This window comes from Ambystoma mexicanum, chromosome 4p (assembly GCF_040938575.1).
Source record: "Ambystoma mexicanum isolate Mex_15411 chromosome 4p, UKY_AmexF1_1, whole genome shotgun sequence".
Classification (NCBI taxonomy): Eukaryota; Metazoa; Chordata; class Amphibia; order Caudata; family Ambystomatidae; genus Ambystoma; species Ambystoma mexicanum.
In genome coordinates, this window is record NC_090927.1 from 518,659,003 (window position 1) to 519,812,435 (window position 1,153,433).

The 1,153,433-nt window shown below is 47.4% G+C and overlaps 1 protein-coding gene across 1 annotated transcript; it reads left to right on the forward strand.

Annotated features, from left to right (window-relative positions):
* Positions 1 to 82,840: 82,840 nt before the first annotated feature.
* On the forward strand, positions 82,841 to 654,561 carry PXDN (peroxidasin). The gene is made up of 23 exons (XM_069606052.1): positions 82,841 to 83,312; positions 259,399 to 259,470; positions 260,462 to 260,533; positions 296,748 to 296,819; positions 353,718 to 353,789; positions 354,370 to 354,441; positions 385,605 to 385,774; positions 386,843 to 386,960; positions 411,886 to 412,055; positions 426,112 to 426,384; positions 454,574 to 454,690; positions 455,373 to 455,531; positions 487,731 to 487,843; positions 501,910 to 502,066; positions 503,029 to 503,137; positions 505,004 to 505,161; positions 515,320 to 516,823; positions 524,910 to 525,044; positions 526,516 to 526,724; positions 588,205 to 588,325; positions 600,587 to 600,707; positions 607,475 to 607,588; positions 652,395 to 654,561. Exons 1-23 carry the CDS (start codon positions 83,137 to 83,139, stop codon positions 652,518 to 652,520), a joined length of 4,410 nt encoding a protein of 1,469 aa, XP_069462153.1. The 5' UTR covers positions 82,841 to 83,136; the 3' UTR covers positions 652,521 to 654,561.
* Positions 654,562 to 1,153,433: the final 498,872 nt, after the last annotated feature.

Genomic DNA, 1,153,433 nt, shown 5'->3' on the forward strand with positions numbered 1-1,153,433 from the left:
GCATCTCTTCAGGGTGCCGCTTACAGTTACAGGGGATCCCGCACAGGGTCCCCGAGATGCAGGCACGCTTGTGGGGGACCCCATGCTCTGTTTAAAGGGTGCGTGTAATCACACCTGGGGGTGCACGCAAAGGTAGCTGTTCTGGCTGTTTTTGCTTTGCGTGTGGGCGTGTTGGGGGTGTTCTGGGCGCAACTTGCGTATACAGTTACTTTGTGCAGTCAATTCCATGAATACGCGGGGCACGCATTTTTTATCTGCGCACAAGCTCGTGCAGTGCTGTTCATGGTGCACAGCAACTGCAGGATAAATGCGCACTTCTACATGAATCGGGCCCTATGTTTCTAATAATCATTCTTATATTCCTTGTGAGGTCAAATATTACTTGATTAATCAAACAAACTGTAAGATAATTTCATAATACCATTTTATATCAAGCCTTATGATATTTCTTTGGCAAACAAACAATATCAATCAATTCAAATACGTTAAAAAATAATCTGTAGTGAGCCACTTCAATTGAGTTTAAATAATTCAGTACATAATACAGTTTTGCGCTAAACCTTTAGCCCAATTCTATTCCAAAAATGAAGTCCAAAGTGCAATTTTTGTGCTAAACCTTAAGCCAACACGTGTTTCAACTGCACAATTTCTTTCAAGGGTAATCTTGTCTAGTTGAATAATAATTACATTATATGTACAATCCCTTTACAATTGTATGAAGCTTTTCCAATCGTTGGTGCAGGTAATTGCTTTGGCAAGCAAACATAAGTCAATAGAATCTGAAAAAGAAAGAGGTAGGGGAAAAAGAAGAAGAAGAAAGTTTAGTCAGTATATTAACCATTAACGTAAAGAATACATCAAAATTAAAACATGACCATTTTACATAGACCTTCAAGTTATAACACAATAACTATAAAATGATGAACAACAATAAATAAATCACATTTTGGCCCAAATGTGTACATATATTATGTTAAATTAGTCTTCTTTATAGTAGATTTTCTAAAAGCATGTCTTACATAAATAAAAACATCATATAACAGGCTTTGGCAAAGCCAATAGTTTTGGTATTTGTAGTTCATTTCATTTTACATTTAGCATGAGGATTGACAGCTCAGTCAGGAAGAAATGACAGCATGGGGTGAATGACAAGCAGTCCCGGGGCGTGAGAAAAGTACTCTTGCTGGAGGAATAAGAAACAGGTGGCTTTCCCATGCCTACGCAAAAGCCCAAACAGTTGGCATTACCAATGTTTGTTATTATGTCTAATTGCAGTATAGACACGTGGCATATTGCAAATCCCAAAATTACCAAGGCACATATTGACTATTGCTTCTTTCAAGAAGAGGACTTGGGGCTGAATACATTTTAAAAAGGCACATTGTGACCATGCTGTGGGCTGTATATGTCAGACTATTGTGAGTAGTGAATGCCCTAAAGTCAAGTTGCAACCATAGGCTAGTGTGATACAGTGTGAGCTGAAAGTTCAATGAGCTGCAGAGAAATGCACTGTCAGACTGGACTGACACTTAATTATCTCATGTCAAGGTCATTTGTAGGGTTTGAGCAAATCAGTTGTTTTGTGTTATGATGTAGATGACATGTTATGTTCCTTAAATCTAGTCTATGTGAAAAGTGTAACAAATAAGCATGCCACTTAACCAGTGGTTGCATTCACATAGGGCACACAAATTATGAATTGGCAGTGTGACAAATAAAGACAGAGGTGGCCAGATGTACCACAAATAACCCACAACGAACAGTCATTTCATGTGTTACCATAGTCCATGTTTTGCAAATCCTATGGACTTTTTATACACTCTGTCCTTCGAGCCATGCTGTAAAATGTCCAATTTCACCCCATTTTAAAAAAACATCTGTGGGTAGGTTGAGGCTTGTTCACTTGCACTACACTCACAATAATATATATGCCCCACCACTTTAAAAATTCACCAGCTGCCACTGACACAAAGCCATTTTTTTGTTGGGCATAGGAAAAGGACTGCCTCTAATTCCCTCATGCACCATGTGCTTCGTTTTAGCAGTAAGCTTCCTTCCTTGGAAATTAGAACACCCATCGTCAGTTCACAGTGTCACCCCTTGATGCATACCTGCAGGTCTTGGGTGCGTGAAAGCACAGCAATCCTTTGGTAATGGACTAATCAAAGGCCTTTCACATGGCAATAATTGCTTCTGAAAATGTTTTCTCCACTGCAGCTGCCATGGAAGCAATAATACATTATACAAATGTGCCATTCCAAACCTCATTCCCTTAGACGACAGCACTCGCATGTTATTTGTTTTGGACCTCTTCCTTTCCTCCTTGGGTACCTTCCATACTGCAATCTTCTGCATGTAGTGTCACACACTCTAAATTATGTCATTGATATAAAATAGACATACTTTTATGTGCCCGTCAAACCACTTGTGAGTCAGATGCAACTCTCCCTATTCTGCACTAGGGTCAGACTATATATATATATATATATATATATATATATATATATAGATCACTGGCTATTAAGCAAAAGAAATCTGAAGTCTAGTGCCAGCGCTCCAACTCGGTCAATGTGTTTGACTTTGGTCAACTCAAGATATGTCCGTGTTCTGCATTTAACTCATGTGCCAACATCTGAACTGTCATTATCTGGGCATACCACAGTATGACGTGCTTTTATTAATGGATCAGGTACATGTGCCTGTGCACACACACGACTAGCTTGGCAGCCAGTGCTGCTGCAATAGGGAATGTAGTAAGGTTGCTCCGTGTGCACACTGACAGGCCGATTCATGGAAATACAGTCAAAAGTATCGCACGCGGCTGGCGCAGAGTGTTCCCGTGCGAATGTCTGCGCCAGCCGTGTGCGATAAAATCCATTTCAGCGCACATCGTATTCATGGATTAATCCTCCAAAACAAGCCGTGGCGCAGAGTATCGCAGCAACCCTGCAGCAGCGCCAGTTACGCCCCCAAGAACGCCCTCGCGCAAGGAAAAGCCATCAAGATCGCAAAACCATCGCAAAGGGCTGCGCCAACCCTGTACCAGTGCGAGAAGCAACACACGCGACCTGGGGGAGCGTGTGCGTGTAATTCAGGGGTGCGCGAGAAGTTCCACACGCGTTAGGCCTGGGCGCGTGCATTTCAGGGGCTCACGGGTGCTGCCACACGCGATCGGGCCTGGGGGGACCGTGTGCGTGTAATTCAGGGGTGCGCGAGGAGTTTTACACGCGTTAGGGCTGGGTGCGTGTATTGCAGGGGTGCGCAAGAAGTGTTACACGCGTTAGGGCTGGGTGCGTGTAATTCAGGGGTGCGCCGGAAGTTCCACACGCGATTGGCCTGGGCGCGTGTATTTCAGGGGCTCGCGGGTGGTTTCACACGCGATCGGCCCTGGGGGAGCGTGTGCGTGTATTTCAGGGGTGCGTGAGAAGTTCCACACGCGATTGGCCTGGGCGCGTGCATTTCAGGGGTGCTCGGGAAGTTCCACACGCGATTGGCTTGGGCGCGTGCATTTCAGGGGTGCGCGGGAAGTTCCACACACGATTGGCCTGGGCGCGTGTATTTCAGGGGTGCGCGGGAAGTTCCACACGCGATTGGCCTGGGCACGTGCATTTCAGGGGTGCGCGGGAAGTTCCACACGCGATTGGCCTGGGTGCGTGCATTTCAGGGGTGCGTGGGAAGTTCCACACACGATTGGCCTGGGCGCGTGTCTTTCAGGGGTGCGCGGGAAGTTCCACACGCGATTGGCCTGGGCGCGTGTATTTCAGGGGTGCGCGGGAAGTTCCACACGCGATTGGCCTGGGCGTGTGTATTTCAGGGGTGCGTGGGAAGTTCCACACGTGATTGGCCTGGGCGCGTGTATTTCAGGGGTGCGCGGGAAGTTCCACACGCGATTGGCCTGGGCGCGTGTATTTCAGGGGTGCGCGGGAAGTTCCACACGCGTTAGGCCTGGGCGCGTGCATTTCAGGGGCTCGCGGGTGCTGCCACACGCGATCGGGCCTGGGGGGAGCGTGTGTGTGTAATTCAGGGGTACGTGAGAAGTTGCACACGCGATTGGCCTGGGCGCGTGCATTTCAGGGGCTCGCGGGTGCTGCCACATGCGATCGGGCCTGGGGGGAGCGTGTGCGTGTAATTCAGGGGTGCGCGAGAAGTTCCACACGCGATTGGCCTGGGCGCGTGTATTTCAGGGGTGCGTGGGAAGTTCCACACGCGATTGGGCTGGGCGCGTGTATTTCAGGGGCTCGCGGGTGGTTTCACACGCGATCGGCCCTGGGGGAGCGTGTGCGTGTATTTCAGGGGTGCGTGAGAAGTTCCACACGCGATTGGCCTGGGCGCGTGCATTTCAGGGGTGCGCGGGAAGTTCCACACGCGATTGGCCTGGGCGCGTGTATTTCAGGGGTGCGTGGGAAGTTACACATGCGATTGGCCTGGGCGCGTGTATTTCAGGGGTGCGCGGGAAGTTCCACACGCGTTAGGCCTGGGCCCGTGCATTTAAGGGGCTTGCGGGTGCTGCCACACGCGATCGGGCCTGGGGGGAGCGTGTGCGTGTAATTCAGGGGTGCGCGAGAAGTTCCACACGCGATTGGCCTGGGCGCGTGCATTTCAGGAGCTCGCGGGTGCTGCCACACGCGATCGGGCCTGGGGGGAGCGTGTGCGTGTAATTCAGGGGTGCGCAAGAAGTTCCACACGCGATTGGCCTGGGCGCGTGTATTTCAGGGGTGAGCGGGAAGTTCCACACGCGATTGGGCTGGGCGCGTGTATTTCAGGGGTGCGCGGGAAGTTCCACACGCGATTGGCCTGGGCGCGTGTATTTCAGGGGTGCGCGGGAAGACCCACACGCGATTGGCCTGGGCGTGTGTATTTCAGGGGTGCGTGGAAAGTTCCACACGCGATTGGCCTGGGCGCGTGTATTTCAGGGGTGCGCGGGAAGTTCCACACGCGATTGGCCTGGGCGCGTGTATTTCAGGGGTGCGCGGGAAGTTCCACACGCATTAGGCCTGGGCGCGTGCATTTCAGGGGCTCGCGGGTGCTGCCACACGCGATCGGGCCTGGGGGAGCGTGTGCGTGTAATTCAGGGGTGCGTGAGAAGTTCCACACGCGATTGGCCTGGGCGCGTGCATTTCAGGGGCTCGCGGGTGCTGCCACACGCGATCGGGCCTGGGGGGAGCGTGTGCGTGTAATTAAGGGGTGCGCGAGAAGTTCCACACGCGATTGGCCTGGGCGCGTGTATTTCAGGGGTGCGCGGGAAGTTCCACACGCGATTGGGCTGGGCGCGTGTATTTCAGGGGCTCGCGGGTGGTTTCACACGCGATCGGCCCTGGGGTAGCGTGTGCGTGTATTTCAGGGGTGCGTGAGAAGTTCCACACGCGATTGGCCTGGGCGTGTGCATTTCAGGGGTGCGCGGGAAGTTCCACACGCGATTGGCCTGGGTGCGTGTATTTCAGGGGTGCGTGGGAAGTTCCACACGCGATTGGCCTGGGCGCGTGTATTTCAGGGGTGCGCGGGAAGTTCCACACGCGATTGGCCTGGGCGTGTGTATTTCAGGGGTGCGCGGGAAGTTCCACACGCATTAGGCCTGGGCACGTGCATTTCAGGGGCTCGCGGGTGCTGCCACACGCGATCGGGCCTGGGGGGAGCGTGTGCGTGTAATTCAGGGGTGCGTGAGAAGTTCCACACGCGATTGGCCTGGGCGCGTGCATTTCAGGGGCTCGCGGGTGCTGCCACGCGCGATCGGGCCTGGGGGGAGCATGTGCGTGTAATTCAGGGGTGCGCGAGAAGTTCCACACGCGATTGGCCTGGGCGCGTGTATTTCAGGGGTGCGCGGGAAGTTCCACACGCGATTGGCCTGGGCGCGTGCATTTCAGGGGTGCGTGGGAAGTTCCACACGCGATTGGCCTGGGCGCGTGTATTTCAGGGGTGCGTGGGAAGTTCCACACGCGATTGGCCTGGGCGCGTGTATTTCAGGGGTGCGCGGGAAGTCCCACACACGATTGGCCTGGGCGCGTGTATTTCAGGGGTGCGCGGGAAGTTCCACACGCGTTAGGCCTGGGCGCGTGCATTTCAGGGGCTCGCGGGTGCTGCCACACGCGATCGGGCCTGGGGGGAGCGTGTGCATGTAATTCAGGGGTGCGCGAGAAGTTCCACACACGATTGGCCTGGGCGCTTGCATTTCAGGGGCTCGCGGGTGCTGCCACACGCGATCGGGCCTGGGGGGAGCGTGTGCATGTAATTCAGGGGTGCGCGAGAAGTTCCACACGCGATTGGCCTGGGCGCGTGTATTTCAGGGGTGCGCGGGAAGTTCCACACGCGATTGGGCTGGTCACGTGTATTTCAGGGGCTTGCGGGTGGTTTCACACGCGATCGGCCCTGGGGGAGCGTGTGCGTGTATTTCAGGGGTGCGTGAGAAGTTCCACACGCGATTGGCCTGGGCGCGTGTATTTCAGGGGTGCGCGGGAAGTTCCACACGCGATTGGCCTGGGCGCGTGTATTTCAGGGGTGCGCGGGAAGTTCCACACGCGATTGGGCTGGGCGCGTGTATTTCAGGGGCTCGCGGGTGGTTTCACACGCGATCGGCCCTGGGGGAGCGTGTGCGTGTATTTCAGGGGTGCGTGAGAAGTTCCACACGCGATTGGCCTGGGCGCGTGCATTTCAGGGGTGCGCGGGAAGTTCCACACGCGATTGGCCTGGGCGTGTGTATTTCAGGGGTGCGTGGGAAGTTCCACACGCGATTGGCCTGGGCGCGTGTATTTCAGGGGTGCGTGGGAAGTTCCACACGCGATTGGCCTGGGCGCGTGTATTTCAGGGGTGCGCGGGAAGTTCCACACGCGTTAGGCCTGGGCGCTTGCATTTCAGAGGCTCGCGGGTGCTGCCACACGCGATCGGGCCTGGGGGGAGCGTGTGCGTGTAATTCAGGGGTGCACGAGAAGTTCCACACGCGATTGGCCTGGGCGCGTGCATTTCAGGGGCTCGCGGGTGCTGCCACACGCGATCGGGCCTGGGGGGAGCGTGTGCGTGTAATTCAGGGGTGCGCGAGAAGGTCCACACGCGATTGGCCTGGGCGCGTGTATTTCAGGGGTGCGCGGGAAGTTCCACACGCGATTGGGCTGGGCGCGTGTATTTCAGGGGTGCGCGGGAAGTTCCACACGCGATTGGCCTGGGCGCGTGTATTTCAGGGGTGCGCGGGAAGACCCACACGCGATTGGCCTGGGCGTGTGTATTTCAGGGGTGCGTGGGAAGTTCCACACGCGATTGGCCTGGGCGCATGTATTTCAGGGGTGCGCGGGAAGTTCCACACGCGATTGGCCTGGGCGCGTGTATTTCAGGGGTGCGCGGGAAGTTCCACACGCGTTAGGCCTGGGCCCACCCATGTCTCCCAGCACCCCCACCACCCCCCCAGTCACCAGGGGCAGCCTCCACCAGGCCCCCACCCATGTCTCCCACCACCCCCACCCCCCCGCACTGTGGGGCACCTGCCAGTAGGCCCCCACTCATGTCCCACTCATGTCCCCTTGCACCCCCAGCACTGTGGGGCACCTGCCAGCAGGCCCCCAACCATGTCCCCCTGCCCCCAGGTCCTGACGATACACAATCATGGCAGTAATGGGCAGCATACCCAGCACAAACACCCAGCCAAGGATTGCATACACCCACATAGCAAATGCAATTACATGATACAACCCCAATGGCAAGTATGTAAATGAACACATGTCCGTCACACACACATACACAATGGGTGCAAGTGAATGTCAAAACCCATATCATGACATGCATGAAACCAATGAGAAAATACCACAAAAGAAAGTTATAAAAACATGTATTCTGGGGGGAGCGTGTGCGTGTAATTCAGGGGTGCGTGAGAAGTTCCACACACGATTGGCCTGGGCGCTTGCATTTCAGGGGCTCGCGGGTGCTGCCACACGCGATCGGGCCTGGGGGGAGCGTGTGAATGTAATTCAGGGGTGCGCGAGAAGTTCCACATGCGATTGGCCTGGGCGCGTGTATTTCAGGGGTGCGCAGGAAGTTCCACACGCGATTGGGCTGGTCACGTGTATTTCAGGGGCTCGCGGGTGGTTTCACACGCGATCGGCCCTGGGGGAGCGTGTGCGTGTATTTCAGGGGTGCGTGAGAAGTTCCACACGCGATTGGCCTGGGCGCTTGTATTTCAGGGGTGCGCGGGAAGTTCCACACGCGATTGGCCTGGGCGCGTGTATTTCAGGGGTGCGCGGGAAGTTCCACACGCGATTGGGCTGGGCGCGTGTATTTCAGGGGCTCGCGGGTGGTTGCACACGCGATCGGCCCTGGGGGAGCGTGTGCGTGTATTTCAGGGGTGCGTGAGAAGTTCCACACGCGATTGGCCTGGGCGCGTGCATTTCAGGGGTGCGCGGGAAGTTCCACACGCGATTGGCCTGGGCGTGTGTATTTCAGTGGTGCGTGGGAAGTTCCACACGCGATTGGCCTGGGCGCGTGTATTTCAGGGGTGCGTGGGAAGTTCCACACGCGTTAGGCCTGGGCGCGTGCATTTCAGAGGCTCGCGGGTGCTGCCACACACGATCGGGCCTGGGGGGAGCGTGTGCGTGTAATTCAGGGGTGCGCGAGAAGTTCCACACGCGATTGGCCTGGGCGCGTGCATTTCAGGGGCTCGCGGGTGCTGCCACACGCGATCGGGCCTGGGGGGAGCGTGTGCGTGTAATTCAGGGGTGCGCGAGAAGTTCCACATGCGATTGGCCTGGGCGCGTGTATTTCAGGGGTGCGCGGGAAGTTCCACACGCGATTGGGCTGGGCGCGTGTATTTCAGGGGTGCGCGGGAAGTTCCACACGCGATTGGCCTGGGCGTGTGTATTTCAGGGGTGCGCGGGAAGACCCACACGCGATTGGCCTGGGCGTGTGTATTTCAGGGGTGCGTGGGAAGTTCCACACGCGATTGGCCTGGGCGCGTGTATTTCAGGGGTGCGCGGGAAGTTCCACACACGATTGACCTGGGCGCGTGTATTTCAGGGGTGCGCGGGAAGTTCCACACGCAATTGGGCTGGGCGCGTGTATTTCAGGGGCTCGCGGGTGGTTTCACACGCGATCGGCCCTGGGGGAGCGTGTGCGTGAATTTCTGGGGTGCGTGAGAAGTTCCACACGCGATTGGCCTGGGCGCGTGCATTTCAGGGGTGCGCGGGAAGTTCCACACGCGATTGGCCTGGGCGTGTGTATTTCAGGGGTGCGTGGGAAGTTCCACACGCGATTGGCCTGGGCGCGTGTATTTCAGGGGTGCGCGGGAAGTTCCACACGCGTTAGGCCTGGGCGCGTGCATTTCAGGGGCTCGCGGGTGCTGCCACACGCGATCGGGCCTGGGGGGAGCGTGTGCGTGTAATTCAGGGGTGCGTGAGAAGTTCCACACGCGATTGGCCTGGGCGCGTGCATTTCAGGGGCTCGCGGTTGCTGCCACACGCGATCGGGCCTGGGGGGAGCGTGTGTGTGTAATTCAGGGGTGCGCGAGAAGTTCCACACGCGATTGGCCTGGGCGCGTGTATTTCAGGGGTGCGCGGGAAGTTCCACACGCGATTGGCCTGGGCGCGTGTATTTCAGGGGTGCGTGGGAAGTTCCACACGCGATTGGCCTGGGCGCGTGTATTTCAGGGGTGCGCGGGAAGTTCCACACGCGATTGGCCTGGGCGCGTGTATTTCAGGGGTGCGCGGGAAGTTCCACACGCGATTGGCCTGGGCGCGTGCATTTCAGGGGCGCGCGGGTGCTGCCACACGCGATCGGGCCTGGGGGGAGCGTGTGCGTGTAATTCAGGGGTGCGCGAGAAGTTCCACACGCGATTGGCCTGGGCGCGTGCATTTCAGGGGCTCGCGGGTGCTGCCACACGCGATCGGGCCTGGGGGGAGCGTGTGCATGTAATTCAGGGGTGCGCGAGAAGTTCCACACGCGATTGGCCTGGGCGCGTGTATTTCAGGGGTGCGCGGGAAGTTCCACACGCGATTGGGCTGGTCACGTGTATTTCAGGGGCTCGCGGGTGGTTTCACACGCGATCGGCCCTGGGGGAGCGTGTGCGTGTATTTCAGGGGTGCGTGAGAAGTTCCACACGCGATTGGCCTGGGCGCGTGTATTTCAGGGGTGCGCGGGAAGTTCCACACGCGATTGGGCTGGGCGCGTGTATTTCAAGGGTGCGCGGGAAGTTCCACACGCGATTGGCCTGGGCGCGTGTATTTCAGGGGTGCGCGGGAAGTTTCACACGCGATTGGGCTGCGTGCGTGTATTTCAGGGGTGCGCACGAAGTTTTACACGCGATTTCAGCAGGGTACGTGTATTTCAGGGGTGCCGGGGAGTCCTACATGTGATTTGCCAGTGTGGGTCCTCCCAGGTGTTCCCTGTACACCCTCCACGGCCCCTGCAGGCAGCCCACACCACAGGGGACTACCCTGCATCCCTGGTCATGTCCCGCAGGCAGCCCACCCAACATGGGCATGCCCCCAGCAAAGGCACATGTCTCCTTGCACCAATGATCACCAACTCATGTCCCCTTGCACCCACACCCCCAGCATTGCGGGGCACCTGCCAGCAGGCCCCCACCCATGTCTCCCAGCACCCCCACCCCCCCCCCCCAGTCACCAGGGGCAGCCTCCACTAGGCCTCCACCCATGTCTCCCAGCACCCCCACCCCCCCCCAGTTACCAGGGGCAGCCTCCACCAGGCCCCCACCCATGTCTCCCACCACCCCCACCCCCCAGCACTGTGGGGCACCTGCCAGTAGGCCCCCACTCATGTCCCACTCATGTCCCCTTGCACCCCCACCCCCCAGCACTGTGGGGCACCTGCCAGCAGGCCCCCAACCATGTCCACCTGCCCCCAGGTCCTGACGATACACAATCATGGCAGTAATGGGCAGCATACCCAGCACAAACACCCAGCCAAGGATTGCATCCACCCACATAGCAAATGCAATTACATGATACAACCCCAATGGCAAGTATGTAAATGAACACATGTCCGTCACACACACATACACAATGGGTGCAAGTGAATGTCAAAACCCATATCATGACATGCATGAAACCAATGAGAAAATACCACAAAAGAAAGTTATAAAAACATGTATTCTCGAAGAAAATGAAGTAAACAAATCAAACATACAACAATGGGGATAACAAAATAAATTGTCCATGTCCGATAAGTAATGTAAAAATCCAAAAAACAAAGGAATCCAAAAACTAATGTTGTCCAAAGCAAAATCATGGTGAAAAAAATAAGGGAAAACCATTGCCTCATGGTGAACACAAATATAAATCAAAAAAATGTATTTTAAAAAATCCAACTATACACAAGAATATTCCAGGGTCCATGAGCCCAACACTATAAATGAAACCTACTACTACCTAATAAAAAAACTATATACAGAAAAGTGGCCATTGTCCGAGCGGTCCAAAAAAATCTCTAAAAATAAAGGAAACCTAACACTAACTAACTAAAGAACTATATACAATGGCAGTGGGCAAGTCCTGCGGCTCACACTCTGATGTTGCCGGCCAGGGCATCATCGAACTCCATGTCGATGTCCTGGAGGCGGGACTCTGTCCTGGCCCCGAGGTCTCGCAGGGATAACCCCATGTTCACCTCAAACTCCCTGCGAGCTTCCTCGAGGCACTCAGCCCGCCTCAACGCCCGACGCATGGAGAACTCCGCCCTGACCATGGTGAGCCGCTCCTCTTCCACCCGCTGCCGCTCCGCACCTATCCGCTGGACCAACTGCTCCCACACGGAAGACACTACCATCCCAGGGTTCTCCTGCCCTCCGGCCGATGCCTGCCCCTCTGATCTTGATGGCCCCGAGCCATGATGCCTCCCACGTCGAGCCTGCTGCTGCCTCCGACGCCACTGCCTCTGCCAGCACGACGGCATCCAGGCTGATGGAAACCACCGACGCCGTCGTGCACGTGCCCTGCCCGATGATGCCGTCACATCCTCCATCTGCTGGGGTCCAGTTGCTGTGGTGTCCACCCCTGCTGGACCTCTGACTCCCGACTGTGGCAGGGATGGGATCCCCACCGAGCTGGCTGCATTGGTCAGGGCAGGTCCACAGGGGGCCCTGGTGGCATCTGGGCCGGAAGACGGCAAGGAGAACGACTGGCGTATAGTCTCCACAGAGGAGGAGAGGGCTGCCAGATTGGCCGACACATGCAGGAAACCCCCGAACATGGACGATCCCAATTGGGCCACGTCGGCACGGTGCTCTTCGTGATGACGTGCGTGCTCCTCCTGGGAAGCACGCACGGCATCACGAATCACAGCCGTGCCCATCGCGACCCCAATCAGGACCTTCGCCACACGGCCAGGGGTCCCCTCGTCCGCAGGTGGAGGGGAGTCAGATGACATGGACATCCCCTCTACCTGCGGACGGGCCTGGGACGGGGCATCCCTGCAGGTGCAAAGTGGTGCACCCACAGGTTCAGGGACAGCGACATGCACAGGCCCCTCCACGGTGACCTGTGCTGCCTCCTGCCCCTACCCCTGGACTGCACCACTTGCACCAGCAGGGATGCCCCCACCAGGCCCCATGTGCGCCTCAGTGGCGGCCTCCTCCTCCTCTGTGGAAACCACCAACCTGGATGGCTCCTCACCGTCTACCGCCGTGGCAGGCCCCTGTGGGGGCTCACCCACCCCTTCCGCTGCAGCCGTGGGGGCATCCCAGCCGCCTTGCTCCACAGCGCCGTCTCCGCCCTCTCCTTCACTAGCCGCTGCGTAGAGGGAGACATAGAACACAAGCATCAGGGTACTGTACAATGGTCCCCTAGACAGGAAGCAATAGCAGATGAGTGCCACTGTCAAAGTACACTTCCATCATGTCACACCACAACACATGTGTCAGTCCAGGCAAAACACACACAGTGACAGTCATGGTGCGTGCCATGGACATTTCAATACATGTCCAATGGACTCTCGAATCATACAATGTAATGGGACTCACATGCATCATGGGTGATGCCTATCACATGCACACACTTCACCTCAGTTACATCCATCTGGTCCCGTACACCCCAATCACAGTGCATACAAGGATGACTAGGCTGCATCAGTGAATCTGTACATTGTCACAGACATGTGTCATGCATCCATGGCACTCACAAGTCACAGACACGCAGGTCAGGCACACAGACATGGAAACCACATATGTATCTGGCATCAGCACCCATCCCTCGCCCCCACCCATGTCCAGGAACAGAGACTGCCATGCTCTCATGTGTGCAATCTGCACAGGGCTCCCCATGTCGCATTCAAACACATGCAACAACCGTGCGGTTCACACATTACAGGTCGCACATGCATTCCCATGATGTCCCTGCACACATACATGCGTACATGGCCTATGTCACACATGCAGGCAGGTATCAGACAACCAGCACACTGCAACATGCCCTGTCTCACACAGCAATGCTTGGCCACTTACCGCTCAACTCCAGACGGGTCTCCCTCTCAAGGACCTGGGCGTGGAGCGCTGGGTGTACGCGTTCCAGGACCCTCAACTGGATGGAACTCATGCGGCCCCGGCTCCCCTCCACGAGGCGCCGGGCCTTCATGAGGGTCCTGGACCTCAAGTCCTCCCAGCGCTTCTTGATGTTCTGGATGGTGCGGGTTGCCACCCCCTCCGCGTTGATGGCAACCACACAGTCGGCCCAGATCCTCTCCCGTCCTTCCCTGTTGGCGCGGGACGATCCGAAGAGGGCATCATACTGCCCCAGGACTTGCTCCACCAGGACACCAACTTCGGTGGCAGTGAAGCTGGTGCCCCTCTGCCCCTCTGGCCGGGGGTTGCCACTGGTGTCAGATGTAGATGTGCCCGACATGGCAACCCCAGGGGCAGGAGTGGGTGGGCAACTGGGTCCTGGGGCTGGGCTGTGGAGCGATGTTATTCGAGTCGGGAGTCTTCTGTACCAGCAGGGGTGGACACAGCAACTGGACCCCTGCAGATGGCTGATGTGCAGGCACCAAATGGCAGGGCACGGTGGCAGCAGGCAGGCAGGCAGGCAGCAGCAGATGACACGTGGGAGGCTGCTCGGGGCACTGGGGGGCAGTGATTCGGCCTTCTGGGCAGGAGCGTGGTCTTCCGTGTGTTTTCGCGTGGCCAGCTTGATACGGAGTGATTTGGCACGTGAAAATCCTGCACGTCAGCGTGAAATTCGAGGAAAGGGCCTTAGCGCGTAAGCGCGTCAGCACGCGTACGCGATTTCATTGGACCAAAGGCCCTTACAGCGTAAGCGCGTCTGTGCAGTTTCGCGCACGGGCGCTACCCTGGCAGGGCTTCTCTGTACGTGCTTTTCGTGCGGTGCGTGTGTTTTCCCTCCGTTGGGGTTCACTCGCTATTACTTCGCAGCGGGTGTTGGCTACGCGTTCTTCTACATGCAAGGCAGATGGTGAGTGGTACCCCGCTCCCCCAGGCCCCATCGCGTGTGAAACCACCCGCAGGCCCCTGATATACACGCACCCCGCTCCCCCAGGCCCCATCGCGTGTGAAACCACCCGCAGGCCCCTGATATACACGCACCCCGCTCCCCCAGGCCCCATCGCGTGTGAATCCACCCGCAGGCCCATGAAATACACGCACCCCGCTCCCCCAGGCCCCATCGCGTGTGAAACCACCCGCAGGCCCCTGAAATACACGCACCCCGCTCCCCCAGGCCCCATCGCGTGTGAAACCACCCGCAGGCCCCTGATATACACGCACCCCGCTCCCCCAGGCCCCATCGCGTGTGAAACCACCCGCAGGCCCCTGATATACACGCACCCCGCTCCCCCAGGCCCCATCGCGTGTGAATCCACCCGCAGGCCCATGAAATACACGCACCCCGCTCCCCCAGGCCCCATCGCGTGTGAAACCACTCGCAGGCCCCTCAAATACACGCACCCCGCTCCCCCAGGCCCCATCGCGTGTGAAACCACCCGCAGGCCCCTGATATACACGCACCCCGCTCCCCCAGGCCCCATCGCGTGTGAAACCACCCGCAGGCCCCTGAAATACACGCACCCCGCTCCGCCAGGCCCCATCGCGTGTGAAACCACCCGCAGGCCCCTGATATACACGCACCCCGCTCCCCCAGGCCCCATCGCGTGTGAAACCACCCGCAGGCCCCTGATATACACGCACCCCGCTCCCCCAGGCCCCATCGCGTGTGAATCCACCCGCAGGCCCATGAAATACACGCACCCCGCTCCCCCAGGCCCCATCGCGTGTGAAACCACCCGCAGGCCCCTGAAATACACGCACCCCGCTCCCCCAGGCCCCATCGCGTGTGAAACCACCCGCAGGCCCCTGATATACACGCACCCCGCTCCCCCAGGACCCATCGCGTGTGAAACCACCCGCAGGCCCCTGAAATACACGCACCCCGCTCCCCCAGGCCCCATCGCGTGTGAAACCACCCGCAGGGCCATGAAATACACACACCCCGCTCCCCCAGGCCCCATCGCGTGTGAAACCACCCGCAGGCCCCTGAAATACATGCACCCCGCTCCCCCAGGCCCCATCGCATGTGAAACTTCTCACGCACCCCTGATATACACGCACCCAGGACAATCGCGTGTGAAAACACCCGCGAGCCCCTGAAATACACGCACACGCTCCCCCAGGCCCGATCGCGTGTGAATCTTCTCGCGCACCCCTGTAATACACGCGCCCAGGACAATCGCGTGTGAAAACACCCGCGAGCCCCTGAAATACACGAGCCCAGGCCAATCGCGTGCGGAACTTCACGCGCACCCCTGAAATACACGCACACGCTCCCCCAGGCCCGATCGCGTGTGGGCCTTCTCGCGCGTGTAGGACTTTGGCGCACATTTTTTTCCTGCGCAGGGACACTACCGCCTGCTTTCGTGTGGCGGACATGTATGGGCCTGTGCGCGTCATTGGCCGTGCGCTGTTTTTCCCTATTCGATTCCATGAATACGTGTTGTAGGCGAGCGTGTGGGCGTTCTGCGCACTTGCCTCCTGTACTTCCCCCATGACGCCCACATTTTCACGAGTTGTTCCCCATTCTGCGTGTGACGCCCCGTGTTACGCCTACTTTTGTTCTGTGCGCCGCGCTATGTGCGAATCCGCTGTGGCCTTATCGCACGGCGTTCGATGACCTGTGTGCCAGCGTGCGCCGCGCACTTTCTCAGCGCACATCCCACATTTCGCGCGTGCCCGTGCTTCCATGAATGGATGTGCGCTGTTTTCTGTGCGATTTTCTGCGATTTTTTTCTGTGCCACTGCGAATCGCACGTTTTCGCACGCGTGCGCCGGTTTTTCCGCGCACATTATTTCCATGAATCGGCCTGTAAATCTGATGGGGACAATAAAGACGACATTACTCCCAGCGAAGGGACGGAGACAGAGGGAACGAGGCAAACTGTGTCTTTTGTTGATTGTGAGGAGCCTATAGAGCCACGGTTGCCTCGTAAGAAACAAATGGGACAGCTGTTGGCTCTCCATAGTCGCTGCATTGCAAATATATACACATTCAATGCAAGCAGCCAGCTCTAACAAACAGCCACTGTTAACAAGAAAAAGAAACTGTGCCCCTCACAGCTTTTTACTGAACTATACTTTTTACATACTTAAACTAAAATCTGCATATTAGCAAAATAAACACAATGCTCATTATATATTTACAATAAAATATAGGAGGCACTGTTGAAAATCACTCGCCTCTGTCTTCAAATGTTAAGCAGACAAACACACAGCTTTACTGCTCGCTTTGAATAAAGAAACAAAATGGCTTACTTGTAGAAACAAACAGAGAACATAGATCCAATCACATTATGATGACATCACTAACTACACATCCAATCAGGTTGTGTTTACATGACAAGACACTCGAACACCACCCACAAATTAGTACATGGACCATTTGAGTGCCATTTTACAAAACGCATATCTTTAACAGTAACTTCTTTATTTTGAAAACCAAATACATTAAAATATGTATCATAACTTGAAAGCTGCAGTAAATATTTGTTTTACAGCATCAATAATGTCAAATACCTCTTTAATAACATGACCACACGGCAGCCACCATTTTGTAAAATTCAGCACACAATACACATTTTTTTTCATGTTATTTTAATTTTTTGCATTTGTTAAGTGCACTAAACCCAGAGGCATCAAGGCGCTGGTTACAAGTTAAGTAGACAGGGGGCCTCATTACGACCCTGGCGTTAAGGGTTTAACAGCGCCGTAAAAGGTGTCGGCGCCGTTAAACCCTTAACGCCTGATTACGAGGTCCCTTTGCGGGACCCGACCTTAACGCCTGCTTTTAGCAGGCGTTAAAGTAGGGTGCCGCAAAGGGACCTTGGTGCTAAGTACGGTGCCGCAATTTGCGGCACTGTACTTAGCGCCTTCCCAATTCCCATTGAGCCCTATGGGGCAAAAATGGGAATGGGGAAGGGCCCATGGTGAATGGGGAATTACCGCCCCGCCAACCTTGGAATGGGGCGGTAATTCCGCCATTCACCATGGCGGACCCCGGCATGGACCTAATAGCACCATGGTTTAGCGGCGGGGTCGTAATGAGGCCCAGGAGGTTACATGCATATCAAGGAGCTTGTAGCGAGCAGTTGGCTCATAGTAAAGGCAATTTAAAACAAATCAGGGAGATTACAGTATTCAAATGGCTCAGACGAGCTACAATTTAGAGGACAAGAGTAATGTCTTAAAATGTTTCCTGAAGGTCCAGTTTGATTGTTCAGATCTCAGATACAAAGGAAGAGTGTTCCAGTTCTTGGAAGTGGTTACTGTGAAGCTGGCCCCCGCAGATCTCTTCCTCCTGAATCTGGGAATAGTCAGCTGGTGGGAATACGTGGAACAGATGGGTCTGGAATATTGAAATTGGAGAATTTTTGCGAGAGATACTTTGCTGCTGTTTTAGACATTTATTTGTGCATATTGGCTAAGGATTTAAAGATAATGTGCTCCCCGATTGGTGGCCAGTGAGCACCTCTTCTTGCTGCTGAGATATGCTCACACTTTAGGATGTTGAGCACTGCATTATTCTGAACAATCTGCAGTCTATTGATATTGCGCAAAGAGGTCACTGCAGATAGGGCATTGCAGTAGTCCAGTCTGGAACCGATGAGGGCTCTAACAATGGTGACAAAACTTTCCAGGAAGGGTTTGCATTTGTTAAGTTCAGCGGTATGGGCTGCAGAAGAGGCAATTGTGTTGACCTGCTTTGAAAGGTACAGAGTTGCATCCATGTAGACACCCAGGGTCTTGACACTGCTGGAGACTTGGATGGTGATGCCCGCAATGATGAAAGACTTGTAAGATGGGCTGAACATGTTGAGCGAGGTTTGTGAGCAGGTAAAGAGTGCAAAAACGACTGTGGCTTGAGGGAAGATGGACGGGAATGGGAAGAAAATCATATAGATTTGACTTGTAGATGGGCGTTAAATGGTGGCACACATAGCCAAATACAGATCCATCCTCATATGTCATCTGCATTGAAAAGCATTAGAGACCCTCATTCAAAGCCCTTACTTCAAGCTCTTATGTTAAAGCTTTCAGCACCACCCAATAGCCAAAACTAAAAAGTCTTATAGCATCTGCGCATGTCCTGATGCAATTCTTGATAAAATGTGGCCTAAGCCACGTTTGCCTAAAATGTACATAGAATTTGCAGATTATTAAAAAATGTGTTAGATCATCATCATGGTCTAAACCACACAGACAACCCCTCCCCAGATCTAGCATTGGGGCAGTACATTTAGTCTAACCACTAAAATAAATCTGCTACAGTCAGGGGATTTCTTTCTGGCTAGGGAGTTTGCAGACCATGAACATTTAAGGGCGGGTGAGTAGAGTTTCAAAGATTAAATTTTTGGCCTTTAGCTTAAATAAAGACTAAACTGTACATTTGAAAGTTCGCCCAACGCTGCAACATCCCCTAATCCCCAATGTTTCATTAGAATTACCCCACTGTTATACCAACTGGTGCAATTGTTACTTTGGAAGTACATTATCGCCCCCATTACAGTACTCAGATTTGAATTTAGTGAGGGGCTAAATTGAACCTTCAAGAAAAAAACCCAAGAACCTACCCAGGGCTTGGAAAATTATACTTGGAATGCCCAATTCATATCTCAATACATCTCCAGGGCGCTTGGGAGGAGTCTCATAATCATTTGTAGAAGGGAGTTTTGCAAAGTTTCTAAACACCGGCAGGCAGAGGCTCCCCATATCTCACCACCGTAGAGGATGGCAGTGTTCATTTTGGTCTCCCTCAATTGGAGGCATTTATCCAGCCTTTTCTGCCCAAATTGGAACTAAAAGCGTAGCAGCCCTCTGAGGCCCACAGCAGCTTGTTTCAATACTGCATTGATGTGACTCTGCCAGTTTGCTTTATCAGAGAAGGTCTGGCCTAGATATTTATATTTGTTTACAACTCTATTATTAATTAATTAATTATTTATTTAATTAATTAATGAAGAAAGAAACAGACTCAATGGTAACAGTTCAAAACCTTTATTTAATAAAGTTCTGGGTTGCTGTTATAACTAACTGTGTGACAGGGGGTAGTCCTACCAGTGCTTAATTTCTAAAAAAATAAGTGCCAGTGCCCAATAAATCTTGGCCCCATAATGCCGGCCCCGGGGCCAGCGGGCACCGCCGCCCAGTTCAGTGTGATAGACATTTGCCAGGTACTGCCATAATGGTGGTACTTGGCCATAAAATGACAACAGCTGGGTAATGGTGTGAGTACCTGGGCATATGATGGCAGTGCCTGACAAATGCCTATCTAATTCCTAAGCATATGACAAAGTGGTTGGCTCTACCAGTGCTTGTAACCAGTGTTTGACAACGCAGCGCAACACGATTTCGAATCCCGATGCCGTTCTTAGAAACCACTGTCTGGTATGAAGTGCGTTATAAAAGAGCAATTATGATTAAGTAATTACACAATCCCACCTCCCATTCCCTTTATATACTGGTCATAACCAAAATCCACATAATTAACTGATAGATTATAGCACGAGAACCACATATCTCTGCATGCTGGCAACAAACTAAAACAGATCTCACTTTTCACGGTTGATATCACTGTAGAACTCTTGGAATTAAGCTGGCAATAACTAACTAATGCAACTAAAGAGCCAAATAGCAAACCAGAGAACTGGATTGTACCGAAAGTATCAGTCCACAAACGCATTCCGGGATATGTTGGTGACTGCCAGGGGCAGGTCAGATTACACCTTCAGGCTCATTTTCCTTTCTGGTGCAACAGACACATCATGCAAAAAAGCATGCATAAAACCTTTTACACATGCTTTTTACCGTCCGCCAGGTTTTCATTGATTTGCATGGCAGAGCCGGGGCATCGAATGAAACTACCACTTATGCCAGCCCCCATCCCTTGCGCCATACACATCTTCCTGCATTACCACCAGCATTTGATTTTGATTGTGGCATTTATACTATTTGCACATTTTTTCACATCGTAGTGCAAAGGATACATTCCAAAGAGGGAACCTTTTTTTGCACTTCCGTACAAATGTAATGGGTTCCCTTTCTGCAATTTACAATTTGAAGAAAATGACCTGCTTAGCGAAAGACACAAATGCTTGTCCACTTCAGGATCGGATGCCATGTAATGGTGGGAAGACCCCATTTACCTGGGCAAAGGCAGGTGGAAAGACACTCTCCCCATGACAGTTCTCATTATCGATCATAAGCCATTGGGGCTGCCTGCATCGATCCAAAGTGTACCCCTGTTAGACCATCCAAGGGTTAGTGTAACAATTGTGGTGACCTCGGGTGAATAAGGGCTGCAGCCTGGGCACCTCACACACACGAGAGTTGGGCAATGGGGGGAGCAGATCATTATAAAAATAGTCTACCTCATACCACAATACAGTCCCCAGCACGCAACAGTACATTGTAGTGAGCTATAATAGAACTCTCCAATATTTTGTGATAAATGATGTCGCTCAAGGTTTGCATGCTGCAGCATTTGCACGAATACGAATTCATAGGTTATGCCATAGTTTACCGCTACTCTGTGGGGGAAGAGAAAGCACAGAAAGAAATACAGAGAAGAAAAAAGGGAGAAAAGAAAAGCAGAGGACACAAATAACAGAAGGAGAGTCTGAAAAGACAAAAGTGTCACAGAAAGTGGGGCGCAGGGAAAGAAGAGGCATAGGCAGAGAAAGGACACAAGGGGTAAGAGAAAGCACAGAGAGCAGAGATGTGGTAGATGAAAATTGTACGGGATCCGCTTTTGGGTTGCATTTTTCACCTTGACCCCTTAAACTACACCAGTAAAATGACTGATTTCTTTATCTCGCTAGCCGTTTTAGGGAACGTTTACTTGCAATTTAGTAAGGGGGTAGTGTGGCATCAACTACAAGTTTGCAAATGCATGCTCTGGTAATCAAACTGCTCTTGACAGGTCACCATTTAAAATATAAACGCGAAGTGAAGAAGAGTCTTCAATAAACCAAAGAGAAAAGAAAATACAACCACCTGCCACCACTAACAATGGACATAAATATGAGCCACCTGTCGCAATGAGCTAATGCTTGGGTCCATAACACCAAATAGCTACGATTTCTAACAAGTTCGGATATTGTGTCTAGGACACAATGACAATGCACCATGTTCTCCTGCACACACGCGCACTGGTCAGGGAAACTCCTGCTTACGGGCCATTAAGAGGCGTTTATTTTTAACGGTAGTAGTTTCGTTGATATACCTCAGTTCATTTCAAACACGTTACTAACTTACTACGGTGTATCAAGTAGTCACGCTTTTCTAGCCTCTATTGTCTTGCAGTTGCCCCCTCTAGTCCGGCTTCGTCTGACCGAACATTTCTGCCGACAACTGTTTCCCATTAAAAACTTCATCACGATTTGCAAAGGAGTCCAGGGGCAGGATTTCCCACATAACAAGCAAGGGCATCATACTTCAGGTGGATGTCAGCATTTACTAAGCAAACGGCAACACACACTCACCACACACGACTCTTCCGTGACCCGCTGTACTGGGGTGTGCTGAGAAGCTGCGCTTCAGTGCACTGCAGGTGGAGGAAGCCCAGACCCTGCGGTGCCTACAGGAGGGGTGGGGAGAAACCAGGGAGGGCCGAGCTTAAGGCACCGAGGGAGGGAGTAGGCTGAGGAGCTTTCACTTTCATTTTCTGTCATAGCCTGGACCGGGGCTAGGGGAAGCCCGGGGAGGGGCTTAGGAGTGGGGTGGGGTGGGCAGAGCGCCTCTGTTCCCTGTGGGGCGTTTGTTTTGAGATGGAGACACAGAGAAGAAATGTCGCCACATGACTTGTCTCGAGAATCATTGCCAATGGAAAGGCTAAGGCTTCCAAGAAAGCGAAGCGAGGCCGAAGGTTCTCCTTGCAAGAGTAACCATGGAAACGCCCGGGCGGGTGAGCACGGCTCCCTCCTGGCTGGCGCCAAGCTGGCGGGGGCACTGTCAGCATGACCTCAGCGAACGATCGCATTCATGAAAGAAAGTTAACCCTTACGTGTTAACTTTCTTTGATGAATGCCTTCATCCTCTGGGCACTGCTGAGTGCCGGTGCCGAAAACACTGTGCCGGTGTTGGGGACCGGCAAACATTGGCACAAATTAAGCACTGAGTCCTACCCTATATAGTAGAATATTTGCAAAATAATTTACATGCAAACTTTATTGGAACCTATTAAGCGGCTTCACTTCAACACTACAGCTAAGTCAATGCCTAGTCTGGGATGCTGAGGGAAACCCTTATTGATATATTTTTAGGTCCAGTTCATGTACTCTGGATGACAACCCTAATATAACACCCCTCTCTTAGAATCACCTGACCCCACTGAGCCAAGAAGTAGGTCTGTTTTGCAAACTTAAAAGGTTTATGTGAGAAATATAACAATATATATCTATCACACTTTTATAATAAATTAATATTGGATATCACACTTAAAATATGACGGTGATCAACAATGGATAATGTTCTACTGGTAAACTGATTTGGTTACTTAGAAGTAGTATAGAGGATGAGGTAGCTGAAATGCTTTATGGTTACAAGGAATTGCAAGGTGGAATAAATGCAGTACAGAAAATAAACTGATATGGTTTCACAAGAGATAATATGTTCACTTTTCCGCTGGTGGCAATTCACCCCCCCTTTATATGCAATGCAAGGAGATGGAAGTAACACACACAGTCTTCAGGAATACAATCAAATACAATACGGAATTCGGTCCCCCCCCCCAGCAAGCTTAGACAACAGGTATGCTTTTTAAAACACTGCTTTTAATTCCCCATAGGAGGTTCAGGGTGAGGGGTAGACACTTTAAATCAGTTCAGGTCAGCCCTAACAATGGTTCAGGGATGGTTATTAGGTTGCAAACGAATTTTAGCAGTTAATGTTCTACTGGTAAACTGATTTGGTTACTTAGAAGAAGTATAGAGGATGAGGTAGCTGAAATGCTTTATGGTTACAAGGAATTGCAAGGTGGAATAAATGCAGTACAGAAAATAAACTGATATGGTTTCACAAGAGATAATATGTTCACTTTTCCGCTGGTGGCAATTCACCCCCCCTTTATATGCAATGCAAGGAGATGGAAGTAACACACACAGTCTTCAGGAATACAATCAAATACAATACGGAATTCGGTCCCCCCCCCAGCAAGCTTAGACAACAGGTATGCTTTTTAAAACACTGCTTTTAATTCCCCATAGGAGGTTCAGGGTGAGGGGTAGACACTTTAAATCAGTTCAGGTCAGCCCTAACAATGGTTCAGGGATGGTTATTAGGTTGCAAACGAATTTTAGCAGTTCAGGCAAAAGCGGCTATCTTTTTACAGATGACGAAATCAGGCCAAATCGCGGTACATTTTGCGAGTGCGTAAATCACGGTTGTGGTAAAGAGTAGGACGTCGGTTCTAGACTTGTTGGAAAGCTTAGATTCTAAGCTTTCGGAAGAAAGTTAAATCTTGTTCCTAGGACAAACGTTTCCAGAGATACGGACGATTTTGTGAAGGTAGTTTTATTCGGATTTAAAGTAAACTCAAAATGACAGGTGACAGCTTGCAGCTGCAGAATTGACAGGTGACAGTTGTGCAGCTTTAAAAATGACAGATGACACGATTTCTAGGAAGCTGTTCTAATTAGGTTAAAATAGTTTGGATAAGATTATTTTAAATAAGAGATTGGGTTCTGCACAGTTCTGGCGGATACTCACTCCTAATTTTGAAATGAATGGGCCTCGTCACGGATCTGGTCAACACGTCCAGCGGCAGTTCTCTCTGCTCAGCGGGTCAATCAGGCATCGGTTGTGCTCACAGCGATCCGGATCTCTGGTTCTGCTTACAGCGGTCTGGGTCTGGTCTGCGGTTCCGGCAAAAGTTCTTGGCAAAGAATTCAAACAGCTTGCCCGGCTGTTGAATAGTTTGGTTAGGTTTGCTGGATTCTGAAGGCCTGCTGAGAATACTTTTGCTTGCAGTGGGCCTTCTAGGTTGAAAGTTCTGTAGTCTATGGGTCCCTGGTTCTGGTCTCTGTCTGGGTGGGATGTCGGCCCTCAAAATGCTCAGCAGAAATGGAAAATTAATGTCTCTACCTGTCCCAGCAGTCTCTTTTTATGTGTTTTGGAAGTGGGTGTGTGTGTGGCATAACTGAGCCTGCCCCTCTCTTGATTTGATAGGTCAATAGATTCTTTGGTCCCTGATTTGGGAGGGGATGGTGTGTCAGAGTGATGTCATTTTTATGACCTACAGAAATGACACTCCCCTGGTCAATGTGCATACAAATCTATTTCTGATCCAAATACATATTTCCCAGGTACACAAGTGGTTGACATTACATGTACATATTACACATTGCTTCCGGTAGTCTCTGTTCCGACTCTTGCATTTCTAGGGGCTTGCATTAAAAAATGGCAACTTATTTTCGATTTTAGTGGGTTTTGCAACATTGGTTTTTCATCAAAAATTATACAAAGGTACATTTCCCTCCCACATATGTCCCAGTAACTTTCCATGTCTCTAGCTTAAATACAGTGTCTACAATATTCATAATTAGCGGGGTTTTGCCCCAGAACATGGACTCAAATCGTGAAGGCATTTTTCATACTAAGACTCTCAAAGTTGTACATTCCTGTCATTTGGTTACAATAAGTTATCACTTTTTCTATAAAATATATATTTGTTGCAATTCAACTCCCCAAAGTGTTTGGGTCCGCCTCCAGAAGTCTGGGTGGGTCAGTGATCACATGTCTCTCCTTGCTGGCAGAGGGCTGTTGACAGGAAACACTCAAAATTAACATACCCCATTCAACTGAAAGGGGCTATTGTCTCTCTCCTCCAGGCTGAAGGGGAGACCCCCCCCTCTCACTCAGAAGGGCCATGTGATATCCTGCCTCCTGTTGTGAGTCTCTGGGGTGTTAAGAGTTCTCAGCCTCTTGGCCTCTGGGAACAGCAGGTGGCTAAGATTTTTTAATTAACCCACAGGCTTTGAAGTCCAGTTGACTCGGGTCCCTTTGTCAGCCAGTTCTCCTGTCAGAGTTTAGACCGCTAGCGCTGCCTTGTGGAATTTGTCGGTACTGCATCCATTTTTGAGTTGTCTTGAATTTGACAGGAGATTTTTGCTATTATTTTGATAGGCATCCTTACATTAGAGTGGTTATGTGGAACCCCCCCCCCCACAAGAAGGTTGAATCTTTAGAGTGGTCTTGTGCCCATGATTTCAGCAACTTTTTGACAACAGTAAAACGGATTTTTGACAAAGGTCTCCGGTATTAGCTATCTTGCAATGTTTGAACTTGACATTTGGAGCTTGCCCTCAAAGAAGCAGAGGTGATTTAAAAGCACTTTTGCTCTGACAGGTGCTGCTATTTTCCCTTTGGCACCACCTTTCACCCCTGGCGATTTTGGTATGCGCACAACTGCGCGGTTCTCCTGGACTCTGGGATGGAATGATGGGCGGCGGCAGCTCATCGCCACATCTACCCAGTCTATTGATTCAGCATGGGTCAAAACCCTTCACAAACCCTTGTAGGAACACATCTATATGGGACATAGGGCATAGAATCCCATAAGTAAGTAACTCGTGAAAAACACATGAATATTCAAGTTATAGGTAACCAGCTTTTTATTAGTTAGCTGATACGCCGATACTGTAAAAGTAATCCATTCAGTACAATGGAACAGCAATATGCTTCTTACAGAACAGAAAATCTATTTCCTTCTAACATGTGGAAACCAGGTAATAAGGTGGTTAAAGCAACATGAGAACAAATTAAATGGATGCACATGCCAAAAAAGAATAACTCATACAGTAATCAGAATGCTGTGAGAACAAATTAAATGAACACAGTCACTGATTTAGTGAATTGAAGACTTCGATCAAGGGTCTCCTGAGCCCGGCTAGAATATGACCTCGTATTTGGTCTATACCCAACTGGCCCTAACTGTCACTGCCGCCGGCGACTGGCGTTTGTGGCGAAGGTGGAAACAGGGACGCCATTGAAGTGTTCCGTTACGTTCCTTCTCTGTCTACCAGACACGGTCTAGTTGTTTCCAAGATGGCCGCCGCCGTTTGTTTATCTCACTCGGCTGCCGGCGGCTCGGCGCGTTGCAACTGAGTTCATTCTCGCCCTGTGGCTTGCGCTAGTTTTTCCCTCTGACAGTTTTCTGTCCTGCTATTTACGCCTTCCTTACGCATCTGTTTTCTCCTCCTCCCGTTTCCGTTAGGCTCTCCCCCTTCTCTTGTTCCCGCTTGCCTTCTCCGGTGTTTTGTTCCTGTGCTGTTCCCTGTGCCATTCTTCGCTCTAGGATTTCTCAGACTCCCGGATTCTCCCGTTCTCGCTTGTCCTCCACCCTGAGGGGTACTTACCTGTATCCCGCTTTCTCCATCGAACGATCTGCAGAGACACGCCGACCTCACTGTTCCTGGGTATCGGCGGAGGACCAATTCAACCTACTACAGTGCAGACGACTTCCAGAGCCTTCACGACTACCTTGGATCCAGGGGTTTTTTGCCATCCAGTGGCTTTTTCCCCTCTGGCTGTCGCGGAGGGGAGTCACCGTGGGTTTTCTCTGTCTGGGAGTCACGGTGGCTTCCTTCCGAGGTAGACCATATCTTCAAAAAAAGAAGAAGCCTTACATAGGACTTACCCGCCGGAAGAAACTGGACTATTCAGGTGAGGAGGAGGTGATTGGGGAATGTTATAACTTGAGTGAAGACGAAGACATAGCTGATCATCTAGCAAGTCCCATAGCCCATAGCGCCAGTTCTGATACTAACTCTAAAGGGATTGTTCCCTCAACTGATGTTTCTAAGGACCGTCAATGTCTGAAAATCCAAAACCAAAATCCATCTGTGCTTTATGTAAGGAACTCATGGTGACAACAGTAAAGACAGACACAAGTGATCACAGTTCAAGGGTATTTATTAAAGTGTATAGGTAGGTTAGGAAACGCTTAATCTAAACCTAAATCTAAGATGGGAGCAAGCTATGACCATCAAATAATAATAAGGCAGTCCTAGTGGCATCTTGTCAAATACAAAGGGCCTATACTAAAAAACCCTATTGCCATTCCTTACAAATAAATACAAAAAGAGTGTGGGATAACGTTCACAAGAATGAAAGAAGTGTTTGCCAAATGATAAATCAGGATGTGGTAGCCGGTGGTCTCCCTTGCTCATGTTTTGAGCACAAGTCAAGGCGGGACTCTGGAGCACAGCACGCTCTAGAGTTTTCCCAGCACAAGACTACAGTTCCGTTCTGAGGTATCAGGACCTTCGGTGGTTAAGTGTCTTTTCTACAAAATGTGTCTCTCCTCCGAGGACCTGATATCTTCAAAATAACAAACAAAAGTTTCCTCTATGTATGTATGTTGGGTGATGACTTTTCACCCCTGGATCCCCCTCTTCCTGGCTCAGACCCTTCTCGAATGTTAGCCTCCCTCCGTCGGGTTCAGTATGGCTTATCCCAAAACACTTTCACCTGTTGCATTCACAAGTCTTAATGTCTTTTTAAACAGTTCACTGTGGACTTCCCTCTGTTGGGTTCACTTTTCTCAATACAATGTTCATTGGGGCATCATGCTTCGCCCCTTTTTGTCAGCATCCGTCCATCGGGTTCACTCTCATCAACCACACAATTCCTTCTCCTTTTCTCACTATGTGGGATTCATCTCCCTTAGCTTTTCAGTTGCGTTTCGATCAAAGACTTTCGACTGTACAGGGGTTTTTGCTAGATCCCTGTATGACCAATTTGACCTTGTTCTTCCCGCTCTCCTACGGCCTTCTGGTTTCGGTAGTTTCAATAGCAGAATCAGAATTGATGTCACACGTATTACGTGTAACATCATTTAGTCTTTTCTCCTCTATTGTTATGACCCTAAAATAGTATTTAAATACACTTGACATGTTATATCTATCAAGATCTATTTATATTGTATCTTTTAAATGGGTTCTTTTCCTCAAATATTCATTAATATATTCAGTGTCTTAACACCTTTTTAAATGGATTATGTGGTGTTGGACAAAGGGATGGCATTTACACTATGTTCTTTATTTAAATAATAATTAAAAAGGCCTGTCTTTCCCTATCTCTAAAGGGTTTTCCCTACCTAACTAAAGAGTAACTAGGGTGCTTATCGTCAGGGCGGTTGTCAAACTCAAAGTGTCCGTCCTCTGTCCAAACTAGCCTACTCTAGCCCTAACACTAACAGGAGATATTAACATAAATAGTTCCAGGAGAATGACTCCTTTCTTTTGGGTCAATAGGATCCGCCCTATGGGCGTACTTCTATTAGTCTTTGAGAATAGTTCAACTTCTGCACTTGTAAACAATACCACGAGAATTACTCCCTTGTCCTGGTTCAAAGGTTCATCAACTACTATCTTCTCCTGGTCAACTTCGCCAGCCTCCAGGCTTCTGGTTGGTAACCTTTTGCTTTAGTTTCTGACTAAACAATTATGTGAAAACCAGGAGAATAACTCCCTTCTCCTGGTTCAGCCGTTGAATATCTTTGGGTAACTTCCTCAATCTTTGCAATTCTTCCCAGGCTTCTTTCACAGCTTCCTTAAAGGTTATGCACTCCTTTTCTTTCCAATAGTTATTCTATGACTTTCTTTACCTTCCTCTTGTCGTTGGAATAAGGGGAACCCAGAGTGTCCTTGTTTACTTAAAACACTCTGACAAAGGGGACTGTTCTAGTGGCACACTTTAGCTTTAATGTCCCTCTTGAGCATACAGTGCTGAGGGAGACTGCACCCGATATGTTTTTCTCTGTTAGACTCCTTGCCACAACAACTGAGATGAGGAAGATCACTGGTGATATAATCTGAACACGTGGTACTTTTATCCCAACTCTAGAGATGGAGATTACTCCAGAGGCTTTCTTTCCATTCGGTACTCTTGATACAACTACTGAGACGAGGGAGATTACTCCTGAAGCGTTATTTCCATTCAGTACTCTTGACACAACTACTGAGAACAGGGAGATTATTCCTGATGCCTTCTTTAAATTTAGCACCCTTCCCCAATCCTCTCCTGAGTCTTGCATGACTCCTGTTATATCTTCTCTACTGGGGGAACATCACAGGTTCTTCCGGGGGTATTTGGTCTCTGCATTCCCGATGAACATTCCTTGCTTCTCCTTCTGCTCCCCGCTGCTATGCTGTGGCTCCGACGTGTCTCCAGCCAGGCGGTGTCAGCCCAGTTAATGGCCTGCTCAAGGTCATGCCACCGTCGGCCGGTTTCCAGCTTCTAGTCAGGCCAGCTCTGCGTCGACCTGCAAAGGACTCCTGCACCCTGCTGTCGGCGTATTCCCTACTGCAGGTTAGTTTCTCCAGGGTAGCTTATTCCTTCCAGGTTAAAACTTAGCTGGTCTGCCAGCCTTCATGCCTGATTTGCCTCTCATTGAGTCCTTTCTCCATGTTTATATCATACAGCTGGGTCCTCCTCAGAAGAATATCATAGTCCTTTGTTTGTGTCCATTGTGTATTCTTCATGCCTCCTCTAGGTTACCTCTTCCCATTAGCTTCTCTATTTGCACAAGGAGTAGTTTGTATAACTCCCATCAATCTTCTTCTTCACAGTACTCTTGGAAGATTACTTGAGATCAGACCGTAGTCTTGGTGGTATCAATTCTTACAGGAAGAAAGGAAGGAGTATTGTCATAGCATACACTAGTGCTTTTAGATTGTCTCTCAGCAGACTTTATCATCTCAAGGGTCAGAGGGTTGGGAAGTTCCACCATGGAATGGGAGTCCTTGACCCTATGAGGGGAGTTTCTCCATGCGAGGTGCCACTTTCTGCCACGCCTAGGGGGAATGTTGCATAGCGGGCTTACCTCCCTAGCCTCAGGGGGAGGGTATTCCCTCTGGGGTGAAGTGTCGAGAATTGTCACAATAACTAATGCCTATCCTTTCTATTGCTCTAGATATAAGTAAATCTATGCATACTTATTGTGCTTTATGACATTAATTGGTCATTTCAGATGCTACTTTCTTATTAGTTACTGCAGAAATGTATTTCTTATGTTATCATATAATGTCCACTATTTAAATATTCATCTTTACCTCTAGATAATTAGTGTTGCTGCTGAACAAAATGAAATCTTTGCTATGATCTTCAGAACAAGATACTACAGTGATTCAACAATAGTTAGTAACTTGAAATGCTTGATCCTAGACAACCAATTCATTTTATTGAATATTCAATGCTTAATTAGTTATATAAACTAGCCGTCTAGTTCCTCATATTTCAATATACAACAGAACATAGAGGTCTGCGGGCACCATCTTGTAATGTGCACTATGGCCAACGACGTCCACCATATTGAAAGTGGCAATGTTTCCAGTGTTGCCATAGAGACCACTGCAACCCGGGATGCAGGCGACGTGTGGCATCAACTCATGTATTCCAATATTTTATAACTGATTAGCTATACAAACTTTCAATCCAATTTCATAAGTTCTGATATACATTTCCAAATAAGCACCAAGATAAGAACAATTTGATATACTAATGGTAACTTGAGAAGTAACATATTTTTTTTTAAACTTCATCTCAAGAAGAATGTGACGTTTGTTGAACTAAACAAAATTATGAAAGACATAAGAGAAAGTGACAGTGAACCTATGCTGAGACAAATGGAAATCAGACTTCTCAGTAACCTGTGAAACAGTACAAGAAGGTCTGAATAAAGAACATGAAACTAATGTTTTGCATATGTTACTTCTCAAGTTAGATACCATTATTAGATCAAATTGTTCTTATCTTGGTGCTTATTTGAAAATGTATATAGGAACATAGGAAATTGGATTGGACGTTTGAATAACTAATCCATCATAAAATATGGAATAAAATGAATTAATTAATTGGGTTTTAGCTTAACAAATTGTCAATTAGATATGATATTATTTTCCTACCCTAGTCCGATGTTGATGCATCAAATCATCCTTATTCTGATGTTTTCTAAAAAACGTATATTGGAATATAAGGAACTAGAGTGCCAGTTTAAATATAGCATTAAGCATAAAATATTTAATAATATGAATTTTCTAGGATAAAGCATTTGACACTAACTATTGTTGAACTACTATCTTGTCTTTTCTAATGATTATAGAGAAGATGTAATTTTGTTCAGAACAGCGGCAGCACTAATTATGTATAGGTAAAGATTAATTAATATTGGAATGTATTTCAATATTTAACTGGTGGCCATTATATGATCACATAAGAAAAACATTTCTGCAACAACTAAAAAGAAATGAGGATCTTAAATGACCAATAAAGCTCGTAAAGCACAATAAGTATGCATGGACGTACTTATGTCTAGAGCAATAGAAATAATAGGGGCTAGTAAATGATTTTAAAAGGTGTTAAGACACTGTTTTGTTTGGGCATTTATATAGCGCTACCAACCCTCAGGTATCTGAGTGCTGGTCATTTCCCACAGTGTGTGGTGCTCATTTATCGACCTCGGAAGGATGAAAGGCTGAGTTTGGCCCTGCTGGGATTCGAACCTGCGTCAGCAGGCTCTGCACGATGTCAAAGCGAGCGCTTTACTCACTGTTCTATCTGACCAGCACTGAAAATATTAACGAATATTTGAGGAAAAGAACCCATTTAAAAGATACTATATAAAAGCATCTTGTTAGATATAGCAAGACGGGTATATTTAACTACAATTTTAGGGGTGTAACAATAGTGATAAAAGACTAAGCTTTCCTACAAGAATATGTTGTAAACCGAGTGCGCTATGAAGTGATGTCACACGTTATATGTGTGGTGTCGCGTTCACTTTATATTTGCTTACTAAAGGGTGACTGTAGGAGATCCACACGGTAGGCCAAATGAAGCAGAATGCAGCACAGTTCTAAAATATCTACAACATTGTGAGTAAAGAAAACTACAAGTTTCAAGAGGCCATAGGGAAGGCCGGTATAAGGTGTAAAGGTGGTCATACAAGGGTCAAGTCAAATCCCTTGTACAATCGAAAGTCCTTGGCACATTGCAGAAGGTGTGATATTGTGAAACAGGCATTTGTGCCCAAATGAGAGGAACGCTGTGTGAACTGTGATGGTATGGGGCCCGTGCTTGCTGTAGGCTGACAGAGTGAACCAGCGAGACGAAATCACCCTTCTGAAGCCTCTGTTTAAAGATTGACCGGAACTTGGAAGGTCTGAGCCTGGAGGAGGAGGACCTCACTTAACCGAAGGGGTTGTTTAAAAAGACATTAAGACTTTTTGAATTACAACTGTGCGCAGCCTGACTGGGGGCTTAAGGCAAAGCCTGACTGGGGGCTAAGACCTGGTTTTAGGTAAGGGAAGAACCTAAGGGGTCTAGAATGACTTTCTGTTTATTTTAGGAAATGTTAACCCGATTGAGGGATGCATGGTGAGCATGAATACACCAGAGAACATTGTGATGGGAAGTTTAAACCCGACTGAGGAATGTCCACAGTGAGTGGTTGGTCTGAACCCGACTGATGGAGGCTGATGACTGAGAGTGATCGGAGTCCGACTAAGGGGGATCAAAGGGTGAAGCATAAACACCCGACATAAAGGTTAACAGAAGTAACTTTTTGTTTTATTGTTTTGACGTATCAGGCCCTCTGTAGCAAGAGACTTCGCATGAGAAGAGACTTGGGTATAGTGGGCCCTAAAACTGAGAAAAGGAACTGCAAGCTTGTTCCGGAGAAGCCCTGGAGTGCGCTGTGCATGAGAGTCCTGCGCTAAAAACATGGGGAAGGGAGACCCCGGCTATAACATCCTGACTTATCATTTTGTGAACACTTTCTTTCTTCTGAACATTATCCCAAACTCTTTTATAGCATAACAATGAGGCTTGGTGATAGGTTTCTTTTTATTTGACTAGACTCCACCAGGACTGTATTATTGTTATCAGGCAAGGTTGGAACAGACAAACTTTGGTTCCTTGACAAAACTAAGTGGAATAGATCTTAAACGCTTTGTTTTGTGCATGTGCTTAAATGTACTGCCTACGATGGAATTCATAGGTTCCTGGACTAAAATTCTGTACCCGGAAAGATTATGTAGGATGTGTTACAAAGGAATGAACCATGTCGACATGTATTAACAAGTTGCCAGAAAATGGGACAGTAATACATAAAGGGATATGGTAAATGTGTCAATAACATCGAGAACGGTTTAGGAGACCAATTTTGGTCAGGTATATTTGGGGGAACATCTGTAGTAGAATGTTCAGCTGCTCTAGACATATGGAGGGTTTTTCTTCAGTACACTGATAGTAATCATGTAGAATTTATAAATGATGGATGAAAGTACTTGGAAGTATATAAAATATTGTTTATTTTTAATACTTGTTTCTTTTTTAATAACAGAACACTTAAGAAGCGAGGCAAATGGATTTGGGTTTTTCTCTTTCGATACTGTCATAAGAACATTCCATTGAACCGCCTATCTTTTTAACTAATGTTGTTTCTTTCTGTAATGTAATTATTTTTGATAATGATCCTTTGTATAAATGTGCTCAAAGTTTTTTTTTTTCCTTCACGAAACTAAATGCATTATAAAATAAAAAGAAATATATTATTTGATGGTCGTAGCTTGCTCCCATCTTAGAGTCAGGCTTAGATTAGGCGCTTAGCTCACCCATTTTACAGTTTAATAAACACCCTTGAACTGTGATCACTTGTGTCTGTCTTACTTTGATGCTGTGCCTTCCTTAGACCTTGCAGGGTGCATTCTTCCCAGGGTGTGAGGGCCTGTAGCTCTCAGAACAATGGAAGAGGTTGTTGATTTCTGAAACCTGGCCAGGATGGGGGTGGTGCTCGTGCTCGTGCTCATGCAAGGGGACTAATACTAATACACAAGGTGCTATCTTCTAAGATGGCTGCCACTCGCCAAGATGGCATCTACACCCGCATTTACCATATAGCATATAACACATACACTAAGGTGATCATGCACCCACCTATATTTGCACGCCCCTGCCCCCTGTTCCCGGGATGTGATCTATTAGCATCTAGTTCTTGTTCGGTATCGAACTAGAGGGGTGAGAAGACCTGCTCTCCTTCCACACAGGTGGAAGAGGGGGATTTAGAGGTATAGGACCTTGAGGAGTAGGTGTGGGATCCTCATAATGCTGGAGCTGTGGGAAATGGGGGCATTTCGCAAGAGAGTGTCGGAGTAGGCAGGGGGTGGGATGCAACCCATATAGCAATTATTGCCCACCGCCCCAGCCCCAATTACAGGCACAACTCCTGAGGCCAACCTCCATACCCTATGAGATGCATTAGGCCTACACTCAACTGCCACCATGATCCTCAGGTGTGCCAGCACAGAATTCTCAAGTGACACAACCATTGATGCCCCAGCACAACACCATGTACAGAGGTAACCTGCCAACGAACGATGCAGTGCCGAATGGCACTGTCGTACCCTACCGGTGAGTGAGTGTGGGGGGAATAACTTTCATGTTCCCTGGCACGAACACATACACTGACAAGTAGAGCCCATAGCGAGCTCTTGTGTGCCCAGAGCTGTCCATGACAGTCCACCCTGACGAGGAACACTTCCCACTAGCAGGTTAAACTCTTGACACGTAGGGCTTCTCTCGGGCTGCTGCCACGGTTCCCTACACAAAAGAAGTGGATATGAAAATAGGAGGAAAAGTGGTATGAACACACCTGTTGTATTCATATAAATGTGTTGGGGCAAGACCTGTTAAGCAAATTGAATATGACCATCTCCTTCACAGACCAAGGGATAGTGTGTGCCACCCCGGGCATGTGTGCCATAAGAGCAATGGTAATAGTACATGCAAGGTGTAAGGGATTTCAATCAGGCACACACCCCAGTCTCGCCTAGCATGTAGTGCGCAAATGAAACCCTTATATCATTTTTGTCTATAAGTTCAATATTCTGAATGATATACCACTCATATCACACCCTTCTCAAAATACCCCCGAGGTCGCAGTGAACCAGGAATCAGGCTAGTTTGTAAAGGTAAATATTTATTTATTTTAATATTCAAATCACACATAGGTTTACTATAGATATATATATGGGGCAGCAATCACCCAACGGGTGACAATACAATTCAGAAAAAAGCAAAGCAATTTAATTCACTTATAAGGAGGTAAAATAGAAAACACAGGGAAAAAGAACAGTTTGTTTTGCACACAGATAGCGTTTAGGTTAATGTTCCCCCTGCAAAGTTTTGTTTAAATACAATTGAGCAGTCCAACACAAATGTGAGTATCCAGCAGGTATTCAGGAGTAAAAGACAAGGTCTAAAGTTTATAGGCAATCCTCCCTCCCAAACAAGAGTGAAAACCTTATTTTGGCAAAGGACACTTTGAAATTAGCAGATGAATAACGGCTTTGTGAAATACTGCAAAAGATGCAAAAATGCTTAAATTGAGACAATTTCTAAAGAAGGCAACACTAATCAGGTCCTAACATACATGAGCTATAATATGAACAACAATACACACTTCAGATCAGGATGGGATGGAAAAAGCACTTTGAAATGGGGAAATGACACGTGTAACCTTGTGAAATTTGCAATTCGCAGCAAACTTTTACTATGCTATATTGAAGAAAAATGGGTAAAATACACTGTTCCGCGATTTTAGTTGTGGATGTAGCTAAGGATGTTGGGTATCATTGAGAGTTGAAATTCCATTTCTATCTTTAAAACTGAAGAAGTTATAGAAGTTATTAAATTGGACCGTCAGGAATTGGATCTGGTCTACCGGCAGCAGGGCACCTCTAGCGGGATTGGATCAGCAAGACGGTTCTGGTCAATTTGGACTGCTCAGACTGGATTTCTGAGGGCCCCTTCTGGTTACTGGGCACTGTAGATCGCAGGATGCAAGTTTTCAGCGGGTAAGCCTTAATGGTAGAAGGCCAAGCTGAATCAGAATTAAATCCCTTCAAGTTTGGGATGTTTGCAATTGGGTCAGGCTAGCAATAATTTTGCAATGCTAGAGTCTGGATTCTGCAAAGAAATCTGGATCTTTCAAAGAATTCTGTAGTCAGCTACAAGATGAAAAGTTCTGCAATAAGGTGCTGCGCGGACATCTGGATGGGATCTGGAAGCAGTCTTCGGAAGCAGTGTGCTGTGGAAGCAGTGTGTTCTATGTGTATTCAAACTCCTATATTTATCCATTACAAAGTTTATGGCATGGGCAGAACTTCAAAACACACCCCCATGGTTGTGAGTGGCTACAGGCTTGTGCTTGGTTTTGGTTGGCAGCCTGAACAGAGCTGTCATTTTATGACAGGGTTTAGGAACTCCCACCTGGATTTTTACCCAAAACATACTTTTGCACAAATGTACATTTCTACCATTATGTACCCTCATACAATTGGACACATATACTTTATATTTGATTGTCTAAATTTACATTCACTTCCCATCTGTGTAAGAGCTGTATTGGGCATTCTATGGATTTTTATCAATTTTACCCATAACACTTTGGATTAATCATTTCTAATTTGATACATCTCTGGCTGCTTATCAGTGGATCATCTACATGCAATTGTAAGTTTGCAACATTAATAATTTTGCCACAATCAGACATTTTTCATAACTTTGGTTCCTTAAATGGTATGAGTTTCCTCAATGTCTTCAAATCACAAAGCTGAAATTAGTTTAATGTCTACCAAGTTTCAGATTTATCCCTCTTTAGGTTGCTCAGTTAAAGAGTTTTAAACTTTAATCAAAAATAAGGATTTCACATCAAAGTCCTCCTGTGTAACCTCTCCTTTTCAGGCAGCGGCGGTCCCGTCCTTTGAAGTTCACTGAGAAACCTCTTCCACATCCTGCCCCTCCTCGCAGAGGTCAATGCTCAGCCTGCCCTTTGTTCTTTGGTCAGCCAGCAGACGAATGTCTAATGTGGCCCCATTGTGTGGCTTGTTGGGATTATGCGGAAACATTAACAGCCATTAGCCTTCCTGTTCTCAAGGGAGTGTCAAGCGGAGATGTCAGATTTCCCAGGCCAGGCTGCCAGATCAGAATTAAATAGTGGATTGCCCCCAGACTGGGCTCTTTGACATTAAAGTCTTTTCATTTATTTCAAATATAAAATATAAGCAGAGTTTATAAAGGATTTAAACATTTTAAAAGAATTAGCCCTTCACAAACATGCTTGAAATGGTGGATTTTGCAATTTTTTTCCAGAAAAAGAAGGTACATTTAAATGGGTTTGACAGCTAGTTTCCTTAAGCAGCTGTCAGGCAATGAGGCCTGCATTCCTCTGACTGCCTGGAGAACCCATGATTTCAGCACACTTTCCTTTCCATAATTCTCTTGGGAAATTACTGAATTGTTTAAAGGCATTTTCGGATTAGGCCCTTCTGTGGCCTTGTTTCAGGTGACAGATGTCAGCAGTGATTCCTGCTTTTACACCACTTTGCCTTTGTATGTGGCCGGGTGTGCAGCTCTTTTGGTGGTTTATGAACCCTGCGCAATTTTGCAGATTTAGTGTGCACAGGGGTTATTGCCTCCATTTTTGGCAGTTTTCTTTCCCCATTGGCAAAGGGGTGCAGTGTGGCGCATTGGCGTGGATAAAAATACTCCACAAAGGAGACGAGAGTCAGTTGTTTGTAGTATTCCTGTAGACCCGGATATGTATGTGTATGACATAACAGTGCTTCTAGAGGTGGTGCCCCAAATTGGTAAGGCCTGTTGCTGAGTGCCATCTTACTTCATTTTCTGGCCTGTGGTAACCCCTGAATTAGTGGCAGGATCAATACTGTCCCTAGATTTACATGATCTGGTGGTGTCAGCTAAGAGGATTGTTATAGTTGGGACCGACACAGAGGGGTGCGAGTGGCACACTGTGTTGTGTACTGACCCTAACATGCCTCTTAGAGAAATTACTGAAGCAGACTTCTTTGATGATTGACCAGATGATGGTGAGATTGTGCTAGCAATTTATATTCCTTGTGGCATCATGGTGCGTTATCGAAAGGTGCAATGTCCTCTGATGGCTCTCATAGCCCTGTCCCCTTCACTGAGACAGACTTAGAGCAGGTCCCTGAGATTCTCTGGACAACAAATGCCCATGATATGGGCTCTTACAAGGATTGACCCGGGTTTGAATAACACTCAAACCAGGCACTGTGTTGCCCCAGGTGAAGCTGTATCCTCTATCAAGAGAGGCAAAGGAGGGGATAGGGGACACTATAGTTGCCCTACTAACGGGGCAATTCATAGAATCCAGCGCACAAGTGGCGCACGCGGCTGGCGCACAGTGTGCACATGCGACAGTCTGCGCCAGCCGCGTGCGCTAAAATCCATTTCCGCGCACAGCGTATTCATGGATTTTAACATCCAAAACCAGCCGTGGCACAGAGTGGCACACCGACCCTGCAGCAGCGCCAGTTAGACCCCCAACCCCTCCCTGTGCGCCATGCACAGCGCACAAATCCTGTACATGGCGCACAGGCCCCCAACCACGAAAACGCCTGTAAAACTCCCTGCGCACCCCTCCGAATACATGTACACCCCGGCGCGGGGAGTTGCACATGCGATTGGCCCTGTGCGAGCGGGGTACGTGTATTACTGGGGTTCGCGGGAAGTTTCACACGCGATTGGCCCTGTGCGAGTGGGTTACGTGTATTACTGAGGTTCGCGGGAAGTTTCACACGCGATTGGCCCTGTGCGAGCGGGGTACTTGCATTACTGGGGTTTGTGGGAAGTGTCACACGTGATTGGTCCTGTGCGAGCGGGGTACGTGTATAACTGGGTAAGTGTGTGGGGTAGTGGGAGACGTAACAGGTTCACGGGAAGTGTCACATGCGATTGGCCCTGTGCGTGTGGGGTACGTGTATTACTGAGGTTCGCGGGAAGTTTCACACGCGATTGGCCCTGTGCGAGCGGGGTACTTGCATTACTGGGGTTTGTGGGAAGTGTCACACGTGATTGGTCCTGTGCGAGCGGGGTACGTGTATAACTGGGTTTCGCGGGACGTTTCACACGCGATTGGCCCTGTGCGAGCGGGGTACGTGTATTACTGAGGTTCGCGGGAAGTGTCACACGCGATTGGCCCTGTGCGAGCGGGGTGCGTGCATTACTGGGGTTCGCGGGAAGTTTCACACGCGATTGGCCCTGTGCGAGCGGGGGATGTGTATAACTGGGGTTCGCGGGAAGTTTCACGCGCGATTGTCCCTGTGCGAGCGGGGTACGTGTATTACTGGGGTTCGCGGGAAGTGTCACACGTGATTGGCCCTGTGCGAGCGGAGTATGTGTATTTTTGGGGTTCACGGGAAGTTTCACACGCGATTGGCCCTGTGCGAGCGGGGTACGTGTATCACTGGGGTTTGCGTGAAGTTTCACACGCGATTGGCCCTGTGCGAGCAGGTTACATGTATAATTGGGGTTCGCAAGAAGTTTCACACGCGATTGGCCCTGTGCGAGCAGAGTACGTGTATTTTGGGGGTGTGCGTGAAGTTTCACACGCGATTTCGCTGTCCGAGCGGGGTATGTGTATCCAGTGGGGTGCGCAGGGAGTCCCACACGTGAATTGGCAGTGTGGGTCCTCCGAGGTGTCCCCTCTACTCCCTCCACGGCCCCTGCAGGCAGCCCACACCACAGCGGACTACCCTGCACCCCTGGTCATGTCACGCAGGCAGCCCATCCACCATGGGCATGCCCCCAAGGCAAGCCACATGTCACATTGCAATATGATCACCAACTCATGTCCCCCAGCACCCCCACCCCCCAGCAGTGAGGGGCACCTGCCAGCAGGCCCCCACTCATGTCCCCCAGCACCCACCCCCCAGCAGTGAGGGGCACCTGTCAGCAGGACCCCACTCATGTCCCCCTGCACACCCACCCCCCAGCAGTGAGGGGCACCTGCCAGCAGGCCCCCACTCGTGTCCCCCAGCACCCCCACCCCCCAGGAGCGAGGGGCACCTGCCAGCAGGCCCCCATTCATGTCCCCTAGCACCCCCACCCCCCACCGGTGAGGGGCACCTGCCAGCAGGCCCTCACTCATGTCCCCCCAACATGTCCGCATAACAAGGGTTTCAAAAGCCGTGGAATCTAAATTTGAAAAGTTATGAATTGCTATTCAAAAGGTATCCAGCAGGATATCCTGATTATTCTAACTTAGAACAACCCAAGGTAACCATGAGAAGCATAGAGCAATATCATTTTACACAAAGAAAAACATATTTTATTTCTGACTTATTTATTTCACAAAAAGTGGGTGTGTTTAACAAGTACATAAAATTCATTCCTTTAAACAAAGACATACAATTATAATTTAAACAAAATCTAAATACATTTTATAGAGGTCCGCCAGTTGATTTAGGCAAGATATAAATACATTTGTACGCAATATGAAGGCATTTATACAGGTCTGCCAACGTAAACTTTTCACATGGTATATGAAGAGAAAAGAAAGGGTCTCAAAGAGAATAAATCTGTAAACAATTGGGAACAAAATGAGTTCCAACAGACAATGAGACCGTAAAAACGTTTCGGCGGGCCACCTGTGAGGCCACTGATGTCGGAAAACCGCCTTCCTCGGGGCAAAATGAGTAGTAAAATTCCATGCGGGGAAGCAGACAAAACACTCCATCACATAACGAAATATGTAGTTTGTACAGAGAATCAGCTGTATTTCAACAAAAACATATTATCACTTGCTGTATACTTCTCAAACGGAAATCCTGGGCTGACAAGTTTTTATTAAAAAAAACATTATTTCTTTAAGGCAAAGCAGTAATTTAAGTAAAGACTACTAATTTAAACTACCTAGAAGGAGAACCTTACCCTAAATGAATGAGGGGGAATACTTCAAAGGCAGGAGGTCAGGACGTCAAGCAAGACCTCGGTACAGAGCATGAGCAGGAGTGGCTGGAAGAAGACACTGAAGTAAAGGAAACATTAAAAAAAACGAAGGGGAGGTTTTTCATTCAGTGAATCTGGAAAATACAGAATCTATGAAATATAGTCATAGCAAAATGGAGAGTGAAAAAAGAGAGCACAAAAGGAAAAGTTACCTGAGTCTTAGAAAAATATAATGTGCTCTTCTCCAAATATAGCATACGGATCTTTAATTAATAGAACCCGATGATCGTGGACCATCTTCAGAATAGAAGAGTTGATACCCTTTAATGAAACAATATTGGTATCAAATGGGTATTGCAGTAACAAATACCTGCCGGAGGAAAAAAAAGAAGAGATTGAGAAAGAGGAGGAGGAGAAGAAACAGGAGGGTGAAAAAAAGGGGGGAGAGAAGGGGACAAGGGCAGGATTGATCCAATTACAATCCGTTTAAAAAAACGGAAAAAGAAAGAAAACAGTTAAACTACACATGTACATGAAGGTCACTAAATTGCACAGGTACTAAACCAGAGTATTGTGCAAGATATAAAGCAGTAAATGAGGCTTCCTTGCGGAATAGGTGAAGAGTAGAAAGTGAAACGGGAGTATGCTTACCGGAAACCTCGGAGTGGATCAGGCGTAACTCACGCTGAGTGTGAAGTAGACGGTGTCAGCGAGGATCTGACAACAGAGAAAGAGAGATACAGTAGGACCTGAGTAAATAGCCGGCGACGTGATGACGTGCGATCCGGCTGCCAAATAGAAATCCTGGATCAGCTAAAACGTCTACATTCTGCATCCTCCGCCTCTGGGGGGATACGCTTGACGTATCCTCTCTCAGCAGTGCCGACAGGCTTATCTCCTCTAGAATAGGGAGAGCGCGAAGGGGAGGTGAACTGACACACCTTCTCCATGATTGGGGCATAAGACGTGTCCAATCACAGCGCGGCCCCTAGACACACACCCTAAGAGGGGAGGTGTATGAGGGCCTTTGAACGTGCCAAGCAAAGCCACGCTCGAAGGGAGCCGCGTTTAGTCACTAAGCACCAGCGAGACACGGAGCCACGCTCATGATGGATAGCTGCAACCTGCGGCCATTTATTAGGCAGGTTCCGCTCCCACCAGTTGCGTGAGGAAAGTGACTCAGTGAAGTGAAAATATGGATAGTAGCCCCATAGTGGCTAGACCCAGATGCTCAGCTTCTAAAAAGAAAAAGGCAGTGCACGTGTGACTCAATGTGAAGACATGTACAATGGCAGTATAGGAGAGATTAAAGTTGTAAGAGGATTCAATTCAGCACTGCAGCCAAGTCGACGCCTAGTCTAGAATACTGAATGAAAACCCTTATTGATATATCTTTATGTCCAGTTCATGCGTTCTGGATGACTACCCATATATAACACCCCTCTCTTGGAATCCTCCTGACCCCACTGAGCCAAGAAGTAGTTCTGTTTTGCAAGTTAAAGGTTTATTTGATAATTTAAACAATATATATTATATCACGCTTTATAATAAATTAATAATTGGATATCACACTTAATCTGGTATGATAAAGATTAACAACGGAGAATCTGGCACTAGCACACTTCTTGATAATCACTAAGGAGTTGACATGAAATGGATAAGATAGCAACAATACTTTTATGGTTTCAAATGGATGCAATGTGGAATGAAATGCAGTAAAGAAAATAACTTGATAGTATTTCAGCAAAAGACAATGTAATCACTTTCTTGTACAATTTACCCCCCCCTTTTATGCAATGCAAGGAAATGGAAGGAAGGCACACAATTCTCAGAAATGCAATTCAAATGTAATTCAGTTCACCCAGCAACTTAGACTACAGAAGATGAAACACAGGCCCAAATGCTTTTAAATGTGCTGGAAATGAAGAAAAAAATATGCTAAAATGCTTTTAATTCCCTCTAGAGGTTCAGGGTGAGTGGTATCTAGTTAATATTAGTCCAGGCTCACTTTAGCAAGGATCTAGGGTGTAACTAGCAGGTTAAACGAATTTTTGGCAACTGAAAGGCAAGCAGCTTCTGTTTTCACACGTGAAGAAATTTGCAAATCGCGGCAAAATTTGCGAATGCGCCGGGCGCTATTACAGAAGAACTACAAGGGCTGTCAATATCGTTTTGGGGTCCTATGGAAGCCTAGGATCTCAGCTTCCAGATGAAAGTTACTGCAAGTCTCTAGCACAAACGGTCGCGGAGATATGAGCGATTGAATAAAGGTCGTTTTTCAGATTGAAATTTTAAAGTTCAAAAAGACAAGTGCAGCTTGCAACTAGAAAATGACAAATGACAGCTTTACAAATGACAGGTGACAGTTAGGAGACAGTTCTACTTAGATTAAAATAGGATTGAATTATATTATTTTAACTAAGAGATTGGTTCTGCACAGTTTTCTAGGTACTCACACTATATTCTTGGGTGAAATGGACCTCGCCACGGATCTGGTCAGGTTTTAAACTGGACTCTGGTCTCTGCACTTCACAGTGATCTGGGTCTGCTCTCTCTGGTTCTGCTAACAGGTCAGCTCTACTCTGCTGGTCTGGTCTGGGTCTCTGAAGGTTGATGGAGGTAAAGTATGGATTTTCCCGGCAGAACTTCCAGCTGCAAATGGATTTGAAGGTCCCTATCTGTCCTGTCTCTCTGCTTTTACGTGTTTTTAAAATGGGTGTGTGTGAGCAGCATCACTAACCAGCCCCTCTCCACTTATCATTGGTCAAGCTTTCATTTCTCCCCTGATTGGGGGAGCTAAGTTGTGTCAGAGTGATGTCATTTTACAGCCTGCAGAAAGTCCACTCCTCCTGTCAACTTACACACAAATCTAGATTTGAACCAAATACATATTTGCAGAGGTACATATTGTTTTAAAATCATATGCACCCCTCACATATCACAGGAGGTATCTCCTGTTCAAACTCTGCTCTTCCTGGGAGCTTGCATTCAGAAACGGCAATATTTTGCACTTTTTAACTGGTTTGCAATACCGGACATTACCCCAAATTTACACACATGTGCGCAAGGAGTATGGACATTAGTTGATGAAGTGTCAGATTTTTCACATGCACACATTTTGAGTAATATCCTCTTTTCCGCTAAAACCCCCCTGAACATGCCACCGGTTCTAAAAACCTCTTAAAATGTGGGCAGAAAAATCACAAGAATTATGGTGTCATTTAAATAATTTTCACAAGTCCGTACTATGAGTTATTCATCTTTTTAGAGTTATGTTCTGGCCCCAAAGGGGTGTGGTTTTCCTCCAGCACAAGGTTGAATTTCTGGTTTTTCCAGTTCTGCCAAGCCAGCTTGCTCTCACAGGCAGTGCCCCTCCCCTTTGCTTCAGGAGGAAGCTACTTTTACGACATCTGCAATAAACCATCTGCCTGAGTCAGGAGAGGGCTTTGTTCAGAGCTCCTGTATTCTGTGGGGGCTTCCCTTAATTCAATTATCAGAGAGATGGCATATCCTTAGTGTGGCCAGCAAAAGGCAGATAGGCCTGGGAACACAGCTGTGACTCAAGTTTCACTCCTGATGGCGGGTAGTTGCCAGGCAGAATTCAGTTCCTTAAGCCAGGTTTCAGATAAAATGTCACTTTTTGTTACCCAGTTTAAGTCAAGACAATGTTTACATATGCAGCTAGAATGCTGATTCTAAGTTTAAAACTATGACATTTAAACAATTGCAACCTATGTGACACTCAGAAGTAGGTCACTCAGTCAATTTAAACACTTAGATTTTTTAGTGTCTTTCAGTCCACATTTACTTAAACTGCTGAAATCCACAGCTCAGCCAGTCTTGTTATAAACCTTCAAGTCACTTCAGAATATGACTTTAGATTGTATCCACCTATCAGTAAGTCTTTCTTTGGCCTGTTTTGGGTTCATTTATTCAGTTTTGCAAAAAGTAAAATCTGGTGTTGTTCTAAAACGCAGGCTTTTGGATAGTGGTGAGTACTGGTACTGCACCCCTTTTTGGGATTTAAGAAAATGAATTCCCAACAGTTATGGGTTTGCTTTTGGCAATCAGCATTGCCACTCCCAATGGTTTCAGACTACTGTGTGGATAGTCCAATGGTGGTTTTAGGCAGTGTCCTTCTGTGCCCATAACATCGGCAAAAATGAGTGGCAGCCTATTCTTCATGCATTTCCCTGTGCATTTTCTGGGAAGCTCTGGCCATCATGATGTTTTCCATGTCAGTACTGCACAGTTTTGAGGTAGGGCTTGGATGCGTGGATAAAAACATCCCACAAAGTGGTGGAGTAAATTCCTCATTTAATCCACAGGTGTGAGTGCCTAATCGGAAGATCCACCGGGCCTCTCTGTCTAACAAACATTTCTGTGTGTTGGTGGAGTTTTGAACTGTTTCTAAGACCCACCATAGTATGTTGTTGGGTGAGTGTTTCAAAGTAAGATAGTGATTAACTAGGGGTGCCGTGACAATTTTACATCTAATGCGCGATCGATGTTCAGCAATTCTGACATGTACTGCTCTGCTGGTTTGTCCAACGTATCTTAGTCCGCAAGGGCATTCAATGCAGTACACAACGTTCTTAGTTTTGCAATTGGTGAGGTTGGGCAGAGTCCAGATTCGTTCATTTATACTGAAATCTTTCATTTTTTTGGTGAAACTGCAGACACTGCAGGACCCACAAGGGTAATGACCCTTGACTGAACGTAGATCCCATAGGCCAGTTTTGGGAGCGGTGTTGCGAAAACGAGAATGGATCAGTTTATCACGAATATTGGCAGCCCTTTTAAATGCAAAACGCGGTGGGGGCTCCTCGGGAAGGTCCAATCTCACAATATCCCAATGTTTTAGTATAATTTTCTTGATTTCAAAGGCTTTAATTCCATGTGTAAGGACACAAGTCATGTTTTCAGTCTCTAATTGTAGGGTTTTATTAGTGAGTAAAAGAGCACGATCTGTGAAACGTGCGCGTTTACGAAATCTTTTAATGAGTGATTTGGGATAGCCTCTATCTCGGAGTCTGATGTCTAACTCATCTGCTTGTTGGTTAAAGTCGTAAAGCTCAGTGCAGTTTCTTCTAATTCGTAGATACTGCCCATAGGGGAGATTATCCTTGAGATGCCGAGGATGGTCACTCGTATAGTGTAACAGAGTGTTCTTTGCACTAGGTTCCCTATGTAGGCAACATTTAAGCTCTCCATCTTGATGTTTGATGATGAGGTCAAGAAAAATAACTTGATTCTTAGAATATTCAAGTGTAAATTGAATGTTTGTATCAATCTGGTTCAGCCACGAAAAGAACTCGAGGAGTTCATTTTCCGGTCCTTCCCAGATGAAAATGATGTCATCTATGTATCGCTTCCAATTGGAAATCGATTTTTGGAAAGGATTAGATTCACAAAGAATGTGTTGATTTTCAAAGTTAAACATGAAAAGAATTACCAAACTCGGTGCAAAAGCAGCACCCATTGCAGTGCCTTTTATTTGTAAGAAGAAATTGCCATTAAACTCGTAGTTTTTACATAATGCCAATTCCATTAACTCCATGACAAAGTTAATTGGCACCCTCTGTTGTGTATTAGACTCTGTCAGTAGCTCCAACATGCATTCGAGAGCTTGTGGTTGGGGGATGCTAGTGTATAGCAAAGTTATATCCATTGTTACAAGAATATGTTTACTGGGATCAAATGTTAAATGTTCAAAGATCTGGATGGTATTCATAGTGTCTTGCATATAGCTTCTTGTGTTTATACTCAGGGGTTTGAGAAATGTATCAATAAATTTGCAAAGTGGTTGAAGTATGGTACCACAGCCGGAGACTATTGGCTGTCCAGGTGGATTTAATACGTTTTTGTGCACTTTGGGTAACGCGTAAAGGGTCGGAATACGCCCTTGACTGGTTGTTAAAAAGTTATATTCATTTTCTGTGACCCAATTCCGATCATATGCATATTTCACTACTTGGTCAATCTCTGTTTTGATTTCTTTTGTGGGGTCCTTTTTAAGTTTTTGATAGCTTGCGGAATCAATGACCATCTCTAAATACTGGGTGTTGGTCATCACGACTATTCCCCCTCCCTTGTCTGCGGGTTTGATCTCAATTGTCTCGTTCGATGCCAGTTGTGAGAGAGCTTTCCTTTCTTCTACATTCAGATTGTGTTTTAAGTGTAGTTTAGTATTTCTGGTCTGTAGATTGTGTAAATCTTTAAGAACACTCTTCTCAAAAGTTAAAATTTCCTTAGACATTTGATTGTCTTGAGGAGTAAATGTCGATGGACAACGAAGTCCAGAGTCCTGCTCCTGTATTCTCTCTTGGACATTCTGAAAAAAAAGATTTCAGTCTTATAGTTCGCAAAAATCTACGAACTTGCATCTCAGTAGAGAACCAATCGATTCCTCTCGTGGGGACGAAAGACAGTCCTCTAGATAGAACAGAAATTTGTGGTGGAGTGAGGCTCAAATTGGCTAAATTGAAAATGGGAATTTGAGGTTCTTCCTGATTCACCGGGCGCGACGGCGCCTGCCCCAGGGTCTCTGCATTGGTATGTATGGTTGAAACCATGGGGGGCCCCATTGGGGTATACCAAATCCTCCTCTGCCTAAAAAAGGGGTATTTGGTTGGAAGTTGCCAAAAGGTTGTTGTGGGTTGTTTGATGACTGGTTATCAGACCCACTGCTGCTAGAGCTAGAAAAGGAGACACCTCTATTTTTATTACCTGGTCCTCTTTTCGATGTGGATTGTTTGCTGGCTGCTTCAGCATAGGCTTCTGTGGTGTAGGGAAAGACCTTTTCTATTTTGAACTTGCGGATGTCCTTTGCAAGTTTCTTCATTTTTTGCCAATTGCAGTGGCTCTAAATTCGGAAAATAGTTTGTTCACCGCGTCTAATTGGTCTTTGTCATGACCCACAATCATGGCCCTCATGGCCACCAAAATCCCATGGCACGCCACCCCTGCCCAAATAACCACCAAGCATAACATACACCCCACATTAAAATGCCCATTAGATGAAACAACTCAAATGGCATGTATGTACATCAACACATGTCCGTCACGCACACACAATGGGTGCCAGTGAATGTGAAAACCCACATCGTGACATGCACAAAACCAATGAGAGAATACCACACATTGACGTACGGGAACAAATGTATCGAACAAAAAATGTGGTGAAAGAAAATCAAATACCAAACAATGGACATAAGGAAAACAATGCAGAATGTCACATAATGATAAAAAAAGGAAATCAGAATCCAAAATATATGAAATCAAAAATGTCTCCAAAGTCTCCTTCCAACAAAGCAAATCCAAACAGAAATGAAAAAGTAAAATCCATTGCTCCATGGAAAAATCAAAAAAGAAAATGCCGACAAATCCACACTCCAACTATTTACAGGGATGAAATCATGGGTCCATGAGCCCAACTGTCCAAATGAAACCTACAAAAATACACTAACTAATGAAAAACTATATACAAAAATGTGGGGTATTGTCCAAGCGCCCCAAAAAAAATGAAAACCAAAATGAAACCTAACACTAACTAACTAACTATTTACAATGGCAGTGGGCTAGTCCGACTGCTCACTTTTGGATGTCCCAGGCCAGGGCATCATCGAACTCCCGCTCAATATCCTGGAGGTGGTCCGCTTCCATGGCCCGAGGGTTCGCAGGGCCGATGACATGTTGGCCTCCAACGCCCTGCGAATTGCCTCGAGGTACCCGGCCCACCTCAGTGCCCTCTGCATGGAGTTCTCCGCCCTGACCATTGTGAGCCGTACCTCTTCCGCCCGCTGCCGCTCCGCATCTATGACGTGGCCCAACCGCCGCCACATGGAAGACACTTGCAATCCTGGGTCCTCCTGCCCTCTGGCCGATGCCTGCCCCTCCGATGTTGAAGGCCCTGAGCCATCATTGCTCCCACAATGTTGCTGCTGCTGCTGTGCCGACGCCCTGGCTCTTGCTGCCTGCACGTCTTCCTCCGGCTGGGGTTCAGTTGTCGTGGTGGCCACCCCTACTGGACGTCCGACTTCCGACTGTTGCAGGGATGTGTCCTCCACCAGCCTGGCCGCTGGGTCAGAGGGAGCTCCACAGGGTACCTAGGTGATACATGAGTGGGAAGATGGCATGGAGGACGACTGGCGCCTAGGGGGTTCAGGTGAGGAGGGGGTCGTAAGTAGGTCCAGCACACAGAGGAATCCAGCACTGTTGACCCGCCCCAGTAGGTCAACGCGGTCAAAGAGGTATCCGAGATGACGTGCAGTGTCTTCACCAAAACACTGTAGGTCACCTCGCATGCCCCGTTGACGCAACGCTATCCCAGCCAGGACAGGCTCAACACTGTCCCAGATAGCCACGTCCGCAGGGTGAGGAAGGCCAGTTGTTGTGCGCCCAACCCCTCACTGAAAACGGGTCTGCGTAGGCATCCCTGCTGGTGCCGGATGATGCAGTCACAAGATCAGGGACAGGATTACACACAGGCACCTCTGCGGAAGCCTGTGCTGCCTCCTGTTCCTGCCCCTGCATTGCACCACTGGCACCAGCGGAATCCCCACCTCCAGACCCCGTGTGTGTCCCTTCCACGGCCTCCTCCTCCCTCAAACCCCCCACCAACCTGGATGACTCCATGCCATCTTCCTCCATCGGACCCTGTGGGGTCTCAGCTGCCCCTTCTGCTGCCGAGGAGTCCATCTCCAACCTCCGCCTCCTGGACCTACCCTCGGCAGCTGAGGCCTGGGATGCGGCACCAGACTCCTCACTCCCCGAAGAGATGACAATCGGGAGGGGAGCTGGGCCTTGCGTCTCCGGCTGGTGGTGCGATCCCTGCCGCTTTGCTCCACAGCACCCTCTCCGCCCTCTTCATCAGTTGACGCTGCAGTCAGGGAGAGATAGAACACAGGCATCAGGGCACTGTACAATGGACTGATACACACATGACAGTTGTACATGAGTGGCAGTGTCAAACTTCAGACATGGCATCACACTCCCTAACACACATGTCATTTCTACTCACATACATGAGAAATTCCACAGCAATATTGCACCAGGCAGCACCATCCATACACATACAACAGCATCAGCATCCGCAGGTGAGCCTGACGTCACATGAAACACGGGGAGTACACAACACATGCACACACACCAACACACTTACATGCATGTGTGCATGTCCACCAACTGTCAGAGTGATGAGATCGCCATCCATGTCACATCTGGCATTCAGCCTTCTATATGTCAGTGCCACATGCATCAATGTTGCATCACAGTTGCACACTTGTCAAATACACACACATGCACATGTACACAGTGCAGACACATGTAGCTGGAACCAACATCCATGTGTGACACCACAACCATGCCAACGTACATATACAGTAATTCAAACATGTGTGCTCTGACATCTACATTTGGCCTGCATGCTTATCCACACATACACCATCCATGTGTCTCACACATGAGGACTCGTTGTGTCAGCCTCACGCCCCTGTACATACACATCCATACGTGACCCTACAGAGACACGTGTGCAACCTGCACACTACTGGCACACCACGGCACGTACAACGTCCATCCAGTATGCATGTACACTTACCGCTCGACTCCAAGTGGGTCTGCCTCTCAAGGACCTGGACGTAGAGCGCTGGGCTTATGCGTTCCAGGACCCTCATTTGGTGGTTGGACAGGTGGCCCCGGCGCCCCTTGGTATTCGCTGCCTTCAAGAGGCGCCGGGCCTTGTCGAGGGTCCTGGACCTGAAGTCCTCCCAGCGCTTCTTGACATGTTTGATGTTGCGGACTGCCACCCCCTCTTTGTTGAAGGCAGTCACTATGTCCATCCAGATCCTGGTCCGTCCTTCATAGTCGGCGCGCGAACTTCCAAAGAGGGCATCATACTGCCCCAGGACTTGCTCCACCAGGACACCAACTTCCCTGGCACTGAAGCTGGTGGCCCTCTGCCTCTCTGGCTGGGGGTTGCCAGTGGTGCCAGATGGTGTTGTGCCCGACATGGCAACCCCAGAGGCAGGTGTGGGTGGGCAACTGGGTCCTGGGGCTGGGCTGTGGAGCGATGGTATCCCAGTCGGGAGTATTCAGTTCCAACAGGGGTGGTCACAGCAACTTCATCCCTGTCTGATGTGCAGGCAGCAAATAGCAGGGCACGTGGGCAGCAGGCAGGCAGGCAGCAGCATATGGCAGGTGGGAGCGTGCTCGGGGATCTTGGGGGCAGTAATTCGGCCTTCTGGGCAGGAGCATGGTCTTCCATGTGTTGTCGCGTGGCCAGCTTGATACAGAGTGATTTGGCACGTGAAAGAATTGCACGTCAGCATGTAATTCGAGGAAAGGGCCTTAGCGCGTAAGCGTGTCTGTGACGTTACGTGTGCGGGTGTTTCCCTAGTGACAGGTGCATAGTGAATCAGCACATGAATACACCGCACATACACGAATTAATTGGACCAAAGGCCCTTTAGCGCGTAAGCGCATCTGTGACGTAACGCGCAAGGGCGTTTCCCTCAACACGGGTGCATGTTCATCGTACACTTGCAAAAACTGCATATCCGAGTGTCAGCTCGTGTAAATGGAGGAAAGGACCTTAGCGCGTACACGTGTAAGTGACGTTGTACGTGTGAGGAGGGGGTCGTAAGTTTAAAAGGTACGTGTAGGACACCATTTACTTGCACATGCTTTTCGTGGAGAGCGAGTGGGTGAATTTTGTACTTTTTTTCGGTTCACACGCGATTACTTTACAGCGTTTCAAGTTCGTACTCCCTGTTACCTCTGACAGCGTTCAATTTTTTGGTTGGCCCTGTTTCCTCAAATATCGTTCACTTCTTCTTTTGTCCTGTTTCCTCAGACAGCGTACACTTCTTCTTTTGGCGGGGATGTTGCCAACGCGCACACGCATGTCTTTTTCACATTCTTTTTCCAGGCATACAGTGAGTCGTGCACGTATTTACCAACTGTGCTTGCCCTGTGTGTTGTGTACCCCTTCAGAGGTCATTGTAGGCTGCTTGTATTATGCGTACGCTTATTTTTGTGTTTCTGGGTGCCACAGCGTAGTGCGGGTTTATTTTTCCAAGCACGTGGTCTACGAGGAGTTGCGTGCACGTTCATTTTTGTTTTCGGGGTGCCTGTGCATTGCGTGACCCGTCATCTTCCCACAGGGGTCACAGACAGCCTTGCTAGAGCACTAGGGGACGAATTCCATCTAGTACCCTACCCCTTTCACCCCCGATTGCCTAGGACAATAGTTTACTGCTACTCCCATACGCACAACATCAGTGCCATGGTTGGGAGGCGACCAAGCGGTAAGGGAGGCAAAGGTGGCCGACCTTCAAAAGGTGGGCGTGGTGGGCGTGGTAGGGGACGTGGTCAGGATTTGCAGGGTGCCCCTAGACCCCCATGTGTGGAGGACCAATCAGGGACACCCATGCCCCACCCCCCCATGGTTGTGGGAAACGTAGCTGACACCATCCCAGCTCAGCCCTTGTTGGACCGGCCCATTGTGGCACCTCAACCGGCACAGGAAGACTCTCAGGCTGACTTCCAGGTCAGCAAGTCTAAGCCACATGTGGCGGTGCATGTTGTTGTCACCAGGCCACGTGGATCTGGGGCTGCAATGTCATCTGCTGCCCCCAGCTCTGAGTCTCCCAGCCGGGACAGTGTCGGTCCAGGTCCATCAGACCAACGTTGCCCCTGCCAACATCACCCTGCAGCCAATGCCTACTCCAAGACCTATGGTCATAGTGCCTTTGCACACTCCTAGTACACAGTCTACCGGCGCTTCTGCCCCTACTGATCAGAGCAGTGTAAGCCACTCAGGATCCGCACCACCTTTGAAAAAGAAGGGTGCTCTGGCACTACAGGCTGAGACCCCAGACACCTCCGGCACGTCAAGGAAGCCTAGCTTAAATTAAGCCGAACTTGATGCACTTGTGGCCTATGTGTCGGAACATAGCCGCGAAATGGTGGTGACTGCAGGGTGCAAGATCACACCTGGTCAACTTAGGGCACACTGGCAGACCATCGCGGACCACATTAGTGCCCTTGATTTTGTGAGGCGCACAGCTGATGATTGCTACAAGCGGTGGAATGACCTCAAACGCAGAGCAAAGAACAAGCTGGCCTCAAATCATGCCTCTACTCTGGTGACTGGTGGTGGGTCTCAGCCAGAGGACAACCAACTCACTGAACATGAGTCTGTTGCTGGAACCTTCATCACAGAGGAACAAATCCAAGGCGTGGGAGACCTACCTGAGTACGACGCATTGTCTGATGAGTGCCCATGCACGTGTGTGTAATCCATGTTTATGTTGTTTGGGTGACGGGTTCTGATTGAGTGCCAGGTGAGGGTGTGTACTCCAGAGTTCTATGGGTCACCCATGTTCTTCCTCCAATACATTCACGTGCCTTGGGTTTAGGTATGACAGTATCCCTTCTGCCCAGAGTAGCCAATTAGCGCTACATTACTGCAGTTGCCCTTGACCTGTCATCTTGCAACAGCATTGTTCAGTTTTTTTCAGTGTTCATTCTGGCTGATTGTTTCAATTCTCCCATTTTCGCTATGCATTTTTCAGCCCTAATGCCACATATGTGACATGCTTCTGTCATTCATTACACCCCACATTGGCCCATATTTGTTGCCTTATTATGTGAATGATTAGACCATTCAGGCTGATTGAGTATTGGCCTGCTCACATTAATTTTTGGGGCCTGTTTGAATGTGGAACATGATAGTTGTTCGTTGTCATGTTAAAGTGACCAACCATTGATGTGTACATCTGCCTACAATCACTGTATTACACTGGATGTGTTGCAGTGTGTGGCACATGCATCTTTTGCCACACTATTAAGCATTTTTCATCTCATCATGTCCATCTCACATGGATGGGTGACAGTACTCATTCACTGACATATCGCTGTAGTTGTCTAATGTACCATGCCTATGCTACATGCCATCTGTGTGCTGGCATGTGTCATGATGTGTATTGGACATGCCACTCACAGGCTAATGTGTGATGCCAGTTCTACCCACCATGCAGCAAGTGTGTTGCTTTTCCATCTTGGTGTCCTCAGTGTCTGATTTTTGCCTCCCCTTCCAACTCATTGACAGTGCATGCATGCCAGGGTTATAGTCATGTGGGACATGTGTAAATCATGTACAGGATCTCTGTCTTGTCAGGCCTATGTGTGTGCTATGGTGCTCATGCCTGTTTGCATTTGTTGTATTTCATCTTTTTGCAGTTGATGACACACTTGATGCTGGTGAGGTTGAGGAGATGGTGCAGACCCAGGAGGGATCTCAGCCACGACCGGGCACCAGTGGAGGACGTGGTGTGGTGGTGGGTGAAAACCCTTTCTTACTGCAGACCATACTGTCCAGGGGTGCCTCTGGGTGCACCTCCCCAGACCTCTATTCAGGTGCTGAATCGGATGATGAGACTTATGTGCTGTCGCAGGTGAGTGCTTCTGGCAGGGATTAAGTTCTGTCCAACCCACCTGCACCAGGGGTAGAACCCTCTATTGGGATGTCAGTGTTATTAGGTCCGCCTTTGGCGGTTACGGATGCAGGGTCACCCTCCACAACATCTAATCGTGTTCCTGGGCCAGCAGATCAGAGGGGGAATGCAGTCCTGCAGCCTCAGGCAGTGCGAGCACAGCAAGGTGCAGATCGCCTTGCCCCAAACAGGTATGGTACGCCCTGACGTGGTGGACATGCTCCACCAGGCAATACTGTATGGGAAAACTCCAGATACGGTATGGCAACCCAACCGACAGCATCAGTTGAAATGATGGCTCAGGCAATGGAGATGGTGGCCACTTCCATTATCCCCCCTGATAGGCAGATGGAGCAACAACAGCAGGCAGCAGACTCCATTTGCCAATCACACAGAGAAGACATGTTGGCGTCCAACAGGGAGCGAAGGGTGGCACTGGAGACTCTGCGCGAAGCCATATCAAGAGTCACAGGGAAGCCCTGAGGGTAAAACTCCATAACATCAGGGAGACTCTGCTTGAGCTTGAGGCTTCCCGAAATTTTAGGGCAGAACAGCAGCTGGGGCAGCTCACACGTTCGCTCTCAGCTGAGCTGCAGGCAACCTGTGCGGAGATCCGGGCATCACGTGACGCCACTCGTGCAGAAATGCAGGCAACCCGTGAGGTGCTGCATGGGGATCTCCGCACTATCATCCTCCAGAATCAGACCTTCCAGACCCGCATGCTTGCTGCCAGGGAGGACCATACCAGGGCTTTGCGTGGGCTGCCTCCCATTGCACCACCACCTCCTGATGCAGCAGCAGAGGGTGAAGAGACCGACAACAGTTCTCGCACAATGGCATAGCTGTGCAGGCCATGAGACCCTAGAGGTATTTTTTTTCCCAACATCCACGCAGGTGGGTGTTGGTGTGCAGCCTGTCCTCGAACCTCCTGGGTGCCCCCCCCCCCCCTCTGACCCGCACATGGGCATTTTTTTTTTTTACAGTGTGTTGCCTTGTGTGGCTCCCGTGGGCATCCACTGTGTATTCCGGCTGGGCACATGCAGGCTTGTCCTGAGTTTGGGTTAGATGCTTGGGTTCGTGACACACACACCCCTCATGCTTCCCGTTTCCATGGGCTTGCAAAGGGTGTGACCAAGTGACAGTGACTTACACGGTGACATTGGGCTCCCATGAGCTGTGTGGACATCCCTGTTGTTGTATTGGACACTGCATGGTGTATTGATATGTGCTTGTGCATCCATGTCTTCCTCAAAATTTGCAGGTACCTTCTTCATGTCTTCACAAGGCCGTCTCCTTTGCAGATGCAGTTCATGTTGTATGCAGTACACTGACACATTTGCGTGGCAGCAACACTCTGCATTTGGAAGGGTTCGATGTGTTGGCTTATTCAGGTTGTAAGACTACCACTACTTTGACTTTGTACTGTCATGTTTTTGCAATGTTTCATGGTGTGTCGCTGTATTGTGTTGGTGGTAAGTATTTGGTCATGTGTGCTGTTTGTTATTGATTACTGGGAGCATATTGTCTGTGGGCTGCTTCCATTTGGGACAGTGCACTTTGTGACACTTGTGTCAGGTCGTGTGCATTGCTTTGTTTGCTTTCACATTGCATGACATGCCATGGTGTGTTGGGTGGCGGAGATGGGGAGGGGTTGGGTGACATGGCGCTATTTTCATGTTGTATTTTGCTAGGGGGTAGTCATTCATGCAGCATGAATGTATGTCTTTTAATGACACAGCATTGGTTGTCTTTGGTTAGGTAGGGATGCACACAATGCAACACTTCCAGGTGACCAATCTCAGGCTGGTATGGTTGTGACAGTTGACTGTCCCTTATGTCATCATCATTGATTGTCAGCTGGTATGTGCCAGGGCTGTTTGCACTCCACAGGGATGTGATTTTAGGTGAAGTAATTGGCCACCAGCTGCGTACGGGCTGCCTCACCACGTGCCCTTTCCCCTCTCATGCGCAGCGGCCGTGCATGTGGTTGGGGATGTGGGTGCACCACCATGTCCACCGGCAGGCCCCAGCGTGTTGCAACGTTGTGCAGGACACATGCTGCCATTATGATACTGCACACTACTGGGGGAGCGTATAGCAGCTGCCCACCAGAACGGTCAAGGGAGCGAAAGCGTGACTTGAGCACTCTGAATGTGTGCTCCACTATGCCACGGGTTGCAATATGGGCCGTTTTGTATCTTATCTCGGGTGGTGTGGTGGGGTTCCGAATTGGCGTCATCATGTGGGTGCTCAGAGGGTAGGCTCTGTCCCCTGGGAAGGTGATGATGGGTATCATTAGTGGGGTTGTGACGTTACTCAGTATCTGACATGCATGCATGTGCAGTGGCATTTATACTCACCAAGCAGCCATGTATCGCCATGCCGCCCAGCTTCTAGGTCACGGTTTAGGGTTTACATTCTGTATATGAAACTGACATGGGTGGACCCTGGTTAGTTGGTATATACTGAGGTGATGATTCCCTTGGCATCACATACTACCTGCACGTTGATGGAATACCAGTGCTTGCGGTTTCTATAGATGTGCTCTGATGCCCTGGGAGGACGTAGAGCCACATGGGTGCAATCGATGGCACCTAGCACTTTCAGGAAGTGTGCCACCCCATAAAAATCCTGGACAACAGCCTGCCTTTCTGCAGGTGTTCTGGGCAGGTATATGTGCCTGCGGACTGAGGGGCGTGCAGTCATGATGGCCAAGACCTGGTGTAGGCAGCATGACTGCGTGGCCTGTGACCCCCCCACTATGGCACTTGTCCGCTGAAATGACCCAGTAGCCAAGAAGTGCAGTACATTGAGAACCTTTTCCAAGGGGCTCAGTGCTTGGGGGCACAGGGTGGGTGATGTGAGGTCATCCTCCCACTCACTCACCAGGTTGAGTATTATGTGAGGTAGAAACCTGTTCCTCCCATACGCCTGGTCATCAGGCATCCCAAAAAGGCTGGTCCTGGGTTTAAAAATTCTGGCCCTGACTATCCTCCTCCTCCTGCGGTATCCCTTGACCACTGCTGCGAGGAACGGTATATTCATCGTAGCATCTGAGCTTGTTTGTTGTTTGCACGCACGTTTATGCTGCGCGGGTCCACGTACGCCTGCTTCCTGCTGGCGTACGTGTTTCCGGATTAGCGCGTCTTTTTTTGCACACACGTTAGCCCCGTTCGATTCCATGAATACGTTTTGTAGGCGCGCGTGTGGGCATTCCACGCATTTGCCTCCTGTACTTCCCCTGTAACGCCCACATTTTCACGCGTTGGTCCCCATTCCGCGTGTTACGCCCCATGTTCCGCCTACTTTTGTTGTGTGCGCTGCGCTATGTGCGCTTTCTCTGTGCGCGTAGCGCACGCTGTTTGATGACGTGTGCGCCCGCGTGCGCCACGCAGAATTTTAGCGCACATCCATGGATTTACACCTGCACGGACTTCCATGAATCGCTGTGCGCAGGTTTCACTGCAATTTTCGCACTTGCGCTGCGATTCGCACGCTTTTGCAAGCATGCGCAGACATTTTCAGCGCACATTAATTCCATGAATCGGCCTGTAAATCGGTATAATTGTACCATGTACCTCCCCATGCAACATGGCTATATGCCTGATAAAAAAGGCAAAATGGGGGAGCACCCTGTAACATCCCTAAAGAGGTGACCCACACTACTGTGGTAGATCTTAAGAGCACCTTGTTTTCTGTTCCCTTGCACCCCGATTCACAATACCTCACCGCATTTACGCATTGGGGAATGCACTTTGAACACACAAGACTGCATCAAGGGTACTGTGAGTCCCCCAGCATTTTGAACAGAATACTGCACACTGATTTATGCGTGCCTAGTCCCATTAGTCAATATGTTGATGATTTGCTGGTAATCACTGTCATCGAATACCAATGCAAGAAGGACTCTGTAATGCTCCTACAACTCTTGGCCCACAAGGGATACAAGTTCGATAAGGCTAAATTACAAAACTGCCTACAGGAGGTCCTCTATTTGGGTCAATTGATCTCTGTAAATGGCAAGTGAATAATTACTGACCGTGCCGCCTCTGTGCGTGCCACCCCGCAGCCCAAAACAGTGAAGGAAATGCAAAAGTTCTTGGGGTTATGCAATTACGTAGGGCATGGATACTTGACTATGCAGCATATACCAGACCTCTCTTACAGGGCCTCAAGGAAGCACAGAAAGATGACAACAAAATAGTATGGACGCAGGACATGCTCACCAAATTTCATGACCTCAAGGAGGTCATATCCACTGCACCAGTGCTGGCAACCCCAGACTACACACAAGAGTTCTATTTATTCTCACACTCCAAGGGGCAACTGATGACTGTGGTGCTGGCACAGAAGAGCACTTTGGGCCACATGCCATTGGCCTATTACAGTGCTGTGCTAGATTCAGTAATGCAGGGCCAGTTTTCATATGAACAAGCACTTGCTGCTGAAGAGTTTGCCATTGAGAAGAGCTTCACTATTGTTATGGGATGCTCCGTAACATTGTATGTCGAGCATGCAGTTGTTGCCATTTTAGAGCATTCTAAATCCACACTGTTCATGCAGCGAGCATCTACAAACAAGGTTATTCTGTTTTAGCCGAACATTGACATAGTGCGATGTCAAACCGTGCCCCCCTGCCAATGAATGAAAGTTTGTTTCCAGGTTTTACTTCCGGTGAGGATTCCTCAGACCTGGGTCCCCCTCTTCCGGGCGCTGACCCATCTTTACTTTCAACCTCCCTCCACTGGGTTTGTTATGGCTTGTCCTTTATTCACCAATCTTAACATCTTTTTAAACACTTCCAGTGGACATCCCTCTGCCGGGTTCACATTTGTCAACACACTGTTTCTTGGGACGTTAGACTTTGCCCCCTCTGTGTCAGCATCCCTCATCCAGGTTCGCTCTTGTCAACTTCACATTTACTTTTGCTCTCAATGTTTGCAGGATTCACTTCCCTTGCTTTCTCTACAGTTCTTAGGTCAAAGGCTTTACACTGTACATGGATTTTGCTTGACCTCCTGTATGACCACTTTGACATAACTTGACCGCTCTCCTACGGCCTTCTGGTATCTATAATTTCACTCAGATGGGGATCGACCAGTCTCTTGAGTTAGCACCCACGTGGTGCCCGTTCTCTCTGCAACCGATCTCCTATTTAACACTTTTACAGTTCTTTGAACTTGGTTCAAATTGCCACTTTGTGACAGTCATTGACCACTGCCTGGCTCTTATTGGTTCTTCGCTCGATTCACTGGCTGTGATGAACCACTTGGCTTTCCTTGTAACTGGAGTCAAGGCCGGTACCATGGAAACAGGAATATCCCTCGCTCCCGCTTTTCAGCCTCAACGCGCTCCGTGTACCGTTGGCATCTGTTGCAGCACACTTGGGCTATTGTCCTCAGCCTTATGATTCCTTCTGTGGAGGTTTCGCCGGTCTGCATCGGAAAAAGGGCAAGATCGTGTCTCCCCTTGTCAGCATTTTGATATTTGACACCTTTCTCCTCCTCTTGAACTGCCGGTGCTGGATAGCTGTCTCATCATGCGGTCTTCCTTGCTCTTACTGTGCTCTCTTGCTCCACCTATTATCCCTGTGGGGAAGGGAAAGGGCCGTCAGGTGTGTGTGATTCTGATCAATTGCCTGACCCCTTGTATTGGGCCATGTCAGGTAAACAGCTCTGGTATTAGTCCGTTCTCTTGTGTGTCGTGCGAAAGTGTTCGTGGGGCAGTGGTTTTGAAAGTCCTATATGGTAGGATGGGGAAAAGGTGTTGGAAGAAGGAGGATGCTGCATCTCACCTGTCCGTGTCCCACTCCCATTCCCCGCGGCCCCATCCAGGTGATCCTCCCTCACCGGTCCACCCCCAGGAACTTGATCCAATAGAAATGGGCGTGTCCAGGCCAACTGGATGACAGATCCCAGGGGCTAGCTAGGGAGACACCTTCAGATTTCTCACACTTATGGCAATCTGATGCATCAGTGGTTTGTCTGGTGGATGGGGAGTATGAGATATGAGTACAGAAGAGATTACCACTGCATTTTCGGCCTAGGCAGCCAAACTCATACCGCTTATTGAAGCGCTACAAGCGTCCAAGGGGTTCCATGTGACTATTTATTCAGACTCAGCATGTGTAACTACCACAGGCCTTGCACAGTGGAAGAGGAGAGTATTCAGGAGAGCTGATGGGTCTCCAGTTCAACACGTTGCATTTTTAGACAAACTTATTTATGCACTATCTCAGCCATCTGTAGTGGCAGTGGTAAAATGCTCCGCCCATACAAACAACAAAGACGAGATCTCACTCGCGGATGCAGCAGCAAAAACCGCAACATATCTTCCAGTGCCACAGGCCTCAGATTATCCGGTATTGACACAAAACACTGTACAATTGCCAACACAGTACAATGCATTACCTGACACAAAACACTGTACAGTTGCCAACACAGTACAATGCATTACCAATTGCACTGCTTATTGAGTTCAGGGACGAGCACCACAAAAGGAGAAGGAGCCTTGGGTGAAAAGGGGATGTAAACCGTGCCCGACCGTTGTGAAGGCAAGAGGTATCTGGGGAAAGCAGGTATGCCACATGAGATACTCCTGGTCGCATTCGACCAGTTACACCATCCATCACACATTTTCAAACAGAACATTGCAGCAGACATACAGGAGGACTGGTTTGTCCCCAACCTACAGGAACATTTTACTAAAATGGCTGTGTGTTGCACTACCTGTCAAAGTTACAATACAGGGCTTACATTGAGAACTATCAGAGGCACATTGCCCAACCCTACTGTGCTGTTCCGTGAACTGCACATTGATTATGCAGATATGGGTGAAAGATGTAATGGATCTCATTACCTTATTGTAGTTGTCTGTCCCTTCTCATGGTGGGTGGTGGCGGGACCTTGTGCACAGCCAGATGTTAAGTGTGCGCCAAATGTTTAGTGCGGGAGGTTTTTCCTCGAGTGGGCATGTGCGATATACTCAGATGAGATAACAGCAGCCACTTCTTTAATGAATCTTTAAAGAGATTTCAGCATTACTGGGCATCAAGCATTGGATGTGCACCATTTACTACCCCCAGGCCAACGGGGTTGTAGAACGGATCAACTGCCTATTGAAAAGAAAGCTGTTGAAGCTGTGCACCTCATTAAAGAAATATTGGGTGCATTGTTTGCCACTTGTGTTATTCAGTTTGCACAAGTAGCCCTGCAAGGATCACCACTTATCACCCCACAAGGTGGTAACGGGACGATGTATGCACACACCTCTCTTCTGTTAGACGAGTATCAGACTCTAACAGTGCTGCGTCGATTTTGGGGAAGGAGTTTCACAACTATCTGTCCACCCTAACAAAGGCCATAAAATGTGTCTCCCAACAGATTGCACCTCCTCAGACTGAGTAAGTAACCAGCACTGCAACGGACACACCAGCAACATCACCCACTCTGCAGTTGTTCCCCACGTTTGCATCTATGTTAAAAATGTTGTGTGCCGGTGGAGTGAGCCCAGATATAACATCCCTTTCCAAGTCATATATGCCACTTCCCTTGCTGTTAAAGTTAAAGAGCTGTGTTTTTGGGTGTATTTGTTTGGCGCCCCCACTCAGAATTATGCCCATATGCCCCTTTTAATCTCTCTCTCTATAGATATATATATACATACACATGGACTGTTCTCTAGGTGTCCTGCCTCTGTTGTTTTGTCAATGGTCGTTTCAATATATATTTTTGTCATATAATAAACTTCTAAGTATTTTTCACTTCAAGTTTCTGGCGTATTTTTTCAATGAACGGGACTCCTTGGGACGTGTTCATGACTTGGAGTGCAGGTTAACTGTTCAATTTTTATGGCGGTTTTCCTCTTTTTATATATATATATATATATATATATATATATATATATATATATATATATATAAAACACATGTAAATTGAGGGTTGTAACACTACAAAAAACCCCCTACAAAACATGCCAAAAGTATTCCCAGCACACAAGACCAAAACACCTTCTTACAAAATGCTTCGTTTTTATTTTTTATAAAAACAAACAACCAACTGTGCAAATGTGCAAAAAAGGGTAGGTATAAGTCAGAAACCTCCCCATGGCAAGCAGGTTAAACAACACTCACCCCCCAGGGTGGAAAAATCGCCACGCGTTCCGCCTGGATCTACCAAGCTTCCTCAGGCTGATCAAACTCCACATCCGTGTAAACACATCCCATTTAAAACTTAAGGAAAGCAACTCGAGCGGGCAGCTCCTCCCCCCTCTCATTATCTCCAATCATGTGATCGCTTAATGCCGCATTGAAAAGTGTATAGAGCGGCCCGCCATGATGGAATGACTACATAGTCATTGTGTTCACTATGAACACAGCGCACTGGCCATAAACTAAATGCCATTTTGATATGCGAGTAAATTGGCAAAGAGCTCCTCGCTCCACGTTGCATCTCCTTATTTAAAAACATACATTTCTTATACATATATTTGTGTTTAGTTGCGCTAGTGCGCCTTTCTATAACATGAGTAAACCTTATCTACATTGACAAGAGTTCACCCACTACGTCCCTGGGTTTGTAGTGTGTTATTCTAAAAGCCAAGTACGGCACAACACCAAATTCATTAAACATCAAAGCACTCCTATGTGGATGTAGGACTTAGTGCCCTCTGGTGGATGAAAGCTGTATTTGTGTTGATTTTATCTTATATATAAAGCTTTCACATGCTTTGGAATAATTTCCACTGAGATTGCATATGTCTATAAAATGCATGTCCATTTGGATGCTAATCTTATTTACATAAAAACATGTATATACCACTGCAGTTATAGTTCCTGGACGTGACTCATAAATGCTAAAAAGAACAATGTTCAATTAATGATCTTATGCAGCAAGCCACAGTATATGTACAGAAACTATTCAAAGTGCAAGTGCTTAAAGTCTTCAATTTTCAACATCATATTGGGCAATAATTTGCTAATGTAGTCAACCCTAAATTGTGATGTAATACTTCTCACCTGTGGCTTAATGCTACACATTAGAATACATAAATCCCTTTTACCAGCAGGGAGTATGCCAGGGTTACAACCACGGGGTTCTATAATTGCATGCACTACCAACGATAATCATCCAATCTACTGGAGAAATACAAACATCTCTGAATCAATGTTGAGTCCATTAGGTCTTAACGTATCAAATTTGCAAATTAGAGATGCCTCTAATTATCTGAGTTTCAGTTCTCGATTTCCCAATCTCTTGTGTTGTGGTACATGGGCAAGACCAACAAATGACATTTCCTCCACATTACCACCATGTTTCTCCATAAAATGTCCTGTCAAAGGGTTGGTTGTATCTCCATTCTTAATGGCTCTGTAGTGTTGGAGAATCCTGAGCTTGAGCATACCTATGGTCGATCCAATATAGTGCAGACCACAGGTGCAAGTAATAGCATATACTATGAATTTCGACAAGCATGTTATTCTATGTTTGTATCTCCATGATAAACCATTAGAACTGACAAATGGAGTTTTTGATACAAAACTACACATTTTGCAACTCGCACATTTACGAAAACCTCCCTGATCTTGTTTCAAAAAGTGGCCTGACTTGGTGACTTCCGTGACCACCATACTAGGAGACAGTATGTTTTTGAGAGTGGGCGCTTTACGGTATGTTACATTGGGAGCCGCATCTAGTACCTTCTTAAGATCGGGATCTGTCAGGAGCACATTCCAGTGTTTTTTCATAATTAATTTGACATTAGTGGCTTGGTGATTAAACCCTGTTATAAATCTTATCTTCTCTGATTTCTTTCTAGTTTGAATTCCAAATAGATCCATTCTTTTCGGAATTTCTGCTTTTTTAAAACACCCTGGGGGGTGAGTGTTGTTTAACCTGCTTGCCATGGGGAGGTTTCTGACTTATACCTACCCTTTTTTGCACATTTGCACAGTTGGTTGTTTGTTTTTATAAAAAATAAAAACGAAGCATTTTGTAAGAAGGTGTTTTGGTCTTGAGTGCTGGGAATACTTTTGGCATGTTTTGTAGGGGTTTTTTTGTAGTGTTACAACCCTCAATTTACATGTGTTTTTTATACGTTAAGGAGCTCAGCCAAAGCTTCTTTTCCCTAGCACCAGCTACGAGTTAGGCAGTGCACTAAATGTGGCTAATTTGTTTTTACATATATAGCCATTAGATGCCGCCTCCCATGGCTAATGAAAATGCTAAAATCCTTTTAAAAATTTCAATTGGCCATGGTGTATTTCAATTGGCCGCCTCCCAGTCTATGAAAATGCTAAAATCCTTTTAAAAATTTCAATTGGCCATGGTGTAGTCCCCAAATTTTCTTGTATGAAATTTCAGATTTATGAAGAGGAAACATAAGGTTTGGAGTTATTTGATCTGGAATTGGGGAGACCAACTGAGCGCACCTCAGCTGCGTGGAGTGGAGTGAGAGTGTATATAGAGGAGAGTGACCTTTGCAGCTCCTACTCGCTCAGTGTTTTTGTGTTTTTTACATCACCTTGCTTGCAAACCAACCGAGATGACAGATCAGGTTGAAGCCAAAAGACGAGCTGCTGCACAAATTCTTTTTAACTATGACAAAGCAGCCACAGCAGACGCTGCGGAAGGAAGCTTATCAGCAAGCTTAACCATACAGCAGAAACTAGACAAATTGGAAAAAATGAAGAAGAAGGAAATCTCAAAGTGGTGGGAAGCGATGATGCTCCAAACGTATTTGGAAGTCCGACGCATCCCTAGGGGTTTAAGAATCTTAACCATCCCCACATTTGAGGACATTGATCCCAAACTAATAGAGGAATGGACGCAGCACACCAATGAATGTTCATTTAAAATGATTGAGAGCCTTATCAAATATGCCAAAACTGACAGAGTGAAGCTGATAAAGGACATTGAGGAAATGGAAGAACAACTGTTTGCCTCTGAAGATGGGGACGAATGCAAGAAACGTATGCCAAGAGTGGAGGACAACCTTGAAAGATACGAAGGTGAAATCAGAATTAGAAAACAACAGAAATTCAAAAGAGATCGTTTGGATTATGAACAGGGCAGAATATATACATTCGCCAAGCGTTTTGATGTCCCTATCAAACAAAGACTTGAACAAATGGCTACGAATACTGAACCACCGGCGGTATTGTCAGTAGAACCTAGTAGTTCAGAGGTAGACACCTCAGACACAGAAGGAGCCACCACAAAAAAGTTAAATTTTTTAGAGGAATTCAAATTACTGCATCTAGACAGCAAAACAGAAAAGAGGGGAAAGGGCCAATACTCTGGACAAGGAAGAGGTGCAGCCGGAGGAACAGGAAAAAGAGGACGAGGCGGGGACGCCAACATAAGCAATGCACCGAATATGATCACACGCTCTGGCAACAATCCGAGGGGGAAACCGAGAGGCAGGAAAACCTACAATTAAAGATTTTCAATATATCATCTAGAAGACTCACACAAGAAGAAAACTCGGTATTATCCCTAGGCCTATCCTTTAGCCCTACATATCCCTTTGACTATACATCTACGAGGGTGGATCTCTTTAAATTCCTGAGAAAATTAAAACTAGCAAAGTTCCATGCAACGAAGGTTAGTGAAGGAACCAAAAATAGAGAAATATCCAGTAGAGAGATATCCCCCCTCACAGATAAAGATATGACGAGTCTAATATGTCTTGCGAAGATGGGATCGCAATCTGAGTCCGAATGGGAGTTAGCATCAACATTGGACAATACAACATTGGAAAGAGAATTTGGTATACCCACAGACATTACTTGTCCTAGCAAGTTTAAACCCAAATCGATTTTTTGCCCCAACATCATCTGTGGCCCGATCGACACTTTTGAAAGTCTGGTGATGAAGGATCTTAAACAACTGTCAGTGAAGATATCTCCATCATCTAGAAATCTCAATTATTTGCAATATAAAGCATTAGAGAACCTCAAAAATGACCATACTATAGTAATACGTCCCTCAGACAAGGGGGGTGGTATAGTGATCTTGGACAGTGATCAATACAATATGGAAGCAAAGAGACAATTGAGTATTACCAGTAATTATACATTGGTAGACAACAGTGAATTATTGGAAACCAACTTATCATATTATTCAATGTTACGTAAATGGTGTGACCTAGAATTGATTAGTGATGAAGAATATTGGTTTCTAAAAAATCCCTTTCCTGTTACCCCATTAATTTACTTTAATCCAAAGATTCACAAGAGTTTAAGGAATCCACCTGGTCGCCCTATAGTTTCTTCTATAGGGAGTCTTTTAGAAAATACCTCTAAATTCTTGGATCACTATCTACAACCATTTGTTATCAGTCTCAGCTCACATATACAAGACATCTCTGACTTGTTGACTAAAGTAGACAATGTCAATTGGGAACCACAATACATCTTAGTCTCTCTTGATGTTGTCTCATTATATACATCGATCATACACAAAGTGGGCATTGAAGCTTGTAAATTCTATTTAGAATTTAGATCCGTTAGTCATCGACAACACAACAACATGTTGTTGGAAATGCTTCAGTTTTGCTTGGAGCATAACTATTTTTTACATGATACTTCAATTTACAAACAAACTCAGGGTACGGCTATGGGGTCTTGTATGGCCCCCACTTACGCCAATCTCTATATGGGATGGTGGGAGACACAGATAGCTTGGAGAGAAGAGATGGAAGAATTCACTAAACACATAGTTGTCTGGTACAGATTCATAGATGACCTGTTCATTATATGGGACGGTACCGAGACTCAGTTACATAACTATGTCCAGATTCTTAATATTAACAATCTGAATTTGAAATTGACATGTGTACATAGCAAAAAAGAACTGATTTTTCTGGATGTGTTATTTATTGTGGAGAACAACAGTTTAACATCTAAATTATTTAGAAAAGAAACAAGTTCGAATTCCACTCTGCATGCTAAGAGTCACCACCCTACTCCACTTATTAATTCCATTCCCTATGGGGAGTTCCTGAGAGCAAAAAGAGCATGTAGTAAAGAATCAGATTACCAGACAGAAGCCAAGCAGATTGGTAGAAGGTTTGTCAAGCGAGGCTACAATAAACACATAATTACAAACTGTTTTAAAAAAGCAGAAATTCCGAAAAGAATGGATTTATTTGGAATTCAAACTAGAAAGAAATCAGAGAAGATAAGATTTATAACAGGGTTTAATCACCAAGCCACTAATGTCAAATTAATTATGAAAAAACACTGGAATGTGCTCCTGACAGATCCCGATCTTAAGAAGGTACTAGATGCGGCTCCCAATGTAACATACCGTAAAGCGCCCACTCTCAAAAACATACTGTCTCCTAGTATGGTGGTCAAGGAAGTCACCAAGTCAGGCCACTTTTTGAAACAAGATCAGGGAGGTTTTCGTAAATGTGCGAGTTGCAAAATGTGTAGTTTTGTATCAAAAACTCCATTTGTCAGTTCTAATGGTTTATCATGGAGATACAAACATAGAATAACATGCTTGTCGAAATTCATAGTATATGCTATTACTTGCACCTGTGGTCTGCACTATATTGGATCGACCATAGGTATGCTCAAGCTCAGGATTCTCCAACACTACAGAGCCATTAAGAATGGAGATACAACCAACCCTTTGACAGGACATTTTATGGAGAAACATGGTGGTAATGTGGAGGAAATGTCATTTGTTGGTCTTGCCCATGTACCACAACACAAGAGATTGGGAAATCGAGAACTGAAACTCAGACAATTAGAGGCATCTCTAATTTGCAAATTTGATACGTTAAGACCTAATGGTCTCAAAATTGATTCAGAGATGTTTGTATTTCTCCAGTAGATTGGATGATTATCGTTGGTAGTGCATGCAATTATAGAACCCCGTGGTTGTAACCCTGGCATACTCCCTGCTGGTAAAAGGGATTTATGTATTCTAATGTGTAGCATTAAGCCACAGGTGAGAAGTATTACATCACAATTTAGGGTTGACTACATTAGCAAATTATTGCCCAATATGATGTTGAAAATTGAAGACTTTAAGCACTTGCACTTTGAATAGTTTCTGTACATATACTGTGGCTTGCTGCATAAGATCATTAATTGAACATTGTTCTTTTTAGCATTTATGAGTCACGTCCAGGAACTATAACTGCAGTGGTATATACATGTTTTTATGTAAATAAGATTAGCATCCAAATGGACATGCATTTTATAGACATATGCAATCTCAGTGGAAATTATTCCAAAGCATGTGAAAGCTTTATATATAAGATAAAATCAACACAAATACAGCTTTCATCCACCAGAGGGCACTAAGTCCTACATCCACATAGGAGTGCTTTGATGTTTAATGAATTTGGTGTTGTGCCGTACTTGGCTTTTAGAATAACACACTACAAACCCAGGGACGTAGTGGGTGAACTCTTGTCAATGTAGATAAGGTTTACCCATGTTATAGAAAGGCGCACTAGCGCAACTAAACACAAATATATGTATAAGAAATGTATGTTTTTAAATAAGGAGATGCAACGTGGAGCGAGGAGCTCTTTGCCAATTTACTCGCATATCAAAATGGCATTTAGTTTATGGCCAGTGCGCTGTGTTCATAGTGAACACAATGACTATGTAGTCATTCCATCATGGCGGGCCGCTCTATACACTTTTCAATGCGGCATTAAGCGATCACATGATCGGAGATAATGAGAGGGGGGAGGAGCTGCCCGCTCGAGTTGCTTTCCTTAAGTTTTAAATGGGATGTGTTTACACGGATGTGGAGTTTGATCAGCCTGAGGAAGCTTGGTAGATCCAGGCGGAACGCGTGGCGATTTTTCCACCCTGGGGGGTGAGTGTTGTTTAACCTGCTTGCCATGGGGAGGTTTCTGACTTATACCTACCCTTTTTTGCACATTTGCACAGTTGGTTGTTTGTTTTTATAAAAAATAAAAACGAAGCATTTTGTAAGAAGGTGTTTTGGTCTTGTGTGCTGGGAATACTTTTGGCATGTTTTGTAGGGGGTTTTTTGTAGTGTTACAACCCTCAATTTACATGTGTTTTTTATACGTTAAGGAGCTCAGCCAAAGCTTCTTTTCCCTAGCACCAGCTACGAGTTAGGCAGTGCACTAAATTTGGCTAATTTGTTTTTACATATATATATATATATATATATATATTTTGTGATGAACCCAACTGGTTCTGATTATTATACCTATAATAAGAAATGTAACGTGCATGGTACCTTGTCAAGGTTTTCCTATCTATATTTATGTGCTATGCATTATATTGCTGGGTTGTTTGTCATGTCTCTGTTTGGAGTAGGTATTAATCTGCAATGCACTTTTATATGGGGAGGGCATATAAAAGGGGCCGGGGGTGTAAATACGGATGCTATTATTAACAGTTCCATTCACTATGTAAATATCACCAAGAGTACAGACCTAAATGTGTCCCCATTTTCTCTAACACACAACACCATGGCCACGGATCCCCATATCAATGTCCAGGTCGAAAGTAATAACACTGTCAATAGTACCAGTGAACCCAATGCGTTTATCAGTACACGTTCTGATGCCACCAGCTTTTTTAGTAATGTATATAACAATGTTCTAGTAGGTAGGAAGATGCAGGTTAAAATGCCCAAGTATGATGAGTATCATGGACTTGGTCTAGATACAGTAGAAGATGTGCACCATCCAGAACTCTCAAATAGTGTAACGCTTACCTGTACTCCTCGGGAGCGGAATGCCTTCTCAGCCTGTGGACCTGGTGCTTGATACTTTTTGGATTCTCTTTCTGTTTAAACAACAATAACAATAATAGAACACTATAACATCTACTAAGATACTACTGCATGAGGTGTGTTCTCTTTTAATCCCTCCCTTCTCACCTGTGTTTATTTTTTGTGGTGCTCTCCAACCTGCTTTTCTACAGGGGCGCGTTGAGATGAAGAAACAATGCTAACTTGGGTATCTGAAGTATTTTATAGTCTCTTGTCATAAAAATGTCTTAACGTTTTTAAGAAGGAGATTTGGGGTAAGTAGCTGGTGAAAATACTGTAATATGTAGGACTTGGATTAATTCCTGCATTGGAGAGATCTCTTTCTAATAACTTCCTCTTTTTTCTTTCTTTTGCAGGTTCTCTGAATGTAGGAAAAGGAATTATGGCTGCATAGGGCTTGGGAGTTACTCAGGATGAGCAAACGTTCTAAAATAAGTTTGCTTATACAGAGCAACTGCAGCCTTCAGGGAAGCGCGCAGAAACAATTGTGAGGTGAAAACTTGAAGAACTTTCAGGTACGTAAAATGCTTAGTAAACATCTTCTTTCTTTAACTATTAAATTTGTTTATTGTTATTTTAAATACCTCTTGTCTTGTCTGCAGGTTTTCGGAAAGCTGAGGAAAAACACCTCCAGAAGATGCGGTGGCTGCTGAAGAAACTTCTGACTGAAATTGCTGCAACTACAAACAAAACCTGCTGACTGAAGATGCTGCGGCGGTGAGTGAATCTTCTGACGGAAGATGCTGCGACTACGAACGAAGACTTCTGCGACTACGAGTGAAGACTGCTGACTGAAGATGCTGCGGCTGTGTGTGAAACTTCTGACGGAAGCTAGTTGCTTCAGAGATAACCATAGACAGGTAAGTATTTTCTATTAACTTTTTGAACTCTGTAGTTTTACTGTAAACTAATGTCTCTTATCTCCTTTTACAGGTTCTGTGACGAGAATGGCCAGTATATAACAATAAACAAATTAAATAGTTAAAGAAAGAAGACGTTTACTAAGCATTTTATGTACCTGAATGTTCAGCAAAGCAGAAGCGAAGTGCGTGTTCCAGCGGAGGCGGGGCTTAAATAGCTCCCTCTGCAATATGAATAGAACGTGCTGCAACTCATAAAAGGACCTTTCGGTGGCCATGTTAAGTGTATGGAATTCCTGTAAAACATCTCATAAGTCTATGGATGTGTATTCTGAGAATGATGTAAATTCTATGTGTGCCAGGCTAACACCCACCTTTGACCTGCTGTAGTATCTAATGTTCTCTTCCTAGCCTGGAAGCCTGAATGAGGACTATGCACACTGACTAGGATCATGACAAATAGTTGGTACGAAGACATGAGCTTGATGGAAAGGAGAAAGGTGAATGGTAGTTATGTGTGTTGATTGAAACCACACGCATCAGGAACCCCCAAGGTCTTAATAACCCAAAAATGACCAATTTTGGAAGCTCAATGCCTAGTTCTTCTGGCACTGTGTAGAATGTGAGGCACCTTCCAAGCGCGGAGTGTACGACTAGAGGTTATGGACACTGATCAGCTGCAATGCACTCAAAACCGTAAAGCATGCAGTGTTTGCAGAGACCATACCTGAAATTGCAAGGAGTAAAGTACGTGGCCAGCAAGTGACAAGAAACATCAATGAGCTGCATGGCAGGAGAGCTAGTGTGGTTCAAACGGCATGTGTTTGCATTGGAATAGGCCTTCCGGCTTAATGAATGCTGTCATATTCCTGGAAGAAGGATGGAGTACAATCTGATGAGCGGCAGACCTCAAATCTAGTGTGCTCATAATCTTTGCTTCTTTAATGGGACAAAGTATTTCTGAGATGTTGGCTAAGGGTTGTCTTTCTGGGATTATACGATTAAGAGATCTTAAATCAATACATAATCTCAGTTTTCGATTAGGCTTATATACCACTACTAAAGGTGAGACCCATTGGGCAGCCTCTACCCTTTCAATAACATAATTCTTCTCCATGGTAAGCAATTCCTCTTTAACTGCATCCCTGATGGCTAGTGGCACACTCCTGAGTTTATGTACAACAGGAACGGATTCTGGTTTTACTCTTATATTGTGCATAAAACCCTTGAGGCTGCCTAACTCATCACGAAACACATGTTAGGACATATCACCGTTGCCTTCTGCAGCATACACAGTTTCCTCAGCATTAGGATCTAATTGTATCTTAAGCAATTTCTGATGGGAGCAACTAAGCAGAGGATTGCTACCTTTCTCAGAAACGTACTCTTTGCACTTTGCTGACCGGTCTTTAAACTTCAATAAAGCCAAGAACCAGCCCTCCAAATCTATTCTCTTTCACCATAGACAACAGGGCGGATATCAACTGCATTGAGAGATATGGACCTTTGCAATCCCTTTTCAAACACATGTTTGGGCAGTAATGTGTACTTCGCACCTAAATCTATCAGCATATTCAGATTCATCCCTTGAAGTTCCATGGCAACAATGGGTTTTTCGGTGTCAGCATCATCATCCTGTACCACAGTGACATCATCCGAGGTAAAATCAATGTAACCTGTGCAGTCCTCCATGTCCTCACATAGTTCATCCAACAGAGCAATAATCTCACTTTTTGCCTTGCAACAAGAGGTAAAATGTCCACGCCTGTTGCACCTTTTGCACGTAGCTTTAATTGCCGGGCATTTGCCACTGCTTGCAAAATGGGAAGGACTATCACAACGAAAACATCTTTTCTTGTCGGATTCATCCTTTCTACCCCTGCTCCTTGTATTTCTCCTTTTTCCATTATCCTTCCGAACATTCTGTGTCTTGTCGTATTTCCTTGTCTGACCGGCGGTCACTTACAAGACTTGGTCCTCTACCGGTTTCTTCTCATATATTTCAACCCAGTTCTCCAACTCCTTGACACATCTATGGGTATGCTCTACTTCTTTTGCTACCCTTATGACCTTGTCAATGGTTGGGTTGTTCTTGGCACATAATGCTTCTCTTACCTTTTTCATTGCAACATTCAAGCATGAATTGATCACACAGCCTTTCATTCAACTTGTGACCAAATCCTTTCCCTGTTTTCTTTTTCCAAAGTGATAACATTCTAATATAATGTTTGTGCATTTTTCATAGTGTTTGTCCAACATCTTGATGCATTTCTCATACTCTGATAAGCCATTGGCTTCTTCTTCCGGTGAACGGGTAGGTTTTCAAATTGCTCGTCTATAATTTCCAAGACAGTGCATGAGGAGACATTTCTTCCTTTCTCCTGCAAAGTTTACTCCATGCATAGCTAAAACATAGTGATCAAACCTCTTCTTCCACCTTTTCCAAAGTATACTTGTCTCTCTTGTATTTCCAGAAACTAGTTAGGCGGTGGTACTCCTTGTAAAGCCATTCTGTCCATGGTGTTGAGAAATCACAGATTATGTCTATTCTCACGTATATGCAATTACCACTGTCAGGTGTAAACACTGTGCCTGCTATGAAGTTGCTCAAAGATGATGCACTAATGGCTGTAATAGTACTGATTATTGTACTGGTACTTGATTAACTTGGTTGCAACTGAGTTTGCTCGCTGAGTCTTGAAAGTAGAGATGCACACTCTGACGCTGGCCTTGTGGCTGGCTTGTAATTGCGCTGCAATATTGCAGTGTTGCTTGTATTGGCACCCTTTGCTGTGGCAAGTTGATGTGTGGTTTTATATCTTGTATGTTATGGTGTGTCTGTGTGAGTAGCTACGCCCTGTGGAATGCTTGGTAGACTGTGGAGTGTTGGGGGGCCTGGGTATTTCAAGGTTGACGGTTGAGGACTGGGAGCTGGGAAAGGGACCAGGACAGATGCATGTAGCTTTCTCTCTCATCTTCTAACTATATCTATGAAACCAAGAGTCAAATAAAACATCTTCCGTTTCTATATACCCGAGTCAGCCTGGTTCCTGCTCCCTGTCTTCGCTGGCTCAGGTACACCTTGAAGCAGGCAAAGTACCACGTGTGGCTCTTATAAAATGAAGCTGCGAGTATAAGTGTGTACTTTACACACTTGTAGAACCAAAGTCTCCTTGGATGCTGTTATATTTCAAAATGTCTGAGAGAAGGACAGCAATGTTTGTACACAAAGAAGCAGTTCCTTATTTTGTAACAGCAGTTTCGTTTGTATATGTGCCACAAATACTTGAATTTATTTGTAAGCACACTGTACAGCAGAGATACTTTGAGGTTCCTTTCTCCCCTTGTGACATGTACTCGTAATGGGCTTTAATCGTATGAATGATGAACACTGAAATCTCTGAGGTTCCTTTATTTATGTGTGGAGTGTGCTGGCCTAAACATTCCTTTCCGAAAGGAATACTAAGAAGACAAGAATTCCTTTACTCTCATGGACAATGTAACAACTGAAAGAATATTAACAGTCTTCAAAGTTGCTTTACCTATCTGTGACATGGGTTAGCACTGGACATTGCTTTCCCTCACTATGATGTAAGGGTTCTTTCTAGTTGAGTTTATCTTTGTAATGGGTTTGTGTTACGCTCACCTGGCTCCCACAGGGGTGTCAGTCGGACCCGGACAGCTGTGGTCTCCACCCACGTGATTCGTAGTGCAGCGATGACTGACTGGATCTCCCCTCCTAATCTTGTCTGCTTAACCCGTAGAAATATTCTCCTGCAAGTGGAGAGATGGATTTAGCCACTTGTGGATTCAAGTATTGGCACCCCCAGAGTCCTCCCCAACTAATCGCCTTCGAAATGCCCTCACAGCAATCTCACCTTATATTCTTGAAAGATGAGCTCTCCATCCTGCGTGGATTTGCAGGGGCGCGTCGATTCCAGTTACTTCACTGGTTTGAAGGCTCGGGAGAGTTCCGGAGAGTATTGACTCTGAGGTTCCTGGTGAGGACCAGTAAGTATTAAGTTCATAGTGTTCAATATGTCCGATGTTCACTCTTGTTCCCCCCTTCCTTTCTTGTCTTGCAGCTGGCTCGTGAAAAGATGCTCTTGTGGCAGCTGGTGGCGCTCAGGTAAGAGTCTGTATTACCCGCCCCTGTCCGGTAAATGTTGCACGAGGAAAACGTGTTGTTTTGTCTCTCTTTACAGATGCAGCACGTGAAAATATGGAGAGTCACAAAAGGATGCCTCCGGTGGTAAATCAGGTAAGTCTATGGTGGTAAGAATTATATTTGTTGGTTCCCTCGGCTCACCTTGTGGTTTTCTTTTGTCTCCTAGGTGCCGAAGTTCAGCGAAGAAATGATGGAGGCAGCGCCGACCCGAAGGATGCTGTGAAGACTGGTGAGTATGGGGCGGCGCTGCAGCTGGAGGTGCGGCGCGTGCAGAAATGATGTTTTTTACAGGTCCGGCGACAAGATGGATCCAGAATCAGGTGTGGAATAGAAATAAGTTTGTTTTCTAACCTTGTCCCTTTCTTTCCTCTTTGTTTTAGGAGCTCCGGATTCGAGGCGGGCGTGGCAGAAGACTGGATGCAGGCTGCAGGCACGGTGAGTGTTACGCTGCTGGATGCAGAATAACACGAAGCGTGTGTTGCTGGTCGGGTGTGTTTTAAATAGCCTCAAACGTAGTCCCAGGTAAGAAGTCCCTAGAACCACATCTGAGTAAAAAATAGTCCCTTTAGAAAAATATTCCCTTTCAGGCTTCATGTTGGATTAGAGTATTTTGCAGCATGGTCTGCCTGAGGTAAGTAATGACTATGAGCCTGGCGCCTTAGGCGCCAGGATTGATTCCTACTATGAGACTGGCGCCTAAGGTGCCAGGACTGAACCTAGATAGCCCCTAGCCGGGGCTGCTGAGGTTTTACTAAATGTCTAGATACCTGCTCCCGGGGCTGATGGGCTTGGTCCGGATGCCTGGGGGTAGGCTTCATGACAGTTTGTAAAAGCGTTGCTATCTTGGTTTAACAACACGGCAGTGACAAAGTTGTTCTGCAGATGGCAAGTCAGTTTCACTTTGTGAATAAATGAAAGTCTTGTTTATTTGAGAAAAGCACTTTTGGGACATCACACTTTAACTCTGCCATGTAGGGAAATTGAACTGCATTTACGCTTTGCAGTTTAACACGCTGGCAGCACTCTCACCTTATGATTGTAGGTTGGTATTTACCCTCTAGTCCTTGATGAAAGAAGATACAGTTACTTGATCCATAAAATCCTGGCATCACGGCTACTCTGTGGGGCTACTGTGGTGACACATCAATTCCTTTGATCCTCGTCGCCAGTGAAATAATTCTTCTCACACAATAGGGCTGTGAAGAATATTTATTTACATGGACTTAAGATCTGCAATATTCCCCACCGGCCTTGTCCAGAGCTCCTTTCAACTGACTGGATAAACACTGACATTCTCATTCCACCCATGTCAGTTCCACATTCCACATATTAAATATACAACAGTTCCAGTAGCATCACAGGATGCTACAGAGGGGCATCTCTCCTTGATCAGAGGGCCCTTTCCCATACCCTGATTGGTCCGGATGCCTCATTCCCTGCTTATATTTGTCTATTTCATTGGTTAAACTCTCCCACTTCTATCTCTCTGTCCTTATTTCCTGTTAGTATTCAGAGAGCTGATTTTTTAACACTGTCACCAAGGTCTGGCTACTTTTGAGCACCCTGTTCTGAGCCACCAATCAATCCTTTACTTTCCATTTTCCATCTTGAAGTGCTTCATATTCTCTCTGAGAGTCTTGTATTATGTGCGCATATTCAAGGCGCTTTTCTTTCAAGAGACCAAGTTCTTTGTCTTGAGCTTCTCTACAATGTGCTGCCTGTGATAGATCAACTTCTGCTTGCTTGAAATGCTCCATAAGCTCTATACTCTCTTCCCTAATTCTGGTTAGTTCCTGAGAACCTGACTGGCCCTTTCCTGAATCCATTTTCAACTGATTTACTTTTTGTAATAGGACACTGTTGTCCTGATTCAAGAGGTATTTTTACTTGATCAGTCGCATTTTCTGTTGTTTCAAGTACTTACATTTTGGTGCATCTGATCAAAGTCATTTTGGGAGTCAACCCCTTTTATAACTAACTGACTGGTTTTGCTTATTCACTCATTTATCATCTGTTTAAAGGCCACAATCCCATCCAACAATGCCCTACTGTAAGTAGTTTGATCATTCTCCTTAGGGTGCCGTGTGCTCAAATTTTCCATACACTCTTTTTGGGCTGCTGGCAATGCAGCAAACTCTATTTCTTGCTCTGCACTGGTCTGTAGGTGGGTTCTAGCTCATTTGAGTTGCTCATCAAGATTCTGGGCCTGATCCAGGTCTCCAGTCTGATTCAGCATTCTTGCCTCTTTATTTTGCAATCGCTCTTCAACTAATTGCAAATGGAAATAGAAGTGAGCTGTAAGTTCTGAATCTGTTCCTCCCAAATATTTTGGGTCATGTAGAATTCTGTTAAAGCTTGGTGTAAAATACCATTATTCTGTCAAACGTGCTTACTGATGTAATTTCTTGTACCATTCTAGTTTGCCAGCTCCCATCTTCATTCTCTGGCCACTCACCATGAATAAATAACTTAGCTAGGAGATGCTTCCTGGCATCTTTAAAATGTTAATTCAGGTGGGTGGAACCACCCTTCGCATCATGTCAACCATATAACTCCGAGGGCCTATCGACAGTGAGGGGCTGGGCCTTGGGGAGGAGAGTACCATCAAGGTCCAATGAAAATTCAGAACTAATAAGCTGGCACCTCCTCGTTTTAAAATTTCAGAGCTGTGGTGTACATGTAAACGGGCCTTGCACAATGGGAAAGGGGAGAATTGCCTAAAAATAATCTGGGAGGAAGTTGCCTGATACCATCTGAGTGGAATGATTCAAACCAGCTGCAGAATTAACCTTGCCTGGAAGACAGCAATTGGGAAAGACTAAAAGGTGACTAGGCCCTATGACCAAAGAGAGCCTAAGAGAGGGGTGAAGGCAGGAGGGTGGTGACTGAACCTGGAGTAACTGTTTGACCAGACCTCGGTGTTCCCCTGAACACGCAGTCTTGATGGCTTTCCATAGCACCAAAAACGGAGATTTACAATGCAAGTAGCTTGTCCAACAGAACCAAGTGTGGGGATTTGTTTGATATGATACCTTCCCCTTAGTTAATGGGTGGAGCAGGTTTATGGAAGTAGATTCTTAGCATATTTGATCAATAATAATTCAATTACTTCCACTATACCGAAATACCACGGGGTGATTTTGTTAACATTTGAAATTAACAAATGTCGTTGCCAGTGTACTTTAAAAACTATACTCTCTTAATGTAATTGAAGGTATGAACAATCCGGAAAGAGACTGCACCCAATATTCAAAAGGTTGTTTTTATTGTATTTTCAAAGTGCCCCTTGGTGATGACACGAGCTTCGGTCTCCCTTAGACCTTTCTCAAATCAGGCTATTGATTAGTCATAGCACCATAAGTATTAACAAAAACAATGGGTTGTGTACCACAAAAAAATATATATATAATATTCACACATAATTACATATAAAGGAGTCCAAGCAAACAATTGCAAACGAAAATATTGAACCGAAATCATGACAATTGCAAATGTATGAAAATAAAATTGCAAAAGAGAATTGAAAAAATTAAAAGCCAGACAAAAAGAGGGATTGGGGAAAGGGTTGTAATAAAAGGGTAATTTTTGCAAAAAATGAATACAAAAAACACTTGTTAGACAAAGTATTGAATCATTGCTATGAAAACAAGAATTGAAATCACTGATACACTCACAGTTACTATTGCAGTAGTTTTACCTTGTATTGCTCTAGTGCCCCTATTTCTTATGGAATAGTACTACCGCAATAACCGGGTTTGATCCCTACAGTTATAAAAAATTGACAATGTAGATCGTTGCTACAGCAGTAGTTGGTCATATCCTATAATTATCATGCATTAATTATTTTTAACATAGTTCATTAGTACCCGAAATGGCTTACTCTCATTATTCTAAGTAAAAATACTCTCATTTGCAATAATGCTTGTGATGTTCCTCGTATGGAGCAGGAAACATGAAATAAAAGTAAGCGCACAGTGTCGTGCGAGTGAAACCCATAATGGTACCAGTAGCGGCTTGTTATCTCATTCGCATTAAGTATGCTCTAGGTAGAACCAATATGTTCACTGGGTACTGAATCATCTAAGCGTTAGGAATCTTGAGTGCGAAAATGCGTGTGAAGTGCCGCTTTCGCTACAAAGGAACTGGAGTGAAACTACGTGTGTCTTGCCGTGCGAGTGAAACACGTATTGAGGGTGAACAGGGCCGTGAATTCGTAGACGGTCTCTTACCTTTGATAATAGTAGCGCGTATGATCGCGTGCTGCACTGAATCTCGAGGGGGCGCCATTAAGCGTCCTCTATGTGTTTATATAGCGTTACCATGGGGATGCTCAAAATGAGTCAGTCATATTTCCCTGTCAAGTGCAATGTAATGCTGGCGGCCATGATAGAATGTAGTGTGCTACGTTGAATAATGCAGTTGGATCGATAACTCATAGAGTTATCTGCATCACAGAAGGTCGGTGTAGTGTGAAATTTACAATTGTATTATTTTAATTATTAGAAATTATCCATATTAATTAGAGAAGGCATTGTGTTGCGAGCGCATGCAATGGTAGCGCGTCGTTAATTTTTTATACCTGTAGGGATGTAACCCGGTTGTTGTGGCGGTACTATTCCATAAGAAATAGGGGCACTAGAGCAATACAAGGTAAAACTACTGCAATAGTAACTGTGAGTGCATCAGTGATTTCAATTTTTGTTTCCATAGCAATGATTCAATACTTTGTCTAACAAGTGTTTTTTGTATTCATTTTTTGCAAAAATGACCCTTTTATTACCACCCTTTCCCCAATGCCTCTTTTTGTCTGGCTTTTAATTTTTTCAATTCTCTTTTTCTATTTTATTTTCATACATTTGCAATTGTCATGATTTCGGTTCAATATTTTCATTTGCAATTGTTTGCTTGGACTCCTTTATATGTAATTATGTGTGAATATTATTATTATTTTTTTGTGGTACACAACCCATTGTTTTTGTTAATACTTATGGTGCTATGACTAATCAATAGCCCTGATTTGAGAAAAGTCTAAGGGAGACTGAAACACGTGTCATCACCAAGGGGTACTTTGAAAATACAATAAAAACAAACGTTTGAATATTGGGCACAGTCTCTTTCCGGATTTTTCATACCTTTACTTTATCAAATGGGTTCTCCTTGGCTTAACCCACTTTCCGGTGAGACGCGACCTTTTGAAATCTATTGAATTTCGTTTGAATCAAATATCCAATTCCAACTATGTTGATGTCGCCATGTTAGACCAAACCGCTCTAGCCAAGATTGTTTGAAGATTCTTAATGTAATTGGCAACACTTATTTTTCTTGTCAACCCCAGACTTCCCTAAAGGAAAGGGGTGTCTTTGTCTAAAAACGAAATTCCTGTCACCATTCCTCAGACTTGGTCTTTAAGCCACATCCTACAAAAACATTCCTACATCCCTACAAAAACGACAGCCTCTGAAAGAGGCAACTAACTGATTTCTTACACCCATTAATTCCATAGTCGGTAAAAGGTTACACCGAAGCCTCATAAAAGAAGTTTTCCAATAGACGCTCGAAAACTGTAATAGATAATGAAGCAGTTGATTACATCTTTTTTCTTCATAACGCAAATGGCAAAACATCTTGTATTCGTTTTTCGACTTGGAGGTATTAATCCAGTCATTAATCCATACCTTTGTTTTTACATTGATAGGATTTGAAATTAGATACTCTTCAGCTGCATTAATATTGGTCAATAAATTTAAACAACATTGGATCCAGCGATTTAAGTTTGGAGAGGAGCCTAGACTAACTAGAATTGATAAGTCGAAATAAAGAGAATTAGGGAGAGGAGTCAAAATGTTAGCGTATAAAGAGAGTGTTCCACTCCACCATTGCCTGTATGGAAATAAGGGCGGATTGAAATCTAATTACATCAACAGGGACTCCTTGGGGTAGATGTAAAAAGTGATGTCATAACTTGCCCTCTACCCTCGACCAAGGAAACTTGGGAGCTTGAAATTCTGCTGTATGTAACAAGGCCTGGATAATTGTAGCCTTGAAAAATTATGGTGGGAGCAGGGATAATGTCCCATACTTACGGTTCAATTTGCCCATTTGGGGTACAAAAACATTAATGCAAGGTGTCAAACCTTTGACATCTTTGGTGCTGTGATACTTTTGCTTGATTATAAAAATCGAGATCTTTACAGGTATCTACCAACTCTAATTCACAATTATTAAGATATTATTTAAAGGTTTTTGAACTATGTGGTAGCTTTTTTATTGGTAGCAATCAATATTTTTTAATAATTTATTTTGTGTGGATTCATTTCAAGATCCAAGTCCTGGGAGGCCACTTAAGTCCATGGAACTGTAAGCGGCTTGGCAGGTGAGTTTACTGATTCAGTGCCAGGTGACACTCTCCAGAAGCTTGTAAATTGAGAGGTATGGTTGCTCCCACTATGAATTGTGCATAGCCAGGGTGTTTAATGAATCTTCTGGTTGTTCTACATCTGATCACAACAGGGTGCTTCAAAGTTACCACCCCTGTGCTCCTGTTTGAACCTGCCTGATGCTGGCTACAGAACCCATGAGCAAACCTATACTACCCAAGGATGACTCAGCCAGCAATCCACAGAATGCATCCAAACGCAGAGGCGCAATGCCCCTGAGTGAGGGAGGCCATATTAGGCATTTTATCCCTTGCAATGGTGACTGAAAGGGTGTGGGGAACTTCCTCCCCAGCATAATGGCCCATGTCCACTGCAGCCAGGGGTCTTTTACAGAACCTTCTCTATATATTAAGGGCGGGGGGGGGGTGGTTTGTCAACAAATAGCGCTGCGAGGATGTAACGCATCCCATCACTGTTTAAGGACAAGGGAAAAGATGGGTAGGGCTCAGAGTGACAAATAATTCAACACGCGCTCCGCTCTATTTGTAAATGTCTTGTATGCACCACAAGGAGGCATAAGTAAGTAAACCTACGGCTACCATGCTGGATTTGTGTCGGAACTCGGAACCGCAGCAGTGAGCATTAGCACGGCGACAACCTTGTTCACGAAAAGGAGCTTACCCATTTCCAAGAAATCCTTACATTAGAGATGTATTTAAAGTGGGTAGGAGTGTGAAACTGCGGTAGCAATTGCATAGTTTACTTTAAAAGTATTGCAATTATGTTTTCATTTAAATATAACTGAGGCATTGACACTTGTGGTATATCAGAGTGTCCTGAACGCTCGGTGTCTGCTGCTCACGCTCCAACTCCATTATTGTCTTCTCATCACTTTCTAAATTGGCTGCCCCAGGGTGATCCCGAAATGCGAGGGGGCTGCTGCCAGGCGCCGGTTCCCCACTCTGGCAGATTTGGACGGAGGGGAAGTGCCCGGGATCCCAGCTCCTCGCCCGGCCTGCCCCCGGCTCCTCCCCTCCACCGCGACCCCGCGCGTCACGGCCCCTGCCCTCAGGCTGGGAAAGCCTCTGCTGCAGCCGGAGCGGCCAGAGGAAGTGCCGCGGCTCCAGTCCCACAGCTGCCTGCACGCCGTGACTGCCGCTGCCCGCCCGCCCGACTCCGGTCTCCCGCCACTCGCCATGACGGGGAGGCCCCTCTTCTGGCAGCTCGTGGCCGCAGCGGCGCTGCTGCTGGCCCTCCTCCCGCCGCCGGCCGCCTCCTGCCCCAGCCGCTGCCTGTGCTTCCGCACCACGGTGCGCTGCATGCACCTCATGCTGGAGACGCTGCCCGCCGTCGCCCCGCAGACCACCATCCTGTAAGTTACTGCGCCGCCGGGCTGCCAGGGTGGGGGTCCTGTGCACCATGACTTGCTTTTAAAGTTAAGCTGCCGAACTCCAGGTCACATTCTCACTCCAAATATGAATCTAAAAACTTTTGCAAAGAGACGCAACAGAGCCATTCCATTGCCCAGCTATCACGGGGCGCCGTTTTCCCCCTGGAGCAGCCCTTTTGTGTTTTACAGTGTGTTACTTTCACCTAGGTCCCTCCCGTTTCCTGTGACGGTTCCGTGCCCCACGGCTGGGCTGCCCCGCGACTGGGCTGCCCCGCCGCCCGCGGCGTACAGTGCATGGTTTGCCGCTGACTGCGCCAGCGCTCTGCCTTGTCTGCAGCATCTGGCAGCGTTGCGGCTTCCCCGTCCCGTTCTTTGTTGGACTCCGCCTAGAGGGAATGATGCGAGCGCTTGGGGTGGATGCAGGCTGCTTGGTGCTTTTAAGTTCACTTTTCTGCAACATCTGCACTTTGTCATGCGAGCCTTGCTTGCTCCGGGAATTCAGCGCTGCTGCAACATATGCAGATGTTTCACCCGGTTCACGCAAAGCGCCGTGCTCCTGCCGCAAGCAAACGTTGCTTAAAAACCGAGGAATGAATGTGAACGTATCACTCCGTATTCTGCTTTTCGGTATTTCGTGATTTGAATTCGGACACTATCGTGCTTTTGTCCCAATATTATATTTTGGATCTGAGGCGATGAGGTTGTGGTCGCTCTTGCTTAAGTGATTAGTGTCCACACGATATTTACAACAAAAACACCAAACCTTCCTGCTCACATGAACCAGAGTCCCCTTTCTAGTCCAGTAGAGAAAAAGAAACCGGCTGGATTTTATTATATATATATATACAGAAACATTAGTTGGATTACAGGCACTGGGCAGTCTGAGTAAATCAGAAGTTTGGTGATATTTTGAGCTTGCTTGTTGGTTTTTGGGTTTTGACAAGTGGGGTTGGGTCAGGGGGCTTCACCGATTTATCCAGAGTATTTAATTATTTGTAAGCGCCCCTTGCCAAAAAAAAGTGGCGGTAGCCCCCTATTGCACTTCTGCGTGAGTTCCGATAGCCATGGCTCAGGGCGCTGTCTGACAATGGACCGCATTATATGTGCAGTCGGTGCCATGGCCTCTGTTCTTCCAGTCAGAGGAACACATCCAGACAGAACTAGTCTAGACGTCTTCAAATGCCCAAATAGCCAAGATAAGGATGAACGCTGCTCCCACAGTGTCAATCTACGTTAGCCCACATGAAAAGTAGATTACAATCGACCCCCCTCTCCATCCCCCGCGCCACACAGTCAGAAAGATGGCAGATAACTAGCCAACCCTGCCCTTAGAAAAACGCCGGTCTTGAAATATGAATTGGCAGCGGGCCAGGCCTCTACAGATGTTTGGTCTTTGCTCCCAGATGTTGCTCTCGGGCTCAGTGCACGTATATCACGGGCATAGCGAAATAAGAGTGTGCAGTGGATTTGTAATTACGCGAACAAGCAATGGAGAGAGCCCCGCAGACGCCGTCCGTGGTGTGCAAGAGTCGCGGCTTTGTGTAATTTGGGGGACGGTCTAGCCCTTCTTCTGGACTGAAGCGGCGTCTATTGGCGCGCGCCTTGGCTCTTACAAATCGCTTCCTTTGCTTGTCAGGTATCGTGTTTCTGCCAGCTGGCGGCGCCGAGTTCTGCCGGCCAGTAATGCCCCGCCTACAGGACCACTGCCACGCTTTTGTCAATGACAAAGGGCCGTTTTCGATGACCTCTTTTGTTTTCCTATTATTAAAGAGAGCATTTTTGGCGCAGCACCTACGAGGTTTATTGTCCGTGGACTGTGACACCAGACGAAACCCGTTGCTTCTACAAACCACCTGAGTGGCCCTGATGGCGCGCATGTTGCCCACATACAGCTCTTCGCAGTCAACGTTGTTTCCTTTAGTTCAGCAATGGTTGAAGCCATCCATGGAACGTTTCCCTGTGGGATTGTGCCATTATGACACGGTTCCATGAATCGGGCCCGATGTTTCGCATGACACTCCACTTTTATAGGGCTTCCTCCCCTTTTGTGGGTACAGCAAGGACTTGAAATCCATTGTGTGTGTCCGACCAACATGTTGCTCGGACCTGGCCGTGAAATCCAAAGAATAGACTTCTCCTCAGGACACATTAGTGCAAAGAACACGTTTTGTGAGCATATTCTACATGTTTGTTTCCATGGTAATGTCTAGCCAACTGTTTGCACCCATTCATATAAACCAACTAATGTCTTTGGCTCAGAACTTTTCTGGTGAATAACGTCACTTGGTACAACACTTCATCACTCGTATTTCAGGGTCAAAGGTCACTCGTACTTCTACAGAATTGATTCATAGCCAGTCCTACAGTTAAGAGTTGGACATCTGCCCCTTCTAGTGTAGAGCTCTGTTGACTTCTTCCGAAGGCCCTCTTGTGACAAAGTCACCAGATCTATCTTTGTAAAGGTAGAACATTGCATTGAAAAGCCCCACAATGCAAAGCAGGCTTACCCTATACATTTGGAATTCCTCTTCCCGTGATTGTTATTGTGGATTTGCTATTGAAGAGAATAGGCCAAATGTCCTATTCGTAATGTCTACCAGATTGCCAAGATCCCCGTTTCATCTTCAGCCTTATTTGTGTTTTCATTTCTCTGGTTAGCACCTATCCTACATTCTCCAGGAATCAGACTCATGCCGTTCCATACCAATGAGGTCCTGTTGTCTAGATTAGACACTGCTGTTTTTCCCACCTGGAATGCATGCTATATTTTCGGGCAGGAGGTGGTTGAGTGGATGGATTGTGGTGTGAGATAAAGCACAGTTACCAAAACTTTGATATTGGAAGAAGTGATGCATGCCACATCCGTCCTATACATCTGCCGACAGCTTAATAAAATGTAATCGAAATAATTACAATATCTCGCATAAAATCAAATCTGCAAAGGAAAATATTAACCTATAATACAGGCATCTACAAGCTACAGCTCCCTAGATGGGTTGGACTGCATTTCCCATCAGTCCTATGCAAAATAAGTAACAGTGAGGGGGTCATGCTAGTGGTAGTGCAATGCATCAGCTAAGCTGCAGTCTCTAGACTCCTGTGACAACATAAAGTATTGATTAAATATTTATTTTTTAATTTATATGGCACGCTAATCCCGAGGGCATCAAGGCGCTCTTACAGAACCAGTTAAACATAAGTAATGTTAACACAGAAGAAAAGTGTTCGGGCGTTTGCATGCTAAAATTAGGCGAACAAACATGTTTTCAGGGCCCTTCTGAATGCTAATTCTCTATGTTGTATTGTTAAATTACATGTCACAGCTCGATGCTATCGCACACAAGGAAAATGCTCAGATCGAAAAATGCTCTGATAATAAAATGTAATGATCTAATCAAACGTATTGTTACATGGTTGGGGTTACAAACGGGTCTCGGATATCAGACACTTACAAAGCAGAAGCTACTTCTGGGGAACAAGAAGATATTGCATAGACTTTGCGAATACTAACTATAACTTGTCCCTTTATATTTAATCTATTACTTTAAATGCCTTGTTGCGGTGTGCTCTCCCTCCTTTATACACATTCCCAAACGCACAGAGTTAATGTCACATAGGTAGGTACGTTTGTAAGGCACTTGTTGTCATGGTAGATGTTGGTTTCAAGCTAACCATGTTATGAGCAGAAGCTACATGGCTCCTAGCATTTTCAAACTCTGTGCTGCAGCTCAAAGTTGTCACAAACAAGGAAAACACAAACTGAATAGAAACATTAACAGATCTTACCACCTCAAGTAACAATAACTTGGTCTCGCTTATCCTACCAATCCACAACAATTGCCGCTCATGAATATACTGCTTTAGTTGGGATGTAATGCCTCTGCATCCCAGAGCTGATTAATGTTATGGATTAGGAGCATTGTTATTCTATTCAATTTAGCTGCACTTTAGTGCATCACAAATGTGGGGACAAAAGCGTACCAAGCAGCGCAGAAACAAAATAAGTTCTTCAACTTTTCTCCTAATTTAGGATTCTGGGAATACATTTGAGAAGTTAGCTCATTTGATATCTGCCGGACAAAACACCTACTTGAACTCTATTGTTAGTAAATATTGAATCCACAAACCTCCAGGATGAGTGGTCTGTGCTGTCAATGGGCTAAACATAATGAGAAATCTAAAGTATGCTGTGGAAAACTGTGCGGTATACGTTGGATAACATGGAAGCTTTGACAAGGTGCAATGTTGCCTGAAATACTTCAGTTTATTTGCCAATACATTTTGATTGCCTATTGCCTTGATTTTAAAACCCGAAGTTTGCATACCTATTTTTATTCAAATGTAAGTATTATTATGAAGTTGATGAGTACATTTTCAGACCCGCACCTCAGGATTTCCTGCTTTTTAAATGTATTTATTTTTGTTCCCCTCTCCCATGTGCACGTTCGCACTAGCTCCTCAACACCTGGGCCATCACATCGCCCCTCGCGGCTCCTAACTTGCTAGGCGCCGCCTGCCCCTCTCATCAACCCGGTTCAGCTGTACCCCCCTCCTCTGTTCCCCTCTGTATCCTATTCTCCGCTGTAAATCTGTTCTGTTATCTCTGAGAAACACTCTGTTATGCATCTGCACTGTTGTATACCTCTGTAAAGCGCTCTGTTGCTTCTTGAAGCTAGGTGTTAGGAAAGATTACATTTTCCCTCCATATTATGGACCCCCAAACATTTTGCTTTTGTTTGACTGACCTAGCCTGACCTTTTCCCATGGAGCACAGCCTTCAGCTGCGCTCGCCTCGGCTTTTGTTAATTTGTTATGGGGAAACTGATACGTCCTTCAGACTGTCAGTACTGGGGAACTGTTTCCCTTTGTCTTTGACTATATTGCCATTTCTTGGTAACTTTTTTATCTGTGCAGCAAGTACCTGAAAAGTACTGCGCACAGGGGTCTTTTCATTTTATGGCCCCAGAACCAAGTTTGTTGGTAGTTATACAAGTATGCCTAGGACAAACTGATGTCAGCAGTTTACTTTAGTGGTATTTTTGCTTTTTTTTTTTTTTTACAAAACCATACCACGTCTCACGTTTAGTCTCAGACGGTGGCCAGTGCCGAAAATGGCTGTGCCACAAAGTCTTTTGTTCTGTCCTTTGGCCATCTTGTCTGTAGCCTTCACCCAGGTCGAGCCGACCTGGGACTTCCTTATTAGGGCATGCAGCCTCCTGCGAAAACTGCATATTTCGCGGGCTCCTGCATGCCATGTGTACTAGGGCCCAGGAAGAGGGGACTGTCTGGTCTCAATCCACGCTACTGGTGCCAGGATAAAAAAAATAGTCATTGGCGCCCCTCCATGAGAACGAATGTGGCACAAATGGCCTGTTCTATGGGATGGTACTCCCTCTAGAGGCCGCAGCCACATTTTAGCTCACTGTACCTTTCACAGATGGGAAATACCCATTTGCAAATCAGTCTTTGTCTCACCCACATGGACAGTTCAGCACCGAAATGCTGTAGCAATTCCTTTCTGAACAAGAGTACCAACAGCAACCCCATACACGTGTTTCAGCCTTGTTGGGCATCATCAGTGATGTGGAGCTGTGCGTCTTTGAGCACAGTGAGCAAGGGGTCCACGTCTGGATGACCCTAGGACACTTAGGGTAACTAAACCTAAGGCCCTTGAAAAAATTAAAAAAAATAGTCATAGGTGCCCCTCTGAGAACAAACGCAGCAAAAATGGCCTGTTCTATGGGATGGTACCCACTCTAGAGTCTGCAGCCACATTTTAGCTCACTGTACCTTTCACAGATGGGAAATATCCATTTGCATATCAGTCTTTGTCCCACCCACATGAGCAGTCCAGCATGTCTGGTGTGCCTGAATGACTGAGACCACTGTGGGCCATGATTGGTCCACACCTGACGTGCATGCAAGGGAGTAGTCCTTCCATTGGTTATCCCAGATTTGAGCGTGGAATGATTCTTGGATAAGAGGAGGGACTCTGCATCCATTCCAGGTCAATCAACTGAAGTTCACTCTGAACTACAGAAAGAGCTAAGTATCCTGAAACATTGAAGCACACCTGTGGTACCACCGGAAACGCACTGGAAGGATTGGCACCCTGAGCTCACTGCTATCCTGTCAGACCCCTGCTCTTGTCATCGATCCTGAAGGTTTGCAAGGGCACTTCAACCCTTTGGAGTAGGGGGAACAACTGCTCATGGCACCTCCTGATTACTCGCCAAAAGAGCCTTCTCAGAAAGTTTTCCTGGGCTGTCCAGTGAACTGACCAACTATACCCTGGGGTATCGCATAGGAGCGCCACCATAACGAGTTGACACTCGAGACTTGGGGGAATTGTTAAATTGTGGTCCTCGGCCCTCTCCCGCCAAATTTCATAGTCCTAGCACCTCTGGGTCCCGAACAAAGGGGGTGTGCCACGCCGCAAGCCTTTGTGATTCCTTCTTCACTACGTTGTGGCAGTCACTGTAGGTGCTTTGCCTATCTTCCCTCCTGTGTCCCGAAGCCTGCTGCATTGGAATTTTCTTCCTCTCTTCTTCGTCAGCTGAGAAAAGGCTACTGTCCCATCACAGATGATCGTCCTGTCCCGCAGCCGGTGAAAGCTGGATTGCAGAGTAACTGCGAACCTACAAGTGACCTCAACTAAACTGGCAAAGTTTGGTCCAACCTGTGCCAAGAGGCAGTGAGTACTTGCTTCACTTACCGGTGGCCCTTGGCTGGGCTAACCTGCACTCCCTAGCTATTCCCGAACGTCAAAAGTCGCTTTACATGCAAGGGTAGATCCTCCTCGAATAAAGGGACCTTATTCTTCATCACCTCAAGCCCCTTCCTGAACTGCTAAAGCCCACTTAAGCGATACCATTTTCGCTCTTGGTCACGACACACGTTGTAAACGCACTGCTGTACTTTTCAGCGCAAGGCTTAAATTAGGGTTTGGATTCTGAAGATCGCCCAATGCAATACTTGTGTTAAGCCCCTTTCTCTTACAGGTTGTGGATGTGTTTTTTTCCCTGTCTTGCATTAGGCTAAAAGTAGTTGTACATATGTACATATGTAACTTCGTGATCCGCTTGTCTGGTAATTGTTTCTTATTACTGTGGTTATTAGTGTTTGATTATAAGGCCTATAATAAATGTATATGTATTTTTTATACACACCTGTCTAAGAGTAATCTGTGGCTCCTTACTGTGCGTGCTCATTGTGGACGTCCAATCACTCTCACCCCTCCTGAGACTTAGTCTTGACTGCCGCCAAGCTACCTTGATTGGTCTGGCTTGTCCAGAAGGTTCCACTGTTCCACTAAACTATGGTGGCCTCCTAAACTTCTGCCCACCAGGTTAGAGTTTAGAAATCATCTTGACATAAAGTCTGCACTCATTATATACAATAATAATAGCGTCTACAAAATGGCAGACACTTTAACAGAGCTTTCGCACAGATTCTCTTTCTACATCATGGATCAACTGATGAACACCAGGGCAACTCAGGATACTGCTGCAACAAGTCTGACAGAAAGCACTTGCCTGCCAGACCTTAAAACGTTTATACACTCTGTACAGCAGTGCAAAGAGAGGCATCAAACAAGATGCAGGTCAAAGTTACAGCCTAGACTTATTTTTCGGGCAATTCAGTAAGCTGCAAGCCTTTTATCTGAACTGAGATGCAGGAGAGGTTTTGTGGCCCTCTTCCTCTCTTTGGACTGTTACACATGTTTTATGGTGGTTGTATGTGTTCTTGTAGTGCATGATATTGGGTAGCTTTTGCCATTGGTCTGCCTTTGTTTTATTTTTTTAAATACTTTCTGAAACCACCAATTGTTAGCATGGGGGCAGCTGTGGTAAATGACAGAGACACACAAACACAGGTAAACTTTTCCGGAATCCCTGTCTGTGCATGGATTGGGTTTCTTTTATTGATTAGGTGACGCAGATCGTCACCTGACAGTGGTGACGTCCTACGTCACAACATCCCATCAAACCCCCTTCAACAAAATTACAAATGCATCACACCCTCAACCCCAACAAGAGTAGCACTGGACCAGTCCTTTGCTGTCCCTTACTCCAACACATAGTCTCAGAGCCTCTCTGGGGCCCTCCGCTTGGAGTTCTTGGGATATCAGGAGACTAGCTTTTCAAGGTCGCCCCCCATCGTCGACTCTTGGCCAGGACCCAGATCCTGGTGATTGCCCTCCTCCTGGCTTTCCTGTGTGGACACCTCCCTCTCCAGAGTGACGTTTGCTTCTTCTTCTGGTCCATCTCTGAGATGCCTGAAACCGCTGCTGTTTCTGGTAATAGCCTCCAGTTCCCTCACTGCTGGCAACTCTCAACGGAGCCGTGTCGCATTGTAGGTTCAGCTTGTGGGTGGGTGGCCATTCCCCTGTTTTCAGCCTGAACAGCAAGTTCTTCGGATTGTCTCCTTGGCATTGGCCCTGTCCTGCAGCCCACGACTCATCGCCTAGTCTGGGCTAGCTGGGAATTTACGACTACACCTTCCCTGCTGGTGATATACCTGTCCTTGTGTGTGGCGTTGTTCGGTAGGCCATGAAGAAGGATGGAATTGTGAGCCCCCGCATCTGCTCCTTGTCTACTGCTATCCAGAACGTCTTGTTGACCGTCTTCATAAACCACTTGACGTCCCCATTCGCCTGCAGCCACCAAGGAGTGATGCGCTGATGAGTGACCATGTAAAACTGCATGAACCGTGCAAACTCCGCTCTTGGAATGTGGGTCCGCTATCAGAGCGCATTGAGTCTGGGATCCTGTGTACTGCAAACAGTTTCACCGGGATTTGGATCACTGCTCCTGCCGCTGTGGTCTCCACAAACTGCACCATTGGGTATTGCGAAAAACTCGTCCAGGATGACCACAGGGTTTTGACTGTAACACCATCCTGAAATCCATGGTCCGCACCTTCCACGGCGCTGCAGCTCTCTCAGGAGGCGCAATTGGGGGTTCCTTGACCAGAAGCTTGGCTGCCTGACACCCCGCACACCGGCCTGCCTCCTCTACTTTCTGCCTCGGTTAAAATGGTATCCGACGGTGGCGTAGCACCACTGGCTCGACCCATTGGTCAATATGCAAATTAACCTCTTGCCCCTTGAGATCCCCTGCACTGCTGTAGAGGTGTTCAAACTTTTCCAGCAGGTAGGTGATGTCCATTTAATACAGTTGGAAAAGCAAATTGCACCGGTCCTAAGTTTTTTACCATTGCGTAGCTAACGTGTTGGTGGCCACTGGGGTGACTTATTATAATATGACAAATTCGTGGCTGGGCTAAAGTAGGTAACAAATTCCTTTTTTTTTTATTTAAAAAAAAAAAAAAAAACGTTATTTGTGATTGCTTGACATTACAGCAGAAACAGACTAACAGTAAACTACAGATTGCTCAACACAGTCGTAGAGCATAGGTAACTATACAGCTATAGGCGACACATTTAACAATAGACTTTGTATTATTCATTTAGCCTCTGGGGGGTGGGGGGATTCGGTTTAATAGTTCAGGCATATAGATGTTCACGCATCATCAGGCGAATCATCATTTCTGGATGCCTGGCCGTCCGTTCTAAGTAAATAAGAACGGAAGGGGGACCATATATCGGTAGGTTTACAGGCGGGTGGTTGCATGGCGGCCCAGCGCTCCTTGGTGTCCAAGGCCCAAGTGACAGCACAAAGCCATTGATCTATAGTAGGGCAAACGGGTCTCATCCACAGCAACAATATGCAGCGCACAGCCAGAATCATACACATCCCTTCCAGCTTCCTATACCCTCGTCGGAATCCAACAAACTCATGAAACAGACACATACTTGGGTCAGACATCAATGAATAATCCAGTATCTCAGCCACGCAGACCCCTTCCAAGAATGGCACAAGCTTCGGGCACGACCAAAGCATATGGAAGTACACAGCCGCGTCAGCCCGACATCTAGGACATAGCGGGGAGCGATCATTTGACATCAGGTGCAGTCTCGCAGGGGTATAGTGGTACCTGTCTAGGACCTTAAATTGGATCAATCGTAGTCTGGAGTAAAATGACACCGCCTATGGCCGCATGGTTCCTTTTATTCATTAGGTCATGTATGTCGTCACCTGACGGTGACGTTCTACGTTACAACACCAACGTGGTTTGCAGTATTTTCTAGAAGCTTTCTGACTGACTGATACAATTTCAATACTAATGCAGATCCTGTTATGTTTTACGGCCTCGGGGTGAGGTTCACATAACGAGGACCAATGACCAAGTGCTTTAGTTGAGATGTCATAGAGTCAACCACTTTTGTGTGATAATTGCAGCTTCCAGTTGCAAAAACATAAGGCGGTTATTTATTCTGGTAGGGCCTGAAAGAAGTGCTATGCTTTGGTGATTGTGGTCTGCTAACGCCTTTTATGGCTATTTAGCACTTATTTCATCGTACTTTCAGACAGATATTCTTATAAATATACTTGTAACATTTTCCTGCGGGACTTGCTGATATTTGCACTGACAAAGCCAATATTTTATCTAGGTTTTATAGTTTTAAAAATGTTTCCCTGCTAGTGATTGTCAATGAAAGTGCTGTCCCTTCTCATCAGTGTCCACCCTCAGCAAACACCCACGTGAACCTCCCTAGTACTCCACTGTTGCTACAAACACTCGCTCACAAAGGGCAGGGTACATACTATGTTGCATGCTACTTACTTATGTTACCACTTTACGATACCCAAGGAGAGGGTTTCAAGGTTGCCATTCTGTATTCAATCACAAGATGATCAGAAATGGAAGAACCCTCCTCACACTGCCCTGGGTCCTTTCGCCTTTTGCATTCAATATACAGGTTTCTGCAAAACGTCTAGGGCATGGATAATTACATTTTATACACCATGGTTTTTGGGCTTAAGCTGTAGCCAAAAACACAGGAGATATTCCAGGGTCCTAGTTCTCTGCTTACTTAGGGTGACGTTAAGTGAGAAAATGGACTCTTGTGGGTGACTGCCATTTATAGATATAAACATAAATCTAATCTACCTCTTTCATTAAGGAGCCAATAATGTTGGCACTTATGCATTCCAGTTTTCCATTCTTCTCCTCTACCTTGTTACATCTAACGATTCTCCGCTCTCACCTGTACATTCCAAACTCTAGCCGCTGGCTCCTCTATCTGTTGGCTTAACATACCCCGAGTCTCCTTGCAAAATGGGGACATTTTATAAACTCAATATGGTATAGCTCCTCCACGCTGCAAGGGCAAGAATCGGCACATCTTGAGACCATCTAGGACCATGCATTGGACACTTCTAGTACTACCTGACACTGCACTATAAAATAAGCCAATTCAGAAAATGCTGAGCTCTGCGTCAGAGCTTTTCATGGCCTCATTTCCGATCAGAAGTTCATCTCACTGTCGTCTGTGATTACACTTGTTGCTAGAATTTATTAGGAGTATTGTAATGCGCAACATGCAATAAACGGAACCACTTCAGAGCGGCAGGAGTGGGTAGGGTTAAACGGGAGAGGAAGAGTATACAAAAGAAGGAATGCATCGTAATGGAGTGAGCCTGGAGGCTAACTGTCCTGGAAGACATCCAGAGATTGTGTGCATTGTTAAGAGTTCTAGCAGATGTAGTAATCCAAGTCTAACTCTGCGAGTGCGGTATCAGGTGGCCTAGTAGATTTAGCAGACATTCAGTAAGAGGGAGAGCGCGTGGAAGGAGGCATATCAATCTGTGGCTCCCATGCTCGAGGAGGGGAACTTGTCAAAATGGGTGTAGAATGTCCCTTCCGTGGCTCTCCCATTCACCCAGGGCTGGAAGATAGATTCCAGCGTTAGTAAGAGCGGAGGGAGCGTGTCCACTCCCTCCCCATCAGCCTGCTACTCCAGGAAACTATGGCCGGGGAAAGCCTTTGCAAAGAAGTTTAGTTTTCAAATCTGTCATGAAATGTGTGTGCTTCTCCTGAAGATTCAGGGTGATTGGCAGTCTGTTCCACATCTTGGGTCCAACCACCCTTATTCAGGGACCTCCTTTCCAAACTTGTGTGAATCTTGGAACCCTCAGGAGGCCAGTGTTGGACTATCACAATCATATTCCCACCCTCTCTAGCCCATTATTTCTTGCCAATTGTCTGTTTACACCCCATATCCTCTCCATCTCGCTCATCTCTGCTCCTCCATTTGATCCTATGGCTATGGGCTGGATTACCTCTGGCAGGGGAACAGTGTACCGCCTTTCGGACACGCTTTGGCTTCATAACACCACCACAGTTGTGATGGGCACAGTATAAACACCTCATAGCAGAATGTAGCAGGCTTGCCTCAAATTCACGCATACAGTAATTTCAGCTGATCTATCATAACGGGTAAGGGGAGATGTAAGCAGACCTGGGATGGTGGAAGATGTCAAGTGAGAACTGAGTCTGCCCTGAGCAGCACCTGAAGAAATCTTAAGTAAGTGTTTACAGTGCTGGGTACCATAGAGTCATTTGTTGGCCCAGGCCAGCATGGGTAGTACATGTAACATGCAAACATCTCTGTAAATTGAATTCCCAGTGCTACCAGGGAGGAGTGAGTACTATGAACTTATGAGGTATACCGTTTTTAGTGATGTGCGTGACTGCTTTCTTTATCAAGCCATTGAGGATGTCAGATTCTGCCCAATACTTATTTTTGATGAAGATGAGTGGGTGGTGTTAACTGTACATCTGAATTGAAGATTACATGTGGTTATATGTCTTTGTCATGGTCATAGTGACAGCACATGTGTATAGTGACTAGGGCAAGTCATTTGTTTTAAAGTAGAAAAACACAGTGAGTTATTGTTGCCAAATGCTTAGTTTAAGGTGCATGGGGTCTGCCAAGTCTCCTGAAATCCATCTCACATATGGATTCTCTTCTTTTGATTCATAGTGTAGAGGAAATTCATGTATGGGTCTTTATGGAGTTGGTGAAGGCTTCATACATTTGTCTCTATTTTTTGTGATCTAGTCAAGGTAGTATATCCTGTATGGCCTCATCCATTCTAATTACTTAAGACCTTTGCAATCTGATGCAGCTGAAATGAACACTGGAATTCTGCAGTATATCAGGTTGCACTTATGTCTGGCTCTGTTCAGAATATTGTAGATGGTATGTCCAATATTTCACCAAGGTTATATAGGTTGGTTTTCATACAAGGAACTAGTATACACGCCTTTTTCAAGACCTGTCATTGTTTTTTTGAGACATAACAAACTAACATTGGGTTAAGCCCTGAAGCTCACAGGGGCATTTGAAGGCTTTTGGCACGGTTCCTGTTGTAAGTGAGAGGTTGACGTAGTATTCTGCCAGTGTTCTCTGGATTAGGATGGTTTTATAAACATCTGTTGGACACGAGTCTGCTGGAGAGAACACTCTATTGCTTTTGCTTACCAGGCTGTAGAATGTATCTCTCAATATCAGCATGAGGTAGTTTTGTGTGGTCAGCGGTCCCACTGTTGACTGGTTGAGATGATTAAAGGTGCTTTTTGGCTTCCTTTGTCTGATTTGTTAGTTGTTAGTGATTTTGTTCTTGAAGTGTTCGGCAAGATCATCGCATAGTTTTTGCACAGGAATTGGACCGTTGTTGCACAGGAATGGGTTTCTTTTCTCGTTTTTGATGATGAACATTTCTTTCTGGGCTTGATTTCTTTTTCAATCTGTGCATTGTATTTTGTCTTTTTAACTTTGAGTATTTCGGCATTGTATAATCTAATCTGTCTTTGGTATGCTATTTTCTTTTTCTTTTGGCCTTGCTCGTAGTTTTTCCTTCACTCTTCCAGTTTTCTTTTGGTCTTTTTAAGTGCTTTGAGATGGGGTGTGCACCATCTAGCCATTGTTTTCTTTAGTGAGGGGGTGAAAGGTTTTGTTGATGCAATGTCATTTAATGTCTCCGTTTTAGGATTGTGTCCATTCTTTCTTCTATGCTGGCTGCGTCTAGGATGGTGATTGATGGTTTTGTGGCTTCCAGTTTCGCATTTACGTCCACACTGTCAGTTGCTCTCCAATTCAAATTCAGAATGCGAGGGTTTTTGGGGAAGAGATCTGGTATCTTTGTTGACAGTTGGATCTGAAAGGGTATAATGAGGTGGTCGATCCAGAGGACTTGCATTGGAGGTGCAGTTGTGACCAGGTTTTTGTTGCTGAAGATTGTTTCTATTGTGTAGCCTGCTGTGTGTCGCTCCTTTCACCAGTTTTTGTAGATGCATGGTCGCTAGTTGATTACTGTTTTGGTGATTTGATGTTCTCTTCTTCGAACCATATGGTGAAGTCTCCAGGAAGGAACAAATGATTGTTTAATGGCCATGTTGGTGATGACCTCCACGAAGGTTAAGTCGTAGGTCAGTGGCCTGTAGACTAGTGGAAATGTTAGGTTGGTTTGAGGATCTAGGGATAGGTGTAGGATGAGTGTTTCACAGTTTGAGATGTTTAAAGGATAGTTCCGGGACTTTTTTTTTATTGTCCCTACGGTTCGGCCATGTGTTTTTAAGCATAAATCGGTAGATCGTAGAAAACTTTCCTATGGACCTTACCCGACTTTTCGTCCATTAACGCACTCGAAATCAGCCGCCATTTTCTGATAATCCTATCATTTCCCCCCCATCGACCTGGCTCACCTGCTTTTGCGGCACTAAATCAAATCCCCCGCCCCTGAAACAGACTTTATCAAAACATTCATATTCCCCGCCTCTATCCGTGACGTGACTGTGCTGCGTAGGCAAACGCGCCCAGGCGTCTTCTACGCGACTCCACACAGAACCCGGAAACCAACACAGATCAGCTCACAACACAGCGCGCCACAATTCGGAATATGAAACTGTACTTTTAAATCAAACCGCAAGATTGTAAATTTGGTAAAGTACATTTATTGGACATCAAATGTTTAGAGAATATTCAGCGATTTGCATTTTTCTTTGCTCTCGATCCAAAATAGTTCGTCTTGAGACAAGCGATGTTCGTGTGCAGTACACAGGGTGTTGGTTTACGATAAAATAAGCTCTTCGGTCGCACTGATAATCGCATGGCTGTTCCAACAACGAGGCACTAGGCCACCACAACGGTCTGTATGTTGCATCTAGCCGTTAGTACCGCGTAAGGGCATACTTGTACTTGGCGATCGTCCCATAAAATGGTCAGGGTGGTAACGTTGTTCACGCGGAGAAGCAACTGGCGGTTGTAAAAGCCATCCGCCGGTGTCTGGTACTCGTGACACATACAACAATGAAGGATGTACCTGTTTTAAAAACATAAAAAATGAAATTAGTCTCACCATCAGATCTTTATTAAAATTATTCATTTTATATATTAGGTCGGGAAATTATTTCATAGCTAGGACAGTGCAACTGGGTGTTATACGTCAAGGGGGGGCTGTAGGATACTGAGACAGTCCCCCAGTGCAGGGGTTGACAGGGAGGCAGTGCAGGTGGAGAGTGGAAGGGCCCAGGACCGAGGTCGCAGACAGTGGGCCAGTTGTAGCAGGGGAGAGGGAGAGGGAAAGCAGAAGCAAAGAGGAAGGTTTTGAGGTGCTTCCGTAAAAGGAGATGGTTCTCCTCAAGATAGTGCGCGGTACAAAACAATATGCCACATAGAACGAACAAGTACAACTTAACCCGTCTTTAAAGCTACTGTATAGTAATTAAATTGCGGTATAAACTCATCTAAAGAGTTACTTACATTATATTTGCATTTTCCATTGTGTCTGTGCGTAGGGCAGCCCCGAAATACCAATCCTTCTATGCCGACGTTATTTCTTCTAATGAACGAAGATTAAATGGCTTTCGTTTCTGAAATTATATTCATTATCGTTTCTTACGTTATTGGCCCACACCCCCAAAAAGAAGTCTTTCGGGATGGTCCCGGCCTGTCAAGGTCAAATAACAATAGAACCTTATACTGAGTCGTGGGCCATTCCGGCACCCGAGCAAAAAATCAAAGCAGCTGACCTTCACTTTGAACGAGCACACATTCCTAGTTAGCTGCATTCAGTGTAAGGCCATCTCACAGGACTCACAGAGCAATCACTTTTATTTACACAATACATAGCTACACATATTCAATGGGCCTGCGACATGAGGAGACTCGAGAGAACAGACAATCAAATTACAATCATTTAAACCGTGATGTGTATTTCTCAATGAGCTCTGCTTTAGGTGGACATGGAACAGAGGCAATGTTGGGTGGCAATGCAGTTGTCCCCTGCACAGGTTCGTTCACAACTCCATGTATGTGCCTATCTAGGACATCAACAATAAGTCTCTCAATAAACTCATATTGCATATCCTCAAACACTGGTTTGATCACCCATTGTTTACTTCTTTTAGTGAAGGCCTTATTGTAGCGAAGCGTCCCTAAAGTTCCGGTCGTCCTACTTTGTTGACGGCCAACATTATGGTTATGTGCCAAGACCGCTAGAAGAGTCCGATTTATCATGCCCTCCGTGCCAAAATGCAATCGTTTTGGCCTGTACTTTAGGCACATATTGTGGAACACCTCCAAATCTCCTGTGTGGCAGAATTCCGTGAGTCCCCTCAAATCTCTTGTTATAGTTTTATCAAATACAATCTTTTCAATGGCTTTGTGAGTGGGTGATGAAGGAATCAACCACTTCTTCTTCCGTGCCTCCTCTGTGGACAAATGGCCATGTTCACAATTGTGGAAATGTTGGTTTGTGGTCCAGCGGTGAACGTTGCTACAGTGTAGCATTACTGACCGCCATTTTTCCAGTAGAATTTCCAGCGACCCTCCACATGTTTTTGAGCTCCACCAAAGATGGTTGCTGATTGACTTGGACCACTGTGAAATACCTTGGATATCTTTTTTTTTACCTGCAGCCGACATTTTTTATTGATTGTTTTTGCAAGATGCCAAACGTCAAATTGGTGATTTATATTTTTGTACTCTTCTCTCATTGTCTTGGCAATTGAAACGTGTCTGTCCGTGGCTATCAGGTCGATCACCATTCCCCGCGATTGTAGTTCTTGCAATGATGCTACAAAGCCAACTTTCTCCATGGCCACTGAGGATGTACTTTGTGACACCTGCACGACCACCGAACTCACAATTTTCTTACTTTCCATGTCCTGAAAGTGGTAGGTGCAGTAATTGGCTGAAAATCCTGGGCTGTCGCACTGTCCATCACCGGCTAGCCTGAACCGTTTGCCCGCGAATGTACTATCAATAGACATTTTTTCCATTCTCCAAGCTTCGCTAATGGCTGGAAATAGATAATCGGTTTGGTATTTGTAGAACTGAGTTTTCGCAATGAAATGGATTCCCACAAACTGAAAGAAAGACTCTAACTTTTTAAAACTTGAACCACTAAAAAGTGCAGCCGCTGCACAAAGTAGATTGCCTGCTGGCAGTTGCCCCAGCATGGGTTGTGCAGACCATGAGAAAGGATGATATTTTGTACAGGTGGCATGTATTTTAAGGTTAGTGCCTCGAATTGCACGAGTCACATTAATCAATGGCTCCCCACATACTTCCCCACCAACCGAATGCCCACATTTCATCCGAATAATAATATCAATCAAACAACTATCGAATACAATGAATTTGGCCTCTTTCCTTATACTGTCACTCTGCATCCCAGCTAGTTCGGCCTGTAACGTTGAGGACATGTCACTCACATGAAAGGTAGAATCTCTGATATCGTCTTCCGCTATGTTCAGTGATATTGATGGTGTTTCATTGTCGTCCACTTCATTCTCTTCCATTGCAACATCTGTTCCTTCTCCGGCGATGGGTGAATAAAACAATTTCTTCAACTTTCTCACGGTCTTAGTTTTTGTGGGTGTGGATTCTGTGAATTGATCTCCGACTGCATCCGAACTACCAGGAGGACATTCACTATCAATGGCTGGTGATGGTATAGCTCCGTTGTCAATCACTTCATATTCTTCCCATTGGCACGATGCATCTCCAGTCTCATGTCCCTGCCAAAAGGTTTGACAAGCAACATCTCTCGTTCGCTTCACTGTCTGTGTAGATCTAGTTCGTACACCCACTCGCAACTAGAGGACAGATTGGAAAAGGGATGTTCAGTTTAAACACAACTTACAGTATTGAACTATTAACAGTGAAAAACAACATAATATAGTGACCAGGACACTAACCTTCTTTTGCTTTCTTTTCTTTGAAACTTTCTTGCCTCGAACTTCAACATCAGGACGCTGTTGCTCCGACTCGTGTGTGCATGTCTCCACTTCCTCTTGCGCTGCAACGACTATATTTTCATGATAAGCACATCCATCACGCACTGACGCTCCATCGACTCCCTGAAACATAGAACTTTCATTAGTATGTATAATAATATTGAAAACACAAAATGTACTTGGGGACCAATACCCACGTACATCTCAATAGCAAAACACGAATGAACGCTTTGTGTAGAACATTCAAACGACAATTATTCACGCATTGTTGATCTAGTTAGATGGAACTGTCAAGATCCATTCCTCGGGCTCCTCATAGACTTCCATTGATGATATTATTGAAGATGATGCTTCAGTAACTCCCTGAAACACAGTAATTGCATTAGTATGGTTTTCTATTTTGTTAAAAAGAACATAAACTTTGTGCAGGCGTCAACGGCTCATCTAAGTAGACCTGCACAAATGATCAGTTGTCTAAAATAAATAATGGATATCTAAATATGATTCGATTTGCTCGATCGTTGGAAGTGTCACCACCCAGAGATCTGCATCAACTACTAGGGGTGATGTTCTTGTAGAAGAAGCTCCGTCATCTCCCTGAAACATAGTACTTGCGTTAATAAAGAAGGAAGTATAGCGGATGTAATCACGCCATATGATTTCGCTTGATCGAACTGTCAGTATCCATACCTTCGAAATGCATAAGAACATCAAGGGACGATGTAACTGCGGTGCACACTTCTGCAAGCTGTTGCGCCGACCCGTAACTGCATGCTCCCCCTTCTTCTTGGACTAATGCTCCATCGACTCCCTGAAACATAGGACTTTCATTAGTAATGAACACAATATTGAAAAAAGAAGACGCATAGGAGGGCGACGACAGAAGGACATATCAATGGCTAAAAACGAAAGAAACATTGTGTGTAACAATCACGCTACAAGAATGCAAGATCTGATGATCTCCATCGATGGAACTGTCCGGAAACGTACCTCGAGCATCTGAGTGACATCAACGGTTGTCGTCAATGCGTTGGACTCCTCAGCATCTCCCTGAAAGACAGTACTTGCATTATTTTGGATAACAATAATTATAACTGACAACAAAGACTAAAGGACGAGTACAAGGGTGTACCATTAGGTAAAATAATCACACGATAAATTAAAACTATTGATTTACATGCCTAAAACAAGTCAGTGGCAGAATAGCTAAGTAAGATTACCCGATAGGCGCTTGAAGTGGCTGATGACTGCAATAACGACACGGATGGAGAATCTTCCGCCTTCATATTGAGTGGATACATAAATGGGGAAATTATTGTTAGCTAATGCTACACACTACCGCAAGGCCGAGAGATAAATACGTAAACTTGACTCACCAGTGGAGGGATGTGGACGAATAGAGTGGGAATAGCGGTTGAGAGCAATTTTCGCTTCGCTCGCGGTGTGTTCTTCTTTATTAGCAATGATGTGGAGTACATGTCTGAGCTAAAATGCCTGCTGCAGATGCGGTATCGATCACCCCTCTTGTCCGCAAAGACTTCTAGGACTCTACTTTCAAGCTCAGACGGTGGATATCCGCAATATCGGACCAATTCTCTTATCTGATCTATTGTTTTAGGGAAAACATGCATTATAGTACCTTCAGATTTATTATGGGTCTTCGAAGGGCAACCGCCAATGGAACAGGCAGGCATTGTGGAAAGTTCTGAAAAGTAAAGATCAACAATTCTCTATGAATACCAATGTGTTAAAAAATTAAATGACACATAAAAGGTTCAATGCAAGGTTCGTTTTGGTTCTTGAACTATACACGTTATTCACATGCGGATAAGTATTTGAATAACTTTAAAAAAATTGAAAAATAATTTGACTAAACTCAGAACATGTGACTAGTTCCTTGCATGTACTGTCTTGAACTAAAAGAAATTGGACGCGAAATGATTATGGTACATGGCCTTACCTTGACGAACAAACAGTTAGATGCAGGGATCAGAGTAGTTTCTTGTCGTAGAACAGGGAGCAGTTCACAGGTTGCAAACTGACGAGTTTCCTCGAAGTGGTCACGGAAGTTCACAGAGACGAAGAGCAGATAACCAGCACCTTCACGGGTTGACTAGCAAAGCGCAAAGAAGTTCTCATTAGAAATATGAAGTGGGTTATAAAGAATTCGAAACAGGGGTGTGTTTGTGAATGAATGACGTGTATATGTCGTGGCATTATGCGGTTTGCAGGGGGGCGTCCAGCGTGAGGGGGGATGCTTGGCAGGAGACACGGGGTCTGGAGGTAGACATGGGAACAACAACCCATGCTCTATAGACCACTTTGAAGTGTACATGGTCTTTGGCACCTCTTGGCCTTTATCGCTCCCTGACAGCTCCACTTGCCAGCACAAGTACCCCGGTGCGAACTGCCTTTGATAGGGTGGGGGGTGGATTGGGGCGGTGGTCGTGCAGACAAGACACAGGAAGACTCGTGAATGGAGACACACTTATGTGGATTGCAGGGGGGCGTCCAGCGTGAGGGGGGATGCTTGGCAGGAGACACGGGGTCTGGAGGTAGACATGGGAACAACAACCCATGCTCTATAGACCACTTTGAAGTGTACATGGTCTTTGGCACCTCTTGGCCTTTATCGCTCCCTGACAGCTCCACTTGCCAGCGCAAGTACCCCGGTGCGAACTGCCTTTGATAGGGCGGGGGGGGGGTGGATTGGGGCGGTGGTTGTGGAGACAAGACTTGTTTGCCGCAGGGCCTCACCAAGGAGAGGCCATCTAACTGCATGTAAGAGGCAGGCTGCAGGATCTAGTACATGGAAGGCAGGGGGGTGAGTTTATAAATACCTCACCCTCCCAGGAGAATATATGGGTGCAGTTCACCCTGGAGACCCTGGATGCCTAGGCAGTTAGTCAGCAGCAGGCTGGCCTGTGGTGGCAAGGCGGCACGGGCCAGAGGGGGTCATCTCTGTACCCGGTGCCCAAAAGGATGATTTATTATGATCAACCATATTGATTATTTACCTATAACCATGTTTTGTATCAATAAAATCCAACGGCCTTTTATTGCCAACGCTTGAACAAAGTGGTGTGGTAAGTATTTTTGGGGGAGGAGGCAAGGCCGGGAGGCTTGATGCCAACCCGCAAAATAACATATGTATATGTGCTGCATATGGGTTCAACGGTTATGTGGATTGAAGGTGGGCGGCCAGCGTGAGGGAGGATGCTGGCAGGAGACATATGGTGTGACAAGACAAGGCACAGGAAGACTATTCAATGGAGTGTAAGAGGATTGAATTCAACACTACAGCTAAGTCAACGCCTAGTCTATAATACTGAAAGAAAACCCTTATTGATCTATCTTTATGTCCAGTTCATGCGTTCTGGATGACTACCCCTATATAACACCCCTCTCTCAGAATCCCCCCGACCCCACTGAGCCAAGAAGTAATTCTGTTTTGCAAGTTAAAAGGTTTAATTGATAATTTAAACAATAGATATATATATCACACTTTATAATAAATTAATAATTGAATATCACACTTAATCTGAGATGATAAAGATTAACAACAGAGAATCTGGCACTAGCACACTTCTTGATAATCACTAAGGAGTTGACATGAAATGGATAAGATAGCAACAATACTTTTATGGTTTCAAATGGATGCAATGTGGAATGAAATGCAGTACAGAAAATAACTTGATAGGATTTCAGCAAAAGACAATGTAATCACTTTCTTGGACAATTCACCCCCCCCCCCTTTTATGCAATGCAAGGAAATGGAAGGAAGGCACACAGTTCTCAGAAATGCAATCACATGTAATTCAGTTCACCCAGCAACTTAGACTACAGACGTTGAAAACACAGGCAAAATGCTTTGATATGTGCTGGCAATGGAGTGAAAATATGTTAAAATGCTTTTAATTCCCTCTAGAGGTTCAGGGTGAGTGGTATCTAGTTAATATTAGTCCAGGCTCACACTAGCAATGATTCAGGGATAATTAGCAGGTTAAACGAATTTCTGGCAAATGGAAGGCAAGCAGCAGCAGATTTTTACACGTGAAGAAATTTGCAAATCGCGGCAAAATTCGCGAATGCGTCTGGTGCGATTACAGAGGAAGTACAAGGGCTAGCAATATCGTTTTGGGGTCCTAGGAAAGCCTAGGATCTCAGCTTCCAGGTGAAAGTTACTGCAAGTCTCTAGCACAAACGGTCACGGAGATATGAGCGATTAAATAAAGGTCGTTTTTCAGATTTGAAATTTTAAAGTTCAAAAAGACAAGTGCAGCTTGCAACTAGATAATGACAGGTGACAGCTTTACAAATGACAGGTGACAGTTAGGAGACAGTTCTACTTAGATTAAATAGATTGAATTATATTATTTTAACTAAGAGATTGGTTCTGCACAGTTTTACTATGTACTCACACTATATTTAGAAATATGCCTCGCCACGGATCTGGTCAGGTTTTGGACTGGACTCCGGTTCCTGCACTTCACAGTGATCTGGGTCAGCTCTGCTCTGCCTCTGGTCTGGCCTGATGGATTTGAAGTCTGGATCTTTCTGCACAGCTTTCTCTAGAGATTGATGGAGGTAAAGTATGGATTTTCCAGCAGAGCGTCCCCCAGCAAATGGATTTGAAGGTCCCTATCTGTCCTGTCTCTCTGCTTTTATGTGTTTTTTTTATGGGTGTGTGTGCAGCATCACTAGACCCTACCCCTCTCCACTTATCATTGGCCAAGCTTTCATTTCTCCCCTGATTGGGGGAGCTAAGTTGTGTCAGAGTGATGTCATTTTACAGCCTGCAGAAAGTCCACTCCTCCTGTCAACTTACACACAAATCTAGATTTGAATCAAATACATATTTGCAGAGGTACATGTTGTTTTAAAATCATATGCACCCATCATGCATTACAGGAGGTATACCCTGTTCAAACTCTGCTCTTCCTGGGAGCTTGCATTCAGAAATGGCAATATTTTGCACTTTTTAACTGGTTTGCAATACCGGACATTACCCCAAATTTACACACATGTGCGCAAGGAGTATGGACATTAATTGATGAAGTGTCAGATTTTTAACATGCATACATTTTGAGTAATATCCTCTTTTCCGCTAAAACTCCCCTGAACATACCACCGGTTCTAAAAACCTCTTAAAATGTGGGCAGAAAAATCACAAGAATTATGGTGTCATTTATAAAATTTTCACAAGTCCGTACTATGAGTTATTCATCTTTTTAGAGTTAGGTTCTGGCCCCAAAGGGGTGTGGTTTTCCTCCAGCACAAGGTTGAATTTCTGGTTTTTCCAGTTCTGCCAAGCCAGCTGGCTCTCACAGGCAGTGCCCCTCCCCTTTGCTTCAGGAGGAAGCTACTTTTACGACATCTGCAATAAACCATCTGCCTGGGTCAGGACAAGGCTTTGTTCAGAGCTCCTGTATTCTGTGGGGGCTCCCCTTAATTCAATTATCAGAGAGATGGCATATCCTTAGTGTGGCCAGCAAAAGGCAGATAGGCCTGGGAACACAGCTGTGACTCAAGTTTCACTCCTGATGGGGGGTAGTTGCCAGGCAAAATTGGAATCTCTTTAAGCCAGTTTTTAGCTACATGTCATTTCTGCTCCCCAGTTTAAGTCAAGACATTTTTTTTACATATGCAGCTAGGATGCTGATTCTAAGTTTAAAACTATTACATTTACACAATTGCAACCTATGTGACACTCAAAGTAGGTCACTAATTTCTTTTAAACATTTAGATTTGTAGTGTCTTTCAGTCCAAATTTACTTAAACTGCTGAAATCCACAGCTCAGCCAGTCTTGTTATAAACCTTCAAGTCACTTCAGAATATAACTTTACATTGGATCCACCTCTTAAAATGTCTTTCTTTGGCATGTTTTGGGTTCATTTATTCAGTTTTCTACAAAATCTGGTGGTTTTAAAACGCCGGCTTTTGGATAGTGGTGAGTACTGGTACTGCACCCCTTTTTGGGATTTAAGAAAATGAATTCCCAACAGTTATGGGTTTGCTTTTGGCAATCAGCATTGCCACTCCCAATGGTTTCAGACTACTATGTGGGTAGTCCAATGGTGGTTTTAAGCAGCGTCCTTCTGTGCCCATAACATCGGCAAAAATGAGTGGCAGCCTATTCTTCATGCATTTCCCTGTGCATTTTCTGGGAAGCTCTGGCCATCATGATGTTTTCCATGTCAATACTGCACAGTTTTGAGGTAGGGCTCGGATGCATGGGTAAATACATCCCACATCATCACGGTCCGTGAGAGGCAGGCTTCTTCCCTGAACTCTGGCAGCTCGGTGATGCATTGCGGACTTGGCTCGCCTTCCGAAATGTAGGCCAAGCACCCGGAATTTTCACGGCAGCAGCAGTTCTCCTCAGTTGGCATTAGCTCGCACCGATTGCACGTGCACCAGGTGGAGACGCCGTCCATGCGACATGGTCCAGGCTCTTCATCCGTTGACTGGTCCTCCCAACTGCCGTCCGAATCCCCGTTTTCGCGTGCTTGCCTTTCCAGTAGTTCTTCCTCGGTGTACTCGGGCTCGTACATATACAGCATTATTGTAGCCATTGTGTGGTAAAGAAAGTAAAATAATTTACAGAGATGGTACAGGTGTCCACAAGGCCTAGAAGCGGCGAAGGTAGCTGACCAGAGCACAGAAACGAGTCACAGAATACTCAAAGTAACACAGAGGGAGTAATGGAATCGAAAATCTGCTGTTGTGTGTTGTGAAACGGTGTGTTTATACTTATTGAGGAAAGAGGCGTCCTGCCATTTCCATGGCGACACTTCATTAGCTGAGGCGCAGCGATTGTTGACACGAAACGTGCGTTGGCGTTGGGAAATGGGCGGTACGCGTCTGCTGATGTCAGGCTCAGGGGCGGAAGATTTGATTTAGTGCCGCAAACGCAGGTGAGCCAGGTCGATGGGGGGAAATGATAGGATTATCACAAAATGACGGCTGATTTCGAGTGCGTTAATGGACGAAAAGTCGGGTAAGGTCCATAGGAAAGTTTTCTACGATCTACCGATTTATGCTTAAAAACACATGGCCGAACCGTAGGGACAATAAAAAAAAAAGTCCCAGAACTATCCTTTAACTGTGTAGCTGTTGTATTTTCTAGCTGGTCCTTGTGAGTCCTCCTCTTAATTCTTCTCTGTTGGCTTGCTTGAGTGTGAAGTTGTTGGGTAGTCGGTCATGTACTATTAGCTTGTAGGTTTGAGCAAGCCAGTTTTCTGTGAGGAATATGATGTCTATCCCTCAGCCACTTAGCAGATTGTATGTTTCTGTAGAGTGCTTGGCCATGGATCTGGCGTTGACTAGGTTGCAGTGTATCTGCTGTGTATTTTGTTGGTTATGTTGGTCATTTTTACCATTGGCTTGCGTGTAGTCGGGTCTGTTGATGCTGATTCTTAGTTGAATAGCTCAGCCAGGTTTCATATTGGGTTGATGTCTACTTTGGGGTCGTCTCCCTGTCGATTCTGGTCAGTAATGCCTTTTGTCGTGGCAGTTTTATGTGATGTATTGTGTGCTGCTGTCTTTTCCTTCTGGCTTTGTTCTGTGTGTTTTCCCTATTGCATCTGGGGAATGCTGTAATCCTGCTAATGTGCTTGAGAATTTTGAGAATACGAGATTGTTTGAGTGGGTGATCGATTGAGAGGTAGGGCGTTAGGTAGAGTGATTTTGGCCGTGTTCTGGTAAATGCAGCCGTTTCCGTTGAATATATGTGGATGTGTTATCACTTGATATGCGCCTGTTCCTGGGTGTTGTGTTTGGAGGTTGTTCCACTTCATTTGTTCCCTTATGGCTGTTCCTTGTGCATCTGTCTTCCTTGGTGCGTGACATTTTGTGATGGGACCTGTTCCGAGGACGCTCCATTACAGGGGAAGGATTCTCACAGGGTCAGGCTTTTGCTGGAGAATGAGACCGGGTTGGGCCTTTCCTGGAGACAGTCATGTCCCGGGGGTTGGGGAGTTCTAGGGGTTGTGGGCTAGCCCTGACTGTAACTGACTAAATTCTGGCAGTCGTTGTTCAGCCCTCGCTGCCTCAGACTAACCTTGACTTTCAGTTGCTAACCCTGGGGGTGGGTGTCTAATTTTGTGTTCGGGGGACTAATTTTGGGTGTTTCATTTTATTGGGCTCACGAGAGAGGGAGCCTCCCTGTGATGGTCTCTGGTTTGGCCTTTCCTTGGGGGGATTCCTGTGTGGCTGTCCTTAATGGGTCCTGTAGTTTTTGTAATGTTAGTTTTATTGTGTTGTATCAGGCTCCCTGCGGCAAATACCTCCCCATGGTGATCTGTGGTTATCTTCCCTTGAGGGGTGTTCATCCTTGTGGGTTCTCTGAGTTTTGTAATTCTGTTTGTCGGGTCCACAGTTGCGAATGCCTTCCAGTGGTACCCTTTGGTCTGATTTTTCCCTGTGGGTTCCTGTGTGGTTGTTTTACTTTGTGGGCTTGTATACTAGTATTGGGTTTGGAAGTGGTGAATGCCTCCTTGTGGTGGCCAGCCGTTAGCTCTTCCTTTGGCAGTCCTGTGTGGATGTCTCTACTTGTGGGGTCCTGTGGTTTTTGTCATATCTGGTTCACAGATGTGGTGGCCTTCCTGTGGTGGTCTGTGGTCTTGTAGTTGTGGTTGTTTCGGTTTCACAATGGCAAGGCCCTTCCTTCCTTTTGATGACCTGTTAGTTCTTCCCTTGTGGAGTCTTGGTTGTCTCCTTTAGTGGGTTCTTGTAGGTTTGCACTTGTATTGGGTTCCACCGTGGCAGAAGCCTCCCTGTATTGACCTGTGGCTATTTCTTCTCTTGTTGGTCCTATGTGCCGGTCTCCCCTTGTGGGCTCTCACAGTTTTTAGTTGTGTCCGGTTCACAGAGGCGGTGGCCTTCCTGTGGTGGCCGGATTCTTGATGGTTACTATGTGTTAACAATCTCAAATTTGAGTTGTTCTGTGGGAGGAAACATTGTGGGAGAAAGTGCACTTCAATGCAGCGTAGCCCCCCCACTGATGGAGTCAGTGGTAGTGGTACCTTTCTCTAGTCAGATATAAGGGATGGTGTGAAGTTCACGTTGGTTAGACAGTGGCTATTCTCTAATGTTTCTCCTGGCTTCACCATACGCTGTATTGTAATAGTTAGTCTAGGTACTGCAGTGGCTGTAATGTGAATTTACATGAGTTCAACTGTGGCTATACTCCAATGGTGCTCTTAGCTTCAACAGTGGCAGTGTAGTAAAACTCGGGTGTATTCTCCAGTGGTTTAACTCTAGCAGTTTTCCCAGATTCAGCACTGGCTATATTTTAATAATTTGTCTACGTTCAACAGCGGCTATTTTGTAAAGTCAGATGGGGTTGCTAACGGCATTATTCTGAGAATTTACTTGGATTAAACTGTGGCTATACTCCATCACCCTAAAATAGTCAGTGGTTATGTTGTAAAAGTTCACCTAGATTCAGCAGGGGCTATACTCCAATATTCAGCCACTGCGATGTTTTAGAAATTCACATGGGATCAAACAGTGGCTATAGTGTGAAATTCACCTGGGGTCAACAGTGGCTATATTTCATCTAGATTTAGTAGTGGTGATCTTGCCGGAGTTCACATGGTTTTAGCAGTAGGTGTATTGTAAAATTGTCATGAGTACAACAATGTCTGCGTTGTGTGGATTCATCTAGATTTAACAGTTGCTATTGTAAAGTTCACATGAGTTCTGCAGCGGCTATATTGTAAGACTTCACCTGGTTTTACCAGTGGCCATATAGTAAATTCACATGAGTTCAACAGTGGTTGTATTGTGAACGTTAGCCTAGATGTAACAGTGTCTAAACTGGAGGATTCACATTAGTTTAAGTAGTTTCTATATTGTGTGATGAATCTGAGGTGAGGGGAGAGACCTTTCCCATGGGACCAGGGTGGTGCGTCCACAGTACAATGGTGCCCCTGGGGGTGGTGCACAGAGGGAAGTATCACATGGGGGAGAAACCCCCTTATGGGATTAGGGACGACCATGTTCAGAGAACACATTAGAACACTTAAACCCTTCCCCAATGTTCACTCCTCCCCCTCCTTTCTTTGACAAGGCCAATATTTGTTATTGTCAAGTTAGTCAACTTAATAGACTTGACAACTTTCAAACCTTAAAGAATGCCAAGTATGTAACATCTGACTATCATGTACTGAGAAGATGATGATGACCAGGAGTCCAAGGATCACTCTGGAGAAACAAGCTGAGCATTCTAGCTTCTCAATGACTGAGAAGATGATGATCAGGAGTCTAAGGATGAGTCTGGAGAAGCAGAGTGACCGCTCTAGCTTCTCAATGAATGTGATTGGCCCAGAGCTACTCCCTTTTCCAATGTGGGAGTTTGTGTCCCACAGCTGAGAAGCAACAGGAGAGTGATCCTCGAATGAGGAAACTGCCGAGCCATGCAGGGCCGAAACGAATCAGAGCCAGCAGGAGTGAAGCCCAGTGCAGAGGAGGAGAATGCAAGCGAGCCCCTAGAGGCAAGGACTGCTTCCGTTACTGCTGCGTGGGACCTCTGTACATCCGGGGCACTGGCAAAGCATCCAGGAGAGAGAATGCACTGCCGGGAAGAAGCGGAAATCGGGAAAGCTGCTGCCAACTGCATGGAGCCCAGAACGTGACCTGAGCCTCCAAGCACACAGCAGCTGCTCAGGAAATGCTGGTAGATACGAGAGAGAAGCAAACAGGTGCGCAGGTTAACCGAGTGGAGGTCTGAGGGAGGGTGGTAAAGGTGGAAGCCAGATTATGAGGGTCTGGGACCTGCACCCATATGAGAAACTGAAATAAAGCCAAATGGCGAAATTCCACGTTTGCGACTGTTGCCTGGAAAGATAGTAAACCAAGCAACTGTGAATATTGCGAGTCTGGAACCTACCCCGAAAAGAGGGACAGTCCATGAGAGGACTTTAGTTTGGCAAGGAAGAAACCAAGCCATTCAGAATACTGAGCGTCTGGGACCCGCACCCAAATTAACTGGAGAGCACATTGTACAAATAAATCCTACACTTGGACAAAAGGAGTGTTATGTTATGTTGTTTTATACCGTGCACCGTTATCACTCACGGGCAGTTTCCAGGCGCTCAGTTGGTGGGATAAACAGGAGCAGCATAAGGAACGTATTCTTGTCAACTGCCTATTGACATTTATATGAGCAAGTACAGGCCTGAAAGGCAGCAAAAGGCGAGAAAGACTATAAGAAGGAATCCAGGGGAAAGACTACGACCTTTACCTTGTAGCCCTACAGTTTTGAACATTTCCTTATTTTTCCCACTTGTGATTATCCAAGAGACTGGGAACTTTTCTGTTGGGTGGATCTGCACAGAACACTTTACTTTAGGAAGAGATTGTCCTTGCACGGTTGGTCTAGGTTGTTAGTGTTTGCGACAGATGTAGGCTTTTTAAGACATGACAGTGACACACTTTATACTTTGGACATTCTGACAATTTCCTTAGTTTACTTAGAGAAAGGGAAAACCCCTCTTAGTTTTAGGGACAGAGAGGCATTTTCCCAACCCTTTTTCATCTAATAAGTTTCTATCCAAAAACATGCTACCATTGTGTCTGATCCTTACTTCTGCACCTTCACAATTGTCAGAATTCACCAAGATTCAACAGTGGCTATGCTCTGATGGTTCATCTGGTTTAGCTGTGGCTACATTGTAAGATTCACATGAATTCACCAGTGTTCTTGTTGTGCAAACTCACCTAGATTGGGCAATGGCTTTGCTCAAGTGGTGGGCACTTCAAGGTTCTAGTTATTTCAACTAACTAGAGAGCGCAGCAAGGTTCAACTCGGTGGCAGCCACAGAGCAAAGTGGGTTCAACACAAAGGATAACTGGGTGGCCTTCGCCAATTTTACTACTTCTATCTTCAGGTTAAGTACTTCCTTAATGATACTGCTCAAAGCGGCCATTAAGTCACAAGGTTACCATGTACTACAGGCACTGCAGGCACAATCATTAATACTACGCTTATTGCAGCTAGGTGTGCTCAAGGGCATACGCTTACCAAGGTTGCTTGCACCCCAATTGAACAATTAGCCTTTCCCCCTTCCTTTCTCCCCCCATTTCCCTTTTCTTGCCTGCCAACTCCCACTTGGACTCCTCACCCAGTATCAGTACTACAAAACGGTTTTGAAATGTTTCCTTGGCCATAGGGCAGGCCTGGGGCAGTGCACTGTCTTCCACACACACCGTCCCCATAGAATGGGGGGGCGTGCCATCAGCCCTTACTTCACAAAGAGATACAGGTAGGGGGTGGCATTCTACAGGCCTCCCTGCCAGGACATATGTCCGGACCACAGAATGGAAACACATAATGTTTTCCATCATTTTGAGCAGGGGAATGAACTACACAAGACATCCAGTGGATCTACTCCTTTCTTTCCTCGTGCGACATAGAACCTTTTTATCTGGAGCAGTTCATGCAGAATTCTGGGGGTCAATGGGATCTGTATATATAACTGACAGGTGCATGGCATTGGAGTTTACACCACAACTGGTGTTTGAATATCTCCCATATCTTAATATATGTTTGACTTTATGAACAAGCTGGTTTCAAATATTGTTTCTTTTATTGTGTCTAGATGGTCTTATTTTTGCGCTAAGTTGCATCAATTTGAAAGTGTGGGCTACTTTAGCAAAGTATTATCTAGGGGATGAGTCTTGCATTTGTAATTATACAACATAAGTGTACAAATATCTACAGACGTCTAGTGGTAGCAACTGCATTGGACCATGCGATTATGCTGCATGCTAGTATTACAATTCTCTTTTCCTCTAAAAGCTCTAGATGACTTTAATGATGAAATGCTGCACTCCCGCCTTACAGAAACCACCAAATTTACAGAAACCACCAAATTGTATACTCCACTAGCTTGAGTCTTACGTAGCCTCATTAGATGGCTCCATTTCAGCCATCTTAGCAAGTCAGGACCCCTCGCAAGATAACGCCCTTTTGCTGGGCTGCACATAAAGGGACTTTTCTTCAGTGCCCCAGCTCACGCAGTCAGGCTGGCTGGCCTCCTTCTGCCCACCCTGGCCAAGAGCCAAGTGCATATCCGACACACTCGTACACACTGGGAGGGAGTGTCTGTGCTCCATTTTTCAGGCAACAACATATGTACTCCCAACTGTTGCATGGTACATAGTTCTTTTTGATTTTTTTCCCCATGTTTATTGTACAAGAAAGATAAAACAATAAAATGCAGAGTTCCAACACAAAAGAGGCCAATGGTAAGGAGGCACACGGGAAATCTCGAGTTCTTTGTCCACGGCTAGTTTCTGCCGTCTGCTTTCTGGGAGAAATGTCTTTTATCTCTCGGTTTGCAGTAGCACTGACTGCCCATTGGTCGCTTGGCTGAAACTGCCAAAAGGCAGTTCAATCCTGAACCAAGTGGGAAAATTAATTGTTTTTGCATCCTATAAGCAGAAACATCATAATGCAAAATACAGCGTGAAACGAAGTCAAACGTATCCTACTGTTGGAGGTGGGACAAAAATGTACTGCAGTAAACCTTTGCACTAGCCCACAAGGGTAATTTTCCACCACCCTGCTATGTATAGGCTTTGGGTATTTGCATGATTTATCCAAATATTATACCTTGCTCAATATCGAACATTGATCCAATGTTCTGTGACGTGCATCTTGACATGTGTGCACTATAGGCTTTTAAAATGTATCTTGTACTGAGATGAGAGATACATGGACTGCTGACATGGGCCACAACCAAGGCTAAGATTGCCTTTGTGGTAGAACTGCATGCTTTATGACTTCAGGTATGCAAGTGCATTTTTCTATGAGTGCTATCTTCAATAAATGGGAGTTAATTTCTATCAGTACCTAGCGAGGGACAATGAGCTTGTAACAAGCGGCCTTGTTGGCACTCAACGAGTCCTTACCTGCACAACAAAGCCTGCCCCCCAGTCCTGTTCAATGTTTGAATGGTCACCATGGAAAGGGAGACGGCATCATTTTTGTTTACTTTTTTCTTCATTTTTCAGTGGCCGACATGGAAAGAGAGAAGGGACTACATATAGTCTGTTCTCCCCATCCCTTCTCCCCGTTATTTTGCATGGAGGGTGGGCATAACGAGGGAGTGCCTCTAACTATGGGCCCGGGGCATTACCTGAAGTGGTAATGCCCCCCCCCCCAGCTCAAGGCTTATTGCTTAAATCATGGAACTCATAACCTTAAGGAGTCAACATGCAGCAAAGTGACATTTTTGTTCACGTTAATGGTTGGCCCAATGAAACACCAATTGGCAAAAGTTTCCTAGAATTCTAGAATGACGAACAATAATCAAATACAAAAGTAATGCTATGTACCACGTTCATTTGGATGTGGGAAAACCTGCTACCCTGTATTTACTATTCCGAATGTCGGATTATGCAGCCCTATTTAACACGGCTTCAGTCCCCGATTTTGATGATGTCATGCATTTCATTTTTCAGATTTTAAAGATATATTTGGGATTGTGATCAATTATAATTTTGCTAGTGAATGCGAGGTAGAAATTTTATTAAAGGCATGGATTATTCAGTTCACTCCTTTTCATTGTTGGAAGTTTCAAATGACAATTGTTCCTTCCTGTTGCTGTCAAACTATTATGGGACTTGTAGTGCCAATACACGGTTCGAAATATGGACTTTAAAAGCAGTCCTGGGTACCCAGCATTGCCCAGTAAGCAGGAGCTACCTGTGGCAGCCTGTAGCTAATATGTAGCGTGCTGCAAATTCCCAAATTAGATGTAAACTATAACTTTTTAAATCAATCATATATGACCCGTTATGCTTTAAATGTCTTCTGGATGTGCCCCAGTGCTCATTTGTATATGTTCCTTTATAGACAGGGTTAATGTTGTCCGGATATATTCATATGTTAATGTTAAAGGATATTTGTACCGCACACTATCACCACCGGAGTGGTCCCCTGGCGCTCTGGCGGCTCTGAAAAAGGGAGTGGGGGATGAGTTAGTTGGAGTAAGCTGGAAAAGTGCAAGAGAGCAGTGATGTGCTGTTGGCAGCCTCAGCCCGGTGGGTCCGTTGGCTGGGCTTGGGGTGTTTTGTGGTCGGCAGTCGTGCTCTGTTGTGCAAGTCTGTGTGGTTTGTTTTGTTGTTGCATTGTAGTAAAGTTTGTGCAGATTGCTGTGGTTTAGGCTTGTGGTTGTGTTTGGTTAGAGTTTGAGAGGTGTATGCAGAGGGATGAAATTGTTAGTGGATTGGTTAGTTGGCATACTGTCTTTTCAGTTATGTCTAGGTGTGATGCTTGCTTACATTCACTATTTCATCTGGGTGCAGCACTTGCTAATTTTCAATATTCTGTCTAGATGGGACGCAGGCTAGTGATCATGATTTCATCCAAGTGTGGCACATGCTAACATTCACAATCCTGTCTAGATATGACGCAATCTAAAGTTAAGAATTCCATCTAGGTGTAGCGCATGCTAACATTCACCATCCTGTCTCGATGCGACGCAGGCTAAGGTTAAGAATGCCATCGAAGTGTGGTGCATGCTAACATATGCAGTTTCATCTAAGTATGGCGCATGCTAACAATCACATTTCTATCTGGATGCAGCACAGGCTAATGTTCTCAATTCTGTTTGGATACATGCTAATATTCAAGTTCCATCTATGTGTGGCATGTGCTAACATTCATAATCCAATCTAGATGTGAGGCAGGCCAAGCCAAGAGTTCTAGATGGATGCGGTGCATGCCAACAAGCACTTTTCTATCGGAGTTCAATCAAGTGTGGTGTATGCTAGTCTTCCTAATTCCATCTAAGTAAGCAGGTGCCGACTATTGCAAATCTATCTAGATGTGGCGCAGGCTAGCATCCACAGTTCCCTCCAGGCTTGACACTTGTTAACATTGACTAATGTGTTAGGAAGCAGTGCAAGGCAACATTTCAAATACTGTCATGGATAACATCCGGCTGGTGGAACATATCATTCTAAGTATGCATGGGCTAAGTCTATGGCAGTATGGGAAGGTAGGTAGAGTGGCGGGGGCTTTCTGGTGTAGAGTAATTGCTCTACACCCCACCCATGCCACACTTACAGTTTTTGTTGGTGTCTGTTAAGCTGCTGGCTTCACTGGCTGCCGCTGCTGACACATGCAGACACTTCTTTGGAGCCGCCTCTGCTGGAGTTGTTCTTTTCCTAGGGGTCCTTAGCCGTAGGGGCTGCCGGGCAGAGGGCTGCCCTAGAAGTGTCTTTTAAGGCCTAGATGGAGCACTAATCAGGGGACAGTGGGCGGGGAAGGAGGAGGGAGAAGACAAACATGGAAGGCAGCGGGGCCTGAGGGGCTGCACACGGGCCTGGGGGCCGTGGGATTTGGCCAGAAGTTAGATTTTGGGCCTGCTGGGCTTCAGGGGCGCGACACTCACCTGGTAAAATGTTAGATACCAGCGATGGTTACGAGGGGGGCCAGGGGGTCAGAGTGCGCCCGCTCACCTGTTGCCAAGCTGGAAAATGGCACAGGGAGCGGGCGTGCAGCAACATCCACCCCAAACCCATGGAGAAGGAGCTGGCCATTCAGGGCCAGGGGGAGGCACAGGGAGGCGGGACTAGGGGAAGGGAAGCTCCGGTGCTGCTTAGAAGCCCATGAGGGCTCTGCCAAGACTGCCGCCGCCATGATGGTTCCGAGGTGGGTCAGGGGGGTCAGAGTGCGCCCGCTCACCTGTTGACAAGCTGGAAAATGGCATATGATACCAGTTGGCCTGTGGAGCCAAATGTAGCTCTTGTTAGCTGTTGGTGTCAAGCCAAACAGGCACTCTTGGGCTATAACGAGAGGCTAAATAGCTCCCGGATCCAGGCAGTTTCGAACCATGTAATAAACTGTAAGTTCCGGGTATAGGCCAGCTGGAGCAGCCATGTTGAAACAGTTCTAATTTAATGCCCTTTTTCTTTAGGCATTTTTTTTCTTGATCCATTGCAAATGTCTTATCAATGCTCCATTTTCAATGCAGTAGACTGGTCCTGTCATCAATCAGTTCATCAATATGATGGGCCGGTTCTTCATGACCTGAGGCTGAAAGGACATTAAATATAAATTGCGACCCACTCTAATTATTTCTTGATTAAGAAGAGGTGGGATAATACTCACCTCTTTGCCTATCCACGCTATGTGACCGTTACTTTTAAATTGCAATTTTATTCTCAAAGCAAGGACGCTTCATATTATGCGTGTTGAAGGGTGGAATTAAATTACATATGTTCAATTAGTAATTGACTTACAGTAGGAAGTACTGCCCATTGACTGTAAAGACCAATCTGCTGACCTGAGAGTATGCTCCAAATCGTCTCCAGCCCAGAAGGCTTATGATGCTATCACTCAAAAGCAGGTTTTCCACAAACACTGAAGTATGAAGGCCCCCCCCCCCACATTCACATTGTTCCCCAATTAATTAAACCAGGGGCCTGAAATATATCAAGGTGCTACCCTTCACAAATGTGCTCTGGTAGTTTGTGCAGAGACAAAACAATATGCAAGACAGAATCACAGAACTAGACGGGCGGAAGTGCATCCAAGTACAAAAAAACGGCATCAAATACATTACATGAACGTCTTAAAGGTAATCTGTGTTTTCTATACCCTCAAAACCAAGTTCAATATTCTAATAGAAAATTGTGGATAAACATAGTTCATGAATAATACATCCAAATTCAAGTAGTCCAACACGTTTCAGTTTATGAAAGCCATAATCTGCACTTACATCACCTGTATGAGCAAACTAGAAAAACGATATTAGTCAAAAATCTATCCAACCCATGCAGGCCTTTCCACCCACCTACTCATGTTGTCAACAGAATCGGCACACTCCCAACCAACTAACAGAGCCTCTGGTGCCAGTCAGAGTAGATGCACCACAAAAAGTGATCCTTGTATATCAAAGGGACTGTTTAATGGAAATAGAGAAAATACTTATATGGAAAAATACTTAGACCAAAGGAAAGATTTAATGGACATCTAAGGGAAAGTGTTTTATGAAAATGGAAAGAAAATAAACTACTCACAATCCAAGGAAAAGATTAATGGAAATAAAAAAAGTTTTAGTTTTTTAATTTTTAAAGATTGTTCTGGCTTTTGGGGGAATCCTGTTATGATATAAAGGTTAGTAATGCCCTCTTTTAGACTGGTGTCTAACTGTGAGGTTGGAATTTACATGGGGAAAAGATTTACGCTTCTGGCTGTTGCTTCATAAACAGTCCTTCAATATTGCTCCATCTTAATTACCTTTATTTTTTATTTCATTTGTAAAGCGCACTAAACCCGGAGGCATCAAGGCGCTGCTTACAGGCATTGTTAGTAAAATTGGTTACAAGCATTCAAGGTAGCATTGGGTACAAAAGGTAATCTGATACAGCATTAGCCATCATTTCTTGAGTGAGAATGTTTTGTGCGGACGGAAACTGGGAAGATGTAGGCCCCTTGGTCTACTCATGGATAAATGCTTTAAGGTACGCAGTGTCAAAGTGATGTGATCTTAGGAAACAAGGGTCCCCTGGTTACCTCATGTGAGAAAAGTAAAGTCTTGAAGGGTTTGCGGAAGGTCCAATGCAATTGTTCGGTTCTCAGAGGTAGTGTTGGAGCATTCCAGTTTTCTGATGCAGTGACTGGGAAAACATAGTTTATTTTATTTATTTTATTTTAGTATTTGTAGAGCGCACTACAGCCCAGAGGCAACGAGGCGCTATAAGGAGATTTAAAGAAGGCTTGCTTGAGGGTTACAATAAGCGGCCCCATATGGTATACTTAGGTAGATTCAGTTACAGGGTTACAGACGATATACAGTCCTATTACATAGTTGCAGCGGGTATACAGTGAAGGTTACAGTTGGTTACTCATATAGTCTCTCCCCCCTGTCCCTTTGATCTTTGTCACCTGAATCTTGGGATGATAAGATGGTGCATGTTGGAGGTGCAGGTGGGTCTTGTGCTTTTCTGAACTTCTGCTATAGGTATTCTGGTGCTGAGCTCGAGAGGCATTTGTGCATAATGGCTAACGTATTGAAGAGGAGGCACTCTCGAACCGGTAGCTAGTGTGCACTCCTCCTTGCAGCCAAGATGTGGTCGCGTTTTGGTATGTTAAGGGCCACATTGTTCTGAATCACCTGCAGCTTGCTAAGGTTGCTAATAGAGGTGTCTGCGAATAATGCATTGCAATAGTCTAATCTAGAGCCGATGAGGGCCCTAGCAATGGATAGGCGGCTGTCAGTGAAGAGAAAAGACTTGCGCGCGTTAATTAGTTTGGTGTAGGCTGCAGAGGAGGTGATGGCGTTGACCTGCCTGTTGAGTGACGGAGTGGAGTCTAAACAGACACCCATGGACTTGACCTTGCCCGAGACTGTGATAGTGAAGCCATTGATGTCAAATGATTTGTAGACTTCATTCAATTTGTTTAGCAGGGTTTGTGTGCCGACAAGGAGGATCTCAGTCTTGTCATTAAGGCACAGCCTTTCGGAGGCCATCCAGGCGCGATGGTTTGATAGACTGCGTGCAGGGTGTTTGAGTTTGAAGGCATAGTCACCTGTTATAGGAAGGAGTAGTTGTGTATTGTCGGTTAAGTTGATATATGAAATGCCTTGGGCATCTAAGAAATCAAAGAAGGGCTTTGTGAAGATGTTGTACATTGTGGGTGATAAACAGGACCCTTGGGGTACCCCGCAGGTGACGGGAGTTGGTGGGTGGAAACACTAGGTTTAAAAACTCTTGTGGACCAGTTGGATAGAAATGAGGAGATCCAAGAGATGAATTCAGAGAAGTGAGCAGCTGAACTAAGGTGTTGGCATAAGATTTGATGGTCTATGAGATCAAAGGCAGCTGATAAGTCAAGGAGAAGGAGGAGGGCTGCATTTTCTGCATCTTTTAATTCGTCCAATTTTTTTTTAAGTTCCAGAAGAGCCATTTCAGTGCTGTGACATGTCCCAAACCCAGATTGGCCCAATCCGAGGAGGTTGTTGGATATAAATTCAGAGTAGTTGAGTAGAGTTCTGCACCAGTGATCATTAAATCCTATTACAAGAATATATACATAAATTAGATTTATTCATTAAAAAAATGAATGTCATTAAGTACATAAATGCTGTCCGAAGTCATCCTAGGTTACTATAAGTCTTCTTAAGGCAACATCATCCAATTGGTGGCATATGCTACTCTCCCATGACCGGCCTTTGTCAAGGCATAACAAAAATCAAAACAATATAAAGCTGATTGACCTGTCTTAGAAATACAGGGTATGTCCTTGATCTTATCATCCAATATGTACTTAGTTACAGTATATATCTATCAATCCATCCAGACATTGTTACACAATCCTAGTTGGTCTGATTATGTCCCAAATAGTGTAAATTTACCACAAGTTGTTAATACATCATCATATTACATCTTCCACAATGTGTCAACATCATATTACCTTTATGTGGAGATGTTGAAAGAATTTCTAGCTTTTGTGTTGAAAAGTAATGTATTCCCATTTAATGATGTTGTATCAACTGACAAAAGGTATAGCAATGGGCACATGTTTTACACCATCTATGGCTAATCTGTTTGTAGGCGAATTTAAATAGAAACATGCGATAACACACCCAGTCTGATCTACGAATGTGTTAAAATGGCTAAGGTACATCGACGATATTTTGATTGTATGGAATGGAAGTGCTGAACGATTTGATGAATATTTGAAGGAGAACACCTTTGGATTGAGTTTCACTTTAGACAAGAGTAAAGAAAAGATCAACTACCTAGATCTATGCATTTACTTTGAAGAAGGTACGATACAAACTAAAAAGTACCAAAAGAAAACTGATGCAAACTGAAGACTACACTCCGATAGCTCACACCTTGAGAGTACGTTTAACAATATACCCATTGGTGACTTTACCAGCGACAGGAAAAATTGCAGTATAGAGCGGGCATACCAGGAGGAATGTGAGCTTATCAAAAACAAGTTCCTAGACTGAGGATATTCCAACCAAAGTGTCAAAAAGGCCAGAGAGAGCATCACAGCCAAAACAGGATAGAGTTACTTGCACCCAGGAACAGGACAAACTCGGGAGAAACATTAGCACATGCCACTATTTGGATAATGTTAGCTTAGGAAGGTTAATAATGGCCTAGAATGACTTAGGACAGCATTTAAGTACCCAAGGACATTTGTTTTTTAATTAATAAATCTAATTTGTGTATATATTCTTGTTATTGGATTTAATGAACACTGGCACAGAATTCTACCTAACTACTCTGCATTTATATCCTTTTCCCTTGGACTAAGTGAATCTCAGTCACAGTTGGGCAACTGCAGCCAAGAACCTCTTTATGCTATATATCAGACCTATTGTAATGGACCACTTTTAGAGTGACGCACAGACCTATTATTCACTCAACCTTTAAAACCTAGGAGGTTGTTGGATGCGAGGGAGGTACTGAATCTGGAGGTACACTGCGCAATCCAAAATTTGGAGCAGGAAAAGGACAGTGGTGATGGGGCAATCGTTTGTAGGGACGGCTGTGTTTTCTTTTTACATTTTTTTTTTTAACGGGTATGAGGCTAGCGTCTTTTAGGTTAGGTGGCACTGAGCTGGAGGAGAACGATGTGTTAAGTGTAGAGATTAAGGGGGCAAGTGCTTCCACACAGTCTTTGATGACAGTGGCGGGGCAGATTTCTTCTTGGCATTTTGATGGTTCAAGACTGTTGATGATTTGAATGATTTCAGGTATAGGGACCAACTTGAAACTGAATAACGAGGGGTTTTGCAGGGGAGCTACTGGCTCAGAGGCTGGGTAGTTGGTGTGTAGCTGTTCAAGGTGGTGTTCTTCAGTTTAATCTTTGAAGGGAAGTGATTTTGTCTCCATGGACAGTCTGTGTGTTGGAGAACCAGGTTCTGTCTTTAGTACAGGTGGAGGCTGGGGGTACAGGAGATTCTAACTCCCATAGACTTGCTTAACGCTCTTGCGTGCTTGTGTTAGCTGTGGATATTCTAGAGTTATAAGTGGAAATTTTGGCTAGAAATATCGCTCATTTATAGGCTGTTACTAGAGAGGTGAATTTAGATTTGTTGGATGCTGAGGGGTTATTCCTTTTAATGCTTCAGCCGCACATTTGTACAGAGAGCTTTGAGGTTAGAGGTGAACCAAGTGTTGCAGTGTGTGGAGGCTTTGACTTTGCGTTGGGTCAGGGGTGCCACTATGTCTATGGCTGTTGTGACGGTTCAGTTGTCTGTTTTGAGGGTTGAGTTGTAAGTGTCTACAAGGATAGCCGGGTCATTGGCAAAGGTTTGTGGGTTGGTAAGATTGTTTAGCCAAGGCATTATGCTAGTCGAGGTGATGTTGCGGGCATTCCTGGTTAGTGGGGGCGGCAGGAGCACAGAGGTAGCTAGCGCCATGTTTGGCATTGGTACAATGAAGGAGATAATATGATCAGTCCAGGGACGTGGCAAGTTAGTTGAGACTTTAATATTGCAGTTAAGGTCCAATAACCAATCCAGTATGCAGCCTTTAAACTGGGTCGGGTTGAGAATGCGTTGCCTAAAGCCTCGACGGCACTGGCCATGGAGAGGGGATCTAAATCGAGGTCCCCCATGGGAACGGTTTTAGAAGCAGGGTTGGTGTTGGCCGAGAGGAGTTTTGTAATATTCTCTTCGAAGGAGAGGAGGGCTGGGGGAGGGGGGGTGATACATCACGTGAATTGTGATAATAGCCTTGTGTGTGAGGGTTAGTTTAACTGTGAGGAGTTCTCCAGAAGGGAAGGTGACGTTGCTTTTTTCTCTTTGTCGTTTCGAAAAATTGTTTATTTGTGTGGCACAGGTAAGGATAGGGCAGGGCCCAATGTAGTATGCAACCATGTTTCTGTGATGGCTAACGTGAATATTATTGGAGGTAATGAGGTCATGCACTGTTCTACAGGGGTAATGTGGGTCACAACTTTGCTGCAATGGGGGTGTTGGATCTGGGCACTTTGGGAAGATATCTCGCTCATTGAGTAAGGATCCAATGTTCTATGACATCGTATTATTTTGAGCAACTCACTATCTTGGTCTGTGCAACCAAAATGTGTGCAGCAAAAAAAGGCATCAATTGTGTGATGGGCTGACTCTTACCTTGCCCTTGCCTCTTAGGACATTCAAAGAACACCCCTCAAAAGGTTTTAGGCCTTGTTCTCATAGAAACTGTGCCAGAAACATGACCCTACTGAAGCACTTTGCAGGCCAAACACCTAAACTGTTATTTTGATCTTTTTGAAAATCCTAACTAAATCATTCACATCTATAATAAAATAGGAGGTTGCATTTTTAGTTTGATTACCTGCACTCTCTTGGAGTCCTCTCCAGGACCAGGAAGTACAATTGTGTCACATCTATGCAGCTTACTAGTAATAGTTAATAGTTGGTTTCTTAATAAACAGGCAGACAAACCACTATCCCGAAGAAACCCACTGCAATCTCTTTCGTGGCTAAGAGTGTTGCCATTTCAACTCTAAAACTGTGGATATTGCTCAATTTACTCCCATTCACAGCCTTTGATTACAACATATTTTATCCTGTTTATACCATTAGACGTTGCTTTTAGACACAGTATGTACAGCACCATTTCTACAGACGACGCGTACTCTCAAAATACATGCTTACTAAATCTGTGCAATATTTTCATGTGTGCATATAGTAGAGTCTGAGAATGTACTATTACATAACTAGGTTTTTGAAGCTCGTTTGAAATAATAATGTTGGATACATTACAGATGGGAAAACTGGGTTCACCTTTAGTGCAAACAATCCTCGCCATCCTTGGTTATGTAATGTATTAACTTGTGGCAATCCTCGCAATGCAGGCTTTCTTGCAGTTGGGTAAATGTACTGTTGGGAACATATAGAAGATTCACACCGACACAATTCTGGGCAATATCATCCATCACTTTTAATCTGTCCTAAATTCAGCCGTCTCTTTACTAAAGATGGATTCAATGAAGAACAACCTGTTCTTGCAGTCAGTAATGTACTCTATTATCAGCCCATATATTTATCAATATTGGTCCCTGCGATGGCGTTCAGCCACCTGCGCGTTATGGTGAAAAGCGCTATACAAATGACAAACATTTAAAAAAAATGAATGAATTCGTTTATTATGACTCGATAGAGTCCATGCCAATACAGGTCCGACCTACTGCCGTTCTTGGTGAATCAAAGACTTTCTAAGGATATCTAATGATAGCAAATACATTTTTCCATGTGTTCCTTCTTTGTTTTTCATGTGCTTGCAATATCCGTTTTAGTAATCTTGGGGTGGTCTTGCTTCTGTTTCATATTTCCTTTTCAGCTTTTCACGTTTATTTTCTTGTAGCTCTTGGCTTTCTCTGCCGTTTTCCTCTTATCTGGCAGCCACTCGCCACTGTGACCTGATACATTTTTAGGCTTTGGACCACCAGTTAAAAAAAAAAGGGCACATGTTTTGTGTAGTGCCGCTGATCTCAGGCTCACTCCCCTTGGGCACCGTCTGGCTTTTTGCAATATCTCATTAATGCTGTTACTATGTTACGAATTGAGAGAGCCTACCATAGGCTGATTTAATACCATGTTCTGCTGAACTACTTAGATGCCCACGGCATGGCCGATCACGTTCTGGGATGGGCTGCTCTGCTTCCAACGAAGTGAACAGCCACGTTTTTGCGGTATTGACTTTAAAGGCGGCGGCTGCTGCACTGCACAAGGTATTCCTCCACCCTTAAACTGGTTAAGGATTCCTCACATTTCACACTAACCACTTGTATTTTAGCTTTTCACGTTTTGTGTGTCTGATGGTTAGCCCAGCCATTGCAATTTTGCAGTCAGCTGTACTAATTTCTCTTAGTTAATCTTTGCTTCATGCACTACTTCCGGTGTCCTTTTTATTTTTTATTTTTGACCAGGTATCACGTAGAAATAATCTTGGTCTGCTTTCAGTCTATTTGTTGTAGGAAAAATGTCTCTATATTGGTCCATTTAATCTTGGCTTGATTTCTGATTGGAATGTTGTTATTATACTTTGTGCATCCACAACCTAGTGGCTTCCTCTTACGTGTTTTTAGTTTTATGTCTGGATGTGATGAGGGTGTGTGTGGGCTTCAGAAGACTTTAATCATTTTTGGTTGAAGGGTATGGAGTGCTGCATTGTGAGTTGTGTTTTTGAAGATCTTTTGCTTGTCCTTTCCCCATTTTCAGTTCTTACTCAAGCCCCTTAAAAGCTGCAAAGTTGCATGGTCTTGTTAGTGTGATGAATCGTGGGATTCAGTCACTTCTCCCCCGTAGGCGCCTTGTGAGGTGAGCCCTTTATGCCATACAGTTCCCTTAGGGTAGAGGCTTCCCCCCCCCGTGGGGACAAGGACTCCTGTTCCGACGAGGAACTCCCTTCTCACTTCTCTCAGTAACCCACCAATGTCAAGCTTGTTGGGAGAAAGCAAGAAGACTACATGTACATTTGTTATTGTGATGTTTTAGATAAGAACCAATACTTCCCTAATACTGGGATGAAGAAAACCAAGGGAGTCATAACGAATACGACTTGGAAACAAAAGGACTTCCACAAGACGCTGGGGAAGCCCCAGAGCAGCGTCATAAAAGAGGGAGGTGGAGCGGGGTAATTTTAACCAAAACAACATAATGGAGAACAAGTGATAAGTACTTGGCCAGACTCCTGGGCTATTCTATGATTTGATAAACACTATTGCAATCTGAATCAGACGCAACACTGTGTAAGTCTGTCAACTAGGTCAGTACTTTGCAATGGCTCTGAATGGTTTGGCATGTCTAGGAGATCAGCTGATTGTTTCTTACAAAATATGTGCCTTAATATGGGTACTTAGATTGCTTAGTTATATCCATCTCTCCATATGTTGTACAAACCTGTGATGATTCTACTCCTTCCCAAAGAGTTAGACTGCCAACAGATTGAACGAACCTGAAACCTAAGGTGGGGTGGTAGGTGGTCGATCGTATAGGCACTGAGAAAACGTTCTAAATTAAATGGTAGTTTTCCTTCTGTCTCAGTATTCCAGTGTCTAGGAGAATTCCAAGAAAATATTTCCCTCACACAAGTCTTCTGATTTTTGGTGGTGCAAGACTGTTTTCTTCGGAGGATCTTAAATTCCTAGTACAACGATGTAAGATGAGGAGGGCGAAAATGTACTTGTGTGCTTTCTTCAAGATTCCTACTTGGGTCATACATGGCACCTTCCAAGAGATGCTATTTGATGGGCAACAATCACAGTGGCTTGTGTAATGTGGTCCCATATCTTCAGACCCACAATCATTCTCACCACATGGTTTTGAACTAACTGTAGCAGATGGCCTTAAAGTGCAAGTCTGCAATATATTCTGCTGGAGTAGTCCAGTTTAGAAAGCACAAATGTGCTAGCTAAATCCCTCTTCTGTGCCGTTTCCAGGCATGGGCAGTTTTTCCTGTGAACATGAATTTGGAAGCCTGCTGTATTCTTGCTGAATTTGGTAGCCTGCTGAAGTTCTTGGCTGGGGGCCCTGTCTGGTGTGTACAAGGAAGTACCTGCCCCCTGACATTAGCGGCTGTCCGCTGAGAAAAGCTCTTGCTCGTAGCCCTTGTGGCGAGGCCCGCTGCTAAGGGTGCTGCTGTTCTTGGCTGTTCAGGGCTGAGACGCGCTTGACAAATTAGTGCATACATATGTTGCTTCAAATTCTCCTGACTTTGATTACTCACTAAATTTACCATCCGGTAGGCAGGGGGAAGGTTGCATCGCTGGGAGAACGCGGCCAGCTCCTTTCCCCATGTGGCTTGGTGCTTGTCATTTGCTGCTGTGGTCTTCCTGGTGTAGACTTGGGCCCGTGCAGGGAGAGGATGTGTGGCATTGTGCTGTGTGGTACTGGACGACCGATCTCATCATTTTGATCAACTTCTTTGGGAGTCCCTTTAACCATTTCTGAACAGTTTGTGCGTGACCAAGGGGAGCAAGCCTCTGGTCCATGGATCCTTCAAACCAGTTACCAGCCATCACCCACTGTGGATTGGGGTTCTTGGATGGGCCCAAGAGCTCAGGGTGAGGGGGGAGATGGACTAAGGCGGCCCCTGAAGTAGTCAAGCATGCCTCACCTTGTAGCCACTGTTTGTTGTTTACCCTGATTGCCAGCATAGCCTGATCTAGCCGGTGTGCCCATTGAATCGCTAGTGACAAAGGGTACTTGTTACAATATCAATAGTACTGCAGCTCACCAGAGCTGGTGTTTGGTCAAACCTCTGACCTTCTGGCCAAGGGCCATCTGTCTGTTGGGACCGTTCTGTTGGTTTTACAGTTATATCATCACACTGCTGTTATACCTGGGTATTGGTAGATCAACCATTTAAAGCTCCACTGGACAGTGGTATAGATTGCCAGTATTGTGTACCATATTGAACTATCAGATTGTTCACCATACCATTGTAAACAGCAGGCAGTATTGGTAGCATGTCTAAAAGGAAGGCTACCAAATCTCCTCCCAATGTTGAACCTGGGAAGAGAGTAGCCAAATTTACAAACCAAATGGATGTGGTGAATGCCATCATCAATGAGATCACCAATTTATTACTGTGTAACTCCAAGGAATCATCCCCCTATAGCGATAGGCCCAGCTGCTCACTATGGCGAGATCCCTAAAACATAAAAAGAAAATGAAGAGTCCTTTGCTTAAGGACCCTCGCACCCCCTACACACCACTATACAGCAAACGGTCAGTTTATAGGCAACAATATCAATACATTTTCAAAAGAGAAATACATAAACGTGAGTATAATACACTGTAGGATTTTTAATTAAAAAAATGTTTTCCAAGTTTGGATTCAGAGCTCTACGTGTTTCGGGTAAACGCCCTTCCTCGGGAGCAAATTTCTTGGATCATAGTTCCAGAATCTTATATTCATCATCTACAAAATAAAGAAAATATTGAAGTACATTATCTATGCTTCACTCAGTGCATCTTGCAAATATATAAGTAGGTCTATTACAGTGACCTCCTCCCATGCTAAAGGGTAATTATTCACCTGGATTTTATAGCCCAAATTTCAAATGGAATTCTTCTTCAAAGAGATAATAGTAGATACTACACTAGTAGTAGGCACTCTGGTATTCAAACTAGGTAAACGGAAAACCAACATCGGGGGGATCAATATGGGTGCCAAGGTTGCTGCCTCGGGTTGGAATGGCTCAATGTCAGTATTAAAAAAGGCGCCAGGCCTTACTTCTAATTCCATGGTATTTCAGACTCAAAAGCAGGGCGCTGTGATCTTGCCAATTTGTAACCTAAGCTGCATAGGGGAACTAGACTACATGCCACACTGTGACCTTAGCATATTGAGCCTCAAGCTCCCAAGCGCATCCAGCCTAGCCGGATATACCACTGTGAGTCTACCCTATTATGTTATATGACATCCTTGCTAGCATAGGACCTTAACCTTGTTTACCATACTCTGCTACTAATAGTTCACTTGCAAGTAGCTCTCCCGCCACATCGCTCCTGAGCACTGAACTTATTACTTTGACCCACAAAACTGTACTTCTAGATCTATGCCTGCCTCACACTGCCTCGCACATCTGCCCATTCCGCTCCACCTCGGCTCTAGAATAGTTATGCTAAGTTGTGCATTTATCATCATGTTCCCATTCTACCTTGTCCAAGACAGCACACCATGCACAGGTGACCACTTCCTCACTATCAGAAACGGCCTCACTAGACTGGCTTGTCCCAGACACTATCCTATACCTTGTCCAACACCGTTCCTACCAACCACCGCACCATTCCATACTAGCTTAAATTATACCTACAGCCCTAATATCACCGCCACGCGCTTTGTAAAGAACTTTTACCTACAGATTCCACAGCTGATCATTTGCTCACTCCCAAATCCATATCAGATAATGAATCCTACCCTGTTGTTGGGAACGTTTCAGAAACTCTGCTTAAGATCACGCACTAAACTACCCCATCACAGCCATACCCCCACCCTCGCAACCCCCAAGCCACTTAACGATCCACGGCAGATTGAAAAGCACATCCCACCTACTGCCTCAACCACCAAAAAAAAACGCCAATGCCTCTTATCCTCAAACGCCCAAGACGGCCCCTGTTGCTGAACCCAAGCCACCCACCAGCATCAAAAACGCCCTTATGAACGCCTGATCTCTAGGAGCGCACAGATCACCTAGCGTCAATAGTCACCCAGATACAGACATTCCGCTACTACTTGCACCCATCATTAAACCCAATAATAAATGCATTATCCTCAGAGACCTTAACCTTGGCTTTAATGATGACTTAGACCCCAAAGCTGCATCCCTTCATTCAGCACTCAAAGACATGAATTGCACCCAATTTATCAATGCCCCCACCCTTATCAAGGGCAGAACCCTTGACTGGATCCTCTCACTCAACACTAATCTTACCATAGACGCAATTACTCCACTCAGCTGGACAGATCACTCCTGCTTAGAATTCACCATCACGAGTGATGAGCCCTGTCCGCCCAAGGCCAAAGCTTTGGACACCTATGAAGCCAGAAACCCCTGATAGCTCACCATAGAGAATTTAGCTCCTGTCCTCAACAAAATACTAGAAACTAACCTAGTCACTAGCAATGATCCAAGTGTCATTGCTGATTATTACCACAAATGCCTCACCCTTGCTATTGACGAAGAAGCATCTATCACAACCAAAACTAGACGTATCAACAAAAAGACTGGTTCAACGAAGGCCTAGTCTCCTTAAGAAGAACAAAACGCTCTCTTGAACACATGTACAACAAGCACCCTACCCCCGACTCGTCCAAAAACCTCAAGGAAGCGAACAAAATCTACAAAACAGCCATCATCTCCCATACATCTAATGCCTACAACTTGCGTATCAGCAACGCCTCATCAGACACGAAAGAACTCTTCTCTATCCTTAAAGAATTAGAAAACCCCATACCCACCACGACCCCAGCCAACTCCAGTAAAGAATGGTGCACTACCATACAAGATGCCCTCGCCTCCAAAATTGACCTACTACAAAATAAAATCACTTCCAAAAGAATGATATTAGCGGATAAAAATGCATCCACACCCAACCCCACAATCACTTCGAATGATGACCCTAACTTCCTATTCCACTTCACCCCAGTCACGCAAGAATTAGTGCTTGACACCATTGCTAAGTTAAAAGCCACCAACTGCAAAGGGGACAGCATCGCAGCTAACCTACTCAAAGCATGTGCCTCCACCCTTTCCCCCCACCATCACCAACTTTATCAACACTTCCTTTAACACTAACACAGTCCCAGCCAGCATCAAAGAAGCCTAGGTCACCCCACTTCTCAAAAAACCCACACTGGACCCCTCAATACCGACTAACTATCGCCCAATAACAACTGTCCCATTTTTACTCAAACTCAGACAAGATAGCGTACACGCAAATCCAAACACACCTTGAACAGAACCAACTCCTCGGAACCAGACAATCGGGCTTCAGGCCCAATCACAGCACGGAAACAGCTCTCCTGGATCTCAAAATACAGATGGACACCATCAGAGATTCAGGGAAACCTTGCATACTCCTGCTGTTAGATCTGTCTGCGGCATTTGACCTCGTAGACCACAACAAACTATGCACATCACTCGCCAAGGATTTCAATTTCTCAAATTAAGCCATTTTATGGATTAAATCCTTCCTAGCAGATCGCACCTCCAGAGTCGCCATAGTCAAGGAAGCAGCTGATCCCATCTCAATCCCCACTGGAGTACCACAAGGATCATGCCTCTCCCCCACACTATACAATGCCTACGCAAAGCTCCTCTGCTCGGCCTTCGACGACATGGGTGTCATATACACCAACTTTGCAGATGACACCCAGATCCTCATACCCATCACAGGCAACTATGTCCAAGACACCTTAACCATTAACAAAATATATGCCATCATCCAAAACTGGATGGCACTGAACAGTCTCTGTCTCAACGATGAGAAGACTGAAATTCTCATTGTAGACTCCCCATCTAAAATAGCTGCTCCCCACCCAGATTACTCTTCTATCAATATAGACGGCACACTGATCCCAGTACTGAAGCAAGTGAAAACTCTAGGCGTATACCTAGACGCTAATCTCACATGACCAAACATATCAACACGCTATCCTCATCCACAGCCTATACATCCAAGCTTATCGCATTAAGTCGACAATTCCTGACCCCCACCAGCTGCCTCACCGTGGCCAGAGCCTTGGTGCTATCCAAACTAGATTACTGCAATGTGCTATTGCTAGGAACGTCCATCTCCAACCTCACTAAATTGCAGCTTATGCAAAATAAAGTATTAAGGACAGCATTAGGGATAAGAAAAAGTTTGATCACATCTCTAAAACCAGGAAGGATGCCCACTGGTTACCTATCAAAGCTAGCATTATCTTTAAAACACTCTGCATCACCCACAAATGTCTTGCCAAAAAAGCACCAATCTACCGCAACAATGCCCTACAGAAAAAAGAATCCACAAGAACGCTGAGATCAAATGACAACCTACTCTTAGTGCCTCCTCGTTACAAAACTACCAAAGCGGGAGGCAGCAGCTTCATCGTGCTAGCCCCCAAACATTGGAACACCCTCCTCAACATCAAAAAAGAGACCGCCCTCCCTGGTTTTAAGAAGAGGCGCAAAACCTGGTTATTTAACCAATACTAGCATATCGATCGGCTAATCAATGCTAGCCTAGATCATCGATTGAATATGAATGTGTTATGATTTTTCTTGTTTCCTAGTTCTGTACACTGTATTTTTGCATAATGTATGATTAATACCAAAGCTGTCTGTAACCATGCCGTGATACCCCAGGGTCTGGGTGTGTAACAAATAAAATAAATAAATAAAATAAATGTCTTCTAGTGATGGTAACCAGAATTAGTAGTGTATATCCACAAAAGGGCAGGTCAATAACAGTGATCTTTTCTGGGTAAGAAACAAATAGTAGTAGTAGTAGTGTCAATTTGACCTAAAGAATGATTTACACAGGTTGTCAGTTTCTATTGATTCATGTAATGAGAGTATATCTCAGGTGCCAAGCCTTACCTCCTGTCTCAGGTTATCACAAGAGTTAAATGGCTCTTTTCCTGCCTCTTATGATCCGCATACAGTTTGCTCAAGTCTAGTGGTCTCTCTATAAAACAAGGGAATATGGTCATATAAATCTCTATTAATTAGAGCCTGTTTGGTGATTCAACCTTATTAGTTGAGATGTTACCTTACTAAGAAATGCAGGTGTCTTGAAAATGGCCACCGTCTAAACTGCATGACGTCATCACGTTGTAACATGATTAAGTCATATGCCAACGTTGGTCATCACGGTGAAACGCAATGCACCGAATAACTTTCTGCCTCCCTTAATGCTATTAAAGAAGTTAAGTGGCAATAATATGAATACATTCAAGGATTGTTGGTCTGGTCGATATTCTAATGAAGTTCTCGTTATCCATTGACCTTATGCAGTTTACGGTTCTGTCAGAGAATAGTAAGGAGTTAATGATGGTCATACACACAGCCATATAATTACACATAATGAGTCTACAGTCCAGTAGTAGTGCTGGTTTGACATATCCCTAAAATGGCAACTAGACCAGCTGCCATCATGGCCACTATAGATGACATGCAGAGGCAAGCGCAGGACAGCTTACCCCTCCCAGGACTACTTGAAGTTTGAAAAATCCTTCCGGCTTATTAAGTGCCTAACCCGCCACCAAAGTGGGGTTTGGAGGGAAGAGTTATAGCATTCCAGTGTACGTTAATACCACCAAATACAGCAGTCCCAGGGTAGAGGTGCGTGGGGCTTGCACTACTTTGGAAGCATGCACCCTACCATCTTTTCCCCCAGAAGTACCTATTCAGAACAGGTATGATCCCCTGATCTTGTTGGAAGGAGTAACAGAATTTGACATCATGGGTAACAGAACAGCAGCTCCCCCCATGGCCCACCCCAATCCAGGAACACTAATATCTCAGTCCAGGGGGGGGGAGACAAGCCCCATAAAATCAAGGCTGCAACATTCTACAAGCTATTGTAGACTCTCTTGAAGTGGATAATTCGGCTTTGCGTAAGGAGCTAAATGCAATTAGAGGTTCAGTGGAGGAGCTAGGGGTAACCATGAAACAAACTACACATGGGAGAAGGACTCCTAACGCTATGGAGTTAACTGGTCCCGGAAACATTCTAGAGCAACATCCTACAGTTAACCTGGCAGATAAGGCTGGCAAGTGTATTAACACATTTGAGGCAAGGACCCCCACTTGCTATGCCTCATGACCAGAAATATGCCTCTCGTAGCACGCTCAAGGGCACTAACTGGTATGCTAGCCCTCAGTTTGTATTTATCTGGCTAATATTCATACACATAAGGTAACTGGCAGCAATAGAGAAACTTGGGATTCATTAATTAATATGGTTACACATTGGCTAATAGCAAAAAGATGTTGCTATTCAATAGTCAGAAGTGGTATCATCATCTGCAAATCTCTTCCATGCCCAGGTAACAGGTGTAGGGATTTCATTATAGTACAATTTGTAGAAGATACATTGGTTGAAGGCCTATTGATGATGGAACAGAGATTATTATAATGAATCCTCCTACATCACAAGACACTGTAGAAGACATGCCAGGGAGAAACGGGGGACACCTGCCCAGCATAAGAACAAGAGACTTGAATGACTAGGTATTGTCTGCATTGATCAAGAACACTCTCTGAGCAGCAATCCAGATTCTGCATTCTCCATAATGTCTCAGGCAGGACCTATAAGTAACACATCGAGAGATTGCACTGAAAATGTAATGTAGATGGCCCCTAGTGCCCAAGTAATTCCAGGGGCGCAAGTAGGCTCAGGACCTTCAGATTGACGGGCCCCATACCTCGTCTGTGATAGTATTTAACTTGGCTGATGAGATCGCCAATGATCTTAACAATAATCCTAAAGTCCCATCCAATGAGATACTCTCAGGGTCTGAGGTGCATGCAAATATTGCTGGGGTTAAAAAACATACGGTAGACGAAGAGTAGTTGAGGTTTATCCGTACACATGAGATCATATGCCTCCAGAAGACATGGGCGACAAAGGCGCCACACCTGCAAGGTTATGTTACATTTTCCATTCCGGCACTACAAGGTGAAGGAGGCAGACCAAGTGGGGAGCTTCCAGTATGGATTACTACTGCATCTTTTGTAACCACAAGGGCCGTTGAGAATGGGTCCAGTGATCTGAACTGGAACTGCATATGACCTTCCTGGATGTCACAGAGGCCCTCCTAATCAATTTGTACAATCAGCCAGTCCCAGAAGGTGGAGGAAGGCTCTTCGGTCTCGTTCATGGAAGGGTAGATGAATGTAGGGTGAATCACCGTAACCAAATAGGAACTATAGCTATCAAGAAGTGTCAGTGAGCATTTCCTGCAGTTGGCAGAAGATTATCTTTCGTCCTAAGCGCTTTCTGATCCGGATTGCTTTGGCAGCCTAATTGCTGTGCTGACATCGACATTAGCTGGGAAAAATATCTAAACTGAACTGAAGCGTGTCAGTGCGCGCGTCGAGGAGTGTCAGCAAGTGCTTCCTGCAGTCGGCAGTCAGCAGGCGGCATGGTGGTGGAGGGCACTTGCTGCAGAAAACCCGGGACTTCAACCCGGGATTTCAAGTGTAAGATTTTTTCCTTCTCTTTCTGACACTTTTACATCTACTCTGAAAATACTATAATGCTTCACTTGTTGTACCGTTTGAAGACCGTGGATTTGGTTCTAAGTGGCTTTTTTTCCAGTACCTAGTGCTACAGACTTGGCTGCAGTGTTGCTTTGCTTGACTTAGTAAAGTGGACTCTGCCGCCTCAGTTGGTCTTCAGACTGTGGTTCACAATTCTGTTAGCCTGTTTGGTTGGTTAATGGGGTGCAGTGTAATTCTCAATAACTTGAATTAAAGGAGTGATGCCAGGCAAAAAGAACAAAGTATGCCTAAAGTGTATTATCTCTGCAGTGGCGCTCTCACGGATGATCTGAGAGCCCCCAAACTGGACAATCTGTCTTTGGCGGGAATGGGATTGGGAAGCCTCCCGTCTGAAAGTCAGACTCTTGAAACGCTAAATGTTTCAGAACAGCTGACGACAGTGCAAATACGTGAAAATAAGAGTAAACTGGGAAATCCTGCGTTGCCACCTCAAATCAGTAATGGTCGGAAGAAGTGGGAAAGGAAAAAAAAGTCAAAGAACGAAGAAGGTATCTCTGCTGCTTCCTGCCTAGATTTGAAAGCCAAGAAACAAAAGGTCCGGAAAATAAAAAAAAGTAGGCTAAAACAAACCTTTTGATAGCCTTGAACTGTTCAACTAAGATGACAACTAAAGATGCACGTGGTCCGAAGACTGTCTCAAAGGATATGGAACAACAAACTTCATGTCCTGAACCCGCAAAGTCGGGTAATGGATATTTGCACACACAAAATGACCACCAAGAATTGCCTCCTGTTTTAACTGTCTTCTCCCAGACAGCTTGTAAATTCACGATTGGCACCCAACGGTTCAAAACTTCCATGATTTTGGAATCCATATTTTATATTTAAAAAAAAATAAATTATGAAGTCCATGCTGTACGAGAGAGGAGCCTAGGGGACCGTGCTACAACATGCTATGGAGTCCTGCAGGAGTCAAATTATACAGTGTCTAAAGTGACTATTGGAATACAAACTGACAATGTCCAGCAAGCATCAAGATGGGAACCGATCTTTTACCATGGAAAGAAGACTGTTCCTCCATCTGCTTCCTCTGTAATAATGGGTGATCACAAGTTTAAAGGCCAGTACCTCTGTGTGTATTACTGAGTAGGAGCTGGTCTTAGTGACAATTCTCAGAAGCCATTAGCACAAGAATTAGCACAGATGAGTCGCTCTCAGGCAGAACCCAGCACTCAATCTAAGGTGGTCTTGGCTATCCCTGTTTCGGCTGGTTGAAAGACCTGAGAAAAAGATGCTTGCGATCCCTCTTCTGAGTCATACGAACTACTTCCCAGGCTATGCCTTTATGTCGTTTTTTAAAAGACAGCCTGGCAGCACACAATACAGGCAACTATCCTGTCAGGGACTGGAAAAGAAGGCTGTCAAAATGATCATGATGCCTGCACGAATGTACCCGCATAGCATAACCAGTTCATATGGGGCATTCGTTGGAGCACTAAAGCTCGCCACACTGTTATTTTAATTTAACACCTTGTCATGATACCATGAAATCTCCTCGATTGGTTGAACTAAGTTGTGGGTGTTTTCTTTTCAAACTGTTTGGTGCCGGTTTCAAGCTCAAATCTGATTTTAGAGGATCTTTTAATGTATTGTTTTAACGTTCTAGGATGTTAACCATATGTGTTTGTGTATTAAGAATTAGTCAGAGACCTGTTATTGTTGATGATCGCTTAACATAGCATTTAGTTGACATCCGGATTCAGATGTGCAAACCATCTGTGGACTATTTCTATCTGACTGATGCCCGAGGTTCTTAATTATTCTTCGTATTTATTGTAATCTGTCTTGTGTGCACAATGAGCTGCTTAATTGCATTGTGTTTTAATCTATTGTAATGTATTGCCATTATGGTACAGTCTGCTGAAATAAAGCTATTTTGAATTGAATTTGGAAATGGGCCTATCTGGCCATTTCTTCTATCTGCACTGAAAGCACGTCATCACCAAATAATCTATTTTTTTTTAAGGAAGTGGCATAAGCGCAGAGCCACTGGCCATTGAAATGGTTTCATGCTGGACTTTTGTCATTTGCAGATGCTGTTTTTTGTCATCCACTCATGTATTGTACTTGAGTAATTGGCAATATTATTCTGGGTCAAGTTGTTTGTACAGTCGAAGGCTGTTTTGTCTGTTGTCAGTAAACTGCTTAAGTATGGCAGCTGAACATTGGATATAACAGTCAAAAAGTCAGTCAGAGAGAGAGGGTTCAGCCTTGGATGACACCGGCGTTGAGAATGGAAGGGATTGAGCTAAACTCGCCTAACTTCACTGGCAATCGTCCTTCCCTAAGGAAGCCAGCCACAATGGACAGTGCCGATCCTCCTATGCCCATATGTGTCTGCAGTCTCTCAAGCAGAATTGCGTGTTCTACAACATCATAAGCTGGGGAGATATGCATGTCGAAAGCATTCCGAATCTCCTCCTTCATAAATGTGAGCGCTGTTTCAATGCTTCTATAACCTATTTGGTTGGTGATGAGTTTCTTAAGGATGTTTGCTATGAAAGTGATTTTTGAAATTGGTTGGTAATTGTGTAGAATATTTGCGTCTGTTGAGCGGTTTTTGATGAGGGGCATAACCAAGCCTTCTTTAAATACTGAGGGAACTTCTCCTGATGTTAATTGGGTATTGATAATTCTTGCCATGGGCAAAGCTGAAGTATGGCTGCAGTCTTTTATCATAGAAGCAGGGCAAAGTTTGTTTTTTTGTAATCCAGGCACCTTCATTATTTTGATGCATTGCATTAACCTTTCAAGCATCGAGCTGGGTAGAAGTGCTTGGCAAGTGCTGTTCTTGGACACATGTTTGATTTTTTTTTTTTTTTAACCGACGATTGGAATAAAAGTGTCCTCTATTTTCTCTGCTAGTTTTAGAGATGGCACTAGGCTAGTGTAAGCTGGGGGGAACTAAGTAACCTGAAAGTACTTGAAAACTCCACAGGTGCTGCTAAGTGTGAATGTTACTTGTCTTTAGAAGAAAGCTTTATTTTTCCTTTCATTCATCAAAGGGTACGCCTCAGGTTTGTATTTTGAAGGGAGATTTTATTGTAGTGGTTTTGGATTTTTTTTGTTTTCTCTAAATGTCTAGTTTTTATTTTTTTTAGTGTTCGGGTTACCCTCTACACGCTATTGTTTCTTTTATCTGATGGTTTGAACTTTTCTTTCATATATTGTGCAAGCAGGTAACTTCATGCTCCATATCTTCAAGGAGCCGTTCTGGGATAAAGGGGGCATGAGTTGCTAGATTATTTAGCAATAAACCCCCATGTGTGGGACAATTCCTGGGTCAGGTATTGCACTGGGCTGGAGTTACAGGCCTGAGCAAAGCATGAGCCATCACATGAGCGCCGGGGCATTACAAGACCCGGTAATGCCCCAGCATGTCATGGTTTATTGCGGCTAGCATCCCTGCATGCTTACCGGGGTGGTGAAAATGTTTTCTTAAATTGAGAAACTTCACGAGCATCATTTCTCAATTTACAAAAGAAACTACACAACAATATGGCCACTGGGGTCAAGGGCAAAGGGCTTTATATGTAGTCTATTCTCCCTTTGCTGTGGTGGTCAAGTGCCAGATGAGGCTGCTACAGATAGTTGGGGCTGCGGTTGGGGTGGGGGAGGTGGAAATTGGGCGTGAGGGTACAGACAAAGGGGCATCAGAGTTTTTACTTGCTGCCTGAGTGGGAAGATGGTGGCATCCCGGTTCTGGTGAGGTTTGGAATGCAGGCTTTACCATGAAGTAAAGCCCACGTTCCGAGCTTCCTGCATGGTTGTGAGGTCCCCTGACACCCTTCTCCCCCACCATCTCTGGGTGTTAATTATATCAAATCTTTGATGGAAATTCATTTATTTCACTCTTTTTCATAGATCTGATTGATTTTTGGTTGATATTTTCCTGCACTGCTGTTGTACATTCACTAATTTTGGTGGTCAGGCAAGTGGAATCAGGAATTATAGGAATATTTAGAACATTCTCGATGTCTAGGGATTGGTTATCTCTGAGTGGGAGCTACAAACCTTTTGGTAAAATTCTGGTTCCTCTTTATATTGGTGAATGTTTGGGCCTGTTTGACTAGTTAAGCTGTACTTCAGGTTGGTGCCTCCATGAACCATGATCTTATTGAAGGTATGAAAGGTACTAGCTAGGAGTTCAGTCCATGCTTGAATGAGGTCATTATTATCTCTTGGTGTTCCATAAACTATGGTACACATTCCCAATATTTAGTTGTCAAAGAAACATTTGCATATGAGATGTAATGGTAATTTGAGGGAGGACGTAAAATGTCCATGCAAGTGTTAAAAAGTAATGACCAGAAGGTTGCATTGGAATTTCTCTGGCTGGGTGGAGATACTGGAGGCATTTGCCTAGGCTGATCTAGCATTTAGATTGACTCAAATAATCGTGTTAAGTGCTTTCTCCCCCTTCGTCTTTTCAGACATGAATACTGTGGGTATTTTGATTTGACAAGTTCTGATTGTTGACAATGCTGTGGGACTAATGCTTGCCTGGAGCATGTGGTTTGGTTTATTTTAGTCTTATTCATCACCATGAAGAGAGGCTCCTCTTTAGTCTAGGAATTCTAGTTGTTTGGGGTGCCTCAGTAATTACTATGATAGCCCTGTGTTTGATGATGCGATTAGTAGGTAGGGTTTGTGTGACTCTTCGTAATCATGCCTCCTTCTGCCACAGGCTGTTAGCTGCATATATTTGGAGCCCATGTGAAATATTAGCGAACACTTGAAAGCTGCATGGAACATCAGTGGTCTACCTAAGTAAATATTTGTGATAACTTCTTTTATCTTTAGAGGCAAATGGGCACGCCACCCTTTGACTGACATTTATCCAATCCTGTGAAAAATGTTAATTTGTTTGCATAGTGAATGGATTACTGGACCACCAGGTGTCGGTGAATGGTATTTTTCCCCGGGGTCTGGTTTCCTAACATTCTTTCTGGCGGTTTTTGGAATCGATCTCGGGCATGTGAAGCCATGTTTAGCACCGGAAGAAGTCCCCCTGCAGCACACTGGCCTTCAGCAGCCGCTTGCCAGGCCAGGATATTTACTGATGCGGTCATAAAGCGCTTTAAGCAAGAGCCTGTCAAAATGTCAGCATTGTAGGTAAATAGCGGCCCACAATTAACAGAAAGATTCCCATGTCCTGTGGCGCCCCACGAATTACAGTAAAGTGCACTGGCTAGTACAGTAAGGTGCACTAGCTGGCAATGATCAACACATTACAGTAACCACTCGAGGCTAGTAGCGACCTGAAAATTACAGTAAAGTGCACTATGCTGGTAGCAGCCCAGAACAATGACAGTACGGAGAACTAGGACAATAGTTGCACACATTTGAGAAAAGTGTGCTAGGTCAGTTACAGCCAACAGATTAAAATCCGTAACTACCCCCAGACTGCTGATGACCAACATATTACAGTAAAGTGCACTAGGCTGGAAGTGACCAAGAAATTACAGTACAGTGCACTAGTCTAGTAGTGACCAATACTACAGTAAGGTGAATTAGCCCTTTGCGACAAGTAACTTGTAGTAAGTTGCACAAGACTGGTTGGGACCCATCCAATGCAGGAGGAGCAATTTTTCAGTGTCCAGGGATGATCCGTATGGCTAGGTCAGTATAGTCATTAGGGGTGGCTCTAGGACTGCTTAAGAGAGAACAGGACCAATCAGAAATTGCCCTTTGTCGTGAAGCCAGCTGATGGGACATCTGGGGAAAAATCGATGGGTGCATGGCATGTGACCGCTTGGCCCAATAGCAAAGATTCCTCTTCTGCTAATGGAGACCTGTTCAGACGGGAGAACGGAGTACTCTTGGCCAATTGGTAGGTTACTGGTGGTGGATGGATGAGTAGCCAGGAAGCAAGATAGTTGTTTCTGCTTCACTGAGGATGTAATGTGTGTTTTAGATTTTTGCAGAGTGGCCTTCCTAGGTTTATTCTGGGCTAATGATCACGTGACCACTTGACTCAGTAGCGATGATGTATCCCCTGCAAATGGCCACTGTTACAGGAATGCATTAAAGATGTACCAAACACAGAGTGCATTCATCAGAGTGCCGCATCTGCTCTGCCCGGTCCTGCCTTCATTCCTCAATTTCTTCTGCTCTTCTGACATTGAACATTGATGCTGAACTATTAATTAACACCAAAGGGATTTATCGACCTTCACTGCCAGGGAGCAAAAAGTGAATCAAATCGGCTTATGCCAATCCGGTATAGAAAATAACCCTTTACACAGATGTGTCACCCTTCATTGAGCCACACAAGCAAATACAGATGATGGCAACTCGGCAAAAATGAGTAATATCTTCAAACAGGAAGTTCGAAATATAGGACCATATTTCCTGTGACCTTGCCCCATGCGGAAAAAAGAATGCCACCCCTAAAGATAACTGGTTTTACAAAAAGTGCAGGTAGGCAAATACTCCTATAATTAACCTGATTAAAACTACTAATGCAGCACTTACCGCAGAACTAAAAGTGTCCCACCAATCTTCTAAGACCTGGATGAAAGAGAAAAGAAGGATTTTCAGCCAGTAAATGGGAAAACCTAAAGACAATTGCAGCGGGCAACACTAAGGATTTCTGGTGAATATTTCAGTCTGGGACTAATGCATTTACTTCCTCACTAGAACTTTCTATTCCGGGTAATGTGTGCTTTGCAGATCTATTTAGAGAGACTAGACCCAACTTTTTGGCGCTGTGTAATTCACTTGATACATTTTTAACCAATGACCTCAAACATAGATGTAACACCTCAAGGCACAAGACTCAGAATGACAGAAAGGGCAATAAATTCTCTAACGTTGGCCTACAGGGATCAAAGCAACCGAGAACACCTGATGGAGGTGGACTATACCCCACTGCTGACTACTTTCAGAGTCCCTCAGGGGAAAAAAAAGTTAACTAAGACCCAACAAAAGCACATCTACGACAAATTGATTGCTGGAAAAAAGAGAGACCTTAGAAGAATAAAAAGGCAGGCATGGAAATTAGACCTCCAGCAGTCATCAAACATCATCAGCGCAGCCGTAAAAAGCTACAAACTAAGGCTGAGAGGTCACCGCCATAAACTATACCAACAAGATGCCGAAAATATACTTGACGCCATAAATGGCAATCATGCCAGAGACTTTTGGTCCCTCCTTCATTCAACAACACCTGGTGCCCGACCGTGTCAACTTAATGGAATCAGAAAATTGGCTTGTGAGGCCTACTTCAAAGCTCTCTTTCAAAGACCCAAAACCGCTCATGAGACCGTGGGAAACTGCGATGCCCCTTGGATCCGACTGGACAACATTGAGGACATTCAAGACCTGATAAGAAAACTAAAACCGTCCCGTGCTCCAGGTCCAGACGGAATCACCAACTTTGATTTGAAAACTCACCCAGCAGCTTGGTCATGACTCCTGAGCTTAATCTGTAGTCGCTGCACTTCCACCAAATCCATCCCACCATCATGGACATGCGTGAATATAGTGCCCATCTACAAAAAAGGAAACAGGGCAGATCCAGCCAACTACCGCCCTATTGCCCTTCTAGGCCCTATAGGCAAACTTTTTGGGTCTCTCCTCCTACAACGTTTTACTTCATGGGCCAAAAAAGCCCCTTGCCAGGACAACCTGCAAACAGGCTTTAAAAAAAAATCTGGGCACGAACGCCAACATACTAATTTTGAGCTCGCTTAAAAGCGAAATCTTGGAAGGCCGACCTCGTCTATTACTTTTGTCGACCTTACCCAGGCGTTCGATAAAGTTGACCGTTCGAGACTATGGCAGAAACTTACCCTGTGGAAATGCCACACGAACTGCTCGGTCCAATTAAAGCCCTATACTCAAACACGTCCATGCAAGTCCGTCTGAACCAACAAGGGACTCTTTCTGGGGAGATAAATACGGCTAGAGGAATTAAACAGGGCTGCCCCTTGGCCCCAGCCATGTTCTGGACATACTTAGGAGACTTCCAGGAATCCGAAAAATCAGTCTGAGCATTTCCACTGAAACTCAGAGGCGATCAGATTAGTCGCCTGCTTTACGCGGACAACCTGATCCTTTTAGATCATACTCCTATAGGCCTACAACGCCAATTTACCAATTTACAGCAATATATGGCGGAAAATAACCTGGAAATCAATGAAGCAAAAACAAAAATGATGGTCATCGAAAAACAGCTAAAATGAAGGAAAAGATCTCACTTTGTTTGGGCCTGACCACAATTGAAAGAGTCACCAACTTCAAGTACCTTGGTGTTACCCTGGACAGCTCGGCAAAGGACATAGCGATGCAAGAGGTACTTTATGAATAAACAAAAAAAACTATCAACCCAAGGGAAAGCCATCAACATCAAATTTGGACAATATTCAACGATCCCAGTCAGAGACTTCTACAAAAAGAAGGTTATACCATCCTTAGCCTATGGCGCCGACACCATGCCGAACCTTCCTGCAGAGCTATGGCCTAAACTAGAAGCGATCTTTTGGAGAACAATCTTTGGTCTTATTAGACGCGAACTCAGCCTCTCATCTTTGGAAACAACAGTAGATTGTAACAGCGTCTTGCTATACAGGAAATGTATACAGAAAGACTCGCCATACGCCTATCGCCTGATAAATGAAGAAATCCGACTTGGATCTTGTAAAATGCTGCTGAGATGGGAAACTAAGAACCTGAGCCTCCTACATTCTGTAGAAAGCAACGAGGACGAGCTCATAACTAACCCAGTCAGTCATCAAAAAGATCTGAGAGCTCGACTGGATAAAGACCATCGACAGCGAACAAATACAAACTTGCCAGCCACCTCCCTCCGTTCTTCAAGAAGTTGGACACTGTACAAACATATCTGAATCTTTTCCCAAGTAGAACGGCGCGGAACTACTTTCTGAAAATCCACCTGAATCTACTGGAAACAAATGAAGTTTTGGCTATCAGACACTTATCTCCAACCAATTGCTGTCGTATTTGCAAATCTACTACAAAAAAGAAAACCATTCGCTATCTCGTTTTGAACTGTCCAGTGACGCGAGACATTCGCTTTACATATTTGAAAGACACTATATCTAACTTCACCCTCCAAGACGAGGAAAATTGTTCGAATAAATTGATTGGAGGTGACAAACAGAAATGGTTGTTAGCTACAGTGAACATCATGCAACACATTCTCAAAGTGATGCTCCCTTCTCAGAACTTAAATATTGTTCCAACCACATCAGGGATCTAACTTCTTCTTCTTTTAGAATACTGTCTTCTTTCAGCTCTACTGTTTACTTACTATAATTCGTCTTTTTTCTTTGTATCTGTAGAGATTTAAAAAAAAAACTAATAAAGAGGTCCCAATACCCCTCATATTCTGCCAATTAGAAATTGAAAAAGCAATTAAATCCCAAATGGCATAAAAAGCCCCTGGACCCAATGGCATCTCAATCGACCGAATGAAACCAATATGGCAACTTGGGTACCATATTTGACAGCCATCTACAACACAATTTTTTCCCAGGAAAGGGTCTCCAACTCCTGGACAAAAGAAACCATAATTCCAATATATATATTACCGGCTTATCTCTTTACTAGATAGCATAGGGAAACTGTTTGGGGAAGTGTTTCGGGCACGATTAGAAGAATAGCTTGAGGCAAATAACGCCATCCCCCATCTGCAGGCAAGCTTCCAAAAAGGAGTAAGTACGGTCGGACAGGGGTTCAGACTATTCCTGCTAGTGGAAAGATATTTAGCTATTAAAAAACAGTCACTGTTTGACGTGTGGCCAGGTATGAGCTGAAAAGTTGTCTAAAATGTTGCTAAATATCGGTTTACCTCACCAAGGAAATCTTTGGCTGTATACTAAAAATACAACCTCAGTTGATTGGGGTGCAAGAGGTTAAAACACCAAGGACTTCCATGTGCAAAAAGGAGTAAGGCAACGCTGTGCCTTTGCACCTACCCTATTGTGCATTTATATGAACGAAATTGTAGAGCAATTAATAAATATGCAAGCTGATGTCCCCACTTTGATTCTGGAACAAGATACCAATTTTGCTTTTTGCAGACTATGCGGTTTTGGTATCAACAACAATCGGTAGCTTAAGAAAACTGACTGAGAAATGTGTAGAGCTCTGCAATAGGATAGGTAGAGAACTTAATCTAAAAGAAACAAAAACAATGACTTGCACAAAAAAGAGAAACTATTGAACAGGGAATTTTAATCGAAGAGATGAATACCATTGACTATTTAGGTATCTGTTTTAACAAAAACAGAAGTTGTAATAGACCAAGTGATAAAGTCTTTGTGCACACTAAGGAACAATTTGGAGGCCACATTAAAGTTCTCCCCTAATCGCGCTCAGAGTGCAGTGACCCCAACACTTCAGTTTTTAAAAGCCAGGCAGCAATTTATGGGGCCAAACTATGGGATCATCCAGGGACCTGACGTTTATAAATCAAGAAAAACGGTTCCTGAAAAGATTGCTCGACCTCCCAAAGTCTACCCCAACCACATGTTCACCTTCAACTGAATTGGCAAGGGATTGACCCCATCATCCAGTTAAAACCACTTTTATAATGGGGGCGCCTTTGATCGTCATCAGCACTATCCAAATATACAGATGCTATGCTAGACATTCTCAACCGCTTGAATGGTAGCTCTTTGCCTTAATCATATTAGGACATGGTGCAATGCACTGGAATTGGGCCACTGGTGGACTGACCCTAGTACGATAGACCACACTGCTAAAAACCTCCTGAAAAAGTGATTGGCTGATTGGTCTACTTCCCTACTGCTGAGCAGCATTCCGCTGATTAGTACTTTACCTAGAGGTAAAAGTTGCACCTGAGGCAGAAAAATATCTGGACAAGATCAATGCTCTCTTTTGTTCAAGCTGAGAACTGCCACACTAGCCTTAGCTTCATGTTCGAGAAAAAGGAAACCCTGTGGATGATATTAGACAGAAACATGTTAAACTATGATAATCAACCATGGAGTTAGGGATGGTCACTCTTCTGAAGTATTATGTAAAAGAATGGAGTGTGAGGAGGACACGATACTTGCAGTAGCTGAATTGTTATCTAGAGCCTGGTATAAAATAACTACATGTATGCAACAGGGTAGAACATGCCAGGATTTAGATGCTGTGGAGGACTAGGGAATGTTTACAAATGCATTACACAGGCGTAAAAAAACCAACCAAAAACGCCCAGTGCAACTAATGCCTGACCCCAGACCTATTCATAATGGGAACCTTGGCTACTGCTACACATATTTGACCTGCCTTATTTTTAGTGGGTGTAAATTATTATTTGACAGTAAACATCGAGAATGAATTCATGTTTATTTGCAACCCTCGATTTGTGGATGTTTGCATTGATACGAAGCAATTATTGGACTTGCCTTATGTATAAATGTTTTAATTTTCTATATGTCACCCATGTGTTATCCTAACCCTGAATGAACCATGATCCATTCGCTTGGAACAGTCCGGGCTCAGTTATTACGCGAGAGCAGATAGCAATGAAAAATATACCGAACTGTTCAGATAATACAATCGTATGCTCTGCTTTGCATTCAATAGCCACAACCCGCTGCCGTTTTTCTTTTGTGAATACTGAAAATGAATCCGTGCTTGTTTGTAAGGGCAAAATCATTATTGATAGAAAGATGGCACATGATACATTTTATGTATGAATGTTTTTTTAACTTTTTTTAATACGTTTTGAACCTGATTTCTGCCTTACTACGTTAATGATTCTCGATGGAATATATTTATAAGCTTAACAATGATGTTGTAACGATTCTGACTGTACAAAATAGTTTTTTGCGTTTATGCTTTCATGACACATTCGTCAAATCAAGCCTATTTGCTAGTTATTAAGAAAATGTGTATACAGTAGGTATGCATTGCAGTGGAAAGGTTGAGCAGAACCAGCTTTTTGTATTGTTCCCTAGTAAAGCGCATGGGTGGATCTTGCTGTGGTAATCAACAGGGATGGGCTTTGGAGCAGTTTTTGGCCTCTGGACGGGAATGAATCTCGGTGAGGATCAGGCTCGGTCCTTGGGTCAAGTGCTGCAACAGTCCTAAAAAAGGTCCTGATTACACCTTTGGTGGGATTTCGACGATCCACTTAAATATCACCAAATGGATTTACTGTTACTGCCACCTGGTCTGGCAGAATTACCGGTGGATTAGCAGTGGCAGTCCCCATTTATGGAGTTCATGTGGATTTCGGTGGAATTACGGTCAGTGCTAATTCTGCCAAAATGGGCACATTTTGGTGGAAAGGTGGCAGAATTAGCAGCATTTTTCTGGAGGTTTTCCTCCACCCCATTGCCCAAACTCTGTTACTGCCACATTCCTCCTGATTTTAGCTGAACCGCCTAACTTGTAATGAGGCCCAAAGTTTGGTAAGTTTTACCTTTGAGTTGAGCAATGCAACAGAACCTTTCATGTACAATGTAATGGCAACTCGCCAATTTTATGTTGCAGTCGTCTGGGTCTGATGTAATATCTAGCAGACTATGAAATGATTGTGGACTCTGAATAATGCCTTTGTTACAGTTGGTATTATAATGAGATCAAGTACCCCTTTTTCCAATCCAGAGCCTGTGATCAAATAGGCGAACAATGCGGAAGGCAGAGTTCCCTTATAAGGTTACCAAACTCTGAGATGACTTGTACATGGTGCACATAAATCCTCTTCAAAATGTCATCCCATGCCCATGCTGATGGCACGTAGCTTTCATTTATTCATATGTAGAATCAGTGAAGCTTTTCAACAAACACAAAAAACAGTTTGCAATGAAATATTGGAAGAAACTAAAACAAAGTACCATTAAAAAAGTTTTTGTCGTTTACAATGACTGGTAAAGTGCGGGTATTTGACAGTTCTTCTCTGGTCCACTCCAGCAGTGCACTAAATAAACTTTCTGCCAACTAGTGTCTCCTTAGCAACTAATGGCAGGGAACTGTCATAGGCGCCTCAGAAAAAAGTATACCTTCATTTAAATGCTCTTTTGCCAGCTGCAATGTTGCTCTGTACGACAATAGTGATGCCATTTTTATATTACAGGAACAAACATTTGAAGGAGTTTAATAAAAATGCATTTGATAACCAGCATCATTGTTTAGGATAAGTGGTGACCTAGACATGGATTCCTGTTCTCCTGTGCTGAATAACCACTAAATAAACATACCATAAATGGCTCCTTATTTATCAACTAGTGATTGGCACGGAGGGAAAATATGTTCAAACTAAATTCATTTGAAAAGCTAGTACCTAATTTTAAGTATTTGCTCGAATTGCAGGGTTTCATCACTTCTCCTCAGAGGGTGGAGCCGTTGCTTGCTTGTATTTCTAGGTTTCTAGGGAGGTGAGCCTGCTACGCAACAATCTCCCTAGAGGTGGTGGTTAGTGGGACCTTGCAGGGAGAGACTCCCCTCATGGGGATAAGGACTCCCCATTCCGGCAAGGAACTCCCTGAAATTCCTCTTGTGAACCATCAATAACATCCATGCTTCAGTGAAGCCCATCAGAGCAAGCCACTGTTTATTATTGTAATATTAGCCCTAACATTCGTTTTGAAGAATTGTATGCCAAAACCACCAAACTGTGACAAAGAAGCCTAGACGAGTATGCGAAAATACAAATCGAAGAGAGGGAAAGGGCTTTGATGTTACGCTGAGGAGGACCAAGAACTTGGATATAAAAATGGAAGAGGGATTTAAGGTGATGTGTGAAGCTCAAATCTGGAAAGAGCTGGCAACTGAGTCCCGCGAGATCCTCAGTGGTCGGGACCTGGTCAGTGGATGCACCGAAGAGGCACTGAGAAAACCAAACCGTGTCTTACAGAGCAAGATAACCCTGAGGAATGGTGATCTGAGGGAGCATTGGTATGACCTGGGAAAGGTGGACTTTCCCCAGAAACGACTCTGAGACCACTGCAGCTGTGGCTACGCAGGGCCACACCAAAGAACCAAGAAGAATCAGTGGGACCACAGTAGCTGCTTCAATGCAGAGAGCTATCCCGATCCCAAAGAGAGATCCAGTGATGCGTGCCCATGAACAGCAAGGTAACTCGAGAGGCAGGAGACCCAAAAAGGGATACAGGGAGCAGGGACACACTCGACCTACTCGTTCCAGTGACACACTCAGTGGTTATAAGAGTGAGAATAACTACGGGACTCTGCCTACTGGTCCCATGAGTAAGAATCACTACGGGACTCCGTCTACTCACACCAGTGAGGGGACAAGTATCATTAAGAAACAGAATAACCGGAAGAAAGAGAGTTATACTGGAACCTGTCTCTCTAGCCATTGAAAGACAGAAATTTAGGAGCAAAAACCTCACAATAGTTTGGAATACCTGATTCAGTCCAAAACGAAAGTCAAGACCCAGATAAGGGACATTTGGGTCACTCAAAAGTGTTGAGGGTGGGGGTGGGAAAGGAATCTTACAGAGACACTTCAAGACTCAATACAATTGGGTGAAAATCCAAATACAACGGGGAGAAAAGGTTAATCTCCAAAAGGAAAGGGGATGCCAGGAGGGTGGAAACGTCCCTCTGATGAACTAAAGGAATTAATTCAAGAAATAGCCAATAACTATTTGAAAATAACATATTAGGGACATACAGCCTATCCAGGAGAAGGGCGTCTTCCTCCTGGACTTTTGTTGTTTTTCCTTAGGAGTAGGGTCAGAATGGATTACTTTTGAGATAGAGGACAGACTGTTTACATTTTGGACTTCACTGCTAATGATGAGCCCACTAGTTCGTTCTGTTGGGCAGGGAAACCCATAGAATAGAGATAGACAAGCCATTTTCTTACTATTTTAATAAATCGCTCATTGAATATGACGAAAACTACTCTGTCTCCTTCTTCTGACCTACCACAGTATTTTAGTAGTAGCTGGAATTCTGCTGAGAGTGCTGCCTTCCACATTGTGCACTGACTCTGGCTGCAGACATTGTGACTTCATGAATCAATTGTAACATACTAAGATTAAAGATGTTATTTTCTTGGTATGTTACATTTGCAATGTAATGCAGTGAGGCTTTTATACACATGTTGCTGGCTTCCAGGTATTTTAAGACCATTATTTATAGGTTTACTTTTTTATATCTGATCCTAGATCAGAATAATCATGGGATTGCCAGAAGCTAAAGGCCCCTCCTGGGTATCAGAAATCCCCCAGTGACCAGGCGTTACAACTGTAGAACAAGCAGCTGGTACATAATGCGCTGTAAATCTATCTTCCACATGAGGTGCAAAATATTACTTTGCTGTGTATGACCCACTATGCTTTAAATGTTGTATAGATGTTCCCCAAAGGTTTTTTATGCACATTCCCAAACACACAGAGTTAATGTCTCACGGGTATTTTTGTATAGCACCAGTTTTCCTGCACAGCTCTTTTTGGTTCCATTGGTTACAGGCCACTGTAAGCTTTCTGAAAAGAAAAATGACATTTAAACTTGCTTCTGCGCATTTGCTGCCATGTTCTATAAAGATAACAACAAGGCAATGTTAGAATATTCATTATAAATCACAGCATAAATATAGTATCTGTTGATAGACCTACATATTGTCAGATTAGTATTATATGTAACATTGTTTAAATTGCTAATGTTTATGTTCCATAGGAACGAATATATCATGTCCTTGACATTCTGTGAGCTCTAATTCACATGCAACCATGTGATCATGCTGCAAAGAAAATTAGTTGGCTCTTTCCCCCTTAAGTGCAGCTTCAAATATCAGATGTCTAAAAAGGCCTTTAAACCCTGATCTTGGAAATAATTATTTTTTTACCAAGAATGTTTATCTGTTCCATTACGTTACCCATTAAATTGATCCTATGTTTAACAGGATGCCTTTCTTAAAACAGATGGTCTATGTTGATAAATAGTCAAGTCACACAGATTAAATTCTGCAAAAATGTAAAGCATACATTTAAATTGAAATGGAGCAGCACAGATGATTAGTGGAAATACTTTTAGTAGTAGCTATTGCTCTATTACAAAACCGAATACAGGTCTAGATTCAGCAGAACAACACACATCTTATTAAAATGTACAACCTATGCAGAATGGTAAAATAGACACGAAGACCTAATTCAAACTGATCTTTATTATAAAACTTGATCAATACCCTTTTCTATACTCTATCACTACGATGAAATCCCTTGGCTCAAAAAAAATAAAAAGGGTGCTCATCAGAATGTTAGAATATAAATTCAATCCTCTGTCCAAATCCTAAACTGACCTATCACTAACCTACTCTGGAAAGAAAGAAGATTGAAAAGGGTTCTAAGCTAATGCTTTTCTCAGGATAACTCCACCCAGTGGGCGTTAGTGGGGGCTAGTTTCTGACCCCCAGCCACTGCTGCATGAAGTCTCTGAAGACTCTTTAGTAGGGTCTCTTCCGAACAAACTGTGGAGGGTTTTGACCCATGTGGAATCATTAGACGGGGTAAATATGGGGATTAAGCTGTCGCTGCCCATCATTTTACCCCAGAACAAAAATAAATCATTGGAGTGCGTAAAGATGGGGATGCGCTGTCGCCGCCCATCATTTCATCCCAGAATCCAGGAGAGCTGCGCAGTTGTGCGCACACCAAAATGGTTACCTAACTTGCCACCCACCAGTGTAAAGAAAGGTCTTTGTTAACAAAATCCACTGTTACTGATGTCAAAAAGTTGCTGAAATCGTGACTCATTGGACCACTTTAAAGATTCAACCCTTTTGTGGGGTTCCACATAACCATTTTACTGTAAGGAGCCCCATCAAAACAATGTTAAGCAAGGATTTACTACCATGTAAGAACCATTCCTGTTTAGAATGCATTAATCCAAGAAAATCCCAAAATTGCATGCAGTACCAACAAAATCCTCAAGGGGGAGCTGGCGGTCTAAACTCTGACAGGAGAACTGAGTGCAGTAGCTGACAAAGGGATTTGACTTAGCTGACTTCAAAGGCTGCATTTTAATTAAAAATTAGCCACATGCTGTTCCCAGAGGCCTGAAGCCTGGGAAACCCTCTCACCTCAAGAGCTTCACACCAGGAGTTAGAATCTCACATGACCTCTTGATTGATAGAAGGCAGACTGGCTGGGAGCTTCCCAGAGACCACACAATGGCCCCTTTCCTCTGAAAGGAATATGTTGATTTTGACTGTTAATGTCAACAAAGCCCTTCCTGCCCAGAGGACTGACCCACCCAAGTCTTGGAGGCGGACCTCAACACTCTGAGGACTGAAATGAAAGGAAAATATATATTTTACAAAAACACTGATAACTCTTTGTAATCAAATGACAGAAATGTATAACTTTGAGAGCTTTAATTTAAAAAATGTACCTTTAATTCAAGACTAAACTCGAATTTGTGTGATGTTCTGGGGCAAAACCCCATTGTTTATTAATATTACAGACTCCCTGTTTCAGCTAGACAAACGAAAATGCATTGGTATGTGGGTAGATATGTGAGGAACAGTTGTATAAAATTTAATGAAGATCCAATGTTGTTTAGCACATTAAAAAGTGCTAGAAGTTGCCATTTGTGAATGCAAGCTCCTAGAAACAGCAGATTTGGACAGAGACATGGCTAAATTCAGCCACACCATGTATATGTAATTTCAAGCAACTGTGTAACTCTGAAGTATGTATTTTGATCATATATAGATTTGGGTGCACAGATGATAAGGGAGGTTCTTCAAGAGATCATAAATGGCTGACATCACTCTGACACAACTTAGTTCGCCAATCAGGGGACGAATGAAAGTTTGACCAATTAGAAGCTGAGAGAGAGGTAGGGTCAGTGATGCTAGAACACACCCACATTCTAAACACATAAAAGCAGACAGTCAGGACAGATAGGGACCTTCCAAATCCATCTGCAGCGGGACGCTCTGCCGGAAAAATCCATACTTACCTTCATCAACCTACAGAAAGCCAAACTAGAGACTTCAATCTATCCAGACCAGAGAGAATGCAGTGCTGTACTAAGAGACCAGACCAGAGAGAAAGCAGTGCTGTACTAAGAGACCAGACCAGAGAGACCCAGACCAGCAGAGAGAGTGACCAGAGCCCAGTCTAAAACCCTGACCAGATCCGTGATGAGGCCCATTTAATTCAAGAATATAGTGTGAGTACCCAGCAGAACTGTGTAGAACCAATCTCTTAGTTTAAATTCATCTAATTCAATCTATTTAACCTAAGTAGAACTGCCTCCTAGCTGTCACCTGTCATTTCTAGTTGCAAGCTGCACTTGTCATTTTGAGCTTTTGAAATTTGCAAACCCAAAAACGACCTTTATTAAATCGCTCATACCTCCGCGACCGTTTGGGCTAGAGACTTGCAGTAACTTTCCTCTGATAGCTTAGAATCGTAGCTTTGAATCGCGATTTGCAATTTCTTCACATGTAAAAACTGCTGCTGTTTGCTTTCCATTTGTCAGAAATTCGTTTAACCTGCTAACGATCCCTGCATCATTGCTAGTGTGAGCCTGGACTAATATTAACTAGATACCACTCACCCTGAACCTCTGAAAGGGAATTAAAAGCGTTTCCAGCATATTTCTAATTCATTGCCAGCACATATCAAAGCAATTTGGGCTTGTGTTTTCAAAACTCCTATCTGTTTTCTGTTGTCTAAGCTTGCTGGATTGAACTGATTACATTGATTGCATTTCTGAGAACTGTGTGCTTTCCTCCCATTTCCTTGCAGTGCATAAAGAGGGGGGGAGTGAATAGCCAGAGAAAAGTGATTACATTGTTTGGTTGAAATCATATTGAGTATTTTCTGTACTGCATTCATTGAATATTGCATCCACCTGAGCTTACATAAAGCATCCTCTACCACATTATACTTTTGTTCCTATTTACCAGTGTGCTACCTTATCCATTTCATGTCAACTCATTAGTGATTATAAGAAGTGTGCTAGTGCCAGATTCTCCGTTGTTGATCTTTATCATATCAGATTAAGTGTGCTATTCAATTATTAATTTATTATAAAGCGTGATATATATATCTATTTTAAATTATCAATTAAACCTTTTAACTTGCAAAACAGAACTACTTCTTGGCTCAGTGGGGTCAGGAGGATTCCAAGAGAGGGGTGTTATATAGGGGTAGTCATCCAGAACGCATGAACTGGACCTAAAGATATATCAATAAGGGTTTTCATTCAGTATTATAGACTAGGCGTTGACTTAGCTGTAGTGTTGAATTGAATCCTCTTACAAAACCTGGAGTTTCTTAAAGTTCAAAGCGAAACATCTTTTCAAATAAAGAAAATGTTAACAAACAAGTTTTTAATACAGCTTCTGACAGATAACTGCTATTATCCTGTCTCTGGCGATATTGGAGTTTGTCCTTTAGGCCTTTGAAACACAACTTCCAAGAATGCTGATCTGAGGTTTCGGTCTGGGTCTCCGGCCTCAGGTAGGTACTGGGCTTTTCCAGCCCCACTCATGTTAGTTCGACTTAGGATATTGGCATCTCTTGCCCCTGCTGTTCTTTGGTTAACACCTTGTGGGTTATGGGCGTCTGCAGTCTTTGCGGTTTCTTTTTTCAGTTCTTGCAAGTTGAATGTTTCTCTCAATTTGGCCTTGGGTAGGCCATGTGCTTCATTGGCCCGGTTTGTGGTAACTTGTCGGAGGCTAAAGGCGTCTCTCGCCTCTTCAGCTCTTCGGTTGGCCCTTTGTGAGCTATGGGTCTTCCCAATCCTTGTGGTTCCTTGATTAGCCACTAGAAGGCTATGCACATCGGTGGCAGTCCTGGTTTTGCGGTTCGTCCTTTGTGGATGGAAGGCATCTCTCGCTATTTGGTCCCTGTCGGGCTATGGGCTCTTCAAGGCCTGGCAGATTCTTTACTTGCCCCTCGCGGGCTAATGGTCTGCATCGCCCTTGCTTTTTCTTGGTTGGCCCTTCTCTGGCTATTGGCTCCTCTGGTCCTGGTAGTTCTTCAGTTCACCCATCTTGGGCTTTGGCCTGACTTAGCTTCTCCATGTGGGAATTGATTGTCTCAGCATCTCTAGGTGCTGTTTGCTTAGTTGGCGGTGAGGGAGGTGCTCCCTTCCTCAGCTGTTGCGTGGTGCTTGGAGACACTGCCTTCATCTGCTTTGACACTGTCTCCCACCTCGGCATATGTCTTGCGTAGGACTCGCACAGCTCTGCTTTGTCCTGCTCGGCTGATGCTCTCCTCCTGTTTGGCCCTGTGATAGATTCTTCTGGGGAATGCAAGAAGCAACATGTTTGGACCGGGGTTTCAGCGAAATTCGGCACCATGTCCAGGTCAGAATTCCAACCTCTCACCTTCAAGGGATCCTGTACATGAAGATCCTGCTTAATAGTGCCCATGTATCCCACAAGCATGTCTGGCTCTGTCGAAAGGGGAGGAGGATTTAGCTGCTGTTAGGGCATTCCTTGTCCCCACAGGGGAAGGTAGGGGGCATCACCCCCAGTGAAATCCTGCTTGCCGTGTCCTAGAGGGAGGTTGTTGTTTAGCAGGATTACCTCCCCAGTCCCAAAGAGGGTGACATCCCCTGTGAAGAAGGGTCAAACGGCCAAACATTGGAATAAGGTGCCTTTGAGAGGCCCTGCCCCCCTGGTCTACTTTTGGGAACCTAGAAACTAGTAAGCCACCTTTCTTTGCTCTTTTTCTATTCCAACAACATATACTTTTTGAACCATTGTTGCTTTTCTTGCCTTCTCTCCCCTGAACAAAGTATCCAGAGTGCATCTAGAGGCCTGTTACGCATTTCTCAGTTGTTTACAGGGTGTGTTTTTTCATTATTTGTACAATTGATTTGTTTAGTAAGGTATTTATATTTTTGTAGAACTTGGATTTAACATTATTTTGTTTTGGAACTGTTACTTTTATGTTTGAGTTGCTGCTGGATCAAATTCACAAGCCTTCTGAGTCTATAGCCTTCCATCAGCTCACGTTACAAAAGGCGAATGAGTTATATCGCTTAGCTGTGCCTGTTTTACCTTTATGATTGGGATCACTGTTGATTTGTAGATGTGTTAAGCAGGAGTACACGGTTTGGCCACTACTCGTTCGTATAATCCTGCAGAGCAGAAGTCTTTTCATCACAGATCTACTCTGGAATGAAAATGGCACCCAGACTGCAAAGTAGAAGGCAAGTCTTCCAAAAATACATTGTAAAGAATTGGGCTCAGAATAAAGCCTTGGATAAAGCCATTCTGAGTTTTTATTTTCGGAGTGCTCTCCATCCCTGCCAAATCGTATTCTAATGCAAGTCACAGCATGCAATGATTTAATTGGAGAGAAAGCAACCAAACTGGAGGGCCCATTCGCTGCAACTTTGCCCAGAAGGAAAGTGATCAAGCTTATGAATGTCGGAACTATAGCTATAGTCAAAATAAATGTATATTGCATCCTCTTTTGTTTGCTATTTTTAGAGCTAATCTGCAGTCCCCGGGACGTGCGCAGCTGGTGGAACCATAGGTGGCCATCTTTAATTGCTTTGCTGTAGAACAGTCTCTGCATGCATTTTAGGGTGATTGTTATTTGTTATACTTGTAACTTTGTTTGCATTGTTATACTGTTGGGATTGTTATGCTGCGGTATTAATACAATTTGGATTTAATAATCTTCCCAGAATTGCCCACTATTTAACATGACGATTATAACCACAGGGTGTCTTCAATAAAAGTGCAAACTTTGAATGCAGTGTTACAGATACTATTTTGCATACAATGACTTCAGAATGGACTGTTCAATAAATGTTTTCGCTATGATGCCCCATTAAAGACTTGCAGCGAATCTTACTCCAACGCACCTGTTCTGTGGAACTTTCAATGCTCCCATGTTCCAAACACGTTTGACATTTGACTAGTAGGTGAGATGCATAGAAAATAGCAAACAGCTTCCTCTTGAAAATACTCCTGTGGAATCCGAATTCATCATGCTCGCCGACAGCTGTAGTGAAAAATGTAGTATTGTGGACTTGTAGTACAACTGGTCTAAAGTAACGTATGCTTATTTGATAGTCTTTAACTTTATCTTGCAAACATCCAAGAGTCTTTGGGTTCACATAAGACGTCTTTTTTCAACTCTGCTCAAAGAACTGGGTGGGTTTATATACGTGAACCTTTTACTGTACCAACCATGACTTTTCAGGGGACTACATTATGTAAAAGTCAGCTGCATTTTAGATTAAATTATAGGCGGCTATGCACTGCATTTGGAAGTCGGTCCAAATGGATGTGCTATCGTGGTGTCGACTGCACACTTGGCATTTTTAAAGGCCACTATTAGCAGTCAATGTTTGCTCCCTGACCTGTACCATGTTATTTGCATCCTGTAATTGAAACCGTGACCATTCTAAAACATCTGTTGCAACCCTAAATTGTTCAGTTTAACATTTAAGTTGAGTAGATCTAATGACTCCTGTCTTGCACTCAGTAGCTTTTAAACCGTATAGTGTAATTTTTACTTCTAATGTAACACAAGTATATAGCATCCCATGTTTGTCAAACGAATAATGTATCACTTTAGATGACAACAATTATTACGCCCAATGCAAAGTTTCTTTTATAGTTCTTGCACGTTTGCAAGATTAATATACAATTCTTTGCTTTGGTCCTTATACTAATATTTTTAGTTTTTCTGTACTTTTGAAAAAGAAAATTACAATATTTGGCAAGAATGTTTTACTTTTCTAAGCAAAGATCCCATTAGATGTAATTATTGGGTGCTTTTGCCAAAACCACTGTTCGTCGCAAACAAATGGTACAAATGACATTTTAATGTGCCCAAAAAGAGGGTCACAAACCTAAAGTAATGTTCACTAGGGAATCCAGAAATGATGGTTTGAAATGAGAAGAAAATCGATAGGGGAGTGAATCCCAGTGTGAAAAACAAAATGCAGTACGACCCCCCCAGACTCTCAAAGATGTTCAGTCATGCTAGCCCCTTGTGCTGGAGGGAGTGTGGAAGCCCTGCCGATTACTGGCATATGTGGTGGGCTTGTCTCAAATCCCAAACGTATTGGAGTGAAGTTCTGGCCTGGATAAGGAAAATAGAAGTGATTACCAGGGTCAGGGACCCAAAGCTGGTGTTATTCAGACTTGAGGAACAAGAAGGGCGCAGGGTAAAGTCCTGCATATGACTCACTTCCTCCTGCTGGCTGCCAGGGTCTGTATCACCATAGGCTGGAAAGAGAAGGACCTTCCGACAGAGAAAACATGGGCCAGAAAAGCCAGAGAACTCTACGCAATGGAAAACATTACGGGGGCCATGCACAATATATCCCCTAGCAGGGAAAGGGAATGGGCTCCCTTCCTCGAAGCCTACAAAGGAATGAATGAATAGCCCGAGCCCCAAGTACACTCATTGAACAACTTGCCCGTGACCCAAGGACCAAAACTCACGGCCTGTCTCGTCTCCATTGCGGGGCAAGGGGGGAATAAGGGAGGGAGGTGTGAGTTAAAATCAAGTTAAATTTTAAATATTACCCAAACTGATACTTTTGCCGAGATTAATTTTTGAGCACTGTTCAAGAGAGGTGCAGTTACATACGCTTTGAAAACAATCAATAAAAGTAATTTTGAAAAAAAAAAACAGAACTGCTACAGCCTAGCTGCAAAAATTATAGAAAATACCCTAGTCATTTACACGGGAGCCACGTTTCATATGCACATTCAAGAGACACCTCGCCTGACAGCCAGGGTAGTTTCTAGCAAACTTGGTGCCCAAGGCGAAACCTCAGAATGCGCCCCCACCCCACTTATTGGCACACGTCACTCCCAAACTACACCTCTGCTGTGCGACAAAACCCTCCTCAATATGAATAAATAATGCTATATAAATGAAGCTGGTCTCATTACATTGTAATTCAAGTACTTTACAGAAGAATTCTAATGTGAAAACACAGCTGTTGCTGCCCAAGTAAATGGTTTTTCTGTCACCTGCTCTTAGGGAAGGCCTTGCCTGAATGCAGTTTTAAACTGTCCGTACTGGCACACTGCGGTGTGAACAGCCTATAGGGGTCTGAGGGCCCACTGACCTGGCCCTGTGTTGCAGGTGTTGTGTTTGTATCACCTCACTTGTATTTTTCGCAAGGGGCAATACTAGACTAACCATATGAATTATTTTCTGATAGAAGGTTATAACTCCAAGATGGACAGTCTGGTACACTCTTATTGTGCTCCTTCAAAATACCTCTCTGAGAGTGGGAAAGGGGACAAATAGCACCAATGAGGATTCCTGTATACTTTTCATTAAATCACAGAGCCTTTCAGGACTATAACAGTGATCAGAGATCTCTACATTTGATAAACAACTCTGTGATAAAAGGATTGTATGTGTGAATCTCTAAATGCATAACTGATGGATGTCTTGTTGCTCACATCAGGGTTCACAATACTCACCCTAACATTAAAATGTTTGTACCTTGAACCATACATGCTCATTTGGACAGTTTACGTTTTTGGATGCAAGTATAAAATGGCTGCAACATCAGCCACTCAAATGGGGTACACCATACAAGGGCTCTTTGCTTCTTGTTTAAGTGTGGGGACAGTATGGCATGCTCATCAGAGTCACATACACAAAACAGTCCGGTGTGCTCCTATATGGACATTAGGCACATCAGACAAAAACAGGTATATGTACTGTGGCATAAGGGAGCACCACATTGACACCATTAACCAACAGGGTCAGGGTGGTGACTTGTGCAGCACACAAATTATTGCTGCACACATCACTGCATTGATTTGCCATGGACTACTGTCTGCATGGTGACACACAATGAACTCCACTTTCCTAATCAAGGTGCCAATTGACATTGAGTTGCCATCTGGTCTGTTGTGTGCCCGGGCCAAAAAACAGGGCTGCTGACAACCATAAATGGAAAGATTCCCAACTGACTAAGTTATGATTCTATTGTGGGGAAAAAAGGCTCGGCAGTCTGGCTCAGTTGGACATATATCATCCAATAAAGTAACAAAAGGTCAGGGTGCCACACAGACACACTCTGCTTACCTCAGCTCTGTGAAGTGTGGTGGAAATAAATCTCTCGGCGCCGCAGGGCAGCACAGGTCTCCATCTCCTTTTGCAGTGCCACCAATCCAAAAATATTGGCAGCATGTTAACTTTGCCCCCAAACTGGCACTTCAGCTTAGCACCTGGCACTGCGGCCAGTTGCTAATAGCTTTACTGCCATGGACCTGCATGGCTTCTGGGCTCGTAATAGCCTGTGTAGCTGTGAGCAATAATGCTTAGTTATCAACAACTTGTGAAAGAAAGCCTAGTCCTACCATCATTAAAGAAACACAATTTAGATCCATCCTGAGGGCCCATAAACTATAAGCTCATATCAATGTTTCATTTCACAGCTGCAGTTATTGACTCAGAGGTAATGGTTCTGAAGCTTACATTATGGATGTGCATAGGACATGAGTATGTTTTAGGGGTAGAGGTCATCCGCAACATAATTAGCATTTGACACAGTGGCATACATACAGTAGTCTCCTTGACTGGGCGATGGGGATTATTGAGGCGGCAATGCCCTGGATGCACTGTTATTATGAACAGAGATCAGGGTGCCAGCTAAGTAGTTCTCTTTCTGCTACCATTGGTGACCGCACCCAAGTCAGTATAGCAGGTTAGCCATGGAGGGTTACTTTTTGATACGCTTCTGCCATTGCAACCATAGGTACAGAGATTGATTAAATCCTCCCACTGTCTGTCTGTACACCATGTCAGATGTTAAGTAGGCAGCATCGAACATTCTAGTTACAGGCAGTCCCTTTATCTTGTGTTTTATACTGCTCTGCTATGTTCCTAAACATCTCCAAGAAGGCGAGCTTCCAGCTGTCCAAAATAGGGCTGTTTACATTATGCTTGACCTCGAGAATTACAGCAATGTGTCTATGCATCGAAAAGCACCTGGCTAGTTACAGTCCCTGTGAGTTTCCAGATGCAGCTTCGGGTTGCCAGCCTGGTCATGGTGTGAAACAACACAGTATGTGCTGCGCAGACGGCACAACAACCTACATGCAACCAGAACTTTGGAAACCTGGAAATAAATACAGCCTGGGAAGCACGAGCCAATTGCCAAAGCAGAAATGCGCGCCTCCAGGCTCAGGCTGTATTTATTTCCATGTCCGTCCACTGTGGGCGGCGGGCTTCGGCAAACCGCAGCAAAAAAGAAAAAGCAAAAAAATAAAATACTTTTTTTGTTCGCACTGAACTGCTGGGCATGCTATTTTCAATGCACAGTTCAGTGCGAAGAAAAAAGAAAAGTTTTTTTTTTTCAAATTTCACAGGGTGGCCGGTGGGGGGGCCAGCATTTGTATAAGGGTGGCCATGGCCCCTCCTTGGCCACCCCTTGGGGGCGCCCCTGAGAGGAAGCCACATGGAGTGTCTTGTGATGAGAAGCAAAGGATACGATCGGGCTTGGAGGGTGGCGCAACAGAGAGAAGAGTAGTTACTCTGCGGACACTTCTAAACACCATACATAAAAATCGACATTGAAATATGGCAGTTTAAAGTTAAGGAGGGTTGAGTGGATATATAAAAAAAATATTGTAAAGTTGTACAAACAGATGTTGGGCGATTGATTTAGAACAGATAAACAGCAGTAAAGCTCAGAGAAAATGACAACAAAATAGGACATGTGGTGGCACGGATTGCAGGGAAGAGACTTTTTGGGTAGTGCGCAACTGAAAGAAGCCGCTACAAAACCAAGATGTTGGAAGAGATGAGTGAATATTCAATGACACTGAGATTATGGCCAATCTTGGAAAAAGGGTTTTGGTGAAAAGCAAGGCTGAAGGGGTAGGCAAGTGATATGATATGTGATCGGTTATTTATAATCCGCTTAATACCCAGAGGTTTCTAAGCACGGACCCGTGGATCGAACCTGTGTTGCTCCGTGTCGTCTTGCTTCCAAGGCGAGCACGTTGCCACTGAGCTATCCTCCCGAAACAAGTGGAAGGAAGGGACTATATGTATAAGAAAGTCATTTGAGCCAAACCACACAGGCCACAGCTCCACCTTATAACCATTGCGGGTTGATGGAAGTTCATCTCCAGTTCAGAGTCACATCGGCATAGCATTGTGGGTATGCAAATACGCCCAAATGCATTTGGGCTAATTTGCATACACACAATGCCTTGATGATGTGGCTCTAAACTGAAGGTGAACTTCCAACGATGGTTACTAGGTGGCGCTTTGGCATGTGCAACTTGGATCCAATTACTTTCTCATTTCAGATGAAAGGATTTTTTTAGGCCTTTAGGTCTTTTAAGCCCCATCAAAACATTGCTGGGGTTTGGATATATCAAAAAGGGCCAACGGCTGTGTATTCTGGGGTTGAGAAGATCTTGCTATGCCATGCCAGACAAAAAAGCATTGTCAAAACCTCTGCAAACATAAAGGGTAACATATATTTCTTTTTGTAAATCTCACTCTGTTCACACTCTACAGTGTAAAAAACAGACCTATTGATTTTGCCAGTGCTCGTTGATTTAAATTTAAAGCCTCCCACTTTCCAGATTTCCAAACTCCTGAATTAGACGCTGTTGTTTTCATCCGGTAATTCATGTTTCAATTTTAACAAGGTGGATTATGTAGGCTTCAGTGGATGAGAAAGTGTAGTGGGCAGACGGTGCTGTGGAAATAAAGATGGTCCCCCTTATTTTTACACTTTCCAGAAAGTGCTCTACGTATACGTTGTTTCCACTTTGAAAAAGGTTGTTTAGTATTATACACTGATGTGAATGGAGGATAGCACTGGGGCAACGCGCTGGTCTTGGAAGCAAGACTGCGCAGAGCAACAGAGGTTTGAATCCCAGATCCGCACTTAGAAACTGAACTCAAGTACGGTACTGGGCATGTTATTAAAAAAACAATTAATTAAATAAATACGAAACACTGCTGGACCTAGTTGTCGGGCATGGGTTTGTGCCTGAAAGTAATTGGTTTCCTTCTGCAGACTGTAAGCGTGTCGAAGAAGGAAGACGGCACAATGGTGACGTGTTTGTTGTTATAGACTATTATTGATATAAAAGAAACCCTCACTGTTCCTATCTCTAAGAGGGATTTTCCTGCCTCAAACTAATATTGAAGAATCTGTCAGAATGTTAGTCCAAATGAAAGTCTGCCATCAAGTGTCACGACCTACCTCTATCCCTTAGGCTGCTACTAAAGACTATTATAAACCAACAGAAAGTTCATTCTCCAGGAGAATGACTCCCTTCTCGTGGTATACGAGTGGCGTTCCCAAAATGTTCTCCTGCAACAAGTTGCCAGGTGGAATGACTCGCTTCCCCTGGCTGGTAGGTCCAACACTTTGCACAGTCAACTTTCTATACCAGGAGTAGGGCTCCCTTCTCCTGCTACTGGTCTGCACTTTTCAATACAGCTCACAATCGGGTCAGGGGGAATGACTCTCTTCCTCTGGCGTCTCTTGAGCGTACCTGAAAGGATTCCATTTTCTCACCAGGAAAATTACACCTTCTCCTTGTGTTTGAGAGTTCTTTTACAACTTGGGTTTTATCTTTGCATTCTTTCACTGGATCTACAAAGTCCTATCGGGGTCCCAGACCCTTCTCTGATGGTCAGGGGACTTATTGCCACCACTGGTACGAGGAAGATTTCCTCAGAAGCACTCTTGTCTTCTGATGGGGTCCCTTTAGGGCCCTCTGCTGGGCCTTACCTTTACCCTGGTATGAAGCAGAGCGCTCTCTCCTCCCTCCACGTCCCTACTGGTCCAGGGTGCTTCCCATTACCTTCTGGGACTTGCTCACATAGCACCAGTCTCTCCAAGGACTGGGGTCAGTCTCCTTACCTCTTCTTGCAGCCACCTGCTTCGTCACTGCTTCTGCGGCGGCTCTGCGTGTTGTGGCTTCTTGTAGTCTCAGCACTGTTCAAGGGATGTGCAGTCCACCTCCTCCTGGAGGTCGTGCCATTGCCTCGACCTGTTTCCCGCTGTGCACAGTCCTGCCAATGCAGGACCAGTCATGGACTCACCCAGCCATTCTCCGGTGTCCACTACAGAGCCCTCGCCTCGTGTCCAGTGCAGACTTCAAAACTCCTTAGTTCTCTGACATGGAGGAGAAGGCAAAGTCCTTGAGTCCTTCTTCTCTTCTTATTTTGTGGAACTTACTCCTTTAAGGGATGCGTTGTATCACAAGTATGACACTGACACAAAAGGTACAATTTGTAAGACCTTTATTCAATTTTGGGGGTTTTGAAAAAATCCAACCTTGCCCTATAGCTAGGTTGGGAGTAGTCTCTACCATCAAATAATAAAACAGTCCTAGGTGAGTCTGTCAAATCAAAATAGCCTACACTAGCAAAACCTAATGTCTGCCCTATCTCTCGTACAAAAGATGTGTAAAGGAGAGTATGTATGCAAAGGAAAATCAGTTTTAGAATAGAAAGAGTAAATGTGGCTGAGTCAGCTCTCCTCCCCACGTTAGACAGCACGTAGTAAGGTGGTCCCTGTAGACAGGATGACGCACTCTGGCTCAGGTTCTCAAAATAAAGGCAGTTCAAAACATGGATCGAGGTCTGCCTGGACTTCAACATTAAAGTCTATTTCCAGCTTTCAAAACACAGTTCAACAAAAGGGTTACGCTGGTCTCCCTCAGTCGGGCTCCGACCTTTTGACACAACACTTGCAGGGATTCCCTTACCCATGCTATATTCACATCCTTTAGGCGTTCCCATCCCCTAACTTATCACACTTCTGGTCTCTTTCAGGTGGGCTCGGACCTCTTCTACTAAGAGGAGTAGGTCTTCAAGGAAACCATTTTGTACTGTATTCGGGCATACACTGAAATCATTGTTACTGGATCCCCATTTAACGAGCCATTCAGCAACAGGAACAACCATACCTTATTTGATATATTATTTACCAGAGAATTGGGGAAATCCACTGACAATAACATCCCACTCCTCCCTTCTTTTCATTACAAGTGGTGAAAACCTTGACTGGAACTACCTAGAAGAGAGCCTTTTCAAAATGATCCACAGCAAGTATGCTTCCTGAACACCTGCCCTATCCTTTTGGGGTTTTTAAGGAGTTTAATCCAGTAACTCCTCTTATGAGGCATGTTTAGATTTCTCGTGTTGTACTATGAGTTTTGAGTCTTGATCTTAAAACAGAACTTTAAATCCTCTGCCTCAAACATTTCATCTGTCAATGCACATGGAACAAATTTGTAATTTGGATTAGTTTAATTCTTACACATTTATCTCCCAGTCTCCTTCCCCCACTTGTTCATGCATTCATGGATGTGCTTTTGTGCACCCCGAAACTGAGTCAGTGTTCCTCTTCCGCTTCTGCCCACCTTCTCCTCATCCATGCGGGGTTCACTTAGCAACCAGTAACTTATTATCCCCTTCAATAGCCTCATACGAAGTGTTTATGAAATAAAGTCACGAAAGAAAACAAATAATCAAACAGTCAAGAGGACATAACGGATCCAGATTAGTCCCAAAAAAGCACATTTGAATGGATACCATCTCTTTTCTAACCCGATATCCAGATTATTTAATAATACAGAAACTGAAAATAATAAGAGCTGTATATATCGGACCCCAATGCATTTACCTCAACACCCACAATGGCCCTGTTGGACTGGAGACTCTGAACTTCACCTGTGCCAGCAAAAAACAATACAAGAAGAAATAATCATGCAAGTACAATGATGCCGGCGTAAATAGTACAATTCTATCATTAATAGACTGCTGAATGGATCCAAGTATCTGGATATCCTGGTCGGTGCCTTCGGGAATGTTGTCTTGTTTGGTGAGCAGTCTGCCATCCAGGAGCATGACACTTTTTTCCCCATGTACAGTAATATCTACAATCGAGGCTGTTTCTTCCACCAGGGTTACTCTATGGCTTTTGTCTGTCCACAATAGGAGGTCTACCAGTATCTGTTGCTCTCCAATGTCTTTAGCATGGTTACAGGGGCAAGATCCTGGAAGATATAAAATGTCTGACCTTGGAAAGAAATCTTATTCATGTCTCACACCACCTTCTTCAGGTTCTTTTCTTTAGTTACAAGGCATACAACTTGAGAAGAGCACCCTTTGGCAGCATATTCTGTTCTCTTCATCTAGGTCCAATCCTAAGAACCCAATCAAGCAGAGTCCCTTTTTCAGAGTTCAGGATCAATATGGACCAGTAGCTGCTGAACCCAGGCTTCCAAGTTTTCAGCCTTGGTTTATGTAATCAATACTGTAACAGATAAATTCTCTAGTCTATTTTTCAAATCTTCAATTTCCCCCAATTCTCAGGTCACTAGGTTTTCTGACAATCTAGTATTAATCCCGTCATGGGTCTCATCAAGCTGTTGCTGGTTCCGGTGACTGGTAGCTCCTGTCTTATTTCACTGATATTTGCATTTAATGCTTTGGTAGAAGTTAGTATTTCTTCTTAAGTGTCTCAATGCAAGATTGTAGAGCTGGTGATTGTATTGGGATACCAATTCCCCAATAATCTGCCCTTGCTGTGAGGCTCAGTCTCACACATTTGCTTGCTCATGCATTCATGTAGTGCCGTTTTGCATCGCACAACTGATTTGGAGCCCTCCTCTTGGTATTCCCCACCTCCTTTACCTCATCTGGATAGGGTTCCCCAGCTGCTAGTAAAGCTTTATCCAGAGAGTCAGTGAGAGTCCACGTAGACTACATGAGCAAACTCTGTTCTCGGGGATGTGGTAAAAACACCACCCTTGATCTGCAATATGTCCTTCAATTGTCAAAAGCTGCATTCACAGGGTAAAGTAAGTCTGTCTCTCACTAAAAAAGACTAATATTGACAATGTGCACACTCAAGATGGTTTATGAAAGAACCAATTCAGTTAGCTCTAGCTGCATAGCCAAGTGAAAGTAACTACCTCACTTCTTGGCTGGTGTTTGCTGCAGCTGTGACACTTTAGAAGACCCATCACTGATCAGCCTCTTTCATACCCATAAAGGGCCCTCCAAAACAAAATAGTGCACATAGGTGCTGTGTGGTGGGCCGGTACGTCCATCAATGACTCTGTCTATAGACCCAATGCAAATGCTCAGCCTTGTGCCTGCTGAGCTCCAGGCACCTCTGATACTCTGCCTTTCTGGGTCCACTCAGACAGTGGCGCAGTGCATCATGGGCTCGGAGCCTCTATCAGTAGTCTTTCTACCGGATCCTCTGAAGAGTCACCAGTGATGTCATCATTGTGGTCATAGGCTGCACGACTGGGCGCAAAGTTAAAGTGGTTTTAGCTGAATTTCAGGGATTTTGTTGCATTAATTTCTCACTTTAACGTCCCAGCAAATAACGTTTTTTTCCCTGAATTTCAAGGGTTTGGTTATTTCATAGATCTTTTGCGCATTTGTCCAGAAGCCACGGCCTATGGCCATGCCCGCTTTATATTTTAGAACACTACCAGACAACTAGCCTTAGCCTTCGGCCATGGCCAGCAGGCACGTCCTATGGGTTCATTTTAAAACACTGCCAAATCACTAGCCACGGTCTTCAGCCTTAGTCGGTGGGCACAGTCACTCTAGATTTTAAAACACTTGCAACCCATCACTCAAAGACTTTCAACAATCTCAAACTGATTTCGACCTGTTTTGACAGTGGTATTGTTTTTAGGCACTGTGCAGTGAGATTAAATAATTTGCTGAGGGTCACACACTTCTGATTAAGCAGCGTGCTACACCCCCTTGTTTTATGGCCAGTGTCTGTTGTGATACATCGCACAACTCCAACTAACCGCATTTAAGCAGCACGGAAAAGATTTTAAAAAGTGACCGGCTGCAAGAGTAACATATGCCCAAGTACTTTTTACCCAAAGCGAAAATCAAAATATGCACCCATGAATATACGCACAGTAAGTGAACATATATCTTAAAGTAAAATATACAAATGCAGTTAAACTGACCCTCCCCTTAAAAGAAAGTGTGCAAGACAAAATAGCATTGGACTTTAAAAAAAAAGGTTATGAACACTACAAAAACAACCTGAGAAGTGTTCCAATAACTATACTGGCAAAGTATAAAAGGTGCTAACCTTTTAAACCCATCAATCTGTCGTGAAATATTCCCTGTTTAACTAAATCCCAATGATAACCTGAGTAAAATCGTGGTAGCCAAATACCTGAGCAAGCTTGCCAAACTCATAAAGCCAAGGGATTGCGTCCGCCCTCTAAATACAAGTTACTCTGTCCACCCACATATGTCCTTTACTTGTGCCCTGAAGAGCAGCACAATCGGGGGAAAATAACTGCACCAGTATCCACAATTTCAAGCTCTCTTGCCACATCGTGGGCAAATGCTCATGACTTACTTGCCCTCTAATCATTCCCCATGTCTGGCTTCCAACAATGCTCTGCTTTATAAAGATAACTTGAAATGTACACATTAAGTGTAACTTAAATATATAAAACCTTATAGACCTATGTTTGGCAAAAAGTGTACAATTGTGGAATAATTCCCCCCATTCTGATTGGGAGACTAAAAATACCAGAATGCAATTCAGCAAAAGGCAAAATAATGGTTTCTGTGTGGAAAACCTTCAAGAACAGACGATAGCTTGATTTTAAAAAAACATAATGTGAATGCTGTGCATTTTCTTAGTGTTTTTTTCTTAGTGTGTTTTGAGATATTTAAAACTAAGCAAACACGTGACATTCAGGACTGTGGACTGTCACCCATTCATGCAGTAACCGGGACCGACCCTGCTTAATGTCAAAGCGAGGAAGGGGCGGGCTGTAAATGGTCTTGTAACTCTTTTTATTGGGCAACACGGCATGAGGGGGCTGGTCCCTTTTTCCCTTTGAAGCTAAGCAGGGTTGGTCCTGGTTACTGCATGGATGGGAGATCTGGATGACTGTCATGTCAGTTTCTATGGTCAGTGATTTTACACCCCTGGTGTCACTGTGGCTCTTAAAAATATCTATTTTTTTCTATAACCACAGGTGCAGACCTACAGAGAACCCTTGCCTATCTGTAGTCCCGTTATGTATTTGGGGTTGTTTTACCGAGGTTGAAATGTTTGAGGGACAAATGACCGAAGATTATTGTTTCGAAACAATCTTCAGTCTTTTCTCCCCTAAACATTCCCAATGTGCCAAAACCCCTACCCACACCCCAAACCCCTTACTTCCCTTGCATTCCGTCTCGCTGTGTCCTTGCAACGCCTTTTCCCTTTCACCTCCGTGATCGGGAATAGGCGCTGCAGGGTATTTTCCTTTTTTTTTTTTTCTTCGGGTGAGCTGCGAGGGTGTCCCCCGCAACCCCCACTCACTATACTGTATAGTATGGTGAGCGGGGAGTTGCGGGGGACACCCCTGCAGCACCTGCAGCTTTTTTTTTTTTTTTAATTCAGGTAAGTCGAACATTTAGTCAGTAGGACATTTTGTAGTATGTATATTAGAACCTTTGGTGGTGTAGGTCATTTAGATTCAATCATTTTGGCCGAAACCATTTTATGTATGAACTACAGATAGCTGCGGTTATCTGTAGTTTTTATAGCTGCGAAAATCAAGCCAGAAAAAAATGCTTTCTTGCCCCCCCGCCCCTCACAAAGTGCCCTCCTCATCTGTGCAAGCTTCCCCTTTCCCCAGATTGCCTCCCCACCTCCCTTCCTCCCCCACAACACAAGATGTTTCTGTGATGCAGTTTGTTTTCAGATGTCTGCTTTTTGAGGATATTGCCGAGGTTCCAGAAAGGCTTTGTGCTGCAAACTCAGTCCCTAGACCCTCTCCAGCTCCCAAATTTCACATGGGGCCCTCTACCCCCACTCACCTCTAGACGCCACAGCATTTGCATGTTTTTTGAACCGTAAATGGCTTTTTTCCTGCCTTTCATTTTCCGATGTCCTCGGCTATAGCCATGGCTATCTCTCGCATCAAGAGAACAACAAGATGGCAGTGGTTTCATTTCTAAAATACCCAGTTTTGGCATTTTACCCAGGATATTGCTATCTATTTTGAAGAAGGGGCACCCCCTTCTCCATCAAATATTTTTAATATATTTTTTAACCTACTGCACGGAATAACTCCAAACCACAAAAATACCCCCAGTAAATGCTTTGTGCCGAAGTTGCTTCGGACCTGGTCCAGATCCGTCCACACTGCCCCCTGGCGGCCAGCTATGGGTGCTGCACTCCCAGCCCGCCTGCTGCCGCCATTAAAAGCCACTCTGCCCACCCCCATTGGGGCCCCACTTACTCCCAAAAAACCCAGTGAAACAAAATGAAGGGTTGGCCGCTCGCAGCAGAGGACCCGAGCGAACGTGCTCAAGGACCGCGTCCATCCTCACCACTCACAGCAGAAGGTGCTCGCTCAGACAGGAGAAAATACGGATCCCAGAGGGGAACCCAGCCTGGCCAAACAAGTAAACTGGGGTGGCGGGGGGAGTGGAGATTAATTTACAAATCCACCGGGTATAACAAAAACATCATCTATGGAATCTATATTCTATAGATAGATAGATATATCTATCACAGAATCTATATTCTTATCCATACTGCTGTTGTGTTTTTTTTTTTATTTTTTACACGCCCTCTCCGCATTCCCAGAAGCCACCTACTAACCTCACCACGCAGCAACCCCTGGCCCGACCAACCCAACCTGGCCCACACGACAGGGAAGGCTCTGGAGCAGTGACTGGACGCGTGAAACGCCACCAACCGTCAATTCCTCCAGAACCTTCCGTGCCCCTTTTAAGCCTCCAAGAAAGGGGCACATTGTCATATACCAGCTCGCTGGCCTGTGCAGCGTCCAAAAACGCCCCGGGGGGAAACACTTGCATGGCCTCCCCTTTTGACTCTTTTGACTCACTCTGGTCGTTTGACCGGGCGATGGGTGCTTCAGGCTATCTGCTCACAGTTGAAATGTTGCCTTCTTTGCTGGTCTCTAACTCAGAGCTGCAGTTAAGATCATCACCCCCATGCAGGCATTCTTCCCTACCTCAAGGTTCACGAATGGCCTCTGTGACACGTCTTGGGGTCGCTATCCATCAATAAAGGCAGAGCAGCCCTTTGTCTCTCTAGCATGTACAGTGTGTTGGATTCTCTTTCTTTTCCACTCTCTCTCACCTGCTCTCTCATGCTCTCTCGACTTTTCACTCCTGCTCTTTTTCTCTGCCCACTAGACTTTGTCCTCTCTGCCCCGTGCTGCAGTATTGCGCACATACCTCTCCCGCCTGTCACCCCCCAACCTTGTCGACTACTGATACCCTAAATGACTACAAGTCTACACAGCTCACCTCTAATCTCCCTCAAAACTATGAAACGCATCCTCCTGTCAGAGGAAACCCAAAATAAGCTGAAACAGGATCGCAACGGATCAGCTTACACAAGTGGAAGCATGCTCAAAATATATCAACAGTATGAAACGATTTCTGTTTGCAAACGACTCCATACCTAGCATCGAATGGTATTTGAGGGGGCAGAACTATTTTTGAAAGTTTAAATGTTTTATATGTCCTTTATCGAGCAGTCTACCTTATGCATTTGAGAGGAAATGTCACACCCTAAATGAATGCGCATTATCTGAACCTGAGCTTTATAACCTCAACGAAGCATAACGTTTTGTACAGAAGGTTCCGCCTTTCCATTGTGGCTCCCTGTCAACTCCCATTGTTTCATGGGAGAGAGTTGCTAACCACATACCTAATAATAAATAATAGGAAAATAAAGTAAACATGGCAGTTTCCCGAAGCAAAACGCAAATACAGGCTTCGTGGTATACACGCGCCTGGCACGGGACACCTTGAGAGCACTATGGGTGGTTGATATGAACCCCGCTGAAGCTCAGACTTCTTGAGTAAAGCCACTGGAGAAGGTGAACAGGTAAGTAGTGGTTTGGTTTGTAGAACCAACTCTCCATCCAGACAACTACTAGAGAACTGGGATTTCTTAACTGAGCTGTGTCAAGTGAGGAAATAATCCCTGCCCTCCCAGAAGCTTAATCCACCTCAGCTCTCAACTCTGTGTGAGGTGAGCAGAGAGACTGTGGCTGCACCGGCTGCAGCTGGTTGTGCTAACTGGTCATATAGGAATCCATGCTCACTGTGTTATCAGGGCATACTGCCATCTACCCTTTCTGTGTTTATAGAATCTATGAAATCAGCCTTTACTGGGATAACTGGACATTCTGCCATCCTTGTTTCCTAAGGTGTGACTGGCCATAAAGGAATCTGTCCTATTAGGCTAGCTGAGACTATATAAACACTTAAATAATAAATAATTTAGCATTTATATAGCGGTACAAACCCTCGGGCATCTGAGTGCAGCTCATTATTACCCACGGTGTGTGGTGCTCATTTATCGACCTCGGAAGGATGAAAGGCTGATTTGGCCCTGCAGGGATTCAAACCAGAGTCGGCAGGCTCTGCACAGATGTCAAAGCGAGCGCTCCACTCGCTGCGCTATCGGACCGGTTTACCATGGGGACTTTGGTATAGTTTTATCTGGTTTTACTATGCCAACTGGATTAAATTAAATCTGGCCTACCATGGTTCTGGGGACAACAGAATGCTGTACTGCTATTCTGCCGAGGTTCAATGCAAACTGCCTCGTTTGTAGGAACTGTCTGTTGTAATGCATGCAGTGAGTATATTACAATTCGGTTTGTGGTCATTCTTTACACTAGCCACACAGTTTCCTGTTTTCCCTAATTGTGATTGTTATAGCATGTTCTCACTGACTCTCTTCCCCAGGGTTTCCGGCTTTTCTCAATCCTTTGTGTTTCTGATGATTACTTGCCTGTTTGTAACTGTTATTAATTAGCCCTGAGTCAGCAGCGGTGGAGGGCTTAAGATCCCATCCACCATTTTGAAATCAGGTGAAGCGGAAATGTTGGCATTGCCCCCAGTCAAAAAGGAAGATCATCCTCGAATCATTCTGGAGTCATCAGATGACTCCATTCTATAGTCATTCATGGATTGTTCAGGAGGATCATCCTGAAGTATGTGTACAGGCCCAAATATTTAATGAGATGATGACTCAAGAGTTATCACAGAAAATACTCCAGGATGAGTTCGGATTACTAAGGCATGAACTCTGCAAACTTTTTTCCAAAGTTTTACCAGTGCAATTAAGGGGAGAAGACAAGGGAGAACAGACACAGTATCTTCAGGCACGTTGCATTTGGATCGTGCAAGTGCATGGAGAAAATCAACGGAGATTAACCCACGCCTGTTTTTCTTTCTCTCCATTATTTTTGCACCCACAGCTGCCTCAGACTGTTTTCCACTCTAAGCAAGGGGTCCCCCAACCATCATGTTGAATTACTCCTCTATACCTCTTCAGCCAGGCCTGACGATAAGACTGACCTACATTGGGCATCCAGTTTGGACATGTTTTCTCACTATGTTCTGGCATTTTTAAAGGTAAAGCCAAAAGTGTTTTATTAGGTGGTGATTCTAGAGCTAGGCGATCCCAGCGGAGCTCAGCCAGCCTGAGCTTCACCTAGGATTCTTGCCTAACCCCCCATCATGGGCCAGTGCCTGCCAGAAGGGGCCGGCCATGAGCCCCATCGGGTGCTCGCCCACGCCTTTAATTTAAAAGAAAAAAGACATGCTTGTCTGCCTGTATTCGGGCCGTCTCACTGCCAGCATCATGAGGGTCTAGTGAAGGCGCAATATTGAGTAGAGTCACAGTACTGGGAAACAAGTAAGACGCAATATAAGAAAAAGAGGCCCTTCATGCTTTGTGTTGAAACGTGTCTGGTCAGCATTCTTCCAAATGCTGAAGTGAATAGCTTTCGCTGTTAGGCATTTGTAAAGAAAAGTCCGTCTGTGATCTTCTCCTGTTCTCGATATTCTGTTATGTATTTGCTACCTTGCTTCAGCTGTCTTACAAATGCATGCTTTGCATGTGTGCTTAGCAAGCCTATTCAGGCAAGATATTTTTTACAAGGCAAGCCCACACAGTCGTGCAACACCATTGAGCTGACGGGGCCTCAGCCCCCCACATCCCTCCAACTAAATTTTGAGCTATGTTGATTCAACATGGCTGACCTACACAGACGTTGCCGGACAGACCAGGATACAGATGTTAAATGACACCTTCCAGTTCCCCTGCATATCTTCCATTGAAACTGGTGACCCCTTTTGGTCATTTGTCAGGGGTGCGGGTGGGGGTGCATTGCTTTATGTAGAGTAAGATTAAATATTATCAGCATGGGCCTGGCTCTGAAAAAACTGACAATCACTCCATAGCCTCACCACCAACCTCCCCAAGAACCTCACTCCAGTGCTACACCACACAAACTCCTGAGCACCTAAGTCCTGTTTAAAACAAGCATTGCCAAGGCCACTGAAGACCGTGGATAGAGTGCTATTCCTATTGCTGCAAATTTGTATACCCTAAAGATAAAGCTTAGCGACAGGGCTTTATTTGCTAAAGAAATAGTTAAATGCAGTTGACATTTTATTTCGCCAATACAATACAATACAAAATAAATAAACCTAAACTCTGCTAAATGTTTTACCAGAAAAAACAATTCTATATAACTGCCACATTGAGGATTTTGAGGGTGCTGGGTGTCTGCTTTTGACTGGGATGGCAAAGAATTCTCACACAGGGGTGCATGCTATGTTAAGGCCTGTGGCTTCAATATTCCCCCAGCATAGACTCAAGCTTTAGCCTTGCCGGATTGGGGATTTTGAGGGTTCTGGGTGTCTGCTTTTGACTGGAATGGCAAAGGATTCTCACTCAGTGGGTGCATGCTATGTCAAGATTCCGTTTTCGCTGAACATAGACTCAAGCTTTATCCTTGCCACATTGGGGATTTTGAGGGTGCTGTGTGCCAGCTTTTGACTGGGATGGCAAAGGATTCTCACACAGGGGGTGCATTTTCGTTCAACATAGTCTCACGCTTTACCCTTGCCACATTTGGGATTTTGAGGGTGCTGGGTGCCAGCTTTTGACTGGGATGGCAAAGGATTCTCAGACAGGGGGTGCATGCTATGTTTAGGCCTGTGGCTTCCATTTTCGCCCACCACAGACAAAAAGGTGTGCTTAGCGAAGCATTCGAAAATATTCAGCACAAGTGCAACTAAGCAAAAACTGAATGACAATCGGTATTAGTCTGCAAATCATCCTACAAACTCTGTGATGCTCTGAAATAATCAGTAAGCCATCCTCAAGAACAAACATGTTTCATGGCAATGCTCTTGAAGTAATCATTAGATCATCGCAGAATCATCCCCAAATCATCAGGGACAAACAAGGTGATGCTCTTGAAGTAATTGGCTGGTCATCCTAAAATCATCAGGAACATAGAGTTTTCTAAAATAGGGATGATGCTGGCATCATCAGAAAGTCATCCTAAGCTCATCCCCAAATCATCACCCACCATTGTGAGACATTTGCTGATGACTTTAACAGCCTGATGACTTCTGATGATGTGGGAATGACTTCTAATGTAGTTCGATGATCATCGGATGACTCCAGGATGATCTCTAAAGTCATCCTTTTAGTCTAGGGGCGGCTCATCGAGCTGAATGTGTTGCAAACTGAAGTCTCTTGTAGGAACAATAAGCACCTTCATCCTATAACTGTGAGGTGGGCAGACCGTGTCTGCATGACCTCAAGTTGCTTCCGAACGGGTTCTTCGTAAGGGCTGTGGTTTGAGTTGCCAAAGAATGAAAAATGTGCTTGGTCTCCATGGACAAGCCCTTGGTCTGCCGACCTGTTGAATGTGTGGTTTGGAAGGATTGATCATTGTATATTACTCCCACCATAACACAGGGAGGGCTGGGCATGTTAAAGGGACCCTGGGGAATCTTCCATTTGCAGGTTCCAGGTAGCATGTCACTCATTGGGTGGGCATCCCAGATCCGCGGAGCCCCTCTAACCCAGGCATGGTGGTTAAGCAATGTGACTTGTCATAACATTTATTCGGCTTAAGCCATTAGACATCATGTGCATAGGGACATGCACACAGAATACTGAATCGTGTATAAACATTTCATGCATTTTCATTGCTCTCCCTAGTGAAGTAGCTTTTTAAAAATAAATTGTAGCACTGCTTCACAAGGACACTTTTGGAAGATGGACTTTAGTGAACAAAGTCTCCTTAATATGTATTTAGAGAGCGGACCCTATGCCCTTGTGCTCGAGTACAGCTAGAGGGGACAGGGTCTTTAATTATTCCAATGAGACTTTGAAGTCTAATCTTTATCAGTGTCCGTATAAAAGCATTTAACTGTGTGAATTTCAAATAAAATGATTGGTTAACTACAAGGTTTTTTAAAGCAATGCATGTTTTTTTAGGGTAAAAGGTGCACCTTCTGACATTACTTTGGAATCCCCCCTTGCTTTAAGTGTCATGTTAAAAAGAGCTTGTTTTCTGCAAAGATAATACAGATGGGGGGCACTTCATGAAAGGGGCTGATGGGATGCAGATGCTGTTGGATACCGCCTAATTTGCCTTCCACCTAAATTTGTATAACTTGTACCATCCATCCTCTTCCTCCATTTATTAACTAGTCCTTTAACCCAGATTCCCAGCTCCAGCCATTGGACATAATGGGGGTCATTACGAATTGGGCGCAAAGGGATACCGGGCACCGGTAATGACACCGCTGCCGGTAATCCCTTTGCACCCTATTCCGAGGTCCCTTTGCGGCTCCCTCCCTTAATCCCTGGTTTTGCCAGGCGTTATGGACGGGACCCATTAAGGGATACCGGGGTCAATAACGGTACCGCAATTTACGGTACCGTTATTGACGCCTTCCCATTGAGCCCTATGGGAGCTCAAATGGGAATGGGGAATGGCTTTTCAAATGGCGACTTTCCGGTCCGGCATAGCTCGGAATAGACCGGTAAGTCCCCATACCACCAAGTCGGTGGCGGTACCGGTATTGGAGCTAGTCATGGCGCTAATAGCGCCATGACTAGCACCAACCTCGGAATGAGGGCCAATGTGTGATCTTTGTAAACTAAGTAAGCCAATGCTACCTGGCCCACCATCAGATCGCAGACCACATATTTCACCTTTGCACTGCTGCTGCTTCGCTGCTGAACACAATCGTGCCACATTCATATGAAATTCAAAGTGGCAGCGTTCATAAATCATATTTCAAAATTGTTGGTCGTTTTTATTCCTGCTTTTCTTTACAGTTCTAAGATAGTAACCAGCACCCACCGGGTGAGTAGCCTTGAAAATATCATAGCATTGATGTTCACTAAACCTAAAAGTATGTGTGCCTGGTATTGGCCAATACCCGTTTGTATTGGAGAACACAGTGATGCTACCGTTTTAAAATGTCTGTTTACCTTCAGAAACCAGCTTCTCAAACCGCGCTTTTCGGATGGGCCAACGAATACTTTGGCCAACACCGACAGTCTATGCCTCGACACTGTACTCGGTTGGTGCTCGACAGCGCCTGCCTTTAGAGAGAAAACTCTCCTGGTAAACTTTTGAACTCTGAACAGAGGTATGTTGGTAGCGACATTTCAAGGGCATGGTCTCCCGAGGGTGCGAGCAGTTGCCTGGAAGCTGCATGCATAGGAAAGCAAACACCTGCAACTCCCACTCGAATGAGGCCCTCCAGACACACGTGATGATTGTGAAATGAGCAAACTAATGACCACGGGGCGGACTCACACAGTTGGTGCAGCTGCAAATTCCCAAGGAGCTGCGCTGGAATGTCTTTTTTTTTTTATTTTGTTGGTGGTGGAGAAATGAACTAATCCATCTTGGTTCGAAGGTCAAATCTGCACAATAAGTCACAAAGAAGCCCACTGGCAGCACATACCTTTTGGCATTTCATCAGACTATAATAATACATTTTAAAAAGGGATGCTAGGGCCGGCTAGAGTCTACTGGGACCATGCTGCGATTGTCATTTGCTGAAAGTTGGACATTTCAAGGTTTGCGTTTCTACTGTGACCAGCGATTGGCTTGCCAAGTCCCGATTGCATGTCGGGTGACACTCGCCAAGAGCGTGTGAGTAGACATATGTACATTTCCCTGCCAACAGCTGGGTCTGTGAGATCGGCCTCCTCTGCCATCTGAAGCAGCTGTACAGGGCGCAAGGAGGCACTACAAGAATACAGAGAAAGACTAAAATGAATGTGCAGTATATTCTCGTGCAGTTGCATGTATCAGAGTGTTAAACATTATTATGGTATTTGAGCACTGACCTGGCTTCGAGAAGCAACGGAGCGCTTTACAGAGGTATACACCAATACAGATACATAACTGTGCACTGTACCGATGGTATGCAACAGTAAAATGCATACACAACTATGTGCACTTTACCGGTGGTATGTAACAGTACAGATGCATAGCGGCGCGCTTTTCAGAGGTAACGGAACAGCTATACAACAGGGTGGTAGGATACAGAGGAAGTGTACAGCTGTACGGGGTGGCGGGAAGAAGGTCCGGTGGGGTCTAGCAAGTCAGGTGGCGCGAGGGGCGATGTGATGGCCTTGGTGTTGAGGAGGAGAGATTCCATGAAGAGTTGAGTTATTTTCTGAATTGTAGGAGCGTGGGGGCGAGACAGATGCTGACATCATGCATCTTGACTGATAGTGACGTGCCCGTGAAGACGAGAACAGAAATCATTTGGGATGGATTTGTGAAAGTAGCATCTGCCATTTTACAATGTATCTGCTCATGCAATTGGTTCCATGTGATAATGTCCCCTCAGACAAAGTCACCAGATAGACGACTTTTTCCTGCACCCCTCAAAGCCTTCCCCTACATATTCTAGGGCAGGTATTATTTACTATTATATACTCCTATCCTAGAATAGTTGGGTAAAGTGCTTACATTTCTTGGGCGTGCACCTATGGAGAAAAGTTGCCTTTTCCCTACCGACTTTCACTGTATACCATGGCATCCAGTGCTCTTCCAAATGATCCCCCAACTACATACCTGTACTGGGAGCAAAGGTCCTTAAAAAAAAACAAGCATTCGCAATGCCAACAGTTTGGTCTTTTGTGTAGGCATGGGAAAGGCCCTTGCCAAGCAAAGCCGTATTGGTATTAACTACCCATTTTTGGTAGCAGGTGCAAAATGGTGCAAGTACCTGGGTATCTAATAGCAGTGCCTGGCAAAAGCTTAAAATGTATGCACAAGTCAAAAATGTTGGCTTTACCAATGCTTGTTTTCAAAAAGACTTCAGTAGAGGATACACAGAGTGCTTATAAATCGAGTGGATGAAGGCGTACTAGGTAAGACCTTTATATTACACCCTTAGCCTTTTTACAACTCGTTAGTCATTAACTCTCAGAAGACTGCTTTGAAAAAAACCTGGCAGGCACTTTGAATGCAAAGCCTGAAGGTAAGGCCTGAAGGTAAGGCTTCATGAAAGTGAGCTCAGAGTTTCCCACAAGGTGTTTTGCATCCAAGAAACGCATCCTTCTTAAAGAACATTGTGGCTTTGACTTTCCTTACACCCATGGTTCGTTACTTCGAGTGCTGCATTGCGTGATCCTTGCTTATTCTCTGTTCTTTCCTCAGGGGTGGGTTTTGTATAGTGTGTTCTAGTGATTTTGTAGATGGTGTGTTTTTCTTAAAGTAAATCTATTCTTGTCGATTCTTGATTGGACATTACCTTTATTTTAGACTGGTATGCTTTGGGTCGTTACTGAATCACAGTCGCACCCCTCTTGAGAGCAGAGCCCCCCCCCCCGTTGCCTCAAAAGGCAATGGCGGTCTATCTCTTAACTGTGCCTGTTTTACCTTTAAGCTTGTGTTGTCTCCTGGTTTGTGGCAGTGTATGAGTTGATTGGGCATTTGCGCCTCTACTCATCCTTGTACACCTGCAATGGAGAATCTGATTTATCACAGCGGGCGCATGTTGGTACTGTGCCATAATAAATGTGCGCCCACTAACTGCAGGTGCATATTGACAATGCGGCCTAACCTCTTTTGCAGTGGAGTGTAACCCATGCAGGGTTTGAGGAGTATGATCCAAAAGCATCTCATGGGTATTGGACATCACCCAGTAAGCAGGAGCTACCTCTGGTGAATGTGGAGGTAGCACATAGCGAGTCGCAAATCTAACTTCTGTGCTGTAAACTTTTATCCATTTATATATTTATTTACCCAAATATACTTTAAATGCCCCCTACATGTGTCATAATTACGTATGCACGCAGGAAATTCTGCCCGCAGTCTGGAGGTGGTGCAAATTTGAAAAGGAGAAATGTGGGTCCAGCAATGCTAGGGTGGGTGCAGCCCCACCCCCCCCAACCACAATGAAGTTGGCGCGATGCATGGAGAGACGGCGCTGCCTTGTCAATGCAATGAGTGCAGTTGCCCTTGCATGACTGACCGTGTTAGAGGCGCGTGCACCAGCTGCTCTGGCAAGTGAAACGTGCTCTTCCAAAGTGCTGTGTCAGCAGTCGAATTCAGCTTTTTTTTTGTTTATTTGCGGCGAAGGGCCCCAGGCTGAGCCTGGCACAGCTTCTGGGTACTGCCACAGGCTCAGCCTACGGCTTTCCTAATTCTGCCCCTCCGAAGGCATTGCACCTCCGTGCAAACGTATTTTGTGTATGCTAAATGGTAACGTAATGCTCATGTTTCTTTGGCGAACAGAAATCGGATGTTGTAAAAACAAATACCTTTTAAACTTATCAATGACAATGTTGGCTATTAGGTACACTCTATCTCGTAAATTCATAAAGGCCTTTTATCATTCGTCTCATTTGTTAAATCACAAGTTGCCTTAAGTTGCCTTAAGTTTATGGAGATGATTGCAGGAAAGCATTTCAGAGTGAGAGCACAGCGTCCCCTTTGTTTAAAAGTTAGCGACACATGAGAGTGATTTTTTTAAATAGTTAATGCCCACCCCCACTTTCATTCTTGCACGTTTCTGTCGAGAGATAATTGCACCGTATGTGCGGGGCCTTGAAAGCACCTGGACGGACCTTGGCGCTGGTCTCGGTTTAATGACAGACACGTGTTGGCCAATCAATAATGTTCACGTTGGTGTCCAGCACATGGGCATTCCCACTTGTAAAAACAATCATTCCACTTTGCTACATAAGCAAGAAAGCAGACACCTGGAATGCGCCAGGACCGATGAGCGGCGCGCGGAGTAGGTACGCCACGTTGTTAAGTTGATGTGTGTACATAAATGCTCCGTAGCCTTGTATTCAGTTAATTACTTCGGTATTTATTTATAAATGGAGAGCTCCCTCTCTGGGTCCGCTGCGTCCTTCCTCCAGCTGGCTTCCGAATCGAATGCCGCCCGAGGAACGACACACCGAACCAGAGTCATGAAGGTTCTAATAACCTTCACGTTATAACACATGTGACTACAGAGGCCGATAATAAATACGAGTGTGCCAAGTCGCGGATTAGTTTGTATGACAATATCCTTACAGCAATATGAAGTGACATTGTAGGACTACACGTCTGCAGTATACTTCATCGTGCGATTCGTGCCATCAAACTATAGCACTTTTAGAATGGCCGTTACAATGCTATTTATTTTTCCAGGTAATTTTCATGTATCGCAAATGTGGTGCTAAGCAGCAGTGCAATTTAGAGGGAACTTGTATTTGCAAAGGAGCATCTTCAACCCGGGTTGACCTCTCTAGGATGCTTTGAACAGGACTGCAGGAACCTGGGCTTGATTTGGGGTGAGGGGTGTGTGGTGGAGGGTACTCGCAGTAGGAGTAAGGAGTGTGGGTGAAATAGGGTTTAGTGGTGGGAATGCTATTTTTTTAATAAATGTAAATAACATTTCTTTATTTTATTTATTTGCATTTGTAAAGCGCGCCGAACCCGGGGGTATCTGGGCGCTGGTTACAGTACATGAGTTACAGTGCATATTACAGAAGTGGTAGGCATTAGACCAAGGATATTATTTGACTGCAAGTGTTCCTGTATTTGCAGGTATGCTGCTCCGTCTTGAATTTTGAGGAGGAAATGGACGGTAATGATGGGGCGGTAGTTGGTAGGGATGTTGGGGGTCTAGTGAGAGTTTTTTGAAGAGTGGAAGAACCCAGGCATCTTTCAGGTTATTCAGAACGATCCGTTGTGTGAAAGAGTTGTTGATGAGCGAGGTGATGAATGGTGCTAGTTCTGTCACACATTCTTTGATAAAGGGGGCCAGCCAGATGTCGCCTTGACATCTCGAAGGTTTGAGGCCATTGATCATTTTCGTGACTTCTTGTATCGTAACTGGTCTGAATTTGAATACTTTTGTTGGGATTGGGAGGTCAGTGTCCACTGGTGTATCTAGTCGGGATAATTTGGCTTGTGTCAGCGATTTTGTTTTGTATTAGGGCGTCTTGTCAAGTAGTGCCTTCAGGATATTGGTGCACCAGATGGAATCCTTGAGGCAGCTTTCTGGAAGAGCAACCGGGGATTTAAGTTTGCGCAGGATGGAGAATGGTTCTTTTGTGCCTGTTTTAGCTTTGGCTATGCGCTCGTTGTAAGTAAGGCTCTTCGCCTGAATGATGGCCTGTTTGTAGGTTTTTGCTGTGTTAATGTCCACTTTGACATTAGGGTAGGTCAGAAGGAGACGGACTTTTCAGTGGTCACCTTGCTTTTATTTAAATTAAAAGGACAATGCCTCACTAGCCCTAACCTATGGGATGCCCTACCTAACAAATCTCAACTAGGGTGCTCGTTGTCGGTTGCGAAGTCCATGCTTAATAGTCTATTCCCTGCCAGAAACTAGCATGGTGATGGTGGATGTGGAAATTTGGGGTCGGGGGAAGGCAGGGAAAGGGAGCACGATTCCCTGCAGGGAAGATGGCGGCCTCCTGCTTGTGAGGAGGCTCGGAGTGGTGATGTTACCATGAGGGAAAGTCTCTATTCCGAACCTTCTGATTGGCTGGGAGGATGCCCACTACCCCCACACCCGCCTACTGCAATTTGCAGGGAAGGAGTGGTATTAGAGTGAGGAAGATCCCTTCTTATCAAAGCTCACGGCTTGAGAGCAAAAGTGGTAAAGCAACGTGCGTGTGTCACTTTGGGGTGGCGAGTGCCTTGATTTCAATGTATGGATCATTTTTGGCTCATTAAAAATGTCCTGACATTTGAGATTCCTGTTGCAAAAATGTACTTGTTTAGAACCAGTGTCATGCCAGGAGGTCATTGACTACTGTGACACAGTTCTTCTCATTCGGTCTGAGAGACATTCTTACATTTAAAGATCAACAATCTGCAAATTCCGCTGCCTGTGGTGTAGGCTTACCTCACACATAAGGTCTCAAACCTCTTACCCAACCCGTGTTTAAAAACGGGAAGCTTTCTCCTTCTCGTTTTCCCTGCTTCTGCTCCTTCCCCCTTTTCGCTCCCCCCTTTTCCACGCCCCTTTCCCTCTTGTCTCACACATTTTTTCCAAAAAAACATTTTGAAGTCTGGAGCAATCTGAAAAAATAAATGCAGTGGTTGCAACTCTGTATCGCCAAATGTATTCTATTAGTAACTGGGTTAACCTATATTGCAGTTGTATTCTTGGGAACAACTACATGCATATGTGCTGTTAGAACATGATCTATTCCATGCAGAAACAGCATTTGGGTGGTTTATATTGGAACTCCCACAGATAAGATATATTGAGAGAGTTATTTTCCCAGGATCACACTTTTTAAGTGAAGCCAGAATTTGAGACATGCCTGCAAATTAGTGACTCCGCCATATAACTGTGTACGTCTAGTTAGTGGAAGTATGTGAGAATATTTGACCTGCAAGACTATGGATGACTTAACACACCATAATAAACCAGCATGACAAAAAGTGACTGTGGCTTTTTTGTTCCCATTTTGAAGACTTCATGTAGCTCAATGGAAAGTAATGTTAGATTGGAAAAGGTCTTGGGGGTTTTCAAATGCACTTTCAAGCATAAGATACACAAAACATACTGCGTCACCTCATTGCATTCATTGTTTTAAATAAGGCCAAAGTTTGTTATTTATGATCTGAAAAAAATTGTAAACTCTACAAAAATTACTTTTTTGTGTGCGTCAGGCACTCATTGTGGATTTTTTTGTTTGTTTAGACTCTGTTTAATGGTTTTGTGAGAAGACATGGATTTTAGTACCAAAATTGAGTTTTGTGATAGCTTCAGAAGCAAATACATTCATCTATGGGTAAATGGGCAAGGAAAGAGACGGGGACCAACTTTGCGTTTTTTGTGCATATATAGGGAAACTCCTATCCTGTTGCTTAGGTCTAGGTGTTTTTGTTTGGGACAGCTTTTGTTCATATTGTTTTTTTGTTGCATTCTAGAACATTAACCTGGGTATATAGTATTGCTATATTGGTCATGCACGTTGTGTTAGAAGACCGTTTTTAGCTGTGAAAGAGTAGATTTTTTTATGTGAGAGGGAATAGGTTGATGTAATGTATTAGTCTTTGATTTTTACAAATGTTATTAACTTGATTGTTTTATTACAATGTTTTTATTTTTTGCTAAGGCAGTAAACATGAACTGATTGATAAACATGGTCTCACCAGACAGTGTTCCATGAGTGCAGTAGATACGTTGGGGGTCTAAAATGGTGGGTAGAAAAATAACAATTCCTTTGTGTTCACAAGAAAACATTTTTCTTTCATTTTTATGTAGTTATTCCTTTTTTGTGTAATTATGAGACTTCACAGCTCAGACAAACTCACAACACCACCACTCCACAAATGTTGCAATTTCAGAGTTGTCTGTGATATTGTAGAATATTTTATCATTGGCTCACCTGGGTGTGGCATGCCAATCTCACACACCCTTTTATACAATCCCACCCCACAATTCTGGGCAAGCTACAGTGTGGTATTCAAAAATCTGACAGATTACAGTGTATTCTGTTGCACAGGAGAAAACATAACAGATAATCTGTTAAATACGGCGTATAAACGACTGATTTCACATTCCAATTAAATCTTCTCCTAAGGACAGCTTTTATGAACTGTTGGTTGCCTTCTCTGTAATACTTGGAACAGATTAGTCCTCCTGTTTCCCTTTTTTTCTTGAATAGCACAGGCGTGGTCTGACATTTCCAAAATAAAGCCAATTCCGTATTTCTGAAACTGGCATTGGATTCCTAAGTAAAATGTCTGCCCAGACATTCAAGACTATCGATGATCTAGTCAAGAAATGTTGCTGCTTTCAATAAACAAAATATGCTGCCTTGCAGAAACCTTTTAATTCCCCATAAGCTTCGGTAGAACAGAAATTCACCATCCCGCCCAGGACCATAGAAGAGAACAGCTTGAATTGTAGATGTCAATGAAGCTTCAACATTTAGTGTTTAATTGTAATAAGAAAACAAGTGATCAATTGTGCCCTTGGAACCCCATGACGGTCGTCATGAGCCAGAGCCATGATCCCTGCAAACGGATGCCATATGATATGTAGTTCTAGTGATTCACAGCACAAGCCTAGCTGTCAGGCAGCGGGGGGGGGGGGGGAAGGGTGTTAGGTGTTACTGCATCCTTTTGCATTTAAAGTGTAGTGGAAACATATTAAACCTGCCCTGAGGGAACGTTTTTCTTAGTTTAGCTAATATCATTTGGGGGTTAGGGTGGGGGTGGGGGCAGGAGGGAACTTTTTCATTTAGAAATGCGAGTATTGATTTGTGTAGGATAGGACTTTGCACCACCTGCTATACAATCTTTAGATATCTGTTGTTTGTAGGTGGACTGTCAATGCATAGTTAGCTTTTAGAATTTGGGATGATGGCTCATTAGTTAAGTGGTCACCTTGGAGATTGGTCCTTTTTTCCACTTTGTAAGTTTTAATCCCTTTAAGGCTGTAGGGCAGACCACCAGACAACCAGACGCAATAAAAACAGTCCTCAGGGGGAGAAAAGCGGGACTGGGGGCTAACTACATTCTAGTCTCTTCATAACTGTGTTTATACTAAGACACATATACATACACCTTATGACTAGGGCACTTAAAGTTCATAATCCACTATGCCTGTGCGCACCACTTTAAATTTACTTTGCATACGTTGCACCACTTCCTCTCACTGTGTACACCCACCATGTATACCGAAGTAGTCAAGCGCCCAGATACCCTTGGGTTAGGCGCGCTATGTAAGAAAATAAACTAAACTGCTGCCACGCACTTTCATTTCCACGTGTACGTAATATATTTTCCTCAGTCTGAATTGCCTGGGGGAACATGGGAGCTGGACATGCACCCCAGCAGGGCTTACTCAGCCCATCATTATTTAGTACCAATGCATTGGCTCATGCCATATTGTATTGGTGTCCAAAGGCATGAGAAGCAAACCAGGAAATACGTGTGTGTGATTTAGATTTACTGGCGTTCCTTTTCACAATAGTTTCAGAGTTCTTCTGTTTTTAAAATGCACACTTCTCCAGAGCTGCCGTAATGCCGGCATTTCACGTTTTCCAATATTATGCTGCAAAAGTGCATCCATTTGGCAGACCCTGTACTTCCATTGAAAGGGTTTGTGAACCCGCACTTCACTGACTTTACAAGTTCCCCGGATCCCGTTCTGGCTTCAGCGGGGCGCGAGGCGGAGTTTTTTTTTAGACATTCTAGAGGTGAAATTGGACTTTGCACGCTCACTAAACGGCCAATTCATTTGTTGTTGCGTTTAGTGCTCAGTCTAGTTTTCTGTATTTATCACACTAGTTGCAGGACATCGACGGTGTTCATTTTACGATTACTGAACTATCCAAATATATATATATACTCGCTCAGCAGAAAGAGCGATGAGGGAACCGCGAAGTATCTGCAACTCTGCAGAAAGTGCTGTGGGGTGAGCTGAGGACATCGCGAGAAGCACAGCTCACACTCTCCCTGATTGTTGCCTAATAGCCAAAGAAAAGACCATTTAAATCGCACTGCACTGATTCTCTGAGGTCTATGCTAGTGGTCGAAGTGTACCAAAAACAAAAGTAGTGGAACGAAGTCCCTCTGCCACGCCCCTTTTCTGGTCCTTCACTCACTGTCTGTCCAACCCCCTAATTCAAACCCCCTACCTGGGTCCTTCCTTTGCCCCCCCTCCAACTCAAAATGGTCTGTTTTACAACAGTTGTGGCAAGACTGAAGAAAAAGAAGATGCTTTTAAATGATCCCCATTAGTGTCATTGTCCCCCCTCAGCATGTAGCCTGATGCAGCCTCACCTTGCAATCAGCCACCAGTCCCTCCTCTTGAGGGGCATGCCCAGGACTATGGCCACTGACACACCCCTACCATTACCTGCGACACCTCTCTGCCTACACAAGCTCCCCTGCGCCCACAGTGATGCCCAGATTGCTGCCCGACTGCTTGGGAATGGGCTTCGTGTGCAAGCAGTCCTTTGAAATAAACAAAGCTTAGTCGGCACTAAAGTAAGCAGAATGAGGTTTAATAGACAGTGGTTACGGGGCAGAGCCCAGGTTCAATTCCCCAGCAACGGGGGAATTATTAAGTAAAATAAAAACAAGTGAACATTCCTGTCACATTAAGTAAGGCAAAGAAGGCAGATTTCGCTGAGAAGTAATGGAAAGTCCTGTACCCTTTAGTTCCCTCCCACTTCGCTCTCTGCTATAAGCAAACCAGATGCAAAGGGAGGGGGAGTGCACATTTCACAAGCACAGGAATGTGTAGGAGCGAGGCTCCAGCGTTGCGTCCAAGTTGCTCTGCTTCCAGACTAAATGTTGTCATGCGATTTGCTAATGAATTCTCCTTGTAATTGGGCTGCGTCTCGTTTCTATTTCACTGTTGAGTGGCGGCACGGTGCAGCATTCCTCTCTGACCGAGCACGCCTACCGGCTCCCCTCCTCCCACCCTCGGCGTGGATGGCAGGAGACCCCGGAGCCATGTGCATGTTCGGGAGTTTTGTTGATGCAGGCTTTTCCACAATGGCCGTGGACAACAAAAGGACCTTAGCTTGGGGGACAAAAAGCATTTCTGTTGGTCAGTGTATTGAGCGATATGATGAAAAACATTTCACATTTTGTGGTTCCATAAAGACTGTGCAAGCTTTCTGGAATAATTAGCGTGACTGGTGGCCAGCAGAGAAAGATTAAAACATCTTTGACTCTTTTGCCTGTGTACTGAATATTGCAGGCGACAAATGGTAAATTGAGAGAATGTACATGTTAGCGACCTACCATCGGTCACCAAGGCGGGGCGCACCAAGATAAAGGGAGCACCCAGTTTATCAATGTACACTGCGGGCTCGCAGTGAGAGGAACGCAGGGGACACCCTGCCAAGTCCAGAACACCAGACAGACGTTCCGTAGCTGGGGGCACCCACCTAATGGCAGCCTCGGCTCTGGGGGCACCCACGCCGGGGGCTGCGACCATAGGCTCTGATTACAAGGCTAACCAAAACCAATAATGACACAGACACAGGTTGCCACTTCCCGGGGCTCTGCTGCACTGTCTCTCATGTGCCAGCAGAGAAGTCATGACACTGGGCCCACAGTTAAATGGGCCACACACACCACAGTACAATCATTTACCTAGAACTCGCGTAGGGTTCAGCCCCCTACACAGAGAAAATTAAATTTGTATTCGGCATTTTTGGCTCCAAGAGCTTTTTGTGATCGAAAACATAAAACGGCTCCAAAAAGATTAATATCATTAAATACAACTTCAGTTTAAGATACAATGTCAACCTCAGGGATCAAATCAAGGGTACATTTGGGAGGAGAGCATCCACCCACTTTTTTCAGAGGGGTATGCCATCCACTTTAGGTATTTACAGGTCGTAGGTATAAGGAGATACGTTGGACTGTGTTTTTAGAATTGTAACAATTTGCAGATTCGAACCACACTACACCATACTACTGACCACATGAGAGTAGAAACATCTCTCCCAGTTACCAGGCGAGTTGGCAGGCCCCCTTTGTTCTGCCAACCTCCCCTGTGCTCCTATGAACCCCTTTTCACAAATTAACTAAGAACTTGACCCTGACACCTGCTCTCACATAGCTTGCCTCTTCGACCCTGAACCTTTCTCATATCATTTTCCAGCAGCCTACGCAGTCCGTAAGGTTTCTGACAGAAGGGGGGCCATTTTTCTTTCTGTTCAAAGGGGGTGCTTTTTTGTGCTTTCGTAGTGCCGTTCGTTTTGTCTACTTAATTCTCCTCAAACACCCACCCCCACTTGGCGTTGATTGGTCCGTGCCCAGAAGTAAACCCGAAGCACTGGAGTATTTCTGTGTTGTGCTCAAAGAGATGAATGTTTATATAATAGTGTATGTTGTACTGTTACATACCTGTATAATTGCTAAGAGTTGTCTCGGGCCTATTTTGTGTAGAGGGAAGAGGCCAGGGAGTAAAGATTACGAGGGACGAGTATGACCTAGAGATTAAAGAACCGCTTGCGAGGGTGTGAGTGGGGATGTGAGATCTATGTAGTAAAAGGATTTGGCAGAGTCCCAAATACTTGACTACAAGGAGGGTCCTTGTAAGCGAAAAAGAGAATAGTGGAGTACGTTTTAAGCCTTTGACGAATGTGAAGATGCATGTGGCGATGACAGTCCTCAGCCATTGGACGTCTGTGGGAGATGCTTGGTTAAAGGTTGCAGAGGGTGATGGATCAGGCTCGAGGTGTCATAGGTGAAAGGTATTGCAGTGTTGAAATAAGAGAAAATGAGTTTGAGAGTGAGCAAGCAGAGGAGAGAGATGGCTTAGAGGGAGGATCTTATTTGGTCAAACTTGCACCATGAAGTCATGCTTGAATAGAACCTTCAGTGATGGCTGAGCAGGGAAGGAGTGAAAGTTTTCAGTGGGAGCAGTGGAGATTTTATTTATTTATTTAAATTCTTGATAGAGCTCAAAATCGTCCGCGGGCCTCACAGAGCACATAAAACAAAACAGGACAGACCATCCGATAAGAATAAGAAAATGAAGATCCGAGAATCAAACAACTAGGGGGCGGTAAAGAGGAAGGTCTTCAGGTTTTTTTTTTTTAAAGTTGACCAAGGAGATGATGAAGTAGATGAGTGGATGATCAAAAGGTGCTACGTCTGTATGGCAGAGAAATCTGGAGGATAGGAAGATATGGTGAAGCAAGTTACTGTGAGTGTGGCTGTGCCAGTTATGGTAGTTTACCGGCTGGGGTGGTAGAGAGTGGAGTTTATCTGTAATCTACAGGGCTAGGTCACATTCGTTCAGTTGAGGGCACCCATGATTGACAGAGGCATCTGCTTGGGGCGTTTCAATTAATAGGTAGAGGTAATTTAAGAAAAAATTTAGGGGGCCAGTTAGGTGAGTAGAATATGGAGTGGGGTAGAAGCAAATAGTTGGATAGAAATGTGTTCAAAAGGGGACATATTGGTTGAATACACCATACGGGCATGTCATGTTGGTAAGGTAGGATGGTGAATAGTCAGGGGAGGCTGTTTTATATTGAAGAGAAGAGCAGGTTGACGGCTCAGTTGAATTTCCTGCGAGCTTGGATTTTTGAAAAGCAAACATTTTCAAAGTTTACTTCACTGATGGAGAATAGGGTGCTGGACATGCAAAATGTAATGAGTTTGTCGATGGAATGTTACTTTTTAATGACAACTAGCTCTCCCCGGCCACGCATTGCTGTGGCTCAGTCTGGTTAAATGGAAAAGAAAGCAAAGGGAAAGTGCATTTTTCTAATATGATTAATTTCACAATGCTTGTGGGTAGTTTTTAATAGCTCTGGCGGGTCTCCAAGTTAAGGCAGTTTAATTTTCCCGGCGGCACAACACATTCCTTTCGTTTCTCCATTAGCTTTCAGAGCCTGCCAGTAAGGACACACTTCAGTCATGGTGCCGATGAGGAGAAGCCGGCTCAAACTATAATAATAATTTGGCATTTATATAGTGCTACAAACCCTCAGGTATCTGAGCGCTGCATATTATTACCCACGGTGTGTGGTGCTCATTTATCGACCTGGGAAGGATGAAAGGCTGAGTTTGGCCTTGCCGGGATTCTAACCTGCATTAGCAAGCTCTGCACGGATGTCAAAGCAAGTGCTTTACTCGCTGTGCCAATCATCAGCTGGGTTGTACCAGAATGAAATGCGATTGTAATCGCGTGATTGCTGAGCACAGAGTCGTGTTTGACGCTGATCTGCTGTTTCTCATTGACGTCTTTCAGCCACTCTCAGACTGTTGCGTTCATTCTGTTGAGAACAAAGCAGATCTGAAGCTGCAGAACACGATCGCCATGCTCGCAACCGTGCATCCTAAAGTCTGGCTGCACGTCGCTCTGCTGGTTCCTCGGCACGTATTTGACCATTGAAATGGAATCGTAAAATAGCGTGTGTTGCTTTTACATTAACAGATGGCACTGTTTTGCAGTAAAATGTTCAGTATAGCGTGTGTTGCTTTTATGTCTAACAGATGGTGCTGTTTTTCAGAATAGGCATGTTTTTACCTGTCACAGGTGTGACATCTATGTATAGTAGGTACATAAAACAACACGCCTATTCGAATGCAACAATGTGCCAAACTTTCAAAGCAATCGGTGAAGAACTTTCGGAGATTTAAGATTTTGAACAAACTAACATTTACATTTTTATTTATATAGATAGTGGGGGGGGGAGGAGATGAGTAACTGAAAGTAGAGGAGAAGGATGATGCTACAGTCATGAGTAAGCCCGGGAAACACATTTTCCTTTCACTGCAGAGGTCTGTGCAAATGCATGTTTGCTTCAGGTGACGGGCACGCTACATGCTTGGTGGACAGGGTGTTGAGATGTACTCTAGTACTCCATAGCATACGGCTAGGGAACAAGCTTCTTTACCGTGTTTCGGGATTGCAAGGTGAGAAGTAAGTTCATAGGTAAGTTGGAAGAAGATACAAGAAGGATGCATAGGAAGACATCCACCGGCTTCCACTCTCACAGGCAGCTCACTCTAACTAACTCTGATGGAACACACAGGGGCACTGACATCACAATATTCCACAGCTAACATTCCAACAGGCATTCCATCAAGCAGGCATCCACACAGGGCCATAGCAAGGAGACACGAGACATAACATATGGCCAAGGTCAAACGTGTCAAACGGTTCAGGGAAGTATTGGTCTTGAAGGGAAAAGGGGTCTGGGATGGTCTAGTGTGGTGGTACAGTGCAGAACATAAATGCTGTATCTGAACACATCTCATTTCATTAAAACAAAAAAAACTTGCTTTCCATGCACTCTACTGCATCCGGGTGCTTTGGGAAGGTTGGGTAGTAGTGGGACCAATACAAATAAAAGCTTCAGCACATTTCTACTTGTGCATTATGAAAATGATGACTTACTTGGAAATGTACCAGAAATGTAAATGATACTGGCATCAAACCTCAACTATTGCACCCGTCTATATAGGCTGAACAAAGATTCAATCCTAGAGCTTCAACAGTGTCTAAAAAAAGCAGCCACTCACTCGGAGTTAGAGAGTCAAAATCTGAGGAGCAGATTTTTCTGCCAAAAATGCATATTTCGTATGAACTCACACAGACCTGCTCGGCAGGTTTTGTAAATCCCCTGCATGTTTGACATGTTTAACAGTTCCAGTAGACGTTCCCTCTGTAACTCTAGAACTCCAACTCTGCAGAGTATATGCTCATTTTCAGTTTTCTGTACATTTGGTCTACTTTTGCACCTTGCTTGGGGCGTATTTTCTTCCGACTATTTGCATGCTCTTGGGTGAAGAGCCAGCTAGTTTTAGGCACCCAAACTTGCACGCCTAGTCTGCGGGTTAACACACTTCCAGACATGGCAGTTCTACGGGTACTCGGTAGTGTAGGTTTTAGCTGTGCCAAGTAGCTGACCTGAAAACGCTATCCCTGGTTTGGTTAGTTGCCCATTGAGCCCTGTTGGCTCATGATGTGCATCTTATGCACTCCGAAGTGTCATTCCTCAAGTTATGGGGCACAATACACTAGTTTGCGTCTTGTGCAAAATGCGTGTGCTAGGCACAACCCGGAGATTTGGTTCATCAGGGCACTGGAGTGTTATTGCTCATGACTTAATTTGGAAGCAAGGAACATATTCTTGTGGTTTATGTATTCATTTCTGAACGCATGCTTCGTCCAAAATCCATGAACTTTCATCATATTCTTGTGGGCGAAGAACTTGTAAGGCTCCTATCATTCCCATCCATTAACAAAGTAATGACATTTCTCAAATTTGGGGCCTAACCATATTTCGGGGCTAATGATTACAGCAATAGGTATTCACGCCCATTTCATCTCTTTGGAATAACGCGGTTACTTTATCTGTCAGTCACCAACTAATGCAACCAAGTAGAGAAAGGGAAGGGTCCTTATCATGGGATAATTTTATGCTGAGGGGACACTGAGGACCAGAAGGTGATGTAAGAGGATTCAATTCAACACTACAGCTAAGTCAATGCCTAGTCTCGGATACTGAATGGAAACCCTTATTGATATATCTTTATGTCCAGTTCATGAGTTCTGGATGACTACACCTATATAACACCCCTCTCTTAGAATCCCCCTGAGCCCACTGAGCCAAGAACTAGTTCTGTTTTGCAAGTTTAAAAGGTTTATTTGAGAAATAAAACAAAATATAGATACCACGCTTTTATAATAAATTAATAATCGATATCGCCCTTATAAATATAATGTTAATCAACAATGGGTAATCTGACACTAGCACACTTCTTTATAATCAATGAGGAGTTAGTATAGGATGGATCAAGTAGCAAAAATACTTTTATGATTTCAAGGGAAAAGCAATGAGGAATAAAATGCAGTACAGAAATACTTGAGATGATTTTAGCAAAAGATAAGATAATCACTTTTTCTCTGGCAATTCACCCCCCCCTCACCTATGCAATGTAAGAAATGGAAGTAGATGGAAAGAGGAGCACACAGTTCTCAGGAATGCCATCAAATACAATAGGAAATTCAGTTCCCACCCCAGCAAGCTTAGAGAAAACGGGTATGAGTTTTAAAACACAGGCCCAAGTGCTTTGAATGTGGTGGCAGTGAAGTGAGAAATATGCTGAAAATGCTTTTAATTCCCTTTAGGAGGTTCAGGGTGAGTGAGAGATACTTGGGATGAGCTCAGGCTCACTTTAGCAATGATTCAGGGATGGTTATTAAGAGACAAACGATTTTTTTAGCACAGGAAAGCAAAAAGCTGCTATCTTTTTACAGGTAAAGAAATCAGGCCAAATCGCAAATTGCGGCAAAATTCGCGGGTGCGTGAATCGCGATTACGGCAGAAGTATAAGGAGTAGCAAGTCGGTTTTAGGTTCGTTGGAAAGCTTAGATTCTAAGCTTTCAGATGCAAGTTAAATTTCCTAGCCCAAACGGTCCCAGAGATACAGACAATTAAATAAAGGTAGATTTTCGGATTTAAAGTAAAACTCAAAATGACAGGTGACAGCTTGCAGCTTCAGAATTGACAGGTGACAGTTGTGCAGCTTTACAAATGACAGATGACACGATTCTTCTAGGAGGCTGTTCTACTTAGGTTAAAATAGTTTGGATTAGATTATTTTAACTAAGAGATTGGTTCTGCATAGTTCTGCAGTTCTGCTAGGTACTCACAATATAAATTTGAAATAGGCCTCGCCACGGATCTGGTCAGGTTTTGTACTGGCCTCCGGTTCTGGTCTCGGCACTTCACAGTGATCTGGGTCAGCTCTCTGGTTCTGCTCACAGCGGTCTGGGTCACTCTGGATCTCTGGTCTGGTCTCTGTCAATTGTTCTTGGCAAAAGAATTCAAACAGCTCGCCCGGCTGTGGAATAGTTCGCAAATGATTTTAAGGTTGCTGAGGCCTGCTGAGAAGAGTTCTCAGTTTGTGGGTTTAGGCCCTTGCTTTAAGTTCTGAAGTAAAGTTCTGGTCTTTGGAGATTGATGAATTTGAAGTCTGGATCTCTGGATGTGAAGTCGTCGGTCAGCATGCTCCGCAGCAAATGGAATTGAATGTCTCTACCTGTCCCAGCAGTCTCTCTTTATGTGTTTTGAAAATGGGTGTGTGCCTGGGCCTAGCTAAGCCTGCCCCTCTACTTGTCATTGGCCCAATTCTCCCCTCTCCCATGATTGGGGGAAGGAAATGGATTGTCAGCATGATGAAGTCTGTTTATGGGTCAGAGGATCCTCCCCTGGTCAGTTTGCCCACAAATCTATATTTGATTCAAATATATCCTTCCCAGATATACAATTTGTTGAAATTACATGTGCACATTATATATTCCTTATGATCCATGCTTGTCCGCTTCTGATCTTCCTGGGGGCTTGCATTCAAAAATGACAACATTTTGCGCTTTTTAACTGGTTTTGCAATATCGGGAATTTACCCAAAATTACACACATGTGCGCAAGGAGTATGGACATTAATTGATGAAGTGTCAGATTTTTAACATGCAGACATTTGGAGTGAGACCCTTTTTTCCGCTAGCACCCCCCTAGAATACACCACAGGGTCCTAACGCCTCTCAAAATGTTCACAGAAAAATCACAAAAATAATGATATTACTTATATAATTTTGACAAGTCCGCACTATGAGTTATCTATCTTTTTAAAATTATGCCCTGGTCAAAAAGGGGTGTGGCTTCCCACATCACAGGGTGGAATAACTGGTTTATCCACTTCCCCCAAGCTCAGCTGCTAGCAGAGGCACTGCCCCTCCCAGTTTCCCCTAAGAGGAAGCCACTTTACGGCCCCCCAATATAACATTTGCCTGAGTCCAGGACAGGCCTTTGTTCAACTCCCTGTAGACCCAGCTGCTCCACCCCTAATCTAATCAGAGAGGTGACAACTCCTTTTGCCAAGGGGAGTGGCTGAGCAGGTTTCAACTCCTGTCGGGGGTAGTTGTCAGGCAGAATCCAGTTTCATTAAGCCAGGTTTCAGCTAAATGTCACTTTTTGTTCCCAGTTTTCTGCATTGAAATCAAACTGACACTTTTTACATATACATTAAATAATTACTTCCTTCAAGTCATTTCAGAATATAGTTTTACATTGTATCCACCTCTTAGCAAGTCTTTCCTTGGTCTGGTTTTGTTTCATTTGTTCAGTTTTACACAAAAGTCTGGTGGTTTTAAAACGCCGGCTTTCTGATAGTGGTGAGTACTGGTAATGCAACCATTTTTGGGATTAAGAAAATGAATTCCCCACAGTTCTGAGTTGTTGTTTTTTTGGCAGTCAGCATTGCCATTCCCAATGGTTTCAGGCTACTGTGTGTGTAGCCCACTGGTGGTTTTAGGCAGTGCCCTCCTCTGCTCACAACATAGGCAAAAATGGGTGGCAGCCTATTCTTCATGTTTTCCCTGTGCACTCTCTGGGGAGTTCTGGCCATCATGATGTTTTCCATGCCAGTACTGCACAGTTTTATTGTAGGGCTTGGATGCATGGGTAAAAACATCCCACAGTGAACAGGCAGGCAATAATGACCCCACCTGAGGTCTGTACGTCTATTAGCGCTTTGCGATCATGGCCTTCTCGGTATGGAAGTTGTGTTGGCTCGCTTGAAGTGTTTGTGGCAAGTACTGGCGATTGACTGGCCTTCCTTGCTTTCCATCAGCCGCCAGGACACGGACAACTCAAGCTTTCTGCAGAAGTTCTATGGAGTGGCAACGCCTCCTCATTGTTCCCCAGCATGAAGCAGAGATGGTGCGTGTGGGCTACAGGCTGTGCACCTAGATCGTGTTGTGATCTAGTTGGCAGGTGGGTAGAGATCACGGCTAACGTGAGAGAGCTACTTTGCATTGCCCTTAAGCTGCGCAGGAAATACCTTGATTTGAGATGTTGAAAGCCTCGTGCTGGTTAATGGAAGAGTTCATATATTAACCCGCTTACCTGCTGTTATTTTCTAACTTCTAGGTGTATGTTTATTTTCAATGCCTAACCATCCATTCAAGGTGGCTGATTAATTGTCCAAAGATGCATAGAAAATAAAAGTGGAAGCGGAGGACTGTCTCACTTTTGTACTCTGCCCACCTACCCGGGGGCCACACACTGACCCCAAATGGCATTGCCCACCGGAATGTCTGTACTTTATTCGTGAGCAGTTTCTTTTGACATCTCACGCTGTCACGTGCTTTACACTAGTCTACATAGTTGAGTTTCCCATTACATCTTGAAGTTGTAGGCGTGCCGCAAACCCAACCGTCAGGAGCTTTGCTAGTTTTCCAGTATGGTTTTCTAAGCTCCTTATGTCTTTATGATGCCATGACTTTTTTGTTTTAAAAAATAAATACATTTCACACGCCTCCTTTTCCAGGCCGTATTCGTTTCAGCCAGCTAATCTCCGCAAGCGTCGTTTATTATGTGAGGTTTAAAGTGTGGACATGTTACGGAGTGTTCAGAGAGGCAGCGTTTTCAACCAAGTGCCAGCTTTATTTGCGCCCCGTGGGTGGTAAAGTATGCGCACGTGCCTGTAGGTAGTCTGTCTGCATATAGATTGCGGCGTAGCTTCAGTTGTCTGAATTCCAGCAGCCTGAATCACACGGCTAAACAGAGCGCTTTCAAGAGTGCCATTTCCCCTGCATTGCCTTTACAAGCGCGTGTAGTGTGTTTCTATGGGGGCACTTAAAGTAAATCCTGACGAGTAAGCAATTCCCTCTCCATGAACCTGTGAACAGTCGGCGCATGGCCACTCTGTGTTCACCAACGACGGTCGATGATAAAGCGTGCTTCTTTCTCAAGGCTGTACTCTCGGTTCTGCGATTCGACCTCTGAAATGGCCTTCATAGTTAGAAACGCATGCCCCGTCCACCAAGTTGCGTTGCGTTGTATAGTGGTGGTGTGCTTTTAGAAAGGACTATGTGTACTGTGACGCTTTTAATTACAGCAAATAACTGCCACCAGGGCAGCAGCACATCTCAATTTGAGACCGTCCTAATTTTCCTCTCTGTTCTGCGAAATCCCTATTCAGCTCAACCTCCCCAATTTTCGACCTCACAAGAACCGAAGTGTATTCATGTATTTTTTTTACGTATTCATACATTTTCACGTACACGTGTACCATTTAGCAAGCAGGCTTTTTTTGGCTCCTCAAATAAGTGGGCAGAGTTTAGGGGGTAGCTGCCAGAACCAGGCCAGGCCCTAGACCTAGGACAGATTAAAACCCAGAGGAAACGGGCATCTGTGCCAGCCCTCTTCACCTAACTGCTTAATAATGGTCAAGGAGGACATGGCCTAACCAGTTGAGCGCGGTATGGTTGGTCTGATAGGCTGAGTGGAAATAGGCTATTTATGAATACTCAAAAATTAAAAACCAGAGAAGGTAAATGGAAACATTTGGGAGAGTTGTCTCATCATTGAAGATGAGAAGAGAGCAGAAAATGGCGAAAGATATTTCTGTATCACAAATATCCAGCTAGTTATCCAGCTTAATTTCCACATGATGGCAAGCCACACAAGAAACCAAAACCCCCACGATACCGGTTAGACCTGCTTTCCCGATCCGTCTCTTTTCCCAAAAGCTGCCAGATTCGTTGTAACCATTCATCCTACTGGCAGTGTGGGGGAAATAAATGACCAATGGCAGGTTGAAAAAAGTATGGGATTGCTCTGCTCCTACAACAGTGGTATTCAAACCTTTTTATGCTGAGCCCTGCCCCTTCCCCCGTCCGATGCCAAATCTGCTTACATTTTCTATTAAAAGCAGTCACCATGCTCCCTTTTTTTAAAGACCCTTGTGCCCCTGCCCGAACATTCTTCTGGCTCCCATTGGGGGGGGGGGGCAGCCCCACAGTTTGAAAACCACTGCCCTACAACCATTTGTGAAACACATACTAAAGTCTTTGTATATCTTGTTCAGATTGGGCCGGCAGGATAGCTCAGGGGCAATGCGTTTGTCTTGTAAGCAAGACAAAATAGGTTTGAATCCCAGTCTTGCGCTTAGAAACTGGTCTCCGGTATTAAGCGTTTTACAAAAGATGAATTAGTTAATGAATGTTTTAGGAATACCGGTTTATTCATAAGATATTGTTGACACCATAGATTAATATACTGCAAATTGTTCAACGTCATATTTAGAGTTTTCTACCAAATCCTGACCTGAATTTTGACCTGCTCTTCATTGCGTTAAAGCATCTACTGTGGTCCAGAAAATGTTATATGCATCAGTTTGCCATATGCCTTGCAAATAAAGCAAACCCTTCCTCGAAGAACATCACTTGCCATTCTGTCTGAATTACATTCTTCCAATATTTTGAGGAAAATGTTTTCAAATTAAAATAATTAAAGGAGGAACTGTTTGCCGGATTCAACTGCTAGTTACCACCGTAGCAATGAATGTTCCCTGGTGGTCAGACATTGTAATACAGTGTCCACAAGAACTAGGAAACCGAAAAGCTTCAAGGGATACTCTATAACATATTGGAGTAATGTAATAATAGTTGGGAACTTCGTGGTCCTGAATGTTATGCAAATATGCTTGTATACTGCGAGAAATCACCACTGTTGTAGTATCTAAGCACCTAGGATGGTTGGGGTGACATGCTCTACCCCCGCCAGTGTTACCCAGACCGTAGTCAGCTCGATGAAAGAAAACAAGCAATGTGGTAGAAGAGGTCTCTGCAATGGACATTTGAGCCTTGCATAGATATTGCAGAGAAAATGTTTTTAAAAAGGGTAGGAAACTCTAGCACAGGGATGTCCAACTCCAGGCCTCGAGGGCCAGACCCATGCCAGGTTCTCAGGATACCCCTCATTCATTTTCATGAGATAAATTTACGTACAATGATTCTACATGTATGCACATTTTTCCTCAGGATTATTGAGGGATACCCTGAAAACCTGTCCGGATTCTTGCTCTCGAGGTCCAGAGTTGGAAAAGTCTGCTCCGGATTAATTTATGCAAATGGTTAACTAAAGTCACCTTCTACACAGCGGCAGAGCTAGAAGAGATTCACTATGATGGAACAGCTCATCCCTGCGATTAGTTTACAGTCGGGAAGATCACATACTCTGCCCCCCCTTCCTAGAGGTTATAAATACAGTAGTTTGAACAGTGACACCGATACATACTCCTACACTATTTTGGCAAACATGACCCTGATCCCATTTGATTCAAACCATGCAATCAGCTTGAATGTTTCCTCAAATCCATATGAGAGAGACTCCTACTGGAAGGCACCTTTGGGTATTTGATGCACGTGCTTTGAAATGAACAGTCTACTTTAGATCTGCTGATTTTAGCAAAATCAAAAACGTTCCTGTTGCAGACGTTTCAATAGCTACATGGAACCTGTGCTATTTTCTAACACATAATTGTGCCTTCTGAACTTATGTGACAATCGCTCTCTAGATCACAACGTCCCTCACCAGTGATGTATGTCTGGCTCTGAGTAGCCGATGAGATATTTGGAGGGCAGTGGTATGTTTTTGCGGGCTTTGTCCGAAGGAAACACAGTTCAACTGATTAGCATCCTTTGGCACTGGAGCACCCTTGAGTTGCACACGTGCACATTTGACTCACAAAGATTTGCTCCACTGCATCTCGGTGAAGCTCCAGGCATCTCCAGATTTTGCAACAGTTTTACCTTTGCTTATCCCTGATGTGGTAGCAGGTGGAAATCCGCAATGTTCATGGGCATCCCACATGCAGCAGTGGAAATCTGAGAATTCGGCTCAGAACGTAGATTGTTTTAAAAGTGCTTGGGTAATTATCTATACTTTCTACCTCACCCCCCTACCATCACCGGTTGTTCCCTCCTCACAACATCCATCACACAAACATGCACACAGTTCCACTTCAGACATCTCTCTGAAACTGAAGTCCTCAAACTGATAACAAGCCTAAAGGTGACATCTGTCCTGCTACTCTCATTAAAGAGTGTGCTGATCTACTAGCACCATCATAGCAAGAGTATTGTCTCAGCCAGCCTTAATGAAGCCTGGGTCCTCCTGCTCCTAATAAAAGACACCCTTGACCGCAACATTCCATCAAACTATAGGCCTATTACCAGAGTCCCCTTCTTACTAAAAACCCTAGGCTGTCTATCTGCAAATCCTACATTTCCTGGAAGACAGCCAAATTCTAGGGATGCGCCAATCAGGTTTCCGCCCATGCCATGGAACAGAATCCGCCCTTCTCGATAAAAAAATAAATAAAAAAAAGACAACGCGACTATATTCGAGACAAAGGTATTTATGCCCTGCTCCTTCTCTTAGACCTGTCCGTGGCTTTCAACTTGGTTAACCATCAAATCCTTTGGAAACGCATCACCACCCACGCCAACTTCTCCACACCTGCCACTGCTTGGATTGCATCCTTTCTGGAAGGAAGGGTCATGAGGGTCTTTTTGAACACTGTATATTCCTCACCATCGCCAATCACTTGTGCAGTACCACAAGGGTACTGCACTGCTCCAGCTCTATATACAATATTTTCACTGGGCCTTTTTCAACATCCTTGATTCATTAGGCATAGCCTACAGAAACCATGCCGAAGATACATAAATCTTGATCCCCCCCATCAGGCAACTAGACAGCCAACTCCACCTCCCTCAACAATACCTACTCGACCATACAAGCATGGATGGTAGCCAACCACCTCTGTCTTAACAGTGATAAGACGGACATTCTAATTGTAGGCTCTCCAAATGCCCTGAAGTCCTTGGACAAACAGTACTCTGCCTTCAAGATACATAACTACACAATTCCCGTCTCACCAACAGTGAAGACCATAGGAATCTACCTTGACGCCTCTCTTAAAATGTCAAGGCAAGTAAGCGCCATTACCTCTTCAGCCGCCTACTCCATCAAGGTCCTGAACAGAGCCAGACCCTTCCTCACCAAAGAAAACTGTCTTACTCTCGCCCGCGCAATAATTGGCTCCCAGAGTGACTACTGTAATGTCCTATTCACAGGTACATCAGCAAGTAATATACAAAGACTACAAGTGGTACAAAACAATGGCTTGAGAGCTGCTCTCCACATCCCTAAAAGAGATCACATTTCTCAAGCTAGAAGAGAAGCACACTGGCTCCCCATACAGGAGGCACATCAAATTTAAACACCTCTCAATCACCCACAAATGCTTATCCAAAACAGCTCCCCCCTACCTCACCTACAGAATCTCCAAGACGCATACCACCAGACCTATGAGGTACCCTTATACAGACCGCCTAGTCGTGCCCACAGTCGAGACATATAAATCAGGAGGTTCAAGCTTCCCATGCATTGCTGCAAAACTGTGGAACAACCTCACTCCCTCCCTTAGAGCTGAGAAATCTTACTGGCTATTCCGCAAAGCACTCAAAACAAAACTCTTCGCATAATAAAGACCTGTATGTGTTAATTGTACGCCGACAATAACATGCACGATCATACTGTTGCTCAATATTGTTGTTCCTGTTTGATCGTACACTCTCATTACTGCTGTATCTCATGATAACTGCATGACAAGCAACACTTACCGGACATGTACCTTTAACAACGCCTCAATGCCTCCAGGTTACCTGTGCGCTTTATAAATGAAATACATAAATAAATTTTATTCATGCATTGCAGCAGGTTTTCATAAACTACTGAAAACAAGCCAAGATACAGACACCACATGAGCTGCATGTTTCTGTGCGTGTCCAAGTTAATAAATTAATCTTGGACTAATGTCATGGGTTTGTTTGTGGTGAAGCCAATTTGTTTCGCTACATGTCCTGACTGAGCCGTCAGGATTTTATTCCACCCCAATGACTGATTAACTGTGATGCCTTTTGCATTCCTAATGAATCTTAAGGGCTAGTGAAATACTCTCATAGGAATGGTTCAACAGACTTTGGACTGCGTTGAAGTTTCCGGGTTTTTGCTGGGACAATGGTGATTCCACACTTTGAACACAGAGTATGCTGTTCTATGCTGAGTCTAACCAAGCATGGTTCCCCATAGTTGTCATATGCTGGAGTCCCTACTTCAGTCTGAAAATATTTCAATGCAAGATCAGTTCCGCAAAGTTCTTAGTTGATGGTCCTTCAAGTTAACTGTGTTAGTAGGGGGACATTTTGTCTACCAGATCATACAATCTGCATCACAAGACTCCTAACCAGTGCAGATGTGGAGCATGTATCATCCAATTGAGGATACGCAACCCATGGAATACTTGGACAAGCTGATGTACATGAAGGGTTTGTGATTGATATTCATTTCCCTTGCTTTGTGCACTCCCTAGCTCTTGGGAAGAAGGATGGACCTTGTTCATGTGGACAATACTACTGCAAAATATTGCCTAAACATGCTAGGGGCAGGTTGAGGCATCTGTGTCCCCTCCTCACCGTAATTGTGTATTTGGGCTGTTAAATGCTTTGTGTTCCGTATGGAGGGCTTAGTGAATATTCCTCAGAATCGCCTAAATTAATATGTGGGGTCTAATAAAAGGCCCCAAACTGTAGGTCCATGTGAAAAAGGCATACCTGTCATTACCAAAGGAAAAGCAGCATTTTAATTCACCAAGGAAGAAGACATTGAAAGTTCCCTTTCACATAAAAAAAACAGGATGTTTAAACACTGACACAAAAACGGCTTTGCGTGTGTGTTTACGGTTTAAATGCGAAAAATGTACTCTTGCTAACATAAACATGTCAGGGAAAATACATGGTGCCTGTTCACAAAAAGTAATGTATATTATGTTTTGCATGCAAAATACCATCCTATATCTGAAAAAGCCCACTTTGTTGCCATGAAGATTACATTTGGGCCCAAGGCAGAGCCTTTTGGCTTGTGGATGGGCACACTTCCCCCATGGCTAGCCTGGCTTGCATCCCAGCTGTTTACAACTGCAATAACATGTGGCCTGCCTGAAAGGTGTTTCCCCTGAAGGCTGGGCTCTGTGCAGAGACAAATGGGCCTGGCTGTTGCATCCCCAGAATGTAAAGAGGAGCTGTGACAACAAGGGCTACAAGAAAGGGATGCCTTTTAGATCGAAATAGTGGTCCCCTCCAGATAAGAGGACGGGCCTCGTGACATCACAGGCCTCACTGGCTCATTATCTACAGTGGGGGGGATCTCTGTGTAGCAAATGCATCACCTATTACAAGCTGAAACTCCAACTTCAAACAGGCAACCGACTTCAAAGAGGCTAATAAAAACACTTGCCCATAGAGCCAAATGGCTTGGAGAAAGGGAAATCCATATTTGCACACATGAAGATTCCCTTTGTTTAATAGGACAATAATCATTTAGGCATTTTTGTCAGCAACCATAAGTCAGATTTTCTTTTTTGATGTGTCATTTATTAGATTATTTCCAGGCGGTTTTGGTGATAAAAAATTCATCCACCTGCGACTTGGGGAACTGTCATGGCCAGTTAAATTCAGGACATTTTCAGATCAGCCAGGAGCCTAGTTTAAGAGTTGGCGAACAGGTGCAGGGTGAAATTAGGAATATGGATAACAATGAAGCTTTTTGTAACAACTGCAGGAAATTGCCAAACAGTCATGCAAAATTGTGCAGACCTGGCTGTCGTTTAATTTAATTCCTCATGATTAGCTGAAAAGGAACATATTATATATATATATATATATATATATATATACACAAACACACACACGTGGGACACAGCAGAGGAAAAAATTGCACTTCACACATGAGGTACTGCCTATCCCAAAGATGACAAACTCGGATCTAAGTCAAGAAACCCGTTTAATGGTGGTAAAAAAATGAGGCAAAACACACACACACAGCAAACAAAGCAGGACACCAAAGGGGGGGGGGTCCTGAATGACGCGTTTTGCGCTGCCCTGAGCGCTTGATCACATTAGGGAAACAGAGAAAAAAATCACCATACATATTGCAGTATAGTCCCTCTTCTATTTTGCCCATCTCCACAGGTCAGCCGCTATGCCGTAAAACCAGGGCGGCCATATTGGACTGGAGTAAAACCCCATATATACCAATGGTAGAATTAATTGGGTATTATGGTTTAGCAAATTGCACAATAAAACAATTCAGGAAACATGTTTAAAATTTCACAAGGTAAGTACAATGGAAAAAATAAAATCCCATGATAAAAAGTTATGGATTACAAGTGCAAATCCACATATAGAGTTGCATTATGAGTATAGCGCCTATGTTGACCCTTAGAGATAAATACATCACTGTCAAAAATGCAACCATAAAATTAAAACCCGTTTCAAGAAAGGACCATAAAGTGCGACTGCAATAATGAGGGATCTCGTACATAAGGCAACCCATAGCTACAGCATAAAGTGCAAGTGCATTTCTGTGCAAACATATCGACATAGCAGCAATATACAATCAGAAAGGTTGGTAGTCATAAATAAATAAATATATATATATATATAGCAGTTGCTAGTAAATTTAGGAAGTTTGGCCACATAACTAGTTTTTGCCAAAAATCTGACATGAGAGAAAATGGGGATTGCAAATGAAGCTGCCATATGTCTGCTCCAGATTCTTAAACCAATCCGTAGAGATGGGCTGGAGTTGGGAGGAGAGAGAAGGGCAACTGTCCAATCCTAGTTATGAGAACTCTTGCAGGGTACTTCCCCAAGATTGTTAACTTAATGGTGTTATTGCTGCTATATAAGGTGCAATGCACTATGAGGAAGGGTCAGAGCTTCTCAAATTTACCATCGGGGAGCTGCTAAAATTCACCATCTAACAGCAACAAGGAAACACCAGAAGAGATTGCAGGGTTTGCATTTGGGGTGGAGCTGTCTATCGGAGCTGTTTGTTGCGGGGAGGCCTAAAAAAGTCAACTGGACCGTATGGTGGAGAGCTTTAAAATGCAATCTCTGATACATGTTAGCTTGCATAACTTCAGTTTTGTACGTCCATTATATTTGACATGACTGTGCAGGCCTTCAGATAGACCTTGTGTTGTCATTCTGCAAAACACACAGACATCCAACCCCTCAGATAGTTGTTGGTTGCATTATTGCAGCTCCAGTGCTTTGCTTAGTTGAGGATTCGCTGGGTCAGTGCTCATAGTGGGGGGAAAAGTAGTACTTGTAACTTTCAAGTGTAACTTTCAAATGCCACCCCCATCCTGCTTACTCGCCTCTCTCAAATTGGCATCCCCTCCTTTTTGACCGATCGCACCCAGGTGCTCGCTCTGGCTTCTTTTGTCTCGGACTCCTGCCACCCAACATGCAGTGTTCCACAGGGATCTTCCTTGTCCCCCATTCTGTTCAACATTTATATCTGGCCACTGATCTGTCTCATCTGCTCATCTGCTCCCTCGGCATCGGGTGCTATTCGTATGCCGACAACACCCAGATCCTAATAAAGTTAGATCTTGATCGGAATGAGGGGTTGTCGTGCCTTCATAAGTGCCTGACTGCTGTGGTTGAGTGGATGGGTCGTAATTGGCTGAAGCTGAATCGGGACAAGACCGAGCTGCTGGTGGGGGGGCGCCCCCACGATCCTACTCTGTGGGTATCCTCTTTTTGGCCTTCTTTACTAGCGCCAAGATACCTTCGGGTGAACGTTGCGCTTTACAAATTACCATAACATAACAAATCCCTCTGCATGTAATCTGTAAAGCTGGTATGCACCATTTTGACAGTAGTCATTGAATGATGTCATATGGCGATCAGAAGTTCAGTTTGATCAAACCTGCATACGTGTGTATATGTGTTAGTGGGTGAGAGCAGCTCAGGATTTGTGGTGAAGTTGGGCTCTCTCGGACAGAGCACTTGTTGTTAAATGCCTATTACTTTAGTGGTATTTGACAAATCTGCTCAAAACATTGCCCCGACAAATACTCATCTGACAAAGTTATGTGTGGACACACATCAAAACTTGCATTTTCCATGCAGTTCCTTATAGGGCAAACTGTTCTCACATAAAGCAATAGCCATTGGACTGGTTTATGCCAAACATTCATGAGACGTTGAAGTTCAGTGCTAAAAGTGTGCTTTTGCTTGTTTTGTCATAGTTGCCCCTATTTGCCATTTCATGTTCGTGGACCCGGGTGGTTAATCTTTGTAAGGGGCATCCGGTTGACTAGTCCGAACATAGCCATTCTGAATTGTTTCCAAACTAATGTAACAGTGACCGTTATGACCTACATCTTTGAGTAGTGCTGTGGTCCTAGTGCTTCCGACATTTTTTTAAAGAGACATATTTCAGCTCCCTCTGACCCCCAGCCGTATGCAATGCAAGACACAGTAAAATACGGTTGCACTATGAACTCAAAAAAACGAAATGTTTCGATTTTGCTTCCCTGGTTCCTTTCTCTGAATCGTGGATTATGATTATGATCTGTGGGAGCCAATTGGGGCTACACTATGCCACTTTAAAAACCTTTTTACAAAGCGGGTTCGAGCCATTTTCCTTGCAGAGTGGCCAAAGAGCATGGCACATGCAGTAGCTTGGGATTGCCCGCGACGAATTCCATGCCACAGCAAAGTGGCCACTGGCCATGGCCAGAGGCAATGCCTAGTGACCGATTGTGTGGAGAGGAATGGGCCCGGTTTTTAGGTGCCCAAGGCATGGCACATTGGTGCACAGTTGATTGGGGCATGGCGGGTACGAGAAATTGTTGCATAGCATAGCATACCTGGTGATTTTCATAGGTTTTTGTTTTTGTGCCACAACCATAACGTCACTTTAAGAACATTTTTTTCACTGAAATTCAAAGGTTTTTATGAAAGCATAAACTAATCTTATGCAACAAAACCCCTAAAATTTCAGTGAAAAAAATTCAGTAGGTGTTGGAAGACACACCACCTTAACTATGAGGCCCCCATTGAGCAGCCCCTAAGCATACTGATCACATCACAAATGATATCACTGGTGACATCACATATGAAATCACGTAGGACATGTCAGATGCCAGAAGTCATGACATCATATGGGAAATCACATAGGGCACCACTTATGACCTCCTCAGTGACCTTACTGTTAAGTACCAGTCATTGGCAAACATTGTGGACTGTATTTGAAGATATAGCAAAGATGCAATATGCCCTGTCTTTTATGATGGTCTGAAAACGTTTGTCAAGCATTGCAAATATTGGTTGTGGAAGTAGAGAAAGTTGGTATTGTACATAGCAATCGACCATTTCAGATTCAATACAGCCGGAGTTTGTAAGCTTTGGATCTCCAGAAGGTTTACATTACAACTTCCACTAGCCCTACCCAGCATAGACAGTGGTGAGGGACAGGAGTTATAATACAAAACTTGTTCAGAATGCCAGGTTCAAACTTCAGGACTAAAATAATAAATGTAACAAAGATAAGTAATGATACATATTTAAAAATAATAATACTATTCACAATATCTAATGTAATCTTTTTTTAAAAAAATAGAAATACTTTTACTTATATTTTAAATTATAGCAAATGAAGACATTTTTTTAGGAGTATACAATGTATAGAAGTGTAATAAAAATGTAAGTTATCACATTGCTTTTTTCATACTATGTTATTTGATGTAGCATACACTTTGTTATATTCTTTTGTTGTATACTAACAGTTAAGTTAAATATTCACACATTTTTTCAGTCTCCAATCCGGAACTGGAAGTATGCCAATACAATTCAAACACTAGATAAATCAAACATTCCAATGATGCGTCATCTACAACCCATCACTGGAATCTCAGCTATGTACCGTTTCTGTCCAAATAGGTCTTTCAGCCACCCTCCCACCTCAGCTAACACGAAAACGAAAATGAATCGGAAATCGTGGCGTGTAAGTCTAAATAGATGTACTTGAAGGGTGTGAAATGTGCAGTCTGTATCTTTTTTGTGCTCAGGAGGCAAGATGGGGAACAGGACAAAAAAGGGCTGTGTCCTTCTGTAATCAACAGGGTCACTATACAGGTTGAAACCTATGTTTTACCAGCTCACTTCTTGTATTTTTATAATTGTTCTTGTATAACGCGCTTAATACCAGTAAGTGGTTTCTAAGCACAACTGTGTTGCGCTGCACTGTCTTGCTTCCAGGACAAACACGTTGCCCCTGAGCTATCCTGTGATATTCCAAAAAGGGCAGCCACTCCATATCTGTAGGCGTAGGATTCAAGCAATATTGATGTCAGGCTTTCCATGTTGTGTAATTCATATGCTTTTCTTGACCATGCCATCCTCGTTGGTAGGTGACTTCTTTTCCAGTGAATAGTGAGACAGAATCGTGCCACCAGTAAACCAGTTTGTTGGTATGTGTGACAGTCATGTGAGTGCCTCCTTGATTTTCGAGTCCAAATAGTAGCAGGAGAGGCAAACGTGTCCGTTCTATACCGTCTATGCCTTTAATCCATGCCAATACCTCTTTCTAGTAAAATTGGACCACCACATGTGCCAGTAAGTGCAAGTCATGCCACAATTTCTCCAGCAAAGGGGGCTTGCATTGAGGTACATTTTTGCATGTCTATGTCGTGTTGAGTGCCACCTGAACAAGAGTCTGCAGTTTGCTTTTTGTACTGTCCAGATACAGAGGAGGACCAAACAGTAAATTACCTGCCACGTATATGGATTTTCCTGTATGTTAAGGTTGGTGGCCCACAGTTTGTGAGTGTTCGGTACATTTATGTGTCCTCTGGTTAGAAGTGAGAGATATAGCCTTGAAATCAAGCCTCTCGTGTTTTCGTGTGTGTTTAGAACTTGTTTAAAATGCGTCAATCGGCGCCTTAGGTTATCTATCCAGTGTTGGTCTGTTAGGGAGCACTTTAGCTGCAAATATTCTAGGTGCAGGATGAGGCCTGTCCCCAGGGGCCTCTTCTAGTTTTATTCTTTTGTCAAAAGCAGACCTTTTTCCATATTTCCCGTGCTCTGACTAACCCTGCTTTGTAGTATGATTGAAACCTTAAAGATTCTGTCATTTTGTCTCTGATGGGAGGAGCCCATGTACAAATGAGAGCCGATGGCCACGATGAGACACCCTTCATATCCTTAGAGTTCAACCACAGGTGACAGAGTACCTTTAGCATGGGGTGTGTTCATATTTTGTGAGATAGACATTTATAAGATACCCACAACCATCCCTCAGTGTGCCTGGTGCAAATAAGCTGTTCTCCATGACTAACCACTGTTTTTCCTCATTTTCCCTTAGGAGATCCACCAATATGCGGATTTGGGCTGCTCTATAGTATTTGTAGAGATCTGGGAACCCTGCCCATCCTCTTTGCTTAGGGAGAATCAGCGTGGCATAGGATATTTGAGGTAGTTTATTCAGCCTATAGAAAGGGGAGGAAGGAAGGCTTTCTTTATTTTATGGTGGAGAGTGGTTGCAGCGCTATTGCGAGAGCCTGGAATAGAAAGGTCAGTCTCAGTAAAACATTCATTTGTATCAACACAAGGCGTTCCGCCCATGACAACATAAGCTTGGACCATTGATATTTTCCCATTTGCGGGGGGTAGTTTGCTCCATATAAATGGTTAAATGTCATGGTAATGGTCACCCCCAAATATTTAATTCCTTTAGGTTGTGTTTGAATGACTTGGTTCTCTAGTCATTGGTTCGTCTGGGAGAAATTCTCAAATGGGGCCAGGACAACGGTTTTATTCATGTTAATTTTAAAGCTTGATAATTTACCATATTCCATTATGACTGAGATAAGCGTTAGGACGGATATATATGGATATAAAATACAGGCCAATATTTCATCTGTGTATAAGGCCAGTTTATACTCTTTTCCACCCATTACCAGTCCCCAGATCTGCCCCCTTGAGCGTATTGCCACTGCCAGTGGTTCTAGCACTAACGTGAAAATCAATGGAGACAATGGACAGCACTGCCGGGTCCTGCGGCTTAAACTAAATCCAGCAGATGGCACACCATTGATTATGACCCTTGGTATAATGCCATGGCCCCTTTGAGCAATCTAAGGCAATGGCTAATGGTCTGGTAGTGTTCTAAATATACAGTGGCCACGGCCGGTGGCCATGTGCTGAGAAAATTTATGGAATAACAAAACCCTTGAAGTTCAAGGAAAAAACTTCAGTTGCAGCAATGTTAAGGTGAGAACTTAACGCAACAAAAACCCCTGAAATTCGGCAAAGCCACCTTACCTTAATGCCCCCCTGTTGCGCTGGCTGTGGCCACAATGATATCACAGATGACCTGACTGTTGACTTCACTAATAACCTCATCTATGACATACACAAAAGTCAATGTACTATTTAAAGATGACTTTTACTTTGTAAAGTAAGTATTATTTTAATTTTAACATGTTAATCACTTACAAAAGACATACTGAAAGACATCTATATACATGTTTTCAAGCAAATGAATTTAAAAAGTAATTTCTTTTCTATACATTTAGAGTAATCGCTTTCCTTTCAACACCCATGTATGGAAATCTTAACACATATCCTAATACATAGTTGTGTCTTGGTTTAAAGCACTTCTCATGCATTTAGAAAGTGTGCACATTTCTTACAATAAAACAATGGAGTATCTACATATGTTTATTTTAAAACAGTAAATAATTAGGGTTCAACATTTGTCTTCTCAATTTGTTTCTACTAATTGTTTTGTAAATCTATATACAGATTATATTATAGTGAACATGTCTTGGATATATTTGGCACAAACGGGAACATTCTAAGCAGTGTACTTTTTATAATTCAGATATCATCTTTTACCAAAGTACTAGAAAGGAAAGCTTCACAAGTAGTGATATGATGCATGTGTAGCTGTTTACTGTTTTGAACATTGTACTCATTGTTATGAACTATTTTAAAATGTTAATATCACATATGAAGAAACGTTAGGGTGGTCTAAATGGTGGCAAATACCAAGAGTGATCTTATGTCTGATGGTATTAGTTAAATATTCATTGATCTCATAGATGATGCTATTAGTGATGCCACCAGTTATCTGATCAGTGATGTCACCAGTCATGTTATTATTGTGGTCATAGGCTGCGCAACGGGGGGCGCACAGTTAAGGTGGCTTTAGCTGAATTTCAGGGGTTTTGTTGCGTTAAATTCTCACCTTATCGTCCCTGCATCTGAAGTTTTTTCCTTGAATTGCAGGGCTTGGGGTAGCGGCCCTGTATTGATAGATCAGTTGCTCAACTAATAGAGCACCTTTTGGGTGGCTTATAACTATGTCCCCCTGGACGAATCCTCACCAAACTTTTCAAAAAAAGTGTATGGCCCACGCGGAATGATTTTGGGAAGTTTGGTGTGGTTTCATCTAGGGGGGCATTTTAAATCCTCATAGCGCAATGAAAAAAAAGTTGCTTGCGCCTACAGCCCAAACTGCTTAAAGGATTTTCACCAAACCTGCGCCAGTAGCGGCGGCTTAGACCTGAAAGCCTGCTTTTGTAAATTTGGTGTAAATCCCTGCAGTAGTTTTTTATTTTTTTAAAAGGCAAAAAAGTAGGTACAAAAAAAATGAGATTATCTGGGTCTGGTCTGTGGTCTCATTTCCTGATTCGGAGTCCACGGACCAACCAGAGAGCAGCGTTATATTCACAGACATAATACACGCCCGCTGATTGACTGGTGAAAAATGTGAGGTGCATCATCATTTTTGAAACGGTCACCATGTTGGCTCTGCGGTCAGTCGCCACTGACCACGGACACCCCAGTGAGGAAAAAGGTCTGGAAAACACATTTGTAAGTTATTTGGTGGCTGAAAGAGGGTCTGAAAAGGGTGGGCGAGTGGAAATAAGTTAGTTGACATGGAGCTGTTTTTATAGGTAAAAAGGATGTGCAGGTGCTGCTAAGTCCACGGTCAATTTTAGTGTCCAATGACAACATTTGGATTCCAGGGATTTCTTGGTGAGTCTTGTTATTTGAAGGTGTATTGTACATACTTATATGGTTTGATAATATTGTGATGGTTGTGCCCCCAAGAATCTGGCCACTGGCCACACACACTATAGTAATATGTGTCCAGTAATTATTAGTAGTGTAGGGGGGAGTATACAGCATTTGTACTGTGGTGGAACGATATTATTGAAGTGTATATGGTATTTATGATTGTAGTAAAATTGAGGATGGTGCTTATGGAATATGTATTTATTTCTTTGTGAAGATAACAAACGGGATAATAGTTCATATGGTTACTTGGTTGCATAAGATAATAAAGCTGGAATCTCTGGTTCTTTTTCTGTGAGAAAAAAAACAGTATCACTTGTTAAGCAAGATATTTTCAAACCATTTAATTGCATACAATTTTACATATAGATTTACTTTTTGACCCTCATAAATAGATCATTGTATGTACTATGTTTGGTACATTAGTGTGTGCTACACTGTTGTATTGACCTGAAATAATCATTGGGTCATTGGGGAAAAAAAAAGTTCATAGTGGATTAAAAAGACCCTACCAATGTACATATTTTAAAGAAATTACATGTTATTGAATAGTTGTGTGTGGTAGCATGGACTTTACAAGACGTTTTGCAGTAAGAATATCCGTGATGGCATATTTGAAGTGTATTACAATGAAGGGTGTTTTAATGTAGTTATACCCCTTGGCGTATTCCAACTATATTGGATTTTAAGAGTACTTGTATAGTATTTTAGATGTAGATGGGTACCAGTTGGCATATTCTGACTGTTTATTATGCTATACTTTATTGACTAAATTTGGGTTGAAGGAATATTAAGTAGGAATTTGTTAGATTTGCTGGTAGCCTATGTTTTGGAGTAATGGAAGTGTCATTACATTCAAACCAACCACTTTTTTTTGACATATGCAGTAGAGCGGCCAGAAGTGGTTCTAGCACCAGTCTGGTAGATTATGCCCACTATTGTGAAGGTTTCTTGCCTAGAGATACTTGGCTGTGTGTAAGGCTAGTAAGCTTACATTTGTTTTCGGTACCATCTGCATTGTACCTTAGAAGCATTAATATCACATATTGGCCATGCAAGTGTATTTGTATGCCGAACTTTTGTCTGTATTACAAAAAGTGTATAATATGTTATGACTTGCATTCTACAGAAGCTGGTGAAATGGAATGGATTCACAATTTAGTTTGGATACATACACCAATCGTTCATTAAGGATGTGGTCTTGTGAAACATGGTTTCTGAGAGTGCATGTATGTTTCTGCTTGTATGAGATCTGCAAGATTTCATTTAAAGAAATGTTTTTGGTGTCTATTATTTGTAGTAAGTACATTGTGAGTCTTCCTCTGTGTTTATGGTGAATTGTATCGTTCCTGTACAGTAGTCCAATTCTTTCCTTAAACCTAAGACACTGTAAGTGTTTTCACAATTATTTGTGGCATTTCTGTGAAGGATGAGCATTTGCAAACACAACTGGTCCGAGCCGGTAAAGTAAATGTTGTGAACAATTGGAAGAGAAGATTGATTTCTAAATTTGCATAGGAATTTACTCCAGTTGTGTTGCCAAATTTATCTCAATGGACCAGAGAGTTGTGCCTCTGTAACCTTTGATGGGCCTGCAGTTGTTTGTTGAGAAGAGACATTGGTCTCTGTCTTCTGATGAACTTGCAGCTTTTTTTGGACTAGACAGTTTTGTGGTTGTATTATTTGATGGAGCAAAAGATGTTCTTGGTTTCTTTATTGGTATTGTTGGGAGATCTGCTATGGATTCTGTTTGTATTAGTTTTCTTTTAAAAGGTTTTTTTTCAGTACATGGAACCTATTTAGGTAGGGAGTGTACAGTGCACATACGGTTGTATTCTATGATGCAACGAATGTCAGCGTTGACTTTGTTTGCATCAAAGTTAACTAGGAATAGACCATCGAGTGTATGCAGAAGTGAAACTGCTACGTAACTCATACCTTATTTAAAGACTGTGCTGCCAATGTCAATCATCGCGTGATCTAGGGTTAGACCTTGCGATTTCTGAATAGTAACAGCATATGCAAGAGATGGAGAGAATTGTTCTCTGCGTACGTACATATCTTTGAAAAGAAGAAAACGTGCTATTGTGTGGCCTATTTCTTTTAATTTCTGCAAGTTTGTCAAAGTGGATATTGACAAAAGTAATAGTGGATATGTTTGGAAGCCAACAACTGTACCAATCGCTCCATTAACTAAACCTTGTTCTACTTCAAGGTTACTTTTTTTAATTACTCTGCAGTTTAGACACAGAGTTAATACTTTTTCTAATCCAGCTGTGTTGGAGTTATATTTTTCTAAGCTATTTAGTCGTGCTGTTGCTTATTGATACATGCCATGCACTTCCAGTGGAGCTGCTATGCATTATGGGTTGCATTTATTTTTTCAACATTGGATCATTGAATTGACTACTGCTTGCAAGGGTTGGCATTAAGGACATGTATTTTATGTTTTGTTGAGTTAATTGGTCCATGACATCAGGAGCAGATGTGTTTTGCTCGTATAACTCTTGGAGACTAGTATTTAAAATGGATTTAGCATCTTTAGTAAGCAGACCAGTTCTAATGCTTTTTAAAATGTTAGCATAGGTGAGATCTGCCGACTGAAGCACGTTTTGAGTTAGTTCTCTGTAGTGAAAATGTTGCCAGAGATTTACATTTGCAATACTGCTGAGTTTGCTACAGCATTGTTTGTCCTAATGCTTTGAAAATAGGTCTACCTTTTCCTGGTGTTAACAATAGGAGGTCTCCGAAAACAATAGTTTTCCTCCAAACAGTTCTTCGTTGTTGGTTTACAGGACTTCTTGCATTCTCAGGTGAATTGAATCTAACAAGAGGTTGGACCAATGCTTACTTCATCTATGAGGAACACTTTCATTTGTTTCAGAATTCTGCTTACTTCAGTAGCAGCTTCTGCTGATCTACTGGGAGGAGCAGTAGTCGGTGTAAAGTTACACATCCTATGTTGTAGGCAGCTAAACCTGTGGAGGCTGTTAAAACAGCTGAACGGTTGTTTAAGTCTTGTATAAATGTGCTATTCATTTTAATTAAGAACATTTTACCACAACTAGCTTCACAGCTTAGATACAGGAGCAGAGGTTTATAAGTTTTACAGCTACGAGTTTTAGTTTCATGTTTAAAACCATGTTCAATTTCTTCAGTGATTTCTAGATAAATAGTGAGTGGTTCATCATTTAGCTGTGACTTCAGCACTGACAAGTCTTCTTCAGATTTATGCATGGTATTTTCTAGCTCAGTCATGGCTATTTCTGATTGATTTAGAATGAGTGGTTCTCCAAGTGGTTCTTGGCATCCTGTAAGTGAAGGTTGTCTGCCCTCAGAAGTGTCTTTATCTAGAAGAGCTTCAATGTCTTCCTCTTGTTGGCGTTCATTGTCCACCATTTGTTTTTATTATTTGAAATTGACATTTGTTATACTGCTTTCATTTGGTTTGAATGCAGTTTGAAATGAGTAATGGTCACCTAATAATTCCTCTTCTTTACTCCGAGGTTTAGAAAAGTTGCAGTATGGCGTGTAATAATGTTCTCTATGTTGCAGAGATTTAAATTGTAACTTTATATGATTAGGCTGGGTTTGGTAAGTTTTACTAGGCTTCCATCACAAGTTGAGACTGATTATTTGCCAGTTGTCTCATCTGGTGTGACATTGTTTTTGTAGGAGTAGTTTTGGGCTATGTCGTACAGGCACATGTTTTCCAAAGCAGTACTTCTGTTTGGGTTCAATTAAATTGTTTTTTGAAAATGTCCTGACTGTTGGGATCATTTTGGCTATTTCTATTTCTTGATAGGATTTTAGTACTCTTTTTCTGGATGAAGCTGGACCAAGGTTTAGCCAAGCAATGTATTCAGATATGCCATGTAAGGCTGTACCTGTTAAACGGTCTGTAGCTTCACAGGACCCACATTCTTTCTATTGGAGAGCATTTTTATACCACAGCTGTAAAATGTATGTGACAGTGTTTTGTCAGATGATCTATCATTCCAGAGGTCTTTTAGCTCAGTATTCTCAGCTTGGGTGAGATAGGCTGTTACATATCTTGCAACTGCAGTGGAATTGTCTGCAATGTATTGTGTGTCCTATTTGCATTCAACAAGAGGGCAATGATTGCATTGTACTCTATGTACTTGGATGCTTTGTCCATTTAATGTTGTATGTGTTTTGAGGGAATGTGCCTTTTACATTGTGCCCCATAGAGGACATCAAGCAATTTACTTGTTCTTTTGCACAAACTGGTCTAGGGAAGCCAACGCAACATTTGGTATAGTATTTACCTGTGTTTTTGGAAGCGTAAAATTTGTGTATTTGGGTCGCTGTGTGGTTTCTGAAAGGATGTCGCAGGTAATGTATTGTTCAATAAACTGTAAAACAGTGGCATCACTTTCATGGCCAAATTTCAGAGCATCATGTATGCATAAAAGCATGTGGATGTGTGGTGCTCCTCTGGATTTATCTTTTCTCCATTTATCCTTTCTCTAAAAGAAGTGCTTCTCTGAGTGGATGGGTAGTTTTATTGCAGATTAAGTGCTGCTGAAAGTACCTTGATACATTGACACGGTCAAGAGAACAGAGTTCTCCTGGTGTTTGTATATCTATTCCCTCTTTATTTTGTATATTCTGCACAACTTAAACTATATGTCGGTGGCCCTATGTTCCTTAGCATACAACGTAAATCAGCGTGACGTTGGAACCAGTAGTCTTTTGTACCATAAATGTTTGCCATGAGATTTGTGAAATTTGACTGCAAAACTTCATCTTTGTCTCATCTTTTTATGCAGTTGGGTAGTGGACTCATTTTAAATACAAGAGCTTGTTTTTAAAGTGTGCGACTCGATAACATAGAGTTGTTAGTTCACTTTCAAACAGAAGGTAAAACATTTATTCTACATTTTGTCTGAATCTGTGTTCCTCAGAATACATTTGTAAAGTGATATTCTGATGCAGTAATTTGCGTGGATTTTTCATTGTATCTTCCTCCTTTTCCTGTAGGAAAGACTAGGGGAAAAGAATGTGCTTGTACACTTTTCTCCCATATGGTCATTGGGGATCCTTTGGCTTGACATATTTTATGTTTCTAATGCATAGTCGATGGTGTCTTTAGAGCGTAGTGAGTAAATTGTATACTGGTCTAAAATGTTGGCTGCAGTAACAGTATCTACACGTTCAAATTGGCCAGTTGGTGGTGAATCTTGAATAATTTGTGCGGTTTCTTTTACTTTTTGCTGTGTTGATATCTTTGTTATATTCATTGTTTTCTTTGAGATATTCTAGGGCTTGTCCAACTTTCTTTAAGTCGACTAGTTGTTGCTAAATTCTTTTGTTTTTTATTAGTACGCCATTAACTAGTACAATCAAAGAGTGATCTATTGGCAAATATACTACTTTGCCACAAATGGCTTTTAGTATCCCGGAGGCAATTTGGCTGTTTTCGGTTGAAGGCGTATTATAGCTTGAAATGGGTGCGCTGTTGGCATTATAATTCTCTCATAAAAGTTAAGTTGTTTGAGAGCCTTTGGAAGTGTGAATATTTCAAAGTTATTAGTAATTGCATGTGATGCCATTTGGTTATTGTCAAGCTTTCTATTGCAGTACGTGCAAACTGTTGAGGTGTAAGTTATTTTGTATTTAGTTTCTGCTGATAGATATAAAGCTAATTGGAACCATTGGGATTCCTCATTGTCCTCTATTTTGTGGTCTGTATATACTATTTTTGTTACTTTTTTTTAATAAAAGGTTCTGTGACAAGAGATACATACTTAGTCCGGTATTTCAGCAGATGTGTTTTGAAACTTAGCTATTTCTTTTTTGTATGTGATTGTTAGGAGGTTGGTGTTGGTGAGGCTTTCGCTAATGTTTTCTGAAGTTACTGAATTTTGTAAGTGTACTTCAGTTCCAAAATATTTACTTTGGATGTGCTCCATTTTTCGAAAGACTGTTCCATGTAGGAGAATGTAATTTAGATTTTGGACTTCTAGGGCAGACTTTTTGCATAGTACAATCGATGCACAAGATTGTGTATAGCGAAATGGTGTATTGGTAACATTTTGTTGTAGTGGAATGTGCTTTTGCAAGCAGTTCCTGAAATGCAGGCTAATGAATGTCCTCGCAGTCCAGTGTGGCTGTGCACTGGGCAGGAGGTCATGGTTTGTAAAGTTTTCATTCTACTTTTGTCTTTTAGTTGCACATAGTGATTGAGGAATTGTCGTAAAGATTTGAAGGATTGTTGACGTACTTTACATATTGAGCTGTATGTCCATTTGTACACTGGATGGTTTGTTTTGTTGGAAGGAACATTTGGTTGAAAATTTGTTGGGGATGTTTTTTCCATAAGGGCTTCTTTTGCCATAATGGTGTCTCCTACCATTTCATACCCTTTGCCATTACTGTCTATGGAAATTGGGGTTTGTTTTTCTTGTTTATAAGCTTCTTCATTGAAATATGATTCTGTGCTTCCTGTGTGAATCCATTCACCTTCACAGAAGTTTGAAAAGGTATCTATATTGATATTGCACATGTTGCGAAGTACTTTTTGTAATGTATTGATTAATTTAGTTGGTGGTTTCACTCTGTTTAAAATCAATATAAATATATGTCCTCTTTAGTAGAAATGTGCTGTCAATTGGAGCTTTGAGGATTAGTCTTCTGCAGTAGTGTTTAAGGTTAGATTGCTATGTTTATAAGATTGTAAAGAACTCTATGTTGGAGCATTTTTTGTAAAATTATTGTTTTGGAATGCTTTACTGTGGCTACGTTAACATTGGTAGATCGTGTTAGGTTCATTAGTAGATATGTTTTTGTTTGTACATCTTTTTTTACTTTTAATATTTTGAAGAGGGGCCTTACTTATTTTAGTGTTGGCTGGTTTAGATTTCAGTGATGTTACTAGATGTTTTGTTTTTATGTTTTCTATAAATCGTTTGAGGTGGATGACTATATGGCTTGCTCTTATTTTTATCTGCTCAATTTTTTATTTGCTTCTACAGAGTTGGTTTTTAGTAGGCATTCTGTTCTGGCTGTTGGTAAAAAAAAAGTTTGGGTTTAAAAGTTGTGGAATGTATATGCATGTATTATGCACAGGTGTGATTGTGGAGATGAAAATAGTGCTTTGTGATTGTGTAATGCAATGATGGGTGTGGTTGGGAAGGTTGTAAGTGTTTGTACAGGTGTAATGGGCTTGGGTTAGTGAGTAAGGGAGTGGTGGTTTGATTGAATAAGTAGGGACATTATGATGTTTTCAGGAAAACAGTGGTTGCTATAATGGTGTGATTTAGTGCATAGGTGTAAGGGTTGTGTGGGTGTAATGGAAAATGGGTGAGGAAGTGTGTGCATGTGTGCTAATGTGTGATTTGGGATGCAAAGAGTGCGAAACTGATTGGGATGGAATTAGGACCTCGTGTGGTTAGGGGTATGGAATAGTAAGGATGTAAAATTGTGATATAGACGTTGATGAGAGATGGATGTGTTAGCCAATAAGGAATGGGTGGTGTATTGAAAAAAGAGACATGTCTAGATGGGAAGAGAAAGAGTGTGAAAGTTGCAATATAATGAGTAAGAGTGAAATACAATGTTGACTCGAAAAGAATACTCTATGCTTACATATAGTGAAAGTACAATTAGAGGGATATGCATGCTATATTAATGTACTTAGTAGGATGTGAAGTGTTCTTTCTTCGGTAGCTGTCTTCATCAATCTTCTTTTTACTGTAATTGTAAAAGAATGTTAGTGGGTATATATGGTAATGGTGAAGTATTTTTAGTAAGAGAGGTTGTTATTTATGAAGATAGGAGTTGTTGGAAAAAAGTTAATAAAGTTGTGTTCTGGGTGGTGTAAAGAACAATTGCAGTACGAGTAGTGCTGTTTGGTATATTACAAGGAACAGGGCAAAAATGGGTGTGTAAAAAGATAAAAAGATGCATATTTAGGTTATTTTTGTGCTGATGATTTTAATAAGAGAAGTTTTGCGTTTGTGGTGCAATGCATTTGTAATGTGTTGCAGTGTTTTTAAAGAATAGGGAAACTGTGGTCTAGTGGTAATGCAATGGTGGATTGTAGTTGCAGTAGTGTATGGTTTTTTTATAGTAGTGGTTGGGAAAGATCAGTACTTTATATATAAGGTGAAGTGTTGTACATAGATACTTTGGCAGTATACACATGTGTGAGCAGGTAGAGAATGGTGGCACTATAAGGGATGTAAAGAGAGAGGTTCGAAAGTGTGACATTTATATGGAATGGAAAATGCTGAGATTTTAAAATATAAAATATTTCTTTTATATAAAATTTCTTTTTAGGAGCATTTTCATGCCATTTAACAAATGCACATGTCCATTTATAGCAGTACTGTGTGTAACCTTTTTCTAAAGGAAAGGAAAAGCATATGCAAAAGATTTGTGGAACATTTTTAAGTAGCGCTTGGTGTGTGGAAGTTTAATACGTTGGTGGCATATTCATACTTGCCAACATGATTCATTACAATCTGTGGGTGATTATGAAGTCTTGGTTTCTTTCTGCAAGTGCCAGGATGCAGAGAAAAAAACTAGGACTGTATTTTGTTGAGGATGTGTGCCATGGAAATGGGACTGCAGAGACCGCGGACATTTGTGGAGGTCCGCGGACATCTGCGGATCAGCCAATCAGGTTTCCAGGTTGTGGTGCACAGGAAGACAGGGTTTGAAGAGTTATCTTTGTTGTGTGCATTGAAAATGGCTATGGCTTTGAGGAAGCAGAGTGTTTGGATGGTGGGCGATTCTTGGATCCATTGGTTGAATGTGTATTGTTAGAAGTGTGGATTACATGCGAATCTTGAATTTCAAGAATTTGACGTTTCCCGGTATCACTTTGAGGAATGAAGTGGGTGGACTTGTTGGTTACTTTGTCATCCACACATAATTGTAGTTTACTGTGGAGCCAACTGGAATTTCGTGGCAATTTGCAATGAAGGATTAATTTGAAAAGTTAATGGAATTGTTTCTATGTTCGAAGATTGTGTTTTGACTGATGGCTCAAAGACAAATGTGTAAACGTTATAATTTATTTTGTCCACAAATCGAGAAAGCAAGGCGCAGTGGGAACAAAGTTGTATGTGCATTTTGGCAGGGTTTTGGAATTGCATATCAAGTTTGATATTGTGAATATTTTTCAAGGAGATAACAGTGCATTTAACTGAAGTCAGAATTCAGATTTCTTTTTCGAGTATCCAAAATGGGCTGAAACAATTTTTGTGAACGTGAAATATGTTGTGAAATATTTTTTAGTAGTTGTAGTAAATAAAAGAAACTGAAAAAAATAGAAGCAGTTTCTGTGAACGTTAGAAAAAATAAAGTTGAATAGAACATTTGTTAGTTCAGTATATAAAACCCCCACAATAAAAAAAGGTTCTTTTAAAAGCCGCCATTTTTGCACAAAAAAAGTTCATTGACTTTAATTCCACCACCAATGCCTGGAATTTTCCAGATGTCTGCAGACTACACAGACTGAAAAAGGTTGTGTGATTTTTATACTTGGTTCTATTTTTTAACTATGAAAGGTGGCTCCTAAAGGAAGCTTTCTTTCTTTTGTATTTTTGTTTTTATGGCAAGGTGGGGGAGGGAATGGGCATCATTCAAAGATACAGATGGGCAGGTGGACAGGGGAAGAAGTTGGGCGGACCTTAAATTTAAGGTAGGTGGCAGCATCTCTTGTGCTCCTTCACCGTGGCATTGAAAGCACTATGAGACTGCACGCCCCCACAGATCGGTGTGTCGCAGTACAAAGATAGTACTGTGAACCTCGAAAGGTAAGGGACAAGAACATTCTGTATGGCCTGCAAGCCGGCTGATGGGATCCTCTGCCCCACTGGAGTAGCGTGTGTGGTTGCAGGAGCAGTCGAGGAAGATGGGGTAGAGGTTGGCAACCTGCTTCTCCCTGAGAAAGGAAAAGCCTTTCTCAGTGCACCCGGGTGGCTGTATCTGGTGTGGTGGCGCATGGAGGTGTTCCCGTAGGAGTACAGCCCAGGTTTTCCATGACTGAGTTTTCTGTGCATTTCACCTTGGCTTCCCAAGCCTTTGGTACACCACCAAGGGTGGTAATAAACAGCCACACACATGAATCACTCCGGGCGCTGGAGGTAGGCACTTGCTCTAACTCATTTTGCTCTTCCTTGTCATCCTCTTCTGCATCTTCGCGCTTCTTACCCTGCCCATGCCCTCCAGGTGGTGGTGGTTTTTGTGGTGGATATGGTGGCAGCTGGCCATAAATGAAGCCATAGATGCAGGTTTCCTTATGCTGCAAAGCAGGTTCTCTGTCCTGGTGCTCTCTCCTGGTCTGCCAGATTGAAAGTAATGGGTGAGACCCTTGAGAGGAACTGTCCGTGGATGGCGTGACTGTCCGCGGAATACTAAGTCAAAAATAGGCCTTGGAAAGTTGTAAAAAGTTGACGGATCAACTAAGGATGGGTGTAGGAGCTCTGGAAGGGTAAACCTGAAACATTGTAGATTGACCAAAATGCAGTTTTAAACTGTGCGTGGTGACAGATAGCATCCGCGTACACATGTCACGCTGCACAGGTGCAGTCGCATGATGTCTGGGGACATCCACGGCGGCCGCAGACACCCATAGAGCAGGAGACGCAAGACACATGCGCATGGATGTCAAACGGTTGCTCTATCCACAGATTGATTAAAAGTGCATCATTCTATAACGGACATGTGCGGACACGACGTGATGTATGCCGACACATTACGTGAACGGACACCCCCGAACAGCCTAGTAGAATTGGGCTTTTTAAATAAAAAAAAATTATGACGGAATAATATACAAGATCTTTATAGTATAAAAAATGTATATATGACAGGTATGGAGTATCAGAATTCGAAACATAAATGGGAGGATTTGGAATTTCTATAGAATGATCATCAGGGGAGGAAGGGAGACAAGATTCATCAAAGCGCCTTTTTATTTATATTTTGGGAATTTGAAGGAGGTGATTGCTGGAGGCAAGGGGGACGGGTACAAGGACGCTGATAATCAACATTTCTAATTATATGATTTTAACATCATTTACAAGTTCCTTAAAGGGATTACTAAGTTCATCCTATTTTGCAGACACGATCATGATTTCATAATGCACATTTGGGGATAGGGATTGTTTTTGTGATTCTTAGGATTCTTCATAATTAAATTGGGGGTGTTTCTTCATGTAAAGTATGTACTATAAGAAAAGAAGAAATCATTTCATTGAGCTCCATATAAATTACATTATTTGTTTATATTGCAAGATGTATTGTTTACCATTAAAGATGTCATCTCTCGTTTTTCTTCTTTCGGAAAGTTTTCTTCCAACCACACAAGTGTGTTTGCCATTTCTGTTAAAATAAAAAAATAGTGATATTTGCTTATGAGAAATGTTTATATAATTAATGGTAATCGAGAAATAAATACTTAACCTCTTAGCAAATAGTAAGTAGTTTTGGAATGAGCTCATGGCGTATCTGAGTATGTATGAAGAGTTGTACTAAAGTGATAATGTGAGTTCTACAGTCATGGTTTGTGCTTGGTGCATTCCATTATATTATGTGCTTAATGAAATAATGATTGTAAAAGAATGTTAGTGGGTATATATGGTAATGGTGAAGTATTTTTAGTAAGAGAGTTTGTTATTTATGAAGGTAGAAGTTTGAAATATTGTATTGTACAAAATAGTATATTTGGGTGTTGTAATGTTGTTTTATGTTTGTTTTTGATGGTTGAAGGATACAACATTTTCTGTTGTCCCCTATGCTTCTGGGTTCTGTTGATGCTACCTGATGTCTGTGGACATTTGCACTGTCTGCGGACTCTGGAGCAGGTATATTGCGTGCAAGTGTGATTTTCTTAGGTATAATCATTAAAGGATAGTTCCGGGACTTTTTTTTTATTGTTCCTATGGTTCGGCCATGTGTTTTTAAGCATAAATCGGTAGATCGTAGAAAACTTTCCTATGGACCTTACCTGACTTTTCGTCCATTAACGCACTCGAAAACATCCGCCATTTTATGATAATCCTATCATTTCCCCCCATCGCCCTGGCTCACCTGCTTTTGCGGCACTAAATCAAATCCCCCGCCCCTGAAACAGACTTGATCAAAACATTCATATTCCCCGCCTCTATCCGTGACGTGACTGAGCTGCGTAGGCAAACGCGCCCAGGCGTCTTCTACGCGACTCCACACAGAACCAGGAAATCAACACAGATGAGCTCACACAACACAGCGCGCCACAATTGGGAATATGAAACTGTACGTTTAAATTAAACCGCAAGATTGTAAATTTGGTAAAGTACATTTATTTGACATCAAATGTTTTGAGAATATTCAGCGATTTGCATTTTTATTTGCTCACGTTCCAAAAAGTTCATTTCGAGGCACACGATGTTCCTTTGCTGTACACAGGGTCTTAGATCATCTCACAATACAGCGCCACAATTTGGAATATGAAACTGTGGTTTAAAAGCAAACGGCAAGATTGTACATTTGGCAAAGTACATTTATTTGACATCAAATGTTTTGAGAATATTCAGCGATTTGCATTTTTATTTGCTCACGTTCCGAAAAGTTCGTTTCGAGGCACACAATGTTCCTTTGCTGTACACAGGGTCTTAGATCAATGAATTTTTATTTGCTCTCGATCCAAAATATTTCATCTTGAGGCAAGCGATGTTCGTGTGCAGTAGACAGGGTGTTGGTTTACGATAAAATAAGCTCTTCGGTCGCACTGATAATCGCATGGCTGTTCCAACAACGAGGCACCAGGCCACCACAACGGTCTGTATGTTGCATCTAGCCGTTAGTACCGCATAAGGGCATACTTGTACTTGGCGATCGTCCCACAAAATGGTCAGGGTGCTAACGTTGTTCACGCGGAGAAGCAATTGGCAATTATAGAAGCCATCCGCCGGTGTCTGGTACTCGTGACACAGACAATAATGGACGATGTATCTATTTGAAAAACATAAAAAAAGGAAATTAGTCTCACCATCAGATCTTTATTAAAATTATTCATTTTATATATTAGGTCTGGAAATTATTTCATAGCTAGGACAGTGCAACTGGGTTTTATACGTCAAGGGGGGGCTGTAGGATACTGAGACAGTCCCCCAGTGCAGGGGTTGACAGGGAGTGCAGGTGGAGAGTGGAAGGGCCCAGGACCGAGGTCGCAGACAGTGGACCAGTTGTAGCAGGGGAGAGGAGACGGTTCTCCCCAAGATAGTGCGCGGTACAAAACAATATGCCACATAGAATGAACAAGTACAACTTAACCCGTCTTTAAAGCTACTGTATAGTAATTAAATTGCGGTATAAACTCATCTAAAGAGTTACTTACATTATATTTGCATTTTCCATTGTGTCTGTGCGTAGGGCAGCCCCGAAATACCCCTCCTTCTATGCCGACGTTTTATTTCTTCTAATGAACGAACATGAAATGGCTTTCGTTTCTGAAATTATATTCATTATCGTTTCTTACGTGGTCCCGGCCTGTCAAGGTCAAATAACAATAGAACCTTATACTGAGTCGTGGGCCATTCTGGCACCCGAGAAAAAATCAAAGCAGCTGACCTTCACTTTGAACGAACACACATTCCTAGTTAGCTACATTCAGTGTAAGGCCGTCTTACAGGACTTGAAATTTACACTCCATCTTTGCATTTTGTCTGCGTGCTTTGCAGCCCCACAGAACCATAAATACAGAGACATTCTATATTTTTTGAAAAATCATTTATATTACTGTTTGGTTTAATTTAATGCGCAAATGAACAAGGTTGGATAGATAAACATATTCAATGGGCCTGCGACATGAGGAGAGTCGAGAGAACAGACAATCAAATTACAATCGTTTAAACCGTGATGTGTATTTCTCAATGAGCTTTTCTTTAGGTGGACATGGAACAGAGGCAATGTTGGGTGGCAATGCAGTTGTCACCTGCACAGGTTCGTTCACAACTCCATTTATGTGCCTATCTAGGACGTCAACAATAAGTCTCTCAATAAACCCATATTGCATATCCTCAAACACTGGTTTGATCACCCATTGTTTACTTCTTTTAGTGAAGGCCTTACTGTAGCGAAGCGTCCCTAAAGTTCCGGTCGTCCTACTTTGTTGACGGCCGACATTATGGTTATGTGCCAAGACCGCTAAAAGAGTCCGATTTATCATGCCCTCCATGCCAAAATGCAATCGTTTTGGCCTGTACTTTAGGCACATATTGTGGAACACCTCCAAATCTCCTGTGTGGCAGAATTCCGTGAGTCCCCTCAAAGCTTTTGTTATAGTTTTATCAAATACAATCTTTTCAATGGCTTTGTGAGTGGGTGATGAAGGAATCAACCACTTCTTCTTCCGTGCCTCCTCTGTGGACAAATGGCCATGTTCACAATTGTGGAAATGTTGGTTCGTGTTCCAGCTGTGTACGTTTGTACAGTGTAGCATTACTGACCGCCATTTTTCCAGTAGAATTTCCAACGACCCTCCACATGTTTTTGAGCTCCACCAAAGATGGTTGCTGATTGACTTGGACCACTGTGAAATACCTTGCATATCTTTTTTTTTTACCTGCAGCCGACAATTTTTTATTGATTGTTTTTGCAAGATGCCAAACGTCAAATTGGTGATTTATATTTTTGTACTCTTCTCTCATTGTCTTGGCAATTGAAACGTGTCTGTCTGTGGCTATCAGGTCGATCACCATTCCCCGCGATTGTAGTTCTTGCAATGATGCTACAAAGCCAACTTTCTCCATGGCCACTGAGGATGTACTTTGTGACACCTGCACGACCACCGAACTCACAATTTTCTTACTTTCCATGTCCTGAAAGTGGTAGGTGCAGTACTTGGCTGAAAATCCTGGGCTGTCGCACTGTCCATCACCGGCTAGCCTGAACCGTTTGCCCACGAATGTACTATCAATAGACATTTTTTCCATTCTCCAAGCTTCGCTAATGGCTGGAAATAGATAATCGGTTTGGTATTTGTAGAACTGAGTTTTCGCAATGAAATGGATTCCCACAAACTGAAAGAAAGACTCTAATTTTTTAAAGCTTGAACCACTAAAAAGTGCAGCCGCTGCACAAAGTAGATTGCCTGCTGGCAGTTGTCCCAGCATGGGTTGTGCAGACCATGAGAAAGGATGATATTTTGTACAGGTGGCATGTATTTTAAGGTTAGTGCCTCGAATTGCACGAGTCACATTAATCAATGGCTCCCCACATACTTCCCCACCTACTGAATGCCCACATTTCAACCGAATAATAATATCAATCAAACAACTATCGAATACAATGAATTTGGCCTCTTTCCTTATACTGTCACTCTGCATCCCAGCTGGTTCGGCCTGTAACGTTGAGGACATGTCACTCACATGAAAGGTAGAATCTCTGATATCGTCTTCCGCTATGTTCAGTGATATTGAAGGTGTTTCATTGTAGTCCACTTCATTCTCTTCCATTGCAACATCTGTTCCTTCTCCGGCAATGGGTGAATAGGACAGTTTCTTCAACTTTCTCGCGGTCATAGTTTTTGCGGGTGTGGATTCTGTGAATTTATCTCCAACTGCATCCGAACTACCAGGAGGACATTCACTATCAATGGCTGCATGTGGTATAGCTCCGTTGTCAATCACTTCATATTCTTCCCATTGGCACGATGCATCTCCAGTCTCAAGTCCCTGCCAAAAGGTTTGACAAGCAACATCTCTCGTTCGCTTCACTGTCTGTGTAGATCTAGTTCGTACACCCACTCGCAACTAGAGGACAGATTGGAAAAGGGATGTTCAGTTTAAACACAACTTACAGTATTGAACTATTAACAGTGAAAAACAACATAATATAGTGACCAGGACACTAACCTTCTTTTGCTTTCTTTTCTTTGAAACTTTCTTGCCTCGAACTTCAACATCAGGACGCTGTTGCTCCGACTCGTGTGTGCATATCTCCACTTCCTCTTGCTCTACATTTTCATGATAGGCACATCCATCACGCACTGACGCTCCATCGACTCCCTGAAACATAGAACTTTCATTAGTATGTATAATAATATCGAAAACACAAAATGTACTTGGGGACCAATACCCACGTACATCTCAATAGCAAAACACGAATGAACGCTTTGTGTAGAACATTCAAACGACAATTATTCACGCATTGTTGATCTAGTTAGATGGAACTGTCAAGATCCATACCTCGGGCTCCTCATAGACTTCCATTGATGATATTATTGAAGATGATGCTTCAGTGACTCCCTGAAACACAGTAATTGCATTAGTATGGTTTTCTATTTTGATAAAAAGAACAGAAACTTTGTGCAGGCGTCAACAGCTCATCTAAATAGACCTGCACAAATGATCAGTTGTCTAAAATAAATAATGGATATGTAAATATGATTCGATTTGCTCGATCGTTGGAAGTGTCACCACCCAGAGATCTGCATCAACTACTAGGGGTGATGTTCTTGTAGAAGAAGCTCCGTCATCTCCCTGAAACATAGTACTTGCGTTAATAAAGAAGGAGGTATAGCGGATGTAATCACGTCATATGATTTCGCTTGATCGAACTGTCAGTATCCATACCTCGAAATGCTTAAGAACATCAAGGGACGATGTAACTGCGGTGCACACTTCTGCAAGCTGTTGCGCCGACCCGTAACTGCATGCTCCCCCTTCTTCTTGGACTAATGCTCCATCGACTCCCTGAAACATAGGACTTTCATTAGTAATGAACACAAAATTGAAAAAAGAAGACACATAGGAGGGCGACGGAACTGTCCTGAAACGTACCTCGAGCATCTGAGTGACATCAACGGTAGTCGTCAATACGTTGGACTCCTCAGCATCTCCCTGAAAGACAGTACTTGCATTATTTTGGATAACAATAATTATAACTGAAAACAAAGACTAGAGGACGAGTACAAGGGTGTACCATTAGGTAACATAATTACACGATAAATTAAAACTATTGATTTACATGCCTAAAACAAGTCAGTGGCAGAATAGCCAAGTAAGATTACCCGATAGGCGCTTGAAGTGGCTGATGACTGCAATAACGACACGGATGGAGAATCTTCCGCCTTCATATTGAGTGGATACATAAATGGGGAAATTATTGTTAGCTAATGCTACCGCAAGGCCAAGAGATAAATACGTAAACTTGACTCACCAGTGGAGGGATGTGGACGAATAGAGTGGGAATAGCGGTTGAGAGCAATTTTCGCCTCGCTCGCGGTGTGTTCTTCTTTATTAGCAATGATGTGGAGTACATGTCAGAGGTAAAGTGCCTGCTGCAGATGCGGTATCGATCACCCCTCTTGTCCGCAAAGACCTCTAGGACTCTACTTTCAAGCTCAGACGGTGGATATCCGCAATATCGGACCCATTCTCTTATCTGATCTATTGTCTTAGGGAAAACATGCATTATAGTACCTTCAGATTTATTATGGGTCTTCGAAGGGCAACCGCCAATGGAACAGGCAGGCATTGTGGAAAGTTCTGAAAAGTAAAGATCAACAATTCTCTATGAATACCAATGTAAACTCAGAACATGTGACTAGTTCCTTGCATGTACTGTCTTGAACGAAAAGAAATTGGACGCAAAATGATTATGGTACATGGCCTTACCTTGACGAACAAACAGTTAGATGCAGGGATCAGAGTAGTTTCTTGTCGTAGAACAGGGAGCAGTTCACAGGTTGCAAACTGACGAGTTTCCTCGAAGTGGTCACGGAAGTTCACAGAGACGAAGAGCAGATAACCAGCACCTTCACGGGTTGACTAGCAAAGCGCAAAGAAGTGCTCATTAGAAATATGAAATGGGTTATAAAGAATTCGAAACAGGGGTGTGTTTGTGAATGAATGACGTGTATATGTCGTGGCATTATGTGGATTGCAGGGGGCCGTCCAGCGTGAGGGGGGGATGCTTGGCAGGAGACACAGGGTCTGGAGGTAGACATGGGAACAACAACCCATGCTCTATAGACCACTTTGAAGTGTACATGGTCTTTGGCACCTCTTGGCCTTTATCGCTCCCTGACTGCTCCAGTTGCCAGCACAAGTACCCCGGTGCGAACTGCCTTTGATAGGGCGGGGGGTGGATTGGGGCGGTGGTCGTGCAGACAAGACTCGTTTGCCGCAGGGCCTCACCAAGGAGAGGCCATCTAACTGCATGTAAGAGGCTGGCTGCAGGATCTAGTACATGGAAGGCAGGGGGTGAGTTTATAAATACCTCACCCTCCCAGGAGAATATATGGGTGCAGTTCACCCTGGAGACCCTGGATGCCTAGGCAGTTAGTCAGCAGCAGGCTGGCCTGTGGTGGCAAGGCGGCACGGGCCAGAGGTGGTCATCTCTGTACCCGGTGCCCAAAAGGATGATTTATTATGATAAACCATATTTACCTATAACCATGTTTTGTATCAATAAAATACAACGGCCTTCCTTTTATTGCCAACGCTTGAACAAATCAAAACAATCATTGTTAAAATATATATTGGGTTTTATTTTGGATCTTAATTTCAATTGAACATAAATAATAAACATTACACATTGTAAATTTGCGGTTGCAGCACATCCAGGGAAAATCCGCGGTATTGTCCACTGTCGCTGGGGAAATGTTGTCTAATGGCAAGTACCGCACAGGCAGGTATTACTCTCCGAACGCGGTGTCCGAGCCTCCCGTGAAGCCACCAAGTGAAGCAACGATAGGCCACCAGCCTGTACCACCTGTGAAAATGAAAGATGCAAACTGTATTAAAATGACAAAACTTTCTTATCACTGTCGATTCAGGTAAAAAATGTCATTCTGCTTTGAAAAAAATTCTATCTAGAAAATGCACAATATGGAACCAATTTACATGCATTCGAATGGTATGTAGATGTAATTTTATATGTGGGAGACGACCATGACATAGTAGTGGCATCACTGACATCACAACCAGAGTATACTTACTCGTTACTCGGATTACGCGGACGAACAGTGCCGCGAAGTTCGTGCATAAGCACCATCATCATCCTCAACACGGTCCGTGAGAGGCAGGCTTCCCTGAACTCTGGCAGCTCAGTGATGCATTGCGGACTTGGCTCGCCTTCCGAAATGTAGGCCAGGCATCCCGAGTTTTCTCGGCAGCAGCAGTTCTCCTCCTCAGTTGGCATTAGCTCGCACCGATTGCACGTGCACCAGGTGGAGACGCCGTCCATGCGACATGGTCCAGGCTCTTCATCCGTTGACTGGTCCTCCCAACTGCCGTCCGAATCCCCATCGTTTTCGCGTGCTTGCCTTTCCAGTAGTTCTTCCTCGGTGTACTCGGGCTCGTACATATACGGCATTATTGTAGCCATTATGTGGTAAGGAAAGTAAAATAATTTATAGCGGTGGTACTGGTATCTGTTCACACGGGCTACAATCAACGAAGGTAGCTGACCAGAGCACAGAAACGAGTCACAGAATACTCAAAGTAACACAGAGAGAGGAATGGATTCGAAAATCTGCTGCTGTGTGTTGTGAAACGGTCTGTTTATACTTATTGAGGAAAGAGGTGTCCTGCCATTTCCATGGCGACACTTCATTAGCTGAGGCGCAGCGATTGTTGACACGAAACGGGAAATGGGTGGTACGCGTCTGCTGATGTCAGGCTCAGGGGCGGGGGATTTCATTTAGTGCCGCAAAAGCAGGTGAGCCAGGGCGATGGGGGGAAATGATAGGATTATCATAAAATGGAGGATGTTTTCGAGTGCGTTAATGGACGAAAAGTCGGGTAAGGTCCATAGGAAAGTTTTCTACGATCTACCGATTTATGCTTAAAAACACATGGCCGAACCATAGGAACAATAAAAAAAAGTCCCGGAACTATCCTTTAAAAATAGGTAAAAGGAACTTGTAAAAATTAAGAGGGGTCTGGTAAAAACCTATAAAATTTAGTGAAACAACTGTGTTAAAGGGACATTATGGTTACAAGTAAACCAAAAAAACCTTGACATTCACCAGTTATGGTAAGCTAAGCAACCATAACTCACGCCACCACAGTACACTGCTAAGTAACACCCAGGACATCAAAGATGACATCACAAATGTCATTGATGACATCAGTGATGACATCACATATGACTTTAATTTTGATGAAAAGTCCCTACAAATATCAGGGGTGATCGGGAGACCTATCATGAACTACTTAAATGTATTGAAGAATAGGCTAGAAGTGTTGGTCATAGCAGTGAACAGTGGTAGCTTAGCTTACCATAACTGGCGAATTTGAAGGGTTTTTCACTTTGACTTGTAACCTTAACGTCCCCTTTAACAAAGATGTTCCACAGAATTTCATAGGTTTTTATTAGTACAACTCGACCATAACGTCCCTTTAACAAAGTGTTTTCACTGAAAATAAATGTGTGTGTGTGTGTATGTGTATGTATATATATATATATATATATATATATATATATATATATATAGCGCCAGTACTTAGATGATTATACATACACATACAAAGTACACGTAGTAGTCACAAGTACATATAGCCATGAAGAATGTTTCCACATACATAGATAAGACGGACATGTGTGCGCCTACATGAAGGATAAAGTAACATAGACACAAAGAACATACACATGTGTATATGCAGTCCCTTAAAGCTTTAACATGTATGAGATGCAAGGCACACTAGGATGACGAATGAACAAAAGCGTGGCAATTGTCCTAAACACACAGGCTGCAGCAGGTTTCAGAATTAGCAAGGCCTCAGAACTCAAAAATGCAGAATTTACAAAAACACCTTTATTCGAGAAAGTCACACAAAGCTCAAGCAGTAGCTCACCAGCTAGATCCAAGGCCAGAATCTAGAAAGTGAGTAGTGGATGAACGTAATGCAGGCACAAGATAACAATTGCCAGGACGGGATGTGGTAGACTTCCCAGTTAATCAATTTTAATAAGAGCACAAACAAACCATTGGTGTCCAGGTGCACAACGTGCACATTAGAATTTGATAAACATTTAATAAATGCCAGGACTTTCACTCTCAAACATGGTATCCAAACAGGTGACCCAGATATGGAAAACACTCTCCATTCATTATGAGCCAAACACAGGACACGTGAAAAACTCCCTCGGCATGCATAGAGTCACCCGATGTCACCCAAGGTTAAGTTCAACGGAGAGGGAAGGCCTCATCGCCTCGGATAATTAGGAGTATTCTTTAATTGGAAATATGGCAGATCCTTCCCCCACTATGTCTCGCTCAAATCTGGACGACTCCTCAAAGGTGCCCAAGGTTGGTCGGTCGGATGGCAACCAATGACGAGTTCCCTTCCCACACCGCCTATCCCAGATAGTGTTGACCAATTAGCTGTCCTTATAATGGTGAAATATAAATGGTGGTTGTAGTAGGATGGGCCCAGATGGAGCCATCAGATAGGTATCCACCAATTGAGTTACTAACCCATATGTATCATATACATAGTTGGAGCCATTAACCAACCCCATTTCCCCATAGGTTTTGTAAAATAAGTGTAATGTGACATTTCTGATGTAGTTGTGTAGCACAACTCGCTTGTAATTGTTAGAAAGATGAGAGCTATTAGAGTAAATGCTTTTACTCTGTCCCGGCTTGGATTGGTTGTCTGAATAAAACTAGGTTTTCACGTGCACCTGAGTCCTCCATCATGGAGTATTTTTCCTGACTGATTGTTTGATCCTCTGCACCTCCTTAAGACGTCGCTCCATTTTTCATGCACACTTCAATCCCAAAAGTAGACCCTCATCCCTCATTTCTTAAAACAGTAAAAATAACCGTGAGCATCCATCGTTGTTCAACCCCCCCTCCCCCTATATTCCAACCCAGCCCCTTTACCATCCGGGTCGGAATTGTATTTCCCAAAGTTCTGAGATGCCCTGTGAAAAAAGAAGGGCCAGTCAGAGGATACCCCTTGCCCATGACTACCTTAAACAATTTTGGAAACAAACATCAACCATTCTGCTACAATAGGTGACTGAGCTTTTGGAATTTTGCTTAAGTCTTCCCTGTCAATGCCTTACAGGGTTATGCGCTAAAGCTCCATTAACCCCAATCCGAAACATTGTTAGAACATCATATAATCAGAGACATGATTAGGACAAGGACCAGCGGTCAAAGAGTGTTAAACCTATGAAATTTCATGTAACTTGATGTGCGTTCTCTCTGAGGAGATGGTTGCCATTGTTAGGAGCCAGTGTCAGGCCCACGTCCCTGAACTCATGAGCTGCGATCATCAAAAGACAGCAGCTTCAAGACGCCCTCAACCTCCTCCTTCGAGGTGATCCTGTATTCTTCCCTTCGATATTGAAATGCCCATGAAAAAGGGAAATCCCATCAGTAGCGAATGTCTCATTCCTGAAACCATTTAGTTAACGGTCGGCACTCTTTTCGTTTTGACACTGTCATTGCTGACAAGTGTTGTTATATGTGGACTCGATAACCCTCGAAGAGAATCTGCCCCTTTTCTCTGGCTTTGTGATCTTTTGTCTAAAATAGTGACATTTGGGACACACCGGCAAAAGATATTTTGGGGGGTTGGCATTTCTGTGAAGAGGCTGGTAAAAAGGGATTTCATTTGGTATTCGACACTTAGAGTGGATTCCCCCTCCTGTTCTTTTATGACCCTAATTCGAATGTGAGAGCATCTCTCTGGGTTCTCTAAATCATCAATTTTCAATGCAAGGTCCTTTTCTCTTTGCTCAATTTCCTGCTGGCAGCCTTTGTTCATTTCCATCAAGTTAGTGGAGAGTTGGTAGTGTCTCAATTGTTTCCATATATATGGAGGAAGGCAATACAACTTGCTCACTGTCGGACCCTTCGATAGTCGTTGCCCCCATAACGGTCCTCCAGGCAGGCCTTCCATCGGTTCTTGATTTTCTGTGGTATGGATAGATTTAGGTGACCATGCACACCTCCAATTCATCCCCTTTCCTACTCAATTTTTATTAAAAGAATGTTCCACTGTGCTCTGCTACAGCCAGGACATCCCTTCATTCCTGAGCAAGAGGGGACTAAGCGCCATCCTTACAATACTTGCTGCTGTCTGTTTTTGGAGAACAGTGTTTAAACTGGCCATTTGACATGAGTGTTATTTTTTGTTGTGTGGGTTAGCATTGCATGCGCCAGACCAAAAGCTTGTGATGCTGCCAAATTGGTAACACAAACATGGAATGGCATCAGGGGTGCTTGGAGTCTGTGCTAATTTGTAAACGAAATAAGTGACAGGTTCCAAATATTTTCGAGCACGCCTGTGACACATCAGGGGGCACCACTCACGACTGCACCCCACAGTATCAGTATATTTGGGGCTCATTTAAGGTGATGGATGCACGGACTATAGCAGTTGTGTCATTTACAGATAGCAATCAACATACCATAAAATAATATAGTAGTTTTGTCTTAAAATGAGATGCATTTTCAAGTGCTTCTTTAAAAACATCATGATCTTTAACATTTTGCTCTGATTCTATAGGTGGCCAGTGTAACATGGTGACCATCTATCCACTGAAAAAACAGCAAACATGTTTTACTCCTATGTTATATTGATGGACAAATGTCTGCCAAATCTTTATTGAACTGATGTACTTGACTGTCAAGCACTCCAGGAGGATCTTCTTGAGTAGGTTGGCACTCATGACCGCCACACCGCTTCAACAGTGGTCTTTTCTCTGGCCTTGCCCCTGTGATGTTGCTGCGGGCTACGGACTGTCCCGGTGTCAATTTACCCTTCTGGTTAGTACAGTAGCAGAGCTGGAGCACTATGCAGGCACGACTAGCGCAGGTGGCTAGCATTGGCACCTTCTAACTCATTGTTATCCATGAAAAATAATAACTAGCTCTGTGCTGCCCACCAGGGACATCAGGTTCATGAATAACAATGGGCTGACCTAGGACCCTGTCCAGTGCACATTTGGGTTGCTTTTTTGTGCGAGTACATCTAACTGTTAAAATAATACATTTGCCAAAACACCACAATATAACCAAACTGAGTCTTTGACCATAAGTGCTGGGGCTCAGAAAGAAGTGCCAGGGCTGAGACCGTGCAATCGCCCCCACAAATAAAGCACTACTTGGAGTCCTTGTGGGCAGATAATGTGTCAATGATTGAATGAGAACTATGCTCTCACCATTGATAATATGCAGGAAATCCCACACTAGCAGTAAGTGGCTGCACGAGAATTACCCTTCTGCTGTAGAGTCATACTGTGCAATCCTACTTCTTGCAACATTGTTGATATGACCACTGCATAGCTGTGCCTGCCTTGGGCATTTGCACACTGAGCTATTTTAATTCATGGCCTAAAGGAACTTTCAAACTGTGACGGACAGAAGATTGCAAGGATTCTGTTATTCTTCTTCACAAAACAAGCGTATATGCAGCATGTCTGATCTTGCAAAAAATAGATTATTCTCTAGTCCTTCGGAGAAAAATGACCAATAATTCCTCAAATTGTTGTCTAGTGTATTTGCCATTTGGGGTTTTGCTTGTTTTGAATACTTTGAAGGTATTTACCCTTTTCACTGATGCCAATAAATCGAGCATAACTATCACTTAGTATGACAGGTATTCATGCCTTTTCAGAACCATCTGCCTCATCTTCTCGTTTTACTTCACGAAATAGGTGTGATTACATTTCTTACGAGAGATGCCATACATAATTATTTTTCCAAGCAACATTCAGCCATGAGGCTTATTGCTATAAATTACACTATTATAATTTTTAGCATCCTCTTATTTATCTTCTTAATATTCATTCTTTCCTCACTGGTGAATGTACACACATGTACACTCCTGGTTAAACTGAACTACAAACTCTCAAACTGCCATCAAATCTAATACATTTGTGATAAGTCGGATAATCAGGAAATGCTAACCCTGCAGCACTTTGTTGCAGGTTGCATCATATGCATTCTGTTTTCATGTAGGTTGTTCTTCACAAATATGCAAGCAAGTTAAAGGTCGGTATGGTGGCATGTTGTCTGAATAGTTACTTTTATTCATTGCTGAAAACAAGGCCTGAGCTGTCACTAGGTCTAGGATTCTATCCCCTTCTCTACAAAGAAAAGACGTAAAAAGGGTGCTCGTCAGGATGCCTTACATAAATGAAGTTCTCTGTCCACAATCCTATTCTATCCGGAGTTCTGTCCCTACCTCTAAAGAACAACATAAATCCAACACACACATACTTTGGGCCATTGCCCGAAACAAGGGACGATGGCTGGTTTTTGACCCCCTCTGGTGTCTCTTTACCATATGCTCCTTGCCTAGATGCAGCCCAAACCATTCACCAAGTGTCGTTTTTAGTCTTTCTTTCTCTACGTGGGTTTGTCAAAATGATGTTCTCCCGTCTATCCCAGAAATCCTTTGGTGTCACACGCCCAGTTCTTTTTGTTCTTTTCCCCAGACCAGGCTTCCCTTTATCTCCCACACGTTGGTTTGTCTCAGTCTCTCTTTCCCCTTTTCCCACTCAGAGACATCTTGTTCATATCCGCACTCTGTGGCTCATCACATTCTCGGGCCTCACTCTGGTGCTTTTCCATGCACTCCCCACCTTGGGTTCTCTTGGTATTCTCCCCGCCTTAGGGCTTCCTGGTTCTCACCCTGCCCTTCCTCTCTTGGTAGTTCTCCCACCTTGGGTTTCTTGCTTCTCACCCCACCTTGGGGTCTCTCGGTTTTCTCCCTGCTTTGGGGCTTCTCCATGCTTTGGCTTCACTGTCCTGCTCCTGGTTCCCAAAGTCTCTGCTTACCTTTGTTTTCTTGCCGGTGGTTCCCGAGAGGGTTGGTGAGGCTGTCTGATGAAGACCCGCTTACGCGACCTGTCAACTGGGTTCCTTGTCAGACATGGCTTACTCTCGCTTCTACTAACTTCTCGTGGGATTTGGGCGATGGCTTCCTTGCATGCCGGTCTCTCGCTATCCTCTGCTCTTCATGGCCGGGCCCTCCCGGCGCCTCACAAGGCAGGCAATCTCTCCCTGGCTCTGACGGCCTCTCTGAATGCCACACACAAGACATATTCGCGTGCAGCCTTGCCATAACTCCCATGAGGATCCCAGCTCTCTCGAGGCCCACCTCTTTCTCTCTTGCCGCTTCTGATTAGCTCTTTATCTGGCATACCCCCTGGGGGGTTGGCCTATCTACTGTTCTGCTATTTCAGGCGAAGACTGTAGAAACTTGTCAACAGAAACCAAACCATAGGTTATATGTTTCAACTCCCACATAAACAACCAACAAATATATTGGAATTTGGGGGGAAGGGAGGATCACTTTCTTCTCGGGATTTCCTGTCCCTTCGGAGGGGATCACCCCCATTGGGATACCACTTACTCCTACGTCCCGTCCCCTTTCATCCATACTTGTGGGGACATCTCTCCGTCCTGTGGGACGGGACCGGAGCACTTTGTAAAAAGCATCAACATTTTTCCAAAAATGTGTCCTTCCTCTCTTTCCTGTGCGGGGCCCGGCACGCGGCCGTAACCCCGCCCACCTTGGCTCTGCCCTGCGCATCGCCCCTCTGTCCTTTTCTCCGCTCGAGCGCGGCCGGACGCACTTGCATCCTCAGAAGATTTTCTTCCCTGTTTTCCTCTCTGGCTCTCGCTAGCGTTCGTCTTCTAGTCTGTCTGTCTTTTAAATTAGACTTTCCAGACTGCTATTCGTGTCATTGTAGCTTTGCGATTTTGTTTAGAGTGTTTGGAACACCGTTGGGACTCCTGTTTTTACTGTGACTCCCTTTCGGTCCGGGCTCTTCAACGTCGGTTGGAACGGTGGGAGGAGGTGTTCCGACGCGCTCCTCCATCTCATTTTCAGGTGTTCATCGACGAGAAGAAGAAACGCCCGGTAAGTTCTTTAGTTTTCAGAGCACCCCGGCCGGGGGATACCTTCCCGGGTTCCTCTCGAGCCGGGAGGGGCGTTGATCGCTCTGTCACCAGGGTTCGCCCTGAGGTGCCTGTCAGGCCTAATAATTCTACCAGAGTTTTCTCCGAGGGTCTCCGTAAGGGGCCTGTGTACACCGGAGTAACTTCCGAGGCCCCTCCTGTGGGGGCTGTGTGTAGACCCAGTACTGCTGAGTCACAGGGTACCGGAGCTTGCTCTGAGCCCTCTCTTTTGGCTTCCCTTAAAAACAAGACCGGGGTGCGCCCTGAGGCCTTGGCTGGGCTTGTGTTTACCGAACGGATGTTCGAGGCCCGTGCCGATAAGGCTATTACCGGGCCTAGGCCCGAGGTCCCTCGTACAGAGGCTAAGGCTACCAGCAGTTCTGAGGGGCCGGGCAGGGCCCTGTCGGTGAAAGCGGTTTCTCACCGTTCCCGCTCTTGTGGTGATACCAGATCTGTTGAGGGGGAAAATAAGCAAGGTTCTTCTTTTACCGGCAGTGCCGAGGTCCTTCCTTCGAAGGCTCAGTTGGCGGTTGGTATGTCGCAGAAACATTCTAGGCCTCATAGTACCGGCTCTGCCGAGGTTTCTTATGTTAAGGCTAAAATTAAGACCCCTGATCCATCGACGGGGACCCCTGCCTCACCTCCTCACGTGCCGCAGTTCCCCTCAGATGAAGACAAAATGGCGGCTGTTCCCGCCATGACCACGTTGGCCATTTTAGGTACTACCCCTACAACTATGCCATCGACCTCTGGTGTAGCGTTCGGTCCCTTGGGTGAACATAAGGTCACTTGTGCGTATCCTTACCGGCCCGTTTATGATTGGAACACCCGGATGCCTCTTCCGCACAATGTTTCTTTGCCTGCAGGGGTGGCCCCTTTGATTTATGTGGCTACATCGGCGGAGGGCCCGGCGTGGCACCCTTCTCTATTACGTCCCTGGATTGGTCCACCTCATGAGAGGCCTCCTCAGGTTCCGAAGCAATCTCCTGAGGACGCTTTTTTCGGTAAATTTCAAGCGCTTATGCGCACCGACCCCATGAGGGAGTATTTCAAAGGGCTTTTTAAGGAAATTTGTCCACCAGCGCCTCCGGCTCCACCCGTTCCTCTGGTGGTTCCGCCGACGCCTCCTTTGCCCCTGGTGCCTGCCCCTGCTCTTCCGCCTTTGCCACCGTTGTCCCCAGTGGACAAGGCAGTGCCTGACACGGTTCAGCAGGATCCTGACCTGTCAGATGACCCTTAAGGCGAGCAGGACAACGAGGACCTTCCCCGCTCTGTTAGAGCTTTTCATGACCGGGTACAGGACATGATGAATTTCTTAGAGGTCCGAAGATTCTGGGAGAAGCCACACTCAGGACCTTTCGTCAATAAAAAGATTGACGCGAGGTACAGGCTGCACTCTTCGGAGGAAGTGGCGCCTCCCTCCTCCACAGTGGTGGCTGTGGCCACGTTGCAGTCCAGACCTGCAGCATCCTCTTCCGCGACGGCTACTCAGGTCTTGGGAAAGGAGGACAAGCTCCTGGACTCCCTAGGGAGGAAAATCTTTGCCAATTCGGCCTTGCAGCTCAGGCAGGCCAATGCCGAATTGATTTTGGCGGGAGCTTACATGCGGATGTGGAAAGGTCTGTCGGAGTTTGAGGAGCACATTCCGGTCGAGAAGTTGGAAGATTTCAGAGGTGGCCTTTCCGATGCCAGGGTCTTGGCCCAGGATCTCCTGGAGGCTGCGGCTCATCACGTAGACACCTCGGCTCGGGGCATGATGCTCGGGGTTGATACCTCGAGGCAAGCGTGGTTGCATGCCACTAAGTTTTCGAAGGAAGTGCAAGACAAGGTTTTGGACCTTCCATTCGATGGTAAGAGCTTTTTCATTCTTCTACTGATGTAGAGTTCACCAAAACCAAGGATAGCACTCGGACGGCTAAATCATTGTCTGTTCTGGTTAAAGCTCCTTTCAAACCTCAGAGACCGTTATCGCAGAGTCAACCTTCTTCTGGTTTCAGAGGCTTCCTCGACCGCAAATCGCACAGATTGGACACTCCGGCGGGAAATAACCGCCGTAGACAACAGCGTACGCGGTATTTCTCCCGCTCCTCAGCCTCCTCATCAGGTTCAGGTGGCACCGCCACCAATAAACCTGCCAAATGAGGTTTTTCCATGCTCGCATGAGACACCCTGTGGGAGGACACATCGCGTCTCATTGGGAGGCGTGGCAGACCATCACAGAAGACAGATGGGTCTTGTCAGTCGCTCGGGCGGGCTTCCGCTTAGCTTTACCTCCTACCCCACCCCTCAACCCTCCTTTCCAGCTGTCGGGCTCACCCTCCCTCAAGGCCGAGGTTCAGAAACTTCTGCTCCTCAGAGCTGTGGAACCCGTTCACCTTGGGGAGCGAGGGGAGGGCTTCTACTCCCGGCTGTTTACGGTGCCCAAACCCAACCAGGCTGGCCTGCGCACCATCCTAGACCTTTCCCAGTTCAATCTTTCCTTACCCCAAGAGAAATTCAAGATGATCACGCCTGGCCAGATTCGCTCCTTGTTGCAGGTGGGCGATTGGCTCAGCGTGGTGGACCTTCAGGATGCGTACATGCATATCCTGATTTGGGCTCCACACAGAAGGTACCTCCGTTTCTCTTTGGGAGAGGAGCACTTCCAGTTTTGGGTGCTTCCTTTTGGCCACAGCTCGGCGCCGCCTGTCTTCACGAAGATGATGTCAGTGATTGCGGCCTATCTTCGTCTTCAGGGTATCCATGTGTATCCTTATTTGGACGATTGGCTTCTACGCAGCCCTTGTCTGCTGGCGGCAGCGAGCAACCTCCAGTCTCTCCTTCAGCTCCTGTTCCATCTTGGGCTGTCGGTGAACTGGCGGAAATCCTCCATGATGGTCTCTCAGGACCTGATTTTTCTGGGTTTTCGTTGGAACACGATCGACTGCAGAGTATACCTGACCGGGGACAGAATGGCGGATCTGTTGGCCACGTGTCAGATGTTTGCGCAGTCGGAGAGTATGTCGGCCTGGTAGTTCCAGAGGCTTCTGAGCCTCATGGCCTCGTGTGTGCTGGCTCTTCCTCTTGCTCGTCTCAAAATGAGACGGACCCAGATGGCCCTTAGGAATTCATGCCGTCAGGCAGTGGACCCAGACTCCATGCGGATAATGATTCCGGATTCCATGAGAGTAGACCTGGACTGGTAGTCATCTCTCAGCAATCTGTCTGGGGGCGCGGGGTTTCAGGACCCGGTCCCTATGGTGACGATCACGACGGACTCCTCCCTCCTAAGGTGGGGTGCGACGTTAGATCTCCTTCAGGTCTCGGACCTATGGTCGCCTCAGGACAAGCTCCTGCACATAAACCATTTGGAGCTTCTGGTGATTTTCTTGGCGCTCAAGGCGTTCAGACCGGTCATTGTCAACAATGTGGTCCGCATAAGAACGGACAATGTGGTGTCAATGTATTACATCAACAAGCAGGGGGGAACAAAGTCTCCCCCCCCTCGTGGACCTGTCCATCCAGATTTGGGAGTGGGCCGTGCTTCATGGCGTCTGGCTGCTTGCAGTGCACATCCCGGGCCAGCTGAAAGTCACAGCAGATGCCTTCAGCCGGCGGACAGTGGTCAGCTACGAGTGGGAGTTGAAGGCAGAGGTCCTCTCAGGGATTTTCTCGCACTGGGGCACACCGCAGGTGAACCTCTTCGCGACAGGGACGAACAAGAAGCTTCCTCTGTATGCCTCCAGAGAGGGGCTGGGAGCCTCCTCTCTGGGGGATGCTCTAGAGATTCCATGGCACAACATGAGAGCTTACGCCTTCCCGCCTCTGCCTCTAGTTCACCGGGTAATTTGGAAGTTGAAGAACTCGGTGAATTGTTCTCTTCTACTGATAGCCCCATGGTGGCCGGCCAGGTTTTGGTTCTCAGAACTCCAACACCTGTTGGTTTATCCGCCGATCAGGTTACCGGTAACTCCCGATCTTCTCCACCAGGGGGAGCAGCAGCTGTGGCACCCCTCCCCACAATCGCTCAGCTTGGCGGCTTGGTGCCTGAGTTCAGGTCTTTAGAGCATCTGAATTTGTCTGTGGATAACATGCTTATTATCCAGGCAGCCAGAAAACCTTCGACCAGATCTCAGTACAAGAGTAAATGGCTCAGGTTCTGTCATTGGTGTCTAGAGAAGAAATTGGATCCAAGGGGGGGCCACGGTTGGCACAGTGTTGTCCTTTGTGTCCTCCCTAGCAGAGTCAGGGGTTCATGTTCTGTCATGCAGGACTAACCTGTCAGCGGTCTCTGCTTATCTCTCTACAGATCAGTGTTCGTACTCTCTGGCTAACCCAGTGGTAAAGAGGCATTTCGCTGGTTTAACACGCCTTTACCCTCCAGTTCGTAATCCGCACCCGCCATGGGACCTGAATGTTGTCCTGACGGCGCTGTGCCATAAACCCTTTGAGCCGATGGCTACTGTGGACCTCAAGTACTTGTCTTGGAAATTGTCCTTTTTGGTCGCCGTCACATCGGCAAGGAGAGTGAGTGAGCTCCAGGCGTTGTCAGTGGAGCATCCTTTCTTGGCCTTTCACAAGGACAAGGTAGTCCTTCGAACTAATCCGGCTTTTCTGCCGAAGGTGGTGACTGAATTCCATTTGAATCAATTGATCTCCCTACCGGTCTTTTTTCCGAACCCCGCCTCTGAGGCGGAGAGGGTTCTATACTGTCTTGATGTCCGAAGAGCTCTTAAGTTCTACCTGGATAGGACTTCCGAGCTTAGAAGTTCTTCTCAACTTTTTGTGACTTTCGGCAACCCTCAATGCAAACGGGCGTCTAAGGCAACTATTTCTAGGTGGATTGCCGCCTGTATCACAGTCTTTCACTGTCCAAAAGCTGAAACCTCCTAAAGGTATTCATGCACACCTGGTGCGGGGCAAGGCAGCTGCGGTTGCTTTTCAGAAGTATGTTCCCTGGGAGTCCATCGCTAGGGCAGCTACTTTGGCCTCTCCATCTGCTTTCTGTAAGCATTACTGCCTCAATATGAGTTCTAGAGCTGATGCTCAGTTTGGTCAGGCTGTGCTGAAGAACCTTTTTCAGTAAGGGGTATTTCCATCCACCCGTAGTTCCTGTAAGGAGTGCTTGGGAATCTCCCACAAGTATGGAGGAAAGGGGACGGGACGTAGGAGTATTACCAGGTTACTCACCGTAGTGACCACCTTACTCCTAGTCCATAGTCCCCTTTCCTCCATACTCCCGCCCGTCGTCCCCTCTAATAAGGTTCCTCTGTATTGGTAATGGGGTTCTGACCTGGCAAAGAAAAGGACAGAGGGGCGATGCGCGGGGCGGAGCCAAGGTGGGCGGGGTTACGACCGCGTGCCGGGCCCCGCGCAGGAAAGAGAGGAAGGACACATTTTTGGAAAAATTTGGATGCTTTTTACAAAGTGCTCCGGTCCCGTCCCACAGGACGGAGAGATGTCCTCACAAGTATGGAGGAAAGGGGACTATGGACTAGGAGTAAGGTGGTCACTACGTTGAGTAACCTGGTAATTTTTTGCCTCCTAGGGTGTGTTAGGTGTAGCATGGTCACCTCCATAGTTCAAAAGGGGGTGGCTCCCTTTTGGGGAGAGAGGACGATCTTCTTGGATTTGCCAAAAATACTTCTGTTGGCTTTGCTAGTTCAAAATGCAATGCCACAGTCCAGAAAGGCTGCTCCAGTAGAGGCTGATAGGGCCACATAAGAATCGTCCTCATGTTGGCTTTACCCTTGATGTCTAATGAAAAATGCTGTGCAAAAGTAAAACTATATCCAGACTGGCGGCACCAATGTAGACAGGACTAGCACAATACTCATCATGATGGCTTTACCCTTAATACAAGTACAAAATGTCATGCAACAGTAAAAAGCTATTGCCAGACTGGCTGCACTAATATAGGCAGAACTAGCCTAAAACCACCCCTCATGATGCCTTTACCCTTGATGAAAGTGCAAAATGTCATGCCAAAGTGAGAAAATATGTCACGACTTCCTACCACTGCACAAATTAACCCTCCCAACCACCTAAATAAGATGCCTGCTTACCAGCACACGCAAACACACTCATTCATGCAGCATGCATACACATTCACCCTCGCACCCATACAGCATGTACTCATTTACTCACATGCGGCCAAGCACACATACAGATTATTTTCTTACCTACAGCCCCTGTCCAGAATCCACTCCCACAATGGCTCTCCACCTCCCATGCTTCAGTAACCAGAAGGCATGGACAACTTCCTGGTTTCTCCACAGGTGCAGTGGAGACTGTGGAGACTGAGTGATTTCCAACTCTATGTCTCAGGCCCCCAATGGGCAAGGAGTTGCAGCATCTCCCCCACCCGCATTTTATCTCAAACCCTATATCCAGTATTCCATTAGTCTGATCCTTTTTAAAACCATCTGGGTACTATTGTAGAGTCCCCTTGTTTGCTAGAAGAGAACTGAATGCCTTGAATAGCTTCTTTCAACTTTCACCACAGCCTTTATTTAAAGCTTTTGAATATGGCACTCTCAGAAGATATGCTGTGGGCTATTAGTTCCCAGCAAGGGACAATGAGATTGTAACATGCAATATCACTGGCCCTCGCCGGGGCGTTGCCCGACCGGGAATCCCTCTCCCCACTACGTTCCATCCTTTCAGTTGCTGGCGGGGGGTATGGCAGCCACTCAGCCAATGAGGAGGCTCGGAATGGAGTAATCCCCGCTCCGAGCCACCACACGGCTCGAGGCTGCCATCTTCCCCCGCCAGGGATAGAGGTAAGTGTTGTTACCCTCCCCCTGCCCCCAATCCAAAGAATTCCCTCCCAACCACACTTACCTTCTTTTCTGTCCATTTCAGGAGCGGACGCGTTGGAAACACTTCTGTTCCCAGCACGTCTGCTTCCGATCTGCAACAGGCCATCATGGAAAGGAAGAAGGGACTCTCCTTTCCATGGCAGCGATTTTTTTTTTTTTTTTTTTATTTTTTTTTAAATTATTTTTATTTTTTTTTTTTACATTTTCCCCTATTTTTTGAATGGCCACCATGGAAAGGGAGAGTCCCTTCTCCCTTTCCATGGCAGCCATTTTGTATGTTTACTTTTATTTTTTGACATTAATTTTCAATGGCCGCCATGGAAAGGGAAAACGGACTTCGTTTTCCCTTCCCCGGGGGCCATATTTTTACATTTTTGTTTTCTGTTCCGAAACGCTGGAGCGTTTTGGAACAGAAAAAAAAGGCTTTTAGTACCCCGGTTTTACGGGCCGGGGTACTAATAGCAATAGGTCCCTCGCAGTTAACTATGTAACTATGGGCCCCATGGCATTACCTGAAGTGGTAATGCCCCCCTGCTCGGGGCCTATTGCTTAAGTGGTAAAGCTGCTGACCTTCGAACTTGGTTCACTTGGTTCTAATTCAGGCCACAACTGAACCAAAAAATAGTTATTCTGGTCTAAACACTACATCCCCTCTTGGCTCAGCATCTAATAGCCACTCAGCTGTGTGCTGTTTAATACACTCCCCCATACATATATTGTTTCCCAAAACTGCATCAAAATCCAGATTCTGTAATATAGTTTCACCTGGATTCCATGCATCATATGCACGATACCCAATATTCTAGATGCTACATGTACAGTGAACGTTCTGGGCAAACGTGGAGCTTTGCAAGTGCAAAATAAGTGCAGTAGAAAAATCACCACTGATACAATTAGAAAGATTGACATGTTGAAAGGATTGTGCTCCTTGTCCTAATGGCTTGTCTTACGTTGTTCTGAAAAATTATTTCGTTATCTGGGCTAAGATGTTATATATTCTGCTTCAGTCAGTAAACGTGGAACACATTGAGTTGTCCTCGGATCTATAAGGAACTGCTTTCAAACACATAAGTTGATGCTGTGTGAAATGGGCAAAAAGCAATAATAATCAAAAAGGGAAAATAATTGATTTTTTCTAGAGGAAAGAAAGTACGACCCAAATACTGGTAAATGTGTCCACGATTGTGACGCCATCACGAATCGACATAGTTCTATCTTGTGTAATTTTCTCTAATATTAATATCAGCACCCTTTCATCTTATTTGTCGGGTTCTACTGGTGCCCCGAGTGCCTCACATGCAGTGTTTAAAATAATTTGTCTCGGGAGGATAGCTCAGGGGCAACGTGCTTGCCTTGGAAGCAAGACTACATGGAGCAACACAGGTTCGATCCCCGGGTCCACACTTAGAAACCTCAGGGTATTAAGGATGTTCTAAATAACCAATCATATATCATATCATCTCGTATCACTCAACAGCTCAATCAAAATCCAAGTGTGATTTCATATGTCACATAAAGTTCACAAATAAAGTGGCTCTGAGCATAAAGTTCTAACATGAACGTTGCTGAATTACCACCAGGTAATGCTCAGAACGTCGTCGTACAATCATTCATTAGATTGCCAGATAACATAAATAGAGCTGTCCATAACCAAGACACCACTTTAAATTGCATTTTGGTGCAGAAGGAGTCCATTGGCAAAAACATTGAAAGTAAAGCAATCGAAATTAGGAGTCAATGAGCAGGAGCTGGAGCCCGAACAAGCTCCTCGGTGTTGAGCATCACTGAGTAGGCAACAACTATGATTGTGGAACCAGGATAGAGTACCATGTGCACCGCAAATATGACTTGCATTTCTGAGAGGTCTTAGGCCGACAGCCATTTCTCAGGAAGAGGTTGAAGCACAGTCAGAAAAATCCAAGAAGGAACAAAATAAATCCTTAATGACAAAGATGACAACTACAAATAAAGACATTTGTCTAGTATTTGGAAACTTGGAGTCAAACCCAACTCCTCAATGTTCCCTACAAGAGATGCTAGATACACCTCAATGTAAAGTGGAGGCAGCAGAAATAGGGACATATGGTCAATGGCGCTCTATCTAATGGTGCACGATACATACTCTGGTGCAAAGTCATGATCTATTCATGGCTTATATTTGGAACATTTAAATCTTTGTGGTCTCCCAAATGATAGCTTGTCATTAGGCTTGGAGGCTGTAGTTAGAGAGAAGACATCTAAAGCCTTAAACTGTTCTTAGGTACTTCAGTTATTAAAACCAATTCTACCATTGAGACTGGTTTTATCTTACAATATGAACCATGTAGAGTTCTTTGCTGATAATATTTTTAACTCCATTATTTTACATCTAAATTGGAGAACATTTTACTCGATGTGGCCTGCATAAAATGGAGTTTTGTTATCTTTCCCAACATACCAAGTAAGAGTATGAAAACGAAACAGACTTGATACAGATATGAAGCTTCAGCTGCTAGTGTTACTTTTGAATCCCACAATGATTTGATGGTGGATTGTTTTGATCTAAATATGGGTAAAAGAAAGGTAGGTTTTCAGCAAGGTTTTCCCCTCAATGCTGACATTGATCTTGGCTTCCTGTGACACTGCAGGGTCACATTTTTAGAATCTAAATTGAAGCAACGGTCTAATGCCCCGATTCAAGAAAGAAAATGAGGAATGATTTAATGACTTTTCAAATTTCCAGATGGGGTTTAGTCAAGGGCTTGAATACATCCTATATGGTTTTATTTATAAATTATGCCAAATTCATGGCTGCCTCAAACTCCTCATCGCTATATTCCCCTAGTGTGGATTTGCCAGGAACATTTGATTGGGTGGTAAAAAAATTGCCTTGTGTGGGACCCCGGAAGTTGTATTAGAAATGATCATGTTACTACATGAAAATATCTATTCACAAGTATGCTTGAATAATGAAGTTTCTATTTCCGAGAACATTCTAACATTTCAGGATTAAGACTAGGCTGTATTTTGGCACCTATCCTTTTTAACTTCTACATATCTGATATTCAGAATGCCCCAAATGCAAGCAATATGTTTTCACCGAAAATAGGTCATATGAGGGGGCATGGTTTAGCAAATGCTGACAACATTTTCATTTTGGATTTGACGCTTTTTGGCTTTCAAAGAAGCTTGAAAATATTGGAAAAATATTCATGGAACAATAATGTTGTTATGACAAACAACTCAGATTATACATTTTAAGGGAAATACAAACTATAGACATTTTAATTGGAAACAAACCAATTTGGAAGGAGTGGATGTCATTTGAAGTTTAGGCTTCCAGATATATAATCAGAATGGAGAAAAACAGATTAGCCAAAATAAAAGAAATCATAGTAAAATATAGGAGATTCTTTATGATCCCATTAGATTCTACAAAGCAAAGGTCATTCCATGTATGTTATATGGCCTAGTCATTGGGCTTAATCGAAATTGGAAATGGCTCACTAGTTATGAAGGGAAAATCTGGAAACAACTACTCAGGCTATCATCTTCCTTCCCAATCTCAGCTATATGCTATGAATTGGGTTTAACCTTGTGGGAAACACTAATTCAATAGGGAACGGTTCAAGTTTACTTTAAGGTTATGCCGTCCCTGCGTGCAACCCTTAATTATTAGAATATGATTAGCTAAATAATGTAATTATTATTGTGAGAAACCATGAATGAGACATGGATACATGAACCTATGCTGTTGGCCATAACCCTTTATTATAAATGAAAAGGGGGTTGGAAAATGCCTCTCTGTCCCTACTCCAAGAGGCATTTCCCTACCTAAAACAGAACTAAGGATTCAAAGTCAAGATGTCCAAATCAAAACATCCTGTGTCCAAAGAACTATTCTGGCTCTCACATTCTGAAAATCAACTCTAAGGTGAAAGGGAAAAATGTCTTTGGCCTTGAGTATTGTACAGATGTTCAAAAGGAAATGTCTCCAACACAAAAGTTCTAGAAGGATAGAGTTCCCTGTTCCAGAGGGTGGTTCCCTTCCCCTGGAGTTCTCTTCACTCTGCTTTATACTTTCAAGAGTATTAGTTCATCAGGTTTTTCTTGATCAGCAACACAACTGGTACACAAAACAACTTGGCTGTTAGTCTGTATCTTAGTAGGATACCCGGTGTACACTTCTGCCAGGTTTTCACTCCTTTTCAAAATATTTAAACACAACCTTTTGCTGGTCCTGATGTATCCTTCTCAGGACCTCCTTAGGTGATGAATTTTACACACTGTTCAACTTGACCTTCTCTGGAATGGTTCCTTACAGGGCTTTCATATATGAATACCCTTGCAACTTGCATTTGCCTGGTATACTCTCATGACGAGGCTTTTCTCTTGTGACCTGAATCTGCCTGGTATTCTCCTACTATGGCTTTCCTTATTTGTATACTCTTTCAGCTTTAATCTGCCCGGTATACTGTTCTGCCAGGGCTTTTCTCATATGTGCACTGAGCACACTTACAAACTTGATTGTCTTTTACGTTTATTCTGTTCTGTCTTGACTTTGCCTGGTATACTATCCAGCCAGGAACTTTCTTATAGGTGTACAGCATATACTTATAAACTTGATAGTCAATTATGTTTCCTTCTTCCTCTCTCTTAAAGTAATATTCACTTGATCGCTCTTTCTCATATACTTAATTCAATGTTATTTGCTTTTGGCGCTGTTATCAACACCCCCCCCCCCCCGGTGTCCCCTCTTCCCTTGGGTGGACCGACTCTTGATAGCATGCATAGGTTCTAACATGGCAAGGCTTTGGCTCCTGCTTTTCCGTTCGGCATCTCTCCGGGCTCAGGCGTTGTGGAGGCTGCCTTTCGCTGTCTGCGAACACGCTGAAGCTTCTGGTCTGCTTTGGGCATCCTCACAACATACCGTCCCCTGCAGTCGGCTCCCCGGACCTGGCACCAGTCCTGCAGTCCCTAGGTTGACACCGAGAGGACTAGAGTTCTCAACCAACATCTGTCAACTGATCCTCTAATTTAAATCTTCCAGCACCACAAACACTAGAGTACACCTTGGGCTCTTGACCTTCACCGATCTTCACTGATTCGTTCCGCTTCATCGTCGCTGCACTCCTACATGTATGGCAATGGTAGTCCATGCTCAGTGACTTTTGTATATAACGTTGGAAATTATCCTCAGTAGTTACTATTGGTGATTGAAGGGAGCCACTACAAGATGCCAGTACGGCATGACTTTGAAAATCAGTACTTATCATTCCATTGAGTACAGGATGTTGAATGTTCCTCTTTCTCATCTCAGTTTTGGTTACAGAAAAAGATGAAAGGACATGGATTTTGGTAATGACTGGTTGTTTTTAGTCAGTGTTACAATATGTCATACAGAAATGAGAGGACAAAGGGTGGGGGTTGTTAGATTCTAATAGACCAGTGGCATATTCTATATGATGAAGTGTGCCTACCCTACTCCCCTCAGGGTTGCCTCCCCTCATGTGATCCTCCCATAAACAGCCGCCCCCAGGGTTTGGATAAGGAAGCATCTGCCTCACCCCGGCCACATGAGGGAATGTCCCCGGGGAAACCGAGATTATACTATCAGATTCATCACCTTATTCTCTAAGTATGCATCACTAAAAGAATAGAAAATATATTTTAGAAAACAAGGTTGCCTGCTGAAAACTTTACAGAATATCCTAAATATTCTGGGGAAGAGGCCAAGGTGTACCCGTCTCCCTAGAGGGTCAAATCAGAAATGGGAGCATTATCCCCTGTAGGAACCGGTGGGGTGGGTGATGCTGCACACCAGGATGAGCCAAGAAGGAAGGGATATGGCAGCACTTTCTCTGTACTCAGGCGGTGGACAAGTACCACCACTGAATAGCCCATTGAGGACCCTCTGATCTGCACACAACATAGGAGTGGTCAGTGTAGAACACCAGAATATACGACAATGGTAGGAGCATGGGCCACAGTCAGTCAAAACAGTGGGGTTGGATAGGGTACCACCAGTTACCAACCCTACTAAAAAACCTCCCCTTTCTCCATAAACCTCTCAAACGCTGAACTAACCACAAGCAATTCACCACACTGAAAAAATGAAACAAACCACACATAGTCTTGCACAACTGCATGATGGCTACCAACCGAAAAACACACCTGCGCTCAGCAAACAGTGTAAATCCAACTGAAGCTGCCAACAGCACAGCACATCACAGCTCCCTTCCTCTTTCTCCTGATCAGTCCTACTAATTTACACCTCCCTTGACAGTGACATTGCACTGTATAAGAACCTTTAACATAACATAACAATTCAAAGAGGAAAGAACAACATGGGTGGTATAAAAATGAGGCTTGACTGGATTCATAAAACTTTTTGTACGCCTACCACAAATGCATTCTGTTCCAAGCTACAGATTTGTCCCAGAGGCCGCGAATATTCTCTCAAAAACTGCCTGGTCAACCTGCGGCTGATTAGATCACACCATCTGCTTTTAACCTGAATACTTATAGGCTGTTTTGGGTGTTAGTGGTCATTAATGACCAGCTGGTGTATTGTTCACCCTACTTCATACTGTAGGAAAGCAGTCGTCAAAGGAAAAACTTCTCATAGTTATGCTTACTGTGTACTTCATTTAGAAACATGAAACAGACTGAAAATATAACATCATTTGAATGAAATAGCCAGCCTGTTCCTTAGTCCAAAATATTATGTACTTCCCCATTTTATGGTTTCCTCAATTCGTGTCTGATGCCAAGGATAAAAGGACTTACTCCCTTGAATGGAGGAGACACGATATGCAGAGGTGAGCCGCCAACGTACTGACATCATTGGGAGGCAGATCCACGCTGCCGAGCAGAGCCCACTGTTGCGCAGAGGAGGACCCGGAAGGATGTCCAGATGGAGAACATGAGAGACTCTGGCAGAGAAGGAAAAGAGGGAGAGAAACTTGGCCGACAACTCACAGGGCTGTGCGAGTTGGCAAGGCTGACTGGAGACAACCGAGAGGGAAGGCCTGACCACATGGAGGACGTGCTGGGATTTTAGCCTTCTGTGAGGGGACAGCCTTTGCTACCGTCTCCAAGAGTCTTGCCAGCTGGTGCCTGCTCACAGAGTGCTTAGTTTGTAGGAAGCTGGGATCATCATGTGAAGTGTGTGGCCAAGTAATTTCCAATGTGGTGTAACCGTTCTCATGGTTGCAGCTCCATTTCCTGTCAAAATGATCAAAGCTATTATCACCCTGGTGTGATTTCTCCACTCTGCTGAGAGAGTTTCCTGTGAAGTAGTGGCTCCCACAAGTCTTGTTTCCTTTGAAAGGTGTTGAATTGTCGCCTCATAAAAAAAATGGATCCTGTAGGGCTGGGTCCAGCATCTTGTTGAACCCCAGCCCCAGTTGAATAAAAAGTCATAAAATGGGCTTTGGTCATTTATAACCAAATCTCCCCACAAGCCGCCCCTATATCAAGTCAGATGTAACTTTATTATATTTATCCAAACTGCAACCAGGCCTTTGAGATGCACAGTTATACTGAAACTGGTTTCTCTACTTTAAGAGTGATTCCCATTTTTAATTAAAAGCAATGTTCAACACAAAGCTTAGAATACCTTTGGTTCTAGACATGTCCTTTGGAGGCCTCCTTCCCGATATATTCAAGAATGTACCTTCCACCTAGTAGAATGTTAGTAAATATGGGACAGGATTGCCAACCAACCAAAAATTAGTTTGCACTTATTCATGGTCTGTCCTCTATATGAATGTTGGCAAGTCCAGTTTTACAATACAGAGCGCTGTCTGAAAGTGAGACTGTTTAGCCGATCTGAATCTAATGGCAGAGTCCATTAACTAGAGCCCACAAAATCTTGGAGTTCCCCTCGCGGAACAAAACCAGTTACACCAAAACACACACCTACTCACACTAGAGGGTCCAAAAAAGGCCTGTGCCGTCGAGTCCATAGAAAAATAGATTGCAGCTAGGCTAACACAAATGCTAAAAGGGGCACATAAATGTAGGTTTGTTTGCATAGAACGAAAAATGGTAGCGTCTTACAACTCTAAATCAGTCAATATAGTTTCCTACGTGAGCTTCTTAAAACAAAGAGATCATTCACTGTAAGACTCCTCAAAGTAGACGGGTCCAGTCTTTGTAAGTTTGGCAAAAAACCACATTTTCCAGCAACATAAGGGGACAAGCCAAAGAACCTACTACAAAGGCGGTCTTTGTTACCCCCAAGTCTGTCACACGTGTATTCATTGCTGATTACACACCAATGCCAAATGGCAGTGTCGCACCCACAGGGCCTTCAGTTATGCGGCTTGCTCGTATCTGAGCACAATTATATGCCCTGGAATGACCGCTTGCCTCTACTGTCACTTAGCGCTGCGCAGTACACCTTTCACAATGACTCTCTGATGGCTTGCCTGTCCTACACTTATGGCTAGAAAGTAATACTGCAGACATTGTAAATACCCCATACCCTGCTGCCTCAATGTACCATCATGGCCTGTGCAAATGCCAGCCCTCTGACTAAATCACCTACCAGGGCTTACCGCCCCACATATGCACCCAGCCCTTCCTGCCACATGCAAAGCCACTTTGAGTGCTAGTTCTGTAGAAACTGCCTGGCTTATTCAGAATACTGCACACTATGTACCTAGCCCATCCCTTGTGCTCCCTCGGATGGTCACTACTCCTTTGATTATGAACTCTTATCAATAATGTCAAATGCGATGTAACCCTACTGTATCCTACTCTAGCCACACCCAGCCATATGCTTGCAAATAATAGCTTACCTAAAAATGGCAACTACAATTTATCTGTAAATGATACTTCACACACACATTGCATATGTGATGTAATTGCAAATCATATCACACCCAAAAATGGCAATATTTTGTAACTATACTGTGCCCACTCTGACCACCCCCAACACTGCCCCTGCAAATCTTGTGCTGGAGACTTGCTTTTTGCAAAAGGACCACTATTGAGGCCAACTGTAACTTCTCCTCAAATAGTTCACTAAACTACCAAGCTGTTCCCTCAACCTTAGTATGCTCAGCTCCCACTAACCCCTCCAAGAGTCCACCTATCTAGGAACTGACCTGCATGTGAACTGTGCCCTTATTGACGCTTACTCCGTACAAGTGCATGCCCTTGACATCTGCATAACCTAGATGCCCTGGCCATCTCTGAAACTTGGCTTTACAAAGCTTCTGGCCCTGCCCTAGCCATTTCCCCAGGTTACAAGATCTATCGGAAAGACAAGACTAACGACAGAGGTGACAGAGTTGCCCTGGTGGTCAAAGAGTCCCTTCCCTTCAGGCAGGTCAACACATCCTTGGAAGGGAATAGTGACATCCTCTCCATAAAACTGGATACTTCACCCATGAGCACTATCACTATACATCTCGCCTACCACCCTCCTGGCCCTACCTTATGCTTTGAAGATAACCTCATCCACGTCCTGGGAGACAACATCAAGAACATCTCCAGTCATCCTCCTGGGCAACCTAGGCCTTAATGATCCAGAGGATCCCTAAGCCACCTCTCAAGCCACCGCCCTACTAACCTTAGGCTTTAATCTCTGCATCAGTAATCCCACCCACGCTAAGGGCCATACTCTAGACTGGATTGCGGATCTGAACTGCCTGATTGATATTGGCTAAAAAACTCCATGCCCTTGGTCTGACCACCATAGTGTTGACTTTTTCATCTCGCAGCCTGAGAAACTAAAACCTAATACCATGCCCCAACCACACTCGCTGACAAGCAGCTCTAGGAAACTCACGAAAGAACATATCCTGCCCGTCCTAGACTCGCTCAATCTGAAACCCCCCTATTCCATTGATCCCAACATATTGGCTAACCTATATACTGTGACACTTACCCTAGCAGTTGACACCATTCCCCTGCTTGTTCCCCAGAAAGCTTAACCCATCAGACTTCCTAGGGCTTTGCAATAAAAAATGGCTCGTGGAATCAACCTGGAAAAAAACTCCCACTGATTCTCTGAGACAAGAATATACTAAGGCCTCCTTGCTCAATAAGCAAGCCATAACAATGGTAAAGTGGGCCTCATTCAACTGTAGAATCAATCGCCATTGCCATATTGGATACCAGAGAGCTCTTTACAATCCTCTGAGAACTTGCAACCCCTGCCCCCCTCCTCTATCTAAGGACGAAGCTTGGTGCACAAACATTGAAAATGCTATGCTTAACAAAACTGATATTCTTAATAAAAATATCCTTGCCAAGCAAGATAGCCTTCCCTCTCCCTGTCCTGCAGCCACGACCCACCCTCCCTCACCGGACTATCCCCCAGTTCCGCTTCAAATGGGTTACAGAACCAGAAGTCTTATCGATACTCAAGTCTTAAACCTTCCAGGTGTAAAGGAGACATATGTCCTGCCTCTATCATTAAAAACTGCTCGGAAATCGTAGCACACTTCATAAACGCTTCCTTCTCTGCAGGAGTAGTACCCACTATGAGGAAGCCTGGCTACTCCCCTATCTAAAAAAAAAACTTTGCAGACCCCACAATACCTAACAACTACAGGCCCATCACATCAGTCCCCTTCCTTCTAAAAATACAAGACGGAGCATCCTATCCAAGTTCAATAATTTTCAGAAACCAACTACATCCTAGGAATGCGTCAGTCGGGTTTTTGCTCAGGTCATGGCATGGAATCAGCGCTACCTGACCTAAAATATTATCTGGACGAGATTAGGGACAATGGAAAGCCTGCCCTCCTCCTCTTCGACTCACCTGCACTTAATCTGGTGGACCACAACATCCTGTCACTTCAGCTAACCTCTCCACAGAAGCCACCTCTTGGATTGCCTCTTTCCTTGAGGGTAGAGTAATGAGGGTGTTTGCTGAAAATGCCAGTGCTTTGCTAACACATACCCCTTGTGGGGTCCCTCAAGGCTCATGCATATCCTCCACTCTCTACAATATCTTTACTAGACACCTCTTCGACATTCTGAACTCCATCTGCATAGCATACACTAACTATGCCGACACACACATTCTCCTCTGCTCACTGGCAACTATGCAAAAGACTCTAGCACTCTCAATAACGCGTACTCCACTATTCAGGGATGGATGGCAGCAAACCGACTAAACAGGGATAAGACAGAGCCCCTGCTGGTATGAGCCCCCACGTTACTAGCAAATCTGGACTGCTAATACTCTGCGTTTCAAATTGATGACATTCTGGTACCCTTCAGATAAACCCACTCACCATACCCCTCACAATAGAACCCCTTGATATGACTTAGACCACCCTCCAACACTGTCTCGGATTCTGTGGATTAATGTGATCTGAAAGTAAACAAATTATTGGTTTAAATTGCATTGCATGAAAATGGCAACTGTTTTTTTCATTTTGTATTTCCTTACACGTGTGGTGAAATGATTTATGCACGCCAAAAAGAATTACAACTTTTATTGGGGCCAGTGATCCATTTCCACCCCTTCCCTGCTACCGCTTGTTCATGCGTTTTCTATCAAGCACATGCCAAAGCCATGGCACTGGTACCTTTTTAGTTTTCAAAAACATCAACTTTGTCAATGTATGTTTTAATCATAATCTTTTAATTGTTACAAATCTTTGTTCTGATTTCTTCTACTTCTGGCTTGCGGTCTGTAATTTGAACAAATCCTATCTCACAAAATGTGTTTTGGCCTATTCCTTTCAAAGAATTCTCCTCACCTAACCCTATCATTTGCTGCCACCATCTTCTTACTGTTACTTGCCATTCCTGGTCCCCATGAGCTGGAATGGGCCTGAATGGCCCCGATAGTCCACCTCAGTAGCACAGCATCACAGCATTTACCGTTTTTTAAGTAATAATGTTTTCAAATATCTGAAATATATGTCCTAATGAAGGCTTTTATTCTCTCTGCAGGGATTTACGATTTAATAGAATTAAAGATATCCAACCTGGAGCATTTAGACGGCTTAAGAATCTGAACACATTGTAAGTACACTTTCCAAAAATATTTTTTTAACTTTCTTTGGGAACCACTGAGAGGTTTCAGCTTACGGGGGTTGGTGGTTGCATATGGGGAAACATTGCCATTGGTCCCTCATGTTAGCTGTAAAGTTGTGAACTATCCCAAATGATTTAGTGGGAGGAGTGATTACATGAGGTTTGGAAAAAGGATTCCCTTTCCCTACTGGGTGACCTGTGCTCAAGGCTTTAGTCAATAGCATACCTCTCAACTCACAAGGAAAATCGGGTGTTTTCACCTGCCATTGGGTGACAAAACGTTGAGAGCTATGCAATAGCTACTGGCCGAAAACCAGATGAATTTGGAGAGGAAGAGGAAAGAGGGGCTCTGGAGAATCACCCCCTCCGCCTTTAACTCTCGCTGGCAGGCAGCCTTGTTCCTCAGAGACCCTCTGTCAAATATGAGTTCATTTTACCATGCCTTGTAGGACGTTATGCAAAGGTGTTATGTAAATATTAATAAGAAGGCAATGCAAAGCAGATTTCTGTGGGACACACCACACTTGAGCAGGGAGTTTTTTTTCAACCCATTCTAAATTGCACCGAGGTAATGATTAGACAAATGAGTCAAAAGAACCTAGGGTGCAGCCTGGTTGTTGAATATTACAGATTTTGGTTTTCATTTTATAATTGTGTTGTAGCAAGTGAGGACAGTCCAAGGAGTAGAACAGCAGCTTAATCTGTGAATTTAACTTGAACAAGCATTAGGCCATCTAACCTTCCATGGGTCTTTGGTTGACAATTAGATTGGCATGTATTGTTTATCAGTATCTATAGCAAGTGTGGCTACATTTCGCCACTTTGATAGACATCCAAAGAGGAACTATGGCACGGCTTGTATTGGTGTAGGTAACTTGGTTAGCCTTCAGATGTTTTTCATCATGCTCACAATCTAATGAAACCCGTATGCAATATATTGGCAATAATGGTGAACTAAAATGCTTGTTTTTGTTTGCAGGCTGCTGAACAACAATCAGATCAAAAGAATACCCAGTGGGGCATTTGAAGATCTTGAAAATCTAAAATATCTGTAAGTAAAGTGAATTTATTTTCTCATTTTAGGCTTTCAATTCACACGTAATCCACACCAAATACAAAGGGAAGTTGTACATGGTACAGTTAAAAAAGCACAGAGGAAAGTTGCATATCTTCCATTCAGATGCAGAAAACATTGAGATAGGTACATAATGTGATCCATAGTCGCCAGAAGGCTAAGCAAAAGTACTCCTGGCTAAAGGGGCCTCCCTTTCATTGATATGGGAAGGAGCTGACAAAATTAAGGAAATCCGAGCCGATCACAGTAGAAGTGCACAAGTTAAATACACCAATAAGAGGGGCAAGGAATAATACTAGTCTGTTACCAAATGTAAGAAAATGAAAACCAGATAGCAAGATTGCTATCAAGTGATATGGAGATCACTAAAAAATAATGGCATCAGACCAAAAGTAGTGTTCAACAATTTTAGTAGACTTTTTTTTATCACAGCACTTCTACAAAGTAGGTGGATAATGTCAAAGGAAATGGACTCAAGAGACTAAGGAAAGGTGAGTTAGTCGTATTTATCAAATGGCCACGTTTTCAGGTACTTTCTGAAGGCGGTGTGTGATGGTTTGCCTAATTTCTTTTAATTATTCTCCTTCTCAAGTGTCCTAACAAATTTGACTTAAAATTTCAACATCTACAATTTCTCATTTTAGTCATTTTTTCAAACGCTTTTGGAGCATGGCCTACAAGTTCCACCATGCACTGTTTTTCTGTTTCCCAGGTACTCTGGGACATTTGCCTGCCAGTTCCAAACTGCACTATTTCTTTCGCTTGCCATCTACTCTACCTCCTTCAAACTTTGGACAAAAGCGGCAGCCTGTCTCCCCCTTTGATGTGTCTGTGTTTTTTTAATGCCCAAATGTTGATCAAATGTTTATCAAATAAGATTGTTTTATTCTAAGAACAACTGTTAATTTTCACCCAGTTTAACGTCAGAGACGGTGTCAATAGGTTGTTGTACAGTTGAATGGAGACCCTATAACCGGGCCCATTGCTGGCCAGTTGCTTTACTTATTTTATCATTATCATGCTTCATTATGCAAATTGACTTGCATAAACTGAATTGTATCTTCCCACGATTGGTTATACAATGTTATAGAGTCTGCGGTTCCTCTACACATCTCTGGATCTTCACTTATTTGTTGAAATTCTTTTGCCAAATTTCTAAGATCCCCTCAGGTCCATGGTGCATGCACAGGGACAAAATTGTTCCAATGTGCATTCACAGCCAGTAATTTTCTTAAGTGGAGTTGGGCCTTTGCAGGGCCGTACTACGTTCAACTTCTAATAGTGGAATAGCCAAATGGTGTTGGCCCAGAAGCTGCAGCCCCTGTTCCAGTGTTTGGGGAAATAAGCTAGAGGGTTTGGCAGAAGCTGCAGTAGCCATGGAATTTTCAGTGCCAGAGCAGGGAGATATAAAACGGCTTGCTGATGCCTCATGAACTGTTATGGTGGTGCAGTTTCCTGAAGGGGAGCCTGAACATTGCTTAAAAAGTCAATGCCTTCCACCCTTTTTCACCTGGAACAGCTGTGTTTTAAATCTGAGTTTACTTATATCAAAGGAAACTTCAATTGGTAATTGTTTAAATCCACTCTACATTTATGTAACAACGTATTTCGTGATTATAATGTGCATACATAAAATATGCAGGTGTGTCTTTTGCTGGAATCTACACTTTTCTAGGCTGCCTTTCCCCCATTTTCCCTCAGTCAAAAGGAAAACTCTGTTTATAATGTGGCCAGACGAAAGAAAGATGATCATTCATGCGCAAGTGAAAAACTACTAGCTGTAGTCTGCAGCAATACGTTTCTCAGTTAGCTTCTGGGTCATTGGCCGCAGATGACACCCTTGCTTTCAGACCCCACTCACATGGGAGCGTCCCAATGTTGCTTGGCTCATCTGAATTCCCATACCTGGTCAGCAGCTCCTACTTCTCCATCATAATGAATTAGTTCCATCTGATTTATTCCGACTGGCTCATCCCTCTTTCCTATTTCTGCAGATATTTCTGATTTATTGATTTCTCTTTGTTCTGAGTTGCCATACTGCATCATAACATACAGATCAGTAACAGTGTGCATTTGAGCTTCATTCAGGCTTGTCCTATTTCTACTAGTTGAGGGGTAGCAACCTCCCTCTGTTCCAATCTGCTTCTGCACTCTGTTGCGTAATAAAATACGGTTTTGCGTAAACCCAGGAAGAGACACCAGCTTACGAGTAGCCCCTCTCTGATACCCTGTTAAAGATTTCACACGCCTCTGCCCCCTTGGCCATGGCTTACTGCGCACACCTCAATTGTCTTCCCTGGGCGCACTACTGCCTCCATTCTGGATGCCCTCACTTTGGACACCTCTTGGCATCACCCAAGTTCCAAGATACAAGGCAGCGTGATTCACGGTTCACGCAGCACCTGCCTGTGCAGCCTGCCAGACGAGCACCCATGAATCAACCGGTTGCAAATCATTGTGTCTGCGTTGTCCCAGTCACATGGCAGAGACAGTCGGCGCAACCTGCCATAAAAGTTGTCCAATGATTCATCATCCTTCTGACGGGCAGAGCACATCACGAAACGTTCATAGTCAGCATTTGCAAGTGGCATGAAGTACTCCCTTAGTGCAGGCTTGGCTGCATCATAGGTGGCATTGGCAGGCTTCAGAGACTGAAACACCTCATGGACTGCAGGCCCTGCGGAATACAAGAGCGTTGCCACCTTGCTGTCGTCATTGGTTTCACCTGTGGCCCTGAAGTACATGTCTAGCCGGTTTATCCACATCCTCCATCTCGGACCTAGACTGGACAGGGCACCCGAGATATTTAATTCAGGCATTGCATGAGTGCCCCCTGCTGTCTCATCACGAGTGGTGCTTTGGGAACAGAAGGTGTTCCCGCACCCTGGCCGCCATCCTGCATGGCAGTGAGCGCACCCACAACAAATGGTGCCGTAACTCACTGACCTGCATTTGGATGATGAGTGTGAAGATGTTGGTCATGCACTGCTCCTTGAATCCTCTGATGACTTCCTCCACCACAAAGCAAACAACCCAAAATGCCCTTTCAGGCATCTCTTGGAAATATCCAAGACATGAAAAATAGGGCACCAGGCATACACCCAGGTCTCCCACAATGTTCAGGTCAGGTAGACATCGCAGAAAAGGGACTTCCTTGCCACTCTAGTGGCTCCAAAAATTGAGTTGGGTGGGGCCAGGGGATCAAACAAAGAGCTGGTAGGCCTCCCCCAGCTCCTCACCTGAAACTTGATGTGAAAAGGGTTTCAAAACACTTCAAATGCACAGAATACACAGCATCAGCTGTTCCCCTGCAAAGGAATCCAAATATTGTGCTCGGATCAGCGCACAGGCACTCTAAAATAGAGCTGTGACCTTTCTCAATATATGGGCAAAATGGCAGCCAAACCGTGTGGACATCGCCCTCTCCACGGCATCCAGGAATGGAGAAATTACTAAAAGAGAATCACTGCCCCTCACCGCTGTGCCTAGGTTATTAATGTCCCGCCTCGTCGACACTGTGATGGCTGGAGTGTCAGCGAGCCCCCTCCAGCACACAAAGCTCACACAAATACTTGTTCTCAGTTTGGGCTCCCCAGTCTCTCTGCGGCAGCCGGGAATGTCCATTTTATTTATAAAGCTTGCGGCAGAGTGCAACGTCACTCCGCAGTGCGCGCGTTTCCTTACGGGGGCAGCACCACACAAACAGAGCCAACCTTTTACATAGAATTTTCTGTCACACTAAGAAACGGGGATAGTGCTTTCTCATGACTGTGTTGGTTTGGACACGTGTATCATTTGTCGTTTACACATCCTCCTGTCATCTAGTTTCACGTTCAGAGTCCTTCTGCTTTCCTGTCTCTTGAGTACCTTATTGACCCTCCCGCTTTCTGTTTGCAGTGGTCTTTTCTTCTTCCCTGTGCCAGCAGACATAGCTGCCTTCATAACTCTGTGTTACATTGCGTTTCACACCCATATGTACATTTTGCTTCCACACACTGTTCTGTTTTTTGTGTTGCTTTGGCCTCCTGTAACGTCGACCTCAGCAATAGTCCTCTAGACCTTCAGAAAAGTAAGGCTTCCCAGGCAGGGCATCATCATCTTACATCTGCGAGGCAGAAATGTGGCCTTTGTTAATTGCTGAACTTTGCCCCAAGTACTTCTATTCAAATTGATATATTTCACATTCGGTTTTGAAGAAGCTTATTGCTTGGTGAGAAATAATTGGGGTCCACTTGGAGGCATCAAGGCTGTAAATGCTTTGTTGCAGAAACTGAATGTCTAAATATGAAGGTTTATGAGAATTTTGTTAGGGAGAGAGGATGTTTTTGCCAATTGGGCATATGTTGCTTTATGACGGGACTGTCATAATTAATGAAACTAATGTTCCCATTGCAGGCAGCCTTTTCTCAGTGGTAGAAGTGTATGAAAATCAGTAGTGGAACTTTGTTCACTCCTGGCCTGTCCCCGCTCCCTGTAAACCCCATCACTACGCCCCCTCCCACACACAACACAAACCACCAAACACACGCCTGCTGTTCAAGGGAACGTTCATTGTTCTGAATTGAAGTGCAAGTTTCAACTTCTTCCTACACTTTAATTTATAAAACGAAACCATTCTGGAACATTTTCTATTTAAAATAAAAGTATAGGAATGTAGAGGAGCACCGCTCACTTCGAGCACTGCCTTTTCTGGGTATCTTGATTTGGTGCCTTGGGGCTATGAATGATGTGCTACTGGGTCCCAGACAGGCATGTAAAACTTCCTTTCACAATGTGTTTTCAAATTTATTGCATTTTATCCAAAGTGAATATGGCTTTGTTTTGATATGCAATTGATATTTAAATGCCATACCAGCCTGGTTCTACTTATTTGCATCAATCCATCCATCCATGCCTGCCTGCAGATGTCTGCTTGGAAAGCGGTCTTCCTTTATCATCATGACTTCCTGAAGTATAAATGGTGAGGTTGTGCACCAGTGACTTCAGGAGGATGGCCATAATACGTTGCACCATTTTTATATTCATTTTCCCACCTGTCCGGTCACAATAATGTAATTTGTGGATCCTAATTTAGTCGCCATCACTCATCCTACTCCTATTTCCTCATCACTCATCCTCATGCTTGATCCTAATCCAAGTCCCTCATCCTAGTCCTACTCCTAGTTTCTATCCCTAGTCTTAGTCCCTCATTTTAATACTAGTCTCATTAGACTCCCTTTTCCTAGTGCCTCATTCTAGTTGTGTACATAATCTCTTATCCATAGGCTCTTCTGCCTAGATTCATGTCCCACTCCTAGGGCCTTCCTTTAGTCTATCAGCTTATTTTCTGTTCCTACATTCTAGTTCCGCATCCTAGTCCTCATCTAGCACCTTCTCCCCTCTCTCACCCTAGTCTCTCATCCTTGTCCCAAGTCTCTGATCTCTCATCCCTACTTCCCATTCTAGTCCATTTTCCTTGTCTTACTCTGTCATCCAAGTCCTAGTTTCACCAGCATCTATCATCTTTATCTCTTGTCTTGGTTTTCTTCTTATCCTGGCCCCCTGCTTGTCCTCATGTCCATTGACCTTCTCCATCATCCTAGTCCCTTATACAAATGTTTCGCCCTAGTATCCATCATCCTATCCATTGTCCTAGTCCTATTAGTCTTCTCTCATCCAGTCCTCTTCGCTCACCCAAGTCCTCTTCTCCAATCCACTTCTCATCCTAGTCCTCTTCCTTTCCTAGTCCTCTTCCTTTCCTAGTCTTGCTGTTAGTATCTTGTCCTAATTTATAGTCCTAGTTCCTCACCCCTTGTCCTAATCCTTCATCTGGGTCCCAGTTCCATCATCTCTCTCTCATCCTAGTTCAGTATTCTAGCCCAAGTCCCACATCCCTTGTCTCACATTCCTTTGTGACACTTTCCCTGTCAAGTCCTAGTGTCTTGTCGCTAATTGTATTCTCTTGTCCTAGTCCCAGTCCCTTTGTCAGTGTTTAATCATAGTCCCTTGTTCTAGTCCTATTGTTCTGTTCTAGTGCTGCTACTCTTGTCCTACACCCTGTTTCTGGTTCTTTGTCCCTTGTCTTAGTCTCTTGTCCGATTCCCTAGTCTCTTCTCCTAGTCTCAAGCCCTACATTTGTTTTGCTTGTACTAGTCACTGTATGACTGCTGGGTCACTGTATCATTTTACTCATAGTTTATCATTCTTGTCTCGTATTCTCATCCTAGTCCCTAATTCTAGTCCTGCCGCAAGTCAAGAGTCCTAGTCACTTGCCATAGTCGCTCAACCAGGTCTTAGCCCTTCATTCTATTACTAGTTTCTCATTGCTCTTCCTAGGCTCTGTGAGAAACCTGAAGGTGTCTCACCCGCTAGTTCTTGGGATCTGTCATCCAGGTGGCAAGGACACAGCCATCGCTTTTGGATCCAGTTCCTGGGGGTGGACCAGTGCGGGAGGATCACCCCTGGATGAGGGGGTTTTCGGGGAGTGGAAGTGGGGCATCGGTTGGTGAGACGCGGTATCCCCTTTCCTGTAACACCTTTTCCCCATCCTACACGGTAGGATACCTAGAAACCTCTGGGTATTAAGCACGTTAAAAATAACCTATCATATCATAACTCAACCCGCCCCACCCCACTTTCCAGACACAAACACTTTCTCACGGACAGTTCACCGGGTGTTCACCGTGAGCAACAGCTGACTAACACCAGAGCCGTATACCTGGCATGTGCCAATACAATGGACAGCCAACGTTGGGCAATTACTGATCATTAGAAACACCTGACTTCCATCACACTTCCCCACATGGATTAAAGGCAGAGCACAAAAGCACCCTCTGAGTAAGGAAAAGCACACAAGGAAACGCCAGTTCCAAGATGGCAGTTTAATACAAGGAGAAAGACGTCAAGACCGAAAAGGGTTGCAAGGTGGGAAGTGCCCTTGACTTTGTGATCCTTGGAAAGTAAGGAGCCAAGAACTAAAGCTGAACAAGCCTACACTGTGCAACCAAGGTACCCGGGGCATTCTGCGTCGATAACCAAGGTGGGAAAGAACGATTGCTGCCGTGGTACTGTCCTTGGCTCCCACAACAAAGCAGCACTAGTAAAGACAGCACAACCGGTGAGTTGGAGAGACTGATACCAAACCAGCTTGTGTTTGAACCAAGGTTGCAAGCGGCAACATTGTATGAAGAAATCCAAAGAGGACAGTGTGCGAAACATATGTCATTAGCAACGTGGATATAATTGGAAACCAAAGTAGTGAATTAACTTTGGGGAAGCCAAGTGAGATACCATATACAGAGTGGTCTGGCGCCACGTAGATGCTCATTCGAAGGTCTCTGTTAGGTAGCCAACGGAATGGCGACTGTATTGTAAAACGGAAGCTTGTATCGAAGTGGTCCTGCAACGGGTCATGGTAAACCCTGTGCACATTTGAATGTCTTCAATAAACCAAGGTGAAATACAATTGAACCGAGCCCGGCAGAGGGAGACTAATTGGAAAAGAGAATGGATCTGAGCCCAGCTGAAGGGATCCGGGGTGAACCGTTAGCCACCCAATAAAATGAATATTCTCTGAACTTTGTAAAAAGTAGGATCTGAGCACAGAAGAGAGGGATCCAGGGTGAAGCACCCAAGTTGAATCAAGAGACTTTGATCAGAAAAGAGCCTTTGGCACAGAAGGCCCTGTTGCTGGAAATAGAACTGTATCCTCGTGCTGAAGATGCCAGAGTGTGTGCTTTGCTCGAGTGAACCGCCTTACCCTGTGCTGAAAACGTGGGTAAGGGAGGCCAAATGCCGAAAATCCTGACATATTATTTTGTGAACACTTCTTTGTTTTTCATGAACATTACCCCACACTATTCGTAAATTAGCAGCAAAGATTGGCAATATTTATTTTTATTTTAGGCCCTTTTATTTTGACAAGACTCCAATATGACTGGATTATTGTTATTTGATGGCTGTAGCTTTCTACCATCTGTAGATTTAGGTTTAGATAGGCGTTTATCACCCCTTTGTATGAGCTCAATAAACACCCTTGAACTGTGATCACTTGTGTCTATCTTACTGTTGATACCATGCCTTCATTACAGCTCTCATTCCTGGGATTTTGTTATAGTCCTAGGCCTTCATCCCTATTATCACATCTTTAATATTTCCTATTTTCTCAGCCTGGTCTCTAATCCTATTCTCTTACCTTAATCCATCATCCTAGTCTGTGCTAGTCACTCAAACACTCCTAGAGCATTGGCCCTTGTCTCTAACCCTAATCTTAGTCTCTCACCCTAGTTCTAATCCCTTGCCCCCAGGCCTGTAGTCCCTCATTATGTTACTAGACTACTGTCCTAATCCTAGACCTTGTGACGAATGAAGGGAATTCGTTCTTTCACCTCACGGTGGAGCCCCTCCCATCTGTGAGTCTAGGCAGGTGAGCCTGCGCCACAACACCCTCCATAGGGGTAGAGGCAAGCGGGACCTCACTGGGAGTGGTGCCCACTTAGGGGACCAGGACACCCATTCCCATTAGGAACTCCCTAAAACTATGAATATGGTGGCCTACATGGGATGCAAAAAAATAACAGAAAATATGAAATACTAAGACTGGGATGAAGAAACACCTAATACATACCATTATTTTATGGGAGACGAACATGTCCCTTTAATCAATATATGCAATCCACTGGGATGGGTATGTTTATTAACATGCCCTCGGAGAGAAGGAAGGAAGAAGAGAGAGAGGAACAGGTACACGGGCCTGGGAAGCTCCCAAGCTGCGTAGGACCTGGGGAAGATGGAAACCAGGAAGCCTGCAAGTTTCAAACTTGTTTGATATTGCAGAGTGGGACACCAGATAAGGGAGAAACTGGCAGGGCAGGAGCCTGCAAGAAGGTGGTGGCGAGACCACGAAGGAGAATCCATGGTGGATAGTTGGTCCACAAATCGCCAGCAAAGAAAAGGCGATGGTGGTCTATGACCCAAGAGGAAATCTCTGACTAACAAAGCTACCAAATACTTTCTACCTTAAGAAGGAAGCTAACGGGGAGACCGAGAAGCACAGGAGGCTCCCAGGGAATCATTATGCCGCACCATCAACTTGTCTCAGTAGAGATTATGAAACACACTTAACCTCGAAACGAATGAGCTTTAAACGTGATGAGATGATAAAGAGAATTCTTGAATAACCGATTAAAGAGAAAGTAGAACAATGGATAATAATGCCCTCGGAAAAGGGGAAAGTAACTCAGTATCTTATTCAAGAAGAATATAATACCAAAGAGAAAGAAAGGTATGACTCCGAGGCAATAGACAACTGAGCCACATAACAAATCAAATGGACCAAAACAAGCTGAATTACAATTGCCCAGGAGGGAAAGCCTATCGAAGCAATAATACCTTACAAGGATACGTTGAGACCAACAGTCAGAAAAATAGATCTTATAAGAGATCCCAAAAGGGATTCCCAAAGAGAAGGGACAACTTAGTAAACCTTTTGAAGAACTAAAGAGAATGATCCAAGAAGTCACAAGAGACTATATGGAGATTATTTACTAAAGAAAATCATACAGGCTGGTACTAGAAGTACCCTCGGGAGTAGGGAGTCATTTTCCTGTCCTAAGTTAGATTTCATAGTGGTAGGGTCACTTAGTGTCGTTTTTGGACTGCAGACTGATTTCTTTGGATGTTCACGACTGACAAATGAGCACCTTAGTACCATAGGTAGAGACTACCCATAGAGCTAGGCAAGGTTAGGCCTTTATTGTTACTTAAATATGGTGCATCATGTCCTTGGAGATTGTGTCCCATTTCTGACTTGCCACAACCTTCATCCCCAGTCTGTCATTCTTAGCCTTTCCTATTTCTTCATCCTAATCCTAGGCCTTTATCCATATTCTAACATTTCTATCTTTTTCTTTTAACTCATCCTTGTTGTAATCTCTCATCCCAGTGATTCATCCTAGTTACTTTTCATTAAAGGGGTCATATAGATATGGAAAAGGGGTAGCGAGAGACTAGATCCTTGGGGAACTCCACAGGTAATGGGTTTTAAGTTCGAATTGAATGAAGGCAGCTAGGCGATTTCTGTTCTGCCCATTAGGTTCATACAGTGTAGACTTCAGTATGGAGGCTGGTTTTCTTCAATATCTTTAATTGGTGTACTGCCGTTAACCATTTCGAAGGCTGCAGGGATATTGAGGAGTATGAGGGCTGAACTGTTTTTTTTTCTGCTGTTATTACCAAATAGAAACTAGTGCCAATTTGGTGCCTCTTGTAGGTCTGAAACCAACTTGCGAGTGATCCAGTAAGTGACTAGACTCTACATGCTACAAGATTTGCTTGTATACGTACCTCTGTATATAGTGTATATTTGTTATAGTGATTTTCAAAAGAGAATTATTAATTTGTAACCAGGGCTGTTACTGGAATAACTGGCACATTTGCAAAGTGGCAGATTTGAAAGAATAAATACTTCCATATACTTGATTATTTCATAGTTTAATACAGATGTATTTTCAGTGTGTTGTGTGCCCCATTCCTATTTTGTCCAAGCATACACACAACTTTCTCTGATTTCTTTTTGAGAGACCACATGTCATATCTTTGCATTCCCTGTAACTGTTTCTGAATTTACAGCACCTTCTTTTATTTTCAGTTTGCCTTGTTTTAGTGACTGGAGTGGGAGGCTGGAAGGGAAAACTGGCTACCTGCACATCACAATACACTACCCTAACAATTGTTTTGCAGTCAAGGGCAAATCAAAATGCTTTCAATAATTATGTTTGAGCCCACTGATGACATCGCAGTCCCTGTACAAATGTTGAAACTCCTTATGTGGCAGGAAACGGAAATCACACAGCACTCAAGAGTATGTGGCCATGTGTGGCGTGAGGAGGCCATCCAGTCCTGTTTTTGCTTGGAATTCTGGCACTTGTAGTTTTCCTGAATTTCAATTGTGAAAGGAAAACTTGCAAGTCCCAGGAATCTGAGGGAAAAAACAGAACTGCATGGCTTCTCACGCATGGCCACTTGAAACTTGACAGATCTAGAAAAACAAGTTTCAAAAATCGCCCAATAATGAGGTAAAGGACTGTGATTCAACTTTTGGCAATTAAGTGGCACTTTAAGCGCTGACTTATAAGCCACATCGATTGGCATGGGGAAATGATGTTAGTAGTGAGATGGGATGTCGGGACACACACGCACAACACACCACACATACTCCCACTCCCCATGACTCTGCTAGTCCTTATGAGCATTTTCAACCACTACCTGCCCCAAACCATCAAAAACATCTTTCCCCTAGATCACTTTGAGCTAGTGCTGTTCTTTTAAGAAGAAACCTATGCTATTTCTAAGCAATTTTTTGTTCGATAATGGTGTATTTGCATCTATAAACCAGCTCCAGGTATAAGAAGTGTTCAGGCACTTGATCTTATAATCCGTATGTGTATCCTTGCATCTGTTCCCTGCACTAAATTCCTGTTAACGAGCATTGGCATAGACATTTGTCAGACACTGTCATAATATACAAAGGCACTAACACAGTTTTGCCAGCTATGGCCATCTTATGGCCAGACAGAACCATTATGGCAGTGCCTAGAGAAGGCCTTTTCTGTACCTATATAGAAGCCAAAACTGTTGGCTTTGCAAATGTTTGTCTTTTATGGCATTCCTATATTTCGTCCACAGCACATCAAACCCAGGATACATGAGGTTTTCACTGTAAACCAGTGCATCGAAAAAGGAATTACTACGCTCTGCAATAACAATACCCTTTTCTTGGTATAGGATAGAACACGTTCTGGTAATGCAACTATGATCCCAAGCTGAGCCCCCTTGTTCCAAATATGACCTACATGTGCTTGTCAGGTCTTTGCCTGTTAATTAATGGTATGTATTCACTTGTTCTTTGCTAATGTTCATTTAAACATATTTCCGTTACACTTAAAATGGCTTCATTTGCATCTCGTCATATATACCCTTCCAATCTGCTTACTTAGATTTTATTTGCCATATCTGTCGTATTTATTGATCATAGTGTACAACCAGGTATATCTACCTGCTAGGATTGTTCTCTTGAAACCCTCAATAGAAAAATGTAATTCCAGGAAAACAAATCTCATATAGCTAAGAGCGTTCTCTTGAAACTACTATCATTCTCTTATTTATTAATTTATTTAGAGATTTTTAAAGCGCCTTTGGCCCATAGGCAAACGGGCGCTATAAACTAGCAAACATTGTATGATGAAAGGTAAAACAAGAATGATAAAACAAAGACCATACAAAAGTTAAAACCAGTATAAAACGGCCTTAACCAGCAGACATTAACAAGAACACAGTAAAAAGGCAGACATGAGCCACTGGATAAAAGGAACAATAAGGAACACTAAGATAGAACAGCAGCTAATATAAAATGAAATGTTTTGAGCATTTTCTTAAAACGATCAAGGGAAACCTCCGAATGTAAGTAAACGGGCAATCCATTTCAAAGGTCTGGAGCAATAAAGTCAAATGAGCGTGTGTCTGCTCTTTGAATTTGTACCGTAGCACAGATAACGGATTGCTGTTGCTTGATCTAAGCTCATTACTGTATTGCTTGAAGCTCATCCAGACGTGTACCCCTTGCTCACTGTGCTCAGAGAGGCACAGCTCCACCTCACTGAGGCCCAACAAAGCTGAAACACGCGTATGGGGTTGCTGTTGGTACTCTTGTTCAGAAGGGAATTGCCATAGCATTTCGGTGCTGGACTGCCCATGTAGGCGGGGCAAAGACTTATATGCAAATAGTTATTTCCCATCTGTGAAAGGTACAGTGAGCAAAAGTGTGGCTGCGGACTCTCAAGTGGGTACCTACCATCCCAAAGAACAGTTTGTTCTCGCAGAGGGACGCCTATGGACTATTTTTTTTTGGTTGTTTGATGCTCAGTCTCTGTTTCAGGTAGATACAATTGTTACCAAACATGCATTTATGTGTAATAGACAGCAACCTCAACTTGAGCCGTTCCCTAACCGGGAAGCCAGTGCATGGATCTTCTGATGTGACATGTTCTCTGTGCTATGGTCCTTACTGTCTGATTCTGGACTACTTAGAGCTACGACAAGTTATGTTCAGAAGTGCCAACTGGAAGGCTCCCACAGTAACCCATCCTGGCTCCTACAATTGCCCAAGCTAGTGTGGCGCAATTATTTTTTGAGATAAAGGCCTGAATCCTCAATCTCAAATAAGCCCAAGAAGAAGTCACAAAATTGACATTGGTCTTTCATGATGATGTTGAGTCAAGGTTAGACCCCCAGCGTTTTTAACCCTGGTTTAGAAAGGGAAGAGCCCTGAGGAACACCACACTGACGTTCAATTGAACCAGCTGTCACTTGACCACTAAAAACTCTTGCCTCTGTCTGTTAAAAAAGATGAAATCCATTTGGCAACTGATCTTGATATAAATGCTTCAGATTGAACACTATTAAAACGAACATTAAAATCCACCAAATCAAAAGCTACAGCGAGATCCGACAATAAAAGTAAAGAGACATGTCCGAGATCCATGTTCATCGACAGCTTAGCTTTTAGATCAAGAAGGTCTGATTCAGAGCTGTTATTGGCAGAAATCCTGACTGCCTTGGATCTAAAAGATTGTGCTGCTCCAAAGGAGCATGGATTTGCAAATACGCTATGTGATCTAAAATCTTTAAAAGAAAAAGGTACATTTGTAGTAGGCCTGTAGTTTGTCATGCTGTTAGGATCCAGGGAAAGTTTTTCCAGCAAGGGAGTGATCCATGCCTGTTTGACAGAGGTTGGATTGAGCACAGCTTGAAATTAGGATTTTTCAAACCCAGAAATTGCCAATGCAATACTTGAGGCACACCTTTGATCACTTTTGGAGGGGCAATGATGCTCTGGGCAGCTAGTTGGTTTGAGACCTTTTAGGCAGCGTTCAAGTTTGCTACTTTGTTAGACAAGGCCTGCTGTATCCTAACACACCAATCTTTGTCCTTAATCTCATGATCCCTGGCGTAATATCGGGCTTTTTTAGTTTCATAATTTTAAACAACTCTTTTTGGTTCGAGGGGGGTTTCAAACCCGCAGCCCCAGCATGCCCCCAAGATGACGGATGCCACCCACTGAAGCATCCCCACAGACCTCACTCGGATGACATCACTGAGGTTATGAAAAGGCGACATGGCTGAACACACCCGCAGAGACATAAGCCAGGTGCTAAACAAGACACATGAACTGCTTGCTCACACTGAAAAAGTGATTATTAGCAAAATGGAAGCCACAACTGCATTGAAAGAATTGGGATAGCTCAAAACACAGGGCTGAGGCCTTATACACTGACCTTTCGGAGAGAAGTGAAACAGGCCTGCCAGCATGTCCAGCCCTACCAAGGACACTGGGGAAGAGGGCTCGAGTCAGCTGAAAAGATAAAGCACCTGCAACGACAAAAAGGCTGCAATCCCTAATAAATGCCAGCAGAGAAAATCATTTTTACGGTCCCGGAACACGTGACCTGGAGCTGGAGAACAAAGGCCATTCAGACAGATAAGGTTGTTCCCATCAAATTGAAAAAAACGAACATGAGAAAAATACAACACAACTTGAAGATGGCGAATGGAGTGTCCTTGCCCAAGGCAGAGGGGTGGCACAATAGAGGGAAGCAGGCGGTGCTCTGAGCTCGCCTTCCCCACCCATAATGTTTTCTCACATGCTGGTAAATTTCCTAAACTGACGAGGCTTCCACTGACCTGGGGGTGGTGCCAGGTGGAACTACCAGATCTAGCCAGACCAATCAAATGACCTGCCCCATAGACTATAATTATGGCTATACTGTTCACCCAATCCCTTTTCGCCTAAGAGCAAGGAATGTATCTTTCGGTTGTGAGGTAACAGCAGCTTAAAAACTCACTGCTCACCTGTAATGAGCTGAACGTCCGTTGGGAGCTGTGGAATCTGTGTGCATATCCCTGCTTGGACTAAATAAAGCAGAAATTTGTCACATTTCTGCACTCTTCCGTTTCTGGGCATGAGGGCATTTCCCTCGAGCCTTTCTCTGTTTTTCTAACTACATTTCATTGGTATTAGAGAAGGCATTACAAATTCGACCATCAAAGTAATCCTTTTTAGCTTGCACAATAGTTTTCTTGTATTGGGCTGATGCCATGCTATATATATCTGTATCCGCAGTGAGAAATTATTTCTGCCATTCTCTGTGGACTTTATTCATTTTGGATCTATGTATTCATTGGTCTTGTGTATACCACGACTGCCCGCTCGCAGTTCACATGTGGATTTACATATCCTAGCCGGTGCCAATGTTAATCACTGAGAGAAGCGAGTGACAAATATATCTGGCATACTTGAGGATGGTAGGTTAATCAGTGGCTCAATAAAGTGTGCAACAGTTGAGGGTTTGAGGGTGTAATTCTATGAAGGCTGCGATTAACCACAGAGACTCTAGTGGGATAAATTTGAGGTTTAAGATCAGGGACAGGGAGCACAAAACATATAAGGAAGTGGTAATGCCAAGGACAGGCCATCATCTCAAGCTGCCCCACTGGAATACTGGTGGTGCAGAGCAAATCCAGGGTGTCGCCATCTTTGAGTGCCATCAACAGCTTCTTGCATGAAACCTACATTCACTAATAGTTGATTAATGCTAGGGCAAGACGAGCTTGCTGATCATTAAACCAGAGATTGAAGTCCCTGATATAAATGAACTTGGAAGATGGTTTCAACAAGGAGTGAAACTTTACATAGTGCAGTGATTAATCTGCAATTCTACCATCAGTGCTTCCATCCTCTCAATCTGTTCTATGTCCACTGCATGGAAATTCACAGTGGCGCGGAAGATAATGGCCACCCGCTCCCAAGGCCGCTTGGCCTCTTTTTACAGAGGATATTATATCCATCTGGCACGGCCATGGGTGGATCAGGACCAAATGTATACGTTGTCCAAGTTTCAGTTAGGAAAGCAATGTCCAAGTGTTTGTCTATAATAAAGTCAGACACTTCCACTGCATGTCTGGGCAAGGAGCGATTGTTGAGGTACACACAGTGAAGTTTCTGTGACACAGCTTTAAGGCAGAGGTCAGCCTGTAGTCCGTCATTAATGTTAACAAAAGAGGAAAAGCACACCAATTAACATCCTGACTGCACAAGTCCAGCTCCTCCAATTAGAACGTAGCACACAATCACTACTTTGTGGGAGCATGGGCAGCCCAATCAGTGTGCAGGCAACTTCTCTCAGGAAGGCATTTCGATCACTTCGCACACGAGTAAAGCAGCAATATGCTAAAAATGGATTTAAATGGCACAAAAACCAGTCCCTCCACCTGGACTACAGCAGCACCTACATCGCCTCACTCTGAGTGATCCCTCTGCCAGCAGCCTGTCTACGCTGTTGCCGGAGTCCATACGTGTATCCCAGCCTGTGCCTCCCTGCTTGTCCATTGCCTTCATCAGCCAAAGGTAAGTAAAGCCGCCTCGAAGACCATGAGGGCTCTTTTCAATCAGGTAGAACAGAGCCCTCATGGGTCTCGTTTATTTCCCACAGCAGCAGGGCCTAGTATGCAGAGCTTGCTTGAGAGTGCTTATGCCTGGGGCGCCAGTGCAGTCCCTGATGTAGGAAAAATAAGGACCATGGGGGTAGAAGAGGGCCCTCATGGGCCTCACTTTTGCCACAGCAGGGAAAGAGTGATTACTAAGGGTACAATGCAAAGCTGTTCTATTTGTTTCGGAGATTGTCAGCCTGCAAGTGAACATTCAGTTGAAAAGCAGACAATCTCAAACTAATTTCTGGAGCCTTGTTGATTACAAAGAGTACAGTACCATTTGCACAGCAGCATTAATCTTTTTGGTTACACCTATCTCTGTGAATCTGCTTTTTCAGATCTGAACTTCCTCAAATCAAAATTTCACACCCGTCTGACAGATGGGCATCTGAGTGACTCCAACCGAGTTGCTGTTTTAAGCTACACACCAGATTACACAGCACTGGTGGATAGCATGCTGTGTTCAGGCCCTTAACTTGGGCGGCGGGCCGTTACGTACAGGGTCGGCCCACCGCCTCAGGGCATATTGCCTCATGTAAATCAAATGGAATTCAATAAACATGTATCCTACCTAAAATACAACTAAACAAGGATAGCATTACCCTAGCAGCTTGTAAAAACTGTTGCTGAGAGCACGCGTAATACAGCAACAGATACTCCAGCCAGCACTAACCAACTCTGTCTGCACCTTTGGCTAAATGAGGACAAACCCTAGGTGCAAAGCCTCCTGGGAAATAAAGTTCACAAGTTTAAAAGTGCTAGGTGCATGCATTATGTTAAAAGTCAAAATCAAAAGTATTATCTAATGGAACAAAATAAAAGCATATCCTGCCTAAAATACAATAGTCGCTCATAGTCTTCATTGCAACATCAGATTTCTGCTTTGCTGCCTAAGCTCTGGTAACTTTAAGAATGGTCTGTGGCAATGCTTGTGGTTCATGGGCTCCCTGAGGTCTAACTTGGCTTACTAAAAAGTGTCCTTCAAGATGCTGCATGGTCAATCAGTGCTTAATAGGCGGTTCCAAGAAATTCTATTCACTCTTCACCTCACTCACGTGCTTCCTGTCCTATTCAAATTCAATTCCAATTTTGCTGCCTTTACCGCAAAGTCCCAGTCGGAGTGGACAAGAGGCCCCATCTGCTTGGATGATAATCTGTGAATATCTAGTGAAGGCCACAGTGCCTATCAGTAGGGATCAACAAATACATAACCTGTGGAACTACCTTAATATCAACCAGCCTCCCAATCTCCCAGCATTCACGAAGGCATTGATTGAATCAACATTTATGTTGACTGTTGTCTTTGCTCAATGTTTCCATCTCATCTTCAGGTGTATCTTTTTGTTCTGCGTCTATTGTTTCTACTGTTGTTTCTGTTTATATGAGCCCTTGGGTCGCAGACCCTAAGATCCCATGTCGCATTTCAAGACAACACTTTACAGTATTCATTGTCACTAGGAAGGATGATGTACCAGGCCCCCACCTCCTACTCCCTTGAAAAGAAAAACGGCACAGCTAAATAGAACAAAACGAGGGAAAGGCAAGGGATGCATAAACGTTTAAGATTAAATATTACAATTTAACATCAGAAACCCTCTGCAAAACACAAATGGAACGATTCTATGAACACCCCACAAATGCAGTTTTGCACTCCCACATGAAACGGCCCTTTTCCAAGCCTGTGCAGGTATGAATGCTGTTTTTTTTTTTTTTCAAACCGATTTGCCCCTCTTGTTAAAAAGCGATCAAACATTTGAGAGGTGCGTAATGCTTGCTTCAGCTATTCCGCCCCCCTTCATGCCTATGCTAAATCTGGCAATTTCCAAAAGGAATTTTTATTAATTCCTGAGTTTTCATTTGATATTTTAGAAATGGCTCAGATGAGTTGTGCAGACCTCCGAGTGCAGATGCTAGTGCTATTCTGGGTTCTATGAATGTTGCGTTTCTTTTGCTGATTGGCAACTTCGCTGAATTTGCTGCTTTTATTGTTACCACAAACCGGAGCAGAGAACCCCCTGCCCCGCACACCATGCACACACTAACTCCCCTTAATTTACAAAAAGACATCCCACTTCAAATATAATCCTATGTCGATGTCACCCAGACAGTAGTCCGCATTTCTGGAAAAACCTAAAGATCTGTCCTGTATGTATTGAACTTGTGTAATGCATTGCATGCAGAGCAAATGGTGTCAACGTGGGTCTGAGTGAAACTAAAAGACAGTGGTCTAGGACATATAACGGTTCCCCCGGTCGCCTTCTAGTGGCCTGGAACATGCAATTGAACAAATAATTTGCAAGATTACACATAACCTAGAATAATAATCTGTCTCCATTCCAAAAATCAGTGCAGTGGGGCAATTAACGTATACATTGCTATCACACTTGTAGTGTCCATGTTAATTGCAGTCATCTGATGGCTAATTGTCGTAAATGGGTCAGTGAGGTGCTGGGACTGAGCACACTAGGGTGTGTGGGGGGAGCTGTGATTAAAAGGCACAGGGAGTTCGTTTCCCATGCAGCTACCAGAGTCATCAACTCAGACTAAAGAGGAAAGGCTTGAGCGAGTACCAAGAACAATAACCTTTTAAAGAAGCAAAAGAGTTTTGGCGATTTCACAGTATTGTGGAAAACATTCCTGTTCCAGGGGTCTAGCTAAGAGATCAGGTTTTAGTTGAGTTTGTTGGACAGCAGTTGTAGAAGAGAGCTGTCAAACAGTTTACATAAACTTTATATATACACACACAAGCACACACACACACTTTGCGTATACTTCGAAGTACATTTACTGCTACGTGCACACTAACAAAAGAAGTTAAAAGAACATATAATTTAATTCATTTTTTTTTAACTCATAAAAGTTCATTTTGGAATTCATAAAGGAATTCATGCCCTTCCTCTTCAAAAGAGTTCCACAGTTTAATGATTGCAATAGTCCATGCTCAATTGTTGCCCTTGAGGCATTGTACCCAAAAGTCAGGAGATCTTATAAACGTAATACATCGCAAAAGGTTAGCAGTTTATATCCTATTAGTCAGTCGACAAATGCAACAGAACATTTTTTTTATCTGGGTATCCCATATCGTGGGCCGAAAAAGACAGCAAGACAATGTAAAGCCTTAAACAGCAGTAACATACATTTCAGTCTGAATGCATAGGAGGGACATTTAATTAATGAACACTGCGGTTTATTAGTTTCATACATTATCATAAAGTATTCTTTCGAAGGTTCACTGTGATTTTACTGAAAAGTTTGACTTGGAAGGTGGGAGGGTGGTTTTAACCCCCACCCCAGCTCCCTCCCGTTTTGACCTTTTACCCCACCTCCCGTAGATATATTTGGGGAAAAAAATCAGTGTTTTTTCAATGGATCTGTTTCGGTTAAACAATCCATCGAAAAAATCATTTTCAGTAAAATTACTGGATACCCTTGGGGATGTTTAAGCTGATCAATAGTCAATCTATGTTACATATATTCTCAGTGTCTCGCCTTGTAGATCACTTCTCACCTTAATATAACCATAGCTTGACCCGATAAGGGGTTCAGTGCTTAAAGTAACTATGCAGTTTTTAGGTGGCCACTCTTCTAGCCATACGACACTGTGTGATTTCCGATATGGACACCAGTAACTGATTTAAGGAAATATCATCTGTAGCCATGAGCTTCAAGATAAGTAATCTTTTTGATTTAGCTGATGCTCTGAATGACACATAGCCAAGATGAAGTCTCATCATGTGCACTCTAATGGAGTTAGAAAGTCCCAAGGTCTTACGCCAAAATACACCTTCTAATTGGTCCCGCCATTTCAGCCTGTCGGGGGAGGTGCATTCAATCCCGGTTTGCAAGGTTGGCATGAGGATCTGTTTATATTTTAAAAGCAGCCCACTGTAACTATAGCTACCATAGCAGTGAGTGAAATCTCTAATTTTGCCAGCTTTAAGGAGGAATTTAGTATGCCTAAACTCCTGATCTATCTGGCACTGCTGCTCATTAGCAATAGTCACCCCCCCAGGTATTTGGAAACTCTTTTGAATTCAATTCCCTGAATTAGCCAACTTTCATCAGCCTAAACTGCTCGCCCACTTCTATATATCATGTGTTAATTTTTTTATAGCATTTATAGTCAGATTGTGGGCTTTTCAGTAAGTAATTAATGCACGTAGTACTTGCTTCATGCCAATTCTTGACTGGTCTAATGAAACAATGGTGGAAATCCATGTACAGGTTTTAAGATCAAAGTTAAGTGCGCTATATACAAATTAAAAAGGAGTGTGCACACACACCCCTGCTTCAACCCTAGGTTGGTAGGGATAGGCCTTGAAAGTTTCCCCATGTTGTCCAGGCAAATCTGAACCGTCGTATTGGTATAAACTAATTTCAGTAATCTCATTAGAATTTTTCAGTTGGTTAATTTGGCCCAGACCAGCAATCTTCCCTCTTTGTCAAATGCAAGACTAATCTACAAAGATAGCATATAAAGGGACATTGCTTCAAACAAAGGCTATCTCGATAAGGCTCTTTAAGATACGGATGTTGTGACTGGTAGAACAGTTTTTCTTAAACCTGTTTGTAATACATGCACATGTTTACTATTCACTGCCGCTTGTGGAGGGCCCCTAGAACAATGGAGTCAAAAAGCTGACCAGGTACATCAAGCTTCGCCAATTAACGATCCTTGCTGGGTATGTTTGTCCCCTTTTGTACGAATGGCTATCAGTATGGATTTGGACCAGGAACATGGAAAATACCCACTGTTAATATTATTTCAAATAGTCAATGTAATATTGGAGTCCAGATGCCCAAATTAGTTTTCATCATTGTTGGAAAGACAGTCAGCCCGAGCAGCTCCAGAATGTTTTCATTTCATTGTGATCACTGCAATGTTTTCTTCTGTTATGCCAAAATTATTCAGGTCACTTTGCTTCGGTATCTGGGCCAAAGGTTTCCAAAGATTCATGATTAAATGATAAAAGCCAACAAGGTTTCCTCACCCGCCGGGTTTATTTGAATATTAGCTACCTGCCAACTATGCTTATTGATAATGTACCAAAACCTTTGGTTCTCGTTATGGGCTAGTACATGCTTAACAAGCTGCCTCTTTACATTAAGCATTGCCATTTGATGCCTTTTTAGCCCATTTCTAAAGCTGGCTTGCCGAATTGTATACCATATGTTATATAATGCCTGATTATTATGTTTAAATATACGCTTATTTTCACATTTCATTATGTGCTTTTTAGAGGCAATTGTGGCATCGTACGTTCCCCCCTACACCTCATCTGATTCAAGACAAGCGCCTCGAGTACCTTTTGATCCAAACTGGCTAGTCATCAAGTAAATCCAGTCATATAATCTCTCAATTGTGCACTGTATAAGGGAAATATCATGGTTAAGACACACAGTGATATGTCATTAATTGCTCAAATATTCTTTATGGTCCAACAGATTCTATTTGTACCATTATTGATTTCTGTTGCACCCAGTTTATTCTCGTTTGGTGTTATAGTCTTAAATTTAAAGTAGAGGCCTATTTTTGCATGATCACTTAATATAGAGTTTTCCATTCTCATAGAGGGCACATGTTCATACTCACTCAGAGTTACAAAGAAATAATCGGTCCGGGAGGATTTAATTCTAGCGCCCCATGTGGGTCTTCCTGGCACATCTTCCTCCATCCTACCATTTAGCATTATTAAATCATGGCTGTCCACAAAGTGAGGCCACTTTAGGCCTTTCTTACTTGCCTGTGATTTAATAAAAAATAGTATCTTGTATCTCCTGATTACCAATATAGTTATTGATCAGTCTATCATTATCTCCACACTAAGCATTAACGTTGCCCCCAATAACAATTGCCCCATGGCCATACCTTGTTTTTACATTTTGTATCGTTTCATCTATACTGTTCATGATACCTCACATGCACTTGATGCCTGGAGGATCGTAAATATTTATTATTAATAAGGATGGATGTTCAATATGCAAGTAAACGGCTAGCATGTTTCTATATTGTGAAAAGTGAATCTCCTGGGCAGAAACATGACTTTGAACTCCCAAAATGAGACCTCCCATTGGTCTACTTCTAATTCCCGCTGTGGCATCTTTCAAAAATGAGAAGCCATCCACGTACATGGGTCCCATTAACAAGCTTTCCTAAATTAACACTGTCATGTGCCTAAAAAATCCATAGCCCATCCCTCTTTAATAAACGGCGATGGCCTCGTGAATTCCATGTGGCAATGCCAAAACAGCTTTTCCCGTTGTTGGGACGAGCAATGGATTTGGGCTGCAAGATCTGGGATAGCCAACACTCATCAGTTTTCCCTGACTTACACTTCAGATCTGGAGCTAGGTTCCATACTTTCCTCTCATATATGCGAGATATTTATTTTTGGTAAATTACATGATTGTGAAGCATTGATTTTTGATAGGATCATAAGATGCAAATATATTTCATATCCCATGCTTAAGAAAGGTGCAAATGTTAAAATATAGTTGACCACATGAGAAGTATAGCAGTGGAACCTGGTGATTCTATTAGAGTTGTCCTCTAATAATTCTACAAAGTCTATGTCCTTAGTCGAAATGACTCTGATCGACGGTTGTTCCCTCTCGAGCCATAGAATATGAGCACGATTGAGTAACTTTTTTGCTTTGTTTATGCTGTTTATACTGGTTAGTTTGTTTTGCCTCTAGGCACCACATTACCAATCTCTTAATTGTGGTTGTTCCCAGTTTGTGTAGAATTATCTGGGTGTTACTGTTGACTTTGGTTTGCTTTTCTCTTTTTGGCAGGGCTGTCTTTTTTGTTTTGTTGTCATTGATCCCCTTATGTGTCTCCTTTTTGTTTTTTTTTCCTAGTTTACATAGGTGTACTGTTCGCTTGTAAGGAGGCATCCATGACCTCTATTACTTCCTATCTTAGAGGGTCGTTAAACTCCCTCTCTCGGTGATGGAATCACGAGTTTACTAGCCCCGGATGCTGATTTAGGCACATTAACCACTGTAGCAGGGCTAATGCATATGCTTATGTCCTCCATAATGGATGGATATTTATGCTTAAGTAATTTCCTGTGAGCTTCTTAGATGTATTTTGCACAATTAGCTCCAGCAAACTGCATTGATCCTCCTGTAGTACACAGATATTCTAACATATTTGTGTTAATATATTCAAGACTAGCCTTGTGGAATCAGAAAAAAAATACAATATTTCGGCTGTTACACCAAGCAAAGGAAAATACACCGACACAGGCTTGTAAAGATTCCCAGAATCTTTATTACAAAACTGAACAGTATTCAACAAAGTACACAAATAGCTATTTGCCCGTCAATACATCACAGAGACCACCAGCAGGGTTCAATGTGAGCAGTGAACAGAATTTCCTAGCTGGACATCGACGTATTTATAAAATTTGTAAAAATGATGTCCAGCCTCTTACAAGTTAATAATACATTGGGCTAGGGTCGCGCCAGGATCACTTTCCTAATGTACATGCGGTTTACTTTTGAATACATTTACTAACACACTCCATTATTATTTAATTTAACGTTACATTATTTACGTATCGTTTTAATACAGATCAACCAAATGTTTCACATATCGTATTTGGATAGCTTTACTGTTCTGGTATACTTGTAGTTTAACATTGCTGATTCAGGTAATCCCCTGCTCCCGAGGTCAACAAAGGACAGGGTCTACATGACCCTAACATGTAGCCTGAAGGCAGGTTGGACATTAACTCTCCTACAGAGGTTGAAGAGGTTAGGGCAAGAACAAGAGCACACGAGACGGCCATTTTAGATTACAGGGTGACTTTGTACAAAACCCCCAAAATGGCGGTTCTAACCTAAAATGGAGGCTTGATTCAAGATGGCGGCTTACATCAATTTCTAAGGTCAAGACCTTGCCATAGAGAGTTATTTGCGTACAATTTTAAGCAACTATACGCCAATATACGTACAATCGTTACAATAGGAGGCCTAATTAATATTCCAGTTTGACAGCGTGATTGCCTTTACAAATAATGAAGGCAGTCGGATTTTACTGGCGTAGAAGTCCCACATGCATTTCCAGTTTCCTCACACATATGCATTGCTTGTGTATCACTAAGGCCAGATTTGTTAGGTGCAGGAATTTAGGTTTCATTTTTAGTGCTAAATCCCTCTTACCTTAGAGACCCCCAGCTCTTTTGCTGGACTTTAGGACTTTTAATTTTAACCCTGGAGTGATTGAGACCTTTTTCTCACTTTCACATGTGTTTCAACCTGATTTGGATTATGTGTTTACACTGGGTTTGTAGTCTGACAAACTCCATAGGCATCTCTTATGGAGTGTTGGGGGTTACCTTTTAGCCCCTTATCCTACATTCTCATGTAACATTTATTATGTTACCCTCACTGCTTTAAATTGCTGGTGGCAGTGGTTTAATTTTCCTACCGTAGTGATTTTCTACTGCAGGGTGAATCCCTCGCTGCAGTATAACACCCATGGGTGACCATTTTGTCAAAATGGCCACGGTCGTCTTCTTTCACCATTTTCTTTTTGTGAGGTCTTTCTTGGGTTTTACTCTGCACGCAGGGCCATGTTTGAGCCCTTTGTTCATTTTGCCTTTGGCGGGTTTCAGGCCTGAAACCCGCCTCTGGCTCCAGTGTGTCGGGAAAGGCAGGATGTGAGGGTGGTTAGGCTGTGAGGGAAGTTCCCGGAACTCTCCTGTCCTTTTGTCTCTAGGAGTGCCTGAATGCAACCTGACCTGATTGGCTGACTGTCTTTTCAGGCCAGCCACCCTGATGTGTGATTGACAGCCTAGGCTGTGCCTGAGTGGGAGAAACCTGCTTAAAAGGCAAGGGTTTTGGGACTAGTCAGTCGACCACTGTGAGAAACGCCCACCGAAGAAACCATGAACGAAGCTCGCTGAATCCTCCTGGACCTTTGAATTGCCCGGTGAAGCCCTCCTGCTCTGCAGAAAGTCCTTTTTCTGATTGACAAGAGAAGCTTCGGAGGGGACACCTTCTTCCCTTGGATTAGTGGGACCACCTTCCCTGATTGGCTGTACTTATTCGCTGCTGCAAGAACCGAATGCCTGGGTTTGAGAAATCTGTAGTTGAGTGCAAGGTCTGCAATCTGGCCAGAAGCTCCAGGAGTCTCCTAAGGACCCTCCAGAAGCAGGACGTCCAGAGCTCGAGTCCCAACACCTGAGTGCAGGACTCAAGGAGTGAAGGAAGCCAAACCGGTATTCGAGATCTGCGGTGGTGCTGTTTACCACGCGCTGAAACCACAGAGTGCGGTTGATCCGAAAAGAGCCCGTAGCTGCCGTCAACCTTCAAATTGCTGCCACAGGAGTCCTCCAGACATCCTCCCTCTTGTCCCCACGACTGAGACTCAGGAACCCAGAATCCGCATTGCTGCAACAGGACAGAATCCAGCTGGACAACTCTTCTTCAAACCAGAGGTACTGTTTAGATTTGGGGTACTTACATCTTTAGCTGTGCTCTTCTCAGTTGAGACTTGCATTGGCTACTTTTGTTGGAGTTGATTCCAACTCTGCTTTTCACAAGGGTAACAGCTTGTGACCCTACAAGTGATTTCTACAAAACTCTCGAACTTTGTGCAAGACTTTTATTAACTAAGAAGTGCCTCAGCGCCATAGGCTGCTCCAATTGACTTTGGTTGTCCTGGCTCCCGGCGGACTCTTCTAGTCCATTGACTTTGATATTTCTGTCCCTCATAGGTGGTAACTTGTTTTTAGACTGTAATTGCAGTGAAAAGCTTGTCTAGACTTCATTGGAAGATTTAAGTATACTTAGTGGTCGAAGTGTCCGAAAAGAAGTAGCAGAACTATGTTCCCTGCTGGGCTGGCCTCACTCCCCACAAACCCCATTGATATGCTGTCATGATTCCTGCCCCTCATGTTCCCAGCCCTCCAAGATGTCAGGCTGGAGCCAAGCCACAATCACCTACATGGCCCTCAAGGGCCTCTCCATCCCTCCAAAGACCCACTTGGAGTGAAACTTGGCGCTTGTGGCACCAGTCTCACTCACTCCCATAGGATAACATTGGGGATTGGACTTGTATTGCATTGATGGGGACAAGATGGATGCCCCCACATATTTCGGTTCCCAGAACTGCATGTGCAGTCTAGTCTTTGGGTGTGGTTTAGCCCAGAGACACCTGGGATACCCAGAGACTATTTAAGCCACGCCCAGGCTGCGAAACATGCTTTGTGTTTTCTGCACCTGCAGGGTGACACTCACCGTGTTCGGATCGGTCTCCAGCACACCTGCATCTTTCTCCTGTGCTCAGCTCCTGCTAGAACAAGAACACCGTTAGGAACAGCCTTACCTTGCGGCATTTCTGCCCATCATTCATCGCTCCTTCTGTTCTGCGGGCATCTTCGGCGGTGTCATTCCCATCCCGGCACGCCGCTTCCTAAGGAAAAGGGAAAAGAACCGAAAAAAGGCATTAGTAAGCATTCAGCAAATCTTTGCTTATTTTTAAAGACTGTACGAGCTTCAAACGCTTACCTGAATCCCTGCCGCTCTGGGGGGACTCTATCTCCGGAACTTCTCACCCATCTGCAAGAGGGAAAAGACACTCCAGGTTAGCGTGGAAACATCTAGAGGCGCCGCATACTGCGCTTACTCACCGCAATTCTTTATCATAACCGGCATCCACGCTGAAAACGTTGCGGCACCTAAAAGACACAGAAAAAGAACTCAGTTCAATACAAATACGAAAGGGTCGCATCGCGCTCTCACTCACCTCAGCAGCACGTCGCCATCCCCGGACGCCGGCCATCATCTAAGGAAGGAAAGGAACGAAGTTAGAGAACAGTTCAAAAAACTCATTAGACTTACCTGTCACACTCTTGCCAGTGAAGTAACTAGGCAGCAACAAGCCCGTATCAATCAACGCGCCCCTGCGCTGAAAGCAGGACGGAGAGCACAAAACAAGGCCCAGTCTCCAGTCGAGTAGACTCCAGGGAAGGTTTGGAGGTCGTAAGAGGTCAGAACAGGCTGAGTGACGTTACCGTGGATACCAGGTGAGCGTTACACATGCCCAGGCCAAGCGCAATACAAACCCCCAAACAAACATGCCTGCTGTTAAGGGAACCTTCAGTGCGGTGCACTGAAGTGCAAGTTTCACCTTCTTAACCTTTTATTTTAAAGTGAAACCATTCTGGAATGGTTTCTTTTTAACATAAAAGTATAGGAATGGTAAAATGTAATTAAAGAAAGTATATGAGCATCGCTCCCAGCCGCTCCCACCCACTTCGACCACTGAGTATACTCACATGCCCTGGAACCTGTTTAACCTTTTTCCTTCCTTTAACCTTTCCTTTATGCAACCTCAGAATCTGCAGTATAGCTAGTGATATATAAATGCCATTACTGTCCTTGTGAATGAAGTCGCCTATGGGTGTAGGAAGTGTGTAAAAAGCATCTCTAAAGAGTATTCACTAAACTTATGCTGATTCTGAAAAAGTATTTTGAAGTATATTTGATTTTTACATATCTTGCCCTTTTTAAATAATGCTTATTTAAAAAATGATTTTAGTTAAATAGCAATTTATAACTGAAACCTTGAGTGGAAGTGTTACTTGGTTACTTGTATTTGTAAATTTCATTGCTACAGCTCTACAGCGCACATTTACCTCATTTACGCTGCTCCGTCACACAACCAACTTGTGTAGTACAGACATATACCAAAAGGTGGGTTACCTAATACCAAGCAGATAAGTGTTGTGTAGTCCCACACAGTGTTAGTACATCAATTCTTACCTAACACGGGCATAGATGTATATTTGGATACCTATGTTATTAACTGGCTTGTGGCCAATTCTTGCAGTTGATCTGTAATTGCCAGCATACACCTGGTCCTCACGTTGCAGGCTATAACACAATCCTAGTAATGAGTTATTATCTAATACTGTCATGCCCGGCCTTTGCCCAACCCTCAGACTTGATGAGAGTGCTATATCCGTCACTGGTAGCACTTTCTGATTGGGCGGGAAATATGTGGTAATCTTCCCTTGCTCAATGTGATTATTAGCGTGGGCTGCTCCGCTTTCTTTGTTTGCTCAGGGCCAGAGTCATTGCCTGATCCATTAAGCGTTTTAATATGAAGATTGTAAGCCATGGTAGATGCAATGTAAAATAAAAGTGCAGATTACTTAGTTATTGTTGCAGTCTAATCTTCACTTTGACGTTTATCGTGGGGGTCAACAAGCAACAGACAACAGCTGCAAGTGTACTCCTACTTATTCCAGTTAGGGTTTTAAATAGATGGTGCTCATTCCAAAGTAATCCAGGCAGCAACACAGGTACAATGTGGATTGCACAAACGGAAAAGGCCCTGCTGCAACTGTACTCCTACGTACTCCATGCCGGAAGAGGGTTTTAACAAGGTAGTGCTCACTCCAATAAAATCCGGACAGCAAGACGGACACAACGTGATATATTCCACACAGAAGGTCCTGCTGCAGCTCTGCTTGAATGCTTTGTGCCATCAAATAGTGAAGAAAGTAGGGGGGAATGTTGCACTCTGGCATAACAGTACAACTCCATGGTGTTAAGAGCCGCTTTTTTCCAATGTTCACTACCTTGACAAATCGTGTTCTTCACAGATTTTATGAGGTGCCCAACCTGGTATGAATCCTGTTTGATCTGATTCCACGGATAGTGAAATCAGAGGTCGAAGACTATCTGGAAGACTTTTGGCAAGGAGGGTGTCAAGGTTTATAAGAGATAGGGGCCTATATAAAGAACACTGGGAGGGGTCCTCATCAGGCTTCAATAAGTGTTTTAATTACCTCTCACATTGTGGCGGAAGGACACCACTGCTTCCTAATAAACCTTAAGAAGATAAGAAGCCATGCTGTTTCTAAAAGCCTTGCACAATTAGACAGACAAACCATATGATCCTGGGGACACCTCACCACTCACCTTCCCTATAGTAGCCTTGGTATCAATAACAGTGAAACATAAAGTCAAAATGCACTCCAGATATTCAAAGCCTCAAGTGTCAAGAATATTCCAATGTAAACAGTGTATTCATTTCTCACACAACTGTCAGATTATTGTCCAAGTCTTATAATAATATGGTGTATTTTTAAATATAATCTTACTATCTAAATGAAGGAAACTGCAACAGTTCTGTATTGGTTTGAATAACACTTGTATGCATGTCATTTCTATAATGTGCTCACTCCAAGATGACCCCAGTTTCAACTCGGAGTATATTAGCCTCCACATTTGGGAGACTTTAGGGGGATATGCTTATTTGAAAAACATACCATGAAACTGAAATCTGAGGTCTTCATAGAAGATTAAGGTTGGGAATAGGCAGATGGACTGGGCTATCACTGAGCCCCAAAAGCAAATTCATCCATTAGTTGGCACCTTTCGACCCTGCTCTCTCATAAAAATCAGCCATCTGCTGGGACTAATGCGAGCAGGATAGAGAGACCTGTCATGTTACAATCAATCATTGACTAAAGCCTCACAAAGAGTTGTTTACATATAACTCATGTGCTGGGCACAAGGCATTGGTACACTGTTCAGATGGAGCGTACCGTCGGACTGGGTGCATTTCTAAGCCAAGAGCGTTTTCTTCAATTTGACGTGCACATTGATTTTAAATAATTACATCATTCATAAAATTGTGAATATCACACATTAATGTTCCATATGCATGTGTGTGTCTTCGAGGGCAGATTTCAGAAATCTATATCTCATTTATGTGGCAGGTTGCTACTAGTAATAATGAAAAAAACAATTTAGCATGTAATGTCGTAACAGCACATTGGAGCACCCATGTTTCTTTTGGGTCACAAATATTGAAATTATAATCATGCAAGTGGAACAAGCATCTGACTCTGGGGCAGGCCAATAGGAATATCGGGACAATCACATAATGTGACATTCTGACATATGTATTATTGAATATTGGACAATTTAAAAATTGTGTGCGCGAAGGGGATTCTGAATCTGGAAATATCTGCTGGGAAGAACACAACCACTTATCAATGGATGGAATAATGAGACACCAACAACTGCTGCAGATGGGAGAATTCTGGTCGTTAAGGAATGAGACCTGTCCACAAAAGGGAACGAGAGGCAGTCAAAACTTCATGGAAGACCAATACAGGTCTGCTGACTGGGACTTCCCTGGGAACACTTGATGATCGTTACTACCTCCATGCCTTTAAAGACTAAACCAAAGTGAGTATAATTCCCCCAAATAAAATGCCATTTACTCTCTAGCCACCATTTTCTTCCCGGTCAAGTCCCAGGAAGGAAGGTGCTCTCAAAAGATATTGATTGAATAGGAAATGTGCAGTGACATCTCACAGCATTTAACAATGATGTAATTTCAGTCCATCCCAAATTAATTTTGAGCTCTGTGTGCAATGATACTGATAGCATTTTTAGATAGTATGCACAGAAGTGTTTAAAAAATATCTTTTTAAAAACATTTGAATTTTTTTTATTTGCTTTTAAAAAAACGTTTTTTAAAAAAATAGAAAAAATAATTGATTCCACAATACATTTTTTTTACATCATTTCCCCAACACATGACAGAACCGAAGGAAAGATTACATAACTGATATGATGGATCTAGCAACTTCATCCTACTGGAACACATCCCACCCCCAGCTATGTTAATTAACATCCGACGATATCTAGCACCCAGCATTTATTGACTTGAGTCTCATACTCCAATCTTAATATTTTTTCCACCAGTCTCATAGCATGCTCACATTGGTACCCTTTAAGAGTATCTCCCAACATTCTACTGCCATTAATGATCTACAATCCTTGAGAGATTTCCCCGGGTACTTGGTTCTTATTGTTGCCAATTTCCTACACTCTGACATCAGATTTATTCAGTAGCAGTTCGGTGCTTACAGTATCTACAGAAGGTCTCCATTTTCTCCACTTGTTTACGAAACAATAAAACTCCTTGTTGGGAGTACATTTAGTCGAAACCTCAAAAAACATTGCGATAGTGGGATGAGGGAAACATATAAAGATAGGCAGGGAATTTAATAATAGATTTACGTTTTAGGAAAGGCTATATTGATTCCTTTTATCCCGTGTATCTATCCAGTCTTGAATCTGCAATTTGTTCTTAACCTTGTCATATTCTCATTAAATTGTACCTAGAGTGCTTTCACAGAGAAAGTAATGCCGGGATTTGCAACTGAGACATAAATACCAGAGACTAATGAGAATATATTAGCTAATAAATGTTCTCTGGAGGCCATAGCTGTTTAATATGGGATGGGAAATGAGAGCACATTTAATTGTCTTTTCTACTCCCATTAAAAATTATGTACTTGTAAATCCCAAATACCCTCATTTTAAAACCGCACAGTTGTGCTTTATTTGTGAGGTGAGTGACACTTCTACCTGTCCAATACACTCTGAAAACCATTCTCGAAATTTGAGGTGGGTGAGCTGAAATTGTGTGCATTCTAAATTGGTAACTGTGCTTCCCAAAACTGAAAATATGCATGTCTCTGTGATTCATTATAAGCTTATTTTAAACTGTGCATACGTACTAACTGCCAATAGCACCACATTTGCCTTGAAAGTATGACGCATGAAACAGTTATTTGATTTTTGTATGTATTGGGGGAAAGCAAATTTCTTCATATCATTTGAAAATGCAACTTCATGTGCAATCTCGAAATGTTTTGGTGCAAAGGAAGTGTTGACCTATAAAACGACAAGTGGCAGAAGTGAAATTAGAAGGCTTCTTGTTGTTCAGAATTTAATATATATGTATACTTGACTATGTAAATGGGTGTTTGTGAGAAAATGAGATTCAAGCAAGCTGGTTATTCTCGTTTTTGTGGACAAGCTGCCTGTGATTGTGTAATATTGTGGTGACTTCCCCTATATAGTCTGGGGACCACCTTTAGTTCATTTACTTAAATTTTTAGTTTTGTTCCGATCGCCTGATTATTTCCCAGAATTATGGTGTGGGATAGTATCTTAGGGGGCATTAGATCACTTACCCTAGAAGCCATATAATAATCAAAATATATCTAAAATGCCATATTTCCATCTGCCTGGTACCTCCGTTCTCAGCTAATTCTCAAGTTTATCTTTGTCAGATCTGATGATGCACACAATTCCTGCCTCTTTGAAAAGATATATCCCACAAATGAAGCACTGCATTTTCCCATAATGTAGATGAAGTCACTACCGACCTCTGATTGTTGTGAAGAATCCCACGGTTTCCCTATGTATATGCAACCTGAACACTGTGTCTGATAAGGCTTTAGATTTAAATCATCACCAACAGACTTTACAGCTTTTAGAGGGTAATGCTAACTGAACAAAAACCGGGGATTGATACGATAAAAGTACAAGCCAATTTGGTACTATGTTTTAGTCATCTAGACCTTACTCATGAAATTAAAAAGAAACCAATTCTGGAGGCCAAGTTATGAACCATCAAATAAAACGTAAACTCTTCAGTGTGGGTGGTGTGCCCTGTAAACATTATCCAAACCATATTTGCCAATCTGGATACATGTTCAGGATGATATGGAGAAACCTTGGGCACCATCCACCTCTGCCAAATTATTTTCCTGTCTGTAAGTACTTGCAAATTGGTCAGTATCCAATCCTAATACTCAAGGGAATTTATTTGGGTTATAGCTATTTAAAACATCACCTTGCTTCCACTAATTTCACTGGCCACTATCCATGTTCTGCCCACTGCATCATGGAGTTTCACTTGTAAACTGAAGCCCAGAGATCTATGAACAGCCACCACCCTGGCATAGGTGGAAATATATTTGTGACCTCCTAGCCAGCTCGGGTCTGATGCATATCTTGTCGAAATGAAACATTAGTTCTGTGCCTTTCCAAGTACAATAGACCCTTCATAGCTTTCACAGGGCAGTACAGGCCACGCATATGAACAAGGCTACGTTTGCTAATGTCTCCAGTTTTGGTGCCCTCACTTTACAGTCACGCATTTAACCCAAATCACCTTGCCAGCCAAATCAAACAGGTGAACCTGCTAGATGGTCACCCATTTATTTAGCTTGCATTGCCAAGTTAGGTGTATATTCGATGTCTAGTGTGCCATGTAGCTCTGCTCTTATGTCACATATCGTTCAACTCTTACCCCCACCAAACTCTTACCACCTCCTTAACCATCCCCACCCTCATTGATAACACGCACCATCAGTTATTCCCCAACCATATTTCAGTAACAAAAAACCATAAGTGGAAGACGCTGAGCGGAACCAGCTAGTCCCAATGGCATCCTCCACTGCAGTTCTGCCCATAAGTTAAAGGAGTGAAAAAAATCATGACCATACCACCACCACTTAACATGAGTTTCCAATTAAACCATGGTCCAATGATCATCCCACATCCTCTCCACCTTGGCGTCGGCTGACACGGCCTCCTACTCCAAGCCACAGCATCCAAGATTCAAGAAATCACTTGCAGCATCCGGGGACACAAAGGAAATTAGTCTTTCCCTTAAGAGATTCTGTGCTTTGCTGGAAACTTCGAGTGTGCTGCCTGTGCAGTCGTTTTTACTCCAATGAAGGACTTCCTCACAGCTAGTGTTGTAGCTTGTGTCCCCCTTCAATTAAATAATACCTTTATCCCGGGCCTGCCTCAAGAATAAGTCTGTGTTGTGATAATTAAGGATCTTCTCAATGATGGAGTGGGGAGGCCTACCTGGGGCTGGTCATTAGGATGGAGCATGGTGGGCTCTCATCAATTTAAAAAGATGACAGTAGGGTGTTTTCAAACATCTCCTTCATCATTGTCCCACAAATCTTTCCATGTTGGAGATATTTTAGTATTCAGAGATGCCCATTGTACGAATATTACTGCGTCATTGGCTGCACTTGCAAATCTTTATTCTTGGCTTGATAAGCATCAAGATTCTAGCCAGTCGAATAGGTCCTCAACCTTATATACTCTATTTTCAACTTCTTCAGTCCAAGAACAATTTCAGTTTAGACAACTGCAAGAGTACCACTTTGCAAGCAATCCCATCTGACCTAGATAGATTTAAATTGCCAAAACTCTCTAATAGACTGTATCTTCTGCATCTGTCTGGTATCTTGCATTTTCCATTCTTTGAGAGGAACTCCCATACTTTTGTTGTCAATTTCCACCCACCTCCTCCCCCAACTGAAGGTCGCCATTCTTTCTGTCCCTTCTGTAAAAGATCATTTAGCCTGCCCCTTTTTTTTTATATCCCCAGATCAGCAAAAAACCAAAATGCCCTCTGTCACAACATAGGTGTCCCTCAATAGTATCTGTGCCTAACCTATGTTACACTCACTTGTTTATTCTGTCCTCGCCATTATGGGTTTGGAGCTCCTTCTCATCTTGTGAAGGAGGGCCTTTACATACGCTCTAGTCCAGCACCCCTTCTTACTGTCAGACCCTCCGTGGCTTAATTGGGATCTCCGTGGCTATGAGGCAACCAGCAGTGTTGCACTAAAACTCCACTTTGCAGCTCAATTGCCACACATGGACACCAGCAATCAAACATAGGCTCCTGCAAAATGACTGGGCCGGCCGGCTACCCCAACAATGAACCGGCTATAAATTCTGAGTAAGTAGCCATGGGGCTTTGTGGTCCAGGCAACAATCACTGAAGAAACGCTACAGTCCACTGTCGCCTGTAGGCCTCCGCTCTAGCCTGCCAGTCCCCACTCCAACAGCAGCAAAGCGGTCCGGATCTGTAGTTTCATCTCATGCCTGCTCTCGTGCCTCGGCTCCCCCACCCATCACTGCTGCCAATCTGAGGCTCATCTGACCAAATTGCTTGGGTTTGTTTTGTGCAGGATATTGTTACATGGCAGTGTCTCGCTGTGGTGGACTGTGAGCCCGAGCATAATGTGCCAAGCTTTCATAGGGCCCGTCTCCCAGAGACTATCCATCTCTTATTGGTTCTTAAATCTTTATCGGACTTCAAATGTTTTTCTGATTCACTCTTTTGAGTTGTCCTTTATCAAAATTCTTCCTCAATTGTCCTATTTGTATTGTAATCATAAGAAGTATTAAAATTTGTTCTATAGTTAAAATTTTGGATTTCTAATCTGATCTTGGATACCCAACTTCTAGAACATAACAATGTCTCTTTCATGTCCTGTGTACTTTTGTACTTGCATTGACTGATCCCAATATAACGAAGGTTTAGAGACGCAGAGAACAATGTATTTGACTGTGTTATTTAATTTCAAAATAATTTCCTTTTAACAAAGCTTCTAACCAATAACATGGAACTTGCATATTTTGAAGTATCTTGTCGTTTTAACTTCTATCCCTGTGAAAGAATGCATGGCGCCAGATTTTCGCAGTTGTGTGTTTAATGTACTTTATTTTCTGCCTCAATATTTGTCTAACGGGGAAAGCTTTAATGCAACAGACATCAGGCTATGGAACATCGCTCCTAGTCTGTCATGAGCAAGAACAGTTTAGTTTAATGTCAGACTACGATTTGTGAAACCATCTTTTCACTTTTTAAAAGTTAGGCTAAAGATCTACAAATTGTTTGTGCTTATGGTATGTTTAAAAATAAGTGGTCAAAAATAGCTTTTTGTGTCAATATGATACATTTTACCCTAATCTAGTTCCTGTTTGTGTTCTAATAATGCTAATTGTTTTGTTTCAGCTATTTGTACAAGAATGAAATCCAATCAATTGACAGGCAAGCATTTAAGGGACTTGCCTCTCTAGAACAACTGTAAGTGCCCTCTCTACCTGTGCAGTCAAATCTCCCTCACGCCAACGAGATAATAAGTTTTCACGCACAACGTGCATGTCTTTTACTGTCCTCATCTTTGCTCCTATCCCGCATGCATTGCATGTCTGCACTGAACATTTTCAACAGGCTTTACATTGAAATTACTAATAGTTTTCCCTTCATTCAAATTGCTTCCTGTGATTTTGCATATGTGATATCTTCTGACGTATTTCCCGTGATGAGCATGATTCATTAACATCACCTCTATCAAACAGTAAATAGGTAGTATTTATTCCTACAATGTAAAGCTGTTCATTAATGTGGGATATGCAAATGAATAGTTTTACTCACCACTGTAAAATACCTCAATTGCACAATTGTTGCAGGTCCTTCAACTTCGCTTCACCTCCATGAACCAGTTGCACCGATTGGCTTATAATGCCCTAGGACGCTTACCCATTGACGTGGAATTGATCCCTAAACTACTCTACCAGCATTCTTATTCCCTTCCTCCAAGCTTTCATGGCACATTCCATGGCTAGAGCACACATACAGCGTGCGCACACACATTATCTACTGCTCTGACTATCTCTGGTCCCTGAGGGCGTTCAACCTACAGCGTGTTGAGGCCATACCAATGGTGAAAGGCGCTATACAAATGTCCATTAACATAACTGAGACAACTCTATATTTTGGCCATTCCATCAATGCAAAATATCTCATTCAAGCAGAAAATAATTTGCACCTGTCCATGTTAAAGAGCCAGGTTTACAAGAAAATGGCATGGCTTCATAAAGAGTGTAAAGTAATTGATATACATGTGAATTTAGCACAAGTCTGAAGCAGGAGAACAGAACTTAATAGAAATCCTTCACAGATGTATGTGTTGGTTGTTATATAAATTAGTTGCAGTAAAATACACTATAGGTTTTGTATGTATGTATGCATGTATGTCTCGTTTTTGTAAACTTGTTGATGCAGGGATAGAATAAGGAGAATTAACTTGAAATTACATGACGTTTGCATATGTATTAGATGTAGATGTTAATAAATCATTTAAGTGGAATAAAGTATATTTATTATAGTTTTCCTCGAAGGTTGTTGGAGAGTCCCTACAGATGTAATGTATTCATAACGAGTTTCAACAGGCGTAATTGGGCATTGAAAGAAAGAATGTTTCATAGAATACTGGTCTGCATACTTGACACACTTGAGTTGATATCTAGCCTTTTTCTAGGGAATCTGGAGACCACTACTGCAATGGTTCATGGCATATATGTAAGGGTCTTTCAAAGTAGACTTGTATACGCTGATCTATGCAGGCATCATAATGTTTGTCTATAGTGATAACCTGGAAAGGGAACATTGGGTTGTGACATTGACACAGTGAATTGGGACTGGAGTACATGTGCAAAGAGAGAAGATGACTCTTGAAAGTTGGCAACATGTAAGGTAGTCTGTGGTTTTTCATAGGGATTCTGGGAGGAACGTCCCCAAGATGAAACCCTGGAAAGCAATGCCATCTTTGTCAGTTGAAATACACAGAAATGGTAATGTTTACTTTTCAGGGAGTGTATCATAGCTGATATTGTATGGAAGTCGGAGCCTCGATTGTGTACTGCAAATCGCTTTACAGAATTTAAGGTCAGTGATGTGATGCACTGTTTACAAACGACATGAGAACATTTTGCATTTATTCTTGTGCCGTTTCGTTCATGCTTTGTTGCTTTGCCTTTTCTGACGTATGTGGTCTGTGTCGTGGAAACACTGTTCTGTTCACTGGAGCATAAAAGGGGGTAGCAAACATGGTTTTATAATCTGGAGGCATTGATAAATATTTCAAGCTAGCAGACATTTTTGGCCTTATGCTTGGTAACAAATTCCAAGCTGCAAATTGATCGTTTTGTGAAAAATGTTAGCCTGTCTGGGACATAAGGGATTTTTCAGATGTTTAAAATATTTTCACATTTTTCCATGGAAATAACTTTTGTTTCTGCTCTTAGGCTTAGATCATGCATATTGCCAATTGAGTTATAACTCACATGACTACAGTTCCTAAAATAATGGTTCTGTGCATGTTCATAACTTCTTACAAGTAGCGCTAATTGCTGAACAAAAATACCCATACACATTTACTAGAGTGTTCCCATAGAAGACTAGTGAGCAAGGGCAACGCCTCACTGTGGAGTGTGAGGAATACAGGGTATGAGTCCTTTCTCCCCTAGGGGGAGCCACCCCCTTTGAGGCTATGGAGGGGAGTCCACTCAGCCAAACCCTCTCTAGGGTTTTGGGCAAGTGGGACCTCACTGGAAATGATTCCCCTCTTGGGGACAAGTACTCCCATTCCTGTAAGGAACTCCCTGTCCATAATACATTATCTGCCTACATGTTAATCGGAAATACTGTTAACCCTGTTATGGATTCTCCAAATAGTGATATTTCTTCAATATCGTTGGCTTCAGGTAATGCTGGATCCTGCCTGAACTCCACAGTCCAAGAGGAACGAAACACCCCTTTTGTTTGTGATGACACACAAAAAACATTGTGGAACCTTGAATGGAAGCGAGAGAATCCTACGCAGAGGCAAGCCTCTGACATGAAGACGTCCTGGAGGGGTGGAGCCATGCAAGACCATGGCGCAAGTGGTAGCATGGAGAGTGAAACAAATCACTCTCAAGATGCCGGAAGGCTGTCCTGACAGTCAAAGAAGCCAAGGTAAAAAAAGAGACTGGGACTGTAAAGTGACCGTCTGACCTGGTAGCACAACCTCACAGTGGCCATGATAGGCCTGGGGCCTGTTAACTGACACCGAGACCAGACTGCTGTGGAGAGACTGGATTGTCTGGGCTTCGCACGAGAATTGTTAGCTGGCAAGCCAAGCAACGGTAGGAAAGCGAGCACTTCTGAAGCGTTAAAGCCATTGAGAGGGGCAAACATTGACTTTCGAGGCTGGGAAAGCAATAAGGGTTACGGGAGCCAGAAAACCAGAGCAAGAAGATGCCCTACCAAACTCGAGCTAAAGCAATCCTGTCAGAGGGCTTTGGAGAGCCCTGAGAAAGCAAAATACTTTCATATTCAAGAATGAGAATGCCACAAGGGTTATGGAAGCCAAGAAAACCTAAACAGGCAGACGCCCCACCGAGGCCCTGATAAAGTGAGACGGTCAGAGGGCCAGAGGACTTTGACAAGCCCAGGAAACTCGAAAAATAATGAACAGAACTGAGAGAGAGAGAACACCTGGAGGGTTCCACTCTTTAAGTACAAAAGAAGAACAGTATACCAAGTCGGAACTGGTGGAAAACCTTTTCTTCCTGGTAAGAGGAAACCAGATGTAACCCCTTACAGAATTTGGGGGTTGACATAGTCCATTCGTTGTATATGTAATGAAAAGAAAAATATATAAATGAATGATCATGTGCATGGTGTTCCCACACTGCCTTCATAATATGCCGCTGAGAAAAAAATACCCACATATATACTTTACCTGGACGTATTTATATACGTTTGTGGTTTTTATTTGTGTATACATGTCAGTAGTGTATTGTCTGTACCCTGGTGTTTTGTTTGTTCATTTTCTCTGATCGTTGCACCTTTTGGTCCATTTTGTTAAAGTTAGGCATCACTTTTTTCTGTTTGGAGCGAGATCGCCAACATGAGCGATTTTGGTATTGACCTAAGCAGGGTGACTGCGTGTGTTGCTGAGGTAATTTCACCTCAGTCGTGATTGGGACACCCCCCAGGCAGACCGGGGATGGAGGTCCCGTAGGTCCTATGAGTTTGAGAGGCATGTTGCAAGGGGAGCGCGAAAAAAGATGGAGAAGAGAGAGGGCCAACAGCAAGCGTCATTGTCGGTGCGTGGCAGCCCGTTCCTAGCAAGCCTCTCCGGCCTGTTGTGTGCTTGCTCTATTGGTGGGAGCAGAGGCACGAGTACAGCCGACAGCGGGCAGTGGTAGCTGTATTCCCCAGGCTGTTTTCTGTCGGTGGGGGATGCACCAGACTTGTATCCCTTTCAGTGCCCATTCCCACAGTAAGGTAGGAGACAGGGAAGTCGTTGCAGGCAGGGTGTTGGCTTAGCCCATGTGCTTCAACTCGGACGCACGTGTGGGCATTCAGCTTTGTTGAATGTGGAGTAAGAGAAAAAAGAATAAATCAAACAAACAGGACTCACTGTCACTAGCGGCTGAGTGAAGGTTGGTGCGGGAAAAAACAATTTTACCTGCTGCGTCACCTCAACAGATGAGGGTTCCTGTTACTGGCTTTTCTGTTAGGCAAGGGGGGTATATGACAGAAGCAGACCAAAAGGGTTAGTGGAAGGGTTGGTGCGCCTGAGGTACGATGTGGAATGGAAACACTTGATCCCTACTGCCAAGTACCACATGCATTCCTTATGCACTTGGGGTTGGTTGAAAACACCAGAGACATTGGGGTTGGTTGAAAACACTGGCATCCGTACAAACTGGGACGGTGTATGTGTGCCTTACTGAAAGGATGCTGAGGTGTTTCATGGTAACATTTACCTGTTTTTTTGCTGTTAGGACGCTCATGGATTGTGAGCTGCCACCTCAGGGGTTCTATTTTACCAGATCTTGTTTGATTCTTTCTAATAGTTGCGGGTAATTTGTACTATACAATTGCCCTATCTGTTTGGTAAAGGTTATACCTAAATATGTTATACCTTTTCCTGCTTGTTTTAAATGAAATTTTGTGGTTCGCCTATCCATCATTTCTTCGTCTTCCGAGAGATTTAGGGTTTCCGATTTTTGCCTATTGATTTTTAGACCTGATATCCCTCCGTAAGTATCTAATTCCTGCATTAACACAGGGAGTGAGTGTTCAGGGACTGTCCATGTTATCAGCATGTCGTTTGCACATGCGACAACCTTATGCGTTATTCCCACCATTTCTATTCCTCCGATCTGATCAGTATCACACCTTTTAGTTATTAAGGGTCCTAAGTAACTGGAATGGAGCAACGGTGATGAGGGACAACCTTGTTTAGTGCCCCGCCCCAAAGTTACTTTATCTGTCACTATTCCATTTAGGCCAAAGTGTATTCCTGCTAATTTGTAGTTGGCTCGCACCATTTGAATACATTTTTCCCCGAACCCCATGTATTCCAAAATGTGAAACAGAAGGGACCATTCAACCCTATTGAATGCTTTTTCTGCATCAAGTGAAACTAATATTTACCGGGCTTTGGGTTATCCCGATTTTCTCTATCAAGTGGGCGATTCTACGCATATTGTCAAACGTTTGCCTTGCTGGAATGAATCCTGATTGATCATATATTAATTTGGGAAGCATATAAGTCTGTTGTCTAGAATTTGTGTATATAATTTCGCATCTAGGTTAATAAGCGCAATTGGCCTATATGACCCCGGGAGGGTCGGGTCATTGACCTTTTTATGGAACACTAGCAGTTTAGCCTCATTCATTGATGGGGTAATATTCCCTTTGGTTTTGAATGTGTTGAATAGTTTTGTGAGAATTGGGGCTAAAATGTCGCTATACTTCCTAGAAAAGATTGCCTTAAATCTGTCCGGTCCTGCAGCTTTGTTTAATGGTAATTATTGTATTGCTTTCTTCACTTCTTCCTCCCTTATTTCTTCTTCTAGATGATTCTTCTCCTCAGTCGATATCTGTGGAAGCGATAGCCTCGACAGATAATCTTCCTGGTCCTGACCTAATGGGTTATCTGATGTATATATAGTTTGGTAGAATTCTCTAAAAATTGCCCCAATGTCCTCATTCCTTGTCAGTACTCCCCCTTGTTTGGTTTTTAATTTTAAGATTGTTTGTGAGCGTTGTTTTTCCAGCAATTGCCTGGTCAGATATCCATCAGTTTTATTAGCCTTCACATAGTTCCGATGTTTTAGATATAAAAGTCCTTTCTCGGCTTGTCTCATTATAATAGCTTCTAACTGACCCTGAACGTGTCTTAGTGAACCTTTTAATACATTGCTGGTTTTCTTAGATATTGCTTCCTGGATGTCGCTTAATTTGTCCTCTAACTCTTTTTTCCCCACTGATCTCTGTTTCTCTCCTGGCTTTAAGTGCTGTCATATGTCCCCTTGTAACTACCTTGAAGGCTTCCCATATTGTTTCTTGTGAGACCTCATCTGTCTTGTTTTGCCAAATATACTGTTTGATCTTGTCTCTAATTGTGGCTACATGTGTTGGGTCGTGAAGGAGGTCTGTGGGGAGTTTCTACTGCTAAAGACCAATTTTTCTATTTTTCAAAGAGATGGCCACCCACAATGTGGCATGATCTGATAATGAAATTGATCCCAATTCTATATTTTGCACTTTCCATAGTAACCCTGTTAATGCCCAGATATAATCTATTCTGGACATGGAGAGAAGACCATGAGAATAATGGGTAAAACCCTGTGCTTGGCCCCTGACTTCTCGCCACGCGTCATGGATAGTTAATGTTTCAATTTTCTGCCATAAAGATTTCGATGGTGCTCTTATTCCCTATGCCTAGTCTGCACTCCTATCGTGTTTGGGGTGCATGCCATGTTAAGATTCCATGGTCTCGGGAAGATAGCTCAGGGGCAACGTGCTTGCCTTGGAAGCAAGATGACACAGAGCACCACAGTTTTGATCACCGGGTCCGCACTTAGAAACCTCTGGGTATTAAGCGCGTTATAAATACCATATATCATATCATATCAATCATATCTCTCAGTTCGTGAAATTCTCTAATTTAGCTTGGGCATCTCTCATACATTCATCCTGGCCCGAGTTTGGAGCATATACTGATGCTAAAGTCAGCAGATTACCTGCTAGGATCACATTAAAAAATATGTACCTTCCCTCTTTATCCATCATCGAATCTTGTATTTGCATGCCCAACCTGTTATGGAACTCTATTAGTACCCCCGCTTTCTTTGCTCCCACAGTAGCCTGATATACTTGGTTATAACCTCTAATTCGCATTTTCCCCTTGTCTTTTTTTACTAATATGCGTTTCCTGCAACATGAGGGTATCAAGTTTTTCCCTGCGCAGGACATTTCCCAATTTTTTCCTTTTTGCTAGGGAATTCAGCCCCCTTATACTATATGTGAGTATTTTAATCTCCTCCATTTGTGAGTTCTCCTTCATCAGTCCCTCCTTAATTCTGGATAGACACCCCCTACTTTTCTCATCTGGCATCTCCCATGTCCCTTGAATCCCCCTCCCTTCTCCCTTTTGATCACCAACAACCCCAAACTCGGTGATTCCCACCCAATCCCTGCCCTTCTCCTAAGGATGGCCTAGGTTTCTATGTTCGATCGGACAACGTGTCCGTCGCGCCTGGACCTCTGCTTTGCCCAGCGAAGTCATATTGGGGAATTCTAAACCCCACTAAGATTCCAAGATCCCCTGTCCCCCCACATGAGACACATAACTTATAATATGTAATATCATCTTGCCCCCTTCCTGGGGAGTTGTTTGTCAGTTTTCCCCTCCATCCTTTGTTCTTGTACTGGTGTTGTGTTATACACCACCTTATGTCTCTGTTTTGTTGTTTAATTTCTTAAGGGTGCTTTTCCCTTTTTGCTGCATGGTCTCCAATTCCCACGGTCTCATTTTTGTCAGATGAAACATTTTAGCTATCTGTTTAAATCCAGAGAGTTATCTCGACATGTTTCTGTTCATAAACAGTTAATAACAAACATTCATCAGGATAAAATAAATCATAGAAATCCTAGTACAGAAAAGGTCTCCAGTTTAGTAAGAGCTGGGCTCGTGCAACCTTGTCTGGTGCTCGTGGGGGCTCTCAACTTCTTTAGTTCAGTTGGAGTGGGCTGATAAATATACACTACAAAGTAACTGTATGCAACTGTAAACACTCTCGCTAAATGGTGGAGTAGATCACAGTAAAAGGACTATGCACAAAGAGATACTGCGGTCACAGGATGTTGATCCTCAGATCTCTCTCCTTTAGAGTGACGTAGGATAGGGACAACATGCCCTTTTCGGTAGGTCTGTGTGGGGTGTCTGTAGGAATCACAGTAATCCCATCATCATGGTAAAGGTGAAGGAGCCTCTGATCAATATTAAGGTCCCAGTTACTGCGACATCTGAAACATCTGTATCTACGGTGGGGTTTAAAGGATCCACGGGGACCTTAGATGTGCGACCGGGCTACTGGCTGCCTGGTACGTAAAAGCGCAGAGTGCTGTCACTGCAAGCGATCCTTGAGACTGGCGGTGGCTGAGCACCCAATGCTCCTAGCATCGCTAACCCATACACAATTTCACCACTGGGCACATTCCTAGTCTCTTCCTCACCATTCATTCGAATTTGTCCCGCTGCCCTAGCTTTCCTCAGATTTTGTTGGTTCTGAGAATATGAGGCGAGTGCTACTAATGCATCCCGTGGGCGTGTGCCCGAATCTCCTGTTTTTCCGTGGACCCACTCAGTTCACTCTGTCCAGTTGAACCTCATCTTCCCCATTGCTTGCTAAAATGTCCGTGAAGACTTGTTGGACCGCACCTTTCAGGTCTTTGTCTTTAACTGTTTCCACAAGGTTTTTAATTCTAATGTTGGACATTCGAGAGCGATTTTCGAGATCTTCACATTGAATCTCTAAGTTATGTGTAAGACGTTCTATGTGTTCCAGGGCTTCCCCACTTTGTTGTGCTTCTTCTTCCACGTTTTGGACCACTCATTCCAATGTGTCGGTTCTTTCTTCAAATTTTGCTACGTCTACTTTCAGTTCCTGTACTGATTGTTTTATTTCTTCTTTTAGTGCATGGTCTAGTGCATTGAACTGGATGTGGAAAGACTACATCAATTGTGCTTGGAACTCCTTGAACCCTGTTTGCATATCTTCTTTAATTGCCGCAATTGCTTCTTCTAGCTGTGACTCTAGCTTTGTGGTTTATAACTTGATCCACCGCTTCTCTAGAGTGTGGGGGTTTCGCTGCTCCACAGCTGTTTTATACTGGATTCTTGTCTTGGTTGGGGGTTTTGTAGAGTCGCATGCCCCGCATCCCCCTTTTCTTGGACATGTGGGATCTTTTGTGAAGCTTAGTATAGCCTGTTGTATGTCCCATGGCTCTTACTTGTCTATGTGTGGGGGGTTCGATCCGTGATGTGTCTTAATGAAATCCGTTGTCCTTCTCCTGCGCCGCTCTGAGAAGAATACTTCATTCATGGATTTACCCCGCTTATCTGAATCTTCTCAGACTATTACCGTGCCTGTTTGTGTTTCCTGGGATTAGTTTCCCAGTATTCCGAGCGCAGTTATTTGGATTGGGATTTCCCTCTTTACTCCTTAAAGCTTCTTGCATGGAGTACCACCTATCGAGTGGGCTTCCTTAGTTTCCCTCTTGTCTGTCTTCCTCCACTCATACTTGGGCGATTGTTTAGCTGGGGTGGAGAGGTTCCTCTTTATATGCCCGGCCGATATCTCCCTTCTTTTTAGCCCGGCTCCAGCCATCCTTTCCAAATTGGACGCTGTGGGCCTCTAGCCACTCTGAGGTGTTGATCTGTTTTATTGGCCGCATCTCCTGTCATCCAATCTTCCCGTGTTCTGTGATGTCCTCACGGGAGTTATGGTGCTGTTTAATGCACTATAATGCTGATCTTGCCCCATTGTGGTTTCCCCAACCTGTTGTCAATCTGCCCATATATTTACCCAAAGGCACGGAGCTGCAACCAACATGTGTGTTTGCTTTGAGGGTGTGGGTTCTAGCTCGATTGCGTCTGCTGTAAGCTAATCCAATGTTGGAGCATTAAAAATATACTGAGCATCAGACTTCTGGGTCTATCTTGCGTGGTTCGCTGGGCCCGGGATGTTTTCCTCTCCGCTTTTAGCGTACTATGTGTTGGTCTTTCCACCGGATTCCTCGCACGTCATCCTTTCTTTTTGTTACCTTTATGTGCAGTCCGGGGGAAGGCCGAGTATTTCTTGTGATCTTCCTCTCTCGAACCTACCTTGTTCACAGCTGCGCTGTGCTGTGGGGCTCACTCAATGGTGTTTAGTTTCCACAAGTTATTCTGTGCGTTATTCTCTGCCCCATCCGTGTTGAGCTTTGTCGCAGGTTTCCAAACCCGTACATCCAGAAAATCCCGAAGTGTGGGGATTCCTCTCCTTGCTCCAGTGCATTTCTGCATTGGAGGGGAAGCAGTGTTCCTACACCATGTTGCTTTATGTTAATGCTTCAGTTGCGGCCCGATGTGGAGAGATGCTCATGAACGTCGTCCTCTGCCGGCTGCCATGTTGGAATCAGAAACCCCATTCTTAAGAGCATTTGGTAAATGTTTTCTATGCGGGTCTATAGACCATGTGAAAAGAGATCCCAGCTGTAAGGGTAAACCTTCCGGGGTCCCCAGTGCCTCCTTGGCCTTCATTCCTGAAGGTGAAGTAGAAATGGCTATTGCACACGTTCACCTACTGGCTGAAGAACCCATTGGAGTTCAAGCCAGTGTATCTTTAGTGTCCTTGGGTCTGTGTGAACAGCAGAATCAAGATGCTTATAACACTATTCCAGATAATACCAAAGAGTATTATAACGACAGTGTTCTTGTAGATGGTCAGGAGACTCCTGCCATGAGAGACACTGGGCCAAGCAGAACAGTGGTTGATGAACATTTCTTCAAGCCTGAGGATGTAGCAAAGGCACACAGAGGTCCCACTAAACTTGCTGTAGGCCCTGTCCAAATGGTTCCAATTCTCATTCATTGCAATAATATGAAAGCTAGGATCCCTGTTAGTGTACTGCATGAGGTGCCAGGGAGAGTCCTGTTGGGGAATGACTTAAAAACTCTTGAGTAGTGTCCAGAACCCCCACGCCTCCCAGCAAGAAGAAACGGTAACAAACCAGATTGGCAAGAGAGGCAACCTTAAGAGACAACTCTGAACCTCTGGGACTCTTTACCCAGCAACTCTCTATTGGCAGCCGCAGCCCTGTTCCTCATACATCTAACACTGGCAACCATGAACCAAACTAAAAACACACCATGCCCTACCATGACCAGGAACACTAGACTTCGGTCCAGACTCTCCCCCCTTCATGAGCCTAAGACACCCAGCAAAATATATCTAAATCAACATATCAGACTCAAAAATACACCTAGAAACTGGCTACAAACTAAGTCGCAAGTAACAGCTTCAGCAACATTGAACGGCCCTACCCCATCATCCCTGATCTCTGAACACATACTCAAAGCTACCACAGTAGTGGGAGCTCTAATAAATGCCAGATCGGCTGTAGCCCATGCCATAGATATAGCAGAGATCCTAACCTCAGACAATCTTGATCTCCTAGCAGTGACCGAAACCTGGCTACATGATGCTGCAGGCCCAGCACCGTCCCTAGCTATACAAAAAGAGTACCAATTCCTAAGAATAGACAGTCCTAATGGGTCTAGAGGAGGTGGACTAGCCATCATCGCCAAACTTAACCTAGATTTAAGACTTTCTACTCTACCCTCACTCAAATCCTGTGAACTATTACTAGCTAAACTGGCTATATCTCCATGTCGCACCCTGAACATTTACCTTAATTATAGACCTTTAGGACCCCTAGGTTCATTCGAGGAGGACATCTCGAGCTTAATAGCCAGTAATACGAAAGAATCTTCTCAAATAATGTTCCTAGGCGATTTTAACCTAGGCTTAAACGTCCCCAATGATAAACAAGCTCATGCCATAGCCATCATGCTTAGCGAACATGGGCTATCCCAAGAAGTCTCCGCCCCTACCCATGACAAAGGCAGGACCCTAGACTGGGAAGCCACTGCAAACTGCCCAACTAAAATCACCAAAATCACACCCCTACCGACCACTCCATGATTGTGTTCAATCTAACACTTAGGAAAGAAGCTAATAAAGACAAAATAATGGCACCACCACCCCCTTCCAGATCAAGGAAAAATATCACAACAAATAATATCCTACCTGATCTCCTTCCAGTGATCAACGCCACACCAAGCAACTCCAACCCAGACATGCTAGCGGACATGTATAATGAAACTATGATTAAGATCCTAGACTCGATCGCCCCACTCAAGAACTGCAAAAGCAAACATCAAGCGCATCTGAACACATGGTTCACCCCTCACTTAAAAGACCTTAGAATGGAAAAAAGGAAACTAGAAACTATATGGCAACATACACCCTCAGAAGAAAATAAATGAAAATTCAAACTCTCGGCTACGAAATACAAAAATGAAATTATTCAAACCAAAAAAGAAATCTATAATGAAAGAATATCTAAAGCAGGTTCCAGCACCAAGGAACTATTTGCTATCTTACGGGACAACCTACCTAAAGATAAACAATGGTGTACCAACATCCAAAATGCTCTAGCAAACAAAATAAAAACACTAAAAACTAAAATTGATTAAAAAAAAGCCTCGCTCATAATAACAGAAAACACCACCCCTCAATCGAGCAACAAACAACCCAACCTAGAACCATTTAAATTTTGCAAAATCTCAATTCTTGAAACAGAAAAAATCATTGCCTCACTAAAACTATCCAACTGCAAAGGCGATAGCGGGCAATCCCAAATAATCCAGGATGCAGCCAGAGAACTAGCTCCATTCATCTCCAAACTCATTAATGCATCCTTCACATCCAATTCTGTCCCAAGCAGTCTCGAAGAGTCCTGGGTACTACCCCTTCTCAAAAAACAAACCTTAGACCCCTCCATACCCACTAATTATAGACCAATCACAACTGTCCCTTTTCTTTTAAAGATAATCGACAAAGTGGCCTATAGACAAATCCAAAAATACCTTGAAACCAACCAACTTTAGGCTCACGCCAATCTGGGTTCAGACCTCAACACGGCACAGAGATAGCACTAATAGACCTTAAAGCCCAAATTGACGAACTGAATGACAAAGGCAATATAGCTATGCTACTCCTCATTGACCTGTCGGCTGCCTTTGATCTGGTGGACCACGTAGTTTTATGCAAACACCTTGCAACGGCAGCCCACTTCTCAAGTGAAGCTATAGCCGATCATTTCTTGACAATAGTAGCATGAGTCTTCTCCCCGTTGACTCAGTGTTAACTACATGCGGGGTTCCCCAAGTATCTTGTGTCTCACCCACCATGTATAACATCTTCACTAAGCCACTATTTGACAAATTAGACAGGCTGGGTGTCACCTATACAAATTACGTGGATGACACTTCGATCCTTATCCCCCTTACAGGCAATTTCACGTCCGATACAGCCTTAGTGAATGAGATTTACTCCGTCATTCAGGCATGGATGGCCACCCACGGCCTCTGCCTGAATGACGACAAAACCGAGATCCTGATCCTTGGCTCAACTAACAACCTAATAAAACTCAACGATAATGACAGTGCCTTTAACATCGATGACAATATCATCAAAGTGGCCAAAGAAGTGAAGACATTAGGTTTCTACCTAGATTCCACATTATCCCTAAGAAAACAAGTAAACTCCCTGGCCTCCTCCACCGCCTATACTGGCAAACTAATAAAAGCCTGCAGGCCATTCCTTTCACCAGCGAGCTGTATTATCCTAGCCAACGCCTTGATCTAGTCTAAACTAGACTATTGCAATGCTCTCTACGCAGGTGGTAACAAATACATTACCGATAAATTACAAACGCTGCAAAACAATGCGCTAAGAATGGCGCTAAACATCCCACACAGAGAGCATATATCGAACCTAAGAAGAAACCAAAACTGGCTAAAAATTACTGATCGGATTCTACTTAAAATGGTCACTCTCACCTTCAAATGCCTAAACAATGCAGCCCCCCCATACCTAACGGAAAGAATCACTAGGAAATCTTCCTCACGACCAAGTAGAACAGCTAATTCCTTCTGCTACCAAATTCCCAGATTCCGACTACAAGAAACAGGCGGAAACAGCTTCCCTGTAAAAGCAGCCAAGCACTGGAATGCCTTAACAGTTGAGCTAAGAAGTGAGCAATCTTACAACTGCTTTAGGCGTAACAGCCACTCTTGGCTATGACACAAAAACAGATAATTTATTGCCCCGCTCGCTCGCCTTCTACTCCCGCTTCTTAGACCTTAACGATCCAGTAACTGTAATTACACTGCATTTCTGTATATATCTGTAACATGTAAATTGTAACTATATATGTATACATGTAAATGCTTCAGTTATGCCAATTTGTAACCAAGCTATAAGTAATCCTGACACGTTGTGCGCCCAGCTACCAAAGGGTTTGGGCGCCCTACAAATAAATAAACAAACAAACAAGGACCCTACTGTAAGTCCTTATGTTAAGTAGGGCAACTTCTAACCCAGGCAACTCTTAAATATTAGGGAAATTGGAGCCCAAACCATGCTCCATCAGTTCAAACCCAATTGTAAAGTCTTTGACCCACACTGCTTCTAAGGAAGGGGTGGATAGGGCTTTGAGGACTGGTCATTCTCCTAACTGGTGGGAATTTAGGAAACCCAAGTTTAAGGCTGAACACCTTGAGACTGTTGGATTGTCTACTGAAGACTCCAGTGTAAACCCTAGCGTTAGGAGGGCAACCACTAATCAAGGTAAAACCCGATCTAAGAGGAAGTGGAAGCATGAACCATGCTTGACCACCACCCCTGCAACTAAGATACCGGATACCCAACCTGCTCATGTGAGAGAGGAGGTGAGAAATCATGGAGACCCCTCTAAGTCGAAGGGATTTCTTTATAAGAACCCTTGCAAAATGCCTATTGCAGGTTCAGAAGTTGTCACAACTTCTGAGGGACTGTTAAACCAGATCCCCTATACATTAAACAAGAGATGTGCCTGACAGTCCTATAGCTTACAAATGAAAATTAATAGTATGAAGTATAACCGCAAGGGTTACAATTGATTGCTGGTGGACTCAGCAAACAGTTTAACCGACTTGCAACAGGAGATTCATCCTGGTGAGGATTAGATCCTCCTGTCCCTTAGTCTGGGGGGACAAATGTTAGGGAGAATTTTCATTTCTGTGCTAATTTCCTCCCAACTTAAAGAGCCCCAGCTCGTTTGCTGGACTTAAGGACTTTTTAATTTTAATTCCTGAATGAGTGGGATCCTTTTCTCCCTCCCTGTGTTTTTACATGACTAGCATTATGTTTTCACTGTTTTTGGAGTCTGACAAACTCCGTAAGCATCTGCTTTTTGTATAGTGACGCACAACACCTTCAGTGCAGTGTCACTGAGAAGTCCTTTGGATTTCTCTTAAGGTTTAAATACTTTTTCTTCGGTGAACCACTGTTACCAAGAATAGTAAGGTGATATTGATCTTACTTACCTTTTTCCTTCTTTGTAGGTCCAGCACACAATCTTATGTGGAGTGCTGGGGTGTCACTTTGTAGCCCCTTTTCCTACTTTCTCACGCAAAATATTTTGTTACCCTCACTACTTTGAATGGCTGGTGGCAGTGTTTTAATTTTTACTACCAGTGTGCTTGTTTACCGCAGGCTGAACCCTCTGCTGCTGTACAGCACCCATGGGTGTCCATTTTGTCAAAATGGCCCTGGTCGTCTTATTTCAACATTTTCTGTTTGTGAAGTCTTTCTTGGCTTTTCCTCTATGCCATGAGATGGATTTGAGCCCTTTGTGTGTTTTGCCTTTGGCAGGCTTCAGCCCTGAAGGCCGCTCCTGGCTCCAGTGTGTCTGGAAGGGCTGAAAATGAGGGAAGTTCTTGAAACTACCCTGTCCTTTGTCTCTAGGAGTGCCTGAACGAAACCAGTCCTGATTGGCCAGCTGGCTGACCTGAAAGGACAGCAACCCTGCTGTGTGATTGACAGCCTAGGCTGTGAATGAATGGGAAACTTGAGTGTTTTGGGACTAGAAGCAGAGTCGACCACTGGAAGAAACATCTGAAGCAAAAATTGTGAAGATAAGCCTGCTGCAGCCTCCTGGACCTCAAGCTACCGGTGAAGCCCCTGCTGCTGTGCTGACCTCCCTTTTTTTTTTGTTTTTGTTTTATATTTTATTTGGTTTTGAAAAACCTTTTAAAAAAAATGTTTTTCCCGCTTACATCACATCTCATCATACAAACCCACACCCTCTCCCATGAATTTTTGGTTGTTTCCAGACCATTCTCATAGATCTACTAAAGGTTTTGGTACTTGCAAAGCAGATGTGGGAATTGCTTCAGTTAAACAGGTTTTTAAATTCCTCAAGAACATCACCGAGCCGAACATGACTTTTCTATTTGTACCGTCAGACATGGTTTTTCACCAATCAGCTGCACTGTAAGTTTGACGATCTTCAAGAAGTGGACCAAATAGTTTTGTTCGTAATGATCTGAACTTTTTACAGAATAGGGTTAGATGTTTAAGAGTCTCCGATGAGTGGTTGCAAAAATGACAAGTTGTATTTGCACTTTCATTCCTCTTCCAAGATCTTGTGCGATCCTTAGTCAAAAACAGATTTAGACGAAATTGCAAAAACAGCATTCTCGAGTTCTGGTCAGGGGATTGAGTAAAGTAAGGCTGCAGTTTGTCGTACTCGCGAGCTTCCGGAGGGGCATCTTTCATCAGACGTGAACTTTCACGCTCTATAGAGGTTTGGTGCCAGTCTGGTCTCCATAGCGTCAGTTTTGCCTTATCTGGATTGTTTATCAAAGTTTCGATTTGTATGCTATTTGTATCCAGTAGCTCTGTACGGAGATTACTCCATTCCGATAGGACCGTGTGTTTTGGATCGGATGCTGGTTTTTGGAGGATTATAAATTGTGGAGCTGGGTTATCGAGCAAGGTCTTCCTATAGAGCATAAGTGCATTCCAGTTCACCCTTGCTTTTATTGATATCAATCCTAGTTCATATCATATGTTGCTGGTAGGACAGCCCTTAGGTAAGTGCAACGCTCTGGTCAAGAAAATATTCTCCAATGTATCCCACAAATCATGAGGGGAACCAAACATGTTTTCAGCGCCATTAAATTAACGCTGGCGCAGACTTCTGTGGATAAAAATCAATCATCGGATTTGATGAAAATTCGCTGTACTTTTTATTTATGATGGCAGCTTGACAGGCTAACTGTTTACATTTTCTTTTTGTTTCCTCCACCCATGGTCCGTCGTTTACATTCGAACTTATCAAGGTTCCGAGGTACTTAATGTGAGATGATGTTTTGAGTGGTGTTTTTTCCAAGTACTATTTGAATCGCTTGGTTCCTCGTTTTCGGTTTGACAAGATTCTTCTGACCTCCTTTTTCGAATCAACAGAGCAGATCTGGACGGGACGACTTCTTCCCTTGGGTTAGTGGGAGCAACTAACCCAAAGACAAACTCCATTTTGGTGAAATCCCCGACTTGATGTGCCTCTCTGTTGCTGCAGAAGCCCAATGCCAGGGGTCGAGAATCCATAGTCAAGTGCAACGTCTGCCGTGGAACGTATCCAGTCAAAAGCTCGAGGTGCCTCCTAAGGACACGCCAGAAGCAGGAAATCCCGATCTAGAGTCCCCTCACCATAGTCCAGGACCGAGAGAGCAAGGAAAGTCCAACCCGAGATATTCGTTCTGCATCAGTGCTGTTTGCGAAACGCTGAAACTGCAAAGTGATGCTAAATCAAAGAGAGCCCATAGCTGCTGATGACCTTGAGTACTGCTCCAGGATCCCTCCAGATGACTCCCTCTTCTCCCCACAACTGAGGTTGAGGAACCAGGGTCTGTTTGGCTGTAGCAAGACAGAATCCAGCTGGACCACTTTTCTTCTAACCAGAGGTACTGTTTGTGCTTCGGCCACTTACTTACTTGCCTTAAGTCGTGCTTTCTCAGAGATTTGCAGATGCTTAACTTTCTGAGTTGATTTCTACTCCCTTTGCGCAGGCTTAACATCTTGTGTGCCTTGAGTGATTGTCTCTGAATTATCTAACTTTGTAAAATACTTTTATCCAAGAAGTGCATCAGAACTATTGGCTTGGTCCAAATGACTTTGACTGTCCTGGTGCCCTAAAGGCACCTTTCGGAATCCATTGACTTTGCCATTGCTTGTCCCTCATAGGTTGAAATTTGTTGAACACTTTTTTCTGCTGGGAAAGGCTTACCTAGTTTTCATTGGAGGATTCAAATTGTTCTCACATCATAAGTAAATGTTCTAACCTTTTTATTTTTCCTTAACCCTTCCTTTCTGAAACTCAGAGTCTAAAGAGAATACTGGTGATATATATTAATGCGATACTATCCTTGTTATTGAAGTCACTTCAGGGTGTAGGAAAAAAGTATTGGCATCTCCAAAGAATATTCACCCGCTTTATTGATTTTGAAAAGTAATTCCAAAGTTTGCTTGACTGTTACAAACAATTGCCTTTATAAAGAATGATTTACTAAAACTGATGTTAAATAAATAACTATTTATAAATGAGACCTTGAGAGTAAGTGTTACTTGGTTACCATTGACTGATTTCATCTGTACAGCTCTACAGCTCCCATTTACCCATCTTGAGATAGGCCTGACTGCTTAGTCACCCTACCAACCTGTGTAGTACAGACCAATGCCAAAAGTTGAGTTACCTAATACCAAGCAGATAAGTGTTGTGTAGTCTCACAAAGTGTGACTGCACCAATTCATACCTAACAACAGGTACTGATACTAAGTGGACCCTTAAGAATAGATGCTATCCTAAGGAGCTGGTCAATCATTTGAGAAAAAAGAAGTTTGATTTACCCACCATGAGACGATTCCAGACACGTGTGATAAGAGACACCTTCAATCCAGACTGTTAACCTGTGTCTCCACTTTCTGCTCGAATACCCCTGACATCAAACATATTATTAGAAAGTACTAGCCTCTGATCCAATCCTGAATCCACCACGCCGCTCTTTGTCCTGAAAAGATCTAAGAATCTTAAGAACCTCCTTGTCCACTCAGGAACATATTGTGTGAACTAATCTGATTCATGATGCTTGGGACCACTCTCTGCTCACTTCCCATGTGGGAGTTGTTCTGTTTGCAAATTTACATGAAAGAAGACCTCTTTCAGACTAGGTAAAAAGGACTGGCGCATTAACACCTTGACTAATTGTAAGACTACTCAAGTAGAATACTGCATCTAATGTCTGTGTGGCCTTTGCTACATTGGCCAAACTTCACAGGCTGCACATGTAGAATCATATGTGAAACTATCTCACCTATGGCCCAACACTTAATTGAAATTAGTCACACAGCTGATGACAGTCTGTAGTAGATTGTTGATAGTCAGCTTGGCTAATGTGGAACATGATCTCCTCCTCAAAGAAGCACGGTGGATATTTAAAACAAAGTCTCAATACCCATCACTTAATTGCATTGCTATCATACATTTTGCTTTCTGCATGTAAGAGTTGAACATTAGGAGCTAATTTCCTTTAATAAACTGGAGTGTAATGTCTCAGCAACATTGGACCTTTCCTTTGTTAAACCGAAGATGTTCCTGTTATGCTATGTAAAATTCATTTTTTCCATACTACCAGAACTGTGACGTCCTTGATTGGCAGGGTGCTCTCTCGTTGGTAATTCTGTACTTCATCATGGTTTAGAACAATGATGATTTTTTTTTATTGAAAATATTATTTTGTAGCTATATTGTACTTTTTAATTTAAATTAATTAATTTAAATTATTACAGCAATTATGTTTCTGCACATTCTTCTTTAAATGTAATGTCACTTTTGTGGGATTGTGCCTGATCTACATGCAAGGGTGCCTTGTCTGTTATGACATTGTATCTTTCCAATGTTCACACCATTGGCGTTCTTCTTATGTAATGCTACCTTCATTTTATGTTTTGTTACATTCACACACTACACTTTAGGTGCGTACCCTTCTTGATCTTGCTTGTTTGTTTACAAGCTTTTGTATGTCCTGTGAATATGTTCTTTGTTTGATATTCTTATAGTGATTGATCCATTAATTCATTTTGTGTATGGTGCTCATTGACATAAGCATTAAATGCTGATCTGAAATAATTTGACCTAGTATCATTCGTGTAGGTAGGATAACCCTTTGTTAATGTATATTACCCCATTTCCTTCCTTTGGGTCCTGACTTTGTAATGTTACCAAAAGGTACAGAAGCACTAGGGAAACAGAGAACCTTGGACTATTGTACTTGGATATACGTCTTGATGTTTTGTGAAGGTCAGATGAACATTGGTCTGTTAGGGATCATTCTCTACCACTCTAAGTTTCGGAAAGCATCTTTCAAAAAGTATACAAATGTTAGCTAGTCTGTAACACCACAGCTAGCACATGAAAATGATCTTTGTTCTTCCCACCGGCACACTGGAAATTGCACAGAGTTCTGAAGGTTATCGACGGGCAGATTTATTGCAAAGGAATATGCTTTTGGAGAAGAGTTTATACATTGTGGCACACATTTCTATAGTTTTAAAGGATTTATTTAAGTTGTAATAGTTAAACACTGTAAAGGCCAGATGTAACATGTGCTTTAACAGTACTTAGGAATAAGAATTGCTATGTTGCTCCTCGAATGGTGCTCCAGAATCCACATTTCAACAAGACCTTATAATCACCTTAGTTTCCCACAATAAAGCATTATAAATTATTCCCAACAACCCCAACTCTGCACCTTTAGCATTTAAGATGAATTTGCTTAAGCAAACGTTATTGGCAAAGTATTTCAGTAGAAGCGTCACGTTCATAGGCCCAGAAAATATTATGTGCCAGAGTTTGGAAGGAGAGGTGTTTTGTTGATGGCATTTTCCTTTCCACCTCTGTGATGTTGCCCTGTTTAAATTCTTCTGGGGTTTCAGCACCTCTACTCTGAATTCCACAAAAACGATAGGTTGTCATTTGCATATTTGACCTCAGCCATATCCCCCACCGTGTTTAATATTAGAATGATTCTGTCACTGCAGTAAGCTCAACGAATTGTGTCGCGTCGATGCCACAGGGTACGGTCTGAGGCCCATTAAATGTTGCAACTTAAGCCACTTCATGTGGCAAGTCTGGGACCCAATTATACTGCAAGTGTAACGGTTACAATAAACATTTCACACAGAAGTACATCTCAGAACCTTTATGTTGTTTGCGATGTGACTAGGCTAAACATTAGAGTCTTTTTGAGAAGAAAATAATACATCCTTCCCTGAGAACACACTTAGAAAATAGTGTTCGGCTGGGCTAAGGTGTCAGGATTACTACTATAACCGGGAACCTGGTATCCCTCAGATTTTCTAGCGTTTAGTTGGCCATTCTCTGTGGTATTGCTCAGGGCATGTCTCTTGGCCACAGTCCAAAAATAGGAAAGTGTTTGGATTAACGCCTATAGGATCTAGGGGCCGTTCTACAATATAAGAGGGATTTCATTCTTTGGACTGCTCTTGCTCAGCAGTGTCTGGATGGGGAAAATCGCACAGCAGTGAGGGTATTCCTGTTGTGGGGATATTGCCCCGCCACTGCCCATAATGCCTCTGGCACAGCACAGTCTCAGAGTTATAAAGCCCACTTTCCTCCTTGACTGGCTCAATTTGAGGTCTATAGTGCTCTTTCTGCATCTTGACTTATCACCCCTTTCATTCAGATGCGGGTGTGGCTCAGATATCTCCCCTTATTTGCAGGCTACTTTCTTTGGATGGTGGCAATACCAGTGGCACAACATTGTTCCAACGCAGTGAGCAGAATTTACTGTTAGTGAGGTAGGGAAGCGTTTGTGTGTTTTCCTCCCCCTTCTGATACTTGGCATACCTCACTGCTTGCCCCTGAGGGGCAGCGCTAGTGGGTCCAGTTAAAGCACTGATGTGGGACCTTCGGGATCTTGAAGTTGCGTGGATGTAGTGTGAAGGTACAGGAAGGTCCTGCAGCTTGAGAATTTGTCTTCCTAGTCATGGCTCCAGAACCTGCATGCCAGGCAGGAAGAAACTAGAGGGACTGGGATAGGAGGGAGGGCGCTGGCAAGTCTGCTATTTACCGACCACACAGGATACACATTGCCTAATGGGCAGGAATCCCTGGTTCCCAGACCACCAATTTAGCCCCCAAGGTAACTGGTTGGGAGACCTATGTGACTTTGCCACACAAGCCATGAGAAAATATGCAAGGTCTTATCTGAAAATACAAGTTTTCAATCTCTTGTCCCAGGACATGAGGTATCAGATTTCTAAACGTTCTTCCTAGCTGGCTGGTTTCACGTCTTCTATAAATACAATTATTGGCCATATATTTCTCCAAATAATTTTAAGTATTTCAAATGAACCGATTGAATAGAAAGTGCACCTGATCATAGGTTGTTGTTTGCTGTGATGGAGAAGTTTGATCATTTGAACTTGCAAAATTCTAAAATTCTTTATGGAACTCAAGCATGGCCAAACATTACTCCAATACAGAAAAAGTGACCACAAAGTGGAAATAGAGACTTGTCAACATAGCTCAAGAAGGACACAATCTGTAAACCGTGTGACCTAGGAGAAGTAGAGACGTAGAAATGTTCTCCTGTGCTGCCTTGCTTCCAAAGATATTCAGGATAGTTCTTATCCCAGATTCTGTGAGAGTATGTAAGTATTTGCATGTACATACAACAGGACAAGAGCAAGGACGTATATTAACCAAAATGTTAGAGCATCTCTGCATCATTCTCAGACAATCGACAGAATCAAAATCACTATTAGAGAATATAATATTTTATGTAGCCCATGTCTTTGCTTTGGCAATATTGCTCTAACTTGTCATTCCAGTAAAGTACATTGTATTACGTTGAGGTCTGCTGTACTTGTCCTGTGTCACCTTTCGTGCCTTGGCTACGTTCTGTTGTCCTGACGTTCATCTAAAATGCGGCTTACCAGGACCACAAGCCATTCTGCCATCTTTTCTAATCGTGGCGCTGTTTACATGCTCCAGGCTCAATAATAGTATGATTGCAGTTGATCAATTGGTAACTGATTGTGTGGAATGCAAAGGGCACGTTTTGAACTTTTTGCCATCACTTTTCTTTCTAAATGTTGCCTCTACTTTGATGTCCTGGCATCTACCATTACCTCATCGCGTACATTTCCGAGAAAGCATTTCATGTACGAGGCAACCCACGAAGGGATATCAAACAAATAGACGTTGGGTTTGTTGCTATGCTGAGGAAGTTTAAACGAAATCATGTTACTCCCCACGATGTTCTGATCTAGCAGAAGAGCTACACAATGAAAGAATTAACGTTTAAGAGATTTCGTACTTTTATTTTTGCGTTCGTTCTGAGTGAAATAAAAGCAAGAGTACACTGTATTCCACATCTGGAATGCGTTGCCGTTTTTATAATCCTCCTAGCACTGTGTGGATAGACAATAGAAATAGGCGTTTCCTTCCCTGAAATCTGAAATCGCATATTTGCCAAATGGGGCATTGTCCATTCCTACAAGGGTAAGGTTTAAAATTGTAACACCCTGCTAAATATGGACGGTTCTAAAATGAAAGTCGCACCAGTATTAAATGCATAATATGTACCATGTATCCAACAGGCTCTGCATTTTGGTGAGCTTGGAAAGCGTACATCAGTTGTTCAAAGTGTTTTATTTATCATCTCAGGAGGGTTTTTTGAATGGACAACTAGTAAGCAATAGCCATGTTTATGCTCTGGACGTCAGTTCCACAAAATGGGGAAGCTGAAGTGACATCACAAACTTATCACATCCGAGAAAGAGTCATCACATGACCTTAGCCCTTGCTGTCATCCTAGGAAATGACATCATATGACCTTAGACTAAATACACATCTCAACTGTAAAACTATACCTACAATTAGAGTAAGATTAATAAAATAATAGTATTAAAGAGGACATAAAGCTGTATTCGTTTACAACCATGTATGAACTATGGTGCTGCTACAATATGCTACAGGTGCATTCATAATCTATCAGGTGAACACCCGGAAAAACTATTGTAGGCCAGTGGACGGATCTTCAATTTGGTCAGATGATGCCATCTTATGCCAGTCAAAACGTCAAGTGCCAGACATGGCCATAATAAGCTAAATGAAACAAATGAAGCGGCATGCGATTACCAACATGAGATTGCCGATACATGCAGCATGGATTTGATAAATATCTGGGCGGATGTATTGGTGATGCTCTTTAGGAAAGGTCTTAGTGAGTGGGCTATGTGGACAAAGCTTTGCAACCCATAGTACAGAGTACTAGCACCTATTTGAAGGACACTACGGATTCTCTCAACCATCTTGTCTCACTTACAACCATCAAGGCGGACGACACACTAGTCTCCTTCGATGTACAGAGCCTATATACATCGATTCCGCATCAGGACGGACGAAGCATTGGAGTGGGCATTGCTGAACAATCATTGCGAAGCCAACAAAACGTTTATTCTGGAACTCAGTAAGATTATACTGGTTAATAATTATTTCAGAAACAAATCACAATTCTACTTACAAGCATCAGGCACATCTATGGGTTCTTCGATGGCACCAGCATATGCTAATCTGTTCATGTTTCATTTAGAGGGTAAACAGATACTTAATGCACAACAATGGCAACAGAACCTTATAACATGGAAACGCTACATAGACGACATCTTCGTCGTATGGAGAGGTTCAAAGGAGGACTTACAAACCTTTTTGACATTCATTAATCATCTTCACAATCGGATTAAATTTACAATGGAGGTGGGAGAACCCAAACTACACTTTTTAGACGTTGAACTGTGGATCGGACAAGATGGAGTGATTATTACGAATGTTCATCACAAACCGACAGATGTGAACAACTCACTACACTACCTAAGCCATCATCCAGATCATCTAAAGAATAACTTACCATATAGCCAGTTCTTACGGCTCAAAAGAATTACGTCAGACACTACGACATTACAACAAGAAAACCAGCTACTGACCGAGAAGTATAAACAAAGAGGCTACCCTAGTGACATCATTGAAAAGGCTAAAGATAAAGTCGATAGACTGGAAAGAAAGGATCTCCTTATTAATAAGAACAAATCAAAGGATATTCCATTTCTCCATACCTTGAGATACTCGGCACAAAGTCATCACATTACCAGGATTATCAAGAAAAACTGGAACATCATCAAAATGGATCCACAACTGGACAGACTATTTCCAAAACCTCCCCTAATTGCATACAAGAGGGGAAGGAACTTTAAAGACGAACTAGTGAAAGCAGAAAAGATTAAACAAGACAAACAACGGACTTTGAAGACGAAGATGACCGGCACATTCCCATGCTTAAACTGCGGGAACTGTAACAATGTGATGAAGGGGAGCTATGTGAGACACCCTAACAGTGGACAAAAAATTTCGATTGAATCATTACACCACATGTGATACCAAATCAGTTATCTATGGACTCAGTTGCCCTTAATGGTATTTTTTACGTAGGACAAACCATCAGGAAAGCTAAAGAAAGATGGAATGAACACAAGAGTAATATCCGAACCAACAGTACTAAATCACCTGTCGCTAGACACTTCTCTTTGAACAAACACACAGTAGCTCAACTTAAAGTAATCATTTTGGAGGAAGTGAAAAAATTACCTAGAGGGGGAGACCACGACAGAAGAATGGGACAGAGAGAATTATATTGGATTGAAAAATTGAATAGTCTTTCCCCCAATGGTATGAATGAAGAATTTAATTTGGGTGTTTTCTTATAAGTTTCCTCATCTGCTATATTTTTGAATGCCTGGTAAATATATCTAGACCATTAGATTATTTGTGTCCTGAACACCATCTATATTTGCTAGAACTTATATTTTCATTGTTTTATCTTTTTTTGTCTTGAAATAATGAAATGCATACACACATCCACATTAATGCTACACGTTTGTAATTAATTGACTTAAAAAAGACATTCAGTTTCAATAATAGATAGACTGTGAGCAGGCTGGATTTTTCCTCTAATCACGAGTCGATGATAATTCTTAAGACTATTCTAGATTTAAGTTAAAAAACAAGGAACCCATATTACTGACCAGCATATATGTTCAAAATATAGATTCTAATTTAGCATTGAAGACTCTACCCTATTCTGCTTATACCACATATTATATCGCGTCAAAAGTAAACATTGTGACGTCACGACGTTGACACGCATTGACGTCATTACGCTATATAAACATCAGAACGGCCATTTTTGTTCAGTTGCCGTGCGTATGATTTTCAACACACGATACATGCATAAAGACGTCCCTCCTTGAGGTAAGCTCAATTAGAACTTTACACTCACCACATAGAATTATCTTATAGGATTTCGGTAATTGATAAATATAGCCCCTGATAAACCCCTTTCCGCTTTACAGGGCCCACGTTGTCATCTGATCGCGTCTCTAAGATCCACTACAGGAGTATAGAGCTTTAACAAAGCGGGAAATTACCCAAAATCCCGACTACGACCTGCTGATGAGGTAAACATCTATATCCTCTCTCTAATGGACATGTTTGAGTATGCAAACATGGTTGCAGTTATTTTATATCTTTACTTCTCAAAATGATAGGGACTCACAACCCCCTTTTTGCATATTTTTAAATTTTTTTTAGGATTGACAAAGATATATCGATCAAGATGGAATTGGTATCTCCAATTGAGACCACACTAAGAAACGAGCAGGTGATTATATATTAAGAAAAATCCAGTCATGACAGACAGGGACTATGATGTATAATTATGATTTAAATAACAATAACCTTTCTACTGTTAATACAGATAAATTGAAGAAAAACACGTTTAGTAGACATCTTCTGAAGAAGGGGTTCTATTCGCCCCGAAACGCGTAAAGTATACAGTACTTTGAAAACTTGGACTCTGCCTACTAAGACATATTGGATTGGGAGTTCAAATCAAGTACAAATTGTCTACTATAGGTTATTTGAACTATAAATGTTAATATTCAGTTGTCTGGACTATGAAAAATAGTTACTGTGAATACTATGTATTGTAAAAATCAGTTTACTTTAGGTTTTACATGTTGATTATAAACTGTGACAAATTGCACGTTGAATTATTATTTGCCTAAACTAACCCCATGAGGGGCACACAATCCATGGATGACGATATCATCCCTTTATAAAGATTTATTTTTGAAATTACTCAAGAGAATTTGGTTGTATATTCAACTACAAGGGTGTGCAGGGGACGGGAGTGTTCCACAAAGATTGTGGACACCTGCTGTTTTTACATAATTTGGTACAACCCAGTGTCAAGGTTGATATTCTCCCCCGCAGCCCACTAAGCATCATAATACTCTCACCTCACTTAAATTAGAAGGTGTGCACTAGGCAAATTTGTTTGAGCTTAGTGAGTGGGCCATTCATTCTTCATGGAAAAGGGCTATTCTGGTTCGGTGTATAAAAATGGAGCCCATAATAGTCTCTTGAATTACAGTTTATTATCCAAGCTGGATGTTACCGGCAAAATGTTTGCTTCTCTGCTGTTGGATGAACTTAATGCATGGGTAGAATCATCGTCTATCCTGGATGTATTCCAGACAGGGGTAATCCACTATGCAAAATCTGAGATTAATGGATATGCTAATTGGGAGGGCAATAATACCAGGTAATCAAGGTCTGTAAGTAATTTTCGTAGGTTTCCATGCAGCTTTTGGCATGGTGGATAGAGGGAGACTGTGGCATAAACTTGAAAGATATGGGTGACCTGAAAAATGTATCCACTTTTGAAAACTCTTCCACTAAAAAACTTGAGTACAGGTTAGGTTTAATGCTGGTGGGGCCACTACTAAGCCCATTTTGACCAACAGGGGTGTAAAGCAGGGCTGTGTATTGCCCCACCCACCCTACTCTTTAACTTGTGCTTAGCTGCCCTTTCCTGGAAGACTAAAATTGATATTTAATTGCCCTCATAAGGTTGGTGACACCCACACCATGGATTTGTCCTATGCAGATGACCTTGTGATTTTAGATCGTACATTTACATCTGAAGAATTAAGTCACTATTCTGAAGAAAACAAATTAGCGATGAACATGGATAAGACAAAGGGCCTCATCACAAGTTGGGCTGTAGCCCTTAAATGCAGTGGTAACGGTATTACAGCCACATTTAAGGGCTGGCCCTAACACGATTTGGGTGCTAAATGGGCTGTTTTACCTCCAGCCTTTCTCTGGAGGTGAAAATCCCCTGTTTTCGGCTGTATTACCGCTGGCTGTATTAGCCCACATAATTAGCGCTGAAAATGGCCCATTGAATCCAATGGACCCAATGGGGAATGGGGACTTACTGTTAACACCCAACTCGTGATCCGGCGGTAATAACGCCGGACCAGTCAGTGCTAGGGTCGGTGTTAGGGCTATTACAGTCAGACGGTATTACAGCAGGGATACAGGCCAACTCGTGATGAGGCCCAAAGTATGCTATTTTCTAACAAGAACCATCTCCGAGCTGCCTTAAAAACAGGTGACAGTGAGATTGAGTATGTACCAATGTAGAAATATCTGGGAGTCGAGTTTTCAGCCAAGGGGGGGGTGTAAATTAACGTGTTAAATTCGAAAAAAGAAAAGCTCACCAAATGACTGCATTACTTGCAAAGTTTTAAAAAAAGCAGTATATAGTCTATTGAGCATTATCAGATTATATGAACAATGCTTCTGTCCCATGATTCTCTATGGAGTTGACACTCTATATTTGAAAGATAGGGAATAATTGAGATTATGAACGGTACATTTTGGAAGAAGATTTTTGGCCTGCTAAAGTCTGTACCTATTGAATTCTTAAGGTTCAAATTGAGTATACTATCTTTGTACTGGAGAGCAGTTAAGAGCCAGGTGATCTTGTACATTAAAACCATGTCCAATCCAAAATGTGCACTATTATCGTTGATTGGTATAGCCACCAGAAGCAAAACTAGTGACTCGTATAGCTCGAAGGCAAATTAAATCTTTATGCAGGTAAATTGTCACCCTGAATGGTCAAGTGTTCATCAGTGGGGGTAAGCTATCGGAAGCGGCTACGATCAGCGAGACTCTGCACTGCACTGGTACTCACTAGCAGTGTGGCTTGACGGTGTATGCCGTGTGATTCTTTCCTTTCAGTTGAGGAGGCATAGTGAGAGGAGTCGCAGCGCCTGAGCCAGGGCCGGCAGAGAGAGAGAGCGAGCTAGCAGCTGCAGCAAGTCTCCTTTCTCCCGTATGCCGGCAGAATTTTCGGAGCAGCGAGCCACCACGTTAACACAGAGGTGTTGCCAGTAGCGCTAAGCGGCAAGCAGAGAGCAGGCGTGGAATAGTACAGACAGTGCAGCACAATAGAGTTTTAGACATTGCGAGGGGGGTGGAGTACCGTGGCGGCAAGCGCTGCCATTAATACGACAAAATACGCTCAAATGCTAAAATTGCTAATGCTATAACACTAATATATTGCGAGGATAGTTACAGTTGGTTGAAGCCCACAACCTTTTAATGACCTGAATTGTATCTGCCTAGTGTTTGAAACGGCCTGATTTCTACTGCCCCCCTGGATAAGGACCCTTGCAAGAACTCTGTTCCAAGTTTCAGACCCCCTTAAGCTCCCATTAGCACACGTACTACAAGCTTGCACAAGTTCGCACATCTCCATAGTCCATTTCTCAATAGTCCCTGTGGTTCCATTTCATCCTTAAAGTAATTGTGCAAGGTTACTGGAAATCTGCCTTTGAACTTTTTCTCTGGCTTCCTATGAACAATGCAGCCCGTCACTCAGCCCTTGTGGTTTGGCACTGGGTGTGATAATCGGGTGTTAACCAATGTCCAAGGTATTTACCTGTGTAACAGTACCCTTGCAGATGATTTAAGAGCACTGAAACTGGACGATGTGTTTGGGTCAGTGGAGGAACATCCTCTATAACAACCCACAGAAAAGGAAAGGGAAGAAGAGACCGCCTTTACAACAGTGACAAAGGCATAGGTGCATAGCAATAAAAATCAACATGACCACAATATTCGTTTGGATCACATTGACATAACACTGCCTCAGACCCCAATTAATTCTTCTCTTAAATTAAAGGCACTATTGTTTGGTGGTCTGGAATATACGCTCACAGCGATAAATATGCAGAAGAAAATAACCTATTGTTTTAAGCTGAGGCAATGCTGGAGTCTAGGCAACGCTGATCTTTTTGAAATGGCAGTCAACAGCAGTTTGACCCCTCAAAGCTACGTAATGAAAAGGGGGCCTTTACGATATCCATCAAACCTGACCTAGAGTTTACAGACAAGCCCAACTCAGCTGACCAGAATCACACCATGCCTTAATCAAAATCCTGCAAGTGTCCCCGAGACTCAATTTGAGTTAATGCCCATGGATGTACAAAAAGGGAGCTCAATCAAACCTAAAAGACCAAAACTGCTGCAACGTTATCCACCTTGTCTTAAATCTTTAGTCAATGTCTTTGAAATGTTGACAATCGAAGTCCAGGTGCAATCGGGCATTCTATTGGAATTATCCAAAGAGGCGAGTAACATTGAATCGACACTGGTGGTCCTGAAGACAGTATTACATTTGTCAATATTATATGCAATAAAGGACTTACAGGCGGAAATAGTGGGACAAAATAAAATGGCGAGTTGCAAAAGGACATTGTTGCAGTTAAAGATAGAAAAAAGGACGCAATGTTGGTCAGGGGTGGTATAGACAGGCATGAGACAACCTCAGTAATGGTTGCAAATGAGGACGAGAGGACATCACTCCATTACTCATTTGACATGGATGATACTCCCCTCTCAGAATCCGTCCTAGAGGCGTTTAGATGACTGGCGCAAGCAGCCAACGATTCATTGATATATGATGGGACAACTGTTGATCCAATGGAGGTGGTAGAGGTCCAACTCCGGGAATTGACAGCACTCCAAGACCCCGGGCAAAGGGGTCGGAAAGACTAAAAAAAAAAAAGAAAAAGAAAATGAGAAACAACAAGGAGGTGGCCATTTGCAGTGCTGTGCCACCAAGCTGCAATCAGGTCGCCAAAGCCAAGAATCGTAAGGCCAAAAAAATAAAACATTCTGAGAAAGCAAATTTCTTGCAAGGCTTATCGACCCCAACTGCAAATCAAAATCCACAGAGAAATGTGCCACCCACTAGGAATTGAAAGCAGCGATGATCAACATGTTTGGAAAGATAACAAACTAGCAAAAATCAGTCCAGCCTAAAATAAAGCAGCTAACTTCATAGTGCCTGCATGCTGTTAATCATTCACTCGTGACCTAACTACTAACATACCTGCAAAATGGAAACCAATATTCAATAGAGGGGGGATCCAAGAAACAACAAACTTGACAACCGAGTCCAATAGTAACAAAACAGAACTCAAGATCGCTAGGGGATAATGAGAATCCCATATGGAAAGCGAATACTATAACCTTGGGAACTCAGACAGATGGAGTGACAGATCTGAAATGATTGGAGCCAATCTTTTATTGGAGTAAAAAAATACAAGGATTTCAATCCATTCAAAGACGCAGTAAGAGACCCTAAAGACCTTAATTCGAAACCTAGAGACACAGCGACGGATCACGTGACCATTTCAGAACCAACTGTAAAGGCGACTACAATCATTGCACAACCAATGGCCATGGAAATACTAGAGGCCTGTATCCGCAAAGGAGATCGCCTGAGGGCATCTGGGGAGGCTTGTGCCTCCACTAATAAGTTAACCTCACCACCATCACAACACTTGTTTGCTATACCGAGAGTATGGCTGAAGATAGAAGAGAAGGGTGGTGATAAAAAGGCACTCAATCGCAGCAGAATCTTATCGGTACTGAAGAAGATTCCAATGCTATATTTGTTCTCATCAACAGACATCGAATATGTCCGATTTCCACATGCAGGCTGTATCTTCATTGCTGAATTTGGCCTAAAGACATGTCAGGGGGCGCGGAAGCCCTTTTGGCGGCGAGTGCAGACCTTGAAAGCATGGGACTTTAAGTATCATCGGTTCTAATCAAGAACGAGGGGGAAAAAAGTAATCGGGAATAAAGATGATCGGGATCGCACACAATATGGAAAAGTTTAGCCCCTCCCCTGGCAGTGTAAATAGCTCTATAGATATTAAAAATAAAATGTCGTCTAGGTTACCCGACATAATTTGCCAAGTTGTCGAGAGGTTAAGGGCCTCTGAAAATGCACTTTAGTGGACCACGACCTTAAAGTGCTAGATTGGAACACGCAGGGTTCCACCTCCATTAACATAAAGGGGATGAGAGAGTATCTATTTGGTATTCATGACTTAATTCTATTCCAGGAAACATGGCTGATCCAGAGGGTAACTCTGGATGGTTTTCTAGCGACTAAAGGGAAAAGTGGTTGACATGTCAGTGGCCAATTTATTGCTGTACGCTCGTCAATAAGCTCCCATTTAGAGCTCATATTGACTCAATAAATGGTCTCCTTGCTGCTTTACTGTCATTAGAGGCCCCAATTCTCCCAGCAAGATTGCGGTAATAAATGTTTATTGGAACCCTGCTTCTTCCATTCTAGCTGACATTTTGGAATCCCTTTCAGAATTGTTGTTAAGGATCAAAATTATGCACGGCCCAGTAGGAATCTTATCCGGCGATCTAAACTCCCAGTGCATCCGGTCTACAGGGCTTGGAATAGATCCTTTAAATAAAGAACCAATTGCAAATGGTGACAGATGGCTGTCCTTTTTAGAAAGCTGGAACCTGAAAATGACAAATGGCAATATAAAGTGTGAAATCCCTCCCGCTTTCACCTGGACACGAGACACCACAGGATCAACTATAGATTACTTATTCCTGTCGAGAAATCTATTTGATAGGTGCTCAGACTTCCGGGTGAGAAGCGGGGGCACCAGTGGTCATCAAGTGTTGACAGGGAGCATTCCCTAAAAGCAAGATCCAGGTGAGGGAGCTTATGGTACAAAAATAAGAGTGAACCATTCTAAAAATAGGGTGATCAAATTCATACACAATGGTGCATGTCTGAATACCAAACTTGTGGGTGTCACAGAGAGTTCATCATAGGAGGAGTTACTGAGCGTTTGCTCCACCTCAACTTTTGTGGATCATCTCTGGAACCTTGATCCCCCATCTAAGTAAAATCCCACCACTCATTCCCACGTCTTTGATGGAGAGACCCGTTGGTGGAAAAGAGAGCTGCAGGCTTCCATACGAAATCTGGGTAAAGACTTTCCCAGATCCCATCCTTACTATAATGTGGAGGTAAAAAGGTTACATAACAACTACCGAGGGTGGTCGCACGCTAATAGGTACCTATGGCAACAGGAAGACGCAGAGATGAAGTTAATGTTTTGCACAACAATAGCTCTCACTGCTTCTGGGCTTTAGTCAATAATATGATTGGTACCCAAAATCAGACACAAAGTAACGTCATCTCAGACACTGCATGATGCAAGTTCTTGGTAATGTGTATAAAATAGTGAACACCATAAGAAATAACACGAGGATTGAAGCAAACTGCAAACTAACCCAGAAAGAAGACCTAATTGCAGACCCAATAAAAAAGTCCTCTTGCTCCAGAGCCTCAGGTCCCAATGGGTTGACCAATGCAATACTGAAAGGGAATACATGACTCTGGTTGGGGATCTTGCTGATGCTATTTAATTAAAGATTGAATAAATAGAAGCTTCCAGCATCTTGGAAATCAGCTGTAATTATACTGATTTACAAGAAGGGCAATCGGTCTGATCCCGCTAATAATCGACAGATCGCCCTGCTGGACGTAGAGGACAAGATCTTGGCTGGTGCAGTGTTAAGAGCCTTGGAGAAGTGGGTCACTAAAAAGGTCATCCCAAAATTCCAGACAGGTTTCAAGAAGGGTCTGTCCACTTCACTGAATGGTCTGGTAATATCGATTTGTATCCATGACTCATGAAAGAAGAACGGACCAATACTATACAGGGATTGGCTCGATCTAGCAGTGGTTATGGTACAAACTAGAATTCTGGGGGTTGCCTAGATCCTTACTGGCCATACTAATTAGCATGCACGAAGAAACAAACTTAAGAGTAAGATTGAACACCAAAGGAGATTTATTGAGGGGAGTTTGCACCGAAAGGGGGATTTGACAATGGTGCATTGTCGCCCCACTTTTGTTTAATCTATATTTAGCTGATTTGGCCAACTCTCTAAACCCACACTCCCTGGTCAGCCCCAAGATCGGCGGGAAACCCATAAATTGGATTGCCTACGCCGAGGACATTGCTCTACTGGATTACACACCTGTAGGCCTTCAATGCATTTGGTGAATATGTGAGGGAAAATAATCTCCTGGTAAACCCCCAGAAAACAAAAAGTATGTTCTTTAAAAGGCCTCAGAAGATTGCCCACTGTTTCAAGTGCCAACTTCTGGAGCAGCCTGTGCCACGCGTGAAATCTACCTATCTGGGCCTCAAATTGCGTCCAATCCAAAAGCTGAGTCATCTGGAATTGGACTTGGAATACAAACTGGCTCCTATGGTGGCATACATGAAAAAACTGTACAATGCGTATTGCAAGTTTTCTCTAATAAATAAATAAAATACTATAAAATGAAGGTAATTCCTTCATTGTTATATGGCCTGGAGACATGCTTGCATTCACAGGCACTTAATTGGGCTAAGATAGAAGAAAAGATCTGGAAAAAGACCTTACACTTGCCCATGTCCCTCCCAATAGTGAGCCTGAGAACTAGGTCTCCAATCGATGAAAGTATGTATGGACTGGAAAATAATTTCATTGTACAGGTAAAATTTCTATATGAGCATATCAACTGGGAGATGCAGAAAGACTCATGTGCTGTCTTGACCCAAATAGAAAATTATGTGATAAAATTACTGTGCCACTGTAACCGCATAAGCAAGGATTTCATAGCAAATCCGCTGAGTATTAAATCGGCTCTCCTGTGCATGGAATGGATTCATACCATTAATTACATGCATGGCTTAACTCTAGCAAAATCATTGTTGCAATACGACAAACCAAGTGGCTATCTCCCAAGATATCTGACACGTTTCCCTGACAAAAACCTAAGGATGGACTTTGAGGCTGCGCCTCAATTTGGTTCACACAGGGAGGTGAACAGCTAGGGCTAACCACTGCTCTATGTGTAATTAAATGGTTGTCCAAAGGCTAACAGACTGTAAGAGCACTGTTGACCTGAGATGTCATTTATTGGGTAGATTTGTGGACAAACTTGATTGGTTAACAACAGACTCCTTATGGGACCGGCTCTCAGCTGACCATAAAACAGAACTAACCATACAAGTGCCGGAGGTGCTAAAACATTGTTTTTTCTTTTATTAACGGAAAAAGACAGTATGGTAGTCAATTATTTTTTCTCTCCCATTCTTTTATATTATGTTTTTTCTTTTTCCTTCAATTTTTTCCTTCATTCCTTGTTTCATTGAAGAGATTTGTATTGTAAGGAAAAGAAAAAAAGAATGGTCAAAAGACTTCTATATCGTGGAGAAAGAATTTAGTACGAGGTTGGAAAAATGGCATTGGCGCTATAACTATCAGCGCTTGTCGAAACTAAGAGATATGGCGAATCACTGTTGGCTGGGCATATTTACAAGAAAACCCAATCCTATCTCCTACAATGTCCCTCTCCGGTGGTCCGTAGAATTGCATTAAAAATACAGATCGACAAGTTGCCAGTCCTCAGTCGTTGGTCCCAGACTCAAGATACCAGTGGATGAGAGATATTGCTGTATGTGCAGGAAGAGAAATATGATGGAAACAGCGAGGCACGTAATGACCGAGTGCACTGAGCTTGATCTATATGTGACTGTTTGACAGTTTTGTAAATAATTTTGATGCCATAAAAGGAAAAACATTTTGGGTATACTGTTTAAATACTGACAATAAATCTATCCATATTGCACTTTATAGGGTTTGGCAGGGAGTCCAAAGTAACTAGGTGAAAATAATAGATGACTGCATTAGTAAGCTCCTACGCATGGATGATAAACTATAACAAAAGGGTTTTAGGAAAATTGGACAATGTTTAGTTGTACCAATTATTAATTGCATTGAATGAAATGTTATAAATCATGCTATGCCTAGGAGTTGGGAAATGGGATATTAACTATTTGTGTTTGTTCAAAGTGTATGAATTATTTGTTATGGATTTATGTGTAAAGTTTTCTTTTTATCAATTAAAACACATTAAATAAAATAAGCTAAATGCAGCTTCACATGTCCAGGCACTGTAATGATATGCAAGGTGCAGCCTCATTTCCTGAGGCAGTTATGTATTTTGCCAGACTAAGCCTCATGTGCCCTGTATAAACCTCTGCAAACGCCTCACGTGCTCAAGTCATGTTATCATATGCCGAGTGCATCCTCAGTCACCCAAGTACTGCCATGTTATGGCATGTAAAGCCTGATATGCCAGTGATAGTCCTATGTAATTTACAGTATCACATGACCAGGAGTTTCCATCATATTTCTAGGTAAGGCTAACATGCCAAGGGACAGCCTTGTGCCTTTGGGGTAGCCAGGCCCTGAGCAGTGCCAGATTTAAGACAAGGCCCCTGGTGTCATAAATATCAGTGGGCCTAGATAGTGTGTGGCAGTGAGGCAGGTAAGGGGGTGCTTGGGGTGGATAGAATTTAGGTGTAAAGATGGTGCTTTTTAGTTGTCAATGAAGTTACTTGCTTAGCTAGTTGGTTGGGAAACTGGACAGAATCTGTTTTAAGTGATCTCGGGTATAGCAGCTATGGAAAATAAATGATTTGGCGAGGCTGACACAATTTGGGCAAATGGAGAAGCCAGGATTTGAGACAACATGCTTGCTTCAGTCTCATTGACCACATCTCCTTTCTGTGTATCTTTATTTTTACTTTCTACATACTTAGATGTGCGTATTCTGTTCTTTTATGAGCAGAACCAGTTGTTTGTGTTTAGTACAGGTCATATGCAAAGTACCAAACCACATTCTATTACACCAACCTGAAAATATAAACAAAATCTTTATCGAAACATGTAGGACTTATCCTTTTCTTACTGATTGATCAAATAACCTTTCAGTTTCTTAGCATTTCATGTAAATTAGTACCTGCCGAACAGGATGTGACAGCCTCCCAGCCAATGAAGAGTCTCGGGACAGGGTCTTTATCACACAGGGAAAGACTCTGCTCTGAGCCTCCTCAGAGCGGGAGGCCGCCATCTTCCCTTGTCGGGACCGAAGTTAAGTGCGCTCCCTGCATCCCCTGTCTCCCCACTCCCCTTTTACACATATTCACTCCCCTCCCTACCCCAATCCCACTTACCTGCACTGCTCTGTCCCTCGCTGGCGCCGGGAACACTCCTGTTTCTGGTGCAATGCCACCACGCGAATAGCTGTAATTTTTTTAAGCACTTTTTAATGGCCACCATGGAAAGGGAGAAGAGACTATATGTAGTCCCTTCTCCCCGATCCATGGCGGCCATTTGTTTTGCTTTTTCTTTTCTTGCATTGAGAAATGGCTTTTATGCGGTTTCTATTAGTACCCCGGTACAACGTTATGGAGTACTAATAGAAAAAAAAACTCAGAGGGGGAGCAATACCAGATTGGTAATGCCCCCCTCCTCAGGTTCTATTGCTTGCTTGATGCTCTCCAAGTAATTGTATTCAATTTCTCAAGATAATGAGGATGAAACGCTGAGTCAACTCTGCTGGGATTTAATCGTGTGATGGGCTTCATGATGGACATAATTAAAAGCAGCAATCACTTAACTCCTTGAACTATCGTCATCTTTTCCTTTCTAGATACTCTAAAAATATGATCACTTCTGAAATTTATGAAGGGCCATAAGAATAAAGGGCTCAAGCATTAGACATACAAATTCACACTTAAAAGCACCTTTCAAACAAGGATAGCTTTCTCACACACATCCACACACTGTACAGCTCCCTACATAATAAGAATTCTAAAGATGCCATTCCAAAGCACGATTGTGGAAAATCTTTAATTTCTTCAGTCAATAGGCAGGCTCGGAACGGGTGTGTTACCAGACGGTAATCCCGCTGATCCGAGCCTCCTCACTGTTGGAGGCCGCCATCTTCCCCCTCAAGGGAACCAGGTAAGTGGTCCGCCTGTCCGCTCCCTCCCCCCATCCCCAGAATTCCCTCCCTGCCCCCCACCTTCTTTTCAGTCCATTTCAGGAGCTGACGCACTGGGAACACTTCTTCCCCAGGGCGTCTGCTCCCTATCTGCGACAGGCCGTCATGGAAGGATAGAAGGGACTACATGTAGTTCCTTCTCCTAGTTCCATGTCGACCATGTTGTATGTTGTTTTTTTCTATTTTTTTCAATGGTGGCCATGGAAAGGGAAGACAGACTGTGTTGTCCCATCCCCGGTGGCGATTTGTTTTACATTTCTTTTTTTCTGTTCATAAAACGCCAGAGCGTTTCGGAAAAGAAAAAAATGCTTTTAGTACCTGGTCTTACGGGCCGAGGTACTAATAGCAATATGCCCTGAGCAGGGGGGGGCATTACCACTTCAGGTAATCCCCCGGGGCCAATAGTTACAAATTAACGAAGGCCCTGGGTCAATCACTTTATGGGAAAGTGTCAAGGCAGTAGGCCTGGGGTTGCAAGGGCAGTACCAGGAGTACCAAGGGCAGTGTCGGGGGTAGCAACTCCTATCCTGAATTACCCCAAATAACATCCATGGTTTGTCAACTTTCATTTCATACCCAGTGCGTGGTGGCTTTTTAACCAAACCACAAGTTAACTTTATTTTCTTAATTGGATTTCTAAAATGCTCATAGAACTGAGATTCTCTTGGTGCTGACTAGGCTGATTGAGGGGGTGGAGGGGTAGCAGGACAGCGTGGGGCTCTCATTCAGAGAAACTCATTTTTGAGGACACATCAAAGTGGAATTGGCACAAATTATGTTGTGCTGTCTTTCAAATTGGTCTACTTTAGCTTCTGCCACAAAATACTTCAGATGAACTCTAAAGAGAACAATACATTTCTTATAGTGAACCACATTTAATTATGTATGCAGATGTGCATTAAAAAAAGAAATTGGTTTCTTATATCGTGCTTCATGCCGTAGACCAGCCTCTAAGCACAGGACCAGCTATTGAACCCGTGCTGCTCAGCGCTGTCTTGTTTCCAAGACGATTGAGTTGCCCCAGAGCTATACTCCCGGCCAGACAGCAATACATTGTTAGACCGTGCTCTCCTTTACTTGAAAGCTAACTTAGTCTTTTTTTCAATCAAGATATATTGAAACTAGATCTTCATGTATCCTAGTTTATGCAAGTGGTTGAGTAGATTTTGGAGTCCTAAACATGTACTCTAGGACAAGCAAGTAACTTCATGCAACCCCCACCGATTAATTTGCATTATGTTCAGTGTACAAATATGGTTAGGTTTGTAATCTGACCATTTAAAAGATAATTGATGAATTAATTCCATGTAAGAATTCCATGTTATTCCAAGTAAGATAACTCTGGCCTTCCTCTATGGGCTTCCCTGCTGCCCCCTTCCCTGAAGCCAGGAATCTTGGTATCATCTTCGACTCCTCGCTTTCCTTCATTCCTCATATTCAGGACATTGTCAAGAAGTCCCACTTTCTGCTCTTCCTTCTCAAAGGAACTCTACCTCCTCACCTTCCCTCAGAGACTCATGTTACCCGTGCTCTGGTTCTCTCTAGACTATTGCAATATCCTTTTCCTTAATCTTCCTTCCTCCACTCTGCGATCCCTCCAGCTAACCCAGAATAGGGCAGCAAGACTTTCTTTGGCCTCAAGCCCAGGGACCGCATCTCTCCTGTCCTACATAGCCTTCCCTGACTCCCGGTCTCAGCACGGATTAAATTCGAATCCCTCTGTATTATCCACAAGGATATCTGGGGCCGGGGACCACTCTATCTTCAATGCTTCCTTACTAAATGCTCCCCTTCTAGACTCCTGCGCTCCTCTGGCACCAACTCTCTGCGTGTGAAGGGGTTTGCTAAACAGAGAGCTGGTGGTCGATCACTTTCCTCGGCAGGCTCTATCCTGTGGAATAGCCTCCCTCTGCATATTGAGCAGGACCTCCTTAAATTCCGAAAAGCCTTAAGACCTTTCTCTTTACCTCTTCCTTCTCCTCCTCTCTTCCCTGCCTGTTCATACGTGACTGATGTGCAGGGCCCTTATGCATCCTCGGGGCCTTGACCCCCTCCACATCTCTCATCCCAGCTGCTGTCTATTTACTGCACTTGCTTAGGCTCTACCTCCAAAGGGATGTTGCAGTTATGTTCTTCTCTTCATAGCACTTCACCCAAGCACTTCTCTATGAGCACCACAGCACCTATCCCTTACCCTCTCCCCTCTTCACTTGCATGTTCTGAACACTCACAAGGCATAGTAGGTTTGTCTCCACTCCTGTTCTAATTATTTGTTTGTACTATTAATTCAATCAATTATTTATCTTTGTTGTAAATCATTGTCTGCCATCCACTCTCCCCGCCCTGTTGCCCTGTGGGCTCTTTGAAACAGTTTTGCTAATTGTATAAGCGCCTAACAAATGATCAATAAATAATACAATAATCTGGAATAGCTTTCTTGATCATATTTGAATTACTGTAGCTGGTGTGTTAATGAAAAGGAATAGACTTATTTACTGAGGCTTGCCTGACTGCATATTGGGGATGTGCCCACATCTGGGTGCCAGACCGTACATTGGTTGAATTATGAGGGGTGAATTAAAAGGGAGTTTTAAAAAGAAAGTGGGAGCAGGAAGAACTCAGTAGGTGGTAGGTAAATACAAGCAGTGCAGTGTGGTGGGCATCAGTCTATAAAAGCTGTGTGAGATGCAAATAACATTAGAGGTGTATTCTAGCTCAATCCTCAATCTACACAGTAGGGATATTTCCTGGAATTGCCAAGGCATATGCCTTCTATGCATCTAAGCCCATACTGACTGTATAAGAAAGAGGAATGTGACTAAATGGTAAGGGGGAAAGGGAAGGTGGCCAGTGCAATCTGAGTGTGGTACCTTCAGTTCAACAGTCATATGTTGGTGGATCAGAGCACATGTGTTAGCCTGAGGTTGGAGTGAGATTTGATTTGGACTTTCCTTGATTTTTAAGTTCCTAGTTCAGGACACTGCCCTGTGAATCATTACCTTTACCGTGGTTGCCCCTTTGTATTAAAGGTGGCTTCGTGGTGAACCCTAAGCATGTACCTGAGGGACAGAGTGAGAGTTGCTAGAATCCCTGCTATTTACACCAGAAGCATAATTTGAATCTGTTATTATTGTAACTGCACATCTCTTGTGAGTCATAAAGAGGCTACTGCACAGGTGTGTTTGTGTAATACACCAGAATGCTACTGCACAGGAATTGAAAGTTGCCGGTTCACAGCTGCACCCACTTGTTTGTGCCTATAGACAATGCATTATTCATGGAAGTGTAGGTTTATTTATTTTGTTGAGAGGTATTTGTAAATACCTGTACACCACTACCTTGTTTTTTTGACACCAGTGTTTCCCACTTAGTCGAAGGTCTGTTTTCCAAGTGTTGGGTTTCCATCATGCAATATTTTCAGGAGGTCCTAGCAGGTGGGAGCAGTTACGTTATATCCCTGGCATGCTGCAAGTATGTGTTTGACTCAGGAGTGGTCACACAATACCCGCACATTCGTTTTAGCATGTTTCAGAGATTGCCTCACAAACACACCAATTCTCAAAGATGGTTCAAGTGTTTTTATTATGAATTTAAAGGGGGGCCCAACTAAGGGTCACTCCTCTGTCCTCTTCCCCTTGTCTCCCTCAGTGCTAACCTAGTCTGCCCCGATGCCTAAAATGGTAACTAGAGATTGGTAACTCCTGTGATGTAGAATCGTATTGGCTAAATGTGAGGGCCTAAAGGCAAACACCTTATCTAGTTTACTCCCTCAGGTCTTCGGGGAGTAACCTGACCTTGTGTCCCCCAATAAGAATATCAGGAACTGGAGCCATACAACCACCCAGCTCTCATTCGATCTTTTCCCTCCCATGTACTCCTTCCCCTAATGTTCTGCACTTCTGTTCCCTTTCTTGTACTTCCCCCCATCTTTTCCTCCCACTCTATTTTCTCTTCCTTTCTCTCTATACTGTGCCTCTAATGGAATGTCATCTGTCTACTGCTACTCTCCATCTACTCTTTACTACACCCCACCTCTTTCACCCTACTTCAATTTTTCCAATCACAACTTTTACTCTGCTTCACTTAATCTCTATAATGTAACAAGATTAATAAAGCGCTTTCTACGTCCTGGAGGCATCATGGTGCAAAACAGCAAGTAAGAGATAGCCTCTCATAAACAGCCTGAGAACAGAAACATATTTTTAAAATCTACTTTTATTGAGCTTTTCAAAAGTCCAGATGGTCACTTATCTCCCGTAGATGGTGCAAGGGTTCAGAAAGCTCGGCCTCCTGACCATAATCTGCGAAATCTTGGGACAATCGGACGTTTCTGAGAAGCTGACTGAAGAGCCCAATGGTACATAGGGGGTCAGTTTAGCCCGAAGGTACTCTGGCACCGCCTGATGAATTGCACTGTGAGCAATGCAAAAGATCTTACATTTAATGCGTCTGCTCCTCGGTAGCCAGTGAAGCTGCTGAAGAAACTCCTGAGAATGAGAGAGACGATTAGCTCCCAGTGCCAGCTCTTGCTGCAGGTCTGCACTCCCACTTAGTCTCACTCACCTCACTCACACCTACCAATCTCTCACCTTTTACACATTCAGTCTTTCCCAAACTGCACTCCACTGTCCTTCCGCCGCCATGTCTCTCTCGGTCCACCTTATCCTCCCTTGACCTCCCCTAAACCACCAACACACTGTTTGTCCCATTTAATACTCATCCTCTCTCTTCTATTGGCTCTCCTGCTCCCCTGGTTTCCCAGTACAATCGCTGCCTTGGCCTCCTTTACGGGATGGGTTATGTAGGTGGAGAACCATAAAGTGCCCTTAAAGCTGGAATTCTTGTAATACCCTGGTCCGCAGGTGTTTTGTAGTGGCAGCCTGGTAAAGCAATTGTCAGAATCAAAAGTTCGTTTTTCGCTTAACAAGAGCATCCTGATTTTCAGTCTGCTCTGAGCAACGCAACCTGTGTTCTTTGCCGCATCTATTGCTTGTGAGTTGTAGATGGCTTGCCACTCCACAAGGACTTCTCGGCTTGGTGGACCTGAAACGGAAAAGAGAAAACACTGGCCAGCATGGATAAGGATGGTATGGGGTTATTGTAACCAGGCTCAGGAGGGGCAGAGACTGATGCCCTCCCAACACACTCGCACCACCTCTGAGGCAGGACTGGCTCCGGCAAAACCCTGAGCGGCCTTTTGTCCCAGGTTGAGAGGGGTCTCAATGCTCCCTTGACAGTCAAGTCCCTGTCACACATGATTGCGTTGAAGCAATGCACAAGAGATAGGTGAGGCAATGCTCTTCCATTTAATGCCTAGGCAAAACACAAAAGGCAAGGTTATGTAGACAGAACTGTGAGCACTCTAAAATGAGAGGGCTTTGAAGTGTGACTCTTCTCGGAACAATACCCTGGAGAAGACTGGCTGCTACCTGCTAGGTGATTTACAGTGATTGATAGTAGTTTGAGAATTTGGATTGTTTCCAGGCTATGTCTAGGCTTCTTTTGGAGTTTGTTCCAGTCTTGTTAATCCTTCTCAACCTGGTTTACAGTTATCTCCTCATGGTAAGATGGAGCAGCAGGGTGAACTTGGATCACACCGGGGTGGACAATCTGGTTATGTTTGCAGGTCTACTTTGGGCTTCATGGCTCTTTTTAATGAAGTGACTGCCACTTACATATGATCTATTTTTATTGTTGGAGTGTTTTTTTATTAGTTTGGCAGCAGTCAAGGAGAAGTGAACTGCAGAGTGTTTCATGATGTGTGTCTCCATTCACTTTTTAAAGGGGATGTCTAATTTGATCAGGCACACGTTGCTGCCCTTGCCTGAAAAAAACTAGGAGTTGCCTACACTAAGCAGAATGAAATAATGTGCAACAGAAAATCAAAACATGAAATAATAGAACATGCCCCTTACACAGCATAACATGCTTTAATGACAGTAAACCTAATGAAAAATACTGAAAACGTGCTTACAAAATGAAATTGTTAGGAAAGAGTAAATGGGGGCGGGGGGGGAACACGATTGAAAAATAGTTGGGTGTAAATCAGGTGAGAAAGGAAGTGGAAATCTACCAGACATGAGAGGAAACCTCGTATGCCTTTTTTTTTATAACAAACAGAAGGAGTACATCAAAAAGATTCCATGTATAAATGTTCAGTCAAAATCCGTTTGGGCACAAAACACATAGATCCTAATAAAAAGAGATTGCCTAACATGTCACAGCAATTTAACATCCCTTCTGTACCATATCATAGTATTCCAAACCTAAGAAAGAATAGAAAAGAATAGAATTTACACTTATAAAGGGGTGTAGGGAGTTCCTCGATGGGACGGCAGTTCTGGTCCCCAAGAGGGGAGTCTCTCCCTGTGAGGTCCCAGTTTCTATGGGGAGACGTGATGAGATTCTGTGAATCAGCACAGGAGATGGAGACCCCTTGATGTATGCCACGCAATCTTTGAAGTAGGTGATTCAAAGAAGTCTGATTGGAATAATTTTTGTAGAAAGCATGCTGACTATTATAGGGCTCAGCCTGTGATACCAAAGCAAGGTGTGTGGTCGATGGTGTTGAAAACAGCAGAGAGATCTAAGAACACCTTGGACACCTGATGATACTAGATCTATGGCCAGCAAACCTATTTTCCAAGGTCCAAACGTTCAGAACGATGACTCATTAAAGGACATGGACATGAATTTAGACCTTCCATGAGTACAGCACAATGTGGATGATGAGAGTACACTGATCCTGCCAGATTTCTGTCACTTTTGGCATAATCAGTCTAGAGATTCCCTAGAAAGACTGGAAGATATTGGGCTTAAAAAACATCTCTACACTTGATCACCTCCTTCCTAACATGTAGGACAGAAAGCACTATCTTGGGCCCCTACAGTTCCTGGCATCCCCCACTTACCTGCGGAGTACCCAAGGATCCACTCACCTCTATCTTTCAACATCTACATGACACCCCTACTAGACATCATCATGCTTTCTTTAAATGGGCTTTAATCAACTTAAGTCTTCCAACCACATAAAAATAAAACATTCAATGTACAAGTCCGTAAAAATTGTTCAAAATTCAATTACAGATTTACAAAAATGCTGTACAAGCATACATTTGAATTAACCTTGAGTCACATCATGTCATATTTTCATATATTGCACACAGCATTTATTAAACTGTAACAAAAATCTAAAATACATATTGGGCCTCATTACGACCATGCCAGTCCGGTAACACTGGTGCCGGTAAGCCTACCCAGCACTGTTACCGGAACGGCATAGTACGGCTGTGCGGGCGGGTGCCATCCTGCCCGCCAGGGTCAGACCTGGGGGGCGGAGCGGCACCCATCCGCAGAGTTTCAAAGAAGCACCGGCACCATTATTAACGGTGCTGGTGCTTGTGTGTTCCCGATTTCCATTGAGTCCTATGTGACTCAAATGGGAATGGGGATTAACAGTTACCGGCGCCTGACTTCTCGGAATGCCGGGGTCGTAATTCCCTGGTGTTCCCTGGGTTACCGCCAGCCTTGTAATGAGGCCACTAAAAAGTCTTCAGTCATAAAAAAAACATCCAGATGAAATGGCAACAATCATCAGAAACTAATATCAGTCCCTCTGATCCTCCTACGAATATCTGTACAGCAGTGTTTAATTTTAAACAGTGCACAGAAAGCGAGACATTATAAATTGTGACCAATCTGAAACCTACCCCTTGCAGGGGGATATTTGCCCTGCAATCATCATCATTAAGGAATCGATGTCATTTCTTACTGCATGGATTACCAATATGGTCAACTTATCATTTCTGGCGGGAGTGGTGCCATCTAAACTTAAATAAGTCTAGATATCTCCCCTTTTGAAAAAGAGCTCACTGGACCCAGCCTTGGCCACAAACTATCGGCCTATTACAAATGTCCCCTTTCTCCTTAAAATCCTGGACAGTGTGTCTTATCTTGAATTCAAGGATTTTGTGGAGAGCAATAACATTTCGAGATTATACCAGTCAGGCTTTAGGGCAAGCCATGGGACAGAGACAGCCTTATTAGGTCTGAAAACTACGCTGGCAGTTATAGTGGATGGAGGTCATCCAGCCCTGTTGATGCTGCTGAACCTTCTGGTGACCTTCGACCTTGTCGACCATTCCATTCTTGTCAACGGGTCGAAGGATATAGCCGGCTGCTCTCAAACGACCGCAGATTGGATTGCATCCTTTCCCGGCCCTCGGATATCCAGAGTGGCAGTGGAGGAGGCCCAATCGGGCCCAGCTGTCATCAATGCAGGAGTACCTTAACGTTCCTGCATCTCCCTGTCTCTATTCAATGTCTATATACGACCCCTTTTTGACATGCTTGACCATCTGGGTGTCCGGTACACCAACTATGCTGATGATACCCAGATGGTCTTTAAGTTATGTGGGGACTTCGTACATGACTCGTCAAGTATTAATGCAGACTATATGGCCATTAGGTCATGGATGATAGCCAATTCATTGGCCCTTAACAACACCATAACGGAGCTATAGTGGCTACTTCCCAACGACTGAACAAACTTGACTCTTCCTGTGGAAGCTTTAAGATTGCTGACTCCTCTATACCGGTGTCTACCAGTGTCAAAACCTTGGGGCTCTACTTGGATTTGGAACTTAACATGAAATCCCATGTCTCCCACACTCGAGCAGTTTATGGATATGTGGTCAAACTACAAACTCAGATTACGCCTTATATTTCACTTGAAAATAGATCTATTGTGGCTTCAGCCCTGATTATTTCAAGGCTCGATTATTGCAACAGCCTTTTGTCAGGTACCACTACAACTTGTTCACAATAGTGCTGTTTGCTCTGTTTTTGGCTTACGTAAATATGATCGTGTCTCCAACTCCAGGAAGGCATTGCACTGGCTTCCTGTGGCACATTGGATCTCACATAAGACCCTGTCTCTGGCCTATAAATGCTGGTCCTCCACCACACCTGTCTTTTAGAAGAAACAACTGTCTTTTGATCTTCCGGCCCGTCATCTACACTCAGGAGATTTTCACAAACTCGGACAACATCGCTTTAAGCTGGCAAAATTTGGGGGTTGTAGGTTTTCAGTGAGGGCACTAAGAGAATGGAACTCCCTCCCACTTACAATAAGGACTATTAATACGCTCTCAGGATTCAAAAAAGCTTTGAAAACCCATCTCTTCGGGCTGGTTACTATTTCATTCCCGACACACCCTGCCTTCTCGAGTCCTTAACTATTTTTTCTCTTGATTTGATCATGGGCTATTTCTGACCTATTTTGCCCTACACTGCGTCAAACTTTTATGTTTCTTCTCTGTAATGTCCATGTGTCTATTGTCTTGCTTGCGCCATGAGGCCCATGGGCATGTGGCACCATACAAGAAATAAAATAAATAAATAATCCTTCAACTTGTGCAATAAGCACCCATGTAAACCAGCGTAGATTACAAAAGTATTTGTAGTAGATGTGCAGAATTTCATGCCTTCAGCAGTAGTTCTTATACAATATTGCACAGAGAGGCTTTAGATAAAGCTGTTGTAAGTCTTTGAATGAACGGCAAAGCAAGTTAAAGTGCTTGAGTGTCTCTTTGGAAGAGTTGCACATGTAACATAAGTCTGTATTAGCAGCATTCCATTGGTTTCTTAGAGCAGCCACTGGCCTTATTCATTATCTGAACTTAATGTATAACGCTCTGGCATAGTGAGGGCTGATCACATATAGATAAACCTTTATACCAAGAATGTTTTATGCAGAAGAAATGTGTGTGAGAGTATAGATTTATCACATTCGTCCAATATTTGCATTCTTACATAATACTCAAACGCCATCTTTACCATTTCCTTTTATCTTTATGCCAATATTTATAGCTGATGGGTTAACCCAGAGTTCTGTAAGATTCTCATTTTTCAGCAATGTTTTCACGTAGTTGCACCAAGGGATATTTGACCGCCAATCCTGCGCTAAAGCATCCATTGGACCATTGCAAGAGTTTAAAAGCAGTGGAGAGGACCAAACCTGTATCCAATATTAGATTGGTTTAGTATCCAAATCAAACTTGATACTTCTTATGTCAGTTTCTAGTTCAAGCAATTTGTTTGAACCCCTAGGTAAACCCAATAATCCCTGTAGAAATGTATTCTGTGTAATTAACAGTTTTGTGCAGTTTAAATAGTCCAGATTTCAGAGCCATAAGTAGCCGAATGGCATATTTGCGTTTTGTAGATTTTCAGAGGCAGGCTCACAGCCCCCTTCCTGTTTGTGTAAGCAAATCTACGCAAAGCATTGCATGACCTTTCGAGTATCAAATGTGATTTTTCCACTTGTTTATCTCAGGAACTTTTATTGCCAAACCATCCCAGAGAATCATAGCTGGTCACTTGTTCAATGGGCATACCTTCCAGGGACAAAGTCAATTTAGGTCCCTTTTCTCTTTTTGTGACTAAAGACTATTGTTTTGATTTGGTTAGATTGATCTCCATGCCATTAGATGCACATCATTTGTAATATGATGCCAGTTGTCTTATCAAGCCAATTGGAGTTTTAAAAATCAATATGGCATAATCTGCAAATAGTAGCAGTGGGACCTTTACCTTTCCTAAGGCTGGAGCATCAGACTGGATTACCATCACTAGATCTATCAACGCGTATATAAAGAGAAAAAAAGAGAGTAGGAGCAAGGACACAGCCTTGTCCAGCTCCCTCGTGTACCGCAAAAGGTGTAGTTATTTCTCCTGTTATGCTACATCTCACCATTGCTTAGTTGTTAGTATATAAACTAATGATGGCTCTTAGCAATGACGGATGGATGCCCAATTCTATTAGCTTTTCCAAGAGTAGAGCTCTGGGTACACTGTCAAATTATGTTTTGATGATCACATAGACATCTTGTCTCGGAAGCATAGCTCAGGTGCAACGTGCTCGTCTTGGAAGCAAGACGACACGGTGCAACACAGGTTTAATCCCCGGGTCTGCGCTTAGAAACCTCTGGGTATTAAACGCGTTATAAATAACCTATCCTATCATCATCAATACATTCTGGCATCTCCCTTGCTACGCTGCATCATACCCTACTTAACATTTACCCAGTTCAAAATGCAGCAGAAGGACTACTTCTCAGAATGAAGCGATTCAAACAACACACCAGCGTTATGTATTCTCTGCTGTCTACCCATCAAAAAAAGGGTGCTTTTCAAAACCATGTGCATCGCCCATCATTCATACCACAGAGGGGGCTCTTCCCCCTTCCCCCTTCAGAAGTACGTTTCAACACTACACTCCTTCCAGAACACACAGGTCCAGCAGTGTTGCATTGGCGGTAGTCCCCAACTTCAATACAAAACTTCAAGGAGCAGCCTCTTTTTCTGTGACGGCCACCAAACTGTGTAATACCCTACGCAAAACCCTCAGTCTGAAATTGAACCACCTGACTTTAAGGAAACCGCTCAAGATTTGGCTTTTCAACCAAAGTGACAACATCCTCACCTCGCCCTCTGCACCCTCTGTTGGTAAGAATTAGTGCAGTCCAACTGGTGCGGGACTACACATGACTTCTCTTGGTATTGGGTGACCAACCTTTAATATAGCCCTGTGCTACACAAGTTGGTAGTGTGACTTATCTTAAGAGGGGTAATGTGAGCTGTAGAGCTGTACAATGAAATCAGTAAACGCAAGTATCCACGTAAACACTTACACACTTAGAGTTATAATACATTCATTATTTATACACAAAGATATTTAAAGCATTCTTTAAAAAGCAGCAATTAGTGTACAGTTAGGATTCAATTAAAAAAGTGAACAATAAAGCAGGTGAGGAATTAATTCATATGTTACACATATTCCAGCACCCAGAGGTGACGTCAGTTGAGGTCTGTATAACATTTATATTGGTAACACTTTTGCAAGAAATGAAAGGTTAGGGTTAGATCAGAAAAGACTGTTAAGTTATAAGAACAGTTAGATTCTCCCAAAGGGGGTGTAGGCAGTCAATTTTCCCAGTATCAGTGTTCAACATTTAAAACCTGTAAGGGAACAAGCACTGCCAAAGCCAATGGGTTCAGTAGGATGCCTTTAGGGAGCCATGACCACCAAAGTCAAAGCTCTGATGCTCTCCTTCTTAGAAAATTGTTCTTAAATAGTGTTGAAAATAGAAATCACAGCAACCCAAGAGGAGTCACCTTTAGGAAGCACAAGCTGTAGGGCCAGTGGAGGTCAACGTAGTGTAGGGTCAAATTGCACTCCCAAAGGTTGGAAGTACCCCAAATGGCAAAAGGATAGTATACCCCAAGGCCCACAGTACCTTTGAAATGAAGAAGTTGTTGCAGTTGGCAGTTGGATGCCTTCTGGATGCAATGCTGGATACCCTTGTTCCTGGTCCTTGGTCGTGGTGACGAAAGGGAGGACGTTTGGCGGGCTCCTGTGGCAGCACTAGAGAGAGGGTCTTGACAGCAATGGATTTACATCGATTGAGCAGCTCTTTGTGGTTTTGGTGCCTTTTTCTCAGCGTCAAAGAAGAATGAAAAGCTCTGATTAGGATTTCCTTGATCCCTTGGTCCTGAACTCTGGTGAGGGGGAATCTGGATGCAGATTTATTTCTTATGTAGGGTCCTGTGGATGCCCACAAGGATCTGTCTGCATTCGGACTACGGAAGATAATGCACTCACAGAGGGTCGAGGTACCTTCTGCAGCCTTGGAAAGTCGCAGCAAGTCGGGGGTTGCGCCAAAATAGAGTTTGTCTCGAGGCTAGTTGGTCCCACCAGCGTAAGGGAGGAAGTCTTCCCAGTCGGTTCGAAAACTGGGTCAGCACAGCTGCAGGGCTTCACTGGGCACTTTGCGGTCCAGGATGGTGCTTCTGGCGTCTTCTCTCGTCTTCTGCTTCGTATGTTGTCCTCTAGCGGTCGATTCTGCTTTTAGTCCCAAAAACCTTGCTTTTTATGCAAGTTCCCTTTCATTCACATCCCTAGGCTGTCAATCACACAGCAGGGTGGCTGTCCTCCAGAACAGCCAGCTGCCCAATAGGGACTGCTTGCTCTCAGGCACACCTAAAGACAAAGGACAGGGAAGCAAGGAAGTGTCATTACCTTCCCTCACTTCCTGCCTTTCCAGACATACTGGGGCATGGGCGGGCTTCTGGGCTGAAGCACACCAAAGGAAAAACGCACAAAGGACTCAATCATGATGCAAACAGAGTAAAAGCCCAGAAGATACAAACTAACAAGAAATGGCGAAAAAAGAGGACCGGGGCCTTTTTGTGAAAATGGACACCCTTTGATGCAGCACTGCAGCTAAGAGATCAGCCTGAATATACATGTTAATAGGCAATAAAAAAGAAACCACTGCCACCAACCATTCAAGTAAGTTAGTGTAACAAAATATTACATGAGGAATGGGTGAAGGCGTTGCTATGTAGACCCCCAGCACTCCACATAGGGTGGTGGGCTCTGGACCTGTAAAGTAAAGGTAGGTAAGGCAGGGGTCATCTTACTATTCTTGGGAACATTAGTTCACCCAAGAAAATGTATTAAAACATTGAGAAGTCCACAGGACTTCTCAGTGGCACTGCACAAAAGGTGCTGTGTGTCACTATGCAAAAGCAGATGCCTATGGAGTTTGCCATACTCTGAAAAACAGCAAGGAACATAGAAAAATCATAGACAGGAAAACACAGTGAGAAAAAGGTCCCACTTACTCACGAGTAAAAATTAAAAAGCCCTGAGTCCAGCAAAAGAGTTGGGGGTGTCTAAGGTTAAAGGGAATTTGCACAGAAATGGACATTCTCCCCAACACCATCTTCATCCCGCAACTAACTCCTCGCAGCTAATTATGTTTCATCCTTACACCACCCACACGCCTTTAGACAACCTCATATGTCTAGTGTACACAACAAACTCCGATACTATCCATTTTCTATGAATATGCATGCTGTTCATTTTTGCACTCTATAGTCCGAGAGCTGCCCATATAGCTAAGCTGCTTGGTCGGTGCCAACCACAAACAGATGTTCACATTGGAACACAGGTAACGTGTACTTCCTACCGGCATCCATCAACACCAAAGGTTTCTGCATCTGCCTTCCTGCTATCTCACAGAGCCATGAGCAGCGCTGCCAACATTATTGGCAGAAGGGTGCTATATAAGACCTCTTTACATTACATGAAAGGAGCACATTTTCCAAAAGCACTGAGGGGTTCTTCAGTTCAAGGTAAGTGCATCCCCCTACAAACTCAAAGTTCTTCCTTTTGAGATGCTGCACCATGTTTACACAAAAGGTAATGTCCGTGCTATTGGTATGTTTGCACTGACAAGGCATTCATGTCAACCAATAACTAGATGGTTGACACATAACAGGAAACCACGCCAAACCATGCTAAACAAATATAAGGAAGCATAGCACTGCTTCATAAACTCAGTCAATGTGGCCAAATCCAACTTTATACCCAACACAAGTTAAGCAATTTCTTGTGACCGAGCTATACACAAGACAGACTTTAGCCTTCCCATCAAAGTGGAACGTCGTACTATTTTTGACATTCGCCTGGTTTAGTCTTTAAATATGGTCACAGTAAGAAATGTCACGAAACTACTGTATGGCTGCATCAAATCTTTACCTAATACCACATCCAAGTCTGCCCTTGACAGCATGCTAGGAATAGCTCAGTGATCCTTGGTCACAAGCAACCGTGGCTTAGAGGATCTTGTAGTACTAACACAAAAGATTGTGACAGCGCTCCAATAGTGGAACCCAAGTTGTATGTTAAAAGAGCTTGCGTTTATAAGCCCTCCAGTTCAAATTACCTTAGCAACTAATGGCTCGAAGATGGGGTGAAGAGAACTCCTCCAACATTTAAAGTGCAAGGAAATGTACAACTCAGTAAGCACGGTTGCATATTAATGCTATAGAACTGATGGCTGTTCATTAAGTGCTGCACAGCTTTCAAGCATTGATACAAAATATGTTCTTATAAACGTGGACAACAGTACAACGTTTTATGTTAACTCCATGCCAGATACTGTTCCTGTTTGCTAAACAAATGCGCAACTGCAGAATAAACAACTATCGCCTCTTCACTGATGATACGAAGATATTCTTCCCCTTCTACACCCCTGCACCTTTCTATTGCATAAACAACTACCTAAGCACCATCCGCCACTGCTTGGCTCGGTGCTGCCCCATGATAAACTCTTCAAAAACTGAAGTAATCTTTCTTCTTGCATTCAATTCCAACCCAACACTCCTCTCTTTTCCCCTGCACTCTTTAAGCATAACTCACAACCTTAGGGTTCTCCGACAGTGACCTGAGAGACTACCTGTTCATGACTGCTACAGCAGCCAGGCTCAACCTCCCAAACATTAAAACAATCTATCCATTCCCCACACACCACTTAACTGAAACTCTTGCTTCTCCTCTTGTGTTCAGCAAGCTGGGCTACTCTGTGAGCCTACTTCTTGGTCTACCCCTCTACTCTTTTTCTCCCCTCCATTTTGCGACATGCACCCTTTTTAGCCCATCCAGATCTTCCCCTCATCTCTGTCTGCCATCACTGAACTGAATGGCTCTCCATCCAAAATTCCTGCTATGAGTCTATAAATCCATCCATGGTCTTGCCTCCCCAACTACCTCACTAAATGCATCTCACTCTGAAACTCTCTGCTCATAGTCTCTTACAACTTAGCAGTACCATGCTCTCTTTTGCCGCATACTGATTTTCCCCATTTGCCCCACTCCACTGGAAAGCCCATCCCCAGTTATCAAAGCAATCTTTTCAGTGGGACTCTACACAATGAGGCTCAAACATCTCCTGCAAGAGAGGGAGCCACACTCCACCTATCCTCCTATCCAATCTAACCACCAAGACCTCCTCTCCTGTATTCTGCACTCTGGACTACTCCATGTAATTTCTAAATATGTAAATGCAGGCTTTGTGTTTTAATGTCCTCCAGTGCCTATCCCAGGTGTTCCTTTTCTTACCTCTTCGACACCTGTTCTATGTAATTTATTCCAACAGTGCTCTTATGTAAAGGAACCATAGCCTAGGACGGTCCCTGCCCTCTGTTAGTGGCTCTTTTGTAAGTCATTTTTCGTTGAAATACTCTGTTTTTAAAGACGAATTCAAAAATACACATCCATTACATAGGGTAGTTCAAAAGCTGCTTCATTTGAGCTTAACTTTAATGGTTCTAGCAACAACATAGGCAATGAAAGTGTGGTACCCACCCCCCATCTTCTACATATGGCTGCACAATCCATCCGAATCACGTTACATCCCTTGCACTGCTTGTTAAAACAGCAGCAACACCTGAAACCTCGGGTCATAAATTTGGCAGCCTGCCTTCTGAAGTCACAGAATGTAACCATTTGAAGATTCCATCCAGACGCAAGGACATTTGCAGAGATTCGTTTTTAACCAAACACAAAAACCTACTACTTTAATAAGTGGAAGAGTTTTGTTATCTGGTACAACACACACGGTCAACCCCATTCAGTGTTCAGGAGTGGTGCAGTAACAACCTTTCTTTTCTACTTTTTTTTTATTTTTTAAATTCAGGGCTACTGTTGAATTCCCTTATGTACACCTATCAATATTGGCTGTGTGCACGACCTCACAGCATAATGTTTTATGGTGAAGATTCCCCTTGTTAATGCCCTTATGGAGCGAATAAACAGTACATTTCCACAAGTGTCTATCCTTGTGCACAGGCTAATGGGACCACTCTTTAAACCTATCCACAAATGCCCCGCCAAACATTTCACATCCAGGGTATCTTTTTCAACTATCAAACACTTCAATGAGAAGGATCCCTAAGCTCTTGTCTCTATCAGATCAGCCTTTCATTGGCACGCACAAGGACAACTTAGTGTTCTGATCACACACACGTTTTCACTGAAGTTAATTTCCAAGTTCCAGACCCTGCAAACAAGAGCAGAGAGAACCTTGCATGCACTCGTTCTTCATAGGACTAGTATGTTTTCTATGGACCGCAAAAAGCAATTGTGTAAAACCAGCCAGTTCTTTATGACTTTTGCCAAGAAGGAAGCCCTGTTAGTCAATGAAGCTTTGCACTAAGGACTTTATGTTGCTTCAAAGAATTCTACAGCCTAGCACACTAAACATTTCCCTCTACAGTAAGAGCACATACTATATGGGTAACAGGAGAGATGCAGCATTCTTAGCTAACATTCCTCTGGACACAATATGGAAAGTTGAAAAATGTAGCTCAACACACACCCTCACCACACTCCTGCTTAGATACTCGAACCAGTTCAGATTCACAAGTGGGTCGATCAGTACTAGCACATTTGTTTTTAACTACCCCATCTACGCATAACAGGTGAATATAAAGATTTTAACAAGCACCAGAAGACAAATGTTGCTTACTGACTAATTGTCGTTCTGGAGCCTGTATATCTGTTTACATGCACTCTAAACAGCATACCCACTGTGAGGCACAGGTTTAAAATTAAAAAGCATAAGGTATCTCTACATAAGAGGGCCTCATGCCCATAAGGTACCTAAATTCAACGACAAAATGGTAACATCCCAAGTAAACAATCTGAGTGTGTTGCTTCACAAAGCATTGTGGGCATCTGCACACCTAGCATAAGAATGACAAGAGCCCCTTTAAATGTGTACTTTGCACAACTTGTAATAATCCATACCAACCATTAGATGACTCAATAGGCATCTTTGATGATAATGATGATATGCAATTCTAAACCGATGCAAGCTCCAGAAAGGCTGCTACTCAGTAAATCATATTTGTGATATATATATAAAAAAAAGCAACCTACACAAGCTGTAATAAAGTATATAATCTTGTTCAGTACAGAAGAAACGTACGATGTATGTTATTTTAGTTCTATACTTTATGCACACTATCCGTTCTTCATTTACAAATGATGCTCTTATGTATGGGATTTATTTTTTAAGGAATTTCTATTTATACAATTCACTGTTTATTGACCCCAATTAAATGTGAGTTTTCATATGATCTCTTTTCTCTTAAAAATAAGGCAACACTCCGAATTTTCATGTTACTTGTTTTGAGACACTACGAACCTTAAACAATAACAACACGGCTAATAATTGGAGAGATTCTTGTGTATGTAGTTGTCTCCACAGGACAAGCAAAATATAATGTCAATCCAGGCATGGCCAGTCACTGTTTATTCCATTGCTCACCTGCCCCGTAAAAGGTATGCATGGTGCACAACTTAACATATATAGAAGAAATGAGCTCTGACCTGAAAAAAATATTACCAGTGCTCGGTGGCCATGGTCCAGAGGGTTGATGTGCTCTGCCCCCTCCTTCAAGATTCACACAGATGACTTATCTGTTCTGGTTTCAGTGTGCGTTTATCATTCCCTCTGGATGTTTTGTTTATGTAAAATGCATGGTATTGTATACTAATGTACAGTGGTTCTTTGCTACCTTAAGTGGAGGTGCTGTAGCACTTTGGAAGGTGAATCGAGAATCCCGCTTATGCAGGCCATGTTATTGAATATGCCAGCCATGAATTTGAGCTTGCATACCAGTGTCTCATTTAACTCCAACATAGCCATCCTAGTAATGCGAACAAGGGTCTTGGTTGAACATTCCAGGATTCTGGTCATGGTACCAGAGCTTGTTGGTAGTTATTTTTTCGGGTCCATCAGAGATGCCAAGCCTAGTAGGGAGATTATTTTTTACCTGCATCTACACCCCACAGTCACATCAGATTGGCCTCATGAAGGTAGAATAACAATGTGTCACCAAGCTGCCTTTTTGTGGTAGGCAGAACACCATGCAAAGAGTGGAGAAAAAATAACATGTGTAAGAACACACAATACACAACAGCAACCCAGACCAATAACCGCCAAACTATATTTAGTAACATCTTGATCAAACTGCCTTGTTCATTAATGAAATATTATGATGTATCTGGATAAAAAAAACAAAATGTTATTTTAATTTTACAGGTACCTGCACTTTAACCATTTGGAAACTGTAGAGCCAGAATCCTTTCACCATTTACCTAAACTTGAGAGACTGTAAGTATATTTTATTTGCGATCCTATTATTGTTACATCTATTATGCACAATAATGGTTTTGGAAACTTCATTTACGAGTAAAGAAGGTTAGGCATGGGAATATTTTTAAACTTTGTTTCAGGTGGGAATATTCTAAATTTGGGTAGGATCATGTATTGTCATCCTTCTTTCTTGCATTCCCAGTTTTATAGAAAGCGCAAAGTCAATAATATTTTTGGGAATCTGGGGTATTTATAGTTGGCAATTTTGCTTTTCATTATCAAAGGCAAGGGCTTCTAATATATCCAGTTTATTTTAATTTGCACTTTGGGTGGTGCATTTGTAAGTAAATTGCAGCTGTCATGCATTGTTTTTGATGATTGCTTTATTGTGCAATTATTGAGGAACTCGAAGAAATGAACTCTAATTATTAAAATGTAATGTGTTAATTCTATAAATATTGACTCTAAGCAGATTTGTTGAATAAATGGCACTAGATTAATTTACATAATTCATAAATATTAGGAATGTTCTTAAATTGTATTTTGGATATGTACCGATGTGGGCCTCTTTTACATTAACGTTGTCATTCTTAAACAGGTTCTTGCATAACAATAGAATATCCCGCTTGGTTCCTGGGACTTTCAATCACTTGGAATCCATGAAGAGATTGTAAGTGATGTATTTATAATTTTGTTCAAGATCACGTGCATAGGTATACACTGAAGTACCTACCAAGAAAAGACCTGTTAGCGAGTGCAAAGGCTGGCAATGTACAGCCTCGATTTGCTGGGCATGTCATTGGTTGGATCCAGCGCTTTTCATATTTATGAGGTATATATTTTGTCACACTATCGAATGAAAGAAAATCATTGATAGAAAACATTAAAACCCTGTGTCACATTGTAATCATAATCAAATGCACTAAAGTTTGATGTTTGCAAGCAAAACACCACCACCACTGCAACTATAGATCCATACTGAGTTGGGTTAAAAAAGATAAAATAGCATGTACTGATCGAGCACTAGAGATTAGGTGCTGGGATTATGTAGAACTCTCAGTTAAAGGATCTGGTGTAGATGCTGGAGCAGGTCAGGATGTGCCAGTCATATCCTCACATATAATAAAAAGCCCATAAACGTTGGCAGAGAAAATAATGTTCATCTTGGAGTCATCTGAAATATGGTCCTACTTGATTAAACTCCTTCTTTAGTCACATGCTCCAGCTGTGAGCACCAATCCTACCTGCAGTCTCCTTTACAGGTGCATATAATTGCACATTAGCTCTTGTTAGCAGTTCTAAGAAGCCAACACAAAGGTGCAACCAGATTACACTGAAGTCTTTCTCCAATATAGTAGAATGACTGGGCAGTTAGCCTTAGATGCAGCATAGAGAGACTTGTTGTGAAGTACAGTTCACAAATACAAAGTCCGTTAAGGTATAGTGGACCACATAAGTAAGTACAAAATAATACTATTAACAGAACATTGCATCCAGTTCAACACATTGGGCCTCATTACGAGGTTGGCGGTATTCTGGAAGAAAGTCTGCCAGAATAACGTCAAACTGAATTACCGTTACTGCCACTTGGTCCTGTAGGTTTACCACAGGATTACAAGTGGTGGTAAGGCAGTGTTAGTCCCCATTTATGGAGTCCTGGACTCCATTTGGGATTTGGACAGAATGACCTCCGGCGGAATCACTGAGTGGTAATTCTGCCGGTTTTTGGAGGAAGAGTGGATGAATTACCTCCAGCATCAAGCTGGAGGAAAATTCTCCACTTTTCCTTCCAAAATATGTAGAATTACCACTCAGTAATTCCGCCAGTGGTCATTCTGCCAAACTTGCAATTTGGCAGGAAAAGTGGTGGTAATGGAATTGCTGCCACTTTTTTCCTGCATCGCAAAACTCGTAACGAGGCCCATTGACATCACAGTAAAATCAATACTATACACAAATGCATCCAGAGGTTGGTAACCTAACACATGGTACTACATAGATATGTACACTCTCAAATATTTTTTTCGCGTTGGGAGTGGGGGGGTTAGAAGTACATTCCAAAACCTTAAAATGGGTAGTATACTCCAGAGTACAAGACCAATGCTTTAGAAATCAATACACCAAAACAATGCTTTAGAAGTCAATCTTTACCCTTTCTAGACTACTCTGTTAAAGGGAAGTGCCCGTATCCAGCATGTGTTTGAAGAAATTAAAAGTCGGAAGTTCCTGGTCCGTTTTCCAGCCATGGTGAGGGAAGACTTCTGGCTCCCAAGCAACCATAGACTACTCCTGACCTATCTTCCACCACTTATGGCATGAAAAGATAGATGCTTTTTAATTTGGAATGCATGCTGAGGGCAAATTATCTGGGCATAGTGGAGCTTAAATGTATGTACAACAAGGGGGGTTGTCATGACTGGAGAAGTCTAAGCTGGCTGCAGTTTATTCATTGCAGTGTAAGTTTAAAGACAATCAGCAATCTAAGGGTGTCACGATTTATATAATTACCAAAGATAGAAGTACATGAAAAGAACGGTAATAAACCACATGTGCTAAATCATTAGTTTGTAAGGGACCAGCTTTTATTAAGTGGCTGTCCTTATTTCTTTAAACATTTTTTGAAAGAATGGTAAGTATCATATATCAGGGTGCACATATTTCACCCAAATCACACAACAGAATACAAACAGGTATCGGTGCAAAGCATGAAACAAAAAGTAAAGTCAGTACAAAAAGTAAACCTGTTATAAATCTGTTGGGTAGAATCATTCTACAATTAGAAAAACAGCAAAACAGAATGTATTAGTGGCAACATGATGCCTTTATACTATTATCTTGTTTTGGATCAATGTTAACACACAGCACGTGCCTGTATGTACTGACTTTACTTTTTGTTTCATGCTTTGCACCGATACCTGTTTGTATTCTGTTGTGTGATTTGGGTGAAATATGTGCACCCTGATATGATACTTACAATTCTTTCACAAAATGTTTAAAGAAATAAGGACAGCCACTTAATAAAAGCTGGTCCCTTACAAACTGATGATTTAGCACATGTGGTTTATTACCGTTCTTTTCATGTACTGCTATCTTTGATAATTATATAAATCGTGACACCCTTAGATAGCTGATTGTCTTTAAACTTACACTGCAATGAATAAACTGCAGCCAGCTTAGACTTCTCCAGTCAGGACAACCCCCCTTGTTGTGCACATGTGTTAATGGCCCTTAGTCCTGAGTCTGGTTTGGGCTCCCCCTCCCGTATACATTGAGCTTAAATGTATAGCTTTGATCTAAACCCCCAGGCTCCAAATTGAGAAAACTCAGACACCACTGGACAGCGCATCTGTGGGCCCAATGTGTCTTCCCATAGACTCAGTTGCTGCAGGATCACACGTTGCCTTTTTTAGCCTTCCATCAACGATAAGGTCAGGCCCTTGCAGACAGCCCAGGACAGAGTGAAGACTTATCAATTTCAGAAACAGCAGCTTGGGTGGACCTCCCAGGAGTAGCAAGCTCGAGCAGACCTTAATGTGACCGAGGACATTGCCTTTGTGCCCTGAGGAGAAACGGTCATAGTTCGAGTTCCTGTAGCCCAATCCTTGTGGTGAGAAATGGCAGCAGCAGGTTAGAGGTCCAAGCAGAGGAGTGAGGATGATAGCCAAGTTTGTGAGCAAGAAAGGTGGCCATGCAATGGCGTAATCCAGTCCCAGGCAGGTGCAGGCCAGATACAGTTTCCTGTAACTGCTTCGACTTTGTGAATGCGATGTGCACAGAGAAGGGCTTGAGACTGGTTGACTTCATCAGCCCAGAGGAGGAAGACACCCAGTTCTGGTCTTCTCTGTCGACTTGAAGACAAATGGTTTTTATGAGATTAAGTAATAATATCATAAATGTAGGCAAACAAATGAGTCTTTAGCTTCTTTTTTAATATATCTGTTGATTCGATGCATCGTAGTTCTAGTGGGATGTCATTCCACGCCTTCGGGCGATTTCAAAGAAGGCACCTTTAGCAACCTACACAGTTCTGCATATTGGGATGGTAAAGGACATTCTGATGGCTAGATCTTAATGATATGACATAGGTTTTATTAATTAGAAGCTCTTTCAGGTAAGAAGGCATTTTTCCCCGTAGGCACTTCTGAGAGATGGTCAGGATACAAAAAGAGAATTCTTGATTCGACTGGTAACCAATGCAATGCGCATCTTGCAGCCATGACATGGTCTCTACGACAAAGCTTCTTCACCACCCTTACTGCTCTATTTTGTGATATTTGTAATTTGTTACACACAGCTTTGTCAATGCCTATTAAAAGCATAGAGCAGTAATCAATGTTTGCCCCTATAATTGCTCTAGCAATTGTTTCTGCGTTCTTCTCTGAGATGAAGGGCCTAAGGTGGGCAAGTAACTTTAAGTAGTAATTGCAAGAGGATACCAGACTGCTTACATGTGGCTTCATAGAGAGGTGCTTGTCAAACACTACCCCCAAAGTTTCCACGTTTTTCAATGTGGTAATGTTTGTTGCTCCTAACGAGAAACTCTCGTAGGTGGGACCCAATTTCTGTAACATGTGAGGAGAGCCAATCGCCTTCAGTTCGGTTTTTTCTCTATTAAGCGCTATCCTATTAGAAATCATCCATGACTCAACCAAAGAGTAGATCTTAATCATCACTACAGTATCTGAGTCATAGTTGCCGGACAGAGGAATTACGCATTGCGTATCGTCAGCCTAGTTAGTAAATGTCACACCCTCATGAGCCAGTTTGGCAAATGGGGGGGCAGTAAATGTTATATAAACAGGGCGATGTACATGCACCCTGTGGTACACCCAAGTAAGGGTGCTGACTACGCTTTCCTGAAGAAAACCCTACTTTCTTGGTTACTGAGAAATGAGGAGATCCAGTTGTCTGCTAGGGGGGAGAGATTGGCCACCTCCTTCAACCTGATGGACATGATGGCATGGGTCCACCAGGTCAAAAGCGGCCGAAAGATCTAATAGCATCAACAAGGAGGCTTTGTTTTTGTCCATACGCACTAGAAGCTTAGATTTGAGCTCTAGGCGGGCCGTTTCTGTTCCGAAACCCACACGAAAACCTGACTGGTGGTCATTTCCCCTCTGCAACCGCACTCCCTATTGTCAATGGAAGAAATCAGGAAAAAGCTACATTGCTATTGGGTGTTTGCTGGTGGTGGAAAATATTACTTTTGTGCAGGTGAGTGATGTTCAGACTAAGTGATGCATGTGAAAGAACTGATGGAAGTCTATTCAAACCTGGAAGCTAAAAGAAGAAGCTGGAATGATCACTGCATGGGCAAAGACGTGTCATTTCACCAACATCATAGCTATGTTTGAATTGATGTATTGACTCCCCTTCAGACATCACAGAAAGGGACGTCAAACAATCTTTGGCCTGGAAAGATATTCCAGGAAGTGAATGATAGAAGTCATGCAATGAGTGAAAGAAAGGAATAATTCCAAGCTCCTGCACAGGCACCTGATGAATCCCAAATGTTGCCCACACCATTGGTTACGTCCCACAGAAAGATTGTCTGATTCTCACTAGTTCTATGAGCTGGAGTTGGTGCACAAAAGCTCCCACATTGCTGCCTATTTGGCTGATGGAGGCTCGAGAGATTTGAAAGCTATGAGTCCGAGGAATCCGAACATGTGAAAGGGAAAGCATAGGGGGGGTCAGAGTTTGCATAATTGCAGGACTAGATCCCAGAATGTCTGGAATCCCCACGAGACACAGGACCCACATCATTCTTATGAGACGATATGTCCCGAGGTTGTAGGCCTACCCTGTAGGTAACTGCCCACTGCCCAAGTTAAGACCCTGAGTGCCACAGAGGGGGATATCGCCATTATCACCCGTGTAGGTCACCACACGTGCAATGTTATTTATACATTTCTCTCCGTGAACGGGACACCTCCCGGATTCCTGTTCATGGAGAGAAAATACCATACGAACATCATCGTGTTTGGCTGGCACCCCCGCCAAGGGTGCTAATGGCTGGTATAATGAGTATAGGTATGGAGACACATGAAGTCTTGATGGAAATCACTCAATGCCAATTGTAAGAAGCAGCAGTAGAGAGTATAGGTTGCTTCTGGAAGTAAACCTTTGCAAAAGACCACAATGAGGGTGAGGCATGCGGCCAAACATATATCTATACACACGGGCAGGAGGTGCCGGTAATACACAGGCCCTCGGAGGAGCTAAAGGCGCACCTCTCCTCTTGGAAAGGCTCCATGCAGTACATTGGCTGGTAGATAGCCACTTGTAACAAGAAGTAAAGAATCCTACATTGCAGAAGCGGCCAGGGCCAGAACGTCCAATATGCCAATCTCCTCAGCAGGAACGCGCCCTCTAGCATCCAGTCGTTTCCAGTCCACAAAAACCAACTGCACCTGACTGCTGTTTTAGCAAGACTGAACTAGTTTGATCTTTTTTTGTATTTGCTCTGACTCACACACGACCACTTCCCCTTTCCTTAGTCACTAATATTACTTTTTTGGCATCTCTAGAAAGATTGAGGATTTTCATTCAACAAAAAGCACATTTCATCATTTACTAAACAGACTTTGTTTTCTAAATGGTACCCTCAGGTGTTGTCCCTTTTTTATCTTACTTTCTGCCTGTGCAGGGCGCCAATAACAGCCATTTTATTTTAATTGTAGACCCAAATAGAGAGCAGGAAAGAAAGCGTGCCGCTTTTCATGTTGTGGCATGGTTTGATAATGAGCCGACCGCTGTTTATTCTGCGCTCTTGCGTGTTATCCTAGTGTAAGTAAAAACTGTGACTGAACTAATTACCTCTGATTTTCGGTTCCTGGAGCTACTTTGAAGTCTCCATCAAAGCCTTTAAAAGAGCGCAGTCACCCCCGTTTAAGATCGTGTACTGTACGCACACATCTGGTGAAGGAAAGCTGAAGTGCAATTACCATGCAGGTACGATGATGTAATGTGCAACTTGAAACGATTTTAGCCTCGTGTGTAAACAGCCCCTTAAAGGGGGTCACCAGATTGCGTCCACTACAAATCCCAAACCGATCTAAAAGGTGATCCTACTTTGACTTGTGTTTCAAAAGAAATCCAAGATCGGAGGTAAACACCTGTCTTAAGTTAAGAGGCTATATAAATATTTTCAAAAATACATTAATTAAAAGCATATATATTAAAGGGCCTGTAGTTATGGTTAAATTGCTCAAATCATAGATCACTTTTTGGGTGGATTATAATTTTGGCGCTGTTTAAATCCTCACCACACTTTGCAAAACAAGTATATGCCCACCTCAGAATGTTTTTGCGACGTTTGGTGCAGTTTTGTCCAGGGGGGCAAAGTTACAGGGGGGCCCAACATTTTTGAAATCCTCATATAAACAATGAAAAAGATTTTTGCTCGCACCTACAGCCCAAACTGCTGGATGGATTTGCACCCGAGAGTATGGCCCTGGAGTGGGTGATTTACTTCCAGAATTATGCTGGAGGTAAATCCTCCCGCTTATCGGTGAAAAATCTGCAGAATTACAGTAGTGGAAATACCGCCACAGTAATTCCACCAAAAGAGCCCTGTAGAGTCCAATGAACTCAGGAAAAATGTGGCTGATCTCTGTTGCAGGTCACCCCTGTAGGGGGACATGGTTTCTCCCAGTGTGTGTGTGTGGTCACATGGTCCTCCATGTGACCAAGTCAATAAAAGGTCTGAGCTGTTTCCAGCTCGGCAGTCCGAGTGATCTTGACTCCGGTGTCATTCCTTTAAGCACCATGCTGGTGCTGCACTGCATTCGCTGGGTCCACGGATGGGGCCCAGCTCGAGGACGGTGCCCCTGCCGGGCAACGCCGTCCGGATGGCGCTCCTGCCGGACAACGCCATCCAGGGGTGATCCCCACGTCATGTGACCATGGGCAGTGAAATGGCCCCGGCCTGGGTGCCCCCAGCCACGTGTGGCGCTCCAGTGGTCCGGAGCAGGTGGGGTGACCCCCACCCATGAGTCCGCGGCGTGATCGCCACACCTGTGCGTCCCGTCGGGTGCCCCCTGACATGAGTATGGGGGCTGCCTGGTGACCCGGAGCAGCCCCCCCAACAATCTCTGCCACCGCCACTTGTAATCCAGACGTAATTCCGCCGGATCAAGTGGCGGTGAAAGATTTACAATTTGGTGGCATCTGGGTGGATTTACCGCCCAGGATACCACCAAACCCGTATAATCCTGCCATAGCAGCTGAATTCAATCAATTAATGGGGCATCGAGTCCTATTCTGAATGTGCCTGATGCCCCAAATTCTTCAAAATGAGAATGAACGTAGCATGTTTTGATACTTAATATACATTCCATCTATAGCAATCAGCACAGTGCTTTTACATCACGTCTGATATGTGAAATGGGGAAGATAATGGTGGTCATCATGGTCATTTCAAACTTAAGTATTCTAAAATGGCCATTTTCCTTTGCCAAGCTCCATCATTGCTTTACTACAGGAGTTCAGACTTACCACTTATTACACTACCAATTTTATTTATTTTTAGCGTTTTTATAAGTAGAATACCCCATATGAGCCATGCAACACGTCACAGTGCTGCCCAATTGCCATCATTGGAGGTACACTGCCACTTCAGAGTCACATGAGCGTAGCATTGTCTGTCTTGCAGGGCAGTGCTGTTTTACACATAGCTTCTTCACCCCAAGAGGGACCACTCTCAACGCTGCAACACCTGCATGCATACTGATTTCACCCTTATTGGGGATCATCAGTGCTGCCTTTTGTTTAGAGGATTGTGGCATTAACAGAACATACCAGAGGGTTTAAAAAGGCGTGAATAAAAACTTTCCACCTGAAATGTGAAAGCACAATAAGTAATTTGAGCCATGTCACATATAACACAACGCCACCCAGTAGCCATCACAAGATGTTCGCCTCCATTTCAGAGGCACAAGACCTAAGCATTGTAGGTATGCAAATTTGTCCTCATACAAGCCTATAGCGCTAAAACATTGTCTTTTCCTTTCCGTTAACATCTTACAGACATTTCTATGGCTGTTTGTGGTGAACAGTCTTGACATACCTCAAAGATAGTGACTGCAGGCACTAAATATTCTCTAGTTTGAAGTTTCTGGTGAATAGACCTAAATCTTCTTTACATCCACTACACAGCATCTATTATTTTCGAGCGTCCATCAACACTTATACCGGGGTTTTCCTAGTTGGAGGAAAGGTCTTTATCAATCAAGAGAAAGGTATTCGTGTGGAAAAACATGCCTTAACAGCCAACCAAATATCACCTCTCCTTGGTTCAATGATGTCCTGTATTTTCATAGTGCCGTATGCAAGCCTTCACATGTGATTGTAAGGAGGACCAATGGACCCAATTATGCCCCTAATAGGCCTCTCTGAACCATCAGTCACAAGTTTCCCCAATTAGTTTTGCCTTGCATGTCTTGTTATTGGAGACCTTTACATTTGCTGGATCCATCCATACTTCATTTTCCTATGTATGTCATAGTGTTGACACCATTGACCATTTCAAATGTCCGTTTTCAAGAGTCCCCTCTTCTATTTTCTTCCTAATTTTACTAAGCAAAGATTACATCAGCCCCCATCATCACCTGCGTCAACCCTATCCCACTGCACTGATCGGACCATGGTCGATCACCCACTCGTCCACGGCCCACAAAGGTCAGACTAAACATCCCTCCCTCAGCAACACTCATTCAAATCCTTCCTGGTCAATGAGCCCCCGTAAAAACCACCTGGGATTAGACCAAACAATCCGTCCCTTGGAACACCGGCAAGCTCTCCTCCAACAAATGCTCAGTGAGAGCCCTAGAGAAACGAAGACACTAAAACTATAACCCTGGAGTTCTCACAATTCTCAAACCTTGCCACACCAACTGTAAGGTTCGGATTACCGAGGTCAAAGCTGCTTACTAATCTGCTACCATTGCGGCAGCCTCTAACAGGAGCAAAGCCCACTTAGAAGTAGTGACGCATTGTACCAAACCCTCACCCAACCCCAAGGTGCAAGCAACTGATGAAAAATGCAACGGAAACACTAACTATTTTATTGAAAAAATAGAATCTGACAGATCATCAAATCAACCTCCCACAGCATTAGGCCCCTGTGTGCTCCAGCATGCATGCTGCCCCTCTGGAATGAATTGTCGCCCCTCCTTATCCCAGAATTCCTTAATCAATCACCTCTCTTAAACTTACTTCCTACTTTAACATTATCATCTGGACCTCAAACAATTGATGGGCCTGGTGCTCCATGCACCACTCAGCATCCTTAATGCATCCCTCGCAGAAGGGCCGTTTCCAGACACTCAAGGATGGTCTCGTATGACCTCTTTTGAAAAGAAAGTCCCTAGACACAGACGACCTGGCCAACTGCCATACCATTACGAACCTCGCTTTTATTGGCGCAATGTTGTAAAATGCAGTTGCTACACTACAACTCACCAAAATCAATCAACTGCACCACCTGCACAACTATCAGTCGGGCTTGGTGCCAAGTATTAACTTTGAGACGGCCACCCTCAAGGTGATGAATGATCCCTACCAAATCATGGATATGGGCGACCCGTGCCTCCTTGACCTCTCGGCTACATTTGACACAGAAGAACACAGCATCTTTCTCTCTCTCCTCTGTCAATTTCCTGAATTGGTTTACCTCGTGCCTCTCTGGCCGACACCAGGCTGTCCATATGAAAAAGTTGCACTCTGACTCCCAGTCTCCTACACAGTCCCCCAAGGCTCCACTCTCTCTCCTTTTTAACCTTTACATGAAGCTTCTGAATACACTCCTCAAAGACCCTGATATAACCATCCACCAATACGCTGACGATACTCTGTTGTACATGAGAATAAAAAGCCCACTGGACATCAGTCATCGCTGCAATTACCTAACCATCATCCAGTCCTGAATGTTGACTCCCTACCACAGACTTAACCCAGCCAAGGCTGAATTTGTACTTATTCCTCCCCCACCCACATTTTTTTTTTTTTACAACAATGGCTCAACAATATGTGCCTAGAAGGATTAAATTTGCAAATCTGATTCGGCAACATCCTTAGGTTTCCCCATTGACAGCAGCCTGTCCTTCCAGAAACTCATAGACAAGAAGGCCCAAAAAGTATGGCTCCAAATCTCCACCCTTTGTTAAATCAAACTCTTTTTCCCTCTACAGGAATTTTGGACCATAGTGCAGGCCCTTGTGGTCTCACACACTGACGGAGGAAATACCCTCCTTAGAGGACTCCAAGCTGCTCACTTGGCTCCCGAAAAACAGTCCACCATGCTGTGCATGTCTTATTGCTGGTGTGCAGACATTTGACAGAATCACCCCTGTCGAATGCGAACTACATTGGCTTCCTCTCCAGGCCAAGATACTGTTCAAGATCGCATGCATCATCTACAAAGCCGCCAGGAGTAACACACCAGAATATGTGGCAGCTAATCTCAAAATATCTTGTGGGACACGCCCCCGGCGCAGCAAATTGACCACCCAGCTCGAATCGCATCAATACCCACATACAATCCTTCACTCGTCATGCACCCACCCTCTGGAACTCGATTCCGGTATTTTCTCAGAATGCACCCCCAATTCTCCAATCTTGCAAATTTCTCTAAACATGACTTTTTCAACAGCACCTAACCATGGACTAATCCGAATGGATGCACAGAACGCAACTCACAGTACTGCAATACTGTTAAAAATGACCACCTTGTACAGCGTTCTGCTGCTCTCGATTTAGGTCCACGCTTAATAACAAAAAAATAAAACAGTATCCTCAGCTCACTTCAATGAAAAGTGCAGGCCATCCCAGAACTATCCAGTAGCTCGTTATTTCTTGCCCTCTAAACATCTCTCCCTCAGTTCCTTTATATCCCTTTTGGTCCTTTCTTCCTCTCTCCACTTTTGGCTTGCAGCCTTGTTGTTTTGCAGCATTACTGTGATGTTTTTCCACCCTTCCTATCCTGCCAGGTTGACAGAGTATTATGGTAGCCTTGAGTGGACTTTTTTTCTCGCCAAGTTTAGGGGGAATTTGACAATTAATGCACTTTGTAACAGGTCTGTAACTCTTCTTTGCCCATTTAAGTGGGATAAAGGTTTAATGATTAGGGTGACTTGGGTATTACCTTAGCCTTGCTCCTCCCCGTTCCTAATTTCACTGTTACTGACCATTTGGATTGGGGTATTGTTATTATGGTGGAGTAATGTCTTTATGATTTAGGTATCTTAAGTTTTGTGGAAGGAACATAGGACAATCGGGGCACAGGGAGAACTGCAGAGTGATATGGTGTAAGGATTTTCTGGAGAGGAAAGCCTCTAGACTTCTCTGCACTTTCTCTTGCTAGCCCTCCTCATGCACTAAAGTGTTCAGCAGAGCGTTCTGTTTGTGGAGGGTAACCAAGATAAGTTATGGATGTTTTTCTGTAATATGTTTGAACATTTACCAGCCCGTCATTTTTCCACCCTTTCCAAAAAAGGAAAGACCGGTATTTGCTGCACCCCTCCTATCCCCCTTACTTTGCGCCCACCACCTATCATTATCAGCAGGCCCTACAGTTCTAAAGCCAGTACATGTTCCAGATGTGATAAGTGTGACAACACAGTTCTTAGGTAGATTGATTGCATTAGAACATGAATAAGTAATGCAAAAATATTTCAAGACTTCTTCAGCGAGTGGTGACAAATTTAACACTGAGCCAATGGCATGCTCAAAGCATAAAATACTGAAACCGTGTGAGTTTCCTGTAGCCTGTTACTCTCGGTAATACCTTTTGATACTTTGGTCAAAGGGTTCGGTACTATTTTCACAAACCCACTCACTCCTCAAACAATTCCAGATTTGAAGAAATCCAACAGCAGCAAGAAGAGATCGTGCTTGAACCTGTCCTTGTTAGCACCAGACCTGTTTGTACTACCACAATTAAAACTCTGAGATGGGCGAAAGCACAATTCATCACAGCCACCATCACTCAACTTGAGAATATGCAATACAACTACCTTAATCTCTCAAATCTGTATTGATAAACATTAATAAGTCAAGCGTTCATTCACAAGCTGTTTCTGTGCCTTGTGACAAAGTCACTGTGACTCTGCCAGCAAAGGTAGACTTGGGTGCTATGGTGACCATGCAAGCCACTTGCTCTGGGATCTGACCCCTGCAAGAGGTAAGTTGAACCTGGATTTGTTCTTGAACCTGGATTTGTTCTCAGTATCCGCTGAAGAGAGCTGGTGTGTGCGCACATGCACACATATGTGCACATATGAGGTGCCTGGGTCCATGATTGCAATGAGATTGTAAAGTGACAATAAAGCCTGGCATGTATTATGTAACAGGCCTCCAAACAAAATGCATGGCAAAGACTGGAATTGGGCACCTGTGCTTGGTGTCCCCGCACAGCTTCTAATTCTTTGTGAAAAAACAGAGAAGCGAGCCTTTTCCTTGTGAACTTGTAAGCACAGTGGGGCAAGTTCTCCAAAAACATGGCAGGTAGTACTCTTGTTCAGGAAGTAGAAATGACACTCCTGACTTATAATAAATCGCGGGACAAGGTGGGACACAGAATAAACCATTTGAAAAGTCCCTTCACCCACTTTTAAGAAGGGGAATGTTTTACCCTTAATTGGAGGAGGTGAACAGATGGTGTCAGGGCCAATAATAGCAAAGGAGACCAGTAAGGAAAGAGCCAGCTATCCAGGATGGTTATTTTCCCCAGTCATCTTATTCCTCACTATATATAAGTTGCCACAGCTCCACTATCTTTGTGACAGAGGACCAAGCTTCTTAGAGATATTGTTAGATCAGAGCTGTGGAGAGTTTGGAGGATATGAGCGTATAGAAGAGTGCAAAGAGGAGGGAGCAGTAGAGATTGGAGAAGGGAGAAGCAAGATGAGGGCAGTGGAAGGGCTGAAGCATGCGTGCAAGAGCTGAATTGGAAAACACAGGAAGGTCATGTGAGAGCAGAGCCAGGGACTAAGAGGTTCTCCGCTCTAGGGGACCACAGTGGTCCAGCCCCCAAGTGGGAAGTCTAGGATAAGGCAGGAGGCCTCAGGAGGACTTCGGTCACACAACGGTCAGTCTAGTTAGAGTGTACCATATGAAGATTTATTGAAGTGAATTGGGGGAGGTATAGCCCCTTAAGGTTGCTGAGCATGTCAGGGTAGCTACGCCTTTAAGGTTGCTAAGTGAGTCGATTGGCAGAGTAAGAGGTAGACTATATCCCCAGGGTTATGTGGCATTGTCCCAGACCTTGTGTCGTAGAACTGATGCAATAAGTATGTCAAGACCTTCCTCTGGGGTCGCCATGCCCCTGAATGCCCAGAATTCCACTAGTTTGGTATTTTCTCTACATTTGTGGACTTTTCTGGGCCTACGGAATGGTGAGAAAATAGTGTACTCATGGACATTTTGTAAATCCATGAGTAGGCAGGTTCACAATAGTAAAAACAAGAAACTCCTTATGCCTCCCTGCCAAATGATTACCAACCAAATTGGGAAGATGTATGTTAGGAGTGTTAGCAGGCAGACCGCTATCCTTGCCACTACTGAAGGCAAAGGTGCATTCCAAATGGCTGTCAACCCTCTCGCCCACTTAGGCTATCCCTCTCACACACCACATGATCATGGGCACATGGCCCAGTCAAGAGTGAAACCAGCCCTTACAGCACAGGTGCAAACACCCATACTAGGATTGTCGGTCTGTGGGAGAGCTGCCATCAAGAAAACTGGAGATCGTTGGAGATACCAAAGAAGCAGGTTTGGTATGAGAGGCTACAACATGAACCTCCTAAATAGGTTCTGGTTGTTGGTTAAATGAGTAAAACATGGTGAAGAGTTAAGCTCAACCAATAAGGAATTATTAGCATTTGAGGGGGACACTTTTGTGAAGACAAACTTATTTGGTTGGGAAGACCGTTACTGAATTGCAGCATGATGGAATGCTGAAGTCAAGAACAGAGTCAGTCTTTTGGCGATAGATTGGGGTATGAATAAAGATAAAGATGTAGAAGATGTAAGGAGAGATTTGTTGGCATTTGAGGAAAGGGAATGTGTTTTGGAAGAAAGCTAAGAAATTAGATCCAGAGTGGTGAAGGAGAGAGAGAAATTATTTTGAAATCAAGACCGAGGGTAGCATTTGTAAGAAAAAGAGATGAGGTGTCCCATTTGGGAAAAGGAAGAGAATGAAGACCACAGGAGATAATAGCTTTGGAAAGAGATAAAGGCCAGAGTTTAATATCGGATGGGAGAGCTACCTGAGGGGTTATTGGAGAACAGGATAGTCAAGATGTTAGAAGAGTAGAGAAGGCATGTAGGCAAAAGAGAGAGGAAGCGAGAGAGGAGATTGGACGTAAGCTATGCACAAGCTGACGGACACCATTGAGAGAGGCAAGGAAATGTTGAAATTCTAGAGAGAGGGCTATGCTTAAACTATCAAATATGAATACTGGGAGACCCGCTACAGAGAGAGAAGACGGGGCAGTCCATCAGGACCACGTTGAATTAGGGCAAAGGGCGGTGTAAGATCAATATGGCACAGGTAAGCCTGGGGACAGAAAGGGTATCCCAGGAATAGAAAACGCTGAGAAGTCTGCATCTCCGTGGAGTGCTGCTGGAGTACTGTGGCTTAAGGAAAATTCATAAAAGACCAGAAAAAGGCACGGAGTGCCGGTGTGATGTCCAGTGGTGAGTCCTGTTAACCATTGGTTGGCCGCCGGGCCCAGAGCTCGTCTCTGTTGGAAAGTCACACTAAATCTGCATAACAACTTTGCACTCCATGTTACAGTGTAGCGTGGCAGATGGAGGAAGGTCATAGCTTGACTTTGAAGAGGGGCCGTGAGAAGCTGCCAGGCCTGGAGTCTGATGGCCCTCTACTCATGGACTGGATTGGAGGTAAAAACATTCTCACCCCACTGATTGCTTTTGCTTTGTCTCCAGCCACAGTACTCGGTCTTCCCCTGTGTGAAAACCAAAATGTACGTCAAGCGCTGTGTGCCTCTCCCCTTGCAGCAACAGGACCTACATCTACCTATGTGTGTCAGTGACTTGGAGTGGGCGGTGGGAGGCCCCGGGGCTAGAGGCCGGGCTTTCACCAATGCAGCCAGGAAGAGCTTTGCGGATCAATTGAATGCGGTTGACACGCTCGCAGGAGCGGTAACCAACTGTATTAACTGTATAACAAAGTGACTGTAAGATCAAGCATACAAGCCTCATCAAATCGCCGACTCCCTCAGCAGGGAACTACGCTGTTGCCACGAGTCAGAGCTCCGACAGGATCAAGTGGACATCATCTTCCCCAGTTTGACCTGTTTGCGACGGCAACAAACTTCAATGCCAGAGATTTGCCAGAAGGTTCTACCAGCCGGGGTACATGGGGTGGGGGGGATGCGTTCTCCTTCCCGTGGGAAGGCCTGTTTCTGTACACGTTCCCCCCCCGTTGACGCTCCTGCTGCAAGTCATCTTTCAACTCAAACAATGCTGGTGCAGGATGATCCTCGTCGCTCTGGCGTGGCTGAGGCATATTTGGTACCACTCCAGTCATGCTACCAGTGGCGCAGATCTACTCACCAGGGAAGGAGGCGCAATCCTGCACCACGACCCAGGATCACTGAACCTGAAGGCTTGGCTCCCACAGCCTTAGAGTTCAGACGGTACGAGCTGCCGGCGGACTGCAGGGAGGTCCTTTCCAAGGCCAGAGCGTTGTCGACTCTTAAGTGCTAAGGGCACAGGTGGAAGCGCTTCGCAGCTTGGTGCCGGCCGCAGAAGAGAAACCCCCCTTAGGGTCACAGCCCTGCAGGTTCTTCTGTACTTGTTGTCTTTGGCCAAGGTGGGGCTGGCGCACGCCTCCATCAAGGTGCATCTGGCGGCTATCTACACCAGGTCTCCGGGACGGACTTCTCTTTGGTCCCACCATCTAGTCGAGAAGTGCCTCCTAAGGACTGTTCAGATCGTTCCTTCAGGGTGTCTGGCGAAGGCAGGAAGCGAGGGAGGTGCCCGGAACTCCCTGTGCTTAGTCTCCTAGGAGACAGGAATGCACTCTTAGGTGATTGGCCGGCTGGCTGTCCGGCAAGGACAGCCACCCTGCTGGGTGTCTGACCGCTAGGCTAGAATGAATGGGAGCAAGCTGCAAAAAAGGCAAGGATTTTTGGCTTGGAAGACAGAGTCGACCACTGGACACAGGAATCCGAAGAAGAACTTTAAGAAGACGCCTGCTGCAACTCCTGGGCCGTTATTTTGTCCGGTGAAGCCCTGCTGCTGTGCTGAAACTCCAAATTTGTATCGACAGAGAAGCTCCAGCAAGGACGACTTTTCCCTTTGAGTTGGTGGGACCAATCGACTCCAAAGTAAGCCACCTGGACATCCTCTCAAAGCTGGTCGGGTATCCACTGCAGTCACTGCTGGAACCGACTAGCCATGTACATCAGTTGGTGTGCGTTGCTTTTAAGCCGGCCAAGAGCTCCAGGAATGATCCTCCGGAATCCCAGGCAGCAGGACTGACCAAGCCCGAGCCCCCTTAACAGAGTGCGGGGCCCCAGATGCAAAAATAGCCCATCTCGACAGACAGGAACCACAGTGTTGGTATTTGCGGTAGACGCGAGGTGCTGAAACACTGAACAGCCGCTTGTTTGAAGTTTGCCGGTTGCAAGCAGTGACCATCTCATTGCAGGCGTCCCCAGAAGTCCTCCCTCTTGTCCGCATGACTGAGGCCCAAGAACAGCGAGATCTGCAGAGCTGCACAGAAACAGAAGTCCTCTGCTGCACTTTTTCTTCAACCTAAAGGCACTGTAAAGTCTAAGATAATTTACCTCTTGTTGTGTAGCCACTTATCCTCGCTGGAGACTTGCTTGGTTGCATTTGTAGAGTTGCTGTCAGCTTCTTAACTTCACAAGCCTAATCAGCTTGTGGCCCCACTTTGATTTTCTTCTATTCTACCAAGACTTTTTAAACATTGGAAAAGACGTTCTACTTACCTGCAAGAAGTGCTTCAGTTCACCTTGACTTTTGCTAACTTAACATTGGCTGGCCTAGGCTCCTTGAATGACTCTTCTCTCTTCTGCTTATGTGTTTTGCCTTCCTTCCAGGAAAAGGTCAACTGACTTTGCATTGGGGGGTTGTATTGAAAGTACTTACCTAGTTAAGATTTACTGTATGAATACTTGTTTTATTCTGAACTCTCTTCTCTTTAACACTACTCCTAAGAATATTCTAAATGCAACAGTGATATATTAATGTCAACAGCAACCTAGCTATTGAAGTCCCCTGCGGGTGTAGGTAGTGCCTGTGTGTCATCCCAAATGGGTATTTGCCGATTTAGATAACTAAGCGTGTGTATTTTGGAAGTATAGTTGTGTGGTGTTTTATATTGCTTCCTTCTGAAGAAGGCTTATTCTAACTGACTGATAAATTAATAATTGTTTTATCAAGAAACCTTGTGTGTACGAGTTTATGTGAATACTTGTCACTGTGAACCTCTGTGAAACCCCCCTACAGCTCACATTGACCCCTCATGAGATAAGCCTGGCTGCTCCACACGCTACCAACCTGTGTAGTGCAGACTTATACCAAAGGTTGGGTTTTGTAAGTGACTTCAATCCAGCAATCCAACTAAGTCAATGCTTAGGATGTGATGCCCAATGGAAGCCCTTATTTATATATTTTTATGTCAAAGTTCTTTAAATCTGGATGATGAACCCTTATATAACGCCCCTCTCTTTGAATCCCCCTGACCTCACTGAGCCAAGAAGTAGGTTTGTTTTGCAAATTAAAAGGTTTATTTGAAAAAATTAAACAATATATGTATCACACTTTTATGAAAGAAATAATATCTAAATAGCACACTTATGAATATGGACGGTAATCAACAAGGGGTAATATTACAAAATTGACAATCTCTTTAATCACTTAGGAGTATGAATATGAAGGATACTGTAGCAGAGAATACCTTAAATGATTCAAGGAAATGCAATGAAGGGAAAGAATGCAACCCAGAAATAAACTTGATATGATTTCAACAAAAGACAATATGATCACTCTTTCCCTTGTGACTACTCACCCACCCACCCCCCTATGCAATATGAAGAGATAGAAATGAGGGCACACAGGTTTCAGGAATACAATCAATAATGCAGCTCAATTCCAGTTCCCCCAGCAAGCTTAGAGAAAGGGTATGATTTTAAAAAAGGCAAAAATACTTTTGAATGCGATTGCAGTGAAAGTGAAAATATGCTTTTAATCCACTAAAGGAGATTCAACACTAGTGAGAATTACTTTAGATTGGTTCAGGTTAACACTAGCAATGATTCATGAATGATTATCAAATTGAAAACGAATTTCAGCATTTGAGAACAAGAAACAGCTATTTTGACAGAAAATGAAATTGAGCCAAATTGCAATTCGCGGCAATGTTTCCGCTATCGCGAATGTAGTTTTGGGTTTGTTGGAAAGCTAAGGATCTTAGCTTTAAAATGACTGTTAAATTTCGCTTCTAGGACGAGCGGTTCAAAAGTTAGAGGTTTTTGTGAAGGTAGATTTTGCAGAAAGAAAGTCAAGATTTCAAAATGACAGATCGCGCTTTAGACATTTGAAATCAACAAGATGGACACAAGATTCTATGATGCAGTTCTGAACTGGTTGAAATGGATGGAAGAGGATTACTTTAAACTACGAGATTGGTTATGGACAGTTCTATACTAGCTACTCACTCCTAGGCTTTGGAATGGAATGGAATGGGCCTCGTCACATATCTGGTCAAGGGTTTGGACTTCACTCTCGCCACCGGACAGTCTCAGGCAATGGGTTCTGCTCACAGCAAGGCCTCTGGTCTGGGTCTAGCGAGTTCTGGATACAGCGCTGCTTTCTGGGTCTGGATTTTGGTTCTAGCACAGGGTTCTTAGCTAGAAGCAAACAGCACGCCCGGCTGTTGAAATGTTTGGTTAGGCCCCGTGGTAGTTTAGGGGTTAGAATCAGGTTTGCAAAAGATTCTGACGCCTGCTGAAAAGGATTCAGCTTTTGGTTTAGGCCTCTCAGCTTCAAGGTTCTAGAGTTTGGGTTCTAGAGTTTGGTTATATCTGTAGTCTGGATCTATCTGGAGTCTGGAGTCTTCCTGCAGAGTGCTTAGCAAGACATTGGTTGAAGAGTGGAAAGAGTGGGTGTCTCTGGTTCTCAGCAGTCCCTATTTATGTGTTTCCAAAGGGGGTGGGGAGGCTGATTCTACAATGCCCAACCCTCTAAGGATTTGACAGGTTAGAGAATTCCCTGTCCCCTGACTGGAGAAAGGATCAGCATGTCAGAATGAGTCCGAGTGATGCTGTGTTTATGGCTTAGCTGAAATCCCTCCCCTCTGCTTTGACATAGAAAATCAATTTTCCTCATAAAACATATTTCCCAGGTACACAAGTTGTTCATAATACATATAAACATCACAGATTAATTAAGGCATGTCTCTGTTCAAGTCCCATGTTCCTACGAGCTTGGGCTCAGAAATGACCACGTATTTGCGCTTTTGGGGAGTTTCCCAATATTGGTTCTGCACCAAATTTGATACATGCATGCAGATCCTCTCTGGGCATATTACTGTTAGTTCTTATGTTCATAGCAACAACACTGCAGCTACAATATTAATAAATTCCGGGGTTTGGTCTCAGAACATCACACAGCGTCCAGCTTAGTCTTAAATTGTGAGTGAATTTTTCATTTTAAGAATCCCAAAGTTTCATATTTTTGTCAGCTTGGTACATTTTGTTATACACAATTTTATAAAACATATATTTGCTGGGCTACCTGAATCCACAATGGTTTGTCTCCGCCCCCAGAGCTGGCTTAACTCAGAGGTCACATCTCCTGTCTCTCCCAGTGCAGTTGTTGACCAGTTAGACCCACATCAGCATATTCCTATTCATCCCAAAGGATCCATTGTCTTGACTGAGAGCAACATGCAAGGGTGCCTTGGCTAGTTCCTGTTCACACCAGTCTGTCAATCTCTTGGCCAAGGGCAGAATGAAGCTTCTTTTGTCCAGGGAAAAGGTGGGGATTCTGTTTGATCCCAGTGTGGGAAACCTTTTAACTCTGCAACCAATGTCCACAAATTGTCGTCTTTTACAATATAACCCACATTTTTAATACATACATTAAACAATTGCTTCCTTCAAGTCATTTCAGAATATAGTTCTAAATTGTCTCCACCCCTTAGGCTTCTGATAGCAAGTATTTCTTTGGCATAGTTTGGGGTTCCATGTTCAACTTTACAAGGAAAATGGTTTAAAACGCCAGATTTTTGGTAGAGGTGAGTAACAGTATTGCACCCATTTTTGACAGCTGTCTTTCCATCAGTATCTTTAAAAGGGGATTTTGCTTGATAGCATATGATTCTTGCTGACATTGTATTGATGTGGATTCTTGCAGTCGAGTAATGTGGAGCACCCAACTAGGTTGGATCTTTTTGGTGGTTCTGTGAGCTGTGATTTTAGCAAATTTGACACCAAATAAAAACATTTTTTAGACTAGCTCTGTTTCCCTTGCAATGACTTTGCTCTGTGTGCAGCCAAAAGATGGTTTTGGCAGTGGTCTCCTGTGTTACAACTGACATAGGCAAAAGTGGATGGTGGCCTGTTTTTCAGGTTTTCACTGCACATGTTCTGGTGATTTTGAGCGAGCAGCATGCTTTCCAGTGGCCATTATGATGTGTCTGCTGCCAGCAATGCCCAGTGATGTTGCAGGGCTTGGATGAGTGGGTTGGTACATCGCACAGTTTCTATTGCCAGAAGCTCAGCATTGTTGTAGTGCACCCAAAGGGTACTGCATACAATCTTGCCCAACAGACAATATGACCCAGAGCTCAGTGATTGGTGTATAGGAGAAAGACAGTTTGTAAGTAAAGGTGAAACTGTTTTTTCTTTTACTGAGGATTCCTGGCCTGATCACAGGGAATATATATGAGCATGTGAATCCATGCCAGACCCATGCTGGAGAACAACAGTTACAGGTAAGTAACTTGTTCCATCCCTTATGAAATCACCCAGCATGGCCTAAAGACTGGACAAGAGGCTATGATCCTGCTAGGAGTCAGGATCCAGACTTTGAGACAGTCCTCAAGGGAGGCAAGTGCTACAAAATGCCAGGGGGTGGTTCTCGTAATCCAAGTATTCGGCTTGCAGGCACCTTTCGGAAATAGCCTGATAGAAAATCTGTGGGGATGATGGAGCCTGATGGAGCCTCTAAATTGTGTGCATCACCCCTTTCATTTTTTTTTTTTTTATTATTATTGACACAGTTGAAAAATTCAACTTTTCAAAAAAAAAGAAAAACGGAAAAGCAAGAAGTGTAAAACACAAGATTAACTACATATTCACATCTATAATAATATCACAATTTTGTTTTAACACATTTAAAACATACTAAAACATACTATTACAATAAATAAAGATAAAATGAGACAATACTTTTTAGTATCGTATACTCAATTCAGGTCAGATTCACAGATATTTTCCTTCAGCTTTAAAGCCTTCATGTAATTTAAAATTGCTATTCTCACCGTAGTTAGCTGAGTGTTGAAAATTCTATCCCAAAACAGTTCAGTAGATAGATATGTATAAGTGCAAAAGTGTTTCCTAAAGTGTTCAATTCTCATATTCAGTAACGCAGGGCACTCCGCGACTAGGTGAAATATAGTTTCAGATACATTGGGAGTTTTGCAAAATCTACAAACATCCTCTTCCTTAGATATAAGGTTCCACTTAGCCAAAATATTTCTTGTATGCCAGCAATTCATTCTGAATCTTAAGAAGGAAAGTCTAGCTTTAGAATTAGGGAACTTCAACAAATAACTCTCAGTTGTTCTGATTTTTTTAACAATTATCCTATGGGTAAATGCATGTTTGGTCTTTTGGCACTGTTCATAAGTATTAATCCAGTCCCATATTATGATCTTCTGTTTCGCTCTGTATGGGTTAGATATCAGCATTTCCTTAGAGACCTCTGTTATTAATAAAAATTGCTCCACTTGCAAACGCCATTTGGCCATTACTTTGTGCTCGCTTTTTTCCATATAAATAGACAGGACATGCAAAAGAGAGTTGTCTTGCTGAGTCATTAGACATTTACGATATAGACTACATAGTTTCCACATATACATGCAGTAAAGAGAAGATAATCCTAGTTCATATCTCAGCAGGCATATCTGTAAAGATTTAGGAACATTCATGATCTTTTTCCAAAATTTGCCTTCCATTTTTGACCATGCCAGTTCATTTCTCCACGATCTAGTTTCGGCACCGTAAAGAATTGTCGGTACTACTTTCTGGCAATAGAACAAGATGATGGGTTTCATGGAGAAAGAACAGTATTTGTATTTAATAATGGAAGCCTGGGAGATTGACGTATTAACTTTATTTTTCAGTTCCTCCCAGTAGGGGAAATCAGCCTTATGTGTATTAACATTTAGCCCTAGATATTTATAAAGCGTCACATTCTCTAATGGTGCAGCCATTAATGACCACGAGAACCGCACTGCACTGGAGGTTCTATTGGGTACATTTTTCAAAGTTTTAGTTTTTGACACATTTATGACCAGATCATTTCGTTTAACATATTCTCCCAATTGTTCAAGTAGCTTCTGTAATCCACAGGATGTTTTGGAGAGTAAGACCAGGTCATCTGCATAAAACATCCAAGGGACAGCACATTTCCCTAGCCGCGGAGCATCCGACACAATCTTTTTAAAATCCTGCACCACATCTGCTATAAAGAAATTAAACAAGGTCGAAGCTAAAAGACATCCCTGTTTTAATCCCTTATGCGTACTGATTGCTTTCGACAGAGAGCCATCCATATTCAAACGAATTTGTACTGAGGTTTGTGAATGAAATTGGGTTATCCAATGAATTAAGTATTCTGGGCATGTATTCTTAGCTAACTTGTTAAATAATAATTTTCTTGAGACAGAGTCGAAAGCAGTTTCAAAGTCAATGAAGGCCATAAAGATCGCTTGATTAAGCTGAAGTTCGTGCTGTTTAATTGCATCTAACACTTTTAGATTTACAGAAGTGCCAAGGCCAGCTATAAACCCCGTCTGAAACGGATCTCTTATTCTCTCCTGCTGTGACCATTTGTTAAAGTCCCTCAAAATCAAGCGGGCAAAATTTTTTCCAGGTGCATCAAGGAGAGCAATTGGTCTGTAATTCTTGGGGTTGAGCCTGTCTCCTTTTTTATAGATGGGTACAATAATAGATTTTTGCCAGGAGGCAGGAATTCTTCTGCTAATAATTACCTGTTCAAAAAATCGCACCCAAAATTAGAGCCCACGCCTCTGGATTTCCTTTTAGCATAATGTTGGAAAGACCATCAGGACCAGGGGCCCTAGATGTACTCAGTTTCTTAATAAACATTTCAATATCTATGGTGTCATATTCTAGGTCGTATTTCCCAGTATAATCCATCTGATACATCCGGGCAGGGATATGCGTTTCGGCATACAGAGAGGTGTAATATTGAACCCAAACCTCTTCAGGGACTAGATTGATTTGTCTTATGGATGGTGTGTCCCCATAGGAGGTTTTAATCAGCCCCCATATTAATGCAGAGTTCTTGGATGCTATGGAATGTAACATAGTATGAGCATCCTGCAAAATCATCTTTGCTTTCCGCTGTTTGATCCAGTTCCTATATCTGTTTTTACATTTGGATATCATAAGAACCTTATTAGTGGCATTTTGCTGAGTAATATATCGTATCTCTCTTCTAAGGGCTGTTTTCCTGGACCTTATTTCCTCATCATATGCATGCGTATGGGATTTCTGAGCATTGACATTACATTGAACAGATTTTTGAAAATTCTGGAGTATGCTCACATAGTCCCCTTGTATATACTGCAAGTCAGGGTTTATGATATCTTTCGGATATGAAATCGCCTGCAGTAATTTGCTAAGATTCGACGCAGTCCTCTTAAAGCGGTTGCCATTGGTAGAGACTCCTAAATTTGGCATATATTTCCTACCAGATTCTAAAATGTTCTTGACTGGACCAGCACCAGGACAGATGGAGCAAGTTATGATCACTTTTAGTTTGGTGCAGCACTTCAAAATAGGTAACTATGGAAAAGAGTTCAGTTGGTATATATATAATCAATGGTTGATGTAGCATTACCTTGTTGCCATGTGGCTTTTGGTGGTACATCACCCTTGACTGAACCATTTATCATATTAAGACCTCTTTCTGTCATCAGTGAAATCCATTTTTCTTTAGTTTCTGGTAATTTTCCCCCCTTCAAGCACACACAATCCATATTCAAGTCACCTGCAATAATTATGAATTTCACCAGAGGATCTCTGTCAATCATATTCAGGCAGTTATTTAAGTCCCTAAAAAAACGGTTGTCAGAGATCTCTAAATGGTTCCAATACAAGTTAATACAGGCAATAATATGGTCTTTGTTGGAAAATCGGACCATCTGGGTGTAGCTGTTAGGTGCGGCCCATGCTTCGATCTTCCAACCATGATCTATTCTTACGGCTGTAAGAAGGCCCGCCTTGGGACGACCTCTCGGAAGTTTAATTGCAGGTTCCAAAATCACCTGATGGTTCTCCCAAGCCGGGGAAGAAGTTAACCAAACCTCTTGAAGCATTACAATGTCATACATACCAAAAATAGATGCTGAAGATGAACTGAGATGTGCATGACCTCTTGTATTCCAAGAGGCCAATTGGACATTCATTCTAGCCCCATTACAAGGCAGCTAGCATTCATTCAGCCTTTTATTCAAAGCAGCAGTCATTACCATTCGTGATTGGTTTCCACCTGTTGTGAAACATTTTATCATTAAAGGGTCAGCTGATTTGCCACTGCATCGTATGGTTCCATTTATACCGTTAGTTGAACTTGAGGGGAATATATTGGCTACATTTACGGGAAAAGTATTGATCACTGCCGATGTAGCCGAAGGATTGTGCAATGCAAACCCTAGATGGAAAATATCATCCCTTGCCTGCCAGATCGTGTGTTTGACTATGTCTGAGGTCATCCATATTTTCACAATTGCTCTATCTTGATCATCTATGAATTCTATCTGAGCCATATCCTCAGATTTAATTCCTTGTAAAATTGGGATAGTGCGCAGAATATTAAGCACAGATGACCGATTTAAATCATACATGCCATACTCCCCACCTCTACATTGTAAGATTAAGCTTACATGAGTTTGATCATTGCATTTATCATGTCTGGTCCTCGGCATCATTTTTGTGGTCTTTTGGTTCTGTGCCGGTATCACGTTCTCATGTGATGTTTTTTTGGACTGGAGAGAAGTTGAACCCTGCTCTAACAGATTCTGCCTACCTGTCTGATTAAAACCAGTTTCAAAGGATTTATTCATTGTGGCCCTTGGAAGGTCAGAGGGGCGGGAGAAGAATATTCCCATCGACTTCATGATCTCTTCGCGTCTCTCATCTAAGGTTAGAAAAGAGTATTTCGGTAACTGGTTGTCAGGAAAACTCATCTGCTCCTTCATCAAAGGTTGCTGCCCTATAGTGATAGGATTTGAAGAATCCTCTCTCAGATCCTGTTTAGTAATTTCGGACACTAGATTATCAAGAGGCTCATGTATTGGAACAGTATTATTAGAATTACAAAAGCTTGCCGCTGTTAGTTTAATGGGGGGTTGGGTAGCTTTGTTCCTCTTAATGGCAGTATACTTCCGAACAATAGCTGCACTTTTCTCTTGACAACTTTTATCAGGTAAAGAAATATTCTTAATAAACTGTTGAGAATTATTATTCTTTTGCGTCTTTGAAATCTGTTGATTCTTTGTTTTTTTTTAGAACAAATTGGGGATTATTTATATGTTTTTTCCCTTTTTTGGTAACGCTGAATATATTGTAGGTCTCTGTGCCTATAGCGGGACAGAAAGCAGGTTTATCAGTTTGAGCACCTGTCATCTTCCCTGTTAACTTTATTTCCTCATCTTTCCCCACTCTGAGGTCAATTGTCTCAATTACACTCATGTCCTGACCCACACAATTAGAGCTTGCTTTCTTAATTTTCTTTTCACTCAAGTTGCTCATACTATCTTCTTGGAGCAAACGCACTTGTTCGGTCATTCTTAATACTTCTTCCGCTACACATACTGACGTACTAACAGATCTAGAAATAGTGTTTGTATTTTCATTAATAGGACAGGCAACAGGCAAGCTGACCGCATTTTTGCTTTCTAGCAGCTCTTTTAGTAGAAAATTTTGATCTAATAGTCTCGCATCTAAGGTTTCATATAGCTTAGCCAAAGTGAACAGAGCCGTATTCATCGCTTGCAATGCGATTTCGCTGGATGAGGAAAGAGGTTTTTTTTGTAGGTTTGGAGATACTGCCTTAGAGGAGATAGCACGCCGAGGGGAGTGTTGCGTAAAGGAAATTGATAAAATAGAGGATTCTTGGGAACATTCTGGAAACATCACGGGGGATTGAGATAAATGATCAACATCATCTTCAGCACATGGTTGAATTATGGCGTCAAAAGAGGATGAATCAACTGTCGCTATAAGCGCATCATCAGACTCTACCATTACTTCTGGAGGATAGCTTTCAGGGGATTTGACATCCATAGGAAGGGTGTCGATAGGATGTACAAGAATATCCGCTGAGGACTTTTTGTTGACTGACAACGCAAAAATCCCCAGTAGATTCTCTTCTGAAAAGGCAGCCAAAAGGGAGTCAGAGGGAGTACAAAGATCTATAGCTCCAGCATTTGCATTAATTTTTTCGTCACTTGTGAGACCTTCAGGTACACTCTTATTACTGATCTCACATTCGGATCCCTTTTCATTCATTCCTTCGTCACTTGCTAAAGCTTCAGATATGCCCTTGTTGCTATTTTCACAATTGGATCCCTTTTCATTCATTCTTTCGTTACTTGCTAAAGCTTCAGATACATCCTTGTTGCTATTTTCACAATCAGTACCCTCTATACATATGGCCGGGGAGGAGATAGGTATACACAAATCTACCACAGCAACCTTCTCACTTAGCTTTTCACTGCAGGCATGGACTCCAGAGCTATCCGCACAAAACTTTCTGATGTCGCTAGTGTGGGATAAGGAGCGACCCCGCACAATTATGCGGGGATAGGAGCCATTCACAATACGTTTTGGGGTAGTTTGAAAATCATAAGGTTTGTCCACAAGGGACTCAAAATTAGGCATGTTAGATTTTAGCGTGTACACTTTAGCCATTGACTTAGTCTAAGTGAGGGTCGATCAGTTAGTACTTCAAGACAAGCACCACAGTATGCGCCCCACACACACGGCTCTGTTCAAAGGGGCCAATTCCTGAAATACAAACAGGACAGGCTACGATGCTCACTGCTCACCGCCCACAGACAACAGCCAACAGTACTTCCTCGTACTTCACGAGTGCGCGCGCGGGTGCGCAGGGCACTCAGTATTTGTAGGTACAAAGGGGTGGAGTTAGGGGAGGGTCCTGAGATTTTAGGCAAATCCCACGGGAGCTGTAAGGGGAGAAAGGCACAAAGGGGGAGATGACACAGTCAGGATATAGTTAATCCAACACCACCCCCCTGCCCTAAGTTAATAAAGTTACTTTGAAGTCCAGGTCAGGCAACTTCCGTGTTGCAGCAAAAGACTTCCTCCTGCCGAAAAAGCTTCGTATTTTCAGATGTAGAAACTTGCCACGAAGCACACAGCAGACAGGGAATGGTGTGCAAACAGCCAACAGTACTTCCTCGTACTTCACGAGTGCGCGCGCGGGTGCGCAGGGCACTCAGTATTTGTAGGTACAAAGGGGTGGAGTTAGGGGAGGGTCCTGAGATTTTAGGCAAATCCCACGGGAGTTTGAAGTCCAGGTCAGGCAACTTCCGTGTTGCAGCAAAAGACTTCCTCCTGCCGAAAAAGCTTCGGATTTTCAGATGTAGAAACTTGCCACGAAGCACACAGCAGACAGGGAATGGTGTGCAAACAGCCAACAGTACTTCCTCGTACTTCACCCCTTTCATCTAGTTTGTGTTGAGGAAGAATAGCTTCTTGTTCCTGCCAAAGAGGCAACATGCTTCTTCACTTTTGACATCTAGCTAGGTCTTGGCTTCAATGCGCTCCTTTAAAAGTCAATCTGTCTGGTATTATATCTTACAGGCACAGCACCATTCAGCATTCCTTTTCTTTGTAGCAGCAGGGTTGTCTGTTTGGTGAGAAAACAATCTCCCTGCCCCTAGTCATTGCATATGTCTGTATCCTAGCTAATGGATCCCCTGTTTAAGCTTTTTCTTAGGCTAGATTTGCAGCGTCTCCTATGGAAAATTACTTTTGTGATGACCATTCTATTTACAATGATAAATAAGTGAAATACGGGTGTTGTTCCCAGAAGCTTTGTCTGTTGTATTTCTCAGAGAGGTGGGTTCCCTTAGAATGCACTGTTGTATCTACTTAGCTATTTCTTGAAGGTATGGCTGAATGCTGTGTGTGAGTGATGTTAGAGTGAATGATGACATGAGTGGAATGTGTGTGTGTGTGTGTGAATGTCAGAATGCTTTACCCTAGGCGTTACACTGCAGTCAGGTGGGAAGATGAGCCTGAGTGGTGGGCACTGGTTGGTCTGTATGTACTTGTCTTACAGATGTAACTGGAAAAGGTTTTCGACCCATGATTGTAAAGTGCTCTGTTGCTTCCTGAAGCTAGTTCTGCACTCAATAAATAGCATGTTAATAAGAGGATTTATGGTAGACTTGCCTGAGGATCCAAGCATCAATGATCTAATACACACCCATTTTAGTTCAATGTGAACCTAGATTTTCATATAAATTTCATGATTTCATTGATTCCAAACACCTCAACAGATCAGTCGCTAAAAGCTCTTCATATTCAGAGGGCTGTGATATTCAACCTAAAATCATTTAGAAAGTCCAATAGGCTAATTGGGAAATGATGATCTATCAACATGGCCCTCCCAGCTTTGAAATAATATCTCGCAAGATACCGGCCATCAGAAGGCAGGGAGATCTCTTCTGGGCAGGTGAAAATCACATTCTACAATAGGTAAAGCTCCATGGGCGCTGTCGAATTTCTGGCAATCTGATATGGCCCAATTAGGAAGCTACGGCCTTGTGGGGCTGGCCTATTTTTCTGTGCTTATTTTTCTGTGCTTCTGTAAAAATGACAAATCCTGAATTTAGAACCTAGTGTGATGGGAACCTAACGACCAGCATTCTTAACTAAAATATATTGATGAATCATTAGGTTTCCTAGTGGCAGTGACTGCACTTTATTTGCAAGCACTGTTCTTGGTCTTGGGATGATATAACCATAATTTCTACTGCCTGTATGTAATGTAATTCCGAAATATATAGTTAGAGCATGCAACCATTTGATAGACGGCTTGAATGGTAGTGGGTGGACACATTTGCCAGGGTGGGGGGGGGGGCTTGAAATTGGTTACTGTCCCTGACTGAGTTTGGAATGTAATTGAGCTGGTGTGCAGCCACTCTCTGGTATTCTCAAACTTAAAGTGCAAGAAAGATGCGGCCGGATTCACTGGATTCTTGTGGCTGGGGATGTCTGCTGCTGCAAGAACCCTAATGTACTGCCAGTGCAGGGAAGGACTGTGCCTGCATGAAACTATTTACACAATTGGGGATTGATGGTCACCCCCTTCAGTTACTCACAATGTGGGATAACAGGACTGACTAGGAAGCCTATTGTGCACTGAGAGAGCCCAGAATTCCAGCTAAAGGGGATCCCCAGGCCATGCCAGCTAGGCACTAGGAGACTTGCACGAGTCAGTCCATGCCAGTCCCTACTGACCAACAGCTGCAACGCTGCCATACATTGGAGAACCATGGGTGACGCAGTCTCTGGGCCTGCCCTTCTGGTGAAGTTTCTGCTCCAAACAAGAGACTTGGTACAGGTTTTCATTGTTCATGTTTTGGCAGTTAGTTTTGTGATTAACATTGCTCCCCCACAGGAGCCCGTTTTAATTCCAATCCCATTGATTTAACTGGAATAGTGAAGGTGATTGTGTTTCCTTCAAACTTGTTATGGTAGTTGGATAATACGATTGAATGTTTTTGTATCTTGGTTTGGTCAGCAGTGTGGTTTGTGGTTTCATTGTGATCTTGTGAACTAGTTGCACCCCTCACATCTTCTTTAAGTATGCTTTGCCCTTCCCTCATGCTATCAAAGGGGCAACAAGGGGAACCATTAGGGTATTTTGGTTTGCTTCTCCCCAACAAGGTGTAATTCCGTGCAGGTATCTTTATTCCAATACCACAATACCCTCCAACCTTCTTCCTTTCGGATTATGTAGCCAATGTTGGCATCTGTCTTGCTTCACTGCAAAAAACCCATCTTGCATTGAAGTGTGTTGGCCCTCATAGGCGACTCTAATGTCATTAGCGATCATGTGTGTGTACTCATGATTAGATACTTTCACTACCTGTATCATTTTCTCGTTTGTTTCAGTAAATAAAATGGGGGTCCAACTGTGCACAATTTTTTTTTCCTTCTATTTTTCGAATCTTTAGATACCTTTTAAATTCTAGGTGAATGGGTCTGAAGATTTGAATTGGCTTTGTTTTGAGGAGACGAAACTCCTATTGTAATGCTTTCGGTGATTCCGCTTGGGCTCAGTGATTCCCATGCAATTTATTATAATGCAGATACCAGGGAGAACTAGGTTACAAGTAAATATCTTTGTTTTTCTCTGCCACAAATTTGAGTTAATTGATTTAGAAGACATTAATGTAAAAGTGAGTGAGATCAATGAAATCTGGATTGTGTTTTTTTTGTCTCTTCGCTGTGTTTACACTTGCTGCTGTCTTTATCTGCATAGGCGTTTGGATTCGAATGCTCTGCATTGCGATTGCGAGATACTGTGGTTGTCCGATTTATTGAAGGCCTATGCAGAATCTGGTAATGCCCAAGCAGCCGCAACTTGTGAATATCCGCGGCGACTTCAAGGGAGATCGGTTTCCACAATAACGCCGGAAGAGCTCAATTGCGGTGAGTCTTGACCTCTATGGTAGAAAGTTTCGATGCATGTGTCATTACTGTGTTCCTTTTTCAACTCTAGGATTACATAGTAAAACGTTTAAAATTGAGTGTCTGCCTTTTTAATTTATTCGAAATGAAGAAGACAAGCTGTTCTTTCACACAATATATCCCACACTGTTAGTTCAGGACCTACACAAAAACTATCCTACATTAATAAAAATGTTAATTCATTGTTGATTTGGAGACCGAAGGTAACATTTTGATAACAGTACGACAGAGCGGCCATCTTCTAATGTGCAAGAAGTGTGAGCCTTTTTTAGCATCAGCTGTTATTACATTTTAGATAAAAAAAAGAAAAGCATTCATTTTAAGTCGGGTCCCTTTACATCGCCTAACAATATGTTGTGCCCTAATGTGTACCAATATACATAGATCTCATGTGTGTACATAAGCATATATTCCATCCAAGTTGCACGAACCAATGCTGCAGCAAAACAAAAGACTGACAACTGCTGTGACTGCTCAAACGATCAGTAATCTCAGTGCTCTGGAGTGAGGGTTTACATTTTCCACTCCCCATCTCTCACCTCCCTTTACTCTGAGTGCACTCCATTCACGAGCTGGCCGCCACTCCTTCTCGGCCTATCATGGTTGGCTCTCTGCTCAGGCCTGGTCAGCCTGATCCGTTATTGTGTATTTAGCGCCATCAAATGCGTTAATGGTGTCAACATGCACCTTCATTCATTTATTTTATCCTCACGAATTCTAATGTTTTTTTCTGGTGGGAGCAGTAACTCATGTTTTAAAAACATGAAATTCCTTCCCTTTTCCCCTAAATGGCTGGGACACCTCCTCCACCACTCATCCAATTGGGAGACACTCTTGTTCGAACGCATTCGAAGGTTTCACTGAAAATAATTCTTCCTTGCTGCATCTTTGCGTTTTCTATTATACCTCATTGCATTGAATTGATGTTTTTTAATTACAGTTTATTTAATCGTAATATGCATATGACTTGCCAGTCACTGTGAAACGAGAATATTTTCTCCTGGTATGTTTTTTTCATTGTGGTTATAGAAAGGCCCAGGATTACATCAGAGCCTCAAGATGTGGATGTGACCTTTGGGAATACAGTGTACTTCACTTGCAGAGCAGAAGGCAACCCCAAACCCGAAATTATATGGCTTCGGAACAAGTTAGTTTCCTAACCCAATTCGTCCAGATCTATTGTTTGTGCGACTGCATTTGCGTGACTTAACTAAAAGCCATACCATTTATAATAATGTTCTTTATAAAAGTCACTGTTATTGATACGTATTCTCCACATTACTGTAAAGCCTGACGGGCCAAACAGATGAATTCTATGAATCGGATATAAAGGATCTATTTCTGCAGCATGGGGTTTGTTTTTGAATTTTGCTATTAACAGCTGCATTCCTCTAAATATAATTGACATGTTTCTTCCCAGAATGCTCCTACAATTGACACCCTCCTCCTATTGTTTTTTCTGTCCATTCATTGGTTTTGGTTACGGAGAAGGAGCAGAAAAAGTAAATGGCATCTAACCATCCTTGACGCGGGCAAACATTGAATGTTGTGTCTGGTGAGACTGTTCATAAGAGAATGTGTAATATCTTTAATTTCATCTCTTGCTTGTATTTATAATTTTGACTCCATTGACAAAACCATTGTTTTAGTGTTCCCCCTCTTGCTATCAGTGTTTCCTGTGGATAGGGAAAACGCTGTATTCCACAGGATTTTGAGGAAAACAAGTGCCTGGCTGGTATTTAAGCCAAAAACCCTAAAAGCAAGGTAGGGGTAGCACTGAGTCGCCTATGCTCTGGAGGCTGGCATGTTTGAAGCCCCGCACAGTGGGGATGCAGAAATCAAAGGCGCGGTAGCTGCAGTGGTGACAGGACCAACTAGCTGCTCACAGTAGTGTCTGTTTCGGTTCTCAAGCCAGGTGCTGGCTTTAAAGGCCATTTGTTGAAGGGCGCCAGTCCCATTGTGACATAAATTGGTTGATTTTGTGGAGACAACGAGCCATTGATGCACCAACATAACCCATTTGAACAAACATGACTGATAAAGAGTACTTGGGTGGGTTTAGCTGGAGTAAAACACACCTACATGATATTCTATGCATTTCATATAAATTGTTACCAAGACTCATTTGGAACAGTAGGGTTAATATAATTTGCACTTTCATAGTGCCTAGATCTAGTAGGACCATAGCAATTTCATTTGTTCGCTGCGTTGCAAACATAAAATTGGCACTTAAAATGCAGGCCCTGCAGCGTTCATTTGTTTTTTTGGGAATATCCAAGTCCACAGCTCAACTGAAAGCATCCTACAGGAATGACAATATCCTTTCACAGGCGTAGCAGACCTTAGCAACATTGAAAGGAAAAAGCCATCCTGTTCGTTCATAAGTGCAATTTAGAAAGAATTGGGTAATGGACAAAAAGGTTTCCGCTCACTGTTTCACATGACAATTTGGCCATGATGATAAGGTATGATAGGTGATTGCAAAGTAAAATAGTGTATGTTTTGAACAAATGATAAGGGATTGGAAAAGACGTTTTCAAGTCTCCAGGTCAAAATGCACATGACGGTAACCTAAGATGGCAGTCTAAAAAGTATACATATCACAGAAGAGTTGCTGAGATAAAAAAAAGAAAAGGACACTGGAATTTCAGACGCTGGGCAGGCGGACGCAAGGTTCCATTCGAGAGCTGGTGGGTGTGCTTAGGATGATGTGATTGCAGATTAAAGCAGCAAAAAGTCCCAGAGGGGCATTCCTGGCTCAGCTACCTATTAGGTATGTCATGTTGAGCAAAATCAGAACCATTTTTAATTTCTCTTTTTTTCAAAAACTTGAAAGGCAAAGCATAATATTTGTTTTTTTCCTAAGTCTAAATCAGAGAGCCCATTTTAATTGACGCAATAATTAACTGTAGATTTAGCCGTTGGAGAAATAGCGTAGTTCTTCACAGCTTGCCTAAAGATTTAGTCATTTTAATATAACATGACCTAGGAAGGGGTAATCTGAATTGAGTATGGCACGCACTTGTTTTTTTTTTTTTTAAACTTTTAATTTTGTCAGCAGAGGCAGATAACATACACGCACATCAGAGCGGCAATAGATGACAAAGTGATTAAACAACAAGGTACAGTAATACATATGAACAGTGGGAAATTGCAGCGTGGGATATGCAGCCACTCGGAGCATACGGTGCAGTGGCATATAGCAAAGATGATTACGGTGAGTCGTCTGTAGAGGGGGGGGTTACCCCGCCCATTGCAAAACTGTTAAAGGCAGTCCAGATGTTTTTAGGCCGAGACCGGGCCGGGGGGGCACTGAGATATTCCTCCTCACAGTTCCGAGACCATGTCAATATATTCAACCATTTCTGGAAGGTAGGAGGGGCAGAGCACTTCCAGTTCTGCAGAATGCACTTTTTAGCAATTATACAGCACACATTTAGGAACTTAGCCTCTCCTCTGGCTCCCTCAGCCTCCCATACCCCAAACAGTACCCCCAGCGTGTCAGGCTCTATAACAGTGTCACAAATTTCCGACAGGGTTTTCAGGATCTCCTCCCAAAATGCAGCTAGCCTCGGGCAGACCCAGAACATATGCAAATGGCCCGCATCCTCTGCACCGCAGCGAGGACAGAGCCTTGGGTCAGAAAGGCCAAATCTGGAGATCCTACGCAGCGTATAGTATAGCCTGTTTAATAATTTATAATGGATGGTGCGATATCGAAAGTTCAGGGAGACTTTCTTAGTATGGGAGCACATTTTCTCCCATAGTTGGTCTGTGAGTTCTACCTCGAATTCAGACGCCCAGTCATCCCGAGCCCTGGAGGGCTGTAATGGGGCAGCAGTGAGGAGGAGTTTATATAGCGAGGACACCACCCCGCGGGCCCCACCCGAGTTGGGAATATAGGAAATCCCAGGGGAATCAGGAGGTTCATTAGGGAATTCGGGCCATGCGCCACGGAAGGCAGCGCGGAGTCTGTAGTATTGTAGTAATTCCATTGGTGATCCAGAATGGCCGGGTTTCAATGTCTGCGGTGTTATGAACAGCCCATCCGGGTAGAAGTCTGTTAAAGCTAGGTATCCCAGGGCCTGCCAGTGTCGTGCCAGGGCTGTGTCGTTTGTGGGTTCCAACCCTGGGAACCGCCATGCGGGAAACCATTTATAGTATGGGTGTTCCTCGGCACCTGCGGCAAGTATCCGCCCCCAGGCCAGCAAGGTGGTTCGGACCGGGTCTATGGTGGAGTCTGGTTCATATCGTCGGTATAAGATTAAAGACATTATATTGGTGCCAGAAGCAGCTAGAGTTTCCAGCTTGACATGGGGGTGAGGGGGGGGACCAGGGTACCAGTAGGAGGCAAACTGTGCCTGCGCTGCGATCCGGTACTGTGTCAGATCTGGGGCAGTGACCCCACCTTTGTCGTAGGGAAGAGTCATGGCCAGCCATTTTTTACGCACAGCTCCCGAGTGCCATAGAAACTGAGCACACAGTTTGTGTAGATCTGCAAAGTACTTCCTGCCGGGCCATATAGGGACATTTGGGAATACATACAGCAGTTTGCGGAGCAGTATCATTTTCACCAGGGATAGCCTCCCCGCCAGTGATAAGGGAAGAGAGCGCCAGCGCGCTATCTTGACTTCCGCCTGTTCGGCTGCAGCCCGGTAGTTGTTAGCTAGGAGTGCGTCTTTGGTCAGGGACACCTGAATTCCCAGATATTTAATCCCGTCGGGGGACCAGCGTAGTGGATACTCCGTGGCGGGTTGGACTGTGGAGCTCGTGAGGGGGAAGAGTTCGGACTTAGAATAATTGATAGTGAAGCCAGAGTATGTACCAATACGGGGGATGTCACGCAGGATTGGGTCAAGGTGGGCGTTTGGGTCTCTAACGAACAGCAGGACATCGTTTGCGTAGAGCGAGATAATTTCGGGGGTATCCTGGAGACATATCCCTTTTTGTGCGTGGCGTTCCCTAATAAAGTCCGCCATGGGCTCGATGGCCAGGGCGAATAGGATCGGGGAGAATGGGCATCCCTGACGGGTGCCCCTGAAAAGAGGGAACAAGACAGACGTTTGGGAGTTGACGCGGACCCTGGCAACCGGGGAGGTGTATAACAACTTGATGTATGCAATCATCCGGGGCCCAACACCCATGGTCTCAAGGACGAGCCACATATACTTCCAGGACACCATGTTGAAGGCCTACTGGGCATCCAGGGTGACCGCGACCACGCTCACATCCTGATTGATTCGTGACATAACGTTAAGGAGCCTTCTTATATTATGAGACGTGGACCTCCCGGGTACAAACCCTGACTGATCATCGTGCACCATATGTGACATAACGGGTAGAAAGTGGTTAGCGATCACCCTAGCAAAGTTTTATCGTATCCACGTTAATCAATGAGAGGGGTCGGTATGATCCGCAGTCGTAGCTAGGCTTACCAGGCTTGAGCAGGACCGTGATAACGGCCTCTCGTAATGTCGGGGGGAGGGATCCTAATTGGAGTGACTCATTTCATACCCCAAGCAGTTCGGGGGCCAATATTGCTACATGTTCCTGATAAAATTCAGCCGTTAGCCCGTCAGGGCCAGGTCCCTTACCCTTGGGGAGACCAGATATGGCCTCCACTATCTCGTCCAATGAAATAGGGGAATCCAATAGGTCTCTCGTTGCGGGGGAGACGATAGTGGTGGGAATCTGCTCCAGTAGCTCCCGCATTTGAGAGTCACTATGTTCGGGGGTTTAGGAATATAGTTCCGAAGAGAAGCCTGTGAAGACTTCAAGGATATGTTGGTCAGACCACTGCATCATCCCCTGATAGTCCCTTAACGCAAGTGATCTGGGATTGGCCCCATTCACCCCTTGCCAAGGCGGCCAGCGTTTTGCTGGGTCTGTCCCCCTCACCGTATTTCCGCACAGCCTGCGGCCGGCTGAAATACTGCACTTCCCTATTGGCTTGTTCATTAAAGGTTTTTAGCTCCTCACTGATCTGGGAAAGGACACCCGGGTCGACTGAGGCCGGATGGGCACGCTCCAGGTCTCGAAGTTTAGTTTCAGTGCGGAGCAGCGTGGCTCTTATAGTTTTGAGGACCCCTGACTCTCTAGAGATGGACGCCCCTCTAATGAAGGCTTTGAAGGCATCCCAATGGACTCCCAGGGTGGTGGACTGTGGCGTTGTGCTCAAAGTAGGACTGAATGTCAGCCGATTTGAAGCGCCATGTGTTGATGGTGGGAGAAGGTATTCCCAGGTCTAGGGTTATCACAACCGGGGAGTGGTCAGATAATGTGCGCGCAAGTATATGTGTTTCCATGACCCTGCTCAGCATAGGGCCGGACAATAGGAACATGTCAATCCTGGAGGAGCTGTCGTGTACTGAGGAGTAGTAAGTGTACTCCCGTGCCTGCGGGTGAAGTGCCCTCCACACATCATGAATATCAAGTGTAGTCAGGAGTCTACGTGCTGCGCCGGCCAGGGGCCTAGAGGCCGTGCCAGTTCTATCCAATTCGGTGTCAAATATAAAGTTAATATCTCCACCCCAGATGATCTGCACCCCCACATATCCCAGTAGTATAGAAGCCACCTGGTCCACAAATTCGGGAGAGTCCAAATTAGGGCCATAGGTATTCACCAGCAAATAATCCCTGTTGGCTGTGGCGCAATGCAGCACAATGTACCTTCCCTCGAGGTCTATATAGCTCTTGTGGAGGACAAACTTAAGTGATTTGTGGATCAACGTTAATACCCCTCTGGCACGTGTAGAATATGAAATATCTGTGTGGACCCTAAGTTGGCGCTATACTTTTGGCTGTGTCTGCTGGCGTATGCCATAATTTTACGAGCCTTGGTGTAATTGCTCAGGCCCCGCACATTCCAGGACATTACCGTCACCGGCATCTCAATGATCTAAAGAGCATACCCATAACCAAGGAGCCCATGGAGAGTGTTTCCTGCAAAGGTACCATTTCACCCCCAAGACTATCAACTTGCACCATGTTTACCAGAGCCTTGGTGCGGTTACAAAGTCCCTGGGTATATCTGGACGTCACAGCTCTAAGCATTATAGATATCTAGTGTACATCCCACCACTCTTGTCGTGGACCGAACGTAGGGCCGAGCCCTCTCCAGAACTGGTGCACCGATGTGGTGCGGTCTGCCAATCCGCCTCCGCCTTTTGCTGTAAGGTTTCCCAAGTCGTTAACTTTACCACCCCCCACCCTCACTGCCCACCCCCAACTTGCAGTGGAAATACCCCTCGCCCCAATGCAGGTGTCACCCTTTAAACCGACTCTCCCTGAGAAGTGGAGATCGGAGGGCAAAATCCAACAGGGATAAGCCCCATTCAGTGCCCAACAGGGGCAAAACAACAATGACAACCAACAAAACATAAGCGTTGCAATTGCAGTGAGGTGTGCTGGTGCCGTGTGGACGGCTCTTCAAGAATCATGTAGGACAGTGGGAGCTGTGTGAGGCAAGTTCGGCAGTAGACGGATCCAATGTCAGGCCCCCCAATCTAGATGGCCACTGCGGGCGAGATGACTTTGATGAGATATCTAGGGTAGAGATCAATGTTCGCTGCACCCGGGGCCGGCCACAGTCTGGTTGAGTGCAGGGGAAGCCTGATTCACTGAGTTTGCAGTATATTATTGCCATGGACACATTCCAAATCTCAGCTTTACTGGGTAGAGTAGTCTACATCGGGCCGTGCCATTCTGGATTAATTATCATTGACGAGATCCCCCGCAGGATTATGAAGTGGTATTTGCGCCTCGATAAATTTCACCGCTTCATCTGGGACGGTGAAAAAGTATAGTTTGCCATTGTGTCTGATTTTGAGACGTGCCGGGAATAGGACGGCATACGGGACGTTGCGTTCCCTAAGCAGCCTCTTGACTCCAGTGAACTGGCGCCTCTCCTGCTGTACCGCAATTGAGAAATCTGGGAAAATTCGAATGGTATGGGACTCAAAACGCAAGTCTCCCTTCTCCCGTGACAAGCGGAGGATAAGGTCTCTGTCCCGATAATTGAGAATCCTGGCTATGATAGGCCGTGGGATGTCGCCGGGCTTAGGGCGTGGTGATAGAGCTCGTGAGCCCGTTCAACTGTGAAATAAGGCGACAGAGCCGGGTTGCCTAACAGGTCTTTGAGTAAGGTTTCTACAGCATCCTCCATGCGCCCCTTAAGGGCATTCTCAGGGACCCCAATTATACGCAGGTTATTTCTGCGGGAGCGCGATTCAAGATCGTCGCACTTTGCTCTCACACTCTTCATGTCGCGCGACAAGGAGGCAACAGTGTCCTGCAGCACATGTACCTCATCCTCGTTAGTAGATATCCTATTTTCGGCGTCAGTGATTCTGATCCCCACCTGATCTACCTGAGTTTTTAATGAGGCAACATTGGCGTAAATGTCATCCAGCTTTTCGTGAAAGGAGGCAAAGTTTTTTGTCATATATTCCATGAGAGTAGTCAAATCTGGGGGCATCGTACTGGGACGAAGGTCAGCCTCCGGTTCCTCCTGCAGGGACGACGCCTGACCCTCCACTCCCCTCGGGACAGCTTTGGTGAATCTATCCATGGACTTGTTCGGCATTGCTGGTTCCACCCCAGGAGCGGCAAGGGCCAGAGGCGTAGCCACCGGAGGCAGGTAGGTAGCCAGAGGACTGGGGAACCAGAGGACAGCAGGTGCTAATCCTGGTGCGGTGGTGTGGTAAGCAGGCTCTGGCAGCAGAGGAGGCAGGGTAGCCACAGCTAGATTGAGCGTGTGGGCCGCTCACGGGTCCAGGATGGGGAGTGCGCTGGTTCGCAGAGGACAGTATATGCGACAGTTGTGTCGTAGGGGGGCGCTCCCTTATCCAGATGAGGGGCGTGTGGCCAGTCGCTCCACCAGGAGCCCAGTTAGTGAGGAGCAGGATTAGAGAAGACGCCAGGCGCCCAGCGTGCATAAGGGCCCCCCAGGTGTAGGTGCCTGGTTTCGGAAAGGAGTGGATGCCGCCTGCGCCTCAGCGGCGGAGGACACCGGCGTGTCAGGCGTGATTCAGGAAGAGTTAATCATAGCCCCCCCTCCAGGGTGCACAATCCGGTAGCGTAACTCGGAGCGGGTGGGGGGGGAGCCCGCGGCCCCCGTTGAGGAGCAGGACAGCAGGCAAGGCGGGTGCAGGGAGGCACCGCAAGACTCCCACTGAACCCCCCTGCTCCTCACCTGATCAGCGCGGTCCACACGCTCGTTCAGAGATTGTAGGTCTGCTGCAGCGGGCAGGCCGCGGCTCGGCCAGCCCACGTGTCCCAGTGGGGAGTGCCCCAGCCTCAGAGGTAAGAACAGGGGCTGGGGCGCTCTCCCGCGACAGCCTGAGCAGCAGACTGATCGCGAGGCCCAACTGTGGGGCTCCAGCCCCAGAGGCGGAGGAGGGGATCCGGGCACGCTCAGCGACGGCCCCAGGGGCAGAACGACCGCACAGCAGCGCGCCCCAGGGGAGGGGGCACCGCAGCTGACAGCGCCAACCCAGTGTCCCCGGCGGGGCGCAGGCGATCCAGCGGGCCCCCCGGAGGTAGCGGCAGAGCACTGGGTGTCGCGGCTCGCGCTCCACCGCGGCCCAGGCAAACAGGGAACCGGAGAGGAGGGGGTGGGGGCAGGCCATGCACCGTGGCCACGGCGAGTCAATGGGCCGCAACTGAAGGGGGGTCCACAATCAGGTCCCCCGGGTCCAAATTGAGCCGTGGTTTCGTAGGATGAAGCCCGGCAGGGCAGCAGGCCAGCAGCAGGAGCGATGCCCAGATCAGTGTATGTCGCAGATGTAAGCGGATGTATGCCGGAGCCACACGGAGCTCAAGGGCAAAGCAGCCATTTTGGGCTGCTCCACAGTGCCACTCATGGCAGGCACTTGTTGATGCAATTGATTCTGAGAAATATATTAATTTAGAAGCGGATATATTTTAGAAACCATTTAGTGAGTAGAATATAATGTTGCTTTGAACTTTGCTTTTAGATGAAATAACTAAGATTTTTTTCTGAGATGATTAAGAAATGCAACATAATTATTTTGAAAATTAATGCAAATATTCGGTACACGGATGATGATATTGTTGGGAAGAACAACAAAGCTTTGATGAATCACTCATTTTAATTTAGGTGAATGGTAATGTTTAGGACCGCTAAGTTGACCTAAATTGTTTTTAAAGAAATATATATGTTTAAAAACTATATTTGGGATTCTTGAAACCTTCATGATGTGGTGGCCGAACAAAGATAGTTGAATGAGTATTTTGTTTGTTAACAATATCTTAAAAATGAAAATGGCCTTATAACAAAACAGTGAATAAGTACCTCACTTGCCTCATTCATATAAATGTAGTTGGTGCGGGGGCATGCACATGGTAAAGCATACTATGAGAAGGAAGTGGATAGACCAATTGGTCATGGACTCGATTTCTCTATTTTGTTACAATTGGATTAGCAACATTTTGTCTTTGACTCTTAAAGACTTTTCCACAAAACTGAAGCTTTCAGAGAGGTCAAATAGGGTCAAGTCCGAAATAAAAGCCATGGTAAATACGTTTTTTAATTTTTTTTAATCTTCGAACAGTAGGGAGCCCTTATTTTCAGTGCAAGAGGTCGAAGTTCACCAGGTTTAAAATACATGTTAATTGTTAAAGCTGCCCCCAATGCACTCACTATGTTACACCTACATTCTGATACCCCAAAGAGATTTTGAGATAAAACTAAGTGTGGGAAAAGGTCAAAATAAACAGCGAGGGGGGTGGGGGGACATCATCAGTGCAACAAACCCAGACCAAAACATGTTACTCTACAAATCGGCAAAATCAAACGAGCTGTGAGAAACCATCACAAAATACAAAACTCTTCAGGACACCCTGAGAAACTGCACAGATAAGTGTCCTGTGCAAGATGGCAAAAAGTGTGTAAGTGCACTGGGCATGATAACCGTGCAGGGGAACAAACTAGTGAGCAAAAGCTTTTAGGAGCCAAAACACAACTTGGCTTCAAAACACATTAAATCTCTAAAAAATCTTTTTGGCACTATGAGGAACCTGAGGGCATCCTCACTTCTTTTCCCCCTGGATCCTCCTCTCAGGTGGCTAGGAAAAGGCCATCGCTTTTGGATCATGATCCTGGGGGTGGATATGCGAGGGAGGATCACCTGGGTGGAGGGAACCTGGAGAATGGGAAGCGGGCATCCTTAGGTGAGACATGGTACCCCATTACCTTTTCACAGTGAACCCTCTAGCCCTCCAGCCTTTGTAGGCTACTGTCAGCCTTTTCCATTTTCTTCCCAGCACACTGTGCCCCAGAAACACCACCTCAACACTGGGACGAGGAAGAGACCAACTAAGAAGACACATGCTCATTTGATTGATACAAACGCATATTGGAGACAACCCAGAGTTATACATACTTCCTTTATCAAATCCAGACATTCCCAAACACCACTCTGGTACCGAGATGAATAAGCGGTATACAGGTGGAGCAACCAGGCACGTCCATCTAATAGGTTTCACTGTAGTCAGGCATTTGGACTTAATGACCCACACCTGGGGTCACTTGACACGCCTAATGAATACAAGGCTTGCTGTATGGAAGGAGCAGCAATGGGCTGGAGATAAAGGAGCTTGAGACCAGGGTGCTGGGAGTCGTGTCAAGCAGGATAGAGAGACGCGAGGTAGAGATTGGTCTTGAGAAGGTCTGAAGGTCCTGCTACCCTCCTTATCGGGTCTATGCAGCAGGACCTGTGGCACTCCCACAAACCCCAACTGCCACGCAAAACCAGGAGAGTGAGCAGTGCTCTCTGTGGCTGCCACGAAGGAAAGGCGTAGCTTGGGGACGCTGGAAAGCAGAGCAAAGAACATTGAGAGGCCCGTGGTGAAGGACAACAAGCAGAATGGAGCTGCTGTGTGCAATTGGTGAGTGTAAACCAGGGAATCAATCATACTTGGGTGCTTCGGGAGCTTGTAACAAAGTGCTTTTGAATAGCGAACACACTGCACAGAGTAAAAAGCAAGTTAAGCACTTGTGAATGAAGTGAAAGAAAGGTGATGCATGTAGCAGCTACCACAGAATGTATTATATGAAACAAGTATTGGCTAAGTCAAGAGAATACCAAGAAGTGCATGAAATGAGAAACCGAGTATTGGTCCAAAGCTAAATGGGTCCCAGGAATTGCAGGTTAAGAGGAAACATGTGTTGGCAAGAGCCAGAGGAATACAGAAATGTGTAACAAAGTGCATATTGGTCAACCAAGCGACGATACAGTGTCAGAGTGTGACACTGGGGAATCAACTAAACATCACTGTCAAATGGAAGCAGTGCCTAATTGTTGATAGAAGCAGTCACAAAGGGTATCGGTTGCGCGACCTGTAATGGGTGGACCATGTGGTCCGACAACTGCGCCTAGACCGAGTGCCCCCTGTATGGAAAGCCAATGAAAGTATAAATAAAGAAGCTTGTGTTTTGCAACAGCCTTGTATGTGATTTTAAAGTCAAGAAACAAACTGCCTATGTGAACTTGTGAAAAGTACTGATATCGGAGGAGCTGGGAAGTGTCCCAAGGAACTGTGTTGTTTTTGAAAGCTGGAAGATTTGAACTCTTGGGGAAGGGAACCCTGACATCTTGTGAACTGTTTTGAACTTGGGCAAGGGGAAGCTGATTATAGGCCAAGAGCTGGAAGAAGCTCTGAACTTTATTTTGAACACTATTCATGTTGATGCTGACATCGCTACACATTGTATACAGTTAGTTGTGAGGGCAAGTATAGGTTTTGGACACACAGACATTTGATTTGGACTTCCTGACACAGACTATCTTTAGTTTTCTTTAGATAGGGAAATCCCACCTTAGCATAGGGCAAGTTAGTCCTTACTCCATCCTGCCTTTTAAGTTAATGCAACTTTTGAGAACCCATTTTAAATCTGTTGTCTGTGTCTACTTTATGATGCCTTCACAGCACTATCACTTTCCCCCCGAGGGCGAGCCCCTTTCCATGAAGCCAGGGAGGTGAGGCTACTACCCGGCAGTCCCTCTGGGGGTGGTACTCGGGAGGATCTCATGGGGGAGAGACTCTCCGCTGGGGATCAGGAAGGACATCTCGGAAAGACGCGGTACAACATCCCTCACCCTACAGCCACTTCCTTTACCTCCCCTCAGTCTGTGGGCCCACCTTCTCATCCCCCACTTCCAGACCTCCATACCCCCTTTTATCATACCAAACACCTCCATATTACATTTTTCCATGTATGTCTGTGAAGTTGATGAGACGGCAGTCACTGAGACGTGAAAGAGTAGGGATGGCTTGACTTTCACTCCAGTAAGAAGTACTTAGCCAACAAAGAGGCGTGGAGCCATAATGAATCCTCATTGGAACATGGAAAAAGTGGTCAAGATTCGATTGCCCATTCCGAGTAAAGACCAAACAAGGACTTACCTTGCTGTCAGACCCCCCCAGAAGGAACCACGAGACGGCAGGATGTCCAGCGCAGAGTGAAAGAGGTTGCTGTCTGGGACGTGAGAAGAGGAACCGAGGCGACTCTATCCGATCCGCTACACTGAGGCTGACTGGAAAGTTGGGGAACCGGGAGTCCCAACGCAGGAAGTCATCATACAGCGTGGTCGTACAGAGACGTGCAGCCTGCGCCGAACGAAACGCTGCTGAACTGCTGCAGAAACCGTAGGAGAGCTGGAGAAGAAAACTTAAGATGTCGGAAGCGCCCGAGACCACCGAAGGAGGCGCGACAGAGACCCAGAAGGGTCATGCGCTGTCAGGGTCAGAGAAGGGGGCAAGAGAAACATTAAACCAATGGTCTGGGACCCATACATAACACAGGAACACTTTAAATAATTCCTGGCAGGAGAGTACTCTAGGTCTATGAGGAATGAGATGCAAAGAGAGCAGGGTCTGGGACCCACACCTTAAGAAGAAGAGCACCAGTAATGATCTTCGTGGCAATACCTGGCAGGGTAGTGAACCAGCTCTGCCCAGAACAAATCACTTAAGGGACTGTGATATGGGTCTGGGACCCGCATCGACCAGAGTATATGAGAAATGCCAGGGGAAAGGAGACATTTCCCCCTGGCATTGTGAACTGTGTTAAAAAGCCTGAGAAAAGGCCACGTGAAGGGATACATTCCCCCTGGCCTGGCAAACTGTGAAACCAAAACCAAGAAGTGTGAGACCAAAGCCAAGAAAGGCCAGGGGAAGGAAGTAATTCCTCTGGTATTGTGAAATCGTACAACCTAGTGTAAAGAGATTCCAGGGGGAAGGGAGGCATTCCTCCTGGCTTTGTAAAGTGCTACCCTGCTCTCAAGCTAGGTCTGTGCTTTACAGAGTGTGGGTAGCCATCATTTGGGCTGGCATCTTTTAACAGTAGCAGAGTACTGTGAGTTGAGTTTTGTGTGTCGGTATATGCATCCATTGGAATTGGTGCTTGGTCAGGTGGTGTTGAAAGAGCCATGTTTTGAGAGATTTGTGAAATTGGAGAATTGTGGGTACATTCCAAGCCGACACCGGGATCGAGTTCCAGCTGGGTAAGGTGCATGATAATAGAAGGATTGTTTGCGTGTCCTCTTTTGCAGACAAGTTGTGATTCAGGAGAGCATTTCCCCCATCGATGTGCGAGACCACAAGGGCCTGCACTACTAGTCCGGAGGACCTGCGGTAGGGTGAAGGGTTTTATTTTTCAAAGGGTAGAGATTTTCTAGCAAGGCTGTTTAGGCCTTTTTAGCTATGTGCTTCTATAAGGACAGGCTGCTGGCAATGGGGAAGCCTAAGAATGTTGTGCAGTCCGAGAGTTGTGTATCAAATCCTTCTAGGCTCCTATAATTGAGCCATCACTGGACAAGTTGTTTTTAGCTAGTGGATTAACTCAGTCTTTGAGGGGTTTAGTTTGAGGTAAGCTATCAAAATCCAGGTAATTGCAGAGACAAATGATGTCCTGCATGCTATTTACTCTCATGTACAACTGAGTATCGTACGCATATTGGTGTATGGCTATATTGGGATCTTCGTTCCCAGAGGCTCAATGTAAAGGTTAAAAGGAATTGGTGAGAGGATGGAGCCTTGGGGGACTCTATAGGAGAACTGGAGTCGGTTAAAATGCAACGAGTCATCTGGACAGCCTGGTGTCTGCCTGTGAGGTAGTAGGTAAACCAATTTAGGACGGTCCCAGAGAATTCCATCCTGTCAGCAAGGAGAGGGAGAAGGATGCAGCGGTCGATTGTGTCAAATGCAGCCAACAGGTAAAGGAGGCGTGAGTCACCCTGATCCATAATCCGGAAAGCATCATCCACCACCTGGATGGTAGCTCTCGATGCTACACGTGGGACGGAACCCTAGGAGGTGGAGTTATTCAATTCATTATTCGATTCTGGTGAGTAGTTGTGTAGCCAATAAACGGGAGGTTCTTAATGGGCCAGTAGTTGGCCAGGTCACCTTTATCTAGGGTGTTTTTTTTCAAAAGAATTTGTATGAGAGCATTCTTGAGGGTGTCCGGTAATGGCCCTTCTGTGAGGGAGGCATTGATGATGCTGTGGAGCATGTTGACCGCCGGGCCCATCAATTGTTTTAACAATGGAGGCTGGGATTATATCATCCGAGTAAGAAATAGGTTTGATGGAGCCAATGATTTTTCAGAGATTTGGCACATTTTGTCTCGAGGGGTTGTGAGTGTGCCGTAGTGCAGGGGGCGCTAATGCTGTTAGGTTGATTCGAAGGTCTCTCAGATTTTGTCAATTTTTTCGATCAAAATTATGTTAATTCATTCGCATTTTTCCTGAGTTGCTGGTACCTCCGGATCGGGTGAGGGGTTGGTACAATGCTTAACTGCTTCAGAGCTCCTGTTAGAGGCTGCCAGAATGGTGGTGGAATAGTAAGCAGCTGTGGTGTCAGTAATCATAAACCTATGGTTTGCGCTAAGAGATTTGAGGTTGGTGAGGTCTCCTGGGTTATGGTTTTTACACCATTGCTTCTCTAGGGCTTTGATTAGGTGTTTGTTGGAGGTTATCTCTGTGGTGCACCTAGGGGTGGATGGTTTCGTCTTCGCCCGGCGGGTTTTTAAGGGGGCATTAGTGTTCACCAGTTTCATAGCAGAGTTGTTGAATAATTCTGGAAGACCCGAGGCATTCCCTGTTCTTGGTAAGTCTGGAAAGTTTGCTTCGAGCTCATTGACTGTGAAGGTTTTGAATGAGTGGCGTTGTGAGGGGGCCAAGGCCTGACTTTTGTAGCCTGTAGTCAAGTGGGCGATAGATAATAGGATGGCGGTGTGTTCAGACCAATCAAGTAGGATAGGGTCTGCACAGGTGATGTGGGGGGATGAAGTGAAGACTAAGTCTAGGGTGTTGCATTTGTTGTGTGTGGGGAAGAGCACAATTTGCTTAAGGTCCATGAAATCGCTCAGTGCGAAAAGCATGCTTCGAGTGTGGTTTGCAGCCTGTGACAGGAACGTTAAAATCTCCAAGAAAGATATTATTTGATTGTGCTAAGATGAGAGAAAGTTGGAGATGCCGTCAATGAGTCTCTCCTGTGAGGTGATCTGTAGATGACTTGGTGGAAAGCGATGGATTCCTTGTGCGATAAAGGGATCCCTCAAGCAAGTGATTCAAAATGTTTTTTCTGGGAGAGGGAATGATGTAGCATGGCCAATTGCTCCTGTGGATGATTGCCACTGTGCCTCATGCCCTTCCGGACGCTCTGCATGTTAAATGCAGTATCCTTTCAGTAGTTGGATGCTGAAAACATGTGGGCAGGATATGGTAAACCATGTTTCAGTTAAACAGGGCATCATGGTTTTATGAAATGAGGAGAGGTCAACGATCTGTGCTGCGTGAGTGACTGATGAGGTGGTGTCACCATCATATTGATCAGCATGGGGTATGTGGGTGTTTGATGGGGACAAGGGCAATATTGATGATGTTTTCTAGGGTAGCTTTCCAGAGTTGCCCAGGGCGCTTGGCCATTACAACCCTAGTGAGAGCGGGGATAGGCTGTGGAGGGAGGAGACACCTGGTGATGTCTTTAGGTGAGTAGCGATTCGTTTTTAAGTAAAAACGAAGGAGAGCTGTTCTGGCCCTTGGCTGGATCAGGCCTGAACAGATACAAACAGGTGAGATCCTTGCCTTTGCTGAGGATGCCAGCTATGAGGACGCCTAAGGAGGACTGGTTAAATAGGTCGTGGGCGGAGCAACTGAGAGGCAGGGCCTGGTCACGTGACCAGCAGCCTACTCAATACTGTATTTAACCCAGGCCATTGTATGACAGTGAATAATGCAATGGAAGTGATGTGAATTGTCATCCTATATCCATTGTCCCAAATGCACAATTGTACATGGAACCCATACAGGTATGACTAAGTTCAGTGCATATAGGCACAGGTCTACTAGGAGGGTATAGCTATAGTAGCAACAATTGTTGTTTAGCTACTAAGTAGGGCTAATGCACATAACTTCACAAAAGGATGACCTTTTACAGCCCCTAGTCGACACTGGTGACAGATAAATCACTCACTCACCTCTACGGGTAGCGCAACTGTAGCCTGTGAAGGTACCTGGGAAATTGACAAGTGAGCAACATATATTGCATATGGGTGTTCTAGAATGTTTTGCTGTGATTCTAGCCTTGAGAGTTTCCAGACACACACCAAAAGGAAAATGTGCTAGTGCAGACAGACAACACAATTGCATTGCTTTACATGTACAAGCAGGAAGAGGCACATTCCCAGACCCTTTCACACATTGCTCCACATTAGCGCAGCATGTGCCTGGGACCAACAATTGTCTTTCCGGACATTCTCAGTCACCATGAAGAACGGAGGTATCCGTGGGAGCTAGACACCAAAACAGCAAGGCACATATGGTACCAGCGCATTCTGCAATTCGTGATGTAAACTCCAATCAAGCTATGCCCACATCTGCATTTACTAATACAGGAAGGGCAGAAAATATCACATCCCAATCTATCTTCCTCAATCTAGCAGCCTTGCTCCTGTGGTCCTAGAATTTGGCGACTTGAGTTTACCATCAAGCGTCATTGAACGATTGAAGGTGGCATGTAAACCGAACACACACTCATTCCACCGGAATGAGTAGAAGAGATATGTCAAGTGGTATACGCACCACAAGATCAATCCTCTACATAGTACACCAACAAATAAGGTCAATATTCTTTAATACCAATTGAATTCAGCATAGAACTCATTGACTGTGCTTCTTTCAGCAATGCCTGCTTACACAGTCGCGGGACAAGATCGCATCGTGGACGGTACCAGCAGCAGGGTCGTACTGGGGCATAAAATTGTCTAGGGCACCAATGAAAAAGTGGTCTATAGTTTTAAATGGCAATTCATTCCTTTTGTGACAGACTGTTCGAGTAGTACCCAAGGGAGTGGCTTTTGATAAAATGTGATGCAAATTGGGCATTTTAAAGAATATTTATTCAGTAACACTGGTCAAACCTACTAGCGTCATGGTGAAGTAATTTATCAAACTGGCCCACAGTGGCCAATAAAGTGGCCCACTTTGACCCACAAAACTGGCACACGCTAGCATTCTGTGTTTTTACTTTGGGCATTCCCTATTGCCCTATAGGCCAGTCTGAGCCTGATCAGCAGTAAAATCATTCATGGAAGGCGATGAGGAGGCACACCCACCAATGTGTAGGCCGGAACCAACATGACGTCTAAACCTAGTCCCATATTACTTCCTTCCGAATCTCGCCAGAAATGCTATATAAACACAAATGCTCTATAAAGCAGCTCACTCAGAATCACAGTCACTTGGGTTTGAAGAGTGAGCACAGTCACACAAAGCAATGCAGCATTCAGAACACATCCACGGTTCTCACCAAAGTTCATATGACAGGTTAATCAAACTATCAAATGGCCTTGTTTTTCAAGTGACCACAATCTAATGCTGAGACGTCCTACGCACACTGGTTGTTCGCAGGGCAGTCATGTTTTACATTACACCTCTCAAACTCCAAACCAAACACAACCAGACCTACAGCACAACAAACCACACAAACTTCACTGGACTGCAACAACAAAACAAAAAACACACATAGTCTTGCACAACAGTACACGACGACTACTGGCCGCAAACACCTCAGGCCCAGCCAACGGACCCACCGGGCTGAGGCCGCCAACAGCACTTCACTGCTCTCTTGCACTTTTCCTGCTTACTGCCTCTAACTCAACCTCCCCTCCTTTTTCAGAACCGCCAGAGCGCCAGGGGACCACTCCGGTGGTGATAGTGCGCGGTACAAATGTCCTTTAACATTAACATTGACCGGACAAAGGTGATCTGAAAGTGAAGGCTATTCTTTCAGCATTCGGTATCGCACAAAAAGGCAACGCAGTTTTCAATATGTGCATTGCTGAATAGATCGTGGGCTTTATCCATAAGTGTTATAAGCTAGCAAGCAACGGTAAGCTACAATCAGAGCACACTCCAAAATGGCGACAGGGGAAAGCCATTTCTTTAATAAATAAATGCCCTACTGGCCTCCATTTGCAAAGCAGCTACCTGGAGTTAAGTGAAGACATTCTGCATTGATACACAGAGAAGAGCAGGCTCCCAAGTTGGGCAGGCGGCTTTAAGGATTTTATTTTCCAAAGTTCCCATTTGACACACCCCTCTGGTAGAAAGACCTACGGTTAGCTAGTCTTTTCACAGCATGTGAATCTAAAACAGATTCCAGGATGATGAGGGGGAAATGGTACTTCGAGGTAATAGCAATGTTGCAGATTTAGCATATTCCGTTGTGAATAGTAGAATTGGGTTAGGGGAAATTGACTCTAAAATTGACCAGTTTGCAGAAATACTAGTATGTCCATCATTTTAGCCTTTATCCACTGGTCTTTAGGTATAATGTCTTTCAACTGCATGAACTATATTTAGAACCCTGAAAGATCCCATCGTTTCCTGTGCCCATGTGCTGTTATAGAGTTGCCTTTGTTTTAAGGTAACAATGTAAACGTCCTAATCCCGTGAGTTCAATGATATAGACTGGGATCAGTAAACGAGATGCTGCCAAAATGTTCTCCTTGAAAATATCCAAAAATAAATGTACCGATGAACCAATGAAGACCAATAGAACACCTGACTATCTGTCAACAGCAGTCTCTGAACAGGCCCACACTTGGCAATTTTCCACTGAAAAAGTCTAGCAAAATGAACCACTGCATAAGTAGCATTACCGTTAGGGCAGTATTCAATTTTTGAGTTATTATGGCTAACTTTGAGAGTCTCCTATACGTTTTGCTGTATTCCATTTCCTTTTTTACTTGTGTGGTCAGAGGGACGTATACTGTTGTCCCCATACTTCTGATTTCTGATTTTCCGCCTACTAGTACTTTTGGCTAGCAGGCTCACAATAGCTTTTTAAGCACTCCACTATGGTCCCACTGTAATTCGATCATGTCAAAGGTGTTGCTGAGTGTGCTGGCGGCTGCCTTACTTATTTTGTTTTACACCAGGTTTGTAGCCCTTTTTATCACAGTAATGGCATGCTAATATATTGTAGCCTTTTGGGTACAAAGGCATTTTTAAGGCCTTAACCTGTCCGACAGATGAGCAACTTTAGTTAGTTTGATTAAGTATCCCTGAAGCAATAGGTTTATTTATTATTTTGTATAATTACCAAAGAAATGTCCAATATGTGTCTGATTCAGTCTTCTGACCAACCACAGAACCCACACAGCGAAGTATAACAGTCCTAAATAAAGGTTCTATACAAATATTGTGTCAAATCCAATGAGTTAGTCACATCTCCCAAAGGGGGAGCCATTCCATTTGGAGCTACCGTGGTGACTCCGCTATGGTTAACACTCCCAAAGGACAGAGTAAACGGGATTCATCTGGAGGTGAATGCCCCTTAGGGGACAAGAATACCCGTAGAGGGACATAAGTCAACTTCTCTTCCCCCAGACACTTACACCTTTATGGGTATGTATGAAATCGGGCGCATGATAACCCTATGACACGTTTAATGGCTTGCTCTGCTTCTGACCAAAACTGTATTCAGTCCTTCTGAGAAACACCAGAAAGACAGAAAGAACAGACTATTTGAGGCACATCATCTAAAGAGTCCATCAGATTGGAGAATCCTCAAGCCGAAGCCCAGAGTTTAAGAAGGTCCTGGCGTGCAGAGGTGTGTCCTGCAGGAGTGGAAAAACACCTGACAAGGCATCGATAGACACTGTGAGCTCGGAGAGTGCAGCTCAGCGTTGCAGAGGGATAACCTGAGCCGTCCGACAATGCAACGTGGGTAGGAGCAGAGGGCCAAATACAGGCCCAGAGTAGAAGCCGCCTGCCGATCCTCAAACGGAGAGACAATGAAAAAGGGAGGCTGCCAACAGAAGCAGAGTCCGGTTGAGCAGTTTCATAAGCAGCTCTGCAGAGAGAGAAATGCTGGACTCAAGCCTTCCGAGGCACACCACACATCACAAGCAGGTATGCAGTGTCTCCAGCAGCATAAAAGTTGGGCAGCACAGCAAGACAGAGAAACAAGCCCTTGAGCAGGGAAAGAAATGAGAAACCCCAGGGTCAGGGAGAGGAAGAGAGGCCCCGTAGTGAGGAGAATACCAAGGAGCCCCCGGAGTAGGGATGGAGGAAGAGGAAAGCCCTAGAGTGACGAAAATACAGTGCACCACAAGAGTGGGAGCGAGAAATGGAGAAAGAGAAAACAAGATGGTAAAACCCTCCTCCAACTGGTCTGAACTCACTAGGTCTGCACTAACCACACCCACTTCCTCTTGCCAATACATCAAAGGCCCTTTTGGTATGCAGCACCCTGGTGTGAGGCTAATCGTTTTGTGAAGGGTATGGCTTTGATTCCTGTTCCCAGCTCAGCTTCCTGTGTAGTGGCTCACTATGGGAAGGGTGTCACCCGACCTAACAAAGAACCAGAGGCAATCCCCAGGACTATAGTCTTGCTGGGAGAAGCAAAGAGAGCCTGGCTGGGGGGGTACACGTATAACCCTTCCACAGTACTGTTGCGTATGATATCAAATTGATGTGGCTCGGATAACTTTGAGAGATGCCATCCACCATACCTCAAATTCAGGTATGCCTTTTATGTACAGTTTATCACCACATGCCACCAGGACCAACATCATTAAAGTCATGCAGTTTTGGAACGGGGTGCATATATTAAATGCAGTCCCTGTGCTGCAGAGGAGAGTTAGCTGTCACTATAGCTGTGAGGTGGGCACCTGGGTCCCCTGAAATGCTCTGTACCACCGGAGAGCAGATGCTTCAGGTCAGGACACTGATTCAGCAGGGCACAGGTGTACACTATGCTTTTGGCATGGAACTTATGAAAGGAAAATCTGATTTGCAGATTTCTCTTCCTGAAGTGGAATTTCCCACATTTTATGAATTAATAAAAATAAAAACATCTAGGGTTTCTACACCCCTTCCAGATGGAAATTCTGCTGTGTCTGCACCTCATTTGTCTCAGGCGATAATTCGCTAAATGCCTCTGTTACATGGTGAGGCACTGGAAGATGAATTGTGGAACATTAGATTGGCACCCAACAAGTTGACTGGAGTATCACCTTTCCGTTTTAGGAGAGGCAGGGAGCCAAACACCAAGCTCAAACCAGTTGGGTAAACAGGAGGGCATTGAGCGTATATTTAATAAGATTAAGCCTTCAACACCTTTGGCTTCCTTTACCCTCCCAACTCTCCATCTCACAACCGTCACCCTCATGCGCTCATAGGTTCAAAGTTCCATGGCTAATCCTAGAATTCAGAACCCATGATTCCACAGGTCACAACAAATTCCTCGCAGGCATCCAATCCAGCTAGCAAGGATCTATGCAAGTAGGATGACGAGCATCCTCGGAAGGACACCCAGGAATCAAAAGAAGATACAAGAGCAAAGACAAATGACCCAGGCAGTTTGACCAAACCTGTTCCTAGAAAATCAACAGCCCCTCTTTTTGGCAACTACACCAGCAATTCTGGTAAGAATCAACTGACCTGAGAATTGCACAGGCTCTCATTTAGGTATGCACATTCACTCAGGGGCAGGGCTAAAACAACCTTTCAATCACACAAAAGGCAGGCATATAAAAAGCTTTAGCGGCCTGCCAATCAGCCCAACACGAAAATAAAACGCCAAATAACTCTGATCCACTAACGCTGGATGTGTACTGAGGCTGCCTGGGGCAGGGTAGTAGCCAGGGGTGGTCTCAGGATGAACCATGCTTGCACAGCAGCCATTCTTAACCTGCTTCATGGTACCCACCGACAAGAGAAATAGAATGGCCAGGAGTATGGCTTGAAAATGCGTAAATACACTGATGGCTACCATAATGATATATTGGGCAACTATGGTATAAAACTGGCTGCATCTCTGGTGAAGCCAAAACTAAATTACAACTGCCACCAGCCTTTTCTACATCACCATTGTAGGGTGATAGAATCACTGTGATGGCAAAATAGGGTGTTTGTAAACACCTTTGTCCTAGAAGCCATATGGGCAACCACTGGACAACACATCACAAAGGGTTGCATTTGGAAGGAAACTTCAGCAAGAGTACCCTCACCCCAAAAACAAGCTCAAGGAGCCTAGAAAACCAACAGAAAAAAGCAAGATTCGGGAGCACGTAAAATTGGGTATTTCCTAACAATCGGCTATGATTTGTCTGGAGTTGTGACAACCAAAAGAAAATCCCGCTAGTGGTCGTTCTGTGAATTGCGTCATTGGGCATGTACACATTATTCCCATTTGATCAGTTGCTAGGGCCCGGGAGGATAGCTCGGGGTAATGTGCTCGCCTTGGAAGCCAGACGACACAGAGCAACACAGGTTATATCTGGGTCAGCGCTTAGAAACCTCTGGGTATTAAGTGCTTTATAAATAACCAATTATATAATTTCATATCTAAATGCCACTAATGTTTAGTTTGTCCTGCAGTCACAGCATGTGTTGGCTATTGTTGAGCCAGTTAAGACTAAGGGCACCGTGTCTTAACTGTGTACTAAGTGAGGGGAAGGCCAACAGTCAGAATGCGCCCTTTCGCACATAGGTCCGGTGGCCGTTGTAAGGTCCAAGAATGTCCAAGTTGGTTTCATGCTCAGGGCTCTTCTATTTTGTATCTTTATCATTTGCAAGTAAAAAACTGCTGAAACAGGTTATAATTTTGGATTCATTTGGGAGGATTAAATTATGTAATGAAGTACTGTACCTCTTTTAGAATGTATTTCGAAGTCTCACGGGCATGCCTAATACGAAATGTATCTAACTTAATCAAACTGAAAGCACAATTAGTATTTAAAAATTTAAATGGTGCCAATTTCGTTTGACAATCTACTAAAGCACTGCACTATAAAGAGATGTGAAAACTTAGTTCTTGAATATTGATTGACAAACCATTGCTGCTTGACAATGACCAAAGCTGGCACAGCTCCCATTAAATAGGCTGTCACCAGTGGGTTTGACCTTTAAAGACAGTGGGGCATCATTACAAGTATGCCAGTGCGGAATTAACGTGCCGCTAATAACGTTTACTGGCGCGTTTCCTCACTGGCATACTCTGTTTGGTGGTGGGGCAGCCGAAATTACCTGCAGCTCCGAGCTGCCAGTAATTCCGGTACTCCACAAAAAAATGAAAGTTTTACTGGCACTGGCATTACCAGTGCTGGTAACACCAGCAATTTCCCCGAAGGAGTCCTACTGGACTCCATGGAATGGGGAATTCCTGCACGTACCAGAACTTTGAATATGCCGTTAATTCTGGCAGACCAAGTGCTGGTAACGGTAATACCATCTGGTGGTATCCCACCGAATTTGCCAGCAGGACACCACCAGACCTCTGAGGGCCGGTATATTAAACATATGCCCCTGAGTAATGTTTGCACCGTCTATAAATATGACTTATTCTTGCAACGAAAGCTGTGTAAGACACAATTTTTAGATCGAAATATTTTTAAATTGGGAGAGTTTCCCAGTTTTAAAACACACCATCCTCTCTCGTGACTATTCCCACCAGAGCATCAGTGCAGGAGGAGAGGGGAGTTATGAGGGAGACGCACAATGTACCTTCTGTCTTGACAGATTCAGCATACTTCACGTGGGCCTTTCTTCTGCCCGTCGAACCTCCTCAGTTCAGATATAACTTTGTCTTCTGAAACCCCACCTCTCTCTGGGCTTCGAGTAAGAAGTTGAAATCTTTCTTAACGCCATCTACCCATCTACCCGCTCAATCGCTTACTTGTGGCTCTAGCTACCAAGTCTCATTGTATTATCCTCAATCTTTCTGCAGTCATCCATGGCGTATTCAGACTTCCTTTGGGTCATAGCGAACATTTAACAATGCTACCAATCAGCCACTGGGTCTTAGCTCGTCACAAGCCAGCCTTCATAATGCAGCAGTCTTCATGCGCTTCACCTAATGGAGAAGTATCTTACATTTTTTCTGTTAAACTCTTTGTTGCAGCGAAATGTGAAGCTGCACTGCTGGGTGAAGTCGTCAATGAGTTTGGTGGACAAACATATCATTGGCAATAGAGAAGTTAATGCTGCTGTGATATGGGCCGCGTTCGTCTGGCATGGACTTATACTAACTTGAACTAGGACTTACTAAGGGAATGAGCACAATGGTTCTCAATGAAACCAAATCATTTGTCCTATTACACAGCTGTTTTGTTTGTAGCTGGCTATCTTCTCTTATTTGTGGGGAAGTAAAGAAAAGTTGCTCCTCCGCGTCCAGGATGTTACTGAGATAGTTTGGCGTTGTGCAGACTGGGTAAATGACTACACACATGTTAAAAAGATATTGGGCCTCATTTCGAGGTTGGAGGTAGCCATGCCCTTAATAAGGGCATGGCTACCCCCAAACTCGGGTCCGGGTTCCGCAAAAGGGTAATTACTGGGACATTCCGACCTTGGAGGGCCCGGTAATTTCCCTTTCGCGGGACCCGGAGCTGGTATGTCCCAATTCGAGCCGCCATAGGGCTCAACGGGAATGGGGAGGATGATAGCAGCGGAACCGTTCATAGTCTTCAGCACATTCTTTTGTATGTTGTGAACTTATGTTGTGTTCTAAAAGCTTCAAATGTTCCTTCACAGTAATGAACTGAGCATGTCTGAGGATTCGCGCATGGACCTGCTGGAAGATGGCACACTTATGATTCAGAACACGCAAGAGAAAGATCAGGGCACTTACCAGTGCATGGCAAAGAACGTAGCAGGAGAAGTAAAAACTCACGAGGTTACCCTACGATACTTTGGTTCACCAGGTAATGATACTGGCTAAAGGGATCTTAACTGCAATAAAAATATTGCATTTGTCATTTGCATTCAGGTACATGCATTTTGGCTGCAGTCTTCGAGTGAAATCACATCAGCCGCATTTCTTCCCAAAAACGCCTGATGCATAGTACAGTCACGTTCATTAATAACCGAAAAAGTGATGCAATATATTTCATCTTTGCTGTTTTTGCTCCACTTAAGCCATTAACCAGTGTTTGCCTATAATAGAAAGTAGTTTTAGGCTCTACTACATTGTGAATCTTCTAAACTTGATATCTCACATTGCTTTTTTGGTCTGTGTCCTACACAAATAACCTTGTTGGAAATGTAAATATCAGTGTTTTAGCCTGATCTCGGTCATAGTTTTTCAAAACTTTCTTTTATCTCTTTAACCGCCAAATGATAATTTTTGTTTTATTTGGTACTTTGAACGTGGGTCTCTTCATCCCTCAAATTTACAGAAATATTGTCTTTCACAGTTGTCTATTGCACAGTCTAACTAGTTGTTAGGGAGAATTCTCTTATAAGGCTAATTTCCCAAACCTAGTGAGTCCCCCAGCAGCTTTGCTGGATTTTTGGGGGGTGTTTTTTTCTCCTGCTAAGAGTGAGGCTCTCTTCCTCCCACTCTTAGGCATGATTCGAGGTACGTCTTTGACTTTGTATAGCATATGGGCTATGTTTTTTTTTTTACTCCATAGGGTATCATCTGTTTTTGTGTATGTGTCACACAGCACCCTCAGTGCAGTAACACAGGGGTGTCATAGTGACTCCCAAACATAGACTCCATACCCCGGGACTGACTACTGTCTCCCAGGGCATGTAAAGTCACCATTGACTTTACTAGTCCAAAATTGTGAACAGAACCAGTACAAACCATCATATTGTGGAAGTACTGGAAGGGGTAATTCGATTGCCCCTGGGTCTGTTTCCAAGAGGGCCCTATCCAGTCCCCCCTTGTCCAGTTTCTGGCTGGTGGCAGTGGTTACCACGCAAAATATTCCACCGGAATATTTCCTATGGGATTTTCCCATTGATTTTAAACGCACCACTTTTTGGTGCAATGTTAAAGATACCGCTGGATTATTTATTTAATATTAAATCACTGGTTGGGTCTTTTTGCCAGAACTCTCTTCTAAAATGGCGTTCGTGTCCATCTCTGTAACTCCATACAAGGATGGGCCCTTTGTTCCACTTTTTGGCGGGCTTCTCCACAGAAGCCCTCCAACTGGTGCCACTCTGTCTGGGTTTCACAGAATGTGTGGGTGGGGGAACTGGCACCCTGGACTGCGTTGCTTTAGCAACCCAAGTCGCACTCTGTTCTGATTGGGCCAGTGGTGAGCCACCCAGCTCACCACTTAGCATGTTTGAGTGACAGCTAGGCTGTTCAATGGGGTTTTTCTCTGCATAAAAGCAGGGCTTTTGGGACTGGAACTTCAGATGTCGCCACATGACCTAAGAAATCCAAAGTGGGGAGAAGCTGAGCCATCTGCAACGACGACACCACCGGTGGAGCCCTGCTGCAACAACTTCACCACTTTCCCGACGACCAGAGAAGATCTTCTGCTGAAAGAGTCTTCTTCCTCTGAGCTGGTGGGATCAACTAGTTCGCCATTTTGCCTTCCAGGACGTCTCTTGGTTGAATCGCCCATGCCAAGCACCCCAGCGGCCGGATAGCCAAGCTGCACCACTGTGACCGCGAATACCAGGAACGCACCTTTTCACCGACAAACTCCGCGGCTGGTTTCTTCCCTGGGCAGTGCAACAACTCCAAGTTTCCTCCTCGACAAGATCCTCTCTTCACCTGGTCGAAACCACGAACTGCACACGCTGCCAGGAACAACTGCCTCCGCTGGAGCTTCCTCAACTTTAAAGGTACTGTGTTCCACCTGGCCTCCCTTTCCTCGGTTTGCCCAAGGTGACCCTTAAATCCTTGGCTTTCCAACTGGGTTGGCCCCAGACCTTCTAACTTTGTCTTTTGAACCACCCCAACCTCTTTTGAACATTTCTACAAAGACTTGAATGCATTGCTAAACCGTGTGATCTTGGGCACATTTCGCCTTGCTCCATTCAAAGTGGACCTGGCCTATGAACTTTGGCTCTACAGTATACCCTGCCTTGAGTAACTTGATTTTGTCTCATAAAAGTGTTGGGAACTGTTTTATTTTTATGACCTGCCTTTTTCTCTCCCTTTAACTAATTATTGGAGTGCCATATAAGTTACGCGCTCACCTCTGTTTTGACAAAAAGTAGTGTTTTGACTTAGACTTGTCTAGTAATTGCTAAGGGAGGTGTGAATACTTTTCTGATTGTGTTTTGAACTTGCTTTGAATAATGGTGCTAGTGTATTTCCTAAAGTGTATGTTAAATAAATAATGATATACTTTTGATACAAAGCTCTGGTCAGTGTTTGCTTGTTCTACTGTGTTTTTAGCCCTATTGTGTATCCTCTGTATACTGCCTAACTCTTCTTGAGAGAAGTCTGACTGCTCAGCCCCAGCTACCAGGTAAATCTGGGTGGTACAGACTGCTACCAATTGGGTTTACTGCTTACTCCTGTAGTATTAATCTTCTTGCAGTGGTCCCCAAGGGAACTGCACAGGATTCTGCCTAACACTAGTCGCCATGCAAACCAATTTTTGCTTTCAGTCCAGTTGGACATATGTCCCCTCTCTCCTCAAGCACTCCCTTGTGCACCGCCTACTAAAAAAGCCTTCTGCTGATCCTTCCTGTCCGGCAAACTATTTCCCGATCTCAATGATAGCGAGAATTTTCATTTCTGTGCTAATTCCCTTCAAACTTGGAGACCCCCAGCTCTTCTGTTGGATTTAGGACTTTTTACTTGGAGACCCCCAGCTCTTCTGTTGGATTTAGGACTTTTTAAGTTTAACTCCTGAGAGAGTGGGGCCTTTTCTCCCTCTCTCATGGTTTTCCCTGCTTTCATTTGTGTGTTTTCACTGTTTTTGGAGTCTGACAAACTCCGTAGGCATCTGCATTTTGTATGGTGATACAAAGCACATTCAGTGCAATGTCACTGATAAATCCTTTAGATTTCTCTTAAGGTTTAAACACATTTTCTTGGGTGAACTACATTTCCCAAGAATAGTAAAGTGAAATTGACTTACTTACCTTCCCTCTTTGTAGGTCCAGCACACATCATTTTATGTGGAGTGCTGGGGGGGTTACTTAGTAGCCCTTTATCCTACTTTCTCATGTAACTTGTTATGTTACCCTCACTACTTTAAATGGCTGGTGGCAGTGGTTTAATTATTTATCCTACCATTGTGCTTTCCTACCGCAGGCTTAACCCTCAGCTGCAGTACATCACCCATGGGTGTCCATTTTGTCAAAATGGCCCCTGTCTTCTTTTTTCACCATTTCCTGTTTGTGAGGTCTTTCTTGGCTTTGACTCAGTGCGTAGAGACAGGTTTGAGCCCTTTGGTTGTCTTGCCTTTGGTGGACGTCAGCCCTGAAACCCGCCCCTTGCTCCAATGTGTCTTGAAGGACATGATGTGAGGGAGGGTCCCGAAACTCCCCTGTCCTTTGTCTCTAGGAATGCCTGAATGAAACTAGTCCTGAATGGCTGGCTGGCTGTTCTTTCAGGACAGCCACCCTGCTGTGTGATTGACAGCCTAGGCTGTGCATGAATGGGAGAAACCTGCTTAGAAAGTGATGGCTTTGCAACTACAGGCAGAGTCGACCACTGGGAAAAATACCCAACGAATAAACCGTGAACAAAGCTTGCTGCAACCTCCTGGATCTTTGAATTGCCTGGTGAAGCCCTGCTGCTGGGCTGACCTCCTTTTTCACCTCGACAGAGAAGCTCCAGACGGAACGACTTCTGCCCTTGGGTTAGTGGGACCAACTAACCCCAAGACGAACTACACTGAACCACCATCCCCAACTTGCTGTCCTCCTCCATTGCTGAGAGAGCTCAATGCCAGGAGTCGAGTGTCCGTAGTCGAGTGAAATGTCTGCCGCGGAACAAATCCGGCTACAAGCTCCAGGATCCTCCTAAGGACCCTCCAGAAGCAGGATCTCCAGAGCCAGAGTCCTCTCACCAGAGTGCAGGACCCAAGGAGTGAAGGAAGTCCAACTGGTTACCGAGATCTGCGACTGTGCTGTTTGCTTGCGCTGAAACCGTGAAGTGCCGCTGAACCAAAAAGAGCCGCTAGCTGCCGACGACCTCCCAAGTACCGCTGCAGGAGTCCTCTAAACGTCCTCCCTCTTGTCCCCACAACTGAGGCTCAGGAACAAGGGTCTGTACTGCTGTAGCAAGACAGAATCCAGCTGGACCACTCTTCTTCAAACCAGAGGTACTGTCTAGACTGGGGGTACTTATCTCCTTGTCTTTTGAGCTTTGCTTTTCTCAGTTAGGAATTGCAGTGGCTTACTTTTCAGAGTTGATCTCAACTCTCGTTGCACAGGGTTAGCAGCTTGTGACCCTACAGGTGATTTTCTACAAACTCTCTAATTGCCATGCCTCGCACACCTGTAATGATCTGTTCCTCTTCTTTTGGCATCAGGAATCCTTGTGCCGTTAGATTGGTGGCTAAACCGTTCTACACGAAGTGGAGGATTTTTAACAGACTCCCTGCAAAACGTCTGTGATTCCAGCTTTAGGTCACGTGATTCTTTGGTTAGTCTCTATCATGTGTTTCCTTGAAAGTATATTAGGTGCCCTCTTCTAATAGATCGGTGCTTCTGATCATGGTTTCCTATTCTGCTCGAATCGCAGTGAGCCTGCATTCTTCAAGCTTTGTGACTCTTCGGTATAAGTCCTATCATTTGGATTCCTTTGTTCTACGGCCGATTTCCACACGACTTTCATTTCGTGTCTGCTGTTGCATTCAGGCTGCTCTCGGCGGCGTTCTAGTCATGGCGGTTCTCCATATGTGATTGCGCCTCTTCCAGCCACCACATCCAGGTTCCTCTTGGTGGCATTCCAGTCCTGGCGGTTCTCCACGTGTGATTACGCCGCTTCCAGCCACCGCATCCAGGTTCCTCTCTGCGGCGTTTCCAGCAACAGCGGCTCCCACGTTTAGTCAGTGTACGCCGCTTCCAAATTATTCTTTGCCGCAATTCCAGTCTTCAGCGGCTAAACAAAAGACATTACAGAGGTATTGCTTCCTCATTCCACACTACAGCATTGTTTCTAAAACATGTTCTTGTGACGCAAGGTCGCGTATAAACAACCTAGTAGGGAATTATTATTATTTCATATTGCTTTTTAAGGGTGTATTGGATAAAGAAGAGCACTACCCTATACTTTCCAGTATCCTTTATTTGGGTAAAAGTTAACCTTTTCTGAATATTTTGGCATTGAACTTTCTAAAGAAGACTAATCCTGTGGAGTTGAATTTAGTGCACAGAACTAGAGGATGCTTTCCAGAGTGCACCAACCCGGCACTAGTGCGACCCTCGTGCCGTTCGGGTTTAGTACCCTACTAACTTCCCCGTTCCTTATCGTTGTGTTCTAACTGTTGACTTCTGTCTTGGATTTAATTTTGGACCTTGGAACGTCATAGAACTACATTCAGGTTAGTGGGAGATTAACTAGTGAATTACTTTTGTCTGATTCATTGGATTGAATTCTTACCTGAACTATTCTGTTATACAGATTGGAGCTTGTGTTCTTACTTCACCCTTTCAATTGATTCCTCGCTCTGGCTGTATTTAATATCAGACAGTGGGTGAAATCAATGGAAAGGTTTTCACCTTCAGGATTCGACGGTGAAGTTAGAAGACCTCATCAGGAAACTGTATCCTTTTATATTACATCTGTATCCTTTATCGGTATATTCATAGATTCTGAGGGCGGCATGTCACTAACTTTGTGCAAGACTGTTTCTGATCTAAGAAGTGCCACAGCTCCATAGACTGTGTTCCAATTGACTTTGGTTGTCCTGGCTCCCTGAAGACTCTCGTCGTCCATTGACTTTAATATTGTTTGTCCTTCATAGGTGGTAACTTGGTTTAGACTGTTATTGCTGGGAAAGGCTTGTCTAGATTTCATTGGAAGATTTAGTTGTCCTCACATTTACTGAGAACCTGTTTGAACTTTTGTCCTTCCCTAAACCTTTCCTTTATGGCCCCTCAAATCTGCAAAGTATAAATAGTGTGATATAAATGCCATTACTGTCCTTGTGAATGAAGTCACCTCAGGGTGTAGGAATTGTGTAAAAAGCATCCCCAAAGAGTATCCACTAACTTGTTCAGATTCTGAAAAGTAATTTTAAAGTATATTTACATTAATTGTTACATGAATTGCCTTTTGAAAAAAAAAATAATGCTTATTTAAAAATTTTTGTTAATTAAATAAAAACTATTTATAACTGAAACCTTGACTGTAAGTGTTACTTGGCTACTTGTATTTACGGATTACATTTGTACAGCTCTGCAGCTCACATTTACCCCTCTTGAGATGGGCCTGGCTGCTCAGTCACACTACCAACTTGTGTAGTGATAGACCTATACCAAAAGGTGGGTTACCTAATACCAAGCAGATAAGTGTTGTGTAGTCTCACACAGTGTGACTGCATCAATTCATACCTATCAGTCATGTGTAAGAGTTGGACACAGAGGTATATTTTGATTGCTCTATACGTTATTCAAGAAAAAGTGGTTGGAGGAAAACCTCTCTTTCCCTATAGCTATACAGGGTTTCCCTGCCCCAACCAAAATAACTAGTGTCTGAGTCTGGATGTCCAAAATTTGGTCCTGTGTCCAAAACCTAAGCGGACCCTCATATAAATTCAAAGGGTGAATGTTCTTTAGGCTGTGTCCTTGAAGCTATACTTTTCCAGTTCAACTTAAAGTTACAAAATGGTGCAAAAAGGAGACCAACAACAAATGTTCCACATCGGAAGGAGTTCCTTCCCCTAGAATTCCAGAGTCTCAAGATATGATCAGGTCTTCTTCTGGTTTTCCAATGTTGCCACAAAATAAAATATCTGTTCCTCTTGTTCACAAGGCTTGCAGCGTCAACCTATAGCTTCTCCTCACTCGACAACCACAAGTTCCAATGCATCTGTTTAGGTTTCACAACAATAAGAGATTGCTCCTGCTCTCTCAAAGAACATAACTTCCTCTCTTGCCAGGTATTACTCAAGTTTACTTTTATTATACTTTACAGTCTTGTATTCTCTTCACATGCCTGGTATACTATCCTGCCAGGGCTTCTCACATGCATACGTTTGTGAATTAAGGTGTGAGACACAGACCTGCTTTCCATGTGCCTGGTATAATCCTGCCAGGACTTTGCCAAACTTTCCTGTATGCCAATATTGGGTTCTTGCCCCTCTCCTACTGGCTGTTGTCAATGCGTGTTCTTGTTCCCTACTTTCCCTGCTCAGGATTCCCTGTTTTCTCAATTTCTTGCTTGCAACACAATTGCTTGCTTAAATGTTTCAGTCCCCTTGTTCGCATTCTCTGAACGGAGCTCTCCCTTCTCAGTTGCTGTGCAGTATCCCCCTTTGCTTGCCTGGGCTCACGCGTAGTTTCTGGCCACTTTGACGTCGAGAGTGGCGGTCTTCCTTCTCTTCACGTCAGCATCTCCGGTCTTCCCACCGCTCTGGCGTTCACTTGGGAGCTTCCACTGCTCCATCTATTGTGACAGAGGTCCTCCCAGTCTCGAGTCTCTCCTGCCAACATCTTCACGACTGTTCCTCTACTCTGCTGCACGCCACGACCCCTCTGCTTCATGAACTGCATCGAGGGAGAAGATTCTCTATCTTTTAGTCTTGCCATAGCTTTTAAACTACCCGGTATGGGTCACCTGATCAGAAGGACTAGACCGCATCACATGCTTCTTGTTGATAATCTGCATTGCTCTTGTCCTCTTCCTCGTCTCAGTGGATTCATGGGAATCAAGATGTATCTGCCCATGGCTTTCAATATCTTCTGCTGCACTGTATGCCATGTAGGTTTGAGATGGATATAGAGAGCTACTATTATTGGTCATTCCAAAGGGGGCGGGGGGGATCATTATGTATTTTCAATGGCAAACTCCCTCCACTTTCCCGAGGGTGGTCTTCCCCCATGTGGTCCTCCTGCAGATAGCCACCCCCAGGGTTGCAGTCAGATAGCTTCTGACCTTCCCTGGCCACGTGGGACCATGTTTAGAGACTGGTATAATAATGCTCTGTCTCCAGGTGTCCAGTATCTACCCAGGGATACTTAAGGTGTTAAAAAGTATGTGTAATATTTATCCCCAAATTACCTTGCTGTCTTTCAATTTATTACATACGACATCAGGTCAGAAGCATGGGAGTTGCTGACAGTTCTTATAATCTTGTTGATGTCAAGGGCTGAGTCTTTGTACACCCATCTAGTTCAGCTTATGTTAGGCAGGGGGGCAAACGCAATAGGCTTACCAATGGTACCATTGATGTGGGTTACCTAGCTCTTGTATGATGCCCCAGCAACCAACTTAGAACCCATGTGCTCTCTGTTGACTACGGCCCAAAAACGTTGTGGTTGATTTGTTTTAGTGCCTCAATGAGAATGTGCCAATGATCGGTCTTCACAGAGCCTGATGTGCTTTCAGCTATCTTTTATAAGTGGCCTTCCTTTGATTTAAATGCCGGATTTTGTTACAACAATCCAGTTGCTCTTGGAGTATCTTTCTCAGATCCTTTTTGAATGCCATCTTTTCAAGGTAGATTTATGGATCCCTGTCCCCTTTTAGCAGCACTGACCGCTTAATGTGGTTTCTATTTACCATTACAATAAGCCCTTTAACTAGTAGTTCATAGTGGGGAATATTGTTATCCTGATAGTCGGTATCGGCAGCGTCATCCACTCTAATAAGTAGTGGATTAATTTATCCAGATTAGACCTTTCCTGTTAATAGTCATGGGCCTCGCTTAAATTAGGAATGTTCCATATTACTCTGTTCGCCAGTTATGTTACAGCTACTGAATCAATGTGATCATAATTGTTTCCTCTCATATGACAGTTGTGCCATACCACAGATTGTTAATTATCACTTTTATTATATGCCGAAATGTCATGATAGCTACTTAAGAGTAATAGCTCCATGAAGCAGACATCGCCGACCTCATCACTACGCACGACCTTGACGCCATCCTCATCACCACGACCTGGTTTACACCCACCTCCACACACAACACGTCCTTGTCCCCGATGGGAACTCATCCAACACAGAGACTGGCCGAACAATACAGGTGTAGGACAATACAGGTGGAGGACTTGCAGTCATACACAAGTCCTTGTGGCTGTGCACCAGACTTGATGTTAAAAATTGGTTCCTTCAAAGTCCTCTCCTGCCACTTACCGCTCTCCCTGAAGTACAGTCACCTTCCATCTCATCTACAGACCACCCAAATCCAACACTGCCTTCATCTGAGACTTCACCTACCTGGTCACCACCATGTCCAACACGCACGCAAACATCTTCCTAGCAGACTTCAACCTCCCAGGCAATAAGGCCACCAAACTGATGAAGGAAACTCTCCTCTGCCTTCTTCGCACCCTCAGCCTCACACAGCACACGAAAGACCCAACGCACGAAAAGGTAACATCCTCAACCTAATCATCACCTCACTGTCTTCCCTCCACTACAGCTCTACTCTTCCGCTTGATTGGTCCGACCACCTAGCCGTTCCTTTCAACATCTTGCACACCACCCCAGTCAAGCACTCCCAGCAGAAACCCATCAGACAAACCTTCAGGTCCTTCAAGAACTTCCCAGTGGAAACCCTCACAGAAGACCTTGCCAACTTACACCTTACATGGACCAAACACCCCCAACCTAACTGTGACTCTCTACTGGAAGCACTCAACGCCACCCTCGCAGCCGACATCGACCAGCATGCGCCTCTGAAACAACGCACCTGTAATCCGAAAATGTCAGCACCCTGGTACACACAAGAACTCAACCTCAGCAAAAGAGTCATCAGGAAACAAGAGAAAACCTTGTGCTGCTCCAGGACTGCATCTGACCTGGCACTCCTCAAGGAACTCTGAGCAATCTGCAGACAACAAATCAGAACAACCAAGACCTCCTACTATCAGAATACCATAGCAGAAGCCATCAACAAAAGCAGAGCCCTCTTCAAAGTAGTCATGCAGTGCATCAACCCGATACCCAACCCTGCCATACCACACGCAATCAAAAAATCCACCACCATCAACACCTTCTTCATTGACAAAATCGGAAAGATTTGCCAGCACATAGACACCAGCTCTGCATCCATAGGCCCACCTCACGTCCCTCCATGTAAATTCTCCACACCCTGGACAACATTCAAGACACTCTCGACCGAGGAACTGATAAAACCCATGCCCACCCTCAAAGCCATATCGTATACAGATGACATCCTTGACCCTCCCTGCAGAAGCTCTCCTTCCCTACCTGGAGATCATCAACAGCCCCCTAACTCAAGGCCACCTTCCCATTGACCCTTAAAACTGGACAAATGCTCACTTACCTAAAGAAAACTACTCTGGATCCTGACAACGTAGGTAACTATCGCCCCATCACCCATCTACCCATCCTAGGTAAGATCATCGAGAAAGCGGTAGCTGCACAACTGCAGCAACACATCAACACCAACAATCTCCTCCAAACCTACCAATCTGGAGTCAGACCCAGATGCAGCATGGAGACAGCAACCATACAGGTGGTTGATGATGCCCTCAACCTCCTTGGCGGCCATCCCTGCTCCCTGGTTCTATTTGACCTCTCAGCCGCTTTCCACACAGTAGACCACCAGGCGCTTATGGACATCCTACATCAGGGCATGTGGATCAGCAACATTGTCATACGCTGGTTCAAGTCCTACCTCGCCAACCACAAGCAGCTTGTTCAGATGGACTCATCTAGATCGTCAATGCTAACCATCACCTGTGGAGTCTCGCAGGGTTCCATCATCTCCCTAGTGATGTTCAATCTAAACATGTAGCCGCTGGGAGCCCTCCTAGCCACACACATTCAAATCGATCAATACGCAAATGACATAAATCTATACCTCAGGATCGACTCCATCAAGGACATCTATAGGCTCAAAACCTGCCTTGCGCTTATCCAGCCTTGGATGTCCAGTGCATACTTGAAGCGCAAACCCACCAGCACCGAATTCCAACTCCTCACCAACAACCCCGAACACCCAAACATACATACCTGGCTATCAGCCATGAACTCTGAGGGTTTCACACCCAACTCACCTCCTGCGCCAAGTCCCTCGGGTTCCATATCGACAAACGCCTCTCCTTCAAGACACACAGACCGCTTTGTATCAGCGCTCCCTCCTGCAAAAATTGAAACCCGCCTTCATCCCTCCGGACAACTTTAGATCCACTGTTCAAGCACTGGTCCGACACCACCTGGATGGGGAAAATGCACTCCTCAAAGGTCTCCTGTCATCCTCCCTTGTGCCCCTGAGAAGTATACTTCATACTGCTGCACGCCTCATCAAGGGTCTATGCAGATACAACCATATCTCCCCGGCCCTCTTTGACCTTCACTGGCTCCACTCTCAAGTCATCCAGCTACCTCGTCGAGAAACTCTGCATCTTCGGTGGACAGCACACAACCAGAAGCCAGGACACATGCAGACTTGAAATCCGACCGCTGCAAAAAGGAAAGGACAAGAAAAGAAGCCTCCTCCCCATCGGCATCAGACTGACCCTCACGCTCCTACAATTCAGAAAAGAACTGAAGACCACCTCAAGGAGTACCTTCTCCTCAACACCTAGCTCATCACGTCCCCTGTCGCACAACCTGACTCACTAGACACCGCCTGCCCCTCCCCAGCTGTACCCCTCCTCTGTATCCTACCCCCGCTGTATAACTGTTCTATTGTTACCAGTGAAAAGCGCTCCGTTTTCCATCTGTAATTTTGTACACCCTGTAAAGAGCTCCATTATGTATCTGTATTGGTGTATACCTCTGTATAGTGCTCTTTTGCTTCTGGAAGCTAGGCCTCCCTCAACAAATACCATAATAATAATACCATAATAATAAGGCAATATAGATATAGTCTATTCAGCATAAGCAACCCATGATTCTTTAATAGGTCAAACCATGGCCGTCCTTTAACATCCGTGGCAGTCTGTTGCAACGTTGCTTTGGGGATTCCAAAAGGGTTATATTTTCCTTACACCCCAATAATTTCGACTGGCATTTTAGGGTTACAATCTCCTGGTAGTACCATAATAGATTTTGGAGGAACATTATCCAAACTAGTGAAACTCTTCCCCACACTTCTACGTATCTACATAGATAATGTATAGTTTGTCTGCAGAGTCCCGGAACACTCCACCCCTACCACTCCTGCCAAGACATTATCACAAGTGGTGTTTATTTCCTCGATGTAATTCGTTAATTAGTAAATGGCTCAATTTGAATTACTCATTTCCTTTTCATCATTGTGTGCCAATTTGGACTTGATGGTGACACACTGCTTCTCAGTCTAAACTTATGCAAGTGGACAGAAAGGAAAACCAACATGGAGTTGTATTTAAACAGAACCCGAATTCCGAAGTTCATAACAATGACCATCCTAGGAGTTTTTTTGCTTTTTTCGGATAATAATAAATGGGAAACCCTGGAAAAGGGGCTTCAGTGCCTATGCAATAAAGGTTGGGTGGATCATTTTTTTTGTATAGGAGCCTTTGTTATCCTTCCTCCAGGACAGTGAAAGCAATACCTCGAGTGACATACGGCTGTGAAGTATGGGGCCTCCACGGAACGGATGATCCTAGTCTAGCTGAACAACGCATCACAAACAACACATCTCATTGTGCATTCGAAGCAAACATTCTTCATATCGATGGTCGAGTTTTGGGGAGTGTCATTGGAAGATGGGTACAAATCTGGCCTGCAGGAACAGAGCAACTCTTGCATGTTTTGGTCAAAGAAACTCTGCTAGAGCACATTGGTGCTTAATATCACGTGGTTCAAACACATGCAAATAAGCCTAGTGAGATGCTGAAGAGCAGCGCTGTCCTCTTTTCTGCTGTCCAAATTGGCAGGTATTCTGGGAATAGGATAAAAGATAATGTTTTGGCATACATGTCAAGTGGCCAATGGTGTCAAATCTCGTGAAGAGCGCCCTCACTGCAAACCTTATTACTCCTTGTTATTTTGGCATTGTAGCAGTAAACTGCTGACAGCATTTATTCACGACATTGCACTTAAGTCAGCTGTCAACCATATGTGGCCAGGAAGGCCTTTAGAAGATCATTGCGAGGTGTCATTGCGGATCCTGCTACCACGAATCACGGGTTCACTTTCTTTTCTACTGTCCTTGGCACTGTGCCTTGAGGAGAAAGTGGATTGGTCTATTCGCAAGGGGCTATTTGATCAGACAGGCTATTAGGGCGCTGAAAGAAAATGGCTTGCCCTTGTAGCACCAGAAGTTCTTCATGAACTCAACACATATAAACAAGTGGCTCTAAAAATAGAACCGAATGAATCAATCTTTTTAATGTCATCATATTTTATTGTTTCACTTATATTCCTATTTGTATTATTCATTGCCTTGTAGTGTAATAATTCACCCGCGTTCTAGTTCGAAGACATTTTATAATAATTGGTGTCTTATCCACTGTAATCAAATGCTTACTATGTATATATAATTGGTCATTTATAATCTGCTTAATACCCAGAGGTTTCAAAGCGCGGTCTCGGGGATCGAACCTGTGCTGCTCCGCGTGCCATATGGTTTATATAAAAGCATCTTTTTTTTTTGTAAGCGACCACTGTGTTGATACAGTAATTGTCCCGAGTGTCCCAGTTTGATGTGCCTGCTGACTTCAATGTGAGTGGCAATGGATCCCATGCACTGTTTCATTGCTCAGTATATGTTGCATGTCAGCTCTGCAATCATTTGTTGAGACTATATTAAAACATGTCTATGCATCGACCTCTAAACTGTTTCGAATATTGTGTTAACCTGGACGTTGCAAATCAGAAAGTCTGATTCCCTAGCACACGTTTGTTTCATATATGTTGGAATTTAAAATGCCGCTTGATGAAGCAAAACCCAACATGCTTTGTTTCTTCTTTTTCTTGAATAGCTAGGCCTGTATTTGTAATTCAGCCACAAAACACAGAAGTGCTGGTCGGGGAAAGCATTACTTTGGAATGTAGTGCAGTGGGCCAGCCTCAGCCCCGCATTACCTGGACAAGAGGGGACCGGACTCCCTTGGCAAGTGATCCTCGCATCAACATAACTCCATCTGGCGGCCTCTATATTCAAGATGTCCGGCAGGGAGATGGCGGAGAGTACACCTGCTTTGCAACCAACAGTGTTGATACCATTCATTCAACTGCCTACATCATTGTGCAAGGTGGGTCTAATTCATGCAATACAAAGCACAATTATATTATGTTAATATACTCCCTTATTTCAATTGTGTAAGCCATGCTGCATATTTTTCTTTTAACTTTCCATTGTTTCATATAACAACCTTTCCAGATGTGTCCCACGGACTCCACCAAAAACTACTCTGAAGCACCGAGGTGTTGCACCTTTTAAGAGAAGATAACTCAGCGAATCGTACTGACCGTTTTATTTTGCAATTTTCGCAAAGGGTCGACGGGTAATCTCAAACTTTGAGCACCGTTTTGGTCACAGTCCTATCGTAAAGTTGAGCTTCAAACTGGTCCAGCATTTTTTTCGTTACCAAAATATGTTCAGGTGAAATCCTGCAAAAATATTAAAAGGACTAGTCTTAAAAACGCACATTATTTAAAGATTTGGACTACACTATAAAATGTAAATGCAAATGATGCAATTGTACGTTTTATTCTTGATTTTGCATCATGAAAACTTTGTTGAAACAAGTATTGACATAGGCAATAGATTTGTTCGTGTTTGTAAGCACTACTAGTTACTTTCCTCTTGCGCCACTGGTGTACGCTGGTGGAGATGCACTCTCAGGTCTTGTGAACCAACTGATGATGCGTTTCGCTATTGCTGGTAGCTTGGTCACATGTTTTGCTCTGGTTGGTTCATTAGATTTATTCCAACATGCACATTGAACTGTTGACATAGAAAGGGGATTAAGCTTTGCCTTTACATAGGTCCATCTTCCATTTTGGTTGCATTTTGGACCTTAGTAGTACATTGTGAATACGATTCTGCCATTTTGGTATTCCCAAATGCATACAAAATGTTTTCACGTTGCCTCCTTTTAAATAGGAATCTAAGTATGCAATTCAATAAAATCCTATCATCATAACTGTTATGTCCTGGTCTGGGGTCACGCATACCAGGGCACTCCTTAGCTGGGGGCACCCAGTGACACACATGCTGCCGTCACGTGGCAGGGATCACCCTGCATACGTCGGGGCACCCGATGTGACATCCAGGCTGGGGGCACCCAGCCAACAGCTACAAGACTGGGGTTACCCGGTCAGCACATGAGCACACAGACTCACACGTGGCCTGGGGGCACCCAGGCCGACCGTTGCAGCAGACGCCGGTGTTGTCCAGCAGGGGCACCGGCTAGTGCCAGGTGGAGTTGCCCAGCAGGGGCTCCACTGGCATGGCAGGTAGTCAGGGCAGACGGAGTTGACCAGCAGGGGCACCGTCATGGTGGAGGGCCCGTCAGCTACGCAGCACCAGCATGGTGCTGTTAAATAATGACACCAGGGCTGCATACTCAGGACTGAATGAGCGGGAAGCCGCTCATACCTTTTTATTAAGAAGGTCACGTGGCTACCGTCACAAGCTCCTGGGAGATACCATGCTCCCAAGATGGTTGATACACAACAATGACATACGGGGCAATTTAGCTCAAAAAGACAACAAACAACAAATGCCACTTTGAATTTAAGGTGAATTTACAATGGATACGTCCGTTTTTTACGAGGCTATCCATATAGTATGTTACATCTAAGTTTTCCTAATCGAGTTTTAGTTCTCGAACTCTTAAAGTGCATAGTTTGTTGTTTAGGTTATAAAATGCCTGATTGTATTTACAAAGTGCATAGTGCTCTATATTCGATCTTCATGGCTCCTAATTACACTTGCTGGCATACTCAACGCCAACTATCATTTCTCTTTGTTGAGCAAAATGTTAGTCCTACTTATGTGGTCCCATATCATAAAGTGTGTGCTCCTTACCATTAAGTATATTAAAATTAATAGTAACATACACTCAGAATATGTGGTAAGGTGCTGTGTACTTAGTGCATATCCGTGATATATCATATTTTCATTGTATGTGTTGGAAGCTAAATATAGGCTATCGGGCAACTATATTATATAATGCCAAGTGTCTATCACATATGTTTAAGCATGATGATGGTATTGGCATATTGTTAGTTCCATGGCTGTCCTGCAGTCATAATGCTATTTGTCAAATGCATAGCTCCTGAATAACCCTGTATATGGCGGCTCATAGTATGTACATGTATAAAATCTATTTGGCATACACATTGTATAATGTTAATTATTTAATAAATGTGTATATGGTTTATATTAACCAATACTGCACACAAAAGAAAATGTAGGCTGGTACCCTCCTAGACACGTATCTGGCTGCTTGCCATGTTAAGATGTTTTTTGCTCGAGGGACTCTGGTGAGCGCTTCAGGAAGAATCCCACAAAGTTTGCACAGCGGTCTACACAAATCCATCTCTGCCAGATTCTCCAATTGGTTACATGGCAGAGCAGGCTAGGCTTTACTCTCAGGAGGGGGGGGGGAGTAGGGTAGTCCTGTGTGTCAATCACAAGTACAAAGTAGGGAATGTTCACCTTGCCAGTTTTAAAGATAGGGGTTTATTCTATATAAAGACTCAGCAACATGGGCATGTACGATCAAAATAGTATCTCTTGTGTAATTCTTTCACCAACGCCAGAACATAAAGGTAAAACAGAGCTCACCCTATGGGGAGCGGGAATATATGTACATTCATGTATACATTATCCAGCATATAGAACAAACCTGGTAGGGTAGTACCCAAATGGAATATTGGAAGGCACTAGGCTTGAGAATATTTGCAGAAGGGTATGCTTTAAAGAGAAACCACGTTGATTCACTCATTACTTTGTTTCAAGTCCCCACAAGAGAGAGCAAGGGAAAAGGTTATATTTTATGCAGTTGTGTTCCACAAGTCCTCCTTAAAAGTTGCGTAATTGTCCTATTGTAGAGCCTGAGAACAGGGTACCATGGAAAGAGGAGAAGAGGATAGAGACAGCAGTTGCATAATAAATGCACCGACGGGTAATTCTTTTTCCTACAAGCACCAGGCCCTGCAGATGTTGTTACAGTTAAAGGATAGTTCCGGGACTTTTTTTTTATTGTCCCTACGGGTCGGCCATGTGTTTGTAAGCATAAATCGGTAGATCGTAGGAAACTTTCCTATGGACCTTACCCGACTTTTCGCCCATTATCGCACTCGAAATCAGCCTCCATTTTGTGATAATCCTATCATTTCGCCCCATCGACCTGGCTCACCTGCCTTTGCGGCACTAAATCAAATCCCCCGCCCCTGAGCCTGACATCAGCAGACGCGTACTGCCCATTTCAAGCACGTCTCGTGTCAACAATCGCTGCGCCTCAGCTATTGACGTGTTGCCATGGAAATGGCAGGACGCCTCTTTCCCCAATAAGTATAAACAGACCGTTTCACAACACACAGCAGCAGATTTGCGATTCCATTCCTCTCTCTGTGTTACTTTGAGTATTCTGTGACTCGTTTCAGTGCTCTGGTCAGCTACCTTCGCCGCTTGTAGCCCGTGTGAACACCTGTACCATCTCTGTAAATTATTTTACTATCTTTACCGCACAATGGCCACAATAATGCCGTATATGTACGAGCCCGAGTACACCGAGGAGGAACTACTGGAAAGGCAAGCACGCGAAAACGATGGGGATTCGGACGGCAGTTGGGAGGACCAGTCAACGGATGAAGAGCCTGGACCATGTCGCATGGACGGCGTCTCCACCTGGTGCACGTGCAATCGGTGCGAGCTAATGCCAACTGAGGAGGAGAACTGCTGCTGCCGTGAAAATTCCGGGTGCTTGGCCTACATTTCGGAAAGCGAGCAAAGTCTGCAGGAAGGCGAGCAAAGTCCGCAATGCATCACCGAGCTGCCAGAGTTCAGGGAAGCCTGCCTCTCACGGACCGTGTTGATTATTTGTGGGTTGGCATCAAGCGTTGGCAATAAAAAGCTGTTGGATTTTATTGATACAAAACATGGTTATAGGTAAATAATAAATATGGTTGATCATAATAAATCCTCTTTTTGGGCACCGGGTACAGAGATGACCCCCATATATTCTCCTGGGAGGGTGAGGTATTTATAAACTCACCCCCCTGCCTTCCATGTAGTAGATCCTGCAGCCATCCTCTTACATTCAGTTAGATGGCCTCTCCTTGGTGAGGCCCTGCGGCAAACGGGTCTTGTCTGCACGACCACCGCCCCAATCCACCCCCCGCCCTATCAAAGGCAGTTCGCACCAGGGTACTTGCGCTGCTGGCAAGTGGAGCTGTCAGGGAGCGATAAAGGCCAAGAGGTGCCAAAGACCATGTACACTTCAAAGTGGTCTATAGAGCATGGGTTGTTGTTCCCATGTCTACCTCCAGACCCCGTGTCTCCTGCCAAGCATCCCCCCTCACGCTGGACGCCCCCCTGCAATCCACATAAGTGTGTCTCCATTCACGAGTCTTCCTGTGTCTTGTCTGCACGACCACCGCCCCGATCCACCCCCCGCCCTATCAAAGGCAGTTCGCACCAGGGTACTTGCGCTGCTGGCAAGTGGAGCTGTCAGGGAGCGATAAAGGCCAAGAGGTGCCAAAGACCATGTACACTTCAAAGTGGTCTATAGAGCATGGGTTGTTGTTCCCATGTCTACCTCCAGACCCCGTGTCTCCTGCCAAGCATCCCCCCTCACGCTGGACGCCCCCCTGCAATCCGCATAATGCCACGACATATGTCATTCATTCACAAACACACCCCTGTTTCGAATTCTTTATAACCCACTTCATATTTCTAATGAGAACTTCTTTGCGCTTTGCTAGTCAACCCGTGAAGGTGCTGGTTATCTGCTCTTCGTCTCTGTGAACTTCCGTGACCACTTTGAGCAAACTCGTCAGTTTGCAACCTGTGAACTGCTCCCTGTTCTACGACAAGAAACTACTCTGATCCCTGCATCTAACTGTTTGTTCGTCAAGGTAAGTCCATGTACCATAATCATTTTGCGTCCAATTTTTTAATTTATATCTATTTGCTAGTAGTCATCAAATTGCATCCATGTTTTCTTTTCGTTCACGACAGTACATGCAAGGAACTAGTCACATGTTCTGAGTTTAGTCAAATTACTTTTTCTATTTTTTGAAAGTTATTGAAATACTTATCCGCATGTGAATAACGTGTATAGTTCCAAGAACCAAAACGGACCTTGCATTGAACCTTTTATGTGTCATTTAATGTTTTAACACATTGGTATTCATAGAGAATTGTTGATCTTTACTTTTCAGAACTTTCCATAATGCCTGCCTGTTCCATTGGCGGTTGCCCTTCGAAGACCCATAACAAATCTGAAGGTACTATAATGCATGTTTTCCCTAAGACAATAGATCAGATAAGAGAATGGGTCCGATATTGCGGATATCCAGCCTCTGAGCTAGAAAGTAGAGTCCTAGAAGTCTTTGCAGACAAGAGGGGTGATCGATACCGCATCTGCAGCAGGCACTTTAGCCCAGACATGTACTCCACATCATTGCTAATAAAGAAGAAAACACCGCGAGCGAGGCGAAAATTGCTCTCAACCGCTATTCCCACTCTATTCGTCCACATCCCTCCACTGGTGAGTCAAGTTTACGTATTTATCTCTCGGCCTTGCGGTAGTGTGTGTAGCATTAGCTAACAATAATTTCCCCATTTATGTATCCACTCAATATGAAGGCGGAAGATTCTCCATCCGTGTCGTTATTGCAGTCATCAGCCACTTCAAGCGCCTATCGGGTAATCTTACTTAGCTATTCTGACACTGACTTGTTTTAGGCATGTAAATCAATAGTTTTAATTGATCGTGTAATTATTTTACCTAATGGTACACCACAGTACTCGTCCTCTAGTCTTTGTTTTCAGTTATAATTATTGTTATCCAAAATAATGCAAGTACTGTCTTTCAGGGAGATGCTGAGGAGTCCAACGCATTGACGACAACCGTAGATGTCACTCAGATGCTCGAGGTACGTTTCCGGACAGTTCCATCGATGGAGATCATCAGATCTTGCATTCTTGTAGCGTGATTGTTACACACAATGTTTCTTTCGTTTTTAGCCATTGGTATGTCCTTCTGTCGTCGCCCTCCTATGTGTCTTCTTTTTTCAATATTGTGTTCATTACTAATGAAAGTCCTATGTTTCAGGGAGTCGATGGAGCATTAGTCCAAGAAGAAGGGGGAGCATGCAGTTACGGGTCGGCGCAACAGCTTGCAGAAGTGTGCACCGCAGTTACAGCGTCCCTTGATGTTCTTATGCATTTCGAGGTATGGATACTGACAGATCAATCATGCGAGATCAAATGACGTGATTACATCCGCTATACTTCCTTCTTTATTAACGCAAGTACTATGTTTCAGGGAGCTGACGGAGCTTCTTCAACAAGAACATCACCCCTAGTAGTTGATGCAGATCTCTGGGTGGTGACACTTCCAACGATGGAGCAAATCGAATAATATTTAGATATCCATTATTTATTTTAGACAACTGATCATTTGTGCAGGTCTATTTAGATGAGCCGTTGACGCCTGCAGAAAGTTTATGTTCTTTTAAACAAAATAGAAAACCATACTAATGCAATTACTGTGTTTCAGGGAGTTGCTGAAGCGTCATCTTCAATAATATCATCAATGGAAGTCTATGCGGAGCCCGAGGTATGGATCTTGACAGTTCAATCTAACTAGATCAACAATGCGTGAACTATTGTCGTTTGAATGTTCTACACAATGCGTTCATTCGTGTTTTGCTATTGAGATGTACGTATGGGTATTGGTCCCCAAGTACATTTTGTGTTTTCAATATTATTATACATACTAATGAAAGTTCTATGTTTCAGGGAGTCGATGGAGCCTCAGTGAGTGATGGATGTGCTTATCATGAAAATATAGTCGTTGCAGCGCGAGAGGAAGTGGAGACATGCACACACGAGTCGGAGCAACAGCGTCCAGATGTTGAAGTTCGAGGCAAGAAAGTTTCAAAGAAAAGAAAGCAAAAGAAGGTTAGTGTCCTGTTCACTATATTATGTTGTCTTTCACTGTCAATAGTTCAATACTGTAAGTTGTGTTTAAACTGAACATCCCTTTTCTAATCTGTCCTCTAGTTGCGAGTGGGTGTAAGAACTAGATCTACACAGACAGTGAAGCGAACGAGAGATGTTGCTTGTCAAACCTTTTGGCAGGGACTTGAGACTGGAGATGCATCGTGCCAATGGGAAGAATATGAAGTGATTGACAACGGAGCTATACCACCACCAGCCATTGATAGTGAATGTCCTCCTGGTAGTTTGGATGCAGTCGGAGATCAATTCACAGAATCCACACCCGCAAAAAATAAGAGCGCGCGAAAGTTGAAGACATTGTTTTTTTCTCCCATCTCCGGACAAGGAACAGTTGTTGCAGTGGAAGAGAATGACATGGACGACAATGAAACACCATCAATATCACTCAGCATAGCGGAAGACGATATCAGAGATTGTACCTTTCATGCGAGTGACATGTCCTCAACGTTACAGGCCGAACCAGCTGGGATGCAGAGTGACAGTATAAGGAAAGAGGCCAAATTCATTGTATTCGATAGCTGTTTGATGGATATTATTATGATGATGAAATGTGGGCATTGGGTTGGTGGGGAAGTATGTGGGGAGCCATTGATTAATGTGACTCGTGCAATTCGAGGCACTAACCTTAAAATACATGCCACCTGTACACAATATCATCCGTTCGCATGGTCTGCACAACCCATGCTGGGGCAACTGCCAGCAGGCAATCTACTTTGTGCAGCGGCCGCACTTTTTAGTGGTTCAGGTTTTAAAAAGTTACAGTATTTCTTTCAGTTTGTGGGAATCCATTTCATTGCGAAAACTCAGTTCTACAAATACCAAACCGATTATCTATTTCCAGCCATCAGCGAAGCTTGGAGAATGGAAAAAATGTCAATGGAAAGTACATTCGCGGGCAAACGCTTCAGGCTAGCCGGTGATGGACAGTGCGACAGCCCAGGATTTTCAGCCAAGTACTGCACCTACCACTTTCAGGACATGGAAAGTAAGAAAATTGTGAGTTCGGTGGTCGTGCAGGTGTCACAAAGTACATCCTCAGTGGCCATGGAGAAAGTTGGCTTTGTAGCATCATTGCAAGAACTACAATCGCGGGGAATGGTGATCGACCTGATAGCCACGGACAGACACGTTTCAATTGCCAAGACAATGAGAGAAGAGTACAAAAATATAAATCACCAATTTGACGTATGGCATCTTGCAAAAACAATCAATAAAAAATTGTCGGCTGCAGGAAAAAAAAAAGATATGCAAGGTATTTCACAGTGGTCCAAGTCAATCAGCAACCATCTTTGGTGGAGCTCAAAAACATGTGAAGGGTCGTTGGAAATTCTACTGGAAAAATGGCGGTCAGTAATGTTGCACTGTAGCAACGTACATCGATGGTCGACAAATGAACATTTCCACAAATGTGAACATGGCCATTTGTCCACAGAGGAGGCACGGAAGAAGAAGTGGTTGATTCCTTCATCACCCACTCACAAGGCCATTGAAAAGATTGTATTTGATAAAACTATAACAAGAGATTTGAGGGGACTCACGGAATTCTGCCACACAGGAGATTTGGAGGTGTTCCACAATATGTGCCTAAAGTACAGGCCCAAAAGATTGCATTTTGGCATGGAAGGCATGATAAATCGGACTCTTCTAGCGGTCTTGGCACATAACCATAATGTTGGCCGTCAACAAAGTAGGACGACCGGAACTTTAGGGACGCTTCGCTACAATAAGGCCTTCACTAAAAGAAGTAAACAATGGGTGATCAAACCAGTGTTTGAGGATATGCAATATGAGTTTATTGAGAGACTTATCGTAGATGTCCTCGATAGGCACATACATGGAGTGGTGAACGAACCTATGCAGGGGACAACTGCATTGCCACCTAACATTGCCTCTGTTCCATGTCCACCTAAAGCAGAGCTCATTGAGAAATACACATCACGGTTTAAATGATTGTAATTTGATTGTCTGTTCTCTCGAGTCTCCTCATGTTGCAGGCCCAAACTAGAAATGTGTGCTCGCTCAAAGTGAAGGTCAGCTGCTTTGATGTTTTGCTCGGGTGGCGGAACGGCCCACGACCCAGTATAAGGTTCTATTGTGATTTGACCTTGACAGGCCGGGACCATCCCGAAAGACTAAGAAAAGATAATGAATAAAATTTCAGAAACGAAACGATGAGCCACGTTCATTAGAAGAAGTAACGTCGGCAAAGAAGGAGTGGTGTTTCGGGTCTGCCCTACACAGAGACACAATGGAAAATGCAAATATAATGTAAGTAACTTTTGATGAGTTTATACCGCAATTTCATTACTATACAGTGGCTTTAAAGACGGGTTCAGTTGTACTTGTTCGTTCTATGTGGCATATTGTTTTCTACCGCGCACTATCTTGAGGAGAAACATCTGCTTTTACTGAAGTACCTCAAAACCTTCCTCTTTGCTTCTGCTTTCTCTCTCCCTCTCCCCTGCTACAACTGGTCCACTGTCTGCGACCTCGGTCCTGGGCCCTTCCACTCTCCACCTGCACTGCCTCCCTGTCAACCCCTGCACTGGGGGACTGTCTCAGTATCCTACAGCCCCCCCTTCCCAGCACTTGTTCTGCACTTACCTTGCACTTGCCACCAGCTGGCCCTATTTATTTATTATTTTATGCTACTTACCTTGTACTCCACTCCCCCCCCCCCCTCCATGCCTCGCCACGCCTTTAAACACTTGTGTACACCCAGTAGCGCTGTCCTCGCTATGAAATGAATAATTTTAATAAGGATCTGATGGTGAGACTAATTTCATTTTTTATGTTTTTAGGTACATCATTCACTACTGTCTGTGTCACGAGTACCAGACACCGGCGGACGGCTTCTACAGCCGCCAGTTGCTTCTCCGCGTGAACAACGTTACCACCCTGACCATTTTATGGGACGATCGCCAAGTACAAGTATGCCCTTACGCGGTACTAACGGTTAGATGCAACATACCTACCGTTGTGGTGGCCTAGTGCCTCGTTGTTGGAACAGCTATGCGATTATCAGTGCGACCGAAGAGCTTATTTTTATCGTAAACCAACACCCTGTGTACTGCACACGAACATCGCTTCCCTCAATACGAACTTTTTGGAACATGAGCAAATAAAAATGCAAATCGCTGAATATTCTCTAAACATTTGATGTCAAATAAATGTACTTTACCACATTTACAATCTTGCGGTTTGATTTCAAAGTACAGTTTCATATTCCGAATTGTGGTGCGCTGTATTGTGAGCTGATCTGTGTTGATTTCCGGGGTCTGTGTGGAGTCGCGTAGAAGACGCCTGGGCGCGTTTGCCTACGCAGCTCAGTCACATCACGGATAGAGGCGGGGAATATGAATGTTTTGATAAAGTCTGTTTCAGGGGCGGGGGATTTGATTTAGTGCCGCAAAGGCAGGTGAGCCAGGTCGATGGGGCGAAATGATAGGATTATCACAAAATGGAGGCTGATTTCGAGTGCGATAATGGGCGAAAAGTCGGGTAAGGTCCATAGGAAAGTTTCCTACGATCTACCGATTTATGCTTACAAACACATGGCCGACCCGTAGGGACAATAAAAAAAAAGTCCCGGAACTATCCTTTAAGTAATGAACCCTAACAATTCCCAGTAAGCCACCAGGTATGTCTAAAATATAGCACAATCAGTCCTAGGCACCTAGATGCCCAAGGAAAAAAGCACTGTAGAACCCAACAAAAATAGATCCAGTGGTGCAGGGTACCCTGAGTCCCAAAAAGCATTTAAAATCAATTAAAATACTGAACAAACTCCAGGATGGAGAAAACCGGTTATTTCACTATACAACGTCACCACTAATAGTTCCCACCAATACAGATAAGTAAGCCTAACAATTATTAAAATCGAAGTTTATGGTTAGTGTCCCACTGTTATTCGATAGGCCATAGAATAACATTGGGTGTTCCCGGTTAAGATTCACAGAGTTTGTGAGTAGAGAGGATGATGCCATGTCCTCACCCCCAGGGTCTCCACCTTAGGCACTGCCTGAATATAGTGCCCATCTATGGTAAAGCCCTTGTACTGTGCCTCTAGTTTATCACATGCTTGTGTGGATCCAAAGATGAGGAACTCTGTTTTTGCCCCATTCAGGCAGAGGCCATTTGCCGTCATCCAATTTTGGATAGACTTGTAGATGTGTGTGATGCTCTCCATGTCTTTCTCATAATTTCCCCCTCAGCTCCATGAGGAGCCGAGTGTCGTCTGCATAATTCGTAAATCGCATACCTAGATTTTCCAAGAGATAACATAGGGGGCGACAAAATATATTGAATAATGGCGGTGAAAGCCATGCCCCTTGTGGTACACCACAATTAATTGGGTCAGGCTCAAAGCCATAATTACCACAAACTATTCTAGATTTTGAGTTCTCGAGAAAGGATCTAATCCAGTCTATTGTTCCACTAGAACACCCTCCCTGGTCCGAAAGCCTACTGAGCAATTTCTCGTTCTCGAAGGCTGCTGATAGATCTAATAGCTTCTGTGCTGTGTTTACAGTGAAGAAGTTCTGAAGTGACTGGACATGCACACTTAGTGCAGGTGCTGCAGAAACCCAAAACAAGCTGAGCCCAGTGGATCCACTGAGGACTAACACAAATAGCAAAAGTGCCACAGACCAGCCGCAGCAGATAAGCACAACAAAAGTAGTGTGCATGGAGGGGGATTTGTCTATCTGCACAGCAGCTCAAGATGTGGCCAGGGCGGGAGACCAGTGCACAACAGCAGCCAGTCGGGTCAGAGGCTCCAGGCGATCATCCCTCTAGGAAGAACAGCAGCAGCCAATGGCAAACAGCTTCCAAGGACATCTCCCCCACAAGGAGGGAAAATCTACAGTGCCAGTGGAGCAGATTAAGTGTCTTTTTCCCAGCACCCCCTCCAGGGTTGTCCGCAGCCACATCAGGGGGCGCAAGGGATGCCTTGAAGTGAAGAGGAGGAGATGCCTGGCTGTTCTTTATAGTCGAGGAAGGGGAGCATCTTTGCAGGTTCCTTCTGGTTGAAGCAGCATCCTGGCACAGGAGATGCCTGGAGCATGCAAAGCTTCAAGGAATTCTTTGGGATGCCTCCTCTCCGCAGCAGTAGGACAAAATACATACTGTCTACTAGGTAATGTTGTGGGGTCTGCATTTTGTATACACATTCAGACCCACAAAGGAGCACAGAAGGTTCTCCCTGTCTTCCAATCACACACCATGCACCCATCAAGTTTGGGACTGATTTCCAATCAGTAGAAAACATCCCACATTCAAGAATTCATGGGAAAACCCCCACCAGACAGCCAGGATGTGTTTTCAGTCCTGAATACACATTCCCGTTATAAACCAATACATACTGGACATGGGCTATGTGCTTTCCCAAGTGGGGCATGCATGCAGCACATGCCGATTATATACCCACATCCCCCCCTGCCCCCCCCAGTGCAAACACTGCACTGGTAAGGTGGAAGTCCTTCAAGGAAAAGGACAAAAGACCATTTTGCCCCATTCAGGGGGTTCACAAGCAACTATGTGGTAAAATGGCTCAGCAACCATCTTACACAAAGGAGTCAAAGAAACCAAATTGCCACCAGCCCTAATACTTCCACCTAGGTGATGAGGAAGGTCACCCTGCGATATAGAGTTGTTTTAGGGAGTTTTCCACAAGTTGCTGTCTGTGACAGAACTTGCAAAAGCCCACCTTAGGTGACAGGGTTGTACGCCTAATGTTTTAGCCTGAACTACCCAAAGGTTTGGTAGCAATGACTGAGAAGCCAGGCTTAGTCTAGGAGGGGGAAGGGCTGTAGTGAGGCACAAGGTACTTGGAGCATACAATCAGCCCAAGGAAATACTGACACACGAGTAGGTATATAAAAAAAGTCATTTATTTTATATACACTAAGGATTTTAGAAATAAGTCATGCAAGTACTATTGACCTAGTAATATCACAGTGGAATAAAAGGTAGCACACTTTAAATCAAATGTAAATCAACAGAAAAGTTAGAGAAAACTACTGATACTAGTAAGCAAACTAAGATCAACTCTTCCAACTTTAGTTAGCGTTTGCCCAATCCATCTTCAAACATCCAACCCTTTACTAAATGAGTCTCACAACGCCAAGGGGTGCACTGGGGGCCCAGTGCCCAAGGGCGGAGGAGGAAAAAGACATTAAGCAGCAGACAGAGCAGAGTCTGTGAATGTTTCTTTAGGTTTGCAGGCAATTAATAGTTTGTTTTGGCAATTTAGAGCCCAATGGGTTGTTCACCCCAATGGGACTCAGGGTCCCCTGGAGGAGGGGTGCAAGTAACGGCTCAACTGCAGTCCTCCAAGAACACCTGAGCAACGCAATAAGTCCAAGGTAAGTACCTAGGCTTGAGACATAACCTTATCAATGAACAACTTTGTGCAGCAGGTTGGTCCCCAAAGTGAGGCAACAATTGTCCCTGGTTTGAGTTTCTTGGTCTGGATGGCTGAAGAAGGATCTTTAGAGGTAACACACTCGAGCAGTGAGATGCCCAGCAGTTGATCTTCGCAGCACTGGTGCGTTGCAGCCCATCACAGGCTTCGGTTCAGCAACAGTTGTCATTCAGGAGACTTTTCTTTGGTTCTCGGTCCACAAATCGGCTGAGGGGACTTCAAGGAGTGGAACAGTGTCACTGCAGGCACAGAATGCTGCCCAAGAGGTTTCAGTCGGATTCGTACTTCACACGACATTGTACCGTAAAATGGCACAGGTCCCATGGTATTGACAGTTTGCAGCCTGGGAGGGTCACAGCTCTTCATGGGATGTCGCAAAATGCAGCTGGTCTTCAGACTGGTTGGGCCCACTAGTCCAGGGGAGAAAGTCGTCTTCAAGAGATCTTCTCTGTTGCTCAGAGTTCGGAGTCGGTTAATCAGCGGTCACTCAACGGCTCTGGTGGTCGCTTGCAAGTTGCTAGGACGTCCTTCTAGGAATTCCTCTTTGCATGCTCAGTCCAGAGGTTGACTCTCGGGTTCAGCTCCAGGACCCTCGCCCTTTATGCAAGAACACTGGCTGAGCTCACCAATCACCATTCAAGCCTTCAATCCAAACCTGGTGGGTAGCTGTCCAGGGGGGGGCAGCCAGAATCCCAGTTCAAATTGGTTCCAGGCACACACAGTGCAGGACAAAGACCAGGGGTGTTTTGGTTACCTCCCCCACTACCTGTCCTTTGAAGCACTTGAGGGTTTTAGCAGGTTTTCCAAGGGGAGTCCGCAAAAGACCCATCAAGACCCCAGGAAGATGGAAGAAGGCTCAAGTAAGAACAAGTCAGTGACATGGCTTAAAAACGTAAAGCCACCATTTTAGGCAAATGGTAAACCCTGTGTCCCTACTGTAACTGTGAAGACACCCTGCGGTAGAAGTCCACAAAAAGTAGTGCAAAAAAGTACACTGCCACCAGCCTGTCAGATGAACTTGTAACAGTAACTACAAGTTACTGAAACAGTGAGAAAAGAGAGACAATGTTTCCCCTCAGCACTCCACATAAGGTGGTGTGTGCGGATCTCACAACATAAATTACAGGAGGGACAGAAGTGTCCCCCTGCCCTGGTAACAGTGGTAACCCAGTTAAAAGGAAAAGGGAAGCTCAAGGAGTTCCCAGCAACACTGTACAGAAAATGCTGTGCGCTTCAATAGTAAAGGTAGATGCCAGAAAAGATGGAGGAAAGCATAAGAGGTAAAAGGGGATCTCAAGTACAGAGAAAAAGAATGAGTGTTAAAAAGGTTTTCCACTCACTCAGGCAAAATAGTCCAAAAATCCAATAGTGCATAAAATGCTGGAGGACTCGGAAAGTGGGAAGAAGGACGCTCAAGAAGGAAATTCTGCCTAACAAAGGGGCACCTAGGATTGCCCCCACCCTTGGGTGCTCTCCAAGGGTGCACTTACAAAGTGCTGACACATAAAACATGTGTGAGAGTTGTGCTCTCCCATGAAACTTACATTTAGATTGTCTTGTTGGGAATACAAATGGTTTAGGATCCCAAAAGAAAGGGAAAATACCAGCAGTGGCCCAATTGAGTCTCCAGCTTTACCCAAACTGCCTCTGGGGTCTGGTAAGTAGACAAGGGTTCCCAAACCTAGTTTAAGAAGTAGGGAAAAATAATGTAGGCAATTCAGTTTGCAGAAAATGAATGTTTGCCTTAACACCAACCTCCCCCCCACCTCAGTGGTGGCTGCAGCCTCGTTATTTTTCAAAGCTGCTTAAGGGGATTCATGGTTCTCCATTTTCAGGAATGGAGGAAAGGTTACTTGAGGCCATAGGCAAGAGTGGATCAAAACTCCTCTCTCCACGTATGACCGGCAAATGTGGATGTACTTCTAGTGGCTGCAAATCAGATCCTCTGTAAGGAGATCACTGAAGGTGAGAAAAAATGTCTTCCTCAAGACAAGTGGGACTATTTCACAGCTGGGCTTGCAGAGACGTGACAGGTGGAACCTTACCTCATGCAGCCTTGTGTCAACCATATTGATACAACAGCACAATCTATGTTGAGAGGTGTGGATGTGAGGTTCCAGGCTAATGTAAATCCTGATATACATGAGAAGATGATACTGGAACTTCCCTTTGATGGGATGGGCCTCTGAACTCAATTGATGATGCACTGTGATAAAAAAAGAAGTACAGTAGGCAGACGGCCATGTCTCTGATGATTCTGGCAAAATGGCAGCAGAAACCTTTTCTGTCCGGGGAAGCAGATATCCAGATCCTTTGGGGATTCAAGGGGTTTCAGGAACGGAGAGCTATGCAGCAAGAAAGGTTGCCATTGGACAATAGCAGAAAGCAGCAGCATTCTGTCTCTATGGTTTTTATTAGCGATTCCTCCTCAGCCGAGGCAAAGTCAAAACAATGATGGGTTGGTTTGCCCTCTTGTCACTCCAGTTGGATGCATAGCATCTCTCCACCTGGAATTTTGGAGCGCTCTTTGGACCATTGGGTTCTTTCAGTAGTGAGATAGGGATTTCACCTCTACCTTCTGACTCTGGGTCCCCGCTCCAGAAGTTCATGTTACCAGTTTAACAAGAAATTAAGAAGTTCTTGGACCTGAAGATAGTTACGGAAATTCCTTCATCCCAGTTGGGGGTACTGTCTTCTTTTCCATTTTGTTCACAATCCCCAAGCCAAATCAGGCAGGCCTGCTGAGAATCGCTGACATATCGCACTTCAGGATCTCTCTTCAGGTCCGAGATGATCGTACCTGCACAGATCTGGATGAGTCTCTGTTGGGATGACTGTGTATGCATTGTGAATCTTCAGGGTGCTTCTTCCACATCCCTTTATGGAACCCTATTGGAGGTTCTTGTTCTTTTCCCTGTGGGGGGAGGCCATACCATTACTGAGTGGTGCCCTTTGGCAGTGGTTGCCTCCCACCTTTGTCTCCAGGAGATGCACTTCTAACCCTACCTGGATGATTGGTATGAGGGCCACCAGAGGTAAGTCAGCAGTCCTTACACTGATATGGCCGCTTTGTCTTCTTTTTGATGTGGGGCTCTCCGTCAACCTCGGGAATTCCTTGACAGCTAAGCACAGCTTCAAAGTCAATGGTTTCCTGTGGGACACTGAAAGAGACAGGGTTTTTAAAATTCTGCAATGTCGAAGACGTCCTTCACACTTGCTGCTACTTCCTTATTCACAGACAACTACTTGGTGGGTGTGGGATGTATTAACCCACTCCGCTGTGCTATGCGACATCACTCTGATAGTATGGTGCAAGGAACTGCAACAATGGCGGCAAAACTCGTGTGCGCGCCAAAAACCGTGTGCTACAACACAACAAAAAGATGAATGCACAACCGGCCACCTGTGGTGGAATGGTGCACACCCTGCAGAAAATGTGCCAGTGGGCTCCATAACCAGCAAACAGAGTGCAGAGAGAGAAGTAGCACTTTGCAAGTGAAACCCCAAAATGTGCCTAAAAATGACATTTGCTTTGTTGCTAAAAACTCCAATATGCCTACAACACAACACTTCTCAACATCCAAAACCTTGCTTGGCGCTAAAATATATGTAATCTAATGAAGCATTTCGAACATACAAAGTCCTAAGTTGAAGAGCAAAACATTTCATCAGATAAACTAGATTGTTTGTAAACTGACAGCCCCTGTCAGAATCTGGGTGCAGTACCCTGAGCTACCTCAATGACAGCTGTCAGATGAGTTACTGATGAAACTTTAAAGTGATCTAAACTAAAAAGTCTGCCGGATCAGCAAACATAAAAAGGATTGTAGCTAAAAAGAATACAGATCTCAGTTGCTTTTTATCCCACAGATTTAAAGCTAAGAAAGGAATGTATTTATGTTTGATGTAACAAATGTGGTTTTTCCTGGATTTTAATTGAGAATAAATTAGCTTGGCTGAGTCGCAAACCTTTGGAAGTGGACAAACCGGTTTCTCCCAAGAGGTGGGCCTTCCTCTCAGCAGAAACTCACGGGAGGTGATAATAATAATAATAATTGTGGGGTTACTCAGACGTTTGTCTACAGAAAGAGAATGAACAATAGTAAGCCCTTCAGCCCAGGAAACAGAGATGTGAATGTGGTCGTAAACTGCTCCTGGAAGGGACTCACAAGGGAGGGGCCTGTTCCTGGACTGCAGGGAGACACAAATGGGCGGACCATTTGCTGTTAAGCATGAACAAAGAACAATTTTTAAAGACTCATAACTCATGATTCAAGGTGGTGAAAATATACCAAGGACATATATGTTAGTCTAAATTTTGGCTGCACGTTTTAAGAGGCGGCAGAACTGTGTAACATGTTCTGGACAGGAATGGCAGTATATGTGGTTTTATGTGAAATGTGTTACCACTAGAATTGGGAAAATGTACACACACATCCCTAGGTTAAACACACACATTTGTGGAAAGTTGCATAAAGTTTGGAAATTGGGTTCATAGCCAAAAGGACAAAATACTGTAGAAAGTTGAAACACGATCCCAACGCTGCGAGATTTTGATGAACAGCTACTACATAAAATATGGCATCTTTGTGTGTGATTTGTGTAAAAGTGACCAATGTCGAAATGTGTATTTAGTAGAAAATCCGATTTTGAGACCAGGAGCTAAAGGGACGTCTTTGAGAACTGTAAAGCAAACCATAAACTGTGACCATCCGGCCTTGATCCAATCACTCAAAGGCAAGGCAGAGATTAATTTTTGATCCAATCCCAGCTCACAGGGGAAAGCTTAGCTAAGCCGGCCCATACACCAACTTTGTGATGTCATTTTAAAGCATAAATAGAGACAGCTGACAACACATAGAGAGTCACAGATCCACTCACTTTCCTGATTCCGGTGAAGCACTGATCTAGCATTCTACATCCAGCTTTGACATCCTACCAGATCCAGATGCCAAGGCTCTTGCAACCAGTAGAGAACTATTGACTTTCTGCAAGGCCTAAATCTTCAAACTTATTCTTGCAACCCAGCGGAGCGCTGTGGTGTGAGAAGGCCTTTTGAACCAGTATCCTGAGATTCTATGGCTTGCCACCACTAGGCTTGCCTGAGGAACTCGCTTTCCAGCTGGTTGAAATGTCCACAGACTAGGAGGGCAGATCCTGTGCAAATCCAGTGACCGGCCTAGCTGATCCAAGCCTGTGCCTGATGTGCTGTCTTTCCTAGACCAGATCCAATCCCTGACCAGAACTGATGGTCCAATTTAATAACTTATCCTGTGAGTAATTATAGGAAGAACTGTGACCCATAGTATATTTTGCATTGTCTTATCCCAATCTCATCCCATCTTTAAGTAAGAACCATCGTATTGCTAGAACTATCTTTGCGCTGACTCTTCTCTCATCTGTGTTCCTAAACCCTAACTTCTTATTGATTGATTAAGAAAAGTAATTCCCAAACCAAACGGAAACTAGAGTATCACACATGAATTGTTATGATGGGGCGTGAATGACCTTTATGTGTGGCATTCTCCTTTTTGTAGTCCTTAATATAGCATAAGAAAACCTACCTGTCATTTCTAAACCCGAATTTCTGTTTCCCATTCTCGCGCCTATTTTATAAAAACGGCCTTCCCTAAAACCTCTAACTCCCTCAGTTTGTATGATAGAAACAAAATGTAAACTTCTACTTGTACCTAACATACGTAGCTAAACATAGAACCCATTGCCATACAGTGCGATTCTCCTGTGTGTATAAGATGAAAGTTTGCCATGATTGTACATTCTGAGAAATTTTACACGTGTGAAATAGCTTTAATTTGTTTTCGACTTGGACTTTTAAGATTTCAAATGTTTTCTTCTGACTAAATCATTGTTTGTGATTGTCTGCACCTATTCAAGGTGGCTCCCATAGGAATTTGTAACAATTTAAGTATTTTTCACCACATTTGGTGTTTTTGCTCAGTCAATTCCATAGACATTTTCAAAGCCATCCTGACAGTTGAAAAGTCAATTCCGTTTTTCTCTTGTGTTTGAAGGGGGAAGGTGAGACTGATATTCTGTTTGATTTGTGCTATTCCTGACCTGAACACCTGCTCTTTCCTTCCATCTCTTTACATTGCCTATTGGGGGGGGATGAAGGGTGTTGCAGGGGGAACTCCTAACCATAGTGCCATCTGTTCTACACCAATTCAAAAGTATTATTTTGTGTGCTGCATTTGTTTTTGTGCTCATTCCTTAATTCCTAGTGTATTAAAGATACTATCCATTGTTCTGTCACCCCATTGGTGATTGTTGTTTACCTATTAAAAGATATTGTGATTACATTTTAAATACATCACAAATATTTACCTTTGCAAACTAGCCTGATTCCTTGTTCAGCGTGACCGGGGGAGGAGGGGTTCCAGGAGAAGGGTGTGATATTAGTGGTATATCGTTCAGAATATTGAACTTATAGATACAAATAAATAAGGGTTTCAATTGTGCAATACATGCTGGGCTTGACTTGGGTGTGTGCCGGATTGAAATCACTTACATGGATGAAAAGATTGCTGGACCTAATGGCCTCCGTCAGGACAGATTTTTCTTTACTGCACCTTTTATGGACCCCCAAACATTTTGCTTTTATTTTTGATCCTGACCTGTACTTTTTACAGTGCAGTGAAGCCTTAAGCTTCACTCCTGTCTTTTGCTCATCTGTTATGGAGAAACAGACATGTCCTTCAGGCTGTCAGTACTGGGAAACATTATTTCCCTTAATCTTGTTACTTGGGTACTACTTTTCGTAACTTTTTATCATTGTACAATCATATTTCAATGCAGTACACTTTTGTTTTTGCCCTAGACTAACACTCAGAGGATTATTGGTTACTCTAGGTGTGCTAAATGGACAAGCTGGTGGCAGCAGTGACTTATTACAATTTATTTGGTTTTTTTTGTTGCTTTAGTCTTGCTACTAACTGTGGCTTGTGACCAAACAAGGCCATGCCACGAGGTGTTTCGCTTATCCTTTGGCCATCTTGTCTTTTAGCCTTCTTCCTGGCCTGGCCTGGAGGCCAGGAAAATCCTTATATGGACTTTGAATGCCCGGGAAAGCAGAGGCGTCTGGAGGGCTGTGTGTTTGCTGGCAGGATGTGGGCTGGGACTGTCTGGTCCGTATTCACAAACTGCGTTCAGTGTGTCTGAGTGCTATGGATGAGTGTTCCCACCAGTGATTGGACCACTGCTCGGTGGTTTGTGGGGCTAGTTCTTCTATTGGCTAGTGGGAGTTTCTGCTCTTACCTGGCTTTTGGGATAAGAACACCCCTGCACCCACTCTAGCAACATCCTGGAGAAACCTGAAGGAGCCAAGAATTCTGTCCAGCTGTGAGACTTGAGGAGGAGGAGGCCTGGCGACCAACTTCTGCTGCTGTCCTGAAAGAGCCTTGTCTTGCTATCTGTCTTCAACAGGCCTGCGAGGGAGCTGCGACCCGTACAGTGGAGGGAACATCCGTTCCTGACGTCTGCTCGATACCCTGCAAAGAAGAGCCTTCGGAAGTGCCCCGGGACTACCCTATGGCTGACCACCTCTGTGTTTAGGCTACCGTGCTGCCGCCATCACCATTCCACGTTGAATTTGGAAGTTGGGGGATCCTCAGCTTGTCCCACAAGACTTACCTCAGTGAAATATTGGAATGCTAGCATCAAGGCGACTGTCAAGTCTCTCCCCTTCTCACCTGTCTTTGCTTGCTTGCGACCTTCTTTGATGATTTCTTTTGCACGGTCTGGGATTTGTAGAGGCTCGTGTTTTGGTCGTCTGGTTCCAGGGTGGGGATAGCGGTCCTACTCCAGGAGGCGGTCGGATGTCCAGTACCAGGAACCAGGAAGGAGACTAAGTCCGAGCTTGGAGGCTCGGAACGCCTTGACTCGAGTGCAGGCGAGGATCCCGGAAGAATCGTAAGGTAAGTTCGAGGAAAGGAAAGGGAGGAAGTAGATTCAAGGAATCTGGGAAACGGAACTAGGAAGTAAGTTCCAGGCGAACTTCGGCAACACACGTCAGACTGCTCCGAACGGTAGCGTTGAGGCGTGCAGAGCCGTGGGGGTGTGTCTGCTTTGTAGAATGCTGAACGTAGCGCATAAAGACTGGCAAGCTGCGTTCTGCACCAAACGGCCATGTTGGAAGGATCACGGAATTCAGTCCTGTATGGGTCAGGGACCACGAAGTCCAGAATGGGCGCAGGCAGCGGTTCATGACAGTGACCCGAGATAGGAGGGACAGTCTGACTGCAACAAGTGAGTCTCTTTGCGTCGCCGTGCTGCCATGACCGCCATCCTAAACAGCTGACCTGAGTCGAGTTCTATCCTGAGAGTGGGCCTGCATCATGTCTTACTACATTCATCCACCGAGAGTCCTTGCACCAGCCAAAGACACAGACTGGAGATCTGCTCGAACCTGCAACCCCTGAGAATCAAGGGTTGAGGCTGACAGCGGGAAAAGTGACCTTGGACCACCTTCCATCGACCTAAGTCCTGTGAAGAATCTGAGTACGAGGGTGAGTCACACTGGTGCTTACCTGTCCCCTAAACACCCTTTAAAGGTTTTTCTAACTTTTACAAACTTTTATACTTTGGCTTTGCCATTGCTTGCTTGCACAAACCTTCCAAAAGTTGGGGATAATTTTATTAGCTACAATAACTGTTCCTCTAACCCTTGGAATCAATTACTTGACCCCATAGTTCCTACCTTCATGTTTTCCAGCATTACAAACTGTGTCTGAACATTTCCTGAACTTTTGGGCATAAGGCCCCAGACAATTTAGTGAAGGACTTTTGAAGTTAAGGACAATTCTCTGTGGACCTGTACTGCATAAACAAATCTATAATTTCCTTTACAGGGGCTTGATCTGTTTTATGCCCTACTCTAGTCACTGTATATGTGTATTCCATTATTAGTGTTGTGTGATACTTCTACTTGATAGTCATTTTTCATACTGTTGTTTGTCCATAAATAAATAACTTGTCTAAGTGTAATTTGTGACCCCCATTGTGTGTACTCATTGTGGACCCTTTACAAGCTCACCACCTCTTGAGACTTAGCCTAGACCACTCACCACTGCTACCTTGAACTGGTTTGGCTACAGCTCCCACTTGGCTGCAGCTCACAGAGTTGTTCCCTGTCACAATATAGTTTGGCCTTCTATACATCTGTCCCCTAGGCCACAGCATAGAAAACAGTCTTAACAGCCTTTTATATGCTCTTGGTGCCCTGTGTCAGGATGATAATGAGACACACATAGATGTGTCTTGCTTTGGTCTGGACACAAGTTCAGCATTGCCAAGACACAGTCACCTACTCCAACGACAATATCTTTTTTATCTGCTCCAAGAAGAGGGCTCACATCCAAGTCCACATCTCTGTAGCCACTAACAACACAGCTGAACTTTTCAAAATCTGCAAGGAACTTGCCAGTCCAAGCACAGTCGCTGCCTCTCTCCTTCCCTTCCTTCCTAGGCTCTCTGCACCGCTTTGGCCTTCCATTTCACATCCGAAACTCAGGACATCCTGGCCTCACTCTGCCCCATCTCCACTTGCTCCCCAGCTCCCCTGCCTCCCTTGGCTCCCCTCATCCACGCCTGCACTCTCCTCTCTCCTGCCCTTAGCACCTGATGAGGTCTCTTAAATTGTCCTCTCTATGATGGTCTCATTAAACAATCCTGCTCTTCTAGAACCATTAAGGACAACATCCCCTCTCTTGCCCCGGCTTTTGCCGATTTCTGTAACTACTTCTTCACCACTGGCTCTTTCCCTCTATCCCTCAAGCATTCCCTTGTACACCCTCTCCTAAAAAATGCCATCTACTGACCCTTCCTGCCTGGCTAACTATCGGCCCATCTCCACCTCCTCAACTGATCCTTCACACTGAACTCGCTGGTTGCCTCCATAACCATCAATCTGGATTCCGGACATCCAGAGGCACAGAAACTGCTCAACTGAATACCCGTGAAGACATGCTCTCAAATCTTGACTCTAACTCTCCTGCTGCTCTCATTCTCCTTGATCTCTCCTCTGCCTTTGACACGGTCAATCATTCCATTCTCATAAAATGGCTCTGTGATACCCTCGGCATCACGGATGAGGCATTGGATTGGCTAACCTCTTTCCACACTAACCGGCCCTCCCAGCTTCAGCTGGGCTCTTTCTCCACCATTTCACTCTCTACCTGTGATTGTCTTTCCGCTATCAAGGCATGGTGTGTGGCTAATGGCCACTGTCTTAATGCCAGCAAGACAGAGATCATTCTCATTGAGACACCTGCACCCTGTTTCCCTCTACCCTCTGGCCCCCTCCTTTGACCCTCTACCCTCACCATCCCATAAGGCCAAAAACCTTGGTCATCTTCAACTCCTCTCTCTCTCCTTCGCGCCTCACATCTTGGACCTTGCCAAGAAAGCCCACTTCCAGCTTTACCTCCTTAGAGGCATTCTCCCTTTTCTCACCTTTCCCCAGAAGCTCAATGTTTCCAGAACTCTGATCCTCTCTAGGCTGGACTACATCAATAGCCTCTTCATCAATCTCCCCCTTTCCTCCCAACGCCCCCTTCAGCTAATCCAGAATAGGGTTGCAAGACTTATCCTTGGCCTCAAGCCCAGGTATCGTATCTCTCCATTCCTAAAATCTTTGCACTGGTTCCCGGTGGCCTCGAGGATCAAATTCAAGACCCTGTGCATCATACAAAAGGCTTTCTGGGGCATGGGACCACGCTATCTCCAACCTTATCGCCCCAAATACTCTCCTGCTAGAGCGCTCCGCTCCTCTAACTCCAACTCTCTGCTTGTCAAACGGTTCTCCAAGCAGAGAGTGGGTGGCAGGTCTCTCTTCTCAGTTGGTGCTTCTATTTGGAACAGCCGGCCTTCCCTTCTTAGACTTGAGCCGGACCTCCTTAAATTCTGAAAACTTCTCAAAACTCAGCCTTTCTCTACCTCTTTCTCTTTCCCTTCACTGCTAATCACCCCACTGCAGCTGAGACTGGTGCTCTTGACCTTCACAAGTCCCACCGGTTCCAGGCCCCTGCCCAGTCGACACGAGCACCCTACCCCCAACCCCCAGCACTACCCTTGTGGGCCCCCTCCAGATGGCTGTGCATCCCACCCTTGGGATTCCTCTGCCCTAGCACTTGCCAGCGGCCTCCTTCCATGCCCCCCCCTTGCCACTTCCCTTGTGGGCTCTCCAGCACTTACTTATACCTTGCCCCGCCCCTCAACCCCTTATCTCCTGCACTTCTTTTCGCTGCACTTGCACGGCTGAATGCCACAAGGTTTAGTAGGACCACAAATGTACATTTACTGGTTTCTTTTGCCATTGTGTTATACTCCCCTGTTCCCTCCTCACTTTGCTTTGTGGCGCCTGAAAACACAATTTTGTTGTGTAGGTTCCTAGCAAATGCTCACTAAATCAAATCTTGGCTGGTGGAAAAACCCTGCAGACCTATTGGCGGGGATGCTTTCCGTGGATCCCACATCACCTGCAGTAATTATGACTGATTTGTCACTCTTCGTCTAGGGGGGAAATGGGATGGAGATGCATGTTATTGTCCCCAGATCTGGTGCTGTGGCAATTTAATTGCCTGAAGATTCAGGTGATCTTCGAGGATTTACAGCCTTTATTCAGCATTGCAGGTCTGGTGGTGCAGGTCCTGGCAGACACATGACACAATGTTTCATTTAAGCAAGCAGGGTACACGTAATCTCTGCAACTGTCGTTCTTTGCAGGAGAAATGCTGTAATGGATACTGTTGGAAAAATTACTCTCCAGGCATTGCACCTCGCCCGAAAAGCATTGAGGAGGCAAATTCCTTTAGCACAGGGTGTTAAAACCTCCACGAGGGTGAAGCTCCACCCTAAGGTGGTGGAAGATCTGTTCCGGGAGTGGGGTTCCCCTCGGGCAGTCTTTTTGCAATGCAAATGTCTGTTATATGCCTTGAGAGAGGGGGTGGGTTCAAAATCATTCGGGCGATGCCCCTAGGACCTCTTGGTGAGAACTAGTCATGCATGCCTTTCCACCCCTTCCCCTTAATTCACAGGGTGCTCAGAAAATGGAAGGAATGCAGTTGAGCGTTTATGAACATGTGTTGGCTGCCCAGGATTTGGTACTCCGACCTCTAGATCTTCTCAGCCCCAGTGCTACAAAACTTGTTCGGCTACATCAGGTTAGGTCCTTCAACCCTTCAGTGTGTGTTTGACTGGCAGGCTCTCAAGAGTAAGTAAAAGGCACTCACCGTAGTGACTACTGTACTCCTAGGTCATAGCCCCCGCTAAAATAGACACCATTCAGGTACTGTCAGGGTGGATGGAAAAGGACTGGTAAGGCAAGGGTGGCGCATGGAGGAGTGTGTGCCCGCACTACACATTAAGTTCAAATGCAAGGATTTTCTGCAAATGGCTCTTGTCCCATTGCCTGTGGACGGGGAGAACCAAGAGTATGAAACAAGGGAAGAATATGACCTAGGAGCACTGTAGTCACTGCAGTCATTAACCTTTACTTTCTGTGCTGTAAACAATACTAGAAGATGCAGAAACCGAACTTTTTGTGATGGCCCAGGTTGGCCCCCGACCGTGGTAGGGACCATGACGCTGGGAAAGAACCTCGAATTGAAACACAATTAGACAATCCACTGACCAAATCGCAGTTGGCAAAAGCATTGGAGCAGGTTCCATTGGAGTACAGGGGCACAACACTGGAATGCTCTTACATCCTTAAGAGCAGAGCCAAATCCCTGAAATTCACAAAACCGAAATCTGATCTGTGTGTTGGCTCATGCTTTCAACTATTGACTTGTACCTCTGGACAGAGTGGCCAAGGAAGACCCAGAGGCATTTCACCTCTTGTCCCTGCTACACTTTACCAGCATATTACCCCAATAACAACTCTGCTTCCCATCCTAGCATCCTTATCTAGAGCCATCATTCATTATTTGTGGTTTACTGTCTTTCTTTCAATAATGTACTGTCCCCAGTGTCGACCACGATATATTATGCAAGGCGCCCTATTTAAAGCTATGGAAGACAATTGAAAAAATTAACAGGAAAAAACAGCTGCCCTTAGTACAGCTAAATCTCTTTTAAATATGTTGTCTATCATTCAAAAGTTCTGGGGATTACATTTCCTGTGATTTATTAATTTATTGTGTTTACACAAGCCCCATTATTTATATTAGCACAGTGTGCCCTGGAAATTGCTCAATGTCCCATCATAAAATATACATTTCTCTTGAGGCAGATGCAAAATAACTACTGCTAACTAAATTAAAGCACAGTCTGCATGTATCCATCAAACACATCAGTAACTGAATTACTTTAAACACGCACGTATTTTACAGTTACAGTTTAATTTTTAGTTTGCATATCAAAATGGGGAATGGTGGTTCTTCATAAGGTCCTGCAAAAGAAGTATAGGCTTCTATGTTGTTCATGTGTTAGATAGGAAGAAAACCAGCCTTTACACTTCGTTGCAGTTAGTTACTTTTGAGTTTTTTGAAGACAGATGTGATTTAGAGTGGTCTCTGTTTCTGTTCACAAAAAACAATCTTGGAGCGTCCCCTCGCCCAACATACTAACTGCACCCTAATTTGATTGCCATCCAAGAGTTGTTTGTGTTTGCCAATTGTATGTGGTGATTTCTGTAGCGATGCAAGCTAGGTCTAATATGTTCTCCATTGCTGTGAAGCAGTCGTGTAGACTTCTTTCCTGGTCAAAAGAATAGTTGTGTGCTTTAATCAATTACAATATTTATAATGTTCCTCTATTGATTATTTAATGCAGCTAATCTATGGAATGTTTTTCTTTTTAGTTCTTTCGTAAAGATCACTCATTGCTTTTAGTTTCACCATCACTGATGTGGGGTTTGATTCTTTGAAGGAGGAGCTTGTACCATATCAATGTTTTCTAAAAAATAAATGGGATTCATTTGTTATTCCATAACACTCCTTTGCTATCCTGAAAGGACAAACTACTTAGGAGGCAATCACTGAGACAGATGCCTGTTTTGGGCTGGAAGATCAAGATAATAGCTTGCCATCCCTGTGATTGGTGCCTTTAGCACCCCACATTACATCTGGGGCGCACTCATTTGTGCTCTAAGCGCGATGTGATTGGCGCACAAATAGAAATCTGCAAGTGCAAGCAGCATGGTGACACCATTTTGCTCCGTCGGCCATTGTAGTTTGTCTCATTGACTGTAACTACAAGCCTTCCACTCATCCAAGGAATCAAGTTACCTGCATTTTACCATTTGATTGTGTTCAGGCCTCTGAGTGTGAGAATTGGCCAGGGAAAGGGAACTTATATATCTGTGTTATTCATGGGACCTGTATAGGTAACCGTTGGCCATTGGAGCGCTGACAAAGTATTTTTGAATTTTCACCATTTTTAAAACTGATTGCAAGCTCCAAAATGCAAACATATGAACTACTTTATTTTGATGGGTCACGTTGTTGGGAAGGAACTTTAATTGTATCCTGTTATGGGAATTGCAAAGGTTGACGACATCGGGATATCATTTTGCTAGGTATAAATTCAAAGTTATTTTATGTGGGAGAGAGTGGTGGGATTGGAGGAGCCCATGGGGCACAGCACCTGTAGTAAGGTAGTGCTGCATTTGATGGCATGATTGGGAAAATACTTGTGATGTCCATTAACTCCCTGTAAACTGATTACTTAAATTTTACGTGAGCAGATTCAATGTATTGCAAAATATGTGTAGTGCCCGACTGTTGTGAATGAGGAGCCCATTTTCTATTTCCATGTTCTAATTCGACATTTTTCCTGGACTGTTCTTTCTCCTTAGCTGTGCCACAGTTTACAGTTACCCCTCAAGATACCACAGTGACTGAGGGTCACACTGTGGATTTCCACTGTGAAGCACAGGGCTACCCACAGCCTGTCATTGCCTGGAGCAAAGGAGGTGAGGCTTCATTCTTCTTGTTGGATTTTCCCCCCCATTTCCCAGGTCCTTTCCTCACACCCCTACTCTACCTTCTTCCCAGTGATCCCTTTTCTGCAAGGCTAACTAGTGTAATATTTCTCTCCACTATCTCATATGAATGAGGGATTATTATACATTGAGTGAAATGTCATGCCCATTGTACTTTCTCTATCATCTGTGTTGTGTGTGAGTGAGTTACTCTATAAAGTAATCGCCTCTGGTGTGCTGGTGGAAAGAGGGTGAGTGAGATATTCGGAAGGGACAAAGTAGCATTTGGAATAGACAGATTTGTCGTCTACAAATGCCTGTCCTGCTAGCAGTTGTCAGGGACTTTCATAGGTTTCATTAAGTTTTATAATCCTACAGAGATTTTGGTAATGGGCTGTACTCCCGATTGGTATTTTTGGCCAGGGAAATTGGGAATTTAATGGCTTAAAACTCTGCTTTTCCTGTTGCCCTTAAACTAGTACCTCTGTGGTAGTGTTTAATATAATTAAAGAAAGTTGTGCTGGTACTCCATCGCTTGGTCTTCTGGAAACCTGCTACATTTAAATATATATATCTTGACTTAGTAATGAGAATAAGATCTGCTGATTAAGGTTTTGTAAATTGTCATTTATGTTCAGAAATGGACTCCGTTTAATGTAGCACTTCGTTGCAGGGAGTCAGCTTCCAGTCGACAGACGGCATCTGGTTCTCTCGTCTGGAACCTTGCGGATTTCCAGAGTCGCTCTGCACGACGAAGGCCAATACGAGTGTCAGGCTGTCAATATAGTGGGATCACAAAGAGTTGCTGTGCACCTTACTGTGCAGGCCAGAGGTAAAACCACCAAAAGTCGTTACATGTTGAAATGTTTGTGGATTATTGGCTTTGCACTCTATACTGTAGGTATCTTCTCTTTTACGGGACTGCTTGGATCTTCTTGCAACATGTATTGTATTTGGTTGCCCCATCGCTGGTGGAACTAATGTAATTTATTTTAGAAAGTATTTCCCACTAATAAATACGCGTAACTGACAAGGTAGGAAGCCACTTGTACTACGAATACCTCAAGAAATTGAAAGTGCACACATTATTCACTAGCATTCGTAGACCACTCAATTCTAGAGGAAGAGCACCCCATTCTAGAGATTGCTCTCTGCCAGCAAGAGGTGCAGTCTAGCACTGTATGGCTACTTATCTTCTGCACAGGAGCACAAGCCACCCCCAGAGATAGCTGAACCTCATCAGTAACATGTAGTGGAGTCTCCATGGAGCAGCTATCAGGGGAGACATGTCTGGGCATACCTCTCCCCGTTAGGAAGACCAATACAAAAAGTGATGTTTTGGAAGGTTGCCCAAAACAAATTATTAATTCATAACCTCATATCCATCACTTTGTAGCTAACTTTTTTCTCCCCAACCATGTTTCTCACACAGTATATATCACAGCACAGCCTTGCAACAGCAGCAATCCTACATGTCTCACACAGACACAAAATCCTGCAAATATACCCATTGTACATGCACTCCTCAAAATCTACTTGTTGCCATCAAAACATCCACTGGCATTACTCGAAACACCAAACCCTATAGGGTCCTCCTCTGCTCACATCAACCTTTGGTAATCTTTCTGACCTTGCAGAACCGCACACCATTGGCCCTGTTCATCGTAGAAGCTTTTATTCTCAAACCTGCATCGCAAATTCTGTAAAGTCTTCATGCAAATCTCACTTTCCCACACACACAATCTCATTTAACTCCGTTCTGCAGGCTAACTGATTTGAACAACGAGTTTCTTTGTTGAATTCACAAATTTCATTGGCATCTCGAATAGCCTTTAGGCCATTAACATTTTGAGATGCATGAAGGGAGTTTTCCTTTATCAAATATCCACAGTGAACTGCACCATCCATGCCAAATACTCCAGCCGCAAAAGAAGCAATACTTCTTTAATGAGCATGCCACCACCCACTGTCTGAATCCTCCAATTCCTAGGAAAATGTCGGAGATTCATGGTGTGGGATTCTGAGAATATGTACATGGTGACTCGTGAATCTTGCCTCACTGGTCGGTTCTCAGATTCGGTGCAGGTCCTCTGTGGTATATATGAGAGAGTGTGACACACATTCCAAGAACACACACACAGGAAGAGCTGCAACCTCCCCTCCTGTGCTCACTGCTACTCTGCCTACCCTTCTAACTGCAAAGGAAGAGTTCCACCATTTACATTCTTTCTTCGTAGTTCAACAAATAATCCTAGAGAATGAACACTGCCACTATGTCCTCTTCCTTTATTTTTCCCTGCGCATGATGTAGATCATGCGAATCACCATTACTTTGTATGTTGTATGTGAACATAGGATTGCAACCTTGCAAGATCAGCGTTGTGTGGCTACAATGCACCCCTGCCTTCTCTATTAGGCATTCCTAAGAAGGACGTGCCCCAGGCAGTGCAAAGCAAACCCGCCCTGCTCTTATTGCAGACTGTCCAGCAGGTGTGTTCCATTCTACACACCTTGTTTTGTTGACCTTGTTTAATGAACCGAGTACTTTATCGTCCTCCAGTGTGCAAGTATATCACTGACTGCTAATCCATCCATCGTCAACCAGCATTCTAATGCCACATGAGACTAATAAAACATTTATAACTGATAAGCGTATTTCTTTACTCCTAAAAATCCTTGGAGAAAGAATCCTCTGTAATTCACCCTCACTGTGTGATTGCACGTTTGTTATTTAGTGTCATCTACTAATTCCTAGACTTTTTGAGTGATTTTATGGGTAGAAGAAAAGATCGCTGACACATACAATCCTACAATTTTATCTTCTCAATGTTGCTCGGAGAATCCGGGAATACATTGTGTAGTTGTCCTGCTTTCTCCCAAAAGCCCAGCTTTCTGCCTGTATTTTCTGGGGAGGACGGTGCAATAATGAAAACAGGCGCCTCAAATCTTCCCGATTAGGTAATATTGTCTGTTGTATTAAATGCTTCGGGTATCACGTGCAGCACTGGCTCGGCCCTGTTTTTAGACACCACCTGGCTAGCCTTTCTTCTAGGCAGCAAGTAGACCAGGTGGGCATTTGTTATACCAACAGTGAGCACAAACAGAAGGGTCTGGAACCGGGTCCTGTATTTCAACTGTTTACCAAACAACTCTGTGAGCCACGACGAGTGAAACCGGCCCTGGCAGGGCATGCAGGATTCCAGAGCCCGGCTGCCAAAGCATGCTTCATTCCAAGTAAAACGCCATCGCTAGGCAACAAGATGCGGAGGAAAGTTATCATGAAGTTGAGCAGAGAGGGTTAAGGTTTCTGACCCCCAAGTTGAGGCTTCAGATCAGTGCTGGACTTGTGTATTGGAATATAGAATCCCATCTTTAAACATTTCAAGACATTGATCATGCATCCAGCATGCTGCTACAGCGTGGCATTTGCTGCTCTGTGGTTAGGAACTATATAATGTGCTTGCTTTTATTTTATTATTTTTCTGGTATGTTTTACCAGTGCACATGTACAAAACCTGTCCTTTCTGTAACCGTGATCAGGATTCAAATCAGACCAATTTCCTTCCTTCGTATAAACCTGCACAGTTCCCTTCTTTGTCCGAGTTTGAAAAGAGAATTCCAGATGTCCATTGAGTGTAATGGTTGTTTTTTCCTTTTCCTGCTGCACATCCCATCACATTTCCTCTGCAGACTTGCCATTCCTTCAGAGGGTTGTTTAGAGGAGAACATTGTTTGATGGTTAGCATTGTAATGGGTATTCCGCATGGTCATTTCTTCATTGTTTGGGTGCCCTAATTGAAAAGCCAGACACAAAGGGCTATCAACCATGAAGTCTGCGTCCTGAAACTCTTCAGTCGTGAATAGTTGAATGTTCTGACTTTATGCATATACCCAGCCTAGTCTGTCGTGATTTCTTAGTGCTCCCTCTGTCTTTTTCTAACATGTCCCAATTACTTGCATTTAGAGGAGGCCACTTCTGGCTCCACTTTCTTTCCTTTTTTTTTGTGTTTTAGTGTTCGATTTTAAATTAGTCACTTTCTTAAAATCTGCAATATTCTTTTTTTTCTTTTATAATCCATATGGAAATCAAAACATTTCACTTAATGTTCCCTTGATTAATAAATGATCAAACAATTGTCATTCCAAGATGTTTTTCTTTGGAGTGGGTACATTGAGGCCAGATGCAGAGAGAGGTAGACCAGTGGCGCATGATTAGAATATTCATTCTTTTAATTGGTGTGCACCAAGTGCCTACGAGCGGATTTGTATGACCTTTCCGGTACGGGTAAGAATGGCATATTGTGTCTGAACTTCCCTTCCCGCTGAGCTTCCAAGAAGCAGAAGCAAATAGTGGGGAACATGAACTTATCTAGAATAGATATCTAGACTAGAGCCATGTAAGTTGCTCCTTCAAGAATTGATATCTCGACACCAAACCAAAGGAGCCTTCAAAGACATATGGTGCATTTTGTGTAATTGTGCTTAACTCTGTTGCCGAGATATTGCATAGTTGCACACATGGGTTTCTGTGAGGCAAACAGCCATTGCACTGAACATTGCAAGCATGGCGAGTTTGTGTGTAGCTTTTGTGCTGCTGTTGTAATTAAATAAATGAAACGGTCCCTATTGAGATCATCAGCATTTCAAACTTCACAAGATGACTGAATGTCCCAGGAGCCTCTGCCACTGACTATGGCAAACCGCAGAATAGCATTAAAGCCTAACCACAAGCATTTGTCAAAATCAAAATATCTGTGTATTCAAAGCAAACTGCTCCAGGCCACCAACTTCAGGCAGGAGGTCCAGACGAGGGTCCTGGACATGCCGTTCAGTGGAGTCAACCTGTTCGTGAAGGCCGTTGATGAATCCCTCCAGGCCATCAAGACCGACATGGAGACAGCCCGTGCCTTGGGCACCCTGCAGCAACACCCGCCGTCCTTTCGTTCATCAGGAGGGAAATCTAGCAGGTCTTCCTCTTACCACCAACTCTCCCATTCCTCGCCCCAGGAAGCCAACAGGGGTCGCTCCAAGGCCTTCGGAGGTGTTTGCCATCGTCGTCAAGGCTCCCAGAGTGGCACGCCGACTGCCAAACAGGACTGAACCAGCCAAGACGTTGGGCCCCGACCCACGCACCCTGGTGGGAGGCCGGCTGGTGAACTTAATCAGCGTGTGGGAGACCATCTCCACCGATCGATGGGTGCTGGACGCTCTTGCCCACAGACATACCTTAGAGTTTCAACAGAAGTGCCCACGAATACCACCGATGGCCCGACAAGAACAACACATACCTCAGCTGCTGCTGGAAGTTAGAGCTGGTTCCAAAGAGGCACTGGGGCTCCAGAGTTTATTCACAGTACTTTTTGGTAAGAAAGAAGACCAGGGGCTGGAGGCCCATTCTCGACCTATGACAACTCAACAAGTACATAAAGTCCCAGAAGTTCAGGATGGTCACGCTGCAGCATGTGCTCGGCCAGCAGGAGGAGGGGGACTTTCTGTCGTTGTTTGATCTAGAGGACACATATTTCCACGTCCCCGTACACAAAGGAGACTGCAAGTTTCTACGCTTCGTCGTTCAAGGGAAGCATTACCAGTACAAGACTCTTCCCTTCGGACTGAAGTCGGCGCCCAGCATCTTCACCAAGTGCCTGGCCCGGTGGCGGCCTATCTACGACTGCAAGGGATCCATGTGTATCCTTGCCTGGATGACTGGCTCATCCATGCCAGGTCAAACAACATCGCTGTCGACCACACGGCGAAGAACGTCCGACTGCTGACGGAACTGGGGCTCTCGTGAATTATGCAAAGTCCTGCTTGACTCCATCGCAGGACGTGCTGTTCCTGGGGTTCAGGCTCGACGGTGTCCTGCCTGGCGTCACTGTCAGAGAAGAGGATATCAGCCATCTTGGGCGAAGTGCAACGACTGTTAGCACTATGGGTTGCCACGGTGAGGACCATCAAGTCGCTACTCGGCATGATGTCGTCCTGCATATACCTGATTCGGCTCTGCAGGTTGTGGATGCGCCCTCTACAGGAATTCCTTGACGCCCGTTGGGTCCAGGTGTCCGAAGGCTTCCAGAACAATATTGTGCTTGACCAGGAGTTCCGTAGAGCGATAAGGTGGTGGGGCGTGCACTCCAACATCGCCGGAGGCACAGATTTCCAGAGCCCCCCGTACCAGGACGGTCATGACGGATGCTTCCCTGGAAGGATTGGGAGCCCACACTGGATGTCTTCACACCAGAGGCCTGTGGCTGCCGGAAGAGAAGACGCTAGACATCAACGTACTGGAACTATGGGGGGTGTTTTGAGCCCTCAGGTCATTTCTGCCATCCCACAAGGGCAAAGCGGTGAGGGTTTTCACGGACAATACCACCACAATGTTTTACATATGGGGGTAGAGGGCCACCAGATCTACAGCGCTCTCCAAAGAGGCGCAGGATTATCGGCCAGGGGATGTTCCTCATTCCGTTTCACCAGGCAAAAGTAAAGAATGCTGCCGCAGACTCTCTCAGCAGGGAGCTGGCACTTGCCACGAGTTGGAGCTTCGGCAGGATCAAGTGGACAACCTTCAAATGAGGCAGTCCCCAGATCGATCTATTTACGACGGCGGCGAACACCAAGTGCCAGAGGTTCGCCAGCAGATTCCCCCAGCCAGGGAGCATGGGGGACGCATTCTCATTCCCTTGGGAAGCCCTGTTTCTGTCTGCAATCCCTCAGTTGCCTCTACCTCTTTGAGTTATCAGTCAACTCAGAGGGTGATCCTCGTGGCACCATCATGGCCGAGGCAGATCTGGTACCTGGATCTTCGCAGCATGTCAGCGTCCCTTCCAGTCAAGCTGCCAGTGGTCGCGGATCTTCTCGCCAGGGATGGAGGAGCAATTCTGCAGTACGACCCGGGATCCCTGAACCTGAAGGCCTGGCTCCTGCAGCATTAGAGTTTGGTGGCTACGATCTTCCGGCGTACTGCAGGGATGTACTCGCCAAGGCCAGGGCATCGTCTACTTTGAAGTGCTATGGACACAAATGGAAGCGCTTTGCGACTTGCTGCAGGTCACAGAAGATCAATCTTCCGTATTTACTGTCATTGGTTAAATCGGGGCTGGCCCGCACCTCCATCAAGGTACATCTGGTGGCTATCTCCCGCTACAACAGGTCTCCGGGACAGTCTTCACTGTGGTCGCACCGTCTCCGTAACTCAATGTGGTGCTGAGTAGGCTCATAGGGTGGGGGGGGCTTTTGAACCTATGCATTCTGCTCCGCTCACGTTTCTGTCATGGAAGACAGCAAGCCTTGTGGCCATCACCTCTGCAAGACAAGTAGGTGTGATCTAGGCCCTGTTCTGCAAGAGGCCTTACTTGACTTTCCACAAGACGAGGGTGGTGCTGTGGACGCACCTCTCCTCCATGCCCAAGGTTCCATCAGAATTTCACCTCAACGAGCCCTTGCTGTTACCGGTGTTTTTTCTGACACCTTTGTCGCCATCTGAAAGGACTTTGCACTTGCTGAATGTGGCTAGAGCGCTGAAGGTTTATGTGGCCCGCACAAAGAGTTTCCGGAAAAACTTATCAGCTTTTTGTGAACTTTGGTCCTGTGAACCATGGGGAGGCCCTGTCCAAAGCTTCCATTTCCAGGTGGCTCTCCGGCTGTATCACTCACTGTCACTGGCTGGCAAACCGACCTCTGCCTGGTCGTCTGAGAGCCCATTCTACCAGAGCGGTCGCAGCTACAACGGCGTTCTTGTCTGGTGTGCCCCTGCTGGACATTTATAGAGCTGCTACGTGGAGGTCGATGCACAGCTTCACGAAATTCTACTGCATCGACAGGGATTCCTGGGAGGAGTTCAAAGTCGGCAGAGCAGTGCTGCGCAACGTGTTCGCTTGAAGGCGAACCTGGTGAGGAGGTAAGAGATTGCTTCTGTTCAGCCTTGCCACCTCCCGTGGTTGTGCATGTATGTACTGCTATGTATTCTTTATTCTTCTTTATTCATGAGCATGTGAATCCATGCCAGACCCCATACTGGAGAAGGAACAAGTTACTTACCTGTAACTGTTCTTCTCCAGCATGGGTCTGGCATGGATTCACATGCAAACCCTCCTGCCTGCCCCTCTGCGGCTCTTCTCTTGGTCGTCTGCCATTTTACGTGCTACCAAATCTGAAGATGGCTGCCAGAGGAGGGGCTTAGATAGAGGGCAGTCATTGGCTGGGGGCAGTATGACCCAGAGCGCAGTCATTGGTTTATAGGAGAAAGACAGTTTAGAAACAAAACTGAAACTGTTTTTTCTTTTACCGAGGATTCCAAGCCTGACAGGGAATATTCGTGAGCATGTGAATCCATGCCACACCCATGCTGGAGAACAGCAGTTACAGGTAAGTAACTTGTTCCATCACCGCCTTTGAAATGAGAAGGAATATTATAGGCAGTTATTAGAGTAGAATGAGGAATGGTATAGAAAGAAAATAAGAGGGCTAAGTACAGAGCCTTTTCTGGACTCCATACAGAAGAGTGTTGGGTAGACTTATGTCTGGACCCAGAAATGGAATGGGGACAGTTGGAAAGATAGGAGTGGAACCACTTAAGAACTGCGTCAGAGAAACCAAGTGAGGCGACTGACGAAAGAAGAATAGAAAGTGCCACAGTGTCAAAGGCTAGCGAGAGATCCAGAAAGATCGATAAAAGAAGACAATTGGAGTGGCTTGCAGGGGGGAGATCATTGGAGATGTGAAGGGCATTCTCCATAGAATGAAAAATAGAATTAAGAGGTAGATTGGTGTGTAGATTTACATGAGGAGGATCCTGGGAAAATACTACATGTTCAATTAATTTAGAAAGAAATGGTAGAAGAGAGATGGGGCAGACCTTCGCAGGTAGCGTGGGACCAGGAGTTGCTTTTTTCAGTACAAGAATAACCACAGATTGCTTAAAGCATGATGGGAAACACATACTAGAGAGTGAATAATTATGGAGACTGGTAAGTTAGCAGATAAGACGGGGAGGACTAAAGGATTGAGGGAAGATGAAAATGATCAAGAAAAAAGGCAGAAGTATGAGCATGAGTTAAGTGGTCAGTGGTGTCTAGAACAGTAAGGGAAGACAAGGAAGATAGTAAACAGGAGGGGACAAATCAGCAGAAGGGGGATAGTGGAAGAAAATTTGAATTTGTGTCCAATGTTTATTCATTTTATTATGTATTTTTCAAGACTACTTCTCATACTTTATGAAGATTATTTGAACAATATTTATAATTAGATTTTATTGGTATTATTCAATGGTTTTATTTTTGCTTTTTTCATTTATTGTATGTGTTGGATTTTATGGCAGTTTTGACAAAATAAAGTACAAATGAACTGAAGAAAATAAAGAGCAGAGGGAAGCATACTTGGAGGGAAAATAATAAGCTAAGACTGTAGAAGAAAGAGGAGAGGGAAGGGTAGGGGGGAAAGAGGGGGGTCAGGGGAAAGGATGTTTCTTAGGTGTTGGAAGAGGTGGTGGGTGATCGGAAAGGGAGAGAGTGAGGTCAGAAAAGTAGTGCTTCCTAACCTCCAATAGAGATGTCATGAGATGAATGAAGAGAGGAAATAGCAGTGAGGTCAGAGGGGTACTGGGATTCTTTACAGCGTCGCTCAGCACCATGAAGAGAAAGTGAAGGGGTCCCATCATAGGCTCTGTCCAATCTAAAACTGCAGAAATGTATAATGTTGCATGGGTGTGGAGTTGTCTGGGTATTTAAACTCATGTGAAGAGAGAGTAGTTTTTGAGAAAGCAAAAAAGGAAGATAGTCTATTCAATAGGAGTGGAATGGATTAATCCTGGGTGTAACTGATAAATCTTCTTGAGAAGGCCCTTTTCAGAAGGGGAGGCGGAATGCAGAGGCCTTTCCCAATGTAGAACCACATTACCAGAGATGGATTTTGGGAGCTGCTGGACAACAAGCTTATCTGATAGGGATGCCAAAATGCACTTGATAACCATGTTTGTCCTTGCCCATTGAACAACAACCCAGAAGTGACTGCAATAATTTCAGATGATTTAAACCTATGTCCCAACAACTAATTGAATCCCAGATAGTGATTAAACGCTTTTTGGGGGAACCCTTTTTACATGATATGTCACTGAAAGGGGAATATGGTAAAAAGCTTGTTTGCTTTTGTATATGCAACGTTCACACCCTGGATAGTTTCACTTCACAACGGTTTTCTCCTCCAATTTGGGATCTGTAGATGACTATTCTGAATTAAAATGTGGAATGACAAGCCTTTGTGACTGGTGTGTGCCATTGTCTATACATTAAATTAAATATATTTCTTAATGAACATATTGGACTGGGATGTTGAGAGGTGGAAATTATTCCTATGTAACATTGAGGAACTCGGGTGTTACTGTCTCAGCAACATTTTTGTATTTATGATCAGGCTAGAAACCAGTTGGTCTGACACAGATAATGTTGAAAATGTTAGTATTGAACAGTCCTAGAATAAAAAAGTAATGTTAAACCAATATTTTTCTCATCAATGGTTTCAGAGAAAACTTGGAAAATTCACCAAGAATGGTTTTGTCTTTTTGAATCAAACAGCCAATGTCAATGTGCATGTTTATATTGGAGAGGATTTTATTCTTTTGCCTAGAATAGACATTTGTATTTGCATCCATCCATATGGGTATGTGTGTGCATTTGGAATGTAAATGTAAGTGAGACAACAGCAAGCAGGTTGTTTATTCTTTTCTGTACCAGGAAAGCTGACTGTTACCAGGGTGGACTGACTGGTGGACCTACACATGGGCACATGGGAAGCATTTGGCGTCTGAATCGGCTGAGGGTCCGTGCAGTGCATTCAGAGTATGCAGTGCGGCTTGACGCACATGCTAGTGCGCGCCTCTAGGTCCATTCCTCTAGTCCTCTAGTTTTGGTGAGGAACACGGCTAGTGAGCGGTCCACCTGACTGATGTGCAAAGGTGTCTCGCAGCCCAGCTTTTAAGGGCTTTTTGTAGACTTGATAGCCAAGTGTTAGGTACAGTCTGCAGTCCGAGGTCTATGAAAAGTGCTTGTGTTTTCTCTTCCTCTTTGCCCATCAATGTGGGCATGTGTGCTTCCTTTATATGAATAAGGTCTTGTTGATTACCTTCATAGATTAAAGAGGTTGGGGGTTGGGTTGGCAGGCCTTGTGTGGTTTTTTAGCCGTCAGCCCTTTTCAAGAAGCTGTGGCTATTTCCCCAGATCAAGGGAAAAAATAACCGTTACCCACTCGGGAGTCAGGGTAAAACTCTATTAAGTGAAAAGGAAAACCCTGTGGATACTCTGGCACGGATGTCAGAACAGGGGAACGTTAGGTTTTTTCCCCAGTGCAAAGTAAAACATACAGCGAAGCCTTGTTACAGGAGGATGCTGTTATAGGCTATTAACCGCAATGGGAGCAATAACAGAGGAGGTTATATGTGAGATTTCTGGACCTGTGGTAAGGGAAATTGAGCACAGGTTGAGCTCAGTGCATCCAACTGATTGTGTGAGTTTAGAGAAGGAAATGATCGCGAGCAATGGTGTGAACGAAAGACTGAGCATGTCACCTAGTCTTTCTAATACTCAGGTCACAAGCATTGCCTCCCACTCCACGGTGAACGATTTTGACCCTGGTTTGGGCACCTCAATGAGGATTGACCATTCTTCTCTTCCTCTGAAGGAGTTTACATGGCAAGTAAGCAAACCTCAAGTCATCTTAAGCTCTTTGGCCGCCCTAAATATGGTTTTACAATTGTTTATAGGACTTAACGATACTGTGGCCTATGAGATCAGGGTAAACTCGGCAAGTCTAAATGAACTGCGGGTTCTATTACTGGCTTACTTAGATATTGTTCCTGTTAAGACAAAGATGCTAGCAAATGAGGATGCTGCATGGTTGGTCGAGCCAATAAGTGCACCTTTGCCTATGTCGCCCTGTATAGTTCAAGACACTTGGCATAGTACGTAGTCTGGAAATGGCTCTGGATCCATTGATAAAGGTGATAAGGGACGAAATGCATCCAGGAAGAAATCCAAAATTCTAAAAGGCTTTACAAAACAAAGCAAGGGCACTAGTAAATGCTTACACAAGATAATACATGCCACCAAACAGAAACAACTAGAAGGTTCTGAGAGGAACGCAATGCATGTGTCTAAAGACACAAGAATGGCAATTGCTCAGACCGATACGTCTGAGGCTAAAAGATACCAGTTTGAAGACTTAAGGTCTCAGCCTCCTAAAGCAAAGGTGACAAAAGCAACCCAGACTGTTTCTAGAGACAAGGTTGAGCAACGAAGAAATACGAAAAAACTGAAGAGTGGTGTCACTGGTGAGCCTGTGCAGGGTATTAGAGGGAAGAGACTCGTGGTGCGATAAAACCAGTTGGAGGGACTTTTGGCCTCGTAGAGAAACTCTGATGTGTCAGGGATTCAGGTTCGTCCAGCCAATGTCTCACACAACATGAGTCCTATGGAAGACACTCCTCCTTCATCAACTCATGTGGGGGTAGGCTTCCCGAGCCCTGGGAGGTTTGAGAGATCTTCCACAGAATTAGTTATCCCACTTGCAGCATATAATCTTTGAATCGGTCTTTGACGAGGAGCATAGTCTTCCCTTAAACAAGTGCAGGATCCCGAGTTTACTTTCTTCTATACCTGAAATTTTTCTCTATCCCATATGCAGACTTGAAATTTGTTGACCTATTTCACAGGTCGTGCATGGGCAAGTGTTAGGGAGAATTCTCTGAAATGTGCTAATTCCCTTCTACCTCAGAGACCACCAGCTCTTTTGCTGGACTTCTTGAAATGTTTATCCTGTAGAGAGACTTTTTTTCAACTCTCTCATGTATTGTTCTTCGATTTGAAAACTGTTTCGTTTAGTTGTGGAGTCTGACAAACCCCATAGGCATCATCTTTTTACATTGTGACACACAGCACATTCAGTGCAGTGGCACAGGGAAGTCTTTTAGATTTCCCAAAGGTTTAAATACCTTCTCGTGGTTAAACTACTGTTTCCAAGAGCAGTAAAGTGAAACTGACTTTACTTACCTTTTATAACTTTGTAGACCCAGCACACACTATCTTACATAGAGTGCTGGAGGGGTTACTTAGTATCCCCTTTGTCTACTTTCTCATGTAACATTTTTATGTTAGCCTTTCTACAATTAATGGCTGGTGCCAGTGGTTTACTTTGTCCTACCATTGTGTGTTTTTACAGCGGACTGCAATTGCAGCTGCAGTATAGCACCCATGGGTGCCCATCTTGTCAAAATGGCCTCAGTCTTCTTTTTTCACCATTTCTTGTTGGAAAGGTCCTTCTTGAGATTTACTCTGCACACCAAACCAGATTTGGGCCCTTTGTTCATTTTGTCTTTGGTGGGGTTCAGCCCGCCTCTGGCTCCAGCGTGTCTGGTAGGGCAGGAAGCGAGGGAGGTGCCCGAAACTCCCTGTGCTTAGTCTCCTTGGTTACAGGAATGCACCCAAAGGTGATGGGCCAGCTGGCTGTCTTTGGAGGACAGCCACCCTTCTCTGTGAGTGACAGCTAGGCTGCGAATGAATGGGTGAAACCTGCATGAAAGGCGAGGTCTTTTATACAGAAGGCAGTCGACCACTGGATGAAGGAATCCAAAACAGAACTTGGAAGAGATGCTTGTTGCAACTCCTGGACCGTTGGTTTGCACAGTGAAGCCCTGCTGCAGTGCTGAAGCTCCAAATTTGCCTCGACTAGAGAAGCCCTGCAAAGGACGACTTCTCCCCTTGGGTTAGTGGGACCAATCGACCCCAAGACAAACTCATCTGGAAATCCTCTTGTTGCTGGCTGTACTTCCATTGCTGCTGCAGGAACCGAGTTCCAGGGAGAGGAACACCAGAATCGAGAGCATCGTCTTTAAGCCGGACCGGAGCTCCAGGAAGATCCTCCGGACTACCTCAAAGCAGGGCTGACCAAGCCTGAGCCACCTCAACAGAGTGCTGGACCCCAGAAGCAAGAAAAGTCTACAAGGTGTCCAGGAACCATGGTGGTGCTATTCGCGAGAAGCTGAAACCGTGAAGTGCCGCTGATCGGAAGTTTGCCCATTGCTGCCACTGACCTTCGAATCGTAGTGCAGGAGTCCCCAGACGTCCTCCCTCTTGTCCCCACGACTGAGGCCCAGGAGCAACAGGATCTGCCATACTACGACAGGAACAGAAGCCAGCTGGGACCAATTTCCTCAGACCTAAGTTACTGTGAACTAAGGGGTATGTACCTCTTGTTGTGTAGCTTGCTTGCTCTCAGTTGAGACTTGCATTTGCTGCCTTTTGCAGAGTTGCTTGCAGCTTTGCCCTCCACAAGCCTCCCAGCTTGTGGCCCAACAAGTGATTTAATTTTCTACAAAACTCTCTATAACATTGTGCAAGACTTTTTACTTACTTTCAGGAAGTGCCTCGGCTCTCCTAGGCTTTGCTGAAGTGACATTTGCTGTCCTGGCTCTCTGAAGACTCTTCTAACCCCTGACTTTGTTTTTTTAACTATTCCTCCAAAAAGTCATACATTCTTTACTTGTATAGCTGGTAAAGGATTCATCTGCATTGCATTGGGGGCAGGGGGGGGGGGGTTCAAAAGTGCTTACCTGTTTGAGAAACTTGTTAACCATTGTTTCATTCCCTAACCTTTTCCTTTTGACACCAAACTCAGTATTGCTCTAAATGTACCAGTGATATATCAATGTCCACAGTGTCCTAGTTATTGAAGTCACCTCAGGGTGTAGGAAGTGTGTCTGTGTGCCATTCCAAAAGGGTCTCTACTGATTTATTGAAACTGTGCGAGTATATTATTTAAGCAACATGCCCCGAGCATTAGCTGACTCGGCAATGCCCCCGCCACTAGGGGCATATTGCTATTAGTACCCCAGCCCGCAAGATCTGCAAGACCAGGGTACTAAAAGCTGTTTTTTTCTGTCCCGAAACGCTGCAGCGTTTCGGGACAGAAAATAAAAGACTGAGAAAATGGCCCCTCAGGAAGGGAAAACTGAGTCCGTTTTCCCTTTCCATGGCGGCCATCGGGAGCGGACGCGCTGCGAAGACTTCTGTTCCCAGCGTGTCCGCTCCTGAAAAAATAATGATAAGAAGGTAAGTGGGGTTGAAAGGGCGGGGGGAGGAAAAATGGGGGGAGAATGAAGAAAAAAAAAATGATGGCAGCCTCCAGCCGTGTGGAGGCTCGGAGCAGGGCTGGCCCTGCTTCGAGCCTCCTCATTGGCTGAGGGGCTGCCACGCCCCGCTGTGGACAAAGGCGTGGAATCCGAGGGATTCCCGGCCGGGTAATGCCCCAACGAGGGCCAATCAGAATGGTTCTTTCATTCTGATTCTCCCTCGCTGGGTACTAATGAAGTATATTTAAGTGTTACATATTTGCTCCCTTCTGAAGAAGGCTTACTGAACTGACTGTAAAATTAATCAATTATTGTTTAATCAAGAAACCTTGAGTGTAACTGTTATTTGGATACTTGTCACTGTGAAAACTCTATGTTGCAACTCTACACATTGATCACTCTTGAGATACGCCTGGCTGCTCAGTCACTCTACCAACTTGTGTAGGACAGATTTATACCAAAGGTTGGGTTAACTATTGCCAAGAGGACAAGGCTGGTGCAGTCTTCCACAGCATACTGCATAAATCTTGCCTAACAGCAAGTGTGCTGTTCACTTTGCTCCAAAATTGGTGGAAAACCTGGGGTGTTTTCACCAGGAAGATATCCTGTTAAAAGGTTTCAAAAGTTATTATAGAGATCAAATGGCCGAGAACTGGGTGGATGAGCCAGGAAGGAATCTGACAGTAACTTGCAATTATGAAAATGACCAACACAGGCATTTCTACAAGGAACAATCCTCTTTTGGCTTGTAATGATTGGCCAAAACCCTGCCAGGAATCCCAGCTTTTAGGGCAAGTTTCTAGGACCTTTGTCATATGCTGGAACTCTCGAGGTTACAATTCCTTTTCAAATAATTATCAAGTTGAATTGCTAAGAAAATATGACTGTGTTGTTGCAGGAGACATGGTTGACCCCCCTGCCTGGTGTTGGATGGGTTCTTGATAAATGTTAAAGCAGCTAAAGAAGGTGCCTGAGGGCGTCCTATGGGCAGCTTGGTGACTGCTATAGCGATCACAAAGGATCGCTTCCTTAGAAATTGGAGATGTGGGTCGGAAGCTGTCTTAGCAACCGAGATTATTTGTAGGAATATTTTTCTATACGCTTTAGTATTAAACATTTACTTCAACCCAGCTTGCACAGAAATAGACACACTAGTTGAAGATATTGATAACATCCTTTTAGGATGGCAGCTTCGAAGGGATTGTGTCCTCCGACGTATTCCTCATCTTAGATATATCCTTCCAGCTCTGCTGGCCTCGGAAAATTTTTTCTCCAGAGGGCGCTGCGCGTCGACGTCCCTCGAGTCGATGACCCTCGACAGCCGCCGTATCGACGCTCGACGTCATCCTGCCTATAAAGGCCGCGCGCAGCGTCTGTTGTTCAGTTCCGTTTTTCCACGCTACTCGGTGCCTCGGAATACCGTTGCTCAGTTCTTAGTAATATTTACTTCAAGTTATTCGAATCGTACTCGATGGCTTCCTCGTCGGAACCGACAACCCCTCGATCCGGCTTCAAAAAATGTCGAGATTGTGGGAAAAAGATGTCGTTGACCGATCCTCACAGAAATTGTGGTTCTTGGGAGCCGAACACCATTGTTCGGAGTGCGAGGACTGTATGTCCATGACAGCTAAGGCCCTGAAGGAGCGTAGGGGGAAGCTGGAGAAAGGTAAGACTTTTAAAGCTTCTTCTTCTTCGACGAAGTCGAGACATTCGTCTCCTCGTCACCATTCACGCTCCAGATCTCGGAGTGGGTCTCATCACTCCTCGAGATCGAAACACTCGAAGAGGAAACGTCGAAGATCCCCTTCTCCGTCTTCCTCTTCCTCTGTTTCGCCAAAAAGAATCCCTTGCCCCACGAAACTTAGTTCCCGGGCTGAATGGGAGGAATTCAGAAAAAACATGATGAGCGTCTTCGAGAAAGCGGCCTCGACCCCCTCGAAGACTGCCGAGAGCGATGCTCTGGTCGAAAGACCCAAAGGTCAAAAACGCCGCGAGTCGCAGTACCCGGCGAAAGAAACCTCTCGAGCGCGTCTCGAACCCTCGAGTAGGACTATGACCTCCAAACCTTCCTCGAAGGTTCCGTCGACGCCGTCGACGAAGGTTCCGTCGACGTCGAGGTCTTCGACGCCGTTGTCGAAGGGACCTTCGACACACAGGTCTGTCGACTCGACGCCGGCCTCGACACCGGCGTCGACGCCGAGAAAAGTCACGATGACCACACATCCAGTGACGATTCCCAGGCCCTCGACGTCGATGGCGTCGATATTGTCGAGTAAAATTCCAATTCTGTCGAGGTCCTCGAGGCCTCCACCTCCGTTTTCAATGCCACGCTCGAAGCCTTCGACATCGGCGTCGACGACATCGACGTTTTCGAGGCCAATAATGACAAGTTCAGCACCCTCTGCCTTGGAAATGGGATTTACTCCCTTTATTAATTCAGAACAATTGAGAACTATATCCTCAATTTTAGAAGAGGGTGATTTGTCAGAACAAGATGAGTTACAGGGACCTGTAACCCCAGTTAGAGAGGAATTTTCCTCTGAAGAGCGCAGATTAAAGGATCTTCATGATTCTTTACATGAGGCAAGTGGTTTAGACACTTCCCCTGAGGTGGATTTTGCTAAACCAGACCCGGGGGAGCATGCTGAAACCCCCTACAGAGCCTTAATGGCCAGAATTACAGAGTTCATGGGGTGGTCTGCACCTTCACAATCTTTCCAGCAAGATGACCTCACGGATATTCTTGACAAAGGCCCACAAGAGGATCCAGTGGTGCCCTTTCATAAAGCTCTTCAGAGAAAGATCATGACAAACTGGGAAACCCCAGATGTAATACCAGCAGTAAATAAAAAAACTGTATGCAAAGTACAGGGTATCTTCCACAGACCCAGAGTTCTTGTCTAAACATCCATCCCCAGAAAGTCTGGTGGTACAAGCAGCATCCTCTACCGACGTCAAGACGGCTTATTCTACTGTCCCACAGGACAGGGACGATAAAAAATATGATGCTATGGCTAAGAAAGTCTTTTCAGCATGTAGCATGGCGTTAAAGTCTGTTAATGCTACTTGCACCCTTGCTAGGTTCAGCCATACACTTTGGGAGTGTGCTTCTACAGCGGCTGACTGCATCCCGGAGGGAGAAGAAAGGGATGCGTTCCTGAATATTATACAGGACGGTAAAGACGCTATGTGGAATCCCTCCAGACGGGCATTGATTCGGCTGACAGTATCAGCAGAGCAATGGCGGCAAGTACATCAACCAGGCGGTTCGCTTGGTTGAGAAAGTCGGGTTTTGCCCCAGATGTGCAAGCCAGGCTCTTGAACATGCCATTTGATGGCTCTTCTTTGTTCGGGAAAAAGGCGGATGACAATTTAGAGAAACTGCAAACTTCAAAAGCAGCAGCAAAATCCCTAGGAGCTGCAATCCGTCAGACTCCTTTTCGTCCCACAGGAACCTCTGCGAGGGGCAAGTCCTTTCGCTTCTACTCCTCATTCGGAAGAGGTAGAGGACGACCGGCTCAAAGGGGTCAAAGAAGAACTACCCGAGGTGGACGGGGTAGATATTCTAAAGCCGCAGCAATAGCAGGTGCCTCTTTACCATCGGCATCTGCATCAGCCGCCCCAAAACCACTCTGAGGACTTCCCTCACAGGACACCTGTAGAAGGCAGGTTGACTCAACATCTGGCGGAATGGCAGGCTATCACGTCAGATGCTTGGGCATTGGAAACAGTTGCCCAAGGTTACTGCCTACCTTTCCTACGTATACCTCAGAGTCATCCACCGGGGATCAGCTCTCAGAAAGCTCCAGATCCGCTCCTCTTGCAGGAAATTATAGACCTGCTAGAGAAAGGTGCCATAGAACCGGTACCTGTAGCGGAGAGGAACAAGGGCTGGTACTCCCCTTACTTTCTCGTTCCAAAGAAAGACGGAGGACTGAGACCCATCTTGGACTTGCGAGAATTGAACAAATTCCTCAGGAAAGACAAATTCAAGATGGTCACTCTTTCTCAGATCCTCCAGGCCCTTCAGTTTCAGGACTGGTTGGTATCTCTGGACCTTCAGGACGCTTATTTCCATGTGCCTATCCATCTCAAACACAGGAAATACCTGAGGTTCGCAATTGGCAACTCTCACTATCAATTTCGAGTACTGCCTTTTGGGCTGACCTCCGCCCCGAGGGTCTTCACCAAGTTAATGTCGGTAGTGGCGGCAAGTCTAAGGAGGGAAGGGATTCACGTCTACCCCTACCTGGACGATTGGCTGATCAGGGCTGTTTCTCCGGAGCAAGCTCAGATCCAGCTAAATCACGTATGCTACTCCCTTCACAAGCTCGGCTTCTCCCTCAATTTAAAGAAGTCTCAAATGATACCATCGCAGAGACTCCAGTTCATAGGAGCGATCCTGGATACTTCCCTGGGAAAAGCCTCGCCACCAGAGGTGAGGGCTCAAGATATTCTACAGATGGTTACCAAGTTCCAACTTGCCCAACGTCTCCCAGCTTTTGACTTTTTGAGGTTGCTAGGCCTCATGGCATCCTGCATTTTCCTTGTGCCAGAGGCTCGCCTGAGAATGAGATCCCTCCAGTGGGCACTGAGGACTCAGTGGTCACAATTCTCAGGGAGAATGACAGATCTTCTTCAGGTTCCCGGCAGGGTGGCTCGAGACCTTCAGTGGTGGGCCTGTCAGGAGAACATTCTGAAAGGAGAACAGTTTTGGCAACCCTGGCCGGAGATAACAGTAGTCACGGATGCCTCACTCACGGGGTGGGGAGCCCACGCCAACGACTTGACCATCAGCGGTCGTTGGTCTCCATCGGAGTCCAGACTACACATCAACCTGTTAGAGCTGAGAGCCATCAAACTTGCGTTGAAGGCTTTCCTGCCAGTTGTACAAGGGAAGAACGTCCTGATAATGACGGACAACACGGTGGCCATGCATTACCTCAACAAAAGAGGAGGCGTAGGATCACTACCCCTGTGCAGAGAGGCGATGCAGCTCTGGTTTTGGGCAATCCAAGAAGGAATCTCTCTATCGGCAGTTCACCTAGCCGGAGAGAAGAACTTGACAGCGGACGCTCTGAGCAGGCAGAACACAGTCTCTCACAAGTGGGAGCTAGCTCAGGAAGTCCTTCAAGAGATCTTCGCCCTTTGGGGAACCCCTCAGGTAGATCTGTTCGCCACCAGCCTAAACAGGAAATGGGACCTGTTCTGCTCAAGGGAATTTCATCCGAGAGGAGCTCTGGGAGACGCGTTCATAGTGGACTGGGAGTTTCCGCTTCTGTACGCGTTCCCACCGGTCCCTGTCATTCCTCAAATGATCAGGAGGTTGAGAAGATTCCGGCGAACCATGATCCTAATTGCCCCGGATTGGGCCAGGAGAACGTGGTACCCGGACCTTCTAGACTTGTCCATCTGCCCTCCATTTCGACTTCCTCTCAGAGAGAACCTACTCTCACAGAAGGGAGGTCAGGTTCTCCATCCAGACATCAAAACCCTCAACCTTCACGCTTGGCTTCTGAACGGCTGAGGTACAAGGATTGGGACCTCCCTGATGATGTTATGGAGGTGTTGCTTTCGGCAAGGAGGCCAGCAACAAAGTCTTTATACCGCTGCCGTTGGAACAGATTTTGCAGCTGGTGTAGAGAACAGAATATCGACCCATTTTCATGTGGTACACCAATGGTTTTGTCCTTCCTACTATATTTGGCAAATTCAGGCCTTCAAGTTGGCACCATTAAGGGCTATCTCGCAGCACTATCTATCTTTAAGCGTACTGCGGAGGAACCATCCTATTTCAAATTACCCTTGGTAATACAGTTTCTAAAGGGGTTAACCAATGTTTATCCCCCAAGACCATTCCAAGTTCCCCTATGGGATTTAAACTTAGTATTAACTTTCCTGATGGGGACACCTTTCGAACCTCTCCATTCTTGTTCGTTAAGATTCCTTACCCTTAAGACTGTTTTATTAATAGCACTTACATCTGCTAGAAGGGTGAGCGAATTACAAGCTCTTTCTTGTAAACCCCCTCATACAATCTTTCACAAAGACAAAGTTGTCCTGCAAGTGAAGCCTAATTTCCTCCCAAAAGTAGTCTCTGAATTCCATATCTTTCAGAAGATTATCCTACCATCTTTCTATCCTCCTCCTCACCCGGGGAAAGAGGAAGAGAGGTTACACAGACTAGACCCTAGGAGGGTTTTAAGTTTTTACATTAGTAGACTAGCCAGGATAAGACAGGCAGACCAGCTGTTTGTAGGCTACGCAGGTCACAAGCTGGGGTTACCAATAACTAAGCGGACCATTTCCAGATGGATCATTCTAGCCATTCTGGAATGTTATAAACTGGCAGGGAAAGAGCCCCCTCAAAACCTTAGGGCTCATTCGACCAGAGGTATTGCAGCTTCATCGGCCCTCAAAAGAGGCGTGCCGATTAAAGACATATGTGCGGCCGCTACATGGTCATCTGTCCATACCTTTACACGTTTTTACAATCTGGATTCCTCCTCTAGTCAAGAGACTAGGTTTGGAAGGGCTGTACTGCATTCTATTCACCAATAGAAGACAGCGTGAAGTCAGTACTCCCTCCTCCGAATATAGAATACTGCTATGGGAGCCTATCTAAGATGAGGAATACGTCGGAGGACACAATCCCTTCGAAGAACAAGTTACTTCTTACCTTGTAACGTTCTTTCGACGGGATGTTCCTCCGACGTATTCCTCATCGACCCTCCCATCCATCCCCGCAGTTTTACTTCCCTTGTTGTTGCAGCTTACGCTCCTTCAGGGTGATTAGTCTAGTCCAAACAGTAATACTGTGGGCTACAAAACGGAACTGAGCAACGGACGCTGCGCGCGGCCTTTATAGGCAGGATGACGTCGAGCGTCGATACGGCGGCTGTCGAGGGTCATCGACTCGAGGGACGTCGACGCGCAGCGCCCTCTGGAGAAAAAATTTTCCGAGGCCAGCAGAGCTGGAAGGATATATCTAAGATGAGGAATACGTCGGAGGAACATCCCGTCGAAAGAACGTTACAAGGTAAGAAGTAACTTGTTCTTCTCTACCCACAGGGTCCGATTGTTGTAGGGGATGACTTTAATTGTGAAATAAATTGCGTGGAGGCAGAAATATCTTTATTTGATGAAGGAAAATCCTCTATTTTGGTCCTATCAAGTGGTGGTACCAAGAAAGAGGAGTTTGTATGGTAGAATGTGGTCCTCACTATTTGCCAGATGGGGTTTTCTGCAGACTAATATGCTATTTGATGGCAAATGGAGAGATGTGCAAACTTGTCAAAATTTGGTAGCAGCTTCTATGATTGATTATGCTTCTTAGGAATGTGGACCCAGTGAACGTGTGTACCTTGAAGATAGTTCCAACCAAACAGAGTGATCATGCATTACTCCATTTGGTTATAGATCTGGAGTACCCCAAGATAGTTGATAATGGGGGCCGAAAAATCTTGTTCTGGCAGGGAGGAAAACTAGGTTAGGGCAACTCAAGAAGAGCAGTAAAGCAAACCGATTGTGGTACTGGTGGGACACATTATCAAATGAGAGCAAAGATGCATGTACTCATCCAAATGAATTTCCGTTGGTTCTATGTATACTGGGTCAAGTACTGACAGAACAGATTAACTTTTCTCTGGGCTTCATCCCCGGGAATCGAAATAGGTATGATGGGCACATAAATGAGAAAAAGAAAGAATTGAAGCAGTGTATCAAGGCTCTGACAAGATGTTATCCAACATTAGACAGGTCTGAAATATCAAAGTGTATAAAATAGGCCTATCATAGGTGGCTAACATTCTATAGACTTGATTTATATATCAAGATACTTTTCAGGAACCTACTCACTAAAGACACTTGTGCAATATGGAGGGCCTGGGTGAAGCATCTGACCATTACATTTCAAGCTGGTTCGGGATATTTGAGGGGCTCAGAAGGAAATTGTCTTAAGACTGTTGGATGGAATGCTCAATTTGACCAAACTGATATCAAAAATGATCATTGGGAAACTAAACAATTCAAGAGCACACCGCCCGGATGGGGTCACAAATCGAATATATAAGGAACACCCTGGTCTCTGGTTGGATATTCTATTCAGACTTTTCTGCAACATTGCGGATGGTGTATCATGTCCTAGTTCTTGGCAGAAGGCTTTGATTGTTCCAATCTTCAAAAGAGGTGATAGAGATTTTCCAACTAGCTATCGCCCTGTGGCATTGATAGATTCCTCAGCAAAGATTTTTGCGAAATTGGTACTGAGGGATTTGACCAAGTGGGCAGAGTACAGAAGAATCCTCAGCCCACTGCAGACGGTTTTCCGTAAGGGGTTCAATCTTGTGCTGCCTTTGATAACATCAATATTGAAAACGTATGGCGGAAACTGATAATGTGGAACATCGACAGGGGCCTTCTGTGAATGATTCAACTGCTTTACTTTTGCAGCTCGATCAGGGTGAGATTGAATGGTCCGGGGGATTTGTCTAGCACCATCTCTATTTTTAATGGGGTGCGCAGGGGTGTGTCTTGGCCCCTACACTGTTCAATCTCTACCTGGCTGATCTGTGGGAGGAGAGTCCCATATGACTGCGTTTCACACCGGAATGGAGAGATTTAAGGGTTAAACTCATTGCATATGCTGATGACCTTGTTTTGTTAGACTATGCACAAGCAAGCCTGCAAAGAAACTTGAAGGGGGTGGAAGGTTATCTGGCACAAAACCAGCTCGTGATTAATCCCACAATCCTTTATTATGACTTTTATCAGTAAATCTAACATCGATTCCTTCACCTGGGGACTGAATAAGTTACTGCTTACAAGAGTCACAACTACAAGTTATCTGGGTTTTCTGGTCTCATCAGAACGTTCAGTCATCAACCAAAAAGAGAAAATGCTTGAGAAGGTCACATTGTGCATTTCACTCATGAAGGTTCTGAGGAGAAAGCTGTGTGCATTTTCCGTAGCACAGTTAATAGTTGTATAAACTGAGTATCAGCCATATTACTATATGGGTGTGAGCTGATTCCTTTCAAAAACAGAACATTCCTAGACACTCTGCAAGGGAAAATTTGGAGGGTGGTTCTGGGATTTCCTAGGTCAACTCCAATTAGCGTAATCCATTGGAATTAGGCATAACATCATGGAGGGCCCAGTATATGAAGCGCATCCTTGTTCTACTCTACAAAATAACATTGGCATAAGGGCCCTGTCTGGGCTTTTATATGCATGACTGCTTGATAAATGGGCCTAAGTCAGTACCCTTTTTCAGCAAATTTCATAAACGTTGTGTGACCTTTGAGAACATGACCATGGTAAAAATATTGGATGCAGACTATGTAAAGAGTAATACAATCCTGACATGGGATAAGTGCACAGATGGGGAGGACTTGGAAAGGCTAAAGTTGTTTAGAGGCACACAGATTCACTATGTATCTAGGTCCTAACTGAGAAATTTGCTCAAATTTCCCTCGCAAAAGTACAGGGCCTGGTACTTAAAATTCTGCTTAAATGTTTTAGAAGTTATTGGTCCAAAATTAGCCCTGCCTTGTTTGGGTGTCGCTTATGTAGAAGTCCGCAGTTGGAAACATTACTTAGTTTAGTTTTAAAATGCCCTACACTCACAAAAGAGAGGATTCTTTTTCTAGGTCCTTTTTTGCATTCTGCTGCATAATTCTCGATGTATCTTCTTTGGCACAGGCTTATGATGACCTCAAATCAGGCACTGATACTAGCAGTGGCTAAATTCTTAGAAAAGATCTTTATCGAGGTGAAGTTGATCTTACAACAGGGGGAGCTTGATTGGACAGCGATTTGGGACAAAGATTGCCATGGAGGGGGGCAAAATGTGATTGGTTGTGACCATTGACTTTTTGTTTGTTCTTTTATGAGAAATAATGTGATTTTTGTCGTAAATATGGCTAGGTTTTATATGTGATATAGTGTGTAAAGTTTCATGGTAAACTGGTAAACACTTGTAAAAAAGAATAACAAAAAAATATCTTTTCTGTAGACTAGGTGCCTGTATTTGGGATGAATGTTGTGGTTGACTTCCCCAACATTGAAAGTTAGAGAACTGCCTTTATTTTCAGATTTATTATTTTAAATAAAACCAAATATTCAGATTAAAAACAGCATGTTTCTTGTCCTAGATTGTGTAGTGGGACTGGGGATATTAGATCAGATATTTCTCTGTAAAATGTATAGATTATTACAAATGTATACATTTCATAGATGGAAGTCATTGCTTGCTGTGAAACCTATGTTTTGTGCTAAATAATGACCATTTTTGAACAATTAGATTGTAAAACCATGTAATTACCAGATGGACACTGGTTATTTTATTGATCACTATTGGAAGTTACTAACCGATGCCCTGATGATTGGTGAACAATCTATCAATTACCCTCTACCAAATAAGTCCATACGTTTCTTCCTGATTGGCCCAAACTCAAAACAAGGAACCTTTAATTCATATCCATAGCCACCTTAAAAATCTCTGCCTAATGCACACATTTCCAATTAGACTGTGCATAAATGACTAAATGCAAAAATGAAGCCGTTAACTTCCAAGCATGAACTGCCCTCTGTTGCCCCGAGGTGATCGGTATAGTCTGTGCCTCTGGTGTATTTCTTACAGGAGGACACAGATTCTATGTAGCTGTCCTGCAAACATGGCACACCCTCCCACTGAGTTATGATCCTGCAGCAACCACTGTGAGTCAGAAAAAAGGGCTTAAACAAGTTATGCATTCATCGTATTGCCTAATATCCTACATTATGTCTGGAAGGGCAACGGTTCAGTTTAAAACCTACTCATGGCATTATTGGCACTGCTGGTGTTGGAAGTTATGCAATTGGAGTCTGTGTGGAGACCAATGTGTCCTCGTGTCTCAATTCCTTTCTTTTGCATGCCACAGATGCCACTACAGGAACATGTCACTTGTGATTGATCAATGCAGTTGTTTGACACCTAGTGCCTCATTGATTTAGCCATGTATGACTTCAAGGGGCAGATGTCAGTCTTGGCTCTCATTGGCACTGGATTTTGTGCAAGGATGTCTCAAGAAACGGACACATTTGGCCTTGTTAAGTGATGCATCCTAAGCTTTCTGTGAGTGAGTTGTTAATACATTTGCTTTTCTTCATAAAGGTGAAAGGGGAAGCCACACTGTCCCCCATTATCCTTTCAAGCCACTGGTGCTGCAGCTCTAGATGTAGAGCCAGAAGTTGCTAAAAAGAAAAGTGCAACATGTCGCTACCCAGGAGTGCATCTCCTGCTCGGATTCATTTCTGTTTTGATTCTAATTGGTGGCACTATTGAGACCCATCACCAGGTTCTAGTTACTGCGACCTGGAAGAAATTGTCTATGTTCTAGTGAATATCCCGAAAGTATCACCCTCAAGAAATGACCAGATGGAATTTAAGGTGTCAACGCTGGTCATTTACCCATAGAATACACAGGTTCCTTTTGTTTCAGCCCCTGCTGCACCTCTGCTTGTTGTGCCAAGAGAATGTGGTTCAACACAGTTCTAAGAGATTATACTCTGGGCTATACTGAGCATGCCATGTTTGGCACCCAGATTGAGGTAGTCCCCAGTACAGATGATGGTGCTGTGTGCTGGAGACATTTCTCCTCTAGTGAAGTCCCAAGGCCAACAGGACTCTGTCTACTTTGTATAGGCTGTTTTTTCCAATGTAAACGGGTCCTGAATGGGATTAGGAGAATGGTTTGGATAAGACAGCTAAATAAGAATGAGCCATACCCTTCTTTAGAGAACACTTCCAGATTCTGGAGGATGGCAGTAGAAGGATCTTGTCGCCAGAGCTGCATTTACTAGGCATTTATGCAGGGCTTTCGGATGAGGTTTCATCCATTTAAAAATGTCATGCATAGGGCTGCTGAGTATTTTAGTTTCTCTGCCTAGTGGGTACCAGAATTGTTCAAACACTGACATCCTAGAGGCAGAAGCTAGCCAGACACCTTCATCACTCTTAGTGGATCTTTGTAGCAGCCTGTTTTTGCCTATAGGAAAGATGTCTATTGGTACTTAGTGTTCAATTCAAGAAGGTATCACAAGAGAACTGGCCTGCACGAGACCCCATAATTTCACTCCTTACCCAATAGAGCTTTTTTTATCAGGTATCCATTGCCTGAATAGTTTACCTCCCTACTAAAAGGCAATTCAACTGGATATGTGCTTTCCAAAGGAAGTCGCTCACTCATGGAGCCTGGATCTGCAATATGAGAGGGCACTGGATTGAAATACATGAAGCATTAGACACAGTAGATTCTAATACATTTCTCCTACACCCTGAAGTGACTTGAATAACCAGGATAGTATTGCTTTTATATATAACACCAGTATACATTCAGATTCTGAGTTTAAGAAAGGAAGGGTTAAGGAAAAAAAGAAAGGTTAGAACATACTTTCTTGTCAAGTGAGGGCAGTTGGAATCCTCCAATGAAATCTAGGTAAGCTTTTCCCAGCAGTAAAAGTGTCCAACCAATTACAACCTATAAAAGGACAAGCAAAGCCAAAGTCAATGGATTTAGAAGAGTGCCTTTAGGGAGCCAGGACAGCCAAAATCATTTGGAGAGCTCAGAAAATCACTGTAGGAATGCAAGCTGTTAAGCCTGTGTAAAAGGGGAGTTGACATTAACTCAGAAAGTTAAGCAAATGTAATTCTCAAGTGAGAAAGCACGACTTTAAGGCAACAAGTTGAGTACCCCCAAACCCAAACATTACCTCTAGTGAGAAGAAAAGGGTCCAGCTGGATTCTGTCTTGCTACAGCTAAGAAGACCCTGGTTCCTGAGCCTCAGTTGTGGTGACAAGAGGGAGGACATCTGGAGGGCTCCTGCTGCAGTACTCTGGAAGGTCGCCGGCAGCTACGGGCTCTTTTTGATTCAGGGGCACTTTGCGGTTTCAGCGCTTCGCAAACAGCACTGATGCAGATGGACTTTCCTTGCTCCCTCCGTCCTGGACTCTGGTGAGGGTACTCTGGATTGGGATTTCCTACTTCTGGAGTACCCTTAGGAGACTCCTGGAGATTTTGGCCAGATTTGTTCACAGGCAGATGTTGCACTCGGTTATGGACACTCGACCCCTGGCATTGGGTTTCTGCAGCAATGGAGAGGCACAGCGAGTCAGGGATTGTGCCAGAGTGGACTTCGTCTGTGGGTTAGTTGGTCCCACTAACCCAAGGGAAGAAGCCATCGCGTCCGGAGCTTCTCTGTCGATACGAAAAAGGTCAGCACAGCAGCAGGGCTTCACCTGTACTTCAAGGTCCAAGAGGTTGCAGTGAGCTTCTCTTCATGATTTCTGCTTCAGATGTTTCTTCCAGTGGTCAACTCTGCCTCTAGTCCCAAAATCCTCACCTTTTAAGCAAGGTTTCCCATTCATGCTCAGCCTAAGCTGTCAGTCACATAGCAGGTTGGCCCGCCAATCAGGACAGGTTTTGTTCAGGCACACCTAGAGACGAAGGACAGGGGAGTTTCGGGGCCCTCCCTCACTTCCTGCCCTTCTATACACGCTGGAGGCAGGGGCGGGCTTCAGGACTGAAGCCCGCCAAAGGCAAAATGAATAAAAGGCTCAAACCAGTCAACGCACGGAGTAAAAGCCAAGAAAGACCTCCCAAACAGAAAATGGCGAAAAAAGACGACCATGGCCATTTTGAGAAAATGGTCACCCATGGGTGCTGTACTGCAGTTGAGGGTTCAGCCTGTGGTAAAAAAGCGCACTGGTAGTAAATAGTAAACCACTGCCGCCAGCCATTTAAAGTAGTGAGTGTAACAAAAACAGTTCCATGAGAAAGTAGGATAAGCGGCTACTAGGTAACCCCCCCCAGCACTCCACATAAGATGGTGTGTGCTGGACCTACAACAAAAAAGGTAAGTATGATCCATTTCATCTTACTATTCTTGGGAACAGGAGTTCACCCAAGAAAAGGTATCTAAACCTTAAGAGAAATCCAAAGGATTTCCCAGTGACACTGCACTAAAGGTGTTGTGTCTCACTATACAAAATGCAGATAACTATGGAGTTTGCTAGACTCCAAAAACAGTGAAAACATAAAATCCAAATCAGGGAAAAACACATGAGGGAGTGAGAAAATTGTCCCACTCAGGAGTTAAAATGTAAAAGTCTGAAGTACAGCGAAAGAGCTGGGGGTCTCTACGTTGAAAGGAATTAGCACAGAAATGAAAATTCTCACTAACAGGCATTGAGAAGTGTGGATTAGGATACTTTGGTATGCCGTTTGATGGGGAGCATCTTTTCGGCTTTTGTGGGGTCATTGTGTTCACTAACAATTGCATATCAAAAGTCTTGACCTTCATGGCATTCTCTTATCCTCACCAATTTTTCCAGAAGTTCTGACTGCAACTGTTTCACTAGAAAAGGCATTTTCTTGTCCTGTTAAATGCTGAGACTCAGGCAGTGGGCCCTTCTCTGCTGGTTTTAGCTAGCCGTTGTTCTCATCTACACCAAAAACTCTAATGAGCTGGACACACATGCTACTATAGGAGCCGATTACTGCACATCATTGAGTTCTGAAGATCACTGTCCGGGCACCGCCCTCATCGTCTGTTCAATCATCGGGATTGTATCATAGTCCAAAAGGTTGTGGATCATTTTTCACAAAGATGCCATTGAGATGGTCTCGACGGCTGCAGCTTGGACAGGACTGGTATTCAAAGTACTTCCTCATTCCCAGTGTGGTGGGCCATGGCCTATTCAAACCCAATCTACGGTCTACTGGCTATGGCATATCTTTCACCTTTGCTTGCTGAACAACTTCCTTGAAAAGAGGCAACTCGGTATGAGCCTTTGATCACAATTCTACAACCCTTTTTGGATGCAGTTAGGGAAGCATCCCTAGACCTCTCAATACAAGTTTAGTTAGCTCTCTTTTGGGTATTCCCCAAAAATAATGAAAACAAAATGCTGAATGTGCGTTTAGTGCGCATTCAGCATGGACAAAAAACTTGAAGCCCATACATGAACAAGGGGAGCAGGAGTGTCCCCCACTGCCCTTGTTGGGCATTATGGGATTCGGGGGTTGCAGAGGTTGTCCATTACATGGAAAGCAGGGCACAATTGACAGATGAATGCAGTCAGCATTTTGATGAAACTAAGCTTTGCGCTTCACAGTATCATGCCGCGGTGTTGCTGGCTTTGGCATTTCAACGTAGAACCCTCTTTTGGTCTAACATTGGGCAAAGGGTCTTCATGAAGGGCCTTTTTGTGGTGTCTGCACACTGGAGGCCAGAGCCTGTTCATACCCTTCTGTAACTGAAGTATTGATAAAGGTCAAGTCTTGAATGTTGGTTTCTCACCGTCTAAGAAAGGCGTGTAAGGTTTTATTTCCCCAGACCAATCTGTGTCCCTTGAATCTGATTGACGTCTCCAGTACCCATGCCAGGAAGACTTTTCTGTGTATGGAGATGGTACGCAACCTCTCTCCTGCAGTGTCTGGCCCATCTGTCAGCTCGCTCAGTTTCTTTACCATTTGGCTCTCTGGCATGGATTCCAACATCTCAGTCCTGCAAGTTATGTGGTGACCTGGAGCATTGGATTGCATTACAAAACTGTTTACATTAAGATCTCGTATGATAAGCTGCTCCATTCAACATACTCTTGTCATAGGTGGAAAATACCTTGGTAACATGTCCGTCCCTTCCCTTACTTTATAAGCCTATCTGTCTGACATGTGTTAGTCATTGGACTAATCAAAAGTTCTTTACGTAAATGGTACATAACTGAGGGCCTTTCAGCTGGCCCTCCTTCCTTGTCTCCCTTCCAACCGGTGACACTATTTCCAGATCATGATGAACAACCCCACCACAATGTATTCGTAGCATCAGTGCCTCTGCTTGGAGGCCATATCAATAAATTTGCTTTCCAGCTCTGCAGAGTGGTGTGCGCTCCTGGTGGATCAGCTGAAGGGAATCCAGATGAACACAGTAAGCATAAAGGGGGCAACATCCCACTAGCAGAAGCTGTACCAACAGGTGATGAAAATAATTTTTGTGCCATTGTGTCTTCCTGTTGATCTAGTGGTTCCCCATCGAGAAATTCCAATACTCTGTGCCTAAGCTAGCTTCACCTCAGAGGGATGTGTTGGTTAGAGGGTGGTCTTTCAATCTTGTGTATTCCTCTATATGGTGTGTCTGATTACTCTAGTCTGAAGGCAGTGGAGAATGTATAGTGTGACCATGATCCTTGTGGCACTGAATTGGGCTGCATGGAAATTGTATTACAAGGCCATAGAACGGTTAGTTTGTTCCCTGTGGTTGATTAGCCTAAGTAGCAATGTTCTATTGCAGGCAGGAATCCTTCAACCAAACCCAACAAGCCTGCACTTTCACACCTGGCTAGTGAAAGGCTGAGGTCCCAGAATTGCCACCTCTATTTATGCATTCTTGATACGTATTGCTTTCTACTAACTTGATATATGGCTTCATGCTTGTAGATGGAATGCCTTTCCAGTTGGTGCTACTCTAAAGTTATCTACCAGTTTTACCCCACTGTGTGTTGAAACGTAGTCTTTTTAGCCAGCAATGCTATGAATTATAGATAGATTTAAGGGATATTTAGTCAATATTTCTGTACTTGAGCACCCCATGCAGTTTGATAAAGAATTTGTAAACTCCGTCCCACCAAAGCTTTTCATTGTCCCATCTTTTAAGTATGGTCTTCATGTTTCCGGTAGGGTTCTTTTCGAGCCTATGAATTCTTGTCCACAAAAGCACCTCACTGTGAAGATTAGCTCTCAGATGGCTATTACTTGAGCTCATTGTGTGAGGTTAAGGCGCTTTGTATTTTCCAAGGAAAAGTTCACTCTTACAGTGAAGGTCCTCCTTTTTTCCAAAAATGGTTCCTGAGATTAGTCTGTCGGAAAGAACTACTAAAGTATTTGCCTTGTCTGCATTCTTCTACAATGGAAGGTAGGATATGTCATCTTGATTCAAAATGATGACTCCGCTTTCCATTTTACAAGTACTGCATTGGCGACCTACTGTTTGTTGGTTTTGCTGGCCATCGGAAGGGCAAGACCATTACCACACTGAACAACTAGAGCTGGATAGCCATGTGTCTCAAACCTTGCCATATCCTGAGAAATGCCCATATTATTCTAAGGCTCCTTCTATGATGGGGAAGTACACCCTTGCTGCCCATCTGTCTGCCAGATCATCACCACTGCATACATTTGCCAAGCAGTGATACCTGGACGGGTTGGGGTTCAACAGATGCCTGCTTTGGATGGTTAGTCTTGTAGTGGTGTCACATCCGTTATTGGCCATCATCCTGTGATTTATTACTTTGAGTGTGTATCAGTAGATGATTCTGCAAAAGGAAAGTATCCATTAGAAGAACAAATTACTTCCCTTAATTAATTTCCTTTCTGGTGGACTTATTTATCCACATCACCCTTCTCCCTGCTCCTTACCTTACTGCAATATTGTGATTTCTCAAAACCTGTGTTCTATTTTCATGACAGTTCTACTGCACCTTGTTGAGCATAAGAAGTTTGGAGAAAGAGGTATGGGGTCATGTACCGCCCACATTTGTACTCGCTGCATCCCTTCTGATGGCATTGCCAAACTTGCTAGCATGATGCCATCCTAGTGCCCCCTGGTTGTTGTTTATATCCAGATGTAGCCTTTACCTGAAGCGATGTATAAAGAAATATTGGGGGGAAACTCGTATCCATCAGAATGAACATTACAGAAGGAAAACGTGTGTTCTAGTCTATGGTTCATGTGAATATAATCACTGTTCATATATTTGTGCTTGTATTTCTATAATGCTGCTCTGACCTTGGTTAACAATGAAACACAGTTTGCTTTTATATGCTTTTATTTTAAATTTAGTATAATAACCGATAAATGTTGCTAACGTTTCAGTTACCCCTGTATTTGCTAATTCACCGAGTGACATGACCGTGGATATTGGAAGGAATATTCAGATTCCTTGCAGTGCGCATGGCGAACCAGAGCCAGTAATAACGTGGAACAAGGTACCTATTTTCTTTGGAAACTTTAAGAAACTTTCATTGAACAACAATATCTTGGGATATTTTCAAGATAGTTGAGGTGCATATAATATTCATTGCAAGCAAATCTGCTCATTAAGCAATGTGGTTACTAATGTTGATGCCCTGCGTGTATTTGTAACATCCTCAGTATGTTTCTATATCGGAGGTGGGATACATTTTTGTATACATTTGTTGATCGGCATGATCTCTGCTATATATATGCTAATTACAAAACTTATCACCATTGTAGTTCCCTGTAGTATGCAGAATGTCATACATGTGAGCCACGTGACTTTCCTAGAATTAACTTGTTGCTGAAACTGGGGTTCAGCCCGGATACAAGAACTCACTGATCTATCTGATTCAATAACCATTGGAAAAGTTGAAGTCCCGACATTATTTATGTCCTCAATGTTAGGTATGATTTTCATAATTATGATAAATCTTCCTGACCTGTGTCAACCCCCGACCGTTTTGCTTGGACTTGGTAACTATTTTACCTTCTCCCTAGGTGAAGGGTAATGTTTTTCCCCCTCACCTAGTCTTTTACTCTTTTTACGTGTGACCTTTTTATGCCTCTACATAGTGTATAGTTGAAGTTCTAGTTTCTTATTGGGCTTAGGCTGGGTTGTCCCTTTGGGCTCCCCTGTTAATTTCTCTTTCATATACTATTCCCAAGTAGTAAAGAGGGATTTTCATCCCCTTTACATTTTGTATAAGTGAGCTAGCACATCCCACCTTCTTTGGAGTGCTGGGGGGGGGATACAATGTATCCCCTTTCTTGCTTATCTGGTAACATTTTGTTACAATTGCGAGTTTACATGAATGGCTGGTGGCAGCCGTTTTACCTTTGACTTTGTCTTTATTACTCGCAGTCTGGTAATTCAGGCTTGGTAATGCACAGAACGGCACCATTTTGCAAACATGGTGCGTTCCTGCTCCAGGGCGGGCGGCACAAACTGGTTGAGCAATGCCACTTTGAAACGAAATCCGGCTCTCTGGGCAAGAATATTAAACATCTTGGTTGATAATGTAATCATCCATAAAAAAATTCCCTGAATCTTAGAGAAATTCCATTATAATCCCCATTTATAAAAAGGGGGACCGCCTGTTAGCAGAGTATTATCGTCCGATCTCATTGATGGATGCTGACGGTAAAATGTTTGCAGGATTAATATTGGCTGAACTAGAGACATGTGCTGTGCCAAAAGGCATTATTCCGAAACAACAAACAGGCTTCAGAAGGAACCTGTTGACCTCACTGAATACTCTGGTCCTTAGCTGTATTAATATGGATTCTTTCGGAAAGGGTGGAACCCCTTTATTCAGAGCCTAGGTAGATCTCTCCCAGGCTTTTGATACTATCAACAGGAATCGATTATGGAGGAAATTAAAGAAGTGGGGCTTACCAGACCACTTATTATCCATTCTTATAGAGCTTCATCTGAGGTCTTCACTAAGAGTAAGGACATCTAGATCGGGCACTCTCTCCGATCCTATTCTTATTGAGAGAGGTTTTCATCAAGGATGCCTCATTGCCCCCTTTTGTCCGATTTATTTCAATGGCTGAGGGAGATTGGTTTGGTTGGACCTAAAATTGGTGATACTAAACTAAACTGGTTGGCTTATGCAGATGATATTGTCGTCCTCGATTATACCATAGTGGGACTACAGCGTTTATTAACAGCTTTGCCCGAATATGTATTAGATAATGACCTAAAAAGAAATCCTAAGAAATAAAATATATTTCTCTTTAAACATTCGAAAAGAAAATTGAAACCATTCAGTTGGTTCTTGGATAACTCGCCAGTACCAATCTCGTAGGAAGTCATCTATTTGGGCTCTCAAATTACAGCTTTTCCAACCAAATCTCATCTCCTCTCGACCCTTGATCTTAAAATCTTGAATTTTGGTTCTCAAATGAAGAAAATTAATTTACAATATTGTAAATTTTCAATTCTTCCTGTTTTGAGGTTCTATATTGGTAAAGTGGTACCGATCCTCTTGTTTGGACTAGAGTCCAATTGCCAAGCATTCGGGATTGCTTGGAAATGAGATATGGCAACAAAAAAACAGGGCCATTTTGGTAAAATAGTCACCCATGGGTGCTGTACTGCAGCTGAGAAATCAGCCTGCAGATACATTGCACAAAAGGTAGTAAAAGGAACCCACTGCCACCAGCCATTCAAGTTAGTGTAACAAAAAGTTACATGAGAAGTGGGATAAGGACTTACTTTGTAACCCCCCAGCACTCCATATAAGCTGGTGTGTGCTGGACCCACAAATGAAAAAAGTAAGTAAGATAAAAGTTATCCTACTATTCTTGGGAACTGTAGTTCATACAAGTAAATGTATTTAAACATTTAGAGGAGTCAAAGGGACTCCTCAGTGCACTGCACAAAGAGTGCTGTGCGTCACTGTATAAAAAGCCTATGGAGTTTACCAAACTCAATTAAAACATAAGGAACACAAAGTCTTAGAGGGAAAAGGCATGAGTGGGTGGAAAAAAGGTCCACTCACTTAAAAGGTTAAAATCAAAAAGGTCCCCGATTCCAGCAAAGGGCTGGACTCGTCCCCCCAAGTCTAAGGGATTGGGGGATTGAATCCATTCCTGGATGAATCTCTTGTTCCAGTCATTCATACTTCCGGGAGATACCATCAGCATTTTGATGATTACACCCTGACCTATGCTCAATGGTAAAATCAAACACTTGGAGGCTGATAGACCATCTGAGCAGTTTGGGATTTTCCCCCTTCATTTGCATTAACCGTCTCAAGGGTTGGTGATCTGTTTGAATTAGGAAAGTAGAACTATACAAATATTTTGTATTTATTTATTTGTAGTGCGCACCTTGCCCCGGGGCATCTGGGCGCATGTTTTGAAAGGCAGTTACAAGTTACAGCAACAGATAGATTTTACACATATTTACAAATAGTTAAGAACATTGCATAGAGAATAGCGGATCGGACCAAAGTATACAGTATAAACAGTCTATACACAGTGTACAGCCAGTTCGCAGATGAGAGGATTAACAGCTGTATGGATTATAGAGAGGTGGCCAGGGCATCCCGTTCATGTAGCCACAGTTTGGTTTTCGTTTTGAATGAATGGGTGTATGGAACATTTCTGAGAGCATTGGGTAGGGTGTTCCAGAGTTCAGCCGCAAGGACAGGGAGGCTCGAGCCTCTGGCTTTCTGTAGCTTGAAACTGGGAATAGTCAATGTGTGAGCCTGAGCAGATCTCAGGGGTCTGGTTGATGTATATTGTGTAAAGTGTTTTGATAAGTAGGCCGGGGATGCATTGTTCTGGGCCTTGTGAGTTAGAACGAGTGCTTGAGAGATATGCAATGAGTGATGGGTAGCCAATGCAAGTTGCGTCTAGTGTTGGAGATGTGAGAACGCCTGTGTACGTTGAGAGCTGCCCTTATGGCATTGTTCTGAGTGACCTGGAGTTTATCAAGGTATCACGGTTTCTTTGACTGGTCCCTAAGTAGAGGGCGTTGCAATAGTCTATTTTGGACATGCTGAGGGTTCTTGCGAGAATCAAGCAGTTGCCCGTTGTCAAAAAGGGGCGGGGCGCTGTGATCAGTTTACAGGTATAAGATGATGCCGAGACTACTGCATTGGTTTGCCTATTGAGGGACAGAGTGGAGTCTAGGTAGATTCCAAGTGTTTTAGTGACATTAGAGACTTTGATATCATTCCCGTCAATAATAAAGGATTTGTATTTGGGGTCAAGTTTAGTGAGTTTGGAGTGAGAGCCTAGAATGAGTAACTCCGTTTTTTCATCATTAAGGCAGAGCCCATGATCGGCCATCCAAGCCTGGATGACAGTGTAGACTGCATTGAATGCTTTGCCATCGGTTACATAGTCGCCAGTGATAGGGATAGTCAAGTATATCAAAGAGCGGTTTAAGATACACAAGATCCTTGTGGGACTCCGCACGGAACGTGTGCTGGATCAGCTGCGGCTAAGGAAGCGAAGACCCTCATGGTTCTGTTTGCCAGGAAGGAGCTGGTCCAGGATGTGGCTGCGTCCGAGAAGTGAGCAGCAATCTTGAGGTGGTGGCAGAGGATTTGATGATCGATCAAATCAAAGGCTGCTGAAAGATCAAGGAGGAGCAGGAGCGCCTGTTTGCCCTTGTCTTTCAGGTCCTCGATTTGGGTTTTCAAATCAATCAAGGCTGTCTCTGTGCCGTGTCTGGGACGGAAACCGGATTGTCTAAGCCGTAATAGATTGTTGGTTTCAAGGTAGTCCTCGATTTGCAGATAGGCCGCTCGGTCCAGAATTTTAAGTAGGTATGTCACCATGGTGATGGGCCTGTAGTTGGAGGGGTTACTGGGATCAAGATTAGGGTTTTTGGTTAAAGGGATGACCCACGCATCCTTGAGGTTGTCGGGTACAGTGCCCAATTTGAAGGAGGCATTAATGAATGAGGTAATGAATGGGGCAAGATCATGTGCGGCTTCCTTTATGACCGGTGCAGGGCAGGCGTTACCTTGGCAATTGGAAGGCTTGAGCTTCATGATATTTTCGACTTCCTTAATGGTAAGGGGTGTGAAGCTAAAAGGTTTGAAGGAGTGTTTAGGTGAGGGGGTTTTGTAAGACGGGGGTTACCCATTGAGTCAGAAAGGTAGCTTTTTTTGGTATTAATTTTGGCTTGGAGCAAGGCACTTTTGTCTAACAGTGCCTTTTGAATGTTGGAGCACCATTCATTGTCACGGGGGCACGTATCAAGAGGGACATCTGGAGACTCTAGTTCCTTGAGGATCTTGAAAAGTTCCTTGGTGTTTGATTGGGCTTGTATGATCCTTTTGTTGTACACGTCCTTTTTAGCAGCTAGGATGGCTTCTTTGTAGGTAATGGAGGCTGTGGTAAGGTTATTTTTGTTGACTGGAGAAGGTGCGTTTTTCCAATGGGCCTCAGCTTTTCTTTTTTCAAAAGAAAAAATGGCCTAAACTTCAACAAAGACCAAACAATGGCAAAACATTGACGTTATATTGTTGCCCACCTTGTTTCCTGGTCCTTCAGTTTTCCACTGAAAAAGCAAATAGGATGTTCCCTGCCTTGCACATCCAGTTGGCTCAAGACTGCCCTTATTCCTGTATTTGATGCATCTGTCTGTACAATTAATGTTTGGTTGTAATCCGGAGCTCTCAAGACTAGAGCTTTACAGGGGGCTTTTTTCAGCCCTTCGAATGCCTTGGAACACTCTTCATTCCATCTGACCTTATTTGGAAATTTAGGGTAAGAGGTGACATTCAGGGGAGAAGCTATGGTGCCACAGTTCTCAATAAGGTTTCGGCAGTACCCAGTGAGACCTAGAAAGGCTCTCACTTCGGTCTGAGTAGTGGGGGTAGCCCAGTCCTGTACAGCTTGTACTTTACTAGGCAAGGGCCTAATCCCACCTCCTCCTACATCATGTCCAAGGTAGACCACTTTGCTCTGACCAATTTGATATTTACTAGCCTTTCTGATCAAATGGGCCTGTTCAAGAGCCTGCAATACATATACTAGGCGATGAAGATGGTCTTCCCAAGTGGGGCTGAACACTGCTATGTCATCCAAGTATGCCACGCAGAAGTAATTCCTCTAACCCATTCAGAACCTGGTTCACCATCCTTTGGAATGTAGAAGGTGCATTCTTTAGTCCAAAAGGCATAACCCTAAACTGGTATTAGCCTCCTGGGGTGGAAAATGCAGTTTTCTCCTTGGCATGATCTGTCAGTGCTATTTGCGATAGCCTGAGGTCAAGTCCAAAGTGCTGAGGAACTTGGCAGATCCAAGTTTGTCCACCAGTTCATCTGTCCTTGGTAATGGATGGGCATCAGTCTTTGTGACTGCATACAGAGCCCTATAGTCCCCACAGAATCTCAACTCTTTGGTTCCTGCTTTTGGCATTAGTACAACTGGACTAGCCCATGGATTGGCTCAATAACCCCACGATCAAGCATCTTGTTGACCTCTTCCTTTATATAAGATCCTACTTGATCTGGCATTCTGTAGCCCCTGCTTTTGCCAGGGAGACTGTCACCAGTGAGTATTTCATGCTGGCCCCAAGGGGGTCAAGCCTGGTGTCGGAGATAACAGGGAGGCAAACAATCAACAGAGATGTTCACTCCTCCTGTTGCTGCAGAGTCCGGTCAGAAGAGAGTTTATAACTCCATCAATTGTTGCATCTGAAAGGTGTCCCCTGAGGAGATCAAGGAGAGGTTCACTTTCCTTCTCCTCCTCTTGATCAGAGGCTAGAAATAAAGCTCCTATTTCTGGTCTAGAGACATAAGCTTTCAAACGATTAGTGTGGAATACCCAAAGGGCCTTGTTTGGGTTGCCCAAGTCCACTAAATAATTAACCTCTCCAAATGTGCCTACAACTTTGAAGGATCCAAATCCATGTGTCCTGTCAGGCCCTAGGCCTTGTACGAACCATAATGAGAACTAGCTGTTCTGAAGTAAACTCCACCATATTATCTTTCTGATCATGCCATTGCTTGATCAGGGCTTGACCAGCCTTCAAGTTTTCTGAAGCTTCAGCCATCGGCTGTACCATCCTCTTTCTGAAGCCTAGTACATCGTCAGTGAGAAGGAGCACTCTCCAACCCTTCTTTGATCAGGGGCAGGGGGGCTTTGACAGTATGGCCATAGAGGAGCTCAAATGGGCCAAAGCCCACTCCAGCTTGAGGCACCTCTCTATAATCAAATAGAAGGCATGGCAGTAGAAGGTCCCACTTTGGTTTCAGTGGTTGTTCTAAGGCACCCATCATGCTCTTCATTGTCCGATTACACCTCTCCACCAGCCCATTTGTTTGGGGTGGTAGGCTGTTGAGAACCTATAAGTAACTCTACAGTTTTTACACATGACCTGCATGTAATGGGACATAAAATGTGAACCCCTGTCGGAGATTACTTCCTTAGGAAAACCTACTCTGGTAAAAAAAAATACCAAGGAGGGCCTTAGCTACTGCTTGGGCAGTAACAGTTCCCATAGGTATTGGCTCAGGTTAACTAGTTGCATGGCCTACTACAACCAATATAAATGGGTTGTCTGAGGTGATTGGAGGGTCTAGGGGACCAGCAATGTCAATCCCCACACTCTCAAAAGGAATTCCCACCAATGGGAGGTGCACTAAAGGTGCCACATTCTTAGAACCACTTTTGCCAGCGGTCCAGCAGGTGTGGCAGCTCCTACATTGTTTATCAACATCTGCACCCATCATGGGCCAGTAGAAGTACAGAGAAAACCTCCCTTTGGTCTTCTTGGAACTCAAGTGAATGGCCAGAGGTATCTCATGTGCTAGTTGTAGGAACCTTTGTCATGTTTCCTGGGGGACTTCCAGTTTCCTGAAGTCCCCTGGGGTAGTCTCTGTAGGCTCACTGTAGAGAAGGTCATCTTCCCAGTAGACTGTAGGCTTCCCTGGCTCTTGACCTTCCAGCTGGGAAGCTGTCTGTTGGTGCAGACCTTCTAGAGATGGACACTCTTTGTCCTCTGCTGAAATCTGCCCTTGAGGGTCCTCCTTGTGCAAGCAAGGTCTGCAGCTCAGGATGGTCTTTAGGATCCAGATCTTCCAAACAGGGAAGGATCTCCTCCAGTTCTGTTTTCATCAGTAGCTGTTTCTTCAGGAGTTGGTTCAACCACCACGTCGGCCTCAGCTGGAGGTAGGTTCACTGGAATAACCTGGGACTTTCCTCTGGGGGAATTCCTTCTTTTGAGTGCAGGTTTGGGTTTGAGACCCTTTTTCTTCCCAGAGACTCTGGATTTCACCTTGTTCTCTTTTTCCCCCCCTAGAAGTGGAAGATTGGCCTGATTGTGGGTTTGTCTCAAACTGAGAGTCTATCAAGGTTGCCTCTCTGGTCAATCTGGTTAGCTCCTGCTTCTTCTTACTGGGAGGCCAGGGAGTACTCGAGACATCTCTAAGAGTTTTTAAGTCATTCCCAACAGGACCCTCCCTGGTACTTCAGATTGCACACTAACAGGAATTTGTACAGTCATAGTGTAGAGGAGCCGCTGAATGCCTCTACAGGAAGTCGCTCCCCCATCTTGCCTATATGTTGGAAACCGGAAATTGCGAAATGCACGACACCAGTGATTGTGCCCATTACACAAAGAGTCTTTGAGAAAAGGTATCCATTAAGAAAACCCTATGTGATGTACCCTCGTAGAGATGATCACCTCTTGGAGGAGATCCCTGAAGGAATATAAAGTTGAGAGCAAAAGAGGCTGGTGACATCACTAGAAATTAGCGTGACGCACTGAGAAGAATGGTCAAACAAGAAGACGCATAGACCTTATAGAATCTAATGGCGAAGTAAAGAATCGAGCAAACTTTCATATGCGGAATGAAGATTGTAGGTGTGAAGATCAGTGCAGAAAATGCAAGTCGCTTTATAACTGTACAGATGCAGTAACGCAAGTAGACTAAATGATAATAAAGACTAGCTATGCATAGTGAATAGACTGCAGGCGGTGCTGCCATTATATAGGATTCTGGACATCGTGTCACATATTTAGTAAGCTCAAACCCATGAAGAAAGAAGGATCAAAGGGCTGTGTCACAGCAAGAAAATAGCTGAAGATTGAGGAAAGGCCTGGAATAGCTGTCTGGCCTGGTGTCAAAGGATGGAGCGGTCAAGAACCGGTGAACATCAGAAGCTGAATCAGACCTTGTTAAGGTGCAAGAAAGAACAGCATGAGTGCCAAGTTTATTCATTCAAGACAATTAAAATGCTGCTAAACAGGTTGAAATACGGTCTCCTGTCACGTGAGTCAAGGATAGAAATGGGAGTTGGGCTTACCAACCAGAACTTTGATAAGAGTGTGCCTATACTCCCTTTTATTCCCAGGAGCAGTGATACTTGCAAGGAGAAGTTCAAAGACAATCTGAATGGCAGCAGGCATGAGAGATGTTGGGCTAATTGGGTGGGGACATGGTCAAGTCCACCCGCTGGCACCTGGGGTACCAGCTTACGTGCTGCTAGTGAATCGAATGTTCCAGAAGGGTACAAGCGTACCAGCCAATTGTAGAAGGTCACATGACGATGGGCCTTATAGTTTGATAGCCAATAGTGTGCCGTGTATCTAGTAACGGATGAAGATGACTTGCACTAGGGGTGGGCATACGTTGTCCACCTGACTGCGGAGACCCAATCACAACCCGATCCCTTAAAGAAAGTATACTCAGATGTACCCCTTCAGCCTTTCGCATTCTCCCGTAGGTTTTTCTTAGTTTTCCACGTAGTATGACGTCATGTATGACACATTTTTGCTATATAAATGTGTTTGTTATGCAAACCGATTGAGAGCACGATCGAACGTCCGTTGATGTCCATTGTAACTCCCTGTTTCAGACAATTGAAAATAAAACAGTTGGAGGAGACATTTTGCCAACTTCCTGAGTCGGTCTTAATATTTGGTGTAAGAGCTATTCTGCATCCCCATCCTTGTATGACGTGTTACAGATTAAAAGGGCCCTTCAAGGGAGCAATGTTATTGCACTGAATAATGCTGGCAAAATGGGGGCCATTTGGATAGGGCCTGGAGCAAGTTTAGTGGGACCTTTGGGTGCCTTAGCTACATCCTCAGGTTTGACAAAACCTTCATCAACCACTGTAATGCTGGACCCAGTGTCTCTAATGGCAGGAGTCTCCTGGCCATCTACAAGTACATTGTTCTTTTAATATTCTTTGGTGTTATCAGGCATGGCATTATACACATCTATATTTTGTTGTTCCCACAGACCCAAGGACACTAAATAAACACTAGCTTGAACTCTAATGGGTTCTTCAGCTAGCAAGTGAAAGTGAGCACCCGTCATTGGAGCTTCTTCCTCTGGGATGAAGGCTAAGAAGACAGTGTGGACCCCTGAAGGTTTACCCTTGCATCTTGGATCCTCTTTCACATCGTCACTAGACCCACAAACCACACATTTAACAAAGCTTTTCTGAAATGGAAGTTTCTGGTACCCTCCCTCCTGGTTTTGCTCCAGAGGTTTCATTAGACCTGTATGGCTTCCCTTGGTATTTGCCCTTATGGAGTTTGTGGCCCTCATTTTGTGGTGGAGGATTAGAATTGTCTTCACTATCTTTCTTGTGCTTCTTCTCTGTTGGCTACCCATAAGTCAGCAGCCTGAGCTAGTCTCGTGGGATCAAGTTCCTTAGATTCACCCAAGTGTTGTCTTAGCTCAGGGGCGCAGGCAGCAAAAATAGCTCCTAAAAAATGTTTTTAAAAAACTCCTTCAAAGGAGTTCATTTTGTAACCCTTAACCCAACCATCTAAGTTTTTCAGGCATTCACGCACCCAGGTAGCCCAAGGAATCCCATCCTTTTTCTTGTGATCGCTAAATCTTTAGGTACTGGGTAGGAGTATTCCCAAACCTAGCTATAAGTGCCTGTTTGACTAGTTCATAGTCCAGTCTATCAGTAACATACAATTCCATTACAGCATCCCAGCCACAGCCTAGACATTATCCATGAAATCAAATCCTCCCCCTTTATACCTTGCAAACCATAAGTGAATTCAAATGTACTCAACCAATCCAACACATCGCGATTAGGATCATACATACTGGTAGGGGCTAGGGATATTTGTCATTATTGTACTACATCCTCTCCTAGTGAGAACCCCAGCACTTTTTGCTATAATTCAGGATCTTTTTATTTTAATCCTGAATGAGTGGAGCCTTTTTCCACTCATTCATTCTTGTTGGCTCTGTCATTTGGAACTTTATTCTTTGTATTCTACCTGTACTATGGAGTCTGTCTGCTCCATAGCTCTTAAAGGCATCTGTGTTTTACTACTGCAGCTCACAGCTCCTTATAGGCAGTGTTGCTGGGGATCTCTAGGGTCCTCCTTTAAGATTTTGTTTGTACATCCTTAAGTAACTACAGTTCTTACAGACAGAGAGAGATACTTGGTGTCTTTCCCAAAACTCTATAGACTGAGAGATTGGCATGCCCCACCTTCAGTGGAGTTAGTATCCCCCTTCTCTCTGCTCCTGTGACTTTAGTCACATAGACATTCACTTAGTTATGGCTGGTGTCAGTGGACGTGTTCAACCAACTATTTTTTAAATGTTTTATATTGCAGGCTATGTCCATGGCCCCAGTAGTGCACAATAGGGGCACCCAAGTACCTACTTGGAGGCTCCCTTCTTTTATCTCCACTACTAGCGTGGTTGTTCTTTGTTACCCCTTCTACCATTCTGGGAGTGGGAGGTTTGTGTGTGTTTTGCCTTTGGCAGGAACAAGTAGGTATCCCCGCCTAGGCTCCAGAGTATCTGGGCAGGCTGGAAGTGGGGGAGGAGTCTTCCACCCCCCCCTGTCCTTTGTCTGCCAGAGTGCCAGAATAGGTCCAACTCCCACGGGGGGGGGTCTGGCTGTCCTGATTGGACAGCCAAACACCCCTTTCTTTAAAATGATGAGAGAGATTGCAGAGGTGCATGTACTGGAATTCTATAAAAGGTAAGGCTTCTGGAGTGTAAAGCAAGTTGACCACATGAAACAGAATTAACCGAAGAAGACAACCACCACAGATGCCTGCAGACCCTTTGCAAGACCGTGAAGCGACCACTGCTGTCCTGACCCTGTGTTCTATGCGACAGAGGTGCTCCGAAGAGGACGTTGCCTTCCCTTTTGGCTGGTGGGAACAACCAGTCCCAAGACAAACTTTGAAACTAGCCATCTCCCAATGTCCTAGGAGCTTCTAGAGCTGCAGAACCCCAATACCAGGAGACATGCTGCCCATTTCTAGTGCATCATTGTGGAAAGGCCAAATCCGTAAAAGTCTGTGCTGAACCCGTAAGGACACTCCAGAGATCCGATCCAACTCACCCAGACCACCTCTCCAGAGTGTGGGACTGCAAGAAGCAAAGAAGATTGACCGGGTGATCTGTGTGTTTTGTTGGTGCTGCTGAAAAGGTGCCAAAACCGCAGTTTTGGCACGTCTTTTGCCACATTAGCCCCGTTTAGCATCAAATTGGACATCTCGTAAAACAGGAGACCTGCTGCCATTTCGAGTGCATCGTCGTGGAAAGGCCAAATCCATCCAAGTCTGTGCTGAACCTGTAAGGGCACTCCAGAGATCCGATCCAACTCACCCAGACCCCCTCACCAGAGTGTGGGACTGCAGGAAGCGAAGAAGATTGACCGGGTGATCCGTGTCCTTTGTTGGTGCTGCTGAAAAGATGCCAAAACCGCAGAGTTTTGGCACCTCTTTTTCCTCATTAGAACCCTCTAGCGTCAAACTGGACATCTGTAAAATGCTGAAAGAGATTTCAGAGGTATGTGTCCTGGAACTGTGTATAAGGTGAGGCTTCTAGAGTGTAAAGCAAGTTGACCACAGGAAACAGAAGTAACCAAAGAAGACTACCACAGATGCCTGCATACCCTTTGCAAGACCGTGAAGTGACTACTGCTGTCCTGACCCTGTGTTCTATGCGATAGAAGAGCTCCGAAGAGGACGTTGCCTTCCCTTTGGCTGGTGGGAAAAACCAGTCCCAAGACATACTTTGAAGTTAGCCATCTCCCGAGGTCCTAGGAGCTTCCAGCGCTGTGGAACCCCAATACCAGGAGACCTGCTGCCCATTTCGAGTGCATCGTTGTGGAAATGCCAAATCCACCCAAGTCTGTGCAGAACACATACAGACACTCCAGAGATCTGATCCAACTAACCCATACCCCCTCACCGGAGTGTGGGACTGCAAGAAGCGAAGAAGTTTGACCGGGTGATCCGTGTCCTTTGTTGGTGCTGCTGAAAAGGGGCAAAAAAAACGCAGAGTTTTGGCACCTCTTCTGCCTCATTAGCCCCTTTTAGCGTCAAACTGGACATCTCATCCATCTCAGGCACCTTCAGATCGTCTCTCCAAATGTGGCTCCTACTTCTTAGGTTGTAGGTATTTGGCATCTGCTTACTTGATTCTTAGTACTTGGATACTTGTCACGTGCAATCTCCTTTGCATGTGTATACTAGCCAAATCTGAGAGGGGAGAGCTCAGTCTAAGAGCGTATGCCACGCACACCTTTTTTGTGCTTTGCCGGGACGTGTAGAACATTTAAGGTCTTGTGATGTTGTCGGCGTTCAACCGTGTTACTGCATGAATATCCGTATGCCAAGAGACAAGAGGGAAATAAAGGGAGTCAAAGACCAAAAAAAAGTTGTTACCTGATGGATCTCGCTTGCCTGTAGCCTTGAGAGTCAGAAGTATCCTGAATTCCGGGGAAAGACCGGAACACACGGTAACGCACTTGCACACACTCCGCTACACTCCTGTAGCAGGTGTTAAGGAGTTAGGACCTCCTCCAAGAAAATAAAACACTGAGGAAAGACTCCCATCAAGGCGCAAAAGCAGCAGCAGCGAGTCCACACGTACAGAAACTGAAAATGCTACGTAACAAGGACTGCTTACCTTAGGCTCATATTCTAACACCAGATTTGTTAGAACTGTGTTTTCAGTTGCTATGTTTTCACGTTACTAGCTACAGTTTTGCTGCATTGCTTGCTTAAATTGTGTTTTAAGTTTAGATGTGTAGGTCATCTCAATTTGAGATGGCCAGCTCTGCAAATATGTGTGTTTTGTATTACATAGTATTCTTGCGCTTTATCTGTTTAATGTGTTTAAGGCCTATTAATTAGTATATTATTTTTACATGTGTGGAAGTCTGTTACTTGGCGGTCTCCAAGTAAATTTACTGTACTAACACACCACCCCTTGAGCTACCAAGTCTGCCTTGCTGTTCATTTCACTCTGGAGTAGGGTTTGACTAAGTGTGAAAAGCCCTTGCTCATCAATTAGAATTGCCCCTCAGAAGTCTCCCCTCGGGCTGGTTACGAACATTCCTCCCAAGGCCGATAGGTGTTCTGCCAATCTCTTGGGTCTGGAAGAAGTGTCACTTGAAACTATTCTGAAGTAGGCGCTGGGGGTTGTCCTGGTTGTATGCCATGGACGCTTGATGCATTTGTTGCCTTTCTGGCTGTTTTTACAAACCCACACACCTTGCTTTCATGGCTGTGATCTCTGTGGTATTAATGTGTGTGTATTGTGATTTCCCGCAGGATGGAATTCAGGTTACAGAGAGTGGAAAGTTCCATATAAGCTCTGATGGCTTTTTGGCTATTCGCGATGTTGGCCCTGCTGACCAAGGTCGATATGAGTGTGTGGCCCGGAACGCCATCGGCTATTCTTCAGTTAGCATGGTGCTAAGTGTACATGGTAAGGCATGGTGCTCACTCTAACGAAACGCAGGAATAACTAAGGGAAATGTGAAGTGGGGCACTCCTATTGAATCATTGGCAAACACCTCCTGCTCAAATGGCACGCTGTGCTGTTTGCACTTCAGTGGGCATGCTTTTGTATTGCAGAAGGGAGACAAAAGGCCTGAATGCATGGCTGCTCCTTTTGCCGATATGCATTCCGTAGCGGGCATTCCCATGCAAACGAAGCACTCTCAATGCATGTATGCCTTGCATTTTCAAGGAATGCACATGGCCAATTGGGCATTGCGAGTGTGCCCCACTCTTATGCTGCCCTCATCAGATCAGCAATCTGGCTTTGGCCCTCATTGATGCTGTCCACGTGGGAGCTGCACTAACCGCTTTAATGAGCGCCAAAACAGCTTTGTTAAATGCCTAATGTGCTGCTTAGCCTGGTGTTCATATTGTTATGTCCCGCCACAGCAAACCAAAAACCTCATCTGGCTTCGTTTGACACCTTAAACCTGGATTTTGGGCTATCAAGATCAATTGTTGCGGAGCAATGACCCATATAGAATGTATGTTTTGTTTTTTGGCTATTGTAGCTAATGGTTGTACTAAATGTTAGCTTGTTTTTGAACAGTTTTGCCCTTACCTTCTTTATAGACATTCTGGAAGTGAAACTAAACAATTTTGAAAAGGAACTTGTCCAAGTAAAGGGGCTGGAAACAAATGAGTAAAAATGTAACAATTTGCTGGAGGGAAATGTAATGCTACGTGATTAAACTGTGAGGATGTAATTATATTTTAAAGTTTTGTAATAAACTATACAAAAAAAACAATAAAATAAAAAAAAAAAACAGTTGTACTAGGCCGCTCCTCTGCTGTATATTAGAATAGGTTTTTGGAAGGTGCTGTGAAATCAGTTGTGCATGTTTTCAGCAACTATTTCAAAAATGTGTAACTTTGTTTATTTTTTAGTTCCTGAAGTCAGTAGAACTGGAGACCCATTTGTAGCAACGTCGATCATTGAAGCCATAGCAACTGTCGACAGGGCCATAAACTCCACACGGACTCGCTTGTTTGACAGGTACTGATTTCTTTTTATGCATGATCCCAGAGAACGCAATGGCATGGACTTGCCAGGCGGGCATGCTGTAGATCAGAGGTATTCAAACTTCCTCATACTGAGTCCCCCCACGAATAAAAATATTATTCTGCCCCCAACCTAATAGTTAGCTCACCCTAGGGGGGCCCAAAGGATGTCCAGGGGGCGTGGGGAGGCGGGGCAGGCTCTAAAATATGAGCTGATGTTCTAATGCTTATATTTTCTATTGAATGCAACCACCTTAATCCTTTTTAAATTAAAAACAATAATCTTGATCCCTTTTTAAAGGCCCCCCACCCCCAGACATCCATCCTTCGGCCTCCTAGTTTGAAGACCACTGCTGTAGGTTATGTAGTGCTGGATTGTATGACATTTGACATAGAAAATTAATGAATTCTTGCACGCCCTGAATAGATCAAACGCCAACAATGACCCATACATGGTACATGTTCCATTTATCAGTTACACAATATGCTTCGAAAATTGGGGTGTGTAATGCTACATCAACATGTTAGAAAGTGTGACTCCCCTGAAAATATAATCTTTAATTACATTTTATTGTGCGACATAGAAAGTCTTACAAGCACTTTGACAATAACATACGACACTCCCCAGCAATAAAAACACATAAGAAGATAAACCTACTTAGAGCAAATTGCCAGCACTAGTCACGTCAGTTGAACTACACAGTCACGCGTTATTTGATAGCAACCAGCGAGGGAGGGATCTATCCACTTATGTGTACATACATGCCACTTGGCAGTCCCATGGGGTGACGCACGTGCCTTGTGCGGCTGTGCAGGCTCTGCCTACTGGTTCAGCCTCTTTAAGAGCACCACTGATGCAGGAAGCACTACTTGGCAAAACGTGACAAGGCGCAGCTCCGGTTTCAACAGGAAGGCCTTGCTCACGCCGGGGGAGGGGAATCTAGAAGCAAACATTAGTTGGAATTTGTCTTTTCTTACAAATCTTTACACGCATTAAATTGCAATATAAGGGGGCCATGTAATTGTAATTGGTTATTTATAACTCTCTTAATACCGAGAGGTTTATAAGCACGAACCAGGGATCTAACCTGTGTTGCTCCGCGCTCCCAAAGGGCGACCTGTGGATCTAACCTGTGTTGCTCCGCGCTTCCACGACGAGCGCGTTGCCCCGAAGTATCCTCCCGAGACTAGTGTACGTTAGTCGGCTCTAAGGTGAGTGTAGCTTTTAATTCCTGCATCCTGAGCATAGGAGGGGCACTCTGCTGTTCCCTTGCCATCTGTCTCATCTTCATCAACTCCAATTGTACTGCATACTTATATTGAAGTAATTTACTTCCCCAAAGATCTGAAACAACGTACAACATTTACCCACCAAAAACTCACTTAATTTCAGTGATGTACATGTTATAGCTAAAGCCATTTGCTCCACTCATGAGCCAATGTTGAGTTAGGGCGGTGCTAAAGGCAACATGCTCTTGAACTGAAGGCCAGTTGGAGGCGTATAGTATTCCAATGGCCACCCTCTCTGCTGGGACATTTGTTGTTGTTGTTATTATTATTTTTTAGAAAAGATATTGGACAAGAATCTAGACTAGGTTTACGCTTGCAAAGTGGAAGAACTCTTTATTAGCATTAATGCAAGTTTAAAAAAATGTATAATTTGTCTTTGAAGTCAATCAAGTTTATTGCATCAGGAGTGTGACCCAGCCTCTGCACTGGTCTTTCGTGTGGCCTTCTCTCTCAGATGTACACTTGTAACTAATCACAAGCCATTGTTCATCCGAACGATTTCTAGGAATACAGATCTCCAAGGAAAATGGCTGTGTGCTTGAAGTGTCTGTTTTTTCCTGCTTTCTTATAGCCGTCCTCGATCACCAAGTGATTTGCTGGCGCTATTTCGATATCCAAGGGACCCTTACACCGTGGAACGGGCACGGGCTGGTGAAATATTTGAACGAACCCTTCAACTGATTCAAGAGCACGTGCAGGACGGTTTAATGGTGGACCTGAATGGCACAAGTTAGTTGTTTTAAAAGTGTGTTCGTTTGTTTGCTGTCCTAATTGGATTTGAAAGACGGTTACCCAACCTTCTACTCTCTAACCTATTTCTCCCTCTGCATTGTGTACACAGTGGTCCGATGTAACTGTTATGAATAGAAAATTGATTTAATTTTAGTCCTCTGAGCAATTGTTATATTCTTGTAATCTATGCATTCTTGAACTTTCTAAGGCTGGGGGTTCAATGTGATGAAAGAAATTGGGTAAATAGGTCACCAGACTTTATCCTGTTTCTGATTCTGAGGTAAACTTGAGTGTCATCCTCAAGAAAGAGAAGTTGCACTCCACGAAACAGATGAGCCTGAGGAACGTTTTGATGCCGCTAATTAATATAATATATATATATATATATATATATATATATATAATACCAAGCAGATAAGTGTTGTGTAGTATAATATATATATATATATAACTAATTGTTACATTAGCAAAACGCATTCAACATTGAATCAATAACGATTCCAAGGTTTACTGATTGTGGTTCCATGTTTCCCCGGACGCTTTGTGCATCATCCGATTGTGAAAAGCTTTTTTGTCGATTGCTTTCTGTTTTAGCGTTTATAAAGTCAGAGAAGGGCAGGGTAAGAAGGGAAAACGAATGCAGTTAAAGCAAACAAAACAGTATGATTTACAACATCAGCATCTGCATACACCCTCTCACATCATGGCTGCCAAGACCCGCACTCAGGTACTCACATCGGCCAAGGATATAACACCATAGAAGTAACTCAGTTTCTCTTCATTTATTTCACTTGCTACATGCTTAATTACTGCATTCAGTTGTCAGTACTTCCCTTCTTATTGTTATTTGGTTGATACTGGCCTAATCACCGTATTTACTTGTACCTGCCATCCTTTCTTTGGTCCATGTACTGCATTAACTGCTTATCCGACTGATGGTTTCCTGCTTGATACTTGTCTTGGTATTGCAGTTTTTGGACACTGCCGGCCAAATTATTATATTTACATGTCGCAGAGTGATCAGTCTTCTGAATGTGTAGTGCTCTATTTCCTTGCTTTCTGTTGCCTATTCTTTGGCTGCTACTTGGGCCTCATTACGAGTTGGGCAGTATTCCGGAGGTAAATCTGCCAGAATACCGCCCAACGTCATTACTGTTAGCGCCACCTGGTCCGGTGGAATTACCGCCGGATTACAAGTGGCAGTGGCAGGGTTAATCCCCATTTTTCTGAGAGTCCACTCAACTCAATGGGCATTTTTGGCGGAATTACCGCTGCAGTAATTCCGGCAATTTTGACGATTTTCAGCAGAAAGTAGGAGGATTTACCTCCAGCATGATTCTGGAGGTAAATCCCCCACTCCAGGGCCATACCTGTAGTATGGCGTTGCTTGAAAAGTGGTGTTAATTCTGTTACCGCCCATTTTATACCATACGTGTAATAAGCCCCTAGCTATTTTTATACTGCAAAACTAGCACATACTTGCACTAATTCTCATCTTCTGCCTGTTGCCTGCATGCCAACGAACCCTGCACAAAACCCACAATACTTCTCCACTTCCTCCTCCTGTTAAACATCCTTTCTCCATTCTGCAACTGGACGTCTGTACATTCACCTACATAGACCCCTCGCCCCATCTTCTCCCACACCTCACTGCTTTAGACTCACTCCTCCAACACCTGGACTAGCTATTTGCTTCCTCTTGCACACCCACAGCCAACCTACATCCTTTGGCTGGTTCTTGTCCCCCTCTTGCATACGGGCTAATTCTGCACTAGCTCCTGCATCCCCATTATATATTTCATTACCTCATGTTCTCCATTTCAAATAGTTAATATTAAACAGGGAAGTAAGTGGGCACCACTTATTGAAGTAAAATGTTTAATCAAAGGTTAAATCTACTTATTAACTAATACAAAATAAAAGAGGAGCTGGCTGCGACAAGTCTGGAGACACCCTGACTACAAAACGGAGCAACAAGCAGGAGACCGAGTAAAAATACTAGGTCACGCAGCCGCTCTCAAAAAAAGCCCAGAACAGGGCGTCAAGTTATAGAGTTCAAGAGGTTTCGTTATATCCATAGTAATTTTAAGTTCTCAAAAGAATAAATGCAATGAGTCATCCGTTGGTTTTTCAATAGTTTTTGGTTTATCCAGAAGATAAATATAGCTGTCACTAATATTTTCTTAGTGAGAGGGTAGTGAACCGCAACACATATGTACAATAGACTAGGGCCAATGCATTTCGGAATTTCCTTCTTCAGGGCCAGTCTGTTACATTTCCACACAGAGTACAGCAAAAATATTAACAAACATATTAACAAAAATATTAACATTATTACATGAAAATATCAAATGTTTAACACATACTAATCAGGGGAAAGTTCCATGGTGCAAGCACAATGTAGAAGAAAAGGGAAAAAATAAACAGAAATCAGTGAAATGAAACGAAGAGTGCACAGAAAAAATACAGATGGAGTGCAGCAGTGTTACCTTGAAAGTGTTGCAAAGGGGGAACAAACACTGTAGTTATGGTGCCTATGAAGGCAGCGTTGTGGCGTGCATATAGCCGCCTTGGAGTCACATAGATCGCGTGATCTAAATGAAAAAAGGGTAGATCAAGGTAAGTAAAGTAATAGGGCTGTGAAGTACACAGTCAATGGACGGTCGCAATAGTGTGGCTTACCTTTGTGAACACGGAGCAAGGGAATTTTACAGCGTGTGGGTGCCGGTTCTGAGAAGCAGAACGGCGTGTTAGGGCGGTCGCCTAGGCAACCATTACTTAAATGGACACGTGGGCAACGCAACTCTTTTACACAAACGAAGTGCACCTATCTGAGGTGCAAACCGGGGCTACACTAATTAACAAAATAAACAATTACAGGAATATACAGCGTAAAATGGAACCTAAAAATGCAATTTAGGTAAAAAAGAAGAAAAAAGAAATGGAAGAAACACTAGAGTTCAAAATAAAACAGACACCGATCTAAGGTGCACACCTGGGGCAAGGCTGCACTAATTACCAAAATAAACAATTACATGAATATACAGCATAAAATGGAACCTAAAAATGCAATTTAGGTAAAAAAGAAAAAACTCAGGAAAACCATGGAAATGGAAGAAATACTCGTGGCCAAAATGGAGAGTAAGTAAAATGTAAAACAGACAGCTGGAGAGAAGAGATAGCAGAAAAATGGTATGACTGTGGTGAACCATAAAAATGGGACAACCTGATGACGAAGATATGAGGTTCATAATAAACATATGTAAATGCTGTAATACATGGGATATAAATTGCATAGAGCTGCATATCATCCAAATAAGACCATAACTCAAATTCTTAAATAACCTCGTTGTGGTAGGTGTCGCCCAGGAGGACGGCACCTTGGGTCCCAGACTAAGTCCGGGATAAACAGCGAGGTTATAATTAGATCTCAAGGATCGAGGATGAAATCAGTACATTAGTGAATGAGGAACAATAGTGTGAAGGGCAATTCATATTGAATGACCTCGTTGTAGTAGGTGTTGCCCAAAAGAACGACACCTTGGGTCCCAGACATGGTCCGGGATGTACAGCGAGGCAAGTATACAAGTCACATGGTCAAACAGGATCGTGGTCAAGAAGGATGCAATCAGTACCTTAGTGGTCGGAAAACAACATTACCATAGTAGTCGGAGAACCACAGAGAAACCAAACCATACAATAGGCGTACATTTCACAGAACATGTTTTTTAGACATAGCAGTGGTAATTAATTTCCTCATTTAAACCGTTAGGGACCAGACTGCACAGTTTGTCGATCCAGAATGTTTCTCTACGGTTTAATCGTAAACTGAGATCTTCATGGGGATTGTTTCTCGTTAACATTTCCAACACCAGAAACTTAATCTGTGACAAATTGTGATTGTTCATGGCCCAATGGCGGGCCACGGCTGAATGTGGATTGGAATTCCAGATGCAGGAGCGGTGTTCATTCCACCTGATCTTTGCCGCTCTAGTGGACTGACCCACATAGTATTTTCCACAGGGGCATTTAATGCCATATATGATGTTGATGCTATCGCAGGTACCATATGTTTTGAGAATAATTTTTTGACCTGTCCGTGGGTGAAAAACAATGTTGCCTTTGATTAGAGAATTACAATTTACACAATGCAGACATGGGAATTGTGTGGACAATTTAGTATTGGTCACTCTTGTTTGTACAAGTTCGTCCCTTAGATTCCTTCTTCTTTGGAAGGCGAACACAGGTGGTTCTTTAAATAAGTCTTGCACTCTTGTGTCGTTTTTGAAAATATTCCAATGTTTTTTAATAGTCTTCATGATTTTATTGCTTTGTGTGGAAAATTTAGACACATAAACAGGTGATTTCAATTCTCTAGCTGGTTTCTTTGGTGCAGAGAGTAGAGTTTCACGATCGAGGATGTTAATTCTGTTGGCAGCAAGGTCCACTTCTTCTTGGTGGTAACCCCGTTGGAGGAATTTTTCTTGTTGTGCCATGCAATCTTCCGGATCGCTCACGATCCTCTTAACCCGTAAGAGTTGAGTATATGGCAAGTTCCTGAGTAAGCTAGGCTGATGGAAGCTCAAGCGGTGAAGCAGATTGTTGCGATCTGTAGGTTTTCGAAATAGGGTTGTTTTATAGCCTGTGCCTTTCATTGCTATCTGTACATCTAGTAAGGTGATCTCGTCCTTTGAGAATTCTCTGGTAAATTGTACTCTGGGGTCAATACTGTTGATGTATCCGAAGAAGTCCTCGAATCGTTGTTCTGTGCCTATCCACACACCAAAAATATCATCGATATATCTAGTCCACATGTGGATGTCCCTTTTCCATTCGTTCTTGGTCAGTATATGGTCCATCTCCATTTTAAACATAAAACAATTGGCATATGAGGGTGCCATTGTGGCACCCGTGGAGGTCCCTGAAGTTTGTAGGTAGAATTGATTACAGTACTGGAAATAGGAGTTCTCAGAGATGAATTGTATCAGAGTCAAGATAAATTCCTTTTGGGCGCGCACCTCAGGTGCTTGCAGTAGCAACCATTCGACAGCTTCAATACCAAGATCATGTGGTATGGAAGTATACAGACTTTTGACGTCTATGGTAAACATCAATTGGTTTGGCTGTAGACTGGTGGATTTGAGTTTCTGCAGGAAGTGAGTAGTGTCTCTGGTGTAGGTCATAGTTTGTTGTATGAGTGGTTGAAGGAAAAAATCAATGTAAACACCCAGAGGTTGATTCAGACTATCCATCCCTGCGACTATGGGCCGGCCAGGGGGTTTGTTGAGGTCTTTGTGGATCTTCGGGAGTGTTTAGAAATTGGGGATCCTTGGATGGTCATTAAGAAGAAATTTGCGTGTGTGCTCGTTGATCCATTCAAGCTCTAAAGCTTTATCAAGTAGAATAGCCAGGTTGTTTTTGATGGAGATTGTAGGATCTTGATCTAATCTGGCATATGTGGTATCATCTTGTAATTGTCTGAGACATTCTGTGTCATAGTTCAAGGTGTTGAGAATAACAAGGGCACCACCTTTGTCTGCAGGTCGAATGGTTATTTTCGTGTCACTGTACAGGTCTTTGATCAATCTCATCTCGTGTGGTTTAAAGTTCTTGTGTGGCGGAGTTCTATAATTGATTCGTTCAAGATCTCTAGTGACCAATCTCTGGAAAATCTCTATGGAGGGGACGTTGATCGGTGGAACAAATCCGCTCTTTACCCTGAATTCTTGGAAATCCGGCACTTGTGTAGGTTTATCAGCAGTTTCAAGTTCTTCAAAGAACACTTTAGCTTCCTAACAAACTTGTACAGTTCGATCTTGCTGTTAAATAGGGTGGTACTGTAGGTTGGAACGAAACTCAGGCCTTTTTGTAGTGTGTTCTCTTCCATTTTGTTGAGAATTCTACCTGAGATGTTAATGACTAAATTCTCTTTAGTTACTGCCGCGTCTGCGGTCTTGGTCTGGGGTTTCCTCCTCCCCCTGCGGGTTCTCTTGGGCGGGCGCCTAAAAAAGAAGAGGCTGAGGGTGCTTGAGCTCCAGGGCTAGTTGTTTGATCAGGATGGCTGGTTGTTTGTTCTGCAGCGGTATCTGATTCCCTTGGTGCTTCTGAATCAGAGCTGGAAGTGTTTTCAGACGGATGTTTATAGAATTTCTTGGGGGCTATCGGGCCGTATTTTTCCATCCACGTATATACATCGTCATTGATGTAATCATATGTGTCTCGTTTGAATTTTTTAACTTTCTTTTGTTCAAGTTTGGTTTTGTACCCTTCGAGTTTAGTGTTAATATCAGTGAGAATCGCATGAAATTCCTCTTTACTCAGGGATTCCACGAGTTCTTTTTCGATCTCCTCAATTTCTGTGCCAAGAGTAGTTACATTTTTAGCAAGTTCTTGGATGGGAAGTAGGATCAAGTGAAGGGAGAATTTATTCAAAATGGCTTCCCATTTGCGGACAAATTCCTTACTTTCTTTACAGAGAGTGGGAAGTAGTTGTATTCTAAGTCCTCTTGGAATGCGTTGGTTTTTAAAGTATCGGCCTAAAGTGATTGCATGAAGTTTCCTATTGATCTCCTTCCGTACCAAGTATTCAAGCTGTTTGATACGTTTTGCTGGATCCTTAGGTGTAGTTCCATGTGCACCTACTGACGTTTCACTGATAAGTTCTAGGATTGCGGTCGCTTCCTCTGTGGAGAACCCTCCACTAGAGTGGCAAAGACCAGGTGGAATGAACACCGCTCCTGTATCCGGAATTCCAATCCAAATTCAGCCGTGGCCCGCCATTGGGCCACGAACAATCACAATTTGTCACAGATTAAGTTTCTGGTGTTGGAAGTGTTAACGAGAAACAATCCCCATGAAGATCTCAGTTTACGATTAAACCGTAGAGAAACATTCTGGATCGACAAACTGTGCAGTCTGGTCCCTAACGGTTTAAATGAGGAAATTAATTACCACTGCTATGTCTAAAAAACATGTTCTGTGAAATGTACGCCTATTGTATGGTTTGGTTTCTCTGTAGTTCTCCGACTACTATGGTACTGTTGTTTTCCGACCACTAAGGTACTGATTGCATCCTTCTTGACCGCGATCCTGTTTGACCATGTGACTTATATACTTGCCTCGCTGTACATCCCGGACCATGTCTGGGACCCAAGGTGTCGTTCTTTTGAGCAACACCTACTACAACGAGGTCATTCAATATGAATTGCCCTTCACACTGTTGTTCCTCATTCACTAATGTACTGATTTCATCCTCGATCCTTGAGATCTAATTATAACCTCGCTGTTTATCCCGGACTTAGTCTGGGACCCAAGGTGCCGTCCTCCTGGGCGACACCTACCACAACGAGGTTATTTAAGAATTTGAGTTATGGTCTTATTTGGATGATATGCAACTCTATGCAATTTATATCTCATGTATTACAGCATTTACATATGTTTATTATGAACCTCCTATCTTCGTCATTAGGTTGTCCCATTTTTATGGTTCACCACACTCATACCATTTTTCTGCTATCACTTCTCTCCAGCTGTATGTTTTACATTTTACTTACTCTCCATTTTGGCCACGAGTATTTCTTCCATTTCCATGGTTTTCCTGAGTTTTTTCTTTTTTACCTAAATTGCATTTTTAGGTTCCATTTTATGCTGTATATTCATGGAATTGTTTATTTTGGTAATTAGTGCAGCCTTGCCCCCGGTGTGCACCTTAGATCGGTGTCTGTTTTATTTTGAACTCTAGTGTTTCTTACATTTCTTTTTTCTTCTTTTTTACCTAAATTGCATTTTTAGGTTCCATTTTACGCTGTATATTCCTGTAATTGTTTATTTTGTTAATTAGCGTAGCCTTCCCCCCCCCCGGTTTGCACCTCAGATAGGTGCACTTCGTTTGTCTAAAAGAGTTGCGTTGCCCACGTGTCCATTTAAGTAATGGTTGCCTAGGCGACCGCCCTAACACGCCGTTCTGCTTCTCAGAACCGGCACCCACACGCTGTAAGATTCCCTTGCTCCGTGTTCACAGAGGTAAGCCACACTATTGCGACCGTCCATTGACTGTGTACTTCACAGCCCTATTAGTTTACTTACCTTGATCTACCCTTTTTTCATTTAGATCACGCGATCTATGTGACTCCAAGGCGGCTATATGCACGCCACAACGCTGCCTTCATAGGCACCATAACTACAGTGTTTGTTCCCCCTTTGCAACACTTTCAAGGTAACACTGCTACACTCCATCCGTATTTTTTCTGTGCACTCTTCGTTTCATTTCACTGATTTCTGTTTATTTTTTCCTTTTCTTCTACATTGTGCTTGCACCATGGAACTTTCCCCTGATTGGTATGTGTTAAACATTTGATATTTTCATGTAATAATGTTAATATTTTTGTTAATATGTTTGTTAATATTTTTGCTGTACTCTGTGTGGAAATGTAACAGACTGGCCCTGAAGAAGGAAATTCCGAAATGCATTGGCCCTACTCTATTGTACATATGTGTTGCGGTTCACTACCCTCTCACTAAGAAAATATTAGTGACAGCTATATTTATCTTCTGGATAAACCAAAAACTATTGAAAAACCAACGGATGACTCATTGCATTTATTCTTTTGAGAACTTAAAATTACTATGGATATAACGAAACCTCTTGAACTCTATAACTTGATGCCCTGTTCTGGCCTTTTTTTGAGAGCGGCTGCGTGACCTAGTATTTTTACTCGGTCTCCTGCTTGTTAAATAGTTAATAGTACCCATTTCGCCCATCTTCTTTCAATTGGGATTGTTAGCATCATACTTTGACCTATGTACAATGTTTGTCAAAACGACTCCTTTTATTAATAAAATACAAGACATTCTCCTCTTCCCCACTTCTATTTGACCTGTTTTCACTCTAATACCTAGGCCATATTCCCTGATGCAGTTACGTTTGCTGCCTTGTGTACTGACTCTGCTACCTTTTCTTAGACCCCTTTTTTACCCTAGGGCAGAGACTAAAGATTTGCAAGACCTGCCATCCCACCTCTCATTGCCAATCTGCTGGTCTCACCTCTTGTTTTGAACATAATGCTGCTCAATTCCTTGCACCAGTATACGGAAAGAATTCTCTTTTAGGCAACTAAGTGAGACAAAAGTCATCTTACTATTTTTGGGAACTAACTTTCCCCCAAGAAAATGTATTTAAACATTAAGAGAAGTTCAAGGTACTTCTCAGTGGCAGTGCACAAAAGGTGCTTTGCGTCACCTTGCAAAAAGCAGATGCCTATGGAGTTTACCAGACACCATTAAACAGTAAGAAACCAAAAAAGCGTAGTCAGAAAAACACATGAGGGAGTAGTGGAAAAAGTCCCACTCACTCAGGAGGAAAAATTAGAAAGCCTCAAATCCAGCAAAAGAGCTCAGGGTCTCTACAGTTAAAGCGAATTGGCCCAGAAATTAATATTCTCCCTAACAGCTCATCCATAGTGGGGGGATGGGGCGTCGACCAACCCATTTGAGCTGTCAAGTCCAGTGAAAACACTAAGGGGGTCATCCCGAGTTTGCCGTTATCCTGGCGGTACATCTGCCAGGATGCCGGCAAACGGATCTACCGTTACTGGCACCCGATTCCCCATTCCATGCAGTCCCATAGGACTCCATGGAGGGAATTGCTGGTATTAGCACCACTGGCAATACCAGTGTTTTCTTTCCGATGGGGGCCTGATTTACCTCGAGCTGTTGGCTGGAGGTAGATCAGTAAACCCTCACTGGCAAAATTGTACTCTGCCAGTCAGAAATATGTGGATATATATGAAAATACCAGAACTTTTAATCTGCAGCGGCCGAGTTGGAATGAGACCCTAGGTGCTCACTCAGCTGCAACAAGCATGATGCATATATAATCAAATTAGTACAATGTAGTTTTTCTTTCAGTTGTGTGCAGTTGACAGGGTGAGCTCTGATGAGCCCCAAACATTAATATCTGTAGATATATGTGGCTGAAGTCATATATCATATAGCTGGGGAGTAAGAGTATTTACGCATTACAATAAATCCACTATACAGAGTTTTCACATGTTTTAAATCCATATATCATGCAGTGTGGAGCTAAAGTGTGCTCATATTGGCATTTCAGTTTTAATAGAAAATATTTGTTGAATTTCTTTTCCACATTTGTTTCAGGCTACCATTACAACGATCTTGTGTCTCCACAATACTTGAACCTGATTGCCAATCTCTCTGGCTGCACTGCCCATAGACGCGTCAATAACTGTTCTGACATGTGCTTTCATCAGAAATACAGGACACACGATGGTACCTGCAACAACCTGCAGCACCCAATGTGGGGAGCCTCCATGACTGCATTTGAACGTTTGTTAAAATCAGTTTATGAAAATGGATTCAATTTACCAAGAGGCATAAGTCCTGACCGTCTTTATAATGGCTATCCACTCCCTCTGCCACGCCTTGTATCAACCTCTATGATAGGAACTGAAACAATTACCCCCGACGAGCAATTTACTCACATGTTGATGCAGTGGGGTCAATTCCTCGATCACGACCTTGACTCTACAGTTGTAGCGTTGAGCGAAGCAAGATTTTCAGATGGCCAGCATTGCAGTTCAGTGTGCACCAATGATCCTCCATGTTTTCCAGTCGTGGTACCACCAAATGATCATCGGATTCGAAATAATGCACGTTGCATGTTTTTTGTACGGTCTAGCCCTGTGTGCGGAAGTGGCATGACTTCTCTTCTCATGAATTCTGTATACCCACGAGAACAAATTAACCAGTTGACATCCTACATTGATGCATCCAATGTTTACGGAAGTTCGGATCATACAGCACAAGAAATTAGAGACTCTGCCAGTCATAAGGGCCTTCTAAGACAGGGCATAGTACAGAGATCCGGAAAACCTCTTCTTCCATTCGCTACGGGTCCACCAACCGAATGTATGAGAGATGAAAATGAAAGCCCCATTCCATGCTTCCTAGCTGGCGATCATCGTGCCAATGAACAATTAGGTCTGACTACTGTGCACACTTTGTGGTTCAGAGAACATAACAGGATTGCTACTGAGTTACTAAAGCTTAACCCACATTGGGATGGAGACGTAATCTACCATGAAGCACGCAAAATAGTTGGTGCACAAATGCAGCACATAACGTATAGCCATTGGCTCCCAAAGATCTTGGGAGATATTGGCATGAAGATGCTAGGGGACTACAAAGGTTATGATCCTGGTGTTAATTCTGGAATCTTAAATATGTTTGCAACTGCCGCTTTTCGATTTGGTCACACACTTATCAATCCTATACTATACCGTCTAGATGAAAACTTTCAACAAATTTCTCAAGGTCACCTACCTCTCCACAAAGCTTTCTTTTCTCCATTTCGGATTGTTAATGAAGGTGGCATTGACCCAGTACTCAGGGGATTGATTGGTGTTGCAGCGAAGATGCGCGTACCATCACAGCTACTGAACACTGAACTGACTGAGAAGCTCTTTTCTATGTCTCATACCGTGGCTTTAGACCTGGCAGCAATCAATATCCAAAGGGCTAGAGATCACGGAATTCCTCCATACCACGATTTTAGGGTGTACTGTAATCTTTCATCTGCCCAGACAATTGAAGATCTCAGCAATGAAATAAGGAATCCAGAAATCCGTGAACAACTCAAAAGGTACGTTTTCAGTTTTGTAAAAATTGAAAAATGAATTGTACAGTTGAGAATCAAAGAGGCTTTTCAGAAAATGTTGTTTCCTTTAACTGTTAAATATTTATCACTGTGCTATTGTTTGGCGCGACTTAAGGGATCTTATTCAATGGGATGTCTGGCCTTTTTGTACGACTGTATGCTCTTCTTTCTAGGATCAACATTTGTTTAGGCCCTTTGTTGTTTTGAGGGCATTTGAAAAGTAAACTGCTTCTGACTGACTGCAGCTTCAGCAATAGTGACCTCCTTCTTAACAGCTGTGATTGCTTCGGAACTCTTCACAATCACAGTTGCAGAGTTTTCCTCACAAAGAGGCCATCTGAAAGTGCATTCTCCACATCTTTGCCGGAAAAAAAAAGAGACTAAATGCATTGTAAGTAAGCTAGCTGGTTAAAAACGAATCCGCTAAAGTCGTCTTTTAGATCTTTAGAAGATGAGCCTTCGACTTTTTACCTTTTTAAAGGTCTGTGAGATTAGCCGATTTCCAGTAGCAGTGTCTTGCCATCGTGTAGGGAAGCATTGATACAATTCTGTTTTTTTTTTTTGGGATGTGCCATTGGGCCCGTTTTATCATTGCAGGAACATGGATGAATTAATACTTTCCTTAATTGACAGACAAATAAGGGCCGGAACCTAGGATTAGGTATGGAAGATAAAGGTGTACTTTAAACAATTGCCTTCCTTCCACATGCTCCATCTTTACTTTGGAGTATGTGCCGATATAATCACCTGTTTTCTGTCAGTGAGGGCAAACATGTTTTCGCCTTTTAAGCCAGAACAAAATATCATTGTCTAGTGTTCGGTAGGAATTGGAGCAGTCACACTGTGTGAGATTACACAACACTTATCTGCTTGGTATTAGGTAACCCACCTTTTGATATAGGTCAGTACTACACAAGTTGGTAGTGTGACTGAGCAGCCAGGCCTATCTCAAGAGGGGTAAATGTGAGCTGTACAAATGAAAGCAGTCAATACAAGTAACCAAGTAACACTTACACTCTCAGGGTTTCAGTTATAAATGGTTATTTATTTAAAATCCGTTTTAGTTAAGCATTCTTTAAAAAGGCAATTGTTTGTAACAGTCAAGCAAACGTTGGAATTACTTTTCAAAATCAATAAAGCTGGTGAATACTCTTTGGAAATGTGAATACCTTTCTCCTACACCCTTAAGTTACTTCAATAACGAGGATAGTATTGCAGTAATATATAACACCAGTATACTTTTTTTACTCTTGAGTTTCAGAAAGGAAGGGTTAAGGAAGAATAGAAAGGTTACAACATTTACTTGTGAGGACAATTTGAATCCTCCAATGAAATGCAGTAAAAGTGTTCAACAAATTACAATCTATGAGGGACAAGCAATGCCAAAGTCAATGGATTCAGAAAGGTGCCAAGACAGCCAAAGTCAATTAGACAACGTCTATAGTTCTGATGCTCTTCTTGGATGAAATCTCTTTCACAAAAGTCAGATAATTCAGAAAATCACTGTAAGGACACCAGCTCTGTGCAAAGGGGAGTTGAAATCAACTCAGAAAGTTAAGCAAGTGCAAATCCCAAGTGAGACAGCATGAATTAAGGCAAGAAGGTAAGTACCCCCAAGCCCAAACCGTATTTCTGGTTAGAAGAAAAGTGGTCCAGCTGGATTCCGTCTTGCTACAGCCAAGCAGACCCTGGTTCCTGAGCCTCAGTCGTGGGGACAAGAGGGAGGAGGTCTGGAGGGCTCCTGCGGCTGTACTTAGGAGGGTTGTCGGCAGCTATGGGCTCTCTTCAGTTCAGTGGCACTTTGCGTTTTCAGCGCTTCATAAACAGCAATGATTCAGAACGAATATCTTTGGTTGGACTTTCCTTGCTCCCGCAGTCCTGGACTCTGGAGAGGGGAATCTGGATCGGGATATCCTGCTTCTGGAGTGTCCTTAGGAGGCTCCTGAAGCTTTTGACTGGATTCGTTCCACGGCAGATGTTGCACTCGGTTATGGACACTCTACACCTGGCATTGGGTTTCTGCAGCAATGGAGAGGCACAGCAAGTCGGGGATTGTGCCAAAGTGGAGTTCATCTAGGGATTAGCTGGTCCCACTAACCCAAGGGAGAAGTCGTTCCACCTGGAGCTTCTCTGTCGAGTTGAAAAAGGTCAGCACAGTAGCAGTGCTTCACCGGGCAATTCAAGGTCCAGGAGGTTACAGCAGGCTTCGCTTCACGGTTTCTTCGTCAGATGTTTCTCTCAGTGGTCGACTCTGCCTCTAGTCTCAAAACCCTCGCCTTTTAAGCAATTTTCCCATTCATTCACAGCCTAGCCTGCCATTCACACAGCAGGGTGGCAGCCAGCCGGCCAGTCAGGACTGGTTTAGTTCAGGCACTCCTAGAGACAAAGGACAGGGGAGTTTCGGGAACCTCACTCACTTCCTGCCCTTCCAGACACACTGGAGCCAGGTCAGACGCAAGCCTGAGCGAGGAGGGTAGAGCGGACACATGTTTCCAAAGCAGACGAGCAGGGACAGGCATCAGGGCTGAATCCCGCCAAAGGCAAAACACACAAAGGGCTCAAATCTGTCAATGCACAGAGTAAAAGCCAAGAAAGACCTAGCAAACAGAAAATGTCGAAAAAAGAAGACTGGGGCCATTTTGACAAAATGGACACCCATGGGGGCTGTACTGCAGCTGAGGGTTCAGCCTACGGTAATGAAGCACAGTGGTAGGAAAAAGTAAACCGCTGTCACCAGCCATTTAAAGTAGTGAGGGTAACAAAAAATGTTACATGATAAAGTAGGATAAGGGGCTACTAAGTAACCCCCCAGCACCCCACTAAAGTAGTGAGGGTAACAAAAAATGTTACATGATAAAGTAGGATAAGGGGCTACTAAGTAACCCCCCAGCACTCCACATAAGATGGTGTGTGCTGGACCTACTCAAAGGGAAAATGGTAGGTAAGATCAATTTCACCTTACTTTTCTTGGGAACAGTAGTTCATCCAAGAAAAGGTATTTAAACCTTAAGGGAAATCCAAAGGACTTCAGTGATACTGCACTGAAGGTGCTGTGTGCCACTATACAAAAAGCAGATGCTTGTGGAGTTTGTCAGACTCCAAAAATAATGAAAAGATAAAATCCTAGTCAGGGAAAAACACAAGAGGGAGTGAGAAAAAGGTCCCACTCACTCTGGAGTTAAGATTACAAAGTCCTAAAACCAGCAAAAGAGCGAAGGGTATTTAAGGTGAGAGGATTTTAGCACAGAAATGACAATTCTCCCTTACATCTAGTGTTGCAGATATGAAAAACATCTTCCCCCTTTTGATATTGGAAAATCCTTTCTCATACTCAGGTTTTAAAAATAATCCGTAACATTGGTTGTTGTGACACGGATGCCATTACTTACAAAACCGTAGGTGGTTCATGAATGAGTGGCTAAATTCCTGACCGCAAAGTATGAAGTAATTGTTTTGAAATGGACCTCAATTTCAAAATGCTTCATTTACTAGTTTACAGTGAAGCTGAAGGGAGGCATGGGTTCCCTTGCAGGCACATCACTCCATCTGCAATGCAGCCATGTATAATTGATTAGAGTTTGGGATTTCTATTGAGCAGTCACTGCACACCTAATTGCTTCCACGTGCAAGGTGCCAGCTACCTTCATTGTTTGATGCACGAGAAACCAGCAGCAGAATAACTTTCCAAAAGAATAAGATCTGTGAAAAGGCAGAAAGACGACAGCAATGGCACCCTGCAAGCTCGAGTGTACACTGGGAAGCTTTTGTCTTCTCTGGATTGAAATCTTGTGACAGGATCCTCCAGTAGCTGTCACATGAGCCATATGTTATTCTGGAAGATGAAGCTGGAGTGTATGTAGCTGCTAAATAAGGTGAAGTAAGTCCAGAAGAGTGAAACATTCTCCTTTGAAAGTAAAACCTCTATTTATTTGGGCACAGATCTGATTTCTCAACAATAGTAAATCCCTCTGAGCTCTGGCTTGGGCATACAACCCCCAAATACTGGCATTAATCATGTGATGCTTCCTGCTCTTTGATTTAACAACTAGCTCCCTTGAGCCTTCTCTGCCAGTAGACCATACAAATGATCTCTGTAGACATGACCCTGTTTCCTCTACCAGCATACAGTAGAAATAACTTTCTTCAGTGCTCTTTTGTCGTAGTGTCACTTGTCATCATGCAACATAAATGACTTATGGCATTTCCTTTCAACTTGAGATGGTACTTTAATTCCCAGCCACCAGCATGCAGCATGATATATGATATAACGCGCCTGTACACGTGTTTCTAGGCGTGACAGGACAAGGAAGGGAGAGATAGGGAGGACGAAACAAACGATCTTACTAGGCCTTGTCTCATTCATAGCATGCAAATGCAGGGGGGAGAGGGAGAGGAGAAGTGCCAGGGGGAGGCAAAGGCGGGGGGGGGGGGGAGTGCGATCAGGGCAGCATTGTTCTGATTAAGTGCAGCCGGGGGAGACGGCTCTGGGTAGTGCAAGGAGGCAGGGGACTGTAGGGTTACAGATACAACCCCTAAGTGCGCGAATGTCCGTAGGCAGTGCAGGTGCTTATCGGTCGTGGAGGAGACTGGTGTCCATAGGGTTCTGAAGGTAGCCAGGCGACCAGTCAGTGCAGTGGACAGGGGGGTCAGCAAGGTAGAGAAAGAGAGAAAGCAGAAGCGAAAAGGAAGGCCTTGAGCTGCTTCTGGAACCTGAGGTGGTACTGCTCGCGTTTGAGAGGGACAGGGAGGCCATTCCAGAGGGAGCTCTGCAGAGGGATGAGATCTACCTCACACTCTCTGCATACATTACGTGTTTCAGTCCTCTTAGACCTTAGCTAGCTTGAACCTCACCTACCAGCATGCACGAATAACTTGTTTCCATGCTCTTAAATGTGACCTTCTATCCTGAACTGCATCTACAAGCATGCGTGTTTCCGTTCTATAGACTTGTGCTGGCAGATCTACCAGCATGGAACATGGGTGTTCTCTGTTTCAGTACCCGGTTTAATCTAGCACCCCATGCATACCTACCAGTATGGAAAAAGAATATGATGTTTCAGTTCTGTGTTTAAGCCAGCAATGTGGATCGCATCTACCAGCATACATCGAACTTGTATCTATACTCCCCACCTTGAATTGCTGTTTCTGAATATCTTTCCTTCAGCTCACCTCCACAAACCCTTTGTGGCTGTCAAGTGTCCTGCCCATCCTGCTTCTTGAATCTCATTCTTTTCTTTCGTCTCCTCCTTCATTGTTTCTCTTGTCAGCTTTGTTGCTTGACACAGGTTCTGTATCAGAGGATTTAGATCCCAGGACCTACATGTTCTTCTGACAGTGTTTTTCATACCCTTTGTTGCTTGATGCAGTTTATTTCTCCCACAACACCATAGTAAAGTTAGTGAAGGTAGGGGAAGTTTGGTTCCCATCGCAGTCCCGCACGTTTGGTTTTTGAATGACCTGTTAAAGAGAAAAACATTGCTCTTCAGATGAAGAAAATAGGGCCATGTGTTTGTTTCGGCATTAAAGAATGTGGCAGTTGTAACATATTTTTTCCCATCTCTTCTCGAGCTTCAGTGCAGTCCTCCTATCTGGTGCATCACTGTCGCACCTGCTCCATTTTCCCATTTGGCCGAAACATCTTGAAGTCGCCCTTCACACCTGTCTTCTGCCACCGCTGTCTTTGCCCGGTGGGCGAGTCACCCTCTTCACTCACCATGGGTGCTGCTCTCCGCACTATGTTCCTCTTCCATATTTCATTCCCACCTGAACTCCCACTACACCTACACCACCTTGCTTTTTTCTGGCCACCTGGTGCCAGTCTCTGCCACCAGGCCCACATTGCAGACACTGAAGCATTCCATTCTGAAGCTCAATCTACCTTCTTGCTTCTTCTTCACACAGCCAGAGCCGCCATTACTGCCACACCAGTGTAAATGTACTGCTGATGCAAGTGCACTTGATGCAGCGTAAAGACATGCCACTGTATGATGGTCAATGCGGTCACATGAGATCACATGCAGTGGTACCAGTATGCTGGTCCCCTGCCATGCTAGGTCTGCTACATTTCAAAGCAAATGTATGGTATATGGAAAACAAACTTTTCTAGGAACTTCAAAATATGTTAGTGTCTGCATCTGTTCCATTGCTCGGCTGCTTTGGAAATTTGTGTCCGCTCTACCCTCCTCGCTCAGCTTGCATCTGTGCAAAATGTTGTCACAATGCTTTCCTGGATGATCTCATCTGTGTACAGACTGCAAGATGGGTCTCCACTGTCTTTCTAAGCTGCCTATCACCTAAGGCTTTTCTCCCATTATAAACCATCGTCTGATTGTACACATTGACCCAATGGCTTCTCTAAAGAGACCACTTATACTAACCTGATACATCTAAGCAGATGGTACAACAATTAGTCAAGGTTTGTATGATGGCTGTCCCTCTTCTGCTCTTTCCCTCTCTCATTGCATCAAAGCCATATACCAGCGATCCAGAACCATGCAAAATTGCACATACAACTTCCCATACCAGTGGCAGTGTATTCTACAAATAACCTTTCACGTATCCCAACCATCATCTTGCCTTTTGTAGCGCAAGCAAGACTACATTTTCACCATGTAGTCTTCTCGGCTGTTTTGCCTCATTTTTGTGTATTGCACAAATGATTCCCCTTCATGTTGTTAATCTGTTTTTTACAGTGCCAAGCTATGAAGGCGGACATTCTGGCACAGCCCTTTCGGCTCCGGCCGTTTTGGTGTGGCACCTTGAGCACAGGTCCCTTTTAGGCACACCCTGGTGTTTGCAATTAATGCCCAGTGAGATTAAACTATGTGCCAAGGAGCACACACTTTGCTAAAGCAATGTATCTGAGACCCTTTCACACAAACCTCCAGTTTTTATGGATTGTGTAATTATTTCTTTTTTGTTATTTTTCATTTTTAAAGCGCTCACACAGCCCGCGGGCATCGAGGCGCTGTTACAGAAATTTAGTTTTTTTTAGTTGCGTAATTGTTTTGTTGTCTTAGTTTTGTTTATAACACGCTTAAACACCCAGAGGTCTCTAAGCGCGGACCCGGGGTCGAACATGTGTTCCTTCATGTCGTCTTGCTTCCAACGCGCGCATGTTGCCGTTATGCTATCCTCCCGGGACAAGTTCAAATATCTATATTAAATGATAATTTCATTTTTGTGTCTCAAACTACCAGATATCATAGCTGTAAACCAAGCTTTAGAAGTGGAGTGTGATTAATGCTCGTTTTCATTGTAGAATAAGAAATTGGATAGGGAACTGGGACTGCGTGTGAGTTTTCAGTGGAAAACGTTCCATCACAACTCCACTGACTTAAACATTTACCTATTACAATAGGCACTGCTAATAACAAAGAAACCTCTTAAAACAGTAATTTCCCAGGCTTTCTAAATCAATAAGGTCAGCAGTGGTAACGGGTGAAGCCCATTTAGCAAAACGGTGTTCCGCGCCTAGTGTGCTGAGAGCACGGTTAATGCATGTAGGTCTCTCCTTTTATTCAGCAGGGTGGGCCCTGGAGTGAACATTATGATGACTGCAGTGGTGGGGGGAGGAGGCTTTCCCCAGCAAAGGCTATTTCTTTAAATTGTGAGGAAGTGAAATGAAAAGCTTTCATTTTCACCTCGCAATATAGTTGAGTACTGCTACTCTCTTTCAGGCGTTGAGAAATGCAGGCACTTAAATGCTCAAAAATAGGAAGTGCAGGTACTGAGGGCCGGGTAGAACAGATCCATTTAAAGCACTGGGTACAAAGCAGTGGTCCACCCCCATGAACTGGATCTAAAAGCAATGGCGTGTCCTGGCCACCTGCATGACAGATCCCCGGGGACTAGCTAGGGAGACATCTTCAGGTTTCTCACACTTAAAGGACTATACTACTTTTTGAAGCGATCATGGACTCCTAACAGATTAATAACGTGCCATTAATGTGCTCTGTGAATGTAAGCGAGTGAGTAAAGCAATATTTTTACTTTCATAGCTTCAATGTAAAGCTTGTGATTCTGAGTTGTACATTCAATGTGCTAAACCTAACTATGTCATTTATTATAGATTATATGGTTCACCGTTAAACATAGACTTATTCCCCGCGCTCATGGTGGAGGACCTAGTTCCTGGCAGCAGATTGGGACCCACTTTGATGTGCCTTCTAGCCACACAGTTTAGAAACCTGCGAAACGGAGACAGGTAAAGTCTACTTTCAAGAGCAATGCACCAGAATTATAATGTCTTTCATATTGTAAGTAGTCTAATAAAAGGTATTTAAAACCAATGTATTTTAAAGAAGACTTTTTGGTTTACAATAAGTGGGAGCAAATAAATCTCAGCAATACACTAAATGACAATAGTAGGATAAGGCCTCCTTTTACTATCGGCTATTTTCTGTTAACTAATCTTTGTGCCTTGACCAAGAAAATGAGTTCAAAAGGAAGGAATCTGAAAGCTAGTCATGGCTTTCAGTTCTTTAGATGCCTCAGTTCACATTGCTAAACTTAAGCACATTGCCACGCCACGTCATTGCCCCTGAACGCTCCATGAAAGTGTTACTTTGTTCCTGGACAATTTCCATGACTGGTTCACAAAGCCTTGAGCTAATTACCACAGGTCTTGCTTATGTACCGTTCGAACCCATACCAGATAGTGCTGCCATCTTCCCAACCAAATAAACCTACAGCTACAAAATGCCCCACAATGACACTTCACCTGCTCCTTAGGGGCACTTGCTAGGTCATGCTCCTTCTGTTGATGTTGCTGCCATTCACATTTCATATGGAGGTTCAGGTATAAATCATTCCCCTTCCTGAGTATGGCCTTATGACGCTTTGTCAGGAAGGGCGTGATCCTGTTTTTTGTGTGAAGCCTTGTGAACAGTAAAGCACCACAAAATGTATCTGTACACATGTTTCACCATAAACCCGTCCATCAGTAGAACTAAAGCACTTATTGAAGACCGAATTGCCTAATGTAGACACTACTTGTCACATGATCGCTAATGTTGTTTGGGTCGAGCACTGTGAAACCTCTGGCGGTAGTACCTTTGCAATAGAAATCGGTACATATTGGCTCTTCAGATCTACTATTGAATTGGTAGCATAATCATGTTAGTCTAACCCAAAGTTTTTCTACATCCACATACTTTAATAGCAAAATGCACTCAACAGCTTTAAAATGTAGTAGAAGCTTGTCGTTTTCACTGAAAATAAGATGTCCTTTTATCTTATTTGGTCGTTGCAACGCAGTTGGATTGAATCAAGCTTTCATTAGATTCGGATTGAAACCTGTGTACTGAATTGAACCTATTTCTACTCCATTTTGTATCTTCAATCTTAACCAGGGGTCTGCAACGTAGATGTCTTGGACTACAACTCCATGATGCCTCACCATTGACTATGCTGGCTACGGCTGATGGGAGTAGTGGTCTAAAACATCTGGAGAACCAAAGATTGCAGACCCCCGATCAACCCTGATAAACCAACATTCCCTTCTGGATTGATGTGGTATTCCTATGCTCATTGTGTGCCCACTTTCAAGTGTAACAAACATGATCCATGCAGCAATGTGCGTTTATAACCTAAAATAGAATATACAATTTCAACTGGAATGCATTGTCCAAAGAATTGAACCAAGAAAACCGGTTTCTTTTTTGGTGAGTTAACAGGCTGTGGTACGAGAACCCTGGTGTGTTTAATCCAGCTCAACTGACCCAAATCAAGCAGGCTTCCCTGGCCAGTATTCTATGTGATAATGGCGACAACATTACCAGGGTCCAGCCGGATGTCTTCAGAGTGGCCGAATACCCTCATGGCTATGTGAACTGCAAGGACATCCCCAGAGTGGACTTAAGGATGTGGCAGGACTGCTGTGAAGGTATGTGGAAGGAGAGGTATATACTTGCTTGCATTTTCCCGCCTGCTTCTTCTAGCTTGGCTATCTGTTGTATCGTTTGAGATGATGGATTATGGTTTGATAATTCCATTGTACATTTGGACCGGGGAAAGGCAGAAGTTTGTAAAGAAGTGTTAAGTGTGTGACGATTAGAGCGTGTGTTTGGTAGTCTTCTGACCGGTCTGAATGTATCTGGCCTGTGTGAGGATGCAGATCTGATTCCTATTCGATAAGATGTCAGAATATTTGTATTTGTTGGATCAAACAGGAACAATATTAACCGGAAATCTTGGAGCCTGGATTTCTTGAACTCAAAGCTGTTGAAGTGCATGTTTTTTTAACGAGAAATCCATATCTGGCATATTTTGCGCCCCAGCCCCAGAGCTGTCACTGGGTTTGGTAAGGCACTTGTGCTAGTTTATTTTTTTTAAAACTGGCCGATTCTTGGCTCAGTGGCACCAACAGGAGATGCAAGAATTCTCCTTTGCATTTATTGATGAAGGCATGAAATCGGTTTGTCACGTGAAAGCAGGTTGTACCCTTATAATTTTCAGTTGATTAATATCCAGTGATAATGTTGCAGTGACAATGGCTGCCAGGTGGCCACATTTCCCTAAAAATGCACCCTCCAGACAATCAAACACTTTCCCCAAATATTCTAGGATTGGAGGTAATATATTATTATACCCCCTCCTAGAATATTTGGGAAACGAATTTTAGGGGTCAGGAAAAAAGTCGCCAACCTGACAACTTTTTCACTGCGATATTTTCGCATGGAACCTTTCTAATGAATCCAGATGCTCACTGATGCGTTTCTGAATAAAGAAAGAAAGTTCCCCGGGTGATTTTTCTCAGGAGAATTCCACTATTAAATCCCTTTGTTTAGTGCATACGGCTTTCTACGATACGCTGCTGGTCTGGAATATCTGCAGTCGAAATTTCAACCTTATGTTCTTGCTCGCACACTGCGCTCTGCAGACCGCTCCCTCTTGGCTGTCCCAAGAGTCTGTCATGCAAGAATGGGAGGCCGCTCCTTTTCGGTCAGAGCTTCCATGTTATGGAATACTCTTCCGATGGCCCTTCGTGCCTGTCCGTTTCATATACAGCTTAGGAAAGCTTTGAAAACTCTACTCTTATAGCCCCTCGCTCCTGCAGTATCTTTGTTCTCAGTCATAGCGCCAGGTTGCCTTTTTGGTGTTGGTTGCACTGTACTCCGGTAAAAAAAAACTTTAACATAACAAAACATATCAATTGGAAGTTTACTCACATGAGGTAACTGCAGCTGACCTGGAATCACTCCCTGCCATAAAAAGGCTTTGCTGTCTCAGGTTTTTGACTTACTTGAAGAGAGTGAGTGTCTTGTTGGCAATTGCACTTCACTTTTTCCAAATATTTTCTGGAACCACTGTGAAGAAAGTTTTAGTGGTGATTTTTATCCATTCCAGTGCACCTCACCACCCTTCCTCTCCATGACTATACTTATACAGAGGGGTGAAAGTTCCACTGTTATTCTCTCTAACCACTACCCCACTTTCCCTCACTCCTCTTTACCCTTGTTTCCCTCCCTACCCTTCTATGCTTAACTCCTCATAGATCTGCATTGCAATGCCTATACCAAAGTCAAAACTATTGGCTTTAGCAATGCTTTAGTTCGAGGGGATTGGGTCCTCCGACGTATTCCATATCTATGACAGTAATCACCACAGCTGTGCTGCTTCGTAAAATCTTTCTGCGTCCTGCGTCGATGACGTCGATATGCCGCCCTCGAGGACCTCCTCCGACGGCCGACGTCACTGGATGTTATAAGTAGGATGCACAGCACCCGTAGCCTCAGTTTAGTTTTTTCCGCGAACATGTTTGCTTTGGAGATCTCGGCGCGCCTCGACTCTTTGGAGTTTGTGTTCTTTCGGTTCTTCGAACCTGTTCATTTGTGAAGTATTATCGGGATGTCTTCCTCTTCTTCCACCCCGCTTCCGGGCGTCAAGAAGTGTGGGGACTGCGGGTCCAAGATGTCGGTGACGGACTCGCACAACGCCTGCCTCTGGTGCCTCGGGGAGGCCCACGACACGGATGATTGTGTCGACTGCCAGTCGTTTACGTCCAAGGCCTTGTGGGAACCTAAAATGAAGCTGTCGGTCGGTAAGGTGTCCCAGCCGCGGAAGGCGAGGTCCACTGGGCTTTCGACGGACGGTTCGAAGGGTGACTCTCCACATCGTAGTCGTAAGTCTAGGGGGTCTCGGTCCCGTAGTGGGTACCGCCGCTCCTCTGCCTCTTCGAGACACTCCGGGAAGCGCCGTCATCGCTCGCCTTCCCTGTCCTCATCCGAGGACTCCGCCCGTCGGCGGGTTTCTTATCCCACCAAGCGTTCCTCTCCGGAGGTATGGGCTTCCTTCGGGAAGAAAATGTTGGGGATTCTTGAATCGCAGGGCTCCGGTCCGTCCATGCCTCCGAGAGGGGTCGGCCGTGACCATACTAGAGACACCGCTCGTGCGCCTTCGGGCTCGGGTGGTCGGCACCATTCGCGGGAGAGCTCCCACTCGGACAACGGGAATCATTCTAGTCATGCCCGTTCCAGGTCCCGGTCCCGGTCCTCGATGCGCTCGAGCCGGTGTGAACCTGTGAAGTCTTCGAAGAAGATGTCGACACCGGTGGCGCCGAGGTAGTCGATGGACTCTCTCGAGGCTCCGCCTCCGAGGAAGTCGTCAACGCCATCGGCGCCCAGGCTGTCGAAGGACACGCTCGGGGCTCTGCCCTCGAGGCCTGTGTCATAGCCGTCGATGCTGTCGGCGCCGCGCTCGACGTCGACGCCGTTTCACTCAACGCCTCTCGAGGCTGTGGTGTCGGCGGTTCCCCGTGGCACGGGGGAACCCCCTAGAAAGGCTCTGGCCAAGGCAAAACATGTCTTTCTCCCTTATTCAATGCCCACTTTCCAGCCTATGGAGTATATTTCCGAGGTGGAAGAGGGTTCTGAAGATGGGTTGGTTCCAGATACGGTACCAGATGAGATTCTTTCTGGTCATAGCCAGATTGAGGTCCTGCGTCAGTCACTGCATGACGCCAGTGGTCTGGAGTTCTGTAGGCCTGAGCCTGTCACCCATGCCGAGTCATGCCGTACCAGCGCCTTATGTCTAGGGTCACCGAGTACTTGGGGTGGTCTGCTCCCCCAGGGGATTTTCTTCAGGATGACCTCACAGATGTCCTCGACCAAGGTCCACCAACTGACCCGGTACTGCCGTTCCATATGGGTCTACAGAGGAGGGTGGCAGCGGTTTGGACTGCTCCGGAGAGTCTCCCGGCAGTGGGCAAGTCTTTGCCGCAAAAATACCACCCAGCAAGTAGCGACCCCTGCTACTTGACCAAGCACCCCTCTCCGGAGAGTTTGGTGGTGCAGGCGGCTGCGGCTACGGCCCCGGCAAAGCAGGCGTCGTATCCTACCATCCCTCCTGTTAGGGATGATAAGCGTTTTGATGGTTGGGCAAAGATAGTGTTTTTTTCAGGGGGTATGGCTCTTCAAGGGTGTTTGCTCCTGATGTGCAGGCCCGGCTCCTCAACATGCCCTTTGACGGTGAACATCTTTTTCGCAGCAAGTCTGACGAGAGCCTTGTGAGGTTGCAGACCTCCAAAGCTGCAGCGAAGTCGTTGGGCGCTGCAGTTGGCCAACCTCCGCCTTTTCGTCCTAGGGGACAGCAATGGAGGGGAGGTTCCTTTCGTTATTACTCATCCTTTGGTAAAGCGAGGGAACTGCCAGTCAAAAGGGCCACCATAGGAGTGCCAGAGGTGGAAAACAAGACACTCGAGGTGCCACGGCCGCTCGGGCAGTTGCCTCTTTGCCCTCAGGCAACGTCGCAGCCGCTTCAGCTCAGTCATGAGGCCATGTCCCATGGTTCGCTGATTGGGAGAAGGCTGGCGCAGCATCTTGTAGAGAGGCGTGCCATTACTTCAGATGTGTGGGTTCTGGAGATCACAGCCCACGGCTACTGTCTTCCTTTCCGGCAGAGGCCTCACGACAATCCACCGGGGAATCTCTCTTTGAAGAGTCCAGATCCACTCCTTGCACAGGAAATTCAATCCCTGCTGGAGAAAGGCGCCATAGAACTGGTGCCTGTAGCGGAGAGGAACAAGGGATGGTATTCCCCTTATTTTTTGATTTCCAAGAAAGACGGGAGATTGAGACCCATCATGGACTTGCGCGGTTTGAACAAACTCCTCAGGAAGGACAAGTTCAAGATGGTTACTCTCTCACAAGTCCTCCAGGCCCTTCAACTTCAGGACTGGTTGGTGTCTCTCGACCTCAAGGACGCTTATTTTCATGTGCTGATCCATCCAAAGCACAAGAAGTACCTGAGGTTTGCGGTTGGCGACTCACACTTTGTTTCGGGTCCTGCCGTTCAGATTGACCTCAGCCCCGAGGGTCTTCACCAAACTCATGGTAGTGGTGGCAGCGCATCTCAGGAAAGGGGGGATGTACGTCTACCCCTACCTGGACGATTGGTTGATCAGGGCGCTCTCTCCCAAGCAAGTCCTGGATCATCTGTCAGTCACCTGCCACTCCCTCCACAAGTTGGGCTTCTCCCTCAACTTAAAGAAGTCCCATTTGACACCAACTCAGAGGCTCCAGTACATCGGAGCAGTGCTTGACACATCCCTGGGGCAGTGGTTTCCTCCCCAGGTGAGGGCTCATCACATTCAGCAGGTGGTGCACAAGTTCCAACATGCCCAGAGTCTCCCTGCGTTCGAGTTCTTGAGGTTGCTCTGCCTCATGGCATCCTGCATTCTTCTGGTGCCAGAGGCCAGGTTGCGGATGAGATCTTTGCAATGGGCACTCAAGCTCCAGTGGTCTGTCCTCTGGCAGGATGTCGGACCCCGTTCAGGTGCCGCCCTCGGTCGCCCAGGGCCTTCTGTGGTGGGCCGTCAAAGGCACTCTGATGAAGGGGGCTCCATTTTGGCTACCCTGGCCAGAGGTGACGATCGTGACGGACGCATCCCTCACGGCATGGGGAGCTCATGCCAACGAGTTGACAGTCAGCGGTCGTTGGTCTCTGTCGGAGTCCAGACTCCATATCAATCTGTTGGAGCTGAGGTCTGTCAGGCTTGCCCTGAAGGCTTTTCTGCCGACTGTGCGAGGAAAGAATGTCCTGATTCTGACAGACAACACAGTGGCCATGCACTACCTCAACAAAAAGGGGGGGCAGGGTCACTTCCTCTGTGCAGGGAGACGATGCAGCTCTCGATCTCAGCAGTTCATCTGGCCGGAGACGGAAATGAGACGGCGGATGCTCTGAGCAGGCAGAGCACGATCTCTCACGAGTGGGAGCTGGCTCAGGAGATTCTCCTTGAGATCTTCGCCCTTTGGGGGACCCCTCAAGTGGATCTCTTCACCTCCAGTGTCAACCAGGAGTGCGAAAGTTTCTGCTCGCGGGAATTTCCTCCAAGAGGAGCCTTAGGAGACGCGTTTGTGGTGGAGTGGTCATTCACACTGCTGTACGCGTTTCCTCCAGTCCCGTCATTACGCAAGTGCTGCGGAGGTTCCGGAGGTTCGGTTCCCGGATGACCCTCATTGCTCCGGCATGGGCCCGGAGGACGTGGTACCCGGATCTCCTGGACTTGTCCATCTGCCCTCCACGTCGTCTTCCCTACCGAGACAATCTGCTCTCACGGGAGGGAGGTCAGGTTCTCCATCCAGAGGTCAGATCCCTCAACCTTCACACTTGGTTTCTGAAAGGTTGAGGTATAAGGATTGGGACCTCCCTGAAGACGTGATTGAGGTGTTGCTTTCGGCCAGAAGGCCCGCAACAAAGTCCCTGTAACGTTGCCGTTGGAGAAAGTTCTGCGACTGGTGCAGGGTTAAGAATGTGGATCCTTTTTCGTGTGACATTCCTATGGTTCTGTCTTTTTTGCTTTCTTTGGCCCACAGGGGCTTGCAAGTGGGTACCATCAAAGGTTACCTGGCGGCGCTGTCCATATTTAAGCGCTCGTCTGAAGAGTGTTCCTATTTTAAAATTCCTTTAATTTCTCAGTTTCTAAAAGGGCTCACTAATGTGTTCCCTCCGTCACCTTTCCAGGTGCCCGGTTGGGATTTGAACCTTGTCCTCAAGTTTCTGATGGGTGCTCCGTTTGTGCCTTTGCATTCATGCCCTTTGAGACTGTTAACTCTTAAAACTGTATTTTTGGTTGGGGTCACTTCGGCTTGCAGAGTGAGTGAGTTACAGGCACTTTCAGTTAAGCCACCCTTCACTGTATTTCAGAAGGACAGGGTTCTCCTTAGAGTTCGTCCTTCCTTTCTTCCGAAGGTGGTGTCGGAATTTCATTTAGGCCAGAAGGTTATTCTTCCGGCATTTTATCCTCTTCCACATCCTGGTAAGGAAGAGGAGAGGCTCCATAGGCTGGATCCTAGGAGGGCTTTGAGCTTCTACATTTCACGCATGTCCCGGGTCAGAGTGGACAATCAACTCTTTATTGGTTACGCTGGAAGGCGTTTGGGACAAGCTGTTACTAAGCATACTTGGTCTCGATGGATCATCTTGCCAATTTCCAAATGTTACCGCTTGGCGGGTAAGGACCCTCCGGTAGGCTTACAGGCCCATTCTACCAGGGGTATGGCTGCCTCTACTGCCCTGCAGAGGGGTGTTCCTATTCGTAACATCTGTGGTGCAGCCACCTGGGCTTCGGTCCATACTTTTGTACATCACTACTCCCCCCGATTCCATCCGTGGGCAGGATCTAGCCTTTGACATGGCGGTCCTTTACTCTGCGATTTGATTGGGCATTCTAAATTTCTGTATTCTAAATTCTTTTCCCACCTCCTTGCATTGATACTGTTTTGGGAGTCTGTCATAGATATGGAATACGTCAGAGGACCCAATCCCCTTGAAGAACAAGTTACTCTTTTACCTGGTAACGTTCTTTCGATGGGATGGTCCAACGACGTATTCCATATCGCTCCCTCCCTGCCTTCCCCGCTACAGAATTTCTTATGCGATTGCAGCTTACGTTTCCGCAAGACTTTGTGTGTCAGACTGGCAGAAGACTGGTGCCACACGTTCTTGGAAAAAACTACAACTGAGGCTACAGGCGTCGTGCGTCCTACTTATAACATCCAGTGACGTCGGCCATCGGAGGAAGGTCCTCGAGGGCAGCGTATCGACGTCATCAACGCAGGACGCAGACGCCGAAAGATTTTCCCGAAGCAGCACAGCTGTGGTGATTACTGTCATAGATATGGAATATGTCGTCGGACCATCCCATCGAAAGAACATTACCAGGTAAGAGAGTAACTTGTTTTTGTATGTAGCATTTGTCCCTTATTTATGCGCAAACTTTGATACTTCATTTGACTGAGACAAGGTGATTTGTGCAGCATCACAGCCTGTTGGTAAAGGAATTCCAGCTTTCCTCTTTCCTAACTATACACCTGCACCTACAACATTTTGAAACCGATATTTCATACAGTATCCAAATTCCATAACTCCCACCCACCGAAATATTTATTGTGCATTGGGCAGAAATGATTGGCATAACTTTGAGTGTTTTAATCTGGGCGCAGGATGGTTCGATTTGTGTTCTTTCGGAGACCCATCCGCAAGGGAATCTCAATAATCACCAAATGCTTTAGTCTGTCATTTGTTTTACTTTCTGTGAAACAACCAGATCTCATAGTGGAACCCATTAAGATATAAGATTATCGAAACATGCAGAAGAGAAATGACCACAACAGGGAATGATTTAATCAAAAGTTAATGCAGTAAAAAAATTTGGACCAACAACTTCATCTGTGGTGCTCTAAAAAGTAGAATGTCAAAAACAAGGAAGGATGCATGCGACTTACGGTTTGAGAAGTTTGTACACTTAATGAAACAAGATTTACAGATTTCAGTAGAGATGATGAACTGTTGCATTTTTAAAAGAAAAGAAGACTACTCATGCAAAAGCGTGCTTCCAGGTTACGAGGGCCACAGGTAGCTGGTGGCATTTGCAGCCGCAGCCTCACTCCATTGAATTTTGTGACTCTTAGTCTGATAACAATGTGAGAATTCCACTTCTGGTATATGGGGAAATGGAATTCAACAAATGAATGATTGGTAGGATTGATATAGTTTGACCAGCTCCAGGTGCTGTGTGGAACTCGGTGCCCATTCACCAAAAGAACAAATAGTTGATCACTTCACGCTGCCTTATAGTGTGAGATTCCTTTATAACCCGAAGCCCTGACATTTGCCTTTCCTGCCCCAGTCTTGCATCGGCCCTGCTCGACACTTAAGTAGGTGTCAATCTAAGCCGGTAAACTACCTTACATAATATAGCCTTATACACTGAGGGAGGGGTCGATATTGCAGGATAATGACCCACCACCAAGTTATGGTCTGAGGACAAATCCGAGGGTCATGCGTTGGGAAAGGATCATTATCCCAAGCGATAATGACCCATCCCAAGGTCTATAAGGCTATTAGCACATATTGTTAGTAGCAATACATGTTGTGGAGTTTTGGTGGTGATGAAAACATTACTTTAATAATGAATAAAGTAAATAGACAAACTATTTTAGCAAATTTATTTTATTTTACTTAAACAAAGTTTTCTTTATTGTAACTCAGTCAAACTGGAGAAGGTTTGGCATGATCACAGTGGCCGAGCCAGGGAGGAGGCATCAGGGGTGGCCACCACCTGTGGTTCCCCCTGGTGTCCAGTGCACACTGCAGCCTCCCGCTGGCGCACTATTAGCCATTCCACTGGGCAGCAAAAGCTGCCTCCACTACTGCATGATCATGTTTTAGACATTGTGCAAAGTAAACCATTTCTCTATAAGAAAGTGAAAAGATGTCCCCATGTTTTAGCTTTCTCTTTGGTGTGCAGGGGTAAAAGGGTCCTCCCTCAGTTGAAGTGTCTTCCTGAATTGCTGAAAGACATCTTTGAAGGAAATTACATTGTTGTTACCTTGTCTGCTTTTCAAGACAAAATGTTCAGAACGCATTCAATACCATTCAATACCAACTGACTGCACTCTGAGCATTCTAATTGACCGATAGGTTAATAACCATCTGCATGTGATAATCGACCTTTCTTGTGTTTTGCCAGCAACTAGATATCTCCTTCCAAGTTCACCTCCAGTTCTGAGCCACATCACCAAGGCATTGTGGGAATGCATATTAATCCAAATACAATCCTTTCTCTCCAGAAAATGTTCTTTATCTTACAGGGTAGTGCTACTTTACACATAGCTTAATTAACCCAAGACCAGCATTTTGCAAGGCTGTCGGGACAACTACATACCTGGTTTCACCCTCAGCCTTGTCGTGGGAGCATGTATACAAAACACCAATAAATATATGGTGGGTTTAAAAAGGCTTGAAAAAGCCTTCACCTGAAATGCGAAAGGAGAGTCCATTTGAGCCAAGTCACACGTTCTGCAACTCCACCTAGTAGCCATCGCTGGAAGTTCACCTCCAGTTCTGAGCCACATCAGCAAGGCATTGTGGGTATTCAAATTAGCCAAACTTAACTTGGCTCAAATGGACTATCCATATAGCTTTAGTAGTTTGTACGTAGTCGGGAGAAATGAATGAATTCAAATGATGGCTTTGACTACTTTAACCCCCGGCGCTCCTAATCATTTTTCTAACTTTGTTCTCTTTTGGGAATTCAAATCTAGGATTGGTGGGATACCTTCCTATTCCATATTTAAGTGTTGGCTACGAGATCTGTCGTTCAGCATTCAACACTATTGCAGTGGTCATTTATCTGCCAACATTCCCTTGCCACATTCAACTGTCTTCCAGCTTTGGACCTCCCAGACAGAGAGGCCCATGGGCGTGTGAAGGATGGGGACCCTATCGCAAGTCCCTTTCACCATTATGGACCAGCTACCTCTGGATGCCCTCCCACAATCTGATGCATGACCTCTCTGTTGTGCACCTGCTCTGCCTCCTTTCTGGTAACTGCAGAGACACCTTGAATGTCTGCTGCTTCGTCAGCAATTCCTCCTAAACTGCTTGCCTTTTCCCTCTTGGTTTCTAATACAGGGATGCTAGGGATGCTGGTGGGTCATCAGAGCCATGCTATTGCATTTCTGCGCTCTCCTGAACCCACCAAACCAACTACCACAGTCGCACTTTCAATGACAGCAAAGCAGGGAAGTTGGTAATGGCACTGAGACACAGCTATGCTCCACTCCTCTCCTGCTATGGCTCTTCTTAAATGCTGATATGTGGAAGAGGAGTGCAGTGAAGATGCTCTTTCTGCACTCCCAGGTTTGTGGACATGCATGAACAAGTAGCCAGACGCAGGTCGATTTTGTAGAGTACCTGGACTTTTGATGGGTAGATTATTTGTTTTATTTTCTCCTAGGCAATGTATGACCATCACACGTATGTGTGAGACAGTGCTGCAACATACCCAAAGATGATGACCTTACAGCAGCAAACATGTCCCCAAATTTTTCCCATTTTAGATTACTTACTGACACGTGACCGCAAGTAATGCTGCACATCCTCTCTCTTTGGCTTTTCTCTGGAGCCTCTGGTAGTTTTCGTGAGTTGTTGAAGTCGGAGAATATTATCGAATACCCAGACATTCCTGCAGTTAAAAGAGGAGTCGGCCCCAGCAGTTCCTTCACCTGTTGGAGGCCTCCTTTCCAGTGAGAGTAACTTGAGCAGTGCCCTAGGAGTTCCGCATCCATATACTAGGTGTTAATAGCACTAGTCTCCTAGGTAAAACTTAATCATCTGTTTTGAGATCTGAGGTTTAGAGTGGTCTCTAAGAAAGCCACCACCTTGCACAATGGCCAAGCTCTTGCTTCCTCCAACAACGCTTATCTTTTCATGTGTTTCCAATAAAAGAACACTGTGTTGGAACGTTGTAAAATAGCCTTAGACTAAATATCCGTACCGTAACAGTCTGTTAGCATCTAACATGCCCTGTAGAAATAAATAGGTTTAATTTGTATATGTGCCCTGAGAGACTGCACGCATTGTATCATAGCATGATAACATGAGGCATGTTAACATGTCTGATAACATTAGAATCGCTTCAGCTTTTCTCTTTGGTCTACCGTAGATTGTCCCAGCTCTAAATATATTTCTGCAGCAGGCAGAACAGTTTAGCTTATGATTATTTACCCTTTAAATGGTAGGGGGAGGGACGTGTTTGTGTCTGCACTTCCCAAAGGGGGAGAGGGAGAGGCAGAGGAGGAGAGAGAAGGGGAGAGAGGGAGAGCGGGGGCGAGAGAGAGAGCGGAAGAGAGGGGTGGGTGGGAGAGGGTGCGAAAGGGGGAGGGAGAGAATGAGGGACCTGCAGAGTTCACTGGTCATGTATGCCTGAGCAAATTGATTTAATTTGGATTTTCGCTGGTAATGTTTTTAGTCTGGTCAACTATCTCCATTTCTCTCAGGTGAATACCTTAGGGAAAAGAGGGTTCTGATGTTTGTTAATCTGCTTAGAATCACATGCTGTGCATAATCCGACATCCAGTGGTCACTGCAGAGTATTGCATCTTGTTTTTCGAAAGTCGAAAAGGGGACGTCGACATAGGCGTGTATGTAACACTATCCTTATAGTGACGTTGTAGTGTGCCGAAAATCCCTCGCGAGTCGAGGTCCCTCAGATTGTTGTTTTCTGCCCAGAATAGCTCGTAAGAGACATTGCCATTGCTCGACCCTTGGTCGATTTTGTTTAATTATTGTTAACTCACATCACCTCCAGCCCTCTTTCGACGGTCATTCCACATCTCCGCCAAGACCAGATCTTCGCCGGACGGTGATCCTATCGGCGCTGCCGACCACGTGGCCCGGCCTCGCTGGCCTACACAGCAGGGAGAGTGGAGTTGGGGTGGACATTTCTGTCTCATACTAGAATGCCTTTCCCTTTCTTCCCCCTTTCCTTCCGGGTCGTTATCACTGGATATGTCCTCAGCTATGGAGAGGACTCCTTTTAGATTTTGCCCAAATTGTAAAGGCAAATTTCCGTGGGAGGACAAGCACAAGCGGTGTAACCGCTGCTTGCCCCTCGAGCACGACGAAGCTGGCTGTGCGGCCTGCAAGCTCCTTCGCTCAAAAACTTTGAAGGAACACAGAGTTCAAAGGTGGGCAGCCTATGGAATTTCGAAGGCTGATTCCTCGCCCGCTGCTGCCGAGTGTGACGAGGGTGATGGTGATGACTCGACCTCCGTAATGGAGGTTGCTGACCCCCCACAATGGAGCGCTCTCGCTCCGTGGCGTCTGTCCCTGGCCCAGACAGGCACGGCTCTGGCCCTGCTTTGGGGGGCTGTACAGTCCGGCGACGCTGACGGACAAAAACACATCGCAAAGCACACAACCCCCGGTCATTCTTTGAGCAAGTCGAAGAAGGCCTCTGCGCCAACGGGGACGCCGACATAGCGGACCGTCCCCACCGACCGTGAGGGTCGGTAGCCCTCCCTGCAGCCGCATTCGCGCCTAGCGACTTGGCCGTCGAATACAAAGAGCGCAATCTCTAAAGCATCATCCGTCGAGACGCATTACAAGAAGGTGTCCGTCGACGGCAAGGTTCCACTCCGCCGAAAACAACTCACGATCAGCTCCCGGATGGGAGGATGGTCACCGGGAGCATTGCGAGGATCGTCTCCGGAGGCGCTCAAACGGCTGGTGAAGGAATCACCCAAGCCTCCTGAAAAGGTCAAGGATATGCCGAGACCTAGCAAAGGTGCAACGGGAGCGTCGGTACCCTCCCCTAGGTCGAAGGAGAAACCCAGAGCCAATACTCCGTCTGGCACACAGGACGGTTTCTCGGAGGGCGACGGGGGTATTTCCTCAATGTTGTGGAGAGATCTCGATGCCTAGAGGCAGAGGAGCAAGCATTTCCACCCCTAGACCATTCTGGGTCTTCCCACTGGACCAGGGAGAGATTTGAGTCCTGTATGAACAGGTTGGATAGGTTTGTGTCCATTACTGAGCACACCACACCTAAGAGACCAAGGGATGTAATCCCTCAATACCCTCTAGCCAAAGCTCCAAGACTTTTTGACCCCAGGAGGAAGAACTATACACATATGACCTCACTGAAGGGGACCCTCATGTTTGCACTCAGGAAGATGCTGAATTCATAGATACTGAGGATTTTGAAGATCCTGTAGGGGTCTTTGAAGAAGACCGTCCCCTGGGGCGTCAACTGACCCTGATGCTTTAGATCTGGCCTCTCCACAGACTACTCCTATCAGAGAGCCTTCACCTGTGGACGATCAGCCCACGTTTAATGCCATGCTATGCAAGGTGGCTGCACATTTTCAAATCGATACGGGGGAAGACTACCCCAGAGGTTCATTTTGTTGAAAAAATTATCAAAGAAAAGCCACGTGCTACCCAGGCCATTCCTCTCCTAGCCTCCGTCAAGAGGTGCCTCATTCACGTTTTGTCTACACCAGCCTTAGTCAGGGGTGTTAACCCACGGATTGAGAAGCTTTTTGGCCCCTCATCCTCAGATCCTTTATACATCAGGGGTCATTCCATCCCAGATTCTCTGGTGGTGACCACCACGAGGAAACGAGCAGGGGGGTTCTCTGTCCACCAGTGAAGCACCCCCTGATAAAGAGGGGAAAAAGCTCTATGCTCTCGGTAAGAGGATTACAGCCTCGGCGGCATTCGCTATGCATATTGCCAACAATACCACCCTGTTGGCTAGTTATACTGATGCCCAATGGGACCTTTTGCGCGAAGGTCTACAGGAAGTCCCTGAACCTCTTTGCACCCGTCTTTTGGTCACTGTTACAGAAGGCACTCGAATGAACCAGAGCATCATTAAAAATACTTTAAATGCTGCGGAAACGGCTGGCCGTTCCTTAGTCCAGGCCATACTCCTTAAAAGGCATGCATGGCTTAGGAACTCAGGGTACAAGCAAGAGACACAGGCGTCCCTCATTAACAAACCCCTGGAGGACTCCAACTTGTTTGGAAAGGTGGTTGACGATGCACTGGAAACTGCAAAAAGGAGCATGAGACCTTAAAAACCTTAGACCAAATCACGAGACCCCCCAACAAGCGTGGATATGGCAATAGGTGCTTTTTCCGTGGCCAACGACAACCTCAGCAACAGTATACCTCAGCCAGCAACTGGTCCTCCCCTCAAGGAACCAGTGGTTACAACACAGCGTATGCTCAGAGAGGTCAACATCGTGGCAAAGGAAGGGGTCAGGGCCCTACGCCTAGAGGCTCCCCGGCCACCGCCTCTAAATGACCCGAAAATTCGGGTCCCCTCCCATGCATCCCCGGTCGAGGGCCGGTTAACATCTTTTCTCCGGGCATGGGAGGGGATTACCACAGACAGTTTGGTACTGTCAACAATAGCCCACGGTTACTGTATCGAGTTCAGTCGGTCCCTGACATTCAGACCTCCAAAGGGAAGACGTCTCGCACCAGAACATCTTCTCATACTTCTTCAGGAAGTGGAATCGCTGCTGCAAAAAGGAGCCATAGAGGTTGTGCCTCTGTCTCAGGTAAAGGAGGGTATTTATTAAGTTTACTTCCTTGTACCCAAAAAGGATCTAACCATGCACCCTGTATTAGATCTGCGCCCAGCAACCAAATTTGTAAAACCTCAAAAATGTTGTATGGTGACTCTGCAGGAAGTAATCCCCCTGCTTACAGAGGAGGATTACATGGCAACACTAGACATGAAAGATGCATACTTTCATATTTCAATGTTGCCAGCGCAAGTCAGGTTCATGATAGAAGGCAAACACTATCAGTTCAAAGTGCTACCCTTCAGCATAGCCTCAGCGCCAAGGGTATTCACAAAGGTACTGGCAGTGGCAGCGGCACATCTGCGCAGGTTGTCCATTCCGGTTTATCCTTCCCTCGACGACTGGCTCATAATAGGGGATTCTTACGAAACATGCTTCTCAAATACCCAAAAGACTATAGACCTCTTGTTCCACCTGGGCTTCTCCATCAATGAGAAGAAGTCCACTCTAGACCCCAGCCAAGTCCAGCAATTCCTAGGGGCTCCAATTCGAACAAGGGACAGCCTCGTCTTCCCCTCCAACGAGAGGGTACAAAACATGCTGTTTCAGATCCCTCGATATGTAGCCGGTCGAAAGGTGATGGTACGCACAGCCATGCGATTGCTAGGAATGATGGCGTCATGTATTTACTTGGTTCCTCACGCGTGCCTGCGGCCAATGCAAGAGTGGCTCAACAGCCAGTGGTGTCGGGCCAGTGGACAATGGGACGATCTAGTGTTTGTCTCGCAAGACCTACAGTGGTGCTCGAGGGAGAACCTTGTGATGGGGAAATCCTTCACCACTCCGCAGTGGAAGACACTCTAACCACAGACGCATCCCTCACAGGAAGGGGGGGCCTCACCGGTCCCATCAAACTGCACACGGAGTTTGGACTTCAAGTGTGGTGTCCAAACACATAAACCTGCTGGAATTGTTGGCGGTCTTCAAAGCACTGAAGGCCTTCCAGACACACCTACAGGAAAAGAACTCACGGACAGCACCACGGCCATGTTCTACCTGAAAAAGCAGTGGGGCACTCACTCTCAGGACTATCCAAGCTGTCCCAAAACATCTGCAAGTGGGCATTCAAACACAACATGTTTCTGTTATCACAACATGTACCAGGGGAACTCAATCTTCTGGCAGACAGACTCAGCAGAGACTTCCCTCTACCCTTAGAGTACAAATGGCGATTACACAAAGACATCATCTCCAACGTTTTTGCAGAATGGGGCTTCCCAGAGATCGACCTGTTTGCAACTCTGGAGAACACCCAATGCCAAGACTATGCCTCCAGGTACCCCCAGAACCGCCTCAAGGGGAACGGCCTCTGGATAACATGGTCAGGGAAATTTCTCTACGCTTTTCCCCCAACTCCCCATCTCAAAAAGATAGTGCACAAGATATACCAGGAACCAGTTATCATGATACTGGTGGCTCCCATGTGGGCCTGCCAAGCTTGGTTCGCTCATCTGATGGAGATGTCAATGTCTCCTCCAGTGAAACTACCCTGCCCGTACAACATGTTGTCACAGGACAGGGGCCGAACGCTGCATCCATGTCCGCAGACCCTGAACTTGCCAGTCTGGATCCTGAGGTCATAGATTTTGGACATTTGCAGCTCCCTCAGAGATGCATGGACATTCTTAGGGAGGCTAGGAAACCAAACACTCGTTACTGCTACTGAAGTAAGTGGACACGGTTTGTCAGCTGGTGTAACTCAAGGAGCATCAACCCCATTGACTGCTCTCCCACACATATTGTTTTATACCTGACTCACTTACTGGACTCAGGTTTAGTCTTTAATTCTATTAAAGTTCACCTAGCTGCACTCTCCGCCTACACTACGTCACAACATTAGGTGTCATGGTGGAAGGTTCCGGTTATTAAGGCCTTCATGGAGGGAGTGAAAAGAATGCACTCCCCTATATCTAACACAGCACCCGGATGGGACCTGAACATCGTGTTAACCAGGCTAATGGGGTCACCCTTCGAGCCCATGCATAAAGCGAGCCTTAAGGATCTCACGCTTAAGATTGCTTGATAGCGATCACCTCCATTAGGAGAGTGAGTGAACTACAAGCACTCTCTATATTAGATCCCTTTGTAACAGTTCAAAAGGATAAGGTGGTTCTACGCACACACCCTAGGTTTGTACCGAAATTCATTTCGACATTTTATGTCAACCAGTCTATAGAACTACCAACTTTCTTTCAAAACCCTTCAAACTTGGGGGAGAAGAGCCTGCACACACTTGATGTGCGGAGGGCGGTCATGTTTTATATGGAAAGAACTCGTCCACTAAGAAAGACTAATCAGTTCTTTGTCTCAGTGGCGGCAGGAAGAGAAGGAGATGCAGTTTCCAAATCCACTGTTTCTAGATGGATTATCCAGTGCATCACTCTGTTACACTCTTGCTAAGAGAGAACTACCCTTCAAGCCAGAGCACACTCTACTCGAGGCACTGGGGCATCCATAGCGTTCATTGCAAATGTTCCCCTCGAGTCCATTTGCAACACGACAACCTGGAGTTCTGTACACACCTTTACAAAACACTATTGTCTAGATGCTCACTCTAGATCTGATTCCCAGGTGGGACAAGCAGTACTAAGACACCTCTTCTCTACTGTTCCTTCTCAGAACCCACCTCCAACTCTGGGTACTGCTCGCTAGTCTATGCATAGCATGTGATTCTAAGCAGATTAACAAACATCAGAAGACATGCATTACTTACCATAAAAGTATTTCTGATCGTTGTATCTGCTTAGATTCACATGCGCCCACCCTTCCTCCCCGCTCGGAGAGAAGGAAGATAGACGTCTTATTACTTTCTCTCTTTTCTGTATTCACTCACGTTAGTCATAAGGCTCCCTCATGGCAGAAAAAATACAAACAGAGGGACCTCGACGCGTGAGTGATTTTGGGTACACTACACATCACTATAGGGATAGTGTTACAGACACGACTATGTCGACATCCCCTTTTCGACTTTCGAAAAACAAGATGCAATACTCTGCAGTGACCGCTGGATGTCGGACTATGTACAGCATGTGAATCTAAGCAGATACAACCATCAGAAATGCTTTTACGGTAAGTAATGCATGTCATATTCCTTGGCCTTATTGCTCAACATGCACAGAAGTAAATCAGTCTAGCTAGTGTGCCACTGACTGATAGGGGGCGGACACCCAAGGACTGCATCACTGAACCAACTAAGTACACATGGCCATGTGGTGATCCTTCTATGTGCATAGCTGCAGCACACCTATGGAAGGGGCCTGAAAGAGTCAAAATGGTGAAGGAGGTCCAATCGGGGACAGCCCGAAACCTTCCAAACTTCCCAGCAGAAGGACATTCCCGGGCTTAAATGTGCATTGGTACCATACAACCCCAAATCTCAGTTTCAGAAAACACGTCCAGCCTGCCTCCCCAAGGCCCCACACACTCACCACACACAGAACTGGCCAGCAGTCCAGGGCTTGATCCCAGTGAAAGTGCATGCACCCTTATGTCAATTCCTGAGAAGGAAGGCAGATGGCCAACAAAAAGGATGGAACAAAGATCAGTTCTTTCACCACGAGAAACAACTACTTTGAGAATATGGTACTGAAAACGGCATTACCATGGAAAAAGGTGCACGCTGTACACCAGGAAAAAGATGAAACAATTTACTGCCACTAGCCTGTTCAGTGCACATCACAAAATGAACTGGCATGTTACTTAAGTTAAAATAAAAGGGACACAAGTATCCTTGCAACACAGTAGATGTCTTGTGTGACACGGTAAAACTAAAATTGCCTCTATTGGCAACGATGGGGACAGACTATTGCACCCCAGATGCAATGAGAGAAGCCGGCAAATGACACAGAAGGCCCTCACACAAGCGGTGTTGGGGAGAATTCTCATAAATGTGCTAATTCCCTTCACCTTAGAGACCCCCAGCAACTTTTCTGGATTTCGAGGACTTGATTTCTTTACCTGGAGAGAGCGTGAGATTTGTTTCCCACTCTCTTGTGCATTTTGATTTGTGTTTTACTCTTGTGTTCTTTGGTTGGAGTTTTAGACAACTCCATAGGCATCATCTGTTCATGTGTGTCAAACTCACTGCAATGACACAGGGAAGCCTTTCAGGCTGCCCCAAAGTTTAAATACCTTCTCTGGTATAAACGACTGTTTCCCAGAGAAAGTAAAGTGAAATTGGCTTTACTAGTTCCTATTCCTGAAGTATATTTTTGTGTGATATAGATTGCCTCCTTCTAGTGAATGTTTTATAACTGACTATGAAATAAATTAATACGTGTTTACCAAGAAACCTTGAGTATAAGAGTCTCCTTGAATACTTGTAATTATAGACCTTTGTGTAACATGCTTACAGCTCACATTCCATCTTGAGATAAGCCTGGCTTCTCAGCTCGCTACCACAAAACTGTGTAGTATAGGCTTATACCAAAGGTTGGTTTTGCTTACAACTGTAGTCCTATTTGTGTGTAGTGGTCCCAAAGGGTACTGCATACAAACTATAAATCGGTGTAAGCACAGCGTTCTGGGCAGATACCTGTACTGCAAAGGCTTGTCATTCCAGAAACACTTCACCACTGCACTTCCATCTTGACCCAGACCCTGTGAAGCTCACAAAAGAGCTTAGGAGGAATCTGCTCTGCTCATCGACTTGTGTTCATCTGTTCAGTTCTGCATATGCACTCGAGTTCTCAAGTGTGCGTTCAACTCCTACAGTATGTTCTCTTCCTTTCCTCCACCACTTTGAATCAAACTTCTGGCAGTCTAAGCACTGTATATAAAATAAAACAAAATAATATTGACTAAGGAATAGTGCAAGATCACTGCTGACGAATCATGCAGAAAAACGCATAAAGTAGCTGCATTATATTTAAACAGAGATAACTTTTACAATTTGGAAGTCCGAACACAAATGAAACGTGCCAGTTTAACATAATTTAGGCAGTCAGTTGGAAAACGTGGGAGGCAGCGTTGCCTAGTCTGGAGGAAGTTCAAGAAAAAGTGGTGAGCTGTTTCCAGAAATGTCTGGGATGCCTGCCAGTGAACAATGGCAACACCAGGTGAACAAAATATTTTGCTCAATACCGAACTCTGGCTTTTAATGTACTAAAATCCATGAACTTCACAAACTTACTTTCCAACTGGAAATCTTAAATCATGGGGAAAGGCACATATTCCAAGTGATTTATTTAGCTTAAATACAATGATTTAACTATGGGCATGGGCAGCATACATTTGTCACAGCATGGTGAGACATGGTGTCCTTTGTAGCAACTGGCGATCACCTTTAGATTGCTTAAACATGAACTGGAAAATGATACTTGAATATTCACCATATCATCTAATCCATTAAACAGGTTTACCCAAATTGACCCGAAAAAAGGTCGATGGTACATTTGACTGAATTCAGCCAGTACCATTAAAACTAAGTCCAAAATACTGAACATGCGGAGTGAGGGTATGTGAAGGGCACAAAAAAAGAGCGAAAAAAGAAAAAGGTCCCTACAGCGTCAGATCTGACCTGTGTGTGAGGAATTCGACCATCTGCACAGGGAGTGTGTGATCGCCTAGGCTTTTTTGATTTTCTGATAATGAAAATTAATGATGGGAGATCAACCTCCGAAAATGTGTGAGGCCATCCCGCACACATTTTCTCTGCTCACTGGACAAAACGCATAGTCACGTCTACTTCGGGAGGACACCATCTACAGGCGCCGTCCTCCTCTGTAATATTCATATGGAATGCAACAACCACGGGTACATCAACGCATCTCAAGAAGGGGGAAGGCACACCTTCCTCTGGCCATGGAAAACCTGATTAAAATATCAAAGGCTCAATGGATCTGCTTTCCTATTGTTTAGTTCAGTTGGTGGCAGTGCATACTAATGAGAGATCATTCAGGCAAGCCTGGAGAAGGGGCTTGGTTGCCGAACAGACAACCGAGAGTTGGCACCAACACCCGTTTGGTATGCAATGTGTCAACTTGAAGCTAGTTACCACCCCACTGTATGAAAGGCAGAGAATGGCATGTCTGGTTCCATTAGTTAGTGTAGGTACCCCTGAAGAGCGGACCCCTTTCAAAGGAGAGAACTGTGATTTGAGGGAGACAGGAAGTCTGCTCTTGTCACAAACCTCAAGGGAACCCTGCACTTTAATCAATAGTCACAGAGGGCTCAGTTAACCAGAGAGAGACTTTGATCTACGACAGGCAGGAAGATGGGTGGGCCTTGGGTATATGTTGTCACCTGTTAGCTTTCCTGTTGCTGAGCACTCTGGTCATGATCTCATGTATACCAGAAGATTGTTGGTGAGGACCCAGGATTGGTTCATTAAGGTAGGCTTAGCCTGCACCCATCACTGGGGCCCATTTGGCTTTAAAAGAGGGCTGAACCCCTCACTTAGCAGATCATCTGACGACTTTGAAAGGAGTAACACAGAGGACTCATTTGGACCATGGCTGAAGGTACTGTCTACCTTGCATCTTCCGCCTATGAAGGAAAGTGAGGAGTTCCAAGAGGGAAGCAAGATCCCTCCCCTAAACATCTCCCAGGGAACAGAGGGAGATACCAGACTCAGAGGAGCCATCCAGCAGCTCCAGAGCTGCTACCCAGCCAGATAGCTGTGTGCCCTCCTAGGTTCTTCCAGCAAGTTTCCTAGGTAGGAAGTGCCAGAGAATATCTAAACTAAGGACAAGGCCATTGCCTGGAAACACTCTCCTAAGCTTGGGGCCGTCCGACTTGAAAGGATGACGAGAACCCTGCGAAGAAGCTAGGAGGAGTGCCACACAAGCATCAACCAGCATCCATCTTTTAAGGACATTTTCGAGACAGTCGAGTCCTCGAACCACAACGGGCTGAACTGCTGACTGCTGTCATGCTGCAGTCACTCAAGCTGTCTGAGACACCTCGACCAGTGTTCCAGTTCCGCCAACCTGCACATTGACAATCTTTCTTGACCCAGAGCCGCCGTGTAGGCCAGCCTGCAGCCGTCCGTCCAGCCTTGCTTGCCGAACTTCCTGCCATCTGATACCCGCAGCTGTCTCCCATCTCAAACTCTGTCTTAGGAGTTGCCAAGCGCCCTGGAACCGCCTCAACACTGTCGAGCATCAAGAACTACTTAGGCACCAGGTACATTGTGGTTCTGCCCGCCTGGTCCTTCTCCGAAGGCCCCTGGAGACTGTTACGACCCTTTTCCCCTTTGTGCAGAAACCGAATAACCTTGAACAGTAAGAATGATTACTTTACAAACTGCCCTCCTGTCAGTATCCAGAGTGCATCCCTTTCATTCGTGAAACTGTGTTCTTACAGGGTGGGTTGTATTTTGTAGTGTGCTAGAACTGTCTGTTGTAGTAATAATAAAGTAGATATTTTTATACGACCTTGACTGGACAGTCACTTTTATCATTGGGTAATAGTTGGTATTTTCGCTATGTTGCAACTAGTCAACGATCCACGACCTTGCAGAGATGAGCCTGCCATTCCGTTCACGTTACCAAAAATTGGACAAGGAGTTTCATAATTTACTTGTATTCCAAATCTGTTCAGATCCCTTCTGGTGTACTAGAAGTGTGGGGCTGATTGATGGTTTAGAAACTGATATTCATCCCTGGACCACTAGTATCCCAGAAGTTGAATCGTCACACTGCGTTAGAGGGACTGAACTGAGGCTGCCTTGATATACAATCCCTGTACACAGTCATCCCACAAAAGGCCACACTAGAAGTAGTTGAAGAAATTCTAAGAGGCAGAGAAGATGGACATCCTGTCAGCAACGCTTTCATTATGTGGTGTGCAGAATTTGCATTGACTAGAAACTTTTTTCAATTTCAAGGAAGTTTTTATGAACAAATAGAAGGCACGGCCATGGGTGCTGCAATGGCACCTAATCTTGCTAATCTATATGTGGAATCCTTTGAGAAATTGGTCATCTATCCCGCTACCAATCCTTTTAAAAAACATCTAACAAAATGGTTAGGGTATATAGATGATATTTTCATAGTATGGGAAGGAACCACAGTGGAGGCTGTGTTTTGTGGAATGGCTCAATACACAGAATCTATTTCTGAAATTTACTAAGGAAATCAATTCACAAGAGGTTAATTTTTTAGACATAACTATCTTTCATCCTGGAGGTAGTCTAAAAGTAAAACCCTACAACAATAAAACTGACAAGAAAGCCCTCTTACATTTTTCTAGTCATCATGCCAACCACATTAAAACTAATTTACTATTTGGACAATTTCTGAGACTCAAAAGGAATAGTAGCTTGCAGAAAGATTATTGTGACAGTGCAGCTCTATTGTCTAGAAAACTACGCAGTAAAGGTTATCCAGCCAAACTGGTGAAAACATACTCTAAAAGAACCTTCAATAACAATCGGGAGGCGTTATTGGAAAAAAGAAAAAAGATGATGAAGAGAATCGTATTGTGTTTGTTAATACCTTTTCAAATCTGTCCTACAAAATCAAAGGCATTATTAATAGAATATGGAAAAAGGTTTATAATGACAAATCCGTTTTGCCACCCTTAGTGGCCTTCAAAAAAAGTCAGAATATCAGAGAGATGTTGATCAGAAATGACATATCGGTGAAACATATGGCAGCATCTAGACAAACAACACTATGGGGATTACCACCTGTTAAGGGCCATTATCCTTGTGGACAATGCATTATGTGTGCCTATACTAAAGAAACTAAGCAGATTGAATTTAATCATACCACTATGTGGTTGCTCAATGACATGACCAATTGTAACAGAGAACGTCATTTATCTAATCACGTGTCCATGTGGATTGCAATATATTGGAAAAACTAATAGGAAATGCCGTACACGTATGGTGGAACACCGTAGTTGTATAAAGAACCAAATATTAACGGCACCTATGGTAAAACATTTTGTACAAATGAAGCATTCACATGAAGATCTGAGGTGGGTAATTTTGAAGAAGGTATTTGGCAAAAACAAGTTAGAAACAGATCGTAAATTGATATTATTCGAACAGAAAATGATTTTCAAATGTCAGTCATGTCATTGGTCTAAATGAGGAAATAGATTGGCAGCATACACATAGTTAGAATAGGAAATTTGATGTCAAATGCAGGAAGTTACTGATTGAATTTGTAGTGCAAGAAAAATTGTATGATTTTCTGACAAAATATATCTTGCAGATACTGTACCTCCAACATACAATCCAGAATCTGGTTGTGCCTGTGTCTTTTTAAAAAAAAACTTTAAAAAATATTGTAAGCCCCTTCCTCTTTTTCCCCCTGTCTGGAGCCTTGTTACTTGCTTTGGTGTTATTTACATCGGGTATTTAGTCCTTTTTCTATGTTTACTAGAAATTCACATTGTATATATTTCTCTACATTTTGCGAAATATATTCCCACTTTGGGTTGTGCTGTTTTTTTTAATCAAAATGAGGTTGTGTGGTTTATATAAACGTGAGTTGGCAATGTTTTACTCGCATGGTCACGAGCATAGAAACCGGGTGCAAGTCCCCTTTCTATATCCATGCTATCAAGTCTGTCTTTGATTGTGATAGGCATAACCAAGTTGTTAAACGTGACGTTGTGAAGAGGTGGAACAGTGCGGCTCGCATTTACGTGGAGTACTAGCTGTGTGGGTGTCCCCAATCGTGCAGAGACTAGAAACCCCCCAGAAAAAGGTACGTCATAATAATAGGACTGTATACGGCATACACGTGAGGTTGTAGTCGAAATGAACGCATTTCAATCGAAGATAGATTGTAAACGCCCGACACGATTCAATCGAAGATAGATTGTAAACGCCTGATGTTTTTTCCGCATTCATGTTTTTATAAAGGGTACCTGATTGTGGAGGTGCGGCCTTATTTGCAAATTGTATTCGGCACAGAATGACTCTGGTAGAAGTCCGGGGACAGCGATCTATTGAAATAGGAGGTACAAGTTTTTCGGGCATCTATGTCCGCGTTTGATGGTGTTTTTATTAAATCACTTTTAATGATGGTGATGGAGGCACACACTGTATGGGATCCACGGTTTTATAAATGGAAGGAAATAAACAGTGGTGATTGTGGCACATTGGTGAAGAGATGTGTCCATATGGAAATCCTAATATGGGATGGTGGTGTTGTATTTTTTGCAGTACTCAACGGGACCTACAGCTATCTAGAAGCTATAACTAAAGCAATATAGACTTGAATTTTGGAGTCTGCAGCTATTCTATGGTGTATTGAGACACCAGCACTATTAATACCATACGTAGAGGTATGTAGTTTGTTTTACAAAATGTGAGGCCAGGTTGACAGTAGCCTGTGTTACTCATCCGGTACATTGCGATTAAAAAGCATATGGTATCTGGGTATTGAACTATGGTTCATAGTCTATATTGACTTGTGTAGATGTATGATGTCAATGTTCAGTAACCGCTCCCCCTCCTCTATGTATCCTGTTTTTAGGAACAATTTTGGAATTTTCAATTGTGGCCCTGGATTGCATGGTGGAGACTAATGAAACATAAATTCTTCCCCTGAAGAAAGTTTGTGCAATTAATGCAAGAAAGAACTAAAACATGTCAGGATTATGTTTTTGTCTGAGTTAGTGTACTCCGCTTTTTGGAAAAGTGTTAAAGCCATTTATGTGTTTCTGTACTGTTGTTTACTATTTTATTTGTTTATATGTATGTGAATTTTGTGATGTGTATTGCTTTTATATCTTGCTGTGTTATGTTGGGTCATACTCATACAGAACATTTTTATGAGTTTTTTATCATTGTGTAAAACTTTATTAAAAACAATTTTGTTTGATACTGTGTATAAACAACATGTACTTGGTCTATTTTTTCAAGACTAGAGGTACTGGGAGATTTTGTTGTTCATCAGACAATTTGCATAAGATCAGCAAATTCTATTATTTGTATAACTGTCTCCTTGATATATAAACATTTGTGGTCACCCCCTGACCGTGTGAGAGAGGGGTTTCTCCAAAAGGGGTACTTTGGCCTTGTATAAATTTGAGGGTTAGTAGTAATATCAGGGTGTTGGTTCTAAATCCTTTTGGTTAATGGAGGGGAATAACTGAGAGGAAAAAAGGTGAGTTTACAGCATATCCTCTGGGTTTTGAGGATGGAGAGATAAGGTTAGTGTCAAGGATTGTGAAAGGGTTCGGTCTCCTTAGATGTCTAAGATGTTTTATCATCCCTTTTCTTGAGGGAAAGTCGAGGGTTAGGATGGGACTTGGATGATAATATCCCATGAACAAAGAGGGAGGGTAGGATGAATTGGGACAAGGAACGGGGAAATACCATGTCTCACCTTGGTACGCCCTGCCCGCATTCCCCAAGGGCACCCTGCCCAGATGAGGGCGCTCTCCTCGCAATCCCCAAGGACCCCCTGCCCGAGTGGTCCTCCTTCGCTTGTCCGCCCCTAGGTTTGGGATCCAAGAGCGATGGCCCTTGTCTGGCCACCTGAACAATGGATCCCCGGGGATTACTTGTGAGAACGCCCTAAGGTTTCTCACACCACATAAAGCTGCTTTATATGTAGCCCAATTGTTAACCGGGGTCTGTCGGGACAGTTTTTTTTTTTTAAGTCCAACTAAAGGCTTAGTAAAACCGTTTAACTGAGACTGTACAAGACTCCACCCTCAGTATAAGGCTTTACCACCTGAGTATATGGTAGCGTAGCCAGAGCAGTCAAGCTTATCTTATGAGGGAGAGAGGACTGTAGAATCAGTACAAAGAAATTGTTGTACACATATGGTCCAAAGAAACACTGAAGCACCATGTATTGTAAAAAAAAAATAAAGGGTTTACATAAATACAAGTAGGCTCAGATAGATCTTGGAGGAAATTCAGACTATCATAAATCATATAAACGCATTACAAAAAGGCAGACTTATTCTAAACAGGCTATAAAGCAAGTTCAGGGAAGCAAGACCCAGTTGGGGAACGTATATACCTGTTCTCTGAAAGAAATAGTGAAGCCAACAGCGTTACTTTTGGGAAAGAGGCACAACCAATTCACATGTGAGTAAATTAACCTTGTATATACTTTTCCGAATGGCACAACACACATTCAAGGTAAGAACCTTTGAAACTATCCACTCTGAGTTAGTTACCAACTAACTCTTTCACAAGTAAGTACTTTTCAACACTTGTTATACTTTCCAAGACAGAATTCTTTACTCATCCAGTCCTTCCCTAGTCTATTGCATGAGTTCACTCAGAGGCAGAAGAGGGACCCTAGTGGTCTAGGTGCCAGCTGTAGGCAGGGTGAGTGAGACAGGCTTCTGTTGCAGGAAAAAGTCAAGAGTTCCTGTGGAAGACTGTTCAAACAAGTAAGTAGTTCACTTAGTTAGGGTCCAGGGATTTCAGAGAAGATACCCTAGGAGGAGTCCAGCAGTGGCCCTGGGTGAACTGGATGAGAGGACTCGCAATCACAGAAAACAATCCAAAAACGTTACCGAAATCACACAGGCTTAAGGTAAGTAAATACCCCAGCCAACACAGTACCTTGGCACAGAAGAAGAGTTGCAGCAGGAAGACTTCAGGATCTGCAGCCAAAAACCTCTTCATTGAATTCCTTTATCATGAAGACAGAAGACAGGACACTGGACCGACTTTTGCATCAGGGGTCAAACGGAAGGCTCTAGGCAAGAAGATCTTCACATGGTTTACTCAGCACAGAAGAAGAGGTTGCAACGGGGGAGACTTCAGGAGATGCATCCAAAAACCCGGTCGCAGAGTTCTTGTCATGAAGACTGAAAACAGGACACTGGAAGGGCTTTTGCAGCAGGGATCAAGGGGGAAGACTCCAGGCAAGAGTGTATTCACGGCTGGATGCGGCTGTGTGGTTTTGGCACCCTTTTCGGTAGCCAAAATAAGACTGAATGTTGCTGATTGGTTTGTCGTAGTTTGTAAGGTCCAGCGCTCTGGTGATGGAACTTTTCAGACTCAATTCAAGTCCCTAGTGGTCCAGCAGGATGCCACCAAAGTCTCAGCTCAATTGGGAAGACCATGCAAAGCACAATGGCTTGATATCCCAGGGTATTGAGGTATTGTAGCCCGTAAGGTCACAGCACTATGTGGGATACCTCAAAATGCAGGTCTCCTTGAGTCTAGTGCATCCGACCAGGCTCTGTTGTGGTCATCTGTTTCGAGATCCCAGGTCAATTTGAATGAAGGATTACAGCAGGCTTTGGGTACACAGCAGGCTCTCTGGGTGCTGGAAATTGCTACGGCCTTCGTTTCTTCATCTTCCTCTTTGGTTTCAGTTCCAGTGGTTGACTGCTCAGCACCTACCAGGCTCAGAGTTTTTATCAGGAACTACAGCACAACCTCTGCATTGTCTCCCCACGTTTTACAGCAAGGGGCGGTCTGTAATAAGGACTAAAAGTCATAATGGTAAAACCACTGCCATCAGCCATTCAGGTAAACGTTGCAATTGTAAGAAAATGTTACCAGGTAAGTAAGAATGGGGATCTTTTCTCATCTAAGCAATACTTATAAAGAGCATCATTCGCCCAAAGGCATCATGGAGCTATAACCACTGAAAGACATGGACAGACGAATGAATCATTTACTGAAAATGAAAAGTCTTCAGGGCCCGCCGAAAGGGAAGATGGGCCTCCCTGGCACGCAGACAAAGAGGAGGAGAATTCCATGCCCTTGCCACAGCCACTGAAAAGGCACAGCCTCCAGCCCGAGAGAATCTAATCCTCGGGGGCTGCACAGTTCTAGAGGATAGAGAGCGAAGTGATCTACAGGGCTTGTATGCGCAGAACTTAGCTTGAAGGTATTCTGCCCCTGTTTTATTAAAGGCTCTGTGAACCAAACACAGAGATTTGAACTTAACGCAATGTTCAACTGGAAGCCAGTAAAGCTGGCGAAAAAGCGGCATCATATGGGCACCATACGGTGGGGTGAAGAACCGCTCTTGCTGCCATATTCTGCAACAATTGCAGACGATGGAGCAAATGTCGCCGAAGAGCCAGGTACAGCGCGTTGCAATAGTCAATACCACTAATTACCAAAGATGACACCACCGGAGCATGTGAATTAGATGGAATATAAGGAAGGACCTTCTGCAGGGTCCTCATTTTAAAGTGTCCCATCTGACAGGTAGATCACACCTGTTTGCCATAGACAGCGCCACCGTTATCTTAACACCTAGATCTTTTACTGATGAGACAGTTAAAGGGAAAGGACCGAGACTTTCAAGCAAGAACTCCGGGGTCCAGAACAGAGAGGGGGTAGCCGTACTGACCACCAACACCTCTGTTTTCTCACCGCTCGGCTTTAGACAGTTCTTGGCCATCCAATCACCCACTGCCCTCAGGCAACTCCTCAGTTGACCAGCCACCTCTGGCTGAGCTAAATCAAGTCGCACAATAATTTGTGTATTGTCAGCGTAGGAGTATCATAAGAAGCTGTGTGCGTGGATTATGCCAAAAAGTGGCTGGATATAAATGTTGAACAGAGTGGGAGACAGTGAGGAATCCTGAGGGGACTCCACACAACAGAGGGACAGGGAGAGAGTGAAAGGGTGGCAGAGACACAGACTGTGAGCGGCCTGCCAAAAAGGAGGAAAACCAGGCCAGAACTTGTCCAGAGAGGCCAGCGGAGGACAGACGGCTGACTAGGGTAGGGTGGTCTACGGTGTCGAATGCCGCAGACAAATCCAACAGGATTAGAGCACCCACCCCACCCTGGTCGACCAGCTGTGCCAGATCGTCAACCACTGATACCAAAACCGATTCCATGCCTCGGTTAGGGTAGAAGCCTGTTTGAAATGGATCAATAAACCAAGAAGATTCCAGAAAAGTGCTGAGAAGTGGAGAGACCAGCGACTCAAGTAATTTCATTAAGAAATGGAGCAGAGAAATAGGACAAAAATTTGAGAGAAACAACGGATCCAAGCCTGGCTTTTTAAGCAAAAGAATTACGAGGGCGTGTTTGAGATCGTCAGAATCACCCCTGAAGAAAAGGAATCATTGACAGCCGTAGCCATCCACAGAACAATCGCTTCTGAGACATCCTTCAAGATTAAAAGCGGGATGGGGTCGCTAGGCGATACTGATTTTAAGCTTTTTATAACGGCCAAGACATCCTGGTCTGAAAAGACCGAGGAGGAGGACCAATCGGCAGTAGCTATAGCCTGGTTGCATGGTAAAGCAACTAATGACCGAGGCTGGGCAGCCTGAGGGCAAGTCACAGAGATGGCATTACGAATAGTACCTATTTTATCATCAAAAAATGATGAAAGGGAGACACAGATTTTCTGTGAGGAAGAAGTACTGGACTGGGATTTGATTGCACCATGAGAGATTGATCTGCCTCAAATAGGGCTTTAGGATGATTGATAGCCCATTCAGTACATTTTATCCCCCAGCACTCCACATAAGGTGGGGTGTGCTGGCTCACTATATAAAATGCAAAGGGGGATGAAAATCCCTCTTCACTACTTGGGAACTGTAGTCACCCAAGTACATGCAAGAGAAATTAACAGGGGAGCCCAAAGGGGCAACCCAGCTGAAGCCCAAAAGTGGTAGGAAACTATGACTTTAGCCATACACTATGAAGTACTGAATGTCAATTTATTGGTGCCTTTCCTTACGTTGTTCAATTCGTGATTTGTGATTACAGGGGCATTACCTGATATTACTGGGCTTTCTATAATGGAATCTATCACTGCTCCAGCCAAGAATTTAGAAATGCATATGTAGTCAGTACGGAACAATGTATTGTGCGGGGGAGAATGAAATGTGAAACCAAGATCTGTACAATGTGCAAGTCTCCAGGAATCTACCAACCCCATTTCTGACACAGCGTATAAATTGTGCATGTGTTTTGCTATTTCTAAATTTAAATGTTGCTCTATCTAAAAATGGTTCCATAATGTTAAAACCTTACATACAACTAGATTAGGCAAATCCAATGCTATTCATTTTCTTTCCATACCCACCCACAAGATTGCGCTGGATTAGTGGGTCCATAAATATTAGTAATAGAAAATATTTGAGAATTCACTAGTAATTAAACTAAGGCCCATCTTCCATTAGTATACGGTTCTCTATGCAACATTTTCTAATTTGTACCTTTCCTTATTAAAATTGATACACCGTTGTGTTTACCATCTGCCTGACTAGCAACTAAATCTCCAACCCAAAACGTTTTCAGTTTTATGCATTCTTGCATGGTCTGTTAAGATGGGTCAAAACCTTTTGCCTCTTTATAGAATTATTTAGGCCTTTGACATTCCACGTGATACCTCTAAATAGGGTTGTCACGGTATTGGTTTTATGGCGGTATGATAACCTTCTTGCCAAATGACGGTATATCATGGTTATCGCGGTATAGCAGGTGGAGTTAACTAATCTTAACAAATATTTTCTTAAAGGTCATAAGTTGTCAGCATTTTGAAACTTGTCTCTGCACATTTTTATCTGATCCTCCAGGAATCTAAGGCGGCTGCATATTTGGTCTTTCATGGCGCTCACTCATTGATCGCCTTGAATGAAAGAGTGACTAGTGGAAGTGTTAAAATGCACATTTTGAGCAATGAGCTTGCTACTCAGTCACAGGTCATCGATTTGAAAATCGGCCTCAAACTGCATTATTTTGAAACCACATGGCATGGGCATCATATCCCCTTGCTGCGATCAGTCATAAAAGTTTGTTTTGATAACGCTTTATCCCATTAAAGGGAGAAAAGTCACTCATGTGAGGTCTGAAAGCCCATGTCGTGTTTCTTTTGTCAAAATGTCATAGCCAACACACACTCACCGAAAGGTTGCATAGTGATCTAATCACTATAGCTTGTTTCTCCAGCATGGGGTCTGGCATGGATTCACATGCTCATGAATATTCCCCGTCGTCAGGCTGGGAATCCTCGGTAAAGAAAAAACCAGTATCAGTTTCGTTTCTGATCTGTCTTTCGTAGCAATAACCAATCACTGGTCTCTGCGTCATACTGACCACAGCCAATGACTGCCCTCTACCTAAGCCTCTGGCAGCCATCTTCAGATTTTTACCGCACGTTCATGTGTTGGGATCCTCGTGCTATTGCTCTCGAGCGTTAGTGCTATTTTTTCACGTTTTTTCTCAAAACTTCGTTTTTTTCGGTCAAAAGAGCCTCAAGCTCCACCGACTCTCCATCCGATCAACGGGGACCCGTGTCAGATTCGTCTGCGCCCCTCAAGGGTGAAGATTTCGTCGAGCTACGCTTTTGGAGGATTCCAGAAGTTTCTCAGGCCCGGACATGGCCCAGGAGAAGGGAAGCTCGACGCCCGGAAAGCTGTTCAGGATCTGCCCTGGATGCCAGCTGCAGAACGTCTTTAAGGAGGACGAACACTCCTTTTGTCTCTACTGCTTACATGAGGACAAGACGCACGTGGAGAAGGACTGTGCGTTTTGCGGCAACATGTCGGAGCGGACCATGAAGGACCGCCATCAACGTCTCGCCAAGTGGCTGGAAGGGAAGAGCCCGTCAGGCGAGAAGAAGAGGAAGAAATCCGAGCGGTCTTCTAAGACCTTTGAGGACGCCCCGGCGACGGGGGTCCAACACAAGGCCAAGCACCGCGAGTCCGCTGGCACCGGGAGCGCCGAACGGTCGGGCTCTATGGGCGCCAGGCAGGGCGCACCCTCCCCGGCACCTTCAGCCACGAGCCAACGCTCTGGGTCGGGTAAGAGGAAGGGCGAGCACCCTGCGAAACTCCTGGAGAGGCCCCGGTCGAGCTCGAAGGCCCCATCGGAGGGGGAGCGAGGCAGTGTCCCCCCCCTCAAGGATAAGGCGGTGAGCGCACCTAAGGTGGTGAATGCCTTAATCCATCCGGCCAAGCCCTCTATCGATACTGTTGCGGCGGCCCTGGCTCAGCCTGTGGAGGCTACACCAGTGGTGGCGACCTCGGGGCTCAGAGTCTCCCTGCCACCTCGGAGGGAGTCCTCTTTTGTGCCCATCGATAGGACCCCCTTGAAACCCCCGGCGGGGAAGAAAAAGGGGGGGCAGGGCGTCGTCGTAGATTCGGCCTCAACCTCAGAGGAAGAGCTGATCGAGGTCTTAAGCCACGGCCTTGGCGTGGAAGAAGACCGGCCCGTCGGATTCGCCCCTGATCGCCCGTCGGATTCCCCTCTGCCAGTGCCGCAAGACAACTCGGCGGCCATTTTGTTGGCTATACAGTCCTTATGTTCAGAGATAAGGACGAGACTACCGTTGCCGACGGAGGAACCTCTCCCGTCGGGGGATCCTGAACCGGGACCTTCTGGCGCTCCCCCGCCCAAGAAAAGAAGGATTCACCCTCCACCTCCTTTTCAGCCGTCGCGCCCCGTCCAGCCCTCCTCCCCGTCCACCCGAGGGGATGATACGGGGACTGACACGGCAGCGACGGGTACGGACGACGAGGTATACGACGAGGATCTACCGTCGTCACCTCCCACCAGGGCTTCTCCGCCCGACGAGGTTGGGTCGTTCCACTCCATGATCGCCAGGGCATCCGAGCTTTTCCAACTCTGCCCTAAGGAGAAGAAAAAGGAAGGATTCCTTTATCAACGGCGCGAGGCCAAGAGGAAGACGGTCCTCGCGGTGCCTCTACTGGACGACATTTGGGATGAGGGCCTCGCCCTCCTCAAGAACCCTTCCACGACGCCAGCTAGAAGAGACCGGTACGAGAAGAAGTGCCGGGTCCCGGACGCGGCCCCCCTGTGCCTCCGGGCGCAGCCTACCCCGGACTCCGTCGTCTCCGCGGCGGCCAGGAAGAAAGCGGGGGGGGGTGCGGCCTCCACATCGACTTCCCCACCGGACGGCGAGGGAAAGAAATTGGACGCTATGGGACGCAGGGTCATCTCGTCGGCAGCGACGACGATTAAAGCGGCCAACGCCTTGGCTATCGTGACCCGCTACGACAGGGAGCTATGGTACAAACTGGCTCCCCTGCTGGACTTCCTACCGGACGACAAGAGGGCGGATGCCCTGGAGATCCTACAGGAAGGCGAGGTGGCGTCGGACCACGCCATCACTATTGCGACGGACATCGCCGACACTGGGTTTCGCCAGTTGGGCAACGGCGTGTGCCTTAGGCGGCGTGGATGGCTCAAGGCTACGCACTTCCGTCAAGACGTACAGACCAGAGTCCTGGACATGCCGTTCGATGGGAACAACCTGTTTGGGAAAACAGTGGACGATTCCCTCCAGGCCATTAAAGCGGACACTGAGACGGCCCGGGCCCTTGGGGTTCTGCAGCAACGACGGACGCCCTTTCGGAGCAGCGGAGGCAAGGGTGCCTCCAAAGGTTCCGGCGGCGGTTTCTCCACCTACCGTCAAGCGGCCCGCTCGTCGTCTCAGGAGGCCTACAGAGGACGAGGCAAGTCCGGCGGACCCCGCCGTCGTCGCCAAGGAGGTCAAGGCGGCAAAGCCTTGTCGAAACAGGATTGAACCGGCCGTGGGGTCGGGCCCCCACCGAAGCACCCCGGTGGGAGGCCGGCTGGCGAGCTTCGTCAGCGTGTGGGAGTCCATCTCCACCGACCGTTGGGTGCTGGATGCCTTAGCCCGGGGCCACGCGCTCGAGTTTCAAAGAAGGTGCCCGCGCGTCCCCCCCGTGGCCAGGAAAGAGCTTCACGTCCCTCAGCTTCTCCTGGAAGTAAAGGCGATGCTCAGGAAGGGCGTCATCGAACTCGTCCCAAAGAGGCTTCGGGGCTCCGGAGTTTACTCGAGATACTTCCTCGTGAAGAAGAAGACGGGAGGATGGCGCCCCATCCTAGACCTGCGACGTCTGAACAAATTCATCAAGGCGCAGAAGTTCCGGATGGTCACCCTCCAGCACGTCCTGGGTCAGCTGGAGGAAGGAGACTTCCTGTCGTCGTTGGATTTGGAGGATGCCTACTTCCATATTCCCATCCTAAAGGGGCACCGAAAATTCCTCAGGTTTGTGGTCCAAGGGCGTCACTACCAGTTCAAAGCCCTCCCCTTCGGACTACGGTCGGCACCCAGGGTATTTACCAAGTGCCTTGCACCGGTGGCGGCGCAGCTGCGCCGCGAGGGGATCCACGTCTACCCCTACCTGGACGACTGGCTCGTCCGAGCCAAGACGAGGGAGCTCGCCGTGGAGCACACGGCAAGGACCGTCCAACTTCTCACGGACCTGGGATTCTCCGTGAACTACGCCAAGTCCCACCTGGTACCCGCGCAAAACGCACTGTTTCTGGGAGCGAAGCTCGACACAGTGTCCCTTCTGGCCTCCCCGTCGGAGGAAAGGACCAGGTCCATCCTGGGCAAGGTACAGCGGATGTTGGTTTCCTACGCGGCCAAGGTGAGGTCCATCAAGTCCCTCCTCGGAATGATGTCTTCTTGCATCTACCTCATTCCCATGTGCAGGCTCCGAATGCGCCCGTTGCAGGAGTTCCTGGACGCGCGCTGGATCCAAACGACGGGCGGCTTCGAAGAGAGGATCACACTCGACGAGAGTTTCCGCCGAGCAGTCCGGTGGTGGGGCACCCGCGCGCATCTGACGGCGGGCATGGACTTCCAGACCCCAGACCACCAGGAGACAGTGACCACGGATGCCTCCCTGGAAGGGTGGGGAGCGCACACCAAAAATCTGCACGCGAGAGGCCTTTGGCTCCCGACAGAGAAGTCCCTCCATATCAACGTCCTGGAGCTCCGTGCAGTGTTCTGGGCCCTCAGGTCCTTCCTTCCGTCCCTCAAGGGCAAGGTGGTGAGGATCTTCACCGACAACACCACCACCATGTTTTACATCAGGAAACAGGGCGGAACCAGGTCCCCAGCACTGTCCAAGGAGGCGCAGGACCTGTGGCATTGGGCCGTCGCCCAAAGGATGTTTCTGGTGCCGTTTCATCTGGCAGGGATAAAAAACACCATCGCCGATTCACTCAGCAGGGAGCTGCGCTCGTGCCACGAGTGGGAACTACGGCAGGATCTAGTGGATCGCCTCTTCCGACGGTGGGGCATACCCCAGATCGACCTGTTCGCGACGGCGACGAACTCCAAGTGCCGGAGGTTCGCCAGCAGGTTTCCCCAGGCGAGGAGCATGGGCGATGCTTTCTCGTTCCCCTGGGAGGGCCTGTTCCTCTACGCGTTCCCTCCTTTGCCACTGCTAATCCCGCTCGTCAACCAGCTCAAGAGGTCACGGTGCAGGATGATCCTCGTCGCACCTGCGTGGCCGAGGCAGATATGGTTCCCGGACCTTCTGGACTTATCAGCGTCCCCGCCAATCAAGCAGCTGGTGGACGCGGATCTACTCTCCAGGGAAGGAGGCGCCATCCTCCACCACGACCCGAAATCGCTGAACTTGCAGGCCTGGCTCCTGCAGCGCTAGAGTTTGGAGGATACGACATACCGGCCGACTGCAGAGAGGTTCTTGCAAAGGCCAGGGCATCCTCGACTTTTAAATGCTACGGACACAAATGGAAGAGGTTCTCTGTCTGGTGCCACGCACAGAAGATTAACCCTCTACGGATTACGGCTCCCCAGGTACTGCCGTACCTGCTGACGCTGGCCAAAGCTGGTCTGGCACACGCGTCCATCAAGATTCATCTTGCTGCGATCTCCCGATACACCAGAACCACGGGCCGGACGTCCTTGTGGTCTCATCGTCTGGTGAAAGAGTTCATGAAGGGACTGTTCAGATCGTTCCCGCCGGTGAAGGCTCCGGCCCCGGCGTGGGAGCTCAACGTGGTGCTGACCAAGTTCATGGGACCTCCGTTCCAGCCTCTGCACTCGGCCCCGTTGAAGTTTCTGTCGTGGAAAACAGCGTTCCTTGTGGCCATCACCTCCGCACGACGGGTGGAAGAGATCCAGGCCCTTTCCTGCAAGGCCCCGTACTTGACTTTTCACGACACGAGGGTAGTGCTCAGGACGCACCCCTCCTTCATGCCCAAGGTACCGTCGGACTTCCATCTCAACGAACCCTTGGTGTTGCCTGTGTTCTTCCCGTCGCCTTCGTCGCCGGCTGAGAGGACTTTGCACTCGCTGGATGTGGCTAGAGCGCTGAAGTTCTACGTGGACCGCACGAAGTGTTTTCGGAAGACGTCACAACTCTTTGTGAATTTTGGACCTGTCAATCAGGGGAGGGCTCTCTCGAAGGCTTCCATTTCCAGATGGCTCTCCGGCTGTATCTTGTACTGTCATCGGTTGGCAAACCGACTGCTGCCTGGCCGTCCGAGAGCCCATTCCACCAGAGCGATCGCAGCCACCACGGCGTTCCTTTCTGGTGTGCCCCTGCTGGACATATGCAGGGCTGCTACGTGGAGGTCGACGCACACCTTCACGAAATTCTACTGCGTCGATTGGGATTCCAGGGAGGAGTCCAGGGTAGGCCAAGCAGTGCTGCGCAACCTGTTCGCCTGAGGTGAGCCTGGTGAGGAGGTAAGGTGCTTAATGTTGGGTTTGATGTAATGCTTAATGTTGAGCCTTTGCCACCTCCCGTGGTTGTGCATGTGTGTACTGCTATGTATTCTTTATTCATGAGCATGTGAATCCATGCCAGACCCCATGCTGGAGAAGGAACAAGTTACTTACCTGTAACTGTTGTTCTCCAGCATGGGTCTGGCATGGATTCACATGCGAACCCTCCCGCCTACCACTCTGCGGCTCTTCACTTGTTCATACTGCCACTTCATGTGCTTCCAAATCTGAAGATGGCTGCCAGAGGCGGTGCTTAGGTAGAGGGCAGTCATTGGCTGTGGTCAGTATGACGCAGAGACCAGTGATTGGTTATTGCTACGAAAGACAGATCAGAAACGAAACTGATACTGGTTTTTTCTTTACCGAGGATTCCCAGCCTGACGACGGGGAATATTCATGAGCATGTGAATCCATGCCAGACCCATGCTGGAGAACAACAGTTACAGGTAAGTAACTTGTTCCTTACCATCTGCCTGGTGTATTATAAAAGTCTGATGTTGGAGTCACCACTGACCATGTGATCCTAACAGGACAGCGTTCAGTGGGCGCTGTTTATTTCTTACCTGATTCTTGCAATACATGTTCATTTAACTTCTTTACGATAGTGGCACAAAAACATTTTGAAAATGACAGTTAAAATACATATCAGCACAAATATGGCCTAGACCACCACATCACCACAACCCCATCATTACCATTTTCCCCAGGTCTGAGCGCATTAGGACCCTTGTCGTGTGAGTTGAGACGGAGGAATGCTTTCATGGGTGGTGTCACAAATCGAGGATAGACCTGAGAAATATGTCACCCCCATTGCTCTGGATACATCAAATTGAATGTAGAATCTGTCCTGCCTGCTTGAGTCCAGTACCATATGCAGAAGGCAGGTGAAGGATCAAACGAAGCAACAACTCTAGTGCCAATGTGTAAATCTACACGGAGGGCAGTTTGTATACTAGCACAAAGCACTGATAGGCCCAGTGTTCATACAGTCTACAGAGCTAACGTTTTTTGTGGACATGCATCAGAAGGGTATCCAGTACATTCCCCCCTTTGAATTCGGGGATGTGTAGTTCCCCATCTTTCAAATCGGTGGGAAAACTACAAATCGGCTGATCTTTAACCCGACTCTTCTAATTACAGAGAAAGAGTGGTCACAGCATCAAAGCTGCAGTTACTAATGTGGCCTCACTTTCTCTAGGCTCTTGTCTGCCAAACACCACATCCCACATGCAAGATTCAGAATGCTCAGCACTTGCTCACTGCAGCCTTTCCAAATCAGATTGAAAAGCTCACTTGATAGCTGCAGGCCCTAAAACATTATACCGGTATAAACAATGTGACGGTTATTATAGTTCAATTAAGCTGTTCACGGTATCTATAATGGTCTACCATAAGAATGTGCAGCACCCCTCACACCGATCATCACAGCATTCATCAACGCCTCATTCAAGACGGGCATAGTCCCTGACAGCCTTAAAGAGGCCTGGGTGCGTCCACTCTTAAAGAAACCAACCCTGGATCCTGCCCAACCTAACAATTACCGACCCATCACAACAGTCCCATTTCTTCTGAAAATCTTAGATAAAGCGGCACATATGCAGATACAGTCCTACCTGGAAAACAACTCTGTCCTAGGTAAAAGGCAGTCCGGATTTTGCAAAGGTCATGGCACTGAAACCGCTCTACTAGATCTGAAGAACCAAATCACCCTAATACTAGACAAAGGCAAACCAGCCCTTCTGCTCCTCCTAGACCTCTCGGCGGCATTTGATTTAGTCGATCATGCATCCTCACGAACCATCTCACCGAGGCCGCACAGTTCTCCAAACAAGTCACAAACTGGATCACCTCCTTCCTCGAAGGAAGAGTAATGAAAGTGTTCTCCAATATAGCTATTGCAGAGCCTACCACCATCAGGTATGGAGTCCCTCAGGGCTCATGCACGGCGCCTACCCTTTATAACCTGTTTACCAAACCTCTCTTTGATAAACTGGATGCACTTGGGATCACATACACCAACTACGCCGACGATACCCAAGTACTCCTCCCGCTCACAGGACTCTACCATCAGGACGCAGCCACCCTCCAGAACATAAACGCCACCATCCAAGCTTGGATGGCCACAAACAGCCTATGTCTTAACGGAGACCAGACCTAAATTCTCATCCTTGGTCAAAAATCCACCCTCACAAACCTCGACCCACTCTATACCAACTTCTCCATAGACAATTGCATCATCCCAGTTCTACCTTCTGTAAAAACACTAGAGTCCACATTGACGCCTCACTCTCCATGGACAAACAAGTCAACTCCATTGTTTCTGCCTCCGCTCTGAGCACTAAGCTCATTAATGCCATCAAACCTTTCCTAACCAAAGATAATTGCCTTTCTATTGCCAGAGCCACCATTGGAGCCAAACTAGATTATTGTAATGCGCTACTGACTGGCACCTCCAACTCCAAACAACACAGAATAATGCTCTAAGAGCAGCTCTCAATATACCAAAAAGGGACCACATTGCACAAGCCAGAAAGGCAGCACACTGGCTACCTGCCAAAGATTGCATTACATTCAAAATACTTACCACTGCACACAAATGTATCAACCTATCTGCACCCTCATACCTGTCTGACACACTAGTCAGATCTCTGTCCTCCAGACCAACTAGGCAATGCCACTCCAACCAGCTTAAAACCACCTTGTTTAACTAATTCCTCTTCCTCCATTTCGTTACGCTCTCCTCATCCTCTCCTCTCTTCCTCTCCTGTAGCTACTTATCTTCTCTTGCAACTAAGTAATGATTTCAATGTATGCACAACTAGCCATTTTTCATAGCTGCAATCTTCTCCTGCAACTAAGTAATGACTTCAATGTATGTACAACAAATCATATCTGTAACAAGCGCCACGATGCCCCATGCGCTGCATGTACGCTAAACAAATGTGAATAAATAAATAAATATACCGTTATACCCCTAACCTCTAAATGTCATTTTCTATAAGAAGCATGAAGATTAGTTTTATCATTACATATACACAGATTCCCTGCTTGTGAACAGTGTATGCCATATAAACTTGACAATCTAAATACACCAATAACTAAACATCTATTACGTTGAGTAGCTTTAGACAGAATAAAAAATCCAGGGAAAGGGAAAAATACCTTCACGATACTGACGCCAGGCTGCTGATAATCTGCTACCTTCGCATTTACTGTGCATGCAAAAACACCACCCACAGCAGATAAGAAAAAGAAGATAAACCATTTCAAACAGACTTAGTCAAGTATGCAAAACAAAGTTTGAATGCACCGGCCGGGCACCTCCCAAACCAGGAAGAAACAGTAGGCACAACCATTTCCATGCCCACTCCTTATTTGAGTAAATAGTATTACCAGAGAGGTCCCAGAACCTGAGATTTAATGACATTAGGTTCAGTCACACATAATATGCTTATTGATCTTGATTCTGATTTGAAGTATCAATTTCTTTCATATTGCATAGTCTTATGAAGTTTTTAAGATCAGCTGGATCATCAAATGAGGACATCTTTCCTTTAATAGTTACCTTGAATATGCATGGTTGTACAAGGCCAAATCTGACATTCATTTTCTTGAGCGCTGGTCTATAACATAATAGATCAGTCTTCCGTTATGCAGTTGCCTTAGACACATCCTGCGATATGAATGTTCTGTGGCCATTCCAAGCCAGATGCTCTATTTTATTTTGCCTTCTCTATGATGCATTGAAGTTGTGTGCATTCGAGGAGCAGAAAGATTATAGGCCACGTAATAGACTTCTTATGAGGATCTAACTTTTTAAACCCAATTCTGTGTGCCTTTGTATGTCCAGGGGAAATAGAGGTGTGCAGCTTGAGAGCATTGGGAAGAAATTCCTTAAGAAACAGAGCCACATCGTCCCCTTCACCTCCTTCTGTAAGACCAAATGTACGTAGGTTATTTCTACGATTCCTATTTTCCAAATCTTTTTTGTTTCTGAAGGGCGAGCACAGATTTTTCCAAGTAAACCACTTGACACGTCACATCTTCAGCTTCTCTTTCCTCTACCATTCTTGTTTCAAAATCCGACCATCTATCACCTAATTTATGAAGCTTATTGTTTGAAGCTTTGAAGAAGGGCTTCCGTGCTCTTATTCTATTAGAATGGCCTCCATCAAGATTTTAATTGAAGGAGGAGAGTCGCTTTTTGGGCTTTTTAAATTGGACACTCCCAGGGATGATGATTCTTTGTCCCCAAGCTTTTCATAGAGCCCTTCTATAATGCCAATCCGAGACAATATTTCAGACGTAGAGGGATATTTCCACTGCATCACAATCAGTAGCTGCACACACCTTCTCCAGCATGGGGTCTGGCATGGATTCGCATGCTCATGAATATTCTCTGTCGTCCGGCTGGGAATCCTCGGTAGAAGACAAAACAGTTTGACTTTAGTTTTAAAACTGTATTTCTCCTCTAAACCAGTCACTGTCCTCTGGGTCATACTGCCCCCATCTTCATTTTGCTCTCCAAGCTAATTTTCATATTTCAAGTGTTTTTTGACAAATCCTGAAGAGTTTTTGACCGATTTTCTTTGACTCATCGTTTGTCCCGAGGTCGGCCAAGATCATACTACATTGCAGATCTTCGAGTTTCCAGAAGGCCCAGGCTTGGGGTTACTTTGCACCTTTTCACCATGACCAAAGAAAAGAGATGTCTCTTCAAACTATGGGCAAAGTGTGGATCGAGGAATGCGTATGTTGAAGATCGACACCACAATGTCTGTATTGCCTGCATCTGGACCATGATGAGGAGGGATGCAAGGTCTGCCAGGGATTTTCAAAAAAGAGGAAAGACTGCTACAGCAGGCTGGCACGAGTAAGGCCTCTGACACTGCTTCAGGGCATTGTCATACTTCACCCAGGACTGGCCAGCCCCGGGGACAAACTCCCTCACAAAATCAGGTGAGGTCCTTTGAAGATGCTCTGCCCCTGGGAGTCCAAATGTAGGGCAGACTGCACGTTGTTGATCCCATTGGGTTCACCGCAGCTGTGTGTCCCAGCGCGGGATGGACAAGGTCGCCATCACCAATGACTTCTACGGCGAGCCTACCGTTGAAGGGTGTGCCCTCTAAGAGAAAGTCCTTGACTCTTTCAAAACTCTGCTTACCATCAGTGGATAAGGCATTGAAGGAAAGATCGAAAGGTGGCCCTTCGCTACTCCCATTAGCGACGCCATCATCATCAGTGGCTCAGCCGGCCAAAACATCTTCGTCAGTGGTGTCCATGACCAGATCGACGAAGGCTCCAACCATCCCACGACAACATCGTCGACGGCCATCACTTCTTCGTCAAAGCTGGGGCTGGCTGTGACGGTGGTGTCCACGGTCACGACAGCCACTCCTAGAGTGTTGCTGCCCCCAAGGCATGAGGCAACTGCTGTGGCCCCTGTGAAGGCCCTAGAATGAGGACAGCTACCCTGGCCACTCTTCCCCAGAAGTGTCTGGAGGGGGGAAGGGGTAAGGTTCCTGCTGACCCTAAGAAGGGCACAGGCTGTCTTGTAGAAGCCGAGTGCAGATTTATACCATCCCAAACGAGGGAGAGGATGATCTGCCCGAAGATTATTCAGACCACGAAAGGGGTTATGGACCAGTCTCCCCACTGATGGAGCCCGTTTCACTGTCCCGCCAAAGAAGACGCATCAGTCCTGAACCTCCACCATTCGTTCCCTTCACGCCTTGGACATATTGATAATTCTGCACATGCTGATCTCGGAAATCCAGCAGAGACTGGCTCCCGCACCAGGCCCTGCACCAACTAGGATCCCTACAAGACCGCAACCTAGGCGTCCACTCCAGCGCAAGCACAAGGCAATGGATCTTCTGAGCCTAATGCATTAATTGATGCCAACTGGGGATCTGGCAATGGATACGATGGCTATGGTCATGGACACAGATGAGGCAGATGACTTAGTACCAGCAGACGGGGAGCTGTTGGGCGCGGATGAACCCCACAGGGCCTCTTGACCAGATGAGGTCGACTTGTTTCATGCTATGATGTCCAGGGCCTCAGAGCTGTTTCATCATGTACCTGAGGAGACTAAAAAGGAAGGTTTCCTTTACCAAAGACGGGTGTCATGTCCGTTCCCTTGCTGGACGATATCTGGGAGGGGGCTTGGCCTGATGAAGACCCTGGGCACTGCACTGCCCAAGCGGGATAGGCTCGACAAGAAATACAGGGCCTCTGACTCGGCCCACAAGTGCCTGAGGTCTCGGCTTTCACCAGATTCTCTGGTCTTGGCCATGAACAGAAAACAATCAGGAGGGGAAAAAATTGGGCGTGATGGGGGAAAAGGATCATATACACTGCTGCTGCACCTTTAAAACCACTAACGCCCTGTCCATTTTGTCCTGCTATGACCCGGGACTATGGTATAAACTGGGTCCTATTGTGGACTTCTTACCTGATAAGAAAGTGGAAGCTCTGGCTCTGTTCCAGGAAAGGGAAGTGGCCTCAGACCATACCATTACAGTGGCAGTGGACATCGCAGCCGCACGTTTCCAGCAAATGGGCAACAGAGTGTCTCTTCGGTGGCAGGGATGGCTCAAAGCCACCAACTTGAAACCGGACGTTCAGTTCAAAGTGTTGGACATGATATTTGATGGTGAGAACCTTTTTTGGCAACACAATCGATGAGTCTCTCCAAGTGATCAAGACTGACATGGAGATGGCACATTCACTGGGTACCCTGCAGCAACGTTGGTTGTCCTTTCATTCCTCGAGAGGAAAGTCCAGGACGTCCTCCAAGGGATATAACGCCCCTTATCGACAACCTTCCTGCTCCACAATGCAAGAGGCATACAGCGGTTGCTCACAGGCATATGGTAGTGGAGGACAGCATCGGCGCCGCCCGCCGGGCAGGGGCCCAACACAAACAGGCCTCAACCGGCCGTGGATTCAGCCCTCACTTGTTAACCCCAGTGGCAGGCTGGCTGGCAATATTTGTTAGCGTGTGGAAGACCATCACCACCAACAGATGGGTGCTGGACTCTATCAGACCAGGGCACACCTTGGAGTTGTAACGCAGGTATCCTCATATTCCCCCTGCAGTTCGACAAGAACAGCATGTGGAGTAGCTGCTGCAGGAGGTCCACTCCATGTTAAAAAAGGGAGCGATAGAGTCCATCCCCCAGAGTCCCCGGAGTGTACTCCAGATATCTTCTGAGAGAAGATAGGAGGGTGGCGGCCGTTCCTGGACCTGAGACGCCTCAACAAGTACTTGGAAGTCCCAGAAGTTCAGGATGGTCACGTTGTAGCACGTGCTCAGCCAGCTGGAACAAGGAGACTTCCTAGCGTCACTGGATCTGAAGGATGCCTACTTCCACATCCCCACCCACTGGAAATGCTGCAAATTCCTGCGGTTCGTGGTACAGGGACACTTATCAGTTCAAGGTGCTCCCCTTTGGCCTGAAGACGGACCCAAGGGTCTTTAGGATGTGCTTGGTTCTGGTGGAGGCGCTCCTTCGTCTTGAGGGCATCCACGTCTACCCTTATCTGGATGATTGGCTTGTCCGATCCTGCTCTCACTCGTTGGTGAGCGAGCACACAACGAGAACCGTCCATCTGCTGACGGATATAGGATTTTCCATACATTATCCGAAGTCCTGCTTGGAGCCATCGCAGAACGCTCTGTTTCTTGGAGCCCGACTCAACACAGTAACATGTCTGGTGTCGCCCTCAGAAAAGATGATAGGCATCCTGGGGAAAGTACTGCGCCTGTCGTGGAGTGGTTGGCTACAGTGCGAGCTGTAAAGATGTTACTGGGCATGATGTCCTCCTTAATGAACCTCGTCTGCCTTTGCATACTGCAGATGAGACCACTCCAGGTGTTTCTGGATAGGAAGTGGCTGCAGATCTCCGGATCCTGGACGGACTAGATCACCCTCAATGAGGAGTTCCGTCGGGCGATACAGTGGTGGGGCATGCACCCTCACCTCTCAGAAGGGGCTCTGTTCCAAGTCCCACCGCGCCAGGAGACAGTCACCACGTAGGCTTCCTTGGAAAGTTGGGGAGCCCACACCGGACAGTTGCATGCTGGAGGCCTCAGGCTGCCAGAAGAAAAGGCTCTGCACATCAATGTCCCAGAGCTTCGAGACGTCTTCTGAGCCCTCAATTCCTTCCTGCCATCACTAAAGGGCAAGGTGGTGAGGCTCTTCATGGACAGCACCACTACAGTGTTCTACATCTGTAAACTGGGTGGGACGCGCTCTCCAGCTCTCTCCAAGGAGGCCCGGGAGCTTTGGTGCTGGGCCGTTCGTCAAGACATGTTTCTCCTCCTTTTCCACCTGGCAGGCACTAAGAGCACAATTGCAGACTCGCTCATTAGGGATCTATGTTCTTGCCACGAGGCGGAGCTTCACCATGACCAAGTGGATCTTCTATTTCCGCGAGTGTGGTCAGCCCCAGATCCACCTCTTTGCGACACTAACAAACTCTAAGTGTCAGATGTTCGCCAGCAGGTTCCCACAGCTGAAACACACAGGGGATGCTTTCTTGTTCCGATGGGATGGATTCTTCCTTTTCGCCTTTCCTCCATTCCCACTACTGCTATAAGTGATCAACACACTCAGGCAGTGTCATTACAGGATGAAACTTTTCACTCCAGCGTGGCTGCGACAGATGTGTTATCTGGACTTGCTGCATCTGTCAACGGTGCCATCCATCAGGTTGCCGCAACTTACCAATCTACTTGCCAGAGAAGCAGGAGCGATTCTAGACCACGATCCAGCATTGCTGAACCTCAGGGCTTAGCTCCTGGAGCCCTATAATTTGGACATATTCTTTGCCAATGGCATGTAAGGACATCGTGGCCAAAGCCAGAGCATCTTTCATGTTAAAATGCTACAGCCATAAATGGAAGAGATTCTCTGTATCTTGCCGTATCTAGAAGATCACTCCCCTGCGTGTCACGCCCCACAGCTCCTACCATACCTGCTTTTTTTGGCCAAGGCTGGACTGGCTCACGCCTCTATCAAGGTGCACTTGGACGCCGCATCCTGTTACACTAGGACAACTGGGTAGGCCTTCCCTATGGTCGCACAGACTCATCAAGGAGTTCATCAGGGGCCTCTTGAGGACTTTTCCGCCTGTAAAGGCTCCGACTTCAGCTTTGGAATTCAATGTGGTATTGACTAAACTTATGGGGCCACCCTTTGAGCCAATGCATCTGGCCCCCCTGAAGTTGCTCTCATGGAAGATGCCTTTCCTTGTGGCGATCACCTTGGCCAGGCGGGTCGGTGAGATCCAGGCCCTTTCCTGCAAACAGCCGTACTTCAGCGCTTTGGCGTAAGGCGCTTTATAAATAAACAAATACAAATACTTAACCTTCCACGCTACAAGGGTGGTACTGCATACGCACCCCACCTTTATGCCGAAAGTGCTGTTGGAGTTCCACCTCAATGAGCCTTTGGTGTTGCCTGGCTTCTTCCTGAATCTGTCATCGCCATCGAAAACGGCATTGCATTCACTGGACGTTGCTCGTACCTTGAAGTTTTATGTGGCAAACACGCACACTTTTCAGAAAGCTTCTCGGTTGTTGTACAATTTTGGACCTGTGAATCATGGAAAGGCCTTGTTGAAGGCTTCCATCTCCAGGTGGCTCTCTGGCTGCATCATGCACTGTCATCGGCTGTCTAATGGGCCTCTTCCGGGCTGCCCGAGAGCACCACCAGAGCCATCAAAACCAACAACAGCATTTCTCTCTGGTGTGCCCCTGGTCGACATCTGCAGGGCAGCTATGTGGAGGTCTATGCACACCTTCACAAGGTTCTTCTGCATCGTTAGGGATTCCAGGGAGGTGTCCTAGGTCAGCCAAGTGGTGCTACGCAACCTGTTCATTTGAGGGGAGTCTGTTTCAGGGGTGAGTGTTTATTACTTCTATTGAGCCTTGCCACCTCCCAAGGTTGTGTATGTGCTGCTGTGTAATCGTTATTCATGAGCATGTGAATCCATGCCAGACCCTATGCTGGAGAAGGTTTACTTTACTTACCTGTAACTTTATGTTCTCCAGCATGAGTCTGGCATAGATTCACTTGCAAACGTGCAAACCCTCCCTCCTTCCCCTCTGACTCTTCTTGGTTCATACTACCACTTCACGTGCTTACCAAATATGAAGATGGCCACCAGGGGTGGAGCTTAGGGAGAGGACTGTCATTGGATGGGGGCAGTATGACCCAGAGGACAGTGATTGGTTTAGAGAGGAAATACAGTTTTAAAGCTAAAGTCAAACTGGTTTTTCTTTTACCGAGGATTCCCAGCCCGACGACGATGAATATTCATTAGCATGTGAATCCATGCCAGACCCATGCTGGAGAATAAGAGTTACAGGTAAGTAACTTAAACCTTCTGACTTGCAGTAACAGACAACATTCCTCACAATTTTCATCTAATTGTCTTAGGTTTATTGTGCATTTGGTTATATTAATAAAACATTTACATTAGCAATTATCCATGCAGTCAATACAAATATATATATTTGTGGTTTACCCCTTCCATCAGCTCTTCATAGTTCCACTAACCTGCTAAAACAAACATGTAGCATCTATTTGCATTCTAAGTAGAATAACTGAGCCTTCAAAAGTACCTTTTCTTTTCCCAACGCTGCTGTGTTAAAGATGTGGTCTGTGTTGTCAATAGAATCAACCACTATTTGTATAACTGCTACCTCATACAACGTGCCTAAGAAGCTGACTGGAAATTCAGTGTTATGACAGTTTTTCCTACTAAGGGCTTCATAGAACCATACATAAATTCAATCTTAGTATAAGGCTGTATCACCTGAGAACATTTGGTTGCATAGACAGAGCAGCCACGCTTATCTTAGAAGGGAGAGAGGGCTGTAGCTTCGTACAATGAAATTGTGGCATGCATATGGTCCAAAGAAACACTGAAACACTATGGGCCTCATCGCGAGTCTGGCAGTAACCCTTAAATGCGGCGGTAGCGCTATTACCGCCACATTTGAGGGTCCGCCAGGTAATGGCCTGAGCTGGGAGCAAATCTGCCGCAAATTTGCTGATTTTCGGTGCTATTACTGCCGGCGGGAAATCCGCCCGCGGTAATAGCACGAAAATTCCCCATTGTGCCCAATGGGGAATGAGAAATTCCAGAATAGGCCCAATGGGGAATGGGAACCAACGTTCTGTCAAACCCGTGATCCAGTGATAATGGCGCCGGGGGGTTGGCGTTAGCACTAATAGCCCCAGCGCTAAATAGCGCCGGCATTACCGCCCAACTCGTGATGAGGCCCTATGTATTGTAAAAATAAAGGGTTTATTTAAATTCAAGCAGACCAAGATAATTTGTGGTTAAGTAAGTACTATAACATCATATAAACATAATCCTAAAAGCCAACTCAATACCTATGGTATGCAAACCAAGGTATACCCTTATTTAAAGGAGCAAGAAGCAAGTCAAGATGCGTCAAACCTAAGGTGACACATTCAGAATAGTGTACTATCCTTGGGTAATAAGACCAGGGGAGATATGCTGTTAGAAAACAATCATTATTTCAAAGGTAGTAGACCCAGTCAGTCATGCAGTAACACTCAGTTATGAAATCACATAATAAACCAACCCTGTTACAAGTATATACCTTGCAACATTACTTTTTAGAACTCAGTTCAGAGCTAGTAAATCAACTCATATACTTTCTGGAGGGGCCTTAAGCTACTCGAGGATAAGTATGAACACTCAATAACCATTTTATAATGGATTAAGCAATTCAAGGAAAACTAATCCCAATTACACTTTAAGAAAGACACAATGTATTTCAAGATAAGTAATTGACATATTGGTACATAACTATCCGTCCTCTAATAGTTGGTTATATCCACTATACTTTTAAGAAGTATATTATACAGTTTCTAAGGTAAGTTAGAGCTTTATGAATCTATTTTAGAATAGCACCAAAGCAATTCAGGTAAGCACAACCCAGGGTTACAAACTTAGAAGAACAGCAGCTAATCAAGGTGAGTAAGACTGCTTAAAGGTATGTATCAACCCTAAGACTGTTTTAGATGTGTATGAAGCAGACCAGGGAAACCAAACCCCAATGTTACACTTTAAGAAAGACACAAAGTATATCAAGGCAAGTAAACCCTATTGGTAAGCTTTTACACTAATGCTGTTAAGCAATGATAAACCAGTACCAGCACTTATTACTTTTTAGAATGGGGGGTGGGGCGCCATTCAAAGTTAGTAAAGCAACATATACACTTTTTGAGGGACACAATGCAACTCAAAGTTGAGCATAAACTTGATGACACTTTGTAACTTCTTCTTTCACAGAGATACAGCTGCCACACTGACTTTTTTTTAGCAAGTAAGTACTGTTTTGCTATGCTTTCAAGGCAGAATCATTTTCTTATCCAGTCCTTCCTAAGTCTATTGCTTGAATTCTCTCAGAGGCAGAAGAGGGACCCTAGTGGTCTAAGTTCCAGCTGTAGGCAGGTTTAGGTAGGGTTCAGTTAGAGGAAAGTCAGAGTTTTGTAGGAGATTTTCTTAAACAAGTAAGTATTCACTTTCAGGGCTAGTTAACATTTTCAGGGACTTCACAGAAGAAAGTGTATTCCAGCATTAGGCCTGAGCAAGTGGGATGGGCAAACGCCCAACCACACAAATCACCCACTCAGCCTCACAGGATGCCCACCAGACTTAAGTATTACCCAAGCCCACACAGTACCTTAGGAGAAACAAAGAGCTTCAGAGTGGGTGCTTTCTGGGTGCAGCAGCACAGGACCCAGTCACTGAATTCTTGGGCTGGAGACAAAAGAACTGGACACTGGATGGGAACTTGCAGTATCAGTCATCAGAGGTGGCTACCAGAAAAGGACTCTTTATGGACGCTCGCGGCTCTGTGGATTTTGCACCTTTTTACAGCAGCCAGATGAAGAACGAATATCGCAGATCAGATTCTCTTCACTGTCTCGATTCTGCACTCTGCTGAGGGGACTTCAGGGATTCGAATCGTGTCTCTGAAGGTCTCTGAGCAGTCCACCAAAATGTTGTACGGATTCAGACTTCGGAAGACAATGCACCGCACCCAGGCTCGAGGTGCCAGTTTATTGGCGGTTTGCAGCCCAGCAAGGTTGCAGCCCATCGTGGGAGGGCTCAAAATGCAGGTCATCTTGAGACTAGTGGATCTCACCATCCTCTGGGTAGGAGTTGCTGCATGCGGGACCCGCAAGTCGAATGGAAGGAAGGGTTGGATCAGGCTCCGATTACACAGTAGGCTCTCTGGTCGCTGGAAATGGCTACAGATGTCTTTTTTTCATGTTCCTCTTTGGATTCAGGTCAAGTGGTTGACTTGTCAGCAAGTTCTATGTTCGGAGTATTTATCAGGAACTACAGCACAACCTCTGCAATCTCTCCCTGCAGTTTACAGAAAGGGGTAGTCTGGCTGTCCAATCAGGACAGCCAGCCCCCCATTGAGACTGGGTTCCTTTCAGGCAAGGTGAAAGACAAAGGGCTGTGAGTTTTGGACTCTTCAGTCGCTTCCTGTCTCCTCAGACTCTGGAGCCTTTTCAGGGAATACAACGGATTGCTGCCAAAGAAGTAACTTCCACTGAGGTCGTTCCCACCTAGAATCTTGGGGAAGACCTCGGAAACCATAGAAAATTAGCCCACCATTCTATCAAATGGTGGCCATTCTGTGCATTACCGGGGCTGATGTAACAGCCTGTGAGTAATAAGACTAAAAAGTCACTAAGGTAAAACCACTGCCACTCAAGCAAACTTGCAATTGTAACAAAATGTTACCATGTAAGTAAGAAAGGTGATGCATTGTATCCCCCCAGCACTCCCATAAGGTGGGGTGTGGTGGCTCATTTAAATCAATGTAAAGGGGATGGGAATCCTACTTTACTTCTGTAGCACAGTAGTTCACCCAAGAAATAATATGAGAATTAAAAAGGATCCCAATGCATTTAAAATGCTGTGTGCTGCCATAGTACATTACAGTAAGTCCAAAGTTATAGGAAGCTAGGACTCCAATCATACACTATGGAGGGACATAAAAAGGTCACCTATAAAAAGATTAAAAGACTAGGGGCCTCATTACACGGACGGCGGTAAGGGTTAACGGTCACCGTTAATGGTACCAGTGACCGTTAACCCTTACCGCCTTACTACGAGGTCCCTTTGCGGGTTGGAGAATTTAACGCCTGCTTTTTGCAGGCGTTAAAAACCAACCCGCAAAGGGTCCAGGGAGCTAATTACGATACCGCAATTTGTGGTGCCGTAATTAGCACCTTCCCCATTCCCATTATGCCCTATGGGGCAAAATGGGAATGGGGAAGGGCAATGGGGGAAGGGGGAATTACCGCCCCACCAACCTTGGAATAGGGCGGTAATTCCCCTTTAAACCAAGGCAGTGCCGGTATTTTACCAGCATGGACAAAGGTGCTAATAGCACCTTGGTCCACCGCCGTCCGTGTAATGAGGCCCTAGGTGAGAAGGCAAAAAGATTCCAAATCACATAGGGACAAGGGGTTGACACAGGTTAGGAAGATTTATCATAAATATGAAAATCTTACTTAATACTCGGCAATGCCAGTCATGGGACACTGCTGCGTTCGGCCTCCAATGCCGTTCTCCTCGGATATGAAGGAAGGGAGCCGGAAGATGCCTGCCAACACTGTAGACCTCTCCACCACAAAAGGTAGGGCAAGCAAGAGAAAAAAAAAGAAATCACCTCTGAGGTATTATTGTTAAAGTAAATGGAGCGGGAGCGAAAAGATAGCCCGCCATATAGCTCAGGGCCAGACATCACCCCGTCCTTATCTTTTTTAACAAAAGCAGATCCTTGAATGTTATCCACCTAAACAGTAATTATACAAATCAAAAGAGAAACCTTTTGCTGTTACTTTCCCATTTTAGCAGTCTGTCACTTGCACTTAGGTAGATACTGAAGCATGAATCAGTTTTTCGTCACAGCAGGTGTTACTTTCTTTGTTATTATCACTTTGAGAGCTATCCAAATATGTGACAGACTTTTTATGCAAGTGTCATTGCAATGGCTCAGTTCTAGGGGTTGTACTTGACTATTTAAATTTGAAAAGTTGCAAAGCTCCATAAAAAATTAAATCCTCCTCAGTTATTTAGGCAGGCTCATTGAATGTGGCAACAACCACCGACCTGGCTGGCCATTACTGCCTAAGGTAATGGCCCGGGGCCTGAAGTTACAGGCCCAAGCCTAGCAAGGCCTGGGCCAAGCTGCCTGAAAGATCTATAGGCATCTGTGGAGAATCCTGCTGATCCCCCACGGAACCTGAACCTGATACCCCAGAGTCCCCTCCTGGATGACCAGGAGAGGGCAGGCGCAATCTTCCCCCAATCCTGGTGGTGGTGTACTGCAGGAGGATCATCTGGGTGGAGATTAGGCCCAGGGAGGTGGGGGGGGGGGAGTATCACAGGATGAGACATGGTATGGTTTCCTGGAAGATAACAAAATCCTTCCCAAAGAAGTGATAGCCTCTTTTCATTCAGATGAATGTTAACCTCCCAGAGCCATTCTTTTGTAACCCTAAAGTTCCATGTCCTCTCCAATATGAAAGACCTTTTCCGTCCATTTGGGCTATGAAAGGGTTACACTTTATAATTCATATCTTAATAAAACCTGGGGATGTAAAACTAATCTCACCCTGCAAAGAAGTAGAGAAATCTCATTTTTCTAAGTCAAACTACAAGTCCCAGAATTCCTCAGTGACTGTGAATAAGAGGGCTCAAGAGGCAGACAGGAGTCCAGGTCAGGCAGGCAAGCCTTATGACTCTAAACAAGGTCAGGCAGTTAAGTCTAAGGGACTGCACCTGAACCTATTCAGCCCACCTGAGGGGTATATAGGCTACCTGAGAGAGAGAAGCAGCAGAAAGAAGCTGGTGCAGGTGCTGGAAGGTCGAAAGGCGTAGAAGCAGAGGAAGCAGAGCACTAAGTCAGCAGAGCACGAGGACATGTGACCACACCAGTGATGCCGGAGTAGATGGGCAAACTCTGATTTTGTCCTGTGCTCACAAACCCTGAATAGCAGTGGCAGCACTGGAGAGAAAAGAAAGGAGCAAGTTGTCTTTCTAGGTGTGCCAAGCTGAAGTTGCAGTGTCTCCTAAGCCCTTCGTGCAGAGTCCAGCCGAGTAAAACTGGAGAGTGGGAAAGCTCTCCCTTAATGAGGCCAAATCAGACACCCATGCAGTGGAGTGGCATGGATCCCAGGAGTGCAAATAGTAGTAACAGGAGAAGCAACAAAGCCAGGAAGCCGCAGCAACCCTCAACCTTTATAATTGGCAGTTGGAAGAAGAAGCTCTGTACCCCTAAAATGCAAAGGTTCCTTGCTGGTTACTGTAGCCAGCTTTCAATTGTACTTGTTTCAGGTTATGAGCGAGTGAGAATCAAACGTAGAAGTGGGAAGTCTTTTAATAATGGGAAAGTAGCATGTGCTTACCTGAAACGCTTGTGTGTGATGAAAAACCTTTCTTTCCCGAGAAGCAGTAATATTTTGTTGCCGAGCGGTTGCATGTCTCTGATTAGCACATAAAACTCTGCCGGTAGCCGAAGCAAAGCAAAACTGACTTTCCTCAAGAGTTGCAGGTATTGTTAAAGGGAACGTGCATATGAGACAATGTTCCCTTTGCCTTGGAGGTTGAGTGCTGACCGAAAGGGGGGAATGAGTCTTTATTTGAAGTGGAAGCTCAATATTAAAACGTGATCGCGTGTGCCTAATTTGGGTTTCCATTGTGAACACTTACCTTGCAACACATCAAAGGTTGAAGAAGCAGAAGAAAGACATAGTAGAAGTCGAAGATAGAGCAAGCAGTGCCCATGTCCATAGAGGGATCTCTATGAAAGCCAAATCCCATGCAAATAAGTATGGTACACTGGAGGTTTTGAAGTTGCTGAAGGTGTTGATACCCAAAAGTCTATATCCATAGTTAGGAGAGTGGCACAACCACTTTGGGGTAACCACTGAAGACCAGGTGTACATAAAGCTGGGAAAGGGAGCTGGGTACTTGTTCATCAAAGTGAAGCAGAATCTATGCTAGCTGCGAGACAGGCAAAGAGGCTGCCCTTTCTGAGGAGATAGGAAGGAACTTGTGGAGGAAGATGATGTCTTGTAGTAATGCCTACTTTTAAAGTTGCCATTGAAGCAGCACATTGAGAAGCAGTAGAAGTTGTAGTAGTAGTAACAAGACCTTGGTGAAGTTAACTGTGAGCCCAATGGAGCTTTTCAGTCACATTGTAGAAGGAAGTTGGTTGTGAGTAGAGTGAATCTCAAGCAAGCACGTCCTGACAATTATATACAAGAAACCACAGATTCCAGGAGTAAAGTAGTTGTTGGAAAAGTGGGACAAAGAAACGTCTGCCAAATTCATCTGTTATTTCATGGAAGAAAGCCATCCAAGAAACTCCATTGGTGCTGTTAATTCATTGTGGAGGTATTTCATCAAACAAAGAGACTTTGACCACTGTATTTTTTTGTGTGAACTTTGTTTCCTTGGAACTTTTCAAGACTTTTGTTAAGACATTTTGTTATTTGGAGAAAATTGACTTTGGACATTCTTTGGAGAGCAAGATCTGCCCAGAAGTCATCCAAGACACTGAGTGTTTGGTAACCTTTTATTTATATTGTGTTTGTTATATGAATGTTGATATTGTTTATGGTGAGGGTTAGTTTTGTGAATGCTAGGATGTTTTCCCTTAGATCTAAAAATAGGTAGGGAACTCTCTGGTAGAGTATGTTTAGTTCCGATTTTGTTATTATATTTTTACATAATAAAATGGCAAATCCAAAGAAAACGCAATACAGTTGTGCGTCTCGCGTTACACACCTGCTAGTAGCTTTATGAGAATGGTAATATCAGCATAGAACAGCTGATTCCTCTTGAGCGGAGGCTGGCCTTTTCTGGGAGTTAATTTGCATAATCCAGTCCTGACTACTTTTCTAAAACGGGGCTGCAATTTGTTCTAAATATCCCTTTATTAAAGGACCTCTTGAAATCTTTCAGCAAAATGTGCTATTTTTGCAATTTCCTTTCTAATCCTATTGAACTCTAAGCTCAGAGAATTGCTTTAATGGAGACTGCTTTAGTAATAAGTGACTTCTAGGCATTCATTGTTTTTTGTGATCTGGCGATAGAGTGGGGTGATTGAACACAGGTAGTAATCTGTTGCATTTGATGAGCAGGATTGTGCTATCGGGTGATTTACGTGGAGCACAATATGGTTTTACCAGTTTATTTGGTTAGCTTTTATAGAGTTTAATTGGATGGTAGCATGCAAAGAAAAGAAAACAATGATTGAACACTTCGTTGGGGACTTGCAACATTGACGCTGGTTACGGGATTGAAGGAACATGAGCAATTCAGCATCCACAAATTATCCTTTGTCTGCACATGAATTTATTTGAATAAACCATAGTTCTTCTATCATCTTGTGAAAGCAAAGTGATTTTGCATGGTTGGTGTCATAAAATACCAGATTGACATGCTAAAATATAAATGATGCAAAAGGGAATGGATAGTAGGACTGCTCAAGGTGGGTCATTAATGGTTCACTGGGAGAGCAAGAAGAGGTGCTTTGGTTATTAGGATTTTGCAAAATAGTTTTAACTATGCAGGTGTATTGATGGACCTTAAGAATGTTTTAAAAAACGAGTCAATCTCTGCAACAAAGAGCTTGAGGGCACACCTTGAATAATTGGGGCACTATGTTTGGAAATTGTGTAGTAATCGACTCATTAATATGAGTGACCCTCATATTACCCCCATAGTGACCCGCCATCCTGCTCAACCGTCTCGGTGATAACCTGTGTATCACTGGACAGGCTCTGGCGTGGCTGACTTCTTTCCTCTCTGACCGACCCTCCCAGGTCCAATGTGGGTCCTTCCCCTACAATATATTTTTCTCTACCTGTGGTGTCCCCCAGGGATCTAACCTCTCTCCTTGGCTTTTCAACAAATACCTGGCACTCCTTGCCCAACGCATCACTGCTCTCTTCCCCAATTTTCAGTGCTATACCCTCGGCCTCCTCCCCTCCTTCCCTCATCTCTGTCTGTCTGCTATCCAGGAGTGGTGTGCCGCCAATGACCTCTGCCTTAATGCCAGTAAGACTGAGATTCTTCTCATCGGCACACCCTCTCCCTCCTTCCCTACAGCTCTCTAGCCGGCCTCTCTTGGCCCTCCTCCTGCTCCCACCTGCAAGGCTAAAAACCTTGGGGTAATCTTCGACTCCACACTCTCCTTCTCTCCTCACATCTCTGATGTCTCTACGAAGTCACACTACCAGCTGCATCTCCTCAGAGGTATTCTTCCTTTCCTCTCCTTCCCCCAGAAGCTCACCATCTCCAGAGTCCTGGTTCTCTCTAGGCTGGACTATTGCAACAGCGTCTATCTAAATCTGCCTGCCTCTACTATCCGCCCTCTGCAACTTATCCAAAACAGGACTGCGAGACTTGTCCTTGGCCTCAAGCCCAGGGATCGTATCTCCCCAGGACTGAAATCTCTGCACTGGCTCCCATTGGCTCCAAGGATTAAGTTCAAAACCCTCTGCATTATCCACAAGGCCTTCTGAAGCCTGGGGCTGCATTACCTTCAACTCTCTCTTCCCAACTACCTTCCTTCTCGGGCTCTTCGCTCATCTTCCTCCAACTCCTTCATGGTCAGCCGCTTCTCCAAGCAACGAGTTGGTGGTCGATCTCTCTCTTCGGCAGGGGCCTCCCTCTGGAACAGCCTTCCTGCCTCCCTGAAACTTGAGGAGAACTATCTCCGGTTCCGGAAACACCTCTAAACCTTCCTCTTTGCTTCTGCTTTCTCTGCCCCTCTCCCCTGCTGAAATTCCATGCCGAAACTGCACTGGTTACCAGGCCACCTTTTCTGATCTTGGGGCCAGGTCCCGCCTTTTGCACACCTGCCATGTCTCCCTGGCAACCCCCGCACTTAGGGACTGGTTTTCTGTATCCCTACAGTCCCCCTACCAGCACTTGTCTGCTCTTACCTTGCACTTGCCACCATCAGGCCACTTTTAAAAAAAAAACATTTTTATTGGTTTAAATTGAAAAACAATTTTTACAAAATATCAATCACTTAGAAAGTTCACTCAAAGGGTCCATTTCAAAATAATCACCATAGCTAGTTCTATTTGTCATCTGGCATGTATTACTCTTGGTTTAAATTTTTTCCATTCCTCACTGTTTCTTCTAGTGCCTCATGTCCACGATGCTCCAGATCAAAGTAGCTAAAGAATGTGGTTACTCCAATCAAGTAACCTGACAAGCGTCATCGCCGCTTGTCAGGATTAACCACCATTCGTCTTCTGTTAATGTAGTAAAAGAATTCAGCAGTTTTCCCAGAGCAGCTAATATCTCACTCCTAGTCCCTTTGCATCCAAGGAGATGATGTCTGCTTGTTTCTATCATATTCTCCGAGTGGCAGTATCTGCACTTGTTCGTCAATGAAAGATTTCGTATAAACAGTATCTCATTTGTTTTCAGTTGGTTCAGACGAAAGCGCATGAAAGTTCTGCTTAGGTTTTTATTCGGAAACTTTTCCAAGTAGTTTCTTACATCATTTATTTTCATCTCAGTAGTTGGAAAAGTTTTTGTTAGCTTATATTCATTTGACATTTCTCCTGTACGTATCCAATCAGCCTCAAAATGTTTTTTCATCACTTTGTCTGGATTTGTTAGCAGAAGTTCGACTGATGTGTTTATGGATTCTAGAATTTTGATATTTCGGCTTTTCCAAAGTTCTAAAGCCGGAATATTTCCTCTTTTCATCTCTTTACTAACCAATTCTAATGCTTTTGGTTTAGTGTCCAAGAGGAGTTTTCTATATAACTTCAATGTGTTTCACTCTTGGGTCGCCTTCGGTGAAATCAGGCATAATTCCCGTCCAATGAACGCTATTGGAGATGATTGTGCCAAGCTCAGTACCTTTCTCCAGAAAAAGCTCTCCAAATCAGTCCACAGTTTCTCTGGGAGTGAAAACATAGTGTCGGTCCCATATAACACAGCTGGTACTGCCTTCACTTTATAGAAGTTAAGAACGCCCACTGCTGAAAATCTTCCATATTTTTGGTCCACTGCTTTGGCTTTGGCCATCAGGCCGCTTTTATTTATCGTATTTATTGTTCTATCCCATGTACTGCACTTTCCCCTCTCCCTTCCCCCAGGCACTTTTCCCTTTCTTCTTACCCTTGCACTTGCGCGATCTGAATGACACCTGGCCTAGTAGGATCGTTGTCTGTCTTCCCACTGTTTCCCCTCCCTTGCCTCGTCGCGCCTTGAAACACTTGTGTATAGGTGCGTTATAAATGCCATATCATATATAATATCATATCATATACCCTGTAATGACCAGGCATTAATCTGACCAAAGAAATAGTGATCTGGGCTCTGTCTACTCCTAGCAGCCCTAAAAACAGGGGCTTCGAGACCAGAGCTGCTGTGTTTGTGCATGTTCTAATAATGTTATCGCAGGCAATCTCTCACATGAAACCATTGGGAAATTGGTTCCAGGAGTCCATTTTAATCCATTATCAAGATGCAGTTTGTTCTATTTGTTAGATGGGATTTAATGTTCAGTGTTTGAAAAGCCTTTTCCTACAACTTTGATTTTGAGTTGCCATGATTACTGTCATGTTTTCCGGTCTTCACTGATCCGTCCTTCTGGCTGTTAGGGAGAATTCTAATTTCTGTGCTCATTCCCTTCTACCTTAGAGACCCCTAGCTCTTTTGCTGGACTTTGAGATGTTTTGATTTTCTATCCTGGAGTGATGGAGACCTTTTTCTCACTCTCTCATGTATTTTTCTCTGATATGGACTCTGTGTTTCTTTTGGTTTTGGAGTCTGACAAACTCCATAGGCATCATCAATTTGTATTGTGACACACAGCACCCTCAGTGAAGTGTCACAGAGAAGTATTTTGGATTTCTCTTAAGGTTTAAATACCTTCTCTTGGATAAACTACTGTTTCCAAGAGTAGTTAAGTGAAATTGACTTTACTTACCTTTTTCTCTTTGTAAACCCCTCACATGCCAACTGATGTGGAGTGCTGGGGGTTACCTAGTATCTCCTTTGTCTACTTTCTCATGTAACAGTTTTATGTTACCCTCACTACAGTTAATGGCTGGTGGCAGTGATTTAATGTTCCTATCGTGGGTTTTTACTGCAGGCTGAATCCTCAGCTGCAGTATTGCACTAATGGGTGCCCATTTTGTCAAAATGGCCCGGTTTTCTTATTTCCCAATTTCTTGCTTGTGAGGTCTTTCTTTGGGTTTGGTTACTTTGTTCGTTTTGTCTTTGGCAGTATTCACGGGTGAAGCCCGCCTCTGGCTCCAGCGTGTCTGGCAGGGCGGGAAGCGAGGGAAGTTCCCGGAACTCCCTGTGCTTAATCTTCTTGGTTACAGGAATACACCCAAAGGTGATTGGCTGGCTGGCTCTCCTTGGTCCTCCAAGGACAGCCACCCTGCTGTGTGAGTGACAGCGAGGCTGCGAATGAATGGGAGAATCCTGCATAAAAGGCGAGATCTTTTGCAAGAAAGGCAGAGTCGACCACTGGACGAAGGAACCGAAGAAGAAACTGGAAGAGAACTTGCTGCACCCTCCTGGACTGTTAGTTTGCCTGGTGAAGCCCTGCTGCAGTGCTGAAGCTCCAAGTTTCAAATCGACTAGAGAAGCCCGGAACGGACGACTTCTTCACTTGGGTTGGTGGGACCAACTGACCCCAAGACAAACTTGACTGGAACCCCTCTCCCTGCCGGCTGTATTTCTTTGCTGCTGTTGGAACTAAGTGCCAGGGTACAGGGACACCAGGAACGAGTGATTCATCTTTAAGCCGGACCTGAGGTCCAATAAGATCCTAAGACCTCCCTCGAAGCAGGGCAACCCAAGCCTGAGCCACCTCAACAGAGTGCTGGACCCCAGAAGCAAGGGGAGCCCACCAGGTGTCCAAGAACCACAGTGGTGGTATTGACCGGTAGTTGAAACCGCAAAGTGCCGCTGATCGGGAGTAAGCTCATTGCTGCCACCGACCTTCAAACCGTAGTGCAGGAGTCCCCAGACGTCCTCCCTCTTGTCCCCATGACTGAAGTCCAGAAACACAGGATCTGCAGGACTACAACAGGAATAGAAGCCAGCTGTACCCTTCTCTTCAGACCCAAGGTACTGTCTAACTAGGGGTACTTACCTATTGTTGTGTGTGGCTAGCTTGCTCTCTCTGGAGACTTGAATTAGCTGCCCTTTGCAGAGTTGCTTGCATCTTTGCGTTCCACAAGCCTCCCAGCTTGTGGCCCAACATCGATTCTTTTCTACAAACTCTCTATATAACATTGTTCAAGACGTTTGTGCTATCTTCCAGAAGTGCCCCAACTCCCTTAGACTTTGCTCAATTGATATTGGCTGTCCTGGCTCCCTGCAGACTATTCTGACACTTTGACTTTGTGTTCACTTGTCCCTCCAAAGGTCATACATAAGTTACTTGTATGTCTGGGAAAGGGTTAACCTATACTTAATTGGGGGATTGAAAAGTACTTACCTGTACAGAGAACTTGTTAACCTTTGTTTCCTTCCCTAACCTTTTCCATTTTGTATAACTCCAGTATTGCATTAAGTGTTAAAGTGATATATCAATGTCCACAGTGTCCTAACTATTGAAGTCACCTCAGGGTGTAGGAGGTGTTTGTGTGTCATCCCAAAAGGGTATCTAATTACTTAACTAATACGTAAGGAGTGCGTTTTTGAAGTGTATTTTATTGTTGCATATTGCCCTTTCTAAAGAAGGCATATTTTAAAACTGTTAAATTAATCAAAAATATTTTTAATAAACCTTGAGTATGTGTTATTTGAATACCTGTCACTGTGAATCTCTATGTTGCACCTCTACTGCTCACATTGACCCCTCTTGAGATAAGCCTGACTGCTCAGTCACTCTACCAACTTGTGTAGTACAGGCTTATACCAAGGGTTGGGTTACCTATTGCCAAAAGGACAAGGCTGGTGTAGTCTCCCACAGGATTGCTGCATACAATCCTGCCCATCACTGGCCATGTGCATTGATTACCACAGTAGTATTACTACAAGTTAAGAGTTGTTGGAAAGATGTTCGGTAACTGGATATGCAGATAAAGTAGTGCTATGTCTTTCCTTAATAAAAAGAATGACTATTTAGAATGTGTATTTTACTGGTATAAAATTCAGAGTTCATTAATGTAGGCTGAGGAACTGAGAAACCAGTGTACTGTGCCCATTCCACAAAACCTTGAAAAAAATTAAGTGCTTGCCATTGTTATGTGCATTTATATGGAATTTATATATTTAGGTAGGAGTTCATTTAATATTTGGGTGAAACAATTTAGGTTAAGTGAATTTGTGAATTTTATGAAAACATTAAACAACTTTTTGACCACTCTGAAGCGTACTAAAATCCAAAGTTTAAATATCAAAGCGGCATCGTGTAGGAAGAAATTGCGCTTTGATGTGGTTATCAGTTTTTTTTTTGTTTTATAAAATAAATTTACATAAATGTGTCTTTGATACATTTCAGATTGTAGAACAAAAGGACAGTTTAATGCACTGTCGCATCATTTCCGAGGAAAGCGCTCTCTCGAATACAGCTTTGAGGAAGAAAACCCCTCCAAGAAGACGATGCCTGGAAAATCATTTGGGTAATACATTTGTATGCACACTATACATTTCATTATTTATACATGAACAAATGTAATTCTAACTATAACTTGTTGTATGACTATAATCTGTGCAACTAGTGTGCTACTGTGTGATAAAGGTGCCTGCCAATCACCAACAAAAATAATAGGAAGTTGTCGTTAAAACTGCATGTATAGGTTTATTAACTTATTAGATAGGTTATATGGCATTTGTATAGTGCCTAATGCCATTGATATGACCTCAAAGTGCTGTGGGGTGAATGCCCTTGGAGGACAAATTCTGAGGTATGAGAATATAATGTCTGTGTGCATTTTAGCCAAAACAAGGTAGGTGGAAGGGTGCTAAGTCCCTGCTAGAGTAGTGGCACAAAACTCTGAGATTCAAAATGCATGCCTACAACACTACCAAAATACAAAACCTTTGTCTGCTACCTGATTGTTGCAGCAGACGTGGTTCGAGGCTTGCCAGGTGCTGGGTTTCCCAGGGCAAATGGGTGTGCAAGGTGCCCAAGGAAGGTGCCCTTTGCCTGGAAGATAGCTCAGGGGCAACGTCTTCGACTTGGAAGCAAGACAATGCATAGCAACACGGGTTTGGATCCTGTGCTCGCGCTTAGAAACAGGTCTCCTGTAGTAAGCACCTTATAAAAGAATAATTATAATTAGCCGGCTGCCCAGGCAAATCTGCCCTGAAGCTTTTACAATATATTGTCCTTAACTAAAGAGGATATGTGCCCCCAGCTGTATAGCCAATTAAAATATGTGAGCTATTATTAAACTGAAATGAAAAAAAAAAAAAAATCTGAACAGAGCTGGCATGAGCCAGGTAATAGTTGGTGTGTATGCCCATATTGCAAAGGAGTTGACGGCACCACAGTCTTATAGATTGTAATAATGCTTCTAATGGATACTGTCCACCACATATTTTCTACCTTTTTGAAATAGCTCCATATGCAGACTCTGGATCCTGGAATATTTAAATAGCCACCAATGGGTGTATGCATGAGTGTAACTCACCTGATGTCTTGGCCTTAAAACTCAGTACTAGCCAACATTTCTCGATCTCAATAGTCAATCTTTACAACCGTCTTGATGAAAACATGTAAGAATTTGCTGAACAAACATCTATGACCATTAGGATTTGTGGAAAACGAAAATTAGCAAGGACTGCATCATAATAATAGCTGGTGACTTTAATGTGTAATTTGAGCCCTAGATATTCTACAAGATAGAATTCAGGAAGAGGAGCATGCCTGGTGATACCTGAATTAGTCTCAGCCAAGCCTAACAAAGAACATAAATATGCCCTCCCTGTAGAGGAAATGCTAACGAAGCTTGGTCTCTCAGCATGCAATAGGAGGTTAAAAAGTGACCAACTTGCAAAACATACATACAAAAGTGAAATTATTAGATTAACTATTGATTATATTTTGTTATGTTTTGAGTGTTAGCATAAAGTGATTGATTCTGAAGTATTTAATTGACCCGGAAGTGGTCATGATCCCCTATGCCTAACAATGACCCTAGGGCCCTGTCGGATAAAGGCAGATGATAATTGTACTTTGACTTCAGATGCTCTAGGTACGAGTATGTGATTTGATGGAGACAGAGTGTGTTCTCGCCATAACTTCAAGGGAGACCACAGTGAGCTCAATTAACCAGAGAGACCCTTTGATCCACAACCGACAGGAAGATGGGTGGGACTTAGTAGTACATGGTTTCACCCCTTTACCTTTCCTGTTGCAAACCACTCTGGTTATGACCTCATGCATAACAGAAGGTTGTTGGTGGGGACCCAGGATTGGTTCATTAAGGTAGACGTAGTCGGCTCCAATCAACTGGGGCCCATTTGGCCTTAAAGGAGGGCTGAGCTCCTCTCTTAGCAGGTCATCTGAAGACTTTGCAAGGAGTAATAAGGAGGACTCAATTGGACCCTGGCTGAAGGTACAGTCTGCCTTACAGCGTCCACCAGTGAAGGAAGGCCAGGATTTCCAAGAGGCAAGCAAGATCCCTCCCCTAAACATCACCCAGTGAGCAGGGGGAGATATTGAATCCAGAGGGCCCTCTAGCGGCTCTAGAACCGGTACCCAGCCAGCACACAGCGTGTCCTGCTAGCCTTTGCAACCAAGCTTCCTAGGTGGGAAGTGCCAGAGAGTCTCTGAACCGAACAAACAAGGCCGTTGCCTACAACACTCTCCTCAGCTTTGGGCTGTCCACCTTAAAGGACAACACAAGCCCAGCAAAGAAGCTAGGAGGAGAGCACAGACAACATTTTCGAGGCATTCGAGCCCCTCGAGCTGCAACCGACTGCACCACTGACTGTTGTCACGCCACAGTCGCTCACGTGTCTGAGACGCCTCGACAGTGCTTCAGACCCACCAACCAGCACTGAGACACCGATTCATAACCCTGAGCTGCTGTGCAGGCCAGTCTGCAGCCCTCCGTCCAGCCTCGCTCGCTGAACTGCCTGCCGCCTCACACCCGCAGCAGTCTCCCGTCTTGAACTCTGTCGTACAAGCTGCAAAGCACCCTGGAACCGACTCAATGCTGTCGAGCACCAACAACTTCTACAAGCACAAGGTAAATTGTGGTTCTGTCCCCCTGGTCCTTCCTCGAAGGCCTCTAGTGACATTTTACGACCCCTTGCACTCCTTGTGCTGAAACCAAGTATCCTTTAACATTGCCATTGATTACTTTACTGACTATCCTCGTGTCAGTAGCCAGAGTGCATCCCCTTTCTTTATGGAAACTGTCTGTCCTATGTACTTCTTTACAGGGTGGGTTGTATTTTGTAGTTTGTTAGAACTGTCTGTTGTAATAATAATGAAGTAAATATTTGTATACAACCTTGACTGGACAGTCCCTTTTATCATTGGGTAATAATTGTATTTTCGCTGTGTTGCAACTAACCGATGATCCACGACCTTGCAGAGGTAAGCATGCCGTTCCGTCCACATTACCAAAATTGAACAAGGAGGTTTATAAGTGACTTGTGTTTCCAATATGTTCGTATCCCTTCTTTTGGACTAGAGGTGTGGGGCTGATTGATGGTTTAGAAACCGATATTCATCCCTGGACCACTGCTGCCCCGTAAATTGATTCATCACATTGAGGGCGAAGCGGTCAGATCATTTGGAGCCTTGCACAAAGCTTAGTCACCCACCAATAAAAACACTGTTGCAAGCAACGTTTAGTCACTGCTAGGTAATAGTCATGGATCTTGACATGGAGACTGTAAAACGCATGACCAAGGATGTCCTGCTCATCTTATGTCAAGAGAGGGGACTTCCCCACAGCACTAATGTTAATAAACCTGACTTGCTGACCAGCCTCCAAGCTTAGGTAGAAGCAAGGGTGGTTCGGGAGAAGACTCCAGGGAGCAGGATAGGCCCGTGTACACAAGACCTTCCGGAGGGGGAAAAGGATGAAGACAACTACATGAGCAGTGTTTCTCGCCAATCATTCTGTGGGGGGGCAAGTGTGGTTTCTCTACACTCGAGAGTGTCTGTGGGAACAGGGGCTAGTGCGACATCCCGTATGGCCCAGGCCTCAGCACAGTCTTTAAGTTACCCAGTAGTTTTTCCGGCTGTTAATGGGGTAGCGGCTAGAAAGCTCCTTCTCGAGGAGAGGAGACTAGCATGAGGAACAGAAACAGCGGGATAAGGTTGCAATGGAGCGGGACAGGGCTGCCCTAGAGCTGCGCAAGCTGTTATGATATATCATTTATAATGCGCCTGCACACAAGTGTTTCTAGGCGCGACAAGACAAGGGAGGGAAAACATGAGGACAAGACAATCTTACTAGGCCTTGTGTCGTTCAGATAGTGCGGGAAGGGGAAGGGGGAGGGCTAAGAGTGTGGGGAGAGGGGCAGCAATGAGTAGTGCCACCAGTGCAGCGCGGCTCTGAGTAAGTGCAAAGAGGCAAGGGACTGTAGAGGTTACAGTTACACCCCCCAAGTGCCTGGTAGGCCCGGAGGTAGTGCAGGAGTGGCTGATCAAGATAGAGCCTAGTACCCAGTGAGACTCTGGGGGTAGCCAAGCAGCCAGGACAGGGAGGCCATTCCAGAGGGAGGCACCTGCAGAGGACTGCTATCTGCCACCCACTCTCTGTCTGGAGAAGCGTTTGACCCTTAGTGAGTTGGAGGTAGCTGAGCGAAGAGCTCGAGAAGGAAGGTATTTAGGAAGAGAGTGTTGGATGTAGTTTAGGCCCTGGCCCCAGTAAGCCTTGTGGACATTGCAAAGGGTCTTGCACTTGATCATTGCAGCCATCGGGGGCCAGTGGAGAGATTTCAGGGCTGGAGAGATACTGTCCATGGGCTTGAGGCCAAGGATAAGTCTTGCAGTCCTGTTCTGGATTAGTTGCAGCGGGCAGAGAGTAGAGCAAGGCAGATTTAGAAAAAAGGCTGTTGCAGTAGTTCAGCCTAGAGAGAACCAGAGCTCTGGAGACGGTAAGCTTCTGGGGGAAGGTGAGAAAGGGAAGAGTACCTTTTGAGGAGGTGAAGCTGTGGTAGTGGGACTTCTTGGTGAGGTCCGAGATGTGAGGAGAGAAGGAGAGAGCGGAGTCGAAGATAACACCAAGGTTTTTTGCCTCACAGGAAGGCGAAGGAGGGCAGCCAGAGTGATAGAGGGAAAGCGGGAGCAGGGGTCCCAATGAGAAGGATCCCGCTCTTACTGGCATTAAGGCAGAGATTGTTGGAGACGTACCAATCCTCAATCTTGGATAGACATAGACAGTCATGAATGAGCAAGGAAGGAAAGCAGGCTGAGGGGAGCCTGAAGCAGAGCGGAGTGTCATCTGCATAACACTGAAAGTTAGAGCAGAGGTTAGAGATCAGGTGGGCAAATAGAGGTTTAAGAACCATGGTGAGAGGACAGAGACCTGGGGAATGCCACAGGTGGAGAGGTGGCGTAGAGAAAAGAACCAAGTTGGACCTGGGAGGGGCTGTCCAAGTGGAAGGAGGTCAACCACTCCAGGGCCTGATCCGTAATGCCCAGGTTCACATGGAGTTGATTGATCAGGATGGTGTGGTTGATTGTGTCGAAAGCAGAGGAGAGATCAAGGAGGATGAGGACAGAAGGAATGCTGGAATCAAGGTTAAAGAGCAGATCTTCAAGGTTGTTCAGGAGAGCAGTTTTAGTATCTCTGGCCGCTGTGAAGCCAGGCTGTTGTTCATGGAGACAACCAACAGATTCAGTGTGGAGAGTAAGCTGGTAGATGGGCAGCTTTTCCAGGAGTTTGCCCAGGAAAGGGGTTGATGGAGATTGGGCGATAGTTTGCCGGACAGGTAGGATTGGCAGAAGGCTTCTTGAGGAGCGGGTGCACAAGGGAGTGCTTGAGGAGAGAGGGGAAAGTTCCAGTGGCGAAGGAGTGATTGCAGAAATCGGCCAGTTCTGGAGCAAGGGTGTCAATGTCATCCGTGATGGTGCTGAAGGCGCAGGGAAGCACCTGTTTGGATGACACTTTCATAGATCAGACATGTCTAGAAACCTTGTCAGGTATAGTCGGAGAGAAAGAGGAGAAAAGCGAGCAGAGGGAGCTAGCGCTTGAAGAGGAGGCCAACAGACCCACCTCTAGCAAAAGCAGCAGTAGTGGCTCAAACCAGAGTGCCAAGGATAAGCCCAGAGTGCCAAGGATAAGCCCCGGAGGCACATCCCCAAAGATTGAAAGCAGGCTTACGAAGTCGGGAAGGATATTTTTGACTGGTTTGAAGTGCTTGAGGTTGCTTTTCAGCTACAATAGATGGATGAGGTACTGAGGGGTGCAGCCCTGATTAGTCACTTACCGACACCAGAGACTGATGCAATTCTTCAGCTAAATCCTCAGGAAAGGCCTGTTTATCAAAGCATGAAGGCAGCCCTCATCAGGAAGTTATGTAAAACTCCAGAACAGTATCTCAAGAGCTTCAGAGATCTCGGAAATAAAGGTGGCCACACATTTGAAGCGTTCACACACTTGTCGTTGAAATGTCTGCGACTGGTAGCAAATTTGACACATTTAAAGGGAAGTACAATCTTATTGCGTGTGAGCATTTATTGAAATATTGTGAGGTTGACCTACACCAGCATCTTGTGGACAAGACTATCGCAGACCTTAGGGAGCTTGCAAAGGCTGCCAGCAGGTTTGGGAGTACTCAAGTCTCCAGAAAAAGGCTCAGGCGAGCACAACCGAACCAGAAGAGAAATCGGCAGACAAAAAAGTAAACAAGAATGGGAAAGATAAGGTCCAACCCAATCCTATCCGAAGTCAGGTCCCCAAAAGAACAAAGGGAAATCCCAAAACTCTAGTTCAGCCGTGCACACTGAAAAGAAGAGCGCAGCTAACCCTAACACTGGGACACCTGCGTTCTCACCACCCAAAGGTTGTTTCTTGTGTAAGGAGCTGGGCCATAGGAAAGGCAATCCTGCTTGGAAGGGTTTACCCCAAGCAAGCCATAGGGAATGTTGGACTCATGGAAGAGGCCATAATTAGTGTGGGCCTACTAGAGGAGGACTTCGCACTAGGCCAGGGAGTGGCCGAATGTCGATTGCTTGCACTGAGTGGGAATGGTACCGGTTCTCCAGAAGAGATCCCAGTTCAAAATAATACTCATAACTATCTAGAACATGTGTATATCAATTGACACAAAACTCCTGCGGTCCGAGTCACCCGGCAGTGGGTACAGCCAGGCCAATATATTGATGGGCCTATTTGTAGCATCAGTGGCTTTGACGGAAAGAGTAAGTGCCCCTTGGAGATAGGAGTTCAGCTGGCGAGGTGAAACGCCCCAGCGCTGTGTACCGGTGAAAGACTCCATCCCTGTCCCATGTCCGTTGGGAAATGATCTTCCTGATCCCGAAGTAGTTGGCAGCGGCTACCCGATTGAGGACCAAAGAGATCGCCGGATTGAAGACTGGTTGTCTGCGCACTTTTACTGAATGTAGCTCGGCATAAAGTTTAAGGAATTTGTCCGGTCCTGTCTGACTTGTCAAGCTTCTGGCAAGTCAGGTGGTGCCACAAAGGCCCCCTTAATTCCACTACCCATGGTTGGGCAGCCTTTGAGAGAATATGCATGGATATTGTGGGTCCTTTGGATTCTCAAACCAGCCCAGCTAACATATCCATCTTGGTGGTGGTAGACTACCCCATAAGATACCCCAAAGCTGTCCCTCTGAGGAGCATCAACGCCCCTGTGGTTGCGAAGGCTCTGATTGGGACATTCTCCTGTGTTTGATTCCCCCAAGGAAGTCGCTTCTGACAGGGGATCAACCTTCATTTCAGCGTATATGATGGCCATGTGTGAAGAGTGTGAAGTCACCTATAGGCTCTCTACATCCTTTTATCCGCAAACAAATGAGCTTGTTGAGCGGTTCACCAAGACACTGAAAGGCATGGAAGGGCACCCGAGGAGAAAATGGGATATTCTCCTGCCATGCGTTCTGTTCGCCTGCAGGGAGGTGCCACAGAATGGAGTAGGGTTTAGCCCCTTTGAGCTTCTGTTTGGACACCCTGTATGAGGTTCCCTCAGGCTAGTGAAAGAGGAATGGGAAAGGCAACCCTCATCCCCTACACAAGATGAGGTGGACTATGTACTTGTCTTTCGGTCTATAATGGCAAAGTACATGGAACAGTCGACAAAGAACCTAAAGGCCAGTCAGGAGCTGATGAAGCACTGGCACGACCAGAAAGCCACAGTGACAGTTCATTCTCCAAGCCAGTGGGTGTTGATTATGGAGCCTGTCAAACCCAGTGCCCTTCAGGACAAGTGGACTGTGCCTTACTGTGTGCTGAAAAGTCAGTGATGTGAATTATCTCATTGACGTGAAAGGACCTAAACAGATGTGCAGGGTCTTTCACGTGAACCGGCTAAAACACCATTATAGCCGGAATTACTTGGTCATGGCTTTAGTGACTGATGGAGAGACTGATGAGGATACCGATACCCTCCCAGACCTTCTGTGCACCAAAGTCACAGATGGGTCAGTTGAAGGTGTCAACCTTGCAAGAGACCCATCAGAACAGCAGCTGACAGACTGTCGCCGGTTACTGGGACAGTTTGCCGGTCGGTTTTTGCTGACTCCAGGTCGCGCAGAGTTGTGCACCCATGATGTGGACACTGGAGACAGTAAGCCGGTGAAGAGTAGGATTCACTGCATGTCCGATAAGGTACGGTTCACCATTAAGGAGGAGGTTTAAAATATGCTGTTGCTTGGAGTGATAGAGCTATCCCACAGCCCCTGGGCTAGCCCAGTGGTACTGGTCCCTAAAAAGGCCAGTGGTGGGAAGACTGACGTTAACTTTTCTGTAGAATACAGGGGGCTCAATTCTGTCATGATGACAGATGCTCACCCCATTCCACTGGTAGATGAGCTCATTGACAAGCTTGGCGCTGCCAAGTACATGAGTACCTTTGACCTCACAGAAGAGCATTGGCAGGTCGGCTTGGCAGATGGAGCGAGGGAAAGGTCAGCATTCTCAACCCCGGAAGGACATCATCAGTTCACTGTGATGCCCTTCGGATTGAAGAATACCTGTGCCACTTTTCAGTGGCTGGTTAACCAGGTTTGTCGGGTCTGGAAAATGTCAGTGTCGCCTCTTTAGATGACATTGCTGTCTTCAGCCACACCTGGGATGATTACTTACCCCACCTGAAACAAGTGCTTCAGGCACTGCAGAATGCAGGTCTAACTATCAATGCCACAAAGTGCCAGATAGCGCAGGGCATAGTGACTTACCTAGGCCACCTCGTCGGTGGCGGTAAGAAACAATCTCTCGAAGCAAAGGTACAGGTTTTGAAGGATTGGGACATCCCCACCACACAGACGCAGGTGAGAGCCTTTCTAAGTCTCACCGGGTACTACCGATCGTTCATCAAGCGGTATGGGACCATTGTCATGGCCCTGAATGATGGAACTTCCAAGAAGATGCAGAAGAAGGTAACTGTCAAACCTCCTTTCAGGATTTAAAGGATGGATTGTGCAGGGCCCCAGTTCTGAAAGTGCCAGACTATGGTCAGGAGTTAATTATCCAGACAGATGCCTGTGATTTTGGGTTTGGAGCAGTGTTCATGCAGCTGAACTCTGAAGGGGTAGAGCAACCTGTCGCCTACATTAGCAGGCGATTGACAAAAAGGGAAGGGTACTGGACTGTTGTTGAAAGAGGCTTATGCGGTGTGTGGGCCGAAAAGAAGCTGAAACCCTACATCTTTGTGTCACACTTTATGATCCAGACATACCACTGGCCTCTTCGATGGTTTAAGCTTCTGAGTTGGGCCATATCCTTACAGGGATTAGATATGGACATCCAACACAAGCCAGGCTGCCAGCATGGAAATGCAGATGGCCTCAGCTAGTAATTTCACCTTGATGATGAACCAGACCCTCAATAGGGTGGTGGTTCACATGTTAAGGATGGGGGCAGCATGTTAGGAATTCGATCATCCGCATGGCGGGTGTGCACTGGCCTGGGCTTTTTTGATATTTTTTAAAAAAATTGAATGATGGGTGACCAACTTCGGAAAATGTGTGGGGCTAATCCGCACACATATTTTCCTATGCTCATTGCAGTATAAACACAGTCAAGTGTACTCTGGGTGGACACAGCCTACAGACACAGTCCTCCTGTCATGTTCAGTTGGAATGTGACAGCCAGGAGTACATGAAAGCAGCAAGAGGGGGAGGGCAACACCTTCCTTCTGCCATGGGCAGCCTAATTAAATATCAAAGGCTCCATGGATCTTCCCTATCCTTTGTCTGCCTGCTGCTGGCAGCACATGCTGATGAGTTAATTGAGGCAAGCCTGCGGAAGGCCTGTCACAGGACTGATCAAGGCCAGGATGCAGAACACCCTTTTGATATTCATTTGTGTCAACTTGAAGTCAGCTCCCGCCCCTTAGTATGAAGGGCAGTGAATGTCATGTCTGGGACAACTGTTTACAGTGGTCATCCCCGCACAGGGACCCATTTAGGAAGGAACAAGTATGTGATTTGGTGGAGACAGAAAGTCTGCTCTCCCCATAACTTCGATCAGGGACCACAAAGAGCTCAATTAACAGGAGAGAACATTTGATCCACAACAGACAGGAAGGGACTTAGTAGTGCATGTTTCCACCCCTTTACTTTTCTCATTGCAACGCACTCTGGTTATGACCTTACACATAGCAGAAGATTGTTGGTGGGGACCTAGGATTGGTTCATTAAGGTAGGCTTAGCCTGCACCAATCACTGGGGCCCACTTGGCTTTAAAAGAGGGCTTAGCAGATAATCTGAAGACTTTGCCAGGAGTAACAAGGAGGACTCATTTGGACCCTGGCAAAATATAGTCTGACTAACAGCTTCTGCCAGTGAAGGAAGGCCAGGATTTCCAAGAGATAAGCAAGATCCTCCCCTAAACATCTCCCAGAGAACAGATGGAGATACTGAATCCAGAGGACCCTCTAGCAGCTCAAGTGGTAGTGGGAAGTGCCAGAGTGTGTCTGAACCGAAGAACAAAGCCGTTGGCTGCAACACTCTCCTCAAATTTGGGCTGCCTGCCTTAAAGGACGACATGAGCCCAGCAAAAGAAGCTAGGAGGAGTGCACTGACCAGCATCAACCAGTGTCCATTTTTAAGCCCATTTTCGAGGCAGTCGAGCACCTCGAGCTGCAACCGACTGCACCACTTGTTATGCTGCAGTCGCTCATGCCATCCGAGAGGCCTCGCCCAGTGCTTCAGACCTGCCAACCAGCACTGAGATGAATCCTGACACTGATCCGCCGTGTAGGCCAGCCTGCAGCTGTCCGTCCAGCCCCGCTCACCAAACTGCCTGGCGCATGATACCTGCAGTTGTCTCCTGCCTTGAACTCTGTCGCAGAAGCTGCAAAGCACCCTGAAACCGATTGCTTCTACAAGCACAAGGTACATTGTGATTCTGTCCCCCTGGTCCTTCCTCGAAAGCCCCTAGTGAAATTTTATGACCATTGCTCCCCTTGTGCTGAAACCAAGCATCCTTGAATGTTACGATTGATTACTTTACTGACTACCAGGCAAGGCTCCTGAAAGAACAGCCAGCCAGCCAATCAGGAGTGGTTGCATTCAGGCACTCCTAGCGACAACCTGCCTCACTTCCTGCCCTTCAGACACGCTGGAGCCAGAGGCGAGTTTCAGGACTGGAGCCCGCAAAAGGCAAAACAAACAAAGGGTTCAAACCTGGCTTGGTGCACAGAGTAAAACCCCAGAAAGACCTCACAAACAGAAAATGGTCAAAAAACTAGACTGTGGACATTTTGACAAAATGGTCACACATGGGTGCTATACTGCAGCTAAGGATTCAGCCTGCAGTAGAAAAGCACACTGGTAGGAAAATTAAACCACTGCCACCAGCCTTTTAAAGTAGTGAGGGTAACATAAAAATTGTTACATGAGAAGGTAGGGTAAGGGGCTACTAGGTAACCCCCAGCACTCCACATAAGATGTGGTGTGCTGGACCTACAAAGAGAAAAGGATAAGTAAAGTCAATTTCACTTGGGAACAGTAGCTCACACGAGAAAAGGTGTAGTTCACACAAGAAAAGGTATTTAAACCTTTTGAGAAATCGAAAGGATTTCTCTGCGACACTGCACTGAAGGTGCTCTGTGTCAACATACAAAAAGAAGATGCCTATGGAGTTTGCCAGACTCCAAAAACAGAGGAAACATATAATCCAAATCAGGTCAAAACACATGAGAGAGAGAAAGAAAAAGGTCCCACTCACTCAGGAGTTACAATGAAAGTCTTAAATCCAGAAAAAGAGCTGTGGGGTCTCTAAGGTGGGAGGATGTTAGCACTTAAATGAAAATTATGCCTAACAATGCCCCAGCATCTTCTGCTTAGCCTCCACCCCTCTATTGAGACGGAAATGATATATGATTGGTTATGTATAACATGCTTGATACCCAGAGGTCTTGCTTCCAAGGCGAGCACGTTGCCTCCTGACCTATCCTCCCGAGACTTTAGTACAACAATAATAACAACTTTAATCAATAACGGCATAAGAAAAACATGTTTATGTTTCTTAAACCGAGCAGCTTGCACTGTCCTTTGGAAAACCTAGATCCTTTCCCTTGTGTTCTGTTGCATGATGTCCCAGCACACTCGTGTTCTATTGATTGATGCCTACCTACTCAAACACGTAGAACCTCTCCACTTGCTAATTCAACTTTCCTAATGACAACATTGCCACTCTGCGCCCTTACTGTCATCTTTCCTCTTTCCAGCATTGCGTACTCAGTGATATTAGGTACAATTCTAATATTTAGTTTTTTATTTTCAGTTCAGCATATATAAAAAATGTGACGTCAATACCTGATCAAACCAGAAATTTACCTATTGTGAACGACTTCAAAGAATTTGTTCTAGATATGCAAAAAACAATTACAAGCCTCAGAAAACAGGTAAGTTGATGAAGCACTACTGTTCCCTCTTTTGCAGCGTTGCTTTTTGATATGTTTTTCTTTATTATTGTAACTTTGTCATTCAGCTATGCCCTCTGTCACCGAAAGCGACATTATCCAGTCAATGCTGGATGGCCATAATTTTCCACAATAACACTTCAGTGACAGTGAGTTTAAGATTTCCTTGTGCAGATTAAGGATGAGGACCTTACAAGCATAATATGTTCCAGCTCACAGGAAAGTAGGACGCCATCATTTCCGCAGCCTACACAATGAAGCATGTATTGTTAGAGTGGACAAAAGCAGCCAACTTGATGTAACAAATGCTGTGCCAATTGGGAAAATGAAGAACATACACTAGCCAAATGTCTACCAAAGGCCTTTGGTCCAAGGCAAAACAATAATAGGCATTCAGTGGGATTAGTCCCCTGAGTGTTTTTATTGCAGGCAGAAGGGAAATAAGTTGAGGTCCAAACAGAGAGCACCCAATGATGTTCTCCATAAAATGGTAGCACATGGTTCTTTGTTCGGGGGTTTTTTCTAATGTCCACCCAAAGGACTTTATGAGACTCTCTACTTGGCAATGCAGAGCTCCAACTTCTAGTATAAGTTTCTACCGCTCAGGTTAAGTAGCAACGCACAGCAGCCAGGCTTATTTTAGCAGGGAGCAAGGACTGTCGGAACGTACAAAGAACTTGTAGCATACATACGGTCCAAAGTAACACTTATACACTCTGGGGTTATATAAAAATACTGGTTTATTTTAAATGTATAACCAAATCGAGACTTCTGGTAAGTGAACCACAGTGAAAAAGACTTGTAGAATGGCAGTATTCAATTCAAGGTAAGCAACAACTGCTGTGTAGTAAACTTTATAGTTACCTTCTAAAAAGTAAGTAAAAACCTAACAATTACTTTTCAGAATAGCTTTATGCAATTCAAAGGTATGTAATAACTGTAAGTTATTCTGTTTCAGGAATAACTTGAAGGTACAAGACCAAAACAAGCAGGTAAATACTTTACTGAGCTTGTAGGTACTTTTTAGAATAGAAGAACAATACAAAGTTAAGTAGGAACTTGGCAATTACTTTTAAGAAGGACTGTATGTAATTCAAATTTGAGTGATACATGTGTAGTACTTTTTAGAATAGTAAACACAATTCCAAGGTAAATAAGAACTTGGTTTCAGATCCTTATGACACAAACTGCACCAACACAAGGTAACGTATTTGGGTATCTTTTCATAGAGCCTATGCTTTAGGAGTCCTTCTCTGTCTAGTTCTGAGTCTTTCAGGGTCAGATTGGAGGTCAAAAAGGCAGGCACAAGCTGTAGCAAAGTCAAGAGTTTATGTGGAATTCTTCTGGAGCAAGTAAGTAGCAGTTTGTGTGTGTAAAAGGGTTCAGGGGCTCCGTGGAAGGCTCCCTACATGCATTTCAGCGTTGGACCTGGGTGAACTATCAAAAACACGAATGACTCCCCCCTAACTCCACAGGAGCAACACAACGACTCTAGGTACGTATTACATTGAGTCCCACTAGATGCCTTCACCATGTCACGGCTGCAGACCCGGTCTCCTGTTCCTTTTTTCATGGTGATGAAAGGAGGGCCTCCCAATGGGATTTCGCAGCAGCAGCGGTCAAGAGAGGGGACTACCAGCAAAGGTTTTTAGTATATGTCACTGTGGCTCTGTGGTTTTGGTGACTTTTCAGAGACATCAGTGAAGAACAGTTCTCGTCCGATCATTTTTTGCCATGCTTGCTTGGTCCTGCACTCTGGTAAGGGGACTTTAATGGGGTGGAATCTTCCTTCTGGAAGTCCTGAAGAAGTCCACCAAAGTTTTGGGAGGATTCGTTCTTCAGAAGACGATGCACTGCAGGATGGTCAAAGATCCCAGGATATTAGAGGTTTGCTGTCCAGGAAGGTCATAGCACATCATTGCATGGCTCAAATTGCAGGCCGTCTGAGGACTGATTATACTCACTAGTCCATGGGAGGAAGTCCTCTTTAGAGCTTCGGTCGATTCGAAAACGGGGTCAGGACACCAGTGGTCACTTAAGCTGCTTCTCCGGTTATTGGAAGGTGCTGCAGGTATCTCTGACCATCTTATTCTTTGGTTCTTCTGTTCCAGTGGTCGACTTGTCATCAGCCTCTGGATCCAAGCCATGCATCCAGGAACCCAGCCAATAAGCACTCCTGCTACATTCAAGCTTTGGGGGGTGGCTGTCCTTTCTGGACAGCCAGCCTCCCAGTTGTAACTGGTTACAGACAGGCATGCCAGAAGACAAAGGACTGCAGAGTTTGGAACTCCTTCCTCGTTTCCTATCTTCAGACACTCTAGAGCCTTGGCTGGCTTCACAAAGGATTAACACCAAAGAGACAAAAGTCAAACCAGGACCACCCCACCCATGATGGCAGAAGTACCAAGAAAGGACAAGCACTCAAGAAATGGCAAAAAAAACAGCCACCATTTTGGGTCAAGCGTGACCCTTCTGTGCATTGCCAGGTCTGTGAACACAGCCTGCGTGTAAAAATAACAAAGGTCGATAGAACAAGGCAAAGTGCCACCAGCAATTGTCACTGTAACAGAAATGTTACTGGAGCAGTGAGAAAGGGGAAACACATTCCACTTGAGGCGGGTGTGCTGATGTCACAATATAAAATGTAGAAGGGATACACATGATCCCTCTACCCATGGGAACAGTAGTTTACACAAGGGGTAATAGAAAATACAAAGGGAAATCCATAAATCCAGGAAAAAGTGCTGTGGGTCTCACAAACATCAAATACAAGTGTTTGCAGAACATTTGGCAGGAGCAAAGATCATTCTAGTATTGCATTTCTTACCTTTCTCTTGCCAAACAGAGCATACCCCACTCCTTGGAAACATTTGCATCCAGGCATCCAGGCATGGGCTGAGACAAGTTTGTGTGATAAATGAAATAGTGCTGTAGCTGTTGGAACATTGGCAGAGAGTTTGGGGAAAAGCCTCCTTGTAATTCTCTGCTCTTGCTTAGATCATATTATTTTTTGCAGCGGGCCCACAGAGCTATATTTGCATATATTTACATAAATATACCCAAACAGTTTTAGCTGAATATTTTATGAATGTGTCAATATGTATATAAAAATATACCAATAAGCAAATCTGCTTTCTCACTCATTATACTGGCATTACCCTTGATGTCAGTAAAAAATGCAATGACACATCAGAAAATATATATTCAGAATGGTTGCAGCATAATAGGCCTGTTTAGCCACATAACACTTATCTTTGCTTTCATCTTGATGCCCATTAAAACCTCCTATGCTACCACAGTGAGAAGATATATCCAGACTGGCCCACCCAGGTAGGCCAGTCTTGCCACATTATAACTAGAGTAAAACTAACATGAATCATGTTTGCTTTATTCTTGATGGCCATCTTGACTTGCCAAGACACAGTAGCAAAATATATATATAGACTGGCCCACCAACTGTGTCCAGTCTTACCACGTAATAACACTTACCATATTTGCTTTACTCTTGATGGATATAAAAACAAACAATGGCATGTCCTGGCATATGTCACATTTCCCCCATGCACCTGTATCCCTTTCACACACACAAAGATAGGCCCTCTCTCTCTCTCTTTCTGTCTCTTACACTCACACTCTCTCACACTCACACAAATTCATACACATGCCTTCATTCTTTTCTCTCATTCACAAATCTGTTAGTTTCTCCATTTACTCATGCACACGTACAACAGACACGCTCTCGTTCGGATGCACATATTGATGCAATTAAACACGCACTGATACATACATCAATTAGAAATTGTCCTTACCTGCAGCCCCAGTCCTGACCTTGTCTTCCATTAAGGCCTTCCGGCTCCCATGCAACATTAACAGGAGCAAGAAGCATACACATCTTTCTCGTTCCTGACGGCATGGCCAGGGGAGCCAGAGCACCTTGTAAACCCAGCCCACGGAGGCCTGAATGTTCAGGGAGGTGCAGAAGTACCCCCTAGGCACATTTTGGTCTTCAGTTCCCCAGCTTGCATCCCAAAAAGAACGGTCAACGTCTAATTCAGAGGAGCTTTCCACCCACCCCAAATCAGGCGTGCACAATTTTCCTTTATTTAATCAAGTTTGGTTTATGAATCTTGAATCTAGGGCCCCCAATTTAATAACATTGATTTCTTAAAGCTTCCCTCCCCTTTCAGGACAAGACACACACAGGGTTGCACAGAAGGCATATTTATTAACCAAATGACAATCATTGAATCAGATTACAGATAAACAAATTGTTTCTTCATAAAAGACATATTAGAAATAATCAACACACTAGTCACTTCAGTTTTCAAGGCTACAGTTATGGAAATATAGACGTTAGTTACACACACTTCACCATATTTATCTATGCATTTAATTCACCTTGATCACACATGCACCCTGGATGGAATGCATGAGAGTCCGGGAGGAATCTTCAATTTGTGAAGACAACAAATTAGTTAAAATGTCCCTGCCTATCCAATTCTACCAACTTACCTTGTATTCAAAATACCACCCCACTTTATTCAACAGACAGGTCAGAGATTCAACAGCATTTTAAAGACAAATGCAACAAACTATTGGACTTTTGGGTATGTGAATGGCTTATAGAAAAGAAAATGGTATTTTCAGTAGTGTGTTGGCAAAATTCCTTTCGGTGATGTTTTTATTCAATTACCATGTAAAATGTACCTTTCTTCCTTTCAATGCGCAACTTGAACAGTGGAAAGAAATGTACAGCAAATAGTCACCCTCTCTTTTTTTCTTGAGCACCCGGAATTAATAATGATATTCTGCTTAATGTTATACCCAGGAATTACTTCAATTATCTTCTTTTTCTGGGTATGCACACAGTAGGATGACCTTTTTTGGCACCTGTTAATAGCTTTTCTCTGCTAGACGTCATCGCCAGAGAAAAGGGTCAGGTGAATTTCACTATATACAACCCATTGGACCTAATTTATCAATATATATTTTCCAGAGGCAAATACACTTCTGAAATGTTCCCCGACTTCACTGGGATGTACAAAATGTATCTATTCCCACCCCTCAGTACTAACAGAGGGGCTGGAATTTACTCTAATTCCCTATTTAGTATCACTCCCCACAAGATGACTTCCCTTTTAGATAATACATCCTGATTTATTTTGGCTGAATCACAGACAGGTGGCCACCCCCCTTAAGTCCCTCTTATGGACTGCTTCATTTCTCCCCCTACAGGAACAGGTGAGCATCAGCTAGTAAGATAGGATCAGCTTTTCTCCACAGCATGTCTACTTTCACTTCCACTGAAAAAGGCCTGGGACTTGAACTCCTCTAAGCCTCACTTTCAGGGCTCTGTTTATAATCTGCCAATGGCTTCAAAAACAGAGTAATACAATGCCATCTCCTTCTGCTTGTTATCAATCTTTTCTCTTTCTTCCCCATCAGTCAGTCAGTGAGTGGACGAACAAGTGAGTCTGTGGCTCTCTCCGTCTGTTTCTGTCCTTTCCTTTTGCCCTTTTTGTCCTGGGTGAATGTGTGTTCAATCTTATATTGAACAGTAACCCCACCTTTTGAAATGTGAATACGTTCCCCAATCTAATTGGTCAATGTATATGACATCACAGTAGACATACACCTCTGCAGTCATTGGGCATATTAATGAAGAGGGCAGTCTGATGGGAGTAACTTCTAAACCCTGTTTCCCACCCATTTAATGTGATGTCATCTAAGGGATATCTTGCGTTAAATGATGCCATCTTTTAATATAATGAATTCCACACATATGACCACTTTCCTAATTTGCTTACCTGATTCTTCTCTCTGGTGCAAATCAAAAGATACAACTTTTATCATAATAGCACAAATAATCAATTAGTTGCAGGTTTTGGCTTATAATTTATTGATACTTTTCTGTAAAAATATTTTTTCCATCTCAACATAATGGGCTTGTTGCTGCGAACGCTAGGCTATATGGCACACTGGGGTGCGTCATTTCTATGCAACAAAATACAGATGTGCCTAATTTGTATATTACAATTTCATGTAAAAAAAATGTTTGGTCCATCTAATAGAGGATTTTCAGCCAAACGTTTCACCACCTAAATGAGTTCTCTAAGCGGTTTAGTTTGAGACATACAGGCAACATAAACAATTCAATTGATATATATAAAAGTCAAAATGTGTTTGTTTGTGGTGGGATTTGTGACGATGGTTGTTCCTTTTACAATTGCACACTGTTTCTCCAATCTGCACCACATTTTGCATAGTTACCTGTTGGGACCCTCTGAACATTACCGGCTATGTGACATTTGGACAACCTACCCTTTCCCCGGATTTCAGCATCTTCACACATGAGGTTGTTGCCTAAAATCAGTGATTCATCAATGTGGTCGTAGAAAGACTGGTCCTGACACGAGGAACAGAACTTGAGGTCCAGGCCCTAGAATGCACAGTTTCCAAGATATTTGCACCACAGTGAACTGCACCACAACAGGGAGAGGGGACAGGCGGGGAGAAAGCACACAAGGTCCCAAACGGGAAACCAAAAGTGAAAATAGGTGAGGGTTGTGTAATGATTATGCAGGTTAGTCAGTTGCCCATTATGGAGACTGAAACACAATGTGAAAAATGGGCATAATATATTACACTACTGGCTGCAAGAAATGTTACTGTTCAGCTACTTGTTGTGATGTATGCTTTTATTGCTTTCTCACGGTAGACCTAACTGCTTTGTTCTTGTTCGCATGTAGATAAAGAAACTTGAATCCCGTCTCAGTAAAACTGAGTGCACTGATGAACTGGGTAAATCGCATTCCAGCAATGAAGAATGGAAAAGGGACTCTTGTACTAAATGTGAATGCAAAGTAAGTATGTTGAAATATGTGACCTACAGATGAAAGTTTAATTATTTGTATTTAACATAGCAGTTGAAATAAGAGGAAGTGGGACTATCTAGCAAGCATACCTACCAGCTTTGCTATGTGGCATTTGTAAAGTGCTTAATGCCTACTGCTGGTCGTTAGAGCACAGCGGCAGTCTGGGCAGACATTACATTACTCATTTAAGCAGAAGATTGCACAATATAGGAAACTATAATTGGGATTAACACTTCATAAACATTAGTGTTATGAATACTTTATTATGTGTTGGTTGGCGTGATGGGGTGTGCATAATGTCCTGTCTAGTTTGGATAATGCAGCAGTCGGGAACGAGCATGACCTATTTAGTGATTGGTTGGTGACACACCATCTGTCCCCGTGTACCTGATTTCAGCTGTGGGCACTATAAAATGTAATTTTGTTCATTCAAAATTTTTCCAAATCTCTTTTGGACATTTTTCCCCTTATCTGCGATTATCCTTTTAGGGCTCCATGCAGATGTCATTTACAATAGGCCTTGGTGAAATTCTGCAACTGCGTTTCGTGAAAATTATGCTTATGTATGTACGTACAAAGTTCACCTTTTGTGCCCAGTTACACCCCCTCACTCCCACCGCTGACAAATGACACTTCGCTCGTAGTACGCTTCACAATATCTGCAGCTGAATTTGGCTCTCTCTCACCCGACTCCTCCAGAAATAACCAACACCTGCCTGTCCAAAGTAATTCCAGTTTGCCTAGACATACATGCATCACTTTTCCCCCTGTTTATTTGTTTCTGCCTATGGAGGATTAAAATTGTGCATCTGTGGAATATAATTTACGCTACATAATATTCTTTTAGACTTCATGACCCATTTTTCTAGTGTCATCCATTAACTGCTTTTCTCTTTTGGAGGAATGACATGGAGAAAATATGAGATAAGTGGTAGAGTTTAATATGATATACCCAGGTCTTGTATAAAGACCAGAGCTCTGCGACTTCTTTCAGGCAGAAATGTCTTCAGAGATGTGCCATTCAGTTGAGCTTAACCTTCTTTTCACTCTGGTCGGCAGAATTCAAAATTAACAGCTCATTCAGATTAATTTCATTTTCTGTATTTGAATGATGGTCCTATAGTGTTGTTCATTGCAGCACAACTCATTACATCACCGTTAAGATGGCATGTAAATGTTCAATGTGCACTCTTGCAGTTCAAAATAAGAATAACTATTTCAACAGAAGGTAGGAATATAAGAAAGTAGGTTGGACATAGTTTGAATAAGGTCAATAGAAAATTAAGTCATGAGGATGGCAGACTGCATTTATGTATGATTCAGAGCTTTGTTAGTTAGGATGGATTTTTTTGCACAGAAATACTGCTTGTGGTATTTCTCAAAATCATAATAGTTACAGCTTTACCCCTTGTGGGAAACCTGAGGGTATTCTTAGTCTTTCTCCCCTTGGATCCTCTATGGAGGTGGACAGGGAAAGGCCATTGCTATTGGATCCGGACCCTGAAGGGTGGACAAACGGAGGATCACCTGAGTGGAGGACCCTTGGGGATTGGGAGTGAGGTACCTTTAAGCGAGACATGGTATCCCCCTTGTCCTCAGGATAGCCAACCTGATCGTCCCCCAAAGTTTACTGCTTATTATAACATTGTTCCACTTCACTTCCCCTTTGAGGCAGAACAATACTGAGACGAGGAAGAAACAACTAGGAGATGTGAAGATTACCTCCATTGCTGATTCAAGTACTGGGACGAAGAAGGGACATGAAGGTCAGGCATGTCCCATTCATTTGCTTAATTATGCTCAGGCAAGGCAAACCCTTGACTTGCACCTGAAACCTGTTAGACAAGCACAGGTGCATAAAAGGTGGAGTCATCAGCAGCAGTCAGACAGACAGGGGAAACCTGGAGAGCAGAAGGACCAGAGTGGAAGCCAAGCTGGAATAGAAGCCGAGACGCCAGTACACCACTAGAAGCCTTGGGAATCCTCTTACATGGTGAACTCTGAACGGAGGTCCCACAATGGGGTGGTAGGTGGGCGGCGGGCGCTGCAAGAAGGTGAAGCTCTTCATCACAGACGGCAAGTGCAAAGTGGAGCACCCGGCTATTAGGCTGTCCCTCGAAAGACGAAAGATGAGAAAAGGAGCTGCCGATACTGGGTAAGTGTCTGGGACACTTAAAATACCTGTGTTTTGAAGGAGACTGAACAAGCAGCAATGGTCAGTTGAATGAAGCAAAATATGTTACTTATAATAAATACTGAACTGAACTGAATTAAAGGAAAGAAAGCAAAATAGCTCATTGTATTAAAAAAAAACATATTACTTGCAATAAATACTGAACTGAATGAAATAAGCAAAAGTAACTGAGAAACCTCATGGTATTTTCCCAACTACTTCCCAGGTTTCTTCCATTCAGGTGGCCTGGGAATGGCCATCCCTTTTGGATATCGACCCTCGGGATGGACAAGCGAGGGAGGATCACCTAAGTGGAGGGTTGTAGGGGATTGGGTGGAGAATTCCCAAGGGTGGACATGGTATACCCCCCTTCCTAATTGCCCACCAATACATTCTCTCTGTTTTCATGGAGTGTTTCCACTCACTCCATCTCCCCCTCCCCATTTCCAATAAGTACTGGGATGAGGAAGAGGCGATCGGGAGCAATGACGATTACCCATAGACACAACATAGGGATACAAAGGGAGGCCTATCATCTAATAACTTTTGAATTGTCCCACTAATAGTCAGGCAACATCAGGCACATTTCCCCAATTGCCCATATCTGACTCCAATTGACTCGGATGCTTTATAAAAAAGGGTGGTTCTGCCAGAGTCAGAGAGCGAGCCGGGGAAGCTAACTGGACCAGAAGAGCCAAGGAGAAGAAGGCTGCAGAAAGAGGAGCCCAGAAGGACCAGTGCAATGCAGGATGCCGAAATGCGGGGCCGGTGTGTGTAAGGGGCTGCAGCGTGGAGAGACAGCCGTATCTCCAAGAAGCCGGAGTAGGACTGAAGAAAGTCTGTTGGCCTTGTTCAGACCATTGCACTTTCCCCTGTGAAGTGGGCCAGTCCCATGGGTGCCTGAGCGGCAGGTGGTGAGACCATGACTGCGACACAAGAACCCTTTTACCTGGTTGCCAGAACCACGATACTATTGGTGGGTTTCGTGAGCCAGAAAGAAACTGTAGCGTGTGGGTGGCTGGAGCCGGAGTGTTGAGAGCGGTGAACATACCATTGAGTGAAAGCAGGAAAAAGCAAAGCAACAAAAGGAAAAGGCGAAGGGAAGAAAGCGATAGCTGAAAAAGTAGAAAGAAAGCAAAGCAGAGTAATTGTAAAGGGTGCGGAACTACAGAGTCAGAACAAGTGCACTGGTGGCACGGGAACAGCCAAGAGTAGGTGCCAATGACCCAAAAGTAAGGAAAAGGGGTGCAATTGACCCGAAACCAAGAAAGACAGTAAAGAGACAGAGAAGGAAACCGAACTGCTAAAAGAGGATGCAAGCGACACAAAATAAATGCAGTGTGTGCAAGAGGCACGTAAATTAGAAAATGAAGGTGCAAAAGAGCACAACAAAAAGCAAAGAGAAGTGTGCAAGAGGCACAGGAAGATGAAAAGTAAGGAGAGGTGTGCAAGAGGCACTGAAAGGTGGAAAGAAGGTGCAAGTGTGCACGATAGAAATGGAAGGAGTGCAGGAAGCGCAGTAATGAGGTAAGGGACAGAGTAGAAGATGCACAGAAGAAGAGGTGCCAGAGAATAAGGAGAGGGGTTGGAGGGCAGAGTGGCCGCACCTGGAAGGAACAAAGAACCCGACATTCTTGAAAGTGCCTGATACCACCCCATGAAAGAACTGTACATTCTGACAAGAGGAACTTTTTTGAGGGTTTGTTGAACTGCATAAAGAGGGGCCCAGGCCTGGGGAAGGGAACCCTAAAAGCACACTAGAGACATTTCTGAACTTTATGAAAAGAGGCATAGGCTTGGGGAAGGGAACCCTGAGATGCCTAAAAGGAACTGTTTTTTGTGTTTGGAACTTGAAGGATCAAAGCCTGTGGAAGAGAACCCTAAGAGGCCCACAGACATTGTTAACTCTATTGACTTACTGCAAGAGCACTATGTGGAAGGTCCCAAAGGAAACCAATTGAACTACTTTGAAATGACAGAAGTACGCTTATGGGTAAGACTACCTGAAACCAGCTGTGGATTACATTTCCTTTTGAATCACCATTTTTCCTTTAAGAAGGTCTCTATCACATTTGATATAAGAGTGAGGACAAGCATAGGTTTGGACACAGACAAACTTTGGTTTTGGACTTACGGAAATCGATGGCCCTTAGAAGCATTGGTTGAGGGAAGAATCCTCTTTTAGTTAGGGCCAAGTAGGCATTACACCAACCCCAGAAAGTCTGATAAAGTGTTTCAAACTGTCACCTTTGAGTCTGTGGGCCTCATTCCGAGGTTGGCGGTAAGGGGTTAACGGCGCCTGTAATGGTGCCAGTGCCGTTAACCCCTTACCGCAGCATTACAAGTTCCTTTAGCGGGTCCCGCTAAGGGCGGCTGGTTTTTCCAGGCGCCCTTAGTGGGAGCCGCTAAAGGACCAGCATGCTAACAACAGGCCCGCTGTTAGCATGATCCCCATTCCCATTGAGTCGTATGGGGGCTCGAATGGGGATGGGTCCCTGAATGGGGAAATACCGGGTCCTCCAAGGTTGGAATGGCCCGGTAATTCCCCATTCAGGGAACCCGGACCCGGTATGTGGTAAGGGGCTAGCCATGGTGCTAATAGTGCCATGGCTACCTCCAACCTTGTAATGAGGCCCTGTGTCTCTTTATACCATGCCTGTCTCACATAACCTAGCCCACTGAATGAAACAAACAACATTACTTATATTAAATACAGAACTGAATGAAACAAGTGAAAGTAACTTAACGTATGGAATGAATCCAACTGTGTTGCTTCTAACAAATATCTAACTGAATGAAATCATTGAAAAGAATTTCTGGTGAATACCAGATTTAATTAATTGAATGAAAGCCACCATTATTGAATACTGCCTTGAGTGAAATAAATAAGCCGGCCTTTACGGGAATGCATAAACAAAGAGATATTGAACCACAGGAAAGCAGCACCTATACTAAGCTGAAGGAAATAAACAAAGGTGGTAAAGTTGTGAAGCCAGGGATGTCATTTGGGGATTGCCAGGGGTTGCAGTTGCGACCCCTGAGGTCTCCCTTGCTACCCCTTTGCTCTCTCTTGCTACCCCTAAAAAAAAGAGAAAACAAAATATATTGTTTTCTTTTTTTTAAATGCAAGTTCCTGGGATGTTTCCAGTCTGTCATGTAGCTCTTTGTTTTTGAAGTGACTGGCTTTCTTGTTCTGGACTCTTAAAGAAAACAGGGGTTCAACTCCACAAGTGTAACACTTTCATCATTGACCCTGTGTCCCTGTGGGAGAGTACACAACCCTTGTCCTCTTGGTATTAGGTAACCCACCTATTGGTATAGGTCTGTACTACACAATTTGGTAGTGTGACTAAGCAGCCAGCCTTATCTCAAGAGTGGTAAATGTGAGCTGTAGAGCTGTAGAATCGAAATTCACCTATACAAGTATCCAAATAACACTTACACTGAAGGTCTTCTAGTAAAATAATTATTTAACTGTCTGTTTTAAATAAGCATTCTTTAAAAAGGGCAAAATGCAACACTAAAAATGCACTTCAAAATACTTTGTCAGAATCCAGGCCAAGCAAGTAGATTCTCTTTAGAGATGCTTCATACACACTTTGTACACCCTGAGGTGACTTCAGTAACTAGGACAGTAATGGCATATATATATCACTTTCATACTTGGTATGTTTTGAGGTTGATAGAAAGGAAAGGTTAAAGGAAAGAAAAAGGTTAAACAGGTTCTCAGAGCATGTAACCCCTTTAAAGCGTTCAGTGAAGTCTAGATAAAAACCTTCCCCAGAAATATTATTTGAAAACCAATATATCACCTATGAGGGACAGTTAGAATCGAGGTCAATGGACTAGAAGAGTCTGCAGGGAGCCATGACAGCCAAAGTCAATTGGAGCAAAGTCTGTAGATCCGAGGCACTTCTTAGATAGTAAAAAGTCTTGCACAAAGTTAGAGAGTTTGTTGTAGAAAATCACTGTTGGGTCACAAGCTGTTATACTTGTGAAAGTTGGAGCTGAGATCAACTCTAGAAAAGCAGCTACTGCAAATCTCAACTGATAAAAGCAAGCTGCAGACAGAGAGGTAAGTATCCCTTAGTCAGAACAGTACCTTAGGTTAGAAGAAGAGGATCCAGCTGGCTTCTGTCTTGGTTGCAGTGTTGCAGGTACTGTGTTCCTGGGCCTTGTGTCGTGGGGACAAGAGGGAGGACGTCTGGAGCTCTCCTGCACAGCAGTTCAGAGGTTGGCAGCAGCTACAGGGTCTTTTCAATTCAGCGGCATTTCGCGGCTTCAACGTGTGGTATACAGCACCACCGCAGATCTTGGACACCAGTTGGTCTTCCTTCACTCCTTGAGTCTAGCAGGTGAGGTGACTCGAGCTTGGCTCCTGCTTCAGGAGGGACCTCAGGAGATTCGTGGAGCTTTTGGACAGCTTACAGGCGTTGCACCCGACTACGGATTCCTCGACCCCCTGGCACTCTGTTCCAGCAGCAGCAAAGAAGTACAGCCAGTTGGGGAAGGTCCTCCAGACAAGTTTGTCTCTGGGTTAGTTGGTCCCACTAACCCAAGGGAAGAAGTAGTCCTTTCCGGAGCTTCTCTTGTCGATCAGAGTTTCAGCACAGCAGCAGGGCTTCACCGGGCAGTTCAGTGGTCCAGGAGGATCCAGCAAGCTTCGTTCACGGTTTCTTCGTCCGCGTGTTCATCACAGTGGTGACTGTGTTCACTCCAAGAAGCCTCGCCTTTTAAGCAGGTTTCTCCTATTCATGCACAGCCTAGCTGTCCCTCACACAGCAGGGTGGCTGTCCTGTAAGGACAGCCAGCCAGCCAATCAGGACTGGGTGCATTCAGGTAACCAAGGAGACAAAGGACAGGGGAGTTTCAGGCACCTCCCTTGCTTCTTGCTCTTCCAGACTCCCTGGAGCCAGAGGCAGGTTTCAGTACTGAAGCCTGCCAAAGGCAAAACGAACAAAGGGATCAAACCTGGTTTGGTGCACAAAGTAAAACCAAAAAAGACCCCGCAAACAAGAAATGGTGAAAGAAAACGACCTGGGCCATTTTGACGCAACGGTCACCCCTGGGTGCTATACTGCAGCTGAGGTTTCAGCCTGCGGTAGAAAACCACAATGGTAGGAAAATGAAACCACTGCCACCAGCCATTTAATGTAGTGAGGGTAACATAATAAATGTTGCTTGAATCAGTAGGAAAAAGTGTCTACTAAGTTACCCCCGCACTCCGCATACGATGGTGTGTTCTGGACCTACAAAGAGAAAAGGTAAGTATTGGACCAGTAGTTCACACAAGCAAAGGTATTTAAACCTTATGAGAAATTTAAGGATTTATCTGTGACACTGCAATGAGGGTGCTGTGTGTCACCATATAAAAGGTAGATTCCTATGGAGTTTCAGACTCCAAAAACGAAGGAAACAGATCATCCAAATCAGATCTAAATACAGGAGGGTGAGGAAAAGGGCTAACTCTCTCCAGGGTGAAAATTAAAAAGTACTAAAGTCCAGCAAAGGATCTGGGGGTCTCTAAGGTTGAAGGGAATTAGGACAGAAATGCGAAATCTCCTTAACATCCTAAATAAGAAAGAATAGGAATAACACATAATTCTCTTTCTGTAATTCTATCCAATAATTGATAGACTCATTAAAGGTTTATTTCAGGCACCCGGGGGATGAGTCACTGATTTAGTCTGTTCTTAAACACCTCAACTCAGCCTTTCATCCTTCTGAGGTCAATAAATGAGTATCAACACAGTTTGGGTGATGTTGCACGTATATTTGTTATTTATAAAGCGCTTAAGCGTATGTGCTATATAATAACAAATCATTATCATTTGGCCTTGGACGTCTGCTTGCATTCACAGTAATTTGGTAATATGGGCCTACACACACTGATATTAACGATGCATATGGTGATCCATTCTTGTATGAAATGTATATCACATTATAGTGATATCGTAACCATATTTTCTGATGATTCTTAATCTGCTTAGAATCACATGCTGTGCATAGTCCGACATCCAGTGGTCACAGTGGAGTATTGCATTTTGTTTTCGTAGTCGAAAAGGGGACGTCGACAAGGCTTGTCTGTAACACTATCCCTATAGTGACGTGCATTGTACCCACAATCCCTCACGCGTCGAGGTCCCTCAGATTGTTTCTTCCCGCCCAGATATTGGTCGCCTTAATGCAGAGCTCCTCGAGAGAAATTGCAAAAACATTTACTCAACCCTTTGGTCGTTATTTATTATTAAATACATTACATTAGATCCCTCCTTCGACGTCCAAGCTGCAAAGCTGTTTCACTGCTGAGTAAGAACTTCGACGGTGGTGACTTAGACGGAGGAGATCCTTCGGCGCTGCCGAACACGTGGCCTGGCCTCGCCGGCCTAAGACAGTAGGGAGAGTGGGGTGGGGGACATTTCTTCGATTTATGAGAATGCCTTTCTCCTCCCCCCCTTTTCTTGGGGGTTGTTATTACTCGTATCTATATCCTCAGCCCACGCTGTAAGGGCAAATTTACATGGAAAGACAAGCACAAGCGGTGTAACCGTTGCTTACCCCTCGACCACAACGAGAAAGGCTGTGCGGCCTGTAAACTACTTCGCCCGAAAACTTTAAAGGACCACATGGTCAAGAGGTGGGCAGCCTACGCTATGTCTAGAGCTGATTCCTCACCTTCCGCCGCTGAGTGTGACGAGGATGGTGATAACCGGACCTCCGTTTCGGAAGTCGTAGACCTCGCTAGGGAGCGTACCCACTCCTCGGCGTCCTCTGCGTCTGTCCCCGGCCCGACAAGTTCGGCTCACGCCCTACTTATGGGGATGAACACCCCGGCAACACTGACGAACACAGAAGGCATAAACATAAACACACAACCCACAGCACTTCTTTGTCGAAAATGAAGAAAGCCATAGTGCCAACGGAGACGCCAGAACCACTGGTGTCCTCCACCGACCGTAAGGGTCGAAAGCCCTCCCCGCCACCGCAGCCGCGACTAGCGACTGGGCTACCTGCAGACAAGGGCGCTACCACCATGATACCAGGCGACGCGCCTCGTAAGAGTGCTATCGTCGTCGAAAGAGACTCGGCACCGCCCAGCACGACGCCAGTCGAACCCTCGAGGGAGAAACTAATCGTCGAGAGCTTGGCGCGTATGGTTTCAACGGACGGCCAGAGATGGACGGCGAGTGATACGCCGAAAACCGCTCACAAGGCCAGGGAAACGCCAAAAATGCCAGAAGGGAGGCAGGGACCGCTCCCACCGTCAAAAGAAGGCCCTATCCTACGAGAAGGTTTCTCAGAAGGCGAAGGAACTTTATCCTCGACGTTATGGGTCAGACCAAAATGGCTACAGGCAGAACAGCCTCCTTTTTCGCCTCCAGACGTTCTGGGTTACCACATTGGACTCTTGAGAGATTCCAATCGTGTATGGAGAAACTGGATAGATTTATATCCACTCCTGAACAAAAAACTCACAAGAGGCCAAGAGAGGTACTGCATGAGGACCCCAGGGCTAAATACCCTAGGCTATTTAACCCCTTCATGAGGAATCTACTACCTACGACCTCATTGAAGAAGACCCTCACTTCCAAGAGGACGAAGAATTCTTCGATAATGAAGACCAATAGAACCTCGAAGAAGAAGGTTTTGAGGGAAACCTTGACATAGGTGGGTGGGGGCTTTGAGGAAGACCCAGATGAAGGTGGCTCACAACCTTGGCAGTCACCAACAGAGTCTATCTAAACCTTCCCTCTCCTCAGACCACACCGGTCAGGAATCCTTCACCGATAGATGATCAACCCACCGTCAACGCGCTACTACGGAAGGCAGCAGCGCATTTTGAGATTGAAACTGGTGAAATTACTCCTGATACTGATTTTGCAGAAAAAATCATTAAAGAAAAACCTCCCACTAGCCAAACCATTCCCCTCCTCGCCTCAGTTAAGAGACGAATCACTCCATCGCTGTCTACACCGGCACTGGTCAGAGGGGTCAATCCCAGAATTGAAAAACTGTTTACTCCCTCTCATTCAGACCCATTATATATTAGGGGTCACTCAATTCCAGACTCCTTGGTGGTAACTACTTCAAGGAAAAGAGAAGGGGTTCGGCTGTCGACCAGTGAAGCACCCCCAGACAAAGAAGGAAAGAAACTCTACGCCCTGGGTAAAAGAATTACAGCCTTGGTAGCTTTTTCAACCAGAATTGCCAATAATACTACCCTACTGGCAAGTTATGCTGATGCCCAATGGGGCAAATTACGGCAGGACCTCGAGGAAGTCCCTGAGCCTTTAAGAACTCGCTTATTGACCACAGTAACAGAAGGAACTCTGGTTAACCAGAGCATCATTAAAAACAACTCTTGATGCTGCAGAAACGGCTGGCCGTTCTTTAGTCCAGGGAATATTTCTGAAGCGTCATGTCTGGCTCTGCAATTCCGGGTTTAAGCCAGAAACCCAGGCGTCACTCATTAATAAACCAATAGAGGATTCTAACCTCTTTGGGAAAGCAGTGGACGACACACTGGAGACTGCGAAGAAGGATTTCGACACCCTCAAGACTTTAGACCAAATATCAAGGCCTCCAAATAAGCGAGGATTCGGCAACTAATGCTTTTTTCGAGGCCAACGCCAACAACAGCAACAACAAGAGCAGTACACTGCAGGCAACTGGTCCTCTACTCAGGGAACTAGTGGCCAGTACACGCAAAGAGGACAGCAGCGTGGCAAGGGTAGAGGTTGGGCCCCACTCCCAGAGGATCCCCGGCTACCAACACCAAATGACCCAAAGGTTCGGGTCCCCTCCCATGCATCGCCGGTCGGAGGCCTGTTAACATCTTTCCTACCAGCATGGGAGGGAATAACATCAGACCGCTGGGTATTGTCAACCATAGCCTGCGGTTACTGCATAGAATTCAGTCGGTCCCCCAAGTACAGACCCCCAAGGGGACGCCGCTTATCACCGGAGCACCTCGCTATTCTTCTTCAAGAAGTGGAACTGCTGCTACGAAAAGGAGCAATAGAGGTCGTGTCTCTATCACAGGTAACGGAAGGTATTTATTCAGTGTACTTCCTTGTACCCAAAAAGGACTTAACCAGGTGCCCTGTATTAGATCTGCGCCCAGCGAACAAATTTGTCAAACCTCAAAAATTTTGCATGGTGACCCTACAGGAAGTAATCCCCCTACTTTCACAGGGAGATTACATGACAACACTGGACATGAAAGATGCATACTTTCATATTTTAATGTTGCCAGCGCACAGAAAATACATCAGGTTCATGATAGAGGGCAAACACTACCAGTTCAGAGTGCTACCCTTCGGCATAGCGTCAGCGCCGAGGGTATTCACAAAAGTACTAGCAGTGGCAGCGGCCCACCTGCGCAGGTTGTCCATCCCAGTATACCCTTACCTCGACAATTGGCTCATAACAGGGGATTCTTAGGAGACATGCTTCTCAAATACCCGAAAGACTGTAGACCTTTTGTTCCAACTGGGCTTCTCCATCAACGAGAAGAGGTCCAGCCTAGACCCCAGCCAGATCAAACAATTCCTAGGGGCTCTAATTCGAACAAAGGACGGCCTCGTCTTCCCCTCCAACAAGAGGGTCCAAAATATGCTGTTTCAGATCCCTCAATATGTGGTCGGTCGAGAGGTGACGGTACGCAAAGCAATGTGTTTACTAGGAATGATGGCGTTGTGTATATATTTGGTACCGCACGCGCGTCGGCGCATGCGCCCAATGCAAGAGTGGCTCAACAGCCAGTGGTGTCAGGCCAGCGGACAATGGGACCATCTAGTGGTGGTCTCGCAGGCCTTGGTTCTCTCGCTACGGTGGTGGTCTAAAGAAAACCTGGTAATAGGGAAACCATTCCCCACCCCCGCAGTGGTTTACTCTAACCACAGACGCATCCCTCACAGGATGGGGAGCTCACCTATCCCATCAGACTGCACATGGAGTTTGAAATCCGAGTGTAGCGTCCAAACACATAAACTTGCTGGAACTGCTAGCAGTCTTCAAAGCACTGAAGGCTTTCCAGGCACACCTGCAAGGGAAGACGGTGATGGTCCTCACAGACAGCCCCACAGCCATGTACTACCTGAACAAGCAAGGGGGCACTCACTCTCCAGGACTGTCCAAGCTGTCCCAGAACATCTGGAAGTGGGCTCTCAAACACATGTTCCTGTTGTCACAGCATGTACCAGGGGAACTCAATCTGCTAGCAGACAAACTCAGCAGAGACTTCCCTCTGCCCGCAGAGTACGAATGGCGGTTACAAGAAGACATCGTCTTCGACGTTTTCACACAATGGGGATTCCCAGAAATAGATCTGTTCGCAACTCTGGAGAACACTCAATGCCAAGATTACGCCACCAGGTACCCCCAGAACCAGTCCAAAGGGAACGGTCTCTGGATAACATGGTCAGGGAAATTTGTTTCTCCAGCATGGGGTCTGGCATGGATTCACATGCTCATGAATATTCCCCGTCGTCAGGCTGGGAATCATTGGTAAAGAAAAATCAGTATCAGTTTTGTTTCTGATCTGTCTTTCGAAGCAGTAACCAATCACTGATCTCTGCGTCATACTGACCACAGCCAATGGCTGCCCTCTCCCTAAGCCCCGCCTCTGGCAGCCATCTTCAGATTTTTACCGCACGTTCAAGTGTTGGGAGTCCTCGTGCTTAGCTCTCGAGCTTTTACTGCGTGTTTCGCGCTTTTTCAGGTGAATTTTCACATTTTTTCGGTTAATCGAGCCTTCTACTCCCGTTATCGGCTACCCGTTGCAGGATTTTCCTACGCCCCTCAAGGGTGAAGATTTCGTCGATCAACTTCTTGGAGGATTCCAGAAGATTCGCGGCCTACTTCGAGATGGCCCAGGACGCGAGTTTGTCACCCGGACCCAAGCTGTTTCGCAGCTGCCCTGGATGCAGGCTGCAGAATGTGTTTAAGGAGAACGAACATTCGCAATGCCTCTACTGTCTTCATGGGGACAAGACTCATGTAGAGAAGGACTGCCAGTTCTGCAAGAACTTGTGGGAGCGGACCATGAGGGACCGTCGATCCCGTCTCGCCAGCTGGTTGGAGAAGGGCTCAACGGGTGAGAAGAAGAAGAAAGGGTCCGAGTGGGCTTCTGTGCGGGCGCCCCGGCGACAGGGGCCCAACACCAGGCCAAGCACCACGAGTCCGCTGGCTCCGGGAGCGCCGAAAGGTCGGGCTCTTCGGTCGCCAGGCAGGGCGCGCCTTCCCCAGCACTGTCAACCACGAGCCAGCGCTCCGGTTCGGGGAAGAGGAAGTCCGAGACCCCGGGTAAGCTTCGGGAGAAGCCCCGTCCGATCTCGGAAGAGGGGGAGCGAGGCGTCGCCCCTCCCCCTAAGGAGAAGGCCCGGCACGCACCTAAGGTGGTGAAGGCCCCTACCCAGCAGGAAAAGGCCTCTATCGAGGCGATCGCGGCGACTCTGGCCAAGCCGGCAGAGACCCCGCCAGCGGAGACTGCCTCCGGGATCAGAGTTTCCCTGCCGCCAAGGAGGGAGTCCTCTTTTCAGCCCATCGTCATGGCCACCATGATGGAAGAAGCGAGAGGGGGCACGGTAGCCTCCTCGAGCTCGGAGTCAACCTCGGAGGAGGAACTGACCGAGGCCGTGAGGAATCTCGAAGTCCAATTCGAGAAGGTTCGATCCCGTAAGGTAGATCCTCGGGAGATAACCGAGGAAGACGACGATGGCGAGGAAGAGCAGCCTTCCCTTCCGGCGCAGCCGGAACCTAGGCCTCAGGATAGCTTGGCGGCCATTTTGTCTGCGATCCAGTCCTTATGCTCTGAGATAAGGACGAGATTACCACAGCCCAGGCCGGAGGACCCGCAACCTGGCCCGTCGGGAAGTCCTCAGAACAAACGACAGAGGACCCAACCCTCTCCTCCGCTCGCCCCCGTAAGGCCTACAGTTCCCTCCTCATCCTCCCACGAGTTGGGAGATGATGGTGCGATGGGCTCGACGACGGGTTCTGAGGGCGACGACGACGGAACGGGTCTCCCGTCGCACAGGCCTCGCCGCCCGACGAGATTGGCTCATTCCACGCCATGATCGCCAGGGTGTCCGAATTGTTCCAGCTCTGCCCGGAGGAGCAGAAAAAGGAAGGTTTCCTCTATCAGCGCCGGGAGGCCAAGAGGAAGACTGTCATCACAGTGCCTCTAATCGATGACTTCTGGGAGGAGGGCCTGTCGGTTCTCAAGAACCCCTCCACGGCATCAGCCAAACGGGACCGGTACCAGACGAAGTACCGGGTCCCCGAAACCGCTCCCCTGTGCCTCAGGGCCCAGCCAACGCCAGACTCGGTCGTCTCTGCGGCGTCGAAGAAGAAAGCGGCGGGGTCAGGAGCCTCGACGTCGAATTCCCCGCCGGACGGCGAGGGAAATAAGTTGGACGCCATGGGGCGGCAGGTCATTTCATCGGCGGCGACGACGATCAAAGCGGCCAACGCCCTGGCCCGTTACGACAGGGAGCTCTGGTTTAAGCTGGCCCCCATGTTGGACTTCCTACAGGACGACAAGAGGTCCAAGGCCCTGGAAATACTTCAAGAAGGCGAGGTGGCGTCGGACCACGCCATAACGGTGGCAACCGATATTGCCGATACGGGTTCCGCCAGCTGGGCAATGGTGTTTGCCTACGACGGCGGGGTTGGCTCCGGGCGACCGACTTCCGTCAGGACGTCCAGACAAGGGTGTTGGACATGCCGTTCGACGGCAGAAACTTGTTCGGGAAGGCGGTGGACGAATCCCGCCAAGCCATAAAGACGGACACGGAGACGGCCCGCGCCCTAGGAGCCCTTTAGCAACGACGGCCCTTTTGGAGCTCCGGAGGCAGACAGGGTGCCTCCAAGGGATCCAGCGGTGGCTCGTCGTCCTACCGCCAGGCGGCACGCTCCTCATCTCAGGAGGCCTACAGGGGTCACGGCAAACAGGGAGCGCCTCGCCGCCGTCGGCAGGGTGGCCAGGGCGGCAAGGCCACCACCTCCAAGCAGGACTGAACCGGCTGTGGCCTCGGGCCCCCACCGAAGCACCCTGGTGGGAAGCCGGCTGACTAAGTTCGTCGGCGTGTGGAAGTCCATCTCCACCGACCGTTGGGTGCTGGATATCCTGGCAAGAGGACACTCTATCGAATTCCTCAAGAAGTGCCCTCACGTTCCACCTGTGGCCAGGAAGGAAAATCACGTCCCGCAACTGCTATTGGAAGTACGGGCGATGCTCAGGAAATGCGCCATCGAGCTTGTCCCGAAGAGGCTCCGGGACTCCGGGGTGTACTCAAGGTACTTCCTCGTCAGGAAGAAGACGGGCGGCTGGCGCCCCATCCTGGACCTTCGTCGTTTGAACAAATACATCAGGTCACAAAAGTTCAGGATGGTCACCCTCCAGCATGTGCTGGGACAGCTGGAGGAAGGCGACTTTCTATCGTCGTTGGACCTGGAGGATGCTTACTTCCACGTTCCTATCCTCAAAAATCACTGAAAGTTCCTCAGGTTCGTCGTCCAGGGACGCCACTACCAATTCAGAGCACTGCCGTTCGGATAGAAGTCGGCCCCCAGGGTCTTTACCAAGTGCTTAGCACCTGTGGCGGCGCAGCTGCGCCTGCAGGGGATTCACGTCTACCCCTACCTGGACGACTGGCTCATCCGCTCAAGGACGAGGGAACTCGCCGTCGAACACACTGCGAGGACCGTCCAGCTACTCACAGACCTGGGATTCGCCATAAATTACCCAAAGTCCCACCTGGTGCCGTCGCAGGTGGCCCTGTTTCTGGGAGCGAAGCTCGATACAGTGAGGCGCCTGGCGGCACCGTCGGAAGAACGGACAAAGACCATTCTAGGCAAAGTGCAGCGTCTGCTAGCCACGGACGTGGCCAGGGTGAGGTCGATCAAGTCCCTCCTGGGGATGATGTCCTCTTGCATCTACCTGGTGCGCCTGTGCAGACTACGGATGCGCCCTCTTCAAGAATTTCTCGACGCCCGTTGGATGCAGGCGACGGGAACTTCGAAGACAGGGTCCCCCTCAACGAGGTGTTCCGGCGGGCGATTTTGTGGTGGGGCGTTCGAGTGCACCTCACGGCGGGCAAGGACTTTGACACCGGCGTACCAGGAGACGGTGACGACAGACGCCTCCCTGGAAGGCTGGGGCGCCCACACCGGAGATCTCCACGCAAGAGGCCTCTGGCTCCCGGAGGAGAGGCTCCTGCACATCAACGTCCTGGAACTCCGAGCCGTGTTCTGGGCTCTCAAATCGTTCCTCCCGTCGCTCAAGGGCAAGGTGGTGCGGATCTTCACGGACAACACCACGACAATGTTTTACATACGGAAGCAGGGAGGCAACAGATCCGCAGCCCTATCCAAGGAGGCACAGGATCTGTGGCACTGGGCGGTCGCCCAGGGGATGTTCCTGGTTCCCTTCCACCTGGCAGGAGAAAGAAACACCATCGCCGACTCGCTCAGCAGGGAGCTGCGCGCGTGTCACGAGTGGGAACTGTGCCAGGATCAGGTGGATCAACTCTTCCGACGATGGGGCAAACCTCAAATCGACCTGTTCGCAACAGCGATGAACTCGAAGTGCAAGAGGTTCGCCAGCAGGTTTCCCAAGCCGAGAAGCATGGGCGATGCGTTCTCGTTCCCCTGGGATGGCCTATACCTGTATGCGTTCCCTTCGTTGCCGTTGCTGCTTCGACTCATCAACCAGCTCAAGAGGTCCCGGTGCAGGATGATCCTCGTCGCACCGGCGTGGCCAAGGCAGATCTGGTTCCCGGACCTTCTGGACTTGTCAACGTCCCCTCCCATCAAGCTGTCGGCGGACGCGGACCTTCTCTCCAGAGAAGAAGGCGCCATCTTCCACCACGACCCGGCGTCGCTGAACCTGCAGGCTTGGCTCCTGCAGCGCTAGAGTTTGGAGGCTACGATATACCGGCCGATTGCAGAGAAGTTCTTGCAAAGGCCGGGGCGTCCTCGACTCTCAAATGCTACGGTCATAAGTGGAAGAGGTTCTCTATCTGGTGCCTAGCACAGAAGATCAACCCCCTACGGATTACGGCCCCTCAAGTGCTGCCGTACCTGCTATCACTGGCAAAGGCTGGTCTAGCCCATGCCTCCATAAAGATTCATCTGGCGGCGATCTCCAGATATACCAGAACCACAGGACGGACGTCGCTGTGGTCCCATCGACTGGTAAAAGAGTTTATAAAAGGACTGTTCCGTTCGTTCCCGCCGGTGAAGGCCCCGGCCCCGGCATGGGAACTTAACGTGGTGCTGACCAGGCTCATGGGGCCCCCATTCGAGCCGATGCACTCCGCACCGATGAAGTTTGTGTCATGGAAGACTGCATTCCTGGTGGCCATTACCTCCGCACGACGAGTGGGAGAGATCCAGGCCCTATCCTGCAAAGCACCGTACTTGACTTTCCATGGCTCGAGGGTGGTGCTTAGGATGCACCCCTCCTTTATGCCCAAGGTGCCGTCGGACTTCCATCTTAACGAGCCCCTGGTGTTACCTGTTTTCTTCCCGTCTCCTTTGTCGCCGGCCGAGAGGACTTTGCACTCGCTGGATGTGGCTAGAGCGCTGAAGTTCTACGTGGACCGCACGAAGAGTTTTCGGAGGACATCACAGCTATTCGTGAACTTTGGACCTGTGAATCAAGGGAAGGCTCTCTCGAAGTCTTCTATTTCCAGATGGCTCTCCGGCTGCATCATGCACTGCCACCGGTTGGCTAACCGACCGCTGCCAGGCCGTCCGAGAGCCCATTCGACCAGAGCAATCGCTGCTACTACGACGTTCTTATCTGGTGTGCCCCTGCTGGACATCTGCAGGGCTGCTACGTGGAGGTCGACGCACACCTTCACGAGATTCTACTGCGTCGATCGGGATTCCAGGGAGGAGTCCAGGGTCGGCCAAGCAGTGCTGCGCAACCTGTTCGCTTAAGGTGAGCCTGGTGAGGAGGTAAGAGATGCTTAATGTTGAGTTTTTTGTATTGCTTAATGTTGAGCCTTTTGCCACCTCCCGTGGTTGTGCATGTGTGTACTGCTATGTTGTCATGATGCCCGCTCCCAGGGAGACGGTTCAAGTCCTGCGTCCCGGAAAGCGGACATCCAGTCACCAAGGAAGGACCCAGCAACCTCATATAGTGGCCCTTTGGACAGTGTCCTGGCGCCTATGGCGCCAGGCTCATAAAAGACATCAGTCCTGGCGCCATAGGCGCCAGGCTCATTATGGGAGTGCTTGAGTGCACTTACCTGATGCAGACCATGCTGCAGGATCCCGGCCTCCTTGAGGCCTGAAAGGAACTACTTTACCTGTGGGACTAATTTACCATCTGGGCGTGGTCGGGGAAGGATACATACCTGATTGGAGGAAGGATACATACCTGGAACTTCTTCCAAGGCTATTTAAACCCCACCCGAACAGCCACACGTGCTTTGCGTTGTTCTGCATTCTAGCAGCTGGACGCTCACCGTGTCTGCTCCTGCATCCTGACTTCTGCCATGCCTGCCAGCATCCTGGATCACCTGCAAAGGAAGAGAAGAGAAGAAGAGAACAGAAGAAGGAAAAGTCCTTACCTGCTAAATCCGCATCCCGGAGACATCTCGCCGACAATCCTGAAAAGGAAGACTTTTATTTAAAAGCTCATTGCGTCGATCGCTGCAGCGCCGCATTCCACTCACCTTTTCAGGGCGCCTCCATGTTCAGCAGCGATTATCCGGATTCGCAGTCACGCCCCAGCGCCTAGGGAGAAAAAGACCAGAACAAAAGGTGAGCGAGAGAAGGGAATAAGGAAAGCTAAATCTCCATGTTAAGACTTACCTGTTGATTCATTCCCTCTTCATTTCGGGTCCGCGCCGCATCCTGGCATTTCCGGACCCCGGCCCCTAAGGGGAAAAAGAGACATCAGCGTTAATGAGCGAATGAAAAGACATTACCAAAAAACGCTCATTAAAGACTTACCTGATTTCTACAAGGATTTCACCTCTCATCTCGGGTCGGTGCCTGTTCCCCGGCATTCCGTACCCCGGCCCCTATGGGGAAAAAGACACTAGCATTAGTACATTAATGCATGGACACAAGGGGAACCTCTTATCAAAAAACTTACCTGGAAGCCAAGCAAGTTTGGTTCTCACCAATCCAAAAATCCAGTGAAGTAACTGGATACCAACGCGCCCCTGCATCAGAAGCAGGATGGAGAGCTCGTCCTTCCAGACCCTAAGGTGAGACGCTACGAGGAATCACAGAAGGGTTTCGAGGAGGGTGAGAGGGGAAAGTGGGAGGCCGATTGCATTACCCCTATTTTCGCCTACAGAAGGATACTTCTGCGAGCCAGACAAGCCAGATTTGGGGGCCGGTCCAGTCCGTCTTCCGAACCCTGCGCATCACCTTAGAAGAGGTCACAGCAGCACGAACCAGACCAGCGCCTCCGTGGGAGTCAGGTGAGCGTTACATATGTATTCTTATATTCATGAGCATGTGAATCCATGCCAGACCCCATGCTGGAGAAGGAACAAGTTACTTACCTGTAACTGTTGTTCTCCAGCATGGGTCTGGCATAGATTCACATGTGAACCCTCCCGCCTACCCCTCTGCGGCTCTTCACTTGGTCATACTGCCACTTCACGTGCTACCAAATCTGAAGATGGCTGCCAGAGGCGGGGCTTAGGGAGAGGGCAGTCATTGGCTGTGGTCAGTATGACGCAGAGATCAGTGATTGGTTACTACTACGAAAGACAGATCAGAAACGAAACTGATACTGATTTTTCTTTACTGAGGATTCCCAGCTTGACGACGGGGAATATTCATGGGCATGTGAATCCATGCCAGACCCATGCTGGAGAACAACAGTTACAGGTAAGTAACTTGTTCCTTACGCTTTTCCCCCCTCCCCCCCGACTCCCCTTCTCAACAAGATAGTGCACAAGATGCACCAGGAACCAGTAACCATGATACTAGTGGCCCCTATGTGGGCCTGGCAGCCATGGTTCGCTCACTTTATGGAGATGTGTCGATCTCCTCCAGTGAAACTTCCCTGCCCGTAAAACATGCTGTCACAGGACAAGGGCAGAACGCTACACCCATGCCCACAGACCCTGAAGTTAGCAGCCTGGCTCCTGAGGTCATAGAATTTGGACATTTACAACTCCCTCAAAGATGCATGGAGATTCTTAGGGAGGCTAGGAAACCTAACACTTGTTACTGCTATTCTAGCAAATGGAAGAGATTCGTCATCTGGTGTAGAAATAAGAGCATCAACCCCGTTGACTGCTCTCCCACACATATTGTTCTTTACCTGACTCACTTATTAGACACAGGATTGGTCTTTAATTCTATTAAAATTCATCTAGCTGCACTTTCCGCATACACCACTTCTCAACTCAGTGTCATGGTGGAAAGTCCCAGTTATTAAAGCCTTCATGGAGGGAGTAAAGAGGATACACCCTCCTATAGCAAACCCAGCTTCCGGATGGGACCTAAACATGGTACTTACCAGGCTTATGGGCTCACCCTTTGAACTCAGGCACAAGGCATCCCTTAAGGACCTCACTCTTAAGACTGCTTTCTTAATAGCTATCACCTCCATTAGGAGAGTGAGTGAACTACAGGCAGTCTATACTAGACACCTTTGTAACAGTTCACAAAGGTAAGGTGGTTCTTCGCACACATCCTAGGTTTGCACCAAAATGTATTTCAAAATTCCATGTCAACCAGTCTATAGAACTACCAACGTCCTTTCAAACCCCTTCAAATTTAGGAGAGAGGAGCCTGCATACACTAGATGTGCAAAGAGCCGTCATGTTTTATATGGAAAGAACTAGACCTCTGAGAAAGACTAATCAGTTCTTTGTCTCAGTGGCAGCAGGAAGAGAAGGAGATGCAGTTTCAAAATCCACTATATCTAGATGGATTGTCCAATGCATCACTCTGTTTCTCTCTTACTAAGAGAGAACTACCCTTCAAGCCGAGAGTCCATTTGCAAAGCGGCAACCTGGAGTTCTGTACACACCTTTACAAAACACTACTGTCTAGATGCCCACTCTAGATCTGATTCCCAGGTGGGACAAGCAGAATTAAGACATCTTTTCTCTACTGTTCCTTCTCACAACCCACCTCCAACTCCGGGTACTGCTCGCTAGTCTATGCACAGGATGTGATTCTAAGCAGATTAACAAACATCAGAAGACAATGCATTACTTACCGTAAAAGCATTTCTGATGGTTGCATCTGCTTAGATTCACATGCGCCCACCCTTCCTCCCCGCTCTGATGCAAGGAACATAGACATCCTTTATCTATCTCTCTCTTTTCTGTACTCACCCACGTCTAATAGGCTCCCTCAGGGCAAAAAAAATACAAACAGAGGACCTCGACATGTGAGGGATTGCGGGTACAATGCACGTCACTATAGGGATAGTGTTACAGACACGGCTTGTCGACGTCCCCTTTTCGACTACGAAAACAAAATGCAATACTCCGCCATGACCACTGGATGTCGGACTATGCACAGCATGTGAATCTAAGCAGATACAATCATCAGAAATGCTTTTACGGTAAGTAATGCATTGTCTTTCATACTGTACTTAGGAACAATGCTATGTGATGCCACTTCTGTTTGTCAGATGCGGTCGAACGGACCACATCCAAATGTTTGCATGGACTAAAAGTCAGAAAAATGCTACCACCAAAGGTTCGAACCACCAAAAGTTTGAAGCTTTGGTGGTAGCATTATAGGTAAGTATAAAAAAAAGACTGCACAGCACACCCACGAAAAAAAGAAGAAAAGAAAAAGAAAAAAAACGGGGGCTGCGGGGATGTCCCCCGTAACACCCCGCTCACTATACTTTACAGTATAGTGAGCAGGTTTTGCGGGGAAAACCCCTGCAGCCCCCGTAAAAAAAAAAAAATGGCCCCTGCGGCGCCGTTTCCCGATCACAGAAGTGAAAGGGAACTGGCGCTGTAGGAAACCAGCGTGAAGATGAAGGTAAGTAGGGTATGTTTATGTTTGGGGTGTGGGTGGGGGTGTCTTATAGGGTCTTATGGGTGTGTTGTGGGTGTGTTGGTGTGAGTATGTATGTGTGTTCACATGAGAAAGGTGCAAACATTTGGTGGTTCGCACCTTTCTCATGCAAACGTTCTGGCCACAGTGAATTCAGCCGCGGCCGGATCACTTAAATTCCTGTTTGTCAAGGGGTGAAAAGTCGTGATCCATCACTTCCCGTGATGTCACTTCAGGATGGGGTCAAATTACATTACTTCCTGTGATGTCATCAGAAGTCAAGGGTTGTGTGAAGTCACTTCCACTACCCCTGGCATTTTGGTGAAATGACGTCCCTCTGTGAAGCTGCACTTTAGGGAACTGTTTATTAAATCAAATCTTGAACTTAAAAAGAAAATTGAAAGTCCCTGGTTGCGTGACCTGTAATGGGTGAACCGTGTGGTCTAAAACTGCACCAAGACCAGAGGGCTACTAAAGGTGAAATAAAGGATGAAGTAAAAGTGAATGTAAGTTCCTGGTTGCGTGACCTGTAATGGGTAGACTGTGTGGTATGAAATTGCGCCTTGACCAGAGAACTTCTTTATGTCAACAAGGAAGCTTGCTGTAGTGAAAGCAGGAAACCAAATATTGATAAACATCAGACTTGGGGAAGGGAGCCCTAAATTATCCAAGTTCAGCTTAAAGACTAAAGCGTCAAGATATTTTCTTTTGTTATCAACATTATGCTTGGTGACGGGAGCCCTAAGCTTTGGTGTCCTGGAACTGTGTTACCTTGGAAATGTGTTGAAATTGGGGAACAGCATCCTGACCTTTATAGAACTGTATTTCATCGAATGCTCAAAGGAGGAGAAACTGAACGTGCTGGTGAACTTATTAACATTTGGGAGAGAAAGCTGACAAATGAGCTAGAGCTGGAGTAAGCTCAGAACTTTGTTTGGAACACTATTTGAGTTATGGTTAATGTCCCCACACATTGTTTTGTATTAGTTGTGAGGGCAAGTATAGGATTTAGACACAGACTGACTTGTACGTTGGTCTTACTGACACTGAAGTTCCATAGTTTATTTAGGTAGGGAAATCACACTTTGGAATAGGGCAGGTTAGGCCTTAATCCGTGCTGACATTTTCTTCAATAAAACATTGTTCAACTTTTAATCTGTTGTCTGTGTCTCCTTCCCTGATGCTAACCTCACACCCTACACTAGAATTAACAAACATGGTGTTGGTAGAATAACACTCGAGGTGGGGAGCAAGGCTAGCAGCCAGTGGAGTAGGTCTGCCTCTCCTACATGATCCAATGAATAAGACAAGCTTCCACAGTGTTAAAATGGTATAAAAGTGATTCGGAATGCAAGTAAACCTCCCGGGAGCACTCTGCTGGAAAAGTGAGGCAAGAAACAGTGGATGGTGAGATACATCATGTGAAGTGAGGTGCCCTCCGGCAGAGTCTGCTACCAAGATTGCGGGCATGTGTTGAGGACTCCAGGAGAGGAAGGAAGCTGAAGGGCCTGAGGGAAGAAGAGGCGAGCAGACGAGAGCTGAAATCGCTGCTGCGAGTGCAGAGACCTGCTACAACAAAGGAAGGACACCGCGGACCAGTATTGCCCAGCTGTGCACAGAAGGGGAGTTGAGACAATAGCGTCCCTCTGAAAAGTGCAGTGGGACAGCAAGCCGGGCCACTGGAGCATGCACGAAAAGCTCATAAATATCCCCCGAAGGTATGAACAAGGGATGTATGGGACTCGCAGCCACCTGCCTGGACACGCTCAGGGCACCGAATACTGAGAGAGCAGCGGGTGGGGACAACGAACAAAGGGAACCTGTACTAACAAGGGCTGTATGGGACTCGCAGCCACCTGCCTGGATATGCTCAGGGAACCGAATACTGAGAGAGCAGCAGGTGGGGACAATGAACAAAGGAAACCTGGGCCGCACGGTGAAGGAATGCTAATGGCCCGGCAGCGTGCCGCAGGTCAGATTATCCAGACACTGTGGCAGCACGACCAAGGCCTGCTGCGTAATACCTGGAAGGCACGAGGTGATGCTGCGAGGGCTAGGCAGAGCGCTGTCCCGGTGAGTCTGAGCATTGGATATTTTACACGGAGAGGAGCGGCCAAGGAAGGCGCAAAGGGGAATCCAGGCCGAGGGGTGAAAATAAGCGAACAGCCCCTGAAATATAGGGTCAATAGCTGACTGTGGAAGGAACAATGTGTTGCTGGAGATGGCAACCACAAGAGCAGCGAATATGCAAAACTGGGCCGTGTGGTGACATTGTGAGGCAGCCTATATTACACTGTGCCTACATCTGGAGAGAGGGAAGCACAATCTGGCTGGCAGGGGTGGCAGCAAGAAGGGGGACAAACTACTCAGGCTGAGCAGCGAATTGAGGAGCGCAGTCCCTGCTACATTGGGTCTTGAGGCAGACCAAAAAATACAGACCGCTTGGTGCGGATAGTCACCGGAGGAGCGTATGGAGAAACCAGGGTTGAAGGGCGAACTTGGGAGTGCGACCCCTTCTGCACTTGACCTGAAGTGGCCAGAACTGGTGCGGCATACTGCTAGCAGGATGCAGATGTCGTAAACAGTATCTCTAACCTCTTTAACGATATCAGGCAGGGACTGGGAGTTAAGCTCAGACGACAGGAACGTTGGGGTAATAGCCTAAGGGCTCCAACCTCTGGCGGCTCAGACACCATAGGGGCTTAAATGCCAGAAACTGCCTCCCCCTTTAAGAGTGCCACACATGAGAGGCCTGCCCTAGGGGATAGCTGTGACCCACAGAACACAGCCTGTGCTCACAGGAACAGCGCTAGAAGCAATATTCAGCCAAAAATACTTATGGTAGTGTGAGCCCAGCCAATGAGAGATTGCGGTCCACTCGTGAGAAGGAAGGCTGGCTGAATGCCTCTCAAGTCGGCCAAAAGTAAACCAAACCAACCAACCTTGGACAGCTTCACCCGATCCAAGCAGCAAGTACCTGCGAGAAACATGGGACCAGAGCTAGAGAAAGGAGGGGGCGCCATGGAGTTGCACAACCAGGTAATGCCGGCCATAGTGGATCTAAATGCTTCATTAGGGACACAAATTGACACCGAGAAAATTGACGTGTGGTTGCTGCGGCAGGGTATGCAGAGCGTGGCAGAATGCACTACCACACTAGAGATGCAAGTTAAGGAGAATTTGAGTGCACTCCGAGACATGCAAGTGGACGTCCATTTCCTGAAGCAGAAGGTTGGCCTCCTGGAGAACAGAGTTGAGGAGGCAGAAGGACGGGGCCTGGAGAAATAACATACGCATTGTAAGTCTGCCGGAAGGCGGGGGAAGGGGCCAACCCAACTACATGTATTGAGAATATGCTGCTCCAGGAAATTGGGTCCGGGAACCTCATACAGGGCTTGATCGTCAGGGCGCATGGGGCACTAACTAGGCGGCCCCTTCCAGGAGCATCCCTGAGACTGATTATCACTAAAGTTCTGAACTATAAGGACAGGGAGAAGATTCTGGCCTATTCAAGACAAGGGGGAGAATTGAAAAGAGCCTCAGCAAAAGTAGCAGTTTACCCTGACTACACGTTCCAAATGCAGAAGAGCAGAGCACAGTTTTCAGCGGCTAAGGGTAGGGTACGTGCGGCTGGACGGAAATACATGCTGATCTACCCAGCACGGCTCCAGGTTAAATACAAAAAGAAAACATGCTTCTTTGACGTTCCGGAGGAAGCGCAGGCATGGATGGATAGAGAAAAGATAGGCCCCAGTGAACAGGAAGGAGAGAGCAGCCGAGGAAGATGCAAAGGAGGCCCTACCCAACCCGAGGCCAAGAGTAGCTAAGGTACTTTTGACTGTTTGTACAGCACAGCAGCGAGCACAGGCGGACCAGCACATAAACACGCATCCTGGGTCCAATGGGCTTTTTGATAAGGGGCCAGCTCCCCTGTGGAACAGGCCCTGGATGTTGGTAATTCTTATTTTATCTATGGTGGGGGGAGTCATCGGCCATTATTGGTTAATGCTTCACAACAACGCCGCCACACCCCTCCTGTTCTTTTATTTATTTTAGGGCACTTGTTTTTGTGCCCATCCACTGTGCACCAACCACAAGCAAGACTGCATGGGGCAAATGCGGGACGCTGAAGTGCCTGAGCAAGGGTAGCAATGCTGGGCAGTTGTTTCTAGTTGGGGATGTTTGGGAGGTTCATGGGAAGGGGGGGTTGCCTGCATGTATGATGAATAAGATAAGCAGCACATCATTCCAAACTAGGGTATCACAAGAGGGGCGGGGGGGAGACCTGCAGGGATGATAAAGACAGTGGGTCGAATAGAAGGAGATAGAAGCAAATGGCGGGAACTTGGAACGTACTCACTTGGAATGTAAGGGGGCTGAACGCATTTGTAAATAGGAATAGGGTGTTTTCATATCTTAAGAGGTGTAAGGTGGATGTGACCATGTTGCAAGAAACACATCTCACGGCTGATAAACAGGCATCGTTAGTGGGTAAATGGAGAGGGCAGCTATCTGGTTCCCGTATTCTGCCTACACTCGTGGGGTCTTGATATGGATTGCGCCCTCTATACCTTTCAAGGTTGCCCATATAAAGACGGATAATGAAGGCAGGAAACACATATGCCCCCAATCACAGCGCTGATAAGTTTTTCCAGACTTTATACCCCCTGGCTGGGCCCCTATAGCAATAGTAATATGGTATGGGGGGAGACTTTAATTGTCCATTGAACCCAGCCCTAGACAGGTCAAACACCAAATATACTAAACCGGCACACCAGGACATTATGGACACTCTTGGACTCCTTTGCTCTGGAAGATGCCTGAAGAGGCCTCCACCCAGACATCAGACACTACTCACACTTTTTGACGCCTCACGCAGTACATACTAGGATCGATTACATTTTGGTGGGAAAGGAACTGACGCATCATAGTACACATGCCCAGTATATTGGTAGCACCCCGCTTAGCTTACAATGGCAATATGTACCTGCCAGGGCCCCGATACAAACGTGGAGGCTTAGGATTGATCGCTCAGAGATCCCCCGTTTTGCGTCTGTATTGAAAATTGCTTCACTGAACACGTTTCGTACAACCTAGGCAGTGTACCAAGCACAGGTACCTTTTGGGAGGCATTGAAGGTGGTGGTTAGAGGGGTGGTTAGGGCAGGGGTCCAGAAGTATCCAAGCAAGCACCAACAGAGAACTGCTCTCTGCCGAGGAGCAACTGATGGCCTAAGGGAAGTACCAGGCGCAATATCCAAATTAAAATGAGAAGGCAGGAGCACTAAAGCAAAAACGCATGGAATGTTGGCAGAGGCTGGGCAAACCTAGTTTTTCAAAATACATGAAGAGGCAGCACACAGAAGGGGTCAAGCCCGGCCAGTTACTAGCATGGCTGTACAAGAAAGAGGGGCAGCAAAGCCCCATACACTCAATAGACACTGGGCAGGGGGAATTATGTCATACCCAAAATGGGGTTAACAATGCATTCCGCAAATTCTACCAACAGTTGTACCAAGAGGGACCCTCGGTATGAAGCACCCATCTAGTGGAGGTGTTAGATGAGATTGAGCTCCCGGGACTGACCCAGGAGGGAAGGAATAGTCTAGAGACGCACATTACAGTAGATGACATACATAATACAATTGCGGGAATGCCAACAGGGAAGACCCCAGGCTCAGACGGGCTACCTAGCGAATTTTATAAAGAATATACACAGGTCTTGGCCCCCCATTTGCTTAGTACCTTCAATGATTGTTATGAAGTGGGGTACTTACACTTAGCCTGAGAGAGTCCATAATTATACCTCTCCCCAAACCCCGTAAAACGCAGACGGAATGCAGCATATATAGGCCCCTCTCAATGCTTAATCAGGATAATAAGATATTGACGTCCATACTAGCAACTAGAATGAAAAGGGTGATTGTTAGAAACAATTCTCATAAATGTGCTAATTCCTCTCTACCTTCGAGACCCCCAGCTCTTTTGCTGAACTTTGGGACTTTGAACTTTTTAATTCTATTTGTTTTCTGTGTTTGTTTCTTTTGGTTGTGGAGTCTAACCAACTCCACAGGCATCATCTTTTCATTTGTGTCACAGCACCCTCAGTGCAGTGGCACAGGGAAACGTGTTCAGACTTTCCCAAGGTTTAAATACCTTCTCTGGGATAAACTACTGTTTCCCAGATTAAGTAAAGTGAAATTGACTTTACTAGTCGTTTAAATTCCTAGACCCAGTACACCCTATCTTACAATAGAGTGCTGCAGGGGTTACTTAGTAACCCCTATTTCTAGATACCCATGTAGCAGTCAAATGCTACCCTTTTCTCTCAGAATGGCTGGTGGCAGTGGTTTTACATGAACTACCATGATTTTCCCGACTGCAAACTATTTGTAGCTCCAGTAACGTTAAATCGCGGGAGCCATGTTTTTCAAGATGGCGTCTGAGCCCTGTGTGTTAAAACAGGTCCCGGTCCTCTTTTTTCACCATTTCTTTTTGGAAAGGTCCTTCTAGAGTTTGTCTCTGCACGCCAAACCTAGTTTGGTCTCTTTGTTAATTCGCCTTTGGTCGGGCTTCAGGAGTGAAGACCGCCTCTGGCGCCCGAGTGTCTGGGGTGGGCAGGAAGTGAGGGAGGTGCCCGACACTCCCTGTGCTTAGTCTCCTAGGAGACCCAAATTCACTCTGTGGTGTTTGGCTGGCTGACTGTCCTGCAAGGACAGCCACCCTGCTCGGTGAGTGACAGTTAGGCTGGAATGAATGGGAGAGAACTGAATAAAAGGAGAGCCTCTTGGCTTGGAAGGCAGAGTCTACCACTGGAATGAAGGAACCGAAGAAGAGCTTGAAGAGGACGGCTGCTGCAACTCCTGGACCGTTGGTTTGCCCGGTGAAGCCCTCCTGCAGGTCCGAATCGCCAAGTTCGCATCGACAGAGAAGCCCCTGCAAGGACGACTTCTCCCTTTGAGTTGGTGGGACCAATCAACTCCACAGTAAGCCACCTGGAGACCCATCTCGGAGCTGCTTGAATTTCCTCAGATTTGCTGCAGGAAACTGTAGAACCAGGGAGAGGGACACCAGTTTGTGTGCATTACTTACAGCCACTGGAATTGAAGTGCCAGTTGTGAGCTTTTGACTGTCCCAGTGCAGTGCAGGAGTCCCCCAAAGTCCTCGCTCTTGTCCCCACGACTGAGGCCCAGGAACAGCGAGATCTGCAGGAACAGAAGTCATCAGCTGCCTCTTTTTCTTCATTGTAAGGTACTGTAAAACAAGACTGAGAGTACTTACCTCTCGTGTTGAAAGTGCTTGGAACATTTGCAACTCACAAGCCTAATCAGTTTGTGACCCAACATATGATTCTTCTTTCTTCAAAGTACTTTTAAGAACTTGTGCAGAGACTTTTCCGTTTAACTACCAGAACTGCTTTATCCTATCCAAGACTTTAGCCAATTGACTTTGGCCTAGCCTATTGAATGTAATTGGCTCTTCTGGTGAACTCAAAGTATTTGCACTGTCTAAGAATAATTGTAACATTTTATGTTCTAATAACCTTTGCCTTTTACTCCCCTCGAAATATATTATGAATGCCAACAGTAAGATATTCATGTCCCCAGCACCCTTGTTACTAAAGTTACCTGTGGTTGTAGGTTGTGTCTGTGGGCCATCCCAAAATAGTCTTATCAGATTCAGAAACTTAGAGTGTACAGTATTGAAGTACATTTGTGTATTATTATATGACTGCCTCCTTCTATTGAATGTTTTATAACTGGTTAATAAATTAAGTATTTAACCAAGACACCTTGAGTGGAAGAGTTTATTTGAACACCTGTGATAGTAGACCTCTCTGTAACATCATTACTGCTCACATTTCCCCTCTTGAGATAAGCCAGGCTGCTCAACATGCTACCAAAACTGTGTAGTACAGACTTATACCAAAGATTGGTTTGCTTACACCTGTAGTCATAGTTGTGTGTAGTATTCCAAAAGGGTACTGCATTCAAACTTTGCCTAACAGTGATACATAAAATAGTACAGCCGGACCAGACGCGTTATGTTCCAGGCCGAAGTATGGTCTGGAACCTAAGGAGATTCTATCATGTGATAGACAGAACGGCATCCTGGGATACGCCGTCTGCCATAGCTACGCTGGATGCAGTGAAAGCGTTTGATTCAGTGAGGTGGTATTGGCTGTACACCACTCTGCACAGATTCGGTTTTGGGCAGACATACATCAAATGGGTGCAACCGGTGTACACTAGGCCGATGGCACGGGTTAAAATGGGCAGATACATATCAGGGGCGTGGGAACTGGGAAAAGGTATGAGGCAAGGCTGCCCATTGTCACCGTTGCTGTATATCCTAGCCATGGATCTGATTGCCCAGTACCTCAGGACTGAATATAGGGACGCTGGTATTGAAATAGACTGGATCAGACATTTGTTATCCCTATATGCCGACGATGCACTATTATATATCTAGAACTCAGAGGATAATTTGGATTTCCTACTGGAGTCCTTGGCTCTTTTTGCAAAGCTATCTATTACCATTAGTATGGATACATCTGCACTATTCCCGTTAGCGGTTTTACGCAGGATAGGGCGAAGAGCGCTTCCTGTGCTTGCCTTACAATGGAAGGTGCGTACTTTCAGATATCTGGGAATTAACGCGAACCATGACCCAGCAGATGAACATAGACACGAAACGCCACATGCCCTAGAGGGCATTAAGGGCTCCATGAAGTTCTGGGCTAAATTACCCATCTCTATGGTGGGTAGGGCGGCCTTGTTAAAGATGGTGGTTTTGCCTAGACTACTACACTTTTTCGTGAATGTCCCGTTTAATATATCCAGACCCTTTTCTAGGACCTTGGAGGACATTTATAGAAGCTTCCTGTGGCAAAATGGGTGGAACAGACTAGCGCTGTCAACGCAATATAGGCCGTATGCTGAGGGGGGTATTCGGATTCCACACTTTGAGTTACATTATATAGCAGGGCAGATGCAATTTGTAGTGGACTGGCTTGTCTACCCCGGACACATGGATGCTGCAAGCCATGGGGCTGCATTATTATTTGAATGAGTTATTGTGGTTCGGGAAGCGTCGCAGCAGCCAAGGGTCACTCCTGGTGGCCTTGGGAGTGAAGGTAAGGGACAGGGCTTTGGCAGTGATGGGGCTGAAGGACCCAATCTCGGCACAAATCCCTTTGGTCTCGATAATGGCCTATTCAACTCGGGTGAGAATGGGTATACTCACATACTGGGAAACCTGCAGAGTGGCCACTTTAGGGGCTTGTTACAAGATACTGCTTTTATACCCTTCTCAGAGCTGACAAGGCAGACGGGCATGCACACTGGTCAATATATGCTATATGGCACTATCAAGAGAGATCATGCGTAGGTGGCCTGCATACAGGGCATTATTGGAGAAGCACCCGATAGTCGATGTACTATAGGACATTACCGAGGGCATACCATATCGCGGATATATCACTTCCTCATGTCTAATTGGCCTGACCCCTGTCCAAGGACAAGACGCAAATGGGAAGGAGACTGTGGTGTGGCTTTTACAGAAGCACAACGGGGGAGGATAGTGGGTTATCATAAGGTGTCACGTAATGCGCGCTAACAGCTCATACAGCTACTAGTAACACACAGGGCACACATGACGCCTCAATGGATTTCGAGGTTTCAAGGGGCGGCAGCACAGTGATGCTGCATATGTTCTGGGCATGTCCAGTGGTGGGGCTGTTTTGGCAGGAGGTGGCGAATAGGTTACGAAAAGGGGGGGGTTGCATTGGAGGTGCTTTCCCCAGGAGCATGCTTGCTGGGTTGCTTTTCTCGCCAAAAGGGACAGAAACATAGCCTCAAAATGACGATTCTTGCGGGTATCCTAGCCAAAGGTATACTTGCTATGGCATGGATGTCGACTAAAAGCCCTGTGATAGAGGATTGGGGGAGGGACGTGGCAGAATCCATGTCATGGAGGGGGGGGGGGCGGTGGGGAGAAGCCATGAGGAGGCCACGGCGGGGATTATGGAATGGGAAGTTTTGCTGCAGTCACTTTTCACTGAGGCCACCACGGAAGAGGCAGGGGTGGATTGACCTGGACAAGTGAGCAAAGGGCTCTTAATTGTTTGGAATATAGTGTTATAGTATAAAGTCTGATGCAAGTAAAGTGAGGGGGTGGGAATGGGGTGGGTTGGGGAGGTAAAGGGGCGAGGAAGCTGGAGTAGAGAGTAGGACAATAAAAATAAAAATAAAACACTGAAGGTATTCCATAAATGCCACATTTTGTATTATTTGTTTCTAGCCTTTGTTTTGATTGCGGAAAAGGCTAGTGGGCACTCTTTTTCCATGACACTGCTGTACATTTCTAAAATGCACACAATTATCATTCCTGACTCTTATGTCCATTACATGAGAAAGGTGGTGAAAGAATAGAGATCGGAGAGTGCATTTATTTCACTACCTTCCGTTGTACCCATTAGAAAAATTGTTCCTTGTATTTACGCTAAAGTACAAAAAAAAAGAAAGATCAATTAAGAAAAACTAATTTACCTAGGATTTCCCATTTTCAATACGCCGAGTATGGTTCATTTGTACCTCGATCTCGGATCCATGTTGACGTTGCTTTACGCCCAAATGCAAACAGTAAAGTGCAAATGTTGTAAGTAAGCCTTGATTCCATTAAACGCATTCTACACTTGGAAATCAATTTCCCCCCATTTTATATGGGCTGGAGCCATTTTTATCTGGAGAAGAACCAATTAAATATCTTGAAAGGTCGACTCTGGAAGAGACTTTTAGGCGTCCCATCCTTTTTTGCCAATGGCAATCATACATCATGAACTCAGAATTCACTATGGTATGGCTATGTTATGCGGATGAAGTTGAAAGTATTTTGCAACATTTTAGACCCTCCATAGCAATCCTTGTTTGTCTATCTTCATGATGCTGCCTTGAGTCGATCTTGCTCTCCCCCAAGCTTTTGCATTTAGGACTGCGATGATTTGCTGCAGGTGGTAGGTATATCAAACCAGGGATATATTAAAAAACAAAGTTGAGACTATTGGACTGAACTAAGGACTAGGAACTAATTGACAAAAACAAATTGTACACTGAGTAACTAATTGCCATTACTCTTTACTAGGTTTCGACACATCTTCATGCGTTTCCATTTGAACTTGTTGAGAACCTCACAGTGGTGGGACCCCATTGGAGGTTTACCCAACGAGCTGAGGGTCTGTTGGATCTGCTTTCCTTCCACATCTGTTGAATCATTGGAACATCTTTTAATTCATTGTTCGGCCCCTCTAGGTTAGACATGATTTTTTGGTCAAGTTTCTACATAAATCAACATACTTGAGTTTGGAAAACCCTTGGAATAATGTCATGAACGGGTTTCAAAATTCTTTAGCTATTATATTAAATAATTGTCTGCTCATTCTTTACGCCTGTTTAGGAGAATCTATCTACTTATAACGTTTTAATTAAGTTGACGTAAAGGCTTTAGGACTGTTTTGATAATGCATTGATTTTAAATTGTTTCATTATTCTGTATTGTGAAAAGTTTTAACACACTATGACACAATTAAAAAAACTATTTTTAACAACTTTTGGGGTCTGGTAAACATTTCGTTTTTTTCAGGGTGAAAAGCCACTTTGTAATTTGGCAGCATTTTCTTCCGAGCCATTGGAGGTAAATGTCTCAAAACCTGTTATGAGGCAAGAGATAAAACAGGTGACCCATTGTTGGGTTAAGATTTTCATATCAATGATAAATCTTCCTGACCAGTGTCAACCCTGGAATCTTTTGCTTTGACTAGTTACTATTTTACCTTCTCCCTGGGTGAAGGGGAATCTTTTTCCCCTCTCAACTAGTCTTTTACTCGTTTTAGGGTGACCTTTCTATGTGTCTCCGTAAAGTATGGTTGAAGTTATAGGTTCCTACAACTTTTAGGCTTAGGCTGGGTTGCTCTTATGGGCTCCCCTGTTAATTCCTCTTTCATGTACTTGGGTGAAATACAGTTCCCAAGTAGTAGAGAGGGATTATCATGCCCCTTTACATTTTACATAGTGAGCCAGCACACCCTAATTTATGTGGAGTGCAGGGGCGATACCATGTATCCTGTTTCTTACTTACCTGATAACATTTCGTTACATTTGCAAGTGTCCTTGAATGGCTTGTGGCAGTGGAATTAGTTTTATGACTTTTTAGTCTTCATTACTCGCAGGCTGTTAATTCAGCCTCAGTAATGTACAGAAGGGCCACCATTTTGCTAAAATGGTGGGCTCCTTCTTTTTTCACCATTTTTTGTGTGATTGCTGTTTCTGCCATTCTAGGTGGAAACTGCCTCAGTGGCTGTTTTGTCTTCACCAGGAATCCTGTTGAGACCCCCCACTCCCCGAGGCTCCAGAGTGTCTGGAAAGGCAGGAAGTAAGGGAGGAGTCCAAAACCCTGCAGCCCTTTGTCTTTCACCTTGCCTGAAAGGAACAATCTCCCAGTGGGATGCTGGCTTTCCTGATTGGACAGCCAGACCCCCCTTACTGTAAAATGCAGGGAGAGAATGTACAGGTTGTGCTGTGGTTCCTAATAAAAACTCAGAACCTGGAAGCTGTTGACATCGAACACTGGAACTGAAACTAAAGAGGAAAATGAATAAATGATGGCTGTAGTTATTTCCAGCGACCAGAGAGCCTGCTGTGTAACCAGAGCCTGCTGTAGCCCTTCCTTCCAATAAACCTCGCAGCTCCAAAAACAACGGCCCAGAGTCTGATGAGATCCATTAGACTCATGAAGACCTGCATTTTGAACCATCCCACGTTGTGCTGCGACCTTGCAGGGCTACAATACCCCAATACCCTGGGACCTCAAGCCATTGTGCGGTGTACAGTCTTATAAAATCGAGCTGAAACTTTGGTAGCATCCTGCTGGAACTCCAGAGATATGATTTGATTCCAAAAAGTCCCCTCACAAGAGTGCTGGACCGTCCAAGTGATGAGAATCTGACCAGCGATATTCAGTCTTCTGCCTCCTGAAAACAGGTGCCACAACCACAAAGCCAAATCCAGCCATGAAGAAACTCTTGCCTGGAGCCTTCCCCACTGATCCTTGCTTCAAAATCCCTTCCAGAGTCCTGCCTTCCATCTTCCTGACAAAGGAATCCATCGACTGGGTTTTTGGCTGCAGATCCTGAAGTCTCCCCCGCTGCAACTCTTCCTCTGTGCTGAGGTACTGTGTTGGCTGGGGTATTTACTTACCTTAAGCCTGTGTGATTTCTGTAAAGCTTTGGGGTGCTTTCTGTGATTGGCAGTCCTCTCATCCAGTTCTCCCAGGCCCACTCCTGGAATCGTCCTAAGGTGTCTTCGCTGAAGTCCCTGCACCCTAACTAACTTTAAAGTGAACTACTTACTTGTACAGTCTTCCACAGGAACTCTGACATTTGCATGCAACAGAAGCATATCTCACCCTTCCTAGAGCTGGCTCCTAGACCACTAGGGTCCCTCGTCTGTCTGCCCCTGAGTGAACTCATGCAATAGATTAGGGAAGTACTGGATAAGTGAAGGATTCAGTTTTGAAAAGTATCACAAGTGTTGAATAGTACTTACTTGTGAAAGAGTTGTTTGGTAACTGTAACTCTGAGAGTGAGCAGTTAGAAAAGTTCTTACCTTGAAGGTGTGTTGTGCCATTTTGAAAAGTATATGTAAGGTTTTTTTACTCACCTGTGAATTGGTTATGCCTCTTTCCCAAAATTAATGGTTTTGGCGCTACAAACTATTTCTTTCAGAGAATAGCTGTATAAGTTCCCCAACTGGGTCTTGCTTCCCCTAACTTGCTATATAGCCTGTTTATAATAAGGCTGCCTGGGGTTTTACCTACCTAGAATAACATTGAGTCATTCATAAAGTGTAACATTGTGTTTTGCTTTCCCTGGTCTGTTGTATACAGATGCTAAAACAGTGTTAGGTCTATACAAACCTTTAATTGCTGATGGTGCCTTGAAAAAAATATATAGGTTTTACTTGCCTTGAGTTAGCTGTGTGCCATCCTACAATATGTTAGTTATTGCTTACCTCAGTCTGTGTTCCACTGATCTGAAAAGCAACTGTAACAGTATATTACAACATTAGGTTTTACCTCTCTAGAATAGCTATGGGCCATACTTAAAAGGTGTTCTTTAGGTGTAGCTGACCTTGGTCTGCCTGGTGCATTCTAAATTAGTGAAACAAGTTTTTGCTCATCTTAAACTGTTTCGTTGAGCTGAAATGCATATGTTATTGTATTATATACCATCGGCTCTAACTCACCTAGTATAACTGTGTTATCATAAATGTAGTTATAGGTATGGACTGTTCCTGGAATCTGTGTTCCACTATTCAGAAAAGTATACTGATAACAGGGTTGTTTGATTATGTGATTTCTTTGCTGAGTGTCACTGCATTGTGTGCCCCTCTGCCCCCCCGTTAGTCACTGTGTGCCCCCCCCTGCCCCCCGTGAGTCATTGTGTGCCCCCCTGCCCCCCGTCAGTCACTGTGTGCCCCTCTGCCCCCACGTTTAGTCACTGTGTGCCCCCTGCCCCCCTGAGTCATTGTTTGCCCCCCTGCCCCCCTGTTAGTCACTGTGACCCCCTGTATCCCCGTTAGTCACTGTGAGCCCCCCTGACCCCCCCTTTAGTCACTGTGTAACCCCCTCCTCAATTCCATCCTCTACTACCTTCCTACTCCCCCCTTCTCTCCCCCTCTCAGCCCTCCTCCTCCTAGCACTTACTCCTGTCATCTGTTCCGTGACTCTTGACAGCAGCTTGTCTGTCTCCCCTCCTCCCCTCCTTGTTCTTCTCCCTCCTCCCCCTCCCCTGCTTTTTAAATTTGTCACCGACATTTTTGCTCAGTAGCGTGCCTTGTTCTCCTTCCTTCCCCCTCCTTCCCCTTGCCCCCCCTCCCACCCCGCCTCTTGTTACCACCTGCACTGCGTAAATTGTCGTCAGACATAGTAATGTTACTGCTTGCTTTGTTCTCCTTCCTATCCATTACCTCTTACCTTACTTGTTCTATGCACTTGCACTATCAGAAATGTCGACAGGCCTATTATGGTAGTTATTTTTCACATTCTGTATTGTTCAAGGACTTTTACTGAATTAACTGTATTTTCCTATGTCCCCTCCCTCCTTGAAGCGCTTTGAAACACTTTGTGTATAGGCGCTATATAAATAAACTATCATATCATATCATAACTGACAGGGTATACTACCCTTGTATTACAGAAAGTAATCTAAAAGTAACACATTTTTTTTACTCCCCATGAATAGGTGTGGCCTATTCTAAATGTCTATGATAAGGCCTGACTTCCCTTGAATTACTGTTAGGTATTCTGAAGAAGGTTTATGCTTTAGTCTGTGTACCTTCAAGCATTGTGGTGTGTTTTTATAAAAGTGTTTGACTCTATAACCAGTCCTTACCCCAAGACTTAACTAGACATACTTGTATTCATAATACACCTTTATTTCGTATAATACTTCTGGTTGTAAGTGTTTCTATTGAATCCTTGGTGTACTACAGGTTCTTTGTACTTTCCTATAGCCCTCTCTCCCTCCTAAGAAAAGCCTGGCTGCTGTCTTTGCTACAATATACTGAGGTGGTACAGCCTTATGCTAAGAGTCTTGTACTGTCTCAGTTGAATGGTTTTACTAAGCACTTAGTTGGACTTCAGAAAAACTATCCTAACACCCAGCCCAATTGCTAGATCCCTTGCAGTTCTCTGAGATATCCTGAAAGTAGTAAAGTCTCTCAATCCTCCTTGTGCATCGGAAGCTGCCTCCTGGAGTAGGTGCGGCTTGACTTGTTCAGTGATGTTTTGCAGTCCTTTCCTCTAGCTTGCAAGAGGAGTCCTAGTTCACGATCTGCGTAGAGAGGGGTGGCGAGTGCAGAGCGTTGATGCCTTGAGAGCACTGCCAGTGCTGCCGCCAGTGTTGCCAATCTGAGCTGACTGGTGTGTGGTACTGTGGACTGCAGGCACCGGTAAGTGGTAAGCTATAGATGGGTCCTCTGTTCAGAGGGGCAGCCACTGCTGGTGCTGCACCAGAGGCAGTTACATACTCTGGCTTTGAAGATTACTGGAGAACCCTTTAGCTAAGTCGCCACTGCCAGTGCTGCTTAGCTGCTTAGCTTAGCAGCATCCTATTAATGCTGAGAATTTCATATAGAGTTTGCCCAAAAAGTCCAAAAGTACAATTGCGAGCAGTGTATGCAAATCTCTTCTGCACTCTGCTTGTTCTACCTGTTTCTACCGGTGTGTCTTAAAACGTTTTTTGCTCGCTTTTAACGCCACCAGTGCTTATCTTTTGGAGATGTATTACTGTACATCTCCAAAGCCTGACTCTTTTCGATGAAAAACACTGTGGTATTCCAGAAATTCTTGAAATTGTTTCATGGCCACCTTATCAATAGTTTTCTGTAAAAAGAGGATGTGTGTGATCGTTCTAAGATTGGTTATGTCATTGGGGTCTTTCCCCACTTTTTTGACCAGAGGTGTGACTATAACTCACTTTATACAACTCGGTACCTTTTCATATCTAAATGAGAAATGGGCCAAAAATGTTTGCATCTGCTAGAATGATCTTGGATGGAAGATTGTCCGCCGAGCAGGATGTGGGATGCATGCTTTTCATAATTTCCAGGAGTCCTGCTATGTTTATTTCTAGGAAGGTTAAGTCCTGTATTCCCACCTCTGTAATTCCGGAGGGATCACTCATCATGTCACAAGTACTCGTGGGCCTAAGATTATCTTTATGGATGGCCGCTACTGGCATTTTAATTATGTCTCTGGCCAATAGGATTTTATCAGTAAAGGCTTTTTGGATTCGATTACAGTCCTCTTTAGAAGGTGTAAATTAAATGGTCTGTTGTCTTGGGTTTACAATTTTCTCTAAACTTCTGAATAGTTTTTGTTCCATTATTAACCTTAATGATTTGGTTCTTGTAATACACTTTATTTGCATTGTATACAGCATTGCTGTAGGTTTTCTTTAGTTCATTCCAGACGTTCTTATGAAGGTCAGATTTTGTCTTCATCCAAAGACATTCAGCCAGCCTTTTTACTCTTGATTTCTGTGAACTCTTTAGTGAACCATTTGTTATGGTAAGTTTTATTTCGAGGGGATTGGCTCCTCCGAGGTATTCCATTTCTATGACAGTAATCACCACAGCTGTGCTGCTTCAGAAAATATTTCGGCGTCTGTGTCCTGCAATCGATGAGGTTGATACGCTGTCCTCGAGGGCCTCCGTCGAGCCGACGTCACAGGATGTTATAAGTAGAACGCACGATGCCTGTAGCCGCAGTTCCGTTTTTTCCACGAACCTGTTCGCTTCGGAGATCTCGGCGTGCCTCCATTCTACTGAATCCTGTTCTTTCGGTTCTTCGAACCTGTTTCTTCATCGCTACTTGTCATGATGTCTTCGGCTTCTTCCACCCCGCGGTCCGGGTTTAAGATGTGTCGGGTGTGCGGGTCCAAGATGTCACTGACGGATACGCACAACGCTTGCCTCTGGTGCCTCGGGGAGGACCATGATACGGACGACTGTGTCGACTGCCAATCGCTCACATCGAAGGCCTTGCGGGAGCGTAAGAGAAAGCTGTCGGTCGGTAAGGTGGCCATGCCCCGGAAGTCGCGTTCCACTGGTCTTTCGACGGGCGATTCGAGGGGCGACTCTCCGCATAGTCGTTGTGAGTCTGGGGTTCTCGGTCTGGGAGTCGTTCCACCATTCCTCTGCCTCTTCGAGGCACTCCAGGAAGCACCGTCACAGGTCGCCTTCCCCGTCCTCTTTCGAGGACTCTGCCCGTCGGCGGGTTGCTTGTCCCAACAAGCATTCCACTCATGAGGAATGGGATTCCTTCCGAAAGAAGATGTTGGCTATTTTTCAATCGCAGGGCTCAGGTCCGTCTGTGCCGTCTGAGGACACCGGTCGTGGCCGTGCTAGAGACACCGCTCGTCCGCCTTTGGGCTCGAGCAGTTGTCACAACCACCGGGCGCCTTTGAGGTCCCTGTCGGACAAGGATGGTCACTCTAGACATGCCCGTTCCAGGTCCTGGTCCTTGACGCTCTCAAGACCGCGAGAACCTGTGCAGTCTTTGAGGAAGACTTCGACGCCGGCGGCGCCGAGGTCGTCTATGGACTCTGTCGAGGCCCCGCCTCCGAGGAAGTCATCAATGCCATAGGCGCCCAGGCTGTCGAGAGACCCGCTCGGGGCTCCACCCTTGAGGCCTGTGTCTACGCCGTTGAAGCTGTTGGTGCCGCGATCGACGCTGATTCCCTCAACGCCTTTTGAGGTGACTTTGTCGGGGATGCCTCGTGGTACCGGGGGAACCCCCCAGAAAGGTTCTGGCTAAGGCAAAACATGTCTTTGTTCCTTTTTCATTTCCCTCTTTCCAGCCTCTGGATTATATTTCTGAGGTGGATGAGAGGTCTAAGGAAGGTGAGGTTCCTGCAGAGGCTCCTGATGGCCTCCTTTCTGGTCATAGCCAGCTTGAGGACCTGCGCCAGTCATTGCATGACACCAGTTGGCTTGACACCTCTCCGGAGGTGGAATTTGGTAGGCCTGAGTCTGGCACGCATGCCGACTCTTCTTATCGGCGCCTGATGTCGAGGGTCACGGATTACCTGGGGTGGTCTCCCCCCTGGGGATTTTCAGCAGGATGATCTGACTGATATTCTCGACCAAGGTCCCCCAACTGACCCGGTACTGCCATTCATTATGGCCTTGCAGAGAAGGGTGGCTGCGGCTTGGACTTCTCCAGAGAGTCTCCTGGCAGTGAGCAAGTCCTTGCCGAAGAAATATCGCCCAGCAAGTGGCGAACCCTGCTACTTGACCAGGCACCCTACTCCGGAGAGTTTGATGGTGCAGGTTTTACGGCCCCAGCAAGGCAGGCATCGTACCCTACCATCCCTCCTGATAGGGACGACAAACGTTTTGACGGCTGGGCGAAGAAGGTATTTTCTTCTGGGGGTATGGCGCTTCAGGCTGCCAACTCCGTTTGTGCCTTGTCTCGTTTCACTCACTCTCTGTGGAACTGTATTTCCCTAGCGGCTGATCATATTCCTGAGGGGGAGGAACGGGATGGTTTCCTTGCTATTGTGCAGGATGGCAAGAATGCCATGTATGAATCCATTCAGTCGGGTCTGGACATGGTTGATTGCGTCAGCCGGTCCATGGAGGCGAGCACCGTAATACGCAGGTTTGCGTGGTTGCGGAAGTCAGGATTTGCTCCTGATGTGCAAGCCTGGCTCCTCAACATGCCCTTTGATGGTGACCATCTTTTTGGCAGCAAGGCTGACGGGAGCCTTGAGAGGTTGCAGACCTCCAAAGCTGCAGTGAAGTCGTTGGGCGCTGCAATTCACCAACCTCCGCCTTTTCGTCCTAGGGGACAGCAACGGAGGGGAGGTTCCTTTCGATATTACTCGTCCTTTAGTAAATCGTGAGGAGCTGCAAGTCAAAGGGGCAACCGTAGGAGTGCCAGAGGTGGACAACAAGGTACTCGAGGTGCCAAGGCCGCACAAGCAGTTGCCTCTTTGCCCTCAGGCACTGCCGCAGCCGCTTCAGCTCATTCATGAGGCCCATGCTTCTCCGGTTGGGGGAAGGCTGACGCAGCATCTTGTAGAGTGGCGTGCCATTACTTCAGATGTGTGGGTTCTGGAGATCATAGCCCACGGCTACTGTCTTCTTTTCCGGCAGAGACCTCACGACAATCCACCAGGGAATCTCTCTTTGAAGAGTCTGGATCCGCTCCTTGTGCAGGAAATTCAATCCCTGCTGGAGAAAGGCGCCATAGAACTGGTGCCTGTAGCGGAGAGGAATAGGGGATGGTATTCCCCTTATTTTTTGATTTAGAAGAAAGACGGCGGATTGAGACCCATCATGGACTTGTGCGGTTTGAACAAGCTCCTCAGGAAGGACACGTTCAAGATGGTTACTCTTTCTCAAGTCCTCCAGGCCCTTCAACTTCAGGACTGGTTGGTGTCTCTCGACCTCAAGGACGCTTATTTTCATGTGCCGATACATCCAAAGCACAAGAAGTACCTGAGGTTCGCGGTTGGCGACTCACACTTTCAGTTTCGGGTCCTGCCGTTCGGTTTGACCTCCGCCCCGAGGGTCTTCAATAAGCTCATGGTGGTGGTGGCAGCGCATCTCAGGAAAGGGGGAGATTCACGTCTACCCCTACATGGACGATTGGTTGATCAGGGCGCGCTCTACCTAGCAAGCCCTGGATCATCTGTCCGTCACCTGCCACTCCCTCCACAAGCTGGGCTTCTCCCTCAACTTAAAGAAGTCACACTTGACGCCAACACAGCAGCTCCAGTACATCGGAGTGGTGCTCGACACATCCCTGGGGCAGTGTTTCCCTCCCCAGGTAAGGGCTCTTCACATTCAGCAGATGGTGCACAAGTTTCAACTTGCCCAGACGCTCCCGGCGTTCGGGTTCTTGAGGTTGCTCGGCCTCATGGCATCCTGCATTCTTCTGGTGCCAGAGGCCAGGTTGCGGATGAGATCTCTGCAATGGGCCCTCAAGCTCCAGTAGTCAGTCCTCCGGCAGGTTGTTGGACCCCGTTTAGGTGCTGCTCTCGTTCGCCCAGGACCTTCTGTGGTGGGCCGTCAAAGGCAATCTGATGAGGGGAGGCTCCATTTTGGCTGTCCTGGCCAGAGGTGACGTTCATTACGGACGCATCCCTCACAGGGCTGAGGTTTGTGTTTTCAGGAATTTGAAGGGGTTGATTAATATTGAGACTGCCAAGTTGAAGAGACTATTACCGATACCGATATATGATGCATTTAATTTATGCTGTCTGGTGTTGTACTGGAAGATTGTTAATGCCCTGGAAAATTCCTAGAGTGAGTTGACACTTGGGGTGCTAACGACCAGAGCTAGCCTGATGCTTTCCAGTTTTATTGTAAACATCAGGCAGATTTCTGACAGGTGGCTTGAGTTTTCCCCGTGAAAATCTACAGTCAAAGTCTCTCAGCCAATTTAAACACACTATGAAGGCTCTTGTACTCCAGCAGACCAAGGAGCAACTGATTGTCAACCTGGCTATGAAATCCAACGCCACAGGATTCATTACATCCAGGACCAGGTAGTTTTCCCAAGCTATATCCATAATTTCTTGGGCAATTCTTTGGTTTGGGACGACATCCACTAAAATGTAACACTGTGAAGACACTTGAGAGAACAGGTGCCTAGCTTAACATTCCGAGAAACAATAGATTCTGCTGCTTATGTGGCGAGATGTTAGAATCGATTAAACGCTTACAGACAGCTTGTACATCGCTAAAGCTGCTTAGACTGGCCCTTAGAGCAGCAGGTCTGGAGGAAAACCTGCCTGCCAAGGCACTTTGGGACCTTTTTATGAACCACTGTCATGAAGCGTGTTTCATTCACTTTGTCATTCTTTGGAAAAGAATTTTAACTATTATTGAAATTTTGGTTTGACGAGCCGTGTCTTTTTGATAACCATTATAATTTGTTTCGAAGATTATTGCACATGTTCTTATTGTGTTTTTAATGCAAACTCATTCGTTTTTTTATTGGTAAAAGTTGACTTTGTTAACTGTATAATACTGACAACATTTAAAAAACATTAAAACATTTTTTAAAGTTTGTATTTTGGAAAAACTGGCTGATTCAACATTACTAACGGTCCTGTTATTAGGCCATTCAATGTGGAGGTAGCCGAGCACATAGTGTCAGGATTGAGCTCCATAGCAAACCATTCAAAACACATTCTTTGGCCGAAGAGGAAGCTGCTAACGAATGAACCTGGGAAAATTCAGCTTTTGGGAGAGAGTGCTGTGAAAAAGTATAATATTTAAAATATCTCAAAGATCAACCAGTATACAGGAATTCGAAAAAAATACTAATCGCCAGAGAAGCATGAAGAAGCGTGGGAGGTGAAGGACACGTCCTGAAAAATAAATGATCAGAAAAAACAGTGGTTAGATTAGATTTTCCGATGGCTCTTCATTTTTATTTATATTGGAACAAAGTGTTTATAGTATGTGATAAGTGCATGTGCCTTCGGAGTGTATTGTTTCAGTGCCAGATAAATGGTGCTGTTTATTACAGCAGATTGTGTGTTTGGCAGGGGAACAAAATGCACAAGTTAATATTCTAAGACTACTTAGGCAAAATGTCTGCATTAAGAGGAAGGATGTTGACACATTCAGATGCGTATTGTGACTTATACCCGTGCAATTCCAATTGGTAGAAATAACAGAACATGGAGTTGGCAATATTAGTTTTAATGCAGGTTTACGCACCCTGTTGCCGTGGTGACCATAGCCACACAATCAGGTGCCCTAGCCATCAAGGCATCAACAATTGTTCCAAAACCCAGTAAACTGGTGATGTTAAATAATGAAGGACTTTCCATATGTGTTATCACATATGAATTAGGTTCAGTGTAAAAAATGTATCACACACGTATAAAAGCACTGCTTAGAGCTCGTGTCAATAGTTCTACTAATGTTATCTGTGGGCCTGGCAAGCACATTAAAGATGCAAGGAGCACGTATTACTTGTTGCTTTCTGAATGCACTTTTTTTATACATCCGTATCTTTATCGTCTTTCCACCAGGATGCACAGATAACCTGTTTTGTGGAAGCATGTCCGCCTTCGGAATGTCTGACACCAGTGAAGGTGGAAGGAGTTTGCTGTCCAGTTTGCCTGAGGCATACTGCTACCAAGAAAAGGAAGACATGAACTGTCCACATGCTCACTTTGATGTTATTGGAGCGCATAGGTAACAAATACAGCCTTGCAGCAAGACATACAGACTGTTCATGAGGAAAACAAAGGATAGATGCTGTACAAGTGTAAGATGATGAAAGATTGCCTTTTGTTGCCCATAAAGTAAATTGCAATGCAAATACGCGGAGCGGGAAAAGGCGAAGACCAAGACAAAATGTTGCCATGTTTTTGTGGTGTAATGATTCTCAGGTTCGATTAATTGGGACTTGTGCTATGGTTATGGTTTCAACATTCTACAAATGCATTTAAGACCATAATTAACATTGTTGTCAAATGAGAGGTGGGGTTGTGTCCCTATACTTTGTATGTTCTGTGCCTCGTTTGACATAAGCACAATGTTAAAAAACTGTTTAAAATTCTGCAGAAGTTTAAGTGCCACTAAATGAAATGCTCATTACTACCTTTTCATGTGAGCAGTTTTGAGAGGAATGGGAACTTTATTTTTCGTTTACTCCTAGACCAGGTTCGTGAAAAAGGCAACGCTACCGGTGTCTTACAGTACTGCTATGCATACTGCCAAATATAAACCGTGCTATTATGCGGTCCTCTGGCACTGTTACAAAAATTCAGTGCAACTGAAACACTCCTTGGACATGGTGTTTTTTTTATTTTTATTTTGTAATACTGTATATAATCATGACCTTTCCAATTCTGCATGGAACAGGCAATCATTTAATATCCTCCTTTTGTTTCCGCTACTAGCCTTTTGTCCTTTGGCACCCAACTGTGCACATTTCAAACAAATGTAATACATCAATGTTTTTTATATGCAATAGTTTTAGCTTCATTGTAATCCATCTCTAGTTTGACTGATAGACCTTGTATTCAGACTTGAGTGTGAAATTGAGTGAAGGACAACAATCGTACCTCGTTACAGTATTAATTCTCCTATGGTGCTTACACAAAACCTCACAATACTTTTCAAGTGTTAATGAGTCCTTGCACAGAATAAACAGCAAATGAAACTGAACCACATTGTCTGTTGCCTTTAGGCTCTGAGATCACAAATTCATATTCTTCACAGTACATACCACACATGCTCTGGAAAGTACTACATCTGTACTAGTGACAAACAGGTAGATGCTGCAATTACACATTATGGAAGTACACACTTTATTCCTTTCAGACAAATTGTTGTTTGATACTCTCAAGTTAAAAAAGTGTGTAACGTGTGTGAGGGTTAGATGTATTACCGAAAATGTGCATGTGGTACTGAATTTTACATTTTGTATATACTTTAATATAGTTACATTGTTTTTTTTACATACCATTTTCTTGTATTTTATAATCCCCCCTACCTCACATTTAAAGGTCTACTCTCTGGCTAACATGTCATCATATGTGGAATAAAATTAAAGATAACAATTGTCAGGTCTTTAATGGCGGTGTTCTCATTTATTCCACAATATATGATTAAAGTGTACTGGTGGTTGTTAATCATGAACATCTTTACGAAGTGTTAATGTTTGAGTGGTTGTTCCCATTCCCTTTTAATTAAATATCCCAGGCATCTATGACATGCATTTTATTTTTATAAATTGGTATTAGAACTATCAATATGACTGTTTTTACATACAGATGAAAAATGAACTTAAATTATGCATATTCATAAAACTGGTCAGTTCCATTAGATGCATTTCAATAGTTTGGGATTTTTTAGGACACAGAATGATTAAGCCATATTTCAAAGAGCATTTGCAGTCAGGCGATATAGAGGTTTTCTTTTATTTAACTATCTGTAGAACTTGCGCCCAGTGTAGCACTTTGGGTATGAAATTATTGATAATCTTGTGTTCAGTATCATCTGTCGTAGTATTGCTGTTATGTTGCCAACTGTGCATATTTATTGCAATGTCCTAAATATTAACAAACAAGTTAGAAAGCAATTGCAGAAGGTAATTGCTATCTTTATTGTGAACAGTGAGCTTACCAAAGACATGTTTGCACTGTGTAACACATGCTTTTTCAATAAAAACATACCAAATTCCCCAAATCTGTATATTTTCATTTATTTAAACATTTAATGAAATCCTTCTGCTCATCCATTCATACATGAATTATTCATTCATGTGGTTTTAATTTAATATTGGCTTCCGAATGTATTGGCGTGGAAGTGTATCTGATTTTCTATAAGTTGATTTATGGACATTTAAAAATGGTTCTGGGTTTTTGGTTCATAAATACTATTATGCATATATGATAGGGGTATCAATGATTTGTTGACTTCTAATAGACTGTAAAATTGTGTTTTTCCTCATTCTTTGGCATTTTAAATCTTTTATTGGGGTGTTCCGAATGACCCAGGGAACTCACAAATACCGACCCCGGAATAAAGTTAGACCGTTTTATTAAGCAAAAGTTAAAAATAACATGCTTGTCAAAACATACATTGTTTCAGGATGTCTGTAATACAAAGCTTCTTGGGAAACGAAGTCCTTGAAAGCAGGATTATATTTGAAGGATGCCCAAAAGGCATACAGAAAGTTCCAGACAGCGAGGTCTCCTGATTAGTGATTTCTAGACCTTCGTTCTTATCCTTTCTTCTCGGACCAGAAGGCCTCTCTGCTTCTTTCTGAATTTTAGGTATTCTCCTTTTACACAGTGGCCCAAATGTCCTCTCGTTGGGGCTCTCATTAACTCTATTACTTACTCCCATCTGCTGTGGCTAAAGAGCACTCTCCTCTGTTACACATCCCCTCGGCTGGGGATCAAAGTCACTCTCTCTCTTCACTCCAGCACACCTCCCATCTGAGCTCACAGGACTACTCTTTCCCTCACTGGAGTACACCCTATTTCTGGGATTCAAGTGGCTTTCCCCTTCTGTCACATTTCTACTCTTCCAGGGATGGCAGTCACTCTCTCTTACTACTTTTAACCCCCTTCTCGGCATAGGGGGGGCCTTCTCCTGTTGATTTCAGAGGTCTCACCTCCCCCACACTAGAGCACACCCTCTTCTGGGCCCAGGGGCTCACCTCTTACAAGAGCACACCCCTTCTTTGGGGCTCAAGGGACCCTTCTTCCTCTCACTAGAACACACCCCACTTCTGTGGTTTAATGAGCCTTTCTCTCCTACACTGGATTGCTAATGGGTTGAAGACCTTCTGCAGGAACTTGTTTTATCCTCCCAGGTATTCTCTTTGCTCTTCCTTCAACTTTTGGGGGGAGGCTCTGTATGTCATTGTGGAATTGGGTGGTGATATTTTCCTTCTTAGTAGTCTGTTAGGTGGAAGAAAGATGTACAACTAGAACTGCTAGATTTGATTGGATATTTTGTTACCCCAATTTAGTTGACACCATACATTTTGCATCTATATAATGGGACCATTTGAAGGTGTTGAGGTATCCTCCGCAGTTGTGGGATAGCTCCACATTCAGGTCAGTTTCCACTAAAACCTTCTTTATCACTGGTTTCCCCTAATCATATGTACTGCATATGTCATAATTCTCCCAGGGTGTGCTAGGGGTTGGGATGCAGGCCTGAGTGGGGGCAGGAGGTAAAACATTCTAGATTTGTTTCATAACACAGAAGTCTCAAGCCCTATCCAGATTTGGGCCTAGGGAAACTCACCTACGTTGTCAATGAGAGGCATGATCTCTGGTATTAAGGGAAGATAATAAAATACAAAGTTTGCGGCTTGCCTCCAATTTGTATCAGGTTCTGCTATCCCACGGATTACATCACATGTCACATGGCTGGTGGAACACACAACTACTGACACCAGAATAAAGTTTAAAGGTTTTGTTAGCAAAAGTAAAACGTAAGACTACTGCATGGAAATTATTTCAGGATGGCTGTAAGATAAACGTTCCTGGGAAATGTAGTCCTTGCAGGATTATATCTGAAGGAAGACAAATGAAAAGGCATAGAGAACGTTCCAGACAGGAAGGTCTCCTGCATAGCGATTTTTAGAGCTCAGTTCTTAACATTTCTTCTGGGGACCACAAGGCCTCTTTGTCTCTCTGTATTTTAGGGCTTCCTCACTTTTCTAAGTGTCACAGTAGTCCCCCCCCCACCCTTCTTGGGGCTCTCCTTCTCTCTGTTACTTGCCTTTTCTGTGGTCAAGGGTCTCCCCCCCCCCCCCCTGTGTTGCACATTCCCTCTTCTTGGGATCAAAGTCACTCTTTCGTTATCTCTCTTCACTGTAGCACAACCGTTTTCTGGGCTAACAGGGCTCTCCTTGCCCTCACCGGTGAACATCCTTCCTCCAGAGTTCAAGAGGTTCTCCTCTTCTCTTACACTGTCACTCTTACACTCACTCCTTCACCCCACCCTTCTTTTAGATGAGGGATCTCTTTCTTATGGTCCCAGGGGGTTTACTGCCCCTCGCTGGACAACATACCCCTTTTGCGCTCACGTGCCTCTCCGCACCCCTCACTGGAGCACACTCCTCTTCTGGGGCTCAGCGGGATCTTCTGCCCCTTACTGGAGAACCCCCCACTTCTGGGATAAAATGGCTCTTCTCTCCCTCACTGGAACACACCCTTTTACTGAAGTTCAAGGGACTCTTCTCCGCTCACTGGAGCTCACCCCTTCTTCTGGTCTCAAGGGGATCACTTTCTCATGTGCCCCCTACCTTTCTCAACCATCTCCTCAGCTCCCAGGCCAGAGAGTCTGTCTGTGGATCTTGGCATCAGTTGTAAAGCCCTCACTATCCTTCCATTGACTAGACACACTTTTGAATTGATTGGATAACTGTTTTTCCATTCCAGACCAGGGGAGAGAAGTCTTTAAAAGGCTTGCCACCATTTTGGATTTCATTCTTTTTGTTTCCCCTACAGGAGCTGGTGTTTGTTTGCTGCTCTTATGCTGCCTTGCCTCCTGGAGGTCACCTACACAGACCTTTGTGTGGGTTTTTGATGTCTAAAAGGGCATCACATGGGACTTGAAAACCTCTACTAAATTATAAACTGTGCCAAATTGTTTTTTCTTTTGGAAGGGGGCGATATGCCTCTCCTTAAATGCTGAAGCTTTAGGGGAGGGAGAAAACTGTTCTTCATGAGCACTGCTGCTGGAGGGACGGGGGAGTTGGGATAACATAGGGTTTGCCCTTTGAGGCTCCACACCTGTTGACTAAAGGCCTTTCTAGATGTGCTAGTGTTTTCATGTAGTATATCTTTCTCAATCCGTGGAAGAGATTTCAGAATCCATTCCGGGTTTTTTTATTTCTAAACTTGATGAATTTTGGGAGATGTAGTCCTGCATACCCTGTTTCTTTGAGGCCCTTGTTCCTAACTAGTCTCTCTGAGGGTTCTGTAAGAGTTAATGGCTGGTCCTGTTAGTCGTGTACTCGGGCATACCAGGCTCTGGATGTGATGTGTGCACTGTGACTTTACCACAGGTCCTCAAACTTACCAAATGTGCCCCATGGGAAGCACAAGCTTTGAGTACCTGGTGGGTGTCCTATAGGTTTTCCCAGGGATCAAACCATGCTTCAAGTCCTGAGGCAGGGTTTGAGTACCACTATTCAATGGTGAGTCCAAGGACAAGCTAATCGGAATCCCTGAACCATTTTAAAACATGATTGAGTTCCTTTTAAAAGGCTTCTCTTGCTTCATTTGTAAGTTTTTATTTGGCTGCCGAGTTAGAAGTAGACATGACAGTAGTGTTTATTGTAAATGTAAGAGAGTTTGAGTTGTTGGTGATGTTTGTGGTGTTTATCTCTGTTTGAAATCATTTTGACTGTAGGTTATTTTCTCGTTGTTTCTTGATCTCTGATTTGAACCCATTGTTGTCAGTGTGGCTTTTTTATGATCCCTCTCTAATCTTTCCTTTTTACCATTACTCCCTCATATTTCTTTTTTAAAAAAAAGCATAAAGCGTTACGTTTGCTTTCGTATGCCTGTTCAGAAGGGGCAAGGCCGGCTCAGATTTCTCTTAGTTGGGTCATCTACTAATGGGCGTGTGGCTCCTTCAGCCTACTGGAGAATATGACTAGGGGGACAGGCAGGCATTGTAATGTGCAACCTCTGCCAGAAGACAGTTAATCGGGGCAATCTAGTTAGAGGCCTTTGGGCACCACTTTAATAAGCACGTCAGTCGTGGCACAATGATATGTATGACGTGCACCTCACGTGCCACTGACCCTGCTAGTGCAGCTCCCTCCTCCAGTTGCCATGCAAGCCTTTGCAGACACTCCCGCTCATCGCCAGTCATGCTGCAGCAAGCACTCTCCTATCCCTCCTGAATCTGGGCCAGCTCAAATGTTTTTCCAGCCCCTTTGTCTAACCCAGCCCCACTGAATCTGTGGCAATATTCATTAGCAGAAAAACGTTCCCGCCACTAGTAGCACAGCATCTTGGTGGTGGTGGTGGTAGAGTTCAGGATTCAACTCATTTGTGTGGGGAAGGGGAGACCGAGTGATGCAAAATGCTGGTGTGTACTGTCAGTGGGTGGGGGTTGGGGGGCGTTGGCATCCTGTTTTAGTGGTGGATGCCCTATTAAGGCACATGCTCCAACTCCTGCCTACCCTCTTATGGGTAACTGGGCAAAATATTAGTAAATGGGGAAGACCTGTACATTTGGAAGAGTGCATAAACAGGTGTGATTGGCTCTGCTGGTTGGTAAAGGAAAGTACATTGGGGCAGAAACTCATTATTGTGTCCATGGTACAGGGTTGTAGACACAGGCTCCATTGGACGTTACAGCCAACTACTTTGAAGATGAAGGGAAAAGTAAACATGTACTCCTTTGTTCAGAGAAAATAGCACAGGCATTTCTAATGACCCATTCATGTTGTGCTCTAACCCGGGACAGCTTGGGCATACCACACTTGAACAAGTACAGACGGCCACACTGACTGCTTTCCAAGATATAATTGCAACACATCTTCATCAAAACAAAGTTGGCTTGTGACAATCAATAATTGCATAGGCATCAACCAGCTGGTCTGCAATGGGCCTTTTGGAATACTCCTGGTTACCCAAATGTATGAAGCAAGTTACACTGGGGAGAAGTCTCCCCCACAGCCTCATACATTTTTCCACTCTTAAAAAGCTCATTGTGGATCCCCCTGCAGTGGTGTGAAATATTCGAGAGAATGCATGCGCACTGCAGTATAAACCACTTCGCTGTACTAGAGTCCTGCACTGGATTGATGATCTGACCTTTGACTTCCTCTTCTTGGTCCCTATTGTCTACTAACCATCTCTTTAGTGCATCCTTACACATGGCTAGCACATCCTCTTGTGGATGGCCCCTGACTTCATTTTGCTCATCCTGCTTGCTAGCAAACCCTTTTAAACATACGGTATGGTGGCCTGCTGGTGACTGGCATTATGGAGGTGCAGTTGATGCTTGTGATTGGTAGGGGGGAAAGGTAAGCAATGTTTAGTTATAACCATGAAATCCATGCCTTGAGCAATCATCCACATGTCCACCATCAGGTGTACCTCCCTGCTTTCACACAGCTTCCACAAAATAGCTATAGAGGTGTATCACTTGCGTACATGCTCTGACTTTTTCATTGCAGGGTTCAACGAAGCCAAGGAGACCTCTGAAGCCACATTGTTCAACACATGTTTGGCAGTAAATCTATTGTCAACGTTACACCAAACTTGTCATTGAATAGGCAGTGTTTCAGCTTTATTTTGTGATACTTTGTAACATGATCAAAAGCTTCAGCAATGGTGGCTGTCTCATTGAGGGGGAAGAAAGTTGTCTATTGTCACCATAAATGGGATCCCTAAAGCAAACTAATGCTGGAAAACTGAAAACTCTCTCAGAAACAGTATTGGGTACATTTTGCCCGAGTTTGAATAACATTAAATTGACGGCAGTAAAAGCTGAAATCTCCAAGGTGAAAATACTCTCTGTATCCATGGAAAACTGTGCCTGCCACGCTGGAACTGTAAATTCGAAAATAACAAGGCTCAAATCTGAATTTTGCTAACCAGAGACCCCATGGCCTGTGTTACAGAAATATATTTTAAGATGACAAAAGTCAAGTGATAGGATATTGTCAAGTGCTCTGAATGGCAAGCTTATGCAGTCTCTCCGCTTCACAGCATGTGAAGAAAATTAATAATCATTTAATTCAGAGTCTTTCTAATGTAAGTTTTATTTCTTTCCCAACCACTGGTGGATTAGTGTACAACGTTTATAAAAACATGGTGAATATTACGTAATATATCATATCTTGAAATGTAAATGAAGGAAAAAGCAATAGTTCTGTATTGGTGTCAATAACATTTGTATTCGTGTCAGTTATGTACTATGCTAACTTCAAGTTGATTTGGGTTTCTTGGGAGCATACTAGCCCCCACTCTTGTAAATTCCCCCCAGAGAAGGCTTGCATAAATAAGTAAAAACACCAAATACTGGATATTTGCTGTGTGTATAGATTAACATTTGCTGGTAAAAACCTGTCTTTCTCTATAACCCAACTTTAAATATTTTCTTGCACTTAGCAGATCGCATTTCTAACTCTGTCTAGCAATGAAACTGTCCTTCTGTTAGACTAATGCAGGAGAACAAAGCAGACCTGCATCTCAGTTCAAATCAATCATTCACTGAAACCATGACAGAGATTTGGTTACATGAGTTTTGCTGAAGCACAAGGAGTTCTTCACAGGGAAGGATTCACATATTACATTATGTATGGAAACAATTTTGTGTTTATAACTTTGGAAACATATGATGCGTGTTTTGAAGATCAGTGTCTCCTTATTTATTTGACACCAAATTCCTATTCCCTATGCTGTTAAATAATTAATAAAATGATTAATGTTAAAAATTAAGAATATTTATTGCACAAATTAATGTTGAATATGCAAGCTGTGACGATTCACTGGATCTCGTCACTTCTCCCCAAGGTGAAGCTCTTCCCTGTGAGGCTTTTGAGGTGAGCCCACCATGCAACATTCCTCATAGGGGTGGCTGTAAGAAGGACCTTACAGGGAGAGACACCCCTCTTGAGGATAGGGGTGTCTGTTCTTTGAAGGAACTCCCTACTCTTCTTTCTTATGGGACCCTGACACCCCCATTGTCCCAGGAAGTCCAGCCTGGGACACTTGGGACAATGGGTAGAAACTACTGTTTGCTATTGTAAGATCACTTCTTTTACTCAGCCAAGATCTGAAATCACTGAGAAGAGGAAGAGTAAAAGACATGAAGACTGGTAATAGGTTGCAACCCAATAGTACTGTGAAGGAGCAGTAACAACTACTCCTTCAGTGAAGATAGCCAGTACTGGGAAGAGTTTGCCCCAAGAAGGCATAAAGAATACCTCTTAGAAACAAAGGAAGGACTCTAATTCTCTGCTGGGGAGGACCCAGCAACAGGGGATAAAAGCAGAGGAAGGACTTGCTAAATAGAGAAGCCGGCATCTAGCCTGCACAGCCTGGGAAGCTTGAACCTGAGAATGACAAGGTCATGGAAAGAAGCTGGTGTCAAACCCACACTCAATGTACAGTTGAATAGTTCTGACACTAACCTGAATCTGTGCCTGGAACTTGCAGATTGGAAGAATCTTCCCCAATGGCTCTGCCTCCCCATCTTCGGGGGAAGACCAAATTTGGGGAAACGGGACCTCCAGAGAAACCCTCTGTGTGAGAAAACCCTGATGGTCTGGTGTCTTCCTTGTCCTAGGCGCTGTGATGTCAAGACCGAGAAGTGAGAAGTTCCTTTACTGGGAGCTGGTATTGGCGCTCTGTGTCTTGAGCTGTAATGAGAGTATACTGATAAAGAAATGCTCATGTGCAGTGAAACTATCAATGTATAAGGCGAAGTAATTACCTGAAGTCTTTCCTTGTGTCGTTCAGGAGTGGAGCTGGTGTCGGGGTGAGCAGTGTAGTCGGGCTGGAAAAATAGTGGAATGTTAGAGAGAGAGAGAGATAGAGAAATGTTAACCGTACTTAGGGGAGAAAGAGGGTTGAATCCTACCGTTGTGCCGGAGAGGTGTGCTCTCTGAAGTCTGATTGTCGATGCAGAGCGGGACTACAGCAGCGGAGAATGCCTTGCTGCAGAAAGTCAGAACATTAGTAAAGGCAACCAATGAGGGACAGTTGCGGGTTGGAGAGAGAAAGATAAGGTACCGGGTGAATGGCTGCTTGAAGGCGGAGTAGCGAACTCCAGGAGATACACAAAGCTGGCCGGTGACGCAGGCTTAGAGAAGGGAGGTTTGAGCACTGTGAGGGATAGAACTATAGGTGAAGGATTAGAAGCTCGGTGTCAGTAACAATATGCCAGGAATAAGAAAACACTTATGAAACGAAGCACTGCTAGGGATAGCAACGAGTCGGTCCTCTCCCTGCATTCTCAGATAACTTCCTCCCAGAGTCCTGGGGGGCGGGGATAGAGTAGATAGAGTAGTGAGAGATGAATAGTCTCCACTTCCTCCAGAGAGCCAATCGCCGGCCCTGGAGCATGACAGTTGGTCCTTGGTCGAGGGCATGACATGGAAAAGTCAGAGGAGTACTCTGTGACTCGGCAAAGAACCATCCCACTTGGAAGCTGGAAGAAGCCAGATGGCGGGAGGAGGTGGTCCATAAACTGCGCCGACAAACCAATGGTTCTGCCAAACCACAGGCACACCCAAGAAAGCTGAGAGAGAAACGCCAGGAGCACTTACAGAGAAGTCTTGGGTAGAATGTCCATCTTGTGCGATATTCTCCTCACCTGGTGAGTCCCCCAGCCCTTTTCTGATGGACTATTCGTTTTTTCTGACTCATGAGTGAGTGTGAATCTTTTTCCCCACTCATCCATTCTTACTTTGTACTCTGGGCTCCCCTTTTTGAGTTTTTTTTAATGAAGTCACTTTTCTCCCTTTTTTCTATGGCATCTGTGATTTCCTATTGTCGTACGCATCACCTTATGTGGAGTGTTACTGGATGCTCCTTGAGCTTCACTCTTTGTTTTTATTTGTTTTACTTGCATGAACTACTGTTTCCAAGGATAGGAGTATACTTTTTATCCTACCTACACTTTTCTTGTAAACCCAGCACCCCCACCTTATGTGGAGTGCTGAGGGGACACTTTGGCCTCATCATGAATTGGGTAGAGCAGTAAAAATGCAGTGGTAATACTATTAACACCACATTACCGCTGCGCCCAATCCCGAGTTTGGTGGAGCATCTGAGCATTCACCTCCAGCTCTAAGCTGGGGGTGAATTCGCCGACTTTCCCCCCGGTTTCCAGTGCAGTAATTGTCCCGAAAATGCCACATTGAGTCCTATGGACTCAAGATAGATCGGGACTTACTGCACCACTGCAACTTAGGATCTGGTACTAATAGCGCCGGACCAAGTTGTGGTAACGCTAATTGAGTTGAGCTGTTTTATAGAGGATTTATCGCTGGGATGCCGCCCACTCGTGATAAGGCCCTTTGTGTTCCCTTTTCCCTTCTCCTGTAACTTTTTGGTTACAGTAACAATTCTACCTGAGTGGTTGGTGGCAGTGGATATGTTTTCTGCCAATTTAGTGAAACTTAGAATGCATACTGCATTAGCAGCGGCAGTAATGCTCACATGGGACACCATTCATCAAAATGGTTCCTGTCTTTTCCCACTCAAGATGGGTTGTTCTTTCTTGGTCCTTCTGCCATGCTGGGTGGGGGAGGTCCTCGTATGTTTTTTGTCTTCGCCGGGATCCTTTGTGAAGCCCGCCCAAAGGAGCCACTGTGTCTGGGAGGACAGGAATCTGGGAGGACTTTGAAACTTCACAGGTCTTTGTCCTCCAGTGTGCCTGCTTCTATCCAGTTCTAACTGGGAGGCTGGCTTTACTGAAAGGACAGCCCCCACCCCAAGTTTGACTGACAGCATTCATGTTGAATGGCTAGGTTGCTGAATAAAAGGTGAGGGTCTTGATGCTGAAGCTACAGTCGACCACTGGAAGATCCATTACACCGAGGAGGTGGACATCTGCAGCTATATCCAGAGACAGCCAGTGCCATCTGAGTGAACGCTGCCGCTCCAGCCCTCTTTTCCAAGTGACAGGAAAGCTATGATCCAGACAACTTCCTCCCTTAGGCTGGTGGGACCAACCAGTCTGAAGACGACCTGAATTTCAAGCCATCCCCCCACCAGCTGCAACCTTCACGGACTGCAAACTGCCAATAATCTGGGACCTGTGGCCAGTGTGCAGTGCATCACCATCCAAAGATTGAATCTGCCTGAAACTCTGGAGGCAAGATTCTGCTCCTTGAAGGCTGGGTTGAGAGAGCAAGCTGAGTCGACTGGGCTGTAACCGTTCTTCACTAGTGCATTGAAAAGGGTGCCAAAACCACAGAACTATGACAAATCTTTTACTGAGAGCTTCTCCACTTGACTGCTGCTGCAAAGATCCATCTAGTGTCCCTTCAGTCTGGCTGACCAAGAATCTGGTGGCTGGGTCCGCTGCTGATGCATCGTGGAAGGTTTGTACTTCGTACTTCTTCATACTTAAGGTACTGTGAGACTCTTGGTAGAATTTACCTGTAGTGTCTCTGCTGCTCTGAAGCCTGTGACCCTTTTTTCCCAACAAAGACATCATACTTTCTTGCTACAAGACTTTTCTGGAACTCTTGACTTTCTACGGCCTGTGCCTTACTTATTTATTCTCCCCAAACTGACTCTGAGACTCTCAAACCCAGAGAGGGATGAAGTACTAACTCCTTAGGCCTCTGTGAATTTAAATGCAAGTCTTACCTGCTCTGTGTTGGACTTGATTCATTCATCATTCCTTGAACCAGTGATTTTAAAGTATTATTTGCCAAGTGCTTTACTTAGCTTGAATTGCTTCCAACTATTCTACAAGTGTTTAACAAGTTATCTTAACCAGTATTATCAGTTTCATTGTTGGTCTACTTTTGGTAACCTAAACAAAAAAATCACTTTCCCGCATTTCACCTAAAGGTTTACCATTGAATTGAGTTGTAACTGAATAAGCCTTAATGTCCTTAATTGGAAAGTGAAGTTTACTCTGCCTATTATGTGTAAGAAATAATTATATTTATATATAACTGCAAGTATGTAAGTGTCTTCTTGACTGTGTGCTCAAAGGTCTTTGTACACTACTACAGCACTTCTCTCTCCTGAGATAAGCCTGACTGCTCAGCCATAGCTACCAAATATGTTTAGTTGTTCAAGCCTTCACTAAGAGTTGGAGCCCTGTACAATAAAAGGAGTCTTCTATGTCCTATCTTAGATGAACTTCAGTACATCTCCCTAACAAGTGGTGTTACAGCGGTGGGACACTGTGTAGCTGAGATACATGGAGTCTGAGACATTCACTTGGAATTGTTGTTTTTCATAAATAGTTCTAGCAGTAAGTAAACTCTTTTACAGTATGGATATCTGCAAGCAGGAGTTTCTTATCTCACTAAAAGTAGACAAACTTAAGGAATTGTGCAATAGCGAGACCTGGTATCCCCTTTTCCCAACACTTCCCTAACCCAACCTACTTTCTATGACACTAGAACTCTCTACTATATATATACTACTGGGCCGAGGAGGAAGATCAGGAACAAAGTCATGAAGATCACCTTTGACTCTTTTCAATGGCTCTGTCCCGGTAATGAGGCCAGGCCCCATTTTCCAATCATCCCCACCTGAAGTCTGTGAACTTCCCCACTTGGTATAAAAGGCGTAGCACACAGGTATGCTCTGAGCAAGGCAGGGAGCGAGGAGGGACCGGACTTCAGGAGCTGCTGCGAATGCGCGATTGGAGGGCTTTACGAGCTGTGGAGAAGTCTCAAGAAAGCCAGGCAAAAGAACTGCACGTGCAACAAGCAGCTGATAAGCCGAGCTGGAAGTTGTCCTTCTGGGGAACCTTGATGAGAAGCCTGCATCCCTCCCAGTGAATGATTGAATTGGGGAGGTTCGATAAAGCTTCAAGTAAAGGAACCCTGAACTTGGACACACAAACAAAATTAAAACACAGCCGGTCAGTTAACAAAAGAGAAGAACAAAGGCCTGGTTGTTTTTGCTTGAAAGTAACTGTATCAAGACAAGGTGCTACGACAACCATGTGCAATGAAAGATCAACTCTTTTAAGAGACTGTGTGATACAGTGTGCACAAACTGCTGTTGGATATAGCACAGTCGAAGGTCTCTGTAGTAACATGCATGACTATTGAAAGTCCCGAGGTAAAAGGAATTGTTGGAAATAGAAAATAACATGGATTGAAGATTGCGCCTTATCGAGGGGAACTTGTGTGAGCTGGAGAAACACATTTCAAGCCTGAGCCTGATTAAGGGAGGCTTGTGTGAACTGTGGAAAAGGCATTTATTTACATTTTTTTTATAACGTGCCTATACCTGAGTTTGGTTTCTAAGCGCGGAACCGGTTTTCAACCTCTATTGCTCTACGTGGTCTTGCTTCCAAGACCAGTGCGTTGCCCCTGTGCTATCCTTCGTTCTTTGAGGGCTTGAGCCCTACTGACGGATGCTGATGTGAAAAATAATAGGTCTTAGCCTGACTGAGGGAAACCAGTAATAATGAGTGGCCTGAGCCCGACGGAGAGGAGCCCATCATTTTGCAACTATAAGTACCAGAAAGTATTGGGAGAAAGTGAAGGTAACGGTTGTCGAAATGGTCAGGCATAGTCAGATGCCAAACCTGTGCCGTCGTGAAAATCTTCGACCAAGAAAGCTTGGAGAAGGGTATCCCTGAAACCTTTATGAAAGATTGTGGCTATTAAGGTTTTTGTTGCATAACGAAGCAGTCTATTGTGGAAAACATTTGCAACCTTTGTTTTTGGTAAGTCCAAACTAACATTTTATTATGAAAGAAGCCTGAACGTTCTGTTGACTCGCCCTAGTAAGCCAGGGTGTGCCTTTCTGGAAAAAAACGGTGCTGCCCAAGTCCCTATGCCCTCGAATACCATTGGACCAAGGTGAAATTGTGGGGAAGGGATTCATCCTAGCCTGGAAATTCGGGATAGATGTACTCAGAGGGGTCATTGATCTGGATTTTAGGGGAGCCGTAAAAGTACTTTTACATAACCGTGGAGAAACATCATTTGACATCCTTTCAGGAGATAAGGTAGCACAGGGGATTCTTGAGAAAGCTATGCTTCCTAGATTTGGGGAAATAACTGAACAGGAAAAGACTGAAAGAGACAATCTACGTTTTGGGGAAGATGATAAAAGACCTATACCTCCAAATAGAGCTGAAGACGAAATGACTATCCTACCAGACTTAGCCTTCGCACAACGTAAAAACCCATCATTAGCAGAAGCATTCCTACAGGTACTACCAGAGAATTAAGGTAAAGGAAAAGGGAGCCCCTTTTTCTTCTTAAAACAAGAATTACTTTATCAAAGAGAAACATCAGCAGAAGTTATTAGTAACACCCAACTAAAATCCACTTAGGAAGATCGTTTTGGAGATCTCTCATTCACACATATCAGGAAGACACCTAGGACAAGCAAAAATACAAGCCCACATTAGTGTAAAATTCTATTTGCCCGCATACATGCTGATATTAAAACCTATGTACAGACATGTGAAATATGTCAGAAAGCTAGTACAAGTATCCCTCCACCGGCCCCTTTAACTCCACAAACCATAATAGAGGTTCCATTCTCAAGAATCGGAATGGATATTATTGGACCACTCATACTCTAAATTAGGCAACAAATATGTCCTAGTAATTGTGGATTATGCTACCAGGTATCCTGAGGCCTTTCCCATGACAAATAACACAACTCAACAAATACTAAAACATCTGTTGCCCTTCTTTTCCAGAGTGGGATTCCCAAAGCAAACCCTAACCGACCAAGGAACAAATTTCATGATCAAATTAATGGGAGAAGTTAAGGAGTTGTTAAATATAACCACCTTAAGAACTTCTGTTTATCATTCCCACACGGATGGTCTGGTAGAACGGTTTAACAAAACTCTAAAAACCATTCTAAAAAGATTAGTGGATGAAGATGGAAAGGATTGGGACCGTATGATACCATGGGCCCTATTTGCAGTGAGGAAAACACCCCAAGCCTCTATGGGATTTCCCCCTTCTGAGCTACTGTACAGTAGAGAACCCACAGATGTCTTGTGTATGCTCAAAGAGACCTGGGAAGAAAGAGAAGAGGCTGCAATACCACTATCACAAACCACCGCAAAACTAAAAGAACATATGAAACTAGTTAGATCTTTAGTCCACACTCATATGTTAATGTTAAATTGCATTTGTACCACACACTATCACCACAGGAGTGGTCCCCTGGTGCTCAGGTGGATCTGGAAGGAAGGTGTGGGGGGGTTACTAGGGTATAGAGGGAATAGGTACTGCAACAGTTGTTATATCCTGTTGACAGCTTCAGTTAAGTTTGCACCGTTCTTTGAGCTTGGGTGCGTTTTACTGGTCAGTACAATTCCCATATTGTTACACTCACCTGATTCCCACGGGCGCATCGATCTGGACTGGCCCGCTGTTGCTTCCACCAGAGTAACACGTAGAGCCGAGATGACAGACTGGACAGACCCACTTAGCTTCGTTTGTTGGACTCGTACAAATATCTTTCTGCAATGGAGAAGGGGAATTAACCTCCCGTAATCTGAGTGTTAACCCGCCTTCCCACTCCCCTTGTCTGCCCACAGAACACTCCTGAAGTCCCCTCTTAATCTCACCTGATGAATTGGAAAGGTGAGCTCTCCATCCTGCGTCGAGCGCAGGGGCGCGTAGACGACCAGTTACTTCACTGGCGTGGAGGAATTGGCGAGTTCCAGTATTGACTCTAAAGTCCAATCGTTCGTAAGAGTTCAAAAGTCTGATCTTCACTCTGCCAGATTCCTTGCAAGTTGCAGATTTAAACCACTAGAAGAGTTCCAAGTGGCAATTGGTAAGATCCTGGTAAGTCTATTGTGGTTCTCCCCTTTGGGGCCGGGCTACTGCAATGATGCAGAATTAACTGTGCCGACCCGAAATGAGATGAGTACCCCCCTGTGGTAAATCAGGTAAGTCTTTGGGGTTAGGTTGTATTGTCCTTGTTTTTCCCCTTAGGGGCCGGGGTGCGGCGGTGATGCTGAATTGACTGCGCCGACCCGAGATGAGGTGAGTACCCCCCTGCGGTAATTAGGTAAGTCTTTGGGGTTAGGTTGTATTGTCCTTGTTTTTCCCCTTAGGGGCCGGGGTGCGGCGGTGATGCTGAATTGACTGCGCCGACCCGAGATGAGGTGAGTACCCCCCTGTGGTAATCAGGTAAGTCTTTTGGGGTAGGTTGTATTGCCCTTGCTCACCTATTTGTTCTTGTCTCCCCCAGGTGTTGAAGAATGGCCTGGAGATGCTGGGTTCGCGATGGAGTAAAGGAATGCAGCCCCGGATGGTGAGTTCAGCGCGGCGCTGCGAGGTGCGTAGCAACGCACCTGTGAAGGCTTCTCTCTTCCAGATCGACGATGTGCTGGATCAAGGATTCAGGTAAGGGTTTTGTTCTGACCTCTTCTCGTTCTCCTTTTCTTGTTCCAGGTGTTCCAGGGCTAAAGCGGGCATGGCTGAAGACTGGAGCTGCTGAAGACACGGTGAGCGTTACGCTGCAGCACGCAGAATAACGCGAAGCACGTGTGGCTGTCCGGGTGTGGCTTAAATAGCCTTGGAAGAAGTCCCAGGTAAGTATTCTTCCACAGCCCCACCCGAGAGGAAAGGAGTCCCTGAGGTAAAATAGTCCCTCTAAGCCTGATTTGGCTTGCGGCTTCGTGCAGCATGGTCTGCATCAGGTAGGTATGCAGCATGGTCTGCATCAGGTAAGTTTTCTGCAATGAGCCTGACGCCCATGGCGCCAGGACTGACTTTATTCTTATGAGCCTGGCGCCACAGGCGCCAGGACTGTAGCCAAATAGCCCCTAACTGGGGTTTTTGGGCATGCTTCCAGTGGCATGATGCCTGCTTCAGGGGTTGCTGGGCCTGGTCTGGCTTTCCGGGGCAGGCATCGTGACACATATGCTGTTGTGCATGGCTACGTGTTGTTTTCTTGTCATTGCAGTGTGGTGAAGTGCATGCAGGTTTTTGTGCAGAGAGGTGGTTGTTTGTTTGCATTTGAGAAGTGTATGCAGAAATTGAGGTTTTGAGTTGGTAAGTGGGCTTTTCTTACCTTGTTGTTTTGGACCTTTGTTCATTGTCTGTCTGTCCTATGTGCCAGATGTTCTGTAGTGGTTTAATCACCAGGTGCTGCGCATGGTGGTGGCTTCCTCTGTAATTGACTAGCAGTTTTTGGACATGAGGTTGCGGCTCCATTCACCCCGGGCCAGATAGCTAAGTTTAGGGTTTTGGGTGCCTCTGGGTTCTTGTGCGGGTCTCCACCCACTGAGGACCGAGCGCCTTAAGGTCTCCTGGGTTGCCGGTTATTGGTTTTGCTCCCCTGTCTGTAGCTGGGTTCCTGTCACTAGGGTAATAATCCATAGTCTCCACAGTGAAAAAGGGCCTTAATTCAAACTTTCAAAAAGGAAAGGAGCTCCTAAGTCAAAATAGCTCACAGTCACACCTGTGACCCCACCTTTAGCTGAGGCTGAGATGGCTGCACAAAAATCCCCAGAAGACCCACCTACTGGTGAATCAGAGGTGGAGGATAATCAGCCCTGTGCTGAAGATCTCCAACATCCATCATCAAAACCCTTACCACAAAAACTCTCTTTCAGTACCTGGAGATCATCAACAGCTCCCTAACTCAAGCCACCTTCGCATCAACTCTAACAACAGGACACATCCCCCTCTACAAAAAAACCTCACTCTGGATCCTGACAACCTAGGTAACTATTGTCACATCACCTATCTTCCCTTCCTAGGTAAGATAATCGAGAAAGCGGTAGCCGCACAACTGCAGCAACACATTGACACCAACAATCTCCTCCAAACCTACCAATCTGGGTTCAGACCCAGATGCAGCACAGAGACAGCAACCATACAGGTGGGCGATGATGCCCTCAACATCCTTGATAACAGCAACACCTGCCTCCTGGTTCTACTCAACCTCTTTGCCGCTTTTGGCACAGTAGACCCACAGGTGTTTACGGACACCCTACATTGTTGCATGGTTATCAGCAACCTTGTCCTATGCCGATTCAAGTCCTACCTCGCCAACCACCAGCAGTTTGTTCAGATGGACGCCTCTAGATCGCCAAAGCTACCCGTCACCTGTGGAGTCCCGCAGAGTTCGATCCTCTCCTCAGTGATCTTCAATCTATACATGGAGTTGCTTGGAGCCCTCCTAGCCACACAACATCCACATCCACCAATATGCCAGCAACACACAGCTATACCTCAAGATTGACTCCATCAAGGACATCCACAGGTTACAAACCTGCCTCTTGCTGCTCCGTTCTTGGATGTCCGGTGCATACTAGAATCTCAAACCCTCCAAGACCAAATTCCTACTCCTCAACAAGATCGAACACCCAGACATACAGGCCTGGCTATCAACCATGAACTCTGAGGGATTCACACTTGAGCTCACCTCGTCGCGCCAAATCCCCCAAATTCTACATCGACAAAAACCTCTCCAAGCCACACAGCTCTAAGAAAACTCAGACAGCTTGATATCAGCTCTCTCTCCTGTGAAATGTTAAGCCCTTCCCAAGGTATCCCCCTTCTTTGCTAGGGACCTACCAAACCCCCAGTCAGCCTTCATAGGATTTATTCAGGCGCACACTCCTCTTTCCCCCAAGCATCACTTAAGTACTGTGACGAAGATGAGGACGTCAAGAGGAGTACAGACTTCCTATGAGAAACACCATTATAGTACTGAGAAGAAGATGCAGAGCAAGGCACATCAACCTCTTTGTTTTCCATGTCCCACTAACAAGGCCAGGCAAGGTCAGGTAATTGACATTAACCATGCACACCTGCAGCTTGTCGGTATTCAGGACAGTATAAAAAGCACCCAAGCACTCAGTGTTTAGAACGAGTTGGGTGGAGAGCTGTGGGGCCATGGCTGCCCAGGACCAGATGGGGGAATCCAGGATGCTGAGACAGAGGGCTTGCACGATAGAGTGCCCTATAACAGCGTGGCCAGAAGCCTGCCCCGCCAGTTCTGAGATAGGGTCTGGAAAATGGAGCGGGAGGCATGCTAATCCCTTTTTATGTGAATGCCAAGTACTTGTTCCCCTGGGCTGAGTCAGAGTCCCAGGAGTCTGAGGGGCAGGTGGGAAGACACTGACCTCAGACTACAAGGACTCTGTAAGTAAAAGGCAAGGAAACACAGCCGGAGAGGGAAGTGATGTGAAAGCCTCGTGTATTTGAGCAAGATACAATCTTATTGCTCGACCGCTTATAGTGAAAGACGCATTGGGTAAAACTGACAGAGGATTCTGCTGATACAAAGTATCAGAGTGGTCGCGTGCAGGAGTACATGTTGTCGAAAGACTCTGTAGCTGAATAAGGAAGCTCCTGTGAATAAAGGGGAGCTATGGGCAGCCTTGAAAACTGAGGAAAATAGAGTTCCTAAAGAGGGAGCTATGCAAAAACCAAAGTGGGAGCAAAATTCCTTTCAGTAAAGGAAGAGAGACTTTCCACTAAACCAAGAATGTTGAGAAGCATTGGGGTGGTCTCCAGGCAGGAGACATATCCAGAAAAGCTGCAGAGACCCCACAAAGAGAACAGGAGTGCTCAAACAAAGTAAAGCACCTGGTTGTGAGATCTGTAGTGGGTGGACCGTGCCGTTTGACAACTGTACCACAACCAGGGGAGCCTTAGCTGTTAAAGAGAGCTGCATGAAATACAGAGACTACAAACTAAAAGAACTTGGTTTAGACTGGGTAAGGAAGTCCCACAGGAACCAAGGGAAGAGTAAAATGTTTCAAGTAGGACTTTTTGAATTGAACTTTGGTAATTAACAGGAGGCAACATTGAACCAGTTGCACATTGTTGAGTAGGGGAACAACCGTGAGGGGTTGGCTTGGGCTGAGGGAAGCCTGAGAGACCTGTTTCAGAGGTACGTCCTGACAAGAAAAAGGTACTGTGAACTTTTGTCAAGCCAATCTGAGTTTGCCAAGTAAATCCTGAGAACCAGTGGAACTTTATAAAACGCTGTCTTGAACTTGGTGAAGGGGGTTACGGAAGAGCTCCTTTGTCACGTTAACTTTACTTTGAACACTATTGAGTTGACCAAATCCCATACACCCTGTTTCCTGTCAGGTCAGAAGCCCCTTTGCCCTGATTAAAGAAGGCCTGCAGGCCGAAGATTAAATCCTCTCTGAACCTCTGGTGGACTCCTTCCAGGCATCAAGAGGCAAAATTCCACTCCTTGAAGTCCTCTCATCCTAAGGCTGGGCCTAGAGAGAAAGTTGAGTTGATTTGGCTGTAACCATTCTTCACTAGTGCTTTGAAAAGGGTGCCAAAACCACAGAACCGTGAATAATCCTCCACTGAGAGCCTCGCCACTTGCCTACTGCTGCAACAATCCATCCAGTGTCCCTTTTTCAGGCTGCCTGACCAAGAATTCAGTGACTGGGTCTGCTACTGCTGCAGGGTGGAAGATTTGTGCTGAAACAACTTCTTCGTGCTTAAGGTACTGTGAGACTCTTGTTAGATCTTACCTAGAGTTGCTTTGCTACTCCTAAGTTGCTGGAGTGCTAATTTGTACGTTTGTGAGTTTGCCCACAGATGTTTGCCCAGGCCTAATACCTGTGTGCCAAAAAGGAGTCTTCCCCAAAAGCCCGGACCCTTTTTCCTCCATAAAGACATTGGGCCTCATAATAAGTTTGCCGGTCCGGTAGTAACGGCTCCGGTAAGCTACCAGCGCTGTTACTACTGGACTGACAAACTCCGAGTTCTGCTCGTGGGTGCCTTTTCGCCCAGCAGGTCTGACCAGGCGGGCGTACCGGCACCCGCGAGCCGAGCATGTCAGATGCACTGGCACCATTCACGAATGGTGCCGGTGCATCGGCTTCCCCATTCCCATTGAGCCCTATGTGGCTCAATGGGAATGGGGAAGAATACACGTGCACCGGAAGCGAGTACAGACGAGTACTGTCTGCTTACCTGCAACTCACGCTGCCCGGATTGCCTCTGACTCAAATTACACGCTGTGGAAAGCATTTTGGGTACTAATGCCTTCTACTTCAGTTCAGGACATCCAAGATCGTGAAGACTCTTTCTTAAGCACTATATGGACTATAAGAAACTTAATACCAATCTTTAATCCAATCTTCTTTATATTTTTTTCTTAGCCACACCCCCCTGTGACCAAGCTACAAATTCAATTCCCTCGCGCACCAGCGTGCGCGCACCGGAAGCAAGTACAGATGAGTACTGTCTGCTTTCTGCTGCCCGCTATACGGCTGTGCCGCGATTTCTGCTCCATGACTTCATTCATAGCCTTCTGCCATTCAAACACCCACTCTAAGTGAAAGAAACATGCGTAAGCTATAATCCTCTCCTTCGAGCGGGTAAAAAGGGCTCGGATTGATTTCAATGAGCGGTACTAACTGTTAATCAGCCTTAGCTTCCCCTTCATTCCCATTCACTTAAGCCCCCAGCTTGTTTCACCCTAGCCAGCTTAAATCCACCTCCCTAATAGTAGTGGAGTTGGTCTGGCTAAGACCGCATATGTAGTTTTGATTATAACCGGTGACTTTTTCTCTATTCATGACCGGACGATGCGAGATACTAATCCTCGCTCAAAACACTAACAACGTCTACGGTCTACTACACCTACAACTTGGTCCCCCGAGCTTATCCTTTGCAATCTAGTTGCATCCTATTCATATTATTGCTCCGGTTCCTGCCAAAATCGATAGAAGATTCAGCACTGTTAAATCTGCACCTCCCCTTCTAAGAGCGATATTGCTCACCGCTTTGTCTATCCGTGGGCCTTTACCTGCTAAATCGGAGCAAATTGGAAAAGGAGAGCTCATTTTCTAATGCTGGCAAATTAAATCAATATAACAACTGAGAAACTATCCTAAAATATTACAATAATAATACAAAATAAAAAAACAACCAAGTTACTTACCTAACTCCAGTCTAATCGTCTCCAACATTATGCGGCTTACCTCTGGCATTCCTCCACCTCCTTTATGTTACCATCGAATGCCACTAAATATACGGAGGGGGTTTCATCTTCCCTCTACAGGGACCGGCCCAGTTAGGGCCTCTATTTCTAGTCCTCCATTAGCACTCATTCAAGGAGATACCAACATCCAGCAGTCGGACTCTGCCAATGTGACCCCTCAAGTGCACTTTCTCTCTGATCATACCATGGATGCGTATGCAGCTGATCAGGCCCCTACTTACAACGAACCTTACATAGCTCCTTCAACTAGTGCTTTGGATGATGCAAATGAGCTCCACACAATCTTATACCAATCCATGATCTCTCCCACTCCACACTCCCTTTATTCCCATGTACTCAGAGGTCTTTCAGCCCGGGCTGAATCGATTGAATTAGGTGTCCCTTTGGAACAGCGACTCCCAAAACTGATCTCCAATCTGACACTGCCTTTAGCACACTCTACCCAGGTTCCCAATATTCCCGCTCCAATTATCAGTGATGACTCCACCACAGGGCTTACAGATCCTAACCTATCCATATCACCAGAGCTATACCCCACAGATTGCCCTAATGATATTATTTCCTCTCCTGATTCAAATGCATCTATTGCGTCTCCTTTGCTAAACCAATACCATGCCCGTCCTTTGGATTCCCGTCGGTTTCCAATCCAGCTTTGGAGACGGCCCTAACGGCCATCAATACTTCCATTTATACACTTACCAAAATATTTGAACAATTGGAAAATAGAGCTACTACTCAAGAAAGCTCACTGACAATTCCTACTAACAAGTTAGACTGGTTGGTACTGAACCTCCCTAATGTATTAAAAAAACACACTGCCCTTTTTATGTTGTGATGCACCTCACCCAGGGCTTCCAGTGTCGACCTTGGACGACCTTCCATCTATGGAGGTGATTTCCCCTCCGATTTCTGAAATCTAGTCATCCTTTCCTCAAACGTTAACTGATAAGTTACCCCCCTGTCAATGACAAACCAATCTCTGTCGAATCCCCTGCGCAAACTAACTCAGAGTTACCGCTCTATGATGTATTCTGTCGCCCTTCCCAAAACATACACAGAAGCAAAAGGCGGAATAGAAAGTGGACATCTGATAGGGGCTCGGATCTGAATTCTTCAACCGACCATTTAAAAAGGAAAAAAAACTAAGAAATCCAAAACCAAAGCTTTTATAGCTAATATATCGGCTTTGAAAACTGTCGATAAAGCTTCCCTTCCTCCCGATATGGAGAAGATCGAAAGGGTCATCCCAGCAGCTGTACTTCCACCTTCGCCTGGTTTGGCTTGCTTCGATGGTAGGACACTGGAGGCTCCTATGTGCATTTCTGTTGCTGCAATTGTACCGATGGTGACATGCTGTACCATAGAGAATTCGATCACTCAAGAAGAAATGATGACCTTTTCTGTATATTCACATAATAATGATGCAATTCTAGATGTTATCCATCAAAGTTTGCACAATTCTAATACAGCTCAGGCAGCTCAAAGCCCCAAGTTTTGTGTGAACCTAAATTATGACGGTGCATCATTTAGAACCCTTGAACAAAAACGAACTGGTTTAATTAAACAAATCTCCTTTACCAATTCTCCTCTTCCTACAACTGCTGAAGGTGACAGGAGGGACCCTTTATCTGTCCAACCGGTCCCGATGGTCCCCAATGAACCTGTTCAGGATCGCACTTTGGCCCCCATAAACGATACTTGAAGTCCGACGGACAACTTACAAGACGAAACTCTAAGAATCACTATGTTTGACAGAATTCATTCTGATCCCTTCCCAATTAGAGCTACGTTATTGGCAGTGTTTCACTGCATTCCAACTCTACGACACATTAACTCGGACATCCAAATCCTGCCTACCAGGACATAGTTCACATCAAGATTTCTTTGTTAATAATCAAGAATTATGTCTGGCAACAGAGACATCTTTTACTTGAAAAAGGCCTAGCCCTTGAAATTGTTGCCCCCCCAATCTCGATACAACCGACTTTGAACAAACACACTCACAGACAGGGGTGGGTAAAAATTCTGATAGCCAAATTAAGACCGGCCCTCTTACTTGCTGTAATTGTAAGCAGGCTCTCTTTAACTCTGCCCAGTCCTTATCTTCAAAATGGACTTGGCTCTCTGCCGCTGCCACCAAGGAAGCAAATAATCATTAGCTCACTTCGACGTTATCCCTCCGTGAATGCACAATGGCATCGTGGAACACCCGAGGGTTCTCTCACTATTGACATCAAAAGGCAAGTTACTGAATAAACATGATCTAGTCCTACTCCAAGTAACCTGGATGATATCATCCCCAGTGTGGCCTGATCATCAGGTCACTGTAGTCCCGGCTTCCAAAGCAGCTAGGGGAAGACCTGCAGGTGGTCTCCTAAGCGCTGTGCGACTTGACTCTCAATTAAATATGGAAGTGCTGCCATCACCTGACCACAGCATACAGCCTGTGATTACAAGGACTAAGAATAAAAACCATCCCTTTTTCCCAATGACTACAATACTAGATATCTATTGGAACCCGCTATCGCCAACTGAAACACTCTTTCTTAACAAAATCGAGGAGATTTTGGACAAGATCTTGTTAAATCCTAATAATACAATGACCATCATTGCTGGTGACTTCAATATGAATCTAGTTACTCCCATTAATGCAGGCACTGATTCCAGATCTGACAAATGGCTAACCATGACGGAATTAAGACAATTCACAGCTCCAAACGGTAATTCCAAGTTAGACTCCCCGCCCCGAGTGACCTGGTCCAGAGGCACTTCTCACTCTGTCCTTGATTATGTTTTTATTTCGAGCAACGCTAACAGACTTGTTCAGGAATTTGAAGTAATTCCGACTGACGCCAGTGATCATAACTTGCTCGAAGTGCACTGGGCACCGTACTCTTCTTGAGCTGAAACTTATTTCGAGGGTGAGTTCGAGTTAAATTCGGCCAAAAAACACATTAAATGGAATCTGAAAACTATTGCGCTCCTACAGGGCAAGGTTAGGGCAGCAGCTGAAATCGATATGATGAGCCCCCAGATATTTTATAATGATTACATACAGATTATCAGGCCGAGTCATGGAATTTGTGCCACGCAAGCGTGCAAATTGCAGCGCAAGCGCGAAAATCTCAGCGCAAGCATGCGAAAGCCGCGCACATCGATTCATGGAAGTCCGTACACGTGTAAATTATGGGATGTGCGCTAAAATCCTGTGTGGTGTGCACCTCATCAAACGGCGTGCGCTACGCGCACAGCGAAAGTGCATATAGCGTGGCGCACACAGCGTGGCGTAACACGCGGAATGGGGAACGTGTGAAAAAGAAAGAAAGAAAAAGAAGGCGTAACTGGGGAAGTACTGCAGGGAACTACACGGAACGCCCACACTCATGCGAACAACCCATATTCATGGATTCGAATACGGGAAACCCGCACAGGGCAAAAGACGCGCCTAGGCATCAACGTGTCCGCCACACGAAGGCAGGCGGAAGCGTCCCCGCGCACAGTATAAAAGTGCGCGCAAACAACAAACACGTATATACAGTTACGATGAATGCCCCATTTGTCACAGCACTGATTGTGGGACACCGCAGGAGGAGGAGAATAGCCAGGGCCCGCATTTTTTCACCCTGGACAAGCCTTTTTGGGATGCCTGATGACCAGGTCTATGGCAGGTATAGGTGTCCACCTCATATCATCCTAGACCTGGTCAGGGACTGGGAAGATGACCTTACATCCCCCACCCTCTGCTCCCAAGCATTGAGCCCCTTGGAGAAGGTGCTCAATGTCCTGCATTTTTTGGCCACTGAGTCATTTCAGCGGACTACTGCCATAGTTGGGGGGGGGGGGGTCTCCTGTCAGGTCAGAAGCCCCTTTGCCCTGATTAAAGAAGGCCTGCAGGCCGAAGATTAAATCCTCTCTGAACCTCTGGTGGACTCCTTCCAGGCATCAAGAGGCAAAATTCCACTCCTTGAAGTCCTCTCATCCTAAGGCTGGGCCTAGAGAGAAAGTTGAGTTGATATGGCAACGCTGCCTACACCAGGTCTTGGCAATCATGACAGCGCCCCCCTCAGTCCGCAGGCACATCTATCGATAGAGCCAGGTGGCTCAGGACCCCCACCACTGCCGGAGCAGTGCTACCCTGCGCCCAGGTGAGGCATGGGATGAAGCCCCCTGCACGCCAGTCATCAGCGACCTACTCGCACGTATTCTCCACGAGCAGAACTGAAATCTGCATCGTGCTCTATAATTCACATTACGCTGCTACCTTCGATCAAATTGCAGCTATTTTGCCCTGGATGCTGTTTTATTCCTGCTTTGGTTGTCGTCACCATCAGCCTCGAGGAGGCATCGACAACTCTAAGATGGCCGCCTTCAAATTTCCATCCAGCTCCAACTCCTCTGTTTTTGGGGTAGGCCTGGTCTAATTGGTCAGCCTCCCCTCTTAACCAATCCCCCTCGCCGGCAGGCGAACGCCGGCCCACCCACAAGGCCACCCACAAGGCTTCCTGTCCGGAGCCTGTCGGGAGCCGAGGGAGCCGAAGGAGCCAGGAGCCAGAAACGCTGCTCGTTTCAAGTCAGACTGTTGTGGACTTCGGGGTAAGTGCCTACAATGAGCCCAGCTAAGAACACTATTCGCCGCGGCTTATGCAAGCCCACACAACCCTCATGCGCTCATCTCTTACATGTGCTCCGGTTGCTGCCCAGATCTGTAACCACCTGCCAGCTAATCTTTGCACTTAATGCCTCCCATCCTTTGCTTCTCAGCTCATTACTGCATTAGTTACCGCCTTCCTAATGGTATGTCGCAGCAACCGCTTTATTATTGACTTGAGTCACCAACCCTTATTTGGGCCAACGATCTAAGTGTATTGCACCTTTACACCTGTGTTGCGCTCCTTTTATGCCAAACCCAAGGTCTGGTTCCTCCCTTCTGTTCATGACGGCCACTCGACTTTGCCCCAGGCCAGCACTGTGTGCTACACTGCTTGATTTTATAAAGCTCACGCCTCCACGTGTCCCTTCACCCCACTTACTGCCTACAGTTCTCGCACTGTCCCGACCATCGCCTAATCTGTGTCCTTATCTATGGTGGAGCACCCTCCTGTCCTAGCCTGACTGTGCAGTACCTAGTTAGTAATATTTTGATTGAGTCAGTCTGTTTACTGCCTTGGCTAAAACTGTACCCGCCTATGTATTATATTTTGTCTTAGCATAAGCGAATTTAGCCACTGCTGATTTTGCACCACCTAGCTAGACTCTCACCGGCCTCTGTTGATCTTGTATTTCCTTAGTCAGCTGCGCACCTGCCTATTGCTGATTTCGTACTGCCTAGCTAGAATCACACTTGCCAACTATTGTCTGTGTATTGCTCTAGCTAAAACTACTCCTGGCTACTGCTGATTTGTACCACTTTAGCTAAAATCGAACCTGCCCACTGCCTTAGCCGGAATCGCACCTGTCCTTTTGTTGATTTTGTACTGCCTCTAGCGAGATTCGCACCTGCCAACTATTGTCTAGGTACTGCTCTAGCTAAAACTACTCCTGCCTGTTGATGATCTGTACTACATTAACTAAAATCGAACCAGCCTACTGCCTACCGATCCTGCACTGTTGTAGCATATATCGATTTTTACCCTGTGTCAACGCATCTCCCCCGCGCACTCATCCGCCATGCTCCTTAGGGCGATCTTCATTATATACTTCAGTCTACCTCTTGCAGCAGCACGGACACACCCTTTGCCATCAGACACCCCATCGCCCGCCTGCCCTGCCCTACCCACCCCACGTGGGGAAACAAACACAATGGCCCCCTCAACACCTTCCGCAGCCCCCCAGCATCTCGACACAGATTTGAACCCATACCTCAATAACCAAGCCCTTTGGCTGGAACACTTTGCCAGCAAACCTACACCGAACCAACCATGTCCCCTACCTATCAGAAACAAAAGACTAGGCACCAGATTCCGCATACGTCCCACCCACAGTAAGCCCCCTATAAAATCACGACACACTCCACCGTGTTCACCTACTGCTCCCTTCAATGGCAAACCCCCCTCTTCAGAGGTGAAACTGACGATTATCAAGGGAGCCCTCATTAACACCAGATCCCTCCCTGCGCATGCACTAGATATAGCAGACCTTATAACATCCTCAGACCTCGACTTCATTGCCATAGCTGAAACCTGGCTTCATGCCGCCTCCGGTCCCTCCCTGCGCCTCGCCCTGCCACCTGGTTTCGGCATCACGAGATGTGACCGCACCTCTACCACCCACACCAGAGGTGGTGGCCTAGCCATCATCCACAAAACTACTCTGGACTTAAGAGTATTGACCAACACTAAACTTGAATCGGCTGAACTACTCTCAGTCAAACTTACACTCGTGTCTAATCAAACAGCTACCATCCATCTAATCTACAGGCCCCCAGGCCCAGCACCTTCCTTTGTCTGTGAAATCTCTACACTCCTCCTCGACCACGCAAAAACCAACTCGCAAATCATCATCCTCGGGGACTTCAACCTTGGACTTGGCGATCCTAAAGATCTCACTGCATTAAATCTGGAAAACGCTCTCTCCGACTTGGGCTTCACCCTGCACATCCACCAGCCCTTGACTGGCTAGCCAGCTGTAACTGCAACATTAACGTCTTGGCTAACTCCCCATGCCTATGGTCTGACCACCATATAATCACTTTCAACATTGAAGCCTCCCCCCGCAACCGGACATTGTTAGAACGTGCTCTCCCGACCAGAAATAAAAAGGATATAACTAAGGAGAAACTTCTCCCCCTGCTTCTCTCTCCCCTCAAAGTGGCCACCGACTCCTACAATGACCCCCCCATTTTAGCTGACATCTATAATTCCAGTATTCTTACAGCTATTGACACAATTGCCCCCATTAAACTGAGGAAGGCCAAACCACAAGCACATCTGAACTCTTGGTTCACCCCACAGTTAAGGCATGGTCTGGTAAAAAATGTTATTGTCCCTACGGCTCGGCCATGTTTTTTTAAGCCTAAGTGGCTCGATTTTAGAAAACTTTCCTGTGGACCTTACCCGAGTTTTCGTCCATTAAATGCACGCGAAAACAAGCACCAGGGCGCCACAATTTTCTGATAATCCTATCACTTGCCGCATCGCCCTGGCTGACCTGCTTTTGCGGCACTAAATCAATTCCCCCGCCCCGGAGCCTGACATTATCCAAACATTCATATTCCCCGCCTCTCTCCGTGACGTTACTGTGCTGCGTAGGCAAATGCGCCCAGTCGTCTTCTACGTGACTCCACACAGAACCCGGAAACCAACACAGACCATCTCACAACACAGCGCGCCACAATTCGGAATATGAAATTGTACTTTAAAATCAAACAGCAACACGGTACATTTGGTAAAGTACATTTATTTTACATTAAATGTTTAGAGAATATTCAGCAATTGCCATATGAACTCCGAAAGCCATTTATTTTCTTTTATCTGTATCCGCCATGGTACACAGGGTGTTGCTTTTCGTTAAAAGAAGCACTTTGGAAGCACGGTGAACCGCAAGGCTGTTCCATCAACTAGGCACTAGTCCATCGTAAAGGTTGATATGTTCCTTCTAGCCACTAGTACAGCGTAAGGGCATGTGGGCCCTTGGCGATCGTCCCATAAAGTTGTCAGTGTGCTCCAGTTGTTCACACGAAGCTGCAGGTGTCTACTGTAAAAGCCATCTGCTGGTGTCTCAAACCGATGGCAGTAGCAGAAGGGGAGCAAATACCTGTTATGAAAACAAAAAAATTATAATTAGTCTCGCCAGCCGATCTTCATTAATATTACTTATTTTATTTATTACAGCCGATCAGAAACTATTTGCTTGCAAGGATAGTTCAATGGAGTATGTTCGGCTCTAAAATCAATGCGAAAAGTAACGAAATAAATCGAGGCCAACACACAATGATAAACGACAGTTTGTCTACATGCGTGAGGAATGATATGATATATGATATGGCATTTGTAACGCGCCTATACTCAAGTGTTTCTAGGCGCGACGAGGCAGGTGGGGACAAGGGCAGACAGACAACAATCATACTAGGCCAGGTGTCTGTCTGATCGCACATGGGGAAGGGGGCAGGGGGGAAAAGTGCTGTACATGGTTAGTTGAATACAAATTAAATAATAGGGCCAGCTGGTGGCAAGTGCAAGATAATGCCGGGAGAAGGGGCTGAAGGATACAGTGACAGTCCCGTAGTGCAGGTAGGCAGTGGCTGGGCCAAGGACCGAGATCGGTGAGACCAGTGGACCTGCATTCCCATGTGCCCACTACGAACACGTTTTCCTTCCTTTTCCTAGCTCTTCATTCATTCATTTATTCATGCATCCATTCATTAAATCTTCATTCCGGCATAAAAGCGTGTAAACATTTACTTACATTATATTTGAAATTTCCATTGTGTCTCTTCGTAATGCAGTCTGTAAAACGAACCGTGCTCTTGACAACGATTTTTTGTATACTGAACTAAAATGAAACTCGGTCTAGTTTCTGAATTTTCTGCCTTATCGTCTCTTACATTATTGAGCAGCCCCTTCAAATGTAGTTCTTTCGGCATGGTCCCTGTCTCAAGGTCAAAAAACAATAGACCCTTATACTTACAGTGCGACTTGTGGGCCTCATCTGGGCGCGAGCTGAAAATCAAAGCCGCTGTCCTTCGCATTCTTTATTTGCAACATCACGTAGTATAGGCATCTGTGAGAACTTGAAGTTTAGAATCCGTCTATGTAGTGCGCCTCAATGTGCAAATGCGAACTGGCTTCTCTCCCAAATGCCACGGCCCGCTTGGCTGGCGCGATCTAAGTGCCCCAATTTTGTCCCCGTTGTCTGCGAGCTTTGCAGCCCAAATTGAGACATTTAATTTTTGGCGGAAGGTCAGGGAAAGTATAAAGTACCACAGGAGTTAAGTTAAAAGTGAGATTTATTGTTTGCTTGTTTTATTATTTGCAATACGCAAGCCTCTCCTCAGTTAACAGTGCGCAGCATTTACATGTGATGAGACCTGAGAAAAATATATACATACACATATATGAGGTGAATAGAGAGAATTCAAAGATGACACCCAGCTTGTTCGCCACCCATGATGGTGAAGGAAGGGGTTAGGGTTACAGGTACACTGTACAATAACATTTATTTACAAAAAGACAATCGTATTGCAATTATTTAAACCGGGATTTGTACTTCAAAATCAGCTGTGCTTCGGGTGGGCATGGCACAGTCGCAATGTTCGGTGGCAATGGATCACTGCTCTGCACAGAAACGTCCAAAATTCCATATCTGTGCTTCTCTAACACAGCAACAATAAGGCCTTTCACAAAGTCGAACTGCATTTCATCATAGACTGGTTTGATCACCCATTGATTACTTCGTTTTGAAAACACCTTAGTGTAGCGAGGCATCCTTACTTTACCCCTAGTCCTAGATTGTTCACGTCCGACATTGCACTCTACTAGCGGTCTTGGCCCATAACAGCAATGTTTCATGCCCCAAAAGCTAAAATGCAAGCGTTTTGGCCTGTACTTTAGGCACATATTGTGGAACACCTCCAAATCTCCTGTGTGACAGAATTCTGTCAGTCCTCTCAAATCTCTTGATAGAGTTTTGTCGAAAACAATCTTCTTAATGGCTTTGTGTGTCGGTGAAGATGGAATCAACCACTTCTTCTTCCGTGCCTCCTCTGGGGACAAAGGGCCATGTTCACATTGGTGGAAATGTTGATTTGCTGTCCAGCGGTGAACGTTGGTACAGTGGTGCATTAGTGACCGCCATTTTCAAGTAGTATTTCCACTGACCCTTCACAAGTTTTTGAGCTCCACCAAAGATGGTTGGTGATAGAGTGGGACCACTGCAAAATGCTTTCAAAACCTTTTTTTTTCCCTGCAGCCGAGATTTACTTATTGATTTAGCAAGATGCCATACGTCAAATTGATGTTTAATATGTGGGAACTGCTCTCTCATTGTCTTGGCAATTGAAACGTGTCTATCCGTGGCTATGAGGTCGATGTGCATTCCCCTTGATTGTAGATATTCCACTGATTTTATAAATCCTAGTTTCTCCATGGCCACTGACGATGTACATTGTGTTACCTGCACGACCACCGAACTCACAATTTTCTTACTATCCATGTCCTGAAAGTGGTAGGTGCAGTACTTGGCAGAAAATCCAGGGTTGTCGCTCTGTCCATCGCCGGATAGCCTGAATCCTTAGCCTTCGAATGTACTTGCTAGAGACAATTGTTCAATTTTCCAAGCATCACTAATGGCCGGAAACAGATAATCACGTTGGTATATGTAGTACAGCGCTTTAGAAATGAAATGGAATCCCACAAACTGAAAGAAAGCCTCTAACTTCCTAAAACTGGAGCCACTAAAAAGTGATGCAGCTGCACACAGTAGATTGCCTGCTGGCAGTTTCCCCAGCATCGGTTGTGCAGACCATGAGAACCTATGATTTAATCTACAGGCGGCATTTATTTTGACGTTACTGCCTTTTATTTGACGAGTCCCATTAATCAATGGCTTCCCACATACTTTCCCTCTAATGGAATGCACACATTTCAGCATACTTATAATTTCCATCAAACAACTGTCGAATACAATGTATTTGCTCTCTTTCATTAGACTGTCATCCTGCGTCAACGTTGTTTCGGCCTGTGACGACGTGGAGATTTCAACACATTGGAAAGTAATATCGCTGATGTCAAGTTCTGATGCGTCTATGGATGCTGCAGCTGGTTCATTCTCTGTCATTTCAACATCTATTACTTCAACATTGATGGGAGAACACAACAATGTCGACAGGTTTTTTGGTGGCAAATTTTTGGCGGGTGTAGATTGTGTGAATTGATCTGCAACTACTTCAGAGCTATCTTCAATACATTCAATAACATCTTCTTGTGGTGGTGCGGTCGCACTGTAGCTATGGTCCAATGCAACTTTGCTGTAGTCTCCAAACACAGTTAATTCATGTTCTGGCCATTGGACATGAGCATCTCAAGCCTGAACACGCCTCGCCTCAATTAATTGTTGCTCCATAGTGTACACGGTCTGGCAAGCCACATCTCTCATTCGCTTCACTGTCTGTGTATGTATAGTTCTGACACCCACGGGTAACTGGAGGAGAGATTGGAAAAGGGATGTTCAGTTTAAACACAAGATAAAGTGTAGTAGAATTGACTGGAAAAAAACATAAAATAGTCCCCAGCACAAACAATTTTTTAAAGTTATGAACTGTTTGTAACTAACCTTTTTTTGTTTTTTTTTCTTTGCAACTTTTTTGACTCGACCTTCAACATCTGCACGCTGTAGCTCTGATTCGTTTCCGCATGTCCTCCCTTCCTCTTGCGCTGCAACGACTATATTTTCTGTATCCGCATAGACAGCATGGAATGAGGCTCCATCGTCTCCCTGAAACATAGTACTTTCATTACTATGTATCAAAGTATTGTTAGCATAAAACACAGGTGAGGACGAACACACGGGTACATCTCAATAGCCAAACACGATTTAAACATTGTGTGCAACAATCAAACGACAAGTATTCGACCAGTGATGATCTATTTCGATGGAGCTGTCAGTATCCATACCTCTGGCTCTGCATGGACTGCCATGAATGGTTGTATTGGAGAGGAGGCATCCGCATCTCCCTGAAGCACAGTACTTGCATTAGTATGCTTTTCAATATTGGAAACACAACATACACTTGGGGTCGACGGCACAGGTACATATAAAGAGATAACCACAAATGATGCATTGTCCAAAAGAATCAAGGAAAATCTAAATATGATCACATTTCATCGACTTATTTCTCCGATTCCTTTACATCTGTATCATCTAAATGAGATGTTGTGATTGTGGTGGAAACTCCGTCGTCTCCCTGAAACACAGTACTTGGATTAGTATGGTTTTCAATATTGGAAGCATAACCCACACTTGGGGTCGAACGCACAGGTACATATAAAGAGATAACCGCAAATGATGCATTGTCTAAAAGAATCACGGAAAATCTAAATATGATCACATTTCATCGACTTATTTCTCCGATTTATTTACATCTGCATCATCTAAATTGGATGTTGTGATTGTAGTGGAAGCTTCGTCGTCTCCCTGAAACACAGCACTTGCGTTAATAGGGAAGAAAGTATAGCAAATGGAATCACGTTATATGATCACGCATGATGGAGCTGTCATTATCCATACTTCGTGCTGCTGAAGAATATCTATGGATGTTGCAAATGTAGTACGCACTTCCGAAAGCTGTTGCGCCGATTCGTATACGTATGGTCCCGCTGCCACTTCCCCTGGAATTACTTGAATGTCAGGCTCTGCATCAAGTGCAGGGGTTGACGCTCCATCAACTGCCTGAAACATAGTACTTGCATTAGTGAGGATTACAATAGTGAAAACATAACACACACCTGGGGTCGACAGCACAGGTACATATCAACGGCTAACCACGAATGAAACATTGTGTAGAACAATCAAACGACAAGAATTCCAGCTCTGATGACGCCGCTTGATGGAGCTGTCAGTATCCATACCTCCTGCTGGTGAAGAACATCTAGAAATGTTGTAGATGTGGCGGACGCTTCAGCATCTCCCTGAAAGACAGTACTTGCATTAGTATGGATAACACTAATTATAACTGAAAACAAACACCAGTGGACGATAACTAAGGTGTATATCAATTGGAAAGCACTAACCAAACATTCGGTAAAATAATTACACGATAAAATAAAACTATTACTTGACATGCATAAAACAGGTCTGTAGCGGATTAGCCTAGTAAGATTACCTGATACGCGCTAGAAGTGGTTGATAACTGCGACCACGTTAAGGATGTAGGATGTTCTTGCTTCAGATTCAAGGGATAGTCAAGAAGTTGTAAAGGTAAATAAATGATTGATAATGAAATGCCAATATTAAAAATAGCCATGTAAGGCGACAGAAAACTTGAAAAATGCTCAATACAGCACAGTTCCCTGTTCCCATATATATACATTGCGTTTGTGGGTTATGAAATCGAAAAAGAATATATTGATAAATGTCATTATTCAAAAAACTATACACTCATTACAATATCGAAATTATTACAAGGGATAAAATTCCTACAATATCAATTAATCCGTTTGGATACCTACACACTACCGCAAGGCCTAAAGCTAAATCCGGACACTTGACTCACCGGTGGCGGAATGTGGACGGATAAAGTGGGAATAGCGTTTTCGAGCAATTTCCGTGTCGTTCGCCGTTTATTCTTCTTTGTTACCCAAGATGTTGTGTACATGTCCAAGGAAAAGTGCCGGCTGCAGATGCGGTATCGATCACCCCTCTTGTCCTGTAAGACTTGTTGGACTCTACTTTCCAGCTCATCCGGTGGATATCCGCAATGTCTTACCCGTTCTCTTATTCGATCAACAGTTTTCGGGAATACATGCATTTTAGTGGCTTCAGATTTCGCATGGGTCTTCGAAGGGCAACCGCTAATCGAACAGGCAGGCATTGTTGATAAATCTGAAAAGTAAATATCGACATTATTATACAATCTTCAAGAATAAACATTTGATACAAAAGTAAATGAATCATACAATGATCAATGCAAGGTTTGTTTTGGTCGCAGTAACTATACCAGTTCATTATGTGCGGCTTAGTATTTGCATAAGTTGCAGAAATGTATAAATGATGTGACTAAAATCTGAACATGTGACTCATCCCTTGGATGTTCTGTATTGCACGAGAAGGAAACATGCTTACATTATAGACTGGACCCCCGAAGGATGCAATTCGATGACAATAGACACAGATGAAAATAAATAGATCTATTGATAGCATAGCAATGGAAACTCAAGTCAATAGCAATGAGAACAATGAACATAGCACTATTGTGTACTCAACTCGCAAATAGATAGAAATTTTAAAATCTGCGAAATATGACTAGGATACATGGCCTTACCTTGACCAACAAACAGTTGGATTCAGCAAGCAGAGCAGTATGTTGCAGGAGAATAGGTGGGTGGCCACAGGTAGCACACTGATGGGTTTGCTCTAAGCGGTCACAGAAGTTTACGGATAGCACGACGACAAGCAGATTAGCGTAGATCTCAGTGGTTGCCAGGTAACATGTTCAGGAGTTGACTTGCAAAGCACAAAGATATTCTCATGAGACATATCAAGTGGTTTATAAAGTATTAGAAACAGGGGTGTGTTTGTGAATGAATGACGTATGTATGTCGTGGTGTTAGGGGGGCGGCCTGCTTCAAGGGGAGGCCTGGCTGGAGACACGGGGTCTGAGGAGGCCATGTGACCGATGGCCCCTTGGCGTGGGATACCTTTAAAGTGTACACGTAGTTTGGCACCTTGGCCTTTCGCGCCCCTGACAGCGCGCATCCACTGGCGCGAACCGCCTTTGATAGAGGGGGTGGGATGAATGGGCCTGGGGCGTGCAGATAAGGCACAGGAAGACTGCTGAATGGAGACACACTTATGTGGATTGCAGGGGGGCGGCCTGCTTCAAGGGGAGGCCTGGCTGGAGACACAGGGTCTGAGGAGGCCATGTGACCGATGGCCCCTTGGCGTGTGATACCTTTTGAAGTGTACTTGTAGTTTGGCACCTTGGCCTTTCGCGCCCCAGACAGCGCGCATCCACTGGCGCGAACCGCCTTTGATAGAGGGTGGGTGGGATGGATGGGCCTGGGGCATGCAGATAAGGCACAGGAAGACTTCAACCGGTGTATTATAGTGGTCAAGACCCTAAGGCCTGTATAATCCAATTGTAATTGTTAGTATAGATATATGTGTGACTTTTGTAGAGACATAACCTACTGAAAGACTTTGAACAAGTGTTATTTAGTGCATGCATTATCGAGAATATGTTATGTTAGCTTAGATAGATAGTGACCACCCTGCTTCACAGCAACCAGACCTTCACCCATTCGGAGCACAGATGTCTGACGTCCATCCTTGAATGGAGACACACTTGATTCATTTAAAAAATCGAAACAACCGTTGTTAAAATATATGTGGTGTTTTATTTTGTATCTTATTTTCATGACACAAAAATACAAGACTTTAAAGATTATACAGGTCAGGTTGCAGCACAGCGAGAGAAAATCCCCTGTACTGACCGCTGTCACTCGGGAACGTTTCTCTAATGCACGAACGGCACAGGCGGGTTTCACTCTTCGAACGTGGTGTCCAAGCCTCCCTTGGAGCCACCATTTAAAGGAACGATAGGCCACCAGCCTGTACCACCTGTGAAAAGGAATGAAACAAACTGTTTTTAAATGACCAAGATAAGTTTAATAAACGTTTGTTGTCAATGACAATTCTTGTAACTAATGGCATTCTGCACGGACAAATGCTATCTAGACAATGCACACTATTGAACGACTTACATGCGTTACAATGATATGTAGATGTAATTTTGGATATAGTAGAAGAACATGAAATAGGAGTGGCATGACAAGCAGAGTATACTTACTCGTTACTCGGATTACGAGGACGAACAGTTGCGCGAAGTTCGTGCATAAGCACCATCCTTATTCTCAACACGGCCCGTGTGAGGCAGGCTGCCCTGAAGTCTGGCAGCTCGGTGATGCATTGCGGTCGTGGCTCGCCTTCCGAAATGTAGGCCAGGCATCCCGAGTTTTCTCGGCAGCAGCAGTTCTCGTCCTCAGTTGGCATTAGCTCGCACCGATTGCATGTGCACCAGGTGGAGACGCCGTCCATGCGACTAGGCCCAGGCTCTTCATCTGTTGATTCGTCCTGCCAACTGCCGTCCGAATCCCCATCGTTTTCGCGTGCTTCCCTTTTCAGTAGTTCCTCCTTGGTATACTCGGGCTCGTACATGTAGGGCATTATTTGTAGCCATTGTGTGTTAAACAAACTAAAATAATTTATAGCGGTGGTACTGGTATCTGTTCACACGGGCTACAAGCGGCGAAGGTAGCTGACCAGAGCACTGAAACGAGTCACAGAATACTCAAAGTAACACAGAGAGAGGAATGGAATCGAAAATCTGCTGCTGTGTGTTGTGAAACGGTCTGTTTATACTTATTGAGGAAAGAGGCGTACTGCCATTTCCATGGCGACACGTCATTAGCTGAAGCGCAGCGAATGTTGACACAAGACGTGCTTTGGCATTGGGAAATGGGCGGTACGAGTCTGCTGATGACAGGCTCAGGGGCGGGGGATTTGATTTAGTGCCGCAAAAGCAGGTCAGCCAGGACGATGGGGGAAATGATAGGATTATCAGAAAATGGCAGCTCCCTGGTGCTTGTTTTCGCGTGCGTTTAATGGACGAAAACTCGGGTAAGGTCCATAGGAAAGTTTTCTAAAATCGAGCCACTTAGGCTTAAAAAAACATGGCTGACCCGTAGGGACAATAAACATTTTTACTAGACCATACCTTTAAGAATTCTCTGCAAAACCAAACGCTGTGCAGAAAATCGTTGGAAAAGTCACCCTTCTGATGCGCACAAAGATGATTTCCTCCTGGCATCGCTCACCTACAAAGCAGCCATTATAGAAGCGAAAAAAAGAGTGCTTCAATAATCGCATCCTACAAGCTGACTCCAACTCGAAGGAACTCTTTAAGATCCTAAAAGAGCTCGAAACCCCCGTCACCCCCCTGACACTTGCATCAAAGACAGCAAATGGTGTACCAGCATTCAGGCAGCGCTACTGAATAAAATCTCTATGCTTCAATCCAAAATCCTAGTTAAACAAGACAGCCTGAAACTGGACAATCGCCCTCTTACACCATATGGGACACCCTCCTCATACCTGCCTAATCTCAAACGGTTTGCCTTCACACCGCTCACCATTGCAGAGGTGGAAAACATTATCCTGAGGATCAAACCTTCCAACTGCCAGGGCGACCCCTGCCCAGCCCCAGTTATTAAGGAATCTGCCCACGACTTGGCCCCATTTATCACATCCTTCATTAATGCCTCCTTTAAAACAGGAATTGTCCCCGACAACCTTAAGAACGCATGGGTGATCCCCCTGCTTAAAAAACCTTCTCTTGACCCCAGCATAACTACCAATTATCGACCCATTACTACCGTCCCATTCCTGCTAAAAATTCTAGACCATGCAGCATACCTGCAAATCCAAGAGTACCTTGAAGACAACAATCTTCTTGGTCTTACTTAGACAATAGGGCTTCCGCCCCAAACACGGAACAGAGACAGCCCTATTAGATTTAAAAACCCAAATCGAAGTGCTAAAGGTTAACGGCAAACTTGCTTTGCTACTCTTACTCAACCTCTCTGCAGCATTTGATCTGGTCAACCACCAATTCTTATGAAAGCACCTCCACTCTGCTGCTCATTTCTCTCCGTCGGCTACGGCCTGGATCAACTCATTTCTGAGCAATAGATCTATGAGGGTTTTTTCTCAATCGGCAGCTGCCGATCCTTCCCCGATTCATTGCGGCGTCCCCCAGGGCTCTTGTGTGTCGCCAATACTATACAATGTTTTTACAAAACCGCTCTTTGATGTGCTTGACTATCTGGGTGTCTCTTACACGAATTACGCGGATGACACCCAGATACTCATTCCCATCACTGGCGACTGCTTGGCTGACACCAAGGCCCTGAATGACGTCTATCTGGTCAACCAAGCCTGGATGGCTCAACATCTGCTATGTCTCAATGATGACAAGATGGAGCTCCTCATCCTGGGCACTACGCAACGTCTAAGCAAACTTGAGCCAGCCTACCAATCATTCATCATCGATGGCAACACCATCCCTGTTTCTAAAGACACTAAAACATTAGGTGTCTATCTCGATGCCACCCTATCCCTCACCCGACAAATGCAGTCAGATCTGCCTCAGCATACACCTGCAAACTCATTGCAGCCTGCAGGCCATTTCTGACCACCCCCAACACAGTCACACTGGCCAGAACCCTCATCATGGCTAAAATCGACTATGGTAGCGCCCTCTACCTAGGAACCAGCCAGGAGAATCTGAACAAACTACAAATCTCTCAGAACAACGCCATTAGAGCTGCCCTAAACATCCCGCGTAACCATCATATTTCAGAATCTAGATTCAACCTACATTGGTTACCGGTCAAACAGAGAATTGCACTGAAAGTCCTAAGCCTTTCCCACAAATGCCTAGCCAACCAAGCCCCCCCGTATCTCTGCAGCCGGCTCTCCCGCCACGCACCGACCCGCCCCCAAAGAACCAACCAAACTCATTGCTTAACTATTCCCAGGTTCAAACTACAAAAAGCGGGAGGATCCAGCTTCCCTGTCCTAGCCCCCAAGCTCTGGAATGCCCTTCCCCTCACCATCAGATCGGAAGACTGCTTTAGTACCTTCAAAGCCAAAACGAAATCTTGGCTCTTCAACCAGCCATAAACTCAGATTTCTTTGTACCTGAGCCTGCCCCAGTAAATGTTTTTTTCTAACCTCTACTCTGTAAATGATGTATATTACTGTATTCTGCTGTATATTGTTGTACATTGTATATTGTTGTTTACTGTGAATTACTTTGTCCTTCACCTATGCGTGTATTGTAACCCTGCTCTAAATTGCGCCCTGATGCCCCCGGGCCTGATGGTGCGCGTTACAAATAAACAAAATACAAATACATATACATGCCCAGAACACCCGCAGAAAGGCAGGCCGTTGTCAAGGACTTTTACAGGGTGGCACACTTCTCCAAAATGCTTGGTGCCATAGATTGCACCCATGTGGCCCTACGTCCACCTAGGGCCACTGAGCACATCTACCGAAACCGCAAGCACTGGCATTCCATCAACGTGCAGGTGGTATGCAATGCAAAGGGAATCATCACCTCTGTCTATGCAAACTACCCTGGCTCCACCCATGACAGTTTCATATACAGAATGTCTGCCCTGAGCCGGGCCCTGGAAGCTGGGCAGCATGGTGACACATGGCTCGTAGGTGAGTACAAATGCCTGTGCACATGCATGCATGTCACACACACACAAATACACAAACCCCAATAATCACAACCATCATCACCTCTCTAGGGGACAGTGCCTACCCTCTGAGCAACCACATGATGACGCCAATCCGGAACCCCACCACACCACCCCAGGTAAGATACAACGCGGCCCATATTGCAACCAGGGCCATAGTGGAGCGCACATTCGGAGTGCTCAAGTCACGCTTCCACTCCCTTGACCGCTCTGGCAGGCAGATACTCTATGCACCCCCAGTAGTGTGCAGGATCATTGTGGCAGCATGTGTCCTGCACAATGTAGCAACAAGGCAGGGCATACCGGTGGACATGGTGGTGCCCCCACATCCCCAACCACAGGCACAGGCGCTGCCCATGGAGGGGATAGGGCACGTGGCGAGGAAGCCCGGACCCAGCTTGTGGCCACATTTTTCACCTAAACTCCCACCCCTGCGGAGTGCACACAGGCCTGGCACATACCAGGTGACAATCGATGATGACAAAGAGACAGTCAACTGTCACAACCTTACCACCCTGAGAATGTTGCCATGGAAGTGCCACATTGTGTGCATCCCTAGCTACTTAAACATAAGCAATCCTGTGTGATCAAAAGGCACACATGCAAGGTGTGAATCATACAGACCTGCAAAACAGGCCATGCCTATCACTGGTATGTCACCCAAACCCTCCCAAACCACAACATGACATGGCAAGCAATAGCTATACACCAACACATTACCAATAAGATACACATTGACATGTGAAAAATGTAAAGTGGCATCAGACAATGATGCCTGACATGGAATCAGATGAAATGACTGACCAACAACCTCCCACCCAAAATAAGTCATACCCAAATGCATTCCAACAGTTGTAGTTGTAACATAACAATGAATGGCTGTCTACATGCACATGGTGCATTGCAAAATCAACACTGCAGCTTCTGTGTGCCGTGTCCACGTCCTGCAACACACTGCTCGGCGTACAGCATAGTGAACAGCCATAGTGTGTGACGCACACCCTGAGCATCACATCTAAGCGACAAACTACATCAAAAAGCAAATTACGCATGTACAGGATCCACAATTGGTCATAGATCATGTGCTGCAGGGACACAGTGGGCACCAGAAGGCAAACAGTGTACATGTGGACATGGAAGGGTGGTTGTACATGTAGTGGATCATAGTGCTAGTGTGTGGGTCAGTAGGGACATGCACTCAATATATGCATGTGCAATCAAGTGACCATCAGTGTCCTCTACACATCACATGTGAACATTGACCATGTGTACACCCCAGCATGTCAAGCCACAACTATTCCCTCACACCTGAAAGGTAAACACAACACATGAACAGGCACTGATCAGCAGAATACATCGTGTACATATGATACCACAATTGCAATGTCAGGGTGCGCATCACACTGTAGGGCAAGGCAACTGTTAACAACAAAACACCTCCCCTCCCTCACAAATCACCATGACCCACTGAACAACTGCACCTGGGTGATGTAGCCTTCATCTTTGAATTTCACCTGGCCACAGGATCACCCTTCCCCTTTGTCACCATCTTCCACTTTGTGTGTAAAAAGTGTCCAGCACCTTCAGAGGCCACCTTGACTTGCAAAAACACCAAATCAAAGAGAACTCAAAGCAGGCCAACACAGAAGCCAAGCAAAAAGCTTGCAGGCAGCAAAACAAACCAGAAGAGCCTCCACTAGATGACTTGAAGTAGCAGTACGTCACAAAGCCCAAGTACTACCACAATGACGTAACAACCAAGGTAGCACAGTAAAACAATGTCACAACAGGATGTGTACCATATGTGGTACATAACACAGAATGATGCACCACAAACTGATGTGTACTGTCACAGCTCCTGTGTACAGGCGCAGGAGTGGCACGAACCAACCACCCCCACCGTGGTTTGGGTGCCTGCAAGGTCAAACTCACAAAGGCCTCTGAGACCCTGGTGGGGAAGGAGGGTCAGGGATATGCAGTCGGGACAGGCATTGCTATACTGGATAACCGGAATGAGGGGCAGGAGAGGGGAGTAGGATTGACACGGGAAAGTAGGAAATGCACAAAACTGTACTACTCACATTAACACATACACAATTACACCAAACTTGATGATCATGCACATAGTAACAAATTACTCAAATGGAAGACAAAGAGAAACTTATCTCTGGGGTGAGTGCTGGCTCCTGCCTGTGCACTCTCAGGTCCGGTAACAGGAGCAGTTCAATGCTGCAAAGAGAGCCACAGTTACTTATCTGTGCGTGCCCATAACACACAAACACACCACCATATATGCCCCAAAAGTAACAAACTACTCTACAAACAAACAGTCTGGTGTGGATGCTTCGTACCCATACGTAACATTACCCCTGTGATGGTTCATACACAGTCAATGCAGTAAGTCGGGCACCGGTGGGTGCATGGCAAATGGAAGACCAATGTGTCACGATTCACACAACATGCAATGTTCCCTGGGTAAGCAGCCAGACGCATATAGCAAGGTATGACTTCAGAACAAGTCATGTTCCACCATGACCGAAATAAAGTAGGTAGTGCATGTGTCAAATTCTACATGGGAATGAAATGCACTGCATACAAGTCTGTCCATTGCTGTCTGTCCCTGTGAGCTGCTTCTTTCCATGTCTTGGATTGCTACATGGCAAATACAAGTGCCTCAATGGACCATGGTGGACCAGAGGGTATGTGCCACTGCCCCTGCAGGTGCCCCAGACAACTTTCCCATCAACTAGCCATTAGTCCTCCAACGCTTCAACACCAATATTTGTCCAAGCTCACCGTCAGTGCTGCTACTAAGCATGCATGTGCAACTGGCCTGGTGAAAGGTTTGCTGCGTTGTGGCCCCCCATGTGCTGCTCACCTTGCCCGGAGTCCCTTGAAACATGTCAGCTGTTTTTGGATGTATGAGCGCAATCCCTGTGCCTCTGCTTGCGCACACATGCGCATGTCGGCACCACCAAACGTGTCCAGCTTCCAGACGTCCAATGGGCCATGTCTGCTTTCAAAGGTTGTCTGGAGGCTAATCCCCCTTTGTGTGTCTCTTCAGGCATTTCATGACTGGACCATGTCAGAGACGTACATCAGAAATCACACCATCAGTGCGTCTTTCACAGGCAAAGTGCGGTACACACTAACTATGGCATGAATTGCAACAAGCACATGTACAGTAAAGATAAGAAACATACTACACAATGCATAGCAATTAATGTACACATGAATCATGAACCCCCCCCCATCTAGTGAAAGAAGAACAGTGGTCAATAACACCCCTATCATCCCCACAGGGGTGTTAACACAAGTTGGACAGCAGCAGACATGCCACAGATATGACAGTCCAAAGCCCTTGTGTAATAGGCTGTTACACCGAACCATCCTTGCAAGCCTATGGATAAGGGAAGCAGGAGTGGCATATGTGAGTCAGGACCCCAAGCTGCAAACACATACACAAGACAAGCTTGAAGGGCCCAGCTGGAACAGACAGTGTATGCTTTCGAAAGCCACAAAGCACCACACTGTCACATGAAAGCACAATAGACAAGCAATTTTAAACTATATTAACTAATTACACTAACTATGAAAAACCTACATTACCTAATTAAACTAATTATCAAATTGAAACTAAACTAAAAGAAAAATCAAAAATGGCCACATACGACCCGGTGGGGGAGGCACCCAGGTGGGGGGAGGTACAGGGTGCTGCTCAACACCCACATGCGATGATGTTGAGGAAAATAAAAACCTCCATGCGCTCAACGCCTGCACAGCCCGACCTATGTGGGAGATACATTGTCATCTAAGTCTGGCTCTTCCTGGAAAGGAGGACGTGACCCAGGAGCCTGACCACGCCTAGCTGCAGCAAGTCTGCCGGATGGGTGAGCCTGGTTCTGTGTGGCAATGACATGTAGGTCTGCATGCAGAACCTCCGGTGATACACGTGCTTCCTCTTGCAAGGTAGCACGTGTAACACGGAGTTCCTCCTGCAAGGCACCTGGCTGGACAACTGCTGCACCTCCCGGCAAGCATGTAGCTCAGCCGAGATGGTACGCTCAAGCTACGCAAACCTCTCCTCTGCCCACTCCCTCTGGGACATCATAAGGACGCCCAGAGTGGATCTGAGGGAAGTATACTCCTGCCTCAGGGCCTCCATGTGTGCCTCTGCGTGAGTAGCAATTGCTTTACGCAGCCCTGTCTGAGGCCGCCATGCCCAGCCTGAGCGAGCGGGCCGTGGACCGTGCCGCCTGCTCCTGGAGAAGCACCTGCCTAGCAGGGGGGAGCACGGATTGGGCCACACGCTCCGTGCTCTCAGCGATGTTCTCCATTGCTGCCCCCTGCCGTTCAGAATTGGCAGTCATGTCTTGCTCCCACTCAGTATACTGTGGTTGCGTGCAGCAACCGTTTTGCTGGGCTTGACCCCTGCGGGACCCAGGACTGGGTGTCCTCGTTGTGTTGGCACCGCCTGCGGCTGCACGACTACATGACCCCGTTGACGTTATGTCCCAGGCACATCAGTGACTGGTGTGGAGGGTGACCCTGTGTCCCGATCCATCACAGGCGGAGGTTCCAACACTGTCTGACCCCTCAGTGCAGGTGTCGCGGACAGCGGAGGGCCCACATCAGAATCACTCACCCCTGACATATGGACCTGATGCACATCCAACCCGACATGGCTGCAGAGTGTTCATCAGGGCTGGACTCATTGCCAGCCAGAGACAAGATGGACTGTAGCACATGTGGGTTTTCGTGGCCTACCACCCCACTACCCCCACTTGTGCTGGGTTGCTGTAGTGATAACAACCCTGTGCCTGGCATGACAACACCATCTTCTGGCTCCATTGCGTCATCATCTGAAAAGTGGAGAGAAAAAAGGTCACTACACATGTTAGAAGCACACAACACACACAGACATCACACAGACACCAAACACATCAAGCAGACATGTCACACACAAAATAGAACCTGCCATGCATGCTGGGTCAACTTGACATTGCAAATGTGATTAGGCATGTAGAATGTTGTCAGTTTGCACAGAAGTGGGTTGATGCAGTGCAGCAAATTTGTACGTTACTCACTATCTACATGTACAAGTACTTCATGATGTGTGTCAGAAAATCTGAAGGCAGTGCAAGGTCAACTTCAGGCATCACGTGCAATGTGCATTCAATGGGTAGCATGGTTACAAGCAAGCCACCCCTCCCCCCAAAGTGCAAATGCCTAGCATGGTATCAAAAGGCTGACCACAGACCTGTGTGTTGACAGACGGTGTTGACTAGCATCAACTGTGTCATGGAGTCAAGTGACAACACAGCAAATGATGATGGGACAGTAAGCAGGACACATGATGAAACCTCTGGAGTACACCCATGTGTGAAGAAGACACTACACCAGTTGGACAGAGTAATTGGCCATTAAACAGGCTGAGGCCTGTGACCCACACAGACTGTCACACCCTAAACATGTGTGCAGCGCAGGACTGAGCCACAGTGGACATGGGAAGGCTGATGAAATGCCATGCAATGTAGGTCACCCTGGACTCGTACTACGGGGCATCTGACCTATGCACAGTCCAAGTGAGACACCCTGCATCAAGTACAAAGCATGTACCACACAGCATATGTCTGGCAGATTGGCCGCTGGAAGTTAGCATGTACACAGGACGAATGAACAAGGAAGTACTCAACGGCAAAATTGAAGCAGACCAGTGCAAAGGTGGAATTAGGGTGCAGAGCGGGGGTGGAGGGGCAAGGGAGCATGCCTACATGGAGTACCCGCATGCAGGCAGAGAGGACACATGCTCGTCAGTCATGCTATGACATAGTCCTTGGGCTGAGAGGAAGGTCACCCCACGCTACATGCAGAAGGGCCAGTGAGCTGGAACATGGACTGGAGGGGCATCCTGGTGACCAGCATGTGAGTAGGGTGCAATAGTGGTGATGCGGACAGTCCCCGTCCACTCCATATGTCCACCATCCAGCAGAGTAGCCATGCATCAGGGAAGCATTGCATTACTTGCACTTCAGAACCATGTACACGTGACATGTAGTGGCAGTCATGCACAACGCATCACACAAGTAAAACACACATGTCCTCAACAAACACGCATCAACACTCACTGGACTGGGCCTCAAAGTCCGGCATCTCTCCCACTCCTTCGACCGATTCAGATGGTATGAACGCCGCAACGAGTAACTCATGCGGAGTGAGGTCTTCCTCCTCAGGTGCAGGCCCACTGCCAGTCACCAGAGTCAAGTTGTAATTTGAGGCACGCTTAACCTAAGCACTGCGTTTGAGGTCATTCCAACGCTTTTTGCACTCTTGCGCCATGCGCACCTCATGGCCGAATGCACTCACATGTTACGCAACTTGCTTCCAGTGGGTATCACGGTGGGCAGCCGTAGTCTGACAATTAGGACCCACTAGCATGTCAAGGCTGTGGTCCCGCACGTAGTCCACGGGCAAGTCCAGTTCCTGGTTGAAGAAAGGCTTCTTCCTCGACATGCAGGAGGTCGTGGCTGTGTGTGGGGTCCCAGCCTGTGCTGCAGGTGTAACCTTCCTCCTCTTGGATTATGGCGCAGACCCTGGCTGGCAAATGCCGCCCTGATCAGTATGGCCAGTGGCACCGGTGGATTGAGCCAAGGGAGTGGCAGGTGGAGGGATGACCAAAGGCCTGACTTGCGTCCGTGGCAGCTGGGTGCCCTCTAATGCACCCTGCGCAGCAACATCCCCTGTGGCAAGGTCATTGGCCACGACTGTCCTGGTTGGCAGACTCACAACCGGGGTGTTGTTGGCTGCATCTGCCCCTGCACTTGCCAATACCGGGCTGTTCGGGGCAGCAGATGACATTACTGCCCCAGGGACACGTGTCTTGGTCAGATCAGCCCTGCGTGCACCTACGGTTTCCCTCCTGGCCTGTTGGAAATCTTCCAAGGACTCTTCAAGTGCCAACGCAGCCTGCGCTGGCAGACCCTGAGCCTGGGTGGTGGTGTCCACAGCTGCACCTGCAGCTACCACTACCCTTGGGCCCCTGGCAGTCAATGAAATGGACTGCCGGGTCATACGGGCGCCAGTGCCAGATGCAGAAGCTGCATCTCCCGGAACCACAGGGGGTGGTGGCATGACTGCACCGACACATGGCACAACATCGTGCTCAAGTGGTGCACCCCTGCCTCTTCCCCCCTCTGCGGCCACCCTGGACATCCTGGAGTCCCCATACTCCCTGGTCACCCCGGCCACATCCCTGACCATGCCTGCCACGAGGAGGACGCCCAGCTGAGGTGCCCCTCACCTTTGGTGGCCTCCCAACCATGGCACAGATGGAGTAGTGCCGGTACAAATGGAGGAGTGCCAATGGGAGGTGTACACCACAATTGTCCTGGGCAATTGGGGTAAAGGGGGTGGGATGCAAGATGTTAACAGCCCCTCTGCACCTGCAAGGCTGTATGTGACCCCTGTGATGTAGTGACGGGTCACGCAATGCTAAGGTAACCCAAAACTGCAGTAAAACCGTGCACGCAACCCTGCAGCCTACGTGCATGGAATTAACCTTCCGCAGTACGCGGTGGCACCCAGTAACATGAAAAACGCGTACGCGTGGGACACGCAGGCTACTATGACCTCAAAAACGGGTGCGATACACAGGGGCACCCGCAGTGGGAAAAATAGCATGCGCGACTCACCGTCTGACTAGCGTGACAATGAAAAACAGGCGTAGCCAATACCTCCGCCAAAAGAAGAGATACGTCCTTGATCCACTGTGAAGTTGAGATGGCGTGTGAAACAACACGAAGTAGCAACACACGTCGGTCTCCACAAAAGGCACGTACAGCTGGCCCCGCTCACCTTCAACCCGTGCTGAGGGAAACGCCCGCGCGCGTCGCGTCACTTACACGCGTAGCCCCTTTCCTCGGATTATACGCATTCACATGTGGACGTGCAGTTTTTTCACGTGCATGCTGAACCACTATGCCCACGTCACGAGAGAAACGCCTGTGCACGCTACATCACAGACGCGCTTACGCGCTAAGGGCATTTCCTCGAATTACACGCTGACGTGCAATTCTTTCATGTGCAAATCACTCCATATCAAGCTGGTCACGTGAAACACACGGAAGACCACGCTCCTGTCCAGAAGGACATTTTCCTGCCCCCAAGATCCCCGAGCACGCTCCCACCAGCCATCTGCTGCTGCCTGCCTGCTGCACACGTGCCCTGCTATTTGGTGCCTGCACGTCAGCCATCTGCAGGGGTCCAGTTGCTGTGTCCACCCCTGCTGGAACAGAAGACTCCCGACTGGGATACCATCGCTCCACAGCCCAGCCCCAGGACCCAGTTGCCCACCCACGCCTGCCTTGGGGGTCGCCATGTCGGGGCAAACACCATCTGAGACCACTGGCGACCCCCAGCCAGAGAGGCAGGGGGCCACCAGCTTCAGTGAGAAGGAATTTGGTGTCCTGGTGGAGCATGTCCTGGGGCATTATGATGCCCTCTTCGGAACATCACGTGCCAACAAGGAAGGACGGGAGAGGATCTGGGAGGATGCAGTGGCTGCCATCAACGCGGAGGGGGTGGCAACCCGCGAGTTCAAGCACGTCCGGGAGGACTTCAGGTCCAGGACCCCTCTACAAGCCCGGCGCCTCACGGAGGGGGGCCGGATCAGCATGAGCAACATCCAGATGAGGGTCCTGGAACGCGTAGGCCCCAGTGCTCCATGCCCAGATCCTTCGGAGGCAGACCCGTCTGGAGTTGGGCGGTAAGTGGCCAAACATTGCTGTGTGAGACAGGGCATATTGCAGTGTGCTGGTAGTCTGATACTTGCTTGTATGTGTGACATGGGCCATGTATGAATGTGTGGTGAAGGGACATCATGGTCATGCATGTGAGACCAGTAATGTGTGAACCACATGGATGGTGCATGTGTTCCAATGCAACATGGGGAGCTGTATGCGGAATGCACACATGAATGCATGCCAGGCTCTGTTCTTGGACATGGAGGGGGGTGAGGGATGGGTGCTGCTCTCATGTACATGTATGGTGCACATGTGTGTGTGCCTGAGAAGTGTGTGTGTGACTTTGAAATGCCACGGATGCATGACACATGTCCGTGATGATGTGTAGATTCACTCATGCAGTTCGGTCACCGTTGTATCCACTGTGTCTATCCACTGTGTCTGTGGTGTACAAGCCATGATGTATGACCCTCCGGTGATGTGTGTGCATGGGATCAGTGTGAGCCATGATGCATGTGAGTTTGAAGGCAACATTTTGGTTAAAAGAGGCCCTTGTACATGGATGCTGATGTTGATTGCAGGCGCCGTGCCTGTTTCTGCATGTGTGTTGCGTGCATTCACCCATGTATTGTTGAGGGACAGGATGGAAGTGACATTTGACAGAGCCACTCATGTGTTATTGCTTCCTGTCAAGGGGAATATTGTACTGTACCCTGATGCTTGTGTTCTATGTCTCCCTCTACGCAGCGTCAAGTGAAGAAGAGGGCGGAGACGGCGCTGTGGAGCCAAGCGGCAGGGATGCCTTCACCGGGTGGCGACACAAGGCCCAGCCACCGGCCCAGGATTTGCTATCATCCGGGAGCGAGGGGACTGGTGCCGCGTCTGCCACTACAGCTGTAGCGGAAGGGCCGGGTGAGCCCCCACAGGGGGTTGCAATGGCGGAAGACGGTGTGGAGACATCCAGGTTGGTGGTCTCCACAGAGGAGGAGGAGCCCGCTACTGAGCCACACATGGGGCCTGGTGGCGGTAGTACCACTGGTGCAAGTGGTGCAGTCCAGGGCCAGGGTCAGGAGGCAGCACAGGTCACCGCGGGGGGGCCTGTGCATGTCGCTGTCCTTGGCCCTGTGACTGCACCACCATGCACCAGCAGGGATGCCCCGTCCCAGGGCCATCCGCAGGTATGGGGGAGTGCCACATCATCTGCCTCTCGACTACCTGCGGACGAGGGGTCCCACAACCGTATGGGCTCCGTCCTTGTTGGTGTCGCGTTGCGCACGCGTGACATTCGTGATGACGTGCGTGCTTCCTGGGCGGAGCACGCACGCCATCAAGAACAGCAGCGTTGCGACGTGGCACTGTTGGGATGGGCCCTGGTCGGTGGGTTCCTACATGTGTCGTGCACTCTGGCGGACCTCTCCTCCTCTGTGGAGACTATGCGCCAGTTGTTCTCCCTGCCGTCTTCTGGCCCAGATTCCACCAGGGCCCCCTGTGTACCTGGCCTGACCAACACAGCCAGCTTGGTGGAGATCCCACCCCTGCCACAGTCGGGAGTCGGCGGTCCAGCAGGGGTGGACACCACAACAACTGGAGACCAGCTGATGGAGGATGTGCAGGCATCATCAGACAGGGCACATGGACAGCAGCCGCAGGCTCTAGGTGGGAGCAATGATGGCTCGGGGCCATTGACATCAGAGGGGCAGGCATCAGCCAGAGGGCAGGCGAATCCTGGAATGGGTGTGTCTTCCGTGTGGCTGCGGTTGGGCAGGCGTATAGATGCGGAGCAGCGGCAGGCAGAAGAGGCACGGCTAACGATGGTCAGGGCGGAGAACTCCATGCGGAGGGCACTGAGCCAGGCCGAGTGCCTCGAGGCCATTCGTTGGGAGTTGGAGTCCAATATGGCATCGTCCCTGCGAACCCTCAGGGCCATGGAAAAGGACCACCTCCAGGACATTGAGCAGGAGTTCGATGATGCCCTGGCCCGGGAAATCAGGAAGTGAGCCATCGGACTAGCCCGCCGCCATTGTTTGTAGTTTTAGGTTTCCTTTATCTTTTTCATTCATTTGGGGCGCTTGGACTATGCCCCGCCTTTTTGTATATAGTTCTTTATTAGGCAGTTTTTTTGCTAGGTTTCATTTCATTCGTTGGGCTCATGGACCCTGGATTACTTCTTTGTACATAGTTGAACAGTGGATTTATCTACTATTATTTTTCTCACCATGGAGCAATGGATTTTACTGTTTCCGTTTCGTTTGGATTTGATTTGGTGGCAGGAGACTTTGGACACATTTTCATTTGGATTTATTTGGATTCAGACTTCATGTTTTTCTTTTTGTGTTTTGGACATGCTGCATTTCATCTTTTTTTCCAAACTTTTTTTCATGTTTTCATTTGATGTCACGGTGTAGGTATTCACAATCACCAGGTGTGTGTGTGTGTGTGTGTGTGTGTGTGTGTGTGTGTGTGTGTGTGTGTGTGTGTGTGTGTGTGTGTCAGTCAGACATGTGTTGATGTACATTCTTGCCATTTGGGTTGTATCATGTAATGGGCATTTCAATGTGGGGTGGATGGGATACTTGGTTGGGTCTTTGCACAGGGGTGGCGTGCGGTGGGATTTGGGTGGCCATGAGGCCCATGATTGTGGATCATGAAGACGTGTTGGGGGGACATGAGTCGGGGCCTGCTGGCAGGTGCCCCTCACTGCTGGGGGGTGGGGGTTCTGGGGGACATGAGTCAGGGCCTGCTGGCAGGTGCCCCTCACTGCTGGGTGGGTGGGGGTGCTGGGGGACATGAATCAGGGTCTGAGCCTCACTGCTGGAGTGTGGGGGTTCTGGGGGACATGAGTCGGGGCTGCTGGCAGGTTCCCATCAATGCTGGGTGGGTGGGGGTGCTGGGGGACATGAGTTGGTGATCACTAGTGCAAGGTGACATGTGGGCTGGCTCGGGAGCATGCCCATGGTGGATGGGCTGCGTGCGGGACATGACCAAGGGTGCTGGGTAGTCCCCTGTGGTGTGGGCTGCCTGCAGGGGCCGTGGAGGCAATGGAGAAACTTTGCTGAAAATGTTGGGGGGGACATGACCTCTGAAGAAAAGGTGCCCCATTCAAATGAATGGGGACAAAATAGTGTGCCATGAAAGTTGGGGGGGACAAACACCCCCGTCCCCCCCAAAATTACACCCATGCGTGGAGGGGTTAGAGGGCACACCTGGGAGGACCCACACTGGCAATTCACATGTGGGACTCCCAGCGCACCCCACTGGATACACGTATCCCGCTCTGACAGCAAAATCGCGTGTGAAACTCCCGCAAACCCCTGAAATACACGTACCCCGCTCGCACAGGGCCAATCGCGTGTGAACCTCCTCGCGAACCCCAGTAATACACGTACCCCGCTCGCACAGGGCCAATCGCGTGTGAAACTCCCCGCGAACCCCAGTAATACACGTACCCTGCTCGCACAGGGCCAATCGCGTGTGAAACTCCCCGCGAACCCCAGTAATACACGTACCCCGCTCGCACAGGGCCAATCGCTTGTGAAACTCCCTGCGAACCCCAGTAATAAACGTACCCCGCTCGCAACAGGGCCAATCGCATGTGAAACTCCCCGCGAACCCCAGTAATACACGTACCCCGCTCGCACAGGGCCAATCGCGTGTGAAACTTCCTGCGCAACCCCAAAATACACGTACCCCGCTCGCACAGGGCCAATCGCGTATGAAACTCCCCGCGAACCCCAGTAATACACGTATCTGCTTGCACAGGGCCAATCGCATGTGAAACTTCCCGTGCACCCCCGAAATACACGTACCCCGCTCGCACAGGGCCAATTGCGTGTGATTCTCCCCGCGCAGCGGGGTATGTGTATTCGGAGGGATAAGGGGGGAGTTTTACAGGCATTTTCGTGGTTGCAGGCCTGTATGCTGGCCCACTGGCCTGTGCGCCATGTACAGGATTTGTGTGCTGTACATGGCGCACGGGGAGGGGTTGGGGGCGTAACTGGCGCTGCTGCAGGGTCGCTGCGCCACTCTGCACCATGGCTGGTAATGGATGTTGAAATCCATGAATACGCTGTGCGCGGAAATGGATTTTGGTGCATGCGGCTGGTGCAGATTGTCGCACGCGCACACTGTGCGCACGCCGCATGCGCCACTTTTGCGCTGAATTCTATGAATTACCCCCTAAATCTCAATCAACCAGAGATAACAAACCAAAATTCTTCCACAAATACAAATCGAACCCAATAATCTGTAATCTTAAATGAGACCTACGAAGGGCTCTAACGGCGCTGCCTAGAAATGCAAATAACAAATTAAAAACCTCCTTGAAGACTAGATATAGAAATCAAATCACGCAGATTTCTTTCATTCAAAAACAAAATGATGCGGAACTAATGCTTAAAGCCCTACTCTCCAAGTCAGCAAGTGAGATATGGCGAACGATAAATTCCGCCTCTGGAAACGCCTATCGATCTACGCAACTAAATGGCATTGATGAGGCAGCCTGGAGAACGCATTATCAAAGACTACTCTTCAAAGAGATGGCCTCTCCTTATGCTCATTACCCCGATGTCCGTGACCTAACAGAATTAAAGTTTGATGCTATTGACATTTTACTAATAATTAAAAAACTTAGCTCTTCTAGAGCACTGGGCCCTGATATGCTCTCCAATGGTATTCTCAAGGCAAACCCTGATGCGTGAGACAAGCTTTTGAACTTAGTATTCCAAAAAATAATCAAATCCAAGATTATTCCCTCATCGTGGCAATCAGCCATTATAAATCAAATTTTTAAGCAAGGTGACACAACTGATCCTTTTAATTCCAACCCGCATGTTTTACTTACAAAAGGCAATCCCTGTTATAACTTACGGCAGTCAGACAAAACTCATGGACGTGGCGGCTGTTGAGTTTGAAAGCTGGTGGGGCGTCAATTTCTCAGGGCGAATTTAGTAGCGAGCACGCACAGCGCGCGAGCCCACCCCCCCAAGTGGGGTGTGGAGGGGTTCTCCCCCATGAAATTCTTGGAAAAATGGCCTACAAAATGTGCAATTTACCATCCAAAAAACCCACCGAAATATGAAAAAAGCATTCGGTTTTACATATTAATGGTGGTACACTATTCTTACGTGTGCAAGTGTGATGGTGTATTTTACAGCAGCTTGTATTGAGAATAGCTTGTACTATGGTGTATGCATAAAGAAGTTCATTATAAAGTCAGTAATGATGGAAACATGTTTGTCATGCTGTTACTGGCATTCACATGCGTTCATCCTCTTATTAAGGTGGGATTTTAGGCATTTTCTGAAAGGGGGAAACTAAGCTAAAATATTACTTTAGTTTTTAACCACTTAATTAATGCGACATTTGTCCTACCTCTAATGGCTGTCTGCCTCGCTAAGTTGCCATTGCTTCAGTTGCTCAAAGTTGCAACACGTGGAATGCACAGGTCTCAGAAATAGCACATACATATTGCATGGAGAAAAATGCAACAGAAATAGTTTACTAAGTTTATTATGTTGAGTGCTTTATTGTCAACCAACAGCCATAAATAACATCAAAACATACTTCACATTTCTCACTGTTCTGTCAAATAGATCACTGCAACCTTACACAAAATCCTAACATATATAAGGCCATTGAAACAACGAATTCAAAGTAACCCACAAAATAACTGCAAATAGCTTGTTTGTAACAGAACATTCACTGGTCAATCATTTTGAAAGTTTGTACACAAATTGTGCATGTCTATTTTTCAGAGAGGCAAATTTATCAATAGTCCATGTATTGAAGTCGGGGATCTCTTGAATTAGTTGTTTTTCCATGGACAGCATGGCCAAAGCATTCAGACGACCCTCAGTCATTGTGTTTCTCAAGAATGTTTTAATTCACTTCAGGGTGGAGAAACAGCACTCAGACTCAGCTGTTGTCATGGGTGTAGTAATGAGAATTTTTAATAACTGCATTGTCTCACTAAATGCTTCTTTGAGATTGTTTTCAATGAACAATTTTAATAAAGAAATTGCCCCACTTGAACTACAGAATTCTGGTCTCTCATAAACAATTGAAAGCTCAGTGCACAGTCTTTCCTTGTTTAACATGGGGTACGCTTGGACAGTTGCATTCAGTGCATCATTGGGAAAAGACTGTCCATGTGTTTGAAATAGGTCACTCTGCAACAATTTTGCCCCCTCCAAGGTGATTAGTAAATGCAAAGCGTTCTTGGGCTTGTGTAACTATAATATCACATACTTCTTTAGCTGAACGATTCAAAGTGTTCATATTTGCATTGCGATCTGATAAAGTTGCCTCTGATGGAAGTTTAGCTTCCAGATTGTCAGTGCTTTCACATACTATGCCAATGCACTTGATAAAAGTTGCAGTAGCTTTCTGCACATACACAGAGTCAATGTCTCGCTTCTGAAGCTGGTTATATAGAATGTCGACATGGGGCATTATGTCATTGAACAAAAAAAGGAAGAAAAGGAACTCCTTCTCTTTCAGAGTTCAAATGAATCCCTGGGCCTCATGCACAGTAACCCCCTCAAAATCAGTCCGTCTTTCAATAATTTTCTCAAAGTATGTATGGAGTGCTTCACTGTGCTGATATATGGCTTCCACTACCCGAATATCGTAGCTCCAGTGAGTGCGAGATGGTTTTGGAAATCTGTGATCTGATACCTCATCTAGAACTGCGGTTCTATTTGGAGAACAAGAAAAAAATGTACAGAAGCCAGAGATATCAAAAAAGAAAACTCGTGCTTGTGAGATATTTGAAACAACCTGTTCAATGATGAGGTTAAGCTGGTGTGCATAGCAATAATGTACATAATGTGCATTTGGATACACTTCAGCTACTTTCTTTTGGACTCCACCAGACACCCCCCTCATTACACTCGCACCATCATATGTTTGCGCAATTACTTTTTTTTGTGGCAATCTTCAGGGAATACTTTGTCCAATTTTTCTATTGTGGCAGTAGCAATGGTCTGCGCACTAGAGTTTTTCAGATGAGAGAATCCATAAAACCTTTCAACAATTCTGTATCGTTCATCAATGTAGCGATAGACTAGCACAGACTGAGTCTTAGTGGAAATATCAGTTGTATCGTCTGCCTGAATAGCCACATAATCAGTGCATTTTAACTGCTCTACAATGATCTCTCTGGTGACCATGAGCATGCAGTCCAGCAGTTCATTCTGAATTGTGTTTGAAGTGCCCTTGAATACTGTTGCATTTTTGTAAGTGTAGTTCCATTGCACTGTCTATGCTGGATACAAAATCCACCAGGCCTCTAAATACACCAGGATTTAAAGAGTCTTCAGTTTCATCATGGCCACGTAAAGCCAATTCAAACGCACCATAAAAACGCACACAGTCTATTAACTTTGACAAGATGTATCGGTTTTTATCCACATCCTCATTATGCCTCATCACGCTCCGGCGATAGGCATCATCCAACTGTGTTGCAATGTTTACACTTCCCAACATGCGCAGCTGTAGTATATTCTCAATATGAGATTTGCACGATTTATGTCTCTTGCTTTTTTCTGACAAATGCTTTAAGTCAGTGACTCTGGTTTTTGTCCAGGCCGTTTCACCTCCAAACAGCAGGCAAGGGAAGCAGAACAAAGACCGCTTAGCAATGCTACCAGTGAGCCATGTCTTCTTTTCATACCACACCATGGAAAATGTGTGTGTGTAAGCCTTTCCCCTATCTTTTGCGGACTGTTCAATTTTTACATCTGGGCGATCAGGCCCTAGTCTTTTCACCTCCAGTTTTTCACTGTGTGCGATGCCGGAAAATGGTTTTTAGAGTAATTGGTCCACTGAATTCATTTTCGGCAACAGTGACACCTGTTAATAAGCAAAATGATTATGTACATGTATATGTAGATGGGATCATGTAGTCATTGTTAGGTATGCTCTTCAATAACACATAAGTATAATTAGTCGTTACAAGACACAGATAGCGTCTGCAATTATACACAACTCTGCTGTACTTATCATCGACCAGTACAGTTGAGTATAATTGCCGATGTTATCTATGCATGCGTTAACACACATGCCCATTAGCAAATGTGACACCAGCCACATAGTACGTATTGCAGCTTGTTTGGCAACTGAGTACTTAAGGAAGAAATGAGGCATGTTTCTTCTGTTAATACTGTTCTAAAAAAAACATTGTTTAGAATGTAGGGACATTTTTCTGACTGCATGACACAACCCCAACCCCTCCCAAGCACTGTGGGAGCAATGGTGAAGATTAGAAAGAAGGTATTCTGATGTTTGAAAGACTAGGATTTTACAGCAGTAAAACAAATTACTGTATACCATTCAACTGGAAGATACCAGGACATCATGAGGTAAGTGGGAACCACCACCCAATCCTATCCTTCGAAAAACAGTTTCCAAATGGACAGGTTTGCTTCCGTTGAACCATAAGCAGGCCTTTTAGCATTATATGTATGACTTTCCATTTTCAAATGCCACCCTCTCAGCTAGTCGTAGATGCCATTCTATAGTCTGTACTGTTCATCAGATTTTCCCCCACCTCATTTACCCCACAAACATGGGCTTCTTTTAAAAAAAAATTAAATAAGATAGCTGTGTGCCTTCTTTACTACAGATGAACACAAACAGAGTTGGAGTGTTTTTAGTTGCACAATTGCCCTGGACTGGTTGGATTTGTTCATGTAAGGTGTTGCTTATGGTCTGTAAAGAGAAAGCGAGAGACTGATCTGAGAAAGGGCAACATAGGCTCAGAGCAGTATTAAAATGGTTTTCACATATGAAGGAGAGAGAGTTGTAACATTGAAGCTGCACCAGAATAATCATTAGTACAATGTGTAAAGAAAGTACCAGCAACTACCACCATGTTCCAGTCATCAGTTGTATAACGCTGCGATATATACATTTTTGTAATGTTTTCGTTCTGGGGCTTTAAAAGTGTGCTTTGCAGAGCTCACATTACAAAACCTCAGAACGCTGCTGCTGGAAACTAAAGGAGAGATTGTGGGCTGTCTACATCACTTTTCTCCCGAGCTCAGAATCGGGGCCTAATGCATCACGGTGGTGATCCCTGCTCTGCCGGTTAAGTATTGCCTGCATTTCACGCATATTCAAATGCAGAGCATGCAGCAGAAATAATGGTGTCGCAGGGACTCCCTGTTGGGGTACAGAAGTCTCAAAACAACCTTGAGGCCAGGTCATTGTCTCCTACCTCCTTGTACCCTCAATGAGGGAGCCCGTTATCCAACAGGAAGACCCCTGGAGTTTAGGAGGACTCCACTTTCTGTGAGGCTCAGAACTGTGCTTTCCTCTCCCAAATGACCTCCACGTTGTGAAGCCGAATACTATGAACGCACAGAATGTGTATGTACCTTTGAAAGGTACATATACATTCTGTGCGTTCATAAACCTTTCATCTCTTTATAAACATTTTCTACGCACGTGTGCAATGAGTGTTCGTGTAAATTCCAGCCAACAGGGAAGTGCAAATACAATGTCACTGCTTGGAACATGCGAGTGGCAGGAGTCCGTGGGTATAATTCTAGAGACCCGCAACGACCTTTATTCTTGAAAGGGCCCAGCCCCAGACACAACCGTGCTTGCACAAGGAAGGCTCAGAGGGCAGGAGTCTATGGCTCCAGTTCTAATGCAAATTCCCTCCGATTGTGAAATAATTGTACTGTCTAGCCTTTTCTGGGTACATTGTCCTGGTCTTGTGGCCTATCTGTCATTTGAAGTCTGCTGAGCCTTTTAACACACCTTTTTTTTTTTGCTTTGATATGCGGACTAATCTTCTTCCTTCCCCCCTCTCTCTCCCTCTTCGGGAGTTACACTGCCAGAAAGGGTGATGATTTTCACAGCAAATAAAGAGGCCTTGTTCCTGCTTTTATTGTCCTCCGAAGAAACAACCCTCTGAATTTTATGACTAAGGTAATGGGATAGCTGTTCCTTACTTTCCTTTCCACCTCAGCTCCCACCACCACCAGCACTGTTAATATATACAAAAATGACCAAAGCAGAAGGATAAACAATGCTGCTAAACAGTAACAGCCATTCAGACAACCACTGCATTCAAATTTTACAAATGCCCAAAATTGCACATTATTTTAGACGGGTAATACCAATTACTGTGAACTGCAGTGTTTCAACTCAAGTGAACGCACATTTAAAGTATAAACATAAATTACATAATTCTGAATTATATAATTTTGCAGTGGTGCAAAATGGAGCACATTTCTTATGTGCGTGCCTACATGTCTAGGAACTGAGAGAACACGTTTTAAATCGGAATGGACTGGGCTGGCAATTATATTTTGTCCGGGTCTTATCAGAAGGGAAAGCAGATGACTCAAACTACACGCAGGAAGCAACCAGTAGTTCCAAGTGAGAATCCAAAACTGCAGGACTGGATTCCCGGAAGAGGCGGAGCCACTACAGGGAAACTACTGCTATTGTGGGATAGGCGGACTAGGAAAGAGAATTATAGAGGATACCCTGATCTAATGGAAACGGGACATGGGTGTGGCGTTGCCCCGTGAGGGGATACGCACGCGGCGGCGTGACGTTGCACGTCGCCGCGTGCGCCTTAAATAAACGGGGCGTTCCCGGCCGCGTCAGAGCGACCGGGGAGCCCGAAGCGTGCAGACGTGTCCGAGTCGAGTCTGTGTGCGGATGGGCTCGCGAGCACGCAGTGGGGGCACCCAGAGACCCCCAACAGTGGCGACGAGTGTCGGATGCCCGGGCCCGGCGGTGAGCGCGATCCCGGACAATTTTTCTTATTACGAGTGAAACATCCGCGGATGTTTCACATCACGCCGAGGCCGCGGACCACACGCGGCTGGCGGCCATCTTGCCCACGAGGTGGAGGATCTTCCAACAGCTCCGGTTTGGAGCAGGAAGGCCATCCAAGCCTAATTTTTGGACTTACTGACTGCGGGCAGTACAACCCGCAGGCCCATGCCAGAATTTTGACATTTTGGCAAATTTTCAGGCGATGACGTCGTGTTGTAGCTGGAAGATGGACTGAGGTGGCTGGGCCTTCTCAGCCCATTCCTTTTAAAGCTCAATTTTTGGAAACATTCATCCACGGATCCTCTTCAGGACCCTCTTCAACCCCTTCATCATCATTACGTGGGGGATGACGCTCCAGTTTCTGCGGCCCACGTGGACACAAGGCGCCTCGAGGTACTATCCTTCAACCCTTTCATCATCACGTGGGTGGTGGCAGTGTGGGGAAAGGTGCAAGTTGCGGCCCTTAGGTGTGGAACAAGGGTGCCTGTGCGCTTGCGCCTATGAGTGATCCTGGTGCCCTGGAGGGTGCGACTGCCACGGCCTCGGAGGATTCGCAGGATGAAGGCCTAGTAGACCTGTTCCAGCAGAACCCCCCACAGCAAATCCCGCGTCCGACGACGTCTGGACTGCCTGCGCAACCGGTGGGTGCCGCTCCCCCTCCGATCCAACCACCACCCCTGGCCATGGCCCAAGCCAGGGCGCAAGCGGCCCTACAGCCGATTCCCGAGTTTGATGCTACGGGCCCCCCCTCCAGCCTGGGGCCCCGATGGAGGAGATGGATTGGACGGCTGGACATGTACTTTCGGGCCGCCCAGGTCACGGACAATGACAGCAAGGTGGCCACGATGCTGTACTCCGCAGGAGCGACCGTGCAGGAGATCTTTGAATCATTAACTCCAACGGACAACTCCTATGATCAAGCCAAAGCCGCCCTCCTCGCGCACTTCGTCCCCCTTGCCAACGTGGACTTTGAAAGGTTCGTCATGCTGTCGGCCAAACAGAAGGAAGAGGAGACGCTTGACACCTTCTATGGCCGCCTGCGCCGCCTGTCACAAGGGTGTGCGTGGGGGGATGCGGAGGACATGATAAGGACCATGTTGATCCAGGCATGCTCATCAGGCAAGCTGAGGCGACAGGTCCTAAGAGAGCCCGGACTCACTCTGCCCAGGATCCTGGAGCTCGGGAGATGCCATGAGGTGGCGGAGGCTCGAGCCAATAAAATGGAGGCCGGATCCCGCGCTGCGAGACCGGAGGAGGTGTGCGCCGTCTGGCGGGGCGGCAGAGGAGTGCGAAAACCCGGCATACCTCCCAGAGACAGAGCGGGGAAGCCGGTAGAGTCGTGCCAGAAGTGCGGATATGACCTCCCCCACTCATCGGAGTGCATGGCAAAAGGAAAGATTTGCGGACGCTGTGGTGTGCCTGACCACTTCTCGAGGGTGTGCAGGGCGACTCTGCCTGTACTTATTCCGAGAGGACAACCCCGTCTATGGGCCCCGCGGCAATACCGCCCGCCGAATGTAGCTCAGGTGGAACAAGTGGAACCAGAGGAGGCGCTGGCGGAAGAAGTGGAGGAGGATGAGGAGAACATCTTCTTCGTCTCCAGCATGGAGGTCCTCAAGGGAAGGAGCAGAAGACAGCCGAGGTGTATCGTGGAGGTAAACTGCTCGCCGGTCCCAGTGCTAGTCGACACGGGAGCCTCTGTCAATGTCATGGCGAGAGGACATTACGCTGCGCTCAACCCAACCCCGAGGCTGGCGACGCCAAGAGCCCGCATCTTCGCATTTGGTGGGCGGGAGCCCCTGCCACTCGACGGGGCGTTCGTCGCCAAGGTGGAACACGACGGGTCGAAGATCAGGGCCCGCTTCTATGTGACCCCGGTGAGCAGCAACACCCTGCTCAGCTGTGCGGCAGCGGAGGCCCTTGGCATAGTCAGCTTCGCCTATTCAGTATACTTGGAGGACATCAACGACCTGCTGGACAAGTATGCTGACATCTTCAAAGGGATCGGGAGGATGAACGGCGACCCCGTGAGGCTCCACATTGACGAGTCGGTACAGCCCATAGCCCTGAAGCACAGGCGAATTCCATTTCATCTAAGGGACCAGGTGGACAAGGAACTCGATAACCTGGTGAACCTGGACGTAATTGAAAAGGTGGAGGGCCCCACACCATGGGTATCCCCCATTGTCGTAGCGAGGAAACCCAAACAACCGGACTCCGTCCGAATCTGTGTGGACATGCGATTGCCCAACAAGGCCATCAGGAGAGAACGACACCTGACCCCGACGATCGATGACATCATTGCTGAAGTGCAAGGGGCCCGGTTCTTCTCGAAGTTGGACTTACGAGCTGGGTATCACCAAGTTGTCCTCCACCCAGAGTCCCGTTATATAACGACTTTCACCACCCACAGGGGACTCTATAGATACAAGCGTCTGAGCTTCGGAGTGTCGTCTGCAGCCGAGGTATTTCAGAACTTAATCCGAGGCGCCCTCGCGGACCTGGAGGGCGTCCTGAACATTAGCGACGACATTCTGGTCTTTGCGAGGACCGAACCAGACCACTTGAAACGCCTAGCCAAGACCCTCGAGAGGCTGCAGTCGCTGGGGCTCACCCTCCACAAGGACAAGTGTGAGTTCCTCCGCCCGACCATTGAGTTTTTTGGCTTCATCTTCAAGGAGGGCGGGGTATCTCCTGACCCCAAGAAGGTCCAAGACATCAAGACGGCACGCCCCCCTGAGTCCGCATCAGAGGTGCGGAGCTTCCTGGGAATGGTGACGTACTGTGGGCGCTTCATCAAGAATCTCGCCTCGAGGTCGGAACCTCTGAGGGCCCTGACGAAAAAGGATACCATCTGGCAGTGGGGCCCGTTAGAACAGTCGGCATTCGAGGACATCAAGGGTGCCCTGACAGCAGATGACACCGTGGCTTTCTTTGACCCCGCCCTGGAGTCGGAGATTGTTGTGGACGCCAGCCCGTTTGGCCTCGGGGCGGTCCTCACCCAGGTGGGCAGAGATGGGGGAATAAGGCCCGTGGCATATGCGAGCAAAGCCCTCTCCGAGACCGAGCAGAGGTACTCACAGATTGAACGGGAGGCCCTGGCGGTTCTGTGGGGCTGCCGGCATTTTCGGCTCTATGTACTGGGGAGACCCGTGACAGTGGTAACAGACCACAAACCACTGATTCCGATCATGGCCGGATCCTCCTCCAAACCACCAGCCAGGATCGAGCGATGGATGCTGGCCCTCCTGGAATATGGCGTCACCTTAATCTACAGGCCGGGGGCCAATAATGCGGCTGACTACCTGTCCAGGCACCCGGTGGGCAGGGGCGGACCCGCACAAGAGTCGTGTGCAGAGGAAGCCGATGATCATGTCAGCATGGTGGTCGAGAGCGCCACCCCCAATGCAATGCCGCTACCCGAGCTGGAGAGCGCGGCAGCCAATGATGAATGCTTCCGCATCCTGAGGAGCTCGATGCAGTCGGGGTCCTGGAAGGCCGTGCTGGAGTTGGTGGCAGGGCGCACTCAAGAAGCCAAGGTGACCCTCGAGCAACTTTGGAAGGTGAAGGATGAACTGTCCTTCACGGAGTCGGGCCTGCTGCTGCGGGGTGATCGCCTGGTGGTGCCGGGCTCCAAGGTCCACGAAGTCATCAACCTGGCACACCAGGGACACCAAGGGGCCGCCAAAACGAAGGCGAGGCTGAGGCTGAAGGTGTGGTTCCCCGAGCTGGAGAGAAAAGTGGACGACTTTGTAGCGGCCTGCGTATGGTGCCAGGCGGCTTCCCCAGTACAGCGGGAGCCCGAAATTGAAGTAATGCCACGGGGGACCCGCCCGTGGGAGGTCGTACATGCGGACTTCGGATCCACGGCCGTGGGTACTCACTTCCTAGCCATCGTCGATGAGTACTCGCGATACCCGGAGGTGGAATTCGTCGAGTCGGTGGCGTTTGAGCACGTGGTGGGCGCTGTGGAGAAAATCTTTGCCACCCATGGGTTCCCCGTGACCCTGTGCTCGGACAATGGATCCCCATTCCAAAGCGCGAGGTTCTCGGAGTTCCTCGAGAGCTGTGGAGTGGCCCACCGGAAGGTGTCCCCGTTGTGGCCCCGCGCGAACGGGGATGCAGAGAGGCTGATGAGGACATTAAACAAAACGTTCCGGATAGCCCAGGGGCAAGACCAGCCTCTCCAGCGGGCGCTATACCAGTTCCTAAGAGTGTACCGCACCACCCCACACGCCTCGACTGGGGTGGCCCCGGCTGAGGCTCTATTCCGTAGGTGCCCCCGAGGTCTCCTCCCGGAGGTGCAGGAAAAGGTACCCGGCGTAATAGACGACCAACGGGTGGAAGCGGAGCGACAGGCAAGGACACATCAGGAAAACCTACGGCGGGGTCTTCGTCCGCAGCGGCTGGAACCGGGCGACGAAGTGTTGATTAGGAATCGGCATCCCCATGGGAAACTCTCGCTTCCATATGAACCCGAGCCGCTGGACGTAGTGGCAGTGAAGGGATCGATGGTAACGGCCTCGGACGGGAAGTCGGCCGTCACCCGAAATGTGAGTTTCTTCAAGAAACTGGGGGACTCTCGGACTGAACTCCCGCCTGACCCGGATGAGACTGTCCTCCCGGATGAAGATACCCCCCGGGGGGAATTCTTGGGGTCACCAGAACGAGACACTGGAGCGGCGGGGAGTCCGGCGGCTGAGGTAGGTGGGAGGTACCCCCAGAGGGCTGGGCGAGGGAGACCTGCCTACCTCGGAGACTACGTGCTGGGGCCGATTGACTGTGTTCCGGAGTGAAGGGGATCTGGGAGGCTGATAATAAAAGGGGGCATGGGTTTTTGTAAGTTCACAAATGACATTGTGTGCAGTGATATGGTTGACGTGTCTGTTTGTTATTGTTCCTCCCGGAAAAAGGAGGAGTGTGGCGTTGCCCCGTGAGGGGATACGCACGCGGCGGCGTGACGTTGCACGTCGCCGCGTGCGCCTTAAATAAACGGGGCGTTCCCGGCCGCGTCAGAGCGACCGGGGAGCCCGAAGCGTGCAGACGTGTCCGAGTCGAGTCTGTGTGCGGATGGGCTCGCGAGCACGCAGTGGGGGCACCCAGAGACCCCCAACAATGGGGATGTGGGCAGTTCAGAGCAGCTAAGCAACATTCTGCCATCTTGGACTAGTTTCTCGTAAACCCCTCATACCCACATGGCTTCCTGCAGACTCGGGCCCCTCGGTATTATAAGCAAAAGAGGCCAGACGCTTTATTTAAAAGTAATGATTGGCTAGTAGCCTGTAAATACATCTTCCCCTGCCAGGGCTAAGATCTATAAGTAATCTAATCTTTCTGGTTAATACTAGTTGACAGCCACATTCCCTTGCATGGAGGTGGTGATAGGTTTCCAAAAGGGAATGAAAATCCCATTCAATACCCTCTGTGGACAGATACGTTACTTGCTGAAAGAACTAAAAGCAAAACATTTATAATCAGGGCTGCCAACGTACCTTGGGGGGAAAATAGACCTGCAAGTGACTTAGCCAACCTTCTCTTGTTTGAGAACAATAGAAGAGGGGCGTCAATCTTCCCGGGCACCACTTATGAAAACCACACTATTAAAAAGTCCAAGGGCACTTACCATAGGAATTTTCTGTGGGATAGAGGTTTCAACATTTCATCCAAAAGGAATTTCAGAATTGAGTGGCATTGTCGGTCATCAAGTAAATCAATTATTCACATTTGATTCAGTGCACTAGAGCAAAAATATACAAATATAAAACTTAATTTGAATAAAAACGGTTCCAATTTATTGCACTGTATGCAAATAACACAATACCCGCCATTCCAAGGACATCAAATAATGTCTCCATCTATAATCCAGGAGCAGGGTTTGTCCATAGGCGTACACAAAACATTGAAGGCATATTCAAAACAATTCTCTGCGCTCCCCACAACAGTGGGCAATAGGACTGCCCAGGTTTCCTCCCCTTACTCCGCAAAGGCAACAGCTTTCACAGTGTAGATGTCAGGTAGGCCCCTCAATCCTTGTTAGCATGAACCTAACTTCCCTCAGTTTTTTCAGTGGCCCTCTGTTCTTGGGGATCCCAGGAGTTAGTGCTTGCAAATGGGATCCATACAGACTGCTAGAGCTGTACCACTCCCTCATTATTCTCCTTGAGCTTGAAGTCAATGATCTTATTATGGCTTGGCCCCATCCACGCAACCTTACAATTTCCCTTTATTAATGTCAAGGCCATGTGAGCCACAAAACAACTCAAAATCCTGTAGCACCTTACAAAGGCCCCGAGGAGCGTGTACCAATATCAAAGAGACCCGTGTGTGAAGAGCAGTGCAGGGATGCCCTGGGCCTCCCAATTCTGGTAAATCCTCTGTTGATGTTTGACACAGATGGGGGGACTTAAGCGGTCACATGTTGCACAGGGCAGTCGCATTGGGCTGTATGGCCCCCTGCCACCTTTTTTACAACTTGCAAACGGGTGGACTGGGAACAAAAGAGGCCCTGGAAATAATTTTCCAAGTGGCCCATATTACATATTTTCAGCAAGCCCAACCCTTTTCCTATGGGAAAATTTAGAAAAATTACAGAAATTAGGCGAATGGTGCAGAGGCCGCCTGGGAAATCTCCAGAGTTCCCTATAGGCCAGTCCACCCCTGCTTGCAAATAACTCGCTCAGAAAGGGAATTGTGCATGAACAAGATCGAACTGTAGTGCACATAGTTTGGCAACATGGATCCTCAGCAACACAGCTCTGCAACTGAAACACAACTTTTGCACTGAGCCAACGTGCCAGTTGGGCACAGGCCAAGAAGGCTGTGTACAATGGTGTGCTCGTGGAATGCTTTATAGATCGGAATGGGGCTGGAGCAGGGTGCGCATCTCGGTGTACACGATGGTGAACGTAGGAACAGAGGCTTTCCCCCTGCCTTCGCTTTTGAAAAGCAGTCTGCTAAGCCATCGCGCTCCCTTAAAGGGGCGCTCCCTTAAAGGGACACCGGAAACGTTGCATACAATGCTTCATTGAGAAAACAAACTTCGGGGGTGCATAAAGTTCTCGCGAGAGTGCCTGTGCTGCTGAAGCTCCCCCATATCAATGCAGAGCAGTAGAAACTGGTGACCAGCCGCGGCCGGCGACCACTCCCGCATTTGTGCAGTTTTATATTTTTGGCATTTTTCTACAAAAAATGCCGAAAATATAAAAGGGCACAAGTCACCAGGGGCAGGGAGAGGCCCTCTCCCTCAGGGCTCTCCCTGCCCCTGGTGACTTGTGGCGTTTTATATTTTTGGCATTTTTTGTAGAAAAATGCCAAAAATATAAAACGGCACAATTAGCATGCGGGAGTGGTCGCAGGCCGCGGCTGCGAGTATGGGCAGCAGCAGCAGCGCACGCCTGCCTGCCCTGGGCCTTGCGTACCGGTCCGTGCCGTGGCCCAAGGCAAGGCCCTTGGGCCACAGCACGGACCGGGGCTCAACAAAGTAGGCCCAGGCCAGGCGGCCCCCGCCTTGGTGGTAGCGGGCGGCCCGCTACCACCAAGGCTCGCCCGAGTCGCCCCAAGTTGAGGCAGTAAGCGAGTCGGCAGACTCGGCACTGCACTCCAGCAACACTGAACGACGTGTAGGCCCTGGCCTACACGTCGTTCAGTGTTGATTGGGCCCGGGCCACGTGGTGGACCACATAGTTTGGGCCCGGGGAGGGGGTGTAAGTAACACTCCCGAGTCCCCGGGCCCAAACAGAGATTAGAATAGAAACAACAAATACAATGCATGCACAATGGGGTACTTATCGCGCTGGTGCAGCAGCAGCACTGTGTGTTGTTGTGTTGACTCGTCGACTCGTCGGGCTGAAAGAAACAGACGTGTGAAGGCGGCGCAGGCGCACGCACACACCCTGCGCCACCAGTCATAGATACAGTAATGTCATTGGCTGTTTGCCAGCCAATGACATTACTGTATCCATGGCAGGGGAGGGAGGGACTAAGTGCGCTGTTTGTGCACATTTTATACTGGCGGGGCCACCCTGAAGTGCCCCGCCAGGCTTCTAATTAAAAGGGGCTACGTAGAGTGCGTGGAGCTACGAGCTCCACGCACTCTAATATACAAAAAAATATACTAAATTGGGACACGCCCCGCTGCTGGGCCGGCCCCAGGCCTACACTATTGTTTCCTTGCCACACCGCCCCCGCGCTGTTGGCAAAGGAAATGCACCATCTTCTAAGCTTAAAGAGATTCAATAAGCGAAGTTCTCTGATTGAATCTCTTTTAGCTTCTCTCTTTTTTTTGGGGGCGGCGCCCGGCCGCCCTATCATAGCAGCCTCCACTGCAATCGGTCAGATGGGATATTCTTGAGGGAATCTTTTTTAAAACAATCTTACCAGTTCCGCTGAGTATTCCAATAGCGCTTATTCGACATGAACTAGAACTTATCTCATTACAAATTGCAGTCAAATGGTCAATGCTGGCATTATATAGAAAAGTGCATTTATCTACGGACATGTCTAAAAACGTATTTCCTGTCGTAAAAAGACTTTTAGTAAGTGCATCTTCAAATCCTTTAACCAAATGAAAAAATCAATGCCAGGAAAACTTGCAAGATGCTTCTCTATCCTTAGAGCTGCTGCTAGATTTCCCTGGGAAAGCAAAATTGCAATTGTACAGGAAAGATTGGATTGATACAAGGGAAAGATGCTTGGACTATAATGCCTTTAAAGCAGTAGCCTTTTTAGAGAAGTCACTAAATGAGGTACCAAGGTACATACAGACCTTTCCCGATTGGTTTTATGGTGATACATTTTTACGTTTTAGACTCAATCGTTTACCAACTAAAACAAAAATGGCATCTCATTTTAAAGAAACTACTCTTCCTAGTCTATGTAGATTCTGCAAATTGGCTTCCAAACCAGAGACCACAGTGCACTTAATGACTGAATGTGATGCTCTAATTGAGTTAAGGAAAAGTAATTTTTTTAAACATTTTAAACACAGAATCATGTTAACTAAAACTCAAATGTGGATTAGAATTTTCAATGCCTCGAACACCAGCTTGATAATTGACACAGTGAAATTGATTTCATAACATGTATAATATACTTAGGCTACTAAATAATCTTATCTGAACACTACTTTTATCTAATTTCAACTCTATTATTGATATTTATTGATTGTGATCTTATGAATGTATATCATCTTTTCAACTGTCAATATCCTTATGAAGGCCCCAAGAGAAATCGATTGTCGCAATATATGATTACATACATATGGCTACACGTTATTATCATTAGAAATAACAATGGAATATAATCTAGCCCAGGCCTTTCCTGGTCAAAACCTGAATTTCCTTGAATATGTCATGATGACTATAGTCAGCTAGATAACCACTGTAATACTGTCTCTAAGAAGCTGATGTTAGACACTTCTCTGTTCTTTTCCTTGGTGTTTGTAGAATGGGATCAAGAATGTATGTTGATGGTTGTTGACACTGATGTATATTTTGAAGAATAATGATATATCTATAATTGAAAAAGTTGCTTGTTAACTAAAACAATTTCTTAATAAATAAAAAAAATGAATATTTTCCAGCGTCCGTGAATGGGCAATTACTGGGTCCGGCAAGGCCGTAATGACCCAGTAATTGCCCATTCACGGGCGCCGGGAAGAAAATGATACCGGCGGCAGCAGTGCCGGTTTTACCGGCACGGCTACCGCCAGTATCATAATGAGGCCCATTGTATTTACTTGCTACAAGTCTACTTTTGGAACTCTTGACTTTCTAAAGCCTGTGCCTTACTTATTTATTCCCCCAATCTGACTCTGGGACTCTCAACCCTAGACAGAGATGGACTGCTAAAGCCTAATGCCTCTATGAGTGAATTTAAATGCAAGTCTTACCTGCTCTGTGTTGGTCTTGATTCATTCTTCCTTTAACTAGTGATTCCAAAGTATTATTTGCCAACTGCTTTACTTAACTTGAATCGCTTCCAACTGTTCTACAAGTGTGTAACAAGTTATTTTACTTACCCGTATTATCAGTTTTATGATTCTTGGCTGTTGAATACTTTTGCTAACCTAAAGAAACTATTTCACTTACCAGCATTTCCCCTTAAGATTTACCATTGAATTGAGTTACAACTGCAAAAGCATATATAAAGGTTTCTCTTACATTAATTGAACAGTGAACTTAATACTGCCTAGTATGTTTAATACATTAATTTTATTTGAATATAACTACAAGTGTGTAAGTGCCTTCTTGACTGTCTTTGTCCTCAAAGTTCTTTGCACTCTGCTATAGTACTTCTCTGTCCCAAGATAAGCCTGGCTGCTCAGCCATAGCTACCAAGCCATTTGGGTAGTACAGGCCTATACTAAGAGTTGGAGCCCTGTACACTAAAATGAGTCTTCTATTGTCTTACCTTAGGTGGACTTTAGTAAAACTCCCTAACAAGAACGAGCCAGCCTGCAACCCCAGGCAGAACCAGTGAGGTGCCCCCATTAAATTCAAGGTAACAGGAGTGGCAACCCGGTAAGGGCTCGGGCAAAGATTGCTATGTGGGTAATCTCCCTCATCCCAGTAATTGTGAAGATCATAAGAAAAGCCAAGAGTATTACAGGAGTGACCTCCCTGATCACAGTAATCGTGAAGACCATAAGAAAGGGTGAGACTGGTGCAGGAGAAGTCTGCCTCATCACAGTAATTGTGAAAACCCTAAGAGAAACCTAGAGTGGTACAGGAATAATCTCACTCGTCACAGTGACTGTGGAAACCTTAAGAAAAAGCTAAGAGTACTACGGGACTAACCTCCCTTGTCCCAATAGCAGTATTAAGAGTTTATTGAACCAAAACTAGGAAAGGGACGATATATGAACAACGGTTAAGGAAAGAACCATTTTGGACATTGAGAGCCAACAGTCATTGGACACTTGAGAAATATTTAAAAAGTCCCTCTGAGGAGCTGCAGGGGCTAATCAGAACTGTTACAAGAGACTACAAGATCAGTCACCAAGGCTGAGCCAGGCCAGGAGAAGGGAGCCATTCTTCTGAGCAACCGTTTGTTTTCTGAATTTTTGATTAGTGGTAGGGTCAGAATTTGGTTAGTTTTTGGACAGAGGACAGAGTTTTTGCTTTGGACAAACCACCCTGATGACGAGCACACTTGTTAGAGTTCTGTTAGGTATGGCAAATCCTTTAGTATAAGAAAAGGTAGGTATTTTTCTTATTCTTTTCAATAAAAGCATTGTGTAAAATGCCACCCCTTTGTCCGACTCCTCCTTCTGACGTAGCCACAAAGCATGCATCTAAGAAGACAGATTTCAGAATCCATCTCTCATTAATGTGGCAAGTTGTTACCAGTAATTATTAAAGGAAAACAACTTATTATCCAAAGTCTTAAGAGCAGATAGGGCCCCAGCATTTTTGGGTCACAAATATAGACATTCTAATCATCCAGTGAAGATTGGGGCGAGTATTCAATAGGAGTGTCAGACTATGGGGTAGACCAATGGGGTAGACCAATGGAAATATTGAGACAATCACGTAGTGTGACAGAATGCTAACATAAGCATTGGAATATTTCATTCTTTCAAAAGTGTGAGCACAGCAGACCACCAGGGGGCACTGATGGCATGGCCAGTTAACCTGCCTTCTTCATCCACCAGATGATTTTGGTGAAAATGGAACCTGCTGGAGTCTTTGCTTCAGATTGTGTGCTTTCAAATATTGTTCCCTAGGAGTGTTTTGGCGTAACCCTGAATTTCTTAATGAAGTAGAGCCTAAGAGATCTTCGTCTGGAGGAACAGTGGCTTGTCAGGTGTGCAGTGACCCGTGGGTTGGGGCCATGCTCATGGCTTTGTCCAACAGCGAGAAGCTGCTGGAATTTGTATGAAGGTCCTGGGGCCTGCCAATGAGGTGGGTCAGCCTAACATCCCCCTTCAGGCGAGGCCCCGGTGATATAGAGGTGAGCAGCAATGTTCGGATTGCAACGCTAGCACCAGAATGTTATGAACAGAGTTTTAGCCAAGTAAGTTGGGAGTGCCCCTTCAACGTGGTTTACTAGCGCAGCCTCGCCCCACACTGTGGTCAATGGAGCGGATTGCTTGTAATGCTGGCAGACTTCTAAGGATACGTTGACAGCATGGGGGCATCGTACCAAGGTTGGCAGCTCTGAAGTGTTTCTCCAGTGATATAGTTGTGCGTCCCCCAGTGTGAAAAGGCTTGTTTCATGTTTTGGAGAGTAGCTAGCGCCCACATGAGTTGTGGATGTTGTAGGGCCACGGGTGACTTTTACTGGATTTGAGCAGTTTGTCCCTCCTAATTGAAGGTGGTGTTTTGTGAAGAAGCCTGCTTTGTGAACTTGGCTCTGATGAGGGATACAGTGGTTTTTGCCCTGTGACATGTGGGCTTTTCAATGCTTGGCTCCATGTTTATGGTTCTGGAGGCCTCATCTGATAACAGATACAAGTGAGAAGTGGAGTGCTTAGCAATTTGGCCTCGCTTGGCATACTGTCTTTTCAATTCTACACTGGCGGCACACACTCCCACCCCTCAACACTGAGTTCCCTTCAGGCCTTTGCAAGGCCTACAACGCAAATGGAGGCATCACAGGAGCTTCTCTGATGGGTCTGAGAAAGGCTCTAGGAAGGCAGACATCCCGTTGTTATTGGATGAAATCAAATCAATGAGAGGTGAGATCCAGGCTTCGGTCATTGAATTGAATGGGAGAGCTGGTAAGTTCGAGGATAAAATGGAGGCCCTTGAGAATAATCGGCTCTCAATTGAACTGGTGGACATGAAGATTGATGCTCGTTTACATGATTTGAAAACCAGAGAGCTGGACATCATAACCAAACTCGATGACCTCGAGAATAGGGAAAAGAGATGTAACCTGAGAATTTGGGGCTTGACAGAAAATCCAGATGAATCACTGCCCCCATTGGAGTGTTGAGTCCATTCATTGCTTGCCTCCTTGTTTGAGGGTGGAGTCCTACCTGATTTTGTGTTTGACAGGGTTCACAGAGCTGGGGGTTCCCCAGGAAAGACATGTTCGGTGCTGGTCAGTCATTATTTTTCTCAAAAGTAGATGATACTCCAAAGGGCCAGAGGGAAGGAGCCGATCATGCATGAAGGTTCACTGATTCAAACTCAACAGGATTGGTCTGCTTGAACTTTAATCAAACATAGGGAAAGTCGTCCCCTCATGCAATGGCTCAGAGATAATAGTGTGCGTTATAGATGAGGATTTCCCTTCTCTCTTCATTTTGAATACGGAGCAGAGCATTATCGCATCACAACGTTAGAAGCTGAAGGGGCTTCGGAACATTTGCGGGAAGGCACTCGGGAGATGGGCTAGGACAGGGCGCCAAAGGGACCGGCTACATTATCTGGCTCCCCACAGCTTCAGCCATAGAGAGGAAGAAGAAAGGGCTCCAGATAGTTTCAGGAGCTGAACACGCCTTGAGAAAAATGTGTAGCCAATGTTGTGGTTCTTTTTGAGGGCTTGGTGGATCCTTTGGGGACATGGGTGTGATGCTGGAAATGCATCGGAGGGACCGGGCCTCCGTATCCTTGTCCTTTACTGCTTTGTATCGTGTGTTCTGTTGTTTTTTCCGTGCAGGAGTTCATGTGGGACTCCTGGCGGTGCAGCTCTCTCCTTTGGTTTGGTGAACAGACCCATGGGATACCCTTATGGCAGCCATGGGTAGGGGTACAACCCTGTGCCACTAGTGTTTTTTTTTGGGCACCTGTGTGTGACACACAGAGCAGGGTATGGGCTGGTGGCAGCTCCGTGCTGAAATGACTGGTGCCCTGAGTATCCTCCATTTTGGAAGGCCCAGGCCCTGTCATTGGAATCGGTAGATTCCTGATGGAGACAAAATGGCCCCCATGGCCTCTTGCCTTCCATCGCCTGTTATCTTGATCTTCCCGAAGTCCCGGGAAGCCCTGACTCTGTCCCTTCCCCCTGACTGGCGTTTGGGTAGAAGTTCCATATATGGTAGTGTGGGGAAGTGCCGACCAGACTGGCTGGAGCCTTCTCAACGACCGTATGTTGTGGGTACGCCTGTGGGTGGGACCTGGGTGAATGGAGTGTGTGACGAATAAGCATTCTATGTTGTGGGTGTCTAGTATCTGGTTTTTGACACAATGGCTGAGACAGCCCTGCCCGAAACCGGTATTAATGCAGTTTGGAGTGTTGAATGGCTCGGTACTTGTCCCGATACACATAACTTGTTGTGAGTGTCTGGAGAGAAGTGAATGGCCTGAATGCACTGTGTACCTGATTGGCCACCTGCCTGCCTGAATGTCCTTAGTCATGATTGGATGCTTGAGTGTGACCCAGCAGAATGAATGGGAGATCGACAGTATATCTGGGGACCTCTCACTGCTAGGAATCGTGTTCAGAAGCTGACGTCCACTACGACGAGTACCTGGAGTAACTGAAGCTTGATCTTGAAGCCCTGCTGGACGAGAAGAATTGCTGTTGCTCTCCTTCACAATCTGAAAGCTGTTGTGCCTTCAAGAACTGACCCAGAAAGGACCTGGTAAGGTGCCCTCTTCCCGAGCTACGAGGGACCATCGTGCACAGCTGATCTTTGCCTAAGCTCCCTGGTAGACAGACCTTCAACAGGTTGCCGACCCGATACGGGGACTGCTGCGGAACTCCAAGGAGAAGCACCCGGACTGTTGTCCACCACTGTCGACGACCGCCGTCGCTGACTGGTGCAGCCATGCTCCCGTTTTGCCTAAGAACTTCATTGATCCAAGGACGCTCTCGTCCGCATCGTCACTGCTGTATCCTGCTGGAGAAGGCCTGACCGTCGACGTGCCGAGGAGCATCCACCGGTGGGTTTCCCACCACCCAAAGACCACAGAGACGCCGACTACTCGATGCCCTTGGTGAGCCACAACTCTTTGCGGTCCAGAACTATCGACACCGAGGTGCCCCGCACGCCTCTACCTTGCAGGATGTTTACGCTTCCCTGTCAACGAGCACTGCTAGGAACGATGCGGCCACTTCACCATCGTAGCTCAACCTGTTGTCCGTCGGACGTTCCACGACCCGTGAATCCTGCCTGAAAGGGAGGTCACCCATATGGACTGGGCTTGTATCTTTCTTCTACAGGTTGCCCAGGTGGGGGGATCTCCACACAGATCTGTGTTTAACGGTAGTTACCAGTATTCTGCCAACTGTTCAACCCTCTTGCTTTCCTTCCTCTCTATATTTCTGGTTTCCTCTTTATTTGATCTGTGTGTCATTCTGACCTATTGCACTTTAACAAGATCTGATAACGTTAGTGGTACCACTTTAGAACTGTATATATTTACCATTGTTGATTTCTGAGTACAAAGTGAGTTATCGTGATAGTGTATGTGACCTTGAACATTAATTATATAAAGACTGTGTTTTAACTGATACAGTGTGTGGACATTCCTTTGTGGGTGCTTGGGGACTACACTGTACTTAAGAACCAGCTCGCATCACCTCCTGAGAAGCTAGGCCTTGATTGCTCAACCACAACTACCAGTGATAGAGAATCTTGGTAGGGGTCCTCTGTGCCTCTCCTCTACCATATAGAGAGTGGAAGTACAGACCCCCCCTCCGGTCTTTACAATGGGCAAGGCTTGAAGTAGATTGCCCATATATTGAAGGGGGTCCTAGTTTGGTGTCTTAAAGGCAGGCCCTCCTTCCTATTCATCTGAAAGTTTTTCTATTGCTGATTGCAGACATTGGCAGGGGTCCTATTGCACTTTTGGGTGCTAAACATGTTGCTATCACCTGGACAGGGTAGGAGTGTCCCGTTTGGGTGGCTATGGTTCCATAGAGCAGTCTCTGTTAGGGAGGGTTGAGGGTGAGGTAGTTGGAGGTGGGTGGGAGAGGGAGAATGGGTAGGGTGGGGGGTGGTTCACAAGGGAACCAGTGGGAGGATTTTTTATTATAGGGGACTTATTTCAGTGTTGAGGATGGGTCCATTTACGACTGAAGGGCTGCAGTTGGAGGGTTCTGGCTGCTTCAAATGTTCGCAATGCTTTTCATGTGCTTGTTTTTTTATTCTTACATTTATGATTGGGGAAGCTTTGATCCACATTGGGTCCTTTAATGTTGAGGCCCTGAATTCCGCCTTTGACTTGGTGGACCATAGAGTCCTGTGGACTCTGCGGCCCACTTTTCAGGGAAGGCTATAGTCTGCATACAGTCTTTCCTCAGTGATAGGTCCATGAGGGTGTTCTCCCCCTCAGCGGCAGCAGACCCAATACCCATTACTTGTGGAGTGCCCCAGGGATCTTGTGTCTCCCCAACACTCTACAATATCTTCACCAAGCCACTCTTTGACGATCTTGACAATCTCAGTATCACCTATACCAATTACGCAGACGATACCCACTACCACTTACTGGGGATTATGGGGAAGATCTGGCTTTGGTGAACAGAGTCTATAGCATCGTTCAGGCATGGATGGCCAACCATGGCCTGTGCTTGAACGATGACAAAACGGAGATCATCATCCTGGGCACCGCAGCTCGCATCTCCAAACTCATCCCAAATTACTCAGCATTTATCATCGATGGGAACACTATCAAGGTTTCCAGAGAAGTAAAAACTCTAGGTTTCTACCTCGACTCGACCCTATCCCTCACCAAACAGGTAAACTCACTGGCCTCATCCACGGCCTATACATGTAAATTAATACGAGCCGGGAAACAATTCCTATCAGATGACAGCTGCCTAATCCTATCCAGAGCCCTTATCCTATCAAAATTAGATTATTGTAATTCACTCTACATAGGGGCAACTAAACAAACCATCAACCGAATACAAGTGCTCCAAAATAATGCACTTAGAGCGACCCTAAGTATTCCTAGAACAGCACATATTCCTGAAATAAAACGGAAACACAAATGGCTCTCTACCCAGGAAAAAATCAACCTCAAATCTGCCTCCCTCATCCACAAATGCTTAAACAACAAAGCCCCTTGTTACCTAACAGAACGATTTACTAGAAAAAACTCCACTAGACCAACAAGAACAGTCAGCCCCAACTGTCTGCTAGTGCCCAGATTTAAACTGACCACTATTGGAGGGTCCAGCTTCCCAGTTAGGGCAGCTCAATTGTGGAACTCCCTACCTCACGCTCTTAGATCTGACCAAACGTTCAACAAATTCAAAAAGAAAACAATAAAATGGCTCACTGAGAATGCTATGTAACCCGCATTCTGCCCACACACCTACCGCATGTATTGTACCTGATATAGATTTGCTTTTATTTAAACGTCAGCTATATGATGACTTGCTGTCTGCATACCGTTTGTATATGTACTTTACTGCTTTACCTTCATCCTGTGGAGCCTAGAAAATTGTTTTTACCATGCTCTGTAAACTTGTAACTTCTGTAACCAAGCTGTAAGCCCTCTTGTCACATGCGCCCTGCTACCTCAGGGTCCGGTGCGCACAATAAATAAATAAGCAAACAAACAACAAACCCCCTGTATAAGAGGTTGCTTTTGGGAAGGGAATTTTTACAGTCAACTGTGGACATATTATTTGTTCAGGAAACAAGATTTGAACAGAATGAAGAATATAACGTTAAAGGAAATGGAGTTTGCACAGTTGTTTGGTCATCAGGTTGGGAACAAAAGGGTGGTGTGGGGATTTTGCTTGGAAGATCACTGGGCTTGCAGATTTTGCAGTCGAATAAAGGGATGCGAGGCCGCTTCTTGGCAGTCAGAGGGAAGCTAAATAACATTGAAGCTACTTTGTGTGTACTGTACGCCCCCAACCAACAACAACTCTTGTTTTGCAAGGAATCCTTTTCTTTGCTCGAGGGAAGGAGTAGGGCGGTTGTGATCTGTGGAGATTTTAAATTTTTTAGCAGGCCCTTTAACCCCTTAACTACTGAGGGGTTTTCCTCCCAGTGCTGAGCACTTTTTGGAACATTTTGGTAGGTCTGCATTCAACGTTTTTGTTACAAGTGAGATCCCAGCCAAATGTGCACCCTTTTCTTCCCACATGTAGGCAGTCATAACGCCACTAGGTTTGTAGTGTTTTTTCAGAAAATGCCAATAAAATGTGGTACAAAGTAGCCTGTGGTTTTTTCCTTGTAAGAGCTAAGAACAAATGGTTTGCTGTTATGAATTCACCATTTTCCAGGCTTTCGAGAACAAGTTGGATGGACACATAAGGTTACCATCAGTTTTGTGAGAGGCAGGTGATTTTTCCTTTTTTTTCTTTTCAATAGGACATGCGTGGACCGAATGGAAGAGGACGGTAGGAAAGATGAATGGGAAAACAGAAAGGCATGCATTTGTGAAAAGTAGACAAAATTACAAATTCATGAAGGGGCCATTTGCGCAGGTCAGTCAGAAAAATAACAGGAAAAAAGGTATGTGCTGGACATGTTTGGACTTGTATGGTACTGAATTCTGTGAATATTGAGAAAAGCAATGCACCACTACATTACCACAACTCTTCTAGTTAGGAAATCATACATTGTTCGTAATGTTTCACAAAACAAGCAATAACACAAGCCAAAAACACAGTTGTGGTGCACAGGATCTTTATGCTGACAGCCTAAACAGATGTGCTTAGCATTTGAAAATGAGGAAAACAAATGTGGTGCAGAATGGCAAGCATACATTTCTTGAAAGAGCAAAAGCAGAACTTTTGTTATGTTATAGTTTTTCACAACCTCGAAAGAGGTGTAGCGCAACCAACACAAGAAGGCAACTTGGCGCTAAAGCTGAAACCAGCAATCATATGAAAAGGACGGAAAGGGACACAGAAAACCTAAAACAGCACAGTTTTAAGGCCCTTCCTAAAATGAAAATGTGCTGCGACCAAACGCCAAACTGATTGGAAGAGCGTTCCACAGAGAAGCAGCTGTTATTGAAAAAGAGTGGCCACCAAATCTTGCATGATGGACCCTGGGGATAGCCAAAAGAAAGCATCCAGCTGATTGCAAAGTGTGGGTGGCGACATAAGGCTGAAACCTTTGCTGCAGATACTCTGGGCCAATACCATAGAAAGCCTGATGAACAAGGCACAGAGATTTGAAGTAAACACGCCTGGTCACCACCAGCCAATGAAGAGATCTCAGGACAGGAGAGATATGCTCATGAAAGAGTGTACCGGTGGCGAGCCGAGCGGCAGAGTTCTGAAGAACCTGCAGACGCCACATCAGATAATCAGGCTGAGCAAGATATAAGGAGTTGCAGTAGTCAATCTTACTCAAAACTAAAGTAGAGACCACTGGAGCTCGTAAATGAACAGGGATGAATTGAAAAACCTTCCTAAGAATCTTCAGTTGGTAATGGCCAGCTTGACAAACTGCACCAATCTGAGGTGCCATAGATAGAGAGGCAGAAAATTTGACTCCCAAGTTCCTGACCACTGGCGCAGCTGCCGGAAAAAGGATCACTAGGGGGAAGGCCAAAAGGAAGAAGACCACAGCGGGGGAGCAGAAGAAGAGCCCACCACCAGAACCTCAGTCTTAGCTCCGTTTAATTTAAGGCAATTATCGGCCGTCCAGCAGCCCACGGCTAACAGACAATCTTGCAGCTGAGTGGCATGGGCTGGATAACAAAGATCCAGCCTAACCAGGATCTGTGTGTCGTCAGCGTACGAGTAACATCTGAAGTCGTGGGAGCGAAGAAGTGCGATAAGAGGCCGAATATAGATGCAGCCACTAAGGAAAACATGGAACCCCAAGCATTTCTGAAAAGACACCTGTGGGAATCCAAAGAGACCTGACTTTTGCAAATTGCCCTAGAATATATTACCCACAAGGCCCTGGCAAAGTCCAAAATATAGGGAACAAAACTAACTTTTCAGAAATTTGCCACCAGTAAACCACCGAAACATGCCGGCAACAACACATGTCCTTCCTTCCCAGGTTCCCACAGGTGTCCTGACGAAAAATGGTACCTCATGTGGGTGGGTGCACTGACCTGGGCGCAAAGGAAAAGGCTAATCCACTGGTACATCAAACGCCTTGTGGAATACTGGATTTGGCCGTCTGGACAACCCACAGATTTGTGCCTTGGGTGTCACAGCCACTAAGGGAAACGGGGAACCCCAAGCATTTCTGAAAAGAAGACACCTGTGGGAATCCATAGAGGTCTGACTTTCGCAAATCAACCTAGAATGTATTACCCACAAGGCACAGAAAATTCCAAAATGTAGGTGAACAAATTAAATTTTCAGACACTTGCCACCAGGAAAACAATGACACGCTGGCAACAACACATGTCCTAGCTTGCCAGTTTTCTACATATGTCCCAACGAAAGCCAGACCTCACATGGGTGGGTGTGCTCACCTGGGCGGAAACAGTGATTCTTATATTCTCTGGGAATACAAGAATCACTATGCATTAGCCACTGCTGTCCTGTTTTTCCTCTTCAAGCCCTTTGGCAGGCAACTTTGCACACTCTCCTCATAAATACAGTGCATAGTGCAACAGGACATACATGGTTGGTTTTAGCACAAGAAAAAAGGATCTTGTTAGCAGTAAAGTCGCGTCAAGGCACCAACCGCTTTACTGGCCATTCATCCACCTTTCGTGTCTGCAGTCACTAGCCATCCATTTCAGCAGTCGCACTACTACCAAATCACCAGCTCCACAGCAACCGTATCTGCACACTCATAGCAAGTGGACATTCGTTCACATGGCAACCTTGCCTCCAGGCAATGTCTTTAACACTAACTTTAAGCACTCGCATATCAACTGTGCCTGCATTCAACAGTCATGTTGCACCAACCATATCTGCAAACATACGCACACTAAATACACATCCACTAACATGCTAACTATTTATCCAGTGATGGAAAAGTGGATTCATAGTAATCATATTTGCATGGACAGCTCAGCTTTACCTCACTCACACACCAATCACATCTCAGTCATTCTAAAACAAAACATTCCAATCATACAAAACATGAACTTTACTTTAGTAAAAGAAAATCATGGCACGGTGGTACGAGTTATACAAGACAGTGCTGCCATATAGATTGTGTCCATATCCCATTTTCATTTCACTTAGCCCTCAAGGGAGGGAGCCAAACTGGCGTTTCCAAATTTTGAAAGGCATTGCCTTCAGTGGAGGGATCCGGAAAGGTATTCCTGCCTTGTCCAAGTCACGCCTCCAGTGGAGGGAGACTTGACCTGGCATTTCTTTCTAAGCCACGCCTCAAGCGGTGGGAACCAGAATGGTGTTTCCTTCTTGTCCAAGGTACGCCTTGAGTGGAGGGAGCTGGACTGACGTTTCTTTCGAAGGCACGCCTCAAGTGGAAGGAGCCGATATCTTGTTCCTTTCCAAGGCATGCCTCAAGTGGAGGGAGCTGCACTAGCATTGCTTGTCGATTCACACCCTGAGAGGAGGGAGCCGGAACAGCTTTCCCTTCCAAGGAACGCCTCGAGTGATGGTAGCTGGATTAGCAATGCTTGCCAAGGCATGCTAAAGCAGAGTGAACAAGAATTGTGTTCCCTTCTTGTCTAAGGCACGCCTCGAATGGAGGGAGATGGAGGGACATTCCTTTCTAAGGCACGCCTCAAGTAGAGGGCAATGGAATGGCGTTCCTTTCTAAGGCATGCACGAATTGAGAGCCTATGGGTCCCTTTGTGGCAATGATGGGCATTTCAGGAAATCACTCGATCCCCCAATATATTTTCCTTGTATGATACAAAAGAAAACAAGGCTGTAGGCAAAGGGCTGGCAGCTGGCATGGAAGGTCATTGGGGAGAGTACACCCGAGTATCCGTTCTCATTCCTTGTTTTTTACACACCTTACATTTTCTGTATGGTTGTGTCTTCATGGGTGTGGCAGGAACACAATCAGCAAAATATCTTCCTTTCACTCTGGCTACACCATCTATTTCTTCAGAGTAGGGAGTTGGTACATGGACAACGGTCAGCGTATTTAGAACTGATTTTTCAAAGTTCAAAAATGACATTTTGTTTTCTTGAGCAGCTGCACCATATACAACATAAGCATTGTATGTAGCTACATACATAATGTTTCCTGCCAACGTCTTGTTCCACATGCAAGACTTGCGTGCTGCGTGGTATGGCTCAAGCAATTGGTCTGTTTTATCTACCCTCTCCCCCATGTACCTGTTGTAGTCCAGAATACACTTGGTCTTCCACACTTGCTGAGCCTGCCCCATGCACAGTGACAAGTGAAGTACTTTCATCATGAATAGTACTCAGCATGTGCACATCACTTCTGTCGCAGTATTTTACTGCCAACAGTTCATCACGCCGCAATGCATAGTTGCTCCCTAGTCCAGCTTCTTACAAACAAGTTTTCTGGGGAAGCCTTTGCGGTTACTGCGGATTGTACCGCATGCCATTGTGCCAACATTGCACAATTCACTTGGTATTCCTGTGTAGAAATTGTCCACATACAAATGGTGACCTTGTGGAATATTGGTATGACAAGATCCCACACAATCTTCTCACTTATCCCTAAATGGGCTGGGCAGCAAAGAGGGTCTATGATTGAGTCTTTTCCAGCGTAAACTCTCATGTTGTAGGCATACCCATTGGTACTTTCACACAGCATGTAAACCTTGATCCCTTGATCCCCAATCATGCTCTCTTGCTCGGAATATACTGCTTGAACAGTAGCCGACCTTGAAAAATACCAATGATTCATCGATGGATATGTTCCAGCTAGGAACATACATCTCCGGATATCTTGAGTGCTTGAGTAATTGCTGGAATTTGAATAGCCAATCACAATTTGGGTGAGTTCTTGGTAATGCTGTAGAGTTGTCGTTGAAAAGCAACATACGTTGCATTGCTAGGAAATTATATCAACTCATTATTACTGGAAAAAAGAGCTTGTAAATAAAGCTTCAGTAGACCAGTACAGTGAGATAGACGCACTATTCCCATGAGCAGAGTGAGGCCCCAACATTTTTGCATCTCAACACTAGTAGTTGGAACCCAAGAGTGCGCTCTGGAATGGGGTTTCAGATTGGCACCCCGTGCCCTCAAGGACTGTTCAGCATACAGATTGGTTTGCTCAACCACATCCGAAATGAATCCATCATCCACAAAAAAGATTGAAAACGTCAATAGGCTCAAAACATCTGTATTCTCTGTGCACCCCCCAAAACTCTGGTGAAAGGTGGTACAACAGGCTGAGCCATTGTTGCAGGAACCCAGTCTGACTCATTAGCCATGTCATGAACTGGCACATTCCTTGCACGTCCTGCATGTTCTCTCAACCTTGCAGGTAAACTTTGTGTGGGAAGTGTCAGACGAGGTGCAAGTACCCCTTTGTTCTCTTCCTCATCAAATGAGGTGGTGGAACTAGACTCATCCAAATACTCACTTCCCGAATCTACTGCATTCTCACCCTCAGAAGCAGTCATCAGTAAGTTAAGAGCCCCCTCCCCAGATATCATACGTGAATCCTTGACTACTGTGGAGATCTAAACGTTTACTGCCCAACGAACAGATAAAGACTGAAACACCAAGTAACTTTGCAGTAAGTTGTCTTGATTGAAATAAACCAAGAGCACACAATTACGACGAATTGTCCTGAATCTGTTCACAAATGTAGCAGCCCTCTAAAATGTAGTTTACTCTCAACACGGAAAATAAAAGAGTACTAATTTAAACACCCGCGTGAAATACAAAAGTGCAGCTCACTTACAAGCCATTAGACTGCTAGAACACACCTGCACCTACAACAAAGAAAACAAAGTAATCTAAACAAGATGTAATCTTTACCTATACATTACACAAAAACAAGTGTGGGGAAGAGGATGGAACCTATACTGACAATTCAAAGACACCCACCGTGCACTGAACCATCCACTCCTCCATAGGGTGCAGGTGAGTGGAAAATGCAGGTGAGAAACAACATTGCAATCTATTTCTAATTGGGTGAGGGGAAAAGGCAGGGGCGCACTGGACGCAGAAAGTGAAGATGAGGAAAGTACATGGTAGGCCCATTCAAGACAATTTCTGGCCCACTTTTCACAAAACCCCCTGCTCATCCACATAGGGTCGTGTGTGGAGGGGGAGGCCACAAGCACCAAACCACTACAAGGGCCAGGAAGTGGAAATAAGTTACAAAATGTGGTGATGCTTTGGAAAGAAATAGGCAGCACTGACATATTGAATACATTGACATTCCACCAAAACAAAGTACCATGCAGTTGATAATAAGTCAGAGTCCAGTTAAGTCGGAGTCTCACTGCCAACAGATTTAGTCACCATTTTATTATCATGCACAACCCAGTAAACACATCAATTATTGGGATTCCCCCCAACCCCCCACAAAAATGTTTACCTGAGACCAAGGACCTGCAGAGAGAGAAAGAACACTACAAAACTAACCTGGATCAGTATCCTGTCTTCAATACACCGCTGACTTCAGTTCCACTCACCTGAAGGTACGAACTCCATCATCCGGCACTGCATGCATCCTGGAATACCATAACCTGGAAAGAGGAGAAAGAAAGACAGCATTAGTAAGTGTTTACTCACGTTTCCTCCCGAATGAAGAAAGCCACACAATTCTTACCTGGGTAGTCATCGCTGGAACATTACGGCGCTCGGCGAGGAACATCGCAACCTGCAAGGAGAGAAAAGACACAGGTTAGCAATATAAAAGGCTAAACAGCACAGCGCATCGCGCATTACTCACCGGACAGCATCGCACACACCGTGCTTTCGCCTACCGGCCCATGCTCATCTTCAAACTGCATGACAACACCAAAATACCTTTCCATACCTAAAAGGAAAGAAGCAAGACATTATTATTCGAACTAAGAGGAACATAAGAACAGCATATAAAGACTGTAAAGCAGCAAACCTACGGAGTCGCAGCAGGCCTGTATTCCCACATGGGGCTTGCACCAATGAAGTAACTTGGTCGCTGCTCGCCTCCCACACCTACGCGCCCCTGCCACGAGGAGCAGGACAGAGAATCCACCTCTTGCAATATTAAGGTGAGGAGAAGGCCCAAGCGGGAGGAAGGAGTTGAGGCCAAGGGAGGTGGGAAAACATAAAGACAATCTGGCATCGAAACCAGCTCTCCTCTATTGCAGACCCTTCTTTAACCAGAGGCCTTTCCAAGGGAACGGGCAAGGGTTTGAGAGTGCAAATCATCCAACCATGGCTGGGTGGCGTCCCCGTGGATACCAGGTGAGCGTAACGCAGAGTCAAGCCGAGTCTTTTGGAGTCTTCAGGAGCAGAGGCTTCCCAGACGCCCGGCCACTGATACTGTGATCTCATTGTCTTTCTTTGGATCTATGCTGGTCTCTTCACTAAGAAATGCAGTAAGCACTTTGGATAAACTGTTTTCCAAGCATGCTGTCATCTATTGCTGCTGCTGCCGTTTACGTAATTGCTACAGCTGCTGACTACGAGCCGTGGAAACATCAGTGCTCTGTGCCAAAAACACAGCTCGGTTGACTATTAAATAAAGACCGCACGTTGCATAGTACCCTGAACTCTTACGTTCAAGTAACAACTACGGTGAGCCCTGTACGAGCCCAGTATGGGGGCCGGCCCCTTGATAGCCGTATATTTCTAATTGTGTGCATATGGGGACTGTGGGCTCTGCCTTTGACCCACATGGCAGGGTAGGCAGGCCATTGACTTCTAATATCTTCTAGAGGGCTAGCAGTGGGGTGGAATCTGCAGGGCCAAACAAGTTCCTTGTTCTCAAGAGAGGGGTGAACACTGTATGGTCCGTGCTACCTGCCCAGTGTGCCGCTCTCCTGATTTCCAAATTTTGGTGCGCAGATGTTTGCTCAATTCTATCGGGTGCATATTTATTAGTGAAAGCACCCAACGATAGTTTGGCACTGCATCAGGCTAACTTGTGGAATTTAAGATACTGTAGAAGGAGGAGGGTTCTGGAGCAGTCCCTCCTTCTGCACGGCCAGCTTCCGTTACGTTTTAACGGAAAGGGAGTGACTTTTTAAATCTGACGAACTCCAACATGGTCAAAGTCTACAATCTGAGAAGTTCAGTTGTGGACGATTTTCTAATAACTAAACTGAAACCCCTGAACACATCCAAGGACCCCGTGGTTTTCACAGAGGGAGTCCTATCTTTTAGACCTTATACAAATGGGGCGGGGGAGGTGCTTTTTTTCCATCTCAGAGTGCCTTTGTAAATGACCTCCAGCACCCAACAACCTCTGGCCTGACTTTGACCAGTGGAGGTCTACCAACAAATGTTGATGTCTCCACTCCAATAAATTCCATTGTGAAAGATCTCCTGTCTTCTGAGCGAAACTATACTTTGACGGCCACTACCATGAAGACTGCGATTGAAAACATTTTCCCTCGTCTAATCAACCCTCCTACTATCTCCCCTCTGGTGTGTTTGCCTAGGGAAATACCTCGGGCATTGAACCCCTCATTGGGCGAAATAGACCAAGCGAAAGCCCTAGTAACTGGAGTGGAGTCATCTTACGAACTGAATGAATTATCAGCCTTATGGGAAGAAGTTCAAGGTGCCTAAACACAGTCGGGTGAAATCTTAGGCACCCAAGATGAGGCCTCTACTAAACATCTTCCACCAGTGATGACAAATCAGGGGATGGGCTCAAACTCCATAGTAGCGCTGAATTGTGTATTGAGCTCCCTTGTGAAAGTCTTTGAAACTATTAAATCAGAGGTCCAGCAACACTCTGAAATCTTGCTAAAAGCAACAAAAGAACTGGAAGTGTGCGAATCAACAATGATCGCCCTAAAAACAGTGGTCAATGAATATAAGACTGAAACAACCTCGCTACTGTCCTCACAATTGCAGACACAATCTGAAAAAAATGATTTATTGTCTATCCAGCTATCTGCCCTTCAAGGGGAGTCGGAGACTCGAAATAAGGCTTTGGAAGAAGCAATCAAGTTGAAGGCTCATCCTGGGTGTACCACTGGCATCCCGGTTTTGCCTCCGACTACTCCAATGGCCAATGTGGATGATAGACCGCTATCTGCCTCAACGATGGAAGAATTCATCCTGTTAGCTCAGCTAGCGGAGGGTGACTTACCCATCGATCCAGAAGATGTAAGTGTAATACGGGTGGAATTTCCTACTAGGTGCAAAACTTCAAAGAAAAAGTCCAAGAAATCTAATGGAAAAACATGGAAACAAAGGAAAAGACAACAGAATGCAGCAAGGGAGCTAACTAAAGAGACACCCAAAGCACTTGATAATAAGAGCAAACAAAAACACCAGGTCAAAAAGTGACTGAATTTACTAAGGATGGGACAGCAAATTCTTTGCCGCCCTGTATTAAGGAGACTACTGGAGGTTCGAAAAAACAAAAGAAATTGACTGCTTTGGAAGTTTCTGTACCAGAGTCTAGAGGGAAATCGCCTTTAAAAAAAAAGAACTTCAGTAGGAAGCCAAACAGATAGTTTGGAGCCTCAGAGGAAAATTGCCCCGATTTTCCTCAAAATGAAAAAGCAAGAAAAGTTAAGTGCAGCGAAAGTGAAAATTGCACCAATCTTCCTTAAATCGTTGCATTCACCGCCCTGTAAAACCAGATATTATATGAAGAGGCATAGCATGTTATCATTAGTAATTCATTACTCATTTAGTGATTCATTTATCCATCATTCATTCTGAGTAGTGACATTAGTTATTCATTATCCATATTATTCAGCCATTTGGTTTGCTAGAGAAAGAGGCCCTGTTATATGAAGTGCCTTGCTTATACATGTTTTAGACATATGTTGTTATGTATGCAATTAGATGCATGCATGTGTGCACTTAGAAATGCATTGAGCCATGGTATAGCGCTTGGTTTGCGAGAGAATGAGTGAAGCACTAGAATGAATGGAACTGGCATTCTGAAACCATTCTGACACGGAAGAGCAGCTCCACTAGGTTCCGTGGAAGAATTGTTTTGAGTTACACTGGTACATGGAATGTGTAAACAAAGGTTGGCATGCAGACGGAGAAGGCCGTAACACTTGCTCTAGCAGAAGCGAATGAGACGGAAGCTTATCAGCATCCCTGGCTTGCTCGCAGACATACAGAAAGGTGGGAGGCAGTGAGGGGAGCTTTGCACAGACACAAACACAGAGAGAGGGATTCCAAAGAGAGAAGGATTTTAGCTTGTTCAGAGCTGACATTGGAGGAATGGGAGCATGGTGTTTCGTAACACAGACAGGCGAAGGCCATAGGATGTACAAGATAGGCTGAAATGTCACGATGACTAGAACACACTGGACTAGAACAAGACATGCGTACACAGAAATTTCGACGCTTGTAGAAATGCTGGTTTGACAAAAGAGAGTGAATGCTTGATGTAACCATAGTGATTTATGTACTTAATTTGACAATATAACTGGGAGCCTGAAATGAGCAGTAAAGAGGCAGATGTACTTGGAGAAGCGTTTCGGATGCAGTTTGGGATGAGATTGGCATGCAGCTTGGCAGACCAACTTGGGAGAGATCGAGGTCAGATCGAGATGTTGGAGCAGTTAGCAGGAGATCAGATGAGCTGTGCAGAGGCTTGAGGCAGTTCGAGTGAGCAGTTCTGCAAGGGAGTTGGAGAGGAGAGAGATGGGACACATTTGAGATGGGATCTTGGGAAACTTGCACATGCAAAGGGGAGTATGGTTTATGGCCTAACTGATTGATAAGACATGTGTAATGGGGAATTAGGACAGACACTCACACAGAGTATTTGGTTTGATAGAAAGGGAGATCAGACAGGGCTTGTCACAGAGATAGAGTGCGAAGTGTGGTGTGGATTGAAGAGGAATGCTGAATGCTGACACTTGCCATATGTATTTTGCTATTAGCATTTGTTGTTATTAGGCATGCATTGTTATTAGCATTATAGATCCAGCAATAGATCCAGCAGGACTGGATAAATGATATTATATTGTTTGCATAGAAGCCAGTATGCTTTGATAGTACTGTTCATCATGCACACAGAGCTGTGCATGAATAAAAGTGTTTTTATTGTTGAATTGATTCATGTGTTTTCTTTGTGTCTTATGTTATTTCATCTTGTGTCTCTTGTTAGCATTTGGGTATGTTTGTGTGTCCATAGCATAGCAATTTGGCAGTAACACAGTGCACATACGCCTTGAGATATATTTGCAGGGGGGCCAGAGTGGTCCACCCCCCCTGAAGTAGAGTTACAGTTTGATAAATTGGTCGCCCATGTGGGGCTAGGCCAAAGGTAGATTTTTTGGAAACTAACAAATGGTGCCCAATGTGGGGCAATGGCACCCGGCCGCGTGGCCCTTCCTTCCACAGCTGTTATCGATGGCTGGAACAAATGTGTAGTCTGCAGATTTTTGGCACCTGACTTCTGATCCACTGATCATCGACTTGGCGGAAGGCAAGGTTCGAACACAATGTTTGCGTGTGCAGCTGTGCTGTCTGTTTGTGGGAATGTTATGTTTTATGTTTGATGTTTTGTCTTGGGGATGTTTTGAATTAGAGCATGCTTCGTCCACAACTTAGTTCACCGTAGGAAGGGGAACATAGTTGTCTGACTTTGTTTGAATCCGGAATTGCATTGGAATTGATCCAGAGCAGTTTTTAATGACTGGCAATTTTGAAAATGTTTGTACAACCATTTGACCAAGCTAGAGAATTGTTTTTTCTTGACAACACTTGAGGTATTTAGTTTGGAAATCTGCAGGAGACACTTTTGGCAAAATCTGATGATTGTTTGCATTTCAGTGGCTGGAATGTGTGCACATATTTAGCAAGTTGAAGACTGTATCTGCATGTTTCGAGAAGTCTAGAAGCTTGTTTTTGAAACTCACTTAAGTGTCGTGAGATTTTTGGTTGAAAAAAACCAGAGGGTGAATTAACAATAGAAATGCAGTAATGAGTCCATACCTTAATGATCTGAAAGCAATAAGAGATTGGCTCAGACATATGCTTGATGCCTGGGATAGTTCACCGGCACCGACCATAGTGATGGGAGGGAACAGAGTTCCTACGAGAAACCCAGCAGGAGTAATCCACGAGACAGCAGTGCATGGAGAAGATGTGAATATTGTCCTTGGGGAGAAAGAGTTACCTAAGGGCAATAAGAGAGATAGTGTGACCCAGACAGTTTGCTCCACTGATAGTGAAGTGATTGAAAAGATTGCCATAACAGCAGGGCAACAGATTGAACAGATTGAACAGAATGTTTGCCATGAAGAGAAAATGGAGAGTGCATTTTTGCCAGACGTGCAGTTTGCCTAGTGAAATGCACAGAGGGATTGCCTTTGCAGATTTGCATTTTGAAGAGTTCAATTGTGAAACTGTATCATTGGAGACACCTTTACATGGAAGCAGTTATCTGCATGGAGACAGTTATGTGAAGCATTTGCATTCTAGATTTGTGGGAAGAGATGAGATGGTTAAGATCTTTGATGTAGCATGTCATGATGGCATTTTTGACAGAATTTGTGACAGCAGTGTTTGGCCTATGTTTGGGAGTGAAAATGTTGTTTTGTCTGCCGGCTTTACAACATGATTAGCAAGCAAGAGGAGATTGAATCGACTGGATCGCGCGATAATGGGGTGTTCTCGAATGCAGACTTTTGTTTTTATGCAGACTTTTGTTTCTGGGTTACAGAGTGAACACACTGTGAGATTTGGTGTTTGAGAGATTAGGCATGCCACTGAAGAGCACATTTTCAGCAGACTGCTGTTTTGAAGAAGGAGTAGGCCGAGAAGGGAAGGACTGTTTACTGAATCTTAATTGCATTGCACATGCAGGAAGCAGTGTCCATGTCAAATGCATTTGTTTTGTCAACATGAAGTGATTCAGTGTTGTGAATACATCATGTTGAAAGGGGAGTCTGTGTATAGAACACATGTAAATGCCACAGAGATTAATGCAGAGAATAATGCAATTTTGCAATTTCTGAATTTGCATTTTCTGAATTATGTGAAATGGGCTGTTCAGTTTTTTTTGGAGAAGCATAGAGATGGAAGCATGGAGAGACAGGCATGGTTAGACAGAGACAGGGACACACTGATACACTGGAACTGATACATGTACACTAATATTGGTCAGACACTGAGAATGTAGCATTGGTGTCTTTTGAGAGACATTGGGAGTTTAGAACTAGCTATGTGCACTGAAGCACAATGAGAAATGCTGTTTTGTTTTTGGCTTGAATACATATGAAATCTGATTGAGCTGATATTTGCACCTTTTGTTTCTTTGCATGACACCTGGAGAAGATATGCAGACTTGTTCACCAGACCGAGAATTGCAGACCGTGAGACCTTTATTGACCAGATCGCATTGATGGACGGACCAGACCATGATTGACAACAGTGCATGACGACTGCAGATTGACCAGACCTTGATGAACGTTTGTTTGAGATCCATGATGGCTGACACCTTATGACATTTGCATTCCGGCTGTTTTGAAGCAGCACAGACAATTGTCTTTTGTCACCTTGTGATGGGACACCATTTGACACCCACGCTTTGCAGCAACACTTCTGGGGAATGTCTCAAATTTGAGGCCTTGGGGTATGGCTTTGTCAATGGCTGTGCTCTGAAAAGGTACTCAGAAGAATGTTTGCTGACCGATTTCCTGGCTGACAACTGAAGTGCCATGGGAAGTGAAGATCCTGACTGATTATGAGAATTGACACCTTGCAGTATTCTGTGCCAGAGATGAAAGATGTTCAGCAAAGGAGAGAAACTGTGATGTGGGTTGCTTTGTAATCTGCAGCGAGGAGAGAATCCATCTGAAATGCCTTACCTTGCGATGGTCACAAGCTTGAGGCTGGGGAACAACAACAAAGGAGAGAAATGCAAATGAGCAGGAAGACACGCTCTGGTGCATTTAATTTCCCAGTGCTAAACTACATTTGAAGAGCAGTGAAGTTCTTTGTCTCTTGTGGGAGTGAGCAAGAGGTCATTGATCCGACACCATAGTGCTTTGAAATCAGCACTTGCATCCAACGTTGTCTGGTCCCTCATGTGAAGAGCAGGGACTGGTATGGCAAGGAAGGAGTGAGCCTGATAGTGCTCTGAATCTGAATCTGAGTTTTGGCCTATGTGATGGGCCATTGCATTGCTAAAGGAGAGTTGTCACCTGGAGGGTGCGAGACACCACTGTGAATGATATATCGGTATCAAGAGGATAGAGAGGGAGAGCTTTGGAGATAAGGAGAGTTGAGGAAAGTGCTTGAGAATCTGTTTTGATTGGCACCAAAGAAAGCTTGAAGCAGTGAGCAAAATTTCCTCTGAAGAAAGACCTGTCACCTGCTGTGATAGAGCCGATGCAGTGAGGCTCTGAAATTTATCACGGAAAGTTGTCTGTTTGCAGGACACACACACTTGGGTTCCGTTTGCCACTGGAACACCACTTCTGCTTGGGGCTATGCTTTGATGCCCAGATGTTTTCTGAACACACACTTTGTTGACATTTGTGAACACATTAGTTGACACGTTGCTTTGTTGACACGCTTTGTTGACATTCCTTTGCTATACCTTTGCTACTTGCACTGATCTGTACTGACTTTGACAGTTTGTGCAGATGTGAGGACACACATACTATTTGGCTACAACCTGAATGAACTGACATGCAGTGAGAGACTGGAATCTGGGGTCCATGAGGAGACCAATGAACTGGATTGAACTGTAATTGAACTGATTGGCCTACATGACCAATGGACTGAATATATACACTGAATGTATGCACTGATCTGAAATGTATTAACCTGGCCTGTTTGGCTACTGACACATTTGAGTCTTTGTCACCTTGACACCTGTGAAAGTGAAATATTATCATTTTGTGCTTGACACACTGAAATTGAATCCATTTTGATGTCCACATGCATTGATTCTATGCTTCATTTTCGTTCTGAATACATCTGGTTGTAAAACCATAGTTGGCTTCACACACCTTTCTGACTTGGCTTTTGCTTGAATTGCTACATTAGGATTTCTGTTATGATTTGCCATTAGAGATTTGCTTAGAGATTTGAAAATGCCATTCTGAATTTTGACACGCTTGTAGCTATGCATTTGAGATTTGAGTTTTGCGCTTGACACTGATAGAGTGCAGTTTTTGCATTTTGGGTTTTTGCATTATTGAGAAATGTCCATGATAGAATGCTTTTTGAACTTTTCAATTTTACTTGTTTTAGCATGCCACATTGACTATCTGTCTAGACATTTGTATCTAGAAATGAATTATCTAATGATAAGAGGAGAGCATTGTAAAACCAAATATTATATGAAGAAGTCTGGTATGTTATCATTAGTAATTCATTACTCATTTAGTGATTCATTTATCCATCATTCATTCTTATTAGTGACATTAGTTATCCATTATCCATATTATTCAGCCATTTGGTTTGGTAGAGAAAGAAGCCCTGTTATATGAAGTGCCTTGCTTATACATGTTTAGACATATGTTGTTATGTATGCAATTAGACACATGCATGTGTGCACTTAGAAATGCATTGAGCCATGGTATAGCGCTTGGTTTGCCAGAGAATGAGTGAAGCACTAGAATGAATGGAACTGGCATTCTGAAGCCATTCTGACACAGAAGAGCAGCTCCACTAAGTTCCGTGGAAGCATTGTTTTGAGTTACACTAGTACATGGAAAGTGTAAACAAAGGTTGGCATGCAGACAGAGAAGGCCATAACACTTGCCCTAGCAGAGCAAATGAGATGGAAGCTTATCAGCATCCCTGGCTTGCTCGCAGAAAGAAAGGTGGGAGGAAGTGAGGGGAGCTTTGCACAGACACAGAGAGAGGGATTTTGATAGAGAGAAGGATTTAGCTTGTTCAGAGCCGACAATGGAGGAATGGGAGCATGGTGTTTTGTAACACAGACAGGAGAAGGCCATAGGATGTACAAGATGGGCTGAAATGTCATGATGACTAGAACACACTGAACTAGAACAAGACATGCGTACACAGACATTTCGACACTTGTAGAAATGCTGTTTTGACAGAAGAGAGTGAATGCTTGATGTAACCATAGAGATCTATATACGCCATTTGACACTATAACTGGGAGCCTGAAAAGAGCAGTAAAGAGGCAGATGCACTTGGAGAAGCGTTTCGGATGCAGTTTGGGATCATATTGGCATGCAGCTTGGCAGACCAGCTTGGGAGTGGTCGAGGGCAGATTGAGATGTTGGAGCAGTTGGCAGGAGATCAGATGAGCTTTGCAGAGGCTTGAGGCAGTGCGAGTGAGCAGTTCTGTAAGGGAGCTGGAGAGGAGAGAGATGGAACACATTCGAGATGGATCTTGGGAAGCTTGCACATGCAAAGGGGAGTATGGTTTATGGCCTAACTGATTGATAAGACACATATAATGGGGAATTAGGACAGGCACTCAAACAGAGCTTTTGGTTTGATAGAAGGGGAGATCAGACAGGGATTGTCTCAGAGAGATAGTGTGAAGTGTGTTGTGGATTGGAGAGGAATGCTGAATGCTGACACTTGCCATATGTATTTTGCTATTAGCATTTGCTTTTATTAGGCATGCATTGTTATTAGCATTATAGATCCAGCAGGACTGGATAATTGATATTAGATTGTTTGCATAGAAGCCAGTATGCTTTGGTAGTACTGTATATCATGCACACAGAGCTGTGCACGAATAAAAGTGTTTTTATTGTTGAATTGATTCATGTGTTTTCTTTGTGTCTTATGTTATTTCATCTTGTGTCTATTCTTAGCATTATGGTAGGTTTGTGTGTCCATAGCATAGCAACTTGGCAGTAACACAGTGCACATCCGCCCTGAGATACATTTGCAGGGGGGCCAGAGTGCTCCACCCCCCCTGAGGTAGAGTTGCATTTTGACAAATTGGTCACCCATGTGGGGCTAGGCCGAAGGTAGATTTTTTGGGAACTAACAGCCTAGGTCCGCAGCAGTTGCGCAGGCCATGGGCTCAGAGGTGAACTTGCTACCCCAGTTGATCCCTTCCAATGATCTGGTATTAAAGGCCCAAATTAAGGGCGGGGAAGCCTACTTGGGGGAAGAAATGCGATTGTAATGCCTCAAACCCTTTCGGCTGCAAATGTGACTCATTCCCAGTTGGTGAATAAAGGGCTGTTGCTTGACTACCAAGGGCTCACAATCTATCTCTCAAATGTATTGAAGTGTCAGAAGGACTCTCAACCCATAAATCCTTCAAGAGTATTGAAGGAAATGAGCTCTATACCAGCCCTGAGATTCATATCAACTGCGGATATTAAACAATTGAGCTTCCCCTGCTATCCTGACGTGAAAAATGCAAAATTGCAAATGAACTCTAAGTTAGCCCTTGAGATAATGTTGGGGGCGGAAGCCGACTGGTCTTCAAGAGGTTTCCTTGTCTCAACGATGACGCCAGAGAAGGTGTGGTCAAGGTGTCCACAGGGGCCGGTGACTCGGCAGTCTAACTCTCAAAAGACCTTTGATAATGAATCCTTGGCAGGTCAGAAGATCTGGGAATGTTTCCTGAAATCATTTCCCAGATCTTTCTTAAATTGGGAGTGCCCCAACAGAAACTCTCTAACAACGGTTGACTTGAGATGTTTGTCATTAAATACGAGAGGCACTGGTTTCACTCTGGATGCTGTAAAAAAATCATTTATTTTCCAGAATGTTCATGTAATTGCTTTGCAGGAGACCCTATGCGCTGATACTATGAATGTAGAGGGATTTTTGGCCTATCACCAAAAGGCCCATAAAGGGTCGAAGGGTCGTCCCACAGGGGGTTTGATGGTTTTCTGTAATAATGAGATTTTCTATGAAGAAAATGGTATCCTGGTTGTACGAATGGAAAAAAGGGATGAGGAGTCGATTTCCAATTGGATTTTGTTTAATCTTTATTGGAAGCCGACTGCCGCCTAGCTAGTTGACTTTTTGGAATCTCTGTCAGATATTCTGGTGGACTTTACCTTCCAATTTCCTGATAATAATATTATCATAATGGGGGACCTCAATTCTCAATATGTTGACACGCAAATTAACAACTTATTTGTTAAAAAAAGAGCTCTAATCGTTATGCGTGGTGCAATTTTATGTCATCTTGAGATCTCCTCATGTTAAATGGTAATATTAGGGGGGACATTACCAGTAGACACACTTGGCAATGGGACTCCAAACTCTCCACCATTGATTATATGTTCTTCTGTAAACCTCTGTTTGATAGCTGCTCAGAATTCCGGAAAACAGAGGGAAATATAGTTGACCATAGCATCCTAGAAGCAACTAGTAACTTGTCTCAAAAAAAGCAGGTGAAAGCGTTTCCCCAAGTCTTGTCTGTAAACAATCCAGGAGATCGGGTGGTTAAGTTTGAGAGAGGTGGTCATGTTTTGACAGATCTATTGAAGAAAATTCTTACAGATCTCCCTCTTACACATTTGGTGTTGGGTTGCCAACCCTTAAGATTCTGTGATTTCCTTTGGGAACTAAATCCCCCCAGGTCAGGTCAAAGCAAGTGCTTGAGGCCCCACAAATATCCCTTTGATTTGGAAACCTATCAAAGGAAAAGAAATTATTAGGCTCCAAAGACGGCGCTTAAAAGAAATTTAGGGGACTCCCAGGTACTGAAGTGTGAAATAAAAACTCTAAATAACTCCCAAAGAAATTGGTTACATTCCCATAATCTTATGAGAGAGCAAAGAAAAGGGGAGGAAATGTTACATGCTGTTGGTGCAAATAATTCCAGAAATTTCTGGTTGATTATGGGATCGGTGAGGGGTGTTATTAGTGATCAGCAAGAATCAATCATACAAGAGTCCTCCTGGCTTGAACACTTCTCTGGCCTTTTTGGCTCATCTAGCTGTCAGGCAGTTAAGGTAGCACAGCCTACAGAATGGTCTTTAAATTACACCTCAAAGGATATTGAAACCTTGATAAGAAAATCTTCCTCCTTAAGGGCCACTGGACCTAATGGCCTGAGTAATGCTGTTCTGAAACTGAATCCATTACTTTGGTCAAGGGTCCTAAAGGTCTTGTTTGATAACATATTCCTTACGAGACTGCCCGCAGACTTGTGGAGAAGGTCTATTGTCATCCCTATATACAAAAAGGGACATAGATCGATCTCGTCAAATTATCGGCCTATTTCCATCGTAGATGCCGACGGGAAGATCTTCTCTGGCCTCATTCTATCGGAACTGGAGAAATGGGCAGAGGCTAAAGGTATAATTCTGAATCAGCAGACTGGTTTTAGGAGGGGGCTTTCTACTTCCCTGAATACACTAATCTTGGGCTGTCTGAATTTGGACTCACTCAAAAAGGGTGGGTCCCCCTTATTTGGAGCTTGGGTTGATCTCTCACAAGCTTTTGATTCGATTAATAGGAATACATTGTGGGCGAAACTAAAGCTGTGGGGGATCCCAGACTCCTTGCTCTCTATTCTTGTGGAATTACACAAAGGATCTTCATTAAGAGTCAGGTTATCCAAATAGGATGCCCACTCCCAATCAATCCGGATAGAAAAGGGGGTGCGTGAAGGATGTCTCCTAGCACCTCTCCTTTTTATTCTTTATCAGATTTAGTTGATTGGTTGGGGAACTCGGGTTGGCGGCTCCTAAACTTGGTAATTGGCAAATGAATTGGTTGGCATATGCAGACGACATTGTTGTCTTTGATCAGACACAAGTTGGACTGCAGCATATACTTAATGTACTGATGGAGTATACAAAACATAATGAACTAAAAATCCATCAGGGAAAATCTAAGGTTATTGCCTTGAAACATCCATGTAAGAAGGTCAAACCTTTTGTTTGGCAATTAGACAACTCAAAAATGTCTTTGTCTAGGGAGGTGATTTATTTAGGCTTCAAAATCACTGCCTTTCCGACTAGGGGTGACCTTCTTCTTGCAATAGATCTAAAGGTAGTAAGCTTAGCTGCTCAGATGAAAAAAATCTGTCTGCAGTATTGCAAATGTCCTTCCTCCCGCTTGTAACATTTTATGTTGGGAAAATTGCTTCTGTTATCATTTGTGGGATGGAATGTAATTTGGCGGCTTATCAGGTTGACTGGGACAAGATTGAAAACAAAATCTGGAAGAAGTCGTTGGGCCTTCCGGATTGTGTCCTGATCTCTTGTTTAAGATTTTAACTTGGCCTTACTTCCTTGAGGAATTGGCTGGAGTGGAAATGGATTAGTTCTAGCCCCCCCAAAATCATCGCTTTATGAGGCTCTGGCTGATGCTATGAGGAACTCTTCCAACCTTCTGTTAAATACTTTGAGATCCAAATGTGTTGTGATTCTTTTGCTGTCAGATTCAGATTCCTATACTCTCATCCAGAATCCCTCAAAAGTAAAGGAAAGCCTTCATCGGATGGATTGGATAAGAACTACAGATGGAATGAGGAGTGCTAAGCTCTCCTCATCCCCTCTGCTAATTGATAAACCAAGGTCCTTACTCTTGCAATACCTATTGAAATCTCCTGACGTGCATACAAGGATGGATTTCTTAAGACTCAGACTTAACTTATTGCCAACTCTGGAAATCCTCCATGTTCATTTTGCTAATCGTTATCCTAACAACTTATGTGACAGGTGTAGTGCTAAAGTAACTCAGTCAACTCGTCATCTTTTGACTGAGTGTGTTGGGACTTGGCCTACTAGAGTTCCAGATTTGAACGCTTTGTCCATGACCCTAATTTTCTTTGTACAGAAAATGTTCTTACATATGAAGTTGTACTTGTCTTAAAGGAGCTTAATTTGTTGAGTAATGGGCTCATTTTGAATCCCGTGCCAATAATTTGAGGTTCTCTTATTTTTTAAAGGTTTTATTTACTTATTACCTATGTTCTGTGTTATGCTTCTTGTTTTTTCTTTTCTTGCTCTATGATTGATGTTTCTGTATTGATGATCTCTTATTGTTTTCTTTTTTGATTCATTTGCTTTTGATTGTATTTGTTCTGTGTAAAAAGTAATATTTTGGCTAATTCACAATAAAAAATTACAAAAAAGGAGTTGATGAACTTTTCGTTCCCTGGACGTTCCCTCCATGGAATCATTTGAGACCAAGCCACCACAGTGTTTTGGAACCAAAGCAAAATCCCCTTCAGCCATCAGTAGCTCCCTTACCCCTCTCTGTCCCAAAGAAACCATGTCATTCCCTCCCAGATGCACAACTCCAAAAATGGAGGTGGATTTTCTCTTTGTCTGGGCATCGCAGATGACTCCTCTGAGCTGGTGAAGGTGAATTCCCCCAACACCAAACCAGTACAATGACACACCATCCCTCTGAGACCCAGATGTGCTTGGGCCTGTGAAATGTGCTACTGCACTTTGGATGAAAGAGTGCCTGACAATCCATACAACCCTCATCTTCACTAGGAAATGGAAAAATGAAAAACTAACATGAATAGGGCCAGATGTAAAATCTATCCATTAGCACAGCAAGTGCATTCACATATATCTCTTGCAACAATTCCAGACACACACTTACTCCAATGTTATAATCAGCATTTAACATGTGAGAGAACACTAGGTCATTATGCAATTGACACCTATTTTTCAGGGAAAGAGGTGAAGGAAACAGGTCAGCTTGTGCCAATGTCACAGTTGTGCTGGCATAGTTGTAATAAGTGAAGGTTTTTGTTCCTGTGGGATACTGTGTGTACATGGAGGTGGTAAGGAGAGTTGCACATACTGCACCGTAATACCGAGGGATCAGGGAAAGTAAATGTGAGCGAGATACTTCCAGAAAGGAGGACTAAGCCTAAATGAAGTCTCCATGGCTAGCACTTCTTAGGGCACTGTACAATATGCACAATTCTCCCACAACCCGCCCACTTGTGTTTTTTACACCTCACACTACACAACACTCCTTACCACCATACTCTTCACACAGTGCCCCAGGAGCATCCGCCTCCTCCAATAGCAGATCACAACAGCCCAAGCTCAAAGAATGAAATTGTTCAATACTTTGCACACATTCTGGCAGGGGGACTATTCCAACAGAGGAAATGAGCACCATAGCAAGTGTGCATTGTATGCTCTGTCAAAATAGGAACCCTGAAAAAATGTGTGCCGATCATCACACATTGATACAATTTTGGACAGTTTCATTGTGAGAGCTTCACCCAGAGTTCCAGGACCGCAAGGGGTGCTGTCCCAGCCTTGGGCACCTGTCTCCCATGTGGGTCGACCGTCCCCAAACCCAGTGGTGGTCCCAGGGAGCCCTAGCAGGGTCACCGTTCCTGCCCAGAGGTTAAAGCTGTCACGCAGCCCAGCCAGAGGTCTGGGACGGTCAAGGGTGATGTCCCCAGCATTGGGTGCCTGTCTCCCATTTGGGTGGACGGGCCCCAAGCTCACCTGCTGTCCTGGGGAGCCTCAGCAGTGTCCCCGTCCTGTCACAGATGGAAAAGCTGTAACGGGTCGGGGACAGGGACGCCACCAGGGCTCCCAGGGACCACCGCTGGACCTGGCGACGGTCGACCAATATGGGGGAGACACGCCAAAGCCCAGGAGCTATGACCCCTGACTATCCTGGACCTTTGGCTGGTCTGCGTTACAGTTTTTCCCTCCTGGAAGGGATGGGAACGCTGCCAGGGCTCACTGGGACCGTCGTTGAACTTGGGGACGGTCGACCCACATGAGAGACAGGCGTCCAAGGCCGGGGACATCACCCCTAACCGTCCGCTACCTATGGCTGGCCTGCGTTACAGCTTTCCCTTCCTGGAAGGGATTACAGCTTTTCTCTCCAGGGAGAAAGGCTCCCTGGGCCACTGCTGTACTTGGAGACGGTTGTCCTCAAATGGTGACCATTCTAATAAAAGAAATGAGCCTCATACCAAGTGTTCATTGCATGCTCAGAAGGAATGAACATTTGCATTACTAGCACAAACATGTTTTAGAAAGTGGTAGTTATTATGTTTACAAAATGCATTTTTTTATACTAAGCAGCCAGCATTCTCTATTCAGGGCACACACATCATTCTAAAATTACGTCTGCACCACCCGTTCCCACTCATACCACTGAAACTCCAGCCACAGTCGCGCCCACCGCACTGACAATCCGCCCCCCAATTATAATGTATAATAACAAAAGGACATTTCGTACTACTTACATAAGCCAGTTAAAGCTTCAGCCTGCCACAACTATAAACGAAACAAATAAAACATGTATCATCTGTGGTCAGCAGAGCAAAAACACATCCAAACTTTCAGGCTGCTATCTGCAAACCTTTATTTTCCTTGGGCCAGATAAATGGGACACATCATTCATCTGCCACCAAGGAAGGGTAAAGTGCAAACTGATGGGGATGCGGATGAGGGCAATGGGCATATGGAAACCCCCACCACTCAGAACATACTTTTCCAGATGTCCTAGTGGCCATTGCTACCTCCTGGGTTTGGGGGCAAATTCGTGGCCTGACCCTGCAATTGTGTCCCAGCCCATCAAAAAACCTCTCACTCACGCCCACACCACCAACAATCCAGACCCAGTCCCACCCACCCCACTGACAATCCGCCCCTCCTGTATAATGTACAATGTTGAAAAGAGCAGATTCTCTACTTAAATAACAAAGGAGAATCTTCAACAGTACTACAAAAAACGTTGATTATCTGTGTCAGCCCAGCAAAACGAATCCAAACTATCATGCTCCTATCTTCGCTCACCAACCCAAGCGAAAAGAAATTAAACTGTATAAAGCTGTGGGGGGGAAGAAGGGAGACATGGGGCATGAGCGGGGGTTGGGCAGGGGAAAGAAGGAAGACACGGGGCATGAGCGGGGGCTGGGGGGGAAGAAGGGAGACAAGGGGCATGAGCGTGGGGGGGAAGAAGGGAGACACAGGGCATGAGAGGGGAGTGGGGTGGGAAGAAGGGAGACACGGGGCATGAGAAGGGGGGTGGGGGAAAGAAGAGAGACACGGGGCAGGAGCGGGGGTGGGGGGGAAGAAGGGAGACACGGGGCATGAGCGGGGGGTGGGAGGGGTAAGAAGGGAGACACGGGGCATGGGCGGGGCATGGGGGGAAAGAAGTGAGACATGGGCCATGAGCGGGGGGGAAAGAAGGGAGACACAGGGCATGAGCGGGGGGAAGAAGGGAGACACGGGGCATGAGCGGGGGGTTGGGGGGAAGAAGGGAGACACGGGGCATGAGCGGGGGTGGGGGGGAAGAAGGGAGACACGGGGCATGAGCAGGGGTGGGGGAGAAGGAAGACATGGGGCATGAGCAGTGGGTGGTGGGTGCAAAGAAGGGAGACATGGGGCATGAGCGGGGGGTGGGGGTGAAGAAGGGAGACACGGGGCATGAGCGGGGGTGGGGGGAAGAAGGGAGACACGGGGCATGAGCGGAGGGTAGGGGGGAAGAAGGAAGACACAGGGCATGAGCAGGGGGTGGGGGTGGAAAGAAGAGAGACACGGGGCGTGAGCAGGGCGTGGGGGGGTAGAAGGGAGACACGGGGCATGTGCGGGGGGTGGGGGGAAGAAGGGAGACACGGCATGAGCGGGGGGTGGGCAGGGGAAAGAAGGAAGACGGGGCATGAGCGGGGGCTGGGGGAAGAAGGGAGACACAGGGCATGAGCGTGGGAGGAAGAAGGAAGACACAGGGCATGAGCGGGGGGTGGGGTGGGAAGAAGGGAGACACAGGGCATGAGCGGGGAGTGGGGTGGGAAGAAGGGAGACACGGGGCATGAGCGGGGGGTGGGGGGAAAGAAGAGAGACACAGGGTATGAGCGGGGGGTGGGGGGAAGAAGGTAGACACGGGGCATGAGCGGGGGGTGGAGGGGTAAGAAGGGAGACACAGGGCATGGGCAGGGCATGGGGGGAAAGAAGTGAGCCACGGGCCATGAGTGGGGGGGAAAGAAAGGAGACACGGGGCATGAGCGGGGGGTGGGGGGAAAGAAGGGAGACATGGGGCATGAGCACTATTTCCATTAGCATAACACAAAATGCAAATCGAAATGTTGGAAAATCTTATTGAGTCTATGTACTTTACTGAGAAATATAAAGTAGATGGAGGCTATACATGTTTTTTTATGAATGTGAATGGTGGTTCCTAAAGGAATATGTCTTTCATTGTTCTTGGATGTATTTATTTTGGCAGGAGATCTGAGAGCGAAAGGTGGTGAGGGAAATGAGGGAAGAGGAACCAAACACTAATATGGAGTGGTAGGTGGTCAAGGGAAAATGTTGCGTGTGTGTTATTTCTAAGGTAGGGGGCAGTGTTTCTCATGCTCCTTGATTACAGCAGTGGTGGTGGCTCTTGGGGAGGTGGAATGGCATTAGCTGATGCTCTTATAAGATAAATAGCAGTTTTGCTAAAAGTAAGTACTGTGTACTAGATTGTTAATGGATAATGAGTATTTAGTAGTTTACAATCCAGTGTATTTTGCAATTTGCTCAGTTTCTGTGTTTGTTGCCTAAATCATTGGGTCTGTGGAAAAAAAAATCCATGTTGGATTAAAAAAAAACCTTTTTTTGTTATGGTACAGTACATTTTATTCTTTGTTTTTAGTGTTCACTTGTTGTTTCTGGCTAATGTTCTGTCTGTTGGTTGTTGCAGATTGTTAGATACCTGATGTCGAATTGTAACTGATTGTAGTTTTTTATTTATATTATTAACTTTGCTAATATACCTGTTGGGTTGTTGCAGATTCTTGGGGCAGTTAGATACATGTTGGTGTATTCTAACTGTTTATTTCTTTTTATAATTTAGTGGCATTGATTTATCTGTTTGGTTGATGCAAAATATTGGGGCAGTTAGATACCTGTTGGCATATTCTAACTGTTTATTTTTGTGTTATATTTTAGTGGTGTTGATTTATTTGTTTGGATGTTGTAAAATCTTGGGGCACTTAGATACCTGTTGGCGTATTGTAACTGTTTATAGTTTTCTAATTTAAGTTTTATTCATGTTTATGCACAGATTAGTTATTACATTTTGGTTTTAAGAATATTAAATATGCATTTATAAGATTCGCTGGTAATCTTTGCTTTAGAGTAATGGTATTACCATTACATTCAAACCATCCATAATTCTTTTTTATATATGCAGTGTAGTGACTTGCATTGGTTGTGGCTCCTGCATGGTAGATTATACCTATTGTTGTGAAGGTTTTCTTACCAAGTGATACTTGACCATGTGTGAATCCAGTCAGCTTGCAGTTGTTTTTGGTACCATCTGCATTGTAACGTAAAAGCATTAGTATTACATATTTACTATGTGTTTGTATTTGTAAGGTGGAGCGACTATCTGAATTGCAGGTAGTACATAATCTGCTATGGTTTGCATTTTGTACAAGTTGCTGAAATGGAATGGATTCACAGTTAGGTATTGATACATACACAAAGCGTTCATTAGGGATTTGTTCCTGTGCCACATTGTTGCAGAGAGTGCATGTATGTTTTCACGTGTATGAAATCTGTAAGATTTCATTTATAGGTATGTTTTTGTTTTACAGTACTTGTAGTAAGTACATTAGAAATTATTGTGGATCTTCTTGTGAGTTTATAGTGAATTTCACCATTCCAGCACAGTAGTCTAATTCTTGTCTTATTCCATGAACACTGTAAGTGTTGTCAGGATTGTTGGTTGCATTTCTATGAAGGACTAACATTTGCAAACACAATTGGTCTGTATTGTGTAAATAAATGTTGTCAATAATTGGTGGCAATTGAAGTAGAATATTTATTGCTACATTTGCGTAGCAATTTACACCAAAATTTGAATGGACCAGATAGTTCTGTGTGCAAGTCATTTCTTTGGAGTGTGTGTTGCTTCTTTGAAGAAGTATCTGAGTTACTTTGAGTAGTGCATTCTTCTTTGGTTGTAGTAATTGATGAAGTATTAGCTTCTTTTACTCTCTTTGGATGACTTGCAGTGATATCCTGTTGCATTTCAGTTTGAAGTAGTTTTCTTTTATAATGTTTTGCTTTTCGTGGAACAGGATAGGTTTTTAGATGGGGGTGTACAGTGGACGTAGTCTATTGTATTCTAAAATGCAAGGAATAACAGTGTTTACTTTACTTGCATCAAAGTTGATTAGAAATAGACCGTCAAATGTACGTAAACGTGATAGTGCTAGGTAGCTCATGCCTTCTTTAAAGATTGTGTCCCTAATATCTATTAATGCTTTATATAGGGTAAGACCTTGTGATTTGTGAATGGTGACTGCGTATGCTAGAGTTAGAGAAAATTGCTCTCTGCGTACATACATGTCTTTGAAAAGAAGGAATCGAGCTGTTGAGCGTCCTATTCTTTTTACTTCTGATAGTTTGTCAAAGAGAATATTGACAAACTGAATGTTGTTGTCACGTGGGTATGTTTGAAAGCCAACAACTGTACCAGTGCTCCATTAACTAGTCCTTGCTCCACGTCAAGGTTACGTTTAAGCATTACTCTACAGTTTAAAGATAATTTGAATATTTTCTCCAAACCAGCTGTGTTGGAGATAGTTTTCTAAGGCAAATAATCTTTTTGTGGCTTGTTGACACATGGGCAGTGTCATACCATGTACGTCCAGTTTGTCGGTGGATCAAATTTTAATTATTGGTTGCATTTCTTTTTTCAACATTGTTTCATTGAACTTGGAACAGCTTGCAAGAGTTGACATCAAGGACATACAAGTGACATTTTTGTGTGCTAATTGTTCCATGACATCAGTAGCACATGAGTTATGGCTCATAACAACTCCAACACTTTTTAAAATCTTGGCGTAGGTGAGGTCTGCTGACTGGCGCATGTTTTCTGTTAATTCTCTGTATTGGAAATGTTGCCAAAGGTTAACATTTCCTATGCTGCCAATAGTTTTACAGCAGAGTTTGTGTCCTAAGGTTTTAAAAATAGGTTCACCTTTCACTGGTGTCAATTGAAGAAGATCTCCGAAAACAATAATGTGTTTTCCTCAAAAGAGCTCATCTTAGTTTGTTTTAAGTACTTCTTGTAATCTGAGGTGAATCAAAGCCAAAATTAGATTGGAGACCATGCTCACCTCATCCATTAGCAGCATTTTAATTTGTTTAAGCACTCTGCATAATTCCATTGCAGCTTCTGTAGAAAGTATGTTTTTTCTTCTTAGGTTAAGTAGGCTGCAACATACCGTGCAACTGGAGTGGAATTGTCTGCAATGTACTGCACATCTATGGTTGCATTCCATAAGAGGGCAATGATTACATTGTAATAATTGATATATTTTGCTTCTTCTGTTCTTTTTATGTAATATGTGTTCCTAGGTGATTTACCTTTTACACTATGTCTAACTGAAGACGTGAAGTTGTTCGCTTCACCTGTTTCTGTAACTGGTCTAGGGAAACCAAAGCAGCATTTGGTGTAATACTTCCCTTTGTTTTTGTATTTGAGACGACAATATTTACCACATTTGTGTCTTTGAAATTGTACAATTTGTGCATGAAGATCACTATTTGTTGCTTCTGAAAAACAGTGGAATCACTGTCTTGACCAAATTTAGGAGCATCTTTAATCCATAAAAGCATGTGAATATGTGGTGCTCCTCTGGCTTCGTATTCTTTTCTCCAAAACAAGTGTTGCACTTCTCCGAGGGGAGGAACAGTTTTATTACAAATAAAGTGTAGCATAGTAATGAAGCGATGATGGAAATATCTTGAAACATTAAGAGGATCTAGAGAGCAAAGTTCTCCAGGTGTTAGAATATCTATGTTTGTTTTTTTTTTGTTTGCTATGCGTAGGAAATCATGAAAATCTTCCCATGTGTATTCTGCACAACTTAATGTAAGAAACCAAGTGGGCAGTCCAAGGTTTCTTATCATACAACGTACATCTCTGTGACGTATGAGCCAGTACTCTTTAGTACCACGCATGTTTGCTAACAGATTTGTTATGCTTCATTATAGAACCTCATCTTTTTCTTGCATTTTTTGTAGTAATTGCATAGCTGACATATTTTGAAATTGGCTACCTGATTTTAATGTGTGTGCAACTCTGTAGCATAGAGTTGCTAGTTCACTTTCAAAGAGTAGGTGGAATATGTATTCCACATTTTGTCTAAATCTGGGATCTTCAGAATACATTTGTAACGAGCGGTATTCTGATGCTGTTATCTGAATGATTCTGTCATCGTATCTTCCTCCTTTTCCAGCAGGAAAGAGTAGAGGAAAAGCACGTGCTTCTATACTTTATTCCCATATGTTGATTGGTGATCCTTTGGTTTGTTGCATTTGGTACGTTTCTAGTGTATCATCTATGGTGTCACTAGAGTGTAATGGATGAATTGTATAATGGTCTAAAATATTGGATAGTGTAGCAGGATCTAGAAGTTCAAATTAACCAGTTTCTGGTGACTCTTGAATTATTTTAGTGGTTTCCTTCAAGTTTTCTTCAATATTAATTTCTTTGTAGTATTCATTATTGTCTTTTAGATATTGCAAGGCTTGTCTAACTTTATGTAAGTCTACGAGTTTTTGACAATTTATTTTGTCTTTTGTAGGTACACCATTTACTAAGACAATTAAAGATTGCTCTATTGGACGTTGTACTCCCAGAGTGTTCACATTTTCTTTCAGATCTAATGGTGAATAAACTACTTTGCCACAAATGCCTTTCACTAATTCAGAGGGAGGTAATTTTGCTGTTTTTGGTTGAAGGCGTATTATTGCTTGAAATTGGGGCACTGTTTGAATTATGATGCTCTCATATAAATTGAGTTGTGGCAGGGGTTTTGGTAGTGGGAATAATTCCAAGTTAATTGTGATAGCATGTGAAGGAGTTTGGTTGTTGGCAAGTTTTGTAGTGCAGTAAGTGCAAAGTATTAGGGGGTCATTTATTTCATATTTGTTTTCTGCTATAAGGTAAAGAGCTAATTCAAACCATTTGGAATCTTCATTGTCTTCTATTTTGTATGTTACGTCTACAGTTTTTGTGTTACTTTTATAAAAAGATCTGCAGCAACACACACACACATGGTTTGGCACTTCAGCGGGTGTACTTTTACATTTTAGTATTTCTTTTCTGTGTCTGTAGTAGAAGGTTGCCATCTGTGCAATTGTTGCTTGTCTGTTGTAAAGATATTGCATTTTGTAAGTGGCCTTCACTTCCAAAATATTATCTCTGGATATGCTCTATTTCTTCAAGTAGGTCTTTGGCTGTACCATGTAGAAGATTGTTATTTAAATTGGCTAGTGCTAAAGCAGGACTTTTGACAGTTTATAGACTATATTTCTTTAATTGAATGATGTGTTGATATCATTTTGACATGATGGAAGGTGCTTTTGCAAATAGGTCCTGAAATGCAGGCTAATGAATGTCCTTGTAGTCCTGTGTGTTTGCTCACTGGACAGGTATCCATATTTTGTAGTAGTTTCATTTTGATTTTGTCTTTGCCTTTCACATACTGATTGAGGAACTGGTGTAAACATTTGAAAGATTTTTTGGCAATGTTACACATTGACGTGCATGGCCATGTGTATACTGGACGTTCTGGTTCAGTTGAATGGAGAGGTGATACTGAATTTTCTGGGGACATTTTTATGAGCAGTATTTCTTGTTCCATAATGGTATTATTAAGTTTTTCATAGCCTCATCCACTGTTATGTATGGCAATTATGTTTGTTTGCTTTTGTTTGTATGCTTCTTCATTGAAATATGGTTCTGTGCTGGTGCTGTGACTCCATTCACCTCCACAGATATTTAAGAAGTCTTTTTTGTAATTTAGTAGTTAGTTTTGTTAGTGGTTTCATTCTGTTTAACACAAAAAAATATAACTTCCTTTTGAGAAGATTTGCACTGTCTATCAAAGCTTCTAAAATTAATTTTCTATGGTAGGTTTTAAGGGTTGTGCATGATTTCTCTCCTGTTTTTATAAGATTTTGAAGGACTCTGTGGTGGAACATTTTTTCTAATATACTTTTTTTGGTATGGTTACTTGCCACTATATCAGGATTTATAGGACAGTGTTAGCAGTAGTGGTAGCTGAATCGTTGTTAATCACTTTTTTGTTTCGTTTTACATTTTGAAAGAGGAGAGAAAGTTTTTGTACTGGAAGCTTGTTTTTTTCACTTAATGACTCTATTAGATCTTTTGTTTGAAATTTTTGTACAAATTCTGCTAGAGATGGATGCTTATTTTGGACACTGTTATTTTAATATGCTCTACTTCTGCGTTGCTTTCTACAGACTTGGTTCTTGGTAGGCATTCTTTGGGGTCTGTTGAAAAAAAAGAAGGTATGGGTTTGGCTGTTCTGCAATGTATGTGTGCTGTGTGCATGAGTGTGTGAGTATGATGGTAAAGATGTATGTGGTGGTGTGTGATTGTGCATTGGGAGCTACAAGTAGTTGGAAAGGCTATTCTTGTATTTGTGTGTTACTATACTTGGGTTCAGATGACAGTACAAAGTAAGCTAGTGGTGAGGAGAAGTACTAATACTAAATCTAATGGTATAGAATTAAAACAGTTCTTTGTCCTATAATACTAACATTCTATGGGCTGAGTTATGTCATTTGTGAATCGATTTCTATGCTATTCTGCCTGTTAATTGCTGTTTAACGAATGGGGATTTGTGGGTAGAATGGTGTACAAATCCCTGTTTTTTGGCGCACAAATACCATGAATCAACTGCACAATGAGTTTGAGTAATAGTAAGAATTTTATGGTAGTATTGTACTTACTTTTTTTGTTTGGAATGAGCAGGTTTCTTCTGAGTTGTTGTTTGTATTTCAGATATTGCTGCTTTTCAGGAGACTGGTCTTCACTGCAATTGTAAAACAAAGAAGTTAGTAATTTTGTGTGTTTATAGCACTGATGTTAATTTAGACGTTTATTTTCTATGATTTTGTAGTAGTATTCTTGTTTGATAAGTGAACATAGTGTTTGAATGCAGTTTCCTTTGACTATGTGCAGGCTTTATATTTTACTTACAATATGTTAGTATTCTACTCATTTGCAAAGCAAATTGAACTAAGTGTTTGAAACTCACTTCGTTTTTTAAGGCTGTGTTATTAAATGTTAGGAGATAGAAGAAATAATGATATACTTATTTTGCAATTTTTATAAGGTAAATGGCAGAAACTGTATAGAGAAGCATGGAATGTATGCATTTGTGAAGGTATGGGTAATAAAGCAGAAGAATGTGATTTATAGGCAGTGGTGTTATTTCAGCTGGGAGCTTTTCAATGATACTGTCTATCTGTGTGAATGTATGAAGATGCATAATCTTATCCTGACTGTGGGTAACTTTATAATACACTTCTAAGTGTTTTTCTATAATTATACTGTTATTTCTCCCATCTTTTAATATTATAATTTTTAGATAGCTGTGTGTGTGAAAAGAAAATTAGATAGCAGACACGTTTGGAAGTGAGAGTTGATTATAGCAGATGGGAAAAATGACAGTACGTTTTTTTAATAGATTATACAGGTTAAGTGTCAGTTACTCTGTTTATATGCATTCATAAGAGTTGTTCATGTACTGTTCAGAAAATATGCATACCTGTAATTTGTATTCTTGCATGTGGATATGCCTTTAGCTGTAAATAGAAATCTTGGAGACTTGTACAGTAGTTTTTGTAGTAGGTGCTTTCCAATGATATGAGACTTGTACTCAGAGTGATCAACAGTACATTTGAAGTGCTGAACTCTGATGATGGAGTTAGATGTAGAGGTCTTGGATATGATTGGTGGATGGTTGTGTGACTGATTAGCTGTATAAAATGAGGGAATGGCACAGAGAGTGAAGTGGAAAGGGTAGAAGGGCTGTTTAAGAGTTACGCTGTACGCGGACAGGGCGTGCCACATCCAGGGTTTTCCTGCAAATCCAGCATGGAAAGGGGACTGTAGGGATCAGCCAATCAGATGTTGAGGTTGTTGATTTGTGTTGAAAGAGACTGTTTGTAGTGAAGATGGCAGAGGTGGAGAAAGTCAGGGTGTTGGTGCTTGGGGATATGTTTGTGCATGGTTTACAGCAGTATGCTCAATATAGGCATGTGGTAAACAATTTTGATGTTAAAGGAGTGGGGGCCTTGTGGAGCGCTCTGCCTGATTGCAATGTACAGGGAATTGTACAAGTTTGTGGAGATATGGGCAGGATGAACAGTCCCCATGTGGTAGTTTTGCACTATGGTGCTTTCCATTTGGGCTATGTCAGTGCCCCTATTGTGTTGGCAGATTTGGAACACTTGGTTCAAGCAGTAATGAACATCCTTCCAAATGCCAAATGTATTTTTCTGGATTAGTACCTAGGGCAATATGGGACAATAGTTCTGTTTTTTGTCTTCAGCAAACCATTGCTAGGTGTGCAATCAACCGAGGCACGTGTGCATTCATGCTTAGAGCTGGTATGTCCTTCTGTAATAATGATAATATTGATTCCAGTAATGCTGTTTATTTTAAAGAAGATGGCATTTCTTTATCTTTTATGGAAAATACCATGCTGTTCTGGAATGTAAGGGTTGCTTTGGAGAAGGTAATGTGAAGATTTTAGGAGTAAAGTAAGAAAAAGAAAAAAATACAAAATAACAGGTGTCTGTCAAGCATCTGCAAACCCCCCCCAAAAATGGCTCTTTTCAGAGCCAACCTCAAAGGGGAAATGGGGCACATTATATAAATTTAAATACACCACACTCAGATTTTTGATATGTCCGCGGACATGGAGGTAGTCCGCAGACATCACGTATTACATACAGGGATTTTGAGGTGGAGAAGCATGCAAATGAGAATGTGAAAAGCAAGGGATTGGTCAGTAAAGTTTACTGGGTGTGTTGTGTAAGGAGAGAGTTTGTCAGAAAGTCTTTTTTCTGAGAGAAGAACCGATAGCTATGGCTGTGTGTTTCAGAAAACAGATTATATGTATTTTGGGAGACTCATGGATACATTGGTTGGAGGTGCATGCAGAACGCTGTGGAGTAGCTTCAGATCTTGGATTCCCTCATGTGGAAGTGCACTTGTATGGAGTGCGTAGAATGAAGTGGCTGGACTTGGTACCTCTCTGTGCTAGTTTGGAGACAGAGCATCATCCAGACATAATTATAATTCATTGTGGAGGGAATAGTTTAGGACATGTGTCTGGAATTTCATTGCAATTTGCAATGAAAGAAGGACTTGCGAAGGTCATGGACATGTTTCCAAATTCCCAAATAATTTTTTCTCGTATTGCACAGAGAAATGTAGCTGCGTTCTTCTTCATTTGGTCCACAAATGGAGAAATCGAGGCGCAATTTAAATGAGGCTGTTTGTGCCTTTCTAAGAGATGTTGGCATGTCCTCTTTTCACAATGAAAATATTATGTTTCGTAGCACATACATTTTTCGCAGGGATGGAGTTTATCTTACTTATGCTGGCAATCAGATTTTTCTGAGAAATGTACAAAATGCATTATGACCTTTTTTGGAATTACAGCCATCCATTTTGCAGTAGGTGTTGACCATTTGAAGTTTTACAAACACAAATAAACACCACCAAATGGCTCTTTTCAGTGCCACCACTTCCTCCCAGAGAAAAGTGCAATGGTTATGATGGGGCCGCACCCCAATATTTTAGATGTCTGCAAACTGTCCGCGGACTTCTAAAAAATGCAGAGGTCCCTGCACTATTTATTTGTCACTTCTATTTTTAGACTGTGAAACGTGGCCCTGAAAAGAGCCTTATTTTTGGGGGGATTTTTGTTGTTTTATATTTTTTTTGTTTTTTTACACATGACACACTAGGCGAGTATGGGAAAGGAGGGTAAGGAAGGGATACCAACCACAGGGATAAGAAAGGGCAGGTGGAGAGAGGAAGATGTAGGGTGGGCCTTATTTAGGTAGTGGGCAGACCTTCTCATCCTCCTTGACCGTAGTCTCGAAAGCACTCCGAAGACTCTCCCCCCTGCAGAGTACTGCGTCGCAGTACATACACAATATTGTGACCCTCGAAAGGTAAGGGTCAACAGCATCGTGAACGGCCTGTGAGGCAGCTGGAGGGATGCGTTATCCCACAGGAGTGTCTCTTGTGGTGACAGGATTAGAAACGGAGGATGTGGTTGAGGAACTCAATCTACTACGTTGATCACAAGGTACAACCTTGTGAACGGCCCCACCGTGGAACGCACTTAGGTGTTGCTTCATAGATGTCGTACTAAAGCTGTACGAACCAGGCCTACCACGACTCAGCACCATGTGGCACTGATTGCAGGTGACCTTGTTCGCACGCACTTTTGGCACTCCACCCTGAATGGTAAACAACTGCCACACCCAAGATTCACGGCGAGTGCTGGTAGTAGGGACTTCCACTACCTCATCCTCATCATCCTCTTCATCCTCCTCTACATCCTCACTCCTGTTCCCCTCTTCAGGCCCTTGGGGAGGTGGTGGTGGCGGAGGGGGATGGGGGTGGTGCTGAGGCAGATGTAGCACCAGGTAGAACAACAGCAGCCATGCATGCCATCAGGTTTCAGCAAAAGCAGGTAATCCTCAATAGAAGGAAGACAGAATAAAGATCAGCTCTGGGGTTTGGCCTTTTCTAGGGGTGCTGGTGCGCACTCTGCAGACAGCCACGCTGTCAACAGACAGATCGAACACCCCAGAAAGGCTCAAAAAGTTCCAAAAATTATGTAGAAAGTCAGGGTCATTGTCTGGGATATGTGCAATGGTGAATATTTACTGTAAAATACTTTGGATTGCCCAACAAAAAGTACTTTTAAAATGTTTGCGGTCCCGAACAGTGTCCGCAATTCAGGACACACGCTCAGAGTGGGTGCGGTCACATGATGACGTTGCAGACACGTCCGCGAAGGGAACCGGTGTCCGCAGGACACCAAATGCACATGAAAGGTTGTGCGCATGCGCGCGGGTGTTCTACGGACAGTGTTTGGGTCCTCAAACTAATTAAAAGTGCAACACAAATAATACAGACAGTTACGGATAGGCGCGATGTTCGTAGGATTTATGGGTGTGGTGCGCATGTGCGTCTATGTTCTACAGACAGTACGGACAGGCAAAGTGTCCTTAGAACACCTCCATTTTGGGTTAATTGCAAACATTTCGGGCACCGAATGTGTTCTAAGAACAGCTCCATGTTGCTTGCGGACAGTACGGACAGGTATAGTGTCCTTGGAACACCTCCATTTTGGTTAATTGCGGACATTCCGGACACCAAAAGTGTCCTAAGAACAGTTCTATTTTGCTTGCGGACGGTGCGGACAGGTATAGTGTCCTCAGGACACCCCCATTTTGGTTAATTACAAACATTCCGGACACCCGCGCTGTCCGCGGACAACTTTACTGCCTTTTTCAACAAAAAAAAATAAAGACACAAAGGACTGAATTAAAACACATAGATTTTTTTAAATTATATACAGATATACAATGTATTAAAGAGACGGGGAAGCAGAAACCGACCCAAACACAGGGGAATTAGTGGTTTGGAGAGGATGGATGGGAGGGGATGAAGGGATGGATGTCTCATCAAAACGTTTTTCTTGGTGTTGAGGGTTTTGGGATAGTTGACTGGGACATGGAGAGGGGGAACAGGTGCATGTGGGACAATGATATTTAATGTTTTCTTTTATGTGGTCCTCCACAAAATGTTTCAAAAGATTGACATTTTCCATAAGCATGTCCATTTTTTGTTTCATGCGCTGCAGAGTATTTTCTAATGTCTCTTTTGGTGTATTATTTTCAATGTTTGTATGATATGATATGGCATTTGTAACGTGCCTATACACAAGTGTTTCAAGGCGTATGGTCAGTTAAATAAATATATATATGTTAAGTACACATAAAGTCATGGTTATTCATTTGCTTATATAGAGAAGTGTCTACCATTAGTATCACTGCCTTCAGATATTTCCTCACGTGGGAAATTTTCCTCAAGCCATTCCAAAGTACTGGACATTTCTGTTAAAAAAAAAATATTACTTTTAGTGTACCAAATACAGAAAGTTTAGAAATATATAAGAAAAATGAAGTTTACTTACTAGTTTCTGGTAAATTGTGTTCTTACTGCTGTGTAGGTCTGCTGTTGCTCTTAGCTGTGCACTTTCTGTCAGGTAATTATGTTGGAGGCATATCTTTTTTGTTGTGGTACATTCCATTTTAGTACATATGGTATTTAAATGGATGGTTGATGTGTTACATATATAGGTTCTTTTTCTTATTTATTATGACATATAATGTGTTTATGTGCTACTTTTTGAACTTTTTCAGTGTTTATAAAGCATGTTAGAACACTCTAAGATACCCCCTGAGTTTTTGGGTAGTGTTGATGTTGTCCGCGTCCATCCACGGACATTCGCACAGTCCACGGACATCCAAATCAGTAGCAGGGGATTCAGCATGTTCTAGGTTATATGTATATAAAGTAAGGGAGATTCCTAGTAAACATCTATCAAATTCACACTATGTATATGTCTATTCAGGAAAAAAAACTTTGATAAAGGGACGTTATGGTTAAGTTGTGTTACAGGGACCATAACGTAGCTCAAGATATCTATTCCAATGATCCTTAACACTTTTTCTGTCAACATTATAATAAGAATCCCTTGTACAGAGTTTTTATAAAAAGTAAATACACATGTGATATCATCAGTGATGTCATCAATGACATTTGTGATGTCATCTTTGATGTCCTGGGTGTTAGTCTTAGCAATGCATGGTGGTGGCGCGAGTTATGGTTGCATAGCTTACCATAACTGGCGCATTTCAGGTTTTTTTTGGTTTTACTTGGTACCATAACGTCCCTTTTAACAAAGTTTTTTTACTGAATATATATACAAATATATATATATATATATGTATATGTATATTCAGTGAAAAAACTTTGTTAAAGGGACGTTATGGTTCCAAGTAAAACCGAAAAACCCTTGAAATTCGCCAGTTATGGTAAGCTAAGCAACCATAACTCGCGCTACCACTGTGCACTGCTAAGCCTAACACCCAGGACATCAAAGATGACATCACAAATGTCATTGATGACATCACTGATGACATCACATGTGCATTTACCTTTCATGAAAAGTCTGTACAAGGGATTCTTAGTGTAATGTTAATAAAAAAAGTGTCAAATATTATTGGAATAAATATCAAGTGCTAATCAGTGCATTAAGCTATGCTTTGATATAAAAAGCATTCTATTATTAACTTCAATCCAGTATACTAAGGTACTCACGAAGAAACATAGGCATTGTGTGCAGCATACATGATGGAGGTGCAATATTCATAAGCTTGCCATGTTGAATAGTGAAATGATAACTGTTTTCATATTAGAGTTTTGCGTACAGTGAAACTTGTAATAAGTAGGTAATAAAACCCACTTACTACATAATTGCATTATTATAGACAAATCACAAAGAGACAACACCACATACAAATATGAATATATACAAGGGAATTGAAGTAAGAAAAAAAACAGCAATAGTAGCAGACAGTGTTCATAGCCTAACTGATTACCTTTATGCAGAGAAATGATTGCTTTGTTTCAAAGCTGTTACTTACCCTATCTATATATATCACATGATGTGTGTGGACCTTAAGGAAAATAGGGTGAGTACAACATATAAAAATATGAGCATATACAGGGAAAGTACAGTAATAAAAAAAAACATCAAAAGTATCAGAAAGTGCTGATAAATCTACTGATAATTGTAATGCACAAAAAGGATTGCTGTCTTTCAAGGTTCTGTCTTCCCCTATCTATATGTTTCATATGATATGACTGGACCCTAAGGGAATTATTGTAAGAACATACTTGAAGGATAAGTCTACGAATATAGTACATTTACAATTTTTAGTTCCTGACTGTTACTGAAGAAAATCATGTGGCCTAGATATGTCAGGAAAGGAAAAAAGGGGGAGTCAGACATGTGATGTCATCAGTGATGTCATCAATGACATTTGTGATGTCATATTTGATGTCCTGGGTGTTAAGCTTAGCAGTGCACGGTGGTGGGGCCATAACTTCCCTTTAACAATGTTTTTTCACTGAATTTCATAGGTTTTTAGTAGCGCAACTTAACCATAATGTCCCTTTAACAATGTTTTTTCACTGAATTTCATAGGTTTTTAGTAGGGCAACTTAACCATAACGTCCCTTTAACAAAGTTTTTTTACTGGATTTCATAGGTTTTTAGCAGCGCAACTTAACCATAACGTCCCTTTAACAAAGTTTTTTCACTGAATTTCATAGGTTTTTAGTAGCGCAACTTAACCATAACATCCCTTTAACAAAGTTTTTTTACTGAATTTCATAGGTTTTTATTAGTGCAACTTACCCATAAAGTCACTTTAACACATTTTTTTTACTGAATTTCATAGTTTTTTATTAGTGCAATGTAACCATAACGTCCTTTTCAATGGAGGAAGACCACTAGCATCCTAGGTTCTCAAAGTGGGAAAAAAAAAGATTTTTCTTCCCAAACCGGGACGCCACAGGCAGGCGTCCCGGTGTAGGAAGGAAAATCTTTTACAAAGATGGACACCAGGGAAAGGGAAGGCAGGGTGTATAAAGAGAACACAACAGGGCATCGGCGGGGGGTCGGGAAGACCAGGAGAGAGACACGGGGCATGAGAGGGGGTGGGGGGTAACACAAGGGAGGCACGGGGCATGAGCGGGGGTGAGGGGTAACACAAGGGAGACACGGGGCGGAGCGGGGGATGGGGGAAAGAAGGAAGACACGGGGCATGAGCGGGCGGTGGGGGGAAAGAAGGAAGACACAGGGCATGAGCGGGGGGAGAAGGGAGACACGGGGCATGAGTGGGGGTGGAGAAGGGAGACACGGGGCATGAGCAGGGGGTGGGGGGAAGAAGGGAGACATGGGGCATGAGCGGGGTGGGGGGTACAGGAGGGAGACACGGAGCATGAGCGGGGGGTGGGGGGGTAGAGGAGGAGACACTGGGCATGAGCGGAGAGTGGGGGGAACAGGGCAGACACGGGGGCATAAGCGGGGGTTGGGGAGTAAGAAGGGAGACACGGGGCATTAGCGGGGGTGGGGGGAAAGAAGGGAGACACGGGGCATGAGCGGGGGGTCAGGGGGAAAGAAAGGAGACACGGGGCATGAGCGGGGGGTGGGGGTACAGGAGGGAGACACGGGGCATGAGCGGGGGTGTGCGGGAGAAGAAGGGAGACACGGGGCATGAGCGGGGGGTGGTGGGGGAAGAAGGGAGACACGGGGCATGAGTGGGGGGGAAAGAAGGGAGACACGGGGCATGAGCAGGGGGTGGAAAGAAGGGAGACATTGGGCATGAGAGGGGGTGGGGGGGAAGATGGGAGACACGGGGCATCAGCGGGGGGTGGGGGGGAGCAGTGAGACACGGGGCATGAGCGGGGGGTGGGGGGAAAGAAGGGAGACACAGGGAATGAGCGGGGGGTGGAAAGAAGGGAGACACGGTGCATGAGCAGGGGGTGGGGGGAAAGAAGGGAGACAGGGCATGAGCAGGGGTGGAAAGAAGGGAGACACGGGGCATGAGCGGGAAAGAAGGGAGACACAGGGCATGAGCGGGGGGTGGAAAGAAGGGAGACACGATGCATGAGCAGGGGGTGGGGGGAAAGAAGGGAGACACAGGGCATGAGCGGGGGGTGGGGGGGAACAAGGGAGACACGGGCCATGGGCGGGGAGAAAAGGAGGGAGACAGACACGGAGCATGAGCGGGGGTGAACAGGAGAGACACGGGGCATGAGCGGGGGTAGGGCAAGGTGGGGCCCCCACCCCCGCTCATGCCCCTTCTCTGCCCTGTTCCACCAGGGCAGACACAGGGCATGAGCGGGGGGTGGGAGGGAAAGAAGGGAGACACGGGGCATGAGCGGGGGGTGGGGGGAAAGGAAGACAGTGGGCATGAACGGGGGGTGGGGGGAGAAAGAAGGGAGACACGGGGCATGAGCGGGGGGAAAGAAGGGAGACAGGGGGCATGAGCGGGGGGTGGGAAGAAGGGAGACACGGGGCATGAGCAGGGAGTGGGGTGGGAAGAAGGGAGACACAGGGCATGAGCGGGGGGTGGGGGGAAAGAAGAGAGACACGGGGCATGAGCGGGGGTGGGGGGAAGAAGGGAGACAAGGGGCATGAGCGGGGGGTGGGGGGTAAGAAGGGAGACAGGGGCATGAGCGGGGGATGGGGGGGAAGAAGGGAGACACGGGCATGAGCGGGGGTGGGGGGGGGAAGAAGGAAGACATGGGGCATGAGCGGGGGGTGAGGTGGGAAGAAGGGAGATACGGGGCATGAGCGGGAGTGGGGTGGGAAGGAGGGAGACACGGGGCATGAGCGGGGGGTGGGGGGAAAGAAGAGAGACACGGGGCATGAGCGGGGGGTGGGGGGAAAGAAGAGAGACACGGGGCATGAGCAGGGGATGGGGGGAGAAGGGAGACACGGGGCATGAGTGGGGGGTGGGGGGAAAGAAGTGAGACACGGGCCATGAGCGGGGGGGAAAGAAGGGAGACACGGGGCATGAGCGGGGGGTGGGGGGGAAAGAAGGAAGACACTGGGCATGAGCAGGGGGTGGGGGGGAAGAAGGGAGACACGGGGCATGAGCGGGGGTGGGGGGGAAGAAGGAAGACACGGGCCATGAGCAGGGGGTGGGGGGAAGAAGGGAGACATGGGGCATGAGCAGGGGGTGGGGGGTAAGAAGGGAGACACGGGGCATGAGCGGGGGGTGGGGGGGAAGAAGGGAGACACGGGGCATGAGCGGGGGGTGGGCGGAGGAAAGTAGGAAGACACGGGGCATGAGCAAGGGGTGGGGGGGAAGAAGGGAGACACAGGGCATGAGCGGGGGGTGGGGGGTACAGGAGGGAGACACAGGGCATGAGCGGGGGTTGGGGTATACAGGAGAGAGACACGGGGCATGAGCGGGGGGTGGGGGGAACAGGGCAGACACGGGGCATGAGCGGGGGGTAGGGGAGGAAGAAGGGAGGCACAGGGCATGAGCGGGAGGGAAGAAGGGAGACACGGGGCATGAGCGGGGGTGGGGGGGAAGAAGGGAGACACGGGGCATGAGCGGGGGGTGGGGGGGAAGAAGGGAGACACGGGGCATGAGCGGGGGGTGGGCGGAGGAAAGTAGGAAGACACGGGGCATGAGCAAGGGGTGGGGGGGAAGAAGGGAGACACAGGGCATGAGCGGGGGGTGGGGGGTACAGGAGGGAGACACAGGGCATGAGCGGGGGTTGGGGTATACAGGAGAGAGACACGGGGCATGAGCGGGGGGTGGGGGGAGAAGGAAGACATGGGGCATGAGCGGGGTTTGGGGGGTGCAAAGAAGGGAGACAAGGGGCATGAGCGGGGGGTGGAGGGGAGAAGGGAGACACGGGGCATGAGCGGGGGGTGGGGGGAAAGAAGGGAGACACGGTGCATGAGCGGGGGGTGGGGGGAAAGGAAGACAGTGGGCATGAGCGGGGGGTGGGGGGGAAGGAAGGGAGTCACGGGGCATGAGCGAGGGGTGGGGGGAAAGAAGGGAGACACAAGGCATGACCGGGGGGTGGGGGGTAAGAAGGATGACACGGGGCATGAGCAGGGGGGAAAGAAGGGAGACACGGGGCATGAGCGGGGGGTGGGGTGGGAAGAAGGGAGACACGGGGCATGAGCGGGAGTGGGGTGGGAAGGAGGGAGACACGGGGCATGAGCGGGGGGTGGGGGGAAAGAAGAGAGACACGGGGCATGAGCAGGGGGTGGGGGGGAAGAAGGGAGACACAGGGCATGAGTGGGGGGTGGGGGGAAAGAAGTGAGACACGGGCCATGAGCGGGGGGGAAGAAGGGAGACATGGGGCATGAGCGGGGGGTGGGGGGGAAGAAGGGAGACACGGGCATGAGCGGTGGTGGGGGGAAAGAAGGAAGACACGGGGCATGAGCAGGGGGTGGGTGGGAAGAAGGGAGACACGGGGCATGAGCGGGGGGTGGGGGGTAAGAAGGGAGACACGGGCATGAGCGGGGGGTGGGGGGAAGAAGGGACACACGGGGCATGATCGGGGGGTGGGGGGGTAAGAAGGGAGACACGGGGCATGAGCGGGGGGTGGGGGGGAAGAAGGAAGAAAGGAAGACACAGGGCATGAGCAGGGGGTGGTGGGTGCAAAGAAGGAAGACACGGGGCATGAGCGGGGGTGGGGGGTATACAGGAGAGAGACACGGGGCATGAGCGGGGGGTGGAGGGAACAGGGCAGACACGGGGCATGAGCGGGGGGTGGGGGAGGAAGAAGGGAGACACAGGGCATGAGCGGGGGGTGGGGGGAAGAAGGGAGACACGGGGCATGAGCAGGGCATGGGGGGAAGAAGGGAGACACGGGGCATGAGCGGGGGGTGGGGGGGTAAGAAGGGAGACACGGGACATGGGCGGGGGATGGGGGAAGAAGGGAGACACAGGGCATGAGTGCCGGCATGGGGGGGAAGAAGGGAGACACGGGCATGAGCGGGGGGTGGGGGGAAAGAACAGAGACACGGGGCATGAGTGGGGGGTGGTGGGAAAGAAGTGAGACACGGGCCATGAGCGGGGGGTGGGGGGGAAGAAGGGAGACACGGGCGGGGGTGGGGGGAAGAAGGAAGACACGGGGCATGAGTGGGGGGGGTGGGGAAAGAAGGGAGACATGGGGCATGAGCGGGTGGTAGGGAAGAACGGAGACACGGGGCATGAGCGTGGGGTGGGGTGGGAAGAAGGGAGACACGGGGCATGAGCGGGGGGTGGGCGGGGGAAAGAAGGAAGACACGGGGCATGAGCGGGGGTGGGGGGAACAGGGCAGACACGGGGCATGAGCAGGGGGTGGGGGAGGAAGAAGGGAGACACAGGGCATGAGCGGGGGGAAGAAGGGAGACACGGGACAAGAGCGGGTGGTGGGGGGGGAAGAAAGGAGATACGGGGCATGAGCGGGGGTGGGGGGAACAGGGCAGACACGGGGCATGAGCGGGGGGTGGGGGAAAGAAGAGAGACACGGGGCATGAGCAGGGGGTGGGGGGGAAGAAGGGAGACACAGGGCATGAGTGGGGGGTGGGGGAAAGAAGTGAGACACGGGCCATGAGCGGGGGGGAAAGAAGGGAGACATGGGGCATGAGCGGGGGGTGGGGGGGAAGAAGGGAGACACGGGCATGAGCGGTGGTGGGGGGAAAGAAGGAAGACACGGGGCATGAGCAGGGGGTGGGTGGGAAGAAGGGAGACACGGGGCATGAGCGGGGGGTGGGGGGTAAGAAGGGAGACACGGGCATGAGCGGGGGGTGGGGGGAAGAAGGGACACACGGGGCATGAGCGGGGGGTGGGGGGGTAAGAAGGGAGACACGGGGCATGAGCGGGGGGTGGGGGGGAAGAAGGAAGACACAGGGCATGAGCAGGGGGTGGTGGGTGCAAAGAAGGAAGACACGGGGCATGAGCGGGGGTGGGGGGTATACAGGAGAGAGACACGGGGCATGAGCGGGGGGTGGAGGGAACAGGGCAGACACGGGGCATGAGCGGGGGGTGGGGGAGGAAGAAGGGAGACACAGGGCATGAGCGGGGGGTGGGGGGAAGAAGGGAGACACGGGGCATGAGCAGGGCATGGGGGGGAAGAAGGGAGACACGGGGCATGAGCGGGGGGTGGGGGGGTAAGAAGGGAGACACGGGACATGGGCGGGGGATGGGGGAAGAAGGGAGACACAGGGCATGAGTGCCGGCATGGGGGGAAGAAGGGAGACACGGGCATGAGCGGGGGGTGGGGGGGAAGAACGGAGACACGGGGCATGAGTGGGGGGTGGTGGGAAAGAAGTGAGACACGGGCCATGAGCGGGGGGTGGGGGGGAAGAAGGGAGACACGGGCGGGGGTGGGGGGAAGAAGGAAGACACGGGGAATGAGTGGGGGGTGTGGGGAAAGAAGGGAGACATGGGGCATGAGCGGGTGGTAGGGAAGAACGGAGACACGGGGCATGAGCGTGGGGTGGGGTGGGAAGAAGGGAGACACAGGGCATGAGCGGGGGGTGGGCGGGGGAAAGAAGGAAGACACGGGGCATGAGCGGGGGTGGGGGGAACAGGGCAGACACGGGGCATGAGCAGGGGGTGGGGGAGGAAGAAGGGAGACACAGGGCATGAGCGGGGGGAAGAAGGGAGACACGGGACAAGAGCGGGTGGTGGGGGGGGAAGAAAGGAGATACGGGGCATGAGCGGGGGTGGGGGGAAGAAGGGAGACACGGGGCATGAGCGGGGGGTGGGGGGAGAAGGAAGACATGGGGCATGAGCGGGGGGTGCAAAGAAGGGAGACATGGGGCATGAGCGGGGGGCGGGGGGAGAAGGGAGACACGGGGCCTGAGCGGGGAGTGGGGTGGGAAGAAGGGAGACACGGGGCATGAGCGGGGAGTGGGGTGGGAAGAAGGGAGACACGGGGCATGAGCGGGGGGTGGGGGGAAAGAAGAGAGACACGGGGCATGAGCAGGGGTTGGGGGGTAAGAAGAGAGACACAGGGCATGAGTTGGGGGTGGGGGGTAAGAAGGAAGACACGGGGCATGGGCGGGGTGTTGGGGGAAAGAAGTGAGACACGGGCCATGAGCGGGGGAAAAGAAGGGAGACACGGGGCATGAGCGGGGGGTGGGGGGGAAGAAGGGAGACACGGTCATGAGCGGGGGGTGGGAGGAAAGAAGGGAGACACGGGGCATGAGCGGGGGGTGGGGGAAAGAAGGGAGACACAGGGGATGAGCGGGGGTGGGGGAAGAAGGGAGACACGGGGCATGAGCGGGGGGTGGGGGGGAAGAAGGGAGACACGGGGCATGAGCGGGGGTGGGGGGAAAAAGGGAGACACGGGGCATGAGCGGGGCGTGGGGGGGAAGAAGGAAGACACAGGGGATGAGCAGGGGTGGTGGGTGCAAAGAAGGGAGACATGGGGCATGAGCGGGGGGTGGGGGGGAAGAAGGGAGACACGGGGCATGAGCGGGGGTGGGGAGGGGGAAGGGAGACACGAGGCATGAGCGGAGGGTAGGGGGGAAGAAGGAAGACACAGGGCATGAGCAGGGGGTGGGGTGGAAAGAAGGAAGACACGGGGCATGAGCGGGGGTGGGGGGTATACAGGAGAGAGACACGGGGCATGAGCGGGGGGTGGAGGGAACAGGGCAGACACGGGGCATGAGCGGGGGGTGGGGGAGGAAGAAGGGAGACACAGGGCATGAGCGGGGGGTGGGGGGAAGAAGGGAGACACGGGGCATGAGCAGGGCATGGGGGGAAGAAGGGAGACACGGGGCATGAGCGGGGGGTGGGGGGGTAAGAAGGGAGACACGGGACATGGGCGGGGGATGGGGGAAGAAGGGAGAAACAGGGCATGAGTGCCGGCATGGGGGGGAAGAAGGGAGACACGGGCATGAGCGGGGGGTGGGGGGGAAGAACGGAGACACGGGGCATGAGTGGGGGGTGGTGGGAAAGAAGTGAGACACGGGCCATGAGCGGGAGGTGGGGGGGAAGAAGGGAGACACGGGCGGGGGTGGGGGGAAGAAGGAAGACACGGGGCATGAGTGGGGGGTGTGGGGAAAGAAGGGAGACATGGGGCATGAGCGGGTGGTAGGGAAGAACGGAGACACGGGGCATGAGCGTGGGGTGGGGTGGGAAGAAGGGAGACACAGGGCATGAGCGGGGGGTGGGCGGGGGAAAGAAGGAAGACACGGGGCATGAGCGGGGGTGGGGGGAACAGGGCAGACACGGGGCATGAGCAGGGGGTGGGGGAGGAAGAAGGGAGACACAGGGCATGAGCGGGGGGAAGAAGGGAGACACGGGACAAGAGCGGGTGGTGGGGGGGGAAGAAAGGAGATACGGGGCATGAGCGGGGGTGGGGGGGAAGAAGGGAGACACGGGGCATGAGCGGGGGGTGGGGGGAGAAGGAAGACATGGGGCATGAGCGGGGGGTGCAAAGAAGGGAGACATGGGGCATGAGCGGGGGGCGGGGGGAGAAGGGAGACACGGGGCCTGAGCGGGGAGTGGGGTGGGAAGAAGGGAGACACGGGGCATGAGCGGGGAGTGGGGTGGGAAGAAGGGAGACACGGGGCATGAGCGGGGGGTGGGGGGAAAGAAGAGAGACACGGGGCATGAGCAGGGGTTGGGGGGTAAGAAGAGAGACACAGGGCATGAGTTGGGGGTGGGGGGTAAGAAGGAAGACACGGGGCATGGGCGGGGTGTTGGGGGAAAGAAGTGAGACACGGGCCATGAGCGGGGGAAAAGAAGGGAGACACGGGGCATGAGCGGGGGGTGGGGGGAAGAAGGGAGACACGGTCATGAGCGGGGGGTGGGAGGAAAGAAGGGAGACACGGGGCATGAGCGGGGGGTGGGGGGGAAGAAGGGAGACACAGGGGATGAGCGGGGGTGGGAGAAGAAGGGAGACACGGGGCATGAGCGGGGGGTGGGGGGGAAGAAGGGAGACACGGGGCATGAGCGGGGGTGGGGGGAAAAAGGGAGACACGGGGCATGAGCGGGGCGTGGGGGGGAAGAAGGAAGACACAGGGCATGAGCAGGGGTGGTGGGTGCAAAGAAGGGAGACATGGGGCATGAGCGGGGGGTGGGGGGGAAGAAGGGAGACACGGGGCATGAGCGGGGGTGGGGAGGGGGAAGGGAGACACGAGGCATGAGCGGAGGGTAGGGGGGAAGAAGGAAGACACAGGGCATGAGCAGGGGGTGGGGGTGGAAAGAAGAGAGACACGGGGCGTGAGCAGTGCGTGGGGGGTAAGAAGGGAGACACAGGGCATGTGCTGGGGGTGGGGGGGAAGAAGGGAGACACAGGGCATGAGCGGGGGCTGGGGGGAAGAAGGGAGACACAGGGCATGAGCGTGGGGGGGAAGAAGGAAGACACAGGGCATGAGCGGGGGGTGTGGTGGGAAGAAGGGAGACACAGGGCATGAGCGGGGAGTGGGGTGGGAAGAAGGGAGACACGGGCATGAGCGGGGGGTGGGGGGAAAGAAGAGAGACACGGGGCATGAGCGGGGGGTGGGGGGGAAGAAGGTAGACACGGGGCATGAGCGGGGGGTGGGGGGAAGAAGGGACACACGGGGCATGAGCGGGGGGTGGGGGGGTAAGAAGGGAGACACGGGGTATGAGCGGGGGGTGGGGGGGAAGAAGGGAGACACGGGTCATGAGCGCGGGGGTGGGCGGGGGAAAGAAGGAAGACACGGGGCATGAGCGGGGGTGGGGGGTATACAGGAGAGAGACACGGGGCATGAGCGGGGGGTGGAGGGAACAGGGCATACACGGGGCATGAGCGGGGAGTGGGGGAGGAAGAAGGGAGACACAGGGCATGAGCGGGGGGTGGCGGGGAAGAAGGGAGAGACGGGGCATGAGCAGGGCATGGGGGGAAGAAGGGAGACACGGGGCATGAGCGGGGGGTGGGGGGGTAAGAAGGGAGACACGGGACATGGGCGGGGGATGGGGAAGAAGGGAGACACGGGGCATGAGTGCCGGCATGGGGGGGAAGAAGGGAGACACGGGCATGAGCGGGGGGTGGGGGGGAAGAACGGAGACACAGGGCATGAGTGGGGGGTGGTGGGAAAGAAGTGAGACACGGGCCATGAGCGGGGGGTGGGGTGGAAGAAGGGAGACACGGGCGGGGGTGGGGGGAAGAAGGAAGACACGGGGCATGAGCGGGGGGTGGGGGGAAAGAAGGGAGACACGGGGCATGAGCGGGTGGTAGGGAAGAACGGAGACACGGGGCATGAGCGTGGGGTGGGAAGAAGGGAGACACGGGGCATGAGCGGGGGGGTGGGCGGGGAAAGAAGGAAGACCCGGGGCATGAGGGGGGGTGGGGGGAACAGGGCAGACACGGGGCATGAGCAGGGGGTGGGGGAGGAAGAAGGGAGACACAGGGCATGAGCGGGGGGAAGAAGGGAGACACGGGACAAGAGCGGGTGGTGGGGGGGAAGAAGGGAGATACGGGGCATGAGCGGGGGTGGGGGGGAAGAAGGGAGACACGGGGCATGAGCGGGGTGTGGGGGGAGAAGGAAGACATGGGGCATGAGCGGGGGGTGGGGGGTGCAAAGAAGGGAGACATGGGGCATGAGCGGGGGGCGGGGGAGAAGGGAGACACGGGGCCTGAGCGGGGAGTGGGGTGGGAAGAAGGGAGACACGGGGCATGAGCGGGGAGTGGGGTGGGAAGAAGGGAGACACGGGGCATGAGCGGGGGGTGGGGGGAAAGAAGAGAGACACGGGGCATGAGCAGGGGTTGGGGGTAAGAAGAGAGACACAGGGCATGAGTTGGGGGTGGGGGGTAAGAAGGAAGACACGGGGCATGGGCGGGGTGTTGGGGGAAAGAAGTGAGACACGGGCCATGAGCGGGGGAAAAGAAGGGAGACACGGGGCATGAGCGGGGGGTGGGGGGGAAGAAGGGAGACACGGTCATGAGCGGGGGGTGGGGGGAAAGAAGGGAGACATGGGGCATGAGCGGCGGGTGGGGGGGAGGAAGGGAGACACAGGGCATGAGCGGGGGTGGGGGAAGAAGGGAGACACGGGGCATGAGCGGGGGGTGGGGGGGAAGAAGGGAGACACGGGGCATGAGCGGGGGTGGGGGGAAAAAGGGAGACACGGGGCATGAGCGGGGGTGGGGGGAAACAGGGAGACACGGGGCATGAGCGGGGGGTGGGGGGGAAGAAGGAAGACACAGGGCATGAGCAGGGGGTGGGGGTGGAAAGAAGAGAGACACGGGGCATGAGCAGGGCGTGGGGGGGTAAGAAAGGAGACACGGGGCATGTGCGGGGGTGGGGGGGAAGAAGGGAGACACGGGGCATGAGCGGGGGTTGTGCAGGGGAAAGACACGATGCATGGGCGGGGGCTTGGGGGAAGAAGGGAGACAAGGGGCATGAGCGTGGGGGGGAAGAAGGAAGACACAGGGCATGAGCGGGGGTGGGGCGGGAAGAAGGGAGACACAGGGCATGAGAGGGGAGTGGGGTGGGAAGAAGGGAGACACGGGGCATGAGCGGGGGGTGGGGGGAAAGAAGAGAGACACGGGGCATGAGCGGGGGTGGGGGGGAAGAAGGGAGACACGGGGCATGAGCGGGGGGTGGGGGTGTAAGAAGGGAGACATGGGGCATGGGCGGGGCATGGGGGGAAAGAAGTGAGACATGGGCCATGAGCGGGGGGGAAAGAAGGGAGACAAGGGGCATGAGCGGGGGTTGGGGGAAGAAGGGAGACACGGGGCATGAGCGGGGGTGGGGGGAAGAAGGGAGACACGGGGCATGAGCAGGGGTGGGGGGAGAAGTAAGACATGGGGCATGAGCGGTGGGTGTTGGGTGCAAAGAAAGGAGACATGGGGCATGAGCGGGGGGTGGGGGGGAAGAAGGGAGACACGGGGCATGAGCGGGGGTGGGTGGGAAGAAGGGAGACACGGGGCATGAGCGGAGGGTAGGGGGGAAGAAGGAAGACACAGGGCATGAGCAGGGGGTGGGGGGGAAAAAGGGAGACACGGGGCATGAGCGGGGGGTGGGGGGGAAGAAGGAAGACACAGGGCATGAGCAGGGGGTGGGGGTGGAAAGAAGAGAGACACGGGGCATGAGCAGGGCGTGGGGGGGTAAGAAAGGAGACACGGGGCATGTGCGGGGGTGGGGGGGAAGAAGGGAGACATGGGGCATGAGCGGGGGTTGGGCAGGGGAAAGAAGGAAGACACGGGGCATGGGCGGGGGCTTGGGGGAAGAAGGGAGACAAGGGGCATGAGCGTGGGGGGGAAGAAGGAAGACACAGGGCATGAGCGGGGGTGGGGTGGGAAGAAGGGAGACACAGGGCATGAGAGGGGAGTGGGGTGGGAAGAAGGGAGACACGGGGCATGAGCGGGGGGTGGGGGGAAAGAAGAGAGACACGGGGCATGAGCGGGGGGTGGGGGGGAAGAAGGGAGACACGGGGCATGAGCGGGGGTTGGGGTGTAAGAAGGGAGACATGAGACATGGGGCATGGGCGGGGCATGGGGGGAAAGAAGTGAGACATGGGCCATGAGCGGGGGGGAAAGAAGGGAGACACGGGGCATGAGCGGGGGTTGGGGGGAAGAAGGGAGACACGGGGCATGAGCGGGGGTGGGGGGGAAGAAGGGAGACACGGGGCATGAGCAGGGGTGGGGGGAGAAGGAAGACATGGGGCATGAGCGGTGGGTGTTGGGTGCAAAGAAAGGAGACATGGGGCATGAGCGGGGGGTGGGGGGGAAGAAGGGAGACACGGGGCATGAGCGGGGGTGGGTGGGAAGAAGGGAGACACGGGGCATGAGCGGAGGGTAGGGGGGAAGAAGGAAGACACAGGGCATGAGCAGGGGGTGGGGGTGGAAAGAAGAGAGACACGGGGCGTGAGCAGGGCGTGGGGGGGTAAGAAGGGAGACACGGGGCATGTGCGGGGGGTGGGGGGGAAGAAGGGAGACACAGGGCATGAGCGGGGGGTGGGCAGGGGAAAGAAGGAAGACACGGGGCATGAGCGGGGGCTGGGGGGAAGAAGGGAGACACAGGGCATGAGCGTGGGGGGGAAGAAGGAAGACACAGGGCATGAGCGGGGGGTGGGGTGGGAAGAAGGGAGACACAGGGCATGAGCGGGGAGTGGGGTGGGAAGAAGGGAGACACGGGGCATGAGCGGGGGGTGGGGGGAAAGAAGAGAGACACGGGGCATGATCGGGGGGTGGGGGGGAAGAAGGTAGACACGGGGCATGAGCGGGGATGGGGGGGTAAGAAGGGAGACACAGGGCATGGGCGGGGCATGGGGGGAAAGAAGTGAGCCACGGGCCATGAGCGGGGGGGAAAGAAGGGAGACACGGGGCATGAGCGGGGGTTGGGCAGGGGAAAGAAGGAAGACACGGGGCATGAGCGGGGGCTTGGGGGAAGAAGGGAGACAAGGGGCATGAGCGTGGGGGGAAGAAGGAAGACACAGGGCATGAGCGGGGTGGGGTGGGAAGAAGGGAGACACAGGGCATGAGAGGGGAGTGGGGTGGGAAGAAGGGAGACACGGGGCATGAGCGGGGGGTTGGGGGGAAGAAGGGAGACACAGGGCATGAGCAGGGGTGGGGGGGAAGAAGGGAGACACGGGGCATGAGCAGGGGTGGGGGGAGAAGGAAGACATGGGGCATGAGCGGTGGGTGGTGGGTGCAAAGAAGGGAGACATGGGGCATGAGCGGGGGGTGGGGGGGAAGAAGGGAGACACGGGGCATGAGCGGGGGTGGGGGGGGAGAAGGGAGACACGGGGCATGAGCGGAGGGTAGGGGGGAAGAAGGAAGACACAGGGCATGAGCAGGGGGTGGGGGTGGAAAGAAGAGAGACACGGGGCGTGAGCAGTGCGTGGGGGGGTAAGAAGGGAGACACGGGGCATGTGCGGGGGTGGGGGGGAAGAAGGGAGACACAGGGCATGAGCGGGGGCTGGGGGGAAGAAGGGAGACACAGGGCATGAGCGTGGGGGGGAAGAAGGAAGACACAGGGCATGAGCGGGGGGTGGGGTGGGAAGAAGGGAGACACAGGGCATGAGCGGGGAGTGGGGTGGGAAGAAGGGAGACACGGGGCATGAGCGGGGGGTGGGGGGAAAGAAGAGAGACAAGGGGCATGAGCGGGGGGTGGGGGGGAAGAAGGTAGACACGGGGCATGAGCGGGGGGTGGGGGGGTAAGAAGGGAGACACCGGGCATGGGCGGGGCATGGGGGGAAAGAAGTGAGCCACGGGCCATGAGCGGGGGGGAAAGAAGGGAGACACGGTGGGTGGGGGGAAAGAAGGGAGACACGGGGCATGAGCAGTATTTCCATTAGCATAACACAAAATGCAAATCGAAATGTTGGAAAATCTTATTGAGTCTATGTACTTTACTGAGAAATATAAAGTAGATGGAGGCTATACATGTTTTTTTTAGTTCTATTTTTTAACTGTGAATGGTGGTTCCTAAAGGAATATGTCTTTCATTGTTTTTGGATGTATTTATTTTGGCAGGAGATCTGAGAGCGAAAGGTGGTGAGGGAAATGAGGGAAGAGGAACCAAACACTAATATGGAGTGGTAGGTGGTCAAGGGAAAATATTGCGTGTGTGTTATTTCTAAGGTAGGGGGCAGTGTTTCTCATGCTCCTTGATAACAGCAGTGGTGGTGGCTCTTGGGGAGGTGGGATGCCATTAGCTGATGCTATTATAAGATAAATAGCAGTTTTGCTAAAAGTATGTACTGTGTACTAGATTGTTAATGGATAATGAGTATTTAGTAGTTTACAATCCAGTGTACTGTGCAATTTGCTCAGTTTCTGTGTTTGTTGCTTAAACCATTGGGTCTGTGGAAAAAGAAATCCATGTTGGATTAAAAAAAAAACCTTTTTTTGTTATGGTACAGTACATTTTATTCTTTGTTTTTAGTGTTCACTTGTTGTTTCTGGCTGTTTGTTGTTGCAGATTGTTGCAGATTGTTAGATACCTGATGTCGAATTGTAACTGATTGTAGTTTTTTATTTATATTATTAACTTTGCTAATATACCTGTTGGGTTGTTGCAGATTCTTGGGGCAGTTAGATACATGTTGGTGTATTCTAACTGTTTATTTCTTTTTATAATTTAGTGGTATTGATTTATCTGTTTGGTTGATGCAAAATATTGGGTCAGTTAGATACCTGTTGGCATATTCTAACTGTTTATTTTTTTGTTATATTTTAGTGGTGTTGATTTATTTGTTTGGATGTTGTAAAATCTTGGGGCACTTAGATACCTGTTGGCGTATTGTAACTGTTTATAGTTTTCTAATTTAAGTTTTATTCATGTTTATGCACAGATTAGTTATTATATTTTGGTTTTAAGAATATTAAATATGCATTTATAAGATTCGCTGGTAATCTTTGCTTTAGAGTAATGGTATTACCATTACATTCAAACCATCCATAATTCTTTTTTATATATGCAGTGTAGTGACTTGCATTGGTTGTGGCTCCTGCATGGTAGATTATACCTATTGTTGTGAAGGTTTTCTTACCAAGTGATACTTGACCATGTGTGAATCCAGTCAGCTTGCAGTTGTTTTTGGTACCATCTGCATTGTAACGTAAAAGCATTAGTATTACGTATTTACTATGTGTTTGTATTTGTAAGGTGGAGCGACTATCTGAATTGCAGGTAGTACATAATCTGCTATGGTTTGCATTTTGTACAAGTTGCTGAAATGGAATGGATTCACAGTTAGGTATTGATACATACACGAAGTGTTCATTAAGGATTTGTTCCTGTGCCACATTGTTGCAGAGAGTGTATGTATGTTTTCACGTGTATGAAATCTGTAAGATTTCATTTATAGGTATGTTTTTGTTTTACAGTACTTGTAGTAAGTACATTAGAAATTATTGTGGATCTTCTTGTGAGTTTATAGTGAATTTCACCATTCCAGCACAGTAGTCTAATTCTTGTCTTATTCCATGAACACTGTAAGTGTTGTCAGGATTGTTGGTTGCATTTCTATGAAGGACTAACATTTGTAAACACAATTGGTCTGTATTGTGTAAATAAATGTTGTCAATAATTGGTGGCAATTGAAGTAGAATATTTATTGCTACATTTGCGTAGCAATTTACACCAAAATTTGAATGGACCAGATAGTTCTGTGTGCAAGTCATTTCTTTGGAGTGTGTGTTGCTTCTTTGAAGAAGTATCTGAGTTACTTTGAGTAGTGCATTCTTCTTTGGTTGTAGTAATTGATGAAGTATTAGCTTCTTTTACTCTCTTTGGAGGACTTGCAGTGATATCCTGTTGCATTTTAGTTTGAAGTAGTTTTCTTTTATAATGTTTTGCTTTTCGTGGAACAGGATAGGTTTTTAGATGGGGGTGTACAGTGGACGTAGTCTATTGTATTCTAAAATGCAAGGAATAACAGTGTTTACTTTACTTGCATCAAAGTTGATTAGAAATAGACCGTCAAATGTACATAAACGTGATAGTGCTAGGTAGCTCATGCCTTCTTTAAAGATTGTGTCCCTAATATCTATTAATGCTTTATATAGGGTAAGACCTTGTGATTTGTGAATGGTGACTGCGTATGCTAGAGTAAGAGAAAATTGCTCTCTGCGTACATACATGTCTTTGAAAAGAAGGAATCGAGCTGTTGAGCGTCCTATTCTTTTTACTTCTGATAGTTTGTCAAAGAGAATATTGACAAACTGAATGTTGTTGTCACGTGGGTATGTTTGAAAGCCAACAACTGTACCAGTGCTCCATTAACTAGTCCTTGCTCCACGTCAAGGTTACGTTTAAGCATTACTCTACAGTTTAAAGATAATTTGAATATTTTCTCCAAACCAGCTGTGTTGGAGATAGTTTTCTAAGGCAAATAATTTTTTTGTGGCTTGTTGACACATGGGCAGTGTCATACCATGTACGTCCAGTTTGTCGGTGGATCAAATTTTAATTATTGGTTGCATTTCTTTTTTCAACATTGTTTCATTGAACTTGGAACAGCTTGCAAGAGTTGACATCAAGGACATACAAGTGACATTTTTGTGTGCTAATTGTTCCATGACATCAGTAGCACATGAGTTATGGCTCATAACAACTCCAACACTTTTTAAAATCTTGGCGTAGGTGAGGTCTGCTGACTGGCGCATGTTTTCTGTTAATTCTCTGTATTGGAAATGTTGCCAAAGGTTAACATTTCCTATGCTGCCAATAGTTTTAAAGCAGAGTTTGTGTCCTAAGGTTTTAAAAATAGGTTCACCTTTCACTGGTGTCAATTGAAGAAGATCTCCGAAAACAATAATGTGTTTTCCTCAAAAGAGCTCATCGTAGTTTGTTTTAAGTACTTCTTGTAATCTGAGGTGAATCAAAGCCAAAATTAGATTGGAGACCATGCTCACCTCATCTATTAGCAGCATTTTAATTTGTTTAAGCACTCTGCATAATTCCATTGCAGCTTCTGTAGAAAGTATGTTTTTTCTTCTTAGGTTAAGTAGGCTGCAACATACCGTGCAACTGGAGTGGAATTGTCTGCAATGTACTGCACATCTATGGTTGCATTCCATAAGAGGGCAATGATTACATTGTAATAATTGATATATTTTGCTTCTTCTTTTCTTTTTATGTAATATGTGTTCCTAGGTGATTTACCTTTTACACTATGTCTAACTGAAGACGTGAAGTTGTTCGCTTCACCTGTTTCTGTAACTGGTCTAGGGAAACCAAAGCAGCATTTGGTGTAATACTTCCCTTTGTTTTTTTATTTGAGACGACAATATTTACCACATTTGTGTCTTTGAAATTGTACAATTTGTGCATGAAGATCACTATTTGTTGCTTCTGATGGAATTTCACAAGTGACATATTTTTTGATAAACTGTACAACAGTGGAATCACTGTCTTGACCAAAATTAGGAGCATCTTTAATCCATAAAAGCATGTGAATATGTGGTGCTCCTCTGGCTTCGTATTCTTTTCTCCAAAACAAGTGTTGCACTTCTCCGAGGGGAGGAACAGTTTTATTACAAATAAAGTGTAGCATAGTAATAAAGCGATGATGGAAATATCTTGAAACATTAAGAGGATCTAGAGAGCAAAGTTCTCCAGGTGTTAGAATATCTATGTTTGTTTTTTTTTTGTTTGCTATGCGTAGGAAATCATGAAAATCTTCCCATGTGTATTCTGCACAACTTAATGTAAGAAACCAAGTGGGCAGTCCAAGGTTTCTTATCATACAACGTACATCTCTGTGACGTCTGAGCCAGTACTCTTTAGTACCACGCATGTTTGCTAACAGATTTGTTATGCTTCATTATAGAACCTCATCTTTTTCTTGCATTTTTTGTAGTAATTGCATAGCTGACATATTTTGAAATTGGCTACCTGATTTTAATGTGTGTGCAACTCTGTAGCATAGAGTTGCTAGTTCACTTTCAAAGAGTAGGTGGAATATGTATTCCACATTTTGTCTAAATCTGGGATCTTCCGAATACATTTGTAACTAGCGGTATTCCGATGCTGTTATCTGAATGATTCTGTCATCGTATCTTCCTCCTCTTCCAGCAGGAAAGAGTAGAGGAAAAGCACGTGCTTCTATACTTTATTCCCATATGTTGATTGGTGATCCTTTGGTTTGTTGCATTTGGTATGTTTCTAGTGTATCATGTCACTAGAGTGTAATGGATGAATTGTATAATGGTCTAAAATATTGGATAGTGTAGCAGGATCTAGAAGTTCAAATTAACCAGTTTCTGGTGACTCTTGAATTATTTTAGTGGTTTCCTTCAAGTTTTCTTCAACATTCATTTCTTTGTAGTATTCATTATTGTCTTTTAGATATTGCAAGGCTTGTCTAACTTTATGTAAGTCTATGAGTTTTTGACAATTTTTTTTGTCTTTTGTAGGTACACCATTTACTAAGACAATTAAAGATTGCTCTATTGGACGTTGTACTCCCAGAGTGTTCACATTTTCTTTCAGATCTAATGGTGAATAAACTACTTTGCCACAAATGCCTTTCACTAATTCAGAGGGAGGTAATTTTGCTGTTTTTGGTTGAAGGTGTATTATTGCTTGAAATTGGTGCACTGTTTGAATTATGATGCTGTCATATAAATTGAGTTGTGGCAGGGGTTTTGGTAGTGGGAATACTTCCAAGTTAATTGTGATAGCATGTGAAGGAGTTTGGTTGTTGGCAAGTTTTGTAGTGCAGTAAGTGCAAAGTATTAGGGGGTCATTTATTTCATATTTGTTTTCTGCTATAAGGTAAAGAGCTAATTCAAACCATTTGGAATCTTCATTGTCTTCTATTTTGTATGTTACGTCTACAGTTTTTGCGTTACTTTTATAAAAAGATCTGCAGCAACACACACACACATGGTTTGGTACTTCAGCGGGTGTACTTTTACATTTTAGTATTTCTTTTCTGTGTCTGTAGTAGAAGGTTGCCATCTGTGCAATTGTTGCTAGTCTGTTGTAAAGATATTGCATTTTGTAAGTGGCCTTCACTTCCAAAATATTATCTCTGGATATGCTCTATTTCTTCAAGTAGGTCTTTGGCTGTACCATGTAGAAGATTGTTATTTAAATTGGCTAGTGCTAAAGCAGGACTTTTGACAGTTTATAGACTATATTTCTTTAATTGAATGATGTGTTGATATCATTTTGACATGATGGAAGGTGCTTTTGCAAATAGGTCCTGAAATGCAGGCTAATGAATGTCCTTGTAGTCCTGTGTGTTTGCTCACTGGACAGGTATCCATATTTTGTAGTAGTTTCATTTTGATTTTGTCTTTGCCTTTCACATACTGATTGAGGAACTGGTGTAAACATTTGAAAGATTTTTTGGCAATGTTACACATTGACGTGCATGGCCATGTGTATACTGGACGTTCTGGTTCAGTTGAATGGAGAGGTGATACTGAATTTTCTGGGGACATTTTTATGAGCAGTATTTCTTGTTCCATAATGGTATTATTAAGTTTTTCATAGCCTCATCCACTGTTATGTATGGCAATTATGTTTGTTTGCTTTTGTTTGTATGCTTCTTCATTGAAATATGGTTCTGTGCTGGTGCTGTGACTCCATTCACCTCCACAGATATTTAAGAAGTCTTTTTTGTAATTTAGTAGTTAGTTTTGTTAGTGGTTTCATTCTGTTTAACACAAAAAAATATAACTTCCTTTTGAGAAGATTTGCACTGTCTATCAAAGCTTCTAAAATTAATTTTCTACGGTAGGTTTTAAGGGTTGTGCATGATTTCTCTCCTGTTTTTATAAGATTTTGAAGGACTCTGTGGTGGAACATTTTTTCTAATATACTTTTTTTGGTATGGTTACTTGCCACTATATCAGGATTTATAGGACAGTGTTAGCAGTAGTGGTAGCTGAATCGTTGTTAATCACTTTTTTGTTTCGTTTTACATTTTGAAAGAGGAGAGAAAGTTTTTGTACTGGAAGCTTGTTTTTTTCACTTAATGACTCTATTAGATCTTTTGTTTGAAATTTTTGTACAAATTCTGCTAGAGATGGATGCTTATTTTGGACACTGTTATTTTAATATGCTCTACTTCTGCGTTGCTTTCTACAGACTTGGTTCTTGGTAGGCATTCTTTGAGGTCTGTTGAAAAAAAAGAAGGTATGGGTTTGGCTGTTCTGCAATGTATGTGTGCTGTGTGCATGAGTGTGTGAGTATGATGGTAAAGATGTATGTGGTGGTGTGTGATTGTGCATTGGGAGCTACAAGTAGTTGGAAAGGCTATTCTTGTATTTGTGTGTTACTATACTTGGGTTCAGATGACAGTACAAAGTAAGCTAGTGGTGAGGAGAAGTACTAATACTAAATCTAATGGTATAGAATTAAAACAGTTCTTTGTCCTATAATACTAACATTCTATGGGCTGAGTTATGTCATTTGTGAATCGATTTCTATGCTATTCTGCCTGTTAATTGCTGTTTAACGAATGGGGATTTGTGGGTAGAATGGTGTACAAATCTCTGTTTTTTGACGCACAAATTCCATGAATCAACTGCACAATGAGTTTGAGTAATAGTAAGAATTTTATGGTAGTATTGTACTTACTTTTTTTGTTTGGAATGAGCAGGTTTCTTCTGAGTTGTTGTTTGTATTTCAGATGTTGCTGCTTTTCAGGAGACTGGTCTTCACTGCAATTGTAAAACAAAGAAGTTAGTAATTTTGTGTGTTTATAGCACTGATGTTAATTTAGACGTTTATTTTCTATGTTTTTCTAGTAGTATTCTTGTTTGATAAGTGAACATAGTGTTTGAATGCCGTTTCCTTTGACTATGTGCAGGCTTTATATTTTACTTACAATATGTTAGTATTCTACTCATTTGCAAAGCAAATTGAACTAAGTGTTTGAAACTCACTTCGTTTTTTAAGGCTGTGTTATTAAATGTTAGGAGATAGAAGAAATAATGATATACTTATTTTGCAATTTTTATAAGGTAAATGGCAGAAACTGTATAGAGAAGCATGGAATGTATGCATTTGTGAAGGTATGGGTAATAAAGCAGAAGAATGTGATTTATAGGCAGTGGTGTTATTTCAGCTGGGAGCTTTTCAATGATACTGTCTATCTGTGTGAATGTATGAAGATGCATAATCTTATCCTGACTGTGGGTAACTTTATAATACACTTCTAAGTGTTTTTCTATAATTATACTGTTATTTCTCCCATCTTTTAATATTATAATTTTTAGATAGCTGTGTGTGTGAAAAGAAAATTAGATAGCAGACACGTTTGGAAGTGAGAGTTGATTATAGCAGATGGGAAAAATGACAGTACGTTTTTTTTAATAGATTATACAGGTTAAGTGTCAGTTACTCTGTTTATATGCATTCATAAGAGTTGTTCATGTACTGTTCAGAAAATATGCATACCTGTAGTTTGTATTCTTGCATGTGGATATGCCTTTAGCTGTAAATAGAAATCTTGGAGACTTGTACAGTAGTTTTTGTAGTAGGTGCTTTCCAATGATATGAGACTTGTACTCAGAGTGATCAACAGTACATTTGAAGTGCTGAACTCTGATGATGGAGTTAGATGTAGAGGTCTTGGATATGATTGGTGGATGGTTGTGTGACTGATTAGCTGTATAAAATGAGGGAATGGCACAGAGAGTGAAGTGGAAAGGGTAGAAGGGCTGTGTAAGAGTTACGCTGTATGCGGAGAGGGCGTGCCACATCCAGGGTTTTCCTGCAAATCCAGCATGGAAAGGGGACTGTAGGGATCAGCCAATCAGATGTTGAGGTTGTTGATTTGTGTTGAAAGAGACTTTTTGTAGTGAAGATGGCAGAGGTGGAGAAAGTCAGGGTGTTGGTGCTTGGGGATATGTTTGTGCATGGTTTACAGCAGTATGCTCAATATAGGCATGTGGTAAACAATGTTGATGTTAAAGGAGTGGAGGTCTTGTGGAGCGCTCTGCCTGATTGCAATGTACAGGGAATTGTACAAGTTTGTGGAGATATGGGCAGGATGAACAGTCCCCATGTGGTAGTTTTGCACTATGGTGCTTTCCATTTGGGCTATGTCAGTGCCCCTACTGTGTTGGCAGATTTGGAACACTTGGTTCAAGCAGTAATGAACATCCTTCCAAATGCCAAACGTATTTTTTCTGGATTAGTACCTAGGGCAATATGGGACAATAGTTCTGTTTTTTGTCTTCAGCAAAACATTGCTAGGTGTGCAATCAACCGAGGGACGTGTGCATTCATGCTTAGAGCTGGTATGTCCTTCTGTAATAATGATAATATTGATTCCAGTAATGCTGTTTATTTTAAAGAAGATGGCATTTCTTTATCTTTTATGGAAAATGCCATGCTGTTCTGGAATGTAAGGGTTGCTTTGGAGAAGGTAATGTGAAGATTTTAGGAGTAAAGTAAGAAAACGAAAAAAATACAAAATAACAGGTGTCTGTCAAGCATCTGCAAAAAACCCCCCCAAAAACGCCTCTTTTCAGAGCCAACCTCAAAGGGGAAATGGGGCACATTATTTAAATTTAAATACACCACACTCAGATTTTCGATATGTCCGCGGACATGGAGGTATTCCGCAGACATCACGTATTACATACAGGGATTATGAGGTGGAGAAGCATGCAAATGAGAATGTGAAAAGCAAGGGATTGGTCAGTAAAGTTTACTGGGTGTGTTATGTAAGGAGAGAGTTTGTCAGAAAGTCTTTTTTCTGAGAGAAGAACAGATAGCTATGGCTGTGTGTTTCAGAAAACAGATTATATGTATTTTGGGAGACTCATGGATACATTGGTTAGAGGTGCATGCAGAACGCTGTGGAGAAGCTTCAGATCTTGGATTCCCTCATGTGGTATGGAGTGCGTAGAATGAAGTGGCTGGACTTGGTACCTCTCTGTGCTAGTTTGGAGACAGAGCATCATCCAGACATAATTATAATTCATTGTGGAGGACTAGTTTAGGACATGTGTCTGGAATTTCATTGCAATTTGCAATGAAAGAAGGACTTGCGAAGGTCATGGACATGTTTCCAAATTCCCAAATAATTTTATCTCGTATTGCACAGAGAAATGTAGCTGCGTTCTTCTTCATTTGGTCCACAAATGGAGAAATCGAGGCGCAATTTAAATAAGGCTGTTTGTGCCTTTCTAAGAGATGTTGGCATGTCCTCTTTTCACAATGAAAATATTATGTTTCGTAGCACATACATTTTTCGCAGAGATGGAGTTCATCTTACTTATGCTGGCAATCAGATTTTTCTGAGAAATGTACAAAATGCATTATGACCTTTTTTGGAATTACAGCCATCCATTTTGCAGTAGGTGTTGACCATTTGAAGTTTTTCAAACACAAATAAACACCACCAAATGGCTCTTTTCAGAGCCACCACTTCCTCCCAGAGAAAAGTGCAATGGTTATGATGGGGCCGCATCCCAATATTTTAGATGTCTGCGAACTGTCCGCGGACTTCTAAAAAATGCAGAGGTCCCTGCACTATTTATTTGTCACTTCTATTTTTAGACTGTGAAACGTGGCCCTGAAAAGAGCCTTATTTTTGGGGGGATTTTTGTTGTTTTATATATTTTTTTTTTTTTACACATGACACACTAGGCGAGTATGGGAAAGGAGGGTAAGGAAGGGACACCAACCACGGGGATAAGAAAGGGCAGGTGGAGAGAGGAAGATGTAGGGTGGGCCTTCTTTAGGTAGTGGGCAGACCTTCTCATCCTCCTTGACCGTAGTCTCGAAAGCACTCCGAAGACTCTCCCCCCTGCAGAGTACTGCGTCGCAGTACATACACAATATTGTGACCCTCGAAAGGTAAGGGTCAACAGCATCGTGAACGGCCTGTGAGGCAGCTGGAGGGATGCGTTATCCCACAGGAGTGTCTCTTGTGGTGACAGGAGTAGAAACGGAGGATGTGGTAGAGGAACTCAACCTACTACGTTGATCACAAGGTACAACCTTGCGAACGGCCCCACCGTGGAACGCACTTGGGTGTTGCTTCATAGATGTCGTACCAAAGCTGTACGAACCAGGCCTACCACGACTCAGCACCATGTGGCACTGATTGAAGGTGACCTTGTTCGCACGCACTTTTGGCACTCCACCCTGAATGGTAAACAACTGCCACACCCAAGATTCACGGCGAGTGCTGGTAGTAGGGACTTCCACTACCTAATCCTCATCATCCTCTTCATCCTCCTCTACATCCTCACTCCTGTTCCCCTCTTCAGGCCCTTGGGGAGGTGGTGGTGGCGGAGGGGGACAGGGGTGGTGCTGAGGCAGATGTAGCACCAGGTAGAACAACAGCAGCCATGCATGCCATCAGGTTTCTGCAAAAGCAGGTAATCCTCAATAGTAAGAAGACAGAATAAAGATCAGCTCTGGGGTTTGGCCTTTTCTAGAGGTGCTGGTGCGCACTCTGCAGACAGCCACGCTGTCAACAGACAGATCGAACACCCCAGAAAGGCTCAAAAAGTTCCAAAAATTATGTAGAAAGTCAGGGTCATTGTCTGGGATATGTGCAATGGTGAATATTTACTGTAAAATACTTTGGATTGCCCAACAAAAAGTACTTTTAAAATGTTTGCGGTCCCGAACAGTGTCCGCAATTCAGGACACACGCTCAGAGTGGGTGCGGTCACATGATGACGTTGCGAACACATCCGCGAAGGGAACCGGTGTCCGCAGGACACCAAATGCACATGAAAGGTTGTGTGCATGCGCGCGGGTGTTCTACGGACAGTGTTCGGGTCCTCAAACTAATTAAAAGTGCAACACAAATAATACAGACAGTTACGGATAGGCGCGATATTCGTAGGATTTATGGGTGTGGTGCGCATGTGCGTCTATGTTCTACAGACAGTACGGACAGGCAAAGCGTCCTTAGAACACCTCCATTTTGGGTTAATTGCAAACATTTCGGGCACCGAATGTGTTCTAAGAACAGCTCCATGTTGCTTGCGGACAGTACGGACAGGTATAGTGTCCTTGGAACACCTCCATTTTGGTTAATTGCGGACATTCCGGACACCAAAAGTGTCCTAAGAACAGTTCTATTTTGCTTGCGGACGGTGCGGACAGGTATAGTGTCCTCAGGACACCCCCATTTTGGTTAATTACAAACATTCCGGACACCCGCGCTGTCCGCGGACAACTTAACTGCCTTTTTCAACAAAAAAAATTAAGACACAAAGGACTGAATTAAAACACACAGATTTTTTTAAATTATATACAGATATACAATGTATAAAAGAGACGGGGAAGCAGAAACCGACACAAACACAGGGGAATTAGTGGTTTGGAGAGGATGGATGGGAGGGGATGAAGGGATGGATGTCTCATCAAAACGTTTTTCTTGGTGTTGAGGGTTTTGGGATAGTTGACTGGGACATGGAGAGGGGGAACAGGTGCATGTGGGACAATGATATTTAATGTTTTCTTTTATGTGGTCCTCCAAAAAATGTTTCAAAAGATTGATATTTTCCATAAGCATGTCCATTTTTTGTTCCATGCGCTGCAGAGTATTTTCTAATGTCTCTTTTGGTGTATTATTTTCAATGTTTGTATGATATGAAATGATATGGCATTTGTAACGCGCCTATACACAAGTGTTTCAAGGCGTATGGTCTGTTAAATAAATATATATATGTTAAGTACACATAAAGTCATGGTTATTCATTTGCTTATATAGAGAAGTGTCTACCATTAGTATCACTGCCTTCAGACATTTCCTCACGTGGGAAATTTTCCTCAAGCCATTCCAAAGTACTGGACATTTCTGTTAAAAAAAAATATTACTTTTAGTGTACCAAATACAGAAAGTTTAGAAATATATAAGAAAAATGAAGTTTACTTACTAGTTTCTGGTAAATTGTGTTCATACTGCTGTGTAGGTCTGCTGTTGCTCTTAGCTGTGCACTTTCTGTCAGGTAATTATGTTGGAGGCATATCTTTTTTGTTGTGATACATTCCATTTTAGTACATATGGTATTTAAATGGATGGTTGATGTGTTACATATATAGGTTCTATTTCTTATTTATTATGACATATAATGTGTTTATGTGCTACTTTTTGAACTTTTTCAGTGTTTATAAAGCATGATAGAACACTCTAAGATACCCCCTGAGTTTTTGGGTAGTGTTGATGTTGTCCGCGTCCATCCACGGACATTCGCACAGTCCACGGACATCCAAATCAGTAGCAGGGGATTCAGCATGTTCTAGGTTATATGTATATAAAGTAAGGGAGATTCCTAGTAAACATCTATCAAATTCACACTATGTATATGTCTATTCAGGAAAAAAAACTTTGATAAAGGGACGTTATGGTTAAGTTGTGTTACAGGGACCATAACGTAGCTCAAGATATCTATTCCAATGATCCTTAACACTTTTTCTGTCAACATTATAATAAGAATCCCTTGTACAGAGTTTTTATAAAAAGTAAATACACATGTGATATCATCAGTGATGTCATCAATGACATTTGTGATGTCATCTTTGATGTCCTGGGTGTTAGTCTTAGCAATGCATGGTGGTGGCGCGAGTTATGGTTGCATAGCTTACCATAACTGGCGCATTTCAGGTTTTTTTTGGTTTTACTTGGTACCATAACGTCCCTTTTAACAAAGTTTTTTTACTGAATATATATACAAATATATATATATATATATATATATATGTATATGTATATTCAGTGAAAAAACTTTGTTAAAGGGACGTTATGGTTCCAAGTAAAACCGAAAAACCCTTGAAATTCGCCAGTTATGGTAAGCTAAGCAACCATAACTCGCGCTACCACAGTGCACTGCTAAGCCTAACACCCAGGACATCAAAGATGACATCACAAATGTCATTGATGACATCACTGATGACATCACATGTGCATTTACCTTTCATGTAAAGTCTGTACAAGGGATTCTTAGTGTAATGTTAATAAAAAAAGTGTCAAAGATTATTGGAATAAATATCAAGTGCTAATCAGTGCATTAAGCTATGCTTTGATATAAATAGCATTCTATTATTAACTTCAATCCAGTATACTAAGGTACTCATGAAGAAACATAGGCATTGTGTGCAGCATACATGATGGAGGTGCAATATTCATAAGCTTGCCATGTTCAATAGTGAAATGATAACTGTTTTCATATTAGAGTTTTGCGTACAGTGAAACTTGTAATAAGTAGGTAATAAAACCCACTTACTACATAATTGCATTATTATAGACAAATCACAAAGAGACAACACCACATACAAATATGAATATATACAAGGGAATTGAAGTAAGAAAAAAAACAGCAATAGTAGCAGAAAGTGTTCATAGCCTAACTGATTACCTTTATGCAGAGAAATGATTGCTCTGTTTCAAAGCTGTTACTTACCCTATCTATATATATCACATGATGTGTCTGGACCCTAAGGAAAATAGGGTGAGTACAACATATAAAAATATGAGCATATACAGGGAAAGTACAGTAATAAAAAAACATCAAAAGTATCAGAAAGTGCTGATAAATCTACTGATAATTTTAATGCACAAAAAGGATTGCTGTCTTTCAAGGTTCTGTCTTCCCCTATCTATATGTTTCATATGATATGACTGGACCCTAAGGGAATTATTGTAAGAACATACTTGAAGGATAAGTCTACGAATATAGTACATTTACAATTTTTAGTTCCTGACTGTTACTGAAGAAAATCATGTGGCCTAGATATGTCAGGAAAGGAAAAAAGGGGGAGTCAGACATGTGATGTCATCAGTGATGTCATCAATGACATTTGTGATGTCATATTTGATGTCCTGGGTGTTAAGCTTAGCAGTGCACGGTGGTGGGGCCATAACGTCCCTTTAACAATGTTTTTTCACTGAATTTCATAGGTTTTTAGTAGCGCAACTTAACCATAATGTCCCTTTAACAACGTTTTTTCACTGAATTTCATAGGTTTTTAGTAGGGCAACTTAACCATAACGTCCCTTTAACAAAGTTTTTTCACTGAATTTCATAGGTTTTTAATAGCGCAATTTAACCATAACGTCCCTTTAACAAAGTTTTTTTACTGAATTTCATAGGTTTTTAGTAGCGCAACTTAACCATAACATCCCTTTAACAAAGTTTTTTTACTGAATTTCATAGGTTTTTATTAGTGCAACTTACCCATAAAGTCACTTTAACACATTTTTTTTAACTGAATTTCATAGTTTTTTATTAGTGCAATGTAACCATAACGTCCTTTTCAATGGAGGAAGACCACTAGCATCCTAGGTTCTCAAAGTGGGAACCTGGGGTGGTAAAAAAAAAGATGTTTCTTCCCAAACCGGGACGCCACAGGCAGGCGTCCCGGTGTAGGAAGGAAAATCTTTTACCAAGATGGACACCAGGGAAAGGGAAGGCAGGGTGTATAAAGAGAACACAACAGGGCATCGGCGGGGGGTCGGGAAGACCAGGAGAGAGACACGGGGCATGAGTGGGGGTGGGGGGTAACACAAGGGAGACACGGGGCATGAGCGGGGGTGAGGGGTAACACAAGGGAGACACGGGGCGGAGCGGGGGATGGGGGAAAGAAGGAAGACACGGGGCATGAGCGGGCGGTGGGGGGGAAGAAGGAAGACACAGGGCATGAGCAGGGGGAGAAGGGAGACACGGGGCATGAGTGGGGGAGGAGAAGGGAGATACGGGGCATGAGATGGGGGTGGGGGGGAAGAAGGGAGACAGGGGGCATGAGCGGGGTGGGGGGTACAGGAGGGAGACACGGGGCATGAGCGGGGGGTGGGGGGGTAGAGGAGGAGACACGGGGCATGAGCGGAGGGTGGGGGGAACAGGGCAGACACGGGGGCATGAGCGGGGGTGGGGGAGGAAGAAGGGAGACACGGGGCATGAGCGGGGGTGGGGGGAAAGAAGGGAGACACGGGGCATGAGCGGGGGGTCAGGGGGAAAGAAGGGAGACACGGGGCATGAGCCGGGGGTGGGGGGTACAGGAGGGAGACACGGGGCATGAGCGGGGGGGTGCGGGGGAAGAAGGGAGACACGGGGCATGAGCGGGGGTGGTGGGGGAAGAAGGGAGACACGGGGCATGAGCGGGGGGGAAAGAAGGGAGACACGGGGCATGAGCAGGGGGTGGAAAGAAGGGAGACACGGGGCATGAGAGGGGGTGGGGGGGAAGATGGGAGACACGGGGCATCAGCGGGGGGTGGGGGGGAGAAGGGAGACACGGGGCATGAGCGGGGGGTGGGGGGAAAGAAGGGAGACACAGGGCATGAGCGGGGGGTGGAAAGAAGGGAGACACGGTGCATGAGCAGGGGGTGGGGGGGGAAAGAAGGGAGACACTGGGCATGAGCAGGGGTGGAAAGAAGGGAGACACGGGGCATGAGCGGGAAAGAAGGGAGACACGGGGCATGAGCGGGGGGGTGGGGGGGAAGAAGGGAGACACGGGCCATGGGCGGGGAGAAAAGGAGGGAGACGGACACGGAGCATGAGCGGGGGTGGTGGTGAACACGAGAGACACGGGGCATGAGCGGGGGTAGGGCAAGGTGGGGCCCCCACCCCCGCTCATGCCCCGTGTCTGCCCTGTTACACCAGGGCAGACACGGGGCATGAGCGGGGGGTGGGAGGGAAAGAAGGGAGACACGGGGCATGAGCGGGGGATGGGGGGAAAGGAAGACAGTGGGCATGAGCGGGGGGTGGGGGGGAAAGAAGGGAGACACGGGGCATGAGCGGGGGGAAAGAAGGGAGACACGGGGCATGAGCGGGGGGAAAGAAGGGAGACACGGGGCATGAGCGGGGGGTGGGAAGAACGGAGACACGGGGCATGAGCGGGTAGTGGAGTGGGAAGAAGGGAGACACAGGGCATGAGCGGGGGTGGGGGGAAGGGGAAGAAGGGAGACACGGGGCATGAGTGTAACGCTCACCTGATTCCCACGGAGGCGCAGGTCTGGCTTCGAGTGCTGATGCTTCTTCAATGGTGAAGCGCAGGACTCTGAAGATGGACAGGAAGGGCCCTCTACTCTGGCTTCTCCGGCTCGCAGGAATATTCCCCTGTGCGTGAAAAGGGAGTATTACCTACTGACTGAGTTATGCTCAAGCCTCCCACTCTCTTCCAACCCTCCACGATACCCTTCCACGATTCCCCGTGAAGTCTCACCTTAGGGTCTGAAAGGACGAGCTCTCCATCCTGCTTCTGACGCAGGGGCCCGTTGAACCCAGTTACTTCACTGGATTGAGGTTGGATGGGAGTTCAGGTAAGCTTAATTATACTGGTAAGGCGCTGTAAAAGTTCTGTTGCAAGTTCAAAAGTTCAAGCTTTAAATAATAATGTTCATTGTCTTTTTTCAGGTGATGAATGAAGATTCCTTTGGAGACTTCTTGCAACAAAGCGCTGATGTTGATGTCTTTTCCCCATAGGGGCCGGGGTTCGGAATGCCAGAGATATGGCGCCGACCCGAAGTGAAACGTGCAGTTCCAGTAAAGATCTGGTAAGTCCTAGATGAGCGCTCAGGTAATGTTTTTGCATTCGCTCATCTAATGTCTTTGTCTTTTTTCCCCATAGGGGCCGGGGTCCTGCTTGGAAGCAGCAAGACCCGAAATGAAATGGGAATGACCCAACAGGTAAGTCTTAGAAGGAAACTGAGCTTTTCCTATTCCCTTCCTTCTCTCACCTCTTATTCTTGTCTTTTTCTCTCGGCTCTGGGAAGTGGCTGTGTATCCGGATGATCGCTGCTGAAGATGGAGGAACCCAGGAAAGGTGAGTGAAATGCAGCGCTGCAGCGATCGTAACGAAATGCTTTTAAAAATGATGTCTTCCCTTTCAGGATCGTCGGTGATGTCTCCGTGGTGCAGATTAGCTGGTAGGTCTCTTGTCTCCCTTTGCAGGTGACCCAGGATGCTGACAGGCGTGGCTGAAGTCCAGATGCAGGAGCTGACACGGTGAGCGTCCAGCTGCGAGGAGCAGAACAACGCGAAGCTTGAGTTGCTGATCGGGTGTGGTTTAAATAGCTTTGGAAGAAGTTCCAAGTGTGTATCCTTCCTCCGATCAGGTATTTATCCTTCCCCGACCACACCCGGGTGGAAAGTAGTCCCACAGGTAAAGTAGTTCCTATTCAGGCCTCAAGAGGGCCTGGATGTGGCAGCATGGTCTGCATCAGGTAAGTGCACATTAAAACACTTGAACACATGTCTAGCTTTATGAGCCTGGCGCCTAAGGCGCCAGGACAGAGGTCCAACATGAGCCTGGCGCCTAAGGCGCCAGGACTGCGTCCAAAGGGCCCCGGCTTGGGCCCGCTGGCACTCCCCTGGGGGAAATGATGCCTGCCTCTGGGGTTGCTGGGTCGGACCTGGCTCCTTGGAGGTAGGCATCATGACAATGAGCGGGGGGTGGAGGGGGGTAAGAAGGTAGACACGGGGCATGAGCGGGGGTTGGGGGAGAAGAAGGGAGACACGGGGCATGAGCGGGGGTGGGGGGTAAGAAGGGAGACACGGGCATGAGCGGGGGGTGGGGGGAAGAAGGGACACACGGGGCATGAGCGAGGGTGGGGGGGTAAGAAGGGAGACACGAGGCATGAGCGGGGGGTGGGGGGAAGAAGGGAGACACGGGGCATGAGCTCGGGGGTGGGCGGGGGAAAGAAGGAAGACACAGGGCATGAGCAGGGGGTGGGGGGAAGAAGGGAGACACAGGGCATGAGCGGGGGTGGGGGTATAGGAGGGAGACACAGGGCATGAGCGGGGGTTGGGGGGAAGAAGGGAGACACAGGGCATGAGCGGGGGTGGGGGTATAGGAGGGAGACACAGGGCATGAGCGGGGGTTGGGGGTATACAGGAGAGAGACATGGGGCATGAGCGGGGGGTGGGGGAACAGGGCAGACACGGGGCATGAGCAGGGGTGAGCGAGGAAGAAGGGAGACACAGGGCATGTGCGGGGGGTGGGGGGAAGAAGGGAGACACGGGGCATGAGCAGGGCGTGGGGGGGAAGAAGGGAGACACGGGGCATGAGCGGGGGGTGGGGGGGTAAGAAGGGAGACACGGGACATGGGCGGGGGATGGGGAAGAAGTGAGACACGGGGCATGAGCGCGGGCATGGGGGGGGGAAGAAGGGAGACACGGGCATGAGCGGGGGGTGGGGGGAAGAAGGGAGACACGGGGCATGAGCGGGGGGTGGGGGGGAAGAAGGGAGACAAGGGGCATGAGTGGGGGGTGGTGGGAAAGAAGTGAGACACGGGCCATGAGCGGGGGGTGGGGGGGAAGAAGGGAGACACGGGCGGGGGTGGGGGGAAGAAGCAAGACACGGGGCATGAGCGGGGGGTGGGGGGGAAGAAGGGTGACATGGGGCATGAGCGTGGGGTGGGGTGGGAAGAAGGGAGACACGGGGCATGAGCGGGGGGTGGGCGGGGGAAAGAAGGAAGACACGGGGCATGAGGGTGGGTGGGGGGAACAGGGCAGACACGGGGCATGAGCAGGGGTGGGGGAGGAAGAAGGGAGACACAGGGCATGAGCGGGGGGGAAGAAGGGAGACACGGGACATGAGCGGGGGGTGGGTGGGGAAGAAGGGAGATACGGGGCATGAGCGGGGGTGGGGGGGAAGAAGGGAGACATGGGGCATGAGCGGGGGCTGGGGGGAGAAGGAAGACATGGGGCATGAGCGGGGGGTGGGGGGTGCAAAGAAGGGAGACATGGTGCATGGGCGGGGGGCGGGGGGGAGAAGGGAGACACGGGGCCTGAGCGGGGAGTGGGGTGGGAAGAAGGGAGACACGGGGCATGAGCGGGGAGTGAGGTGGGAAGAAGGGAGACACGGGGCATGAGCGGGGGGTGGGGGGAAAGAAGAGAGACACGGGGCATGAGCAGGGGTTGGGGAAGAAGGGAGACACAGGGCATGAGCGGGGGGTGGGGGGGTAAGAAGGAAGACACGGGGCATGGGCGGGGTGTTGGGGGAAAGAAGTGAGACACGGGCCATGAGCGGGGGAAAAGAAGGGAGACACGGGGCATGAGCGGGGGGTGGGGGGAAGAAGGGAGACAAGGTCATGAGCGGGGGGTGGAGGAAAGAAGGGAGACACGGGGCATGAGCAGGGGGCGGGGGGGAGAAGGGAGACACAGGGCATGAGCGGGGGTGGGGGGAAAAAGGGAGACACGGGGCATGAGCGGGGGGTGGGGGGGAAGAAGGGAGACACAGGGCATGAGCGGGGGTGGGGGAAAAAGGGAGACACGGGGCATGAGCGGGGGGTGGGGGGAAGAAGGAAGACACAGGGCTTGAGCAGGGGGTGGGGGTGGAAAGAAGAGAGACACGGGACATGAGCAGGGCGTGGGGGGGTAAGAAGGGAGACACGGGGCATGTGCGGGGTGGGGGGGAAGAAGGGAGACACGGGGCATGAGCGGGGCTTGGGCAGGGGAAAGAAGGAAGACACGGACATGAGCGGGGGCTGGGGGGGAAGAAGGGAGACAAGGGGCATGAGCGTGGGGGGGAAGAAGGAAGACACGGCATGAGCGGGGGTGGGGTGGGAAGAAGGGAGACACAGGGCATGAGAGGGGAGTGGGGTGGGAAGAAGGGAGACACGGGGCATGAGCAGGGGGTGGGGGAAAGAAGAGAGACATGGGGCATGAGCGGGGAGTGGGGGGGAAGAAGGGAGACACGGGGCATGAGCGGGGGGTGGGGGGGTAAGAAGGGAGACACAGGGCATGGGCGGGGCATGGGGGGAAAGAAGTGAGACATGGGCCATGAGCGGGGGGAAAGAAGGGTGACACAGGGCATGAGCGGGGGGGAAGAAGGAAGACACGGTGCATGAGCGGGGGGTGGGGGGGAAGAAGGGAGACACGGGGCATGAGCGGGGGTGGGGGGGAAGAAGGGAGACACGGGGCATGAGCAGGGGTGGGGGGAGAAGGAAGACATGGGGCATGAGCGGTGGGTGGTGGGTGCAAAGAAGGAAGACATGTGGCATGAGCGGGGGGTGGGGGGGAAGAAGGGAGACACGGGGCATGAGCGGGGGTGGGGGGAAGAAGGGAGACATGGGGCATGAGCGGGGAGTGGGGTGGGAAGAAGGGAGACACAGGGCATGAGCGGGGGGTGGGGGGAAAGAAGAGAGACACGGGGCATGAGCAGGGGTTGGGGGGAAGAAGGGAGACACAGGGCATGAGCGGGGGGTGGGGGGGTAAGAAGGAAGACACGGGGCATGGGCGGGGTGTTGGGGGAAAGAAGTGAGACACGGGCCATGAGCGGGGGAAAAGAAGGGAGACACGGGGCATGAGCGGGGGGGTGGGGGGAAGAAGGGAGACATGGTCATGAGCGGGGGGTGGGGGGAAAGAAGGGAGACACGGGGCATGAGCGGGGGGTGGGGGGGAAGAAGGGAGACACAGGGCATGAGCGGGGGTTGGGGGGGAAGAAGGGAGACACGGGGCATGAGCGGGGGTGGGGGGAAAAGGGAGACACGGGGCATGAGCGGGGGGTGGGGGGGAAGAACGAAGACACAGGGCATCAGCAGGGGGTGGGGGTGGAAAGAAGAGAGACACAGGGCATGAGCAGGACGTGGGGGGGTAAGAATGGAGACACGGGGCATGTGCGGGGGTGGGGGGGGAAGGGAGACACGGGGCATGAGCGGGGGGTGGGGTGAGAAGAAGGGAGACACAGGGCATGAGAGGGGAGTGGGGTGGGAAGAAGGGAGACATGGGGCATAAGCGGGGGGTGGGGGGAAAGAAGAGAGACACGGGGCATGAGCGGGGGGGTGGGGAAGAAGGAGACACGGGGCATGAGCAGGGGGTGGGAGGGTAAGAAGGGAGACACGGGGCATGGGCGGGGGGGAAAGAAGGGAGACACAGGGCATGAGCGGGGGGAAGAAGGGAGACACGGGGCATGAGCGGGGGGTGGGGGGAAAGAAGGGAGACACGGGGCATGAGCGGGGGCGGGGGGAAAGACGGGAGACACGGGTCATGAGCGGGGGTGGGAGGGAAGAAGGGAGATACGGGGCATGAGCAGGGGTGGGGGGAAAAGGAAGACATGGGGCATGAGCGGTGGGTGGTGGGTGCAAAGAAGGGAGACATGAGGCATGAGCGGGGGGAGGGGGGAAGAAGGGAGACAGAGCATGAGCAGGGGTGGGGGGGAAGAAGGGAGACACAGGGCATGAGCGGGGGGTAAGGGGGAAGAAGGAAGACACAGGGCATGAGCAGGGGGTAGGGGTGGAAAGAAGAGAGACACGGGGCGTGAGCAGGGCATGGGGGGTTAAAAAGGGAGACACGGGGCATGTGCGGGGGGTGGGGGGGAAGAAGGGAGACACAGGGCATGAGCGGGGGGTGGGCAGGGGAAAGAAAGAAGGCACGGGGCATGAGCGGGGGCTGGGGGGAAGAAGGGAGAAACAGGGCATGAGCGTGGGGGGAAGAAGGAAGACACAGGGCATGAGCGGGGGGTGGGGTGGGAATAAGGGAGACACAGGGCATGAGCAGGGAGTGGGGTGGGAAGAAGGGAGACACAGGCATGAGCGGGGGGTGGGGGGGTAAGAAGGGAGACACGGGGCATGGACGGGGCATGGGGGGAAAGAAGTGAGCCACGGGCCATGAGCGGGGGGGAAAGAAGGGAGACACGGGGCATGAGCGGGGGGTGGGGGGAAAGAAGGGAGACAAGGGGCATGTGCAGGTGGTGGGGGGTAGAAGGGAGACACGTGGCATGAGCGTGGGGTGGGGGGGAAGAAGAGAGACACGGGGCATGAGCAGGGCGTGGGGGTGGAGAAGGGAGACACGGGGCATGAGCGGGGGGTGGGGGGGTAAGAAGGGAGACACGGGACATGGGCGGGGGATGGAGGAAGAAGGGAGACACGGGGCATGAGCGGGGGCATGGGGGGGAAGAAGGGAGACACGGGCATGAGCGGGGGGTGGGGGGGAAGAAGGGAGACACGGGGCATGAGCGGGGGGTGGGGCGAAAGAAGTGAGACACGGGCCATGAGCGGGGGGGAAAGAAGGGAGACACGGGGCATGAGCGGGGGGTGGGGGGGAAGAAGGGAGACACGGGTATGAGCGGGGGGTGGGGGGAAAGAAGGAAGACACGGGGCATGAGCGGGGGGTGGGGGGAAGAAGGGAGACACGGATCATGAGCGGGGGGTGGGGGGGAAGAAAGGAGACACGGGGCATGAGCGGGGGGTAGGGGGGAAGAAGGAAGACACAGGGCATGAGCAGGGGGTAGGTGTGGAAAGAAGGGAGACACGGGGCATGGGCGAGGGATCGGGCGAAGAAGGGAGACACGGGGCATGAGCGGGGGCATGGGGGGGGAGAAGGGAGACACGGGCATGAGTGGGGGGTGGGGGGAAGAAGGGAGACATTGGGCATGAGCGGGGGGTGGGGGGAAAGAAGTGAGACACAGGCCATGAGCGGGGGGAAAGAAGGGAGACACGGGGCATGAGCGGGGGTGGGGGGGAAGAAGGGAGATACAGGCATGAGCGGGGGGGTGGGGGGAAGAAGGGAGACATGGTCATGAGCGGGGGGTGGGGGGAAAGAAGGGAGACACGGGGCATGAGCGGGGGGTGGGGGGGAAGAAGGGAGACACAGGGCATGAGCGGGGGTTGGGGGGGAAGAAGGGAGACACGGGGCATGAGCGGGGGTGGGGGGAAAAGGGAGACACGGGGCATGAGCGGGGCTTGGGCAGGGGAAAGAAGGAAGACACGGACATGAGCGGGGGCTGGGGGGGAAGAAGGGAGACAAGGGGCATGAGCGTGGGGGGGAAGAAGGAAGACACGGCATGAGCGGGGGTGGGGTGGGAAGAAGGGAGACACAGGGCATGAGAGGGGAGTGGGGTGGGAAGAAGGGAGACACGGGGCATGAGCGGGGGGTCGGGGAAAGAAGAGAGACATGGGGCATGAGCGGGGAGTGGGGGGGAAGAAGGGAGACACGGGGCATGAGCGGGGGGTGGGGGGGTAAGAAGGGAGACACGGGGCATGGGCGGGGCATGGGGGGAAAGAAGGGAGACATGGGCCATGAGCGGGGGGGAAAGAAGGGTGACACAGGGCATGAGCGGGGGGGAAGTAGGGAGACACGGTGCATGAGCGGGGGGTGGGGGGGAAGAAGGGAGACACGGGGCATGAGCGGGGGTGGGGGGGAAGAAGGGAGACACGGGGCATGAGCAGGGGTGGGGGGAGAAGGAAGACATGGGGCATGAGCGGTGGGTGGTGGGTGCAAAGAAGGAAGACATGGGGCATGAGCGGGGGGTGGGGGGGAAGAAGGGAGACACGGGGCATGAGCTGGGGTGGGGGGAAGAAGGGAGACATGGGGCATGAGCGGGGAGTGGGGTGGGAAGAAGGGAGACACAGGGCATGAGCGGGGGGTGGGGGGAAAGAAGAGAGACACGGGGCATGAGCAGGGGTTGGGGGGAAGAAGGGAGACACAGGGCATGAGCGGGGGGTGGGGGGGTAAGAAGGAAGACACGGGGCATGGGCGGGGTGTTGGGGGAAAGAAGTGAGACACGGGCCATGAGCGGGGGAAAAGAAGGGAGACACGGGGCATGAGCGGGGGGGTGGGGGGAAGAAGGGAGACATGGTCATGAGCGGGGGGTGGGGGGAAAGAAGGGAGACACGGGGCATGAGCGGGGGGTGGGGGGGAAGAAGGGAGACACAGGGCATGAGCGGGGGTTGGGGGGGAAGAAGGGAGACACGGGGCATGAGCGGGGGTGGGGGGAAAAGGGAGACACGGGGCATGAGCGGGGGGTGGGGGGGAAGAACGAAGACACAGGGCATGAGCAGGGGGTGGGGGTGGAAAGAAGAGAGACACGGGGCATGAGCAGGACGTGGGGGGGGTAAGAATGGAGACACGGGGCATGTGCGGGGGTGGGGGGGGGAAGGGAGACACGGGGCATGAGCGGGGGGTGGGGTGAGAAGAAGGGAGACACAGGGCATGAGAGGGGAGTGGGGTGGGAAGAAGGGAGACATGGGGCATAAGCGGGGGGTGGGGGGAAAGAAGAGAGACACGGGGCATGAGCGGGGGGGTGGGGAAGAAGGGAGACACGGGGCATGAGCGGGGGGTGGGAGGGTAAGAAGGGAGACACGGGGCATGGGCGGGGGGGAAAGAAGGGAGACACAGGGCATGAGCGGGGGGAAGAAGGGAGACATGGGGCATGAGTGGGGGGTGGGGGGGAAGAAGGGAGACACGGGGCATGAGCGGGGGCAGGGGGAAAGACGGGAGACACGGGGCATGAGCGGGGGTGGGAGGGAAGAAGGGAGATACGGGGCATGAGCAGGGGTGGGGGGAAAAGGAAGACATGGGGCATGAGCGGTGGGTGGTGGGTGCAAAGAAGGGAGACATGAGGCATGAGCGGGGGGAGGAGGGAAGAAGGGAGACAGAGCATGAGCAGGGGTGGGGGGGAAGAAGGGAGACACGGGGCATGAGCGGGGGGTAAGGGGGAAGAAGGAAGACACAGGGCATGAGCAGGGGGTAGGGGTGGAAAGAAGAGAGACACGGGGCGTGAGCAGGGCATGGGGGGTTAAAAAGGGAGACACGGGGCATGTGCGGGGGGTGGGGGGGAAGAAGGGAGACACAGGGCATGAGCGGGGGGTGGGCAGGGGAAAGAAAGAAGGCACGGGGCATGAGCGGGGGCTGGGGGGAAGAAGGGAGAAACAGGGCATGAGCGTGGGGGGAAGAAGGAAGACACAGGGCATGAGCGGGGGGTGGGGTGGGAATAAGGGAGACACAGGGCATGAGCAGGGAGTGGGGTGGGAAGAAGGGAGACACAGGCATGAGCGGGGGGTGGGGGGAAAGAAGAGAGACACGGGGCATGAGCGGGGGGTGGGGGGGTAAGAAGGGAGACACGGGGCATGGACGGGGCATGGGGGGAAAGAAGTGAGCCACGGGCCATGAGCGGGGGGGAAAGAAGGGAGACACGGGGCATGAGCGGGGGGTGGGGGGAAAGAAGGGAGACAAGGGGCATGTGCAGGGGGTGGGGGGTAGAAGGGAGACACGTGGCATGAGCGTGGGGTGGGGGGGAAGAAGAGAGACACGGGGCATGAGCAGGGCGTGGGGGGGGAGAAGGGAGACACGGGGCATGAGCGGGGGGTGGGGGGGTAAGAAGGGAGACACGGGACATGGGCGGGGGATGGAGGAAGAAGGGAGACACGGGGCATGAGCGGGGGCATGGGGGGGAAGAAGGGAGACACGGGCATGAGCGGGGGGTGGGGGGGAAGAAGGGAGACACGGGGCATGAGCGGGGGGTGGGGCGAAAGAAGTGAGACACGGGCCATGAGCGGGGGGGAAAGAAGGGAGACACGGGGCATGAGCGGGGGGTGGGGGGGAAGAAGGGAGACACGGGTATGAGCGGGGGTGGGGGGAAAGAAGGAAGACACGGGGCATGAGCGGGGGGTGGGGGGAAGAAGGGAGACACGGATCATGAGCGGGGGGTGGGGGGGAAGAAAGGAGACACGGGGCATGAGCGGGGGGTAGGGGGGAAGAAGGAAGACACAGGGCATGAGCAGGGGGTAGGTGTGGAAAGAAGGGAGACACGGGGCATGGGCGAGGGATCGGGCGAAGAAGGGAGACACGGGGCATGAGCGGGGGCATGGGGGGGGAGAAGGGAGACACGGGCATGAGTGGGGGGTGGGGGGAAGAAGGGAGACATTGGGCATGAGCGGGGGGTGGGGGGAAAGAAGTGAGACACAGGCCATGAGCGGGGGGAAAGAAGGGAGACACGGGGCATGAGCGGGGGTGGGGGGGAAGAAGGGAGATACAGGCATGAGCGGGGGGGTGGGGGGAAGAAGGGAGACATGGTCATGAGCGGGGGGTGGGGGGAAAGAAGGGAGACACGGGGCATGAGCGGGGGGTGGGGGGGAAGAAGGGAGACACAGGGCATGAGCGGGGGTTGGGGGGGAAGAAGGGAGACACGGGGCATGAGCGGGGGTGGGGGGAAAAGGGAGACACGGGGCATGAGCGGGGGTGGGGGGGAAGAACGAAGACACAGGGCATGAGCAGGGGGTGGGGGTGGAAAGAAGAGAGACACGGGGCATGAGCAGGACGTGGGGGGGTAAGAATGGAGACACGGGGCATGTGCGGGGGTGGGGGGGAAGAAGGGAGACACGGGGCATGAGCGGGGGGTGGGGTGAGAAGAAGGGAGACACAGGGCATGAGAGGGGAGTGGGGTGGGAAGAAGGGAGACACGGGGCATGAGCGGGGGTGGGAGGGAAGAAGGGAGATACGGGGCATGAGCAGGGGTGGGGGGAGAAGGAAGACATGGGGCATGAGCGGTGGGTGGTGGGTGCAAAGAAGGGAGACATGAGGCATGAGCGGGGGGAGGGGGGAAGAAGGGAGACAGAGCATGAGCAGCGGTGGGGGGGAAGAAGGGAGACACGGGGCATGAGCGGGGGGTAAGGGGGAAGAAGGAAGACACAGGGCATGAGCAGGGGGTAGGGGTGGAAAGAAGAGAGACACGGGGCGTGAGCAGGGCATGGGGGGTTAAAAAGGGAGACACGGGGCATGTGCGGGGGGTCGGGGGGAAGAAGGGAGACACAGGGCATGAGCGGGGGGTGGGCAGGGGAAAGAAAGAAGGCACGGGGCATGAGCGGGGGCTGGGGGGAAGAAGGGAGAAACAGGGCATGAGCGTGGGGGGAAGAAGGAAGACACAGGGCATGAGCGGGGGGTGGGGTGGAAGAAGGGAGATACGGGGCATGAGCGGGGGTGGGGGGAAGAAGGGAGACACGGGGCATGAGCGGGGGGGTGGGGGGAGAAGGAAGACATGGAGCATGAGCTGGGGGTGGGGGGTGCAAAGAAGGGATACATGGGGCATGAGCGGGGGGCAGGGGGGAGAAGGGAGACACGGGGCATGAGCGGGGAGTGGGGTGGGAAGAAGGGAGACACGGGGCATGAGCGGGGAGTGGGGTGGGAAGAAGGGAGACACGGGGCATGAGCGGGGGGTGGGGGGGAAGAAGGGAGACACGTGGCATGAGCGGGGGGTGGGGGGGTAAGAAGGGAGACACGGGGCATGGGCGAGGGATCGGGGGAAGAAGGGAGACACGGGGCATGAGCGGGGGCATGGGGGGGAGAAGGGAGACACGGGCATGAGTGGGGGGTTGGGGGGAAGAAGGGAGACATGGGGCATGAGCGGGGGGTGGGGGGAAAGAAGTGAGACACGGGCCATGAGTGGGGGGGAAAGAAGGGAGACACGGGGCATGAGCGGGTGTGGGGGGGAAGAAGGGAGATACGGGCATGAGCAGGGGGTGGGGGGAAAGAAGGAAGACACGGGGCATGAGCGGGGGTGAGGGGAAAGAAGGGAGACAGGGGGCATGAGCGGGGGGTCGGGAGGAAGAAGGGAGACACGGGGCATGAGCAGGGGGTGGGTGGGGGTAAGAAGGGAGACACGGGGCATGAGCGGGGGGTGGGGTTGAAGAAGGGAGATATGTGGTATGAGCGGGGGTGGGCGGGGGAAAGAAGGAAGACACGGGGCATGAGCCGGGGGTGAGGCGGAAGAAGGGAGACACAGGGCATGAGCGGTGGTTAGGGGGTACAGGAGGGAGAGACAGGGCATGAGCGGGGGTTGGGGGCATACAGGAGGGAGACACGGGGCATGAGCGGGGGGTGGGGGGAACAGGGCAGACACGGGGCATGAGCGGGGGGTGGGGGAGGAAGAAGGGAAACACAGGGCATGAGCGGGGGGGAAGAAGGGAGACACGGGGAATGAGCGGGGGTGGGGGGGAAGAAGGGAGACACGGGGCATGAGCGGGGGTGGGGGGGAAGAAGGGAGACATGGGGCATGAGTGGGGGTGGGGGAGGAAGAAGGGAGACACAGAGCATGAGCGGGGGGGAAGAAGGGATACACGGGACATGAGCGGGGGGTGGGGTGGAGGAAGGGAGATACGGGGCATGAGCGGGGGTGGGGGGAAGAAGGGAGACACGGGGCATGAGCGGGGGGTGGGGGGGGAGAAGGAAGACATGGGGCATGAGCGGGGGGTGGGGGGTGCAAAGAAGGGATACATGGGGCATGAGCGGGGGGCAGGGGGGAGAAGGGAGACACGGGGCATGAGCGGGGAGTGGGGTTTGAAGAAGGGAGACACGGGGCATGAGCGGGGAGTGGAGTGGGAAGAAGGGAGACACGGGGCATGAGTGGGGGGTGGGGGGAAAGAAGAGAGACACGGGGCATGAGCGGGGGGTGGGGGGTGCAAAGAAGGGATACATGGGGCATGAGCGGGGGGCAGGGGGGAGAAGGGAGACACGGGGCATGAGCGGGGAGTGGGGTGGGAAGAAGGGAGACACAGGGCATGAGCGGGGGGTGGGGGGGTAAGAAGGAAGACACGGGGCATGGGCGGGGTGTTGGGGGAAAGAAGTGAGACACGTACCATGAGCGGGGGAAAAGAAGGGAGACACGGGGCATGAGCGGGGGGTGGGGGGAAGAAGGGAGACACGGTCATGAGCGGGGGGTGGGGGAAAGAAGGGAGACACGGGGCATGAGCAGGGGGGTGGGGTGGAAGAAGGGAGACACAGGGCATGAGCGGGGGGTGGGGGGAAGAAGGGAGACATGGGGCATGAGCGGGGGTGGGGGAAAAAGGGAGACACGGGGCATGACTGGGGGGTGGGGGGGAAGAAGGAAGACACAGGGCATGAGCGGGGGGTGGGGGTGGAAAGAAGAGAGACACGGGGCATGAGCAGGGCGTGGGGGGGTAAGAATGGAGACACGGGGCATGTGCGGGGGTGGGGGGGAAGAAGGGAGACACGGGGCATGAGCGGGGGTTGGGCAGGGGAAAGAACGAAGACACGGCCATGAGCGGGGGCTGGGGGGGAAGAAGGGAGACAAGGGGCATGAGCGTGGGGGGAAGAAGGAAGACACAGGGCATGAGCGGGGGGTGGGGTGGGAAGAAGGGAGACACGGGGCATGAGCGGGGGGTGGGGGGAAGAAGAGAGACACGGGGCATGAGCGGGGGGTGGGGGGAAGAAGGGAGACACGGGTCATGAGTGGGGGATGGGGGGGTAAGAAGGGAGGCACGGGGCATGGGCGAGGGGGTAAGAAGGGAGACACAGGGCATGAGCGGGGGGGAAGAAGGGAGACACGGGGCATGAGCGGGGGGTGGGGGGGAAGAAGGGAGACACGGGGCATGAGCGGGGGTGGGGGGGAGAAGCGAGACACGGGGCATGAGCGGGGGTGGGAGGGAAGAAGGGAGACACGGGGCAGGGGTGGGGGGAGAAGGAAGACATGGGGCATGAGCGGTTGGTGGTGGGTGCAAAGAAGGGAGACACAGGGCATGAGAGGGGAGTGGGGTGGGAAGAAGGGAGACACGGGGCATGAGCGGGGGGTGGGGGGAAAGAAGAGAGACACGGGGCATGAGCGGGGGGTGGGGGGGAAGAAGGGAGACACGGGTCATGAGTGGGGGATGGGGGGGTAAGAAGGGAGACACGGGGCATGAGCGGGGGTGGGGGGGAGAAGGGAGACACGGGGCATGAGCGGGGGTGGGAGGGAAGAAGGGAGAAATGGGGCATGAGCAGGGGTGGGGGGAGAAGGAAGACATGGGGCATGAGCGGTTGGTGGTGGGTGCAAAGAAGGGAGACATGGGGCATGAGCGGGGGGTGGGGGGAAGAAGGGAGACACGGGGCATGAGCAGGGGTGGGGGGGAAGAAGGGAGACACGGGGCATGAGCGGGGGGTAGGGGGGAATAAGGAAGACACAGGGCATGAGCAGGGGGTGGGGGTGGAAAGAAGAGGGACACGGGGCGTGAGCAGGGCGTGGGGGGGTAAGAAGGGAGACACGGGGCATGTGCGGGGGGTGGGGGGGAAGAAGGGAGACACAGGGCATGAGCGGGGGGTGGGCAGGGGAAGAAGGAAGACACGGGGCATGAGCGTGGGCTGGGGGGAAGAAGGGAGACACAGGGCATGAGCGTGGGGGGAAGAAGGAAGACACAGGGCATGAGCGGGGGGTGGGGTGGGAAGAAGGGAGACACAGGGCATGAGCGGGGGGTGGGGGGAAAGAAGAGAGACATGGGGCATGAGCGGGGGGTGGGGGGTAAGAAGGGAGACACGGGGCATGGGCGGGGCATGGGGGGAAAGAAGTGAGCCACAGGCCATGAGCGGGGGGGAAGAAGGGAAACATGGGGCATGAGCGGGGGTGGGGGAAAGAAGGGAGACACGGGGCATGAGCGTGGGCTGGGGGGAAGAAGGGAGACACAGGGCATGAGCGTGGGGGGAAGAAGGAAGACACAGGGCATGAGCGGGGAGTGGGGTGGGAAGAAGGGAGACACGGGGCATGAGCGGGGGGTGGGGGGAAAGAAGAGAGACACGGGGCATGAGCGGGGGGTGGGGGGGTAAGAAGGGAGACACGGGGCATGGGCGGGGCATGGGGGGAAAGAAGTGAGCCACAGGCCATGAGCGGGGGGGAAGAAGGGAAACATGGGGCATGAGCGGGGGGTGGGGGGAAAGAAGGGAGACATGGGGCATGAGCAGGGGGTGGGGGGTAGAAGGGAGACACGATGCATGAGCGGGGGGTGGGGGGGAAGAAGGGAGACACGGGGCATGAGCAGGGCGTGGGGGGGAAGAAGGGAGACACGGGGCATGAATGGGGGGTGGGGGGGTAAGAAGGGAGACACGGGACATGGGCGGGGGATGGAGGAAGAAGGGAGACACGGGGCATGAGCGGGGGTGGGGGGGAAGAAGGGAGACACGGGCATGAGCGGGGGTGGGGGGGAAGAAGGGAGACACGGGGCATGAGCGGGGGGTGGGGTGATAGAAGTGAGACACGGGCCATGAGCGGGGGGGAAAGAAGGGAGACATGGGGCATGAGCGGGGGTGGGGGGGAAGAAGGGAGACACGGGCATGAGCGGGGGCTGGGGGGAAGAAGGAAGATACGGGGCATGAGCGGGGGGTGGGGGCAAGAAGGGAGACACGGGGCATGAGCGGGGAGTGGGGGGGAAGAAAGGAGACACGGGGCATGAGCAGGGGGTGGGGGGAAAGAAGAGAGACACGGGGCATGAGCAGGGGGTGGGGGGAAGAAGGGAGACACGGGGCATGAGCGGGGGGTGGGGGGGTAAGAAGGGAGACACGGGGCATGGGCGGGTCGTGGGGGGAAAGAAGTGAGACATGGGCCATGAGCGGGGGGAAAGAAGGAAGACACGCAGCATGAGCGGGGGGTGGGGGGAAAGAAGGGAGACACGGGGCATGAGCGGGGGGTGGGGAAAGAAGGGAGACACGGGGCATGAGCGGAGGGTGGGGGGAAAGAAGGGAGACACGGGGCATGAGCAGGGGGTGGGGGGGAAGAAGGGAGACACGTGGCATGAGTGGGGGGTGGGGGGGTAAGAAGGGAGACACGGGGCATGGGCGAGGGATGGGGGGAAGAAGGGAGACACGGGGCATGAGCGGGGGCATGGGGGGGAAGAAGGGAGACACGGGCAGGAGCGGGGGCTGGGGGGTAAGAAGGGAGACATGGGGCATGAGCAGGGGGTGGGGGGAAAGAAGTGAGACACGGGCCATGAGCAGGGGGGAAAGAAGGGAGACACGGGGCATGAGCGGGGATGGGGGGGAAGAAGGGAGACAGGGGGCATGAGCGGGGGGTGGGGGGGAAGAAGGGAGACACGGAGCATGAGCAGGGCGTGGGGGGTAAGAAGGGAGACATGGGGCATGAGCGGGGGGTGGGGGGAAGAAGGGAGACACAGGGCATGAGCAGGGGGTGGGGGGGAAGAAGGGAGATACGTGGTATGAGCGGGGGTGGGCGGGGGAAAGAAGGAAGACACGGGGCATGAGCAGGGGTGGGGGGGAAGAAGGGAGACACAGGGCATGAGCGGTGGTTGGGGGGTACAGGAGGGAGACACAGGGCATGAGCGGGGGTTGGGGGCATAGAGGAGGGAGACACGGGGCATGAGCGGGGGGTGGGGAGGAAGAAGGGAAACAGAGGGCATGAGCAGGGGGGAAGAAGGGAGACACGGGGCATGAGCGGGGGGTGGGGGAGGAAGAAGGGAAACACAGGGCATGAGCGGGGGTGGGGGGAAAGAAGGGAGACACGGGGCATGAGCGGGGGTGGGAGGGAAGAAGGGAGACACGGGGCATGAGCAGGGGTGGGGGGAGAAGGAAGACATGGGGCATGAGCGGTGGGTGGTGGGTGCAATGAAGGGAGACATGAGGCATGAGCGGGGGGAGGGGGGAAGAAGGAGACAGAGCATGAGCAGGGGTGGGGGGGAAGAAGGGAGACACGGGGCATGAGCAGGGGGTAAGGGGGAAGAAGGAAGACACAGGGCATGAGCAGGGGGTAGGGGTGGAAAGAAGAGAGACACGGGGCGTGAGCAGGGCGTGGGGGGGTAAAAAGGGAGACACGGGGCATGTGCGGGGGGTGGTGGGGAAGAAGGGAGACACAGGGCATGAGCGGGGGTGGGCAGGGGAAAGAAAGAAGGCACGGGGCATGAGCGGGGGCTGGGGGGAAGAAGGGAGAAACAGGGCATGAGCGTGGGGGGAAGAAGGAAGACACAGGGCATGAGCAGGGGGTGGGGTGGGAATAAGGGAGACACAGGGCATGAGCAGGGAGTGGGGTGGGAAGAAGGGAGACACAGGCATGAGCGGGGGGTGGGGGGAAAGAAGAGAGACACGGGGCATGAGCGGGGGGTGGGGGGGTAAGAAGGTAGACACGGGGCATGGGGGGAAAGAAGTGAGCCAGGGGCCATGAGCTGGGGGGGAAAGAAGGGAGACACGGGGCATGAGCGGGGGGTGGGGGGAAAGAAGGGAGACACGGGGCATGAGCAGGGGGTGGGGGGTAGAAGGGAGACACGTGGCATGAGCGTGGGGTGGGGGGAAGAAGAGAGACACGGGGCATGAGCAGGGCGTGGGGGGGGAGAAGGGAGACACGGGGCATGGGCGGGGGGTGGGGGGGTAAGAAGGGAGACACGGGACATGTGCGGGGGATTCCAGGAAGAAGGGAGACACGGGGCATGAGCGGGGGCATGGGGGGGAAGAAGGGAGACACGGGCATGAGCGGGGGGTGGGGGGGAAGAAGGGAGACACGGGGCATGAGCGGGGGGTGGGGCGAAAGACGTGAGACACGGGCCATGAGCGGGGGGGAAAAAAGGGAGACACGGGGCATGAGCGGGGGGTGGGGGGAAGAAGGGAGACACGGGCATGAGCGGAGGGTGGGGGGAAAGAAGGGAGACACGGGGCATGAGCGGGGGGTGGGGGGGTAAGAAGGGAGACACGGGGCATGGGCGAGGGATCGGGCGAAGAAGGGAGACACGGGGCATGAGCGGGGGCATGGGGGGAGAAGGGAGACACGGGCATGAGTGGGGGGTTGGGGGGAAGAAGGGAGACATGGGGCATGAGCGGGGGGTGGGGGGAAAGAAGTGAGACACGGGCCATGAGCGGGGGGGAAAGAAGGGAGACACGGGGCATGAGCGGGGGTGGGGGGGAAGAAGGGAGATACGGGCATGAGCAGGGGGTGGGGGGAAAGAAGGAAGACACGCGGCATGAGCGGGGGTGGGGGCGAAGAAGGGAGACAGGGGGCATGAGCGGGGGGTCGGGAGGAAGAAGGGAGACACGAGGCATGAGCAGGGGGTGGGGGGTAAGAAGGGAGACACGAGGCATGAGCGGGGGGTGGGGGGAAGAAGGGAGACACAGGGCATGAGCAGGGGGTGGGGGGGTAAGAAGAGAGACACAGGGCATGAGCGGGGGGTGGGGGGGAAGAAGGGAGACACAGGGCATGAGCGGTGGTTAGGGGGTACAGGAGGGAGAGACAGGGCATGAGCGGGGGTTGGGGGCATACAGGAGGGAGACACGGGGCATGAGCGTGGGGTGGGGGGAACAGGGCAGACACGGGGCATGAGCGGGGGTGGGGGAGGAAGAAGGGAAACACAGGGCATGAGCGGGGGGGAAGAAGGGAGACACGGGGCATGAGCGGGGGGTGGGGGGGAAGAAGGGAGACACGGGGCATGAGCGGGGGTGGGGGGGAAGAAGGGAGACACGGGGCATGAGCGGGGGTGGGGGAGGAAGAAGGGAGACACAGGGCATGAGCGGGGGGGAAGAAGGGATACATGGGACATGAGCGGGGGGTGGGGTGGAAGAAGGGAGATACGGGGCATGAGCGGGGGTGGGGGGGAAGAAGGGAGACACGGGGCATGAGCGGGGGGTGGGGGGAGAAGGAAGACATGGGGCATGAGCTGGGGGTGGGGGGTGCAAAGAAGGGATACATGGGGCATGAGCGGGGGCAGGGGGGAGAAGGGAGACACGGGGCATGAGCGGGGAGTGGGGTGGGAAGAAGGGAGACACGGGGCATGAGCGGGGAGTGGGGTGGGAAGAAGGGAGACACGGGGCATGAGCGGGGGGTGGGGGGGAAGAAGGGAGACATGTGGCATGATCGGGGGGTGGGGGGGTAAGAAGGGAGACACGGGGCATGGGCGAGGGATCGGGGGAAGAAGGGAGACACGGGGCATGAGCGGGGGCATGGTGGGGAGAAGGGAGACACGGGCATGAGTGGGGGGTTGGGGGGAAGAAGGGAGACATGGGGCATGAGCGGGGGGTGGGGGGAAAGAAGTGAGACACGGGCCATGAGCGGGGGGGAAAGAAGGGAGACACGGGGCATGAGCGGGGGTGGGGGGGAAGAAGGGAGATACGGGCATGAGCAGGGGGTGGGGGGAAAGAAGGAAGACACGGGGCATGAGCGGGGGTGGGGGGGAAGAAGGGAGACAGGGGGCATGAGAGGGGGGTCGGGAGGAAGAAGGGAGACACGGGGCATGAGCAGGGGGTGGGTGGGGGTAAGAAGGGAGACACGGGGCATGAGCGGGGGGTGGGGTTGAAGAAGGGAGATACGTGGTATGAGCGGGGGGTGGGCGGGGGAAAGAAGGAAGACACGGGGCATGAGCAGGGGGTGGGGTGGAAGAAGGGAGACACAGGGCATGAGCGGTGGTTAGGGGGTACAGGAGGGAGAGACAGGGCATGAGCGGGGGTTGGGGGCATACAGGAGGGAGACACGGGGCATGAGCGGGGGGTGGGGGGAACAGGGCAGACACGGGGCATGAGCGGGGGGTGGGGGAGGAAGAAGGGAAACACAGGGCATGAGTGGGGGGGAAGAAGGGAGACACGGGGAATGAGCGGGGGTGGGGGGGAAGAAGGGAGACACGGGGCATGAGCGGGGGTGGGGGGGAAGAAGGGAGACATGGGGCATGAGTGGGGGTGGGGGAGGAAGAAGGGAGACACAGGGCATGAGCGGGGGGGAAGAAGGGATACACGGGACATGAGCGGGGGGTGGGGTGGAAGAAGGGAGATACGGGGCATGAGCGGGGGTGGGGGGGAAGAAGGGAGACACGGGGCATGAGCGGGGGGTGGGGGGAGAAGGAAGACATGGGGCATGAGCGGGGGGTGCAAAGAAGGGATACATGGGGCATGAGCGGGGGGCAGGGGGGAGAAGGGAGACACGGGGCATGAGCGGGGAGTGGGGTGGGAAGAAGGGAGACACGGGGCATGAGCGGGGAGTGGGGTGGGAAGAAGGGAGACACGGGGCATGAGCGGGGGGTGGGGGGAAAGAAGAGAGACACGGGGCATGAGCAGGGGTTGGGGGGAAGAAGGGAGACACAGGGCATGAGCGGGGGGTGGGGGGAAGAAGGGAGACACGGTCATGAGCGGGGGGTGGGGGAAAGAAGGGAGACACGGGGCATGAGCGGGGGGTGGGGGGGGAGAAGGGAGACACAGGGCATGAGCGGGGGGTGGGGGAAGAAGGGAGACACGGGGCATGAGCGGGGGGTGGGGGGAAGAAGGGAGACACGGGGCATGAGCGGGCGTGGGGGAAAAAGGGAGACACGGGGCATGACCGGGTGGTGGGGGGTAAGAAGGAAGACACAGGGCATGAGCAGGGGGTGGGGGTGGAAAGAAGAGAGACACGGGGCATGAGCAGGGCGTGGGGGGGTAAGAATGGAGACACAGGGCATGTGCGGGGGTGGGTGGGAAGAAGGGAGACACGGGGCATGAGCGGGGGTTGGGCAGGGGAAAGAAGGAAGACACGGGGCATGAGCGGGGGCTGGGGGGGAAGAAGGGAGACAAGGGGCATGAGCGTGGGGGGATGAAGGAAGACACAGGGCATGAGCGGGGGGTGGGGTGGGAAGAAGGGAGACACAAGGCATGAGAGGGGAGTGGGGTGGGAAGAAGGGAGACACGGGGCATGAGCGGGGGGTGGGGGGAAAGAAGAGAGACACGGGGCATGAGCGGGGGGTGGGGGGGAAGAAGGGAGACACGGGTCATGAGTGGGGGATGGGGGGGTAAGAAGGGAGGCACGGGGCATGGGCGAGGGGGTAAGAAGGGAGACACAGGGCATGAGTTGGGGGGAAGAAGGGAGACACGGGGCATGAGCGGGGGGTGGGGGGGAAGAAGGGAGACACGGGGCATGAGCGGGGGTGGGGGGGAGAAGGGAGACACGGGGCATGAGCGGGGTTGGGAGGGAAGAAGGGAGACACGGGGCATGAGCAGGGGTGGGGGGAGAAGGAAGACATGGGGCATGAGCGGTTGGTGGTGGGTGCAAAGAAGGGAGACATGGGGCATGAGCGGGGGGTGGGGGGAAGAAGGGAGACACGTTGCATGAGCAGGGGTGGGGGGGAAGAAGGGAGACACGGGGCATGAGCGGGGGGTAGGGGGGAAGAAGGAAGACACAGGGCTTGAGCAGGGGGTGGGGGTGGAAAGAAGAGAGACACGGGGCGTGAGCAGGGCGTGGGGGGGTAAGAAGGGAGACACGGGGCATGTGCGGGGGGTGGGGGGGAAGAAGGGAGACACAGGGCATGAGCGGGGGGTGGGCAGGGGAAGAAGGAAGACACGGGGCATGAGCGTGGGCTGGGGGAAGAAGGGAGACACAGGGCATGAGCGTGGGGGGAAGAAGGAAGACACAGGGCATGAGCGGGGGGTGGGGTGGGAAGAAGGGAGACACAGGGCATGAGCGGGGAGTGGGGTGGGAAGAAGGGAGACACGGGGCATGAGCGGGGGGTGGGGGAAAGAAGAGAGACACGGGGCATGAGCGGGGGGTGGGGGGGTAAGAAGGGAGACACGGGGCATGGGCGGGGCATGGGGGGAAAGAAGTGAGCCACAGGCCATGAGCGGGGGGAAGAAGGGAAACATGGGGCATGAGCGGGGGTGGGGGGAAAGAAGGGAGACATGGGGCATGAGCAGGGGGTGGGGGGTAGAAGGGAGACACGATGCATGAGCGGGGGGTGGGGGGAAGAAGGGAGACACGGGGCATGAGCAGGGCGTGGGGGGGAAGAAGGGAGACACGGGGCATGAGTGGGGGTGGGGGGGTAAGAAGGGAGACACGGGACATGGGCGGGGGATGGAGGAAGAAGGGAGACACGGGGCATGAGCGGGGGCATGGGGGGGAAGAAGGGAGACACGGGCATGAGCGGGGGTGGGGGGAAGAAGGGAGACACGGGGCATGAGCGGGGGGTGGGGCGAAAGAAGTGAGACACGGGCCATGAGCGGGGGGGAAAGAAGGGAGACACGGGGCATGAGCGGGGGGTGGGGGGGAAGAAGGGAGTCACGGGCATGAGCGGGGGCTGGGGGGAAAGAAGGAAGACACGGGGCATGAGCGGGGGGTGGGGGCAAGAAGGGAGACACGGGGCATGAGCGGGGAGTGGGGGGAAGAAAGGAGACACGGGGCATGAGCAGGGGGTGGGGGAAAGAAGAGAGACACGGGGCATGAGCAGGGGGTGGGGGGGAAGAAGGGAGACACGGGGCATGAGTGGGGGTGGGGGGGTAAGAAGGGAGACACGGGGCATGGGCGGGTCGTGGGGGGAAAGAAGTGAGACATGGGCCATGAGCGGGGGGAAAGAAGAAAGACACGCAGCATGAGCGGGGGGTGGGGGGAAAGAAGGGAGACACGGGGCATGAGCGGGGGGTGGGGAAAGAAGGGAGACACGGGGCATGAGCGGAGGGTGGGGGGAAAGAAGGGAGACACGGGGCATGAGCAGGGGGTGGGGGGAAGAAGGGAGACACGTGGCATGAGCGGGGGGTGGGGGGTGTAAGAAGGGAGACACGGGGCATGGGCGAGAGATGGGGGAAGAAGGGAGACACGGGGCATGAGCGGGGGCATGGGGGGAAGAAGGGAGACACGGGCAGGAGCGGGGGCTGGGGGGGAAGAAGGGAGACATGGGGCATGAGCAGGGGGTGGGGGGAAAGAAGTGAGACACGGGCCATGAGCAGGGGGGAAAGAAGGGAGACACGGGGCATGAGCGGGGATGGGGGGGAAGAAGGGAGACAGGGGGCATGAGCGGGGGGTGGGGGGGAAGAAGGGAGACACGGAGCATGAGCAGGGGGTGGGGGGTAAGAAGGGAGACATGGGGCATGAGCGGGGGGTGGGGGGAAGAAGGGAGACACAGGGCATGAGCAGGGGGTGGGGGGAAGAAGGGAGATATGTGGTATGAGCGGGGGTGGGCGGGGGAAAGAAGGAAGACACGGGGCATGAGCAGGGGTGGGGGGAAGAAGGGAGACACAGGGCATGAGCGGTGGTTGGGGGGTACAGGAGGGAGACACAGGGCATGAGCGGGGGTTGGGGGCATAGAGGAGGGAGACACGGGGCATGAGCGGGGGGTGGGGAGGAAGAAGGGAAACACAGGGCATGAGCGGGGGGGGAAGAAGGGAGACACGGGGCATGAGCGGGGGGTGGGGGAGGAAGAAGGGAAACACAGGGCATGAGCGGGGGTGGGGGGAAAGAAGGGAGACACGGGGCATGAGCGGGGGTGGGAGGGAAGAAGGGAGACACGGGGCATGAGCAGGGGTGGGGGAGAAGGAAGACATGGGGCATGAGCGGTGGGTGGTGGGTGCAAAGAAGGGAGACATGAGGCATGAGCGGGGGGAGGGGGGAAGAAGGGAGACAGAGCATGAGCAGGGGTGGGGGGGAAGAAGGGAGACACGGGGCATGAGCGGGGGTAAGGGGGAAGAAGGAAGACACAGGGCATGAGCAGGGGGTAGGGGTGGAAAGAAGAGAGACACGGGGCGTGAGCAGGGCGTGGGGGGGTAAAAAGGGAGACACGGGGCATGTGCGGGGGGTGGTGGGGAAGAAGGGAGACACAGGGCATGAGCGGGGGGTGGGCAGGGGAAAGAAAGAAGGCACGGGGCATGAGCGGGGGCTGGGGGAAGAAGGGAGAAACAGGGCATGAGCGTGGGGGGAAGAAGGAAGACACAGGGCATGAGCAGGGGGTGGGGTGGGAATAAGGGAGACACAGGCATGAGCGGGGGGTGGGGGGGAAAGAAGAGAGACACGGGGGCATGAGCGGGGGGTGGGGGGGTAAGAAGGGAGACACGGGGCATGGGGGAAAGAAGTGAGCCACGAGCCATGAGCGGGGGGGAAAGAAGGGAGACACGGGGCATGAGCGGGGGTGGGGGGAAAGAAGGGAGACACGGGGCATGAGCCACCGCTCATGCCCTGTGTCTCCCTTCTTCCCCCCCACCCCCTGCTCATGCCCCGTGTCTTCCTTCTTTCCCCCGCCCATACCACGTATCTCCCTTCTTCAACCCCACCCCCGCTCATGCCCTGTGTCTCTCTTCTTACCCCCCCACCCCCTGCTCATGCCCTGTGTCTCCCTTCTTACCCCCCACCCCCTGCTCATGCCCCGTGTCTCCCTTCTTCCTCCCGACCCCACGCTCATGCCCCCTGTCTCCCTTCTTCCCCCCCTACCCCCGCTCATGCCCCGTGTCTTCCTTCTTTCCCCCACCCCCTGCTCATGCCCGTATCTCCCTTCTTCCCCCCACCCCCGCTCATGCCCCGTGTCTCCCTTCTTTCCCCCCCGCTCATGGCCCGTGTCTCACTTCTTTCCCCCACCCCCCGCTCATGCCCCATGTCTCCCTTCTTCCCCCCAACCCCCCACTCATGCCCGTGTCTCCCTTCTCCCCCCCATGCCCCCGCTCATGCCCCGTGTCTCCCTTCTTCGCCCGATCCCTCGCCCATGCCCCGTGTTCTCCCTTCTTACCCCCCCACCCCCCGCTCATGCCACGTGTCTCCCTTCTTCCCCCCCACCCCCTGCTCATGCCCCGTGTCTCCCTTCTTTCCCCCCCACCCTCCACTCATGCCCCGTGTCTCCCTTCTTCCCTTCTTCCCCCCACCCCCCGCTCATGCCCCGTGTCTCCCTTCTTTCCCCCACCCCCCGCTCATGCCGCGTGTCTCCCTTCTTTCCCCCCCGCTCATGGCCCATGTCTCACTTCTCTCCCCCCACGCCCCGCCCATGCCCCGTGTCTCCCTTCTTACCCCCCCACCCCCCACTCATGCCCCGTGTCTCCCTTCTTCCCCCCCACCCCCTGCTCATGCCCCGTGTCTCCCTTATTCCCACCCCACCCCCCGCTCATGCCCTGTGTCTTCGCTCTTCCCCCCACGCTCATGCCCTGTTTCTCCCTTCTTCCCCCCAGCCCCCGCTCATGCCCCGTGCCTTCTTTCTTTCCCCTGCCCACCCCCCGCTCATGCCCTGTGTCTCCCTTCTTCCCCCCCACCCCCCGCACATGCCCCGTGTCTCCCTTTTTACCCCCCACGCCCTGCTCACGCCCAGTGTCTCTCTTCTTTCCACCCCTACCCCCTGCTCATGCCCTGTGTCTTCCTTCTTCCCCCCTACCCCCCGCTCATGCCCCGTGTCTCCTTTCTTCCCCCCCACCCCCCGCTCATGATCCGTGTCTCCCTTCTTCCCCCCACCCCCCGCTCATGCCCCGTGTCTTCCTTCTTTCCCCCCACCCCCCGCTCATGCCCGTGTCTCCCTTCTTCCCCCCCACCCCCCGCTCATGCCCCGTGTCTCCCTTCTTTCCCCCCCGCTCATGCCCCGTGTCTCCCTTCTTCCCCCCCACCCCCCGCTCATGCCCGTGTCTCCCTTCTTCCCCCCCATGCCCCCGCTCATGCCCCGTGTCTCCCTTCTTCCTCCATCCCCCGCCCATGTCCCGTGTCTCCCTTCTTACCCCCCCACCCCCCGCTCATGCCCCGTGTCTCCCTTCTCCCCCCCACGCCCTGCTCATGCCCCGTGTCTCTCTTCTTCCCCCCCACCCCACGCTCATGCCACGTGTCTCCCTTCTACCCCCCACCCCCTGCTCATGCACCGTGTCTCCCTTCTTTCCCCCCACCCCCCGAGACACGGGGCATGGGCGGGGCGTGGGGGGAGAGAAGTGAGACATGGGCCATGAGCGGGGGGGAAAGAAGGGAGACACGCGGCATGAGCGGGGGGTGGGGGAAAGAAGGGAGACAAGGGGCATGAGCGGGGGGTGGGGGGAAGAAGGGAAGAAGGGAGACACGGGGCATGAGTGGAGGGTGGGGGGAAAGAAGGGAGACACGGGGCATGAGCAGGGGGTGGGGGGGAAGAAGGGAGACACGTGGCATGAGCGGGGGGTGGGGGGGTAAGAAGGGAGACACGGGGCATGGGCGAGGGATCGGGCGAAGAAGGGAGACACGGGGCATGAGCGGGGGCATGGGGGGGAGAAGGGAGACACGGGCATGAGTGGGGGGTTGGGGGGAAGAAGGGAGACATGGGGCATGAGCGGGGGGTGGGGGGAAAGAAGTGAGACACGGGCCATGAGCGGGGGGGAAAGAAGGGAGACACGGGGCATGAGCGGGGGTGGGGGGAAGAAGGGAGATACGGGCATGAGCAGGGGGTGGGGGAAAGAAGGAAGACACAGGGCATGAGCGGGGGTAGGGGGGGAAAAAGGGAGACAGGGGGCATGAGCGTGGGGTCGGGAGGAAGAAGGGAGACACGGGGCATGAGCAGGGGGTGGGGGGTAAGAAGGGAGACACGAGGCATGAGCGGGGGGTGGGGGGAAGAAGGGAGACACAGGGCATGAGCAGGGGGTGGGGGGGTAAGAAGAGAGACACAGGGCATGAGCGGGGGTGGGGTTGAAGAAGGGAGATACGTGGTATGGGTGGGGGAAAGAAGGAAGACACGGGGCATGAGCAGGGGGTGGGGGGGAAGAAGGGAGACACAGGGCATGAGCGGTGGTTAGGGGGTACAGGAGGGAGAGACAGGGCATGAGCGGGGGTTGGGGGCATACAGGAGGGAGACACGGGGCATGAGCGTGGGGTGGGGGGAACAGGGCAGACACGGGGCATGAGCGGGGGGTGGGGGAGGAAGAAGGGAAACACAGGGCATGAGCGGGGGGGAAGAAGGGAGACACGGAGCATGAGCGGGGGGTGGGGGGGAAGAATGGAGACACTGGGCATGAGCGGGGGTGGGGGGGAAGAAGGGAGACACGGGGCATGAGCGGGGGTGGGGGAGGAAGAAGGGAGACACAGGGCATGAGCGGGGGGGAAGAAGGGATACACGGGACATGAGCGGGGGTTGGGGTGGAAGAAGGGAGATACGTGGCATGAGCCAGGGTGGGGGGGAAGAAGGGAGACACGGGGCATGAGCGGGGGGTGGGGGGAGAAGGAAGACATGGGGCATGAGCGGGGGGTGGGGTGGGAAGAAGGGAGACACGGGGCATGAGCGGGGGGTGGGGGGGAAGAAGGGAGACACGTGGCATGAGCGGGGGGTGGGGGGGTAAGAAGGGAGACATGGGGCATGGGCGAGGGATCGGGGGAAGAAGGGAGACACGGGGCATGAGCGGGGGCATGGGGGGGGAGAAGGGAGACACGGGCATGAGTGGGGGGTTGGGGGGAAGAAGGGAGACATGGGGCATGAGCGGGGGGTGGGGGAAAGAAGTGAGACACGGGCCATGAGCGGGGGGGAAAGAAGGGAGACACAGGGCATGAGCGGGGGTGGGGGGGAAGAAGGGAGATACGGGCATGAGCAGGGGGTGGGGGAAAGAAGGAAGACACGGGGCATGAGCGGGGGTGGGGGGAAGAAGGGAGACGGGGCATGAGCGGGGGGTCGGGAGGAAGAAGGGAGACACGGGGCATGAGCGGTGGTTAGGGGGTACAGGAGGGAGAGACAGGGCATGAGCGGGGGTTGGGGGCATACAGGAGGGAGACACGGGGCATGAGCGTGGGGTGGGGGGAACAGGGCAGACACGGGGCATGAGCGGGGGGTGGGGGAGGAAGAAGGGAAACACAGGGCATGAGCGGGGGGGAAGAAGGGAGACACGGAGCATGAGCGGGGGGTGGGGGGGAAGAAGGGAGACACTGGGCATGAGCGGGGGTGGGGGGGAAGAAGGGAGACACGGGGCATGAGCGGGGGTGGGGGAGGAAGAAGGGAGACACAGGGCATGAGCGGGGGGGAAGAAGGGATACACGGGACATGAGCGGGGGTTGGGGTGGAAGAAGGGAGATACGGGGCATGAGCGGGGGTGGGGGGGAAGAAGGGAGACATGGGGCATGAGTGGGGGTGGGGGAGGAAGAAGGGAGACACAGGGCATGAGCGGGGGGGAAGAAGGGATACAGGGGACATGAGCAGGGGGTGGGGTGGAAGAAGGGAGATACGGGGCATGAGCGGGGGTGGGGGGGAAGAAGGGAGACACGGGGCATGAGCGGGGGGTGGGGGGGAGAAGGAAGACATGGGGCATGAGCAGGGGGTGGGGGGTGCAAAGAAGGGATACATGGGGCATGAGCGGGGGGCAGGGGGGAGAAGGGAGACACGGGGCATGAGCGGGGAGTGGGGTGGGAAGAAGGGAGACACGGGGCATGAGCGGGGAGTGGGGTGGGAAGAAGGGAGACACGGGGCATGAGCGGGGGGTGGGGGGAAAGAAGAGAGAAACGGGGCATGAGCAGGGGTTGGGGGGGAAGAAGGGAGACACAGGGCATGAGCGGGGGGTGGGGGGGTAAGAAGGAAGACACGGGGCATGGGCGGGGTGTTGGGGGAAAGAAGTGAGACATGTGCCATGAGCGGGGGAAAAGAAGGGAGACACGGGGCATGAGCGGGGGGTGGGGGGAAGAAGGGAGACACGGTCATGAGCGGGGGGTGGGGGAATGAAGGGAGACACGGGGCATGAGCGGGGGGTGGGGGGGAAGAAGGGAGACACAGGGCATGAGCGGGGGGTGGGGGAAGAAGGGAGACACGGGGCATGAGCGGGGGGTGGGGGGAAGAAGGGAGACACGGGGCATGAGCGGGTGTGGGGGAAAAAGGGAGACACGGGGCATGACCGGGGGGTGGGGGGGAAGAAGGAAGACACAGGGCATTAGCAGGGGGTGGGGGTGGAAAGAAGAGAGACACGGGGCATGAGCAGGGCGTGGGGGGTAAGAATGGAGACACGGGGCATGTGCGGGGGTGGGGGGGAAGAAGGGAGACACGGGGCATGAGCGGGGGTTGGGCAGGGGAAAGAAGGAAGACACGGGGCATGAGCGGGGGCTGGGGGGGAAGAAGGGAGACAAGGGGCATGAGCGTGGGGGGGAAGAAGGAAGACACAGGGCATGAGCGGGGGGTGGGGTGGGAAGAAGGGAGACACAGGGCATGAGAGGGGAGTGGGGTGGGAAGAAGGGAGACACGGGGCATGAGCGGGGGGTGGGGGGAAAGAAGAGAGACACGGGGCATGAGCGGGGGGTGGGGGGAAGAAGGGAGACACGGGTCATGAGTGGGGGATGGGGGGGTAAGAAGGGAGGCACGGGGCATGGGCGAGGGGGTAAGAAGGGAGACACAGGGCATGAGCGGGGGGGAAGAAGGGAGACACGGGGCATGAGCGGGGGGTGGGGGGGAAGAAGGGAGACACGGGGCATGAGCGGGGGTGGGGGGAGAAGGGAGACACGGGGCATGAGCGGGGGTGGGAGGGAAGAAGGGAGACACGGGGCATGAGCAGGTGTGGGGGGAGAAGGAAGACACAGGGCATGAGCAGGGGGTGGGGGTGGAAAGAAGAGAGACACAGGGCGTGAGCAGGGCGTGGGGGGGTAAGAAGAGAGACACGGGGCATGTGCGGGGGGTGGGGGGGAAGAAGGGAGACACAGGGCATGAGCGGGGGGTGGGCAGGGGAAGAAGGAAGACACGGGGCATGAGCGTGGGCTGGGGGGAAGAAGGGAGACACAGGGCATGAGCGTGGGGGGAAGCAGGAAGACACAGGGCATGAGCGGGGGGTGGGGTGGGAAGAAGGGAGACACAGGGCATGAGCGGGGAGTGGGGTGGGAAGAAGGGAGACACGGGGCATGAGCGGGGGGGTGGGGGGAAAGAAGAGAGACACGGGGCATGAGCGGGGGGTGGGGGGGTAAGAAGGGAGACACGGGGCATGGGCGGGGCATGAGGGTAAAGAAGTGAGCCACAGGCCATGAGCGGGGGGGAAGAAGGGAAACATGGGGCATGAGCGGGGGGTGGGGGGAAAGAAGGGAGACATGGGGAATGAGCAGGGGGTGGGGGGTAGAAGGGAGACACGATGCATGAGCGGGGGGTGGGGGGAAGAAGGGAGACACGGGGCATGAGCAGGGAGTGGGGTGGGAAGAAGGGAGACACGGGGCATGAGCGGGGGGTGGGGGGAAAGAAGAGAGAAACGGGGCATGAGCAGGGGTTGGGGGGTGCAAAGAAGGGATACATGGGGCATGAGCGGGGGGCAGGGGGGAGAAGGGAGACACGGGGCATGAGCGGGGAGTGGGGTGGGAAGAAGGGAGACACGGGGCATGAGCGGGGAGTGGGGTGGGAAGAAGGGAGACACGGGGCATGAGCGGGGGGTGGGGGGAAAGAAGAGAGAAACGGGGCATGAGCAGGGGTTGGGGGGGAAGAAGGGAGACACAGGGCATGAGCGGGGGGTGGGGGGGTAAGAAGGAAGACACGGGGCATGGGCGGGGTGTTGGGGGAAAGAAGTGAGACATGTGCCATGAGCGGGGGAAAAGAAGGGAGACACGGGGCATGAGCGGGGGGTGGGGGGAAGAAGGGAGACACGGTCATGAGCGGGGGGTGGGGGAATGAAGGGAGACACGGGGCATGAGCGGGGGGTGGGGGGGAAGAAGGGAGACACAGGGCATGAGCGGGGGGTGGGGGAAGAAGGGAGACACGGGGCATGAGCGGGGGGTGGGGGGAAGAAGGGAGACACGGGGCATGAGCGGGTGTGGGGGAAAAAGGGAGACACGGGGCATGACCGGGGGGTGGGGGGGAAGAAGGAAGACACAGGGCATTAGCAGGGGGTGGGGGTGGAAAGAAGAGAGACACGGGGCATGAGCAGGGCGTGGGGGGTAAGAATGGAGACACGGGGCATGTGCGGGGGTGGGGGTGGAAGAAGGGAGACACGGGGCATGAGCGGGGGTTGGGCAGGGGAAAGAAGGAAGACACGGGGCATGAGCGGGGGCTGGGGGGGAAGAAGGGAGACAAGGGGCATGAGCGTGGGGGGGAAGAAGGAAGACACAGGGCATGAGCGGGGCGTGGGGTGGGAAGAAGGGAGACACAGGGCATGAGAGGGGAGTGGGGTGGGAAGAAGGGAGACACGGGGCATGAGCGGGGGGTGGGGGGAAAGAAGAGAGACACGGGGCATGAGCGGGGGGTGGGGGGAAGAAGGGAGACACGGGTCATGAGTGGGGGATGGGGGGGTAAGAAGGGAGGCACGGGGCATGGGCGAGGGGGTAAGAAGGGAGACACAGGGCATGAGCGGGGGGGAAGAAGGGAGACACGGGGCATGAGCGGGGGGTGGGGGGGAAGAAGGGAGACACGGGGCATGAGCGGGGGTGGGGGGAGAAGGGAGACACGGGGCATGAGCGGGGGTGGGAGGGAAGAAGGGAGACACGGGGCATGAGCAGGTGTGGGGGGAGAAGGAAGACACAGGGCATGAGCAGGGGGTGGGGGTGGAAAGAAGAGAGACACAGGGCGTGAGCAGGGCGTGGGGGGGTAAGAAGAGAGACACGGGGCATGTGCGGGGGGTGGGGGGGAAGAAGGGAGACACAGGGCATGAGCGGGGGGTGGGCAGGGGAAGAAGGAAGACACGGGGCATGAGCGTGGGCTGGGGGGAAGAAGGGAGACACAGGGCATGAGCGTGGGGGGAAGCAGGAAGACACAGGGCATGAGCGGGGGGTGGGGTGGGAAGAAGGGAGACACAGGGCATGAGCGGGGAGTGGGGTGGGAAGAAGGGAGACACGGGGCATGAGCGGGGGGGTGGGGGGAAAGAAGAGAGACACGGGGCATGAGCGGGGGGTGGGGGGGTAAGAAGGGAGACACGGGGCATGGACGGGGCATGAGGGTAAAGAAGTGAGCCACAGGCCATGAGCGGGGGGGAAGAAGGGAAACATGGGGCATGAGCGGGGGGTGGGGGGAAAGAAGGGAGACATGGCGAATGAGCAGGGGGTGGGGGGTAGAAGGGAGACACGATGCATGAGCGGGGGGTGGGGGGAAGAAGGGAGACACGGGGCATGAGCAGGGCGTGGGGGGGAAGAAGGGAGACACGGGGCATGAGTGGGGGGTGGGGGGGTAAGAAGGGAGACACGGGACATGGGCGGGGGATGGAGGAAGAAGGGAGACACGGGGCATGAGCGGGGGCATGGGGGGGAAGAAGGGAGACACGGGCATGAGCGGGGGTGGGGGGAAGAAGGGAGACACGGGGCATGAGCGGGGGGTGGGGCGAAAGAAGTGAGCCACGGGCCATGAGCGGGGGGGAAAGAAGGGAGACACGGGGCATGAGCGGGGGGTGGGGGGGAAGAAGGGAGACACGGGCATGAGCGCGGGCTGGGGGGAAAGAAGGAAGACACGGGGCATGAGCGGGGGGTGGGGGCAAGAAGGGAGACACGGGGCATGAGCGGGGGGTGGGGGGGAAGAAAGGAGACACGGGGCATGAGCAGGGGGTGGGGGGAAAGAAGAGAGACACAGGGCATGAGCGGGGGGTGGGGGGGAAGAAGGGAGACACGGGGCATGAGCGGGGGGTGGGGGGGTAAGAAGGGAGACACGGGGCATGGGCGGCTGGTGGGGGGAAAGATGGGAGACAGGGGGCATGAGCGGGGGTGGGGGGGACAGGGGAGACACGGGGCAAGAACGGGGAGTGGGGGGCAGAAGGAAGACATGGGGCATGAGCGGGGGGTGCAGGGGGAGAAGGGAGACATGGGGCATGAGCGGGGGGTGGGGGACGAGAAGGGAGACACGTGGCATGAGTGGGGGGTGGGGAGGGAAGAAGGAAGACACGGGGCATGAGCGGGGGGTGGGGGGTGGAAAGAAGGGAGACACAGGGCATGAGCAGGGGGGAGAAGGGAGACACAGGGCATGAGCGGGGGGTGGGGGACGAGAAGGGAGACACGTGGCATGAGTGGGTGGTGGGGAGGGAAGAAGGAAGACATGGGGCATGAGCGGGGGGTGCAGGGGGAGAAGGGAGACATGGGGCATGAGCGGGGGGTGGGGGACGAGAAGGGAGACACGTGGCATGAGTGGGGGGTGGGGAGGGAAGAAGGAAGACACGGGGCATGAGCGGGGGGTGGGGGGTGGAAAGAAGGGAGACACAGGGCATGAGCAGGGGGGAGAAGGGAGACATGGGGCATGAGCGGGGGGTGGGGGACGAGAAGGGAGACACGTGGCATGAGTGGGGGGTGGGGAGGGAAGAAGGAAGACACGTGGCATGAGTGGGGGGTGGGGGGAAAGATGGGAGACACGGGGCATGAGCGGGGGGTGGGGGGACAGGGGAGACACGGGGCATGAACGGGGGTGGGGGGAACAGGGGAGACACGGGGGATTGAGCGGGGGTGGGGGGAAGGGGAGAGACACACGGGGCATGAGTGGGGGGTGGGGGGGAGGGGAGAGACACACGGGGCATGAGCGGGGGTTGGGGAGGGAAGAAGGAAGACACGGGGCATGAGCGGGGGGTGGGGGGTGGAAAGAAGGGAGACACAGGGCATGAGCAGGGCGGAGAAGGGAGACACAGGGCATGAGCGGCTGGTGGGGGGGAAAGATGGGAGACACGGGGCATGAGCAGGGGGTGGGGGGGACAGGGGAGACATGGGGCATGAATGGGGGTGGGGGAACAGGGGAGACACGGGGGATGAGCGGGGGGTGGGGGGACAGGGGAGACATGGGGCATGAACGGGGGTGGGGGAACAGGGGAGACACGGGGGATGAGCGGGGGGTGGGGGGAAGGGGAGAGACACACGGGGCATGAGTGGGGGGTGGGGGGAGGGGAGAGACACATGGGGTATGAGCGGGGGGGTGTGGGGAGAGACACACGGGGCATGAGCCGGGGTGGGAGGGAAGGGGAGACACACAGGGCATGAGCAGGGGTGGGGGGGAAGGGCAGAGGCACACGGGGCATGAGCAGGGGTTGGGGGGAAGAAGGGAGACATGGGGCATGAGCAGGGGGTGGGGGGGAAGAAGGGAGACACGGGGCATGAGCGGGGGTGTGGGGGAAGAAGGGAGACACGGGGCATGAGCAGGGGGTGGGGGGGTAAGAAGGGAGACACAGAGCATGGGCGGGGCGTTGGGGGGAAAGAAGTGAGACACGGGCCATGAGCGGGGGGGAAAGAAGGGAGACACGGGGCATGAGCGGGGGGTGGGGGGAAGAAGGGAGACACGGGCATGAGCGGGGGGTGGGGGGAAGAAGGGAGATACGGGGCATGAGCGGGGGGTGGGGGGAAGAAGGGAGACACGGGGCATGAGCGGGGGGAGGGGGGAAGAAGGGAGACACGGGGCATGAGCAGGGGTGGGGGGAAGAAGGGAGACACGGGGCATTAGCGGGGGGTGGGGGGGGAGAAGGAAGACACGGGGCATGAGCGGGGGGTGGAGGGGGAGAAGGGAGACACGGGGCATGAGTGGAGGGTGGGGGGGAAGAAGAGAGACACGGGGCATGAGCGGGGGAAGAAGAGAGACACGGGGCATGAGCGGGGGGTGGGGAGGGAAGAAGGAAGACAAGGGGCATGAGCGGGGGGTGGGGGGTGGAAAGAAGGAAGACACAGGGCATGAGCAGGGGGGGAGAAGTGAGACACAGGGCATTAGCGGGGTGTGGGGGTGGAAAGAAGAGAGACACGGGGCATGAGCAGGGCGTGGGGGGGTAAGAAGGGAGACACGGGGAATGTGCGGGGGGTGGAGGAGGGAGAAGGGAGGCACGGGGCATGAGCGGGGGGTGGGCGGGGGAAAGAAGGAAGACACGGGGCATGAGCAGGGCATGGGGGGGTAAGAAGGGAGACATGGGGCATGTGCGGGGGGTGGAGGAGGGAGCAGGGAGGCACGGGGCATGAGCGGGGGGTGGGCGGGGGAAAGAAGGAAGACACGGGGCATGAGCGGGGGCTGGGGGGGAAGAAGGGAGACACGGGGCATGAGCGTGGGGGGGAAGAAGGAAGACACAGGGCATGAGCGGTGGGTGGGGTGGGAAGAAGGGAGACACGGGGTATGAGCGGGGAGTGGGGTGGGAAGAAGGGAGACATGGGGCATGAGCGGGGGGTGGGGGGAAAGAAGAGAGACACGGGGCATGAGCAGGGGTGGGGTGGGAGAAGGGAGACACAGGGCATGAGCGGGGGGTGGGGGGGAAGATGGGAGACACGGGGCATGAGCAGGGGGTGGGGGGAACAAGGGAGACACGGGGCATGAGCGGGGCATGGGGGGAAAGAAGTGAGACACGGGCCATGAGCGGGGGGGAAAGAAGGGAGACACGGGGCATGAGCGGGGGGTGGGGGGAAAGAAGGGAGACACGGGGCATGAGCGGGGGGTGGGGTAATAAGGGAGACACGGGGCATGAGCGGGGGGTGGGGGGGAAGGCGGGAGACACGGGCATGAGCAGGGGGTGGGGGAAGAAGGGAGACACGGGGCATGAGCGGGGGGTGGGGGGGTAAGAAGGGACACACAGGGCATGGGCGGGGGATGGGGGGAAGAAGGGAGACATGGGGCATGAGCGAGCGCATGGGGGAAGAAGGGAGACACGGGCATGAGCAGGGGTGGGGGGAAAGAAGGGAGACACGGGGCATGAGCGGGGGGTGGGGGGGAAGAAGGGAGACATGGGGCATGAGCGGGGGTGGGGGGAAGAAGGGAGACACAGGGCATGAGCAGGGGGTGGGGGGGAAGAAGGGAGAGACGGGGCTTGAGCGGGGGGTAGGGGGGAAGAAGGGAGACACATGGCATGAGCTGGGGGTGGGGGGGAAGAAGGAAGACACGGGGCATGAACGGGGTGGGGGTGGAAAGAAGGGAGACATGGGGCATGAGCAGGGGGTGGGGGGGTAAGAAGGGAGACACGGGGCATGTGCTGGGGGGTGGGGTGGGAAGAAGGGAGACACGGGGCATGAGCGGGGGGTGGGCGGGGGAAAGAAGGAAGACACGGGGCATGAGCGGGGGCTGGGGGGAACAGGGGAGACACGGGGGATGAGCGGGGGGTGGGGGGAAGGGGAGAGACACACGGGGCATGAGTGGGGGGTGGGGGGGAGGGGAGAGACACATGGGGTATGAGCGGGGGGGTGGGGGGAGAGACACACGGGGCATGAGCCGGGGTGGGAGGGAAGGGGAGACACACAGGGCATGAGCAGGGGTGGGGGGGAAGGGCAGAGACACACGGGGCATGAGCAGGGGTTGGGGGGAAGAAGGGAGACATGGGGCATGAGCAGGGGGTGGGGGGGAAGAAGGGAGACACGGGGCATGAGCGGGGGTGGGGGGGAAGAAGGGAGACACGGGGCATGAGCGGGGGGAGGGGGGAAGAAGGGAGACACGGGGCATGAGCAGGGGTGGGGGGAAGAAGGGAGACACGGGGCATTAGCGGGGAGTGGGGGGGAGAAGGAAGACACGGGGCATGAGCGGGGGTGGAGGGGGAGAAGGGAGACACGGGGCATGAGTGGGGGGTGGGGGGGAAGAAGAGAGACACGGGGCATGAGCGGGGGAAGAAGAGAGACACGGGGCATGAGCGGGGGGTGGGGAGGGAAGAAGGAAGACACGGGGCATGAGCGGGGGGTGGGGGGTGGAAAGAAGGAAGACACAGGGCATGAGCAGGGGGGGAGAAGGGAGACACAGGGCATTAGCGGCTGGTGGGGGAAAGATGGGAGACAGGGGGCATGAGCGGGGGTGGGGGGGACAGGGGAGACACGGGGCAAGAACGGGGAGTGGGGGGCAGAAGGAAGACATGGGGCATGAGCGGGGGGTGCAGGGGGAGAAGGGAGACATGGGGCATGAGCGGGGGGTGGGGGACGAGAAGGGAGACACGTGGCATGAGTGGGGGGTGGGGAGGGAAGAAGGAAGACACAGGGCATGAGCGGGGGGTGGGGGGTGGAAAGAAGGGAGACACAGGGCATGAGCGGGGGAAGAAGAGAGACACGGGGCATGAGCGGGGGGTGGGGAGGGAAGAAGGAAGACACGGGGCATGAGCGGGGGGTGGGGGGTGGAAAGAAGGAAGACACAGGGCATGAGCAGGGGGGGAGAAGGGAGACACAGGGCATTAGCGGCTGGTGGGGGGAAAGATGGGAGACAGGGGGCATGAGCGGGGGTGGGGGGACAGGGGAGACACGGGGCATGAACGGGGGGTGGGGGGGAGAAGGAAGACATGTGGCATGAGCGGGGGGTGCAGGGGGAGAAGGGAGACATGGGGCATGAGCGGGGGGACGAGAAGGGAGACACGTGGCATGAGCGGGGGGTGGGGAGGGAAGAAGGAAGACACGGGGCATGAGCGGGGGGTGGGGGGTGGAAAGAAGGGAGACACAGGGCATGAGCAGGGGGGAGAAGGAAGACACAGGGCATGAGTGGCTGGTGGGGGGGAAAGATGGGAGACACGGGGCATGAGCGGGGGTGGGGGGGACAGGGGAGACACGGGGCATGAACGGGGGTGGGGGGGAACAGGGGAGACACGGGGGATTGAGCGGGGGGTGGGGGAAAGGGGAGAGACACATGGGGCATGAGTGGGGGGTGGGGGGGAGGGGAGAGACACACGGTGCATGAGCGGGGGTTGGGGAGGGAAGAAGGAAGACACGGGGCATGAGCGGGGGGTGGGGGGTGGAAAGAAGGGAGACACAGGGCATGAGCAGGGGGGAGAAGGGAGACACAGGGCATGAGCGGCTCGTGGGGGGAAAGATGGGAGACACGGGGCATGAGCAGGGGGTGGGGGGGACAGGGGAGACACGGGGCATGAGCGGGGAGTGGGGGGAAGAAGGGAGACACGGGGCATGAGCGGGCGTGGGGGTAAGAAGGGATACACGGGGCATGAGCGGGGGTGGGGGGAAAGAAGAGAGACACGGGGCATGAGCGGGGGTGGGGGTAAGAAGGGAGACACGGGGCATGGGCAGGCCTTGGGGGGAAAGAAGTGAGACACGGGCCATGAGCGGGGGGGAAAGAAGGGAGACACGGGGCATGAGCGGGGGGTGGGGGGAAAGAAGGGAGACACGGGGAATGAGCGGGGGGGAGAAGGGAGACACAGGGCATGAGCGGCTGGTGGGGGGAAAGATGGGAGACACGGGGCATGAGCAGGGGGTGGGGGGGACAGGGGAGACATGGGGCATGAACGGGGGTGGGGGGAACAGGGGAGACACGGGGGATGAGCGGGGGGTGGGGGGGACAGGGGAGACATGGGGCATGAACGGGGGTGGGGGGGAACAGGGGAGACACAGGGGGTGGGGGGAAGGGGAGAGACACACGGGGCATGAGTGGGGGGTGGGGGGGAGGGGAGAGACACATGGGGTATGAGCGGGGGGGTGGGGGGAGAGACACACGGGGCATGAGCCGGGGTGGGAGGGAAGGGGAGACACACAGGGCATGAGCAGGGGTGGGGGGGAAGGGCAGATACACACGGGGCATGAGCAGGGGTTGGGGGGAAGAAGGGAGACATGGGGCATGAGCAGGGGGTGGGGGGGAAGAAGGGAGACACGGGGCATGAGCGGGGGTGGGGGGGAAGAAGGGAGACACGGGGCATGAGCGGGGGCTGGGGGGGTAAGAAGGGAGACACGGAGCATGGGCGGGGCGTTGGGGGAAAGAAGTGAGACACGGGCCATGAGCGGGGGGAAAGAAGGGAGACACGGAGCATGGGCGGGGCGTTGGGGGAAAGAAGTGAGACACGGGCCATGAGCGGGGGGGAAAGAAGGGAGACACGGGGCATGAGCGGGGGGTGGGGGGAAGAAGGGAGACACGGGCATGAGCGGGGGGTGGGGGGAAAGAAGGGACACACGGGGCATGAGCAGGGGGTGGGGGGAAGAAGGGAGATACGGGGCATGAGCGGGGGGTAGGGGGAAGAAGGGAGACACGGGGCATGAGCGGGGGGAGGGGGGAAGAAGGGAGACACGGGGCATGAGCAGGGGTGGGGGGAAGAAGGGAGACACGGGGCATTAGCGGGGGGTGGGGGGAAGAAGGAAGATACAGGGCATGCGCAGGGAGTGGTGGTGGAAAGAAGAGAGACACGGGGCATGAGCAGGGCGTGGGGGGGTAAGAAGGGAGACATGGGGCATGTGCCGGGGGTGGGGGGGAAGAAGGGAGACACGGGGCATGAGCGGGAGGTGGGCAGGGGAAAGAAGGAAGACATGGGGCATGAGCGGGGGCTGGGGGGAAGAAGGGAGACACGGGGCATGAGCATGGGGAGTAAGAAGGAAGACACAGGGCATGAGCGGGGGTCGGGTGGGAAGAAGGGAGACACGGGGCATGAGCGGGGAGTGGGGTGGGAAGAAGGGAGACACGGGGCATGAGCGGGGGTGGGGGGAAAGAAGAGAGACACGGGGCATGAGCGGGGGTGGGGGTAAGAAGGGAGACACGGGGCATGGGCGGGCCGTGGGGGGAAAGAAGTGAGACACGGGCCATGAGCGGGGGGGAAAGAAGGGAGACACGGGGCATGAGCGGGGGGTGGGGGGAAAGAAGGGAGACACGGGGAATGAGCGGGGGGTGGGGGGAAGAAGAGAGACACGGGGCATGAGCAGGGGGTGGGGGGGAAGAAGGGAGACACGGGGGATGAGCAGGGGGTGAGAGGGAAGAAGGGAGATACGGGGCATGAGCGGGGGGTCGGGGGTAAGAAGGGAGACACAGGGCATGGGCGGGGGATGGGGGGAAGAAGTGAGACAAGGGGCATGGGCGGGGCGTGGGGGGAAAGAAGTCAGACACGGGCCATGAGCGGGGGGGGAAAGAAGGGAGACACGGAGCATGAGCGGGGGGTGGGGGGTAAGAAGGGAGACACGGGGCATGAGCGGGGAGTGGGGGGAAGAAGGGAGACACGGGGCATGAGTGGGGGGTGGGGGGGAAGACGGGAGATAAGGGGCATGAGCAGGGGGTGGGGGGAAGAAGGGAGACATGGGGCATGAGCGGGGGGTGGGGGGGTAATAAGAAGGGAGACACGGGGCATGGGCTGGGAAGAAGGGAGACACGGGGCATGAGCGAGGGCATGGGGGGAAGAAGGGAGACACGGGCATGAGTGGGGAATGGGGTGGGAAGAAGGCAGACACGGGGCATGAGCGGGGGGTGGGGGGAAAGAAGAGAGACACGGGGCATGAGCGGGGGGTGGGGTTGAAGAAGGGAGACACGGGGCATGAGCAGGGGGTGGGGGGATAAGAAGGGAGACACGGGGCATGAGCGGGGGGTGGGGCGGAAGAAGTGAGACACGGGGCATGAGCGGGGGGTGGGGGGAAGAAGGGAGACACGGGGCATGAGCGGGGGGAAAGAAGGGAGACACGGGGCATGAATGGGGGGGAAGATGGCAGACACGGGCATGAGCGGGGGGTGGGGAGAAAGAAGGGAGAAACGGGGCATGAGCGGGGGGTGGGGGGGAAGAAGGGAGACACGGGGCATGAGCGGGGGGTGGGGCGGAAGAAGTGAGACACGGGGCATGAGCGGGGGGTGGGGGGAAGAAGGGAGACACGGGGCATGAGCGGGGGTGGGGGGAAGAAGGGAGCCACGGGGCATGAGCGGGGGTGGGGGGGAAGAAGGAAGACACAGGGCATGAGTGGGGTGTGGGGGTGGAAAGAAGAGAGACACGGGGCATGAGCAGGGCATGGGGGGTAAGAAGGGAGACACGGGGCATGTGCGGGGGGTGGAGGAGGGAGAAGGGAGGCACGGGGCATGAGCGGGGGGTGGGCGGGGGAAAGAAGGAAGACACGGGGCATGAGCGGGGGCTGGGGGGGAAGAAGGGAGACACGGGGCATGAGCGTGGGGGGGAAGAAGGAAGACACAGGGCATGAGCGGTGGGTGGGGTGGGAAGAAGGGAGACACGGAGCATGAGCGGGGGGTGGGGGAAAGAAGAAAGACACGGGGCATGAGCGGGGGTGGGGGGGAAGAAGGGAGACACAGGGCATGAGCGGGGGGTGGGGCGGAAGATGGGAGACACGGGGCATGAGCAGGGGGTGGGGGGAAGAAGGGAGACACGGGGCATGAGCGGGGCGAGGGGGGAAAGAAGTGAGACACGGGCCATGAGCGGGGGGGAAAGAAGGGAGACACGGGGCATGAGCGGGGGGTGGGGGGAAAGAAGGGAGACACGGGGCATGAGCGGGGGGTGGGGGAATAAGGGAGACACGGGGCATGAGCGGGGGGTGGGGGGGAAGACGGGAGACACGGGCATGAGCAGGGGGTGGGGGAAGAAGGGAGACACGGGGCATGAGCGGGGGTTGGGGGGGTAAGAAGGGACACACAGGGCATGGGCGGGGGATGGGGGGAAGAAGGGAGACATGGGGCATGAGCACGGGGTGGGGGAATAAGGGAGACACGGGGCATGAGCGGGGGGTGGGGGGGAAGACGGGAGACACGGGCATGAGCAGGGGTGGGGGGAAAGAAGGGAGACACGGGGCATGAGCGGGGGGTGGGGGGGAAGAAGGGAGACATGGGGCATGAGCGGGGGTGGGGGGAAGAAGGGAGACACGGGGCATGAGCAGGGGGTGGGGGGGAAGAAGGGAGAGACGGGGCATGAGCGGGGGGTAGGGGGGAAGAAGGGAGACACATGGCATGAGCGGGGGTTGGGGGGGAAGAAGGAAGACACGGGGCATGAGCAGGGGGTGGGGTGGAAAGAAGGGAGACATGGGGCATGAGCAGGGGGTGGGGGGGTAAGAAGGGAGACACGGGGCATGTGCTGGGGGGTCGGGTGGGAAGAAGGGAGACACGGGGCATGAGCGGGGGGTGGGCGGGGGAAAGAAGGAAGACACGGGGCATGAGCGGGGGCTGGGGGGAAGAAGGGAGACACGGGGCATGAGCGAGCGCATGGGGGGAAGAAGGGAGACACGGGCATGAGCAGGGGTGGGGGGAAAGAAGAGAGACATGGGGCATGAGCGGGTGGTGGGGGGAAGAAGGGCGACATGGGGCATGAGCGGGGGTGGGGGGAAGAAGGGAGACACGGGGCATGAGCAGGGGGTGGGGGGGAAGAAGGGAGAGACGGGGCATGAGCGGGGGGTAGGGGGGAAGAAGGGAGACACATGGCATGAGCGGGGGTTGGGGGGGAAGAAGGAAGACACGGGGCATGAGCAGGGGGTGGGGGTGGAAAGAAGGGAGACATGGGGCATGAGCAGGGGGTGGGGGGGTAAGAAGGGAGACACGGGGCATGTGCTGGGGGGTGGGGTGGGAAGAAAGGAGACACGGGGCATGAGCGGGGGGTGGGCGGGGGAAAGAAGGAAGACACGGGGCATGAGCGGGGGCTGGGGGGAAGAAGGGAGACACGGGGCATGAGTCGGGGTGGGGGGTACAGGAGGGAGACACGGGGCATGAGCGGGGGGTGGGGGGAACAGGGCAGACACGGGACATGAGCGGGGGGGTGGAGGAGGAAGAAGGGAGACACGGGGCATGAGCGGGAGGTGGGGGGGAAGAAGGGAGACACGGGGCATGAGCGGGGTTGGTGGGGGAAGAAGGGAGACACGGGGCATGAGCGGGGTTGGGGGGAAGAAGGGAGACACAGGGCATGAGCGGGGGGTGGGGGGAGAAGGAAGACACGGGGCATGAGCGGGTGGTGGAGGGGGAGAAGGGAGACTTGGGGCATGAGTGGGGGGTGGGGGGGAAGAAGGAAGACACGAGGCATGAGCGGGGGGTGGGGGGTGGAAAGAAGGGAGACACAGGGCATGAGCAGAGGGGGAGAAGGGAGACACAGGGCATTAGCGGCTGGTGGGGGGAAAGATGGGAGACAGGGGGCATGAGCGGGGGTGGGGGGGACAGGGGAGACACGGGGCATGAACGGGGGGTGGGGGGGAAAAGGAAGACATGGGGCATGAGCGGGGGGTGGAGGGGGAGAAGGGAGACATGGGGCATGAGCGGGGGGTGGGGGACGAGAAGGGAGACACGTGGCATGAGCGGGGGGTGGGGAGGGAAGAAGGAAGACACGGAGCATGAGCGGGGGGTGGGGGGTGGAAAGAAGGGAGACACAGGGCATGAGCAGGGGGGAGAAGGGAGACACAGGGCATGAGTGGCTGGTGGGGGGGAAAGATGGGAGACACAGGGCATGAGCGAGGGGTGGGGGGACAGGGGAGACACGGGGCATGAACGGGGTGGGGGGAACAGGGGAGACACGGGGGATGAGCGGGGGGTGGGGGGAAGGGGAGAGACACACGGGGCATGAGTGGGGGCTGGGGGGGAGGGGAGAGACACTCGGGGCATGAGTGGGGGTTGGGGAGGGAAGAAGGAAGACACGGGGCATGAGCAGGGGGTGGGGGGTGGAAAGAAGGGAGACACAGGGCATGAGCAGGGCGGAGAAGGGAGACACAGGGCATGAGCGGCTGGTGGGGGGGAAAGATGGGAGACACGGGGCATGAACGGGGGTGGGGGGAACAGGGCAGACACGGGGGATGAGCGGGGGGTGGGGGGAAGGGGAGAGACACACGGGGCATGAGTGGGGGGTGGGGGGAGGGGAGAGACACATGGGGTATGAGCGGGGGGGTGGGGGGAGAGACACACAGGGCATGAGCCGGGGTGGGAGAGAAGGGGAGACACACAGGGCATGAGCAGGGGTGGGGGGGAAGGGGAGAGACACACGGGGCATGAGCAGGGGTTGGGGGGAAGAAGGGAGACATGGGGCATGAGCAGGGGGTGGGGGGGAAGAAGGGAGACACGGGGCATGAGCGGGGGTGGGGGGGAAGAAGGGAGACACGGGGCATGAGCGGGGGGTGGGGGGGTAAGAAGGGAGACACGGAGCATGGGCGGGGCGTTGGGGGAAAGAAGTGAGCCACGGGCCATGAGCGGGGGGGAAAGAAGGGAGACACCGGGCATGAGCGGGGGGTGGGGGGAAGAAGGGAGACACGGGCATGAGCGGGGGGTGGGGGGAAAGAAGGGAGACACAGGGCATGAGCGGGGGGTGGGGGGAAGAAGGGAGATACGGGGCATGAGCGGGGGGTGGGGGGAAGAAGGGAGACATGGGACATGAGCAGGGCGTGGGGGGGTAATAAGGGAGACATGGGGCATGAGCGGGGGGTGGGGGGGAAGAAGGGAGACACGGGGCATGAGCGGGGGGTCGGGGGAAAGAAGGGAGACACAGGGCATGGGTGGGGGATGGGGGGAAGAAGGGAGACACGGGGCATGAGCGGGGGTGTGGGGGGGAAGAAGGGAGACATGGGCATGAGCGGGGGCAGGGGGGAAAGAAGGGAGACAAGGGGCATGAGCGGCGGGTGGGGGGGAAGAAGGGAGACACGGGGCATAAGCAGGGGGTGGGGGGGAAGAAGGGACACACAGGGCATGAGCGGGGAGTGGGGGGAAGAAGGGAGACACAGGGCATGAGCGGGGGGTGGGGGGAAAGAAGGGAGACACGGGGCATGAGCGGGGGGTGGGGGGAAGAAGGGAGACACGGGGCATAAGCAGGGGGTGGGGGGAAGAAGGGACACACAGGGCATGAGCGGGGGGTGGGGGGGAAGAAGGGAGACACGGGGCATGAGCGGGGGGTGGGGGGAAGAAGGGAGACACAGGGCATGAGCGGGGAGTGGGGGGGAAGAAGGAAGACACAGGGCATGACCTGGGGGTGGGGGATAAGAAGGGAGACACGGGGCATGTGCGGGGGGTGGGAAGGGAAGAAGGGAGACACGGGGCATGAGCGGGGGTTGGGCGGGGGAAAGAAGGAAGACACGGGGCATGAGCGGGGGCTGGGGGGGAAGAAGGGAGACACGGGGCATGAGCGGGGCATGAGCGGGGCGTGGGGGGTACAGGAGGGAGACACGGGACATGAGCGGGGGATGGGGGTATACAGGAGGGAGACACGGGGCATGAGCGGGGGGTGGGGGGAACAGGGCAGACACGGGGCATGAGCGGGGGGTGGGGGAGGAAGAAGGGAGACACGGGGCATGAGCGGGGAGTGGGGGGGAATAAGGGAGACACGGGGCATGAGCGGGGGTGGGGGGGAAGAAGGGAGACACGGGCATGAGCAGGGGTGGGGGGAAGAAGGGAGACACGGGGCATGAGCGGGTGTTGGGGGTTAGAAGGAAGACACGGGGCATGAGCGGAGGTGGACGGGCAGAAGGGAGACATGGGGCATGAGCGGGGGGTGGGGGGGAAGAAGGGACACACAGGGCATGAGCAGGGGGTGGGGAGGGAGGAAGGAAGACATGGGGCATGAGCAGGGGGGTGGGGGGTGGAAATAGGGAGACACAGGGCATGAGCAGGGGGGGAGAAGGGAGACACAGGGCATGAGCGGCTGGTGGGGGGGAAAGATGGGAGACACAGGGCATGAGCGGGGGGTGGGGGGACAGGGGAGACATGGGGCATGAGCGGGAGTGGGGGGGAAGAAGGGAGACACGGGGCATGAGCGGGGGTGGGGGGGAAGAAGGAAGACACAGGGCATGCGCAGGGGGTGGGGGTGGAAAGAAGAGAGACACGGGGCATGAGCAGGGCGTGGGGGGGTAAGAAGGGAGACATGGGGCATGTGCGGGGGGTGGGGGGGAAGAAGGGAGACACGGGTCATGAGCAGGGGGTGGGCAGGGGAAAGAAGGAAGACACGGGGCATGAGCGGGGGCTGGGGGGAAGAAGGGAGACACGGGGCATGAGCGTGGGGGGGAAGAAGGAAGACACAGGGCATGAGCGGGGGTGGGGTGGGAAGACGGAAGACACGGGGCATGAGCGAGGGGTGGGGGAAAGAAGAGAGACACGGGGCATGAGCGGGGGTGGGGGTAAGAAGGGAGACACGGGGCATGGGCGGGCCGTGGGGGGAAAGAAGTAAAATACGGGCCATGAGCGGGGGTGGAAAGAAGTGAGACACGGGGCATGAGCGGGGGGTGGGGGGAAAGAAGGGAGACACGGGGAATGAGCGGGGGTGGGGGGAAGAAGGGAGACACGGGGCATGAGCGGGGGGTGGGGGGAAGAAGGGAGACACGGGGCATGAGCGGGGGGTGGGGGGGAAGAAGGGAGACACGGGGCATGAGCGGGGGTGGGGGGGAAGAAGGGAGACATGGGCATGAGCGGGGGTGGGGGGAAGAAGGGAGACACAGGGCATGAGTGGGTGGTGGGGGGGAGAAGGAAGACACGGGGCATGAGCGGGGGGTGGACGGGCAGAAGGGAGACATGGGGCATGAGCGGGGGGTGGGGGGGAAGAAGGGACACACGGGGCATGAGCAGGGGGTGGGGAGGGAGGAAGGAAGACATGGGGCATGAGCAGGGGGGTGGGGGGTGGAAATAGGGAGACACAGGGCATGAGCAGGGGGGGAGATGGGAGACACAGGGCATGAGCGGCTGGTGGGGGGGGAAAGATGGGAGACATGGGGCATGAGCGGGGGGTGGGGGGACAGGGGAGACACGGGGCATGAACGGAGGGTAGGGGGAACAGGCGAGACACAGGGATGAGCGGGGGGTGGGGGGAAGGGGAGAGACACACGGGGCATGAGTGGGGGCTGGGGGGGAGGCGAGAGACACATGGGGCATGAGCGGGGGATGGGGGAGAAACACACGGGACATGAGCGGGGGTGGGAGGGAAGGGGAGACACACGGGGCATGAGTAGGGGGTCGGAGGGAAGGGGAGAGACACACGGGGCTAAGCAGGGGGTGGGGGGAAGAAGGGAGACATGGGGCATGAGCGGGGGGTGGGGGTTGAAGAAGGGAGACACGGGGCATGAGCGGGGGTGGGGTGGAAGAAGGGAGACACTGGGCATGAGTGGGGGGTGGGGGGTAAGAATGGAGACACGGGGCATGGGCGGGGGATGGGGGAAAGAAGTGAGACACGGGCCATGAGCGGAGGGGGAAGAAGGGAGACACGGGGCATGAGCGGGGGGTGGGCAGGGGAAAGAAGGAAGACACAGGGCATGAGCGGGGGCTGGGGCGGAAGAAGGGAGACACGGGGCATGAGCGGGGGGTGGCGGATACAGGAGGGAGACACGGGGCATGAGCGGGGGTTGGGGGTATACATGATGGAGACACGGGGCATGAGCGGGGGGTGGGGGGAACAGGGCTGACACGGGGCATGAGCGGGGGTGGGGGAGAAAGAAGGGAGACACGGGACATGAGCGGGGGTGGGGGGGAAGAAGGGAGACACGGGGCATGAGTGGGGGGTGGGGGGTAAGAATGGAGACACGGGGCATGGGCGGGGGATGGGGGAAAGAAGTGAGACACGGGCCATGAGCGGAGGGGGAAGAAGGGAGACACAGGGCATGAGCGGGGGGTGGGGGGAAGAAGGGAGACACGGGCATGAGCAGGGGATGGGGGGAAAGAAGGGAGACACGGGGCATGAGTGGGGGTGGGGGGGAAGAAGAGAGACACGGGGCATGAGCAGGGTGTGGGGGGGAGAAGGGAGACATGGGGCATGAGCGGGGGGTGGGGGGAAAGAAAGGAGACACAGGGCATGAGTGGGGGGTAGGGGGGAAGAAGGAAGACACGGGGCATGAGCAGGGGGTGGGGGTGGAAAGAAGGGAGACACGGGGCATGAGCAGGGGGTGGGGGTAAGAAGGGAGACACGGGGCATGTGCAGGGGTGGGGGGGGAGAAGGGAGACACGGGGCATGAGCGGGGGGTGGGCAGGGGAAAGAAGGAAGACACAGGGCATGAGCGGGGGCTGGGGGGAAGAAGGGAGACACGGGGCATTAGCGGGGGGTGGGGGATACAGGAGGGAGACACGGGGCATGAGCAGGGGGTGGGGGGTACAGGAGGGAGACACAGGACATGAGCGGGGGTTGGGGGTATACAGGAGGGAGACACGGGGCATGAGCGGGGGGTGGGGGGAACAGGGCAGACACGGGGCATGAGCGGGGGGTGGTGGAGGAAGAAGGGAGACACGGGGCATGAGCGGGGGTGGGGGGGAAGAAGGAAGACACGGGGCATGAGCGGGGGTGGGGGGGAAGAAGGGAGACACGGGCATGAGCGGGGGTGGGGGGAAGAAGGGAGACACGGGGCATGAGCGGGTGGTGGGGGGGAGAAGGAAGACACGGGGCATGAGCGGGGGGTGGACGGGCAGAAGGGAGACATGGGGCATGAGCGGGGGGGGAGAAGGGACACACGGGGCATGAGCAGGGGGTGGGGAGGGAGGAAGGAAGACATGGGGCATGAGCAAGGGGGTGGGGGGTGGAAATAGGGAGACACAGGGCATGAGCAGGGGGGAGATGGGAGACACAGGGCATGAGTGGCTGGTGGGGGGGAAAGATGGGAGACACGGGGCATGAGCGGGGGGTGGGGGGACAGGGGAGACACGGGGCATGAACGGAGGGTAGGGGGAACAGGCGAGACACGGGGGATGAGCAGGGGGTGGGGGGAAGGGGAGAGACACACAGGGCATGAGTGGGGGGTGGGGAGGAGTAGAGAGACACATGGGGCATGAGCGGGGGATGGGGGAGAAACACACGGGGCATGAGCGGGGGTGGGAGGGAAGGGGAGACACACGGGGCATGAGTAGGGGGTCGGGGGGAAGGGGAGAGACACACGGGGCTGAGCAGGGGGTGGGGGGAAGAAGGGAGACATGGGGCATGAGCGGGGGGTGGGGGTTGAAGAAGGGAGACACGGGGCATGAGCGGGGGTGGGGGGGAAGAAGGGAGACACGGGGCATGAGTGGGGGGTGGGGGGGTAAGAATGGAGACACAGGGCATGGGCGGGGGATGGGGGAAAGAAGTGAGACACGGGCCATGAGCGGAGGGGGAAGAAGGGAGACACGGGGCATGAGCGGGGGGTGGGGGGAAGAAGGGAGACACGGGCATGAGCAGGGGGTGGGGGAAAGAAGGGAGACACAGGGCATGAGTGGGGGGTAGGGGGGAAGAAGGAAGACACGGGGCATGAGCAGGGGGTGGGGGTGGAAAGAAGGGAGACACGGGGCATGAGCAGGGGGTGGGGGTAAGAAGGGAGACACGGGGCATGTGCAGGGGTGGGAGGGAAGAAGGGAGACACGGGGCATGAGCGGGGGGTGGGCAGGGGAAAGAAGGAAGACACAGGGCATGAGCGGGGGCTGGGGGGGAAGAATGGAGACACGGGGCATGAGCGGGGGGTGGGGGATACAGGAGGGAGACACGGGGCATGAGCGGGGGTTGGGAGGGAAGAAGGGAGACACGGGGCATGAGCGGGGGGTGGGGGGTACAGGAGGTAGACACAGGACATGAGCGGGGGTTGGGGGTATACAGGAGGGAGACACGGGGCATGAGCGGGGGGTGGGGGGAACAGGGCAGACACGGGGCATGAGCGGGGGGTGGTGGAGAAAGAAGGGAGACACGGGGCATGAGCGGGGGGTGGGGGGGAAGAAGGAAGACACGGGGCATGAGCGGGGGTGGGGGGGAAGAAGGGAGACACGGGCATGAGCGGGGGTGGGGGGAAGAAGGGAGACACGGGGCATGAGCGGGTGGTGGGGGGAGAAGGAAGACACGGGGCATGAGCGGGGGGTGGACGGGCAGAAGGGAGACATGGGGCATGAGCGGGGGGGGGAGAAGGGACACACGGGGCATGAGCAGGGGGTGGGGAGGGAGGAAGGAAGACATGGGGCATGAGCAAGGGGGTGGGGGGTGGAAATAGGGAGACACAGGGCATGAGCAGGGGGGAGATGGGAGACACAGTGCATGAGTGGCTGGTGGGGGGGAAAGATGGGAGACACGGGGCATGAGCGGGGGTGGGGGGACAGGGGAGACACATGGCATGAACGGAGGGTAGGGGGAACAGGTGAGACACGGGGGATGAGCAGGGGGTGGGGGGAAGGGGAGAGACACACGGGGCATGAGTGGGGGGTGGGGAGGAGTAGAGAGACACACTGGGCATGAGCGGGGGATGGGGGAGAAACACACGGGGCATGAGCGGGGGTGGGAGGGAAGGGGAGACACACGGGGCATGAGTAGGGGGTCGGGGGAAGGGGAGAGACACACGGGGCTGAGCAGGGGGTGGGGGGAAGAAGGGAGACATGGGGCATGAGCGGGGGGTGGGGGTTGAAGAAGGGAGACGTGGGGCATGAGCGGGGGTGGGGGGGAAGAAGGGAGACACGGGGAATGAGTGGGGGGTGGGGGGGTAAGAATGGAGACACGGGGCATGGGCGGGGGATGGGGGAAAGAAGTGAGACACGTGCCATGAGCGGAGGGGGAAGAAGGGAGACACGGGGCATGAGCGGGGGGTGGGGGGAAGAAGGGAGACACGGGCATGAGCAGGGGGTGGGGGGAAAGAAGGGAGACACGGGGCATGAGCGGGGGGTGGGGGGAAGAAGAGAGACACGGGGCATGAGCAGGGGGTGGGGGGGAGAAGGGAGACATGGGGCATGAGTGGGGGGTGGGGGGAAAGAAGGGAGACACAGGGCATGAGCGGGGGGTAGGGGGGAAGAAGGAAGACACGGGGCAGGGGGTGGGGGTGGAAAGAAGGGAGACACGGGGCATGAGCAGGGGGTGGGGGTAAGAAGGGAGACACGGGGCATGTGCGGGGGTGGGGGGGAAGAAGGGAGACACGGGGCATGAGCGGGGGGGTGGGCAGGGGAAAGAAGGAAGACACAGGGCATGAGCGGGGGCTGGGGGGGAAGAAGGGAGACACGGGGCATGAGCGGGGGGTGGGGGATACAGGAGGGAGACACGGGGCATGAGCGGGGGTTGGGGGTATACATGAGGGAGACACGGGGCATGAGCGGGGGGTGGGGGGAACAGGGCAGACACGGGGCATGAGCGGGGGTGGGGGAGGAAGAAGGGAGACACGGGACATGAGTGGGGGGTGGGGAGGAAGAAGGGAGACACGGGGCATGAGCGGGGGTGGGGGGAAGAAGGGAGACTCGGGGCATGAGCGGGGGTGGGGGGAAGAAGGGAGACACGGGGCATGAGCGGGGGGTGGGGGGAGAAGGAAGACACGGGGCATGAGAGGGGGGTGGAGGGGGAGAAGCGAGACACGGGGCATGAGCGGGGGGTGGGGGGAAGAAGGGAGACACGGGCATGAGCGGGGGGTTGGGGGGGAAGAAGGAAGACACGGGGCATGAGCGGGGGGTGGGGGGTGGAAAGAAGGGAGACACAGGGCATGAGCGGGGGGGAGAAGGGAGACACAGGGCATGAGCGGCTGGTGGGGGGGAAGAAGGGAGACACGGGGCATGAGCGGGGGGTGGGGAGGGAAGAAGGAAGACATGGGGCATGAGCGGGGGGTGGGGGGTGGAAAGAAGGGAGACACAGGGCATGAGCAGGGGGTGAGAAGGGAGACACAGGGCATTAGCGGCTGGTGGGGGGAAATATGGGAGACAGGGGGCATGAGCGGGGGGTGGGGGGAAAGAAGAGAGACACGGGGCATGAGCGGGGGTGGGGGTAAGAAGGGAGACACGGGGCATGGGCGGGCCGTGGGGGAAAGAAGTGAGACACGGGCCATTAGCGGGGGGGAAAGAAGGGAGACACGGGGCATGAGCGGGGGGTGGGGGGAAAGAAGGGAGACACGGGGAATGAGCGGGGGGTGGGGGGAAGAAGAGAGACACGGGGCATGAGCAGGGGGTGGGGGGGAAGAAGGGAGACACGGGGGATGAGCAGGGGGTGAGAGGGAAGAAGGGAGATACGGGGCATGAGCGGGGGGTCGGGGGTAAGAAGGGAGACACAGGGCATGGGCGGGGGATGGGGGGAAGAAGTGAGACACGGGGCATGGGCGGGGCGTGGGGGGAAAGAAGTCAGACACGGGCCATGAGCGGGGGGGGAAAGAAGGGAGACACGGAGCATGAGCGGGGGGTGGGGGGTAAGAAGGGAGACACGGGGCATGAGCGGGGAGTGGGGGGAAGAAGGGAGACACGGGGCATGAGTGGGGGGTGGGGGGGAAGACGGGAGATAAGGGGCATGAGCAGGGGGTGGGGGGAAGAAGGGAGACATGGGGCATGAGCGGGGGGTGGGGGGGTAATAAGAAGGGAGACACGGGGCATGGGCTGGGAAGAAGGGAGACACGGGGCATGAGCGAGGGCATGGGGGGAAGAAGGGAGACACAGGCATGAGTGGGGAATGGGGTGGGAAGAAGGCAGACACGGGGCATGAGCGGGGGGTGGGGGGAAAGAAGAGAGACACGGGGCATGAGCGGGGGGTGGGGTTGAAGAAGGGAGACACGGGGCATGAGCAGGGGGTGGGGGGATAAGAAGGGAGACACGGGGCATGAGCGGGGGGTGGGGCGGAAGAAGTGAGACACGGGGCATGAGCGGGGGGTGGGGGGAAGAAGGGAGACACGGGGCATGAGCGGGGGAAAGAAGGGAGACACGGGGCATGAATGGGGGGGGAAGATGGCAGACACAGGCATGAGCGGGGGGTGGGGAGAAAGAAGGGAGAAACGGGGCATGAGCGGGGGGTGGGGGGGAAGAAGGGAGACACGGGGCATGAGCGGGGGGTGGGGCGGAAGAAGTGAGACACGGGGCATGAGCGGGGGGTGGGGGGAAGAAGGGAGACACGGGGCATGAGCGGGGGTGGGGGGAAGAAGGGAGACACGGGGCATGAGCGGGGGTGGGGGGGAAGAAGGAAGACACAGGGCATGAGTGGGGTGTGGGGGTGGAAAGAAGAGAGACACGGGGCATGAGCAGGGCATGGGGGGTAAGAAGGGAGACACGGGGCATGTGCGGGGGGTGGAGGAGGGAGAAGGGAGGCACGGGGCATGAGCGGGGGGTGGGCGGGGGAAAGAAGGAAGACACGGGGCATGAGCGGGGGCTGGGGGGAAGAAGGGAGACACGGGGCATGAGCGTGGGGGGGAAGAAGGAAGACACAGGGCATGAGCGGTGGGTGGGGTGGGAAGAAGGGAGACACGGGGTATGAGCGGGGAGTGGGGTGGGAAGAAGGGAGACACGGAGCATGAGCGGGGGGTGGGGGGAAAGAAGAGAGACGCGGGGGTGGGGGGGAAGAAGGGAGACACAGGGCATGAGCGGGGGGTGGGGCGGAAGATGGGAGACACGGGGCATGAGCAGGGGGTGGGGGGAAGAAGGGAGACACGGGGCATGAGCGGGGCGAGGGGGGAAAGAAGTGAGACACGGGCCATGAGCGGGGGGGAAAGAAGGGAGACACGGGGCATGAGCGGGGGGTGGGGGGAAAGAAGGAGACACGGGGCATGAGCGGGGGGTGGGGGAATAAGGGAGACACGGGGCATGAGCGGGGGGTGGGGGGAAGACGGGAGACACGGGCATGAGCAGGGGGTGGGGGAAGAAGGGAGACACGGGGCATGAGCGGGGGTTGGGGGGGTAAGAAGGGACACACAGGGCATGGGCGGGGGATGGGGGGAAGAAGGGAGACATGGGGCATGAGCAGGGGGTGGGGGAATAAGGGAGACACGGGGCATGAGCGGGGGGTGGGGGGGAAGACTGGAGACACGGGCATGAGCAGGGGTGGGGGGAAAGAAGGGAGACACGGGGCATGAGCGGGGGGGTGGGGGGAAGAAGGGAGACATGGGGCATGAGCGGGGGTGGGGGGAAGAAGGGAGACACGGGGCATGAGCAGGGGGTGGGGGGGAAGAAGGGAGAGACGGGGCATGAGCGGGGGGTAGGGGGGAAGAAGGGAGACACATGGCATGAGCGGGGGTTGGGGGGGAAGAAGGAAGACACGGGGCATGAGCAGGGGGTGGGGTGGAAAGAAGGGAGACATGGGGCATGAGCAGGGGGTGGGGGGGTAAGAAGGGAGACACGGGGCATGTGCTGGGGGGTCGGGTGGGAAGAAGGGAGACACGGGGCATGAGCGGGGGGTGGGCGGGGGAAAGAAGGAAGACACGGGGCATGAGCGGGGGCTGGGGGGAAGAAGGGAGACACGGGGCATGAGCGAGCGCATGGGGGGAAGAAGGGAGACACGGGCATGAGCAGGGGTGGGGGGAAAGAAGGGAGACATGGGGCATGAGCGGGGGGTGGGGGGAAGAAGGGCGACATGGGGCATGAGCGGGGGTGGGGGGAAGAAGGGAGACACGGGGCATGAGCAGGGGGTGGGGGGGTAAGAAGGGAGACACGGGGCATGTGCTGGGGGTTGGGGGGGAAGAAGGAAGACACGGGGCATGAGCAGGGGGTGGGGGTGGAAAGAAGGGAGACATGGGGCATGAGCAGGGGGTGGGGGGGTAAGAAGGGAGACACGGGGCATGTGCTGGGGGGTGGGGTGGGAAGAAAGGAGACACGGGGCATGAGCGGGGGGTGGGCGGGGGAAAGAAGGAAGACACGGGGCATGAGCGGGGGCTGGGGGGAAGAAGGGAGACACGGGGCATGAGTCGGGGTGGGGGGTACAGGAGGGAGACACGGGGCATGAGCGGGGGGTGGGGGGAATAGGGCAGACACGGGACATGAGCGGGGGGGTGGAGGAGGAAGAAGGGAGACACGGGGCATGAGCGGGAGGTGGGGGGGAAGAAGGGAGACACGGGGCATGAGCGGGGTTGGTGGGGGAAGAAGGGAGACACGGGGCATGAGCGGGGTTGGGGGGAAGAAGGGAGACACAGGGCATGAGCGGGGGGTGGGGGGAGAAGGAAGACACGGGGCATGAGCGGGTGGTGGAGGGGGAGAAGGGAGACTTGGGGCATGAGTGGGGGGTGGGGGGGAAGAAGAGAGACACGGGGCATAAGCGGGGGGTGGGGAGGGAAGAAGGAAGACACGGGGCATGAGCGGGGGTGGGGGGTGGAAAGAAGGGAGACACAGGGCATGAGCAGAGGGGGAGAAGGGAGACACAGGGCATTAGCGGCTGGTGGGGGGAAAGATGGGAGACAGGGGGCATGAGCAGGGGTGGGGGGGACAGGGGAGACACGGGGCATGAACGGGGGTGGGGGAGAGAAGGAAGACATGGGGCATGAGCAGGGGGTGGAGGGGGAGAAGGGAGACATGGGGCATGAGCGGGGGGTGGGGGGCGAGAAGGGAGACACGTGGCATGAGCGGGGGGTGGGGAGGGAAGAAGGAAGACACGGAGCATGAGCGGGGGGTGGGGGGTGGAAAGAAGGGAGACACAGGGCATGAGCAGGGGGGAGAAGGGAGACACAGGGCATGAGTGGCTGGTGGGGGGGAAAGATGGGAGACACAGGGCATGAGCGAGGGGTGGGGGGACAGGGGAGACACGGGGCATGAACGGGGTGGGGGGAACAGGGGAGACACGGGGGATGAGCGGGGGGTGGGGGGAAGGGGAGAGACACACGGGGCATGAGTGGGGGCTGGGGGGAGGGGAGAGACACACGGGGCATGAGCGGGGGTTGGGGAGGGAAGAAGGAAGACACGGGGCATGAGCAGGGGGTGGGGGGTGGAAAGAAGGGAGACACAGGGCATGAGCAGGGCGGAGAAGGGAGACACAGGGCATGAGCGGCTGGTGGGGGGAAAGATGGGAGACACAGGGCATGAACGGGGGTGGGGGGAACAGGGCAGACACGGGGGATGAGCGGGGGGTGGGGGGGAAGGGGAGAGACACACGGGGCATGAGTGGGGGGTGGGGGGAGGGGAGAGACACATGGGGTATGAGCGGGGGGGTGGGGGGAGAGACACACGGGGGCATGAGCCGGGGTGGGGAGAGAAGGGGAGACACACAGGGCATGAGCAGGGGTGGGGGGGAAGGGGAGAGACACACGGGGCATGAGCAGGGGTTGGGGGGAAGAAGGGAGACATGGGGCATGAGCAGGGGGTGGGGGGGAAGAAGGGAGACACGGGGCATGAGCGGGGGTGGGGGGGAAGAAGGGAGACACGGGGCATGAGCGGGGGGTGGGGGGGTAAGAAGGGAGACACGGAGCATGGGCGGGGCGTTGGGGGAAAGAAGTGAGCCACGGGCCATGAGCGGGGGGGAAAGAAGGGAGACACGGGGCATGAGCGGGGGGTGGGGGGAAGAAGGGAGACACGGGCATGAGCGGGGGGTGGGGGGAAAGAAGGGAGACACAGGGCATGAGCAGGGGGTGGGGGGAAGAAGGGAGATACGGGGCATGAGCGGGGGGTGGGGGGAAGAAGGGAGACACGGGACATGAGCAGGGCGTGGGGGGGTAAGAAGGGAGACATGGGGCATGTGCGGGGGGTGGGGGGGAAGGAGGGAGACACGGGGGGTGGGCAGGGTAAAGAAGGAAGACCCGGGGCATGAGCGGGGGCTGGGGGGGGAAGAAGGGAGACACGGGGCATGAGCGGGGGTGGGGTGGAAAGAAGAGAGACACGGGGCATGAGCGGGGATGGGGGTAAGAAGGGAGACACGGGGCATGAGCGGGGGGTGGGGGGGAAGAAGTGAGACACGGGGCATGAGCGGGGGGTCGGGGGAAAGAAGGGAGACACAGGGCATGGGTGGGGGATGGGGGGAAGAAGGGAGACACGGGGCATGAGCGGGGGTGTCGGGGGGAAGAAGGGAGACATGGGCATGAGCGGGGGCTGGGGGGAAAGAAGGGAGACAAGGGGCATGAGCGGGGGGTGGGGGGGAAGAAGGGAGACACGGGGCATAAGCAGGGGGTGGGGGGGAAGAAGGGACACACAGGGCATGAGCGGGGAGTGGGGGGAAGAAGGGAGACACAGGGCATGAGCGGGGGGTGGGGGGAAAGAAGGGAGACACGGGGCATGAGCGGGGGGTGGGGGGAAGAAGGGAGACACGGGGCATAAGCAGGGGATGGGGGGAAGAAGGGACACACAGGGCATGAGCGGGGGGTGGGGGGGAAGAAGGGAGACACGGGGCATGAGCGGGGGTGGGGGGAAGAAGGGAGACACAGGGCATGAGCGGGGAGTGGGGGGGAAGAAGGAAGACACAGGGCATGAGCTGGGGGTGGGGGATAAGAAGGGAGACACGGGGCATGTGCGGGGGGTGGGAAGGGAAGAAGGGAGACACGGGGCATGAGCGGGGGTTGGGCGGGAGAAAGAAGGAAGACACGGGGCATGAGCGGGGGCTGGGGGGGAAGAAGGGAGACACGGGGCATGAGCGGGGCATGAGCGGGGCGTGGGGGGTACAGGAGGGAGACACGGGACATGAGCGGGGGATGGGGGTATACAGGAGGGAGACACGGGGCATGAGCGGGGGGTGGGGGAGGAAGAAGGGAGACACGGGGCATGAGCGGGGAGTGGGGGGGAATAAGGGAGACACGGGGCATGAGCGGGGGTGGGGGGGAAGAAGGGAGACACGGGCATGAGCAGGGGTGGGGGGAAGAAGGGAGACACGGGGCATGAGCGGGTGTTGGGGGTTAGAAGGAAGACACGGGGCATGAGCGGAGGTGGACGGGCAGAAGGGAGACATGGGGCATGAGCGGGGGGTGGGGGGGGGAGAAGGGACACACAGGGCATGAGCAGGGGGTGGGGAGGGAGGAAGGAAGACATGGGGCAGGAGCAGGGGGGTGGGGGGTGGAAATAGGGAGACACAGGGCATGAGCAGGGGGGGAGAAGGGAGACACAGGGCATGAGCGGCTGGTGGGGGGGAAAGATGGGAGACACGGGGCATGAGCGGGGGGTGGGGGGACAGGGGAGACACGGGGCATGAGCGGGAGTGGGGGGGAAGAAGGGAGACACGGGGCATGAGCGGGGGGTGGGGGGGAAGAAGGAAGACACAGGGCATGCGCAGGGGGTGGGGGTGGAAAGAAGAGAGACACGGGGCATGAGCAGGGCGTGGGGGGGTAAGAAGGGAGACATGGGGCATGTGCGGGGGGTGGGGGGGAAGAAGGGAGACACGGGTCATGAGCAGGGGGTGGGCAGGGGAAAGAAGGAAGACACGGGGCATGAGCGGGGGCTGGGGGGAAGAAGGGAGACACGGGGCATGAGCGTGGGGGGAAGAAGGAAGACACAGGGCATGAGCGGGGGTGGGGTGGGAAGACGGGAGACACGGGGCATGAGCGAGGGGTGGGGGAAAGAAGAGAGACACGGGGCATGAGCGAGGGTGGGGGTAAGAAGGGAGACACGGGGCATGGGCGGGCCGTGGGGGGAAAGAAGTAAAATACGGGCCATGAGCGGGGGTGGAAAGAAGGGAGACACGGGGCATGAGCGGGGGGTGGGGGGAAAGAAGGGAGACACGGGGAATGAGCGGGGGTGGGGGGAAGAAGGGAGACACGGGGCATGAGCGGGGGGTGGGGGGAAGAAGGGAGACACGGGGCATGAGCGGGGGGTGGAGGGGGAAGAAGGGAGACACGGGGCATGAGCGGGGGTGGGGGGGAAGAAGGGAGACACGGGCATGAGCGGGGGTGGGGGGAAGAAGGGAGACACAGGGCATGAGTGGGTGGTGGGGGGGAGAAGGAAGACACGGGGCATGAGCGGGGGGTGGACGGGCAGAAGGGAGACATGGGGCATGAGCGGGGGGTGGGGGGGAAGAAGGGACACACGGGGCATGAGCAGGGGGTGGGGAGGGAGGAAGGAAGACATGGGGCATGAGCAGGGGGGTGGGGGTGGAAATAGGGAGACACAGGGCATGAGCAGGGGGGGAGATGGGAGACACAGGGCATGAGCGGCTGGTGGGGGGGAAAGATGGGAGACACGGGGCATGAGCGGGGGGTGGGGGGACAGGGGAGACACGGGGCATGAACGGAGGGTAGGGGGAACAGGCGAGACACAGGGATGAGCGGGGGGTGGGGGGAAGGGGAGAGACACACGGGGCATGAGTGGGGGCTGGGGGGGAGGCGAGAGACACATGGGGCATGAGCGGGGGATGGGGGAGAAACACACGGGACATGAGCGGGGGTGGGAGGGAAGGGGAGACACACGGGGCATGTGTAGGGGGTCGGGGGGAAGGGGAGAGACACACGGGGCTAAGCAGGGGGTGGGGGGGAAGAAGGGAGACATGGGGCATGAGCGGGGGGTGGGGGTTGAAGAAGGGAGACACGGGGCATGAGCGGGGGTGGGGTGGAAGAAGGGAGACACTGGGCATGAGTGGGGGGTGGGGGGTAAGAATGGAGACACGGGGCATGGGCGGGGGATGGGGGAAAGAAGTGAGACACGGGCCATGAGCGGAGGGGGAAGAAGGGAGACACGGGGCATGAGCGGGGGGTGGGCAGGGGAAAGAAGGAAGACACAGGCCATGAGCGGGGGCTGGGGCGGAAGAAGGGAGACACGGGGCATGAGCGGGGGGTGGCGGATACAGGAGGGAGACACGGGGCATGAGCGGGGGTTGGGGGTATACATGATGGAGACACGGGGCATGAGCGGGGGGTGGGGGGAACAGGGCTGACACGGGGCATGAGCGGGGGTGGGGGAGAAAGAAGGGAGACACGGGACATGAGCGGGGGTGGGGGGGAAGAAGGGAGACACGGGGCATGAGTGGGGGGTGGGGGGTAAGAATGGAGACACGGGGCATGGGCGGGGGATGGGGGAAAGAAGTGAGACACGGGCCATGAGCGGAGGGGGAAGAAGGGAGACACAGGGCATGAGCGGGGGGTGGGGGGAAGAAGGGAGACACGGGCATGAGCAGGGGATGGGGGGAAAGAAGGGAGACACGGGGCATGAGTGGGGGTGGGGGGGAAGAAGAGAGACACGGGGCATGAGCAGGGGGTGGGGGGGAGAAGGGAGACATGGGGCATGAGCGGGGGGTGGGGGGAAAGAAGGGAGACACAGGGCATGAGTGGGGGGTAGGGGGGAAGAAGGAAGACACGGGGCATGAGCAGGGGGTGGGGGTGGAAAGAAGGGAGACACGGGGCATGAGCAGGGGGTGGGGGTAAGAAGGGAGACACGGGGCATGTGCAGGGGTGGGGGGGGAGAAGGGAGACACGGGGCATGAGCGGGGGGTGGGCAGGGGAAAGAAGGAAGACACAGGGCATGAGCGGGGGCTGGGGGGAAGAAGGGAAACACGGGGCATTAGCGGGGGGTGGGGGATACAGGAGGGAGACACGGGGCATGAGCAGGGGGTGGGGGGTACAGGAGGGAGACACAGGACATGAGCGGGGGTTGGGGGTATACAGGAGGGAGACACGGGGCATGAGCGGGGGGTGGTGGAGGAAGAAGGGAGACACGGGGCATGAGCGGGGGTGGGGGGGAAGAAGGAAGACACGGGGCATGAGCGGGGGTGGGGGGGAAGAAGGGAGACACGGGCATGAGCGGGGGTGGGGGGAAGAAGGGAGACACGGGGCATGAGCGGGTGGTGGGGGGGAGAAGGAAGACACGGGGCATGAGCGGGGGGTGGACGGGCAGAAGGGAGACATGGGGCATGAGCGGGGGGGGGAGAAGGGACACACGGGGCATGAGCAGGGGGTGGGGAGGGAGGAAGGAAGACATGGGGCATGAGCAAGGGGGTGGGGGGTGGAAATAGGGAGACACAGGGCATGAGCAGGGGGAGATGGGAGACACAGGGCATGAGTGGCTGGTGGGGGGGAAAGATGGGAGACACGGGGCATGAGCGGGGGGTGGGGGGACAGGGGAGACACGGGGCATGAACGGAGGGTAGGGGGAACAGGCGAGACACGGGGGATGAGCAGGGGGTGGGGGGAAGGGGAGAGACACACAGGGCATGAGTGGAGGGTAGGGGGAACAGGCGAGACACGGGGGATGAGCAGGGGGTGGGGGAAGGGGAGAGACACACAGGGCATGAGTGGGGGGTGGGGAGGAGTAGAGAGACACATGGGGCATGAGCGGGGGATGGGGAGAAACACACGGGGCATGAGCGGGGGTGGGAGGGAAGGGGAGACACACGGGGCATGAGTAGGGGGTCGGGGGGAAGGGGAGAGACACACGGGGCTGAGCAGGGGGTGGGGGGAAGAAGGGAGACATGGGGCATGAGCGGGGGGTGGGGGTTGAAGAAGGGAGACACGGGGCATGAGCGGGGGTGGGGGGGAAGAAGGGAGACACGGGGCATGAGTGGGGGGTGGGGGGGTAAGAATGGAGACACGGGGCATGGGCGGGGGATGGGGGAAAGAAGTGAGACACGGGCCATGAGCGGAGGGGGAAGAAGGGAGACACGGGGCATGAGCGGGGGGTGGGGGGAAGAAGGGAGACACGGGCATGAGCAGGGGGTGGGGGAAAGAAGGGAGACACAGGGCATGAGTGGGGGTAGGGGGGAAGAAGGAAGACACGGGGCATGAGCAGGGGGTGGGGGTGGAAAGAAGGGAGACACGGGGCATGAGCAGGGGGTGGGGGTAAGAAGGGAGACACGGGGCATGTGCAGGGGTGGGGGGGAAGAAGGGAGACACGGGGCATGAGCGGGGGGTGGGCAGGGGAAAGAAGGAAGACACAGGGCATGAGCGGGGACTGGGGGGGAAGAAGGGAGACACGGGGCATGAGCGGGGGGTGGGGGATACAGGAGGGAGACACGGGGCATGAGCGGGGGTTGGGGGGAAGAAGGGAGACACGGGGCATGAGCGGGGGGTGGGGGGTACAGGAGGTAGACACAGGACATGAGCGGGGGTTGGGGGTATACAGGAGGGAGACACGGGGCATGAGCGGGGGGTGGGGGGAACAGGGCAGACACGGGGCATGAGCGGGGGGTGGTGGAGAAAGAAGGGAGACACGGGGCATGAGCGGGGGGTGGGGGGGGAAGAAGGAAGACACGGGGCATGAGCGGGGGTGGGGGGGAAGAAGGGAGACACGGGCATGAGCGGGGGTGGGGGGAAGAAGGGAGACACGGGGCATGAGCGGGTGGTGGGGGGAGAAGGAAGACACGGGGCATGAGCGGGGGGTGGACGGGCAGAAGGGAGACATGGGGCATGAGCGGGGGGGGAGAAGGGACACACGGGGCATGAGCAGGGGGTGGGGAGGGAGGAAGGAAGACATGGGGCATGAGCAAGGGGGTGGGGGGTGGAAATAGGGAGACACAGGGCATGAGCAGGGGGGAGATGGGAGACACAGGGCATGAGTGGCTGGTGGGGGGGAAAGATGGGAGACACGGGGCATGAGCGGGGGGTGGGGGGACAGGGGAGACACATGGCATGAACGGAGGGTAGGGGGAACAGGCGAGACACGGGGGATGAGCAGGGGGTGGGGGGAAGGGGAGAGACACACGGGGCATGAGTGGGGGGTGGGGAGGAGTAGAGAGACACACTGGGCATGAGCGGGGGATGGGGGAGAAACACACGGGGCATGAGCGGGGGTGGGAGGGAAGGGGAGACACACGGGGCATGAGTAGGGCGTCGGGGGAAGGGGAGAGACACACGGGGCTGAGCAGGGGGTGGGGGGAAGAAGGGAGACATGGGGCATGAGCGGGGGGTGGGGGTTGAAGAAGGGAGACATGGGGCATGAGCGGGGGTGGGGGGGAAGAAGGGAGACACGGGGAATGAGTGGGGGGTGGGGGGGTAAGAATGGAGACACGGGGCATGGGCGGGGGATGGGGGAAAGAAGTGAGACACGGGCCATGAGCGGGGGGTGGGGGGAAGAAGGGAGACACGGGCATGAGCAGGGGGTGGGGGGAAAGAAGGGAGACACGGGGCATGAGCGGGGGGTGGGGGGAAGAAGAGAGACACGGGGCATGAGCAGGGGGTGGGGGGGAGAAGGGAGACATGGGGCATGAGCGGGGGGTGGGGGGAAAGAAGGGAGACACAGGGCATGAGCGGGGGGTAGGGGGGAAGAAGGAAGACACGGGGCAGGGGTGGGGGTGGAAAGAAGGGAGACACAGGGCATGAGCAGGGGGTGGGGGTAAGAAGGGAGACACGGGGCATGTGCGGGGGTGGGGGGGAAGAAGGGAGACACGGGGCATGAGCGGGGGGGTGGGCAGGGGAAAGAAGGAAGACACAGGGCATGAGCGGGGCTGGGGGGAAGTAGGGAGACATGGGGCATGAGCGGGGGGTGGGGGATACAGGTGGGAGACACGGGGCATGAGCGGGGGTTGGGGGTATACATGAGGGAGACACGGGGCATGAGCGGGGGGTGGGGGGAACAGGGCAGACACGGGGCATGAGCGGGGTGGGGGAGGAAGAAGGGAGACACGGGACATGAGTGGGGGGTGGGGAGGAAGAAGGGAGACACGGGGCATGAGCGGGGGTGGGGGGAAGAAGGGAGACTCGGGGCATGAGCGGGGGTGGGGGGAAGAAGGGAGACACGGGGCATGAGCGGGGGGTGGGGGGAGAAGGAAGACACGGGGCATGAGAGGGGGTGGAGGGGGAGAAGCGAGACACGGGGCATGAGCGGGGGTTGGGGGGAAGAACGGAGACACGGGCATGAGCGGGGGGTTGGGGGGGAAGAAGGAAGACACGGGGCATGAGCGGGGGGTTGGGGGTGGAAAGAAGGGAGACACAGGGCATGAGCGGGGGGGGAGAAGGGAGACACAGGGCATGAGCGGCTGGTGGGGGGGAAGAAGGGAGACACGGGGCATGAGCGGGGGGTGGGGAGGGAAGAAGGAAGACATGGGGCATGAGCGGGGGGTGGGGGGTGGAAAGAAGGGAGACACAGGGCATGAGCAGGGGGTGAGAAGGGAGACACAGGGCATTAGCGGCTGGTGGGGGGAAATATGGGAGACAGGGGGCATGAGCGGGGGGTGGGGGGAAGAAGGGAGACACGGGCATGAGAAGGGGGTGGGGGGAAAGAAGGGAGACACGGGGCATGAGCGGGGGTGGGGGGGAAGAAGAGAGACACGGGGCATGAGCAGGGGGTGGGGGGGAGAAGGGAGACATGGGGCATGAGCGGGGGGTGGGGGGAAAGAAGGGAGACACAGGGCATGGGGGGGTAGGGGGGAAGAAGGAAGACACGGGGCATGAGCAGGGGGTGGGGGTGGAAAGAAGGGAGACACGGGGCATGAGCGGGGGGTAAGAAGGGAGACACGGGGCATGTGCGGGGGTGGGGGGGAAGAAGGGAGACACGGGGGCATGAGCGGGGGGTGGGCAGGGGAAAGAAGGAAGACACAGGGCATGAGCGGGGGCTGGGGGGGAAGAAGGGAGACACGGGGCAGGGGGTGGGGGATACAGAAGGGAGACACGGGGCATGAGCGGGTGTTGGGGGTATACACGAGGGAGACACGGGGCATGAGCGGGGGTTGGGGGGAACAGGGCAGACACGGGGCATGAGCGGGGGTGAGGGAGGAAGAAGGGAGACACGGGATATGAGCGGGGGTGGGGGGGAAGAAGGGAGACGCGGGGCATGAGTGGGGGGTGGGGGGTAAGAATGGAGACACGGGGCATGGGCGGGGGATGGGGGAAAGAAGTGAGACACGGGCCATGCGCGGAGGGGGAAGAAGGGAGACACGGGGCATGAGCGGGGGGTGGGGGCAAGAAGGGAGACACGGGCATGAGCAGGGGGTGGGGGGAAAGAAGGGAGACACGGGGCATGAGCGGGGGGTGGGGGGAAGAAGAGAGACACGGGGCATGAGCAGGGGGTGGGGGGGAGAAGGGAGACATGGGGCATGAGCTGGGGGTGGGGGGAAAGAAGGGAGACACAGGGCATGAGTGGGGGGTATGGGGGAAGAAGGAAGACACGGGGCATGAGCAGGGGGTGGGGGTGGAAAGATTGGAGACACGGGGCATTAGCAGGGGGTGGGGGTAAGAAGGGAGACACGGGGCATGTGCGGGGGTGGGGGGAAGAAGGGAGACACGGGGCATGAGCGGGGGGTGGGCAGGGGAAAGAAGGAAGACACAGGGCATGAGCGGGGGCTGAGGGGGAAGAAGGGAGACACGGGGCATGAGCGGGGGGTGGCGGATACAGGAGGGAGACACGGGGCATGAGCAGGGGTTGGGGGGAAGAAGGGAGACACGGGGCATGAGAGGGGGGTGGGGGGTACAGGAGGGAGACACGGGACATGAGCGGGGGTTGGGGGTATACAGGAGGGAGACACGGGGCATGAGCGGGGGGTGGGGGGGGAACAGGGCAGACACGGGGCATGAGCGGGGGGTGGTGGAGGAAGAAGGGAGACACGGGGCATGAGCGGGGGGTGGGGGGAAAGAAGGGAGACACGGGGCATGAGCGGCGGTGGGGGGGAAGAAGGGAGACACGGGCATGAGCAGGGGTGGGGGAAGAAGGGAGACACGGGGCATGAGCGGGTGGTGGGGGGAGAAGGAAGACACGGGGCATAAGCGGGGGGTGGACGGGCAGAAGAGAGATATGGGGCATGAGCAGGGGGTGGGGAGGGAGGAAGGAAGACATGGGGCATGAGCAGGGGGGGTGGAAATAGGGAGACACAGGGCAAGAGCAGGGGGGAGATGGGAGACACAGGGCATGAGCGGCTGGTGGGGGGGAAAGATGGGAGACACGGGGCATGAGCGGGGGGTGCGGGGACAGGGGAGACACGGGGCATGAACGGAGGGTAGGGGGAACAGGCGAGACACGGGGGATGAGCGGGGGTGGGGGAAGGGGAGAGACACACGGGGCATGAGTGGGGGGTGGGGGGGAGGCGAGAGACACATGGGGCATGAGCGGGGGATGGGGGAGACACACACGGGGCATGAGCGGGGGTGGGAGGGAAGGGGAGACACACGGGGCATGAGTAGGGGGTCGGGGGGAAGTAGAGAGACACACGGGGCTGAGCAGGGGGTGGGGGGGAAGAAGGGAGACGTGGGGCATGAGCGGGGGGTGGGGGTTGAAGAAGGGAGACACAGGGCATGAGCGGGGGTGGGGGGAAGAAGGGAGACACGGGGCATGAGTGGGGGGTGGGGGGGTAAGAATGGAGACACGGGGCATGGGCGGGGGATGTGGGAAAGAAGTGAGACACAGGCCATGAGCGGAGGGGGAAGAAGGGGGGCATGAGCGGGGGGTGGGTGGAAGAAGGGAGACACGGGCATGAGCAGGGGGTGGGGGGGAAAGAAGGGAGACACGGGGCATGAGCGGGGGGTGGGGGGGAAGAAGACAGACACGGGGCATGAGCAGGGGGTGGGGGGGAGAAGGGAGACATGGGGCATGAGCAGGGGGTGGGGGGGAAAGAAGGGAGACACAGGGCATGAGCGGGGGGTGGGGGGAAGAAGGAAGACACAGGGCATGAGCAGGGGGTGGGGTTGGAAAGAAGGGAGACACGGGGCATGAGCAGGGGGTGGGGGTAAGAAGGGAGACTTGGGGCATGTGCAGGGGTGGGGGGAAGAAGGGAGACACGGGGCATGAGCGGGGGTGGGCAGGGGAAAGAAGGAAGACACAGGGCATGAGCGGGGTTTGGGGGTATACATGAGGGAGACACGGGGCATGAGCGGGGGGTGGGGGGAACAGGGCAGACACGGGGCATGAGCGGGGGTGGGGGAGGAAGAAGGGAGACACGGGACATGAGCGGGGGGTGGGGAGGAAGAAAGGAGACACGGGGCATGAGCGGGGGTGGGGGGAAGAAGGGAAAGACGGGGCATGAGCGGGGGTGGGGGGAAGAAGGGAGACACGGGGCATGAGCGGGGGGTGGGGGGAGAAGGAAGACACGGGGCATGAGAGGGGGTGGAGGGGGAGAAGGGAGACACGGGGCATGAGCGGGGGGTTGGGGAAGAAGGGAGACACGGGCATGAGCAGGGGGTTGGGGGGGACGAAGGAAGACACGGGGCATGAGCAGGGGGTGGGGGGGTGGAAAGAAGGGAGACACAGGGCATGAGCGGGGGGGAGAAGGGAGACACGGGGCATGAGCGGCTGGTGGGGGGGAAGAAGGGAGACACGGGGCATGAGCGGGGGGTGGGGAGCGAAGAAGGAAGACATGGGGCATGAGCGGGGAGTGGGGGGTGGAAAGAAGGGAGACACAGGGCATTAGCGGCTGGTGGGGGGAAATATGGGAGACAGGGGGCATGAGTGAGGGGTGGGGGGACAGGGGAGACACGGGGCATGAACGGGGGTGGGGGTGAGAAGGAAGACATGTGGCATGAGCGGGGGGTGGAGGGGGAGAAGGGAGACACGGGACATGAGCGGGGGGTGGGGGGGAGAAGGAAGACACGGGGCATGAGCGGGGGGTGGGGAGGGAAGAAGGAAGACACGGGGCATGAGCGGGGGGTGGGGGGTGGAAAGAAGGGAGACACAGGGCATGAGCGGCTGGTGGGGGGAAAGATGGGAGACGCGGGGCATGAGCGGGGGGTGGGGGGGACAGGGGGAGACACGGGGCATGAAAGGGGTGGGGGGAACAGGGGAGACACGGGGATGAGCGGGGGGTGGGGGGAAGGGGAGAGACACACGGGGCATGAGTGGGGGGTGGGGGGGAGGGGAGAGACACACAGGGCATGAGCGGGGGGTGGGGAGGGAAGAAGGAAGACACGGGGCATGAGCGGGGGGTGGGGGGGTGGAAAGAAGGGAGACACAGGGCATGAGCAGGGGGGAGAAGGGAGACACAGGGCATGAGCGGCTGGTGGGGGGAAAGATGGGAGACACGGGGCATGAGCGGGGGGTGGGGGGGACAGGGGAGACACAGGGCATAAACGGGGATGGGGGGAACAGGGGAGACACGGGGGATGAGCGGGGGGTGGGGGAAGGGGAGAGACACACGGGCCATGAGTGGGGGGTGGGGGGAGGGGAGAGACACATGGGGTTTGAGCGGGGGGTGGGGGGAGAGACACACAGGGCATGAGCGGGGCTGGGAGGGAAGGGGAGACACACAGGGCATGAGCAGGGGGTGGGGGGGAAGGGGAGAGACACACGGGGCATGAGCAGGGGGTGGGGGAAGAAGGGAGACACAGGGCATGAGCGGTAGGTGGGGGGGGTGGAAAGAAGGGAGACACAGGGCATGAGCGGGGGGTGAGAAGGGAGACACGGGGCATGAGCGGCTGGTGGGGGGGAAGAAGGGAGACACGGGGCATGAGCGGGGGGTGGGGAGGGAAGAAGGAAGATATGGGGCATGAGCGGGGAGTGGGGGGTGGAAAGAAGGGAGACACAGGGCATGAGCAGGGGGGGAGAAGGGAGACACAGGGCATTAGCGGCTGGTGGGGGGAAATATGGGAGACAGGGGGCATGAGTGGGGGGTGGGGGGGACAGGGGAGACACGGGGCATGAACGGGGGGTGGGGGGGAGAAGGAAGACATGGGGCATGAGCGGGGGTGGAGGGGGAGAAGGGAGACACGGGACATGAGCGGGGGGTGGGGGGGAGAAGGAAGACACGGGGCATGAGCGGGGGGTGGGGAGGGAAGAAGGAAGACACGGGGCATGAGCGGGGGGTGGGGGGTGGAAAGAAGGGAGACACAGGGCATGAGCGGCTGGTGGGGGGAAAGATGGGAGACGCGGGGCATGAGCGGGGGGTGGGGGGGACAGGGGAGACACGGGGCATGAAAGGGGTGTGGGGAACAGGGGAGACACGGGGATGAGCGGGGGGTGGGGGGAAGGGGAGAGACACACGGGGCATGAGTGGGGGGTGGGGGGGAGGGGAGAGACACACGGGGCATGAGCGGGGGGTGGGGAGGGAAGAAGGAAGACACGGGGCATGAGCGGGGGGTGGGGGGTGGAAAGAAGGGAGACACAGGGCATGAGCAGGGGGGAGAAGGGAGACACAGGGCATGAGCGGCTGGTGGGGGGAAAGATGGGAGACACGGGGCATGAGCGGGGGGTGGGGGGACAGGGGAGACACAGGGCATGAACGGGGATGGGGGGAATAGGGGAGACACGGGGGATGAGCGGGGGGTGGGGGAAGGGGAGAGACACACGGGCCATGAGTGGGGGGTGGGGGGAGGGGAGAGAGACATGGGGTTTGAGCGGGGGGTGGGGGGAGAGACAGACAGGGCATGAGCGGGGCTGGGAGGGAAGGGGAGACACACAGGGCATGAGCAGGGGGTGGGGGGGAAGGGGAGAGACACACGGGGCATGAGCAGGGGGTGGGGGAAGAAGGGAGACATGGGGCATGAGCGGGGGGTGGGGGGGAAGAAGGGAGACACGGGGCATGAGCGGGGGTTGGGGGAAGAAGGGAGACACGGGGCATGAGCGGGGGGTGGGGGGTAAGAAGGGAGACACGGAGCATGGGCGGGGCGATGGGGGAAAGAAGTGAGACACGGGCCATGAGCCGGGGGGAAAGAAGGGAGACACGGGGCATGAACGGGGGGGTGGGGGGAAGAAGGGAGACACGGGCATGAGCAGGGGGTGGGGGAAAGAAGGGAGACACGGGGCATGAGCGGGGGGTGGGGGGGAAGAAGAGAGACACGGGGCATGAGCAGGGGGTGGGGGGGAGAAGGGAGACATGGGGCATGAGCCGGGGGTGGGGGGAAAGAAGGGAGACACAGGGCATGAGCAGGGGGTAGGGGGGAAGAAGGAAGACACGGGGCATGAGCAGGGGGTGGGGGTGGAAAGAAGGGAGACACGGGGCATGAGCAGGGGGTGGGGGTAAGAAGGGAGACACGGGGCATGTGCAGGGGTGGGGGGAAGAAGGGAGACACGGGGCATGAGCGGGGGGTGGGCAGGGGAAAGAAGGAAGACACAGGGCATGAGCGGGGGCTGGGGGGGAAGAAGGGAGACACGGGGCATGAGCGGGGGGTGGGGGATACAGGAGGGAGACACGGGGCATGAGCGGGGGTTGGGGGTATACATGAGGGAGACACGGGGCATGAGCGGGGGGTGGGGGGAACAGGGCAGACACAGGGCATGAGCGGGGGTGGGGGAGGAAGAAGGGAGACACTGGACATGAGCGGGGGGTGGGGAGGAAGAAGGGAGACACGAGGAATGAGCGGGGGTGGGGGGAAGAAGGGAGACACGGGGCATGAGCGGGGGTGGGGGGAAGAAGGGAGACACGGGGCATGAGCGGGGGGTGGGGGGCGAAGGAAGACACGGGGCATGAGAGGGGGTTGGAGGGGGAGAAGGGAGACACAGGGCATGAGCGGGGGGTTGGGGAAGAAGGGAGACACAGGCATGAGTGGGGGGTTGGGGGGGAAGAAGGAAGACACGGGGCATGAGCGGGGGGTGGGGGGTGGAAAGAAGGGAGACACAGGGCATGAGCTGGGGGGAGAAGGGAGACACGGGGCATGAGCGGCTGGTGGGGGGAAGAAGGGAGACACGGGGCATGAGCGGGGGTTGGGGAGGGAAGAAGGAAGACATGGGGCATGAGCGGGGGGTGGGGGGTGGAAAGAAGGGAGACACAGGGCATGAGCAGGGGGGAGAAGGGAGACACAGGGCATTAGCGGCTGGTGGGGGGAAATATGGGAGACAGGGGGCATGAGCGGGGGGTGGGGGTAAGAAGGGAGACACGGGCATGAGCAGGGGGTGGGGGGGAAGAAGAGAGACACGGGGCATGAGCAGGGGGTGGGGGGGAGAAGGGAGACATGGGGCATGAGCGGGGGGTGGGGGGAAAGAAGGGAGACACAGGGCATGGGGGGGTGGGGGGAAGAAGGAAGACACGGGGCATGAGCAGGGGGTGGGGGTGGAAAGAAGGGAGACACGGGGCATGAGCAGGGGGTAAGAAGGGAGACACGGGGCATGTGCGGGGGTGGGGGGGAAGAAGGGAGACACGGGGCATGAGCGGGGGGTGGGCAGGGGAAAGAAGGAAGACACAGGGCATGAGCGGGGGCTGGGGGGGAAGAAGGGAGACACGGAGCATGAGCAGGGGGTGGGGGATACAGGAGGGAGACACGGGGCATGAGCGGGGGTTGGGGGTATACACGAGGGAGACACGGGGCATGAGCGGGGGTTGGGGGAGCAGGGCAGACACGGGGCATGAGCGGGGGTGGGGGAGGAAGAAGGGAGACACGGGACATGAGCGGGGGTGGGGGGAAGAAGGGAGACACGGGGCATGAGTGGGGGGTGGGGGGGTAAGAATGGAGACAGGGGGCATGGGCGGGGGATGGGGGAAAGAAGTGAGACACGGGCCATGAGCGGAGGGGGAAGAAGGGAGACACGGGGCATGAGCGGGGGGTGGGGGGAAGAAGGGAGACACGGGCATGAGTGGGGGGTAGGGGGGAAGAAGGAAGACACGGGGCATGAGCGGGGGGTGGGGGGAAGAAGGGAGACACGGGCATGAGTGGGGCGTGGGGGGAAAGAAGGGAGACACAGGGCATGAGCAGGGGATGGGGTGAAGAAGAGAGACACGGGGCATGAGCTGGGGGTGGGGGGAAAGAAGGGAGACACAGGGCATGAGTGGGGGGTGGGGGGGAGAAGGAAGTCATGGGCATGAGCGGGGGGTGGAGGGGGAGAAGGGAGACACGGGACATGAGCGGGGGGTGGGGGGGAGAAGGAAGACACGGGGCATGAGCGGGGGGTGGGGAGGGAAGAAGGAAGACACGGGGCATGAGCGGGGGGTGGGGGGTGGAAAGAAGGGAGACACAGGGCATGAGCGGCTGGTGGGGGGAAAGATGGGAGACACGGGGCATGAGCGGGGGGTGGGGGGGGACCGGGGAGACATGGAGCATGAAAGGGGTGGGGGGAACAGGGGAGACACGGGGATGAGCGGGGGGTGGGGGAAGGGGAGAGACACACGGGGCATGAGCGGGGGGTGGGGAGGGAAGAAGGAAGACACGGGGCATGAGCTGGGGGTGGGGGGTGGAAAGAAGGGAGAAAGGGAGACACAGGGCATGAGCAGGGGGGAGAAGGGAGACACAGGGCATGAGCGGCTGGTGGGGGGAAAGATGGGAGACACGGGGCATGAGCGGGGGTGGGGGGACAGGGGAGACACAGGGCATGAACGGGGATGGGGGGAACAGGGGAGACATGGGGGATGAGCGGGGGGTGGGGGAAGGGGAGAGACACACGGGCCATGAGTGGGGGGTGGGGGGAGAGGAGAGACACATGGGGTTTGAGCGGGGGGGTGGGGGGAGAGACACACAGGGCATGATCGGGGGTGGGAGGGAAGGGGAGACACACAGGGCATGAGCAGGGGGTGGGGGGAAGGGGAGAGACACACGGGGCATGAGCAGGGGGTGGGGGAAGAAGGGAGACATGGGGCATGAGCGGGGGTGGGGGGGAAGAAGGGAGACACGGGGCATGAGCGGGGGTGGGGGGGAAGAATGGAGACACGGGGCATGAGCGGGGGGCGGGGGGGTAAGAAGGGAGACACGGAGCATGGGCGGGGCATTGGGGGAAAGAAGTGAGACACGGGCCATGAGCGGAGGGGAAAGAAGGGAGACACGGGGCATGAACGGGGGGGTGGGGGGAAGAAGGGAGACACGGGCATGAGCAGGGGGTGGGAGGAAAGAAGGGAGACACGGGGCATGAGCGGGGGGTGGGGGGAAGAAGAGAGACACGGGGCATGAGCAGGGGGTGGGGGGGAGAAGGGAGACATGGGGCATGAGCCAGGGGTGGGGGGAAAGAAGGGAGACACAGGGCATGAGCAGGGGGTAGGGGGGAAGAAGGAAGACACGGGGCATGAGCAGGGGGTGGGGGTGGAAAGAAGGGTGACACGGGGCATGAGCAGGGGGTGGGGGTAAGAAGGGAGACACGGGGCATGTGCGGGGGTGGGGGGAAGAACGGAGACACGGGGCATGAGCGGGGGGTGGGCAGGGGAAAGAAGGAAGACACAGGGCATGAGCGGGGGCTGGGGGGGAAGAAGGGAGACACGGGGCATGAGCGGGGGGTGAGGGATACAGGAGGGAGACACGGGGCATGAGCGGGGGTTGGGGGTATACATGAGGGAGACACGGGGCATGAGCGGGGGGTGGGGGGAACAGGGCAGACACGGGGCATGAGCGGGGTGGGGGAGGAAGAAGGGAGACACGGGACATGAGCGGGGGTTGGGGAGGAAGAAGGGAGACACGAGGCATGAGCGGGGGTGGGGGGAAGAAGGGAGACACGGGGCATGAGCAGGGGTGGGGGGAAGAAGGGAGACACGGGGCATGAGCGGGGGGTGGGGGGAGAAGGAAGACACGGGGCATGAGAGGGGGTTGGAGGGGGAGAAGGGAGACACAGGGCATGAGCGGGGGTTGGGGAAGAAGGGAGACACAGGCATGAGCGGGGGGTTGGGGGGGAAGAAGGAAGACACGGGGCATGAGTGGGGGGTGGGGGGTGGAAAGAAGGGAGACACAGGGCATGAGCTGGGGGGAGAAGGGAGACACGGGGCATGAGCGGCTGGTGGGGGGGAAGAAGGGAGACACGGGGTATGAGCGGGGGTTGCGGAGGGAAGAAGGAAGACATGGGGCATGAGCGGGGGGTGGGGGGTGGAAAGAAGGGAGACACAGGGCATGAGCAGGGGGGGAGAAGGGAGACACAGGGCATTAGCGGCTGGTGGGGGGAAATATGGGAGACAGGGGGCATGAGCGGGGGGTGGGAGGAAGAAGGGAGACACGGGCATGAGCAGGGGGTGGGGGGAAAGAAGGGAGACACGGGGCATGAGCGGGGGTGGGGGGGAAGAAGAGCGACACGGGGCATGAGCAGGGAGTGGGGGGGAGAAGGGAGACATGGGGCATGAGCGGGGGGTGGGGGGAAAGAAGGGAGACACAGGGCATGGGGGGGTAGGGGGGAAGAAGGAAGACACGGGGCATGAGCAGGGGGTGGGGGTGGAAAGAAGGGAGACACAGGGCATGAGCAGGGGGTAAGAAGGGAGACACGGGGCATGTGCGGGTGTGGGGGGGAAGAAGGGAGACACGGGGCATGAGCGGGGGGTGGGCAGGGGAAAGAAGGAAGACACAGGGCATGAGCGGGGACTGGGGGGGAAGAAGGGAGACACGGGGCATGAGAAGGGGGTGGGGGATACAGGAGGGAGACACGGGGCATGAGCGGGGGTTGGGGGAACAGGGCAGACACGGGGCATGAGCGGGGGTGGGGGAGGAAGAAGGGAGACACGGGACATGAGCGGGGGTGGGGGGGAAGAAGGGAGACACGGGGCATGAGTGGGGGGTGGGGGGGTAAGAATGGAGACACGGGGCATGGGCGGGGGATGGGGGAAAGAAGTGAGACACGGGCCATGAGCGGAGGGGGAAGAAGGGAGACACGGGGCATGAGCGGGGGGTGGGGGGAAGAAGGGAGACACGGGCATGAGTGGGGGGTAGGGGGGAAGAAGGAAGACACGGGGCATGAGCGGGGGGTGGGGGGAAGAAGGGAGACACGGGCATGAGTGGGGCGTGGGGGGAAAGAAGGGAGACACAGGGCATGAGCAGGGGGTGGGGGGAAGAAGAGAGACACGGGGCATGAGCAGGGGGTGGGGGGGAGAAGGGAGACATGGGGCATGAGCTGGGGGTGGGGGGAAAGAAGGGAGACACAGGGCATGAGTGGGGGTTAGGGGGGAAGAAGGAAGACACGGGGCATGAGCAGGGGGTGCGGGTGGAAAGATTGGAGACACGGGGCATGAGCAGGGGGTGGGGGTAAGAAGGGAGACACGGGGCATGTGCGGGGTGGGGGGAAGAAGGGAGACACGGGGCATGAGCGGGGGGTGGGCAGGGGAAAGAAGGAAGACACAGGGCATGAGCGGGGGCTGGGGGGGAAGAAGGAAGACACGGGGCATGAGCGGGGGGTGGGGGATACAGGAGGGAGACACGGGGCATGAGCGGGGGTTGGGGGAAGAAGGGAGACATGGGGCATGAGCGGGTGGTGGGGGGAGAAGGAAGACACGGGGCATAAGCGGGGGGTGGACGGGCAGAAGGGAGATATGGGGCATGAGCGGGGGTGGGGGGGAAGAAGGGACACAAGGGGCATGAGCAGGGGGTGGGGAGGGAGGAAGGAAGACATGGGGCATGAGCAGGGGGGGCGGAAATAGGGAGACACAGGGCAAGAGCAGGGGGGAGATGCGAGACACAGGGCATGAGCGGCTGGTGGGGGGGAAAGATGGGAGACACGGGGCATGAGCAGGGGGTGGGGGGACAGGGGAGACACGGGGCATGAACGGAGTGTAGGGGGAACAGGCGAGACACGGGGGATGAGCGGGGGGTGGGGGGAAGGCGAGAGACACATGGGGCATGAGCGGGGGATGGGGGAGACACACACGGGGCATGAGCGGGGGTGGGAGGGAAGGGGAGACACATGGGGCATGAGTAGGGGGTCCGGGGGAAGGGGAGAGACACACGGGGCTGAGCAGGGGGTGGGGGGAAGAAGGGAGACATGGGGCATGAGCGGGGGGTGGGGGTTGAAGAAGGGAGACACGGGGCATGAGCGGGGGTGGGGGGGAAGAAGGGAGACACAGGGCATGAGTGGGGGGTGGGGGGTAAGAATGGAGACACAGGGCATGGGCGGGGGATGTGGGAAAGAAGTGAGACACGGGCCATGAGCGGAGGGGGAAGAAGGGAGACACGGGGCATGAGCGGGGGGTGGGGGGAAGAAGGGAGACACGGGCATGAGCAGGGGGTGGGGGGGAAAGAAGGGAGACACGGGGCATGAGCGGGGGGTGGGGGGAAGAAGAGAGACACGGGGCATGAGCAGGGGGTGGGGGGGAGAAGGGAGACATGGGGCATGAGCGGGGGTGGGGGGAAAGAAGGGAGACACAGGGCATGAGCGGGGGGTAGGGGAGAAGAAGGAAGACACGGGGCATGAGCAGGGGGTGGGGGTAAGAAGGGAGACATGGGGCATGTGAGGGGGTGGGGGGGAAGAAGGGAGACACGGGGCATGAGCGGGGGTGGGCAGGGGAAAGAAGGAAGACACAGGGCATGAGCGGGGGCTGGGGGGGAAGAAGGGAGACACGGGGCATGAGCGGGGGGTGGGGGATACAGGAGGGAGACACGGGGCATGAGCGGGGGTTGGGGGTATACATGAGGGAGACACGGGGCATGAGCGGGGGGTGGGGGGAACAGCGCAGACACGGGGCATGAGCGGGGGTGGGGGAGGAAGAAGGGAGACACAGGACATGAGCGGGGGGTGGGGAGGAAGAAGGGAGACACGGGCATGAGCGGGGGTGGGGGGAAGAAGGGAGACACGGGGCATGAGCGGGGGTGGAGGGAAGAAGGGAGACACGGGGCATGAGCGGGGGGTGGGGGGAGAAGGAAGACACGGGGCATGAGAGGGGGGTGGAGGGGGAGAAGGGAGACACAGGCATGAGCGGGGCTTGGTGGGGAAGAAGGAAGACACGGGGCATGAGCGGGGGGTGGGGGGTGGAAAGAAGGGAGACACAGGGCATGAGCTGGGGGGAGAAGGGAGACACGGGGCATGAGCGGCTGGTGGGGGGGGGAAGGGAGACACGGGGCATGAGCGGGGGTTGGGGAGGGAAGAAGGAAGACATGGGGCATGAGCGGGGGGTGGGGGGTGGAAAGAAGGGAGACACAGGGCATGAGCAGGGGGGGAGAAGGGAGACACAGGGCATTAGCGGCTGGTGGGGGGAAATATGGGAGACAGGGGGCATGAGTGGGGGGTGGGGGGACAGGGGAGACACGGGGCATGAACGGGGGGTGGGGGGGAGAAGGAAGATATGGGGCATGAGCGGGGGGGTGGAGGGGGAGAAGGGAGACACGGGGCATGAGCGGGGGGTGGGGGGAAGAAGGAAGACACGGGGCATGAGCGGCGGGTGGGGAGGGAAGAAGGAAGACACGGGGCATGAGCGGGGGGTGGGGGGTGAAAAGAAGGGAGACACAGGGCATGAGCAGGGGGGAGAAGGGAGACACAGGGCATGAGCGGCTGGTGGGGGGAAAGATGGGAGACACGGGGCATGAGCGGGGGGTGGGGGGGACAGGGGAGACACGGGGCATGAAAGGGGTGGGGGGAACAGGGGAGACACGGGGATGAGCGGGGGGTGGGGGGAAGGGGAGAGACACACGGGGCATGAGTGGGCGGTGGGGGGAGGGGAGAGACACACGGGGCATGAGCGGGGGGTGGGGAGGGAAGAAGGAAGACGCGGGGCATGGGCGGGGGGTGGGGGGTGGAAAGAAGGGAGACACAGGGCATGAGCAGGTTTGGAGAAGGGAGACACAGGGCATGAGCGGCTGGTGCGGGGAAAGATGGGAGACACAGGGCATGAGCAGGGGGGAGAAGGGAGACACAGGGAATGAGCGGCTGGTGGGGGGAAAGATGGGAGACACGGTGCATGAGCGGGGGGTGGGGGGGACAGGGGAGACACGGCATGAACGGGGATCGGGGGAACAGGGGAGACACGGGGGATGAGCGGGGGTGGGGGAAGGGGAGAGACGCACGGGCCATGAGTGGGGGGTGGGGGGGAGGGGAGAGACACATGGGGTTTGAGCGGGGGGTGGGGGGAGAGACACACAGGGCATGAGCAGGGGTGGGAGGGAAGGGGAGACACACAGGGCATGAGCAGGGGGTGGGGGGGAAGGGGAGAGACACACGGGGCATGAGCAGGGGGTGGGGGAAGAAGGGAGACATGGGGCATGAGCGGGGGGTGGGGGGGAAGAAGGGAGACACGGGGCATGAGCGGGGGTGGGGGGGAAGAAGGGAGACACGGGGCATGAGCGGGGGGTGGGGGGGTAAGAAGGGAGACACAGAGCATGGGCGGGGCGTTGGGGGAAAGAAGTGAGACACGGGCCATGAGCGGGGGGGAAGAAGGGAGACACGGGGCATGAACGGGGGGGTGGGGGGAAGATGGGAGACACGGGCATGAGCGGGGGGTGGGGGGAAAGAAGGGAGACACGGGGCATGAGCGGGGGGTGGGGGGAAGAAGGGAGATACGGGGCATGAGCGGGGGGGGGAAGAAGGGAGACACGGCGCATGAGCGGGGGAGGGGGGGAACAAGGGAGACACCGGGCATGAGCGGGGGTGGGGGGGAAGAAGGGAGACACGGGGCATGAGCAGGGGGTGGGAGGGAGAAGGAAGACACAGGGCATGCGCAGGGGGTGGGAGTGGAAAGAAGAGAGACACGGGGCATGAGCAGGGCGTGGGAGGGTAAGAAGGGAGACATGGGGCATGTGCGGGGGGTGGGGAGGAAGAAGGGAGACACGGGGCATGAGCGGGGGGTGGGCAAGGGAAAGAAGGAAGACACGGGGCATGAGCGGGGGCTGGGGGGTAAGAAGGGAGACACGGGGCATGAGCGTGGGGGGGAAGAAGGAAGACACAGGGCATGAGCGGGGGTGGGGTGCGAAGAAGGGAGACACGGGGCATGAGCGGGGAGTGGGGTGGGAAGAAGGGAGACACGGGGCATGAGCGGGGGTGGGGGGAAATAAGAGAGACACGGGCCATGAGCGGGGGATGGGGGGAAGAAGGGAGACACGGGGCATGAGCGGGGGCGTGGGGGGGAAGAAGGGAGACATGGGCATGAGCGGGGGGTGGGGGGAAAGAAGGGAGACACGGGGCATGAGCGGGGGGTGGGGGGAAGAAGGGAGACATGGGGCATGAGCGGGGGGTGGGGGGAAGAAGGGAGACACGGGGCATAAGCAGGGGGTGGGGGGAAGAAGGGACACACAGGGCATGAGCGGGAGGTGGGGGGGAAGAAGGGAGACACAGGGCAGGGGGTGGGGGGGAAGAAGGGAGACACGGGGCATGAGCGGGGGGTGGGGGGAAGAAGGGAGACACAGGGCATGAGCGGGGGGTGGGGGGGAAGAAGGAAGACACAGGGCATGAGCAGGGGGTGGGGGGTAAGAAGGGAGACACGGGGCATGTGAGGGGGTGGGGAGGGAAGATGGGAGACACGGGGCATGAGCGGGGGGTGGGCAGGGGAAAGAAGGAAGACACGGGGCATGAGCGGGGGCTGGGGCTGAAGAAGGGAGACACGGGGCATGAGCGGGGGGTGGGGGGTACAGGAGGGAGACACGGGACATGAGCGGGGGTTGGGGGTATACAGGAGGGAGACACGGGGCATGAGCGGGGGGTGGGGGGAACAGGGCAGACACGGGGCATGAGCAGGGGGTGGGGGAGGAAGAAGGGAGACACGGGGCATGAGCGGGGGGTGGGGGAGAAGAAGGGAGACACGGGGCATGAGTGGGGGTGGGGGGGAAGAAGGGAGACACGGGCATGAGCGGGGGTGGGGGGAAGAAGGGAGACACGGGGCATGAGCGGGTGGTCGGGGGGAGAAGGAAGACACGGGGCATGAGCGGGGGGTGGACGGGCAGAAGGGAGACATGGGGCATGAGCGGGGGGTGGGGGGGTAGAAGGGACACACGGGGCATGAGCAGGGGGTGGGGAGGGAGGAAGGAAGACATGGGGCATGAGCAGGGGGGTGGGGGGTGGAAATAGGGAGACACAGGGCATGAGCAGGGGGGAGAAGGGAGACACAGGGCATGAGCGGCTGGTGGGGGGGAAAGATGGGAGACACAGGGCATGAGCGGGGGGTGGGGGGACAGGGGAGACACGGGGCATGAACGGGGGGTAGGGGGAACAGGCGAGACACGGGGGATGAGCGGGGGGTTGGGGGAAGGGGAGAGACACACGGGGCATGAGTGGGGGGTGGAGAGGAGGCGAGAGACACGTGGGGCATGAGCGGGGGATGGGGGGAGAAACACACGGGGCATGAGCGGGGGTGGGAGGGAAGGGGAGACACACGGGGCATGAGTAGGGGGACGGGGGGAAGGGGAGAGACACACGGGGCAGAGCAGGGGGTGGGGGGAAGAAGGGAGACATGGGGCATGAGCGGGGGGTGGGGGTTGAAGAAGGGAGACACGGGGCATGAGCGGGGGTGGAGGGGAAGAAAGGAGACATGGGGCATGAGTGTGGGGTGGGGGGGTAAGAATGGAGACATATGGCATGGGCGGGGGATGGGGGAAAGAAGTGAGACACGAGCCATGAGCGGAGGGGGAAGAAGGGAGACACAGGGCATGAGCGGGGGGTGGGGGGAAGGGGAGAGACACATGGGGCATGAGTGGGGGCTGGGGGGGAGGCGAGAGACACATGGGGCATGAGCGGGGGATGGGGGAGAAACACACAGGGCATGAGCGGGGGTGGGAGGGAAGGGGAGACACACGGGGCATGAGTAGGGGGTCGGGGGGAAGGGGAGAGACACACGGGGCAGAGCAGGGGGTGGGGGGAAGAAGGGAGTCATGGGGCATGAGCGGGGGTGGGGGTTGAAGAAGGGAGACACGGGGCATGAGCAGGGGTGGGGGGGAAGAAAGGAGACATGGGGCATGAGTGGGGGGTGGGGGGTAAGAATGGAGACACGGGGCATGGGCGGGAGATGGGGGAAAGAAGTGAGACACGGGCCATGAGCGGAGGGGGAAGAAGGGAGACACAGGGCATGAGCGGGGGGTGGGGGGAAGAAGGGAGACACGGGCATGAGCGGGGGTGGGGAGGAAGAAGGGAGACACGGGGCATGAGCGGGGATGGGGGGGAAGAAAGGAGACACGGGGCATGAGCGGGGGGTGGGGGGAAGAAGGGAGACACAGGGCATGAGCGGCGGGTGGGGGGGAAGAAGGAAGACACAGAGCATGAGCAGGGTGTGGGGGGTAAGAAGGGAGACACGGGGCATGTGTGGGGGGTGGGGAGGGAAGAAGGGAGACACGGGGCATGAGCGGGGGGTGGGCGGGGGAAAGAAGGAAGACACGGGGCATGAGCGGGGGCTGGGGGGAAGAAGGGAGACACGGGGCATGAGCGGGGGGTGGGGGGTACAGGAGGGAGACACGGGACATGAGCGGGGGTTGGGGGTATACAGGAGGGAGACACAGGGCATGAGCGGGGGGTGGGGGGAACAGGGCAGACACGGGGCATGAGCGGGGGGTGGGGGAGGAAGAAGGGAGACACGGGGCATGAGCGGGGGGTGGGGGGGGAAGAGGGGAGACACGGGGCATGAGCGGGGGTGGGGGGGAAGAAGGGAGACACGGGGCATGAGTGGGGGTGGGGGGAAGAAGGGAGACACTGGGGCATGAGCGGGTGGTGGGGGGGAGAAGGAAGACACGGGGCATGAGCGTTGGGTGGACGGGCAGAAGGGAGACATGGGGCATGAGCGGGGGGTGGGGGGGAAGAAGGGACACACGGGGCATGAGCAGGGGGTGGGGAGGGAGGAAGGAAGACATGGGGCATGAGCAGGGGGGTGGGGGTGGAAATAGGGAAACACAGGGCATGAGCAGGGGGGAGAAGAGAGACACAGGGCATGAGCGGCTGGTGGGGGGGAAAGATGGGAGACACGGGGCATGAGCGGGGGGTGGGGGGACAGGGGAGACACGGGGCATGAATGGAGGGTAGGGGGAACAGGCGAGACACGGGGGATGAGCAGGGGGTGGGGAGAAGGGGAGAGACACACAGGGCATGAGTGGGGGGCAGGGGGGAGGCGAGAGACACATGGGGCATGAGCGGGGGATGGGGGAGAAACACACGGTGCATGAGCGGGGGTGGGAGGGAAGGGGAGACACACGGGGCATGAGTAGGGGGTAGGGGGGAAGGGGAGAGACACACGGGGCTGAGCAGGGGGTGGGGGGGAAGAAGGGAGACATGGGGCTTGAGCGGGGGGTGGGGGTTGAAGAAGGGAGACACAGGGCATGAGCGGGGTGGGGGGGAAGAAGGGAGACACGGGGCATGAGTGGGGGGTGGGGGGGAAAGAATGGAGACACGGGGCATGGGCGGGGGATGGGGGAAAGAAGTGAGACACATGCCATGAGCGGAGGGGGAGGAAGGGAGACACGGGGCATGAGCGGGGGGTGGGGGGAAGAAGGGAGACACGGGCATGAGCAGGGGGTGGGGGAAAGAAGGGAGACATGGGGCATGAGCGGGGGTGGAGGGGAAGAAGAGAGACACGGGGCATGAGCAGGGGGTGGGGGGAAAAGGGAGACATGAGCGGGGGATGGGGTGGGAAGAAGGGAGACACGGGGCGTGAGCGGGGAGTGGGGTGGGAAGAAGGGAGACACGGGGCATGAGCGGGGGGTGGGGGGGAAGAAGAGAGACACGGGGCATGAGCGGGGGTGGGGGTAAGAAGGGAGACACGGGGCATGAGCGGGGGGTGGGGGGTAAGAAGGGAGACACAGGGCATGGGCGGGGATGGGGGGAAGAAGGGAGACATGGGGCATGAGCGGGGGCGTGGGGGGGAAGAAGGGAGACATGGGCATGAGCGGGGGGTGGGGGGAAAGAAGGGAGACACGGGGCATGAGCGGGGGGTGGGGGGAAGAAGGGAGACATGGGGCATGAGCAGGGGGTGGGGGGGAAGAAGGGAGACACGGGGTATAAGCAGGCGGTGGGGGGGAAGAAGGGACACACAGGGCATGAGCGGGGGGTGGGGGGAAGAAGGGAGACCCAGGGCATGAGCAGGGGGTGGGTGGGAAGAAGGGAGACACGGGCATGAGCGGGGGGTGGGGAGGAAGAAGGGAGACACGGGACATGAGCGGGGGTGGGGGGGAAGAAGGGAGACACGGGCATGAGCGGGGGGGTGGGGGGAAAGAAGGGAGACACGGGGCATGAGCAGGGGGTGGGGGGAAGAAGGGAGATACGGGGCATGAGCAGGGGGTGGGGGGAAAAGGGAGACATGAGCGGGGGATGGGGTGGGAAGAAGGGAGACACGGGGCGTGAGCGGGGAGTGGGGTGGGAAGAAGGGAGACACGGGGCATGAGCGGGGGGTGGGGGGGAAGAAGAGAGACACGGGGCATGAGCGGGGGTGGGGGTAAGAAGGGAGACACGGGGCATGAGCGGGGGGTGGGGGGTAAGAAGGGAGACACAGGGCATGGGCGGGGATGGGGGGAAGAAGGGAGACATGGGGCATGAGCGGGGGCGTGGGGGGGAAGAAGGGAGACATGGGCATGAGCGGGGGGTGGGGGGAAAGAAGGGAGACACGGGGCATGAGCGGGGGGTGGGGGGAAGAAGGGAGACATGGGGCATGAGCAGGGGGTGGGGGGGAAGAAGGGAGACACGGGGTATAAGCAGGCGGTGGGGGGGAAGAAGGGACACACAGGGCATGAGCGGGGGGTGGGGGGAAGAAGGGAGACCCAGGGCATGAGCAGGGGGTGGGTGGGAAGAAGGGAGACACGGGCATGAGCGGGGGGTGGGGAGGAAGAAGGGAGACACGGGACATGAGCGGGGGTGGGGGGAAGAAGGGAGACACGGGCATGAGCGGGGGGGTGGGGGGAAAGAAGGGAGACACGGGGCATGAGCAGGGGGTGGGGGGAAGAAGGGAGATACGGGGCATGAGCGGGGGGTGGGGGGAAGAAGGGAGACACGGGCATGAGCGGGGGGTGGAGAGGAAGAAGGGAGACACGGGACAGGAGCGGGGGTGGGGGGGAAGAAGGGAGACACGGGCATGAGCGGGGGGGTGGGGGGAAAGAAGGGAGACACGGGGCATGAGCAGGGGGTGGGGGGAAGAAGGGAGATACGGGGCATGAGCGGGGGGGGGAAGAACGGAGCACGGGCATGAGCGGGGGAGGGGGGAAGAAGGGAGACACAGGGCATGAGCGGGGCTGGGGGGGAAGAAGGGAGACACGGGGCATGAGCGGGGGTGGGGGGGAAGAAGGAAGACATGGGGCATGTGCGGGGGGTGGGGAGGAAGAAGGGAGACACGGGGCATGAGCGGGGGGTGGGCAGGGGAAAGAAGGAAGACACGGGGCATGAGCGGGGGCTGGGGGGAAGAAGGGAGACACGGGGCATGAGCGTGGGGGGAAGAAGGAAGACACAGGGCATGAGCGGGGGTGGGGTGGGAAGAAGGGAGACACGGGGCATGAGCGGGGAGTGGGGTGGGAAGAAGGGAGACACGGGGCATGAGCGGGGGGTGGGGGGAAAGAAGAGAGACACGGGGCATGAGCGGGGGTGGGGGTAAGAAGGGAGACACGGGGCATGAGCGGGGGGTGGGGGGTAAGAAGGGAGACACAGGGCATAGGCGGGGGATGGGGGAAGAAGGGAGACATGGGGCATGAGCGGGTGCGTGGGGGGAGGAAGGGAGACATGGGCATGAGCGGGGGGTGGGGGGAAAGAAGGGAGACACGGGGCATGAGCGGGGGGTGGGGGGGAAGAAGGGAGACATGGGGCATGAGTGGGGGGTGGGGGGAAGAAGGGAGACACGGGGCATAAGCAGGGGGTGGGGGGAAGAAGGGACACACAGGGCATGAGCGGGAGGTGGGGGGAAGAAGGGAGACACAGGGCATGAGCAGGGGGTGGGGGGAAGAAGGGAGACACGGGGCATGAGCGGGGGGTGGGGGGAAGAAGGGAGACACAGGGCATGAGCGGGGGGTGGGGGGGAAGAAGGAAGACACGGGGCATGAGCAGGGGGTGGGGGGTAAGAAGGGAGACACGGGGCATGTGCGGGGGGTCGGGAGGGAAGAAGGGAGACACGGGGCATGAGCCGGGGGTGGGCGGGGGAAATAAGGAAGACACGGGGCATGAGCGGGGGCTGGGGGGGAAGAAGGGAGACCTGGGGCATGAACAGGGGGTGGGGGGTACAGGAGGGAGACACGGGACATGAGCGGGGGTTGGGGGTATACAGGAGGGAGACACGGGGCATGAGCGGGGGGTGGGGGGAACAGGGCAGACACGGGGCATGAGCGGGGGGTGGGGGAGGAAGAAGGGAGACACGGGGCATGAGCGGGGGGTGGGGGTGAAGAATGGAGACACGGGGCATGAGCGGGGGTGGGGGGGAAGAAGGGAGACACGGGCATGAGCGGGGGTGGGGGGAAGAAGGGAGACACAGGGCATGAGCGGGTGGTGGGGGGGAGAAGGAAGACACGGGCCATGAGCGAGGGGTGGACGGGCAGAAGGGAGACATGGGGCATGAGCGGGGGGTGGGGGGAAGAAGGGACACAAGGGGCATGAGCAGGGGGTTGGGAGGGAGGAAGGAAGACATGGGGCATGAGCAGGGGGGTGGGGGTTGGAAATAGGGAGACACAGGGCATGAGCAGGGGGGGAGAAGGGAGACACAGGGCATGAGCGGCTGGTGGGGGGGAAAGATGGTAGACACGGGGCATGAGCGGGGGGTGGGGGGACAGGGGAGACACGGGGCATGAACGGGGGGTAGGGGGAACAGGCGAGACACGGGGGATGAGCGGGAGGTGGGTGGAAGGGGAGAGACACACGGGGCATGAGTGGGGGGTGGAGGGGAGGCGAGAGACACATGGGGCATGAGCGGGGGATGGGGGAGAAACACATGGGGCATGAGCGGGGGTGGGAGGGAAGGGGAGACACACGGGGCATGAGTAGGGGGTCGGGGGAAGGGGAGAGACACACGGGGATGAGCAGGGGGTGGGGGGGAAGAAGGGAGACATGGGGCATGAGCGGGGGATGGGGGTTGAATAAGGGAGACACGGGGCATGAGTGGGGGGTGGGGTGGTAAGAATGGAGACACGGGGCATGGGCGGGGGATGGGGGAAAGAAGTGAGACATGGGCCATGAGCGGAGGGGGAGGAAGGGAGACACGGGGCATGAGCGAGGGGTGGGGGGTAGAAGGGAGACACGGGCATGAGCAGGGGGTGGGGGGAAAGAAGGGAGACACGGGGCATGAGCGGGGGGTGGGGGGAAGAAGAGAGACACGGGGCATGAGCAGGGGGTGGGGGGAGAAGGGAGACATGGGGCATGAGCGGGGGGTGGGGTGGGAAGAAGGGAGACACTGGGCATGAGCGGGGAGTGGGGTGGGAAGAAGGGAGACACGGGGCATGAGCGGGGGGTGGGGGGAAAGAAGAGAGACACGGGGCATGAGCGGGGGTGGGGGTAAGAAGGGAGACACGGGGCATGAGCGGGGGGTGGGGGGTAAGAAGGGAGACACAGGGCATGGGCGGGGGATGGGGGGAAGAAGGGAGACACGGGGCATGAGCGGGGGTGTGGGGGGGAAGAAGGGAGACATGGGCATGAGCGGGGGGTGGGGGGAAAGAAGGGAGACACGGGGCATGAGCGGGGGGTGGGGGGAAGAAGGGAGACATGGGGCATGAGCGGGGGGTGCGGGGAAAGAAGGGAGACACGGGGCATAAGCAGGGGTGGGGGGGAAGAAGGGACACACAGGGCATGAGCGGGGGGTGGGGGGGAAGAAGGGAGACACAGGGCATGAGCAGGGGGTGGGGGGAGAAGGGAGACACAGGTCATGAGAGGGGGGTGGGGGGAAGAAGGAAGACACAGGGCATGAGCAGGGGGTAGTGGATAAGAAGGGAGACACAGGGCATGTGCAGGGGGTGGGGAGGGAAGAAGGGAGACATGGGGCATGAGCGGGGGGTGGGCGTGGGAAAGAAGGAAGACACGGGGCATGAGCGGGGGCTGGGGGGAAGAAGGGAGACACGGGGCATGAGAGGGGGGTGGGGGGTACAGGAGGGAGACACGGGACATGAGCGGGGGTTGGGGGTATACAGGAGGGAGACACGGGGCATGAGCGGGGGTGGGGGGAACAGGGCAGACACGGGGCATGAGCGGGGGGTGGGGGAGGAAGAAGGGAGACACGGGGCATGAGCGGGGGGTGGGGGGGAAGAAGGGAGACACGGGGCATGAGCGGGGGTGGGGGGAAGAAGGGAGACACGGGCATGAGCGGGGGTGGGGGGAAGAAGGGAGACACGGGGCATGAGCGGGTGGTGGGGGGGAGAAGGAAGACATGGGGCATGAGCGGGGGGTGGACGGGCAGAAGGGCGACATGGGGCATGAGCGGGGGTGGGGGGGTACAAGGGACACACGGGGCATGAGCAGGGGGTGGGGAGGGAGGAAGGAAGACATGGCGCATGAGCAGGGGGGTGGGGGGTGGAAATAGGGAGACACAGGGCATGAGCAGGGGGGGAGAAGGGAGACACGGGGCATGAGCGGCTGGTGGAGGGGAAAGATGGGAGACACGGGGCATGAGCGGGGGGTGCGGGGACCGGGGAGACACGGGGCATGAACAGGGGGTAGGGGGAACAGGCGAGACACGGGGGATGAGCGGGGGGTGGGGGGAAGGGGAGAGACACACGGGGCATGAGTGGGGGGTGGAGGGGAGGCAAGAGACACATGGGGCATGAGCGGGGGATGGGGGGAGAAACACACGGGGCATGAGCGGGGGTGGGAGGGAAGGGGAGACACACGGGGCATGAGTAGGGGGTGGGGGGAAGGGGAGAGACACACGGGGCTGAGCAGGGGGTGGGGGGAAGAAGGGAAACATGGGGAGTGAGCGGGGGGTGGGGGTTGAAGAAGGGAGACACGGGGCATGAGCGGGGGTGGGGGGAAGAAGGGAGACATGGGGCATGAGTGGGGGGGAAGAAGGGAGACACAGGGCATGAGCGGGGGGTGGGGGGAAGAAGGGATACACGGGCATGAGCAGGGGGTGGGGGGAAAGAAGGGAGACACGGGGCATGAGCGGGGGGTGGGGAGGAAGAAGAGAGACACGGGGCATGAGCAGGGGGTGGGGGAGAAGGGAGACATGGGGCATGAGCGGAGGGTGGGGGGAAAGATGGGAGACACAAGGCATGAGCGGGGGGTAGGGGGGAAGAAGGAAGACAAGGGGCAAGAGCAGGGGGTGGGGTGGAAAGAAGGGAGACACGGGGCATGAGCAGGGGGTGGGGGTAAGAAGGGAGACACGGGGCATGTGCGGGGGTGGGGGGGAAGAAGGGAGATACGGGGCATGAGCGGGGGGTGGGCGGGGGAAAGAAGGAAGACACAGGGCATGAGCGGGGGATGGGGGGGTAGAAGGGAGACACGGGGCATGAGCAAGGGGTGGGGGATACAGGAGGGAGACACGGGGGCATGAGCAGGGGTTGGGGGTATACATGAGGGAGACACGGGGCATGAGTGGGGGTGGGGGGAACAGGGCAGACACGGGGCATGAGCGGGGGTGGGGAGGAAGAAGGGAGACACGGGGCATGGGCGGGGGTGGGGAGGTAGAAGGGAGACACGGGGCATGAGCGGGGGTGGGGGGGAAGAAGGGAGACACGGGGCATGAGCGGGGGTGGGGGGAAGAAGGGAGACACGGGGCATGAGCGGGGGTGGGGGGAGAAGGAAGACACGGGGCATGAGAGGGGGGTGGAGGGGGAGATGGGAGACATGGGGCATGAGCGGGGGGTGGGGGGGAAGAAGGGAGACACGGGCATGAGCGAGGGGTTGGGGGGAAGAAGGAAGACACAGGGCATGAGCGGTAGGTGGGGGGTGGAAAGAAGGGAGACACAGGGCATGAGCGGGGGGAGAAGGGAGACACGGGGCATGAGTGGCTGGTGGGGGTGAAGAAGGGAGACACGGGGCATGAGCGGTGGGTGAGGAGGGAAGAAGGAAGACATGGGGCATGAGCGGGGGTGGGGGGTGGAAAGAAGGGAGACACAGGGCATGAGCAGGGGGGAGAAGGGAGACACAGGGCATTAGCGGCTGGTGGGGGGAAATATGGGAGACAGGGGGAATGAGCGGGAGGTGGGGGGACAGGGGAGACACGGGGCATGAACGGGGGGCGGGCGGGAGAAGGAAGACACGGGGCATGAGCGGGGGGTGGAGGGGAGAAGGGAGACACGGGGCATGAGCGTGGGGTGGGGGGAGAAGGAAGACACGGGGCATGAGCAGGGGGTGGGGAGGGAAGAAGGAAGACATGGGGCATGAGCGGGGGGTGGAAAGAAGGGAGACACAGGGCATGAGCGGCTGGTGGGGGCGCAAGATGGGAGACACGGGGCATGAGCGGGGGGTGGGGGGGAGGGGAGAGATACACAGGGCATGAGCGGCGGGTGGGGAGGGAAGAAGGAAGACACGGGGCATGAGCGGGGGGTGGGGGGTGGAAAGAAGGGAGACACAGGGCATGAGCAGGGGGGAGAAGGGAGACACAGGGCATGAGCGGCTGGTGGGGGGAAAGATGGGAGACACGGGGCATGAGCGGGGTGTGGGGGGACAGGGGAGACACGGGGCATGAACGGGGATGGGGGAACAGGGGAGACACGGGGGATGAGCAGGGGGTGGGGGAAGGGGAGAGACACACGGGGCATGAGTGGGGGGTGATGGGGAGGGGAGAGACACATGGGATATGAGCGGGGGGTGGGGGGAGAGACACACGGGGCATGAGCGGGGGTGGGAGGGAAGGGGAGACACACAGGGCATGAGCAGGGGGTGGGGGGAAGGGGAGAGACACACGGGGCATGAGCAGGGGGTGGGGAGAAGAAGGGAGACATGGGGCATGAGCGGGGGTGGAGGGGAAGAAGGGAGACACGGGGCATGAGCGGGGGGTGGGGGGGTAAGAAGGGAGACACGGAGCATGGGCGGGGCGTTGGGGGAAAGAAGTGAGACACGGGCCATGAGCGGGGGGGGAAAGAAGGGAGACACGGGGCATGAAAGGGGGTGTGGGGGGAAGAAGGGAGATACGGGCATGAGCGGGGGGTGGGGGGAAAGAAGGGAGACACGGGGCATGAGCGGGGGGTGGGGGAAGAAGGGAGATACGGGGCATGGGGGGGAAGAAGGGAGACACGGGGCATGAGCGGGGGGAGGGGGGGAGAAGGGAGACACCGAGCATGAGCGGGGGTGGGGGGGGAGAGGGAGACACGGGGCATGAGCGGGGGGTGGGGGGAAGAAGGAAGACACAGGGCATGTGCAGGGGGTGGGGGTGGAAAGAAGAGAGACACGGGGCATGAGCAGGGCGTGGGGGGGTAAGAAGGGAGACATGGGGCATGTGTGGGGGGTGGGGAGGAAGAAGGGAGACACGGTGCATGAGCGGGGGTGGGCAGGGGAAAGAAGGAAGACACGGGGCATGAGCGGGGGCTGGGGGGAAGAAGGGAGACACGGGGCATGAGCGTGGGGGGGAAGAAGGAAGACACAGGTCATGAGCAGGGGTGGGGTGGGAAGAAGGGAGACACGGGGCATGAGCGGGGAGTGGGGTGGGAAGAAGGGAGACACGGGGCATGAGCGGGGGGTGGGGGGAAAGAAGAGAGACACGGGGCATAAGTGGGGGTGGGGGTAAGAATGGAGACACGGGGCATGAGCGGGGGGTGGGGGGGAAGAAGGGAGACACGGGGCATGAGCAGGGGGTGGGAGGGAAGTAGGGAGACACGGGGCATGAGCAGGGGGTGGGGGGTAAGAAGGGAGACACAGGGCATAGGCGGGGGATGGGAGGAAGAAGGGAGACACGGGGCATGAGCGGGGGCGTGGGGGGGAAGAAGGGAGACATGGGCATGAGCGGGGGGTGGGGGGAAAGAAGGGAGACACGGGGCATGAGCGGGGGGTGGGGGAAGAAGGGAGACATGGGGCATGAGCGGTGGGTGGGGGGGAAGAAGGGAGACACGGGGCATAAGCAGGGGGTGGGGGGGAAGAAGGGACACACGGGGCATGAGCGGGGGGTGGGGGGAAGAAGGGAGACACAGGGCATGTGCGGGGGGTGGGGAGGGAAGAAGGGAGACACGGGGCATGAGCAGGGGTGGGCGGGGGAAAGAAGGAAGACACAGGGCATGAGCGGGGGCTGGGGGGGAAGAAGGGAGACACGGGGCATGAGCGGGGGGTGGGGGGTACAGGAGGGAGACACGGGACATGAGCGGGGGTTGGGGGTATACAGGAGGGAAACACGGGGCATGAGCTGGGGGTGGGGGGAACAGGGCAGACACAGGGCATGAGCGGGGGGTGGGGGAGGAAGAAGGGAGACACGGGGCATGAGCGGGAGGTGGGGGGGAAGAAGGGAGACACCGGGCATGAGCGGGGGTGGGGGGGGAGAAGGGAGACACGGGCATGAGCGGGGGTGGGGGGAAGAAGGGAGACACGGGGCATGAGCGGGTGGTGGGGGGGAGAAGGAAGACACGGGGCATGAGCGGGGGGTGGACGGGCAGAAGGGAGACATGGGGCATGAGCGGGGGGTGGGGGGGAGAAGGGACACACGGGGCATGAGCAGGGGGAGGGGAGGGAGGAAGGAAGACACGGGGCATGAGCGGGGGGTACAGGAGGGAGACACGGGACATGAGCGGGGGTTGGGGGTATATAGGAGGGAAACACGGGGCATGAGCTGGGGGTGGGGGGAACAGGGCAGACACAGGGCATGAGCGGGGTGTGGGGGAGGAAGAAGGGAGACACGGGGCATGAGCGGGAGGTGGGGGGAAGAAGGGAGACACGGGGCATGAGCGGGGGTGGGGGGGAAGAAGGGAGACACGGGCATGAGCAGGGATGGGAGGAAAAAGGGAGACACGGGGCATGAGCGGGTGGTGGGGGGAGAAGGAAGACACGGGGCATGAGCGGGGGGTGGACGGGCAGAAGGGAGACATGGGGCATGAGCGGCTGGTGGGGGGAAGATGGGAGACACGGGGCATGAGCGGGGGGTGGGGGGACAGGGGAGACACGGGGCATGAACGGGGGGTAGGGGGAACAGGCGAGACACGGGGGATGAGCGGGGGGTGGGGGGAAGGGGAGAGACACACGGGGCATGAGTAGGGGGTCGGGGGAAGGGAAGAGACACACGGGGCTGAGCAGGGGGTGGGGGGAAGAAGGGAGACATGGGGCATGAGCGGGGGGTGGGGGTTGAAGAAGGGAGACACAGGGCATGAGCAGGGGTGGGGGGGAAGAAGGGAGACACGGGGCATGAGGGGGGGTGGGGGGGGAAGAATGGAGACACGGGGCATGGGCGGGGGATGGGGGAAAGAAGTGAGACACGGGCCATGAGCGGAGGGGGAAGAAGGGAGACACAGGGCATGAGCGGGGGGTGGGGGGGAGGAAGGGAGACACGGGCATGAGCAGGGGGTGGGGGGAAAGAAGGGAGACACGGGGCATGAGCGGGGGGTGGGGGGGAAGAAGGGAGACACGGGGCATGAGCAGGGGGTGGGGGGAAGAAGGGAGACACGGGGCATGAGCAGGGGGTGGGGGGGAGAAGGGAGACATGGGGCATGAGCGGGGGGGGAGAAGGGAGACACAGGGCATTAGCGGGGGGTAGGGGGGAAGAAGGAAGACACAGGGCATGAGCAGGGGGTGGGGGTGGAAAGAAGGGAGACACAGGGCATGAGCAGGTGGTGGGGGTAAGAAGGGAGACACGGGGCATGAGCGGGGGGTGGGCGGGGGAAAGAAGGAAGACACAGGGCATGAGCGGGGGCTGGGGGGGAAGAAGGGAGACACGGGGCATGAGCGGGGGGTGGGGGGTACAGGAGGGAGACACAGGGCATGAGCGGGGGTTGGGGGTATACATGAGGGAGACACAGGGCATGAGCGAGGTGGGGGAGGATGAAGGGAGGGTGGTGGGAACAGGGCAGACATGGGGCATGAGCGGGGGTGGGGGAGGAAGAAGGGAGACACGGGGCATGAGCGGGGGGTGGGGAGGAAGAAGGGAGACACGGGGCATGAGCGGGGGTGGGGGGGAAGAAGGGAGACACGGGGCATGAGCGGGGGTGGGGGGAAGAAGGGAGACACGGGGCATGAGCGGGGGGTGGGGGGGAGAAGGAAGACACGGGGCATGAGAGGGGGGTGGAGGGGAGAAGGGAGACACGGGGCATGAGCGGGGGGGTGGGCGAGGGAAAGAAGGAAGACACGGGGCATGAGCGGGGGGTGGGGGGAAGAAGGGAGACATGGGGCATGAGCGGGGGGTGGGGGGGAAGAAGGGAGACACGGGGCATGAGCAGGGGTGGGGGGAAGAAGGGAGACACGGGGCATGAGCGAGGGGTGGGGGGGTAAGAAGGGAGACACGGAGCATGGGCGGGGCGTTGGGGGAAAGAAGTGAGACACGGGCCATGAGCGGGGGGAAAGAAGGGAGACACGGGGCATGAACGGGGGGTGGGGGGAAGAAGGTAGACACGGGCATGAGCGGGGGGTGGGGGGAAAGAAGGGAGACACGGGGCATGAGCGGGGGGTGGGGGGAAGAAGGGAGATACGGGGCATGAGCGGGGGGGAAGAAGGGAGAGACGGGGCATGAGCGGGGGGAGGGGGGAAAGAAGGGAGACACGGGGCATGAGCGGGGGTGGGGGGGAAGAAGGGAGACTCGGGGCATGAGTGGGGGGTGGGGGGGAAGAAGGAAGACACAGGGCATGCGCAGGGGGTGGGGGTGGAAAGAAGAGAGACACGGGGCATGAGCAGGGCGTGGGGGGGTAAGAAGGGAGACATGGGGCATGTGCAGGGGGTGGGGGGGAAGAAGGGAGACACGGGGCATGAGCGGGGGGTGGGCAGGGGAAAGAAGGAAGACACGGGGCATGAGCACGGGCTGGGGGGGAAGAAGGGAGACACGGGGCATGAGCGTGGGGGGGAAGAAGGAAGACACAGGGCATGAGCGGGGGTGGGGTTGGAAGAAGGGAGACACGGGGCATGAGCGGGGAGTGGGGTGGGAAGAAGGGAGACACGGGGCATGAGCGGGGGGTTGGGGGAAATAAGAGAGACACGGGGCATGAGCGGGGGTGGGGGTAAGAAGGGAGACACGGGGTATGAGCGGGGGTGGGGGGGTAAGAAGGGAGACACGGGGCATGGGCGGGCCGTGGGGGAAAGAAGTGAGACACGGGCCATGAGCGGGGGGGAAAGAAGGGAGACACGGGGCATGAGCGGGGGGTGGGGGGAAAGAAGGGAGACACGGGAAATGAGCGGGTTGTGGGGGGAAGAAGGGAGACACGGGGCATGAGCGGGGGGTGGGGGGGAAGAAGGGAGCACGGGGCATGAGCAGGGGGTGGGGGGAAGAAGGGAGACACGGGGCATGAGCGGGGGCTGGGGGGTAAGAAGGGAGACACAGGGCATGGGCGGGGGATGGTGGGAAGAAGGGAGACACGGGGCATGAGCGGGGGCGTGGGGGGGAAGAAGGGAGACATGGGCATGAGCGGGGGGTGGGGGGAAAGAAGGGAGACACGGGGCATGAGCGGGGGTGGGGGGGAAGAAGGGAGACATGGGGCATGAGCGGGGGGTGTGGGGGAACAAGGGAGACACGGGGCATAAGCAGGGGGTGGGGGGGAAGAAGGGACACACAGGGCATGAGCGGGGGGTGGGGGGGAAGAAGGGAGACACAGGGCATGAGCAGGGGGTGGGGGGGAAGAAGGGAGACACGGGGCATGAGCGGGGGGTGGGGAGAAGAAGGGAGACACAGGGCATGAGCGGGGGGTGGGGGGGAATAAGGGAGACACAGGGCATGAGCAGGGGGTGGGGATGGAAGAAGGGAGACACGGGGCATGAGCAGGGGGTGGGGGGAAGAAGGAAGACACAGGGCATGAGCAGGGGGTGGGGAGGGAAGAAGGGAGACACAGGGCATGAGCGGGGGGTGGGGGGGAAGAAGGAAGACACAGGGCATGAGCAGGGGGTGGGGAGGGAAGAAGGGAGACACAGGGCATGAGCGGGGGGTGGGGGAAGAAGGGAGACACGGGCATGAGCAGGGGGTGGGGGGAAAGAAGGGAGACACGGGGCATGAGCGGGGGGTGGGGGGGAAGAAGAGAGACACGGGGCATGAGCAGGGGGTGGGGGAGAAGGGAGACACGGGGCATGAGCGGAGGGTGGGGGAAAGATGGGAGACACAGGGCATGAGCGGGGGGTAGGGGGGAAGAAGGAAGACACGGGGCAAGAGCAGGGGGTGGGGGTGGAAAGAAGGGAGACACGGGGCATGAGCAGGGGGTGGGGGTAAGAAGGGAGACACGGGGCATGTGCGGGGGTGGGGGGGAAGAAGGGAGATACGGGGCATGAGCGAGGGGTGGGCGGGGGAAAGAAGGAAGACACAGGGCATGAGCGGGGGCTGGGGGGGTAGAAGGGAGACACGGGGCATGAGCGGGGGGTGGGGGATACAGGAGGGAGACACGGGGGGCATGAGCAGGGGTTGGGGGTATACATGAGGGAGACACGGGGCATGAGCGGGGGTGGGGGGAACAGGGCAGACACGTGGCATGAGCGGGGGTGGGGGAGTGTTAGGCGGAAACCTGTGCAGTTCCCTCTGGGACCACTGCAAAAGATTTAGGACTACAGGTGCTGCGATGAACCCACTTGGTAGCAGTCCGTACCACACAGATTCAATTGGTAGCTGTGGCTGAGCAGTCAGACTTCTCTCAAGAAAAGTTGGTCAGTATAGGGAGTATACAAGATAGGGCAATTCTTCGCAGCAAAACAAGTAAGCACGCAACCAGGCTTAGTATAAAGATAGTAAGTTATTTATTGATAACAGAACGTCTATGAAAAATACTAAAGCGAATCACGGCAAACAAATCAAAATACAATTACTCTGCAGAATGGAATAAAGCTCAATCCCCCGAAACACAATATCGACAACTCTAGGTTCTACGGCACCACTTATTTTCAGACAGAGGTGTATACCTCAACCCAGATGACACTCGAATATTTAGTGAGGAAGGGAGAGAAGAGATAGGCAGGTAATGAAGTCAACACGGTTCGTACTGAAGCGGGTAAAAATGCAAGGCAGGAAGGCATTAATCACACTAGATCACAAAGTTCGGCGGCCAGGCCCACTCGGTGAGAGGCAAGGCACGATGTCCTAGAAAGTCTCTACTGATGATGCATTCAAGTCTTGGTTAGCAAATTGGTTAGCGACAGGTTGAACCAGTTCAGAACAAAGAGTGAATAAAGCTTGGAGGCAACCCAACGGAACGGAGAGGAATCAGATACCTCACACGAACCGATCGAAAAGGGAAGCCAGGCGGTTACGGTACCTTGTTGTGGAGGGCAGCTCCGGCGGGGGCAGTTGTTCCTGGTGGTGGATGCACGACGGGTCTTGGCCAAGAGAAGAGATGCTCTCGTCGTCGAAGAGAAGATGTCCGGTGCACCACCAGGGAAGAAACCAGCCGCGGAGTGCTCCGTCACAAGGCACCACCTTTCGATCACGGTGCAGGAGTAGTGGCTATCCGGTTGCCGGGTGCTCTGCATGGGCAATTCGACCACTGCGTCCTGGGCGAACAAAAAGCACAAAGAAGAAGACTGGTTGTTCCCACCAGCCAGGGAAAGAGACTCTCCGGCAGGGAGATCTCTTCTGTCGTCGGGAGATTGTGAGACGATTCCGCAGGGCTCCACCGGAGGTGTCGTCGTGCAGGTCGGCTCAGCGTTACCCTCGTCGGATTCTTTAGGTCCAGTGGCGACTTCGGAAGATCCAGTCCCAAAAGCCCTGCTTTTATGCAGACGTCCCCCATTCATTCAGCCTAGCTTGTCAATCAACACATGCTAAGTGGTGAGCGGGAAGGCTCACCACCTGGGCCAATCACTCCAGAGTGCGACCTGAGTTGGCAAGGCAACTCGGTCCAGGGTGCCTAAACCCCCTCCCACACCCCTGAGGTAACCCAGACAGAATGGCGCCACTTTGGAGGGTCTCTGTCCAGAGGCCCGCCAAAAGTGGAACAAAGGGCTCAACCTTTGGTTTAGGAGTCACAGAGAAAAACACAGATGCCATTTTACAACCCGAGTTCTGGCAGAAAATACCACTCGATAAACCTATTTAAGATAAGTAGATCGGTGGTACGTTGGAGATTAACGAAAAACAGTATCAATCTTCAACAATGGGACGGATCCCATAGGGTTATGCTCGGGGTCGAACATAACAAGTAGTTTCCACTGCCACCAGCCAAAACTCGACGAGGAGGGACGGGACAGTGCCCCCTCGAGTAACAGATCCAGGAGTAATCGAATTACCCCTACTAGCACGTCCACAATAAGATGGTTGGTACTAGTTCTGTTAGCAAATTTAGGTCTAGTAAAGCCAATGGTGACTTTACATGCCCGGGGAGACAGTAGTCAGTCCCCGGGTATGGAGTCTATGGTGGGGGACCTGCTAGGGCGCCCCCGTGTCACGACACGTAGGGTGCAGAGTGACACACATAGAAAAACTTATGAGACCCTATGGAGTAAAAGACCCCATAGCCCATCAAACACATTGACATCTCAAAGGAATTACACACATACATGTCCAAGAGTGAGAGGAAAAGGGTCACACTCTTGGCAGGATGGAAAAAAACAAACTCCAGAAATCCAGCAAAGCTGCTGGGGGACTCACTAGGTTAGGAAATTCAGCCTAAACAGAGAATTCTCCCTAACACTCGCCCCCCCCAGACTAAGGGACAGGAGGATTTAATCCACTCCTGGATGAATCTCATACCTCTAGTCGATGATATACATCCTAGAGAGACAATCAGCATTTTGGTGGTGACACCCTGACCTGTGCTCAATGGTGAAATCGAACCCTTGCAGGCAGATCGACCATCTCAGTAGTTTCGGGTTTTCCCCTTTCATTTGCATTAACCATCTCAAGGGTTGGTGGTCAGTCTGAATAACAAAAGTAGAACCATACAAGTACGGCCTAAACTTCTTCAGAGCCCACACGAAAGCAAAGCACTCTCTTTCGATTGTTGCCCACCTTGTTTCAGGATCCTTTAGCTTGCGGCTGATGTAGCAAACGGGGTGCTCCCTACCTTTCCCATCCAGTTGACTGAGTACGGCACCTATCCCTACATTGGAAGCGTCTGTTTGCACAATGAAGTGTTGGCGGTAATCAGGAGCTCTGACTACTGGGGCTTGGCAAAGAGCCTTTTTCAGGTTTTCAAAAGCCTGATTGCACTCCTCGTTCCATTTAACCTTTTTAGGGAATTTGGGCGAGGAGATGACATTCAGTGGAGAAGCTATGGTCCCATAGTTCTCTATGAAATTCCTGTAATACCCGGTGAGGCCTAGGAAGGCTCTCACCTGAGTCTGAGTAGTCGGTGTTGTCCAATTTTGCACAGCTTCAATCTTACTGAGCAAAGGCCTTATTTCTCCACCGCCTACCTCATGCCCAAGGTAGACTACCTTACTCTGTCCAATTTGGCATTTACTCGCCTTTATGGTCAGATTGGCTCGTCCAAGAGCCTGCAAAACATCTCTCAGGTGGGTTACATGTTCGTCCCAGGAATTGCTGAACACTGCTATGTCATCCAAGTATGCCATGCAGAAGTCCTCCATCCCGGTTAGAACCTGGTTTACCATCCGTTGAAAGGTAGCAGGTGCATTTTTTAGTCCGAAAGGCATTACCGTAAACTGGTATAAACCAACGAGGGTAGAAAATGCAGTTTTCTCCTTGGCATGGTCGGTCAGGGCTATTTGCCAATAGCCTGACGTCAAGTCAAATGTGCTGAGGAACTTGGCGGCGCCAAGTTTATCCACCAACTCATCTGTTCTTGGCAAAGGGTGGGCATCAGTCGTGGTGACTGCGTTAAGAGCTCTATAATCCACGCAGAATCTAAGTTCTTTAGATCCGGCCTTTGGTACTAACACAACTGGGCTAGACCATGGACTAGTAGAGGGCTCTATTACCCCGAGATCAAGCATCTTGCTGACCTCACCTTTGATGTGGGTTCTTACGTTTTCTGACATGCGATATCCTCTGCTTTTGACAGGCAGACAGTCACCAGTGAGTATCTCGTGCTGGCCCCAAGGGGTCAAGCCTGGTGAGAGCGAGAACAGAGAGGCAAACTGATTCAACATAGACTTGCACTCTTCTTGTTGCTCGGGTGTCAGATTGGAGGAGAGATTTACTCCTTCAATTTTTTCATCTAAAGGTAAGCCTCTGAGGAGATCCGGAAGAGCTTCACTCTCTTCTTCTTCCTCGGCCGATGCTAGAAGCAACGCTCCTACATCAGGTCGTGAGACATACGCTTTAAGTCGGTTGGTGTGAAAGACTGTCGGAGCCTCCTTGGGGTTGCCCAAGTCCACCAGATAGTTAACCTCACCGAGCTTACCCACTACTCGGTAGGGTCCCATCCATTTATCTTGCAAGGCCCTCTGCCTTGTGGGGATCATAACAAGAACAAGCTGGTTTTGAGCGAACTCAACCATGTTAGCCTTTTGATCGTGCCAGTGCTTGACCAATGCTTGTCCAGCTTTCAAGTTATCGCTTGCTTCTGTCATCAGGTGCGACATTCTCCTCCGGAGACCTATCACGTAGTCAGTCACTCTGACTGGCTTGGGGGAAGGAGCACTCTCCAACCCCTCCTTAATCAGGGCCAATGGACCTCTGACGGGATGACCATAGAGCAGTTCGAAGGGAGAGTAGCCTACTCCCTCCTGAGGGACTTCTCTATAAGCAAAAAGAAGGCATGGCAATAGAAGGTCCCACTTACGCTTAAGGGGTTCTTCTAGAGCACCTATCATGCTCTTCATGGTTCGGTTGAACCGTTCTACCAACCCATTGGTTTGTGGGTGGTGAGCCGTTGAGAACTTGTAAGTTACCCCGCAGGTTTTCCACATGGCTTTCATGTAGTGGGACATAAAATTTGACCCCCTGTCAGAGATTACTTCCTTAGGAAATCCGACCCTAGTAAAAATACCAAGGAGGGCCTTAGCCACAGCCGGAGCTGTAACAGTCCTCATAGGAATTGCCTCAGGATACCTAGTAGCATGGTCTACTACAACAAGTATAAACCTGTTGCCTGAGGAGGTTGGAGGATCAAGGGGACCAACGATATCAATCCCTACTCTCTCAAATGGGACTCCCACAACGGGAAGAGGCACTAACGGTGCCACATTCTTGGACCCAACCTTACCAGAGATCTGGCAGGTATGGCAGCTTCTGCAGTGTTTTTCTACTTCGGCCCCCATCTTTGGCCAATAGAAGTAGAGTGAGAGCCTTTCCTTGGTCTTCTTGAAACTCAAGTGACCAGCCAAAGGAATCTCGTGGGCTAACTGCAAGAACTGTGGTCTGTTCTCTTGGGGTACTACAAGGCGTTTGTAGTCTCCAGGTGCAGACTCGGTCGGTTCACTATAGAAGAGGCCATCTTCCCAGTGCAACCTATGTTTCCCAGGCTCTTGCCCTTCAGCCTGAGTTTCTGCCTGACGGCGAAGACCTTCCAGAGTTGGACATTCTCTCTGTCCCTTACTGAAGTCTGCCCTGCTGGGTCCACCTTCTGCCAGTAACGACTGCAGCTCAGGATGGTCAACAGGATCCAGATCTCCAATGAGTTCCTGGCCTTCCATTAGCTCTTCTTCAGAGTCTAATTCTACCATACAGGGTTGTACTTCCCCCTCAGCCTCAGCTGGAGGTGGAGTTACGGGTGTGACGTTGGACAACCGCGGGGAAGTCCGTGTCGGCTGCATCGGAATGTGGGCTGTTGGTTTCGGTTTAGAAGTTTTAGGTTTCCCTTTTACTTCTGTGTTCCTAGAGACAGCGGCCGCCATTTCCAATGGAGCAGGAGTGATTTCTTTCTTCATCATCTCCCCGAGAGTACCGCGCAGGGTCCTCTCTCTTGCAGGTCTGGTTAGCTCCTGTAACCGTTTACTAGGAGGTCTGGGAGTATGCGATACAACTCCGAGAGTTTTCAAATCGTTACCCAACAGTACGCGTCCTGGTACCTCACTCTGTATGCTGACAGGTATCTTTACAGTCATGTCGTTACACTGGATGAGAACTGGTAATTGGGGAAGCATCTGCACAGGCCCTCCAGCTAACTTGGTGAGGCGTTTGGGTGCCTTAGCAACATCCTCAGCCTGAAAAAACGATTTATCCACCACAGTTATGCTGGCCCCAGTGTCCCTAATGGCAGGCGTCTCCTGACCATTCACCTGGACACTGTCCTTATAATACTCTTTAGTATTATCAGGGATAGAACTATAGACATCTAAATTCTGTTGTTCCCACAACCCCAGAGATACTAAAGAAACGCTGGCTGAGACTCCAATGGGTTCGTCAGCTAGCAGTAGAAAGTTTCCACTTGCCATTTGGACTTCCTCCTCTGGAGCGAAGGCTAAGGAGACAAGCTGGACCCCTGAAGGTTTACCCTTACATCTGGGATCTCCTTTCACGTGATCAGTCGAGCCGCAAACAAAGCATTTCCCGAATGCTTTCTGGAATGGTGGCTTGTTCTGACCTCCTTCCGGTTTGGCACCAGAAGACACACTATTCTGCTGTGGTTTTCCCGGTGGCTTACCCTTCTGGTTTTGTTTGGGGCCCTCTTTGGAATGTGAGTTATTCGAATTCTCCTTTGAGTCTTTTTTAGGCTGTTTTCCCTCGTCCTTTTTCTGAGTTGCCCCAGAATCCTTGTGAGTAGCCCTGTTGGCAACCCACAAGTCAGCAGCCTTAGCTAGAGCCCTGGAATCTAATTCCTTCGAATCAGCCAAGTGCTGTCTGAGCTCAGGAGAACAGGCATCATAAATCGACTCCAACATAAAAAGATTTTGCATACCCTCGTAAGTGTCAACTTTGTAACCCTTAATCCATCCCTCTAAGTTTTTCAACCCTTCACTCGCCCAGGTAGCCCAAGGGGTACCATCATGCTTTTTGAGGGTTCTAAACCTCTTAAGATACTGGGAAGGGGTCTTCCCGAATCTAGCTATCAAAGCTAGTTTCACACTTTCGTAATCCGTCTTATCCACCTCCCCCAATTCCATTACCACATCAGTCGCAACAGGAGGAAGCCTAGAGAACAACCAGGGAAGCAACGCGTTCCCGGTGATGTCCTGGAGCCCATGATTGTATTCAAACAGTTTCAACCAATCCAACACATCCAATCTCGGTTCGTACATACCCACTAATTCCTTCGGCATCCGGGGTCTTTTGGGACTGGAGCTCCTAGAGGAACCAGAGGCGAGAGAAGCATTTTCCATAGACAACTTTTTCATTTGTAACTCATGATTAAGCTCTATTTCTCTGAGTCTTAACTCAGCTTGTTTCTGCTCAGCCTGGGCATTCATTCGTCTGAACTCGAGCTCTTGGTTTCGTTCAGATTGAGCCAAGAACCGTTTATATTCTAATTCGAGCTTCATTTTTTCAAGTTCAAAATAAGCAGGATTACTTGTGGGACCTGGTATGGGCCCCGTAGGCACAGTTGGTAAGGCAGGTAGAGGAGCGGGGGAGACAGTTTCGTTAGCCTCGCCGTCCTCGTCAGCCTCTTCATCGCTATCATCAGAATTACGATTCAGATCAACACCATTACTGTTATCTACAGTTGCTGGAGAGTTTGGTTCTTCTGAACCAGTACCCAGACTTTGGTTCGCCAGCAATCTCTCTATCAGTTCTAACTTCTTGCCTTTTACAGGAAGATTCTCTTGTCTACAGAGAGCTCGCAGACTCTCAGTATTTTTATCTGACAAAGACTCTTGGCTGTAAATTTCCATCGTAGACATGTTTTTTTGAAAGTTGCTTTTGTAAAGTTTTGTGGTTAGTCGTCCTACAGCGTCGAAAAACACTCTAAACTGTATACTCGATACTAATCCCACCGCTGCCACCAGTGTTAGGCGGAAACCTGTGCAGTTCCCTCTGGGACCACTGCAAAAGATTTAGGACTACAGGTGCTGCGATGAACCCACTTGGTAGCAGTCCGTACCACACAGATTCAATTGGTAGTTGTGGCTGAGCAGTCAGACTTCTCTCAAGAAAAGTTGGTCAGTATAGGGAGTATACAAGATAGGGCAATTCTTCGCAGCAAAACAAGTAAGCACGCAACCAGGCTTAGTATAAAGATAGTAAGTTATTTATTGATAACAGAACGTCTATGAAAAATACTAAAGCGAATCACGGCAAACAAATCAAAATACAATTACTCTGCAGAATGGAATAAAGCTCAATCCCCCGAAACACAATATCGACAACTCTAGGTTCTACGGCACCACTTATTTTCAGATAGAGGTGTATACCTCAACCCAGATGACACTCAAATATTTAGTGAGGAAGGGAGAGAAGAGATAGGCAGGTAATGAAGTCAACACGGTTCGTACTGAAGCGGGTAAAAATGCAAGGCAGGAAGGCATTAATCACACTAGATCACAAAGTTCGGCGGCCAGGCCCACTCGGTGAGAGGCAAGGCACGATGTCCTAGAAAGTCTCTACTGATGATGCATTCAAGTCTTGGTTAGCAAATTGGTTAGCGACAGGTTGAACCAGTTCAGAACAAAGAGTGAATAAAGCTTGGAGGCAACCCAACGGAACGGAGAGGAATCAGATACCTCACACGAACCGATCGAAAAGGGAAGCCAGGCGGTTACGGTACCTTGTTGTGGAGGGCAGCTCCGGCGGGGGCAGTTGTTCCTGGTGGTGGATGCACGACGGGTCTTGGCCAAGAGAAGAGATGCTCTCGTCGTCGAAGAGAAGATGTCCGGTGCACCACCAGGGAAGAAACCAGCCGCGGAGTGCTCCGTCACAAGGCACCACCTTTCGATCACGGTGCAGGAGTAGTGGCTATCCGGTTGCCGGGTGCTCTGCACGGGCAATTCGACCACTGCGTCCTGGGCGAACAAAAAGCACAAAGAAGAAGACTGGTTGTTCCCACCAGCCAGGGAAAGAGACTCTCCGGCAGGGAGATCTCTTCTGTCGTCGGGAGATTGTGAGACGATTCCGCAGGGCTCCACCGGAGGTGTCGTCGTGCAGGTCGGCTCAGCGTTACCCTCGTCGGATTCTTTAGGTCCAGTGGCGACTTCCGAAGATCCAGTCCCAAAAGCCCTGCTTTTATGCAGACGTCCCCCATTCATTCAGCCTAGCTTGTCAATCAACACATGCTAAGTGGTGAGCGGGAAGGCTCACCACCTGGGCCAATCACTCCAGAGTGCGACCTGAGTTGGCAAGGCAACTCGGTCCAGGGTGCCTAAACCCCCTCCCACACCCCTGAGGTAACCCAGACAGAATGGCGCCACTTTGGAGGGTCTCTGTCCAGAGGCCCGCCAAAAGTGGAACAAAGGGCTCAACCTTTGGTTTAGGAGTCACAGAGAAAAACACAGACGCCATTTTACAACCCGAGTTCTGGCAGAAAATACCACTCGATAAACCTATTTAAGATAAGTAGATCGGTGGTACGTTGGAGATTAACGAAAAACAGTATCAATCTTCAACAATGGGACAGATCCCATAGGGTTATGCTCGGGGTCGAACATAACAAGTAGTTTCCACTGCCACCAGCCAAAACTCGACGAGGAGGGATGGGACAGTGCCCCCTCGAGTAACAGATCCAGGAGTAATCGAATTACCCCTACTAGCACGTCCACAATAAGATGGTTGGTACTAGTTCTGTTAGCAAATTTAGGTCTAGTAAAGCCAATGGTGACTTTACATGCCCGGGGAGACAGTAGTCAGTCCCCGGGTATGGAGTCTATGGTGGGGGACCTGCTAGGGCGCCCCCGTGTCACGACACGTAGGGTGCAGAGTGACACACATAGAAAAACTTATGAGACCCTATGGAGTAAAAGACCCCATAGCCCATCAAACACATTGACATCTCAAAGGAATTACACACATACATGTCCAAGAGTGAGAGGAAAAGGGTCACACTCTTGGCAGGATGGAAAAAAACAAACTCCAGAAATCCAGCAAAGCTGCTGGGGGACTCACTAGGTTAGGAAATTCAGCCTAAACAGAGAATTCTCCCTAACAGGGAGGAAGAAGGGAGACACGGGGCATGAGCGGGGGGTGGGGAGGAAGAAGGGAGACACGGGGCATGAGCGGGGGTGGGGGGAAGAAGGGAGACACGGGGCATGAGCGGGGGTGGGGGGAAGAAGGGAGACACAGGGCATGAGCGGGGGTGGGGGGGAGAAGGAAGACACGGGGCATGAGAGGGGGGTGGAGGGGGAGATGGGAGACATGGGGCATGAGCGGGGGTGGGGGGGAAGAAGGGAGACACGGGCATGAGCGAGGGGCATGGGGGGAAGAAGGAAGACACGGGGCATGAGCGGTAGGTGGGGGGTGGAAAGAAGGGAGACACAGGGCATGAGCGGGGGGAGAAGGGAGACACGGGGCATGAGTGGCTGGTGGGGGGGAAGAAGGGAGACACGGGGCATGAGCGGGGGGTGGGGAGGGAAGAAGGAAGACATGGGGCATGAGCAGGGGGTGGGGAGTGGAAAGAAGGGAGACACAGGGCATGAGCAGGGGGCAGAAGGGAGAAACAGGGCATTAGCGGCTGGTGGGGGGAAATATGGGAGACAGGGGGCATGAGCGGGAGGTGGTGGGACAGGGGAGACACGGGGCATGAACGGGGGGCGGGCGGGAGAAGGAAGACATGGGGCATGAGCGGGGGGTGGAGGGGGAGAAGGGAGACACAGGGCATGAGCGGGGGGTGGGGGGGAGAAGGAAGACACGGGGCATGAGCGGGGGGTGGGGAGGGAAGAAGGAAGACATGGGGCATGAGCGGGGGGTGGGGGGTGGAAAGAAGGGAGACACAGGGCATGAGCGGCTGGTGGGGGCACAAGATGGGAGACACAGGGCATGAGCGGGGGGTGGGGGGACAGGGGAGACACGGGGCATGAACGGGGGTGGGGGGAACAGGGGAGACACGGGGGATGAGCGGGGGGTGGGGGGAAGGGGAGAGACACACAGGGCATGAGTGGGGGGTGGGGGGAGGGGAGAGATACACGGGGCATGAGCGGCGGGTGGAGCGGGAAGAAGGAAGACACGGGGCATGAGCGGGGGGTGGGGGGTGGAAAGAAGGGAGACACAGGGCATGAGCAGGGGGGAGAAGGGAGACACAGGGCATGAGCGGCTGGTGGGGGGAAAGATGGGAGACACGGGACATGAGCGGGGGGTGGGGGGGACAGGGGAGACACGGGGCATGAACGGGGATGGGGGAACAGGGGAGACACGGGGGATGAGCGGGGGGTGGGGGAAGGGGAGAGACACACGGGGCAAGAGTGGGGGGTGGTGGGGAGGGGAGAGACACATGGGGTATGAGCGGGGGGTGGGGGAGAGACACACGGGGCATGAGCGGGGGTGGGAGGGAAGGGGAGACACACAGGGCATGAGCAGGGGGTGGGGGGAAGGGGAGAGACACATGGGGCATGAGCAGGGGGTGGGGGGAAGAAGGGATACATGGGGCATGAGCGGGGGGTGGGGGGGAAGAAGGGAGACATGGGGCATGAGCGGGGGTGGGGGGGAAGAAGGGAGACACGGGGCATGAGCGGGGGGTGGGAGGGTAAGAAGGGAGACACGGAGCATGGGCGGGGCGTTGGGGAAAAGAAGTGAGACACGGGCCATGAGCGGGGGGGAAAGAAGGGAGACACGGGGCATGAAAGGGAGGGTGGGGGGAAGAAGGGAGACACGGGCATGAGCGGGGGGTGGGGGGAAAGAAGGGAGACACGGGGCATGAGCGGGGGGTGGGGGGAAGAAGGGAGATACGGGGCATGGGGGGGGAAGAAGGGAGACACGGGGCATGAGCGGGGGGAGGGGGGGAAGAAGGGAGACACCGAGCATGAGCGGGGGTGGGGGGGAAGAAGGGAGACACGGGGCATGAGCGGGGGTTGGGGGGAAGAAGGAAGACACAGGGCATGCGCAGGGGGTGGGGGTGGAAAGAAGAGAGACACGGGGCATGAGCAGGGCGTGGGGGGGTAAGAAGGGAGACATGGGGCATGTGCGGGGGGTAGGGAGGAAGAAGGGAGACACGGGGCATGAGCGGGGGCTGGGGGGAAGAAGGGAGACACGGGGCATGAGCGTGGGGGGGAAGAAGGAAGACACAGGGCATGAGCAGGGTTGGGGTGGGAAGAAGGAAGACACGGGGCATGAGCGGGGAGTGGGGTGGGAAGAAGGGAGACACGGGGCATGAGCGGGAGGTGGGGGGTAAGAAGGGAGACACAGGGCATAGGCGGGGGATGGGGGGAAGAAGGGAGACACGGGGCATGAGCGGGGGCGTGGGGGGGAAGAAGGGAGACATGGGCATGAGCGGGGGGTTGGATGGAAAGAAGGGAGACACGGGGCATGAGCGGGGGGTGGGGGGAAGAAGGGAGAAATGGGGCATGAGCGGTGGGTGGGGGGAAGAAGGGAGACACGGGGCATAAGCAGGGGGTGGGGGGAAGAAGGGACACACAGGGCATGAGCGGGGGGTGGGGGGAAGAAGGGAGACACAGGGCATGAGCGGGGGGTGGGGGGAAGAAGGGAGACACAGGGCATGAGCGGGGGGTGGGGGGGAAGAAGGAAGATACAGGGCATGAGCAGGGGGTGGGGGGTAAGAAGGGAGACACGGGGCATGTTCGGGGGTGGGGAGGGAAGAAGGGAGACACGGGGCATGAGCGGGGGTGGGCGGGGGAAAGAAGGAAGACACAGGGCATGAGCGGGGGCTGGGGGGGAAGAAGGGAGACACGGGGCATGAGCGGGGGGTGGGGGGGAAGAAGGGAGACACGGGGCATGAGCGGGGGGTGGGGGGTACAGGAGGGAGACACGGGACATGAGCGGGGGTTGGGGGTATACAGGAGGGAAACACGGGGCATGAGCTGGGGGTGGGGGGAACAGGGCAGACACGGGGCATGAGCGGGGGTGGGGGAGGAAGAAGGGAGACACGGGGCATGAGCGGGAGGTAGGGGGAAGAAGGGAGACACGGGGCATGAGCGGGGGTGGGGGGGAAGAAGGGAGACACGGGCATGAGCGGGGGTGGGAGGAAGAAGGGAGACACGGGGCATGAGCGGGTGGTGGGGGGGAGAAGGAAGACACGGGGCATGAGCGGGGGGTGGACGGGCAGAAGGGAGACATGGGGCATGAGCGGGGGGTGGGGGGGAGAAGGGACACACGGGGCATGAGCAGGGGGAGGGGAGGGAGGAAGGAAGACATGGGGCATGAGCAGGGGGGTGGGGGGTGGAAATAGGGAGACACAGGGCATGAGCAGGGGGGAGAAGGGAGACAGGGCATGAGCGGCTGGTGGGGGGAAAGATGGGAGACACGGGGCATGAGCAGGGGGTGGGGGGACAGGGGAGACACGGGGCATGAAAGGGGGGTAGGGGGAACAGACGAGACACGGAGGATGAGCGGGGGGTGGGGGGAAGGGGAGAGACACACGGGGCATGAGTAGGGGGTCGGGGGAAGGGGAGAGACACACGGGGCTGAGCAGGGGGTGGGGGGAAGAAGGGAGACATGGGGCATGAGCGGGGGGTGGGGGTTGAAGAAGGGAGACACAGGGCATGAGCAGGGGTGGGGGGAAGAAGGGAGACACGGGGCATGAGTGGGGGGTGGGTGGGTAAAAATGGAGACACGGGGCATGGGCGGGGGATGGGGGAAAGAAGTGAGACACGGGCCATGAGCGGAGGGGGAAGAAGGGAGACACAGGGCATGAGCGGGGGGTAGGTGGGAAGAAGGGAGACACGGGCATGAGCAGGGGGTGGGGGGAAAGAAGGGAGACACGGGGCATGAGCGGGGGGTGGGGGGGAAGAAGGGAGACACGGGGCATGAGCAGGGGGTGGGGGGAAGAAGGGAGACACGGGGCATGAGCAGGGGGTGGGGGGGGAGAAGGGAGACATGGGGCATGAGCGGGGGGGAAGGGAGACACAGGGCATGAGCGGGGGGTAGGGAGGAAGAAGGAAGACACGGGGCATGAACAGGGGGTGGGGGTGGAAAGAAGGGAGACACGGGGAATGAGCAGGTGGTGGGGGTAAGAAGGGAGACACGGGGCATGTGCGGGGGTGGGGGGGAAGAAGGGAGACACGGGGCATGAGCGGGGGGTGGGCGGGGGAAAGAAGGAAGACACAGGGCATGAGCGGGGGCTGGGGGGAAGAAGGGAGACACGGGGCATGAGCGGGGGGTGGGGGTACAGGAGGGAGACACAGGGCATGAGCGGGGGTTGGGGGTATACATGAGGGAGACACAGGGCATGAGCGGGGGTGGGGGAGGAAGAAGGGAGACACGGGGCATGAGCGGGGGGTGGGGAGGAAGAAGGGAGACACGGGGCATGAGCGGGGGTGGGGGGGAAGAAGGGAGACACGGGGCATGAGCGGGGGTGGGGGGAAGAAGGGAGACACGGGGCATGAGCGGGGGGTGGGGGGAGAAGGAAGACACGGGCATGAGAGGGGGGTGGAGGGGAGAAGGGAGACACGGGGCATGAGCCGGGGGGTGGGCGGGGGAAAGAAGGAAGACACGGGGCATGAGCAGGGGATGGCGGGGAGAAGGAAGACACGGGGCATGAGAGGGGGTGGAGGGGGAGAAGGGAGACACGGGGCATGAGCGGGGGGGTGGGGGGGAAGAAGGGAGACACAGGCATGAGCGGGGGGTGGGGAGGGAATAAGGAAGACACGGGGCATGAGCGGGGGTTGGGGGGTGGAAAGAAGGGAGACAGGGCATGAGCTGGTGGGAGAAGGGAGACACGGGGCATGAGCGGCTGGTGGGGGGGAAGAAGGGAGACACAGGGCATGAACGGGGGGTGGGGAGGGAAGAAGGAAGACATGGGGCATGAGCGGGGGGTGGGGGGTGGAAAGAAGGGAGACACAGGGCATGAGCAGGGGGGGAGAAGGGAGACACAGGGCATTAGCGGCTGGTGGGGGGAAAGATGGGAGACAGGGGGCATGAGCGGGGGGTGGGGGGACAGGGGAGACACGGGGCATGAACGGGGGGTGGGGGGAGAAGGAAGACATGGGGCATGAGCGGGGGGTGGAGGAATAGAAGGGAGACACGGGGCATGAACGGGGGGTGGGGGGGAGAAGGGAGACACGGGGCATGAGCGGGGGGTGGGGAGGGAAGAAGGAAGACACGGGGCATATGAGCGGGGGGTGGGGGGTGGAAAGAAGGGAGACACAGGGCATGAGCAGGGGGGAGAAGGGAGACAGGGCATGATCGGCTGGTCCGGGGAAAGATGGGAGACACGGGGCATGAGCGGGGGTAGGGGGGACAGGGGAGACACGGGGCATGAATGGGGGTGGGGGGAACAGGGGAGACACGGGGGATGAGCGGGGGGTGGGGGAAGGGGAGAGACACACGGGGCATGAGTGGGGGGTAGGGGGAGGGGAGAGACACACGGGGCATGAGCAGGGGGTGGGGAGGGAAGAAGGAAGACACGGGGCATGAGCGGGGTGTGGAGGGTGGAAAGAAGGGAGACACAGGGCATGAGCAGGGGGGAGAAGGGAGACACAGGGCATGAGTGGCTGGTGGGGGGGAAAGATGGGAGACACGGGCATGAGCGGGGGTGGGGGGGACAGGGGAGACACGGGGCATGAACGGGGGTGGGGGGAACAGGGGAGACACGGGGGATGAGCGGGGGGTGGGGGAAGGGGAGAGACACATGGGGTATGAGCGGGGGATGGGGGAGAGACACACGGGGCATGAGCGGGGATGGGAGGGAAGGGGAGACACACAGGGCATGCGCAGGGGGTGGGGGTGGAAAGAAGAGAGACACAGGGCATGAGCAGGGCGTGGGGGGGTAAGAAGGGAGACATGGGGCATGTGCTGGGGGTGGGGGGGAAGAAGGGAGACACGGGGCATGAGCGGGGGGTGGGCAGGGGAAAGAAGGAAGACACAGGGCATGAGCAGGGGCTGGGTGGGAGGAAGGGAGACACGGGGCATGAGCGTGGGGGGGAAGAAGGAAGACACAGGGCATGAGCGGGGGTGGGGTTGGAAGAAGGGAGACACGGGGCATGAGCGGGGAGTGGGGTGGGAAGAAGGGAGACACGGGGCATGAGCGGGGGGTTGGGGGAAAGAAGAGAGACACGGGGCATGAGCGGGAGTGGGGGTAAGAAGGGAGACACGGGGTATGAGCAGGGGTGGGGGGTAAGAAGGAAGACACGGGGCATGGGCGGGCCATGGGGGAAAGAAGTGAGACACGGGCCATGAGCGGGGGGGAAAGAAGGGAGACACGGGGCATGAGCGGGGGGTGGGGGGAAAGAAGGGAGACACGGGAAATGAGCGGGGGGTGGGGGGAAGAAGGGAGACACGGGGCATGAGCGGGGGGTGGGGGGGAAGAAGGGAGCACGGGGCATGAGCAGGGGGTGGGGGGAAGAAGGGAGACACGGGGCATGAGCAGGGGGTGGGGGGTAAGAAGGGAGACACAGGGCATGGGCGGGGGATGGGGGGAAGAAGGGAGACACGGGGCATGAGCGGGGGCGTGGGGGGGAAGAAGGGAGACATGGGCATGAGCGAGCGGGGGGTGGGGGGAAGAAGGGAGACATGGGGCATGAGCGGGGGGTGGGGGGGAAGAAGGGAGACACGGGGCATAAGCAGGGGGTGGGGGGAAGAAGGGACACACAGGGCATGAGCGGGGGGTGGGGGGGAAGAAGGGAGACACAGGGCATGAGCAGGGGGTGGGGGGGCAGAAGGGAGACACAGGGCATGAGCGGGGGGTGGGGGGGAAGAAGGAAGACACAGGGCATGAGCAGGGGGTGGGGAGGGAAGAAGGGAGACACGGGGCATGAGCGGGGGGTGGGGGGGAAGAAGGAAGACACAGGGCATGAGCAGGGGGTGGGGAGGGAAGAAGGGAGACACAGGGCATGAGCGGGGGTGGGGGGGAAGAAGGAAGACACAGGGCATGAGCAGGGGGTGGGGAGGGAAGAAGGGAGACACGGGGCATGAGCGGGGGGTGGGGGGTACAGGAGGGAGACACGGGACATGAGCGGGGGTTGGGGGTATATAGGAGGGAGACACGGGGCATGAGCGGGGGGTGGGGGGAACAGGGCAGACACGGGGCATGAGCGGGGGGTGGGGGAGGAAGAAGGGAAACACGGGCCATGAGCGGGGGCTGGGGGGGAAGAAGGGAGACACAGGGCATGAGCGGGTGTGGGGGGGGAAGAAGGGAGACACGGGCATGAGCGGGGGTGGGGGGAAGAAGGGAGACACGGGGCATGAGCGGGTGGTGGGGGGGAGAAGGAAGACATGGGGCATGAGCGGAGGGTGGACGGGCAGAAGGGAGACATGGGGCATGAGCGGGGGGTGGGGGGGAGAAGGGACACACGGGGCATGAGCAGGGGGTGGGGAGGGAGGAAGGAAGACATGGGGCATGAGCAGGGGGGTGGGGAGTGGAAATAGGGAGACACAGGGCATGAGCAGGGGGGGAGAAGGGAGAAGGGAGACACAGGGCATGAGCGGCTGGTGGGGGGAAAGATGGGAGACACGGGGCATGAGCGGGGGGTGGGGGACAGGGGAGACACGGGGCATGAACGGGCGGTAGGGGGAACAGGCGAGACACGGGGGATGAGCGGGGGTGGGGGGAAGGGGAGAGACACACGGGGCATGAGTGGGGGGTGGGGGGAGGGGAGAGACACATGGGGCATGAGCGGGGGATGGGGGAGAAACACACGGGGCATGAGCGGGGGTGGGAGGGAAGGGGAGACACACGGGGCATGAGTAGGGGGTCGGGGGGAAGGGGAGAGACACACGGGGCTGAGCAGGGGGTGGGGGGGAAGAAGGGAGACTTGGGGCATGAGCGGGGGGTGGGGGTTGAAGAAGGGAGACACGGGGCATGAGCAGGGGTGGGGGGGAAGAAGGGAGACACGGGGCATGAGTGGGGGGCGGGGGGGTAAGAATGGAGACACGGGGCATGGGCGGGGGATGGGGGAAAGAAGTGAGACACGGGCCATGAGCGGAGGGGGAAGAAGGGGGACACGGGGCATGAGCGGGGGGTGGGGGGGAAGAAGGGAGACACGGGCATGAGCAGGGGGTGGGGGGAAAGAAGGGAGACACAGGGCAAGAGCGGGGGGTGGGGGAAGAAGGGAGACACGGGGCATGAGTGGGGGGTGGGGCGGAAGAAGGGAGACACGGGGCATGAGCAGGGGGTGGGGGGGAGAAGGGAGACATGGGGCATGAGCGGGGGGTGGGGGGGAAGAAGGGAGACACAGGGCATGAGCAGGGGGTAGGGGGGAAGAAGGAAGACACGGGGCATGAGCAGGGGGTGGGGGTGGAAAGAAGAGAGACACGGGGCATGAGCAGGGGGTGGGGGTAAGAAGGGAGACAAGGGGCATGTGCGGGGGTGGGGGGGAAGAAGGGAGACACGGGGCATGAGCGGGGGGTGGGCGGGGGAAAGAAAGAAGACACAGGGCATGAGCGGGGGCTGGGGGGGAAGAAGGGAGACACGGGGCATGAGCGGGGGGTGGGGGGTGCAGGAGGGAGACACGGGGCATGAGCGGGGGTTGGGGGTATACATGAGGGAGACACGGGGCATGAGCGGGGGGTGGGGGGAACAGGGCAGACACGGGGCATGAGCGGGGTGGGGGAGGAAGAAGGGAGACACGGGGCATGAGCGGGGGGTGGGGAGGAAGAAGGGAGACACGGGGCATGAGCGGGGGGTGGGGGTGGAAAGAAGGGAGACACAGGGCATGAGCGGTGGGAGAAGGGAGATACTGGGCATGAGCGGCTGGTGGGGGGGAAGATGGGAGACACGGGGCATGAGCGGGGGTGGGAGGGACATGGGAGACACGGGGCATGAACGGGGGGCGGGGGAACAGGGGAGACACGGGGGATGAGCGGGGGTGGGGGAAGGGGAGAGACACACGGGGCATGAGTGGGGGTGGGGGGAGACACACGGGGCAGGGGGTGGGGGGAGAGACACACGGGACATGAGCGGGGATGGGAGGGAAGGGGAGACACACGGGTTATGAGCGGGGGGTGGGGAGGAAGGGGAGAGACACACGGGGCTTGAGCAGGGGGTGGGGGGGCAGGGGAGACACGGGCATGAACAGGGGGTGGGGGGGAACAGCGGAGACACAGGGATGGGGATGAGCGGAGACATGAGCGGGGGTGGGGGGAAGGGGAGAGACACACGGGGCATGAGCGGGGGGTGGGGGAAGGGGAGAGACACAAGGGGCATGAGCGGGGGCTGGGGGGAAGGGGTGAGACACACGGGGGATGAGCGGGGGGTGGGGGAAGGGGAGAGACACACAGGGCATGAGCGGAGGTTGTGGGGGGAGGGGAGAGACACACGGGGCATGAGCAGGGGGTGGGGGGGACAGGGGAGACACGGGGCATGAACGGGGGTGGGGGGGATCGTGAGGGAGACACGGGGGATGAGCGGAGGGTGGGGGGGAACAGAGGAGACACGGGGATGAACGGAGACCTGAGCGGGGGTGGGGGGGAACAGAGGAGACACGGGGGATGAGCGGAGGATGGGGGGGAACGGGAGGAAGACACGGGGCCTGAGCTAACTGTGCAGGCGGCAGATCCCACTCCTCGGCCCTCCGCAGGCCACCGTGTGCCGATGGCGTGAGCGGGGGCTTGAGGCACAGGGGAGACACGGGGTGGGGGTGGAGGGGACAGGAAGGAGACACGGACATGAGCGGGGGGTGGGGGGAACGGGAGGAAGACACGGGCATGAGCGGGGGTGGGGGGAACGGAAGGAAAACACTTCCTAGCCGGGCTCTCACCGCAAACCACAAACAAAGATGGCGGGCATCTTGAAAATACGACGCACTGCACGCTGCAGTGCAGCCAATGGAAAGCACGTAACATGTCCGCGGACACGACGCAACCCGCTTGCCCAATCCCTGCCCTGTCCTCGGAGCGAACAGGGAAGTGTGTCCACGAAGCGAACACAGATATCACAAATTTTTTTTTACCTACGTTTTGGTCATTTTTTTAAAAACTACTGGACGGATTTTCACCAAATTTGCAAAAGCACGCTTTTGGGACCAAGCCGCTGCTCCTGGTCCAGATTTGGTGAAAATCCGTCCAGCGGTTTGGGCTGTAGGCGCGAGCAAAAATGTTTTCCCATTCAGTCTATGGGACCCCCCCTTATAACTTTTCCCCCCCTGGACGAATCCTCACCAAACTTTGCAAAGAATTCAGAGTGGGCCATATACTTTTTTTGCAAAGTTTGGTGAGGATTCGTTCAGGGGAAGCAAAGTTATAAGCCGCCCAAAAAGTGCTCTTCCTATGGAAACAGCAACTTATCCATAACTATATTTGTATATATATATGATAGTGGTAGAAAAGCTTTTTGGCATGCAAGGCAGCAACCGAAACAAAACATTTTCCTGGAAAGTAGCGGATTAACTAATTGAATCAGTTTCTTCTATTCGCTATTTGGGTATTCAATTTAATCTATCCATTCGGGAATGGAGCTGGTGTTAAGCCCTAGTAGAACGTATGCAAATGTTTTCACTACAAGGGTTTAGACTGCATGCCGAATATGGAAAATTCTCTTTAAATCCGATCTTGATATACTACTCGCAGAAGGTAGTGCCAACAATCACCTTTGGAAGCGAGGCTGGTTGGAATATAAATAAATCAATTTGGTCGGTTATGGAGGGTTCATTTTGGAAGAAGGTCCTTAAATTCCCCAAAAATGTATCTAATGCAGCTATCAGATATAAACTATGTCGCGATTCCTTATATAGAACAGTACTCTGGAAAACGATAGCTCTCTGGAGGAAAATGCACCTAGATGTACCAGCTGCACCCTATTGGATCTTGGCTCCAAAAACAAATCTCCCATATGCTGGTCTTCTAAAGTACTGGGTAGAGATGCTAAATATCATCTTAAATCAAGCCGATATTGACATAGAAACTGTATTGCATCGTCCACAAATTGCTAAGTAGAAACTGAAAAGATGGCTCTGATACAAAATGAAGTTGAACGTAATCTTCTCACTTCATCGCTCTATCTTGGGCCTGCATTGAAAGGAATTGACCAGCCGCTGAAATATCTAATTCAATTTCCATCACGTTCTCATCGGGATAATTTCTTAAGGCTGCAATTGAACTTTATACAAAACGAAAGAGATGCTATTATTAAAAAAAGACAAGGAGACAAAGGATAATCTTTGCCGATATTGCACAACTGAAATTGAGTCATTAAAGCACCTTGTTATCGAATGTCCCGACGTAAAAATCCCAAGGACTCGTTTTCTAAGCAAATTCGCCCCAATTAATGGAAATATGGAAAACTGGTGGTGTTTGATACTGACCGGAACTAACCAAAAGTTAACTTGTGCAATAATTGACTATCTTGATTACATTCTAAAACCCGAGTTGTGATTAATTTATCCTCGTAAAATCAAAAGGCAGACAATAATGAAATGAAATGAAATGACTGTGTTTCTGTTCCTATTTTATTTCTTTTCTTTCCCTTGTACTGTGATGTTTAATGTTGGAACAAATGTGATAAAAGTTTGTAAAAAACTAAATATTACAATTAAAAAAAAAACGTTATTATTTAAAGAAGCTGTGTTATCACCTAACATAGTATGTGGATATTCCTTTGTGAGGGTGATGGGGAAACACTTTACTTAAGAACCTACCAGCATCCACTCCTGAAAGCTTACGCCTGGCTGCTCACCGTGTTTTACCAAACTGAGATCCTTGCTGGGGTGTTTGGTGACTTTCCCCTACCATATAGAGGGCAGAAGTACAGATAACCTCAACAAGTCTTTACACTAAGTGTATTCCAAAATGATCTTTCCACTAAGCTTGTCTCTTGGCTCTGCTCACTGAACTCTGTACCACTGCCTGGTGACCTTTGTCTGACTAGTGCACCCTACTTTACATGTTCTCCCCAAAACGATATTGCTACCGGGTCGTGCCCCATTGTAATTCTGGCATTAGATGGTGCCTCCCTCTACTTTTGCCTGAGGCACTTTTAAGTCTAAGGGTGCTGTGCTAAAAAGGCCACGATATGTCAGGTAATGCTTCCTTGCATCAAGCAGCACATGGAAGACAGTCACACATCTTCATTGATTATGCGCACCAATACAATATATTGCCATACATTGACAGTACACTGAGGGACTGAATCCTACCCTTCCTTTCTAAAATAACCTTAATGTTTCATTTCACATATTCCTGTTTCACTGTCTACTCTTTACTCTGCTACTCTTTGCAGTCAGCCTGGGCAGTATCAGAATTATGATTCTGGATTTTTATCTTTTTTTTTTTTGTTTGTTTTGTTAGCATCAATTGGTTTAAATTCAAACCTTAAATGCATACAATAGAATAATAAAACAAACATCCAAAATTAAAACAAAATAATCATTTCCATGTCAGTAAGCTAAGCTTAAGTTCATAAGACTTGAATTCAAAGGGCCGGGTGGTGACCAAAAGACAGTTCGAGTTAGTAACCTACTCGGTTAAGGTAGAAAAAATGTCCCTCAAAAAGTTCATTAAGGCCAGAGTCAGGGATAATCTCCCTCCCCATCTTAGAATCGTCCACCACTCTTCCAGTGATCTAGTCTTAAATCCCTCGAAGTATTTTCCCAGAAATCTAGCTCTCATTTCTGCCAGTGGCACGCACCACATTACGAAGTGCTTCAGGGATTCTACCCCATTTCCACAAATTCGACAAGATAGAATTCGGTCGGGCCGGGCCTTTTTCCTTCTTTCAGTAACTTTCCTTGTTGGATAAAGGTTCAGTCGAAATCTTAAGAAGTTTTGCCATTCCACCTTTGAGGGGAACCTCTCCAGGTATGGTGGAACCGTGCCTCTTCTGTAAAACTTGTCAAGCCCATGGTCTACACATTTTTAGGACCTCAATTTGTCCTTAGTCGAGATCCATTCCCAGTCCAGAAGCTTGGTCTTTACCCTGGTTGGGTTTTCCATTAACAATTTTTCAGATTGCGCGATGTTTTCCAAAATGCACAAACACATATCCTGCCACCCGGTTAAGGCAGGGACCAATTTGCCTGTTATTGCCTTTTTAATAGTGCTGAACCCACTCCTATCCAGCGGATCAATGCATTTTCTGTTTAGGGCCAGTGACTTCCATACCATGGCAATATACAGAGAAGTTAGGCCCAGTTCTTTCGGTATACATTCAATTGGTAAAGAATTTGGAAGCCTCAATACCCTCCTCCAGATGAGTCCCTCCAAAGTAGGCCAAACGTTTGGATCGATGAAAACATTTGCCTCTGCAGCATATGTCAGGATAGGAGAGATTTTCAGTTTAAAAAAGTCTTAGAGGTAGCCAGGAGAATGAACAGTAGTGATGATTGATTAGCATGGCTTGTGACGCTAAGTTTTTAACTTTACTCCTTAATTGGGACACTCCTGGTGCATCATTTACGCTGTCGATTAGTGTGTTCCCTAGGTATACCTTGGATGGAACTACTGGAATCCGTTCCCCATTTAGGCTCCACTTACATTTCTTGCTCCCATTAACTTTTTTGCCTCCTCCCAGGATTAGGATTTTATATTTCTTTGGATTTATCCTGAGGGCGTTTTCCTGTACATAAGACTCTAGTGCCACCAACTGTCTCTGGAGGCCTATTTCGGTTTGATCCAGAAGTAGCAGGTCGTCTGCAAATAACAGACGACCCACTGCAGTTCCCACGATCTTCGGCGGAAAGCTTCTTGTTGTTTCAAAAGCTTCGGACATGTCTGATATAAACAAGCAGAAGACCGCCGGTACCAGGCGAGAACCCTGCTTCAGCCCATTTTGTGATCCAACACTCCTTGACAGAGTTCCATTTCTGTCCAATCTGATTTTCAATGTGGTTTCATTGTGTAGGGCCTCCAGAGGTTCTCTCAAATCATCTGGACTCCCCCATTTTCTCAATTTATTCCACAGGATTCTGCGATCCACTGAATCAAATGCCTGTTCTAGGTCACTTGATGCAATACGTATGGTTTTGAGGTTTTTCTGCTTTACCATGCATTTTAAAGTGTTAACAATTAGGACATTGAAAGGCCATGCAAATCCCTTTTCAGAAGCCTGCCTGCCATGGATCCTGGTGATTTGAAGCCCAACTCCAGGTGTTTAATTGTCTCATGGTTAGAGCCGCAAATATTTTTCCCACCACATCAAGAAGGGCAATAGGCCTGTAGTTGCCAGGGTCTGACCTATCGCCCCTATTGAAATTGGGGACGACTATAGATTTAGTCCAAGAGACAGGAATTTTCTTTACCTTCTTAATGGTCTCGAACAATTTTAACATGAACAATGCCTATTTATCGGGATCTTTTTTAAGAATGTCATTGGTAAGGCCATCAGGCACCGCCGCTCTTGAGGCATTAGAGTTCCTTATGAGGTCCAATATGTCCTGTTTATCGAACTTGAGGTACCATGATTCCTTAGATATAAGATGTATTTCTGTCAGGCCAACATAACTAGCCACATACAGTTTCCGATAATGTTCCTCCCACGCTCGAGATGACACCGGGCTTGCAATTCCCGAGTCCACTGAAGTACTCGAATCGTTAATGAGTTTCCAGATTCCTGATATGTTTTTACTTGTAACCAGGTGTAACATCTTTTCACTGTCCAGTTGACTGATTGATATTTATGCTGTCTCAGCCAATTCTTAAAGGTGTTCTTTGTCTTTATGAGTAAGGCTAAGTTACGCGGCATCTTTGATTTTTTGGCCCACCTGCTCGGCCTAGTACCGACCCTTTTGTTAGCTGCAATTTGATCGTCAAAGGCATGTCTATGTTTAATAGCAACGGCATTGCCGTATTTGACCTTATCACAAAAGGCCATGAGTACCTCTGGATAATTCAGAATGGCAACTCTATTATCTGGATCTTCTGTGTTTAACGACATGAGAGAATTTATTAGAGTTGGTGTATCTCTCCTCCTTATTCGTAGCCGGTTCCCCCCCTGGTGTCAATTCATAATGATGATCTTGAAATCTTCACTTTCAAGTTCGAGAAGGTTATGATCACTCAAATCCTTATGTACCACTACCAGGGACCTGAGTTTCCCCAGCAAACCTTCGGTAACAAAGATGTAGTCCAACGTACTGTGTTGCGTCCCTCGCTTCCAAGTTTTGTCCGGAGGTTTGTCACTCTGGAGGCTACCATTTACCATAAAGATATCTCTCGCAAGCAGCTCTTTTTCAAGGTCGAGGCCTCTTTTTATATTTTCCATGGGGTTCGAGGGTAAGTCCTCCATTTTCTTGCCTTTTTTGTATAAGCAATCCATGTTAAAATCCCCAGAGAGGAGCACCTCTAAGTTGGCCAAAAGTATCCTAGCGTCATCAATGGCCCTTAATAAATCATTTTTGATGTTTAAGTCGGGCCCAGTCCCCGTCCTCCAATAGACATTACAAATCAACAACCTCCAGTGGGAAGGAACCCCCAAATCCTTTAGTGTTGATGCAATTGTTGTAAGTTGTATCCATGGGCTTAAGTTAACAGAAGAAAGGACCTCCAGGCCACTTGATCGTTTGATCCCGGTTAAGAGGCCTGCCATAGGTCTACCTTTAACTCTTTTTAAGGCTGGATTTATGTATATTTCATAGCCTTGCAGGAGTGGAATCTCTCGTAACCACGTTTCCTGAAGGCAGATAAGGTCATACTTAATCATGTCAAAGGCAGTTTTCCCAAACAGGTGCGAGAAACCCTCGTATTCAAACTTACAATGAACTTCTTTTTGGAGGGTTTCTCGAGCTCCCCTACTGGCATTATGATTTTACTGCCAGTGATCCTGCCAGCCAGCTCCAATCATCGCAACTGCCCACTGTGCCTCCTTCAATTTTTTCCTAGAGGACCGATCTCTTTCCTCCGTGCACACCGATTTGTATTTCTTCCTTTTCTTTTTTGTTACAGTTTGCGTAGTGACCTTGTTCACTCATGGGAACCAATGACTGTTCCCATCTCTCATTCACTGCTCCTCCAGAAGACGAGGCTACTGGGGTGTCAGTGTCTACCTCCCTCAAGGAGAACCCATGTAAGTTTAGTTTGAACCCCTCTTTCATGAATATACTCTTTGTTTTCCACGACTCCATGTGCAATATAACACTGTCTTGTCATGGCTTGCTGTGAAATTCAATCAAATCGATGTCTTTAGAGCTTATGTGAGAGAATGGTTCAACACAGTGCAGCAATCGCATAACGTTAGCCCGGTTCATAATGAGATTGTCTTCATGGCCCAAAGTTCTTTCAAGTAAGATTCTGAATTTGGCCGATTTTCATTGTGAGACCTTTTTCCCCTAGTTTTAGAATCGAGGGAGGGCTTGTCAGCCCATGAGACCGTTCTTCTAAGGTCCCTTTCTGTCACCACTCTATAGATTGAGTCAGGGCTTTCAGCCTCAACAGTTCTCTTAGACACCAACTCCTGTCTCTTGTGTTCCAGAGTCATAAAGTCCTGAAATCCGGGCGAGGAGGAAGTACATTCTTCAATCTCTGCATTTGAGACACTCCTTTCCGTGGTTGAGTGTACTCTTAATTTCCAGGTACATCTCTTGTTCGTTCGACCACGGGGTGAACCCGCATCGTCCTGATCCAAGGCCTGCTTAGCAACCAGTTTTACCCCATGATCAATTGGCTTTGAGTCGCCCCTTGTGTGCCTGATCTTGTTTAAGGGGTCCTCTTTCTGGAAGCTTACATCTTTCTCAGAGAGTTCGCTTTCCTCCTCACACTTCTCTGAGGAGCTTCCATCAGAGTAGATAGATAAATTCATCAACAAATTTTCTGAGCTTTCATATGACGTTTCATCTTCCATATCCTTTTCACTCACTGCAAGGAGCTCGGGTCTAGGTTGTAATAAGGCAACACTTTGTTTAAAAGAATTTCTCTTAAAAATTACCGGCTTGTCTGGTCGTGATAAGTTCTGCGGTCGGGCTGCTTAGGTTACTTTCACAACTGAGGAAGAGCCCTTCGGTGAAGGCCTGTTAGTACTGGATTTGCATTTTTTTATTGCACCACCAACAGGTAAAGCTCCCATTTTTGCATATGTTTGTGATCCTCTTTTGTTCACCACTAAGCTCTCGCAAGGAGACTTTACTTGACCTCTCTTGGACTCCTTAAACATATCGTAGAGTTTAATCAATTGGTTTGGAGGTCCAACCCCGGGCACCTTAACTGGCCCAGAACTCGTCAGTTTGTTTGCCTCCTCGACCGGAGTGCTTGTTTCTTTTGTGTTTCTTATTTCCAGCTCCACTAACTCCGTAGTCTTTTCTTCCTGCGTGGTTCATTCAGTCAGGGTTGATTTATCCTTTAAAATGGATACTTTAACTCTATCTACCAGACCAACATGTAGATGAACTTGCCTGGGGATAGTTGGTGTAACTAGCCCCTCACGCCCTGCCGTTGCGCCCACTGCTCCTGCGGTTAGGGATTGGCAACTCAGCCTATCTGTTCTCCTTTTTTCTTTTTCCCGGATGATAGGATCCAAAATGCTCTTCAAGATTTGAGTGATATGGTCTGAATTGTTGTCTAGATTAGTTTGTAGAGCAGTAATGAATCCTTCTACGTAGATCATTTTAGAGTGCAGCATGGCAATGGTGGTCGTATGATCACACAATTGTTCATTCTGCGACTCATTTAGTTTCATAAAAGGAGCCATGGTGATTACAAAAGCTGATATCATCTTTGGGTCAGTAGCAGACTCCATTTTAGACTGTTCTTCCACCTGGGTAGCTGCCAGGTCCATTAGAAGATCTTCATTGGAGAGTGGTAATGTCCTTCGTTGGCGTTTGCTGAGAAAGGGTGCCTCCTGTAAGTGTACCACATGAGGGACCCTAGGTATGGGCCCCATGTGTCGATGGATTTTTTACTTAGGCCGGGGTACCTCGCCGCAAGTTAATGACAAATCATTAATCTCCATTACCCCTTTTGATGACATCTGAGAAGGGGGGGTCTGGGAACTTATGTGCACTGGGTATGTCGGTGTCCTTTAGTACGCAGTTGCATTTTTCAGCTGTACATCATGAAAAACGTTTTGCAGATTATTTCCCATTAGGGGCGTGATCTCAAAGGGTTTCCAACCCTGATTTACTCTGTAGTTGTATGGTAGCTGTTTTTTTTTTAGAGAGGCCCAAACCGAAGTCAAAAGGATTGACCTCTCTCCTTGCATCCTTCTCCTCCCCTTTTTTACATTCTGACTCCTTCAGTGCAGCAGAAGGTGGGGCCCTTTTAATCGGGGAGAGGTTTAACTCAGTGTTGTTGTCTAATAAGGGGTGACCCTCCACCCCCCTTTCAGTGTCCGCCCGTATGTCCACCTCTCCCGGTGTTGGACTGCTCATGTGTGGGCTGGTACGGACCCGGGGGGGGGGGGCAACTCCCTGCGACAGAGGGCACAGACCCTCTGACAGTGAGACCACCTCAGGCGATTCCTGTCCAATTTGCAAAATATTTTCATGAGACGACATAATGTAAGTAATTTCCACCTCTGGGTAGAGCACACAAGAGGACTCCATTCAAGTGCCCCAACCGAACACACTCTATTTGGATAGATCCGTTTCCCCAGAATATATCCTGTGGTATTTGGTCACTGGCTGTCTTCCACACCACAGCTTGGGTGCAGGAATCCAGAGGAAGAAAAAAAAAAGATCCTTGGGGCTACGCACAGTGCAAGTATTAATAGGTCAGGTGAGTCTTGTGTCAAGCAAATGTATTTACCTTGACTGTCTCGATGCCTTGATGCCATAGACTACCTGAGACTGCACTTAGCCGCACTACGTGTCACTTCGCGAATGCCACGGGATTATGAGCAGTAAAGAAGTAGTAGGGAGGCGGAGCACCCGCTGGACGCGCGTTCCCTTAAAGCAACAGGCTAACTTTCCTGATCTAGAGCCTCCTGCCGCTTGCAGCGTAAGTTCGTAGTTTTCCCCAACAAATCAAAGCAGTCTTTGCAGTTTTTGGCACAATCCTGGTAAAAGTACAAGTCCTCAGCAAAAACACAACGTGGACTGTCTGAGACTGCACTTAGCCATTTTTTTTTCTTCGGTCAGTAAATGCAAGAACAAAACAAAGTGGACTCCATGCTGCAAAAGTCCACTTGAATGCATCTCAAGCCCATCACACAACCACACGCTACTTCTAGGAGTTTTTCACTTGAAGCTGCTGCCATGTAAAGATCTCCTATCGCGTACAGATGCAATTCAACTGGCTCTCCTGATTCTGCATGCCCTCCAATCCACCTATTGCATCCACAAGGCCATAAGCATTACTCTTGCCATCAGCCCTACACATTTTTCTCCAAAACTGTTAAGTCTATCCATGCACCCACTTTACCCCCTCCTTTTCCTGCCCTCCACAAATCACAGTCTGGATACCCCTGGTGTGAGCTCAATGAGTGCTGTGAAACCACTACAATGGTAATTCTGCTCAGTATGAAAGTGTTTGCTGGGGTTCTGCACACTTAATGTACACTAGCACCATGCTGGCATATATTGTGGCCCACGTACCATTATGAACGTGTTTTACACTGACCATAGTGGCATTTGTTTGGACCCAAATCATGTGTTAATTCTTGTTGTCCTTATTGCCCGGTGGGCTTCCATGCATATCTATCAATGACCACATTTACAGCCCCCTCACAGTCCCACCGGATAGGCAGACCAGCATCCCATCCTATACAAACATCAGTGGTTGGAACAGGAACTTCCCCAGCTGCTCTGCATTTTTACCCAGCAGTGACACTAGAGCTTCTGTGTATTCACACCCACGGGTGTTGACATATTGTGTAGAGAATTTAGGCCACCCAGGGTGAAATGGAGCAGGCCATGATGAAAAAGGCCCAGATACTCAAGACCATTAAAACTGAAAAAGCCCTCTACCATATTGAGAACTTGCCAGTAGTAGACACAGTTTTGGAGTACCAGAATACTCCTCTGAAAATGAGAGGAAAACGCCATCACTCTACAGTCAGGGCCATCAGGGAATTAAATAACCCCAGGCTAAAATAATCTAGAATGCTGTAGCTCATGTAATTCCACGCCTTGCCATATCAATAATCTGATCGACCTTACTCTACAGAACTGTGACAGAAATGGTATCAGCATGGATCACAGAAAGGTCTGAGCAGTAACATACTGGCTAAACCCTGCACACGAAAGAGCTCGAACGAAACAGGTGACATGAGACAGTGTTTTACAGGGCCTTGTTATCCTTTATTTTGTGGGTATCCTCATGAAAGGGTTTTACAATGTACTAACAGCACATAGTTGGGTGTAGGAAGCATGAACAATGTTTTACGTTGCTATTCTGCCATATATTGTAGATTCATGCTAGGCCTCATTGGCATTTGATTCCCAGTGGCTGTGCTGGCATATATTGTTGCCAATTATGAAAGTGTTTTACAATGGGAATGCTGGCAGATATTGTGGGTGCAGCATCATATGTTTTTTCAAAAGCTAAGGTGTGTTGCGGCTCCACAGAACAGATTGTAAACTTTTTACATAGACTTTTGCCCCATTTTTCTCACAAATTATAATGCAACATTTGTTAATTTAATTCCATTTTAGAAATGTTCAGGGTGGCACTCCTAGCTTGGTCACTCATGCAAATTCAAAGGAATATGAATGCCCTCCATTGAAAATATTCACTGACCTCCAGTATATTTGAATCATTTAAAAGGCTGGCTCCCCACCAGGAATTCTGCACCCACACCCACCCCAGCCCCCCGCTCCAAAAGTCATCTTTACCACTGGTGAGAAGGAGGAGACTATGTCTGTGCTTCTCCTCATGTACACTCATGGCTGAAATTAATGAGAAGTGTGTAAGGAAAGGCTTCACTTTCATAAATGTAATTGAATGAACGTTAATTTGCTTATTTGATATGTCCGTGTGATAGGCTGGGAGAAAATGGGTGTTGTGGAAGGACAATGGGTTGAATCCAAATGTCTCTACAAGGTTTGAGTATTGGGATTGTTTGTTGGGGGGTAATGGTATTGAGCTAAGAGGGAAATTTAATTTATTTGTGAGGTGATTTGCAAGGAGTGAGCACACCCCATTTCCTATGTTTTTCATTGCTCCTACAGTCTACTCAGCCTTCAGTTGTCTCTACAGCCCCACTCATTTGCCTCTTTGGCTTACCCCTCTCTTTTTCTGCACACCTTTGCTTCCACCCCCTCAAATTTATCTCCCCATTACTGTCTCTCTGTCCCTCACTCCTTCTCACACCTACAATCTTTCCTCACGTCTTTAGTTAATTTCTCATGTTATCTCCTGCCCCATATTATCTCTCTCCCTCTGTGGTCTCCTTCCGCTCCATGCCTCCTTTTTATCTTCCTTTCTCTCCTGTCTGCCTCTTCCTCCATCACTTTCTCATAAACTGGCATTTCTGGGTCATTTCAGAGCATGCTTGGAATATTTTGGCAGCAAATGAACACATGAGGCTTCGCATCACCTGTTGCAGTGGCCTGCCACCTTTGCCTCTCCTGTTATTTTGGACTGCAGGCACGCTCAGCCTTATACAGTTTTGTTAATTGTGAGGGTTCATGGGAGCCATAGGCCAACATGCATGCATGTGAGGAGCAAAGAGTCATTTAATTGGCATATGAGGCTGCATTTGGCATATGCTGTCTGCAACTGGGCCTGGGGCTGCACATAACATGTAGTGACACTCTATTTGCATGAGGCATTGTGAGATACCTGAGGGTGCTCTCAACACCACTCCACAGGGATCTTTTATTCAGAGGTGGACAGGGAAGGTCGATCACTTTCGGATGGGGGTGGACAAGTGAGGGAGGATCACCTGGATGGAGGGTCCTTGGGATTGGGGAGAGAGCACCTGAGGGTGAGACAAGTTATCCCCGTTTTCCCAATACTGACCTGCCATACCCTCCCTCAGACTTTATGGGTTGCACACAATCCCAACCCATACTTCCCCATCCACCCCTTCCTAGTACTGAGATGAAGAAGAGGAGACTAGGAGTAATGCGCACTTTCTATGTGAAACATCACTCTAGTACTGGGACGAAGAGGAGGGATATACAGGCATCTATTACTAAAAGTCAAGCATGTCCCAGTAATTGTTTTAGTGAAGGTCAGGCCAACAAGACACACCTGAGGCCCCTTTACCAGGCTCAGGTGTATAAAAGGTGGAGCCCAAATCAGTGTGAGGAGAGAGAGCTGCTTGCGCGGAATGAGAACAGGGGGTCTGGAGGCTGGCAAAGAACCCGGAGGACCTGCCAGACCCAGACCGAGCAAGTTGCATGGTGAGTGAAGGACCGGGAGCCAGTGAATTTAAAAGCAGACAGCTGGAGCTGTCAAGAAGCAGAAAGACAGAACAACTGCAATCCGCAGCCGTTCCGGAGGTCGGCGTGTCCTGGAAAGTGGCCAGCAGAGAAGCAGAGACAAAACGGTCTGCATCCCCGGTGAGCGGGCACAGCAGGGACTGCAGCAGGGAGAGACACGAAGAGCTGGTGAGGGTCAGAGAACACAGAAACACTGCAGTGCTCCCCAGTGAACCACAGGCAAGTAGCGGTTTGCGCAAATGAATGAACTACAGTGAATGATGAACCGAACAGAAAGTGCAGTATGAATGAAATTATGCTCATTGAGAACCAGACTGAGCAGGAAGAGCTATTTAAAGGAACTTTCATAATATAGAATACCGAACAAAATGAAGAGTATTTTTTTAATCTAAACTAAAGATATGTGAAATACTGAATGCACATTGGGAAACAAACTGACAAGCAAGGTCAGACTGGGTGCAATCAGCACCGTCAGCAAAACTGCAGCAAAGGAAATTGATAAACCAATGTAACAATTTATGAGCAACGCCAAAGATTGACACCTAAGAGTGTTGCAGCGATTAAGGAGAATATGTGTGAATTCGGAAGCCTAAAGCAAAGGAGGCTGTAAAAGAGCTAAACAACGAAAAGGGGAATTTACGGTTACACAACTTTTGATGGGTGGACCATTTGATCTGACAACTGCGCCTAGACCTGGGGGGTTCCCCACTGTAAAGTTCACAGACATTGCAAATCGAGTCAAGGTGAAGCACAAGGCTGCTAGTTGCGTGACTTGAGATGGCTGGACAGTGTGGTCTGACAACTGCACCTATACCAAGGAGCCCTAAATGGTGACAAGCAGGAGACTTTGTAAAAGAACCACAGGGAAGCGTGGAGCGAATGTGAAAGCAAGCCAGAAGGCAGGTCAAGTGGACCTATTGTTTTCTTACAAAGAACATTAAGCAAGTGCAAGTTGTATGAGTATTACAGTGCATTCTTGGGGAAGGGAATACTGAGAAATGAAAGAATGGAGAGATGCTTTCTTGGGCAAGGGAACCTCAAGACCCCCCCCTTTGTGTGAACTGTGCTAGAGTAAACTTGGGAAAGGGAACCGCAAGATTTGGCAGAACATTGGTAAGATACACAGCTATTAGAACTGTATTGAACTTGTGGAAGAACTTTTGTGGAAACCAGCAGAGACTTTATTTTATGAACAATATTCTGTTGGCTAAGAAGAACCCGACACCATGTTTATTTCTAGATGTGAAGTCAAGCATAGGTTTTGGCACATTCAGACTTTTGATTTGGACTTACAGATGCAGACTTCCCTTAGTTTTCTTTAGGGGAAATGCCCGCCACAGTTATCGGAAAAGCGTTACACCATCCTGAGCCTTAATAAAGATCTTTAAATTGAATTGTACTACTGTTGTCTGTGCCATCTCCTGATACCATGCCTGTCTCACATAATTAATTGTCACTTTGTGGTGCATTTGAGACTTTATATCATCCATGATTATGGATCATATGAGGCTGAGCTTGGCGCATGAGAACCAGGAGCGCTGGTTCCAGGATGCTGATCTCAAGAGCCGTGGACAGCTACGATGAAATTACAGGTAAGCTGCTGCTGCTGCTAACAATGTCTTTTTTCTCCTTAAAGGCATGGTCTAGTAAAAAATGTTATTGTCCCTACGGGTCGGACATGTTTTTTTAAGCCTAAGTGGCTCGATTTTAGAAAACTTTCCTATGGACCTTACCCGAGTTTTCATCCATTAAACGCACGCGAAAACAAGCACCAGGGAGCCGCCATTTTCTGATAATCCTATCTTTTCCCCGATCGCCCTGGCTGACCTGCTTTTGCGTCACTAAATCAATTCCCCCGCCCCTGAGCCTGACATTATCAAAACATTCATATTCCCCGCCTCTCCCCGTGACGTTACTGTGCTGCGTAGGCAAACGCGCCCAGTCGTCTTCTGCGTGACTCCACACAGAACCCGGAAACCAACACAGATCAACTCATAACACAGCGCGCCACAATTCGGAATATGAAACTGTACTTTAAAATGAAACAGCAACACGGTACATTTGGTAAAGTACATTTATTTGACATGAAATGTTTAGAGAATATTCAGCAATTGCCATATGAACTCGGGAAGCCATTTATTTTCTTTTATCTGTATTCGCAATAACTTCCGTTTCATCTTGAGTCACGCGCTGTTCCTTTATGGTACACAGGGTGTTCATTTTCGTAAAAAGAATCACTTTGGAAGCACGGTAAACCGCATGGCTGTTCCATCAACTAGGCACTAGTCCGGCCTAAAGGTTGATATGTTGCTTCTAGCCACTAGTACAGCGTAAGGGCATGTGGGCCCTTGGCGATCGTCCCATAATATGGTGATGGTCAGTTGTTGACACAAAGCTGCAGGTGTCTGCTGAAGAATCCATCCGCCGGTGTCTCAAACAGATGGCAGTGGCAGAATGGGATAAAATACCTGTTATGAAAACAAAAAAATTATAATTAGTCTCGCTAGCCGAACTTCATTAATATTACTCATTTTATTTATTACGGCCGATCAGAAACTATTTGCTTTCAAGGATAGTTCAATGGAGTATGTTCGTCTCTAAAATCAATGCGAAAAGTAACGAGATAAATCGAGGCCAACACAAAGACACAACACAACACAAAGACAAACGACAGTTAGTCTACATGCGTGAGGAATGATATGATATATGATATGGCATTTGTAACGCGCCTATACTCAAGTGTTTCTAGGCGTGACGAGGCAGGTGGGGAACAAGGGCAGACAGACAACGATCCTACTAGGCCAGGTGTCTTTCTGATCGCGCATGGGGAAGGGCTGTACATGGTTAGTTGAATACAAATTAAATAATAGGGCCAGCTGGTGGCAAGTGCAAGGTAAATGCCGGGAGAAGGGGCTGAAGGATACAGAGACAGTCTCGTAGTGCAGGTAGGCAGTGCAGGGAAAAGTGGCTGGCCCAAGGACCGAGATCGGTGAGACCAGTGGACCTGCATGCCCATGTGCCCACTACAAACAGTTTTACTTGCTTTTCCTAGCTCTTCATTCATTCATTTATTCATGCATCCATTCATTAAATCTTCATTCCGGTATAAAAGCGTGTAAAGATTTACTTACATTATATTTGAAATTTCCATTGTGTCTCTTCGTAATGCAGTCTGTAAAACGGACCGTGCTCTTGACAACGATTTTTCGTATACTGACCTAAAATGAAACTCGGTCTAGTGTCTGAATTTTCTGCCTTATCGTCTCTTACGTTATTGCGCACTCCCTTCAAATGTAGTTCTTTCGGCATGGGCCCTGTCTCAAGGTCAAAAAACAATAGACCCTTATACTTCCAGTGCGACTTGTGGGCCTCATCTGGGCGCTGTCCTTCGCATTCTTTATTTGCAACATCACGTAGTATAGGCATCTGTGAGAACTTGAAGTTTAGAATCCGTCTATGTAGTGCGCCTCAATGTGCAAATGCGAACTGGCTTCTCTCCCAAATGCGACGGCCTGCTTGGCTGGCGCGTTCTAAGTGCCCCAATTTTGTCCCCGTTGACAGCGAGCTTTGCAGCCCAAATTGAGACATTTAATTTTTGGCGGAAGGTCAGGGAAAGTATAAAATACCACAGGAGTTGAGTTAAAAGTGAGATTTATTGTTTGTTTGTTTTATTATTTGCAATACGCAAGCCTCCCCTCCGTTAACAGTGCACAGCATTTACATTTACATGAGATGAGACATGAGAAAAATATATACATACACATATGTGAGGTGAATAGAGAGAATTCAAAGATGACACCCAGCTTGTTCGCCACCCATGATGGTGAAGGTAGGGGTTAGGTTTACAGGTACACTGTACAATAACATTTATTTACAAAAAGACAATCGTATTGCAATTATTTAAACCGGGATTTGTACTTCACAATCAGCTGTGCTTCGGGTGGGCATGGCACAGTCGCAATGTTCGGTGGCAATGGATCACTGCTCTGCACAGAAACGTCCAAAATTCCATATCTGTGCTTCTCTAACACAGCAACAATAAGGCCTTTCACAAAGTCGAACTGCATTTCATCATAGACTGGTTTGATCACCCATTGCTTACTTCGTTTTGAAAACACCTTAGTGTAGCGAGGCATCCTTACTTTACCCCTAGTCCTAGATTGTTCACGTCCGACATTGCTGTTATGGGCCAAGACCGCTAGTAGAGTGCGATGTTTCATGCCCCGAAAGCTAAAATGCAAGCGCTTTGGCCTGTACTTTAGGCACATATTGTGGAACACCTCCAAATCTCCTGTGTGACAGAATTCTGTCAGTCCTCTCAAATCTCTTGATAGAGTTTTGTCGAAAACAATCTTCTCAATGGCTTTGTGTGTCGGTGAAGATGGAATCAACCACTTCTTCTTCCGTGCCTCCTCTGGGGACAAAGGGCCATGTTCACATTGGTGGAAATGTTCATTTGCTGTCCAGCGGTGAACGTTGGTACAGTGGTGCATCAGTGACCGCCATTTTTCAAGTAGTATTTTTACTGACCCCTCACAAGTTTTTGAGCTCCACCAAAGATGGTTGGTGATAGAATGTGACCACTGCAAAATACTTTCAAAACCTTTTTTTTTCCCTGCAGCCGAGATTTTCTTATTGATTGATTTAGCAAGATGCCATACGTCAAATTGATGTTTAATATGTGGGAACTGCTCTCTCATTGTCTTGGCAATTGAAACGTGTCTATCCGTGGCTATGAGGTCGATGTGCATTCCCCTCGATTGTAGATATTCCACTGATTTTATAAAACCTAGTTTCTCCATGGCCACTGAGGATGTACATTGTGTTACCTGCACGACCACCGAACTCACAATTTTCTTACTATCCATGTCCTAAATGTGGTAGGTGCAGTACTTGGCAGAAAATCCAGGGCTGTCGCACTGTCCATCGCCGGCTAGCCTGAATCGTTTGCCTTCGAATGTACTTGCTAGAGACAATTGTTCAATTTTCCAAGCATCACTAATGGCCGGAAACAGATAATCACGTTGGTATATGTAGTACAGCGCTTTAGAAATGAAATGGAGTCCCACAAACTGAAAGAAAGCCTCTAACTTTCTAAAACTGGAGCCACTAAAAAGTGATGCAGCTGCACAGAGTAGATTGCCTGCTGGCAGTTTCCCCAGCATCGGTTGTGCAGACCATGAGAACCTATGATTTAATCTACAGGCGGCATTTATTTTGACGTTACTGCCTTTTATTTGACGAGTCACATTAATCAATGGCTTCCCACATACTTTCCCTCTAATGGAATGCACACATTTCAGCATACTTATAATTTCCATCAAACAACTGTCGAATACAATGTATTTGCTCTCTTTCATTAGACTGTCAACCTGCGTCAACGTTGTTTCGGCCTTTGACGTTGTGGAGATTTCAACACATTGGAAAGTAATATCGCTGATATCAAGTTCTGATGCGTCTATGGATGCTGCGGCTGGTTCATTCTCTGTCATTTCAACATCTATTACTTCAACATTGATGGGAGAACACAACAATGTCGACAGGTTTTTTGGTGGCAAATTTTTGGCGGGTGTAGATTGTGTAAATTGATCTGCAACTACTTCAGAGCTATCTTTAATACATTCAATAACATCTTCTTGTGGTGGTGCGGTCGCACTGTAGCTATGGTCCAATGCAACTTTGCTGTAGTCTCCAAACACAGTTAATTCATGTTCTGGCCATTGGACATGAGCATCTCGAGCCTGAACATGCCTCGCCTCAATTAATAGTTCCTCCATAGTGTACACGGTCTGGCAAGCCACATCTCTCATTCGCTTCACTGTCTGTGTGTGTATAGTTCTGACACCCACGGGTAACTGGAGGAGAGATTGGAAAAGGGATGTTCAGTTTAAACACAAGATGGAGTGTAGTAGAATTGACTGGAAAAAAACATAAAATAGTCCCCAGCACAAACATTTTTTTAAAGTTATGAGCTGTTTGTAACTAACCTTTTTTTGTTTTTTTTCTTTGCAACTTTTTTGACTCGACCTTCAACATCTGCACGCTGTAGCTCCAATTCGTTTCCGCATGTCCTCCTTTCCTCTTGCGCTGCAACGACTATATTTTCTGTATCCGCATAGACAGCATGGAATGAGGCTCCATCGTCTGCCTGAAACATAGTACTTTCATTACTATGTATCAAAATATTGTTAGCATAAAACACACGTGAGGACGAACACAAAGGTACATCTCAATAGCCAAACACGATTTAAACATTGCGTGCAACAATCAAACGACAAGTATTCGACCTGTGATGATCTATTTCGATGGAACTGTCAGTATCCATACCTCTGGCTCTGTATCGACTGCCATGATTGGTTGTATTGGAGAGGAGGCATCCGCATCTCCCTGAAACACAGTACTTGCATTAGTATGCTTTTCAATATTGGAAACATAACACACACTTGGGGTCGAACGCACAGGTACATATAAAGAGATAACCGCAAGTGATGCATTGTCCAAAAGAATCAAGGAAAATCTAAATATGATCGCATTTCATCGACTTATTTCAACGATTCCTTTACATCTGCATCATCTAAATGAGATGTTGTGATTGTGGTGGAAGCTCCGTCGTCTCCCTGAAACACAGTACTTGGATTAGTATGGTTTTCAATATTGGAAACATAACACACACTTGGGGTCGAACGCACAGGTACATATAAAGAGATAACCGCAAGTGATGCATTGTCCAAAAGAATCAAGGAAAATCTAAATATGATCACATTTCATCGACTTTTTTCAACAAATTATTTACATCTGCATCATCTAAATTGGATGTTGTGATTGTAGTGGAAGCTTCGTCGTCTCCCTGAAACACAGCACTTGCGTTAATAGGGAAGAAAGTATAGCAAATGGAATCAGGTTATATGATCACGCATGATGGAGCTGTCATTATCCATACCTCGTGCTGCTGAAGAATATTTATGGATGTTGCAAATGTAGTGCGCACTTCCGAAAGCTGTTGCGCCGATTCGTATATGCATGGTCCCGCTTCCCCTGGAATTACTTGAATGTCAGGCTCTGCATCAAGTGCAGGGGTTGACGCTCCATCAACTGCCTGAAACATAGTACTTGCATTAGTGAGGATTACAATAGTAAAAACATAACACACACCTGGGGTCGACAGCACAGGTACATATCAACGGCTAACCACGAATGAAACATTGTGTAGAACAATCAAACGACAAGAATTCCAGCTCTGATGATGACGCTCGATGGAGCAGTCAGTATCCATACCTCCTGCTGTTGAAGAACATCTAGAAATGTTGTAGATGTGGCGGACGCTTCAGCATCTCCCTGAAAGACAGTACTTGCATTAGTATGGATAACACTAATTATAACCGAAAACAAACACCAGTGGACGATAACTAAGGTGTATATCAATTGGAAAGCACTAACGAAACATTCGGTGAAATGATTACACGATAAAATAAAAATATTACTTGACATGCATAAAACAGGTCTGTAGCGGATTAGCCTAGTAAGATTACCTGATACGCTCTAGAAGTGGTTGATAACTGCGACCACATCAAGGATGTAGAATGTTCTTGGTTCAGATTCAAGGGATAGTCAAGAAGTTGTAAAGGTAAATTAATGATTGATAATGAAATGCCAATATTAAAAATAGCCATGTAAGGCGACAGAATACTTGTAAAATGCTCAATACAGCACAGTTCCCTGTTCCCATATATATACATTGCGTTTGTGGGTTATGAAATCGAAAAAGAATATATTGGTAAATGTCATTATTCAAAAAACTATACAATCATATCAATATCGAAATTATTACAAGGGATAGAACACCTACAATATCAATTAATCCGTTCGGATACCTACACACTACCGCAAGGCCTAAAGCTAAATCCGGACACTTGACTCACCGGTGGCAGAATGTGGACGATTAGAGTGGGAATAGCGTTTTCGAGCAATTTCCGTGTCGTTCGCCGTTTATTCTTCTTTGTTACCCAAGATGTTGTGTACATGTCCAAGGAAAAGTGCCGGCTGCAGATGCGGTATCGATCACCCCTCTTGTCCTGTAAGACTTGTTGGACTCTACTTTCCAGCTCATCCAGTGGATATCCGCAATGTCTGACCCATTCTCTTATTCGATCAACAGTTTTCGGGAATACATGCATTGTAGTGCCTTCAGATTTCGCATGGGTCTTCGAAGGGCAACCGCTAATCGAACAGGCAGGCATTGTTGATAAATCTGAAAAGTAAATATCGACATTATTATACAATCTTCAAGAATAAAGATTTGATACAAAAGTAAATGAATCATACAATGATCAATGCAAGGTTTGTTTTGGTCGCAGGAACTATACCAGTTCATTATGTGCGGCTTAGTATTTGCATAAATTGCAGAAATGTATAAATTATGTGACTAAAAACTGAACATGTGACTCATCCCTTGGATGTTCTGTATTGCACGAGAAGGAAACATGCTTACATCATAGACTGGACCCCCGAAGGATGCAATTCGATGACAATTGACACAGATGAAAATAAATAGATCTATTGTTAGCATAGCAATGGAAATTCAAGTCAATAGCAATGAGTCCAATGAACATAGCACTATTGGGTACTCTACTCGCAAATAGATAGAAATTAAAAAATCTGCGAAATATGACCAGGATAGATGGCCTTACTTTGACCAACAAACAGTTGGATTCAGCAAGCAGAGCAGTATGTTGCGGGAGAAAAGGTGGATGGCCACAGGTAGCGCACTGATGGGTATGCTCGAAGCGGTCACAGAAGTTCACGGATAGCACGACGACGAGCAGATTAGCATAGATCTCAGTGGTTCCCAGGTAGCACGTTCAGGAGTTGACTTGCAAAGCACAAAGATGTTCTCATGAGACATATCGAGTGGTTTTTAAAGTATTAGAAACTGGGGTGTGTTTGTGAATGAATGACGTATGTATGTCGTGGTATTAGGGGGGCGGCCTGCTTCAAGGGGAGGCCTGCCTGGAGACACAGGGTCTGAGGAGACCATGTGAACAATGGCCCCTTGGCGTGGGACACCTTTTGAAGTGTACATGTAGTTTGGCACCTTGGCCTTTCGCGCCCCTGACAGCCCCCCATGCCAGCGCGCATCCACCGGCGCGAACCGCCTTTGATACAGGGGGGTGGGATGGATGGGCCTGGGGCGTGCAGATAAGGCACAGGAAGACTGCTGAATGGAGACACACTTATGTGGATTGCAGGGGCGCGGCCTGCCTCAGGGGAGGCCTGCCTGGAGACACGGGGTCTGAGAAGACCATGTGAACAATGGCCCCTTGGCGTGGGACACCTTTTGAAGTGTACATGTAGTTTGGCACCTTGGCCTTTCGCGCCCCTGACAGCCCCCCATGCCAGCGCGCATCCACCGGCGTGAACCGCCTTTATATCAATATATAGTTTATCGCCTTTATATCAATGATAGTATATCGTTGCTTATCAATAACAAATGCCACATACCGGAGATTCTTGTGAGCACAGACCCACACTTCAACCGGTGTATTATAGTGGTCAAGACCCTAAGGCCTGTATAATCCAATGGTAATTCTTAGTATAGATATATGTGTGACTTTTATAGAGACATAACCCACTGAAAGACTTTGAACAAGTGTTATTTAGTGCATGCATTATCGAGAATATGTTATGTTAGCTTAGATAGATAGTGACCACCCTGCTTCACAGCGACCAGACCTTCACCCATTCGGAGCACAGATGTCTGACGTCCATCCTTGAATGGAGACACACTTGATTCATTTAAAAAATCGAAACAAACGTTGTTAAAATATATGTGGTGTTTTATTTTGTATCTTATTTTCATGACACAAAAATACAAGACTTTAAAGATTATACAGGTCAGGTTGCAGCACAGCGAGAGAAAATCCCCTGTACTGACCGCTGTCACTCGGGAATGTTTCTCTAATGGCACGAACGGCACAGGCGGGTATCACTCTTCGAACGCGGTGTCCAAGCCTCCCGTGAAGCCACCATGTAAAGGAACGATAGGCCACCAGCCTGTACCACCTGTGAAAAGGAATGAAACAAACTGTTTTTAAATGACCAAGATAAGTTTAATAAACGTTTGTTGTCAATGACAATTCTTGTAACTAATGGCATTCTGCACGGACAAATGCTATCTAGACAATGCACACTATTGAACGACTTACATGCGTTACAATGATATGTACATGTAATTTTGGATATAGTAGAAGAACATGAAATAGGAGTGGCATGACAAGCAGAGTATACTTACTCGGATTACGAGGACGAACAGTTGCGCGAAGTTCGTGCCTAAGCACCATCATTATTCTCAACACGGCCCGTGTGAGGCAGGCTGCCCTGAAGTCTGGCAGCTCGGTGATGCATTGCGGTCGTGGCTCGCCTTCCGAAATGTAGGCCAGGCATCCCGAGTTTTCTCAGCAGCAGCAGTTCTCGTCCTCAGTTGGCATTAGCTCGCACCGATTGCATGTGCACCAGGTGGAGACGCCGTCCATTCGACTAGGCCCAGGCTCTTCATCTGTTGATTCGTCCTGCCAACTGCCGTCCGAATCCCAATCGTTTTCGCGTGTTTCTCTTTCCAGTAGTTCCTCCTCGGTATACTCGGGCTCGTACATGTAGGGCATTATTGTAGCCATTGTGTGTTAAACAAACTAAAATAATTTATAGCGGTGGTACTGGTATCTGTTCACACGGGCTACAAGCGGCGAAGGTAGCTGACCAGAGCACTGAAACGAGTCACAGAATACTCAAAGTAACACAGAGAAAGGTATGGAATCGAAAATCTGCTGCTGTGTGTTGTGAAACGGTCTGTTTATACTTATTGAGGAAAGAGGCGTCCTGCCATTTCCATGGCGACACGTCATTAGCTGAAGCGCAGCGAATGTTGACACGAGACGTGCTTTGGCGTTGGGAAATGGGCGGTACGAGTCTGCTGATGACAGGCTCAGGGGCGGGGGAATTGATTTAGTGCCGCAAAAGCAGGTCAGCCAGGGCGATCGGGGAAAAGATAGGATTATCAGAAAATGGCGGCTCCCTGGTGCTTGTTTTCGCGTGCGTTTAAAGGACGAAAACTCGGGTAAGGTCCATAGGAAAGTTTTCTAAAATCGAGCCACTTAGGCTTAAAAAAACATGGCCGACCCGTAGGGACAATAACATTTTTTACTAGACCATGCCTTTAACAGATGCTGTTCTTCCGAGGTTCGCGGGTGCAGCTGAACACGGTGAGCATCACGTTGCAGAATTGCAAAGTAATGCGAAGCGTGTTATCCCAGGCGGGTGTGGTTTAAATAGCTTCAAGAAAGTAGTCCAGGTAAAATAGTTCCTATGGTACCACACCCAAAAATACTACACCGCATAGCTTGGTTCCAAGGAGCCAATCCAATCAATTAGATAGTATAGCTTCCCCCTTGAATACTGAGAGTCCAGTATGCCTTTAACTTCGAATTCTGGTTCTCCGTCAACAAGAATGGGTTTTGGTGGTGTTCCAATCCGTGTACCAGGCTGCATTGGTTTTAAAAGGGACACAAGAAATACCGGGTGGATGTGTAGGTTGGATGGTAAATCTAATTTGACGGCCGCTGGATTAATAATCGCCTTGATAGTGTAGGGTCCTAAGCACCTGGGTTAAAAGGTTCGGGTTCCTTTGATGGGTATAAACCTGGCGGCCAGCCAAACCTTGTCCCCTACTTCATAGCCTGGGGCCTTTTTCCGGTGTTGGTCGGCAAATTGTTTTTGCTTGTCTTTGGCGCGAATTAGATGTTCTTGGGCCTTTTTGAAAGCCTGAGTGATGTTGGTGTGAAGGGTTTTTACTGCTGGCATTCCAAGCTGGTTGGGAGATCCAGTTCTGAGGTACGTGGGTGTCTACCATATAGGGTGTAAAAGGGTGTTTGTCCGGTACTAGAATGCAAGGAGTTGTTATATGCGTACTCGGCTATCCATAGTAAGTCCTTCCAGTCTCTTAATTCATGGAGCAACATGCATCGTAGGTATTGCTCAAGGGTCTGGTTGTTTCTCTCAGTCTGACGTCCTTTTGAGGGTGATGGCTAGTGGATAGCCAGACGTCAATTTGCACCATTGCACAACACTTTCTCCAAAAGTTAGAGACGAACTGGCTACCTCGATCGGAGATCAGGACTGATGTGAAGCCATGTAGTTTAGCAAGACCGCCCAGAAATACCTTGGCTAGAGTAGATGCGTCAGGGAGGCCTTTGAGCGGAATAAAGTGCGCCATCTTTGAGAATAGGTCTACGACTGCAAGAATGGTGTTAAACCCTTGACTGGAAGGTAGGTCAGTGATGAAGTCAAGGGAAAGAGTGTGCCATGGTTCAGGAGGAATGGCCAAAGGTTTTAGAAGGCCAGATGGTTTCTGTTTTTGCGACTTGTTTTGTGCGCAGACTCCACAAGACTGAATGTATTGGATGACATCTGTACGCCATGTAGGCCACCAGAAGTTCTGTTTTACCTTGACTAAGGTCTTGGTAATTCCAGGATGTCCTTCGATCAAAGAATCGTGATAACCTGAAATGATTTGTTGCTGTAAATTCTTGGTGGGTATGTACAGACGACCCTTAAAAAAGGGTAAGTGATCTTTGATGGAATATTATTACCCCTGCGCTTGCCATGCAAGGAGGGCATCTGGATTCATGGTTTGTTGAATTTCTTTTCCCAGTTCCATTTGGGTTAAGGCCGTAGTGAGGCCTAAGAGTTTGTCTTCGGGTATGATGGGGACTGGGTCTGGGGCCGTATAAACTATGTCATCAGTGCCAGTACGAGAGTGTGTGTCAGCTTTTCCATTCTTGACCCCTGGTCGAAATGTAATGACATAATCATATTCAGTGAAGAAAAGAGCCCACCGCAACTGGCGTGAAGGCTGGGCTTTAGCTGTTTTAAGATATTGCAGATTTCGGTGGTCCGTGATAACTGTAATGGTGTGTCTGGCCCCCAGAAGTTAGTGTCGCCAAGCTTTAAAGGCGGATTTGATTGTCAAGAGTTCTTTGTCCGTAATGGCGTAATTTCCAACTTAGGAGAAGTCTGGTATGAACCGGCGATAGAAGTTTGCAAAGCCCAACATACTTTGCATTCCTTTTACTGACGTTGGTGAAGGCCACTTCAGAACGGCGTCAACTTTGTGCAGGTCCATCCTGATGCCTCCGGGAGTAAGGCTAAAGCCTAGAAACTCTACTTCAGTTACGTGAAAGAAACACTTTTCAAGCTTTGCATATAAACAATGTTCACGGAGCTTGGCGAGGACTGAACGGACATACTTGATATGATCCTGTTTTGAGGTTGAGTACACTAGGATATCATCTATGTACAGTAGGGCGCAGACATCAATTAACTCTCTCAAGGCGTCATTCATGAAATATTGGAATTCTGCCGGAGCGTTGCATAACCCAAAGGGCATGACTTGATATTCAAATAAACCATATTTGGTACGGAAAGCAGTTTTCCATTCGTCTCTGCTTCTGACCCGGACCAGGTGGTATGCTCCCCGAAGATCCAATTTGGTGCAAATCTGAGCATCTTTGGGATAAGTGGCAAGGGATAACGGTTCTTTACAGTGATCTGGTTTAATGCATGGTAGTCAATACATGTCCTTAATTCCCCTTCTTTTTTCGGCACGAAGAACAATGGACTGGCTGCAGGGGACTTCGGTGGACGGATGAATCCGTTTTCAAGGTATTGGTCTAAGTAAGACTTCAGATGAAGATTTTCAGGTTCCGTAAGAGCATAGATTCTACCACAAGGGACTTGAGCACCAGGGACAAGGTCGATTTGACAGTCATAAGGCCTGTGCAGCGGCAGGGTGTTTGCTTGGTCCTTCTGGAATACATCCTGGAAATCGCGGTTTTCCTCAGGCAAGGTATTAATTACACCCAGGGTTGATGTTGTCACTCCGGGAGTTGCAGAAATACTGAAAGCTGGTTTCTGTTCTTGATAATAACAGACTGGAGAGCAGTCACTGGGAAAGGTTAATTTCCTGGCCCGCCAGTCGATCAAAGGGTTGTGAGCGACTAACCATGGCATCACTAGTATAAGCCGGAATTGAGGTGCATTGATGAGATTGAACGAAATTAGTTCCCGATGCCCGTCCTGGCACAGCAAGGTTATCTCGGCTGTGCATTGGGTTACGGGTCCGGAAGCGATTTCTGTCCCATCTACCGTAGTCACCTTGTCTGCAGTCGGCTTAGAACCTAAGGGAGGCCCCATCTCTCCAGCCAGGTCTTGATCTATATAATTCCCGACTGCTCCAATGTCGATGTATGCCTCAACGGCATGCATTCTTGACGACCGTTGGTTATTGATTAAGATCACTGGTATTGCAAAGTGTGAGGTCGGTGGCTCTTTCCTCTCACTCGACAAACTGACCTCTACGTTTGCCGAGCTGGGTAGTTTTCCGATTTACATTCTTTCTCTTCATCTTTTTCCATGGCCCCGACGACCTTCCTTGGAGGTTTCACCGGGCAGTCCTTCAGGAAATGCCCAGGTTTTCCGCAATACTGACATAACTGTTGTTGCCTTCTTTTATCTCGCTCTTGTTTTGTTAATGGAGGTCGCACCCCCCCCAATTTGCATGGGCCCCACAGTGCTTTCTTGTGCTCGGGTTACATTGGCTCTAGACCGAACATACACAGCCTGAGGATCCATTTTGGAACGATCTGCTTTTCGGTCTTGCAACCGGTGGTTTAGTTGTACGACCAGATTTATGAACTCAGAACAGTCTCGAGGAAGATGAACTACTTGAGGTAGAACGTCTTTTAATTCGCCTCGTAAGCCCCGATGAAACAACATGGTTCTTTTGTTTTCAGACCACCTAGCTTCGGCAACCAATCTGTTGAAAGTAGTAATGTACGTTAACAAGTCCTGATTCCCCTGTTGGAGGGAAAGGAGTTCATTGTCCACTGCTTGCTCTCGGGTATGGCGAGCAAAAAGTTTCTCCATTTCCCTCTGAAATCCCCCAAAGTCATGTAATAAAGGATCATCATGGGTCAACAATGGTACAGACCAATCTGCTGCGCTACCGCTCAGGTATGATAAAACAAAGGCTACCGGAGCTTGGTCGTTTGGGAATGCTCCTGGCCTGCAAAGAAAGTTAAGGCGACACTGATTTATGAAAGCTGCTTATTTCTGTGGATCATCTGTAAACCGCTCCGGCGGTGCCAAAGAAACTGTTCCTGGTGGCATCATTTGTGCCGGTGTAGAGGATGTGGATGGCAGGGTAGGATTCTGCATCATCGGGTTGTTTCCAGGCAGAGGTGTCTGTCCTGCTTGTGATTGCAAGTATTGTCTGCTAATGTCTTCTGTGCGCTCCTTAGTCACTATTAAATCTCTTCGGAGAGCGTTAGTCTCCTGTCGGGCAGAATGAACCTCGGCGTGCAGTTCTCCTATTAATTGGGCCAATTGGTCTAATTCCGAGGTCTCCATGGCGCCCAGGTGGATTGGTTTGGTAGGCTTCGCGTTCTGTTACGCTCACCTGGTTCCACGGGGACGCCACCCAGCAGTTGGGACTCAGGTATCCTTCTCTGCGGTTCCCAGGTGTATCCAGCGGGAGGGTTCTGCCTGGAATACAGGTGGGCAATGTTCAAGACTGGGTAACTGGGGTAAACAGTCCCCCACCACCTCGTATACCCGCGGCCTCACTGGACCTCGGGTCACCTTGTTTTTAATGCAGGGGTGTTCTCCGTCCTGCCTTCTTGGCAGGGGCGCATTGTGCTTGGTGGGCGTTTGCGATCGAGTTACTTCACTGATGCCAGCCCACTTTGAGTCTTTCAGGTAGTTCTTAATGCTGTGCTATATTATTGTCTTTGCATGCCTTTTTGGTTTAACTAATGTCTTTTCTCTTCCTTAGGTGCGCAGAAGTCCAATATGTGGCATAGACTGAATTGGGTCTCACCGGTAAGTAATGGCGTTTTTAGGGCGCCTTGATGCGGTGAGTAGGCACTAAGCGCAGCGCTATGTTGCCTTGCCTCTTGCTAACCTGTTGTCTTGTCTTCCCACAGGTCGCGGTGCTCACCTGGTGCATGGAATTCCTGAGGCGATGCTGGTTGAGGAGTGGCTTGCGAGGTAAGCTTTTCGACACTGTTCATGAAATTGTAAAAATGTCTAATGCCTTGTTTCTTCCTTTTTTGCAGATCCGTCGGTTCGGGAGGAGTGCTGGTTCCAGGATGCTGATCTCAAGAGCCGTGGACAACTACGATGAAATTTCAGGTATGCTGCTGCTGCTAATAATGTCCTTTTTCTCCTTAACAGATGCTGTTCTTCCGAGATTCACGGGTGCAGCTGAACACGGTGAGCGTCACGTTGCAGAATTGCAAAGTAACGCGAAGCGGGTTATCCCAGTCGGGTGTGGTTTAAATAGCTTCAAGAAAGTAGTCCAGGTAAAATAGTTCCTATGGTACCACACCCAAAAATACTATACCGCATAGCTTGGTTCGAAGGAGCCAAGCTATGTGGATGCTTCCATGTTGATTGACACTGAAATAAAGTACTTCCCAATGCAAGTCCTTTATCAAGTATGAGCCTGGCCCCAAGAAGGCCTAGGCCAAGGATGCCTGGTTTTAGTGGACACCCTTCCTGGCCCACGGGCTTGCAAGGGGGTCTTCTGGATGGGGGTCGTGACACTTACCGGGTCATTCCAACCTTGGAGGACCCGGTAAGTCCCCATTCAAAATACCCATCCCCATTCCCATTCGAGCCCCCATAGGGCTTAATGGGAATGGGGAGGTAGCTAATAATGGGCCCGTTGACAAGGGGCCTGTTATTAGCTCCCTGGTCCCTTAGCGGGTCCCACTAAGGCCGGCTGGTTTTATCAGCCGGCCTTAGTGGGACCCGCTAGGGACCTCGTAATGCGGCGGTAAGGGGTTAACAGCCCCGGCATCCTTACCGGCGCCATTACCCCCTTACTGCCGCACTCGTAATGACCCCTAATATCTCTAACTCGCCTGACTTTACATGGACGGCAAGGTGAAACCCGTTGAAACTCTGCATTTGGAAAAACCTGCAAAGTTCTACCTCAGCGAACCCATACAAATGATGTGCATTTGGGTTTTACATGAACCATCCAGCCCATGCTTAGCCTTTTGTGATCAGCCAACTATTTCCTAACACTCGCGCATGCTAATGATTTTTTTTAACAATCATATTGGGGGTCATTCTGAGTTGGGTGGTAAGGGTTACCGGGCACCGGTAGGGAGACCGGTGCCAGTAACTCCTTACCGCCCAATTCTGAGGTCCCTTAGCCGGAAACCACAAAGAACGTGTGGTCTGACCACACGTCCTTTACGGGTCCCGCTAAGGGACCAGCTCCCTGAATACGGGCCTGCTATTCGCGGGCCCGTAATTAGCGCCTTCCCCATTCCCATTGAGCCCTATTGGAGCTCAAATGGGACTGGGGAATGGTTGGTTGAAAGGGGACTTACCAGGTCCGCACAGGTCAGAATGTCCCGGTAAGTCCCCATTCAACCAGACTGGACACGGACCTGGGGGGTGATTACGACCCAGACGTTAAGGGGTTAACGGCGCCGTAAAAGGTTGCGGCGCCGTTAACCCCTTAATGCCTTACTACGAGGTCCCTTTGCGGCTCCCGACCTTAACGGCTGGTCTGGACCAGCCGTTAAGGTAGGGACCCGCAAAGGGACCTTGAATTACTGCTAATTACCGCCTTCCCCTTTCCCATTGAGCCCTATGGGGCTAAAATGGGAATGGGGAAGGGCCAATGGTAAATGGGGAATTACCGCCCGCCAACCTTGGAATGGGGTGTTAATTCCCCATTTCACCATGGCGGAATCGTTAAGTTACCGGCGTTAACCATGGCGCTAATATCGCCATTGGTTAACGCCGGGGTTGTAATGAGGGCCCCGGTATTGGAGGCAGCCATGGTGCTAGTAGCACCATGGCTGCCTCCAATCTCAGAATGAGGCCCATTATGTGAAGATCGCCATACAAATTAGCAGCACTAATTGAGCCCATGTTGCATTTGACAATGTTTACTACTACTAATTGTCAGACAAGTTTTGTTTTGAGGAGAATTTGTAGGATAAACGTGGGGACCTACTCAAACAGTTTTTTTCTGACACTAGGGGAAGGAGAAGCATAGTATGTCTGCAGGGTGTTCTAGAAATTATGTTTCTAGGTGTTATCGAGACGAGACCAAAGGTCTTTGTGTGCTTAGCCTCTAATTAACTTCAGTTGCTCTTGAATTAACCATTGCCTCTTAATGTTCATGGTTTTCCTCTGTGGAATACACAGTTACTAGTAAGATCACGTGTGGCACAGCTGATTGGATGGTAGCTGCCAGGATTTGTGAGGTCTCCTATATTGTTTTCATATTTATCTGACCCAGCCACTCATAAAGCCTTTGTGTTTTCTCTTACATTGAGTTTTTCTCTTGGCTGTACATCCTTCCCAAAAAGGATGGCCTTGCACAACTTATGGGCCGTTATTTTTCCCTTTTTTTAATCATCCAAGAGACCATAATATCCCCTTATCTGCATATGTTCTTGTTGGAGGGTACTTAAGATGGATGCATTATTTTACGTTGGGGTCTTGTTGCCCTTCAAAACAACGATGTCCCATTTTCATTTCTCATGCCCACGTCTCACTGGAATCCGGTCCTCATCCTGCCCTCTTGACAATCGAGGGCGCTATGAATGAGGCCTGTGGAGTACTCCTGAAATGTTCAAGTATCCTGGCACCAATCCATGAACATCCAGCATGAATTCTGGAAACAACTCTGTTTAGGAATCCAGTTCCATATCTTACATGTCCAGAATGGTGCAATGGTCCTTGAAGTCCTTACCCCTGTGAATCCCTGCAGCATCTGTATTTGCACAGAGTCCTATCCTTTCTAGAGTCCTAGCCTATCCTTCTGAAGTAGTGCACGACTTCTGCTGCTTGTCTACATATCTGCTTGAAAAATTGCAGAGCTACGCTCAAGTACTGAACCAATTTTTCTCTTTTCATCCATGTATTCTCTGAAATCATGCACATACCATTGTGAGGAGGTGCATACTTGCCAACATTCTGTGGCCAAAAAGATGTAGGATTTTTCAATTTTCTAAAATAATACTTTGCATAACAATTACATCACAGGAAAATACAAAGCATACATTGCTGTCAGCACTGGAGCATTCTAAAATACATAACGCATCAAACAGCACAACATGGAAAGATGTACACATTTTTAAAATGTATAATTATGAATAGTAAGTTAACACCAAATTCAATTACCTAACTTCACAGAAGGCAACCACACAGAGCTGGAAGGCAACGTTTACCACTGCTCTGTAGCAGCAGCATGGGCAGTACACATGTATTCCTGCAGTGCAAGATTAATAACTGAACAACATGGAGACTGATACCCGCCTCAGTCTGATAAGCAGATGCTGTGTGATGGTGGCACACTCTGCCACTTGCCTTCTCTTGTGGTTCACCTAACGTCTGTCCCGGCAAGAGTGCAGGGCAGAGTCATGTAGTTGCCAGGTTAGTGGATTGATCTGAGCCCATCATTCAAATATATCACTTATCCGTCTACTGCACAAACTGATTAATTGCCTTAGAGTCACATAAATTACCTTCCCCAGTAAAAAGCAGTAGGATCTGTCACCCAAATCTGTAGGCGGGAGGACTGTTTAAAAAGCCTACTGCCTAAATCAGTAGGGTTGGCAAGTATGGAGGTGGAGTCATTGGTGCTTGCAGCTGGGCATACTTCCAGTTGCTTTCCAGACAAGTGTATGTTTATAAGCCTTCTGATTTTAGAGCTTGGAGTTGTAGCAACTGCTAGTCCTCCCAGTGCTGCCTTCAAGCTTCCTGTTAAATCTTTGCTTTCAGGTTTATTGTGTGCTGTTGATTCCTGTCTTTTTCTTGCCTCCTGTACAGCACCACTTTCATGTTTCCAGGTATTCTAACAGAATTCTGTTCTCTGTTGTTTTTAAAAATGCTACTCTGATCCTGATGCACTGGTTTGTTTATTTCACTTTGCTCCTGATTAGGAGACCAGCGGAATTCCTTTCCAGCTTGACGACTTATCTTTTCAGCATCCTTTTTCCGGTCTGAATACTTTGCTGGCAAGTTCCATGTTTACATCTTGAATCTTTTGCCTTCACGCTCCCTATTAGCAGCTGGATGTCCTTGCTTTCAGATGTATTGTGTGCTGTTGATCACCGTGTTTTTCCAGCCTCCCATGTAGCGTCACTTTCATATTTTCAGTTTGTAGGGATTCTACCAGAATTCTGTTCGCTGTATTTACACATGCACAAGATCTCGTGTACAGGTATTATGATAGCATTTTATTGTCCTGGATGTTATGAATACAATTGATTCACAATTGTTTCTAGCTTTATGTCATGTATGCGTTCAGCCCAAAGCCCAGCATAGGGCTCTGACTTCATTTCTGCAAGTTGTAGAATGAAATATAGCTGTGCTGCCTAATCTTGTTCCTCATTATTCTGTAATTTCCTTGTGTCCTCTAATTCCCCTCTGCTGTAATTCCAGCCTCTGATTTAGTTGCCATTATGTTTGTCTCCCACATAAGGACCAGGTTAACTTTACTTTAGAGCCTTGTCATAGATTCCTCATCAGTTGTTCCCTGCTTCTTTGAACTGTTCAATTTGTCGTCTTGTTATTAGTATCCGTTTCATTCCTAGTGCGTAAATAATTGTTTTAAAAAAATCATGAACTCTTTCCCCATCGAGATTTTTGGTCAATGCATAAGTGCAATGGTTGCAATATCATTTGGTGATCTTGCTGCAAGTTCAAGGTATGGTCACATTCACACAGCTAACAAACTATCCTTTCTTTCAGCGTGGCTTGTATTATGTGCTCTTCATACGCCCCCCTTTCACTGTGATGCTTTCTATTGCCTTTAATCTCATCTCCTGCTTTGCATATGGGTGTCTGTTTATTGTGTGTACCTTCATTTTAGATTTCCACTTCTGTGAGGTCTGTGTGATGAATCAGCAATGATTCCCCCAGAAAAAAAACACCCTCGGACCCTTCTCATGTGGCCACGGAAAGGCAGATGCTTTCTGATCCCGACCCCGGGGGAGGTGTTGTGCACAAGGATCACATGGGGGCGGGGGAAGCAGGTCAGGAGGAATTGGAATTCCCCCTTGTTCAATGTTGCCCCAAACCCCAACTTCCTAATGGCTTAATGCAAAACAGAAGAAGTGAGAAAAACTAACTTTGCCATTCGGCACTTCAAGTCCCACAATTCCCTAAGTACTGGAACGAAGAATAGGGCTAAAGAGGAACAATGCTGCAGGAGTGGTCAGAATGTTATATAAATGACTCACACCTTAGGGAGATTGGGAGGCTTAAAAGGCCCACTTAGGTGCAGGCCATTGTTGAGCAGAGTGAGCAGAAAGAGCGGTGTGATCCCTATAGGCAGAAGACGCAGGAGCTGAAGGAGGGAGAAGACGCTGGGGCAACTGTCTGACTGAAAACAGTAGCCGGTCCTGAGAGGATATGTGCCTCCAGAACCTGAAGTTCAGAGCGTGCACAGCGGGAAGTGAAAGGATTTGCTTATTTCTTTTTGGATCTGTGGAACAGAATCTTGCTTGAATCTGGGAAAGGGGAATACACCCAGATTATAAGGATTGACTGTTGTCAAATTATGAATTCAATTGTTATACATATTTTTGTTTTACCTTTGAACTTCATTACCTTATTGAGTTACTGTATGTATAAGTGTGAGGGAGAGTTATCCTTTATTGGATCATTTTCTTTAGTTTATATGAATCAGGGAAATCCTTGTCAGGATTGGGGTAGTAAGGCTTTGATCCAACCTTTTAATTTAATAAAATGGCATCTTTTGGAAAACCTTCACAACGTTGTCTGCCTCACATTTCTGACTCCTTACATCTGATAAATGTGTGTCTTCTTCCTGTGCTCCTTACATGGCAGGTTTCTTCTGGCTACAGTCACTTGCTCCAGGCTTAGTCCAAAACACAGGTATTGCCCCCTTTTGTTACATCACCCTGTCCACTGCCTTACTGCTCTGTCAGTCTTCTGATGTATGCTACACTACCAATCCTCACAAATTCTCTTGTTTAAGCTCGTCATGAGGAAGCCATTTTGCCTTGGATTCACCTGTGGGCCTTGATCATTCAATGGTCCATTTTCACCACGAAGTCTTAAGTCCCTTGCAGGTTAGAGGAAACTATACTACTTGCACAATTATGTCTTTCAGTTCATTGCCTCGTCCTCCATAAAATATTGAAGTTATTTTTCCTCTCGCCAGCACGCCTCTACTTCTAATCGCTTAGTCAACTCAATAAGCAACCAAATATGGATTGCCCTTTTTCAGCCTCCCATGGTGAATGCTTTACAATAAAATGTTTTCTTCATTGTGTTTCAGAATTGCAGAATTCTGAAAAATAACTTGTCATCTCTGATGAATGAGATGGACCAATTGGCCACCTGCTCACCAAGGTACACACATGCCCTTTTACATTGTTAGGGAATGCTAAGGTTATACACAAGAAATTAAATGAACAATTGAAATCTCAGTGGGGCTCCATGAAAGATCTTGGGGGATGTGGAGGGGAGGGACAATGCATCTAACTGTTGCATTTTATGATGAACCACTTGTGGGGTATATGAAGACATCCCTACAGCCCTAGTATCTTCTTGAAGAGGTAAAGAAGAAACTGGATTTACCCTCATCGAGCAACTTGTATTTGACATTCATCCAAACACATAGTCAAATCTGAGGTCTCATCTCCAGAAAAAAACAATTCCTGCTTAAAAAAGCATTCTCTGACTTGAAGTCAGGCACATCTTTGGTGATATTGCAGAAGGCTGTGGAGATCATTCATAACTATATTGCTTGGGCAGTACTAATATATGTGCCTTGCAATCTGTTGGCTGCTAGCTTTACTTGGACTGTAGAAGCGATGTGCATTCCTCTGTCCTCTCCGATATTGTCACACTTTCCAGCATGAGCACACAGAGTGTAACGCAAGCGCTTGTCAAGAATGGGGATACGAAATTCTCTCAGCCAGGTGTTGGTGTTCAAGTTGGAATGATTCTATCTGGGTATTGGTTACCGTCCCTTCATTAGTTGTGTAATGCAGAAAAGCCTGCCCTTTGGTCCTCTGTTAGGAGTAGGTGAGCCCTTCCAGCTCTTCCTGCCTGCCTTCACCCTGTCTTACATCGGGGGTAGTGTGGGTGATGTAGAGAATTCTGATATCTGGTATTGTCCCTGTGAAAGCATTTTTACACACAGCAACCATGCTCATTTAGGAATGTAACAGTGCAGAAGTATACGTCTGACATAGTGGTGACATGCTTGTTGGCAAAGACTTTTATTATTAATGCAAAGAAAAGGAAAAACCTATCTTGCCCTATGTCTTTGAGGGGTGACCCTACCTTAACAAAAACACTAAGGACTCTGTCAGAATGTCTTGTAAAGTAAACTGTCCATTGTCCTGTGTCTGAACCTATTGCCGTCCCTTAAACTGAACTGGGCATCATCTTGATCCAGAAGGAGACTCCTCTCGTTCTGGGTACCGACTTTAAATGTACAGTTCTTGATGAGACAACACAATGAGCGACTCTTTAAACACAGTTCCCAAGTATCAAGGGGGAGTCTCTTCCCCTTGTTCTTCTCTTCAGTTCACAATATAAAGTGTTAAATGTTGTTCATTATCCTGCCAGGCTTAACTGTAGACCTTCTTGTCACAAAATATGATTTCCTTCTATCCTTTGGGGGGTGGGTGGTGGGGGTGTTTGGCAGGGGGGTGGGAAGGAGGGGAGTCTCTTCCCTTTCTTTTTTCGCCAACTCAAACTTGCAGCGTCAAGTTTGGTGCACTATCATGCCAGACTTAACTATAGAACTTAGAATACCAGAAAGTATATCTTCCTTTGGCAGTGGGTCCTAGACCCATTGTTCTATTTTCTTGCACCTCTATTTCTATTTTGTATGATTCCCAGATCCAACTGGGCTGTTTAGGGCTCTCCTCAATTTGTTCTTCCTCTATCGTATGGGTGCCAGACCCCTTTATATTCTCTTTGGCTCTCCTCGGTTTGCTCTGGGCATCAGCCCCTTAACGGCATGCTTCTCAGGTCTTGTGTGAGTCCTTGACCTGTATACCTTCCTTTTGTGGGGCTCCTCCAGCTTTATATGAGTCCCAGACTCTGGTGGGCTGTTTCTGCAGGTTCTCTACCCCTACTTCACTCTATGTCCAACTGAACAGACCCGGTGCACTCCCTTGTCAGGTACTGTTCCAACCCTTATGCTACCTTCGTGACATGTTATCATGGTCTCCAGTCTGTCCAGGGAGTTGACCGGGGAAATTGTTCTGCTTCTGCGTTTCAGCGTTCTGCCCTCGGCAGCTGCGCATCGGTAGGCTCTCTCTCACATATTCGACTGCGCACATTCCCCTTGTTACGGATTAGCTGGTCGGGTTTCTTCTTTCCCCATAACCGTCCAGGCTCCCACTCCATGGAGCCTTAGAGACACTTGTCCTTACACAACAGCGTCTCGGTCCCTTTTTTCGGGTCTCTCACTACAGTATCAGTGTCTGGTTCCTCGCTCATTCAGGACTGGCTTGACCCAACTTGGCCTGACTAGGTACACAGTCCTTCCTTGCTTTTTATCACCCAACCTGTCTGTAGTAGACTGTACCGTGTATGTTGGTTCCTCAGTGGGTTTTTGCCTCCTAGTATGATCTTCTTCGTGTCGGTGATTACTGGTACTCCAGCTGGGTAAACCTCACTCTTCCATATCCCAGTATCATCTGTATGATTGAATTCCGTGACAATTCAGCCTATTGGGTTGATGCACCCGGCAGGGTCAGACCTGTCAAATAAAGTGGCCTCGGCAGGCAGCTTTGTAGTGTGGCGGTCCAGAAACAAGGGTGCTGGTAATCCTACTGGCACCCTTGTTTCCGGACTGCCACACTTGTGATGAGGCCCTTTGTGTTCTGTGCTCCTGCTTGGGTAATACCAAACAATATCCCAATTATGTAGGGTAACAGTTTTATTATTGTAGTTCATGTTGATAAAATAGCACTTTCCTGTATTGGTGGAAGTCCAGTTATTGTATAAATAACGTGCCTAGTGGCTCTTTGACTGCAAGTGTGAAGTTAGGGCAGTAAAGATGGACTTGGTGTTTTGACTTCCTTCCAGTTAATGCATTGTAACCTTATATTTTAGGGTCAAGGTTGGGGAAAAAGTGATGTTCATCTCCTGTGGAAGCTGGCTCACGCAGACCTTGATTTTGATAGGCATCGAAAACATGATTTCCTCATGTTTGGGTGACTGCATTACTTTAATGCTCTGCCAGTATTTTATTGGACCAGACCCCAGAAGCTGGGATTGCATTTTTGTTTTGCATTGCCACAATACAGTCATAGTGGGATACTTTGACAAGTCCACATTTCAGCTTTTATTGTTACTGGTTCTCATTTCTTTGACTTCCTATGGACCCTGTGCTGGTCTTGACAATAATATTGCTGATGCACTGTATAATTAACAGTGTTTGTCTTCATTATTATTATTATTGGTCTCACAGATCATTCTTCATGCCAGATTCTTCCATCTTCTAAGCGAGGGACTGGGTATGAAATCCATGTTGCTTAGCATTGTCTTGTTTCCAAGGTGAGAGCTTTGCCCTTGAGCTATCCTCCTTGCCCTCTGCATCTGGTGTTCAGAGGAGTGGCCGGAGTGTATGTATAGTGCTGAGGACCCAGGGAATGCCACAGATCAGTTTTGGGTTTGTTAGACGTATCTATTACAGGGACATATAGGAAGACATGCAATGAGATTCTATGTTGGGGCTTTGATATGACTTCTAAAGATTTGGAATGCCTTTCATCTTTTTTCCTGCCTTGTTATGGTTTGGTATATTGGGCTTCAAGGTTGTATGAGCCCATGATCACCCTGTTCACCTTTCTACCTTCCATCTTATACTGTACTGCTGCCAGATGTCTGATTGCAAGTCAGCATCCATTGGTTGTACCTTTGCAGTTTTCACTTTTAGGTGTCCCATTGTGAATGCACCCTGTTATGGTCTCGTTCCTGGTTGTCCAATTGTAATTTTGTCCTGATGGGGGTTCCCTCCTAGGGATACCACTGTAATTTGACACTGCTGTGTTTTCACACTTGGGTGTCTTACTTTTCTGCTCATAGGTGTTGTGAGAAACCTGAAGGTGTCTCTCTGGCTAGTCCCTGTGTATCTGTCATTCAGGAGACCAGGACACTGCCATGGCTATTGGAACCAGTTCCTGGGGGTGGATCAGTGAGGGAGGAGCACCTGGATGGGGGGGGGTCAATGGGGAGTCAGAGTGGGACACCGACAGGTGAGATGCGGTATCCCCCTTCCTTTGACACCTTTTCCCCATCCTCTCATGTAGGACATTCAAAGCCACTGCACCCCCTTTTCCGACACAAACACTTTCTTACAACACAAAGGACAACGGACTGACACCAGAGCTGTTTATGTGACATGTCCCAATACAAGGGTCAGGCAAAGACAGGCAATTGACCAGAACTGACCAGAATCACACGCACCTGACGGCCCTTTCCCTTAACCACAGGGATAAAAGGTGGAGCCCGAGACCAGACGGCTAGCCAGGCACGGCTGTTCAAGAGAAGGAGAAAGGTGGTGGGAATCAAGAGGGCGGCCAGGAGAGAAGCAATCTTACTCTTTTCGTCCCAGGCCTGTGGAACCTTTGTGGAAGAGAACATAAGACCACAAACAATAGCACAAGTGTCTTGCAGCAGATGTCAACGATACACTGGGCAAGCTTACGCTGATAAGCAGGAGCAAGGGAAGCTGCCACGACCGTGGTACCAGTCTTGACACCAGTGAAGCCAAGCGGTTCAGCAAAGCTGGTGAGTTGAGGGGAGAACCGGACTGTGTTGAATGAGAAGCCCAAAGTGGCAAGTTTGAACCAAGTTCAATGAACTGTGAATGAACTGTAAAAAGTGTTAAAGGGAGACCAACTGCAAAGGGAAACCGGTACCACGTGGGTGCTAACTCAAGAGAATGTGGTTGATCCCCAGCTGAGCAAAGCTACAGATACCAAAAGGCCATATGAGAGCCACTGAAATAGTTCAAAGTGGTCATACTTAGGGTCTAGCAAAATCCCTGAACAATCGAAAGTTTTTGATCTAAAAGCAGTTAAGGAAAGCAAGGTAAGTGAATCCTGCCTGGTGAAAACTAAAAGGGAAGTGAATCCTGCCAATGTTTGAGAGTATTGAAAAGGCAAAAGTGAACCCGAAGGAGGGATGCCAGTAAAGGGGGGCGAAGTCTAATGTCCCAAGGAACAATGTGTTGACAGAAGTGAACTTGGCTGAGGGATGTCCACTGAAACTGTTTAAAAAGACATTAAGATTTGAGAAGAAGGAAAAGCCATACTGAACCCGACGAGGGAGGCCAAGATATAAGAGGGGTCAGCGTCTGGGAGAGGGGGATGTGAGGGTGGAGATCCCTCACCCTAAGTAAAACCAAGAAACAAACTTTCTTTTGTTGAAGGAACTTTTGCTTTGTTATTTTGGAATAAATATACAAAATTGAGTCTTAAGGCTATACCATCCTGTCTTTGCCCAGCTATCTGTAACACCATGTAGACTGAACCAATTATTTACAGGTGTTAATCCTGTAGTCTGAATCCCTATAATTAACTGAATGTCCCTGTACACAGTCACTGACCCTCCCTCGGGAGTAATAAAGCTTGCCCTAGGGTATGCTGATGTTCCACCTTACAAGGGAGGGGAGGAAAACAGGGACCTAAAGCTATCCTCACTCACTACTTTCCTGCACCTAAAAATATGTGCACACTTCTTAAAGGTCGATCCTATATTTTATTATTATCACCTTAAGTCTGTGTGTCTTATTTCTCATAAATATTTGATACACATGATCAAATAATTCTAAAAACCAGAGACAGCAGTGATTCCTTTTTTTTTGCTATCTATAATAAAAGATGAGGTATCTAAACCAAGCCCACTGGTCTCTTCTAGTGAGTCTCGGGGTTTAGGTCATCACTCCCAGACCTCTGAATTTGTTAACCGGTTTCAGCGGTATCTCCTAAGATTCCGCTTTCTTCAGGACATATAATGGCCACAGTACATTATATTATTATTGTCCTATGTGTCCACATTGGTGGATTGTGAAGGATTTCTCAAGGTTTTTGATGGACGTGGCTTCCTGGTCACATGCCCTTTCTTCTCGTATCGTGGTTTGATCTGAGTGTATTATATGGATCTATCATTCATGTCGATCTGTGTCCCCGATCCAGGAAAGTAGTGAGTGAGGATAGGGTTAGGTCCCTGTTTTCCTTCCTTGTAAGTCGGAATATCAGCGTACCCTAGTGCTTGTTATTTTGGAAGACATCAGTTACTCAAAGGCAAGAGACTTTCAAGTGAAATGATACTTGGCAATCAACAGCCCTGATAATTGAAAGCTGAATGTTTATCTCATGATGCAAAAGCTCGAGAGTGTGCTGTGCTCCACGATCCCACCTTACTATGTGCTTAAAACATGGGGAAGGGAGACCCAGGCTACTGCATTCTGACATACTGTTTAAGAACACTTCTTTCTTTTCTTGAAAACTATCCTTCACTAATTTTGTATTAATTGTAAGGTTTAGTAATAGGTTTCTTAGAATAGGCCCTTATATATTTGACACAACACCACTAGGACTGCCTTAATTTTCATTTGTGGTCGACGCTTGCTCACATCTTAGATTTAGGTTTAGATTAGGTGTTTTTACACCCTGCGTTCATTGGTGAATAAACACCCTTGAATTGTGATTGCTTGTGTCTGTCTTACTTGTTGCCACCATGCGTTACTTACATAGGGTGTCAGGTGTGGGTTTGATTCAATTGAACCAAATTGGGGAACCCTATATTTTCAAAAGCTTAGTCAGAGAGCCTCCAACCCTTCTACTGTCAGCTAGGAATCAATAGGGTGTGATGTCTGTAGCAGTAGGGGCACTAGTATTCCCCCTAGGAAAAGAGGAATGATTCCAATAGATTTTGTTCTGATTCCCCTCTGGGGTGTTAAATACCATTAGCCCCAAAATCTGGCTTAGCATGGAAATTCGGGATAGTCATTTTAGCAGGCATTATTGATCCTGACTTCCGAGGATATGTGAAGGTTCTCTTACTAAAAGGTACGTCAGGGAGACCAAATTGCATAGGGAATTTTGAAAAGAGCTCTGTTCCCTTAATTCCAAGAAAAGGAACCAGATAAAACAGACAGGTAATGTAAGCTTTGGAGAAACTGATAAATCCCTCACCATTGAAGAATGGAAAGTAGAAGAACCCACCATCTATCCCGACCTAGCCTTTGCCCAGTGAAATGATCCATCCCTCACAGAAGCTTTTTTACAAGCAATTCCTGAAGAAGAAGGCCTAGAGAAGGCAAGTCCCTTTTTCTTTGTAAAACTAGAGCTACTTTACAGAAAAGAAACTTCCCCCAAAGATTTAATAAAAACTCAAATGGTAATACCTAGAAGCCACTGAAAGGTTGTGCTCGAGATTGCACATTCCCATCTCACAGTAGGGCATTTGGGCCAAGGGGGCCGAGTTAAAACCCAGGTGCATATACAAACTTGCGAGATATGTCAAAAGACCAGCCCGCACGTTCCATTACCTGCCCCTCAGAACCCTTTCCCAATTATAGAAGACCCCTTTTCACGAATTGGCATGGACATAATAGGACCTCTGGGAACATCGAAATTGGGCAACAAGTATGTCCTGGTGATCGTGGATGATGCAACCCGATACCCTGAGACATTCGCAATGCGAAATAACACCACTCAGCAGATCCTGAAACAACTTCTTCCATATTTCTCTAGGGTCGGTTTTCCCAAAGAAATACTAACAGACCAGGGATAGAATTTTATGAGTAAACCTATGGCTGAAGTCAAGGAGCTACTCCATATTACCACCTTGCGAACTTCTGTGTACCATCCTCAAACCGATGGTCTAGTAGAAAGATTCAATGCGACCTTGAAACTAATTCTGTGGAAATTGATAGACAAGGATGGGAAGGACTGGGATGAAATGATCCCATGGGCACTATTTGCAGTGAGGAATATCCCCCAAGCTTCCACAGGTTTCTCTCCCTTTGAGCTACTCTATCGAAGAGAACAGAGAAATGTCCTGGACATGCTCCGGGAAACCCGGGAAGAATGAGTGGAAAATGAGTGGAAGCCCGCATTCCAATATTCCAAACCGCCACTAGAATGCGAGAACACATGTTATTAGTCCAGGACTTTGTTTGTATTCACATTGGAAAGGCCCAATGTGAGCAAAAGACCAGTTACAATAAAAAGTTAATTTAAGATCTTTTTCTATCAGACAGAAAGTACTAGTCCTCTTAACCACCTCAGAAAACAAACTTGTCTCCAAGTGGCACAGACCTTATGAGATAATAGAAAGAATGGGAACATGCACATATGAAATAGCCCAGCCAGACCGAAAACAGACGCCTCTTAAAAGAGTGGAAAGAGAAGCCGTCAGCTACAAATGCCAATGTTCTAGCCTGCCTGGTTCCTGAAGACATAGATAACTGTGACTTAATTCCTCCCGAGTTATCTGTCCAACAACGAGAAGATCTGAAAGATGTAATAACCATATTCCCTGATGTATTCTCAGATAAAACAAGGAAGAGTAAAATGTACATATTATATTCGAACACCAAAAGGCAAAGCAGCTCACCTAAGACCCTATCGTCTACCAGAGGCCCATAAACAGATAGTAATTGAGGAAGTCAACAAAATGTTGAAGGCTAATATCATTGAACCTTCCTCTCCTATTGTGTTGGTCACTGAACCTGACCAGTCCTGGAGGTTCTGCATCGACTTCTGTCAAGCTAATGCCATATCGGACTTTGATGCCTATCCCATGCCACGCATCGATGACTTAATTGATAAACTAGGAACAGCCACCAATCTATCTACCCTAGATTTAACCATGGTGTACTGGCAAGTCCCTGTATATGGGCCAGATAAGGACAAAACAGCATTTTCAACACCCTTAGGGTTATTCCGGTTTAAAGTCCTTCCTTTCGGCCTACACAGTGCGCCAGCTACGTTCCAATGTGTCATGGATAACATCCTACACGCCTATTCTGATTTTTGTGGAGCTTACATTGATGATATTGTCATTTATAGTAAGACCTGGGAAGACCATCTCTATACCATCATGAAAGTCCTTAGGAATGCTGGCCTAACGACAAATACAGCTAAATGCAGATCAGCCCAATCCGCCGTGAAATATCTTGGCTTCTGCATAGGGAACGGAAGTGTACAACCCCAACATGAAAAGGTAAAAGCCGTCTTGGATACTCCAAATGCCAAGTTCAAAAGAGACCTAAGGGATTCCATGGGTTAATAGGATATTACCGTAGGTTTATCCCCAATTTTTTGGACAAAACGGCACAGCTAACAGATAAACTTATAAATGCTGAACCCCAGAAACTTCAGTGGAGTGAGGACGATGAGGTATGCTATAACATCCTAAAGCAAACACTATTCCAAAACCCCATCCTAAAGGTAGTCGATTTCTCAAAGGAGTTTGTGTTACAGACAGATGCCTCCCTTACAGGGCTAGGAGTGGCCTGTCCCAAATTTGTGATGGACTAGAGCACCCAATACTATACACCAGTCGCAAGTTGTTCCTACGTGAAAAAAACTACTCTATGGTGGAACTAGAGGCCCTAGACATCAAGTGGGCCATTATCGGGTACTATCTATTAGGAAGAACGTTCACTCTGGTTACTGAACACTCACCCTTAGTTTGGATTAGCCAACACAAATAGTCCAACCCTCGGGTCATGCAATGGTTTCTAGACCTACAACCCTATTGTTTCACGGTGGAACACAGGAAAGGGAAAGATCAGGGAAACATGAATTTTCTTTCCCAGTTCCCCTGTGAAACAAATGTGGCTACACCGCATGGAGGAAGGGTATGTGAGAAACCTGAAGGTCTCTCTCTAGCTAGTCCCCAGGGATCTCTCATCCTGGTGGCCAGGACATGGCCATTGCTAGTGGATCCAGTTCCTGGGGGTTGACCAGTGATGGAGGATCACCAGGATGGAGGGTCCTCAGCGAGTGGGAGTGGGACACTGACTGGTGAGACGCAGTATCTCCCTTCATTTGATACCTTTTCTGCATCCTCTCATGTAGGATATTCAAAACCACTGCCCCCTCCCTTTCCGACACAAACACTTTTATATAACACAAAGGACAACGGACTGACACCAGAGCCGTTTAAATGACATGTCACAGTACAAGGGTCAGGCAAAGTCAGACAATTGCCCAGAATCACACACATCTGACAGCCCTTTCCTTTGGATGAAAGTTGGAGCCTGAGACCACAGTACGAGCATGGCAGACAGCATGACCAGACGGCTAACCAGGCTCGGAAATTCAAGAGAAGGAGAAAGGCAGTGGGAAACGAGAGGGCAGCGAGGAGAGAAGTGACCTTACCCTTTTCATCACAGGCACACGGTACCTTTGTGGAAGAGGACATAAGACCGCCAACAATAGCACGTGTCTTGCAGCAGATGTGAACTGTACAATGGGCAAGTTTACGCTGATAAGCAGGAGAGAGGGAAGCTCCTGCGACCATGGTACTGGCCTTGACTCTAGTGAAGCCGAAAGCCAATTGGTTCATCACAGCTGGTGAGTGGAGGGGAGAACCGATAAGAACCAGGCTGTGTTGAATGCGAAGCGCAAAGTGGCAAGTTTGATCCAAGTTCAATAAACTGTGAATGAACTGTAAAAAGTGTTAAGGGGAAACCAGCTGCAGAGGGAAACTGGCACCACGTGGGTGCCAACTCAAGAGAATCTGGTTGATCCCCATCTGAGCGAAACTACAGATTGCAAAAGGCCATAAGAGAGCCACTGAAATAGGTCAAAGTGGTCATACTGAGGGACTAGCAAAATCCCTGCACAATCGAAAGTCTTTGGTCTCCAAGCAGTTAAGAAAAGCAAGGTAAGTGAATCCTGCATTGTGAAAAGTAAAAGGGAAGTGAATCCTGCCAATGTTTGAGAGTATTGAAATGGCAAGAGTGAACCCAAAGGGATGCCAGTTAAGAGGAGCGTAGTCTAAGGTCTCTAGGAACAGTGTGTTGACAGATGTGAACCCGGCCGAGGGATGTCCGCTTGAACTGTTTAAAAAGACATTAAGATTTGAAGAAGGAACAGACATAGTGAACCCGACCGAGGGAGGCCAAGATTCAAGTTGGGTCAGGGCCTGTAAGAGGGGGACCTGAGGGTGGAGAAGCCTTACCCTAAGTAAAACCAAGAAACAAACTTTCATTTGTTGAAGAAACCTTGTTTTGTTATTTCGGAAGACATCAGGTCTTCGAAGGCAAGAGACTTTCAAGTGAAACGAGATTTGGCCATCGACCGCCCTGATAATTGAACGTTGAATGGTTATCTCGTGCTGCAAGAGCTCGAGAGTGTGCTGTGCTCCATGATCCCACCTTACCCCATGCTTAAAACGTAGGTAAGGGAGACCCAGGCTACCCATCCTTTCTTTTCTTGAAAACTATCCTGCAATTTTTTTTGTATTAGTTGTAAGGTTTGGTAATGGGTTTCTTAGTATAGGCCCTTTTTTATTTGAAACACCACCACTAGGACTGCCTTATTTTTCATTTGATGGTCGACGCTCCCATCTTAGATTTAGGTTTAGATTACTTTTATCACCCTGGATTCATTGTTCAATAAACACCCTTGAACTGTGATCACTTGGTCTGTCTTACTTGTTGCTACCATGAGTTCCTTACAGTGTCCCAAAAGGAATTTTTCTGTGGAGCCGTTAGAATCTTTTTACTTGGTACTCATCGATTCCTGCTCCAAAATATCTTCTCTGTAATGCGATTGAGGACCATGGGCTGCATGCTGTGCGCTGGTAAGAACAGCCTATTCCAGGGTGCCTCAGGACTTCTCACAATTACCCTACCACAGGCACAGCCACACCAGATGAATACCCTAAAAGCCCATTGAGATCACCACCAACTGTTGCCTGCACTAACATTCTCAAATTCTATGCTCAAACAAACAAAAGCATTCCTTCTAAGCCAAATGAATATGACAAATGATCACCCCTCTCACAGATAACAAACCGAATTCTACACCTCGCCAATCTGTCACATTTTGACAAACACATCACACTATAGGGGCCCACGAGGCTTCCCTCCAGATGCAGGTACCTTACCTGCTCTTGACACAAGTCACGTCGAAACAGGCACCCACAGTGTGTTTGGGTAAATCTGAACTGCACAAATTTACAAAACAGCAAATCTCTTTATTTGTCCCTATTTGGCAGATTATAGCATACATCGCTACCGCAGGTATAAGGCATAAGGTATTTACCCGACTGGATAGTGCCACAAAGTCTGCACTTAATGAGTTCGGCTGATGGGAGTTCAAGTTTGAATCATCTCATGATCTGCAGGAAGCCACTCCAAACGCGGCTTCCCCGGCTTTGGTATTCATATAGTACATATGTACAGTATGTGTACTAACATATTGTGTGTATTGTATACCAATATACCCTATGTACTCTGAACATTGTAGCCCTACAATGGCAGAAAGAGAAATGCATCTGCAAGAGCCTATATCCCATAAAACATGAAATAATAAGTACACTTATCGCACGATGTACCATAAACAATCCATTGATACAATAAAACAATTATAACACATCAATAGCACTGGTGTAAAATGTCCTATGATTGAGCCACATGACATTCGTGGACATCAAACGCACTGATTGCTGATTGGTTATTGAAAAAAGTGAGGTGTGTCAAACTTTTTGAAACAGGCCATATTGGATCTGCATACCTCGGCCTATGTCCACAGTCACTGTGGTGGAAAAAACTCTGGAAAATACATTTGAGGTTATTTTGTTAAAGACAACAGAGTGTTTGGGAAGGGCGAGGGAGTGGAATTAGTTAAGACTGACCCGTTGTTATAGGTAAAAAACAGCCATGTGGTTGTCGCTGAGTCCCTGGTCAATTATACTGCTGGCAACCGTATTCTGTGCTACAAACATGAACATGTGTCCACGGACATCATTGGGACTGGGAGATGTTCTGTGTGTTGGTATATTTATACATAATTCACGAAAGTAGTGAGTGTGAGTAATATATATGTGCTTAGAATAAAAATACATATGCCAGTTGTTACTGAAGTGTGTCCGGTGGGTTATACCATGTCTAAAGAGTATAGTTGTGGCCATGGCCACAGTAATATGTGCACAGTGATTTTGTAATTAATATGAATATTGTAAATTGAATAATGTGGTTATTGGGATAACAAATTGTAATAAACCTCATATTAGGTTTGTACACTTAGATGGATAATATGTGTTTGTAATACAAATACGTAGTCATATGTCAGTTGTTACTGGTGTAACATGGTTAGAATGAGAACACTGGCCATGGCCACAGTAATATGCGCATAGTGATTATGTAATTAATATGAATATTGTACATTGAATATAATGTGGTTATTGGGATTACAAATTGCAATACATTTCATATTAGGTATGGACACTTAGTTGGATAAGATCATAAGGGTATCATCTGCACTGCTGTGTCTGTAGAGAAAATAAGATTTGGAAGGCAGTGTTGAACCTGCCAAAATCCACCTCGATCAGTGCAGTCAGACTGGGGCTGGGTCTGATCTCATGCTGGGCGCAATATATAAAAAGATCCTTGTCTCTAATGACTAAAATAGGGAATTGTGAGGAATACTCGCTGTGTTTGTACGTACTAGAATGTATGCGCAACGGGCATGTTATTGTGCATTTGTATAGTGCCGTATATACCATTTGTATGATCTCAAAGCGCTGTGGGTTGAACGCCCTCAGGGACCGTAGTCCAGGTCAATGGAAAGAGTATGGTAGTAAATAATGCTTGTGTGCACTCAATATGTGTGAAGCCAGTGCGGTTTACGTGGTGTGTAGGTGCATTCTAATGCTAGGTGGTGGAGTTTGTGTATGAGATTAAGGCTGTTGAGCTGTTCATGGAGGTGTGTAGGTATATGTGCAGATAGACAGAAAATTGATTGAGGGGTATAGCTGCATTCTATTGTTTGTTGGTGTAGAGGAGAGAGTGATCATATCGGTATGTGTGAGTGTCTGTCTGGATCAGTGGGAGAACCCTATTTCAGATTACCTTCCATTTCCCACTGAGCTGATTGTATGTATTCTAATGGTTCAGAGCATTGGTTCGCCGGCAGAGATTCTCAGTCTAGCGCAGAGTTCGTTTTGATTACTGGGCTTGAGTTTGTCTTTCCCTGTTTGGCAGTGTCATTGGTGCTGAGTGACCCTATTCCTACTTTTAATTAGGCTAAGCAAATTGCAGGTCTATGGTCATTCCTGTGTCTGGTTGAGTGTGACATTGTTTATTAGGAAGATACCTTCTCATTGTACAGTTACATCCAGTTCTGTTCTATCAGACTTACGAGTCCTAGCTAGATTCGATAACTGGTGTTCAGCGGACCCAGGAACCAGCAACAGCCACTATGCTCATCTCTGTGTCTTGTTGGGTATGTAGATTGCTTATTGGAGGACACATTCTCAGTGTGAATTTACTTCAGTTCTATTCTATTGGACATATGAGTACATCCTAGGTATGAAGACCGGTACTCAGTATGCCCGAAGGTCAGGCCATGAAGTGAGTGGTGTGTCTGAACTGGCAGTGTTATGTGCAGCGGGGTTAGAGTATTCCTGATCTGGTGTGCGTTCAGAGTATTGATGACAAGTTGCAGCACCTCAATGTCACTTGCAGGAGCTTGCCTTGCCAGATTCCTGGCCTGATTCAGAGCGTATTCTCTTGAGATGCAACAGAGTCAGTCCATTGCTGAAGCTCTGTTATAAGTGCCAGTGATTTTTTGGGTCCCGTGTAATTCTTTATAGCGGGTTGATGGTTATTCCTGTCATAGTTTATGGTTTGAATTGCTGAATTATATCCTTACATTGTCCCTTCCGTGAGCTAAGAGTGCTAGGGAGCTCATCTGATTAGAGAGCGTAGTGCAAATCTGCAAGAGAAAAAAGAGCAAGTCCAAACCAAGCATACTTGATACTGCGCCCCGGGTGAAGGAGTTCATGGCATCAATTCCCAGGCAGATCAGGGTAGCAAGCGTTGATCTGAGACCACCTTGGCTCATCTTGCAAATTCCACCTAAATGTGATGCATGCCTAATCTTCACAATACTACCTAAATGTGAAGCATGGGTAATCTTCACAATTATATCTAGATGTGATGCATGGCTAATCCTCACAATTCTGTCCAGATGGGTTGCATGGCTATTCTTTTCAAGTCTACCTAAATGTGACACGTGGCTATTCTTCACAGACCTATCCAAATGAAATACAGTGCTAATCTTCCTAATATGTCTGTTGTAACACATTTCCTGCCCCCAAAATACATTTGGGCGCAACACATTTAAAATACATCTAAATCCTGCATGACATCTGCCCCTCAATATACATCTAGGTGTAACACATTTCCTTCCACAATTCACTACAATGGCCAACTATGAGGTGTTTCACAATGGTTGACTATGGAGGGTAGCACAATTCAACTCAGAGGCCAGCTATGTCAGCACTGTTTATAGAGTAGCAATAGTGTAAAATTGGCTGGGTTTCTGGAGCACAGTAATGGTTGTGCTTCCCATCCGTATCGCCTTTCAATGGCTAGTTACAGGGTGTGGCAACGTTCAAAACAAATTAGCTATGGTGCCAAACAGAATGACTAACTATGGGGCGCAGTGCAGTTGCATCTCAGAGCTCAGGAGGGACATATAACAAAGTTATACCAACAGTTCGGGCATGAGGTATGGCTACCATACCTAATGTAGGCTCCATCTAGAGTATAGCTATTTTACACACTTAGACTGAGTGCGAAAATGGGTACCTTACACAATTAGGCTTGATAACAGGTAATAAGAGTAGTGGGGGTTTTCTGGAGTAGAGTAATGGCTGTACTCCTCACCCACACCACACTCATCTAACCCATCGCTCTAGGTTGTCTGCGCCAGGTGCCCCAGGTGAACACGGGCTAACGTGGAGTGGAGCTGCTTCTTCGAGAGCTGCCCTTTGCCTCTGGCCCTTAGCCGAGGGCTGCCCAGTTAAGGCTGCCCTGGGAGGGCTGGTGCTGAATGGTGTTTCCTGGCCATGTGGCCAACGACACAGGCCAATCAGAGTGAGTGAAAGCAGCCTGTGGCCTATGTATTATTAACTGCAACAGGGGAAACTACAGACAATGTACCTGCACCCCTGACTCCCTCAGCCAATTGCTATCAAACATGGGAGGAATGAGGAAAAGTGAACAGAAACAAACAAAGGACTACACCCCCCCAAGGCAGACCTTTGTAGAAGTTGAACCAGCAGAAAAAAAACCATTTGTAAAATCCACTTAAAACAGATAAAACCTTTCATAAAGGAACTAAACAGTCTGGAAACTTATTACCAGGTGCTTGCTGTGCAGGATGACTATGGATTACTAACTGCAAGCTGGGGAAACTGCTGACAATAGACGGGGAGACCAGCAAAAAAAACGATTTGTAATTTCCACTCAAAATATAGATAAAACCTCCCCAAAAGACCCCAAACAGGCTGCAAACATCTTACCAGCTGTTTGCTGTACATGATGCCTATAGATTCGTGCACAAATCTTTTCTACAAAAATTTCACAAAAACTGTAAAATCTATTTGAATGTGATGCACGTGTACACTGCAGACAGCACTTATATAATAAGAAACAAAATAAAGCACTGGGATAGAAATACTGATTATGAGGATCTTAATAGGTTACAACTATACAAAAATAATCAGTACCTATGCGCTCCTTATAACAAGGTAAAATCCTACCTTCAGAAATTCCCCTCCAAAAAGCATAGTGATCTATACTTGAGATTTCACATGAATGGCCTCCTGACAATGGAAGTCTTAGGGCTAAAACTCCAAGTCCCTAGGGAAATACGAGGTTGTCGTGCATGCGGGTCAGTCCCAAGTGAATCCCTGTTTCATCTTGTACTTGAATGTCCGGTTCTTCAGGGGCAGAGAATTCATTTATTGTGAAAGTTCATTCACTCGACCTCTTGTGTACTATCAGACAATCTCTGGGTGAGGTTGATGATAACCACAATTGAGGTTCTCATTGTAGCTCTCGCAATAATGTTGGCACAGATATTTGAGGAATTGAAAAAGGAAATGTTGCAGGACGAAGCAGATTGGAGAGCAACTTGGGGGGACTAATCACCCCCCCCACCCCAAATGGTGGCATTGGTGCAGGTTTGTGTTGTGTAATCTTGACAAGGAGGAGGGATATCAGGTGGAGCATGACTTGATTTTGACCTGAATGGGAATGTGACAATATTTGTGGGAAATCTTGTATTCTCACCATGACAGGAATTAATAAGAAGTGTGCATGGAATATATGCATTGATTATGTTATATTTAGATCACCTGTGGTTGGTGTATGTTTAGATTTTAATGTGCTTGTTGGTATTTTCCTTTTATTAAAGCGTAAAAGTTTATTTATAAACTAATCACACAGTTCTTTTTAATAACAAAAAAAAGAAAATATAATTAGTTATGGCACATAATATTATTTAGTTACAGTTGTGCATGTTTATTTTATTTGACCTTCATAAGTAGTACATCATATGTACTGATTTTGGTACAACATTTGTTCATGGTAAACTGTTGTATTCACATGTAGTAGTCATTGGGGAAAAAATCCAAGTTGGATTGAAAAAACCCATTGAGTACATTCACAGTTTGCACCTCCACTTATACAAACACTCATAAGCGAAAAGTATCTATTTCTTACTCTGTCTATACACCTATAATGTTCTTCCAGATTGCATCTAACTACATTGTACAGTGTGGACAGTGCCAAGGTGATAAGTGCCCTTTTCTCCAATGAAACAGCAGTGACCTTTTGTTTTTGTAGAAATAAAATGTCTCAATACCAAGTTATTTCTATTGTAGACAGCAGATCTTCCAGGTGGTAGTGGTGGTGGTGGGTTCTGGGGAGGAGGGATGGCCAGTGAAGATCTTATTTTCCATTTTGAATAAACTCCAAACAACTTCCTCCTCTCTGCTGGTCTGCCAGAATGAGAATGACTAAAAGATGTGGGTGGGTCCGTTTGGAGGATTCGTCCGTGGACTATGCTCCTGTCCGTGAACTGCAGAGTCCAAAAAAAGGCTGGAAAAGTTGTGAAAAGTTTAGAGATCAAGTAACAATGATAGTAGCAGCTGTGGAAGGTCACAGTTGTAACTTGGGAGTCTCCAGAGTGGTGTAAAAATGTTAGTATGTCTGCTGAGCCTGATAGCGGACACACCATTTTGATGCACAGGCACAGTCACGTGACAATGTCCGGGGACTTCCGTGATGCTGTAAAAGACCGCAGACTTCCAACACACTGAAATTGTGTAAAAAGTTGTGAAAAAGTTTACAAGCCCTGTGAATGGTAGTATGGGGTGGGGATGCATGGGCACAATCATGTGATGACATATAGGGACATCCGTGGCCATGTCACGATGTCCATGAACTACCACGCGATCATGCACATGATGCAATGTCCGGGACTGGAGAATGACGTTTGTGAACTAATTAAAAATGCTGTGAGAGTCTAGGAGTAAGAGACGGACACAAAGGTGGCATGTTGATTGGCAAAGACTTTCATTCACAACAAAAATGAGGGGGCTTGGAGGAAATCCTAACTATTCCTATTTATAAGAGGGTTTTCCCTGCCTTAGCAAAATGAGCTAATGAAACTGTCTGTGTCAGAGTGTCCAAAGTAAAGTTTGCCATCTTTTGTCAAATCCTAACCCTGTGCCTCACAAACTAAACTTAATATAAGGTGAAAAGGGAAATGGAGCTGCCCTAAAACCCAGCTTTGCAGTTCCAAATGAAAGTTCCAAAGAGATGCAGAAAAACAAACAAAAAGTTCAAACGACTTAGGGGTTGATTTCCTTTCCCCAGAGCCTTTCCAGCATTACACAAAGTGGTTTATGGATCTCCAATGGTCATGGAGGTATCCTTATCTTTAGTTGGTATTCCTGACTCCAAGTTTCCCCGTGACAAGCAAGAATGGCCTGGATACATTTTCCTCAAGCCGCGCTGATGGTCCCAGACTCCTTTCCTCAGTGCCCCCTCCTTGTTTCACTCTTCCACCAAGTAGGGTACTCCACAATCTTGTTCTCACCAATTGACTTCACTTCCACCCACAGCCTTGCTTTACTCTCCTACCAAGGTCTCTGAGTGTCCATTGTGCACATCAACCTTTTACTCCTCTGTACTAGTATTTCAGGGTGCCCTACACCTGTGTAGGTTCCAGACGCCCTTCAGTTGGTCACTTCCACAGTTCTTTGTATCTGACTTTACTTCCTACTCCAGTCTTGGTTTACTCCCCTGCCAAGGTCTGTGCAGACAATTTGTAAATGCAAAGTTTGTATTTCTTTTATACATTGGCGTATGTTTTCCCCATATGGGCCCCAGACCCTCTTTACAGTGCTGCTATCTGTCAGCAAGTATTTCTCTCTATTGGCCTTGACTTTACTCAGTGTATTTTGTGCTCTCTGAGTCTCCCCAATCCCGGTCTCAGCCACCCTAGTACCTACAGGGTGCTGGCAACCTCTCTCAGGTTGTGCCCCGGTCTCCCACTCTCTTCTCTGGCTTCTCCAGATTCTCTGAGCCATCTCCGGTCACTCACATGCCTCCCGAGCAGCCCGATGGTGTGGTTCCATTGCTCTGGCAGTCCCTGCTCTCGCTAAGAGAATGTCTCCATCTGCGTGAAGCCTCCTGCTTCCTTGAACCATCGCAGATGCGCTTTCTCCATCTCCCTTTGCTTTGCTCACTCAATGGACCTCCGTCGTGTAGCCTGTCGAACTCTCGGTCCCTACCGAGAGAGAGAGAGAGTTACTTCTCCTGTTTTAAACTACAGGTGTGCAATATGCTGATGTGAAGGACTAGACTGCGTGTCTTGCCTCTTGGTAGTGATCTTCTCTGCTCTTGCCTCTACCTCATCCCAGTTCTGCTGTTGAATACCGTGTGAGTGTCATTCTTCTCAGTGGTCTCTACCAGAGATGTATCACAACTCTACATTGTGACGCTTGGTGGAGGGGTAAGAGAAGGGATTTGAGGGAAGGTATGAGGGTCAAAGCGATACTTCATTTTCCCTATGTGGTTTGTAGAGGAGCAGTTGAATGCCTCTGCAGGAAGTCCCGCCCCCATTTTACCTATATGTTGGAAGCCAGACATTGCGACATGAACCACGCCAGTAATGGTGCCTATTCCACGAAAAGCCTTTGAGACAATGTACCCATTAAGAAAACCCTATTTGATGTATCCCCGGAGATCTGACCGTCTCCTGGAAGAAGTCCCTGAAGGAATATGAAGATGAATGAAAGAGAGGGAAATCACACGAAGTAAAGGTGACGCACTGAGAAGAGTGACCAAAGGAAAGGATGTATAGTCCTTATGGAATCTGATGACGAAGTAAATTATCAGGAAAACTTTCATATGCGGAATGAAGATTGCACGTGTTAAGAGCACTACAGAAAATGCAAGTCGTTTTATAACTGTACAGATGCAGCAACGCAAGTAGCCTAAATAATCATGAAGGCTGGCTATGCATAGTTAATAGACTGCAGGCAGTGCGCCACTATATATAGATTCGGGATATTCGATGTTGCACCTTTAGTAAGCTCCGAATTAAGAAGAAAGAAGGCTTAATATCTGAGAGTGTGTCGCAGCGAAGAAAGCAGCTGAAGATCAAGGAAGGATCGAGAAGGCTGTCTGGCCTGGTGTCAAAGGCTGGGGCAGCCAAGAACTAGTTATCTATCATTGAAGATACAGAGAACATGAGAAACAGAACCAGTCCTTGTTAAGGTGCGAAGAAAAGACACCATGGGTGCCAAGTTTTATTCATTTAATACTACTAAATACACAAAAGGAGCCAAAGCACAGCCTCCTGTCACATCAGAGATATGGAAAAAGATACTGGGTGTGCAGCACCAGACCTAAATATAAGAAAGGGCTCGCACTCCCTTCTATTCTCAGGAGCAATGATACTTTCCAAGGCCAAATTCAAAGACAATTTAAATGGCAGAAGGCATGAGTAATGATAGATTCTGGGCTAATTGGGTGGGGAGACACTGTCAAGTTCACCCACTGACACCTGGGGTACCGATTTACATGCTGCTAGCAAGTTTCATGCTCCAGAAGGGTACAAGCGTGCCAACCAATTTTAGAGGGCCACATAAGGCATTATGCCAAATAAGAAACAAGCCATACCACACACTGTTCAAGAAACTTCTAAAAACCTGGCTTTTCAATAAATTCTAACCTACCCATCTCATAAACCCTACTTAGAAATACATGTACTTGTTTGATTAATTATAAGTTGTATACTGTTAGCAAACCTACTACTCTGTAACCATCATGCCATTATTGTTATTACCTGTCTTCTCTCCACATTGTAATCAGAAAGCCTTCACTGTAATTTCTGCAACCTATGCCGTGATACCCCAGGGTTTGGGTGTATAATCAAATGTAATAAATAAATAAATAAATAAATAAATAAATAAATAAAAATATAACGAAGGGCCTTATAGTTTGAGAGCCAATGAGATGGTGTGTACTTAATAACTGCTGAAGATGACTTGCACTAGGGGTGGGCATACATTGGCCACCTGACTGTAGAGACCCAATCACAATCCAACCCCTTATAGAAAGTATATTTAGATGTTCCCCTTAAGCCAACCACAATCTCACATAGGTTTTCTTAGTTTGCCACATAGTATGACGTCACTTATGATACATTTTCATTACATGCTTCGAGACTATTCTGTGTGACATCTGTTGATGTCCGTTGTAACTCCTTGTTTTAGACAATTGAAATTAAAACTGTCTTTCGAGACACTTTGCCAACTTCCTGAGTCGGTCTTCTCATTTGGTGAAAAGAGTAACTCTGCATCTCCCACCATTGTACGATGTGTTGCCTCGATTAAAAGGACCATAAGGGTTCAGATTACTGCTCTTAATGGGGTCCTCCCTCCCCATGAGATGCATTTGCTGAGCACCACCCCCAGGGGGAGTATTGGGTAGCGGCCTCACCATCCTTGCCTATGGGGTGGGGGCTTCCACGTCTAAAGAAGGAGTGACAATATATCCAGATTTGTCACAGTGCGTAGTTCACTGCGTGCAATAGGCAGTCGTGTGCAGACACCAAAACATAGGAAAGGCGGACCCGGGCATAATTATATAGTCCACGGATGTGAGAACAGCATTTGTTGCTACATTATATTGACTTATTTATATTAAATGTTTAGAAAAAAACATTTGTGGGACATATATTTATAGATTACATTTATATGTATTTATTTTAAGAAAGTGATGGGGAATCAGTGTGATACAAAAATAGGGGAATTTGGAGATTGTACATTTTCATGATTGGGAGAATTGGGGATCGCACATTTGATAAAATGCTTATTATAATAATATTCTGGGAAAGATTGGGTTGATTGTTTAGGAAAAGGGTTGCAAGTATGTGTGGGGCAACTATATTAATATTATGGATTACATTATTCTTTACATAATTAAATAGCACAGCAACTTGATTTTTTAATTCAGACATTTGAGTAAATTAAACATTTTCAATTATAAAAACCTATTAAATTGACAGAAAGAACTTTGTTAAAGGGACGTTACGGTTAAGCTGCATACCATCCTTGGGACTCCTCTGCTCTAGTAGTTAGCCAGTGGCGTCCCACCGTGACATCCCTTGGCACTTTCCACCTGGGTTCTCATGAGCACTTGCCCATCCATACTGCCCCTTCTATTTATTCATTTCTCTCACTGGACAATGCATATATGCATTTATAGGAACACTGCGTACAATTTCTTTGTAAAAGTAAGGGAAATGCAGATGCAAAAGATTTGTAGAAGATTGTTAAGTGGTAGTTGGTGGATGGATGTGTGACTGTTCGAAAGCAGGCATTGAGGGAGTGTTAAAAATATAAAATTAAAAAGGGTAGAAGAGCTGCCCTGTGGTGTGCACGTGCCATCCAGGTCTTTTAATGATCCATGGCCTGGAAAGGGGACTGTGGAGACCGCGGATAGTTATAATGCTCCATCGATTATGGTCTTGTATGCTAGAGAAAGGTATGTGGGACAGAAAATTGTTTCTGTCCTTTTATATTTTTCTCTAGTATACAATTCGTCATTATTTCTATTAGCATAATACAAAATGCTAATGGAAATGTTGGAGAATCTAATTGAGCCAAACTACTTTACTGCGAAATGTAAAGTAGATGGAGTCTATACGATCATTTCTCTTAGCTCTACTTTTTATCTGTGAAGGGTGGTTCCTAAACAAACCTTTTTTTTATGTTTTCTTTTCTTTCTTTTTGCAGGAGAGGACAGAACGAAAGGTGGGGCGGGAAATGAGGGAAGAGGCCCCGACCACAAATATCGAGGGGCAGGTGGACAGGGGAAGATGTTTCTGTTGTGTTACATCTAAGGTAGGGGCAGTGTTTCTCATGCTCCTTCGTTACAGCTTCAAAAGCACTTGAAATTGTTCCACCCTGCAGAGTGGTGTGTTGCAGTACATACAGAGTACTGTTGTCTTCAAAAGATATAGATCAACAGCCTCTTTTATCACTTGCAAGCTAGTTGGTGGGATTATGTCCCACAGAAGTAGGCTGTGTGGTTACAGTATTGGTTGAGGAAGTTGAGGTAGGGGAAGACAGACTACTACTACTTCCTAAGAAAGGAACAGCCTTTCTGAGAGCATTGCAGTGGTTGGATCTGGTGTGGCGGTGCATGCAGGTGGTCCCGTAGGAGTACTGCCCATGTAGTCCGCAACTGAGTACAACACTTGCTCACAGTATTTTCACTTTGTTACCTTTCCTAACAGTGCACCTAACAGCCTTTGGTACATTCCTAACAGTGATAAAGAACGTCCACACCCATGATTGTGTCTGGGTGCTAGAGGTAGGCACTTCCTGTGCCTCATCTTCTTGGTCCTCTTCATTGTCTTTTGAAGTACTGCACGTATTTCATTGTGTAGGTCCTCCTGCTGGTTGTGGTGGCTTTTGGGGAGGAGGGATGGCAATAGCTGATGCCATTTGTAAGATAAATAGCAGTTTTGCTAATATTCTTCAAGTATGTGCCGTGTGCTAGATTGTTAATGGATAATAAGTAAGAATAGGTGTAGGAGCTATGAAAGGGTAAATTTTGAGCTTCAAAGTTCCTAGATGAGGTGAAAAATGCAGTTCCGAACTGTATGCAAAGCATATACCCGTTCCCGAAGTGCGGACACGTATGCAAACACGTCATCATGCTGCATGCGTGTGGTCACATGGCACTGTCCAGAAAGTCTGCGATGACGTCTGACGTGTTTTTTTTTCTGCAGGAGATGTCGGAAAGTAAGATGGGGAGGGAAATGAGGGCAGAGGCACCAACCACAAATATGGAGGGGGTAGGCGGACAGGGGAAGATGTTGTCTGTGTTTTACATCTAAGGTAGGGGGCAGTGTTTCTCATGCTCCTTGATTACAGCTACAAAAATACTTCGACATTGCTCCCCCCTGCAGAATTGTGTGTTGCATTATATACAGATTAGTGTTGTCTTCGAAAGATATGGATCAACAGCCACTTTTATCGCTTGCAAGGTATCTGGTGGGATTTTGTGTCCCAGATAAGTAGGCTGTGTGGTTACAATATTGGCTGAGGAAGATGAGGTAGGGGAAGACAGCCTACTACTTGCTAAGAAAGAAACAGCCTTTCTGAAAGCATTGCAGTGGTTGGATCTGGTGTGGCACTGCATGGAGGTGGTCCCATAGGAGTACTACCCAGGTAATCCGTGACTGAGTAATATGGTTCACCTAGTGCATTTCACTTTGTTTGCTTTATCCTTTAGTACATTCCTAATAGTGGTAAAGAACTGCCACATCCATGATTCTCTCTGGGTGCTAGAGGTAGGCACTTCCTCTACCTCATCTTCTTGGTCCGCTTCCTTGTCTTTTGTAGTACTGCGCTTCTTTCCTTGTGTAGGTCCTCCAGCTGGTGGTGGTGGTGGGTCTTAGGGAGGAGGGATGTAAACAGCATTTTTAAGATAAATAGCTGTTTCGATAATATTCTTCCAAGTATGTGCTCTCTGCTAGATTGTTAATGGATAATGAGTAAAAATAGGTGTAGGAGCTGTGCAAGGTTACATTTTGAGCTTCAAAGTTCCTAGATGAGCTGAAAAATGAAGTTCCGAACTGTAAGCGAAGCACGGACCCGTCCACGAAGTGCAGACGCGTTCACAAACACGTCATTATGCCATGCGTGCGTGGTCACGTGGCACTGTCTGCAAAGTCCAAGATGACGTCAGACGTTCACGAACGTCGAGAAACACAAAAACTGTGGAAAAAGTTGAAAAAAGTGTATGGAAGTGTTAAAAATGATGCTAGAAGGTGGGAAATGGCAGAGTTTTAAGGTGACACTTTTTAAATTGGACACAAATGTTGCTTTATTGGGATAAGTATGATGTTAGTAAGTTGTAGGAAATTAAGGGTGGAATGGTAAAAACCTATGAAATTCAGGGAAAAACAATGTTAAAGGGACAGTATGGTTACAAGTAAAACCAAAACCCCCAAGAAATGTGCCAGTTATGGTAAGCTAAGCAATCATAACTTGCGCCCCCCCCCCGTGTACTGCTAACACTAACACCCAGAACATGAAAGATGACATCACACATGTCATTGATGACATCACTGATGACATCACATATTACATGTATTTTAATAAACAGTCCTTACATGGGTTTGTGTTCATAATGTTGGTAACAAGATTTTAGGAGGGATTCAGAGACCTATCATGAACTACTTAATGTATTAAACCATATGCTCATGTAAACAAATCATTATATTCTAGTGCTGTTATTAATAGCAGAACCTAATCATACACACATATAGGCAATGGTTGCAGCATACACTATAGAAGTACAATATTTTTAATCTGGTAATTTCCAATAGTAAAATAATAAATGCTATTTTATGAGAGTTTTGAGTATATATGGAATAAATAGATAACAATTGAAAACTTACCACACACTTGTGTTAGTTGAAAAACGCAAAATACATACAAATTAGAGGCACATACCGGGAAACTAAAGTAAGGAAGACAGAAACAACAACACCTGCAAATGAGAATAACATTACAGTTGTTCATCATGTACACAAATGAATTGTGTGTTTGAGGCTTGCTTATTGCCTCATGTATGTGCACTATGAGCTCAGATTAAACTTTAAGGAAAACACTTTAAGAACATATAAAAAGGTTGATCTGTATATATATATATAGGACCTTTTACATTTTAGAAATTCTCATTGTCAGTAAAAACAAAAAACTAGCCTAATAATTTCAGCAAACAAAAGCAAATGACCCAGATATGTGATGTCATCGGTGATGTCATCAATGACATTTGTTTTGTCATCTTTCATGTTCTGGGTGTTAGTCTTAGCAGTGCACAGCGGTGGCATGAGTCATGGTTGCTTAGGTTACCGTAACTGGCACATTTCTGGGGGGTTTCGGTTTTACTTGTAACCATATCGTCCCATTAGGAAAGTTTTTTCATTGAATTTCATAGGTTTTTATTAGTGTAACTTAACCATAACGTCCTTTTTAACAACGTTTTTTCATTGAATATATATATATATGTATGTATCATTTTTAATGGCAATGAATCATTAAGTAGGCAATAACAGAAAGCAGCCATAAAACAAGGGGCCTTTATATTGTTTGACTGATTGATATGTACCGGGTTGTGAAGGAGCATGAGTGAGAAGATTCAGCAGGGGCCAGGCAGAGAGGACATCACAATACATTTTTACATTCACAGCCGAGGCCAGTGTTTACACATTTACAAATTACATAGAGTGTTCCAGTGGGCAGAATGCGGGTTAGGTGTGTTAGGCTGCTTGAACGCTTTTAGATGATGTCATAGTGTATAAGTCAATGGGACTGAGGATGTGTGTCCACCAAGTTTGAATCTCCGTTCATTCAATGCCTCTTTTCCTTGGACAGCATTTCAGCTCTTTATGGCTCATTACAACACGGGAGCCGCAATGAAACCTCAGTAACTGCAAGGAAGGCACAGTCTGTGCAGCGTCTATGGCCCTGCGAAACGGGGGCTCAGGTTGTATCATTTCAGATGTTGACATCTAGAAAGCGATTTCTTGAATCTAACCATACCGAGTATTTTTGGTCAAAATATGTCTTGTCATGAATCGAGGATAATCAGTGATCGAAGTGCGAGGGGACGCTCGGGAGCGGTCTTCCATTTTTTTTAATCATTCCTCTACTTTTTAGGACCATATTCACCATTCTATATGGAGGATTTGTCTATGCACGGGCGTAATTTTAGGGGGGACAGGGGTGTTTGTCCCCCTCAACTTTCATGGCACACCATTTTATCCCCATTGATTTGGCGGGGGCACCTTTTCTTTAGATGTCATGTCCCCACCAACATTTTCAGAAAAGTTACTCCGCTGTGTCTATGCGTTTCCCTTTGCAAGTGCAAAGTTGTAATAGGAGCCTTAACCAGTCACTTAGACTATTGCAATGGACTGACTGCAACACCTTGTCACATGTTACACTATGCTTCTGCCTACCCTCTCCCCTGCCGAGACCACAGTTCCAATACTTTTTTCAGTACACTTCTACCACTGAGGATAGTGGTATATTCTCAATGTTTGCTAGATTGCCTTGTGATATGAATGTACTCGCTTCTGTCATCTCTGCCTTTCTGGATCACCAGATTAGAGAATGCTGCGTTTGTCTGCTGGAAATAGTGCAGATGTCTGACCGCAGCTCTTGAGTGACTCCTTTGAGAATGTATTTGTGTCTCAGCTGTGCTCTTCTACAATGAGTCAAGTGTGGTTTCGTGAATGAATGCACACGAGGTTGCTGCTCAGTCTACTGGCGTTACAAGGACAGCTGTGACACTGTAGCCTCCAGTGACCGGCACGTTACCGTGGACACAGAAACGACAGGAGAAATATTCCCCCTGCTTCAAAGGATGTCTTTCGGGGAAAGAAGTTCCATATTTTATGGCCACTGGTATCAGAGTGGCAAGTCTGTGATTTCATCTTTTTTTCATTCTCTAGAATAAAGCAGCCCTCGGTACCAATGAATTCACCATTTAATCCTTTGAGAAAAAGAACTTGATTTCACAACAGGATATATTACGAGGTTATTTGCAGAATGGCTGATGACTACTTCACTCACATCATGCAGATTTTAAACATATGCACATGTTTTTCTTGGAATGCATTTAGTTAACTTGTTATACAATTTATAAAGGATTGTATGCAACTCAGGAGTATGATGGTAATGGCCACACAGGCAACATTTTGAAATATTGCCTGTTTTTATCAGGTGCCTGCGAAGCGCCTTGGTACAATTACTGAATGTGTTTTTTAAACGAATACTGCATGCACCACTTACTGGCGTGTTATGCGGTCAAATAGCGATTTTATTGCACTCCAATTACAACTGCCACCTATGAGGTGGATGGAAAGATTTGAAAATCTCCTCTGACATTAAAAAACGTGTTCTCTACCGAAGGGATGTGCAAGCACGTCCCTTGAATACAATAAAAAAGATGTTTAATGCTACAATCGCTGACGCCCACCCTGTCACCACGGTTGCCACGTAATTCATATGTTCTGTTTTAAAATATTTATATATATTCAATGAAAAAACTTTGTTAAAAGGGACGTTATGGTTAAGTTGCGCTACTAAAAACCTATCAAATTCAGTAAAAAAAATGTGTTAAAGGGACGTTATGGTTCAAAGTAAAACCGAAAAACCCCTGAAATTCGGCAGTTATGGTAAAATAAGCAACCATAACTCGCGCCAATGTGCACTGCTAACACGAACACCCAGGATATCAAAGATGACATCACAAATGTCATTGATGACATCACTGATGACATCACATGTGTATTTACTTTTCAGGAAAACTCTGTAGGAGGGATTCTTATAATGTTGACCAAAAAGTGTCAAGGATCATTTGAATAAATATCATGAGCTAATTAGTGCATTAAGCAATGCATTGATATAAATAGCATTCTATTATGAAGTTCTATCCAGTATACTAAGCAACTCATGCAGAAATTTAGGCAGTGTGTGCAGTATACATGATGAAGGTGCAATATTCATAATCTTGCCATGTAGAATAATGAAATGATAACTGCTTTCTTATTAGAGTTTTGCGTACTGTGAAACATGTAATAAGTAGCTAATAAAACCCACTTAATACATAATTACATTATTACAGACAAAACACAAAGAGACAACAACACATACAAATATGAGTATATACAGGAGACAGAGAAGTAAGCAAAAAAGCAGAAGTAGTAGCAGAAAGAGTTCATAACCTAACTGATTATCTTTATGCAGAGAAATGATTGCTCTGTTTCAAAGCTGCTACTTACTGTATGTATGTGTATCAAATGATGTCAGTGAACCCTAAGGAAAGGAGTGTGAGTACAATGTATACAAATATGAGCATATAGAGGGAAGGTATAGTAATACAAATAAAACTATGAGAAAGTGCTGATAACTCTAATGATTATCTTCATGCGCAGAAAGGATTGCTCTCTTTCAAGCCTGTCTTCCGCTATATATATGTTTCATATGATATGACTTGACCCTACGTCTACAAATATAGTACCTTATCAATTTTTACTTCCTGACTGTTACTGAAGAAAACTAGGTGGCTTAGATATGTCAGTAAAGGAAAAAAAGGGAGAGCCAGCCATGTGATGTCATCAGTGATGTCATCAATGACATTTGTGATGTCATCTTTGATGTCCTGGGTGTTAGTGTTAGCAGTGCATGGTGGCGCGAGTTATGGTTGCTTATCTTACCATAACTGCCGAATTTCAGGGGTTTTTCGGTTTTACTTTGAACCATAACGTCCCTTTTACAAAGTTTTTTTTACTGAATTTGATAGGTTTTTAGTAGCGCAACTTATCCATAACGTTCCTTTTAACAAAGTTTTTTCATTGAATTTCATAGGTTTTTATTAGCGCAACTTAACCATAACGTCCCTTTAACAAAGTTTTTTTTACTGAATTTCATATGTTTTTAGTAGCATAACTTAACCATAATATCCCTGACTTTATATACATGTAACATAGAACATACTGAACCCCTAGCTAGTGATTTCGATGTCCGCGGACTACTTCCATGTCCGCGGACATATCGAAAATCTGAGCGTGGTGAATGTAAATTTAAATAGTGTGCCCCATTTCCCCTTTGAGGTTGGCTCTGAAAAGAGCCATTTTTTGGGGGGTTTTTTGCAGATGCTTGACAGACACCTGTTATTTTGCATTTTTTTTTAATTTTTCTTACTTTACTCCTAAAATCTTCACATAACCTTCTCCAAAGCAACCCTTACATTCCAAAACAGAATGGCATTTCCCATAAAAGATAAGGAAATGCCATCTTCTTTAAAATAAACAGCATTACTGGAATCAATATTCTCATTATTACAGAAGAACATACCAGCTCTAAGCATGAAGGCACACATGCCTCGGTTAATTACACACCTAGCATTGCTTTGCTGAGGACAAAAAACGGAACTATTGTCCCAGATTGCCCTAGGTACTAATCCAGAAAAAATTACTTTGGCATTTGGAAGGATGTTCATTACTGCTTGAACCAAGTGTTCCAAATCTGCCAACGAAGTAGGGGCACTGACATAGCCCAAATGGAAAGCACCATAGTGCAAAACTACCACATGGGGACTGTTCATCCTGCCCATATCTTCACAAACTTGTACAATTCCCTGTACATTGCAATCAGGCACAGTGCTCCACACCACCTCCACTCCTTTAACATCAAAATTCTTTGCAACATGCCTGCATCGAGCATACAGTTGTAAACCATGCACAAACATATCTCCAAGCACCAACACCCTGACTTTCTCCACTTCTGCCATCTTCACTACACTCGGAGGGTAATTCATAGAAATTCACACAAAAGTGGCGCACGCGGCTGGCGCACAGTGTCCCCGTGCGATACACTGCGCCAGCCGCGTGCGAAAAAATCCTTTTCATCGCACAGCGTATTCATGGATTTTAGCCTCCGAAACCAGCCGTGCCGCAGAGTGGCGCAGCGACCCTGCAGCAGCGCCAGTTACGCCCCCAAGAACGCCCTCGCGCAAGGAAAAGCCTTCAGAACTCCCAAATCATCGCAAAGGGCTGCGCTAACCCTGGACCAGTTCACAGGGCTGCCAAACAGCAAATGCCAAGCGGGGAACGTGTATTTCAGTGGTTCGCGGGAAGTCTCACACGCGATTGTCCTGGGTACGTGTACATCAGGGGTGCGTGGGAAGTAACACACGCGATTCCATCAGGGCACGTGTATTCCAAATGCAAAAACAGCAGGGTACGTGCATTTCAGGGGTGCGCGGGAACTATCACACGCGTTTTCATCATGGTACGTGTATTCCAGGGGTGCGCGGGAAGTATCACAAACAAAAGCAGCAGGGTACGTGTATTCCAGGGGTGAGCGGGAAGTATCACACGCAAAAGCAGCAGGGTACGTGTATTTCAGGGGTGTGCAGGAAGTACACGCAATTCCATCAGGGTACGTGTATTCCAGGGGTGCGCAGGAAGTATCACACGCAAAAGCAGCAGGGTACGTGTATTCCAGGAGTGCGCGGGAAGTATCACATGCAAAAGCAGCAAGGTACGTGTATTTCAGAGGTGCGCAGGAAGTATCACACGCAATTCCATCAGGGTACGTGTATTCCAGGGGTGCGCGGGGAGCACCACACGTGAATTGCACGTGTGGGTCCTCCCAGGTGTTCCCTCTACACCCTCCACGGCCCCTGCAGGCGGCCCACACCACAGGGGCCTACCCTGCACATATCCCGCAGGCAGCCCATCCACCATGCCCATGCCCCCCAGCCAACCCAAATGTCACCTTGCACTACTGCCTACCAACGCATGTCCCGCTGCACCCCCAGCCCCCAGGGGCACCCTCCACCAGGCCCCCACTCATGTCCAACTCATGTCTCCCAGCACCCCCACCCCCCAGCAGTGCAGGGCACCCTCCACCAGGCCCCCACTCATGTCTCCCACCACCCCCACCCCCCAGCAGTGCAGGGGCAGCCTCCACCAGGCCCCCACTCATGTCTCCCAACACCCCCACCCCCCAGCAGTGCATGTCACCCTCCACCAGGCCCCCACTCATGTCTCCCACCACCCCCACCCCCCAGCAGTGCAGGGGCAGCCTCCACCAGGCCCCCACTCATGTCTCCCATCACCCCCACCCCCAGCATCCAGGGGCACCCTCCACCAGGCCCCCACTCATGTCTCCCACCACCCCCACCCCCCCACATCCAGGGGCACCCTCCACCAGGCCCCCACTCATGTCCAACTCATGTCTCCCTGCACCCCCACCCCCCAGCAGTGCAGGGCACCCTCCACCAGGCCCCCACTCATGTCTCCCACTATCCCCACCCCCCAGCAGTGCAGGGGCAGCCTCCACCAGGCCCCCACTCATGTCTCCCACCACCCCACCCCCCAGCAGTGCAGGGGCAGCCTCCACCAGGCCCCCACTCATGCCTCCCACCACCCCCACCCCCCAGCATCCAGGGGCACCCTCCACCAGGCCCCCACTCATGTCTCCCACCACCCCCACCTCCCAGCATCCAGGGGCACCCTCCACCAGGCCCCCACTCATGTCTCCCACCACCCCCACCCCCCAGCAGTGCATGGGCACCCTCCACCAGGCCCCCACTCATGTCTCCCATCACCCCCACCACCCAGCAGTGCAGGGCACCCTCCACCAGGCCCCGACTCATGTCTCCCACCACCCCCACCCCCAGCAGTACAGGGGCAGCCTCCACCAGGCCCCCACTCATGTCTCCCACCACCCCTACCCCCCAGCAGTGCAGGTCACCCTCCACCAGGCCCCCACTCATGTCCCCCACCACCCCCACCCCCCAGCATCCAGGGGCACCCTCCACCAGGCCCCCACTCATGTCTCCCATCACCCCCACCCCCCAGCAGTGCAGGGACATCCTCCACCAGGCCCCCACTCATGTCCAACTCATGCCCCCCTCCACCCCCACCCACCAGCATCCAGGGGCACCCTCCACCAGGCCCCCACTCATGTCTCCCTTCACCCCCACCCCCCAGTATACAGGGGCACCCTCCACCAAGCCCCCACTCATGTCTCCCATCACCCCCACCCCCCAGCAGTGCAGGGCACCCTCCACCAGGCCCCCACTCATGTCTCCCACCACCCTCACCTCCCAGCAGTGCAGGGGCAGCCTCCACCAGGCCCCCACTCATGTCTCCCATCACCCCCACCCCCCAGCATCCAGGGGCACCCTCCACCAGGCCCCCACTCATGTCTCCCACCACCCCCACAAGCATCCAGGGGCACCCTCCACCAGGCCCCCACTCATGTCCAACTCATGTCTCCCTGCGCCCCCACCACCCAGCAGTGCAGGGGCAGCCTGCACCAGGCCCCCACTCATGTTCCCCATCACCCCCACCCCCCAGCATCCAGGGGCACCCTCCACCAGGCCCCCACTCATGTCTCCCTGCACCCCCACCCCCCAGCATCCAGGGGCACCCTCCACCAGGCCCCCACTCATGTCTCCCACCACCCCCAACCCCCAGCAGTGCAGGGCACCCTCCACCAGGCCCCCACTCATGTCTCCCACCACCCCCACCCCCCAGCATCCAGGGGCACCCTCCACCAGGCCCCCACTCATGTCTCCCACCACCCCCAACCCCCAGCAGTGCAGGGCACCCTCCACCAGGCCCCCACTCATGTCTCCCACCACCCCCACCCCCCAGCATCCAGGGGCAACCTCCACCAGGCCCCCACTCATGTCTCCCATCACCCCACCCCACAGCATCCAGGGGCAGCTCCACCAGGCCCCCACTCATGTCTCCCACCACCCCCACCCCCCAGCATCCAGGGGCAACCTCCACCAGGCCCCCACTCATGTCTCCCATCACCCCCACCCCCAGCAGTGCAGGTGCAGCCTCCACCAGGCCCCCACTCATGTCCAACTCATGTCTCCCTGCACCCCCACCCCCCAGCAGTGCAGGGCACCCTCCACCAGGCCCCCACTCATGTCTCCCACCACCTCACCCCCCAGCAGTGCAGGGGCAGCCTCCACCAGGCCCCCACTCATGTTTCCCATCACCCCCACCCCCCAGCATTGCAGGGGCACCCTCCACCAGGCCCCCACTCATGTCCAACTCATGTCCCCCTGCACCCCCACCCACCAGCATCCAGGGGCAGCCTCCACCAGGCCCCCACTCATGTCTCCCACCACCTCCACCCCCTAGCAGTGCAGGGGCAGCCTCCACCAGGCCCCCACTCATGTCTCCCATCACCCCCACCCCCCAGCATCCAGGGGCACCCTCCACCAGGCCCCCACTCATGTCTCCCACCACCCACACCCCCCAGCATCCAGGGGCACCCTCCACCAGGCCCCCACTCATGTCCAACTCATGTCTCCCTGCACCCCACCCCCCATCAGTGCAGGGCAGCCTCCACCAGGCCCCCACTCATGTCTCCCATCACCCCCACCCCCAGCATCCAGGGGCACCCTCCACCAGGCCCCCACTCATGTCTCCCTGCATCCCCACCCCCCAGCATCCAGGGGCACCCTCCACCAGGCCCCCATTCATGTCTCCCTGCACCCCCAACCCCCATCAGTGCAGGGCACCCTCCACCAGGCCCCCACTCATGTCTCCCATCACCCTCACCCCCAGCATCCAGGGGCAGCCTCCACCAGGCCCCCACTCATGTGTCCCACCACCCCCACCCCCCAGCATCCAGGGGCACCCTCCACCAGGCCCCCACTCATGTCTCCCATCACCCCCACCCCCCAGCAGTGCAGGGGCAGCCTCCACCAGGCCCCCACTCATGTCCAACTCATGTCTCCCTGCACCCCCACCCCCCAGCAGTGCAAGGCACCCTCCACTAGGCCCCCACTCATGTCTCCCACCACCTCACCCCCCAGCAGTGCAGGGGCAGCCTCCACCAGGCCCCCACTCATGTCTCCCATCACCCCCACCCCCCAGCAGTGCAGGGGCACCCTCCACCAGGCCCCCACTCATGTCCCCCAGCCAACATGTCATCACAATCTAGATCCCTGGCCCTTATGGTCAGCCTCCAAATGCCAAACTCCCACCCGAGTATTGCATCCACCCACTTAGAAATGGCAATAACATGATAGAACCCCAATTGCAAGTTTGGAAATGAACACATGTCCCTCACATACACCCAATGGGTGTCAGTGAATGTCAAAACCCATATCATGATATGCATGAAACCAATGAGATGATGCTACACATTGAAGTTTGAAGAAAAAATATGTATTAAAAGCAACATAAATTGAATCAAAAATAAACAAACAATAATGGAAATTTAAAAAAAATAAACCAGCAGGTCCGTGAAATAATGCAAAACCACAAATCATAATCCAAAGGAAAGGTGTCCAAAGTCACAGTCCACAAAAGTAAATCCAATGGAAAATTAAAATCGAAAACCATTGCGCCATGGGTAAATCATTAAAAAAAATGAAAATCCAAAAGTCAACTATATACAGATAAACAATCCAGGGTCCATGATCCCAACAGAAGAAATGAAACCTATCTAATAACACTACCTAAAAAAAAGAAACTATATACAAAAATGTGGCCCATTGTCCAAAAGGTCCAAAAAAAATGCAAAACCGAAGGAAACCTAACACTAACTACAGAACTATTTACAAGGGCAGCGGGCTAGTCCGACGGCTCACTTCCGGATGTTCCGGGCCAGGGCATCATCGAACTCCTGCTCAATGTCCCGGAGGCGTTCCTCCTCCATGGCCCCGAGGGTCTGCAGGGCCGTCGACATGTTCACCCCAAACTCCCTGCGGATTGCCTCGAGGCACTCGGCCCGCCTCAGGGCCCTCCGCATGGAGTTCTCCGCCCTGATCATCGTGAGTCGTGCCTCTTCCGCCCGCTCCGCATCTATGGCGTGGCCCAACCGCTGCCACACGGAAGACACTTCCCGTCCTGGGTCCTCCTGCCCTCCGGCCGATGCCTGCCCCTCCGATGTCGAAGGCCCGAGCCATCATGGCTCCCACCACGTTGCTGTTGCTGCTGTGCCTCTGCCCGTGCACTGCCTCCTGCTGCCTGCACATCCTCCGCTGGCTGGGGTGCAGCAGTTGATGTGGCCACCCCTGCTGGACATCCGACTCCCGAATGTGGCAGGGATGCTTCCTCCACCAGCCTGGCCGCACCGTTAGAGGCAGCTCCACAGGGCACCCAGATGACTAATGGGTGGGAAGATGGCACGGAGGACGACTGGCGCATAAGGGGTTCAGTTGAAGAGGGGGTCTGAGCAAGCCCCATCAAACGGAGGAATCCGGCCTGGGTGACCTGTCCCAGAAGGCCGACGCGGTCAACGAGCCATTCGAGATGACGTGCAGTCTCCTCATGAAAAGACTGCTGGTCACGTTGCATGGCCCATTGACGCAACGCCACACCAGCCAGGACAGGCTCAACCCGGACCCGGATAGCCACATCCGCAGGCAGAGGAAGGCCAGTTGTCGTGAGCTCATCCCCTGCCTGAAAATGGGTCTGGACGTAGGCATCCCTGCTGGTGCAAGATGATGCAGTGATAGGATCAGGGACAGGATTGCACACAGGCACCTCCCCGGCGACCTGTGCTGCCTCCTGTCTCTGGTCCTGCACTGCACCACTAGCACCAGTGGAATCCCCACCTCCAGACCCCGTCTCTGTTGCTTGCATGGCCTCCTCCTCCAACAAACCCCCCACCAACCTGGATGACTCCATGCCATCTTCCCCCGTTGGGCCCTGTGGGGTCCCAGCTGCACCTTCTGCTGCCGAGGAGTCCAACTCCGACCTCTGCCTCTTGGACCTCCCCCCGGCAGCTGCGGCCTGGGACACGGCACCGGACTCCTCACTCCCCGACGAGATCACAACCTGGGAGGGGAGCCGGGCCTTGCGTCTCCGGCTGGCGGTGCGATCCCCGCCGCTGTGCTCCACAGCACCTTCTCCGCCCTCTTCATCAGTTGACGCTGCAGACAGGGAGAAATAAAACACAGGCATCAGGGCACTGTACAATGGACACATACACACATGACAGTTGCACATGAGTGGCATTGGCAAACCTCAGACATGGCATCACAATTGGCAACACACATGTCATTTCAACTCGCACACATGAGCCATACCACAGCCACATCGCAACTGCCAGCACCATCCATACACATACAACAGCATGAGCAGGCAAAGGTGAGCCAGACATCACATGCAACACAGGGAGTGCACTACACATGCACGCACACCACCACACTTGCATGCATGTGTACACCTCAGCCAACTATCGCAGTGTTCAGATGGGCATCCATGCCGCATCTGCCAATCAGGCTTCCACATCCCGCTGTCACATGCATCCATGTTGCATCACTGTTGCACCCTTGTCAAATACACACACATGCACATGTACACAGTGCTGATACATGCAGCTGAAAACAACATACATGCGTGACATCACGAACATGCCTACTTACATACACATTCCTCCTAACATGTGTGCATACAGTACTGCATTTGGCATGCAAGCCTACACACACAAGCACCATCCATGTCTCACACATGACAGCCCTCGCATGTGTTAGCCTCACGGCCCTGTACACCCCCACCCATACTCGGCCCCATACAAACAGATGTGCAACCGGCACACTACTGGCACATCACCACACGCACAGCTTACAATCATGATGCATGTACACTTACCGCTCGACTCCAGACGGGTCTGCCTCTCAAGGACCTGGACGTGGACCGCTGGGGATATATGTTCCAGGACCCTCATCTGATCTTCCGACAAGTGGCCCCGGCGCTCCTTAGCATCCGCTGCCTTCAAGAGGCGCCGGGCCTTGTTCAGCGTCCTGGACCTGAAGTACTCCCAGCGCTTCTTGACATGTTGGAAGTCGCGGACTGCCACCCCCTCCGCGTTGATGGCAGTCATGATGTCCGTCCAGATCCGAGTCCGTCCTTCCTTGTCGGCGCGCACCCTTCCGAGAGGGCATCATACTGTCCCAGGACTTGCTCCACCAGGACACCAACTTCCCTGGCACTGAGGCTGGTGCCCCTCTGCCTCTCTGGCCAGGGGTTGTCAGTGGTGCCAGATGTTGCAGTGCCCGACATGACAACCCCAGAGGCAGGAGTGGGTGGGTAACTGGGTCCTGGGGCTGGGCTGTGGAGTGATGGAATCCCAGTCGGGAGACTTCGGTTCCAGCAGGGGTGGTCACAGCAACAGCACCCCTGGCTGATGTGCAAGCAGCAAATGGCAGGGCATGTGGGCAGCAGGCAGTCAGGCAGCAGCAGATGGCAGGTGGGAGCATGCTCGGGGCTCTGGGGGGCAGTAAATCGGCTTTCTGGGCAGGAGGGTGGTCTTCCGTGTGCTTACGCTTGGCCAGCTTGATACGGAGTGATTTGGCACGTGAAAATCCTGCACGTCTGCGTGTAATTCGAGGAAAGGCCCTTAGCGCGTAAGCGCGTCTGCACGCATACGCGATTTCATTGGCCCAAAGACCCCCATGCGCAGCTATGACGTCACGCGCATGGCCGTAGAGAATGGCACGTGTAAAAAATAAAATACAACGTCCGAGTGTCAAAGCGTGTAATTGGTGGAAATGACCTCATTGCGTATGCGCGTCTGTGACGTGTGTATAAAAGGTACGTGTAGAATGCCATTTCCTTGTACGTGCTTTTCGTGGAGAGCGAGTGGGTGAAATCTGTACTTCTTGTCGGTTCACACGCTATTTAGTTCACGGCGTTTCAAGTTCGTACTCCCTGTTACCTCTGACAGCTTTTTCTCTTTTCCTCTTTTTCCTAGGTCTGTTTCCTCAAACAGCGTTCCCTTCTACTGTTGGCCTGTCTCCTCAGACAGCGTACAATTCTTCTTTTGGCGGGGGTGTTGCCAACGCGCACACGTGCATATTTTTCACGCTTTTGTTCCTGGCAGACGGTGAGTCGCGCACGTATTTAACATCTGTGCTTGCCCCGTGTGTCGCATACCCCTTCAGAGGTCATTCTAGGCTGCGTGTGACACGCATACGTTCACTCTTGTGTTTCTGGGTGCCACAGCGTAGTGCCGGTTTATTTTTTCACACACGTGGTCTTGGAGGGGTTGCGTGCACCTTACTTCCCTTTTTTGGGGTGCCTGTGCATTGCGTGACCCGTCATCTTTCCCCAGGGGTGACATACAGCCTTGCTAGAGCACTAGGGTATGATTACCATCTGGTACCCAACCCCTTTGACCCCCAATTGCCCAGGACAATAGTTCACATCGACTCCCATACGCTCAATAACATCAGTGCCATGGCTGGGAGGCCAACAAGCCATAAGGGTGGCAAAGGTGGCCGAGCCCCAAGTGGTGGCCATGGTGGATCTGGTAGGGGACGTGGCTGTGACTAGCAGGGTGCCCCTAGCCCCCCATGTGTGGAGGAGCAGTCAGGGACACCCATGCCCCCCCCTGGTTGAGGGTATTGTGGCTGACACCATCCATGCTCAGCCCTTGTTGGACCAGCCCACTGTGGAACCAGACCTGGCACAGGGTGACTCCATGGCTGACTTCCAGGTCAGCAGGTCTAGGCCGCATGCACCGGTGCACGTTGGTGTCATCAGGCCACGTGGATCAGGGGCAGCTAGGTCATCTGCTGCCCCACGTAGGCAGGCTGGGGAGGCTGCAGGGGCAGCTCCATCCACCCCACCTCTCACACACCCAGCCAGGACAGTGTCGGTCCAAGTCCATCCTGCTGACATTCCCCCTGACACCATCACACTTGAGCTAATGCCTGCACCAACTCCCATGCTGAGTGTGCAATCCCACACTCCTAGTACAGAGTCCACCGGGGCTCCTGCCCCTAGTGTCCAGAGCGGCGTAGGACACTCAGGATCCCCACCACCTTCCAAGCAGAAGAGGAAGAGTGCTCGTCCAGTAGAGGCTGATGCCCCAGACACGGCTACACAGTCCGGCCCGTCAAGGAAGCCCAGCTTCAATGAGGCCGAACTGAAAGCACTTGTAGAGTATGTGTCCGCACATGACCACGAATGGTGATGGTTGCAGGATCCAAGACCACACCTGCACAACGTCAGGCACACTGGCAGACCATCACGGACATCATAAGTGCCCTTGGAATTGTGAGGCGCACAGCTACTGAATGCTACAAGTGCTGGAATGACCTGAAGCGCAGGGCAAAGAATAAACTGGCCTCAAGTCATGCCGCTACTCTAGTGACTGGAGGTGGGTCTCCAGCAGAGGACATAGAACTCACTCCACATGAGCAGGTTGCTGGGACCTACGTCACGGAGGAACAGATCCAAGGCGTGGGAGAACTGGCAGATTATGAGGCATTGTCCGGTGAGTGCACATGCATCTGTGTGTCATCCATGTGCATGGTGTGTGTGTGAGGGCTTCTGTTTGGGTGCCAGGTGAGGGTGTGTGTGCCTGAGTGGTTTGGGTCACCCATGTGCCTCATCCAATACATTCTGCGCTCCAGCATTTGGGTATAGCAGTATCCCTTCTGCCAACATTAGACATCCAGCCCAACACCACGCCAGTTGCCCTTGAAGTGTCATCTTGCCAGAACATTGTTGCTTATTTGCCTCTGTTTATTCAGGCAGATTGTTTGCATTCCACCACTTTTACTAGGCATTTCTCAGTCCTATTGTCACATGTCTGACATGGCTATGGTACAGTGGACTGGCTTTGTTTCCTGGACATGATTTGTTTAGACATGTCCCTGTGCTATAGGACCATTTTGGACTGGCAGCTCCAGGTTAAACATTTGAACCATTTCAATGAAAAAAACAATTTCATGAGCAAACTAGACTGAATGAACAATTGGTGCCCTCCTCTCCCTCTTCACTTTATGGCTAGGGTACATGCCATCTGTGTGATGGCATGTGTATTTGACCTGCCAATCACAGACCAATGTGTGATGCCACTGCTAGGCAGCATGCAGCAAATGTGTTCATCTTCCATCTTGGTGTCATCAATGTGTGCCATCTGCCTCCCCTTCACACGCAGTGACGGTGCATGCATGGGAGGGTTTTAGTCATGTGGGACATGTGTCAATCAAGTACTGTTTCTGTAGCTTCTGAGCCCTAATTGTGTGCCATAGTGCTAATGCCTGTTTCCATTTGTTTTCTTTTATGTCTTTGCAGGGGATGACACACTTGATACTGCTGGGGTTGTGGAGATTGTGCAGACCCAGGAGGGGTTTCAGCCCCGACCGACCACCAGTGAGGGATGTGGTGTGGTGGTGGGTGAGAACCCACTACTGCTGCAGGTCGTGCTCTCAAGGGGTGTCTCTGGCTGCACCTCCCCCGAGCTGTATTCAGGTGTCGATTCAGATGATGAGACCTATGTGCCGTCGCAGGTGAGTGTTCCTGGGAGGGATTCTGTTCTGTCCGACCCACCTGCACCAGAGTTAGAACCCTCAATGGGGATGTCAGTGTTGGCAGGTACGCCTTTGGTGGTTACGGATGCAGGGTCACACTCCGCAACATCTGATCCTGTTCCTGGGCCAGCAGATCAGAGGGGGAATGCAGTCCTGCAGCCTCAGGCAGTGCTGGCACTGCAAGGCGCAGTTCGCCTTGCCCCAGACAGGTGTGGTGCCCGCCGACGTGGTGGCCGTACGCCACCTGGCAATACCGCATGGGAGAAATCCATATACGGTATGGCAACCCAACAGGCAGCATCATCAGAGATGATGGCTCAGGCCATGGATAGGGTGGCCACTTCCATTGTCCCCCCCGAAAGGCTGATGGAGCGACTACAGCAGGCAACAGACTCCATCTGCCAGTCACACAGGGAGGACATGTTGGCGTCCGACAGGGACAGGCGGGCGGCACTGGCGACTCTGCGGGAAGCCATTTCCATAGAGTCCCAGGGCCACAGGGAAGCCCTGAGGGTGGAACTCCTTCACCTCAGGACGACTCTTGTTGAGCTTGAGGCTTCAACAAACAGAAGGACAGAACAACAGCTGGAGCGTCTCACACGTACGCTCTCAGCTGAGATGCAGGCAACTAGGGCGGAGGTCCGGGCATCCCGTGAGTTGTTGCATGGGGACCTACGCACAATTATCCTCCAGAACGAGACCTTCCACACCCTCATGCTTGCTGTCATGGAGGACCAGAATGGGGCTTTGCGTGGGCTGCCTCCTATAGTGCCACCACCTCCTGATGCAGCTGCAGAGGGTGAGGAGAGCGACAGCAGTGATTCTCTCACAATAGGGTAGCCATGCAGGCCATGAGCCCATGGAGGTGTTTTTTTTTGCAAGATCCACACAGGTGGGTTTTGGTGTGCACCCTGTCCTCGGACCTCCTGGGTGGCCTCCCCCACCCCCCGGGCCCATTAATGGCCATTTTTAATTTTTTTTGTTATTTATTTTTTTTAATTTATTTTTTTGGACAGTGTTTTGCCTTGTGTGGCTCCCATGGGCATATGCTGTATTGTGGCTGGGCACATGCAGGCTTGTCATGAATTTGGTTCAGATGCTTGGGTTTGTGTGACACACACCCCTCCTGCTTCGCGTTTCCATGGGCTTGCAAAGGCTGTGCCCAAGTGTCATTGACGTACATGGTGACGTTGGACTCCCCTTTGATGTGTGGGCAGTCTGTAGTCAATACTGTGTATACATTCATTGTGCATATTGTTGTTGTATTGTACACTGCATGGTGTATTGATATGTGCCTCTGCATCCATCTCATCCCCCTAATTTGCAGGTCCATTTCTCATGTCTTCACAAGGCGGTCCACCTTGGAACTGGAGTCCATGTTGTAAGGAGTGCACCTACACTCTTGCGTGGCGCTAACACTGTATACTTGGAAGTGTTCGAAGTGCTGGCATTATCAGGTAGTGAGGCTACCAATTATTTTATTTAAGTCTGTAATGTCATGTTTAAGGTAGGTTGGAGGTTGTGTAGGTGATTGGTATTCTTGGGAAGTATTTGGTAATGTGTGTTGTAGGTCCTGCATTACTGTGAGCATTTCATGTGTGGCCATGTTTCCATTAGGGACACTGTAGTTGGTGACACTTGGGGCATGTTGTGGGGATTAATTTGTTTGCTCTCACATTGCATGACATGCCATGTTGTGTTGTGTGGCAGTGCCGGAGAGGGGTTGGGTGACATGGCACTGTTCTCATGTAGTATTTTGCAAGTGGGTATTCATTTCTTCAGCATGGAAGTGTGTCTTTTGATGACACTGCATTGGTGGTGTTTGTGTAGGTAGGGAGGCACACATTGTGACACTTCCACATGAACAATCTCAGGCTGCTATGGTTCTGACAGTTGACTGTCCCTTTGTTCGTCATAATTGTCAGGTCGAGTCATCATTGCTTATCAGATGGTATGTGCCAGGGCTGTGTGCACTCCACAGGGGTGTGATTTCTATGTGAAGTAATTAGCCACCAGCTGCGTACGGGCTGCCTCACCCCGTGCCCTTTCCCCTCCCATGCGCAGCGGGCGTGCATGTGGTTGGGGATGTGGGAGCACCACCATGTCCACAGCCAGGCCCCGGCGTGTTGCAACATTGTGCAGGACACATGCTGCCACTATGATCCTGCACACTACTGGGGGCGCATATAAAAGCTGCCCACCAGAACTGTCAAGGGAGCAAAAGCGTGACTTGAGCACTCCGAATGTGCGCTCCACTATGCCCCGGGTTGCAATATGGGCTGTGTTGTATCTTACCTCGAGAGGCGTGATGGGGTTCCGAATTGGCATCATCATGTGGGTGCTCAGAGGGTAGGCACTGTCCCCTGGTGAGGAGGTGATGGGTATCATTAGTGGGGTAGTGACATAACTCTGCATCTGACATGCATGCATGTGCAGTGGCATTCATACTCACCAAGCAGCCATGTATCGCCATGCCGCCCAGTTTCTGGGTCCCGGCTTAGGGTAGACATTCGGTAAATGAAGCTGTCGTGGGTGGACCCTGGATAGTTGGCATATAGGTGATGATTCCCTTGGCATTACATACTACCTGCAAGTTGATGGAATGCCAGTGCTTGCGGTTCCTATAGATGTGCTCAGATGCCCTGGGGGGACGCAGTGCCACATGGGTGCAGTCAATGGCACCTAGCACTTTGGGGAATTGTGCCACACCGTAGAAATCCAGGGCGGCAGCCTGCCTTTCTGCAGGTGTCCTGGGCAGGTATATGTGCCTGCGGACTGATGGGCGCGCAGTGATGATGTTCAAGACCTGGTGTAGGCAGCGTGACTGCGTGGCCTGTGACACAACACCCACTATGGCACTTGTCCGCTGAAATGATCCTGTGGCCAAGAAGTGCAGAACATTAAGGACCTTCTCCAGGGGGCTGAGTGCTTGGGAGCACAGGGTGGGTGATGTGAGGTCATCCTCCCACTCACTGACCAGGTCCAGTATTATGTGTGGTGGAAACCTGTACTTCCCATACACCTGGTCATCAGGCATCCCAAAAAGGCTGGTTCTGGGAGTGAAAATTCGGGCCCTCACTATCCTCCTCCTCCTCCTTTGGTAACCCACGGCCACTGCTGCTAGGAACGGTATATTCATCCTGGCGTCTGAGCTTGTTTGTTGCTTGCGCGCACTTTTATGCTGCGCGGGTCGACGTACGCCTGCTTCATGCTGGTGTACGTGTTTCAGGATTGGACCATTTATTTTTCGGCGCATTGTAGGCGACCGTGTGAATCTTCCCGCCCACCCCAGGAATACCCGTAACACGCTCTCCCAGGCCCAGTCGCGAGTAAATATTCCCGCCCACCCCTGGAATACACGTACCCCACTCTCACAGACCCAGTCGTGTGTGGAAGTTCACGCGCACACCGAAATACACGTACCCTGCAAAATCGTGTGTGAAACTTCACACGTACCCCGAAATACACGTACCCAGGGCAATCGCGTGTGGAACTTCCCACGAACCCCGTAATACATGTAGCCTGCTGGTATCGCATGTGGAAGTTCACGCGGACCCATAATACACGTACCCTGATGGTATCGCATGGGAGACTACCCGCGCACCCCAGGAATACATGTACCCAGGCAAATCGCACGGCTGGGGGGTGGGGGTGCTGGGAGACATGTGTGGGGGCCTGGTGGAGGGTGCCCCTGGATGCTTGTGGGTGGGGTGCAGGGGGACATGAGTGGGGGCCTGGTGGAGGGTGCCCTGCACTGCTGGGGGGTGGGGGTGATGGGAGACATGAGTGGGGGCCTGGTGGAGGGTGCCCTGCACTGCTGGGGGGTAGGAGTGGTGGGAGACATGAGTGGGGGCCTGGTGGAGGGTGCCCTGCACTGCTGGGGGGTGGGGGTGCTGGGAGACATGTGTGGGGGCCTGGTGGAGGGTGCCCTGCACTGCTGGGGGGTGGTGGTGGTGGGAGACATGAGTGGGGGCCTGGTGGAGGCTGCCCGTGGATGCTGGGGGTGGGGGAGATGGGAGACATGAGTGGGGGCCTGGTGGAGGGTGCCCCTGGATGCTGGTGGGTGGGGGTGCAGGGGGACATGAGTTGGACATGAGTGGGAGCCTGGTGGAGGGTGCCCTGCACTGCTGGGGGTGAGGGTGATGGGAGACATGAGTGGGGGCCTGGTGGAGGGTTCCCCTGGATGCTGGGGGATGGGGGTGCTGGGAGACATGTGTGGGGGCCTGGTGGAGGGTGCCCCTGGATGCTTGTGGGTGGGGGTGCAGGGGGACATGTGTGGGGGCCTGGTGGAGGGTGCCCTGCACTACTGGGGGTGAAGGGAGACATGAGTGGGGGCCTGGTGGAGGGTGCCCTGCACTGCTGGGGGGTAGGAGTGGTGGGAGACATGAGTGGGGGCCTGGTGGAGGGTGCCCTGCACTGCTGGGGGGGTGGGGGTGCTGGGAGACATGTGTGGGGGCCTGGTGGAGGGTGCCCTGCACTGCTGGGGGGTGGTGGTGGTGGGAGACATGAGTGGGGGCCTGGTGGAGGCTGCCCGTGGATGCTGGGGGTGGGGGAGATGGGAGACATGAGTGGGGGCCTGGTGGAGGGTGCCCCTGGATGCTGGTGGGTGGGGGTGCAGGGGGACATGAGTTGGACATGAGTGGGAGCCTGGTGGAGGGTGCCCTGCACTGCTGGGGGTGAGGGTGATGGGAGACATGAGTGGGGGCCTGGTGGAGGGTTCCCCTGGATGCTGGGGGATGGGGGTGCTGGGAGACATGTGTGGGGGCCTGGTGGAGGGTGCCCTGCACTGCTGGGGGGTGGGGGTGCAGGGGGACATGAGTGGGGGCCTGGTGGAGGGTTCCCCTGGATGCTGGGGGCTGGGGGTGCAGGGGGACATGTGTGGGGGCCTGGTGGAGGGTGCCCCTGGATGCTGGGGGGTGGGGGTGATGGGAGACATGAGTGGGGGCCTGGTGGAGGGTGCCCTGCACTGCTGGGGGTTGGGGGTGCTGGGAGACATGTGTGGGGGCCTGGTGGAGGGTGCCCTGCACTGCTGGGGGGTGGGGGTGCAGGGGGACATGAGTGGGGGCCTGGTGGAGGGTGCCCCTGGATGCTGGGGGGTGGGGCTGCAGGGGGACATGTGTGGTGGCCTGGTGGAGGGTGCCCCTGCACCGCTGGGGGGTGGGGGTGATGGGAGACATGAGTGGGGGCCTGGTGGAGGCTGCCCCTGCACTGCTGGGGGGTGGGGGTGGTGGGATACATGAGTGGGGGCCTGGTGGAGGGTGCCCTGCACTGCTGGGGGGTGGGGTGATGGGAGACACGAGTGGGGGCCTGGTGGAGGCTGCCCCTGCACTGCTGGGGGGTGCGGGTGATGGGAGACATGTGTGGGGGCCTGGTGGAGGGTGTCCTGCACTGCTGGGGGGTGGGGTTGCAGGGGGACATGAGCGGGGACCTGGTGGAGGGTGCCCATGGATGCTGGGGAGTGGGGGTGATGGGAGACATGTACGGGGGCCTGGTGGAGGGTGCCCTGCACTGCTGTGGGGTGGGGGTGGTGGGAGACATGAGTGGGGGCCTGGTGAAGGGTGCCCCTGGATGCTGGGGGGTGGGGGTGATGGGAGACATGAGTGGGGGATTGGTGGAGGGTGCCCCTGGATGCTGGGGGGTGTCGGTGCAGGGGGACATGTGTGGGGGCCTGGTGGAGGGTGCCCCTGGATGCTGGGGGGTGGGGGTGATGGGAGACATGAGTGGGGGCCGGGTGGAGGGTGCCCCTGGATGCTGGGGGGTGGGGGTGCAGGGGGACATGTGTGGGGGCCTGGTGGAGGGTGCCCCTGCACTGCTGGGGGTGGGGGTGATGGAAGACATGAGTGGGGGCCTGGTGGAGGCTGCCCCTGCACTGCTGGGGGGTGGGGGTGGTGGGAGACATGAGTGGGGGCCTGGTGGAGGGTGCCCTGCACTGCTGGGGGGTGGGGGTGATCTGAGACATGAGTGGGGGCCTGGTGGAGGCTGCCCCTGCACTGCTGGGGGGTGGGGGTGCAGGCGGACATGTGTGGGGGCCTGGTGGAGGGTGCCCCTGGATGCTGGGGGGTGGGGGTGGTGGGAGACATGAGTGGGGGCCTGGTGGAGGCTGCCCCTGGATGCTGGGGGGTGGGGTGATGGGAGACATGAGTGGGGGCCTGGTGGAGGCTGCCCCTGGATGCTGGGGGGTGGGGGTGCAGGGGGACATGTGTGGGGGCCTGGTAGAGGGTGCCCCTGCACTGCTGGGGGGTGGGGGTGATGGGAGACATGAGTGGGGGCCTGGTGGAGGCTGCCCCTGCACTGCTGGGGGTGGGGTGGTGGGAGACATGAGTGGGGGCGTGGTGGAGGGTGCCCTGCACTGCTGGGGGGTGGGGGTGATGGGAGACATGAGTGGGGGCCTGGTGGAGGCTGCCCCTGCACTGCTGGGGGGTGGGGGTGATGGGAGACATGTGTTGGGGCCTGGTGGAGGGTGACCTGCACTGCTGGGGGATGGGGGTGCAGGGGGACATGAATGGGGGCCTGGTGGAGGGTGCCCCTCGATGCTGGAGGGTGGGGGTGATGGGAGACATGAGTGGGGGCCTGGTGGAGGGTGCCCCTGCACTGCTGGGGGGTGGGGGTGATGGGAGACATGAGTGGGGGCCTGGTGGAGGGTGCCCCTGGATGCTGGTGGGTGGGGGTGCAGGGGGACATGAGTTGGACATGAGCGGGGGCCTGGTGGAGGGTGCCCTGCACTGCTGGGGGGTGGGGGTGCTGGGAGACATGTGTGGGGGCCTGGTGGAGGGTGCCCTGCACTGCTGGGGGGGTGGGGGTGCACGGGGACATGAGTGGGGGCCTGGTGGAGGGTGCCCCTGGATGCTGGGGGGTGGGGGTGATGGGAGACATGAGTGGGGGCCTGGTGGAGGGTGCCCCTGGATGCTGGGCGGTGGGGGTGGTGGGAGACATGAGTGGGGGCCTGGTGGAGGCTGCCCCTGCACTGCTGGGGGGTGGGGATGATGGGAGACATGAGTGGGGGCCTGGTGGAGGGTGCCCTGCACTGCTGGGAGGTGGGGGTGGTGGGAGACATGAGTGGGGGCCGGGTGGAGGGTGCCCCTGGATGCTGGATGCTTGGGGTGGGGGTGATGGGAGACATGAGTGGGGGCCTGGTGGAGGGTGCCCCTGGATGCTGGTGGGTGTGGGAGCAGGGGGACATGAGTTGGACATGAGTGGGGGCCTTGTGGAGGCTGCCCCTGCACTGCTGGGGGTTGGGGGTGATGGGAGACATGAGTGGGGGCCTGGTGGAGGGTGCCCCTGCACTGCTGCAGGGTGGGGGTGATGGGAGACATGAGTGGGGGCCTGGTGGAGGCTGCCCCTGCACTGCTGGGGGTGGGGGTGATGGGAGACATGTGTGGGGGCCTGGTGGAGGGTGCCCTGTACTGCTGGGGGGTGGGGGTGCAGGGGGACATGAGTGGGGGCCTGGTGGAGGGTGCCCCTGGATGCTGGGGGATGGGGGTGATGGGAGACATGAGTGGGGGCCTGGTGGAGGGTGCCCCTGCACTGCTGGGGGGTGGGGGTGATGGGAGACATGAGTGGGGGCCTGGTGGAGGGTGCCCCTGGATGCTGGTGGGTGGGGGTGCAGGGGGACATGAGTTGGACATGAGTGGGGGCCTGGTGGAGGGTGCCCCTGGATGCTGGGGGGTGGGGGTGCAGGGGGACATGTGTGGGGGCCTGGTGGAGGGTGCCCCTGCACTGCTGGGGGGTGGGGGGGATGGGTGACATGAGTGGGGGCCCGGTGGAGGCTGCCCCTGCACTGCTGGGGGATGGGGGTGGTGGGAGACATAAGTGGGGGCCTGGTGGAGGGTGCCCTGGATGATGGGGGGTGGGGGTGATGGGAGACATGAGTGGGGGCCTGGTGGAGGCTGCCCCTGCACTGCTGGGGGGTGGGGGTGATGGGAGACATGAGTGGGGGCCTGGTGGAGGGTGCCCCTGCATGCTGGTGGGTGCGGGTGCAGGGGGACATGAGTTGGACATGAGTGGGGGCCTGGTGGAGGGTGCCCCTGCACTGCCGGGGGGTGGGGGTGATGGGAGACATGAGTGGGGGCCTGGTGGAGGCTACCCCCGCACTGCTGGGGGGTGGGGGTGATGGGAGACATGTGTGGGGGCCTGGTGGAGGCTGCCCCTGCACTGCTGGGGGGTGGGGGTGATGGGAGACACGTGTGGGGGCCTGGTGGAGGGTGCCCCTGGATGCTGGTGGGTGGGGGTGCAGGGGGACATGAGTTGGACATGAGTGGGGGCCTGGTGGAGGGTGCCCTGCACTGCTGGGGTGTGGGGGTGCTGGGAGACATGTGTGGGGGCCTGGTGGAGGGTGCCCTGCACTGCTGGGGAGTGGGGGTGGTGGGAGACATGAGTGGGGGCCTGGTGGAGGGTGCCCCTGGATGCTGGGGGGTGGGGGTGATGGGAGACATGAGTGGGGGCCTGGTGGAGGGTGCCCCTGGATGCTGGGGGGTGGGGGTGGTGGGAGACATGAGTGGGGGCCTGGTCGAGGCTGCCCCTGCACTGCTGGGGGGTGGGGGTGATGGGAGACATGAGTGGGGGCCTGGTGGAGGGTGCCCTGCACTGCTGGGGGTGGGGGTGGTGGGAGACATGAGTGGGGGCCTGGTGGAGGGTGCCCCTGGATGCTGGGGGGTGGTGGTGATGGGAGACATGAGTGGGGGCCTGGTGGAGGGTGCCCCTGGATGCTGGTGGGTGGGGGTGCAGGGGGACATGAGTTGGACATGAGTGGGGGCCTGGTGGAGGCTGCCCCTGCACTGCTGGGGGGTGGGGGTGATGGGAGACATGAGTGGGGGCCTGGTGGAGGGTGCCCTGCACTGCTGGGGGGTGGGGGTGGTGGGAGACATGAGTGGGGGCCTGGTGGAGGGTGCCCCTGGATGCTGGGGGGTGGGGGTGATGGGAGACATGAGTGGGGGCCTGGTGGAAGGTGCCCCTGGATGCTGGGGGGTGGGGGTGGTGGGAGACATGAGTGGGGGCCTGGTGGAGGCTACCCCTGCACTGCTGGGGGATGGGGGTGATGGGAGACATGAGTGGGGGCCTGGTGGAGGGTGCCCTGCACTGCTGGGGGGTGGGGGTGGTGGGAGACATGAGTGGGGGCATGGTGGAGGGTGCCCCTGGATGCTGGTGGGTGGGGGTGCAGGGGGACATGAGTTGGACATGAGTGGGGGCCTGGTGGAGGGTGCCCTGCACTGCTGGGGGGTGGGGGTGCTGGGAGACATGTGTGGGGGCCTGGTGGAGGGTGCCCTGCACTGCTGGGGGGTGGTGGTGGTGGGAGACATGAGTGGGGGCCTGGTGGAGGGTGCCCCTGGATGCTGGGGGGTGGGGGTGGTGGGAGACATGAGTGGGGGCCTGGTGGAGGCTGCCCCTGCACTGCTGGGGGGTGGGGGTGATGGGAGACATGAGTGGGGGCCTGGTGGAGGGTACCCTGCACTGCTGGGGTTTGGGGGTGGTGGGAGACATGAGTGGGGGCCTGGTGGAGGGTGCCCCTGGATGCTGGGGGGTGGGGGTGATGGGAGACATGAGTGGGGGCCTGGTGGAGGGTGCCCCTGGATGCTGGTGGGTGGGGATGCAGGGTGACATGAGTTGGACATGAGTGGGGGCCTGGTGGAGGCTGCCCCTGCACTGCTGGGGGGTGGGGGTGATGGGAGACATGAGTGGGGGCCTGGTGGAGGGTGCCCTGCACTGCTGGGGGATGGAGGTGCAGGGGGACATGAGTGGGGGCCTGGTGGAGGGTGCCCCTGGATACTGGGGGTGGGGGTGATGGGAGACATGAGTGGGGGCCTGGTGGAGGGTGCCCCTGGATGCTGGGGGGTGGGGGTGATGGGAGACATGAGTGGGGGCCTGGTGGAGGCTGCCCCTGCACTGCTGGGGGCGCGGGGGTAATGGAGACATGTGTGGGGGCCTGGTGGAGGGTGCCCTGCACTGCTGGGGGGTGTGGGTGCAGGGGGACATGAGTGGGGGCCTGGTGGAGGGTGCCCCTGGATGCTTGGGGGTGGGGGTGATGGGAGAAATGAGTGGGGGCCTGGTGGATGGTGCCCCTGCACTGCTGTGGGGTGGGGGTGATGGGAGACATGAGTGGGGGCCTGGTGGAGGGTGCCCCTGGATGCTGGTGGGTGGGGGTGCAGGGGGACATGAGTTGGACATGAGTGGGGGCCTGGTGGAGGGTGCCCTGCACTGCTGGGGGATGGGGCGCTGGGAGACATGTGTGGGGGCCTGGTGGAGGGTGCCCTGCCCTGCTGGGGGGTGGGAGTGCAGGGGGACATGAGGGGGGTCCTGGTGGAGAATGCCCCAGGATGCTGGGGGTGGAGGTGATGGGAGACATGAGTGGGGGCCTGGTGGAGGGTGCCCCTGGATGCTGGGGGATGGGGGTGGTGGGAGACATGAGTAGGGGCCTGGTGGAGGCTGCTCCTGCACTGCTGGGGGGTGGGGGTGATGGGAGACATGAGTGGGGGCCTGGTGGAGGCTGCCCCTGCACTGCTGGGGGGTGGGGGTGATGGGAGTAATGTGTGGGGGCCTGGTGGAGGGTGCCCTGCACTGCTGGGGGGTGGGGGTGCAGGGGGACATGAGTGGGGGCCTGGTGGAGGGTGCCCCTGGATGCTGGAGGGTGGGGGTGATGGGAGACATGAGTGGGGGCCTGGTGGAGGGTGCCCCTGCACTGCTGGGGGGTGAGGGTGATGGGAGACATGAGTGGGGGCCTGGTGGAGGGTGCCCCTGGATGCTGGTGGGTGGGGGTGCAGGGGGACATGAGTTGGACATGAGTGGGGGCCTGGTGGAGGGTGCCCTGCACTGCTGGGGGGTGGGGGTGCTGGGAGACATGTGTGGGGGCCTGGTGGAGGGTGCCCTGCACTGCTGGGGTGTGGGGGTGCAGGGGGACATGAGTGGGGGCCTGGTGGAGGGTGCCCCTGGATGCTGGGAGGTGGGGGTGATGGGAGACATGAGTGGGGGCCTGGTGGAGGGTGCCCCTGGATGCTGGGGGGTGGGGGTGGTGGGAGACATGATTGGGGGCCTGGTGGAGGCTGCCCCTGGATGCTGGTGGGTGGGGGTGCAGGGGGACATGTGTGGGGGTCTGGTGGAGGGTGCCCCTGGATGCTGGGGGGTGGGGGTGGTGGGAGACATGAGTGGGGGCCTGGTGGAGGGTGCCCCTGGATGCTTGTGGGTGGGGTGCAGGTGGACATGAGTGGGGGCCTGGTGGAGGGTGCCCTGCACTGCTGGGGTGTGGGGGTGATGGGAGACATGAGTGGGGGCCTGGTGGACGGTGCCCCTGGATGCTGGTGGGTGGGGGTGATGGGACACATGAGTTGGACATGAGTGGGGGCCTGGTGGAGGGTGCCCTGCACTGCTGGGGGGTGGGGGTGCTGGGAGACATGTGTGGGGGCCTGGTGGAGGGTGCCTTGCACTGCTGGGGGGTGGGGGTGCAGGGGGACATGAGTGGGGGCCTGGTGGAGGGTGCCCCTGGATGCTGGGGGGTGGGGGTGCAGGGGGACATGTGTGGGGGTCTGGTGGAGGGTGCCCCTGGATGCTGGGGGGTGGGGGTGGTGGGAGACATGAGTCGGGGCCTGGTGGAGGGTGCCCCTGGATGCTTGTGGGTGGGGTGCAGGTGGACATGAGTGGGGGCCTGGTGGAGGGTGCCCTGCACTGCTGGGGTGTGGGGGTGATGGGAGACATGAGTGGGGGCCTGGTGGACGGTGCCCCTGGATGCTGGTAGGTGGGGGTGATGGGACACATGAGTTGGACATGAGTGGGGGCCTGGTGGAGGGTGCCCTGCACTGCTGGGGGGTGGGGGTGCTGGGAGACATGTGTGGGGGCCTGGTGGAGGGTGCCTTGCACTGCTGGGGGGTGGGGGTGCAGGGGGACATGAGTGGGGGCCTGGTGGAGGGTGCCCCTGGATGCTGGGGGGTGGGGGTGCAGGGGGACATGTGTGGGGGCCTGGTGGAGGGTGCCCCTGGATGCTGGGGGGTGGGGGTGATGGGAGACATGAGTGGGGGCCTGGTGGAGGGTGCCCCTGGATGCTGGTGGGTGGGGGTGATGGGACACATGAGTTGGACATGAGTGGGGGGCTGGTGGAGGGTGCCCTGCACTGCTGGGGGGTGGGGGTGATGGGAGACATGAGTGGGGGCCTGGTGGAGGGTGCCCCTGGATGCTTGTGGGTGCAGGGGGACATGAGTGGGGGCCTGGTGGAGGGTGCCCTGCACTGCTGGGGGGTGGGGGTGCAGGGGGACATGGCGGGGGCCTGGTGGAGGGTACCCCTGCACTGCTGGGGAGTGGGAGTGCTGGGAGACATGTGTTGGTGATCAGTAGTGCAAGGTGACATGTGGGTTGGCTGGGGGGCATGGCCATGGTGGATGGGTTGCCTGTGGGACATGAGCAGGGGTGCAGGGTAGTCCCCTGTGGTGTGGGCTGCCTGCAGGGGCCGTGGAGGGTGTAGAGGGAACACCTGGGAGGACCCACATGGCCAAATCACGTGTAGCATTCCCCGGCACCACCGAAATACACGTACCCTGCTGAAATCGTGTGTGAATCTTCCCGCGCACCTCGGAATACACGTACCCAGGCCAATCGCGTGTGGAACTTCCCGCGCACCCCGAAACACAGGTACCCAGGCTAATCGCATGTGGAACTTCCCGCGCACCCCGAAGTACACGTACCCAGGCCAATCGCGTGTGGAACTTAACGCGCACCCAGAAACACATGCACACACTATTTTTCACACAGCGGGTGTCCGTGTTTGTCGGTACCCCTTTGCACCTCATTTGTCCTAGAGGGCCACTGTATGGACCATTCATCATGGCTGTATATGGGTGCTTTCTTTCAGGTGCAGGGACGCTACCGCCTGCTTTCTTGTGGCGTACTTGTTTGGCCCTGCGCGCGTCTTTCACCGTATGCTGGTTTGCCCTTTTCGATTCCATGAATACAGGTTGTAGGCGAGCGTGTGGGCGTTCCGCGCACTTGCCTCCTGTACTTCCCCCGTGATGCCCATATTTTCACGCGTTGTTCCCCATTCCGAGTGTTACGCCCCGTGTTCCGCCTACTTTTGTAATGTGCGCCGCGCTATGTGCGATTTTGCAGTGGCCGTGGCGCACGCTGTTGGATGACCTGTGCGCCGGCGTGCGCGGCGCACTTTTTCAGCGCACATCCAATGTTTTTCTCGCGCACTGACTTCCATGAATCGATGTGCGCTGGTTTCCCTGCGATTTTTGCACTTGCACTGCGATTTTCGCACTTTTACTGCGAATCGCACGTTTTGGCACCTCTGCGCGGGAATTTTCGGCGCACATTAATTCCATGAATCAACCCCACAGTCTCTTTGAACACAAATCCACAACCTCAACATCTGATTGGCTGATCCCTACAGTCTTCTTTCCATGCTGGATTTGCTGGAAAACGCCGGATGTAGCACGCCCTGTCCGCGGACCACGTAACTCTTAGACAGCCCTTCTACCATTTCCACTTCACTCTCTGTGCCATTCCATCATTGGATACAGCTAAGCAAGCACACAATACGGAGAACGTCCTCAGAACACCCCCATTTTGTTTAGTTTCGAACATTTCAGGACACCGCGAGTGTTCTTAGAACACATTCAACTTGCCAGCGAACAATACGGACAACGTCCTCAGAACCCCCCCATTTTCTTTATGTACGAACATTTCAGGACACCGCAAGTGTTCTTAGAACACTTTCAGCTTGACAACGAACAATATAGACAACGTCTTCAGGACACCCCCTGCGAACATTCCAGGACCCCACGAGTCTTCTTATTCAATTTGACACACAAATCCATTCTGTTTATTTACAAACATTTCAGAACAGCCGTGTTGTCCGCAGAAAAATCGAACACAACAAAAGCGTCTAGCACATAAAAAAAACAAAACATTGAACCTATCTCATACTCCCCCACCCTCCCCAAACACTCTTGCACACCAACACGCTCCACTAAATACTATTTTTAATCCAAGTTTCACCGCGCTGTCCGCGGTCGTCGGCGAATGCAAGATGACGGGCGCCACAAAAAATATGACGCGCTCCACACCCCACGCCGTCCAATAAGCGAACACGTCGGATGTTTGCGAACATCACGCAAGCCGCCCGGCCAATCAGGGCACTGTCCGCGGAGCAAACCGGGAAGTCCGTCCGCAAAGCGAACAGAGATATCACTAATTTGTTTGCCTTACATTTTGGTCATTTTAAAAAAAACTACTGGACGGATTTACACCAAATTTGCAAAAGCACGCTTTCGGGACCAAGCCCCCGCTCCTGCCGCAAATTTGGTGTACATCCGTCCAGCGGTTTGGGCTGTAGGCGTGCCCAAAGAATTTTCCCATTATGTCTATGGGAAAAAACAAAAGTTTTGGGACCCCCCAATAACTTTGCCCACCCCTGGACCAAACCTCTCCAAACTTTGCAAAAATATTCATAGTGGGCAATATACTTTTTATGCAAAGTTCAGTGAGGATTCGTCCAGAGGGAGTGAAGTTATAAGCCGCCCAAAAAATGCTCTTCCCATGGAAACACCAACTTAACCATAACTACATGGATGCTAACGCGTCCATGTAATATATATATATATATTAGAAAGGACTTTGAAAGGTTCATCTGTACAATTCATTTTAATTCTGAAACTGAGGTGGCTTTGAAGAATTCGTGCACGAGCTAATGGCAATTATCACATGACGCAGTTAACAAATCTGACTAACTCAAATAAACAGATCTGCCTAACTTGAGGGCCTAAGAATCGGAGCACTAAAAAGAAGTGGGTGTGTAGCTCCTCATCACTGTAAGGTAATTCATTTTAAATTTTCTGAGTGTTAGGCGGAAACCTGTGCAGTTCCCTCTGGGACCACTGCAAAAGATTTAGGACTACAGGTGTTTGGCAGTAAACCCACTTGGTAGCAGTCTGTACCACACAGATTCACTTGGTAGCTGTGGCTGAGCAGTCAGACTTCCCTCAAGAAGAGTTAGGCAGTATGTGGAGTATACAAAATAGGGCAATCTACATAGTAGAACAAGCAAACACGGAACAAGGCTTCGGTGTAAAGATATAAAGGTATTTATTTATAGCAACACATCTATGGAAAATACTCTGGCACTAATACGGCAAACACCCTCAATCACAATTACTTATACGAAGAAAAAGATCCATCCCCCTAACAATAGTTCGACAAGTCTAGGCTCACCAGCATCACTTATTTGCAGACAGAGGTGTATGCTTTACCTAGATGGCACTCTAGTATTCGTTAGGACGGGAGAGAAAAATAGGCAGGTTATGAAATCAACTCAGTACCAATACTTTACGAACAAATGCAAGGCAAGTAAGGCAGGGTCTACTGCAGATCACAAAGTTCAGAGGCCAGGCCCACTCGGAGAGAGGCAAGGCGATATGTCCCAAAAAGTGTCTCAGTGGAAATGCGCTTCGAGTCTTTATCGCAAAATGTTATGGAAAGATTGGACTAGTTCAGAACAGCAAGTTAAAGAAAGCTTGGAGGCGACCCAATGGAAAGGCGAGGATTAAGACACCTCACTCTATCCGGCAGAAAGGGAAGCCAGGCGGACACGGTACCTTGTTTGTGGAGAGACAGCTCCGGCGGGGGCAATTGTTCCTGGTGGTGGATGCACGTCGGGTCTTTGCCAAGAGAAGAGATGATCTCGTCGTGTCCGGTGCACCACCAGGGAAGGGACCAGCCGCGGAGTGCTCCGTCACAAGGCACCACCTTTTGGTCGCGGTACAGGGGTAGTGGCTATCCGGTTGCCGGGGTGCTCTGCACGGGCAATTCGACCACTGCGTCCTGGAGCGAAGAAAATGCAAAGGGGACTGGTTGTTCCCACCAGTCAGGGGAAGAGACTCTCCGGCAGGGAGATCTCCTCTGTCGTCGGGAAGTGGTGAGTCGGTTCAGCAGGGCTCCACCGGAGGTGTCGTCGTTGCAGGTCGGCTCAGCTTTACCCTCGTCGGATTCTTAGGTCCTGTGGCGACTTCTGAAGATCCAGTCCCAAAAGCCCTGCTTTTATGCAGAAAACCCCCATTCATTCAGCCTAGCTATCAATCAAGCCACGTTAAGTGGTGAGCGGGGTGGCTCATCACTTGGGCCAATCACGCCAGAGTGCAACTGGAGTTGGCAAGGCAACTCAGTCCAGGGTGCCTAAACCCCCTCCCGCACCCCTGTGGTAACCCAGACAGAATGGCACCACTTTGGAGGGTCTCTGTACAGAAGCCCGCCAAAAGTGGAACAAAGGGCTCAACATTTGGTTTAGGAGTCACAGAGACGAACACAGACGCCATTTTAAAAACCGAGTTCTGGCAGAAAATACCATCCGATAGACTTATTTAAGATAAGTAAGCCGGGGGTATGTCAGAGATTAAGGAGAACAAGTATTAACCTCCAACAATGGGAAGAATCCCATAGGGTTATATTCGGGGTCGAATATAACAAGTAGTTTCCACTGCCACCAGCCAAAACTCGACGAGGGGGGACGGGACAGTGCCCCCTCGAATAACAGACCCAGGAGTAATCGAATTACCCCTACTAGTATGTCCACATAGGATGGTTTCTACTAGTTCTGTTAGTAAATTTAGGACTAGTAAAGCCAATGGTGACTTTACATGCCCGGGGAGACAGTAGTCAGTCCCCGGGTATGGAGTCTATGATGGAGGTCCGCTAGGACGCCCCAGTGCTACGGCACGGAGGGTGCAGTGTAACACGCATAGCAAAACATATGAGACCCTATGGAGTAAAAGACCCCATAGCCCATAGAACACATTGACATTCAAAGGAATTACACACATTCATGTCCAAGAGTGGGAGAAAAAGAGTCTCACTCTTGGCAGGATGGAAAAAAACAAACTCCAGAAATCCAGCAAAGCTGCTGGGGGACTCACTAGGTTAGGAAATTCATCCTAAACAGAGAATTCTCCCTAACACTGAGCACTCACACATACTGATTAATTTGCCATGGGGAAAATCACAAATTTATTTGGGCCCAACAGAGCAACTGAATCTCTTTCGGTGGCTTGATCAAAATAATATAACTTTGCAATTCAATCCTTTTGTTCCAGTTTACTTAGCATATTCTGGCACGATTATAATTGCGCCAGCAAATGACACACCAAATGGATGTGCCCTAATGGCTGTTGGAGAATCGGCCAAGTATGAAAGTCAGTCAGAAAAGACTGCATTGAAGCAACGATGCATTAATAAGACTTGTGGCAGAGCGATTCCGTCTGAAGGCCCAGCAGTGCAGCTTCCCGGAAGAGGGAGACCCAGCACACTATGACAGCACTGCTGTTGACCTCTCTAGCCCAAGCACCTGCTCCTCGCATTGGTGGGAGGGTCTTGGGGTGCATATTGTAAGTACACGCCACGGAGAACATAAGGAAAAGCCCTAGCTGTTCTTCCAGTTTACTAATCGGGTGTGTCGGGTAGAGGAAAACCTCCAGAATAAGCTCAGGTAATAGATAGATAGGGGAAACATGGCTTCTAATAACACTGAGCTGATTGAACAGCTACTAACGACAGTACACCTCTCTCCCTCCCTGCAATGTCAGACTCATCTAAGAACGTTTTGTGAAGACTCCGATATTATTTTTAAAAAAAGAAGAATTGGATTACATGGGCGTTTTTACTTGCAGCAAGATTGTCTGGAAAAGCCAAGGTACCATGCTGCTTTACCAGGGCTTTCAGGTTCTAATGTGTTAGGCACAGTGGTGCTGGCTCTCATAGCCAGGACTGTTCACAGCTAAAGCTATTGCATTCTTATTCTGGTTTAACCTTGGCAGAAATCATTTTTGCCAGATGGCCTTGCATAGAAGCAATAAATGACCATCTTGGATTGGAAATGGTGGGGCGGGCCTTGATATAACCACTGTAGCTTGGTCATATAGTTTGAGCCTCATAGCCCATCTAGGGGTGGGCTGTGTAAATCCTGGAGTGAGTGGGCGGGTTCTTCCTGCACGAGGAGGAGGTTTCTTTTTTGCCGTTTGCAGCGCCGAGTCATCTTGTTGCATCAATCTTCACCGCCCACTTGCTGCTGCATGCCCATGCCCAGAAAGTGCCTCCTCCAGCAATAAAACCACAAGTGCCTCCTCCAGCAATAAAACCACAACTTCAGTGTGTGTCGGGCTATAAAAGTACTACTCTGGGAGTTGAGAGAAGGCCGAGGATTGGGATGGGAGGTGTTCTTACCCCTGGCACCTGCCAAGTTTGACGTTTTTCGTTCGGATCATATAGTTTGATAGAATAAATTACTAGTGATATATATAATCATAAATGTTTTTGACCAAGTCTTTAAAGTGCTGTCATAGCACATTAGAGTAAATAGAATAATAACATGAAAAGATGATACATTAAATCATTGAATAGAAATACATGAACATCAAAAAGCAAAACACTAAAACAAACTCATACCTATACAATCACCTGGGCGATCAGCCACTCCCTATTGAAAAAACGACATCACAATAGGATCCTGATCGTCTAAACAGCAACAGTTAAATATACATTAATATAAGAAAGTTAATAACACACATGTAAACGGATAATTGGTAAAAGAGAATATTAGTATTCAAGTACTCGTAAACCAGAAATTCTTGTATATGGTCCAACCAATGACTAGGCATCTTGCTAGCTCAAGTGCTAAGTCCATGGAATTACAAGCGTTAAGATGTGAAGGAGCTACAGAGAGCTGTCTAATCTCCTGACTATTCTGGCTTATGTTAAAGACATTTTATCTGTAGGGTTTGATATAGGGGACATACAAATAAAAAAATATCTATCTCAATTTGACAGTAAGGTCAATCATTGAAGGTGCAATGCTTCCATTTGAAAGCAAAATTAGCAAGTGATAGAATGTCCAATTGAATTTCGTTAAAAACAAACGGTGAACTGGTCCATGCTAGGTGAGATTCGTAGCCCCAGTGTTCCTTAATTAGCTAGTAACGTCTTTAATAGGTCTTTAATACCATCTGAGAACAGTCGGATCATTGCTGAATCATTAAAAGCAAATTCTAGAGCAGTCATTGTCTTGGCAGAGAAAATACAAGTTTCACTCCAGAAGTGATCAGAACCAAGTTCAGACAGGAGGGATTTGACCTATTTAAGCCATTTCCCCTACCCCTCCAGTGTCCCTAATCAAACACCATACAGTCATCTTATTCAATTTTTATTCATCATTATATTTCGAATGATATCACAAATTCATCAGCCTGTAAATGGATAAGCGCCCAGTTCCAGGCTTACGGATATCGATGGAACTCTTGGGGGGACAGCCTGTAACATTTTCAAAACTTTCTCTCAACAGCACAAACATTTCCAATGCAGGGTGGTCCTGAGCACACTCTGAAAATTGCACCATTGTGTGCTGTTAATTTGTTGACCACGAAGGAGGGTTGAATAGCTTTACTGTCAAGTGCGTGCATGAGTGGAAGAGTCACTCCTGCCTTCTGCCTAAAATGCAGTTAATATATCATACCAGCTGCAACCAGGACCCATTAGATGATGTCATCAGTGATGTCACCAGTGATGCCATCAGTGATGCCATCCCTGTGGTTATAGGCTGTGCAACAGGGGCCTAAAAGTTAAGGTGGCTTTGGCTGAATTTCAGAGGTTTTGTTGCATCAACTTCTCACCTTAACGTCCACGAAGCTAAAGTTTTTCCTTGAATTTCAAAGCTTTTGTTACAATGTATTGCTCACCTTAACGTCCCTGCAACTAAAGTTGTTTTCCTTTAATGTCAAGGGTTTTGTTATTCCATACATGTTTAGAACAACACTACCAGACTACCAGCCATGGCCTTTGGCCATTGTCAGTGAGCATGGACTTTGGCATTGTCCACTGTCCATTTTAAAACACTACCAGGCCAATAGCCCTGGCCTTCAGCCACGGCCGGTGGGCATGAACACTCTATATTTTAAAACACTTGTAAGCCATTGCACAAAGATGTTCATCAATCACAAACTGATTTTGACCTGTTTTGACAGTGTAATTGTTATGTAAAACAGATTGCAGGCTTTGAGAACTCCCAATGTTTTTAGGCAATGCACAATGAGATTAAATTATTTGCCATGAACTACACACTTTGGTTAAGCAGCGTGCTACAAGCCCCTTGTTTTATGGTTGGTCTTTTGGTGACTGTTGTGATACATGGCACAACCCCAACTAACCACATTTAAGTAGCAACGAAAAGGGAAAGAAATTACCAGTTGCAAGAATAACATATGGCCAGGTACTTTTGCCCACATAGCGAAGATCAAAAGCTGGCACCCATGAATGTACGCGTAGTAAGTGAACATATATCTTAAAGTGAAATACACACATTAAGATCATTTGACCTTCCCCTTAGAAGAAAGTGCACGAGACAAAATAGCATTGGACTTTAACACAAACTTAATTAACACCTGAAAAATAATCTGAGCGTGGAAATGTTCCAATAAATATGCTGGCAAAGTGTTAAAAGTGCTCACCTTTTAAACCCAGCAATCTGTCGTGAAAACTTCCCATGAAAACAAAATCCCAATGTAAAACAAGTGCTTGTGGATCTGTGGGTAAGCATCTGCACTGGCAACATGACCACCTGAGTAAAGTTCTGGTAGCCAAATACTTGAGCAAGCTTACCAACCTCAAAAACCCCCAAGGGGTTGCGTCTGCCCTCTGAAAAAAAGTTACGCTGTCCACCCACATGTGCCCTTTACTTTTGCCCTGTAAATCAGCCACAACCAGTGGCAAATAACTACACCAGTTTCCAGGATTGCAAACTCTCTTGCCACATCGTGGCCAAATACGCATTACTTACTTGCCCTCTCATTTCCCCTCCTCACCCACATGACTGGCTTTCAACAATACACTGCTTTACAAAGAGAACTTGAAAATTACACATAGCATATTGTCACTCAAATATATAAATCATTATCAAACTATGTTAGGCATTATGTTAGGCATTATGTGGCATCATTCCCCCCATCTTGACTGGGAAACTACAAATACCAGAATGCAATTCAGAAAAAGGCAAAAGAATGGTCTCTAAGTGCAATGGTACTGACATTAGCACGTTTTTGAAAAAAAATAATGCAGGTGCAGTGTGCTTTCTTAGGTTCTTTGTGATTACAGAGAATACATAACAGAGAATGCTTTTTCAGTGAAAATAATAAGTGAAAAAATATAAATTAATTTTTTTCTTTTCTTTTGGGGGGGTTCCCCAAAACTCTGTTTCTCTGTGCTCAAACTAACCCCAACCCCATCCCCACCTGTTTTACCCACTTACCCCAGATCTATTTTTTTTAAATGTTTGATGTTTTTTTCTTTGTTATTATATTCTCTATTAGCACTGGATACCATTTTTTTAGTGTGTCATGAGATATTTAAAACTAAGAAAACACATAGCATCCAGAACTGTGGACTGTCTCCCATCCATGCAGTAACCGGGACTGACCCTGCTTAGCTTCAAAGCAAGGAAGGTGTCTGCCCCCTCAGGCCACATATATATATTTATAACCCTCTACTTAACACTGCATTTGTCAGGGCAATAGTTATTGACGTCCTCAAGTGAGTGGAAGCTTCACACCGTATGTAACCATTTAAATAGTTCTTTATTCAAATCAACAAAATGGACTTTGGCAGAACTAATTTACGTGTTTCACTCACACAGGCTTCTTCAGCATTACCACATTCTTGTGTGTTCTCACAATAAAAACATATCTGAACATTAAGTCCCTCCTCATTGTCAGCTACCACAAAAACCTCTGTGCCACCTCATGAAACCTGCATCTTGAAGTGGACAACTTTATCAGGTACATCTGTATTTGATAATGTGGACATGTTTTATGTTCTCATTTCTTACTCATCTACACTTGTGTTTATATATTTTGTAATTCCATTTTGAGTTTTTGGTGCCCATTTACAACAAAAAATGCCATTTATACATTTATGACTGCACACTGCTATATTATCTGCCAGACTGTTGTATGCATAATGCCTGACTGAGTGGGCATTTCTGTATATGTTTGCAGTTTAAACTGCATTTTGCCATATTGCCTTTCTCCTTCACAGTTCATACTTAAAGTGCATATTGCTGGTTTTATATTGTATCTTTCTATCCACAGTACTTTTCTAAAGTGCATGGTGCTTTCTGTCTCACTTGCATTTCAGAGCATATCTCTTTAATATGGAATTTGTTCTGAACTTAAAGTGCATTCTGCCATAGTGCCTCTTGCCTTCCCAATTTGTACTTAAAGTGCATAGTGCTAGTTTTATATTGCATATTTTCCTGTACAGTACTTTTGTAAAGTGCTTATTGCAATGTTCCACCATAAGATACATTTTTTTAGTGCAAAGTGCAGTATAATCCGCGTATATAATGTGTCATTAAACGTGCAAAGCTTTAATACCCTAGCACTACATCTCTATTCTAATGTGAGTCATAGCCCTTGATATGCAGGCATGTGTTTCAAATCTGCATTCATAAAGTGCAATATGTTTGCAAAAGGTGCAATGTGCCTCAAAATAACATAATAGAACATTATTTTTATCTTTTTGTTAAACTCCTCGTTTGCCAGAATTACCAATACACAACATTTGTTATCTATGCCTGATTTTGACTTTGTGCCTCCACTCTGCAACCTTCAAAAGTGACTTTAAACATCAATGTCAAAACATAGTGTAAAAATATATAAACTTAGTACCCGGCGAGAGTCAAGCAGAATGCAACACGCATTCTGATTGGCTCTCGCCGGGTCCTTACCCGGCCGAGAATCCTTTGATTCTCAGCCGGGACTCCAGTTGCCTTGTCCTCGGCAGGGGGCATGGCAGCCCCTCAGCCAATGAGGAGGCTCGAAGCGGGGCCATCCCCGCTCCGAGCCTCCCCACGGCTGAGAGGCCGCCGCCGCCCCCCGCTGGGGACTCGGGTAAGCTTTTTTTTTTTTTCCTTTTTTTCCCCCTTCCCTCCCTCCTCCCTACCCCACCCCACTTACCTTCTTTCTCCTGCGTCCCTGGTGGGGGATGATGGCAGCCTCCAGCAGTGTGGAGACTCCACGCATACACACAGCTGGAGGCTTCCATCGTCCCCTGGCAGGGACGAAGGTACATTTTTTTTTTCTTTTCTCCCCCCTTCCCCTCCCTCCCACCCTCCCAACTACACTTACCTTCTGCTTCTTTCTTTTTTGGGAGCGGACGCGCTGGGAACACTTGTGTTCCCAGCGCGTCCGCTCCCGAAGGCCGCCATGGAAAGAGAAAACGGACTCCTGTTTTCCCTTTCCCGGCAGCCATTTTCTTGGTCGTTTTTTTTTTTTTCTGTCCCGAAACGCTGCAGCTTTTCGGGACAGAAAAAAATGCTTTTAGTGCCCCGGTCACACATATAATGCGGGCCGGGGTACTAAAAGCAATATGAACCTCGCGGCGGGGGCATTACCGACTCAGGTAATGCCCCGGCTGCTCGGGTCATATTGCTTAATTATTGAAACTCCATAGATTCTCTCGAACCAAGCTAGCCTTTGTCAGTGCCTGAATGGTATACTTTCTACTGGTGAATCTATGCCTAGAAATACATAAAGTTTCTTGTCCAGGTTGTGACCCCTGGGAATTCTTGTGTCCAAGTGCACACTATATCGGGACTCTATTTAGCATAGTTTTTATTCTCTGCCACCACCACTTGGGTGATTCTCAACTGGTTCTATGATAAAGTATTGAATTGTCTCCAAGCTCCATTCATGTATTTCCTCTAAATGTTTTGCCAGAAGGTATGCATAGTCTTTATTCTTTATGGCATGTTGATGTTGCAAGATCCTGATTTTCACCATTAGTTTAGTGCTTTCTACATACCATTTCTCACATCCACATTGGATAGCATATACAACATGTGTGCAATGTCATGTCAGGTGCTGTTTTATAGGTATGTATTCCTTTGTTTACAGGTGCACATAGTCCACCTTGTCAGTGAAATACTTACATGCTTTATATTTCATACATTTCTTAAAACCATTTGTCGCATGTGATAGCCAGTTGGTATTAATTGTTTTTCACAACAAAAAACTTGGTACCAGTAGATTCCTGATAGGTAGGGGTTTTCTATGTGTGATTGTGTCTCTTTCCGCTATGTGGGTACTAATGTCCGCGTCTTTGGTTAAGATCTTCCAGTGAATGTCCCGAATTTTGCAAACAAGTACAGTTCTGTTATCATGTGTTGTGATAAATCTCAGAGGTTCTAATTTTCCATTTTCTATCTTTTTCCTATTCTTGACTCACAATAATTCCTCCCTTTTCACCTTCTTGGTCTTATGATACGCTTTGTTGATGACATTTACAGGGTATTTCTCTCTTTGAATCTGTTTGCTGCCACCTGTGAGTGTTTCAGACACTCCGTTTCCTCTGTGCACTCTCTTTTGATTCTTACAAATTCAGCAAATAGAATGCTCCATTTCAAATTATTCGGGTGACCATTTTCTGCATGTACTATAGAGTTTTTACTGGATCCTTTTCTGTGCATAGTACTCTGTCCCTTTCCATTCACAATCTCTAACTTATATCCAAATAAATAATGCTCTTATTGTCATGTTGTTCTATGAATTTGATTTTTATGAGGATTGTTGTTGATGATCGCAATGAACTGTAGCCATTCTTTTATACTGCCTTCCCAGATTACAAAAAGATCATTGATGTATCATTTCCATAGTATTATTTTCTGTATAAATCTGGTGAGTTCATCCGAGTGCAGGATCTCATTCTCCCACATCCCCATGTATAAATTGGCATAGCTTGGCGCAAAGTCTGTCCCCATTGCGGTTCTGCATGTTTGCAAATTATATTGTCTACTGAACATGAAAACATTGTGCTCCAAACAATATCTGAGCATTTCCAATATCCTCAGAGAATGGTCTCTATAGCTGGTTGATTTTGTTGATAAAAAGGGTTGTGCCACATTTATTCCGGTATTATGCTCTAATATATAGAAACAACATCTAACGTTGCCAACATGCATGTAGACTGCTATGGGATGTTTTGTATTATGATGAGAAAATCCATTGTGCCTCTGATGTATGACAGAAGGGTTGTTATGCATGGAAAGAGGTATTTGTCAATATATATTGATGTTTATTCTAGCATGGACCCCATTGCTGACACAATTGGTCTCCATAGTGCTCTGTGGGGCCTGTTATGTATCTTCAGTATGAAGTATATTGTTGGCGTTACCTGATGTTTCCTGATTAAATATATATCAAACACCATCAATGTTATGGTGGGTTTTAAAAGAGTATGGGAAACACCTTTTACTTGAAATGTGAGCATATAGAATAAGCAATCTCAGCTAACAACCCACACATGCCACAGTGCTGCCCTATTTCATACATAGCTTTACCAATCCAAAACAGACAGATCAAACAAATGCAGACAACTGCATACATGGTCATCTCATTAGGGATCATCCAGGTGTGCTAGTCTGAAATACCTGTTATTGGAACTTTAGGGTATGTTTAGAAAACAACTTCATTGTTGTGATGGGTTTAAAAAGCATGGAAAATACCCTTGTACACTAAAATGTAAGAGTAGAATAGGCCCTTCTCTCTAACAAGTGTCATATGCCACAGCCACCACCTAGCAGCCATCCCTGGAAGCTCACCACACGTTTATAGCTAGTGAGCAATGAATTAGGGATATGTGTCATGAACTTACCTTTGCCATCAGAACGGCACCCCATTCCATTTTCTGGGGCTCAGCAGGCGCACAGGTTCCCACAGCCGCGCCTCCCTTGTTCGCTGCTTCGAGTCCCGCGTTGCAGGCGGGGGTTACCATGGCCACTTGAGGATGCCATAGTGCATCAGCGAAAGCATTGTGCACGGCGAAGCAGCTGGGCAATCACATGACACTGGCAGGTCACGTGACACCACCAATCAAGATACTGGCTGCCGCTCACTGCATTTAAGGAGGCACCAACCGAACAGCAGTGCTTTTTAGCATTCCTGCTAGTGGCGTTTTGGACTTGTGTTTTCTGTGCCCCTGGATTGTTTCTCCTGGATTTTTGACTGTGGCTATTTCCCTTTTGGATTGTTCCTGGATGCTGGCTTTCAACAATACACTGCTTTACAAAGAGAACTTGAAAATTACACATAGCATATTGTCACTCAAATATATAAATCATTATCAAACTATGTTAGGCATTATGTGGCATCATTCCCCCCATCTTGACTGGGAAACTACAAATACCAGAATGCAATTTAGAAAAAGGCAAAAGAATGGTCTCTAAGTGCAATAGTACTGACATTAGCACGTTTTTGAAAAAAATAATGCAGGTGCAGTGTGCTTACTTAGGTTCTTTGTGATTACAGAGAATACATAACAGAGAATGCTTTTTCAGTGAAAATAATAAGTGAAAAAATATAAATGTATCTTTTTCTTTTCTTTTTGGGGGGATTCCCCAAAACTCTGTTTCTCTGTGCTCAAACTAACCCCAACCCCATTCCCACCTGTTTTACCCACTTACCCCAGCCCACATCTATTTTTTTAAAATGTTTGATGTTTTTTTCTTTGTTATTATATTCTCTATTAGCACTGGATACCGTTTTCTTAGTGTGTCATGAGATATTTAAAACTAAGAAAACACACAGCATCCAGAACTGTGGACTGACACTGCTTAGCTTCAAAGCAAGGAAGGTGTCTGCCCACTTAAGCCACATATATATATTTATAACCTTCTACTTAACACTGCATTTGTCAGGGCAATAGTTATTGACGTCCTCAAGTGAGTGGAAGCTTCACACCGTATGTAACCATTTAAATAGTCCTTTGTTCAAATCAACAAAATGGACTTTGGCAGAATGAATTTATGTGTTTCACTCACACAGGCTTCTTCAGCATTACCAGATTCTTGTGTGTTCTCACAATAAAAACATATCTGTACATTAAGTCCCTCCTCATTGTCAGCTACCACAAAAACCTCTGTGCCACCTCATGAAACCTGCATCTTGGAGTGGACAACTTTATCAGGTACATCTGTATTTGATAATGTGGACATGTTTTATGTTCTCATTTCTTACTCATCTACACTTTGTGTTTATATATTTTGTAATTCCATTTTGAGCTTTTGGTGCACATTTACAACAAAAAATGCCATTTATACATTTATGACTGCACACTGCTATTTTATCTGCCAGACTATTGTATGCATAATGCCTGACTGAGTGGGCATTTCCGTATATGTTTGCAGTTTAAAGTGCATTTTGCCATATTGCCTTTCTCCTTCACAGTTCATACTTAAAGTGCATATTGCTGGTTTTAGTACTTTCCTAAAGTGCATGGTGCTTTCTGTCTCACTTGCATTTCAGAGCATATCTCTTTAATATGGAATTTGTTCTGAACTTAAAGTGCATTCTGCCATAGTGCCTCTTGCCTTCCCAATTTGTACTTAAAGTGCATAGTGCTAGTTTTATATTGCATATTTTCCTCTACAGTACTTTTGTAAAGTGCATTTGCATTGTGCTTATTGCAATGTTCCACCATAAGAGAAATTTTTTTAGTGCAAAGTGCAGTATAATCCGCGTATATAATGTGTCATTACACGTGCAAAGCTTTAATACCCTAGCACTACATCTCTATTCTAATGTGAGTCATAGCCCTTGATATGCAGGCATGTGTTTCAAATCTGCATTCATAAAGTGCAATATGTTTGCAAAAGGTGCAATGTGCCTAAAAATAACATAATAGAAAATTCATTTTATCTTTTTGTTACACTCCTTTTTTGCCAGAATTACCAATACACAACATTTGTTATCTATGCTTGATTTTACCTTTGTGCCTCCACTCTGCAACCTTCAAGTATAAGTGACTTTAAACATCAATGTCAAAACATAGTGTAAAAATATATAAACTTAGTACCCGGCGAGAGTCAAGCAAATTGCAACACGCATTCTGATTGGCTCTCGCCGGGTCCTTACCCGGCCGAGAATCCTTTGATTCTCAGCCGGGACTCCAGCTGCCTTGTCCTTGGCGGGGGGCATGGCAGCCCCTCAGCCAATGAGGAGGCTCGAAGCGGGGCCATCCCCGCTCCAAGCCTCCCCACGGCTGAGAGGCCGCCTCCGCCCCCCGCTGGGGACTCGGGTAAGCTTTTTTTTTTTTTTTCCTTTTTTTCCCCCTTCCCTCCCTCCTCCCTACCCCACCCCACTTACCTTCTTGCTCCTGCGTCCCTGGTGGGGGATGATGGCAGCCTCCAGTGTGGAGACTCCGTGCATATACACAGCTGGAGGCTTCCATCATCCCCTGGCAGGGACCAAGGTACGTTTTTTGTTTTTTTTCTCCCCCCTTCCCCTCCCTCCCGCCCTCCCAACCCCACTTACCTTCTGCTTCGTTCTGCTTCGTTCTTTTTCGGGAGCGGATGCGCTGCGCACACTTGTGTTCCCAGTGCGTCCGCTCCCGAAGGCCACCACGGAAAGAGAAAACGGACTCCCGTTTTCCCTTTCCCGGCGGCCATTTTCTTGGTCGTTTTTTTTTTTTTGTCCCAAAACGCTGCAGCTTTTCGGGAAAGAAAAAAATGCTTTTAGTGCCCCGGTCACGCATATAATGCGGCCCGGGGTACTAAAAGCAATATGACCCTCGCGGCGGGGGCATTAGCGACTCAGGTAATGCCCCCGGGGCCTTCTTATAACTATGGGCCCCGGGGCATTACCTGAGTCGGTAATGCCCCCGCCGCTCGGGTCATATTGCTTAATTATTGAAACTCCATAGATTCTCTCGAACCAAGCTAGCCTTTGTCAGTGCCTGAATGATATACTTTCTTTCTACTGGTGAATCTATGCCTAGAAATACATAAAGTTTCTTGTCCAGGTTGTGACCCCTGGGAATTCTTGTGTTCAAGTCCATTCATGTATTGAATTGTCTCCAAGCTCCATTCAAGTATTTCCTCTAAATGTTTTCCCAGAAGGTATGCATAGTCTTTATTCTTTATGGCATGTTGATGTTGCAAGATCCTGATTTTCGCCATTAGTTTAGTGCTTTCTACATACCATTTCTCACATCCACATTGGATAGCATATACAACATGTGTGCAATGTCATGTGAGGTGCTGTTTTATAGGTATGTATTCCTTTGTTCAGAGGTGCACATAGTCCACCTTGTCAGTGCCATACTTACATGCTTTACATTTCATACATTTCTTAAAACCATTTGTCGCGTGTGATAGCCAGTTGGTATTAATTGTTTTTCACAACAAAAAACTTGGTAGCAGTAGATTCCTGATAGGTAGGGGTTTTCTATGTGTGATTGTGTCTCTTTCCGCTATGTGGGTACTAATGTCCGCGTCTTTGGTTAAGATCTTCCAGTGAATGTCCTGAATTTTGCAAACAAGTACAGTTCTGTTATCATGTGTTGTAATAAATATCAGAGGTTCTAATTTTCCATTTTCTATCTTTTTCCTATTCTTGACTTGCAATAATTCCTCCCTTTCACCTTCTTGGTCTTATGATACGCTTTGTTGATGACATTTACAGGGTATTTCTCTCTTTGAATCTGTTTGCTGCCACCAATGAGTGTTTCAGACAGTCCGTTTCCACTTGTGTTCCCAGCGCGTCCGCTCCCGAAGGCCGCCATGGAAAGAGAAAACGGACTCCCGTTTTCCCTTTCCCGGTGGCCATTTTCTTGGTCGTTTTTTTTTTTTTCTGTCCCGAAACGCTGCAGCTTTTCGGGACAGAAAAAAATGCTTTTAGTGCCCCGGTCACACATATAATGCGGGCCGGGGTACTAAAAGCAATATGACCCTCACGGCAGGGGCATTACCGACTCAGGTAATGCCCCGGGGCCTTCGTTATAACTATGGGCCCCGGGGCATTACCTGAGTCGGTAATGCCCCCACCGCTCGGGTCATATTGCTTAATTATTGAAACTCCATAGATTCTCTCGAACCAAGCTAGCCTTTGTCAGTGCCTGAATGGTATACTTTCTTTCTACTTTCTACTGGTGAATCTATGCCTAGAAATACATAAAGTTTCTTGTCCAGATTGTGACCCCTGGGAATTATTGTGTCCAAGTCCACAATATATCGGGACTCTATTTAGCATAGTTTTTATTCTCTACCACCACGACTTGGGTGATTCTCAACTGGTTCTATGATAAAGTATTGAATTGTCTCCAAGCTCCATTCATGTATTTCCTCTAAGGGGTCGATTAATGGAGCAAACGTGCACCGAAAATCCCAGCGCAAGCAGGCGCAAGGTGGCGCAAGCGTGAGAAACCCAGCGCACGCGCACGCGTGCGATTCAAGGAAGACGCTGCACGTGTTTCCTGCTGTCCGTGCGCCAAATCCTGCCATGGCGCACGCGGGCACACACGCCGTACGCTACGCGCACAGCAAAAACGCACATTGAGCGGCGCACACAACCAAAGTGGGCGGAACGGTGGGCGTAACACGCGGAATGGGGAATAACGCGTGAACAAGAAGGCGTAACTGGGGAAGTACTGCAGGGAACTACACGGAACGGCCACACGCACGCGAACAACCTGTATTCATGGATTCTAATACGGGAAACCCGCGCACGGCAAAAGACGCACACAGGTGTCAACGCGTCCGCCACACGAAGGCAGGCGGAAGCGTCCCCGCGCACAGTATAAAAGTGCGCGCAAACACCAAACACGTATATACAGCTACGATGAATGCCCCATTTGTCGCAGCACTGATCGTGGGACACCGCAGGAGGAGGAGAATAGCCAGGGCACGCATTTTCGCACCACGGACAAGCCTTTTTGGGATGCCTGACGACCAGGTCTACGGCAGGTATAGGTTTCCACCCCATATCATCCTAGACCTGGTCAGGGAGTGGGAAGATGACCTTACATCCCCCACCCTTTGCTCCCAAGCATTGAGCCCCTTTGAGAAGGTGCTCAATGTCCTGCATTTCTTGGCCACTGGGTCATTTCAGCGGACTACTGCCATAGTGGGGGGAGTCTCACAGGCCACGCAGTCACGCTGCCTACACCAGGTACTGGCAATCATGACAGCGCGCCCCTCAGTCCGCAGGCACATATACATGCCCAGAACACCCGCAGAAAGGCAGGCCGTTGTCCTGGATTTTTTCAGGGTGGCACACTTCCCCAAAGTGCTCGGTGCCATAGATTGCACCCATGTGGCCCTACGTCCACCTAGGGCCACTGAGCACATCTACCGAAACCGCAAGCACTGGCATTCCATCAATGTACAGGTGGTATGCGATGCAAAGGGAATCATCACCTCTGTCTATGCAAACTACCCTGGCTCCACCCATGACAGTTTCATATACAGAATGTCCGCCCTGAGCCGGGCCCTGGAAGCTGGGCAGCATGGCGACACCTGGCTCCTAGGTGAGTACAAATGCCCTTGCACATGCATGCATGTCACACACACACACACACAAATACACAAACCCCAATAATCACAACCATTTACACCTCCCCAGGGGACAGTGCCTACCCTCTGAGCAACCACATGATGACGCCAATCCGGAACCCCACCACACCACCCCAGGTAAGATACAACGCTGCCCATATTGCAACCAGGGCCATAGTGGAGCGCACATTCGGAGTGCTCAAGTCACGTTTCCGCTCCCTTGACCGCTCTGGCGGGCAGCTACTTTATGCACCCCCAGTAGTGTGCAGGATCATTGTGGCAGCATGTGTCCTGCACAATGTTGCAACACGGCAGGGCGTACCGGTGGACATGGTGGTGCCCCCACATCCCCAACCACAGGCACAGGCGCTGCCCATGGGAGGGGACAGGGCATGTGTCGAGGAAGCCCGGACCCATCTTGTGGCCACATTTTTCACCTAAACTCCCACCCCTGCGGAGTGCACACAGGCCTGGCACATACCAGGTGACAATCGATGATGACAAAGAGACAGTCAACTGTCACAACACTACCACCCTGAGATAGTTGCCATGGAAGTGCCACATTGTCTGCATCCCTAGCTACTTAAACACAAGCTATCCTGTGTGACCAAAAGGCACACATATGACATGACATTATACGGCATTTGTAATGTGCCTATACACAAGTGTTTCAAGGTGCGACGAGGCAGGGAGGGGGGAACAAGTGAAGACAGACAACGATACTACTAGGCCAGGTGTCATTTAGATTGCGCTAGTGCAGCGGTAGGGGGAAGGGAAAAGTGCAAGGGGAAGCGAGGGGGGGAGTGCAGTACAGGGTAAGTAGAATAAAAAACAAATAAATAGGCCATCTGGTGGCAACTGCAAAGGTAGGTGCAGACAAGTGCTGGGAAGGGGGGGCTGTAGGGATAGAGAGACAGTCCCGCAGTTCAGGGGTTGCCAGGGAGGCAGTGCAAGTGGAGAGTGGCTGGGGCAGGGACCGAGGTCGGTGAGAGTGGCCCAGTTGCAGATCCAGTGCAGTTCCAGTGAGGAATTTAGCAAGGGAGAGGGAGAGAGAAAGCAGAAGCAAAGAGGAAGGTCTTGAGGTGCTTCCGGAACCGGAGATGGTTCTCCTCAAGTTCCAGTGAGGCAGGAAGGCTGTTCCAGAGGGAGGCCCCTGCCGTGGAGAGAGATCTACCTCCAGCTAGTTGCTTTGAGAAGCGGATGACCCTGACATGCAAGGTGTGAATCACACACACCTGCAAAACAGGCCATGACCATCACTGTTATGTCACTCAAACCCTCCCAAACCACAACATGACATGGCAAGCAATAGCCATACACCAACACAGTACCAATAAGGTACACATTGCCATGTCAAAAATGAACAGTGGCATCAGACAATGATGCCTGACATGGTGTCGGAATCGAAACAATGTTATGCCTCCTGTCGCAACAATTGTATGTGTATTGGCCTATGCCAAGTTGTGTAAACATCATATGCGAACAAACTCCACGACAAGGTCTTGACCTTAGAGAAAGTAATGTAAGTCGCCATCTTGGATTAAGCCGCCATTTTAGGTTCTCTTGTTATATGGAAGTCACCCTGAACATCAAAATGGAGGCCGAATGACATTCTGAGTAAGATTCTGGCCGTTGTGACCTCCGTACACACGAATAATTAATATGGCTGCAGGCCACTTGTCGGGGTCGCGAACTGAGACCTTGTCCTACTGTTGACCTATGTGTAAATGTACAACTATATCAGCGAAACTAATCAAAATGCATATATTATAGGATTGACCTGGCAAGGAACCCATAGGCCCGACTCCTAGAATGGTTAACCCGCGAGAGGGTTGGCCATGGGCTGGATAAAGAGTATAAAAGACCCAAGTATTCCAATGTACGGTCTCTCTCACTAACGCATTGAACTCTCGTTGAAGTTCGGTATGTTAGTCTGAGAGCCGAATAACTATCCGTTTGTCAATTGACTTTGGTAACTGTTGTAGCTTTTAAATAAAGCACTTGTATGTACTTTGTAACCTGTGTTGGTGTGTTTCTTTCTGGGTTTCCCGGCCTCATATTATTTTTATGTTTTCACAGTTGGCGCCCGAACAGGGACCCTCAAGATTGATGCCGGATCATTGAAGGTTGACGCAGACTATCGAACCGGGATCGGACGGTGTGATACTCCGGGCCCGACCGAACGAGACGCGATACCTCGGCAGCGCTGCACGATCCGATCCTTGGACAATAGTCGTGTGGTCTGACACGGCATCTTGACGAGGGTCAATTTTTTCGAGGCGGGCAGATTTGTCGAAACCACCAAACACAAGGTAAAATTTGTTAGGTAAGTTATTTGGTAAACCGTACGGTCCTCCTTAGGTTTGGTCAGGTGCAGTCGTGACCCGGCTCTTAATTTAACCCTGACAATTTGAATTTGGCGTATTGTATCTGCAGACACAATTACTGACCAGGTAACACCAATTTTTTGTGAAATGCCTGGGCAATTGTCTAGCTGCTTTAGGGCTCTGTTCCGCAGCGATCGACAATCTTTGGAATTTAGCCGCCCGGCACCACAGGAGGGGTCGCCGGCATGTACTATGTACTGTAAGTATGGCATTGGAAGTATAGTATTTAATAATATTTGGCACAGACAAACCAGACATGCCTCCGAATTTCAGTGGCCAATCAATGGTAGTTTCGAGATCCCCCGTATTGAATACCTAGAATCGGTCTTGCTAAAAAAGAAGGCCAGACCTGCAGCATTTGATGTTTTGCAGAATTGGAAAAAAGAAGTGTTGCAGCAGCTTAAAAGTAGGGATAAACATGCACGCTGTCATAAAACAAATGCCGAAAAGGCGTCGTTATATGATAAGGAAAAACATTCGCAGTCAGTTAAAAATATGGAAAGGGCTTTTTCACCCGGTATCCAGAAAATGTATCCCTCTAAAGATTTCCATGTTTCTGAAGAATTTATTGAAAAATTGTTAAACAAACGCAGGCCTGGTGCCTCTGCACCACCTCCGTATGATCCTCTCCCAGGTGCTCTGCCCATTCTTGCTGTTGTTCCTGCTGTTATTCCTGTTCCCCCTGTACAACCTATTGTTCCTATTCCTCTAGTTGGTGTTCCTCCACCTCCACCTATCCCGCCACCCCTTCCTCTTGCACCGATAGTTGCACCCTCATTGAATTTGCCCATATCTCCGCTCCCGAGTGGTTCTGTATTGACTGAAGTTGATCGGGGTGCGGGGTCAAAGATTGTCACTCGAAATACTGTTTCTGCAGACAAGAAACAGGAATTATTTGCATGGGCTAAGCACTGTATGGAGAAAGGTGATCAAGTCAATGTTTTTTCCACATTATCAAATATGGACAATTTTCCCAAGAAAAATGTTTTTATCGAAGGTTTGGGGACTCATTTATGTGTAATGTGGGGTAGATTACATAATTCGGATCTCCCACAAGTGGTGAGGGATCTAAATACTTTAGCACTTTCAAGGGATACAGAGGAGAAAGTACATGGTCATGTTGAGAGATTGTTTGAGTATATGAGGGACTTTGAGAAATTGCGGGATGAGGATGACGAAGACGACAGTATGTATGTGCAGAAACGGTTCCTTCCGTGTCGTAGATCGGCACCTGAGGAAGTACGAATTTGTACCAAAGATGCGATTCGATGGATCTCGGATTCATCGATACCGCCAGATGAAGTATATGACACGTATAGTCAGTATACAGTAGAAATGCAGACGAAGGTGATTCAGGTAATGGTACAATACCTGCAGGAAGAATGTGTAAGGAGGAAGGTTAATTGTCCTATAGAGTTATTGGGAATTTGTAAAAGGGCTTTTTCGCCCGATACTTCTTTGACTGCCTTAGCGCTCGACCTGGCTTTGTTGCTCAGTAAGCGGTCGGAGTTACCTATATCTCAGTTGCCTATGAGAGAGGTTCCTCCGACATTTGTCCCAAAGGTTGAGATTCCCGCTAACGCTGGGACTGGTGCACCCGCTGTGGATATCCCTGCACATTATGTATCACAATTTGTTCACGTCCCGTTTTCACGACAGGAAGGAACACTATTAGACAATCAATTCCCGATATCAGGAAAAACCCGACAGGGTTTTACAAAGAGATAGAGTCCGTTTTGCAGTCCTCTGTGTTCACCTTAAGTGATATTGACTTGCTATTCCCTGTACTCCTGCCCGTAGATTTATGGAAGCAGGTTCGGACAATAGACGATGTGCCAGGGTTGGGAGATACGTGGGCTAACATGACTAGGTTTGAAGGGGAAAGACCAGCTGGTGAGAAACCACCTCAGGTAATACTTACTTTGCCTGATAGAATTGTCGCAAAATTGAAAACTATAATTCCAGAGAAAATAATTATTTGGGACAAGCTTACGGCCTGCGTTCAAGGAAAAACTGAAGGTGCCACCGAATTCTTTAATAGATTCGAACAGGTATTCTCTGACTTCAGTGGACAGGACTTGGGCACAGAGTCTGGGAAAAGGTTGTTTGTGGACAAACTTGTACGTGGATTGTTGCCCGACATCCAGTCACAGATTATGTCCTCTGAGAGCGCTTGGCAGGCGAAATCCCAATCTGAAGTTTTGCACATGGCTCAGTATTATGAGAACCGTGTTAATAATGAAAAAGAGAAAATTGAGAAAAGGAAAGGAGATTTGAAGACTACAGTATTGTTACAACAAATTGTTAGAAATCCCAGAGGAGGTACTTCACAGATCAGAGGTCAGTATGTCCCAAAAGGAAACGCTCCTTTGGGTCCTGTGAATGTTAATCAATGTGCCTATTGCCGCCAGGAAGGTCATTGGCCAGCACAGTGCCCCATCCTTCGACAAAGGTCAAACAATGCGTTTGGGAGTATGGGTAGACGACCTAGAGGTCGCCCCGGAGTGGGGGGCCCTGAAAGAGGTCAGTTCTCCAAAGATCCTCAGCAACCTTTTTCACGGGAAAATCAGACATGGAGTGTGGACACGAGAAACATATTTGATCACCCTTCTGCTGCCTACCTTTCTGAAGAGCTCCCTTCCAATGACATTTTATTTCGTTAGGACTGCCCGAAGCAGGGTTTGGAACCTTCACCTATTCCCGTTAATCAGAAAGGTCCCTACATTGAATTGTTAGTGGGGAATAGGAAACATCAGTTTTTGATAGACACTGGAGCACAGAAGTGCTCCATTGATCATTCCCGGGTTCCAAACATTCGAATGTCAGGGCAAACAAATGTTTCTGTAGTGTTTTCTGGTATACCAATTGCTTGCCCGGTTTCTTCACCGGTGTCTGTTTCTTTGGGTCCCTTCATGGACCATTGTCCCTTCCTCCTGACTTCGAACTGTGGGGAGAATTTGCTGGGGTTAAATTTGTTGAAGAAACTAAATGCAGTAATTCATTGTTCCTCTGATGGAGTACGACTGACGGTTTCACCACAGCAACTTCCCAATTCTCAGTTTTTGATTCGACCATTGCCTCCTGAGTTTAGTGTTGTTCCAGAATGTTTATGGGCGGTTGACGACAATGATGTCGGGGTGCTACAGATTGAGCCCGTTAAAATAGTTTTGAAGCATGGAGTTAAACTACCACGCATTCCGCAATATAAAATATCAGTTGAGGGCGAGCGTGCTTTGAAGTGCATTGTCTCCGATTTTGTGCATCGAGGGGTGATTGAAGAGATTGCAGGTAGTTTATGTGACAGTCCGATTTTGCCTGTATACAAGAAAGGCGACAATGCAATCCCATACCGTTTCATAATTGATCTTCGTGCTATTAACAAAGTTGTCGCCCCACAATTTCCAATTGTGCCTGATGTAACAACGATACTAACAATGATCCCTGCTATAGCTACGCACTTTAGTGTTGTGGATCTAAAGAATGCTTTCTTTAGTATTCCGATACACAAGGAGAGTAGATATTTGTTCGCGTTCACCTTGGGGGGACGTTCATTCACATTTACTCATGCACCTCAAGTGTATACTGAAAGTCCAAGCATTTATAGTAGAGCTTTGAAAGAGCAGCTTGATACCCTTGAATTGCCATCTACTTGTACACTGCTCCAGTATGTCGATGACTTGCTTTTGGCCGCAGATTCTGAAAGTGCTTGTAAAGAATGCACTGTACTGTTGCTTGTTCATCTAGCTAAAAATGGTCATAAAGCTTCTCTCAACAAATTTCAATATTGTTGTTAGGAGGTCGCCTATTTAGGCAACCTCCTGTCAAAGGAGGGGAGAAGATTGACACCTGAAAGAATAAAACACATTTCTGGCATGTCTGTTCCAAATACACAGAAAGAAGTCAGAGCCTTAATAGGTATGGCTTCTTACTGTAGGTTGTGGATCCCGAACTTCTCACTAGTGATACAACCGATGTTGGCTTTGACGAAGAAGGGCATTTCTTTGCCGCTGCCATGGAAATCGGAACATCAACGATCATTTGAGCTTCTCAAAACCGCGTTATGCTCTGCATCGGTTCTGGGTACTCCAAATTATGACAAGGCCTTTGTGTTGTTTGTGCATGAATGTGATGGATGTGCTTTGGCTGTGTTAACACAGGAACACGGAGGGAAGAATAGGCCGTGCGGCTACTACTCCTCCGCCCTTGATCCTGTCGCATGCGCTTTGCCAAGATGTTTGCGAGCCATCGCTGCTGCTGCCGCGTCTGTAAAACAGAGTGAGGGAATGGTCCTAGGCCATGATTTAATTTTGATGGTACCTCACTCTGTAGATGTCCTATTGAATAAGACTCAAACGCAACACATCACCTCTGCCCGGCTGACAAGGTATGAATTAATTCTGTTTGCCCCTCACATTCAAATTAAGAGGTGTTGTGTTCTTAATCCGGCTGAACTTCTACCTTTCCCGCAAAATACTGTTTGTGGTGATGAAGAATTGCATGACTGCCTGTATACCACTGAACAGGAAACAAAGGGCAGGATAGATCTTATAGATACTCCTTTGGGCAATGCAGAAGGGGAGCTGTTTTTTGATGGCTCCTGCTTCAAACTCCCAGATGGTACATCTACAGCTGCCTATGCAGTTACTACATTGAGTACGGTTGTTGAAACTAAGAGAATTCCGCATAACTCGGCGCAGGCCGCAGAGATTATAGCGTTGACCCGAGCTTGTGAACTCTCCGAAGGGCATAGAGTAAACATATATACTGATAGCCAGTACGCCTTTGAGGTGGCTCACAACTTTGGGAGGCTCTGGTCGGAAAGAGGGTTCCTAACCTCAGATGGGTCCAAGATTCAGCATGGTCCCCTGATAGTGCAATTGCTCTTGGCACTCTCACTCCCTAGGCAGTTAGCGATCATGAAATGTGCAGCACATCGTAAGGTCATAGATGATGTGGGAAAAGGGAACGCTTTTGCTGACCAGATAGCCAGGCAAATGGCCACAGACCTCAGCGCAGACATGTATGCTCTAAGGGAAACAAAAGATGCCTATGTAATAGATGAGAGTATCGGGTCTGTGCGAGATATTCAAACTGATGCTACAATAGAAGAATCTAAAAGGTGGGCCGAAGGGATGGAGAAACTGGATGACGATGGGTGTTGGGTAGATACATCTGAAGGAAAATGGTTGCTCCCTGATTCATATGTGCTGGCAATGGTTACGATGGCACACGGTCCTACGCATGTGTGTGCTCAACAGATCACGAAAATGCTAGAACAAGTCTGGGTGAATGATAACATTTTGAAGACTGCACAGCGACATGTTCAGAATTGTATGATTTGTTTACAGCACAATGTGGGGAAGGGGACAGTAACTCCAAGGGGTAGCTTTGGGCCCCCTTCTGTTCCCTTCGAGGTCATCCACTTTGATTTTATTGAGATGGAACGGTGTAACAATCTAAAATATGTTCTTGTGATTATTTGTGCTTTTAGTAAATGGGTCGAGGCTTTCCCCGTTAAAGATGCTACTGCCATGACCACTGCAAAGACTATGGTAAAAGAATTCTTTCCATGATTTGGGCTTCCAAGGGTAATTTGGTCTGATAATGGTCCCCATTTTGTTGCAGCAGTAATTTTGCAGATATGCACAGCGTTACACATTGAAAAGCGATTTCACTCGGCTAGACATCCTCAAAGTGCTGGGTTGGTAGAGAGACATAACGGAATCTTAAAGAATAAGCTTGCAAAAGCATGTGCCGGCACCAAATTGAAATGGCCAGATGCCTTACCTATTGTTTTGTTAGCCATGCGTACCACACCTCAAACCAAGACTGGGCTCTCTCCATTTGAGGTAGTGATGGGGAGACCTGCTAACATTTGGGGTCTTCCGAAGCCTAAAGCATTGAGGGAGGTAGAAAATGTATTGCTTGTAGACTACTGTAACCAGTTTACTAAAAACCTGTATCTCATTTATCACCAGGTCCAATCAGCTTTACCTGTACTGTTTACGGGCCCAGGACACGATATTCAGCCTGGAAGTTGGGTCCTAGTGAAGGCCTACAAAAGGTCTTCCTGTCTCACGCCTCGCTGGCGGGGACCCCACCAGGTACAGTTGGTCACCCAAACAGCAGTGCGGGTGGCTGGAAAGAAGCATTGGATTCACGCGACGCATGTCAAGAAACTTCCTCACCCGACGCCTTACGTTACAGAAGAAGCAGAACCCCTCACTGATGCTACAATCTCTGATCCTGGAGTAGCAAACAGCACTGTGAGTGCGTCGGAGAATTTCTCTGAGCCCTGGAGCTTGGGGAACAGTCCATTTCGTCTCTGCACTCTTTGAAAAAGTCACTTCCGGAAAACACTGTTTCAAGTTCTGCGACTTCCGTCGCCTCCGATACGTTGCTTCCCTCAGGAAGTGACTTTACCTTATTTCAGGATCAAACAGTACCGGGTACCACCAGGTACGACCTTCGATGAAGAAAATAGAACTACGGCACGGGTTTTGCCTGTGCATCTGGAAAGAAAAAAGTCACTGAGAGTTTTTTCTCTTGCAAAAGGAAGTTTCTGTTGAAAAAAAAGGGATTCTGCTGGCTAGGGTTGGGGAAGGACTAAGAAGTCACGCGACCGTAGTGTCGCCAGCAAGGAACATTGGGGTCGTCGATTGAGAAACTACGATGCCTGCCACCTCCACCGCTGCTGTTCGCATTGGACTTGTAAATAAGGGGGTGACCAACTCGGACAACGAACAAAGTGCCTGGGCCCCGAAAACGTATTGCTGTGTTGTGTTAATAATGATTGGAATTTGTATAGTTACTGCTGTGGGACTTTGGTACTTCGAAGAAATTTACCCTCTAACGCCTCTACTGTCAATTGAAATTGTACCTACTGCTTTGACTCCCTCTGTACACCTTCACACTCTGTCACCTAGAGACTCCCAGCATAGACGAAAGTACCATAATAACACTTTAATGATAATAATGAATTTGACGCATGCCATTTTTAATAAGAGTAATTGCTGGATTTGTACCCATTTACCGCAACATGGGAACAAGGGGCTAGGATGGTATATTCACCCTTTATCTTTAACGACTGCTTGCTATGCCTCTCTTAGAGCACTATTCTTTGGCCGTTGGAATTATAGCATCTCAGGGAACTTTGATGGAACTAATTTAAATGATTTTGAAAAACGTGAATTGACACCCCTGGGATGCTCGCTTTTTGCAAATAGAAGTAAACCTAATGTTGCTTCTATTAGGCCATCTGATAAACTATCTCTCCCTTTTCAAACTCTAATTTTCTTTAAAATGGCTCTGATAGGCAATAAGGACGCTGTGCCTCCTTCCTACTCTTTTAATCATAGCCCTGATTCAGTCCCCTTCTGTGTACAAAGAAATGGCACTCGGAGAGAACAGGCCTCTGTATGTAGGGGGGCCTGTCTATTTTGTTTGTGGTAGTTCAGCATTTCCCTGGTTGCCCAAGGATTGGCAGGGAACCTGTTATTTAGGAATCCTGTTACCTGGGGTATTTATAGCTAGTACATTGGAGGTTTCTAAGGCTCGCCCACGGCGGGACGAGAACGGAGATACCCCTGGGCAAGTATTGGGAGATATAGCAAAATCAGTTGTGGCATTTTGGGGACAGATAGCAAATTCTGAAAATATTAGGGGACTAGCAAGGGTACTGGAGAGAACCATCAACCAGACCACGGATATACTCTACAATATGACAATAGAACAAAAAGCAATAAGATTGATAGCACTCCAAAATCGGATGGCATTAGATGTCATTCTGGCAGAACGTGGTGGAGTATGCAAATTAGTGGGGTTGGCTTGTTGTGTTTTCGTACCAGATTCCTCACCGACAATTTTCAAAGCAATACAGAACTTGCACATCCTTAGTTCTGAAGTGCATGTTCCTGTGGGAGATTGGAATATTAGCGCCTGGTTCTGGGATTCTCTACGATCCTGGGGTTGGAAGGTGCTTTCTGTTATCCTGGTTATTTTGGGAATCCTGCTATTCCTCTGTTGCTGTTTCCAATGTCTACCTAGTGTATGTGCAATGCTAGGGGGATGTTGTGCTCAAGCAGTGAGCACAGTAGGGCACAAAATATATGCCCAGATACAGCATCTAAAGAGTTTGTGTTACAAGAAGTTCTGATGAACGACCTAATGGCTATAGACATTACAGATAATGATTCAGGATGTATGGACGACAATGCATGGAGTTATTTACAAAGATATTAGAAATGATATTAGCACCTGGCATAGGCCAAAAGGAGGGTTTGTCGGAATCGAAACAATGTTATGCCTCCTATCGCAACAATTGTATGTGTATTGGCCTACGCCAAGTTGTCTAAACATCATATACGAACAAACTCCACGACAAGGTCTTGACCTTAGAGAAAGTAATGTAAGTCGCCATCTTGGATTAAGCCGCCATTTTAGGTTCTCTTGTTACATGGAAGTCACCCTGAATATCAAAATGGAGGCCAAATTACATTCTGAGTAAGATTCTGGCCGTTGTGACCTCCGTACACATGAATAATTAATATGCCTGCAGGCCACTTGTCGGGGTCGCGAACTGAGACCTTGTCCTACTGTTGACCTGTGTGTAAATGTACAACTATATCAGCAAAACTAATCAAAATGCATATATCATAGGATTGACCTGGCAAGGAACCCATAGGCCCGACTCCTAGAATGGTTAACCCGCGAGAGGGTTGGCTAAGGGCTGGATAAAGAGTATAAAAGACCCAAGTATTCCAATGTATGGTCTCTCTCACTAACGCATTGAACTCTCGTTGAAGTTCGGTATGTTACTCTGAGAGCCGAATAGCTATCCGTTTGTCAATTGACTTTGGTAACTGTTGTAGCTTTTAAATAAAGCACTTGTATGTACTTTGTAACCTGTGTTGGTGTGTTTCTTTCTGGGCTTACCGGCCTCATATTATTTTTATGTTTTCACAATGGAATCAGATGAAATGACTGACCAACAACCTCCCACCCAAAATAAGTCATTCCCAAATGCATTACAAAAGTTGTAGACATAACATAACAATGAATGCCTGTCTACATGCACATTGTGCATTGCAAAATCAACACTGCAGCTTCTGTGTGCTGTGTCCAACTCCTGTAACACACTGCTCAGCGCACAGCACAGTGAACAGCTATTGTGTGTGATGCACACCCTGAGCATCACATCTAAGCGACAAACCACATCAAAAAGCATATTAGGCATGTACAGGATCCATAATTGGTCACAGAACATGTGCTGCAGGGACACAGTGGGCACCAGAAGGCAAACAGAGTGTACACGTGGATATCCAAGGGTGGTTGTACATGTAGTTCATCATAGTGCAAGTGTGTGGGTCAGTAAGGACATGCACTCAACATATGCATGTGCAATCAAGTGACCATCAGTGTCCTCTACACATCACATGTGAACATTCACCATGTGTACACCCCAGCATGTCAAACCACAACTATCCCCCCACACCTGAAAGGTAAACCCAACACATGAACAGGCATTGATCAGCAGAACACAACATGTACATAGGATACCACAATTACAATGTCAGGGTTCCCATCACACTGCAGGGCAAGGCAACTATCAACAACAAAACACCCCCCTCTCCCTCACAAATGACCATGACCCACTGAACAACTGCACCTGGGTCATGGAGCCTTCAACCCTCAATTTCACCTGGCCACAGGATCACCCTTCCCCTTCGTCACCATCTCCCACCTTGTGTGTAAAAAGGTGCCTGCACCCTCAGAGTCCACCCTCATTTGCAAAATCACAAAATCCAAGCCAGAAAAGCGAACCAGAACACCCTCCAGTAGATTACTTGACGTAGCAGTACCTCACAAAGGCCAAGTACTACCACAATAATGTAACAACCAAGGTAGCACAGTAAAACAATGTCACAACAGGATGTGAACCATGTGTGGTACATAACATAGAATGATGCACCATGAACGGATGTGTACTGTCACAGGTCCCGTGTACAGGCGCAGGAGTGGCACGAAACAAAAACCCCCACCGTGGCCCGGGTGCCTGCAAGGTCAAACTCACACAGGCCTCTGAGACCCTGGTGGGGAAGGAGGCTCAGGGATATGCAGTCGGGACAGGTATTGGCACACTGGATAACTGGAATGAGTGGCAGGAGAGGGGAGGAGGAATGACACATGAAAGTAGGGAATGCACGAATATGTACTACCTGCATGAACACATACACAATCCGAACAAACTTGGACATCATTGTCATGGCCTTCTGTAGTCCAGGCTTAGGAGTGGCACGAACCAACCACCCCCTCTAGGGTTTTGGCGCCTGCAAGTTTGGGGCTTACACAGGCATCTGCAACCCCAGCGGGGAAAGAGGGTTAGGGAACGTTGCTTGGATAGGTACGGGAAGCAGGAACACCGGGTTGAGGGTACAGGGTTTAAAATTGGATAGGACTCCGGGTGATTAGGGGAAAACAAACATACCAAATTGAATTACACATTCATCCATGCATTAGTGCACCCCCCAGCAAGCCTATGCAGAGCAGTTTGAAAGAAAAACAACAAGACACTTAGCTCTGGTTTTGAGTGCTGGCCTCCTGCCTGCGCACTCTCAGGTCCGGTTACAGGAGCACTTCAATGCTGCAACGAGAGCCACAGTTAATAATCTGTCCATGCCCATAACACAAAAACACACCACCAAATATGCCCCATAGCAACAAACTACTCTACAAACAGACAATCTGGTGTAGATGCTTCGTACCCATATGTAACATTACCCCTGTGATGGGTCATACACAGTCAATGCAGTAAGTCAGCCGCCGGTGGGTGCGTGGCAAATGGAACACCAATGTGTCACAATTCACACAACATGCAATGTTCCCTGAGTAAGCAGACAGACCCATATAGCAAGGCATGACTTCAGAACAAGTTGTGTTCCACCATGACCAAAACAAAGTAGGCAGTGCATGTTTCAAAATGTACATGGAAATGAAATGCACTGCACCCGAGTATGTCCCTTGCTGTATGTCCCTGTGAGCTGCCTCTTTTCATGTCTCGGAAGGCTACATGGTTGATACAAGTGCCTCAATGGACCTTGGTGTACCGGAGGGTATGTGCCACTGCCCCTGCAGGTGCCCCAGACAACCTTACAATCAACAGCCATCAGTCCACCAACACATCTGAGCTGTATTGTGTGCTTCAACACCAATATTCGTCTAAGCTCACCCTCAGTGCTGTTACTAAGCCTGCATGTGCAACTCGCCTGGTGCAAGCTTTGCTGTGTTGTGGCCCCCCTGTGGTGCTCACCTTGCCTGGAGTTCCTTGGAACACGTCAGCAGTTCTAGGATGAAGGTCTGCAATCCCTGTGCCTCTGCTTGTGCCAGAATTCAGACGTCCAATGGGCCATGTCTGCTGGCAAAGGTGGTCTGGAGGCTCATCCCCCTGCAGAAAGGGCATGAAAAACATGATTAATGCTTTAAAGTCATCTGTGTGTGTCTCTTCAGGCATCTCATTACTGGACCATGTCAGAGACTTACATCAGAAATCACACCATCAGTCCGTCTTTCACATCCAAAGTGTGGAACACACTATCTACGGCATTAATTGCAACAAGCAAGTGTACAGTAAGAAACATACTACACAATGCATAGCAATGAATGTACACATTAATCATGAAACACCCCATCTAGCAAAAGCTGAACAGTGGACAATAACACCGCAATCATCCCCACTAGGGGTGTCAACACAAGTTACACAGCACCAGACATGCCACAGATATGACAGTCCAAAGCCCTTGTGTAATAGGCTGTCACACCGAACCATCCTTGCGAGCCCATGGATAAGGGAGGCAGGAGTGGCATATGTGAGTCAAGGACCCCAAGCAGCAAACACATACACAAGACAAGCCTGAAAGGCCCAGCTGGAACAGACAGTGGATGCCTTCAAAAGCCACAAAGAACCGCCCCGTCACATGAAAGCACAATAGACAAGCAATTTTAAACTATATTAACTAATTACACTAACTATGAAAAAGCTACATTACCCAATTGAACTAACTATCAAACAGAAACTTAACTAACTAAACTAAAAGAAAAATCAAAAATGGCCACATACGACCCGGGGGGGAGGTGAGGCACCCAGGAGGGGGGAGGTACAGGGTGCTGCTCAACACCCACATGCGATGATGCTGAGCCAAAAATAAAACCTCCATGGGCGCAACGCCTGCACAGCCCGACCTATGTGGGAGATAGATGGTCGTCCGAGTCTGGCTCATCCTGGAAAGGAGAACGTGGCACAGTAGCCTGGCCACGCCTAGCCGCAGCTTGCCCCTCGTTGGCAGCAAGTCTGCCGGACGGGTGAGCCTGGTTCTGTGTGGCGATGTGATGTAGGTGTGCATGCAGAACCTCACATGATACACGTGCTTCCTCTTGCAAGGTAGCACGTGTAACACGGAGTTCCTCCTGCAAGGCCTGGCTGGACAACCGCTGCACCTCCCGGCAAGCCTGTAGCTCAGCTGAGATGGTACGCTCAAGCTGTGCAAACCTCTCCTCTGCCCGCTGCCTCTGGGACATCATAAGGACACCCAGAGTGGATTTGAGGGAAGCATACTCCTCCCTCAGGGCATCCATGCGCGCCTCTGCGTGAGCAGCAATTGCTTGACGCAGAGACGACATTTCAGCCTGGCGTGCCCTGTCTGAGGCCATCATGCCCAGTCTGAGCGAGCGGGCCGTGGACCGTGCCGCCTGCTGCTGGAGAAGCACCTGCCTAGCAGGGGGGAGCACAGATCGGGCCACATGCTCCATGCTCTCAGCGATGTTCTCCATTGCTGCCCCCTGCCGTTCTGAATTGGCAGTCATGTCTTGCTCCCACTCAGTATACTGTGGTTGCGCGCGGCGACTGCGTTGCTGGGCTTGACCCCTGCGGGACCCAAGGACCGGGTGTCCTCGCTGTGTTGGCACCACCCGCGGCTGCACGACTACATGCCCCCGTCAACGTGATGTCCCAGGCACATCAGTGACTGGTGTGGAGGGTGACCCTGCATCCCGATCCACCATGGGCGGAGGAACCAAGACTGTCTGATCCCTCAGTGCAGGTGTCGCGGACAGAGAAGTGTCCACATTAGAATCACTCACCCCTGACACATGGACTTGATGCTCATCCAACTCGACATGGACGTCAGAGTCGTCATCAAGGCTGGACTCATAGGCAGCCAGAGACAAGATGGACTCTAGCACTTGGGGGTTTTCGTGGCCTACCACCCCACGACCACCACTTGTGCCGGGTTGATGTAGTGGTAACAACCCTGTGTCTGGCATGACAACACCATCCTCTGCCTCCATTGCGTCATCACCTGCAAAATAGAGAGAAAAAAGGTCACTACACATGTCAGAAGCACACAACACACACACACACACCGACAACAAACGCATCAGGCAGACATGTGACACACAACATATAACCTGGCATGCATGCTGGGTCAACTTTGAATTGCTTCTGTGATCAGACCTGTTGAAAGGTGGCAGTTTCCATGGAAGTGGGTCTATACAGTGCAGAAAATGTGTACGCCACTCACTACCTACATGTACATGGACTCCATGGTGTGTGTCAGGAAATGTGAAGGCAGTGCAAGGTCAAATTCAGGCATCACGTGCATTGTGCATTCAATGTGTAGCATATCTAGAAGCCAAGCACCCCTCCACCCAAGTAGAAAAGCAGGGATGCCTAACATGATATCAAAAGGCTTACCATAGACCTGTGTATTGACAGGCAGTGTTGACTGGCATCAACAGCTTAATGTGATTCAAGTGACAACACTGCAAATGATGATGGGACAGCAAGCAGGACACATGATGAAAACTCTGGAGGCCGCCCACGTGTGAAGAAGACACTACAACAGTTGGACAGAGTCATTGGCCATTAAACAGGCTGAGGCCTGTGAGCCACACAGATTGTCAGACCCTAAACACGTGTGCAACGCAGTACTGACCCACAGTTGACATGGGAAGGCTGATGAGATGCCATGCAATGTATGTCACCCAGGACTTGTATTACCGTGATCATCCAGTCAAGGGCACATAGCGGCATGCGTGCAATGCACATGGAGCATGAATGGGCACTCATGTCCCTGCGGGACATCTGACCTATGCACAGTACAAGTGAGATACCCTGCATCAAGTACTAAGGCTGTACCGCACGGCATATGTCTGGCAGATTGTACGCTGGAAGTTAGCATCTACACAGGACGCATGAACAGGAAAGTACACATTGGCAAGATTGAAGCAGACCAGTGCAAAGGTGGAACTGGGGTGCAGAGTGGTGGAGGAGGGGCAAGGGAGCATGCCTACATGGAGTCCCCGCATGCAGGCAGAGGAGACATGCACGTCAGTCATGCAATGACATTGTGCCTGGGCTGAGAGGAAGGTCACCCCACGCCACATGCAGAAGGGCCAGTGAGCTGGAACATGGACCGGAGGGGCATACTTGTAACCAGCATGTCAGTAGGGTGCAATAGTGGTGATGCGGACAGTCCCCGTCTGCTCCACATGTCCACCATCCAGCAGAGCAGACATGCATCATGGAAGCATTGCATTACTTACACATCAGAACCATGTACACGTCACATGTAGTGGCAATCATGCACAACACATCCCACAAGTGAAACACACACATCCTCAACAAACACGCATCAACACTCACTGGACTGGGCATCAAAGCCCAGCATCTCTCCCACTCCTTGGACTAATTCAAGTGGTATGAACTCCGCAACAAGTGCCTCATGCGGAGTGAGCTCTTCCTCCTCTGGTGCAGGCCCACCGCCAGTCACCAGAGTCAAGTTGTAATTAGAGGCACGCTTAGCCTTAGTGCTGCGTTTGATGTCATTCCAACGCTTTTTGCACTCTTGCGCCGTGCGCACCTCATGGCCGAATGAACTGACATGTTCTGCTTCCAGTGGGTGTCACGTTGGGCAGCCGTAGTCTGACTATTGGCACCCACTAGCATGTCACGACTGTGGCCCCGCACGTAGCCCACGAGGAAGTCCAGTTCCTGCTTGCAGAAAGGCTTCTTCCTCGACGTGCAGGAGGTCGTGGCTGTGTGTGGGGTCCCAGCCTGTGCTGCAGGTGCAACCTTCCTCCTCTTGGACTGTGGCGCAGACCCTGGCTGGCTAATTCCGCCCTGACCAGTATGGCCAGTGGGTTCGGTGGATTGAGCCAAGGGAGTGGCAGGTGGAGGGACGACCAAAGGCCTGACTTGTGTCAGTGGCAGCTGGGTGCCCTCTAATGGACCCTGCGCAGCAACATCAGCTGTGGCAGAGTCATTGACCGCAGCGGTCCTGGTTGGCAGACTCACAACCGGGGTGTTGCTGGGTGCATCTGCCCCTGCACTTGCCAACACCCGGCTGTTCGGGGCAGCAGATGACATAACTGCCACAGGGACACGTGTCTTGGTCTGAGCAGCCCTGCCTGCCCCTATGGTTTCCCTCCTGGCCTGTTGGAAATCTACCAAGGGCTCCTCAAGTGCCAACGCAGCCTGCGCTGGCAGACCCTGAGCATGGGTGGCGGTGTCCACAGCTGCACCTGCAGCTACCACTACCCTTGGGCCTGTGGCAGTCGATGGAACGGACTGCCGGGTCACACGGGCGCCAGTGCCAGATGCAGAAGCTGCATCCCCCGGAACCACATGGGGTGGTGGCATGACTGCACCGACACATGGCACAACATTGTGCTCAAGTGGCGCACCCCTGCCTCTTCCCCCTCTGTGGCCGCCCTGGACACCCTGGAGTCCCCCTACTCCCTGGTCACCACGGCCACGTCCCCTACCACGCCCGCCATGAGGAGTACGCCCAGCTGAGGAGCCCCTCACCTTTGGTGTCCTCCCAACCATGGCACAGATGTAGTAGTGCCGGCACAGATGGAGTAGTGCCAATGGGAGGTGTACACCACAATTGACCTGGGCAATTGGGGTGAAGGGGGTGGGAAGCAAGATGTTAACAGCCCCCCTGCACCTGCAAGGCTGCATGTGACCCTGGTGATGTAGTGACGGGTCACGCAACGCTCAGACACCCCAAAACTGCAGTAAAACCGTGCACGCAACCCTGCAGTCTACCTGCGTGGCACCGTGCCCTGCCATTTGGTGCCTGCACATCAGCCATCTGCAGGGGTCCAGTTGCTGTGTCCACCCCTGCTGGAACAGAAGACTCCCGACTGGGATACCATCGCTCCACAGCCCAGCCCCAGGACCCAGTTGCCCACCCACGCCTGCCTCGGGGGTCACCATGTCGGGGCAAACACCATCCGAGACCACTGGCGACCCCCAGCCAGAGGGGCAGAGGGCCACCAGCTTCAGTCAGAAGGAAGTTGGTGTCCTGGTGGAGCATGTCCTGGGGCATTATGATGCCCTCTTCGGATCATCACACGCCGACAAGGATGGACGGGACAGGATCTGGACGGACATCGTGACTGCCATCAACGCGGAGGGGGTGGCAGTCCGACTATTACATCATGTCAAGAAGTGCTGGGAGGACTTCAGGTCCAGGACCCTCAACAAGACCCGGCGCCTCTTGAAGGCAGCGGGGCCACTTGTCGGAAGATCAGATGAGGGTCCTGGAACGCATATCCCCAGCGCTCCACGTCCAGGTCCTCGAGAGGCAGACCCGTCTGGAGTCGAGCGGTAAGTGGCCAGGCATTGCTGTGTGAGACAGGGCATGTTGCAGTGCGCTGGTTGTCTGATACTTGCCTGCATGTGTGACATAGGCCATGTATGCGTGTGTGTGTGCAGGGACATCATGGTCATGCATGTGAGACCAGTAATGTGTGAAGCACACGGTTGGTGTATGTGTTTAAATGCTACATGGGGAGCCCTATGCGGAATGGACACATGAGAGCATGCCAGTCTCTGTTCCTGGACATGGGTGGGGGTGAGGGATGGGTGATGATGCCATGTACATGTATGGTTTCCATGTCTGTGTGTCTGACCTGCGTGTCTGTGACTTGTGAATGCCATGGATGCATGACACATGTCTGTGTCAATGTTCAGATCCACTGATGCAGCCTAGCTATCCTTGCATCCACTGTGTCTGGGGTGTACGAGTCCAGATGGATGAAAGTACGGTGAAGTGTGTGAATGTGATAGGCATGACCCATGATGCATGTGAGTTCAAAAACAACATTGTATGTTTCAAGAGTCCCTTGGATATGTTTGCTTATGTCCATAACATGCGCCATGCCTGTTACTGCATGTGTTTTGCCTGCACTGACCCATGTGTTGTGGAGGGACATGATGGAAGTGACCTTTGACAGTGCCACTCATCTGCTATTGCTTCCTGTCTAGGGGACCATTGTACAGTACCCTGATGCTTGTGTTCTATGACTCCCTCTACACAGCGCAAAGTGAAGAAGAGGGCGGAGACGGCGCTGTGGGGGGAGCACGCACGTCATCACGAAGAGCACCGTGCCAACGTGGCCCAGTTGCGAGCGGTCGTGGTCGGGGGTCTCGTACATGTGTCGGGCACTTTGGCGACCCTTTCCTCCTCTGGGGAGGCTATGCTCCAGTCGTTCTCCATGCCGTCTTCCGGCCCAGATGCCACCAGGGCCCCCTGTGGACCTGCCCCGACCAATGCTGCCAACTCGGTGCGGATCCCATCCCTGCCACAGTCGGGAGTCGGAGGTCCAGCAGGGGTGGACACACCAGCAACTGGACCCCAGCAGATGGAGCATGTGATGGCATCATCGGGCAGGGCACGTGCACGACGGCGTCAGTGGATTCCATCAGCCTGGATGCCATCGTGCTGGCACAGGCAGTTGCGTCAGAGGCAGCAGCAGGCTCGACGTGGGAGGCATCATGGCTCGGGGCCATCAACATCAGGGGTGCAGGCATCGGCAGGAGAACCCTGGAATGGGAGTGGCTTCCGTGTGGGAGCGGTTGGGCCAGCAGATAGGTGCGGAGCGGCAGCGGGCAGAGGAGGAACGGCTCACAATGGTCAGGGCGGAGAACTCCATGCGGAGGGCGCTGAGGCGGGCTGAGTGCCTCGAGGGTCTTCGCAGGGAGTTGGAGCTGGACACTGCTTTATCCCTGCGAGACCTCGGGGCCAGGGAACATGCCCGCCTCCAAGCCATTGAACAGGAGTTCGATGATGCCCTGGCCCATGACAACATCCAGTGAGCCGTTGGACTAGCCCGCTGCCCTTGGGAATAGTTATGTAGTTAGTGTTAGGTTTCCTTTGCTTTTTTCTTGATTTTGGACCTTTTGGACAATGGCCAGCATTTTTGTATATAGTTTTTTTATTACGTAGTATTTTTAGATAGGTTTCATTTCTTCAGTTGGGATCATGGTCCCTGGATTGTTTATCTGTATATAGTTGACTGTTGGATTATGTTTTTTTTTTTTTTTTGATTTACCCATGGAGCAATGGTTTTTGGTTTTGTTTTTCCCTTGGATGTACTTTTTTGAACTGTGACTTTGGACACCTTTCCTTTGGATTATGATTTGTGGTTTTTCATTAATTTACGGACATGCTGCTTTTTTGTTTTTAATTCCCATTGTCGTTTGTTTATTTTTAATCCCATTTATGTTGCTTTTAATACATTTTTTTCATCAAACTTCAATGTGTAGTATCATATCATTGGTTTCATGCATGTCATGATATGCGTTTTGACATTCACTTACACCCATTGTGTGTATGTGATGGACATGTGTTCATTTACATACTTGTCATTGGGGTTGTATCATGTAATTGGCAATTCTGAGTGGGTGGATGCAATACTTGGGTGGGTGTTTGGCATGTGGAGGCTGCCCATAAGGGCCAGGGATCTAGATTGTGATGACTTGTTGGCTGGGGGACATGTGTCAGGGCCTGCTGGCAGGTGCCTCACAATGCTGGGGGGTGGGGGTGCAGGGGGACATGTGTGGGGGCCTGGTGGAGGGTGCCCTGCACTGCTGGGGGTGGGGGTGCTGGGAGACATGTGTGGGGGCCTGGTGGAGGGTGCCCCTGACTGGTGGGGGGTGGGGGTTTTGGGAGACATGTGTGGGGGCCTGGTGGAGGGTGCCCCTGACTGGTGGGGGGTGGGGGTGCTGGGAGACATGTGTGGGGGCCTGGTGGAGGGTGCCCTGCACTGCTGGGGGGTGGGGGTGCTGGGAGACATGTGTGGGGGCCTGGTGGAGGGTGCCCTGCACTGCTGGGGGGTGGGGGTGCTGGGAGACATGTGTGGGGGCCTGGTGGAGGGTGCCCCTGACTGGTGGGGGGTGGGGGTCCAGGGAGACATGTGTGGGGGCCTGGTGGAGGGTGCCCTGCACTGCTGGGGGGTGGGGGTGCTGGGAGACATGTGTGGGGGCCTGGTGGAGGGTGCCCTGCACTGCTGGGGGGTGGGGGTGCTGGGAGACATGTGTGGGGGCCTGGTGGAGGGTGCCCCTGGATGCTGGGGGGTGGGGGTGCTGGGAGACATGTGTGGGGGCCTGGTGGAGGGTGCCCATGACTGCTGGGGGGTGGGGGTGCAGGGGGACATGAGTGGGACATGAGTGGGGGCCTGCTGGCAGGTACCCCACAGTGCTGGGGGGTGGGGGTGCAGGGGGACAGGAGTGGGACATGAGTGGGGGCCTGGTGGAGGGTGCCCCTGACTGGTGGGGGGTGGGGGTCCAGGGAGACATGTGTGGGGGCCTGGTGGAGGGTGCCCTGCACTGCTGGGGGGTGGGGGTGCTGGGAGACATGTGTGGGGGCCTGGTGGAGGGTGCCCTGCACTGCTGGGGGGTGGGGGTGCTGGGAGACATGTGTGGGGGCCTGGTGGAGGGTGCCCCTGGATGCTGGGGGGTGGGGGTGCTGGGAGACATGTGTGGGGGCCTGGTGGAGGGTGCCCATGACTGCTGGGGGGTGGGGGTGCAGGGGGACATGAGTGGGACATGAGTGGGGGCCTGCTGGCAGGTGCCCCACAGTGCTGGGGGGTGGGGGTGCAGGGGGACAGGAGTGGGACATGAGTGGGGGCCTGGTGGAGGGTGCCCCTGACTGGTGGGGGGTGGGGGTGCTGGGAGACGTGTGGGGGCCTGGTGGAGGGTGCCCTGCACTGCTGGGGGGTGGGGGTGCTGGGAGACATGTGTGGGGGCCTGGTGGAGGGTGCCCTGCACTGCTGGGGGGGTGGGGGTGCTGGGAGACATATGTGGGGGCCTGGTGGAGGGTGCCCCTGGATGCTGGGGGGTGGGGGTGATGGGAGACATGTGTGGGGGCCTGGCCTGGTGGAGGGTGCCCATGACTTCTGGGGGATGGGGGTGCAGGGGGACATGAGGGGGACATGAGTGGGGGCCTGCTGGCAGGTGCCCCACAGTGCTGGGGGGTGGGGGTGCAGGGGGACATGAGTGGGGGCCTGCTGGCAGATGCCCCACAGTGCTGGGGGGTGGGGGTGCAGGGGGACATGAGTTGGACATGAGTGGGGGCCTGGTGGAGGGTGCCCCTGCACTGCTGGGGGGTGGGGGTGCTGGGAGACATGTGTGGGGACCTGGTGGAGGGTGCCCTGCACTGCTGGGGGGGTGGGGGTGCTCGGATACATGTGTGGGGGCCTGGTGGAGGGTGCCCCTGACTGGTGGGGGGTGGGGGTGCTCGGAGACATGTGTGGGGGCCTGGTGGAGGGTGCCCCTGACTGGTGGGGGGTGGGGGTGCTGGGAGACATGTGTGGGGGCCTGCTGGAGGGTGCCCGGCACTGCTGGGGCGTGGGGGTGCTGGGAGACATGTGTGGGGGCATGGTGGAGGGTGCCCTGCACTGCTGGGGGGTGGGGGTGCTGGGAGACATGTGTGGGGGCCTGGTGGAGGGTGCCCCTGACTGGTGGGGGGTGGGGGTGCTGGGAGACATGTGTGGGGGCCTGGTGGAGGGTGCCCTGCACTGCTGGGGGGTGGGGGTGCTGGGAGACATGTGTGGGGGCCTGGTGGAGGGTGCCCTGCACTGCTGGGGGGTGGGGGTGCTGGGAGACATGTGTGGGGGCCTGGAGGAGGGTGCCCCTGACTGCTGGGGGGTGGGGGTGCTGGGAGACATGTGTGGGGGCCTGGTGGACGGTGCCCTGCACTGCTGGGGGGTGGGGGTGCTGGGAGACATGTGTGGGGGCCTGGTGGAGGGTGCCCCTGGATGCTGGGGGGTGGGGGTGCTGGGAGACATGTGTGGGGGCCTGGTGGAGGGTGCCCATGACTGCTGGGGGGTGGGGGTGCAGGGGGACATGAGTGGGACATGAGTGGGGGCCTGCTGGCAGGTGCCCCACAGTGCTGGGGGGTGGGGGTGCAGGGGGACATGAGTGGGACATGAGTGGGGGCCTGGTGGAGGGTGCCCCTGACTGGTGGGGGGTGGGGGTGCTGGGAGACATGTGTGGGGGCCTGGTGGAGGGTGCCCTGCACTGCTGGGGGGTGGGGGTGCTGGGAGACATGTGTGGGGGCCTGGTGGAGGGTGCCCTGCACTGCTGGGGGGGTGGGGGTGCTGGGAGACATATGTGGGGGCCTGGTGGAGGGTGCCCCTGGATGCTGGGGGGTGGGGGTGATGGGAGACATGTGTGGGGGCCTGGTGGAGGGTGCCCATGACTTCTGGGGGATGGGGGCGCAGGGGGACATGAGGGGGACATGAGTGGGGGCCTGCTGGCAGGTGCCCCACAGTGCTGGGGGGTGGGGGTGCAAGGGGACATGAGTTGGACATGAGTGGGGGCCTGGTGGAGGGTGCCCCTGGATGCTGGGGGTGGGGGTGCTGGGAGACATGTGTGGGGACCTGGTGGAGGGTGCCCTGCACTGCTGGGGGTGGGGGTGCTCGGATACATGTGTGGGGGCCTGGTGGAGGGTGCCCCTGACTGGTGGGGGGTGGGGGTGCTCGGAGACATGTGTGGGGGCCTGGTGGAGGGTGCCCCTGACTGGTGGGGGGTGGGGGTGAGGGGAGACATGTGTGGGGGCCTGGTGGAGGGTGCCCCGCACTGCTGGGGGGTGGGGGTGCTGGGAGACATGTGTGGGGGCCTGGTGGAGGGTGCCCTGCACTGCTGGGGGGTGGGGGTGCTGGGAGACATGTGTGGGGGCCTGGTGGAGGGTGCCCCTGACTGGTGGGGGGTGGGGGTGCTGGGAGACATGTGTGTGGCCTGGTGGAGGGTGCCCCTGGCTGGTGGGGGGTGGGGGAGCTGGGAGACATGTGTGGGGGCCTGGTGGAGGGTGCCCTGCACTTCTGGGGGGTGGGGGTGCAGGGGGACATGAGTTGGACATGAGTGGGGGCCTGGTGGAGGGTGCCCCTGGATGCTGGGGGGTGGGGGTGCTGGGAGTCATGTGTGGGGGCATGGTGGAGGGTGCCCTGCACTGCTGGGGGGTGGGGGTGCTGGGAGACATGCGTTGTTGATCAGTAGTGCAAGGTGACATGTGGCTTGGCTGGGGGGCATGCCCATGGTGGATGAGCTGCCTGCGGGACATGAGCAGGGGTGCACGGTGGTCCCCCGTGGTGTGGGCTGCCTGCAGGGGCCGTGGAGGTTGTAGAGCGAACACCTGGGAGGACCCACACAGCCAATTCACGTGTAGTACTCCCGGAACCCCTGAAATACACGTACCCTGCTGAAATCGCATGTGAGACTTCCCGCGCACCCCGAAATACACGTACCCAGGACATTCGCATGTGGAACTTCCCGCACACCCCTGAAATACACGTACCCTGCTGAATTTGCATGTGAAACTTCGCGCGCACCCCGAAATACACGTACACAGGACATTCGCGTGTGGAACTTCCCGCGCACCCCTGAAATACACGTACCCTGCTGAATTTGCGTGTGAAACCTCCCGCTCACCCCTGAAATACACGTACCCTGCTGAATTTGCGTGTGAAACTTCCTGCGCACCTCAGTAATACACGTACCCAGCTGAAATTGCGTGTGAAACTCCCTGCGCACCCCAGTAATACACGTACCCCGCTCGCACAGGGCCAATCGCGTGTGGAACTTCCCGCGCACCCCAGTAATATACATACCCCGCTCGCACAGGGCCAATCGCGTGTGAAACTTCCCGCGCACCCCAGTAATACACGTACCCAGCTGAAATCGCGTGTGAATCTTCCCGCGCACCCCTGAAATACACGTACCCTGCTGAAATCGCGTGTGAAACTTCCCGCGCACCCCTGAAATACACGTACCCTGCTGAATTCACGTGTGAAACTTCCCGCACGCCCCTGAAATACACGTACCCTGCTGAATTCGCGTGTGAAACTTCCAGCGCACCCCAAAATACACTTACACAGGACATTCGCGTGTGGAACTTCCCGCGCACCCCTGAAATACACGTACCCTGCTGAATTTGCGTGTGAAACTTCCCACGCACCTCTGAAATACACGTACCCTGCTGAATTTCACGTGTGAAACTTCCCGCGCACCCCAGTAATACACGTACCCAGCTGAAATCGCGTGTGAAACTTCCTGCGCACCCCAGTAATACACGTACCCCGCTCGCACAGGGCCAATCGTGTGTGGACCTTCCCACGCACCCCAGTATTACACGTACCCCGCTCGCACAGGGCCAATCGCGTGTGGAACTTTCCGCGCACCCCAGTAATACACATACCCCGCTCGCACAGGGCCAATCGCATGTGAAACTTCCCGCGCACCCCAGTAATACACGTACCCAGCTGAAATCGCGTGTGAAACTTCCCGCGCACCCCAGTAATACACGTACCCCACTAGCACAGGGCCAATCGCGTGTGAAACTTCCCACGCAACCCAGTAATACACGTACCCAGCTGAAATCACGTGAGAAACTTCCCGCGCACCCCAGTGATACATGTACCCCGCTTGCCGTGCTGGTACAGGGTTAGCGCAGCCCTTTGCGCTGGATTGGGGATTTTGATGACTTTTCCCTGCGCAAGGGGCGTTCTTGGGGGCGTAACTGGCGCTGCTGCAGGGTCGCTGCGCCACTGTGCACCACGGCTGGTTTTGGTGGCTGGAATCCATGAATACGCTGTGTGCGGAAATGTATTTTAGCGCACGCGGCTGGCGCAGGGATTCGCACGCGCACACTGTGCGCCAGCTGCGTGCGCCACTTGTGCGCTGAATTCTATGAATTACCCCCTTAATGTTTTCCCAGAAGGTATGCATAGTCTTTATTCTTTATGGCATGTTGATGTTGCAAGATCCTGATTTTCACCATTAGTTTAGTGCTTTCTACATACCATTTCTCACATTCACATTGGATAGCATATACAACATGTGTGCAATGTCATGTGAGGTGCTGTTTTATAGGTATGTATTCCTTTGTTCACAGGTGCACATAGTCCACCTTGTCAGTGCCATACTTACATGCTTTACATTTCATACATTTCTTAAAACCATTTGTCGCTTGTGATAGCCAGTTGGTATTAATTGTTTTTCACAACAAAAAACTTGGTACCAGTAGATTCCTGATAGGTAGGGGTTTTCTATGTGTGATTGTGTCTCTTTCCGCTATGTGGGTACTAATGTCCGCGTCTTTGGTTAAGATCTTCCAGTGAATGTCCCAAATTTTGCAAACAAGTACAATTCTGTTATCATGTGTTGTGATAAATCTCAGAGGTTCTAATTTTCCATTTTCTATCTTTTTCCTATTCTTGACTCACAATAATTCCTCCCTTTTCACCTTCTTGGTCTTATGATACGCTTTGTTGATGACATTTACAGGGTATTTCTCGCTTTGAATCTGTTTGCTGCCACCTGTGAGTGTTTCAGACAGTCCGTTTCCACTTGTGTTCCCAGCGCGTCCGCTCCCGAAGGCCGCCATGGAAAGAGAAAACGGACTCCCGTTTTCCCTTTCCCGGTGGCCATTTTCTTGGTCGTTTTTTTTTTTTCTGTCCCGAAACGCTGCAGCTTTTCGGGACAGAAAAAAATGCTTTTAGTGCCCCGGTCACACATATAATGCGGGCCGGGGTACTAAAAGCAATATGAACCTCGCGGCGGCCCAGATTACAAAAAGATCATTGATGTATCATTTCCATAGTATTATTTTCTGTATAAGTCTGGTGAGTTCATCCGAGTGCAGGATCTCATTCTCCCACATCCCCATGTATAAATTGGCATAGCTTGGCGCAAAGTCTGTCCCCATTGCGGTTCTGCATGTTTGCAAATTATATTGTCTACTGAACATGAAAACATTGTGCTCCAAACAATATCTGAGCATTTCCAATATCCTCAGGGAATGGTCTCTATAGCTGGTTGATTTTGTTGATAAAAAGGGTTGTGCCACATTTATTCCGGTATTATGCTCTAATATATAGAAACAACATCTAACGTTGCCAACATGCATGTAGACTGCTATGGGATGTTTTGTATTATGATGAGAAAATCCATTGTGTCTCTGATGTATGACAGAAGGGTTGTTATGCATGGAAAGAGGTATTTGTCAATATATATTGATGTTTATTCTAGCATGGACCCCATTGCTGACACAATTGGTCTCCATAGTGCTCTGTGGGGCCTGTTATGTATCTTCAGTATGAAGTATATTGTTGGCGTTACCTGATGTTTCCTGATTAAATATATATCAAACACCATCAATGTTATGGTGGGTTTAAAAAGAGTATGGGAAACACCTTTTACTTGAAATGTGAGCATATAGAATAAGCAATCTCAGCTAACAACCCACACATGCCACAGTGCTGCCCTATTTCATACATAGCTTTACCAATCCAAAACAGACAGATCAAACAAATGCAGACAACTGCATACATGGTCATCTCCTTAGGGATCATCCAGGTGTGCTAGTCTGAAATACCTGTTATTGGAACTTTAGGGTATGTTTAGAAAACAACTTCATTGTTGTGATGGGTTTAAAAAGCATGGAAAATACCCTTGTACACTAAAATGTAAGAGTAGAATATGCCCTTCTCTCTAACAAGTGTCATATGCCACAGCCACCACCTAGCAGCCATCCCTGGAAGCTCACCACACGTTTATAGCTAGTGAGCAATGCATTAGGGATGTGTGTCATGAACTTACCTTTGCCATCAGAACGGCACCCCATTCCATTTTCTGGGGCTCAGCAGGCGCACAGGTTCCCGCAGCCGCGCCTCCCTGTTCGCTGCTTTGAGTCCTGCGTTGCAGGCGGGGGTTACCATGGCCACTTGAGGATGCCATAGTGCATCAGCGAAAGCATTGTGCACGGCGAAGCAACTGGGCAATCACATGACACTGGCAGGTCACGTGACACCACCAATCAGGATACTGGCTGCCACTCACTGCATTTAAGGAGGCACCAACCGAACAGCAGTGCTTTTTAGCATTCCTGCTAGTGGCGTTTTGGACTTGTGTTTTCTGTGCTCCTGGATTGTTTCTCCTGGCTTTTTGACCTTGCCTATTTCCCTTTTGGATTGTTCCTGGATGCTCCCTTTGTTTTGGTATTCTGGCTCTTGTTAATTGGTGTGACTTTGGATTGCTGGATTGCTAACTGTGACTATTTCAGTCCCTGGTGGAACCAGAAACAACTGTTGGACTTCACTGTACTCCATCAGTTGTGCCCTCATGCCATTCGGGACAGGCTACCTTTTCTTATGTTACCTGGTGCCGGATCTCGGGATATACAGTAGTTGCACTAATAAGTGATCTGAACTGTAATGTTGGTTCTAAAAACTGTTGCTTCCTTTCCAGCTGCCAAGGGCTTGGCGTTGCCGTTTCCTGTTCCACCTGTGGTCGTAATTTCTGGCTGAAGAGTTGATTTGATATTTGCCTGGCTGGTACTTGGGAACACAGGTATATGCTGACCTGGAATTTCAAATCAAGGCAGTATGCAAATTAGCTCAACAACACACTTTTTGTTCCAGAAACGTCTTTGTCTTTTAGAGTAGAGCTATCCAACACGTAGATTTTCAATCCAAAACAGACAGATCTCAAGGTTGTCGACAACCATACACATGTCTCAGCATAATAAGTGAACATCAGTGTGGCATAGTCTGACATCTTTGTGATTAAAGCATTGGTGGTATGGTTAGCATACACAATCACACATTGGGGTATGTTAAGGAGACATTGCAGAAGTGTGGTTAAGATAACGTTCCATTTCCCCTATGAAATGCTAAATTTCACATCCTCATATGTTTTGAAATCTTGGACCAATATTCATCAAAACGTCCCCAAAACGTTTTCATATATTTTGGATGACATGACGTTTGGTACACTTTGGCAAAGAATAGCAAAAGTGATGCAGAGTTTAAATCAGCATTGGGAAAGCAGTTTTGGCTTTTGTGTAGGCATGAGATAGACGTTAGCCAAACACTGCCTCTGTGGTACTAACTGGCAATAAGATGGCAACAGCTAGAACATGGTGAGTGTGACTGGCCATTTGATAACAACACCTTCTCACAAGACAAAACCGTTGGCTTAGCTATGGCTTGTTTTTAATTGGACTTCAAAATAAGGAACACATGTGAGGACACACACCACCCTCCTTATAAATCAAGTGGAAGAAATTCCTATTACACCAGTTGCACCTTTACAGCTGCAATTATGCCATTAACTGTCCGAGGCCTGCTTTAAAATAGCACTGGCAGGCAATATACAGCCACAATATATTCTTAATGTTCATTGAGCTAGCTCAAGGAGATCCCATGAGCATTTGTTTTAGGTTGGGAGGGACAAGTAGTGATGCAAATGGCCATGGGTCATGACATCGCCATTGGTAGTCAATGGGTGGGAAAATAACTAAACACCCACAAGTTGCAAATCCCTCTCTGCATCCCATCTCCTTTGTATCTGTAATGCAGTGCAATAGTTTTGGCTTAAAGGTGGTGCTTAAGTGTCACCTAATAGCCAAAACTAAAAATATGTCTTGTTTGTACATTTTGCATTGCAGTGGTGTTCCGGACACAATCGGCGGAATCAATTTTCAACAAATCATGCACGTATACAGGTCTTGCCTTCAACTGGTGCACACTGAAAGTTTGCTGAACATTATATTTGCCTTTTTCAAAAGAAAAACACTTAATTTGTGTGCAATAATATATTGATAACTTGGTCTTATGAAGTAGTTGTCAGGTCAGCTTAATTGTACTTCAAACCCCTCATGGATCTTTTCGGCTTGAATGATTCAAACCTTTGTCGCTAGTTCTAACAGATTTGAGCCTATACGTATCGAATGGCTCTAACAGTCTCACATCGTTCTGTGCCCCAAAAGTATTTCCACTATTGAGTTTTTCAGTACCTTAAACCGATTCTGAAAATATGAGCAGATTCAAACAACCATTGTTTACCTATGTTTGAATTACATTCAAGCAGGTTTGACACGATTTGTGACACTAGAGGAGGAGTGAGAGTGAGATAGACAGACAGACACTCACACTGTCTTCTGTGATACAGGCATGGTATCAAGAGAGATGCTACAGACAACAGAGATATATACAAACAAAGCTTTATTAATAATCAGGATATGTAACGCCTAACTAACCCTATGCTATGGCAGCATTTCCCTGCCTAGAGAAATCTAAGGAAAGGCTGTGTTAACCTAGGCTTGCTCTCACAACTACAACACAAGTAGTGGGGAATTGCTCTCAACAAAATATAAGTGTTCCAAAGTAAATGTTCGATTGGTAATTTAAGTTCTTGTAAAGTTCTCTGTCTCAAAAACAGTACAGTTCTAATGTAGTCTTGTGACAAAAAGGACTGATCAGGTTGTGAGCTTACAAATATCACAGTTCACATTACTTGCCGGTCTCGATTTTCCCTCCCCCAAGTTCCAAAGGTTAAAAATTTCACACAACACTGTGGTCTTTGGATTCCCTTCCACAAGATGAGTATTCTCCAAGTTTTGTTCTCAGGGTTCCCTTGCCCAAGATTTACTTCAATAATGCACTTGTTTCTTCCGCTTACCAGTTCGCAAAAGATCATGGGGTCTACTTGACCCTTCCTTTGGTTAGCTTCACCAATGAGTCACCTCTTTTCTGCTTTTCAAGCTTTTGTAGTTTTTGGTCTAAGCGCAGTTGTCCCACCACACGGTACACCCATCACGGGTCATGCAACCATACGTTTCCCAAAGCTGATGCTTAATAGTTCACAAAACAATACTTTAATTTCCTTGTAGGATTTTCACATGCCTTCCAGAGTGCTTTCTAACCATGGAACACTTGATTTTCCCTAGACTGTTCTTATAGTCGTTTAACACTTTGTAGTTTTGTTCAAGAAGCAACTTTCTTGTCATTGAATGTATCCAGAATTGCAGCATTCACTTGGTTTCACTCTCACAATGCTTTGCTTTTATTCGCTATTCAGGATATACAGCTTTACGTTGTACGAGTTCAAATAATGTCTTTCAAACAATTCGGTATTTAATAGATGCAAGTTTTACTTTTATGTGCTCAACAGTTCCTTTCAACACGTTTGACATTCAATATTCATATGATTTACTTATGTGGGCTCAGCAGCCCCTTATTTGCAAGATTTGCTTATGCAGGCTCTCCAGCCCCTTTCATCAATTTCGGTATTCAACATTCACAAAGTTCACTTATGCACGGTCAGCTGCCCCTTTCATCAAGTTCGGTATTCAATATTAACAAGGTTTACTTGTGTGGGCTCAACAGCCCCTTTCGTCAAGTTTGGTATTCAATATTGACAAGGTTTACTTGTGTGGGTTCAACAGCCCCTTTCGTCAAGTTTGGAATTCAGTATTAGCAAGGTTTACTTGATTGGGCTCAACAGCCCCTCAGAGCACCCTGGGGTTCCCAGTCTCTTCGAGAGCCTTACTGGATTTCTGCTGCTCGATGGCTTCCTCAATCCACACAAGAGAAGTAACTTGCCGGTTCACCAGCTGCTTCCTTCCAGGTCCACTGGCCTTCGTGCTGGGCTCCACCTCCGCTACTGCGCAGCTTCTACTCTCCACCTTCCTCCACACGGGGTCCCGGTCCTGCTCGGTCTATTCGGCAGGAGTCCGGGGATCTTCAGCGGGATCCTTAGCATCTTGGCATCCAGCCCCTCAGCACAGCCCCAACTTGGTTCTGTTCTCGTTCTGCTCTGCACCCACCTGCATCCCTTGTGCTTTTCACACCTCTCCTTAGGTGTCCTTGACTTCCACAATGTATACTCTTTCATTAATAATGGGCTGCAGGTGAAACCAGGTATTCCCAATTGCCTGACCTTGTTTAAGCCCATTATTGTGACATTCCTGACCTCTCTTCTTCATCACAGTACCAGATTGGTGTTGGACACATGAAATCTGCACTGCTCCTAATTGCCTCTTCTTCCTCTCAGTACTTAAAGGAAGATTACTGCGGATGATAGAATGAGATTGATAAATTTAAGGGAGGGGAGGGGAAGTCAGTATTAGAAAAGGGGGATACCATGTCTCGTCTTTAGATACCCTCTCTCCAATCCCTAAGGATCACCCACTCAGGGGATCCTCCCTCCCTTGTCCACCCCCAGGGTTGGGGTCCAAAAAGGATGGCCTTTCTCTGGCGGCCTGAACAGAAGATCCCTGGGGAGTAGCACCTTTGTGTTTCTTACAGTTCTCATCTCCCACAATCAGAGAGACAAAATGGATATTGACAAAAACTGGTTTGAAATGGTCAGACTCCAAGCATGCAAGGCACTGCTAATTGGATTACAGGATTTGAGCCCACAGGAGATTCTCGCTGACAGAAGAATATACCTTTGCCTTTGAGCTGAGACAATTGCAGCTAATGGATGACCTAATACTTCAATAATGTCAATAGCTAATCAAAGATGTGAAATGTATCTATTGCTGGATCCACGCTAGCCTCCACCACTCAACAATGGTGCTGGTCCATGCACTACCTGCAATCCTGCTTAGTCAGGTAGTTGTTTACTTGTTAAGTCTGGACTCGCGTGAGAAATCTTTGCTAGTTACTTTGCTTCTTGAAAACTGACATATCAATGAGGAAAAATAAGCACATATTAAGTGACTACTGCAGAAGTTAAAAAAATGGCCTTAGTGGAAGAGAGGTATAGGGGTATGTAAAGGACGAAATTGCTTAAGTGCTAAATGGGAGTGTGCGGTCTTGTATTATCTAGATTTATTTCCTAGCGCAAGTCAATGCACGTTTGGGCAAGTGCCATCTTCTTGCTCGACTTTTCCAGAGTGGACACAAAATGACTGGGAAAAGGACTTTAATTGCAAAGGCATCACCTTATTCAGAGTGGGCTAAGAAGCCTAATGTAACGAAGAACGTGCAGGAAAAAGTCTGGAAGGATGAAGAAAAACATATCCTAGACAATCTGCCCATAAGAAAGATCATATGCGCATTTATTCAACAAATACCCTACCACTCTCCTAAAGCAAATCTCTTGAAGTAAGCTAATGTGATAGAGCCTAAAACCCTGTGGACTGAATTATGAGCAATAGAATATGTTCTGTGAATTGGACTATCCTGAAAGGTATGCTGGGTACTGTGCACATTTATTTGCCAATATTGAATTTTCAAGTCCCATGATTTATTGGAAGATTGTTGTTTGTTACATCTTTTGAAAAGATATTTGAAAAGTTGATTTTATCAACTAACCAACAAAAAAAAAAAAAGTAGAGTCCCATTTTCCAAATTGTTTGACAGGAGCAGCAATGAGGTAGGGCAAGCAGAAAAGCATGCTGATGGTGAACAGTAAATACAAGGAAAAGCAATGTCTGAGTGACCATAATCAGATTATAACCTATTCCAATACTGGATATGCTGCACATATTTATAGTGTGATGTTATATGTAATACTGGCACTTAAAATGTATTTGTATCTATATCTTGACCAATGGCAGCATGATGCACTCACATGTATTTATTTCATCAAATAAAATGTAGTACAGAATGTGTTCCTTCTACTGGAAAAATTTCTCAATAAACCAAGAAGTTTTTCATAATATTGCTTGGCTGTTACCAAATGATTAGTAACCCAGTTTTGGAACAGGATATCATTTGATTATGGTCACTCGGAAATTGCTTATCTTGGATGTACTGGTAACCCGGTCTAAACGCGAGTAAGGGACATTCAAGCATATACTGTATTGCAATGGTGAACAGTGGAGCATGTAGACGACTGAAAGACAGAGTGGGATGGAGTTAACTCAGTAGCTTCATTGCGGAAAATGTATCAAGAAAGTTTTCATGAAGAGTGGCAGAGACAATGGGAAAAAGTAGCTGGGTTAAATACAGTTTCACAGTTAACGAATTTGAATGCACATGTTGGAGAAGTACATGTTATTGATAGCTAAGCAGTATCACACCAACCTTTGTAACATATCTCGTATTAAGCATCACTATTTGAGGTTGACAGATCACATGGGAAATAATCAAAGGAGAAATGTAAGACTACCTGAACAATCAACTGAGGTTGATTAATGATGACATCAGACACCACTCGTTGCTATGTGTTGAATGAATATTGACCAGTCCTGTCTGTGTTATGGCCCTGGAGACATGCATGGAAGTGTGTCAACTGGTACTGTGACATCAAGATTCTCCTTCCACACATATGGACCAGTACAAGGAATGTCGGCCGCTATACATTGGATATGGACTAGTTTTCGGTTGAGCTGTGGGACTGGGTGTTGCATTGCGAAGTCTAGAACTACAAGTTCCAGGAGGAACTCACGTCTTTGTGGTGAGCATTCCTGAAATGACAATTTGAGGAGCAGAACTTCAAATGGCTAGACACTGTGGCTGAAAGAACCCCCACCCATTCAATGCACGTGGAAAATAGGATCAGGTCACGTATTCACTATCAATGGTCGAATTTGCTGAGAAGGGATGGCCTAAGCAATGAAGCCAAATGGAACTCAAATGTTTCTTATGAATGATGACTGTGTGCCTCTGAGAGAAAGGTGAGAACAAGATGTAAGGTTTGTCCTGATAAATATGACTGGGAGGCGTAACGGGTTCTGGCCTGCCACACAAAGACATGAGCTGTATCGGAAGTATACGGCAGTGTTTACATTGATTATCCATCTGAAAATAAGAAGGAAGTTTATGAAATAAGGCAGCATTCAACCATGGTAAACTAAATGCCTTGGAAAAGGCACGTCAAGCAATAACCATGTGCAACACAATACATTTACTGTCAGGCTTTAAGATTATTGAAATTAGCAGAATCATATGAATGGCCAGTACTAATTGGATCAGTAACTGCCATTCTATTCACTTTCCTAATCCAAAATCATTGAGAATCCCCTGCACATCCAAAATGAGAGGATGGCCAAGTGTACTACACATTATTATTGCTGATTCTAACAATGATGTTGATAGAGAAGATATGAAGTGCTAAGGATTATGAAGACCGGCAATTTAAACATGTATTGTATTCTTATTGGGATTGTTTCCCATGTAAAATCAAATCACAACAACAAGCACACTCACACTCTTCAGTTGCTATAATCCAGTAATAGCTATTCAATGCACAAGGTTAGACATAGTGAATACCGGTATAATGAGATCTGGCTGGAGCTAGCTGAATTAAGACAATTGATGATGAACTAACATATTTATGTACGTTGAGCTGAAATCACACATGGGGGGAGCTGTCGGTATTTTATTTCTGATGATCAGCAAAATGGCTGCACTCTTAAAATCATTGAGATAACTCATAATTCATTAGATGCGATTTTCCATGACATAGTTTCCTGATAATGACCGGCATCATCAAAAACATGTTAAGCGGCAATTTGCAAAGAAAAGCGAAGATTGCTTTTAGTAGACCATGCATTATTTTTAGTTAACTTTGATGCACATTCACTCCAGGCCCTTAGGAGGAGCACGTGGTAAGGGTAAAGCATAGGCTATTATAAATACCTGCGTGGGGTAAACAGAAAGAGCTGTGTATGGTCAATAGGCCATATTGTCCCAATTAAGCACTTTCTATGCGGTCTAAATGGTCAATATCCCCTGTTTCCCAATTCCTACATCACACATTTTACCGTTACAGACATACTCCTAATGAGGCACGTGTGTGTTGTTGAGACACACGTAGAGGTTTCCTTTTAACTATTTTTTCAAAATTAATGGACTGTCAATTTATAGTTAATCATTAACTTGATGAAAAACCCCTAAAATATTATTTTATGAAAAACATATTTAAAAGGGCATTGCATATACGGGTACATTGTCGACAATTATAAATGCAAAAACCACTCCACAAATTCTACTGACAAAACATGCCTATTTCAATCTCCATGGAAATAAACCCAACTACTGCCTTTACTGTCGACCTGCAAATAATGAGCCATTCATTTCGTTGGCATAATCATAACACTCCCATAGCCTTGCAGATCCACATCTGCAGATGACATCATGGCACATGTTTTGGATACCACATTTTTTGAATGGAACAGAGGATTAATTGCTTCTGTCCTTTCAAATATATATAGTTACAAAACAAGGAAACACTCTCGAATTTAAGCCCAAATCCACGGGGAAAGTCTGTGCAACCTAAACATTTTTTTTTCTAAATGTGTTAATTTCCTCAGTGCACTCTGTTATGTGGTCGACAACACCTTTGTTCTAGAATACGTATACCTGTTTAGCTCAGACTGTATGCCTCTGATGGCCTGCTTGCATGATCCTTACTGGGAAGGCTCTGGGAGGGGACAGTGTCCCCGTGGATCTGTTTTAAGTGGATATTGAGATTTGGGCCTCACTCTTTAGGTTTTTTTAAATTCAATATTGATCACAGGAATTACTCCCACCTCTTGGAAATTGGTGGAGCTCGTGCAGATCTTCGAGAAGATTGATTGGTGCCTTCCATTGAATTACATGCCAATCTCCCTTATTCATGGGGGTATGTACAATCTTGAGCGAGGTTATTCTTGCTCAGATGCAATATCAAATATTGACCCTACACAAGGAGGGTTCATATTTGGGGTAGCCATTATGAAGCATGAGATACTTCTGATGCTGCTAGAGATGAAATATGCCACATTATATAAAGGGAAATTGCCCTTGGACTGCATTGATTTAGAGGCTGCCTTTGACTCACTAGTACGGCCACCGTTGTGGGAGGATCTTCGGATGGCTGGCCTATATTTGGAATACCTTTGGCTCATAGGGAGACAGTGGGGTGGGTACGGTGTCGGCCTCTAGGAGAGAATACTGAGGACTTGGCATTTTTGGCCAGAGGTATGACAGAGACTTGTTCTTGCTCTAACCCTTGTTTAACTTTTTTATACATGTTGTGATCCTATGAATATAAAAGCAGACACCCCGGAAAGGGGGAGGGGGGCGAGTGTGCCAATTCTGCTATTTGCAGATGACATTGTTTATGGAAAATGGGGTATGACACTACTTGAAAGCTTCCAGACATAATGATGTGTTATTTATATAGCACCTTAATCCAAAGCACTTTACAGAGCACATATTTATATACAATATCACCCAACCGAAATTGGTACTCATTTATCGACCTCGGAACGATGAAAGGCTGAGTTGGCCTTGACGGGATTTGAACCTGCGAGCTGCAGATCATGCTCAGATCGCAGCAGCGAGCGCTAAACCCTCTGAGCTATCTTACCGGCAAGGTGAGCAAAGGGCTCACCTTGAACACAACTAAAACAACTAAAACAAATTGATGATGATGGGGTTAACAAAAACACCAAGACGAAGAATTATGGTAGAGGGGTACAGTTTTGAGAATAGTCCCATGGTTTTCCAGTGGTTCTTGGAGTGCCAATGGTGCTTGGAAACCACAGATTTTGGTAATCATGCTCTGTCTTGCCCAGGCAGCTGGCATTGGATTGCTCTGATGCTGTACTCGCTGGGGAGGTACCCATCTTTCTGCACCTGTGTGGGTATATGGGATGAAAGCTGTCCCTGCGTCAGTATATGGAGTGATCTGTGTCGGCCATGCTAACATCCCACACATAATTTCTGAAGAAAATAAATCCCTGAAGTTCCCCACTACTCCCAGGCAAATTATCTCTCTAGAGCTTCTTGGGAACACAACTAAGTGGTTTTGTGATCCCCCTTCTCAGGGGCATCTTATTGTACTCTGATCTTGCCCTCTCTTTCCGGCATTGCTTTGCTGTCCCCAGAATCTCAGTGCGTCTCCTTTCCTCCACTCCATGTTCTGTCTTTTTGGAATCTCAGCACTTTTTTCTCGTGCCTTTGTGCTGTGTAACTTTAATTTAATGAATTGAAGGGAACTAGCAACCATTTTATTAAATTGCAAGTTAAAGTGGACTTTCATGGAAGCCCCGTTTTAAATAGCACTAGACCAGTAGCTGTGTTCCAATTAGGTTAGTGTCATGCATCATGTCCACACGCCCACTAGACGCCCCACAGCACGTCCAATCCCAACATCTGGTACACATGTAGGACGGGGGCCGCGTAAGCAGTTTGGGGTCCTACCTTACGTCACAGCAGAAGTCACATTCGGTCCCGGTTATATCCATTTCTGCACTGGCAACTGCCGTGGTGCATTGGGTCAGGCAGAGTTAAGCAGTCACGTTCACTTCCAGATAACGTGACAAGGAGATCCCGATCACGTGATTCTGTTTTGTGACTAGGAACCAAACGGTATAAAAGCGACCACACATCGCTTCACAGCTGTTCTTCACGACTCTGTTTGGCGTTTGCTCTTCAATCTTGATTCTTGGATTACTCGAACCCGGACCTTGAACTACGGACTCGTTTTTTCTTTCCCTTCAGATTTGGCATCTTTTTCTTGTGGATAGCTGGCTGTTTTGACCTCAGGACTTTCATACCGGACTTCTTTTGGTATAACCACGTCAACAACTTCAGGTGGGCCCAGCAACTGGTGACTGCTCTGACCACCATCCCAAGTCACCATTACCATCATCTGAAGGTGTCGCTCACACACCCGCACGTAGCTGTATCTCAGGCCCCTGTGTGGTTAGCAGCAACCTTACTACTACACTTAGGTAAGCTTCTTAATGGACACTACTAGTCTGGTCTGTATACTGCAACTGTGATTGTTTGTACTAATAATTGTTTGCCTTACAGCGGCCTTGGGGTTTCCAGTGCTTTGTGGTTCCGGCGTTCCAGCATCTCCCACCTGTGGCCTCAAGGATCGCATAGAGAGTCATATTATCTCTCCCTGTGTGGTACTTGGGGACGGAGGCCCCTCTAATCTTCACGACAATCAAGTCTCGACAGACTGTGAAGCCACTTGTCGTTTAGGTTATGGAGGCCTCAGCTGATGACCCCGTGGCCGCTTTTGTTCAAGCAATCACAGTTTTACGGGCTGATATGGCAGCCGCCACCACCGCCATTTACCAACGTCTTGATTCCATACAAAGTGTCCAACATCCCCTGCCTGCAGATCCAGAATTCGGGGATGCTGCATCACAGCCCCCAGCACCACAACCCCCAGCACCCAGTGTGCCACCATCCGTTCCCGTGGTGGTTCCCACTCCCTTTCCATTAGCAGCTCCTGAGAGATTCCACGGTGACCCTAGGAAGTTCTGCACATTACTCAATCAATGTAAATTACATGTCTTGTGCAGACCATTGGCCTTCCCAGATTCCACCACTAAAGCAGCATTTACCCTATCTCATTTGGCAAGTACTGCAGCTGCCTGGTCCAACCCTTTGTTAAAAAAAGACAGCCCTACCTTTTACGACTTTGATTTACTAGTGGCAGAAATGAACTGGGTTTTTGATACTAGACATAAGGCCCAATCACGTGATCTAGAATTGTTAGATTTAAGTCAAGGAAAGGGTACACTCATAGAGTACATCACTCGTTTCAACCAATTATAAGTTGAAACTTCATGGCTGGAAAGCAAGAAAGCAGTGGTGTTTTATAGAGGATTGAGCAACTCTATGAAAGATGCCCTTTCAGTCGTTCCCCCTTTACCAACACAATACCCCGACCTGGTGGACTTGGCCCTGCAGGTGGACGCCCGACGAACTGAATGAAGGGCCGAAGCTGGGTTTTCTAGTACACATCCCGCCACTTAATCTTCTGAGTCTTCCGGTGAACCCATGCAGATTGGGGGAATCCGTAGTCCTATCTCTCTCACAGAAAGGGAATGTAGAAGGACAGACAACGCCTGTTTCTATTGTGGCCTGAACGGACATTTCGTCAAAGAATGTCCTCGTCGCCCAAAGCTGAAGAACCAGATTTTTCGGACAGCTCGATTTTAGATCCGGGGACTGGATCGAGCATGCCTTGTCTTTCCTCAGAATCAGTGCCCGCTTTTGGTTGCATAAGACCCGTTATTGTACAAGCCATTCTGAAACCAACTCCAGATATCACGCACCCAGTCGCCCATTGTCATCGATTCTGGGGCCACTGGGAACCACATCGACATCACATTGGCCTTGTCCTTGAATCTTCCATTGGTGAATAAATCATGTCCGGAACCAGTCCAAGATGTTGACGGTACAGCCTTAGTGTCTGTCCCCATCAAACAACAAACCTCTCCCCTCACCTTGATCATCCAAACCATCCATAAAGAGACCATATGTTTTGACTTGATCTCCATGCCTCAGTTCCGTCTCATCTTGGGTATTCCATGGTTAAAAGAACACAATCCGCTTATCGATTGGAAATCGGGGCAAGTACACTTCGAATTCAAAGTATGCCAAAACATTTGTCTTACCTTGCCTGAAGGAGACAGGACACCCTCACAGGTTTTGGGTGCTGTCGCACAACTTTCTTTGGAGGATGCTGGGGATTCTACATCCAGTCCTCATGTGGTAGGGGCAGTCGCTGTGGGCATTCCTACGGTCTACCACAACTTTCAAGAGGTTTTTGACCAGGGGACAGCTAAGGTCCTCCCTGCGCATCGTTCTTACAATTGCCCTATAGATCTGCTCCCCGATTCCTCCATACCTACTGGACGCATATACTCCCTGTCCCATTCTGAGGAGCAAGCTCTGAAATCATACATTCAGAAATCACTAAAACTAGGACACGTACGTCCATCCAATTCACCTGCAGCCAGTCCAATATTCTTTGTCCCTAAGAAAGAAGGCGATCTCCGACCATGTGTGGATTATCGCCACCTAAATGCTATCACTGTAAAGAACCGCTATCCAATACGCCTCATCACACCCTTGCTAGATCGACTAACACATGCTTCTGTGTATTCAAAACTCGACCTCAGAGGAGCCTACAACTTGGTTCTAATCCGCAAGGGGGGCGAATGGAAAACCGCGTTTTGTACCCGCTATGGCTTATACGAGTATACGGTCATGCCATTCGGGCTTTGCAACGCGCCGGCCACTTTCCAACATTTCATGAACAAGGTGTTCAACGATATATTGGATGTGTACGTGGTCGTTTATCTAGATGACATCCTCATATTTTCCCGAAACATGGAGGAACATGTAACACATGTTCGCGAAGTACTCTCTCGACTACGGAAGCACTCACTCTTTGCTAAACCCGAAAAATGTCAATTTCACATCGACAATGTTGAATTCCTGGGTTTTCACATCACACCAGGGGGTTTGGAAATGAATCGTTCAAAAGTCCGAGCAGTGTTAGACTGGCAAACTCCAGTCAATCTCAAAGCACTACAGTCATTCTTAGGTTTTGCAAATTTCTACAGATGGTTCATCTATGGATTCTCTTCTATCGTAGGCCCTCTCACAGCTTTGACCAGTCCTCATGTCCCGTACCTATGGTTAGAGAAGCACTAGAAAGCCTTTGATTCCTTAAAAACCGGCTTTACTACTGCTCCGGTCCTCCAACATCCCAACCCAGAATTACCCTTTATAGTGGAAGTGGATGCTTCCTTTTTTGCTTTAGGGGCTGTCCTATCTCAAGCATGCTCTTCTTCTGGTCGTTTACATCCTGTGGCATTCCACTCCCGTAAATTCACCCCCACAGAAATCCATTACACAATCACAGAAAAAGAGTTACTGGCCGTAAAGGATGCATTCCAGGTTTGGCGTTACCACCTCCTGGGTGCTAAACATCAGACAATCGTGTTTACGGATCACTGCAATCTTCAAGATCTGGCCTCTCTCAAGTGCGTCAATAGCCGCCAGGTCCGTTGGCATATCTTTTTTGCAGCCTATGATTTCCAGATCAAACATCGACCTGGGTTAGCACATGGGAAAGCCAATTCATTGTCCTGTTCCCCTGGGGGTGTTTCCCTACCAGTGTTTCCCGGAACTTTACTGGAACGGAAAACGTCATTTGCCTTTGCACTCCACCTCTTTCCATGTTGGCTTCTATCCATACCTGGATGGCCCAACATTCTGATCATTTGTCTGAATGCGACCCTGTGTATCACGACGGTCTACCCTTTGTGCAGAACAGACTAGTTTTACCCACCAATGACACCCGTAACCTTGCATTAGAATGGTCCCATGATACCGCCATCAATGGACATCCCGGTCAGAGATGGACACTGGCTCTGTTGAAGCGCTGGTGCTGGTGGCCGTCTATGAAGCGGGACGTCGACTGTTATGTGAACACTTGTTCAGTGTGCGCCCAATGCAAAAACCATAGGGGATAACCTGTAGGCCTGCTGCAACCTCTACCTGCGCCCCCAAGACCATGGCACACTCTTACCATGGACTTCGTGACTGACCTACCCCGAGTACAAGGATTTGACACGATATGGGTAGTGGTAGACTCATTCACAAAAATGGCACATTTCATTCCATGCTCAGGTATTCCTTCCACTCCTGTATTAGCTGGGTTGTTTTTCAAGTCCATTTTTTGTTTGTTTGGGTTACCCATCGTGTTAGTTTCTGATAGAGGATCCCAGTTCACGTCCCGTTTCTGGCGGGCTTTGACTAAACTGCTTGGTGTAGACGCACGTTACTCCTCAGCCTACCATCCAGAAACATATGGACAAACTGAGCTAGTGAACAAGACTATGGAGCAATACCTGCGTTGTTTAACGTTGCAACATCAGCAGTCTTGGTTCTGCATATTACACCTTGCTGAATTCGCCTACAATAACGCCTTGCACTCCTCCACATGTTTTTCTCCATTCTATGCCCTTTACGGTCAGCACCCATGCACCTTGCCTTTCCCTGATCTCTCCCTTTCTGGCAATCCTGCTGCTGCTGCCTGTGTCCGTGATATATCCACTGTTCATTCCCAAACCCTTCTTCATCTCCAAGAAGCCCAGGCGTCACTGAAGTCCGCGGCTGACAAAAAGTGTTCGGCAGCCCCCGATTACTCTGTGTGGGGGATATGGTTCGGTTGTCCTCTCGTCACCTGCGCTTGCTGGGTTGTCGGAAGCTCATGTCCCGGTTTGTTGGGCCTTTTGTGGTGTCTAAGGTGATCAATTCTGTGGCTTATCAGCTTTCGATTCCTGCTGCCTGGCGTATCCATCCTGTCTTTCACACCTCCCTGCTCAAACCCTGCCCTGGCCCTACCCGCCTCCATGCTCCTCCTGCCCCTGTCTCTTTGGACACCCCTGATGTGTATGAGGTCTCTGGTATCTTGGGTTCCTGCATTAGGGGTAGGTTGCAGTAACTGGTGGATTGGTTGGGGTATGGTCCTGAGGAGCATTCCTGGGTCCCTGCAAGGGACGTTCATGCTCCTCGCCTCATTTCCCGTTTTCACATTGAGCATCCGCCCTGCCCACGGGGTCGTGGGCCTTTGGTGGGGGCTCTGTCATGCATCATGTCCACATGCCCACTAGACGCCCCACAGCACGTCCAATCCCAACATCCGGTACACACGTAGGACGGGGGCCGTGTGAGCAGCTTGGGGTCCATACCTTACGTCACAGCAGAAGTCACATTCGGTCCCGGTTGTATCCATTTCTGCATTGGCAACTGCTGTGGAGCATTGGGCAGTCACATTTACTTCCCGATCACGTGACAAGGAGAGCCCGATCACGTGATTCTGTTTTGGGTCATGTGACTAGGAACCAAACGGTATAAAAGCAGAGTTCCCACGACCACACATTGTTTCACAGCTGTTCTTCACGACTTTGTTTGGCGTTTGCTCTTCAATCTTGATTCTTGGATTACTCGAACTCGGACCTCAAACTACGGACTCCTTTTGTCTTTCCCTTTGGATATGACTCCTTTTTCTAGTGGATACCTGGCTGTTTTGACCTCAGGACTTTCATACCTGACTTCTTTTGGTTCTTCCCTGGATTGATTTTTACTTCTCACGAACTTACGTATAACCACGTCTTCCACGTCAACAACTGCAGGTCGGCCCAGAAACTGGTGACTACTCTGACCACCATCCCAAGTCACCATTACCATTATCTGACGGTGCTACTCACGCGTCCACACGTGGCTGTATCTCAGGCCCCTGTGTGGTTAGCAGCGACCTTACTACTACACTTAGGTAAGCTTCTTCCTGGACAGTACTTGTCCGTTCTGTATACTGCAACTGTGATTGTTTGTACTAATAATTGTTTGCCTTAAAGCGACCTTGGGGTTTCCAGTGCTACGTGGTTCCGGCATTCCAGCATCTCCCACCTGTGGCCTCAAGGATCGCATAGAGAGTCATATTATCTCTCCCTGTGTGGTACTTGGGGATGGAGGCCCCTCTAATATTCACGACAATCAAGTCTCGACAGTTAGTGACTGTGAGTGTCATGAATAGTGGAACCTCATTGGCCATAACTGTGGTAATGGTACTCTTCACTCTGGACAATTTCATGATATTGTTGCCAGTGACTGGTGGCGCAGAAATGCTTCATAGGGTTAGCCAGATGAGGTCACTGTGGTGGTGCACCAAAACAAACACATAACCGGCAGGCAGGCCGGCGGGAGGGGTGTTGGGGTTTGGGGCTGCTCCCCCACCCTCATTTGGCCACCCCTTGGTAGCGCCTCTGCCAGTGAGATGCTATTGCCCGCAACTGCATGCAACTAATGCAGATTAATCCACCACCTACCCTACATGCAAGGACATAGGGCAGAAAGTGGTTATTGCAATAATATCATACATATGAGTTTGCATTCTTTGGTAGAAACATGCTTCCTTAAACGGTTTGAAGACGGGTGGGGTGGGGCACACCCACGAGAGAGCCACTGACTGTGTGTATGTAGAAGAGACAATGGAAGACCAGCGTGGGCGCAAGGGACCTTTGCCACCCATGAAAGGGACATTTTGCGATCGACACGTAGTGCACATCTCAAAGCATAACATGCAATAGGCTGATGGCCCCTGGATTGCTAATTATCCATTATATAAGAAAGTATGCAGCTGATGTGACGATGTCCCATATTTCAGGCTGGGCGAAGAGCAAGTGCTGACCATGGGCATAACTGCCATGGCCCGGTCCAGTGGCAGCTGGTGAATTGTTTACTTGAGGTGGGAGTCGGGAGCGGGGTACATTTTCCCTATGAACGTGGGTGAGCGAGTGCAACAAGGGAGCACCAATTAACCAATTTGGGAAGTTCTTCCCCCGAGAATTATTTACATTTTTTTTAAATTATTGGTTGAAATCGTTACATTTACAACACACTTTGTGAAGAACTGTCTTAAAACCAAACAATTTACAAACCAGGCGGTAGGCCAACACATGAGAACAGTCCAATGGAGGGCAATTCGCAACTGTACACAGCAGCATTTTCAAATGTGTTTTCATGATTCCTTCACCCCACGTAATATGCCAGAATTCTCCCAGTGCAGGAAGGCATTTTCACGCGGCCTGTGACTACGAATGAGAGTCATCCTGTTGACTTTGCCCACACAGCCAGTAATGCAACTGTTGGAATCCATGCTGTCGGCTTTGCCCATCGCTGCCACTAACAATGCCATGCCACTGCAACAACACATGAACACATGCCCATGCTGGCTATGCACCAATGTGTACTACTGCCCCAGCCCCTCCCACACGCGACAGCATCAAAGGAGTTGCACTCATTGCATCGCAATACCCAATCTGCACCTAAGCTAAGTTCTTCTTGGCGCCCGAAATGAATGTTGGAACTCGCGTGTCTTCCGTTGTTTGATATGCAGGTATTTTAACATTCCAGGAGCAGCGTTCTCCATGTGTACCCAGCTAAGGCATATCACCACCAGGAGAGGACGATTTCCCGCTAGGCCTCTTAAACCCTGGGCCTCTTTTGTGGGGTAACCTATGTTATTTCCACAAGTTCTCGTAGGAAAAGGATTGGCCTTGCTGAACATGTTTATTATGCGGCCACTTTGAAAAATACTTCTAGGGCCTTCCAGGTTTGGTTCCCAGTCTAACCCTGATCACTGCACAGCGCAAGTTCTTCTAAACTGCCCATCAATGGAATGGATGTCATATATAACCATTGGCAAAGCCAAGAGGTTTTGCTTTTTTTTCTAGGCATCAGAAAGACATTTGCCAGGTCCTGTCATAATGGTACTACCTGCCCATGAAATGCCAAAAGCTGCAAAATGATGGGAGAACCTGGGCATATGCTAGATGTACCTGGCAAATGCCTATCTAATACTTATACACAAGTCAAAAACGTTGGCTTTGCCAATTCTTGTTTTAGCCAGTACTTCAATAAACTGTCACACATACTGCTTATAGATAAAGATCAAGACACACTTTGTCAAGACATTTTATTACACCAGTAGCACATCTGTTGCTGCAATTAGTCCATCACCTCGCTGAGGACTGCTTTGGAACAAAACTGACAGGCACTTACAAGACAACTTTTGATGTTACTGCTTGATAAAACTAGTTCAAAGAGATCCCAGAAGGATGTGTTTTGAGTGTGAAGTGCACGTAGTGGGTGACAATGGCCACATGGATTAGCATGGCTATGGGCAGTCAATGAGTGGGTAAATAACCATAAACTGGGTGCCCATCGATCACACCCTTTCACCAAATAGCCTAAACTTAAAAAAGATAAAGATGCCATTTGGTAATTAAATCTACCTCGACACACATGGAGCCACATAGAAGTATTAGTAGGGCGACCCAGACGTCCCGGTACTGTCCCAGTATTTCACACGCGGTCCCGGTGTCCCAAGAGTTTATTGAGTTTAAAAACCATGCCCTGGAAAACACTGTCCCGGTTATTCTGGTTGGCAAATCCCTGGGTCACTTTGTGAGCATTTGCACTGGACTTGGAGGCTCCTTCTGCAGTGCCCTCTATGCTTCTCCCAAGTGTTCCTGATGTCACCGGGCACGCGAGATTGGCCTGCCGGGATTCCCGAGAAGAATCCCAGCTGTAAAAAAGCTGGTGCTTCAGTTGGTTGCGGCATTTTAAACTCCCGAAGGACTTTAAAAGGGATGTGCACTCCTCTCTGCTCCTTACACAGCCGAGGATTCCTGGGCCCGCTGCAGCATCATACAGCTCGAGTCTGCTGGGCACTGACTAGCTGCACCAGCTCTCCAGCTGCAACTGAAAAAGCCAGCTCCATTACCATTACTAATGTTTTTCCGGTGTTTGACGTGGCATGATCGCTCCGTCTCAGCTCAGACTGTCATCCTGGCTCGTGATGCTGCAGCTATGCCTCATCAAACACCGAACCCGGTCCCCAACATTTCCAGATAATCCCACCACTACCATTCACAGAAGCAGCCAGGTGCTTGGCACTGTTACCAACAGGATTTCAGACCATATGATAATATAATGCCAGAATGGGGGTCAGGGTTCGAAATTAATATGTGCAATAGAAAATGACCCAATTTGTGTTCTGCCACATACGTGTGCACTTATGCAAGCTCCACCCCCAATTGTTGTCCTTTTTTATGTTGATGACCTGTCCCGGTTTTCAATTTTGAAAATCTGGTCACCCTAAGTATTAGTGATTAATAATATGTACACATATTGGGTGTGGTTGGAATAATTCATAACCAAAGGGGTAGGGTTAATGAATACATTCACTTTAAGAAAGAGTTTCTTCTAAATGACAAAAGGATTAAACAATCACAAACTCTATTATGGGTCCTATGGCATGGTGGCATGGTTTAAACAAAACAAACTGTGAAGATGGCTGACAGACCACACCAATACCCGCAATATGGAAGCACGACTTAGATATCAAATGTGCTGTTTTTATTTCTGTATGCTTTTTTTACAGTTGCGTTTCTGCTTCTGTTACCAGATGCATCTTCTAGATCTATATACTCTCTATTTATTTATTTTTATTTATTTATACATTTATAAAGCGCACGCAACCCCAAGGCATCTAGGCGCTGATACTTAAGAATATGGTTACAAGTAATTTGAGCTTCAAGACAGTGCATTTATACAGTGGGAATGAGAGTTACACTTGCAGGGGTTACATTTTGACTTAAACAGTAGGAGAACTTATCCATTGCACAATCAAGAGATACATATTGACTTACCGAAGATACCTGCAGGTGCGATGGATAAGTCTGTTTGATCATGGTGTTAGTAGTGGCGGTGACAGAGAAGTCAACACGGATGCTGCAAGCTGATGGGCCATGGCACTTTTGTGAAAGATCAGATCTGAATAGTAGAGTTTTTAGGTTTATCCTGAATGACCAGAAAGAGGGGTCGTTTCTTAGGTGTGTAGGAAGGGCGTTCCATGATTTGGCTGCTAACACTGGAAAGCTTGACCCTCAGCTTTCTGTCTTCTATATCTAGGCATGATAAGCATGTTAGTGTAGGATGAACGGGTGGGTCTGTTAGATTGAGATTTGCAGATCAGGTTGCTAAGGTAAGCTGGCGCCTTGTTCGAGATGCATTTATGTGTAAGCGTAAGAATTTAAAATTTGATCCTGTCATGGACTGGGAGCCAGTGAAGATTTCGCCTAATTGTTGAAATGTGTTCGTTGTTATGAATATTCAGAGCCGCTCTAATAGCATTGTTTTGTACCATTTGTAATTTTTGATATTTATTGAACTAGTTCCAGCAAATAGAGAATTACAATAGTCAATCCTGGAGAGTATTAAGGCTCTGGCAAGAGTGATGGCGTTGTCTGTGGAAAGGAAAGGTCTGCTATCTCTTATCAGTTTGGCTGTATGGGCAGCAGAGGAGACTATGGCGGTGACCTGTCTATGTAAGGTGAGTGAGGAGTCAATGTAGACCCCAAGACTTTTTATTTCGTTGCCACCGTGATGGTGTTGCCGTCGATGTTGAAGGATTTGTACTCTTGTGGGAGGTTCCTTAGTTTCGATTTATTTCCGATTAGAATTAACTGGGTCTTGTCACCATTAAGAAACAATTCATTGACGGCCATCCAGGCCTGGATTGCCAGGTAGATTTTATTTAGATTTTTGGAGTCAGTGTCATAACATCCAGTAATTGGTATTTGTATTTGTGTATCGTCCGCATAGTTAGTATACGTGATACCCATCTTGTCAAGCTTGTCAAATAGAAGCTTAGTAAATGCATTGTATAGCGTGGGTGACACGCAGGATGCTTGTGGTAAACCACAAGTCAGCAGTGCAGGGGGGGCTGCTAAGGTATCAGAAAAGACCCTCACGGTCCGGTTAGAGAGAAAGGATTTGATCCATTTAATGGCTTCTGGGGAAAAATGGGCCGCAGTTTCTATGTGTTGGCATAAAATATCATGGTTAACCAAATCAAAAGCTGCTTAGAGGTCTAGTAGGAGGAGAATACAAAGGTCACCTTTATCTTTATATTAGACCATTTGCATTTTCAGATCTAAAAGGGCTGTTTCAGTTCCATGGCCTGGTCTGACTCCTGATTGTCTTAGACCCAAGAGCATTCCAAAAACGTTTGGATCTGCAGGTAGACTGCGCGATCAAGGAGTTTTAATAAAAAAGGTACTGTGGTGATGGGGCAGAAGTTAGTGGGGATGCTGGGGTCTAAACTAGGTTTTTTAAGTAATGGCAGAACCCAGGCTGCTTCTGGTACTGTGTTGGTGTCAAATGAGCTATTAATAAGGTTGGCAATGAAAGGTTCAAATTCGGGGGCACATTCTTTTATCAGGGTTGTAGGGCAGATGTCGCTCTTGCATCTAGAAGGTTTTAGGCCTTTAATAATATTGATGGTGTCTAAGATGGACAGTGGCGTGAAGGCAAATTTGCTATCCTTGCAGAGTTCCATTGGGGGAAGTGTGGTTGGGGAGGTGAGGTTGAGGCTGAGTTTAGATTTTTTTTTAGTACTGTTTTTTGTTGTAGTAGTGCGATTTTGTCTGCTAAGGCATTTTGAATATTGGAGCACCATTGTTCATCTTTAATGGTATGGTCTGGGGTAGGTGCTGGTGATTCCAATTCGCAGAGAATGGTAAATAGTTCTCTAGGATTGGACCGGGCATTCTAAATTCTTTGGTTGTAGAGCTCACTCTTTGCTTTTAATAATTTCCTTTTTTATAGTTAGTGGCTAGTGCCTGGAAGATGGTTTTATTCACTGGTGTTGGGGATTTGAGCCAATTGTTTTCAGCAGACCTTTTGGTTGTACGCAAGGAGTGCAGCTCAGGGGTAAACCAAGAGTTCATCTGAGCAGTAGGTTTAGCTTTTTTGTTTTTTAGCGGGGCTACTTGATCAATGGCTGCAAGCATGACTGTATTGTACTGACCGATCAGTGCCAATGGGTCATTGTCGGAATAGGTCGAGTCCAGCAAGGGTGATAGGATGGAAGCAGGTTATCTCTGTTAATATTTTCCAAACTCCTAGATGGGGCTATTGGTGCTAGAGGGGGATGTGTCACAGTTTTGGTAATGAGAGCACAAGTAAAGATTATGGTGTTGCGATGTGACCAAGGCATGGGGTGTTGGAAAGGATGTAAGTGACGCAGTTAGATTCAGCTATCCGTCCTTTTTCATGAGTAGGGGAGCAGGTTCTTTGTGAAAAGACTTGGGCTTTCACAGAGTTGGCCAGGAGGCCTGCAATAGTATCCTGAGAGTCGTTCAAACCTAAGTTGAAGTCTCCCATAATGTTGGCTTTGGAATGGGGTTTCATATTATGTGCCAAAAGTGAGGTGATGTCTTCGAATGTGGAGATAGCGCCTGTGGGCCTGTAGACTATGTGTATTGTGAGAGTGCAGGTATGTGTGAGGGACCTTTTTAGTGTGATGACTTCACCTGCAGCAAAGGGGGTTCAGTGGATGTTTTTATGTTCAAAGCTTTCTTGGCTAGTAAAGCTACTCCATCTCCTTTAGATGTTATTGTATCCTTCCTGAAGATGGTGTGACCATATGGAATGGCTAAGGAAAGGTGGGGGCCAGAGGCTGCATGGAGCCACGTTTCCGTGACTGCAATGAAGTCAAGGTCATTAGTTTGATGACGTCTGAAATATCCAACGCATGGGCTGTAATGGATCTGGCATTGATGAGTGCACCTGTTAGTTGAAGGGTCTCAATGCCGTTAGCTGCAGTTTTGGTGGATGGGTGAACATTTGTAGGGTGTATTGAGTTAGCATCTGACAGGTTTGTCTTAGGTGAGTGGGATATTATGGTGAGGGCTTTAGAGATCCTTTGATAATTATTGAGGTGTGGGACTAGCATAGCACCTGGGTGGTTGTGGGTCTTAAATTTATGAAGGTTAGGTGTGACTGACAATTGTGCCTTATTGAGACGTGGGGAGTTGTCTTGGTAGGAGTCTGAGGCTAGTCTAAGATTTCTGGTAAATCCAGTAATGTGGCGTGAGGTAATGCTTGTGTGAGGGTTTGAGGATTCTGTGTTATAGGTTTCTGTGATGGTAAGGCAGGTGGTGTGTGGGCTATGGGGGCAATGGAATGTCTGTGGGCTTTCCGTGCAGATAAGCAGTATGATCTTGTAGTGCAGTCTGGTATACCTGAGGTATGGGTGCGGGTGGTGGAGGGTAATATCCCATAGTGACCTGAGTGGGGGGGAGTTGATAGGAGAGGGGGGTGACTGGGAAGGACGGAGTTGTGTTAAAGACGGGAGTGGGGCAAGGGTTAGGATAGTGACAGTGGCACCGTAGGCGGGCTAGGCCATTTTCTAACTTGATGTAGGTGCCCCTAGTTTTTAATAGTTTGTTAAGCAAAGTATAGATGGTGTGCTCCTGAAACACAGACACCAATAACAAAACATGATGTGTTCCTGCGGCCTTTTCACATTACCTTAATCCAGAAGTACACAGTTGTCGAAATAAACTGTTTAATAACAACAATTCTCACACTAAAATTGGTCAAATACGGAGGTAAAAAGTTAATTCTTTAAAAATATTAAAAGTGTCACGCAAACCATTAATTTGGTATGCGTGCTTGTAAGATAATCTGAAAACAACTCAAAGAAGCACAAACAGAAACAGCCCAGCATCATCTTTGCCAACACAAGGCTTAATTATTATTATTTATTTATTTTATTTTTTATTAAATGAGTTATTAATTTTAAGATCATCATAAATCAGAAAAGAGATGAAAGAGTACATGGTGTGCCATGGCTTGTCAGTCAAAAGGTCCATAGTCAGGACACACAGGAAAGGTGATATTGGCACAGTGGTCCAGCAAATCCCTAAAAGCCCTTAGATGTCAATTGTTCAGTCCAAAACTGCAAGACTGCAAAGATCACAGTTTTCTCCTCACCCAACAGTAGAGAGTTCCATCTTTCCTCTGGGGTGAGCGTAGAGATGATATAGGCAAGGCGCTCAGTGTATTTTCGTCTTATCTCTACCAAGGCTTCACATGTCATCAGAACATGATATAACATTTGTGCATGACGCTTGTTATGACGAAAACGACAGGTGTTCAATAGGTCTCCTAGTTGTTTCATTTGGCCCAGAACCTCAAGAGTGGGAAGGCAGCTGAGCCTGAATTGCAGGAAGAGATCGCGCAGTTTTGAAGACGGGAAGAGTTGAAGACATGGTGGGAGTTGATTTCGCTTTTGAGTTTCAAACGGGCAATTAATTGACATCAAATAGAGTGATTTCAGGTTCTGGGTCTGTATCCAATCTTTGTTTTCTATTTTATTTTTAATTGCGACACGATTATGATTCAATGTATCCAATGAGGTCTCCAGTGACTGTATCCACTTTACGCATATAGCCTTCCATTTATTCAGCTTAAAGTTGTTCGAAGTTTGTAGGTTTATTCTCAGGATGTCAATGCCAGGGATATCATCATGAAGTATGGTTTTACGGTATAAGCCCAATGATTTCCATAGGACTTGGGAGTGTATAGATTGTAAACCTATTTCATACTGTATTCTTTTTATCGGAAACGAGCTAGGCAAGGTCAGCACTTTTCTCCAGAAAAGGCCTTACAACCTATCCCAGATGTGCTATGATAATTTTAGAATGGCTTCTGCTCCATAACATAGGATGGGGATCACTTTTTGTCAGTAAAAAGTCTGTAGTGGCCGCATGGAGAATTTGCCATATTTTTTGTGTAACATCAAGCCTTGACGAGCTAAAGATAGCGTTTTAGCTTGCAACATTTTCTCCCATTCTCGTTCACAAATACTTGAGTTAAGACAGATTCCTAAGTATTTGTATGAGTGGACCTGGGTGAGTCGGATCGATTGAAGCAACACTGAAAGCGATTTCCGTTTGAAGCCTTGCATAGCTGAGAATGTCATTACCTGTGACTTGTCTGTGTTGATCATCATGTTGTTGGTTTCCACATAGGCAGTGAATCTGTCCAGCCGTCTTTGTAGACCAATCTAAGTTTTGTCCAGCAGGACCAAATCGTCCGCATATAGCAGCCATAGTACAGGGATGCCATTCAAAATAGACGGGAAGGTACAAAATTCTTTTTGTTAGCTTGCATTATCTGATATGTAAATGGTGACTAGTGTTGCCGCGAGGGGGCAACCCTGTTTCAGACCTCTCTATGTATCGATTTTCCTTTTCACAATTTCTTTTGCAGATAAATGCACTCTCACTGACATGTTGGAGCTTAATGCTCTGATAGCTGCTGGTGTCTCTTCTGGGCAATCCATTGCTTTAACTTACCCCATAGGATGTCTCGATCAACAGAGTCAAAAGCCTGTTTAAGGTCTATAAATATCACTTGTAGGTTCGTCTTTGTCTTAGTGGCTCTAGCTTGAGGAGGTTAAGGTTTAGTAAATTGACATTAGCTCCCAACCCCTTAACAAATCCCATTTGTCGGTGGTCACCTCGATGTGACAGTTTCATCCAACTGTTTAAGTTTTTTTTTTAAACTCTTTATGTTACAATAAACAAAAGAATTAACATCCTAGGTCATTGAATTGAAAAATACATAACAGTGGAAAACAAAATAAAACAGAATTCCAAACCATAACTCTGTATTCCACCATATGAAACTTAGGACTAACCTAAAACAAATCCAGATGAATCAAACAAATGACAACAAACAAGTAAGACCACACAAAACAACCACATAGACAACACAAACCCCCTCCCCATATATTAATGCTAATAGACCAATGCACTCCACTCCAGAACATAATCTAGCATCATCCATAAAGGTCAATAAAGCTCCCCCACATTTCCTCATAAAGGGTTTCCTTGTTTTGTTTACAATACATTGTTTTCTCAAGTCTGGATAAAATTCTAACATCTAAAATCCAGTCCTCCACCATCGGCTTCTTCCGTGTCTTCCAGACCCTCAACGTCTGTTTAGCCGCCACCAACAAAACTTTGATTACCCCACACGATATCACCCAACTCACATCCCGTCCACCACTATACAATAATAAGTTGACCGCTAAGGGAGTGCGTGGATAAACAATGTCCCAAATTTGATCGACCCTATCAATAACCTCCCTCCAAAAACTCACCACTCTTTCACAATACCATAACATATGTATCAAAGTACCTTGTTCTTTCCCACAACCCCAACACCGATCATCACCAACTAATCCCAATTTACACATACGAACTGGGGTCCAATATATTCTGCCCAATATCCTTTGATGTATATAGCGTAATTGCAAATCCACTTTGGCAGTTGTCGGCACTCTCCAAATCTTTTCCCATTCTCTTGGCGTAAGTTCTCTGCCCATGACAACCTCAGCTTGTCCCATGAATCTAACCATTGTCCATCAGGTTGCATAATCTGCATAAAAGTAGACACTTTTTGGAGTCCAATTTCCAAAATATTAAAATTCTCTGGTTTCTTCAAAAATGGAGCGCCCAACATGTCTCTCCGTTCTGATAGTAGAGTTACCAAAATATCATACCTTCTGATAGTAGAGTTACCAAAATATCATACCTTCTTAATTCCCTGTTCCTTAACCCAAATTTCTCAACTAAACTTGCAAAAGGTACTACCCCTGCAGCACTCCACACATCACCAATAGTCAAAACACCCCTCTAACCCAACTTTTCCAATTCAGTAACTTATTATTAAACTGCGGACCAGGATTATGCCAAAGGGAAGCCTCTTCATAAAGATATAGACCTTGTCGCGTTCCCACTATCCATGACGACAAACCTTCTTTAGTAGCCAAAACCGACTTCAAACACTGCACCTTCTTAGGCAACTTTCCAAAACAAAACAAACAATTAATATCATAAGGCAAAAACTGTTGTATCTCAATTTGTACCCACCACGGCACCTTGTTTAGAACTTCACCAATGTAATCACTTTATTTAACAAAAAACCACTACCATACTTTTTCAACACCGGGTACCCAAAACCCCCACCTTTAACTTTCCGGACCATAATATACCGGGGAATCTTGACCCTCTTCCCAAATCCCCTCAAAAAATCTTGAAATAATCTGTCTATACGTGCAAACGCTCCCTTTGTAAAATGCACAGGCAAAGATTGAACAACATACAGAACCTTTGGCAGCAACATCATTTTAATAGCATTAATTTTATCCCAAAGAGTTAGATTGACACGTCCCCATCTCATAATATCCTGCCTAAGAACCTCAATAATTTTATCCACATTATAATTTACCAGCTTTCTAAAATCTTGAGTAATATAGATACCCAAATATTTCACACTAGAATATTCCCATTTACAATGCCACCCCAGCAGATGCTCACATCCATGCGGAGCCCTCACCGGAAATACCACAGTTTTATCCCAATTGATCCGATACCCAGATAGTTTAACCACTTCCTCAAAGACCTCCTTCAATACATGACCCCCTACAACAGGATCCTCCAAGATGACCACAACATCATCCGCATAAGCCAAAGCTTTGATTTCCACATCTCCAACAGCAAACCCTCAGATACACCTCATCTGACGAATATATGCTAACAAGGACTCCAATACCAAATTAAATAACAGTGGCGACAAAGGGCAACCCTGGCGTGTGCCTCTAAACAACGGAAATGACATAGAAAACCCCTCATTCACCCACACCTTTGCCGATATGCCATTCTGAAGTGCTTGAATAGCTTTAATAAAGAAAGGACCAAAACCTAATTTCAACAGTGTATAATTCAGGAAGCCCCAATTCACCCTATCAAAGGCCTTCTCTGCGTCTAAAAAGATCTACAAAATATCCTTTATCTCTGAGTCTGGCAAACTCAAAATGTCTAACAGTGTTCGAATATTATCATATCCATATTTATTCTCCATGAATCCTGTCTGAGATTGCTCTACTAACTCACCCATATATTTTTTGAGCCTCACCGTCAATATTTTGGTAAAGATTTTTAGGTCTACATTAAGCAAGGAGATGACCACAACAACCTCTGCATAAGCCAAAGCTTTGGTTTCCACATCTCCAACAGCAAACCCTCAGATACACCTCATCTGACGAATATATGCTAACAAGGGCTCCAATACCAAATTAAATAACAGTGGCGACAAAGGGCAACCCTGGCGTGTGCCTCTAAACAACGGAAATGACATAGAAAACCCCTCATTCACCCACACCTTTGCCGATATGCCATTCTGAAGTGCTTGAATAGCTTTAATAAAGAAAGGACCAAAACCTAATTTCAACAGTGTATAATTCAGGAAGCCCCAATTCACCCTATCAAAGGCCTTCTCTGCGTCTAAAAAGATCTACAAAATATCCTTTATCTCTGAGTCTGGCAAACTCAAAATGTCTAACAGTGTTCGAATATTATCATATCCATATTTATTCTCCATGAATCCTGTCTGAGATTGCTCTACTAACTCACCCATATATTTTTTGAGCCTCACCGTCAATATTTTGGTAAAGATTTTAAGGTCTACATTAAGCAAGGAGATAGGTCGATAATTACTGCACCTAGTTGCATCTTTTCCAAGTTTCGGGATCACTGTGATGATTGCCTCCTTCATTGAATCACATAACCTCCCATCCCACAAAAAACAGTTATATAATTCACATAAAACCGGTGACAACACTTCCCCATATTTTTGATACAATTCCACCGTCAAACCATCCATCCCCGGAGATTTACCTTTATTCATTCCCTCAATTACCGACAAAACCTCTAGGATGGTAATCGGGGCTTCCATACAACATCTACCTTCTTCCGAAAGTACAGGAAGGACAATTTTCCCAAAAAACCTATCAAAATCATCCATTTGCGGAGAAATGTCTTCCGTATACAATTTAGCATAAAATGAACGAAAACATTCACCAATTTTATCTTTCTTAATCTCCATATTTCCAGATTCATCAACAATTTTTTGAATATGCACCCTCTCTGAATAACTCTTCAATCTATTTGCTAATAACTTCCCTGCCTTATCCCCTTGCTCCCAGTATTTTTGCTTCATGTAATACAAACCCCTCTCAACTTGTGAATTCACCTCACTTTTCAGTAATTCCTTAACATCTAAAACCCTAAGCCTAATATTCTCCTCTCTTGATAAAGCATATTTTCTTTGCAAATCTCCCAATTCCTTTTCAAGCTAATCTAATCTGGCTACGCCGTCCTATGCATTCTATCAGTCCAATTCATCAGTTCCCCTCTAACCGAGGCCTTGAAAGCATCCCACACCACCATATTGTCTGCTGTGCCAACATTCACCTCAAAGAAATTTTGTATAAAACCCATGAATGCATCAGTAGCATCTTTATTATTTAACACACAAGGTTTCAACCTCCATCTACTAGATCCCTGCCTCTCAGCGGATAACCTCAGCTTAGCCATAACCATTGTGTGGTCTGAAATATGTCGCTCCCCCATAGACACCTCTTTTACTTTCTCAATTAGCCTACCTGTTACTAATAAGTAATCAAGCCTAGAATAAGAATTATGTACTGGTGAGAAAAACGAGTATTCCTTTTCCCCCCAATGAAAATTTCTCCATGCATCAACCAAATCATATACTTCCAAAAACTCTCGGAAATCTCTACTTGACTTCTGTCCGGTAAATTGACACGTCGAGGACCTATCCATTTTGAAGTCAATCACACAATTAAAATCCACCCCCAAAACAACCATTTCACCTCCCATATAACCAAACATCGCCTTCAGTGAATCAAAAAAGTCCCCTCCTCCCGCACATGGGCTATATATAGATCCAATTGTTATCAACAAACCCTCATATTTAAGATCAATTAGTATTATACGCCCCTCATCATCCATACTCACTTTTTCAACACATGCATCCAAACCCTTCCTCAATAAGATTCCAACACCCCGGGAGTTGGAGGAGTAGCAATTCAAGAAAACTTTTGTATATCTTGAATTAGTCAGAGAATCACCAGTACCATCAATTAGATGTGTTTCTTGCAAAACAGCCACATCAATCTTCTCCCGCCAAAGTTTAGACAGCACCTTCTTTCTTTTTCTCATGCAATTCAACCCTTTCACATTCCAAGTACACACTGAAACAAGCCCCTTTAGAGCACACTAATAGACTCTATCTCCTCACATGCACCCATAGTTTCCCAATCATTTACTATCTTCCATTTGAGCACTGTGATAAATGCCAAAACCATCCTATAAAGTCGAGAAGCATATGTATCATCCCCCCCCACCACACATAAAACAAAAGACAACATACACACACACAAAACAGTATTGATTGCAAGAAACCCAACACATCCTGGGTTTCAACAAAACACCATTATATACATAACCATAACCTATTCTCACTATCTCCCCCAGAATCCTATGCCTAACATTTACTATTAAAATATCATCCTCAAATACCCTTAACAAATGAGTCTAGTTGCCAACCCCCGACCCAAATACTCAGAGTAGTCCAAAAGCATTAATAAATACAAACATTACAGCATGTACCCACAACCCTTTGCCACTTCCAATATTTTGGCCAACACTAACAGCCACCCCACAATTCCTAGCAAACAACATAAAAAACACATCACCCAACAACTGCATTTCTTTGTACCCATGCAAAATACAGATCATAGCAATGCAACTTTAGATGTCAATATAGTGATTTAGTGAGACTCCAGCCCACCAAACATCACTGCATAACATGCAGTCATGGGCAAAGGAGGAACACATAAGTCATTCCAAGGCAGATCAAGTGAAACATAAAGCAACGTTTAACCAGAGTTATCTTACTCCCCGTGTCTTGCCTTGCCTCAGTTAAACTATTAGCTGAGCATAAAACCTCAAAGAAAAGCTAAGCAAGAGAAAAAGTAAATTGGTGATTGCTAACAGATAATTTCCATCAACTTTAATGCATTTCACACCCTTACAGGCTTTTTTGGACAGACTCAGCCATAACAGATGGAATTGTGAAGCGCTGAAACTTGCCTCACCTAACACATAAGGGCAATGTAAGTAAGTCAGCCGAACAATAATAGATAAGCCATTCAATCTTAAAGCTGCCTGACATATCATGACAGCCTGGAAAGAGTTTGTAGGACTTTCAAGACGTGCTGATAGTCCCCCAACGCAGTACCCAACAATGGTGAGAAAAAAATAAACAGCTAAATGGAAAGTTCTTGTCTCTGGCAATAGTAAAACATTAATGCAGGCACCAAAAACAACTCCTCGATCACAAATGCTACAAACAAAAATACCAGTAGCAAGCTTTCATTTTAGCATGTTAGCATTGAGGAATGAGCAATTAAACATGCACATTTTGGCAGAACATATGGTAATTAGAAAACACTTCTCACAGAATCGTGCCATTACAAACACCCTCATGCCTACATAAATAACCTAAACTTTCTTCATTTGGCAAAAGGGGCCGTTCACAAGCCATTTAGAATATGTCCATGCATAATTATAAATGCAATAACTGCAGTCATGGCCAACAAGAAACGAGTTGGAAGCAAAGAAGAAATGCGCCTACAGTGTATAAACCCTCTAATTGCTTTGCATATGGAATATGTACACACGAAACCATGTTCAAAAATGGTATGATTTTCCCTGTACTTAGAACAAGCAGTGCTTCATTCATTTTATGAACCCTCCTGAACTTGAATAGATTTCCATCCCTTTAAACGCACTATTGTTGTAACCCAATGTCAATGTATGTCTGCTGTATGAGCATAGCTATAGTAAATAACGTTTCCGGCTTGGCAACTGTTTAAGTTTATAAGCAGAATTGTTGCGAAGAGCTTCCCCAAAGGATCTAATAAGGCAAAGGGCCTGTAGTTCTAGGGAAGTGATCTGTCGCCATGTTTGAATATTGGGATTAGGATTGCCTTTTTCCATGTTTCTGACACTTGTTTTGAGACACAAATCACTTCAAAGATGGCCTGGCAGAACTTGGCCCATTACTCTGGGTTAGCATTAAGCTGGTTGTTGGAAAGGCCACTGGGACCTGGGGCACGGGAGGCATTCAGCTGTTTGATTTGCGTTATGATCATTTCTCGGTCCCACGTGTGGACCCATCTTTGGTTGTTAAGTCATTCCCCGGAGGGTTCAATCTGGGCAAGTTGTATGAGGGTAGTATGTTGCCTCGATTTTCCAGGGACAGGTTTTGCAAAGAGTAGTGAGAAATGCATCTCCTACGTTACTTCAGGGACCTCCGACATTAGAAACTCTGCTTGATTTATCTTTCCATTCAGAAATGACCAGAGCACAGACGATGTACGATTTGCCAGGGCTTGTAACATACAGTCTGCATCATGTTGGCAGCCCACAGCGTTGTATGTAAGTAGCCAATTTTTATATTTTTGTTTGATCTTGTAGTTGGCTGGAGAGTTACTCTTTACACGTCTGAAAGGGGCAAGGATCCAGTTATATTCCAAACGTGCTAGGCCAGTACATGTCCTGTTGAGAAATGTTGTTGTGATAGATTGGACTTCCTTACGATCGATCCGTAATCTAGTGTGGCCATTGTCTAATTGTAGGGCAGGTAGATTAATCAGAGATCTTCTCTCTTAAGGAGAGTTCCATGAGAAAGTTAAGATCTTGTGGTCGCTTTTCGTCGAGTTGATGATTTGCAACAAGTCTAAGTCTGGTAGTAGAGCTGCTGAGATGAATATATAGTCCAAGAATGCTTGCATCTTTCCTTTGCGCCAAGTCTGCATAGGGGGGATGTCACACTTCAGCTGTCTATTGGTAAGCAAAATGGAGCACGCTTTCAGCTCTTTTAACCACGTTGTCGCCTTCCAGGGGAGATTTCTTTAGGCGATTAGGGTTCCGGGCATTTGAATAGGTGTAGATTTAAATCTCCACACTAAATGAAGTTGATTGCAGGGTAGCGATTTGTTAGGGCATAGATAGCTTGCAGAATGGTGTCAATGAAGATGCTATCATTCACTGCCACCGGGTTGCGATATACATTACAGATTTTGCTAATGGATCTTGGGTCCGCAGTATCTTAAGCACAGTGATCTGTGTGATAGGATTCGCTATGGCGTTTTCTTCAATCTTGATGTTACTTCCGGCTTTTATTAATGTCAATAGCCCGGTCGAAGTATGCCCCACTGTACATGCTATGGCTGGGTTTAAAAGCAGAGTGTAGCCATCACACAGTGGTTGGTGGCATAACCACGTTGCTTGAAGACATGTAATGTCGTGGCTACATAGTGCTGAGGTATCTTCATCGAAAAGATGTATGAATCCTCCCGTGTTCCAAGAGCACGAGTTCCATGAGTTGATGATTGCTAATCATGTCGTTGAGGTCGCAATAGAGTCGTAATCGGACTGTTTATAGATTGGTAGTTACATCTTTGCGATCTTTGTTGGTTTAGGCCTTTTCTTTGCGCCTTTCTGTCTCGGTATCAACATTATTACCAGGGTTAATTATATCCATGTCCTTGAAGCAGCACGCAATCAAACTGAGCCATTGGGTTAATTATTCAGCTATGCTTTGCATATAAGTTAGAGGCCACATTAGTGCCCACCTATCAGCGCTCGGCCATGCCAATCCCTTTAAAACACACCAGCCTTTGCCACAATCTTGTGCATTACCTATGCACTTTAGCAGCGACAACCAACACCAGCCTTCTGCATGATAATAGTGTAAACAACCAACTGTCCATGCCCCAAACCAGAACACTCTGGCTGGACCCCTCTTCCCCGCTTGCCCTGAAATATAGTGACAACGACAACATGGTCGGAAATGCCTGCAGCGTGCTTTATTGGCTTGAGTTATCATACAGCTGCTCTGGGAATTACGTCCAAGTCTCTAGATTCTACTCTGTACTGGCGTCCTCCTGTGCCTATGGAATAAATCATTTGATCCACCAGATGTCACCTGGGATGGTCACATGACACTGGAGTAAGCTCCCCCCACTAAGCTGCTGGCTATCCTGGTACCTCACTAAAATCTACTACTATCTCACTCTATTCACCAACGCACTCCAGCCCCCTCTCTTCATCTAATTACCCATATTTCTTCTTGTAACTTTGTTTCTTTGATGACCTTATGGCTGTTTTTGTTCCCTACTTTTGCCCTTTCTTTGAGCACTTGTCTCAATTAATTGCAGAGTTTGTCCCCCCTCAAACAAAGTGCCACACCCATATACCTGTGGGTAATAATTCAATTTAGCCCTGTCTGTGAACCATATAACACCACTTCTGTCTCTTACCCTTTAGCAAGAGATAAGCCAAGAATCAGGCCTGTGTATATTTATTAAGAAATAGGAAAACTAATATTTACACAAAATCACACAACACGCCACTGTGTGGCACAAAACAAAGCTTCAATACACATAAATAAAACACAATTTGCTTTTGTGGGTTAATTAAAAATGACAGGACCTATATCACAATCGCACATACAGTTTTCATTTAAGGTCAATTAAACACTTCAACTATTTTTGGTCGCAGACAAAATCCCTTAATGTAAAGAAAGATGAAGCATCTTGAAACATGACCAGATCATACGCTTGGCAATATGCTTTACATGAAGTTTCATTTAAATAACACACACCACTTTTATGTTGTCAACAGAAATTCACACATGCAGCACTCTTTATTTTGATCTCCCTATGCACTTGGCAATGCTAGCAGTGTTGGAGCACAACAAACTTTTAAGAACAAAACACTTTTTATATAGATGGAACCCTTTTTCCTCTACCACTATGCTGTGAAGAATATCTCTTCTACCTGGAGTCACTTTCACACTCTCTATAGAGAATGTGCTTATAAATCAGGGACTTCACTCTATTTCATTCTGCAAGACACTTTTCTGCACCAGCACAAACCCAGATGTTACATCTACTATGGAAACCCCTCTGCTTTAAGGCAGGGTCTGGGGAATGGGGAGCATGGGGAATTTCGTTTTTTATGCACCCCTCCACTTGAGGGAATTTTTTGGGGTTGGCAAAATGAAAATAGGAGTACCCAATTACTTTAACAGACTATATTTTTATCCACACTGGAAGCGATGATGATTTCCAACTTAAGGAAAATCACCCTGTGTCATTTAGCTACAGAGGAATTAAATTATGATTTGGTAAGAAAATGCTAGGGATCTTCTTCCGTACACCAATAACTAAGTAAAATGAAGTGAGAAGAAGGTATTAACTCAAACAGGTCCCCACCAGACTTGGTTCTGTTGAACAGGTTTACTTACATTGAACAGCTCTGGGTGTTGTGATCCGGAAAGGCCATCACCTCATGGGAAATCTCACAGTAAAGGACAGGGACCAGGCAGACTACATCAGTCATGGATAGACTCCATCATGCATCCCTTTATTTGTCTCTCCTTGTATGGATCCCAGCCTCTGTCTCTTTTTATGGTTTCTGCCACCTGCCAGGCAATGTTGGTTTTCCAGCAATCTTTTCAGCAGTTGCTATTCAGTTGATTTCAGACAGCTCTCTTCTTTTACCACTGTGAGTCCCCTTTTAAAATCTAAACTACACCTTCCAAAATGATTTAATTATGAGATGCCAGTTCATGGGTTAGTGATTTGGATTGGACATCTATTGTCTACCCCCATTGCAATGATTGCTTCCTTTTAGTTACAAGGAACCAATCCCTGGGAGTTATAACTCCACCCCTTTGAAATAGCATATTTGACCACTTCAGGTATAACTTATAAACTAGAACATGATATTTGTTTTCAATTTACAAATAAACATCATGAAATACTACACAGCCTGGGGTAGCAGCCGAGCAGTTATGGTTAAGATGCTCAACACACAGGAAGAGCACTTTTTGGGCAGCTTATAACTTTGGCGCCGTTTGACGAATCCTCACAAAACGGTGCAAAACAAATAAATTATTCTTTTGGTGCGGTTTCGTCAAGGGAGTCAAAGTTATAAAGGGGTCCCAAAACCTTTGAAATCCTCAGACATAATGGAAAAGAATGTTTGCTCACACCTACAGCCCAAACCGCTGAATGGATTTGCTTCTGGAACAATCAGAGAGCCGCATGACGTTTGTGGACATTGTACGTGCCAGCTGATTGGTGATTTAAAAACATGAGGTGCGTCAAAACCTTTGAAACGGACGCCATGTTGGATTCACAAACTGCTTCCATAGTCCGCAAACATCACGGTAAAACATATTAAAACACAATACATTACACTTGTCAAACTAATTAAAATATGTCTGGGGAGGTGAGGGGTGATGAGGATGGGGTGGAATATGGCGATAAAAAGCCCAAAATCAGGTGTTTTTTCCTCTCTGATGTCCGTGAACATCACAGATGTTTGGGGAAATTCCTGTGATGTTTGTGAACTTTCCAAATGTTCGCAGACATACATGCATATTTCTATATTACAGGGTAGTTGATAAGCAGTTCTGGGATGACTTAGTACTTTAGCGCCACTCAATGAAACTGCATGAAATTATGCAATATCATTATAGACCGAGTGGTTCTGCAAAGTCTGGTGCTGTTTTGCCAAGAGCGGCCAAATTAAAGGGGGAGGGCAAAATATTTGAGAGGCTTATACATTTAGTGCCAATTGACGATTCTGCACAAAGGTTTGCAAAAGATTGTTGGCCCCAAGTTTAAGCAAAGTTTGGTGGGGATTTGTCAAGAGGGGGCAAAATTAGAGGTGGCGCATATACATTCTTAGTTGTCCTACAACTTTGGTGCCATTTGACGACTCTGCGCAGAAGTTTGTAAAAATATTATAGAACCAACCTTCAATGTTTGAGCAAAGTGTGAATGAATTTTGTCAAGTGGGGGTTAAGTTATATGACTATTTATCATACATATATTTTGATACTTTTCAAAAAATAAAACATGGATGTATTTACAGCAAACTCCTGCAATGAGCATTGGCAAGGACCCAAAACCATGGCTTCGCAAATATGTCCATGTTTTTTGTTGTTGAAATGTGTCATAATATAGGTACAAATAATAGTGATATACCTTTGGTGACTGAGGTATAGCCTGTGGCCGTGGCCAGTGGTCAGATGAGCATGAGGGAGCGGCAATCGAGTTAAAGAGGGCATGGCTACCAGGGACTCGCTATGTTGTAACGTTTTTCAAAATCAGGATAGGTTTGAATAGAAAAACAAATTCTGCTCGTAGCTACAGCCAAAAGTGCTGGACAGGATTACAGCAAACCTGCACGAGGAGCATCAGCAAGGACCTGAAAGCATGCTTTTGCAAATGTGTCCTGTGTTTTCTTTTCTCCAAAGTGTTAAAATGTAAGTACAAAAACTAGTGATATAACTTTAGTGTCTAGTCAGTGGGCCTGGCCCTCGGCAAGGAGAAATGTGTACTCTGATTTACTTGTTTTAGCATGGGGCATGGCTGAAGCCTTAGTTTTGATTGGGAAAACGAATTCTGCTTGCGGTTGCAGACCAAATTACTGGACGATATAGCAGCAAACATGCGCGAGGAGCATCTTTTTTAAAAACATTTTTATTTAATTTGTTAATGACTCGCAAGTCTTTACAAAATTTGTATAGCAATTAATACAACAAAAGGAAACACAATTCGTTAATTCATAATCCATATTTCACTGCATTTAAAATTTCCAGTGTTATGTTTGCCGTGACCTGTCGTTTTAGTTTCGCCTCCAATGCTGTTTAAATGGTCACCATAGTTCTTAGGTAATAATTTCACAGATTTTTAGGGCACGTACCACCGCAGATGTTAATGTCGCCCACAACCTGAGATTATTCTGTCCCTAAAAAATTCTGTGATAAGATTTTGTTTGTGCATCACAAAACTCCTAAAATGTGCTAGGCACAAGGAGCATCAGCAAGACCTGAAAGCATGCTTTTGCAAATGTGTGCTGTGTTTTATTTTTTCCAAAATGTCAAAATGTAAGTACAAAAAATAATGATGTAACTTTGGATAGTTGGCTTTGCCCTCGGCAAGGATGCATGCCTACTTTGATTTACGTATTGGAGCATGCAAATGGCCGAAACCCTAGGTTTAAATGGGAAAACAAATTCTGCTTCCGGCTGCAGCCCAAAGTATTGGACGGGATTGCAGCAAATTTGTGTGAGGAGCCTCAGCAAGGACCTGAAACCATGCTTTTGCAAATTTGTCCCATGTTTTACTTTTTCAAAAGTGTCAAAATGTAAGTACAAAAAAAAGTGATATAACTTTGCTGCCTGGGCAGTGGCCCTGGCCCTGGCCCTCGGCAAGGACAAAAATCTACTCTGATTTGCTTATTGGGGCATGCGGCTTGGCTGAAGCCCATGCCCCATGGATTGTGGAGACTGGCCATGGCTGCAGGCCATGAGTACTGGCCATTGGTCACATCACGCAGATATAGTGGACACTGAACTAGGGTGCAGGCTAGGTGCAGTGTAGGACGAGAGTGGTTTGGTGGGGCTAGGGTCACGGTCGAGCTTCATGCCCTAGGTAATTCGACCATAACTTGCATCCCCAGCATGCACTGCTGATAACAACACACATCAGTATGCGTTGTGTGTTAAAGGAGCTTTATAGTTATTTCATATATCTTAAAAGAGGAATTATTAATAACTTATATAAAGTGATGTAACATCATAAAACATTTTCACTTATAAAAACCTATGAAATTCACTGAAAAAACTTTGCTAAAGGGATGTTATGGTTAAGAGGCACTAATATAAACCTATGAAATTCAGTGAAAAAGCTTTGTTATAGGGCATTATGATTAAGTTGCACTAATAAAAACCTATGAAATTCAGTGAAACACTTTCTTAAAGGTATGTTATGGTTAAGTTGCACTGATAAAAACCTATCAAATTAAGGGAAACAATGTTGTTAAAGGGACGTTATGGTTACAGGTAAAATTGAAAAACCCAAGAAATTTGCCAGTTATTGTAAGCTATGCAACCACAACTCATGCCACCACCATACACTGCTTACACTAATACCCAGGACATCAAAGTGTACGCCCCTTGCCTCACAGCTCTCAAAACCCTCAAGCATCACCTAGAGTGAACTTGGCGTGAACTTGGAGGACCAACCCTACCCCACAAAACAAAACGGCCTTTGCAAGACTGAACACGGCATATCTTTACAAAATCAAGAAAGCCAAACAAAAACCACCATGGAAACAGAATCTCAAACGCCAACAATCCATGCAGGGAACTCCACAAAATCCTAAGGGAATTTGATTCCCCTAGTTGCTTAATCCCCCTCTCCAATTAACTTTTCAACCCCTTTCAGACATTGTACAATCCACACAAAACTAGCTCAGATCCAACCTTCCTACCAACTTTCTCTTCATTCACACCTCTTTCCCAGGCCGATTTCTTCAATCTACTAGCCCTTAGCTGACCTTTGGGCTCACCTGGAGATCCTTGCCCACCACCCCTTCTAAAAAAAAATCTTGACCTGCTGCGTAGCCCGCTCCATCATAAATAAATCCTTCTCATCTGGCACCTCCCCAGAGGCTTTCAGAACCTATCATGTCAAACAGCTACTAAAACCTCAACCCATTCTCCCCATCAAGCTACCACCCTATCTCCAACACCTGCTTCATCACCAAACTAATTGACTGCATGGCCTACAAGCAACTTGGCCTTTTCACAGAAGCGAATAGATTCCTCGACCCAGCCGAATCAGGCTTCCAACCCCTCTGTGGAATGGAATCCTCTCAGGTCTCTATCTGGGATGATAAAAAAAGAACTGCCGACCACAAGGGTGTGCTGTACTCGTCCTTCTGGATCTATCTGCTGCCTTTGATACCATCGACCACACAATACTCCTGAACTGGCTTCTCTCTCTAGGCATTAAAGATTGCGCCATTAATTGGATCACCTCTTTTATTTCCAATCGCCCCCAAATCATTCTCCTCCCACCTTTCTTATCCGCCTTTTGCCCTGTCACAAAAGGGGTGCCAGAAGGATCCTCCCTTTCACACTCCTCTGCAACCTCTACCTAAGCCCACTGCCAGCTCTCATCCGTTCACACAACCTTCACTGCTACAATTACAGGGACGAAACTCAGATCATTTTCAAATTTCCCAAGTCTCCAGCTTCCCCACTTACCGACCTCACCTCTTAGCTCTCTGATATCGATCTATGGATGATGACCAACCACCTAATGCTCCACCCAGGGCAAATCAGAAAACCTAATATGTGGTAAAACTACTCTGATTCCCCAACCTTTTCTTGGGTCAATAGCCCTGGGAGCCCCACCTGCCGCCTCCACCTCCATTAAAAATCTTGGAAGCACCATGGATGCAGAACTATCTCTCTCCAAACACATCTCCGCATCCAGAACCTGCCACTTCCACTTAAGCATCCTAATACAAATCTTTCCCTACCCTATTCCCTTTATCTCAGCCTCCCAGCACGCCAGCCCAGGAAACTTCAACAAATCCATAAATTAGCAGCCAGACTGCTCCTTGCCCTCTCGCCCAGAGAACATATCACCCCAGCACTCGGAGTACTACACTGGCTCCCTGTTAGCCTAAGCGCAACCATTAAAGCCTCATCACACACCAAGCCCTCCATAATAGAAGACATGATTTCCTTCAGAACAAAATAACCCACTACCAACCCCCCTGGAAACTCCGATCGGGCTCTGCTCTCCTCCTCACTATTCCCCCTTACCACTCCACCAGAGTTGGTGGTTCTGCCTGCTCTATCCTAGCTACCACCATCTGGAAAACTCTTCCTCTGCACAGCCGCTGCACCGAGAACTACCTTTCCTTTTGGTAAGTGTTGTAAAATATACAGTGGCAACATGTCCTAATGTAATAATGAATGCCTTAGCCTGCATCATGTTCAGCATGTTCCCCAAAAAACCTTCTGTACCCTTGTTACACATTGATCTTTTACAACAATTTGTCAAGCACCACAAAGTGCCTACCACAAAGGTAAATTAAGTCCACAAGTTCAATTTAGGGATAAACACCTATCGCAAAAAAAATCAATCTCCATATGCACATTATCGAAACATTTGAGGAAACAGGCGTAGACGGGGTAGGGCCTGAACGGGCAACTCCCACCAAAAATCCATAAAGTGCCACTCATCAGCTGGCAGAGGGACAGAGCTGGCATTTTTACAGATGCCACTGGGCTGGATGAGCAGCAGGGATTGCTGCCCGTGCAGCTCCTGACATGCATCTCATTTTAATGTATTTATTTATAACGCGGCGAAAGCCCACAGACATCAGGGTGCACACATACACAATAGACAATGGGCCTCATTATGAGTGTTGCGGTAAGGCAACAACGGCGCCGGTAGTGCTACCGATGCCGTTGTTATCTCGCCACAACATTCTGAGTTCTGCTCGCGGGGCCGCTCTGTACGCCTGGTCAGACCAGACATACAGAGCGGTACCCGCTAGCAGAACAGGATGGTAGCAACGGTCCCGTTACTAACGGGACCGTTGTTACCATCCTCCCCATTCCCGTTGAGCCCTCAGGGGGCTCAAATGGGAATGGGGACATACTGGGTCCGGGTCCCGCGAATGGGAATTACCGGGCCCGCAAAGGTCAGAATGGCCCAGTAATTCCCATTTTTCGGGACCCGGACCCGAGTTTGGGGGTAGCCATGACGGTAAAAACAGCATGGCTGCCTGTAAACTCATAATGAGGCCCAATGTGACACAGGACAACAAAAACCATCAAGGCTGAGTTGTGGATCCAAGTTCAACAAGTTAACATGACCTGGAAAGAAGCTATATCAAATAGACAATCCCTTGGAAAAGATAGCCAGAAATCTGTTACTCAAAGAGAAACATTTTTAATTGCTTTCAAAAAACTACCAGGTGCTTTTCCAACCGAAGCTCTGAGGGAAATGCATTCCAGGCATGTGCAGTTAAAGTAGGAAATTAACGCCTGCTACCTATTGCTCGTTTACTTTGTGGGATAGTCAGGTATCCACAGTTGCTTGAGCTGAGGGATCTCGGAGGGTCATACAGTTTTAATCGATCTTTAAGGTACATAGGTGTGTCGCCATAAATACATTTGTGGGCCAAGGTGCGGGCTTTGAAGCATATTCTCACCTTAACCGCCAGCCAATTGAGATTCTTCCTGGCACCTGAGACATGATATTTTTTTGGAATATTGCAGACAATACAGACTGCTTCATTCTGAAGGATTTGGAATCTGTTTACACAGTTCTTATTAGCTCCAGTCAGAGGCCCATTGCAGTAATCCAAATGGGGCATGACAACGGCTCTGACTAGTGTATTACAGATTTTAGATGATAAAAAAGGTTTAATATACCCTAACACTCTAAGATAGTTTTGAGAGTTGTAGACAATTCCATCCAGGTGCACTTCAACACAGAGTGACACTTCCATGTGGACTCCTAAAGTCTTCACATTGTTTACAACCTTTATGCAGTTCCCTTCAATGGCCATACTGGCATATTCTGGAGAGAGTTTGGCTCTAATCTGTGAAAAGCCAAAGATCATCAGTACCGTTTTTTTACTGTTCAAACACATCCAATGTTTTGACATCCAAGCTTTTACTAGCCCAAAAGTGTGCTCCAGCCTGACAGAGTCTTTGCTGTGATCCCCACTCATCAGCATAGTTTGTAAAACAGATTCCCAATAGTGGTCACTTGGTCACAAAGAGGCTTGCTCTATAGATTGAACACTGTAGGAGATAAACATGCTCCCTGAGGGACCCCGCAATGTATTAGATCTGGTTCTGAGCTAGCTTCACCCAAACTTACTTTGGGCAACCTGGTTTTGAAGAAGGAGCAGGTTCAATCTTAGGCCTTCACTGAGCAGTTTTCCATGGCGGCCAGTGTTTTCAGAAGGCATTCGTGGTCAAGCAAATGGTAAGCAGCCGACAGGTCCAGTAAACTCAGCAGCCTTGAGCCACTTCGCTCTAGCACGTCCAGCATATTAGTCTGGAGATCTATGAGGGCACTTTCCATCCAATGATTTGATTGCTCCTAACCTCTTATTGATTTGGGTGAAAAATAACTCAAACCTCAGGATGTTTTTGGAGTTGGGATGTAGCTATTTGTTCCACAATTCGTAATAAATAATGGTGTGCAGATTACCAAGATCCGTAGAACATAAGCCTGGTTTCTTGACCAAAGGTGTGACCACAACATGCTTAATAGCATTAGGTACTGAATTCCATCTGAACTACGCATTTACAAAATGCACCAGGAACGGAACAAAGATGTTAAAATTAGCCAGGATAACTTTTGAGGGAACAATATCGCCCAAACATGAGGTAGGACGCATATCTTTCCGAATTTTTTCCATTTCTGTTTCCATGATTGAATTAAATTTGAAGCAAGGGCCTTCCAGGGGTTCCAGCTCCTCAGGTTCAGACAGAAACTCAGTACTAGCAATAATAATTATTATGTAACGTGCAGCATCGATTATATCATTAAAGGCAGATTGTATCTAACTACAGTCTTCATCCGATGGAGTGGCAAACTGGGTCTGAGATTTAGGCTTTTTAAGATTCCTATATATCTGAAAAGGTTTCTAGAATCATTTTCTGCATCTTCGATTACATTATTGAAGACGTTCCTTTTTGCTTCATAGATTTGATTTTTGTAACTCCTTCCAGGCTAACTTGATCTCTTCTGATGTATTCTTTTCTTAGGCTCATTCTGCCTGTCTTTTCTCCCTCTCGAGTTAAGAAAGCGCCAGGGTAAACCAGCTCTGATGTTTCACACTATCTCTGACAACCTTGGATATTGAAGGGGCCGATTTATCCGGGAAAGAGTTGTGCTGTAAGCTCTATTCCTGCACCCACAGCACCAAACCAGCACAAACCTTCTGGTGCAATTGTGCACATACAAATGGAACATATGCTGTGATATGGTGCAATAATTAGGGCTGATTCCCAGTGGACATACTAATTTGTTGTCCCTTGTTCCTAATTTGGCCTTTGATCCTGTTGTCCATTGTTTGACATGTGGGTATGTATATAATATTTACTGACATGTGTATATGTTTGTTTTGGTCATGTACATACCATTTACTGACACCTGTTTTTGTTTGTTTCGATTTGGGTATAATATATGATTCAATCATGTTTTCAATCTGTATTATGAATGATATTTAATATCAACTGTACTTGATTAAGACCTAGGGTCGAAACACGTGTTGGCTGCAAATTCGGTGTCTGGACTGACTGAGCCTTCAATCAGTCTCTTTCAGAATAAACCATTTTGGAACTTTATTTGCCTCAATCCTTCACCATTCAAGCATATTTGCTTGTGTTATTAGAATTTAGCGCATTGATATTTTGAATGCATTTGGAGTATGTGCGATAGCTAAGCCATATCCCTTTCTGTATTCCTGCACCAGTGCATCGGGGGCATGATCCAGATCTTCTTAGTTGATCCTGTTCAGGTTACAGTGAACTATTCTTTTGAGTGGAGTATATGTCCTCTGTACCTTACCCGGAAGCTGGATAGACAACCTCACAAAGGAGTGGTCAGAACAAATACATTCTTTGGTATCAGCGATTTCCATGGAGATATATCTTGATGCAACCCAATCTAGGATTTTTCCTCCCGAATGGGTAGCTTCAGTGTTATGTATGGTAAAGGTCAGGTTCTTTAGGTGTCTTTCTAGATCTAAAGCTTCTTTATCGAGATCACCTTTTAGCCATTGGGTTTATTAAAAGGAACTAAAAGGTGAACTGGTTCCTTGTTAAACTCCGGCATACTGGTTGGAGGGCAGAATATAAGGACAATGTTTATGTAGCTTTTAGCATTTGGGGCAAGCTTTAGCAGTAGAATCTCACATCCTGCACATTTTACAGGGGCCTCGAAGCATTGTAAATAATGTTTAGCCAGAATGGCAACTCCACCTCCCTGCCCTGTTCCCGATGTTTGTAGAAAAAGTTGTAAACCGGAGGAGTGACTAAATAAATCTTAGGGCCACAGGAACCATTAAGCCAGATCTCTGTAACACACATCACATCCACATCCTCTTTCATAATATAATCCTGGATGTTGCACGCATTTTTACGTAGTGAGCAAGTGTTTAGGAGCACTAGTTTAATTTTTGAGGGTTCATGGTGCAATTTTCTAGGGCTCATGTTATTAGGGACATTTATGGGGGAGACACTGTGATGTACTAAGGTGATTGGAGTACTGTAGCGTTGAACGGCTTGATTAGCCGCACTCACTGAATCCAAAAGTCCTGGTCAGAGTTTCAATATTATGTCCATGCAAAGAGGCATGTAAGTGTGTGCTAATCTCAAAACACTCCTGAGGCGATACGTTTTCTGATTCTATCACCCTGTTTAAATTGGTTGCATGATCTGGGAGAGATGTCTCGGGTAAAGAAATAGCAGCTTGCACGAAGGGCTCATCAATGGTTTGCACATTATTTTTCCTAACTGTTGCATTTTCGTTATCAGTCATACTTACAGTCATGCCTGTTAGAGATGTATTTTTGGACAATCATCTATCGGCGCAACTTTTGAGCCTTGAGGAGCAAGATGAGCTCTGGGTGGAGGTCCATTATACAATCCAAGAGAGATTGTGGTTCACTTGTAAACTTTACGCGACTTTACGCGACGGTCAACTTTACATCAGCTGCCAAGTACGAGAGGGAAAAACAAAAGGGAACCAGTACATAGTGAAGCTAATATGCCTATCACTTTGGTTAGTCCTGGGAATTAAAGAACTCAGTACCTATATAAAAGACTTACCCTCAGAATGAGAAGTGTACAGGCCAAAAAGATAGTATGGAGTGTCAGCGTTGGCGCTTATGGTATGAACCGTCGAAGACCAGCTTGGCTTTGAAGTGCCTGACGTTTCTCGATATGCAACCCAGGGGAACCTGGGAATTGTAGGTCAAGCAGATCGTTCCACTCCAAATCATGTAAGTCAAAACTGAGAGTGCCTTATCTCACTGCACCACAACACACAGCAATAGATTTAAATGCTAGAAGCAAAACACATGCAAGTCTCGGCAATTAGATAATTAGAAGCTAACAGAGCGCACTGTTAAAAAACAGTTGGGGTCAGACTTCTGACTCTCTATCGACCTCACATTATTTCCTGGTACATTTGATGCAGAGCTTTGCAAACAGAAAGAAAATCATAGCGGGCACGTGCAGCATGAACGCTTAATTATGAAGTTGTAATACACACATGTCAGGAGCGAAGGAGTTCTCACTGCTTCCTGGTCTGTCTGCATGGAGCGCGGGAGCCCCACTCCTATACAGCAGCTAAGGAGGTGACGTCCTGTGGAGTCAAGCGGGAAACAGGTAAGAAACAAAGAGTCATTTTTGTTTGTGTGCGTGAGGATTGTATGTATCAATGTATGCGAGGATGCATTTGATGGTGTGTTTAAGTGTGTTTATGGATGTATGTATCTGAGGGATGTATGTATGTGAGGAGGGTCTGAAATGACACTCATATGAATAATTGCAGTGTACATGGGTGTGCATGTGTGTGTGAATGTTCTGGGTGTTTGGGTGTGTGATTGGTGAGTGACTGTGCATGAGTGCCTGTGCATGTGTTTGTGTGTCTGTGTCTGTTTGTGTGTGTGTGTGTGTGTGTATCACCATATGCCAACTCCCAGCTGCCATGCCGCAGAATGTAAATCCAGACTGAATATAGCAATGTATGCCAGTCTAGCCACGTAATCACAATTATGTTTGCTTTTACCCTTGATGTCCAGTACAAAAATGACATGGTACACTAAGAATATATGACCATCCTGGAGTCGCCAATGTCAGTTAGTATAGCCATGCAATAACACCTATAATGTTAGCTTAGCCCTTGATGCCTACTAAAAAATGCCACACACATTATAAATAAAATTACACAAAAAGAAATCATGTTAAAGCAACCTGGCACTACTAATGGAGGCCTCTCAGGCCATGTAATAACACTTACCATGTGTGCTTGACCCTTGATGCACAGTAAAGTATCTTTACTGTGAGTCAAGGGTAAATCAAAAAAGAATTGCATACCGCCAGCAGCCTCACCCCTACATTTAGTAGCCCTGATCACCATCAGACACGCATACTCTTTCACCTGCAAATTAATTAATAATTCAACCAACTCCTTGTATGCACGCATACATAAAAATAAACACACCTAGATACATGCACATTGAATACAAATAAATCATGTACCTTACATGCTGGCACCCAGAGCACATGCTGTGCTTCCATGGAAGAGCCGGTGGTCCACCCCTACTCTCCGCAACGTGAAAACACTGACTGACAGTTGAAGCATCTTCTCCTAACAGTCAACAATGTGTTCACAGTCAGCACAATAATGAGAGGCGCTGGGGTCAGACATCTGACTCTCTATCGACCTCACATTATTTCCTGCTACATTTGATGCAGAGCTTTGCAAACAGAAAGAAAATCATAGCGGGCACGTGCCTCCGATCAGAGGCAGGCAGCACAGTCTCCTATGCAAATAAAGCACACGGGTGTCTGTGCTGCTCACCATTCAAGTGAGGGGGTGACACCCGGCCTTGCATAGTGATAAGTCACCACTGCTTAGGAGTCCATTTGGATTGGTAATTCCCACAAGCAGCAATAAGTTTGTGTGGAGGAAATTCCCTGCATACAAAACCAGCTGAATTTATGAGTTTAATTTTGAAATTCTAAATTTGGTGGTGCAATATAAGTGGTGCTAATCCTGTTGCCACCACATTTTACTGCACCACCAAATTCTAAATGAGGCGCTAAATTTCCATTTAATTCGACTTCCCTAAAATGTATTCAGTTTGAATAATGTACCCAAAGTTACTTAAATATCCACGTTAAATATTATTTGGGGGACATGCATAGCAATGTTTTTACATGGTATTGCACAACAGTGTACTATGAAAAGTATTAATTCTTACCAATTTGGTATCTGTTCCATGTTAATTAAAATATATTTTCAGTTGTCATGGGTTTCTGATTTTCCTCCCGCAAGACAGAGAAAGAAACGAAAGAGAAAGTTGAGGCAAGATATAATAAACAGGGTTAATTAATAAAGAATGTATGTATTTCTAGCACAGTCAAACGTTATTTGGAATATCTGTTACAAAAGGTTATTGCAGGAGTGTTCCTGCTCTGTAGGTGTGACTTTTTCTCAGCATGCAGAAAATAGTGTCTGCAATGATATCTTGCCCTATTGTTGGTAGGACACAGCAGAGAATGGGTAGGGAAGAGACCGCGGTAATACACATATGTATAGGCGGTTCTATAAAGAGGGACTGGATTCTCCCCAGGTGAAGCTTTGTCACAAGTTTCTCACAACTGTTTATCAGTGAACATCAGTGAAGTCTCAAACGCTTGAATGGCCAATGGTTGCTTTGCTGATGGACCGTTTTAAAAATATTGGTGCTTATTAGTTACAGTGATCTATATAGAAACTTGACTAACGCTATATGTTTCAGAAGCATTTCAGTCAATACTTTCCTTATGTAGTACTTTGTATTCAGTACTTAATAGTGAATCCACAGAGGCGTAGCCTAGATTGCGTAACAGGTGGGGCCTGGAGCTTATATAGCAGGTCCCACCCTAAGGAGAGTCCGCCTGCGGAATGCACTGGAGTGACCGGGGACAGCAAAGAAGCACAAACCAATCAAGGGTGGATCAGTGGGGTCGCCGCCCACTGAGAAATGTACATTTTACAGTACACTTTCTGTGATAAATTAGCTAAAAAGCCACACAAGCAGTTTTGTAGGGTAAGAAATGAAAGTATCTCCATTAGATTCCAAGTCACCAACAATGCACAGGAGCATTTAGCAAAACATTTCCAGAAGGCCTTTGTCTGCTATATGCAGGTAAGTGTAAAACACATTTTTCATTCTGATTGTGCCCACACATGTCCTTTCTGCTTCACCTATACATGCAAATATTCCCACATAAGAAAATACTCCTTTTCCCTTTGTCCATAATGCCAGTAATCATACTATAACAAAATATGTTCTTTCTGGCCCTGATAATATATGCAAGTATCCCCACATAAATTCATAATCCTGCTGGCGTTCCATTAATTCCAGTAAAAAGAGCCATGCCACAGTAAGAAAACATGTCTTTGCTGGCTAAACAACATTTTCCCCACCCACTTTATAAGAACAATCATGTTATATTTGCCCCATAATGCCAGTAAAAATGTCATGCCACAGTAAGAAAACATTGCCTTACAGGCTGCACAAATGCCCCCCCCTCTATGTAAGAACAATTATGTTGCCTTTGACCTTAAAACCAGTAAAATAATACCATGCCACAGTTCTCCCCTCCCCCATCTAAGAACACAGATGTTGGCTTTGCCCTTAATGTGAGTACACAATTCCATGCCACAGTAGTACCCTGTCAGCCCCATTGTAGGACCCCTCCCTCTCCCAATCCCTGCTTCCCATTATAACACTCACGTTGGCTTTGCTTTGCCCAAAAGCACCAGTAATACATACCATTCCCCCTTCAAAGAACGTTCGGGTCCTTCTCAGGCCCCAGTGGTGCAGACACAGACACACAGACACACACATAAACACACATGATGCGGAGAGGAGGTTTGGAATATCAAGTATTTCGTGGCAGCTCAGCATATGCTAAGGATATTAGTAGCTAAGGTACATGATTTATGTTTATGAAATGTGTATGTATCTATCTGTGCATGTATGTTGGTGTGTTTATTTATACGTATGCGTGCATGCAAGGAGCCGGTGGAATTATTAATGAATTTGTGTGTGAAAGAGATTGTTGTATGAGCGTATGCATGTGTGAAGGGAAAGCTAGGCTACTAGACTTTAGGTTGGGGCTGCTGAGTGCATGCAATTATTTTCTGATTTACCCTTGACTCACATTAAATATTAGTTACTGGGCTTCAAGAGTTAAGCAACCATCATATGTGTTATGCAGCTTGACAGGCATCCATTAGTAGTGACATCCATTAGTAGTGACAGTCTGCATTTACTTTCTTAATGTGGCATGGAATTTACTTGGCATCAATGGTAAAGCTAACATTATAAGTGTTATTACATGGCTTGACAGGTCTATATTAGAGAGGTCAGTCTGCATATACTTTCTTACTGTGGCATGGCATTTCTTTATTGGCATCACAGGTAACACCAACATAAGTTTTTATTGCATTGCTAGACTGGCCTACATTGGTAGCCGCAGTCTGGTCATATATTTCTAGTGTGTCATGGCATATTTGTATTTGACATCAAGGGTAAAACCAAACATAAGTGTGTATATGTGGCTAGACTGGTCTACATTGCTATAATCAGCCTGGATATACTTCCTTTCTGTGGCAATGCAATGTTCACTGGCTGGGAGTTGTCCTATGGCAATACTAGCATATATGTGTGCAACCTGCAAAGACTTGTATAAACACACAGCTAGCATGGATGTGTTTTATACTGACATAGGTTGTGGGCAAGGGCATCATCTAAATGCGTTGGAAAATATTCCTGTGCACATTTGGTGATTTTCATTTATTGGGTGTTTTCTTGTACTACCATACAAAATCGATTGTAAACTGAGCTACTTTATTGTTCACAGAAAGCGCTGTAAAATGCACCCTTTTAACCCATTATATAAAAATGTTTTTTGGGTTTAACTACCGCCAGATCCCTTTTGGTTGGTTCAGGAAACCCTATACTAGGCTCATCTGCTCCAACATATTCAGGGCAAACATTTACCCCCGAATTTTAGGAATTCACCAGCCACCACTGGTCCTAAGGGACTCCAAAATGGGTAATATCTGTAGGGTCCACATTCTCTAAATCATGCAGACCCTTTCTGTTACTGCATACTGCATGCTTACCACTAATGGTTACAGTATTTGAGTGTGGTGGTATTTCCGAAGTAAATACTGGCAAACTATAAAGAGGGCCCCTATGAGTATTCCTTCCAAACAAGTGCCCAACAAATAAAGTCATATATGCTATTTCTAAAGCACTTCTTTTATGAAGAAAAGTTGATGAGTCTTCTAAAGGTATACAATTTGGCTCTTGTATGTAAAAACACCCCATCCTCAAACATGTATTCCTTTATGCAAATTGATTCAGAAGTGCTTCAAAATGTACCTTTTTTAACAAAAAAAAGCTAGTTGTTTTTTTTCTTTCAAACGATTTTATGTGTTAGGAATGAAGAATAATGTTAAGCTTTTGTATCACCATGAAATGCCTACCTGCAGAAATGGCCAGACTCAGCCTGGACTATGTGGAAGCTACTTTAGCTTAGTTCTGGAAATCATTGGCCATAATGATTTCAGCTCCGTCTTTTAGAAGCCTAGCAACCTCTTTGTCAATTTTGCCTTCAAGTTATATCCAGCATACGAAAGATTAGAGTGTGTAAATTCCATCTCCAAGACTTTCATTAGTCCAGCACAGTACATTTTGGATTTCTGGTGTTATTGCATCCAGCCTCACAACATCAGGAAGGTTTAAAAGTGCCGGTTCTATTCCCTACTCTTACAGTAGTTGAGCCCAATATATCAAGAAGGGTAGAAAGGGCAGGTTTCAGTTTCCAGGTGTCGGGGATCTTACTAGAATGTCCTTTAGGAAATGATGTTTGTGGCCATATAATTTCAAGCAAGGTGGGCTAAGGAAGAATTATAAGCACATATTCCATGTTTCTAGTACTTTGCAGAGATATAGGGCCTCATTACAAGTTGTACGGTAAGGGAATACCGTTACTGTTAAAGAATTACCGGTACTGGTAATTTCCCAAGCCAATCACGACCCTGACCCACTGCTATTAGCGGACCCGGTAAGTACGGTGCCACTAATAGCGGCAAGGCCGTGGGCGCACGACCCCCATACCGGAAATAGCGCCATGGCGGTAATATCAGGCCATCACAAGCCATGCAGACATGGCATTAGCGGCATGGAAAAGACCCCAAACTCCCTTACCGGCATGGCGCAAATAACGACATCTAAAAGCACCCGTTAAGAGACCTAAGCAGTGTTCCCATCTGTCACAGATGGACAAAATCAGCACAGGTGGAGGCAATGGAGACACGCAGCACAAAAGAGCACACCACACCCCTTCCCACACCAAGATAGTCCCAATACCACCAACATGACATGGGCTTCAGTACATGATTGCAGTGCAGCACCAACAACAACAGGCCGCACCAGAGGTGACCCGTAACAGGTACCCATTCCTCACACCATACAGGCGATGCCAGCTATCCACTGAAGAGGTGGCTCCTAACCCCTGTACGGAACCCACAGAACCAGCACGAAGAGGACTTCAATATTGCACATACCCGTACCCCTGTTGTGAAAGAGCCGTCATTTGGACTTCCAATAACATTGCGCTGGTGCCTAAGCGGCCTGGGTGAGGCTCTCCTGTACAGCCGTGACAAAGCGGCGAAGACAACCATGGCATGTGTAGAGCATAACAAAATGTGCATCTGATGGAATGTGCCTATGTCACTTGACATTGACATGCAACCACCAGATGAGGATGATGTTGATGGGGCTGAGTATGGGTGAAATGCTCCGGCAGGACATGCAAGAGGCGATGTCAAGGAGGCACACGATGTGCGTCCGCATCTGAATCAGGAATTCCATCAGGTACAAAGATGAAATTACATGGATGCAGATGGGTATTGTTGCCCTGGTGCATGTTATGAGGCCCACAAAGGACCCTATCCACAATAAATTACACATACACAATGATGGAGACGACGTCTGGTTTTTAACCTCAGAACAGTGTATTGTGAACATAATGTGATAAAAATGTGCATGACCCCAACTTTCCAAACGCCACTTCCACCCTCCCCCCCACAACATCCCCACGAACACCCTCTCCCCCTCCCCCACAACACCCCCAAGAACACCCTCTCCCCCCACAACACCCCCAAGAACACCCTCTCCCCCTCCCCCACAACACCCCCAAGAACACCCTCTCCCCCCTCCCCCCACAACACCCCCAAGAACACCCTCTCCCCCCTCCCCCCACAACACCCCCATGTGAGCCTTATAGTGTCTATGTGTGCTGCTCAACATGTGCCACCTAGTCCTTGCTGGACCTAAGCCATAGGGCCTCCTCCACCATTGGGTGGTTGTGAAGTGGGGCGCCTCAGGTGGCGCAGAGAGCGGCGCAGGGGGCTTGTCTGCAGAGAACCCGAGGAGGAGGAGGTGCCCGGTTGATCCCGTGTTGGTGGTTGGTATTGCCGCTCCATGATGTCCCCAATATGGTTAATGGCCTGGCAGAGTTGGCCCATTTCCTGGCAGATCCTGTCAGTGCAGGCCTTAATTGCCTCCCTTGTTTGGCCTGCATATTTGCTGAGGTCATCCCTCAGACGGCCTGTCTCGACCACATGCTGGGCGACCATCGCAGTAATGTCTGCCTGCCTCCGGCTGATGGTTGCAAGGTCAGGTTAGGTGGCATGTGATGTTGGTCTGGCTGCTGCGTCCTGGTCCGTTCCCCCGGCGTCAGGTGAGGACACCTGAGGGCTCCATGCCCCTTCAACGGTGTGGGTGTCATGTTCTCCATGGCTACCTGATCTGGACGTTGCCCTGGGACTTTCTGCAATGGAATGTGTCGGGCTGGGGGAATGCCATTGTTCTAGAATGTCAATTGCGTCCTCCTCGTCAGTGAGCAGTGCGGTGGCTGCTGCCTCGCCAGTAGAACTGGTGGCAGCGGAGTGCGTGCCCCCGTGCGCATTCCACCTATGATGGGGCACACTGGCGTGGGTTCAGCAATAACAGCAGCCGTGCCCTCAGGCTGTGTGCAACTGGTGCTCCTGCTACCTTTGGCCCTCTGCTGATGGAGACCCCTACCAGTTCCGCTAGAGCTAGTGGCGGTGTCACCTTTCTCACTCATCCTGGACTTTTGGCTGCTGGTGGGGTATGTGTGGCAGTACATGTGCTTTCAGTGTCTGACAGTGATCCTGTTGAGGACAAAAATAGGGTATATCAAGGTTAATGGTTCTAGGTGCCTTATGCAGAATGTTCACGTCATGCTGCTCTATGCATTGGAGCCTCTTTATCATTGTTTCTAGTAATGGGGATGTCGGGTTGGTCATGCATGGATGGGTCTCTGTTGCACGTGCATATGGTGATGCATGCATGTATGTGTGTGGCTGGATCAATGGCCTGGTCATAGACACATATTTGGGGGACCCCTCACCCTTCACTGTGCATTGTTTCATATATACACTCACCTCCATCGGATGAAATGGTCACACCATGCTCCATATCTCCGACTCCCTCTATGGATTCGAGTACAATTATGGAGGCACATGTCTCCTCCCACTCCTTCAGCTTCAACGGGGAATCTGTGCCACCTCCTGTGGCCATTGCCAGGTTACGGTTGGCCGTTAGTATATTCCGCACACGGACCCGGAGGTCGTCCCACCTCTTGCGGCATTCCTTGATACTGCAGGTGGTAGTGCCCACCGCACTGACTTTGCGGGCAACTTTGGCCCAGATGGCCTTTTTCTTGTTGATGGCCTCCAGCCGCATATCATTGGCGAAAACAACTTCAGCATTAGCTGCAAGTGTCCCGGTCAACATGATCAGCTCCTCATTTGAACATTTTTCTTTGCGCTGGCGATCTGAAGATTTTATTAGCGCCTTGGGCCTCTTCGGGCTTTCCTCAATGATTTCTTGTCGGAGTTCTCCGGAAAGAGGTGCTGGATGCAGAGGATGGCAATGGATTGTGTTTTTAAAGATGGCCGCCGTGCTCTTTCCCGTTCCTGTGCGATGACGCTATTTCCGGTTCCGCTTTTTTATGGTGACCGCTACAAGCGGTGACCGCTAATGGAGGTGACCGCTAATAGCGGGGACTGCTATTTACATGTAGCGTGGGGGCAGAGGTGCTATCAGCACTTTGGTCGGAGCCGGTAAGGGGCATTTTGGGGACTTTTGCGGCATGGTGGTACAGACTTTTACGGCATGGCGCTATGCTCGTGTCCGCGAACTCGTAATGGGATGCTTTTAGCGGCCTCTTGCGAGGGCGATTACGCTAATAGCGCGATGCCGTAAAATTCAGATTTTTACCGGACAACGTGTAATGAGGCCCATAGTCTTTTTAACTTGTTCATGCCTTATAGCACTGATTACTGATAATGTTGAGCTGTCCCAGCAATTACTAAATATAGCATAATATACTTACCTCAGATGGGAATAACGTGAACAAACAGCGGTCAGCTTTGCAATCCACTCAGCTATGGCCCCCTACCCATGTCAAGTCTTTTGATGGCTGATGTCCTGTGATTTGGGTGGAAAAGAAATAAAAATTGATACCAGATTTTAAATTAGGTGTCAGAAAATTACAAGAGATGGAATCATTGAGATAGAGAAGTGCTTTTTGTCAGGAGGAACACAAAAATACTGTTGAATTTAATTTTTGAGAGGTAGAACAAAGTCACAAAGATTGTAACATGAATTTTGCACGCAGTACAATAAAATCACTGATTGTGACTATGGCCTTTGTGGGTTTTATGGGAGCATGTACAAATTCAAAGAGCGTGGAATGTGAATTTTTAGGGGAAAAACAATGTCATGGTGGTTAGTAACAGCCATTATTTGAGGCAGCAGAAAATACAGATATTGACGCATGCTTTTCATTTTTTGGATGAGACCACACAAAATCACAGACCGATGTGATATTTTCTGAAGAAAGCACATCATCACAGAGATTGGCAAGTGATATTTGTGTGAAGCAAGACAAAATCACACTTACACATAATTTTTGCATGAAAGAAAACAAATTGTAGATTTTGTGTGAGTAAAAGGAAAGCACAGAAATTGACAGTCATTACAATACCATAGATACAGAAAGATTATTGTATCAGGCGAAAAGACAAAATCAGATGTTCGATTTTTGCATGAGGTAAGATAAAATTATTGCCATGAACACAGGATTTTTGCATGAAAGAAATGAAAATTGATGCAGTTGATACATATTTTCTGTAAGGCGAGAGCACAACACAGAGGAAGATATATACATGTTGTAGCAGGCAGGACTACATTCTAGAGTGGTATATGTTTTTTGGAGGTTGCATGGAAACTCAGACTTAGAAGCACATGTTTTTTGCAGCAGACACCAACAAATCACAGAGGGTGAAAATTATATTTTGACAGAATGGAGACGGAATCTCTGTGAGTGAGGTGAACTTTGGATGAGCTAACACAAAATCAAACAGGGTGACATGACTTTTGCTGGAAAGAAAACAAAATAAGTACATTTGATATCAGCGTTTCTGAGTGACAATACTAATCAGAGATTGACAGAACGTCTCTGTGCGATACACACATTAACAAAGCTCAGAAGAAAAGAGAGGAGAGAGGGAAGACCGCACTCTCCGTGGATCAGATGGCAAAATCCAAACAAAAAAGGCGCAGCTCACACGAGGAAGGTCATAAAAAGGTTTCATGAAACGAACACAGAATTGTGTAAAAACACGGCTGGGAAAGCAGTAGAAACAGAGGCAGGACGCCCGTAGGCACGACCTGCAGACACATGCTAGACACATGATTTGTGCATGTGGTGAGATGTCATCACATAGTCTGAAAATCACAGAGATGTACTTGTGAATTTTCCCAAAAAGAACACAACATAAAAAAGCAATGACATGTGATTTCTGCAGGAAAAAAGCAAAATAAGAGTAATTTCTGCCAGTTTTATATGAGGCAACATAAATCTACAGAAATAGAAATGTGACATTTTTCATGATACAACACAAAATAACAGTGATTAATGTGCATTTTTTCAGAGGGGAAAGACAGAAATCACAGACATAAACACCCATTTTGTACAGCTGGATTATACAATCATAGATAATGCAATGTGAATTTTGCGAGAGAACACAAAATCAAAGATGGACACATTTTTCTGAAGAAAACAAAGCGGTTATTGAGATCGACAAGTGATTTTCGTCAAAGGCAAGACACAATCAGAGTGACAGGACTATTTGCAGAAGAGAACTGACAAGAGTTTAACACAATTTCTGTCTGTAGCATTATAATTCACAGAAAGTGACACATGACCTGACATTAACAAGACTGAATCACTGAGTGACGAGTCATTTCTGTCAGAGAAAACACAAAATCACAGAGTGATATGATGCTTGCAAGAGGCAAGATAATATCACACAAATGAACACGGGATTATTACAAGTGACAAGATAAAATCATAGAGTTTGATGTGCTTTTTGCATGATACAGAGAACATTACAGAGATTATTCAGGAAATAACTCAGAATTTCATTTTTTCTGTGAGGCAACTGAACATCTGAGAGATGTATACATCTCTTTTATGGGATCCAATGAAAGATCACCGAGTTTGAAACTTAGGAAATGTCCTCAGCACAAAGTCAAAGGGCTTTGGCAGGTTTCAAAGTCTAAATTTGGTGGTGATGTAAGGTTGGCAGCAATTCTTTACCTCCACGTCCAAATTATATAGGAGACCCTAAGTTTCAAACTCGGTGATCTTTCATTGTGACTGAGAGCACAACATCACAATGACATCGTTTTTGCAGTAGGCATGACAAATAATACATTTTGACATGTGCTATTTGCTTTTGTGTTTGAGGCCATGTCTCATTCTCCGATTGTGGTCCATGTTTAATATTTTGGCCTCTCTGGAATATGGTCTTAAATGCATAGTCTGCAATGTTTAGGTTTATATTTATACCACATTATATATTTTGGAATTACAGTTGTAGGTTAGTTAGATTTGGACTTTCTTCAAAGTTACAATATTGAATTCTTTAACATTCTCAGTACCATTTGAAGAGGTACTGTAGGCTCAGTTGCTGCTGCACTTCTGGACTGTAGTGATACTTGCATGTGTACTGACATGCATTACTGCCTCTGGTGACAATGTCTATCTGTTAGCATGCATGAGTGTGTTTAGCAAGGCTGCATTTCTGGTGGGTTTGTCTGCTGGTCTGGATGGGTGCATCTGGTGGTGTAAGGTGTCTGATGAAATGAATGTGTTTGCTTGTGTGGTTGGATGGATGTGGTTCTTCGTGGTTGCCTGCTTTCATGTTTGTTTAGTGAATGGAGATATGTGATATGTGTTGGATGTGTGTCTGTATTTGGTATTAGGTGGTGTGAAATGTCTTTGCATGGGCAGTTCTACTTGGTACTAGGTATGCAGTGTGTTATTGTCTGTCAGTGGTGGTTGCATGGGTTTGGAATTCTGTTTGTGTCTGGGTGAAGGATGTATAGGTCACCATGCATGCTGTTGTGCCGCTAGGGTGAATGCAGCATTGCTCTCTGTGATGTGTATTCTTATTTTGGTGTAGCAATGTTCTGGTCTAGCTAGGCTGACATGTCTGGGTTTTGCATCCATAGGGTGGGGTCATCACATGTGGAGTGTGTGGACTTTCGACATGTTGAGTGTGTGTCCTTAGGTTCACTGTCTCTGGTATCTCTGAGCACTGTGTGTGTATTTCCGTAGTGTTTGTTTTGTGTAGTTACTTGTGTGACAATGGGTACATGAATGTCTGTCAGGAGATACTTGTGGTGGTTGCTAAAATAAGTCAAGAAGGGAGATGTGTCCTTTCAGTGAACAAGGAAAAACAGTTGAGCCTTGGGTTTGATGGTCTGTGTTTTCTTTCTGATTATCCATGAGAGCAAGTAATATATTGGTTCATGGCTATAGCTGACAGTTGGGGAGAATGTTGGCGAATGTTTTGAGTGAACATTCTGAGAGTGCAATTAGGGGGCCTGATCTGGAGAAGATGAGGATGGCTGGTGAGTGGTCTCTGTGAATATAACCTAAGAGTAACTGGGACTGCATATTGTAAGGGTGCCAAAGAAGGATAATGACACATGGGTGACATGATGGTTGCTATAATCTTTAAATTATAGTACAATGAAACCCTCACTATCCCAGTCATCTAAGAGGGGTTTTCCTGCCTCAAACTAATACTAAAGGATCTGTGAGAATGTCCGTCAAAGTCAAACATCCACAGTCCTGTGTCACAAACTACTTCTATTCCTCACACTACAACTCCAGGAGAATGAGTCCCTTCTCTTGGTTTTCGGGTGATGCCCTAAAAAATGTTCTTTTGTAAAAGGATGCCAGAGGGACCAAATCCCTTGCCCTGGCTTGTGGTTCCAACAAAACCTTTGCACAACTCAACCTTCGGGACCAGGTGAAGGACTTGGATCTCTTAATATGGGTCCACACTCTCCAACATAGTTTACAACAAAGCCAGGTGGAATGACTTCCTTCCCCTGGCATCTCTTGAGTATATCCAAAGGGCATGCGGTTTCTTTATCTGGAAAAATTATTCCATTCTCCTGGTGCTTGAGAATTCTTTTCTGTGTCTTTCAATTGAATGTTTGTTTTACCACTCTCTCACAGTATTAGCAAAGCCCCAAAGCCTTCTCTGGGTTACAGTAGACTTATCTCTGCCACTGTGATGAGGAAGATTTCCTTGGATATCTGACTCACTGGCGTTGGGTCCCTAACTCATTTTTATAGAGATGCAGTTTGATTGTGATCAACTATCCTCAGCTACAGTCCAATCTAAAAAGGTATGGTGAATCCGATATTGGGGTGGTAGGATCAACGTCTCCGTCCACATTTGTTTTTGTGCGATTAATGCTGCAACAACTGCTATTTGACAATAAACGATCACAGCATAAGGCTATTTCTCGTTGCTGTGACTAAATGCAATAATGCAATAATTAGGGCTGATTCCCAGTGGACATACTAATTTGTTGTCCCTTGTTCCTAATTTGGCCTTTGATCCTGTTGTCCATTGTTTGACATGTGGGTATGTATATAATATTTACTGACATGTGTATATGTTTGTTTTGGTCATGTACATACCATTTACTGACACCTGTTTTTGTTTGTTTCGATTTGGGTATAATATATGATTCAATCATGTTTTCAATCTGTATTATGAATGATATTTAATATCAACTGTACTTGATTAAGACCTAGGGTCGAAACACGTGTTGGCTGCAAATTCGGTGTCTGGACTGACTGAGCCTTCAATCAGTCTCTTTCAGAATAAACCATTTTGGAACTTTATTTGCCTCAATCCTTCACCATTCAAGCATATTTGCTTGTGTTATTAGAATTTAGCGCATTGATATTTTGAATGCATTTGGAGTATGTGCGATAGCTAAGCCATATCCCTTTCTGTATTCCTGCACCAGTGCATCGGGGGCATGATCCAGATCTTCTTAGTTGATCCTGTTCAGGTTACAGTGAACTATTCTTTTGAGTGGAGTATATGTCCTCTGTACCTTACCCGGAAGCTGGATAGACAACCTCACAAAGGAGTGGTCAGAACAAATACATGCTTTGGTATCAGCGATTTCCATGGAGATATATCTTGATGCAACCCAATCTAGGATTTTTCCTCCCGAATGGGTAGCTTCAGTGTTATGTATGGTAAAGGTCAGGTTCTTTAGGTGTCTTTCTAGATCTAAAGCTTCTTTATCGAGATCACCTTTTAGCCATTGGGTTTATTAAAAGGAACTAAAAGGTGAACTGGTTCCTTGTTAAACTCCGGCATACTGGTTGGAGGGCAGAATATAAGGACAATGTTTATGTAGCTTTTAGCATTTGGGGCAAGCTTTAGCAGTAGAATCTCACATCCTGCACATTTTACAGGGGCCTCGAAGCATTGTAAATAATGTTTAGCCAGAATGGCAACTCCACCTCCCTGCCCTGTTCCCGATGTTTGTAGAAAAAGTTGTAAACCGGAGGAGTGACTAAATAAATCTTAGGGCCACAGGAACCATTAAGCCAGATCTCTGTAACACACATCACATCCACATCCTCTTTCATAATATAATCCTGGATGTTGCACGCATTTTTACGTAGTGAGCAAGTGTTTAGGAGCACTAGTTTAATTTTTGAGGGTTCATGGTGCAATTTTCTAGGGCTCATGTTATTAGGGACATTTATGGGGGAGACACTGTGATGTACTAAGGTGATTGGAGTACTGTAGCGTTGAACGTAGCCGCACTCACTGAATCCAAAAGTCCTGGTCAGAGTTTCAATATTATGTCCATGCAAAGAGGCATGTAAGTGTGTGCTAATTTCAAAACACTCCTGAGGCGATACGTTTTCTGATTCTATCACCCTGTTTAAATTGGTTGCATGATCTGGGAGAGATGTCTCGGGTAAAGAAATAGCAGCTTGCACGAAGGGCTCATCAATGGTTTGCACATTATTTTTCCTAACTGTTGCATTTTCGTTATCAGTCATACTTACAGTCATGCCTGTTAGAGATGTATTTTTGGACAATCATCTATCGGCGCAACTTTTGAGCCTTGAGGAGCAAGATGAGCTCTGGGTGGAGGTCCATTATACAATCCAAGAGAGATTGTGGTTCACTTGTAAACTTTACGCGACTTTACGCGACGGTCAACTTTACATCAGCTGCCAAGTACGAGAGGGAAAAACAAAAGGGAACCAGTACATAGTGAAGCTAATATGCCTATCACTTTGGTTAGTCCTGGGAATTAAAGAACTCAGTACCTATATAAAAGACTTACCCTCAGAATGAGAAGTGTACAGGCCAAAAAGATAGAATGGAGTGTCAGCGTTGGCGCTTATGGTATGAACCGTCGAAGACCAGCTTGGCTTTGAAGTGCCTGACGTTTCTCGATATGCAACCCAGGGGAACCTGGGAATTGTAGGTCAAGCAGATCGTTCCACTCCAAATCATGTAAGTCAAAACTGAGAGTGCCTTATCTCACTGCACCACAACACACAGCAATAGATTTAAATGCTAGAAGCAAAACACATGCAAGTCTCGGCAATTAGATAATTAGAAGCTAACAGAGCGCACTGTTAAAAAACAGTTGGGGTCAGACTTCTGACTCTCTATCGACCTCACATTATTTCCTGGTACATTTGATGCAGAGCTTTGCAAACAGAAAGAAAATCATAGCGGGCACGTGCAGCATGAACGCTTAATTATGAAGTTGTAATACACACATGTCAGGAGCGAAGGAGTTCTCACTGCTTCCTGGTCTGTCTGCATGGAGCGCGGGAGCCCCACTCCTATACAGCAGCTAAGGAGGTGACGTCCTGTGGAGTCAAGCGGGAAACAGGTAAGAAACAAAGAGTCATTTTTGTTTGTGTGCGTGAGGATTGTATGTATCAATGTATGCGAGGATGCATTTGATGGTGTGTTTAAGTGTGTTTATGGATGTATGTATCTGAGGGATGTATGTATGTGAGGAGGGTCTGAAATGACACTCATATGAATAATTGCAGTGTACATGGGTGTGCATGTGTGTGTGAATGTTCTGGGTGTTTGGGTGTGTGATTGGTGAGTGACTGTGCATGAGTGCCTGTGCATGTGTTTGTGTGTCTGTGTCTGTTTGTGTGTGTGTGTGTGTGTGTATCACCATATGCCAACTCCCAGCTGCCATGCCGCAGAATGTAAATCCAGACTGAATATAGCAATGTATGCCAGTCTAGCCACGTAATCACAATTATGTTTGCTTTTACCCTTGATGTCCAGTACAAAAATGACATGGTACACTAAGAATATATGACCATCCTGGAGTCGCCAATGTCAGTTAGTATAGCCATGCAATAACACCTATAATGTTAGCTTTGCCCTTGATGCCTACTAAAAAATGCCACACACATTATAAATAAAATTACACAAAAAGAAATCATGTTAAAGCAACCTGGCACTACTAATGGAGGCCTCTCAGGCCATGTAATAACACTTACCATGTGTGCTTGACCCTTGATGCACAGTAAAGTATCTTTACTGTGAGTCAAGGGTAAATCAAAAAAGAATTGCATACCGCCAGCAGCCTCACCCCTACATTTAGTAGCCCTGATCACCATCAGACACGCATACTCTTTCACCTGCAAATTAATTAATAATTCAACCAACTCCTTGTATGCACGCATACATAAAAATAAACACACCTAGATACATGCACATTGAATACAAATAAATCATGTACCTTACATGCTGGCACCCAGAGCACATGCTGTGCTTCCATGGAAGAGCCGGTGGTCCACCCCTACTCTCCGCAACGTGAAAACACTGACTGACAGTTGAAGCATCTTCTCCTAACAGTCAACAATGTGTTCACAGTCAGCACAATAATGAGAGGCGCTGGGGTCAGACATCTGACTCTCTATCGACCTCACATTATTTCCTGCTACATTTGATGCAGAGCTTTGCAAACAGAAAGAAAATCATAGCGGGCACGTGCCTCCGATCAGAGGCAGGCAGCACAGTCTCCTATGCAAATAAAGCACACGGGTGTCTGTGCTGCTCACCATTCAAGTGAGGGGGTGACACCCGGCCTTGCATAGTGATAAGTCACCACTGCTTAGGAGTCCATTTGGATTGGTAATTCCCACAAGCAGCAATAAGTTTGTGTGGAGGAAATTCCCTGCATACAAAACCAGCTGAATTTATGAGTTTAATTTTGAAATTCTAAATTTGGTGGTGCAATATAAGTGGTGCTAATCCTGTTGCCACCACATTTTACTGCACCACCAAATTCTAAATGAGGCGCTAAATTTCCATTTAATTCGACTTCCCTAAAATGTATTCAGTTTGAATAATGTACCCAAAGTTACTTAAATATCCACGTTAAATATTATTTGGGGGACATGCATAGCAATGTTTTTACATGGTATTGCACAACAGTGTACTATGAAAAGTATTAATTCTTACCAATTTGGTATCTGTTCCATGTTAATTAAAATATATTTTCAGTTGTCATGGGTTTCTGATTTTCCTCCCGCAAGACAGAGAAAGAAACGAAAGAGAAAGTTGAGGCAAGATATAATAAACAGGGTTAATTAATAAAGAATGTATGTATTTCTAGCACAGTCAAACGTTATTTGGAATATCTGTTACAAAAGGTTATTGCAGGAGTGTTCCTGCTCTGTAGGTGTGACTTTTTCTCAGCATGCAGAAAATAGTGTCTGCAATGATATCTTGCCCTATTGTTGGTAGGACACAGCAGAGAATGGGTAGGGAAGAGACCGCGGTAATACACATATGTATAGGCGGTTCTATAAAGAGGGACTGGATTCTCCCCAGGTGAAGCTTTGTCACAAGTTTCTCACAACTGTTTATCAGTGAACATCAGTGAAGTCTCAAACGCTTGAATGGCCAATGGTTGCTTTGCTGATGGACCGTTTTAAAAATATTGGTGCTTATTAGTTACAGTGATCTATATAGAAACTTGACTAACGCTATATGTTTCAGAAGCATTTCAGTCAATACTTTCCTTATGTAGTACTTTGTATTCAGTACTTAATAGTGAATCCACAGAGGCGTAGCCTAGATTGCGTAACAGGTGGGGCCTGGAGCTTATATAGCAGGTCCCACCCTAAGGAGAGTCCGCCTGCGGAATGCACTGGAGTGACCGGGGACAGCAAAGAAGCACAAACCAATCAAGGGTGGATCAGTGGGGTCGCCGCCCACTGAGAAATGTACATTTTACAGTACACTTTCTGTGATAAATTAGCTAAAAAGCCACACAAGCAGTTTTGTAGGGTAAGAAATGAAAGAATCTCCATTAGATTCCAAGTCACCAACAATGCACAGGAGCATTTAGCAAAACATTTCCAGAAGGCCTTTGTCTGCTATATGCAGGTAAGTGTAAAACACATTTTTCATTCTGATTGTGCCCACACATGTCCTTTCTGCTTCACCTATACATGCAAATATTCCCACATAAGAAAATACTCCTTTTCCCTTTGTCCATAATGCCAGTAATCATACTATAACAAAATATGTTCTTTCTGGCCCTGATAATATATGCAAGTATCCCCACATAAATTCATAATCCTGCTGGCGTTCCATTAATTCCAGTAAAAAGAGCCATGCCACAGTAAGAAAACATGTCTTTGCTGGCTAAACAACATTTTCCCCACCCACTTTATAAGAACAATCATGTTATATTTGCCCCATAATGCCAGTAAAAATGTCATGCCACAGTAAGAAAACATTGCCTTACAGGCTGCACAAATGCCCCCCCCTCTATGTAAGAACAATTATGTTGCCTTTGACCTTAAAACCAGTAAAATAATACCATGCCACAGTTCTCCCCTCCCCCATCTAAGAACACAGATGTTGGCTTTGCCCTTAATGTGAGTACACAATTCCATGCCACAGTAGTACCCTGTCAGCCCCATTGTAGGACCCCTCCCTCTCCCAATCCCTGCTTCCCATTATAACACTCACGTTGGCTTTGCTTTGCCCAAAAGCACCAGTAATACATACCATTCCCCCTTCAAAGAACGTTCGGGTCCTTCTCAGGCCCCAGTGGTGCAGACACAGACACACAGACACACACATAAACACACATGATGCGGAGAGGAGGTTTGGAATATCAAGTATTTCGTGGCAGCTCAGCATATGCTAAGGATATTAGTAGCTAAGGTACATGATTTATGTTTATGAAATGTGTATGTATCTATCTGTGCATGTATGTTGGTGTGTTTATTTATACGTATGCGTGCATGCAAGGAGCCGGTGGAATTATTAATGAATTTGTGTGTGAAAGAGATTGTTGTATGAGCGTATGCATGTGTGAAGGGAAAGCTAGGCTACTAGACTTTAGGTTGGGGCTGCTGAGTGCATGCAATTATTTTCTGATTTACCCTTGACTCACATTAAATATTAGTTACTGGGCTTCAAGAGTTAAGCAACCATCATATGTGTTATGCAGCTTGACAGGCATCCATTAGTAGTGACATCCATTAGTAGTGACAGTCTGCATTTACTTTCTTAATGTGGCATGGAATTTACTTGGCATCAATGGTAAAGCTAACATTATAAGTGTTATTACATGGCTTGACAGGTCTATATTAGAGAGGTCAGTCTGCATATACTTTCTTACTGTGGCATGGCATTTCTTTATTGGCATCACAGGTAACACCAACATAAGTTTTTATTGCATTGCTAGACTGGCCTACATTGGTAGCCGCAGTCTGGTCATATATTTCTAGTGTGTCATGGCATATTTGTATTTGACATCAAGGGTAAAACCAAACATAAGTGTGCATATGTGGCTAGACTGGTCTACATTGCTATAATCAGCCTGGATATACTTCCTTTCTGTGGCAATGCAATGTTCACTGGCTGGGAGTTGTCCTATGGCAATACTAGCATATATGTGTGCAACCTGCATAGACTTGTATAAACACACAGCTAGCATGGATGTGTTTTATACTGACATAGTTTGTGGGCAAGGGCATCATCTAAATGCGTTGGAAAATATTCCTGTGCACATTTGGTGATTTTCATTTATTGGGTGTTTTCTTGTACTACCATACAAAATCGATTGTAAACTGAGCTACTCTATTGTTCACAGAAAGCGCTGTAAAATGCACCCTTTTAACCCATTATATAAAAATGTTTTTTGGGTTTAACTACCGCCAGATCCCTTTTGGTTGGTTCAGGAAACCCTATACTAGGCTCATCTGCTCCAACATATTCAGGGCAAACATTTACCCCCGAATTTTAGGAATTCACCAGCCACCACTGGTCCTAAGGGACTCCAAAATGGGTAATATCTGTAGGGTCCACATTCTCTAAATCATGCAGACCCTTTCTGTTACTGCATACTGCATGCTTACCACTAATGGTTACAGTATTTGAGTGTGGTGGTATTTCCGAAGTAAATACTGGCAAACTATAAAGAGGGCCCCTATGAGTATTCCTTCCAAACAAGTGCCCAACAAATAAAGTCCTATATGCTATTTCTAAAGCACTTCTTTTATGAAGAAAAGTTGATGAGTCTTCTAAAGGTATACAATTTGGCTCTTGTATGTAAAAACACCCCATCCTCAAACATGTATTCCTTTATGCAAATTGATTCAGAAGTGCTTCAAAATGTACCTTTTTTAACAAAAAAAAGCTAGTTGTTTTTTTTCTTTCAAACGATTTTATGTGTTAGGAATGAAGAATAATGTTAAGCTTTTGTATCACCATGAAATGCCTACCTGCAGAAATGGTCAGACTCCGCCTGGACAATGTGGAAGCTACTTTAGCTTAGTTCTGGAAATCATTGGCCATAATGATTTCAGCTCCGTCTTTTAGAAGCCTAGCAACCTCTTTGTCAATTTTGGCTTCAAGTTATATCCAGCATACGAAAGATTAGAGTGTGTAAATTCCATCTCCAAGACTTTCATTAGTCCAGCACAGTACATTTTGGATTTCTGGTGTTATTGCATCCAGCCTCACAACATCAGGAAGGTTTAAACGTGCCGGTTCTATTCCCTACTCTTACAGTAGTTGAGCCCAATATATCAAGAAGGGTAGAAAGGGCAGGTTTCAGTTTCCAGGTGTCGGGGATCTTACTAGAATGTCCTTTTGGAAATGATGTTTGTGGCCATATAATTTCAAGCAAGGTGGGCTAAGGAAGAATTGTAAGCACATATTCCATGTTTCTAGTACTTTGCAGAAATATAGGGCCTCATTACAAGTTGTACGGTAAGGGAATACCGTTACTGTTAAAGAATTACCGGTACTGGTAATTTCCCAAGCCAATCACGACCCTGACCCACTGCTATTAGCGGACCCGGTAAGTACGGTGCCACTAATAGCGGCAAGGCCGTGGGCGCACGACCCCCATACCGGAAATAGCGCCATGGCGCTAATATCAGGCCATCACAAGCCATGCAGACATGGCATTAGCGGCATGGAAAAGACCCCAAACTCCCTTACCGGCATGGCGCAAATAACGTCATCTAAAAGCACCCGTTAAGAGACCTGAGCAGTGTTCCCATCTGTCACAGATGGACAAAATCAGCACAGGTGGAGGCAATGGAGACACGCAGCACAAAAGAGCACACCACACCCCTTCCCACACCAAGATGGTCCCAATACCACCAACATGACATGGGCTTCAGTACATGATTGCAGTGCAGCACCAACAACAACAGGCCGCACCAGAGGTGACCCATAACAGGTACCCATTCCTCACACCATACAGGCGATGCCAGCTATCCACTGAAGAGGTGGCTCCTAACCCCTGTACGGAACCCACAGAACCAGCAGGAAGAGGACTTCAATATTGCACATACCCGTACCCCTTTTGTGAAAGAGCCGTCATTCGGACTTCCAATGACATTGCGCTGGTGCCTAAGCGGCCTGGGTGAGGCTCTCCTGTACAGCCGTGACAAAGTGGCAAAGACAACTATGGCATGTGTAGAGCATAACAAAATGTGCATCTGATGGAATGTGCCTATATCACTTGACATTGACATGCAACCACCAGATGAGGATGATGTTGATGGGGCTGAGTATGGGTGAAATGCTCCGGCAGGACATGCAAGAGGCGATGTCAAGGAGGCACACGATGTGCGTCCGCATCTGAATCAGGAATTCCATCAGGTACAAAGATGAAATTACATGGATGCAGATGGGTATTGTTGCCCTGGTGCATGTTATGAGGCCCACAAAGGACCCTATCCACAATAAATTACACATACACAATAATGGAGACGACGCCTGGTTTTTAACCTCAGAACAGTGTATTGTGAACATAATGTGATAAAAATGTGCATGACCCCAACTTTCCAAACGCCACTTCCACCCTCCCCCCACAACACCCCCAAGAACACCCTCTCCCCCCACAACAACCCCAAGAACACCCTCTCCCCCACAACACCCCCAAGAATACCCTCTCCCCCTTCCCCACAACACCCCCAAGAACACCCTCTCCCCTCTGCCCCCACAACACCCCCATGTGAGCCTTATAGTGTCTATGTGTGCTGCTCAACATGTGCCACCTAGTCCTTGCTGGACCTAAGCCATAGGGCCTCCTCCACCATTGGGTGGTTGTGACGTGGGGCGCCTCAGGTGGCGCAGAGAGCGGCGCAGGGGGCTTGTCTGCAGAGAACCCGAGGAGGAGGAGGTGCCCGGTTGATCCCGTGTTGGTGGTTGGTATTGCCGCTCCATGATGTCCCCAATATGGTTAATGGCCTGGCGGAGTTGGCCCATTTCCTGGCAGATCCTGTCAGTGCAGGCCTCAATTGCCTCCCTTGTTTGGCCTGCATATTTGCTGAGGTCATCCCTCAGATGGCCTGTCTCGGCCACATGCTGGGCGACCATCGCAGTAATGTCTGCCTGCCTCCGGCTGATGGTTGCAAGGTCAGGTTGGGTGGCATGTGATGTTGGTCTGGCTGCTGCGTCCTGGTCCGTTCCCCCGGCGTCAGGTGAGGACACCTGAGGGCACCATGCCCCTTCAACGGTGTGGGTGTCATGTTCTCCATGGCTACCTGATCTGGACGTTGCCCTGGGACTTTCTGCAATGGAATGTGTCGGGCTGGGGGAATGGCATTGTTCTAGAATGTCAATTGCGTCCTCCTCGTCAGTGAGCAGTGCGGTGGCTGCTGCCTCGCCAGTAGAACTGGTGGCAGCGGAGTGCGTGCCCCCGTGCGCATTCCACCTATGATGGGGCACACTGGCGTGGGTTCAGCAATAACAGCAGCCGTGCCCTCAGGCTGTGTGCAACTGGTGCTCCTGCTACCTTTGGCCCTCTGCTGATGGAGACCCCTACCAGTTCCCCTAGAGCTAGTGGCGGTGTCACCTTTCTCACTCATCCTGGCCTTTTGGCTGCTGGTGGGGTATGTGTGGCAGTACATGTGCTTTCAGTGTCTGACGGTGATCCTGTTGAGGACAAAAATAGGGTATATCAAGGTTAATGGTTCTAGGTGCCTTATGCAGAATGTTCACGTCATGCTGTTCTATGCATTGGGGCCTCTTTATCATTGTTTCTAGTAATGGGGATGTCGGGTTGGTCATGCATGGATGGGTCTCTGTTGCACGTGCATATGGTGATGCATGCATGTATGTGTGTGGCTGGATCAATGGCCTGGTCATAGACACATATTTGGGGGACCCCTCACCCTTCACTGTGCATTGTTTGATGTATACATTCACCTCCATCGGATGAAATGGCCACACCATGCTCCATATCTCCGACACCCTCTATGGATTCGAGTCCAATTATGGAGGCACATGTCTCCTCCCACTCCTTCAGCTTCAACGGGGAATCTGTGCCACCTCCTGTGGCCATTTCCAGGTCACGGTTGGCCGTTAGCATATTCCGCACACGGACCCGGAGGTCGTCCCACCTCTTGCGGCATTCCTTGATAGTGCAGGTGGTAGTGCCCACCGCACTGACTTTGCGGACAACTTTGGCCCAGATGGCCTTTTTCTTGTTCATGGCCTCCCGCCGCATATCATTGGTGAAAACAACTTCAGCATAGCTGCAAGTGTCCCGGTCAACATGATCAGCTTCTCATTTGAACATTTTTCTTTGCGCTGCCGATCTGAAGATTTTATTAGCGCCTTGGGCCTCTTCGGGCTTTCCTCAATGATTTCTTGTCGGAGTTCTCCGGAAAGAGGTCCTGGATGCAGAGGATGGCAATGGATTGTGTTTTTAAAGATGGCCGCCGTGCTCTTTCCCGTTCCTGTGCGTTGACGCTATTTCCGGTTCCGCTTTTTTATGGTGACCGCTACTAGCGGTGACCGCTAATGGAGGTGACCGCTAATAGCGGGGACCGCTATTTACATGTAGCGTGGGGGCGGAGGTGCTATCAGCACTTTGGTCGAAGCCGGTAAGGGGCATTTTGGGGACTTTTGCGGCATGGTGGTACGGACTTTTACGGCATGGCGCTATGCTCGTGTCCGCGAACTCGTAATGGGACGCTTTTAGCGGCCTCTTGCGAGGGCCATTACGCTAATAGCGCGATGCCGTAAAATTCAGATTTTTACCGGACAACGTCTAATGAGGCCCATAGTCTTTTTAACTTGTTCATGCCTTATAGCACTGATTACTGATAATGTTGAGCTGTCCCAGCAATTACTAAATATATCATAATATACTTACCTCAGATGGGAATAACGTGTACAAACAGCGGTCAGCTTTGCAATCCACTCAGCTATGGCCCCCTACCCATGTCAAGTCTTTTGATGGCTGATGTCCTGTGATTTGGGTGGAAAAGAAAGAAAATCTTAGCAATTGATACCAGATTTTAAATTAGGTGTCAGAAAATTACAAGAGATGGAATCATTGAGATAGAGAAGTGCTTTTTGTCAGGAGGAACACAAAATACTGTTGAATTTAATTTTTGAGAGGTAGAACAAAGTCACAAAGATTGTAACATGAATTTTGCACGCAGTACAATAAAATCACTGATTGTGACTATGGCCTTTGTGGGTTTTATGGGAGCATGTACAAATTCAAAGAGCGTGGAATGTGAATTTTTAGGGGAAAAACAATGTCATGGTGGTTAGTAACAGCCATTATTTGAGGCAGCAGAAAATACAGATATTGACGCATGCTTTTCATTTTTTGCATGAGACCACACAAAATCCCAGACCGATGTGATATTTTCTGAAGAAAGCACATCATCACAGAAATTGGCAAGTGATATTTGTGTGAAGCAAGACAAAATCACACTTACACATAATTTTTGCATGAAAAAAAACAAATTGTAGATTTTGTGTGAGTAAAAGGAAAGCACAGAAATTGACAGTCATTACAATACCATAGTTACAGAAAGATTATTGTATCAGGCGAAAAGACAAAATCAGATGTTGGATTTTTGCATGAGGTAAGATAAAATTATTGCCATGAACACAGGATTTTTGCATGAAAGAAATGAAAATTGATGTAGTTGATACATATTTTCTGTAAGGCAAGAGCACAACACAGAGAAAGATATATACATTTTGTAGCAGGCAGGACTACATCCTAGAGTGGTATATGTTTTTTGGAGGTTGCATGGAAACTCAGACTTAGAAGCACATGTTTTTTGCAACAGACACCAACAAATCACAGAGGGTGAAAATTATATTTTGACAGAATGGAGACGGAATCACTGTGAGTGAGGTGGACTTTGGATGAGCTAACACAAAATCAAACAGGGTGACATGACTTTTGCTGGAAAGAAAACCAAATAAGTACATTTGATATCAGCGTTTCTGAGTGACAATACTAATCAGAGTTTGACAGAACGTCTCTGTTAGATACACACATTAACAAAGCTCAGAAGAAAAGAGAGGAGAGAGGGAAGACCGCACTCTCCGTGGATCAGATGGCAAAATCCAAACAAAAAAGGCGCAGCTCACACGAGGAAGGTCATAAAAAGGTTTCATGAAACGAACACAGAATTGTGTAAAACACGGCTGGGAAAGCAGTAGAAACAGAGGCAGGACGCCCGTAGGCACGACCTGCAGACACATGCTAGACACATGATTTGTGCATGTGGTGAGATGTCATCACATAGTCTGAAAATCACAGAGATGTACTAGTGAATTTTCCCAAAAAGAACACAACATAAAAAAGCAAGTGACATGTGATTTCTGCAGGAAAAAAGCAAAATAAGAGTAATTTCTGCCAGTTTTATATGAGGCAACAGAAATCTACAGAAATAGAAATGTGACATTTTTCAGGATACAACACAAAATAACAGTGATTAATGTGCATTTTTTCAGAGGGGAAAGACAGAAATCACAGACATAGACACCCATTTTGTACAGCTGGATTATACAATCATAGATAATGCAATGTGAATTTTGCGAGAGAACACAAAATCAAAGATGGACACATTTTTCTGAAGAAAACAAAACGGTTATTGAGATCGACAAGTGATTTTCGTCAAAGGCAAGACACAATCAGAGTGACAGGACTATTTGCAGAAGACAACTGACAAGAGTTTAACACCATTTCTGTCTGTAGCATTATAATTCACAGAAAGTGACACATGACTTGACATTAACAAGACTGAATCACTGAGTGACGAGTCATTTCTGTCAGAGAAAACACAAAATCACAGAGTGATATGATGCTTGCAAGAGGCAAGATAATATCACACACATGAACACGTGATTATTACAGCTGGCAAGGCAAATTCACAGAGCTCAAAGTGATTTTCTCATGAGCGAAAACAAAATAATCACAGCTGTTGATAATATTTTGTGCGAGACAAAATAAAACTGCAGAAATTGACATCTGATGTTTGCAGGAGGCAGTACAATATCACACAGATTACTGCAATATTGTTTCAAGTGACAAGATAAAATCATAGAGTTTGATGTGCTTTTTGCATGATACAGAGAACATTACAGAGATTATTCAGGAAATAACTCAGAATTTCATTTTTTCTGTGAGGCAACTGAACATCTGAGAAATGTATACATCTCTTTTGTGGGATCCAATGAAAGATCACCGAGTTTGAAACTTAGGAAATGTCCTCAGCACAAAGTCAAAGGGCTTTGGCAGGTTTCAAAGCCTAAATTTGGTGGTGATGTAAGGTTGGCAGCAATTCTTTACCTCCACGTCCAAACTATATAGGAGACCCTAAGTTTCAAACTCGGTGATCTTTCATTGTGACTGGGAGCACAACATCACAATGACATCGTTTTTGCAGTAGGCATGACAAATAATACATTTTGACATGTGCTATTTGCTTTTGTGTTTGAGGCCATGTCTCATTCTCCAATTGTGGTCCATGTTTAATATTTTGGCCTCTCTGGAATATGGTCTTAAATGCATAGTCTGCAATGTTTAGGTTTATATTTATACCACATGATATATTTTGGAATTACAGTTGTAGGTTAGTAGGATTTGGACTTTCTTCAAAGTTACAATATTGAATTCTTTAACATTCTCAGTACCATTTGAAGAGGTACTGCAGGCTCAGTTGCTGCTGCACTTCTGGACTGTAGTGATACTTGCATGTGTACTGACATGCATTACTGCCTCTGGTGACAATGTCTATCTGTTAGCATGCATGAGTGTGTTTAGCAAGGCTGCATTTCTGGTGGGTTTGTCTGCTGGTCTGGATGGGTGCATCTGGTGGTGTAAGGTGTCTGATGAAAGGAATGTGTTTGCTTGTGTGGTTGGATGGATGTGGTTCTTCATGGTTGCCTGCTTTCATGTTTGTTTAGTGAATGGAGATATGTGATATGTGTTGGATGTGTGTCTGTATTTGGTATTAGGTGGTGTGAAATGTCTTTGCATGGGCAGTTCTACTTGGTACTAGGTATGCAGTGTGTTATTGTCTGTCAGTGGTGGTTGCATGGGTTTGGAATTCTGTTTGTGTCTGGGTGAAGGATGCATAGGTCACCATGCATTCTGTTGTGCCGCTAGGGTGAATGCAGCATTGCTCTCTGTGATGTGTATTCTTATTTTGGTGTAGCAATGTTCTGGTCTAGCTAGGCTGACATGTCTGGATTTTGCATCCATAGGGTGGGGTCGTCACATGTGGAGTGTGTGGACTTTCGACATGTTGAGTGTGTGTCCTTAGGTTCACTGTCTCTGGTATCTCTGAGCACTTTGTGTGTATTTCCGTAGTGTTTGTTTTGTGTAGTTACTTGTGTGACAATGGGTACATGAATGTCTGTCAGGAGACACTTGTGGTGGTTGCTAAAATAAGTCAAGAAGGGAGATGTGCCCTTTCAGTGAACAAGGAAAAAGAGTTGAGCCTTGGGTTTGATGGTCTGTGTTTTCTTTCTGGTTATCCATGAGAGCAAGTAATATATTGGTTCATGGCTATAGCTGACAGATGGGGAGAATGTTGGCAAATGTTTTGAGTGAACATTCTGAGAGTGCAATTAGGGGGCCTGATCTGGAGAAGATGAGGATGGCTGGTGAGTGGTCTCTGTGAATATAACCTAAGAGTAACTGGGACTGCATATTGTAAGGGTGCCAAAGAAGGATAATGACACATGGGTGACATGATGGTTGCTATAATCTTTAAATTATAGTACAATGAAACCCTCACTATCCCAGTCATCTAAGAGGGGTTTTCCTGCCTCAAACTAATACTAAAGGATCTGTGAGAATGTCCGTCAAAGTCAAACATCCACAGTCCTGTGTCACAAACTACTTCTATTACTCACACTACAACTCCAGGAGAATGAGTCCCTTCTCTTGGTTTTCGGGTGATGCCCTAAAAAATGTTCTTTTGTAAAAGGATGCCAGAGGGACCAAATCCCTTGCCCTGGCTTGTGGTTCCAACAAAACCTTTGCACAGCTCAACCTTCGGGACCAGGAGAAGGACTTAGATCTCTTAATATGGGTCCACACTCTCCAACATAGTTTACAACAAAGCCAGGTGGAATGACTTCCTTCCCCTGGCATCTCTTGAGTATATCCAAAGGGCATGCGGTTTCTTTATCTGGAAAAATTATTCCATTCTCCTGGTGCTTGAGAATTCTTTTCTGTGTCTTTCAATTGAATGTTTGTTTTACCACTCTCTCACAGTATTAGCAAAGCCCCAAGGCCTTCTCTGGATTACAGTAGACTTATCTCTGCCACTGTGATGAGGAAGATTTCCTTGGATATCTGACTCACTGGCGTTGGGTCCCTAACTCATTTTTATAGAGATGCAGTTTGATTGTGATCAACTATCCTCAGCTACAGTCCAATCTAAAAAGGTATGGTGAATCCGATATTGGGGTGGTAGGATCAACGTCTCCGTCCACATTTGTTTTTGTGCGATTAATGCTGCAACAACTGCTATTTGACAATACACGATCACAGCAGAAGGCTATTTCTCGTTGCTGTGACTAAATGCAATTGCGCAGCTTTCCTTGTATGGCCCACCAGTGTGACAGCAGATTTTAGGGTTCCAAAAAAACACTGAAAACCTGGTTGTTCAGCAAATACTAAATTCAGCTATTCCCAATCAACCAGGGTACCAGAGTGCCCCCGACTTACCTCGACCTATCTAATTGCAACACTAAATGCCAGTCCTATGTCCTATATGTATACCAAGTGGCCTAATATGCAACAAAAGTTTTAAATGAACTGCTATTGCTGTTTTGATGGATATGGAACATTGTATAAGAAATACTATTAGCTGTCTGTAATTTCACCGTGATACCTTTGGGTCTGAACATTCAGACGTGAAGCCATAGTTTGGTTTTGCTCTTAAATACTTCATAGGAGGGTTCAGATCTAAGAGTAGATGTAGTGTGTTCCATAGTTTGGCAGCCAGAACAGAGAAGCTGATACCTTTGGGTCTGGGCGAGTAACAAATGTAATCAATAAAATAAAATAAATAAATAGAGCAATGCAAAAGACTTTGCCATTTTACTGCTACAACCTTTATTTAAATAAAGCACTACTACACATCAATTTAATGCTTGTGTAATTTCAAAACAGATTCCCTTTTGATGGAAGAAAATCGTTTATGTTCTGTTATGAACGATGCAGACAAAAAAGTATACGCAAGTTCAACCAAGTGGCATACCGAGCAGGCGGTTCAAGAAGGCAAGCTGCCCCGCCCATGGCTCTTTTAAGAGCTGGACCGGGACTCCTCTCTCGTTCGGCACCTCAATGAGGGTACCCAATGGGAAAGGTGTCCCGCTGGAGCAATTCCTGGTCAGCACGCTAATTTTCCTGGCAGCAGAACACCTTACCCTTTCCGAATGGGAGCGGTATCCCGCTACCAGGACAATGTCCCAGGCAGTAGAGGGGCTCTCACGTTGCTCTGTGTTAGCAGAGCATTACATTACAATGTGAGCCATTAGGCACTGATGTGAGGGAGGGGGGACTATTAGCAGGGACTTTTGTCCATTTAGAAATGTGAATGGGGATGATCAGAAGTAAGAGGGTGCATAATTTTGCATACTTTATGAAAAAATTACTATGGCTTTAAAACTGGATATATACGATTTGGCTGTGGCACAATTGTTCACGGCCGAAATATGTCAGACGGAGTCAATTCGACCACAAAGACAATTTTGCTGCAGCCAAATCGGGCCAAACCTAACCCCCCCAGATCCCCAATACACTACACCACCAACCCCTACTTACCTTTTTGAGGTCTGCTCATCTTTTGACCCTGCAGTGTCGGATCTGTCCCTCTTACGCGGGTCAGATCCGACGCTGCAGGGTCTGCTTTATTTGTTTTCTATTTCCCGTCCCCCGCCTCAAAATGTTGGGAAGAGGGGTCACCCCTGCTACCCCCAAATGCCATCACTACCAAACATGGGGAGCGGGGGACACCCCCGCAACCTCGCTCTCCATGTTTGGTAGTGATTACCCAAACTGATCATTTAGAATCGATCGAATGGTACTAGCCGAATTCGGCCTGGTTTACCATACGATCAATTGTAAACAATCAGTTTGGGTACTACCTTAAAACCCAAAGGGGATTTGTTAGGCTCACATTAATCTGCATGATGATATTGCGACTTTGCATGCAGAATGGGGAAATTAAAACTAAAGACATACTGTTATTGCTCAACATATTTCTATGACAATGTATGTAGTGTAATGTTTATTATAAAAGACTAGTTTATTATGTAATGTGGTTTGCTTCAGAGGCATTGCTATAAATAAAGTATTATTTAAGCACATGAAATGCAAAGCAAAACCTCTATGTCAACTAAATCAGTTGCTTAAATTATCCACATCCCGGTTTCACCATTTAACCAATGTGTGTGATCCTGGGCAATTCATTTCATCACACTTTAGCCCTGTAAGTGATTCTGATTCACTTAATAGCTTATGTTCAGATATCATGCCATTATTTAAAAAAAGCCTAATGACTATAGAGTTGCTACATATATAATAATAGTGCAATGTAGGTATTTTGCACCACAAAATTATTTGCCACTTGGCTTACTTATGCAACTTATTCTAAAGTCACTTCCATGGTGCCTGCAAGTATCAAAGCCTGATGATGCTCCTTGCAATGTCATTTTCTGTGAAGTCACTTCTGTGGGTGCAATCCATATGTAAATGAGGAGGCTTGCATGCATTTTGCCACAGAGCATGTGGACAGAGCTCTAATAGATGAGTTTCCTGCATTGGTAATGATTCTGCAGTTTTATTTTTTTGTTAAAATGGCATCTGTCAGTAATGTAACCAAAAAAAGTAGATTGGGGCAAGGGTGGGCGGTTTGCGGGCACGAATAAGGCCGAATGGAATTGCATGCACTGCATTTGGGGGCAGGGGGAGAAGTAGCCCCCACTCTTGCAATGCTGGATACTCCCGAGTTCAACGGCTATATTTTTATTGCAAATGTTCCTGATGACGCATATTTCAACAACCAACATATTCATAACCATTTTGAGTTTTTCAAATCAAGAACGAAAAAAGCCATAAACGTATTTGTTTTCAGATGTTAAACAGAAATCCCGCGGTGAACTTGAAAGCTAGAACACAATGCGGTCAACATAGGGGAAGAAAGAATGGTTTTGAAGCCATGGATTGCAGATAAAAGGACGCACGATGCACCCTGTAAGAACTGAACGTGTACACAACATTTCGTAGCAGATAGACTACATTTCCTGCTTCCAAGGCCCTTCCAAATGCTGTTTGGCAGAGACACTGAACTCTTTCACAGACGTTAAAGATACTGCAGCTGTAACTGCTTAGTTTGGGCACTACCACCCACACAATCGCACTCATGCACACATGTGCACGTACTGTAGGCATGCCTGCCAGCACCCACGCACACACTGATTGCATTCCGATATATTTTGCTGTGAAGGCAATGATGGGAAATCCATGTGCAGCCGAGGGACTTCCTGCCCTCAGAACGGCCTACGAGGCTTTCTTTTTCCGCTTTTTTGCAGGCAGGATGTACTTCCAACTTGTGAATTGTCTGGGATTTCTCTTAACTGGCGAAAGAGAATATTTCGATAGTCTAGCAACTTCACAGATGAGAGCAAAGCAGGAAGACAAGTGTTTTTTTAAATGTACACATATGTTGCTATAGAAAACTGGTTGGTTGAAGACAATAATACTGATCTAGTGTAATTGCATACCATACATATATATAAACGAGAAAAAAAACGAATTGGAGATTTGATCGAATTTCGGCCATTCGAAAATGAAATCGCAATAAACTTTAATAAAAGAAAAAGAAAAGAGGACCCTGTGGCGCTGGTTCCCATCCACACAAGTGAAGGGAACTGGCGTTGCAAAGGGATGCAGGAGACGGCGGCACACAACGAGATGTGCCACCCACAGGTAAGTAAGGGGTAAGCGCGTGGGGGTCAAAGGGGTAGTCCGAAATGTCCAGGAGAGAGAAAATTGAAAGTTATTTTCAGTAAAGTAACTTGTGTTTTTTTCTCCTTCGAACATTTTTGGGATTTGTTTAAATCTCGGCAATCCGTTTCATACCTCGCCAAAGGATTTCTAACTCCACTAAATAGTGTGTTTCTTCATCACATTTTACCAACATTACCTCAATGTTGCTTCTTTGGAAATATGTCAGACGGAGTTCACTGCCCGAATTGAAGGGAATGCCAAGTCCAGCTGGTTCTATGCTAAAACACTTTCAGATCGGCTACCTCCACAACCAGGATGAGAAACGTTATTTGCAGATCTATGTGTCTCACTTTACTCTCTTGGCTTTGTGAACTGCCATCAGAATTTTTACTGCTGCGTCACAATCAGAGGTGAGAAAAATGACATGTGACAAGTGACACAACCTTGACAGCTTTACATTTTATACTAAATTCTTTGGTCAATGTATTCAAATTGCTAAAAGGCGAAGTGCAGACACACACAGGCCTGCTAATGGAACTGATAAAACAAGTAAGTGAATGTGAAAGCTCCAAGGTGGGACTAAATACCACAGTCAATTCCTTCATAAGTAACAACTTGGTAGAATTAAAATGAGACATTAATCAACAAACACAAGCTTTGACCGATCTGCAGAGCCAATGACTAGTGTCGCAAAGGTCTGCAGAGTCTGTAAGTCTTGGCGTAAAACTGCTCACTGAAGAAATGCAACATGCAGCAAAACCCAAATCCCCAAAACAAAATGGTGTCCCGCAATGTGAAATTCAACGATTTGATGACACATCACTGTCTGAATCAGGTATGGAAGAGTTTATCCGTCTTGCCCAAATATCTGAGGAAGGTGTCAAACAAGTGCAGGTATCATCCTGCCCTCCTCACTCCTCACCAAGGGTTTCCTCAGATCCGCAGAAAAAAACCCAGAAAACCAATGGTGTAACTAACAGGAAAAAAAAAATGGAAGATAGATCAAAGGTAGAGATCAGCCAAAATAATGAAGAGCGCAAAACAAAGAATCAACAACAAGCAAAAAAAAGGTAGCAAAAGCTCAATGTGTGCATGCCATTATCACGGCAACAGAAAATCTGAGTCAAAATACTGAGAAGAACTCAAAGAAGTAAAAAAACATTGAACAACGAACTCATTCAACTGACGTACCAATGTCTACAACCCCAAGTCCATTGAGCAAAGACCTGGAGGCCAATCAAATGCCACAACTCCAATTCCCCTAACAATGAGTGTGGGCAGTCAAACAGACAACCCACAAGCTGATCTAAAATTATCTCCAAAACTCCTCCCAGTTGTGCCAAAAGCAAACGTTTGATGGAGTTTCTCACTCAAGAAAGTGTCATGCAAGCTGAAGACTCATCACAAAGTCAGCGAAGCGTGAACTGCACACAAACAACTAACGTGAGAAGCCCTTTTTGTTCAGATACAAACAGTCAACGATTTGCACTGCCAAAAGAAAGTTCAGATCCTTCAACGAGTATGGGTTATACAGTATCTAGACCAAATATTAAACAACCCATCCAAAGATCTAATCCCTATGCAATTCCAAAGTTATGGATGAGAAGAATCAATGGGGCGAAACAATTGAAACCTTTAAATAGAACCAGAATTTTGGCAACTCTACATGAAGTGGAGGATTTCTTTTTATTTCATTCCACTGACAACGAATATGTGTGCTTTCCCAATTACCCCAACACACATGTTTTAGAAATGGGGGTGAAAACAAAATTGGGAGCCGATGCCATTATATCAGCCACTCAAGCTCTGAAAAAAAGGCTTTGAAGTTTCAGCTGAGTCTTTCAATGACAACAGAATAATCGAAAATGGCACACATGAACTTTATGTGACTACCTACATGCCCAGAACATCACTAGGTCTCATTGATCTTCATAACCCAAAGCCAGAGGAAAGTATCATTGCATGGTTGAACAAGTGTAATGATCCAAAACCAATTGTCTGGTCACTTGTACCCGAAATAATTTTGCAAGCAGTTCAGAGGATGGGGCTATCTTAGAAACTATCTCTAGCCAACCAAGACCTTAGACTGATTGGGTGGAATACAAAGGGTTCCAGTTCTTCAAGAACAAAGCAACTAGAAATGAGATCTTTATCAACTATTTGATGCAGATGGTTTTACAATCATGAACCAACCAGCACAGACTCAAGATAAGGGAAGGCCCCCTGGAGGGATCTTAATCACACTGCGGAATTCCATCGTGTCTTCAGCTGAATTGATCTGTAATGATATCTCAGGAATACTGGTTATACGAACTCATTCGAAGGCTAGCAATGCAATCAGCACTTTGATTATAATGGACATGTAATGAAGTCCCTTAGATTCCACGCTCATGGAATTCTTAACATCATTGGGAGATATACTTACTCAAATCATAATGACACATGGGTCAACCAGTACCATCTTGATAGGTGACCTGAATTACCAATGGATTCAAACAACTGTAAAACATCTCGCAGTCAAAATGCCAACTCTCAATGGAAATCACTGGCTTTCTTTCTTGACTGAGTGGAATCTACATATGGCCAACAGAAACATCAAGAGCAATGTCCCCCCTGCACTAACTTTGTCTCATGGTTCTCAGGGCTCAACAATTCTACATTTTCTTCTTAGAAGACATATTTGACAAATGCATCTCATTCCAAATAAGAGTAAAAGACACTACCAAACATGGTATGCTCACTGGGTCCTTTGCTCATCAGAGGACAAATCCAAAAGAAGTACCATATTGTAAAAATATGGTCTATAACAGCAAGAATTGAGTGGCTAACTTTAGTGGGGTTGGCACAAAATTGAACCTGGAACTATCGAAAATTGTTGCTTCGTCCAGGGAATCGGAACTTAATTCTCTTTTTGATCCCCACACTTTTGTAGATTTCCTGTGGACCTCAATCCACCCACATCTATGTGTATGAAAGTAAAGTCCATATATGTCCATGCATATGATGAAAACACACAGCTGAAAAAGATAGAACTAAGAAGATCAATTCTTCTGTTAAAACATGAACCACTAAATATAGATGAGTGTAGTTTAAAAATCAAAACGTTACAGGCCACATACAGGTACTGGCCAAGGTCACAAAAATATCTTCATTCTCAAAAGGATGGTGAACAAATGATCTGTGCAGTTGGCAAGGCCAACTCGAGAAATGTTTGATCTATGATAAACTCAAGAAAAGCCAATCAATGCGTAGTGCAAAGCAATGTAATTGAGGAGGAAATATGGTTTCAACATTTCTCATCCCTCTACACATTGCATTTGCATAATCCAAACATTTTACCAAATACAATAAAATGGGAGTTATGCTTTTCACAACACATTATAAAAGACCTAATAAAAAAAATCATCAAGTTCCAGAGCAGCAGTGCCCAATGGGCTTTCCAACCAAATATTGAAGTCAAACACTTCATTATGGTCACTCACAGTGTTTCGTTTATTCAATAAAGTAGTCGAATCTAGAACCATACCAGAGTCCTGGAATGGAGCCATAATAATTCCCATATACAAGAAGGGATATCAGACCGATCCGACAAGCTATCGTCCGATCTCCCTTCTTGACGCAGACCGTAAAATGTTAGCGGGCATCGTTTTAAAAGAACTAGGAGCAGTGGGCTCGTAGAGAAAATATACTATCAAAACACCAAATAGGTTTTCGCCGGGGTTTATCAACATCTTTAAATGTTTTAATCCTAAACATTGTCTCCAATTCCTCAACAAAGAAAGGAGGTTCCTTGTTGTTTGGGGCATGGATTGACCTATCCCAGGCCTTTGATGCAGTGAATAGAGCTTGAATATGGTCGAAACTCCAACAGTTTGGCATACCACCGCCGCTTCTGTCAATTTTGGTGGCACTTCATGAACGATCTCACTTACAGGTGAGATTAGATCTGCGTGGGAATCCCTCTGCTCTGATTGACACTGAGAGAGGCGTGAGGCAGGGCTGTATATTTGCCTCATGCCTCTTTAATCTTTATTTAGCAGACCTGGCCAGCTCACTACAATGGTGCGGGCTGGCAAGTCCTAAGATCGGCTCGGAGTGGGTAAACTAGCTGACCTATGCGGATGACATTGTGTTGCTAGACTACACCCCTGTAGAACTTCAGCAATTGCTGAATGCTTTGGAGGTGTACGTAAGCTCCAATGATCTAAAAATAAACCCCTCCAAGTCAAAACTCCCAGTCTTTAAACATCCATTAAAAAAGACCATTCCCTTCAATTGGAGACTTTTTGGTAATACAATAACTGTGGCCTATGAAGTCACATACCTGGGGCTTAAATTGAGATCTTTTCCATCAAAAGATACACATGAAAGCCATCATTGATGGGAAATTCCTCCAACTAATTTGTCAAATGAAGAACTTGAACAACGATTACTGCAGAGTCTACCTGGCACACCTAATCACATTCTACACTGGGAAGGTTGTTCCCTCTCTAATTTATGGTCAGGATACCAATCCATCAAGTGGAATATGAAACTGGACCAGAATGGAGGGTATAATATGGAAAAATGTATTGAAGCTTCCGCAAAGTCTGCCCATTGCCTGTCTTAGATACGAATTAGGTTTGCAACCACTGCATTCACACGTTGAGTGGAATATAATATCACTATATAGGCTCATACTAACTCCCATGGAAAACTCCTTATATCAGGAGATAAATAGCATTCTCCCCACTAATTTGAATGAATAGGTGTGCAGCTTGAGATCTCATGTCCTGAAAATACTTCAGGAATGTAACTATAGAAGGGGAGTTAATACACAATCCCATGCATGTAACGTAACATCTGAAAAGAATGGACTTGGTATGCACAATAACAGAAATGTGTACTGCCACATTACATCAGTCACTATCTTTATGTGACAAACGACAGTTCATATGGTTGGGATATTAAAACACTTTCCTAACACTAAATGTTGAAACAACTTCCTTAGGTTCCGTTTGAATCTCATTCCAACTAGAGAAATCCTCTTTGTCAAATACAAGGATCAATATGCCAACAATCTATGCACACTGTGTAGAATTTCAAACACTTGGACACATCCTGATAAATTGTTGTGGGACCCAGAGTGTAAGAATTCATACATTTTCTAAATTTGTGAATCTTGATTGGTGGATCGAAACAGCTCTTTCTGGGAAAGAATATGTTCAGGACATGAAACATTGTTAGCATGGGCAGTTTTGAATTTTAATGGAGCTGACATTTATCTAAGAAATGTACAGATCAAAGTTCTTTGTTTTATATCGCAAATTGTATTTGTAATGTAATATGAAAAGTCGCAGTTTCAGCTATAACACAATAAAAAAAATGGAGAAAAAAATGACATGTAATGAATGCATGGCCATGGAAAAGGTAATCCTACTTAACCACTTTCAAACCATTCGGTGGGGTCCCATTCCCACATGTTTCAGCAACTCTGCCCCATTAATGAAAAAGGGCCACAAAAATGCAACTTGGTCTCCACTTTGTCCCTAAACAGTACAATGCATTTTTGTGGTGCCCCTGGTAGATCCGTTACACGTGGGTTGTTGCTTGGGGGAGTGAGGGTAGGATGAACTATTAGCTGAGATGTTGGCTTTTAGTTTTATTTTCTCATCCACTGCAGTGTACACATGTTGTTTGTTTAAAAGGAAGTAACATCTGGGAATAGTCTGAGTCAGCTTTAAATTATTTATCAATATTTATTTTCAGAAGCTTTGTTTTTTTTTGATTATGAGTCAGTGTGAGACACAGTACCCAAATAAGGCCAAGAGAAGCCCTCTTCTGTGATGTCTTGAGAGTGGATTTTACCTGATTTTGAGTATTTTCTTATATGGTCCAGGTATGGACCACTTGAAACGAACTTCAGAGTCACAAACATTCCAATGATCTCTCCTATCACCGTTGAGCATTTTTGAAGTAAGGGGACATTGAGTAATGATGCTAATTCAGGTAGGTGATTCATCTTCTTTATTACTTATTGTCGGTATCACCCCAAGGACACCATCCCATCTTCCTCCCTAACCATCTGCAACTGCTTCCCTTACCAACTGTCCTAGAAGCCCTAACCATACAAATTTCATATACCAATTCTAGTATTTCAAATTCTAGCATTAAAACACTTCACATCCTCTTATGAAATGAAGGGAAATAAAAAGAAAAGAATGATGACAAAAAACATAAAATACTAAAATAATCTATTTTCTATAAACAACATATTCTTGTAACCTGCTTGGCATCCTACGCACTCTCACACTTCTTCTCACACCTTCCTCAACTCTGCCTTCCTCACATTTATTAGCCACAACAAGATCTCTCTCTCTCAGCAAAATTATTGACATCTCTGGCATTACTATCCTCAATAGGATAATCTCAGTGATCCATAGGTCTCTCTCTCCACTCTTCCTCATTGTACTTGAAACAGACAGACATTTTACAACTATATTTAGATTCCACACATTACCATCTTCTTCTCTCACTACACTTTTAAAACACTCCATTACTCTTGTAGGTCCAGAAAATGTGGACATTCCTTTCTTTTTCTTCTTGAAACACTTGTATATAGGCACGTTATAAATGCCATATTATATCCTCTTCCCCATTTCACCTTCACCATTTCTCCCACTACAATCCTGTCACATTTCCTTTTTATACTGAACTTTTTATAATGGTACTCCTAATTTTTCTTCTGCGTTTCCAACATTTTATTAGCCACACAATTCTCACTTATTTTCTTGATTTCCAAATTCTCATTCATTCATGCTGGGATAAATTTACAGTTTGGTTTCCTGCCTCTAATAAAAACAAAAAGGTGACATCCCAGTTGCACTGTCGTTCACAACAAATCACCCAAAGCCTCCTTCCAGTTTATACCGTTTGCTAATTCTAATAGCACACACACTGCAATCACTCTATTAATCCTTTCTACCATGCCATTGGTTTCTGGGTGATATACTGATGACAACTTCCATCCAAAACCTGCATTGTCAAAGAATTCCTGGATCGCCTTCACCTTAAATTGAGGAACATTATCTCTGAGCAGAACCTTAGGATTGCCTTCCCTCCTAAATATCTTCTCCAAAAACAAAATGACTCTTCTGGAAGTCACCCTATCGACCACCACCACCACCACTTCTTGTCAACGAGAATACCTGTCCACCAATACCAATAACATTCTATTTCCACATCCTAGTCCTTCAAAAGAACCCAGTCAATTCCCAACTACATTCATTGGCCTTTTTTGCACTGGAATAGGAATCAATGAAATAGCATTAGTCACCATATGTTTGTCACAATTTCGACAAAGTGTACATATATGCAGTATTCTCTCATTTGAACATCCATTGCTGACCACCAAAACATTTCCCTCACCTTCCTGTTAGTTATGGTGACCCCTGGATGACCTTCATGTGCTAATTGAACTATTTTCCATCTTAACCCTTCAGGTGGTATCACTTTAGACCCTCTCATAATCCAAACATTTTCAATGGACAATTCTTCCTTGATCATAACGTACCCTTTGTACGTTTCCTCCAATTTATCCTTTTCTGGCCATACTCTACTAGTCCATTCCCTTACATCACTCACCAGCTAATCTTCTCTATTACATTCTTCCCACTCTTTTTTCTCCATAGCTTCCACAACACCACATACTTGTTCTTCTACCTCTTCCTCAGAAACATTTTCACTTACAGGTAATGGCATGTGGGACAAGAAATCTGCCATACAATTATTTTTTTCCTGGCAAATATTCTAGCACACAATTATACTCCAACAACCTAAAACACAAACTCTGCAATTCTCTGCATAGCTTTTGACATCCCCTTAACTCAAAACCTCTACAAGGGGTTTATAATCTGTTCTCATCATGAATGCCTCTCCCAAAACATACTGTCTGAAGTGTTCTGCTCCCCAAAAGCACGCCAATAATTCTCTCTCAATTACGGAGTAATGTGTCCCTGTATCTGAAAGTGCCCTAGAAGCAAACATTATTACTCTTTCCCGATTCCCTTCCATTTGGGATAATACTGCACCTCAAACCTTACAACTCGCGTCCAGAATAATTATACATTTTCTTCCAGGCACACAGCCCCCTTACAATGGTGCTTGTATAATACATCTTTTAATTTCATTCACAGCACATTCAAGACATTCTTTTCACTCAAATTTCACATTCATTATCATAAGCTCTTTCAATGACTGCAATTTCTGAAAACCCTGGAATTAATTTATTGTAATACTCAGCTATGCCTAGGAAGGAATGTAGTTCATCTTTATCACTGGGACAAGGTGCTTGTTCCACTGCTTTCACCACCGTCACTTTTGGTTCATATCCCCCTTTAGATAAGATGTGGCCCAAATCTACTTCTGGTGTGCCACATTTCCACGTGCTGTAGTCTACCGGCTAACATTTTTTTCCAATTTTTTCAACACTCTGCATAATCTCTCATTATGCTCCTTTTCCCCCTTGCCCACACACCAAAATGTCATCCTGGAATACTTGCACTCCTACCATCTCCACACACATGGATGTCATCACTGTTTGAAAAACAGCCGTGGCTAAAGTCAGTCCAAAAGGCATTCTCGCATATCTTTTTGTGATTCCTTGTGTAATTGTATTTGACCGTAAGCTGCTCACAGGTCAATTGTGGAAAATACATTCCTTCCCTATAAAGTTCAACATCTCAGATATCATAGGCAACATATACTTCTCCACTCATATCACCTTGTCATTTCACCATTTCTCCCTCTCCCCAAATGAAATAATGATGCCAGTGCAGCAGCTAGGTGACTTATCTTCTTTATTACTTATTCTCAGTAGGACTCCACGGACATCACTCTGTCTTCCTTCCTAAGTAGCTGCAACTGCTTCTCTTGCCAACTGTCCTAGAAGCCCTAAGATTTCAAATTCCATGGTCCAATTCTAGTATATCCAATTCTTGTACAAAAACACTACAATGGGCATTTCAATTCACTTGTGAAATTCAGAAGCCGGATACTCTTTCAAATGCACAGAAATCAAGCACATTACCCTGCACCACTTTGGAACAGGCTCAGAAAGATGCACATTGCATGACAAGACGATTCCTGACTCTGTCAGGCATTTATTTTCTTTTTAAGTGGAACGGAAGCAGTTTGAATTGCTGCTATCCCCGTTCCATTTGTATTTCTCAAACGGGGATAGAAAAGCTTTTTTTATTTTTGTTGACATTTCACAAAGTTTGTAAAATGCACTAGCGGCATCCATGTGGAGGCTGGCAGTCTGTAATACATTAGCGTCTAGTGCCAGCCGTGCAATCTATGCAAGTGGATGGTCAGGGCATCTTTTGCGCTGCTACGCTGCTGCCCCCAAGAAATGCACCAGTCACCTTTGTGAATAAGGTGGCCTGCACATTTCTTAAAGTTGTGCAAGTAAAACAAGAACATTCTATGAGATCATTTTTTTACTTTTACCACGTTTTGGGAATCTGCCCCATAGGGTAAAGTCATAAAGTCAGAGCCAGACAGAGAGCAGAAGCCTAGTAATTGGCCTTGGAAGCTGGTAGGGCATTTCCTCTGAAGCCCAGAGCATGAGAAAACTTAGTGGCCAATGGATTGCGTTAAAGGAGCGAGGGATGCTGCTGCCCCTCCCACCCCCCCCCCCCACCAAGGCTGTAGGGAAGAACAGACACAAATGGTTAGAAAAATGATCACACATGTCACACTCATTACCAAATGCCTGTGAACCTCATAATACCTTAGGGAGAGAATTGTTGCATCCTTGAACATGAACAGACTGCCCACTGGGAAAAATTAGTTCCATGGACCAGAGGTGACTGCCCTGATGCCCACCAATGGCCAAGGAAGAACAAAAGAATGCAGGAACCGGCCTGACAGCCATTAATATGGTGTTAAGCACCCGTTCCAAGGGGTGGAACGGGTGGCAACGGCCTGGCCGCCAGAGTTTATAGCCTGAGTGAAATGTGGGTGTTTAATGAAGGCCCCCAGGATGTTACCACATGTTCTATCACATGGAACAGGTGTTTAACGCCATTAGCACTCGTCCCAGGGGCTGGGACGGGGCTTGCAGGAAAGTATTTTCTTTCCGTGAATGGGGCGCCTCCTGGAATCCCGTTCAGGTTAAGAAAATTCTATACAAAGATGGCCGCCATGGCGGCCAAACAGAGCAAAGAGAGAAGCTGGACGAGCTGTGGCAGTGGTTGCTGCTGCCACAGCAGCAAACAGGTAAGGGGGATTTTAGAGGTGGGGGTCAAAATGACTGCAGCAAGGGTAGGGGAAGATGGCGGGCTGGGCAGCCCGCGATCAGGCGGATTGGAACACGGGCTAGATCGGCGGTATCAGCTGCGTTTCCAGCCTCCTCATTGGCTAGCTCCCACACACAGGGTGCTAATGGAACAGAAACATGGGTAGAAAAGCTTGCACAAAGGGAAAGAGTCTAAAGTAGAAAATTAGTCAAGAAGAAAGCAATTATGATATGAAGGTGCACCATGGGAAAATATGGTGAAAAATGGCAGTAAAAAGAAGGTGCTAGATGGTAAGCTTTCCAGCAAAGGCAACGGGAAGTTTCCCCAAAACACAAGGCACTATATTCAACAATTCAGGAGCAGGTCAGTAACATAGTCAATGCCAGGAAACCAGATGATTTATAACAGCACTCTGAGGGAAATCTGAATGGCAAGTTAAAAATGGAAATCAGAATCTCAATACCAGAATCACATCCGCGTTGTTACTGGAACATGTGCATAAGGCAGGTTGACGAACGAGGAAGAATGCCAACAATCTGGATAGGCATCAGGAATAGACAAAAGCATCAAAGAAGAGGTTAGGTATGGATTTATTAAAGCATACAGGTGAACAATACTAGTAACAGGATCCATGAGGAGAAACATGGTCAGCCCATTGACCCCTTTTGCACCAGAGAACATGGGATGGCGCAAGTGTGGGGGACTGGAATGTGACCTGAACAACTTGTGGACAAACCAGTGACAGGACAATGGGAAAAGTGCTGCTTTCAGATCTGAACCATAATTCACCAAAGAAGTCCCCACTGGCTGGTGAACAGGATCAGGCACCACAGCACCAGGGACCTATGATGGTGCACTGCCACTTGGGTGTTCTGGCTGAGCCCCATGGAACTGAGTCACCATGCAGGGTGCTTGGACTTTATCGTCAGCCTCAGGCTTTCATGTGCAGTTCCACTGACAATAGCCTTTCCAGTTCACAAAATATTTTAATACACCCCTTTAGTCACGAGTTGAAAATATGAGCCAACTCGTACTCCACTGACCTTTGCAAAGCAACCAGGACTGGATGCAAGTCTTTAAAAGTGATGTGTGAAAAACCATGTGGGTCTTCAGGACTTGAGAAGAACCAGCTGGGGAGCAACCAGATTGGCGACTTGAATTAGTTTATAAGGACCTGCATAACTAGGAAGTAGATTCCAAGAACCAGGAATGCGGAAACGTCCAGTGGAAAAACACACAATATCATCCAGCAAATAATCAGGGGAGACATGCCTGTATGCATCTGCACAGCACTTGGTCCTGTCCTGTGTGGATTCTGGTGTTGTAAAACAGAATCTTTGGGTTTCCTGCAAGTGATGCACACATGTGTTGGCTTCCAGTGCAGTTCTAAAGGCGAGCAGCGACATAGGAAACATGCGGGTTAATAATGATAACCAGATATCCTGATTCTGAAGGCAGAAATATCTTAAATATTATTCTAGGTTCTGGATAAGCCTTTATGTCTGGCCACACACCATGATACAGGAAGTGAACTGGGGACCCATGTCAGAAATAACAATGATGGCAAGACCGTATAGCTGAAAATGATGCTGACAACAAATCCACTTGCACAGGGGCATAGGAGAACAGGAAAAAGGCATATCTCAGAAAAGGGATCTATGATTACCTGGTCAGTGTCCAAATTGTTAATATCTGGTAATTCGACTACAAAATCCATGGTTACATTAATCATGATTTGTAAGGAACTACCATGGCCTGCAGCAGTCCAAGAGGCTTACCCTCGCACTGGGTATATATTTCACAGCCCCAGACATAATCCACTACATGCCTTCTAATTCCAGGACACCAGCATCAGTGCTGAAAAAATCGTTTTCCTTTGGCCTGAGACCACGGAATGGCTTGCTGCTTCCATTTAGTAGTGAGTAGGTTTAGTCACTGCTGTACAAAAGGCAAACCTCTATGCAAGGAAACATTGAGCGCTTTCACTTCCTCCATGTGACTGTGCACTTACCAACGTGGTTCTTGGGTCATCGCTGTGGTATGTGCATGTCCTAGAGACAAGATGGAGTCATCAGGAACAACAGACATCCCCACACCACCCAACATAGCATCTCAGCTTTGCCATTAAAATGACATGGATCAAGCCGAATAATGCAAGCAGGAAGTGCCATCGGGCTTGCCTGGCAATGAAGTACTTAACTGAGCTCAGAGCCTGAGGTTATTATGCTCTGCATAGACAGAGACCTTAAGTTTGTCTTCCTTTTGGGGGGGGCGTGGCTAAGGAGCCATGAGATAGGACACAATTCCGTGTGCTCCTGCAGATCCTGAACGATCGTGGCGGAAATATGGGGCTACAATACATGATGAAACAGGAAAGTGAAGATGCGTGTGTATGAAATATCTAAGCACCAGTAAGCACAAGCAGGCAGCTGTCCAAGTACAGAATGCGGAAAGGGAGCCGAAACAGTGCTGAACCGGCAGGCCGCGAACTAAACAAGATGGCGGGCACACTATAACAAAGGACTTAATGCACAGGCCACTGTATCACAAAGAAGTGAAACCATCAAAGCGTGGCGGAGTATCAGGGCGGTCCTAGCCAATGAGGTACTTCACCCTGCAGCTGTAGCGGCTCGGGATTGGCCGGGCTCGAGCCAATCCCTCGACGGGCACTGACTCCCTTCCTTAGGGCTTTAGGCCAACAATCTTCCTGGTCAGTGCCCCTGGTTCCTGCTGGCAGTGCCAGTGTAGCTGGAATAACCAGCAGTGTTGGCAGTTTGGCCAGTGGCTAAAGTGGTGACATGGTTCACCCGTATCTGACTGTTTGTAATGTGGCTGGGACCGTCCCAAGTTGTTTTGCTCCAAAAATAAACTGTGACCTTGTGTTTTTCCAAGAAACTTTAATACAGTTGTCTGTGTATTCCTTTATTCAATTCCTTGTGTTATAAAACTGACCTAAGGAGGTGGGGGTGTCCAATGGGGATCTCCCCGCTAAGAGGCTGACCGGCCCCCGCAGGGGGCGCTAGAGGGACAGCCTACATAGCGGGCTGTCCCTTCTGGCCACTGTAACGCTCACCTGAATCCCACGGAGGCGCTGATCCCGGCTGGGCTGCTATCGTTTCTTCAATTGAGAAGCGTAGAGCTCGGACGACTCTCAGGACTGGGCTTCCTCTTATCGAATGTCTGACTTGCAGGGTAAGTTTTCTGCAGGTGGAAGAAAAAGGGTTAATCACCGTTTGATGGGATTCCTTCTCCCACCAATAGCCAGTTTCTCCCACAGCCTAGCTTTCTACTTGTCTCGGCGAGCTCTCACCTTAGGCGTATAAATGCTGAGCTCTCCATCCTGCGTCTGGTGCAGGGGTGCGTGGATTCCAGTTACGTCACTGGATGAGTTCAGTGTTGAGGCTCAAGTCTTTTGCGGCCTTAGTTGTGGCACTGGTGCTGGGATGCCGAAGAGCGATGCCGCCGTTACTGCACAAGCGGATGCCTGTAAGTATACTGTAGTCTTTAGGCTTTAAAAGATGGGCACCTCAATAATGTCCCTTTTCCTTTGTTTCAGGCCTCGGGGTGCTGTGGGCGTAGTTTTCCGTTGCCGCTGCACGTGCCGATGCACGTAAGTATAATGATCCTTGGCCACTTTTAATGGCACCTCTAATAATGTCCTTTTTCTAGTTTTCAGGTGCCGGGATGCTGCGGTTGATGCAGCCGCTTCTGCGCGTGCAAAAACTGGTAAGTTAAGATGAATGCGACTGCCTTCACCTGAACCCCTTTTTAATTATGTCCTTTGCCTTTCAGGTGCAGAGAAGCTGCCGAAGAGAAGGACGCGGTTAGCTCCGTTGCAATCACGGATGGATCAGGTAAGCGGGCGCGGCTGCGAGCAAGTTGTACTTTTCTAACCTTATGTTTATTCTTTGCAGGTTTTGCCGGTGACTGGATTCCGGGATCTGGTAAGTATTGTTCTGTGTCTTTCTTCATCCACAGGTTGCTGCGCGGAAGCTGAAGATGACTCTGGACCTGGAATGCAGGAGCCGACTCGGTGAGCCTCCTGCTGCTGCTGCAGAATAACGCGAAGCACGTGTTTTCCTTCGGGCGTGGTTTAAATAGCAGAGAAGTGCTTCCAGTGTGTGTTCTTCCACCGGTTCCACCCAGGTAAGAAAAGAGTTCCTGAATGGAGGGAATAGTTCCTCCCAGCCCTGATGGCTGGGGACTTCAACCAGACTGGATTGTTCTGGGTAAATATGCAGCATGGTCTGCCTCAGGTAAGTCCACCCAAGCATTATTACACTGTTTATCAATATGGGCCTATGGCGCCGGGACTGAAACCCTTCATGAGCCTGGCGCCAAAGGCGCCAGGACACGGACCAAAGGGCCCCTGTAGGGGTCTGCTGGGTCCGGAGTAGTGGAAGACTGGTCTGCTTCCGAGGGCGCTGGGCCAGTCCTGGCCCCTCGGGAGTAGCGCCCATGACAGCACCCCCCCTCAAGGCCCCTCCCAAACTTGTCCTCCCCGGGGGTTTTGGTTTATCGGGAAAGGTTCGGTGAAATTTCTGGACTAGACGAGGAGCATGGACGTGGTCATAGGGTTCCCATGACCTTTCCTGAGGTCCGTAGCCTTTCCAGTCGATTAGGTAGAATAGCTTCGATCCGATGATTTTAGAGTCCAAAATGTCTTTTACTTCAAATTCGGGCTCCCCATTCACTTGAATGGGCTCTGGAGGATTGGTCAATCTGGTTCCAGGTTGCATGGGTTTCAAAAGAGATACTTGAAATACAGGATGTATTCTCATATGGGTTGGCAATTCTAATTTAACGGCCACTGGATTAATTATGGCCGTAATTGGATATGGTCCCAGGTATTTGGGGTTGAAGGTGCGAGGCCCTTTAAGCGATAAATGTTTGGTGGACAGCCAGACTTGATCCCCAACCTGGTATTGAGGGGCATTGCTCCGGTGTTGATCTGCTCCTTTTTTGTACCTCTCTTTAGCTTGTTGTAGATGTGCAGTCGCTTCCTTAAAAGCTTGGGTAATAACAGTGTGCAATTGATCCACGGCGGGTGTTCCAAGATCTTGAGGTGGATCAAGGTTGGAGGTTCGAGGATGAATCCCATACAAGATGTAGAAGGGACTCTTCCCGGTACCCGAATGAACTGAATTGTTGTAAGCATATTCAGCTATCCAAAGGATGTCCTTCCAGTTACTCTCCGACTGTTGTAGCATGCATCGTAAATATTGCTCGAGAGTCTGGTTTGTTCTCTAGGTTTGCCCGTCGGTCTGGGGATGATGGCTGGTCGAAAGTCTTACATCGGTTTGAGCTAATCGACAACAGCTACGCCAAAAGTGGGAAATAAACTGGCTCCCCCTATCTGAGATTAGTACTGACGGGAAGCCGTGTAGCCGGACGATGTTTTCAAGAAATACTTTGGCTAGGACTGATGCTGAAGGTAAGCCTTTTAGCGGAATGAAGTGGGCCATTTTAGAAAACAGGTCCACAATAACAAGAATGGTGTTGTACCCGGAACAGGAGGGTAAGTCTGTGATGAAGTCCATGGAAAGGGTATGCCAGGGACACGGTGGGATGTCTAATGGTTGCAGAAGACCAGCCGGCCTCTTCTTCTGACCCTTGTTTTGAGCGCACACACCGCAGGACATCACGAATTCCTTTATGTCTTTTCTCCACGAAGGCCACCAGAAGTGTCTCTTCACCTTTTCTGTGGTTTTGGCAATGCCAGGGTGACCCTCAATTAATGAATCATGATAGCAGGAGATTACCTGTCTTTGTAAATCGGCGTGTGGTAGGAACAATCGTCCTTGGAAATAAGGCAAGTCATTGCTTACGGTGAAATCTTTTCCTTTTTGTAACCAGTTCAGTAAGTCTGGTGAGGTTACAAGTTGTTTGGTTTTTTCTTCAATATCCTCAATGGATTGTGAAGAAATCAGACCCACGATCCTTTGTTCAGGAATTATTGGTACAGGTTCTGGATTGGCAACGTTATCTCCCATTCCAATTCGGGAAAGAGCATCCGCTTTGCCGTTCTTGTTGCCGGGGCGATAAGTGATCACGAAGTCAAATTCAGCAAAGAATAGAGCCCAGCGAAGCTGTCTGGAGGATTGAGCATTGGCGGTTTTCAGATACTGCAGATTTCGATGATCGGTGATCACTGTGACGGTGTGTCTGGCCCCGAGGAGATAATGCCGCCATGCCTTAAAGGCTGATTTAATCGTTAGAAGCTCTTTGTCTGTGATGGTGTAGTTGATCTCAGGCGCCGAGAACTTCCGAGACCAGAATGCCACAGGATGCAGTTGGTTAGTCTCTGGATCTCTTTGTGATAGGACTGCTCCCTTTGCTAAGCTGGAGGCGTCGGTTTCAACGATGTAAGGGAGGTCCAGGCGTGGGTGTTTCAGTATTGGCGCCGAGGTGAATTTAGCCTTTAGCTCTTGGAAGGCTTGTTCTGCTTCTGCGGACCATTCAAAGCGTTTATTTTTTCTTAAGAGGGCGGTGATGGGTTGTACCACTCGTGAGAACTCTGGAATAAATCGCCTTTCACGGAAGTAGGAGACGGCCATTTGAGGATAGCGTCTACTTTTCTCGAGTCCATGTGGACTCCTTTGGGTGTCAGAATAAATCCCAAAAATTCGACCTCAGTGACATGAAAAACACATTTTTCGAGCTTGGCAAAAAGTTTATGTTGGCGAAGTTTTTCAAGGACCGCCCTAACATGATTTCGATGGTCAGCTTCTGAAGATGAGTACACAAGAATGTCATCTATGTAGACGACAACGCAGACATCAATGAGCTCTCTGAGGACATCATTCATAAAATATTGGAAGGCGGCCGGTGCATTGCATAGTCCAAAGGGCATCACTTGGTATTCAAATAGCCCATACTTAGTGCGAAAGGCCGTCTTCCATTCATCTCCTTCCTTGACCCGTACCAAGTGATAAGCTCCCCGGAGATCAAGCTTAGTGTAAATACAGGTGTTTTTACCTGGTCAAGGAGTTCCGGGATCAGAGGTAAGGGGTACCGTTTTTTTACTGTTATCTGGTTCAGAGCACGATAATCTATACAGGTTCTGAGGTCATCTTCTTTTTTTGGTACGAAGAACAGAGCCGAGGATGCAGGGGACTTCGACGGACTGATAAAGCCATTGGCCAGGTACTAGTCTAAATACTGTCGCATATGAAGGTTCTCAGGCTCGGTAAGGGCGTAAATCCTACTGCAAGGGGGAGTTGCACCGGGTAGCAAATCTATCTGACAATCGTATGATCTGTGGGGTGGCAAGGTGTTAGCCTGTTCCTTTTGAAAAACATCTTGGAACTCTCGATACTCTAGAGGTAATTGTGGACCGTCAGCCGTTACTGACGCTAGGCCAATGTTGGGTCGTGGATAACAAGTTGGTGTGCACTCTGGGAACTTTATCGTCTTTGCTCGCCAATCAATCTGAGGATTGTGTTTCTCCAACCAAGGAATCCCTAGAATTACTTGGAATTGAGGAGCCTTGATCACGTCGAACACAATTACCTCCTGATGCCCGTCTTGGCCTAGTATCGTCACTTCAGTAGTGGTATGGGTCACTGGTCCGGAGGCGATTTCCGTCCCATCCACCGTGGTAATGACGTCTTTAACCACCTTTGGACAAAGAGGTAAGTTCATCCTGGAAGCCAATTCGCGGTCCACATAATTTCCAACTGTTCCGCTATCAATGTATGCCTTAATTGCATGCAAACGATCCGGTTGCTCTGGGTTTACGAGGACCATTGGCATTATGAAGTGCGAGGTCAAAGAACTGGTTTTTACGCTCGGCAAGCGGACCTCTACACTTGTCGGGCGAGGCGTTTCCCGGCTCAGGCTTTTCAGAACTCTTATCAGAAGCTCCCACTGTCTTCTTAGGTGGTTTCACCGGGCAATCTCGAAGAAAATGTCCTGAATTTCCACAATAGAGACATAGTTGCATTTGTCGTCTCCTGTCGCGTTCTTTCTGGGTTAGGGGACCCTTTACAACCCCAATTTGCATAGGTTTGACGGCTTCAACTCCTTTGGTGTGACTTTGAGGCTTAGGGAACACTCGTGTTTCAAACCTGGATCGATCCGCCTTTCTGTTTTGTAGTCTGTGATCCAATTGGACCACCAAATCAATGTACTCTGAACAATCCTGAGGAGGATTCACTACCTGGGCAAGGACGTCCTTGAGTTCGCCACGCAAACCCCTTTAAAAAAGCGTGATTCTTTTGTCCTCAGGCCATCTGGTTTCCACGATTAGCCTATTGAATGATGCAATGTAGGCCAAAAGATCTTGATTGCCCTGTCGTAGGGAAAGGAGTTTGTTGTCCAGGGCCTGCCCCTGGGAATGCCTTGCAAAATGTCTTTCCATATTTGCCTGGAAGGTCGGGAAATCACGAAGGATCTGGTCATCCTGTGTAACCAGAGGGAACGACCAATCAGCGGCACTGCCGCTAAGATACGAAAGCACAAAGGCTACCTTAGTCTGGTCAGTCGGAAAGGCTGCAGGTCTACAAAGAAAGTGCAATCGGCATTGATTTATAAACACCGCAAACCTTTTAGGGTCACCAGAGAAGCGTTCAGGCGGTGCCAATGGCACATTTCCGGGTAGGTTGATTTTAACAGGATTGGCTGAAGCCGCTGGGATATAGCTCCCTCCTGAATTAGGTAGCGGGGTTTGCCCCGCTTGTGTCTGTAATAACTGTCTGGCGAGATCATCAGTTAGTTCTTTTGATATTATCAATTCCCTCCTAAGGGCATTCGTTTCCTGGCGGGCAGCATGAACTTCAGCTCTTAATTCCCCTAATAACTGGGCCAGTTGGTCTGTGTCGGAAGTTTCCATAGCACCTGGGTAGGAGGTTATTGGTGGGCTTCGCGTTCTGTAACGCTCACCTGATTCCCACGGAGGCGCTGATCCCGGCTGGGCTGCTATCGTTTCTTCAATTGAGAAGCGTAGAGCTCGGACGTCTCTCAGGACTGGGCTTCCTCTTATCGAATGTCTGACTTGCAGGGTAAGTTTTCTGCAGGTGGAAGAAAAAGGGTTAATCACCGTTTGATGGGATTTCTTCTCCCACCAATCGCCAGTTTCTCCCACCGCCTAGCTTTCTACTTGTCTCGGCGAGCTCTCACCTTAGGCGTATAAATGCTGAGCTCTCCATCCTGCGTCTGGTGCAGGGGTGCGTGGATTCCAGTTACATCACTGGATGAATTCAGTTTTGAGGCTCAAGTCATTTGCGGCCTTAGTTGTGGCACTGGTGCTGGGATGCCAAAGAGCGATGCCGCCGTTACTGCACGAGCGGATGCCTGTAAGTATACTGTAGTCTTTAGGCTTTAAAAGATGGGCACCTCAATAATGTCCCTTTTCCTTTGTTTCAGGCCTCGGGGTGCTGTGGGCGTAGTTTTCCGTTGCCGCTGCCGATGCACGTAAGTATAATGATCGTTGCCCACTTTTAATGGCACCTCTAATGATGTCCTTTTTCTAGTTTTCAGGTGCCGGGATGCTGCGGTTGATGCGGCCGCTTCTGCGCGTGCAAAAACTGGTAAGTTAAGATGAATGCGACTGCCTTCACCCGAACCCCTTTTTAATTATGTCCTTTGCCTTTCAGGTGCAGAGAAGCTGCCGAAGAGAAGGCCGCGGTTAGCTCCGTTGCAATCACGGATGGATCAGGTAAGCGGGCGCGGCTGCGAGCGAGTTGCACTTTTCTAACCCTATGTTTATTCTTTGCAGGTTTTGCCGGTGACTGGATTCCGGGATCTGGTAAGTATTGTTCTGTGTCTTTCTTCATCCACAGGTTGCTGCGCGGAAGCTGAAGATGACTCTGAACCTGGAATGCAGGAGCTGACTCGGTGAGCGTCCTGCTGCTGCTGCAGAATAACGCGAAGCACGTGTTTTCCATCGGGCGTGGTTTAAATAGCAGAGAAGTGCTTCCAGTGTGTGTTCTTTCACCGGTTCCACCCAGGTAAGAAAAGAGTTCCTGAATGGAGGGAATAGTTCCTCCCAGTCCTGATGGCTGGGGACTTCAACCAGACTGGATTGTTCTGGGTAAATATGCAGCATGGTCTGCCTCAGGTAAATCCACCCAAGCATTATTACACTGTTTATCAATATGGGCCTATGGCGCCGGGACTGAAACCCTTCATGAGCCTGGCGCCAAAGGCGCCAGGACACGGACCAAAGGGCCCCTGTAGGGGTCTGCTGGGTCCGGAGTAGTGGAAGACGGGTCTGCTTCCGAGGGCGCTGGGCCAGTCCTGGCCCCTCGGGAGTAGCCTCCCCCTTCCGGTCACTGGTCAAGCCTCCCCCTTCCGGTCACTGGTCAAGCCTCTCTTTCCTCTTCTCTCCCCATCAGTAAGACGGAAGAGGCGTTCCCAGGGGGACCTGGCTTCCGGTCAGGTCTCCCTGGGGACACTTATAAGGACGGGAGCTGCTGGCCATCCGTCTCTTTGCCCAGCAGCTCCCGCCTTGTGTGAATCCCCACCCACCCACACCTGAGAATATAATTCTGGGGTAAAACGTGTTGAAGCTGGGTTAGAATTAAAGCTGGAGTAAACATGCAGACCGGTGGTAGGAGTAGGGTGACGCTTTCGCATCATCAGTAGGATTAGTAGAGTGCCATAGTAGAAGTATTGATAAAATAAGCTAGTTTGTTGTTTGAGTTGTTCCTAATATTTCTTTTTTTGTTACAGGCGGAGTATCGGGGCGGTCCTAGCCAATGAGGTACTTCACCCTGCAGCTGCAGCGGCTCGGGATTGGCCGGGCTCGAGCCAATCCCTCGACGGGCACTGACTCCCTTCCTTAGGACTTTAGGCCAACAATCTTCCTGGTCAGTGCCCCTGGTTCCTGCTGGCAGTGCCAGTGTAGCTGGAATAACCAGCAGTGTTGTCAGTTTGGCCAGTGGCTAAAGTGGTGACATGGTTCACCCGTATCTGACTGTTTGTAATGTGGCTGGGACCGTCCCAAGTTGTTTTGCTCCAAAAATAAACTGTGACCTTGTGTTTTTCCAAAATCTTTAATACAGTTGTCTGTGTATTCCTTTATTCAATTCATTGTGTTATAAAACTGACCTAAGGAGGTGGGGGTGTCCAATGGGGATCTCCCCGCTATGAGGTTCCCTGCAGGGACGGAAGTGCGGTCGGGGACAAAGGAGCTCAGAGACTGTAGCAAGCTCTATCTATGAAGCAACGAGGCTGATGACCGGAGTGCGCGCAAGTAAAGAAGGTAATGCCTCATGAATATAACGTTGGGCGGTGTGGCGGCAGCTTCACATAAACTCGGGTGCCCACCCGACGATCGTAGCAGAGTGATCACTATTGTGTAATATGCTGATGGTGGAAGGAGTAGTAGCGTACCCTGCAGTGGCCAGCTACACTATTGCAATAAGAAGAAAAAGGGATGCACGTGAACGCGGACATAGCAAGTGGAAGAGCGTGTACAGCGGCGAGACGAGAGCGCACACGGACCAGCAACCTGTACACTTAGGCTACATTGCGGCACGTCATGTTACTTTACAAACGAGAGCGGACATAGGGGTTGAATTGCGCTCGCTGTTCCAGAACGAAATTGACTAAAACGAAAAGCATATCTCCTGTTACACAGTTTCCACAGCACACCCAACAGCGACTCAGAGAGGAGCAAGCCGAGATCAGCTGACGGCCACTGTGTGCAGGGCAATCTTCACTGCTGGTAGATCGCTGCAATCAGTTGGAACAGTTTGAATACGCGTACGAGACTCCATTCTGGACTGACCCAGAAAGTGCAGACGGAACGTGTGGAGAACAAAGGAATATCATCACAATCTGGCTAGGGCTGTGGCTGTGGCTGGGAGCAGGGAAGAGGCCTAAAGTACCGGGACACTTAGAAGACCAGGGTATTCCTTGAAGCTGGGCCTGGAAGCATACCTCTGATGAGAACATGGAATAAATGGGCGATGCACGGCGCAGCAGGCGCATGATAGTGACCTAAGCTAAGAATAATCACAAAGAGGAAAACAAAGGCTACACTTACGACTTGATACAGGATATAAGTGCTATATCCTTGTGGGGGGGGCAACAGAGAGACGGCTGGATGTACCCGCAAGATCCAGGCATTCAAAAGCAGGCCCACTGCACTGCGACGGCAAGGTGAGCATGGACGTTGGTCATCGGTAGATTGCAGACAGAGTACAGAGTGCAAGAACCCTGGAGTGAATAGAGGGGCCCCGGTGGTGGAAACAGGGAGCAAGCACAGTCGATAAGGAACAAGCACCCAAGCACAAAATACACCCTAAAAGAGGAGAATAATCGTTGAGGGTGTGAGAGCGCCGAGGTCGGCTGAGAAGTCTGAGAGCACATAGACACTGTTCCAGGTAGTATAAAGCAAACAAAAGTAAAGGGAAACAAGCCTGTATGGACATGTTTGCTAAGCCTGCTCAAGCACTGGACAGTACGAAGTCGACGACCCTGGTGCCCCAGGACGCAGAAGCCTTCGGGAGAAGAGACCAGAAAATATTGGAAGCCATAGCAGCCTTAAAGTCCTCCTTGGAACTCAAGATAGATGCAATCAGTATTGATGTTTACCTCCTGAGATCAGATGTGGGGTCATTGGTGGAACGCACAGACATGTTGGAGAAAGGGGTCAAACTAATAAAAACAGCTCCAATGTGAACAATAAAGAAGTCTTGGTGTTGCAACAACAGATACGGAACGTGGAGAACAGAGCAGAGAAAGCAGAAGGACATGCCAGGAGGAACAATGTGAGAATTATTGGGCTCCCAGAAGGAGAAGAGAGAGCAAACCCAACAGACTTCATTGAGACTATGCTATTGCAGGAAATAGGCCCCAGGAGCCCTTACGCAGGGCTTCATGGTGGATCGTGCGCACAGAGCTCCGACAAGAAGGCCGCCAGCCGGAGCTCAACTTCGGCTTATAATAGCCTGGGTACTCAATTACAAAGACAGAGAAAATCCTCAAACACTTTCGCAAGGGCGGCACGATCCAAAGAGTGTCGGCTAACATCACAGCATAACGGGACTATACATTCCTGGTGCAAAAGCAGAGGATGAACTATACGGCAGTCAAGAGGAGGTTGCGTGACGCGAACATCAAGTACATGCTGCTGTACCCGTCCAAATTGAAAGTCCTATAGAAAGGCTGAGCTATCTTTTTTCTCGAGACCCCAGAATAGGCAAATAAATGGATGGATGAAGCGAACCTGACAGACGAGGCGAGAGATCAGCAGAGAGGCGAGATGGACAAACTAGAGAGTAACGCCTAACCAATGAATAATTATGCAGACAAACGCCCACAAGACATTATTGGGCACGTTTGTACTAAGAAAAGTCCTTCGCCCCACGAGGTTCGCACAAGGAGGAATCAGCCTATAGCCCATACTAGATTAGATTAGTTGGGATACTAGCAGTTACGTATCCTCCTGCTGCACCCCGAATACCGGCGCTAGTACCGGGGTAGAGGGGAGATGCAGGGGTGCCTGAGCACCTATTGAGAAGCTGGGCAATTGTTGAGGATGGGGGAAGTGACTTGGGATAGTTAGAGGGGGTTGACCCACGGATACACATGGGGGAGGTGTAGCAGATGTTACGGTTTGAGGAGGGGAGCGGGAACCACAAGATGGGCTGGGGGAACTTAAGATAGCTACCTGGAATGTCAGGGGCCTGAACAGCTACATTAAGAGAAACAGGATAATGGCATATTTGAGATGCCAGAAAATAGACATAGCCCTCTTGCAAGAAACTCATCTCACTAAAAAAAGGCAAGATACCTTGGCACGGAAGTGGGGAGGGACGACCTTGGATTCAACATATTCGGCATATGCCAGAGGGGTCCTAATATGGGTGTCACCATCAGTCCCATTCAGGGTCCTGCGGACCTTTCTGGACATGGATGGTAGGATGATAGTACTACGGGGAATGGTTGAGAACAGGGAAATATGTGTTATTAAGATGTATGCTCCATATCATGACACAGCAGCCTACTTTAGATCCCTATACCCCAAGATAGGCTTGTACAGAGATTGTGCGCTGATATGGGGGGTGATTTTAACTGTATGCTAGACCCATCAATGGATAGGTCGGATGGCAAATTTACCCATCCAGGCCCTTCTGCTAAAGCCTTAAACAGTCTATTACACGCATTCCAATTGGTTGATGTGTGGAGGATGATGAACCTGCAGGGCAGAGTCTACTCTCATTATACGGATTCCAAGACCCTCTATACAACGTTAGATTTGTGTTTGTGGGGGAAGAAGCTTTGGTCGAGTTCATAAGGGATAAATACAAAGCGAGACTCCTCTCAGATCATTCCCCCTTGTTGGTTACATGGCAGTTCATTTCCCCCCAGGCTACTTAAGGATGCTTGGTTTTGGGAACACCTGAGGAAAGAGGTGGAGGAATATTTTGAGTACAATACAGGCAGTGTGGAATCAGCAGGTGCACTGTGGGAGGCCTTCAAGTTAGTGGTGAGTGGGGCAGCTATAGTGAAGTCGGAAGGGATGCAAGATGTCATTACACTGGATCTACAAAAAGCAGAAGACAGATTAGACACCATAAAGCAACTAGGATATAGGTCCCTAGAGGAGGCTAAGGAGGTGTCCCGTCTACAGCAAGAATGTTGAGAACACTGGAACAGGCTGAGCAAATTGAGCTACATGAAGTAATGTAGAGAGACAGCATGTTGAAGGAGATAAGCCAGGAAGCCTGCTTGCCTGGCTTTACAGAATTTAGAGTAAACGAGAACCAATCAGAGTGATTGTGGGTAGAGACATTGAATTATGTGAGATGCAGGAAAGGGTGAATAAGTGTTTCTATGATTATTACAAGCAGTTGTATGGCAAAGAACTAGAGTATGTGATAAAGGAGCTACCGACGGGCAAAGTCCCAGGAGCGGATGGGCTTCCCAGTGAATTCTATAAAGAATACAGGACGGAAGTCTTGGCTCCATTATTAGCAATGTTGAATGAGGTGCTGGAAACGGGCAGGTTGCCCCGATCCTTAAGAGAGTCAATAATTATTCCCCTCATCTAGGCCCCTCTCATTACTGAATCAGGATGGGAAGATTCTCACAGCTTTAATAGCAAACCGGCCATTGCCAAGCTTGTACACTCGGACCAAATGGGATATGTCCCACACAGAAATATCACAAATAATCTGAGAAGATTACACCACATATAGATTGCACTCGAGGAGATATGCAACAATTGGTGGTGGCATCACTCGATGCAGTCAAGGCGTTTGACTCAGTCAGATGGCCTTGGATATTAGCAGTGCCAGAGAGGTTCGGTATGGGACCCACGTATATCAAGTGGGTCCAGTTGCTGTATAATGAACCGATAGTGAGGGTCAAAACGGGTATGATCATCTCAGAGCAATGGCAGTTAAGTAAGGACAAGCGGCAGGGATGCCCGTGGTCCCCGATGCTATTCATTTTAGCGCTGGAGCCATTAGCAGTTTACTTGCGGGAAGAGTATAAGGAGGCTGGCATAGGCACACCGGGGGGGCAGCATCTGATTTCATTGTTCGCAGATCACATGCTCCTGTACTTGCAGCATACTGAGCCAAATATGCAATACATCCTGGACGTGATGGAACGCTATGCAGCTTTGTCAGGCATAACAATCAACCCATAGAAGTAATGCCTCTTCCCTCTTGGAGGGTAT

Excerpts from the sequence above, each read along its gene's own strand:
- PXDN (XM_069606052.1), top strand. The coding sequence starts at position 83,137 with ATGACGGGGAGGCCCCTCTTCTGGCAGCTCGTGGCCGCAGCGGCGCTG. Across the intron at positions 454,691-455,372 it reads CATTGCCTGGAGCAAAGGAG|GGAGTCAGCTTCCAGTCGAC; the intron begins GTGAGGCTTCAT and ends ACTTCGTTGCAG. Across the intron at positions 502,067-503,028 it reads CATGGTGCTAAGTGTACATG|TTCCTGAAGTCAGTAGAACT; the intron begins GTAAGGCATGGT and ends TTTATTTTTTAG.